Genomic DNA, 1153433 nt, shown 5'->3' on the forward strand with positions numbered 1-1153433 from the left:
CTGGGTGACCTTGGGCAAGTCACACTCTCTCAACCTGTGAGGCAAGCACAGCCACCCACCATCTGAAAAAAAATCTTGCTAAGAAACCCCATTGATAGGTTTACCTTAGTAAGGTCACCATAGATTGGAAATGCCTTGAAGACAACAACAACAACAACAACAACGTTAAAAATTATTTTTGGAGGACAACTTCCAGAATTCCCCAAGGGACTGGGGCAAGTAGAATGTCAAAGAAGTAACTTTTCCAACCTCTCCTGAATTGAAAGAGCATGTCTTTACCTTGAAAATAGAGACTGCACTTCCCATAGCAACATGAAGATGGGGATCATATTTTTAAATACACACACACACACACACACAATATTTTACTTTTCTCATTTAAAAGAAGTCAGCAGTTTTAGTAATTTGGCAGCAAAAGAAGAAGACAATGGCAAACTCCCTCTGAACAAATCTTGTAAAGAAAACCCCATGATAGGTTCACCTTAGAGGTCGCCATAAGTCAGAAATAACTTGAAGGTATACAACAACAGCAACAACATCTACGAATCCCCTCAGGGCTCAGGGCACAAAGGTTAATGAGTTCAGTTTGTTTGTTTTCCTTTAAGCTCCATAAAATACTAGCTGCACCACCTAGAGATTTTCAGAAAGCAGTATGAACATCCTGTTTGTACTCTTCGTTGTATACATCAAAGTCATTCCAAGGGGTGAGAGATACCCAGTCTTTGAATGCATCTAGACCAGAACATAGGTATTTAAAAAACTGAATATGTAGTTACATATGTTAATACGTCAATACCTAGAACAATCATCTACTGAAAAATAATTAATTATGCTTCTAATATCCAAGCACATCATTTATCCTTTCAATAACTCCTCTGTCTTCTGTTTCTGATTCTACTCATTATATGAATTTTTCATCTGGCACTAGCCATGCCCTTTCCCAATGATACTATATTCGTCCCAGCTGCCAATAATTCCCCCATTCATTCTTTCATTCAGGAAACATTTTGCTTGGTTGCTCTTTAAGAATAAAACAAAAAATTGTAAATCTGTTTTTTCAGTTGTTATCTTTGAGTAAGCATATTGCACTATTAACAATTCTGCTAACCAGTTATATCAGAGTGATTCTGCAGACAAGAATCTGAGTTCTCATCACTGCTGTTTTTGCAAGCAGCCTGTAGTTATCTATTGGACAGTATGATATTTTAGCATATTTTATGAGTATGTGATTTCAACTCTGCTGGAGACACAGCTTTTGGGGGAAAATTGGAATTTTTATAGAAGGTTTTTTTTTTAATGGAAATGGTATTTCTCATACATATATTGGGTATTAAGAAGGAATAAGCAAACACATCTACCAGCTCAGTATTAATTTCCTAACGGTGTAAAAAAAAGATAAACACAGTTTTATTATTAAACATTAATAATACAGAATCTCTGTATGCTTTTTGGACTTGTGGAAGGCGGGAATAACTGAAAACACACACTGCTTTATATGTTGGCAATTTAGAGATAAAGTATTATCTTTGGCCCCATACAGACTGCCAAAATAAAGCTGCTTCGGGTCACTTTGGAGGTATGCTGTTTAAATGATGCATGCGTGATAAGAGCCCAGAAGCTATGCCAAAACCATGCTCCAGTCCTTAGTACTGGATCGTGGTTTTGGCGCGGCTTCCGGACTCTTATCACGCATGCATAATTTAAACAGCATACCTTCAAAGTGACCCAAAGCAGCTTTATTTTGGCAGTCTGTATGGGGCCATAGGCTTCTAATTGCTGTTTATGACCTATTATTAATATTAATTTTAAATTTTACATTGCCAATAGTTAATGTAAACTGGCAGAAGCAATTATATGTCTTATAAATAAATTGCATTCATGTAGCATTACATTTTTGCAATAGTTTAAATGAAACACATGTCACATGAGATGATGAATGTAATTGGTTTCCTTGGTAGGATAGTAAAAATAGACCAATTCTGAGTACATTTATAATGTAGTCATCTCCCTATATCAATATAAATAAGGGTGTGATTTAACACAACTTTAGCAAGATATTTGTCCAGGATAACATATCAAAACCTATTTCTAAAGATATAAGATTATAACTATATATAACTGCATTGGAAACCTGGCAGGTTTTAGCCATCAGTGCACATTTTATTTTTAAATTTTATTTTTTGTTTATTTTATTACTTTATTTTTTCCTTTTCTCCATTGATTTTCTCTTGAGCTATTCAATGTTCTTTGCTTAAGAAACAGCCATGTAGTTTCACAAAGGACAGAGAAAGGTAATGCTTTTTTTGTGGACTTTGTTGTATTTTGCTGCATGGCCAACACTGCTATCTCTGAATATGTTTCCTTCTTTCCATGGCACTCAAGGCAGTGTGTGTGGTTTTTCTCCCTCCACTTTGTCCTCACAGTATGTCCCTATTTAGTATGTGAGGTATGTTAGAGTGGCCAGCTCAGGGCTGTCCTGGGATTAGTAAAAAAAAAAAAAGGTAAAGGTTTTCTCTTGACAAGATTGTCCAGTCATCTCAGACTGTAGGGAGTGGTGTTCATCTCCATTGCTAAGCTGAGGGAGCCAGCGTTGTCAAAGATGACTCCATGGTCATATGGCCAGCATGACTAAATGCTGAGGTCCATGGAATGCTATTACCTTTCCACCAAAGTGGTACCTATTTATCTATTTGCATTTTTACATGCTTTCGAACTGCTAGGTTGGCAGAAGCTAGGATTAGTGATGGGCGCTCGCTCCATCACACGGCGCTTGAGTCTCAAACTGCTGTCCTGCCTGTGATATCATACCCTAAAACATTTAACAGGTGAAAACAGGGATACATGTGGCCAAGAAACACAAGAGTATGGTCAAGATGGCAAATAGTAATGAGGAAGAATACACAGGACAGGAGAGTCTGCAGTGTTTTGTTTTTGCCTGAACCTACTAGGAAGGGAAAGATTCCATCCCCTTCCACTCCTCTCCCCCTACTGAGTTAACTAAGCACAAACTAGTTTTGTGCTTTTAACAGTTTGCAGCAATTGAAGTAAGCTGAGGAGAAAGCAGGAAGGTGGCAGAAGGATAGAAGAACTATAGTGGTTATTGCACACCAAAAAAATGCACCCCATCCCCAACAGGATACAGTCGCGTTTCAGATTGCAAGTGGGTTTTATCGCACTCAAAAATGCCACCACTACCACCAGGTGACTGCAACCCACATGTAACCCAGTCGATTTTCAAAAACAGGAAGCTCCCATCTTTGAAAATTAGCTGACTAAGTGTGGATGGGACCTGGGCTGCATGTGGGTTGCAGTTGCCTGGTGGCAGCATTTTTGAGTGCGATAAAACCGGCATGCAATTTGAAACATGACCGTATCCCGTCAGGGATAGGACACTTTTGTGTGTGAGAGAGATAATCTCCTTAGACATTTGAAAAGCAGCTCATAAAATGGGATGACAGAGAATCAGGATTGTCCCTGCCATACTGGGACAGTGGGAGGGTATGTACCCCCTAGCCTGGTTCAGCACTCTAACCACTGTAGTACACCAGTTTTCCTAGTCTGATGACGGACTTATTGAAACCATTTCCTCCTTTCTGTTACATAGAAGTGCATTGCTTTGGGTGCAAAAATAATTTAATCACCTAACAATACACATTGGGTAGTTTTAAGGGAAATAAAAAATCTTAATAGTGCATAGAAACATGTTCATATTTTATCATAACCATATTTTTCTACCAAGAAGGAAACGCAACAATTTAAAATTTCATGTTATATCTTTATCTTTATTGTAAAGTTTCAACTTTGATAGGAACCCCCCACTCACCCACACAGACACACACCCCAAGGCCTGAAAGCAATTCTGCTCTCCCTTGCAAATTTATCTTGGAGGCTATACTAATAACTAATAGTGAGAAGAACATGAAGAGATTACAAACAAACACTACAAGATTTGCTATATTTGCATGCTGTTGCTGTCAGGCATCATTACAGCTCTAGCAATTTAGTATTAAATAAATAAAACTTGTTATTGTGTAACCTAAGATACAGCACATTCATCATCTAACAAGCACATCTCTTGCCCTTCAACTTTCTTTTGTATAATACCAAGTTTCATGAATGTTATGAATTGCCATGCAGGAGACAGTACAAAATAATAGCTATATTCCCTTTCAAACTGTAGCTCACTTTTATTAGTCTTAGGAGAAAAACTAATGAGTTGCTAGCAAGATGAGACTGGTATGTCATGCAAACATTGTACATGTGTATAAATAATAAATTTAAAGACCTTAACTTGGAGCAGAGCAAGAATACTTGCAGGATTTGATATTCCATGCCATATTTTAGTGTCACTCAGGGATAGAAGAACCAATTTCACTGGTATTTTTGGTCTTCCATTACATGGAGCTAAAATCTCCACGTGCAAGAAAATCTGAACATTGCTCAGTTCATGTGCTGTAAACTGACCTACTGGGCTACACCCACAGCAGATCAATGCCACCAGTAAGGCTGTTTATATGGCTATTTTGAGGATCCCAGGAACTTGTATACTAATATACTATGACAGTCACATGTATCGCATATCATCTTTGAGATAATGTGATTGTTTGGTTCTGCTTTCAGTAATATAACAATATAACACCTCCATTGCTTTCATTTCCATTAAGGTACTTATTCTAACATAGACAAAGATATATAAAAAGTGTAGAAAGAATCATTCTCTTGAAAAATTATTTCCTTGACCACAGTGAGAAGCTATTCTTAAGTGTCTCAGGAATGGAGTGTAGGCTGCCAACAGAAATCAATGGAGAAAGACAAGATTACAGTTGTCCCTCTAGATTTGCTGACTTCCCATTCGTGGTTTTGAATTTCCATGGATGGGAAGCTTGGAGGGACAAAATGGCACATGCGCCTGTGGCGTGCAGGAGCACACAGCCGTTAAAAACAATGGGGCTCCAATATTTGCATTTTTTCTGATTTGCGGCGTGTGTGTGTGTCTGAAATGGATCCCCCGTTAATAGGAAGGAACAATTATACTACACAGTTGGTTCTCCACATTTGTAGCTTTGACATTTACGGTTTTGATTATTTGTGTTTTTTATTAATACGTTCTCTCTAGGAATTTCTAGGACCTCCAGCACAAATCTGCCAGAAGTTGACCATATAGCTGTGCTGGAGAACCTAGAAGTTCCTAGAGAAAACACTTCCCTAGGCATTTGTAGGTACTCCAATCTCTGACAAAATGTATATCCAGCCCTATTCTCAACTGAAAAAATTAAGCAAGCAAAACTCCTACTCTTTCCAACTCCAATATTCTATGGTGTTAAACATTTTAAAAAGCTCAAACCCTCCACACCCTTCATTAATGCAAATTCCAAAACAAATGTCATTCACTTCCCCCATTTTACACGTTGTCAATGCTGGTAGCTGAGAGAGAGTGTGCTATCATGGTCATGCAATGTATTGCACGCTGAATAATACAGGTGAGGCTCTAAATGGTTTACAACAAATCTGTGGTGTTGTCAAGAATTGAGACTCCTATTCTGAGTCAACAGATCCAAACCACTGGATGACTTGCCTATTGTCCAATGATAAGTTGCATTCAGGCCAGCTGCTGGAGAGAGACATGGGATGACAGAAAATAGTTCCCTTGCATGGTTCCTTTGTCAGTTTGGAATCTGGAGTGAGGTCTGATAATCATCTGCCTGAGGGTATCCCTGGAAGATTTCACTCCAAGATCCCTTAAAGATGTTGTTTCCTCTGCACTATTTGTTGTTTTTATGTGTATTTCTGTCCTGCCTTTTCCCCAGATCGGGATTCAAAGTGGCTTAGAACCATTTTTAAAAGACATTATTAAAAACTCACAAGATATAAAAGTTAAAACAAAATTAAACACTCAAAAAATAATGGAAAAGGCTTTTCTTGTTTGTGAAAAGAAAGTAGGCAGGGTGCTAGTCTAACCTCTAGGAAGGCAGTTCCAGAGCCTGGAGGCAGCCACTAAGAAGGTCCTCTCCTACATTCCCACCAGAGATACCTGTGAGGAAGTGGGAAGAGAAAAGGGTCTCCTGAGTAGATCTCAGAGCACACACTGTTTGTAAGGGAGAATAGGGTCTTTTAAATAACCTGGGCCTGAGCCATGTAGAACTTTAAATGTCATAATTAACACTTTGAATTGTACCTGGAAATGGACTGGCAGCCAGTGGGGCTGTTGCAACAAGGGAATTACTGTATATACTCAACTATAAGTCAACCTCATGTATAAATTGAGAGCAGGTTTGGGGGCAAAATTTATGGATTTTGATATAATGCTCTAAGGATGCAACTTAGAGGCATGTGACAACAGTTGTAAAGGATGAAGGAAAGGATAGTTATGCTAAGCGCACTGCTATTTTCCTACCCAGGCATTCAAAAAGGCCAGAATGGCTGCAGGGGAGATCAAAGTGGTTTGGTGCTTCTTTTATGTTCTCCTGAGATGGACTAAGCTCCTGCCTTTCGCCATTCTACTAAAAAAAAAAAGGGATCATTCCTTTTTAAATAAAAGTTAAAGTACATTAAAGTAAGAGGACCTAAGTTTTTGGATCTATTTTTTGACTAAAATTTCTAGACATACATGAGTATATACAGTATGTGATTAGCCCCAGTTAGCAATCTGGATGGAGATATTTCACCAGTTTTCCAAACACTCTTCAAAGGCAGCCTCACATAGAACACAGTATAGAAATCCAACCAGGATGTAACTAAGGGATATGTCATTGTGGCCAGATCTAATGTTTCAAGGAATGGGCACAGCTGGCCCACAAGCTTTAACTGTGCTAATGCATTCCTAACCCTTGCTGAAACCTGGGCTTCCAAACTCAGAGTTGAATCCAGGAGCACACCCAAGCTATGAAACTATGTCTTCAGGGTAATGTAACCCCATCCCGCACAGACAAAATCCTTGTTCCTTGATCTGCCTTTTAACTGACCAGGAGCACCTCCATCCTGTCTGGATTAAGTTTTAATTTGTTCACCCTCAACCAGTCCATTACTGATGAAAGGCACCTGCTGGGGAACAGAACAGAACCCTGAAGCACCCCACAAGCCAACAGCCAAATGTTTGAACAGGAGTACCCCAGCACCACCTTCTGGTTCACCTTTCCAGGAAGGAGCAAAAGCACTGTAAAACAGTGCCCCCAAGTCCCATCCTAGTAAGGCAGCTCAGAAAGATACCATGGTTTATGGTACTGAAAACTGTTGAGAGGTCCAGCAGAACTAACAGGGATACATTCCCCCTGTCTAGTTTCCAGCATAGGCTATCTATCAAGCTGATCTAAGCCATCTCTGTTTCATAACTAGGCCTGAAACCAGACTGAAATGGATCTAGATAATCTGTTTCATCCAGAAACCTCTGGAATAGCGAGGCTACCACATGCTTCAGAACCTTGCCTAAAAATGGAATGTTAGAGACTGATCAGTAATTATCCAAAATGGTGGGATCCAGTGATGGCTTTTAGCTTCCTTCAGTCAAGCTGGAACTCTGCCTTGTTTTGGCAAGGGATTATCCAGTCCCATTCAGCCAGTGCCCCTCTAGTTTTTTCAATAAGCCAGAAAGAGAAATTATCTAGAATATATGTGGTGATGCATAAATACTGAGCACATCCTAGGGCTGTTGTGGTGCTCTGCCTATTTACTAACTGATGTTATGTTGTGATCCTCACATCTACTGTCATATTTGAATTACTGATTTAAACTAGTAAAAGTCACTTCTATCCAGAGTACATTGAGATTTGTGTTCTTCTAGGTGGGTAGATTACTAACAAAGAATTTTGAACATACTCATTGAATGATAGATAATTCCTAGGATTATTTGGCAGAAGCCATGAGACTTAATCTGGTCTGAAACAAATATGGTCTACACACAAGTTGCATCTTCCTCTTGCTCAAAACAAGGAAGTGGGAATAATCCCATTATGATTAAATCTAAAACAAGCCACAGTTGCACACAGGAGCACTTAAAACCACTTAAATCAATGGCCTTCAGAATGCCTGACAGTGCTGGATAGCAGCCAGATCCTACAAATAGGGGGTTCTTCTGCATGTTTTGACAAGCATGCAATCAAGAATGACAAACAAAAGGATGCTGTACTTCTGCATATCCGCCTTGGTGAGACTTTGTGTCTTTTTCTGTCTTGATGAAAGCTTATAGGCTAATCATACAGAGGAAAAGCAGCTGCTTGGTTGGTCAAAAATCCTGGAAATGATATCAGGTCCGGTCCAGAATAACTGGGCTATATCTGATAAAGCAAAGAGTAAGTTCCTACCTTTACATGTCAGTCTTCCATTTCCAAGTGATTCTTAAGTCCTTTCTTACTCATTCCCATCTTGTAATGAGCTTTTTCTTTTAAAAAAATTTAAATAGCATTTTGGAGCATATCAAGTAACTTTATGGCAAAGCCTATTTAAAACTTAACTGCTCTGTGGAGTAGTATTTATCAGTACAAGGTAAAAAAAAAGTTATTTTATTGCTTGTTTTATCATTTCATCCCTGTGTTATACTAGGGCTTCCATCTCCAATCTGGTGCCTCCCCAGATGTGCTAGACTGCATTTTGGCAATGGAAAAATGGATCTGTAACTAACATCTGGGGGGGGGGGGGTTAGTTAGGCTTATGATTTCATTAAGGTGCACTATAAAAAAACAGAAAAAAGGCATCCACTGAAGTATCCATTGAGGCGTAAAATATACAAATCTGTTGATACCTGGCACGGTATATTGTAAAACATTTGGAAATTATAGCAAGTGTACTGAATATTCCCTTTATCTTTTAGGGTGCTTCTGCAGTATTCCTCAACTAAAGTATATTAGTATTTTGAAGTAAATTGCATATTGTCAATAGGATTTAAATTGCATATTGTCACTAGGATGTATTTGGATTCAAGATCCCTTTGTATGAGTCAGTCAACATGCTGTTACATTGCATCTTTATTCAAAACATCACATTTAGATATTCCTTCCCAAAAAGCAAAACAACCACTTCTCATTCTAGTGGAGAAGGAACTTTTAAACTACACCCTTTCTCTCAACATACACCTCTATGAACATTCAAAACAATTCCCATTAGGAACAGGGGTAATTATACAGCACAGAAACATAATGTGTGAGACCTCTGCTGGGCAAACCATAAAATATATTCTCTCTGCTAGATAGGGCTTATGTTAGTATGCAAAATTTTGTAGTATGGAAGTACCTTATTTCTCAGACTTTGGAGTTTATTGCATGGGCAAATAAGATGGCTTACCTCTTATGGCTTGAATTCAGGATGCCCTCAGATGTTATCATACCTAAATCGCCACCAATCTAGTCGGGATGCCACCACATGGATGCACCCTGCATTAAAGCCTCGCTCAGCCAGCACATTTTTGAAATTGGGGAGTTTCCGACTTCAAAAATTGGCCAGCTGAGTGAGGCTTCGAACCAGGATGCATCCGGATGGTGGCATCCCGGCTAGATCGCTGGCGATTTAGGTATGATAACATCTGGGGGCATCCCTGATCCAGAATTGAAGCCAGAAGAGGTAAACCAGTTTATTTGCCCAACCAATATTCCTAATAGTGCTGACAGCTCTGATGCTGAGACCAAGGAGGGTCAAGTTGTCTATACTAAGTGAGGCTGATATCAAACAAACCAAAGACCAGTAATCTGGAAGTACGGAGCAGGACTGGGCAACATCACTTGGCAACTGATATATCCAGGCAACTGATATATTCTGACTTATTTTCCTGGGAAAATAAATCCCACTGCAAAGCTATATCCACTAATGCAAGGTTTCTCTTACTCACATTACATTTGCACAGTGCTTATGTGACAACATTGTTGGAGAGTCTTTTGATGGGGTATGCTGTACTTTGTTTTGTTGTAAGCCACCTTGGATCTTAGTGGGATATAAACCGAGTAAATGAATAAATCAAGTTCAGTGTGCCCGCATCATACACGGATGCACTTTATGCAGCTTTCAGGAAGGGGCGGTGTGTCCCATAGGGAGTAATGGGACATGCGCCCGTGGCATGTGCACGCCTCCATGCCGCCACACAGTCGCGTGCACAAGCCCCATTCATTTAAATGGGGCTCGAGCATGCATGGAATTTGCTTTACGCAGGGGAGTCCGTAACGGCAAGGGCGCACTGTAAATAGGATAGAGCTGAATAACTGTGTTCCTTGTAGATATTTTTGGCTGGGAAGTCAATTTCCATCAGCTTGAGCCAGTGTAGTCAATGATGAGACATTATGGGAACTGCAGTTCAAAAACATCTTAAGTTCACAGCTGTCCACTTGTGTTGTCAAGAATCAGGTCAGAAGTGTAAAAACTGCAGATTATGCAGCTCCTCCTGCACTGCCAGGTTTGTTGGTTCAAGGATGTAACTTATTTCTAAAATAATAATAATAATAATAATAATAATAATAATAATAATAATGTCTGTGAACATACAGTGGGCCCTCCTCCCCACAAATGGGGAAAAATATGTATGCTCAACCCCCATTTGTTTTAATGGGGGAGCGTTCCTGCATTTGGCGTGGCGCATACACCGCCATTCTATTTCCAACAGCTTAACCATCCATGTAAGGTTAAAGCCATGTATAGCACGCCCGCATATGGTATGGGCACACTGTACACCTCCAGATTACTCCAACAAGGTTACCAAGCTATACATGAAACAAAATAGGCTAGAGCATCAACTTTACATGAACTTGCATTAAAGTGACTTTTAGAGCCAGAACAGACTGGCATAAAAAGCTGGCTTCTGGACAGCTTGGGGGCATGGCATGCAGATGACGCAAGCCCCCAAGATGCCCAGAAGCTGGCTTGGAGACACCTAGCACAGGGCCTTAAAGCCAGATTCCTCTCATGGCAGGGCAGAAAAGCCAGCTTTTGCCTGCACAAAAAAGAGCAGTTATTCACCGCTCCATTTTTGGCCAGCAAAAAGGCAGATTAGGGCCACAGCATGTGGTTGCCACAGCCTCAATCTGGTTTTGTCAGAGGTAACTTGCCCTTCAAGGCGGTCTATTTCACCCTTTAACCATTTAACTACAGACAACACTCAGTTTTCACAGGGTTTTGGGGCACAGCCCCCTCCCCCCAGCAAAACTGAAAAAAATGTGAATATAAGTCCACTATTTTTTTTTTTATCCTGAGAGAACATTTCTAGTCATCTATAACTCTACAGTCAGTCTCTGGTGGGAGTTAACCATGCAATCGTGTTGGAGGATCTACAGATGCCTATTTTTTCCCAGGGGAAGGGACAAATACAGTAACCTGCAAATAATCAACTCTCGAAATGTGGAGTGATGACTGTAAATGTAATCAATTAAATGTAAATTAATTTTAATCAATGAAATCAATAAATAAACAACTGTTTTAAAGAAACTTACACATGATCCAACTTTCAATCTGGACAATTTTAGATACCAAAGTGTGAAATTACTTGTAATTTAGAATTCAGCCCCATATGCTTGTTTAGTTCAGTGAGACTTCAGACACAGAGGGGTTATGATTACAGCCTGAATAAGAAAAACAATCTTCCATTCATTATTGAAGAAAAAGCACCTTTAACATTTCATTTTTTAATTCCCTGCCATTGTGACAAGCCATCTTATAAACAACACTGCTCTTACTTTTCAGTGCCTCTAATGAAAATGTGTCCAAAATGATGAATCAACTGAAGTGTTGGTTTATTGATCTGTTAATTAAGATTTCAGGCCTATGGAAACTCCTTTGCGTAGGCTTGCCATATGTACTGGGAAACTGGGACAATCATGGATTGGAGGGTCTAAAAATGTCCCGGCTGGCTGGGCCTGATTGAAGCCACAAATCCTGGATTCCTGCTTTGTTCCAGGCTACATTTTGTCAGAGACTAATAAACTCCCCTCCCCTATTATTCTCTGAAGAGAGCAACACAGTTAAAATCAAAGGCAGATAGGTGATGATGGCCCTATTAACATTAGAGAGGGAAAGGGAGCCAGGGAGTGGGTCAGGATAGCCTCCAGGCCAGCAGTCATGGTTTTAATAAAATAATAAAAATAAAATTTTTATTTATATACCGCCCTTCCACAGATCAGGGCGGTTTACAGCATTTTAAAAAACAATACATTAAAAACATCAATATCATTACAATAAAAACAGAAAAGCCCCGAGTTAGCCAGTCCCCTTGCCAGTGAAGAGGAAGGAGGTCCATAGGACATCTTAATCGGGGAATGCATTACCAAAAAGGAAGGTCTTCAGATCCTTTTTAAATTGGGCCAGGGAGGTGGCCGAGCGGAGCTCTATGGGCAGCGTGTTCCAAAGGGCCGGGGCGGCGATGGAAAATGTCTTCCTGGTAGTGGAGACAAGCCTAGCCCCGGGGACCCTAAGTAGTTGCTGCCCAGATGTTCTGAGGGTGCGGGACGGAATGTATGGGGAGAGGCGGTCCTTCAGGTATCCTGGGCCCAAGCCATTTAGGGCTTTATAGGTCATCACCAACACCTTATATTGCGCCCGGAAGTGAATCGGCAGCCAATGCAGATCTTTTAACACCGGTGTAATGTGGCTGGCCCTGGAAGTATCAGTGACCAGCCTGGCTGCCATGTTTTGTACCATTTGTAGCTTCCGGGTTTGGTATAAGGGTTGCCCCATGTAGAGTGCATTGCAGAAATCCAGTCTCGAGGTTACCAGAGCGTGTACCACAGTTTCAAGGTCCCTCTGGGCCAGGTATGGACGCAGCTGGCGAATAAGCCGAAGCTGATGACAGGTGCTCTTGACCGTCGCATTCACCTGAGCAGTCAGGTGAAGGGACGAGTCAAGAAGCACCCCCAGACTGCGCACGGAGTCCTTCACAGGGAGCGTGACCCCGTTCAGGACAGGTGGAATCACCGCCATTCCTGGACCAGGGGAACCTATCACAAGTACCTCCGTTTTCTCTGGATTCAGCTTGAGTCGGTTTTCCCTCATCCAGCCCATTACTGACTCCAGACAGGCCACGAGAGGAGAGACGCCATCCTCGGTCACTGCATCAGTCGAAGACATAGAGAAAATTATTTGGGTGTCATCAGCGTACTGATAACCCCGCGCCCCATGTCTCCGGATGATCTCTCCCAGCGGTTTCATGTAAATGTTAAATAGCATGGGAGACAGAATGGCTCCTTGAGGGACCCCAGTTTTAAGGGCCCTCTCGTCGGAGCACACGTCTCCCAGCTGCACCATCTGGGACCTCCCGGAGAGGTAGGACCGGAACCACTGGAGCGCAGTGCCCCCGATTCCCACCTCTGCCAGGCGCCCCAGAAGGATACCATGGTCTATGGTATCGAAAGCCGCTGAGATGTCCAAGAGCACCAACAGGGACACGCTACCCCTGTCGATGCCCAGACGGAGGTCATCGACCAAGGCGACCATGGCCGTCTCAACCCCGTAACCCGCCCAAAAGCCAGTTTGAAATGGGTCCAGATAATCCGTTTCATCCAAGACCGCCTGAAGCTGGATTGCAACCGCCCTGTCGATCACCTTTCCCAAAAAAGGCAGCAGCGAGACTGGCCGATAATTATTATGTACCAGGGGGTCGAGGGAGGGCTTTTTTAATAAAGGTTTTACGATGGCCAATTTGAGATCAGATGGAAATTGCCCTTCCCTCAAGGATGTATTAATGATCCGGCGTAACAGTGAAGTCACTGCCGGTCCCCCCTGGGCTGCTAGCCATGAGGGACAGGGATCGAGAGAGCAGGTCGTTTTCCGAACACTTCCGAGGATCTTGTCCACATCATCGGTACTTACCAACTCAAACCGATCCAGTTTAACAAAGTCCACGGAGGCTCTGGATGCCTCTACCCTAGGTTCTGCTTGAATGTAGGCGTCAAGACCTTTGCTTATCCGAGAAGTTTTATCCGCGAAGAAGTTGTTAAATTGGTCACAGCAGGCCTTAGAAGGTTCAAGGATCTGGTTCGGGGCAGGAGGGAGCTGAGTTAGCTCCCTGACTACCCTGAACAACTCTGCTGGACGCGACTCCGCGGACGCGACACGAGCACCATAGAACGAATTCTTAGCTGCTCGTATCGCCTCTCCGTAGTCCACTAACAGTTGGTCTAGGAGAGTCTTGTCGTCTAAGCGAAGGTGTTTCCGCCAACGGTACTCTAGCCGTCGCAGTTCCCGCTTCCTCGCCTGGAGATCTTCCGTATACCAGGGCTTACGTTTGGAAGCGGGTCTGAGAGGGCGCTTGGGAGCGATACTGTGTATAGCCCTCGAGAGACCGGTATTCCAGATACCAGTCAGGGCATCAACAGAGTCGCCGTCACTTCCAACCATGTATCCCTCTAGGGCTTCTTGGAACCTTGTGGGTTCCATCAGCCTTCGAGGGTGGACCATCCTAATAGGTCCACCACCCCCGGGAGGGATCTGGGTAGAGACCTTGATTTTTGCCTCAACCAGGAAATGATCCGTCCATGGCAGGGGGGAAATATTAGTTATTTCCGCCCACGGATTTTCCGCATCCGAACAGAAGACCAGATCAAGAGTATTACCCGCACAATGCGTGGGACCCAAAATCAGCTGGGACAGGCCCATGGCCGCCATGGTATCCATGAATTCGCGAGCTGCACCGGGTGGAACATAGCTGGCCGTGAGGGAGATGTTGAAGTCGCCCAGGACAAGTAGCCTGGGTGTCTCCAGCATCAGTTCAGCGACCAGATGTGTCAGCACCAACAGAATCCCTAGACTGTCCTTCGCTTTTAGGGTCAGGTAGATACACTCAATGTAGGACGTCTGACGAATGTGGTTCCTGGTGAGGGACACGGTGTTCCTATGTATCAAGGCCACACACCCCCCGCCCACCTAACCTGGGCTGGTCCTTCACCGAGAACCCGGCAGGCAGGGCCTGAGCCCACACAGCATCCCCTTCAGGCCCAAGCCAGGTCTCGGTAATGCAAGTCAGATCGCAACCTTGGTCCTCCAGCAGATCGTGGAGGATGTGGGACTTGTTGTTAATCGATCTGGCGTTGCACAGGAGCAGCGACAGGGTTTGTGGCACGGTTGGAGCGACCCTCAGGTCCCTTAGGTTGGGAAGGGGACCAGAAGGAGAGATAGATATGACGCATCGATCTCGCCTTCCCCTGGAACGCAAGTCCCTTTTCCCACTGCCATACCTCCCCCTGCCCCACACAACCTCAATGGGAGCTCCGCTCAAGGCGATGTTATCCCCTTCCTCCCCAGCCCATGCATCCCCCGCATCCATGACCTCCCCCCACCCTCCTCCAGCAACTCAGAGAGCAGAGGTTAGCCACCTCAGGCATTCTCTGCTCTAAGGCTAACCCACACCCTCCCTAGCCCAATAGAGCTGCGCAGTTGCGCAGCTGCGCGGTGGTAACGCTGCGGAGTCCCGCAGCGGTCCCCTTTTGCAGTCCGTGGGCAGCACTCCCGGGGCGATGCGCAGCTTCGCAGCTGCGCACCTCCGACACCACCGGGAGGAGGCTGCCCGGCAGAAGCGCGGCTCTGGCGGCGGTGTCCGGCGAGGAGGCAGAGGGGGCGTGGCAGGAAGGTCCGGACGCCCGGCTTTATGCTCACCGCTCTCACCTGGTGAGCCTCTCCTCCTTGCCTTCCCCCCAGATGTTCCTTAAAGGGCCCCTCCCCGGCTGCCGCAAAACGCCAAGGCAAGCCAAAAGGAGAAAAGAGTCCCGCAGCGGTCCCCTTTTGCAGTCCGTGGGCGGCACTCCCGGGGCGATGCGCAGCTTCGCAGCTGCGCACCTCCGACACCACCGGGAGGAGGCCGCCCGGCAGAAGCGCGGCTCTGGCGGCGGTGTCCAGCGAGGAGGCAGAGGGGGCGTGGCAGGAAGGTCCGGACGCCCGGCTTTATGCTCACCGCTCTCACCTGGTGAGCCTCTCCTCCTTGCCTTCCCCCCAGATGTTCCTTAAAGGGCCCCTCCCCGGCTGCCGTAAAACGCCAAGGCAAGCCAAAAGGAGAAAAGAGTCCCGCAGCGGTCCCCTTTTGCAGTCCGTGGGCGGCACTCCCGGGGCGATGCGCAGCTTCGCAGCTGCGCACCTCCGACACCACCGGGAGGAGGCCGCCCGGCAGAAGCGCGGCTCTGGCGGCGGTGTCCGGCAAGGAGGCAGAGGGGCAGTGAGGGTCTCTCCCCCTCTCCTGTTGGACTCTCTTTCTGCTTCAAAGAGAGAGGGGTATAAAAAATAAAGGCAAGTAAGACAGGAGGAAAGGATTGGAAAGAAGAGGGGAAAGGAGTTTATCGCATGAACTTTAAAACTGGCTCAAGCCTCCCGGGCTGCAGCTGGGACGCGGGATGGAGGTGGAGATTGTCACATGCTAAATTGCCGCCTAATTGCCGCCAACCATCAGCCTAGGTCCTAGCTGGGTCCCAGACGCACTCTGCCAGCACTTTTTCGAAGTCATGCAATAAGCTCCAAAGAAAAAGAAAAAAGAGGTGTCATCATAAAATATCCACTTCTCTGCACAGTATAAGCAAATACAGTATATTGTGTTGTCTCCGATTCAGATGGCTTAATTTATGGGAAGATGGTTGGGATTTTGGAGGAGGGATATGCAGCCATGGAGTGCAGTTAGTAGAAGGCACACAGATAATAAAGATTGGGGGGGGGGGGCGGTGGGAGACAATACTGAAAATACTTAAGCCTTAAGAGAGGGAGGTAGAGACAAGAAGTAGGGGAATGCTTCAGGATCTGGTCTGTCATCTGGCTTTTCACACTGTCTGCCTCCCTCTAGAATGACAAATGAATAAATGCACCACAATTTATTTATTTATATCCAGGATTTATATCTCGCCTTTCTCCCACAGTGGGATTCAAGGTGGGTCCTAATCCTAATTAGGTCTACTCAGAAGCAAAATTCAGTGGGTTTGCTAGCACTAGCCTCAGAGGATAGCAATAGCACCCGCCCCCCCAAAGAAACTTGTCAAGAAAACCCTATGATCACTTCGTCTGAGGGATTTGGATCTCTGTTCCAAGTCAAGCATTTTAAACATTGGTCTTCTGTACTGTTTCTGTCAGATCAGTTCTAACTTCTAAGAAGTGGAACATGGCAACTCTACTTTTGTGTCATTATCTAATCTGATATAGGGAACAGTCTTTCATTATTTTAAACAGTGATAGGAAAGTTTTTAGCCACCCCAGCATCCACTCACTGCATCCAGTAGACTTAGTAGCCTGCTGTTGAGCTTCAGGTCTAATGAGACGAGAGATAATATAAAGACGGTGTAACAATCCATGCCTTTATTCAAGCACTGTATATCTTCTGTATTGTACCTGACACTATACTATAACGTTTGTGCATAGACCATGATTTCCTATTATTATGAAGCTCTAGGCATTGCTTTGATACTATGAGAGATAGTCAGTGAACTGATAACCATGAGATTGGTTAAGGGTTGAGACATTCCCTTGCTGCATTCTACATTTACACACCACACGCTCCATGCACACATAAGCAATTTGAGATTTGCTTTGCTAGACAAGGAGTAGTGCCTGTTGCTAAAACTCAGAGTTGCTGCTCCTTGGATGTATAGTCTGTCAGATACATCTATTTTAACTTTTCCTCCTAGCCATTCTCTCCTTTAATGTTTCCTGAGATTGGAAGGATTTGTACTTTTCTAAATGAATGGTCAGATTGCCCTGTCCAATCTTATCTCATCCCCAGGGAATGTGTGGGAAGAAGGTGAAAAAAGAAAAGGCGTGGGCCATTCTCCAAGGGCTGTTTGTTTCCTTATCCACTGACAGATTAGCGCACCAGCTTTCTTTCCCATACTAAGCGCAAGTTGTAAACTCACAGGGATGGATTGTATCGATTGTTATGGACAGAGAGTTGGGATATAAATAAAAGTTTTATTATATTTATTATTGCAGTATTCATCTCGTGCCCAACCTGGGCTTCTCCCAGACCTTTTAAAGAATGGGATTTTCTGTGCGATGCAATCGATCCCTGTGAGTTTACATCCCTCGCCTAGTGCAGGAATGAAAGCTGGTGCGCTAATCTCCGAAGTCAGTCTTTTTTGCAAAGAGAAGATATCTCAACTCTCTATAACAGGGGTAGGCAACCTCCGGCCCGTGGGCCGGATGCGGCCCGCGGAGGCCTGGCGGCCGGCCCCTGCCTCCCGTTGCCGCCGCCACCGCCACCGCGGCCGCCCGTCGCAGCGTTTCGCCGCTCTGGGCGCCGCCATTCTGGGCGGCAAAATGGCGGCGAAGTGTTGCGTGACCTTCCTCGAGGTTGCGCGAGACTTCGCGGCCATTTTAGGTGAAAAAATGGCGGCGCCCAGAGCAGCCTCTGGGGCTATGGGCGCCGCCATTTTTTCACCCAAAATGGCGGCGAAATCTCGCGCGACCTTGGGGGAGGTCGCGCGAGACTTTGCCGCCATTTTGCCGCCCAAAATGGCGGCGCCCAGAGCGGCGAAAAGCCGCGATGGGCGGCCGTGGCGGCAGCGGCGGCGGGCCTTTGAGAGGCCCGCTACCGTCTCTGAGGCCCTCCAGCAGGGCTCCGAAGGCGGCAGTGGGCCTCTGGGGAGCCCGCTGCCGTCCCTGGGGCCCTCCAGGAGGGCTCCGAGGGCGGCAGGGGGCCTGCTGCCGTCCCTGGGGCCCTCCAGGAGGGCTCCGAGGGCGGCAGGGGGCCTGCTGCCCTCCCTGGGGCCCTCCAGGAGGGCTCCGAGGGCGGCAGGGGGCCTCTGGGAGACCCTTTGCCGTCCCTGGGGCCCTCCAGGAGGGCTCCGAGGGCGGCAGGAGCCTCTGGGGGACCCTTTGCCGTCCCTGGGGCCCTCCAGGAGGGCTCCGAGGGTGGCAGGGGGCCTCTGGGGGGCCTGCTGCCGTCCCTGGGGCCCTCCAGGAGGGCTCCGAGGGCGGCAGGGGGCCTCTGGGGGGCCCTTTGCCATCCCTGGGGCCCTCCAGTAGGGCTCCGAGGGCGGCAGGGGGCCTCTGGGGGGCCCTTTGCCATCCCTGGGGCCCTCCAGGAAGGCTCCGAGGGACGGCAGGGGGCCTCTGGGAGGCCCGGTGCTGTCGCTGCGTCCCTCCAGGGGGCCCTCCAGCGCTGGTGGCCCCCACCAGCTTTTTTGCCGGTCTCTGACGGGGCCTGGGGCCCCGTCAGGGGCCAGCAAAGGTGGGGAGGCCTGGCCCCCGGAGGGTGGAAGCTCCGCCCCCGGCACGCAGCCACGCCCCGGAGGGTGGAAGCTCCACCCCCGGCACACAGCCCCGCCCCGGAGGGTGGAAGCTCCACCCCCCGCACATGGCCCCGCCCCGGAGGGTTGAAGCTCCACCCCCGGCTTCGGCCCCCCAGTCGCCTGAGGGACACCAACCCGGCCCCCGGCTCAAAAAGGTTGCCTACACCTGCTCTATAATATCAATTATCAAAGCCTGGACAATTATAGTTACAGCTCTAAGTCTCAAATACCTTCATAGTTTGTTACAACTTTTTGAAAAAACAAACACCATCCCCAACTCTTTCCTGTTTTTTCCCCAAAACTAATTAAAATAGTTTTTAATTATTGAAATAACATATTTGAATGATGCAAGCTGGTGGCCTTTGATTTTTTTTAAAAAAAAAATCCACTCTCCTCCTATTTCCATCACTGTCACCTTTAGACTCACAACAGATCCAGCATTTGAACCCTATTTTATTCCTCTTTCACCACCACTAAGGCCACAATCCTGTCACCTGAAAGTAATGAAAAACTTTCATTGCAAAAACAGTGAAATTATCCCTCATTAAGGTTCACATGCAGGGTAACATGGGTATGCCTTAGTTATTGAAAAAAATAATCAATTACAATTAATTAGTTATTTCCAACCCCTGGCTATTACAATATATAATCAAAAAATCTTATCATATTTGGGGAAGAGATGTGACCAGTGCATCAGGGGGAAGGGGACAGAATTGCCCTGAGAACCTGCAGAAATTGTTTGTTCTTGCCATACATGGAGAGGAGGTAGGACTGTGAGTTCTAAATCTTTTTTAGACATTTTCTTTATGATTTAATGTATATACATTTGACCCCTTGAATATTTATCTCAAAAATGACAGTCTTCATAGAGTTTAAGGTTATCAATGGCTGTTTAATATGGCTGTTCAGTATCGGAGGCATTATGGTTCAGTATACCAGTTGCTGGAGAACATAACTGAAACAGTGTCATTGAATTTATGTCCTGCTTGTGGGTTTCCCATTGGGCCATCTAGTTGGCTACACTAGGAAGAGACTGTTTGACTAGATAGGCCTTTGGTCAGATTCAGCAGAGCACTTCTTCTGTTCTTATGTGTACTGGTTCTACTAACCTTTAGTGCACTTCAAGACGTTCCTTCCTCCATATAGCCATAATGCTGACTATTGTAAAAATCTGTTGTATATTCATGAGATAAAGATATATGAAATATTGAAAATGCTCAAAATGCTAGATGGATTCTCTGTATCATGATTACAATTCTTCTGTAACCTCTTCCCCAGTTTTTAGATGCCTACCATACATATGAAAAGGTGGCAAATATGTTTTACGTTAACACAGCATAGTTGACTATCAGTGAGTACAAAACTCTGCAAAGATGTGCATTATATATAAAAAATATCACTAGGGCGGGATACAGATGGGCAAAAAGGGGTGTGTCCATGACATCATGAAGGTAGAGCCTTCAGATGGCCCTTACCTGAATGCCGCCATGAACACACCGCCCGCACGCCCCAAGCGGGAAGAAGCAGCATTAAAAAGGTGCTGCTTTTCCCCGCTTCTTTTCTGTATGCTGCGCAGCTGCGCAGCTCCATCTGTAAGCTGCTGCACCGGTACGCCAGAATTGTTACGCTGCTAATTTAAGTTGCCCATTTAAAAGCTCCGAGTCAGCTGCGTCGCATAATGAGTTGGGGTCCTGGAACATGCGCAGTTTGCACCGAGGCTCTAATTAGAGTGTCAGATGCCATGCAGATGTGGAAGCTGCAGCACAGCTGCACTCTATTTTAATGCTCGTAAACCTAACCCTAACCCTAACCCTAGAGCAACATGTACGCATGCGCTGCTAGAATTGGGGAAAGTTTGGAATTTAAAGTGAACCCCTACACACATTCCTGTGCCATTTTCACCTAACAATAAAAAACCCCTAAAACTTTAAATATTTACATATGTACAAGGGAGGTGATGGGGGATGGCAGGGGGACAGCGGTGGCAGTGGCGACAGCTGTGGCTGTGCATTGCAGATTCAGCAAGAGCGTGGGGACCAAAGGAGAGGAGGCATCCATGATGCTGGTGACACTACCAACGTGCAAGCAGACAAGGATGCCAACACCAGCTGATCACCAGCTGGCAGGAGACCACTATTGTTCTTGGGCAGGGCGGGGGAAAAAGTTTTAAAGGGGCTTGGGCGCTTTAAATGTGCACATAAGCTTTCTGCCAGCCGGCAAAAGAAAAAAAAAAGCCCCGTTTTTGGCTGCCCGTGCAGAAGCTGCCTCTCTCTTTGCAACGTCCTCCGAGGCGGCGGTTAGGAAACTGCGGGTCAGAAACGGCCCCAGGTGAGGCGTCTTCACTGCCCCCCATGTGGAAGCCCCATCACCTGAGCCACGCCCCCGGGGCAGGCGGTCTGGAGGCTCCGTATTCAGCAGAATACACCTCCAAGACGTCTTCCCCTGCCCGTCTGTATCCTGCCTATGTTTCACTCACCCTATTGTGACTGTTTTAGGTTTTGCTTTATCCCATGGAAGGATAATTTCTTGGACTTCCAGATGCTTTGGATGTCAGCAAAGTTTTGCAGAACCCATAAGCACCCTTCAGCTAGAGTGGAGCAGAGTTTCACATCTCTGATAGTCATTCAGTTAAACTAGCCTGAAGTTGGCATAGCAAAAAGGGAAAAAATAATACCCTTCAACATACACCTATGTCTTTCATAGGTTCAAACTAGGAGGGTATGGGATGAAGTGATGGATTCATACCAGATTGCTCTGCCTGTTCATTTCTTGCAAGGAGAAAAAAACTTTAAGGATCACAATATTTGCTCAGTAAAGTTTTGTTTGCAGGCTGTTTCCACAGTAAGCTATGTGTTGCAGCCCTCATGGTTAATTCAAATGAAGATACCTCTATAAAATTTATTTTAAAGTTCTAATCATCCTTTACTAATTATAATTTTTGTCTATTATATTATTAGTAATGTAGCCATTTCTATTCATAAAATGTTGATGTATGCAAAAAATTCTGTCTCACCCGACCACGTTTGGAAAAGAGCAATACATGGAAGTTTTAGAGAAAAAAGAGTTTTCAATGGTATGTGCAGTGATGTTTGGTTTCATAAAATGCATAATTAGGTACACATAATGACATCAAGGGAACAATTTTCTCATGGTGATTTAATATTTATAAATTGATGATGAGAAATATAAAGACGTCAGATTGACCATGTATAAAAATAATTGGGTAGATTTTATATTTATAGTAATAATACATGGCAAAAATATGCATTCTCCATAATACAAATTTGCTTTCAAAATATGCTTTGTTACTGAAGCTGAAGAAGCTTTTTACTGCTGTTGCAAAGCATATTTTCTCCTAATGTAAAGTCTTGCTAATTACCAGGCACTAAAAATTAATCTATGTTTGTGGAGTGGTAAAGCTGTCCTAGAGAGCCAGTGTGGTACAGTGATTTGAGCACTGGACTACAACTCAGGAGACCAGGGTTTGATTCCCTGCTTGGCTGTGGAAACCCACTGGGTGACCTTGGACAAGTCACACAAAAATCAGTGATAGCTTCATCTTAGGGTTGCCGTAAGTTGGAAATGACTTGAAGGCATACAACAACAACAAAGCTGCCTGGATTTTAGTCCAAACGTTACAGGAGATTTCCAAGGTGATGAACCTGTTTTGAAGTCAAGGTTCAGTAGCTCAGATAATTCCTTTAAATTTTTGATAAAAAGCCAGAATGGATTCACCTCATTGGTACAGATTTCACCAGCCACTGCTGGTACGTAGAAACCATTCAGTTTTAGCGAGAAATATTTGTTTGTTATGACTGGTGAGACCTGACTTAGAAGAGGACTGTCTGGTAAAGTTTGAAATACTGTACAAGCCTTTCGCTTTTGAAGAATAAGTGCTCTTTCAGATTGGTTTAAAGAGGCATAACTTCTCACAGTATTGTTCCTTGTTTTATGCTATTTATGGTCACTTCAGCTTCTCTTGTTCCACTCTTTTGGAGGGCTTTGTAGGAATTTTGTGGATCTGCACAAGGGCTCCTCCTAAGGCTTTCTTTTTTGGAGAAAAAAAACCCTGGGTTATAAATTGCTCAGATGGTCCTATGGTTTGAAGGACAAATTTTGTCCTGCCTGAATTAAAAAAAAAAACCTTTGTTAGAGACATAGTGTTCTAGTAGAAAAGTGCTATTTCAATTATGCTGTATAGCACTATAACTCCGAAAACAAAAAAAAGGAGAACATATTGTTCCAATATGTTGTGGGACTTTACCACACCAGCCTGTTTTTCACAACAATTGCATTAGCAAAACAAGTGGGAACATACCAGTTTGAAAGCGTTCAATATCACACTTCTCTGTAATTACAGGAGTGCGCTGTGAGTGTGCATTTTAGGCAATCCATAGTCCTTTCCACATGTATCTGTAACCCCAACTTCCTACCTATGAATGCCCTGCTCAACGCATGCATACCCATCTTTTTTTTAGTTTTGCCACAATTCCTCAATTATGGAGAAACAATATAAAATTATTTTTATTTTATTGTTTAGCCATAATTATGTGATCACAGCACAAATAAAAATTTTAAAACAAAAGTCACAGAGTACTAACAACCTAGGCTTGCTTGGGAATAGTGAGAGGGAAGAGAAAGGAAGGGGAGAGGAGGAGAATTACACTCCCCCATGCCATGGGACTACTATCATATGGTTACTGGTGCAAAAAGGACCTGTCACACCAGGGGGACTAGTGGAATAGCAGCAATATTGGGAGGCACTGACAAGTTTTCCCCATCAATAAAAAGGTGAGCTCCACCAATGATTTAAATGCAAAGCAGCAACAGGAGAGACTTGATGTTAAGTGATAAGTACTGCCCATGGATTCTTTTATCCTATTGAAATTCTGCTTTGCTAGTCTTGTTTGATAAAGTCCTTAGAAAAATACATGAAAGAAAAAAATCATAATCTTGGCTTAATTGGCAATGTAAATTGTGCCTGATTCATATATAATGCCACATCTAATATATATAATACATATAATGCCTCTATAGAACAGTATCTAAAATTCTCAGTACCAACTTGGAACTAGTATTGGTGACTGTGAATTTTTTTTTATTAACATAGGAATCTTACCTTTAGTGATGTTGAGCCTTGATTTGAGAGGCTATGACTGTATCTATGCTGCACAATTAATGCAGTTTGATACTGCTTTAATTGTCATGGCTCAATGCTATGGAATGTTGGAATTTGTAGTTTTGTGAGATATTTAGCCTTCTTTGTCAGAGAGCTCTGGTGCCACAACAAACTACAAATCCCAAGATTCCATAGGAAGGAGCCAAGACAGTTAAAGTGTTGTAAAAATGCATTAATTCTGGAATGTGGAGGTGGTCTTTGCCAGTCTTTGGATAGAAAAAAATTCCACTTGTTTCCCTGGTAGGAACTAATATACATTAGTTCAGTTCCCAATGTAGATCCCCACCTGGCTTGTTTCTACATTAAAAGACTCAAAATTCTGCTAAATTATTTAAAATGCTTAGGTTATATCCATTAGTTACATGGGTAGAAGGTTAATCTTTCACTTCTTCTCCTTTCCCTTCAGCCTTCTCTACTCAAAAACCCTACTACACCCAACAGAGCCCATGCAATGCCATTCCTGCATTAACCTGTGAATTAAAATCTATTTAAAAGTACATTTTCTATCAAAATAAGTATTTTTCGATTGATTATTTATTTAAATTCTTATCCATGGATCGGGCCATTTTGCACAGGAACTGAGAAAAACTGAATTCTCAAATGGCTCTAAAATACTCCACTGGAGAAATGATTTCTAGATTGGGCATACACATGCTCATAACTCCATGGGTTGTTTCAACAGAAGTTGTGCATTAAATCATTTTATACTTTTTGAAATTCATGATGTTTTAATATGCTTAATTAATATGATTGTCCAATTGTGTTGTAACTCTCTTATCATCAGATATTTAGATCTATGTAGTTCTAACCTTGGTGTAAGTTGCCTTGGATTCCTCTGAGGCTGAGAGAGTGTGACTTGCCCAAGGTCATTCAGTGAGTTTTTATGCATGAGTGGGGGAATCAATCCCTGGTTTTCAGAGTTGTAGTCCAACACTCAAACCACTATGCCACGCTGGCTCATGTTAGCCTACAAAAAATGGTTGAATTCAGCAAAAAGTATAGTAAGCCTAAAATGCAAAGGACATACACATATCTGGGAAGGATAAATGCAATGATATTTTGACACTGCTTTAAAAAAAAAATCCCTCAACTCAATCCTCAAGGGCTGAGCTTTGGCCACAAGATGCCAGAGGAACAGTATCTTCTTCCCATACCTCAAATACTTTGCCTGAAAGGATATCACTAGTAAGAAGTGAAAGAGGAGAACATGGGTTCAGTTCCCAATTGAAAACTATCTTGTACATAGGTTTTTTTAAGACACAGGAGAGCATGCATAATCATTCTAAAATCTCCAAGCAAATATTCAAGTGTCACATGTTATAAGCACCAGAAGACACCTAACTAAATCTTTTGTGAACACTGTTAAAAGCCAAGTGGCTTTGGAAGAAACGTAAGGACATTGGAGCCCTAACACACTTCAGTTGGGAAAGAAAACCAAATAGTGCTGCAAATGCATTCACTCACTATACACATACACACACATATTGTTCTCTTTTTGCTTCTACACCAAATTGCCGTGGCATTTCCTTTTGAATTCTGGAATAGAAAAAGAAAATATTTTATGTACAGTGTTTTAAGAGAGGCAGCATGGTGTAGTGGTTTGAGTGTTGGACTATGACTCTGGAGACCAGGATTAGAATCCTGGCTCAGCCATGTAAACCCACTGGGTGACCTTGGGCAAGTCACATTCTCTCAGCCTGAGAGGATAGCAATGGCAACCCTCCTCTGAAGAAACATGCCAAGAACTCCCCATGCTAGGTTCACCTATAGGGTCACAATAAGTCAGAAATGTCTTGAAGACACACCACAACACAGTGTTTTAAACAGCAAATAGGGCCATACATTTAAAATGGTCTCTCATGACTGCAAAATTATACACACCACAATGATTCAGTGGGGCTTTCTTTCAAGTAACCACACATGGGATCAGGCTGACATTCCATTTTCTACACACTTTTCAATAATTTCATCATAGCCCCCAACTCCCGCTTCCCTGCAAAGAAGCATGTTTGCAAGTCTGTTGTAACTTGGCTTCTGTGTCTTTGAGTCTGAAAGAGGCTGGCGGAAAATCCCATATGGAAACTAAAAGGCAGAAAAGAGCAGATGTGTGGCTGTGTCCTCTTGAAGGCTGAATGTTGCCAGGCTGGTTGCAGAGGCTGTAAATTCTTTCTCATACAGCTGAAGTGGGGGAGAAGTTCCCAGTGGCCTCACTTTTCTTTTTCTTTACTATTTATTCTCATACTAAAAACCGTGAAGGTTTTGCCTCTCCAAAACCGTGATGTATAATAATGTGACAAGTAAGAAATTTCATGGTTGTATAATCAGAAAAGCAATTCTTCCTAAGTCTTATGCTGTTACCGGAAAACAGTGATAAAGAATAAAAATTAATCCAGATCAGAAGCATCTGAATATTAATTTGCTGTTGTGCCACTTTTCTTGCTCTTCCAGTGAACTTTTGCAGAACAGCTTCAACTATGCAGTTTCCTCGTGAGCCCCACACAGAACTTGGAAAAGTTCCTTTTGTGGATTACATACCTCAGAATTTTACTTCTAGCATGACAACTGGGATTCCAGGAGCATTAGTCCAAAGAATTAACATTTCCAGGCTCTGATTCTGTATGCATTTGTGTAACCCTTAATATTTAGAATAGGCAGTATTGGCATTGGCTAATAGGCATTATTCATTATTCATTAGCTACAGGAGTCTCCCCTATCTGGAATTCTGAATACCAAAATATTCCAAAATCCAAAATTGTCCACATGGGTGACTGAGATAGTGACACTTTCACTTTCTGATGGTTCAGTGTACCCAAACTTTGTTTCATGCACAAAATTATTAAAAGTACAGTAAAAAATTACCTTCAGGCTATGTGTACATGATGTATATGAAACATGCATGAATTTTGTACTTTGGCATGGGTCCCATGATCTCCATGATATCTCATTATTTACATATATGCAAGTCCAGGTATTCCAAAGCCCCCAAAAATGAAATCCCAAAAACTTCTGGTCCCAAGCATTTCAGAGACGGGAAATTCAACCTGTATCCACTCTTTTCTGTGTAAGATTAAATCATAACGTTATCCCTTAACTTTGAAACAGGCTAGGTTCCCTTCCCTCGACATATTATTGCTCTAGTATAACTTAAAACCTTTTCCACAAAGACTGGGCCCAGTCTGTTGCGCCAAGCAGTCTCTTTTAGCTGCTAAAGGGCTATTTTGGCAGAAAATTTAAGGATCATGCTGCAGTCTGTTGCTGCCGCATGATGTGGACTTTTTTATTCTCTCAGGATAAATAAACCTGCAATATCCCCTCGAAACAGGCTCCTAAACTGCTAGGCCGCTTATGGCATGATATTTTAATAAACTGTTTTGATCAAATTTATAGCTTAATGATTCTATTGTTTATTTTGCTGTATGGTTGAATTTTTTTTAACGTTTACAGGAATCCTGCCTCTCTAGTGGGAAGTAAAACCCAAGTTTATCATCTGATAATTTGGTTAAGCTTCTAATATAGTGCAATATGATTACCAAATGGATAGGGAGGACCACTAGAAAACCAGGAGAGTTGACACTCATAAATACAGCACAATTCTTTTATGCACTGAATTTACAACTAATTAGTAATCTCAAGGTCTTGTCAATAAAGGATTAATGGATCATAACAGCAGATTCTAATAACCACAATAAACCAAGAGTAATTGACCCACATTTTAAGTCAGTTGTTGACCAAATACACCCACCTTTGTGAGAAAAGTGATAAGAATTCCCTAAAAGATCTCCAGCCTCTTCACGTGTGCTTGTTTGGTTCATCCCAACATACATTTTGCTTACTTCTGCAATAATAACACCATAGACATTTTCTCACAACTGAATTCTTCTGCCAGCTTGTCTTTGTGACATTTTTTGTCACATTCAGTTCAAAAAATGAGGATGGTCCCTGCCTCCCTCCCCCTCCCTTTCTTGGTCTTGATCTGACAGCACAGGAATGAAATATTTTGCTGACTATTTCAGGAACCATATTTCTTCCTTTCTTCCTTTTGTATGTATTTTATTTACATTCCACCTCCCCCCCCCCCCGCATATGGGACTCAAGGAAGCTCATAATATACATAAATGCACTGCATTAATAAATATACATTTTGTAGCTCTTCGGGTATTTGCAGCTCTTTTATGTTGATAAAAATACTTATTCCCTGTCTTCTACAGCCAAAGTCTATAAGACCTTAAGAAAAGCAAGCTCCAGTATGTGGATTGTTCTCACACAGTTGGTTTTCAGGTCTATCAGTCCCAAGATAGTATGCAGCTACCGTATATACTCCACTATAAGTCAACCTCATGTATAAGTCGAGGACAGGTTTTTGGGCCAAAATTAGGGATTTTGATATGATATGTAGATAAGTCGAGGGTAAAACTTAGGGGCATGTAACAAAAGATCTAGTGATTCCCAAACTTTGGTCCTCCAGATGTTTTGGACATCAGCTCTAAGAATTCCTGACTGTTGGCCAAGCTGGTTGGGGGCTCTGGGAGCTGAACTCCAAAACACCTGGAGGACCAAAGTTTGGGAATCACTGATCTAAAGGATCTAAAGGATGAAACAAAGGAAAACAATGCCAAAGAAACTTACAAGATTCCAGCATGTATAACTGTTTGTGCTCATCCTAAAGGCTGGATGGATGAGAGAACAGGTGTGTGTGTGTGTGTGTGTGTGTGTGTGAGAGAGAGAGAGAGAGAGAGAGAGAGAGAGAAAACGAACGAACTTCCAGGACAAATTAAGCTGTTGCATTTCACCAGAGAATGATTTCTTTTATCTTTTTTTTCTTTTCTTTTATAAGAGTTAAATACAGTAATTATTTTGACCTATAGTTAAGTTGACTCAGTGTTTGGGGGTCACATTTTTGACTAAAAGTTCTAGACTTATACATAAGTATATACAGTAATCTCTATTCCATTCCTTATTGTGTCTTTGTGAAAACAGTAACAGGGAGGTTACAAATGGAGGACAGTGTCACTTGGACTCCACATAAAAATGGATGAGGCAAGATGATATGAGAGTCGGGGAGTTTCACCTGAAAGATCTTTGGTTTAACCTCAGTTCCCAGGGTATTTACCAAAGGACCCTTCACACTGCACAATTATGGCACTATGATTCCACTTTAACTTCCATGGCATCCTGGGGTTTGTAGTTTTCTGGCTTGAGGATTCTTAAATTCTCTCACTAAATAGCAAATCCTAGAATTCCATAGCATTCAGCCATGACAGGTAAAGTGGAATCATGGAGATTTAATTGCATAGTATAAAAGGGCCCCTAGACTCTGGTATCCCTGGTAGTCTGGATCTGAAAATGTTTTGCACTTACTTTTTTGGACAAAACTTTAATCATTTCACTATCCCTGGTGTGAAACCAGAAGGACATTTAAGTTTCTATCACTTACTTTGAAGGATTATGTGAACATTATCAAGATAGAAAAGGGCTCTCTGTATTCATGGCAGCAAATAAATGGCTTGAGAGTCAAGCTGGACATGTTACAGACAGAATTATAGATAGCCTTCAAGGCAGGGACTTAGTATTAGTACTTTGAAAAAGCTGGTGTCAACATAAAAACCATTTTGGTGAGTAAGGACAAGAGGTCCTTGTGTATATGTTCATTTTTATAGACTAACAGAAGGAATTGTCATTTTAAAAAACACATTCATAAATAAAATACATCCAAAAATACATTCTGTTCTCAACTAAAAACCTTAACTAGATTCTGTCTTTAGTCATGAACCCATCAAATTGGTAGCCTTGAAAGAGCTCACTCTGAAAACACCATTCATTATATCAGCTTTTATCCCCTCCGAGCTGAAAATTTTGTCTGCCTAGAAAAACATAGACATATTTCATAAGGTTGAGTTCTTAAATCAGATCTTTCATTAGCAGCAAAACTCAATCTTTTGTTTCATAAGATGAAGAAGTAAGTGCTCCTGGCCTCCCCACCATTGTATGCAGTAGAAAGGAGAATTGCCAATCAAGCAGTGCAGATTATTTCTCTGATGTTCTAGTTTGACAAGACTGGAAAAGAAAGAAGAAAAGAAGAGTCTTATTTGCATCACATAACAGTCCACCCTAGAGAAGGACATTTCCATGGCTACATTGTGATGGTGCACAAATCATGAGGCAAGATACTTTATAGTAGGTATCTCAGGGTGCATCTACTCTGTAGAAATAACTCAGTTTGACACCACTTTAAGTGTTGTAACTCCATCCTATTGAATCCCAGGATTTGTAGCTTTAAAAGGACTTTAGCCTTCTCTGCCAAAGGGTGCTGGTGCCTCACAGACTACAAATCCCAGGATTCTGTAGAATGCAGCCATGGCAATTAAAGTGGTGTCAAACACCATTATTTCTGCAGTGTAGATGTACCCTCAATTCACTTAGGTAAAATGCAACAGTTTCATGAACTTTTACAGGCCAACTTTCTTTAGAAGAGTCTTCACTGGGAAGCAATATGTGTTTCTGGATACACTTGCCAGATAGGACAGAGTCAAGGTTCCTGCATGCATGTAAAAATTATCCATTTGGAAATGGAAAATTTGGAAAAGGATAATTCAAATTCTCCTTGGAAAATAGCTATAAAGTTCCACAGAGGGAGTAAGAATGAATTTATGCATCCCTGAGATGAAGATAGACCTCTGTGGACCTTACTTTGGTCCAAAACACACTGGAAAAATAATCCAGTTTGAGACCAATTCAACTGCCCTGGCTCAGTGCTAGGGAATCCTGGGAATTGTAGTTTATTGTGGTACTAGAGGTCTCTGACAGAAAAGGCTAAATGTCTCACAATACTGCAGTTCCCAGAATCCTAGCATTAAACCAGGGCAGTTAAACTGATCTCAAACTGGAATATTTCTGCAATGTATTTTGGACCATAGAAAAGGAATATTTGATCTGCCACAGATACTCATCATAAAGAATAAAAAGATCAAAGCCCATCCAATCAATTTATTGTTTTATCTGTCATTATACACATAGCTACATGTGAGTGAGGGAGACTGAACTCAAAGATGGTTCTTCATCTTCTGCATTTCATGTTTGCACCGTTATCTTTGGAAATTATTGCACCAGGTGTTTTCTCTTGATCTGTGCATGGGCTGAGACCGTGTATAAACAGATGTTATCGTATAGCTCCGAGCCCAGATTGGAGCATCCCGTACCTGATCAGGACTTCTCCCGTACTTCGCAAAAAATGGTACTTTTCTGTTGGTTGAAAAGTATAGGAGAAGTCCCAATCGGGTACGGGATGCCTCTGATCTGGGCATGGAGCTGTGTGACAACGTCCGTTTATACACAGTCTCAGCACGTGCCCAGATCGGAGAAAAAATCTGTGTGATAATCACCTTTGTCTGGTTCATAGCACCAAAGGTTGTGAGGGTTCCTGTTCTGCAAATTGGTGCTCCTTTTCGAGCCAGCAAAAAGCCAGCTTTTCCCTCCCTGGCACGGCTTTATGGCACACCACTGGAGTGCCCTGAAGCAGGCCCCAGTTTGGGAGGCAGGCAGTGTGATGCTGGCTTCCAGGCAGCTTCAGAGAATGTGGTGTCAAAACAGTGTGCCCTGAAGACATCCGGAAGCCACCGCAAATGGGCAATCTGTTCTACCCCATAGAATACAATAATTCATAAACTGAAATTTTGGATCTAAAATTTAAAAAACAAACAAACCAGGAGATCACCTCACAATCTCCCTATATAGAAAACCCACTAATGCCAATGCTAACCTCTTAGATGTAATCTCCCCTATGGATAGTTCCTTAGATTAAAATGGAACTGTTCCAGTGAAAATGACTTCAGGAAAAAAGATTGTGTATTGATCAGCCAACTAATAGACAGAAAATATTCACATGATGTGTCAGTTCAGGGTTCACACAAGGCAACCATGTTCTAAACTACTAAAACCCGCAATATAAACCATAACCCAACCACCTCAATTGTAATCTCACTTTCAATCATATTACCAACACTTTACAGGGTTTCATCAAAAATCATTGGCACATAATTCAGTGTACACCAGATTGTCAAGAAAAGACCCAGGTTTCATTCAAGAACCAAAAATATTAGATATTTTGGTGAGTAGGAACAGAAGCAAACTTTAAGGAATACAACCAGACCCATGAGACACCACCCCTGCAGCCATTGTGCCTGCTGTATGTATACACTACTCCCAAAAGGTCTGAGTTCACAGGCCACACTAACCACTTGCAATAGCATTTTCTCATCTATGCCATATAATGGAAAGGTGTAAAGATTTATGTGGGAAAGACAATAAGACCTTTGAAAATTGTATAGAAGAATATCTTTCAAATATAAGGAACACTTTCCTGGAATACTATAATCCTGCCTCAGTCCTTAAAATTTCAGGTATAGAAAAAGTGAATAATATTGAAGATTATTTTAAAGATAGAAGTGGAGTATATTTTATATTTAAAATCTTGGTCTCATAAAGGACTAAATGAAGATCGTGATCCCTTCCCACTCCTATAAATTCTTTCAGGACTCTTTGATTGTACTCTTCTCCCTCCAGCCCAGTTGCATGGATATTATATAAATATAATAATGTATAATATTAATACGTCCTTCAGTGTTAACTACATGGGGTTTTTTTGTCCAGCAAATGGAGTGAGATTTTCTGCTTCTGAAATTTTTCCAGTAAGATTTCCAAAAATTAAGTGCAAGAAGTGTACAAACATTAAAATGATTTGTCTTATGTAATATTATGTGTTTTATCATATAGTCATGTATTGTTCTTTTATATTTATTGGTTTTGTTTTGTTTTTACATAGTCCCTGACGATGGCCATAAAAATCTATACTGGCTGTAACACACTGGGCTTTCTCCGTAATAAAGCAAACATCCAGGCACACCCATAGGTTGTGAGGTACTGGAAGGCAGCCTTGTGTCAGGTGTGTCCCAAGCTCTGTTCAGAGTTCCCAAGAAGACCACTGGTTTCAGATATTGGGAAGAAACTGTTCAAGCATTAGCATTAAAGTAAAATTTAATTGTCAGTCTGGTTTACCTTCCTTTGTGGAATAGGTTGCATGTGCTATATCTTCCTTTGCCCCAGGCAGCAAAATTTCCCAGGCTAGCCTGAGTCGTGCTGTTAGTTGGATAGATGTAATGACTTTAAAGACTAAGTAAGGGACAGAGGAAAGCAAGCAAACAAAAAATGTGATCTCGTCACTTTGTAGGAGTATTTATTGCACAAAATGTTAAAAATACTACAGCTCTTCAACTTTAAAAAAAGATAGCTTGCTAGAAATATGATAGAGGTATATGAAGCCATAAAAACTCTTGAAAATGCTAACAGGCAACAGCTGTTCACTGTTCTACGCAAATATAGAACAAGAGGGCACCTGATGGAATTAACAAGCAAACAAAATGAGGGTTTTAAAATCACATAACGGGCAGCTGATACGGAAGTTAAAGTGCATCTGGAAATGTAAATGTCCCATTGTACATTTTGTTAAATTAATGTAGGATGGGTGGGTATGGATAGATGGCCACAAATTGCCTCTTTATTATTTAAAAATACCATTTTAAATACACAGTTTATGTTGCCAGGAATCTTTCCCCTGAAAATGATAACATTAAGGAAGCGTGGCTTTTGTTGCTTCAATCAGCTGAGTCTAATAAGCATATGAGGGCCATCTTTTTAGTCTCTGAGCCTTTGAAGTTCAAGAATGCAGAATTCCTGATTTTGATTAGTTACAGCCTGTGCTTTCCCAAAGCCTGGAAAAGAGCAAATTTACAGAGGTGGATCTGTAATCATTTGCAGTGGCTACAGGCAGCACACAAGACAGAAGAAAGAAGGCTCTCCATTGCCTTCCTCTTTAGGGAGCAAATCATCCCCACAGAAACAAAGCGTCTATTTTCATTCAGTTTCCCTGAAGACTTTAACACAGGCATCGTGTGAAACAAAATGCCGGACAATTGAGCATTGGCATCACTAGCGTTGGTGTCACCCAATGGGGTCTCATAGTGACACCCTTCCTATTGACCTCCTCCCATACCACACCATACAGAATCCTTACTAATATTTTTTGTGCTGATGTTACTCATAGATCATGATTCCTGTATATCACAAAATGTAATGGTAATAGTTGCAATATAAACAACTAACAAAACTTAAATTATATCTTTACATTACACTATCATACAAACAGCCTAAATGTATTTACATGTTCGTAGTTTAATGAGGTTCTGGTAAGAGGTGATGTTTTTAAAGAGAATTCCTATTTTTTAAATAATGGGTGACACGAATGCAAGGATTGGTCCAAACAATTACGATCTGGAAGATAATCACCCTGTCCTAGGAGAAATGAGGGACAATAGACCTTTTTCTGATAGAAACTCTAAAGAGCTGGTTTCTAATTTTGCTGGCTTTTGTTTAGTACAACTACAGTTAAATCTAGATTTAGTGATTCTTAATGGGGTTGCATCCTTGGAGAGTGTAGGGGATTTCACCTTCTTGAAGTTAAAATTTAGTAAGATGTAATGTTTCTAATTTTTTTTAATAATAAACTTATTTTTTTAGTTTTTTAAAATATATTTTTTTAAAAGTTAAAATTTAAAATGAATTAAAACAAACTGGGCCTTTCCTTTCTCCTTCCACTGAAGGAGTCTTCCCCACTCACACCATCACTACAGAATTTTAAAAGGATGCAGGTGAATGCCATAGCCTGTTTCTGCCCAAAGACAGAGGTTTGGGGAGCAGTGGTGTCACTCTCCTTAGGGCAGTGATGGGTGAACCTTTTAGGGGCTGTGTGCCCAAAGGTCTTCCGACACCTGGTGTTACCCCATGCCAGGAACGGGACATCCGCCTTCTGGGGGCAGGACTGCTGGGGCAGGACTTCTTCCCCCCAACCTTCTGGCTGGGGTGACGAGGGAAGAACAGGCACACACCGCTTGGTTCAGTGACACACTGGTCAGACATTTGGGAGTCTGAAAAGTAGGAAGTCTGTGAAAACTCAAAGCATTCACTCAACATTTTATTAGACCTAACCGTTGTTCATGAGAGCCAACATGGCATAGTAGTTTGAACATCCAAATCCCAGCTGGGGGGGAGGTGACTGGGTGACTTTGGGCAAGTTACACTTTCTCAGCCTTAAACCCCTCTGAACAAATATTGACAAGAAAACCTTGTAACAGGTTAACTGTAAGGTCGCCATAAGTTGGAAACGACTTGAAGGCACCCAACAACAACAAATAAATGGCACCTTCTTCAATGTGCACATGCCAACTGGATAAGCAGTTGAATCTTTCCTCAACACTGGTCACAAAACAGTATCAACCATATTACTGTGTAAATAACTTGGCCAAAATAGGTGTCCAATAATTAAATTATTATAATAGTAACACAATAAAATGCCATATAGTGGCAATGGACTAGTTTAGGAGATGCACGTTTTCCTCTATCAGGTTGTTACTACCTTCCATCAAATGATAGATTTGTCCTGTCCATGCACATCAACTGCATCAGTGGAGGGGATACTTTTTGTTTGTTTGTTCGTTAACTTCTGTGCTATTATTTGATTTTAACTGCTATGGTTACCTCCTGTGGAATTTTGGGATTTCCAGTTATTTGCTGTCGTGTGCCTTCAAGTCATTTCTGACTTATGACAGCCATAAGGCAACCCTATTCTGGGGTTTTCTAGAGCTGAGAGTATGTGACTCACACATGGTCATCCATTGGGTTTCCATGGTCAAGCAAGGAATCGAAGCCTGGTGTTGGCGGGGCCTGCGCTCCGGCCTGCATCTGGCTCAAGAGTCGTCTCAACTATCACCACATGGGTTACAAACTTACAAACGCCGGATGTGTATGCAGTCAAACTTTACTCAAACTTAACACCAACAAAACAGATTCCCAAAGAACTTCCCCAAACACCAACAAAGTCCTCTCAAGCGCCTGCCTCTTCAGGGTTTGTCTCTTGCCTCTTCTGGCTGACAAGACACCTAGTTTTCCAGCGGCTCGTGTTTAGACTTGTCCCATTTCGTGGGGGCAGGTGCTTGCTCCCAGAGCTCCACTTTCGGGTCCCACCACTCTCTTTCTAAGGTACCTCCTTCCTTCTCTCGCCATTCGCCCTCCCATGGGTATCTAAAGTCCCCTTCTTCCTTGGGGTCTCGTAGCTTTACTTCCACATGCGGGCCCATCCTCAAAAGCCTGTGTCGTCCTTGTAAGGAGATGGGTCGGCCTTCTCTCTTTGGGCTTCTAGTTACCTTTCTTCTCCCTCTTCTGACCGCCTCTCCACAACCAATTCTTCCGCAACTTCCCTTTTTTCCATGTGCTCGCCTCTCTCTCTCCTTTTATACCTGACCCAGGGGCCCTTTCCTCCTCCCCCAGGTCCTCCCCTTTCCTTATTCCGCTCCGACCAATCCCTCCCTCATCCCCCCGACCTCACTACACCTGGTCTTCAGAGTCTAGTGTCCAATGCTCAAACCACTACACCACTAAATTTGCATTTGAGGTAGGGATGCTTAGAATTCTTAGCCAGATAACTTTCGGATCTCAATAAACCACAAATCCCAGTATTCCTGAAGAGCCAGCCATAGCAGTTAAGGTGGAATAATAGCACTATAAGTATAGTGTGGTGTAATATTGACCAGTGTAGAAATTTTAGTCAAAAAATTTACCCCCAAAACCTGGATTGACTTATCTATGCATCAATGTAAGCCCTGTACTTTAACTATTATACTTATATGTATTTTAACTATTATAAAAAAGGGAACAATCCCCTGGTGAAAGGCAATAGCATAATCTGTCCTGGAAGCACTGATTCCCTTCTAGTCTGTCATCCATCCAACCTTTAGTGTGTGCACAAACAGTTATGTCCACTGGAATTTTGTAAGTTCTTTGGCACTGCTTTCCTTTGCTTCATCATTTAGATCTTTTGTTACATGCCTCTAGGTTTTACCCTTGGCTTATCCATGGGTCATATCAAAATCTATAATTTTGGCCCCCAAACCTGACCTTGACTTATACATGAGGTCGACTTATAGTCAAGTATATACGGTATATTTATATGAGTGTTTTTAGCTTTTATTTTACAACATCATACATTTTTCTCAAATGACCTATATTTTACAGTGCCTTGTCCTCCTTTGCAGTTAGGATGTTTGGTCACCCTGTTACTAGTACAAAATCAAACCAATAGCTACTGGGCACATGCCCATTACTCACCATTCACTTTCTATTCCTGTTAACTTTATATCCTTTTTGCAACTCACAGCCAAACTCCCCTCCACCATTTTTTTTTGGTCCCTTTACCAAAGAAATTGAGAGAATGAAGATGTATCTACACTGTAGAAATAATATTTATGTATTATATATATAATTATATATATATCTATATCTATATATATATTATAATATATATAGTGCATAAATGTATAAAACATAATATATAAATAAATTAGATAAGATATTTATTATTATTATTAAGACTTATTTATTTAATATAAAATATAATTTTATATAATTACATTTATATAATTTAATTTATAACTATATATATATATATATATATATATATATACACACTTAATGCATAAATATATAATATAATATAATATGCACATTTATAAATAAATTAGATAGGTAGAGAGATAGATTATCAGATAGATAGTTATCAGCTCTCTTTTCTGTGAGGGGGTATCACTTTTCATTTTCTCACTGTCCCTAAGGCTGCATCCACATTGCAGAAACAATCCAGGTTGACACCACTTTAACTGCCATAGCTCAGTGCTCTGGAAATCTGGGAACTCTAGTTTGTTTGTGGCACCAGAAATCCCTGACAGAGCAGGCTAAATGTCTCCTAAAACTACACCTCCCAGCATCCCATAGCATTGAGCCATGGCAGTTAAAGTGGTGTCAACCTGGGTTATTTCTGCAGTGTGGATGCAACCTAAGATTAAAAGCAGCTGGAGGCCAAGATGGCAGTGTTTGGGTTCATGTCGGACATGACTGCAGGATGGTCCTTTTTTGGTGGTGTTTTGCTGGTAGGTGATTGTGAAAGGTCTCTGTTTCCAAATTCCAGGTGGTAATGGATGAAAAATGGTTCACCTTGCTTTCCCCTCTCACTTTTTTTCTCCTTTTATGAGGCTTCCTTTCTTACAGATTCTAACAAATAACTCATTAGGTCATCCACTGATATGGAGACCCCCTGGCAGAATATCTCAGCTACCCATCTTTTTGTTGTTTGATTGTTTTAATTTCAGATGTTATTTTATTGCTATAAGGGAATTTTAACTGTTGGGTTAGTGGGAAGGATATTGGGTTTTGTTTTCTATTGTTGTATTTCCACTTTTATTGTAAACCGCCTCAATCCTGCCGTAAGAGGAAGAATAAAAATAAAATTTTATTATTATTATTATTATTAATAATAAAACTTTTATTTCTATCCCGCTTTTCTGCTGCAAAGCAATCAAAGCGGCTTACATATTTAAAACAGCACCAATATGCAATACATGATACACGTACAATACAATGTCTAACCCCCCCTTAAAAAAGAGTTAAACATAATACAATTAAAATTGATCTGTTAACATAAAGTATTATTAACAATAATCCAGTGGGCAAATTGGTGGCATAATACATAAAACGGGGAGAATTCATTCATAGCTGAATCGTTCTGTTCAGAGGCCGGTAACTGTTCCCACACTTGAGATTTGTCGTTGTTCATGTTGTGTCGTTTCTGATTCATGGGCAACCCTCTCCTGGTTTTTTTGCTTGGAGGACAGGTGTGCCATTTTGCCTTCCCCATGAGGCTGAGAGAGTGTGACTTTGTTAAGAGATGTTGCTTCAGAGGAAACAACATTTTTGCCTTCAGTCCCTTTTGGAAGTTTCCTTAAATGGAGTTTTAAGACACAGATTCAGTAATGTATAATATAAGAGCCCTGGTGGTGCAGTGGTTAAACAGTCACTCGCTCACAAACAATAAGGTTGTGAGTTCAATAACAGACGGGCTCAGGCTTGACTCAGGCTTGCATCCTTCCGTAGATCGCTAAAATGAGTACCCAGATTGTTGGGGGCAATTAGCTTACACTTTGTAAACCGCTTAGGGAGTGCTTAAGTGCACTGATAAGCAGTATAGAAATGCATTTGCTGTTGCTAGAACCGAAGGGTGTGGTTTTGTTTAGCTGGACCTTACCTACTGGGTGACCTTGGGCAAGTCACACTCTCTCGGCCTCAGAGGATGGCAAGGCAAACCTCCTGTGAAGAAACCTTAAGAAAAACCCCTCTCCATAGTATCAAATAGACATAAAGCACCATAAAGCATCCTATAAAAAGGGTGTATAGAAGGAAAGTATAAAAGGGAAGAGGGTCTAGTAAGATTCAATTAATAGGCATGAAATCCAATCCGACTTACATCCCAAGCTCTGGGCCGAATCAGCACTGGAGAATAATAACCCAGTTTGAGACCGCTTTAACTACCATGGCTCAATGCTGTGAAAAAATCAGGGAAATGTAGTTTATTGTGGCACCAGAGCTCTGGCAGTTAAACTGGTATGAAACTGGATAATTTCCAGTGTGGAAAGCAGCCTAATAGGTCCAAAACACACTGCAGAATAATAATCCAGTTTGAGAGCACTTTAGCTGCTCTGGCTCAGTGCTATGGATTCCTGGGAACTGTAGTTTTATTGTGGCCCCAGAGCTCTGAGAAGGCTAAATGTGTCACAAAACTACAATTCCCAGGATTCCCTAGCATTGAGCCAGGCCAGTTAAAGCAGTATCAGACTGGAATTATTTCTGCAGTGTGTGTTTTGCACCTAAAATATCATTTATCATGGAACATCGGAGCTCTCTTTTAACAGAGAAGGCTTAAAAGTCTCACAAAACTACAGTTCCCAGGATTCCCTGGGGCAGTTAAAGCGGTAACAAACTGGGTTATTTCTGCAGTGTGGACACAGCCTCTTCTGAGGCACAGAACAGCCGTTTATGCTTTCCTTTGAAATGAAAGTTTTTGTGTGTTTATGTTGGGGGTGGTGTGTGTTATAGTACTGAAATCCCAGCCAAAGAGAACTATCCCTTCATGGCTGCATCCACACTGGAGAAATAACCCGTTTTGGCAGCGCTTTAACGCTTTTTCTGGCTCAAGGCTGTGGAATTCTGGGAGTTGGAGTTTGTTGTGGGCCCAGAGCGGAGCAGAGCTCCGCTCTGGGCCCCACAACAAACTCCAACTCCCAGAATTTCATAGCTAGAGACAGACAGAGTTAAAGCGCTGCCAAAACGGGTTATTTCTCCAGTGTGGATGCACTCTTAAGAGCGAACGCCACCATTACTCTGGCGATGCCTCAAACACTGCTCCATTCGAGAGCCTTCGCTGAGGAGAATTCTCCGCTTCCTCATTGGCTCTTCCTCTCCCTCCGCCGACCAATCGCGACGCTTCTTAGGAGAGAGACTTTTTTACGCTTCCCTATAGTAACCTCTTTCTGGTTGGTCCAGAGGCGTCGCCCCTCTGGCCCCGCCCCCTCATCGTCGCCTGCGTTGTTGCCGGAAATCAAGATGGCGGCCTTCACCGCCCAGACTGACCTGGTCACCGGATGGTGCCTCTTCGGCCTCGCGTTGCTGGTAAGGAGCGGTCGGAGGGGAGCAGGACCCGGGCCCCTGTGGCTTCCCTTCCCTGGCTCACGGAAACAGGAGCTTTGGGGGTCTCCCTTAGGGACCTTCCGGAGGGAAAGGCACAGTCTCAAAACAGTGGTTCTCAACCTTTGGGTGTTTTGGACTTCAACTCCCAGAATTCCCAGTCAGTATGCTCATGGTTCAGGAATTCTGGGAGTTGAAGTCTCAAAGAAAAACCTAGAGGACCAAAAGGTTGAGAACCCACTGGCCTGAAAGGATAGGAAATAATATCATGATGGTGATTGTGATCATGATGATGATGATGAGCCTAGTCAGCATTGTGGTGCTGCAGTGGTTTTGCATGCTTTGTGCCCAGACTTGGATTGACGTCGTTTTAAATTTCTGAGTTTTTAACTGTGATCTGTTAACCGGTTATTTTTAATTATTCCTTGTTTAAATGTTATTTTAAAAGAAGGGGGGAGGAAGAATATGTGGGTTATATTGAAGGTATTGAAGGCAGAAAACAACAACAACAGGATGTTGAGAAACTGGAGCGTGTCCCTAGCAATAGCAAGTACATTTCTATACCATTTATCAGTGCACTTAAGCACTCCCTAAGCGGTTTACAAAGTGTAAGCCAATTGCCCCCAACAAGATGGGTCCTCATTTTATCAGCCTCGGAAGGATGCAAGCCTGAGTCGAGCTTGAACCCTTTTGCTGGGATTGAACTCGTGAGTGAGTGGCTGCAGTACAAGCATTTAACCACTGTGCCACCAGGCCACCAAAGGAGCATGACTAAAATGGTGAAGGGCCTGGAATTGGAAACCATGCCCTACGAGGAACAACTTAGGGAGCTGGGGATGTTTAGCCTGGAGAAGAGAAGGTTAAGAGGTGATATGATAGCCCTGTTTAAATATTTGAAGGGATGTCATATTGAGGAGGGAGCAAGCTTGTTTTCTGCTGCTCCAGAGACTAGGACCCGGAGTAATGGATGCAAGCTGCAGGAAAAGAGATTCCACCTCAACGTTAGGAGGAACTTCGATAGTGTGAACGCACTCCCTCGGAGTGTGGTGGAATCTCCCTCCTTGGAGGTCTTTAAACAGAGGCTGGATGGCCATCTGTCAGGGATGCTTTGATTGAGAGTTCCTGCATGGCAGAATGGGGCTGGACTGGATGGCCCTTGCAGTCTCTTCCCACTCTACGATTCTATGACTTTAAGAATTTATACTATGTTCTTTCCAACATAGGAAGGTCAGGGTGACCAGATGTCCTCACTGCAGAGGAGGACTGTGGAGGACAGATTTGAATTGCAGTTTTACTTACGCTCAGGAGTTGAAAATTATAGTACTGAAATGTATTGAGAGCGAGCTTCGTCAGGATGAAGGATTCAGGCCATGTCAAATCCTCTGCTCTGGAATGCAAACAACCCTCAAATGGCTCCTGAGTCAAAATATGAACCAAATAAATAGAAGTACTGCAGAGACAATTTGGAGACAATAAAAAGAAAACATATAGATAATAGTTTTTTGTGGGTTTTTCGGGCCATGTGGCCATGTTTATTCCTGACGTTTCGCCAGCATCTGTGGCTGGCATCTTCAGAGAAATGTAGATAATAGTATAACTGATGGGTACCCACTCGGGATAGAGATGTACCTTAGATGTAATGTTTGGATATCCAGTGAAATGTAATGGGATGTATATGTTTAAATTCATATGTAAACAATGAAATGTAATTTGTAGTTTTCTTTGTTCAAAGTGCTATAAATAGCTTGGTTCACTTTGAAATCGGGGCCCCAGAATTTGGATATTTTCCTCTGGGGACGCTGCAGCTAATAAACTGTGTTTCCTTTCTAATCGGCTCCTGGTCTCCCTGGTTCTGGTTCTACATTAAATCTGCAAAAGGCAAGGCAATGCAAAATGCAGGACATTCAAGAAAAATTAGGACGTGACCAAATTAAAAGCCAAAAATATTCCTGTAAATATAAATTCCTGCTTCTTAGTCATGCTCAGAATGGAGGACATTTTGGAATTCCTCCTGGACAGACGGTTGAAATGGATGACATGCCCTAGAAAAGGAGGACCTCTGTGGTCACCCTCACAAAGGTTTGCCTCCCTGAGTGTATTTTTCATGTAGGATCAGTACATAGCTGATGCGTGCTTACTTTGGAATAAGCCTAAGTCCATGGGAAGAGGTGGGTAAGAAATTATAATAATAACAATTCTAATTACCGTGGGCCCTTGTTATCCACTGGCATTTGGTTCCAGGACCCTCTATGGATAACAAAATATGTGAATGCTCAAGCCCCATTAAATGTAATGACATAGCAAAATGGTGTCCCTTATATAAAAGAAAATCAAGGTTTGCTGTTCAGAATTTATACTTTTGGGGGGATATTTTCAAGCCATGGATGCTTGAATCTGTGGATAAAAAAATCCGTGGATGAGGAAGGCTGACCGTATAACCACTCTACACTAACTAGACTACAGTATCATGTAGTGGTTTGAGTGTTGGACTGTGTCTCTGGAGACCAGGGTACCAATCCTTGTTAAACCATGGAAACCTGCTGGGTGACCTTGGGCATATCATACTCTCTCAGCTTCAACCTCCTCTGAACAAATCTTGCCAAGAAAATCCCATGATAGGTTGCCTTAGGGTCACCATAAGTCGAAAAGACTTGAAGGCACACAACTCTCTCTCAGACATACACACAAAATCTTCCATATGAATCAATATGAATGAGTGAGATTGGTGTTCTGTTTCTTTGCCCCCCATCAGCAGTATTCCCCTTATGAATTAACCCCTTTGCTTGCTTTAAATTTTTGCTAATGTCAACTGTGTGTGTGCCTGTGCCTTCAAGTCGCCTGTTGACTTAGGGAACCCCCATGAATTTTTCATATGGTTTTTCTTAGGCAAGAAATCTTTCAGGGGTGGTTTTCTTTTCACTGAAATATGGCACACAGCACCTCGTATTCATTGGTGATCTCCCATCCAAGTACCAACCAGGACTGGCCCTGCTTAGCTTAGCCAGGATCAGGCAGAATCTGGAGACTTGTTACTGATTTCAGGTAGACTGAGGACATAACACAGGAATACAGGATCATCCATATGGATTAGTGAGATTGGTGTTCCCAACCTCCTCTCAGGCATGAACTCCTGTTTTTTCTTAAATGTTACTAATATTAACTGTCTCTGTATGTGCATAAGTCACCTGTTGACTTATGATGATCCACTGAATTTCATCAGGTTTTCTTAGGCAAGGCATACTCAGGGTTGATTTTGAAGATTCCTTCCACTGAAATACAGCCTGCAGCACCTGGTATTCCTTGGTGGTCTGCACTGAATTACTAATCAGGGCAGAACCTTCTTAGCTTCCAAGTTTGGAGGGGATCTGGTGGCTTTAGGGTATTTAGCCCTCCCCCTTGTATATTTTAAATATTAATATAGTCAGCCAACTGTATCCATCGATGCCTTATCCACAGATTCAACCATCCATAGCTTGAAAATATTTTTAAAAATTATATAAATTCCAAAAAAGCAAAGCTTGATTTTGCCATGTTATATAAGGGATACCATTTTACTATGCCATTGTATTTAATGGGACTTGAGCTTCCACAGATTGTGATATGCACAGGAGGTCCTGGAATGAAACCTCATCAGATATCAAGTGCTCGAATAAGACTTACTCTTTCTCAAGTGAGAACAGGACTGGAACCAAAATGTGGAGGAAGGAAAAGAATAGGAAAAGAGCCAAGCAGATGTTTCCTTACCATTACTTTATATGAAAAGACGATTGTCATTAAAATGCAGTGTGACAAAATTGCCCTTTGTCTTTTTTAAAAAACAACAACCCTAAACTATACAAAAAAGACTAAATATGAGTGGTGGGCTGAACACTTGTTACATACGACTTGATTGCTTTCTAGTCTAAGCTTAATAGTGGCGTGGGGGGGAGGGGTTGAATTAATCATCTTACGTCTATATGTAATAAGCTAGTCCAGTCCAAGGGAGTTTAGTGTAGCATTCTGTCTTGATGTTCTCATTTACAAATATGAAAGTTCTCTGTATTGCCGATTTTCATGCATGCGATTTTGAAGTGATAGTTCCAGAATTCAGTAGAAATCTGTTGGGAAGGAATTTGATGTCATGGATTAAGTGTCATTGATTTGCCGAGAACTTTGCTGTAAGACTTGCATGTCTTTTAATTTTGCAAGACAGGACAGCTGTATTCTTGATCTTCTCATTTTACCAATGGGTCCAAAAAAGTTGCCTAGAGCATTTTTTTTAATCCGCAGATAATTCATCTCAACTCCAGAATAGCAGTTTAATTACTGTATTCCACTGTTTCTGAAACATTAACCACATTACTTGCTTTGGTGGTATACATCTTGGGGCTATTGTTTTCTGGAAGAAGGTTTGGTTCTCTTCCTCCTGCTAGCCTGGCTGTTTGAATTATTATTATTATTATTATTATTATTATTATTATTATTATTATTATTAGCCTGCCTCTCCCTAAAGGATCGAGGCAGGTAACAATCATAAAATATCACAATGACATTAATACATTTTACTATGTAAACAGAGCAGAATCTCCATAGTAGTAAAATAGCTTGGCAGGGGAGATGTAATTCTGCATGATAATGAAGAGCAAATGTGAAAGTCAGTCTAATGTAGATGGAGTGTTGGACTTGGACAAGAGAGACCCGACTTCATTTACCCATAAAGTTTATTAGATAGCCTTGGACAAGTGGTTGTCCTCTTCCCATATCACACCCATACAATGGGGGGTGACACCATGAGTTACCCCACCGGGTGACTCCAACCCTAGGTATACCACTAGTTGTTGTTATATCACAGGATTGTTAATAATGAGATGATTTTGCACAAGCCATCTTGAACTTCTGGTAAATATGGCATTCGTGTAGTTTTGGGGAGTATACCGAGCTATTTTTAGAGTAACAGTTCAGGTTAGCCTGCAGGGGGCTATTAATTTTTGTTGTTGGCCCTGTGGCACAGCAACATCTTTTTGTAGCAATTGTTACTGCTATAAGGTAACCAGAGTCCAAAGATTTGTGTTACCAGTATTAACATTTACAAAATCGCATTAAAATTCAATTAAGAGATGAAGTTACTTAATTTAGAGGCTTACTGGTGTTTCAGGGGTTGAATCCACCCTTACAAATAGTGACTATTTTTCCAACTCGGAGCTGCAAAATGCAGTGATTTCTAGAGGAAATATATCTCAAAAAAGTGGCTCAGAATGAGCGCAGTTCAAAAGCTGCTCACCTTTCCATGAACTGTTTTGTACAGAGTGTTAAAATAATGCGAAGAATATACCTTTCATCAGGGTTGTGGTGACTTGTTTCTCTTTTCTTAAAGGTTATCTTAGCTTTCTGCTGGGTTTATGTTCGCAAGTACCAGAGCAGGCGGGAAAGTGAAGTAATTTCCACTATAACATCTATTTTTGCTTTGGCAATTGCACTTATTACATCGGCACTTTTACCTGTGGATATTTTTCTGGTTTCTTATGTGAAGAACCAAAATGGGACCTTTAAGGTATGTATTGATTACCACCTCTTGCTGCTGGTGTCATATTACATCTTACAAAAGTAATTTCTGTTCTTGGATATGTGCTATGAATTCTTGTTACAAGTACTATGTTTTAACTATCAAAATTTTAAATCACTAGGACTGCCGTCCTAAATTCTGTTATGAGAAAATAAGCCTAATTGAACAGTAACAGTGTGAAGAGGATTTAATTACATCTTAAATTTTTACAATGATACACATTTTCTGGCTGGATTAAGAAAAGCGAATAGAATAAAATATGAAAAAGCAGTGTAACAACGGAGAAACTGTCTGTTAAAACAATATAACTTTTCAATAGCACACCTTGAGCAAATAACCCTGTAAGGTTGCACCTTTAACTCACTGAATGAGTCAGAGAATTTAGTTAAAATTTTCTAGGAAGGATGTTTTTGATTACTGAAATGCATGCAAATCTTCTCTCTGGTCTTCTTCAGTCTTCACTCTGATCCAGCAGTTTCTCCCTCCTGAAGGTTACAGTACTTTACTGACTCTCCATTCACATCTCAGCCTTGAAGATTGCCTCACTATTTTTCCTCTCCTCACTTGTCCTGGTCTAAAGTGATTTCAGACTTCGCTTGTGTCTTTCTTGAACATCTGTTGTCCTTAAATATACTTCAGGCTTTACCCAGTCTCCTTTGAACTGCTACTTGAGTTCTTTATGATTTATTTTCCCCATTGGTTTTTGCCTTCTTGCCTGTGTATTCTGGTCTGCCTCTGTCAGAATGGAATTAGTCCTTAAATATACTCCAGCCAAGATCCTTGAGTCAATTGGTCTAATAAGCCAGTTGATCCTAAAGTATATGAGTTAAAACACACACACACACACACACACACACACGTGACTACTAGACAGTTTTAGGCTGTTTCCATCAGAAATCAAAGGTGTCACTATTTCAGCCACCCATGTGGACAATTTTCAATTTTGGAGTATTTCAGAGTTTGGAATTCTGGATGAGGGAGACTTAAACTTACATTGCAAAATATGCAGTGGAATGGAAGGGAAAAACAAGTAAATTAGGATTCCCTCCTCCTCCCCATCTTGAGTAGATAAGGAATATGCATGGAGCTAGGAGTAGACGGTATCAGTTGTAACAACAATTCAGTACTGAATTTTTGTTCCTTTTACTTGGTCTTGGTTAAAAACACAATTAATGGCATTATTGCTGTGATTTTGAAAAGACTTGCTTTTGCTTTTTCATCTGTCTTTAGTTTTATTGGTGTGTTATGTTATGTTTTAAGAACTGTAAATTAAGAACAGATGTAGTACTACATGTTGAAAATACAGAAATATATTGCCACTCATGTTAATTGCTTTTTTTAAAAAAAATCTTTACTACTCTTGAAAAAAACTTCCTAAGTGTTTTGTACTTAATGGCTTAACAATGACAAGCAAATAATGGAACAACTGGCAGACAAAGCAGAATTATCAACAATCTTTTAAAATATCTTAAAAGTCTTACATTTTTTTACATCCCCTGGCATGGTTTAGGCCCAATAAAGGCCCGTTTTTAAAAACATGAAGTTGACTCCAGGTTCTGGTTTTCCCAGTGTATTCTGAATACTTTCCAGTGATTTGAAGGTGTTTGTTTGCCTTCAGATGCATGGGTATATGTGTTAGAAATGTTCATCATAATCCCTGCTGTCAAAATTTACACCCATGTCATTGTTTAAGTTGTTTTTCTCTGGTAATTGAAAATAGAAACAAGTTGTTTTTCCTCTGATCGTCTTGTCTTAAGACTTAGTACAGCATGACATAGGCAATTTTCCACTGGCTTTTTAAAGTCTTAGGCTTAGGGATTTATTGGTAGATGTCACCAGTTCCTGGCTGACTTTCATATAACAAATTGGGGTTCCATGTCATAACAATTCTCCAAATTAATGGTGATTATAAAGCATGATATATATTCTTTGCTTGCAGTATTATTTAATGGATCATGTTAGCAATCCCCCCCCCCCAGCCTAAAGTACCATGTATTATTCTGTAAACTATGTTTGCAAATGGCTCTTCTTCACATAAGACATATCAAATGTTTTTCCTACCAATAAGACACATGTCTTAATAGGAGGAAGATGGAGTGTTCTTTAATTCTGTTCAGAATCATTATGCATGGTTAACAGCCTAGCTTCATGTATGCAGAGTTCTTAGCTTAAAAATAGGCCTTCTATAAAGAGTTCATAAGTGGCAACTTAATCTTAACAGTTCTGTTTTTCTTCATTTTGCAACATATTCAGGACTGGGCTGATGCAAACGTTACAAGACAGATTGAAGACACAGTACTTTATGCATATTACAGTGAGTATTGTAAAATAGTGTTCTGTTTTCTTATAGAGATGTGCCTTTTTCATGTGATTTCAATGACATTTTGTTTTAAATTCAAAGATATAGCTGTGTTAGTCTGTAGAATCAGTACGTAGAAAAATCTTATAGCACCTTTGAGACTAACTGAAAGAAAGAAATTGGCAGCATGAGCTTTCGTAGACTTCAGTCTATTCCCAAATACTTCTGAGGAAGTAGACTGAAGTCTACGAAAGTTCATGCTGCCTCTTTCTTTCTTTCTTTCTTTCTTTCTTTCTTTCTTTCTGTTGGTCTCAAAGGTGCTTCAAGATCTCTCTACGTTTTGTTTTAAAATTTGATTTATTTTTGCTGTTCTTTTTTGTGAGTTGGAAATGTGTGGATCCAACCCACACATTCCAGATAATAAAGGCTCTGTTAGAGCAGAATAGGTTTCATTCATCTTGATGTTGCAATGATGGTTTACCTTGCATTTGATAAGAACTCCACAATAATAGTGTAACTTAATGGTATGTTCACACCACAATGAAAGGATTTCTCAGAGAGTGCTTTTCGATTTACATGTCGTCCATCTTCTGATTTCAGTTAAGTATTGTTATAGCTTCCAGTGGTATAGGACAAGGTGGGTGACTTTGGTGACTCTGGGAGCCAGTTGTTTTGTCGGTGGAACCCTCCTAGGCAGCCACCATAAAAACAAATGAAAACAGAAGTGGCAAGTAGTGGACTTTGGGGGGTTTGCAGGGGGAAATGTTAAACAGTGTTGCAGGGAGGAGAGGAGGCTGTAACTTGTCCAAAAGATGAATTGGCTTCCAAGGTTGGCATCCCCTATCCTAGTTTTGGGGAGCCAGAAAGAAAGTGGCCTAGAGGGGTTAAAGGCTACAAAAACTACCCGAGGCCATGTGAATGCAGGGCATCCCATGGCTCATCCTAAGAAATGCAGGAAGCATGAGTGTTGTCTTGTTGAATTTATATTGTTTCACATCATAATTGCGTGACTGCTGAGGAATTTTGGACACTCTTAGATTGTCTGAGTTTGGTAATTGTAGATCAGGAAAGGGCAACTCCAGCAGGTCTGGAGATTAGGGTTGCCACACTGTATTTGCTGCATGCTAAATATATGTCCTCACTCCCCATATATTTTTTCTGTGGTAAAGCCAGTGGAGTTGGGTTTTTATTTCCAGATGTTAAAAACCTCAGAAAAGCCCCCACACCTGCATTAAGCATGGTCTTGCTCCTTGCTTTACAGGAGAATGGCCACTCCTGAATGCTTCCTGGGACAGTAATGCTCCTTTCTGAGGTTTCTCTTTTTTGCTTTGGGACAGTTTGTGGCCACAAAAGTAGGCACTTTGACCTACAAACAAGTACTTTACAGTGAGAAATTACTTTGTGCTATTTCTGCTGAGTTCAGAACCACTGACTATGCAACTTTATATTAGAGAATATGTAGTAGTTTTTTGAGAAATTGTTTGCTGCTTCAAACATATGCTCAGCATGATATTCCAAGATGTCTGGCAGTAGCATATGAGCAGAGTTGCATCTGGATTTCACTATCCATGGTTAAAGAGCCATTTCACTTTGCAGTGTCTACATTTTGCTCTCCTGCCAGGTAAATAATTTATTTATGTAAACAACTCTTTCAAGCTGAGAGGAGCTGATATTTGGTTCTAGCAAGGAAGGAAATAATCTGCTCTATTTTGAATGCGGTATATCACACTGCTGCATTCGAGAGGATGGGAGACAGTGAAGTGAGCACTGTGAAGGTTTATTACTGAACTGCTATGACAGATAACTCTTTACTTGCCAACAGTTGTGCAAAGAGGTTACTGTTTGTGCATTGGAACCACTTTTCAGATAAGCTTGGAATTTTAACTTATTACAGGTACACTCATTTGTGGAAATGTAGGTGAGGTAGTAAGATAACACCTCCTCAGTACTGGAGCAGTATTTCAGTATTTTTAATGAAACATCACTTTAATGAGCTTTTAACTTCTGTGAATGCAGGTACATAAACAAATTCCTGTCTTCCAGAAAACGGAGGTACTTTTGATACAATAACATCTTCAAATTCCTGCTTAAGTACTGTGCTATTTTAAGAGGGCAGTGACTTAGGTGAACGGTATATAGCAGCCACTGCCTCTCTTTGCAAATCTGGCATATCTGCATGAGATTTGAGGCTTATAAAAGTTCTGAGACATGTTTACTGTTTATTGTTTAGATTTTACAGCAAAAAGGAAAAGGCTCCTGGAAACCACTGAGTATATTCAATGAGGACTGTTGGGAAGAGAGTTGAAAATGTTTCTTTAACGTACTTGCACACATGGGGAATCCCCTGTTTAAATATTTGAAAGGATGTCATATTGAGGAGGGAGCAAGCTTGTTTTCTGCTGCTCCAGAGACTAGGACCCGGAGCAATGGATGCAAGCTGCAGGAAAAGAGATTCCACCTCAACATTAGGAGGAACATCCTGACAGTAAGGGCTATTCGACAGTGGATCACACTTCCTCAGAATGTAGTGGAGTCTCCCTCCTTGGAGGTCTTCAAACGGAGGCTGGATGGCCATCTGTCGGGGATGCTTTGATCTGGATTTCCTGCATGGCAGGGGGTTGGACTGGATGGCCCTTGCGGTCTCTTCCATACTGTCCGTCCCGCACTCTAAGGTCCTCGGGGAAGAATCTACTTCAGCCAATAAAATCTAGGCTAACTTCAGTCACCCAGAGGGCCTTTTCCATCGCAGCTCCGAAGCTATGGAATGACCTGCCGAAGGAGATCCGTGACATTTCTACTCTTACAGCCTTTAAGAAAGCTCTTAAAACGGATCTCTTCCGGCAAGCCTTCCCTACCTAGTTCTACTCCCCATTTACTGTGACTTATGTCACTCTGTCCACCAATTCTTCTCTTAAATTTAATGAGAAGAATTAAATTAAAATTAATTAAAATAAAATCCTTGCCTCAAGAAGAAGAGCCCTCCCTCCATGACATCATCATCAGACCTGGGAGGGAGTGAAAAAGAGAGGCCCAACTTCCATCAGGCCTAACTGTGAATGTACTCACTTCGCTCTCTGTAATTTTATTGTATTTTATTTATTTATTGTATTTTATTTTATTATCTTTATTTTTACTGTTGTAACCCGCCTGGATGCCTTGTGATTGGGCGGGCTATAAATAAATCATTATTATTATTATTATTATTATTATTATGATTCTATGATTCTATATAACCACATTTTTAAAAGGTTTTTTTTAAAGTGGGTTGATTTAGTTTCCACTCACTTGTTAGGTTTACATGTAACAGATGTCCTGAAGTATCAGACTAAGGATCCATCTACTTAAGGATCTCTTTTCCCACAATGGTCAGCTAAATGCTATCAGAAATGCTCTGCTGCCTAAGATTCCAGTTCCTAACTTAAAACCAAAATTATGATATAGGTTGAACATCCCTAATTTGGAAATCCAAAACCTGAAAACCTTCACAAAACTTAAACTGTTTGCCACCAGCCATCTGCTTCCACTTTTGAGGTAGTGGCTCCTTCACTCCTGCTCATTAGTCTCTCACATCCTTAGCCTGAGTGATGTGTCTCCAGCTTCACAAATACAGTACATACCATGCTACTTGTGTTGTGTGTTGAGTATTATGCACATGCTAATATAGGTATTCCAAAATACAGAAAAATCTGAAATTGCGGATAAGGGATACTCAACCTATCGTATATACTCGACTTTAAGTTGAGAAATCTATGCCCCAATATTGACCCTATAGAGTTATATAAGGGTCAGTACATCAGTAGTGCTTAGAAAGCTGCAAAAGCAAGCAAGCCTGATGCCCCAATCTCCATTGAACACCAATTCCTTCCCCTTCCAGTCCGTTTTCCAAGCCTTTGCTCCCTAGTGGAAAAACTCCCCATTTAAATCCATGTGCTTCTCTCTCTGCTCCATTTTGCAAGCCCTGGCTTCCTATGGAAAAACTTCTATATTTAAATCCACTTGCTTCTCTCTCTGGTCCCTTTTGCAAGACCTGGATTCGTATAAAAAAAACCCTCCCCATTTAAAACCATCTCTCCAGTCCCTTTTGCAAGACCTTGCTTCCTATGGAAAATTTTCTCCATTTAAAACCACTTGCTTCTGTCTCCAGTCCATTTTGCAAGACCTTGTGTCTTATGGAAACAACTGTCAATTTAAATGCACTTGCTTCCTTTCTCAATCCAATGTTAAAGCCTCTCCTCCAGCACCTGGGAATTGGTTGGGAGAGGTCCAGAGAAGGAGAAGGAGGGACAGAAGTGGTATTTCCCCTTTTCCATCCATCCTTATAGCCCCCTAAATTTTACCCTCAATTTATCCATGGGTCATATCAAAATGCAGGCTTTTGACCCTTAAACCTTCCCTCGTTTTATACCTGAGGGCAACTTGTACATGAGTATGTACAGTATATAAACTAATTTGGCATTATTTTTAAAAACTGCACTATTCTGGCTAGCATTTCAACAATTCAAAACATTGTGTTGTTAGTATTCTTATTCTTAAAATGCTGATAATATTAGTTCTGCATATTTTTAGCTGAAGAATATGTAAATTCATACAGTTCTGTGGTTCATAATGATGGACATGAATACTAAATTTCTCAGCTATATGCTTTTCTGAACCCAGGGCCAAGTGTCATTTAAATTAATCTAAAATTTTAGAGCTTCTGCTTTAAAATACTTGTTTCTACAATTTAAAAAAAACCCTTCAGATTTTTTAAAAATATAAATTACACAAATTACAGACGCAATTTTTAAAACAAAACCAATGGGGCAGTACATTTACATAAGCTAGAATATTAAAATAGTGAAAGAAGTCTCTGAGGTATTCCTGAGCAATTCTTTATCTTTAAATATTAAGGGGCATTGGGGGCGGGGGAGAGGAGAATTGTGTATAGATTATAGGCTGTGGTCAAAAGGTTGATATCTGCATCATGAATGCTTACACCACAAGTGTATTTTAAGAGGGCTGCTCAGATGGCATATAATTTAGCATACTTCCTTACCTGTCCATAACCAAGAAGAGGCTCCATCTTTGGAAGCATCCCTGTTGGAGTGCAGAAACCTCCACTATCCTTATCACTTCTCCATTCCTGCTCCAGTTGTATGGCACAAGGCATTCTGAAAGCAGATCTGTTTGAACCAAAGCACCTCCCATTCTCTTGATTCACTCCAGAAATATTGAAGGAAGGCCATATGATGGGCCTGGCCTCGGAGTACTGTTCTCCCCCCCCCCCCCCCAATTTTATCCTAATTAAGTTCCAGCATGCTCCATGAAAAAACATTCTAAAGTTGCATTAAGAAAGAAATAGTGAACACACTCCCATGCAAAACTGAAGTTTAATGCTCCACTAGACAAAGTCTGTTGAACCCAGATGGCCTAATTAATACAAGTCTTATCATTAGTTGGCAAAAGGCGATCCCCCTCATTCTAGCTATTTTCTCCTTGGTGCCTAAACAGTTTTCCTTAGAATATACTGCAGTTGCACAAAAGCATACAAATAGTGTATATATAGGTTGGTCATAAGCAAACTCCAGTTGTATCATGTTCAGTAAAACCAGTTTTCATTATATTTGGGGTTATAATAAGGTCTGTCCTATATTTGCATACCTGGAAACATTGCTTGGGTGAATAGTTTCTTTGTAAACCCATAGACTGCAGAATCTGTCAGAGACATGTTTGTTTAAATGCATTTGTCTTGTGTGTTTCTAGACATTAAAATTATCTGAAGATTAATGATAAAATTTATTCCTATTTCTGTGATGGAATGTTGTACACGTCCGGCCTAAAATTATTATTCTACAAAACTAATGTCTCCACCGTTACGTTGTCATATCTTCATTTGAGACTTTGAAGTGTTGAATTTGGAGACTTTTACCTAATGAAAGTACAGAATGCAAATATAGGAAACCTTATTTTCTGATCCATATGTGAAACTATTCATGAAAGCCACGTGTATATTTCCTCCTGTTAGAAGCATTATCATTTTTTTTCCAATATAAAGTTAGTTCTTTCAGTTGTAAAGAAAACATTTGGTAGGTTTGATGCTGTTGCACACATCAACCTCCAGATGGTGGTAATGATTTGAATATAAATAACAGGCATACTTTCTTACTGTTCTAAATGTCAGAATAATAAGGAAGGCCTAAATACCCTAAAGGCACCAGATCCTGTCTGATCTTAGAAGCTGAGCAGGTTCAGCCCTGGTTAGTATTTGGATAGGAGACCATCAGGAAATACTAGGCTATATTTCAGAGGAAGGAACTGGCAAAACCACCTCTTGAGTATTCTTTGCCTTAAAAACCCTATAAAATTCCTGGGGTTGCCATGAATTGACGGGTGACTTGAAGGCATGTGCACATACATGCATACACACACACACTGTTGGGCAGTCTGTATTGAGTTAAACTTTGAGTTAGCACAGTGACTACTGAAATATAGGCTGTTGTTGTTAACTATCCTCATGTTGATCCTGACTCATGGCAGCCCTGTGGGTGAGATATCACCAAGACCCCCTATCCTACTGCTCTGCTTAGGTCCTGTAAATTTAGGGTTGTGACCTCTCTGAGTCCATCCATCTGCATGTGACCGCCTTCTCTTTCTACCACTTCAACCTTTCTTAGCATTATTGTCTTTTCATGATGTGGCCAAAGTATGACATGTCTTCTCATGATGTGCCCAAAGTATGACAGCTCATCACCACATCTCATATGCATTTATTTTCTTCTTAGTTGCTTTCTTCATTGTCCAGCTATCACATCTGTACATGGTGATGGAAAATACAATGACTTTCACAATTCTAATTTCAGTGCTCAGTTGTATATCTTTATTTATTAGGATCTTATCTAGTTCTTTCACTACTGTCCTTCCCATTCCTAGTCTTCTCCTTATTTCTTGACTGCAGTCTCCATTCTGATCAGTGTTTGACCCAAGGTATGGGAAATCTTTAATTATTTCTTTCTTCATTATCTAGGTTGAATTTATATAGATTTGCATACCTGGAAACATTGCTTGGGTGAATGGTTTCTTTGTAAACTCATAGACTTCATAATCTGACAGAGCCATATCTCTTTAAATGCAATTGTTTTGTGTGTTTGTAGACTTTAAAATTATCTGAAAATTAATGATAAAATGTATTCCTATTTCTGTGATGGAATGCTATACATGTCCAGCTTAAAATTATTATACTACAAAATTAATGTCCCCACCCTTATGTTGTAATTTCTTTTGAGACTTTGAAGTGTTGAATTTGGAGGCTTTTGCCTAATGAAATAACAGAGTGCAATATTTGCCACTAGTAGTATGGTGCCATCTGCGTATCTTACATTGTTTATGTTCGCTTCTGCTATCTTCAGTCCTCCTTCTTGTAAGTCTAACCTGTGCTGTCTCCATTCCTCTTTCTTCTGAGTCTAAACGAAGTCTAAATACAGGTATACCCCATTTAACAAAGTGGATGTGCCCCTAGGCTTTACTTCTTCAACAGAAACTTTGGTACCATAGATAGAAATAACATGGAAAGAGAGGGGTAGTTTCCTACACCACAAAAAAGAAGATGGTTCAACAAACAACATTTTAAAACCTGTTGACTCTTCACAAGTCCTCAAGCACAACTCTGAATCCAAATGAGCTTTGACTGAAAATGCTAAGTTGTGAATTTGATGAAATCATACAGTACACTGCAAATGAGGTTGGATGATAATGTAATATTTACATAATATTATATGATAACATATTGTGAAGATAGAGATTGGAGTATATTTAACAAATATTTGATTTGATTTTTTTTAAAAGTTCATTATTTTCCACTGTGTACATTTCCATTCACACTTGTTCATGAAATTGAGGAACCTGTAGAGGCAAATGCTAAGGACACACTCCAGTCCACAGTTCTGCATCTGTTCCCACGTGCTTACAGGTTTTACATAGTCATTTCAGCCAAGGGATTGAATCCATCCATGTATTTCTCTTTATGGGTGGAACTGGTTCTTCCATTGAAATGAACTGGAGAATGCTTGAGGGTAGGAAATCTTAGTGTGTATTCAAGATACTGTAAGTAATCCTGGATTGCAACAGGGATCTATAAAAAATATTATCAGTGATGGGTTTGAACTTGCCCTTGAGAGAACTGGGTTGGGGGTGTGGCAACCACATTCCGCAGAGCCAATCCGGCTTTTTGCCAGTCCAAAAAGAGGCAGCAAAATGCCGCTCCTTTTTGAGATGGCAAAAAGCCGGATTGGAGCTGCTCTTCTGCAGCTTTATGGTGCTCTTGCAGCATGTGATATATAAACGCTCTGAAGCTGGCTGCCATGTGGACAGCTGGGCGGTGTGAAGCCAGCTTCCAGGCATCTTGGGGGAGTGCATCATGTGTACACCACACTGCTAAGCTGACTGGAAGCTGGCTTTTCATGCTGGTCTGTACTGGCCCTATAGTATCTATGTTTTTAACAAACAAGAGCTTAATCTTTCTAATTTTTCTTTTAAAAAACTCACTCTTTTATTCTTGTCAGCTTGACAGCAACATGTTCTATATAATGCAAGTATCATTTCTTTTAAAAAAAACCCTTTAGTAGAGATAAACCAAAATGACTGTAGAACAAGTCATTCTTTGTTCTGCGGATGAACTGCAGCATGATCATATCTGGATTTCTTGTTTGCTCACCAGTGTTTATCTTTATTAAGCACACTGCTCTGAAAGGTTTCACACTTGAATTAAATATCAGACTGAAGCCTTTTTTGGTATTGTCTGATTTTTCAATAAGAACATGTAAGTGAGCAAGATATTCCTATGACGGCCTGATTTTAACCTAATGTTGTTTGAGGGACATACTTTGTTGTTAATTGATAGCATAAAGGGAGGTTGTATGTACTACTGACTACAGCAGTGTAGGACTGATAGTTGTAGCTTGGAATTGTTTTGTCCTGTCCTTTAAGAGTACCTATTGCACTACAATATGGATTGCACCTGCATCCTTACTTAATTTGAAGTTCCTTTGCGTTGTGCACAAAAATGTGTCATGAGAAGAAAAATTGCAAAATACACATTCTTATCCCCTGTGTACTTCAAATGGCCTCGTTTTCATAGATGTCTTCACTAGATTGTTCAAAGACAGCATTTAGTTAACCTTTTAAATGGGCAACCTAAAATAAGGAAACCTAAAAACAACAGGAATTTTGCATTTTACTAGTCTATAGTAATAGTATTGGCTGGCATCATTTCCAAGTTAGTTATGCCCATCTCTGTGTCCCACTCCTTCACTCTTATATCAAACTCAGGACATGATGTCCTCATAAATGGGATTTTGCCTCTTGCTTGCGTTCATGTGTATACTGGGTATATTGATAGCCTGTATGAAAGCATTGCATGTTTTGTGCGTTATGCGTGAAAGTTAGAGAATCCTACTTCAACAGATCTCCAGATCTTTTTTGGCTGATACACCATTAGAACAATAGTGTAATGATAAATGATCATTTTATGTGCTAATACTAGCAGGGAAAGGGTTCAGGATATAACTTCATTTTTATTCCTTTACTTCAGCACTGTATTCCATCATACTGTTCTGTGTATTCTTATGGATACCCTTTGTCTACTTCTACTATGAAGAGAAAGAAGAAGATGATGGCAGCACATGTTCAGTAAGAAGCTTGTTAACTTACTTATTCTGTGGCTGTATATACAGTGAATAAAATCGTTTTCATTTCCTTGTTGTTATACTTGTTGAAATATATAATTAGATGCTTTCTGATGTTAAAAATATTTAGAAGATGCCAGGTTCAGTTGCTGATATCTACAGTTAAGAGCACAAGTTACAACTGATGGAAGCGACCAGAACTTGAGATGCCAAATAACCACTTCCAGTCAGAATACTGGCTGACATGATGTTACTATGATGATATGTTAAGGAAGGAACTGGTTAGGTGTGTACAAGTTCCATTAGCAGCCTGAAATCATGTAAGACAGTATTTAAGACTAAATCCAGTTATTAGTCCCAAGAGCCAATGTGGTATAGTGGTTTGAGTGTTATATTATGGCTCTGCAGACCAATGTTCGATTTCCCATTTGCCTATGGAAACACACTGGGTGACCTTGGGTGAGTCACACACTCTTCAGTCCCAGAACACCCCGTGATATAGTTACTGTAAGTCAGAAACCATTTCGAGGCACTCAACAACAATGAGTAAATTATGAAAACCAGTGGAATTTATGTAAGGTTTAATTCATTTAAAGGGTGTATTCTGATAGGGGCGTAAGCCAAAATACTGCCTTACATGGTTTCAAACTGGTGTTATATGCATTCCTTGTATGGATTCCATGCTTAGGACATCTTCAGTGTAGCACAATGTCTGTTGTGACTCATAGAGGTTTCTGAGGTTTTGAACTGTGGTCTTTCCCATCAGTTATAACTTGATGCTCTTAAATGTAAATGTCAGGGATTGAACCTGAGAAATCTCTGTATAGCCAGAATGTACTAAATGCCAGGAGTTTTATAGGTCTAGAATATTCATACTCTATTAAGCTAACTGTTGTTTTTTCTTTTGGCATGAGCCTGTTGAAACAGAAGCCTAGAAGGAAAATATTAATTCAGTACACCACTTTTCTTTTACATTATATTGCTGAAATGTTTTTAAAAAGGCTTCTAGGGAAAGCAGATGTGGCCACTGCCTTGTTACCTGATTCTGTGCTTCTCTGAAGTTGCGTTTGAAGGATTTTCATCAGTGTGATTGTAAAACAAGAGTGAGAATAATTTACTGATATTGTTGGCAGTTCACCTTTGTGAGTTGTAGTGTCTGTGGAACCAGAAAGGAAATGTAACAATAACATTTGATATTGAGATGGTGGAGATAAATTTCAGTCTAGTCTAGTGACTCCCAAAGTTCAGAAATTCCAGGCTTCAGTAGGAAACTCAGAAAATCTTTATTCAGTAACTATATGTTTACATCAGAGACAGAGATGTTCATTGTCAGAACTAAACAGCAAGCGTTGGCAAAGCTTGATTAAACCACCTATAATTTCAATTCATTGGGGGGGGGGCTATTTTCTCATTCTTACACAAGCAAAACATCTTTGTTCTTCTTGTTTTCCCATACCAACCCCTTCCTTATTTCTTCTGTCTGCTTTCCCTGTGAAATGACCTTGGTTTGTAGTGTTGAGCTAGGCATGACTCCCTTTTTCTGTTACTTCAACACTCTGTTATTTCAGCGCTTAGGCATGTGATCAACAACCCTTTGTAATAAATACTCCATCATATTATATTTACACACATTAACCCCTACTACACATCACAGGTCTGTATATGCACCAGATATATGGCAGGCAAGATGCAGCTTCTGACAGTCTACTTCCTTTAAAATAAAAGCAGATTACAGAAGCCAACGCAAGTAAATCAGCTATAAGAGAAATCCTTGCTCATACAGTACTGGAAATTTTAAATTGTACCATTTGTATTTCAAAATAATACCAAATTTCTATTTCAACTTCTACTGGAAGAAATCAGGATTCTCCAAATAGATTGTAATATAAACCAGTTAAGGTTGCTTAATGGGAAGGTTGGGCTTAATGCAGAAATCAACAGGAAGATATAAGCTTTTCTGAATGTACTTACTACTTTTTACAGCATGTTCAAACTGCATTGAAATACACACTAGGATTCCTTCTGGTTTGTACTGCTCTTCTGATAATTGGGTAAGTAGGTCTGTATATTTACATGTCCTTGTGTATGTACTTTAGAATATTGTTGTTAACACAAATGTTATACACCTGCCAGTATGACATATCCCCCAGCCCATTCTGCACCAAATAAAGGTTATAAATAAATAAAAAATCATACTTTATTTAACTAATTTAATTTTACCAGAAATTTGACTTACTATTTCTTACTACTCTTGATAATCTTGATTCTGTCCCACCTCTGAGGTGCCTCTCAGCACTCCTGTTTTCTTGTTTCATAAATTTCTTAATTTTTTGTGTTTTATTTATTAAAACATTTATCCTGCCCTATATCTAAAGCTTTCAGCAATAGAATCAAATTAAAACAATAAATGCAATAACAGTAATTTTAAAAGACCAACAAAAATTAAAGCATTTATCAGCAAACACCAAATAATTTAAAATCAGTTAAAACAATTTAAAACAATTGTTTGCCAGCAAAATAAAATTTTTTTGGCAGTAATGGTTTGAGTGTGCTTAATTTTGTCATAAATGGTAAATGAGAGACAGTGTGGTATAGTGATTCAAGGGTTGGACTATGAACCTGGAGACCAGAGTGTGAATCCCCACTCAACCATGCAAACCTACTGGATGACCTTGGACAAGTCACACACTCTCAGCCTCAGAAGAAGGCAAAGGCAAACCCTCTAAACAAATCTTGCCAAGAAATCCCTGTGACAGATTCGCTTGGGGATAACCAGAAGTCAAAAATGACTTGAAGTCGCACAACAACAACAACAGCCACAACAACATGGTAAATGTAATGTCTTTTACCTAAGGCATCTTACCCCAGTGTTTAATATGGCCTACCTTCTAGATCACATCTGTGTAATTATGCAGACAGGTTTACCACAGCGAAGATGCATATGCCTAAATATGTGCACTTCGTTTTCATTGATCCACAATATGTATTGAGCCCCTTTGAAAGGTTGCTCCTGATGATTGGTAGATTTTTTTGAAACTGAATAGGGTATGGAACAGGGCTGATGTAGACTGAGGAAACTGGCAAGAATTTGTGTTCATGTTAGTAAATGTTTGGTTCTAGTTTGATCTCTATATTGACCCCATCTTTGCCTTTTTTGGCAGTTGAATCTGAAGAGAGAAATCAGTTAGTATTTGGATATGTCTGATTTTTAGTTAGTGTGATTTAGCACATTGCGTAATGGGTTTGCTTGATAGCCATAAGGTTACTATGATAATGAAGATGTCAGATAAAAACTGTGCATTTTGATTAAATGCCAGAATTGTTTCATGAGGCAAATATGTTTGGAGATATGTGCTGGTTAAAAAGGATTTTGTAAATCTCTCACAGTTGAAAGCAACTGCTTTTTGTTGTCATTTTCTTTCTAACAGGATAGAACTTATAGATGAGCCTTGCAAGGATATTAATATAAATATTTTCATACAGGAGAAATAATCTTCATGGGATAATGTATTCTTAAAATCATACTGCTTTATATAGATTACCTCTAAAATAAACTGCCATTAGCTACCTCAAGGTATACCAGTTATTTTCTATAGACCTTGTCTTCCTTATAAGCTTTCTAATTTAAAATATATGACCCAAATAAAAGTGCATGAAGAAATCTGCTGATGCTCTTATCTTAATATAGCTGTTACTTCTTAAAATGACTGCAGTTCAAAGCACATTCTTCTTTGAAAAGGACTACTGATCCTGCTGTCTATCACTAGATGCATTCTTTCAACTTTTGCACGTGTATGTGTGTGTGTGTGTGTGTGTTCCTGGCCTTCCTCCCATTACTGGTCCCAAGGCAGCTTATAACACAGATCAGAATAGAATGTATCTAAAATCAATCATAATAGTAAAAAAAAAAAAAAAAAAACCCTAAAATTTAATAGTATATATTAAAAAAGATACTGAATTCTTATCATGACACTGTTTCCATGGTAGTAAGATTAAGTGTTCCTATGAAGCAAGAGACTATGTTGATGGTAGCAGTGCTATTGGTAGGTTCTCACATGTCAGACAATAAAATTAATAATAATAATTTTTTTTTATTTATATACCGCCCTTCTATGAACCAGGGCGGTGTACAACATAAAATCATATACAATAAAAACAGCAAATACATTAAAAGCATCTACATTAAAAACATTCTAGCCAGCATGTCACTGCTGACATAGAGGGGGGGAAGAGACTAATTAAAGCCTGTGTCAGGCATTGCTGAGGAGCCAGAATAAATTTGCCGGACAGGCACTGGGCAACAGTGCTGGGGAGTAGTGATACTAGTAGAAGATCTCTTGGAAACAACAGCAGTGATATCATAGTTAACACTTGTTAGGACTATGAAGGAGGAGGCATGGTAAACTCCTTTTGAATGTTTTTTTACCTTGAAAACCCTGTGAAGAAACAGTCCAAAAATAAAAGATAGTGTCAGAAGATGAGATAAGGCACTCAACAAGCTACTGGGGTACAGCAGAGGAGAACTGCGAGTAGCACTGTGCTTAATGATTCATTTGGACTCAGGTGGAAAAGACATTAAGCTGGTCTGTAACGGAGAGCACTCCCAGCTGTCCAATCAGAAGGCAGCTGAGGGCCAGCCAATAGCCTGTAGGCTGGAACTTTTGAAGATTCCGAACTGACAGTTGGGGAGTCAGTTAGAACCGGGACAGTTTAGAATGGCAGTTAGGGTTTAGAATCTTGGGGAGAGAGGACTGGGGTCCAGGAGTTCCTGTGGGACTGAGGGAGTTAGGGGCTGGAATCCTGAGAAGGAGGGTTCAAGGGCTCGAGAAGGACGGTTAGGGGCAGAGTCCGAGTGAGAAAAGGGCTCCCTACCGTTTCACTGCCAGACCTTTAGAAAAGGGAGAGGCTGGAGTGTGATATCCTGTGGGATATGATTAGCCTTGGTGGCTGAGTTAAGAGAAGGACTTGTCTAAATAGAGTCGGAAAAGTCCCTATGTAATTGAGAAATACTTGGGAAAAGTGAAGTGACTATAGCCGAGTCAATGAATATAAATGTAACTAAGTAACCGGTGCCTGAACTAGCTGTTACATAATATCATTCAGTTCAAGAAAGAGATGTTCAACAGTTTTGTTTAATAAAGTTTATATTTTGGTTTACATAAAAGTTTGTCAGTCATACATCTCAGCTCCACGCTACTATATAAAGAAAAGACCCTACCGCCAGCCATAAAAAAGAGGGTAACCGTTACATAATTGGTGGCAGCGGTGGGATAAGTAAAGCCCAAGCGCCTGCCATCTTTAAGAGGGGGTCCGTTACAGTGATGTGCTCAGTGGTGAAAAGAAAATCTGAAGCTGCGGAACATATTGTAGAAACATGGAATGTAAGGCAGCGCTGTGTAAATCTACAGCTCTATATAAATAAAGTATAATAATAACAACAATAATAACATATGTATGAGGGAAAACTAGACATAGCAAAAAAAGAAATGGAACATATATACATTGCAAAACATGGAGTGAGTGAGGTAAAGTGGACAGGAATGGGACATTTTGAGTCAGATAATTGCACAGAAAATGAAAATCTAAGAAGAAATGGGGTGTCATTTATAGTGAGGGGAGATATAGCAAAAGCAGTCAAGGGATATAATGCAAAGTCTGACTAAATAATATCAGTCAGAACCCCAAAGGCAACCATTCAGTGACTTAAGTGTAGAGAGAAATAGAACTACTATAATAATGTAGAGAAATAGAAGATGACAACAGAAAAGGTAGAACCAGAGACCTATTCCATAAGGCCTGAGAAATTCAAGAGAATTTAAACGTTAAAGAAATGCTCTATGGCCAGCAGAGAAACACTTCACATTTTTTATACATAGATTCAAGCATACACAGTTTGAAAATGTTCAAAAAAGTATAAATTTCAAATATCAAACTTTGATTTTCCATTGCTATGTCATTATATTTAATGGGACTTGAGCATACATAGATTTTGTTATCCATGGGGGATCTTGGAACCAAACCCATTGTATAACAAGCGTCCACTGTATAATGAAAATTAATGGGGCAGGTAAGACTGCATTCAATCATCCTATCTGTTTAACTTGCATTATACAGTGCGCCTTTGGCTTATGCGGAGGATCCATTCCGGACCCTCCCCCCACGTAAGCCCAATAGCAAGTATGCTTGAGCCCCATTCACTTCAATGGGCTCATGTATGTGGTGGCGGCGTGCATGCGCCATGGGCGTGCACCCCATTCGTTCCAATGGGATGTGCCGCCCCTTGCGCCCCACACGCTTCCCCGCGGCTCTCCACAGGTTTCAGCATATGCGCAAACCTGTGTATAGCGCACCCGTGTATGACACTGCCAGAAAATAACAAAGACTTGGAAAGATTACTGAAGAAAGTCAAGGAAGAAAGTGCAAGGGAAAAATTTCCCTAGAAGCCAAAATGACTAAATGAAGATGTCATACTTTGGAATAGTATGGTAAGATATCACTCACTAGAAAAGACAATAATGCTTGGCAAAGTAGAAAGCAGTAGGAAAAGAAAAAGACCATATTCTAGATAGAGAGATTCAATATAGGAAGCCATGGCCTTGAGTCTGCAGGGCTATTGGTGATAGGGTGACTTGGAGGTCTCTCATTCATTCAATTGCCATAAGTCAAAGTTGATTTGATAGCTGCTTACATGGATTTCAGCATCCACTGATGGCAAGCCCCCAGTTGTCTCCAGTGGTGGCATGTGCACGTGGCCACATGGCCATTAGGGACAGTCCCTGCTGTCCCCAGTGGTGGTGTGTGCTGCCATTAGGGACATTGGGACTTCACCTGAAGTCCCATTGTAGTTAATGGTGGCACGGCTGTGTGCACGTGCCACCACAGGACAGGGGCTGTCCCTAATGGTGCAGCTGTGTGCACATACCACTATTGGGGACAATGGGAATTGAGATCCTGCAGATTTTGGAATCTATCACCTGGGTGGGTGGGTCTGGAACGGGTCCCCCACAGATACCAAGGTCCCATTGCATAGTTGCCACTTTCTTTGCTTTGCCTTTTCATCCTTTTCTAGATGTGTGCATTTTCTTAGCCCTACTTATGCCTGGTTGCATCCTCCACACATCCCACAGCTGCCATTTCCTGGAGTTCTTTCCTCATCCATCCAGCCTTTAGTGTGAGCACAGTTATGAATGGTGGAATTTTGTAAGTTCTTTGGCATCATTTTCTGATGCTTTGTCCTTTACATCCTGTATTACATTCCCATAAGTTTTACCCTTGACTTATTCATGGATCATATCAGAATTCATAATTTTGGCCCCAAAACATGCTCTCGACTTATACACGAGGTCGACTTATAGATGAGTATTTACAGTATATTTGATAAACCAGGCTTCCCACAGTTGCTTGCCTTATTGTTGTCTCTCAATGCAGCTGGAATTTCATTTGTGCTGTTGGCTACCTTTAAAAATTTTTCAGTAAAAACAAACAGAAAATATGATTAACTATCCTCATTCTATAACTCATGTTCTGTTTTCAAGTGTGCTGTGCCAGAGTTGGTTTCCTTCTCTATCAAAAGCTGCTCAAGCTCATTACTCTAAACTGTGTGGGTGTTGTGACATAGCTGCTTGGACCAATTGTCATCTGAAATTCCTGCTTTCAGTCCACTACAGATGAATGCTTGCTCCTTTGACATAAATTCCCTTGTATATCCTGTGTATCTTTTTACGTTTGCCATTTAGAATGTTCTTTGCCTCCAGATTTGTTGAATGTGGAAAAATCTTCTGACTGAATTTATTCTAAAGCATTCCGAAGTATGATCTAGCAATATTTAAATGATGAAAAGGAATTATGGCATTATTGCCTAGGATTTTCTTTTAAGAATTCTTGTTATTAATAATCTAGATTTGCAGTAACAGTAATTACATGACTGTTGTCTAGTTTGAGTAACCTACTTCATAAGAATCCTTAAATATTATTTTGATTTTTGATTTTCCAGTATTAGACTTTTACAGCAAGAGCTGTAAATAGCTTGAGAAGTAGTTAGACAAGAACTGTGGCTAGATATAAAGTTACTTTAAGAAGAAGTCCAAATAACCAGAAGGTTGTGGCGTTCACAGGCTACCTTTTTCCTTCGTACTGGAGACAATGAGCCCTTTCATACTACACAATAATAGTACTATGATTCCACTTCAGCTGCCATAGCACTATCCCATGAAATCATGTGATTCATAGGCGGGATACAAACCGCCGCTTTGCGGCGCTCCCCCGCCGCCGTCGTTTGCTCTGCGCGGGAGCTGCAGCAGCCAAACCGCGCGGCTGCCGCGCGGAGCAAAAAAGAAGCTCCAAAATGGAGCTTCTTTTGGAGTCGCGTTTGCGACGTAGCGAGGCGCCAGGGGCGCACTCGCTACGTCACAAAGGACGCGACGCGTACGGACGCTCAGCGTCCGATACGTCAAGATGGCTGCGCCCGTATGAACAGGGCGCCGCCATCTTGTATGTATTCAATACGTATTAGGGTTAGGGGGGTGCGGAAGCACCGCCCCTTCCTAACCCTAGTACGTATTGATGACGTACTATTTGGCGGTTTGTATCCCGCCATAGTTTGGTTGGAGGCACTTGAGTTGTTGTTCTCAGAATTGTAAATTTCCCTGCCTAAGCTGATAATTCCAGGAGTCCATGGGACAGAAGCATGGAAATTAAAGTGGAATCATGGTGGTATAAATGTATAGTATGAAAGGACCCAAAGTTTTTTAGAAATTTTAGTAACTTCTTTTTAGGCTGCAGACTTGATTACAATCAATATGGCTTACCTCTGAGTAGACATGCACAGGATTGCACTGTTTGAAAACTTAATGTACAGCTTTCCAGTCCATTTTCTGTTACTGCTTTGAATCACATTTTTCTCAGGTAATTGTTTAATGCAGTTTAATACTCAGACTGTATTAAAGCAGACCACAGTTGAGCCGTCATTCAAAAGTTTTATTTTTACACTCTTCAGTTTGTCTAAAAATTTCTGTCTTATCTGAGGCTTTATTCACATCAATAAATTGTTAACATTTTCTATTCTTGGCTGGCTTTCTGTAAGTTTCTAATGAGACATGAAACAGGTTTTATGGTAACATAGAATCAGATTTTAAAAATGAGTTTGAACAGAGAAACTTCTTGAAAGAAAATGAATTGGTTTTCATCTTAGTGAAGGTCCTTGAATTATCCATGTAATTGGACTTCATTCCCAGTACCATCCCAGTATATCCTATCGAATGTTTGGAAGAGAACTTTCAGAGTATAATTTGTTATTATTTTTTCATGCTGCAGAGCCTTTGTTCCACTTAATATTCCTGACAAGAAGAATTCAACAGAATGGGAGAAAGTGAAGCTTCTGTTTGAAGAGCTTGGAAGCAGTCGTGAGATATTTTTTTCTCCTATTGATAATAAAAAGGACTCATTCAAGGGGTTCACTCTCTTTCTATGCTATCTGATAAGTCTCCATGCTAAAAAGCCCCCATGGTCAGAGGTCAATGTATTTTGAAATAATTTTGTTTGGGTTTATGCATTATAGGTGCCAATTTTTTATATTCTCAACTTAAAACTGAAATTGGATGATAAACTGAGAGCAGTGATGACTTTGTCTTCCTTCTGAATTTAATTCATTTCATGAATTGGGGATCTTAGATGTACTAATAGATTCATCATACACGTTTTCATTGGAACTTATAAACTCCCCCCCTCCCCCGTGATATACATACAGTGGTGCCTCGGGTTACGAAATTAATTCGTTCCGCTGTCAATTTCGTAACCCGAAAGGCTTTCGCAAGCCGAATCCCCATAGGCGCTAATGGGGAAAAGCCGCGATTCCGTGTGAAATCGCGCAGAAAAGCACCAAAAGTTTTTTCGTAACCCGAAAAAACTTTCTTAACCCGGAAAATTTTTTTTAAATTATTTTTTTTCGTATCCTGAAAATTTCGTAACCTGGGTATTTCGTATCCCGAGGTACCACTGTATATGTGTGTATGTGTGTGTAGTCTTATTAGGTTCTATGCCTGATTATTTAATTAGTTTCAAGGCATTGATCTCTTGAGACATCTCCTGTATAGTAATTGGAGCATTCAATAATTGTCTGTCCTGGTCATTTTATAATGGAAACTGTATCTGATTAATATGTTGTAAGATATCAGCATCATTAGAATTTCCAGACTTGCATTAATTTGTTCAGCAGTTAGTATAATCAATTATTATTCCAAGAATTTTTTGGGGAAAATGGGATAATGCCAGTGCCTTTAAGTATATTAAACAAATGAATAAAAAAAGTGCAGAAGGAGTAAATAAAAGTATTTGTGACCCTCTGTGTAATTGAGGCTTTATTTGGTTAGAGATGATTTCAGATCTTCCAAGATATAACTGAGAAAAGTGTTACTTGGAGATTTAGACATCAGAAATATGGCAGAACAGAGAAGATATGAGGACTCTCATTTTACCTTTAAATTCAGAAGTTGTGCCTAATTTCTTCCTATTTTATTTGTTTCTTTATTCCATTTCTATGCTGTCTTTCTCCCAGAAAGAGATCCAAGATAGTTCACAGACAAAATTATTTAAAAATTTTACAATAAAAATTTAAAAACAACAGTTTGGTAGATGAAGGGAATGCTGTAGACATAGCATATCTTGATTTATATCTTTATTTCAGTAAGGCCTTAGACAAGATCCCTCATGACATTCTTACAAACAAGCTAGTAAAAAGCAGGCTAGGCAATGCTACTGTTAGGTGGATTTGTAGTTTGTTAAATGGCTGAACCCAAAGGTGCTCACCAATTACTTGTCTTCATCCTGGAGAGAAGTGACCAGTGGGGTGTTACAGGGTTCTGTCTTGGGCCAAGTGCTACTCAGCATCTTTATCAGTGACTTGGACGAAAGAATTGAGGGCATTCTTAACAAATTACTAATTGGTACCAAATTAGGAAGAGTAGCTAATACCCCAAATGAGAGGATCAAAATTCAAAATGACCTGAATAGATTAGAAAGCTGGGCCAAAACTAACAAAATGAATCTCAACAGAAGGTACTGTAAGGGTACTGTAAGGTACTACACTTAGGACAAAAACATAAATAAAATAAAATGCATAATATAGGATTGGAAACACCTTAACAACAGTACATGTGAAAGGAATCTAGGAGTCCTAGTAGACTACAAGTTGAACATGAGACAACAGTAAGATGCATCAGCTAAAATCGCCAATGCACTTCTAGGCTGCATCAATAGAAGTACAGTGTCTAGATCAATGGCGGTAACAGGTCTACTCTATTCTTTGGTGAGGCATCACCTGGAATACTATGTCCAGTTGTGGGCACCACAATTCAAAAAGGACATTGAGAAACTGGAGCGTGTCCAAAGGAGGGTGACTAAAATGGTGAAGGATCTGGAAACCATACCCCATGAGGAGAGAGTTAGGGAGCTGGGTATGTTTAGCTTGGAGAAGAGAAGGTTAAGAGGTGATATGATAGCCCTGTTTAAATATTTGAAGGGCTATCATACTTAGGATTGAGCAAGCTTGTTTTCTGCTGCTCCAGAGAATAAGACCCGGAACAGTAGATGCAAACTACAAGAAAAGAATTTCTACCTAAACATAAGGAAGAACTTCCTGACAGTAAGAGCTGTTCAACTGTGGAACACACCCCCTCGGAGTGTGGTAGAGTCTCCTTCCTTGGAGGTTTTCAAACAGAGGCTGGATGGCCATCTGTTGGGAGTGCTTTGATTGGGAGTTCCTGCATGGCAGAGGGTTGGACTGGATGGCCCTTGTAGTCTCTTCTAACTCTGTGATTTCATCATTCTATGAAAATCATCTAGCTAAAACAGTATAAAATTACATTAAAATACAAAATTAAAGCGCACCCACAATTTAAAAGCCTCCCTGACATGATTATTCTTGGGCAGGGATCAGTGGTATGGATGCTCAAGTTGATTCTAACTCCTTCAAAAAATGTAGGCAGCAAACACATCTGAATAAAACAGTTTAGTGAATTCAAACTTTGTTTTGGAAATTTATGTAAACAGTCAGGATAGTTATATTATGTATGTGAGTTTTAATCTACTAACCTCTTAATGTATAGTCCTCACAAGACAGGAGGACCAGTTGAGATACCACTGAGTGGTCAAAATATAAGAATCTGGTATCATATGTAAGTAGTCAGTTTCAGGAAGGAGTAGCATTAAAAGTTGTTCATGAGAGGCAGATTAGGACATCATATTTTAGTAGTAGCCTTAAACAAAGCAACAATAAAAGAACTGCTAAACTGGGGTGGACAAAGTGGTTGCTGGATTGCAGTTGCCAGCATTCCTTGCCATTTAACTCTTATTTTGTGTGTGCGTGTGTGCATGCATGTATATACATGGATACATGCATCTATTTAAATCCCCCCCCTAAAATAGACAATAAAATATTAATCTTTGGTATACTGTTTCTAAATGTGTTTTTTATCCATATTTCTGTTGTTTCTCTTGCAGGTGGTTTGGCTGCCCTATCGTTCTCTATAAGTTCTTTGACCCTTATTGGAATGATGGCAGCTATTACTTATACAGTAAGCTTTCAACCTCTTATCTTCCTTTTTAGGTTTGCTTCAGTTACAACAATGTACAAACTTATCACGCCTTAATTTAAGGATAGACAGTCTGGTGCTCACCAGATGTTTTGGATTCTGGTTCCCATAATCCCTAACTAGCATTCCCAGTGGCTAGGAGTTAAGGAAACTGTAATCTGAAACATAATTAATTTAGGCCACTCAGATGAGTTATCTAAATGAATATATGTGCAGTTCATGAGACTGAAATGTGTTTTTTTTTTAAAGTGGTAATAAATGTCTATTGCAGTTTCTCAAAAGTTAGTATCCTGGCTGAGAAGTGTTTTTAAATGAGTTGTGCAGATGCGACCTGTCTTCCTGACTCAACACTCGAGTCAGCAGAAGTTTGATGCCATCAATGTGTCAGAGCTGAGGGAATGAAGTAGGATTACTGCTATAGATCTTTGTATCCTGAATATTGAACTTCTCAGCATCTTGGCCAAAGTCTGTTCTTGATTAAAAGTATTCATAAGAAGTTCCATCCTCATTAAAACCTTTTCATGCTTATATCTATAACAGTTTATACCTATAACTGTTTCCTCGTCAAAATCAAAGATCAGTTCACACAAGTTTATACTGGTCTCATTTACCACTTCAATAAGTGCTTCTTTTCCTAAAGAAAAGTAGTTGTTAAGTGGTGATTGTATTTCTCATCCCAACTCAGCTTTTTCTCTTCTGTCTTGCTGACATAAGAGCCAGTGTGACATAATGGTTTGAGTGTTGGACTGTGATTCTGGAGACCAGAGTTCGATTGCCCACTTGGCCATGAAACCCACTGGGTGACTTTGGGCAAGTCACATGCTCAGGGGAAGGCAATGGCAAACCTCTTCTAAACAAATCTTGCCAAGAAAATCCCATGGTAAGTTTGCTTGAGGTTCGCCATAAGTCAGAAACACAATACAACACAACAACAACTTGCTGAGATATTGTATGTGAAACACTTGAATGACTGAAGTGAACTTTTGCAACACTTGAATGGTTTACTTGAAGTATTCCCACTGAACGAGTGGGAAAGCACCATATGGCCAATCCATATAGTTGTTCACTGCATATATACTCCCCAAGTGGGATTGGATTCCACTATTGGGAATTGATTTCTGTGTATGAAAACAGTGCCTTGCTGCGAATTAATCAGTTTAATGTAAGAGTATGTTTTTCATTATTTGTGCTGCATTCCTTTTGTGCACATTCATAAGTTTTTTGACTGTCCATTATGAACCCAGGCATATGATCCTGTTTCCTTATTGCGTATTCCCTTCATACAATACAACAAGGTAATTTCCCTTTACTACTGGGATGAATGTTGCTTTAACACTAAGTAATGGGATGCTGTAATAGGTGGGTCTTTGAGTTGATTCATTTGTGCTCTTTACAGAGTATCCACAATACCTCATAGGTTGTGTGTTTGTCAGGGCCATTTCTCAAGTTTTAATCACCCTCCCCCAACAAACACCTGAAATTTAGAAAGCCATTCAGTTAAATTTGTGTTCTATAGTTGAGTTGAAGGAATTTTTAAATGTAGAAGTCCTTAAGAATACCCGCTTCTTGTGGAGTTGCTCCACACAGACTGTAGCATTGCTCAGTGCACCATTTAACAACATGGTTTTACTCTATAGCAGCTGCATGCATGTATGATCTTTTCATACACACAGATTATAAAATTGAATCTTTCTCATTGTGACTAAATAGACTGAACTGTAGAATAGGTTTTTTGTTAAATACAGTGGAGAGAAAGGGAGCAATACATTTAAAATTGCTTCTCAAAAGTGCCACCAATCTATGACCTTGACTTCCACTTACAATACTGACTTCTATTGGAGCTTGATTATAAAATGATTAATGCTGGAATGCCTTTTAAGTAGCTGTTTATATCTATTGCTTGCTTATATTATCACATTAATATATTTTGTATTGAAATAATTTCATACAGGTAAAAGTAGAGCTAATGTGTTGTTTGAAGTCAAGGTAACATTGTAAACCTTTTATGACAGAGATTAATTTGAGTAACTTTTTAAATTTCACATTTATTATTTCTTTTGTGGATGACTATACTTGGCAGTGTAATTTCCCCCAAATACTGAAGTGTTGCTACCCCACTTGGATCTCTGTGCAAATATTGCTGTTTACCTGCTCTGACTGTAAGAGACAAAAATATGAAATGATGCTTTCTCTGGGAGAGCTTTTGTAACGAAAATGGGTTGTATTGTGGTCTTTTGTGTGTTTTTTGGGCTATGTGGCCATGTTCTAGAAGAGTTTCTATTGTGGTCATTTCTGAGAAGTGAGCTATCTCATATCAGTAAAATGTAGCTTTGCTCCCAGTTCCTTTCTTGGTTCACCCAGGAGAACCTTTAGCTTTTGCAGGTACAGTCGGCCCTTCTTATACATGGATTTTTTATACACAAATTCAAGCATCCATGGTTTGAGAATGTTAAAAAAAGTATAAATTTCAATATCAAACCTTGATTTTCTAATTTTTATAGGGGACACTATTTTGCTATGTCAATATATTTAATGGGACTTGAGCATACATGGATTTTGTTATCCATGGGGGATCTTGGAACCAAACCCCAGCATATAACAGTGTCCACTGTATATTTCATGAACCTTTACAGATGTCCACATTACTACCTCCTGATTTTCAATATACTCCTTCTCTTTTTAGTATCCTGTGACCTTCCTATTCATTTTTAAAAGAACCTTTTAACTTTTCTCCATTTGTTTTCCTGTCTCTTTCATGGAGTCTTGTATGGGAAGGAGACATGAAGAAAATTATGTAAAAAGAAAAAGAAAAATACTCAACTGACATTGAAAGTAAAATGTGGTCTGTTTCTCTGGAGCACCAGTGGTTTTCCATCCTCCTCCTCTTGATTCCAGGCTTCAGTACACCAGAAACTACCACTGTCAAACAGCTGGTGAGCAAGATAGATTAAATTCTGCTTTACAAATGGGGATCCAACAGACCATGAAGGCTGACAATGACAGCCCCCGCAATCTAGCTATGTCATGTAGATGCAATGGCCAGAAGTGCCTGGTACCAGCTTTGGTTGATACGCCAACTGCGTCCCTACCTGGAACGAAAGGACCTTGAAGTAGTGGTACTAGTACTGGTAATCTCTCGTCTTGATTTCTGTAACACGCTCTACATGGGGCTACCTTTGTACCAAGTTTGGAAACTTCCACTGATGCAAAATGCGGCAGCCAGATTGGTTACCAGAGCACCTAGGTCAGACCACATAACACCAGTTCTAAAATCTCTTCACTGGCTGCCGATTAGTTTCTGGGTGCAGTACAAAGTGTTGGTCATTACTTTTAAAGCCCTACATGGCTTGGGCCCAAGTTACTTGAAGGAATTGTTGACCGGCCAAACCCAAAGGGTGCTCAGCTGGCTCCTTTTCATCTTGGAGAGAAGTGACCAGTGGGGTCCCACAGGGCTCTGTCCTGAGCCCAGTGCTATTCAACATCTTTATTAATGACTTGGATGACAGCATTGGGGGCATAGTTATCAAATTTGCAGATGACACCAAGTTAGGAGGAGTAGCTAATACCCTAGAGGACAGGACCAAAATTCAAAATGACCTGAATAGACTAGAAAGCTGGCCCAAAGCTAACAAAATGAAATTCAACACAGAGGAGAAATGTTAAGTACTGCACTTGGGGGGGGGGGGGGATGAAATGCACAGATATAGGATGGGGGACACCTGGCTGAATGAAACTAAATGTGAAAGGGATCTTGGAGTCCAAGTAGACCACAAGTTGAACATGAGTGAACAGTGCGATGTGGCAGCTAACAAGGCTAATGCGATTTTAGGCTGCATCAATAGAAGTATAGTGTCTAGATCAAGGGAAGTAATAGTGCCACTCTATTCTGCTTTGGTCAGGCCCCACCTGGAATACTGTGTCCATTTGTGGACACCACAATTCAAAAAGGAAGTTGAGAAACTGGAGCGTGTCCAAAGGAGGGCGACTAAAATGGTGAAGGATCTGGAAACCATGCCCTATGAGGAATTACTTAGGAAGCTGGGGATGTTTAGCCTGGAGAAGAGAAGGTTAAGAGGTGATATGATAGCCCTGTTTAAATATTTGAAGGGATGTCATATGGAGGAGGGAACAAGGTTGTTTTCTGCTGCTCCAGAGAACAAGACCTGGAACAACGGATGCAAGCTACAGGAAAAGAAATTCCACTTCAGCATTAGGTGGAACTTCCTGACAGTAAGGACTGTTTGAGAGTGGAATTCACTCCCTTGGAGTGTTATGGAGTCTCCTTCCTTGGAGGTGTTTAAACAGAGGCTGGACGGCGATCTGTCGGGGATGCTTTGATTGAGAGTTCCTGCATGGCAGGGGTTTGGACTGGATGGCCCTTGTGGTCTCTTCCAATTCTATGATTTCTAGCCACTTCCAATTTTGTTTTGTTTTATTTTGTCCCTCCCAATTTTTTGACAGTCTGTACAGCTGCTGTGTACAGTTCCTGGGCATAAAGTTGAAGTTGTCCACTGCTGGTTTACTTCAGTAATATCTTTGGGGCTCTGGATAATCCCCCTCCAAATAAGCTACTTCCTTTTTATGAGGATTTCCTCCCTGCTTGAGACATAAATATCTTGGGGACACACATTAGAAAAATTACGAATACTGTGTGGATGGCTAGCTACTGGGAGACTAAAACAGAGTGGGGCTGTGCATGACCTGTGGACTTCATTCTCCCTGGCTCTGGGCTACCCCCAGGAACTCTGGCCCCACAAGCTTCCTCTCAGCCCACTCCTTCTTCTTTAAGGAGGGGGTCATTGAGTTGCTGTAACAAAAGACCACAACCTTTTCTCTTGTTTATTAAAGAGGAAAGGGATGGTACCTAGCAGGTGATGCAAGATAAATATAGTACAGATGGTGTATTCCTTTTTCAGCTCATACTAAAAAGGACCCATACATTACCCTACTGGACACCCTGTAGCAGCCTGTCCAAAAGACTTACAGTGTTTTGTTTGTCTCAAAGTCTTCAACAAAATGAATGGTTTGAAAGCATCAATAAAGTGCAGACTTCTTAACAGTAGAAAGTTATTTTATTGTAACTACTCTTAAGGGGTTTAGACTTTAATAATGCTTTCAGCAAAACTCTCTTGATCAAGAGATATCAAATGACTTGGAGTAAATGTTTGTATAATTGTCCTTTAAGCAAAACCTGTCAGGGAGGGGTGTACATGCATCTTCTGTTTAGCTCTGGGAATGTTCTAATTGCTAACTAAGTTACTTTGAATTGATGCTTCTCCTCAGAGGTTTGCCGAAATATAATAGGCGGGCATGGACATGTAATTGTACTTTAATTTAATCTCATGTCTGCCAAGTGAAAGATATTACTGCTTGTAAGCCTGTATGATATCTGTATTGCACATCTGCTGCCTAAATGGAGTTCTTCATACTTTGGACTCTAACCTCTTTGATTATGTTTCTTCTGTACAGAGGCACACTTCTCTCCATCTGGTAGATTCTTTTTATCCATCCTTTCTCACGTCTGGCACTTTGTTTCAATCTCAGGTGGTTGTTTTTGGCACATGAAAAGATAAAAGTATTGTAAAGCAAGCAATAACAGGATATTTTTCTATTGTTGCATTTTTATAGTGTTCAAAAGCATGTAAAAGTACAAGTAGGTAAATAGGTACGACTTTGGCGCGAAGGTAACAGTGTTCCATGCACCTCGCCATTTAGTTATGCTGCCCACATGACTACGAGAGTTGTCTTTGACAGGCTCCCTCAGCTTAATAATGGCAATGAGCACTGCCCCCTACAGTCTGACACAACTAGACAGTCACATCAAAGGGGAAATCTTTACTTTTACCTTACCTGTCCAGTATATTGCATACTATTGGCACAGCATTTGTTCAAAACTACACTACTAGTGATACACACCTATTTCATTTAAAAGTAATTATTTAATATCTCTGACATCTGGTTAACAAACAGACATTTAAGTGAAGGCTTAAAATCTAAGCAAACATGGAAGAAGGTAGAGAGGGTTGAGGAAAGACAGTGGAAAACGAGACCAGTCCAAATCTGACTTAAAGTAAGAAAAATGTAAGTTAAGAGACAGTGATTAACCATGAGTGAGTATGAACACAATGACATGTCAGATGGCAATGTGTGCATCATTCTGGTTTATCATAGAACAAACAAGGTGGGAGAAAGTTTGGAGGGCTGTATAAGAGGCATAGTTGTCCAAAGAAGGCTGCATTCAAAAAGAGAATAAGGCCTAGAGCCATAGGTTGTTTCTGCTGTCTTTATTTTCCTTGGAAAGACTGTGTTGTTGAGTTGTTAAACATACAGGCCCATATATTTTCTCTGGTAGTGGTGGAACAACGGCCACTGGTGAGATGGGCATATTGCTACCCTCTCCATGAGACCTCAGATGTTGCAAATCCCTGCCCTTTTTATTCTTATTAAAAGTAAAGAGGTAAAGTTATTCCCCATTGACAAGGTTGTCAAGTCATGTCCGACCATAGGGGGCGGTGCTCATCTCTGAAGAGCAAGCATTATCAGAGACTACTATGTGATCATGTGACCAGCATGATTGCACAGAACACTGTTTACCTCCTCACCGGTGTGGTACCTATTTACTTGCATTTACATGCTTTCAAACTGCTAGGTTGGCAGAAGCTGGGACTAGTGATGGGAGTGCACCACATCATGTGGCACCTGGGCCTCAAGTGGACCTCGAATTGCCAACCTGCCAATCTTACAATCAACAGAGTCAATGTCTTAACCACTTGAGCCACCATAAACTCAGTTTTTTTGGAAAAAAAGTCAAAAAAAATAATTAAACATGCAGAAAGGAGCAGAATGAGGCAGCCGGGAAGGAGGACAAAGACCCTTTCCTCTTGGAAAAGAGTATCGTCCCAAGTTACACCAAAGAGCTTTCCTCCACCTACCCAAAAGACAAGGCTAAAGCAAAGTCAGAGGAGACAACAGAGATGCCTCTTTCTGTTCATTGTCATTCTTTCCTGCTAGTGTGACTCTCCTGCTAAATTTCTCCCCATCCCACCCAGGCAAAGGAACTGCTTAACTCCTGTCATGAGGCTTTCTCTTTTTTCTCCACTCAGCTCCAGCTCCAAGAATCAACTTCCTGTTTCAGAGAAAACTGAGGCAGGATATGTTAGCTGCTTGCTGATGAACCTGCTTCAGTTTCCCCTGAGTTATGCAGTTGATTCTTGAAGCTGCTTATAGAGAAAAGAGGTGGCAGCAACAATGACGTTTTTGCCTTTGCCGAGAGTGGGAGCTGTTGAGTAGGGAGAACCCCATCAATGTGAGGATGGTGGCCGTGACAGCAGTGGTGATATTTTCTTTGCCTGCGCCTTAACCTTCACATGAAGGAAAGCTCTTCTGTACATCTTTGTCTGTGGGAGGCTCTGTCTCTTTGCAGAATGGATGCATTTGCCAATGGCTGCAGTGCAGATGCGTTCTTCTTGTCATTTATCTCCCCTGCAGCTTGTTCCCCCCAAATCCACTCAAACAGCTTGCATAACTGTTTGCTGCCAGTTTTCATTGGCAAACCACACAAGATGAGATCACTCTGCCAATTGTTAGTTGCAGATTAATGTTTATTCCTGAGGGGTTTGGGAGACTTTTGAGGGGCTTCAAGGGATGAAGCCCACAGGGTACACTTTCCCCACTCCTATTTTCTAGTGAGCTATGGGATATCTTCATTTTTCTCTATTTTGCTTTAAAAATAGCACTGACAATGTTTCAAGACCTGGGAATTATGGACTATTAAACTTTAATATTTATGAGCTATAATTTTCGCTGCAGGCTAGCCATAACCATGCAGATATTTATTCATTTTTCTGTTAGAGAATTCCTAGAGTAACATGGCAGAGGGTATTGCTGCATAGAACTGGCAACACATTTAAACAACTGATATGACCTGGATTTTATTCACAGCTTTCCCAGTAGCAGTACTACTTGTGTATTGTGTACAGCTTCACTAGAGGGCAGGAGTAGGCAGCAAATATATTACATCTTAAAAGCATTTTGTTAACCTTAGTGGTTTTTAAAGTCTAAAATGGAATGTGATAAGTTCTCAAAATTAACAGATCATAGAATCATGGAATCATAGAACCATGTATTTTGAAACTAAAAGTTGTCACTAATTAATTAACTAATGTCACTTTCGGTAACCTCCCTTTATTTGGAAGATGACATGGCTTGTAGCTATTGCTACTTCATTGTTATTAGTATTTACAAGTACTGGAAGAATAAACATTGCACCATTAATCAAAACTGAAGAGTGGGCACCACCATAGCAAAGATAATTTTTATGTTCTGCATCAGAGATTCTCAAGCAACATTTGTAGTCCAGCTTCTGTGAGAGAGGGATCAGGTTGATGGAAGAACTGTCTTTACCTTTAGTAACAAAATAAAATTAAAAGTACGGCATAAACATTAGCTCAGAAAGTATAAATAAATCCTGCATTTAGAGTAAGTCTTAACTGTTAAGTTTTAAATTCAATTTAACACATTGTCAAAAAACCTATTGTTGCTAATTCTTTTGGTTTGTAACGATTCCAGTATTGGATGAAGTCCATTTGGCATCTTTAGTTTTGACCAAAGCCCATGTCTACCTTCTGCTCACTCTCTGTAGGAAAGAGCCTGTATTGCAGACTGTTATTTAATGCCATATACATGTATGTGCTTTCTGTCTTACTTTTTTTCTGCATGACTATGTGAAGTATTTTTAATTTTATGAGCTTCTCTGGGAACCAGCTTTGATTGAAAGATGGAGATAAATATAATGGATTCCAGGGAACGCTCTGAGAAAATAAGAAGTTCAAGCTTTCCTGAAAGGTGGTTTTCCCATCAGAACCTGTTTTTCATGGAATCGCATTCTTAAAACATCAGATGCATGGAGGATGATGAAGCTTAACGTGTGGGCAGATCTTTTTCACAAAATCCAGTTTAAATGGTGTCATGGGACCTAGAGAGCTGCTGATCAAACAAGGTAGAGCAGGGAGGCAGTGTTTGTCTTATTGTTGGATATTAAAGACCTTCTTTAGATTATTGCCTGCCTATTCTCTAGCCTTCAGAACTAGTTAGAGTCAATGATGAAAGCTGTCATGAGGTAATGATAAATGTCAGTGTATAGAATGAGTCTGAAGGGTCTATTGGACTTTCATTTTGAAACAGTGTCATTAAATATTGTAGTGTTTTAATCTGCTTTACCACCATGAACTCAAGGCAGAATATAATTTTAAAAAAAAACTTTTAAAAACTCAGTAACAATAAAATCATCATAGCTTTGGGCAAAGCAGTGAGAAAATAGCTAAAAGAAACAATTTAAAAATGTCTGTTAAAACCAGTTAAGAACTGAAACCAAAAAAAGCAGTTAAATCACACAACATTTAAAGTCACCGATAATATAAGAACAAGATGGCCTAGCTCTAGTGATGACCTATCTCTATTAGAATGTGAGGAAAACCAGTTCTGGATGCGTATGTGAAGAGAATTGAGTTGTGCATGGCAGGGGGTTGTACTGGATGGCTCTTGTGGTCTCTTCTAACTTCTGTGATTCTACAGTGGAACCTCACCTTACACGGGGGATCTGTTCCGGACCCCCCCCCCCCCCCGCGTAAGGCGAATTCTGCCTTTGCTTGAGCCCCATTCAAGTAAATGGGCTCGTGCGCACAGCGGCATGGCAATGCACGCATGCCGCCCCTTGCACCCCATGCGCTCCCGCACAGCTTTACTACATACGCTTAAATCCGCATATAGCACGCCCACGTATAACGCAGGTGCACTGTATATTGTATGAACACCACGGGCAAAAAGGCCAATACACCATTAGATGGGGCCATCAGACAAAGAGGGTCTAAACAAGATCTTAGCTTGGGAATACTTTATGTGGGAAAAGCATTTCTTTAGATTTGTTGTTGTTAACTGTCCTTGGGTTGACCTCCAACTCATGGTGACCCTGTGGATGAGACATTTCCAAGACCTCCTGTCCTCCACTGCTCTGCTTAGGTTATGTAAATTCAGGCCCATAGCCTTCCTTAATCGAGTATATCCATCTGGTGTGCAGTCTTCCTCTCTTTCTACTATCTTCTCTCTTTTCTAGCATTATTGTCTTTTCTAGTGATTTATGCTTCTCATAATGTGGCCAAAGTACACCAGCTTCAGTTTGATAATCCTGGCTTCTAGGGAAAGTTCAGGCTTGATCTGTTCAAGAACCCATTTGTTTGTCTTTTTGACTGTCCATGGTATCCTTAGCACTCTTTTCACCGCATCTTGACTGGATTGATGCTCTTCTTATCACTTTCTTCACTGTCCCACTCTCACATCTGAACATAGTGAAAGAGATTACAGTGGCTTGAATGATTCTAATTTTAGTGGTCCATTATTTAGAAAGGTTAAAACTAGCCCTCTGAATTGAGTCTGGAAGTGAACCCTCTGTAGACCTTAACACTGATATGATATGCTCTTTTTATTCAGTAAATGTTAACAATTGGACAACAACATTCCAAATCAGTCATAATTCCTGAATTTCTTCAGACAATCATTTCCATAAAGAAACTGCCAAGCAAGCCATAGGCTTGAGTATGTGAGACCCAGTGTTGCCAACAAGCCTCGAAGATATTCCCCGGAATGTTTTACCAAAATTCCTGGGATTCCCCAATATTTATTTATTATTATTCAGTCAAAATCCCTGAAAAGAAATTAATTCAATTCCATGTATTCCGGGGAATTCCACGGAAATTGGCAACACTGGTGAGACCTGAGCAGGGCAGTTCATGACAAAGGCTTTTGGTGACCAGGGTCTCCATAAGTCAAAGATAACTTGACAAGAAATAACAAAATTGCCAAGGAAAGAACCTACATTCATGAAGGCTACCTTTTTCCTATGTCTGTTAGTTTGGAAGAAGAAACCACATACCATATGTTCATAACAGAAAATACATCATCATTGCCTCTAAAAGTGAACTTAGGTAGTGATTTTTGACAGATTGTAATCATAAGAAGAGAGAACATCAGCATGCATAAGAGGACTTCCAAATTTGCAGAAGTACTCTCTCTTTTTGAGGTGGGATCAAAAACACCTCAGTGAGGACTGAAGATGGTTACTGTTCATAAAATGCTTAGTAGATGGACAGAAGAATAGAATGGTGCATTGCAGGCATAATGGCTGCCAGGTTGCAACACTAATTATCAGTACTATTGTCTTTTCTATTTATTTGTTTATATTTGTTGCTTGTGAGACAACTAGAAACAGTGTAGGTCTCTGGAGCCCTCCTCTGATACACAGGAAACATTATCTAGACCCCTATTTGACTTCTAAGATTGTACCCAGAAAGTTTGGAAGCTGCTTGTTATTTTGTTTTTGTTTTTTTAATGAAACTGGTCATTTTCAAGAAACTGACTTCTGGCTCAAAACTAATCTGTGCATTTCTGTAGAACCAAGAACTGACCCTGGTCTGTCTTTAAGTGATTGTTTATTCATGCTAACCTTTTGTTTGTTACACTGATTATATGCCATTTTGCATTACCGAAAAAACTGCTAATTTAATACATTGTTTCAGTGAGAGCCAGAAATACTGTCCCAGTCTTCATTATTCATATTGGTCACTGGGTCACCTTCTGTTCTTGTGCAATGCAGTTTATCTTCTGTATTGACAAAGTACCATCTATTTTGCCTATGGCAAACAGTGAGACATCCAGATAGGACACATGTTTTAGGATGACACCTTGTAGTTTACTGTTGTAGATGAGTTTTTTAGATGCCAATGAAAAACTTTCCTTCTAGCAAAATGTCAAACTGAAAGGTCATGGGTCAGTGCTAGCTAGAAGTCTTGTCCTTCTTTTACCCACTGCAAGCTATGTGTTGAAGCTACTGTGGTACTATCCCACATGAAGCAGTGTGCATTCACAAGCTCTCAGTAAGTTAATTTCCCCACACAAATTTTCACATTAAACTCTGAAATGGATAATAAATATCAAATGAGGAAATATTAGTCATTGGTCACATAGTCCCACTTCCTTAGTTTTGTAATTGTTTTGTCCTAAGGGTAACAGAATTTTTGAAGTTGCACCTACAGTGGCTCTTCGTGCTGCCAAGAGATACAGTTCACAGCTTGCCCTACATAAATTTATCCGTCTCCATTCTTAGTCTTTGTTTTAGGTATTACTTCCCATGGGCTCATTTGCCCAGAAAGCTACTTGTAGAAGCAGTATAGTACAACTTACATGGGTTGTCTCTTAGGAGCTTTTGATAGAAGACCTAATTTGGATTGCGTGGGACCAAGAACACTACGCAGACTGTCATACCTTTTTAATTATGTCTAAGAATTAATTCCTTGGACATATGTGCCTTTGTGGCCACTTAGCATAGTGCAACTCAGTTCTGCTGTGGCTGAGGCAATTGTTTTATATGCTAAAATAGGAAGATGCTTAGTTTTGTCTTCTAAATTAGTAAATAGCAAAATATTACTGCTCTATCAGACTTAGTCCTATCCTAGTTCAGCATGCTAGTGCATAAATAGCATATGAGACTAGTACGCACTTGCAGGTGACATAAATGTGGTGTAATCCTTTGTGACAGGTCCTTTCTCCCAGGTTGACTCTGCAGTTCCACCCCTAGGGTGGAACTCACTATGCTCTTGTTCCCTCAGTTCTCCTCATTCTTGGATTTGGGTTTCTGGGCAACCAGATGACCTCAGTTTGGACATGTTTGCATGTTAGCTTTGTATTATTTATGGTAAGTGAACATCCCTTGATTTAGGGTGTCAGGAGACAGTCTGAGTCAGAGTTAACAGAAATAACAAGAGAATCAATGAACTTTATTATATCCTGTTGAAAAGTAAATGGTTTCATGAGTTCCAGTCTTGGTTCCAAACATCTAACAGTGTTCAACCTGAGTTATATCAGACCTTTTCCTTTAAACAGTTCAGACACCCAGTACACATTCACTTTGAATTGACTCTTTTGACTCATCCAACTCTCAACTGTGAATCCTATTTCTCTTCTCCCTGGGACACATACACACTCCTGCTTTTATACTTTCTAATCTCCCACAGTCCCCTTCAGTTTCTATGAACCATGATTGGCTGCCTTGAAGCCAGTTCTGCCTAGTACCTCCTTCACATATCTGTTTAAAGCATCCAAATTGGTGACAACCACTATACTTTGTGGTAGTGAATTCCATAATTAGACTTAAGTGCTGTGTGAAGAAATACTTCCTTTAACCTGTCCTCAGTTGCTCACTGATCAATTCTGTATACGATCCTGAGTTTTAGTAGGAGAGAATGTATGATGTATCATTTTATACTTGGTTTCTTATCCCCCTTACTTTCTTTTGAGGCTAAATGTCATAATTTTTACTTTCAGAGGAGTTATGCACACCCTTTCTTCAAGCTGTTGATCTTTACCATACATAGGACGTATTATTATATTTACTGACTTGCCTTGTAAAATGGGTTAGATGTGCATAAGTGTGAACCACTTCACATTTGTTTTTGTACCTCCCATGCTGTTGTTTCTCATGTACCTACTTTTCCTTTTACCAAACATTAGCACAAACCTTTAAAAGTTTTAAGCAAATTCAAACATGGATTTGCTGATGCAACCTATTGTTCTGCAAACATTATTCTGCATTCTTTCCTGAATGTAAAAACATAGCAAGACTACTGCCTAGAAGCTGGCATACCTAATTCCAAATCACTACTGAATTGTGAAGTTTCTTGGATGACCTAGAGCCAGTCACCCTTTCTTAGACTAACCTGTCTTGTAGGATTGCTGTGAGAATGGGTTCTGGTGGTATTGAGAACTATTTATGCCTCACATGCTTCTTTGAAGAAAAGTGATATAATAATACAGTGATCCCTTGACTTAAGCGGGGGATCCGTTCTGGACCCCCCCCCCCACAAAAGCCGGAAAATGTGTAAGCTTGAGTCCCATTCAGTTGAATGGGGCTCGTGCTCACGGCACACGCGCCATTCACTCTCCTGTCGCACGGTTTCCGCATAAGCAGGAAGCCACGTATGGGGCACCAGCCTATAGCGCGGGCACACTGTACATACAACTGGAAGTCCATCTATGAACTCCAACAAGTTACAAAGGGTGCACTCTTACATTGAGGAATACAGTTTCCAAGGACATGTTGTGAACAATACTGCTGCTGCTGTGTGCCTTCAAGTCATTCCTGACTTTTGGCAACATTAAAGTGCACCTGTTGTGGGGTTTACTGGGGCTGAAAGTGTATGACGTGCACAAGGTAACTCAACGAGTTTCCATGGTTGAGCCGGGAATTAGACCCTGATCTCCCAATACTCAAACTATTATACCACTCTGGCTCTACTCCATAGTATATAAAATCTTGGAACAGCTTATAGGCACAGTGATTTCCCATTCTTAGCATTTTATACTTTTTTTTACTGAGGAAAAAGAAATCAGGAGGACCACACATAAACATGATAGCATGGGAAGGGTATGATACTCAAGTCATGCTACTAAATTCAGTGTTTGAACAAACTTTACATCACTCCTGAAATAACTTCTGGAAAAATGTCAGTGTAGAAGTTATAATAGTGTATATCTTCTAAATCGTAGTTTTTTGTGAGTTTTTTGGGCTGTGTGAAGATGCCAGCCAGAGATGCTGTTGAAACGTCAGAAATAAACTCTTTCAGAACATGGCCATGTAGCCCAAAAAACCCACAAAAAACTATGGATGCTGACTGTGAAATCCTTTGGCATCACATCTTTTAAATCCTTTCTGGGATTGTGTGTGTGTGTGTGTTGAGTTGAGGATTTTAGCTGGTACAAACACAAAACAAGACCAAATTTAAATCCATCCAATTCAACATTCCCATTAGTGACATAATATTTTCTTTTGGCTCAAAGGCCAATTGGTAGCAAGTATCTTCTGTACTGATTTCTCCTAGCTAAATTGCTTGGCTGAGCAATATTGACATCCATTATCGCTTTACCTGTTATCAGAAGGCTTGGTGGTGTATTCTGTACTCTGTTTTTTCTAGAAGTTTATTTCACTGCTTCATGTTATTCTGAGTTTGTGGGTCAAGTGCTACTCCCATTACTTGCCAGTTTTGCTTCAAAAACTCTTACAGTGCACCTGCATTTTACGCGGCATATGCTGAAAGTCGCACTGGAAAAGCCCCTCACACCCCGTAAGAAGTAATGCTGTGGAGCACCGCAGGCACGAGCCCCATTACTTCTAATGGGGCTCCAGTACACACGGATTTCCCCTTATGCAGAGGGATCCGGAACGGATCCCCACGTAAGGGGAGGGCCCACTGTACTCTTATTAAGCTAGAACTTTTCATTATGTTTGAAGAAGAGAATTCTGGCATAATGTACAATTACCGGCCCAGTGGGTTTTCATGGCCAAGCAGGGAATTGAACCCTGGTCTCCAGAGCTGTACTCCAACACTCAAACCACATGCCATTTCAGATTTTTTTAAAAAAAAAAATCATTTCACTTCACTTGAAGCCTTTATAATTTTGTTCATAAATTTAAATAACTGCAGTTCTCCAGGCTTGTACATTTTGGAAGCCAGACAACCATATTTTTCTTCTTTCTTGTTTCCTTGGATGCGCACAGATCTTTCCTTTTATAATTTCACATTTGTTTGCAACCCCCTTTTCCCAGTCTTAGAAATTAGATTGCACTTCAGCATTTAACCTTCATTGTGCAGTAGTTTTCCAAACGAACTATAAGCAATGATATTGCAAATGCCAATCTTTTGTTTCCCTTCTCTTGCCCCCAGTATTCATCAGTTTATTTCTGAGAGACTTGCTTATGCATAGCCTTGCATGGGGATTGTGCTTGTGTATCCCTTTTAAAACAACAACCACAAAGCAACCTTTTTTCATAGCACTCGATAAAATTTGTGTGGCTGACTGCAGATTTCTGAAAAGATACATTATCCTGTATAATCAGGTTAGCCTGAAGAAGAAGAGCCCTCCCTCCGGTCCATCTGCCTTGGTCCAGGCCTCAGAGGGAGAGAAGAATGCTGGACCTGATTCCCTTCCCCCCTCACCCTTCTCCTTTTGTGTCGTGTCTTTTAGATTGTAAGCCTGAGGGCAGGGAACTGTCTGATTAAAAATAATAATTGTAAGCCGCCCTGAGAGCCATTAGGGCTGAAGGGTGGGATATAAATACCAAAATAAGATAAAATAAAATAAAATAAAATAAAATAAAATAAAATAAATAAATAAATAATATTATATACATTGTGTTGCAGTGAGATAAATCTAGATAGAATGTGAGTTAGGATTTAATTAAATATTCTGAAGGTTTGATCCAGTGTACTGCTAATTCTTATCCATCTTAAGATGATTAATTAAAATCAATAGGTTCAATTAATGTGTTGTATTTCTCCACAGGCTTATGGCATGTCAGCTTTGCCTCTGAACCTAATAAAGGGGACAAGAAATGCTAGTTATGAACGTTTGGAAAACACTGAGGATATTGAGGAGGTGGAACAAAATATACAAAGAATTAAATCCAAGGTTTGATGCTGTTTTAAAACATTATTTAGAGAGACTTGGTTATGTGGTCTATCAAATAGTGTTTACCAGTCACTGTTAAAAAAAGGATTGGGGATGGAAGCCCCTAAAATTATGTATGATCTTCATAAATGAAATTACAAAATCTGAGTGAAACTAAAATAGCCCAGCTAAATCTTCCCATTTGCCATTAACCTTAACCATTAAACCTTTTACAGTTCTTGTTATGCAGGGTTTTGTTTTTGTTTTAGCTTTTTTGGATTGTTGATGGCAGTATTTTTAATTAGCACTGAAATGAAATTAGAACTGAATTCTAATTCTATGGCTTTGCACTAATTTAGTTAAAATTCAATATCTCATTCTTTTGGTTTACACATCCTTGCCTTTCCAAACCATTAGTGCAAAGATGGCCGTCCCTTGCCAATTCGGGATAGGCGCACATTGCAGCAACTAGAAGATAAGCTAAGAACCCTCCGAAGAAGAGGACGACGTCTGGAATATGTTGAGAAGAGCTGTTGGACGAAGTTCTGTGGAGCCATGCGGCCAATAAAGGTAAAGTTCTTCTGTATCTAGTACTTCAGAGAAACTTTCTATATGTAGCAGTGTCTTATTAAATTCATAATTGCTTAGAAATAGGGGACCAGGGCTTGCTTGGCTGTGCTGTTGCCACTGAACAAGAGGAGGAACAAAAAGGGCAGCACCTAGAGTGATTCATTCATTGAGCACCTAGAGTGATTGACAGTTCAGACATCTCCATCAGCTTAAGGGTACCTTGAGCCTGTGTTTGACTCTCTCCCATGCTATCTCCCATGCTGTACAGCAGATAAGATTTTGAAAATGAATGAAGTTGCTGTTTTGCCTTAAAGAGAATGAAATTTCTATGGATGATTGTAGCTTTAAAGTCATTGTTTGAATCTCAGCCCTTTTAATATTAGTGTTCTCACATGTATTTTTCAAGTTTACATGTCCAGAAGAAAGGGCATATCAGAAAATGCTACACTTCCATGTTCCTGCATTTCCAGGTTGTTTTGCAAGAAGAGTCTAGAGATTCTAGAAGATCCTGGGCACACTATGCTAATTAGTATGTGAGATGTAGCGAAGTGGTCCAATCTCTTGTTTCACCTAGAAAACATATATACATACAGAAACCCATCCAATGGGTTAATTCCTGTTGCTTGGAAGGCAAGAACCATGTGAGCTTTTTGGCACTATCATTTCCTTTCTTGACTTCTCTGATTCTTCCCTTTCCCAGCAAAGAATATAATATTATCTCCTCTCTTCTTATGCTTAGCTGAGTACCTCCTGTATTCTGTCTGGTGTTACCATTATATCTTCTATCATCTGCCCTCTTTATCTAAAAAACTAGTCCCCCCCCCCCCCAACAATGTTATTCTTTCTCTTTCTCCTTCACTGTTCTCAGTGTCTCCCATAGGGGACGTCAGCAAAAAGGCTGCTTGCAAGTTTACTCATGTTAGAATCGGAAGGAAAAAGCAGGTGAACAAAAATGGCAACATGCTTATCGAGAAGCAGAAATCTAACTCTAAATTATCTCCCGAAGAGCTTTCTTTATATCAAACAAACAAACACCCTTTAATCCTCCCCCTAGTAATTCCTGTTTTGGCTGTTGCTGAAAAAGGAAAATGCAACCCACTCTGCCACAATACCCACCCTAGTAGATACTGAGGTTCCGGTATCTTCTGGCAAAACTTAGGTGCTCTCTTTCAAAATGATTGTCAGCCTGTTAAAACTCTTAGTGCCACTTTTTAAATAATTGATCAGGGAATGATAGCAGCAGCAACCACCCAAGGGTACAAAAGGAGAACTTAGAATAGATGGAGGTGTCATCTAGTCCAAAAGAAACAAATGCAATTTTGCTTCACCAAACTTCCATGAGTCAGTTAAGGGCTTCCCCTGGAACCCTGCAGATCAATATCTACTTGCTTCTTAATGTCTTACATATTTTATCCTAGTGATTAGAAGCATGTGCATCCAGATGGTGTTAGACTGAAAATCACATCACCCCTAGCCAGTGTTGAGGAATGCTTGGAGTTGCAATTCCAAGAGCATCTGGAGGGCTATATAATCTCTACCCCTGCTTTACCCCAAATTATTTTGTGCAACAAATTAAGGATTTATTACATATATTTCAGGGGAAGTACTGAAAAAGAGAATAAAAATCGACCTATAAATTAAATAGGCATGTTTCTTCTTCTTCTGAGTCCTGATTTCCTTTCTAAGAGCAATGAGAGGAAGACAGGCCCTAAACCATCTCATAGAACCAGACACTTCATGTATTTCTGTATTTATTCATCTGAAAAATCGAATTAATTATTTGGTAATTACTTACTAAATAAAACTTTTCTGTATCTGCCGAAGACTTATGTTCCTGGAATGCAGTTAGTCTGTACATTACAAAGACTAAATTCTCTCTCAGTTGCAAATGACTACTTCCAAGTATCTGCTCAGGGAACCAAATAATGACCAAGGGACTTCAGTTTAGGGCCCATTCTCTGAGCCTCCTGATTAATTCAATGTGGAATAGTTTCACGCCTTCAGCTATTCAACAATTTTGGTTGTGTACTTTTATTCTTTAAGGCCATGTCATTTCTAGGTTTATATCTTGGAGCTCAGCATCCATTGCATGTTTTTTCATATCCATTATAATAGATATGTTTTCAATTATTTTAAATTTTATACATACATTTAATTTTTTTTGCATTTTTATCTCTATGTACTTTTACTTTTATCTTTTTTTAAAATTGTAAACAACTTTGAATCCTGGCTTTAGGGAATAAGAGGAATGTAAATAGATACAGTGCAATAAAGTAATGCATCTTTGGTAAATATTGGCTTTCTGATCAATTTATTGTGCATTTAGTTCCCTCTGGGTTTGCAGGTTCAATACATACAGAATATTTCAGATATGCTTCACTATATTTCTGCCTTTTTTATAGTTGAAAAATATGGTTCAGAAATGTAGCTAAAAGCAAGAAGTGGAAAATGGAGGCATTCTGATGCAATGCAATAGGTAACGGCGACACACTAGTTCTTGATTCTTACCTGGAAGTAAATTATCTTGATGGATTTGGATACCAGGCCCCCCAAAATAAGTTTTGGCGTGCAGTCACTGACAATTGTTCAGTGCCATAGGGTGAGATTCTATTTAGCACCTGTATAAACTGACTTGGAAAAAGGAGCAAGATTTATAGTTGAAGTTACTGATAAAATTGGACAAATAGTGGATCAAATTAAGATGAGTAGACAGCTGGAGAAATGTGTGAACAGACCTGTAGGATGAACAAATAAGCAACAAATTGAATTTAGTTCTGGAAAAGTATCAATACATGAATGCGGAGAAGTGAAGGTATGCAGCAGTACATAGAAATAAAAGATGTGTGACACTAAGGATGTAAACCTGCATAAACAGGATTACAGCGTTAAAAATACACTGCTGCTTTGTAATGTGGACTATGTGTAGCCAAGATCCTTCTAACATACCTGAGTTTAATTGCTGTCAGAAAAATGTTTCTTCACCCTAAAAATAACATGCCCAAAGGCATATAGACTTTATACAACTCATAGTTTGAAGATGATTTGTAGTATCCTGATTGCTTTGTTTTGAACACCCAGGTTAAATTTTGTTTGCATCCAAACAACGAAAATGAGATGTAAAGACTTCCGTTTGCCAAATTAGATTTGTTATGCTTTCCGTGGGCTCAGAACCAAATGTTGCTACCCTGTTATGGCCCTTTGCCGACAGACATCACCCTTGAAGGCCTTATGGATCCCCTTTCCACTCCTGCTGAGCTGGATGTGACCCTTGAGACCACCTTTTTCCAAGAGCTGCCACCACCTGGTGAATTAATGTCCTGATCCTCCCCCTTAGCGGCTAAGTAATCTATAGGTACTTCCCCTTGCCAACTTAGGCAAGAAGTAGCTGAGCCAAAGGCATGTGCAAAGGTTCTTTAAAGAAAAGCTTTATTCTAACTAAGGAATTCCTGAGCAAAGGATATCACTACATGTAGGACCCCTTGTCCTCTAGGCACAGAGAAATGTAAGTTACAGAATACAGTCATTTCAGCCAAGCCAGTAAAATAACCAGAAATCCTAATGTATATGTTCCTAATCTTACTTAAAGCTCAGATGGGATTTGTAGTCCTTAATGTTTCTGGATGCTGGGAGCCTTGACCCCTATGGCCATCTGTACCAGCTCTTTGTGATCTACCTCAGGGCATACTGCCCCCAAAGGCAGACAAGGGAGGACCTAAGCCTTGTGTTCAGAAAAGCTTTTTAAAATCTCCCTTCAGAAGCATCTTGATGATTCGTGCTTCTATCTCAGCTCACCCATCTCATTGGTCAGTCAACATCTCATCAGCAGTGATGTAAACCCAGATTAGAATGCACCGCCCCCCAACATTTAACCCTTTGTTGTCTGGGAAGAAGTCTTATAAATGGCAGACCCCATTTATCACAAGGTTTCTAAGCAACATCTTGTTCTTATTATTTACTATTAAGTCAGCTTCAGTTTATGGCAAACCTAAGAATGAAAGACCTCCATGAGTCCTAGTTATCAACAGGATTTGTACACTCAGGGATGTGGCTTACTTTATTGAATCACTCCATCTATCATAGAGTCTTCCGTTTTTCCTACTGCCTCCTGCTTTACTGTGTGTTATTTTCTTGTCCTTTCCTGGTCTGTCCAGAATACAATAGCCTTAGTTTAGGCATTTTTGGCTTCCACCAAGAGTTCAGACATTTTTTCAGAGAACCATTTATTTGTCTTTTTTATCAGTGAATGGTTATCTGTAGAACTCTCCTGCAGCACCACATTTCAGATTTGCTTCCTGTCAGTTCTCTGCTCTGTTCTGCTTTCCCAATTATACATACAATTTATTTTAATGTTTCATTGGTTCACTTGTTTAGTGGATATCACAGGCATTCTTGGGCACCATAAATATTTGAGCTGAATTTTTTTAAAAAAAAAATTAACATGGATATTCTGATTTCTGATTGATAAACAATTGAGAATAAAAGTGAGCACTTTAATCACTATGCTTGAAAAATCACTATGCTGAAAAATGAACTTGTAAATAGATCTTGCATTGTGGTCTAATCTCTTTTGTAAATAAATAAATCTTGTGTTTTCAATCACTGAGAGAAAATTGCTTTTAAAAAATCAGGATTGCCAAACAGATAAGCAACACTTTAGTCACTGTGACATAGTAAACCTTTTTAGAGCTTGAAAAGTTGTATTTAAAAGTGCCCTTTCAATTCTGTTTTCCCCCTAAAAGATATAAGTGTCTTCTTCCTATGAATTAAAAATAGTTTACAAAGCAAACCTGTTTTAAATGAGTGACTGTTTGTGCTAGGAGTCACATATGTGGATAGAAAGCCTTTGCGTGTGTCATATAGCAAAAGAGGTATTTTAGCCATAATATGTAACATTACTGCTTAATTTATTTGCCTAGTATCACGTTTACACCCTTTTCAGAAGTTGTCTTTCAAGTTTTGTCTTCTTGCTCACTTTTATTTTGAGTGGGATTAAGAACAGTTTCTGCTGTTTGTGGAGGGCACAGAAGTGGGTATCGTGTAGAATGGGGAAAAATTAAAACATATGGAGGAGCATTTCCCAATAGATTTCTTCAATTCATCTCCTTAACTCGTTGCAATATATCAGTAGCTTTGCTAAGCCGTTTCTTTTTTTAAAAAAATCATTTGTATTTTTTTAGATTGCATGGGGAGTATTCTTCATCCTTGTGGCTCTGCTTTTCACAATTTCTCTCTTCTTGTCAAAGTAGGTATATAATGTGCAGCATATTTTGAAAGATAGTTGCATGAAATGAAATTATTTGTAAGGTTAAAAAAATATACTAGCCTTCAATGTGACATAGGTTCTGGTTTAAACCAGAATTCAATTAAGTAAATGTTTATTTACACATCAGTAAATAAGAGATAAGTTTATTTTCCCACCAAATTTCCCCTTAAAGTAATATATAGTGTTCCTAAACCACTAATTGACAGCACTGCATGTTGAGTTCGTTATGATCTTTATATGTATTGAAGTATAATATTTGGTGTAAAACATGCAGAAATGGAGGCTGACAAACTAAAGAGAAATGTACAAGTGTTTCTTGACTGTAGACCAATTTCTAGCAAGCCATTCCTGGTTTGCTTGCATTATGGAGATGATGAATATATATAGTTGGACAGCTGTTAGCTATGAAAAGGTGACCTAGAATTTGCAGCCAGTTCAGTTTTTAAAACAGATGTCAGTGATATGATGAGCATAATTCTGCCTTGACAGAAAAATATGGGATGCTGTGGAGGTGCGTGGGTTGCAATAGATAATATGTTAGTACTAGAGTGCAGACTTTGAAAATCAGAGAATTCCTGTAATGAAAAAATACTGCTCAGCAACGTTTTGGGTTTCAGGGTCTTTCAAAGTCCATGATTGCTCACACTAATAAGGAACTGAGATTATTCAGAAAGAAAAAGGAAGGGATCTAGCAGCAAATTAATGATGAGGACGCATGATATGTACATGGAAAGGAAGCATTCAGTTATTTATGAAAGGGTATCTGGAATGTACCTAGAAGTTTGGATTTTTGCTCCTCCACAGCTGAAAAGATGAAATTGGTATTGTTTCAAGGCCAACTGAAATGAGTAAATAATACAGAAACTCATCCCAATGATGATACTAAACTTAAATTATATTTTAATAACTATCTGTTTTAATATTGTAATAATTTAATTCCTTTTTAATATACTTATTATTTATTTATTTATTTTAAATTTTATTTTATTTTTATGTTTTTAATTGTATTGTTTTTAATGCTGTGAAGCCACTCTCAGTCCCAGTCCTGGGAAAAGAGTGGGATACAAATAAAGTGTTGTATGGAATAGATGTGTGAATAAATGCAGAGGGAAGGAAAGAGAAAAAATAAATTGTTATTTCTCACATTACTACAGCCTGGATAAGGCACTACATTCAGCTGGGATAGATTCTGGATTTGTAATCTTGGGAACTAATTTAACCAACCCACTGAATATGCTGCTACCTGTTCTGCAAACTGTAAGTAAAAGATAATAGGCAATGATGAATGCTGCATATAGAAAATGATTACTGTTTTTTCATTTAAAGGAAATTGTGGAGTTTAATTCTGCAGTATAATTTTTGGATTTAATGTTTAAAACATATCAACATATGTTCTTTTAAAAATTCACATTGAGTAGCATATGGGACAATGATTTCTGCTGACATTATATTGAACTTGGAACATAGGAGGTTTCAGACTTTCACTAGTTTTTATTTCTGAGTTTCATACTTCTTATGGACCTACCAAAAGTATCCACACTCCTTTGACTTTTCTACATTGTATTGTGTCACAACCTGGAATTGAAATGGATTTAATTACCATTGATACCACTTGATGTAAACTGACCTGAATGAATTCCACTCATTTCATACATGAAATTTCTAGATACATTTCATTCCCCCTCCCCCTTCATCTAGATTTTAAAAAAGAGTTGGGGTTAGGGTTTTTCTTTATCTAGATAAGAAAGAAGTGATAAACTATCTTCAGAGCATAATTTTTGCAGCTAGATGTTTCTTTTGGGAAATACAGTGGCTTAAACAATTTTATTAGTCTCATCTACAGTAGACTAAATGAATTAATGGTAACTTGGTAAATCTGCACTTAGGTAAATTGCACTGATTCAGTGGGTCTGCTATAGTTGGAACTAACAATATGATTCAGGCTGATAAATAAAATTCTGCCTATATTTGAACATCTTGCTGAAATGGTTAAGTTAGAATTTTGAAATTAGATTGTATGTTGCCAATGTGCTTGATCCAGATGGCTTCCATTTTGTTTTTGAAGCAATCTTGATCATACAACTCAAATATAGCTTCAGTATTTGAAGGACCATTTGTGAACACATTAGCATCTCTGTTATTTTAGGTCTTCATTGGGGATCCTACTCCTGGTGCCTCACTCTCAGAATATAGATGAATGTTGACCAGAGAGCACCTTCTCTGTAGTGATGCCTCACATGTGACATTTGCTCCTTGGGGTCATACCCAGTAATTTTTAGAAAACTATGAAGTCTATATTATTCTTCTGAATTCTGTATGGTTATTCTTTCTTTTGCCATATATTTGCTTTTGCAGCGTGTTAAGGATATTACCTTTAATAATGTTTTGTCTTTGTTTCCTGTTTGTGAACTTCCTTGAATATTTTGTCATGAAATATCTAAAGTATGAATATCTAAAATAATATTTCCCAGCATTGAATTTCATGTAGAACTAGTGCATGAAATCTTGCTAACCCAATAAATCCAAGTTTGAATATGTGAAGATCTACAAGTTCTAGGTCTGTAGAACATGTGTAGCAGACTCCTGAAATTCATTCAGCCTGGGGGGAGTGAGGGGGCGGGTCCAACACCATCGGACCTGCCCTGAAGAGGCAGAGCCCTCCCTCCATGGCCAACTGTCATCATTCAGCCTGGGGGTAGTGAGGGGGCGGATCCAACACCATCGAACCTGCCCCGAAGAGGCAGAGCCCTCCCTCCACGGCCAACTGTCATCATTCAGCCTGGGGGGAGTGAGGGGGCGGGTCCATCACCATCGGACCTACCCCGAAGAGGCAGAGCCCTCCCTCCACGGCCAACTGTCATCATTCAGCCTGGGGGGAGTGAGGGGGTGGGTCCATCACCATCGAACCTGCCCCGAAGAGGCAGAGCCCTCCCTCCACGGCCAACTGTCATCATTCAGCCTGGGGGGAGTGAGGGGGCGGGTCCATCACCATCGAACCTGCCCCGAAGAGGTAGAGCCCTCCCTCCATGGCCAACTGTCATCATTCAGCCTGGGGGGAGTGAGGGGGTGGGTAGGGGCTAATTTTGTATTACAATTTTTACTGTACACCGCTATGATCATTGTGGAATAGCGGTCTATAAATAAAATTTATTATTATTATTATTATTATTATTATTATTATTATTATTTTGAGTCCAATTTGGGGGGAGGGATAAAGACAGCTAAGAGATAAATAATTAAAATGTTAGTTTTTTGTGGTTTTTTTGGACTATGCGGCCGTGTTCTAGAAGAATTTATTCCTAACATTTCGCCAGCAGCTGTGGCTGGCATCTTCAGGGAATGCTGGCAAGGAAGAGAGAGTGAGGTATATATACTGTTGGTTCATAGGAAGTGATCTACATGTTAATCTGTGTATTGTTCTGTTGTTGAATGGCAAGGCCTCAGGGTGTCTATTTAATTAATTATCCATTGTACGCTGGGAAACCCCCCTCAAACTGGGTTGTTTTCATTTGCATTTGCTGGATCTTGTTTTTGGTGTTTTGCAGGACTGGTAGCCAGACTTTGTTTATTTTAAGGACTTTTTCTTTCCTGTTGAAATTCTTCATTTGTCTATGGATTTCAATGGCTTCTGTGCATTCTGACCTGATATAAATCACTTACTCTCAACCAACAGTATATACTCTCTTCCATGCAGCATTCTCTGAAGATAACAGCCACAGCTGCTGGTGAAGCATCAGGAATAAGCTCTTCTAGATCACGGCCTCATAGCCCAAAAACCCCACAAAAAACTATGGATGCTGGCCATGAAAGCCTTCAGCTTCATAATAAAATGTTGTTACTGAAATAGCATGCCTTTGTGGAAATACTAATAAATAATGGAATGTTTCCTTCTTGAAATTTGCATTCTGTTTCTAGAAAACTCTGATGTTTATCACACTATACCGTTAAAGTGCCACAATTCCAGTTTGACTCCTCTAGCTGCCTCCTGTTGCATTCTGGGATTGGCAGTTTTAAGGAGGGGTATTTAGAATTCTCAGGCAGAGAACTTATCTGCCTGAGAATTCTAAATACCCCTCCTTAAAACTGCAAATCCCAGAATGCAACAGGAGGCAGCTAGAGGAGTCAAACTGGAATTGTGGCACTTTAAGGGTATAGTGTGATAAACATCAGAGTGATTATACAACATTCTATACATTGCTATTTTTGCCTTTAAATTCAGATGCAGTGAAAACAAGATGCTTATAATAGTTATTACTTTCTCATGGATGTGTTATTTCATATTTGGCCATAACAAATATTTTTGTCTTATTAGTCTTGCATTTTGTCAAATTTTAGGTGTTCCCTCTTGATTATATTCTCATAACTACAATCATCATGTACTTCATATTCACTTCAATGGCAGGAATTCGAAATATGGGAATATGGTTCTTCTGGATAAGGGTAAATATTGTTTTGTCATTATATTTATATCTTGCCTGATTTCAAGAAACACAATATGTTGCACTGCTTTAATAAACATGCTCTAAATTTATGTACATTAGTATATAAGAATATATGCATGCAACTAGGTAATGAGTTTAAAACCCAATAGATAAAATGCATATTCAGTCAATTCATGTGCTAACCCAGTTTACTACTGTATTGCATGTTAAACCCAAAATATGCAAAGGGTTATTATAGCACCTTTGAGACTAACTGAGAAAGGCGTTTGTAACATAAGTTTTCATAGACTGAATCTACTTCATCAGATGCCAAAGCTTATTCTACAGATTTCTTACTCTCAGTCTCAAAGGTGCTACATTATCTCTTTGCATACTTATCTAGATTTATACAGCTATGCCTTTGAATTGAAACAACACATTCAGGAATCTTCCTGAAACCTAATGTCATTGAAAATTTCCCTCCATTTTGGATCTCTAATATCTGTCCCATTATAAGTGTGTGAGCAGTCTTTCCATATTTACAATGTTTGCTTTCAAAAGACAGACATTGGTTGGTTGTTTATGTAGTAAAGCTTTTCACAGTGATGCATTGTATGCTGTGTTGTTCTAACGTAAATAATTCTATTCTGTGCATTTTTGTTTTGTTTTGCTTTGTTTTAGGAAATAGAGGCTTTTTATAACTGACACTTTTACATTTCTATTTTTTTATTCTAATCACTTTGGCCCCAAACTTGGTTATTTCTCTGTGTTTTTATTTAATAAAATCTGTTTTTCCTGTAATTTACTTTCACTTATTGCTAGAGCACTACATATTAGACTTCGCAGCTATGTTAACACTCACCAGCTTGTATTCCTTCAGGGCCTCTCTGATTTTGATAGCCTAATCTAATTTCCTCCCCAGAGAGCTGTTAGTACCGTGTTCTTAAATTTTAATTGAAGCTGTCAGCCAACCTTGAATCTGTAGAACTCTGTACCTTTCAACTACTGTTGGTCTTACAGTCTAGTGAAATAATTTTGTTATAATGCCAGTCTCTTAACTCATTTATATCTTAAGATTTCTTCCTATCACAGTAGTCAGTCTTCAGAAAAGCTCCATTGTTAACATATGTAAGTGGGCTAGGCTTTCTATTAAGACATGAAAAAAATTATGGCATTAGCTCTTCCATTTCTGTGAACCTTAGCTGCACAGGTCTCCCCATCCTGTCAGAGGACTGTCAGTTTTCCATTGCTGTATTCTGGAGCTCATTCCCAGAACACCCACGTGCAGTCGCCTTCCCTGCCTTCAGACTGAAATATGTCCTGAGTAGCCTAGAGACCTGATTTGTATCAAGAGAGATTAAAGGAAATGGCTGTGTTTAACCTGCAAAAGAGACATTTAAGATGCAATATGAAAACCATTTTCAAGTAATTGAAGGACTGCTCCTTTAACTGATGGAAGAAATTTGTTTTCAGTTGCTTCAGAACAACCTGAAGCAGCAAGTTCATATTTTAAGAAGGGATTTTGACTTTATAGGAGGAAGAGCTTTCTGATGGTATGACCTGTGTGACAGTGGAACAGATTACTTTAGAAAGTGATTGACTTTCCTTTGTTAGAGGTTTTTAAACAGAGGCAGAATGGTCATTTACTAGAAATGCTCTGGAAGCCGATTAGACCTTTGATAGACAAGTTCTTTGAAGTCTTAGCTATATGATTTTATCTCCTCCCCAGAAAATATGAGGAAAGCGTTTAATAAAATTCTTTAATGGAGTCCTCACTTGTAGCTATGGCAAATTAAACTACAAAGTACTTTACATTTCATTTTCTGTTTGCTGTTCCCCCCACCTCAAACATACACACACACACACACACTCTTCCGTTTCACCTTCACCTTCCATTATTGGACCCAGACCTTACTTGTGCTTAAATTGGTCTGTAAAACATACAAGAATGAGTTATGATTCATATGCTATATGCTTTTACTCATAAAAAACATGTACAGTCTGGCAAGCCCACCTATAAATATATCATATAGGTAACAATAGTTGGGAAATAGAGCCAGTGTAGTATAGTTGTTTGAGCATTGGACCATGTCTCTGGAGACTAGGGTTCAAATCCCCAGTCAGCCATGGAAACCTACTGGGAGTGACCTTGAGCAAGCCACACTCTTTCAGCCTCAGAGGAAGATGAGGGTAACCTATCCACAGAACAAATCTTGCCAAGAAACCCCCACAATAAGTTCCACTTAGGCTCTCACCCTAAGATGGAAATGACTTGAAGGTACACAACAACAACCTCTACCTGAGATGGGAGAGTCACTAAAAGTTACCATAGATGAGCTAAATAGACAAATACATTGGTCAGTTATAGGGTAGCTTCATATGGTACTATAGAAATACAAATATTAATGATAATTGTGTATTAAATTGTTAAAGGACTATGGAGAGGCAATACGAGCAACAAAGAATTCGTTCTATGGTGCTCGTATTGCGTCCGCTGAGTCGCGTCCGGCAGAGTTGTTCAGGGTGGTTAGGGAGCTAACTCAGCTCCCTCCCACCCTGAACCAGATCCTTGAACCTTCTAAGGCCTGCTGCGACATGTTTAACGACTTTTTTGCGGATAAAACTTCTCGTATAAGCGAAGGTCTGAACGCCGACATTACAGCAGAACCTAGAGTAGAAGTGTCCAGAGCCTCTGTGGACTATGTTAAACTGGATCAGTTTGAGTTGGTGAGTACCGAGGATGTGGACAAGATCATCGGAAGTGTTCGGAAAACAACCTGCTCTCTTGATCCCTGCCCCTCGTGGTTAGCAGCCCAGGGGGGTCCGGCGGTAACACTGTTGTTACGCCGGATAATTAATACATCTCTGAGGGATGGGCTATTTCCATCGGATCTTAAATTGGCCATTGTAAAACCGATCCTAAAAAAGCCCTCCCTTGACCCCCTGGTTCATAATAATTATCGGCCTGTTTCGCTGCTACCATTCTTGGGAAAGGTGATCGAGAGGGCGGTTGCGATCCAGCTTCAGGCGGTTTTGGATGAAACGGATTATCTGGACCCATTTCAAACTGGCTTCCGGGCGGGCTACAGGGTTGAGACGGCCATGGTCGCCTTGGTCGATGATCTCCGTCTGAGCATCGATGGGGGAAGCGTGTCCCTGTTGGTGCTCTTGGACATCTCAGCGGCTTTCGATACCATAGACCATGGTATCCTTCTGGGGCGCCTGGCAGAGGTGGGGATTGGGGGCACTGCGCTCCAGTGGTTCCGTTCCTACCTCTCCGGGAGGTCCCAGATGGTGCAGCTGGGAGACGTGTGCTCTGATGAGAGGCCCCTTAAAACTGGGGTCCCTCAAGGAGCCATTCTGTCTCCCATGCTATTTAATATTTACATGAAACCGCTGGGAGAGATCATCCGGAGTCATGGGGCGCGGGGTTATCAGTACGCTGATGACACCCAAATTATTTTCTCTATGTCTCCGACTGATGCAGTGACCGGGGATGGAGTCTCTCCTCTCGTGGCCTGTCTAGAGTCAGTAATGGGCTGGATGAGGGAAAACCGACTCAAATTGAATCCAGAGAAAACGGAGGTACTAGTGATAGGCTCCCCTGGTCCAGGAATGGAGGTGGTTCCACCTGTCCTGAACGGGGTCACGCTCCCTGTGAAGGACTCCGTGCGCAGTCTGGGGGTGCTTCTTGACTCGTCGCTTCACCTGACTGCTCAGGTGAATGCGACGGTCAAGAGCACCTGTTATCAGCTTCGGTTGATTCGCCAGCTGCGCCCATACCTGGCCCAGAGGGACCTAGAAACTGTTGTACATGCTCTGGTAACTTCGAGACTGGATTTCTGCAATGTACTCTACATGGGGCAACCCTTATACCAAACTCGGAAGCTGCAAATGGTGCAGAATATGGCAGCCCAGCTGGTCACTGGTGCTTCCAGGACCAGCCATATAACACCGGTTTTGAAAGACCTCCACTGGCTGCCCATTCGCTTCCGAGCCCAATATAAGGCGTTGGTAATTACCTATAAAGCCCTAAATGGCTTGGGCCCGGGATACCTGAAGAACCGCCTCTCCCCATACATTCCGCCTCGCACCCTCAGAACGTCTGGGCAGCAATTACTGAAGGTGCCTGGGGCTAGGTTGGCCTCCACTACACGGAGGTCATTTTCCACAGCTGCCCCAGCCCTTTGGAATATGCTGCCCACCGAGCTCCGCTCGTCTACCACCCTGGCCCAATTCAGGAAGGATTTAAAGACCTTCCTGTTCCAACAGGCATTCCCCGAATAAAATCCTGTGGGCCTCCCTCCTCTTCCGTGGCCAAGAGGTTGGGCTATGGGGCTTTTGTTGGTTACTTTTCTGTATAATTATTGTATTGCATTTTAACTCTTAATGTGTATATTGATTGTATTTTAATCCATGCTGTAAGCCGCCCTGATTTCTAGAAGGGCGGGATATAAATAAAAAATTTATTATTATTATTATTATTTAAGACAAATTCAACGTAAACATGTGGAGATTATAACATGAAGGTAATTTTTACATTAAGCATAATTTTGTTCTTAACAGTTTACAAGCTCCCTTGAGACCTTGAAAGATGGCATAAACAGGCAGCCTTTTTTAAAGGCATCTTTTGATAGAATCCAGTTGTTAATTTGAAGCCTTGCTCATCCTAGCAATTTTGCTTTTAGCTGTACAAGATCAGACGGGGGAGGACTCGACCTCAAGCACTTCTCTTTCTGTGTATGATACTTCTGTTGATTGTTCTTCACACCAACTACATGATCTACAGTTTGGCTCCTCAGTATGTTATGTATGGGAGCCAAAAGTATCTAATTCAGGTAAGATTTCTTGTGCAGGGCAAGTGGGAAGAAAGATGTAAATGCAGAATCTTTTGAGATGAATATACACATCACCTGGACGACTCCCTGAATGTTACCTTTAACTTGCTTGCTCAAAGCTTAGGTTGAAGGAGTTTGCACAGAGCTTGGATCAGGACTGACCCGTATTGTGATAACATTGTTCATCTTGCTTCTGGCAGTTCTGTAATACCATTAACTGATCCAAGCCCCACGTTTCGCCTATCCTGAAGATACTGAGCTCATGTTAACTACCAACTATATAAAGCGGTTTGTATATGGTACAGTACTAATAAAATATAAATCTTCAGTGGCTGCCCAAAGTCTGTTCTAAGAAAAGCTTGTGTAACTCTTAGGTTTTTAGAATTTAGAATCCTGTATGTTGTTTGAAGCTTAATTGTATTACTGCGGGCATGATTGGGCTTCATGGCATATGATCTTCATAAACATTGTTTTAATTTGAAAATGAAGGTTTTGGAGAATAGGATGGTGATAAACTTGGAGAAATGGCAGAATCCAAAATTGGCCGGGATGTGTGTGGTCCCTGGGCCATATGTTGCCTTGCTGTGCACTATAAGAATGAATTGGGATTTGTTGCAAGATAGCATATCTTGCTTCAGAAGTTTGCATTTATGTGAAGATTGTGGTATGTTTTGCTCATATAGAATCATGCATGCATGTTTGAGTTGCCAACAGCAGATATATACAATTGAATACACAAACATGCTTTAGTGACTAGGTAGTGGGGAAATCAAGTACAGGCATGTGTATGTTTGGGGTAAAGTGAGTAAATAAATGCACACAGAAAATGTGAATAAATTTCAGTGGATAAAGGGGGGGGGGGAAATCCCAATAAAATGAAAGTGACTGGGGGAAGCAAGACATTCTCCCAGGCCACAAATCCAGGTGTGTCAACAGCAACTGATTTTTCATGGTCTCTATGGCTCACACAAATGGGTTAACTGCCTGTATAGTACACCATTTGAAACTTTCTAGAACTGTTCTGTAAGGATTTTGGCAGTAGCCTTCCCACTCCCCACATATCCTAATAGGAAGCTTACCACCTAAACCCTCAATTTCTTTTCATCTGCCATGATAGCAGCATTAGTTAGGTGCCTTCTGAGGAGTCTTGTTGTTTTCTGACTAACTTCTCTTGATGGACTCAGATTTGGACTTGGTTTTCTAATTTCTCTGCATTTTGACTTAGCATCTTGGTTCATATTATCTTTCTGATCTGACATGACTTGTTTTACTGATTCTTCACTTGGTGTTCTCCTTGCCCCCAGCCTGGTTTGATTAGTTACCATTTTATGGTGTCTTCATCTTCATTTAAACATTGTATCACTTGCGAAGGAAAAATACCAGAGAAAGACAGGCACTCCAAATGCCTACTTTGTTTAGGAGAAGACCACAACATGGCCACTTGTTCCTGTTGTTAGGCCTCAATTCCACAGGCACATTGAAATCGTGAATTTCACTTGAAAGCTCTCCTTTGGAGAAAGGCTCTCAAAGTTCCTAATACAGCAGCACAGGGAGGAAAAACCTTCATACAGCTTCAGTATTGATCACGAAGTTTCAGTATCAAATCTTAACCTTGGATACAGTTGCTACCGGCAACATTGGGTTCCTCAATACAGATCACCTTGAAATGCTTTCTCATGGAGACAGTTCTTGGCTCATCAAGTCACCCTTCAGTGAAAGGACTGTCTTGGATTCTGTAACCGAGCCTAGGGTTGCATCAGTGACAGCAGCATTGCTCAAAACAATGACTGAAATTACATCTCCTCACCATTCTGATTGAACATGTGTTCCATCAACCCTGGGCAAATGCCTGCAAGCAGTATCTGAAACAGTTTCTGAACATTATTTGCACGCTTTTAAGAAACACAAGAAGAGGAAACAAACCATATCTGACCAATCCTCTTTCTCGGTGGTTGGTACTGAGTTGCCAATTCCTATCGTTACTGATTCTCCTCACTCTTTAAACCAATGGGACTCTTTTAACCAAGGGAACTACACCCTGATTGCTTCTTCATCTAATAGATCTCACGATCAGAAGACGATTCATACAGCTACAGATGGAGAGATTACGAATGCCTTGCATCATGCTTGAGATCCTGCTTCACCTCCCATATCCTACTAAACAATGTTATAGAAAAACTCCTCTTTCTTTCTTCAGCTTGCCTGAGTCTGGGCCTGTGTAGATACTCTGGCTGTCCTTTTCCCCTGAACACTACTTACCTAGAAACTATAGATATTCACAATGGCATGGATACTATGAGAATGAGTATTATCTGTCTTGTAGATCCTGATGTGCTTCTGATCCTTCAGTTAAGTCTGCTTCAGTACCAAGGCACTCTAGATCCCCTCAGTGTCAACCTAAGTCTCCACCTCCAGACAAGATGTACTGTTACTGTCTCTGAAGTTCCAGCCCATTGTTTTTTGTGGTTTTTTGGACTATGTGGCCATGTTTTAGAAGCCCAAAAAACTCACCAAAAACTATGGATGCCGACCATGAAAGCCTTCGACTTCACATTCCAGCCCATTCATGGTTATGAATACAGAAGCAGTCTTCTTCTATGGTCCAGGTTGATCCTTTGACTACTTCTATACTTCCTTATGGGTCGGTTTCACAGCAAGATTCTTCCGATTTAGACGATTCCTCTGACTTTTTAGAATAACCTGCACAATCCACTGAGGTGTCACCACCAACATTGTAGCAGAATGTGACCCTGTGGCATGGATTATGTATGATCATTTATGGATGAAATAGTGAAAATGCCTCGCCAGTTCAACAATCAGAACCTGAGATTGAAGATCCTGTTTACCAGTGGGTTCATAGTCAGGTTCCATCTCCTGGATCTCTTTCACTGTTACTATACCTGTTTCAGGTTGTCAAAAAAAATGTGGGCATCCCCTTCCTCCATCCTGTCTGTGTCTGAAAAGATAAAATCTTCATAAAAGATGGTAGAGACTGGTATGGAGTGACTTGCACAACATCCCAAGCTTAATTAATTATTTTGAATGCAGAACAATTCAGAACATCACAAAAGCTGCACTCCACCCCAGCTGTCAAGGAAAGGAAAATGCTAAATGTCATGGGGTGCATGTATTGATTGTCATTGGTCTTTTTTTATTGCTAATTAAAATGCATGCATGGGGGCTTACCAACAGTTTTTGTGAGAAAAGAGTTTACTCTTCCTTGAGTGATTCCCTGAAGAGGAGAAACAAGTTACGCCAATGCTTCAGGTTGAGACAAGCCAATTGGCTTCACAACAAATTACCACTGCTCATCATGTAGCATGTTACAGTGGCAAGGCCTTGGCTGGGGCGGGTGATATCTTGGCTAAGATCCTTGGGTCTATTTCAACAATCACAAACAACTATAGAAGGCGCCATTTGACAAGGCTGGTCCATTTAATTCAGCTATGGATGAGAGACAAACAAGCACAAAATGAGATCCACTGTGAACAAGGTTCCAAACTCAAACAGTCAGATCAAGGTTTCAGCAATTCTCTTTTGGAGCTAAACATGCTCACATCCCACTTGTTGGTCATAAGTAGAAACAAACTCTACTTCGGATGCCCAGATCATGTAAGGCCTTGTCTTCATCCAGGCAGATGTCTGGGCAGTTTGGAAAATGATTTCTAGACACCAGTAGTCAGTGTCTTTGACTTCCTCACAGACGACTGCCTTGGTGTCAACCTAAGCCCTACCATCACCACCTCCACCATTTCAACTACTGTTCCTTTCTTTCATGACAGGCTCAGTGAATTACATTATGCTTGGGCTTCTATTTCCTCAGATGCATAGGTCATTAATATAATCAAAAGAGTATATGCGATAAAATTCCAGGAAGTTCCACCTACCAGTGTTCTTTGTGTTACCCCTTCTTCACTCTCACCCAGGAAGGAGGTGTTCAGCTTGCTCCAAAAGGGAGCAATAGAGTCTGCCCCACTTTCTCAGCGGCCCAAAGGGTTCTTTTCCTGTTTCATCGTCTACAACAAGGATGGTAGACTGCATCCCATCCAAAATCTTCATGGATCTTTACAGATTGTCACGTTGAACATCATCCTGCCTACATTGCAGAAAGGTGGTTGTTTTGCTGCTCTAGATTTAAACAGTTCAGCATCCTCCATTTTGATTTAACCACTGTACCACAGGTATTTACAAAGTGCATGGCAATTGTTGCCGCTTGGCTTCAATAACCAGATGTCGTCTTGTTTCCCTATATCAAGGATTGGCTGTTACAAATGAACTCCATTTCCTGAGCAGCTAAATGGTCTTAGCCTTTTACATTTATATTCCATTACAGACTGGACAGAAGCTCATAGGCAGATACTGTGTTTGTAGGGCTGCACTATTCTCTTGTGTATAGGATTGCCATTTCCCGATTTTGGGCAGGACAATCCCAGTTTTACCCATTGTTAAAATGTCTCATCTGGTTCAAGCTGCCTGTCCCAGTTTCTAGTGAGGGGACATAGCTTTGCACCTAAGGGAAAAACAGAGTGAGTGCTAGAACCCAGGGGATGCCAGAATACCTAAAGCTGGGTCTGGACTGAGCTTTGCGGCTTCTGGGAGGTGGAGCCCAGCCGGGTGATTTGAGCATTGGCTGGATACAAATCCCCCTCAGCCAAAGAAGGCAGAGGGAGGAAGGAAGAGGAGAACTACATCTCCCCCGCCCATCCTGCCCTTCCTGCCACTGCCTGTCGACTGGGCTCCCCTCAGCACCTCCTTCCTATCTTTCCTCCTCCTCTTCTTCTCTTCCTCCTCTTTCCTCCATGGCAGCACTACTGGCTTGGCTGAGTCCCCTCCGACCACACTTGGCCTCCCCCTCCCACCTGTTCGATGTTTTGAAGCCCTTGGCAGATGGCAGAGACCCACCAGAGCCCAACACTTCTCACACGCCGCAGGTGAGTTGCCCCCAGGCCACCTCTCCTTGCCCTCAGCCACCCTCCTTTCTGGGCCTGAAACACACACCCCCCCAAGCCAAGGGAAGCTGAGGACTAGAGTGGCAGGTGCCCCAAGGAGGCTCTGCCTGCCCATCTGTCTGCCTTGGGCATTTGTTTGGGAAGGAGGCCATGCTCAACTTTTTTAGAGCATGACCTACTTTTCAACCTTTGTCTAGGAGAAATGTCAAAATCTCCTCCATTTTCAGCATGACCGAGAAGCATGGATTTATATTAATGTTTTTGGGTTTTAGTTGGTTGTATCCTCCATTTTTCTACATTTGTCCTATATTTTGTCTTACATTTTGTCTCAGTTTTGTGGTAGAGAATTATGACAACCCTACTTGTGTTGCATGACAGTCCCTCCTTCTATGGTTACTAGGTTGATAGTCTCCTATTTGTGAGAGTCACAGAGACTGCAAAGAAGATGATGTTGCTTACCTATAACAATAGTTTTTGGAGTGGTCATCTGTAAACACACACTATCCTGCACATCCTCCCATCTTTGTGTCCTGCCTCTCTGTAGCTTCATGGCTGCTGCTTCAGCAACCAAGGAACTGAAGTGCACAGGAAGAGGGCGGGGCTTCCACCAAAATATTTACCTAACAGTTCTGGAAGGTTCCAATCAGTATACTATGCAGGTGCAGTTAGCTCATTTCTTTACAAATAAGTTCACAGAAGACCACTCAAAGAACCACAGTTACAGATTAACCAACCTGTTCATAGTCTGCAAAAAGATTTGAGAGCTGTATGCTTTATACAAACAATATGAGAGTGATGCTCTTTTTTCAAAGCCTAAAGATGAAGTAATATCACTTTTATACCAACCAATTAACATGAGATTGCTCATTAATACTAATAGTGGTGTAGACACCTTTGACCAACATTGACTTTCAAACACATTATTTTTGTAACCAATTTGTATGCGGTCCCATACAAGAAACTATTCTGTTCAGCTTATAGTAAGTACAAAAATAGTGACCAATAGTGTTGTTTCCTGAAATGAAATGGACATTGTCTCTTAAATGTCTATATGGTTTGGCACCTGAACAGTAGTATAAACCTCCAGTGTGCCTCTAAGGATCCATTTGATCAAAATATAGAATAGGTCTTGGGTCTTATCGAGTTTTCATGGAATATCGAGAGAGGCAACCTCAGAATTATAAGACATATTGTCTTAAAGGGGAGGTGATGCAAAAAACAAACTGTTGCGCAGCCATTTTGTTTGCACTCATGTGTTTCTAAAATACAGTTGAGCAAAAGTCTGTGAGTTTATTGTTAAAAAAAGTAATATATATGGTGTTTATACACCTGTAATAAATACATACAATTATGTTTATGTTTATTACCATTTTTAAGAAACTTGTGTGCTCAGTTGAATCCATCGTGACTTTCATGGAACTTACTGTACTTTCTTTTGTGGGGAACTATTGTCCCTGGCAACTTATTTGCAACTATATTCTTCTACAGACTGTGGGAAAGTCTCAAAGGACTTAAAGAAAACTTGTTCAATAACTTCTGACAGGTATATTGTTGTGGCTTTATTGTTCCACATTTGGACCCAATATCATATTGCTATAATCATTTTCCACTAATGAAGGAATAATCAAAAATAACTTACATATAGTTTTAAAAATGCCCTTGTAACTTCAAATGCTGATTTGGAATGCAATAACAGTAGACACAATCCAACTATCTTTTTCAAAAGCAAATTAGAGGGGACCTCTTGTAGCCTAATGTGCCAAAATAAAGTAGATGATGTTGCTGTAGCATTTATATGAATGATCTCTGTGATCTTCAATGAATATGTTTTTTATGCAGAACAATGTGACAGTTGATGGACACCTGAAAAATAACACAATATGGGCACCCAAGGTCTGTGATGCAGATGCCCCTGAAGGTAAGACAGATCGTATTCAGTTCCAGATCAAGGAAAAAACCCAGATACACTTGTGTTTAATCACATAGAAAGTTTATTTAACAATTTCTAATACCTATCTTAGTGTATTTCATAGAGAAATACTTTCTTGTAATTCAGAGTAGCATTGCAGCTAAGAGTAGGTTCCAGATGTCAGAATTTAAGTCATTGTTAAATTGAATCTTTTTATCTTCTGCAGCGCCCATGCCATATGTGGGCACAGTATACACAGCTTCAAGCTTATACTGAAGCTGCATGACAATCAAACATATGGCGTGCACGCCACTACAAGCACGCGCCCCATTGTTTTCGATGAGGCACAAGCATACGTGGAATTCCCCTTATGCAGGGGGGATCTAGATGGATTCCCCACATAAGGGAAGGGCGCACTGTACTTGATTTATTTGCAAGAATGAGATCTGGTACAGATCAAAGGCAAATGAGACACTTGCCTTGTTTTTGTAAACAAAACAAAGGTACCATTATAATGGTTGGCAAGCCATCTTCCTATTTTGCAAGCTTGGCCAAGTGTAAATTGCTTTCAAATGGGTTGCCAGCATGCATTGTTGATGTTTTTTTAAACATTTGACATTCATGCCTTTAAATATTTTCTAAGAAGATAAAAGTAATCATTTGTTCTCGTTTGTACTTGTAGACTTGAGAACACAGTACAACCCACTGCAGAAGTCCTGCTGTTGTCAATTGATAACTTCTATAATGTTACACCATGTGTTTCTATGTAACAAACAGCTGATTCTTCTGATGTAGGTGTATAAAGATGTTAACTCTGAGACATCACAATTGTTTTGAAGGCTGTGTATCAAATGTGTGAAATAAGGAAGATTTGTGGACAAAATGCAACTTTGTTCTCTAAAAATTTTCTATTGCGTGGTGATGAGACTTCAGGCGTACAAGAGGAGAGAGATAGAATTGGGTTGTGTTTAATTAAAATCTTACCATAAACAGTAGAGGCCCTTTCTGTCCTTATATCTCCTTACAATCACATTAAAATTGCCTCTGCGCTCTTGTTTTGCTCCAGAATAACACAGAGAGAGTTTTTAAATAAGGTGCAGTTTTTAATCAGTTTGTATGGATTCACCTGTCTTGCAGTTGTGGCCCAGACACTTAGGCGGGATACAAACCGCCAAATGGTACGTCATCAATACGTACTAGGGTTAGGAAGGGGCGGTGCTTCCGCACCCCCCTAACCCTAATACGTATTAAATACGTACAAGATGGCGGCGCCCTGTTCATACGGGCACAGCCATCTTGACGTATTGGACGCTGAGCGTCCGTACGCGTCGTGTCCTTTGTGACATAGCGAGTGCGCCCCTGGCGCCTCGCTACGTCGCAAACGCGACTCCAAAAGAAGCTCCATTTTGGAGCTTCTTTTTTGCTCCGCGCGGGAGCCGCGCGGTTTGGCTACTGCAGCTCCTGCGTGGAGCAAATTGCGCCGGCGGGGGAGCGCCGCAAAGCGGCGGTTTGTATCCCGCCTTAGATGCTTGCCTCTCCATCCTATCAGAGCCTGGTTCTTTTGAAGTACAGCTGAAAAGTTTTATATAACATGTTTGACTTAATGAAACTGAAGCTACATTTCTATAGAGTTAATGGGATTTCTTTGGGCTATTTTTAACATCTATGCCTATTTTATGTTTGCAGTCTTGGAGCAGAAATGATAATTTGGCAATTAATTAGTTCAGTTATTACTTTTACAGCTTTTGAGAAGGAATAAAACATTGCTGAAATGAGGGAGCATTTAGTGAAAGAACTGACACTAATCCACTTATAAATTGTATTGGCTGTAACTGTTTTTTGCAGCCCCCCCCCCCTTTTAAACATTGTCATTACATTCTGCTAGTAATCCATTATGGTCTTATTTACATTCTGTTACCATTCCTGGTTGAGATAAAAAAGTGTCTTACCCCTCTTGGTTGTACTGTAAGAAAGGTATTTGAAATAAAAGCATTTCTGACATGATTGCACTTGACTTCCAGTTTCTATAGAAGACTTAGTAAAGGAAAGGCTGCATGAGAAATGTTGTTATGGTTACTAAATTTCTAAAAATAAGCTTTAGAACATAAGATCTGTGCTGGATTAGACCAAACCTATCTACTCCAACATCCCATTTTTTGCATTGGCAACTCAGTGCTAATGGAGTGCAAACCTCTAAATATTGTTTCCAAACAACTGGTATTTAAAATTATGCCTCTGTCCTGGAAATAGCATGATTAGCTAACAGCCTTATCTTGTGCTAACTTTAACATTCAAAGCAGGCTTAAGTTGGCCATCACACCATCTTTGGGTGGCAGATTCCATAGTTTAACTGTGTGAGTAGATACTTTGGTTGGTTCTTTTACCTCTCAGATACCAGCTTGGTTAGTTGATTATGGTTTGGTTTTAACACGTGAAGGAGAAAAACATATCCCTGTCTACTTTCTCCACATAATATATGATTTTATGTATCTGTGACATGCCCCCCCTTGCTACAAATCTGCAAAGCCAAACACATTTCTTGCTATGAGAGTGTCCAGTCCCCTGAATATTCTGGTTCTCTTTCCTCCTATTTTCAAACTCTGCTATAGTCTTTTTGAGAATCAAGTGAACAGAACTGTGCACACTACTGAAAATGTGACTGCAGCATAGATTTGCATGATGGTACAATGAGTGTTGTGGCTGCTGTGTGCTTTCAGGTAAATTCTGAAGGCAAACCTATCATTGCATTTTTGTAGCAAGATTTGTTCAGAGGGGTTTTTGCTTTCTTCTGAGACTGAGAGAAGGTGACTTGCCCAAGGTCACCCAGTAGGTTTCCAAGGCCGAGTGGTTATTCAGACCCTGGTCTCCAGAATCACAGTCCAGCATTCAAACCACTACACCAAATTATGATACTGTACTAGCGATTTTATATTATATTCTGTTAATAATAATAATAATAATAATATGTTTTTATTCCACCTTTTCCCAAAGTAATCAAGGTGGATTACAACAGAAGTAAACAATAAAACAACATAAAATTAAAAATTTGCAATTAAGAAGAACCATCCCCCTATCCCAACCCTCCCCCCACATGGAACTGGATTTTCCCAAATTGTTAACATTTTCATTGAATAATCTACCATTGCCTCTTGTATTGTGAGATATTGCCACTTCACATTCAATCAGTGGAATTTGGATTCTTTGTCACAGTGTTCAGTAAACTGACTTCAACCTACCTTTATCATTTTATTGTCCATTATTCAGTTTACGGTCTGTTGGAACTTCCATAATCCCTTTTAATTTTTACCACCATGAATAATTTGATACTATCTACAAACCTGGCCTCCTTACTGCTCACTCACAGCTCTTCAATCATTTATGAACAAGTAAAATTTCTTTTGTTCATTGCTTGGCAATTTATCTTCAATAATTGTTTCCATCGATCTACTGGGAAAAGTTAAGTAGCTTGTAATTTCCAGAATTTGTTTTTAAAAAATTAACATTAAATAGACTGCACATGAATCCCTTGGTGCAAAAACCAGTCTTATAGACTATATTGTTGTCTAGAATGTCATAAAATTCACATATGAGTTTTTTGTATCTTGGGTGACCATCCAAACCTGGTGATTTCTTTAATTTGTCAGTAAGGATTGAAATGTCACTGCTATATTTGGCTCAATTCTATACACTCCTTGACTAGAAAAGTCACTTAGGCTTTGATTTCTCCTCTACGTTTTCCAAGATCTTCTAGAGCACTGCTGCTCAACATGGTGTTCCCTAGACTGGTGCCAGCCCTGGAACCATTGGCAAGCCAGTCCTTGGCATGTTTCTAGAAAAGGAACAATGTTATCCAGTGGGCACAAACTTTGTGCTGTTCCCTGGCACATTGGCAAACAATAAATGCCTGTCCCCTACATCAGATAGCCAGGAAGCAGTGTTTTAGAACATGTTCTACAATAGCTTTAATACTGAATGCCTTCTATATAAAGCTTTTTTGGTAGAATTTTATTTGACATATGGTTTCATTTTATTCATAAGTTATTTGGATTGGTTCTGCAAATGTACAAAACCTTTTGAGTAATTTGGTCCCAAACATTATTAAATGTAATATGTGAATTAATAGTTCACTTTTAATTTTTCTTCAGAGAATATAGAGGATATATATTTCCTCATGCATAAATGTTGAGTTCAGAATCATTGCCTGAGGCCATGGTAATGTAAGTGACCCACAGCAATCAGTATAAAAGCCTAGCTGGGAGATGAGTTTTCCAACAGAGAGAAAAGAGAACAGATTTCCATCTGTATTAATAGTGTAGGTGGCAAACTCTAAAGCAATTTCTTAAGATGGTATGGTAAGTATTGAGCATTCTGTGTATTGAAAGCACAACTATATAAGAAGAGAACAAAGTATTATGGTAGCATTTCAAGTCTTTCACTGTGAGTACACACAGTGAGGGTTTTGATAAAAACTGGTAATGTTTAGTATAGTAATAATTCAGAATTTCTTCCAAGCATCAGTACTCTCCGTAGTCTGTTGAAATAAAATGGATGCTTTCCCTTACTACATTGAAACTTTGGTCAACTCGGTTTATAAAACCCAAGTTTCATTCAAATTAATGATGAAGTAATAAGGGTTTTTTTGGACACATACCATGTTTCTGACAATTAGTCCACCATTTCTACCTGTTAGGAAGCTGCAGTTCGCTTTTTATCTGCTTTAGCTCCCTATAACATTTCATTATGTGTTTTGAAGACCATTTGCCATATCTTTAAACAGAACTTTTTTTTTTTTTTGGAAAAAACATGAAACCATTACCCTTATACCTCTCCTATTAGCTATCAATGTATACATTTATTTGCTTAGGCTTGAAATCTGGCACTGTTTGCATATTTATAGCATATAGCTGGTGATTCTACCACAACAAAAACATGTTTCCAGCTTCTGCCTCCTTCAGTTACAAACTCAGTTTTAAAAGTAGAACCAAATCTTCAGCATGTGCAGACCACTCTTGGGTCCCAGTGGGATACATAGATGGGGATAGGGATTCTTTGCCAACTGGAATCAGGAACCTTGAGAATTATGAGCCAGCGATAAATATTAACATTCTGAAACCATTATTAGAAGATCCTTGGATAAGCGCTGTCCATAAGGTGGCAATTCAAGCTGCCCCAAGAGACTTGATTTGGCCTTGTGGACTTCATGGACTCTAGGTCAGCTCTCAACATGCTTTTACATAGTAAATTCCTGAGATGGCATGTCAGTATATTAGAAAAGCACATTTGTAGTCTTTCTATACTGGCAAAAGGAAAGCTTAGTCCCTTATGCAGGTCACATGTAGAGAGAACTGATTTCTTGAGTCTTATTGCTCAGGTGAAAAATGGCCAAGAATCACATGTAAACTAATAATAATAATTATTATTATTATTATTATTATTATTAACCTTTATTTATAAAGTGCTTTAAGTTTACACAGCGCTGTACATACAATCTTTTTAATTGGATGGTTCCCTGCCCTCAGGCTAACAATCTAAAAAGACATGACACAAAAGGAGAAGGGAGTGGTGGTGGAGAAGGGGATGAGGGCCAGCAGTTCTTCTCTACCTCCGAGGCATGGATCAGGGGAGATGGACTGGAGGGAGGGCTTGGCTTTACAAAAGTTTAATCTAAACTTTTGTAAAGAAGAACAGTATAACTATGGATAAAGTGGAAAAATTTTCATTGAAACCATTTACAAACCAAACCTCCCTATATAGTTCCACACTAGAACATGGTTGCATGGCACTGCTTAGACTATAAGGAAAAACAGTAAAGTGTTTCTCAACTTCCATGACCTTTATATTGTTACAAAGGCTACTAACATGCCTTGTTAGAAATATAGGTACTGAGGTCAGTCCCACAAAGCCCTTGTCACTGTTTTCAGCATAGGCTTAGCTTTAATTTTCATTCTAGGTCACATCTTATGCCCTCAGCAATATGGTGTGGCTTATATTTTAAGACAGAAATGAATTGCTAGTTACACACAAAGTAGTGCCAAGCAAAGATGTACCTATTCACTGTACTTTTCATAATGAGGCACAGACTGATTTTGAAAATGGACATCTGCCAAAGAAAAGATATCCTCATAACTAATGGGGCAGGGCAACATAGCTAGGTCTTAAAATTACCAGTATAGGCCCAAATCAAACATGTTGAAATTTTCAGACCAGTTTGACCAAAGGTTTTTAATAGTCAGTTCTCTCGGCCCTAGTTAGTACTAATACACTTGTCCCTCCACATTTGCTGGGGTTAAGGGCACAGGACCCATGTGAATGTTGAAAAATCACAAATAACAAAAACACATCTCTAGAAATCTCTAGATCCTCCAGTGCAACTCTGTGGTCATCATCTGCCAGACATTGACCACAGAATTGTGCTGGAGGAGCTACAGATGCTAGTGGAGCTAGTGGAGTAAGGAATCCCTAGGTCCTTCAGTGCGACTTTTGGTTAAAGTTGGCCACTGAGTTGTGCTGGAGGACCTAGATATTCCTAGAGAGAACATATTAATAAAATCCGTAAATAATCAAATGCGCAAAAGTCAAAGCTGCAAATGTGGAGGGATGAGTGTATACTGATTAGTTAGTGCTAATACACTTGTCCCTCCATATTTGCTAGGGTTAGGGGCACAAGACCCCCATGAATATGGAAAAACCGCAAATAACAAAAGCCCCATGTTTTTACCTGAGAGGACACCTCTCTAGGAATATCTAGGTCCTCCAGTGCAACTCTGTGGTCAATGTCCAACAGACACTGACCATAGAACTGCACTGGAGGAGCTACAAATGCCTGGTAGAGTATTCTCTCTAGGAATCTCTAGGTCTTTCTGTGCAACCTTTAGCTGACCATAGAGTTGTACTGGAGGACCTAGATATTCCTAGAGAGAGTGTATCAAATCTGTGAATAATCAAATCCGCAAATATGGAGCAATGAGTGTATACTAATTATCTTCTCACCACTGGACATATCTGCAGCAAGGAGACACTACAGTGGAACCTCGCCATAGGCGGGCGCGCCATACACGGCCTTGAGCATACGTGCTCAAGCCGCAGGGCGGAAGGGGCGGCACGTCCCATTCAGTTGAATGGGTGCGCGCGCCCGTTGCGCCCCGCGCACCTCCGCGTCGGCGTGCACGAGCCCCATTGTTTACAATGGGGCTCGAGCATAGGTGGAAATCGCCATACGCGGCGGGATCCGGAACGGATCCCCCGCGTATGGCGAGGTTCCACTGTATTTCTAGTACAGTGGTCCCTTGGCTTACGTGGGGGATCTGTTCCGGACCCCCCACGTAAGCCAAAAAACGCATAAGCTTGAGTCCCATTTGATTGAATGGGACTCGTGCTTGCAGCACGGAAGAGTGTGGGCGCGTGCGCCATTCACTCTTCGTCACGCAGCTTCCGCGTAAGCAGGAAGCTGTGTATGCAGCGCCCGCCTATGTGCTTGTGGATTTAGATAACACATTGATGGTAATTTAAGATATGGGAGAATTGTCAGTCTTATTGTAGCATACCCTGTGAAATTGCTTTGTAATCCATGAGTAACAGTCCTATGGGTACCCCATGAAACGTTGGGTGATGTGTAGTTATTTGATTATCTGTTCTTATTACCAGCACATTGGTTTATTTAGCCAGTATTTTCTGGTGGTTAATTTCAGATATGAGGCAAGGCCCTAATTAGACTGCCTAGTGCCAAAAGAGCAAACCAGTTGTATATCTAAATGTTGTTGTGTGCCTTCAATTCATTTCTGACTTACGGCAACCCTAAGGCAAACTTACTTTGGGGTTTTCTGGGGCTGCAAGTATGTAACTCACCCAAGGTCATCCAGTGAATTTCCATGCCTGAGCAAAGATCCGAACCCTGATATCCAGAGTTGTTGTCCAACACTCAAACCAGTACATCACAGTGGCCCTTGTATCTAAATTACCTTATAGTATTTGGAATGCTTATAGGTACATATTTTATAGGCAGACTCAGGGTCTAAATTATATTGTGGAACATGATGTTAAACAAATGGAAATGTCTCCCTGGGGAAGAAGCAAAGACATTGTAACTGAGGTACTGAACTAGTGTTGCATTTCATTATAACATTTCTTGAAGGTCAAACAGGTCCAAAATATCTACTATAATTTGTTTAGTCAGATTACCATAGAGAGCCATCTGTAGGTCTGTTCATTGCTCTTTAATTCAGGTGAGCAGCTGGAGGGGTTGCAGATGGTGCTGAAAAATGTGCTGTCCTGATCTACTAATTAAATGTTTTATTTCCTGTTCTCACATAGGGCATAGTAGTTGACTCAGGAGGTAATCTGTTTCACATCCAAGTAAGATAGCTATTTACAGTGCTTCTCCAGAAATTTTATTGATAACTCATTTGTCCCACCATTCAGTTTTGAAAAGAATCTCCAAGAAGTCTTACATCTTCAAAATCAGGCAATACCAAAAAAAAAAGAAAAGGGGGGGGGGAGAAAGAAGTGGGGAGAAAGAAAACAATTTTACAAGTAAAATTTTGAAGTAGTCAAAGGTTGGCAGAACAAAAAGTGTTCCAACCACTTGCCAAAGTCATCATTGAAAGAAAGGCGTTCTACAACCAGGGTGGTGCAACCAGGAAAGTTGAGTTAATAGTTTAGCTTGGTTAGTGTATCTGTAGCAAAGATAATTTATTTTTATGCCTGCAGCTGATCTGAAATGTTTTATCAAAGGACGAATGTGTGTTCAGACTATGCCATGGAACTTTTATATTTGCTTAAAAATTGTAATAAGTGTAGAGTTTGGAAATGGCCTCAGAAATTGGACTCATGAAGTCTGGAGATAGCTGGATTAGGAGCTCATTCACGACCTGTTCAATCAGAACAAAAAGTCTCATCTCACTTTTTCTGTATGGAAAACAACAAGAACAACTGGCAACATGAACATAGCTGATACAACAGGTGTGCTTTAAGTCAGGGTGGATGACTTTCCTAGGACTGGAGACCACTTGTGATTGGTCAAGCACTTGCGAGCTGCACATGTTACATTCCAGTTCAGCAAGATTTAGGCAAAGTCACCTTTTCGAAGTAAACTGATTCCAGTGGCTTGGTAGAGGCCTGACAGGGTTACCACAGAATCCAAGCACAACTGCCATTTCTTCTTTTCTCCAGAATTTCATTCAGCTTCTCTCAAAGGGGCAGTAACATATTAAAATAGATTAAAATTTGCTATCTTTCAACATGGTTTTACTAGTGACTCACAAAAGAAGTTTTGAATGTGGTTGCTCTTTAAATTAATATCTAGATTCCAGTTTTGAATGTGCTCCAGAAAGTAGACATTAGCAAGATTCAGACATGATTCATAGCAGCCTAAAGTATTCACTGTTCCTTATGAAAACTTGCTTAAAAGAGCTTTCTTTGGATTTAGACTTCAAAGGAGACTATGTGTCAGATCCTTGGACTAGTTCCTACAAAGTCATTGTGTCTTCTTAAAAATATTCTGGCTGGTGAGAACTTTCCTCTCTGATTCCTGCTGGGATTCCTTCTTCAGTAGGCATTGATGTTTGTTCTCTACTCCATCAGCCTCACTTGAGGAACATCTTCATTTTTGCCTACCTGTTTAAGATAACTTTCACTCTGTCACAGAATCTTTTTGTGTTAGCTATTTAGATTGCTGTCCTATATATGTTTCCAAGCCCACCAAATAATACTTTACTTAAAATCTGCACAGTTGAGTAGTTGCTAAGATTAAATATACCACGGTGTGGATGAGGGTCATCTGTGCAAAGTCAGAATACAAACTAGGCAGCCAAGGACTGTCTCAGATTAATTTTTCAGGTTTTTCCAGAGCACTGTTCCATTTACATGATTCATCACTCTTGAGGATGTTCCGGATTTCCATAGCAACAATTCCTTGCTCTTTGGCTTTCCTTTGTTTAAGTGAAAGAAAGACAGGTAATCAAGTTGACTGTCTTGGCTTATTGGTGAGGGAGGAGAAAATAGACAGAAATACCATTGTTTACCATGACAGATCTACTGCTGAAACACAGATGCCTTGAGCAGCATATGAAGCTTATATCTGAAGCTGCATACAGCCTGTCACTGGTTGATATTCAGTTGTGGGAGTGGGTGATTTTGAGGTCTGTTGCATGGAGACGGCTTTTAAGACTCTGTAAAACATCAAAGAGGAAAAAATAGCCAAGGAAGAAAGAAGAATGGTTGTCACTGGAGCTGCAGAAGATAGTTGGAGAAAGATGGACAAGACTACTTTCAGGCTAGGGAATGATTCCAGGCTTTTTGTCTAGCTCATTTATGTAGATTGTGGATTATTTAATGTATTTAAATATCCCCCTCACATACAATGGTATATGAAGCCAAGCTCTGCATCAGATGTACACGTGATGGAAAGGCAGTGTGGTACAGTGGTTGGAACTTGGGATTGGGACTGGAGGATTCAGATTCAAATCCTGAAATTCACTGGGTGACCTTGGATTAATTTTTAGGGTAGTTGTGAGAATTAAATGGGTGGAGGCAGGGAGAAAGTTGTTAGAAAATAAATTAGATTCATTTGTTACTTCCCTCACATAACATACCATGTTTAAGGCTCATATGACCATCCTTTTGTTTTGTTTTTTCCTCTGTGCCCATCTTGACATTGAACATTGCAGCAACAGCCAGGTGTATGCAGCTGAGCACCTGAATCCAGTGTCACTTGTTAGCAAGATGTAATAGTTTGTAAAGCCTAATCCACATGAGTCTGATCTGGGTTGAGTGGGTGGCTGTTTTGATTTCCCCCTAAATCCTGGAATGCTAATGAGGTGGGATTTCATACAGTCAAAATTAGTTCAATTATAGTACTACATCTTTGCTGTTGTTTTCCCTCCTGTAGAATTGTTCAAGTAGAAATAGATGTACATGTTTACCTGGTTTCTAAAGCCATCTTAGGAAAATGTGCACTTTGTGGAGGAAGTCTGTAAATAAAATCCTAAATTTTTTTGGAGGACTAAGAAAGTAGAACCAATGAAGTCATTTGGCTCTACTGATACTATCCTCCTAAATGAAATGGTAGAAGAACAAGGTCTTGTCTGTGAGATACAGCTAGGCCTTACTACTATCTGCCAACAATGCCTATTTGTAAAAATTCAAAATTCTTGCAGTGGAAAGGGTGGAGTGTTTTTCAGCAATTACATAATTTTCATGTTTGGAAACACATGCCGTGTTTTAGAAATATTAAGTATAATATATCTAGATTTTGATGAATCAGGTGTCATTATCTTACATGCATGGATACATTCTCATCCTTTCAAGCAGGACAAAATATTTTAATGGTAAGTTTAAAACCTGAACACCGCTGTTGATAACAGGGAGGCTTGGAGATTTCTCATTCATGGGGTCACCATAAATCATAGTCACCTTGATGGCAATTAGCAATTTTATGCAATGGCAGTAATTTCAGCTTTAACATATGTTTAATATTCTTAGTATACTTTATTCATCATAATTTATGAACCACAATGTTTTGCACAAAATTCCCTTCAGGGAACCTGGAGTGGGCACATTTTATGGTGGAGGGATGACCCATTTTAGGCTCAGGGCTTCTGGTCACTTCAAAAAGACCTCTCCTGGATCTAAAATGGCCTGGGGGGGGGGGGACAAAACATAGTAAGATGTGCTCTAGGGAGTGCTTGGGACAACTTGTGGTCTTCAAGATGTTGTTTATTCAACTTCCATCACATTGAAGCAGTATGGCCAATGGTCAGGTATGGTGGAAGCTGGAGTCCAACAACTTCTGGAGACCCACCAGTTTCCTATTCCTATTTCAACAAGATGCATCTATCTCATAAAACTTTGGACCAGTTCATAGATTGTCTCAAAGTAATGTTTTCTTTTCTTTCAGACCAGTGTACAGTAACTCGGACTTATCTATTCCTTCACAAATTTTGGTTCTTCAGCGTTGCATATTATTTTGGCAACTGGGCTTTTATTGCAGTAAGTAATATTATTTGGATATCATCATAAATCCAATTTAATGGTTTAACATATCATTATCATATTATTTGCATCACAGAAATGGTGCCCCATTACAAACCTGTTACTTCCATATTCGCTCAACTGATCAACAATAATGCATTGTAATAACTTAAATTCACAGGTCTTCTTAATTGGATTAATTGTGTCATGTTGCAAAGGAAAAAAATCTGTCATTGAAGGTGAAGTGGATGAAGATGATACGGACACAAGTGACGATGAACCATCTCTCTATTACGGTTGACAGCACATAGTCCTGAAGTAAAACACACAATGTAAAACTGTGAAAATGCTATTTTCAGTTGGATGTTGCTCCTGGGAAAAAAAAAAGCATTTGCCAATGTTAAGGGGGATAAGTAATGTAAGGCAGAATTGGGAATTTGAGCATCTTATTGTCTTATAGTTAATCTAATATGTACATATATAGTCACAAAAGAGCTAATTTTATGAAGGAAAGATTAAAGAGTACTATATTTTGAATGTATACTTTGATGCTGTGATGTTATTTAAGTTACCTTTCAGTTGGACTAGTTTTAAATTATATCATGCCAGATTCCCTTTTTACAGTGTTAAAAAGAATGGGTGTAATCATACTTGTGTCTTACAAAAATCAGAAGTTTAACATTGCCAGTGCTTATTGATATACAACCAGTGTCAAAAATACACCTGACAGTAACTGTAAGTAATACTTAAGCTGTAAGAAATGTTAGATGGAAAATGCTTTCCACTCCAATTTTATATGCAAGTGCAGCGCAATTGGGAAGCTGCACTTAGATTTGCATAATGCTTCCTCTGTCTTCCAGCCATAGATGAAATATAACCACACTGAAGAATCCCAAATAGCTTTGAACATGGGTTTTCCCATAGGTCAGCCATACAGAACATGCTTATTGTATGGTTAAGGGGATCCTGATTCAAATAAATACAGGGACCTTCTTATGTGCACTTTAGCTATGGCTTATTTTAGATTTGATGGGACATAAAAAAAAGACAAGAGAGGAAGTCCTTTGACTTGCCATACATCATGAGACATGTGGTGGGGAGTGGAGTATTGCCTGGAAAGAATCACAGTCCAGATCCCTGTCAAAAGAGTACAGTATAAAGGAAAACAGTTTCTCTTCTTCCTCCAATTTGAAACTAATTCCCCGCAGCCCAGGCCAGCATGTCTAGTGCTCAGGAACTCTCGGAGTTGTCGTCCAACATTTGGGGACCTATTCTTGAAAATCACTGGTCTAAATTAACAGTATGCAAATTGTTAAAAATATGTTGACTATTAATAACATAAGTTAGCTACTGTTTCATGTTAGTGTAACTCAGCTTAAAAATACCAAATATTTTTAGTTTATTATTTTTTTAAAAAAGCAGTTGCAATCTGTATCCATTTTCATTTTGTTCAAAGTTATAACTAAATGTAATATATAGATATTTAAAACCATGCAAGATTTTTCTGTCTCATTTTGTAAAATAAACTGATCAGGATCTTGACTACAGCGTTGGAATGTTCTTGCAGCTGCAAAACCTTTATTTAATATTAATTCTGATGAACTTTTTTTTTAGATTCAAGTGCCATTTGTTAAACAATTATAGTTAAACAAATGAAACAGTTCTGAATGTCTTTTCTTAGTTGCAACAATATTGTATATTTACTCCACCTTTTATCTAATGGCTGACACCCCATGTTGCAGTTACAAACTCATAACGTAGAGTTACAAATGTACAACTATTCTTTTTCAGCTATACTACATATTCACTACCATGGCTTTATTGCCACAATTGTAAAGCCCCCAGAACCAACCTTAAACTCTAGGGGGGAGTTCAGAAAGAAGCATGGATATCTGATGTGTGATTGAGTGGGGAGCTTCAGGACTTTGGAGCAGGAAAGGTTTGGTCACATCCTCCTGCAATGCCTCACTTGACTGCATTGCAGACCTCCATCACTCAGAGCATCTTCCCTGGAGTTTAAGGTGGATTTCAGGGTTCATGTTCTAAGGCCATTTGTAGCAACATTTGCCATACCTAGTTACAATTTCAATGCAGGATCTTGGTCTGTATTTAAAGCTTGTCATTTATATTGGCATTTAAATGATTTCTTTTAAACTGCTGTAGTTCCAGTCTGGTGAATCATTTTAAGTGTAAACCCTGTGCTCAATAAGAACACTTTCCATTGACATTTGCAATAAAAGTCCTATCTTCTTAGAGCAGGGATGGGGAAAATGCTGGTTGTGAGCTACATGCAGCACCTGAGCTGTCAAGATATCTCCAAGTCCTCAGACCCTCCCCCCAAAAAACTTTTTTAAAATTGTTAATTCCCTAATGTCCCCTTGGTTGAAAATTGGCATTCCCCCCAGGGGAAAAGAAATGGAAATTAATGGAAAATGAAATGAGAACTAGTAGAGCCCATCAGGGGTTTGGGTGGAAAAATGTAGCCAGAACTGAACTGTTATATCTTTTACACTAATTTGCAAGCAGTTCCCTGTAAATAGTAAATTCTGGCACACAGGAATGTATTATAATAACTAATGGTGTTTTAATTTGTAGAAAATGTCTATTATATTCCACTGATTATTTTTTTATGAGCCAATTTCTTATTCTGGAATAATTCACATCTCTGATACATCTCACATTAGTAAGATTTCAGATGGCTTCCTAAAGAAAACCTCTTAATTTCAATTGTTGTATAGGTCTATCTCTGTGGTGATTACACAAATCTAAGTGAGCCTACTTGTCTTTTAATCTTAAACTGCACAAACAGTAAATCGTTTTTTAAATAACAGTGATAACTATTTTAAGGTAACATGTTTGTATCCATGGGCTTAGTATACTGTTTTACATAAATCTGTCCACTCTGTTATCATATCAAAAAGTGATACTGTCATGGTGCTATATGATTTGCATACTTAACATAAAAATTAATCTGTATTCAGTCATAAAAATTCATCAGCTACAATCTTGATTAGCAGTAACATGACTATTGTTTTGGTATCTGACATAGCGTACTTTATATTAGATTTTTTTAAAACTAAGATAAAATGTACAAATATACTTGAGCAAGTTGGCTTATCTTAGTAGCTGCATTTAATTGCATGATTCTAAGATACTCCAAAATTATATTGTCTGAGATTATTCTGGGTTTTGTGTACAGACTGGAGCAAAAAACCAAAGATTTTGTGCCCATTGGGAACAGAAATAATTTTTTGGATGAACTTCAAACAGACCTTACGTTGAAAGTTATACAGTGGGACCCCAATATCCACAGACTTGCCATCTGCAGATTTGGGCATCCGTGGATGGCAAGCCCCCATTGTCCCCAATAGCAGTACGTGCACATGGCTACACCACCATTAGGGACAGCTCCCATTGTCTCCAGTGATGGTGCATGCACATGGCACTGCCATTGGGGACAACGGGACTTGAGCATCCGTGGATTTTGGTATCTGTGGGAGGTCCAGAATGGATCCACGCAGATACAGAGATCCCACTGTATATGTATTGATTATATATACAGGTATTACCATCCATTCCTGAAGGAGGCAAATAGCTATGTTGAATGTGCTTGCTGGATGAGCTACATGCAGGGTGCATTCTCAGTTGTGGGGGTCCTTCAAAACAAATTACAAAGTAACAAGAGGATGAACTGGTCTGTGTCACTTCTGTGTAATTATACCCTCCCCCCCCCCCAAAAAAAAGTATGCTTTGATCTGCCATTGAGCAATGAGGTACAGTATTTTAAACCTCTCTTTTGTGGCATTTACCGCAATCAATATTGAAATGTGTTTCATTTCATTTCTTTTTTGTCTGCTTTCACACGAGAGGGCTCATTGTGACCAGTCAGAAGATGACATGCAAGTCATACAGTTTTGCATCAACTGATACTTCCCCCTCATAAATGTGGGAAATCTCAGAAGAATTGTGTATGGAAAATGATGACAGTTGATCCCTTATAAAATGGATTTTGCACATAAAGTCAAATCTAGAAGCACCCTTAGTATTTTAATCCTGTACATTGAAAATAATACCACTGAAAACAATAAGAAGGGTATTAATGCAGTGGAGTTACCATACTAGGTATTTTTTTCTGTAGCCCTATTCATCATTCTTTTCTGTATAAAAGTGGGTAAAGAGATGTGTCCTCCCTCTTTGTGTTTCTGGGTGAGGTTTGAAAAGGAGCTATAATTACATTCAGTTGAAATAGTGACCGTTTCATATGATTGGATGCCCTACTTTGTGATGGTCTGAGTGTGTGCGTGTGTATGTAAGTTTGTAGTCACATTCACCCAAATACAACTACAGTTCCTTTTCACATCTTCATTTTGAGGTCAGGGGTGGAAGTGGTAGAGTTGGAGCGTAAGTCTTCAGCTCCCTCCAGTCATGTGTAGAAGAGAACTAGATATAACTATTAACTAATGAACTGGTGTGTGTCTTCACATTGTCTGTCGACTTATGGCGGCCCCATTAATTTCACAGGGTTTTCTCATGCAAGAAATAGAGGTGTTTTTGCCAGTCCGTTCCTCTGAAATATAGCCTACAAAACCTAGTATTTGTTGATGGTCTCCTATCCAAATACTAACCAAGGCTGGCCCTTACTGCCAAAATCAGATGTGATCTGGTGCCTTTAGAGTATATAAACCAATACCCAGTACCTATGGTGCTCTTTCCATCCCTGAAAACTGTTTTCCTTGGTTCTATTTCATTTATTGTCTTAGTATACAGTATTGTGTACTGGTTTGAGGGTTGGACTATGATTGGAAATCAGGGTTTGAATCTCCACTCAGCCATAGAAACCCATTGGGTGACCTTGAGCAAGTCACATTATCTCAACCTTAGAGGGAAGGCAAAGGCAACCCCCCTCTGAACAAATCTTACCAAGAAAATCCTGTGATAGGTTTGCCTTAGGGTCACCATAAGTAAAGCTAAATTGACGTTTGTTCAAGTTGTGCTCACAATTATAAAATGAACTTTGTTTTTCATGATCTCATTCTGCCACTGGCTTGTGTAAGATAGATTATGTCTTTTGACAAGGCCATTATTTTGAAGCATTGTTATGACTGCTCAGGGATTTGGGGTGAGTATGTCCTCCTAGTACCATATTTCTGAGAACCATGTGCCAATTGACCTTTCATCATTCTGTTAATTTTTGTTTGCTTGCTTGCTATCTTCCTTCCTTCCTCTTAAGAGTTCTTCAGTGTCTTTTGCCTTTCATATCAGAATGATGAGGACCTTCAGCTGTCTTCTTTATTTGCCTAGCATTCAAGAGGATATGTCCCATCAAAACTTTGGGAAGAAAAATTGGTATGACAGCCATGTTTCATCCAGAAGCCATGTTTCAAGCAGCAAAATACTGATCCAGTTTTTCGTTGTGTCAGTATTTTGTTGCTTGAAACAAAGGTTTTAAATGTTTCATACTAGATTTTATACCAGAAGTTTGATAGTGGCAAATGAAATGAAAACATACATCCATGCTCTAGTATTGTCATAAAATACATCATATAAGAACCTACTTAAAGATTTTAAGTTTTCTGCAAGTTATGAAATTCACAAAGCTTTCTAACCCCAATAAACACTGCTCATAATGGCAAATGACTAGAAGCCAGCTCTTTATTATTATTATTATTATTATTATTATTATTAAACTTTATTTCTAAAGCGCTGTAATTATACACAGTGCTGTACAAAGTCGGTAAAATTAAAGAGTATATAAAAGCCTGCCCAAGGCGTACATTCTAAGATAATAACAATTAAAAGAGGAATAGATAAAATTACCATATAGAAAAGAAAAACAAATTAAAAACATCAAATATAAAACAAATCACGTCACATCAAATTTATTTGTGATGTATCTTTTTAAAAGATGTTGATTGTATTTTTAAAAATTGATATATTTAGACTTTATACTTGGGGAACTTTTTTTATATAAACAGCAACAGCATGGGTTTGTTCACAGTTTTGTAAAGATAAAGAATAATGTATGTACACACACAGACGCAGACACACACACACACAATGCTCTGAGAGAATGAAGCTGATTCAAAGTTTATTTTAGAATTCGGAAGAGAACCACTTTTTTACAGCACAATTACTTATTTCAGCTTTCCAGGGAGGATTATTTCAACGATTTATTATTGTTTATTATTTATTATTATTTATTATATGCATATGGAGGAACCATCTTTTACTTGCTTTTCATATCAGGTTTTTGATATGCAGATCATTCCTTTGCAAAGTAGTAGTTCTTGCCTACAAATAGATTGATATGTTTGATTGCTTGTTGATATCTCAGTGCGAATTTAGAATAGCACTAATAGGGAATATCTGCAACGTTAACACTAATAGGTAATATTTGCAATGTGCAAGGTAGTTTTGAGTTTTCTGTATTTAGCAAGCTGTTATGCCATTTCTATGTACAGGCTGAGTCTCCGTTATCCAGAATTTGAGTCTCCCTTATCCAAAATTCCAAAATCCATAATATTCCAAAAGCCAAAACTTTTTTAATGGGTGGCTAAGATAGTGACACCTTTGCTTTCTGATGGTTTTGTTTGTTTCATGCACAAACTTTGGTTCACTTTGGTTCATGCACAATTTAATTTTTTATATATATAAAATGACCTTCTGGCTATGTGTATAAGGTGTATATAAAACATAAATGAATTTCATGTTTAGACTTGGGTCCCATCTCCAAGATATTTCATTGTGTATGTATGTGCAAATAGAGCTTTCCAAAATTCAAAATACCTCTGGTCCCCAGCATATCAGATACGGGAGATTCAACTTGTATATACATTTGTTTATTACAGTGATATCCTACTTTCTTTCTACCAAGTTCAGTGATTTACAAGACTCTTTATGCTCACAGCAGAGCTGCAATCCAGGTTGTAAGACAGTGAGTGGCTCAGTGCCTACCAGTGAGTTTCATGAGTCAATGGGAATTTGAACTTGGAGCTCCTAAGTCCTAATTCAACATTAACCTCCACATTGCCTAGGCTCTTAATATGTACCTAAAAGTACACATTGGTTGCAGTATTCTACCAAGCAACCTATGCTCTTACAAACTCAAATCTTTGGGCCTGAAAAGGCTTTTGAGGAATGTTATTTATGAAAGTTCTGCTTATAATGACACACCTACTATATCCATAGAGAAACATGACAGAAGGTGACAAGTTTATTTTTTTTATATATAATTGTTTTGCAATCAGATTTGCTTCCCTTTCCATAAGAGACTGTTGCAGGTAATTGACTGAAATTAAGAACCAGAAACAATGTAATATTCTCAGCTGAAATAACAAGCACACAATTATTCCTAGTCTTCTGACTAATACAGATCCCTGTGGAATGATTTTGTACCACTTAATCAGATATAAAAAAGACAGAAATTGGTCAAAGAAGTGGGGTGAAGAGTTACTGTGACTGTTTGTGTCATAGCAATCCTTTTGCCAGATGTAAGAATGGTCCTGGAGCCAAATGTGAAGGATAGGATGGCAAGAAAGCCTGTGGTGCTCAATACTCAGTCCCATGATGCGGAACAACTCTATTTGGCTAGCACAACAAAATTTTGGTGACTGCAGTTGAGGCCCATGTGCTTAAAACCCCTTTACGGTGCTGAAATCAAGAGCCTAGGAAAGCTATAGTTATTTGGGAATATTTTAAATATGGAATAATTTTTCAGTTACAACCAGTGCCTCTTCAGGGGAGCAGAAAATTGAGCTGCTGATCAACTGCAAATGTTGGTGCATTTTATGCATTAATCAGGCTTCCAGTAAGCCTCAAGGTGTATAGAGACAGACTATAACCTTTATTTCAGAATACTGCTTAATTTAAGGGTCCTTTAAAAGTTAGCTTTTTCTCAATGGGGTTCTTGTTTGGTTAGTATAATGTTTAAATGATGCACATATATGAATGTCAGTCACTCTAGGTAGGCCCTTTTAATGTTTACATACCATTTTCCTAGCAGTGCCAGTGCTATGCTCAACACTCCTTCAACTGACCTTGGCTAACATGGTTGTGATATAGCCAGATGGGTGCTACAAGGTGTTAAAGTAGCCTCCAGCTCATGATCCATCAGAGTTGGTCACTAACTCCCTTGTGTGGCAATCACTGTGTAATGGCTCTGAGAAACTAGATACCCCATTATTCTTAGATATTTGACTGTTTTGAGATTTTTGGGGGGAACAGAAGACAAGCCAATGCATTTAGTCGTAAACTGCTTTTAATAATTTCAGGTGTTAAGAGAGCTAAAATGTTCAAGGAGGGCACTGTTGATGAAACTTGAGTTCTAATTGAAGGTGTTTGCACCAGTGACATTGTAGGTAACTACTTGGGAATACACACACATTTGAGAGAAGGAAAGAATGAGCACATCACTGAGCACTTCTCAAAGAGGACCAGTTTCAACCTATAATAGATGAATTGCAAAGCTGAGAATGATGAACACCTGCTTCTCTTCTCTCTTATGAAGGTATTAAAAGTGTAAGAGCTCTGTCTTCCTCTGCATCATGTCACTCCCTGGATGAGAAGAAAAATGGGCATACCTGGTGTCTAGCTAAAAATGCATCCCGTGTTAAAAATGGATAAAAGCTTGCCTTTTTTTTTAGCAGTATTGGTAATTTACTTCTTTACCTTGCTCAAGCATTGGCAAAAGATTCCAAGCAGTTGTACTTCATGTTTTCCACAGGTGCATTTTTGCACAGAGATTTTTGCCTGTATTAGGCCTAGGAAACAGATGGGAATCAGGTAGCCTTCTCATGTTATCATAGAATCGTAGAGTTGGAAGAGACCACAAGGGCCATCCAGTCCAACCCCCTGCCATGCAGGAAATCCCAATCAAAGCATACCTGACAGATGGCCATCCAGCCTCTGCTTAAAGACCTCCAAAGGACTACAACTCTTAGCATTCCTCACCACTGGAGATTCTGGCTAGGAGCGTAGTCCAACAACATCTGGTGTAATTCTCAACCCCGGTCTAGTAAAATCATTTCAATCTAGGTGCTAAAAGACTTTGAACATACGGTAGTATCCCATATTTTACTATGCCCCTCCCCAATGCTTGTGGAAATGGTCTCATGCAAGAGCCAGCTTCAGCCTGTCAAGATCAACATTCATGAACAGGCTGATAATCTTGTCTTTCTTGTGTCCCATGTAACTATTATTCCTATCATCATGGGAAATATAACACCATTTAGTGGACAAAATTATTTTGTCAACAGAGAGCAATTCTGCCAAGAAAGTCACACTTTAGCTTGGAGTTGTTCAGCTGCATTAGAGTCAAACTACATTCCACAAATGCAGTAGTACATGGACCAGTTTGTCGGGGGGGGGGGGGGAGTAACTTGCATGTCTCATCAGGGTAACATTTACCTAATATATGCGTTAAATCCATAGATCTGCATCAGCATTCTGTGCTGATTGTGTAGTTGGTAACTATGGAAAGTACATATAAAGGAATCTTGGAACAACTTTGTGCTTTATGGGGGAGCCAGCTTTGGTAAGCATTGAGTGACTATTCCCTTTTTCAAGGCTACACTTACCTTCTGCTTAAGAATTTGCTTTATGGTGCATAGCCTTATTATGCTTAGTTAAATGGCTTTTGAGATCATAGTGGAGGAAATAATGGACCATAAACAAGCATGTATGTCTTTTAATACAAAGAATCAGACATTAGAAGAAGAATAAGTCAAGCTTCTCTGAAAGACATTGGAGAGAGGATTAAAACCAGTAGCTGTTCTATTATTTCGGGCTAGCATAGATATTGCCTATGGGGGAAAAGAAAGAAAGGAAAGAAAGACAGACAGACAAGGACATATTGGATATAAATGAGTGATGAATGACAGGCAAACAAAAATAAATTGGAGTAGGAAAAAAGCACTCTGGGGAAGAATCCCCCCATCAGTTACGATGACACAAAATCATTAATGGAAATCATCTAAAGTAGAACAAGCATTTTCTAAAAAGAGAGTGAGGAATTCAGCTAAATTAAGGTGGCATGTAAATAAAGTTAAGATTGATTCTATGTTCTTTTTCTGAAAAACAATTTAATTGGGAGGAAAAATATGAATGGATAGGATTGAATCTAGAGTTTTGCTCACAGAATAGTTTCCCGTCATGTAAGAGATGTTTGGGAGAAGACAAGGAAGGCATTAAAGTACTTGTCAAGCTTTGATCAGAAAAGGTTATAGTAGCTTTCCTCCAAAACGAGTCCAATGCACCTGCCTGGAGTGCTAACACCTAGAGCTGCAGTTTCTAAAAAAATGGCAGTGGTGTGAATGCTCTTTAAAATATGCCTGTCATCCGACCCCCATTCTGTCTTGGGGTACATCTATACTGTATAAATAATGCAGTTTGCCATGGCTCCATCCTACAGTATCCCAGGATTTGTAGTTTTGTGAAACACAAGCAATTTTTGGCAGAGAAGGTTAAAGACCTTGTCAAACTATAGATCCCAGGAATCCATAGGATGGAGCTGCAGCATCTAAAGTGGTGTTGAATTGCATTATTTCTACAATATAAATCCACTCTTGTTCAGTATCAGTTGCTCATAGTCCCAACATATGCAAATAATTGGTTGAGCACCAAGCCTTCTCTGCCCCAAAGTGCTGGTGCCTCATAAAACTATAGATTGCAGGATTCTGTAGGCTGGAGCCATGGCAGTTAAAGTGGTGTCAACCTGCATTATTAGATGGCACCAATACAGAAACACCCAATTTTGAGTCAGATCTAGCTTACTGACTTTCATACTCTGAACTGGAGCAGGGCAAAGTGGAACTGCAAGCAGAACTTCCGTAAGGAGGTTTCCAGGGAAATGATGAGCAATTGTTTGTCACTTTCTGTCTGTCTTGCCTGTATGCCAGAAATAAGTGGTGCTGTTCTAAAGCAGTCTCACAGATCTTATGGTGAATGTTATTGAAGATCTAATGAGATGAATGGTGTTTGATTGCCCCATCAATCTCTAGGCAACGCCTGTCAACTGAGGCTATCAGAGTTCCATAATGGTCTCCGAAGTCTGATGTGAATATCCAGAGATTAAATGGGAGCCACATTTATTTCAACCTGGAGAAAGGCCACTTGTTCCTCAACAGTCATCTCCTAAATATGATTATGATGTTTATATCTGAGATAATGTTTGTGCTACTTTTACAGAGAAACAAAAGAAGTTCATGTTTCTGTCTAGTGCCCCGGTTTCTTTGTATGTGGCATTTCTTACTTGCACAAAAGACACACAGGAGGGTCTTGAAAAGAAAAATGTACCTAGCAAACTTGGGGACTACCATACAAGGTACCAAATGTAATATTTTTTTTAAAAAAATGAACAGAAGGTAACAAAAGAACATACAGAGAGTAACTGCTAATTATATAATGAACTAAAATTACACAATCCAAAAAAATATCAAGAAATTAACTAACAATTGGCAAGATTTGTTCAGAGGAGGTTTGCCATCGCCTTCCCCTCAGGATAATAATAATATAATAATAATTTGTTTTATTTATATACCGCTCTTCCAAAGATCATAGCGGTGAACAGCAAGTAAGCTAATTTGCCCCCAACAGTCTGGGTACTCATTTTAGCGACCTTGGAAGGATGCAAGCCTGAGTCGAGCTTGGGCCCTTTTGCTGGTCTTGAACTCACAACCTTGTGGTTTTGAGTGAATGGCTGCAGTACAGGCATTTAACCACTACGCCACCAGGGCTCCAGGATGAGAGAGTGTGACTTGCCCAAGGTCCCCCAGTGGGTTTTATGGCTAAGCAGGGAAACATACCCTGGTCTTCAGAGTCTTACTCTAACACTCAAAACTATACCACACTACATCTGGCTATCAAAATAGAAATCAGAATTAAAATGGAGGTTGGTGAAAGAAAAAGGCATCCCTGAATGTAGTTTGGAAGAAACCTTCAGGTGGTCTAGAAGTTTCAAATATTTTTGTTCACATATGTGAGGCTTACCTGACCTGGTTGTTTCATTTTGACATGTGTAGGTTTAAATAGTTTGCCCGTATATGTTGAAGTGCTGTTCTTTTTTGTTATATAGGAACCTATCCCTATTCTTTCCATGTTATTTCTGCCTGTGGTACCAAAGCTTCTGTCATAGAAATCATGCCCAGGATGACATCTGTTTGGTTAACTGGGTATACCTTTGCAAGCAATGTTGCCTGCAAAGTAAAATCCAAAGCCAGCACAGTATCCTTACAGTTTTGACTGTTTTCATGCATTTGTGGAAATAATATTTTATTAATGCTGTATTTTCAGTTGAGGCAGCGACAGAAAGTCCATGAGAGGAGTTGAGGCCTAAAGTTCATAGTGCCAAAAACCAAGAAAGTAAAATTACTGAGCAGTGGAGATTATCACACACAGACGGGATCACTCCCCTGTCCTTATCCTGACTGTGATTGCAATCCTGCGAAAAGCTTTCAGATCACAGCGCTATTGCCCTGTCATTGAAGTAGCATTGCATTAAAGCGAACTCCTGTTAATGCAAAATGCTGGGCAGTGGCGCTTCAATGATGGGACAATGACAGGACAATGACGGGATCTGTGTGACGTCATTTGAAAGTCTTTTGCGGGATCTCAGTCGTGCTTTCTGAATGGAATAATGATGGGATAGGCACGATGTCGTATAAAAATATTCAAGCAATTGTGCTATAAGAACTGGAAAAGGATGGAACAAAGATGTTTTGTCCTCTGTCTGATAATCTCCAAAGATTCATTTGGAGATAATAGAAGGCAGGGGAAAAACACTTGTCTGCATTAGTAACTGATTAAACAGTGCCACTTGTTATTAAAACATGTTCACTTAAGATTGTTCATGGAAGGCAAAATCCTCACATCCCTCACAAAATGCTTCTCTGGGCAACTAAGAAAACAACAGTGCAGTGGGGTGTGGGGGAGAGGGGAAAACCTAAATTTGGCAGTCCTCAGCTTCTGTAGTTCCTAGGGCTGTAGTAAACCTTTAGAGGCCCTAAGCATTTAAAAGATTTAGGTTCCCCCATAGATATCTAATTCAAAATATAAACCACAACAAAATCTAAAATAAAATTTTATTTTTTTGAAACAAGCCAAAACAATAAGATGGAAAAATCATTTAATTCCCAAGATTAGTGGTTAATACCCAAGTTTAGTGTATATCCTTATCCTCTATTATTACTATTTTAGTTTATATATATATGTGTGTGTGTGTGTGTGTAATTATAAAATGTATGTAATTTTTTTTCTTATTCTGGGAACCTTTTTTTGGTGGAACCTGGTTCAGCTGCACCCTTTGCAGTTTTGCACCATATGGTCCATGACAAAACCGGCAATGGAAAATTTCTGTGGTGCCCCCTTCCCTTAATGCTCAGTCTAAGCACATGCATATTTTGCTTAATGTTTAATCTAGCCCTCATGGATTCCCCTTCCCCTGGCCATCTTCCTGTGCCCCATCCCACACTATTTAAATTGGGAATGAGAGCATGGGGCTTTCCAGAAGTTGTGTGACCTCTAGAGTTGTTCCCAGTGGTGAGGAATGATGAGAATTGGAATATATAATATTTGGAACGTCTCATATTCCCTCTTTTTGGTGCATACATTAGATATTTTCTAGACCTTGAAAAGAGGCATTCAGGATGGAGGAGAGCTTGTTGGCAAATGTACATATGTTAATTTATGATCATCCAAGCCCATGCAATCTGATAACTATCAGCATCACTGCTTTAAATTATGGTTTAAATTATGCATTTTCCTAAACTTTTGGCCCATTAAAAATACGACTTGCAATGAGGTAAGCATGCTTAAGAATATTTTTCTTTCATACAATATTGCCATGTTTTATACAACCCTGAATGCTTCTTGCTCCATCCTGAGGATCCATATTCCATTTGCATTAGTATGAGTGGTAACCAATCTTCTCATGTAAGTTACATTGTCCATTTAGGAAAAGAGAACTGGGCTATTGCCAAGCCAGATATCCAGATGGTGTTTTGTTCCTGCTTTCCATGAAGGGTGGAGTCATAAATAACGGCAGTGTAGGAAGATAAAATGAGCCAAATTAAATCCAGTCTTCCCTCATTATACACACACACACACACACACACACACACACACACACACACACTCATGTTCAGAAAACCAAAGAGAATGAGTAGTTTTCAGATTTCAGAACCGCCTCTGGGGGAGAGAGGCAGGAGTGAAATGACTCATACACCTCCATAAGAAGACTCAAAATGAATCTGTTACCATGGGTTTAGTGTCATAAACTAGAAAGATTGGGGTGAATAAGGCAGAGCATAAAAAAGAGTCAAGTGTCTATCACTGTAGTGATCTAGATATAGTTCTGTCTGAAGCAAAAATGAAACGTAATAAAAGATTGGCTCAGGAAATCAAGTATCATCTTTGCAAAGTTTAGGGTAAGAGAAGTGGCAGTGATCTCATGGTGACAAGAATGTGGGCAGCATGGCTGTGAATACCACCATATGTTTCTTGTGGTCACAGAGGCCAACAGGATTGAAGGAAGGTCATGTAAATGTTGCAGATCCACACGCAGGGATGCTTTTGAACACCCAGTTCCAGTTTATTATACCACATGTGCTTTTTCTATGTACTAGAATTCATTATAGCTGATCCTCTTTCAGTGTGCTTCTGTATACATTGAACATTGTCTTAATCTGGATTGGCCTGTCCACTAAGCAAATCTGGGACTTGGACATTTCTCAGTGTTTATACATTTCAGGATGACAAGACATTCTCCTTTTCCAGGACATGTCTTATATTTCAGTCCAGGAGGAATTCCAAAATGTCCTCCATTTTAAGCATGACTAAGAAGCATGAATTTATATTTATATTAGTTTTTTTAGCTTTTATTTTGTAATGTCGTACATTTTTCTTGAATGCCTTACATTTTGTAGTGCTTGTCCTTTGCGGTTAGGATATCTGGTCACCCTCATGTATTATGTTTCTCTGGATCCAGTGCTTTTGGTGTGAGATGTGGGATTTCAAATCCAGAGAGGCAGGAGACCATGTTTGAAAGAAACAGCTGATATATCACAAACTGTTTTGAATGTCTCTTCCCTTCCAAATGTTTCTTGCTGTGCAGCGTAAAGGGCGAAATACTATTTAAGGAATAAAAGCTGAAAGGTAATTTGAGCATGCAGAACTAAACTGTGTGTTACAAAATTGGGGTTGTAACATGTGTGCAGCTGTATTGCCTTGTGAAATGCAAATCTGTGCCTGTTTGCTCAGTTTCACCCTGTTTGATAGGATTTCCTCCCATATAAGTAGGTAAGTAGTAAGTAGATTGCAGCCTTCAGCTACAAAAGCATATTCCCTTAAAATACATTTCAGGGAAGTTTTAATCCCTCTATGTAAACATTTTTCAAATGTATTGTAAGATTTAAAGGCAATAATGTTTGTAATAGCTCCCATTAAAATCACAGTACAGAGTTTCCTAGCAACATTATCTCCTCCCTTTCCCCCCATCTCCTTTTCTTCATGTCTCGGTCATAGATTTTAAGTTCAGAAAGGATGCTTTATTCACACTTGTGAAGAGATATGTATGGATGTTTTTTAAAAATCCAGTTTTCAATAAGTTAACTAGTGACCTCCGAATATGCCTTACATTCTCATCAATTTAAAATTTAAAAAAAAGAACCACGAAGCAGAGTTGCCATGGTGATGAATTCATGTGAATTTTTGTAGATCTGCTTACATTTATAGAAATCAAACCAAATTGCTCTACTAAAATTGGCTTTCCATGACCATTCACACTGGATAAAACACAGATGTCCTTTTTCTGCCTGAAACAAGACGTTAGGTGACATCTTTTGGAGGACCCTTTACAGTTTCTTTCTTATAGTACATTCCCTTGACTGTCTTCAAATGATTTTCATCATTTTAGGGATGCTATGAAACCAAAATATAATAGTAATTGTTACCCAAACTGTAAGGGTCCTAGGCACCCACAATTAATATTCAATAGGAGAATTTTATTAGTTCAATTAAAAGCAGCTGAGAGGGCTTGGGCAAATCAAAGCAGGGATCAAGCCTGTGTACGATGGTTCTGAGAAACAGAACTCCAGAGTGCAAGTTCCAAAATACTATAGTTTTATTTATGAATCAAAGGGAATCACCATACACATAAAGACACTGACACACACATTCAAGAACTAACAAAATGAAAAGTAGTAGCAGACAGCGACTTAGATCCAAAACACACTGCAGAAATAATTCAGTTTGAGACTGTTTTAACTGTCCTGGCTTGATGCTGGAAATCTTGAGAACTGTAGTTTATTTTGGCACCAGAGCTCTCTGACAGAGATGGCTAAATGTCTCACAAAACTACAGTTCCCAGAATTCCCTAGCATTGAGTCAGGGTAGTTAAAGCGGTCTCAAACTGGGTTATTACTGCATTGTGTTTTTGAACCTTAAGTTGTTTCAGAGGGTGATATTGTACCGATTCAATTTGTGGCACTCTGATCGGGGGTGGGGGGGGGGACACTGTGAAATGGAAGTGGCTCAGCAAAAATCCAGAAGGTTATAGTGTGTCCAGCAAGATATAGATAGAGAGTCTGAACTTTTAAACAAGATCAGATTGGTAATGCTGAATCAGGCAGATTTATAGTGCAAAGGATATCCCAAGTTTGGGATTTGATCACGCTAAGCAGGATTGAACTTTGTAAATCACCAGGAGGGGAGAATGGGAAGGGGAGATGGCAATGGTTGGACAATTAATTCAAATGTCCTGGACAAAAGAGTATCACTCCCAGAGGGAGGTATGCTTGGATTTTGTCTCACTTGTGAATACAAAGTATAGCACCCACAATTGCAAGCATCAGTGAAGAGATTATGCAGATTCCTCTCTTGATTGCTTCCCAGCTATGTGCACTTGCACTTGCATACTGAGCCTCCCAGATCACCTTATCTACTCTCAGATTTCCTTATATTCGCAGTTACATTCCTCAGGCAGCCTTTTGATATTAGTTTTATATCAAAAAGGGGGGTGCATGAGGAGGGGGTCTTGAGGTAACAGTATTTAAAGCTAAAGAAAAGCTAAAGATGCATTTTGATGTCTGTTCCTAAAATTATTAGTTTATATTATTTTCGGGGTAGGGGGATGAACAATGGAGATAATAGAAGTGGTTCCTATGAACCAGGTTCAGCCAATAGCCAAGCAAGTGACTTGACAGGAAGAACAATTGATCAAACAGCTTTTCAGAGCTACTGTAAGAAGACAGAGAAGGGAGAATCCATGATGAGGAAACCTACCAAATCCTAAGCCTCTGCTGGGCTCGGGTTGGAAGGGAACAGGAAGGTTGGAGGAAAAATAAAGGCAACACCGCCAAGGTTTGGCATATTTCCCCCACCTCCTGGGGGAAGGAGGTCATAAGAAAGGGGACTTTTGGATTCAGATGATCCACAGCCTGTCCAGATCCCCCTCTCATTTAGCTAATAGCACCATTGGTGCTCCAAGAGCAGTTAAGCTTTCCATGCAAACCCAGAGGAGTTTTGCAGGGGGGACCTTCCTCTCTGTTGGTGGAGCAGAGAGGAAGCCCACACTGCTTAGGATGCCCACCCAGAGACACTAGAGTTCAACTGTCTGTCTGCACAGTGCCCTTCTATAGTATTGCAAGTATGTTCAGAGATTTCATATATTTCATACTGTAAGGTGCATAAAACAATGCAAGGCCAGGAAAACATGCACCATTTTTGCTTCTCCTGGGTCATCTATCTTCCCCATCTGGATGAAAGCCTAAGGCAAAATATCGCCATGCAGGATAAACTGTAGCCAAGCATGATGTTTTTCCTTATTAATTAAGATATTTATGTACAACCTCATATACACTCAGCTCTTCTGTGGGACATTTATTCAAGTCAGGCAGGATTAGGTTGGAGGACATTTTCTTCAGCTGCCCCTTGCCTGTGGAACATTGAGCCCCCACCACCATGAAATGAAGAGACCAGACATGTAAATTAGATGTAAATAATGGGCCTTTGTTAGACCTGAAACCTATTTAAACCCCAGCTGATAACTGTAAACATTTGAGACATCAACTGAGGGTGAAATCCTGATGCGGGTTCATCTGAAGCCAGGTGTCTTTACCTAGACTACCTCTTCAGCCTTCCCATAGGGCGAAAACACCAGACTCTGAGGGCAACCAAATCCTCGGATTGTATCCTCATCCAGTCATAGGAAGGTAGATAGGCACGCTCTCCCAAACTCCCTTGAGTTTGTAAGAGAGGGCAAAACCCCCATATCTTCCCCAAAGGCTGTTTCATAAACAGCTGCCATGGCCCTTGACATGAAAGGCTCCCCTGATCCAGACCTTTCACCTCAATGGGGTACCTAGGTTGGCAACTGTCAGCCAGAGGACATTTTCTTCAGTTGCCCCTTGCCTGAAGAGTTTCTACTGAATAGGTTGTCCAAATTTAACATAGCATTCAAAACCAGTCTCTTCCCGCAGGTTCATCCAGATGATTTTAAATTGTAAATTTTACATGATGAATTTTAAATGTAGATTGCTTTAATATGTATGTGTTGTGTCTGTTTTTTTAAAAATTGATATGTGATGTGTTTTTAACTGATATCAATTTGTCAGTCTGTTGTTTCCTGCCTCGATCCATGGGGAAAGTCAGATAAGAAAGTAATAATGTTGTTGACGTAAAAAAGATTTCAAGACAGAGTAGGGGCAACAAAAGAGTTTAAAATTAATTATTGTAAGGCAATGTGCAATGATTTTAAATGGTGTAAACCAATTTAAAAACTCATATTAAGTATGTTAATTTGTGCCATTGCGCCATATTGTTAGTAATCATGGAGCACATCTGTTAAGTATCAGCTTTAGCTCTCAAGTTCCTGGCATTGTGGAAATCGAGCCAACATGATATAGGCTTAATTCTGGTCTAAAACCAACCGGCTTTTGATCTTTGGATTAAAGTACTTCCATGACTAGAATGAGAAATTATTGTACTACTTTAGAAACAAAAACACTGCATGGAATTAGCATGGTGAAGGAGGAGTGAGAACTGGCTTTATTCCCCAGATCCCTGATTTTCACATTCATTCTCTGCAAAATGAGTGTTTCATTGGCCTGCCTCACAGTTTCATTTTGAAGATGGATGTTGTAAGGATTCTAAAGGACTCTTCAGGCTGAAAGAGCTAGACACATAACCAGTGAATGCTGTAGTTTAATTCTGTTGCTTGCTGTGATGGTGATAAATTTCAGGGTCAAAGCCAAAACATTATGACTAATACAATATACCTGCTCCATGATTATTGACAAACAGGCACTGCCTTAATGTGGCTCAATTGCCTTTTTGCTTGTCAATTTAGGCAGCAAAAAGAAACAGGTCAGGTAGACTAGAATTTTTTTCCTTGTGAGATTTTTTGTTTTCTCAAAGGCAGAACATTTTATAAAATATGAAAATAGCTTTCTCCTATTTGACTCCAGCATCAAGGATTTAGAAAAACACAACATCAGAGTCTCAACATTAGCACATGACACTCTCAAGAATTAGTGAGTTCCAGTGGGACCAACTAATAAAAACTGCCTCTGTCAGGATCTTAGGTCCTGCCATGTTAGTTCGCTATATATTTTGTATATATTTTAGAATACTGGGTGATGGGCTATGCTATACTAGTGGTGATGCTGGGTGAATTGTATATTTTCTCTTTTTTTGAAAATGGTTAAAGAGCAGATATGAGAGAAGGAAAAATATGCTTTGAACTATCAAGGCCAAGTCAATGGGAACACTTGCTATGGAGAGGAAAGAGGGTAGTCTTGGGGAAAGGACTGTTTTAGTTAAAAGACAAATGGAGTGTAACTGAATGCTTCAGTCCTGTCAATATGGTTATGCTGTGAACAACTTTAGTTTCCTGAATAAAGCTTTCTGAAACGACAGAAGACGATTTTCCAAACTGAAGTTAGCCAATACATGACAGTCCCATAGTCTTATAACCTAGGACTAGAGCAGATGGGCAGGAAAAAGTGGTTCGATCCTGCCTTTTTTCAAAATGGGTTGAAACTCTGCTGCCTGCATGGTCCATTGTCAAGACATGCCACTGGGTAATTTTTGTTGTTATTGTCTCCTCACCATACATGTGCACTGTCACACAAACACCTCCCACATCTGCCCAGATGCTATCCCATTGGATGGCCATCCTTTTGTTGTGCCCCACAGTCTCACGTGCTATCCTCCACCTATACAGGGCACCAATGTGCAAGAGATACATTGGCAAAGCACAATCACGGAGGCCCTCCGCTACATGCCTCCTCCACTCCATGCTCCCCTCTTGGACTGTCTGGTTTGTGTATACAGTGCTACCTCGGGTTACGAATTTAATTCGTTCCGCGGCGCCGTTCGTAACCCGATACATTTCGCAACCCGAAAAGGCGCTGGAAAGCCGCTGGAAAGCCGCTGGAAAGCCGCTAGCCGCGCTTCCGATTTGAATTTCGCGCCGAAACGCGCCGAAATGATTTTCGTAACCCGAAAAATCTTTCGTTACCCGGAACAGTTTTTTTAAATCTAACTTTTTCGTACCCCGGAAATTTCGTAACGCGGTCAATTCGTATCCCGGGGTACCACTGTATTGTAATTACAATCATTGGAGTTGTTGCACTTTCATTTCTTTGCTTTGCTGCTGGCCCGCACTCTCATTTCTTTATATGCAGATGTGAAGATGCACATCTTCCGTCTTGAGTTGGACTATACCAGGTTCTCTTTGCTCTGGGTTTTAGCTTTGGAGCATGGATTCAGTCCAGTTTCTGCCTGCTTTGGAAGCGTCCATCATCTAAACACCCCACCCTCAAAGCAGTTGGAAACCACCTTATTTGGTCCATCTCTTCCACCCTATGGTTCCCCATTATTCCCATCAGTGTCAGAGGGGTGGGCCTGGAAGTTACAATTTTGATTTTCTACAACATCTCTCAGAGTGACACTAGCTAGGTGTTTGTAGGCCTGGGGATGACATATTCCCCAACTGTTCCAGTTTGGCAGGGACAGTTCCAGTCGATCCTATGCCATTCCTCTTTCCCAGCTGCTTGTAAATTGTCACAGTGCATCTTTTCTCCTCCCAGGGGCAGAAGTGTGTAAATGAACAGGTGGGTTGTGCAATATGTCTAGCTCAGTTGTCAGTGGCTCTTGCTTAGGTCTATGTCCCAAAGCAAGTTGGCTGCCCCTCACCTCTGACTCTGGGTTCCTCCTCCTTATATAGTAAGTTAATAAAAGGTGAGACTTTTCCTACATGGGAATATTAAGATCTCTCTCCTCTGATCTTTTCCCCCCCACATGCTAAAGTCTACACATTTTGTAAAATGTGTAGAACAGTTGTCATTTGGCTTTTCCCAGTTATACGTGGGAGAGTAAATAAACACATAATAAATAAGAATTAATGAATAAGCAATCCACAATTATATGAGCTCTGAACAAGTTCATGAGTTATCTGAAACAGTCCTTTTGAATTTCACAGCATATACTGTTTTTTCCCTCACTCACAAGGGCAACCAATACTAATTTCCAGGCTGCTACTAATTAGCTATTATAATAAATTCCCATAATGATGGCCCAAGAGTACTCTTTCATTTTGGAACAAACCTTTTGACCTCAATATAAAGATACACATTTATCTCCGTATTCAGTTGTGAAGTGACATGCTGCATCAATAGTGCAATTCAATTTTAGGACAAGATGTCAAGATCCTTTGGGAACAAGTTTATCCATGGCCAAGTACAAAAGTGGTGTAAGTGTAACTTCCAAAGAGATGCTATCTATCCTATCTCCATTCTTTATGCCAGAAAGCACAATTTCTGTTCATTAAGATTATAACCCAGTCTCTGAGATAAATTATATTTTGAAGTCGACAGTTAACATATTTTCCTTTGCTTCAGGGAAAAATGTGGTTGTGAGAAGGGCATTTAGGAATGGAGGATTTGGGGGGGGGGGGGCTCACAGAAAAATGGTTCATAAAATACACCAGGATGCTAGTAGCTATCCCAAAATTTAGGAAGACCTTTGGCTAGGAGTGCTGTTGGGAAAACTGCATTAGCCAAGAGGCATCAGGGCATTTTTTTTTATCCCAGCACATGGCTAGGTAGTATGCTAGGGTATTCAAGAAGAGGAGGCAAGAAGCAGTGCCTTAATTTTTCCCAAAAAACACAGCAGAGTGCTGTTAGTGTCACAGGCATTCCCAGCCCAGCTAAGTAAACCGAGATTAAAAAGAATGGGGTTGCACATTGTAGGAGGGTATAACAGTGCAATCTTATATTTGCTTACTCCCAAGCAAATCTCATTGGTTTCAATGGGGTTAACACTCAGATAACCTGGGTTTAGGATGCAGCATATTTTTCTCCCCTCAGGTACAGGCTTTGGTTCTCAGAACATGAAAGCACTGTCAATGAGCATATTGAATTAATGCTCCTGCTGGTATTGGACTCCTCCATGTTTCCCCTGTGAATTATCCTTTTCCCCTTTACACTTTGAGCTGTACATTGAAGTCTGATGCCAAGTGGCAGGGAAGTTTTTCTCCCACTGGTGTTCCCTCGGCCTTACATCCCTTGATCTAATTTTACAACTGACATCACAGACAATAACTAGAACGTAGGTCCTTCAGGCAAATTGGCAATTTAAGCATTGAAATGCCTCAAATGGATGAATGTTTGAATCTTTCCTAATAATAGTTCTATTGCTTAGGTAGATTTTTTTTTTTATCTCTGACTCAAATGGCATTGCAGCAACCCCCCCTCCCCCAATAGGCTTTATAGGTTTTCCATGATTCAGAGGAAGAAATGCCGCTGCCGCCACCACCTTACACTCCCTCCCTTTTCAAGGGAAAATCCAGCTGTGTGCAAGTGCCAATTATATACTATAATGCTTGAAACTTTGTCCTGGATTAAAATTTGTGGTCACAGCATTCTAGTTTGCTTTCTGCTCAGTGAACTGAAATTGCTTTTCTTGTTTACCATTAACAAGAGTCTGAAACTACAGAGGAAGTTAGAAATCTTTTCTGGTGGTGGCAGTTGCTGACTTTCCCCCCTCTTTTCTTTCTTTTTTCTTCTATTCTGAAATGCACACACAGCGTACAATCTTGCTATTACAAATATTGATTTTTATAACGTTGCTTTGCTCCAGTCAAACATTTGTCACTTTTTTCTTCTTCTAGAGTTAGATATTTACTGGAAGATAACTATCACAGATAAGTTATGATGGTTGCTTTTTCAAGGACAATAAAAGAGAAGTATGTCTCTTCAGTAATGACACTCTCTGTTTTATTATTATTATTTTGTTCCCCTTAAAGAAAATGAAGGCATTCAGGGTAAGTGTGAAGAATATACTTTAGACAGAGGTTTTGTTTCTACTGACATCTGTCATCTTAGGGAAGGTGGCACTGCAAATATCCATTCCAGAGCTGGTCTCATTCATTTTCTCCTAAAATAATCTGTTTTATATTCAACTTTACATCACATTTTAGTAAGGCACTCACTTCTCTGTAGATGTTAGTTTGCCCATTGCAACAGCTTTGCAAGCAGAACAACAAAGAGCCTTGGGGCATCTTGAAGACTAACACATTTTATTGTTGTCAGGTGTTTTAACAGAAACATTCCAACTTCATATTACATTAAAAAAATGTGTTGTTGTTGTTTTGTGTGTATGCCTTCCAGTCATTTCTGACCTATAGTGACTCTAAGGCAAACCAGTCACATGGTTTCCCTGACAAAATTTGTTCAGAGGGGAATGCATTTGCCCTCCTAAGAGGCTAAGAGAGTGTGACTTGCCTAAGGTCACCCAGTGGGTTTCCATGGTAGAGTGGAGATTCAAAGTATACTGGACTTTAATTATTTTGTTGCAGTTGTTCACAAGAGCACATTTTCTTTTCAAGTGCCATTTTGAAAAATTAAAATTTTAAAAAACAAAAACAAAAAAACAGATGGCTACAAATTATCTCAAGAGATGAGAAAAGAGAGATTATACAAGATAAAATGAATGGTAAGGTAAATGCATTGTAAGGTAAATAAAAAGAGCTACAGCACAATGATATCAGGTATGTCAGATATGACATTTTTATAATCTCTCTACAGTAGGAGAGATTGTGACTAACAATACAGAAAGCAGGACATGGTATAACGTGGCTTGGGCAAAGTACAGCCTTGGACCACATGTGACCCATATGGCTGCTTCTATGGCCTTTGTTCCATCTAGAATCCCCAGACCACTTTTTTCTGGGGTGTGTGTTTGTGAATTGCCTGTCCTGGAACAGCATTTTTACAGCATTTTTGACAGTCTGCGTGGTTTTTGGAATTTCTCAAAAGCACAAAATTGACCTGTGGACCTGTCACGGGTTGGGTCAAAAGTAAAGATGCCTTTCCTGTCAGCTGTCTGTCCATGGATTCAAGCATCCACAGCTTGAAAATATTTTTTTAAAGTATACAATCCAAATAGCAAACCTTGATTTTGTCATTTTATATAAAGGATGCCATTTTATAGTGCCATTGTAATTAATGGGACTTGAGCATCTACAGATTTTGGTATCTGTGGGGAGTTCGGGAACCAAGCCCCAGCTGATAACAAAGGCTCACTGTACTTGGACCCTGTACAGTTCCAGCAGCTGCAGGTGGTATTGTCTGGAGGGAACAGGGAATCTAGTAGGTACATGCGAGTACAGTGAAGAAAGACAGATCTGAAAGGAGATTGTTGTAGGAGGAATGCATGGACTGTGTTCCTCTGGCCAAAGAATACATCCCTTTGCTGAAGCCGAGTGTGCAGACCAAGCACAAGGGTTTTCTTTTCTTTTCTTTCTTTCTTTCCTTCCTTCCTTCCTTCCTTTTTTTTTGGGGGGGGGAGGGGAAATCTGGAAAATCTGACCTTGGTAGTCCCTTCCATTGCCAAATGCTACCACCTACCTTCCCCTTTGGTAGTGGTACTGCTCCTGCCAAACGCCGGCTTCCTCAGTGGCAACACAGCAACAATGGGTTGGGAATTGAGTTAATTACTGGCATCTACCCAAAGCTATCATAGGGGGCACTGCTGAGTAATTTTACTGACTCGTTGCGTTGTTGTTAGGACCAGTTATGGATGCACCCTAACTGTTTGGAGAGGAACTGGTGGCTGAAGATGGTGGTGGCATCCCAGGCAATGTGTCAGTTCTGGTGGGCCCTGCCACAATACAGGGATACCAGCAGATGCCCAAGTATGCTGTGTGCAGATCCAGGCAAGGTGACCAGATGTCCTCCTTTTCCATGACATACCCTACATTTCAACCTCCTATCCAGGAGGAATTTCAAAATGTCCCCCATTCTGAGCAAGACTAAGAAACGTGGATTTACATTTCTATGAGTGTTTTTAGCTTTTAGGGGATGCAGAGGTTCAAGTGGTTAAGACGCTGACTCTGTTGATTGCAAGATTGGCAGGTTGGCAGATCGAGGCCCGGGTGCTGCATGATGGGGTGAGCTCCCATCACTAGTCCCAGCTTCTGCCAACCTAGCAGTTTGAAAGCATGCAAATGCAAGTAGATAAATAGGTACCACTCCAGTGGGGGGGGGGGGGGGGTTAAACAGTGTTCTGTGCAATCATGCTGGCCGCATGATCACAGAGTAGTCTCTGAGAACACTGACTCTTCGGCTTAGTAATGGAGATGAGCACAGCTCCCTATGGTCAGACACGACTTGACAACCTTGTCAATGAGGAATACTTTACCTTTTTTTTAGTTTTTATTATATAATATCCTACATTTTTCTTGAATGCCCTCCATTTTGCAGTGTCTTGTCATCTTTTGCGATCAGGACATTTGGTCACCCTGAGATCCAGGGCCTGTGAGCTTTGTCAATGCCTGTATAGGAGACCAGCTGGAGGGGCTCTATAGCTGCTTCACTGAATAACCTTGTAGAAGAGAGACAGGCTATAAATGTAATAAATAATACAATGGTATTTTATTAACGTATGTGAGAAACTAACTTATGCCAGAAATAACACCATATTCATTAATTAACTAGCTGACTGACTGACTAAAACATTTATATCATGCCTTTTTGCCTGACAACAGTCCTCCAAGGCAGCAGTTGGTTAGTGCATTTTAATACATAAACATAGAATCACAGCACTGGAAAGGATTGTAAGGAGCTTCTAATCCAATGCCCTGCAGTACAGGAATATTCAATGAAAGCACTCTTGAGAGATGGCCATCCAATCTTTGTTTTCAAACCTGCACAGAAGGAGAGTCCACCATCCTCCAAGGCAGTGCACATTCCAGTCTCAGGCCTCATAGTAGGAAAGTTCTTCCTAATGTTAATATGGGATTTGTTTTCTTGTCATTTGAGTCCATTGGTTTGTGTTCTAGGATCTGGAGCACCAGAAGACAACCTTACTCCATCTTCTACATGATATCTCTTCAGATATTTTAAGATAGCCATCATGTCACTTCTCAGTCTTCTCTTCTCCATCACACACTGGATACCAGGTTCCTGTGAGACACTATCACTGGTAGAAAGAGGGAAGGGAACATTACCAGTTCTTCCATGTGCCTAGGTTTCTGTGTTTCTTCAAAAAGTTACTACTCCAAAGGGTTGGAGTGGGGAAAAAGAGTTGTTCGGCGTGTGGGAGCTCCAGAGAGAAATTCTAAAATAGTTGCCTCCGTTCTTCTACAGCTGGATTTCAGTTCCTTCTGCAAACTGATCAAGACTTTCTGTTTCTAGAACAGTCTGGTCCCTGATTCAAAGCTTTTTAAAGCTATGGGTGATTGCTAAGGGTTCTCAAGATTTCTAGGACACAAAACATCCATTTTTTTGTTTTTGTTTTAACTTGCAGGGAAAAAATTGTACATTGGTAAGAATTCCAAAAATTGTGATTACTTAACTGGTGTCTGAAGTGCTACAGACTAATTTGCCACTTTCAAAATCTATCAACTCATTCGGTTGAATATGAATTCATTAGAGGTTCTTGTGGATGCACTTGACTGACATCATTACTGTTGTTTCAGGAATCGCACTTCATTTTTTCTTGACCTCTTGCAGAAAATTACACAAATATTTTCCAGTAATTCTGCTGTGCCTTTCAGCTATCTTTACACCACAGCTGTGTTTACAGAGGATTTGGGGACACTTTGCTGTATCCTCACCATACATTTTTGATGAGGAATGAGCCTTGAGACATTTGTGTTTCTCCACTGCCTTGGGCAAAGTTCTCCTTCTCCTCTGCTTGCCCATTCTGCATATACAGATGTTTCTGTTCTTTTTTTATGCCCCATTGAAAGGAGAGTCACCAGCTACCACTGGGTTCCACACATTACAAGACAAAAATGGAAACTTCTATAATGATGCTCCATTCAAGAGCCTTTGTGTTTATAAACCTATTGTTCTTACGGAAATAAATTGCAAATTACTTACATTTTTATGTATTCATTTATTTTAGCATCAATTGAATGAGATTCTTACCTATCCTTAACCTCCACTAGTAAGAACTGCTTAGATGAAAACTAGGCATTGTAGGGGTGGAAAGATTTCAGATGTGTGGAATATACAATTAGATTAGAATCTCAAGACCCACCACTGAGGGCCAGATGTAAAAGATCCACACATAGATCTACAGGATTCTGTGCTCAGGGGAATATATCCCTCATTCTCTCTCTCTCTCTCCTTGCCACCAATTTTAATACAAACTGTATAATTTGTGTGTATGGGCAGGGGTATCATTTAGTTGTTGCTTTTATTAAACGATTGGCCATACGGAATTGTAGCTGATCCTACTGCAGAATGGCCCGTAGAATCTGATCTACCTTCTGCCCATCCCTGTTCAAAAAACAGTTTAAAACATTGTCCTCTAAATTCAGTGTGCAGTGAAGTGTATGACGGAAGTTCAAACAAATATCCCACGCATACGGTCTCTCCTCTTTTTTTTTGTTTTTGTGGCAAGCACTAGTTATCATGTGGCTCTACATGCTCCATATGCCATGTGATGTATGTACACATAGGATTTTGACAGGATATGAACTGGCTCTATGATGAAAGGATTGAGAGTTGGCTTTAGAAGTTATCTGTCCATCAACCCATTTCTTGCTCATTTATAAATATGCTATTTGAAAAATCATTTTCTTACAGTTTTGATTATATAGTGATTTAACAGTGAAAAAGAGTCCTTTTGAAATCAGCTATAACAAAATAGAAATCAAATGCCTGATATCTCCTGGCTTATGTGATATATTGTCAGCAGTCGTGGGTGTATTTTAATCCATCTACCCAGCTATCTTTTGCAGAAAAGCAAGACAGTTGCACAGAAACTTGGAAAAATGTAAGACGTGGCAGCTAACCCATTCAAAAATACTCCCCTCCCCTCCCATACCTAATATTAATATTTTGCTCAGGGCTATAACCGTACCAAAAAGGCATCAAGGAAATTCAGGATGGTGTGTTATTTCTGCAACTCAGTCAATGGTTTTAGTCCTCCCGAGTTGACTGGTGTAGTGATCTGGAAGGAATGCTTTAAAAAACACGTTATATCTTCGGGGGTTTGTGTGTGCCTCAGTTAGCGACTGAAGCTTCAGATATACTGCTTCATAGCACTCACTTTCTCCTTCCATCTGTGTGTGAGTGTGTGCATGTGTGTATGAAAGAGAGAGAGAGAGAGAGAAGCAACTTCTTTCATATGTGGTACAATCCTGTATTTTAAGAACGCACATTGTGTTCAGTAGGACACATTTCCTAGCAAGTCTCTTTTTGAATTGCTGACTGGGATTTGGTGCACATTGTAGCTGTACTTACTGGGTTTTTTTAAAAACACCCTGGGGTGCTGGGAAATTTCATCTGGAGTGCTCCCCAGCTTATGGGGTGCATTGAAATAAGCAGTTGTAGTACAACCTCCAGGAGTCTCTACATCTGCCTGCTTTTGATCCACAGCCCATCACTGGGAGAGCACAACAGAAGACATTTCCCAGCACTCCAATCTGCACTGCCTTGGAAACCATTCAGCTGGGGTGCTGTCTGCCAAAATTTTGTGGGATGGCATCATCAGATGTAGCCAAGATGAGAGAGCTCCATCATCATTTTCCTGTCTTGTGATGCAGGATCTCAGCCAGTATTTAGGGTACAACTGGATGCAGAAGCAGAAACAACCATTACAAAGTATTATAATGACAAAATAGAATGCCCTGACACTTACTGGAAATATTGGTCAGTCTAGAGAAGCCCTAAGATAATGGTGGGTGTGTGAGGCCCTTTACAAAACTTTACAGTGTCTAGTCAGTATCCATTAGTCGTATAAATTCTGTATCATTTATATTCTCAATGCATACTTCAGGACCTCTGAAATCTGACCCTGAGCCAGGGACAAGACAATTCTCCCCACCCTTCCCTGAATGTCTCTTTTGTAAAGAACTTTGTTTATGCCTTATCTGAAACCTAGCACTGAATTACTATTGGGAAATATACAATATCATCCCAAATCCACAAAACAGTGATAACTTTATTGTACCAACCGAAACGCACATGATACATGCTGCAAGTTTCTGAAGCACATTGCATAATGTGCATTTTGATTGGCCCCATAAAGGTATCACTGTTTTGTGGATTTGGGATGATATTGTACTTTGCTATATAGCCAACATGGCTGCCACTTGTTATATTTATTGGGAAATGTGACAGACTGTAGTGAATCTCTCAAGTAGAGCAAATGATGTACTAGGAAGAAGCTGAACTGTTCACCAAGCCCACTCCACCCCACACAAAATCTAATGTAGACAAAAACCAAACTTTTAGCCTTCTTTGTAAGGTATATAAATACTTGTGTCTAATACTTGTGTACAATCAACACAGCTTCATCTTAGAATCATAGAATCATAGAGTTGGAAGAGACCGCACGGGCCATCCAGTCCAACCCCCTGCCATGCAGGAAATCTCATTCAAAGCATCCCTGACAAATGGCCATCCAGCCTCTGTTTAAAGACTTCCAAGGAAGGAGACTCCACAACACTCTGAGGGAGTGTGTTCCACTGTCGAACAGCCCTTACTGTCAGGAAGTTCCTCATAATGTTGAGGTGGAATCTCCTTTCCTGCAGTTTGCATCCACTCTTCCATATTCTAGTCTCTGGAGCAGCAGAAAACAAGCTTGCTCTCTCCTCCATGTGACATCCCTTCAAATATTTAAACAGGGCTATCATATCACCTCTTAACTTTCTCTTCTCCAGGCTAAACATCCCCAGATCCCTGAGTCGTTCCTCATAGGGCAAGGTTTCCAGACCTTTCACCATTTTAGTCGCCCTCCTCTGGACACGCTCCAGTTTTTCAATGTCCTTTTTGAATTGTGGTGCCCAGAACTGGACACAATATTCCAGGTGGGGCCTGACCAGAGCAGAATACAGTGGCACTATTACTTCTCTTGATCTAGACACTATACTTTTATTGATGCAGCCTAAAAATGCATTGGCCTTTTTAGCTGCCGCATCGCACTGTTGACTCATGTTCAACTTGTGGTCTACTTGGACTCCCAGATCCCTTTCACATGTAGTTTCATTCAGCCAGGTGTCCCCCATCTTATATCTGTGCATTTCATTTTTCTGCCCTAAGTGCAGTACCTTACATTTCTCTGTGTTGAATTTCATTTTGTTAGCTTTGGCCCAGCTTTCTAGTCTTTTCAGATCATTTTGAATATTGATCCTGTCCTCTGGAGTATTAGCTGTTCCTCCTAATTTGATAAGTATGCTCCCAATTCTGTCATCCAAGTCATTGATAAAGATGTTGAATAACACTGGGCCCAGGACAGAGCTCTGTGGGACCCCACTGGTCACTTCTCTCCGGGCTGAAAAAGAGCCATTGTTGAGCACTCTTTGGGTTTGGCCGGTCAACCAATTACAGATCCATTTAACAGTTACTTTGTCTAGCCCACATTTTACAAGCTTGTTTGCAAGAATGTCATGGGAAACCTTGTCAAAGGCCTTACTGAAATTAAGATATACTATATCTACAGCATTCCCTTCATCTACCAAGCTGGTAATTTTATCAAAGAAAGAGATCAGATTTATCTGGCATGACTTGTTTCTCTGCAACCCATGTTGACTTTTTGTGATTATGGCATTGCCTTCTAGATGTTCACAGACTCTCTGTTTAATGATCTGCTCTAGAATCTTTATATCTTCTCAAAGAAAGGTAAGAAAAGATGGGATAGGGTCTCCTTACGGTCGCCATAAGTCAGAAATGAATTGAAGACACACAACATACATATATCAGGAGAACTGGAGCATCTCACCCAGAGATGCTCTTATCACACATGCTTCATAGAGCACAGGCAGAAGGGAAGAGAGGGAGATGAGAGCAGAAACACACAAGCTAAAGGGAAATTACCATAAATATGTTGTGCCTAAACTCCCAGAGAGTGACATGCAATCTAAAAGTGAGTGTAGGCATGCAAAGGCTGCTAACGCTAACAATTACAAATTCTGGTCAGGGCCTGCCTAAATAAAGCTAGATTCAAATTAAGTCCTGATTGCATCAACGTTTCATCAAGATAAGTGGCGCTGTGGGATAAAGCCTACTATAGGATAAAGGCTCTCCATTATTTGGAAGAAGCATACTCTAGTTCCATTCTTTGAGTGTTCCCAATATGATGAAACAACAGACAGCTGGACTTTCCTTTGTCCTTCCTGCACTGTCTCCTCATCATATCTTCATCTATTTGGGCAAATCAATGTTTTAAGAGTGACAAAATAGCTTCAGGCTCAAATGTTCAAGAATGTAGTCCTAATCCTTATCAACAAACAACTCCAGGAGTTTTCACCACTCTCAGAAACAGGCGTTTTGCATAGTGAATAGATCTTAATTGCCCATTCAACATCAAGCCAGTCCCTATACTTCTCTGTATTTCAGGAATACCCTTAACAATTTATGGCTGATGGGAAAATCCAGTTCTCTTCTCTTCTTCCTGAATTATTGTGAGGGTTGCAGTTAGCCATTGAGGAATCAGGTAAACCTTTGAGCAGTGACAAATGACTTCTTTGTCCCTGTTAATAAAAGGTTCCAGAGATTTGTCCATTTGATCCAAGCATGACCCTTGCAACAACTCCTCATTGTACTGAATGCCACTGGTGGGAGAGGTTTGAAAACATCATCCTGTGGCACTCTGATCAGACCTCTATCTCTCAATGCAGTTGCTGGACGTTAAGTTAAATTTGGGACACAGGAGAGGAGTCAAGGTATAGGTACACATTCGTAACTGGTCTAATCTTCATTGCAGAAATAACAGTCATGGATCCATTCTATGGAATCCTGGGATTTGTAGTTTGTTGTGGCATTAGAGCTCTCTGACAGAAAAGGCTAAATATCTCACAAAGCTACAAATCACAGCATTCCATAGCATGGAGCCATGGCAGTTAAATCATCGCCAAACTGCATTATAAACCACAGTCTTGAATCTGCAGGATCTCATGCAGGAGGTGGTTGAGGAAAGGGTGACTTGGAGGTCTCTCAGTCAAAGTCGACTCAAAGGCAGTTAACAACAACAACAACTCTGATGTAGGATCTCAGTCAATATTTTTTAAAAACAAGGCATCTCCTTGCCTAAGATAGCCTGGGAGGGCTAAAAAATCAGAAATGCCCTCTTGCTCCCTAGAGGGCATTTGGGTGGCAATATTTGTTTTTAATTTCATTTATTTTTTATTTTTTGCAGGGGTGCAACCTCTAAGGTCTCCTGGAAGGCTAATGCAGATCTTCACTGTTGCCCACCTCTGTTGCAGAAGATGATAAAAATTCTTTGCAACCTTGATAGAGAGTTCAAAAGCCTCTGAGTCTGAGTCCAAGCCATTTCTGCTGGTCATGACACCAAGTAGGAAAGTTCCCTATCACACTATGATTATAAAGCAGGGTTGTGTTATTTGGGAGCAGTGATTGTGTGTTTGTGTGTGTATGTGCAGTTGTAGTAGTAGTAGTAGTAGCCATATTTTATGGGGATGTCAACAAAGCATTATACAATCCTAGGCCTTGTTTTCTTGAAGACAGAAGATCATAGGGACATCTCTACATAACATTAAATGTGCTTAGTGTTGAATTTTTCATATTTTCTTAGAAAACAATTTTTTAAAAATAAAACCTCACAAAGACAAAGGCAAATCCAATAATGAAGATGGGGAATGGGGAAAAATCAGTACATAATTGACAAGCATTTTTCTAAACAATGAAATGAATGTTTTTTGAATAATGTTATTTTTTTCCTATCTTAGATTGCCATTTTACACCCACATATTTGCAAGCAAAACACAGTGGAGTGCACTTCTGAGTAGGCATCTTTGTGCCATAACATGTTGATATTTGATAGCTGCTCGATGTGCTCTTCTGTCAAGGTCAATGTAGTCTGAAATGGGTTTTCTTCCTTCTGTTCAAAAGCACTTCATCTCCCCCCCTTTCCCAACTTAACAGTACTCAACCCAAAAGAAATCTGAAAATGGTAACTGGAACAGATGTATACATGTAATATCTATCATGACATTGACATAAAATGCCACTTCATTTCCCAAGGTATGCAAGATTACTTACATGTTAAGGGGACACAATTATTTAATTAAGTATAGTTCATATCAGGACAGTACCTCTACTTTTTTAAAAGAATGTACAATGGTTCCTTGTTATATGTTAGGATTTGGTTTCAGGACCTTCCATGGATACCAAAATCCATGGCTGCTCAAGTCCCATTATATACAATGGCATAGTAAAATGGTATCCCTTATATTAAATGGCAAAAACAGGGTTTGTTTTTTGGATTTAAAATATATATATATATTCAAGCCATGGATGGTGGAATCCATGAATGCAGAATATGTGGATATTAAGGGTGAGATTGTGCCACTTGCCCAAGGTCACCAAGTGGGTTTCCATAACTGAGTAGGGATTAAAATTCTGGTCTCTCAATGTCTTAGCCCAACACTCAAATCACTACCCATGGCATCTGTCTGATGTGTAGTCCAAAATAGGAAAATTATTTCCAAGATCAGTCTGCTCTTACCTATATTTTATATGGACATTCTATTTTATTCTCTTGCTGCCTTGTATTTTAATGGAGTTATATGTTGTGGGTTAGATCCAGACAAGCTTCCTTTGACACAAGAAACATCTCTCCATCTAACCCAAAAATTAGATTTTTTTTAAAGATGACACCTTGAATACTTTATGGCATTTTTTAAAAAACAAAATAAGTAAGCTAATATGGCAGATGGAGCAGAATAGTTTATCAATGGAGTTGACAGTGAACTGGAAAAAAATGGAAGCAGAAGAAGGAAAAGGTCATTTTGCTTTCTTCTCCGTGCATAAGCTGTATCCATAACAGTAACTGTGGTACAGAATGGAATATTGTGGGACAGAGCTCTTTTGCTGTTATTACTTGCCTTCAAATCAACTCCAAGTTATGGCAAACCTATCACAGGTTTTCTTGGCAATTTTTTTTCAGATGAGGCTTGCTCTTAACTTCCTCTGAGGTTGAGAGAATGTGACTTCCCCAGGGTCACCCAGGGGGTATCTGTTGCTGAGCAGAGATTCAAACTCTGTTCTCCTGGAGTCCTTGTGCAACACTAAAACCATAAAACAGTGGTTTCTCAAAGATTTTGCTGTCAACCTCCTGAAAAAAATGTGGCTTGAGGTTACCTACCATTGGTTGGAAATGGCTTGAAGGCACACAACAACACCTCTCAGAATCCCCCAGCCAGTATGGTAACATGATTCCCAACACTGAGCAATTGAACAGAATGGAAAACTTTCACAAAGTGGGCATTAACCTTTTCATCAAAACCCAGCATACTTTCCCCAGATCAATGTGTGGACAGAAGATTTACCAGAGTGAATTTCATGCTTTCTTCACTCCTTTTAAATCTGAAACTTAAATGATGGATTAAATCATTAACGCAGGGTTTGAGGATGTTAGGTTAACCTGCCTTTAAATAAAAATAAGACCAAGAGGAGATTAAAAAAAATCAGAGGAGCTTTGCTACTTTAGGTTCAGTCATGAATCTGAAATTGAGCTTCAGTCTCCTAAACTTGTTGTTACATATATCAAAGCAAGACTTGGAGGTAAAAGTTTATGACTGAAGTCAAGCTCAGTTAATTGCTACCCAATGAGCTGAATCCTAAATACCCTGCAGTCTGCTTTAATACATGGGTAATGCTGATTAATAAATAGAAAGGCTAGACTAGAAGCTGATGAAGGGGCTTTTTAACAAGCATGTGGAGGTGTGCTATGATTGGGGTTTTCTGCCATAATGATTACTCCTGCATCTGAGGTTAATTTGACAAAGGAGGGTCTACGTGAGATTTCCAATAGCAATTTTTCCTGAGGAAAAAGTAGTAATGTGGCCCAAGTGTAAAAACAAAATGGACACTTTTTATTTTCTTACTCCAACACCTAGATTTTGTACCATCTAGGCCGGAGAAGGGTTTACTCAAAAGCCTGCCGTGTCTGTAATATTTTAGTGACCCTAATGAAGGTACTGAAGAGCCAGCCTTGTGTAGTGGTTTGAGCATTGGTCTACAACTCTGGAGGATAGGGTTTGACACTCCACTCAGCCATGGAAACTCACGGGGTGACCTTGAAGTAGTCACACACTCTCAGCCCTAGAAAACCCCAGGGTAGGTTTGCCCTAGGTTTGCCATAAATTGGAAATGACTCACATGCAATAACAACAAGGAAGGTATTACAAAACCTTGGACTTTGTTTATGTGTAAAAAAAGACTGTTTCTCATATTTATGCCATTCAAAGTATTATTTTTATTACAAGTCGATCAGGTTACTTTAGCAGCTGAATCTGCAAGTCCTCTTGAAATTGGGTGGACTATAGATTGTTGCTGCTGTGTGCTTTCCAGTTGTTTCTGACCTATGATGACCCTATCATGGAGTTTTGTTCAGAGGGGTTTTGCCTTTGCTTTTCTCTTCCTCTGAAGCCGAGAGAGTGTGAATGGCTCAAGGCCACCCAGTGGGTTTCCATGACTGAGTAGGGATTTAAATCCTGGTCTTCAGATTCAATCCTCACACCATGCTGTCTCATGATTACAGAGAGAGGGAGACAAAAGGGTACATTTCATTTCCCAGTCTGCTTCCTTCTAAAGACATCTTCTCATAGCAACAGAAGATCTAGGTGCTGTTTGAAACATGTTCAGCAGTGGCTTACATATAACACACACACACACACACACTATATATATATATATATATGAGGCAATTGGTTCTATTCCTCATCTTGCATTTTCTCCGATATGAGTGACATAACACTTGCTTCACCCACAAAAAGCTATTGTGTGACTTCCTTTTATAGGACACCTGTCAATCCTTTGTCAAGTTGTTATTAAACCTTTGGCTTTTTAAATGCTTGCTTTGTTTATGCAACACCTTAAAAGCCTTTCTTTATTCTTCAGAACTTTTGGTAAGTGATGTGTGGTTGCTACCGTTATTGTCTGATTCTGTCTTTGTGTGACTTTTGACAGCTTTTGCTGCTAGAGAAATGCTTAATTTTTTCTCTTCCTTTTCATAGTGGATATTTATACCCTCCTGATTCTTTAACTGAAAGGAAATGTCTGTCTGTATGTCTGTCTGACTACCTATCTGTCTATGTACCTATTATCTAATCCTATCTTTTTCTCAGTACAGGACCCAGAGTGGTTTATGACACAAATTTGAATACAGTGTAGCTAAAGAAAATTTCTAACTGTAAAGAAAAGCAAAGTTAATTAAATTACATATGTCCTCTTTTGTCCAGACATGTCCTCTTTTTCAGAGCTAAAATTTCTGTCCTGGTGGATTTTTAAAATGATTGGTGGGTTATCCTACTAAGTCTGGACTGGAGGAAGTGGGCAATTGGATAGTAGATCTCTGAGTAGGAGGAAGAGAGACACACCAGTTTAAAGGAGGGCAAGGGAAGCTCCCAAAGCAGCCCCCCTCAGCCCAAAGAGAGCGACACAGTGCCTCACTGACTTCCAGCTGGGTCAGGGCTGGTGCCACTATTGTTGTTGCTGGGCCGTCAGGGAGAAGATGGGGGAGAGGAAAAGATGCACTACTACCATGGCTGGGATGATGTCCAGCCACAAGGAAGGTCTGTCTTGTCTGTTGAACAAATTCAACTGTGGAAGGATGACTTCCCTTACAATATCCCCAAACTTATCAGGTATTTAAAGGGAGTATCATCATAGCAATCAGTGGTTTGAAGTAGTAGTAAATGGGTTCCCCCCCTTTCCCCCCAAATTATAGTAACCCTAAGGAAATAAACTACCAGGCTAGCCATCCATGGATTGGATCATCCATGGATGGCCCTGCCCCATTATTGTTAATGACGGTGCATGCATGTGACTGCGCCAATGTGGTGTCATGCACGCATGTCCTGTGCCCATTGCTAATAACTGGACTTGAAGATTCATAATTTTTGGTATCCTTTGGCATGGTAGTCCAGAATGGAACCCTCACAGATATGGAGGGCTGACTGTATATTAAAAAATACATGGCATTAAAAATATTTTTAAAAGGATTTGGGCATAACAGATAAAGCAAAGGTAAACAGTACAGAAACCCCCCTTACCTCCTTTAAAACCTTTTCCAACAGTGAATGGCAAAAAAATCCCTGTCTGAATGAAAAGCAATATTTTCCTGCTGGTGGAAGGAAAGCAGAGAAGGGGCCAACCTAGCACCCCACTGGAGAGAGTTCCACAGCATGGGAGCAGCAACCCAAAATGTAAATAAAACTCCTTTGCAGCTAGAATCTGTTACATCCTTTTCACCTCTCACTTGCACAAAAGTTGCTTTCTCACTTACAAATCTTCTGTACCCACCCATTTTTATTTCTTACTTACAATATCTGACTGTTTGTTCAGTCTGTCTTCTAATGTTTTTCATTCCTTTGTTGAGGAGGGTATAGGTGTCAGTGAGTTATTGTTGCTATCTCTGTTTTCCCCCGTTTTTAGCAGGTCAGTTAAAATTGTCACTCAAAGATTATAAAAACGGATATAAAGTAAATACTACAAAAATACCAGGGACATGTTACCACTAAGAAAGATAGAAAATTAAGATCTACTGGTAAGTAGCTGATATCTCACTTCCAGTTCTTGAACAGCAGCAACAACCCTGCCCCTTGGCAGGGCATATTTTACAGTGCTCTATAAACAAATAAATAAATGATGATGATGATTATGATGATGATGATGACGATGACGATGATGGATATGGCCTTGACTGGCATCCTATTCAATATTTACAAGACTGTAAACCAGACTTCCAACCTCATAACTTTGGGGATTCTTGTTTGTGGTTGTTGACTGAGCATGACCCTCCAAATCAGGCTGAACCCCAAACCAAACGATTTTTGAGATATTGTAGATTGGATGCAATGAAATGATGATAAAATGATTTTATTTAAGCCGACGTTTGGTGGATGAATTTTACTTGTGTAGTATGGTGTGCTGTCTTAGTGTTTTAATATTTTAACTGGTTTTAACTATGCTGTTTTTAACTGATGCTTTAATATTAGTAATATTTAATTATTTTTAACTTTTGTAGACAGTGTTTTAGTTCTACCGTTTAAAATAATGTGAGCCACCTTGAACCCCATTTTGGGAGAAAGGCAGGATATAAATAAACAAACAAACAAATAAATTGACGACTGCAGCACTCTCCTTATTGCGGGGTGCATTAAGAGAAACAGTTGCAGTGGGACCTCACTGTAGGGGATCTCTCCATCCTCCTGTCTCAAAGGACTCCATGACCAGGAGAGTGCTGCAATAATTTCCTAGTACATCAATTTGAAATGTCTCAGAAATTCTTCAGAGACATAGCCATATTAGTTTGGTAGATCAGTATGCAAAGTCAGGGCACTGCCTGGTTTAAGAGGTCAGTATAGGGGGTGGACATCTTTGGCAGATGTAACTACCAGCATGGTGCTTTGTTATGGTACCTACATCTTATGATTCAGGGTTTCATCCCACACATATGCAAATCATCCCAATGAATGTTTCAAGAGATTCAATAAGTGAAAGATTCTACACCAGGCATAGGCAACTGTTGACCTAGAGATGATTTTGACTTTCATTTGACATATAGTCCTAACCTGCAGAGTCAATGGTGATAAGTCAGGGGAGGTGCAATCAAAAAGCATTGTCAAGAGGGCTCTCCTTCTCTGGACATCTTTAAAAAGAGACCCGACAGCTACCTACTGGGGATACTCTAACTGGAAATCCTGCATTCAGCAGGGTGTTAGATTTGATGGCCAATAGGACCCCTTCCAACTCTATGATTCTAACATCTGGAGGGCCATTGTCATTTATGCCTCCTCTACACCTGGAGCCACAATTTTTCCACAGGCTCTGGTTGGTGGACTTAAATGATTTTAGTTAATGGATGTAATTCTTCACTAAATTTCACTAAGCATATAGCAAAAACAAACAAGCAAAACCCGCAAAATGAGTAATTTCAGCAATTTTCCTTCCTTTTTCAAGGAAGTCTCTGAAAACCATGCAGTTTTTGATTTTGATTTTTTTTTCAATTTGGGATTTATTCTGTGCAAAATTATCACATTGTTGTTTTGCACAGAAAACAGGGTTCTCTGCACAGGATACAGTATATCCTGCATGGAAAATTATGTTTCAATTCAGAAATATCAATTATTGCACAGAAAATGCAATTTTCTATGCAAATTTGCAATCCATGTGCAAATTTTATGCAGAATAAATAGCAATATGCAGAATAAATCCCCTATTGTTGCAGTTTCTGCACAGAAAACAGAATTTTCTGTGCAGGTATCGATATTTTTGCTTTGAAATATTATTTTGCCATGCAGAAAATGCTGTTTCCTGTGCAGAACATGTGCACAACTGTGGCTGAATTTTGTGCAGAAAAAGTCCTGAACTGTAAAGATTCTTACCAGTCTAGGATACTTTTCATCAGGATTTCCCAACACTTGAAAACATATTGTTCCATTATTTTTCTGATATTCTAAATATGTATATTTCTATCCCTATTTTAAATACAAATGAGATCCTATAAACATAGCCTATTCACCCTGATCTACATAACTATTTCATTTCTTATACATGTTTGTAATAATATTTTTTTAAAAAAGCTATAAATGTAAGAATATTCCAATGACCTTAGAGTAATATACAAGAAATGTCTTAGCAGGCTCCCACATGAGTGCTTGTTGTTGTTTTTGTTGTTGTTATTGTTGTTGCTGTGTGCCTTCAAATAATTTATGACCCTGAGATAAACCTAACACAGGGTTTTCTTGACAAGTTTCTTCAGAGGGGGTTTATCTAGGTTTATATCTCTTTAGCTTCACAGCTGGATAAGTGGCAGAAAGCTTTGCACATGTCACTCCAAACGTTAAGATAATCAGAAAACTGGACAAAAAACAGGAGTGCTGTTCATGTAGGAGACCCAGGACCATAAGATTATAAAAGAAAACCCATAGGTTTATAAATTGAAAATTCAGAGACCTGAGATCTTGATGCTGGTGTTTTTTAAATAAGGATAATGGAGACTGGAAGAAACATGTTACAGCATTCTAAAGGAAGAATATTCTGCACCACATCTTTCCACCTCTCTAAGTGACAGGGGTAACTTTTTCAGGGTCATTGATGAGAATGTTGGCAGCAGTGTTTTGTAATGTTTATCTATACCATACAGATTGACTAGGGTGCGGGTGTGTGAAAACATGTAGGCTGGCCAGCAAGCGCTACTAATCTCTTGGGCTCCATCAGTTGCCTTAATGCAAAAAAACAGAAACAAAACCAAACAAAACCACAGTATATGAGCTTATGGCTGCTTCTTCCACACACATACAAACACACCCCAAGCCTGAAAAACAGAAATTCTTATTGTTTCACCACTTAAAGTCAGACCACAGAAACGATTCTTTTCAATTCCCATCTTGGCAGGAGGATGTGACCTTCATTCCTGCTTATTGGTGCTTGAAGTGGCTGTCCGAGCCTCTTAAGCAATTATCATCAGTTAAGAACTTCTACAAGACACCTCTTTAGTTTGCACAACAGAACAGCAGGGCTATGATAGTTTAATCAGAAATGGTGGGTGGGCGTCTGGACAAAAGAGAGACGAGAACCTTTGCTAAAGCAAACTATTTATCTTCTTTTCTTCCACTGACAGACTAAAGCACAGGATTCCACCCCTGAGACCGCTTCTTTCCCTGTCGATGATCAAATTGTTTTAGAAAAGTAATTAGGAGGTTTACATGTGGGCAACCATGCACAATCACACACACTTTCTCCCCTCTGTGTATACATGAATATACACATCTCTACACCACTTAGGTATGCAGGGATGAGGAGGATTAAGCCTCCCTTGGCAGTTTGTTTCAGATTGTACTTCTTCCTCTCCAGATTCTGCTGGAAAGCAAGGCATACAGGAATGCCACTGTGGCAGCAGGAGGGTAGGATGTGTGTGGGAATGCGAAGACAGGGCCCCTGCAGTGAGCTGCACAGGATGGTGGGAGGAAGCTTGAGTGCTGCATGTGGCCCATAAAGGGATGGTTGTCAGTCCCTTCTTTGTAGTTTTTGCTTGTCTGATATGATTTTTTTTTACTTGTCTCTGTAATCTAGACAAGCAGATGGAATAAGCATCTCTGAAACTCATCTAGACTTGCCAAAGGCCTGGGATTTGGTAGACATTGTTCCTATCTTAATCAGCTGTATTTTTTAAAAGTTCAAATGATAAATGAAATAAATAAACAATACCTTCTGTTCTGGTCCACAGAGGGTGAATTCCCAAGATCAGCTTTAAATCAAAAGCAGGAGGAAGGTCCCCGCCCCACTTCTGGAAAATTCCAAGGGTTAATTTCTGAGTGGCTACTTTGACAGTGCAGTGGAGGAAAGTGTGCCTTTTTCATTCTTTCATGCCATGCTAAAAAAGAAGGAAGAAAAGCAAGCACCACTATATTTAGGCATCTGGATAAAGGTGCAGGACATGTGTTATAAAGTGTGACACCCAGATAATTGTCTGCCAAATCCCATGGCTTTTGGCTAGTCTGGATGAGTCCTGTGTTAGACAAGCAGATGCAATATAAATTTAATTTTGCACTAAGCAGAGGATCTCTGCTTTGAGGACTTCAGCTGAAGTGCTGTGCAGAACAACTAATCTTATTAATTAAGCTGCTAGGCTAGGGAAGTTGAACTGGCTTAGCAAACATTTGATTCCTAGTGAGGGGATTCATAATAGACGTTAAGATGGGTATTTTCTTCAGACAGGAAATATAAACTAGCCTTCCCAAATTTGGATCCCCAAATGTTGTTGGTCTACAACTCCCATCATCCTTGACTCATTGTACAACTCCCCATGCCAACCCGGGGAGCTGTAATCCAACAGCCACATTTGAGGAATCAAAGTTGTTAATGGCTGTAACCTTTATGATAGCTTGCCAAAGGTCTTTAGGTGCAGCAGAGACATGCCTGACAACATCTCTTTGCAATTTAAACAGGTATTAAAAACAACCTTTTAATAGTAATTCAATGTAGATTTTGATAGAAGAGTCCTTCTGCAATAACTAGTTATTATTCTATTCCCTCTCCACTGCCACATACACTATCAGGTTGCATTGCTCCTGTGTTAGTTCCTTGTTCTGTTCCATTTTAGTTCCCTTTAAAAACATCTAGAAAAGTAAGAAAGTGGCATTAAATATTAAAAAACCCCAAGATCCCTACTAAATAAAAAGAATAAATAACAAATAGTTCTTAGTACATGAAAATAGTATAGCCACATATCTCAATTGTGACCTTTAATAAAAAGCACAAAGAGAATGTTGATGGTCCCCAAATAATGCATTGCAAGAAATATGAGTGGCTATTTGGAACACTCTGCCCATGAGATTTGGGCCACAGAAACATCATGCCATGTGAAAAAATTGTGGGTAGACAAAAAGATTCAGTCATTTCATTTAGGCATACAGATGCTATTGTACACCTTTTGCAAAATGTAGCAGCTCATATCCTCACATGTATAAGAAGGAAAGATAGTACAGTGGGCCTTTGGTATCCACTGGGGTTTTGTTCCAGGAGCCCCCATGGATATCAAAATCCATGGATGCACGAGTTTCATTAAATACAATGGCATATTAAAATGATGACTCTTATATAAAATGGCAAAATCAAGGTTTGCTTTTAGAATTTATTTATTTTAATAATATTTTCAAGCTGTGGATCCTTGAATCCATGGATAAAAATTTCATGGATGAGGAGGACTGACTGTATCTAGACAGTGTTTCGTTTTCAGTTCCCAAACAAGGTGCTAGTTTGGCTCCCTGAAACCATTTATGACAAACTCTCTCCTTTTGCACCCTGCCAATGTTTAAGTTTCTGAATCAATTTCTAGTCCTCTATTGTTGTTTCTCTCTTCAAAGAACCGAAATGTGTTGTTAATGTTGGTACTAGAGGGAGGGAGCAGAACTCCTTGACTCGTGGCCTCTTCATTGGACAAACAATTCCCCAAAGGAATTTGCCACAGCTTCCCATCTCTGAAGTAGCAAGAGTAATGTGAATTGAATTTCTCTTGATTTTTTAAAATAATTCAGTGACACATTTACTGTAATGAATTGAAGGAAATGTTTGAATGTTGTATGCCCATCCATATCTGTATATTTTAAGTTACATATTTTTTTTAAATAAAGCCTTTCCAAACAATATGAGGCAAAAACAAAACAAAAAACCCTGCAGCCAATTAATAGGGTTGCCATATTACATAGCTTGCTGGATTTTACCAAGAAGCTAGACATTCCACTTAGTACCCATTTACACAACGAGCTAGTCAGTAGTACAAACTTTCAGGGTTTGTTGTTGTTGTTGTTTGCTTTGTTTTGTTTTTAAAACCAAGTCTCCAGCCCTTGTAGCAGCTGAGATAGGGGGCAAATGTAGATCCACTGTTCTGCTCAAATGTTTTGGTGATTATGCAATGGCTTATTGAAAAGCCTGGACAGGCATTTTTCCTTTTCCCCCAACTAGAGCGAGGACAGCTGGATTGAAGCATGTTTTGGTCCAAGCCTGCTTGGGTATTAGTTGAAAAGCGTGTGTGAGGGAAGGTGGCTTTATGCCATCTTGGGAAATTATTAAGTTGGTAATCTTGCAGTAGAATATGACAACCTGATAGTCAATTAATGTTAAAGGATCTGGCCTGCCTAGCTTTAGCAGAGATCAAGCGCTTCAAAACATGCTCTGGGAATCAAATGTACAGCCATATTTACATGTGGCCACAAGATAGTTTTTGAAGCCTGGAGGCCCTTCTCTCCCAAAATTATTGGTGGTTAACTACAAAAAGCTTATACCCTCCAACATTTCACAGATGAAAACTGGAATGTGTGCAGCCAATCAACATCAGAGTGTGGTCAAATAAGCAACACTTATGAGTAAGAGTGAACACAACAGCTAGATGAAGCTTTAGCAGTTTGCTTTTACCTAAGTCTACGGAGAAGGGCTTCCTTTCCCCTCTGGCTGAGCGCAAACTACCTTTGCACGTTGATCTCAGTTTAAAGCAGTTGAAGCTAGCTGAGGACAAAAGGGGAAACTGGGAGGAGGTGGGAAAAACTGGGATATTTTAAAAGAAGCTGAAAAAGTCAGACAATGGCGAATCCTTCTGAATCGGGACAGTTGGAGGATAAGGAAATCCCTTCAAATGAGGATTTTCCTGTTCACTTTATTTTTTTTTTAATTGCTTGCCACTGAAATTTAGTCAAATTTGCTGCCAAATTCCAGTGGCGTGGCAGGAGGGTGTCTCTGTAAGTGAAATTCTGGCAGAACTTTGCACTTCTGCCATAGGCTTTACTCAGGTGTCATTCTAGGTTGAATAATAATTTAATAATTTGTTTTATTTATATACCACTATTCCAAAGATCATAGCAGTGAACAGCAAGTAATCTAATTAGCAAGTAAGCTAATTTGCCCCCAACAGTCTGGGTACTCATTTTAGCGACCTCAGAAGGATGCAAGCCTGAGTCGAGCTTGGGCCCTTTTGCTGGTCTTGAACTCGCAACCTTGTGGTTTTGAGTGAATGGCTGCAGTACAGGCATTTACCAACTGCGCCACCAGGGCTCCATTATTCTTAAAGTCTTCCATCTCCTAGCTCTTCCCTGTCAGACCTGATTCTTTCATTCAGAATAATAGCTTATAATAGAAAAGCTTCCATTTTTAGAAATGATTTCTGCTGTTTAAAAAAAAAAAACAGAAGAGAAGAGAAAGACAGAGACAAAGAAATCTCTCAGGTTACCGCAGCCACTTTTTATTCTATTCTCAAGGTCTGATCTGCTGCAGTTAGGCTTCACCAAGCATATTAAACTTTTCACTTGTAATTAGGACATTAATATCCCCACTCTTGGTCTGACTTCCAATGAACACTGGTTTTAATTCTTGCTCATCAGTACCTTAGCCAGAGAAGGAAGGAAGGAAGGAAGGAAGGAAGGAAGGAAGGAAGGAGGGAGGGAGGGAGGGAGGGAGGGAGATGAAAATTTGTATTTGACATGTATGTTTCTGATGTACATATTGGACTGAATCCAGCTGCTAGAGTAGTCTACTAGAGTAAACCAACTGAATCAATTGCTGAATGATACGTTGACACTTACCATACTTGACTGTAAGTCGACCTCATGTACAGTGGGCCCTTGGTATCCATTGGGGTTGGGTTCCAGGACCACCCATGGATACCAAAATCCATGGATGCTCAAGTCTGATTAAATACAATGGCATAGTAAATTGGTTTTTCTTATATAAAATGGCAAAATCAAGGTTTGATTTTTGGAATTTATATATTTAAAAAATATTTTCAGAATGGGGAAGCTTGAATCCATGGATATGGAGGGCTGACTGTATAAGTCGAGGGCAGGTTTAGGGGCCAAAATTATGGATCTTGATATGGCCCATGGATAGGCTGAGGGTAAAACATAGGGGCATGTAATAAACAGACAGCATGGTATAGTGACTTGAGAATTGGACTACAACTATGAAGACCATGGTTTGAATCCCATTTCAGCCATGTAAAACCCCACTGGGTGGCCTTGGCCAAGTCACACTCTCTCAGCTTCAGAGGATGGCAATGGCAAACCCTCTCTGAAGAAACTTGTTAAGAAAACTCCAGGATAGGTTTGCCTTAGGGTCACCATAAGTTGGAAATGACAACAGCAGCAACAACAAATGTAACAAAGGATGCAAAGGACAAAGGTAAGGAAAAATGATACCAAAACATTACAAAATTCTGGCAGACATACTGTAACTGTTTTGTGCTCACCCTGGTCTCTCACTGGATGGATTAGGAAGGAACTACAATAAATAGTGGCTGTGCAATGTGTGTGGGAGGCAACCTGGTGCAGGTGAGGCTAAAGATGTAAAAAGAATAGCAAAGAAAATGGCTACTTATATAAGCAGTGATTATAGTCTAACTGTAATGTGGTAGGTTTGCCTGATTTTAATACAGGAAAGCTGACAAACATACTCAAATGTCTTACTCAAAATATTTCAAAGCCTGATTCCTCTCAGCACTCCTTTAAGGCGATGCCACTGCTACCATATTCCTGTCCAGACATTCAAAAAGGTGAGAAGCAGTGCCATGGAGGAGAAAGGAGAGGGGGCAGTGCTTCTTTTACGTGCTCCTGGGATGGACTAAGCTCTCACCTTTGCCACTGTAATCAGAGGAGGGGACAGTTCCTTTTACTGAGAAGAATTAAGGTACAGTATTTACATTGACCCATGGATAAGCCTTTCCTCTGTCCTGTTTTGCCGTTGGGAAGCAACCCAGAAGGTTCAGCATCCCAGAGACTTTAAGGAGAGAGAAGGAGTGTCTGGGCTCATCGAAACATCAGTTAAGAAGCAGAAGTAGTCCAGTTCAGTCCATGTGGTTTATGAGTCAGTCTTTAATCCAGACATGCAGTCCAAAGAGTAGCTGGAAGAGTAGCCAGATGTCCAGGCAGAGTTCAAGGTAATCAGCCATGAGACACAGCACCAATGTATTTTTCTCCCAAGGAAATGGTTGGTTGTCAGCCATGCTTGTCTACGGGAGGTGTTGGGTTATTTATAGCCTGCCTAGATCTTGCAGGTGCTCCCTAATTCCAGCGTTCTTCCTATATGAGTTCTCTGAACATTTGCATCCTTCTCTGTTCCTGATGTTTTTCCACAGGGGTAGGTATTGGTAAGTCTGGCTTTTTCTCTCAGGGAGGTGGCTGCTTGAAATTGTGCTCCTGTGGTTGCTGAAGGCTCCGCTCCTGTGGCTGCTGGACCCTCTTCTCTAGTGACTGCAAACCTGACATGTCCTTTTGGTTCTTGGACTTTATATTTGAGCCTTCATTCTCAGATTGAGAGTCCATGTAAGGGATCTAGAGGCAGGGCACAACACCCTTGAACATCACCCTTTGAGTAAAATCCTACCCTTTCAAGATCTATATACCCCCATTGGTCCTGGAGGCAAATACCAAATTTGGGGATGATTTCAACTGGGAAATATGGTGAGGGTGTGTTACAGAGAAAAAGAATGGTTCTTAGTCCCCCAGCGCCATGTGCATAATTACATTTAGGCATTCTGTGCCTGCAGTTGCTTTATTCTGTCAGAACTATAAGTGATCCATCATTAGGATCTCCCACATCACAGAGACTAATGATGAATTCAGACACGATAGTTTTCATGTCTTGTTGTTGTTGCTGCTGCTGCTACTGCTGCTGAACACTAAGACTGCATTCGTATAGGAGAAATGCTATGCTTGAAATAGCACTCAATGAATCACCTGCCACAAACCCTTCAATATTAAAACCACAGATAGACAAATGACACATTAGTTGTATGACTCAGCTGGAATTACCTGCTCAGACTATTCAGACTCCTCAGTGGAAGACTCAATGGAATTCCAATCTTGCAAGGATTTCAAATACTATTCCTATGTGCCAATATTTTTTGGGGGGGAGGGAGGGAGGAAGAGTGTATTCTAAATAAAAATAAAAAGGCAATGAAGAGTGGATGAAGAGTGTTGCTTAGCAACAATGATACTTCAGGCTGGAATGGCTCAGGTGCTCTGAATTAAACAAGGGAGCCATGACTGAGGACTTCCTTAATGTCCTAATCTGGAGTGCATCTCATGCTATCTGATACTGGGGACTGCCACTTCTTTTCCCAATGTGCCCATTGGCTAAAACTGTTTCATTTTTCATGGAAACTCATCCAACGACTTGTGAACAAGCAGTGGCGAATGGACCACCATTTTGAGTAACACTGGTTTAGCAAACCTTGATTAGCTTGTCCTCTTTCTTTTTTCTTCTACCAGGAATACAGTGGTCCCTTGGTATCTGCTGGGGTTTGCTTTCAGGACCCCCCTTGGATACCAAAATCCATGGTTGCTCAAGTCCCATTAAATACAATGGCATAGTAAAATGGCATGCCTTATATAAAATGGCAAAATCAAGGTTTGCTTTTTTGAATTTATATTTTTAAAATATTTTCAAGCCGTGGATGGTAGAATCTGTGGATAAGGAATCTATGGACTTGGTGGGCCAACTGTACAATGCCCTCTAGCTTCTACCAGAAGTACAATACTCTCCAGCTTTTCTCTGGGAAGGAACAATGGGAGCAAGGAGAGGCAACATTTTTCATCCATAAAACCTGTCATTCTGGTGATATTTTCCATGCACCTTGCAGTACCTATCCACCGCTATCTACCGCTGCTTTTTCAAATGCAGGCACACATAATATTTATATTGTGTGCACGGGATAGACTCGGGAGCTTATCATATTCATTTTTCAGCCCAATCCGGGCATGGGACAGGATCAGGCTGGAACCGGGAGAGACAGGTTTTACTGCACACAAAATTGCTGCTGTGCTACTTCCTGACCATCACTCGTCCCTGAGCAGCACTCTGCTGGCTAATTTTGTTAGTATGGAAAGCTTCCATACTACCAAAATGGCTGGAGAAAGCACAGCTGGGGGACAGACGAGGGTCAGATGGCAGCACAGCAGAAATTTCATGTGCCATAAAACCTGGTTCTCCCCCGTTCTAGCCCAATCCAGTCCCATGCCCAGATCGGGCTGAAAATGCATTTGCGATAGGCTCCTCTATCAGATGGATAGACACAATCAAGGAGGCCACAGCCCTGTACCTGAAGGACCTGAGCAGAGCAGTTAAGGACAGGGGGCGGGGGGGGGGGGGCTTGGAGATGTTTCATTCATGGATTGTCCTGAGTTGAAGTTGGCTCAAAGGCAGTTAACAGCAACAACAACAACAACTTAGAGATGGGGTGAGGGAAAGTAAGATTTTTGTCTTGTGTCTTTTATTCTATTATCCTGTTGTTAGGTGTTTTTTTTTTTTAATAAAGTGTTTGCTTCATATACCACTGCTTTCAGTGCTTCACACAAACTTGTAAAAAGGCCCCATTTTTTAAACCACTGCAAGCTCCCAGATACTTTAATCTGGCTTTATATGAAGATGGTGGGCAGTCACCTCTGGAGGTGGGTCTTTTTTTGAGTTGCAGGAAAAGCAGCGAAAACCTATTTGCTATGCATATTAATGTATTTTTTATAACACACTAGTAGTTCTCTCAAATTCACTGCACAACAGTTTAGAAATCCATGTTACAGATGGTCACAAAAAGAGCCATAGTTTTGCTTGATGCCGGCACAATAAATAAATACCATGGTTTTGCTTGATGCTTAAAGGGGCATGGAAGATATAAAGGTGCTGTGATTGTGAAGCCTTCCTAGAGTTGGGGTTGAGATGTTTTTAGACTGTGGGAGGATGAGATTAGGAGTCCAAAAATATCTAGAGGGCCACGTGTTCTCCATTCTTGCTGTATAGCTCCTACCGCCCCCATGCTGTAACACCCAGAATTCCCAGCAGAGAAGGGATGACTGTTAAACCCTTACGAGTCTGTAAAGCAGAGGCGTTTTCTTTGATAGAAGACTTGGCAATGGGAAAATTGATGAATATTCAGTTTTCCTTTCCTGTCAAAATGTTTATAACATCAGAGATGGATTATTCACTGCCAGTACCACATAGAGAGATCTGATGTGGGTTTTCCTTCTCATACCTGCTGTTTATTCTGCCCAGTGACAGAGGCAGTAGGGAGCCAACAGGCTTTGAAAGGGAGGATGCTTCCTCTTTCAAACAGCCAGTTGCTTGGTTGCAGCACATCCAGTTGAGATGACAAAGAGGGAAGCGGAGCAGAGACAAAAAAGCCCCTCACCATCTATGTTGCATTCCAGCAGCATGTGGTTTTGAAGCTCAAATTGTTCAGACTGTTGCAACATTTCTGCCTGTTTGGAATAGTCCTAGATATTTTTAAAACTTACAGTGACATGGAAATACCAGGTGCTGTTTCCCCTCCAGAAAGAAAGAGAGAACACTGTAGCAATGGGAGATACTAAAAAATGGAAGACTGATTCCTTCAATACAACTCTGGGTGGGGTTGGCTGGTGGTCCCCATACAATGTGTGCACAATTAAGGAGCTACCTGGGGTACTTAACCCAGACCATATTACTTGTCCCTTTGATATCAGAGCCACTAGCCAACACTGACTTTGGGCCAGGAAGGAACCAGCAACCCCAGTCTCTCCCCTCTGGTAATGTGTTGCCTTGTCTCTCATTGAAGTTCATTTTTGATGAAGTCAAAGGTGTTTTCCATAGTCTACAATGCTTCATTCTAGCTATTCAACATCCCCAGACATTATGAAGGGGAGGTTGTTGCTTGCAGACATATATCTTGGTTGTGATCCCTCTTCCCTTTCAAGAAAGTTTCCAGTTCCCTTTCTATTGTCACATGTGTTCTAGTTTTAATATTTGCACACCATGGCATGAACTCAGACTTAGTCATACTTGGAGTAGATCCAATGAAATCAAAGTTAGTTGTGACTAATATGGCTCATTGGTTCCAGTGCATCTATGTGAAATATGACTAAGGCCACTTCCAGATGGAAAAACATGCCCTGGGACTCTCAAGTTTTGCTCCTGTTCTTTTTGATCTTATTTTGGAGATTCACATGACATTTTCTTTGTCCTAAAGTATTTCCTGGGATTGCCAAAGACTTTTCATTCCTGTTTCCCTAGCCAATTTCAATTAACCTAAATGAAGTGTTTTTGTGCTTGCCTTGTGTGTTTCTCCATTCTCAGAACTAGATAAGATGACCATTGCAAGTAAACACGGCTATTGTTTCCAGGACGTGGATTCAACAGAAGCCAGAGCAAGAGGAATGCTAACAATAAAAAAAAAATGATTAATGCTTCATTAATGCTTAGGTAGCATATTATTGCTAAAGCACTTTGACAATCATCATCATCATCATCATCATCATCATCATCATCATCATCATCATCATCATCATCTACCATTACTGTTACAATTACTACTCAGTAGAAATTGGTGAAAGTTATTTTTTGAAATGTTACATGAGACTGAACGTAACACCAGAGTGGGAGGGGATAAACCTGTCATATCTGAAGAATAGATTGGATGCTGTGATAATGGGCTCTCCCATTATCTGGACAACACAGCTGAAGTAGCTCCTCCAGCTAAACAAAGGATTAAGGATATGTTAGTTTTAAGTTACATTTATTTGGGGTAAGCATCACAGAGGAGCAACAGATATCATAAGAGACAATTGCCCTATGAAGATGACCAGTTTAGGGAGAAATGTGGTAGCTTCAAGATCCTTTCAAGCATGAGGTTGTAAAAACTCAGGCGCCATAAGACATGGAGAAAGGCAAAGAGATCGACCAACAGATACTTTGGGATGGATGGACAGGTGCTGCCTGCCTCAGTCAGAGGTCTAGAGTCTCAGTTTCCCATGTCCACTCAAGACCCAAAACGTCATCTGAATTGTGAGTAGAATAGGAATGTTTAACTAGTTGTGTTAGGGCTTATGTTTCTTTCAACCTAGGGTGTATATGACTTGGACTGCTTTCTAACCATGTAACTACTCCAAAGGCCTGAGGGAAAGTGTCTTAATATACAATACTGTATACCCTTTTGCTACTGTAAGATTGCTGCTTAGAATAAAAGCTTTTCTTTAAAGTATGACATCAAAGACTTTCATGGCATCCATTGCTTTTTTGTGGGCTTTTCAGCTATGTGGCCATGTTCTGGAGAGTTTATTCCTGACATTTTGCAAGCATGTGTGTTTGGCATTTTCAGAGAATGCTGGCATGGAAGTGAGTGGGGTATATATACTGTGTGACCTTTGGTTGAGAGGAAGTGATTTACATGTTAATCTCTGTGTTGGTCTGTTGTTGAATGGCAAGGCCTCAGGGTGTCTATTTAATTAGTGATCCATTGTCCGCTGGGAAACCCTCCCTGACCCCAGGTGGTGTTCATTTGCATTTGCGGGGTCTTAATTTGGGTGTTTTTCAGGACTGGTAGCCAAACTTTGTTTAATCTCAGGGTTTCTTCTTTCCTGTTGAAGTTGTCCAGGTGCTTGTGGATTTCAATGGCTTCCCTGTGCATTCTAATTTGATAGTTATTGGCATGGTCCAGAATTTCAGTGTTTTCAAATAGCATTTTATGCCCAGGATGGTTAATAATGTGTTCTGCTACGGCTGATTTTTCTGGCTGACCCAGTCTGCAGTGTCTCTCTTGTTCCTTGATTCATGTTTGAACACTGCATTTGGTGGTTCCTTTGTAGACTTGTCCATAGCTGCACAGTATGTGGTAAACTCCTGCGGCCACAGGAGGGTCTCTCCTGTCTTTCGCTGAGTGCAGCATTTGTTGGATTTTCTTGGTCAGTTTATAGACCATCTGGAGGTTGTGTTTCCTCACTAGTTTCCCTATTCTGTCTGTAATTCCTTTGATGTATGGTAAAAATACCTCCTCTTTGGGTGGTTGTTTGTTTCTTTAAAGATTTCCTCCTTTCCATGCTGCCTTCACATGCTTTTGCTTGATGTGTGTGCATGTATGTGTACAGGATTCTCATCTCCCACAGGAGTGGGAGGCAAAATCTCTGCAAAGTCATAGGAGGAAAATGTGCAAGATAAACCCCTCAGTAACTGCCCAACATGAGCCAAAACAGATAGGCAGCTTCAGATGGCTTCAAGCTGCCTTGGTGGCATGGTGTTTACACACGCCATGCCCCAAGTCACCCAGTAGTCGTGCTGGTGATTACATTCAGGGCGGCTTCTAGGCTACTTGGTGCTTTAGTTGTCATACACCCTGGAGCTAGTGAAAAGCCAGCTCAAGAGGCAAAGGGGTGGCTTTTCTCCACACCTAGTCTTGGGGAGTCCTGTCTTCTACTCAAGAGCAGGAGATGGAGCCATAGAGCCCATTACAGATGCATCTTATAAGTACAATGAATAGGTACAATAAAGACAAAAAACAATATTTCCAAAGTTATTTTCCACATCTGTTGCTTCTCTGTCAAATCCTGGCACTTCACTACATGACTTTATAGGAATAATGTAAGGGGGGGAGCTGCCCCCAGGAGCTTACTTTCTGAGTTGTGATGAGGATGAGAAAGCAAAGAAAGAGGTGAAGAAAGGAAGATGTATCTCTCTGTCACCCTCTCTGCACACATCAATGAAACCTGTTTGCAGAGATGTCACAAGTAAAGAAAAAGTGATCCTCGTGATTTGCTAAAATTCAGACTATTATATAATTCTCCCCTAGCAATATATTTTCTCTGATGAGCTTTTATGATGACTCTCTTTTGGCCCCATTCATGTGAGCAATTTTCTCCGTCTCGCATCAGACACGAATAATCCCAGAGCGGCAAAGTTACTTGGTTTTCATTCAGCTTAAAGAAAGTGCTTTTCCCTGCCTCCCATGAACTGCAGAAATTTATAACGAACTGTTATATGGTTCCAAGAGAAAGGGGGCTGTTCATGTATTAAAAGGGATTTTTAAAACGTTCACAAATGGGAGTTAGAATCCAGTTAAAAATGTCTAAGCCATACTGGAGGAAGAGATGATGATGCATAAAAGCTGGAAACAATTATTAGACACACCACATTGCAAAATTCAAGCCTGGATTTCTCCAAGAAATTGACATGCTTTAGAGAACAAAACACCTTGCTTTCTTTTTAATGCTATCCTATGCACATTGTTCCGTATCTAACCAGTGATTGTCTAGTTTGTTGTGAAAGATAGTTTTATGACTTGCAACAAAACTATTGTGCCTTTGTAGACTCTCACAAGAGCTTTCCTTATATATTGAAATTCTTGTTATATAAATATATTAAAAGCAAAGTTTCAATATATCACAAACTTTTGGAATTTTTGATGGAGAGTATAATGTTATGGGTACCATGTGTATAATAAACAAAAGTCTGGAGTCATTCTCTTTGACTGAGATACAAAATATATGAAATGTATAATTGCGCTTGTACACAGACACTTTTAATGCATTGGCTAATCATACTGATTTTAAAGATTCTTCATTACTTGGAGGATTAAAGGGGCAGGGGGGAATGCCATGGAAGAACCACTGCTCTGGCAGACAGGGAGAAAAACTGGACGGCTGGCACATGGCTTCCCACATGTCCTGTGGGACACTCTGGGAAAGTCTGCTAGTTACCAGTCTTCCCATTGATAATAAGACCCAAAATATCATTCTGTGGGTGCCTCAGGGACAGGTGCCCACTTGTTTCCCTGACACTTCCTTTGCAGTGCCCTCTGATGCTCTTTGACTCCCAACACCAAAATGTGTGGCCCAGCCCTGTGCAACGTCCTCTCCCACTGTAGAAAACCTTGATGAATATGAAGGAAGAAATGAGGAACCATCCCACCTCTCATCCTGGCTTTAGTGAGTCAACAAGGCTGTAGATGTGGTGTATGCTCCGCTGTGGATCTCCCTCCCATCAGATAAATAAGATTGCTCTTCACAAACTAACATTGTTTGGTAACTCTGGGATTCTATCAGTGCAAGCTTTGAAGAGCTTGGGAAAATGCCTTCTTTGGGCTATGACTACAAGAATCCACCAACAATGTGTAATTTTTCCTAGTTCTAAATCTCATACATGTTAACTCAGAAATAATTCCTGTTATGTGCCATGGGGTGTACTTGTCAGGTAAGTGTGTTTAGTGCTGCAACCTAAAATAATACTAAAATTTTGCCCAATGAAACCAATGGGGTAACATATTAATCAGGCATTGTAGAAAGAAATGCCTTCTGAAATCTCTGTTGCACTAATAATGAAAGGACCCCTCTCTCATGAGTAAACTCAAATCTTAGAATAAATAATATTAGCTTTATCTGACAACTGTGATCTTTATAGCATTATTTATATTTTTCTCACATAGACGAACAGTGGCCTAGTGTTCAGGAGTTCTTGGACACCATGGAGAAGACTATTTGGAGCTCCCAAAGCCTGAAAATGCAAAGGCTATGCAGACAAAGTAAATATTTGAGCCATAATAAACAATATATGCATGGAAGAAAGCACAACCATGTTTGCTTCCCTATTCAAATGAAACTGGGTGCTTTAAGCTGCTTATAGGGATAGGTAATTAAGAAGGTTTGGTCCTCAGGGTCAGTCCAGCTATTATGAGGCAGCTAGTAGTCACAGAGGCAGGCCTGCACCCTTGAAATCAGGGTTTCTCAACCAGGGCTGCCTGGTACCCTAGGATTCCAGGAGCATGTACTAGTCATTCCTCAAGAAGTTGTGATGGGAAGAACAAGCATTTTTGAGCTGTAGATATAACTATTTATATTCAAGGGTTCCCTGAGACCTGAAAATTATTTCAAGGGTCTCCAAGGTAAAAAGGTTGGAAAAGATCACTCTCAAAAATCCTGCTCCCCCAGGTATAACGTAGGATCTCAAGATTCAACCATCAGATCAACTGGTTTCTGTGCATCATGTAATGGAGGTGGATGCCATCTTGTTTTTTGCCTCAGGCAGTACAATGTCTTGGATCACCCCTGCTGATCTTCCTGTAGCCATTGTCTTTGCCCCCATTTGGGTTAATATTAAAAATACTTGTGAGTTCCAATTTTAACCTCCATGCAGTATCCATCCAAGTAAATAAGGGCTTATAAATGGTAACTCAGAGGCTTATTCAAATTGTCACTTGCTGAGACACTGATACATGCTCCTAGTTCTATTGAATTTCTGCCAGTCAGTTACCTGAGCAATAGTTTGCAATTTAATTAATTACTGTCCAATCTCTATCGCTATCTTTTACTTTATTAAGTTAGGTAACTGCTCTTCCTTAAAGGACAGCTATCTTCCTAGAGTAGTAGGGAACTGGGTAACTCAATCTGGACCCTTTTACAAAATCATGCTCTTTTTTCATGGACAAAGAACTACCAAGGAAGCTCCCCCCCCCCCCCCAATGGTGGTTATGTGTTTCATCTCATTGGAGACTGAATTTCTACAAAATTTAGACCTTTTTGAAGGAAGACTTTAAACTTCTTAAGTCCTATGCCAGAAAGGTATATGGCAAAAATTGTATTTGTTCATTTTTATTTCCCTGGAAAAAAAAAATAAACTGCTATTTTTTGTAGGAATTACACAATGTACTGCTTGCAATGTGATGCTATCTTGTGTATTTGCTAATGCTTAGTGGGATTTCACTGGATATCCTTTCAATCAAGTTAAGGAACAGAAAGGGTTGAATGGCAGACTGCATGCTTTGCATGCCAAAGGTCCCAGGTTTTATCTCTGGCATCTTTGCGTAGGACTGCCAAAGACTGCTGCCTGGATTCTTGGGCAACCACTTGAGGGAAATTATAGTCCAACAATATATATGAGCCACATAGTCATAGGCATTGTTGGACTCCTCCCCTGAGCTAGAGAGACCAATGATGCGATTCAATGATATGACTCAATATAAAGCAGTGTCCAAGGTTTCAAAGGTTGCTTGTCACCAAGGAAAAACGTAACTGCAGGGAATATAGCAATGTTGACAGATTATCAATTTTAAATGCATGCTAGAGAGTCCAGGGGCCCACTATGGAGTTATAGTTTTATGATTCCACTTTAACTGCCATATTTCCATCCTATGCAATCCTGGGGTTTGGAATTTATGAAGGACGTCTTACAGTTCACAGCTAGAAAGTCCTCTTCTGCCCCATTACTGAATCATAAAATCATAGAGCTGGAAGGGACCCTATGGCCCAACATGTCCAGCCCTTGCTCCCCAGCTAGAGCATCCCCAGCAGGTCGCTATCCAGATGCTTCCTGAAGATATCCAGAGAAGGGGACCTCACCACTTCTCTAGGCAGTTGGTTTTATTGCTGAACCATTCTTTCTAATGTTCAATAGAAATCTACCCTTCTGTAACTTAAAACCATTAGACCTGGCCTTAGCATCTGCAGCAGCAGAGAATAAACCTGCCACCTCCTCTCTGTGGCAGTCCTTGAGTTATTTAAAGAGTGTGATCATGTCACCCCCTCAGTCTTCACTTGACCAAGTTGAACAAGCCCAGCTCCTTCAACCTTTCCTCATATGTTTTGTTCTCCATATCTGCTATCATCCTTTTTCCCTTCTGTGAACTGCTCCAACTTGTCTATATCCTTTTAAAGAAGAGATGGCTAAATGCCTAATGACATTAATGCCTACATTTAGATGGCTAAATGTACAATTTTGCATTTTTATCAATTTGTTAAACAAAATATTATCAGACTACATACCTCAGTATTCCATGATATGGTACCACAACAATTAAATTGATATACTTAGGTACTGGATGGAAAACTTCTATAGAAGCTGGGAAGGGAAGTCTAAAACATAGGCTGTTTCCTCTCTATACAAAAGCTTCCAAGAAGTCATACCTAATGCTCTGAGGAACATTCTCCCATCCTTGTGATATGTGCAGGCTACTTTTTTTTCCTTCCTTCCTTCCTTCCTTCCTTCCTTCCTTCCTTCCTTCCAAAATATACATCAGGGTGCTAGGGAAGTTTGGCCACCTCATCAGTCCTAGCTAGTATACTCCATGATGGGAGTGACAGTCCCTGCATCATAATGGCCTGATTGATGATAGATACCTTGCTTTTCCTAATACAGATATATTCAATGTAGTTTTCAGAGAGGTTCATAGAATATATAACATACAATAAGAAGAGTATAAATTGCTAGAATCATATTCAAATCATAAAAGCAAGAGCAGGATAAAATATTTTAGCATACAAATAAGGATACCAAATTTTAAACCAAACATGTACTGAATTTTCTGAAATAATAATAAACATTTCTTAGCAATAAGTCTGAAGTTTGAAAGAGAGGAAGCCAACTAAACCTTTCAAGGATGGGTGCTATGAGAGAAAACTGGGTGCTATGAGAGAAAAGTCTCTGCCTTGCATCTTCACCAACCGCTTGGAGTTTGAACTGTCTATGCTAGCTGGGAGATCCTGGAAATTGTGGTCCAGAAAAGGAATTTTTCCAGGCACTGATTGCATTTCTGAAAGTGATGGGAAGGAGAAATAAAAGCTGAGCTAACAGTGCTGAATGCAGTGTGTGGTTCTCTGTTGTTATTGTTGTTGTTGTGTGCCTCCAAGTAATTTGTGACTTATGGCACCCTAAGGTAAAACTAAGAAAGGATTTTCTTAGCAGGTTTCTTCAGAGGGGGTTTGCCATTGCCATCTTCTGAGGCTGAGAGAGTGTTTTGCCCAAGTTACATAGGCAGCATTCGAACTACAGAAATAATGTAGTTAGACAGTACTTTAACTGCCATGCTCAATGCTATGGAATTCTGGGAATTGTAGTTTTGTGAGATATTTAGCCCTCTCTATCAGAAAGCTCTGGTGCCACACCAAACTAAAAATCCCAGGATCCCATAGGCTGGAGCCATGACAGTTAAAGTGGTTTCAAAGTGGATTATTTCTACAATGTAGATGCAGATACAGTGGATTTTTATGCTCAAGCAGGAAATTGAACCCTGATCTCCAGAATCATAGTCCAATGCTCAAACCACTATACCACAGTGGTATGTGGTTGCACTGTTTCTCAAGAGAAAATTAGTGAGGATCCTCAGAATAATGTAGATAATGTATGGCTCCTATTCCTTACCATGTTTATTTTTTTGGGTGGTGGTCGTGGGTGAAATCATTTTTTAAATTTTTTTAAAAAATGTGTTTTCTAAAAATATCACTCCATTTCTTGCCAGTACCTTTATTTGTAGAAAGAGAGGTTTAATTCTCACTTGGAACTGTCTTGAGCCCATGAAGGAGCTCCTGAAAAGTGCTTTGCTCTGCTGGAAACAGCACCAAAGTCATTTCTTCTAGCAAGCATTCAAAAATGGTAGCTGACTGAGCTTTCAAATGCAAAAATCCTCCCACTTGCAAAACTTGCATATTTGTTTTTGTAGATAAATGTCCCAACCACTTATTCCAAAATCCACAGTAGGCCAATACATTCATGTGTTTACGAAGGCAGAAATATCCACACACAAAACAAAGTTTCACTCATTACTTGACTCATATTCAGGTTTGAACTTAGCATCAGCTCAGCAGGTAGCCTTGGGCAAATCACAGTCTCTCTCTGCTTGGCCTACTAGGAACATTTGTGCAAAGGTAGTTAAGATCAGTACTGCAAAACACCCCAAACAGCAGCAATGATTTTTGGTCTTTGCTCTCATGTATAGTGCCTCTAGATACTGCAGCTTGTACCAATAATTTATTTTATTAACAATAAGCGAATCATAGAGACTGTCAGATGCAGTATGTGTGCTATTTCATGTTTCCTGACATATTTTTGGAATGAGTGGAGGATTATGTGTGTGGTATTTTTTTAAAAAAATTGTCTAATAATTAAACTATGTCAAAAACATCATTTAAACAATTTACAGACAAGAATCCTGAGCTGCTGCCACACTGCAGAATTAATGAATTTTGTCATGGCTTTAACTGTCATTGCTCCATCCTATGGAATCCTGGAATCTGTAGTTTGTTGTGGCACCAGAGCTTTCTGTGCCACAAAACTACAGATCCCAGAATTCTGTATCATTGAGTCATGGCAGTTAAAGCAGTGTCAAACTTCATTAATTTTGCCATGCAGATGCAGCCCTGATCATTTCACATTATCTCACACATAAGGATGATAGGGATGGTGATGGTACACTTACCAGGGTCCAGTAACTGATTGTGTTGCATATAGTTTTTGTATTTCTCACTAGTATTATTTGTCCATTGCTTGACATCCATTGCACAGTTCAAACAAAAGCAGTACTGATACACAAAATTCTGTATTACAAACTACTAAAGATTTTTAGCTGATCTGCCCTTGCTGCAAGAGAGAGCAGGACTGTGAAAAAGGAAGCCACAGGTGAGCAAAGGGACATAGCAAAGCCACCAAGTGGGAGAGGGGGACCAAGGGGACCTGTTTGTATGTACAGCGCTATGTATATCTATAGCACTATATAATTAAAGCATAATAATAATAATAATAATAATAATAATGGGAACGGTGGACAGCATCAGAGAAATGACACAAGTTAAACACAAGACCTCCAACAATGGTGGAAATGGTTGGAAACTGGGACCCAGAAGAAATTACCAGAGGAGGAGGAGTGCTTCCAACTCTACAGCCCTAGTAAGGACCTCTCCCAAGTCTTCTCCCACCCCTCTGCCTTGGAGAGCAGCTCTGGAACATCTCCTAGATGACCTTGATTGCACCTAGGGGCATGTGATATAGGATGTGAATCAATGAGTGAACTCAAAGTTGGCTGGGGAAAGGGTGTAGTTATGCATGGCAATGATTGTGTGCCCTTGTCACAAAATAATAAATAAATAATAAAAAACAAACAAACCAAGGGACCTTAAAGGAACCTCTCCCCACCCCCACAAACTTTCACAAGGCCTTGGACTTGTTTTCAATTACTCTGTTCACATGGCTAGATCCTCCCCCACCCCCACCTAGCACAATTTAGGCCATACTCTGTCGCTCCTGGAACACCAACATACCTTGGAAGAGTACCTGCTGAGCAAGTAGCTTCAGGTGAGTGATGAGAGAGAAGCATGCTGTGTTATTCAAAAAGGAAGGGGGTAAGGAACAGATAGGAGACTGGTTCAGCGAGGGGAGGAATTTGATCTCCAGGATATTGTTAAATTGCTGATCATTCAAATTACAAGAATAAAATGTCCTACCATGTTCTTGATAGAGTTTCAGAGGAGTAAATAAGTCAGACTCTTAAGTGACTTGGTGCTTGTTGAGTTCCATTTCAGGAATGCACCACAGGAAGGAGGAGTGATTATAAATAGTGCAACAGAGCAGGGCAGGGAGACATCACTTTTCAAACTGCACATTAGAGTATATTTACTTGCACTGCAGAGGACTTAACCTAAACTATGTAGATGGTCTAAAGATAATTCACTTCTTTATTAATGACCTGTTGGAGTGATAATTCTCCTTTCTGTCTGACTTGCAGAATGTACTGCCCTGATCTATTTTGGTTCTGGAGGAGGATTCTTTTGCATTTATCATGCACAGCCTTGAAATGAGATGGATGCTCTGCTGTTGAAATTAATGTAGAGTAAGGCTACAAATCCTTTCTTTATAAAGCAGCTGCTGTGTATTGCATTCAGTTATTTGCGATGGAGTCTGGGAAAGTTGCTTTTTGTACTACAATTCCCAGAATTCACTGGGTGAGGGGAATATAAAGAGTTGTTGTTGTTGTTATAAATGTCAGATTTCCAGATTCTAGTTCATGAGAGCCTGTCTAAATGTAGCAACATATGACACATCCGTCTGGTCTTGCAGTAATTTTTTATCATGTTGCTTCTTGCTGCAACCACGAGCCATTTCTGGACATTTCTCTGCTTTCAAAGCATGCCTCATTTATATCTATTTTATGTAAACATTGTGCTTTCCTCCTCCTGAATGTCAAAGGCAACATTGCACAGAACTCACTGTACAAAGCATTTTGCTGGTTAAAAGCAACATGCAGACTTCAGGCTATCTCCTCCTCAATGGTAATCACTTCTGGCATGCTGTTACCTCTCTAGAGTCCCCAAGGTATTATGTTATACTCTATGCTTTTGATGAAGTAGGCTATGGCTCATGAAAACTTATGCTAAATAATATGTGCTAGTCCTTAATGTACATCCTTTGTTGTAGCTGGTAGGGTATGTGTTAAGTACAGTCCACTTTCGGTATCTGCAGACTTGCCATCTGCAGATTTGAGTATCCACGGATGGCAAGCCTGCGTTGTTCCCAGTGGTGGGGCATGTGTGACGCTGTGCTGCCATTCTGGACAAAGGGATGGGTAAGTGGGCTATGAGGGGGTGGGGTCAATGCAGGACTCACACTGGGTTGACAGGAGGACAGTGGTAAGCATGGAGAGGGGAAGCCCCGACCTTTCTGCTCCCTACTGCATGACAATGTACCTTGGAAGCCACTTGCCTGCTCCTCATTGCTCTGTGATGGTGGTGGCAGTAGCAATGACTTCCTGGGTCCCTCTCCCAGCGGAGGGCTCCTTGGAAGGGAAGAGGATAGAAGGAAAGAGGAAGGATGGCAGCCCTGCCCTGCCTGCCATCCTCGCCACCACCACCGCCTCCCTTGGTGAACCCCTCCCCTGCCTCCTGCCAGTATCTTCTGCTAAGGCTGGCCTCCTTGCTTTCTGGCAGGAGGAAGAGGTGGCGGTTGTTGAGGGAGGTGGCGGCAGCAGTGGCGAGGGTGGCAGTGGGTAGGGCTGCCACCCATCCTTCTTCCTTCCTTCTTACCAAGGAGCTCTCTGCTGGGAGGGGTGCCCAGGAGGTCACCACTGCCACCAGAGAGCAAGGAGGAGGAGCCAAGTTGTTTCCAGGGCACACCATTGCTCAGAGGGGAGCAGAAAAGTTGGGCCTCCCACTTTCCACACTCACCATTGCCTTCCTGTTGGCCCAGTGGGAGTCCTGTGTTGACCTCCCCCACAGCCCATTGTCCCTAATGGCGGTGCTCTCTCAAGCATGTGCTGCCAGTGGGGACAACAGACTTAATGATCTGTGGATTTTGGTATCTGCCGGGGCGGGGGGGGTTGGAACGGATTCCGTGCAGATACTGAGGACTGACTGTACCTGCCCAATACTTCACCTATGTAAATACTCCCCCACACTCCTGCAGCCAAAGTCGCACATAGACTTGGGAAGCCATGTGTGCACACTGTCACAATTTGAAGTTCAGAACATGAGTCCGTTAGGTTGCTGAAATAGAGTTTTCGAGAATTTGTCGATATCTACATGATACAGAATATGTATAATGCAGAACTTCTATCTACCTCCTAATCTTTGAGGGAAGCCAGCAAGGTGATGGAAGATGATACTCATCTAGTGACTGCAGGACTGCTTTTCTTTTCTTTTCTGAATAACTATGTGACCTCTTGGGCAATTCTTTTATTATTCTAGGGCAAAGCAACTGGAGCTTGCAGACAGAAAAGAATGTTTTGAGATAAATAATAATGACTTTCACATTGTACATATTTTTGTATTTAATGACCTGGTCAATCAGAATAGTTTTAAGTTCTTAGGCTGCTCATTTGCATGGGTGAAAACCCCATTATTTATGCACCACAGTGGCTCACATGGAATATTAGCTGTTTCATGGATTTATAACCTTTGCATATTGATAGCTGAAAACCTTGGGTTTTAAAGATGTTAATCAAAAGCCGTTGTCAAATCCCATTGCTCTGGCAAGTATTATACCATTCCCTTATTATATTCTAATTTTCGTGAATAAATTACAGATCTATTTGTTATTAAACTCAGACAAATCAAGGGAAATGAGAGACTTTGGTTCCTATACCAGTTATGTTTATACTGCTATTTAAAGTGTATGTCTGTTTGTCTCTTATATTATATAAATTTACATACTTGATTGTGGCTTCACCTGAGTTGGTGTGTTATCTGATAAGACCAAAATATAAGGCTGCAGCAAAAATTTGGACCTGGTCCATCAACCACATTTCCCATATCTTGAACAAGCACTTCAGATTTCTGTATTTCTTTTTGCACTTGAATGCATATTTATTAACTGATTTAGACCATGCATTTACATCCAAAACATTTTCATGCAAGTTTGGGGTTGAATTTTGGGCCTTTTTTTTTCTCCAGGAGGGTTAGATTACTATTTGTGCTCCAGTTTGCACTGACCTTGGTGTGAAACAGATTTTAAGATCTGCAATTCAGAAAATAAGCAAAATCATTAACATCAACCCAGGCAATGATCAGTAAATTTCATAGCTGATTTGAAAGATGGAAATGTGGATGCTGAAACTTTTATTATGCATAATGTTTTAACCTGCTTTTCCTCCCAGGAGCTCTGGGCAGCAAGCAGTGTTCTTCTCTATCTCAGTGTTATCATTACAATAACCCTGTGGAGTGGGAACATCTGTGAGATTGAAAGTTTGGACCAAGGTCTCCTATTAAGCTTCATAGTGATGGAGGTTTGAACACAAGTCTTTCCAGTCCTAGAGAGGCAGAGTTTGAGTGGTGGACTGTGATTTTGGAGACCAGGGTTCAAATCTTTGCTTGGCCATGGAAACCCACTGAATGACCTTACTTTTTACTCACTGAATGACCTTGAGCAAGTCACATTCTCTAAGCCTCAGAAGAAGGCAAAGACAAAGAAAAACTCTAGATAGGTTTGCCATAGGGTCACCATAAGTCAGAAACAACTTGAAGACACACAACAACAACAATTTTCCAGTCCTAGTTTGCCATTCTGACCAATAGTGTCTCTGAAAGAAAAGCTACATTTTCTTTTAAATTTCAAAAATATTTGTTTGAAGTAGACCCAGAGGAGAAGAATCAAGATAAGAGATGGCAGAAAAAGGGTTGAGTCTGGTAAAACTCAGGTTTAGTGGCTTTTGAGACCCCAAGAGTAATTACCTGACAAAACACCATGTCAGGCTACTAAAATAATTGCTTGTTGGCAACCAGAGTTGAAAGAAACTCATTTTACCTAGTAAACAACCTTTCTATGTGGGAACATATGCTGAAAGAAGTGACAAGTGCTCATCTGCTCTCATTTATTTGGCTCTGAAGAAGAACACAAGAGTCTTCTGGCATGCAACCATAAGTACTGCATGAACTGTTCTAATCTGAATCTGTTTGAAAAGAGAAAATGGAGGTAGAAGCTCTGGGTAGATTTAAATCGCATTTTTTCACAGGCCTTGTTTTCATTATATTTCCCCCTGCAAATCTTCTTAAGCGTCCTGCAAAGGTCTATTATGCATGACTGAATGTGTCCTTATTGCACACCAAACAAGCTGAAGTTATTTCAATAGTTGGAAGATTAGATGAGACAATAACATTTCCAAAGGTCATTCTCAGTACTGCAATGGAATGCATCCCCCACCCTACTATGCCAATCTTGGGGCATGCTAATCAGCGTATGTACCTCTCTGTTCCTAAATAAAGTTCTGAAAGCTGTAAATCTTGCTATAAACGTGTTCACCTTGTTTTTATTGGATGCAAATTGAGCTCTGCTTGTCTGCTAAGATAATAAGAATGCAGATGGCCCTGTAATGCTCTGTTTTTGTAGATTGGGTCTGACAGCTTTTTGCAGGAGGGAGCAGGACAAAACCCATGGAATGTTAATAGATTTGAAAAGTACTTAAACATGCTTAACTTTCTTTGGGTTACGGAAATCAAATCAATAGTATGTCAATGAAACTGAGTATCTTCATCCCACACACTAGCCAGTTCAGAGTGAATTCTTAGACTGGTAGTGCCATTAAATACTGTATACTTGATTATAAGTTGACCTTGTATATACGTTGAGGGCAGATTTTGGGGCTAAATTTATGGATTTTGATATGATCCATGGCTAAGTTGAGGGTAAAACATGGGGACATGTAACAAAAGATTAAAAGGATGAAACAAAGGAAAACAATGTCAAAGAATGTGCAGAATTCCAGCAGACTGGATGGATGAAAAAGCAGAGGAGGGTCACTGCTTCCAGGACAGATTAAACTCTTGCCTTTCACCAGGGGATGGTTCCTTTTTTATATAAGTGTTAAAGTACAGTACTTACTTTGACCCATGGATAAGTTGGCTCAGGTTTTTGGGGGTCAAATTTTGACTAAAATTTCTAGACTTATATACAGTAGGTCGATTTCAGAAATACAGCAGACACAGTAAGATAGGAAGGAAGGTTTTGGGTCAAAAGAACAAAGAAAGCAAATCACCAGGAGTCATCAGTTAGCAGTGAGAGATGGTGCAAGAGAAGGGTCAGCAAGAACTGGAAAACCACATGCTACCAGCCCTGATCTACTTGACATCTCCTCTCCAGTAGTTTTAATGGGCCCAAACAGTCAACTGATGCTTTTAAACTAGCTGCAGTTGCTCGATGAAAAACGTGTGAGGATGAGAAGCTTTCTCTTTAATGGACAGTGACAGCTGGTGGTTTTGGGACACCATCCAAGTTCACATGGGTATCCAGAGATAATACAGTCAGCAAGAAGAAAGCAACGATGTGGGAGAAAAGGTATGAGTTTGTACAGCTGGATTGAAATAAATGGCCTTGAGGAATTCCAAGCAGATTTGCTGTTTTGAGAGAACTGATGCTGCCTTACAAACTAGCACTGTCTGTATGAGTGCTTGCTTGCTGCCCAAGGCACAACATGTGAATAGGTAGATATCACAAGAGTGCTGTAAGACTCCAGAGCCTTTTCATCCCAAGAAAACTGATCCTGTAATAGAATATGCCAGGATCTTTCCATCCCTGGTGGAAGAGGAGACCTGTTGTGTATGCATACTGCAAAAATGAAGCAGTTGGCATTACTTTAACTGTCTTGGTTCCGTCCAGTAGAATCCTGGGATTTGTAATTTGGTATGCAGCCTGTTCTATCAGAGCGCTCTGGTGCCTCATCAAACTACAAATCCCAAGATTTTCTAGGATACAGTCATAGCAGTTAAGGTAATGTCAAACTGCTTTATTTCTGCAATGTGGATACACTCATGAACTGAAAACACAGGGGATATCAACAGACTCCATTTCTAACTCTTATAGAGAAGCAACCCCAAACCTACAAGCCCTGCCAACAGACAAAACAATTTCTTATGCTGATGTAATTACAATTTTTCTGTAATCCAGCCACAGTGAGCTGGAAGGAGAAACAGGGTTCAGCTCATAATCTTGGCAAGAGTGGGCTCACGAGAGACCTTTGGGTTAGAGGATGGCATATGTAGAACCCCTTGCAGATCCCAGTGTCTATGGACAGGATATACACCAGGAGTAGAAATTGGGCAGTCCTTCTAATGTTGTTGAACCCCAGCTCCCAGCATTCCTCACAAGTGGCTAGGGCACCTGGAATGACAGTTCAACAACATTGAGAGGTCCACAAAATCCCCATCCTTAGAACAGAGAATACTTTGCACCTGATGCTCATGGGCTTCCCTAGATTTCATAACAGGGGCAAAGATAGAGCAAAATCCAACCATAATGTATATCTTCTGTGCTGTAGCCAGTACCCGCCTTAGCTCTGTGTGCAACTCCAACAGTTTCCCTATCCCTGAGTACATTTGTAAAAGGGGGAGACCAGTTCCTCGGTGGGGGAGGGGGGAGGAAAGACCTATATTGAACTGCAGAAACCACCAGGGGCAGCATTGCCATCCAGTCTGTTATGACCACTGCAGTGGCAGCCCAAATTCAGTGGCAATAGTGGTAGCTCTCCATGGTGCTGCAATGTTAAGCAGAGCCCTCCTGAACCATAGAGTAATGTAAGGCCCAGTCCATACTTTAGAGAATGCCCGGAGCGGCGGTGGCCTTTTTTCCCCCAGAGGGAAACTGCAGCTGCCAAAGTGTGCAGCTTCCCTTCGGCAGAAAAAGAATCAGTGAAAAACGGGTGCTTTTAAAGCTGCAGGGGCGGCGTAAGTGCTGCACGGCAATGTGCGGATGCTGTGCAGAACTTATGTAACCCTGGCAGTGCCTGTGTATACAGGGTGCCGCCATTATTACGCCGCCGCCACGTACTAGGATTGCAGGGTGTGTGGTTGCTCCGCCCCCATGCAACCTTAGTACATGGCCAGGCTGGCACAATGCATCATCTGGACCGGGCCAAAGACTACAAGATGAAATCTCTCTTTCCATTCTTGCAGTAATAGAAGGAACAAGAAGAGAAATTGACTATGGTTTTGCCAATGTGATTTATTGTGGCAGTGGGAGCTGCTACAATTTGGTAACTGCAGTTTGTATTGTGTGTGTGTGTGTGTGTGTGAGTGCAAAACAGGGTGGAAACGGCTTACCCTTGATTTATACTGTTACACCTCTGGCTGAGGCTTGAAGGAAACGATACTGATCATGTACATTGCATTTATTTCTTAATGCCATCTGAAATATGACAAAATGTGACAGTTTTAAAAGACCTTAGCTTTTAAAAAAAATTGAATTACTGCAAGCACTTGTAAAGGGTGGAAAAAGCCAGGCAGCATAAATCAGTAGGGTTGGTTCTTCCAGTGCCTCTTTGGAGTGGAAAGAATTGCTTTTACGGTTTCTCTTAGTCTAGTGAAATTTCAGGCTCTTCTTGCATTAAAGTCTTTAATGGGAAATAGACCATTTTCATTAGCTTTATAAAGACCGATCAAGGGATCCATTAGAGAATAAATTACTTTCCTCTCTTCTGAACCTCAAATCTAAAAATTTCACTTTCACCTTCAAATATCTCTGCTTCCATCATAAGCTTGTACCTACCATCCAAATCACATTTAACTTCATAGTTCTTTCTTTAAAGAAATCCTTCTCTCATAAGTAACATACTGTACACTCCCACCTTTTTCTTTTTTAGCCTAATGTGGTTGAAGATGTGATGCTATGTAAGTAGTGACAAGTTGCCAGTTTGGGAAAAGAAAAGACTTGGAAGCAAGAAAAGCTGTGACATGGGAGAGAAATGAAAGCAGCAAGCACATGTATCAGCTTAGAAGGAATCAGTCCCATGGCAATAAGAAAGAACTGGAGTGATGAGCAACAGGAAGACCTCTCCTGTTTTCCTTTATAAGAAACTCACAAGCAAAGTTCAGGAATGATGGAACATGGGAAGCCACTGGAGACACATCTCAAAAAGGAGTGGGTGAAATGTAGCACCATAATAGCACAAGTCTGCTCTTGAGAGAAGCTTATTTTGGGGTTCCCCCATGTCTTTCCCCCTCCCCAGTCAGCACCATGTACCATGCCCCTGACAGTCTGCTCTGGATAGTCCCCTCTACCCACTAAAGCAGGTTTTGAAGGCGTATAGGTGAGGAGGAGCCACTCCTGATCCATTGATACCTCAGGAGAACTTAATAGGATACCTCTACTGTCAACTGGACACAGAAAGCTGCCTTAGGCCTTGTCTTTGTTGTTGTTGTTGTTGTTGTTGTTGTTGTTGTTGTTGTTGTTGTGTGCCTTCAACTTGTTGCCAACTTATGGTGAGGCTAACATGAGTTTTTATTAGCAAGATTGTTCCAAGTAGGCTTGCCAATTCATCCCCCTGAGGCTGAGAGCATATGATTTGCCACCCACTTGAGGTTTCATGGCTGAGCTAGGAATCAAACCCTGGTCTCCCAAGTTGTAGTCTAGCACTCAAACAACACCATGCTGACTCAGGCCTTGTCTACATGGGTGATTTAGCCCAAATTCTCCTTGGGCTGTGTCCTGTTTATATGGCACAAGACCAAAACTTGAACTGGGTCCAGATTGTCTTCACAATGCTCATACCCAGTTTGGGACTTCCTTCCCCTAAACCAAATATAAATAACACATTTATTGCAGATTTTTGGCTCTCTTTGTAGAGACAGTGGTGGTTATCTTTTTACTCACGGCCTCTGTGAGCTGCTCAGTGCTACAGGTTCAAGTCACTCTAAGATCACAACAAGGTACCAAATATTGATAGTGTGGCTGGGTGTCTTGTTCTGACCCCAGCAGTAAAGGTGGCAATGAACAGGGCTGTGTGGGAAGGCAGCCTTCCATCATTTAGATTGTAAGCCTGAGGGCAGGGAACCGTCCAATTAAAAAGATTGTATGTACAGCGCTGTGTAAATTTACAGCGCTTTATAAATAAAGGTTAATAATCATAATAATAATTTGCTATGGGAACCAAAAACCCACAGTAAAAGAGCAGGTAAAGGGCAAACTCAAGGGGAATTCAGGTCCAGAATATTTTGGGGGTATACTGACAAGTGTAGACCCACCAAACTGGTCCATCTAGTTCAGTACTGCTTACACAGACCAATAGCATTCTAGAGTGGCTTTCAGGAAGAAACATTTCCAAGCCTTGTTTTGAGATGACAGAGACTGAACATAGGAACTTCCGCAGCTAAAGCACATGCTCTAGTGTTAATCTGTGGCCCTCTTCCTAAGGGAATGGGTGGAGAAGCAAATGGGTTTAGACCCCACACTGCACATTCTAGTAGAGTAACAGCCTGGAGCTACAACGGGAATATCAAAAGAAGGCAGGTGAACATTGTTTATCTTTTGATGCTATCCAAAACCATCTCCAGCATTCTTAATATAAAGAGTGCCTGTGTGTCCCCCACCTCTGTTGTCTAACAACAGAAAGGCTAGAATGTTTCACCCAGGATGGGGGCAAACTGTAATAACAATTGTATGCTCTATTTTCAGAAATGAAGATTATTTTTTTCTACCTCTTTGACTCCAGTAGTCAAACTTGAAAACAGTATTATTGGAACATCTGTGCAGATCTCTCCTTCCCACTCCCTTCCCAAAACTGCAATTGTGCAGATTTTAGCATCAAGGCAGCATTTTTTGAGCTATCCATCTCCCCTAGTTTACTAAATCATGCTGGCTAAGAAATTCTGGGACTTGTCATCCACTAAACTCACTTTTCTGAAGAACACCTTGCCTGGAGCCCTGAAGCTCTTGAAAGCTGGCACATTTCTGAGACATTTTGGTTGTTCTAATAAAGGTCTTTTTCTAAGGAATTTTGAAATTTCAGGGGTGAGCCCATGTTTTGGGTATCCTATATGGCTTGACATTTCAGTGTTAGCCCAAGATCTGCCCCCCGATCACCCTCATGTTTAATATCAAATTAATATTACAGTGGACACTGGGGTGAGTGATCTGGATTTGACCCCACTGTGGAAGCCAGACCTCTTAGTGGACTTGAAGAGCTGATCAAGGTGAGCAAGGAAGAGGAGGGCACCGGGAACTAGCTGTGCGAGGTCAAAGGGCTTGAGAGACAGTGTGCTAATCCCTTTTGTCTGAGTTATTAGCACCTATCATCCCCCGCATTCTAACCAGTTTTGGATTATTCTTTCCCCACTTGGGAAACATTCTAAAGTGATTTAATCCATTCAGTTCTTGGTTTCTGCTCCCCAACCGACTTTCAGAGTATAAATATTGGTAGAAATTAGACTTTGGCCTTGGTCTAGTAGAAGGCAGACACTCTATTGGCTTACTGAGCTAAGAGTACACCAGCTAGTCTCCTTTTTCACCACCATGGCAATTGAGCCTTCTCCATGCTGGACTCTTATTGATTGGACTCCTAGATCCATGTCAGGCAAGTATTGCCATTAGCAAAGCCTCAACTCTATTCACCTCTCACATCTTTGGTTTCATTAGCTCTTGTGTGTGTGCATGAACCATGTGTGTGTGTGTGTTGTTGTACCCCCTTAATAAACTACAAATCCCATTTGGATACCTGCCTCTGAAGTTCTTTTGATTCAGACTTGGTATAGTTGGGCTGATCCCAAGGCCTCTGTTGCCCCGGTCAAACTATATCTCTCATTTGAGCTAATACTGTAAGTCCACAAAAATAAATTCATTTGAGCCAATACTTTGTGGGTGTTTCCCCCACCACCACAGCAATTTGGGTAACACCAGGAGTGGGCCATTAATGTCTCTTGGCCAGGAACTATTCTCTGCACTTGTACAGAGTTTTGAAGTGATTTAATCATCTACCCTTTGACAGTGAAACATATTTGCATTTTACCAAAGCCTCAACACAGGTGTCTTTTGTGAGGCATTGAAGGAAGTCTTGCTGAGTCTTGCTGCCATTGTTCTGGCTTGAAATTTTAATGAGAAACAATTTCAATAATTTCAATCTGCCCCTTGTTTCATCAGAGGGTAGGACTATTCTCCACTGCCACCCTCCGCCCATGCCACCCTTTTTACATTCCCCCTTAGGAAACAGTGATTGCCTTTGGAGAACAAGTAATTAAAAAAAGTAGCATACGAAAGTACATATTAACTTACTTATTCATTTCTCTTGGCATTGTGTTTCTTCTTTTGCACTAAACAGTAGGGCAAAAATGTTTCCCAGAGAAAGAAGAACCCCTCTGATGTAGCCGTTGATGTTATCTGTTGTATTAAGCTGTAGTGCAAGGAACCCACAACCCATGCTTATTATTGCCACATTTCCTTCCTTTTAGTAATTGCTTTCTTTATTTAAAAAAGAATGAAGCTGATGATGAAGGTTTCAAGATGCCAAGTGATCAGGAACCATAAACCTTGTCTCAAGGAAAGACACTTTCCATTAGTCTTGGTCAGAGCTTGGAAAGATTGCCATTTTTGATGACAGTTCCAGTGATGTCAATAGTTACTCTTAAGCACTTAGTTCCTTGAAAATTTGGACTAAAACCTAGAATTAATTAATGTACTAGTTAAGCTGGCAGCCCTAATTATTTATAAAACGGATGGTTGAAATATTATGAGAATGCAACTGCAATAAATATGCATAATGCTCACTATCCTTCCAGATGCATGGAGGTTACCAGCCAGCATTGGATAGATCCCAGAATCCCATACCAGCTGGTGGATTCTGGAAGTTGTTATCCACCAACAGTAACTTATTCAAACTCTTGTCTTAGGTGTTTCCTTTTCTTGACACTTCAAGGCTAGATATATCTACTGAAGAATAAGTCACAGTGAGTTCAGTAAGGTTTAGTCACAGGCAAGCAGGTATATTGTTGTGTGCTTCCGAGTTGTTTCTGACTTATGACAACCCTAAGGCGAACCTATCATGTGATTTTCTTGGCAAGATTTGTTCAGAAGAGGTTTGCCATTGCCTTCCCCTGAGACTGAGCAGGGGGTTTCATGGCTGAGCTGGGAATTGAACCCTGGTCTCCAGAGTCATAGTCCCAACACTCAAACCACCCTGCCACGCTGGCTCTCATAAGCAGGCATAGACTGCAGCTTTACTGCTTTACAGATACAAGGGGAAAGGGTATGGCCCCTAATATAGATGCTACTTTAAAATAATTAGTAAGACTTTAGTTTGCATTTCTTTTTTAAAAAAAATCCTGGCACCAATTTGTTTAGAGCAAGTTTCACTGATGGATTAAAGATGCAGAGACCAGTCACAAGATGAAAAACTAACTATACATGGGTTAAAAGCCAGATATGCATCAGGAGGGCTATCCATGACTGGACCTCCTGTTGGCTTTTTAAAGAAGCTTTAAGGCTACTGTGAGGAAAATGGTATCGGCAGAGAAGGCCCTCAGGCAATGCCACTCAGGGAGAAGACAGCGTAACTCAGAGCCAGGAGGGGGAATTACATTTTTTAAAAACACAGGTCCCAGAATCTCCTAGCTGCATGGCTACAGGCCAAGTTGGCTAGGGTTCCTGGGACTGGTAATCCAAAAAGTAACTTTTGCCTGTTACAGTACTGTTACTAGCTTCAATGAAAGAAAAAATAATTGGCCTGATATAGGCATTACTTGTCATTCTCCCACCTTCCTCAACTCCTTGTGGCAGCAAAAATAGCCACAGTGTGTTCCATTTCAGAGACAGCCAGTGTGGTGTAGTGGTTTGAGCATTGGACAATGACTCTGGAGACCAGGGTTCGAATCCTGGCTTAGCCAAGTAAACTCTCTCAGCCTCAGAGGATGACAATGGCAACCCCCCTCTGAAGAAACATGCCAAGAAAACCCCATGATAGGATCACCTTAGGGTTGCTATAAGTAAAAAAATACTTGAAGGCACAGAACAACAAATAACAAATGACATTTTAATTGAAAATTGTGCATGTGTGCGTGCGTGCACATGTATGGGAGAGAACTCCCTCCTCCCACCTTTTCTCTACTGAAAGTATTTAACATCTCTTTTGCTTCTGATTTTGAGAAGATTTTGTCAATATGGAGCTCTAAAGAAACATGTTAGTTTGCCTCTGGATCCTTGCCCACTCCTGCTACATTTGGACACATGCATACAGATTAATCCTCACTATGCGTGGGGACAAGTGTGTTTGGTAGTGAACACAGCTCCAGATCAGTTTCTTCTGGCCCTCCCACATGCATCTGGAAGCATACGTAAGTGAGCATTATGTATATTTACTGCATTTGCATTCTTGTAATATTTCAACCCTCCATATTATACGCATTTTAATTAGGGCTGCCTGCTTAATTGGTAGATTAATTAACTAGAGCTTTCATTGATTAATCAGCAGGGAGTGATTTTAATTAGTGAGGGCAAATTTTAATTGGCGAGGCTGAAATTTAACAGCCCAATTGTTTGGAGTGTTTTTTCCCTGCTACTTTGGTTCTGCTGTATCACTGTCATACAGATTTTTAAAAATGAGGTGTTAAAGATGGCTCTTTCTTCTAGCAACGAGCAGTACAATATGTCAAACATCTCCTGACCTGACATACTGAAGCTGATGCAAAACACCTGGTTGAGTCAAAGGACAAGTACAGGATATCATCCTTCCCAGTCTATAGGCAGAAGCTTGGGAGATGGATAGCTGGATCTTACGACAACAGTGTCAATGGGATAGTATACTGCATTACTTCAGAGGCAGCAGACTTTCATTGCAGGTATAAATTGGAGAGATTCACTGCCTCAATGGCAAGGATGCTGCCATCCACTGTTGCCTTTCTCTTGCAACACTTTGTCATCTTTTCCCATCACACAGCATCTGCTGTCATAGACAGCAAATTTGCCTTGCCTAATGGTAGGGCTGATTCTGTACTTAGTGCATCATTCATTGGCCTAAATCCTATTGCTTAGTTTTAGGCAGAGTAGACTGCTGAGCATAAAAGTTAGAATCGTACAAGCCATTGTATTCGTGATTACCATGTATGGATCTGAGAGCTGGACAGTTAAGGAGGAGGAGGATAGAGGAAAATCAATTCATTTGAAATGGTGTGCTGGAGAAGAGTGCTAAGGATTCCATGGACAGCCAAAAAGATAAACAAATGGGTCCTGAAGCAGATCAAGTCAGAAATCTCCCTAGAAACCAAGGTGACAAAACTCAAATTATTGTACTTTGGACACATCATGAGAAGGCATGAATTATTGGAAAAAACAGTAATGCTAGGAAAGGTAGAGGGAAGTAGAAAGAGAGTAAGGCTGCGTGCCAGATGGATGGCTTCTATTAAAGAGATCACAAGTATGAGTTTGCAGGAGTTGAGCAGAGCAGTGGAAGGTAGAGGGTCTTGGACAGGGGTAGGCAACCTGCGGCCCGTGGGCCGGATGCGGCCTGGCGAGGCCTTGGGACCGGCCCCAGCCCAGTCCTGCCGCCGATTGCCGCCGGGGCCTTTGGGGGGCAATTGTCTATAGAAGCCTCAGAAACATGCATTTATATTAACATTTTTTAAAAAATCAGCAAATTTTTTCGCATGTCCTCCATTTTTTTTAAAAAGTGTCTTCCATTTGAAAATTTTGTCCTACATTTGTCCTGGTTTATTTATATATTTAATTTTTTAAAAATTATTTAATTATTTATTTTTTGGCTTCAGCCCCCCAGTTGTCTGAGGGACAGCAACCCGGCCCCTGGCTCAAAAAGGTTGCCTACCCCTGGTCTTGGAGATAGCTCATCAACAGGGTCGCCATGGGTCAAGGTAGACTTGAGGACAGTTAACAACAAACAACAAAGACACATTGTATCAATAGAAGTTACCTACATGTGAGGACCCAAGCCATTGTGTAGTATCAGTGATTTGAAAGCACTCAGCTTCTGTCTGCATCTGCACTGCAGAAATAATGGAGTTTGACACTGCTTTGATTGATGTGGCTCCACCCTATGGAATCCTGGGAATTGCAGGGTTTTTTTGTGGCACCAGAGCTCTCTGACAGAGAAGGCTAAATAGCTCACAATGCTAGAAATCCCAGGATTCCATAGCACTGGGTTGTGGCAGTTAAAGCGATGTCACACTGCATAATTTTTGCAGTGTAGATGCAGCCTATGTAAGCTCAGCCTAAGGGTAAAGGCCCCACCCCCCCAGATTTGTGGCAATGGACTTTCTGCTAAAAATGGCTTTTACCTAAGGTGCTGAAATTTTTTACTGTTTAATTTTTACTACTATTATTGAGATGGATTAAAACTATTTTTAAATTAATTGTCTAATTGCACTTTGATATTTATAACTTAGAGGATGTTCCCACTTAGGATTTGATACGAATTAAAATAAAACGTTTTTAATAAAATCGAATTAAAATAACACAGTTGTTATCCCGCTTTCAGAATCGCTTTATTCATCGTTCCCATCTGCTTGTTTAATTCGGATTTTTTACCTGCAAGCGTTCAGTAAGCGTTCTCACTTGGCATGAAATCGGTGTTAAAATAAAGCGACTCTTCTCCTCCATACCTTATTTGGAGTTGTCAATCAATAGTACGTCAGAATGACGTAACGTTAACCCGGATTATTTGGAAGCGATTTATCTATCGACATCGTTTCCATTTCATTGACCATTTGTGAAATGATGTATTTTTGGCGGTTTTTTTTTTTTAAATGAACCAATCAAGGCGCTTAAACGATCAAACGTCATAAGCGCTGTCAGCCTTATATACATTTTCCCTCCGAATTTAGTAGGAAACCCAAGCTCTTGCCAGAGGAACTATGGGATAGGTTTTCTTCATGTCTCCCAAGACAGCCAGGGAGAATCCCTTGACAGAGCCCATAGATGAATGGGGGAAGCTTCTGGCAAAGCGAATTTATTAGTAGGAAGCCCAAGCTCTTGCCAGAGGAACTGTGGGATAGGTTTTCTTCATGTCTCCCAAGACAGCCAGGGAGAAACCCTTCACAGAGCCCATAGATGAATGGGGGAAGCTTCTGGCAAAGCGAATTTATTAGTAGGAAACCCAAGCTCTTGCCAGAGGAACTATGGGATAGGTTTTCTTCATGTCTCCCAAGACAGCCAGGGAGAAACCCTTCACAGAGCCCATAGATGAATGGGGGAAGCTTCTGGCAAAGCGAATTTATTAGTAGGAAGCCGAAGCTCTTGCCAGAGGAACTGTGGGATAGGTTTTCTTCATGTCTCCCAAGACAGCCAGGGAGAAACCCTTCACAGAGCCCATAGATGAATGGGGGAAGCTTCTGACAAAGCGAATTTATTAGTAGGAAGCCCAAGCTCTTGCCAGAGGAACTATGGGATAGGTTTTCTTCATGTCTCCCAAGACAGCCATGGAGAATCCCTTCACAGAGCCCATAGATGAATGGGGGAAGCTTCTGACAAAGCGAATTTATTAGTAGGAAACCCAAGCTCTTGCCAGAGGAACTATGGGATAGGTTTTCTTCATGTCTCCCAAGACAGCCATGGAGAATCCCTTCACAGAGCCCATAGATGAATGGGGGAAGCTTCTGACAAAGCGAATTTATTAGTAGGAAACCCAAGCTCTTGCCAGGGGAACTATGGGATAGGTTTTCTTCATGTCTCCCAAGACAGCCAGGGAGAAACCCTTCACAGAGCCCATAGATGAATGGGGGAAGCTTCTGGCAAAGCGAATTTATTAGTAGGAAGCCCAAGCTCTTGCCAGAGGAACTATGGGATAGGTTTTCTTCATGTCTCCCAAGACAGCCAGGGAGAAACCCTTCACAGAGCCCATAGATGAATGGGGGAAGCTTCTGGCAAAGCGAATTTATTAGTAGGAAGCCCAAGCTCTTGCCAGAGGAACTGTGGGATAGGTTTTCTTCATGTCTCCCAAGACAGCCAGGGAGAAACCCTTCACAGAGCCCATAGATGAATGGGGGAAGCTTCTGACAAAGCGAATTTATTAGTAGGAAACCCAAGCTCTTGCCAGAGGAACTATGGGATAGGTTTTCTTCATGTCTCCCAAGACAGCCAGGGAGAAACCCTTCACAGAGCCCATAGATGAATGGGGGAAGCTTCTGACAAAGCGAATTTATTAGTAGGAAACCCAAGCTCTTGCCAGAGGAACTATGGGATAGGTTTTCTTCATGTCTCCCAAGACAGCCAGGGAGAAACCCTTCACAGAGCCCATAGATGAATGGGGGAAGCTTCTGACAAAGCGAATTTATTAGTAGGAAACCCAAGCTCTTGCCAGAGGAACTATGGGATAGGTTTTCTTCATGTCTCCCAAGACAGCCATGGAGAATCCCTTCACAGAGCCCATAGATGAATGGGGGAAGCTTCTGACAAAGCGAATTTATTAGTAGGAAACCCAAGCTCTTGCCAGAGGAACTATGGGATAGGTTTTCTTCATGTCTCCCAAGACAGCCAGGGAGAAACCCTTCACAGAGCCCATAGATGAATGGGGGAAGCTTCTGACAAAGCGAATTTATTAGTAGGAAACCCAAGCTCTTGCCAGAGGAACTATGGGATAGGTTTTCTTCATGTCTCCCAAGACAGCCAGGGAGAAACCCTTCACAGAGCCCATAGATGAATGGGGGAAGCTTCTGACAAAGCGAATTTATTAGTAGGAAACCCAAGCTCTTGCCAGAGGAACTATGGGATAGGTTTTCTTCATGTCTCCCAAGACAGCCAGGGAGAAACCCTTCACAGAGCCCATAGATGAATGGGGGAAGCTTCTGACAAAGCAAATTTATTAGTAGGAAACCCAAGCTCTTGCCAGAGGAACTGTGGGATAGGTTTTCTTCATGTCTCCCAAGACAGCCAGGGAGAAACCCTTGACAGAGCCCATAGATGAATGGGGGAAGCTTCTGACAAAGCGAATTTATTAGTAGGAAACCCAAGCTCTTGCCAGAGGAACTGTGGGATAGGTTTTCTTCATGTCTCCCAAGACAGCCAGGGAGAAACCCTTCACAGAGCCCATAGATGAATGGGGGAAGCTTCTGGCAAAGCGAATTTATTAGTAGGAAACCCAAGCTCTTGCCAGAGGAACTATGGGATAGGTTTTCTTCATGTCTCCCAAGACAGCCATGGAGAATCCCTTCACAGAGCCCATAGATGAATGGGGGAAGCTTCTGGCAAAGCGAATTTATTAGTAGGAAACCCAAGCTCTTGCCAGAGGAACTATGGGATAGGTTTTCTTCATGTCTCCCAAGACAGCCAGGGAGAAACCCTTCACAGAGCCCATAGATGAATGGGGGAAGCTTCTGGCAAAGCGAATTTATTAGTAGGAAGCCCAAGCTCTTGCCAGAGGAACTGTGGGATAGGTTTTCTTCATGTCTCCCAAGACAGCCAGGGAGAATCCCTTCAGAGAGCCCAGAGATCAATGAAGGAGGCTGCTGGAAAAGCAGGGAGGGAGCACTCTTCCCAAAGATTCTCTTTCTAGGGTTGGAGGAGAAGGCAGATTCCGTTTGAGAAAGAGAGGGAGAAAGGCTCTATCCCCCCCCCCCCCTTGATCAGAGCCCTTCCTTGCCTGGGCGAGATCAGATGCCTCCTCGCGAGGAGCTTTCCCTTCCCTGCCTGGGTGAGATCAGATGCCTCCTCGCGAGGAGCCTTCCCTTCCCTGTCTGGGCGAGATCAGTGCCCAAGCGGGCAGGGAATGCCTCTTTGAGAGGAGCCTTCCCTTCCTGCCTCTCCTCCGTTAGAAATGGGCTCTCCCCACACAGAGGGGAGGTTGCAATCCACCGGGGGAAGCCTTGTACTCCTTTGGCAGATGCAGGCGCTTGAGCAGCCGGGACTTCAGGCGCTTAAAGCGCTGAAGAGATTAAGCGCCTGTAAACCATTAAAATAAAAAATAAAAATAATCCTTATCTCTTATTGAAAGACCACAGCGAACAAAGGGGTGAGCGAAGCAAAAATGGCGACAGCCACGACGGATGGGGACAGAAAGGGCAACTCCCCCAAGGACAGCCCCCATCGCAGTCAGCTCCTCCCATCCTTCTAGCCCGATTCAAATGCTATCGTTCTCATCTAAATACTCCGGTTCCTAACTCGAATCAAGGGAAAAACACTAGGTAGGACCCTAGTGTTTTTTTAACACGCGTTAAATGAGGAAAACACGGATTTAATTTTTATCCCGCTTCAGGATTCGATTTCTAGTGGGAACGATTCCGGGGTGCTCTAGAACCATTCTAGATTTAAACCGGATCCTAATGGGAACGCTGCCTAAAGGATTCGATTCAGAACGCGGGGTTTCCCCTAGTGGGAACATCCTCCATCTGTGGTTTTTATTGTTACATGATTCCCCCCCCCTAATCTTAATAATAATAATAATAATAATAAAAGCTTTATTTCTAGCCCGCCTTTCCAGAGATCAAGGCGGGTTACAATGGTGGATTTTGCAATCCAACAACATACAATTTACAATAAAAACATTAGTTTCTTATTAGTTTATTGCAATAAAGATAGCTACACAGAATGAAAAATGCATAATCACATGGCACATGGTGCTTAGTGTGTGTTTTTTAACACCACCTTGGATTGTGGTTCTTGGAGAAAGGCCTGCTACAAATCAGATGAAACCAAATCAAATCAATAAATGAAATAAATCCTATCAACCTCACAATTTACTTAAAAACACAGGACAGTCATGGACATCATTCATTTCCAAACCATACTTGTGATATGAAGTGGGAATCCAAATTTACAATAAGGATGGGCAGAGGTCATGATGGAGGTGTATGCAATTATGCATGTACCTTAAAGGAACCAGATCCTATCTGATGTTGGAAGCTAAACAGGGTGAGTTCTGGTTAGTAGTTGAATGATAGATGTAAATGATTATCAGGTGCTGTAGGCTATATTTCAGAGGAAGAAACTATCACCAAGAAAACCCTGGGAAATTCTTGAAGTCACCAGAAGTCGACTTGAAGGCACATTACACATTCTCACAGAGAAAATGGATAGGGAACAAATGTTATCATTTCTTCATATTAGAACCGGAGGACATCCAACAAACTCAATGGCGAGAGATTCAGCACAAATACATGGGCATTCTTCCTTGCAATACACAGTTGAACTGTGGAATTTGCTGCTATGTGATGTACTGATAGCCACTGATTTGGGTGGTTTTTAAAAATGAAATTAGACAAATTATTTGGCTCCTAGTTTATCTGGCTATATACAATCTCCAGTATCACAGGTAATTATGTGTCTCAGTACCAGTTGCTAAGGGAGGTACTATTATGCTTATGTTCTGCTTGTGTGTACAGTCACTGTGGCAACAGAACTGTGGATGGGTCAGCACTTTGGTCTCATCCAGGATAGCACTTTTATGTTTCCTAGCATGAATCATGGGGTTAACAGTTTGCTGGAATTTTCAAAACAGAATACAAATGTGAGTGCTCCATCAATCAATCCGGAGTACTCAGTGGACAGATGCTTGTAAAATCAGGACCATTTCCATTGCCCCTATTTCTGACTTCCTTTTGTAGACCTAAAGGTCCAAGTAAAGCAAAGGTGACAATTGTGGGCCCTCTCTAGATGTTGTTGAACTTCAACTTCCAACATTCCTCTCTATGCCAATTAGGACTTCTGGGAGTTGTAGCTAGCAACATCTGGAAAGCCTCATGACCCCCATGTCTGAAACAGAGCCTCTGAAGGATGTATGTTAGGGATATAACTCCTCAACCACTTCATCTTCACACAGAAGGATGAATAATTATGGTTGTTTGAATTATTATGTGTAGCAAAACACATGGGCTGGAGAGATTGCACAAAACCTGTTTGTTGTACAGAAAAGAAGGTTCCCATATAGAAACAGCATTTTCTGTGCAGGAAAAAAAAAAAAAAAGGGGGGGGGGTTTGCACCGGAAAAACATTTTTTACACACAAAAAGCCTGTGTATTTTCTATGAAGAATTATTCCTCTGCAACACATTGAGATGTTTAAATCCTTGGAGAAAATTGTGCAAGCTTTTCTGTTGGTCTATTGTTCCCAATGGGGCTTCCCAGTTCTTGTGAACCCCATTTCTTTTCTTTCTTTTTTTTTTTTTGACCTGGGAAAGAATAATAACACATATTCTTTCCAGCCCTATTGCATACCTGTACTGTACAGTGTGTAAAGAGGTAATGAGAGGAAGAGCTATTGAAGAAAGGTATAACTTTTTAGATTTTTATTCCCTGCAATTTATTATCAATTCTAGGCTTGTTACACAAAGTTCTACTCTGCCAACATAAGGCTAATAGACTTTGTCCTTACATGGTTACTGCTGGGACAAGCTCTGAGGCCTTCTGCTTCCTGATATAAAGGTGGTCTATTATCTCTCTCAGAATAGTGTTCAAAAGGGCCTGAAAAGCAAGGCTGGCTCACATATGTATACAAAGCACGTACTCATCCTTCTACTAGGCTATGGGTTTTTCCTGATGAACATGCAGTCACCAGATGATGTGCATGCATATGCTAAACAGTTCTCATTCAACCCTCATTCAGCTGAGCTGTCATACATTTTAAAAGACCCCTGTTTTATAGATGAAGAACAATTTCATTCTCAGTCTGCAATGACTATGCTCATTATCAATTTACCTGTTTCTGGTATTCAACAGCCAGCAGAAGGCTGTGGGACAGATTTTCACACAGAGTTCAGTGATTCACTCTCATATTTGGCAGAATTTAGTCAGCTAGTTTTGGCTACTTCCCCAGTGCTTCCCTGCGAAGAGACAAAAGCAGCAGGGATATAGCTCTGCTTGGCCCTCCAGCCCTTCCACAAATCTACTCCGTTTAACACAATCAAATGCAAGCCTCACCCTGATTTGGATGTCAGTACATTTCAAAATGTGTTCCCCTTCTTTCAACTAATTCTAGTTAGAATGCCTTTCTTTGCATATATGCATAGATGTGGATATCCCTCTGTCATCTATATGTGTATATGGTCCTGAGGAACAACACGAAAATTATTGAGGTCCCTGTATTCATGCCAATCTACAATACTGGCATAAGGCCAGTTGAGAGATTGGACAGAGTCCCTGGTTGGCTCTCATAACTTGAGAGCAGGCCAAGTAGGCCTTAAAATGGCAGGTGGCCCCCATCAATATTTCCTGGGTTGTTTGTTTTATTTTATGACAATGCTATCATGTAGCAGAAGCATGCAGGAACACTTTGGGCTAGGGTTGGGATGATGATCAGGAGGTATGTCAAATGTTGTCAACCATGCCACCAAAGTTTTCTGTATCAGCTTATTTAAAAAAAACAGTTCTAAGTAGGGTTCTATTACATTAGTGCCTTAATTATTTGAACTTCATTTGAAAGGCTACTTAATATTTGATATGCTCTGTGTGTGTGTGTATGCACAGGCATGCACGCACACACACTCTCTCTCCAACTATAGTAAATGTTTGTTGCACTTCAGTTCAGTTTAAATCACTGGAGAAAAAAAAGTCATATCTAACTTAAATCTCACTAAATGCCCACCAGATTAAAATGGATCTGCGTGTGGATTGATGCATTAGTCTTTCATCTACAACCCTATGTTTTCTACTGATATAAGAATAAGTCACACTGAATTGAATGGGCTATGCTCAGTTTTAGTCATATATATGAAATGAATGGGACTTTTATGAATTTCAGTATATTTGCTCAACAAATGAAGATGTTGGATCCAGCCCAATCTAACTGTTGAGTAGACATGGACTGGAATCCTGTGAAATTACATCTGAGGATGTACTTTGATTCTTCTATAAGAAGGTCTTCAGCATTCTCTTCTGCAAGCTGTTACCCATTTTCCACAGCTCAATGAGATGGCTGAAAGGTGAATCTGCTGAGCAGGCACAGCTCAGTCCTGCCATCCCAGAATAGCCAATGGACCAGTGACCAGAATGGGCAGGAGAAGGTCACTGCTTGCTTAAGTATGCCAATGGGACATGATGCACCACTGATATTTAACAGAATTTGTACTTAGAATAGCACTCATAGAGTGCTGAATGTTTCAATAGTCCTTAGAGTAACCTATAAAGTGTATTATTCTCTTCATAGCTTGCCCAGTCCAACTAGGGTTGGCATCCACAGAAGCATTCTTCTTCAGACATGATTCTGGTCTAATCTGCACTGCAGAAATAATGCAGTTTGATACCACTTTAACTGCTATGCCTCCATCCTGTGAAATGGCACCAGAGCTCTCTGAAAATGAAGAATCTCACAAAACGACAAATCCCAGAAATCCATAGCATTGAGTCATGGCAGTTAAAGTGTTGTCAAACTGAATTATTTTTGCAGTGCAGGTTAGACCACTGTCTGCTCAAAGAATAAAAAGACGAAATGACTGCACTGCTTTTCAGGAACAGTACAAAGCTACCTCTAGTGAAGGTTGCACTGTTACATTATCCATGAAGGCAATGATAATGCACTTGAGAGTTTTCTCTAAATTGTTATGATTCATTTCTATGTGGGTTACTTTTTCTCATACCCATTCTCAGATCCCAAGCTAAGTAAGGCTATCACCATTTTGGGAGGGTGTGCTTAGATCTGTTACTGGCTATCTGTAGAAAGCCTTCTTAATATGATAAATTAATGATAGAGTGATCCCTTTATTGGTCAACCAAAATTCAGAAAATATATCATGCAATATTTCAAAGCTTCACTGGTTTCTTTGTCAGGCAAAGATGTTAAAAATACAAGAGAAGAAAGGTGACGATGTTAGAGTCACAGGCTTAATCTTTGTCTCTGTTGTCAGTTACAATGGCTTTAAGGGATCTCAATGCGGGCAGAGGCTACTCATCTCCTTTGCCATATGGGGACCAGTGGCAAAGGACAATAAAAGACCTGGTCCTCATAAGTCCAAGAAGGGGAGTGGCCTCTCTATGCCTTTTGTGGATTTTGTATTTTGTTGTATTTTGCTGCTTGGCTAACATGACAACCTTGGAATATATCTTCTTAGTCTGAGGTAATCTGCCACAAGCATTTGCTTATAAGATTTCTTTCTGAGTGTACTGTATATACTCACGAATAAGTCTAGAAATTTAGGTCAAAAAACTGACCCAAAAAACCAGCGCTGACTTATCCATGGGTCAATTATTATTATTATTATTATTATTATTATTATTATTATTTGTATCCCACTCTTTTCCTAGAACTGGGTCAATGTAGATACTGTACTTTAAGCCTCATTTTTTAAAAAGGGAACCATCCCCTGATGAAAGGAAAGAGTATCATTTGTCCTGGAAGCACTGACCTCCCTCTGTTCTCTCATCCATCCAGCCTTTATAATGAGTACAAAGTTATGTCTGCTGGAATTTTGTAAATTCTTTGGCATTATTTTCCTTTCCTTCCTCATTTAGCTCCTTTGTTATATGCCCCTAGGTTTTACCCTCGACTTATCCACGGGTCATATAAAAATCCATAATTTTTGGCCCCCAAACCTGTCCTTGACTTATACACGAGGTCGACTTATAGTTGAGTATATATGGTAACTAATTATAATCAGAATTTTGCATTGGTTTACTACTACTTGAGAGCTGATATTAGAAAACATATGATTATAAGAAGGATGGCCCTAGCAAAAACATATCTTCCCATATGTGATGAATACTGCAGTTGAGCCTTAGAGGACAATAGATCAATGAATGATTTTGGTAACAAATGATGGTGATGTGCCATTAAAGGTACAGTAAATAAGTCTAAGTTTGGATGGGAGACTGCTTAGGGGCTCCATGTACATTGCTCTGAGTTTCACAAAGGAAGATGGGATGCCACTATAATGAATAAGCAGCCCATTGTGTATAGAATATTTTCAGACAGGCTGGATTAATCAGATCCTTATCTGGCAGTGGCAAAAGTTCTTTACTCTGGGAAAAATGATGGTTGTCTTTGGCCATCATTGCCTATATACAAACCCCATAATAAACAAGAGAATTATTTGTTCTTGGCTAGAACAAGAGGAGATGATTGATATTATTTTCATCACATTTCACAAACTTCCTTGGGTAGGTGTACTGTGTTGCTAATGGACAATAGGCAATGTAGCATCACACAAAGGAAGTCTGATTACAGTTCCAGTGAACACAGCGTGCCACACTCATGCCAGAATTAGGAAGGAAGAGGTGCCATGCCTGTCCTACGCATGAGAGCATGCACCTTGCCAGATATAGATTCTGAAAGATAGAGGCCCAAGCAAACTATAATTGTTTTCTTGTACTACTATAGCACTGTGACTAATGAGCTCTACCTATAAAAAATGAGAAAGCTTTAAGGAGCCCTGGTGGCCCAGTGGTTAAATGCTGGTACTGCAGCCATTCACAGACGCAAAGTTGTGAGTTCAATCCCAGGAACTCCAAGGTCGACTCAGCCTTTCATCCTTCTGTAGGTTGCTACCCAGTGTGTTGGGGGCAATTAGCTTACACATTGTAAATCGCTTAGGGAGTGCCTATGTGCACTCATAAGTGGTATAGGAATGTACTTTCTATTCCTTGCTTGCTATTAAGATTACAATCCAATAGACCAGAGGTGGGCAACTTCCATGGCTAACTGTGATGGTCAGGAGCGCCTGTCATCAGCTTCGGCTGATACTCCAGCTGCGCCCTTTCCTGGAACGGGGTGACCTTAAAACCGTAGTACATACTCTGGTAACCTCAAGACTTGATTTTTGCAATGCACTTTACATGGGGCTACCCTTGTGGCTAGTCCGGAAAATCCAGTTGATACAGAATATGCCAGCCAGGTTGGTCACAGGAACAGCAAGGAATGACCATATAACACCAATATTGAAGTCACTCCGCTGGCTGCCTATCAGTTTCCGGACATAGTACAAGGTGTTGGTTATCACCTTTAAAGCCCTACATGGCTTGGGCCCAACCTATCTAAGGGATCGCCTCCTTCCATACAAACTGCCCCATATACTCACGTCCTCTGGGAGGAATTTACTACAGCCTTTAAAGACCAGATTGATGGCGACCTCCCAGAGGACATTTTCCGCAGCTGCTCCCAACTTATGGAATGGCCTGCTGGAAGAGATAAGCCATTAAGACGGATCTCTTTTGGCAGACCTTCCTGGAATAAAATACTCGGCCACAAATAAGACTTCCCTATTTAGCCAACTCTGCCCATTGTTTGGATTTTAAAATGATAGTTTTAGTTTTATACTGTTAAATCTTGTTTTAAGGGGGGTACTGTGTATATATGGATATATTTTAGTCTGTTGTACGCCGCTTTGATTGCTTGGCAAAAAGTAGGATAAAAATTTAAAAATATTTTATTTTATTATTATTTATGTAGATGGATTTGTTGGTTCCTCCAAAATTTATGGGGGTGGCGGGGGGGGGGGTCACTGCCATGACTGACATTCAGTGGCAATTGCAGTGCTTTCCATGTTACAATAATGGGCCCCTGCACCTTCCACTCTCGACAGTTTGCAGTTCAGAGCATTTTTGTCTGTTTTGGATAGAAAGAAAGGTGGGGAAAGTTCAATTTTTTGAACAGCAATGCCCAGAATCCTCCTTGCAAGGCTGCCTATCTCACCTGCTGCACACTTGGGCAAATTCAGTTGGACTGATTTCTGGCTAAACATGTTTTGGATTGCATTGAGTATTGTGGTGGTTCCCATGTTGGCACTTTCAGGGCAACCCTCTCCCTCTCCCAGTGATTCTTGGCATTTCTCTATCATGTTGTTTTTGTTGTGAGCCTTCAAGTGATTTCCAACCTATGCTGCCCCTAAGGTGAACCTTGTTTTCTTAGCAAATTTCATCAAAGGGGGCTTGCCACTGCCATTCTCTGAGACAGAGAGAATGTGATGTGGCCAAAGTCAACCAGTGAGTTTACACGCCCAAGCTAAGATTCAAACTCTCGACTCAGTCATAGTCCAGTGCCCAAACCACTGCATCACACTGGCTATCACACTCCTCTCCCCAAAGCATTAAACTTCATGCCAAGAAGCACTGTAGCCTTGACTAAACTCAGGAGCAGCATAACATCCTTATTGTTATTATGGTTTCAGTACAAGTATTGAGGGTGTGCAGAATGTAGATCAGGTAGGTCTCTGTGTGGTTTATAGTAGTGATCCAAACATTTGTGAGGGGGCAGGTAGAATCTTCCAGCGCGTTAAACACTAAGAAGTTTGCTCTGGCATAAGCTTTTATGGACTCCAGCCCAGTACATCTGATTTACTCCTCTTCCAGACCTACCATTAGGGAAAGTGAGGCAGCTAGATTTTGAGAGTCACTGAAGAGCAGCAAGCTGTTAATTGTTTAACTCATTACTACTGTATTATTAGATCCAAGCCAGCATGGTTTAGTTGTTTGAGCATTTGCTGATGACTCTAGAGATCAGAGTTCGGTTCCTCCTACTTGTAATTTACTACTGTATTTTGCTATTGCCTTTTTTAGGATTGTATTTTAGTATTGTGTTCTAGTATTGCATTTTAGTATTTCATATTATTGAAGTAGTTCTAAATGCATTATTCTGTGGTAAGGTGCCATGTACATGGATGGTGCTATAGAAAACAACAACAACAACAACAACAACGCTTGGATGGGAGTCCACCAATGAATACTAGGTGCTGCAGGCTGTATTTCAGAAGTAGGAACTGTCAAAACTACGTCTGAGTATTCCTTGCCTCAGGAAAACCTATGAAATTCATGGGGTTGTTATACGGCAGGCAACTTAAAGTGTGTGCGCACACATACACACATACACACACAGCTAGAAATGGGAGAGGCACTTGAGGCATTTTCTGTGTTGAATGCCAAAATAATGTGGCTTGCTTTGGGTATTTTGCACCTTGATGTGAGACACAGACTCCTTGCTTTTCCATTTTGGGTCTGAAAAGGTCTTGGGCCTTTCCTGGAACCTGCTTTCTCTGGATGGAGTAAGAGTTGCTAAATTAGCCTAAGTGAGTAAAAGGTTACTTGTATAGTCTTTGCTAAGTATAATGAAGGAACTGATAGGAAAGAAAGGTGATGTTCTATGGATTAATGCCCCTCCTGCACTAACAAGCTTACTGCTGGAACTCCAAATGTTAATGCCTCATTAGTACTTAATTAAAACAGTTCCTAGTCAGCAAGTTCAATTAATATCCTCTTCATAGGTAGCCTCTACAATCAACAGATTTCTGGACAGAACACATCCATGTACCCAAAATTTAGAGGCTAGAAGGTATGATCATCGAATTTATCATATGAAATGGGAGGTGTATATGTGTAATATACTCTTTCCTAGCAGTGGGATGGTGTCAAGAAAGCCAATGATTTCTGGAGCTTCCACTCATTTCTTCCAAACTGAACATTAGTAGTAATGAAATATGACTGAGAATCTTTATCCTTTTATTGAAGCTCTTTATATAAGTGATGCTTAAATAGGTTTTTGTATTTCCTGGGCCTGTGAATGGAATGATAAACCTTTTGTTAACTAGAGTGTAGATTTTAAAATGTCTCTCAAGGGAAGTGAAATTACATTCGAAGATGGATGTCTTTTCCCTGCATCCCCCCTCTCATCCCCTGAACATTGCTGTATACACCCTCCCAATATGGATCCAAATCTGTTGAAATCACAAAAGGCAAGAAACAGGGGCCTTTGTAATTTTGTGGGAGAGGAGATCTTCCTTGCAAATGCTTTAGGAGGGGATAATGGAATGCTGTCAGCACAGCATTGTCTATTTGGCCCTTGCACATAAAGCTAGATATTGATGAGGGATGACCTCAGCCACTTTTTTCAAGGAATGGAAAAGGTCTGAAAGACATTACTTCTAAGTTGTGCCAGGTAGGCAGGGTTCCTTCACTTTTTCTTTTCTTTTCTCATTTTCTTTAAGCTTTTCATTTGGGAAAAGGAGATATTTGTACAAGGTAATACTGTAATTCTCTCTCAAGATACAGCTCTTGACTGGAATTCAGTATGAACCTTCCGTTAAGTGGACTTACATCTGCAGTAAACAGAATTTAGCAGTTCCACCACTTCCGTATTCAGCAAGGAGTTGCCATGATGTTACTAAATTGGTGAGCCAGGAAAGTGAAATTGGTGCATCAGGCCCAATGTATATTGGTAGTCAATATGCATCTGACTCTCCCAATGTGCATTGGTGCCCTGATATGCATCTTGGCAATTCACTAGGACGGTTCCATAGCACGTATGCTATGTAGCTAAGAATACATAAAGTTACACAATGTAGGTTGCAATATAGAATAATGCTATCAACTATAACACTGTTGTTGTTACTCTTCACATATGCATATGCATCTAACCTGGTACAGGAAATACATATTTATTTTGAAAGTCAGTGTGGTGTTAACAGTTTCAGCATTGGACTAAGACTCTGCTCGGCCATGGCAAAGTCACACCCTCAATGGAAGACAGAGGCAAATCCCTTTTGAACAAATCTTCCCAAGAAAACCCCATGATATGTCCACCTTAGGGTTGCCATAAGTCAGGACTTGAAGGGACACAGCAGCAGCAGCAGCAGCAGCACAGCAACAGCAAACCATTTATTTTGCTTGAAGAGAGGCTTGATGTTGCTTGAAATGCTGCAGAAGTTCTACCATGCATGCATAAACTTTACTTTTTGAAGAATGAATGTTGGAATCTTATATGACTTGTTATGTTACATAACTTTGTGCACATCTAGCTACATAGTAGAGGCACTAAAAAAACTCTTCACTGAATTTCAAAGATATGTAACAAACTAGAGTGCCCAATGTGCATTGATGCCCCATGCACATCAGAACCAATGTGATGCACATCAGGATTGATGTGATGCACATTGGGACTGCTGCACATCAGTCCTATTGTGCATCAGTCCTGAAGAGCATTAGGCACCAATGCTCTTCAGGCACTTTGCTAGCTCTGCTACATAGTAATGTAAAAGCAGCTTGATATGGACATTACACAACTGCCTGATTCCAATTCCCACATATGTAATGAAGTTGTAAGTCCCCAACAAGATACCAGCTGAAGACTGAATGCACTGTTTACTGAACAGCTGATTTTAAAAGAGTAGATAATACACACCTCAGTAACTCAAAACAACATAGTTCCTTGAAAGTATGGTTTCCTAGCTGAACCTTCTTATAGCCTAATTGCATGAGAAAAAAGCAATGCCAAAATGGATTGGGAGAGGAGCAGAATTCTCTGTGCCTGTCTGCATGTCGTCAAAGCAGTCCCATTCGCTTCCCAAGGGAGAGGATCATAACAGTGTGTCTTTTGTCACTCTGGATAAATCTGTTAGGCAAAAGGCACACATTTATGACGTCTCCCTGGGGAAATAGAATGGAAATGCTATGACAGCATGTGGAGAAACAAGGAGAAAGCTGCTACTTTTCTGATCCATTTTGGGTTTTTTTTCCTCGTGTGATATGGCTCTTAGACAAATATTGTGAACATGTATCAGAAAGCAGACAATGTACAATGAGGCTGGAGGAACACTTGAGAGCTTGAGTAATTAGTAATAAACAACTTGTTGTAATTAATGCAGTTCTCCAATAATGAAGACATACCTAGATCACACCACTTGCTGCAATTTAATTGGGTTACTCTTTTTTTTAAACATGTTACAGGAGCTTTAAAAGATAATTTTACAGAGCTCCTGGAATATTTTTAAGTTTGAGGTGGTATCAACATTGGCAGGCCATTACAGTATTTATTTTGTCTACTTGCAGGTACATTTTTGGAAAACAATGAAAACATAGAATATGTTGCATTAAAACAATTTTTAAAAAACGACGCTGGAAACAATCTGAGTACCATGAACGAAATACCAAAATAGTGATCTGTTTGTGCACTTCTGAGAAGAGCCTGCATAGTATAATGGTTTGAGTGTTGAACTATAACTCTGGAGACCAGATTTGGCTCTCCATTCAGCCATGGAAATCCACTGGGTGACCTTGAGCTAGTCACATGCTCTCAGCCTCAAAGGGAAGCAAAGGCAAACCCCCTTAGAACAAATCTTGACAAAAAAAGCTTGTGCTATGTTCACCTTAGGGTCGCCATAAGTCAGAAGTGATTTGAAGGCACCCAACAACTACAAAATACAGTTTTGACAGATAATTCATAAGATTATCCAATTTTGCTTGATCATTTCTGGGGGGGGGGGGGAACAAGTTCATTCCCCCTTGCCATATTAAAATGCCCTATTTGAACTAGTTTGAGAAATGGAACAGTAAAGACATAGGATTAAAAAATGTAACCATCATAGCAAGAAACCATTTTAAGGGAGGAGTGTTTTTAATTCTAATGGCAACTAATTAGTTTTAAATGTAACTGTCCAAGCTCCAAATGTGTCCTAGCGAAGTGGCTCTGAATTTGACTAGATCATGATTGCTGGTGCAGGCTTACCTCTTAGTAAATGGACTTACATCTGTGAGAATTAGAATTGTGCAGCTGCATCAGGTGGTGTAGTGGTCTGAACATTGGACTATGCCCCTGGAAATTAGGTTTTGAATCCTGGCTTGGCTATCTAAACCTATTGGGTGACTTTGGGTAAGTCACACTCTCTTAGCTTCAGAGGATGGCAATGGCAAACTCCCTCTGAAGAAAACTGCCAAAAAAGCCTTGGTTTGCCTTAGGGTTGCCATAAGTTGGAAATGACTTGGAAGGAATACAACAACAAAAATAACATTTATATCCAGTAGAGGGCTGCTGCTATGTTACTATGTAGCAGAGCTGACAAAATGCCCAATGCACATTGATTCACAATGTATACCAGTGTACAATGCACATCAATGCCTGATATGTATTGGTGTGCAATGAAGACCGGTGCCAGATGCACATTAGTGCACAGTACAGTGTTGTGCATTGTGCACTAAAGTCTGGCACACACTAATGTGTTGCACAGCATTAGGTGCTCATCCTGGTGTCCCATTATGCATCTTTGCAATTGAATAATGGAGTTTCTTAGCTCTTTTGCTATGTGTGTGTGTGTGTGTGTGTGTGTGTGTGTGTGTGTGTATATATATATATATATATATCGAGAGAGAGAGAGTAATGTAATGTTAACAGATCATATATGATCACACTGGTTATTATTATGACTAAAATCTTGTCTTACATATTGTTGTTGCTGTCATTGTGTACCTTCAGGTCGTTTCCATCAGAGTCCCTAAGGAGACCTATTTGTTCAGAAGAGGTTTGCCATTACCTTCACCTGAGGCTGAGAGAGTGTAACTTGCCCAAAGTCACCCAGTGGGTTTCATGACCAAGCGGGGATTTGAAACTTGGTCTCCTGAGATGTAGGTCAACACTCAAACCACTATGCCATGCTGGCTCCATGCCTTGACGTAAGACTCCTATTTTTTTTATTATTTTTTACACAAAATAGTCAAACTATGTAAAAATCAGATCAGGTCAAAAGATCAGGAATTTTAAGGCACCAAGATGAGCACTAAATATTGAAATAGATGGCTCCTGGAGGCCCTTTCAAGCCTTTGATTCTGCAATTTAGCTGTATTCCCAGAGAAACACAGTACAAATTTGGTAGAAACAGCAAGCGCATCTGTCTGTTGAGATGGAGGTGGTATAGTGGGAGGAGAATTTAAAAATGAAAGCAAAATTGTTCTGCGGTGTCCCCAAAGGATGGAGTATAAAACAGAAATGCCTAACATATTTAAATATTGATATGCGTGTTAGCTAAGCAATCTGACTCCAGTATCCAAAGAGAATTAGATCATGGATACAGATTTATGTTCAAGTAGGGAGGTAATGCAGTGCAACATCAGGGGTAATGTAAGTTCTCAAACATCTTTGCACAATTTTATTTAACAAACCAGAAGCATACGTTTTGTTGCTTAGAAGTCCCTGTTCTAGCTGCAAAAATATCTTGTTCTCTTCATGACAGGTAATAATTTCAAGAACATAATGTTACATGGTACTACAGTGGATAGCTTTGGGTCTCATGCTGGGTTGGGGTGAAGGCATAATGAGAAATTTTATACCCCACTAACACTGAACAGAATCTCAGCCTTAAAATCCCCTTTATTTTAGTGCAAGGTCTAAGTCTGGACTCTATCCCACTCTATTGCATCTTCAAATGTTGGGATAGTTCTATCAGAAATAAGAACTAACTAGCTAAATCAAGGGCATTGTCATGTTAGCTTGGAATATCAGTATGCAAAGAGATTTTGTAGCACCTGTGAGATTAACTGTGAAAAAGAAGCTGTAGCATAAGCTTTCGTAGACTTGGTCTTCTTCCTCAGATGCATGGAGTGTTGAATCAAGTATGTTACTAATTAAGTTCTAATTTTATAACATAAAGGGGAAGCTTAAGTAAAGTACTTTTGTTAAATAATACAATTCAACACTAATTTAAGAATGAAGGCCAGGTTTCAGTTTCATGCTGGTGGAGTGTCAAATTTCCCATTAAGCATCCCTCCCAACCCCAGCAAGGGTAATTATTTGTTCCCCAGACCCAAGCTTGGAAATTTTACTGTTAGAAACGACAATTCCCAGAGTCTCCTAGTTATCATGACCAATGGCCATGTTCCTTGGGATATTCTGATCACTGAAATCCACCCTCACCCCTCAGTTATATCTCAAAGCAGTGCTCAAAACTGATAACCAACCCCTCTGCTGCTGTGTGATGGAAGGAAGGGATGAGGACCAGATAGCACTCTCAGAAATCTTTAGTACACACATGGATCCTCCAGATCCATGGCCACCTCTGTTATGCCTGCCAGAACTCCCAGTTCTAGGCCTACCAGCCGTGGAGCACCACAGCTGATGCAGCAATGGTGTCAGACATGTGTAATTAGTACTGCAAACCCACTTGGCTTCTAAAAGGTCCAAGAAAATGATTCATTTTGATTTGTCTTTAAAAAAAACACAGTTCTTCAAAATATAATTATTTAAATAGTTAAAGCATGCAGAGGAACCTGCCTCCTTGACCAAAGATATTTGCTGCTTCTTCCCTCACTGAACAACAGAAGGGAAAAGATCCCTGGATTATATCCCCTGTTCCTAATATGAGGGCAGAAGAAGAAGCAACTCCACCAATGCCACTCCATCTGTGGTACTCCATAGCATTAGACTGGTGGAGCTCAAGATACTGATTCCGGGAAAGAAGACAAAGTAGGAGTGAGGAAATCAATTGGTTCCCTGCTTTTTCTTCAAAACAACTGATTAGTGCTGCTGGCAATATGCTGATAGTGATGTGTGTACCCAGCCCCTCCTGCTGCTCATGGAATTCCTATCCAGCAAGAGATAAATGTGCAAAGGTCCTCTTCCGTGCATGTATTTTTCCAGGCTAAATTGGTCCACTCTAAGCAGAATAGCCTCTGCATAATGTAAATCCAATACACAATCCAACTATTAAAAATATATTCTTTACCATATCCCACTCCCCATCAACCTCTAACGTAAAGAAGGTATATTCCTAGCACAAAGATGCTCTGGTTCTGGTCGGCTTCGATAAGGACAGATGCCCTCTACCAACAGGAATGTTTTTCTCTTAGCGTAAATGGCTTGCTTCTAGCAGAACCCTCTTCTGGCCCAATTCAGAGCTCTATCAACAGAGCTTTCGGATGGCCCAAATGCTCTACTAGCTAAGGTCTGTTGACAGGAGGGCTTCAAAAGAGGGTAAAAGTGGCATGGAGCAACAAAGGAGTTGAGATATGCCAGTTCCATGCCCTTTTGAACACAGAGACACAGCTGAAATATTCCTTTAGAGAACAGAGGTAGATCTGGGCAAGAATAGTCTTAAGACGTTTCCAGCACTCTTGGGCTCTTAGGAGTTTGCACTGAGCCCAGCCTCAGCTGACCTAGTTCCAATACAGATAGCCTTTAGCTATCTTTATCACTTTGGATTGCACTATTATTTTACATTTTACCACTTTTTTTTTAAAAGACCCCCTCCCCTTATAGGAAAGCTAATTGTGTTGTCAAAGACTGTGCTTTTTCTAGATTAACATTAAGGCAGCAGAATAAATAATTGAAAGCTTGGTAATGCGACATGCTTTTAGAAAGCCCTCCTAATATTGAATATCTTATAAGTGCATTAATATATTATAATTAACTTTTGAGGGGGAAGACAACAAAGTAAATGATTAGTGAAGGAGTAAGTGTTGTGGCTTTTATTATTCCCTCTTAATGAACACTAGCAGTCTATGACTTGAGGGTTATACCAGTCCAGCCGTACCACTGGTGGCACTGAAAAATGATCCACAATATTATACAGTTGCAACATCATGGATCAGTGCCACTCTGTTTGCAGCTTCCAGATACAAAGTAGTAGCAGATACCCAAGTTATGACTGCCTAACCATGGTGGGAGCATGATGGATGATACCACCTCCATAACATTTTATAAATTGTAGTCACATCTAATTGCAATTGATACATCCAAATAATTCCAGTCACCACCATGTTGGTATCAATAGTTTTTAATGGGATTTCAGCTGAGGTCTGGTCTAAGCACCACTTACATTCTCTCTGCACTTCATTGCTGTGCCTTCAAGAGTGGCACCTCTGTGCCTTGCACAGCATCCAAAAACATTGGGTACAAAGTGGGATTCTGCCAGTGATATTATTATAATCTGCCTCATAGCAATCTCACATGTGCAGAACCCCACTGGGGGACTCGCACTTATTGAGAGAGAAATGCACGTGTGCAAACTAAGCCAGGCATGCATGTCAGGCTGGGCCATTTTGTGCCCTTGCAGTGTTTGTGGTCATGAGTCAATTATGGGAACTACTCTGCCCTGTTGTCAGCAATGGCTGGCATTTAGCTTTGCAGTTAGCCAGTTACAGAGTCTCATCTGAAGGCAAAGCCCATGGTGCAGAGGAAAGCATAAGGCTTAAATAGAAAGACTCTAAAGGAATCACTAGTGTGCAGGGGCAAATCTCCCTTCTGAAACCTTCACAATGGGAAAGCCAGTTCTAAGTTCGTTTGTGCTACTCCCGGATGCCTCTCCTACTTAACCCAGAATATTCCCCAAGTAAAGCAAGTGCTTATCTGCTAAAATACCAGGTGATTCAAAAAGAATGATGCAAAAGTAAAACTGGTCTTACTCACTTTTGCACCATTATTTTTGAATCATCCTGTACTAAATTGAGGTGATTAATGCAATGATGCATCTTGTCTATACCCCCCCAAATAACCCCCCCCCCATGACTACTCAGTTATGTCATAGTGTTCTGTGAATGAAACAGGAAACCATGGCTAATCCCACACACCTTAAAAGTCCCAGTGGAATCACTCTGTATTTATTTATTTATAAAAAAAGCAATCAAGCAAGGAAGAGCTACATGACAAATTTCACACGCAATTCAGGGAGGACAGAAAGTCGGTTCCTGGACCTAGAAAAAAATCTCTTCAGTGGAATTACTAGAGGGTGCAGGGATAGACTGTACTGGGTGACACTCTCAGTGAGGACTATACCAAAATGACTGTCTATAGAATTATCTCATAGACAGTTCTTTTGGTCTACATCAAATTTCTTCCTTCAACCCAGGAAGACCCGGTCTATTCCCTCCCAAATGATCCCATGCTACCACCTCATCCTTGATGTCATGGCTGGCTGCATCATTCTGGCTGAAGCCTTTGGGCACATAGAACCGTGGAACTCAGTGGGGAAGGTGGCAATGGCAGCTCTGAGGAGGAGGAGATATTTTTTCAGGGCCATCACTGCCTCCCCATCCAAACCCTACTCACAAAGTTGCTTCAAAGACAAGCAGTTCTACTTTGTCTTTCTCCTCTGCGTTGCTGCCATCTTCTCAGCCAAGTCCCATTCATGATGTTACCCCCGAATCAAGTGGCTCTACATGGCCAAAGGCTTCAGCAAGAATGAAGCATCCAGCCATGAGATCAACACTGAGGAGGTAGCTTGATCTACTCACTTGGTTCCATGGGTTGGATAGATCAGGTCCTCCAGGGTTGGAGGAAGTGGACTGGTGTTGACTGGGCACACCCGTTTGTTTCAGTGTGTAGACACCACAAGGATCTTCATTTTAGCCAGCTCGAATTGTTGAGGCACTCGAGATGTCTAAGGCACATGAGGGTTGGGGGAGAGGGTGGAAAAGAAGACCGCATATATTGCAAATTTATGATTTGGGGGTAGATTTCTTTCCACTGGAGGTTGTGTGCGAGACACTAACCCTCTTGGTGCCACTGAATCTCTTAAACATCTATGATTTCACTGATGTGTCACTCCACCAATACCTATCACAACTGAGATCCTACATTACATTTGTAACTACATTAAGTGTAGCTATGAATGACCTAAAGAACTGATACCTAAATTCCACCTTAAACTCCATGGACCAACTTTGTGTGACAGAAGTCTGTTGCTTGGTTAAATGGGGTATTTCAGAATGATGGAACCATCCCCCTTCCACCACCAAGCTACAGTGTAATGAGAAGAATAATAGAATCATAGAAAAGAAGCAACACTTTTGATTCTCCTTGGTACACCATGGCTCAAGGGCAGGAAGGGGCTGGCTACATCACTCAGACACATCCTGCTAGACTGTGCTGCAGACCTCTCTTGCAAAGACTGGCTCCCTGAAGTTTAATGCGGGATTCATGGGGGGATGTATGATTGTGGCAATAGTGTCACAATAGTGAACACATAGCATAAGTGAATATGGAGCAGTTATGATCCAGAACCCTAGGTTATAAATCCATAACTGCAGTGCTGCATGTCATCCCACACCTATTCAGTGTATAGCTGGCATGGGCAATTTGCCACCTTGTTTGCCATTCCTCTGTTGCCAAGGCTTTTTGTATTAAGTTAGGATGGTCTATGTCTACAGACACACTGTCCACCTTAAGGGCTATATGTGAAGCCTAACCAGCCTGGCAGAACTTGCCAGAGCTCACACGGAGCTGGCATAACCTTCAAGAGCCCAAGGTCACCTTCATGTCAAAATACAGTGGTGGAATAAAACTTTGTGAGAGGTACTTAAAAATATGGGGAGAGGGAGGAAAGGAAAGTAAGTAATAAGGGAACATGGAACAGCTCTCTGACAGTAGTTGCTTTTTCTATCCAAGGAAGCTTTAAATGTAGGCATGCCACCTTTCAGAATTACAAGTGTTGAAAATACTGTATATTTGCATCAATTTTTCCTCATCAGCATACTTTCATTGCACCACGCAGGCCAGTTGGATAATATATTTATTCAGTACTGCCTTCTGTACATACTATAAAATCTGATTCATAATACAAAATATTGGGTAAAAATCTTAAATTCTGTCTGAGGTTAAGAGGTGATTTGCCATCGTCTTAGGTAGTGGTCAGGTATCCACTCATTGCATCTTTTTATGGAATATATTCATTCTTTTTCTTGCAGAGAGTCATGCTGTGTGTACCTCAGTCTTGAAGGAGGTAATCTTTTAAAAAATAGATGAACAAGAAGAAATGATCTGAAAATCACTCTGTAGGATGGTGGAAGTAAAAGCAAAATTTCTCTCCAATTCTGTGCATTGAAATTTGCCCAGTGTTTGTCTAAAAATTGTCTTGCTGCAGCAAGATGGAAAAACATAAGATTTACATATAACAGAACTAACGTAGCAATGCCATGGCAAGTCCAATTTACATTATAGGTTTCCTTCATAGATTAGGGAAAAAAATAGAACAGCTATGCAAACCTATTATTACATTTGAGAAATCGTTAGTCTCAAAGGAGTAATAACAGTATGCTATTGAAATTCTGAATACATTTTCAGCTTCTGTGTTGTTAAAGAAAACTTTATAAATATGCAAATTTCAGATCAACAAATCCAAAATAAAATGCACTGAAAATACTGATATGTAGACAAAAGTTTATTTACACCATACAACATTTTAAATATTTTATACACAGCTGCAGCAGGAAAAGCTACTCTGAGCTTCCCAGAGAAAACTGCAATAATAAAGATGTGAAATATATTATTCATATAAAAGTGAGATTATTACTTTATTGCATTTAAAGCAATGAAGAATGTAGCTCAACAGACATTCATTTAATGACGACAAAACTTTGCTTTTTTATATTATAAAGTAAAAAGTGTAGTAATGGCCAAACAGACTGTTATAAACTTTAAAAACTGCATAAATATATACATTGTGCTTCATGGTGAAGTTTTTTGAAAACTAAACCAGATGAAGCTGTTACAACATGAACCGTTGCTTGAGGTTTATCTATAAAGATTTACCTTACAAATCCATTCCACGGGTACTTACAAGACACGATGGTAAGAATTGTACACCTGGGCTCTCCACTAGGTTTGCTAGTGGGAATATATCGTATGAAAAGAAACCACTGACATTTTGGCACATGAAGGGGCTGACACACCCTCGCCACAATGTTCAAAGAGGCATGTCAGGTTTCCCAAGTCTCTGGAGTGTCAGTGCAAACAAAATTGTTCTATATCCTGTTTTCACGTCAGTTTGTTTTGCCTTTCATTAAACCTCTGTTTGAAAATCACCTTCTTGTACATCTAGAGGCAAGTTCAGACACTTCTCCCATTCTGATGGTCTTAGTTCTAAAGCATCTTTTGCCTCTGAATCTAATACATTTATTGTGGTATAATGTTGGTATTCACTTGTGTTTTTGAAACTGTCCCAGGGAGCCTTGCTAGCCACTGTTGGATTTTCCTGTGAAGGTGAAGAAGAGAGGTAGGGAAAAACAATTAATTAATTAATTAATTAATTTATATTTGGATCATTCAAGACATCTCATGATATACAGATCAAAGAGATAAGAAAGTTACATTGGCTGATTGTAAGATAAGCTTTCTTATCCCTTTCTACAAGCTACAGCAGAAAACTTGATTTGGCCCCAGATTCCTGGCAGTAGACTTGGGACACAGCATGTCAGGGGTATATTGACATTCACTGGCAGCAGTACATTTCACTGAAATTTCTTGGAAGAGAAATTTGGTGTGGAGTGATTGAGCACTTCCTACTTGGGTAAATTACAAGTTTCATGTCCTAGTGGCTAACTAAGACTGAAAATGTACTTGGGTATGGTGGGCCATGAAATAAAGAGGACAAAAAGCACCCCACTGAAGGCACTATAGGGGAACACCCACACTGCAGAAATCACAGTTTGACACCATTTTAATTGCTATAGCCCATCCTGCAGTATCCTGGGATTTGTAGTTTTGTAAGGCAATGACACTGGTAGGGAAAGATGGAGCTACAGCCCCTAAAGTCAAACTGCATTATTTCTGCTGTGTAAATGCACCATATGAAGAATATAGGATCTGGCACTTTAGTTAATGTTGTTGTGTGCCTTCAAGTCAATTTTGGCTTACAGTGACCCTAAAGTGAACCTATCATGGGGTTTTCTTGGCAAGATTTGCTCATAGGAGGTTTGCTATTAAAGTGGATTACAAATGTCTCTCACCAATAAGAGTTTTATAAATGTATCCCTTGCCTAAGAAAACCCTATAAAATTTATGGGGTCATCGTAAGCTGACAGGAGACTTAAAGGCACATACACACACAAGGCTATCAGCACCTAGGGCCCTGCAGATCTGGCAGATCCTTTCCTTTCCCATCAGTCTCTAACATTAATCAAGGGTACTTGTCTTATTCATGCCAAGGTTGTAGAAAGAGAACGAATACAGAGATATGTTCTTGGTGGCTGCCCAAAAGTAACATGATTCTTTCCCTTGAGGGCTCATCAGAGCTCAGTTCCTGCTGGCTGTGTAGTTATGCCACTTTTCATTGTCTGAACTGATCTGATATTTCATCCTTCCTAGATTTTTTTTGAGGTGAAATGAGCTTGTCCTTGAAAAACCGGAAATATTTCAAAAGCAACACTTTAGTATCAAATCCAAAATACTCCATAGTATTTACTCAGGTGAAGAACAAGAAGGTGTCCCTTCCCATTGTGTGTACAAAAGCCCAATGGACTGGTAATAAATCTTTCTTCTTCACTACTGATAGGACAGCATTTTGTCTTGGGGAAAAGCTGCAGCTGGGGATGGGATGTGGTAGCAAAGTATTCTCCTAGCCTATCACAGAGTGCAGCAATCACTTCAGGTAGCAGATGAAGAGGAGTGGCAGGAAGGAGAGAGCCATGTCCTACATGGCCACCCCATGCCTTCTAAGCTACCTTACTATCTTCAGGAATTGTCCTATCACTGGATGGACACTGACAGGCATTATGTACCTGGACTTATGTGGCCAATGACACTGCAGGGTAGGGTACACTTTGATGGCCTCCATGCATAGAGGCCAGAAATAAGCTGGTTTGGAGCAAGGCTCCAAGCTGAAACATGTGATGGAGGCAGAATTCAGAATTATTTAAGGCTTAGCCACTTCCTTCACAAGTCCTTTTGCTTCTTTGTTCTGTGACCTACCCTTCTGCTTTAAGTGCAGTGTGAAATTTGCTGGTCACCTTGGGGCTGGCTAGGTATTTTCTCCCATTTACCTGTTTGTTTAGGGTTTTTTTGTTGGTTTTTTTGCCTATCCCATACTGTATCTCAGGGACTGGATCAAGTGGCATAGCGTCGTGTTGGTAAATAGATTTTCATTGGCAGGTAGAAGGGGAAGAATATAAGAGTTCAGTGTAAACCTTTTGGTGAAGGTTGGGCTCTGGAACAGTCTCAACAGGTCAAGGGACTTGGGCGTGGGGAAGGAGTCTGCCCTGGGGGCTGACCTGGGGGTTTGCTCTCTCTCTCATAAAGTCATTGAGCTATTCTGGGCTTGCCTTCCAGACCAGCCAATGAGCAACCCATGCTATTGGATTGTCTTCAGTGTCAGGTGTTTCACTGAAGGGAAGGTGGTCATGGAGTGACACCTAGCCTCAGATGGCCCTGCATCAGGTTCCTCCCCCTCTTGCTCTTTCCAAATAGATTTAAAGTCAAATGAAGTGGCCCTTGTTTAAACCCAAAGTTTTGTGTCTGGTGTCTTTATTTCATAGCTGGTCACCAATCTCCTGGAAATCCAAGGGGCCCCCTGATCGTCACTGAGGGGGATGTCATTGCTGTGCATACAGCTATAGGAAAAGAGCTGGACATTTATCTGCCAGTCCTCCTGCTTGCTAGAAGCCAGGAAATGGCCATGATGGGAGGAACTGCAACAGAGAAAAAGTGAGAATTTTCTTTGGTTGGCCCATGGTCAGTAGAAAATTCCAACCTCTGTAACAACCCCAAAAAGTGAGGTACAATGGTGTAAATTAGATGTATACCATCATAACTCATTAACAAGATGCCAATTTATAAGTTACAGAAATGAAGGATGCTCACCAGTAATAATGTCATTGCTTCTCCTGGCACCATAAACAGAGCTTGCTGATAAAGACATAAAATTCAGCTGATGAACTAATAGTTTGGGGACTTTTTATGGTAAAGCTCTGCCATAAAGAAAGTAACAGAAACAAGGGGACTTGCTAATCTTGAAGATTTATGGAATTCTTTTCTAGTTCCCACAGGGATGAATAAACATGGACATAATCAAGCTTGTGTTGAACATATGAATGAAGTACCACCAAATCTGATTCCACATTAGTCGCCAAGAGATAAGAGGAAAATGAGGCCTATTTCAAACTCACTTAAAATTGATAATTTGCTTATTGTGCTACTACCATAAACTATGAACTGCAATATGTGCTCTCCCCCCTTCCTAAAAATTATCTTCAAGAATAACTGTTAAGTTAATATTTGTACTTAGAGAGACCAGTTTACAACTAAGATTATCTGACTTGAATATTGGATAGCGAGAACCAATATTTACAGACATTTCTGGATATGATTTGTGCTCTTATTTAAGATGCAGTCTTCCAAAGCTGTCTGTGCAGGAAAGGACAAATCCTTGGAAAACCATGGAAAAGAGTACTGGGAGAGGGAGGCTCTCATATATATATATATATATATATATATATATATATATATATGCGTGCACGTGCAGAGAACCACATGCCTCAACCTAATTCTCTACTTCTATCAGCCTTTGTATGAGATATGATAAAGCTCAAGTATGAAAGAAATAATAAATATTTTTGCATATTAGATTTTTTCCCAAGAAGCTCAGTACCAATTTCGTTTCCTCATATTTCTTTAAAGTATTTTATATGCTGCCCTTCAGCAGAACTTTTTAGCGTGGTTTACAAAACCAATATGAGATGCACACAGAAACCACAACAAATTAGAAGGAAAAAATTATTACAATACATTAAGAAGTCCAGGAGAAAAGGGCTTTTCCTGTTTGTAAATGTTGGTGACAGGTGAGCTACTAATTCCATAAATAGGGTGAAGAGTGAGAAGACTTGCTTTCTGATCATCACCCACCTTTCTGCAAATTGCTGGTACACCTGGAGGAATGTCTCCAAACATTCTTTTTTTAATGCATGGGAAGGTTTTTCTCTAAAGAGGGGCAGATGTGCTTTTCTAAACCATAAAAGGCTTGAAGGCATCTGTACTTTGAGCCATGCTCTGAAACTGATCGGAACATGATGAGGTTATTTCACTGCTGATAAGATATGGTTCATTCAACTTCTCCCAGTCAATAGTTTGGTAAATCCAATTTATCTGGAACTTAAAAGTCTCTGAAAAGTCTTTGGAGGCAGCCCCACATACAGTACAGCAGTCAAGTTTAGATGCCACCAGAGTACAGATAACATGACAGTGTGGGAAGTTGTATTAAACTGTGACATATTGCATAGTACAGTATCATCATGTTTTCTATATCCAGTAACATTGCTGTATCAACTGGCCTCTATGGACAGAGATGTAATTCTTCTGAAATTTCATTCCTGAAGGCAGCAAAAGTATGTTGTCTACACAAAAAGGTATGTGTGAATTATAAAGATTCTTGTCAGACCAGGTTGCTGATTGCCAGGGTTTACTAAAGTGTAAGAAATGCATTTTCACTTAAAAAAAACAAAACACTTTCCACCCCTATTTATCAATTGTCTTCTACTACTTTGGTATTTCTCCTGCCAACAAACAAACAAACAAACAAACAAATACATAAATCATATTAGGTTATTTCATGATGGTATTCTCTTAAAATGATTTTTTTTCAAAGATTCTCAAAATACAAGAAATGAAAGTGATGACCAAGTAATAGAATTAATTCAAAAAATATCATCACATACTTACCATACTGCCTGATTTTGGTACATCTCGAAATCTGTCTAGTGTTTGAAATTTTTGATTTAATTCCTGAAACAATTCCATGTGCCTCTTCCTCGTATGCATGACTTTCTACAAAATGAAATATAATTGTTTAATACCTCATAATGAATCATGGCATAGTTTTCAAAGAACCATTATTCCCTCCAACTTAATAAAGCAAATTGAATTTGGCTGGGCTGTCTCTTTCCTATAGACAGAAGGAATGGAAATTAATTGTGCCATCCCCTATTTGGTCTTCGTAATACACTTCTTGGATATGGAGTGGTTCTTTTTCTCTTGCCCTTTCCTGAATTACTCAGACTACTATTTCTTTTATGCCACTGCAGATGTGTTATGAATAGAGCAGCCAACACTGTGAATGATCATTATTGTTTGTCAGTTAAAACCAATTTTGAAAGAAATGAAATAAATGGTTCCCCCCTGTCCTGGGGGAAACTCAGAATTTAATAGTTTGAATATGAAGTGTCCAATTATCCTATATGCTTCTCATCTGAATGTTCTCCTGCTGGAAAAGAGGGCTCAGAATTATTACTGTGATCAAAAATTACCATTGGTTTCATTTCACATTTATAGCCTACCTTTCCTCAGAGGAGGTTAAAGAAGTGTAAATCTCCACTCAAAGGTATCCTAACAACTACATTAATTCAACGGACAAAAAAGCCAATGCAATTGTGGGCTGCATCAACAGGAGCATAATGTCCAGATTGAGGGAAGCAGTAGCATCACTTTATTCTGCTTTGGTCAGATCACACCTGAAATACTGTGTCCAGTTCTGGACACCACAGTTCAAAAAGGATATTGACAAGCTGGAACATGTCCAGAAAACGGCAGTATGGGCTGAATCCACACCAGCAAAATAATCCAGATCCAGTATACACTATTTTGTCCAGACTTCACCCCATTTACACCAGACTGACTTGTAAAATTCTGGATTCAGATTATATTGAAAGCCACACATTCTCCAGGCCAAATTCAAATTGGAACGAACGGGTGTTTTATCCCATGGGCTTTTTTCTCAGCTTCCAGAATGCATAAACCTATCAACCAATAGTCTTTCTTGTTTTGCTGTCAATCTTATCACCTGCCTTGCAAGATCACCGTGTGGCTTCCTCATGCAAATCTCTCCCCCCCTTCACATCTCAGTGAGTAAATAAGAGAACTTTCAATATTTTGCCAAGAAAACCTCATAAATCCACATTACAGTCATAATAAATCAGAAATGATGCAAAGGGACACAACTATAACAACATGAGCATCTTTCCGGACTGCCTTAATTATGTATTCTTGAATGAAGGAGGTTGGAGTAGATGGCCCTTGCAGTCTGTTCTAACTCTTAGGTTTCTATGACTCTATTCTATAAGGATAGGTCATGGTGAGGAGAAGTGATTCTGTTGAAGTCAAACATCAGGTTTTGGGGCTTGATGGGTTTTTGAACCTGCGTCTCCTCAAACTCCCATGTTCTAGTTTAGTAGTCTGATCAATATACCACACTGGCTCTAAATTCATAGCTGTGAAATGGTAGCAGTTATGCATCCCAGTCAAATATTTCTTAATCATGCATCCTTCTTGTATGGTCAGTAGGTTCCTCAGAGTTCAACAGGATTTACTGACACAATAGTGTAGGTATACTGTTTCACTATGTCAAATGGGAATCGTTCCCTAAGAAGTGAGTTTAGGATTACAACTTTTAAATTCTCAAATTTATTTCTGTTTCTAGTTGTGAGAAGCATATGTAATTTATTACATTTCATATATTAGTTATTTTGTTGTAATACAAAAAAAAGTCTACAGATGAAATTTGATATACAGTACATATGAAATGTCAACAGCAATTTATTAGCTAAGATGATAGCTGGCCAGAAAATCATGAACAGAAGTGTGTGTGTGTGTGTGGTCAGTGCTCTATAAGTGCACAGAACAAATAATGTGATGTTATTCTAAAAATTGGTACCAGCACTCCATGAGTTAGGACATGACTGCGTCAGACAAAACTACAGAAGGATAGTTATCACCTTGGACAAATAATTTCTTCTAAAACAGGGATTTGCATCTATTTTTACTTTTTAGTGTAAATTTGCCAAAATGCTCTTGATATACTTTGGTGATCACAGATGCACCAAACTTCCAGATTTCTCACTTTTAAAAAACGGGACAGCAGTCATTTACCAATTAGGAACACCAAAAATGGAACAAAAGTTCTTTCTCTAGAGAGAGGGTTATCAGTCATTACTATGATTCACTCATTGGCTAAAACCTCTGAAATACCGAAGTGGCTGCTTAGAGAACAAATGGTTAGAAGAGAAACTGCACATGCTGCCTTGTATTTCAGTTTCAGTAAAGTGGTTTGAGCATTGGACTATGACTCTGACGCCCAGGGTTTGAATTCCAGCTCTGCCATGTAAACCCACTGGGTGACCTTGGGCAAGTCACATACTCTCAGCCTCAGAGGATGACAATGGCAAACCTTCCCAAGGAAACCCCATGATAGGGTTGCCATAAGTTGGAAATGACTTGAAATCCCACAACAACAACAGCAGCAGCAACAACAGCAAATGGGAATATACAGAAGTAAGGGAAGTTGGAAACTACTGCATGTGAGCCCATTATTATAAAAACTACATTGAAACTAAGATCATATTTATAAAAACCCTACTGCACAGATTTCAAAGTGTCAACATTTTGTAAATATTGTAGGGCCTAAATACCCTAAAGGCACCAGATCCCATCTGATTTTGGTAACTAAACAGGGTCAGCCCTGGTTAGTTCTTAGACTGGAGACCACCAATGGATACCAAGTGCTGTGGGCTATATTTCACAGGAGGGAGTAACAAAACCACCTCTGAGTATTCCTTGTTTGAGAAAACCCTATGAGATTTATTGCGGGACGTGGTACAAAGATACTGAATCTAGTATCCAGCCTTGTATGTTCATGTACATTAAAATAAATTTAATATTGAGGGTGTTTGCTTCTCTCCCTTGATAGTCACTTTGAGGAGGATAAGGGTTATCAGAAGAGCTCTGTATTTGAAGAAGTTTCTTGATAGATTAGATTTCTTAAGCCTAAAGACGTAGCTACATGATTCACAATATGGGCCCTAGAATGGAGAAAGCAATTATAAACCAATTAACCTCACAAGCATTGTGAGGAGTGAACAGGAAATAGTTCTTCAGGATTCAGTGAGTTCCTTCTTGCAACACATAATTTGCCTGAGAGATATTTGACCTAGATTTATGAAGGATGTCTTGCCTAAGCGACTTTTTGCAGATTTGCAAGATATTAATCTTACTGTTACTAATGCAAGGTAGTAAACCTAGTCCTCTTTTACTCGCCCTCTCATGCACACGTGTTTCAAAAAATCAATTCTGCTCCCAAAATGATTATTTGCCCCCTTATGTAGGAAATATTTTTTCAAGTATGCCAACAATTGGATTGTGGAAGAAATCTTAAATATTGCTACTAGGAAGTAATCTTCACTGAATTCTGAGTAAATACAATACAACTTGGCTGTAATGCTAGGACACTTACAGTGTATACTTAAAAAAAATCTCATTGATTTTGGTGAGAGTAAAGTATGCTTAGCTTACTAGGAGACATACTGGGCAAATGTTAAACTGAAGGCTTTTATTTATTTGACATATTTATTTATCACTTCTAAACCTGCTGCTGCTCCCAAAGTAATACACAACAGATAAAATCAGGTTTTAAAGCCTCGTTTTAAAAAAAGCACACAATTAAAACAGTCTGCAGATGCAACCCTTCTGGTTTTGAGGATCAAAGGCCATCTTGACATACCTTGAAGATTCTCCAGTCCCTTTGAGAGATCTAGAGAAAGACTGAGACAAAATGGTTTGTGTGTTTGTATGTATGTGTACATTCCATCCTGTTTCCTGCACTTTGGACAGCAAAGCTCTTCTTTCTGCACAAAAAGAATGACTTTTTCCCATTTGTGAAGCTAAGCACAAATACAACTTGCATGTGCTCTGACAGACGGATTGAATAACCAGGCAAGGAAGAAACAGAATGTTGTAGAGGAGACGTTGGAGCACAGAAGTAATAGATTGGAGGCACTTAGTCCAGTTTTCTTACAATGGTTTACAGTTAAAAAATAAGTCCAATCTTACATGGCTCTATGAGAAGACTTATGGACTTCAATGGGAATAGTTCCCAAGGACATCTGGATAGGAGCAGCCTTAAGATAGTTCATGGAACAGGCATTCCTTCTGCTTCCCTTCCCTTTAGCTACCTATGAACCCCTAAAAGCCTCTCTAATGGATCAGCTAGGGAAAAGGGGAGACCTTCCGAACATAACAGGGGAAATGAGGATATGGAAAGTGTCCTTACTTATGTTAACTTATCTTAAGATCCACATCTGATATGGGATTATTCCTTCTCCCCAGTAGCCCCTCATACCCTCACATCACATTGTTCAGGAGGGGAACGTATTTTCCAGAGAGGCTCTCTGGTGTCTAAACAGAAGGAAGAGACTCCAGAAACATTCTTTCTTTGAATTTTCTTGCCTTATCTCAGGATCCAAGTCAACATGTTCAACATGTGTACCTCATTGGTCAAATAAATCCTTTATGCAACCTGTGTCCCCCAACAAACAGTAGTTGGGAGATTTGGCAAAATATATATAGATTTTATTTATAAAAAAAATTAAAAACAAAACAAAAAAACTAACAGACAATTGATAATAAATAACATGATGACAGATATGGGAGAACAGAAGTTTTGGGATGTGCACAGTATCATCTATATTTCATCAGATCACTTGGTGATAGGATGTCTTTGAATCAGTTGCCATAGAGAGAAATTCTAAGAATGGGAAGCACATTGCATAGCTGACCTTCTAAATGGCACCATGTGACTCACAAGACTTGCTCAGTGCTGTGATTATATAATTTCTCCAACTATACTTAAACATTTTAATTGCCTTTTGGTAGCTTCATGTGGTTGTTAATGCATCATGATCTTCTTACTTAGCATATATTTTCATTAAGTCTGTTAAGTAGATGCCTTTTAAAGAAGTTTAATGTGAATAAGTGGGTTTAGGGAGGAGGAGGAGGAGGAAAAGTGAAAACATGTGCAACAATGCGGGCCAGGAACTCCAGAATCTGAAGTGCTCTGGGTCATACTTTCATCTTTTCTTTATTAGATGTGGGGATAAGAGCCTTGTGCAGAGGAGGGTTCAAACAAAATCAAACCACAAGCAGAAGGGAATGGGGTTGTGCCCCCAATATCTATGTGCAGGGAAGGTGTGGACGGTGGTGGCTAGTGGCTTCTATGTCAGTGGGTCAGTGAATCTAGTGCAACTTTTAGTGAGAACATTAAATGAGTTTTCCTTATATAGCCAAACCTGTCCCTAAAATAGATTCAGCACCTAAGATAGCTCCTTAAACATTTAGGAGCTCTCCAGATGTTGTTAGACTGCAAAGCCCATCGTCTTTAGCCACCACAGTCAATGATGGGGGATTGTGGAAGTTACAATCCAAGAACCACTTTACATCTATAACAAATATGGATATGTTTTGGATATATTGGTTACCACATAGTCTTTTAAAGGAAGGCTTATGTAATTAGAAAATTGTTGGAGATACAATATTGCTAATGTCTCCTTAACACGTATCTTTGGAAGCTTTCCCATAGTTGTCTCATTTTGGGTGGAAGTAATTAGGAAGATAGACTTGGTACTGGAATGCTCTTTAATATTTAGAGATGTGCATGTACTTTTGAATTATTTACCTGTATCTTAGCAACTAACAAAAGGGACAGTGAAAGTGAATTTTTCATGTCTTCTCGACTACTAAACAATTGATACTTTGGTTTTGGAAAGATAACTTCAATGGATAGAAGACCTAACAATGCTTGCAACATTTGAAAGAAAGATGTACAGACAAAACCTACAAATATTTGATCAGCTTTTATTGAAACCTATTATTAACATGGTTGCTTTTCCTTTTCTTTTTCATCTGTTTTTTTGTTTTTCTGTTTTGTTATATTGGAATATTATATAGCCAGCCCTCCCAATACACTTTTTTGTATCCATGGATTCAAGCACCCACTGTTTAAAAATATTGAAAAAAGTGTATAAATTTCAAACAGCAAACCTTGATTTTGCCATTTTATATATGGGCCACCATTTTACTATGCCACTGTATTTAATGAGTCTTGAGCATCCGTGGAGTATGGTATCCACAGGGGGTCCTGAAACCAAATCCCAGTGGATATTAAGGGCCCACTGTAGTATATAACTGGTAACCTTCCTTGTGTAGTCCTATCATGCATTTTAATATCTATCTATCTATTTGAAAAATCATATTGTGTGAGAATTAAGAAAGGCTAGCATAATGGTAGATTTACATGGTTGATATAAATGTTTATAGGTGGTGTGTGTGTGTGTGTGTGCGCGGCATCTTCAAGTTGCCTATTGATTTAAGACAGCCCCATGAATTTTAGGGTTTTCTTAGGCAAGGAATACTCAGAGGTAGTTTTGCCAGTTTTTTCTCTCTGAAATATTACCTACAGCACCTGGTATTCATTGGTGGTCTCCCATCCAAGTCCTATCCAGGGCTCACTCTGTTTAGCTTCCAAGCTCAGATGGGATCTGGTGCGTTTAGGCTATTTAGGCCACAGGTGTATATAGACAGACTGTTAAATTTAAACAGGAATTTCTTTTTTAAAAATGGCCAAGATCTTGTATCATCAGACACGATTATGATGATGGAATACCATTGCTGTATTTTTTTTTAAAAGAAACACAGCATTTTTCTCTGGCAAATTATAATGATAAACCAGATTCTTCTCTCAAAGGCAAGAAAGCTGGTACTTATGCTACATGCTGCTCTGTGCCCATGCACATTAATATGGATAGTTTTTCAAATTACCGTTAGTACATGCTTCTCAAATGATGATAAAGTGGTCCTAAGTGTATATTGCCTATGCAAACATGGTGAGGCTTCAGTTTCACAAGAGGAACACATAATTAATTATATCAGATAGTTAACTTGCATGAACAGGAAAGCTTATGCATAAACCAAGATTCCACAAATCATTAATATTCCACTGAATAGACAAAGAATTTCTGCTCGGGGTAAATTCTAAGCCTATTTCCTGAAAATAAGGGCACTGCAGCAAGTTAGTGAAATGCTAATACTATACATTTCATAAATCTTAATTTTTTTTCACAACGAGAAATGGTGTTTAGAATTGAAACACCACTATAAAGTCCAGCTGCATCAGCCACCTTTGGTTCTCCAGAGGCCCTTATATGCCACAGGATTATGGCACTAAGATTCCATTTAGAGTGCCATTGCAACATGCTATGAAATCCTGGGAATTTTCATTTACAGAAAACATTTAGAAATGTTAGCCAGATAGCTGTAGTGCCTGACTAAAATACAAAGCCCAGGATTCCATAGGATACATCCATATCAGTTAAAGTGGAATCAGCCTTCCTTCTAATACTCAGAAGTGCAGGCTGCAACTCCACAAATTTCTGAAAGCAGCTCTTGAAGAAGGCCAATTGGTGGTAAGGTCAAAACGTGCTGGGCTTTTAAAGAAATAAACATTTTTGGACCATCACATAGCACATGTGATTTTGTCTCCTTTCATTCTAGGGTGAAAAGACATAAGATGTTTTGGAGTATAGCTCCCACAGATTTTACCATTGGCTATGCTATGAGTTTTTAAAGCCAAAATATCTAAAGGAGCAAGATTCCTAACATATAATCTTAAAAGCATATGTTTTCTGAAAATAAATTACCCTGTAAAATTTAATATAAAATTTGATTAAAAATAAAATCTGATATTCCCCAAAACCAAATCTTTGGCACTCCAGAAGACTGCATTATGGAGGCAAGATCACAGTTGAGTGAAAGAATACACAATTTTCATATACTAGGTTTCAGATGCCCTTGACATCTACAGCCAAAAAGGCTTTTTATCAGGGCTGAGATCATGGAGAACTGCTGCCAGTCAGGGCCCTGGATCTGAGGGACCAATTGTCTGATTCAATTTAAGGCAACCTATTGTTGCTGTTGTTGTTGTTATTATTATTTTCATTTATATGCTGCCTTTCTCCCCAAAGGGGTATCACAGATTAAAAAAAAAATTACAATAGAATTTAAAACATCAAAATCATCTAAAAGCAATATGAAAGTACATTAAAAATATACAGAAGTTAAAAGGCATAACAAATACACATGCTCAATATAAAAACCACCATGGCATGCTTATGTTTTAAAAACTTGCTTAAATAAAAACATCTTAGCGTGCCATCAAAAGGCAAGCAGGGAGGGGGCCATTCTAGCCTCATGTGGAAGGGAGTTCCAGAGGGTGGGAGCAGCCACAGAGAAGGCTCTCTCCTGTGTCCTCACCAAGTGAGCCTGGGATGGTGGCGGGATTTAGAGAAAGCCTTCTCCCAATGATTGTAATGTTCTGGCTGGCTCATATAGGGAGATACGGTTCTTCAAATAACCTGGATATGTCATGTTCAGTGCTCAAGTTTTGGTCCCCTCCCCAGCTCCATATCTGTTCCATGTTACCCTCCCGAAGTTTAGAAGGGCTCTAACTCTGGCACGTTTCAATGTGTTGCCCACGGCCATGTTCGAAGGTAGATTTAAAAAAACACCTTTTGAAATCCGTTTTTGCCCATGTGGCTCAGGCACTGTTGAAACCAATGAGCATGTTTTCCTTTATTGTCAGTTCTATAGAGACATTCGTCACCAACTGATTAGCCCACTACTGAGTAAATTCCCAGGCAAAACTGACTCCTTTTATTTACGCCTTCTATTGGACAACAATGATTCTACAGTATCCCTTAAGGTGGCTAAATTCTGTTATATTGCTTGTAAACTGTGCCCTCAACTGTCAAATGGTCATTTTATTACCGTGTAGAAAGAACTGTTTGATACTGTACATGTACAGTCTACTATCAGTTTATATTTTAATTTGTTATTGTTATATTGATATGTTGCTCGTGTGATTTTGTTTTTATACTGGTCAATGACCGAATAAATTTTATTACATTATTACAAATAACCTGGACCTAAGTTGTATATATCATATCTTCATAGGAACATATATCCATACATTATTACCTAAACCAGCTGCAGTCCTGATCATCTCCTGTTACATTTACAATGGTGTTCCGGTGCCTAATATCATTGCATGCCCCTGTAGTTCCAGAACTCAGATAGCCCTAGGAATAGCATCACCACCCACCCACTGATCTCTCCAAAAGTATCTGTAGTATACTGCTGCTTTTCCAACCAGGGATCTCCAAATATGCTGAACTGCAACCCCTATCAGGCCCAGAACTCACATTAGGTGTCTATTGTGCTTTGGAGTGACCAAAGGGTTAATCTGACATATCTGGTTGGGAAAGGATGGCCAACAGTTTCAGACCATAACCTTAAATTTATGACAATAGATGATAATGCCTGATCATTGTCCTAAGCAGCAGAAGTAAAGCATGGTAGGCTTCAGATCAGTGATTCCCAAACTCTGGCCTCCCAGGTGTTTTGAACTTCAGCTCCCAGAATCCCAGACTATTGGCTAAGAATTGGCCTCTGAGAGTGAAGTCCAAAACACCTGGAGGACCACAGTTTGGGAATCACTGTTTTAGATTGACCTGGTTGGTTGACTTAACTGCTGATTGATGGGTTTCCTTTATCTCACTGTCCAAGTTTAAGTGGATTGTTGTTGTTATATACCTTCAATTCATTTCTAACCTTAAGGCAATCTATCATGGAGGTTTCTTGGCAAGATTTTTCAGAAGGTGTTTACCATTGCCTTCCTCTTAGACTTAGAGAGATTTTGACTTGGTCAAAGCCACACAGTGGGTTTCCAAGGCCAAGCAAGAATTTGAATCCTGGTCTCCCACAGTCATAGGACCTTATCACACTAGACAAATCCCATGCAGAAACAGGATTTTAAAAATAGAAAAAAACAAAGAAACATAAATGCAGAATGTTTTTCAGAAGGGTTTGTGCCAAAGAGCACGTGAAAGTAAAGCAAATGGAAAGTCGACCGAAACGTGTCATTTTTGTTGACTTTTTGTTCGCTTTATTTTTGTGTCATTGCTGTTTGGAAGAAATGTCATCTGGAAAATCCCGCATTTGTGGGTTTTTTCTACTTTTAAATCCCATTTCTGTGTCGGATTCGTCTAGTGTGATAAGGGCAGCACTCAAACCACTACACCATGCTGGCTTTAATTTAAATGGATTATCATATGTAAATGAGCATTAGTATTCTCCCTTCCCCACAAGGGAAGCTGTAAGAAAAGTAGGAGCCCAGAATAACCATATGATTCTGTCTGGAGGAATGGGAAGTTTGCAGCTGTGGAGAGAGAAGAAATGGACTTTGAGAGGAAGTAAAGCCCTGGATATGTATGCTGTTTGTGTGTGTGCTGCCTGTCTCTGTGTATCTCTCTCTCTCTCTCTGTGTGTCTCACTAAAAGTTTTCAAAAGTATCTACATTTGAAAAAAGGCGTATTTAAAGCAATGTTTAAATGGTACAAATTTGGCAATACATACACAGTATAAACTTTAACACATAGCTGCAGTGTCCTTTACATTATATAAAAGTTGTCTTAAAAGTATTTTACAGACTTCTTTACACTGACATTGCTTTAAGTTAAGTACAAGTAAAAGTAGGTAGAAATGATACAGGAGCACTTACTTCAAAGTCGAGGTCAGAGTAACGTGATTTTCTTCTCTATTAAGCATTGGGAGAAAAAACAAAAACACAATTGTGTATTAGCTTGATGATTGCACATGAAGAAACAGTACATATTTTTCATCTCTGTACCAATACAATAAAAGAGTTACAGCTTCCAAAATATTTTTAGTTTAAACTTTGGTGAAACAACGCCGGGGGGGGGGGGGGGGAGGAATCCAGACTTTTGTCATGTTATTTAGATCCTAATGATTTAAATTGATTTACCCTAATGGTAGATAGATCTAAATCCTATCCAGTGTTTAGTGGAACCATCTATTTGCCCACTGTACAGTGGTCTGAGAAAAACAACAACAGAATAACAAAAACAAAATAACAACTCTCACCTCTATAAAATGAGTGTTCAAAATTTGACAAAATGGACAAAATGGAAAATTTAGCATGGATTTACAAGGCTTTTGCCGTCACCTTGTGTTGATCCTTCTGAACCTCAGTTTCAGAAAGTTTCAGACATGCTTTTGGATCATAGGTGATTTTCAGAGGTAGTATAAAAAATACATAAGTATTTTCCACCTGTCTTACTATGAAGCGAGGCAGTTTCCAAATTAAGCCAGCCATGTAAAACTGCTCATTGTGGACACCAATAGTACTGGTTATCTTCTGACAAGAAACCATTCGCTTCCCAAAACATGACTCATGTGGAGATTTCAAAGCATATTTTGAGAGACACCAATCTAAGGCTGCATCTGCACTGCAGAAATAATCCAGTTTAACTGTCATGACTAGATGCTATGGAATTTGTAGTTTGTTTTGGCACCAGAGCTGTCAGACAGAGAAAGCTAAGTATGTAGAGAGATCTTGTAGCACCTTTGAGACTAACATGAACTTTTGTTGACTTCAGTCTACTTCCTCAGATGCATTTAGAGAAAGCTAATATCTCACAAAAGTACAAATCCCAGAATTCCATAGCATTGAGTCATGGCAATTAAAGCAGTGTCAAACTGCATTATTTCTGCAGTACAGAATATATCTTAGCCAGGCCTTTTTAAAAATAGACATTGGATTATTTCTGCAGTGCAGATGCATCCTAAGATTTATGTGCATGGGTGTGCAGGGCTATAAGACTGCCTGGAATCCAAATGATTTGGGAGACAATTGTGTGCTCAGAACAAATTCCCCATAATTATATTGAGGGACCTAAATGTTCATGTGAGCAAATGGTAACCAAAGCAGCAAGAAAAGTGCTCCTGTAGCAGCAAGTATTCTGTGCACATAATTTTGCATTTATACCATGTAGAGTACACTGATCCATTTTAAAACTGATAAACACCAAGGCACAGCTATTTCTTTGGTGAAAACAACACACCACAAAGCTGGAGTGGAGATATTAGAAAGAAATTTGTGCCAGGAGATAACCTTGAGGACAAAATAAGTAGGCCCATTGCTCAGATTGCACCCATGAAGGGTATCTTTCCAAAATATCTTGGACATTTTTAAACAAACACAGGCACTCTGGAAAAACATTCCTTCCCTGGCAAGGTTTCATTTATTTATTTAGACATTTTAATCCCATATAGAGGCCCCTGAGGCAGTTTGTGTAGCAAGTAGATCTGTAGCACAGCATTTATAAACAGAAACAATAGTTAAATAAGCAAAGAGTGGGCCACATAAAGTGCATTTGAGCATATGTGGAGAGCATTTTCTTCCCTGCTGAATAGTTGCAATCTTTCCAAAACATAATTTGGATCAAAAAAGCAGATTTCACAGAATAATAGCTTTAGCACCTCTCTGTTGAAATCACAGCACCTTGCAGATGTGTCCACCCCTTGCTTTGACTTTCTCCCATTTTGTTATGTTTCTACCTAGAATTGAGCCAGATTTAAATTGCATTGTTAGCACTTGGTGTGCAAAGATACACTACACTTAATTTTATGCCACCGTGTAAATATTTTGCCCCTTCACAGTGTCCAGCATCTTGTGCACCTTGGGTGGTAGCAATATCAGCTAAATTCATTTCACTTCTGGGCTGTAAAACAACAAAATGTGCCAAAGGCAAGTGCTTGTGTGTGTGTGAACACTTCTGCAAAGCACCATAAGCACTAATCCCTTTTCTCTTGGCAGCAAATGACAATGAAAGAAAACACAACATTCTTGAACTGCTTCCACATGGTGAAGCCCTCTCTTCATTTTTCTTGTTCAAGTAACTTTCCCCCAGACAGATGCTGTCCTCAGCCACAGTTATTATGGTGATCTGCTCAGTTTTTAAATCTGAAGTTTAAAGGAGTGTTCCAAGGTGTGGAGCCCATCTTCAAAACAGGGCTCGGAGTAGCTTCTTGAAAGATTAGACTGAAACTAGGGCTGCAGCTACAGTGCAAAATTAATGAACACCTTAACTGCCATGGCTCAATGCGATGCAATTATGGGATTTATAGTTTTGTGAGATATTTCACCTTCTCCATCAGAGAGCTCTGGTGCCACAACAAAACTACAAATCCCGGGATTCCATAGGATTGAATCATGACAGTTAAAATGGTGCCAACCAGCATTAATTCTGCAGTGTGGCAGCAGCCTAGAACAGATTCATCTTTCACTTACCAATGAATACTTTTAGTCTTCTTCTCCAAAAAACACCCTTCTTGCGAAAATCCCTACTTTCAAAAAGTGTTAGGAAAATTATTTTTACTAAATATTTTAACATAGTTTTAACAGGTTCAAACACACAGGTCCTCTTATAGTTCTCATTCTCCAAAGTTATTAAAATTGTCACTTGTTAGTTACTCCATACTACCTGAATGCACAGCCATTAGGAACATAATGAAACTACTCCATTTCTACTGTTTGGTAAGGCCACACAACCCCTTATTTTCAACTTTGTAATTTGTTTTTTATAAATAAGAGTGTGTGGCCTTGCTAAACAGCAGAAATGGAATGTCACATAGTTCAGGTACGGCTTCATTATGTTCCTCATGCTGCTGCAATCAAATAGTATGAAGTAATTAATATGTAATAATTTTAGTAACTTTGGAGAATGGGAGCATAATAGGAACTGTAACTGTAACAATAACTTTTGAAGTTAAGAATCTATTCCAGGAGTAACACTATCTGTCATTCTGTTACAATTGTAAAACAATGTAGCTGTATCTTCACGAGTCGAAAGAGGAATTAAGAATATAAGAAGAGACATGTTGGATCCGAGAAAAGAACTATTTAGTCAATCATTCTCTTTACATGTTGGTCAACCAAATGGAGACAGGAAACCCTTTATTTTTTGCTCCCAAACAATGGATATGCAGAGGTTTACTACCTCTGGTGTTGAAGAACTAACTATAAACAATGTGTTATTTGTAACTAGTTACTTCTAGGTTCTATCTCTACCTCTGCAAAGCTCAACTATATCCCCACCTAACTTTTTCTGAATGACAGAAATGAATCTATACACAGTTTAACACCATTTTCAACAAACCATTTGGTATGTGTTTAGCTGATTAATTTCTTTATGTCATATAAGCAACCTTGAGTCCTAGCTTTGGCCAGAGGTAGAAATAAAGGTCTACGAGTAGATTATAAACACCTAGCAAACAACAGTAAAGCTGGGCTGCTGGTGGTGTTCTATGCCTTCCAGTCATTTTTTATCTATACAGATCATAAGGTGAACCTATCATGGCATTTTCTTGGCAAGATTTGTTCAGTGGGGCATGCCTTTGCCCTCCCCTGAGGCTGAGAGTGTGTGACTTGACTTGACTGAGATCACCCAGCTGGTTTCCACAGCCAAGTGGGCATTTGAACACTAGTCTCCTGGAACACTCAACACTCAAACCACTGAACCACATTTCTCACCTATGGAGACCCTAAGATTAACCTATTATGAGGTTTTCTCTCTAGCTGCTTGGCAATTAGTTTTAGCTTTTGCACAAGTGGGTGGGAATTGGAAAAGACACAAAAATGCTGACAGTTTCTTGGCTTTTATTTCAATTTTTATGGGAGCCAAAGTTATATTTTTTGACTGACTCTCTGTCTCTGTCTGTCTCTCACACACATGGGGAGTTTGCAGGCACGTCTTGTGAACATCGACAAAGAGCATCCCGGCCCAGCATTTCAACAACCACAACAGCAACATGGTTCTTTTGAAAAATGGAGTGATTGCAAGGGGAAAGCTTTGAAAAATATGGCAGTCCTGACTGAATCGGGATTGTTGGAAATAACATCAGTTTTTTTTAAAAAAATTGTGTACTATCTCCTTGATTTCAGTGTTGTGCTTGGAAGCAATTCAAACAGGAATTAAGCTCCTGTTACACTACAGTCAGAAATTTACAGCCTGATGCCTATTTACTGGGCAGTGAATCCCACTGAATTCTGCTGTACTGACGCTCAAGCAGTGCTACAGAGGAGTATTTTTGAAGTTCACAGGTTCTCTCTGTGACAGTCCCTCTAGCTACACTCCCCAAAAGGCAGGCAGCTGTGTTGATCTACTTCCACAAATCAGTTGTAGCAGTTTTCATTATCGCCAGAAGCTGTCCTTTTCTAAAGTTAACAAGTCTTAATTGTCTTCTCAAGACCTGGCCATAAAGACAGGGATAGAATGCAATCATATACTTTTGACATGAAAATTCATTTCTCCCTTCCATTACTGTGAGGACGATTGCTAAGTTAAGAGGGAATTCTAAGCAGGGTGGCAGATGATTCAAGGATATTGTTGTTCCCTTGTAACATCACTCGTGATTGTGTGTGTGCATGTGTGTGTGTGAGGAGAATGATACTCCTGGTTGTTTGCCTCTGCAAACCCTTGCTTCACTACCCCACTGTTTTCAAGCAAGTATTCACAGGAATATAATTTAATATTGCAATCCCATTGATTAGGTTTAGTGAAGTTCAGCAGGGTGTCCTCCCAGATAAGTAGGTATGCATTGGATTTGAGTCACAGAGTTATTAAAGAGATCATCTGAAAAACAAAGCCTGAGTTTTAGCTTTTTTGATTGACTATAGAGGATATTTAAAGAGAGTCCAGAACAATTATGCCACCAAATTCAGGTGGTGGGGGGAAGAGTAAGCAAAGAAAGCCAAACAATGGATTGATCATGAGGAATAATATCATTTCACCAGACAGTGATTTTACAGGAGGCAACAATATCCTAAAATCAGAATGTCAAACCCATCAAATCTGGCTCTATGACCACAGAAAGAAATAGCTGATTCAACAGTTAAGTAGGTCATTAAAATTGCCATTTCAGAACCATTACACAACAATACATTTGTTTTAGTGACAGCTGTCCTTAAATTACAAGGGTAAAGAGGTGGTCAGCTGAAATCTGAGCTTCAGGACATGGAACACAAAGTGGTCATAATCTTCTCTGTAGTCAGCCAGCTTAGGTGCAACACACAAGTACTGTAGCACTGCATGATGTATGTGGAGAAATGTGCGATTAGGCTTAAGTGCCCCCAAAACTCCAGCGTCTGCTTAATCTTTACAGTAAAAATGAGTTAACTTTCATACTGCGCCAATTTCACTGCAGTGCAATATGTTTAGATAAAGGTCGTGGCTAGAATGCAGCAGCTGAACTGCACCAGTCTCTTGAAACTGTGACTTGGAAAGCTTATCCAGGGCAAAACTTTGCAAGTTGTAACCCAACATGAGCTAGCGTGAAGCTACTCATTTTTGCAACAAAGCAAAGTGTAATCCATGCACTTTGCCTCTCAGAGTTGCACTTGATGAGACAATGAGCTTGTCTATGAAAAGAAAACAATGGAAAAGTCAACACACTCATTTGAGGTATGATTCTGGACCTTCCAATATTTGCTCTTGTCCAGCTGGTGACTGGCTGCAAAGTCACATTTTGGCTATCTGGAAGGGATGTGATGTCATTTCTGGTTTTGGTTGTGGAGGCAGGGGTCTGGAAAGATATGGTGAGGGGACTTGCTCTAATGGAACAGTTGTTAGACATTTGCTGAAGGGAATACCCTTACATGGCCTCATGTCTTTTTCCCTTATAGGGGAAAAAGCTATTTTCTTAGGAAATGGACCACAGTAGTTTGATGTTGGAAATAATGTGACCAAGGTAGTATGATTATTGTAATTGCAAGAACTGTATCAAATGATTAGCCAAAACAAACTCTGGAGACTGAGTGCTCCTTCACTTTACCACCTGAAGGCAGAAGTATTAAGGAATCCACTTAAAAACAACTCACAATAAATTCTAAAGAGCTACAAGCAGGGCTGACCATAGAGGTGAGTGAGCTGGGTGTTCTTTGAATGTATTTGCATAAATTAAGATGTGAGACCCTATTGATTCAGTGAATCAATAGAATTTACTAAGTCTGGGGTTGGAATCATGCAGCCCTTCAGATGTTGTTGAACTGCCACTTGTAGCAGCCCTAGTCATAATACACAATGGTGAGGAGTACTGTAAACTGCAGTTCAATGTCTACATAGTGATATAGTTCTAACCCCTGAATAAGTCTTATCATTCACCCATTGATTCAATGGATCTCTTCTATTGGGCACTAAAGTGGATTTAGGCCAACAAATTTAGACTAACATAAATTATGTGAGCAAATCTGGGTGAGCTTTGGGTTCATTTATTAGCTCCAGGCTACAAGGAATTAGAAGCATACTGACTAACAGTGTTATCTGTGAATTGGGACCACTTGTCATTAGTTTTAAGTCTGTTTTTAAGTTTGCCTTAAGGAACTACAAGCCTTTGTTTATGGAGTTGGCTTGTTCTAATAAACCCAAGATGAGATTAAACACAGTTTAACATTTGGTAAAGTGCAGTTAGTTGACAACGGAAATGAAAGCTTTTGAATTCCTCCTCCTGGGAATGCTGGAGAAACGTGGGAAGGGCATACAAATCTGAGCATGATTCAGGTAATGATGAACCACACTTTATTATTATTATTATTATTATTAGTAGTAGTATATAGAGCAACTGCAAATAAAATGTTGTGTATTTTTGGCGATGTGATAGTTTAGGTATATTTTCAAAAGGAAAATAATTATTAAGGGGAGGCAGTATTGTGAGAACTGAAATAATTGTCATATGTCAGAGGAATGCTGGAGCAACTCTTTGATGCACTTTAAATTTGGGAACCCTTTAACATTTGTGTACGGTGGCAGTCTGGCACCTGAGTTTGGCAACTCTGTTATATTCAAATTGTACACAAAAGTGATTACAGTACTTTATGCCAGCTTCTGTTTCCAAAGAAGTGGAACTTGCTTAAAACAACATAACTCAGGAATCTATTGTTTGTGTCATTATTTTCACAGTATACTATGCACTTTGATGGTGGCACAGTGAAGCTGACATGTACTACTAACGTCCTTCACCATTAGCTGTTGTTCTCGGAAACAACTGGACACTGTTAAGAAACAGTAGTACATGTTGCTGGTTCAAATGATATGTGTCCATTAGCAAAGAGAGGAACTGCATATTCAATTATGTGTGGTTTAATATTGGGAGTCAGAACTGCTTCACATGTTACAGTGCAGGGAGATAATTCTTCACTAACAGCAGCAGCAGCAGCATTTTCTACACAGGAAATGCTGTTTTCCATGCAAAACAACCATGTATGAACTTTGCACAAAATAAGTCCTGAACTGCAAAGATTACCATCAGCCCAGGAGTCTTCTCATTAGTTTCTGAGCACTCAAAAAATATGTTTGTTTATTTTTACCATTTTCCAAATATTTCCAATTATTATTTTCATCTTTATTACAATGTCCTACATACAAAGCAAAAGAGTATATAGCTTGCAGTGTAAGCCCTGGAAAGCACTAGAGATTTCATGTTTTGAATGAAGCAAATGAATGAATGAGTGAGTCAGTGAAATATTAGCACCCGAAGCATGATGAATCAATAAATCAGTATACATGTTTGGGAGTAGCCACACTGGCCATGCAGCAAAACTCCAATCTAAAATCCACAAAAGAGTGATACCTTTATTAGCCAGCCAAAGTGCACAAAACACATAAAGCACTCTTTTGAAGCCACGGATGAAGGAACCAATGGAGCTTTGAAAGCTTGCATTATGTGTTTTGTGCATTTTGGCTGGGCAATAAAAGTATCTTTCTTTTGTGTGTTTTGGATTTTGTTTTATTTTAATAAATCAGTGGCAACCATACAGCTCAAGTCATCTCTAATAGTAAAGGGAAGAGCTGGAGTCTTTGGGGAAAGGTGACTCTCAAGACATACATACACACAAACAAATACCTAAGTGAATGGCTGAATTAATAAAATAGAACTGAAAAAGAAAAAGAGAGAGAAAGGTAAAAGAGCTATCCATGTCTGAATCTGGAGGAAGCATTAGACATGAGTAAACACCAATTAATGACAGTCATTAGCATCTATTAGGGTGGTTAGTGCCCAAGCTGTTCATTAAGAATAATGGCATGAAATTAAGAAAAGAGTAGCTAGGTTGAAAATCAGATTAAAATATTACAATTAGTTGATCTGTTACAGAGAAAGTGGCCACAGACTTATTATTTGGCTGGGCAGGTAGTGTGGGATTGAGGAAGAGAGAGAGCACATGCAATCTATTCACATTACTGCATTGACAGAAGATGACCTGATAACACTTCTCCATCTCTTCTATTTCCTTGGTCAAATGACAGTGATAAAACCCACATTAAAGCTGAAAACCACATACGCTAAAAGCTGGGGGGGGGGGCAGGGAGAAGTAAGAAGAAGAAAACAGTACAGGGGAAGGAGGACTGCAGCAATAATTCATTTTGAGTCAATTTGGCATTGAACTAATCATGTAGAGCTTTCTCTGTATAATTCCAGAACAACTTTGAACTCTGCTCACTGGAGGACGAAAATAGAACAGCGCTGAAGGATAATTTCCGTATACCAACCTGCACTAAGCTGTTAGCAGCACAAAGATGCAGCTCCTACCCAATGACTAATGCAATCCATCTCCTTCAGTAAAACAGGATGGATGCCTACTGTGTTCCTTAGTCTAATCGGCTACCTGATTAAACCCCTAAGACAGTGCTCATGACACATGAGGCATTGCAAACAATAATTGAAAAGTGATACGATATTATGGTAAAAACCTTTCCCCGTGTTTCCATTTATACAAATCCTTATTATCAGAGGTTTATATGTTGCTCTGAGATTAAATTTGATATCCAAGGTCCCAGACCCTAGAGCAGATTTTCCTTCCTCTCTACAAAATTAAAGGGGAATCCTCTTTTGCCATTTTAGAGATTTAAAAGTGCACTTGAACAGATGATTTGCTTCCTTTGCAATTTAAATATCCTTTAATATACACATCTCTTTTTCAGGAACCCAGCTTATGTGGACTGAATATAAGATTTGCAGTCTATTAGTCACTAATATAGGCTAGTCATAGTGGAGTGATGTTGGTGTCATAAATAAAAATATTGTACACCTCTTGATACCCAAAAGATATCTAGCTGTTTTGTTATATTGCCGTGCTTTACATCTCAAATATGTATGAGGTACACAAACTCAGAACTGTTCTGGGTACCACAAGGGATACTTCCATTTATCTGTTTGCTTAAAGTATAAGCTTATATTTTAGAATTACAATAAAAATCTAAAGCTGGTGAATGATGGTAGTCAGAAAATCTATTTTCTGTCAATCTTTGTGTTACAAATAAGTATCAACATCCATCAAATTGTGGATTTCTTGTTATCACATGTGTACACAATTACTTTGAAACTAGCCTTTTTATCTGAACTCAACACTTTTTGATCATTCACTTTTTATAGAGAATTTAAGTAACATCATTGACAAATTATTGAACTCCAGGATGTTTTGTGTTGTCCTACTGTAGATTCTCTGGCTTGTAGGTTTTTAAAAACTCTTTATAATAAAATGTAGTCAAGGTACCATTCTGCTTACTGTGATCAGGGAAATTGCTATTGAGGCTTTTGAGATCCACTATGCCTTTTATTAAATGCTTCTTGTTTGCAGTTTTATTTTATTACAGTTTGCCCTCCATATCCATCCATGGCTTGAAAATATTTTTAAATAAATATAAATTACAAAGAGCAAACCTTTATTTTATATAAGGAACACCGTTTCATAAGCCACTATATTTAATGGGATGTGAACATCATTGGATTTTGCTATCCACGAAGGTCCTGGTCCACTGTACCTCTTGCTATTTCAATTCACATACACACATATTATAGGAAGACATCAGTACTTACAGCCCTGTTTCCTCACCTTACAACAGCAACAGGAACAGACATTAAGGAACAACCAGGAAAAGAGCTTCATTGAATAATTACTAATCTATTCAAAACCAATCTCTTAGCCTAAGCAATCCAACAGGATGAAAGTGTTAATAAGGAGCTTTTAGTTAGCACCAGGAAAAAAACCCACTGCTAAACAGGATTGCTTTGTCAACACACATATAATGAGAGGTGTGTGGAACTATGCTCTCAATTCTACTCCCAGCTAATTGTGAAGAAGCTTTCCTTTATTACTGGTAAAGGGGTCTAATGTGGAAGCCAATGATGACTGAGAACAAGTAAATTGCTCAAAGGTATTCAAATCACAATGTGATTATTCTAAACATCAGATTCTGATTGCTACTGAATAAATTAAGAATAAATTTCGGAAGTTCTTCTCTTATCCAAATAGACACCTTAGACCCCATTTGCAAGAAAGGTGAGATATAAATGCAATGCAATGCAATCAATCCCTTTATGCATTTGGTACCAAATATATATACATCTAAAACATTCAAATTCCTCACTTCTACAAATATGCATACAGTTGCCCTTTCAGTATCTTTAAAACCTTGTCTATTTACAAATCCCTTAAAGAACAGGAACCTTATTGCATGGCCAAAAAAGCGCAACTTACTGCTTCTGGGATCCAGTCGCTTCTGGGATGCAGTCGGGAATTATCACATGGAAATGCCACCGATGTCGCCGGGCAGCTGCATCCTGGCTCCCAGCCATGCTCAGCCAGTCGATTTACAAACACAGTGGCATCGGTGACATTTTACAGGCGATAATTCCCGGCTGCATCCCATAAGTGACTGTATCTCAGAAAGGGCAAGCTTTTTTGACCTTGTGATAAGGTCCCAGGTCCAATTTTGACATATAATAGTTCTACATTCAGATACTAATCTGGTAACATCTGAAGGACTAAAAGCAAAGTGGGGAGTAGCAGCTGGCTGATTCCCTTAGATTACGTCCCTTAGACACTGCATTGACAGTAGTCAGAACTGTATGAAAAAGAAAGCTGTCAAGACAGATCTCTTCCAGCAGGCCTTCCTGGAATAGATCCCGGCCATGTAACGCTCCCCCCACAGTCATATACAAGTAAAGACTCTGCCCACCATTATTTTATTATTGTAGTATTGTTTTTAGATTTTTATCGTCTGTAATTTTAATGGATGGAATTGTTTAATCCTTTTTTAAGGGGGGGATTGTATATATTGTATTTTTTTAAAGGTGGTGAGCCGCTTTGATTGTGGAAACAAAAAGCGAGATATAAATTAAAGTTTTATTTTTATTATTTTTATGTGTTGCAGGCTATGAGTAAAGGTTTTTATTTTACATACATGCATTTTTACTCCAGGGACTGATTTCACTTCTTAGTGGTTCACCATGGCAGAACTGAATGTGTTATTTTGGGCTTACTTTTCAAGAAAAATTCTATTATGATTTTGTTTTCAATTGTCACATGACTAAACACATTTGGTAGGGCTTATTCATTTTAGGGGAGCACACTTCCAGGTAAGTACACTTGATTACAGCCTTAGCGTACTGTAGTATATTTTTGCTTTGGGGTTTTCTTTAGTCCACACTTTTCAGAGTGACCTGCTGTTTTTGCCTGTGGATGTCTGAGTACCTTTCTGAAAAGGCAATAAGGGGGAGAAAGCCTTTCAATTTCCTAAATCATTTAATGAAAGATATATGCTTAATTTGGAAGTTCACAGCAAAAATCTGTATTTCTCTCAGACTTTTTGCCCTCTCTTCATGTATGAATCAAAAAGACCTGGGAAGTCACTGCTTAAAGTAATTTGCTTTAAATGTCTGTTTGTGCTCTTTCAAAGCATAACCCAGTTCAAAAGGATGCAAAATGATTTTGTCAGGAAAACTGAACACTTTGAACTGAAGAAGTGCACTCCAAGAGATTTTCTTTGAAGCCAAGAAAGTTGAACTGACTTCAATCTGTTGAGATGGGAAATGGACAGATGAGAGTGAGCTTATATATATTTAAAAAAAAAAACCAAAACATCAGGATTGTGATTATATGCTAGATGAAAATCCTAAAGTCTTAGGTATATTATGGTTGGTGGATAATAAAGTGTGCTTGGCTGACACCTTAGCCTTGAGACAAGGATGCATTCATGTAAGGACAGGTGGAATGTAAAATAATGGTTTACTCTCATCATTACCTGTTTACGACTACTCCTGAGTCTTCATTTTGACCTCTGGACTATGTGAGGCAGAGATGAACATGTTCCAATGATCCAAACGGAGGACATTTTGTACAACTCCAGACTTTCTGATGGACCACACTGATGTGTGTGGGTACTGACCTGAACTCATGTTTTGGACAACTACAAGTCACTTGTATTATTATTATTAGTAGTATTAGTATTAGTATTAGTATTTTGGGGTAAGGTCTCCCTGAAAGAATGGTTATGCATCAACAATTACCTTTCCTCCTTTTAGCCTATGGGTTCATATGGTTTATAGAATTCAGTCCAACTAAGATTCTTTAAAACATGTAATATTATATTTAAAAAGCTATGGAGTCATGTATATAAAGTACTTGTGTTGTTCTTCCAGAGAGTGTGCAGGAAACCTGAGGAAAGGTTATTTATGTGTTGTGTAAACAGCTTTGGGGAGAGTTAGTGGAATTTCTCCAGGAAAGGAATTCTGAGGATTGAAATGCCCAGTTGTGGGTGTTTCATAGAATTATAGAGTTGGAAGAGATCAGCAGGGCCATCCAGTCCAACTCCTTGCCATTCAGGAATGCATGACCAAAACACTCCCCATCGATGGTCGTGCAGTTTCTGTTTAAAAACCTCCAAAGGAGGAGATTCCACCACAATTCAAGGCAATGTATTCCATTGTTGAACAGCTCTTACTGCCAAGAAGGTCCTCCTAAAGTTAATGTAGAATCTCTTTTCCTGTAGTTTGAATCCATTGATCCATGTCCTTGGTTCTTCAACTATAGCTAAAGTTTCACCTACCCCCTTCTCTGTCTCTCTTCCTGTCATACATTAATACACACACCCTTCCCACAGAAGGATGTAAAAGAATGCCATTGGATGCAAGAGCCTTGGCATCAGTAGCCTTTTTACATCTCTTGAGGCTGGCTGAGAGGAGAACTGGACTTCACCTTAAGAACATACATATCAGCAAGACTTCCAGGATATTTGAGATGAAAGAAATAGGCACAGAACAATTTGCACATTTTGAAATGTGAATGACTAAAACTTTAGTCAACACTAAAATCTGTGAATTAGGTTAAATGCATAAATAAATGCACCTATCAGGAAACATATGTGAAAAAAATGCACACGAATTTCCATGTGACTCCCCCTCCCAAGTCATACAATTTAGTATGTAACATGGACAGGAAATTTGTATTCCTATTCTCAGCCCTCCTCTACTCAGGTGAAACAAACAGATCAAGGCAATTTCCCTGCCCAGATCTCAGACAGGTTTCCTTTCTCAGCAGCAAGCAGGGAACATGTTTTTATCTCTCAGCTGCAGCAGATCTGAATAAACCTGTCCACTGTGCCAATGTTGAGAAAAGGAGCTATCTTGTTTATGTTTCTTGTTTAGCATCTGGACTAGTTTTTGGTCTAAACCTTTCGTAACACATGAATATAACACAGCACAACTGAGTATATTGTTGTTAACTGCTGTCAACTGACTTATGACAACCCTATGAATAAGAGACCTCCAAGTCATCCTATTATCAACAGGTCTTGCAGTCTCAGGGCTGTGGCTTTGTTGATTGAATCTATCCATCTGCAGAGGGGCCCTCCTCTCTTCCTACTCCCTTCTACTTTGTCAAACATTATTGTCTTTTCTATTGAGTCATGCCTTCTCATATGTCCAAAGTACCAAGGAAAAGAAGAGGGCTAACAATCTATGAAGCTAGACTCTATTAAAGTATCAGATTGAACAATACATCCAATATTAACTGTAAACTGTGAACACTGGTCACATTCCTAAATATGCACAAGAAAATTGATAGCTACAAAACACAGTCAATTAGCAAAATAGCAACAGCAGCTTCATTTATATACTGCTTCATACCACTCTGAGCAGTCTCTAAGCGGTTTACAACTGTAAGCTAACTGCCCCCAACAAGCTGGGTACTCATTTTAGCAACCTAAGAAGGATGCCAGGCTGAGTCAACCCTGAGCCCCAGGCTGGTATTGAATTCACAACCTTGTGGTTTGTGAGTGAGTGACTACAGTATTGGCATTTACTGGTGTTTCTGGCTTAATAAAGCTGCTCCTACAGGTCTTAATAACATGGGAGACCCTACCAACAGCAGTCCTATGGTCAACATAGCCCCTTGTGTCACAGGAGCACAATTTCACCACCATTAAAAAGTAGTGCCAAGGTGAGTACTGCATATATATTTATGTGTGTTATAGTGCCTGAAAGCCCTCCTTCCATCCCAGCTGCCACTGCCCTGGGCTCAGAGGGAAAGAAAAAGAGGCAGATACAGCTCCCTCATGTCTGGGCCTAGAAGTAAAGAAATGGCCCTTTCTCCATCCCAGCTGCCTCTGCCCTGGCCTTGGAGCAAGAGAACCTCTTCCCACATTTCCATTCCCTTTTCCTTCTGCGTAATTAGGTTCCCAGCCTGAGGGCAGGGAACTGTTTTGTTGTTCATTTACTTGCAAAACACCATGTACAGTAATGGCGCTATATAAAGAGATGATGGTGGTGGTGGTGGTTATGATGATGATAATTGTCATAACAGATCACAAACATTTAAAAAAAAACCCTGGGTTGGTTTAAAAAATGTATTCAACTCATATAAATACTATTTTGTGCTTTGCACTGGAGCAACATATGAGGTAAACCAAAGTTAACCCAAATATGTTCATTCATGAGCACAAGGTCTTCCAGGAGCAGCATGAGAATTGCTGTAGCATCTACTTCAAATAGCACTTGCACACGCCTTTGAAGAAAAATACTAATGTCAGTTTTCCTTCTGTTCATGGGTCTTGGGGTCCAATTCAACCATTTCTCAGAACAAGATGGAAATGAATTTCCAATGACTCATATTAGCATCCTTCCTCATATGTGAGTATAGTTATAAAAATTGGTCTACATTTTCTGCAGCTGGGTAATTTGGCAAGGTCCATTTGATGCTTGCAGCAAAAATACAGGATCAAAGAAGAGCCACTAAGAATTCATCCGATTCCTTTCTGAAGTAATATTTGAGTGCTCCAACATTATCCCTGTTCTGCATATTGAAGCAGAAAATATTTTGAGTATAAACCGTGCCCAGAAAAGTCAAAAACTGATCAGAGTCTCCATTGAAAATGGTAACTAGAAAGTCTATTTGTATTATGGTAGTTTAGTAAGTAATTTCCAAGTTAAACAATTCCCTTAATTGCCTTGGCAATCTTCCCTCTCTTTTATTATGCATTCAACAATCATTGGTATTGCATTTTCCAATTTTAAAATTGATGAGTGGAGGCCACAAATCACACAAGTGCCCTTTACTGACATGACTAATTAATTACATGGAAGTGATGATAAAATGGCAATGTAAATTATGCAGAAAGCAATCATGATAGCAGAGGTTATGATTAGAATGAACATTGGGGAACACATCTTTCTCTCATTTGTTCAACATCAGGTTCAATGGCAGATTCTGCCCAATGGAAACAACTCTCTTTTCTGACTTGTGAAAAGAATACCAGAGAAATGGACATTTCTGCAGATGTGGTGGATTGACCCAGAAGTCGTAGAATGGACCACCAGTAAACCTGTTTGATTTCAATGAAATAAAATTGGCCCAGGATCTAATGCCAGGATCCAATAGCAACATATTGCTTGCAAAATGGTCTGGTACGTGGTCTGATATATAAGCAGGGATACTTTTTTGCCCTTTGCACAAGGAGGTGCTAGTAAGGAGAGGAGAAGGCTGCCCACTTGAAGCCATTTTTGGAAGTAAGAAACAGGATGCTCATACTGTCTTGTCCTCTCCATTACCATCTTTTCCTTTTTCCTCACTTTCACAATTGACACTACCACCACCTTTGCCTCCATTACCACTGTAACTGCACCAATATACGGCCCTAGCCAAATATCTATAACTATAACTATATCTCATGTTTGTAGTGGGACTTCCACCCTTTGCAGGTAGAGCAAAATCCAGAGCTATTTGCTACAGATGTATTTAAAAGGCCACTAAAGTTAGTTAGTGTTATGGTTACATTTATTAAAAATTAACCCTTCACTTTTCCATTAGTTATTGTACCTCATTCCTAGATAGGTACCAGTGAAATTTAGTGTCATTTAAAAAAGCTTTGACATTGATATTAATGTTTTAAAAATTCCTGGTCAACCAGAAAACCAAAATGCCAGTTCATTTAGTAAACATTATATAAACCAAAGTGGATCAGGAAAGACTGCAGAAAACATCATATAAGGAGCAAGCTTAGATTAGAAAAGAGGTGGAGTGAAGATAGGAGGAAGGAACATCAACAGTGTAAGATATGCAGATGACACCATATTACTAGTAGAAAACATCATAGACTTTGAACAATTACTAAGGAAGGCCAAGGAAGAAAGTGCAAAGGCAGGCTTAATGCAGAACACAAAGAAAACAAAAATAATGACCACAGAGGACCTACATAAACCCAACCTAGATAATGTGGGAATTGAAATAATCAAAGATATCCTGTACCTTGGATCAGACACTGATCAGAATAGAAACTGTACTCAAGAGATAAGAAGACTTCAAATGTAAAGGCAACTCTGAAAGAACTAGCCAAAATCTGAAGGAGCAAAGATATACAAGTAAGCACTAAATAATCCAGGCCATGGTATTACCTATCACCATGTATGGATGTGAGAGCTAGACACTGAAAAAAGAAGATAAAAAGAAAATAACTCAATTGAGATGTGGTGCTGGAGAAAAGTCCTGAGGATACTGTGGACAGCCAAAAAGACAAACAAATGGATCCTTGAACAGATCAAGCTTGGAACAATGCTAGAAGCCAAGATGATGAAACTGAGGCTATCATACTTTGGCCGTATAATGAGAAGTAATGGCTCATTAGGGAGTCTTGGAGATGTTTCAACCACAGAGTCACCTTGAGTTGAGGTTGACTTGAGGGCAGTTAACAACAACAACAACAACAACAACAACAACAACAACAACAACATGTAAATCATTAGCTACTTTTAGAAGAGAAATGATTTGGAAACTGAGGGGCAGAATCACAGGGAGGCAAGAGGAATATGTAACACAGGAAGCCACCTTCAACTGAGACAGACTACTGGTCCATCCAGCTCACTGCTCTATGGCATAGACTGTTCACTGATTGGTAGCATCTCTCAAATATGGCTTTTAAAGCAGCCAGAAAACCTAGGCAGAGCACTAGGATGTGCTTTTGTATTGCCATTTCACCTCAATTAAGACTTTCAGACTTAAACATAGATAAGCATAGATAATGCTGATCAAACCCACAAACTAGCTGCCATTGTATCCTGGCAAAAAGAATGGAGTACACTAATCCAAGATGCTCTAAATTGTGAATTACTGGGTATAAAAAAACTGAAATTCTTGCCAGAGCAATTCTCAGTCATTCATTAGTTGGCATGACAGTACTAAGAAACCTGAATATTTCTACTTTCCATCAAGCACTGACACATCCTTTCCAGAAAATAGCGTTGACATTTTTACTGCTCTTGTTCCTAGAATACCATTTCAAGAGACACCTTGTTTTTTCACTTTCAAACACTATCTGTTTCTGGACTTTGGGACTGAGGACAAAACTACATACTATACTCAGTCACCTTTTGTGCCCCCTACCCCTACAGGATGCCTTTAAAGTGTGAAAAGATTTTTTGTGGGTTTTTTGGGCTATGTGGCCATGTTCTAGAAGATTTTCTTCCTGACATTTCACCAGGATCTGTGGCTGGCGAAACGTCAGGAAGAAAATCTTCTAGAACATGGCCACATAGCCTGAAAAACTGACAAAAAAACTATGGATGCCAGCCATGAAAGCCTTTGACTTCACATTGTGAAAAGATTGTCTGAAAATCACTGCCAGCTAGTTAATGACTGCCCTAACTGCTGCAAAAAATATGGGCGCTGTAGCTGATTTGCTCCCAGTACTCTGCAAACCCTGTTTGTTTGTTTATTGTTTTAAAGGCTGTTTCTGGTGAAAAAGCAAAACCAGAAGTGACAATATGAGACTTCCAGGCACCAGGAGATCTGAATTAGACTGGTCATCTTGACTACTGTAAACCCATTAAACAAATTATTGAATGGTGAGTCAACACTTATGTAATCCTAGGATTCAAAATGTCTACTATACAGCAGATTGAATTCAGAAATGTGCTTTGCCCCTGTGCAGTTGCCAATGCTTGCTTTAGAGTAAACACAGACACTTATCTGAACTGGGACCACCAAATGTAGATAAAGGAAATATACACCTTTCTCCTGCAGTGGTTTTTGTTCCTCAGCTCTATCTCCTATAATATTTATTTAATTTATTTCCTTTTCCCCAACATGGAACTAAAGTAGGCTCATATCATGAATTTTCAAAAGTGCATCTAAAATAATCTAATGGTCAATTAAAAAAACCAATAACAAACTACCATATTAAAAATCAGTAATCTAAAATAATGTAAAATCATTTAAACTATGTGGGATAGTAAAGAAAATACAAAACAAAATAATAGTTGGTTCTAATGGAGTTTTCTCCCCCCACACCCCCAATATGGGGCAGGGTGTTATCAGTACGCTGATGACACCCAAATATACTTCTTCGTGTCCCGATCAGCAGCTATGACGACAGATGGCATTTCTCCCCTCAATCAGTGTCTTGAAGCAGTAATGGGCTGGATGAGGAAAAACAAGCTCAAGCTGAATCCAGACAAAATGAAGGTATTTACAGTAGGAGCCCCCAAACCAGGTATAGGGTTGCAACCTCCAGTCCTAGATGGGGTCACGCTCTCCACAAAGGACTGTGTTTGCAGTCTGGGGGTGCTCCTAGATCAGTCGTTTCACATGACGAACCAAGTGAATGCGACGATCAGGAGCACCTGTTATCAGCTCCGGCTGATAAGCCAGCTGCGCCCTTTCCTGGAAGTAAAGGACCTAGAAACTGTTGTACATTCACAACTTAATTTCTGTAATGCGCTCTACATGGGGCTACCCTTGTGCCTAGTCCGGAAACTTCAACTAGTGCAAAATATGGCAGCAAGGCTGGTTGCCGGAAAAACCAGGAGTGACCGAATAACACCCATTCTAAAATCTCTTCATTGGCTGCCTATTAGTTTCCGGGCACAGTACAAGGTGTTAGTTATAACCTTTAAAGCCCTAAATGGCTTGGACCCAACCTATTTGAGGGATCGCCTGCTCCCATATAATCTGCCCCGCACCCTCAGATCCTCTGGGAGGAATCTATTGCAGCCTTTAAAAACCAGACTAACTGCTACCTCCCAGAGGGCCTTCTCTGCAATTGCTCCCAGACTATGAAATGGCCTGCAGGACGAGATCCATCAAATTGCCAGCTCAAGATGGATCTCTTCCGGCAGGCCTTTCCTGAATAAAAGTTTCTGGCCACAGATTGATCATCCCTCACATCATGTTTTAGCCCACCGCTGTCCTCATTATATTTTTGCTGTGTTATTAATAGATATTTTAATTGTATCATGTTTAATCCTGTTTTAAGGGGGAATTTGGAACATAATGTTGAATGTGGTTATTTTAATGTGTTGTGAGCTGCTTTGATTGTCTCGTCACAGAAAAGAGGGATAAAAATAAAAGTTTTATTATTTTTTAGTTATGGTGTGTGTCTGTGTACAAGTATGAGCATGTGTCTTGGGCTTCAACAATGTTAAGGTGGTAACAATGTAAAAATGACAGCTGAAACGTTATGAACTGCTTACTAGGTAACAAATCAAGTTCAGTATTATGAAAGAGGAACTGACTTGGAAATATAAAAGATGAAATTGCAAAGATGAAATCTGTATTAAAAATATTCCATTCAGTTAGTACAGAAAGGGCCTGCTTACGCACATACCTAGTAGTGTGGAACCTGTTTCCTCATAGTACAAACCTGTGCTACTGGTGTGAACATCTTAATAATTAAAACTTATTGTTTTAATTATTGTTTAATATTGTTTTAATAATTAAAATCAGAAGAGCCCTGCTGGAGAAAATCAAAGGCCCATTTGTCCCAGCATCCCACTCCCCACAGTGGCCAACCAAATGCCTCTAGGAAGTCCACAACGAGGACATAAAAGCCATGAGATTCTGACATAGGTGGCTACCTAAAATTGGAGGTTGAGCAGCCTACTGCCTCTGGACCTCAAATGGCAGATGCCCCATGATGATTTGCAGCCACTGATAGATATGCCCTCCATGAATGCGTAACATATCAGTGAACCACAGAGATATGGCTGATTCTGCAAGCCCTTTGTCATCAGATCAGCGTTCTGCTAGAAATATGTTGAGTATCATTCATGTAGCTGAGAGAGCCACACTTGTGGGCCTATGCCATAAGATTCTTTGCTAATATGAGTGACAGGCAGGTGGGTCAGATCTAAGAATCATGACTGTCTCTATATAATACTTCTAGAGCAGCATGCACTTAGTTTCTATGTTACTGACCTCCAAAGAACTCATCGATATGGTTGATCCAGTTTCACTCCTTGCTAATCCTGTGCTATCATCCATCTCTGAAGCCATGAAATTCTTTACTGCTGTGCGAGGTTCAAAAGGCAAGTTCTGCATGTGTTCCTGGGTAGGGAGATGTTGATCTAAACTCATACTGAACTGGTCCATTACACTGGGGTTCATACTAAATTCAGGATTAACTTTGTAGTGCAAAAGCCTTTCATGAGGCAAGGTTTCCATGCCTATATTCAACTTGCTGTCATCCTTCAGAGATGCCTGTGTGTTCACGGAGCCTCTGGGCATGACAATATAGTCACTCTCCATCATTCGGTCCTGAGGGTGGACTATGTCCATATCTGCACCTCTCAGGTTGTCATCAGTACATAAATACACAGTCCGCCGTAACTCTGTGTTGTCCTTTTTCAGACACTGATTGGCCAGTTCACTCATGCTCATGGGCATATGCATTCCTCCTGACTGCTGAATGATAACTTTAGAAATTATATTCCCAGGCAATGTTGAGTAGCTCATTCCTTCTGGATTTGCTGGTTTCTCCTCTTCATCATCATTCAGGGAGATTCTAGAAAGGGTCCCTGTTATCGTTGCTGCTCGGCATGGTCCAATGTCCTTATGGAGAACTGGAAATTAGAAAGCAGGAACATACATTTTTAATAGGCCAGCAGTGAGAGTTTTCACTCTGGATGCAAAGATTTTATAACCCCAACTGAGTTTGGTAGGACAAGCTTTAAGACATAGATGGGACAAAAAGAAGCTCTCTAGATATTGTTGGACTGTATCTCTCAGCACCTCTAGCCAGCATAGCAAATGGACATAAATGCTGGGAACTGCAGTCCAGCAACATCTGATGAGCTGTAGTTCCTCATCTGTACATTAATCTATTCAATAATGCCAGTTTGTATCGAAGAAAAGTATTAGCATTTGGGGTTATGGCATGAGAGAAAGGAAAAACTCTAAGGAGTTGGTCATTGTATTGATGGCTGAAGTTAATAGAACCCCAAAAATCAGAACTCACATCACTACACAGAGTTATGCATGGAGATCACTATTCTATTAAGATATATGTAGTTGCCACTCCATTTTCAATTAAACAAGAATATTTTTCCTTGAAGAAAAGATATGTATAAAGCAGGCTTGACCATTTCAACTCTCCTTACAGCATAGTACTTAACAAAATGGAAAAAACACAATTTTTAAAAGCTAGTTATTGCACTGCTTCTAAGCCCACATGTCAAAATCACCCACAGTCACATTGTATTAAATCTCTCATTTAAAAAGTAAAATTTAAATCCTTTAAATTCAGCACAGAAAGTCTGCCCTAAAACTATTGTTTTTCTTCAAATTGATTTATTTCCTTTTTAAAAAAGGGTTCTAATAATGAATTCTTCAAAAAAGAAAAGAAAAGAATAATACATTTACATGACCATTAAGGAGTTAGACTCAGTCTGTATGTTCTTATCCACACTGCACCATTATAACTGTGTGATCCTTTTTTAACTCCATAGTTCCATGCTACAGAATCCTGAGGTCAGTCAGCTGTTAAGAATTCTCCAGAGGACCCCCTACCCCTAAATTATGCCATTAGAGCTCTTTGGTAAGGAATTCTGAATAGCTCATGAAACTACAGATCTCATAATTCCACAGAAAGAGGCCATGTCAGTTGAAATGGTAACAAAGTGCTATAGTAATGCAAAGTAGATTCAGCCAAAATCCATCTAAAACCTACAAGACCAACAAATGAATAAAGGCTCAGAACGAAGTCATTCTTCCAAAAGATAAAATTAACAACTGTTTATAGTCAAATAACCCTGGGAATGCATTTTTAAATATGCAAGGTAATGAACTACTGGCTTCAAAGGATCATATGCAGTGATCTAGTGCACTGTATGGAACTATTCATGGCTGGCACAAGATTAGGCACAAGACTATCCATACACCTCCATATTTTCTCATCCAATTTGTCTGCAAAGCAAAGGGCTGAGGATAAACCTTTATGCATGCAGAAACAAAAAGGAACTTGGAACCACTTAAAATTTGGGAAAGATGGAATTCAATGACAACAATTTATATTTAATTCAGAAGAATTATAAACATATTCTAATTGGGCATCACATCACCTGAATTTTGATAAAGATATGTTTATTGAGATTGAAAAATCTTCTGTTTTTATCACCATTCCTACCACAAGCAACCTTTCAAAGGCTTTTTAGGAAACCATGGTGCTAATGTCACTGCATACTATGATCCAAACCCAGTACATGCTTGTAGATTCAGGAGCTGTGATGCATGAAGGTTGGATACTCTAGTAGCTTACAATAAGTTTTTCTCAAGCGCATTATCTATAAGGATCTAGAGGAAGCTGGAAATTTATCACACTGTTTCCTTTTTTATGCTTTGAGGTTGATTTCATCCCACTTCTCATACTGATTGGGTTGGCCAGTCATGCAGATTTCAAGCAACTGAGTTTTCAGATCCCTTTGGTAGTACCAATGCATACCTTTTCTCATATCTTCTATAGCAAAATGTATTTCTGGATGATGTCAAATATTTACCAGTACTTAAAAGAGTTATTTGGTCCATTGTTTTCTGGGATTCTGGAAGCACCAATACAAAATGATACTTTTCCAAGTTCTGATATTTACATCTGTTTTAAAAATGTTTCTGTTGGTAAAATAGCCTTCTATATTGCAGGCATACCTGAATGTATATTTGTCATTTTAGGCCCTCAATATCCACAGATTCTTTATCCATGGATTCAACCAGCCATGGTTTGAAAATATTTTAAAAATACATATATTCCAAAAAAGCAAACCTTGATTTTCTTGTTCAATATAAGGGATACCATTTTACTATGCCATTATATTTAATGGGGCTTGAACATCCACTGATTTTGGTATCCTGCAACCAAACCCCAGCAAATACCAAGGGCCCATAGCAATAGCAAAGGTACTTTTATTTTATTTTTCTGCATTTGCATTTAGATCTGATCACCTTACCTGACCGACAGGCAATGTCCACATCTTTTTCAAAATCTGTCTGTAACAATAACAAATAAAAGTTAGATAAGACAACCATTATCAGCCATCAGCTAAAAGTCAAACTAGATGTTGAATGACACACATAGCCACTGCCTTGCTCCTTCTTATCAGAGCTTGGAAATGTTACTCTTTTTGAGCACAATTGGGGGAAATATCACGGCTGGCTATGCTGGTGGAAAATGCTCCAAACTACAGGCCAAAAGAAAAAAAGGGAAAAAAGGAACTTTCCCAGGCTCTGCTCATAATATCAAATATAAACAATACATGTATGTAAGGTATCACTGCATCATTAGATGGTAGTGCAAAGGAACAGAAGGACAAGAGATACAGCATGTCAATAGCAAATGCTTAGCTGGCCCTTCCTCATGTATATTTGACCAACTGCTCAGTTTTCCATTCCTATACCCCAGAGTTGGGGAAATGGTGGCCCTTCAAATGCTGTTGGAGTATAATTCTCATCTCATCAATGGTCATGCTGGCTAAGAAGACGGGAGGCGGCTGTGGTCCAAAACATGATCTAAGACAGAAGCCTCCCAGCCTTGGTAAATCTCATTGTCAACCTAATTTCAACAAAATAGATGGCATTAAATTGCCTCAGTGCCTTATTTACAACTATTTAAAACAGAGTTCTAGGATTAAAAAGGGATTTATGGAGGGGAAAATGATTTATGCCCTAGCTGAATTCTATGGCCTGAACTTTGTTACATCTGAAATAGTTCGCCTAATTTGGTTTGCATATGACTGCTTCTATTGAAATCAAATTACAAATCAGACTTAATCCTAGTGTTGTTGCTATTCCTGTTTTGTGAAGTCGAAGGCTTTCATGGCTGGCATCCATGGTTTCTTGTGGGTTTTTTCAAGCTATGTGGCCATGTTCTAGAAGAATTTATTCCTGACGTTTTGCCAGCATCTGTGGCTGGCATCTTCAGAGAATGCTTGCCTGGAAAAAGTTGGGTATATATATATATATATACTGTTTTGTTTTAAATGTGGGCTTGCTAGTGGGACTTTAAAATTTTGAAGGTTAATGTCAGAGGGCATTTTTTACAACCAAATTATAAAATAGGAATTCAAAGTAGTTTTGGAAGAGGGGTAGTAGTAATTTTAGATGCCAAAAGAACAAAATAACAATGAGCAAATACAGTTGTTATTAATACAATTAACATTTGCTGAACACTAATCATGCATGCAAGTGCTGTACAGAAGAGAAAAGGAAGGTTTTCCTTGAATCTAGCTAGCTGATTTTTCTGGTATGCTTAAAAGTAGTGGCTGCTCCCTTGGGAAATGCTAAGTAAGCTTAGCAAGATGCAAGAAAACTTAAATGAATGAGTTTTTTACGCTTTTCTGAGAATGGCATGGCAGTAACCACAAAGGTGGTTTCTGAATGTGTGTCTACACATATACTGAGATAATTATTCTCTGTGTTGGTGCTTAAACTGAAGATTGAGCTGTTCATTAATAGCTTAATTAACCGATGTCTTTACTCCATTTAGTTCTCATTTTCCCCAACATAAACCATTCGAAAAGGATGACTGTGGTCCATAACTTATTATAATGCAAACTGCTTTGCAATTGCACATTTTCACAGGATTCATCTACATTGTAGATACTGTATAATGAATCATAGATAGAGGTACATAGCAGAAACAAGTGAAATTTTTGGAGAAGATAATCTGGTAGTTTTTTCATAATGAAGTTATGAAATTGAATGAAATGGTAGGAATATGAAATAATACATAAGAATAATGCAGATAGTGATGTTTGGAGGAACCCGTCTGAATTCTCTCTTTGTTGTTTATTTTGCAAACCTAGTTCTTAGTGTACACTGCAGAAATAATGCAGTTTGATATCACTGTAACTGCCATGGCTCCATCCTACAGAATCCTGGGATTTGTAGTTCTGTGAGACACCAGCATGCTTTGGCAGAGAAGGCTAAAGACCTTGTAAAACTACAAACCCCAGGATTCCACAAGGTGCAGTTACAGCACTTAAAGTGTTCTCAATCTGCATTATTCCCACAGTGTAGATACACCCACAGTTAGCCCAAGGGCAATGTCCAATACAGTACGTATGGTGTAAACAATTTTAGTGCAACTAGTTGTACAGCCTCTTGCATAACCTTTCACATAACCAGGTGCACAAACTCTTGTGGTCTTATGAAAGTGCTTTGCACAATGGCTTAAGCAAAGGTATCACCAAAAGCAGTCTCCTAGTGGGACTTTTGCTCTGCTCACATTACATTGGTTTTAAGCTTCTTTTTACTCAAAGTGCAGGGGCACATCGAGCAGACTTTCAGCAAGGAGAACTCAGCAGAACAATGGCATGCTGTTGTTGCTGTTGTGATTACATGATGCACTCCTGTAATTCTGAATTGGCACAGCCATGAGACAGCTATAGGAATATTCCAAGCTCATTGCCAGTGTTGTTGGGTTCAGAATGCTTTCTTATAACAAAACTCCTTCCACATATGACATTCAGCACACACGTAACAATGCAGATATAAATATACAGACAAGCATTTCTAAACTACTGTTTTGATCATATTTTCCATGGCATGTTGTCTTTTTCAGAAAACCTCATTCCATAGTATTTCAACTGTTCTATTGTGCATTCATAATGTGTTCAAGTAACTGGTTGTTATGCAAAGCCTTGTTAGAGCAATTTGCCCACTATTACTGTAGAATTCTAAGGGAGCTGCGGGGATTCACCAAGTTTCCTCACTACTTCTAAATATCTGTACAAAATACCATCTGCATACTCATTTCCAGTAGTCTCTGGTGATATGGACTACAACATTCTGAACTATTGGGACGAGTAAGTGAGGAGATGGTTAGACTTTAAATTTACTGGCACTTTAAAATGCCCCCCTTGTTTAGATTAAACAACTTAGCTGTTCTTTTTCAGAGTGGCTCTGTCTTGTCTCTAACACTACTGATATACACAAGTTGTAATTCCCTTTGATGGATGTTATTGCTGAGAAGCAAAGAGGAAATTGCTCCCATTTCATCCCATTCTCTGCCTTAAAAGCCTGCCTCTCCAGATGCTCTATGCTTAACCCACTGGTGATCTCAAGTGTCCTTGCCTCATCTGATTGTAAGGTTCTTCTCCCTCTTTCAACCTTCACCCTCAAGGCCAATGGGACAAAAATGGATTTAGGCTTTGTGCAACTTATCAGCAACACAATTATAGCACTACAGTTTCACTTTAACTGTCATGAAAACATTCTATGGAAGTCTCGGGTTTGTAGTTTGGTGAGGGCCATGCTAGATCTTTCTGGCTAAAATGTCTAAATGCCCCTCCTGGAACGGCAAATCCCAGGAGTGCACTGGATGGGACCAAGGCCCGTTAAAGTAGGATCATAATGCTATACTCAACTTGTGTGAAAGAGGTACTGGATCACCCTGCATCTGAAAACTAGAAAATTTCTTTAAGCCTATCTAGTCTGCTGCCAACAAAGGTAAAACTTTTTTAAAAACAAATTGGGATTGCATTTGGTGTGTTTTAACTAAACATACTTAAAAGTTTCCCACATGCAACAAGGTACAACTTTAGTGCAGAAATAATGGACTTTGACACAACTTTAAATGCTGTAGTTACATCTTATGGAATCCTGGGATTTGTAGTTTTACAAGATATTTAGCCTTCTCTGCCAAAGAGTGCTGGTACCTCACAAAACTACAAATCCCAGGATTTGGTAGAATGGAGCTCTGGAAGTTAAAAGTAGTGTCAAATGCCATTATTTCAACAGTGCATACACATACATTTCTTGGAAATTCAGTGTTATTTGCCTAAGAAGTGGGTGGACAGAGGCTACAGAAATTCTCAAAGGAGGTGTCTTTTTGGTTGCTAAAGAAGTTTACATTTTATTTCCTGGACTTTACAACTCTTTCTCTCCCAGTGCTCACATGGCCCAAAGGAAGGAATAGCCTCTGCCTGCATGGATATCCTTCCATACTATCTCAAGTTGAGAACAACAATAGCAACATCTTGACAAAATGAAGGGCTGTGATGCTAACATAATCAGTTTTTCTCTCTCTTCTTAATGATTATTAAAATCTTTTCCTGATGAAGAAGCTAGTACAGCTTCAAAAGCTTGCATCATCTCTTATGTGCATTTTGGTCGGCCCAATAAAAGCATCATTGTTTTGTGGATTTTGCATTTTGTTGTACTTTACTATCTAGTAGAGGTTATGGAGGAAGGAAAGTTTTTGTGTGTGTTTTACCTAGTTGTCTCATTTGTTCACCCTTATATCTAATTTGAATACCTAAAAAGCCCATGGATTTGTGATTTGACTGTATCATTTGGATATCCAAGAATCATTCTCTTATGTTCCAGATACCTCATTTATTCTGTGTGCTTAACTAAAGAAAGGTGGTGGTGGTGGTGGTGGTGGTGGTGGTGATGATGATGATGATGATGATGATGATGATGATGATAAATTATTCCAATGATGACTGTAGAGATCACAGACAGTTTCTTCCTTCCAGTAAATACTGTACCTACAGAAATTGGAGTTTTCCTTGGAGTTCTTGGACAGAATGGAGGGCTGCTGGTAACAAAGAGATTTGCCAGGCTGGTCCTCAGGGCAGTGAGGTGGCTCCCTCTGGTGACAGATTCTGGGCATGAGGACTGGTACGCTTGTAAATTACCTAGTGGGTTGGTTTCGCTACAGCCAATGGGGAGATGACCTCTAGTCTTTCTCATCAAGCAGTAAAACACCTCAGAATGACTCTGGGAAGTTGGATTCCTCTTCACAATATGTATAAGCTAATTTTGACAAATTAAATCCTATCTGTTTTTTTAAAGTTATAAAAGTAAATAGTGGTGTAGCATAACAGTTAATAGTCTGCGTGAGGAAATGCCCAGGAGGCAACTCTTCTCTAAAACTCATCCCTCACTTTGCAATGAAAAGATTAGAGCATTAGGCTAGTTTACAGCTCTAAGGTTTGGATTACTGGGATCATCTTCATAAAACACTTTGAACAGCTGAAATGCACTATATAAACCAGAGGCTGGAAACCTGTGGCTCTCCAGATGTTTTAGATTGCAGCTCCCATAATCCCTTACTGTGGGCAATGCTGGAAAAGGTTTGTGGTAGATTAATCTTTTCCCTAACACTCATGTTTTTGTTGTTTTTGTTGTTGATGATGATAATGATTCAATGACACTCCTCTCAAAATTTTCAGTCCCATGCAGGGAACCAAAAGCAATAAGCAGTCTATGTGAGAGAAAAGCATGTCTATAGAAAAATGGGAAAGTTATGAATGCCTTCCCACAATGACCCCCATGTCAGTATTGTGGTGAATCCACTTTGGGTCCTTTCTGTATGGACCATGATAATCCAGGGGCAGCCTCTCCACATTACTCAGCCCTCCATTTTTGTGCCAGGGCAGCTGTCTGCATGAGCAGGCAGAGCTGAGCCTCTGAGCCTCACCCAGGGGCCCCCTCTCAGAGCCCCAATGAGCCTTCCAGTAGGTAGGTTATTTTAATTTGATTTCATGGTGTTATACCCTGATTCTTGTGGTGAATGTGCCAGACGTTGTCCAGACTGTTTGCTCGAGAACTGGGTTTTGGGCTGTGTGAACAGGATACTGCCAGAACAAGGAAGAAACAGGCCTTTTGGCCCATGCAGGCAAGGCCTTAGTCAAACTTTAAGGGAGCTATTCAAGGCACTGAACCTATTTTAGGAATAGGACTGAGCACTCTGGATCCTTTAAAGTTCAAGCAAAAAGCTAGAGCATGTTAATCACTCCAATGATATCAGAACCACGAGCCACCACTACACAATCCCCCGCAAACCAGAATGATGATGGACTTGTGTTTTTCCCCTTTTTATTTAAAACTGTACATCCTTGCTATATTTGTTATGTGTGTGTGTGTGTGTGTGTGTGCAGGTGAGTATCCAAACCCGCTAGAAATATTGGAGAAGGATTAAATGAACACTAACCATGATCTGAGCATGTCCATTTGGAAATGAACTTGAAGAATCTGCATTAATTGGGTCTTGACAGTTTCTTAAACGACATCTAAATGCATCTTGAACCTGAAAAAAAGAAAGCAAACTTTTAGCATATCTGTATCTATATCTCTATCTATGTCTATATCTGTGAGGATTAAAATAATTAGAAATATAATACCACAATACTTGATTCATCTTTATTTTCTCCATTGGTATTAAGTGTCATATACAGTCAGCAAATATACCGATATTTGTGCTGCTATAATGCACTGAGATGAATTAATGCAAATAAAATGATATCACAATTATACAGTACAATTCTATATATGATTAGCCTGATTTAAGTCTAATTGAATTCAACAGGGTTTATTTTCAGGTAAATGGTTATAGGATTACAGTCACAATCTGATTTGTATAAGCCATCCAAATGCCTTTTTAAAACATCTCCTAGAGAAGAACAAATGCACTCAGCTTTAATAAATGTTATATTTAAGTCCACTTGGAACATTATCAAGAACAAATCCAGAAGGTTTATTTCCATATAAATGGCTTGTGGTCTATAGTTTAACAAAAATCTGAGTACCACTGCAATGGCACAACTGTAGGCAATAATGGATGACTACAACAGCCCAATGGTAGTCCTTTAAGAAATACTGCTGCCAAGATCAATCTGACCACTCTGTTCTCAAAAGGCCTTTGAATAAATTCTGAGCAATGCTTCCTTATACCAAGTGCTCTATTTTGCTATTTTCCCAATGTTAACATCACGAGGGCAGCCAGTTTTAAGCTGAAATCCTATACTTATTTACCTCAGCAGGGCTTATTTTTGACTAGACATTCATGGAATTTCATTGTACATTGACTACATGGGATTATTTATTCATATACCATTTTACTGTGAGCAAATGTACTCTCAATTAACTGGAAGGGTTCAGACTAAAGAGCACACCATTGTCCTTTATTGTCTTCTAAAAGGGTACCTATCTTGAGGCTTTTGACTGGCAAATATATTTAAATGTAACTGATTTAATTGATTACAAGACAGATGGGTGATCAATGAAAAAAATGTAATTAGCTGATAACCCTAATCAATTCATGATGAAGAGATGTATTTCACATGCATGCCAGGGATAAACTAAAAGGTTTTTGATGATCTCATGTTAGATATTTCTACAGAGAACTAATGCACAACTGGTAGATCAACAATGGTGTGGGGATTAGTTCTTGTTCCCTGGCTAGTGCACAAAAGGAGCACTTCCTTTTAAAGGCAAGCTGGTGTCAGGTACAGGAGGGGAAAGAAAGAGGGCTTTGCCCCTCCCAATAAAAATCATCCTACCAAATTAAATTTTCTTTCATTCCCCAAATTTCTAGTATTGCAGAGACGGAGACACTGAAAACTGTTCACAGCTAGAACTCATATTTACTGTGTTTGTGTTCCCTTGGTAACTTTGACTGCTCCATCTCTCTGGATTCCTAAATGGTGTTTCTCAATGCTCAGCTGAAGTTTTAAGGTACTGCAATGCTAGAAATTTGGGGACTGAAGGAACATTTCATTAGGGTCAGAATTCTTATTTCTGGTGACAATGCCCCTCATTTTGCCACTCTAAAAAGTCCACAGAGTCTCCTCTGGCACCTTTCATGTAGTATGCTATTGCACAAAGACACTCATCCCCTCTCATCTTAATGAAGGAGGAAGGTTTCTGACAGTCTGGATGAGTCCATCTATTAAGCAGTGTAAAGTGGCTATTTTCTGGGTGTCATGAAAAGGTGCCAGTTACTAGTTATTTCACTTACTGTTCTTCCCCTCCAGCTATCAGCAGTTAACATGCTATGGCCTGTTACAGACTGCCAAAATAAAGCTGCTTCGGGTCTCTTTGGAGGTATGCTATTTAAATGATGCATGGGTCCTAAGAGTCCGGAGGTCGCGCCAAAGCCACACTCCATTCCTAAGCACTGGAGTGCAGCTTTGGTGCAGCTTCCGGATTCTTGGGATGCATGCATCATTTAAACAGCATACCTCCAAAGAGACCCAAAGCAGTTTTATTTTGGTAACAGGCCTATGTCTTTAAAGCCAAATATCTAGGATGACTAAGTTCCTCTTTGTGATGAAGGAAGAGATTGGAAATAACTTGTTACATTCAACTAATTATATGATGGTTAGCTACCCCTTTCAGCAGAGCAGGCTTAACATGTTAATTTGTAGCTTAACAGCACCCATCTCCAGAGCTTGGAAATAGCTAGTTTAACTGAATTTAACTGGTTTTGCATTGTTATTCAGTGTTAGTTGGTGATCCCAGGAGGAGTAAGATAGTTGGAGAGTATGGTGGTTGCTCAAAATGGGAGGTGGAAGGGACTGAATGTGGGACTCCAGCTACTGGATGGAAAAGATGTGTTTCAGTATCATACATAGCAGCTCATGCTTATTGGCTCTAAGTGAAAGGGGAGGTAAAGGATGTATGTGTTCGTCACTGAAGAAAAAAGGTCCTACATATGTACAGAGATCCTCCAAATATTTCAGATTCAGAATTCTCCAACTTTGCAGGCCATTCCCCTTTTCACCCTTTTCAATGCAGACAAACAATCTACAGCCTTCATAAAACTGGTTATTACCAAATGTATTATATTACAAATCGCACCATTTTCAGCCATCAATCAGATTGTAATATTTATAGTTCAATACACCTGGAAAATTCCAGGTTGGGGAAAGCCACTCAAGACAACAAAAAGCAAGTTTCAAGGAGCCAGTAACAAAACTATCCACTTGGGGGCAACAGTGACAAACACACAATTCTCTGTAAATCCCATAGTTTCTGTTTGTAAAAAACTAACAATTTCATTAGCAATAACACACCAAATGAAATTCTACCCCTCCCAACTTGAACAACAAATTAATTTCCCCAAGTCAATTAATTCATTTTTCAAGCTAATATTTTAAGCTCTGGATGGAGGGTATGCCTCAAGCAAACATTCTCTTTTAATTTTGAGGAGGTGCCACTCCCAGTGCACACAAAACACTTTTTAAAGTATATTGTGGAGAAACTTTGGTGATGAGACAATTAATTTCCAGAATGTTTCCCCTCCTTTGGGAATTTTTTTCAGATTGGGTGCTATCACATGCCTCCATGCTCAGACCGGAGGCACCATGACCTGATGTTAGCTATTCCATCCTTCACAAAGGATGGTTAAGTCCTGTCCTTTGCGAAATACAGGATTAGAATGGATTGGGGATGGGATGGCTAAGATTGGGTCATGATGCTTCTGGTCTGAGGTATGCAATAACATCCAATCTGGAAAAAATTTCCCAAAGTTTCAGTCCGCTTTGGGACCAGGCGGAAAGCCTGTGTGATAATCTTCATAGTCCAATGTTCAAATCACTATACAACATAGGTGCCTGCAAGCTGCAAAACTGATGCTGAATTAATGAAACTCTATCTAGGGGGATGGATGGAGGCAAGGCCTCTGGATTAGCATATTTTGTTTGCTGGCCTTTACCCAAAGACCACGATGACCAACTAAACAATGGCCAGCCTGCTGAATGTTTCCCAAGGTGCACAAAAACATGGCTGAGCATCATGTGTAAATGCTGAATGAGAGAGTGAAGAGGAGGCAAGCGTGAGAGAAAGAGGGAGGGAAATCTCCATGATTTGAGGGCTCTACCCAGAACAATGGAATACTGGAACATCTTCAATTGTCCCTTGCCTTCCCTTTCCCTTTCCTCATATTGCCATACAGAAGCGCTGATGCTGTTACATTCCTTTAAAGCATCTACTTGCTCTCACCTCCCCCTCCCTGGCATGAAGCTGCAAGATTGTCTTGGAGGCAGACAGAGCAAGAGAGACAGATGTGCTGAACGTGCGGGTACCAAGGAAGTGGTTTCCTTAGCAACAGTAGCCAATTCAAAGCATTTGCAACTTGCCCTCTCTCCTCACATGTGTGTGTGTGTGTGTGTGTGGGGGGGGGGAGTTAGTGCATGCAATCCTGATATGAAGGAGATTGTTGATTTAGAAGATAGCAAAAGATTAAATGAAAAAAAATATGCACCCCAATCATTAATGGCAGAAAAACAAGAAAAAGTAAATGAATGCTCTTCCCTTCATCATCAATCTTTAGAGTTTGACATGGTTTGAATTAGGTTTATAGTAGGCTGTGTTCATATATGCCATTTCCCCCTCCTTCTCGCTCCCTCTCTCTCCTCCTCCTCCTGTTCTCAATCTCCCCCCACACAGCATTCACACATACTGCTAAAATCATGCTTTAAGATAGTGGTAAGGAATCTTTACTGCTCCAGATGTCTTAGACTAGAACTCTCACAGTCCCTTACAGTTGGTTATGCTAGGTTTGGTAATGAGAATATAGGTGAAACCGAGTCAGATAGAAATTTCAAAATGAAGATTGTCCTGAATTTGGCAGAAGGTGAGGAACCAAAATAGAGATCTGAGGCAACATATCATGTAAAAGCACATGAGTTACAGGAATGCTGAATAATTTCAGTGGACTCCTGGATGCTCTAGTGAGAGTACTAGGTGAGATCAGGGAAGAAAACAATCAAGAACTTTAGCTGAGGGATATGAGAAAATGAGATGATGTCTGCAATGTTGTGAATAGACTAGAAGCATTTTTAAGGATTGTAATATCAGATTATCAGACATTGTGAGCACAGCTATGGCCAGATTCCTAAATGCTATGGCCAGATTCCTGCTGGTACACAGTACTAATGTATCGGTCTGTTATACAACTGGTTGCCCTTTCTCCGGCTCACAGGGAAGACAAGGGATAGTGGAGTTGGGAAGGGTAGAAAAGGCTCCTGGCTCCAAGTCACTTATTTCTCCAATGTATGCTTTCCAGGGGAGGGTTGCTAAAGTGCTTTGAGAGATCTGGCCTGGAAAAGTGCACAGCCCAAAGATTTCTTTTCATCATCAGGACTAAGCTCAAAAGCCTTTCTCAAACAAAGAGTGACATGTTTTTCTTCAAGCTTTCTTTGTTGCATGTGTGTATGTGTCTTTCACATTGCCTGCTACTTATGGCAACCCCATGAATTTTATAGGGTTTTGTTAGGCAAGGAATATGTAGACATGGTTTTGCCAGTTCCCTCCTTTGAAATATAGCCGATAGAACCTGAAATCTGCAAAGCACCCTGAGGCCTAATAGAAGATCCCAGTTTGCCATTTGCCCACCGGCTATAGACATCTGCTTAGAAATAAGCATCACTGCATCCAATGAGATTTATTCCCAGGTTAATTAATATCAGCTGGCATCATGTTAGGTACTTACATCATTGTAAAATGACTTACAATTACCTAAGAGTGAATTGCAATGTGGTGCAATACTCACATTCTCAGGAGAGGAGTGGAGTGGATATGGAGTTATGTCTCGCAGACCATTGCACAAACAAAGCTAGCAGAATGGCGATTGTGCAGTGATCCCAATACACAATATGTTTCAATGCACAATACCTCCTCATTCACAATAGGGCATGTTGTGCATTGGGACATGTTGCACATGACATGAGGACATATTGTGCATCAAGACAATGTGCAGTGGAAATCACCACAGTGCAATGAGACATCTTGCATAGTGCCCCACTTTGCATTTATCTTCACAGTTCACTAGCATTGTTACTCATCATCATACAGTAGCCTCTGATGAAGGATGTCAGCCATAGGTTTTAGGGCTGGGAAGAAATCTTGCCATTACCAAGATCCTCACCAAGACCTATCTTGGTACAGCTTTCAAAGAAGCAGCTGTGTTCATTTCTTGCAGCATTAAAGGGAGGAAGAAGGCAGAGAAAAGGAAGAAATATGGTAACACCTTTAAAGCTAACTTTTTTTCCATGAACTTTCATGGACATGAATCCACTTTTTCAGATGCAATACCAAGTGATATTACGGCCTCATGCACAAAGCATATTTATATAGTTGTGGGAGTGGGACTGAATGTAACAGGATTGAGAAGGATGCAAATCATGTCCCTAGCCCTACATTTTCAAAGGGCATGGGGAGGTGATACAGGTTTTTCAGATCTTTACAGCAGCCATTTTAATGTCAAGGTGTGAAAGCAATTTTATTATTATACATTCACACTGACCACTGTAAAGAGCCGAAAAACTTGTATCACCTCCCCCAGCTCTTTGAAAATGTAGGGCAAGGGATGTAATTTGAACCTTTCTGGATCCTCTTACATTCAGTCCCAGTTCCACAACTGTATAAATATGCTTTATACCTGAGGCTTTAATGCCACTCAGTACTGCATCTGAAGAAATGAATTTGTATCCGTGAAAGCTCATGCAAAAATAAAATCCAGTTAGTCTTAAAGGTACTGTCACATTTCTTTCCCCCCTCCCCCTACCTTTGAGAGTCAGTGTGGTATAGTGATCTGATTGTTGGATTAGGACACTGGGAGACCAGTGTTTGAATCCCCGCTCAGCCATGGAAACCCACTGGGTGACTTTGGGCCATCCACACTCTCTCAGTCTCAGAGGAAGGCAAGAGAAAATACTCTCTGAACAAATTCTGCCAAGAAAACCCTGTGATAGGTTTGCCTTAGTGTTGCCATAAGTTAGAAAGACACACAACATACGTTAGAAGACACACAACAACAGCAAAGCTCCCACACATTTCTGATAACATTTATGAACTGGCAAAACCACCTCTGAGTATCCCTTGCCTAAGGAAACCCTATAAAATTCACTGGGTCACCATAAGTCAACAAACAACTTGAATACACATAAGGCACCTATTTGAGTGTTTTCAGCCTCCTCAGAATGACACCCCCATTTTGTACTAAAAAATATTTTGCTTAAAACTCCAGTTTCTATACAAATTTATTATTTCCCCCCTTTATAAAGCTAAGCACAACCAACATAACAAGCACAACAGAGAAGGATGAGTGATAATCAAGACACATGCAATCCATCCCAGACCTACTACTGTTACAAGTTCATGCATGCAACAAGACAATATTTATATCATATTTTCCAGCACTACACATTTTATAGAACCCACTTGTGAAAATGCATAAATTTTCTCTGAGAAGGACTAAAGGGGGGGAGGAAGCTTCTTATCTCATTGCAGCTTAAGGCAAGAAGAAAAAAAATTGAAACAATTCTGTTTGCTGCCATTTTTTTTATCAATACAAGATTTGCATCCCTGAAAAGATGCCCAGTTCTACTGAATATCCTGCACTGATCTAAAATTTCATAACAACGATGATGTAAGAATTCAAAAGCATAGCTGTGTCAGTCTGGAAAATCAGTATGCAAAGGGATCTTGTAGCACCTTTAAGACTAATTGAAAGAAAGAAGCTGGTAGCATGAGCTTTTGTAGACTTGAGCCTACTTGCCTCTGAGGAAGTAGGCTTAAGTCCATGAAAGCTCATGTTACCATCTTCTTTCTTTCAGTAAGTCTCAAAAGTGCTGCAGGATCCCTTTGCATACTGATGATGTAAGTTATAAAAGACACTAGTTAGATCCAACTGTCATTCTCTAGAACAGATCCATGGAATTTACATAAGTGTTGACTTACCAAGCTCCCATTGATTCTGAGAGTGTCCCTTAGCTGGGAACTAAAAACTGGATGTAGGCCAATGCCCAAAAGTAGTTTCTTACCTCCCTTCGGAGAATACAGTGGACCATGACAATGACGAAACCCTGCAATGAATCAAACACAGCAAAGAGTATCTGAAATAATATTGATCTCTTGTCGGTCATCGCCAGAACTGCAGACATCCAAGTCAGAGCCAGGAGAGGCAACACAACACAGGAACTCCAAAGGGATGCCCTAGACAGTGACAGAGAAGAAAGAAAACAGCAACAACCATGTTGTAGAACCATCAATTGACAAATAAAGTCCTGTCTTTACAGATATATCTACAGAAATCTTATTTAAAGATGGCAACTTGTTAGTTAATGTGAAAACCAATGACAATTATAAAGATATATAGATATATAGATACATATAAACTGATTATTTATTGTCTAAACATTAACATCAAATTGAATTAAAATGTGTGGTTGCCATTTCTTTTCTTTTTTCTTTTCTCTTTAAAAATTTAATTCTTTTCAGTATTAGTCGTCATTATTTTTCATCACTGTAGAGGATTTTTTTTTCACATGCACTGTATAAGATTTGTAACAAGAAGATGTAAATGATTAGGACTAACATGGCATTACTGGCGGTGGTGGCTGACAAAGCTGTTGTTGAAATTACTCCACACTTGGCACATTTGAGCGTCAAACCGCTATGAGGCTCACTCATCTGACTGCAAACAAACAGAACACCCACAAAAAAGAACAAAATATTGAATTTTTGTCACCAAAAAAAGGTCACTACTGAAATTTAGCTTTTTAAATATGACGTCATGCAAGAAAATAAAATAGCAAGTAGACTTATTCAGGATGAAATGCTCTAATTTATCATCAAGCTCTGTTTTTATCATACATTGTTTGTTTAACAAGTTTTTTAAAAAAAGAATTAATGCTATTTGGAGGACCAAGGCTTAATTTCATGCAGTTCTTCAATTTAACTTTTTTGAAAGTCCCCCGATGTCCAGAGATTAATGTCAATTGATAACACAGAAGTAAACAAGCACGTGCTAGTGTAAGACACATGAAGTGAATTCCCTCTATTCAGACCACTTAGAAAACTTGTGTGCCCATGGTAATCTCTTTGCTTAGGACAAAAGAATGAGGCAAATGGGTAGAATGGGTTACACACCTTTAATTAAATCAACAAATGAAGATGGAAAATTCTGACTGGTCAAGAATAGTTTAAACAGTGTGCCAGGAATAATATGGATGTGACTAGAGCAGGTTTGATGCAACACTAAGCTGCGTCCTAGTTTACTCTGAATTTATGTTGGGTCTGGATAGAGGGTTAGAAATGTATGGAATTCAATGAGAGTATTAATTCAGACTAGAAAAATGACAATTTAATCTCATTTTAATAAAACACAGTACACAAGCATTAAAATCAACACACACGCACAGATACACATTTTGGTGGAGAGCACTATATCACAGCACCTTATAGAACACTGCATCACAGAACTATATGACACCTAGACTGAGAATTCCTCCTTTTGTATATTATTATAGCAAAATCACTGCCTGGCTATTTCAAATATAAATCTGAATGGAAGGAGTTCTTCTAATCTAATGGATATAAATAACTATTTTTTACCTAATAATTGGTGGGGGAAAGTACTTGAGGGACAAAACTAATTTTCCTCAGTTCTAATCAGCACTGGAGATATAATGCAGCATGACATCTCTTTAACTACCATGGCTCATTGCTATGGAATTCCAGGATTGGTAGTTTTGTGAAACATTTAGCTTTCTCTGTTGGAGAGCGCTGTTGTCACTACAGTTCCCAGGATTCCATAGTTTTGGGCAATGGCTGTTAAAGCGGTGTCCAATCACATTATTTCTGCAGTACAGATGCAGCCTCAGTCTGCCCATAACACCCAATATTTCCCTAACTACCTAAACCTCAAGTGAAGGTTGGCCACGTTGCCTTGTGTGTGTGTCAATTCTGGGAAATGTAACTGACTTTTTCAGGCTCCACTTACAGGACTGGCAGTTTTGGAAGTGTTAATTCTATGCTTTAGGGAAAAAGCACAAGATCAAGAATTCAGAAACCAAATGTTTGAGCAGAAGCTCACAGATCTTTCTGCCTACTGCAATGGTTCAACTGTTTCTAGGGCTATGGGAGGGATGACCAACTTGCCAGATAGACAAACTTCCCCCCTTGCTATTAAAAGGAACAATTTCCTACACATAATATTTGAGTTACATAGTAAGGTGGATTTCATAGAAATAATTAAACCAATAGTGTTAAAAAGTAATGAATTAAATTAATTGCTGTGAAAACATCCTCTTATGCTAGTCAGTAACTCTCAGGTGGAATAAAAATTGCTGGAGGAAAGGAAAATTTCTCTCTCTCTCTCATCAATGGCCATCCCTGCCATAGCCCTAGAAATAACTACACCAACACTTCATTAAAAAACTGAGTAGTTAAATGCCAAAATCAACATAACAATGTTGATTCTTTCTGTTTTCTGTTTTGTTCGAAATGAAAGGTCTTGTGTTACATTCATTTTTACATTCATGCCACTTTTTAGACCACTGAGCAATATACAAGAAAATTTTAATAAAAAAATTAAACAAAAAATGAAAACAATACATATGCAGCCTCTGAGAATACAGGTTAGCTATCACTACCATGTGAAACATTCAGGATCATGATACACTACTGAATTGATCAAAACTATGTCCGTTTTTTCATCTTCTCTGCCTGCATACTCTATGCACGCACAACCTGGGAGTAAGCACATAGAACAAAACGTGGCTCAGTTCTGAGCAGATGTGTATGGAACTGATAGACTATGCTCTGCTCACAGTAAGTGGATAAAAAAAATGGTATCCTCCTCATTAAGGATTTTTTCATATTAAATGAGTTTCTTTCACTGTAGTGAATAGGGCTCCAAGTGGTTGTTTTGTTTCTCACGCTCTGATGAGGCAATGGAAGAAACTAAACATGCCAAGTCTTATGAGTGTTTAGCGCCCCAAACAATTTCACTGAATGAAAACACAGAGCCCTTTTAGAGCAACCCTACAATGTAGAACTCACAAAACTGCCTTACAGGTACTGACTAAAGTAGCCATATCTATTAGATAAAACCACAATTGCTACAATTGTACTCTCTATCATATTAACATTACCAAATTTATTGTGGAATAGGTTTGCACAGATTAGACAGAGCCTGCTTCATCAGATTTATGAGGGGGTTATATTTAGTTGGTGGGTGTGCATAGTCATAAGGACACAGAGGGGTGGAAATCACATGACACCAATGTGATGCCCTGGTTGAAAGAATCATAAATCAGTGATCAGTTGGCTTAACAGATTTGTCTCAGCACACTAATACAGTGTCCTTCAAACAATGCTGTCCTATCAAGAACAGTATTAACAATGGATAATGACATTTCATGGGGTATGATCCATCCAAAGGTCAGCACATATATATAAATCTCACCAGGACAATCCAGTGCTAGTTTAAATTCCACTGAAATAAAAAAGGCTCATTCTAGGAGACTGTATTCTTATTTGGGTAGAAAACTTTCTGACATCTGTTTTGTGGAGAAGGTAGAACAAGGCGATTGAATCCAGCACTCTCTGCCTCTTTTGTGCATCTTTACAACCTGTTTTCTCCCACTACCCATTTGTGTGTTTGATTGCCCATCTAGAGAGGAATACATCAATAGAAGGATAATTCTGGGAATATATAAACCCAGCCTGAATTGGACTGAATGTAAATAGTGGAGCTTATCCCATGGCGTTTTAATTCGGTTTCCCTCTATCTGGATTAAATCTTAATTCAGGGGGCATCCTGATTTTAATTTATTTATTTTTTTAGTTTTTTGCTACCTGAATAGATGCCAGGTCCATCCCTGCTGCCAGAGCTGCTCCTCCTGGCTCTTTTTGGATCTGGGAGTGTCTCAGCTTGAGAAAATGGCCGGCAGAGGACTCCTGGAAGCTGGGATGGACCCAGGCTGTATTCAGGCAGCAAATTAGGCTGCAAAAACCATCTCATAATAACAGGATGCTGCCTGAATTAAGGTTTAAACCCAGTATAGGTAAGCCAAAATAAACCACCATGAGCTAAACTCCAGTGTCTAACCTGAGCTGGATCTTCTCACTGTTTGCAATATGGCATTAATTGCTGCACTGTTACCCCAAAGCATTTCAAACCAGAGAAAAGCTAGAGCAAGTTATAGACATCAGAGGTTTAACAGGGAGCCCAATATATTTCATGTAGCTTTCAATGAGCCATTGCTTAAATTGACCATGATTGAGATTAACCCACTGAGGGCAACCCATTCCTTTAAAGAGCAAATTAGGTTTGCAGTCCTATACCCAGTCTTCCTGGCAGTAAACTCCATTCAGTGCAGCAAGATTTACCTTTCAGTAATAAAAGATACAATTGTATTTTAAGGGTCTATCTTCTTCCTTTGAGCATTAGAAAAATATACTTTGTTGTATTAAGTAAGCTATCTGCAGAGTTATGTGTGCTGAGATGCAGGGTTTTATTCATGGATAGGGATGAGTTGGACGGGCCAGCTCCCCCCCCCCCCCAGCATTTCCTTCCCTGTTCAGATCCTTGTGGTATCTTACATAAATCCAAAACTGCATTGAAGTGGTACTGGAAGAAGAAGGGAAAATTTGAATTTCCCTTCTCTTTTTCTTCTGTGATCGGATATCATATCGAATACACACCCATTTAATCACTGGCTTAGTAAGGAATGCTAGCCAGGTGAGGGCATGGAACTTCAAATGGACAATTGTTGCTGGCAGAATTGGGATAGAGCACTTGAATGTTCCTCCACAACCAGGAGAGTAACAAAATCCAGAACCTGGAAGCCTTAGCTTTAGCACTAGCTAGGCTAGCATTAAACAAAATTAATTTCTTGACATTAATCTATTATGCAATTAAGTCATAAAGCTAATAATTACTAAAATAGTTAAGCTTTTAGTCATTACATTTAAAAAATCTAAAATGACCAAAAATGGTTTTTATTGTCCTAAGTCAATCCTTCCCTCACCATACTTAACTGGAATAATGAGAAATTTTAATTATTCCTTTAAAACTCAACATTGGTGAGCTATGATAAAAATAGTGAATTTTAATACTCTGGTTACTTTTCGGATTGTATAAATATTTTGCTTTTTAAAATAGTGAATTTTAATTTTTTTGTTGAAATTGTTAATGAAGTGGGGGGCAAATTAAACGTTAACAAATTATTTTCAAGTTTTGAGCCAAAAAGACTATCAAAGGAAGGATCCTTCTTCCATGCCAAGTATAAACATGCAATATTATTTTCTATTTTTGCTGGACTAGTGGCATCACTGCAGAGATATGTGTGTGCGGGTGCAGACCGCACCAGGTGACACCTCAGACAAGGAGTGCCTGGTTGTTCTTCTTCTGCTGCTGCAGGGGTGTGTGTGGTACTGCTGCCGGAGCCTGCCACTACTCTGCTGCTGTGGCTCTCAGGGGAGCCAAGTTGACTGAGAAAGGGGAACAAGTGCATACTTCTTCTTCCTTTCCCACTACCCTGGATGTCTGGGCTGACTGAACCAAGGCAACAGAGGAGGGAAGGGTCCTGTGTGCTCACCCCTCCTTCCCCATTGTCTCGGCTCACTCGCCAAAGCTGGGCAAGGTGCCAGGGATGGAGGGGCAAGCACATATGCATGCACCCCTCCTACCTTCCCCAGTGCCTTGCTTGCCCAGCCACCCTCCTGACAGGCCTGGGAGGGCATTTGGGTGCTGGGTGGGCTCAAAGCACAGCTAGGCAGCCACACCAGGTGACACCAACACTAGGGGTGCCACTGTTCTGGACTATAAATCTGCTGTACATGCCACATCCCAATGATGTGATACATTTCTTCTCATAGATAAAAACAGAATTCTCCTGCTTGCCTTCTGATTGTACTCTTGGACTACAGAAAACAGTAGTCCAGGCTACATTAATTTCAATCTTCCAGGGATAGTCTGCTGGCTGGGTACTACAAAGCTGAAAAACGTGTTTACATACTTATTTGCACACACAATCGAACTATCATCCAGTTTTTCTTAGTGGGCTTGAGGTCATTCTAAAAGGGAGGATATCTTAAGCAATCAACATTAGGTGTAAATCTTAATAGCCATCCATACAAAGTCTTTTTGGATTATAGAAAAGCAAAGAATTTGATGTGCAGAATCATCACTTAGGCATCTGAATGATTCAACAGCACTATATTTAATACCACTGTACTTGTGTTTTATTATTTTACTGTTGCTCAGTCACATTTCCTTAGGGTAATGTGATGGCAGTTTTCAAGATGAGTAAAATCAATTAGATTGTTAAACTAAGACAAAAGTTTCACAATGCAATCAAATAAATCTGTGTTTGGTGAATATAATATACAGAGAGACAGAGAAAATTGAAAATAAGTAATATATCTTCAGTAGGCCTGGGGAAAAAATTCCCAACATCTGCTTACCCCGCTCTGTGTTTGAGTTTTTTATCTAGGATTCCATCTCTGGAAACAAGTTTATTAAATACCAGAATGCCAATCACCATGTTGACCTGTTAAATATAAAATAAATAGACAAAAAACACACAGAGTTGTCCTTTTAGTGAAAACAAATGGCATTAACTAATCCCAGCAGCTTTGATATAGACTTTTAAAACAACAACAAGAATAGGTTGAGTATTCTGACCCAGCAATTGGTTGGCCCCCTACAAACTGGAGAGATGGAAGGATCCATCTTGAGGGTGTAAATATGTATACTTTATGGTGCTATACATGAGTAATGCAACCAAGATATAAAACAAATAAGGATTCCCAAACCAGATATGTGGAGGCATTTGTGCTCAACTGTATGGCTAGAAAATATCCAGATTTGGTTTGTAACTACGTCTTGCAAGTACAGGAGATCCCTCAAAATCCTACACAGGACAAATGGATCCTAATCTCATCCAATGTCTTGATGCAGATGTGAACAAACATTCACGTTGTAAATGCAACAAACTCCAGCAGTTAAAGATGCCTAAGAGAGAGAAGCCGCGATAGAATTAAATATTTTTCAGTTACCCAAAGTCTCTTCATCTCTTATTTATCTGTACTCTAGGTTAGGAATATCAGTTGAAAACTGATATTCTTAGGGAGCTTTCCACTTTTATTCATTTCGTACCCTTATTCTCTTTTTTATTAAATTTAGCACCCTCAGATAGCTTTCATATTTTTACAAAAGATTTTACTATAAAATATTAAATTTGTTTGTTTGTTTAGCCACTGGGGCCTTTACTCCTTAATCAGAATTGCTAGCTGCTACACACGTATATTCTCCCCCAAGCACATATCTATGGATATGTCACTGCAAAATCCCCATTTCTGGAGCAAATATAGACAAAACCACTTGTGGTATACTACCACCTCTGTGCTAGGGCAATGAATTGTGATTTTAATTTTGAATTACAAATGAGAAGGGCTGTCTCAGTGGCTGCTCCCAAACTCCAGAGCTCTCTTTCCAACAAAGCTGGAAAGGTGTCTTCCTCATTGTCCTCCAACTGGCTTTTGAAAACAAAATATTTTTAAAGAAAGGACTTTAATAGGGTGCTGTACTGCTTTTAATTGTACAGTTTTGAAAAATTGCTTTTTGGTATTCTCATTGTATATTTTTATTTGTTTTTAATGTTATTGTCAGCTTAATTTCAATTTAATGTAAACCTTTTGCAGGTTTTGGAAGATTGCACAGCCAAAATAAGTGTCTTATTCCTGACAAGATAAGGTCACCTTATGGGTTGCTATTGGGTGTGATCACACCCCAAAATGCTGTCAATGTTACAGGGTGACTACAACCTGTCCCTCAGCCACGCTTAGCCAGCCGATTTTGAAGTACGGAAGCTTGTAGTAGCCCAGAGACAGCAGCAGCGTTTGGGTGTGTGATAACACGCGATAGCAACTCATAAGGTGACCTTAGCCCTTTGGGGATACGATGCTTATTTTGGCTGCGCAATAATCTCCTTAGCTGTATTATATTTGTTTAAGTTGGCAAGCTGCTTTGATTCCTGGTTTTGTAGGGGAAAGGCTTTGTAGGGAAAAGGTGAATGAAGTTAACATAAATGAAATTAACAATGGCCCTATACAGACAGGCCAAATTAAAGCTGTTTCGGGCCACTTTGGAGGTATGCTGTTTAAATGATGCATTTGTCCTAAGAGTCTGGAAGCTACACAAAAGCTGTGCTCCAGTCCTCAGGATTGGATTGTGGCTTTGGCATGGCTTCTGGACTCTTAGGATGCATGCATCATTTAAACAGCATACCTCCAAAGTGGCCCGAAGCAGCTTTATTTTGGCCTGTCTCTATGAGGCCAAAAGTAAGAATACCAAAAATAGTTTAGGGGCAGAGCATATGATTTTCATGCGGGATATCACAAGTCTAGTCTTAGATTCTCCATTCAAAAGGCTCAGGTTACAGATGATGGGAGAAGCATCTGCCTCAGACTTGAATGAACTGCTCCCTGTCAAATTAGGTAATACTGGGCAGTACAGATCAATGATCTTATGAGATACATCAATATGTGGTATATGATAGCATACTTGGGCTTTGTATTGGAGCTGTAACAGATCTTTACATGAAATGATTTTCCCTATTAATATCTCACTGATTGCAAAGTCATAATCAAAGCATTAACAACAATTACTGAGTACAAAGTAGAGATTAGAATACAATCCTATCCAAACTGTTTTTAGAGCTGATATTGGTGTTTCTAAAAATCCATAGATGAAGTGTCTCATTTTGATTTTGAAACCAATTCATATTGTCTGAGTGCTGTATGGGTTTATTTTTTAAAAAATATTCCATAACTGAAAAATAATTAACATTAATCCGCTTTTGAGCTGATCAGAATACTTGGCCATTCTTCTAAATAATTAATCGCTTGACAAAGCTTTCTTGAACACATTTTCTAGCTCACTCAGAGACTCACAGAGGTGCCACAGGATTCTCTGTAATTGTAAAAAAACCCTCACACGGCCATCGTACCAGAAATATATACACATTCTATTTCTCACAAGATATTTCCGACTGATGCTACCTTCAGAAAGTTTTAAATTTATTGGCTATACGGACCATACAATTCTCTTGTTGGAACAGCTTCCTTGGCTTCTGGACTATTTCCAGACACAATTCAAAGTGTTTTTAATGACCTACAAAGCCCTATATGGCACAGGTTCAGGTTATCTGAAGGACCGTATCTCTCTATACGAGCTTGTCTGGGTGCTGAGATCTTCAGGGAAAGTCTTCTCTTTCTTTAACATCCTCACAGGTTCTTCTGGTGGGGACACAGGAGCTGGCATTTGGTGGCTGCTTGCCATCTCTGAAACTCTCTCCCCAAAAGATTAGACTGGCACCCTCCTTACTATCCTTCCACAGGCAGGTAAACACTTTATTTTTGACAGATCTTCCTGGGCTGACTGCTCAGGGGAAATGGGCATTCCCATCCTGAGTTATTTGTATTTGTTGTGGTTCTTTTTAATTGTCTCTTAAACTCCTTTTATTGATAGATTAATTATATTTTTAACTTTTGAAGGATGTAAAATTTTAGCTGGAAAAAATGTAGGAAATACCAACAAGAACAACAACTTGTTATTCAATTTATATCCTGCCTTTGCTTTGGCAGGAGGCCTAAGGCAGAATAAAGTATAGATTAAAACAAATTACATCTAAAAGCCTGATAATAAACAAGTTTTTTCAAGACCATTAAAAACAGTAATTCAAAACAGTAAGAAACATAGCAGAGATAAGGAAGGAAGAAAGGAAGGAGGGAAGCTAAGTTTGGTCTATTTTTAATGTTTTTTTTAAATTGTAAGCTGCTTTGAGTCCCATTGGGCGGGGGGGGGGCAGGTTTTTGTTGTTGTTGTTGTGATTGTTATAGTGGTGATAGGTTTGCCTTAGGGCTGCCATAAGTTAGAAGATACATGAAGTCACACAACAACAAAGATAGGAAAGGTACAGAACACTTCTGATCAAAATAAAAAGGTCTTTATCTGTTAGTGAAATGAGAATAGAGTGAGGACCAAGCAGGCCTCCCATGAGAGTGAATTCCACAGCCTTGGAGCAGCCACAGAGAAGACTGTCTATTGTATCTTCAACAAACATGCCTGTGATGGTGGAAAGTCCTCACCCAAAGATCATAAAAATAGGGCCGGCTCTTATAGGAACATAGGGTCTTTTAAAAAGCCTGGACTTAAGCTGTATAGTGTTTTATAGGTGATAACCGGCAGTTTAAATTCTGCTGTGAAACAGATTAGTAGACAAAAATACTGTAACAAGTGCTACTCTTATTTTCAGCAACCTCATACAGTCAACCTTCCTTATCCACCGATTCAACCATCCACAGCTTGAAAATATTCAAAAACACACCAGGCCCAGAAATGTGTAAAAATCATTCAAACTCATAAATGGCTGGATAGTTACTTTCTCTTTGAATTCTCGGGGTTTGGGGTTGAAGATGGTCTCGGGTACCCCCACAACCTGTTATGTGCAAAATCCAACAAGCCCAGAGGTTCCCTGGATGGCATGAATTTTGTTTCATCAAGTAATTATGATGGCTGTGTGGGTTAGCTGAACTTATTCTTTCAGGTCTGAAGAAATAAGTATCATTGAGTACTCCAGGATGGGAAAGCGTATACAGCTTTTACAGAACGAAAGATAAAAAGTGGGGCGGTTGAAGCAGATAACAGCAGGACCTTCGCCGTACCCTAACACGCACTCTCTCTGGGTGAGATGTGTGGTCTCTACATCCAACATCACAGGATCTAGAATGACCCAACTCCCCACTCTCTTTCTCCCCTGGCGATCTCTATATCACCTGAACATTTGGGTAGTTTGGTAGGCAGAGAGGAGCACGGTCTCCTCCTTCTGGTTCTGCCAATCTAAAGAGTCCCAGCATCAGAACCAACCCACTGGATTGTAAAAAGCCACAATGTGCACACTGTACAGGACATGCCAGTGCTAATACATTTGTAGCTAGACAGAGGATGAGGGTGAATCAAGGCAGTGGGCAGAAGTAAAAAAGACCTTCACTGTCATAGGCTTTGCCAAGTGAGGAATGTGTGTACCTGGGAGAATTATCTGGAGAGAAGCTGGTGTTTTGACCAAGTCAGGATTGATTAATATAGGCAAGTAGCTTGATTGAGCAGGTTGCTCATGATGACATTCAAATGACCCAGATTAGTTGTGCCATCATTTTGAAAGTGTAGGCATATTTGGCACTCATCCAGGATATTGTGTTTTAAAGTATTCAGCCACAGATTTTATGAGGGGAAAGAAATGCTTGATTCTGACAAGAAGACAGTTTATGAAAAGTGGCGCTGTTCTCTTTCATTTGGATTGCTGAAGTGTATGAGATAGTTAAGGATTATTCCTCGTGCAGTGTGTTAGTTAAAAAGCAACCAGGCAAAAATATAGATTCTTTGGGGCCTGAAAGTGCCTCAGAGCCAATAAATATATGTTGGGTTCAGCACCAAGTCAATTCACTTCAAAAGGATTAGCAAAACTGGGAGGCAGATCTGCATTCAAAATTTTCAGAGGATCAATAGACATGCAGTCAGCATTCTGTGTGTGTACATGAGTTGAGGGAAGGAGTATTAAACAAGCAAAGGACTGAAGCCTTCTTAAAATGTTGGTGCTTTTACTTGGATTTATTATTCCAAAGGGAAGAAGGTGAGGAAAAAAGGTAAATGTGCATACTTTCTTCCTTTTTTTGATTTTCCAAATTTCATCTCAAGGTGACCTCCCCACCCATCCCTAATAATCAGACAAAGAGCTCCACAGGAGCTTGCTGTAAAGGAACAGAACATACACCAGGACTGCAAGGTAATGATGTTCACTATGGTTGCAGGCCTAAACTCATTTACCTGGGAGTAAACTCCAGAGAACATAATGCAAATTACCTTTTAATAAACATGTTTTTGTGGCTCATTAAATTAGTAGATAGGGGACTGTTTGGAAATGAAGATGACTGAATAATTGCTTCTGGTGGTGGCTATGGACTGCCACAAGAGGCAGCAATGACTCCTAATGAACCCTTTCTCAGACCCTGAATGATAACTATATGGAGCGATAAATGCCTCCTTTCTGAAAATGTCTTGGTACAGGTGGTTGCTGATAAGCTCCAGACTCTCCCTGGTGGAACTGGTGTTGCGTCTTTAAATTAGAGCCTAGTCCTGGTCTTGGCACAAAAATTGTCCTTGCCACCTTGTATGATGACCTGTATCATACAGGAAGTGTAAACCTGTTGGTTCACTTGAACATCTTTTGATACCATTGATCCTTTAATTAAGTATTTGATTTGGGAGTTAGCATCCTGCTTTGCCTTTGGTGTCCTACTTGGACGGTCAACAAACCCTTTCAAAGACTGTTGTCTAAGGCCAAACAATAGTTCTTTTTACCCTTCAATCATACACTTGGTTACTCAACCACAATGGAAAAAAAATCTATAGTGTGAACATCTTCTTTGCTTGGGCATAGATAGAGCTACGCCAGGGACTGCTGCTGTTATTCACATTGCTGTATTCTAAGAAATGGGCATCCATGTGGTTGCTTCATACTAACGTCCTATGCATAGTTGTGTAAGTTCTGGCCCAATCACATGGAGGAAAGGAGTGCTGCCAATTTAGACCAATTGCAAGGGTGTGTGTACAGAGAAGGGAAAATGAGAACATTGCCCCTGAATAAGAATTCTGCCTCCCTATTAATTTTTCTTCAGTCCCCCCATTTCTAACATTGCAGACAGTGAGACACTGAAATTTATTTACACTTTGAACTTTTTTATTTGGTAACTTTGATTGCTCCTTTTCTTTGGATGCCCAAACTGTATTTCTCAATGCTAAACTGAAGTTTTAAATTGCTGCAATACTACAAATTTGGGGGCTAAAGAAAAATTTCACCAGCGCAGGGCATGATTCTTGTTTGAGAAGGCAATTCTATTATCCCATCCCTCTGTCACTACATCTCTGGCTAATTCCTATCTAGTTAATTCCTCTTTGGCTTCCTACCTTTTTTCCAGGATGGTTGGGCAAATACCATGCATCTGATTGAATCTAGAGAAGTATTTTAATATGCAGGTTGATTATAGTGTTTAAGTCATAAAGCATAATTTCTGTCTGGCAGATCAGGGACCCTTTAGGAGATAAAATGGCAGTAACAAGATTTTGAACTAATCACTGGAGACTTGAATGCTAAAGTTGGCAACAAAGGAAAATCAAAAAGAGTAGGAAGATTTGGATTAGGAACAAGAAACAAAGCAAGAGAGCATCTGAAAGAATTCTGTGAGGCCAACCATCAATTCATTGCAAATACTTGCTTTATACAACCAGATAGCAGACTATACACCTGGATATCACCAGATGGTAAACACAAAAACCAGATAGACTACATAAGTGAAAGTAGAAGATGGAGAAGCTCTATCCTTGTGGTCAAAATCAGACCAGGAAATGACTGTGGCACAGACCACGAACTGCTCAGAACAAAAATCAGAGTTAAGCTGAAGAAGAAAGCAAAAACCATCATTACTAAAAAATATTATCTGGATAACATTTTAGATGAATTCAAGGACAATGTAAGAAACAGATTTGAACTATTGAGTATAATCGACCAGGAATCAGAAGAACTGTGGACAGAGGTCAAAGACATAATTAAAGATAAATGCAAAAAACCACTAACGGTGGCCAAAAAGAAAGATAAGAAACAATGGATGGCAGATGAAACACTTCATGCAATACAAGAAAGAAGAAAAGCAAAAGCAAAAGCCAAAGGAGATAGGAAAAAATCCAGAAGTATGAACACAATTCTCCAGCGTCTGACATGCAAAGATAAGGAGAAATACTACAATGATCAATACAGAAAACAACAAAAAGGGAATAACGAGAGACCTCTATAAAAAAATCCAAGAAATTAAAGCCAAGTTCAAACTGAGGGTAGGGATGCTCTATGGAGAAAAAAAGAACATTATACAGGAACAAGAAGAAATAAAAAGATGCTGGAGGCAATACACAGAAGAGTTATACAAAAGACATGATGGAATGAATGATATTTGGAATGAGGAGCCATATGAAGATGAACCCCAAATTCTAAGAAGTGAAGTGGAATCTGCAATAAAGGTAACGGGAAAAAATAAATTATTGGGAACAGATGATATCCCAATTGCAGACAGATGCTAACAGAAATATGCCAACAAATATGGAAAACAAAGTGGTGGCCAAAAGACTTGAAATGCTTGATATACATACCAATCCACAAGAAAGGAGATACAAAAGACTGCAGCAACTATAGGACTATAGAAGTAATCTCACATGCAAGCAAAATAATGCTCAAAATTCTGCAACATAGAACCCAACCATACATGGAGAGAGAAATTCCAGAAGTGGAAGCAGGATTCAGAAAAGGAAGGGGCACTAGGGACCACACTGCAAACATGCAATGGCTAATGGAGTGCACCAAAGAATTCCAAAAAAGAATCGGCATCTGTTTTATAGACTACAACTAAGCATTTGATTGTATAGGTCACAAAAAGCTATGGAATGCACTCAAAGACAAGGGCGTGCCACTACAGCTGATAGTCCTGATGAGGAATCTGTACCAAGGACAAGAGGCCACTGTCAGAACAGAATTGGGGGAAACAAAGTGATTTTAAAAAGGCAAAGGGGTTAGGCAAGGCTGCATCCTATCACCTTACTTGTTTAACTTACATGATGAAAACATCATAAGAAAAGCAGAATTAGAATCAGAAAAAGGAGGAATGTAGATTGGAAAAGATACTAAAGAGCAAAGACATACAACTCAGCACTAAAGTCAGAATTGTTCAGGCCACTGTATTCCCAATTACTATGTATGGATATGAGAGGTGGATAGTGAAGGAAGCAGACAGAAAGAAAATCAACTTATTTGAAATGTGGTGCTAGAGAAGAATGCTGAGGATACCGTGGACAGCCAAGAAGACAAACAAATGGGTTCTTGAACAGATCAGACCAAAGCTGTCCTTGGAAGCAAAGATTATCAAGTTGAGACTACCGTACTTTGACCACATAATGTGAAAGGATGGATCACTAGAAAAAAAATAATGCTAGGAAAGGTAGATGGTAGAAGAAAGAGAGGAAGATGGAGGGAGGATGACACATACCAGATGGATAGACTCAATCAAGGAGGTTGTGGGTAAGGGCTTGCAGGATCTGGGCAAGGCATTCTTGGAGATGTCTCATCTAAGGGGTCGCCATGAGTTGAAGCCAACTCAAGGGCAGCTATAGGAAGCAAAGTGATGGGGATTGGGAATATAAAGGAAGGAAGGGGAAAGGTTTATTACAACAGGATTACTCTGTACAACGAAGCATTTCTTGTTACTGGAAAAATGATTTCATGACAAAAGAAATAGATGAGTTATCAGCATAATCTGAAAATGTTTTCACTATATTTTTGTTTTACTAGGATATGTCACTGGTGACCTTGGGCAATTCACTCTCTCTCAGCCTCACAGAATGGCAGTGGCAACTCCTTTCTGAAGAAATATGTCAAGAAAACACTATGATAGGTTTGCCTTGGGGTTGCCATAAATTGGAAATGACTTGAAGGCAACAACAACAAGGAGAAAAGAATATTACACAGTCTCAAGATACAAATATAGATGCATGAACTGGGCATCTCTCTTTAAGGCTGCAATTCTATACATATCAGGGAGTGAGCCTAATTGAATTCAACACAATGAAACTTACTTCTGTGTAGATGTAAATTCATCTCATTTAGTAGAAGACTAAGCAACTGAAATCTGTTTTCAGAACGTCCAGAGTAAAATTGAGCACATCAACTCAGAAATTCAGGTACATATACATATATGCATTACTAGGGCTATGTAAAATACTGAAGGTGAGTTTAATGTTTACCAGGACAACAGCAGCTGCAGGTCCAACAAAAGCATAGAGAAGTCCTCCTTCAAGAGACAGCCAGCAACTGGAAAGGACATTAGAAAAGAACTAATACAAATTAATAAGGTGTAGCATTTTTCTTTGTTTCTCCCCCTGCTCATGCAATAGCGTTTCAGTCAAAGGTTTAAGGTATTTTCATTAAAAAACACTCCAGAAAATTTATATTTTCAACATCTACAAACTATTTATAATATTAGCATAAATGACAAACATATTTGCTTGTAATGTATGTAATGTAATGTAATGAAGTGAAGAACATTTCTGAGAAAAAGAAAATTCATTTACCATTTTAGCCTACAGTTTTATGCTTACTGAAATTCTTAAAATTGACATATTATTTTTAAAATGTTATCTTATTTTCTTTGTTTCTCCTCTCTCAACCCAGGATTTTCTCTGCCCCGTCCCGGTTCTGTCCATTCTCTCTTGCTGCCCCTCATTCCTGGAACCTTCTTCCTCTGCATGCACGGCTCATCACTTCCCTAACCAGCTTTAAGGCTGAGCTGAAAACCATATTGTTTAGGGAAGCGTTCTCAGGGAATTTGTGATTGTCATCTGGCTGTCTGACAATATTTGATGTGATGTGATTGTTTTATATTTGATGTTTTTAAGTTGTTTTTCTTCTCTATATGGTAATTTTATCTATTCCTCTTTTTAATTGTTATTATCTTAGAATGTACGCCTTGGGCAGGCTTTTATATACTCTTTAATTTTACCGATTTTGTACAGTGCTGTGTATAATTACAGCGCTTTAGAAATAAAGTTTAATAATAATAATAATAATTTGTGTGCTTTTCAAGTTATCAAACTATAGCAAAGATTAAATCTTCTTTTTTAAAAAAAATTCTGGGGTGAGGGCTTTTATAGTTCTAAAATAACTTTTAATAGTTTTGATCTTAAAATTATCTTGCTAGTTTCCAACATTCACACTGTACTGAAGGCATCTTCTAAGGACTGTAACTAAAGTTTGCAAGGAATGCATCTACATTGTAGAAATAATGCAGTTTGATACCACTTTAAGTGTTATAGTTCCATCCTTTGGAATCCTGGGATTTGTATTTTACAAGTACTTTTACAAGGTCTATAGCCTTCTCTGTCAAAGAGTGCTGGTGCCTCACAAAACTACAAATCCCAGGAGTCTATAGGAGGGAGTCATGCCAGTATATACAGTATACATACACCTGAGGAAGGTAACTCATGGAACCGCTCTTTTTCTTCTCTTTCTTTGACCCTGTCACCCATGAAAATCATTCCCTGTCATTCATGAAAACTGATTGTGCATTTAATTGCAGTGTGAGGACATTATTACTTGAAACTGGATAGAGGGAGCTTGAGACCATGAATCATCATGTGCCATAAACCTTCCCTTCTCAATTTTAGGTGACACTTGTGGTGTCATGGCAGACAGTCCACAATTCTTAGGAGACCACCACTCCAACCCTCTGAAAGATTTTCAAGGTAGATGTAGGGTCTAAAGATAGACTGGATGCCCAAACTACTCTCTATTTGTGCAGCCACTAGATATGACCCAAAGGCCTAAATACAATTGCTAGTCCTGTTACAATAGACCCATTACGTAAATTGCTGACTGGTAAATTAATTCAGGGGGGCTACTCTTGGTGGGACTATCCAACTGGAATTAATGCAGAGTAGTACTGAGAGATTAACAATGTAATCCTATGGCACGTCTCTTCATATATAAGACTCATTGAGTCTATGAGGTTTTCTCCCAGGCACTTGGGTATCAGCTTGCAATCAAGTGAAAGGCTTGATTTACTACACTTGAACTTAGCCAAAAGGCTGAGAAACGATTTGATTTAAATAATTTTCTCTTAATGCTTTATTGATAACTCACTTTCCAAGATACTTGTGAAACAGACAGCAAGTCATTCCACTAAAGTTCTGAATAATTTGCAGTAATATTAATGACTTTCATGGAATATGGGTAGTGCTTTCTTTCTCTCTCTCTTAAAGGTGTTCTTAATTCCTCTGCATTCCCTAGGGATCTAAATATTTCACTAAAGTAAGTAGTTTTCTCCCAGCTGCAGCAGAAAATGAATATTCCTTCATAGTACTCTTCCTGTATTCAAACCTCTTGATATGTGGCACAGGAATTATTCATCTGAGAAAAATACATAATTTTGCAAACACACACACACTTTATGCACTGTAGGATATCGTCTCCTGTGCAGGAAAGCCACTTTTGTTGGGGGGGGGGGCAGATTTTACATCAAAAATATGTTTTTTTCTCTGTAAAACAATTGCTGCACAAGATGTTGGGGCTTCAAATACCAGAAGAAAATTATGTAGAATTCTTGCTGGTCTACTCTTCTTCTTACTGAGGATCCTGACTGTTTGGCAAACCTTTTTTTTGTTTTTGTTGAAATCTGACAATGAATACTTATGAATATTCTTTCTGTTCCTGTTCTGGGTATCTTAAGGGAAATGTAAGGTGTTCTTCACTCTCTGAAAACTTTAGCTAATTTGCTCATTGTCTGGGAAAAGAATTGGCAGGATGCTTTACAGGCTTTAACTCACTTTTCATCCACTGCTAATGAACCTTCCTGGGCTTCTCTACATTGATTCTTGAGCCAAGGCCAAAAGGTGAGATGGATATCTGGATGACTGGCCTTTCCTCCACATGACAAAAAAACCGATATGTCTCTTCGTACCTCAATGCCTTATTTCTAATGGTGTCTAAATGGAGCTAATGGTGTGATGAGCTCTGGCTACCACTGAAAGGACCCTTGGATGGACCCTGTTTCTATTCTGTCATCTTTTATTAGACAAGTTATCTGTGGTTCTCCATATCTAGCACATGTCCTACATAATGGTCATTTTTCTCTCTACCAAATCCTGTTTGCCTTTCCATCTTAAGTCCTGCAGAACAGTAGTTCACGAAGAAGCAAAGGTTCATATCCCAATACAACTCTGCTGATAACAGCTTTCTATGCCTACTTAGAGAGAATGTTAATAATAGTGAACCAATGGAAAACAGGAATGTAAACCTGGGAGGCTCTATATTAAAAGTAACTGATTTTTTAAGATACCAGACCATCTGTACTAATGACATACAGGTCCTACCATTAGGCACTGAACCATTAGGATAGGAGATTTGGAGTGTCATGAAAGGACAATGAATTGTTGGCTGTATTTCTACACCCAGAGATAGGAAGAGTTGTGGACTTTTTCTGCTTCATGGGCCAGAATAACTTCACTGGACTCTGGTTTGACTTGAAGTGGAGGTTGCCACTTGCTATTCTACCTCTGGTAGCAAACTATCTAGGGCCAGCCCTGGAGATAGGCTAGCAAACCTCAACATTTGGTACCTGTATCATACCTTGTCATGAACAATATGCTATCATGCAGCACTTTACTGCCACTAAGAAACATTTCCCCTCATCTGGCCTATATAGGTCAAAATTATACCTCAGATTTATAACATGCACAGGTATTATCCCACCCTTAAACAATTTTCACATCATCAAAAACAGAAAAGCAGCATTTATTTATTATTTATTTGTTCTATTTATTCAATTTTTACCCTGCTTTTCTCCTGGCATGGGAACCTAAATAGGTTACAATAATTTAAAATAAAATAGCTGGAATCTTATTTTACAAAAGTTAAAAAAACCTAAACAACAAATACATTTAAAAGTACATGGTTAAAATCAGTTTAAAATACAATTAAACATAATTTACAAGATAAAAACACAGCACACCATTTTGAGCACCCTTCTGCCATGTGGCTATACATTTTCGTGGGAGATATGTTCCGGACCCCTCTCCCCGCAAAAACAGAGGCTTGTGCATATTTAATCCCCATAGGTTTGAATGGGGCGTGTGCTAGGCGTGCATGTCAGACATGCACACCATTGAAAATAGTGGAGGTCGCCCCCTCAGTATACATTCAAGGGCACGGATCTCAGATCCACGAGTGAGGAGGGGTGACTGTATACCCAACTGGTCTGGAAAACAAGAAGGAAAAAAATGACACTGGAAACAAGGCATGTCACTGGTGTATTATTACAGAATGACTTACTAGTTACTGGTTCCATATCCTTTTGTCTTGGTAAAACCTATTGATATTGCCACAACTAATGCTGGTAAACCTGTAAGAGAAAACCCAGTAATTACTTCCTCATGCAACAGGGGACATAGGCTTTTGATAGTTAATCTGTAAGGTGCCACACTAATCTTTGAACTTTTAAAAAGTTTTAAAAGGTTTTTTCTTTTTTGGGGGAGGGGCTAAAATTGAGAAATACAGCTATGCTCTGAGAATTTATCTAGTTATCATTATTTCTGGACGTCATGACACATACTGTTTCCTCTGCCTGGATAGCAAAAAACACAGCTTATCATATTAGCCCCATAAAGATCAATCTCATATGAAAATAACCTTTTCATCAGCATAACACAAATGCTTCCTTACCCTACCAGCAGACTATTGATGCCTGAGTAGACCTTCATTCACCCTGCTTCTACCCCACCGTGCATCATTTTGATGTTGCTAAGTGACCGGTGCACTTGACATTGTATAGAAATTGTATGAAGATGTGATGGATTTTGGTTAGAGCCTTTTTATTTTTTTGTTTTGTTTTTGAATTACCATGCCTCACAGAAAATCTGCTTAAGACTCTAAGTTACAGTGTGATAAAATATCATAATCAATGGACATTCATCACCAGCCATATCTTGAGGCAGATCAATAGAATTAAATTATATTCCTGTTTGTCATTCTATAGAAAACACCCCATACTAATATTCAGTTTAGAAACTGTGCAATCTACTACTGTCAACATTATTGAAACAAGCATTCTTTCCCAAAGGTTATCCATGCATGAAACATTAAGCCGAGCAACAACAAAGAAATCTTAGCTGAGTCATAGGAGCTCACCCCATCCAAGGCATAAAAAGCGTTTCCTTATGAGTCGTGTCCTAATTTTTCCAGTAACAGCCATGTATGACTGCCAAGCCTCCGTCAAAACCCAACAAAATGATGCTAAGAAGAAGAAATGTAAAAATGCAGTGGTCGTGGTACAGATGCCCTGCAGAAAACAGAGAGCGGTTGTACTGAATGTTCAGTATTAGTCAATTTATCAAAGAATGTTACATTTCAATAGTTTGTCTTTTACAATAAAAGAAATACTGCAGTTACCTCGAAAAAGCTTAAATATTATGCTGACTGCACAACGTTATGCATGTTTACCCAGAAGGAAGTCCTCCTCCCTCCAGCTCTTTTTTAAAAAACTTTTAAGATTGCAACTAAATATAATATGTAATGGCTCCATCCTGTCGAATCATAGGATTTGTAGTTTAGTGAAGTACTTAGAATTTTTTGACTGAGAGCTTTATTATTGCAGTTCAAGGGATGGCCTCTCTTTTCATTCTCTTTCATTATCATTCTCTTTTAAATAAAAGTACCACTCCAAACTACAAGTAGCTTGTAGGGTGGAGCCATGATATTCACATTGGTATGAAGCTAATGTCTTTGTGCAGATATGCCCAGCAAATAAGTGTGTGGGAGCATGCACGGCTGCATCTGCACTGCAAAATAATCTGGTTTGACAGCAGTTTAGCTGCCATGGCTCCATGCTATGGAATTCTGGGAACTACAGTTTGTTGTGGCACAAGAGCTCTCTGACAGAGAAGGCAAACAAAACTGCAGTTCCCAGAATGCCATAGCATGGAGCCAAGGCAGTTAAAGTAGTGTCAAATGAGATTATTTCTGCATTTCAGATGCAGCCTACCTCTCCAAACACTCTCCTTACTACATTTGTGGAATCAGTGGCCACATTCGTACTAAAGCAAGTAACGTTGAAAAAGCAGTGTCCTGCTAACCCAAGTCCATGTATGACTGCTAACCATCCTATTTTCATTCATACAGACAAGAGTTTGAACTCCAGTGTGTAGAAATCAGTATGTTTTAATATGCCTTCCATACATGTGGAAGGAGTGACTACTCCTCTGTCTGTCTGACATGATCTCTTTCAGCGTGCAAGGAGATTTTGATATGATGTGGGGTTCATGCGTATTTTCAAGGTAGGAAAGTTTCATTGTAACTGTGTTTGTGCTCTGCAGAATGCTTATTTCAGCTGTTTCAGCATGAGTCCAGCCAAAAGGGACACCGTGACATATCCTTCTCTTTCCCTCCCTCTGCTTTGATACAACAATACTTTGTCTCTTTTTAGCAGGAAACACATTTTGCTTGGTTGCCCTAAAAACATCAGGCTAACTCTGGCTCTTGCACCTCTCAAGTGTTTATCCTGAGTGGAAAATATAACAGCTTAATGTGCAAGTTTTCTTTTTGGTCTTCATTTTGGCTATTGATCCTTACAAAAACATACTGGGCACAATAGCTGCAGCATATTTCAGTTTCAGAACAGAATGCAAGCAAACAAACAATCCTAATTGTATGTTTTCTCCTCTTACTTTGGAAACATTGCAAGTATAAATTTGAACTCCAGGGGGAATACTAAACTTCTTGTGTTATAGAGATTGCAATGCAAATTATGATGCATTTCAACCCACAGGAAACTCTTTATATATTCAACTGCTTTATCTGTCTGTCAGTATACTGAAGTTCTGGTTTAAGCAACATAAAATCCTCTGGAGTTATTTGGTTTATTGTTCCTATATATGTCAACTGTCTAGCACCTGAGAAATCCTTTGAACCTATTGACAGAAAGCTCTCTGCTGACACTGTATGGCTTAATTAAACTTGACTTATATGGCTCATGTAAGTGAGCTTGACTTTTCTGTGGAAGTAAATTATGATCCATCATTTCCCTACTTTCCATTCAGTATGGAGCCCTAGATACAGTTGGATTCATAATATATGGGTTGACATAATAGCACTCTAGCATCAAAATAACACTGTAATTTTCAGGATTCGCTGCATAGATCATATTTTCCCAGCAGCAAACATCTGTCTGCAATGAGAGAATGTACATTTTAAATTATTGAATTATTATCAGATCCGCTCACATTTTTTCCTCACAACTCTGTTGGATTTGGGTATTGTGTTAATGTCAGAGTTGGGCAATTTATGGGTCTTCAGCTGTTGTTAGAGTGTAGCCTCTAGCACCGCTAGCTAGCATAGTCAATGATGAAGGACCATGGGAGTTACAGTTCAAAAAACATCTAGAACACCACATCTGCCCATCCCTTCAGCCAATCTTTGGCATTCATGCTCCTCATCCTCTTCCAACTCTGCTGTGAGGAGAAGATGAGATGTTTTCACTTCTGGTTTCAGTTAACTACAGCTTGTCATATCATGTGAACTGGACAAACAATTTGAACTCCAGTTTGATCCAAATAAGCCAGCTTCAGACCATGAATGTGTCTTGTTTAAACAAACTGGCTTATTTAAACAAAGTACAGGGTTCTGACACCTCTTAAACCATGTACTTAAGTGAAATGAGAATTAAAATGTCTCAGACTCCTCTTTGCAGCTGTGCTGGAAGAGAAGAAAACAATACAGGCATGTCACCAAGGCTTGCCTCTCATCTTCCTTAAGTGAGCTGATGTATGAACTGAGTGTGGTGCAAGTGTTTATGTATGCAGAGGCAAGAGCAGGTTTGGTGATTCATTGATATACATTTCTTATGAAAAGAAAACTAGTTCAATTCCCAAACAGTTCATATTCTATTATTCCAAATCAGCCTCCAATCCAATTGCATTGAACCATGCTATTTGACGTCCTATCCCTCAATACATAAAGTGATGTAGCTTCATGTACCACTTGTATAAGATTGTGACATATCACAAAAGAAAGGAGGAAAAATATTCTTAACCATAAGGAAAACACCAGAACAATATAAATGTCAAGGTAAAATGACTAAAACAGTTCAGTATCAAGACACACAGAAAAATGTTCAAATAAAATAGTAATTTCTGTATTTTTTAAATATAAAAAAGTATTATTCCTAGGCTCTCTATTCAAGAACTACAATTTCAAAGTAACAATTTTCCTGAAAAACTCACAGTCATGCAAGTCACAATGAAGCAACATGGTGGTTTTTAAGTAAAAACTGGATTGAAAATCTATGTAGGAAGACTCAGTGCCACTAAAATTCTCAAATAATAGGCTCTAGATTAGTTTTTTGTAGCTAAGATCCTAGCAGTCCACTGAATATGCAATTTCTGCTTGTTTTTTTCTCCCCATCAGCTGCAGCCCCCTGTACTCATTTGGAGGCACACCCAATCCTCAGAAGTAGTTTCTTATGGTGAGTAAGGGGGAAAGTATGCAAAGGACAAGAAAGGTCCCCTGAAAAAAGCAGAACATTGTTTTTTCTCCCAGTATAAGTCACTGGTTTCAGGCTATGATGTCAATCTGAGTAGACTGACTTGGACTCAAGTTGGACTCAAGACACTTCAGTGACTCAACTTGGACTTGACTTACCAATAAATGAAAGACAGATTCAACTCAATTTGTGACCTGTATATTTTTAGCAACTGACTTGTGGCATCATTCCCTTCAAACATCAGGCAAGACGGTCCCCAGAGCGTAGGGTGTTTTTCTTGGAAGAGAACAGCAAATATGTAAGGCAATGGGTTTGAGGTGGAAGGATCCTTCTAAAGCTTTTGAAAAACTTTAGAAGGCTCCTCCAATGTGCAGCAGGGACACGCTCTGAACAGACTTCAACTCCCACCTCAATTGCCTTTTCTTCTGCTAAAGTTGGCTCCCATACTTGAGACTTGACTTGAAAATATCTTACAAGGACATGTGACTTAAGACTTGAAGGCACAGATTTAAGACTTGACTTAAGACTTGGAGTAAAAGACTTGAATACATTACTGGTTTCAGGTGTGGCAGGCACATGTTTTAAGAGTCAAAATGCCAAAGCAAACTGACTATCAAAGTCTAAGATTTTTATGGATTTTTAAAATAGCAATTTCTACAAATGATTCCGTTTTAACCCCCCTTTCATTGGGAACAATTTTTTATTGTCGGTGGTGATTTATAATTTAGGGTCAACAGGTATATCTAGAAATACTGGCAGTGAAAGGCATGCGAAAAGGTCCTATACGCCTAACCTGCTAAATTGGATTATTTGCAGTTATAGGAATAAACAAGGAAAAGTAACTGGAAAGCAAGTGCTGTCTGTACAGATCTTCTGAAACAGCGATAGTAGGCTGGTGTGAAATCACATTTCCCTGTATTACAATTAATACTTATATTTAACAGTTCCAGCATATCGAATCATCGTTTTCTTTTTTTCTTGTTGCCTGACTGGTTGAAATATTGCAATACAAAACCTGCCAGCATGAAGAAATGGTTTTGAAAGTCAATCAAGGAAACAAAAATCTTGTCCATGTTATGTATATTTGAACTATTAAGATTATGAGTAACAAAAAGAAACCAGCCTTCAGAAACCAGAAAAAGAAACCAGCTTACCAGGGGGCAGATATTTCTGATAACATAAAAGACATGTGATGAGTTTTTTTTTTTAAAAAAGTAAATGTTCATGACTAAATGTGCTTTTTCAGATTTTATCTTTGAGAAGTACATTTGAAATACACTCCTATGTTTGGTTTTGTTATCAGTAACAAAAACATTCTTCTGAATAAGTATTTAAAGATAATTAGTATGCACCATGACTGCAAGTGCTACAATTTCAAATCAAAGCTAAGGCCAAATGTTGGTTATTAAATAAGAATTAGACACACACATCCATCATACACACTCTTTTTAAAAGTCATTTCATTTGGTGGGTACTATAGCTTGAGGAATGCTTGTTGTAATTCCATGAGTTCCATGAAAAAACAAACCAACAAGGCAAGACTTGTATTACAGACTAGTCTAAAGACAGGAAATGGCAGAACCCCACTAGTGGTCACATACAGCTCCCAACTGAGACCACTCAAATGTATCATCAATGAACTATAACCCATTTTGGGTAATAATGCTGCCCTCTCAAGGGTTCTTGATCTCAAACAGTTACTTGCCTACAGAAGGACAACACAACAAATGTGGGCACAGGTATAAAGCTGTGCAGAAACCAAGATGCTAACTCTGCCCATACATTCAGGAAATGTCATCACAGGATCTAATGACATCACCCACAATATTAGAGGGACTTTCACTTGCTCACTTTAAACAGAGGCTGGATGGCCATCTGTCAGGGATGCTTTGATTGTGAGTTCCTGCATGGTAGGGGGGGGTTGGACTGGATGGCCCTTGCAGGTTTTTCCAACTCTATGATTCTATCCTATAATGCCATCCCATGTCAACAATGTCCTTCAACATTCTACATTCATCAAAGAGGCCAGTCTCTGTGCCAGAGGATAAATGGACATGAATCAGAGATTAGGCATGGAAATATTAAAAAAAACAGTTGCAAAACACTTCAATCTTCCTACATATTCCATCTCAGACCTCAGAACCTCAGTTCTTGAACAAAACAAAACAAAACAAAAACTGCAAAGGGAAACTGGAAAGAGAAACAGTGTATTGAAATATACTCCAATCCATAAATAGCGGGTTGAACTGAGGCAATGGTTTCCTGGTAGACAACACAGATTATAACAGTAGTTAACACCACAGTCTCATGAAGCCTCTCTTGGCTAGTTTATCACATTACCTTTCTGGTTCCCAGCCAGTACCACACTATATTCCAGTAACTCCCCAATGCAATACATATATTGCACTGAACTGAACTATGCTGATGACTATCCCCAGACTAGCATCAGACAATGGCTGAGACCCTGTATCAAGCAACTGGAGGGTAACACTCCACCCACACAGTTCTCTGTGCTTCTCCCATCACTCCTGCATTTGCCAACATCCCAGAGATGCCCTATTGCTGCTCCTTACCAGTAGGGAGGAGAGGGTAGGGTGGGCAATTCAGATGATGAAAAAGCTGGTTACTTCGATCTGCAGTGACCATGATCTTGTCTTCACACAATGAGGTGAGTTTGGGAAAACTGTTCTTCCTTTCAAACCCACCTCAGTCCAAAAAATCTTAGTATGTGTGGCCACACTGCCACTGCTGCCACTAGGGTTGGTGTTACCTGGTGTGTGTGGGGTGGGTGGGAGGGTGGCTGAAATGCCTTGCCCCTCAGCTCGGCCAGACTGTCCCTCCAGCTTTCAGAGTCCTGCATGATGGCTGCTGTGCGGGATTCTGAAGGCTTCTCTGCCCCCAGCCTTCCAAGTCCTGCTGGATTCAGAAGGCAGCCACACACCCCAAGGCCTTCTGAGTCTGGTGTGGTAGCCTGCTCCATGGGGGTAGCATCCCACTGGGTGGCAACCCCCCCTCTGTGGTGTCACCCAGTGTGGTCCACATCCCCGCACTCCCTGTGGCTGCTCTTTTTTTCCTCTGACCACCATGCATGCTAATGTATATATTTCTGAACTTCCTTCCCTATCTCACATTAACATTGCTATGAAGTGTAGTCCACCTGTATGCAAATATCCAGGTTTCCACTCAAATCTGGGATAAATTCCCCCTTTTTTCTGGATTAAGCCCCTTAGGTGATAATTCAGCCCCAATGTCATTTGGACAGCTCACTGTGAACATTAGGTGAGACTGTTATATTTGGCCCATACAGATGTGTCCTCAGCATTCATGGTTGGAAAGGAGCATCCAGAGGCCGCTCTGGCAGCGATCAGGTCAGGACTGAGGAAATTGCATGGCCTGCTCTCAAAGTGGGCCACCACCTGCGGTCCCAAACTGCACTGTACAGGAGCCAGATTAAAATGGCTCCTTTTTGTGGTGGCTTCTGGTTCGCTTTGGTGGCCTCTGAGTGGCTTCTGGCTGCTTTCGGGGTATGCATCATGTAAATGCCACACCTGCAAAGCAGCTTGAAGCCGCTTCTTTTGAGCTGTGTGTTTCGGGTCCATTTTTTTTCTTGCACCTTTTACCATTATGGCTGTTTTTGTACTTGTGATAGGGCTTTGAACTCCCATTACTCCATGTAGACACTTCTCAGGTAATTTTATCCCACTCATGGTGACTGTATCCAAAGATAAACAGGGTGTAGTGAAATGTTCTTCCACTAGTAACACTGTCCTGGATCTCCAATACAAAGTCCCAAATACCAGATGTATTACAACTTTGTTACCACTTTATTACAGATCTTTGTTTCATTACAGATGCTGACCACAACCATTGGCAAGTCAGTGGGTGCTGTGGACTGTAGCAATCTGTTTGGTGGCTTGAGAACAGAGATTGTCCACTAATCCCAAGGCAGTTGTTTCAAATTCCATTGAGGAGGATATTTGTTTTAAGGTAGAAGAGCTGTAGCTTAGCAGTACAGGTACAGCACATGCTCAGAAAGATTTTCTCCCTGACATTTTCAGTTCCGAATGGGAAGAACCCATCTGAAACCCGGGAGAGCAGCTGTCTAACAGTGTAGACCATAATGGTTAGGGGGACCAATAGTCTGAGTTGGCATGATGCAGATTGCTCTGGTTCAGTTCTGGCCTCCCCTCATTGAACCATTAACTAGGGAACAATGCGCTTATCCAAGAATCCAGACACTGGCCTTCTGAAGTGAGTACTTTATTTGAGAAAAGTCTGGCGTAGTTGAATCATTCATTGTTCTATATCACCTGGTTTGACTACTTTTGGATTCAGAATACTAGATTACTATGTTGAGCATAGTTCTGGCACAGCATGACATTTTCCTCTACTGTCCCAAGTGGGATGAGGGAATGAGTGCAGTGTCTTTGGCTTAAGACAACCTGACAGCAAGTATATATATATATATATATATATATATTAGCATTCCTATCCTGCAGACACCACAAGGGGCACAGTATTGGCTTCAGTTTCCACAGCCATTGCCATTTGCATGACTTCTGTTCTCAGTGAATCTCTATTGCTGAAAAAGTTAATTGAGCTTTCAATGTTTAACTTGTATGAATATCTGAGTAACCTGATTCTTCCCTCTTTAATAAACAATTTGCTTTCGAAGACAGGCACCTGTGTCAGCTAGAAAATTATTCTGTTCTTTCATGCCTCTGGGAGAGCCATTCAGAGTGAAAGAGGGGGGGAAAGGAGAGAGAAAGATTGCTGCTTTACAGCTCAACTATATAAATTAAAAATAGTAGAAATCCAAAATAACTGATTCCAAAAGCTTTTAGAGAAAATATTTTAAATACTATCTGGAAGATTCATTTATTTTCATTAGTGTGTTAAGAAATTAAATGCAAACACCGAATATCTTCACACCTCTCCCCATGACACTCAAGACCTAGGATACCTTAACTTTTTAACTCGTCTCTGATTTTGAGAATAGAAGTGAAAACAACAAAGAGTGACACTTTATTTCTTGTACAGCAGATGAACATAGCAAGAAGCCTGGAATTTCTGCAATGTAAGTTCTACACGCTCCTGCAGTATTAAATAGAGAGATAACAGGTAAGACCAGGCTATAACCTTTCTTATACATTTGTTCTTTCAGGCCACAGCCCCAATTGGCAACTTGATTCTCACAAGCTCCCTCAAGACCCAAAGCTCATAGAAAGGTGATACAGTAGACCCTTGTTATACGCTGGGGTTTGGTTCCAAGATCCCCAGTGTATAACAAAATCCGTGGATGCTCAAGTCCCATTAAATACAATAACATAGCAAAATGGTGTCCCTTATAAAAAATGGAAAATCAAGGTTTGATATTTGAAATTTATATATTTTTGAACATTTTCAAACCGTGTATGCTTGAATCCATGTATAAAAAAATCTGTGTATAAGAAGGGTATTACAAATTGTATGACATGCCCATTCTGATCTCTTTAAAAACCTGACGTTGATTGATATATTATTTATATATATATATATATATATATATATATATATATATATATCTCCTATTAAAATATTTTGATATTCTACAATGCAAGACACTGAGCACTGCACTGCCTTTTCTGTCAATGTATACTAAGCACAAATCTTTCAGAACTGCAGCACTGCCTATAATCCTCCCCTTCTCTTTCCACCACATAGTATCTTCTGCCTCAAACTGGCATTGTATGATGGAAGCTACCTTGGGTGGCTGGAAATTAGCCAATGTACCAGTTTTACTTTCATTAGCCACACCAGTCACTTGGGAGGCACATGGGCATGTCCTTCTGCTGTGTGAACTTCTGGTTATTGTTCTAAATCCATGCGGAATTGCTGTAAGAGAGACAAGGACAGACTGTAATGCAGTAGAATAGGGCATACTTTTACATGCAAAAAGTCCCACATTCAATTCCTGTCAATTCCAGTTAAAAGCAGCAGATGGCAGGTGATGGAATGGGGTCTGAGACCCTGGGGAAACCCTGTCAGATGGAAAAATTAATCCTGGGTAGATAAATAATCAATTCCAGGTAGACCTATAGACCTTGTAAAAGGCATCCTCCTCTATTCCATTTAGCATATCCTCATTCCTGAATACAATACTAAGGCCCCATACAGACAGGTCAAAATAAAGCTGCTTCGGGTCACTTTGGAGGTATGCTGTTTAAATGACGCATGCATCCTTAGAGTCTGGGAGCCACGCCAAAGCCATGCTCCAGTCCTTAGTGGCTTTGGCGTGGCTTCCGGACTCTTAGGGCGCATGCATCATTTAAACAGCATACCTCCAAAGTGACCTGAAGCAGCTTTATTTTGACCTGTCTGTATGGGGCCTAACTTCCAAACTATACTTACTAGAAGCAGCATGGTTGGGAAGTGCCTTTTCATGGGCTTATGCAAAGTAAGCCAAAAATGGGAGAGCAATGGGGGCATTTACTGTGATTATTCCACCTATGTTAAAGATTCCTTATTGTTATCTAGGGTTGGCTTATATCATGTGCAAAGAAGATGTGAACAAGATGTCTTTATTACACCCTGGCTCCACAATTGAATAACAAAACTTTAAGTGGGATCTGGCACTAGTTTTGGAAGTTTGAAGGAACTTCAAGGAATGTCTGTACCTATCCAAAGGCCCCAATTCAGTTCTGACTCTGTGCTTCATCTAAATCCAAAGCACATTCCATGTAGGGATCAGGCATGTCATTATGGGGTGTGGGGGATGTAGGCCACATCAGATGACAACCTAAGAGGTGGGGTATACAGCACTGCTCCCCAAGCATCTGCCTTTTGGGTAGAAATGGGCTGTGATGTTTACCTGCACCCCTTTCAAATGCTGGAGCTCAGCAGAAGAGATCGTGTAAGCGGGGTGAGGCTCAGTGAGAAGACAGAGACACCTCAAATTAAATTTTAAATCTTAATTTTTAAAATTTGTTAAAAATTATTCTTTCAAAATTTTCTTTAGAAACATCACATCTTACCAAATTTTCACTTTAACCAGATGAAACTACAGTTGGCCCTTGGTATCCATAAGGAATCCATTCCAGACCCCCGCAGATACCAAAATCTGCAGATGCTAAAGTCCCAATGACCCCAATGGTGGCATGGCCACATGGCCAGGTTGCCACTAGGGAAAATGGGAATGCAGTCCTCCTTCCCCCGCTCCCTTGTGTCCACATGCGCACAAAATGCATATGGACCTTCATGAGGATGTTTAAAGAACTATATTAGCAAACTGACATAGAAATAGGATGGAACCAAGGTGTGCTTGAAAAAAAGTGTGGACATTACACAACAGATTTTAAATTAACTATCCTATCATGATTTTGAATTCACAATATTCAAAATAAAATATCATCCTGGGGTGTTGTATTATTTTAAAGTGTATGGTTTTTAAGAGCTTTTATATTTTTAAATGTTATTCTATTTTTAAACAAATTATCTGTTGTAATATTGTAATAGTTTAATCCCATTTTAATTGTCACTTTTGTAAGTTTTTAATTGTATGTGCTTTTAGACTGTAAGCCACTCTGAATCCCAATTTAGGGTAAAAGCAGGGTACAAATAATAATAATAATAATAATAATGATGATGATGATGATGTACACATATTCTGTATCTCTCAAAGATAAAGGAGGTCTCCATTTGGATTTTCCTCCTCCAAACAAAGGCACATCCCAGAATGCTTTATTGACTTTTGAAGTAACTTTGGAGTAGCCAGGCTACTCACTTCTATATATGAAAAAAGAAAAGAAAGCTATGTTCTAAGAGCTATTTGTAGAAAATGCAACTCAGTATTCATTGCTGATTGCTTGCTGTTTATAATGAAGGTGAAAAAAAAAAGGCTTTCAAGAGTTGGACAGTTTTCCCCCCATTTGATATAAATTCAGCTGGGTCTCTAAGCTTTCATGATTTTTAAAAAACTTGGCACTGAGTTCTAGATCACTCATGGATAAAACCATGAACTTGAAGAGGGGTTTTAATGTGCGCTGTATGTGCTTTCTTTGACACTGTCAACTGGGTAGCACTAGCAGGCCAGCCAGTTGAGAAAATCAGGCAGCCTTCCTTTGGGATCTTTGTTCCTTTGAGTTTCTGTTACTGAAAGTGATGTTTAATTGCTGACACTTCTCTCAAGCAGGCAAAGATCTGTTCATTCTGCTTGTTTAAATGAAATTGTTTCATGTTGAGATGACTGTAGTTCCAATTATTCTTGCATCAATGGAAGAATTGCTCTGTAGCCCTGCCAATTTTTTACAGTAGAGAGGTACTATATTTGATATGGCAGAGGGGTCAGCTTATGCTAAACAGAACAAAATAAAACAAAACAAAACACCAAACTCTGTGCTTAATTATGACTTAGGTGTATCCCTTCCTAGATCACCACAAAGGTTGTTTCATTCTCTCGGAAAATATTTCCCATTGATACAGAGAATATATCCAAGCAAGGATAAATGACCTAAATACCCCAAGGAACCAGATCCCATCTGGTCTTGGAAGCTAACCAAGGTCAGGCCTGGTTAGTACTTAGAAGGGAGACCACCAGGGAATAGCACCAGGTGCTATATTTCAGAGGAAGAACTGCCTCTGAAGATTTCTAAGAAAGTCCTGGTTGTGGGCAAAATAATATTTTCTTCCCTCCTTTTCCAATCAGAAGACCCTTCTTGGGGGGGGGGGGGTGAACTATGGGTTGGTTACCAGAAGACACCTAGAAGGCTTTCAGGTCACAGGTCTATTTAAAGAAGAACATTCTGCCTATGGGAGTGTTCCTCAAAAGGGTGGTATAGAGATTATCCTTCAGGTTTCCCATCCAGAATGAGAGAGACAGGCATAGAAAAAAGTTTTGTTTTTTAGAGCAGTTGAACATGTTAGAGGAGGAGGGTACAAGAAGGTCAAAAGAAAGACATTGCCTTTGACTGAAAATAGCTATGCACCTATCAGAAATGTTATGTGAGATTAAAGAAAGCAGCAGGATGATATTTCAGTTAATGATTTTCATACAGTTTTATATAAAAGAAGTTTGATACAACTGGTTGGGCCCTGTCACTTCATATACTCACTTATGTATAGATGTCTATCCTACCTTTCTTCTTGGAACTCAAAATGGTATACAAATAGCATTCACATCTGCTCTTCATAAGCACTGAGACAGCCTAACCTTCCTTAGATTGCCGATTCCTGTACCTTCAGTTCATGCTCCAGATCATATAAGAGGCAAACATTCATTAAAAAAGAAACAAGTCCTTATCAACGATTTTGCTCAACTGACAAGCCATTTTTGCTCAACTTTTAAATAAACACAAACAGTGGAGGACACAACCCCCCTTGCCTTTTTTGTTAAACGCTTCTGTCAACAAGGAAAATGTCAAGGGATAATGATGACCTTGTATTAATAGTCTGTGTTTAAAATGGATAGGAGTGTGAAGAGCTCATATGGAGAGAAAGCAAAAGGGAAAAAAACAACAGCTGGAATATAAAATAAAAGCTTCTTTGCCAAGTCAGACAACAAATATTCCCCTGTTGTAAGAGTGGCTTTATATGTTAACATGATGCCAGAAAGAAGAAAAGGTGGTGGCAGTTGTAATGGTGCATGGCTATGACACAAAGAATGTTAAGCAAAAAATTGAACAGAAAACTCAAGAAGGTCAAATCTCTCCAGAAGGTTTGACTGTTACTTAAAACTACAATAATAGAATCTCAGTTCAACTATATAACTCAGGTCAGGGATGGTACCACAGAGTACAATCAGTCACCAGCACAGTTTAACAAGCAATGTCAATGTAGCTGTTAAAGGAGGTTTTCTTCATAAAATGGAAGTCTTGCCCAAATGAAAAGACTAAACAGAATCAAACAAATGCAATACGGGATTGGGGAAAATACTTTTAAGGAGTATGCCGCTAATTACATTAAGACTATTCAAATAATTTTCTCTGAATAGATCAAAATCAGGGAAACATGAGGAAAGTAGCTGGACCTTGGAAAAATACAAAAGGAGGATAAGGATGTTGTTGAGAAACTCAATGCATTATTCTTGGCATTTATGTTCACTGCAGAAAACAAAAACCAGTGTGGTATAGTGGTCTAAGTGTTGGACTAGGGCTCTGGGAGGTCAGGGTCCAAATCCCCTCTTGGCCATGGAAACTCACTAAATGACCTTGGACAAATCACTCTCTCTCAACCTCAGAGGAACGCAATGGCAAACCTCTCGTAAAAAAAAAAATCCTGCCAAGGACATGATAGGTTTGCTTTAAAGGCGTGTGCGCGCGCACACACACACACAAGCAGGAGATGTAGGCTAGATACCTAAAAATGGATATTTTTAGGAAGGCTGTCTGAGGAATTGAAACAGTGGTGAGAAGTGATAAGACTTTTGAAAAATGAAATATGAACATAATCCTGGGTCCAGATGCTACCAATCTGAGAGTCATTAAAGAAATCAGATATGACCCTGCTATCAGGCTGTTTACCAGGACACTGGAAGATGGCCAAAATAATAGTACATAATGTCAATTCTTGGTAAACTGGTGGAATTGGGGCAAACAGTCCCAACATATACACTGCTCACCATGTGTACACTGATAGGATCTGTGGCAGTCATTTACCAGAAAAGGGATCTCGAAGTTGTGATGGATGGCTTAGTGAAAATGTCAATGTAGTGTGCAGCAGTTGTTGAAAAAGGCAAATTTCATGTTGGGGATAACTAGGAAAGGAGCTGAAAAGAAAACTGCCAATCTCATAATGTTGTCATAGAAATCTAATGTACACTTGTCCCTCCATATTCGCTAGGGTTAGGGGAACAAGACCACAGTGAATATGGAAAAACCGCAAATAACAAAACCACCATGTTTTTACCTGAAGGAACCTCTCTAGGAATCTCTAGGTCCTCCAGTGCAACTCTGTGGTCAATGTCCAACACACACTGACCATAGAATGGCACTGGAGTAGCTACAAATGGTCTTTCAGTGCAACTTTTAGTTAAAGTTGACCACAGAGTTGCACTGGAGGACCTAGACAGTCCTAGAGAGAACATATTAATGAAATCTGTGAATAATCAAAGCCGCAAATATCAAAGCCGCAAATATGGAGAGATGACTGTATAGACAAATGTGGACTACTGTATACTGTTCTGATCACTTTAACACAAGATGGATGTTGTACTGCTGGAAAAGGTGCAGAGAAGGGCAACCAAAGTTATCAAGAGGATGGAGCAACCTTTCTGTGAAGAAAGGTTAACACTTGGCAAACTCGCTTACCTTTAAAAAAAAGTGAGCGAATGGGAAAAGGACTGAGTTGCATAAAATTATATTTGGTATGGGAAAAGTGGGCAAAAAGAAGCTCCTCTCCATAATACTACAATGTGGGGTCATCTCATAAAGCTAAATAATGGAAGATTCAGTGCAGATAAGAGTAAGTAGTTCTCACGAAGGTTATGGAATTCGCTACCCCAAGGTATAGTAATGGCCACTAGCAAAGATTGCCTAAAAGGGGGACAATTTCATGGAAGGCTAGGATATCAGTGGCTCTTGGTCATGATGGTAATATGGCACTAAGCCCCTCAGTACCAGCAGCTGGGGAACACAGAAGAGAAGATGCTGCTACATTCCTGATCTATTTGTTGGCTCCCTATGGGCAACTAATTGGCCACTGTGGGAACAGAATGCTGGGCTAAATGGGCCTTTGGTTTGACCCAGCATGTTTTTCTTATGTTCTTATTTAAGTTGGACTCCTAGTGTGTTTCCTTATACTTAAATAAAATAAAAATATATAGGTCAGTTCCTTAAGAAAGGAACATCTCACCTATTAGAATGTCTGATTTATAAGCCCATTTGGGAAGTCTTGGAAAAACATTTTAAGACAGCAGGACCTACTGTATAAGCAAAAATTGTATATAAAATGAGTCTGTACAGCGAATGGTGCAAATTAGGCACCATGCATATTATTTTGTAGCATTTTTAAAATAAAATTGTGTATCATTGGTGGGTTTTTTTTAAAGATTAAGACATAACTTTGGCATCTTGAAATACTTTACAATTCTTTTTTCCTCTTAAATGAGATTGAAGGTCACTGCCATTGTACCAATATAAAATGCAGCCCGATCTCAGATCATAAAGTGATAATGCAGACATAAATGTGAACTGAAATAGTCAAGGTAAAGAAGGTCTACACAGAATAAAGTCTCATTAAGTGCAACGTGTTGAGAATTGCACCAATAATCTATTATTGGAGATGGTGCATATGAAGGACACCATGGGTTGAAGCAATCACAGAATCATTGCATTAATTTCCCAAGCAAGCAAAGTGATGCTCAAAATTCTAGAACAGACTGAGACTGTCATACTTTGGCCATATCATGAGAAGACATGATTTACTAAAAAAAACACAATAATGCTTGCTAAGGTAGATGACAGTAGGAAAAGATGAAGACCAAATTTCAGATGGATAGATTCAATGAATGCAACCACAGCCCTGAGTTTGCAGGACCTGAGCAGGGCTGTTGATGACAAGATGACTGGGAGATCTCTCTCTCATTCCTAGGGTTGCCATAAGTTGAAGCTGACTTGACAACAGTTAGTAACAACAAATCCAGAGTTCCCATCTTGGAGAAGGGAGTACATTCAGATGGAGCCTTCCTGCAGGATGAAGGCGTGAGGAAAAGTATGTGTCACCAATTCCTCCTTCAGCCTGTAATACTGCCCCTGTGCACCTTCCTCTTCTGGAGGGTTCCCCAACTTTCAGTGCAGATTTTACGTGGCACAGCAGGCTGTTGTAAGGAGAACTGATGAAATTTGCTACCTCTTCCAGCTGTGGGATCATCATCTTTTCCGAATGCCACTTTAAAACACCCAATCCAAGCAGGTATTTGGTAGGTAATGGGGCAACCAAATCCAGGTACTTGTATCCTTTCCTGAATAGCTGATCAGCAGGATATGGGCAATTTAAAAGGGGCTAACAATAATTGAACTGTGTTGAAGCACTGAATGTGTTATACAGAGCCTGTTTCCACATATCATTCTCCACTGAACAAGGTGCAGATGCATGGAAACCCCCTTTCACATATGTGGAAACTGAAAGCTGGCTGGACCAGGGCATGAATCATTTTTCAGAGATTGTTACTCTCCCCCCCTCCCCCTTCCTGGCAGTTTTTCAAAAGCTCTCTGGAAGCCTCCATCAGGAGACTCTTAAGGATAAAATCCAGAGAGAGGACAAATAGCCTTGACAAGGCTGCCATTACTTTTTTATTTTTAAATGAAACTTCATAATTAAATAAGCAGACAATAAATGGCTGACAATAGCATCTTGGAAATGTGCCACACCTTAGTTGAGCTGATTTAATAACAGTACCCTGGCCTGCAATATGCACTGGTAGAACAGACCATTATAATAATTTAAGATTTGTATAATGCAAATGAAACACAAGTTTGAAACCAATATAATTTCATAGGCCGCTTCTAGAAGGACTAGCCAAGAAGAAGAGAAATATCGGATCAGTCTGGAGCCAGGTGAATTTGTATGAAAGAGATGCATCTCAGACTCAGATAGCTGAGGAACTGAAGAACAATGCAAGGGCACAGATAACGCCTGCAAGAGCAAAAGAATATTCTAGTCACTTTAAATTACTTAGGGGGATTTTCTTTCTTTCTTTTTCTTTTTTGGTATATGTGTGCCTTGGATTACATTTGTAGATACTTAGACATGTTTCATCCATCTCACTGCTGATCTTCAAATCTTCAGTGCTCCAGGCAAATAACATTTAGGTGAGGATAGTGGTAGCAGGAGTGGACTGCAAAATCTTCAAAAATCACAAAGAGGAAAGTGTTTTATAAGAACATACATATATGGTAAATTTGGTGAAATTGAGAATAATCCAAAAATAATTTCAATGCAAATGAAATGCAGGTCATGGTTAAACCTCTTATGTTAAAATAAATGGGACTGAAATTTGCATATGTTTGACTAGAATGTACCCACTATTCTACACCGAGTATTTCTTGTTTGGTTTAGTTATGCATCCCAGTATGTGTCTGCACATTTGGCATACTCTCAAACAAGTTTGGGTGTGTAGTTCATCAACGTGTTGGAGTCCTCTCAACTATCCTTGCAGATATTTGGGGACATCAGCATTCCTTTAATTGGCAATTAAGAGCTCTTATATGGACTAAGGTTGTCATACTGGATTTCATGAACAGATATGGTTGCAGGTTGAGGGTGTTTCCTGGTAATCCAAATGATGGCTGGAAAGAGAAAATCAGCAGCAATTCCATTTCTTACTATTAACAATTAAAATAAGTTGAAGCAGCAGCAATCTGGTTTTATTGCATGGCATCCTGCCACAGTGTGAGATTAAAATAGTGTATTGATTTAAATGGTACACTTTACTGTATTGCCAGAATCCTCTAGCTAAAAAAAGAGTAGGTTTTTTTTTAAACCCAGCAACCCAGAGGACAACTTCCTCAGGAAAGGACCATTTCAGCATACTTTGCATATGTCATCACTGGAGGAACAGCTGGAACAAGAAATTATTAAATACTAGCAACTGTTTGGTTAGATGGAACATGCAGTCTTAGTGTATTCTAACTCTGTTCCCATCACAGGTGTTATGGTTTTTCCATGTCATCTCTATTCCCCTGGAAATCATAACCCATGCCAGAAATTGCCTTCTGTGGTTTATAACAGATTTCTCCTTTTTCTTTAAGAAAACAAATAGTGCCATATTTATATTGCTCATTAAAACACATAATGTTCCAACCCTAGGGAACATTTCACCAACCCCTTTCCTTGATGCTATTATCTCACATTTTCAGTTGTTATAACCACTATATATAGTTATGTATAGGTCTAGAAATTTTAGTCAATAAGCTGACCTCAAAAACCTGAGTCGATCTATCCACGGGCCAATGTAAGTACTAAACTTTAAATCTTATCAAAAAAGGAACCATCACCTGGTGAAAGGCAAGAGTGTAATCTGTCCTGGAAGCACTGACCTCCTCTCCTCTCTCATCCATCCAGCCTTTAGGATGGCCACAGTTATGCCTGCTGGAATTCTGCAAGGTCTTTGGCATCATTTTCCATTGCTTCATTCTTTAGATTCTTTGTAACATTACCCTTAGTTATAGCCTCGATGTATCCACAAGTCATCTCAAAATCCATAATTTTGGCCCCAAAACCTGCCCAAGCAATTCAAGACAATTGGTTCTTCTACTACATACTACAGATAGCGAGTGCATTAAGGCCTGAAACATTAAGAAACTGCTCCATGCATGTTGCACTGAGTCTAGAAATGTGTAAGATTGCTTCTGGTTGTAAAAGGGAGCTGTTGTTTACTTTGCCTTCTGAGCAGTAACTCCATGCTTGCAAGAGAGAGAGAGAGAGAGAGAGAGAAATAAATAAATAAATAAATAAATAAATAAATAAATCTTTTCTGAATGTTATGAGTCTTCTGGGGCACAACCCCATGAGATATTGTGGGGGATGGGGGAGGAGAATACAGAAAAATGCATTGCTAGTAGTTGGAAAGCAGACTGAGCAGATACAAATGTCTCCTGGGCGTGTGTCTAATTAAACTAAAGTAATTGTTTCTAAATTTACATCTTTAGATATAAATTAGCGCTTGCAAATAACTGGCCTAAATAGCCTACAAGTGAGCTTGAGCACTGGATTTTGTTGTTGTTAACTGCCCTGAGGCCCATCTCGACTCATGGCGACCCTATGTTTGAGACATCTCCAAGACCCTCTTCCTCCACTGCTCTGCTTAATTCCTGCAAGCCCATACCTGTGACCTCCTTAATAGAGTCCATCCATCTAGCATGTTGCCCTCTTCTCTTCCAACTTTCCCCCACCTTTCCCAGCATTATTGTCTTTTCCAATGAGTCCCTCCTTCTAATGAAGAGTATGACAGCCTCTGTTTGGTCATCTTGGCTACCAGAGAGGTTTCTGGCTTGATCTGCTCTAGGACCCATTTGTTTGTCCTTTTGGCTGTCCATGGGATCCTCAGCACTCTTCTGCAGCACCACATCTCAAATGAATTGATTTTCTTCCTATCTTCTTTCTTAACTGTCTAGCTCTCATATCCATACTTAGTAACAGGGAATACAATGGACTGTATAATTCTAACTTTTGTGCTCTGTTGTATAACTTTGCACTTTAGAATCATTTCTAGTTATTTCATAGCCACTCTCCCCATTCTTAATCTTCTTCTGACTTCCTGACTGCAGTCCCCATTTCTAACAATGCTTGATCCCAGGTATGGGAATTCTTTTACTATTTCTATTTCTACACTGTCTAGGTTGAACTTGTGAAGGTCCTCGGTGTTCATTATTTATGCGTTCTTTATGTTCAACGTTAAGCCTGCCTTTGCACTTTTTTTTGTGATTTTCCTTACTAGATGTTCCAGGTCTGTGAGGTTTTCTGCTAGTACTATGGTGTCATCTGCATATTTTAGATTGTTGACATTCCTCCCACTTATTTCCTCCTCCACTGGATTACAACTCTGGAAACCAGGATTCGATTCCCTACTAGGCCATGGAAACCCACTAAATGATCTTTGGTGAGTCACATACACTCAGCCCCAGAAAATCCCATGATAGGTTCACCTTAGGGTCACCACAAGTTGGAAACCTCTTGAAGGCAACAAACCAGATTGGGAGGTAAGCAGGGTCAGCCCTCATTGGTACTTGGATGGAAGACCACTAATGAATACCATCTCAAAGGAAGGAACTGACAAGACCCACCTCCTAGTATTACTTGCCTAAAAAAAAAACCCCTATGAAATTCATAGGAACACCAAAAGACAGGTGACTTGAAGGCATATACACAGCACCTGCAAATTCTGTACAAATCTATTTCCACTCCTTTTTCTTTTGGTGATGCAATTAATCTTTCTTTCTTTCTTTCTTTCTTTCTTTCTTTCTTTCCTTTGTTATTTTGTTCTTTTCTCTCTTGTCATGCAGGCCTATTTGAAAAAGTCCATGACTGACTGACTAGATTTGCATTTTCTCACATTACCACTTTATGCATTTCAAAGAGGAAAAAATAGTCCTTTTGTCCAGAATATTTTTCCCTGGGGGAGGGGAAAGCCCAGCTGCTTACTGTTAAAGAAAGAACTGCACCAGATTCTTCAGTAGAATTCATTTAACTGTAACACACTCTGAATGAAGCGAGGGAGACATTCCAGTGATGTGCTAATCAGGTGTTAATGGTTCTTAAGGAAGTGTGAATGCTTGCTAAAGGGGCCTTAAAGGCTGCTGCACCAGTATTATGCTACAGAGGAAATGAGCAAGAAAACCTAAAAAGACTCACAAAGAAATAGATTTTTAACATCTTGTTTCATTTTCTGATGCCATTCTAGAAATAACCTGTCTGCATTTCCTGTACACAGATGTCTCCCCTTCCAGGAATGGAAAGGTTGGAGATTTTCTCTTTATTTAACACTGCAGTTTCTCAGTTTTACCTCTGTTCCTGTATCTTTGCGCACGAACCAAACCCAACAAAATCTGATGTAATACAAACAATAAATACTCCCTCCTCCCCCAAGTCGAAAAAGGTGGAAGGGGAATTCTCATCAAGAAGTATTAGTCCAGGTTTTTACTGTAGCATCTGCTAGTAGATGATATTAGTGAGCTGTTGGAGGAAAAGGTCTCATGCTACATATTCACATACATTAAAAAATGGTGGGATGTTTAACAATGAAGAAGGGGGTAGGGAGATGACTAGGACAGGACAATACCAGACTTCAGCTCACTTTGATCACTGAAAAACTTGTATCACTCTTAAAGAAGAAGACTGTATTGTGAAAGGAATCCAGGAAGCACTGCATAGTGATAGAAAATGGAACAGAGCAAGTACTGTTCTCATTCCATATGTAAATGCTGTAGGAGCAGGTGGTTATCATGAAGGATAACATGATCAATAGCTACTACTTGTCTTGGCTGTGTGCTGCCTCCAGGATTTGGGTCTTGCTAGGGAGCAACACCAAAAAAGGCTATTGCTCTCATATCCTGCTTAGTGGCTTCTCAGACACCCAAGTACTGTCTCAGCCACTGTGGGAAACCAGGTGCTCAACCATATAGGCTTTTCAAGTACAATCTTCTTATGTCTTTTAAAAACTGCCATTTCAGATACAGCCTAAGCACTAAGTACTGCATTCTGCACTGTAAGTGGTTGTGCCTTCAAGTTGCCTATTTATTTATGGTGACCCCATGAATCTCATAGGGCTTCTTTACACAGGGTATACTCAGAGGTGGTTTTGGCAGTTCCTTCATCTGAAATATAGCCTACAACACCTTGTATTCATTGGTGGTCTGCCATCTAAGTATTAACCAGAGCTGACCCTGCCACTATGGTGCTTATTATACCTTTTCTTTTGCTATTTCCCCTCATTTACCAGCTTCCAGGAATCCCCTCCAACAATACTTGAAAAATTTGGGGTGGAGCAGATAAAAGCCAGCATGGTGTAGTGGTTTGAGCACTGAACTACGACTCTGGAGACTAGAGTTTGAATCCCCACTCGGCCATGAAAACCCACTGGGTGGCCTTGTGCAAGTCACACTCATCCTCAGAGAGTGTGACCTTGTGCAAATCACATACTCTCACCCTCAGAGGATGGCAATGGCAAACCCCCTCTGATGAAACTTGTCAAGAAAACCCTATTATAGAACTAAGGGTTCCCATACGTCAGAACTGACTTCAAGACACACAACACACACAGACACAGATGAAAGCAGCACATGGAGCTATTTAGAGGCCATGTGAAGAAATGTATTTCTCAGAAAACTCTCTACTTAGGGAAAATCTGGAACTTACTGCCTTATGAAGATACTGTAGGATGATACAGACTGATTTTCACTGAATTAAATTACTTAATGCATTACAAAAATAAATAACCCCAGGATGCATTCTTCTAAAGTCCCCTTAGTATTTCAGATGTCTAGATTTCAGAGTCTTGAAACTCTGATGCAAACAGATAGATGGGCAGACAGACAGACAAACAAACTCATGTATGTGCATACACACATATATTCTCTTTTGTTATGATAAGTGCTGCAACAAGATCCACCACGTCTGGGCCACCAGATAGCATTTGGAGCATATGGTGCATTCTGTAACACCTGACCTTCAGGACCTCTCAACTTTTCTCTCTTACTTCCATTCCCCATATCTCCCTGAGGCAGCTATATCATTCTCTTTAACTGTAGACCTGGGACTGTATACCTCTCTTCCACAAAGTGAAATATAATATGTGTTTTCTCTAAAGTCTTCCTGCTGTAGTATTCCATAGCAACTTTTATCCCCCTAATAACAAGCAAATGGCCATGTATGAAAAGCTGGCCTGGAATACAAGGATTCCTTTTAGGGTTGTTAGTGTGTACTTCATTGATGAGATATGGCAGCATACACACATTTCCATGTATAGTAAGAGATTCATGCTCAGTAGTGAAATGTGATTTGTGCTTCATGGGAAAATTCATACAGTCACTGCACCAAAAGGATCATAGTTGGCCTTGCACTGAAAATCTACCCCAAAAGGGAGAACACATTTAAATTTATATGGCTTCTAATTTAGAACATTAAATCATGCCTGATTTGGCTGGCTGTTTCTTATTTAGACTGCAGTCTCCTTGAGGAAGGATCAATTCCTCCTCTCAGCCCATACATAACAAAGCCCTGCAGCAGCATTCAATACATTTGTGTTATTAATCAGTTGCGCTATAAATTAGGGTGAAGCCATGACAATGGCTTAATTTCATCATTGTCTTTCTATGGAGGGTGGGGAGGGGGAAGACTTTCAAAACAATAATCTAGGGCCATGGGGCATCAGCACAACTCTTAGCATTTTTCTCAAAAGTACCTGTGGGCAAACTGTAGTTTACATGTGGTGCCAGTGGTCTCTGGAGCCATGTGCCTTAGCAAACCACCCCCCTACACCTTCCCCACCACCTCTTTCATTATCCATATAAGGGCTGAATATTCAGGAGGTATTCAGCTAAAATCTGTCACTGCCTAACCAATGACTCATTTGTTTTTTGGCGTGCCACTCCTCATTGATTTTTAATCCTGCTCTCTTTAAATATGCTGTTATTCACCCCGCAATTCCTTTCCTCATTAATATTCTCTTCCCAATTCATGACAAGCATACCATTTCAGGAGATAAATTGTTTTCAATCCCTCAAGGTGTTAACACCATGACAGGTTTATGGTAAGTCCTTGTCACTAATTATTTTAGAAGTAGGGCTGCGGCAACATCTGGATGAGGCTGAGATTTTGCCTACTTCTCTTCCTTCTTTCCATAATTAATCTTGCTATTCTTAGCAGCTAACCACAAATCTTCCCTATTTTAAGTTGCACCGAATTGGCTGGCTGCATCATTGTTTCCTACCCATAATGTAGTGCATTATCATTGGCTGATATCATTGTGCATGAATTGATTTTTCTCTCTTTCCTTGCCCTCTGATACTGATGACATGCCACTCAATTAATCAATTGATCTCAGTAACCTGCATTGGCAGAACCATTTCAACACTGCCTTACATGTCTCCTCAGCTCTGACTCACAAATCACTGGCACACTGAAGACAAACCTTTAATTAAGGAAATACACAGTTTTAGCAGATTTGTAGCAGATTTGTTAACCACTAAAAGCTGGAGTGAGTTCTGGAAAAGAAAAAAAAAATGTGCAAACCCCTAACACCCCCCTCCCCACCCCATATATATCAGTGCCTTGAGTCAATCACCCTGGTAAAATTCAAAAATGAGACACGCAGATCATAGTGAGATTTGCCCATGATGGATACAAATGAGAAAGCTGAAATTAAAAAAGAAAAAGGAACTTGCTTTCCATCCTGTAGTGTGTCCTCCCCCCCCCCCCTTCCAAGAAGGCTTCCTGTCATTAGTAATAGGCTGAGAGCACTCTACTGTAGAAGAGAAGATCAAACATTGTCAGTGATTAAGCAGATGGTGGTGATATGCTCAACATCTGAGCAGTTAATAGAGCCTGGGAGATAGCAAGGAAACCAGGGATGAATCCCAGGGCTTGGCTGCTCCAGAAACACATTCGATATTTGTTTCCTGTGCAAGACTCCCTAACCCCTTAGCAAGCATACTGTGTAATTCTTCCCTTATGTAAAGGCTTCAATATAGTCTGTTCCAGCACCAGCATAAGGAGTACTTTTTGTTCATCAGTGATTGGATACTTGGAACCAAGCAGCTCTGGGCTATATAGTACCTCTCTGGCTTGGCTCTTGTTACCCATTGTGCTTCTAAAATCCACAACAGTGGTACACAACAGCAAACCAGCTGAGTGCTGACTCATTTTATACAGCCTTTGATCTATGGGACTGATCATACAGTGGGCATTCATCCAATGGGAAAAAATGTCTTTTGGATTTATGCTACTCTGAGCCAGTCTTAAGGGAGTTAGCGTGATACCATGGTCATAGATAGATAGGCATTCCTGGCTCTTGACCAGCCATACACTAAAACATTTCCCTGGAGGTGTCTTACCAGGGACTGAAGTACATTTTGTTTGCCAAGGGTTGATTTTAGCTTGGTATCATCATCACTAAATAATGATCCCAAAGTAGCACAAGAAACAGGACATGTTAAGATCTCTTAAAACTAAAAACAGAGGCCAAGAACTTGAATCCAGGCACAAGAGGCATAATACTACACATGGGCAGCTCTGTACCTTCTCGCACTGCTAGGGTTATCCAATAGCTTGGTTCCCTTTCTCCCATCTCCACTTCCATATTTTTCCTCTTATCACCTCCTTTCATTTTGATGTGTGTTCTGAATTGGGAACTGTCAATTTGATTCTCTGTACACTATTACTGCTATATAAACTCATGTATAAGTCTAGACGTTTTAGTCAAAAATGGACCTCAAAATACTAGATTGACTTATCCATGGGTCGATGTAAATACTATATTTTAACTCTTATTTAAAAAGGAACCGTCCTCTGGTGAAAGGCAAGAGTGCAATCTGTCCTGGAAACACTGACCTCCCTCTATTCTCTCTTTAATCCAGCCTCTAGTGTGAGACAAAACAGTTATGCCTCTCATAATTTTGTAGGTTCTTAAGCATTGTTTTCCTTTGCTTCATCATTTAGATCCTTTGTTGCATGTCCCTAAATTTTACCCTCAATTTATCCAAGGTTCATATCAAAATCCATAATTTTGCCCACAAAACCTGCCCCCAATTTATACATGAGATTGATTTATAATTGAGTATATATGGTAATCATTATTAACATTTTTCTCCCTTTCTTAGAAGTAGCTCGAGACATGACATGTGGCTTCCCTGCATCTCTTTTTTTTCCTCACAACATTCCTGTGAGGTAGTATAGACAGAGAAAGTGTGTGACTGATCAAAGATAATCCAGTGTCTATCACTGATTTGAATCTAAGGTCCAAAACAAACTGCAGAAATAATCCAGTTGGAGACTGCTTTAACTGCCCTGACACAGTGCTAAAGAATCCTGGGTATTATAGTTTATTGTGGCACAAGAGCTCTTTGACAGAGAAGGCTAAATGTCTCACAAAACTGAAGTTCCCAGAATTCCCTTGCATTGATCCAGAGCCGTTAAAACGGTCTCAAAATTTATTATTTCTACAGCGTGTTTTGGATCTAAATCTATCTGATGCTAGTCCAACACTTCCACAGATACTCAACAACAGCTCTTAGGCTAAGAGACTGGACCACAAATCAGTGGTTCCCAATTCAATTCAGCCCTCACCATGAACTTACTAGGTGAACCACTCTGATTCAGCCCTTTTCCTTTTGCAATAAGGGAAGAGAATGTGGATAGTTACCACCATCTTTAAATATGCCATATAGAACATGGAGAAAGTGTTTCCTACTTCTCCACAGAATAAGACATGAACCAATGGATTCAAGTTACAGGGTAAAAAATATGCCACCTAAAGTTTAGGAAGGACTTCTTGATTGTATGAGCTGTTCAACAGTGGAATAGACTGCTTCAGAACGTGATTGGGCCTCCTTCTTTGGAGAGCTTTAGATTGAAGTTAGATGGTCATTTCTCAGAAATGCTTTATTTGTGTATTCTTGCCTGACAGGGGATTGGTCTGAATGACCCTGGCAGTCCTTTCTAGTTCTATGATTCTATTATATTTCTTGTAGGGTTGTAAGGATTGGAGCAGGGGTGGGCAATTTTGGCAGGCCCAGTGGCCAGCGTCCCACATCAAGGACCTACCACATACTGCACTACCCCCACCCTATGTATAAAACTAACAAGAGTAACAACTGCAATCAAAATTGGAAGTGGCTACAATAGAAGTGACTTTTTCTCCCTACATTGTTTTGTCCAGAAGGAATCCAAGGGTTGCTAAAATGGCCTTGGAAGTTTTTGTGGGCCACAAACCGCACTTTGCTCAGCCCTGGATTAGAACTAGATAATGCACGGGAAGCAGTTTGTACACTTAAAGCCTTCTACAAATGATGATAATAATATGATGATAACACTGATGATGATGATTTACAATTTTAGCAACAATGAAGGAAGCAGTAACAAGCCTCTCTTTGAGTTAGAGGACTAATGTAATGAGAGCCTGCTGTATTTTGGAAACAGATACTCAAGCATTCTGGGTGCATTTTATGGTTCTGATGAAGAGGTTGGTTGTGTTCTAGGGTAAATATAGGAAAGTTTCATCAGTTCTGAATGAGATTTAGAGTCTGCAGGGCTAAGGGGCCAAACTAGATATTACATGGGAAATCCATGGCTTGGATCCAACAGGCAAAATGTTAAAACATGAATTCATATGAAACCTGCCAATTTGGTGACCCTGCATTCAATACAATGGGATTATGCTCATATATCTCATGTGTGCAAACATCTAGGTTCTCATCTGGGCCCTCTGGATGGCAAGGTCTTGATGTATGAATATGGCCAACACCTGTATGATGATGACAGTAACAGTTGCAATAACCAAGCTGACTATAACCTACCAGCTACACAGGGAAACTAACTAGGGACTTAATGAATCTCCTGCGTTTACTGTCACTCTGAAAGCAAAGAGTGGTGGGAAAAGATCCAGTGGTGAATTATTTTCAGCTTGGTAGGCCACAAGATATGCAGGACTTGCTGAAGGCAAGTTTTACTTGCTATCATTTTTATAATGGCTACACTGGTTGCATGCCTTCATACAGCATCTTCAAGTTACGGCACATGATATTCATTTGGGACATTGGACAGATTGGACCTTAAGGAAGAGGCGAAGTGAATGGTGGTGGGGAGTCTGAGAAGGAAGCCCATGAAAAACATTTCATACAAGGGACCCCGATCATTTGGATCTGGCACTGCTTAAACACAACAGAATGGTGCCAATACAAACTACATTGGGCCCTTGGTATCTGCCAGAGTTTGGTTCCAGGACCCCCATGGATACCAAAAATCCATGGATGCTCAAGTCCCATTATATACAATGAAGTAGTAAAATGGTGGTCCTTACATAAAATGGCAAAATCAATGTTTGCTTTTTGGATTTTCTTTAAAAATTTCAAGCTGTGGATGGTTGAATCTGTGAATGTAGAATCTGTAGATATGGGGGGCTGACTGTGTAAACAATTCAGCCAAGAGCAATCATATACTCCTTTAGCACAATTATAAGTTACTTAGGCGGGTTACAGACTGCCAAAAAGCGGCGGTCTGCTGCTGCCGCCGGTTGCAGCATCCGGGAACCGCAGCAGCCAAACGGCGCAGTTCCCGGACGCTGCAAAGAAGGAGCGTGAAAATTGCGCTCCTTCCTGCACCCCAGAAGAGATGCCGCAAGTGCCGAAGTGAGCACTCGTGGCGTCATTTCCGGGGTGCGACGTGCGGATGCAGCGTGTCCGCTACGTCAAGATGGTGGCGGCCATGTGGAACGGCCACCGCCATTTCGTACGGACTCAGTCCGTACTAGGGTTAGGGGCGTCTGGAAGAGACGCCCCTTTCTAACCCTAGTATGGACTGAATCTGTGCTAGGTTGCCCGTATGTAACGGGCCATACATTCAGGAGAGGGCAGAATCTTTTGTTTCAACTATTTTCTACCATATTATTCATCGGATAAAAATATTAACCCTAGAAATGCAAACTGTACTTGGCAAACACCTAATTAACTTTCCCCCATCTAAAACTTTTGAATACTTTTGTGTCACTACCACAAAAGTTGTCAGAAGCTTTACAGAGCACTTAGCAAAGATACTGATGTGAATTTCAGTGGTATACTGCTTTTTACAGTTGCTGACACAGTACAAGTAGGATTAAGGTGCCAGTATCCAACCAATTAAATTTAGATAGTAAGCCAAAGAGTTCTGGTCTATCTTATTGAAACAACAGAGATCAATTCTTTTCATTAGTCATGGAGGACTGAACAAGAAGCTTAAGTTACAGGGGAGAAAATCAGTTTAAATGTTAGGGAGGGGGAGTAGAAGGCTTGACAATATTGCTCCTAGGACAAATTGCGAAACTTTCCTTCTTCTGGCCTTAAGATTAATTCTCTCAGTGCAGTTTAGGAAGGATAAAACCAGACATGGTCAAGGATGATTGAGATGGTAACATGTCCAAAGGGAAATTTACTGCACTAATTAATTAAAGAGCCTTCACGTACTTATGGATGGTGGCCACTAAAATCTCTTATATTAAGGTCTTCAAAAAGTACTCTGTTGGCACGCATTCAAATACATGAGTGAGCTTTATAATGAAATAATGTTGCTTTGACAATCCAAATGCTTCATTTCATAAATTCTCCCAATTAGAGAATTCTTGGTACTTTGTAATGTGGAAATATTCTTGCATTCCTTAATTTCTATAAAAAAACAGAATGGCGAAAAATGAGGGTAGTAAATGCCATAAAATTGATATGTACGGTTTAAAAACAAAACTTCTCCCCCTCCCTTTAAATATGTTCATGAAAGGACAATAAAGTGTAACTTGCAACATCCTTTGATGTCTCGCAATTCTTAACTTTAGTCTCGCTAATCAATTTTCTTTTGTCTATCAGTGTTATGTCTTAAATTAGATTTCACATGTTTGCTTATACTCTGCTTTATGTTAAATTAGCTTTAATTTTCTAGTTCTTATTTAGCCTTTATAATAAATCACTTCTTTTCTTAAATACACCAATGAAACTGCTTATAATGCATTCTCCTTTGTTATCACACCCCCCACCCCTTGTTATCCTTTTAGTTTCACTTGCATTAGGCATTTTATTCCATCAGCAGAGAACAACTTTGAGAGACTAAATGAACACATGCCAAGTTTTTGAACACAATGAGTAAAAAAAGGAACAAGACATCTTTAATAGTCTTTCTTTCTCTGCAGTTATACTGAGGGCACCCTCCTTTCACCTGTATGCACCAGGCAATCCTTTCAGAAGCAGAAGTTTCCATGTACTTTTAGCACAGGATAAATATTTGCTGGCATACTTAAGGTGGATGTCACAGTTGTGCAGCTGAATGCACAATAGATACCTCAGCCATTGTGCAACAGGCAATTAATTCCTCACTCCATTTAATCACTGAATCAAAACTGTGAGAGAAGTCTGTGTGTGCATTTGTGGACTGACTGATTAGGTTGCAGACTGTACCTACACACCTTGGGAAAGCACAATCACTTATGTGATGGTTTTTATGCTACCATATACCAGCAACATTCCAGCTTATGTGTGAAAGAAGGGATCCTATAAATAATGCCCAGAGTCCTCGTGATGAATTTCAGACCCATTAAATCAATTGTTTAAGAGTGATCATCACATACCCGCAGTTACTCGACTATAAGTCAAGAAATCTATGCCCCAAAATTGACCATAAAATCCTGGGTCGATTTATATACGGGTCAATAACTAATACTGCTTTAAAAGGTCCTAAAACAAACAAGCCTGATGCACCACTCCTCGTGCCACATGTTTCTCTCTCTCTCTCTCTCTCTCTCTCTCTCTCTCTGAGAAAGAGTTTCCCGGTCCAATTTGCAAGCCTTTTCTACCCATTTAACACCACTTGCTTCCCTCTCCAGTCCAATTTGCAAGCCTCTTCTTCCCATGGAAGAAATACCTCATTTAACTCCACTTGCTTCCCTTCTCAATCTGATGTTAAAACCATTCCTCTAGCACCTGGGTGTTAGGTGGTCAGGAGAGGTCCAGAGAAGGAGAAGGAGGGATGAAAGTCATTATTTCCATCCTTCACTATAGCCCCCTAATTTTTACCCTTGACCTATCCAGGGGTCATATCAAAGTCTATGATTTTGATCCTAAAACCTTCCCTCGACTTATACACAAAGTTGACTTGTATACGAGTATATACAGTACTTATATTTAGTTGACTCAATAATTCTACCCTAATCAGGATTAAAAATAGGATTCATGTCAATGTGTGCTATTTATGGTACGTTCCTAGGAATAATGTAAACTATAATATAACACAGTGGGCCCTTCTCTTACGTGGGGGAATCCGTTCCGGACCCCCTGCATAAAAGAAAAAACATGTAAGCTCAAGCCCCATAAGAAGTAATGGGGCTCGTGGCAATGGTGCGCTGTGGTTTGTGCACCACAGGCGTGCACCCCATTACTCCTTCCAGGGCACGGGAGGCTTTTTTCCGGCATGGCTTCCAGCGTATAACAATATAGTATAACAATATAGAGGATAGAGCAAGAATGTGTATGTTTTGAGTGCTGAACTATGACTCTGAGGACCAGGCTTCTATGGCTCAGCCACAGAAACTCAGTGGGTGACCTTGGGCAAGTCACATACACTCAACCTCACAGAAAGGCAAGGGGAAATACCCATTTGAACAAATCCTGCCAAGAAAACCCCACAAACCTTAGGGTCACCATAACTCAGAAATGTCTTGAAGGCATTCAACAATAATGGCAGTATGCTTATTGACCATTGTTGCTCACTATCAGATGTAGGGTGGCTACATAGCTTCTACAGCAGAACTTGGGGCACACAGGCCTGTGTTTCCACACCCAAAACAAAAAATCCCCCCATTCCATTTTATTTTTGGTTACTTCAAATTGCCTTCTGAATGCCTGCCAGGAGGGGTAGGTTTTTGATATATTTCCAACCCAGGATAAATGTTTTTCAGCTTAAAGGAATTGCAAGGCAAAATTTCTAGGTCACTTATTTTTACAAAAATGGCTCTCCCAGGCCTAGAATGGCCCAAGGCCTGCAATGCAACAGATTATCCCATGATGCCCCATCTCCTGTTGAATCAGGGTCTCCATTTTCCTTTCATATAGTTATTTGTCTTTAAACCAGACTGGAGCAGAGTGGTTGTTCAAACAAAGAACTATTCTAGGATAGTCTTCAAATGAACATCTGTTCTTTGTAGCACATGGCCATACAAGTAAGACTGTACATGACTGAAAGTTTAGTGCTATGCATTTATATGCTGTAATTGTATTCATATGGCATGAGTACAATTAATCTCTGCACGAGGCATAATACAAATACATGAATCTTTCTTTCCTCAGTGCATATGCACAGCTACACAGAATAAGAGCGTAAGAGGTCAGGAATCATATATTTGTATGCATCTCTCACATTCTTGTCCACTATGTTGGATCTTGACTAATTCTTAACTATACAGGGGATAGCTCCCATAGATACTTCTGGGGAGTATCTGACTCCCCAGAACTTAGTAGTTGTCTGCTTTTATCTCCATATCGACTGAGGCAGAGGAAGGTAAGAAATAGCAATCCATCTGCATCCAAGTGCCATGTGTTCTTTCAGGCTGGGAAATATGTTTTCTATGAGCTTTATCACACTAGCGAGATCCCGCAAGAAAAAGGGAGTTAAACAAGAATTAAGTTAAATTCAAATTTAAACAGAACTTGCAAAGGGTTATCTTTGCGTTATATCACATTTAACTCCCATTCTCCTGCGGACTCTCGCTAGTGTGATAAACTCCTATGTGCCTATGTTTGACCATTACATCCCAATTGGAGCAAGCGTGAATGACACTTCCATCAGATTTGTTGAGGGGGATTGGGCCAAAAGAGGTGATTTGTTTAAGTATACCACTTACTGAAGTAGCTCATACAGAATACAGGTCACAGCAGATATTACTATTATATCCAGAATAAAGGTTGATAAAATAGAGTCTGAAGCATATTTCCCTCAGACTAATTTTTGAGAGTTTTACTGTACATTCCCACCTTTTCTGTGACACAACTACTCTTTTATTGTATTGATTTGCTATTTATGCCATCCAGTGAAAGCCCAGTAAACTAGATTGTGGGAGAGAGATCATGGAAATAGTGTGACAATTGTGATTAAGTAGTGATCGTGAATATTTGACAGTTACCCAGATTAACTCATTTGTAACTGTTTTGTATTCACAATTGCTACTTAGTCACAATTGTGAGACTTTTGCCACAATCATAATTGTGGCGGTCCATTTTGCCAATGATCAGGGCATGGGTGAATGATGCTTCCATCAGATTTGGGGGTGGAGTGGGCCAGGAGAGGTTGCTTAGTTAATGAAGTAGCTGACACAGAATATTGGCCAAAATAAAGAAATAATAAAGAAATTTGCCTTTATTTTATTAATCCTTATTCTGGCTATGAAAGTAATATGTACTATATTGGTATACTGCTGCTTTACATTGGGATGCAGGGACTCTGTCTCAGCACTAGTCAATAAGATGTCAGAACAGACTTTGCTTCCTCATTAGCAGGCCTGAACAAGCAGTTGCAAATCTGAAATGATGCTCCATGTGGAGTGTTACATATGCTAGCCTGGGATCCCAAACATTTAAAATTACCATGGAATGTAAGCAGAAATCCATTTTTCTTGAGCTTGCAGAAGCTATCCATATGCTACCTATTATTTGTGATATATAATGGGATCCCCTCCACTAACAAGTATCTTTGGTTGTCAAACACAGAGAACAAGCGAGGGAGCTTAGACACTGATTTCCAACATCACTGGCTCATTATGCCAGTCTCAACTGCTTACATTCCCAAAAGGTTAAAGATGGCCTCTCTCATCCTTTAGCGTTTGAGACAGCAGCAGCCAACCTTGAGAAGTCTTGAAAAAAATTGCATATTTATTGTAATTTTTTAAAAAAAAATAATTAAACTTGACTACAGAATGAATAACCCATGCTAGGGAGATCATATATGGAAGGGTTTCAAATCAGCTTAGAAACCAATCTCATCTGTGTCCTAATCAACTAGATGTTTATTTTAAATGCCATTTAGCATCTAATGACTCTGCTTTTCTCTTTCTCATCTAATTACCCAACACAGACATCACTGTGAAGCTGCTTGGTGTTTTTTTTCCATTGCAGTGTCTAAGAATTTAATCCAGAGAAACCTATTAGCTTTAAGTAAGTCTGAGGAATACAAAAGGTATTCCTTGCCACTATGACATATTTATTCAAAATGGGACCAATTAATTTTGTTTGTTCACGGTGACAAAATTACCAACAAATCTGATCCAGATGCATTTCAACAGTGCTGGCATGGCTCTCTGATATCTGAGTGACTATTATTGTTTCCTCTCTCGACAACGAATAAGATTTGGTGGCAACAGCTGGTGAATTTGGAAAAATGACAGAACCTTTGTAAATTCCTTCATATTCAGCTCTGCCAGTGAAGCTGATGCTCAGTTTCTTGAGCTCAAAATCACCTTATCGTTTTTCTGAATTAGTCATTTCCTGAGGTGGAAAAGGCATCTGAAATTAATCTTTGTGCAAAGGGCACTGCTTTCTCTAAATAATGTTGTGGTTGTTTTGCATTTGCAAAAATGTTTTTTATTTCTAAAACAAAGATATCCTCAGATACTAAAATCTCATGGGGTCTCTTGGCATGTCATGACATCCTTTCTCATCAGTGATGAAAAAAATTGTGAGTGTTCTTAAAATTGCTATTGAAAAATGATAAAGAGGATAAGAAGAAAGTCAGAATCATACAAGCTATTGTATTCCCTATTACCATGAATGGATGTGAGAGCTGGACAGTTATGGGATGTGGTGCTGGAGAAGAGTGCTGAGGATTCCATGGACAGACAAAAGGACAAACAAATGGGTTCTAGTGCAGATCAAGCCGGAAATCTCCCTGGAAGCCAAGATGACAAAACTGAAGCTGTCATACTTCAGACATATCATGGGATTCCTCATGCTTCCAATAAGAAGCCCTTCTCCCTAGCAGTCACCCTGATCACTACACACAGGGCCTCTGATGGACAGGTTCTTATGACCAGAATAACCATATTGAAAAAAAGGCACTTTTTCTAACAAGTTGTTCCCAAGTGGTTAAGGACTTTATAAGTCAAAAGCAGCACTGTACATTGATCATAGAAAGGGATTGGGAGCCAGAGCATAAAAGCACTGGTATGAAACGACAGTCATTCCTAGTGTTCCTTGTTTGGATTAATGGCCATTTCTAGACCATTTTAAAATCTGAAACCCTATACAGAATGTTGAAATAGTCTAAAGGGCATGGTACTAGAGCACAGGTGACAGCTGTTATGCTGTCTCCATCTAGATATGATTCTGACTGGCATATCAGGCACAACTGACAAAAGATACTTCAAGTCACAGTGGCCCATTGAGCCTTTAATGCTAATGCTGCATGAGTAAATATCTCCAAAGTGCAAACCAGAACCTTCATGGCAGCAACAGGGAGCATATATCTCCCCAGATCTTGTTGGACTGCAATTCACTGTTTTCCTCCTTATTGGTTATTCTGATTAGAGTTTGCTGGGAGTTACATTCTAATGACATTTAGAGGACCACATGATTGTCCCCTCCCCCCAAGCTTATATGGAGTACAACCTCTTCCAGAATAATATAAAAAACATATACAAGGTAGAACACCACATATCAACACTACACCCAGCTTATCTGGAGTTTATTCAACATCATCTATTCAACTGCCACAACTAGGCACTGACCCAAGGCATCTATAAACTTATACCTCACTTGAATCAGACAGAAATGAGAGATACAATACAGCTGGCACCTCAGTCCAATTCTCTGGGTGATTCCATAAAGAGCACAGGAAAAAAGAACAGAACTCTATGGAATTCCAAGCAATTCCAAGGTAGACAAGCAATGCTTCCACCACCGCCGCCTCCTGAAATTGGCCCTATACATAGAATGTGCCTCCATCATTGAGATCTGAGAGTCTATCCAGATAGATGGCATAGTTGGTGGTATAAAAGCCATGCACAGGTGCAAGTGACTCAACAAGGTTACACTGTCCTTGCAAAAGTTGTTCCACAGGATAGCCAAGAAAGTTTGTTTCTTAAAGCTGGGTCTAAAAGCCAGTGGAAATAGATCTAGAAAATAAATTTCATCTAGGTGTGCCTGGAGTTGACTGTGCCACTTTGACCAAATGCCAAATAATAGGCTTTAATAATCCACTTATTGTGACCTTTCTTCCACTTCCCATTTGGTTTTATTGCTGTTATTTCATGTGTATAACAAACTGCTTGGGAGAGATTATGTTGTCCACCTGATTTGTTGTTGTTGTGTGCCTTCAAGTCGTTTCCAGTGTATGGGGATCATAAGGTAAACCTATCATGGGGTTTTCTTGGCAAAATTTGTTCAAAGGAGGTTTGCCATTGCCTTCTCCTGAGGCTAAGAAAGTGTGATTTTCCCAAGGTCACCCAGTGGGTTTCATGGCTGAGTGGGAATCAAACCCTGATCTCCAGAGTCATAGTCCAAAACCCAAACCACTACACCACACTTACTCCCCTTGTCCACCTGAACTGCCTCTGTATTCCAGACAGCAAGTAGATTTTTGGTAGAAGCAGCAATCATACCTCCTTTCAAATGCATCACAGCCCCCAATAATTCATCGGAATCCATTTTAACAGCTCCCACCCTTGCTGAGGGCTAAAGCAGCTGACAGCTCAAGCAGAAATTGAAAATGATCCAGCCATGACAAGGGAATAGATGTACAATTTTTAGATTCTCCTCCTCCTCCTGACCAGTTGAGAAAATAAAAATAAAATCCAGTGTGTATGTGTCCTGGTATATCTGTTGGAACATGATGAATTTTGAGACATCCCACTAGTTTTCATGGCAACCATAGAATGTCCTGAATTGCTTCAGACAAGACAATGGCAGTGTGAATTTTGAAATCCTCCAAGAGAATAACCTTGGGAGTATGCAGCATTGCATACTCACTATGGCTATCCACCTTTAATAAGAACAGAAATAGTGGCAGTGGGCATGTCTATATAGTTGGAAACAACATTATCTAGGAACATCATAGAAAATGCAGCCAAAGGAATAGGTTTGCATCAGTTATTACTAAAATTAAAAGTACATTAACATTCATCATAATACATAGGTAATTTCAGTGGATTATAATGTTGTTACAGTATAATGGTCTCACATAGCTGGATAAATCCAGAGGAGATTTTGCATTCAAAGCAAAAGACATTTAGCCTCTGACAAAATACTTAATCCATTAATTAATTTTTACTATACCAAGTGATTAGTCAAATGCATAAAAAGGCTGATGGATGCTGTTGCAGTGGAATTATATTTACTGCCAATGCCTTTTCACAACAGGTTGGACCGTAATTCCTACCAGTAAAATGACATCTAAGCCCTTTGAGCATCAGTGAAACAATTCAAGTAGGGGATAGCCATAGTGAAAGAAAACATTTTTTTTCCTATGAAAAGGCCCCAGCTTCACTTTCTGGCACCTCCAAGGTAAAATAATTGCATTCCAGATGACAGGAGAGAGCTTTGTTTGAAACCTTGGTGAGCAATTGCCAGTCAGATCAGAAAATACTGGTCTAGATGGACCTGCAATAAGTGAATTTGTTCAGGTGCTTATACACTGGTCTTAGATATCTAACCTGCCACCTCTGTTTTCGCTGCCACTGTAGCAACAACACAAGCATGTACAACCACAGAATTATCACTCTAATTCAGCCATGAGTGGAGAAACCACTGGAAATTAGGGTATTAAACACCTATCCCTAGATGGACAAAGGACCATAGGTGCAAATTTGATTTAATTTCCAATTTTGTTAATATAAAGACTGCCATCTTCCTCTATACTTTTCTGTATGTTAATATAGGGGCAAATTTGCTTCAGCCAAGGCAATGGTCTGATCTCCAGTTACAGCCTTGTTATACAGGGAGGAGAGTTTCATAAGCAAATACCACTCTTCTCTCTACTGAAACTCTACAATTTGTATCATGGCATGGGTAACTCTCTGCTTGCAGAGACAATGGCCAAAACATCAGGATGCTTTTTTCTTTCTTTCAGGGGGATACTTGTTTATTTCTCTCCTTTTGTATCATTTAGTCCAAAGGAGGGTTCCAGTAACCTAGAGTTATACATATATGATTGTTTGAGTATTGATGATTGCTATGTATCCCCCTCATTTAGGGGGTACATAGGGACTGCGAAAATCTCCCAATTACCACCTACTGGTCAGCATCTACTGTGATAGATGGGGATCAATTTCCCTGTCACTCATGAAGCTACTGGCTGAAGTTCTCAACCCCACTTGTGTGAGCAATCCCTGCTGTAAGGGGTGTGTGACAGGGACCCTGTTTTTGCTGGTTGCAATGGAAATTGCTTGTGTGTGAAGATGGTGGGGACATTAGACAACCATTAACCAAGCGACAGGGGAAAAGACTCCCATCAATTGAAGCAGCTGCTGTCTGGCAAGTGGGGATTTGAGGGATCAGGCTGGGATTCATTACATAGCTAAGTTATGACTCTGTAGAATGATGACTCCCAGCCTGATCCCTCATAGTAACATAGTGCACAAAAGATTCCAGACATCATGTTTGCTCAATGTTGTTTGACACAGGTACATTCAAGATAAAAAAATAATCACATAAATCCAAAATGTTTGTTCAGGATGTACCTAAAAGAGTTGACAGATTCAGTCAAAACTTTACTGTGCATTTTCATTTCATGTGTTACTGTATAACACACAATCTTTGGTGACTCTGTGATTAAGCGTGTCAATTTCCATAATATGATAAATAGATAACTCCATTCATCAGATATTGTTTGATTACAAAGCCCATCACACAAGACATTATGGCTAGAAAAGAAATTATGGGAATTGTTGTCCAACAACATCTAGTTCTTCAGCTTTGATGTACAGGTTCATTACATTTATCTGTACCCATGCAGGGTAGAAGCAAGCCATTTATATTCATTATGGCTTGTCATGTTCTTTTGAATGCACAATCTAGGGTTTAAATAGGTCTGTTTTTTTGTTTTACTAGGTTTGTTGTTGTGTGATAAATGATAAAAAGGAGGAACATTTTAAATTATGAATGCATGGTGTTTCTACACTTTGATATTTTTGACCTGGCATATGCAGATGTTATTTATTTTCGACTGTTTTGGCAACTGATTCATCATTATAAGCATGACTGTAAACACACAAACAAAGGGATAGTGGGCAGAGACAACAGTGTTGACAATATTTTGTCTACCAAAACAAAAAGCTGACAGCTCATCAGTGTGGATGTCAAATGTACACATAATGTATGAGCAGGTGCAGAAGGTGTGGGCATAAATAGCAGATTATACAATATAAAACTGGTGCTGAATGTTTGATCATACTGTTGGCTGAACTGAATTGCTTAAGCTAATATTGCCCATATCTGTACAGGATCCTTCCTCAGAGCACAAGTAACTATATAAGTAACTAAAGCCAATGACATTAGCCCAAGACCTTTTTTCTATCAGAAAAAAAGGAAAAGATAGCTTTTCCCTCCCATGTATTCATGTTCCATGCTCAGATGACAAAACAATGAGAGCTGAATCTTACTTCAACATTGTCAATAGATCAACATTGCCTTCTGCACCGGTAGATAGGAAACTGTGTTGGGGTGGGCATAGGGCAGGTCATGTGACACCTTGCACTGCCCCCCCCCCCCCGGGGACTTCTACAAGAAGAGTTGAGTTGGGTGGCATGAATGGATGGGTGTTCTGCACAGTTTTTAAAGGTTATGGCAAAAGTTGAATTGGAGTGTGTCTATTCAGGGCCTGTATTGATACCTGTATCTGGATGAGATGGTATTGATGTGGTAGAATGCTCAAGTCATTGAACAGAGAGTAACACCCCAGATTCTGATGGTGGTGTTGAATGCTGCTCTATATACAAAACATCCCACAAGTACAATGGACCCTTATTATCTGCTGCAGTTCCCTTCTAAAATCTCCTGGAGGTTTCCAAAATCCATGGATGCTGAAATGCCATTGCATACACTGGCAGAGTAAAATGGTGTTCCTTAAACAAAATAGAAAAATCAATTGCCCTCTGGAATTTGTACGATTTTTAAAAAAAATCAAGCTGTTGATGCTTGAATCCGTGGATAAGAAGGGCTGATGTACTACAAAACCAGCATAGCAGGCACAGACTAGGGCTAGAAAAGTTTCCCCTCATATTGTATCATACTGTTCAACTGTCCTAATTTGGTAGAGACGGTTCGGATTAATCCTCTACCGTCCTACTTTTTCAGATGCGTTTAAAATGTCTCAGTTTCTCCCTCCTTCTCCCACTAACCCACTTTGTCTCCAGCTTATTTCAGTTGCTACAAACTGAGTTCAAAGTGCAAAAGTAGTTTGCACTGGATTAACTCAGCAATGGGGAAGAGGAGAGGAAGGGATGGGGTGTTGTCCTTTGTAGGCAAAAGGAGACTGCTGCAGTCCCTCCCATCTTGTATGCTCTTCCTCACTGAGGATGGAAAAATATTCCAAAATAGTAGAAAAATGGTAAAAAAAAAAGCCACACCATGTTTTTGAGTACTGAGAAACCTTGATGAGAAGAATCCTGGATTGCTGAGAGTCTTTGCAGTTCAGGACCTATTCTGCACAAAATGTACACGGGGTTGTTTTACATAGAAAACTGCATTTGCTGCACAGGAAACAGCATTTTCTGGGTGGAAAAATAATGTATCAATGAAGAAATATTAATTTCTGCACATAAAATGCAGTTTTCAGCACAGAAAATGATAAAATTGGGGATTTATTTAGCACATGGGTAATTTTAATAGAAGATAGCATTTTTTGTGCTGACAGCTGCACAGAATTAATAGTTCTGTATTGAAATATAATTGTCCACGAGGAAAATGCTGTTTCCTGTGGAGAAAAATGCAATTTTCTGTGCAAAAGTACTTTCTGTACATTTTGTACAGATTAAGTTCAGAATTGCAAAGAGTTGTCAAAAACTTTGTGTTTTTCAAATGTTTTCTTGCAACAGGAAGAAAATTGCTGAAATGACTGATTGTTACCTTTCAGAAGTAAGTTAGTGAAGAATTATATCTGTATTCATCATTAATAACTTTTACTGTCTTGACCACTCAATGATGTTGCTTGGCCACACTTGCCCTGGTTTTAATTCTCAAAGTTTGGGAATCCCTATACTACTGTCTTCCCTAACATGTTCAGGTTCTCCTACCTCATTCTACTGTGTCATTTAGTGGTCATGCTGGCTGGGAAATTCTGGGAGATGTGCTTCAAAAAGAAACCTTGCCAAGTTGTGCAAGTGGTCCTACCAAAATTACACAAGATATGGATGCCTACAAATATGGAGGAAAGTGGCAGCACAGTAGATTGTATATTAACTATTAGAGAAGTATTAACTATTAGAAAAATAGTTATCCTGCCGTCTTTCAGAAAGAATATGCCTAACAGCCTTGTAATGTGAAAGAAAGAAAGAAAGAAAGAAAGAAAGAAAGAAAGAAAGGAGAGAGAGAGAGAGAGAGAGAGAGAGAAGGAAAGAGAGGAAGAAAGAAATAGAGGAAGACAGTGATAGAGGGCAGGCAGGGGAAAGTACAGTACCGCATGTGGCAAAATAAAGCACTAGCAGCCTGAAATGCTTAGAGGATCACACTGTAGATATATGTTGCTGCTGACATGATAGTACAACAGCTCAGCCTAGACAACATATTTACTGACAACTTTATTTGCTCTTTGAGATGCCAGAACCTCTAGTTTTAAAAAAGTCTCAGTAAAGTAATTCCTCAGAAGAATTCACTTCTTGGGAGCCTCAATTTAAAATATCAGCCAAAAGAAAGAAGCCCATCTATCATATGCTCATAACTAATTCATTACAATTTTTTAACATTTTGCTATAAATGTCATAATGTTGAGATGGTGTGAATATGAAACAGGTGAAGTTTCACATAATGGCACTCTTTGAAAATGAGACTTAATAATAGTAACTGCTTTCATCTCCTTAATGTATAGTCCATAACCAATCTTTGGCTGCTTGGAGAATCTTTACACCTGGGGTACAAAGGTGGTCTGCTAGATGGCATGCCGCTTCCGGATTCTCTTTCTCTTTCTTTTTCTGCCTAGAGTGCAAGCTATTGCATTTAGTGAAAATAATGGAGAATGGGGAAATCAATAAATTAGAGGAGGAGGAAAGTTGGAAAGGCAATGAAACATTGACAATGTTAATAATTACAACAGAGCTGCCTTCATCTTTTAAAATGACTTTTCCCATACCCTTCAATAAAGGTATAAACCTCTCTCAGAAATGTAATGATGTGGGCTTCTAATTTTATTTTTATAGGTCATCTTTGTATTGGGTTTGTAACTTGTAACTTTAATGGGAAAAAACGTAAATGCTCAGAGACATCTTCAGAAAAGGGGGATGCACAGTTCTGTGCACATACACATAACACAACACACACACACACACACAGATATGAAATATTGTTAATAATTAAATTGGCCTTGCTACATGGCCTTTCTTTTACTTCAGAGAGAAGAGACCAGCAGCCTGACAGTAACAGCTGCAGAGATCAGCACAATAGAAATTGTGATGAGGGATACCAATAGAGAAGAGCTCAAAAACTTACTTTTTTGTACTACAACTCCCAGAATTGCCCCAGCCAGCAAAACAACTGACCATACACCTCTCAATTGTGACAAGGGGAAGATATTTGCAGACACCATTTTTGAATCGTGTATGTCACTGTGATCAAGCTCCAGATGTTCTCCATCATATTGTATTGCTTTGTCCATTGTATATAATTCCAAGGGGAAAATTGTTAAGAAGGATATTGGAAATGAATATCTCTTTGAATGGGTTATCAGTGGAATACCTATTGGAAGATCGGAGCCCACATATTACCAGGTTAATGGCCAATTTTCTGCTGGGGGCAACAAGATTATGGCTTATATTTTAATAACAATCCATTATTGTAAATGCATGTTGTTTTTCTCTGGCTAATAAAGGTTGAATGACTGACTGACTGACTGACTGACTGACTGACTGGCCATACTCTTTAGAAGAGTCCTGAGACTTATAAATCCCCAAAGAGTAACTCTTCCAAACTCTCCTGGAAAGGATGTTGTGGGAGACAGGAAGATGGCAGCAAAATGATACAGTTGAGGGGATAAATGTTGGATTAGAACAGGAACAAGACTATTAAAATAGGCCCTTACACTTGTGGCATGTTTTATGGAAGCTGCCAGATCAACTTGTTCTCATGTATGAATAAGGATGATAACACACCATGGATGAGCACCGAGAATCATAGGACAGCTATTTATTTATTTATTACTTAGTTTTATTTCATTTCATTTCTATGCTGCTTTTCTCCCAGAAAGGGACCCAGCTACCTGATTTGAGAATGGATTTAAACAGTCCTATCCTTTCAATTGCACAAGGGCTGTTAATTCTATATGACATTACCTCTACAACAGGGGAATCCAGCAGCTGCAAGGGTACAGATGTTCATAAAATCTTCAGTTCTAGCTTTTTCATATTTTGATTCCTCATCCATTAATTGGAGGTCAAATGCAACTAAGATAACAAGACAAATTGCTATCTGCAAAGTATTTCTTGCTCAAAAAATCATCATGAAGTTTCTTACTCTTTTACTTCAGGCTTCTCAAACAAAGCTAAGTTTCACAATAGTATAACCCTGTTCAGCCAAATGTTAGGAGATTACCGCACTGCGTTCTGAGAACGTTCTGAGAACGTGATGAGAACGGAACACATTTAAGAATACCGCACGTCTGTGTTCCAATCGGGTTCTGAGAACGTTCTAAATGTGTTCTACATGTGTTCCAGGAGGGTACGGATTGAATGTGTTCCCAGCAAGCTGTAACGTGATGAGAACGTTCCAACAGAGGTCTGTGCGATATTCTTATCCGTTCTCAAATCCGTTCTCTCATTCCTCCATCTCCTGATTGGCTGAAAGAATGACAGGCAGGGAGGCAGGCAGGCGAGCGACTGCAGTGTGGGAAGGTGTGTGTGTGGGGGGGGGGAAGAAGGAGGGAGGGAAGGGAGGAAAGTTGGGACAAGGGAGAGAAGAGGAAAGGAGCGAAAGAGAAAGAGAAAGAGAGAGGGATACAGGGGGCCAGGGCAGAGAGCAAGAGGGAGAGGGTCTGGCTGCTTCTGCAGGGGGGGGCTCTGGTGTCATGTCCAGCGGGGCTCCTGTGCTGGCAGTCTGCAGGAGGCAGGGATGGCAGGGATGCCCAGGACCTTCTCCTCCTTCCCTCCAGGAAGGAACCCACAAAAGCTCCTCTGTTTGGAGCACCACACAAAAGCAAGCAAACAACTCCCAGAATTCCATTGCAAAGAGCCAGACAAGAATTAAAGCGGGGAGGGAAGCTCACAGGCCCCACCTGGAATATTGTGTCCAGTTCTGGGCACCACAATTCAAAAAGGACATTGAGAAACTGGAGTGTGTCCAAAGGAGGGCGACTAAAATGGTGAAAGGTCTGGAAACCATGCCCTACGAGGAACGACTCAGGGAGCTGGGGATGTTTAGCCTGGAGAAGAGAAGATTAAGAGGTGATATGATAGCCCTGTTTAAATATTTGAAGGGATGTCATATTGAGGAGGGAGCAAGCTTGTTTTCTGCTGCTCCAGAGACTAGGACCCAGAGCAATGGATGCAAGCTACAGGAAAAGAGATTCCACCTCAACATTAGGAGGAACTTCCTGACAGTAAAGGCTGTTCGACAGTGGAACAAACTCCCCCGGAGTGTAGTGGAGTCTCCTTCCTTGGAGGTCTTCAAACGGAGGCTGGATGGCCATCTGTCAGGGATGCTTTGATTGTGATTTCCTGCATGGCAGGGGGTTGGACTGGATGGCCCTTGTGGTCTCTTCCAACTCTATGATTCTATGATTCTATGAAGGCACACATTACATGCGCGCACACATAGGAGGCATAAGGGTGACAAGCTGCCCAAAAGGGGAATTGGGATGACAGCAGAGGACTCTTCTTTTCTAACCGGTTTAAAGAGCTGCTATGGCTGCCGGGGCTCTGCCCTTGGCCCAGTCCCTCCCTGGCAACTTGCTTTCCTTCAGCTTGAAGAGACCTGCATGGAGCTCCTTCTTCCCTCCCTTCCCTCCCTCCTTCTTTCCCCCCTCTCTCTCTCTCACACACACACACACCTTCCCTCACTGCAGTCGCTCGCCTCCCTGCCTCCCTGCCTGTCATTCTTTCAGCCAATCAGGAGATGGAGGAATGAGAGAATGGATTTCTCTCGGCTTGAATGGACCTCGGTGGAATATGTTCTGGGAACGGTTTCAAGAAAAAGGAATCGCTGTGCGGTAAAATGCGTTCTCATCACGTTCTGATCACGTTCTAGTTTGCTAATGCGGTAATATCCGTTCCAGGAACATTCTCATCACGTTACGACACGGAACGTTCTCAGAATGCAGTGCGATAATCTCCTTAGTGTTTATAAGGAACTAGTTACTTTACTCACTACTCCAATAATTCACCAGACTGTTGTTTGTTATTGTTCCTGCAGTCCAGAAAGGTATCTCATGGAGTTACCTGTTAGTAATGAGTTACAGTTTCTTGTTACTACCGTGATAAATACAGGAAACAGGAAAATACTCTCTAGTTCACAAAATGGAAGATTCAGATCCTTCTCTAGGCTTTCCATCCAGAAGCCTTGGATACAGCCCACTTACAGAAACACATTGGTCTTTGGATTTCCAACTTCTAAAATAGGCAGTTTATGCTGCATTTTCAGAGTTCCCATGGCTTTCTAGTTTTCTAAGGGACTAGAAATAATCTGTGTTACCCTGCAAGGATCACGTTGCCTCTGATCGTATTGCTAGCTAAGAAAAGCTTAACATTATTTCACATCACCTTGCATGTGCTATAGCCTTTACAGTTTACAATATGCAGAAATAAATCCCTTTGACTCAAGTCTATGAAAGCTCATGCTACCAGCTTCTTTCTTTGAGTTAGTTTCAAGGTGCTACAAGATCCCTTTGCACATTTCTTACACCAAATCAATATATCACTTCAATGAGCATACCCTGTGCCATGGTCTGAACAGGCAGCCCAGCAAGGTTGTTCTCCCTCCTTCCCATGCACTCATGGTGATGCTCTTTATTGTTATTTATCTGTTGTCAGCAGCAATCTCTCTCAATTGGGCAGAATGGAGGAAGGTGGGAAAGGCAGGCTAATTTCTTAAAAGATTTCTTTTAAAAACAACAACAATCCAGCTAATCTGAGTCCCCATTACATCTTCTGTTTTTAATGTCTCCTCTTTTTTGCTGCCTCTCTTCATCCTCTTACTAGCTGCACAATACCCCACAAAGAAGCAGCAAGAGATGGCCATCGTGTGCCCTTTCTTTCACTACCTTCCATTGTGCACAGTGAATCAGAACATCCCTACTAATGAATAAGCAGCTGAAACATCTTTATGTTCCATGGCGTGAATTACAATTTGGCCATGAATGTTCCTTCATGATACTGCAAAAAGTAACTAATTGCCAAAGTAACTAACTGAAACAGGTTCCTATTGCTGAACAATATTAGTGTGCTGTTTCATGGCATTTTTTAAAAAAATTCTGAATGTGATACTAAAAATCATTTTAAGGAGAAACAATATCAGTTCTTTATTGCCTTAAAAGTAAAGGTGGCATAGAAAATCAATTCATTTTCTATAATTGCTGAGCTTTTGTTAAAACAGAGTAACTAAGAGAATTAACCGAAGACCTACAATGTTATAATCTCTTCAATTTTTCCTAGCAAATCAATGGAAAGTTTCTATTCCAATAACATATTTCCTGTTGTTTTCGAGGGCTTTAGAGGCCCCAGGAACAAAGGACATAATTGCCCTGGGGAACAAACCTGTCATTGTGCCTTACAACATGACTGGAAAATGTACAAATGCCTTAGGTGCCCAAAGGCAAATCAACCCATCCTGCCTCAACTGCTTTCAAATGTTAACATGGGAGCCTTGTCAGTATTGTGACTATTCAGGAAAAAAGCTTAATAAAAAGAGGAATAAATTCAGCTGGATGTAATGTCACAACTACTTAATATGAAATATATTTTTGACTCTTGTGTACTGCCTCCACCACAAACAAGAAAATTCAGTGTGCAATATCAACTGGAATGGAGGCAGTTTGCTGCTGGAAATGTTCTTGCATCTTGGAACTGATTCAGTAACACTCTCTTTCTACTTTGCTGAAAATATCACAACTATATTTTAGGACCTGGGACATCAAACAGCAGAGAAATCTACATATAGAGTGAACAGGAAAGCACCCAATATGTTGTTATATTCTTTATGAAAAGCATGGCCAATACAATAAAGCACAAGCTTCAAAATGTTCTTTCAGTGCTGTGGGACTGGTAGGCAGGCTGTTTCTTAAATACCCATGTATGTGATGTGGGCAATGGAAACTGGAGTCTGATCTCACCTTTTGATCCAAGGTTGGAAGGCATTGGTCTGAAAAATGTTTTGAGGTCTGCAACCTAAATTCTTGCTAAGAGGTAAAGTATGTGCCTTCAACATTGATGCTCAGTCATGAAATAATGAGATCAGGCACAAGCAAATTGGTTAAAAAGGGCCACTTTATTGACCTATAACCTATTAAAGTGATTGGACCTTGGGATGAGCAAGGGTGGAAGCAACTTGATGCAGCTCCAGCTGACCACCTCCTCAACCTTCCCTTGGGCAAATCACCTGAACTCAAGGGCAATTCGAAAAGCATTTGTTGCTACCCAGACACCCATTTACTGGAAGGAAAACGCATGGGATTCCCTGCTCAAGTCCCAGGACTTTATAAAAGACAGTAAACCCTCAGGTTAGTCCAAAGGGCAGACTCCTTCTCCACCCCACAGTCCTGTGCACCATGGAGGGAGTTCCAGATCCCAACCCTTCACCAAAAGTGTGCCAGGATATACACTGGACCCCTATATTCTCCCTCCTCTGTGTGCAAAGTAAGTGCCCATTAAATTACCCATTCATTGTCAATTGTCCATGCCCCATCAGATACAGTGTGGGGTAGGTGAAAACCTCCAGGTAAAGGGGAAAAAATCCTACCCAGTCCCAAAGTGACTAGCAATGCTCATTCTGCACTAAAGAAGGGTGAGTGGGCTGCACTGAGATGAATTCAGAGAGGACACATGAAGGAGCACCCAGGTCTTATTATAAGCCTCCAGCCCTGTCGAGCGGGGTATAAATAAATTATTATTATACTTCTGACCTTGGTTCATGGAAGCCATCAAATTACCTTGTTCCCTGCAGCATCTTCAGGCACATTAGTCAGGGAGAGCATATACTGTATTTCAAAAAGTAAAACATGTGCCAGTTTACAGTTGCCCTGTAGATTTCATAGGATTTTCTTACATAAACAATAGGCAGAGGTGTTCTGTGCTATACTATGCAAAATAATGGTCAAGGAACCCCAAACCCATGATTGTTTGCATCAACTGAATCAATACACATGACAGTTGTTATTTTCAAATGTTAACAAATGAATAACATTAAGGGGGGGGGCACGAATTTATGATCATGTTTGTTTTCTAATTGGTAAGTCCCATGGATATTTTGTTACTGCATTATTGTTTTATTTATTTGTATCCCACTCCCCCACCCCTCTCAGCACTGGAATTCAAGTAACAAAGAAAGATTATAAGAAGTACAGATAAAAGCTCACATAACTAAAAACATATGCAAATTAAATGATTAAATTATCAATAGATTTAAAAGCAATTTAAAATGGAATCCATTAAAAAGAAAAAATGGACAGACAATACATTATTAAAAGTCACTTCCCCATAAATAGTTAGTTCCTAAGAGCGTGTCGTCACCTGCTTCCAGAAGAGAATCGTTTTATAAAGCTTAAAAACCAGGAAAATGTCTAAAGTACAAAAGCAGAAATATCAATCTATTTTTTAAAAATGGGTTTTGTAAGGTCTCTTGAGCCCTGAGGCTAGAAAAAGCACTTACAAATGGATACCAGGTACAGGCCTCAACTGGTGTTACTTTAAGGCTCATAGAACTAACAAGTGTGAAGGAAAATGATGATTAACATGTGAAGGGCCTTTATAAATAAGCGCTTTATAAACAAAGTTTAATAATAATAATAATAATAATAATAATAATAATAATAAGGGCCTTGTTTTCAAGCTTATACAACTAGAATAGTATTGGGAGTTTTATAGTATCACGGAATGGTGGCATGCCACAAACCCATTTGGAGATTTGCAGATGATAGATAGTATCATTTTTGTACCCCAAGACTTAAGATGTAAATTTGTGTTATAAAAAAGATCTTGGAGTGGTGAGAGAATCAATACTGAGGCCTTTTGGAGCACTAAAGTAAATAAATGATGGAGTCTATGAATACAGCAGTTGAACTGCTGCTCTGTACACCAATGTGGAATCCATTACCCAGCTTGTTTCTTAATCCTGTACAAACTAGTCTGAAGTGTGTTATCAATAATCTAGTTAAAGCAGTGTACTTGGCACTTCAACTCTCCCTCTGTGTGTGTGTGTGTATTAACACACACACACACACACACACACACACACACACACACACACACACACAACCAAGCTGGACAGGGACTGCTAAGTATAATACAGAAATTGAGCTCCAAGTTAACAGACCAACACCATGACAAGTACAAAATCTGCTTTTATGCTCCATCTGTTGCAATTAATCTTTTATGACATGTTCTCCAAGTATGTAAAAGTGTGGCTCTCTGATGTTCTGCTTGAAGCACTTCATGCGAAGGGGTACATCAGTAGGTTCAGTTGTCTATGTCCCATTAACATACAGATTTCTAGGCTTCCAACCAAAGTGAGTAAATAAATGAAATGTCTTCTACACCTTACATTTTAAGATCACAGAAATACTTGATTCTAAGCTATTCCCACTACAACCAGCAGCTATTTCAAAGCCCAAAGCAAAACTTAGGAAATGCAGCCATCTCAGTTCTTGAGAAAGGACTGAGACCAATGAGAAAGTGTCTGGCCCTTATCACACGAGGGGTTTTGCAGCTCAGATCCGGAGTCACTCCTGGTCCAGCCATGCGAATTCACATTATAACATGATGTATTATCACACCTGGTTGCTTTCTATGGCGGGTTGTTCCGAGGGGGATCCACAGTGAATCCGCAGTAACATCTCATTTTTGTGAATTCAGTAACAAGCGAATTCAGAAAAATTGTTTCCAAACTCACTTTGATTTCACTCTGAATTGGTCTGGTGTGGAATGCAACTTTGCTTCTGTTCTGGTACACCCCCCCCCCAAACCTCCAAGGTCCCACATTTCCCATGATGACATGCTGCAATTTTGCCCCATTTGCTTCGGGTACTCCCCCCTTTCCATTGCTGGCAAGGAGAAATGTCATTGTTTCTAATGCTGCTGGGGAAAGGGCAGAGAGCTACTGGGGAATGAATGTATTCACGTTTTAATGTGGACAGGAGACATGCTGGTGAGGAGGGGGAAAGCAGCTGTTTCCAGTGCTGCTGGGGAAGGCTGCTTGTGTGCATGGAAAAAACGGACCATACCTCCCATAGAAAAGGGTGCTTGTGTGCATGGAAAAACGGACCATATCTCCCATAGAAAAGGGTGCTTGTGTGCATGGAAAAATGGATCATATTTCCCATAGAAAAGGGTGCTTGTGTGCATAGAACAATGGATCATATCTCCCATAGAAAAGGGTGCTTGTGTGCATGGAACAACGGATCATATCGCCCATAGAAAAGGGTGCTTGTGTACATGGAAAAACAGACCATATCTCCTATAGAAAAGGGTGCTTGTGTGACTGGAAAAAAACGGACTAGAAAGCCCAGAAAAAGAGTGCTAGTTTGGGTGCCAAAACGGACTCTAAAGCCCATAAAACATGAAGCTGTCATCCATGTGAAGCTAGCATTCACGTGAAAGTGGTACCAGGAAGTGGCCCCTTCTTCATCCCAGAAGTGCAAAGGTTCTCAATGTGTTCAGACCCCCAGTGAGCATGCACAAGGGTCCCAATTTGAATAGTTGAATCTGCATGGTATGTACTGGTGTGGTAATTCAATGTGCACTCACTCCGCTTTAATTCAGGAATCACTACAATTGCGTTTTTCATGTGATATAATACATCACATGAATTGCCGTTTCACCCTCACTACAGAAGTGCCATGGAAGGGCTTCACATTGGAGCTCCAGTTTCATGTGTGATAAGGCTCTCTGTTTTGCAAGGATTTACACTGGTTCCTACTGAATATAAGCAGAGAAGGCCAAATCCACTAGTATGCTTGAGCTGTTCCTAGTTGCTCCAGTGATGCAAGACAGCTGCAAACCAGGTGCTTAATCACCTGGTTAAGAAAGGTATGGTTTTTGTGCATCAGCAGAGCAGTGAAAAGTGTCTGTTTGGGTGACTGCAGAGCATGTCTCCCTGCATAACGTCTTACGTATAACTGAATCACTGAAGCCCAAGAAAGCAAAACCCTATTCAGGCATTTTGTCAGTGAACATGAGTAGAACAGGGCTGCAGGGCTGCACTTTTCGTCTTGTCCTCACCACCATATAGCTCATGATAGCTCTCCTGTATTCCAGTGAAAGGTCTACTGAATTCTTTATCATGCAGGAAGCTATACGTTTAATATTTCAGCAGAACACAGGCAATTTGCCATGAACCACACAATGAAGAAAAGCAAGAGAGAAAGCATTGGTGTGCAGCCTTTTACCTATATTGCTCTTTCATTGAGACAATCCCTGTATGTAATAGTACATTTATTATTAGCAGTAGCAGCATTACTGCTATTAGTATTACGTTTATTATTAGTGGTATACTGCTGCAATATTATACAAGAAAGCAGGGACCTAGTTTCCAGTCCTGCAGGAAATTCTAGCTGGCTTGTCAACTAGCTCCCTCCAACAGACAAGAACACAAGTTAATAAGGCAAGAGGAAGACTTATGAAAGAATTGATTTCCATAACAATGTTTGCATCTCAGATGTGATGGAAAGAACTTGAGATCAAAGCAATCTGAAGATAGCAGAAAACAAATCTGATAAAGTTCTCTAACTCTAGTTTAAATGTGTTGCACTCTCCTCATAATTCAAAGCATATGTGTCCAGTCCAGTATATAAAAAGATTCCAAGAACACACATAAGTATTCTTGCTTTCAGCAAAAAGGCTATGCTGACATATTAAAAATCCATGTGTTTTTTTTAAAAAAGAAGGTCACTGCCATGAGAATTCCCCCCTTCCCTTATTTTGAGACTACTGCAGAAATGTTGTTTGTACATAAATACTTTTGGATGGAAGCAACATATTTTGTACAAATGAAGTTTTTGCAGAAAGTCCTGTAATGCTAATAATAATAATAATAATAATAATACCAATAACGAAAATTTTCATAAAATCAACTAGCAGGAAGAAAAATTTCAAAATCCTTTATTATTGTGTATGAGAATGAAATACATGAAGGTTTATGTCCCTAGCACATACTGGTAATAAAAATATCAAAGGACATTTAGGCCTTCTAGAAGGAGACATCTTTTGGGCTGTACAAATTTCAGGATGTTTCAGCTTCCAAGTAATATAGTTACTTAAAGAGACAGTGTCCATTTAGATAGTGGTGATACTAGTCACCATCTGTTGAGCCTCCTGACAAGCATCCTTCTATGGGTATGCAAAGGGATCTTGTAGTACCTTTGAGACTAAGAATTTTTAGCATAAGCTTTTTTAGACTTTGGGGATAAACAGACTGCCCCTTTGGAGTAGCCTGCTGCATGCCATGGCCCCAAACTGGCAATCTGGAAACTACATGTCATGGCCCCAATATGGCATTTCTATGGTGCAAAAAGGAGCTGCAAAAAGCAGCTCCTTTTTACGCTGTGGAAAGGGTGTCTTTACTGCTTCAGTGGCATCTTCAGGCACTCCTTTTGGGGCTGCGTCATCTAAATGCAGTGCCAAAGAAGCGCCATGACGCCACCCACTGTGTGGTCAGGCACACGGCATGTAGACGCCACACCCCACTTTGCCCTGTACAAACTCTTTGTCTATGAAAGCTTATGCTACAACTTCTTTTTCAGAATTAGTCTCTAAGGTGCTACACCTTTGCATATGGATAACCCAGACCCCTTTGCATACTAATAATCCAGACTAACATGGCTATGGTTCCGAATTCTTTCTGTGGGGTAGCATTTAAATGTTAGTTATATTAATTGAAAGAATATGTTTTAGAATGGCAACACAGCAAGAATGTTGACATACTTTGTAGGTCTTTATGGCATATGCTATCCTTTTGGGCACCTTCCATTGAATAGAACTTTTTATTTATTGGCTGTAGCATTCCTATATGGTATATAGCCTATTAGGATAATCTCACAGCTGGGGCCAAATTGATCTCAAAAGTCAGATTATAGGATTTGCACAAAATAAATAGTTATTATGAAATACCAGTTTTGCAGGACTCCAAAGAAAATTCTAAATGAAATGGAAAGTGGATACTGTATCTGGGAGATTACAGCAAAGTGTACATAGTAGGACAGAGGATAGGTACAATGGATTCCTAATGTTAGTAGAAAGGAAGATGAATAACCTGAAAAAGATCTATGTATGTATTATGTGCATGTGGGTTCCCCCCCACCCTCTATGTTTAAATAAATAAATAGTGTTCTTTTCTAACACAATGCTGATAAACAAAACAAGCTTCATTTCTATACCGCTTCATACCACCTAAGCAGTGTCTAAGCGGTTTATAACTGTAAGCTAATTACATAGAATAGGTACTGAGCTAAAAATTGGCAGGCATGAGTCAAGTAACCAATAACTTGAAATAGCTTTTGACTCCAGAATAGTATCTCTACATGGATTTCAACTGTTCCACTCACTCCAGTAGGAGTACGAAGGAACATCCTTCCATACTTTTGAGTATGAATGCCATTTTTTTTCACTCAGTAAATGAAGGTACCCCATAAGAAAAAACACATGAAAATTTACACTTGGAATGGGTGAGATGGCCTGGGAGAGACAAGGGGGAGGGTTGTCAGAAAACTATGACAAAGTTTTATGGTATATATATATATACACACACACACACACACACACACTGTATATATATATACACACACACACACTCACTGTATATATATATATATATATATATATAGAGAGAGAGAGAGAGAGAGAGAGAGCGCAAAAGATGAAAAATGAGCTTCATAAACAAATTTATAAATATGAGAGGGAGCACAGTACAAACCACCAGCTCCCCCATCACATTCCTGACTACTAAGTAGTAAATAAGTGCTTCAAGCCATAGCGATTTAACGATTTAAAGTAATTCCCTTGTACCACTGGTTTGTCAGCACACATGGAAATGGCAAGAATGGCAATGAAAGTCAGTCAGTGCTCTGAAGTAATGTGAGTCACTGTGGATTTATCACACCATCTGTGATATGGAAGTCAACTCAGTCAGGGCAACTCAGGTAGGGCAAATCTCTTTGGTGGCTGCACATTAGTCCAGATTTAAGCCATTTTCTTTTCAACTACCAGCCATTAGCAAATTCCTCCTTATCTAATTTCTATTTGGCTCATTCATAAAACAATTATTCATTAATATTAACAGAAGAAGAAACACACATATGTCTAACAGTCCAGTTCTATGGTTGAGGGAAGATCAGGCTATATGAGCTACTGTATCTTGGCACTAGCAGGTTAAGTGGTTCTAGCAAGTTCTTCCTTGCCTAAATGATTACCCTCTATGCCATGTAATGTATAGCCGATGCTAGTAGAAGATTTCTTAAGCCTCTTTAGTGATAGTTGCTTCCACACTGGCACTCATCCAGACCTTGTGTGAGACACACATGACAATGTGTAAGACACTCATAAATTATACTGCCAGTTCTGCTGAACTCTCCCATTTTTATCCAAAGTAAAATATGTGTCAGGTATGTAGAAGGTCCCTGGCTTCTCTAGTTACAAAAGCCTGAAAAAGATGGAAACAAAAGACCTCACCTTGAGTTACTGGAGATGGATGGATCACTGGGCTGAAGTGGCGTAAGGCTGTTCTTTATTTATTTTATTCTTTCAAAGTGGCAGTTACACTTTTGTGATTTCCTTCCTTCCATGTTATCCTTTTAAATTAGGCATCATTCACATTTCATTTCATTTCATTTCATTTCATTTCATTTCATTTCATTTCACACACACACACACACACACACACACACACTCCCCTAATGACTATAAAGCTATGGCTATCATGAGGGAGCTAGCAATGCCTAGTCTGGGCTGCAATGATCATTGTTTGCATCCAAGGAGATGGACCCAGAAACTTTGCTGAGATGGATGCTGGATTTAAAAGTCAAAAATGGGTGTTATTACACTTGCCCATTCCCAGGATGCATGCAGCCTGTACCCATCCATGGCAGCCTGTCTGCAACCTGGACTTCGCTGCAGCTGGGATTTTCTCATTCCTGAAAAAAGTCTGGGTTGCAGATAGGTTGCCTGGAATGGGTATGGACTGTATACAGTTTGGTAACAGGTAAGTGCAATAACATCCATTTTTTAACTTTTAAACGTGCATCTATCCTGGTGGGATTTCTGGGTGTGATAATCTCCCATGTTAGGTCTTCCTTGTTGCCCAACAGCACAATGCCCCCACACAATGCTGAGCTATTAGTAGGCCTCATGCCTCCTCTACTATTCTGAGACACCCTTCAATAAGGATTGCTTTGCCTCTTCATTAACACTCGGTAGCAGAAGCCCATTGCCTTCATGTCAACCATCTCAGAAGGTGCTGCTGTTATTAAACCAGGAACACCACACATTCAGAAGCAATCAATACAGGCATGCTGTGCTCACAAAAAGTCACATTGTGCAGCTAGACAGCTATGTGACCATCCTTCTGGTCACGGTTGTAAACATAATATTGGATTAGTTGGACACTTGATCCATTTTCATCCAACCAGCTCATTTCCAGTGTTAGAAACATAATACAAGACAAGAAGTACCCTTGGTCTGATCTTATACGACAAGGTAATTTGTACACTCTTATGTTCACTCCTCTGATTACAAATAAAAAAGCAGAAGTAAACCACTGTAGAAAAATGAAGCAATCTGGGCATGTAAGCTACCAAAGGTGACTCCCACAGTCTAACATTACAGAATCCCATTATAGATGCATTTTTTTGTGAATTATGGTGGCTGCACTCAATTGTGTTAGAACGTAAGTAGGAAAAACATATAGCAGCAATTGATACCATTGACTATGATATCCTTTTCAGTTGTCTGGCTGATATCGGATTTGGGAGCATTGTTTTGTAGTGTTTCCTGTCTTTCTTGGCTGAACATTGCCAGACAGTGGTGCTGGGAGACTGTTGTTCAGCCTTTTGCCCATTAGTTCCCATGCTTTTAAACATCTACATGAAGCCACCTGGAGCTACATGGGAGTGGTCATCCAGAGCTTTGGGGTTGGGTGTCATCCATATGCTGATGATACCCAGCACTATCTCTCTTTTACAACTGATGCCAAGGAGGCTGTGGTAATACTGAATCATTGTCTGGATGCAGTAAAGAACTGGATACAGGTGAATAGACTGAGGCTTAATCCAAACAAGACAGATGTGCTGCTGATCAGCAGAAAAAACAACCTGGGATTGGGATCACAGCCTGCTCTGGATCGGGTGTTCCCTATTTGAAAAATCAGTACCTAGATTGGGTGTGCTCTTGGCCAGGAAGGCCTTTGGCTGGCACACTGGCTTTGCCCTTTCTTGGGGAAGACAGACCTGGCCACAGTAGTTCCTGCTTTAGCAACCTCTTGGTTAGACTACTGCAATGCATTCTATGTAGGGCTGCCCCTCAAATGTTTTTGGATAGGGTTGCCATAGTGCCGGACCTCGAAACCGGGAAAAATGTAGGACAAAATTTTCAAATGTAGGACACACAAAAAGTGTGTCCTACATTTGAAAATTCTGTCCTACATTTTACTGCGATCGCAGCGGAGGCCAAGCGGCAAGGGAAAGCCTCCACTTAAGGAGGCTTTCCCTCCCCGCCTGGGCCCCGCCACGATCGGAGGCCAGGATCGGGGCCTCGCCTCGTTCCTGGGACCCTCAGGGACCAGGAAGGAGGCGAGGAGGCCGGCGGCGATCGCCCCGGCCTCGCCTCCTTCTTGGCCCCCGCAGGGACCAGGAAGGAGGCGAGGAAGCCGGCGGCGATCGCCCCGGCCTCGCCTCCTTCTTGGCCCCCGCGGAGGCCAGGAAGGAGGCGAGGAAGCCGGCGGCGATCGCCCCGGCCTCGCCTCCTTCTTGGCCCCCGCAGGGACCAGGAAGGAGGGGAGGAGGCCGGCGGCGATCGCCCCAGCCTCGCCTCCTTCTTGGCCCCCGCGGAGGCCATGAAGGAGGCGAGGAGGCCGGCGGCGATCGCCCCGATCCTCGCCTCCTTCTTGGCCCCTGCGGAGGCCAGGAAGGAGGCGAGGAGGCCGGCGGCGATCGCCCCGGCCTCGCCTCCTTCTTGGCCCCCGCAGGGACCAGGAAGGAGGCGAGGAGGCCGGCGGCGATCGCCCCGATCCTCGCCTCCTTCTTGGCCCCCGCAGGGACCAGGAAGGAGGCGAGGAGGCCGGCGGCGATCGCCCCGGCCTCGCCTCCTTCTTGGCCCCCGCAGGGACCAGGAAGGAGGGGAGGAGGCCGGCGGCGATCGCCCCGATCCTCGCCTCCTTCTTGGCCCCCGCAGGGACCAGGAAGGAGGGGAGGAGGCCGGCGGCGATCGCCCCGGCCTCGCCTCCTTCTTGGCCCCCGCGGAGGCCATGAAGGAGGCGAGGAGGCCGGCGGCGATCGCCCCGATCCTCGCCTCCTTCTTGGCCCCCGCAGGTACCAGGAAGGAGGCGAGGAGGCCGGCGGCGATCGCCCCGGCCTCGCCTCCTTCTTGGCCCCCGCAGGGACCAGGAAGGAGGGGAGGAGGCCGGCGGCGATCGCCCCGATCCTCGCCTCCTTCTTGGCCCCCGCAGGGACCAGGAAGGAGGGGAGGAGGCCGGCGGCGATCGCCCCGATCCTCGCCTCCTTCTTGGCCCCCGCAGGGACCAGGAAGGAGGGGAGGAGGCCGGCGGCGATCGCCCCGATCCTCGCCTCCTTCTTGGCCCCCGCAGGGACCAGGAAGGAGGGGAGGAGGCCGGCGGCGATCGCCCCGATCCTCGCCTCCTTCTTGGCCCCCGCAGGGACCAGGAAGGAGGGGAGGAGGCCGGCGGCGATCGCCCCGGCCTCGCCTCCTTCTTGGCCCCCGCAGGGACCAGGAAGGAGGCGAGGAGGCCGGCGGCGATCGCCCCGATCCTCGCCTCCTTCTTGGCCCCCGCAGGGACCAGGAAGGAGGCGAGGAGGCCGGCGGCGATCGCCCCGATCCTCGTCTCCTTCTTGGCCCCCGCAGGGACCAGGAAGGAGGGGAGGAGGCCGGCGGCGATCGCCCCGATCCTCGTCTCCTTCTTGGCCCCCGCAGGGACCAGGAAGGAGGCGAGGAGGCCGGCGGCGATCGCCCCGGCCTCGCCTCCTTCTTGGCCCCCGCAGGGACCAGGAAGGAGGCGAGGAGGCCGGCGGCGATCGCCCCGGCCTCGCCTCCTTCTTGGCCCCCGCAGGGACCAGGAAGGAGGCGAGGAGGCCGGCGGCGATCGCCCCGATCCTCGTCTCCTTCTTGGCCCCCGCAGGGACCAGGAAGGAGGGGAGGAGGCCGGCGGCGATCGCCCCGGCCTCGCCTCCTTCTTGGTCCCCGCGGAGGCCAGGAAGGAGGGAGGAGGCTGCAGGGAGGCGGGGAGGTTGGCGCGGCTGCGCCCAAGAGGCGCCGCCTCCCTGCAGCCTCCTCCGCCTCAGGCCTCGCTGCCCTCCTTTTCCGTCCCGACTCCCAGGCCTCAGAAAGGCCTTGGAGCCGCGGCGGCGGAGGTGGCCGCGGTGGGCGGGGCCGTCCCGGTTTGGGCGCCAAACCGGACCGGGACCGGGATGGCACCGCCCAAACCGGGATTGTCCCGCCGGGGGGCGGGATATGGCAACCCTATTTTTGGAAAGTGTGGCTAGTGCAACATGCAGCAGTCAGGTGTGCATTTTAGACACCATATAACACCAATCTTGTGAGAACTACATTGGCTTCCAGTATGCTGCCAAGCTCAATTCAAGGTGCTGGTGTTGATCTATAAACCTCTAAATAACTTGTGGCCAATATATCTGAAAGACTGTCACCTCCCGTATGCCAGAAATTTGAGATCTTCACACGAGGTCCTAAAGTGTCTCCCAACATCTTGGTGGGTACATGTAACAGGGCTTTCTCTGTAGCAGTGCCTGGACTATGGAACTTTCTGCCCAAGGAAATTAGGTGGTCCTATGTCTTTTAAGCTTCTGGAGGGCAGCCAAAAGAGTGCTGTTCCACATGACATTGACATTCAGTGTTTGAAACTGCTGTTTAACTCTTTCGAAAGTGGATTCTAGAATTATTTTTAGACTGCTTTTTTAAAAAGGTACTTTAATGTACACTCATCCCTCCATATTTGCGGCTTTGATATTTGCGGATTTGGTTATTCACGAATTTGATTAATAGGTCCTTCAGTGCAACTCTATGGTCAACTTTAACTAAAGGTTGCACTGAAAGATCTAGGGATTCCTAGAGAGAATATTCTACTAGGCCTTTGTAGCTCCTCCAGTGCAGTCCTATGATCAGTGTCTGCCGGACATTGGCCACAGAGTTGCACTGGAGGACCTAGAGATTCCTAGAGAGGTGTCATCTCAGGTAAAAACATGGTGTTTTTGTTATTTGTGTTTTTTCCATATTCATGAGGGTCTTGTGCCCCTAACCCTAGCGAATATGGAGGGACAAGTGTATTTTAATTTTTTTAAATTTTGTATTGTTTTAATTGACTTTTATTTGCTCATAGGCTCAGGAGCCCTTGTGGGTTAGGAGGTACTACAAGAATGCAATTAATAAATAAATTAATGCAGAATCTCAGCCATAGTTTATGACTAGAAAGATGCAGAAACAGTAAATACAAGAAAGGGGAAGTGTCATGAGTCTCTGGACATTATCACTTGGCTTTTAAATTTGGCTCATCTCTATCTGGCTTAAAGCTTGATTGATTTGGGCAGCATCTTGATGTTATGAGAAGGTTTTTGCTGCCTGAATACAGCCCAGGTCGATCCCTGCTTCCAAGAGCGCTCCGGCAGCCATTTTATTAAGTTGGAAAACTCCCGGATCCAAAAAGAGCCATGAGGAGTGCTCCTAGAAGCAGGGATGCACCTGGGATGTATTCAAGCTGCAAATTTGGCAGCAAAAACCTTCTGATAACATCAGGATGCCACCCAAATTAAGCTTTAAGACAGATAGAGGTAAGCTGAATTTAAAAGCCAAGCAATAAGCTCCCATGGCAACTGCCAATATATGAATATCTGAACATAGACTTTTCTAAAAACTGATGTGGAAAACTCAGAGGCAAAACACTAAAACAAAATCCAAGCACAATGAAACACTGACCCAACACAGCTGCTAATACATTTGTTCCAACAGTTTTGTTATTGAAAAATCCACCAAGAAAGCTCTGAAGAAAATATTAAAAGGTAACTTCAGGTACATCTATAATTGTGGGTTTTCTTTTCTCTACTGTATTTTCCTCCTTCCAGAAGTTGCTCAAAGTATTATCTAACCTAGAATAATAATCTAATAGGATTTTATGTTACTGTTTTGCTGTTGTTTGCTATTTTCTCACTTCTAAAAGAGAAGCATGTGAATTTGTTCATTCACAGAGCAAAATCAAACTTAAAACAATGATGAGGCAGAAAGAAGATAAAACACTAAGGAAATAAAAATGTAGCTTTTACCAAATGTGATTTCTTCTCTCTTTATGTTCCATCAAATAAACATACCGACTAATTCTTATATTTTACAGCACACTCTATGCAGATGAAATCAGATTGCGTAAAATGGGACTCACTCCTGATACACGTCAGATTGCAGCTTGAATCAAACAATGGCAAACGTCTTTCTTCATTGGCTTGCCCAAACTGCATTGCTAAGGTTTCAGGCTAATATAAATGAAGGTCCACAGCACACATAGTCCACCATGGCCTGCCAGTTGCTGAACAACCCTTCTTCCACATTTTTACAATCTAAGGCAACAGGCAAAAATGACAGGTTCGTGCTTGCAAATAAGAAACAAGACAAGCAGAGTTGTTACTTGGTGTCTTAGATGCAAAAAGCAAGAGCACCTAGGGAAATGTTGTCTCTAAAGAACAATGGATCTGTCTAACTTCCAAATGGTTATACTGATCAGAGCTTGAACTGATCCCAATCAAAGGTTTCCAATAGTGATGTAAACAGTAGTGGGAAACTGTGGCCCTCTAAGTGGTTTTGGACTGCAATTGAATTGTTCTCCCTTACCACTGACAATGTTCTCTAGGAATCAAACCTGTAGGCCAAAAACAGCTGATGGGCCACAGTGGCCCATCCGATTAAAAACAGGCTGAGAGGCCAAATGACACATTATGTAGAAGATCTATAGTTGGATCTTCCAACACTTTTTGAAACATAATAATATGAAGTGAAGCCTTCAGGTCTAACTGAATGTGACAGATGGGATGAAGGGCTGTACTTAAGCTTCCTTATGTGTCATGTTGGAGAGCCACTGTAGTGTAGCAGTGTGAGTACAACATAGGACTAGGATTCTAGAAAACCAGGCTTCAAATCCCTACACAAACACAAAAAACCACTGGAGGATACACACTTCTCAGTCTCAGAGGAAGGCCAAACCCTTATCAAGAAAACCCTGTGACAGATTTGCTTCAGGGTGCCATATGTCAGAAACAGCTGGAAGGCACAGAGCAATATAAACATTTTTTGCATGTTCCCAATCAAAATTCCACTTGAGGCTGATGTTAGTTTCATAGGGCACAGACACTTGTATTTCTCGTCCCCTGGACCAGAGGAAGGGTGCAGTTTGGATAACGAAAACAACTCCGCAGAAGTGGTTAAAGTTATTTGACCCCATTTGCATTGGTCAAATTAATACTGGTATTTTCATCAAAAATAAATTATTATATACAATGTGTAGTTTGTCCCAAGGTACCACATATACATCTGATCAATGCACTCAAACTTGCAGAGGTGTGTGATGTGAATGTATTGCCAGCATATGATGTGAATGTCACAAAAGTCAGTGTCAACTTTTCCTATCTAGTGCCATATGTTACTGGAGCCTATAAAACTGATTGCATCAGATCCCACCTGATCTGGAAGCTAAGTAGCATCAGACCTGTTTAGTATTTGGATGAGGTACCAAAAATACTGGGGGCTGTAAGTTATATCTTGGAGGAGGTCAATGACAAGACGCCTCTGATGATTCCTTGCCTAATAAAACCATGTAAAATTCATGGGTCACCATGAAAGGGGACAGTTTTTTAAGAACTGTTTGACAGTGGGATATACTAGCTTAGAGTGTGGTGGATTGTCTTTCTTTGAAGGTCTTTAAACAGAGGCTGGATGGGTTGTTTCTTTTTGGAAATGCTGTAGTAGTGTATTCCTGCATGTCAGGGGACTGCAGTCCCTTCCAGTTCTAAGATTCTGCCATCACTGCTCAGGAATAGAAGGACTAGCATGAGAATGAATTGCCCTGTTCACTCCTCCAACACAGCCACTGTTTTCCAGAAATTTAAAGTAATGAGGAAATGGCATGTATAACCGATACATTATAAAACCAATAGATATAGCAAATCTACAGAGAATGTCAATCCACCAAATGAGAGTTATAGATATGAAGGGGGAGTGGAGGAGGAACATCTATCACATATCTTTCCAGTACTCCCTATATTAAAACAACAAACTTGTTCCCTCCTGAACAGAGGTATTTACTGAAGTCACATAGCTGCTTTTAAAGCTTCTCATCTTCAAATTCCCTTGGCTTAAAAAAAAGTATGTTTTATTCATATACAAGCAATAGAAAAAGTGCTCTAATGACTGCTGGCTAATGAATACAGACATGGAATTCAGATATTTATGGAATTAGTTATTAATTCATTATGCAGCTTTTAAAATCTGGGTGGAATATGTTTAGATAGTCAAGGAATTATATTAGTTGCTGTATGAGCCTTTTAACTAATGGAAATATGTGTTCTTCAATGCTGCAAATATTTTTTTCTTGCAATAATCCATCAGGGAAAAAGAAGGAGGAGGAAGAGGGGGAGGGGAGAGGGAGGGGGAGGAAGAAGACATGATGATGTTCACAGATTTGCAAACAGGCAGGTATATGAGGGGAACTTGTTTTATTTTCTGCTTTGTGGGTGTTTGCTGTTAGCTTGTTCCTCTACTCTGTGGCTTCTTCAGTGTCATTTTCCTATCCCTCACCATGCAAGAGATGGGTGAATAGTCTGTGATAACACTAAAATCAATCAGACCCTCTGGACATCCTTCCCCAATCTAGAGAAGGAGGGAGGGAGGGAGGGAGGGAGGGAGATACCAGATGGAAAACTTTTCTGTTCATCCAAAGGGAAGAAAATCTATCCTGGGATAGAAGCAGGCAGAGGCTTCTCCTTTTGGCAACTGATGGTGGCAATGTCATTTCCCTCTAGGGAACATGAGGTTTATAACTCATCCCCTTTTAGCAAAAGTCACAGAGCCCACCAGGTGCCTGAAGGAAGAGCGATCCATTGCCCCTTTCCTATTTTCATCAGAATCTTCCATAATATGCTATTCCTCATTGCCAAAGGATGTCCTTTTCATCCTTGATGAAGGGAGGAAGACAACAACTAACAGAAAACTTGAAATATAAAGAAAATTGAGGGAAGGAGGTCTTCTTGATAATACCAGAATATCACTGCTCTTATTCTTGCCCAATGCTTATTTCTGAATATTGCTTCAAAAGGAAGTGAAGTTTGTTGAGGGTACTCCAGAAACACATTGTCTTTACTCTTTCCTGCATTTGGTACAGGTCTGCATGTAAGTGGAGGCAGACATTTGAGAAGGCAATTGAGGCTGATTTCCAGTGGAATTCACACATGAATCTGGGCTCCAAAGTATATCAAGCAAGCATTCTCTGATATGCTGCACAGCAATGGTTTCACAGCTGCACCAAAACACAGCATGTCAATCCCGTGGAAAAAAGTAGCAGAGATTCTGTCTCTCTCATCCCACAACAAACACTTAAGCACTCTTTCAAGTATCCCCTAAAATTGTCACATTTTTGTGTGATTTTTTGGGGGGTAGTGGTTGTGGCAAAACTTTCTTCAGTTTAGTTCTAATGTTTATACAGAACAGAAATGGCCTGGGCAGTGTTGACAATCCTCGGAGCTGACAACGGGTTCCTCTTTATACCTAGGATACTCTAGAGATTTGTTCTTGCTGTATTATGCTGGCAGTTACAAAATGTCACCTATGTAATCAGTGAGGCTAAGATGCATTTTTTAAAAAAAATGTAATTGATTCATTAGGTTTCCTAAAGATATCATATACAATGTGTCTGAACAGTAACTTAACAGGAAATAAAACTGTATACTTCCAGTTATATTCCAGTGAAACTAGGTCTCATATTGGTTCTGTTCAGAGACAAAGTACTACAATGTTTTTTCTACTTTCAGTCATTAGGATAAGAAAAATGCAGCTTTTTATAGCAGCAATTACACTGGTAACACTCAAACTTCAATTCTGATTGACATGACATAAGAGGCAGGCAGTCAAAGACAGAGACTCAAGAGCCTTCTGAAATACAAGATATATGAAATCCCAGTGCAAAGAACAACAGATTTAACTTAATCTCATCTTCTTAAAACTCAAGTTTCAATAGCAGCATGCTTTCTGGCTTCTTGGGTTTAGTCATCCCTGAGAGCTTAAGTCAAGATTGTTAAAAAGGCAACATTTTCATTCTGCACTTTCACCTAACTACACATTAAGCTCAGGAAATTTATACAGACCCACCCCCACCAGAGATTTGAACGATTGTTTTATAGACTATGTTTGGAGTCTTGCTTCAAATTGTATGCATTGTTTGTTTTTAGAGCCAGATTACATAACTACTTGTTGTTGGTTTGTGGTTTTGTGCCAGAGTCAATTGTTTTTCCATCCAGCTGCTGAACTCCTCATGCCAGACATACTTCAATCAGGGGAAGAGCCTAAAATGTGCTTTTTATTCTGGCTTTAAAACTCACTAGCCTGAACTTTCTGACATTTCCAGAATTCTATCAGACTAACAGCTTGAGGGCTCTTTATTATGATGATTCTTTCATTATTTAAAAATAAAGTAAAATTAATGTTGCCCTCCAGGGATATGAACAATTTGCTTGTTAAATTTGTTAAGAAGGGCATGATTACTGGAAAAGATAATGCTTCTTAATATTACAGTTTTCCTTGCACACCTTTTCATCGGACAGTCTCATACTGAGAACAGCACAACAGGATTTCATTATTTGCCTACAATATCTTTCTTTGTCATAATGCTGACAACTGCTAGGGTGGGAGAAGCAAAAACAAACTGCAGGTGTTCATGTATTATTTTGGTCTCAGTTAATGGCCAGTCTGCTGTATCCTTAGATCCCTGGCTTTCTTTCCAATCCCAGAGGATAATGTACAAAACAGCACACTCTTAGGAGACTTTGTAAACATCAACCATCATGATATCCACAGAATAATGGGCAGAAGAGGAGGGAAGGCATATCTGTCAGTCTGATATGGAAGGACCTTTATGGGAGTACACTGCATAAGCTAACAGTTCCATATGCATCCTGCATAGACAACCAGAGTGTTTCAGGGTAAACTTTCCTGTTCTGAGGTAGGTCTGTGGTAGTATGTACAAGAAATCCACATCTTGGAAAAGTCACTCTTTTTTGGATTGTTAAACCTTCCAGAAATCTTCAGACCAACATGTCACTAGCCATGATGGATTTGTGGAGGTGTGATCCAAAAAAGGAAAGTTGTTAAAGTTCAGGGTAGAGTAGTAATCTATGGATTACTCATGGTCTTCAATAGATTGACAGCAGAAACTAGACATGGACAGGATTCAGTACAATGCTTGATTACCAGTTCTGGTAATTTAGTATAGAAATCTTTCCTCCCTGACCAACACACGTTTCTCACCCTTCTCCAGCAAGCTCATAATGGGCTAGAGGACAGCTGTTTCATTTTGTAGCAGCTCTATCAGGTGATTTATTAGTCTGGAAATTTTTGATCAGCCCAGCTTTACGTAGAGTATAGCTTTGACTGCATTCCTTTAGCTCCAACAATCAATTTTTCTTTCCACTACAGCACATTGACTCACAACAGCACATAGCTATGATGGTTCATCACTGCTCATATGGGGGGGGGGGATTATTCAGCTCAGTGGTACAACACTTACTTTTTGGGTTCAGAAGGCACAAGTGGATTGGGTTTCAAGACTGACTATATCCATTCTGAGACTGTGGATGGATGCTGCCAGGCAGCACATCTATTCTTTCCTGAGCAGATCTTCTGGGCCCTTTGGATGTAACAAAGCTGCTCATTCCTGAGATGTCAGGGTGCCATGGTGATGAGAAAAAGATATATATCTATATATATTCCCTATTTACATGTATGGATGTCAGAGCTAGACAGTTAAGAAAGAAGACAGAAAGAAAATCCATTCATTTGAGGTGAATGTGGTACTGGAGAAGAATGCTGAGGATTCCAAAGACAGCCAGAAGGACAAACAAATGGGTCCTAGAGCAGATCAATGCAGAAGCCTCCATGGAAGCCAATATGACTCAAGGTTGTTGTACTTTGGACACATCATGAGAAGGAAGGATTCATTGGAAAATACAATAAGTGTGGTAAAGGTGGAGGGAAGTAGGAAAAAGAAAGGCCACATGCTAGATTTATGGACTCTATTATGGAGCTCACAGGTATGGGGTTGTAGGAATTAAGCAGAGCAGTGGACGACAAAGGGTCTTGGAGATGTCTTATCCATAGGGTCGCCATGAGTTGAGAGGGACTCATGGGCAGTTAACAACAACAAATAGAGAAAGCAGGGCTGGTAGTAGAAGGACTAAAGGGTGGTTCCACTGAGTTTTAATTCCAGCTCTGCTCATTGTCAGTTCTAGCTTTGGTGATAACTGGATGATAATTGGGTTAACTTTGTGACCTCACAGCCAGATCATACTGAATCAGATGGACCAATAGTGTAATCTGGCAGCTATTTGCTGTTGTTATTGTGTGTCTTTAAGTCATTTCTGACTTATGGAGATCCAAAGGTAAACATCATGGGGTTTTCATGGCAGGATTTGTTCAGAGGGGGCTTGCCACTGCCCTCGTCTGAGGCTAAGAGAGTGTGATTTGCCTAAGGTCACACAGTGGGATTCTTGCACTCAATAGAGCAGGCTCTTTGTTTCCCTCTGATTGCTTTTCAAAATGGTGACTCTGTATTGTAACTGCCTAATGACCACTACCTGAAAAAGGTGGCTTTGGAGAATGAAGAGTGTATACATCATATACACTACACTAAATTTAGCCCAATGAAAAACGTAATTTAAAAAAACTCATCCTGCCCCCTGTGGTGATGACTATCCCAGAAAGGTTTGCTGCCACTTTCCCTGAAAGCAAATGGCATTGGCCACTGTTAAGACTTGAATAATGCACCAGACTGACCACATATCTTCCTCAGTGTGACAGCTCCATTATCAAGTGTTTAGAAATATTTTTTCAGCCACTGCTCCTATACAAATGGAGGCTTCAAAAGAACTGCAAGGGATAGCAAAGTCTCTGTGTAGCCTCAGGTGCACAGCAGTGAAATCTAAAAGAATCCGCTGCCACACTGGCATAGATAGAACTCACAGAAAGCTGTCAAAATTTCAGTGCTTGATCCTTCCAGCCATTTTTTTTTTTGGGGGGGGGGATATTATTTACCAGCAAATCTTGGCCAGTATACCAGAAACAGAAGGAGGGAAAAGCCTGCTTAGGTATTTAAGACTTGCTGAGTGTAAACCATTCAGGCTGCAGGATTTACCAGTCTGAATCTTTAAAGCAAAAGAAGGCAAAGGTTTATGAGACAAATATTCTTCTCACATTTCTAATTGGCCTACTACTCCAACAGTTATCTCAGAGGTAGAAACTGTAATCAACTTGTGAGTGCCAAGATCAGGCCTCTAAGAAGCTATTACTAAGAATGAAGAGAATATGTTTTGAACCTTCCCCACACACATACTGCACTCCATACTTGCTGGACATTGTTCCACTGGTCCTCCAGACATTTACAAAGACATACAGGGGCATTTAATAATTCTGGGGCATTAAACTAGCATAAAAATAGTTGCACAGATGGTTGTACTTTCTCAGAGGTCATGTAAGTGTGGTCCCTAGTAAACACATTTTAGAGGCACACACATGACCCACTTACTTTTGACTTGGTTACTGAGGAGTTAAGGGACTCTTGTGCCACAGATGAGTTCAGGACTGTGGTGCCCATTGTGCAATGGGGTGCACAAATGGATGATCCAGCAGAAATATATGTATGCCGTGTTTGAAATGGAAAAGTCACAGAGGATAGGTAGCACTCAGTAATCATGCAATGCTAAGTTTGCATTTTTGTGCACTTGCACATTTCCTTTCAGAAAGGATGGTGTCAACCATGCATGGTGGCTTTAACAGATCTGTTTCTTTAAAAAGTAAAACCCATTTCTCTAACAAATGCCTTTACTCTTCTCTATGTGATATGGGAATTGCCATGTGTTGTGAAGAACAAAGAATAAAGAGCTACCACTTCTCTTCAAATCTGTCTGACATGCAACCAGTTTGCCCAACTAACGGTGGCCCACTGCTACCATACAGGTTGAGTCTCCCTTACTCAAAATTCTTGGGACCAGAAGTGTTTTGGATTTCAGTATACATCTATACATAATGAGATATTTTGGAGATGGGACTCAAATCTAAACACAAAATTCATTTATGTTTCATATACACATAGTTTGAAGGTGATTTTATACAATTTCTTTTGTGCATGAAAAAATGTTTGTGTACACTGAACCATCTGAAAGCAAAGGTGTCACTATCTTAGCCACCCATGAAAAAGTTGTGGATTTTGGGACATTTTGGATTTTGGAATTGTGGATAAGGAGAATCAACCTGAAATTATTTTGTCTATTATCAAATCTAAATGTATTGATTTACATAAGCATGGATGTGCTATAATTCTTCTTGTTTAGGATCAATTTAGGCACTATATTTCTTGTTGATAAATATAGATGCTAACTGAATAAATGCTTCTGTGTAACACAGTGTGGGAAAATTAATAATATGTGAACCAAGCTATCCCAGATATGGGCTGTTATCAGCTTTCATGACTGTAGTTCTCTTTCCCCAACTACCATAACTTCAGGAAGTGTAGCCAGCCAATAACAACAATTACCCAGTTCACACATTATATTTATGCATGCATCACCTTGAGGACAAACAATGGGTTTCATGGACAAGAAAGACAAGAGCAGACTTAGTATTCTAAAATCCAGAGTTTCTGCCCCCTGCAAATCCAAAAAGAAATAATCCTTTCATTTTGCTTTTCACTTCCTGTTTTTGTTATTTGAACTAGAACAAAAGCAAATGTAAAAGCAATCAGGGTGGGGTGGTGGGAAATCAGAAATAGCTTTCTTGAGTCATCAACAGATTGCTTGAAACTAGTGTAACAGGTGCTTGTGAAGGGATGTGTTATTGCTCTTCTGGGTTGTGGTGTGGGGGTGATTGTCAGGGTAGAGAGACAATTAAAAATAGGTGTCTGAGAACGACAGTGTGATATTAAGGCATGATCCTACTCACAACTAGTGCAAGTTACAGTGAAATATCTGAAATTACATACTTTTCTCAGTGGAACAATCTTCTCAAAGATCTACTGCAGCTCACTATAGGGGAGTCTAAACTATTTCAGCTAATGGTAGATAATGATTTCATCTACTTAGATGTTCAGATGTGATTGCTGGTGCTTATATAGTAAAATGGTATTAGTGATACAAAGGTGGATAGTAGAAGGCTTAGGAAGACCCCAAGGCTTGCAATAACAATTTTTTTTTAAAGTTGGAGTGAGACCATAAAACATCCTAATGAGAGCTAGGTGTGTTTGGTGGCCATATAATGTTGACTGGCCAGGTATGGAGAAAACTGGGTCAAACAGATAATGAAATGGAATGTCCTGGGAAAGGCTGACTGAAACAATGAATATAGGCTACAATATTTCCCCCTTGTTTTCCAAGTTCAGAAATATCAAGTACCAGTGTTGGACTTTGAATACAATACTGGCTTGGGGGCACTTTTATCTGATGGGTGATGCATCTGTGGTATTCCCCCTTTCCCCAAGTGCTTCCTTCGCTCACTTTTCTGTGCAGTAAAAAGTGTACCATCTGTAACCTAGCCACCTAGTGGCTTTTCATTAAGAATCCAACCACAGTATATACAAAATAAATAAATAAATAAATAAATAAATAAATAAATAAATAAATATAAAAAATGGGGGGGAGAGCTCATTATAAATAGTTCACATATAATATGTTATTAGATGGACTAGAACAAAAACTTAGTGAAATATATAATCCTCCACATATTGTTGTATTAGTCATCCCAGAAACCTTCACTGGCAGAGTCAGTCAAGGGACATAGCTTAGTAGAGGAGTACAGATATTACTGCCAGAAACCCCTGGAGAACGGCTCCCAAGTAGGGTAGAGACAATGCTTATCTAGCTAGACCAGTCATCTAACTTTATAAAGCATTTTCTTATGCTCCCAGGGAAAGGTCTAATATTGGTTTAATATTGGTGAAGATCTAATATTGGTGAAACAACCTATAGGGGACTTAAAAAAGAAGCCAAGAATTGATGACATCCAGATCCAATTTGGGCCCCTAATAAATGCTACCATACACCTCCCCTGCTAACTGAAATCTACTCCCCACATCTTGGGTATTTGTGCAAAAGAGTTATTTGGGGACATTGCTTTGTTGTTGTTGTTCTTGCTGTGTGCTTTTAAGTTGTTTCCAACTTATGGAGGCCCTAAGGCAAACCTATCATGGGGTTTACTCAGCAAGATACAATCTTATAATTCTAGCAGTGCTCATAATGTCCAACTAGGTAACCTCCAGGTACATGATCTATGAATCTTAACAAATAATAGTCCCCCTATAGTCTTAACTAGAGCATAACAAATGCAGTGCTATAATTAGATACAGATGATGCAGGATTCAACATGTGTTGTGACAAGCTACCTTGCATTCTGCCTTAAAAGATAATATGTCATTTAAACTCCCTTTAAGGCACAAGGACATGCCAGTAGTTCAAACGTATGCCCACCAAACAAGCAAGGGAGATGCAAGAAGATTAGCTAGTTCCATCTGCCTTGATGGATTTTTGCCTTTCACTTTAAATAATGTTGTCTTGTTTTTGTCTTCACAAGGAAAACAGGCAAATGGTGTTTTGTTTTCTTCAGATGGCTAATTTGTTTTTATTTATATTGTCATTGCTAATGAAGCTGTAGGAGACAGTTTCAGAATATGAAGAAAACTAAGGATTTACACACACACACACACACACACTCATCCCACATCTCTATTTTTACAGGCAGGCACTTGCACATATATACAAGAAACAGAAACCTATTATTTAGGTCCATATCAACAATTGTCCCAGTGGAGGAAAACCTATTATGTATTAAAGGTAGAGCATACGTCAAACAGTTTATACCACTAGGGTTCAGAGGGGGCATTCACATTTATATTTTTGTCCCAAGGAGATGCAGATCTTCGCAGTGATGCAGCATTGGATCATTGTTCCCACTATGTTTTCCATTTCCAGATCTGTCTGTGGCATTTTAAACCTGTTGCCATTCACACTTGCAACCGTTTTGGTTTAAAATGGAGGTGCCTCCATTTCTGAGAACTATGTAGTGCAATCCGAATCGCTCTGACAGCTTATTCATACTGCTGAAGATGGGGATCATTGCAACTTTTTAAAAAATGTGCTTAAGGACCCAGTGTCAAATAATAATAATAATAATAATACACCAGGTAAGCGGGTTTTTCCATGCCCCCCCACCCACAAACTGCACCGAGTGCAGTCAGGGCAAGTGTGAATGCCATGGAAATAACCCAGTTTATTTTTGTAGTCTGAATGCCCCCACAGAGTGTGAAGATGCCACCATTTTTTTCCTGGTGGCATGAAAAGCAACAGCAAACAGATAATCATATGGAAAGACTTAGAGGATTATAACCTGCAGTCTAAGGGGTTGTGCAGCAAACTCTGTTTCCTCTTCTGGAAACTATGAATTATGAATATAATTTTCAGGAAGACTTCAGAATGCAATGCTTTGAAGTACTGAAGAAGGGAGGGGAAGTAAGTCTATACACCTATGAGTGAGGCCATGTGAGATTAGTGAGTAACAAGTTTCTGTTGATGGGAACCAATAGAGATAAAGGGGCAGCAAAGCTAGCTCCAAGTCAAGCACTGAGGCACACTGGCATAGTTCAGGCACAGTGGCCTGTCACCAGATCACAAATCCAGTTTGTCTCATTAGATTTAAACTAATTTAGTCCCACCAAGGTCAGTAGTACAACATCAATTTAAATCCAAATACTGGACAATTTAACAAGAGACGATTGAAACAAATGAAAAAACACACCAAATAGCAACACTTCAGTGTAGCCTCTGTGGTTCCTTACCACATTGTCCATGACCATCTAAGCATGAATGTTTAGTACTAAAATATCCACACTGGTTGAATACATTGTATAAACTTTCAACTGGGTTTTTTCTTGTCTTTTTCCTTAAGAAAGCTGATCTAGGCAGGTATTTCCCCCCTTTGGCATTCAGCAACCTACTTGAGTAAAATACAGTAGGAGAGGGGGGTTCCTTCCGCTTTCTTCCAGTCATAGGGGTGTTGCCACACTGCAGAATTACAACAAATTGACACCACCTTAATTGCCACGACTCTATCCTACAGAATGCTGGGATCTGTAGTTTGGTGAGGTATTCTGTTCTGTCAGAGTGCTCTGGTGCCTCACCAAACCCAGGATTCTATAGGACAGCCATGGCAGTTAAAGTAGTGTCAAACTGCTTTAATTCTGCAGTGTGGCTGCACCCTAAATCTCTCTACAATCCATTACTTTTTACTTTTTGCACTGCCAATATTTTAAAGGCACTAAAAGTTATGCAACCAATACTTCTGAAGGCTCAAATTAAAATACTAGTTCATAGCCCAAGAAAGAAAGAATGAGTGAGCAAGAGAGAAGCGAGTGATGCCTCTTTGCTAACAGTGTGCATTTGAAATCATTAAAAAAGTGCTTCAGCTTCATACAATCCATGCTGATCCTCTAGGTCCCATCAACAGAGACAGGAATCTCTTCTTCCTGAGATCCATCTCAACCTTGTTTCCGATAAAGGAGACAAGAGGTAATTTAAGCAGGCAAAAGAACAGTCTCTTAAAGTCCTTCAGACTTTGTATCCTCTTAATTCACTCAGGGAAATTGTATAAAGCCAACAGAGAGATAGTTATAATGCCTTATACATGAGAACTGATATTTAATAACACTCTCAGCTGTTTCAGTGCTTGACATCATCATACTTCCCTGCAGACCTTCCAGCATAACTATATCCTTTGCAGCCACTCCCTGGTAGCTGGCAAGGACAGCAAATTGGCCTCACATATATTAATTACTGAATTCTACTCTTTATCAAAGTTACACAAGAATGTGCCCCACTGTTTCAGGAATCAAAGGTCTTTAGATTTTATCAGCTTGTTGCTTCAGTACATTAATGCTCATAATGACAAATATTTTTATGTTTTGAGCACAAAAGTGTGGATGGGCGATCTGCTTTTGTGGAAGGTATGGTTGGCCTGATATAACTTCTAAGGAAAATGAAAGATGTGTGGCATAAATAAAAAATGTTACTTAAATCCTTGGCCTTTGATGGTATACGATTAAAAAAAACAAGGGCAGATTTCTTGGTTTGCTTGTTTTTATTGCCTGCTCTTTACCCATGATGTTGTGGTTTGATGTTGGACTCTGGGACAACAATTCCTACTCAGACACAGAAATTTCTGGGCAATTTACATTCTCTCAGCCTTACAGGAAGACAATGGTAAACCTCCTCTGAAGAAATCTTGTCTAGAAAACCACAGATAGGATCATCATAAGCTGGAGTTGATCTGGACGGTACCTAACAATTCCTTTATTCAAGAACCTAGGGATAGCATAGGTTGGTTGATTCATGGCATTAGTCTATCTTCTTCCAACCTGCCAAGGTGATCAACTACAGGTAAATGTCTAAAAGCAGACTAAACCTCCTCTTCAAAAATAGATTTGAAACCACAGACACTTAAACAGTCAGAGGAGAAAACCCTGTTTTTAAGGTCCATGTGAAGTAACATTCTTAGAAGCCCACCAGAAACTCAGAAAGAATGGAGCCAGTCTTGGCTTCCCTTGGGAGGGCACAGTTTACACACAGAAAAGATTTATTTCACCTGCAGAATAGACATGGTATGTTACATAGGCTGATAGGAATCAAGGCCACTGCAGAATCACCATGTATAAGTAGGAATTTTAATTTGCTTTTCTTACATCTATAGCTAATTCTGCCTAGACAATACAAGTAGCTCTGTGCAGAGCATGAAAATGGTTTTGTGGGCATTTTTGAAATGGAGATATAACCCTATTCTTAGAGACATGCTTCAAGTGCTCTCCTCTTTTGAGATGGTCCAAGAAAAGTAAAGACCTAGTAGATCCAGAACTTAGGGAATTTACTTTTTTGAATACAACCCACACTTGATCTTAGCCAAAAGGCCGAGAAGTGATGGAATCATGTGTAAGAATATGGTTTCTATAGCAAATGCTCAGGCTAGAGCCAGGCTACTTTTAGACCTATATGTTCTGAAGCAGATAATTAAATAGGTCTTGACAGAGAAATATGAGCACAGGTCTAGTTTCAGCTCTACATTTTGAACTGTTATATATACACTCTATTTTTCATTAGATAGGAATGGCAGCAACAGACCTCCACCAAAGTTTAAACACACAGGTTTGCCAAACTGTTGTCATACAAGGCAATGTGGTACAAAATCTATAGACAGCACAAAATGCAAGTTTGAGGCTGGCCAGTAAACAAAACGATTAAAACCATTTTTTTCCTGGTAATTAATAAAAACGTGTTGCCAGTCTTCCCCTGTCCTTCATCCATATAAAGTACTTCCTCAGCAGTTTGAAAAAAGAACATATGAATTAAGAAGAAAAAAATGTAAGGGGCAAAAAATATATGTTTACATAAACATATTTTTACACTACAGCATTTTTGGTTGTAAATGTGCTTTTTTAAAAAATGTAATATTTTAGTGGGGTGATGGTGGAATGGAGAAGACATCTATCAATAGCAAATTATAGTACTGTAACAGCAATGAAGAGCTGCAGCAGTATGCTATAGTACAAGCCTGTACTTGTCTACTAAGTAGTAAGTCGCAATGAGTTCAATGAGGCTGACTCTCAGGTAAGTTGGTATAGGATTGCAGCCATTAACTACTCCATTCTTGAAGGCTGCACATTAAATCTCAAATATCTGAAAAAAGTGGAAGCATGAATTGGACATGTGGTAAATTTTCTAAAAGCTGCTGACCATCCAAATAGGTCAGGAACACCAGTCTTCTTTATAAGCCCACTCAGTTGTTTTATGCAGGGAAGGTACTCCTTGAGTAGGAAATATATAGGCTCCACCTATATATTTACAGAGCACAGAAATAATACTTTTTTCAAATTCAGCTCCTCGAGTGCTCTGGTTAACATGACCAGAGGTTCTGTTAACTTGGGGATTCTGGGAATTTTACTCTCAAAAGGTACTTTTTCCAAACTCTGTGTTTTTGTAATACTGAAGCATATTTCTTCCCCCACCTCCACATTTTTTCCCATGTGAAGAGGCCCATATAATCATTTGTTTCCAGCTGCTCTCTGACTGCTGACTTGTGGGTTAAATCCACCACCATTCCACTACCAAAAATATGCAACTTTCTCCTCCCTGACCCTGAAGCCCTTTATGCCACCTGAATACTTACTCTAGATCTTCTGAAGCAGATTCTGATGGTGCATAGAAAAGCTAACAGAAGCATTTCTGTCACCAGAATGGAGCACAATTATATCCAGTCCATTATGTTTAAGATTAATAATCTACACATGAATAACCTACTTGAGTGAACAGTAAAACATGGGAGGGGAAACCCAGGCAGCACAGAGTGGGATTTCAGCTTTCTGACTGCCTCTGATCAAAGAGATTTCTGCTGGGAGTGCAGCTTGAATTCCTTCTTCCAGCATGCACAGATATAATGCAACGATCAGTCTTAATGCACCTCTGTGATACATTAGAATTAAGAATCAGTTTAAGCAGTCACTCCCAGAAGCTAAGAGGCCTGTATAGCCAAACAGTGAAAATGTGAGGACTTTCAGAATAATTTGATCCCCCCTTCTGTCTCTCCCTCCTTTTTGAAATGAGGAGGAAAACATCATTAAAACCAGTGACAAATTTTCTTTCGATTTTAAAAGACTGGGAAAGCATCTTTCTTGAATATACTCTGTAGAGATATACTGTGATATATGAAAGCAAAGTTTAAAGACTTAAGTGACCCAAATTAATACTACTTGTAGGTTGTTGTTTTTTCAAATTAATTCATGTTATGTATTCATCATGCATGCGTGTGTATGTGTGTAATGATCATAAAAATCGATCTGACCTACAGCGCAGATAAGGGCAAAGTACTGATCTTAGCTATTCAGCTTTAATAGAACTAATACCACAATATTTACACTGGAATATCCATTGTAACACAAGACACCTTTCAACTTGCCTGATTCTAAGAGGGAACACATTTTTGGAGTGCTTTTCTAATTAGGGATTTGCATAATTTAATGGGGGCAATGAGTCTTGGGATCAGATTAAGACTTTCATCATGAATCTTTCCTTCTCTCTACAACCAGTCTGCCAACAACTGAAATACTGCTATGAACAGAATACCACAGAATTTAAAAGAGAAAGACCACAGATGACAAGAATTCACACAATAAACCCTCACACAGATTTAAGCATGATTTTCTTAAACACTTTTAAGGTGTTGTAATCACAAGGAAATTTCATTGCTTGCTTGCACAAATGGATCACCATTGACTCACAGCTTGGTTGTAACTCCTCAGACAGGCTTAACGCTAATAAAACTTTATCAAAATTGATGAAGTCAAGCAAATTTACACTGCAATGAATAAAAGCAACTTTATTGTCTGAAACTTAGCTGTTGCGCACAGGATATAGGACCAGAATGTTAGTCCTAATAACGGATCCTGACTTCAAGTCAACAAACTTGAGTAATGCTTTGCAGTCATGTTCATTTTAATCAAAATGAACCTATTTTTGTCAATAATCAGTACACACTAAATAGCCAGAAGATAATGCAGCTGAGCAATGTATGCACAAAAGACATATCTTAGCCTGACCAGTTTAAAATAGCATTCACTTGACAAGGTCTCTTCAAATGTTTTAATAGAATACTCTAGCTTCTAAGTATTTTATACATGCCTATTGAATATCAGTATGCTAATAAAAAAGACAAAAACATTGTAGCACAATCCTATTACAACAACCATAATGAGCCAGAATCTCTGCTTTTGAAGTATCTTGTCTTTGAACTTTTCTAGCTTTGAAATTTACACAAGTTTGCTACAGGAAAAACACACATGCACACTAATTATCCAGAGGGAATGATATCAAATGAGGGAAGAAGAACTTCCTAGGAAACATGTTGAATCATTTCTTTGGCTTTTTATTATTTCACCAGAAAAGCTGTCACATTTGTGCAAAAGGAATTTCCTTTCTTTGCCAAGAGGAGAAATATATTCAGCTATATAAAAACAGATTGCAATTAAATTTTAAAGACAATTTAGTCATACCTTATTATGAGTCTGTGTTTGTCCAACCAATATAAGGATATTTGATGAGATAATAGACAGGCAGAAATTAATTAGAATGATTGACCTCTCAGATCTGATGTACCTGTCCAAATAAACACACATAACAAAAGGCTTTCAAAATGCATTGCATACCAGTTTTAACATTCTGATTAAAAACAAGCCACTACTGACATTAATAATTCTTTACTGTTTAAATACCTTGAAAACATAATAATTTCAGAGGCCTAAACTGAACATTAAAATCAGCATTTGTATATATACATATATATTAATTTTCCCCAATCATGCCAATAATTACTAACTACAGCATTGAACAAAGAATTAAACATGTAGCACATATTTCAGAATGGGTTTCCAAATTCCATTGTATCTCATGTGGGAGACAAATACCACAATCCCTAACCATTGCCTATGTTGGTAAATGTGGCCTGTAATTGAAAACATCTGGAAGGCACCAAGTTGGAGGAAGTGACAGTAAAGAGGTATAATGCTAGGCTATATTTCCAAATAATTTGTAAACACAAGCTAGAATATATATAGTTTCACTTCCAAATGATGAATTCTGCACACATTTTACTTATAGTTCAGCGATGAGCAACAATTTGTGCCCTTCCAGGTGTTGCTACAGCAGTGATGGGAAAGTTCTGTCTGTCTCAGAACCAGTCTCAATGGTTCCAGTCAAAGTTGTTTCAGAAGGTCATCCAGATATCTAAAATTCGTAAGGGAAAATGGGGAAGCACCTTTCTGAGCTGCTCTTCTTCAGAGAAGATATAAACTCTGGTCCTTGCTAACATCTCATGTAGTTAAGTAAAGTATTAAAGAGTACTTTAAAGTGAATTTGGACACCCAGTGTTGATAGCTGTGTCTGTCTCTCTTTCTACCTAACTTGTGCTTGCTCCACTCTATGAAAACATTACCCATGTTCTAGGTTGGGAAATCCCTTTTGGAACACAGCATACAGAATTAATATCCATGAGACCAACTCAACCAGTAAGTCTGTATCTCTTCTAATGGGGAGGGGGATAGAGGAGGAAAACCAGAAAACTTGTTATAGACTCAGTAAATCTTTTGATTTTATTTAAATTAAATAAGTAATTTTATAAGGATAGGAAATTGAAACAATTTGTTACAGGCAAGGAGATCTCAAGTGGACTCAAAGCTCCACTTTGGCCCCACCAGTACTGCTTTTCTGATCTGCTGCTTTCTTCCCCCTTCTAGCTACTTGCCTTTGTGATTACAATCTCCTCCCAGTTTACCAGAAAGTGGTGGTAACAAGAAGGGGGTTTCTCATGCCTTTAAAAAGTTTTAGAGTGGTTGGGTGGCAAGTGAGTTGCCCAACAGGAATCTGTTTCCCAAAGCAATTTCATCTTTCCCTTGACAATCCTCTTGGATTGAAAAAAAAAATCCACTCTTTCATGTTACATCTCTGTTGGGTTTTCCATGGGTTGCCCTGAACATGCCTGACAGCAGCAGACCCATAATTGTGAATTGTTGCATTATTATTGCTAGGTGATAAAACATCATTATAGGACCTGACCATCTATGAAAGGGTTTGCCTGTGTGACAAAATACACTTCTATTTCATGAATCATTGTCTAGAAAAAAGGGTATCTTCTGAAAATACAAACACTGTCATTCCAATTTTGCCTTCATTGTGGATAGAAATTTCTTCCCTAATACTGAGACGATTCATGTTTTGCTCATTCTTCTTCACTGTTCATATTTGTGCTTTACTGCCATTAGTACACACTAAGATGCATCAAACATCTTCCTACTTTTAACACACACACAAGGCAATTGAGCATAATTTTTATGGCAATAAATACTTCCAGGATTATTATGTAACATGCTCTTGACACAAAGCATTCTTACTAATAATAATAAGGTATGAAGATAGTGTTGTTGTTGTTGTTGTTATTATTATTATTTTCACTTTAAGTTCTTATTGTTCTAGCATTTATTTAGATAAATATGTAATGCTGTGCTTTCACAGTGGGTGGGTGTGGTGGTGGTGGGGCAAATGGGAGGTGATTTATGTGGTCTATGGTTTATGTAGTCTGACCATATAAATGGACTTTTTTTGTGCAGGTAAATGTATTAATTTATTTCTTGTGAAACAATGAGATGGGTATTGCAGTGGTTATATGTCATCTGAATCTTTTAATAATTTTAAGAAGTATCGACATATGAATGTCACAGAAGAAGGTATGTCAAAGTCACTCTTCCTTTTTCCAGTCACTGTTTGGTGCACTTTTCATTTTTAAATTGGGATGGCTGGTCTTATTGCAGCTGGACTTTCTCCATGACCTTCCTTTGTGAAAGCCAGCTCACACAGTTAGTTTGTCTCTACACGTTGATCCTTGAGGACATGGTGAATACCTTGCATTAGCATTAGCTCATTTTGTATGAAACATTTTCTGGGCAAATGTATAACTGGGAGCATGGGGTTAAAGCAAAAGAATGAGTGATATGGAACCAGGATAGAAATTATTGAGAACCTTTTCAGTAGCAGGCAGGAGTATCATCTGATTTATTCACTGAATCAGTAAGAGCAAAGATCAAGTTAGAGAACAGTGGGAGGGCCTTGGAGTCTTGCCACACAGCTGCTTTTTTATGGGAAATCCCCAATCAAAAGTATGATTATTACCACAATACTGTAGTCACACAATACTGTAGTGTAGAATACCATAATGTGCTATGCTGGGTAGTCAGAGCACTTATAAGTGTATGCTTCTGAACAGAAAGGTCAGATCCACACATGCTTCTCTACAGAAATGGAAGAGGGAGCCTTTGGAAGCAGAACTCCAGTCTTCATGCCAATTGGTTGATAAGAGCAAATATCATGAATGCCAAAGAGGAGAAGAAAAACAACAGCAACAGGGCACTCATAGGCCAAACCAGAACAGAAATCCTGTCATCCTAATCAGAAATGTTTTCCATACTCCAAGGTCTGATTAACAACTCCTCTGTGGCAGAGATTGTCTCAATTCTTTATTTTTTTAAAAAAAGACAAGCTTCTTTCTTCCCCCCTTCTTCCTTGTTCAAAAATCATGGTACATTTCTTTTAAAAGAAACCACATTATCAGTTACATACCTCCATAGTGCTGCATAGACAACTGCTAGGGTGATCAAAGCCAAACATGAAAGGCCACTGCCTACTATAAGGGTGACTGAGGGAGCGCCAGATGATTCCATGATCTGTGGATCATAACAAATATCTATCAGGTAAAACTACATTTTAGTAACTAAGGCACAGAACCAAAACAGGTGAAATACACATCTAACTTGATTAAAACAGCAATCTTCACCTGAATATTGCCAATAAGCCATCACTTCTCCTTTCTTTAGCTTCAGTTTGATAATCTAATATCTTGGAAGCACTTACAAAATCCTAAGATATTGTCTCTCTTGGTTATTTTATCCATATCAGAAAATGAAACACATAAAATAAAATAAAAGGACTAGTGAGGACAAGTGAAGTCAACAGCTGAATGGGAGTCTATTATGTTTACTGACGTGAAAGAGCTCCTTAGCTTAAAAAATAACAATAATGAAATACAAACGGATTCCCCGTTTGACAACCAGATGTAATTGGAAAGCAGAACTAAACAAATAATTTTGTGTATTCTGACAAAGAAAATGCCATCCAAATTCCTTAGCCAAAATCAGAGACCAAACTTTCTGACTTTACAGCAACTTTGTCTTAACACCGGCATTAATTTTCCATGGGCTCTGTTTTTTAAAAATAAAATAAAATATTAAAATGCTTACACTGTTTGAAAGACTGGATCACTAAAACCAGGGCCCTTCTAGCATTTCATATTTATAGGAGTAAAAGAATAAATGACCTTGAGGCAGAAAAGCCTTCTCTCGTGCTATTCAATGTGCCCCAAGCAAGCCTCCTAAGCTATCCCTTCTGAGCCAGCACACATTTCACACGAGGTTTTTTTGTTCCAAAATGTAGATGCTACAAGCTAATGCTAACAAAACAATTAGACCTAGAGAAGTTTGCAGTGATGTGCTGCTTGGTTTAACAGTGTGCTGCTGAAAAGAAGCCTCTTGGCTCCCGTGTAAATTACATTTTATCAAGATATGATTTGTCATCCAGGGAGGGGAAAGAAAATGTATTTCTTATTTTGGGTTTTAAGTTTATTTCAGCCAAACTGTCCTAGTTTCTCTGAATATGCACTTAAAATCTATTTTGCTTAGGGTTTAAAACAACCCTATTTAATAAGCATTTATAAAAAGACCAATTTAACAAGCCATTATGCTTTTGAGTTCCCATATACACATATAGACACAAACATACATATTTTATGCATACTAGGTTTTCTCCCTTACAAGATGCCAACAGACAGCACAGATCCCATATATACTGAAGATGCCCAATGCAGAACTGCAATCTGTTTGAACCGGAGTCGCGAGCTTCTTCCTTCTGGTGGCAATGCCAACTCTAATACCCTCACACATACCTTTAAAATTAAAATTAAAGAATGCCCACCACCATCTGCAATATCCTTACATTAACGTCGGTTAAGTTTTCCTCGGTGAAAAAACAGGACTCCCTAGACATCTCAAAGTGCTCAGGCTTTAGTTTTGTGGGGGAAAAACTGAAACCCATTCCCAGAAGCTGAGGCAGAAGAATAGCAAAGCCAGCCTGCAGAGCTTATACAATTCCCCCAAATGCACACACAGATGAAATAATCCTAAGGTTGGACATCTTTTTTTTTTTAAAAAAAAGCTATCAGCCTTTGATTTTTTTTTAAAGTCAGGGTCTCTTTCTCTCTCCTTCTTCTTCCCCTTCCCTCCCCAAAACCTTTGTTACTTACTATTTCTCTAGGTTGCTGAGCCAAAATGGCGAAGGTAGAGAGACGATCACATAAGCATTTCGTATGGGATGCATCGGTAAGCACAGTTTTACATCCCTGGGTGGACCAGGTTCCCAAAGAGTCGTTCCTGCAAGAAGGAGAGAAGGAGAGAGGGAGGGAAAAGAGGAGGGATGGAGGAAAAGAAAGAAAGAAAGGCAGAGGGTGGAGGGAGGGAGAGAGAGAGATCAGGGGAGGAGAGAGAGAAAATGGGAATAATTACAGCTGACGGTCAATTCCATGAAGGGGAAAAAATAAATAAAATAAAATGCAGTTTAATGGAGAGAGCCTCAGAGAGCCTGGTTCCTGGACAGAAAGAGATCTCTCTCTCTCTCTCTCTCTCTCTCTACTTGGAGCTGAATAGGACTTAATTTAGATGCATCGCCAGCTCTATAGGGATCCAGGAGGGAAGGGCAAGGCAAGGCAAGGCAAGGCAGAGGAGCTGTCCAGCCCTTGGGGTGCTGAAATCCAGACCTGCTTCCCAAAGGGACCCCCCAGTCCCCCTCTTTTCATCTCCCTTTCTTGGTTCCAAAATCCCTGCAAGAAAACTCCCCACCAGTCTGTATGTGTGTGTGTGGTTGTCTGTGTATGTGTGTGTAGGAATCCAACAAAAGCCCTTTGTGGCTCTTTCTTTCTCTTTCGTCGTTCCTTCCTCTTCTCTCTCTCTCTCTCTTTACCTTCCTTCCTTCCTTCCTTCCTTCCTTCCTTCCTTCCTTCCTCTTTCTTTCTTTACCTCTTCCCTCCCAAGGGTGACCAGATGTCCTAACTGCAAAGGAGGACTAAAACCTTGCACAATGGAGGACCTTCCAGGAAAAGGGAGAGGACAAGACTCAAGGAAAGCCACCCCCCCCCAAAACACCCCCATAGCAACCATCACTCCTGGCTACCAGTGGAGGACCTATCCAGGGACATGGAGGACATGGCCACAGGAAAGGGAAAGGCAGGGATGTAGAAATCCTCAATTGCCGCTCCAGGGTCCTGGTCCCGATTGGAGGACCTTCAGGGAGAATGGAGGACAAGAGCAAAGGAAAGAGAACTGAAGGACGGGGTCCATGGGAAGGCGGGGAAGAGACATCTCAGAAACCCTTGCTGTCTGCCTGGTCGTGCTCAGAATGGAGGACTCTTCCAGGGGAATGGAGGACGGGGCCCAAGACAAGGGAGAGGTGGAACGAGGGGCATAATCACTCCCTGCTCCTAATGGAAGACCTTTGGGGCATTCCTCCCGGACGGGAGGCAGTGATGGAGGACATGTCCTGGAAAAGGAGGGCCCAGCCAGCCTACCAGCTCAGCCTCCTCCTCCTGCTGCTGCTCCATGCGAGGCGTTTGCCTTCCTCCCACCTTTGCTTTGCTTTCTTTGGAAGAAATGCAGATGGAGCTGCTCCGGATGGAAGAATGAATGAATGAAAAAAGGAAGGAGGGATGGAGGTTGTTTCTCGGAGGGGTTTCAAGGCTCAGCTTTGCCCCTTCCCCTGGGAAAGGAGCAGCAGAGGAGGGTGCTTTCTCCTCCTCCACCTCTTCGCCCACCCGTCCCTTCCTTTTTTTGGCTCAAGCTCCAAGAGGAGGAGGGGGGGCAGTTCAGCCCTCCAGGCTTCCTTTTCTCAGGCTCATCCTCCATCCCTCCATCCTGCCTTTGCCTCCTCCTTTCTTCTCTCTCTCTCTCTCTCTCTCTGCGTGGGAGAGAAGCGGAGAGGGCTCCAACCAGCCCCAAAGGACCCTAGGGGTTAAATCCCAAGCAATAAACCCCAATTCCACTCTTCCCCGCCCCCTTGGTTTGCTTTACCCTGCACCCAGGTCCTCCTCCTATGACCCGCTCCGGCAGAAACGGAAGCAAAGGCAGCAAGCCCCGCTCTCCTGCCGCGGAGGAAGCAGCGGAGAGAAGGCAAGGGAGGCAGGAAGGGAGGCACCTGGGGGCCCAAGGGAGACCCCTTGCCTCCAAGGAAAGACCCGTCCCCTAAGCGCCACACCAGAGCCCCTGGAGCTTGCTTGCTCCTCCTCCCCCATGCCTTCACACAATCTTCCTCCCTCCCTCCCTCCCTCCCTCCCTCATCATCATCATCCCCATCCCTATCATCATCATCATCATCATCATCATCATCATCACCACCACCCTCCTCATCATCCCCATCATCATCATCCCCATCCCCATCATCATCATCACCACCCTCCTCATCATCCCCATCATCATCATCCCCATCCCCATCATCACCATCTCCATCATCACCATCCCCATCCCCAGCATCCCCATCCCCATCATCATCCCCATCCCCATCATCCCCATCATCCCCAGCATCCCCATCCCCATCATCATCCCCATCCCCATCATCCCCATCATCCCTAAGCATCCCCATCCCCATCATCATCCCCATCCCCATCATCCCCATCACCCCTCAGCCCCACCTTCCACATCCCCAGCATCCCCATCCCCCTCATCATCATCTCCATCCCCAACACCATCACCACCATCATCATCCCATTACCACCACCATCACCCCATCTTCACCATCCCCATCAACATCACCACCACCATCACCACCACCATCTATTTTATCTAGAGTTCATCCCCACAGCAGAAATAATCCAGTTTGACTCCCAGGGATTTCAGGACAATAGTAGTTTGTTGTGGTGCCAGAGCAAAGCTCTCACAAACCTTACAATTTAAATCATCATCATGTTTGTTGTTCTCATCCTTATCCTTTCTTTTATTGACTTACTTATCTCCTGCTCTTTCCCACAATATAGGGACTCTCAAGGCAGAGAGCAGCCAATGTAAAGCAATCCCATTTAGAAATAGGACAAAAACGTTTCAAATATACAAATACGAAATTTAAACAACAACAATTAAACCATTTTAAACATTAAAGGAGTTAGGAATTAAAATGTTATGAGTTAAAAAAACTCAAGACAAACTTTAAAATTTAAATCATCATCATCATATTTATTTATATACCGCCATATTTAAATCATATATTTATATTTAGTCCAATGCTCAAACCACTTCACCAAACCATTACACCAGGGCAAATTAAAACAAGTACAATTAACAGTGACCGGGTCTCCTCCTCCTTTTCCAGGACATGTCCTCCATTTCATCCTTCTATCCAGGAGGAATTCCAAAACTTCCACTATTTTGGGCATGAGTAAGAAGTACACATTTACATTTCTATGAGTATTTTTATTTTGGAATGTCCTCCATTTTTCTCAAACACCCTACAATTTGTAGTCTCTTGTCCTCCTTTGCAGTGAGGACATCTGGTCACCTTGTCTGCATGCCTTCACACACACTCTGCCCACCATTACTACTATTAGTATTATTTACTACCTTTTCCCTAAAATTGGGACACAAAGCAGCTCACGACTTACAACTTAAAACTGTACCATTAAACACATACAAATGGGCATACCCTTTCCCCACCTTCTTGGGTTGCCAGATGCCTTTGGATGGCAGGGAGCAAAAGCCTCCCTTTCCTAGCACTTTCACTTTAAAATAAGAAGAGAAAGCAGCCAGGAGGAAGGAAGGAAGGAAGGAAGGAAGGAAGGAAGGAAGGAAGGACATTTTGGTCTGTTTTTAATTGGTTTTTTAAAAATAGTTAGCTGTTTTGAGTCCCAATTTTTTTTTTGGGGGGGGGGAAGTGGGATATTAATTTCCAGATTAACCATCCCGGCCCGGGCTCCCTGATCCCCTCTTTCCTCTCTTGGCCCCATCTTTAGTGATGGTTGAGGATCTCTAGAGGGACACCAGGGTTTTTAGTTTGTTTTAATTATGTTTTATGCTTTGATATTGTGTTTTTAATCTGTCATATTTTTAAATACTTTCTTAAGGAGGGGAGGGATTATAATGTTTTTAATTTTATATTTTACTCTTGTTATATTTACTGTTGTCAACTGCCCGGATTGGTTCGCCACAGGGCGGTATACAAATAAATATTATTATTATTATTATTATTATTATTATTATTACTATTTCCAGAGCTGTGTGGTGGTTTGAGTGTTGGACTACAACTGTGGAGACCAGGCTTTGATTCCCAGCTCAGCCATGAAACCCACTGGGTGACCTAGGGCAAGTCACACTCTCTCAGCCTCAGAGGATGGCAATGGCAAAAACTCTCTGTACAAAGCTTGCCAACAAAACCTCAATATAGGGTGACCAAAAGTAAGGCATGGGTTGAAGGCACAAAACAGTGCATCCACTCTGCAGAAATAATCTTGTTTGACACTACTTTGACTGCCGTGGCTCCAGGCTATGGGAGTTTGAGAACTGCAATTTATTGTGGCACCAAAACAGAGCTGGTGCCACAACAAACTACAATTCCTAGAATTCCACAGCCTTGAGCCACGGCTGTCAAAGTGGTGTCAAACCAGTATATTTCTGCAGTGTGGATACAGACAAAGATAATAAAAAAGGAAAACTCAGGGAAGCCTCCCTTTTAGGCAATCACTGCTTCCTGCTCCCATTGAGGAGACACCCAACTCCCCCAAAAAAACCTGGACAGGGATTTATTATTTCAGCCCGAAGAGAAAGGTGGGCAAGGGGAAAGCTGAGCACCATCTTTGATGACCCCCTCCCCCCCCCCGCCGCCCCTGTTCATTTTATGTCCTCTCCTGAATTTTGTCTTGTTGTGACACTCAGTTAAACCATAAATGAAATACTTTTATCAAGGTTGATTAAATATTAAAGAAGTATGAGGATTTAAGAGGAACTGACATGGCTTAACAGACAGAGGCAGTGGGATGATCTGTTCTGAAAGACCTCCAACAGGTTCCCACATGGAAAGCAAAGAAGAGCCCCTTGATGAATGGATGGGATATGGTCAGTAAAGCTGGAATGACCTACTGGTTTGACACCATCACTAAACACCAGATCCAGATCGTTCCTACATTACACCAGCTGGGCATATAGCATACTACAGAAGGTCAAGCAGAAGGCACTGGATGACCCAAGGAGGTGATTTTGGACTTTCTAGCTGAGAACATAAGGAATCTGAGATGCAACTTGGATGTCAAACCTATCAGACTTCAGTAATGTAATATGATGATATCACACACTATCACCTCCAAAACCCCTTTGGGTACACACAAAGTTTTCCTGACATGTCTTGGACTTTTATTTTCTCTCTGCTATGGTGGATGGAGAAGAGTGCTGACACTGTGGACAGCCAAAACAAACAAACAAGTGAGTTGCAGAACAGATCAAGCCTGAACTCTTCCTGGAAGCCAAGATGACCAAACTGAGGTTGTCATACTTCACATCATTGTGAGTCATTGGAAAAAACAATAATGTTAGGAAAGGTGTAGGGAAGTAGAAAGTGAGGAAGACCACATGCTAGATGGATGCACTCCATTAAGGAGATCACAGGTATTAATTTGCAGGACCTAAGCAGAGCAGTGGAGGATAGGTAATCTTGGAGGTGTCTCATTCATAGAGTCTCCATGAGTCAAAACCAACTTGAAGGCAGTTAACAACAACAAATGCTGGACTGGATACTTTTTTTTCTTGCTACTCTTCTACATTTTGAAGATGACTTGTTGAGCATAGGGTGGTGCACACCCTATGCTCATGTGCAGGAGTGTGCCCCATTCATTTCAATGGGGTTTCATTATCTGCGAGTCTCCTAACTCAAGAGGAGGTCCGGAACTGATCCCCCATGAGTTAGGAGGGTCTACTGTATTCAAACATTGCTATCATGCCACCTCTTAATCTTTTTCCCAGGCTAAACACAGCCAGTTCCCTAAGAAGTTGTTCCTAATAGGGCATGGTTTCCAGACCTTTCACCATTTTGGTTGTCCTCCTCTGGACACACTCCAGCTTATCAATATCCCTCTTGAATTGTGCAGCTCAGAACTGGACACTACATTCAAGGTGAGATCTGATCAAAGCAGAATAAAGTGGCACTATTACTTCACTTGATCTAGATGCTATATTCCTATTGATGCAGCCTAGAATTGCATTGGCTTTTCTAGCTGTTGCATCACACTGCTGACTCATGTTCAGCTTGTGGTTCACTAAGATTTCTAGATCCCTTTCACATGTATTGTTGTCAAGCAGATATCACCCATCCTATATCTATGCATTTCATTTGTCCTGCCCAAGTGTAGCACCCTAATTTCTCCCTGTAGAAATCCATTTTGTTAGTTTTGGCCCAGCTTTCTGATCTGTTACGGTCATTTTAAATTGTGATCATGTCTTCTGGGGTATTAGCTAGCCCTCCTAATTTGGCACTATCTGCAAATTAAGTGGAATCTTGTTGGTTAGTGAAGTACCCAAATAAAATGTACTCATTGAATCAATTGTTGGATGTTGAGTCAACTCATCAGCAACCCCTGTTGAGTCAATGAGTCTACTCTAGTCAGGAGTACTAGTAGGATTTAGGCTAGAGTTAGTGCTCACAAAACAAATTAACATATAAAGAATGTATTTCTGTGTCTGTATTCAGAAAAGTATGAAGAACATAGAAGTCTTTCTGGATTAAACCAAAGGTCTTTGTAGTTTAGGGAAGTTTTAAGGGAAGCCCACCAACAAACAGGATGAGTGCTGGCAATGATATATAGCCATCCTGACTAGTAATTATTGATGTTCCTAACCTCCACAAATTTGCCTGAAATATGCTTTTAAAGCCCTGTAAGTTGGCAACCATCACTACATCTTGTGGCAAAGAACTCCACAGTTTAATGATGTGCTGTGTGAACTTCTTGCTTCTATTAGTCCTGAATCTCTGACCATTCAGCTTCATTGGATGAATCTGGGTTTTGATATTGTGAGTTAAATAAAAGCTTCTCTCTATCCAGTTTTTCCCTACTGAATATATACTCTTATGGTCCTTTATCCACTACCCAGCCTTGCCTCTTTTTCTAGGTCAACAGCTCCAAATGAAATCTTTCTTGTAGAAGAGTAACTCCAACCCCTTGATCATTTTGACTGCCCCTTTTGGTACTTTTTCTGACCTTATAATGACAGTTTTGAGGCATGGTGACCACAACTGTACACAACATTCCATGTATGGTTGCACTGCAGATTTGCATGAGGACAGTTTGACATGGTCAGTTTTCAGTTTCTTTTCTAATTATGTTCAACAAGGAATTTGCTATCATTGTTGTTATTTTAACAGCAGCTGCACACTGGGTCAGCATTTTCATTGTGCTGTCCACCACAATATCCAAATCCCTCTGCTGGCTCAGAATCCATCATTTTGAGTGTCAGCTGGTGGAAATGCTGCGTGTATGCTAAATTCTATGTATTTTGCAATGAATTGTCTACATTTATAAAAAATGCAAATGTTATATTTTCTATTTTATATATAAACAAGAAAATAAATATGTGTATGTGTGTATGATTAATTCAGTTTAAGATCATATCTAGTCCATTCAGCTTGATACTGCACTTGTACTTTTTCCATCTTCTCTCCATGAAAGCTAATCAAATTATTATTATTTTTTCCTTTCTTTCTTTCTTTCTTTCTTTCTTTCTTTCTTTCTTTCTTTCTTTCTCATCCCGCCTCTCTCCCAATATGGTACCCAAGATGTGTCACAATTTAACCTAAAACAAAATATAGTGATAAGAATGGATAGTACAAAACCCTTTTTTAAATAACCAAACAAAAATATTTTACAGTGCCTGGTTATTTTTGAAAAAGAATAAACCAGACCTCTTCCTTCTCAAATGTTTAGAATCAAGATGCTTAAGGTCACCCCACTTACCCTGACCTCTGTTTCCCTGTAAGTCAAAATAATGCAAGAACATCATGACATTTACAGGATATATATTCAAACCTGGTTAAAATGCAGGTTAAATGTTATATTTGCCCAAAGAAACCCTGGTTAATACATTGCCTGAGGTGGATGCCATCCTCAGAAAGACCTTTCAAGCTGAGTTCCCACTATGATTTAAAGCGAATTGCTGGTCAGGTTATATGACCGTCACTCCCATTTGAAACCAGTTCTGATCCTACTGTGATCAGTTTCAATCACGATGAAATGAGGCAAATGGGGAAAAACTGCTCTTTCCTGGCATTAGTTCTTTAGAATCCCGAAGCGTGTTCAATGAGTAAGAATGATGGATCTGAATCACATCATTCTGGAGGGGAAGGACTAATGGCAGAGGAGTGTTTGCCATCCCTCCTCAGTGTTTGGTAGATCCACCACTACCACCCTTTTCAGTACCACTTTCGTGCTTGTGGTGTGACCTATGAGCGCATGATTTTTTTAAAAAATTGATAGAAGATTCAATTCATTGAATATGCAACTACAGTACTTGCAATTACTTGGGAGGTAAGCCAGGCTATCAGGCCAATGGCAGTTGCAAAACCAATGCATCAAATCTATCATTTTAAAAAATATATATATAGTTTTGCCGCTTACTTCATCGATGATGTGCAGATGATTGACATGCATTTTGAAGTGGCACAAACTAGTGGGGATGACAATTGTGCCAAAAAAGAAGTGATTACAAGGGGATAATCAAAAGATCCCCTTTCATAGTGGGAATGACGGGACCTTTTGGAATCGATTCACCAACATGGAGCAAAGACAAATGGCAAATCGGTTTAATTGCAAGTGGGAATGGGGCCTCAGTAACATTAAACCAGAGAAATTTAATTCTAACATTCCTTGGGAGAAAATATGAGTTATAAAGCAACTTGTGTGTGTGTGTGTGTGTGTGTGTGTGTGTATGTATGTGTGTGTCCTTAATCAACATAACTTTGGTTATCATTTAATTATTATAATACCACAATAAATGCTTTGCTGTAAATTGCTATAACCAGATGCTATTTAATTTGATTTGATTTGAAGGACAAACAATTTGTTAATGTGACTTAATTTTATGTTTCCATTTTGTGTTATTCTATTGAATATTTTGAGAGCCAGTGTGGTGTAGTGGTCTGAGCATTGGACTACAACTTTGGAGTGTTCAGTTTCCTACTCAGCCATGGAAACCCACTGGGTGAACTTTGGCATGTCACACACTTTCAGCCCCATAAAAGTCTGTGCCTTGTTGTTGTTGTTGTTGTTATTGTTGTGTGCCTTCTAGTTGTTTCTGAATTATGATGACCCTAAGGTGAACTTATCATGGGGTTTTTTGGGCTGAAAAAGTGTCACTTGCCCAAGGTCATCTAGTGTGTTTCCATGGCCAGGGGAAGTTGAACCCTGACCTCCGGAGTCATAATCCAACACTCAAACCACTACATCATGTCTGAAGTTTGCCAAAAGGCAGAAATGACTTGAAGGGAAACAACAACAACAACAACAAGTAATCATGGTTACTCCGGGTGGAAGGCATGGTCTCTGACTGGAGGGCACTGTCTATAAATGTGTTTAAACAAACAAATAAATACTGTGTATTTGTCCTCCTAGCTTTCTCTAACTTCAAGCCACTCTATTCTTCAACTGAATTTTTACCTCAAACTTGTCATTCTGACCTCCAAGTTCAGTAACTCCCACTCTTCTTCAGTGCTCCCAGTGGGAGCTTCCAGTTAATATATGTAAGGCATAGCTGATGCTCCAACGGCATGTTCATCATAGGCTTATGGGGGTCAATTTGCCACAGTAATTTGTTACTTTGGTCTCATTTTTCAGCATCGCATAGAAAGATGCACCATTTGTCATGTATTAATTTGCTTAATCAGGATATAACAAAATGGAATCTGTATTCTAGATATATACACATGCTTAGTCTTTACATGAGATGTGGCTTGCTTATTTTGGAGGTAGATCTTAGCCCCAGAACCCATTTTCAAATGCTACAATATATGAAAAGATCTATCAGTGCAACAAAATTTTGTGCTACCACATTGTTCACCTAATATTCTACTGATTACAAAGTGGCATCTGCTAATATTATATGCTGGGCTTCTGCCCAGTTAAAAAATTACAGATGCTTCAGCAAAATTGATTTGACCAGGTTGACCAATTTCTGAGAGGAGGATCACGATTCTCAGCCAGACTAGCCTCATGTATATCTTTGTACATCATCGTCTGCCCTAGGCTAAAGCTAAAGCAAAGTTATGCTCAGATGTGGAGGTTTTATTAAGTTGCCAATGTATACACCTCCTTCCTTTTTTCCCTTGAATCACACACACAGCCACACTCACACATATTCCAGATTTCTGTGGGTCATTGGAAACTGGCCTGGTTTTATTATTTGGAAGCAACAAAGAAGTGCACTTTAAAGGTGACAAAGCAGTGGATCAAATCTGTAAATATAACAAAGTTTTGCTGTACCTTACATTTTGACAGAATAATAGGTTGTACCACAATTCTACTTGTGTACTCATTTGTATTTTACACATCTCCTGTTGTGTTGCGTTCATGTTGTTTTCAACATATGGTGACCCTAAGGCAAATCTATCATGGAGTTTTCTTGACAAGATTTTTTTTCAGAAGCCTTTGCCTTTTCCTGAGGCTGAGAGAATGTGACTTGACCAAAGTCACCCAGTAGGTTTCCATGGCCAAGTAGGGATCTGAACCCTGGTTTCCAGAGTTGTAGTCCAATGTTCAAACCACTACAGCATACTGGCTCTCAACTCTCGATGATGTAACATACCATATTTGAAAATTCACCCTATGACTAAGATTTATGAGCCTTGGTGGTATCTTCTTAGAGGATTAATTTTTTTTGTGCAGTGAACACACAGTTGTTTCCCATTAGTCACATATAGTCCCAGGTAACCTTTTCTTTGCAAGATGCACATTGGGCTTGCCTAGAAATGGATGCAGACTATTTTCTATCTGGTCAAATGCTCTCTTCCTTCAAGTCACTCATGCTATTCATATTTCTAGTCATTTCATTATCATTTGACAAGCTGTCATTTCCCATTCCAACAAGAAGACAACAAGATTAAGTAATTAACAAAGGCAAACATCGAAATTCGAGAAGAGTAAATTTAGCATGCCCAAAGCCAAAAATTGCATCTCTACATTTAAGTAATTACTAGAATATAAATGAGATCTAAATGCGTATTTAGTTTTAAAAATAGATACTTTTTATAATCAGGCATTACCTTTTGTTTTGACAAAATAAAACTAGAATAATTAGCCATGTTAATTAGGAATACATTATTTTAATATGATATAACACAATGAAAGGACAATATATTAGAGAAGAAGATTCCCTAAAACTTGGCACACCATTGCTGCTGGGATTACTGAAAGGCGGGGACCTGTACAAAGAGCTGTGTACTAGACATTTTACCTATAGCATTACTGATGTAAAAACTCCTTTCGTCATTTTCTGAACTTTTTTTTTTTTTTTTGCTTGCATGCTTGTTTTCTTTTAATTAAATAAAAGCATTGACTATTATTTATGTCCCCAGTGTCTGGGCATTCCCCTGCTGCAAATGATCAGACCTAGTCTTCAGTTTCTTCCCCATTTTTTCATCTACATTAACTTTTTCTTTTTTTCATTCACCTGCTGGCTATGCAGTCCCCTGTTGTGTTAAATCTGCACTTGGAACAATCAACCAATACCATTCGGGGCACACATTTTAGATTGAAATGAGACCTAGTGCATTAAAATGTTACCCCTGGGCACTTTGAGTAGTACCGAGATAACAGCACTAACACTGATCACATTGAAATGGCCAGACCACCCATGACAATGTGTGCAGCCATATTTTCCTTATTGTACATCATATAGTATTTTCTAGGTAATATGACATAGTATGCCCACACATGATTATTAAGGCTTGCTGAAATATAGGGTACAAATGTCATATTAACTCCACCACTATTTTGTGTAATTAAAAATAATGATTACTATGAATGTGCCAGGGCACCACTGTAAAAACTATTCATGTAGCAATGCACTGATCACATAATGTACGCCAATTACCACATTATTCTCCTCTGACGAATCCTTGGTGGGGGGAGGTAGGTTTTGTTTATTACTGAGTGGGTTATTACTCCCTTACTCATACTGGTGACTCCTAATACCAGTTGCTAATTATCTGAATAACAGCTTACCACTGTGCTTACAGGATATAAAGCCTTCCTTTTTTATATGTGCTCTGGTCTTACTTTGGCAGTGCATGGCAGTGGGGACAACTTCCCCCGTTGTCAAACTATTGTCAAAATTTATACACAGGAAGATTAACCACATAACATTTACACCCATAATTCTTCACCATTGACTAGAACTCCCCAAACTCTTTATCACAGACTAGGGCTGCAAAGAGAGAGAGAGAGAGAGACTGCTCATGTTTGATTTACATAAACTCAACATGTAAAGAGGCAGCAAGGCCATCATATCTGATTTTCACCTATAATACCACTTAGATGGAGAAAAGACATGCTAACAAGCTTTTTCCAGAAAGATGGTTTCTTTGACTCAGTCTTTGGAATGTGCAAGCTGGGGGGAGCCACTTTCCAGAATGATAGTCTCATTTCTTCTGTCAGAAAAGCAAGAGTACCTTTGGTCTTTTTGAATTAAATTCATCTGTGTTGGCCACATTAATGGAAAAGATGTGTCTGCATTTTCTGGTCCCGCATTCTGACAGTATTTCACCTCCAAATATACATAATTTGTTTAAACTCCCAGAAGTGAATTACGTATGGAAAGCAATAAGCTCAGGGGTAACAGGGCAAGCCTAGACAAGTCAACTTGGAGGTAAGTCCCAGTGAGTTCAATATGTCTAAACCTAAGTAAGAGTAATCCTCAAGTTGTTACTGTCCACCAACTTCTATCAGCCCAAGCCAGCAAGGATGATGAGAAGAATAGTTCTACAACAGCAGGAAGGCCATATGTACCCTAGACCTGGGTTGAATTGTGGCCATTGGGAATGAATCCCAAGATAAGAATGTTTTGTAACATGGGCTAGAAAAGAAAATTGATGATACAATCTTAGTAATTAAGCAAAAGAGTAGACAGAAGAGTGAGATAAAGGAATTAAATCTACTTTTACTGAGGAATAGAGAGAAAATGTATAGCTAATATAAATAGTAACAATGGAAAACTGAGGAAAAGAAGGGGGAGGGGAAGGGGGTATATAAGATGAATGAAGTTTGAAATGTAAGTAAGAGCAATGATGTACCCTTTTTAATTTGTATAAAAGTCAATAAAGATTATTTTTTTAAAAAGGGAATGAATCCCAATCACAGCTGCAAGTAGCATTTAAGGAAGGGAAAATACCATATTCATCTTTTAGGCCAGGTCCATAGCAAAGCATGTATATTCCCATGTGACTCATTTGAGTCACATCTTTCACTTGCTTCAATCTTTTAAAAAAAATAATGAATTTCTGAAATGAACAAATAAGAAATAATGAATGTAAATATTCTGTCATTCAAATAACAGTGAGTTTGTAAACTCTGGATTAAGGTCTGTAGATCAAACAAATCATATTTAGAATTATATTTTTCTCCAATAATGTAGGAGGATTTGAGCATTTCAGTAAATGTGGCTAAACATTCCTCCTCGCAATGTTTAACACTTTCAACAAACAAAAACTAACCAAACCCCTGGTATTTCCTCTCCTGGATCTCTAAATCAATGGTCAATCCTATCTGCATCTCAACTAGAAACAAAATTTTAACCCAATGAAATTCAAAGCCACTCACAAACTAAACCCAGTGTTGGGTTGGGTAAAGGGAGCGCCATAGGAGTTATCACCATAATACTAACTTAATGAACATATGCTACATATTTCAGTTGTGCTGCCATAATGCCTGATCAGCCAAAGTCCTCATATCAGCTTTGCTACTTTATATTTTATACCAGATATTGCCCCTCCCCCCCCCCCCCCGAAGCATGCAAAATTCATAAGGAGGCTGATCTTAGACATCAATTCCCTTTGACAGCACATTGTGGCTCCCAGGAATCATGGTGGAAAAAAGACTTTGAGCTGATGTGACAGCAGCATTTCAGAGCCAGCAAATGGTTAGTGTTGGACTGGGATCTGAACCACTAAACTCACTGGGTGAACCAATCACTCTCTTTCAGCCTGATCTACCTTGTCTGGTTGATGGGAAGATAAAGTGAGGAAAGGTATAAAATCTTGAATTCATTGTGGGAAAGGTAGATTATAGATGTAATATAAACACATAAATAAATAAATCTAGATTAGGCACCAAGGCTGCACCAAAGATCACACTGTGATTTCATGAACATCTCACACTGACAGTCAGCATGGTGGAGTGCTTTGAACACTGGACTAAACCTCTTGGAGACCAAGGTTCAAACCCCCCAATCAGCCACTGAAACACACTGGGTGACCTTGAGCAAGTCACACTCTCTCGGCCTCAAAGGAAGGCAATGGCAAACCTGCTCTGAACAAATATATGAAACTAGAAGCAGATCAGAGTCAGATGTCAGGGAAACTGTGGTTTATGAAACTATTAAATAATTCCCAAAACAGGACATGAAAGCCAGGAGGATTTATTCAATTAAAGTTGTAAAGTCTGAAGCAAGCATGAGAGTAGAGAAGATTTGCAAAATTACAGAAGTGGGGATGCATATCACATTTTCTACATAGAATTTATATGCCTGGTCAGCTGGATGATCAACAGTGTTCAAAATGATATCTTGTTGCACTCAAACATTATAGTTGTCTTAAGGCTAAAACCCACATAATTTAATCTTTCTCCCATTTCCATGTTCTGAGTTACCAGTACAGATTAACACTCTCTTCCCACTTATAAGTATGTTTTGAAAGGGAGGAGAATATCCTCTCCCCCATAATTCAGTCTCTGAGTTTGGCTTGAAACTTAACTTTTTTGCTCCATGAGAGGAGCAGTTTCTTCTCACAGAAAGAGAACTGTGTTTGCGGAACAGGTTCTTCCATGAGAACGATCTTCCTTTTATGAATGCAAGCACTTTCCATCCACAGAGGAAAAGATTAGGAATCAAGCATCTAAGTCCAAGAAAGATGCTAAAGGAAGTCAAGGGGTACCTAATCCATGCTGGAGCTGCAGTTTTGAATGCATCACTGACACCTCACTGCAGACAATCAAACTGAAGCCAATGAAATACAGTACTGAATTCCAAAAGATATTTAGTATGAGTTTTTGGCTTCAATGCTATACACCACTGGGAATAAGTCTCCATTGAATTTACTAGCTATGGACTGGATAACACTGTGAAAGTATTGTGGCTGTCGTGCTGAAACAGTCATATTGCAGCCTTGCAGTCATACGGGAGGATTGTATTCTTTGTATGATAGAGGAATGATGTTAAATAAAAACAGGCAGGAAATGTTAAGAATCTGCATAATATTTCTTTTGTAAACTCAGCCTAAAATTTAGGATCATTTCAGAGCAGAAATATTTGTCTTAATTTTACCTTTGATCCATTGATCTGTCTGCCTGCCTGTGTATTATTTGTCACCCTTCATATATTATAATCTGTAGTCAAGTGCTGTCTTATTAAAGTGCTTATTTCAAGAGACATAAAATAGAAAAGTCAAAAAGTCTTCCTGGAAGTTAAAAATTGTGGGTCTGACAATGGTTGGTGAGAGACTGGTGCTGCTGCTGTTAATCTTTCACCAATGACAAGGATATTAAAAACCCTACCACAGATTACTATAAAATTTGGCAGAGTGTGTAAGCTACTAATCCTATACTTGCAGCATAGCATAGTTGGACATAAATTATAAATAGGCATGCACAATGCAATGGCTGTATGGCCTGTGGAACATATTCTCCATGAAGCCTGAGCAGCTATTGTATATAGACTTCCTGGGTTTTCTGAATGAAGGTTGCTTGGTAGTGGCAGGCAAGTGCAGAATGAGGCCTTTGTATGTGAACACTATGTACCTCACTTCACTGCAAGAAAGGTTTGCTCTGATGCTGGAGGTTTATGCCCTCTTAATGGCCAGTTGCTAGAAAAGGCTTGGCAAGTTCAGCCCTTGACAAAGTGAGACAGCCTTCTCCTGTAGAATATCCCACAAATATATTTTGTTATTGCTTTCCATCATTCAGATGCACATCCCTGTACCTTATTGGTTTGCTCTGCATGGCAGTATTCAAAGATGCACATCCCTGTACCTTATTGGCTTGCTCTGCATGGCAGTATTCAAAGATCATTAAAGCCCTCCGTGGCCCCATTGTTCAAAATGCTAACAATGTCCACTAAAAAGAGAATACGACAAATTTATTAGTCATGTGAAGTGACTAATTAAATGTGATGCAATTAGTGGACTATTAAATTTTTTACACAGAAAATTGTAGCATTGGTTAATAAATTGTTAATACTAAATGTTAATAAAATTATTTTTTACAAATTATTTTTAGTTAACAGGTGCTGGGGAGGAGGGCAGTTTACTAGTCACTTCTTCTGTCACTTCTTCTGAGCCTCCTAGCCATCCTACTGGAGGACAGAAGTGAGTACTGACTCAAAAATGAGGGGTATTTTTAGGAGAAGGAAATTCTACCTTTATGAACCTATGTGATTTAAATCACATAGTTATATATGATCTAGGATTATATGATCTAAATGGTGCTTCCCTGAAAATATTAATCCCAAATATAGGTGTTGTTCTTCTATAAGGAAAGTATACCTTTGTGAACCTCCAGTGCCTCTCAGTATGTCCCATCTTAAGCCCACACATAGAGGGGAATTCAGACACTCATAATATACACAACAATCATAAAGATGTCCTTGGTAGGCCTTAAAGATCAAGAAAGAATATAAAACAAGAGGGGATTTTTAATATAGTGAATTTCTGTGCCACCTTTCTTCCAGAAGGATTTTGATTTGATGCACGCAATTCTGTTAAAATGTTTCATGCTTGACAAAAATAAAAAACAAACAAACAAATCAAAACAACAAAAAAAAGATGCCAGGAGCTGGAATGACACCCACAACATGTTGATTTAAGTGGACAGACTGAGATGGATATGAATTGCAGTGTTTCAAAGCTCGCTCTCATCTCTGTGAAATCCCCTACCATGCCTAAATGTGCATACAATTCTTTTTTTATTATTATTGACTGCTACACTTAGTTCAAAACATCCATCAGAAGACTTTGCAGCGATGTATTCAGAATTGCAAGAAAGCCATCCATTATACTGTTAAATGACTCTGTCTTTCAAATTTGCAGGAGCATAACTGGCTGTTCCCTTGACAATCTCCCAACAACAACAATCTGATCAGAACCATGATTTATGGTCTAGGATTATATGGTTTAAATGGTGCTTCCCTGAAAATATTAACCCCAAATTAGTTAAAAAATTTTTACCTTTGTGACCCTTCAGCATGTAAGCCTAAACTCACATGTAGAGGGGAATTCAGACACATAGAATACACAACACAGTCTTAAATACTGTATGTACTTGGTAGGCCTTAAAGATCATGTGTATACTCTGTAAATCAAGAAGAAAATTTTAATATAATTAGCTTCTGTCCTTCACTTTCCTCCAGAAAGATTTTGAATTGAAACAATGTACATGTTCAATTTTGGTGTGTAAACTGAAGCCCATAAAGTTTTTGAAAAGTAACTCCTGCTTAGTTCAAAGGAACTAAGGGCCCAAACAGATGCAGTGTGGGAGACTTGTGACTGGATCTTCCAGCATTTTTTTGCTTAACATCAAAGCAATAATGAAAGGCTGCTAATAGAATCAAATATAGATGTTGTTCTCCTGCCCAAGACACATAGAAAATATAGCCCACATGTAAGTGCCCCAGAATATTGCTCTGGGGATGAAACCAAGCACAGCTCCATTGGGTCTGGGCCCCAGCATTTGGTGAGAGCCCTAAGCTTTCTATATTCCAGTTGGCATTGTTCTGCCAATTACAAGAGAAGGAGAGCAACCAGCATCTGATGAATCTAATACTCTACCCCACTGCCATCCCCCTTTCCTTGTGTGTTATTTTAGGGAACTGTCAAATTAACAATTTGTAAACTGCTCTAAGAGCCTTTTTGGCTGAAGGATGGGGTATAAATAGGCTGACCATATTTCCTTGAGACAAAAACGGGACACTGGGATGGCAAAAATGGGACATGGTTATGTTATATTCTGTGTTAATGTAAAAGTAAGACGATAACAAAAGTTAATAACAATTATTCTTCAGTGACTGAACTCATACCAACATTTAGGTAGATGTAGTGGGAGGGTATTGTATTTCACCATGACTATTTCTCCGATGAAGTAATCTTATGCAGCAAATTTTAATCTTTCAACACTTTATCATAAAACTTCTCACACTCCATGACAATTTTTTTTGACCACCACCATTTCAAACAGGGATCTTCAAACCATTTTCACAATATAACCGGGCATTTTTCTTGAAAACAGGACAAAACTGACATTTGTATTAAAACAATGGGACAGTCTGGAAATATGAAAAAAACTAGTACTGTCCTATTTAAAACAGTACATATGGTCAGCCTAGGTATAAATATTTGAAATTATAAAAAAAGGAAAGAATAAATGACTTGTACAGTACCAATGTGTTTTAATAGGATTTTTAGGGATGTAATAGTTTGAAGTTCTCCCAGAGCTAATAGAAATGTTACACTTGAAGTACTTTTCCAGTGATTCCTGAACTCTGATCCTCCAAGGTGTTTTGGGCTTCAACTCCCAGAAGTCCCAACCAGCTTGACCAACAGTCAGGAATTCTGGGAGCTGAAGTCCACAACATCTAGAATAATAAAGTTTTGGGACTTCTATACTATTCTATCACAACAATTTTTTTTAAAAAAATAGAAACATATAATTGACATTATAAAACATATTTATTTTGGGAAACTGAATGGGGATTGCCACCTCCTCTTCCGCCTTCTCCCACCTGCATTTTGATGTTTCTTTTCTCTTTTTCACTTTTGCCTAGTAAAGACAGCTACATCTGGGGATGATTTGAATCCAGGAAAGTGCATGACAGGGAAGAGTTAATTCACCTACGCCCAACATTGTTTCTCAGATCCTATTAGCAGCCTTTCACAACTGCTTTGAGTTAAGCAAAAAATGTTGGAAGATCTGGTCACAGATCTCCCACACTGCATCTGTTTGGGCCCTTAGTTCCTTTGAATTAAGTGGGAGTTAACTGTCAAGAACTTTATGGGCTTCAGTTTACACACCAAATCTGAACATGTAAAATATTTTAATTCAATGAAGAATCATCTCCATAAAAAAGTAACTGGATAGAATGTGGATTTTTGTTGTTGCTGCTGTTATTGCAGTTGTTGTGTACACTGCTGACATTCACCCGTGTTTTCTTGCTGCATTGTTGTTCATGAAAGTACCATAAAAAGAAAAATGTAATTAATTTATAATAGGCTACTTCTACCTGAATTATATTTGGGTTACTTAATAGTAACCCAAGGTGTATTATCCCAAATAAAACACCATAATGATACACATAAAATGTTACACATTATCCTTTGGGAAATTTTATTCTACTCAGCTCCTCCTAAAACTGGACACTTGATGAATGGCTTCTCCTTAAAAAGAACTACCTTCCTTCTTTAGGCCAAGCTAATACACACCAATTGGATCATGCATCAGTAAAATGAAATTAGAAATACTTCTTTGAAGGAGAAAAGGAATACATCTTCATGAGCCTTAATAAGCTTGCCACATATTTCTGTCATGGATAAGGATAAAAAACTTCCAGAGATCAATGGGAGACTGTCTTCTCGACATCTTGAGGAACAGGAACTAAGGGGATTCTCATTTCCCTCTAAAGGGGCAACAGGCAATGTCCAAGAAGTCCAGAGGCAGATGGATCTGCAACTGGATCATGAGCACTCACTGTTACAAACTTATTTGTAAGACAGACTTCATGCGTGCTACTGTGGATCATCCACTTGGCAATGCCTCGTGCACATGTCTTGATGTTGTGGGCCTGTAAGTCATTTCTGACTTATGGCCACCCTCAGGTGAACATACTATGGAGTTTTCAAAAGGGGGTTGCCATTGTCTTCCTCGCTCTAAGGCTGAGAGAGTTAAGAGTTACTCAAAGTCTCCTAGTGGGTTTCCATGGCTGAGCAGAGATTCAAACCCTGGTCTCCAGAGTCATAGTCCAATGCTCAAACCACTATACCACTACAGCATGAACATGTAACTGCTTGGTAAATTTCATCCAGGAGAGAAAAAATCCAAAATGAATAGGAACACTCCCCACATCACCCCAAGAATGTACAGTGATCATCTGTGGTTCACAATTTTGGGGGGTGGGGTGGTATCAATGAAAGATAATTATATACAGTAGCACCCTCTATTTGAAGTGCCCCTTCATAAAGCACCTGCTATGAAGCAGGCATATCAAGAAGAATACATTCTGTATAAAATAGCCTGCTCCCACCCACCACCCGGGGTGATTCTGTCAGCCTCAGTGCCCTTGAAGAAATCCAAGGGATGGGAAGAAGGCTTGCAAATTTTCTGAAGAAAATGTGTATCAGCACATTGACACACTTCATCAAGAAAATGGTCAACTGCTACAAGATTTTCATAATATCAGAGGTTTTTTTGTGGAAAAATGTGCAAACAATACAATTTTTGAAAAAAAATCTTGCAATTTGAAATATCATTGAAAAATTTAAAAACAGTCTCATAACCTCACCCAGCAAAGAGAAAACTTAAAACTATGCAAGGATGAAATAAGTAAAGATTTAGATCCCTACTTTCAAGTCCAGAATTGCTCAGGCATTCCATTATTATTTGTTTATTTATTTATTTTGGACTACACCTCCAAGTGTCCATGGGCCTGTCACTCTTAATCGGTTGGTAATGGGCCAGCAACCTATATCATTGAACAAAACTCTGTTGAAGTCATTTTAAAAATTTAATAAAAATCTTTGGCCCAAATTCTAATGGTAGATTCATTGAATCAGTAGTAGAAATGAGAATGAACATATAGGTCAATTCCATTTATTTAGTGGTTGGAACTATCAATAAGATTCTGGTCACTGTCTTTTGGTTTGAAAACAAGTATACTTTAGCAAAACTACAGAAAATATAGAAACAATATTATTTTGGGGTGGTTATATTTCACTTCCAAACTGTTAGGCATGGACCAACTCATATTTGAGAGCCAAGGAAATGATAGGAGTAAGCTACACCAGAGAAAAATTAGTAAGCATTGGGTATGAGTGTATAAAGGGAAATGAAAGGTTGCATATGTGTGTCTATATATCCCTTCAATTCACCTGTTGATTTATGGTGAACCTCATGCATTTCATAGGGTTTTCTTAGGCAAGGAATACTCAGAGGAAGCTTTGCCAGTTTCTTCCTCAGAAAAATAGCCTACAGCACCAGGTACCCATTGGCAGTCTCTTATCTAACCAGGGCTGATTCAGCTTAGCTCCAACAATTAGACAGGATCTGATGCATTTAGGGTATTTAAGCCCTGGGATGAATTCAGAAGGTGAAGGTATCCTATATTGACAACAAGAAAAAACAGTCTCCCAGGTTGAATCCCAGAGAATAAATCTAAACCAGGCATAGAAACTTTTCTGTTTTCTGGTAACAGTTTAATCACTGTAAGGAAAGGATTTCCAGGTTTACTTTATTAATTAGAAGAGGGAGTTTATCAGCAGTGTTAGCTCATTCTGTCCATGTACAAGTCAAACACTTATTGATTTCCATGAATCCTAAATTAGGCCACTGTAGCAGTTAGATCCATTAATACTGCCAACAAGATATTGTAAAATTGCTTGGTTTTGCACAGTGCTGGATTGTCAAAGGTTTGTTGTATTTATCCAAAAGTAAAAGCTATTGTGCTGTTAAACATTTGTTCCACTTCCAGTGCTAGATTTAAGTTGAACAGAAATGGCACAGAAAGGGAACTATAATAGTTATTTTCAGAAATCATGTTCAGCCTACTATCCGAAGGCTAAATACATATACAAATATACTATGGGCTAATGTCTGCTTTACATTGTGTGCATTTAACTTAGCAATCCAAAGGACAAAATATAATGGTATTCTGAATAGTGTAGAAAATGAGCTCAAGCATGCACATGGCTCTTTAAAAAAAACCTTGGAAAGGACAGGTTAAGCCTTTCCTGCTTGCTTCTTCTTTAGATATGTGACTGAAGGTCAAACAGCATTTTATGTTAAGCATGTACTTTAAACCAAAATCTTCTTCAGAGTCATGCCTACAGAAAGGTTTGAATGGACAAGGCTCCAATCTGCTGCCCCCATCTCAACCGATTCCTAAAACTGTCACAGCTTTAAAGTCCTGTAACTGGGAGTCCTGCAGGGACAGAAGAAGCAATTTTGTACAAGGAAGAGTCTCTGCTTTCTGATTAGACACTTGATGCGATTCAAGCTTTCAGCCTTGCAAGGCTATGAGCAGCCCCATTTTAACATCTTACTTTAATAAAGAAGTGTGTATACACACACACACACCGAGAGAAAGAGAGGGGGGATGTTTTGTAGAGATTCTGGTTTTTAAAGGATATTTACAAATTTGTCTGTATCATCATGAGATCTGTATCATGTGGCTCATGAAACTTAGATTATTTATAAGTATAAATCCAAAAGAATTGCAAAGGGACAATTCATGTGACGTATATGTCACTGTAGATCCACTATGGTTAGCGTGGCTAATAGACAGATGGAGGGTCTTTGGTCAAAAGACAAACTATAAATGTTTTCACAAATAAATAAACTGATACAACTTGGATCTAGACCAAGAGTGTATCTTCCAACATAAACCTGCCCAGGTTTTAAGATCTTTTGAAGAGGGCTTTTTCTTGTTTCCACAACCATCCCAGTTGTATTTACATGTCCTTTTAGCTCAATACTACAAATCTCAAGATACTGTAGGATGAAGCCATGGCAGTTAAAGTAGTGTCAAACTACATTACTTCCACAGTGCAGATGCACCCCAAGATTCTTTGAGCTTTTCATAGGGTACTTTTCAATAAAGATGATCTACGCATTTCAGTAAAGAAGTTCTACTAATTCCATAGTACTTTTCAATAAAGAAGATCTAGTAATTTGATTCATGTAAAGGCATCTTGTAGCTCTGTTGAAACTAAATGAGAGAAAGAAATTTGTAACATAAACCTTCATAGACTGATGTAGACCCAGTCTATGAAAGCTTATGCTGCAAATTCCTTGCTCTCACTATCAAAGATGCTACAAGATCTATTTGCATACTGATACAGATTAATATGCCTTTGTCTTTGAATGCTACTCGCTTGATGCAATTCATGTGAAATTGGTGTTGAAAATGTGCAAAACATTATGCTCTCAACATATAAAGGGTGACGAACATGGGGATGGAGGGATTTTGATTTTCTCTTTCTTCTAACACATGGATCCATGTCATTCTTACCTTTGCTTTCCCACTAAAAAATCTTGTTCTCTTAGGTCTGGTCACTGTTCATGTTGTTGTTGCTGCTGTTGTTGTGCACCTTAAAGTTATTTCTGACATATGCTGACCCTATCAAAGGGTTATATTGGAAATATTTGTTCAGAGCAGTTTTGGCATTGCCACAGCTTTCTTCTGTGATTGTGAGAGTGTGACTTGCCCAAGGTCAACCAGCGAGTTTCCATGGCCAAGTGGTACATATGCTAGACTTATTTCCTGGATGTGCCGCTCTTCTTTCTTTCAGAGGTAAACTGCGTTTAACAGGGTGTTAATGACTCATGAAGTTTTCTACTCTGAGGAAAATACCTATAAATATATTAGCCAAAATAAATAAATAAATGTTTTTCTCTTTCCCTTAAGCATAAACATTGACTTTCTACAGAATGCTCAGGCAGCTGTCTCACACCTCTGTTTGGGAGTCCCAGATGGATGGTGAGATTAAGAGTTTCAATGAATGGACAGGAGATTTATATAGTTTTCATTACTGAATTGGCACACTCAAGGTACTTTATCACCCCAAGCTCTGAAAAACAAAACACCCTCCCAAAAGCCTCACATTGCAGAATTTTGCATATCAACCACACAAGACAATCAGTTCAGAAGCATAATAATACAATATGATTTTAGTGAAAATGGTAAACCTCCTGCTTTTTAGCCAGTTTATTTTTTAGAAGCCCAATGACCTTATTTCTCCCAATTCTATGTTTTTCAGAGGTATACATATTAAAACTTTAGACCTCAGCACATCCAAAAAGCAGTAGTTCATGTCCTTGTGGCTCCTAATACATAACTTTGCATTTTCCTCTGACAGCAAAGCTTTTTAGTGCCGTTTAATGATAGCAAACTCTAAATCACACACTTGTGAGCTGACAAGCTCCAATTTTCTCCAGCACTTTTTTTCTTCCCCCCACCTTTTTTGTCATTTTAGTGGATGCAGCATGGCTTGAGTGGTGATAAATTGGTTCTTGGTGGTTTTTATCTCGCATATGGTCCAGATGGAGCACTGTCTCATCTCTGGAATCATTTTAATAGTCCATATTTGTACTCTTGTCAAGTTTTATTTTTATCATATGCTCTTTAGGATTTGGACTGTTGTATATATTTTCAGAGCCCTGGATAAAATTGGGCCTTGATGCATGAAGAAGACTTCTGGGCGTGACATTAACAAAGACATATGAAAACCAACATGATATGGTTTATTTTAAATGGTCCTTCATATGCATGATTGCACATGCAGTGCAGAGATCCTTATATGAAAGCAGATTTCAAACATGACATGATCCATGTATTCTATGAAGGAACCTTGAGCCAAATGAGATAACAGATGTCTCAAATATCTGACTTCAATATGAAAAGAATCTTTTCTTGTATATTTTTGTATACAGCTGGAAATCTTCTCAGGAACCATTGTAGATGACTAATACAGAGAGTGGTGGTTTGGGTGAGTGACTTAAGCAGATGCTCAACAAAATTTTAGTCAAAAGATTACAAGAAAACTAGGAAGTCAACAAGGAGTTTTGCTACATATTCATCGAAGCAAGTAAGGACAGCATGAGAACAATTACATTCTTTTCAAGAAGTCCTCTTCTGAACAAGAATAGATTCATTTGAAGGGAAACTAGAAATAAAATTCCTGTGTGACTGTGATAGAACTCAAAGTAGCAAAACAACAGAAATAAGACTGGAGGTAGGGAGATAATGATGGAAAAGGTGGCTATTATTGGATAACGATAACAACAACAACAACAACAACAACTCATTTCATTAATTATTCAAGAGATGGCTATGCATTCCAATAGCACTGGCCAAAATTGTACATTATAGTCTATGTTTTGTTACTTTATAAATCCATAACTGTGTTGCAGAAATGCAATGGAACCTTGTTAGTTAATTATAAAGATGCACATCTGGACACCGGTAAGAATGTTCTGATGCATATTGGGTGCTCCTGGTGAGCATCAGGAATTTCTGATGTGCATTAGACACTTCTAGTGTGCATTAAGCACTTGTGATGTGTATTGGACATTTGTGATGCACACTGGACACTTCTGCTGCATTTCTGATGTCTTTACACTATAATGTCATGACATCCCTCAGGTATGTGTATGTCTGTGTATGTAGTGGATGACAAAGATTGGCTTGTCTAAGGTAAGAATGGAATGAATATTTGCCAGGAACTGATGGATTTTTTTGCAGTTTAGGATGTATTGTGTGCAAATTTTGCATGTGGCTATTTTGTGAGGAACACAGCATTTTCTGCACAAAAAGCATAATTTTGGCCCAAAAATAATATATCTATGTTGAAATATTTTCAGTGCAAAATAGGTTACAATAAAGGATTTATTCTGCACAAATGTTGCATGTGGTTGATTTGCATAGAAAATAGCACTTTGTGCACAACAAACAGCAAGAAACATACACATGGTGCATACAGAATTCAAAGTAAAACTGAATTCTGTAACTCATGTAAACTAAACAAATTGGCTTGCTTTTAAATAACTAAACTTGATTTTGCCAGAATTGGGGATGGGCCAAAGGTATTACAATACACTAAAATCACATTTCATGACCACTGAAATCTTGCTTGGCTTTTATACTTTACCAGGCATCTCCCATATACTTTCAAGTCTATCTTCAAAAGCTTAAAGGCTAAACAAAACAAAACCACACCTTTCTTTCCCCCTGAGAGAAAAAAGGATGTCTAATCTGCATACACTGTTCATCTTCCTTAGTTTTCATACTGTAGATAAGTATCTGAAGAACATCAAGTGTATGTGAGACCTCTCTAAAGGCCGGAGCTGCCAAAAATCTCACTAAGTATCATAAAGATCTGGATCATAAAGAAGAAACTTAAGAATAGGATGGAAAGATCAAGATCATGCCCATTTCAGCCACTGTCAGGTACACACGAAATATTAAGAAAAAATGTATGTTCCATATAATTAAGCCACATTGCCTGTCACAGGAGGATTTCCTAAGAAATACATACCTCAGCTATCATATTTGCAAATTAAGCTTGTGTTTGCCATCAAATTACAGTCACAAAACAAAGCACACTAACTGAAAGATACTTGGGCGGTATAGAGACAGGCAAAAAGGGGTGTGTTCATGACGTCATGAAGGTATAGCCTTCAGACAGCCCTTACCTGAATGCTGCCATGAACACGCCGCCCGCACGCCCCAAGCGGGAAGAAGCAGCATTAAAAAGGTGCTGCTTTTCCCCGCTTCTTTTCTGTATGCTGCGCAGCTGCGCAGCTCCGTCTGTAAGCTGCTGCACTGGTACGCCAGAATTGTTACGCTGCTAATTTAAGTTGCCCATTTAAAAGCTCCGTGTCTGCTGCGTCGCATAATGAGTCGGGGTCCTGGAACATGCGCAGTTTGCACCGAGGCGCTAATTAGAGCGTCAGATGCCATGCAGATGTGGAAGCTGCAGCACAGCTGCACTCTATTTTAATGCTCGTAACCCTAACCCTAACCCTAGAGCAACATGTATGCATGCGCTGCTAGAATTGTGGAAAGTTTGGAATTTAAAGTGAACCCCTACACACATTCCTGTGCCATTTTCACATAACAATAAAAAACCCCTAAAACTTTAAATATTTACATATGTACAAGGGAGGTGATGGGGGATGGCAGGGGGACAGCGGTGGCAGCGGTGACAGCTGTGGCTGTGCATTGCAGATTCAGCAAGAGTGTGGGGACCAAAGGAGAGGAGGCATCCATGATGCTGGTGACACTACCAACGTGCAAGCAGACAAGGATGCCAACACCAGCTGATCACCAGCTGGCAGGAGACCACCATTGTTCTTGGGCAGGGCGAGGGAAAAAGTTTAAAGGGGCCTGGGCGCTTTAAATGTGCACATAGGCTTTCTGCCGCCGGTGCTGAGCGCCGCAGCTGCGCAGCTGTGCATCCGCCAGCCGGCAAAAGAAAAAAAAAAGCCGCATTTTTGGCCGCCCGTGCAGAAGCTGCCTCTCTCTTTGCAGCGTCCTCCGAGGCGGCGGTATGGAAACTGCGGGTCAGAAACGGCTCCAGGTGAGGCATCTTCACTGCCCCCCATGTGGAAGCCCCATACACCTGAGCCACGCCCCCGGGGCGGGCGGTCTGGAAGCTCCGTATTCAGCAGAATACACCTCCAAGACGTCTTCCCCTGCCCGTCTGTACCCCGCCATAGGTGTCTTGTGAGAAACTATTGTCTAGTTTGGCATTTAGTTCTTTTGCATGTAGCCTGAAATGTTTGTCCAGCAAACACTGTGAGATCCTGCATATCTAGATAAAGGTAACACACAAAAATGTATGAGCTGCTCTTTGCCATACAACTGTAAGCCTTACCTGTTCAAGGTGCTGAACCTATTTGGGGGATAGGGTATGGCAACTTGGACCATTCCTTTAAAGTTAGGATTACAGCCGTGGTCAGATTTATTCTCCTAGTGACATGAAAGCTAGCCGCCATATTTCCATTCACTGGGAGAGATGGTCTAAAAGGAAGAGCTTACCTTATGAGTGTAGGTTCTCAATGGTCCACATAATTTAGGACCCTGCACAGTCAAGAGTTAAAAGTAGAAGGTGAACTGAGGTCCATATGGCATCTTTCCCTTTTCAGAGATCTTCCTCCAGTATATGGAGAAACAAGGAGGAACTGTGGCTGTCAGGGGAGGTGACAATGGGTACATCAAGTACACAATCCTCTTTTTCCTCCACACAATTACAGTCATGTGGAGGAGAACTGGTGGAATTCTTTCAAAAGATACTGCTGAGTGTAGATGTGGTACATAAAATGAAACATTATCAAAACAACTTTCTGCAGTATAGACACATGAATGAATATGTAATACTGTACTTAGAAGCCTGATTGTTACAGACTACTAACTCCAGCTGTACTCAAAGCTATCAAGAACATCATAAGATTGAGCTCATTTTTGCCTGTTCCTATTTATATTTGTCTCAAATTGGTCAATGTCCAGTGGTAATAAATGTGAAGTGGCATCCATTAGATATGCACCTCTACTCTGCTCTTTCAGATTTGACTGACCTCCTCCCCTCCCCAGGTTGGTGCTATGGGACACAGGGATACAACATCTACAGATCAGCTCCAAACAGAATGTACGCCTTTTTAGAATGAGACAGATGGCATAATGAGAAAGTCCATTAAAAATGGTATAATTACTATTTATTAGATTTGATTATCATGTTGAGAGAACTGAAAGAGACAAAGACAGGAAAACAAGGCTGAGTAGATCTTTAAAAGATGAGGAATGTCTACCGTTTGATCTGATTAATTGCTGAAGTGATTTTCATGTTCTATTTGTTGCTGCTTATAAAGGAGATTGTTCTGTCTAGCAATACTTATTTTCTCCTGATAAGATGTAGAGAAACCCATTAAAAAAAACAACCTCTGGCCTATCATAAGCATTCTCACATCTGGTGCAAAAACACAAGGGAAACTAGAAGCCATGAAAATGAAAAAGTGAATAAATGAACAGAAAAACTATCAGTATCATGTTTCTGATCAATTATTCTTGATCTTTCTTCTCCCATTATTAGCTTCAAGGGCAAAGTCAACCATCGTATAGAAACAGATGTTAATGTTATTTACATAATTACTAAATGTGCAGAGGCACACAGATGCAATCTTAAATACCCCAAACAATGGCACCCATTAAGGAAAATTTTTATACATAATTCAGTTGCAAACCATTTCATGTTTATACACTTGATTCTTATAAAAACTCAATTTTTATATCAAAAATATCTACAACCTGTGGACAAAACATTACATACCTCTGAACTTAGAAGCAAAACCATCTTAAGTTTTCTGAATGCATAAAATTAGTTTTATTTTTGGCCTAGTTGATTTTGTTGTTATTGTTGTTGTTAACTGCCTTTGAGTCGACTCCGACACATGGCACAAATGTCCCATGGTTGAAACATCTCCAAGATCCTCACTGCCCTGCTTAGGTCCTGCAGACTCAGGACTGTGACTTGCCTCATTGAGTCTAGCCATCTGGCATATGGTCTTTTTCTATTATTTTCTACCTTTCCTAGCATTATGTCTTTTCTAACAAGTCCTGCCTTCTCATGACGTGGCCAAAATACTACAGCCAGTTCATCATCTTGCTTCCAGTGAGACTTCAGGCCTGATCTGTTCTAGGACCCATATGTTTGTCTTCTTGACCATCCATGGTATCCTCAGCACCCTTCTCCAGCACTAAAGTTCAAATGAGTAGATTTTGTTACTGTGATCCAATCCCCTGTTTTGTTTTGCTCTAAGGATATGCAGAATACATTTAGCACATAGGTGGTTATCGTATGCCATACTCTTCAGAGCTTTTTCAGCTTCATCATTAGGTGCCATGGAGCCTTTAGACTGTTGCTTTGAGAGTAAAATTTTATTTCCTAGCAACACAAGATAATATCTTCTCTGGTTATTCTTTCTGAATGTACATCAAGCATTTGGCATTTACACCACAACAACGTACATCCTGTTAGGGACACACAGCAGCATAACCCTGCCATGTATGTATTTTTGGTACTGTGGTGGGAGGAATTCACTGCCTCTCGGGCAATGCTCCCCATTCCATCAAACTCAACTGTTCCTTTCCCTCACTAACATAGCCATCAAGTGGCCAGTGGAGAGTGGAAGCAGCTAAGAAGCATCTGACCATATCCCTAAATCTAGATGCAGGATGATGAAAGCATCCATTTCTTGGTGCTTGTGTGGAGGAGGGGAGGACGTTGTATCATTGCCCCCGCTATATTTTTTCCTGATGCCACCACCATTTGTGTGGTTTGTTGGGCAATGTAGTGTTCAGTGTTCCTAAAAATGCCAGTGTTCCAAAAAATATTTTGATGCAGCAAATTGGCAACAGATTATGATGGCCCACAGGTAGTATTTTTCAATGTGTTTATATCTGGGTGTCCATCCACTTAACTACTTATGCATGTACCTGCCCTATGTCTCTCTGCCTGTCTTCCAAGCACTAATGCATTTCTAATTTATAGCACAGGGCCTGAATTCCTTGGCCTTAGCTGTCCAAATTCAGTAGGGTTTACAGCCTGTTTACTAACTATAATGTATCCCTGTGGTATAGCTTCACCATCTGCCTTAGCTTTTGCAATGAAGGTTGGCAAAGAAATATTCCCTTTAGATTTTTTTGTTTTCCTGCACATACTCTTTCAAACCCCTGTACAGTTGTCAAGCTCCAGTGTCCTCAGTAACAGGTCAATTTTTGTTGCCTTACCACTTTGGCCTCAAGTTTAGCCATTCTCTCCCATGAATCTTAGTTCTATTTTGTTCTTTTCCAGATGTCTCCACCAACTCTCATTTTGGATAATAGGATAACTAATAGCTGTTAATGTGGGCAGAAACAATCTCTGGGGCTGCATCCACACTGCAGAAATAATCCAGTTTAACACCACTTTAGCTGCCATGGCTCAGTGCTATATAATCCTGGGATTTGTAGTTTGTTGTGACACCAGAGCTCTCTGATAAGAGAATCCTAAATGTCTCACAAAACTACAATTCTCAGAATTCCATAGCATTGAGTCATGTCAGTTAAAGTTGTGTCAAACTAGATTACTTCTGCTGTGTGGATGCAGCTCTGGATAAACATGTACGAAATCTCTCTCTCTGTTTGTATGTGCAAAGTTTTTAAATTTCCTTAAAATCTACTCAATGCAGATGGAGACTGTGAGATTTCTCTGTAAAGTTCAAGTATATAAAGGTTCCAAAACATTAGTGGGGAGGGATGAAAACCTCAACCTTTTTCTTATTTATTTTCTTATTTCATATGTATGCTGCCTTTGTACCAGAAGAGACCAAAGGCGGCTCACAGATAAAACCGTAAAAAACAAACAAGCAAAAACATTACAATAAAAACTTCATACCACTACTGTTACTTAGGCAGAAGACTTCATAGAAGAGCTTTCAGGAATGATCTCACCCACTGTTGTTCTGTGCCTTCAAGTCATTTCTGACTTATGGAGACCCTATGGCAAACCTATCATGGGGTTTTCTGGGGCTGAGGCTATGTGGCCTCAAACAGATGGCCCAAAAGGACCACTGCTGGGCTGATCCAGAGGTGTGGCATGCACATGACACATGCCCCCAGATTGTGCTGTGCTGTGCTGGGGCCACCTAACACAGCCCAAACCTGGACACAAAAGAGGCATTTTCTTAACTTTCCTTTTTGTGGCTTGTTCGGGACTGTGGCAGTGGCTGCCCTCGAGACCGTGGTATCTGCTTGTTGCAGTCCCACAGGGATCAGGGATAGTGTGGCCTCTGGCTGCTCCTTTTGCCCCATCTGTTTCACCCCTGTGATTCACCCAAGGTCATCTATTGGGTTTTCATAGCAGAGTGGGGAATCAAATCCTGATCTCCACAGTCATAATCCAGTGGTCAAACCACTATACCACCTGCAACTCTTTCTTCAGACAATTATTGTTATTTAAGCAGAAGACTTCATAGAAGAGCTTTCAGGAAAGATCTTGCTCATTACTAAGGATCAATTCATATGTGAACTGGGCAAGTCACACTCTCTCTGTCTCAGAAGATGGTAATGGCAAACCCCTCTGAAGAAACTTGCCAAGAAAACCCCATGATAGTGTTGCTTTAGAGCCTCCATATGTCTTGGAGGTTGACAACAGCAACAAAATCATGATATAGCACAAACCATCCAAACTTGTGACTGGAAAACCTGGAACATGACTTCCAGTCCTGAAAAACAAAGAGGGTGCATTTGGCTTCCAAAATGAGATCTTGTGTGGATCCTCAAAATATGCCTACCCTGGTATATAATAGGAGGACACAATTAGAAGGCATGGTTCAGATCAAATGACTGCTTTTCTTTGTTCCTGTGTAGCTTGGGTGCTAAATCCAGTTGCTAGTCCCAAGTAATGGGGACCCAGGTGCTGCTGCACTGATAGGCATTGATCTACACCTTTTTAATATATCTAAATTATGATCCCTGGCTTGTATCTTGATATCAAAAGTGCATCTTGACCTGAGCAGCTATATGGCCCTAGCACGTGATCTCCCACTGAAACAAAGGGAAGCCATAGGTTTTGATATGTAAACAAATTTCCTTTCCCAGCCCTGGAAATGGATGAGATTATGCAAGGAGCTGCTAAGTGCTCTCAGGAAAGATGCCATCATGTGTCTCAAGGAAGTGTCTCTCTTTGTGATTGAGGGGAAACCAGGTGAATCAAAAGAATAACATTTGCAAAGCCATTTGGGTCCCTGGTCTGTCGGAAACTTGGGGAGATGAAACTTTTGGGGAAAGATGTGAAATACACATCAAACAGTCTCCTTTGATTACCCTTTGTCTGGAGATCCAGTTAAACCCTAAAAGGGTCTCCCAAATTGGGAGAGGGGCTGCTACCAGTCACTCTCAGCTGCGGTCAGCCATCCACTGCAGCCAGTCATTCATTGCTGGCAGCCAAGAGTTAAGTCAGTTTTAAAGTCAGTCTCTCTGACTTGTCAGCTTAACCAGACCTGCAAACCCACACACACAAATTGGAAGATAGAACTTCTACATAAGGTGAGTATTCCGTTAGAGAACCTAATATCTATTCCACATTTACCACGTTATTTCCTGAGTCTTGCATGAATGTGTGAGCGTATGTGCCTGTATGTTTGAATCCTTGCTTTCAATAAAAGAGACATTGATTGTACTTAGAGCCTCTGCCTCATTTCTGGATTTCTAGTTCCTGGTATACAGATCGAAGGGGCGATCCCATCTGAGGTGTAGTAACAGGCCTCCTCTCGTGACCTTGAGCTAATTAAATTCCCCATTGATAATTTGGTCACTGTTCACTGTTACATTTTGGTGGAGAACGCTTGGCATTGGACCCTTCCCGAGATCTAAGCAGGACAGCTTGATCACCTGGCTTGCTTGGATATCAGAACGTAGGGAAAACGGAGATCCAGATCCAGGAAGAAGCAGATGCAAAACTAAATAGGAAGTGGAGTGTGTGTGTTGTTTCTGTGTGCGTGGCCAAAAGGGCTTGGGACTATTGCGGGCTGGCTGAACCCCATTTCATCTCTTTGGTTAGTTGTTCTGCAGTTGGGCTCTGGCCGCGGAGATTGGGTCAACCCACTGTAGGCTGCTAGCTGTCCTTGGGCCTGGAGTCAGAGTAGGTCTGCCTGACGCCCTTTTTGTTATTTTGCCCAACTTGTGGGTGGGAAAGCAGGAACAGGTCTTCCTTTCCCCCAACTCAAGCCAAAAGAAAAAAGGTAGAAGTTAAAGTCTGAACCACAAACCCATTTGATAGCAGCAGAAACCCTTTGGGGAGACGAGGTAGGGGAGACGAGGAGACGTCCTCGATCTAAGCGCCATAAATCCAAGTGCCCAAAGGCAGAACGGAGGTTGCTCCGGATTGCATAGTGAACCTCACTGGAGGAAGAGAAACTGTGGAGCTTAGGCGGGAATCTAGGTAGAGGGAGGCGCTGGACCAAGGTACTACTGCAGTAGGCCCCAGCGAGGGATTCCTCTATTGAAGGGAAGATTGGCTTACCCGATTCTTGGCCGGGTCTAGCGGAGGGTCACCCGTAAGCCGCCTGCTGCAGAGGCGCTGGCCCCACCGTGACGAGGGAACTGTCCCCGACCCACTCAGCTCTTTGTGTGTTTGGAGACACAGCAGAGGAATTGCCCCGTAGAGTCTGAAGGATATAGGACTACAGGGAGAATGGAGTGCACAGTGGCACAAGCATAGGAATTGGCCGTAGAGTCTGAAGGATATAGGACTTTACAGGGAGAATGGAGTGCACAGTGGCACAAGCAGAAGTAGGAGGGGGAGGAATCCCAACAGTGACAGCTAGACTGGTGAAGGAAGAGGCACCACCAGATCGCCTCACAAAATGGGTTCTAGGAAAAGGGAGGAACCCTTGGAAAGCAGGATTTTTAGATGAGGAAGATCCCTTTGCAACATTGTTGATGGTGTACAATGAGAAGACGAAGCGCAAGGGACTGAAAAAGGTGTCAGCAGGAGAAAAAGATAGATGGGCAGTGTGGGGACTCTGGAATCTAGCAACAGAGGCAGTGGAGGAGAATAGGAAACTTAGATCAGAAAAGGAAGCATTGCAGAAAAGCATAGAGAAGCTAGCAGTCCAGGTGAGGGAGAAAGTAACTGAAAACTCCTGGCTGTCAAGAGAACTGGACCAAGTCACCCTTAGAGCCAAGACAGCAGAGAAAGAAAGCAGTCTCTTTCGAGAATGCATACCTGAGCTGGAGGAGAAATTGAGGCAAGCAAAGCAAGCAGCAGATCACACAGACTGTACCCGTAGGATTCAGGAGTTAGAGGCATCCCTGGATCTGAGACAGTCAGTGGTAGCCACAGTCAGTCCCCACTACTTGAGGGCAGTGGACTGGAAAGAACAAACGCAGGGCTCCCTGCCAGAGGAAGCCAGGAGTCAACCCCCATGGCAGAAGAGTCAAGAAGGGCATGGAGGAGGATGTGAGCTGGTAGCCAGTGGTGCTGCAGGATTACATGCTCCAGTCCAGCCTGTCATGAAGAACGCAGATAAAGAGAGAGACCCAATCCGCTCCCAACCTGTGCAGGAAAACAAACCCCCAAACCCCCAGAAAAAGCCAAAGCCTCTCAGAGAATTGCTTCGAGAGATGTGAAACTCCATCTGGAAGCAGCTTCTTGCACTAGGATTTAGCAGACAGGAGTTACATGGAAAGTCCAATTCGGAATTGATGGGTTTTTTAGATAAAGCCATAGACAGACACAAGAAAGGAAAACCCTTTTCAAGTTCCCAAGATGCTAAGGCCACCCCCACTAAAATGGAGAGAACAATTAGAGAATTGGTAACCAAAGTTCTCGAAGAGACACCTTTCCCCTGGGGAAAAGAACCCAAGCCTTGGAAACCTTTCCAGTCAGCCATGTATCCTTCCCAGCCCCGAAATGACAGAAGAGGTCCAAACTGGGATGGTACTGGACGATGCAGCCACTGGAGAGGACCAAGAGACAGGTCTCACTGTCTCAGCTCTTCTCAGTCCTCACCACCTGGCAAACGAAGCTCTCCCTGTAAAATCAGTTCAGGATTGGCCTGAACTGCCAGTTGTGAATTTGTCTGATTCTGTTCTGTTTTGTGGCGGGTAGTTTAAAAGAGCCCTCCTCCTTGGGAAGGAAATAGCTCAGAAGTCTTGCTCTGTTCCAAGTCTGTTCTGTTGACACGTTTTGTGACAGAGTTGAGGATTGGTTTTTGCTTGTGGTTTTATAGTTTTCTTCCTTTGTCCTGAATCCGAGAACAGTGGTGCTATTTTAGAAGGGAGGACACATAGTTTGGTTTCTTTAGGGTGCACAAACCCTATAGACAAAGGAACTTTAGCATTTCTTTAAGTTAGCGTTTGTACTTAGTGGTACTTAGAATGAAACTACGTCTTGTTTCTCTTTAACTGGCTGGTCAGCCCCTGAATTCCTTTGTGCCTGAATTCCTTTGCTCCCCCCTCTCTCTCAAGAAGCTCAATTTGCATAGCACAGCAAGGCCTGAGGCTGGGCAAGGCAGATCTTAACCCTTGGAATGCCAGCTGAGTGGAGCCAACATAGTAAAGGGATTGCAGGTCCCATCATCCATTTGTGATAGTTTGCTGGCCGCAGGCTTTCAACAGCCCAAGCTGTACATCTTTGTTTCATGTTTGGTCTCTTATATCGCATAGCCCATCTTCTTGGGAAATGACAGTGTAACCATGTTTTTCTCTGCATGTTTCTGGGTGAGATAAGAATTCCTTGAAGGATGACTATCCTCCCTCCTTTGTACTCTGACTTTCATGGTTCTTGTAGATGAGCCTCACTGACTAAGTGCATTCTAGCTGAGTAGGTTCCATTGCTCTGTTTAAAAGAGAGGTGGGAAAATTCCATCTCCTATCTCTTTGTCTCTTACTGTTCTAGTTGGTTTTTGGGGCTCTGCATATGCTCCAGAGTTTTCTTGCTTTCCCTTCCTAGATGTAAAATGTAAGGAAGTAGTTGATACCCTCATGTCTTGTAGTTATTTTGTTTTGTGTGGTCGTGAGTATGTGACTTGGCTACACTTTCTGGCCTCTTGAATTGGTTTTGTCTCTTGCCTCCCAGAGAATATAACCAGTCATTCTTTCTGGCAAAGTCCGACAATGTCTCCTTCTAAATGGCTGTGCTTTAGAATGAAAGCACCTTTCAAATGCTAATCACTCTCTTCCAGGCAGTTTCAAAAGGTTTTCTTTCCCCTTCTAAGCTTTTCCTAGTTCAGGTTGTTGGGGGAGAAAATAAAAATAACAATAATATGTTTTCTCTTGTTCCAACCACATGCATTTTAAAATCCATCTTCCATCAGTGTAAGATTTTGTTTCTTTGAATTCATGTCACAGAGTCTTTGTTCTATATCAAGTAGTTGTAGAGAGCCTCCCTCATCAAGCACAGTCTATCTGAATTGATTGCCTTCCATAATTGCTTTGTTCTTTGTTCTTTGTTCTTCTGAGGCTGTGAATATGTGACTCCATCACACTCTCTGGCCCAAGGACGGAAAAAGGGGGGAGTGGTGTAATTTGTCCATGTTTCCCTCCCTCTTGAAGAGGTTCTTGATGGTACTGATGTATATATATATATACACATCCACTAGACTAGAGTTCATATAGATGAATGAATAGGCTTGAATGTACTTTTCCTTTTCCATGGCTTCACAATCTACCAAATAATGAGCAAACACAAGTTTGCCCAGCTCTGCCAAACCTCATTCAGATGCTAACCCTAGTAAGGCACTTTCCTCTCTGTTTCCCTACAGGGACGAGAGATGGCTCCAAACACCAAATGGATCTTGTGGATGATAGCCTGTGCAATACCTGGGGCACTCCCTAGCATATACCAAGCCCAGTTTACCACAAATTGGCAATATAATATAGAAGCCACTTGCCATTGGGCTGCTCCATACCCTGAAATGATGGAAATTTTGGATGCCATGGGCCCCGCTCGAAGCTGGTTCGATAAAGGATTGCCTGTCCTGATCAAAACCAGAGTCTATGTGACAAAAGCATATACCATAGCTTCCAGAGTTTTCATGTTTGGCCCCAGAGAATCCACCTGGGTGGAAGCTGATGCTGGCAGTCTACCTCTCCAGGCAGGGATCTGGGAAAGACACCGCTTTGATCCACCCCTTTCATCAACCCCAGCATCTTTCCAAACAACTCTCACCTTAGACTACAAATGCCGTCCTACATGGGCTTGGAAAACAAGACTTTTTACTTGTCAGCATTTCATTCAGACCACCACCAATTGTAGTATAAGTTGCCAAAGAATGTTTTGCCCTAAGATTCCGGAGAACACCCCAGCAATGATACAGGAGCCATCCATGTTCATTGGAAATCTAGCAGTTCGGAGAGACATACCTCTCTTTGTTTACTCAGAAGCGCAACCCATAATCACCACCCTCATGTTGAATTTGACTGCTGTAAATCTGGCCAGGACACTCCCTGCTTGTCGCCCATACTTGAAGGCTTCATGGGCACAGTGGGAGCAATTGGAGAAAAAGTGGCAACCTCTGTCCCATCCACTGTTTAGAGGCAAAAGGGACACCCTGGACACGGTCCTAAGTGGTATAGGACTAGGATCAGGGATTTTGAACGCCATCGATACGGAGGTTGTAGCGGGAAAATTAGGTCTAGTCGGATCCCGCACTAAGGAGGCAGGAATCTCCATAGCCTCAGGTTTAACAAATGTTGCCCAAGGAATAGACATTATAGGACACGTCTTGCCCCAATGGGTGGACATAGAGAGAGAAATCATCATAGACATCAGTAATTCCCTGAAGTCAAGCATTCACAATCTGTCTATAGCCATTCAATGTACTCAGGTGCAAAGCAGCTTAATAGCATTTGCATCACAGTTGATACAGGCCTCACTCATGAAGCTCATTCATCCCGAAGTTATGGGTATGTTTAAAAAACGATACCCAGATGCTACTCAACATCCTACAGAGTTGGTCAAGATCACTGGAGCACAGTGGAGTGATATGATACTTAAGATTGGCATTTATCATGAGAAGATATGGGATCCTCAACTAATATATCCTGCCTCCCATATTGGTCTGCCCTTAGCAGAAAGCAATGCCACTGTGCTCCCAGAAAGGTTATTACATTGGACTAATGGCACACACCTGTACGATTTGTCTGGCTGTGTGCGGAACCAACATTGGACACATTGTTACAGTGGACTGTCTGGGACTCCCATGGATGAGGTACAAGACCACGTAATTATCCCAGTTCGTACCACAAGTCTAATACAGTTGAACCATGATTGTTTTTGTTTACGCACACCATGTAATCATGTATATTTACTGCCGTTCGAGTGCCTTTTAGATATTGATAGATCCTTAGGTAACCCCTGTTTTTGCCAAGTACACATCCGAGATTGCTTCGGCATGGAATTCTATTTACATGAGACAGTCAGAGAATACACTAGTGAAGACCCATATGTTGTAGATCCTAAGTTAATAGAGGGTTTTCACCTGGAAGATGAAATACAGACCTCGAGATGGCTACGCCTTCTCAATAACTTAAGTCAAACTGCCAGGCGCATCGAAAGGACAGAAGAGCAGATCAAGTTGAAGGTAAATCTACAGGCACAAAGAATAATAAAAATCACAGAACAAATTGAGGAAGTTTCCAAAAACACTTGGTTGGGAGACTGGAATTGGTCAGAGACCGGAAAGGCAATAATGAACTTGCTGACCAATCCATTGGCAATAATCCTTGGCGTCCAAATTCTCACCATTGCAGGATCCCTAGCAGTGATTTGCTGGATTAAAAGACAAATAACAGAACTACAAGCCCTTAGATATACTATAGATCTCCCAAAGCCCATAAGGCATCAGTCCGTCCCTTTAGTTGAAAAAGACATGTTATGATGTGTTCCTTCTGTCTTAACCTTGTCAGAAGGAAGAGAAAAGACATGATAGCGTAATTTCATGTTATTGTAGATAGATAGATAGATAGATAGATAGATAGATAGATAGATAGATGCAATAGAACGTTTTTCTTTTAAGGTATTGTTGTTGTGTTTTCTGTACAGCCCTGTATCCAAAATACACCTGCACTGCCAGGGTCCAAAGGATTAGCCTTTGAACTAGAGCCCTCAAATTGGGGGAGGAAGTCACAGCGACCCTTTCTGTTTAAAAAGGTCTGTTTGTGTGTGTGTGTCACTGCAACACACTCTTAAATTGACAAAATTGGCTATTTTGGATTATTTTTACTAAAACAGGTTTTTATGATTTGGATATTTTCCATTATCCTTGATTTGTGTTGTTGTTATTTCTCATTGGACAATTAATTTTAGTGCTCCAGTCTGTTTTCTTTTGTTGTTATTTCACACATTTGACCATCGGTTCACCAGTTTTGGTATTTTGTTTTTTTGAAGCTATTTTAATGTTATTGTTTCCTGCATCCATGTTTCAATGGAAAAGAGAAGAAAGGATGCAGTGTTGTTGTAAAGTTTTGTCTTTTGATCAGCAGGCCTAGTGGTAATTGAAAATTACCTAAGGTGATCTGATTTTTGATTTCTTTCTTTTTGTTTTGTCTTATGTTCCAATGACACTATTTTTGTTTTTTTAAGATTTTGAAAGTCATTTTGTTGTTGTTGTTGTTTTGCTGACTCAATGGTTAGAGACAACCTAGCCACATTTTTAAATGAAGTGTTGCTCCTTTGAGCTGCTCCAGTTTATTTTATTTTATTTTTATGCTTCATTTTTTTTTTATTCTTCGTTTGGTTCTCATTTCAAAACAAAGTTTTTTTTGGTCAGTATAAGATTATGGTCTGACTGTCCCCTTTTTCCAAATTTAAATGGTGAAGATAAGATTTTTATTTTTATTTTTTATCAAAAGAGGGGTGAGACACCCCCTCTTCCCAAAAATGCTAACTGCAATCTAGATGTCCTTCAAGAAGGTCCTCCATGTTTTGCTTACACAACTGTTCCAGACCTGAGCTGCCAGTGATTCCCCCCAAAGATGCTTCCAGTCGCTAAAGAGGGGTGAGCCAACGTGCTGAGATCCGGCCTTCTATACTACATTGAACACCTGGGATGACATGCCAGGGTCTTCCAACAAGGTCCTTTGCTCCAGTGATGCTCTAGGTCTGATTCTGCACACCAACAATGTTGTTCCTGTTATTCTCAATGTTCCTACAAAACTACTCGCCACTGGACCCCCTGAAGCAGCATCATTTGGCTCAGTGCTGCCACCTCATGGACACTGCTTATGCTACTAGACAAGCATGAGCACAGTTCAAATCACCTATTCCTGCAGCAACGTTTTGTTCCTAAAAGCCCAGACTACTTTCAGAGGCTATGGCCAAGCTGCTTTAGTTCCATGGACACTGCTCACACATCCTGGGTGTGTAAACACAAACTGATTCACTTGGCCTCCTCCATGTTCCAGAGGCCTCCCCACAGTACCTCACGTCAGCCACCGGCACACCAAGGTGCTAGTCCACCATTTTGCTTGTCCGCTCCAGATGGGAGTCCGAACTTTTCTAAAATTTTCTGTAATCCAGTTCAAATTTAATGGACATGTTGCTATACACATTCTACACCACTACACAACCTGCACAAAGATTCCTGGACATTGGCTATTGATGCCATCTTGATCCTATACTTTGCTATACACTACCTCAAACCCTTTTTGGACAGTGGTCTATGAAATCTCCTGGATGTACCTTTCACCTTCTAAAGCTCATACATGCTTGTGTTTTAATGTTGTTCTTATGATTGCTGTTGAAATATATGTTCATGCAAGTTTATGTTTTGATGCCTTTTTAGTTTAGTCATGATATCTATAGATAGTGATTGCCTTTGATTATTGATTGTTTTACATTTCCAGTCCAATTGTTTTTGCTTTTAATTCTTGTTAGTGCCTTATTTTGTCTACCATCTTATGGTTCTTTTAATTGATATTGTCTGCCTTACTTTAGACACACCTATTGAGTGTTGTGTCCATATTGCCTGCTATTGACTGATTATTGCCTAGATTAGCTCTATCTTAGCTATGGTTATAATTGCTTCATTTGTTTGTTTTGATATTTGATTCATGTTTACTCTAATGTATGGTGTTTTGTTTTGCTTCAGACACATACTACATGCTATGTCAACCTGCCTCTATGCAATTGTACTGTGTCTTGTATGACCCTCTATGTTTAACACTATGCATGTAGCAAAGGGGGGGTGGTTTCAAATAGAGACTTTCTCTTTTCCTCCTCTTCTCAGCAACATGTCAAATTCCTTTTCTATACACATCCTTCATGGACATCACTGCCACATACTACCATTTTTGTTGGACATTGTTAACTTCATTGCACTACCTCATTCATCGACAGCTTGGATTATCATTCTCATTTCTTGCCAGTCTAATGTACATTGGTGCATTAGTCCTTATCCTCCAAACTTGAATACAATAGTCATAAGATGGTTTGAATATTGACATCACCAATACTGCTGTTTCTGCCATTGTATATTTTTCATGTTCTGTTCGCTTTCATTTCCTGGGATGTATATTGCATACATTTTCATGACAACCATTGCTTAATGTACATGTATTGAGTGTGATCGTATGTGTGAATGAGTTCAAGAGAAGTTTAGTACTGGCCTTCTAAGGAAAATATTCACCTTATGTCATAACCCTTCCTCTAATATTGTCACCCCGAAATTTTAACAGACAAAGGTTTAATTGAAATAGCTTCGTTCTCACAGAAGACTGTTCGAACTGCGTATTTCAAAGGGGGGGGATTGATAGGCATTGATCTACACCTTTTTAATATATCTAAATTATGATCCCTGGCTTGTATCTTGATATCAAAAGTGCATCTTGACCTGAGCAGCTATATGGCCCTAGCACGTGATCTCCCACTGAAACAAAGGGAAGCCATAGGTTTTGATATGTAAACAAATTTCCTTTCCCAGCCCTGGAAATGGATGAGATTATGCAAGGAGCTGCTAAGTGCTCTCAGGAAAGATGCCATCATGTGTCTCAAGGAAGTGTCTCTCTTTGTGATTGAGGGGAAACCAGGTGAATCAAAAGAATAACATTTGCAAAGCCATTTGGGTCCCTGGTCTGTCGGAAACTTGGGGAGATGAAACTTTTGGGGAAAGATGTGAAATACACATCAAACAGTCTCCTTTGATTACCCTTTGTCTGGAGATCCAGTTAAACCCTAAAAGGGTCTCCCAAATTGGGAGAGGGGCTGCTACCAGTCACTCTCAGCTGCGGTCAGCCATCCACTGCAGCCAGTCATTCATTGCTGGCAGCCAAGAGTTAAGTCAGTTTTAAAGTCAGTCTCTCTGACTTGTCAGCTTAACCAGACCTGCAAACCCACACACACAAATTGGAAGATAGAACTTCTACATAAGGTGAGTATTCCGTTAGAGAACCTAATATCTATTCCACATTTACCACGTTATTTCCTGAGTCTTGCATGAATGTGTGAGCGTATGTGCCTGTATGTTTGAATCCTTGCTTTCAATAAAAGAGACATTGATTGTACTTAGAGCCTCTGCCTCATTTCTGGATTTCTAGTTCCTGGTATACAGATCGAAGGGGCGATCCCATCTGAGGTGTAGTAACAGGCCTCCTCTCGTGACCTTGAGCTAATTAAATTCCCCATTGATAATTTGGTCACTGTTCACTGTTACAGCACTGCAGAATAAACACTATTTAACTGCATGGCTCCATCCTATAGAATCCTGGAATTCGTAGCTGTTGAGGCACCAGAGCTCTTTCACAGAAAATGCTAAATATCTCACAAAACCCCAAATCCCAGAATTCCATAGCACTGAGTCATGGCATAAAGTGGTGTGAAACTGCATTAATACTGCAGTGCAGATGCTGCCCCATGGGTAAATCAACATTGATTCAATGCTTTGCTCTAATTTGGACTAGCAAAAAGATCCAGCCCTTTTTTTTTAACCATTCCATTTTGAGGTAGGAAAACAAAAACAAATCTTCTCCAAAAGTGAGTCAAAATTAATATTCTAGAATCATCGGTACCAGCAGCTAGAAAGAAATGAAAATCCTAAGAAGTGAAGTCAGCACTTCATTGTTCTCTTAGGAATCACAACTCATATGTGAATGGAACTTAAATGAACAAGAACTATAGCTATGCAGCCCATGCTTGGCCATGTTTCCATCATTGCCATAGTTTTTTTAAAAACTCTTTTAAAAGATTATCTACCACTGGGATTTTTAAAATTTATTAAAAATAAATTTATAACTTGTTCCTTTCTTCTTCTTTTTTTAAACACTAGAAGTGTTTTAAGGCTGCCCACTGTTTTGAGCTGATGAAGAGATGGGATAAACACTGTAAAATAAAATGATATAACAATTGTAAATTGCCACACGTGAAAAGAGGGAAGAGAAGGGAAGTGGACTGATCTTCAAATGCATTAAAAAGCCACATTATTTTTTTTATTATTTATTAATTTCAGAATTGGTCGAGCACTGTAGGGACTGATCTGAAAGAAATTTTGTAAAGGAAAATGAAGAGAAAAGTGATGAATAAAAACTAGTGCTGTATGTAATCTTATGCACACAGATTTAGGAACAGAATTCATTGAACTTAACAGAACTTCAGTCCAATGTATGGTATAGGAATCACAGACAAATATAGAATAACCCAGGGCACGAGCAGTTCCTGAGATGCCTGTTGTTTTTTTAGATCTCCTCTCTTCATTTCTTTTCTGGGACTTATTAATCTAAATATTCATGGTGTTCCATATTTTCAAACTGAGGTTTTCAATATGAGGTCAAGAAAGTTGCAGCATGTCCTACATTTCTGTTTGTAGTACTTAACTTTCACAAGTGTCTACATTTTTCAAGCAGTGTTTGGATTTAGGTGACAATCTTGCACATTGGCTCCTTAAATTCCAAAGCAATGAGAGTTAAGCAGCCTGTACAGCCTTAGTTTACATTGCCTTTTAAATGTTTAGTCTTGCTATTCACACTGCCTACTAATTTCCTCTTCCTACACCATCTTCGTCTTCCCTTACAGTCAATATATGCTTTTTGATCTGTTGTGATCCATGTCAGTGGCACCTCTTTGATTTTAAGATGCTCCTGACCTTTATTTCTTACTCTTAAAATCTTTAAAACCTAGTGTAGCTTCTTCATAAATTATTCTGTGAAATAATAAATTCTAAGTCAACATGAAAAATGTAATATACTATTACTATATTATACCTCTGCAATCAAACTTAAGTAGTTCAAAAGGTTTAGGAGCTGCTGCATTACTCAGTTCTAAACTTTCATGTCTGCCTACCATCAATCTATCAATTTAACATGACACCTGGGCTGCATCTGCACTACAGAATTAATGCAGTTTGACACTGCTTTAAGTACCATGTCTCAATACTATGGAATCCTGGGATCTGTACTTTTTTTTTTTTTTTTGTGGCACCAGAGCTCTCTGTCAGAGAAGGCTATCTCACAAAACTACAAAGCCCAGAATTCCACACCACTCAGTCATGACAGTTAAAGTGGTGTCAAACTGCTTTATTTCTGCAATGCAGACACAGCTTAAGACACTAGAATCAACAGCACTAGCAATATATCAGAAACAGGCTCAGGCTACAGTTCCTACTTAAGTGTGAATGTCAGTGATGGGGACTTATTCATGAGGAAGTATGAACAGAATTGGGCTATGCATATATTTATTGGATCTACAAATGGGATATTCAAATAATAAAGCTCTCAGGGATTTCTTGGTGATGGCTATTTGTGATTAGTGGACATAAAAGATAAAGACCTGAATTCTATTAATAATCCTAACTAGAGTATACCCATTCTGAATACCAGCAGGATACAGACCATTAGCTAATCCTCAGAGCTTCTGCAATAATCACATTTATGAATGCATAGATGTTGAAACCATATATCTAAAAATGTAGACTGGCATTCTATTCAAGATCTATGATACCCTTAGCTGGACTTATGATCTCCTAACTTTTGAAATTCACATTGAGAATCATTAATGATTGAACATAACCCTCAAAACCTACCTCTTAAGGCAGTCAGAGGCTGCGTCCTCACAGCAGAAATAATCCAGGTTGACACTATTTTATCTGCCATGGCTCAATGTTATGATATTCAGGGAACTGTAGCTTTGTGAGACATTTAGCCTTCTCTGTCAGAGAGCTCTGGTGTCACAATAAACTATACTTTCCAGAATTCCACAGTATTGAGCCATGGCAGTTAAAGTGGTGTCAAACTGGACCATTTCTGCAGTGTGGATGCAGCCAGAGTCCCAACCAAAGAGTTTACAAGATGTGGACTGGAACATTGGGAAATGACTGTCGTATTCTCCTGCTCATGGGGTGTGTTGAGAGAAGCACCTTCACCTGCTGGCTGAAGGTGTCCCTTGACAAACACTGCAATCATCATTTCCCAGCTCCCCAATCTGCAGCAACTCAGAAACCCTTCACCTGAGGTATTGCATAGCTTAAGGGGTAGATTTTTGGGGGGTGTAGCATCAGCAGAGGTACCTATGATGATGGAACTCTGAAGCTGGTTCTCAGCAGTAAACGTTAAGAGCAATAATGATGTTAGGAAAAAATGTATGTAAAAAACCCAAACTGACCAGGGATATTTATTTATTTAATATTTACATCTCACCCTATATCTATGGGAGGCATACAATAGAATCAATTTAGATAAATTCAAAACAATGACAGTATTTTTCAGTCACTAAAAAGCATATTAAATCATTTATCACTCAAAATAGGACAATTTAAAATCAGTTAAACCTATTTGAAATGATTACATGTGTGTAAATTGGGGAAAAAAATAAATTAGGCCCTGAAGGCTTCAGTAGAAAGCCATATTTTACTTAGGGCTGAATGACATCAGTGTTGGCACCAATAGGGACTCTGAGGGGAGGGTGTTCTATAACTAGGGTGCCACAGCAGACAAGGCCTTCTCCCATGTCCTATCATAGTTTATTGCCAGCACTGGTGGGACATGGAAGATGCCCTCAGGAAGGAATATACAGGGAGAGACCTAATGAGGTCTCAAGACATTTATATTTCAAATGTTATCAATAGCACTTTGAATTTAATCAATAAATCAATCAATCAGTCAATCAATCCAGATTAGAAATGTACTGGCAACCAATACAATTCTTTTAAAATTGGTGGTGAACAGTTTCTATAAGGTTTTCCACTCATTTGTATAGCTCCTGCATTTTGCACTACCTGTAGCTTTTGAGATGTGTTTTGATATGGTTCCATGTAGCATTGTGCCCCTGTTGACAAAACTAAGGCTGTTTCTTATTCTTGCCCCTTTCTTCCCCCACCCCTTATTAGAGTAAATGTTCACAGCCTTCACCCTGATTGGGACCAGTGCACTTGGAGGCGTGATGTTTAAAATACATTTTAAAACACTTCATAATTCCAAAATTCTATGACAAAATTGTGGTGATGCAGGAGAGGAAACAGTCTTGGGGATTAATATGCAATGCTGATCCATGCTTTCCCACCCTAAAGTAAGAAAAAACAAGATATGAAACTGCACACCATGTTTAATTTAACATGTAGTTTGACCCTAAATCTTCTTAGAAATAAATCTCATTTGGAATATTACAATGTCTGTCAGTATGCATTTGGCTGGATTTGGGCAAATCAAAGATGTGCCTGATGTAGGAGGTTAGGAATAAGCAGAAGCTTCTTATACCAGTGGAACCTGCTACCTTTAATTCCCTTCTGCTGGCAAAACTAGCCTGCCAACTGATATGAGCCAAATGAAGAGGCAAAAATGGGTGGAGAAGGGATGAGGCAAGTGGGAAGACAAATTATGCTAGATTTCTTCCATACCAGGTATACTGCCGCTGTGCTGGCACAAAGCTAGAAAAAGGCTGGGGGAGTCCACTCATTTCCAATACCTAATTTCCAGTGATCCTAGGTTGGAAGAGGGGTTAGATTCTACTCAACTTCAGCCATCCTAGTGCTGCCTCAGATGGCAGTCTGTCATCTAATTTTAGGATTAGATTCTTAATTTCATTTATTTCAATAAAAATGTGACCTTTTCTGTTTTGTCCTTTGCTGCGGTGTGTCTTTAAGTTGTTTCTGACTTATAGTGACCCCATCATGGGGTTTTATTGACCCAATTTGTTCATAGGAGTGAGAGCATGTGACTTGCCTAAGGTCACCCAATAGGCTTCCATGGCTGTCCCATACCAACCTAAATTCCTGAAAGACACCACATCCCATCTCATCTTGGAAGATAAGCAGGATCAGCTCTGGTTAGTATTTGGATGAGAGACCACCAACAAACAGGAAATGCTGTTGTATATACTTCAGAGGAAGAAACTGGCAAAACCACCTCTGAGTATTTTTTGTCTGAGAAAACACTATGAAATGCATAGGGACACCATAAATCACCAGGAGACTTGAAGACACATAACACACACACACACACACACATCTATAGTGCAGATATGATGTTAACTCTCTTCTTGGAAACTATTGCTCATGCTTAATATAAATATGTTATTGCATAAATTCTCTTAAATTTTTAATTGGTGAAAAATATTTAAATAGCTTACACAGATTGAAATAAATCTGTCACTAAATCTTTTTGGCAAAGATGGAAGCAAAATAATTAAACTTCCTAGTCACCAGCATCATATTTTTAGGTGCTGGCATCAAACTATTCAACTGCTGACTCCAAAGTAGGGATAGAAAAAAAAAATATCCCACATTCCTAGTCTCAGACATCAAGTCTTTAGAAGCTTGAAACAATTCCAGGGAATAGTTTTCTTATAGGAGTGGTTCTGGTCTGCAGTAAGCCCTTTGTAAACCCTACCTGTGGCCATTGTAAGATGAAGAACAAGTTAATGGAGAGGTTATTTCTTTCTTCCCATTCTTTCAAATGATTCAGAGAACTGCTAACAGGCTGAATCAAATGTCAGCCAAAATCAATAACCTGGAGGTGAGAGTGTCTATGGACTAAATCAACCTCAGTGGAAGGAACAAAGTGGCCACAGGAGACAAAGTCCACTTAGAAGAAACTTACATCCTCCTCTGGCACTTAAAAGAAATTGCATCCTGCAGTTATGAAGAAGGGGCATAGGTGACATGGGTTAGAAAATAGCCCATTACACCATATTGCCCAACTGCCTAAAAATGCAATGTGGATCTTTCATGGTATTAAAAGCTTCTATGGAGCATAATAAAAGTAGTCCAGATTTCTTTCTTTCTTTTTTTAAACAAACCCTTCTGTTGGAATGTAAGTCTGCAGTCTGTGTGACAGACAGCTTAAAACACATAGCTAAAGCAGAGATTGGGCAAGATGCAACCCCTCCAGGCTCCCTTAACAACCTTTTTCGGACCAATAAAAGAATGAATTGCCTCTCCCACATGCTACCAGAAGAGAAAAGCCACCTTTTCAATAGGTGGCAATCTTCCCTGCACTATTTAACATAAATAGCCATGATTTTAAAGAAGAATTGAATTTGTGGCCATTTCTGGCATTTATATTGGGGATTGGGTGAGATTTTGGTCAGTTTATGTGGCTCCTGGATGATCCAAGGGAGGGGAAATGACCCCCAGACCTTCCTCAGTTTGTGAGTAAAGAACTATGAGTAGCAACCTGCTTGTGTAGCAGGGCATTTTCACCTCCCTCTTTCTACATCAGAACCTGCACTTGCCTGAGGACTTTCCAGAATGCGTTGAAGCAAAGAGCATAAATTGAAGGTGCACATGTTAGGAATCAGTAGAGGGGAATCCCTCCTCCCATTTTTGTATGAGCTTCATTTCACTAGGGCTCTATTGGATGCAGGCAAACTGAAACTTGTGATAAACATAGTTGATTATTCTTAATTAACAAAATTAAGAAGCTGGACATCTGAGTAGTGCTGGTGGGGAAACTGCAACCACTTGCCAGATCACTGCACACATTCCTTTGGTCCTGTATGTATGTGTGTCTCAGCCATGCCAAATTCTTTACTTCCCTCTGCCGCACTAGCCCTCTCAGAGGGCAAGGTAGATCCCCAACATCATGCCTATCCCAGCCCACATAACCCTGTAGAAACAGCCAGGCTGCTGAGAGTGGGTTTGGGCTTCACTTTTTAACTGCTGTGGTCCTCCCACACTTAACACAGCTATTTTCCGTATATACTTGACTCTAAATTGACCTCATGTATATGTCAAGGGCAGGTTTTGGGGCCAAAATTAAAGATTTAGATATGACCTGTGGATAAGTTGAGGATAAAATTTAGGGGCATGTAACAAAGGATTTAAAGGAGGAAGCAAAAGAACGTACAAGATTCCAGCAAACCTAATGGTTTGTGCTCACAACAGAGGCTGGAGGCATGAGCAAGAAGGGTGGGTGTACCAATGCCTCATGACAGATTACACTCTTGCCTTTCACCAGGGAAGGTTCCTTTTTAAACAAGAGTTAAAGTACAGTACTTACATTGACCCATGCTTTTTTGGGTCAATTTTTAAACTAACATTTCTAGAGTTATACATTAGTATATACAGCACTTGCCAGTGGAGGGCAAAGGGGCACAGAGAAATGTCCAGTTAATTTCCTATAGCTGGACACAATGAAATATTATCATCTTTAGTGCTGTGTGCCTGTGGTGAGGGCTGGAGCAGCTGAAAGCCAGAGCTTTGAGGGACTCTACAGGACCTCTTCCTGAACCAGGTTCTGTTCACAAATAAAACTATAGGAGCTATCTCTTGTTTTCAGCCTGGAACTCTTTATTTTGTATGGTGTAGAAAAGAGACAAAGACTCGTGATATAGAAAGGAAAGATGATTTTATTCTTGAAAATAGCCCAATGAAAATATTTTTATGGCCACCTTCAGGGGATTACAATTTTAAAAGCAACCTGAAGGGATTCTAAAAAAAGAATGTCTCTACAGCTTATGCCTAGCAACTGATTTGTCTCTTTCTACAACACATCGGTTGGATGTTTCCAGTCATCTCTGCTCTTCACCCCTTAGATTTCATGACAGACATCCATCACTCTGCCAAAAAACAAGAGCATGATGGGATTGTTTCAAGGAGGTCTTTGGGGTTTGGCACAAAATTGGAGTAGTAATCACTTAAAAATATCTTTTAAAAATTTCATGCTTGCTTTGAAGACTTTTACTGGTGTGCTGCCAAAATTCAACAGTGCATTTCCCTACGTTTCAGTGGTGCAATGTGTAGATGAGGGTTAGAAATGGAGGGGGGAGGGATAAATGATCCATGGGTCCTGCCTTAAAAAATAAAAGGAAATCCTCTAGCGCCAGATTGTTTTCTGTTACATCAAACATGAGATTCGTTGTTTAGTATTCTCAAACCAAGTCGGAATCTGAGGTCAGGGTTTTACTTGGTTTCCAATTCTTTGCTTACATGGAAGTGACAAACAATGAGTCCTTGTTCATATGCAACATGAAATAATCCAGTACTGGTGTTTTCCTTTGTCACTCTGTTCCCTCTTTTATTCTATTCCAATAAACACACACACACCACTTTACAGAGAACACAGCAAAGTGGTCTACAGTGCAAACCACAATGGCCACTCCCACTAACAGGAGGCATCAACAACACACAACAGGGCAGAATGCAACAGCATGCTATTTGCAAATAGCATGTTCTGATTTACCATTCTGTGCAAACTGGTTTTGGGGTGGGGGAGAATTTTCCTGTTTGCTACATGCATCCCAGTAAGGTTTTTGTTGTAAAAGCTCATGTCCCCAAAATTCACCTTTTATGATATCACAATACTTTGTTCATTTTGTAGGCAATGAAGTCAGCATCTGATAATGGTGGCAAGCGCCCAAACTCATAATCATACTAATGCCAACAGTTTCTTTAATGTCAGCAGTTCAGACTCATAAGCACACAGAATGTGTGGAAAGATGTGAAAGTGCACTGTGTTTTCACCCTTTTACCTCACAACAGTTCCAATCCCAAATTAGAATTTGATGAAGAGAAGGGGAAAAAAACATGCACTGGGAAAAAAAAAGAAGAACCCATTAAAAAAAGAACAAAATGTTTCACCAGCCCTGTGGTATTTTAATGGAGTGATGTTCAGAGAACATATTGTTGTTTGCTACTAGCTCCAACAAGTGTACGGAAGAAGCTGCTGCTCTGCCTGATACAGATACGGCATGAACAAATGGTGTAGGTGGGTGCTGCTAGCATTTATCCATATACAAAAGACAGGTACAATGTGAGAGCTCTGTTGTCTTCCGAGGCAATCTGTGCTGGCAGGCTAAGAACTGTTGATTAAAATGGTGGAGAAAGATGTAATGCCACCTACACAGGGCCTCATCAATTGGATTTCCATGCAGCACATCTCATTTGTTCAGCTACATGTTACATTGCTATGCAGGCTGTTTCCAAGGGCTTCATATGGCTTACAATTGACAAAAAGAAACAATTTTGATAATTAGTCATTTGGAGAACATTCAAAAAATAAAAACAACATTTAAAACCTATATCCATTGAAAGGAATGAAGTGCAATACACTTCAGGATTTGCTTGTTTTTCCTTTGCTTCAAAGCAACTATTTTATTTTGGTATGGAGCTACAGCACTTAAAGTGATGTCAATCTGCATAATTTCTACAGTTAAGATGCACCCCCAATGAGCTTCTTGGTTGAGTGGGAGTTTGGACTCAGGTGTCCTTGGTTCTATTCCAACACTATAACCACTACAGGATACTGGTTCTCAAGTTTTAACACATCAGACTTATCACATTAAAACAGGCAGTTTTATTTCTGAAAGGGCTTGGAATCACCAGAAACACTCATCTCCATTCCTTTTCCAATCTGAGCTACAAAACACTGAAGAGCCTTACAGCAGCAACCTACTTAATTGTGGCATACACATTGTGGTCAGGCCCTGACAGTAAAAGGAAAATGTACACCCTTCCCCTCTAAATAGCCAAGTGCTTTCTTCTCAGCAGCTAAGAGCAAAATTCTTAGTGCTACATGACCTCCTATTATAAAATACTTTTTAATGTGGAGACAACCCTCCTTCACTCTCCTGTTTCATGTTATGGTAGAAAATAGCTAATGTGCCTCCTTAACTTTTATGCAAAGCATTTTTCTAATTGGAAAAGGAACTGATGACAGATGTTTTTGGAGAGCAGAAATTCCCAAGAGAATGAGGCACTGTAAAACTCACAAAATAAAAGAAGACTCAAGCAGTGTTACTAAACAGTAAATTTATCAAAGGATGACAGCAGCAGACTTGTACAGTATGCAATGTTGCCAACTTCTGAATAAACCTGGATACCCATGAAGCCACCATAGCCTTGTCTGATTCAGCCTGAAAAAAATACTTGGGGGAGATGACGATTCTCAGAACTGTCCAACCAGAATGGCTGGTTGCCATCAGGTTGGAGGACCATGAGTGTCTTTAAAAGTACTTTCTCCAAGTCCTGATTAACATCTATTCTTTGGATCCCATACTATAATTTTCAGAGAGACAATATGCAAAGAGATCTTGCATACTACAAATAGGTTGTAGTATGAGCTTCCTTAGATGCAAGAATGCTGTATCCTGAGATACAAGACTATGAGAACACTGATATTTCATACTAACATGGATATGTCACCTTTGAGAGAGAGAGAGAGAGAGAGAGAGAGAGAGAATGTTAAATTAGTCTGTTTCAATGAGCCTTGTGATACATAGGGCCTAATATTGTTGGGCCTAAAATAAAATCCTTATTGTGGTAATAGGAAATGCCTTTAATCTTGTATGTTTCAACCATGCTGCTTGGCCCTACTTAGCCTGGAGAGAGAGAAGGAAGAGCAGACACCAGCCACACTCACAGACTGACCCCTAGGTATTTGGTGTGCAACAAAATTTGATACCAAATGCTGCTGGAAGGGGATCCTCCCCTTCTTCCTATTTCTCTGGGCTGTGTGGTGGTGGTGGTGATGATGATGATGATGATGATTTATTTATAGCCCACCCAATCACAAGGAATCCGGGCTAAGCCTCTTGCTCACAGTGCACTTTCAGTAGGAAATTTCTAATTTTGCAATGGTAGCTACCAATGCATAATTTTCTTGGGTTTTCAGGGTTGCCCCTGAGTTTTCATGAAAGTTAAGAGATCTCACAAGAAACCCTCCTCTCATGAGAATTACCAGGAAGTCTTGAGCTGCTGGCAAGCAGGATTGGGTCTTAGCCTGTGACTGTCTGTCATTTCCAACTTATGGTGGACCCTAATGCAAACCTATCACAGGGGCTTCTGAGGCTAAGAGTGTGTGACTCGTCCAAGGATCTTTTAATGGGAGGACAAGTCAGAAATAAATTAAAGAATCAGTTTGTTCAGCAGGTTTAAATTGATATGATAGGGTGCATCAGGAAACTTCTATCAGTGCATCCAAAAGACTTCTTGTTAATTACCATCAAATCAACCTTGACTTATGGTGATTCAATGAATAAGTGACCTCCAAATCACCCTTTTATCAAAAGCTTTACACACATCTTGCAAACTCAGGGCTGTGCCTTCCTCAGTAGAGTCTTTCCACTTGTAATGTGATCGTCTTCTTTTCCCACTGTGTATCAAGAATAGTTATCAGTCATGTCTTATATTTCTCTCCAAAGTATGACCATCTCAGCTTAGTCATCTTGGCCTCTAGGGAGAGTACCGGTTTGATTTGCTCTTGCACCCATTCATTTGTCTTTTTGGTAGCCCATGATATTTGTAGAATTTTCCTCCAGCACCCTAACGATTAATCACTTTTGTTAGACAGATCTTTGAGGTCACCCACGCTGCAGAAATAATCCAGTTTGAGACTGCTGTAACTGCCATGGCTCAATGCTATGGAATTCAGAGAACTGCAGTTTTGTGAGACATTTAGCCTTATCTGCCAGAAAGCTCTTGTGCCACAACAAACTATTCTTAGCCATGACAGTTAAAGTGCTATCAAAGTGGATTATTTCTGAAGTGTGATGCAGCCTATGTTTTCTAGGCAGATTAGTATTTACTTAGGGTTGGATAATGGATGGCAGTTCACGAAGCACAGATAGGCGGCTTGATACTAAATGATAAGAATCCCTTCTTGAAGAAAACTATACTGGTATCTGCTTACAATCATGATGAACTATTCTGTCTGTTCCAAAATACGTAATTTTAATTATGTACAGAAATACAAAAGAAGAAACATTTGTGGCAATGTGCCTTAAAGAACAATTCCATTTTATTAGTCAGATATCTGGGTATGTTTATATTTACCACAGCCAAGGCTTGTAGATTCTTTTTATACAATATTGCCAAAATCCGACCATATCTCTCCGCCTCTACTGCCAAGATCCTGGTCCATGCCCTAGTGGTCTCACGACTTGATTACTGTAATGTCCTCCTGGCTGGGCTTCCTCTTTCTCACCTCCGTCCTTTAATCTCTGTCCAGCATTCAGCTGCACGCATTATCACTTCCACCCACCGCTCTGACCACATCTCTCCTGTGTTGGCATCCCTTCACTGGCTCCCCCTCCCTTTCCGCATTCAGTATAAGCTCCTGCTGTCCACGTTTAAAGCCCTCCACGGACTGGCCCCTCCCTACTTATCAGACCTTCTTTCTCCTCACCTTTCCACTAGGGCCCTCCGTTCTAGTAGTCAAGGTCTGCTGTCTCAGCCCAGGATTTCCTCTGCCCCTTCCCGGATTCGCCCCTTTTCACTTGCTGCCCCTCACTCCTGGAACCTTCTTCCCCCACAAGCAAGAGCCATCACTTCTTTAACCAGCTTCAAAACGGAGTTGAAAACCATCCTGTTCAGAGAAGCGTTCCCAGGCATTGCATAATTGTCGCTCACTATTTGATGTTCTTGTGGTGCCTGTTTATTAAACCCTTTCCTGTATTGCTATGTACTGTATATGTATATGTATTATCCTACTTGTGAGTATGTATTTTCCCTGGAAAATGATTAACCATCCATTATGAAGCCTCCCCCTCCCTCCAGTCCATCTGCCTTGGTCCAGGCCTTGGAGGTAGAGAGGAACTGCTGGACCTCTTACCCTTTCCCTCCACCACTCCCTCCTCCTTCTGTATCATGTCTTTTTAGATTGTAAGCCCGAGGGCAGGGAATCGTCTAACTAAAAGATTGTATGTACAGCGCTGTGTAAATTTACAGCGCTTCATAAATAAAGGTTAATAATAATAATAATAATAATAATAATAATAATAATGGTAAGAAAGGTAAGCTTCCATGAGAAGGAGAAAATAATTCTCTCTCTCTCTCTCTCTTTCTGTGTGTGTGTGTGTGAGAAAGAGAGAGATATCAGACACCAATTTTATTAGGCAGATATATATTTAGGCAGAGTGATTTCCAAGAGATGGTGCACCTTAATCACTAATGTGACTAATGCTGTGTCATTGTGCCACCTTGCTATGCTACTGTGTCACTGTATTGCTATTATCCTGTATTACAACTATGAATACCTGGCAACCTTACTGATATATAAAGGACTAGGAAGTTGTATCTTTCAAAATAATTCGTGGACTACAGCCCACTAAGTCAGATACTACACATTGCAGTCATCATTTAAGATTTCTCCAGTACTCTGGGGACCACAATCTTTTTCTCAAATTGTAAATGTTTTGATGCATCCTAAGAAAACTTTAACTATATGAGGTGTACAAGTGACTTGGTTATTGTAAGCTTGGTCTATACTGTACAAACAAACATCCATGTTTAAATTGTAATAGCCTGTTCTCTACCACCAGAGAAAATTGATCAAATGAAATGAAATATGGTATGAGTACAAATAAATTGCTTAGCTCCATTGACATAAGTAAAAATTACTTCTCAATAAATATATTTCCACTGTTTTGGTAAATTTATGCTATCCAAGTATGCATGTAAAAACATACCTGTACCACACAACCACTAGCCCTAATATTTTAAAAATAATTTAAAAAATAAGCCAGATGAAGAAAATGAAATGGAGAGAAAATACTAGAAAACATAGGGTATCCTTTAGCGAAAAGCTTTCACAAAATGTTTTGAAACTATGGCTGTTATCTTCAGCTCTAAATCCTGAATTTTCATGAGTGAGCTTCACTTTTCAGGCTAGGTATCTTAAATAATTTATCCTAGACACAGCATATTTCAGATTAACCATTTTGCTTCTCCAGAGCTCAAGACAGCACCTTGATCACAGTGAAGCTGGCCATGCATGTCTCTCAGAGTTATTTTTCAAAACAGCAGTTCAAGAGCAAAAGGAATATAGTAACATCTTAAAGCAATTTGGGGTGAAAAGGAATTATATTTATGTCACTCCATCCTACACCACATTCTGGGCAGCAGTTTATGACAAAGGAATAATATAATTTTCATGTCCCCACAATGGTGTCACAGATCTGAAAGCCTGTCTTTGGAAAATGAAAGATAAGAGGTTGCATTTTTTACTGAAAGCATTTTTTAAAAAGTGACAGGATAAGAACCAACTTTTCCCCCCAGTCTTCTATACCTTTTATACCATAATAGGACGCTGATACAAACAGCTAGCCAGGGTTCCTATATGTTATTTATGTTTTTCCTGATTTTCCTTTGATTTTAACTGGATCTATTGGTTGCGGCATTATGTATATGAAATGAAAAACTACTAATGCTACTTCATTTATAACAGAGGGCATAATCATTCCTTTGCAAATGGAATAATTCTCAAGGGAAGCGCAGATGGAGGAACTGAAATAAAACTAGCATGATTTATTGGGTATTTCATGATAGAGTCTTATAATTTTAGAGTGGCAGGAAGTAAGACAAGGAATAAGAAGTTAAAGGTCTTTGGTACTGGTTGGTCCCAACTCAAGTAAACCTATTGAATCAATTATTGAACAATGACACAGCCTGTAGATAAAGCCCATGGACTTGATTCGGTTGTTCCACTCTAGCTGGAACTAACAATAGGATTTAGGCCTTTATTATGTATTTATTTACCAACATGAATTAAAACTAGTGTTACTAGATCTCAAGTCCTGGTCCTCAGTCTCCAGTTTTCATGGGTCATCTCCAGGAGTCATTGTTGTTGTTGCTGCATGCCTTTAAGCTGTTGCCAATTTAGGGTGACCCTAAAGCGAACCTATCACAGGGTTTCTGGGGCTGAGAATGTGTGACTCGCCCATGGTCACCAAGTTGGCTTCCATGTCTGAGCAGAGAATTGGATCCTGATCTCCAGAGTTGAATTCTGACATTCAAACCACTACAGCACCTGTTATCCCAGGTGAGATGCAAGGGTGCAAATTCTTCAGTTTTGATGGGTTTAGCTCCAGGCAAGAGGAAAATGGCTGTGTGCAAATCTCCACCTCAGCTATTGAAGCACCAGCTTGCTGTGCTTTGCAAGGCTTAACTGATCTGTTGCTGCAACCTGCAAAGACTCTCCAGAGGGTCTATCTGTTTATTTGGTTAGCTTTCTTTTTCCGTCCCATTTATTGTAGTGTCAGGGTTCACCCTCTGTTGTGCTCTGCATCTGTCTTCTAGCTAGAAGCAAGAGGGCTAGATTAAATGTTCCATATTCCATCTCCCTATATAGGTGAGAAGGATTAATCCTCCTCATTTGGAAACATCACCTTTATCAAAGGTTTTTGTCTTAATTGCCAAACAGGAAAATATGTTTCCTCTCTGAAGATTTTCACACAATATCGCTATATCATTCCTTTAATGTCCCAAAGTGTAGTGGAATCGTCATAACAGACAGACGATTTCAAAATATTTTCACATGAGGCTGTTAGTGTTCTTAAAACGTTGATATATCAGAATTCAGCAATAAATGATTTCAAAACAGTTACATTCACACTCTGGACACAGTAATGTTTTAGCAACGATTTAAGAACACTAACAGCCTCATGTGAAAATCTTTTGGAACCGTCCATTAAAGAAACGATATAGTGATGTCGTGTGAAAATCTTGTCTATGTGTTTGAATGACAAGTTGTGAGCAACTGCGGTTGGTACTTAACATATAACGCTTAAGGGCATCACTGGGAGGCCATCCCTAGGCCTCAGATTTGCCCAGAAAGCTCAGGGCCTGGGATGATTCAGAACTGGCAACCTTAATAAAAACAGATCATGATTTAAATGCAATCACATATAAAACTGAATAACAATTTGAAACCAATTAAATATGTTATCATATTAACCAAACCACGAATTAAGAAAATTTAAAAGCATTTCATTTATTTGAACAATATTATCACTATGTGATGTGCATGGAGAGGGAGGAAGACCATCTGGAGTTGAGGTTCTGCTTGAATGGGAGTAGGGTTGCCATAAGTCAGGACCTCCGAACTGGGACAAATGTAGGACAAACGTAGGACAAAATTTTCAAATGGAGGACACATTTTTTAAAAAATGGAGGACACGCAAAAATGATGTTTTTTTAAAAAAAATTCATATAAATGCATGATTCTTAGGCATGATAAAAATGGAGGACATTTGGCATTATTCCTAGACAGATGGCAGAAATGTGCTTCCCTTTCTGGTCAAAACCAGAAGAGGAGGAAGAGTGGAAGAAGCAGAGGAGGAGGAAGAGGAGAAGAAGAAAAGGAGGAAGAAGAGGGGGAAAGGAGGAGGAGGAAGAAGAGGAAGTAGAGAGGAAGAAAAAGGGGAGGAAGAGGGGAAGGATGAGGTGGAAAAGAAGAGGAGGAGGAAGAAGAAGAAGGGGAAGAGGAGGAGGAGCAGAGGAGGAAGAAGAGGAGGAGGAGAGGAGACAGAAGAAGAGGAGGAGGAGAAAGAAGAGGAGCAAGCTGCAAGGCAGGGAAAAAAGGGTCTCCCTTCGAGGAGAGACCCTTCCTCCCTGCCTTGGAGCCTGCCTGGCCGGCGGGGGAAGCTCCAAGGCAGGGAGAGAAGGGTGTCCCTTGGAGGAGAGACCCTTCTCTCCCTGCCCTGAAGCCTGCCTGGCCGGCAGGGGAAGCTCCAAGGCAGGGAGAGAAGGGTCTCTCTTCGAGGAGAGACCCTTCCTCCCTGCCCTGAAGCCTGCCTGGCCGGCGGGGGAAGCTCCAAGGCAGGGAGAGAAGGGTCTCCCTTCGAGGAGAGACCCTTCCTCCCTGCCTTGGAGCCTGCCTGGCCGGCGGGGCAAGCCCCAAGGCAGGGAGAGAAGGGTGTCCCTTGGAGGAGAGACCCTTCCCTCCCTGCCCTGAAGCCTGCAGGCGCGCCTCCAGGGCGAGGGCTTGAATGCCGCCCAGGCCTCAGTAGGGGCCAGCGGCAGCGCGCGCGCCGAGGGAAGTGGGGCAGGTGCACGCGCTGCCGCTGGCCCCTACTGAGGCCTGGGCGGCATTCAAGCCCTCGCCCTGGAAGCGAGGAAGAGGAGGAAGGCGGAGCTAGAGGAGGAGGCGGGTTGGCGCCGCAGCAGTCGCATTAGCGGCAGCGGCAATGGCCGGAGCGGGCCCCCAAACAGGGGACCAGGCACGGGTGGGGGCCCAAACCGGACCGTGACCGGGAGGGGCCCCCCAAAAGCGTGCTGGTCATGGGGGGGGGGCGGGTTATGGCAACCCTACATGGGAGGGAAGATAGGGATGGGACCGAGGAAAAAGATGGGGAGCGAAAAACAGGAAAAAACCAATCTCCCTCCTCTCTCCACACAGCTAGCACTGAGCAGAGTATATGAACACCCAATTTAGAAACAGACTGCTTTGATGGAGTAAAATGAACAGACACCTGGCACTGCAAGCAGTTTGGATGGGAAACTTGTACAAGATTAATGAGTATTAAAATAAAACAAGTACAAATCCAAAGAACTAAGTATCTTTTAACTGAAAGCAGTGCTATTTAATCTAATTAGTTCATGCTTTTAGCAATGGCAGTTTCTCTTTTAGACATGAACATTAGACAACCTGAAGAAAAGTGGTAAGGTTGCACCCAAGAATACAATTGGAAGATGGATATGCTTGGCCTTGGAAGGTAGCCATCTTTCTTAGATAACCAATGCGGCTCTAGGTTTTTATAGTAGTGTAAATAATATTTCCTTAAAAACATACAGGTTCGGTCCACGGATCCCCTGTTGTCTGAGTAGGGTGGTTGATATTGCCCTGCATTTTGGGGATGGGGTGTCTTGGAAAAGTCAATGGTTCAATCCAGACTTTGCTTTTTCAGAAAGAACTGTTTAGGAGACACACCTGCTGCTAGAAAGAGGAAATATGATATTTGACAGTCCCACCATTCCCATGCAGTGCCGCTTACACCTTTCTAAACTCTTACTCAGCAGAATTTAGGGGCTACCTTGAATGGTAAGGAAGATAGGGCAGCACATTGGCCACCATCCTGCGATTTATGTGTAAATGTAGCTTATGCACACGTAAGTCCCAATATGGATGGGGTGCAGAGTGCTATTTTCTTGTCTTTGCAAATGGTTAAAAAAACCAACAGCTGTCAAGTCCCAGGAAGGGACTCTGCTGAAGCCACTTAGTGGTGGATAGGGAAGGAGAGATGAGAAGAGGCAATTCAGATCATGAAAGTTCAGCTGGGAAGGGAAATGTTGATCTGAGATTACCATCACCTCCTCCTTCTGCCTTTCTCACAGAATGGTGCATGTGGGAGCTGCACACACATGTGGGATTTTAGCCACTGAGTGGAAGATTAGGCGATTGTTCCCTGTGTTTTATATATTTATTTCTGAGCAAATCATTTCCTCCCCTTTCTATCATTGGCCATCCCTTCCCCTAATTAGATTGGATTTTTATAAACCTAATACTTTCAGGAGATACATCATTCAGTCTGGCTTTTCAAAACATGACTTGGACTGAAATGTAATACTAACCTTGTTCAAGCCTACTTCCTCAGATGCATTTGGACATGACCGAATGTATCTGAGAAAGCTGACTTAAGTCTACGAAAGCTCATGCTACCAACATCTTTCTTTAGTTATTCTCAAAGGTGCTACAAGATCTCTCTACATAGTATTTTACAAACTAACACGGCTATATCTTTGAATTTTACCTTGTTCAGTTAGGTTTCGAGGTTTAAGTCCATTTCCCCCCAAACTTTTCTCTCCTCCAACCACCATAACAGACATATATTAGTCAATTTAAAAATCCTTCCCTTTCCTTGGGGTAAACTTACTTTCTTAAAATAACTCTACAGAAAACCTCCCATGTCACTCTAATAATAGTACATCATAAAGAAGCCCTGGGCAACATTGTCTATTAGAGAATTTAAATGTCTTTTCTCTTTGACACATGCACCATGCTTTGTTTAAAAAATCTTTTTGGTCATACACATCTACCTGTGTCCTTCAATGCAAACAGAGCCCCCTGTGAGCTCATTTTGAGTCTGTATCTCCCTTTCTAACCTGCTTCTTCCAAGCAGGATTTTAGTTAAATCTGGCCAAAGGCATAGTTTCTGTAATCATTGCAGGCGCGTTCAAATATATTGTGCCTTTTCTATTTCTCAAATGGTGTTAACTCTGAATAAAAAGATAACACATGCTCAGGTTTAGATGAACAGTTTCTTCTATTCTAAAGTATAAGAAGTCTTAATCCATAGCAGTGAAGGTGCTGTTTCATGCATCAGTGGAAACAAGATTCTGAACAAACATTAATGGATATACTTGGTATTCAATTGTAAGAAAATCAACACATTTATGGGCACATTTATTCTAGACATGTTTACAATCTCTCATAATAATAAACCAGAAAAATATTAACAGTCCTAGTGCTTGCCAAATAATAACTGAAAGGATTCGTCTCTCTGAGAGCATGTCTAGTGTACAGACCTTTTAAATAGTGTGTATACATATAGGGTTGAAGAATGAGTGAGTTAGCCATACAGATATGTTGCATGGTCCTGATGTTGTGTCAAATATGGTCTAAAACATGTGAAGTATATGAGTGCATATGTATATGACTTAATGTATATGTATATTGATGACCAATAACAAAATGAGACCAGACACAATTAAATGGGTTGAATAAGGGTTATTTTATTCACCTATATCCTATTTTACTGAATTTGGACCTGGGGATAACAAAAACAGGGAGAGAACAACCTGATGCAGGTCCAGCTGAGGACATGCATCAACCTGTGACTAGACTCTTCAGTCTTCCATTGGGTGAAACAGAAGACCCTGGGGGCAAACAAAAATCCAGTTGGTTGATGTCCAGACAGTAATTTACAGGAAGGGAAACCCAGAGGGCTCCCCTCCCCAAGTCACAAGACTTTTTAAGAGAGAGTAACTCCCAGATTGGTCCCAAGTGCAGACTCCATTTCCATACCCATAGGTCCTATGACCCACAGAGGCAGCTCCAAAGCCCAGCTGTTCACCGAAAGGGTGCAAAGGTATACACCAATCTAATAAATTCTCTCCCTATAACCTGCTAATTAAAGACCTATTTTAAATATCACCCATAGCCAATTTTCCAAGTCCCATCAGATATAGAGTGGGGTATAAATTGTAAGCTGCTCTGATAGCCTTGGCCTAAAAGCAGGGTATAAATAAAATAAATAATAATAATAGGCAAAAACAAAAAACAAAGCATGTAAATAAAAAAATATCTTACCTGGCCCCAAAACCACCAGCTTAGTTGTATCAAAAGAGCAAAAAGGACACACAAGGTTGGGGGAGGTAAATAAACTGCCTCTATCTCCACCTTTTTCATGTGACCAGCGCTTGGCATTCAATGCCAAGTGCAGGAGATCCTTTGGAGGCCATCAAACTACCACCCCTCCCTGCAGTGCTGTGTGCTGTGTGGCCAGGGGAAAACATTGTCAGCCTAGTGGCTAGTGTGGGAATTCCTTTTAGCGGTAATAACCAAGACCTCCTTTCCTTGGAATGGATAAGGCAAAACTGTAATTTACAGCTGAACAAACTTGGGCCACAATGTGAATCCAGGTCCAGGCATCAGTTGACACACCTGCCAGCATCCCGTTCACCTAGTCTGCCTGCTGGAATCACAGATGCAGGAATCTATTCAGGCAGAAGCCACAGTGTGGTGTTCCTTATACCTGGGCATGAGCCAGAGCCATCTGACCCAAAGCTGGGTGTGACCTGGTTGCCTACACCTCCAAAGAGTATCTGGGGGTCGATTCTTGGAAAGAGTCCTTGACCTTGGAGCAGCTCCTGTAGTTTAAATCTCTCCCTTTCCTCACCTCTGCCAATCTCCAGTCCAGGGCATGTGACCTCTGTAAACTCCCAACACACATGCTGGCTGGGCCCCTCTTTGCCTCATTCAACAAGGATTGTGGGTCCTTCCTTGCCAGGGATAAGGTTCTCCCTTTGCACCTGGCCATCGTGGGAGCAATAAGTGAGCAGCTGGTTGAACAGTGACTAAGAGGCTTCTTGCCTGGAGGAATGGTATGGGTGAGAGGCCTCTTGGTTGCTGGTCAGCCAGCTGCTCAATCGTTGCTCCCAGGGTGACCAGATGCAAAAGGAGCAGTGACCAAGATTAGTTGTTTTGAATCTGCAGTATAATAGTAGACCTAATATCAGGAAATATACATGTTGGGGTGTGTGTGTTAAAGTAATCACCCAAGACAAAAGGGGGCGGTTGCCAAAGAAAGTTTGGGGACCACTGTTTTATTGTTTCTGATGGTTAGCTGTTATGAAGGTTTGTAAAATGGTGCAACATAAATGCATAAATGAACAGTGGAAAGCACAATCCTATCATGAAACTTTTAGGGATATTCAACCTCATAATGGCCTTTGTTGTAGCCAGAGGTCACTGCCACCACCTGTGTCACAAAGGTGATCTGTTACTTTCTCTAGATGTATTTGGTCATTTTCTCTGTGCAGAAACAAGACTGGTACAAAAAGACACTGGGACCACACCTTTGGCCCCAACCTGTATGTCAGGCATGGGAGTCTGAGCAGTAATATGATTAGACTCTTTACAAGTAGACATTCCCAGCACTAACAACCACACCAATGTGAGAGCATCAAGGGGGCAGGTTGGGTACCATGCATGGTATTGGAGGCAGTCAAGCAGCCTGGTCCTGCCCCCACTCCTCCTGTTTCAATGAGCAGCTTCCGAAAGCACAGCATGGCTGTATAAGACTTCTCTTTCTGACTCTTTACCTCTCAGGGCCAAATTATCCAGTGATGTGATCATCATACAGAAAATGAAAGAGCTTTGCAAAAAATGATCAATCAACTGAAATGTGGTTGCATATAAATATTTTGAGGGCTGATGTTGTTTTGGTTTCCTCTTGCTGAAAATGACAAAATACTTCCTTATCATTTAAATAGCTGAAACCTTGGCAGAAATCATGCAGATTCTTCTCATCAATGGCTAGGCTGATTACGAACACCTGGGTTGCTTTTGGATAAGTCCACCATTAGCTTTAGCCCCAGAGAACATGAAGATTTAGCTAGCTGTGCAAGCTGTATCAGATTATTGCTTCTCAAAATCATCAATCCTAGACACGAAAAGGCCTAAGAAGGAGAACCCTGTATATTTAGAAAAATAAGCAGGAATATAACAGGAACAAGAAGGTTGTTGGATTGCAACTCCCATTATTCCCAGCTAGTATACCCAATGGTGATGTGATGTTCCATCTGCCAACTTGGGGCTACAAACCACCTGACCCTGGCCCAAGGAGAACAGTTGCATAGCAGCTCTGTCTGAAACAAAAGGCTTACACGGAGTTTTCAGAATCAGACCACCAACAGCTCATGCCACTCGATGAACAGCTTTCCCCTTGGAGAGTAAAAGCCTCTTGTCAGAGAATGAACAATCCCACTCGGTCATGTCAATGAAGTCTGGCTCTAATCCTTTAGGCTGATGCTGAACAGTACACAAGTTTGCCATGGGACATGTAGCAGAATAATTTATGATTTCAACTAGATCTCCATGTCATTGATCTTATTATTCCCATTTCCCCCACACCTCCACAACCAACTAAGCAAACCTTTCAGATGTTGTAACCTGAGCATCATTTATTATTTCTATCCATATTTCCAATCTTTTTAGGCCAGTTTCTGTTATTGATCATGTGTCACAATCCCAAGCAAATACCGGCTATGATTTTTTTTGAAAAATAATTAATGAGCTGCTTATATTCTATTGCAGATTATTAATCAAGATATTAAATAATTTCTAGTCCTGTCATTCATCTCTCAAGCATTGCCTTTGAAGCATCCTTATTATTTATTTCTTAAGAGTTTTTTCAAAATAATTTTCCATGAATATAATCACAAACAACACCAATTAAAATGTGTAATTGAAGCGCTGAAAAGACAGTGAACCAATTTTGCTTCAAGTAAACCTAAATATATTATGTATGCATTATTCCACACACATCCATTAAACTTGCACTTGTACCCCAAAAGTAACAAAATTTGCATGATGAGATGTATTCTTATAAACCTTTTTGTCTATGATTCTTTGAGTCTTGATAAAGAATGTAAGGCTGCAATTTTATAAAGCTACTTGGAGGTAAACCCCACTGAGTCATAGGGAACTTATTTCAAAGTAAACTTGCATAGGATCAGGCTGCAAATGAGTTGGAAATATAATCATAAAATCTTTTTAAAAAATGGGACATGCTGATTTTTTTCTAGTGAGCCAAGACTTTTCAAAACTAATTACCAGTAGCTATAGCCAAGGAAATTTCAAGAGCCTAGGAAGTATTTTATCCAGAGATAACCATATACCATCAGTATTACATGCACTTTAACATCCTGGAAATATATATTAGAAGCTCTTCTTTTATTAGCCAGAACTGTGCTATGATTCTGATCTTCAGAGTTTGCCAACAATATATTTTGAATAGTGATGTCCAATTTTGAATCTGAACATACTTATAAAATGAAGATCTCAGTAATTTTGAGTTATTATTTATTTCCTCTGCCCCCACTACATAATGAACCAGCACTCATCCTAACAGTGTTTTCGTCTCTCTTGATATTTTTTAAAAGTCACCTTCAATTAAACATTGGAAGAAAAGGAAATTTATCTTAAAGAACTCTAATTGACTGTAGCTGATATCTCTTCAAACTATTTATTTATTTATGAAACTGCAGGCTACCTCATAACACACTGTTCTTTGGTGAGCTTACACCGAAGTATAGAACAAATGAAACAGAAAATAAGATACAAAGCCATGGAATAAACCAAAAGGCAAACAAAACAAAACAAAACAAAAACCCCATGAATATAAAAGAGCATAAAATTCACAGCAATCAAAATTAAGCATAGCCTAATAATAAGAGGCCAAGATTAGAGGAGTTATTTACTAGGTTTAGAGGAACAAGAAGTCTTCACCTGGTGCCAAAGGGACCACAGAGATTGTGGCAGAATATCTCGGGGATAGCAGGGGTGGGTCTATGTCATGGCTATTACACAATATCAATTATTTAGAACAGGTTTGTGATGGATCTCCTTTCCAGCTTCCTCACTCAAATACCAACTTTTAGGCTCCTGTCACTAAGGGGCTGTGCAGACCAGCCATTAAGGCCTGCCTGGGGTCGGAGTCAGGGCATGCCATCTATATGATGCATGGCTTGCCTCCGACCCATGGTGGCGTGATGCCACGTGCCACTCCACACGGCGTGCAGCATCATGGGGCTCATCTGGTGCTGCATCCACATGACACAGTGCCAAAGGAGTACCTTAAAGCCACAGCTATTGCACCCTTTCCAAGGCACAAAAAGGAGCCACTCAGCCATGGAAACTCACTGGATGATCTTGGACAAGTTACATTTTCACAGCCTCAAAGGAAAGCAATGGCAATCCTCCACTGTGTAAATCTTACCAAGAATACTCTACAATAAGGTTACCACAAGCTGGACTCAATTTAAAAGGTGCACAACACCAATATGAAGTTGGACATCAAGACATATTAGAGCCAGTGATCCACAAAAAACATTCCTATTAAATCGTGACTTCCCCTTCAACACACATAAACAATGCACAGAATGTAAATTTCATAAACCGATGGCTAATTTCAGTAAATAAGACACACTTCTGTGATACAGCCTGGAAGACAACTGACTTTAAAAAGCTCATATGAAAACCAGTTAGTCAGTATAGTATATTGTATTAGTATATAAGCTCTCTCTGTGCAGAAACATCATGTGGGTATTCACTAAGTGCAGATAAGAGACCAGTTGGTAAGGTGTAATAGCACCCACATTTCATGAACAGATAGATGTCTAGAAAGCGCTACATTGGCGGGATACAAACCGCCGCTTTGCGGTGCTTCCCCGCCGGCGCCATTTGCTTTGCGCAGGAGCTGCAGCAGCCAAACCGCGCGGCTCCCGCGCAGAGCAAAAAAGAAGCTCCATTTTGGAGCTTCTTCTTGCGGCGCACTGATGACGTCGTGAAGCGCCGCTGGCGCATTCGCGACGTCATAGGCGCCGCGACACGTCTGGACGCTATGCGTCCAGTACGTAAAGATGGCGGCACCCATGTGGAAGGGGCGCTGCCATCTTGTACGTATTGTATACATACTAGGGTTAGGGGGGTGCGGAAGCACCGCCCCTTCCTAACCCTAGTACGTATACAATACGTACTATATGGCGGTGTGTATCCCGCCTATGTTAATGAATGCAGCTTTCCAGGGTTCATGTAATACTCTTACGGTGTTGCTGGAGGATAAGAGGAAGTGTACTATTTAAACTTAAACTCACCAGTGACAAGACACTCCCTATTAATAACATAGTAAAGACTTACTTTGGTCTAAATACCCTACAGGTACCAGATCCTGTCAGACCTTGGAAGATAAACAGGATCAGCTGTGGTTGCTATTTGGATGGGATACCACCAATGACTACCACATGGTGTAAGCTGTATTTCAGAGGAAGGAACTGCTAAAACCACCTCTGAGTATTCCTTCCCTAAGAAAACCCTACGAAACTCATGGGGTCACCATAAGCCGAGAGGCAACTAGAAGGCACATGCATACATATGAACTGTCGAAGAAAGCCACAATTTGTTCCTTAAATCTATGCTGGATGTCTCAAAGTTCTTATGTTCTGTCGTCAAAGATTAAAGAGTTGTTTCGGCCATTTTCTTTGGAATGGATGCTGGGTCAATATTTTGCCTCATCTTTTCACCCATCTGTCTCATAGTTAACCACTTGTCTTTACAAACTCAGCATTTAATCAAGGACTTTCTCAAATATCGAGTACTGATAACACATCCTTATGGGGGGCAGCAGAGCTGAAGAAATCTATCCGTGCGTGCTGCTGGACAATCCAATCTTTCTCAGAGCCAATTCCATTGCTATCTGCATGCTATTAATGACCTGTATCTCTGAACCAGAAAATATAATCATGATGCTGAGTCTGCTGTGTTATTATCGGTACTTGTTTTCTGCTGAAAAGCATAAACTAAACTGCTTTTATAACAAATCTGTGGGCTATATTCTCATTCACTATAAATTTAAGTTTGTGTCTAGTCTGGCCAGCTGAATGCTTAGGGCAGTTTTACACAGTAAGTGGAGAAAAATACAGTAGGCACCATTCTGTTTGAGAACATGCCACAGGGAACTATTGGTAATCAGGAACTCCCTGTAACATATGTCCATGTTGCAAACATGCCTTAAAACATGGTTAAATGTTCAAAACAAGGATGGGAGGGCAATGATTTTCCACCATTCTACCTTCCTCCTTCAGATCCTTCCCTCTGGTGTCCTAGTGGGTTGGTAATCTTTCAGAAAAGCAAAAGAGGTGAGCCTGGGGGTTGCTGGGGGAAATGATGGGTTAGAGAAAAGTGCTACCTTGTTCCATTTTAAAGCAGAAAGTTTCCACAGGATCTCACTTCTCTTTGCAAATGGGAAGAGTTCTTCTGTTTGTGGAAGGGTAAGAGTGGACTTCCAGCATATGGCCAGAATTCTCTATCTTAGTCACATAAGTTTAGGTATACTTACCAGAGATACTAGGACACCCGGTTGCTGAATTGTGAAGATACATACCAGAACACTGACAAGAGCATCTTAATGTGCATTGGGCTCTATCAATGTGCAACCCTCCTCAGCCAGTGTCCTGATGTGCATTGGTCCCATTACACATTGGTCACTGTACTGGTTCCACTACATAGTAACATTACAGCAGCCCTCTGCTGAATATGGATACTTATTTCCCATAAAGATAAGTCCACTTATGAAGATAGAACTCTATTACGTACAGAATTTCAGCCTTTATTTTTTGCTTAAGTGACGTGGGGTCAAAGTTTGGGGGTTATGTTACAAGTAGCAACATTATCTGTAACATGCTACTTTGGGATGTAATAATACCCCCTTTTCAAAATAATATAGCAACTGATAAATTGGGCCCAAAACACATTGCAGAAATAATCCAGTTTGAGACTGTTTTAATTGCCCTGGCTCAGTTCTAGGGAATCTTGGGAATTGTGGCCCCAGAGCTCTGTGACAGAGAAGGCTCAATGTCTCAGAAAACTACAGTTCCCAGAATTCCCTAGTACTGAGCCAGGGCATTTAAAGTGGTCTCAAACTGAACTATTTCTGCAGTGTTTTTTGGATCTTGATTACCTTTTTCATATAACATGTGATATTTACTCATAACTCTTTTTGTTACTGGGAAGGAATGCTTTTGGAAGATACGCGGAGGGACTAATTTTCATGCCTGAAAATTAGCCCATTTTTCTACTTTTTGGTATTCCCTCACCCCAAAAAAGAATTTTTAAAAATGGATAACCAGTGAGAAATTCAAGTAACAGGAACAATCTTGAACAATGAATTATTTTAAATAAATTGTTGCTGTAACAATAATTATTCCTTGTCATAAGAAAAAGTGTTCCTTTTAAAAAGTTACTTTCTAAACTTGTTATGGCATCATGCTTAAATGTAAGAACAGCAGGCCCTTGGTATCCAAAGAGGTTTTGTTCCAGGAACTTCCGTGGATAGCAAAATTTGTGGATGCTCAAGTCCCATTAAATACAATGGCATAGTACAATGGTGTCCCTTATATAAAACATCAAAATCAAGCTTTGCTTTTTGGAATATGTATATATATAGCCATGGATGATTGAATCTGGGGATAAAGAATCATGGATACAGAGGGCTGACTGTATTTAATAGCTTTTTGGCTTCATTCTAAAGACACATAGGAATTATTTAAGAGAAAACATTATTACACTCAAGCTGTATTTCCTGTTTACTTTGGGTTTCTTCAGGGAAATTCCTCCCATTAAAGTCAGAGGATAAAATGTGTTCTCTATTGGTTAAAACATCCTCTGCAATTGATGATTAAATATTTCTTTTGTCCTTGCTAATTACCCTCTTAACCTCCTCTTGTTTGTTCCTGATGGTGTTGTATACTCCCACCTAGACAGACAGTCAACATCCTTGATAGAGCATGGGTTTTTCTGAGTCAGACTCAAAATGAGTGTTGCTTTCTGCACTGCTCAGAGGCAAAACTGGAGGTGCTTTTACCCCTTTAACAAAACAAACCATTTTGATTAAGTGTTAAGAAGTATTAAATTTATATATGTGTTCTATAAGTAGAACCTAAATACCTCAAAGGCACCAGATCCTGACTGATCATGAGAGTTAGGCGGATTAGCCCTGGTTAGTACTTGGGCAGGAGATTGCCAATGAATATCAGATGCTGCAAAAAGAAGAAAGGAAATGGCAAGACCATTTCTGAATACTACATGTCTAAGAAACCCCTATTAAATTCATTGTAGCTTAAGCTGACAAACAACTTGAAGGCACATAAACATACAAGAGACTATACCATAAAGCCACCAAGAGCAAAGAGGGGCGTAATACTGTTGTTGTTTATCCCACTGACATTATATACTTAGGTGTAATCAATAGGACTTCAAAGTGTTTCCTTTTGACTTTATGACCATATTGTTGTTTTATTACATTTTAATTGGGAACTAATCCTAAGAATATGTGGATCTTAACAGTATATGGCACCAAATTTTTGAGAAAAATAAGGTGCAACATATGGTAAATTGCTCAATAGATTCAATATAAGGTAAAATACACATTCAATAATCTGAGCTTGTGATGAAGAAACATGAGACATAATGAAAACACTTCTGTCTCACTACTAGAGTCTTTGGTCTCAATTCCTTGGCAGTTCAGTACAAGGTGATTTTTGAAGCATTACATGAAGCATTCACAAATTACAGTCCTTCATGTGATTTCAATTTCCTTTGTTTTTCAAAACTTTTTATAGCTTTATGAGTAAAACTTTAAAAATTTGTGGTGAAACCCAGGTATTTTACATCTCGAACCTTAGCTAGGTACAGTCACCACTCCATTTTCATGTTGGAGTCCATGTTTGTGGGCGGCAAATGGAGGGGGACAAAATGGAGTATACCCTCAGGTACGCACTGCCATTCAAGCCAATGGTGATTTTTCATTTTTGCAGGGTAGGGGTCCGGAATGGGTCCCCTACAAAAATGAAGAGGTGACTGTGCAACAAAGCCGCTGCTGCAGATTTGGGGAAGCAAACAAGTCTTAGAGCTCTTTAAGTATAACTTCACTAAGAAAAGTAAAGAGTTTCCACTGTAACCTGTTGCTTCCAAACAAGCCAATCTCCACATCAGTGAAGTCAGTGAGAATTACAGTTATGCAGAAATTGTAGGGTCACTCAATATAACCTGATTTTCTGTGAAGCCAAGATGGTGTAGCACAACCAGGGACAGGAATTGTGTAACCCACCAGATGTTGGTCTGTAATTCCCAGTAGCTCTATCCACTATGGTGAAGAATTCTGGGAGCTGCAAATTCAACAACATCTGGAAGGTCACTCAGTTTCTGCCTCATGGCAAATATGGCTTGCAAAATTTTCATGTGTTCCTAATCCTCTGAGCTGCTGTCTTGCTGCTCAGTAGCAACTTTTCTTCACAGCTGCAACAATAGCAATAGGGTTCAAGGATATGTCTTAGATGGAAGAGATTATGGAATAGATGTGTCATAAACTTCACTTGCTTAAGCTGACCACAAAACAGGCCTTAATAGATTTTGTTCTTTCCCAGTTCATTTCCACTCATCATTACCATTAGAAGGAGAACAACACTTAATATGATGTTCTGTTGTTGACTGTTTATCGATCCATTTCCTGTATTGCTATGTACTGTATATGTATTATCCTACTTGTGAGTATGTATTTTCCCTGGATAATGATTAACCTTCCATTTTGAAGCCAAGCCTTCCCTCCTGTCCATCTGCCTTGGTCCAGGCCTCGGAGGTTGAGAGGAACTGCTGGACCTCTTACCCTTTCCCTCCACCACTCCCTTCTCCTTCTGTGTCATGTCTTTTTAGATTGTAAGCCGGAGGGCAGGGAACCGTCTAACTAAAAAGATTGCATGTACAGCGCTGTGTAAATTTACAGCGCTTCATAAATAAAGGTTAATAATAATAATAATAATAATAATAATAATAATAATAATAATCTATTATGGGTTAAACTATCTGGTTGCTGCCCAATGGGGCAACTGTATGTTCTGTCCCCTGACACCTGATGTAACTTTTGGTCTTTTGGCTCTGACTTGATGTCCTGGCATGACACAACTTTCTAACTTTACCTACTGTTGGTTACTGCCAATACATGCAGTAAATGACAGAAATTTTCACATCAATAGACAGGTAGAATAAAATCTGACAGGCCATTTTTAGTGACAGACTTCCTTTGACATGTGTTATTCAAGCCACTGAGTTGGATCCAGATACATCTTCCGCTTTCCTTGCTGTTCTTGGATCAAAGGGGCTTTGATCAGGAGCAGACTCTTACTGGAAGAAGGGGAAAGGTTATTTTCTTTTTCCCCTGTGTATCCCCAAAAGCTTATTTTGGGGCCATCGGACCTTCCAGAGCAAAAAGATCATTCTGGGGTCAGCAGGGGGTGAGGAAGAATTGGCAAGAAGAATTTCTCTGATTCATCCAGTTAGCTTCCAATTAGCAGACCTCCATTCATAGGAAGTCAGGCTCAAAGCTTGGAAAATTACTTTTGGAACTACTCCTTTTCCTTTGTGCTTTCTTGTCATCCATTCCTGCTTTCAAAATGCTTCTTTTAATTTACACCAGGATTCCTTTCTTTTTTAAATGAAGCTTTTAAGCTTTATCTACTCGTGATGAGAGACTAATAAAACAGTCATTCATATACTGGAAATGGGGGGAGGGGAATGCCTATAAATTAAAAAAGCTTTTAACATCCTGTGAAACTATATATCTTTCTCTTTTTAACAGAACATTGCAGTAATAATAGCAAGTCTCCCAACAGATCAGAGGGGATAAAACATGTCTAAGTTGCAGCCTCTCCTAATCTACAGATACCTACGTAGAACTTTACTCAGAAACCTGGATTCTTTATGGGTCCTTTTGTTTCCTTGCTTGCTATGGGGGAGGGTGGTAACTACATTGCTATTTTATGAAGATTGTGTGTTTTTATCCCTCTCGCTCTCCAAAGTGCTCAGTGTGGCTTACAATATCTCCTACTCTATCATTATAATTTTACAACTCATTTAAAGTAGGTTGCACTGAGAACGGGTGTCCGGCTCAAGCTCATTTAGTGGGTTTCATAGTCTGTGTGTGAATCTGAGCTCAGATCTCCACAGCATAGCAGTGGGTACAGCTGCTTGTTTTGCATTTAAAAAGGAAAAGACAGCCAGGTTAGAACAGTGGATTGGTTACTGTCCTCAGACAGAGAGATTCCTGGATTCCTGTACCAACTCCTCCTTTGTCACCAACTAGTAAAAGAGTTCCTTGAAGGAATTCCTTTAGAGTCATTTTTGTATCTCTAGGTTTACAACACATTATCACTGTGGCTGTTGCATAATACATTTCCCTCTCGCATTAAAAGTGACAAGCTTTCATAAAATCCCATTTTATTTAAATGTATGTCATTCCATTCCAAATGGCTTCTAGAAGTACAATGACTGTGTGTTCTGGTGAGGTGCATTCTACTTTCTAAGAAAAATTAACGCAAGAAAAACCCATGTGATTTCATGGATGCGACGTGCATGTTCATCTGTGTTTTAAAAATACTCTTTCTGTGTCAATTTCCCTTCTCTCTCCATTGAGTCCCAGATGCACATGGACATCCACTCACTATACTTGTACACAATATAAAGGTGCACACCCTTCTCTAACTGAGGTTGGCCATCACGCTCTTTTTCTCCACAGAACCTATTTTGACTCAAAGTACATAGCCCTCCCTCAGACTTCATATTCCTATGGTAGAGCTGCTTCATCCCATTTAGGGCTTCCTTGGTAGTGGTTTTCAAGCAAAAAGGCAACAAATATGGGTCAGTTTTGGAATTTGGATATGAAGCATTTTAATTGTTTTGAGAAGACAGTATATAACATCTCCCCTGCTTTTAAACATATAGTAAATAAAATATTTGCTGTGGTGGGCAAAAAGTGTGTCCCCTCACCACCCAGTTCCCATTGTCTCTAAATTTGTAGTACCTTGCTATGGGTTATCTCTTTGACCTAGGAAGAAAGACAGGCTTTGAGAGAAAGGCAGAATAGTGGAAAGAAACCAAGAAATGACTACAGCAGCCTTCCCCAATCTGTTACTGTCATGCCATGTTAGAATACAGATCCACTCACCTCAGCCAGTAGGAGGTCTGTGTTTGTTGGCTGGGGATTGTAGGAGTTGTAGTCCAGCACCGTGGGAGAGCAACGGGATAGGGAAATCTGGACTCATTATCAGGTCTGTGGGGGCCTGTGAACAGGGACTCCAGAACTATTTTTAAGATGTGGATGCCAACTTTGGCAGGCAGATTGTTAGTTTTATCTACTTACAGGTACTAGGAGGAAGAGGACAATTAACTTTACCCATCCTTAAATATGAAGATGCTTACAAGCAGAATGTGTCTCTTCCATGTGTTCACTGTAATTCACTCTCACATAAGTGTGTCTAGGCTAGATCACATGCAGCCTTCATTATTTCTGTGAGACCTCAACAACAATCACTTTCTTAATATTTCCTAGAGTTCAATCATTTCATACGCTTCTCAAGGATAAAACTTGAGGAGGCTCAAGGAATTTTGGTGGTCCAATTTTACCAAATTATTTCATGGACAACTCAGTCTTTTCTGCGTCTTGACAAGACTGAGCCCCTTGCCCTTCCTGAGGTTTTATTCTAGTTTTTAAAGGAGTTATCCAAGGTGCTGAACTCTCCCTTAAATAAATTCAGCACCTTGGATAGTACCATTAAAGCTATCTAAGACCCGAGTACATTCCCTGTCCCAATTACACAGGAATGACCAGTAGCCACTGTCCAGCAGAATCTCTGAGATGTAGAACCAAAGATCCTTGTTTGTGATTTGGAAACAAAAGCAGTCATGGATCTGCTTGTACAGAAAGTGATATTGTCAGGGGAACCTGGAAATGTAAGGGCTAACATATGACTGAAAGGGTGCAGGTCTGCTGTTTATTTTATAGGTAGATGGATATATAGATGATAGATAGACACACACACACACACACACACACCACTTCGGGCAGAGAGGAAGACTTAGAACTAACTGTGGACACATTCACAGAAAGAGGGATAGTTCAGCAGCAACAATAGGAAGAAGAGAAGGAAGGGCCATAGTGAGGGCATCTCATCCAAAGAACTCTAAATTCTAGAGGTTGTGTGGCATTTGAAATAGACATTCATGTCCAGTAACAGCTTAATGGAAAATAGTCTTCTACCTACAGATGGTATTTCTGCATGTGGTCCTTAGCAGAGCTTTGAAAAATGGAAGTTTTGGGCTACAGTGCCCCAGATCCCCCAGGCATTGTTGAAGATGTGAGAATATGGAGTCATAAAGGGGACTGGTACAGCTTGGAAGAAGCCAAGTTTACTAATACTTTTAGTTTGAGCTAAGACTCTGAAATTGAGTTTTGTTAGTGGCTACAAACTTAAAGTCTTATAACATTTTGCCTAAACACAGACCTAAAGCTTGGGGGAATATGCTTGAGAACTGAGTGTGTGACTCTAAGAACATACAAAATGAATCTGCCTTTGTGGTTTTGATGCAGGAAGAAAGACCAACAGATGAGGCAGAGGGTTAGGCTTAAAGAACAAAAGAATCAGACTGATGTATCTATTTTTATGATTTTTGCAGAATGAGCACAAACAAGTGTTATAAGTGCCTTACAGGGAGGGGAATATAAAACTTACTACAAATTTTGGAAAACATGAATGTGATGATCTCATAATATCTTGTAAGCAAAAGGTATACAATTGTGATGTGCTTCCTCATTCCATTGCCCCTCTCCTGGCATAGACAGCTAGTCTGTGCAGAGGGAATTATGCTCACTTAATAAAGCTAAATAATAAAGTAAACAAAGTAATCTATTAGATTTTTTCTTTATAATCTTGCCAGAATTAAATCTTTTCTGTCTCAACAGCAAAGGCATTAGTCCATGTGCTCGTGGTCTCCTGCCTGGATTATTGGAATTCACACTTGGTGGGTCTTCCTCTTTCCTACTTTGGCCTTTTAATTTCTGTGCAATACTCAGCAGCCAGGATCATTTTCTCTGCCCATCATTTCAATCATATCACCCTCTTATTGTTATCCCTTCACTGACTCCCTATTCCTTTCAGAATCCATTACAAACTTCTTTTGTTGACTTTTAAGGCTCTTCATGGACTAGTTCCCTCTTACTTGTCAGTGCTTGTCTCTTCCTATCACCCTCCCCATGCATTACAATCTTCTGACACTGGTCTCCTAACCCAGCCGAGGTTCTTTTCCTCTCCTGCTCAAATTTGTCCCTTCTCCTATGCTGCTCCCCATGCTTGGAATCTTCTCCCCACCCAGTTAAGAACTATCACTTCCTTAGCCAATTTTAAGGCTGAGTTGAAGACATCTTTGTTCGGGGAAACATTCCATATCACTGACTGTTAATTTGTCATGATGCTTATGTTCTGACTGTGTGCTTACTGTATTATTTTAGAGATGTTTTAGTTTTGCAATAGCGATGTTTTAAACTGTATGCCGTTTGGCAGGTTTTTTTCTTCTTATTTCATTATGATTTCTACTATGTAAAGTGCTGTACAAATTCTACAGTGCTCTATAAATAAATGTTAATAATGAGCAAGCTTGTTTTCTGATGCTCCAGAGACTAGAATGCGGAACAATGGATGCAAGCTACAGGAAAAGAGATCCCACCTCAACATTAGGAGGAACTTCCTGACAGTAAGGGCTGTTCGACAGTGGAACACACTCCCTCAGAGTGTTGTGGAGTCTCCTTCCTTACAGGTCTTTAAACAGAGGCTGGATGGCCATCTGTCAGGGATGCTTTGAATGAGATTTCCTGCATGGCAGGGGGTTGGACTGAATGGCCCTTGCAGTCTCTTCCAACTCTACGATTCTATGATTCTAATAATAATAATAAAGACAAAGAGAAAAGCTGGTTCTGAGGTGAAGGTTGTTTGACTCTTGGTCACAATATTATTCTCAAGTTGTCATTGCTAGGGGAGGTTTCCTGGGTCCCCTCTTCTAGTAGCAAGGAGCTTCATAGTGTATATAACAGAAGAAACTCAGAATACTTCTCTGCCTTCAAGAAAGTGGCGTACACAGGAGTTGTTAGGGGGGAAATTAATTGATGATTGCTTTCTTTACAACAGTGAAGAGTAATGGGACATATCATGTAAACATATCAGTTCTTATATTTATATAGTGAGCTATCTTATATTTCATCAATCTACTCCTACTAATCGATAGCACTAAGAGAGAACAAGAATGCTAAAAATGCTGTAAAATTTTCTGTCAGAACAGAATTGAACTGTAAACTTTGCTGCCCTGCCAGCTACTCCACTCCAATAAGGGAATTTATTATTGCCTCTGGGTCTATTATGTACTTGTTTTCCAGATGGGATATTTGGTCTGGCTGACATTGCTGGCTGTGACATTAGCTGCAAGGACAATGTTGATTGTTTTGACTGTATAATAATGATCAATGTTCCATTTGCACCATACCCTTAAATAGCAAAGTCCACTGGCTGAGTTTGCAATTGGTTAAAGGAGAAAGGTGCAGATCTGTGATTTAGAGCTGCCCGAACCTGCATGGAGTGCTGGGTTCAGTTAGGAGTTCAAATCTGGCATTGGCTAAGTTAATCATATCAGAATTTAACCCATCTCCAAAGATTTTATGCAGCTTGAGTTCCTTGAAGAAAGGGCAGGACTCCAATCTTTGACAAATCCATTAACGTCAAACAAATTAATCAGTGATTTGCATGCAGTTCTGTGCTTGAGAGCTACAAACTTCTGATGGTTTTTTGAAGTAACTTTTGTCAACTGCAAAGAGGTAAGATGGGTCTACATCAGGGATGAGGAATGTATAACCCTCTGGTTTATATAAGACTACAATTCCCATCACCTAACATTCCCCTCCCTGGCTAGGGCTAATGGGAGTTGTAGTATGAAAACATTTGGAAGGTCACATGTTCCCCATCACTGGCCTGCACCAAATTAAACTTCCAACATCTGCAGAGTCAGAATGGTGCAACTGTTTGGGCAAAATGAAGGCTTTGCTCCCCCACTAAGAATTCTGGCCCTCATCATGAAATTTTCCTTCAGTCCTTAAATTTCCAGCATTGCAGAAAGAGAAACATTGAACAATGTTCACACCAAGAACAATTTTATTTGCTGTGCTTACATCCCCTTGGTAACTTTGTCTGCCTCCCTTTCTTTGAATGTTTAAGCTCTATGTCTATGTTCAACAAAAGTTTTAATATACTGCAATATTAGAAATTTGGGGACTGAAGGAACCTTTTTTTCAGGGAGCAGAATTCCTATTGGGGGGAAATGCCCTTATATTGCCTCTACCAATAATAATAATAATAATAATAATAATAATAATAATAATAATAAATTTCCTGCCTCTCCCTGTGTAGCTTACAGTCCACTATAGACTGAGAGAAAGAAGAGCATTTCTTCACACATTAGCACAAATACAAAATTTCATGCCATTCCAGGCCTGGAACTGTACAATAAATGGCCCAATCTCAATTGCTAGTTTCAAACAGAGTAGAACCATTGACTTAATGGGATGCAGTAATGGGATATTTATCTTATCACTCAGCTTTTGATTCAATGGATCTGTCCTAGCTGGGACTGGCAATTGGACTTAGGCCAATATGAGATCACAATATGCATAATCCTGGGAAACATAGTTGACTTTGGCCAAGCTGATATCTTAACAATGCGTGCCAAAAAGCCATTTGGGGATCCAACATTGGGAATGACTTGTTAGATTGTGAGGGTTAAACTTGATTGGTTTCATCAGTCACTTATTGATGAAATGTGCTGGATGACTTTGGGATAGTCACTATACCTTGTTCTACCCTACTTCATAGGCTTGTAGTGTTGAACAAATAAGTAAAAAGCAAAGTATATTATCCTAAACATTGGGGGGGGGGGGGAGTAGAATATTTCCACAGATTTCTCTTCTGATGTGTTTATATGGTAAATTGAACTGGCCTAGTAGATAATCTATAAAGGCTAAAAATAATAAGAATAGGAAGACTAAAAAAAGGGAGAAAATTCAAAAATATTCAGATAATGTTTGAAAAATGTGTTTCTCAAGTGTTGAGAATCTTGTAAGAAAAGTCTTGACTGGACAAGAGTCTTCACAGCTCAAGACTTCTTTGGCACAGAATTTGCATATGGCTGTTTCATGCAGGAAACAGTATTTTTCTGAACAGGAAACAGTTATTTGTCTACACTTAAATATCCATGCTATTTTTGCACTAAACATTCACGTGCAAATTCTGTGCAAAACTAGGCCTGAACATGAATAATTTTCAAAAACTCCATGGGTATCGAAAATCTTCATCCACCCAGAAGAAAAAAGCTAAAATTATTCATTGCCTTCTTCTCAAGAGAATATTAATAAAGAATTACATCCCTAGCAAAAACCTTGCTGAGTCTAGGGGACTGAGGTAGATTCTAGTGAAAGGCAATTTCTTTGATTTTGGCCATTGCCTGAAACTCTTTCCCCAGACATATTCACTTAGCTGTGGCATTAACTTTGTTATTTTTAAGATGCCAGGCAAAATCTGTACCCCTTTCTTCTACTTTTAATGGAATTCAAGCTTTGTTCAAAAACTGCAGCAAGCAGCTTTTCCTGTGTTTACTGTTCCACTGTTTGCTGTGCTGACTTCCACTACTTCAGTTTGGTTGTTTTTAAATGTTCCATTTAAAAGCAGTGTTTTAAATGTGTTCTAAGCTGTCTTTAAAGTAAAATGGTGGGATATAAACAATTTTACAGTGCAAATCTATATATGTCCACTCAGAGGTGAGCTCTACTGAATTTAATGGGACTTACTGCAAAGGAGTACTGTAAAGATTACTGCTCAAATAAATAAATGAATAAATTGTCAACACGGATATATGCTTCAGCCAACTGACTTTGCTGCTGCTGCTATCACCCAGTAAGTTATCAGCAATAGTCACTCATTGTAAGACTTCCTTTATTCTTCTCATTTGTTCCTTTCCAAAATGACAGGGCTTCAGGTGAATTCCCTCTGGTAATGGATGGTTGTTTCCATGTCAGTGGGGATGGTGAATCCACCTGTGGTGTTCAAGGGGCCAAATGTGTGTTGGCGATAGCATTCAGCACCTAAGATTCTTTGAAGTTCAGGATAAAACCAGCAGTGGATTCATTGGAGTTTATCACACTACTTACCTCCTGCTCTGCTCCCGTCACCCCAACATCATTGATTTGCGACGGGAGCCTCCTGGTGGGATTGCGGATGGTGCTTTTAAAGGGGAACACTTCCGTTTTCGTCATAGAAGCGTTCTCGTAATTGTTAGAAAAAGTGCCCTTTTAAAATAACAATGTAATCCTTTATTAAAAAGGGCACTTTTTCTAACAATTATGAGAATGCTTCCATGATGAAAACGGAAGCGTTCCCCTTTAAAAGTGCCATCTGCAATCCCACCAGGAGGCTCCTATCATAAATCGATGATGCTGGGGCAATGGGAGCAGAGCAGGTGGTAAGTAGTGTGATAAACTCCATTGTCTCATTGACAAAGAAACTACTATCCACCAACAGTTGCAGCATAACAATAGAATGGGCAATGCAGTCCACAAGCCTTTTCTTGCTTACTCATGTCCTAAACTAAAATTTTAAGCACAATGCTTTTTATGTTGCACCCACTGGGACTATTTCTTGTGCTTCAGTATCTTATTATAAGCAAACCTGACCAGTATGATAATGGTTTCCAATTATAATCACATTAAGGATCACAGAGTAAGTTCCTAGAAGACTTGAGACACATGAAATCCTTGAGCTATCAAATATTATTTTAAGTAATCTACAGGGTCACAGCAGCATAGAAAATAGGACATCATCCTGGACTTAACCTATACTGAAGGTGACCATTGAAGCCTATCTCTTTATTTTACAGAAAGATGTTCATCTCCTTTTCTGTATGGCAAAATTTCTAGTTTGAAAATTCAAGGGTAAGCAAAGGAGGACAACACAGCTTGGTCAATCCTGCTGCATATGACCCTGAAACGCTCCCACAGGCTACATCACAATTACCAGAACATCTATTAGTGGAGTCAGCCTCATAGCCAGATGCTCCTGCTGCTGCTAGACTGTAGCCCTGCCTTTGGGCCTTGAAGTGCCAATCAAAACTTATAATATGACCTTGTAATGGCTCTTTCCTTGGAGGCAGTAGGAAGCTAGAAGGATCAGCTCCAGGCAAAAATTGAAACTGCCTGCCTTTATTTACTTTACCCCTTCAACTATTGCATGCTATGAGATCCATGCATGCTGGCAAGCACAATGAAGCAAACACAGGATTCTTATGCTGTTTTCCCCTCTTTTAATAGGGGAATTTAATAAAGGCAATTCTTTCAAAAGCAGGAAGATGGGCACAAATAACATTTGTTTTAAGTTAGCTGCACACTTGAGCTTTCTTTTGTACACACCCCAAAAATGAAAAATTAAGAGTTAGATAACTACATGTCATTTCCCAGACATCCATCAGTGCATTGTAGATGTAATAATGCATCAAGCCAGGCAATAAAACATTGCAACCTAGAAACAAGAATAATTATTTTCTTTGTCTTGAATCTGAACTGCATGCCTGTTTCACTAGATTTAATTAGGAGATACCAGAGATATCTTTGCCTGTGTTAGAATTAAGCACTGCTCTCTTTAAGACAGCCCTCTCAGGAACTCTCACTGAGTTGGACTTATTTCCTAGGCTGGTCAGGTTCCACTGTAAAGATTTACTCTAAACAAGTAAGTTGCCTTGATCTTGGAAGTCATGATTTTGTGTATCCCTCAGTTAAATCCATAACATATCCATGACTAAGAAACAGTGATAAATGTTATAGTGGTATTGAGCATCACAATTAAAGAAAATGCATTTTCATATTAGTCAGATGTGTGTATATGGAATATTAATTGGTTACCTCTGGGTCTTATATACCATGATTTGATGGGGCAGGAGGCAGGAAGAGAATTTATAGTAATTCCTTCTTATCCACTGGGGTTTGGTTCCAGGACCCACTGTGGATACCAAAATCCATAGATGCTCAAGTCTCGTTATATTCAGTGGTGCAATAAAATGTTATACCTTATATAAAATGGCAAAATCAAAGTTTGCTTTTAGAATTTTAAAAATATATTTTTAAGCCATGGATGGTTGAAACCATGGATACAGAATCCATAGATAAGGAGGGCCAACTGTACTATACTCCCTCGAGCATCACAATGAACCAGAATGGGGGAAAGCTTCCTGTAGACCAGTTTCATCATAATTACCATGTTTCCCATTAACAACTAATTTCATTACTGTAAATCTTATATCTGAGAAATCCAACTCAGTGCAAATATTATGATGGCTGTCTTCCTGGACCAATGTTCCCCCACCTTACTTAGAAAGAGAGAGAGAGTATTTTGGTCATTCAAAATGTAGGCTTAATAACCCACATACACACATTGCTACTGAATGAGACTAGACCACAGTCTCATAATTTCACAGAATCATGAAAATCATCCTGGAATATAAAGACTATGTTAATGATTTTGAAGATGTTACTGAATACTTGAATATACATCAGTGTCCTTGTTGCTTCAGTCTGATATCAAGATGTAGTCAAAACTCATCAGGACAGTAGCTACATGTGAAGAAAATAGCATAATAATGGATCAATGGATCAAGAATCCCTGGTGGTGCACTGGTTAAATGCTGGTACTGTAGTCACAATGTTGTAAATTCAATCCAGAGGAGGGCACCTAAGTCCACTCAGCCTTCCATCCTTTCTTAGGTCAACTTGTTCGGGGCAATTGGCCTACACACTGTAAATGGCTTGGAGAGTGATAATTCACTGATAAGTGGTATAGAAATTTACTTGCTATTGCTATTGATATCAAGCTCTCTTTTCCAAATAAATTCTCCTAAAAGTCTATAGAAAGGTAGGCTGATATAATCTACTTTTCATACTATCAGAAATTCCTTGGCAATGAAAAATGTCACATATTTTGTTCTTATATGCAAGAATAGAATTTCATTTCCCCCTCTCTTTTATATTCTATAGATGCATGGAATAGAGTGGCAAAAAGTTACTGGGCAGCAGCAATGGTGGTGGGAGACACTGATGTAAGATCTCACAAAGAGAACAGCAGTGGCACCATAGTTAACACATGTTAGCATGGCTCCAACGGATGCAAAGCTGAACCTCCTTGCAAGACTCTTTCACCAAGAAAAGCCTGTGATGAGACAGCCCAAAGAAAAGGATGAGCTAGAACATAAATAGAGAGATAGAAAAGATCAACAGTGGGAACTCTCAAGAGAGAGTTGATCAAGGGCACAGAGGAACTCAAAGAACAATGGAAAGCTTATCTGAAGCAACACTACACATATTATAGGAACATGGAATGTGAGAAGCGTGAGCCAGGGAAGCTAGACATAGGAGATTATTACACAGAGGATAAGGACAGGAGCAAAGCAGATTGTTCCCATTCTATTCGCATGATCGGGGAAAAGATTATCACACATTAACAGAAACTCCAGTTAATACAAAATTACTGGTCCATTACACTTCACAGAAGGGATAAGAATGGGATAAGCACGTGGTGTGTGATAATCTTTCCCCAGATTGTGCAAATAGGATGGGATATGGACAGGAACAATCTGCTTCGCTTCCACAGTTATTCTCTATGTGATAGTCTCCCACTGTAAAAATAAATAAATAAATGGAACACATAAACAGCAATACTGGGGGTGAACAAGCTAATATGAAGGAATGAGTCACTTTGAATCAGATAACTACAGTGTTTTCCCCAAGAAGTCGTACTTTGGCTACATCATGAGAAGGCATGACTTATTAGAAAAAACAGTGGACCGTTGTTATACGCTGGGGTTTGGTTCCAAGATCCTCCGTGGATAACAAAATCTGTAGATGCTCAAATCCCATTAAATATAATGACATAGCAAAATGGTGTCCCTTATAAAAAATGGAAAATCAAGGTTTGATATTGGAAATTTATACTTTTTTTGAACATTTTCAAACTGTGTATGCTTGAATCCGTGTATAAAAAATCCATGTATAAGAAGGGCCGACTGTACAATAATGCCAGGAAATGTAGAAAGTAATAGAAAGAGAGGAAGACTGCATGCCAGATGGATGGACTCAGTCAAAGAGGTTACAGGCCTGCATCTACAAGACCTAAGCAGAGCATCTGAGGACCAGGGATTTTGGAGAGGTCTCATCCATAGAGTCACCATCACTCGACATTGGCTCGAAGGCAGTTAACAACAACAGATTCTATGAAGCACCCTCTCCTTCCATTGAAAAACAAATTCTTTTGCACAAGAAACAGAAAAGGTGTGTGTGTGTGTGTGTGTGTGTGTGTAGAATATACTGTTTTCTGTGCACAAAAATTATTTACACACGTATCCTTCTATCTCATCTAATGAGAAAGCTTGCATTGATGTTATCTTAAGTAGTCCATAATGTGAAGATATTTCCATTTCACTGGAAGAAGCAGTTTTGTGAGCATATCAGTGTTACCAAAGTAGTTTGGACTGGAGCTGGAAAGTTTAAGACAAACCATCAGAACTGAAACATCTGTAAAAGAATATTGCTTACATCAGCTTCTGCTGATAGGAAAAAAAGAAAATAAAATAATGTTTTGTATTTGCAACAGCCTGAAACAGATGAGGTTTTAAAAAAAAAGATGCAAAATGACTTCTTTTTCAACTTTCCTGAAAGAGTTCAAATTTGTTATCTGTAATCCTTACTATGTCATAGAAGGCCAAAACTGGAGGGAAACAAACACACACAAAGAATACAAAAGAGACCAATGAACTGAAATAGAATCACAAAGAGTGTCACCTTCAGTGTTCTTTCCTACAGTTGAGGGTAGTCATTAAAGACCTCTTCAGATGTTCGAATTCTGAATGTTTTTGAGGATTTCTAAAATGGAAAATCTAAAAAAAAGTGTGTGAATGTATGTGGAGACATGTTGATATAGTAACAATATAGTGGGCTAAAACCCTCCCAGCTGGATATACAGTGAAGGAGCAGGTCAGGGAAAGTGGGCGAGGGGGAGGAGTGGCCATTGTCCATAAAAGTCACACCACCTTGACCAGGAACCCAGTTCCGAAACTGAGACACATTGAGTGTATTTACCTGACCCTAAAGGCCAAGGACAGTCTGGGGATTCTGTTGGTCTACCGTCCACCCTGTAGCCTAACAGACTCCCTGGCCGAGCTGACACAGCTGGTCTCGGAGCTGGTGTTGGAGTCCCCCAGGCTTCTTGTGCTGGGGGACCTCAACATCCCCCTTGGGGCCAGCTCTCAAGAACTAACTGGTGCAGCTCGGGAGTTCATGGCTTCCATCATTGCCATGGGCCTGTCCCAGTTGGTCCAGGTCCAACACACTGTGCTGGTAATACACTTGATGTGGTCTTTAGTACAGACCGAGAATATCCGTGGGCGGAGGTAAATGATCTCTCCCCTTGTCACGGACGGATCACTTTCTGCTCAAGGTTGGACTAAATGCCACTATCCAAAATCCCCTTGGGGGTGGAGGACCCATTACAATGGTCCACCCTCGAAGGCTGATGGAACCCAAAAGGTTCCAAGAAGCCCTAGAGGGAATTATGTTTGGGAACAAGGGCGACTCTGTTGAAACCCTGGTTAATAATTGGAATAAGAACCTTACCGGGGTAATAGACAGTATCGCTCCCGAGCGTCCTTACCAGCCCGCTCCTAATAGAAGATCTTGGTATACATTAGAGCTACGCCAGATGAAGCGGGCTGTGCAACGACTAGAGAGTCACTGGCGGAAACACCAGCGCTTATCTGACAAGACACTCCATGAGAACATGTTACGTTCCTACGGCGTGGCAATCGATGCAGCAAAGAATTCGTTCTCTGCTGCACGGATTGCATCAGCGGAGTCTTGCCCAGCAGAGCTGTTCAGGGTGGTTAGGGAATTAACCCAACTTCCAGCTGCCCAGAACCCTTTACTAGAACCAACTAGAGCCTGCTGTGACACTTTCAATGACTTTTTTGCTGATAAAATCTCTCAGATAAGAGCTGATCTTGATGCCGGTTTTTTGACAGAATCATGTGAAGAGGCATCCAGTGTCTCTGGAAACAAGGTTATTCTGGATCACTTTGAGTTTGTGAATACCGAGGACGTGGACAAGCTCCTTGGTTGTGTGAAAAGGATGACTTGTCCTCTCGACCTTTGCCCTTCATGGTTGACCATTCAGGGAGGAAAAGTAATAAAATCTTCATTACTCGCCATAATCAATACTTCTCTCAGAGAAGGGACATTTCCATCCACCTTAAAACAGGCCATAGTAAAACCTATTTTGAAAAAACCTTCTCTGGACCCCTTGCAGATGAGTAATTATAGACTGGTCTCTTTGTTACCATTTTTGGGCAAGGTGTTTGAGAGGGCAGTCGCCTTTCAACTCCAAGCAGTCTTGGATGAAACCAATTATCTGGACCCATTTCAAACTGGCTTCAGAGAGGGACACGGAGTTGAGACTGCCATGGTCGCCTTAGTCGATGATCTCCGTCTGAGTATCGACAGGGGTAGCATGTCCCTGTTGGTGCTCTTGGACATCTCAGCGGCTTTCGATACCATCGACCATGGTATCCTTCTGGAACGCCTGAGAGAGTTGGGTATCGGGGGCACTGCGCTCCAGTGGCTCCACTCCTACCTCTCGGGAAGATTCCAGATGGTGAGGCTGGGGAACAGTGGCTCTCGTAAAAGAGAGCTAACATTGAGCGTCCCTCAAGGCGCCATTCTGTCCCCCATGCTATTTAACATTTACATGAAACCGCTGGGAGAGATCATCCGGAAGCATGGAGCTCGGTGTTATCAGTATGCTGATGACACCCAGATCTATCTCTCCATGTCTCTGACTGACATAGTGACTAAGGATGGCACCTCTCCTCTGGATGCCTGCCTGGGGTCAGTAATGGGCTGGATGAGGGAAAACAAGCTGAATCCAGAGAAAACAGAGGTACTCATGATAGGTTCCTCAAGTCCTGACAGGGAAATTTGTCATCCAGTCCTGGACGGGGTCACGCTTCCCCTAAAGGACAAAGTTCGCAGTTTGGGAGTACTCTTGGATTCATCTCTACAGTTATCATCTCAAGTAGATGCGATGGCCAAGAGTGCTTGGTACCAGCTTCGGCTGATACGCCAACTGCGACCTTACCTCGACCGAAAGGACCTTGAAACGGTAGTACACGCACTGGTAACCTCTCGATTAGATTTCTGTAATGTGCTCTACATGGGGCTACCTTTGTACCAGGTTCGGAAGCTTCAGTTAGTTCAAAATGCTGCAGCCAGATTGGTTGCCGGAACTTCTAGATCAGATCATATAACACCGGTATTGAGATCTCTCCACTGGCTGCCCATTAGCTTCCGAGCTCAATACAAAATGTTGGTTATCACCTATAAAGCCCTACATGGCTTGGGCCCGTGTTACTTGAGGGAACGCCTCTCCCCATACTATCCGCCCCGCACTCTCAGAACTACCGGGAAATGCTTACTTGAATATCCTAAGACGAGATTGGCATCAACTCGCCATAAAGCATTTTCATCTGTAGCTCCCATATACTGGAACAACCTTTCGGATGAGATAAGGCTTAGTTCCTCTCTAGATGCCTTCAAGAAAGCCTTAAAGACTCATCTTTTTCAGTCAGCATATCCTGACCCCCATTAGAAATTATTCCCTGTTGAAAGATGTTTTTTATGACTGACAGATGTTATTAATGTTCTTACATGTGATTTTAAGGCTGTTTCTTAATTATATGTATTTATGGTTTTCATGTACTTTGCATTTGATGTATTATATATTTGTAGTGTATAAATTGTATCTGATGGTGTTGTGAACCGCCCTGATCATTGCGGAAAGGCAGTATACAAATAAAGTTTTTATTATTATTATTATTTATATAAATGAATCATAGAATCACAGAGTTGGAAGAGACCACAAGGACCATCCAGTCCAATCCCCTGCCTTGCAGGAAATCTCATTCAAAGCAACCCCAACAGATGGCCATCCAGCCTCTGCTTAAAAACCTCCAAGGAAGCAGATTCCACTACACTCTGTTCCACTGGCGAACAGCCCTTACTGTCAGGAGGTTCCTCCTAATGTTGAGGTGGAATCTCTTTTCCTAGAGCTTGCATCCATTGCTCTGGGTCCTGTTCTCTGGAGCAGCAGAAAACAAGTTTGCTTCCTCATCAATATGGCATGCATTCAAATATTTAAACAGGGCTATCATATCACCTCTTAACCTTCCTGAAATTCCTGTAATTTCTTGATCAATATTATCAGCCTCTAACAAAAGGTTTCATAATGTGTGTGTGTGTGTGTGTGTGTGTGTGTGTGTGTGTGTGTAGGGGGGGCAGGTTTTGTTCTTCATGCTCTAAAACAGGCTTTCTCAACCTTTTTACCCTGGAGAAACCCATGAAATAATGTTCAGGTTTCTTGGAGCCCCTGCATTAAAAATATTATATATACAGCTCAAAGAATGTGGGGTTTTCCCTATTACCATCTCCTGCAGACCCTCTAGAGACCTCTCACAGAACCACAGGAGTTTATCACACAACTTACCTTCCGCCATGCTCCTGTCACCTAAACGTCACCAATCTGCGACAGGAGCCTCCTGGTGGGATCACGGATGGCGCTATTAAAGGGGAATGCTTCTGGTTTGGTCATGGAAGCATTATCGTAAGTGTTTTAAAAGGGCCCTTTTAAAATAATGGATTAAATTGTAAGATAAACTGTGTGATAAACTTTATAGGGTTCCAGAGAACCTGGGTTGAGAAATTCTGCTCTAAAGATTCTATCTTTATGGCATATGAGATTAAGGGAGCAACCCCTAAAATAGGTAAGCATGCAGGTTGGTAGAGTTTCCACCACCCCAACAATGTAGTTTCTTATCTGAGCAAAGGTCTCAGATGTATTCTGCACCTTCTTAACCTATAGTCCACAGAGAATATCCAGTTACAGTATGTTGCTAGCAGAACTGCCACGTGGGAAGCAATATCTTATTTACTTAATTAGATGTCTCTTTAGGAAACCAGGGATTATCAAAAGAAACTGTGTGCAAAGAACAATGCTCTATAACTAAAACTATTAATTAGTTTTGTCTATAGTGGGAGGAGAGGTAGCTCCAGATGTCCACTTGGTCTAAATGGAAGTGAGCAGAAGGCTTCTTCCAGATTGATTTTTCCCCAGTTTTTTTGGGAAGAAAAAAAAATTCTGCTAAAATATTGCAGGGGCATGCCTTGTTTTAGAAGAAAATCAATTTCTCTTGAGATACAGACAACCCCAAGAGGCACAGATTTGAGAAAAATCTGCTGAAAAATTTAACTCAGCAGAGGGAGAGGAAAAGGGAGGAGATAACAGAATATTGTCTTCCTAGTAATCTTTGGCAAAAGCAAACTGCTAAAGGCTGCTCTAGCTTGTTTATCTCATTAATAACTTTTGCCATCTTGACCACATTCTAATGCTGTTTGGCCAAATGTGTCCTGGGTTTCATCTGTGAAATGTCAGAGGGTATGACAGAGCTTTTGGGGTTTTTGTTCTGACTGTCTTTTAAATGTTATAATTAATATTACTGATTTCCTTTTTCATTACTAATATAAGAGTTTGGGAGTCTCAATGCATTGCATTTTTTACACCACATTTACGGGAAAATAATTTGCAAACAAATATTATAGCCATCTTGGATATAATTTAATTTACTAAAATTTAATAAAAGAAGAAAATGTGATTCTGTATTAAATTGAATATATCTTCCACTCTCCTGTACATTGTGGTGATATAGGTTTTAGAGGATGACTGAAATGATAATAACCAAAATCCCTTTCTTTCCTAGCATTTCCATTTGAAAGAAAAATCCTTTCCATTTGAAAGCAAACCTGGGAAAATATGTGGAATTATCCACATGTTGATACAGAAAAATAGAATTTTAATATTTGTCACAACACAGTAAACTCTTGTTATACAGCCTTGTGATAATGTTTTATTGTTAATTATTTCCTTGCTATAGTCCTGACTGCTGACACAAGTAATTCATACAGAGAGAATGTTTTCAATTTAATAGGTTCCACCCTTTATCTTTGAGTGTTATCAGCCCTGTTAAATTAATTTTAATATACAAGCATATAAAGGTGGTGGTTTCTTCTGGCATGTGAAGAAAAATAAGTGGCATAAGGAGCTTCACTTTCTTTGAATTTATATCTTTCACAATATTAAGAGAGACAGCTGAATGGCTACTCAGCAAGCGTTGTGGCTTTGGGAGATGATTTAGGGGTCTATCAGAAATATTGAAATGCAATTGTTATTAATAAATCTGAGTAAGCTGGTGTCCTTTGCTTTTGTCACTAAACAAAATGAGGTTGAATTTTATGCTTCACAAATTTTAGGCTGTGTCATTATTAAGAAAATATGACAAGGGAGCTGTAGAACTTGAATATTTAGCTTGATTTATTCTTTGCCGATATAAACTGATAAATAGCATGCACGTGTTATAACAGGTATTTGAGGCCCAGGAGAGCAACACTATTGAGAAGAACACATAAAAGGCGTAGTAGTTCCCAGATATCTCCCCTTCAAGCCAGAGACTGAAGAGTCTTACATCACCTTAAACATAATTTGACAGTTCCATTGAATCCTGTGAAGGAAATTTGTAGAGGGCTACAATATTGCCACAGACATGGATTAATATCTGACCACTTTCCATTCTCATTACAGCCGTTGTCATGAAAACAGATTGATAATGAACTGTTTTCTGATCTGCTATAATTTCTATTTTGTAACAGGGAATGCACGACTCAAGGTGGGAAATGTTAAAGGTTTAAACTCTGAAATTTTTCTGTCTCAGGGAAACAAAGGGATAGAACAAAAGGTTAAGCAAGAGATCATGTGATGTTTCACAGGCAACCAAAAGAAAGAAGGAAAAAGAAAGAAATTATGCCTTTCTTCCAAACAATATATAACAGGAGGTGAATATGGATTACTGGGGAAACATCATTATACCAGAGAGCTCCTTATCTCCCCCGACATCAGGGACTGGACTAAGAATGCTCTTGATCTTATGGTCAAAGAACTCATAGTTTTCAGCAGATGTAATGCAAGTGCTAAATTCCATAGGGTTAGAGAAAGAACTATGCATGGAAGGAATAGCTGCTAGTGCTGTTTAATACGTGTTTGCAAAAGAGTGTACATTTGAGTTCACACCCAGCTAATTATTTTTGCTATCATACCTATAAATCTTGCCAAATTTTTTTTAAAAACATACGCACAAAGGGGCCATTCACACTATGAAATAATCTGGTGTGGAACCCGGGTTATTTCATAGGCATTCACATACACCCTGCCTGCACTCAGTGCAGTCTGGGTGGGGGGGAGCTCAAAAACCCACTTGACCCAATGCATTTTGTACCGGGTCACTTACTGCCTCTTTTTCATGGTGCCACAATGATCCAGATCTTTGGTAGTGAGAAGTCACTACTGAAGAGACACGGATCACGCAGGATCATTTTGAAAATGGAGGTGCCCCATTTTCAAAATGATCTGGTGCCTCTTCCTCCTCCCACCTCTTCCTCCTCCCCACACCTGCTGCTGTTGCACATCCTCTTTGTCCTTCTTTCTCTTCCTCCCCTCCGCACCTGCCACTGCCACACATCCTTCTTTCTCCCCTTCTCCTTCCTGCCATGCCCCAAGCATTTGCCTACATATGCCTTATGAAGGTATGGATGCAAAACATCCCTTTCCATCAAATAAGATTGTGAGGGCTTCCACTTATCCCAACCTTTGCTATCAGTATGGAAACTTCCTTGTGTCCTACTGCTGTGGCCATCAACTGTGGAGACATCCTAGATGACCTTATGGTTCCTGTGCAAGACTGTATTCATCATATATCCCCATTGGATGGCACCATCCTTGATTAGATGCTCCCACCACAGGCAGCATGTGTCTGAATTTAAGTTTCAAATATCTCTTATCTAGCATTCTTTGTGGCAAAAAATGATAATACAGAAATGATTTATTAAGGAGAAATCGAACATAACATCACACACTACTTATTTAAAACATCAAAACCACATTTCTCTCACACACACTCATCTCCTTGCTAACTCTGACCCTGACCCTGACTCTAATTTCTATCTCTGAATAACCACTCAAACCCCTTAACTTCACTAATCTTGACTGACCCAGATCTTACTGTCAACCAACCTGCCTTTTCAAAATCCCTGCAGACATTCCATCAATCACCATTCACTTCCAACATTCCCTCTTGCCTCCTCCTGACAGAGTCTTAGCTTATAACATCTGCAATACATTGCATAGCTAAATATTATTGCTGTTGCTGACTGCCTTCAAATCATTTCTGACTTATGGCAACCCTAAGATGTACCTATCATGTGTTTTCTTAGCAGAAGTTGTTCAAAGGTGGATTGCCTTTGCTTTCCTCTGAGGCTGAGAGAGTATGAGTTGTCTAAGATCACTCACTGAGTTTTCACAGCTGAGCAGGGATTTGAACCTGGTCTTCCAGTGTCCTAGTCCAACATTCCATGCTGGCCCTGTACAAATAAATATATTTTACCTTGATATATCTAACAACTGCAACAGTGTTTTCTGCACGAGTATGGAACATCACAAAGAAGTCTTCTGTATCCAGGAGAAAACTACTGGATAAAACCCATTGGATGTATTCCCGGAGCTACGCGAAAGATAAATATAGAACAAAATGTAACATTCTCACTTTCCCTTTCCCTTTCCCTTTTTCTTTTTTGCATTGCCCTTTTGTTTTCTTTCTGATCAAGTCATTGCTGTTTTGGGATTTGAATCAGAGTAGGAAGGCAGGAGGTAGGAAAAGCTTACATGTTTCTACTTGTTTCCAGCTGTACTTTCTGATACTTCAAATAATATAAAGGCACTTACACAGAGAGGCATGCCAAGCAATATAACTGTGTCTAATGATTTGATATTCAATACAATGACAAACATCTGGGTAATATTTTGGCACATCAAAATATGTCCTTGTGTAAATGTTGATCCATACAAGTTCTTCCCTAGTGAGTATTTCACTGCATTATATTACATCAGTTGCGACAACTTGCTGGCCTTGTCATATGGACAATTTGTTCCATCTGACCATTAACTCTTAATATATCTTATGGATAATTCTGCCCCTGTTTGGGCAGTTGTCAACCATGACTTTGATACTAGTAACAAACAAAGTCGCTTATAGAGACTTTGGCTTGCAATAACTAAAATAGTATCCCTCAATTTGGGGGTGAGGGAGGATGCCTCTATCCTATACCTGAAAGCAGTTTTGATTATTTCAACATATCTTACTTATTTTTCATAGAAAATGAATCCTATACAACCAAGAGTTATGATGACATGCTTTTGTGTGACATGGACAGATGCTCACATAAAATGAATAAGAATTTTGTTTCATTCTCTCTGTGATAGGAATTTGCAAATCTCTATATATAGAATCGTAGAGTTGGAAGAGACCGCAAGAGCCATCCAGTCCAACCTCCTGCCATGCAGGAAAACACAATCAAAACATCCCCGACAGATGGCCATCCAGCCTCTGTTTGAAGACCTCTAAGGAAGGAGACTCCACTACACTCCGAGGGAGTTTGTTCCACTGTCGAACAGCCCTATATGGGATGTTAAAAAAACCTATAAGATTCAAATGAATATGGTAGAAACCCAAAGAGTTATCAGCTTAAATAAGGGGCAACAATTGCATGGCCCTCCAGATGTTATTGATCTGAAACTTCTTGTAGTCCTAGACAGCTTAGCCAACAGTAAGGAATGTTGGGATTTGTAGTTCAACAGCATCTGGAAGGCCACATAATCCTTACTTTTAATCAGAGTTTTCAGTGTTTCACTCACAGGATATATTCATTTCATGTAGTTGGAATAGTTTGGACAGCTGGCAAATGTGTTTTTGCCAGTACATGTCTTGATGCTAGTTAAGTGCAGACTGTACCCCTATAATTATTTCTGAAACTCCACATTCATAAATATATGCACCTTAAAAATACATCTTCCAAAGGATCTGACCTTGCAAAGCCTGGACTCAGTTTCCAAAGCTCAGAGATGAGCAAGTAGAAGTTGTTCTGACTCCCTCTGCTCTCCAAAAGGGGAAGGGTAACAGAAGTAAAGATCTAATTTTACCAAAAACATGTGCTGAAACAAGAGGGAGAAATTTTAGTTCTTTGCACTCATGTGTAAGGCTTTGTAAAACCTACAATGAATTCTAAAAGAAAGGATTCAGCTCTGAACAGCATAATTCAATTCTAGTGGCTAGATAAAAATGCTAAGACCCAGGAGATCTTTCTTTTTTGTTGTTCTAATCTCAGCTATATCACTGCTTCAGTCTGCTTTTTACATTTTCTATTGGTTTGAAGTGACCCAGATTGAAAATTTAGATATAGCAGTATAGTTGAGAAGAAATGAAAGGTTCCAAGTGTGAATCCCTTTGAGATAAACAGCTACCAAAAAAAGAAAAGAAAGATAATGTTTTTTAGAAGACATCACCAGAAGCTTACAATGGACTGGGGGAGAAGAATATTTCTTTGTATAATGTAGTGCTTTTTTATAATTGAATTTGTAGTAAACCTGATGCCATAGCACTTAAATGTACATTTTTAAAAGAACTCAATCTGTTCTTTACTTTGTGTTAAGAATCTTTGCTGTGTGATCTATTGCTGTAAATTGGACATTTCAGTCTATCACGGAACTCAGTAAACAGGTGGAGAAAAGCCTCGTATAATCTAATGGTGCTTGTCACTGCTGCAGGGCCTAAACAAATCTCCCCCATCTTTCTTTTTGATTAACTCTGCAATCTAACAGAATTCAGCACATGTGAAAATTTATCCAAAAACTCTCAGCTTTGTTCCTCCATCCAAGCAACAGAAATTTCTGAATAATCATATGAAACAACCTGCAAAGCAACTTTTTAGTCCCATTAATCTTTTTTTAAAAAAATAGCAATTTCACAGGTGCTTTCAAGTGAAAACATTACACAGAGCTTGGGAAAGTTACTTTTTCAGATGACAACTCCTAGAATCTCCTTGAAAGCACAGGCACAGGACCACCAAAAGGGTAATTTTCCAAAGCTGTGATATACGGTCATTCATAATCCAGTGCAACTTTGATGAGTTGATGAACTGGAACCAACAAAAACCAGATGGTTGTTTATGAGTTGACACAGGGTATACTAGAATCTTTATTTAATATTTCCTTGGTAATACTTGTTTCCATACAACATCTTTATAAATTAAGTCTTCAAGGCCAAAATAGTCATGTATGTATGTAATTGATTGCTCTCTCTGTTAACAGGGAAAAGAAGCAAGGTATTGCTCCCTACAGTGTGAAAATAATTGACAAAATCTTAACTTTAATCCTCACAATGCATAAATGATGCTGCCTAGTTTATCAAAACACTAATGAATCAAGGTTTTACCACTCCAAATATTAGCTCTTGGTTTCATATTTGACAATAGTATGTCAAGCTTACCTTAAGTCAGTGATTTTTATTTGCTTTATTAATTGCAAATATAGAAGAACTAAAATGTCTTTGAGGCAAACATCTGCCTGTCCTTCAGTAATACCTGTCATATTAATGGTTCATACTGGCACCATACAGACAGGCCAAAATAAGGCTGCTTCAGGACACTTTGGAGGTATACTGTTTTAATGATGCATGCGTACTAAGAGTCCTGAAGCTGTGCCAAAGCCACAATCCAGTCCTAAGGACTAGAGCGCAGCTTCTGAACTCTTAGGACGCATACATCATTGAAACAGCATACCTCCAAAGTGACTCAAAGCAGCTTTATTTTGGCCTGTCTGTATGGGGCCAAAGATACTTGAAATCAGAGGACCAATTTCAGAGTGAGAAAACCTAACACTGTTTTTTCATTACCCATTAAATGTCCTTGAAATTGACAGGGATATTTACACTTCATGGGCCAGATCATATGTAATATTAAGTAAGTACTTCCTTCTCACTGCAATTATTTGCTGTGATAGGGATGCACCCAGAGCATGGGAAGGGATAAAGAAATGCACAACACTGAGATTTGCTCATGTTTTACACATAAACTGAACCATCATGACTCTTCTCACAATATAACCATAACAGAGATAGATAGGTTAAGATAGGTTAAGAGATTCAAGTTCTCCTCTCTACAGCATGCTATTCATATGTACAAACTTACTACATGAGCTGATATCATTGAAGTCTCTGGCAAGTCACTTTGAAAAAGGTTTGATGGGGTGAAGAAAAATTAGAGTGTTGGGCTGAGCTGTATAGCAAGCTATGTATATTTGGACCCTAAGTAGCATCATTGTTTGAGCATTGGACTACGACTCTGGAGACCAGGGTTCAATTCCCAGCTCGACTATGAATCCCACTGGGTAATCTTGGGCAAGTCACACTCTCTCAGCCTAAGAGGATTGCAATGGCAAACTTCCGAACAAATTTTGCTAAAGAAAACCACATGTTAGGTTTTCCTTAGGGTGGTCATAAGTCAAAAATGACTTGAAGGTACGCAACAATAAATGACAAATTGGAAGAGTTCCTTCACAGAGTGGAGGATACAGATATTTGCTTATTTCACCTATGCATGTGAGAATGAAAAATTTCAAAATATTTATCCCTGATTAAGGATATTCTGAGAGGTCCCCCCCCCCCCCATTTTAAATGACCATATTTTGGGTCTCTCTTGTGAAATTTTCATGAAGGTTCTTTAACAGGAAAATATACTGAATTTGTCTTTACACAAAATGTTGTTTTTGTATGTAAAATGCAGAAAAATATACGTTGCATTAAAAGTTTTTTTTCTTATTCCTTCTGCAGTCACAAATAAACACTGCTATCTTCACTCTCTCTCACAGAAGCAAGCAAACAAAAAGGTCTTGTGACACTTGATAATTCTTTATTCAGTAGGGTGGCTCCATATGTTTAAACACTCTTTCTCAACAAGGATGAGAAGATTTGGAAATATTCTTTGCATATACATCTCAGAGATTGCTTCAACTGAGTCCCATATCAGCTATAGAGAAGCAGCCCTACCATTGGGAAGAGTGAGGCAATTACCTCAAGTGGCAGATGCTGCTGGAGCAGATGCAGTATATATCTGACTAATTCCTTTATGAGCCAATATCAGTTTGAGAGTATTGGGTAACAGAAGATATGCTATTTTTTATCATTCTAACTGAGATATTGAACAATTTAACTCAGAATATAATTCTCTAACTTCAAAGGTGAAAATTTCATGTATGATCATACATTGTGAAATAGGCTCTAGTTCAACCTGACACAGCATCTCAGTAACTCACTTGAGAGGGCTCCCACCCTCTTGAACCCCCTCATTTGTACATCTTGGAAAGAGGTCCTATGCCAGGTTGACCTAGGACTTGGCTTAGGATGTGCTACTTACCTTTTTCTCATAGCTTAATGGAAGGAGGAAAAAAGGCAATCATGACAACTAGTTGATGGGATATATCATCGGCAGAAGCCTTATTAAAATTCAGTGCACTGTGGATTGTGAACTGTAAGAAGAACAGCATCCAATCTTTCTAGCAATGGCAACAGCATAAGGGATTTAGATTCCCAATGCTTTTTTCTCCATTGCTGAAATATATATATCTGATACAGCAGATTGGTAGATATTATCTTTCAGAACAGACTCTTCACATCATATGAATGTTGCAATCTCCTAACTAGTTACACAGGAAATTCCACTTTAAAATCTGATTCAACATTATTAGGGAGATGATTACATCCCCACCCCCCAAAAAATCACAGTGGTGTGATACTTTCAGTGTGTGTGTCTCTGTGTTTAAATATTCACATTTAGAATCTAGCAGTTATTCAAGAGGATGCCTTTATAGTGAAACTGCTTGATGGTGCTCATCTGGCAGTAATACCTTCCATTTAAATATGCTTAAATCCCAAGACCCTTTTGCATTAGTCTTACAAAACAGGGCCATACTGCATAAGCTTAATAACAGATCTTTCAGTCATATTAAGTAGTAAGCAGTATGAACTGTTGCCTTGTCTACCTTTAAAAAACCTATTCTCACTATATGGAGATAATACACCAAAATTTTATTTGATTTTTTTTCTTCCCTGTTATTTTAAAGGCTTTGAGGAGGGGGGAGTTCAACTCATACTCGTAGGAATATATTCTTTTTATGTAATACTAGAGGACATAATCTTGGCCTTTAGTATTTATCTTTCAAAAGGAATTAAATCAGTCTAACCCAGACAGAGAATGTGAAATGACTTAAAAGGGTGGTGGGGAGAATTAAATGTAAATTGTATCTATTACTCCTGGGAGGCAATGTGATCCTGGGCGAGAATCAGTGCAGTTCCTCATAAAGCTGAGCTACAATATAACAATGTATAAAATAAAATAGACATATAAATATGATAAAAATAGATAAAAATGAGAAATCGAATCTAATTTTTCAATATATCAGCAGAAACAAAAAACAAAAAAACTTGTAGTGATATTGTTTTAGAAATCTGATTTTTGTTTTTTGTTTTTTAATTCGAAGTGTATGCATATTCTGCCAAGTAACTGAGCACAGATAGCATTTTATGGGCCAGGTCTAGTATGCAAATACCCCACAGAGAGACGTTAGTGAAGCTGTGGCCCTGCCTGCTTCTCACAAATTCACTGAGGTGGTGGTGGTTGAACTTCCTCTTGCAGTTTAACACACATTGTTGTCTGCTTTTTATTTCAAAACAGGACTCGTATAGCATCTTCTCCATGTTTCCAGGGTTAACAGTGCTTCATATTCACCCATACACCCTATTAGGGTTGGAAACAAAGCTAATAGAAATTTTGAGATGCATTTAGCCTTGGAAACAAGGCTCATACACCATGTATGTCCACCATGTACAGTTGTGAGAGCTGGAAAGTGAGGAAGGAAGACAGAAAGAGAATCAACTCATTTGGGATGTGGTGCTGAAGAAGAGTGCTAAGAATACTGTGGATAGCCACAAAGATAAACAAATGAGTCCTAGAATAGCTAAAGGTCAAACCTTCCACATTAGGAAGAACTTCCTGACAGTAAGGGCTGTTCAACAGTGGAACACACTCCCTTGGAGTGTAGTGGATTCTCCTTCCTTGGAGGTCTTTAAGCAAAGGCCGGATGGCCATCTGTTGGGGATGCTTTGATTTGGATTTCCTGCATGGCAGGGGGTTGGACTGGATGGCCCTTGCGGTCTCTTCCAACTCTATGATTCTATGATTCCCTAGAAGCCAGGGTTACTAAATTGAGTATGTTATACTTTCGACACGGCAAGAGAAGGAAAAACTCATCAGAAAAGGGAATGATGCTGAGAAAAGTGGAAAATAATAGAAAGAGAGGAAGACCACAAGCCTGATGGCTAGATTCATTCAGGGAGACCATGGGACTGAGCATAAAGGACCTGAACAGGGAGGCAGAGGACAGAGGATCTTGGAAAAGTCTCATCCACATGTTCGCCGTGAGTTGGGGACAACTCAAGGGCAGCTAACAACAACAACAACAAGAAAAACAAGGGAGGAGGGTTTGTGCTGCTGCTGACATGGCAAATTCAGCAACAGGGGTGTAGGAGACTAAGGGAGATGGTTGGAGGCTTCAAAATAAGCAAGGATAGAGGGATTTTTCTTTCCCTTGGTGGGAGGTGAGCCTAGCGGAGGGATGCATTGAGCTTAGTTCAAATCTGCCTAACATTCTCTGTGGCAGAGGTGGACACAGTAGAGCCTTAGCTCCTCATATGCTCTGATCCTAACTGCTTCTTAGCACTAGGGGCCTACAGTTTCTGTCTTTGGATTGGTTAGAAGGCAAAACATTTGTATGGAAGATCCACATTCTTCTTCCCTATGCAGGCATCAGATATGGCCAACACATATTCTTCCTTCAATTCCCACCTGTCAACTGTAATGTTTGGGAGGGCATGTGGAATAATACCTCTTCTGGCATTGTCAAGTAGTCCTCAGAATGCAGTTGAGGTTTTTTTTTGGGGGGGGAGGGTGGTTGAAGTCCCTATATGGCAAAATCTTCCCACATAGTGACAGTTAACACACTGGAGGAAAAGTTACCTCTCAGCTGGTACACAAATTGAGATATGCTTTTCTGACTGTACCCTGGCTCATGGAATGATTCAGAAAAATAACAATGACAACAACTAGAACAACAACAGTTTTTTTAAAAGCTGTAGCTCCCTAGTCTTCCAATTATGTAGTAAATCTCTGCTGGAAATGTATAGATTTGTTTTAAGGCTACCTACCCCAGGACACTTGCATTGAATTTAATAAAATCATGCTCGAGGAACTGGATTGTGGAATGAAATATTAAAAACCTTTCGACTACGTTATGTCTAGTATGGTGGGTACACAATCTCTCTTTCTCTCTCTCCTGATAACCTGATAGCTCTGCAAATGTGAATTCCAACAAAGCAACAAGAAACAAGAACAGCCATCTGTCACAGTGAGAATTAATCCATGTCTAGTCTCATGTAAAATTGGTTCATTGTTTCCCTTTTTTTGTGCATATTATTCATCTAAATAACTGAACACATTCCTGGAGAGGTAAGGGAAGACTGACCTCTCAAATTTAGGTCTAATCTGCACTGCAGAATTAATGCCACTTTAATTGCCATGGCTCAGTACTATGGAAGTTAATGAAGTGATTTAGGATATCAGTTTTCAGAGCAGAGATGGGCAACTGTATCGGAGATGGGTTCAATTTCTGCCCTAGTGATCCTTGGCATCCCACATTGACATGTTCAGGCACAGCAAAAGCCATGTCACCACATTACTACCAATCTCAATTTTTGCTTGAATTCTGGTTGAGGAAAAAAAAAAAGATGAGAGGGATGTCAGAGGGTGTAAAAGCAAACCATGACCTTTGTTTGCCTTTTGGGATAGATTTGCAAAGTTTGGAGTATGCAAAATTTATGATATTAATTTTTCAGGTGGCAGTGGTGGTGGTGGTGACACCTGGGTGGGCTCTTTCTCCGTTCAATGCAGAAGGGGTGAATGTTCACCCTTCCTGGCTTCTCCATCACCAGGACTTCTTCCTGGGGAGAAATCCTGATGACGATGGAAGACGAGGTGGTGGCAGCAGTGGTGGCAGCAGCATGAACAGGAGCCCTTACCAGCTGATCCATTACAAGGCTTTGCCACAGCCTCCCTTAGGAAGGATGGAAATTTGCCTTGCTGCAGTGAAGCATTCACCACTCCTTTTAGCCACTTGGCCAGTCCCCCTCTAGCTGATTTCAGAAGCCAGGAAAGGCAAGGATCCAGTATGCATGGGGAGGCAACCCAGTGATTGAGCAGCAAGAGGAGTGAACATTCATCCTTCCTGGCTGCTCTGTTACCAGGCTGCCTCCCTGGGGAGGAAGCCTCACAATGAAGGAGGAAGAGGAGGAGGAGGAAAGGTGAACACACACCCTTCCTGGGTGACACCCTCGGCACCAGGTGATACCCTCCACACCAGCTGACATCCTATCAAGTGATGTCATTTGTCAGCATGTCTAATTTGTCTATTTTGCAAAACAGATGGCCGGGCTTCTAAGTTTAATAGAAAGAGCTGAGTTTTAGTACTTAAAATGAAGTTTTACTGGTGGGTCAAGGGAGTCCAGTCAAATAGGGACAACCCTTGCATGAAGTAAAGTCAGTATCACATTGTTATGGTAGCACACATTATTGATTTGAGGTAGCTGTATCCCTCTATGAATATCTAGGATTGTAAAGAATCATACTCATTTTGCAAACCCAATTTCTATCCTAGTAGCCAAGAGGGAACAGTAGATCTTGACATAAGGATATGCTGACTTTGCAAAAACAGTACACTCTCTCTCTCTCTCTCTCTCTCTCTCTCTCTCTCTCTGAGGTACTATGCTGATCCATGTACTAATCTTTAACCTGAACTCTTGTATTAAGGTAAATACATTTTCCTGACTTCTCTGAGCTTCTTAAAATATGCATGTTAGTTGAAACCCTGTCTATGTTGTTATGGCATGCAATGAAGTGTAAAATTAACAAACACACTGCAGTGCAAAATTGTGCGCCATTCAGCTTACTCATAAATCATTTATATACATGTTTGATCACCCTCTCTCTTACATTTTCATTCAAGGTTTCACCCAGACTAACTTATCTGCATTTTTCTTCTTTTCACTTCTTTCTATACACTCAATTACTGTCAGCTTTACGCATGAGGCTGATGAAGAAATAAAACTGCAATGTGTTGGTAGGTAAGCAGCACACTGTTGAAAAGAGAATGTTCTTCTCTTCTCATACTCATAACTATCGTAATTATAATGTATTATAATCACCATGGCTACTATAATTATAATAATTTTTATTATTATATCGACTATAACTTGACCTCATATATAAATCAAGGGCAGGTTTTGGGGCCAAAACTATACATTTTGATATGATCTAGAGATAAGTTGAGGGTAAAACCTAGGGGCATGTAACAAAACATCTAAAGGGTGAAGCAAAGGAAAGCAATGCCAAAGAACTTACAAAATTCCAGAAGACATAATTTTGTGCTCACACTAAAGGTTGGATGGATGAGAGAATAGAAGGGGATCAGTGCTTTCAGGACAGATTATGCTCTTGCTTCTCACCAGTGGATTGTTCCCTTTTTTATAAGAGTACAGGACTTACATTGACCCCTGGATAAGGCGATCCAGGTTTTTGTGTTCAATTTTTAGACTAAAATTCAGAGAATCATGCCTTTTCCGCTTCCTTTCGGCATGCTTTTGGGCCCATCAGCATGGCAGTGGTGGAGGCTTGGGTTTGTGAGACAGTGGGCTGCAGCCAGAAGGCCAAGCTGCAGTGCCCCACCTGCCTCAAGGGCATCCAGGGCTCTTATTTCTGCTCCCAGGAATGTTTTAAGGAAAGTTAGGCTACCCACAAATTGCTACACAAGAAAGCAAAAGATGAGAAAGCTAAGCAAGACATTTCTGCCTGGACTGTAGATGGTGATATAAACACAGATCCCTGTTCTGGCTATCGATATATTGGTAAACTCAGGCCCCATTATCCACTGACTAAAATTTCTAGACTTACACATGAGTATATACAGTAATTAATATCCTTTAGGCTGCAACAGTATTTATATTTACATAGGAGTAAATGTAATTGAAATGATACTTACTTTTTAGTAAACAGGTACATTCATTCATTCATTCTTTCACCTGTACTCCACCTGTCTTCCACTGAGCTCAAAGGTGGCACACACTGCTTTTCCCTAACCAATACAACACACTGGTTATTTCTCCACACTGGCATAGGACCAAGTTGTAAATCTCACTGGCCAGAATCCTCTATGGCATTATACACTTGTGACTGTTACATATTCATATTTCCTGGACAGTCCCTAGTCTAGGGGCTATGCAGGGCCTGTGAAAGTCCCCCCATCACCACATTGCAGGAGGCTGCTGCAGAAATGAATAGGAATCTGTTCCCTTATTGAGTGGGAAGCAGTTGACTGATGTTCTCACCCAATTTCTCATGTGAGTGATCTCCAATGTGAGGGGAAATTGCAATAGGAACTCTAGTTCTGCCTGTCATACTGGAGTTCACACATGGAAGGGTGGCAAGAGCAGTCAGTTGTTTCCAATGTGGTAGCAGAACAGTTCCTTGTCAAATGCAGTGGCTGCTACCTGGTAAGCGGGGATGTGGGCCGTTGGAATGGAATTCACTATGTAGCACCATAATTATAGTGCTTATCCAAGAAGATTCTAGCCACTGCAGTGTGATAATGAAACACATGCTTAAATATTTTTCCTATTGGACTCAACACAATTCAAAGTTTTCATTGGCAAGCAAGATACATTAATTGCAATTAAAGGGGTTAAACTACATGGGCTCTTCAACTTCAACTTCTGTCTTTGATTCTCCCATTGGACCTTGACAAAAAAATGCTATTCCAGTCCTCCAACTGATCCCAAGGCACGTCTGTTATGCCATAACAATATATATTCTGCTAAAGCTACAGCACTGGATTTTGCGGGTAATACACTTGATTTGGTCTTTTGTTCGGATGCGGAAAATCCGTGGGCGGAAATAACCAATATTTCCCCCCTGTCATGGACGGATCATTTCCTGGTGGAGGCAAAAATCAAGGTCTCTACCCAGATCCCCCCCGGGGGTGGCGGACCTATTAGGATGGTCCACCCTCGAAGGCTGATAGAACCCAAAAGGTTCCAGGAAGCCCTAGAGGGACACATGGTTGGAAGTGACGGCGACTCTGTTGACGCCCTGACTGGTATCTGGAATACCGGTCTCTCTAGGGCTATACACAGTATCGCTCCCAAGCGCCCTCTCAGGCCCACTTCCAAATGTAAGCCCTGGTATACGGAAGATCTCCGGGCGAGGAAGCGCGACCTGCGACAGCTAGAGCACCGCTGGCGGAAACACCTACGCTTAGCCAACAAGGCTCTCCTAGACCGCCTTTTGGAGGACTACGGAGAGGCGATACGAGCAGCTAAGAATTCATTCTATGGTGCTCGTGTCGCGTCCGCGGAGTCGCGTCCAGCAGAGTTGTTCAGGGTGGTCAGGGAGCTAACTCAGCTCCCTCCCGCCCCGAACCAGATCCTTGAACCTTCTAAGGCCTGCTGTGACCAATTTAACAACTTATTCGCTGATAAAACCTCTCGGATAAGCGAAGGTCTTAACGCCGGCATTAGAGCAGAACCTGGGGTAGAGGCATCCAGAGCCTCCGTGGACTTTATTAAACTGGATCAGTTTGAGTTGGTAAGTACCGATGATGTGGACAAGATCCTTGGAAGTGTTCGGAAGACAACCTGTTCTCTCGATCCCTGTCCCTCATGGCTAACGGCTCAGGGGGGACCGGCAGTAACTTCATTGCTACGCCGGATTATTAATACATCTTTGAGGGAAGGGCAATTTCCAACTGATTTGAAATTGGCCATTGTAAAACCTCTGTTAAAAAAGCCCTCCCTCGACCCCCTGGTACATAATAATTATCGGCCAGTCTCGCTGCTGCCATTTTTGGGGAAGGTGATCAAGAGGGCGGTTGCAATCCAGCTTCAATCGGTCTTGGATGAAACGGATTATCTGGACCCATTTCAAACTGGCTTTCGGGCGGGTTACGGGGTTGAGACGGCCATGGTCGCCTTGGTCGATGATCTCCGTCTGGGCATCGACAGGGGAAGCGTGTCCCTGTTGGTGCTCTTGGACATCTCAGCGGCTTTCGATACCATAGACCATGGTATCCTTCTGGAGTGCCTGGCAGAGGTGGGAATCGGGGGCACTGCGCTCCAGTGGTTCCGGTCCTACCTCTCCGGGAGGTTCCAGATGGTGCAGCTGGGAGACGTGTGCTCCAACAAGAGGGCCCTTACAACTGGGGTCCCTCAAGGAGCCATTCTGTCTCCTATGCTATTTAACATTTACATGAAACCGCTGGGAGAGATCATCCGGAGACATGGGGCGCAGGGTTATCAGTATGTCTCCGACTGATGCAGTGACTGAGGATGGCGTCTTTCCTCTCGTGGCCTGTCTGGAGTCAGTAATGGGCTGGATGAGGGAAAACCGACTCAGTCTGAATCCAGAGAAAACGGAGGTACTTGTGATAGGTTCCCCTGGTCCAGGAATGGCGGTGGTTCCACCTGTCCTGAACGGGATCACGCTTCCTGTGAAAGACTCTGTGCGCAGTCTGGGGGTGCTTTTTGACTCGTCGCTTCACCTTACATCTCAGGTGAATGCGACGGTCAAGAGCACCTGTTATCAGCTTCGGCTTATTCGCCAGCTGCGCCCATACCTGGCCCAGAGGGACCTTGAAACGGTGGTACATGCTCTGGTAACCTCTAGATTGGACTTCTGCAATGCGCTCTACATGGGGCAACCCTTGTACCAGATCCGGAAGCTACAGCTGGTACAGAATATGGCAGCCAGGCTGGTCACTGGTACTTCCAGGGCCAGCCATATTACACCTGTGCTTAAAGATCTACATTGGCTGCCTATTCGCTTCCGGACACAGTACAAGGTGTTGGTGATTACCTATAAAGCCCTAAATGGCTTGGGCCCAGGATACCTGAAGGACCGCCTCTCCCCATACATTCCGCCCCGCACCCTCAGAACTTCTGGGCAGCAATTACTCAGGGTTCCAGGGGCTAGATTTACCTCCACGACGAGGAGGACATATTCCATCGCTGCCCCGGCCCTTTGGAACACGCTGCCCACAGAGCTCCGCTCAGCTTCCTCCCTGGCTCAGTTTAGAAGGGATTTAAAAACCTTCCTATTTCGAGCTGCATTCCCCGAATGAAGCTCCAGATAGCCTTCCTTCCTCTCCTGTCGGCAAGATGGTCGGCTGATTGTGTTTTTAATTTGTTTTTAATATGTGTATATTGTTACTTGGCTGTCGTTTATTATTGTATATGATTTTATTATGTTGTTCACCGCCCTGATCGATGGAAGGGCGGTATACAAATAAAAATTTTATTTATTTATTTATTATTTATTACCAGTTGTGCAAATGAGCAAAGGTTTAGCTAATTTGTCTGATTCATTCACTTGCAAAAATTGTGTTTCAGAGAATTCAGGTTTTTTTTCTCCAGCAAACAGACATGTGGTAAAAGAGTAAGGAACAAACAGGGATCACAGGTGTGGAGGATTATATTAGGCAAAAGAGGTGTTTTTTTTTTTTTAAAAAAAAAGATGCTGAGAAGGAAAAGGGAAAACAGAAAGTAGGCAGAGATGCAGAATTAGAAGCACCTGTTCCCTGACTGTCACGATGTCTTCATGTGGCTTTTTTAAAAAAAATCCACCACCATGAAAATTAAAAACTTGCCCTTTCAAAAAGAATGAAAATAGATTTCACCATGCAGTGCTACCATAAGTTGATTTTCTGAAGCTTCAACTGTGTTCTGGGTTGAAATTGTTCAGTAGCAACACAGATGCTGGAAGACTTCATTGAAAGACATTTGGTCTAAACCTTCCTGAAAGACTGTTTTAAAAAGTCATGTATATGTGTACAAAAACTGCTCAAATGCGCTCCTTTACACAAGCACTTACTTCTCTTCTGTCAATTGCCCCCTCCCGGAAAGGACCAACCTATTTAAAATGGTGCTGGTAAATGATGGATAAAATTCACAGCACACAGCTATAATGTTAAGTTGTGCAAAACAAAATCAGAAATCCTATCTGCTTATTATGAAGGAACCTTCTTGTCCTCTTCATGGTGTTGGTGGAGGGGAGTATATGAGGTTTCACATTTTTGCACCTCCTGTTTTCCTAATGGCTTGAGTATAACTCACATGCTCTGTAGGCTCACATGAGCTGTTTTGAGTGGTTTTGTCAACAGTGTGCTGCCAGGGACAAAACCGCCTTGGCCCAGAAGGTGTAATATATTAAATAAACCTTATACTGATCCATATATTTAAAAACAACAGTTCCAAACTAATAGCCATGGGGGGGGGGGGGGGGAAGCCCTCCTCTAAAACTGTGATCTTATTGAATTTACCCATCACTGGACAGTATGCAGCAAGTATGCAACCTTGGCTTCTCCGGGCTTGTCTGCATCTTTTCAAGAATGGGAAAAGCCCATTCTTGAAATGCTGGGAGAAAAGCCCGGGTTGCAAACGGGCTGCATATTGCCCAGTGATGGGTAAATGCAATAAGAAAGTTACATCCTGGGTCTATCTCAGCAGTGAAGCTAATGCAATAATCTCCTTAAATGCATGTAGGAGTGAATATCTGGATTTCCCTGAGCTATGTATGTATTGCAGTATGCCTGCAAATGTCAGTTTATCTATTCATTTTTCCATTACCAAAACATGAAAGGGCACCGGTATGTAAGAGGCATTAGGTGCTGGATAACAGCATCATAACTTCGCAAATACTGGATTCTGTTTTTTGTGGCCACAGCACAAATCACGATTTGTGCCACTGCAGCCAAGAAACAAGCCTTAGGATTAGACTGCCACTCCATCACAATGTTTAGTTCATCTTCTACAATTAAGCCAGCAGACAGTAGTGATAAGGCAGCAAGGGATGGCAAAGGTGTGGTATCAGATGGTCTGTTTCATCAGGATCAGGAGGAGGAGAAGAAATTGTGATCGTTTACATTATAAGAAAATCAAGTTAATGGATGCAAGTGAACTCTGTAAGTCAAATGGCTCAACTGACAAAAATGAACAGCTGGAGCAACTGTTTCACATACCTCAAACTGCTGTTGCTACTGTTCTTTTTTGTTTGTTTGTATGCTACTACATCAGACTGCAGGCAGGATGGGGAATACTGTCTGCTTAGCTCACACATCTAATTCACTAAGATTACCATTAATAAAGGCTGAAATCTGCATGGCAACAAAAGCTAACCTGTCTAAGGGTTTCTGCTGAATTTTTAAAAAGATGAATGCCTTCTAATTGGAAGGAAAAAAGGTTTAGGCTATGCAGGCCAGGCTGCTCCAGATTTTCATCATGATAAATTTCATACACTATAATAGGTCATGAACATATTTCATGTTTTGTTCAGAATATTGATGTTTTGTGAGATTAAAAATGTGTGAAATGCCATGGCCAATGAAAACATGTCAAATTTTTAATTTAAAAATAATAAAAAATAGATATACTGTCAGCCCTCCTTAGCTATGGGTTATTTATCAATGCAGCCAACCATCCATGGCTTGAAAATATTTTTTAAAAAATATATAAATTCCAAAAGACAAACCTTGATTTTGCCATTTTATATAAGGGGTACCATTTTACTACACCACTGTGTTTAATGGGGTTTCAGCATCCACAGAATTTGGTATTTATGGTGGGTCCCTGAACCAAATCCCAGTGAACACCAAGGGTCTGCTGTGCATACAAAAGAAACTGAAAGGATTTGCAGTACTCTGGAAATTACTGTCAAGTCTTTACATACTTTCAAGAGGTGGAGATTTTTGAAACATTAATGGAGAATTCTCAGAGCATCCCAGTAGCAATCAGTTAGTCACTGGCTTTATGTTTAAGGCTTTATGTTGGGGAAAAACATTAAAAAGCACTCCCTATTACATGGACTCATGCTGAACTCTCCTTGGAAGCCAAGATCATTAAACTAAGACTGATGTAGATACGAAAGGACCGGGTTACGAAATATTCGGGATACGAAATTAGAGGCTTGGAAAAACCTGTCCCGGGTTACGAAAGATTCTTCGGGTTACGCAATCCTTTTCGGCGCGAAATTCAAATGATGCAAAGTGCAGCGATAGGCTTTCCAGGGATTTAAAGGGCTAACGGCTAACCCAGGGGGCTGGGTTAGGATTAGCTTTGGCGCGATTTTTGAATTTCGTTAGCAGCAGTGATTGGCTTGCGAAATCAAGCCAATCAATTGCATTGGCTAACGAAATTGGGGGGGGGTGGCTTGCCTTGAGAAATAAAAGCCGGCTTCCATCGATCTGCCCCCTTTGTCTGGCCCTGCGGACTGGTGACAAAGAGTCTCTTTGGAGCTCTAGTCTTGGTTGCGGTTCAGACTTTTCCTAGCTTTCTGCCTTGGGACTTTTGGACTTTTTCTGGCTTTGCCATATCTTCGGATCAAGACCGGCCATCAGCAATTTCTCTACCGGTAGGTTGATGGATTTTTACCTTCTTCTTGTGGGGTGGGGTGGGCTGAGACAGTGTGACCATGCTTTTGCTCTGGGGTGCTGGGGTGCTGTTTATTTTTTTTAAATTTTTTTAATTTTTTTTTAATTTTTATTTTTTTTTATTTTTATTTTTTTGGTGTTTTCAAAGTGTGGATTGTGGGTTTTGCTACTGGCATGTTCAGATTTGTGGATGATGGGCTAGAGCTGCTGGGTTGCATTTTTGGGGTTTTTTTGCTGTTTGGGTAACATGCTCTGATGTGTGGATGATGGGTTAGAGCTGCTGGGTTGCTTTTTTGGGGGTTTTTTGCTGTTTGGGTAACATGCTCTGATGTGTGGATGATGGGTTAGAGCTGCTGGGTTGCTTTTTTGGGGGTTTTTTGCTGTTTGGGTAACATGCTCTGATGTGTGGATGATGGGTTAGAGCTGCTGGGTTGCTTTTTTGGGGGTTTTTTGCTGTTTGGGTAACATGCTCTGATGTGTGGATGATGGGTTAGAGCTGCTGGGTTGCTTTTTTGGGGTTTTTTGCTGTTTGGGTAACATGCTCTGATGTGTGGATGATGGGTTAGAGCTGCTGGGTTGCTTTTTTGGGGGTTTTTTGCTGTTTGGGTAACATGCTCTGATGTGTGGATGATGGGTTAGAGCTGCTGGGTTGCTTTTTTGGGGTTTTTTGCTGTTTGGGTAACATGCTCTGATGTGTGGATGATGGGTTAGAGCTGCTGGGTTGCTTTTTTTGGGGTTTTTTGCTGTTTGGGTAACATGCTCTGATGTGTGGATGATGGGTTAGAGCTGCTGGGTTGCTTTTTTGGGGTTTTTTTGCTGTTTGGGTAACATGCTCTGATGTGTGGATGATGGGTTAGAGCTGCTGGGTTGCTTTTTTGGGGTTTTTTTGCTGTTTGGGTAACATGCTCTGATGTGTGGATGATGGGTTAGAGCTGCTGGGTTGCTTTTTTGGGGTTTTTTGCTGTTTGGGTAACATGCTCTGATGTGTGGATGATGGGTTAGAGCTGCTGGGTTGCTTTTTTTGGGGTTTTTTGCTGTTTGGGTAACATGCTCTGATGTGTGGATGATGGGTTAGAGCTGCTGGGTTGCTTTTTTGGGGGTTTTTTGCTGTTTGGGTAACATGCTCTGATGTGTGGATGATGGGTTAGAGCTGCTGGGTTGCTTTTTTGGGGGGTTTTTGCTGTTTGGGTAACATGCTCTGATGTGTGGATGATGGGTTAGAGCTGCTGGGTTGCTTTTTTGGGGGTTTTTTGCTGTTTGGGTAACATGCTCTGATGTGTGGATGATGGGTTAGAGCTGCTGGGTTGCTTTTTTGGGGTTTTTTGCTGTTTGGGTAACATGCTCTGATGTGTGGATGATGGGTTAGAGCTGCTGGGTTGCTTTTTTGGGGTTTTTTGCTGTTTGGGTAACATGCTCTGATGTGTGGATGATGGGTTAGAGCTGCTGGGTTGCTTTTTTGGGGTTTTTTGCTGTTTGGGTAACATGCTCTGATGTGTGGATGATGGGTTAGAGCTGCTGGGTTGCTTTTTTGGGGGTTTTTTGCTGTTTGGGTAACATGCTCTGATGTGTGGATGATGGGTTAGAGCTGCTGGGTTGCTTTTTTGGGGGTTTTTTGCTGTTTGGGTAACATGCTCTGATGTGTGGATGATGGGTTAGAGCTGCTGGGTTGCTTTTTTGGGGTTTTTTGCTGTTTGGGTAACATGCTCTGATGTGTGGATGATGGGTTAGAGCAGCTGGGTTGCTTTTTTTGGGGTTTTTTGCTGTTTGGGTAACATGCTCTGATGTGTGGATGATGGGTTAGAGCTGCTGGGTTGCTTTTTTTGGGGTTTTTTGCTGTTTGGGTAACATGCTCTGATGTGTGGATGATGGGTTAGAGCTGCTGGGTTGCTTTTTTTGGGGTTTTTTGCTGTTTGGGTAACATGCTCTGATGTGTGGATGATGGGTTAGAGCTGCTGGGTTGCTTTTTTGGGGGTTTTTTGCTGTTTGGGTAACATGCTCTGATGTGTGGATGATGGGTTAGAGCTGCTGGGTTGCTTTTTTGGGGTTTTTTGCTGTTTGGGTAACATGCTCTGATGTGTGGATGATGGGTTAGAGCTGCTGGGTTGCTTTTTTTGGGGTTTTTTGCTGTTTGGGTAACATGCTCTGATGTGTGGATGATGGGTTAGAGCTGCTGGGTTGCATTTTTGGGGTTTTTTTGCTGTTTGGGTAACATGCTCTGATGTGTGGATGATGGGTTAGAGCTGCTGGGTTGCTTTTTTTGGGGTTTTTTGCTGTTTGGGTAACATGCTCTGATGTGTGGATGATGGGTTAGAGCTGCTGGGTTGCATTTTTGGGGTTTTTTTGCTGTTTGGGTAACATGCTCTGATGTGTGGATGATGGGTTAGAGCTGCTGGGTTGCATTTTTGGGGGTTTTTTGCTGTTTGGGTAACATGCTCTGATGTGTGGATGATGGGTTAGAGCAGCTGGGTTGCTTTTTTTGGGGTTTTTTGCTGTTTGGGTAACATGCTCTGATGTGTGGATGATGGGTTAGAGCTGCTGGGTTGCTTTTTTTGGGGTTTTTTGCTGTTTGGGTAACATGCTCTGATGTGTGGATGATGGGTTAGAGCTGCTGGGTTGCTTTTTTTGGGGTTTTTTGCTGTTTGGGTAACATGCTCTGATGTGTGGATGATGGGTTAGAGCTGCTGGGTTGCTTTTTTGGGGTTTTTTTGCTGTTTGGGTGGCATGCTCTGAATTGGGGATGATGGGCTTCATTTGCTGCTTTGATTTCTTCATGGCTGTGCTGTTTTCAAAGTGTGGTGTGAGACTTTTAACACTTTGGCTATGGTCACATGTGGCCAGAGACTCTCACCATAGGGTGGCATTTTCTTATTTGGGGTTTTTGGCCTTATGGGCTTGTGTTCTTGTGTGCTTTGGCCATGGCTGTGATGATTTGAGAGTGTGGGGTGGGACTTTTGCAAGTTTGGGCCAGAGAGTGTGACCATGGGGGTGGGGGTGGTTTCCAATTGTGGCTTTTGCTTAGTGCCTGTGCCTTTTGTCCTTTTTAGGCTTGAGCTACTGTACAGTATGGCTCCCAAGCCAAGCGGTGAGAAGAAGAAGAGGGCTCCCTTGTCCTTGGAGGACAAGAAGGACATCATTGCCAAGCACGAGAGGGGCGTGCGCTTGGTGGACATTGCCAAGGAGTATGGACGCAACCCATCGACGATTGGCACTGTCCTCAAGCAGAAGGAGGCCATCAGAGCTGTTGTGGCTCCAGCGAAAGGCGTGACGACCATCGCCAAGCAGAGGACACCGAAGCATGAGGAGATGGAGCGCCTGCTTCTCCTCTGGATCAAGGAAAAGGAGCGAGTCGGGGACACTGTGACCACCTCGGTCATCTGCGAGAAGGCCACCGCCATCTACGAAGACCTGGCCAGCAAGGAGGCAGGCGAAGGAACTTCTTCGCAGGAGGAGCCAGCCACCCCGGACTTCAAAGCATCACGTGGCTGGTTCGACAGGTTCAAGAGGAGGACCGGGATCCACTCTGTCGTCCGTCACGGCGAGGCGTCCAGCGCAGACCACCAGGCCGCTGAAGCATTCGTCGTCGCGTTCAAGGCCATGGTGGAGGAGGAAGGCTACGTCCCGCAGCAAGTCTTCAACTGCGACGAGACGGGCCTCTTCTGGAAGAAGATGCCTCGCCGCACCTACATCACCCAGGAGGAGAGGAGACAGCCAGGCCACAAGCCAATGAAGGACCGCTTCACACTTGCGTTGTGTGCCAATGCCAGCGGGGACTGTAAGGTCAAGCCCCTGTTGGTGTACCACTCCGAGAATCCCAGGGCGTTCAAGGCACACAACATCCAGAAGGACAGGTTGCCAGTGATGTGGCGCTCCAATGGCCGCGCATGGGTGACACGCCTCCTTTTCGTCGAGTGGATCAACAGTGTCTTCGCCCCGACAGTGAAGCGGTACCTGGAGGAAGAAGATTTGCCCCTGAAGTGCCTCCTCCTCTTGGACAATGCTCCTGCGCACCCGCATGGCCTGGAGAAGGACATCCTCGCGGAGTTCTCCTTCATCAAGGTCCAGTTTCTGCCACCCAACACGACCTCCCTCTTGCAACCCATGGACCAGCAGGTGATCGCCAACTTCAAGAAGCTGTACACCAAGCACCTCTTCAAGCGTTGCTTCGATGTGACCGAGAGCACACAGCTGACCCTTCGTGAGTTCTGGAAGCAGCATTTTGACATCGTGGTGTGCTTAAAGATGGTGGACTTGGCCTGGCAGGCGATCACCAGGCGCAACCTGATTGCTGCGTGGAGGAAGCTGTGGCCTGATGCTTCTTCCTTGGAAGGGTCACAGTCCGAGGGTGCTGAGCCAGGTGAAGAGGAAGAGGTGCACGAGATCGTCTCCATCGCAAGGTCCCTGGGACTCGACGTGGACAACGAGGACGTGGAGGAACTCATCGAGGAGCACAACGAGGACCTGACAACAGAGGACCTGAAGGCCTTGGCGGCGATGCAACACTCGGCCGTGGATGAAGACGTGCTCCATTTCGACAGGGGCCAGGAGGAGGAGGCTGCGGGGGCATCTCTGCCAACGGCAGAAATTAAAGACATTTTGCGGCAATTCCACAATGTGGCTTCCTTTGTGGAGAAGCACCACCCTGAGCAGGTGCTCACCAGCCATGCCATTGCCCATTTTGATAATGTCTGCCTTAGCCATTTTAAGAACCTGCTTAAGGGCCGGCAAAAGCAGACATCCTTGGACCAGTTCTTCCCTAGAGCGGGAGAACCGTCATCCAAGAAGGCAAAAGGTGACCCTTAAAAAAAAGGTGACCCTAAAAAAAAACACCAAATTCTTTTTAAAAAAATGGTTAACTTTGTTAAATTGGTGGCATTGGCTGAATTGGTTAAATTGCTTGAATTGGCTAAATTGGCTGAAGTGGTTAAATTGCTTGAATTGGCTGAAGTGGTTAAATTGCTTGAATTGGCTGAAGTGGTTAAATTGCTTGAATTGGATAAATTGGCTGAAGTGGTTAAATTGCTTGAATTGGCTGAAGTGGTTAAATTGCTTGAATTGGTTTAAATTTGGCTTTTTGGGCTGCCCCTCTCCTCCTCCTCCTCCTCCTGCCTCACTCCGAGATGCCAGGACCAGATGCCAAGACCAGCAAAGATAAGAAAAACACTTTTGTACTGTATGGTCATGGGTGTGATGATTTCAAAGTGTGAGATGTGTTTGGCCTTGATTTGATGTGGGCCAGAGAGTGTGACCATGGGGTTGCTTTTTTAGATTTGGGGTTGCTTTGGTCATGGCTATGATGATTTGAGAGCTCCTCCTCCTCCTTCTCCTGCCTCACTCTGATGCCAAGACCAGCAAAGATAAGAAAAACACTTTTTTTCTTTATCCTTTAGAATGGGCCTGACCATGGGGTGGCATGTTCAGATTTGGGGTTTCTGGCCTTTGAGTTTGGGTTCTGGGGTGGTTTGGTCATGGGTGTGATGATTTCAAAGTGTGAGATGTGAGGTTTGCATGTTTGGCCTTGATTTGATGTGGGCCAGAGAGTGTGACCATGGGGTGGCATGTTCAGATTTGGGGTTTCTGGCCTTTGAGTTTGGGTTCTGGGGTGGCTTGGTCATGGCTGTGATGTTTTCAAAGTGTGGGCATCGATTTTTGCAAGTTTGGCCTTGCTTTGATGTGGGCCAGACAGTGTGACTTTGGGGTGGCATTTTCAGATTTTGGGTTTCTGGCCTATGGGCTTGAGTTCTTGTGTGCTTTGGCCATGGCTGTGATGATTTGAGAGTGTGGGGTGGGACTTTTGCAAGTTTGGGCCAGAGAGTGTGACCATGGGGTGGCATGTTCAGATTTGGGGTTTCTGGCCTTTGAGTTTGGGTTCTGGGGTGGCATGGTCATGGGTGTGATGATTTCAAAGTGTGGGCATCGATTTTTGCAAGTTTGGCCTTGATTTGATGTGGGCCAGAGAGTGTGACCATGGGGTGGCATGTTCAGATTTGGGGTTTCTGGCCTTTGAGTTTGGGTTCTGGGGTGGTTTGGTCATGGGTGTGATGATTTCAAAGTGTGGGCATCGATTTTTGCAAGTTTGGCCTTGATTTGATGTGGGCCAGAGAGTGTGACCATGGGGTGGCATGTTCAGATTTGGGGTTTCTGGCCTTTGAGTTTGGGTTCTGGGGTGGTTTGGTCATGGGTGTGATGATTTCAAAGTGTGGGCATCGATTTTTGCAAGTTTGGCCTTGATTTGATGTGGGCCAGAGAGTGTGACCATGGGGTGGCATGTTCAGATTTGGGGTTTCTGGCCTTTGAGTTTGGGTTCTGGGGTGGCATGGTCATGGGTGTGATGATTTCAAAGTGTGAGATGTGAGGTTTGCATGTTTGGCCTTGATTTGATGTGGGCCAGAGAGTGTGACCATGGGGTGGCATGTTCAGATTTGGGGTTTCTGGCCTTTGAGTTTGGGTTCTGGGGTGGCATGGTCATGGGTGTGATGATTTCAAAGTGTGAGATGTGAGGTTTGCATGTTTGGCCTTGATTTGATGTGGGCCAGAGAGTGTGACCATGGGGTGGCATGTTCAGATTTGGGGTTTCTGGCCTTTGAGTTTGGGTTCTGGGGTGGCTTGGTCATGGCTGTGATGTTTTCAAAGTGTGGGCATCGATTTTTGCAAGTTTGGCCTTGCTTTGATGTGGGCCAGACAGTGTGACTTTGGGGTGGCATTTTCAGATTTTGGGTTTCTGGCCTATGGGCTTGAGTTCTTGTGTGCTTTGGCCATGGCTGTGATGATTTGAGAGTGTGGGGTGGGACTTTTGCAAGTTTGGGCCAGAGAGTGTGACCATGGGGTGGCATGTTCAGATTTGGGGTTTCTGGCCTTTGAGTTTGGGTTCTGGGGTGGTTTGGTCATGGGTGTGATGATTTCAAACTGTGGGCATCGATTTTTGCAAGTTTGGCCTTGATTTGATGTGGGCCAGAGAGTGTGACCATGGGGTGGCATGTTCAGATTTGGGGTTTCTGGCCTTTGAGTTTGGGTTCTGGGGTGGCATGGTCATGGGTGTGATGATTTCAAAGTGTGGGCATCGATTTTTGCAAGTTTGGCCTTGATTTGATGTGGGCCAGAGAGTGTGACCATGGGGTGGCATGTTCAGATTTGGGGTTTCTGGCCTTTGAGTTTGGGTTCTGGGGTGGTTTGGTCATGGGTGTGATGATTTCAAACTGTGGGCATCGATTTTTGCAAGTTTGGCCTTGATTTGATGTGGGCCAGAGAGTGTGACCATGGGGTGGCATGTTCAGATTTGGGGTTTCTGGCCTTTGAGTTTGGGTTCTGGGGTGGTTTGGTCATGGGTGTGATGATTTCAAAGTGTGGGCATCGATTTTTGCAAGTTTGGCCTTGATTTGATGTGGGCCAGAGAGTGTGACCATGGGGTGGCATGTTCAGATTTGGGGTTTCTGGCCTTTGAGTTTGGGTTCTGGGGTGGCATGGTCATGGGTGTGATGATTTCAAAGTGTGAGATGTGAGGTTTGCATGTTTGGCCTTGATTTGATGTGGGCCAGAGAGTGTGACCATGGGGTGGCATGTTCAGATTTGGGGTTTCTGGCCTTTGAGTTTGGGTTCTGGGGTGGCATGGTCATGGGTGTGATGATTTCAAAGTGTGAGATGTGAGGTTTGCATGTTTGGCCTTGATTTGATGTGGGCCAGAGAGTGTGACCATGGGGTGGCATGTTCAGATTTGGGGTTTCTGGCCTTTGAGTTTGGGTTCTGGGGTGGCTTGGTCATGGCTGTGATGTTTTCAAAGTGTGGGCATCGATTTTTGCAAGTTTGGCCTTGCTTTGATGTGGGCCAGACAGTGTGACTTTGGGGTGGCATTTTCAGATTTTGGGTTTCTGGCCTATGGGCTTGAGTTCTTGTGTGCTTTGGCCATGGCTGTGATGATTTGAGAGTGTGGGGTGGGACTTTTGCAAGTTTGGGCCAGAGAGTGTGACCATGGGGTGGCATGTTCAGATTTGGGGTTTCTGGCCTTTGAGTTTGGGTTCTGGGGTGGTTTGGTCATGGGTGTGATGATTTCAAACTGTGGGCATCGATTTTTGCAAGTTTGGCCTTGATTTGATGTGGGCCAGAGAGTGTGACCATGGGGTGGCATGTTCAGATTTGGGGTTTCTGGCCTTTGAGTTTGGGTTCTGGGGTGGCATGGTCATGGGTGTGATGATTTCAAAGTGTGGGCATCGATTTTTGCAAGTTTGGCCTTGATTTGATGTGGGCCAGAGAGTGTGACCATGGGGTGGCATGTTCAGATTTGGGGTTTCTGGCCTTTGAGTTTGGGTTCTGGGGTGGTTTGGTCATGGGTGTGATGATTTCAAACTGTGGGCATCGATTTTTGCAAGTTTGGCCTTGATTTGATGTGGGCCAGAGAGTGTGACCATGGGGTGGCATGTTCAGATTTGGGGTTTCTGGCCTTTGAGTTTGGGTTCTGGGGTGGTTTGGTCATGGGTGTGATGATTTCAAAGTGTGGGCATCGATTTTTGCAAGTTTGGCCTTGATTTGATGTGGGCCAGAGAGTGTGACCATGGGGTGGCATGTTCAGATTTGGGGTTTCTGGCCTTTGAGTTTGGGTTCTGGGGTGGCATGGTCATGGGTGTGATGATTTCAAAGTGTGAGATGTGAGGTTTGCATGTTTGGCCTTGATTTGATGTGGGCCAGAGAGTGTGACCATGGGGTGGCATGTTCAGATTTGGGGTTTCTGGCCTTTGAGTTTGGGTTCTGGGGTGGCATGGTCATGGGTGTGATGATTTCAAAGTGTGAGATGTGAGGTTTGCATGTTTGGCCTTGATTTGATGTGGGCCAGACAGTGTGACTTTGGGGTGGCATTTTCAGATTTGGGGTTTCTGGCCTATGGGCTTGAGTTCTTGTGTGCTTTGGCCATGGCTGTGATGATTTGAGAGTGTGGGGTGGGACTTTTGCAAGTTTGGGCCAGAGAGTGTGACCATGGGGTTGCTTTTTTAGATTTGGGGTGCTTTGGTCATGGGTGTGATGATTTGAGAGCTCATCCTCCTCCTCCTGCCTGACTCTGAGATGCCAGAACCATCAAAGAGAGAAAAAAACTTTTTTTCTTTATCCTTTAGAAAGTTTAGAATGGACCTGTCAGTCATTGTTAAGATCATTAGAAAGTTTAGAATGGACCTGTCAGTCATTGTTAAGATCCTTAGAAAGTTTAGAATGGACCTGCCAGTCATTGTTAAGATCATTAGAAAGTTTAGAATGGACCTGCCAGTCATTGTTAAGCTCTTTAGTGCCTCAGGCAACTTTGTATTACATTGTATTGTAGGGTACTTAGCTTAATAGGCCTCTATTGTGACTTTGTTTTGACTTGCAGGTTCAGTCTGAGGTCATGGAACGCATTAGTTATTTTCAATGGGAAAAGCGTTTCGGGTTACGAAATTTTCGGCTTACGAAAGGAATAGCGGAACGAATTAATTTCGTAACCCGGGGTAGCAGTGTATTTTGGCCATATCATGAGAAGACGTGACCTCTCAGTCATGAAAACACAATAATGCTTGGCTAGGTGGAAGGTGAGAGACTGTGTGGTGTAGTGGTTTGAGCATTGGACGAGGACTCTGGTGACCAGGGTTCGAATCCCGGCTCATCCATGGAAAACTACTTGGTGACCTTGGGCAAGTCACACTCTCTCAGCCTCAGAGGATGGCAATGGAAAAACCCCTCTGAAGAAACTTGCAAAGAAAACTTTTTGATAGGGTTGCCGTAAGTCAGAAATGACCTGAAGTCACAAACAACAACAACAAAATGTAGAAGCTGGTAGGTAAAGAGGAGGATCACATTCTAGATTGATATAATCAATCTAGAGGCCACAATCTTAAGAATGTAAGATCTGAGCGGGGCTGTTGATGACAGGTTGACTTGGAGGTCTCTCATTCTTGGGACTGCCATAAGTCAAAGTTGATGGAGTGTAGAGTTAATAACTCTACACTCCATCAGACCAATAGTCAATTTGGCCTTATGCCACCTACTTCAATGGTCAGCAAGCACCCTCTAAACTCTTGGGTACAGTTTTTTCTCAACATTACTGTTTTGGTTCATTTTATTTAAAGAAGCCAGAGGCTGAACACGGGACCTTAGAGGTCAAATAGATTAATAAGGTGCCTAAGTGAGTTTCATCTTTGTAATAGAAGAGTAACAATTGAATCTTATTGCCCTGGGGAAGGTTTCTAATCGAAACACATTTAGCACTCGGTTGTTTTTACTCAGCCAGGGGAAAAAGAAAAGCATCAACTTGAGGTTTCATCTCCTTTTCTAGATTTAGTATTTTATACTGTCCAGTCTCTGTGTGTGTTTGGGGGGTGGGGGTGGTGTGGTAGGAGGGGTCCATGATCTACAAGCCAGTTAACGTACCGTACAGAATGCAAAAAATGGCCATATTGTCACCACCTCAGTACCTACCTTGTTCTCCAATTGCATAGGAGATTAGTCTCTGCAGTCTAATGCAGAACCACTAGTGGAGTGAAGCTAACTCTACCCTGACAGTTGTAATATGTAGGAACTGATTTGGATGGATGATGTATCAAAGGAATCTTTATACCTGTGCAAGGTTCCTGGCCATAGTGTAAGTAATTGTCTTTTTCTGGCCTCAGAGACAATCATTTGAAAAAGTTCAGACCTCCTATGTGACCTTCCCTCATTGATGAGTGAGATAAGATTAAATGTTGAAATGTACTAAAAGAAACTGGGAGAAAAAACTGCAGATCCCAGAGGTAAAAGAATCAGTGTGACAAAAGGTTCAAATTCCTAAAATTGAAGCAGTAACTTCAGAGAATGATTTTTTTTCTTGAAATTGAGGTAAGGACCAAATGACCCCAATCCCACTTTTCACTTGTCTTTTGGCTCCTCCTTCTCTGCTACTATTTATGTAAGACAAACATACATGTTAACTCCATCAGTTAAATAATATTTATGAAATTTTCCAATCCACCATTCATCCAGAAGGATCTTAGGTCAGAGTATACAGTGCGCCTGCGTAGTATGCGTGCACACTATACACAATTTCCAGCTTATGCTGAAGCCGCATGACAGTAAAACATATGGCGGCGTGCCTGTGGCACACATGACACGAGCCATCGTGAGCACGTGCTCCATTTTTTCAATGAGGCACAAGCATATGCGGAATTCCTCTTACATGAAGAGATCAGGAACAGTTTCCCTGCATAAAGGAAGGGCTCACTGCAATATCAAAAAGACATTGTAATAAAAGCAGTGCACCACAACACATCAACTTTTTGACCATAAAACTAACCCTCCAACCCGAGCACAAAATGAAACTATAGCATAGCTGAAGCCATAAAATGCCTGGGCCTATATAAATATTTTGAGCTGACACTGAAAAGACTGCAGAATGGGTACCAAACAAATTTGCTAAGGGAGTGGGTGTCAAAGTGTGGGTGCCACCAGAGTAAAGCCCCTATACTTTCTACACAGATAGTATACCTTGCCAATTAACTGTATTTACAGAATGAACACATCGGAAAATCTTAATGCCTGGACAGAATGATATAGGGAAAGATGTTCCTTTAAATATTTGCTTTAAGGTATCTGCTTTAAAGTACTTTAAAGCTAAATGCCGGTATCCTCAGTAAGGATCAGAACTGAATAGGCTACCAATAAAAGTCTTTAAGAAGTGGTTTCAAATGGCTCCACCTAGCTGAATCATTCAGAATTCTAGCTACTGAATTCTTAAAGCAATTGAAGTTTCTGAGTTGCCTTTTAGGGCCAATTTAATATACAATGCATTACAACACTTTAGCTAGTGTTTACTAGAGCCTGGATCACTATGGCCAAGCTAGCCTTCATCCAGATCATTACCATTTTCATCAAATGTCCTAGAATTTATACAGCCACAAATGACATGGAGAAACAAATGTTGGTGCCTCTGCCACCTCACCCATACCCTGAATTACTTCTTCCATAAGATTCTTACAGATGCTGAAAATAGCATGGCACAGAAAATTATCTCTTGTGGGATCCAACAGTCATTGGGTAGTGCAAACAATCTGTTAATACTGTGTTGGGAACTCACCCTGAGGCATGAGCTGAACCATCATATCACCATGTCACTTAATCCCAACCTGGAGAATCAGTCTAATAGGTTTCTGCAGTTAATACCTTGGCTCCGCAAGGAAATATAGGTAACTGTGCAACAATTATTACTACAGTGGCCTTTTGGTTTGGTTCCTCTGGAGTTTGGTTCCAGGACCCCAACCCATGGATTACAAAAGTCTGTGGATGTTGAAGTCCCATTATATAAAATAGTAGCAATGGTGTAGTAAAATAGCTTCCCTTATATAAAATAGCAAAATCAAAGTCTGCTTTTTGGAATTAAAAAATTCCAAGAGGATGTTGCATCCATGGATACAGTGTTGACTGTACCTCCAAGGTACAATGATGATTTCTTGAAGTGTCATTTCATGGCCACTTCTTTCAATATGTCTGCAACTACTCTTTCTTTCAAACAGCTATTAATCACTCCATTAAGTCAATTCCCTTCAGCATAATGTTAGCATCCCACATGAATAAGAATCAAGAATCCAGGTGGTCTGACAAAAGCATGCCATTCGCATCTTCAAGCTGCATAAAGTTCAGACTTCCCATACAGGCAGACTAGATGGTGCTCTGGACAGCACCACAGGAAGCAGATCAGTGATAGCATCAAGGTGACAACAAATGTTGAGTGACTCTATCCACAAACAGGTTCACACTGAGGTTTCCAAAATATCCCTTCCACTGAGTAGACCTATTTATCTGTTGCTGGATCATGTTTGTAATCATCACTGCCACTATGTTGGCATTATCATGTGCTCTTCCTTGTGCCTGTCATTGTGAGACTTCTTGCACCATCTGTATTCTACTTGTTATCCATATGATAATGATGTGATGCATTACATGGTCCAGGACAGGGTTATGAAATCTTATGGTTATAGTTACCAAATTCAGAGGTTTGGTAACTTAAATCTTACTATACTTTTCTGGAGTTGGCAGTGCATAAACATGAACCCTTAAATACTAACAAACTATTTTCTTGCTAGATCAGCCCCAAAGAGACTGTGAAACATAAGCTGCAAAATGTCACTCATTTTTGAAGGATGTGAAGACATCCTAGCTTTGTATGATTTAGGAACAGTGAATCAGACTCTCAATCTGCCATGTATGGAAAATCTGATGTTATATAATGGAGTCATAGTATAAGCACAGGGTGATGGAGAGCTGGAGAAATATCCAAGCCTTACTATTATACATCTGTTCAATAGCACAATGCTGCACATTTTATTTAGATTTATAAATTCTAAGTATCTTTCCGTTCCAGCACACTGGGAGCTTTCACTGTAATTTAAAACCTACAGTATCAGAATACAAATTCCATAACATAATCAAATAGAGTAAAATACCCCATCATAAATCACAGCTGAGGGGGGAAGCGAAAGAGTAATGAATCATAAAAACACCCTCAGTTAGCACTATGTCCCTACCTCCATTCTCCCCCTCAAGATGCATAGAGAGAAAGTGACAGCAAAATGTAAGAAGGAAAAAAAGAAGAATCCTTTTCTGACCTCTTGTGGGTGATCAGCCTAAGCTCTGAAGCAGAAGGAAAAACTACCAGTCCCATAAAATGTATAGACAGCACACAGGGGTGAGGGCCATATAATAAATTACACAGCCACAACAAATGGTATTTAGCATCAATCTTTTATGGTCCCACCTACTCTCCGATGACTAATCCATCTCCCTCTGGATTGTTTCTGTTATTGAAAATCTTTAAGAAGCTTCAAGGAACAGCCATTTTAAAACTACCAGTGAAACATTTCATTCCCTGAAATTTGGAACACTTTACCAATGTAAATTATTGGTATGTCAGTAAATTATTGTATGTCAGTTTCAGGGATCCCTAAAACATTTTGACTGAAAGGCAAAAACACTTTGTGGAGGTGAAGAGGAGAAACTGACCCAGATGTTTGTACAAGAGACTCCTGAAGAGGCTAAAATAACAGGGGACTACACTGTGCAAAATCCCCTCTCGCTCCTTTAGCGACATAAATATACATACAAGAGTGACCTATTGGTAATTCCCTTCTGTTTCTCAATATGCTTTAAATGCAGATGTGTACAGCAGAGAATCGGACTGCATGAATGCACTGTGCTAAACTAAAAAGTATCAAGGGGTTCTGCAACATTTCATTAATTTAACAGGTGACCCGAGACTCTGTGGCTGTTTGATACAGTTTGTCCTTTCAAAGCCATCTAAGGAAGAAACTACATATTACTAGAAATACAGAGCTGTCCCTAAAGAGGTAGTCCTATGACAAGTTGTCCCCTTCTAAACCTGTACTCTGGTTTTTTGAAGCACTATGTTACATAGCAATAGCAAGTACATTACTATATTGCTTATCAGTGCACTTAAGCACTCCCTAAGCGGTTTACAATGTGTAAGCTACTTGCCCCAACAAGCTGGATACTCAATTTAGCGACCTTGGAAGGATGCCAGGCTGAGTTGACCCTGAGCCCTTGGTTGGTACTGAAGTCACAACCTTCTGGTTTATGAGTGAGTGGCTGCAGTACTGGCATTCAATCACTGCACCACCAGGGCGCTTACATCTTCCTACTTGCACTGTATCTACCACATTGGCTGCCTCTAGTAGAGAAATGTAAATGCTATAGAAGTAGAAAGAAAGATGTAACATGGGACTTAGTATTTTGAGTGGCAGCCAACTTTTCTTCCCCTCCAACAGCATTAATAACATAGTATTTCTTACTTTGGACAAGAATAAGGAAAATGGTTGTATATAGACTTTTTTTTGGATAATCTCATAAGATCAGTTTCAGTTGGCAGCAATGGGAGCATTTTCCAGATACCCATGGCAACATGGGACAAATTACATTAGGAACACAGTGAGGGAAGGACTTAACTATTCCTGCACCTTCTTATTATTATTATTATTATTATTATTATTATTATTATCCTTTATTTATAAAGTGCTGTCAATTTACACAACACTGTACATAGAAACTTTTAGTTAGACGGTTCCCTGCCCGCAGGCTTACAATCTAAAAAGACACGACACAAAAGGAGAAGGGAGAGGTGGTGGGGAAGGGGATCACCTCTTTCCTATAGTCCTGTCCTTGCTCATGAGCTGCTGCCACAACTTTCTGCATTTTTAAAGCATGTATACTAAATGCAGGAGGGTACCTAGGCTGACCTTAACATAATACCCTGATGGTAATTAACTATAATCTCTGTGTTCTTGCACTTCAGTTGCAGTGTCCACAGAACCCAGTACTGAATGCTGAGGATTCCAGCCACAGTGATCTCATACCCACATAGATACTTATGTTCTATTTGACATCTCACTTTAGCAGCTCTCCCATACAAAATTTCATGCTACATGCAGTTTCATTTGCGTCTCTCTGTGTGTGTTATTTCTAGCATATTAAGATAAGTAGATGTCTGCATTTAGCCCTTCTATACAGTATTTCATTGCCCCAGGTAAAAACTGCATCAGCTGAGCAACTCAAGGAACTGCACATCTTTCCCTAACTGAATCATTTTCAAGATTTAGCTGTCTACAGATGTGAACTTCTTCCAAGAAGAAGCTTACAGGACTGTCTCTTGAGTGTGCTCATACTGTCAAAACACCAGGCATCACCCTTTTACAAATGGGCCCTAGAAAGATTAAAAAATATATGCTGTAATGAAGTAGCACTAGTTTTTCTCTAGTATATTCATAGAAAGGTTTATAAGGAGAATGAATGTTCTTCATACTTTCCCAAAAAGAGTACAATTAAAGAAAACATATTCTCCAACACTGACCTTCACACAACAGGAGACTGCATATATTTCTTTGAAAGTCAGCCCCGCTATATTAAATGGAGCTTACTTCCAAGAGTGTGTGCACAGGCCCACACAGTCATGCAGCACAGTGCAATGCATATTTATTCAAAAGTGTTCAATGGGCCTTATTTACTAGGATGTGCGCTCAGAATCACAACCTCAGACAATCCATTAATTTTAATGACAACAATCCGTTGTGCTCACTGATGTTTGAAAAAGGACTACAGATGATTATATTATGAATCCATCACATCCACATGGAAAACACATACTAACATTTCCACAATAGTCTCAAAGATTGAGTCCTCTGTGTTTTGTTTACATGGATCCAGGGGATTTAGTCTATTAATGCTGGAAATTAATCATCTATTTGACAAACTGAGATTATCAGTTTTGCATCAAAATTATATTGATATAAACTGTGAATAAGAAAGCTTGTTAATAGATGCATTTCTGGATATCAGTTTTGAAGTCAATAACTAAAATCTATCTGATCAACCACATGAAGTATTACACTTTATTATTTAAAAGGGCAACAATGATGTGCTCAGTAACATGTCGCCCAGCAACAAGCTCTCTAGTAACAACAGAAGAGAGACAGATTTAATCCTGATGAGGCATTTTAAAATCACATGCTTTCCAAGCATTTCTATGGATTCCTGGGAACCACATGGGAATAATAAGTTTCTAAGAGATCATTCCCATAACAAATTATGATAGGCAACTTTTGTTAGATTTGTGTCTAAGGCAAAAACATGGTCTCAAAATCAGCACTGCAACTCATACACGTATGTATTTCATTTCATGCACAGCACATTTTCTGTGCCTCATAATCATCCCTTTGTATCTATTGGCTACTCAAACATTTTGATGTGGTGTGGAATTTTAAATCCCAAATAATGGCAGTAAACATCTGTTACTTACATTTTTGAATCATCCCACAGTGCACAATAGGGATTCAATGTGCCCTGGAAAGAAAGAAATATTCACAACCATCAAAATATGTTATTTACTTGCAGAGAGAATTAAAAATGCAGATTTTTTTAAATGTCAAAAAGTTCTTAATCTTGAATTTTCAAAAACAAAGAACTTACACAGCCACTCCTTATACAGCCCTTGCTAATAAGACAAAAGAACAACAGCAGCAACCCTGTGAGCTTTCCCCCCCTCTGGGTTGCAAGTATGGGGACAGGATCAACCATCTTAACCTCTCCAATTCATGAACTGCCAAGCACAGTATAAGACCTTTGAGGCAAGCAACCAAATGCAAGTGTTATCAAATATTGTCCATTATGTTGACTCAAGGAAATAAACCCTATTGCAGTGGTGGCAATAAGTTTTAGGAGCCTCAAGAAATGGCAATTCATATTTTAAAGAGGTTCCATGGACACTCTGCATATCAACAAATATCCCTGTTTGAAAACCAGACATGGATTTTTAGATACTTCTTTTTCTTTTTAGACATTGTTGGCTGTCTGTGGAGCCTCCAATGAGCCCCAAGGTTAGAATAGTCCCCCTGACACACACACACACACACACTTATACCTGTCACAGTTAAGGAGTAAGTTACATGTTTACCCTTTTGGGATCTTCTTTGTCTTCTTCTTTTATTAGAACATCAAGTTTTACTAACCAAAACATGTTGCAAGGAAAATACACTGAGTATTACAGAATTTAGGGCTAAGGCATTTGCTCTGAAATACCGTAGTTTGCATGATTTCATGCTGCGTCTATTTTTTTAATCATAAACTTGCTGTTACCTCATGCCTTTTTTACTATGAGGTTGCATCTATCATTATGGTCAACGTTCAATTTAATTCCAATTAAAGTAGATCCACTGAATAAACAGAATTTACATTAGTGTTGATTTAAAAAGCACCTGTGGATTCAATGGGTTTACTCTAGCTAGGCCCAGAAATTGGATCTGAGTCATTCTTAGTAAACAATTGGGAATTAGAAATCCTTGCTGATTTACTGCAAATCACTCAAGAGATCTATCAGTACATCTTAACTTGTTTTCTGCATGCTCCTGTTGTATGTTACAAATGTAGAATTAATTCTATATCTTATGCCTACTAACTATGATTAAATTGTGCTCTGATTGGGGACATGCTCATTTAAATTATTAGTTCCCAAAGGGGGAAACAAATCATTTACTCAATTTTCTCTCCACTCTGTGAACATCTCCGAAAACTTCATACCTTTCAAACACATTCTCACAAAGGTAAGAAAGTCCCCCCTTCCGTTTCCCCTGCTTCTCCCAACCTAGGCATATAGTGGCCAAGGGAGGCAGCCAAGGATCATCGCTGGCTTTGTTCTGATAGCCAGTGCACAATGGCTGCATCCACATTGCAGAAATAATCCATTTTGACACCACTTTATCTACCCTAACTCAAAGGAATGGAATAGAATTCTGGGAATTTAGTTTGTTGTGGAGCTCTGGTGCTCTGGCAGTTAAAGTGGTGTCAAAACGTGTGCCCATACCATATGTGGGTGTGCCATATGCAGCTTTTAGCTTACACTGAAGCGGCACGATGGATGCAGCAATGACGCATGCATGAGCCCCATTGTTTTCAATGGAGCTTGAGCATATATGGTATTTCCCTTACATTGGGGGAGGGGGTTTCAGAATGGATCCCCACATAAGGGAAGAGCTGACTTTATGTGCAGTATGGATGCAGTCAATACTCAGGCATCCCCCGGACTCTCTGTGGGTTCTGTTTTGTGGGTTTTTTTGGGGGGGGGCATGAAAAAAAGCTGAATCCAGCCTGGAGGTGTCAAGAATAGTCCTTGAGTATTTGAAGAGCTGAAGATCTTCATCTTTGGAGTTTCACAACACCCAGGAACCCCCCCCCCTTTTTTTTCCCCATCTCTCCCAAGTCCTCAAATACTCCTTCAACCCATAGCTTTGATGTATATTTATGACTGTTTTTTATTCTTGTCTGCAACATATTCAAGTTCACATATTGTACTAAAAGCATTTACATGTCACTGCTAAAGTGATACTTTTTTTTTTAAATGGCTGAAGGCAGCCTGGAAGGAACAAAGAATGTCCACACCGAGTAGACTGTTGCCCAAGCCACAAACCGGTGTACAGAGGGGTCACAGAGTGAGCTAGGTTTGCCTGTTGTCATTAAGAAATGCTGCAGAAAAAAGCATCTGGGGAGCTATGAATAAACAGCTCCTCATGCACCTCCCCCCAGCACTCCATTTTTGGCTGGCATCCAGGTCAGTCTGACCCACATAGCTGAGGATGTGCATCGAAAGCATTTCTCAGGACTCTGCCACTTAGCTTTCTTTATTGTTGACATTTTATACCCTCTGTATTCAACCTGGGGAAGTTCTCTTTATTATATGCTGTGCCTAAACCAGCTGTCTTATGTCATTTCAGCAAGCTGCCTCTAAACACAGCTTGCCAAGAAAAACCTGTGATAGGTGCACCTTAGGGTCTCCCTAAGTCAGAAATCACTTGAAGCCACACAACATGCTCTACTTATCAGATGCTGCTTTTTATGACAGTTTCAAAGATTGTGTGTGTGTGTGTGTGTGTGTGTGTCTAATTATATGTCCTACATGTCTACTTATTAACGGGAAGTAAGAGTTTTGAGCCAGACATGTGCATGGGGAGACCTGGGCTTAAAGCAGGATTTTCACTTTTCCTCTCATATTCTAGGCTCAGTTCGACTGGATGGCATGATCACAGTCTTTAAATACCTCAAGGGCTGCCACAAAGAGGAGGGTGAAGGCTTGTACTCTGCTGCCTTAGAGGGTAGGCCAAGGTTTAATGGTTGTAAGTTGCAGGATGGGTACATTTTGTTTGAATATTAGAAGAAAGTCCTTGATAGTGAGAATGGTTCAGTAATGGAACCAATTGCCTAGAGAGGTGGTGAGGTCTTTTTCTCTGGATGTCTTCAAAAACAGGCTGGAGAGTTACTTTCTGGGGATGCTCCTGCTGGAGATCCTACATTAAACAGGAGTCTGGTTCTGATGGCCTATAGGGCCCTTTTCAACTCTGAGATTCTATGATTATAGGAAGCTAAAACCACACCACTGCATCCAGCACTAGGACTGTGTAGTTTCAAATCAAAGCTTAAATGGGTCCTATATGTATATGCACTAAAAGATGATTGGCATGTTCAGCTCTTATTGGGCCTTGGGGAGAGGCAGGTAAGAAATGATGACGACGACGACGATGGTCATCGCCTCTTTGAGAAGAGGTTCTGGATCCAGTCACAACTTCTCCAGCATTCTAAAAAATTATACTACCACTTCAGCTTCTGCTATAAACCTTGCAGGTGGCATTAGATGAAGGTTTAATGCCTTTCAGGAGTAGGAGTAGGAAGACCATCATTACTTGATAAGAATGTGAGCTGACCAACTCTGAATAGATCTATGGTGTAAACTTTACACTAACATGAACGTGAACAACAAACAGATGGCTTGTCATCCACAGCTCTCTCTCAACCTGAGGTATTTTCGGAGTGTTTAGGCATGTCACTTTCAATATTAAGGATATGTCTGAAGGAATGCAGTCAAGGGTATTGGAGATTTGAATTCTTATCTTCACTGAAAACAATAATTCCTAGAAGATTTACATCCTCTAATGGTGGTTACTCATTGCTGCTTCATCACTGTAACATACGCTTTCCAGTACGCTGCAGTACACTTACTCTTGTGGTTTATTCTTTTGGAAACCCATGGTCATGGCTTGTGGACCAAGCAGTGGGAGAGAAGGATCCTTCATCCTGAAATAGTGGGGAAAGGTACTCCTCTCTCACTGCCTATGGGAACCAATGAGCTTCATTTTGGGCCCTTTGAGAATACACTGATCAGGGATATTTACCAAACAAATTTACTGTAAATTACTTACGCCAAAAAATGAGTCCAGTGACATACCTGAGTACTAAACTATCTGTAATTAAAGAGCAGTTCAGCATATTTAGAAAAGTATGGGAATCAGCTGTTACTTTGAGGAAAAGTATCTTATAGGACAGCGAGCTAGGAACATTAATTCATTTGGGAAGAACAACTTGCTTATTATATGCAGAAAGTAGTAATAGATTAGTGAGATGGAGTGAGGTATGATTATTATTACACAGCTCCCTCCTGGGGAGCCCTTGATGTGAGTGATGGTTAACAGAAGCAGACTTAGATATATAAAAAAACTTTTAGACAGCATCAATTAATAAAGAATGATATTTAACAAAAAACCTGGAGTCCAGGATGAATCTTCCTAAGAGGAAGAAATTCAATAGAAAAGAATATTATACAGTAATAATTCAAGACAATTAAGCTGTATTCGGGTGTATATTTTGGGCACTTGGGAAGAGGTAAGAATATCAGACAGATTCTGGCCTCTTCTCACTGTATCAAGTTCACAGATTTTCTAGATCTATATCTGGATCTAGCTTTGCTCAAACTGATCATGATGAGAGAAAGACAAGGAGAGTGTGTCCTTGACATTTTCCTCTGTGTTACTTTTCAGTATAAAACCACTTAATTAAGCCATGCAAATATGCAAAAGTAAAGTGCCACCAGGGTGAGTTGGGACCTATTTCTTGTTCCTCAGGTTAAAATGAGGCAGTAGAAATGCTGAAATTATGGCCAGGAGCAGTGAGAGTTTAAACAAGGGTTAAGAACTGAAAGTTAGTCCTGGTTTGAAATTCCCTGAAATATAGAAGTGGTATTCAGCCTTTCTAGACAGATCTGTGCCTTCCCTTAAAAAAGGAAGCCATTGTATATTATTGTGATTCTAGGCAGATGGCAACCATACAGAAAGCCTTTTAGGCTTCAGCACTTACATTTCACTAACCTGTCAGTTAATTTTGTATGTCTTTTGGCACCAGATAATTCATTTTTTATTTTTTGCTCTCTCTGAGGTTTATTAAAACATCCATTCAGTCATTTAGCTGGTTGCCCAATGCTCTTATTTTTATTCTGATGTTGGCTTTGCCTTACTAGATTATTTTTCTAATTTGTTATATTGGTTTTAATGCAAAAACCAAAAACACTATATATAAACCAATAGTGACTGAGGGACATTCAACAGGGGTACAATACTTCACAACTGCATTTCTTTCTGAAGGAATAGATATAGCAGAACAGTGCTTAGAAATCCTTTAGATGAAGAATAAAGATGATTTGTGAAAGAAAGGTTACTGTGGTTGATCAGTTCATGGAAGTAAGACCATTGGCATACCAGTACTATTATGACTGGTATCTTTCCTGGTACAATACTTATTTCTATTAAAACAAAGCTGCATTTTTTAAAACAAAAAAAATATATTCATTTGATCATGCCTAGCAAATTAAACAATAAAGGGATGATTTAGCAAATTATATATCATAGTGAACTGTTATCCATGTAACATGAGAAAAGAATAATTGAATAAAAGTTCAGGATATTATTTCTTTGTCAGTAATTTAATTAAATAATTAGCCTGTTTAATTGGCAGCATGAACATGAGTGCTTTGTGAGCCATTAATGTAGAACATTCAAAGTCTACAGCTGAAGCAAAATTATCTTCACCTTATTAAATAAATTACAAAGTTCAAAGACAAACTGTGCTGAATGAAGACATTTTAATTACAAAAAATACTATCTGGTCTTAAATTCGGGTAAATTATTGCAAACGAAAAAGAGAAAACCATTAAAGAAGCAAGTGGGAGAAAAGATACTGATTATTTAGCAATGGCACTTCCAACTAGTGCTTTTAATCTGTTTCTCCTTCATTTGAGGCAATAATAACAAAACTGCCACATAAAGATACAGCAAAATCTCAACCCCAAACATTTACACATTTCTAATGCAGCACAAAACCGGTGCAGTTTCATATAATGGTGCTACGTGTGAATATTTTGAGTCATTCAGAAATCTGGAGTTTCAGATTATCCAGTTTTGTTACTGATGCATTTTTGTGCCGAAGTTTATTTGCTTGTTTTTTTTAAAAAAGAAAGCACTGTGAATACATAAAATTTATATTTCCTATAGTTTGTTTTTCACCCTCCTCTACACCATAAATGCATGTATGCATACTTGGAAAAGCCTTCAAAAAAGGTAATAGTTGTGTGAATTTATGCATGTTGGTGTCATGGTCAATTAAAAACAAACAAACAGACAATATAATCAGTGGACACATACCTGTCTTTAAAGAAGAGGGGAAAGTAATGCACAAATAAGCTAGAGAAAAGTGTGCATGCCTCTTTTCTTATGTTAATTCTCCTAGTTTCCCTTGAATTAGGAGCAATGGAACATAAGACAGAGAAAAACCACAAGAACAAGAGAGGAATGAAAAGGAGATTGACAATTTTAAAGGAACTATCTAAGAGGTTTAACCTAATTTGAGGATATGGTTCAGAACCCTAGACAGCTCCTTTTGAAGTTGGGAATAAAAATAAGGAGAGTCCCCATGTCCCTGACACAGAGGCTGCCAGCTATCCTAAATGAGTGAAATATTTTCATACACTAATATATTGATGAAGTTGTTTTTCTTGTTACGTCCCATATTGTGGCACTGACATGTAAAGGTGGCTCCTAAGTGAAACTAATAATATATATTTCCTTGTGCACCATTTATAATACCAGCACAGATGCAGAGAGATGTGTTTGATCCATGTGCATATCGTGGTATCTATCAATATTTGAAGTTTAAAAGTGTGTGTGTGACAGAGAGAATGGGGGGGGGGGGGGAGAAAGAGAAATGGGGATTGAAGTATTTCCATTTTAGCATCCCAACTCATTCTAGTTCGGCAGTACTGGTTCATCACTATCTTGATAGTTATAGGATATGTATGATCCTCCAGATGCAGTAGAACTGCAACTTCTATCATTTTTAACCATTGGCTAAGCTGACTGGGACTGCTGGGAGTTACTGTGTAAGAACATATGCACTTTGCCAAATCCTCTTCTGCTTAATGCACTAATTGGTGAAGTGTGGGATGATGCAGAGCTTTTTTCTATATTGTTCTGACTACGAATTAGTGCTATATGTTGGTTGTATACCTCCAGAAGTTATAGTCCAAAACAATAGAATTTCCACATTCCCGAATGATGTCATTAGGGAACAGAAACTGATTGGTTACATATCAACCACCCTGATATGATAAATTCCAAATTTGAAAAATCCCAACATTATCCTGTTGTCAGTGGTCAAAGCCTGTTCAGATCACGTTCTAAAGAGCATCATCTTAAGTTCTAATGATGAGTTTGGTTGGCTTCAATGCAATTAACTCAGGACTTTCTGAAAGCCCGTACTCTAGAAAATGATTTCTGCACAGCTTGACTGTGTCCGTTTGTTGTCTCCTGTCATCTCTGTTAGCAAGATCTCATGAGAATGAAGGCAAAATCAGGCTTGTTGTCTGCAGAAAATGGAGATTTTTGGATCCAATTGGAGCCAAATGAATACAGCACCTCTTCCAAGATGTTATTGACAAGGCTGCTGCTTTTCTGGCTTGTCAGCACTTCCTGGCCTTGTGCTAATATGGTAGTCATTAATATCCTGTTACAGAAAGGTGGACAAAGCCAAATGACAATCAATGCCCTGCATTTTCTCCTGCCAGAACTAAGCTAATAAACATTTTAAAGAACTGGCAAAGAGGCAAACGCTATGTCAGTAGATTACTGAAAAGAACAGTAAAATAAACACCTGAAAAATGGCTTCTAAAAATGGCTCTCAAAGACTTTTTTCCTAACCTTCCTTTGGCCTTGATGTTTTGTGTTATATTTTTTTAAAAAAAATAGTTTTAATGAATTTATCTGTCATTAAAAGTTTGATATGAAGTTCTGTGACAGTTTATATCTTTCTTTTTATCTCAACATGAGGAGGGAAGTCATTTAAAACCCTTCCACCAGTCTTCTACCTATCCCATTTGCTTGCAATTGATCCCTAGGCATTTCCATATGTATGATCCAGTAGTGTGATTTAAGATACAGCCTTGAAGTTAAGCAGTTTTAAGTCTTAAGTTTATATTAGGAGGACATTTAAGTATGTGCTTAAGGTTATTCCATTGAAATAAATAAAATTAAGCTGTGATTGTACTGGATGAATCATTCAATTTCTATGCTATCTTATGTGGACTGAAGTCAGGGGGATACAAAGTGGTATATCATGCAGTAGTTTCAAAGTCCTGGCACAGAGCAATATATGTTTGAAGTGAAATTCCCTCTTTTTGGCACATGCTGCATTTTTTTCAATCCACCCTTGATTTCTAATGGGGAGGAGGGCCTCCTATTCTATTCCTGGTTGAATTTCCTGATGAAGTGGCAGACCCAAGGCCAACTCTTGCTCTTACCCTTCCCCAAACATCCCATTTGGGGACCTAAAACTGCCTACTGCAGACGAAACACTGGTATCAGTAGATTTACTTCTGCAGAATTTTTCCTAATGGTAAGTACAACCTCAAGCTTCTTTCACAACATCTCCACCAGTGGACAGGGACCCCACACCATTCTAACCTCTCTTAGATAGTTCTCAAGGAAGCTAGGTTTGCTCTGTTGTTTTTAAATTAAACATTGATGATTTAAAAAGGCTCTATTGATAGTTTTTTTGGCAAAACCCAAAGATGCCTTTTTGTGCACCCTCCGATATTTCACAGATCAAAACTAGGACATATGAAGCCCATTAATATCAAAATGTCACTAAGAGGGGGGAAATTGATGAGGAAGAACAGGCAAGCATGGAAGAGCTGCAGCAGTTTGCTTTTGACTGAGCCTTCTCTCTCCCCTGCTGAATTAAACTGAGTGTAAACTACTTCTGCACTTTGGTTGTCTGAAGCAATTGAAGCAAGTTGAGGACAAAGGGGGAAAATGAGCGGATGAGAGAGAAACTAGGACATTTGAAAAGGATTACTTCAGTGAGGTAACTATTTGTAGGTTTAGAGTATAGCTTCCCGACCTTTCCTATGTATATTAAATTTCTAGAAATGCAACATACATCTCCAGCAATAATAATAATAATAATAATAATAATAATAATTTATTTGTGTTTCCCTGCCTCTCCCAAGGATCGAAGCAGGGTTACAGACTATTAAAATCAATACATACAATACTCTATAAAAAGGCACAAAAATATTACATCAATATTACATTATGCAATACAATACAATAATCCATCAGCATCAGCAGCCAGGGGCAAGACAGAATATCGTTGTCAACAGGCATATTGGTCTTCACTCCTCGGGGGGAAAAGCTTGACAAAAGAGTATAGTTTTAAGTCTCTTTTTAAATGTTTCCAAGGGGGTCATGAGATGGAGCTCCTCAGGAAGACTATTCCAGATCCGCAGGGCCATTACTGTAAAGGCCCTTTGAGATGAGGAAACCTATTTGGAAGATGGTGTTTCCAATAAGTTCTTACCAGATGTTCTGGGTGTGCGGGGCGGCTCGTAGGGGAGATGCGGTCCCTCAAGTAACTTGGGCCCAAGCCATGTAGGGCTTTATAGGTGATAACCAACACCTTGTATTGTGCCCGGAAATGAATAGGCAACCAGTGAAGAGCTTTCAGCTTAGGTGTTATATGGTCAAACCTAGATACTGGCTCACATATAATATACATTTCCAACATGATACGCTCTTTTCTAACTCATAACATACATTCCTGGTCTACATGTTGTCTGCACTTTTAATTTCTAGATAGTACAGTCCATTTAGCACCATTCATGTTGGAAGCATATAGCAATAGCAAGTACATTTCTGTGCCACTGATCAGTGCAGTTAAGCACTCCCTAAGTGGTTTACAATCTGGGTACTCATTATAGCAACCTTGGAAGGATGCAAGCCTGGGTTGAGCTTGAGCCCTTTCACTGGGATTGAACTCGCAACTTTATGGTTTTGAGTGAGTGGCTGCAGTACAGGCATTTAACCACTGCGCCACTAGGACACCCTATACTTTAAGGAAACATATATTTTATATATATTGCAACAATTACTAAGAAAGTCAAAGAAGAAAGTACAAGGCAAGCTTAATGTTGAACAGAAAGAAAACAAAAATAATTATCAGGGAGGAACTACATAAATTCAACCTAGACAATGAGGAAACTGAAATAGTTAGAGTTCCCATACCTAGGATCAAACACTGATCAGAATGGAGGCTGCAATCAAGAAGTCAGAAGAAGACTAGGAATGGGAAGGGCAGCTATGAAAGAAATAAATAAGATCCTAAAGTGTAAAGATATAAACTGAATGCTAAAGTTAAAATCATCCAAGCCATTGTATTTCGAATCATCATGTATAGATGTGAAAGCTGGACAATGAAGAAAGCAGATAAGAAGAAAATCGACTTCTTTGAGATGTGGTGCTGGAGAAGAGTGCTGAGGACAGCCAAAAAGACAAATGGGTCCTTGGACAGATCAAGCCTAAAATCTCCCTGAAGTACTCCCTGTTGTACTTTAGTCACATCATGAGAAGGCATGATTTTTTAGAAAAACCAGTGATATTAGGAAAGGTAGAAGGCAGCAAAAAGAGAGAAAGACTGCACACCAGATGGAGAGATTCAATCAGAGAGGCCACAAGTCTAAATTTGCAGGACTTAAGCAGAGCAGTGGAGGATAGGGTGCTTGGGATTTCTCATCCACAGCATCATCCTGAGTTGGAGTCAACTCAAGGGCAGTTAATAAGAACAGCAGCAGCAGCAGCAGCAGCAGCAACAACAACAACAACATACTCTATGGAGTAACCACAAATACTTTACAGTGGACCTTATTTTCAGCACTGAGGTCCTTATTCTTTATAGAGGTCTTATACTGACAGAGGATTTGGAGAATCAGATACTTACTGTATCTGCAAAAGGCACAATCTAGTATATTGCTTTTTAGTATGAGAAAGAATGTGCCTGCACATAGGAAGGAACTTCACTTTTCTTTGTCCCCCTCATTAAACCTTAGCTCTGCATTGGAAACCATGCTGGCTATTTCCTTAAGTTTAAGAAGCTGGAAACAGGAAAGTTAGTAGAAAAGGGTAATGCATTCAATTAATTATTAATTCCCTGACAAATCTAATCCAAGTGCATTTACATTAGATGGGTAAAAATCCTTCACTACTAAGATTATGTTAAATTCCCATTTAAATCTAACTTACATTCTTGCTATAAAAGCCCTACCAGAAGCCTTTAACTTCTCCCACCCACAGCCTCTGTTTGTGTCGTGAGCTTGGGAGAAAAGGAACAGTTGTATTAATTTTAGATGACTCAATTTCTCATCTACTTGACTAAGCACCCCCCCCCCCAATACCTACCTACCTACCTTCCCTTCCCTTCCCTTCCCTTCCCTTCCCTTCCCTTCCCTTCCCCCCTTCTTTCCTAACAAAAGATTTAAATTCCAGCTAGCATAACTGTTTGTGCTCATAGATGGATGAAAGAGGATGGATGAAAGGGGGTCAGTGCTTCCAGGACAGAAAGCACTCTTGCCTTTCACTAGGGGATGTACAGTCGGCCCTTCTTATACAGTGATTTTTTATACATGGATTCAAGCGTACACGGTTTGAAAATGTTCAAAAAATGTATAAATTTCAAATATCAAACCTTGATTTTCCATTTTTATAAGCAACACCATTTTGCTATGTCATTATATTTAATGGGACTTGAGCATCCACGGATTTTGTTATACGTGGGGGATCTTGAAACCAAACCCCAGCATATAACAAGGGGCCACTGTACTTACATTGACCTGTTGATAAGTCCACTCAGGTTTTTTGGGTCAATTTTGGGTCAACTAAAATTTCTAGACATATACATGAGTATAGACATTTCACATGGAGGCTTTGAGGCAATGAAGATCAGTTCACATTATGAGATTGTTCTTTTATGGGGAACATAGGTTATGTCATGTGACATGAACCAATTTTTCTGTTTTGGGAACTTGCATGATTCTACACCCCAATGAAAAAGCAGAAAACAGGGAAACTTCACCATATTCCAAGACTATTAAGATAGTCTTCATATTTTCATATTATCTAAGCATTAGAACAGTTGGCCCTTGCCTTACGCGGGGAATCCGTTCCGGACCCCCCTGCGTAAGGCAAATTCTGCCTATGCTCAAGCCCCATTAGAAACAATGGGGCTCGTGCATGGCGGTGCACAGGGCGCCACGGGTGTGCACGCCCATTCATTTGAATGGGATGCGCTGCCCCACGTGCTCCTGCAGCTTGAGCGTGTACGCTCAAGACCATGTAAAGTGCGCCCGCCTATAACATGGACACACTGTATATCATTATTTATCATGTTACATGTCTGGCAAAAGTCTTAGCCAACTTCCTGGAAATACAGTAATAGTTAAGATTAAACAATTCAGGGAAATTAGCTGACTTCTGAAAATGTAAATAAAGCAATTTCTGTTCGCTTACGATTGAATGAAATTGTGCTGCTTGGTAGACACACAGCCTTGAGTTTTATATAATGCATGTGGTCATGCAACAAATAATCAGTATAACATACCACACTGCATCTATTACAAAAAGCTGATATATGTAGTGAAACAGAAAAAGTAAGGTAAAACATTGATTTCATTGTGGATACTAGTTGCAATATAAAAATAACAATCCCAAATTTTTACTTTACAGAAGAAAGTAAAGTAAAGCAAATTAGTTCACAGAGAATTTACATAAAGACCCCCCAAACCATCTTAATAACAGAATTCTTATTTTCTTTTAAAGAAACTACAGATTATGGAAATAATAATAATGAATATACACTACATGAATACTTACATTAGCCAAATGAGCTAACTCTATCTCTAGAAAGGAATCCGACGTTTTGGGCTCAGGTCTTATGGTGACCACAATGATTTTGGAATTAACGACTGTGTAATTTCTGTGGGGAGGTGAAGCACACATGGTTAGAACACAGCATTCCTGCAAATGATAATTTGATGCAATCAAGCCAAAGAGAAATAGTATGAACATTTTGAAAAAATACTAGGCTTGACAAGAATTTAAATTCATTTCCCCACTTGCAATTTATCATAAATAGAATTGCCCCTGTTATCAGACATAGTAAAGATTAAAGAGAGCCATTGTGCTGATCCAAGTGCCATTCCTTAAGTATGATTCATTGATTAAAAAGACAGATTGACAACACAAACCTTCAGGCAAACCTTTAAAGGGCTATAAATTCATTTATCTCAAGGTGAACCTCATAGGCTTGTTTTACACAAAATAAAACATATTTCTTGCAAAGTTCTGGCATGGCTGTTTTGCTGACTGCTAACTGAAAAAGTTAAGATGGATGACAGCACTGAGAGTTTCCTCAGAATCAATTTTTTTGATATATAACCCAGGAGATTTAAAAAAAAACATTTGGTTGCACATTTGAGTATGTAACTGGATTGGTCAAACAGAATCTAAGGGATCAATTCACAGATCATTTAAATAGGCTTGATCCCACTGGTTTCCTTAGGGGTTTATTTTGGTAAGATTGTAGCTTGACCTAAGGCCCACTGAAAATGTTAGGAGAGTTAATATCCCAGTTTTGACTTGATCCCTTAGAAAACCATCATCAAAGCATTTACACTAGAACTGTCCAATTCATTTTTTAAATACTATTGTGTAGGGAATATTTTCAGGGTTAACAAAGCACCCTACTTTACAGAGCAGTCCCCCAGATTTACCCCTCTTTATTGATTCCTGTAGTTTATGTTTCAGGGTGCTTTGAAACAACATCTACTCCAGAGTACCATTTGAGATTATCATGGGGAGGCCAGTTTTGCATTGTGTATGTGTGTATGTTTGGGGAGGGAGATTTAATGATCTGAAATTCAATATTTTAAAGGTTTGTTCTGTCTGCCAGCTCCCCCTTTACAAAACAGAAATGAAAACATATTTCAGAAAGAAATGTTGTTTCCAAAATTTCCCTCATCCAAATTTCTCCCTTGATGTTAGTGTTCTGGATCATCTGACTAACATTATAGGAATTCGCAGTTGTTTTCGATTTTTTAATTTCCAAATGCAAGGCACTGTGTTCATGCCATTTGTAGCAGATTTTCATTCTTTTTTTTCCTTTTGTATTTTCTCTCCCTCTACATCACCAGTATCCATGTGCACATTAATGAACTATGGAAAAATATTCTGATGTGATCACATACATAGTTGTATCACAATTCTTTGCATGCTATATTTTTTATCTGCAGCAATAGCAGCAGCAACATCAAGCAGACAATGTGGTTATATACACAGTTGTGTTACCATTCTTTTGGGATCACTTATGTGCATCAGTAAAATCACACATGAAACAAGTGATTACTTCATGGTTGATACTGCGTTTGCTTGTTTCCTTCATGCAGACTTGGCGTTGAAGACCTGCTTTGGGTTCAAGAAAGTAACTGTGGTCCAGCACAAGCTCAAAAAGGGGGAAGGATCCCTCTCTCCTGTAATCTTCAACACCAAGACTTCCAGTGGAATGTGTGTGTGTGGGGGGGGGGGGGGGGAGAATTGGCAAATATTATTTCTTCCTGTCCTGTAATCTAATAGTCAAGATTCAATATATAGGCTACATCCAATCTGCAGGAACAATCCAGTTTGACACCACTTTAACTGCCACCACTGAATGCTATGGAATTCTGGGAATTGTAGATTTATGAGACATTTAGGTTTCTCTGTCAGAGATATCTGGTGTGACAGCAAACTACAAATCCCAGAATTCCATAGAACTGAGCCATAGTAGTTTAGTGTTGTCAAACTGGATTATTTCTACAGTGTTGATGCAGGCCTTGTGTTTTATTAATGTAAATATGATCACCAGTAAAAGGATTGCACATGGGGGACAAGCTACAAGCAATCAGAATGTATCAGATATAGAAGTCACATTAGAAATTCTCCTAATTAAATCAATGTTAAGGAATCTTACTCCTGGCTGGCAACAAGAACAATAAAGTAAATTGAATGTGGTGGGTAAGGTGGAAGGAGAGCCTTCATGTTGTAGTGGTTTGAGCACTGGATTATGGGTTTGAATTCTGGTTCAGCCATGGAAACCAACTGGGTGACTTTGGGCAAGTCACACACTCTCAGCCTCAGAAAATGACAATGGCAAACCCCTTCTGAAGAAACTTGCCAAGAAAATACCGTGATAGTTTCCCGTTAGGGTTACCTAAGTTGAAAACAACTTCAAGGCACGCAACAACAGCAACAACAAAGGTGGAAAAGGACTGCTATTCTCAATTATAGATGTATCATATATAGTGACTTAACTATAAATATAGGTGTTCCTCATCAATAATTTCATACAGTCTGAAACAGACCATCCCAGATCCAGTTCTGGGGGAAGGTTGAATATAAATTAAAGAACCCAACATGGGGAGCGTATTTGCCTTCTTTACATACATACCCAGAATAGTGCCCCTGCAGTGTTCTTTAGGACAGCAGTACCAAATAGAAAGTTAAATAGGCAGTACATCACAAAATAGATGCTCACTAGCACAACCATTTGGCCACTGAACAACATTTTGTTTTGTTTGTGAAGGGACTGCTGTATAAATTAGCAGCAATGAGCACAATGACTGGATGGTAACTTTCAGAAGTATTCAAATACCTGTTGGGGATGGCAGACTGCTTGTGGGCTTCTGAGGAGCATCTATTTCTTTCACTGAGGAAAATAAAAAGCTGGGCATGTGGTCTGACCTACCAGTCTTTTCCTGAATGTCAAAGGTCCCTGTATGATTGGTTTTATAGGTCTCTCTCTCTCTCTCTCTCTCTCTCTATATATATATATATATATATATATATATATCTTAGTCTTTCATTAAAATATTTCAATGCACTACCACTTAAGCTCCCCCTCCAAAGAATCCAGAAAAGCAGACGACATTAATTTTATTTTTATTGGATGGAGGCCTACTGTGGCCTTTGATATATGCTTTGCCCTCCCTCTTTTAAGATGATTTGCCACACATTTCTACTACTGTACCAAACAAGGAGGAAAAAGAAATACTCTGATTGTACATATTATATCACAAAATGCTTTTATTGCTTGAAGGTAAATCCCAGGCAATATCTAGCAATCACTCGGTAAAGATTGCAATATATTTTTCTCCAACAGAATCACTGGAAATTAAGTTTGTAGCTGCCCTATTTTAAATTAGTTTTTCATTTTTCCAATAACACTATAAATTAGTGTTCTGCACTCGCCTGGTAGCCAAATAAATATCTGCAGTGAAAACTTTATTAATGATGAAAGGCAAATTTTCAATGCCACACATAAAGACATTCATGAAATGACCCTTGGAATTATTATGAAGCACTGCATCTAAATCTCTATGTGCTGGGCAGAAAAAGTGGGAAGTGACTCAAGTACATGCAATAAAGAGAGTGCAAAAACATACTGGATTACAATGCTTACTGACTTTTCTTATATATCATGCAGAGCATAAAATTGTCTGATTAGCCTTTAAAGTTTCCATCAGTTTTCTTCCATTTCCAGAAATGAATGGCGTAGCTGTTTATGGGCCTTGTCAACGCTTGTGACTGAGTAACGCTTTCTAGCTGAGATCACTTTGGATCTCACATCCTCACAAATCTAGCCCTTTCATCAAAGTACTTAATGTACAAAACTGAGTCCTGCTGTTTTTAAATAAAGATGGACGTTTTAGTTATTCTGGAAAGGTTTCTGGTTAATGAGGCTCCACTTATTGTTTATGAGTTTGTGAAATGCTTCAGGACACTCCTGGCATAAAACTTTGTTAAACTGGAAACAACTCTCCACTCATTGCAGAAACAGAACCTGTGTGATCACTGATGTATAGGTAGGAACAAATTATGCCATGCTTCAGTATTTTCAGAATTCATCTACATTTGTCTTGTTGAAGGGGAATCCACATAAGTATGTGATGAAAGACCCTTGGCTGTCCAGAGAGGGAAATGCATGATACTGTGTGGTTTATGCTAGGAAACCATCAATTAAATTCAGTAAAAGCTTTTTTCCAGAGTAAGGAAGATGAAGGGCAGAGGTTATGTACTAGTGAGGATAAAACAAAAACATCATGGGAGATTCATTTCAAGTCTGAAATATAGGAAAGTCTAATCCAATTTCAAAGAGTGTTGCTGTGAAGACAGCTATGCTATTAATTTCAGAGTATTATAAAGATTTCTATACTGCAGGGTTGCCCAACTTGGAAGGAGGTAGGGGCCGAAATTAAGGTCAGCTAGGTTGTTCGGGCCACCAATAGGTTTAGGACAGTGAAATGCAGGACATTTAGGTGAAATGCAGGTCATTCGAGCAAAATGGAGGACAAGACCAAATAAAAGCGGGAAGCATATAAATGTAAATCCATACTTCTTAACCATGCTCAAAATGGAGGACGTTGTAGAATCCCTCCTCCTGGACAGGAAGGCAGGAGGGCATGTCAGGGAAAAGGAGGGAAAGTCTGGTCACCCTACCTAGGGGCAAAGCCTCCCTCCCTCCCTCCCTCCTTCTTTCTTTCCTTTTTTATTTCCTTGCATCTTTTTTTCTTTCTTTCTTTCTCTCTCTCTTTCTTTCTTTCTTTCTCTCTCTCTCTCTTTCTTTCTTTCTTTCTTTCTTCCTTACCCTGCTCCCTCCCTCCCTCCCTCTCTCCCTCCCTCCTTCTTTATTTCCTTGCTTCTTTCTTTCCTCCCTCCTTTCTTCCTTTCCCTGCTTCCATCTTCCCTCCATCCCTCCCTTCTTGTCCTTTCTTTTCTTCCTCCTACCCTCCCTCCCTTCTTTCCTTTCTCCTTTTTTTCTTTCTATAGGAGGAGGAGGGGGAAAGAGACAAGGACATCCGCCCACTGCATTGTCTTCCTCCTCCTCCTCCTCCTCCTCCGAGTTGTTCACTTTCAAGAGGGAAGGCTACCTGCCTGGCAAAATCTCCAGGCCACTCAAAGGCGAACAACACAGCAGAGGAGTAGCAGGACAATGTGGTGGGTGGGCTTCCATATCTCTTTCTTCCATCCTCTCTTGTCTTTTTTCCCCATCGCTGGGTGGCCGCCTTGTGAGGAGGAGGAGGGGGAGGGGGAGGGGAGGGGGAGGAGGACTGGGGAAAGAGACAAGGCAACCCACCCACCCTCTTCCTCTTCTGCCAAGTCGTTCATCTTTGAGCGGCAAGGCTGTCCCCCCCGGCAAAAACCCCAGGCCACTCAAAGGTGAATGACATGGAACAGGACAAGGAGGACAATGCGGTGGGTGGGTTGCCTTGTCTCTTTCACCCTCCTTCTCCTCTGCCGAGTCGTTCACTTTTGAGCAGCCTGGGGGCTTTGCCAGGTGTGAAGCCTTGTGAGGACGAGAATCCCGAATCCCAGGCCACCCGCCAAAAGCACAGCAGTCTCCTCCTCCTCCTCCTGCCCCCCTACTCACCCAAACCAAGGGCCTAAGGCCCGATCCTAGGCTGCTTGCCAAAAGCACAGCGGCCTCCACTCCCATCCACAACCTGCCCTCTCTCGCTGTTTTGGTCTCTCACTCCCTGCTCTCTCTCTGCCCTCCTGGCTCTACTCTGCCACTTGCTCTGCAAAAAGCTGGTCCCTCTGGGCCTGCGTGGCCAAAGGGGTGAGAAGAGCTGTAAGCCTGTCTCCAGCAAAAGCTCTCCTGGGAAGGAGAGGCAAAGTCTGGGGGAAGAGTCCATTGCTCCTGTCCTCCAAAGCCCCATGCAATCAGGGAGGACTCTGGGAGATGGGACAGCCTCCTCCTCCTGACCATTTGGCCTCAGGCCCCCAGAAATCCTTTGGCGGGCCACATGAGCCCTTACCCTCTCCCAGGCCGCATGTTGAGCACCCCTGCTGTACTGCCTCATATCAAAGATATGTTGGTTTACAAAAATGGAAAAATAGAAATAATTTATCACCCTCACTTTTGTCTCTGTCCTGGGCATGGGCAGGGAAAATGCGTGGCTGGATGAAAATAGAGTTTATCACACACTAAACTTTCGGCAAGGTGTCCCCATGCCATCGCCGATCCTAACCCATCCCCGAGCTGGGCTGAAGTGCACGAATTTTTCTCAGCCAGAAAGCTTTCCAGCTGAGCAAAATTCACATGCCGTAACCCAGCTCAAGGATGGGTTAGGGTCGGCAATAGCATGGGGATACCTTGTCGACATTTTAGCATGCGATAAACTCTGTTTTCACTTGGCCACACGTGTTCTCTGCCCGTGCACAGAACGGAAACAAAAGTGCATGCAATAAACTCCATGTTGGTATGTAACCATGACAGTTATGTAGCTTACTGGTCAGCAGCTACTGCAATCAATGAGAGTTTGTTCCCTGTGGTTGGGAAGCAGTTGATTAACATTCCCACCCCTTTATGCAAACAATCTACATTTTGACCGGCAGAAGCAGCATCCCTGTCCTAATCCCTCTTTGTAGCAGAGATCGTTCACATGAGGGGGCAGTTAGAATTTCATTTAGCCACTTTCTGTGTGACAAAAGAACAGACCACCAATGATCACAGTGGCTGCTGCCCAGTAAGTAGGGATTGGGGGATATTTGCAGTCTCTACATAGCTACTAAACTAGCTGTGTAACTATGGACCTTGCCACATTGGCCCCGGGACGTGATGGGGGCATGATGAAAGGGAGCGGGATGAGAACAGAATGGGGGCTATCACCCATTTTACCACATGCCGGAATGCCACCAGAAGTTCCCATTGCATTCTTGATCTGTCCCACAGGAGGCAATTTTCAGGAACTGTTTAGAAGCGTTCCTGAAAATTGCTTTCTGGGGGATGGATCAGGAATGCAATGGGAACTTCCAGCGGCAGTGGCGGCATTCTGGCATGCGGTAGAATGGGTGATGGCACCCATCCTGTTCTCATCCCATTCCCTTTCACCACGCCCCCATCACGTCCCAGGGGCAATGCAGTAAGGTCCTATTTGTAACTGTCGTAGAGATTCCTTTATTTGCAAAATTGTTTTAAATTGTTATATAATTTTCTATTGTTTTAGCTTTCATTAAAGTTACTTAACTTCATTCCACCTTGAGATTTTGAATATGGAGAAGGAAAGATTTATTATGAAATAATAAATAAATATTTGTTCATAAACAAGGAGTTTCTAAATGAAAACGGCTCCTATGATGTGACTATGCTACATTCTGGTTCTCTGAGAGTCTTACTAGCAAGACAACACACAAGGTGATCTTATATCTTGTGTATATTTGAGCTGAGATGGAAATAATATTCAATGTTGTTTGTTGCTTGTGTGAAGAATAGGTTTCTTATCAGCTGGAAACCCAACTGGAAAGAATAACACAACATAAAACAAAAGTAAACGATCATTCTCTTTGCCCAAATACCACCAGTTCTGCATGTGTAAACAAATCTTTAACATTTGTTTGTGGAAACTAGGAAGTGTATTGGGAAAAAAACTATTTTATGCATAAAGATTAACAATATTTGCAAAAGCACTATTCAACAAAAACACATGAGGCTTTTTTAAAATGCAGAATGTGCATTGTTTTGCACAAACCCCAACCATTTTGCAAAAAAATCACATATGTTTCTTGAAAATAGTCTGGAAGCCAAACTTTTTGTACACAAAACCTCATGTATTTCTGCACAGAATAATTTTCTGAAATTTCCTGAAAACCCAGAACAAAAAACCTTGTAAGATTTTGCAATCATGGGTGGGAAAATGTATTATTACTCCTTACACTGTTAGTTAAGAGTTGTAAGCCAAAATATGGATGGACCCATATAACAGCTTCCATTATTGCAACTAGCGACTGCTTCTACCAGCCATTCACTGTTCTTAAGTATCATACCTGGTAATGCTAGTGATAGTTGGGTTATTAGATACTTTCCAGTTATAAAAAGGTGTAACTGATGCCTCTGTTTTGGGATAAACAAACAAGCTTCATTTATATACCGCTCCATAACGCCTAAGCAGTGTCTAAGCGGTCATTTTAGCGACCTCGGAAGGATGCAAGCCTGAGTCGAGCTTGAGCCCTTTTCCTGGTCTTGAACTCAGAACCTTATGGTTTTGAGTGAGTGGCTGCAGTACAGGCATTTAACCACTGCACCACCAGGGATACCTGTGGAAAAATATGGTACTCTTCCTAGACTCCTCTCAGAGGTATAACAGATATGATATGGAATTCCTCAACATATGATTATGAAGATTATCGCACCAGGTTCTTGGCCCGGCCCGGCAGGAAACGGAAACGAGTGGGGGACGGATTTTACCGCACACACCTGTCCCTCACTCGTTCCGTTCCCCCTCTCTTCCCTGCCCATTCCGTTCCAGAGGGAATGCTTTTTGAGAACTGTTCAGAACAGTTCTCAAAAATTTCCCCCTCTGGAATGGATTGAGTATGGAAGAGAGGGGGAACGGGACGAATGAGAGATGGGTGCGTGTGGTAAAATCCGTCCCCCACTCGTTCCGCACTCGTCCCAGCTCCTTCCGTTCCATGCTCAGAACAGAACGGAAGGAGCCAATGCGGTAAAGTTCTATGTCATACAAGTACAAGTGGTAGTGACAGGGCCTTCTCAGTGGCTACTTAGGTTCTGGAACTTCCTTGACAAGGGAGGCCAGAATGAGCTCTCTTTTTGCTTACCACCCTTTTCTAGGCAAAGACCTATTATTATTATTATTATTATTATTATTATTATTATCATCATCATCATCCCAACAGGCTTTGGTCTGCCCTGCTTAGAGTCTCCTTAGACTTCCCTACCTCTACTTAGTATTCGTGGCTCATATTTAAAGCACCAGGAGCCTTTTTGCACTGTACAATTACAGCACTATGATTCTAGTTTAGGGAGACTTTTTTTGAATTCTCAGCCACAGAGCTCATTTGGTGCCTCTAACCAAACTGCAAATCCTAGGATTCCATAGGATTCAGCTGTGGCAGTTGAAGTAGAATCATAGCCCTATACTTGTGTAGTGCGAAAATGCACCAGGAGATGGATTTTCTTCCTAAAATGTGAAGGATCACCATCCCAACAGTGCCTTTAGTCTGACAGGTTCAACCTTCTTTTGATTTCCAAGGACATTCCTTTGGGTGAACCCTGAACTTCCCATGGCAGCAGGCTTTCCACAACAGGATGAGAGGCCCAATGACTGTGTTGGGTTCCAAAGCCGTGATTAGATCTTGACCTGACTTGTTAAACCCGAAGGCACAGCAAAACTTTAAAGAAGATTGCTGCTGGCCACAGGGAGAACTTCCCTAAATGCTTAGGATATTAAGTAGCATTCCTTTCAAGTAGATCAATTGTGCTGAGATGCATGAAGTAGCCTTTCCATCAAATAGATCAATTGACATGAAATGCATGATTATATTTTATCCCATAAAAGCTCTTCACCATTTTCTCTTACTAGCTATGTTCATTCGTCATTGTTCAGATTTAAATACCTATTGTCCAATTATCATTTTAAAACTACTCATCAGTTTAGGTTACCTCAAGGTTAATGTTTTGCTTTCACTTAAGCTGTATATTGCACTGAAATAACAGAAAGACAGTTTGAAACAGAGGAATTTACATAGGTGCTATCATAGGCATAACAGAAGTTTGGATCTAAGCGGCAAGAGCTGTTCATTAAAATTAAGGGCAATAAAAGCCAGGGCCAGTTCAACTCATGAGCAGAGACGTGAAGAATATTCAGAATATTAGAGTCTCATCCTTGATAAGAATGAGTAATAGCAGGGCAAGATACCACACTGAAAACAACGTAATTGCTACAAACTTTTTCACCCCAAGAGTAAAGAGATCAAAGCTTACTTCCAGCATCATCAACAATAGCAAAGAACATTATAATACAAATACCCTTCATGGTATTTTGGTCTGAAGAAAAGGCCTGAAATGGTCTGAGGAAAAAGGCCTGAAATGTGAAAAAGTGTGGGGAAATGTACAAAAAACCTTTCATCATCCTAAGCAGGGAGAAAACTTTTGAAATGTTTACTACTTTTCTGGATTACAATTTTCTGAATCTCTAGCTACCATGGCCAAAAAGTAAGTTTGGATTCCCCAAAAGTAACTTTTCCAAGGTCTCCACACACATCTGAGAATTTCTGCTGATCAGTTTGTTTATACTGATCAAAGGCCCCTGTCTGCTAGAGTTGCAGTTGTAACTTACCTTAAAGTGGGTAAAATGAGGTCTAGATTTTTGTACAGTACTGCTCCAAGCACAAATACAGTGGATTCATCTAGTTCTAAAATGAAAGAGGGTAAGGTGAAAGGGAAGAGACAGAATACAAAACATACATTAATTCTCTTGCTTTCTGACTCTTTTCAACTTAGGCATCATCTGCACAGCAAAGATTTTACACCGCTTTAACTGCCATGGCTTAACGCTATGGAATCCAGGAAACTGTAATTTGTTGTAGCAGTAGAGCTGTCTGAAAGAGAAAGCTAAATATCTCACAAAACTACAAATCCCAGAATTCCATAACACTGAGTCATGGCAGTTAAAACAATGTCAAACTGCATTATTTTTGCAGTGCCAATGAGGCCTAAGTCAGCAGAGGGGTGCATGGAATAATATTTATTATTGTAAAAGAAGTTTCATCTTTAAGGAAAATATAATTGTAACATGAAAGAAATATGATTCATCATATTCTGTCATCAAATATTATATATATATATATATATATATATATATATATGGGGTAAGTGCACGCACACACACACAATTGGGACATCTCACATGATTTAAGGCACTCAGTAGAACGGCTCCTTTGTGAGAGTCATCATTTGTGGCTAAACCATTCCAGCATTTTATGATACATTCTTCCTTGATTATGAAAGATTCATGGGAGTTATTCTTAGAAGACATTCTCCTCCTCATAACACTGAAGAGGTTAGACTCTCCATTGCAGTTGTTTGAGACTATAGTCATCAAGTTTTGCAATCAGAAATCAATGCATTTGGTCCTGGGAAAGGTTCAACACTAAAACAATACGAAGAGTGTTCTACGCATCATGCACTAGGGAACTGCAGTTTGTCAGAAGTCAACATGGAAGCATAGCCAACCCTATTTAGGCCACCTGTGTGAAATCCATGTTTGCTGCATCCACAATTCCATGATTCATTCACATACGGAGGGCAGATAATCACAGGTTTATCTCTTCACATTACTCTACCAGCTGGCTCTCTAGCATGTGCACATAAAGGACCCTAAATTTAGCCATACTTTACAGTGGGAGGCTACAGCTTTACCTTGGCTGCATAGCTTCTTTCCTTCCCAATCAACTGCAAATTATACTGTACACCCAAACTCACCAACAGACCACTCAGAAGGATGGGAGAGGAGGAACTGGGTCTTCTGAGCTCTATGATAATCCAGAGCAGGGAAATAACTACTTAAAGTAACTACTTCCTTTTTGAAATCACCAAAGCATTAACTAAGCATTGGAAATATAATATAAAGACCCAAATTTACTACTTCTGCCATTTACTACTTCTTCATTTTCACCATTTTTATAGATGAAAGAGATGAAGATGGCTCACTAAGGTGTGTTTTAAATAACAGAACAATGGCTTACAACATTCTCAGTTTTCTAAAGTAATGAAAATGGAACAATTTAGTTATTTTCAAATAACAGGAAAGCAATTTTAAATTGCAGTTATATGTGTAACTATCTACTTGGAGCTGGATTTTTTCCTATAATTTTTAACTTTCTAAGTTATAAGTTCCAAATACAAGAACTTGCTAAACTCTGTGATTATTTCACATCACACACAGAGCTCCATTTTTGCAAGGATCAAAATATCTTGTAAAGAGGCCAAAAGATTATAGCAGTTACTCACACCCCAAACCATTAAGGCTGCTCATGAAGCATGCACACAGGTCGAGACTCATCTCTGAGGATTTATCCCATCAACCCCTGTTGTCATCACTACAGCTTTGGTTGCTAACTTCCTTTTGGTCCAAAGGGAAATAGAAATACCAGTGTGCACCTTAATATATGGCAGCAGAAGCATCCAGGGGCCAAAATGAGGTCTCCAAAGAAATCCAAAGATTTCAGGTCTACAGGTGTAAGAACTGTATCATGGAAATATGTGAGCCAGCCATGTCATAACAAGACTATCTTAACTTCAGAGGATTCTTTCTAACATTGTTGCCTCAACCTCAACCATGCTTGCTAGATACAAGGAGTTTGTGCACAAAGATTGGGCTATAATACTAATCATCAGATGGATGGTAAAATATACTGATCAAACAAATGTACAATCTCAGAAACCAGAGATTCCATGCTCTCCAATTTGGACACCTCACTGTGATCTTGTCCTACTATATTCATGGATTCTGCATCCATGGATTGAAAATATTCAACAATTTAAAAATTCCCAAAAGCAAATCTTGATTTTGCCATTTTATATAAGATTTTATTACATTACTGCATATAATGGGACTTGAATATCCACTAATTTTGGTATCCATGGGGGTCCTGGGGGATCCATGGGGGAGCCAAATCCTAGCAGATACCAAGGGCTCATTGTATGTGGATGGGGTGCTTTTTTGTGTATTTTACCTGTTGACATAGGAGTGAAGATATTTTTTGGAATGACAACTCTGTCTTCCGAGTTCCGTGCCCATTCAACCATCCCTTTCCTTCCTTTCATGGGGAAATTGATGTCCGTTAGAACAGATGCTGCAGGTAGCTTCTGAATGCTAGCCACTATTGAGAAAAAAGCATACAGAAACAAGTGTCAAACACAACTCTGGGTTTACACTTCACAGTAATGCTATTAAGCTGGATCACAGCTGGAAAAGTAAATACGACTCAAAGTACTGACAAGGAGAAAAAGTGCTTATCATAAAAACATCATAAAGAAATCCATGTACAATGTAATCTTATATACATTTGATCAGAAGGAAGCATCATTGAGTTCAGTGGAGTTACACCCAGGTAAGTATGTGTTAGAGATTGCAAGCTTACAACAACAGAAGTGAAGAAGATGACAAGCTTATGAACGGTTAATAGTTAATACTGTGGACGAATATTATGGCCTTGATTCTCTCACTTGTCAGTCAGGTTCAATATCTTAATCAGAATTATTCACTTTGTTGGCTCATGCCCTGAAATTCATATGGAAGAACATAGTGGAGCCATGTCTTTAGAGCATATTCTTGAACTGATTGAAAATGACAGAACTAGGAAGAGGATGTTACAAATTGCTAGGGGAAATATAACTTCTAGAAACAGGCTAATGAAGCAATAACAATGCTGCTATCCCTTGAACGACAAAATAAGATTTAAAAACAAGCCCCATTAAGTAGATTGACACATTAGCAGCCTGTAGTCTGTTTTAGGACAAAGCAAATGTAGAAACCAGTATCTCATAATGCATTTTCCATTACTCCTCACCATGAAATGTAATTAGCATCATATTATTACTCTCTTGCTCAGCACATTTAGCAAGCAAAATGCTACGGAAATCTTATTTCATTTACCTTCACTGTGACTGGACAACTTCGGCTTTTCTTTGGTAAGAATTTATTCAATTTTGAAAAAAAAAATCTGTTCATGTTCAGGATGTGACATTTAAAAAACATAACACAATAGGAGCAATCAAAGTGGACAAATATATCCATGCAGGCCAGGGACTTTGAATCTTTAGCTTTTAAAACCATGTCTTTAAATCCCTGTGGATTCAACCATGTTTTTAGTACTGAATTAGGTTGGACACCTCTTTCTTTTTATTCTTGGCAGGTTCTTCATTATTGACAGCTGTAAGGTAGGCAGGCAGAGTGCAATCCTTTCCATACTAGGAATAGCCCCGCCAATTGGGTTTGGTCACTGCAAATGGCTAACAATTTGCATTTGCATTTTGAATTCATAAATTATTACATAGAATAAAAAAAGCATGAGAATGTTCTTTAAAGGATTATGGGAGAAAGTCACAGTGCCAAATCTTTCCATCATTAACAAAGACCTTTGAAGCAGGACACTGATTCTCATGTTATAGATAGGAAAGTGAGAGATTGAGACAATGTGAATTGCCCAAGATTATTTTTACTTTGCCCTATTTGTGTGCATTCTGTTTTACAAAAAGACTTATACCCAGAATACACCAATTCGGTTATAATAATTAGACAAAATGTTTCGTTGTCAGTTTTTTTCAAAAAGTGTTTTAAATAGTTCAACCTCTACTTAGACAAATCTCTGTCCCAGTCCAAATGCAATAAATCTTAATCCATAGTTTATATCAACCATGGTTTGCTGAACAAATCAGGATTGGGTCAAATTGAATTGCTTAATGTTGGCTTGTTTTCCTCTCACCTCCTCTAAAAGCCCACCTAAAATTTGAATTATGTACATTTTAATTATGTAATTGTAATGTTAGACTGGATCTATAGTTTTCTTAATAAAGGTTTCTGGGTTTTACTAATGAACCTGAGTTTCTGAACTTCGGTATCCTGCTGGATTTGACGTTCAGATTCCACTTTGCCTAGAATTATTGCAACTGGTCATCTCAGAACTACAAATGAGTGAACTGTAGGGATTCCCAAAATGAAAATCAGCACAAAAAAAGTTATCTCCTCACAACAACGTTTCAAAATGAGCTGCTTTTAACCACAGCATCTCCAGCATACCACCAGCATCTGCCACCATACTGAATAATGAACACAAAATACCTTATTAGGTGACAGAAAGTTTCATGCCACTACATGTCTCCTCTTTTCTGTAACAACTCACTGGTGGAAAAGCGGATGAAACTCCATAGAATTTAATCTAATAATTGGTGGTTAATAATTCAAAGATCAAAGGTCTTCCTTTAATGTATAGGCATCATTAGATCAGGATGATTGTAAGGCTGCTCCCCTATACCATAAGATTACTGTGAAACTAATTGGCCTTGGTTAAACAGTGGGTATGGAGCAATGCAATGTTTTGTATTCAATAGATTCTGCATCCATGAATCCCACCATCCACATCTTGAAAATATGCCCCCACAATAAAATAAAACAATTCAACAAGCAAACCTCGATTTTGCCATTTAATGATAGGGACACCATTTTACTACACCACTGTACACAATGAGACTTGAATATCCATGTATTTTGGTGTACACGCTGGGTCCTGGAACCAAATCCCAGCAGATACCAAGAGCTCACTGTACTTGCCAAGGTATAAAGATGTGACATAACAGATCACACTTAATCAAAGCAAAGGTTCACAAATCAACCTCAAACTGTTGTCTATGTTTTTGGGTGTTTGTCCCCAAACTAGCCAAACGATGAGCTGAGTCATATTTGAACATAGAATCAAGCATGCATTAACCTACACCAACCATTGTTTAAACTGCACCTAAAGCAAAACACTGTACAGTGGGTCCTTGTTATCCACTGGGGTTTAGTGCCAGTGCCCCTTGTGGATAACAAAATCAGTGGTTGCTCAAGTCCCATTAAATACACTGGCATAGTAAAATGGTGTCCCTTATATAAAATGGAAAATCAAACTTTGCTATTTGGAATTTATACTTTTGGAATATTTTCAAACTGTGGATGCTTGAATCCATGGATAAGGAGGTAAGGAGGGCTGACTGTACTAAAATGGGTTTTATTTTCTTGCAACACTGCTTCCCCTCTGATATTTTTAGCAAATGTGTTTAGGATAAACCATAATACTAAAGGCACTCACTAATCAGTAAGTGCTATTGAACACATTGCATTGTGATGTTAATTTACAAAATCCAATAAGCCATTACAGTTGGTTTTAATTCTATGTAGAATGTAATATATACCCAGCATATCACAGCTGCAAATGCAAATATGAGATAGTATTTTTAATGCAAATGCATAAATGCTTCTCTATTACCATTGCTGCTGGGGTGGAAAATAGAAGAAGAATAATAATAGCAATCCCATGCTGATAGAGGTACCCTGAAATTTTGTTTACTCATTTCCCCCTATTTATAATGCAGTTATCCAGAAATCACTTTTATTGTGGCTTTAGTAATCTGAGTATGATTCCATGGCAACACTGCCAATTTCAAGTGAGATTCAGGCAACTTCTAAGTCTGTGTGCCATTATTCACATTCTCAGAGATGATAAACAATCTGTTCAGAGCTCTGTTTCTAATGTGAGCCAGGGTGGTAATTGTTCTTTGCACACTGCTTTTTCTAATCATTTTACAATAAGGGTAATAGGGTTCATGCCATATGCACATTGCCTCTATTGACAATAAATGAGCATAACCAATTTGCTGCAAGTGTCCCAGAGAGGGGCGAAAGAGAAAGGCAATGGGGACATCTCTAAAAGCAGTCAGAACAGAAAATAGCAGCACATAGCAGAAAATCATTTGGCCTCTCACAGGTGGATTTCATTTCAAAGGAAACTATCATTCAGATCAAGAGACAGGGAAAATTAAGACAATATTAGCTCTGCAAAATAGATTGCTTGACAATTGGCCCCTAGTTCTAAATTATGTATTATCACATCATTTCAGCAAGGTTCAATTTAAGTATTTTCCAGGCTTTGACTATGATTGGTAGAAAGGCAGGCAGGTAGGCAGGCAGATATAGGTAAGGATGTGGGTGAAATCGGCCAGCCAATCCATTGCTACCAGATTCTCTCTGTTCTGAAGCAATGTCAATCTCACAATCTTGCACTGCTTTGCCTCAACAGAAATTGTCCAGGCAGAAAAGATCCACTGCCCTTGAAATTTATGGAGGCATTTTATGAAGAAATTTATGGAGATATGCATCTGTGGAAATTATTGCCTTACTTTTGAAAGCAATTGGCAATGATAAAAGAGAGCAAATAAAACATAGGTAAAAACATAGTGTTTTTGTTATTTGCAATTTTTCCATATTCATGGGGGTCTTGTGCCCCTAACTCCAGTGAATGTGGAGGGACAAGTGTACACTTAAACAGAGAAAAATACATTAAAAGATAAAAAGCTACCAAAACAGTTCAGTCTAAAACAATACAGCACCCACAGCCCATTCTTTTCTTTCTTTCTTTCTTTCTTTCTTTTAAAAATCAATTTAAAAAGCCCATGAATTAGAAAGATCTTTGCTTGAACTCAGGGCTCAGTCTGGTTCATATAGGGAGACATGTTCTGTCAGATAGCCTGGTTCTGGGCCCCATAGGACATTATAGGACTTTGAATTTTGCCAGAAACAAACTGGAAGCCAGTGAGGCTCTTGTAACAAGGGAGTGGTATGGTTCCTGCAACCTGGTTTGGTTAACAATGAAGATTTTCACACCAGCACTTTCCATGGGCTAAGCGCTGGTAAAATGCTGGTAAAACGTCAGGGAAGCACATGTGTGTGAAAGCCTGACACACTTCTGAAATGTCAGGGAATCATCCCCTAGCCTCTAGTGTCCTTGAATCATTCACAGAGCAGCAATTTGCGTTCATAGGAAATTGCTGCTCCGTGAACGATTCAAGTAAGCTAGAGGCGAGGACGATTCCCTAATGTTTCAGAAGCATGTCAGCCTTTCATACATGAGCACTTCCTTGATGTTTTACCGCCGATTTACAAGCATTTATCCCACCGTAAGTGCTGCGTGAAAATCTTCACTCTGACTCCAACTCTTTGTACTAGTTGGTTTCCAAACATTCTTCAAAGGCAGCCCCATACACGGTAGCATTACAAGCTTATGGTAGCACAGATGGGTTGTAACTGAGGCATGCACAACCATGGGTATATTTGGCATCTCAGGAAATGGCATCTCAGTACATTACATATTTGGCATCAGTACATGTTTGGCATCTCAATACATTAGGCACACAAGCTTTAAATGTGCTTCCACATTCAGAGCTGAGTCTAGGTGTACAACCAAATAGAAAACCTGCATCTTCAGGGGGAGTGTAACTCTATCTAACACAGGCTGGATCCCAATTCCCTGGTCTGCCTTTCAACTGACCAGGAACACCTGTCTTGTCTGGACTGGGTTTTAATTTGTTTACTCTTATCCGTCTATTATTCATAACAGACACTGGTTTAGGAACAGCCTCCGGATTAGAGTGAAAAGGAGAGTAGAGTTGGGGGTCATCCAAATATTGATGGCACCACACAAGAAATCCCTAGATGACTTTTCCCTGTGGTTTCATGTATATATTAAATGGAATGGGGGACAAAATAGAACCCTGATAGAACCCACAAGCCAATTTCCAAGGAGTCTAACAGTAACCCCCCAGCACCAACTGGAATTCACCCTCCAGGAACAGATTCATTGTAAAGCAGTGCTTCAAAGCCCCATTTCAGACAGGTGGCCCAGAGGGATATCATGGTCAATGGTACTGAAAGCTGCTGAGACGTCCAGTAGAACCAACAGGGACTAACTCCCATATCTGGTTCCCTGTATAGGTCATACACCAAGGTAACCACAGTGGTCTCTGTCCGACAACAAGGCCTGAAACAGACTGAAGTGCATCTAGATAATCCACTTTATCTAGGAATCCCCAGAGTTGGCAAGCTACCACATACTCCAATACCTTGCCTATGAATGATATGTTAAACACTAGCCAATAGTTATCCATCAGAGGGTTTCAAGGGTGGCTTTTTCAACAAAAGTTTCACAACTGCCTCTTTTAGGCAAGTTGAAACTCTGCCTTGTAAGGAGACATTAACAACCCCTTTATTCAGTCAACCAGCCCCACTCTGGGCTGCTCAATAAGTTAGGAAGGGCAAGGGTCTAGTGCACATGTGGTAGCTCTCACCTCTCCAAGGGTCCTATCCACATCCTATGCTGCACAGACTGGAAAGTATCCAAGAACACTGGATAAGCAGGAGCCAAGATTACAGCCAATGGAACTGTATCAACTACAACATCCAAGTCAGAGTGGATTTGACAGATTATATCTGCTAAGTGCCATGCAAATTCTTCATAGTGAGCTGTCAAGTGGTTTCTATTTATTTATTTATTTTTACTTGTGGGCCAGTGTGTAATAAGCCTCAGACCAGCCAAACTGCTCTTCTGGATATCTCCTTGCAAATGCAATGGTGGCAGCAATAATAATAATAATAATAATAATAATAATAATAATAATAATAATAATAATAATAATTTCTTTATTGTCTGCTCTACCAAGGTACAGATAGGCTATATCTCATTTTTAGTCAGATTTTCTCTGAGTGTTCTGTCAATGTCACTCTAGTCTCCATCTCGCTTGTTTCATCCCTGCCAAATCCCTGGAAAATCAAGGGGCTGCTTTGACTCCACTCTGTAAGAGGGGGATGCTCAGATGTGATTGTGTCTGCTGCCCTGGCCATTTACCCATTCCAAAGGTCAATCAGAACTTCAACAGAGCTTCAACACCTTTCAAGGTGACAGAAAACTTCCCAAGAGCCATTAGAAATCCATTCAAATTCATTCTGAATTTGAATTTGAGGTGACCACTCTACCAGTCCCCACTCCTGCAGAGGTTCTAAATTACAGCGAGTTTTATGTGACCAACCTATGATCTGTCCATGACAATCAAACTATACAAAGTTCCTCCACACCAAGCTCACCATCATCCCATCCAGCACAGGAAACAAGGTTCCAAATGTATACAAGATATGAGGAGGGTCAAATACATTGTCCAGGAATGCTGCCAACACACACTCACACGACTGATAAGAGCCTGCTCAGCAAAAGGTAAACACGCCAAGTGATCAAGAAGCAGTTTCTCCAGCCAAACAAAGTCCAAAGAGAGTAAGCCACAAGCCAATCCAAAGTTCAGGATTATAGAGAACAATACTACCAGTCCAGTCCGAGTTCAAGAATGCCAGAGGATTGATCAGCGAGTCTGGTCCAAGGTCAAGGATTCAAAGGCAGTCAAAGGTCTAGGAGGCAATGAGTCAGATCCAGCAGCGTTTGCTTAATGAGAAGGCTGGATGGCCATCTGTCAGGGATGCTTTGATTTGGATTTCCTGCATGGCAGGGGGTTGGACTGGATGGCCCTTGTGGTCTCTTCCAACTCTATGATTCTATGAGAACCAATAGTCTCTGACAAGAGGGCTCAGCATCTGCCAGGTGTCTTATATCTAGCTCCCTTATCACAGCTGCTGATTGCCTAATGAGAGTTTCTCAGTAAGTCTCTGGGAACACCGAAGGCACACCCTTTCTGATCTCCTCTGGCTAAAGGTAGGAACCTCAATGCTCTGCTGCTCTATGTCTGTCAAGTCTGGCACTTCCACTGGGGCAAAGCTGGGCTGCTGAGCCCCAGGCGCCACTGGAGGAGATCCCACAGAGCTAGGGTCTGGCTGAGCCAAATCCACTGGGGCTGGGAGAGCAGAACTGGGACCTGGCACAGACTCAGGTTCCTCCTGCACCTGAGGAGCTGAGTCCTCCTCGTCGTGGCTGGTCATGATATACAACTTGAGAAAGATCCATGGTTGTCATGGAGGCCATGATGTCCTGAGCCACTCCCAACAGGGCAGTCTCAGCATGAATGTTGAAGTTGCCCTGTATTACAAACCAAGGAAACTCAAATACCAACCCTGAGACCCCACAGCTAGCTCAGGAAGGAAAGCTTTTGGCAGTGGGGTGAGTGACACACCTACAGAATCCCTATTCTGTCCTACCTATCCACCTTTAGGTATACATACTCAAAACCTGTGGGTGGTAGGATAGAGCACCTGATCAGGGCGATGAAATAACAATAAACCACTTCATTGCCACTTCCCCAACCCCCACATTTCATCTGCTATTGCATAAAAACTGGTAGGCAAAGCTGAGGGAGATCCACCCACCCACCCACTTTGCCTCATCCAACAAGTTCTCCATGATGTAAGCTAGGTCAGTGTGTTCATCTACTATCAAATCCTGAATGGCACTTGTTTTCCCATTCACCAGTCTGGTGAACAACAACATTTTCGACCTAGGAGGACTGTCACCAAGGCTAGTTTGGGGGCAACCAGTATATTGTTGTACTTCATTCTCCACTGATAACATAACTGTCTCCCACCTCAATATCTTGCTCTGCTTTCTTCCACTGAAATGACTTCTCTCTGGCCCCTTCACTTCCTCCCTTCTGCTGGAGAACATCATTCCTTTAACAGGCAAACAATTATACTAAAAGTCAGTATTAAAAGCAGGTAATAAATTTCTCCTTTGCCTGACAGAAGGACAGGCTCTATTTTATTAGGCTACAGCCCTTTAAAGCCCCAAATACCAGGTTCTTCTAAATAGTGCATATCTCAGGAAGTATCTGCATCTTTCCTTTGACAAGGACATTTAGAAAAGGCTAGTCTTCATGATTTAGATGATGCTCAAGAAGCCTGACATGGTCCATGGTAAGGACAGGCACAGCATTCACATTCATTTGAGACACAGCATTATGCAACCAGGATTAAAGTTTTTGTCTAATTTACTGGACAGGAAATGTGTGGCCCCTTGGATACAGTAGAAGATATGCGAACATGAAGTATTACAAAGGATTACCAGGGCATAAATATTCTGTAAGAATGGGGGACAGTAGTAGTGGCTAAGGACGGGAAAATTTCCATTTCAAATTCTCCCATAATTGTTTTTTTAAAATAAAATTTTAAAAATCATGTTCTTTTCATTCCAAAAATAAAGAAATGTGTAATTTTTTGTAAATTTGTATCAGAAATGAACTGAAATTAAATTCATTCTCATGTGTAGATGGAAGCAAGGCATGATATGTGTTAAAACAGGAACAGGTGAAGTGTGCCCCCCCCCCCCCCAGGGGCTGAGTGTAACACATCAAGTGTTATTTTGTGGCCCTCAACTGGCCCTTCAGATTCCCCAGACTGTTTCCTGGCCAAAAAAGTGGATCAAAAGAGGCTCCTGGAAGCCTCCAGATGCAACTGTTTACCTTTTAAATAAGCCACAGATTTCCTCTGTACTGTTTTTATGTTCACACACACACACACACACACCCAAATTTTGAGAACCAGAAATAGACGTCTGACCACTTCCCCCCCCCCCCCCTCTCTTTTTTGGTAATCTATTTGAGTCCTGGAGAATACCAGGATATAAAAGTGACATCCACTGGCTGCACTTGCTCACCACTGTATTAAAACATTACATTTGAAGTAGCTAGTCAAAAACTGGGGTCACTGTCCACATCGAAGCATCTCTACTCTGTTTAGCAGAGACAGGATTGCAGCTCCAAACTGACAACAATGTCTTAGACACTAACTCAGATGGAGAGGGGTCAGCTGTGTCAGTGATCCCAGCTGGAACCATCAGATTTTGAGGCATTTACAGCGAGAGTCTCAGACCAATACACTACACACAAGGTCTGTACCCTCTAAATTGAACATCTGTGAAGAACCAGAATCCTTACACCCAAATGATTTGTGCAAAATTTATTCACCAAAACAGACAGTGTGCTCAGAAAGAGGGAATGGAGAGCCAGGACACAGCCCTTTACAACAACAACAGATGGGCTTCAGCTTGAGAGTTGGATGCAGTCAAACACCAAGTATCTTCTGTAGCATAATCTAAGTCTCTGAACTGTGCAGGTCTAAGATATTTCCTCCCTCCATGTGATTTTTCCCTTGTAGCGTCTTCAGGAAATGGTATCCAACAGAGTACAACTTCCTTCCCTTTCCTTTGAGAGTGCCTTCCTGGAGGGGACAACTGGACCTCACTTTCCCAAAGGTCATGGAGCACCCAACAATGTAAAACACTCTCCAAGTGCGAAAGGCTGAGTGAGAAGTATTGGGCACCACCATTACACTTTCTGTCTGAGTACCTGTTGTTTGGTTGGAGCTCCAAATATCTGGTAGATACAGACACAAATCTGTGGCACTCTCATTTGTCCTCACTTCATCTCAACTTTGGATCTGCTAGAATTGGAGGTTCCTATAGTCCACAGTCTCCCCCATGCACACAAGCATTTTATCTAAACTTTCCCTGGGGATTTTGCTTGCAGACACAGGCTAGAGTGGGTTATGAGTTTTGTATGTTCTCCACCAGGAAAGGTTTCTACCATCTTGGTTCATTTAACTTTCAGCAAAGGAAAAATCAGCATGTAAGTAAACTTTGGGGAAGAGAAATGGAGTGCGTTAGAGCACCCAAAGCAATGGAAAAGTGCGAATTAGTGCACTTCTAAATTATTTAGGTAAGAGCAAGGTTTATGAAACTGAATCTAACATGGGAGGTAGATTGTCCCTGTGCAGAAAGCCAGAATCATACTCATTCATGTACTATACTGCCTATGTCTTACTTAGATATCCTTTACAATGAAAGAACTATCATTGTCTCTCACAATCCAGTCAAATCTCATACAGAAAGAATTAAGGAGGGATGAATATGAGCCCGAACAAAAACAACAAGGATCTGGTCCCACATCCATCCTTTCCAAAATCTGTGGCCACTACAAAATGGTTATTACCTATAAAGCCCTAAATGGCTTGGGCCCAGGGTACTTGGAGGACCGCCTCTCTCCATACAATCCGTCCCGCACACTCAGATCTGCCGGGAAGCAATTACTGAGAGTTCCAGATGCGAAATACGTTATAACAACACAGAGGGCCTTTTCCACCTCGGCCCCTCAGCTCTGGAACTCGCTTCACGGCGAGCTCCGCTCGGCCACCTCCCTTGACCATTTTAAAAAGGGGTTAAAAACCTTTTTATTCCAACAGGCTTTCCCCTAACTGTCCTCGATGCTGCCTCCCCCCCCCCCCCCACTGTTATTGTTTTGTTATCTCGAGCTAGCTGGACATTGTTATTTTAATCTGTGCTTGTTATTTTAATTGTAATTTCCTTGTTGGTTTTATTGTACTGTTGCATTTTATACTGTAAGCCGCCTTGATCTGCGGAAAGGCAGGATATAAATAAATATTTTATTTTATTATTATTATTATTTAAAATCACACTGAAATTAAAAACATGCAAATCGCTGTATGTTGAAGAATATAGGGTGGGGGACAATGTCACAATGGGATCAAATATCTGTATAGCTTTTTCAAAAGAGATACATAAACTGCATCTTAAATTTCTGCCAACTCACAATGGAATGGAATGGAATGGAATGGCATGGAATGAATATATATATATATATATATATATATATATATATATATATATAATTTGTGGATAAAGAAATAGCACATATAAACTACCCTAAGCATAAAGAATAAAATTAAATTCTTTTCAGGGAGAAATACTAGGCCTTCCATAGATTCATTTTCATACAAAGTAGAGATTCAATCATTTACTATAATCCCCATGCTGCAAAACAAAATAAACCAATATTCACATACAATGATGTTTTACTACTTTAACTGTATTAGCTAAAATGGCATTATTTCTGATTTTATAATGTATCTCTGCCCTGGCTAACACAATATAAAAGTGAAAACAGGGTAAGATTCATTCATTTTGACAAGATCAATAAAAATTGAGTACTAGATCCTGTAAAAAAGAGGGAGGGGAAATATGTAACATGCTTTCATTATTAATTCTGGAACAAGAGTAATGAGTTTGTTTTGTACATACAGAAGAAACCAATCACTTTCTATTAAGTGTTCACACACTTGGCATGCTTGCCCAAATGAAAGACATAAAATAGCTAAAGATGCTATCTTTAATTAAAATTTCCATTATTTCAGATCTGCTGAAAGCTTTTGGATCAAATTAAGGGTTTTATATTGTATGCTTTTAGACTAAAATAGAAGATCACAGATTGGTTGTGACCTCTCCCCACTCCTCTGCTCCCCCCAATCCAGTTTTGATTTCTGGAAAGAATGGGAGAGATTATCCTCATTGGAATAGAGATCAGTCCACCAGACCAGGAGAATAGGTGACCTTGGTATCCAGTCTTTCGGGTGATGGTAGTGGTGGTGATGATGGTTGTTATCTCACCTTTCCCCCACTGGCTTACAAAAGTTAAAACATGCAGCTAAAATAAATTACATTTTACAAAAATGTAACTTTTCAGTTCAATACAATTAAAAACAGTTGAAAATATAACCATGGAAAAAGAAATACAAACATAAACAACATAGCGCATGGTCTGCTGAAAGAAAAAAGGTCTTCACCTGCCTATGGAAGGATAGCAAGCAGAGCACCTGTCTACCCTCTCTAGGGAGGGAGCTTCAGAGAGTAGGATCAGCCATGGAAAGGAAAGGTTTCTTTATTGTTTTGCTGAAATAGACTTAGGCTGCCTCTGCACAGCAGAAATAATCCAGTTTGACCCCAGTTTAACTGCCATGGCTCAATGATATGGAATTCTGGGAGTTCTGGCACTAGAGCGTTCTGACAGAGAAGACTAAATGTCTCACAAAACTACAATTCCCAGAATTCCATAGTAGTGAGCCATGGCAGTTAAAGCGGTGCCAAACTGGATTGTTTTTATACCATAGATGCAGACCCAATGAGCTACCTGGAAACTATTAAGCATTTATTTTAGTTTAACAACATTGGCAGAAGACTAAAAGATCCAAATTGTGGACCAAGCTGGGGGTGGAGGATGTATCCCAAAATGCTGGGAGTGGTACCCATTTCTCCGTCCAAGAGTCAGTACTTATCCTTTTTCTGTCTCTATTGCATCTACTAGGAGCCAGCTAGCAGAGCTGTTTGAGTGGCCAGGGGTCTTGTACGCACAGGCACAAGTGAAGGAAAAAATGCCTAGCACTTTGAAGAAAAAATCAAGCAAACACAATCTGACATAAATGCTATAGCTGGTACAGACTGAGCGGATGTAATTTTGGCCCCTCCATGTCCAGTGGTACTGGATACTTCTTAGTCTGTGAAACCTGAGTATGTGGACAGGATTCTTGAAGAGATAAGCCACTACATGTGTTTAGATCCTTGTCCTTTCTGGCTGATTAAAAAAGCTAGAGGGGGATTGGCTTAGTGGGTACAGAGCTTGCTTTATCTCTCTCTAAAACAAGGCAGAGTTCCAGCTTGTCTGAATAAGGCATAAAACCATTACTGAAAAAGCCCTCCCTGGATTGCATCATTCTGGATAATTAGCCAGCCTTTAACAGTCCATGTTTAGGCAAGGTTAGGGAGCACATGGTTGCCTCCCAGCTCAAGGAATTTCTGGATGGGATGGATTATCTAGGTCCATTTCAATCTGATTTCAGGCTGGGTTGTGGGATAGAGATGGCTTTGATCATCTTGGTGGATGACCTATGCCAGGAACTAGATAGGAAAAGTGCATCCCTATTGGTTCTATTGGACCTCTTGGTGACTTTTGATATAATTTGACCACAATATTTCTTCTGGGTCTCTTTGCTGGGATGGGACTTGGAGGCAGTGTTTTACAGTGGCTTCATTCCTTCCAGGAAGGGCAAACACAGAAGGTGGTGCTGGGGGACTGCTGCTCAGCCTCTTGGCTGTTAGCCTATGGGGTCCCTCACGACTCAGTTCTTTCCCCAGTGCTATTTAACACATATATGAAACCAATGAGAAAGGCTGTCTGGAGTTTTAGGGTTTGTGCCATCAGTATGTGAATGACACCCAACTCCTAAAGTAAAGGTGATACATGCTTAAGTTACATTCCTGTTGGCTTACTTTACACTCCATGTAGGGCTGACTCTGAACAATGTTTGGAAACCAAAACTGGTCAAGAGAACTGCAGCCAGATTGCTAAATATGGCAGGCTACAGGAACACACAACTCCCTTGTTGTTTATTTATTTAATGGATTTAGCTCAGCGCTTAAGATGCTGACTCTGACAACTGCAAGACTAGCAGGTCGGAAGTTCAAGTCCTAGGCGCCATGTGACGGAGTGAGCTCCCATCACTAGTACCAGTTTCTGCCAACCTAGCAGTTTGAAAGCAAGTAAAAGTGCAAGTAAATAAATAGGTACCACTTTGGTGGGAAGGTAACAGCATTCTGTGAAGTCATGCTGTCTACATGATCACAGAGTTATCTTGGACAACGCTGGCTCTTTGGCTTAGTAACGGAGATGAACACTGGCCCCTACAGTCAGACACGACTTAACAACTTTGTCAAGGGAAACCTTTACATTTTCCTCCCAAAATGGAGTTCAAGGTGATTTACAATAATATTACAAAGAGAGAACTAAAACATTAATTTTTTAAAAAAATTGAATAATAGTAATATTAAAAGATAAAACAATTAAAAACACAGCATAAGTAAAACAATTTTTTTAAAGTAAGTTCTTGCAACAATTCTACTGGCTGTCTGTCTACATTCAGGCATAAAGAAAATACTGGCTTTGACCTATTAAACTCTGTGCTGCTCAGGTCCAGATTAACTGAAGAACTGTATTCTCTTTTATGAAAATGTCCACACTTTGAGATCTCCTTGGGAGTCCCTTACCTCTGCCCCACCACCCTCACAGATGCACCTTCTGGGAACGTGGGGCAAGACTTTTTCAGTGGTTGCCCATTCCCTTCAGTGGCTGCTCCTTCTGGGAAGTCCCTTCCCAGAGAAATTAGACTGGCATCATTCCTACAAGTACTTCCTTTTTACAGACAAGTAAAGACTTTTCTGTTTCAACAGGAATTTGATATATGGATTATATAAGGGCTATCTCACCAAAACAATGTGCTGGATCTTGCTAATTGCATAAACATTCTTTATGTTCAGTGCTTCTGAGCATTTTTAAGATGTAAAACTAAAACACAGCAACATAATGGACATTTTGTATCTTACAATATTGCATCACATTACCTATTAAATTAAGGAAAAGAGAATAAACCTTTGATAATGTCTCCTCAAATTCCTTGTGTGAAGGAGAGGGAACCAGGAAAGGATTTCAGATGTCCTTTTTGTGTGAACTCTGTCTTCTTCCCCCATCATTTACCTCCTGAGCAACTGATATTTGCAATCCCAGCAATTTCAAATGTTGGAGAAGGAGTACACAGAGGACAAAATTAAACCTGTCATACAGTTCCTAAGATATAGCTCCATTTGTAAAACACAAATTTAATTTTAATTACATCAGATTACTTACTGACAAGAGCATTATGGTACTGTGTCCTCTGAGCTCCAATTTACACAAACATTGGGCTCATGATGGCCTCTTTAATTTTTTTTAATTGCATGGACCCAACTTGTCTTCAGATTTCATATGCTAAAGAATGTAGCCTTAGTGCATTCCTCATCAGACTGTGAACCTCATTATGCGTGCTAATATGATTAAGATCATACTGTTTCCTATGTCCCACTAATGTGTCTTAAAACAAGTCCCTACACTTAAAAAAAGGTTATGTGGGGGTGTATCAAACTTGTGCCTTAGTAAATTTGTTACAGCACAATTTTATGTCTGCTAAGAAAGCATTTTCAATGTGTTTCATATGACTTACTGGTAGAGCTTACAGTATACCAGAGTCCACTTTTGGTAGTTAAGATGCTACACAATACTTTTCTAACTTTTTTTCTTTCCAATAAGAAACAAGAAGTCTTAATTCCTGAATCCATCCAGGAATTTATTTTTCTGCTCCTTCAGGTATAACAAAAGTCATTGCATGATTTGTTTTTTGGTTTTTTAAAACAGGATGAATGGGTCTAGTTTATTGCTAAAAGCCTGCACTGGAATACATGGAACTTCATAATGCTGTAACTATGATTTCATGCTGATGCACTGACCTGCCCACCCAATGGGCTACTATTTGTATTAACAGAAAGCTTAGTTTATGCAAAAGCAACAACAACAACAAAATCCCCTTACCATCCCTTCAATCTGGTAATAACATTCATTTTACTGTCTCAGGATTCTATCACCTAATTCTGCTGCATGTGAACTTGATCTGCATACAGAATGAGGTGATCCTAGACTGTACCATTCCTGATAATGAAGGAAGTGTTAATTTAGTCTACATTAATTCACTCCTTCCTGGGCCAGTTTGTACTAACAAAAAGGGTTGTGGTCCTGTGAAGATATCAGAGAGTCTATTCTAAAATAACAGCAGAATTCCTGCCTCATTGGTCTACTCTGCTACATGTTACTGCTACAGAGAGGAGGAGGAGAGAGGTAGCTGGGCAGCCAGTGGGCTTAACGTTGGTGTTTTCTGGAGGATTTTTTTTCAGGTGGAAGCCCACAGTCCTGTTCCAGTAATTTCCTAAGACTTTTCAGTATAGACACTGACAGAACCACGGCAGTCACCTGCAACACTTGTGGGATATTTGTCTTCTTGCCTACAGAAGTGGAGAACTTCACATGCCCCAAGTGCAAGTTGGTAGCCCTCTTAGAGGAGAAAGTGCAGCAGTTGGAGTCCAGAATAGCTACACTTCAGCATATTAGGGAGCAGGAGGATTTCCTGGACACAACAGAACTAACAATCCTGGATGAATACCACGCAGAGGAAGATGCTGGAGCCGAGGAGGTCACTTCACATACACAGGAGGCAGACAGCTGGAGGAATGTCACACTGAGAAGTAGGACAAGAAGGGATTGTTCGGGGAGCTTGCAGCTAGAGAATCGATTCGAAGCTCTTTCCCTTATCAAGGAGGATGAAGAAGAGCAGCATGGACAGACTTCAGGGACAGAGCAGGGGAGCCTGAGAGTCCCACCCAAGGGAACAGCCGCTGCTAAACCTCATAGGAGGTGTGTGGTCATAGTGGGGGACTCCTTGCTGAGAGGTACAGAAGCAGTGATTTGTAGGCCTGACAAGATGTCTTGAGAGGTGTGTTGTCTTCCAGGGGCAAAGATCTGTGATGTGACAGAAAGGCTGACAAGACTGGTCAAGCCTACTGACCAATACCCCTTCCTTTTGGTCCATGTGGGAACCAACGATACTGCAAGACACAGCCTGCAGAACATCAAAAGGGATTACGAGGCGCTTGGTAGGAAGCTGAAAGGAATGGATGTACCGGTTGTCATCTTGTCTCTTCTGCCAGTTGAAGGGCACGGTCCAGGAAGGGAGAAGAAAATAGCGGATGTGAACAACTGGCTTTGCAGATGGTGCCGCCAAGAACGATTTGGATTCTTTGATCATGGGCTGCGGTTCCATGAGGAGGGACTTCTTGCAACGGACAGGTTGCATCTCACGCCAGTTGGAAGAAATGTTTTTGCCAACAGTCTCAAGAACTTGATCAGGAGGGCTTTAAACTGAGTTCCGTGGGGAAGGGAGACAATATTAAGGAAGGTGAAAGGGCTGGAGAAAATAGTCAAACAGACATAGAGGAAACAAGAAAAAAAGTGCAAGGACACAACAGTGGGAGGCAAATAAACTTGCACAAGCAGCAAGTAAATGGGACCCGTGGTCTGCGATGCCTCTACACTAATGCACAGAGCATGGGAAATAAGCAAGATGAACTTGAACTCCTAGTACAGCAAAGCAAATATGACATAATAGGCATCACTGAAACCTGGTGGGATGAGTCTCATGATTGGACCTGTCTGATGAAAGAAAGCCAGCGACATCCTGGCAAAGCACCCAAAGCTTAAGCAGTATCTCAGATTTGAAAGCTCCTTTTTGCCACTACTTCTTCCGCACTGCCACATGATCTAATTCCTTGTTTTAGTCTGCTTGTCCCAAAATAGTGCAACTCCAAGCCAGAAATATGATGCCCTGCACCCAAGACTCACAAGAGTTTCCTGCCACTATTAGTGAAAGACATGGCTAAGAGAGCAAACATGCTGGGGCAGATGAAGAGTGGGAGACACCACCACACAAAGTGAGGCTTCATTGTGGATTTAAGGGATCCTGAAAAGAAGTTTCATGCAACCCTCATTCCCACCATGGTCTTAAAGGCCATTGGTTCCCCATGTCTTTCTTGTGCACCAATACTTTTAACTAATGGCCACCTGCTGCCCCCCCCCCTTTTCCCTTGCCACTCCCCTGCTGCTCCCTTTCCCCTAACTGCCCCCTGGATTTTTCCACTGCCCCCCCACTTTGGGTATCACTGATGTAAAGGATGAAGCAAAGTAAAATTCTTGTCTTTTCTGTATGATTCTAAAAAAATTATTCATATACATATCACCAAGAGGAAATGGTATCCCTACACCAGTCAGTATTTAACGAATTGCTGCTGCTGCTGCTGCTGCTGTGTGTGTATTTATAGTGAATGAGTGAGAGGGCAAGAAAGAGCATTTATCAGTCTGTTCTTCTGATTCACAAGTCAAAAGAATTGCCAGCTAAGTGCTGTTTAGTTGTCTAAGAGCCAAACTAGACATGGCTGATGTTTAAGCAGAAGAATAAGAGGAGAGGCTAAGTAATCATGCCCCCACTAGATATTCTCATCCTCAACAGAGTTGCTGTCCCACTGATCCCTATGGCATAGTCATAAAGGAGGGGAAGGCAGTCCAGTCTACAGCCACAGTACTGCCAGCAGACCCCTCCATCCCCATTCCCCAAAAAACAAGATGCAAAATGTAATAACACAACATTAAAAATGGATTTGAAAGAGGATGTACTCTACTTTTGTCTTCTTACCAGCTCTTCAACCTGTTAGTATGCCTGCAGTTAAGAGATTATATTATTATTTGTCATACACTATTTCTTCCTACACACATTCTATTGGTTTTTTTTAAAGAATAAAAATGTAAATGCTTAGTAATAACAGCGTGGATTTTGCCAGCATAAACATTCATTATTACATGTGTTTTGACCTTAGGTAGGCTTGCCAGTCAATTTATGATCCATCCTAGTGCTGAGATGAAATGGGGAAGAAAAGTATCTTTAGCAATACCATTCTCCGTTTTTGGAGGAGAAGGATGTAAAAGTCAATAAAATATTGAAAAGGAGGGAAAATTTCAAGATTTGTGTGTGTTTTAATGGCAGGCTCTTATGAGCCCAGGAAAGAGGCTTAAGAGTATGTTTCATTACTCATTAGCACACAGCAATGGGCTTTTTGAAATAATCTTTTAATTCCGTGGTTCTTTATAAAGCCAGCTATTTACATGCATCAGTACACAGCACGAGGATTTTTTAAAAAGTGTAATCGTACGTATGCTTACCCAGAAAGAAATATTACTGTGTTCAACAGGGTATGCTCAGATGTGTTAGTGCACCTAAGATTGTATATGATTATATAGGTGTAACATGCATTTTCATGCTTACCAGCTAGCAGCAACGGAACATGGGGAAATGGTAAAAGGCTGGAAAATGTTGCTACAATCCTTTTTTAAAAATTGTACTAATGCATCATCAACCTGGGAAACTGTATGTCCAGAAAGGCACAAGGAAAATGTTGCAAAAGTGCAAACCTGTAGTTCTTACACTTCAAAGGTGTCCATTTTCAAATAAAATCAACCACCACAAAACTGTGAGTGCTATACCAATTATTTGTTTACGTGTATAGCTAAAGGTTTTTCTATAGTTTTCCCGGCAGTCTTTCACAGCACTAAATCCATTTAATTTATCTTTACAATTTAGGAAATGAGCAGCATTTGTGATTTTGGGAGGCTGAGAAAGACTGGTAGATGTCACTTTATGCTTAAATATATAGGATGCTTTTCTGCTACAGGGCTCTCAACAGCCTAACAATAATAGGTTAATTATTACAATGTTTGACAGCTCTGTGTCTGGAACAATAAGTCACAGTCTCCTCAGCAGACTTCCTAAGCAATTTAGCCAATTATGTGTATTTTTCATGGATGAAAACATTCTAGCAGATTTTATTGCATAAAGATCCTACATTTGTCATGGTGTGTGTATTATGGGAGTGTGAGGAAGCTGTGCTACAAGCTTGGTTTTCATTTTTCTGTCTTTCTCCAGCCTAGCTCCAACAATAAAATAAAACAAAATAAAAAAATAAAAAAGTCTTGGGCCTATTCACTTCATGGAAATCAAAGCAGAAAATTAAAAATCTAAGTTAACCAAGCATGAATGTTGCAAGAGCCACAGTAAACATCATTACAAACAATAAAAGCTTTCTTATCTAAAATAACAGGAGATTATCTTAAAAGATCAAAGCCATTAAAATCGTTGTCTGGGGGGAAGATTTAGTGATTTAAAATGTTCAGAGAACCATAGCTACAGTTTTATGTTCCAGATGTTACCATTACACATTTACTCAATTCACTTAAGACTCTGAGAACCTCTCCACACCAAGCCCGCTGCCATTTATAGATATAGGTTTTTATGATAATTTTATCTATCATTAATATTCTCCATAAGGTGAACTCTTTACATATCAACAATGGCTATTCATAGATCAACAATGTGTTATGCCAAAAGCATAATCTCCCTAAAGCTCACAGAGGGCACAAAGAGGGCAAAAATCCCCGTCTCCCCATAGTATTAACAATGGTGTCATACAACAGCTTCAAGACAGGGACTTAATATGGCACATAATGTATATGTATATTGCATGTGCACAAACATACATGCATATGTTCATTTCTCATTATCAGTTACTCACTTACCTAACATCATGACCACATACCCTTCAACTATCCCAATTTGGCAGGGACTGTCCTCTGTCATCCAACTTTTAAGTTGCTTTTAAAATGGCCTAGTTTCTCTCTCCTCCTTCTATTTCCCCCTCAGCTTACTTTCAATTGTTTCAAATGAGTTTAAAGCACAAAAAGAGTTTACACTTAAATAAATTGAGGCAGGGGGGCAGGAGAGAAGGGACAGAATCTTGCCCTTCCCAATAGATTCAGGCTAAAGCAAACTGCTGCACCCTTTCTTAGCTAGTGCATTCTTCCTCATTAATAACTTTTGCCATCTTGACCGCACTGATGCTGCTTGGTCGCACTGGTTCCAGGTTTCCAGTTTTCTGTGAAAGGTTGGAGGGCATATGACTACCTACCCAGAGGTAAGTCCTGGTTTGCTAAATAGAATTTCTGTATAGGATTGTCACTTGAGTCTTTGAGACCTAACAGAGGCAACAAAACCTCACTAAAATGTCCACAATGCAGTGGCATGTGTGCATGTAAACACCTGTCCATCACTGCATCAGCCTGGGGACTGACTCTTGAAGGATCTGGGATGGGATAGCATGGGCCTGGCACCTGTTTGCTTAGGGCTGAAGACTGCCAAATGGAAACATGATAGTGAGATATCTATGCAATGGATGTTCCTGTTTACTAAACTCAGTTTCTTGGATCAAGTCCCAGAATATTACCAGGGTCTGTACTGTTACACATAACAAAGAACATGACAACAATATTTCATCCCCACTCCTTTCTAAAAGCAAACAATGATACAATCACGTATCCTTGAACAAATAAGCAGCCTTTCCTTTGCATTCTGATTGTCTCACTTTCTATCTAACTGACTGACTGGTTATCGACACTAGGGACAGGAATTGTGCAGCCCATGAGCCAAATGCAGCCACCCCATTGTGTGTGTGTGTGTGTGTGTGTGTGTGTGTGTGTGTTGGGGGGAAGATACCCAGTTATGCAGATTCATTTCTCCAGAAGCTCCAGGGCACATAATTCTTCTTTAATATAAGGTATGTTCTCCCATACTTTGTTTTAGCAGGTATTTCTAAAAATCGGAAATTACTTTCTGGTTACATCTGATTCCAGGAAAAAGGCAGATGTGGGGCACTGGGGCTGGTGGAAGCAGATCCTAGACTTCTGAAGTTGCTCTACCCTAAATTAGGTTGCACCCACACTGCAGAAATAATCCAGTTTGACACCACTTTAACTGGTAGAGCTCAATGATATGGAATTCTGGGAGTCATAGTTTGTTGTGGCACCAGGGTTCTCTTACAGAAAAGGCTAAATGTTTCCCAAAACTACAACTCCAAAAATTCCATAACATTGAGCCTTGGTAGTAAAAGTGGTGTCAAACTGGATTATTTCTTACTGTGGATGCAGCTTTAGATTCATAGTCAGCGTAACATCAATCAGTATGACAAGGTCAGTCTATGAGAAATACATCACTTCCTCAAGTTGATTAGAAACAAAAACAAAAATAAAAATGGGCAATAATTTTATTTGGTTCATTTTGGTAAGAACTTCCCAACCTTTTTCTGCTAAATTTAATAGAAAGAACATGATATTTAGACAGTTACAATAGCTGAAACACAACCCTCTCCATACTGGAAATGCTGGCAAACTGGACCAGAAAGTGAAGATGGATGGGAATTTTGTTAATTTTTAACAAGAACTTTCCAAGATTCACAATGTTCTTAGTAAATTCAGTAGAGATTATCCCAGTATGAATGTGGGAGAAAGCAAAACTGACATGTTTGTCCTTGATTTCAAAAAAGGGAAATCCTTTAAACATACCTAATGCTAAGCTTTAATGGAAATAACTTTGACATAGATGGGTTTTAAATCCTTAAAAAGAATCCACAAATGTATAGAGGAGCCATTATTGATTCCACACACATACACACCATTAGCTTTGCTTACTGAAGAGCCATTTTAAAAAGAAATACATTTTATATAGCTTGCTAAATGGGAAATTGGTAGGAAAACCTGGATGTGTTCTTTTGCTTTAACATAGGCGCCTTACAGACGGGCCTAAGCGGCGCCGTCATTACGCCAGGAATACGCGCGAGGGGCGGCACTTCCGGACGCGCCTTGCCCCTCGCGCATATTCCGTATGGCAAGATGGCGGCGCCCTATACAGACAGGCGCGGCCATCTTGACGTAACAGACGCGCAGCGTCCGGACGTCTAAACCCGGAAGAGCCGTCGCGAGTGCGCGCTTTGGCACTTGCGGCGGCTCTTCTGGGTTGCCGGAAGGAGTGCAATTTCTGCACTCCTTTTTTGCAGCGCGGAGGAGTCGCGCGGTTTGGCTGCTGCGGCTCCTCCGCGCTGCAACCGGCAGTGGCCCAAGACCGCCCCTTTTGGGCGGTCTGTAACGGGCCATACATACTATTTTTCATCTTTCACAAGCCAAATAAATTTTGTCAACACATACAAGATGTCACATTCTTTCCCAGATTCACTAAACTGTTACATAATTAGAAGCTGGTCAACTGTTAGCAATGTGAATCTACTAATGGGACATTCGATATGTTCCCAAATAGATAATTGCATTTCATAGAAAATACCTGAACAGAAATGAGTCTTCCTATATTATGGAGTATCAACCAAAAGAGGAACTTTAGAGGCCCAGCTTCTCAAATTAAACTTCCATTTCTGTGTCACAAATAATTTATTATTTAAGTGTTATTTTCCCATTCTCCCTGTATGGAACCCAATGAGGCTAAGAGAAAAGGAATGTTTATTTATCACCTTATTTGCCAATACCTTAGTCTGAAACCATTACATGACTGTAAATACTGCCAGATTGCAAGCTGGAAAGTTACACAGCTTCTTTAAAATGGGAGATAAAACTGCTGTTAAAGACTATTTGTGCCACTATATGAATGTATTCTTGCTCTTTTTCAGTTCTCTGTTTGGAACTGACAGTTACCAAACCACTTATTCAGAATATATTATCTACTTCAGTTTCAATATATCGTCTGAGAATTTTTGAAGCCCTTGTTTAAGTTGCCAAATCATCAGAGGTAATAAATGGGAGAGCCAACACGGTGAAGTAGTTTGAGCATTGGACTATGACTCTGGAGACCAAATCTCAAGTCAAATCTTGGCTCGGACATGTAAAATCACTATGTGACCTTGGGCAAACCAATTCTCTCAGCCTCAGAGGATGGCAATGACATACCCCCTCTGCCAAGGAAACCCTACGATAGGTTTGCCTTCATGTTGCCATAAGTCAGAAGTGACTTGAAAGCACAAAACATCAACAATAAACTGAGGCAAAATCTTCTCAGTTTTTTTTTAGAGTTCTCTCCTTGGCAGTTTGCCAGGTGCTGCCTTGGTTTCTTTTTGGTACCAGGTAAAAACTTGTCATTTCCCCAGGTATTTATGCTGGAATTTCAACATCATTTAAATTTTTGTTTGTTTCTTTTGCTTACTTTTCCAGTGGCCCTTTTCCATCTGTGGGGTTCAATTCTGCGCCTCCCCATGGATAGGAAAAATGCATATTGTCATACACCATACTGTTCAATGGGTATGCATGTGCCTGTGTTGGGCATCTGTGTGCACGTGCTGCAACTGAATAATTTGGAGTGTAGTGATCCGTGTATGGTCAAATTCAGATTGCCAGCCTGGTAATGCAATCGGCCCCACTGTATTGAAATCTACAAATGTCTGTTAAAAGTTTACCGTATATACTTGACTAAATGCCGAAACATTTATGCCCAAAAATTGACTCTAAAATCCTGGGTAGACTTATATACAGCTCAGTACAGTATTACTGCTTACAAAGAACCTGATAGATGCTCCACCCTGATGCCCCATTCACCCTGCCTCAGCAGTGATTCCTGAAAGAGCTGCCAAGTCAGGGAGTGTGTATCTGTGTGTGACAGAGGTGATTCCCTTCTCAATCGGATGTTAAAATCTTCCCCCTCATCTTCCTCCTCTTCTTATCACCAAACTTCATTTCCCCTCCAGTTTCCTTCCTTCTCAATTGGATGTTAAAACCTTCTTTTCCTATCTTCCTCCTCCTCCTTTGGTTCTCTCTCATCACCAAACCCCACTTCCACCTACTTCCTTCCCTTCTCATTCAGATGTTAAAACCTTCTCCTTCAGCACCAGGGAAGTGGTGTTGGGTTTTTTGGAGAAGTCCAGAGAGGGAGAAGGAGGGAGGGAAGTGGTGTTTTCCCATTTAGATCCTTTGTTAAATGCCCCTAGGTTTTACCCTAGACTTAGCCAGGGGTCATGCCAAATTCATTTTAGCCCTGCAACCTTTCCTTGACTTGTATATGAGGTCGACTTATAGTCAAGTATATATGGTAATTCTATTGAGTTCAACATGAATTACAGTTAGGAAGCTAAGGTGCTTTACAGAGCGCCCCAAAAGGGTGCTCTGCCGGTGCCTGTGTTTGCTGCACCAGGGAACCGCAGTGGACAAACTGCACGATTCCCTGGCGCTGCAAAAAGAACCCACAAAAAGTGGGTTCTTTTTGCGGAGCAGTTATGACGCTGCAAGGCGCCAATGGCACACTTGTGGCCTCATTACTGCACCACGCCGTGTGGATGCTAAGCATCTGCGACATCAAAATGGCGGCACCCATGTGGATAGGGCGCCGCCATTTTGACGTACCCAGTATGTCCTAGGGGTGAGGCCTGATTGGACGCTGCGTCCTCAGCCAACCCATAGGATGTACTGGGGGCGTGGCAAAGGCCCGTGTAGAATGGACCTAAGCATAACATTTCAGCCTAACAGTGAAATCCCATATATGCTTATCTGGAAATACACTGAATTAAATGGACATTACATCTACTATTTGGTGCATTTTGTTTTAATTTTGTATCTGTTTTTAGTTTTTCTTAGGCACCCTTGACAGCTTTGGTTAATCAATGGATCTCACAGATTAAATAAATCATGGTTGCACATTTGGAACTGGATATTAAATTATAAGGTCAGGGCAGAGCAGTTATTTTATATAGGATTATGATCTTTGAAATACAGACAATACCACTGACATTTCAAACATGCTTTCTGTACATTTTCTTTTGGTCCAGAAATAGTTTATATTTTCCAGGTCAGAACTATGCTAGGCTCTGAAATTTCAGGGCCAAAATCTGGGGCATAGGGATGACCATTAGTGAGGCTACAAGGAGCAAGCCCTGGTGATGTTATTAAAGATGATACATTAAGCATCAACCACAGTTGTACAGAGTATGTCATTAAATATAAAGCACCAAGTCTAATAAAGCATCCGCACACAGACACACACAGCTTTCAAAGCAGTGCTCTTACTCTCAGATTTCCTCCCTTGTCCTGAGGACTAAATAAGAAATTCCATACCTTGAGGATCAGGGCCATTAACCCTATTAACATTACTTCCACTTCTTCTTCTTCCTTTTTCAAGATCTGTTGTATTTACACATCGTATTTTAAATTATTCTTCAGTGTTATGTAGATAGAATACAAATATGAAGGGGCCATTCTAGACTTGATGAATGCATATAAATTTTAACTCATGATCTATACAGCTTTCCAGGAATGAAACCTTTCTAATACAACACGGTAATCAAAAAGGAATTTGTCACCTGTCCTCTGGCACATATTGATTGAAGTAATGATACTTAATGAAAAAGGTGTTGCAAACTAGAAGATGGCTTATTGAGTTTATGCTGTTAAGTCCTATTTTGTGTTTTATGGGCATATGAGACAGGACAAACTTGTTCTAAATTGAATTATGTTCCTAATTCCTCAAACATGCAAGCAACAGCAATACTGTTATTAGCACTCCAACAGCAATAACATGTAATACTAACTTCAAGTATGGTCCTCCAAATGTTGAACTACAACTCTCATAATCCCTTCACACCAGTTATTTTGACTAGGGCTGATAGGAATTGCAATCCAATAATGGTTGCTCACCTGTTTGATCCAATTCTAAAGCAATGAACTGGGGAAAGGATGAAATGATTATGATAATAATAGTATACAGTCTTGTCTTACCCTTGCCAAAACTACACCTGAAATAGAAATCTTAAAAAATAAACACATTTTTCCATTTCAAATGTTTCATTACCTCAAAAATATAAAACAGCATACTCAACAACTTCCACTTTTCCCTCCTACTCTTCCTCCAACTTCATCTTCAATAATGAACCAAAATTTATTTCACTGTCAATCATTACAAGTGTAAATTTGCTGTGAAGTACTGACTGAAAGGTTGTGTTCATAACATTCAAAACATACCCTTCCAAAAATGTGTTTGAGCAGATTAGGAATGGAAAGCTTATTTGAAAATCTTTTTAAAATAATAATAATAATAATAATAATAATAATAATAATAATAATAATAATAATGGTTTTAAAATGGCTTTCATGAGTTTCAGAAATCATGATAAAGAGAGTCATCAGCTGATGAGTATTTTCACAGGCTGGTACCACAGAAAAGATGGTTACTTGTATAAAAACTGTTGTTTTCTGTGCAAAACAAACAAACAAACAAACAAACAAACCCTCCACATGCAGCTTCCCAACTCCAGCATTTTCTGCACAGGAAATAACATAGCAATAGCAATAGCAAGTACATTTCTATTCCACTTATCAGTGCACTTAAGCACTCCTTAAGCAGTTTACAATGTGTAAGCTAATTGTCCCCAACAAGCTGGGTACTCATTTTAGCAACCTCGGAAGGATGCAGTTGAGCTTGAGCCCTTGGCTGGCATTGAACTCGCAACCTTGTGGTTTGTGAGTGAGTGGCTGCAATGCAGGTATTTAACCTCTGCGCCACCAGGGCTCCTAGCTGGACAAAAATATTATGTTCTGTGCAAAAATGCTGTTTCCCATGCAGAAAATTCTGTTTTCTGTGTGGAAATCCTATGTGTAAATTTTATGCAGAATAAGTTTCAAACTAAAAATAATATTTGAAAACTGCATGCTTTCCTAAGACTTTCTTGCAGCAGTAAAAATGCTAAAATTACTTGATTTCTTTGAGAACAAAATTAGTGCATTCCTAGATCAAACACAAGTAATGTATGTAATGAAAATTTACAGGTTTCTTCAAATATGCCTTCTTTGATTTCTCCTCTTGCGAACCTAACTTTGTACACTAGTTTTTCTGATAAGCTATAGAGCACACTGTATCTATCCATCTTTGTACAGAAAGGCCTTTTAATGATTTCCTTGATTTCACAGTTTCTAATTTTGCAGTAAACTGACAAAAATGATGTCTTTGGAAATCTTTGATTTTCATTTTGACATATGGATATTAATAATAAACTTCCTCTGTACTATACATACAATAAAAATCTGGATTACATCAGTCTTTCACTTCTGCTTAACAGCACATAACACAGACAAATTCCACTCACATGGTAATGTAGGTATCTACAAAAGCGGTCAATGGCCATCATAGGAGTGAAGCGAGTCATTTTTTATTTGGAGTATAACAAGCTGTCTCTACAGCTAAGTAGTTTTTCCTTTTTTAAGAAAAAGATAAATAAATAATGCTACTGTATGTCAACATCCACATAAATGTTAAGTGGAGAAGTAGATTTGCGCTGACCTCAAATCGGAGTGGAAAATTATGTACAAGTGTCAAACACATAAGTTAATTAAACCTACAGTCAATTATAAATCTGAATTTACTAACTAGAACAATAAAAAGGATAATGATTGAATACCCTTGTGATAATCCAGTAAGTCTATCTTTGTACCAATGTAACAATTATTAAAATAAAACCACTCTTGATACAAAGCACTATTTACTTTCAGAAAGCAGTTATTTCAGGCACGGTAAGGCTTGCCTGTCTCGCTAGCCTGTTACATCTGCTTTCCCACTACATTTAGCATCTACCTTCAACAGCATTGCAAATGGCACAGTTTAATACACTAGCAAACACACCAAACTCCATGCAGCACTTCATGAACAGGCTACTCTTGACATTGTAAAATCAAAACTGCATCTCCAGCAACTTATTTATTAAGGCCAGCCAGCATTTTCTGATTTGGTACTCCTGATAAGAGTCAGTGTGATATAGTGATTTGAGTACTGGACCAGGATTCCAGGATACCAGGATCTGAATTTCACTCAGCTTTGGAAGCCCACTGGGTGACTTTGGGCAAGTCACATTCTCTCAGCTTCAGAGGAGGCAATGACTAAAATAAAACCTTATGATAAGTTTATCATCAATCTGGTTTGATGTGAACACACATAACAGCTACAAAAACAACCTGTTTTGTTTTGATTTTGCTTTAGAGAAGCTCTTTGGCCTTACAGAAGTTAAGAATAAAAACTTATATACACACTTACATACCAGGAGGTAAGCCACATTGAACTCAGGTTCCTTCTGAGCAGGGAGACATTTCAGATAGCACCAAGTATGCAGAGGGGAACTGAACAACATGTTCTCTAGTTGCAGGTTATTGGCGCTGGCACTGAAGTTTATGATTAATTTCTCAAGAGAAATTTTGCTGAGTGACATTTTTCTTCCTGGTCACTTCTTTTTGGACCAGACATCTCACCAAATGCTGTATAGCAGGCCACACCATTTGGCTGTCAGACTCTATCCCTTAATTCTTACCAGCCACCCAGAGGAGTTAAATATGTTTCAAGCGGTAATCTATGCAGATTTACATCATCCATCATCACTTTTGCTGGAGCAAGAGATGATGATAATGACAATCAAGATGTAAGAGGACTGTAAAACTAAGAATATGAAAATCTCTGCCTTGATATCACTGAGTTTTCTGCATCCCACCTTTCCAACCTTGTCTGCTATCGAACTACGAGATTTTGTTTTCTATCAATACTGAACTTCACACAAACAACATTGTTCCTGTTATGTACATTAAACTGAATAATTTACATCATCTATACAACTGGTTCTTAAAGCATATGTCTGTAATTAAAATGATACACATTTGAGCCAATCACAATTTAAAACATTTGCACTTGCTTTGACATGAGAAATACCCTATAAACTTTACAAAAGTGCAAATACAGTAATTGAGGAGAGAAGTGTTTATCGCTTGGTTTATTAATTCAGCTTATCTCTCCTAATTTAAATTTCAATTTGTGCTGCATCCTGATCTTATAAGGTTTTTGCTGCCAAATTTGCTGTCCAAATACAGCCCTGGTCCATCCCCACTTCCAGGAGCACAGCTCACAGCTCTTTTTGGATCCAGGAGTTTTCTGGCTTAAGAAAAGGCCGCCTGAGCACTCCTGGAAGCAGGAATGCACTCGGGCTGTATTCAGGCAGCAAATTCAGCAGCAAAAACCTTCTGCTAAGATCAGGACGGAGCCCAAATAGAAATTTAAACCAGTAGAGGTAAGCCAAATTAACAAGCCAAGCAATAAGCTCTTCAGAAACTTGAGTCCAACAAATGTTTTCCTATTTATTTATTTATTTATTTATTTATTTATTTATTTTCCACATTTCTCTCAGTAGTGAAATCCAAGGCTACTAACAATACAGATTGAAACTATACAAAAACATCAATAAACATGTTAATGTAAAAGTTATTTTAAAATTAAGCAATTCATAAAACTAACACATTAAACACTAAATATTTTTAAAATTATTAAAAGACTACATACAAACCTTAAAAACATCACTGCCCAGCATTAAAAGCCCACACTTAGTCAGTTTGTAAAGGCCTGATGACACAAAAATGTTTTGAACTGCCAATGGAAAGAAAGCAAGAACATGGCCATCCTGGACTCTCTAGAGAGGAAGTTCCAAAGTCTAGGAGCAGCCACAAAGAAGGCCCTTTCCCTTGTTCCCACCAAATAATCCTGATAATGAGTTGAGACAGAGTGAAGGGCCTCTCCAGAAAATCTTAGAGCTCTAATGGACTCATAAAGGCAGATACCATCCTTCAAATAGCCTGGACTCAGGAGGTATAGGGATTTGTGTGCTCCTTGTAGCCAGTGCCAATTAACAATCTAGTTTCTGAACACTTTTCAAAGCCAATCCCACATACAGCACAATCCAGTAATCCACATAGGATATAACCAAGGCATGTATTACCCTGACCAGAAGTGCTTTCTCCAGGAACATGTGCAGTTGGTGCGCTAGCTTCAATTGTGCAAATGTACTCCTGGTCACTGCTGAAATCTGGATCTCCAGGCTCAGGGCTGAATCCAGGAATACCCCAAATTATAAACACAGGTGGGATCCTTATTTTCACATCTGACTTTCAGCTGACCAAAAGCATCTCTGTCTTGCCTCAACTAAGCTTCAATTTGTCTGTCTTTATCCAGTCCATTACAGCTGCCAGGCACTAGTTTAGCACAAAAACAGTTTCCTTGGAATTAGGAGGAAATCAGTAATTGAGCTAGGTATTCTCAGTATACTAGTGACTCCTTACCCCCAAACTCTGGACAACTTCTTCCAGTTGTTTCATGTAGAGCTTAAATAGCATGGGGACAAGACTGAACCCTGATGGACTCCACAGGCCAAGTAGTTGAGCTGGAATCTCCTAGTACCACCCTCTGAGAACATTCTTCCAAGAAAGAACAGAAGCACTGAAGAACAGTGTCTCCAAATATCATTCCAGTAAGGCAATCCAGAAGGATCTTGTCCACACCCTCAAGCTGCATAAACTGTAAAGTATCCATCAACTCTGGACAACCAAGGGCATCCATTGGACCTGTATTAACTCTGGTATTGGAGTGAATCTGAATGATTTTATCTGCAAAGTAGTGTGCAAATTCTTTGCAACAGGCTGTTCCTATATTTCCACCCCTATATGATGCTCAGGAAAGCAGTCCTAATTTGTATAATGTCTGCCTCTTTGTGAAAAGCAAACACCACAAAACTTCCATAGGTGTAAAACTCTGTTTACTATTAACTTTCTTGATATTCTGACAGTATATACTTTTTTTTCTGCAGGCATTTTTAAATATGCATTTCAAATGTGTCAGTACTTTAGCTATAGCTGCTCAAGCAAGGAGCATCACATCTCTCCCCACACTTTTTTTCAATGTCTTGAGAAGCAACTTGTAGTCTTGTTACTCTATCTTAATCAGTACTTTAAGAACTGTCTTTCCCTCAGAAATGATTTTGCTGACCTTCTGGAAATTATGAATAGTGTTTTTCAGTGCCAATTTTCCACTTGCAGGATGACCCCTGATTGGTAGGTATAAAAGCAGCAGACTCCAGCTCTTTCAGCATCAGTGAAGCATTTTATGTGATTAGACTTGTTGCTGGGTGCAGTATCTTTAAAAGCAATTTCCTTTCCTTTTGTTTAGTCTCTCAAATTATCTGCTAATACTTATTGATTCTATTAACCTTAAACATCTATTCAAGGGCATTTGAGTCCCAATCCAGCAGGTCCTTATGTGTACACAGCTGTCAAAGCACACAAGAAGAGGCTATGCCACCAAAACTTCCTTTATTCACACCACTATTGCAAACATCAGTCCTTCCCAACTTGACTGCATGCATCTTTGGGGTTAAAACAGATGAAAGAGGACCTAGTCAATACACTTAAACTGAAGCAGCAACAGCTTAAAACTATAAAGGCGAATTAAAAAATGGTGGCAGCTAATCAGTCATTTACACCAAGATTCAATTGTGTTCCTATAAATGGGGGAGAAAAGCTCATGTGATTTGACCATTAATTATAATCCATATTGTTTGGATAACCATCTCTGTTAGAAATACTGGCTTCTATAATTGGCACCCACACAAAGTCGTCCAGGGAAGGAATCTCTTCATAGGAAGTTTGAAGTTTGGAAAACAAAGGGACATTCTAGGAATGGAAAGAATATTCAAAAATATTTTTAAAGTGGTTGGAAAATGTTTGTTTTTCAACTGGTGGGAAACTCTAATGAGGCTAAGATCTTCAAACCTTTTTCCACACTTTTTTTTTGCAACAAAACAAAAACAGAATTTTCTATGTATCAAACGGTGTTTCCTACATGTTTTCTTTCCAGCATTTTCTGCACAAAAATAATATTTATTGATAAAAATATTATTTATTCATAGAAATATTAGAGTTAGAAAATGCTGTTTCTTGAATAGAAAATGCTTTCCCCTCCCATGCAAAAAATACCTGTGAATTTTGCACAGAATAAGTGCCAAACTACAAATGGTCCTTGAAAACTGTGCAGCTCTTGAAGGCTTTCTCATAGCATTAGGAAAATTGTTCGAATTACTCAGTGCTTACTTCAAGAATGAAATTAGTCAAATACATCCCTGTCCAGTTCTCATATTCACCAACGGGGTATAATGTATGCACGTAAGTTCTTGTAACTTGCCACACATATATGATGGAATATATAGCACTGTGAAGTAGTGTGTTATACAAGTGAGAATGTTGGGCTGGTACTTGCAAGATCTGGATGCTGGTCTCCTCTGAGTCATGAGAATCATTGTACCAGTCATTCTTTTTCAGCTTGACCTACCTTGCAGGAATGTTGTGAAAAGGAAGGGGAGGAGAAAAAAGTGCCCCACGTACTGTCATGACTTCACTGAAGGAATGTTCATAATAAATGTAATAAATAAGACTAGAATCCTGCTGGATCCATTCACACAAAACAACACTGGTGAAAGCATGAAGAAAGAGGTCAAAGATGCACCAGCAGTGGGAAAGGGAATAGAAAGCAGGGAAGGATGCTGATTCTGTGTTGATTGCTTGGCTCTCAGCCAAGGGGCTCTGAGGATGATGACTTACACAAGCACCTGCCCATGGCACAGCTGATTCTCTAAGTCATCCCCTCTCCTGTATCTTCCTCTGCAACCATCTCTGTGCACCAACATGATTTTAGCCCAAATAAAATAACAATAGAAATCTGATCCCATTGGTGGTATAAAAACCACTACTAATGTTGCTGGTTCTCATGGCTTCAAGTTCCTAGCTAGGATTTGTTGCAGCTATTCAACCCAGTTGTAACCATTTCTTCCATTTAAATCAAAACCACATGTTATTTTATACCAGGCTATGTCCAGGGCAGCTTACAAGAATCATTATAAAACAATAACAGTAAAATCAAATAAATAAAAAATGGCCACAAGAACGATTAACCAGGGAGCCCTGGTGGCACAGTTGTTAAATGCCTGTACTGCAGCCACAAGGTTGTGAGTTCGTTCCCAGGGGCTCCAACGTCGACTCAGCCTTGCATCCTTCTGTAGGTTGGTAAAATGAGTACTCCACTTCTTGGGGGCAATTAGCTTATACGCACTGTAAACCGCTTAGGGAGTACTTAGTTCACTGATAAGCAGTATACCAGATATATACTGGTATCAATATTGCTATTGCTATTAAACAACAGAATAAACACAGGAGTTAAAACAATTCGCTAGACCGATTATTAAAAATTAAATGTTTGGGCAAATAAGGAGGGTTTTGTCTGATTAGAAAAGAACATCAGAGTTCTCTGAGGAGAGAGTTCACCAGTCTATTCACTGTAAAAAGAAGGCACATTCATAATAGCCATACACCAGTTGTTGTTACATGTAAGGCCTACTCCTTTGCTTCTGCCCAGGGACACTGAAGATGATTTACTATACATTAAGGCTGCAGTCCTCTGCCCACCCAGCTGGGAATAAGGCATTGCATGTATGCTAAAACAGGGAGGATCAAATTGGGACAGCTACCTTCTCCTGTCATGGACTAGCCTATTGTTGCTGTCATATGCTTTCAAATCATTTCCAGCTTATAGCAACCCTGGTGAACCTATTATAGGTTTTTTTTGGCAAGTTTCTTCATAGGGCTTTTTTTACTGGTATCACAATACATATCGCTATTCCCCAGGAAAAGCTATATCTGTTACCAATATGAGGTACTAAAGAAGTAACTGACAAATTCTCTTGATGTACACTTGAGGGTGGGTTGGCAATTTAATTATTCAATATATTCAGAAACAGACCTTAAAACCTTGCTGTAATCACATACCTCCTTCAACTGGAATTTCTTAATTGTTCCCTAATGAAACCTGAAATTGCAGTCATGTTATGAACTGTGAGTGGGTTAGTGATGATGGTGGTGAATACAGAACTAGGCATCTAATAATTTAGCAACTTTGATGCACATTCTGAATGGCACTAGGAAGTCATAGCTTCTAAATTATTCCAGCCCAGCAGTAGGAACTTTGACTCAGCCACACCCACAATGGGAATGCAGTGATTAGACACTGATTGATATTGGTTGGGAAACAGGGATCTAGGATTGAAAGAAAGCAGCCAGAGCATCTCCAAAATAAAGACCATTATTATGTTACACTTTTAAAACCAAAGTGCTTGTTTCTAAGGCCACAAATGTAGCTCTCACAAATAAAATTGTCTATTTAAATACAAATATTTACATGGGGTTTGAATGTGGGAAGAGATAAATACAATACTCCAAAGTGTACTAAAAAAGTGTAAGTATAAAGTCACTATGGACTACAGTGCAAGCCTCCCTGGCCTGCTTAACTAGTAACTGTTAGATAATACCAAACCACAATAACAGGTAACTGCTTCTCAGAGAAGATAGTGTTGAACTAACATATTTTAGCCTTAGAATCACAGTATGCACAACATGATTCAAATGTGAGTAGAAATCATGTAAAAGTAACTTCTGGAGAGGTTTATTTCTTTCTTCTTGTTAAAGTCTACTTGTGTTGTATATAACCAGTCTGATTCCAATCCGATTCCAATCAATGAAGGTTGCAATGTATATTTTGCTTCCTATTAACCAACTGCTTTTCTAAGATATACCCATTAGGTATATCTTATATGATATATATTGTATGATGTATATTATTTCATGATTGCTATTTTTAAAAGTTTGAAAAACAGGGTAGATCTCAATTCCTCTTGCCTCCCAAACTGTTCATACAATGCATATTTGGTATTTTTCAACATAGCTTATATGAGAAAAAAATTCCTATTTCTTACCTACATTTCCAGTCATTAAGTATGAATTCTGAAAGTCCATCATCCCCATTCCAACAATGTGTATAAAATCTTCAATCACCTGCATTAGTTCTACTGAGCCTGGATAGATCTAAAAAAATGAAGGTCAGACACAGAATAACCACAAGACCTCAAGCATACAGTGAAACCAAAATAACAAGCATTCCCAGCATAACAAAATTAACAGAACCCAGAAATCTCACTCTAATTAGTATTTAAATTATAATGCTCTTGTTTGCTTGATGTTTATGATGGTATGCTAAACAAAGCATCAACTCAGCTCTCCTTCGTCTTCTCTTGTCCATCAAAAACATTAATGGTGGGGCAAGGATTTTTTAAGAGCAAGTTGGAAGGGGAAAGGGCTAATACCCCTTCCTCACATGCTGCAATCCCCACAAACCTTGACTCCTGTGTCTCATGTTAATTGTGAACACAAAGAAGATGAAGAAGCAAACAGTGCATTTAAGCAGTACAACTACTGTGGCGTGAGAAGCTAACTTTGTAGGTGCAGTATTTTTTAGCAAGAGGGTTGGAAAAGATTTCAAACAAATGGTTTATCCCATGTGGCAGAAATGGTTCTTGTTTGGTGTTTGGACCCCACCACAAACAAATATTCTAGCTTTTGACAAATATTTACCCCATCTAAAAACACATGGGAGTAAATCCAGACTGGCCAGTCCATGAACAAAAGAGATCCTTCTTTTCACAAAAGGAGGCTCCTCACCACAGCAAGTCAAGCTCTTGGATCTCTTCCATCTCCCTCTATTACCCCATGTTGTCCTGTTCTCATGATGTTCTCATTGGCCCATGCTCAGGAACACCTTTCAGTAGGCAATGAGGTTGCAGAAGGAAGGAGGAATTGTGGAGAATTTCCCCCTTGTGCTCTGTATGAGCAGAACTCTTGCTCAACCTTCATCTGGAGCCAAACCTGCAGCAGTGCCTTCTAAAATGATAAATCCATGCAGAAGGACTTTTGAAAGTCCTCGTGCTAAGTCCCTCTATTCACAGGTCATAAAATATGTATGTGTGGTTTATGAAAGACAATGAATATTTCACCTAATCTAAACAATGGCAACTTGTGGAAAGTGAGCTCTTTCCAGCTAAGCAATCTCATTTTGTTTTCTTTCAAGCACTCTGAATTAAACATGTGCAAACCTAGGAGAATCTCATCCTATTGTCTGTAGTGACTCTACAGATTGTCACTGGGTGCAGCTGTGAATCTCAGAAAAAATATGTTCCATGGTCCTTTTGGTAGTAACTTTCTCCTGACTTTCTGTCAGAAAGGTATACATTTTTTCCTGATTATTTATTCATTTAAAACATGTTCCCTTTCATCCTGCCCATTAATGCCAGGGACCTTGCAAACAAACAAAAAGATACAAAAAGGTAAAATATGCAGGTCTTACCATGAATTTCACAAACAATATAAAACACCGTATTAATAAAACAGCAGCTGGACTAAAATGCTCAATGGCACAATGGTTTGGCTAAATAAAAATACTTCAGCTTAAAATACACATATGACATTTCAGTTTTGAGGAATGTGTATGTGTGCACGAGTGCACCACAACAGCCTTTAAAGGCTGAGTGGCCAGACTGAATGCCTCAGTCTGATCTGATCTGACTCACAATTTCATTTCATGCAAGCCCTAATTTTCAAAGCCCTTTCCAAGCAATCAGCTCTGATCTCTGCAAGTGTAATATGCCCCTTCCCCTGGAGGCTGCTGGATGGGCAGGAAGAAAGGGAGACAGGAAAAGAAGCATGATACACACAGAGAGAGAAATTGAAGATGATTATAAGATAAATAAGGGTCTGCCTATGTTGGACTTGCCCAGCACCAGCATGGAAGTGCTGATGGCCTGCTTACAAGGGAATAGAGTCCTTAGTAGAGAAAAAGTTGTCAACCCTTCTTCAAAAAGTGCTGCTAATGCTACTTTAAACTATAGCTGAGTACATTTCTAGCTATGTATATATCTAGTTGAGGTATGTATATGTCTAGCAGTGCTACAAGATCTCTCTACATACTGATTCTACAGACTAACACAGCTATATCTTTAGTTTTGTCATACAGTTTTTGTTGAAGGTTTGTATTTTTATTCCTGGAGAAGGGAGTTTGTGGATTTTGTATGTCAGGTATCAAACACCATCGCCAGACTTGTGTGTTATGTACCCTCGTCTGGAGAGGGTGAGAATGTCATTTGCTATAAAAGCAAATGCTCTGAAATCTCAAGCCAATATCAAATGAACAACTTCAGTACTTTCAAAGCAAGAAACAATGACTTAAGGTCTTCTGTTCCGTTCACAACCAATGTATATTATTTATATATTTCTTTCTTCTGTGTACCTGTGCCTGAATATACAATGAAGCTAGACAACTGTCTCTAAAACATCAGTCTTTCAGGTTTTCAGAGCATAAGAGCTTAGACTCCCCCTGTATTATGTCTGTAAAATATTTCTGAATGACCCTTCATCAAAATGGATTCTGGGCAGTGCAGAAAGGTATGGATAAAATTAACCACTTTGACATAATTACTGTGCAAAGCACCAACAAAGGTTAGCAAAAAAGGGGGGTGTCTTTTTTACAAAAAAGAAAAGAAAGGTAGCATTGCCACTTAAAATGTGAGAGAAAACAAACAAAGCCATAAGATGACATTGCTGATGTCAGGATTAGATATGCTCCTTTTGGGTTATGGCATCATAGAAGTAGAGAAGGGCATAACTGTTAACTTTCCAAAATATATACATATATACTTGGTTTAAGGCTACATCATTTCTGTATTGTTACTATAAATAACCTGCAGATTCAAAGTATAACATACCTTAATGTTGTTCTGCCTACTAGACTAGCTTATTGTTCATGACCTTGACAGTTCAAGTAATCAAAAAGACAAATTCTGGAAAACTCTAACTAGATACAGATTGATAAATACAAGAAAAATACAGATTCTTCAATATTCTACAAAGATATAGGGGCTGAAACAGCACATTTCTGTCAGCTTTTCCTTTACAAATCTATGAGCAGTACCTCTTCTGAGGAAGTTTTCAAAATGGGACCACCTGATTCACCAGGTTGGTCCTCTGGCTGTGGCAGGAAGACGGAGATGTTCCCCTTAGTGGTCTGGCGGCACCGGTCCCATATGGCGGCACGAGCCTCCAGGTTACGGGGCCGGCTGGCTGATCCCTCGGTCTACATGCCCTGTGAACTACAACTCCCAGGTTCCCTTGGGATGGTGGAAGTGGCCCAGGATTAGTGGCTGCTGGGGCTGCAGCCCTGTGATTGGCCAGGAGGCCGGGGGAGTGATCTCACCTGGCTTCCTGGCTTCCTATTGGCCAGCTGGCCTATGTAGTCCCTGGCTGCACCAGTGTTCGGTGCCATTTTTGCTGGCTCCCCACCCTCCCTCCCTCCCTTGTTTCAGGGTGGTGATGCACTGTCACAGCTTTTCAAGGGTGGCAGTGATATAGGTCTCAGACCTGGTTTCCTATGCTGTGGAGCACTGGATTGGCAGTCCAACTGGAACCCAGAGGTGCTTACGGTTAGCGATGTCGCCAGTGCAAGGGCATCATCGATTCAGCGTCCCACAGTGACATGGGGCGAAGATGCACATATGTGCATAACTGGCTCCCAAAGTGTGGGCTCACTTTAAGCCAGTTACCCTTCTGCTATTCCAAAGCCCGGCTGTGACCAGGCAGTTCGGTTCATCGACCAACACGTGTTGGTGGATAACAGATCCAGACCTCATGCTCTCAGGTCAACCCTCTTTTCCTCTTGCTGTTCTATTCAATAAAGTTGTGGCCTTTTTTTTGTGCCAATTGGTTGTCTCTTGTGTTATTTGTGCCTTCTTTTCTTCCTCAGCAATGGAAATATTAAATCTGCAATGATTAAGCCTCTTCCTCCAATTACATCAGAGACTTCATCAATAAAAATTGAAAGTACAAATAAAGCAGTAGTCATTTATGTGGGAAAAGCTGCCATATTGGGTTTTTTCCCCCAGTCATTAGTGGTGAGTAAGCAGTTATCTTCAAAGATTTACCTGTTGTGCATCTTCCCATTTCTCTTTATTCTCTTCATCCAGAAGGTTGCTAACTATTTGAAAGAAGTTCTGAAAATGAAAGAAAACAATGAACTTCTGTGAAAAGAATCCATAGCATGTAACACAGCAAAGGCTCGGTATGTTTTGGGGTGTAGGATTTGTAGCTTATATCTGATCATAAGGAAATGAAATAAATGAATTCATAGAATCAGAGTTGGAAGAGACCGCAAGGGCCATCCAGTCCAACCCCCTGCCATGTAGGAAACCACAATCAAAGCATCCCCGACAGATGACCGTCCAGCCTCTGTTTGAAGACCTCTAAGGAAGGATCTCATGTAATAAACAGCAGTATTATTATCCCTACTGGCATACTTCTGGTGAAAATCAAATGTACTGGTCATGGATACTTCAGTTTTCTTGTCATTAAGTTTTGTGAGTTGATGTAATTACCTTAATGTTAGAATGTAAGCTTCTGTTATTATAGATGTGGTCTTATGAGCTAGATTTTCTGGGAAGCAGATTTATGATTTATGATTTTCATTATTTTTTTATAGATTTACAAGTTCACAATGCATGACCATTTCAAACTGGTATGGTTTTTTTTTTTAAAATAACCTCATCATTCAAGCAACTGGAATGTATATAACCAGATATGCATGTCATAAACATGACCAATGAATTGGCCATTGCCTTCAAAATACCACAAGGATGCTATTTTTGCTGCAGCAAATTAATATGGAAATGTATACAGTCGGCCCTTCTTATACACAATTTTTTTAAATTCCACAGTTTGAAAATGTTTTTTTAAAAAGTATACATTTCAAATATCAAACCTTGATTTTCCATTTTTTATAAGGGACACCATTTTGCTATGTCATTATATTTTATTATTATTATTATTATTATTATTATTATTCTGCTTAATCTCAGGTAATCCAAGTGGATTACAGCAGTAAAATAACATACAATTAAAAGAGAAATGCATTAAAAATCCAAAAATTCCCAACCCTCCCCCAGCATAAAAACACAATTGAGTCTTAAAAAGAGATTAAACAAAAACAAAAAAAAACCATTAATGTACAAATACACTAAAATGAGATAAAAAATTTTTCAGGTGGAGTCCGGGTAAAAGATAAAAGATGGAGGATGAAGGGGGGGGGGGGAGAGAGGCAGGTCAGCAAGTATGTTCTAGCCTGGAAAGGCCTGCCGGAAGAGATTATTGAAGGTTTCCAAGGTGGTAATCTGATGGCTCTTGTGCAGCAGGTCGTTCCAGAGTCTAGGAGCGGCTGATGAAAAAGATCTTTGGGTCACTGCTGAAAGTCTAGTCCTCCTAAGTTGTAGCAGATTCTTCCCAGCAGAACGAAGAGTGCGCGTGGATTATATGGGAGAAGGTGCTCCTGCAAGAAGTCAAGACCCAAGCCATATAGGGCTTTAAAGGTTAAAACCAACACCTTGTACCTTGCCCGGAAACTGATAAGCAGCCAGTGGAGAGATTTTAGAACCGGTGTAATATGGGAAGTTCTGGATGTGCACGTGACCAGCCTGGCTGCCATATTTTGTACCAATTGAAGTTTCCGAACTTGGCACAAGGGTAGCCCTATGTAGAGCGTGTTTCAGTCGAGTTGAGAGCTTACCAGCGCATGTACTACTGTTTCAAGGTCTCCCTGCCCCAGGAAGGGGTGCAGTTGGCATACCAGCCGAAGCTGATAGCAAGTGCTCCTGACCATCGCATCCACCTGAACCATCAGTTGAAGCGACGTGTCCAGGAGCACCCCAAGCTGCAAAGAGAGACCTTCAGGGGAAGTGTGATCTCATCCAGAACTGGCTGGCATAACTCCATTCCTGTCTTATCTGGATTCAATTTGAGTTTGTTTTCCCTCATCCAGTCCATTGCCGCATTAAGACAGGTATTATTTAATAGGACTTGAGCATCCACGGATTTTGTTATCCACGGGGGATCTTGGAAACAAACCCCAGCATATAACAAGGGCCCACTGTACAAGCAAATAGTGGTGACCATAACAGTGGGGTGGTAAAATCTGCTCTGACTTTCAGATTGAACTTTAAAGGAGCTACCTTGCAGAACCTATTTGAGACTAGAATCTGGTGTGGCTTTACCATCTTATTGATATGGGAACCAATAGCCATCTCTGGCTGTTGCCACACTGCAGAATTAATGCAGTTTGACACTGCTTTAATTTCTATGACTCAATCCTATGGAATATTAGGATTTGTAGTTTGTTGTGTCACCAGAGTTCTCTGACAGAGAAAACTTAGTATCTCACAAAATTCCAGATCCCAGAATTCCACAGAATTGATTCATAGTAATCAAAGCAGTGTCAAACTGTATTAATTCTGCAGTTAGATGCATACCCTGTAAGGGAATTATGTATCATTTATGTTTTGCTCTCAACTTTGAGTGCATATTTGCATTGTTGTAATAGGTCTGGTCAGAAAATATATTTTACAGCTGCAATCATGTAAAATTTCATAAACTTGTAAACTCCCAAAAGATATTTATAGTCTAAGATATCCTCTTAGTCAGAAGCCACTTTTTCTGTCTTTCTTGCGTTTGCAAAATCATGTTACACTGATCGTGTAAATATATATTCATGGGTTAATTTTTATTTTATTTCCTATCATTTCCTAATACAGGAGAACCTCGCCTTATGCAGGGGATCCGTTCCAGCCCCCCCCCCCCCCCACGTAACTAAAATTCTGCCTATGCTCAAGCCCCATTATACTGAATGGGACTTGTGTATGTGGCGGTGCAGCATGCACGTGCAGTGGCCACACATGCCATTTTACCTATTACAGTGCAGCTTCCGCGTAAATCAGAAGCCATGTATGGTGTGCCTGCATAAGGAATGGGCGCACTATAAGGCATGTGATGTCATGTTTTTGTATATATAATTGTTGCTGGAGTTATAGTGTCAGTATGAAGTAAAGAACTATTGGCAGTAGCTTTCCTAATGGAGTGCGGAGGGGGTGTGTGTGTGGACTGCACCAGGTGACACCTTAAGGGGGTGACATCACTGTCTTTCAAACATCCAAGGAATGTGGGGGAAGGGTAGCTCAGTGGGTGAAGAAGGCACTCTCTTTCTAGCAGTCACTTCAGTGAGTAAGGAGAGCGTCTCTGTTGCTGGAAGGCTAGGGGAAGGGGAGGGGGCCGGAGCTGAGTGGGGGAGAAAGGAGATGCAAGGAAGGAGGAATGGACTTGCAATAGGCGTGCTTGTAGGAAAACCTTAGTTGCCTCAAGAACAGGAGCCCTTGCAGGTCATGACAAGTAAGCATGTGGGGTTTATGTGAGTGACAGGCAGGGATGGCACACACCTCAAGGATCAATCCTCTGTTGGAGGGAAGGAATGAGGAATGGGGTGCAGCGGCCAAAGATGCAGAGCAAAACAAGAAAAAAAAATTGCAAAGGCACAACGGAGGCAAAATCCAGTCTTTCATCAGCAGCTGCTGAAGCCCTTCCCTGTCCCTTTTTGGCCATATTTTTTCTTCCACAAAATGCAAACTGAGAAGGGGGAGTGAGAAAGAGGGCTCCGACAATAAATAAACAGGTATGAATCACCCCATCCTTCTTAGGGGAGGCTAGAGAAGAGAGGCTTGTTTCATTGTGTTTTCTTCCCCTGCCCATCCTCATCCCTGTGCTTTGGGACTTTCAAGGGAACTTTGGGCCCGAACAGATATGCCCAAATAAATCTGCTTTGGGTCACTTTGGAGGAATGCTATTTAAATGACACACGCATCTTAAGAGGCCCAAAGCTGCACCAAAGCTGCACTTCAGTCCTTAGGACTGGAGCGAAGTTTTGGTGTGGCTTCCAGCCTCTTAGGGCGCATGCATCATTTAAACAGCATACCTCTAAAGTGACCTAAAGCAGCTTTATTTAGGCCTGTCCGTTCAGGCCCTTAATGAGAAGCAACACTTTGATTTAAGTCTAGCTTTTGCTCCCACCCACCACTTATCAGCCTTTCTGCCCAAAGGTTTGCAGGTGATTTATGAGGTGAGGTGAAGCAGGCAGTGCCAGCAGAGAACCAGCAAGCCTGGGAGTGGGAGAGATGGAGAGAAGGAGGGTTAATTTCATCACAGCTGCTTGCTTTTATCAGTTTTTTTTACAAGTTGCTGATATATTTTTTAAAAGGCTTGAAATGTTCCATTTTAACACAGTTTATTTTTGATACCCTAAAGTACTGAGAAAATACAGAATACAGAAACCTTAAGAGCACCACCATTTGGAGAAGAGTGAAGTTTAGTATTAAGGAGAGCCCCAGTGCCCGCCCGCCCCCTTGCACAGGCACTGGCTCCCCTTTTCCTTTGCTGCCTCTGGAGCAAATCTTCCTCTGGCCTTTCTTTTTGAAGGCTGCATGCACGCTCAAAGAGAAGGTCTAGGAAGCGGAGAGGTAGGCACTTCCACACTGAGTCAGTGTTTCAGGTTTGTCTTCCCTCCTTGCCACACTGAAGCAAAGACAGGGATAGTTTCATTTTCTTTAAAAGTGTCAGAGATCAAGCATCTGAAATTTCTACTACTTATCTTGAGCTCCTGATTTCAAGTGAATGGCTTCACAGATCCATTGACAGATTCCCCCCCCCCATCTTGAAAAGTGAGTAACAAAAATACATGCGTAGAAATCTTAACTTAAGCCTTGAATTCAAGTATTTTTTAAAATTTTACTCTTTTAAATTTTTATTTAAAAATATCACATCATACCAAATTTTCACATCAGCCACATGAAACATGAAACTAAATGTAAATACATTTAGGCTGTGTATATGATATTGTAATTTAAGGCGGGATACAGACCGCCCAAATAGGGTGGTCTATCCGCACCTTGTTTTGGTGCGCGAGGGAGCCGCAGCAGACAAATCATGCGGCTTCCTCGTGCAGCAAAAAGAACCCTTAAAAAGCGGGTTCTTCTTGCGGTGCGTTTGTGATGCTGTAGTGTGCCAATGGAACACTTGCAGCGTCACAATGATGCCAGGATGTGCGAACACTAAGCGTGCATCGTGTCAAAATGGCGGTGCCCATGTGTACAGGGCCCCGCCATTTTGATGCCCCCGTCAAGTGCTAGGCGTGAGGCCAGTATGGGCGGTGCGCCCTTGGCCAACCCCTAGCATGTGACAGGGGTGCCGCAAAGGCCTGTCTGAAGAGGGCCAAAATAAGTAATTTAAAGTTTGCTAGTTGCTTATGTCACAGCTACAGTTCAGTGATAGATGGGAATTATTAATACAAAAAATTACTAAGGATTCTGTATGATGTGGTATGGAAGGTCAATGGGGGGTGACACCATGAGTTACCGCACTGGGTGACACCAACCCTAGGGATGCCACTCTTGGGAGGGGTCAGAGTATGCAGTGATGAAGTGAATGCTGACTTGTGGAATGTTTGAGAAAATTTGCACAAGGCAATCGGTGAATTACTGTGAAAGTTTAAGTTTGAGGAGACATCAGTTTAGCCTGGGGCTTGAGAAAAGTGTTTGGGTAGGGTTTGACTTAGACTAGGGTTAGAGTGAGAAAAAAGTTTGGAGTGATTGGGTCTGATTTAATCTGAGAGGAGTATATGTGTATTTTGAATGTTATATCAATATAATCTGTTTTATGTTTAACTACAAATCCTAGTATTCCATAGGACTGAGTCATAAGAAATTTTATTTAAATAACGTTTTCTTTTTGTTTTTATACAATGTTGGCCTCTGGAATGACTATCATTCTGAGACTCGAGTTTCAGATAAGGTGTTTGTAGTGGTAAGTTTGACAAGTGAAGGGTGGTGTCCTGTTGGGGATAAAAGTGGTGTAAATCCTCACAGGACCTTTTGAGGGCATTTAGATTGACACTAAAGTTGACATCACACAGGGGCAACGGGAAAAAGTCCTTGTGTGTAACTAAGGTGGGGATCAGGGAAAGCTCTTAGACTGTATGTTTGCAATGAACACTGTGGAAGGCTTCATATTTGGTAGGCTAAGAATACAGACTCCCACATTTGGCCACAGTGGTGTGATTGCCTGAGAGGAATCCTCACAGTTGCTGGGACTGGTGGGGTTGCCTGAGTGGAAAACCCCACATTTGGTGGCAGTAATGGGATATAAGAAGAGATTCCCCACAGAGGGAGCGATGGTCAAAAACACATTCTGTGCACCTAAACAGGCCTTTAGGCTGTAGTGTTGTGAACACAGACCTCCCTATTGCATAGGCTGGAAAGAACCTTTTAAATTACAAAGCTTAGAATCCCTAGACAGCAAGACCACCATTACCAAGTTCTGCCTCTCACCCACCATGTCACCTCTTTTCGACCAGAGGAAAGAGTAAAAAGTAGTATGTGTATTTGTGAGATGACAAGAAGCTCTGCTATTCATGGTGCAGAGAGGATTGGGGGAGAGTACAAATTTTACAGGCTGCCCTCCATAACCATGGATTCTGTATCCATAGATTCGACCATCTATGGTCTCAAAATATTTTTAAAAATCCAACAGGCAAACCTTGATTTTACATAAGTGATGCCATTTTATTATGCTCAATTTTATTTTGGACATGAGCATCCATGGATTTGGTATCCACAAGGCATCCTGGAACCAATCTCCAGCAGATACCAAGGCCCCATTGTACTATGTATGCCTGTTTGATTATTGCTGTAAGTGGCTTTTTTTGATGTCACACACTGTTTCTTTGTAGCAAGCCTGAATGAGAAAATTGCTCCATACAGCAGATGCTGGGGTATGGGCTATGGTGTTGAGACCAGAGAGCTGTGAATTTCTTTGTTTAGATTACATTGCCAACCCCAGGTTGCTGTCCAATAGCCAGTGCTAAAGTAAGAACTCCAAGTCTAGTTAGGCTCTGTGCATGGGACTGGAAATGGGAATCATCATTTCTTTTGCCTTGGGCTGCAAAACTGGATCACCTGCTTGGAGGAATGTGTGCATTTTTAAACCCGACTCAGTGGAAACTAGAAGTTGGGACTCCCATGCCCCACGCTAACTGATATGTCAAATTGGCTTTTCATGTTCTTCCAAGTAAGTCTATAGCTCTGAAGTGCAAACCTAAGCATGCAGACTCAAAGATGCAAGCTTGCTTCCAGCTAAACACACACAGTATGGAAGACTAAAAGACTAGGCAATTTACTTGGAAAAAAAAAGCTCCAATAAACACTCATTTTTAATCATCATCAATAGGGTCTTTCTACCAGTTAAAGGACTGATAATCAGTTTTGCCTAGTCCTTTGCTGTTCAAGGAAATAGGAACTGAAATAGAAAAGATAATTTCCCAACATTTTGACCTCAAGCTTTTACTGTCTGCATTTTATTATCTCCCCTATTCGAATATCTTTAAGTGAATCACATATCAGACACTTAGAATCATATTGGACAGCTTTTAAATAACACACATTTTCTTTCAATCAATTTCTTTCAAGTGGTTCTCAGAACTTTATTTGAAAATTCCTTCTAGCACATTCCCACTTTTATTGTTATCTGTAAAAGATGGGTTTCAACTCAGATATTTATCCCCCCTTTCCCCTTTAAAGAGTAATTCAGGTTTATTTCTAGTCTGCTATCCTGCTGCTTTTTGCATTTCAAAATGCAACCCTTCAGCTTGAACCAATGTTGTTGTTTTTAAAGGAGTCAGACTAAACTGGATTTAGTCGAGTGCTTGGACTGAACTGAACACGATGGGTTGAATTTCAAACTTATTCAGAATAAATCCACTGAAATCAATGGGACCTACACTAGTCATAATTAACTGACATCTCACTGATTTTAAGGGTTTTTCTCTAAAGGTCTGGATCCAAATTCTATTTCCCCCCCAACTTTTATGCTATCAAATCAGCCCCCTCCAAATGTAAGTAGATGCGGCTAAATAGCATTAAGGACTGAACAAGATATATGGGAACCCACATTGTTGCCAAATGCTTGCAAAGCAATGTGTATGGAAAGATTTGAAGCAAAGAAGTGATGAGAAGCACTTAATCCTTTGTGAGGATGCAAATCTTTCCACCTTCACACACACACACCCAACCAAGAATTGTTTTTCACATCCAACAAACATCCTGAAAGGAGGAAGGGGGAATCCCTAAGCATGTCTACCTCTTGCTTAAGCATGTGTACCTCATAAATTAGGTTTAATTTTTTCAAATAGTAATACAGGCTGGAATTTAAAACGTAAGCTTTTAAAGGCAGTAGAATTCAAAGGCATGGCCATATTCATCTAGATCAGTATTCAAAGGGGTATTCTAGCAAAGTGATAGTTTAGTACCTTTGAGAGTAACTGAAGCTGGGTGTGCATGGGCCAGAATACTCTAGTAGTAGCCAGGAGTATTCTGGCTTTGAAAATGCCCTAATGTGCCCCCATTACCCGAGGCATTCCAGGGTGACACCAGGCAGCTGTGCATCCTTCTGTGTGGTCTACTGCTGGTGCAGGCCACTCCCTCTGAGGTCAGGAACAAGATGCTCAGCCATGTCATCAACATTGAGCACCTCGTTCCTAACCTCAGATAGAGTGACTCATGCTGTTGCCCGCAGTGGAGGAAAGGCATAGTGGAAAGCATTGTAAACAGTTGCCCTATGTCACTCTGAAGGGCTCGTGATTTTCCTAGAAATTCTGGAGCAAAAGGTGGCTTTTTAATCTATTCTAAGGGTGGCATGCCCCAGATTTGATGCTGAACTAGCTGTACATCATCTGGACAGTTCGCACCAGATTGTGCCTGTATCATCCGGACTGATAGCCATGGGAAGGGGAGATAGGATGTGTTATTTGGCTCATGAAGAGAAAGAAAGAAGATGGTAGAGTAAGCTTTCAAAGACTTCAGTCTAAGCTATGTGGATAGCTTGGCTTTAGGTAACACTCTTCTTCCTGCCTTTGTACCCCAACAATAATCTTTTGAATTGAACTTGTCACCCCATCACCATGCCCACTAGTTCTGCATTTGTGCTGTTATTCACACAGTCTGCTTGTAAAGGTCTGTTCACTCCTTGCATCTGAGCAAGTAAACTGAAGTCTATGAATATCTTCTTTCCTGAGTTAGTCTCAAAGGTGCTACAATACCCTTTGGTATAAGTTTTTGAAATAAAGCAAAATTAGTGAAATGGGAACATAACATTTCATATATTATTGTGCATATGACAAGAGGAGTGCCAAATTGCTAATGAATTTGTGTTCAGTAGTATCTGAATAGTACCTTGAAACTGGAACGCTCCCCTTATGCATCATATAAATAAATAAATAAATATTAAAAATACTTTCAAATCTCTGTATGGGATAAAAGCATTTCTAGCACTCAAATTGTTTGCCATACTAATTTAGGTACCAATTCCCATCATTCCAAAGAGATATGTTCTTCTTGGAGTTGATTGCATTTGAACCCTATCAGACAAAAATTGCAGGGAAATCTGTACATTTTCACAATGAAATCATGAAAACATTAAGTATACCTTTGTGGGAGCCATCACACAAGGAAATGCTCAACATGCAAATCACTGTTATGCTTTAAAAAGCATAAGCTCTATCTAAATACAGGAGATTTACTTACAGGTAAACATGGATAGTATTAAACTATAAAATTAATGCAGAGAAGTACTTCTTGACCAGCAAATACAATCTTCGTCTCAATGGAGATTTATTGCATGACTTTTTTGAATTACAACTCCGACAATGCCCCATTATGCATTAAAATAATATTTACTTTAAAAACATTATTATTATTTTATTGTCATTATTGGGGTGCAGTGCCATTAATATGCAGATGACACTCAACTCTACTACTCCTTTCCACTCCAATCCAAAGATGTTGTCCTGGTCCTAAACTAGTGTCTGTCATCAGTAATTGACTGGATGAGAGCAAACAAATTGAAACTTAATCCAGACAAGACAAAGATGCTCCTGGTCAATCAGAAGGCAGATCAGGGAATAGGAATCCAGGTTATATTAGATGGGGTTACACTCCCCATGAAGACATAGGTTCACAGTTTAGGGGTCCTCCTGGACTCAGTTTGAACCTGGAGGCCCAGGTCTCTGCAGTGACCAGGAGTGCTTTTGCACATTTAAAGCTTGTGCGCCAGCTGTGCCCTTTCCTTGAAATGCTAGATCTGACCTCAGTGGTACATGCCTTGGTTATATCCCGTTTGAACTAATGTAATGGGCTCTCTGGCAGGCTTCCTTTGAAGAGTGTTCAGAAACTTCAGCTGGTTCGAAGAGTTGCCCGCCAGGCTGTTAACTGGGGCAGGTTACAGAGACTACACAACATCCCTGTTGAAACAGCTCCATTGGCTGCCAGTTTGTTTTTGGGCACAATTCAAATTATTGGTTATGACCTATAAAGCCCTATATGACTCAGGTCCACACTATTTGGCAGAACGTATTTCCCTGTACGAATGGGCCCAGGCTCTGAGATCCTTTGGCAAGGCCTTTCTCTCTGTCCCACCACCATCACAAGCATGGTTGGTGAGTGAGGGCCTTCTTGGTAGCTGATCCTAGATCTGGAATTCCCTGCCCAGGGAGGCCAGAATGGCTGCTTGCTTGATGGCCTTCTGCCGGCAGGCTAAGATCTACCTGTTGAGATAGGCTTTTAAAACAGAATGTCTGTAAAGGACCGGATTGGGGTATTGTTTCATTTTAAAGTATTTTATACAGTTTTATCTTTTAAAATGTATTTTATTCTTTTAATAGCTATCTATTTGAACACTGTAATAATTTAATTCATTTTTAATGCACTTCTTTTCTATGTTTTTACAGTCAGTCCTTCTTTTACACTGATTTTTTATACACGGATTCAAGCATACATGGTTTGAAAATGTTCCAAAAAAGTATACATTTCGAATATCAAACCCTGATTTTCCATTTTTTATAATGGACACCATTTTGCTATGTCATTATATTTAATGGGACTTGAGCATACACGGATTTTGTTATACACGGGGGATCTTGTAACCAAACCCCAGTGTATAACAAGGGTCCATTGTATTTGTATTTTTCTTTTAATATTGTGAAGCCGCTCTGAGTCCCAGTTCTGTGAAAAGAGCAGGACACAAATTAATATAATATTTACTATAAAAACTACAACAATTGTTCATAATTTTCTCTAAAAGTAATGTATTATCAGGAACATTGGGCAGTTGCAAATGCATAATTGTGAGTTATGCAGTCATGACTGCTTCATATTAATGATCTTTATGTATACTCTCATTTAGGTGCTGTGATTGTGACAGGGACCCAATTTCTGCCTGTTGCAAGGGAGATCACTCATCTGAGGGAGTGGGAACATTAATCAGTTGCTTCTTGAGTGACGGGGGAACAGACCCAAGACTAAAACTGGGATCTTCTGCATGCAAAGAAGGTACTTTCTACCACTCAGTTACAGCTCTTTTCCAAGGCTGTTGGCAAGCATTTTGATGGCATCATGGAGAAAATCTTTAATTAGAAAATTTATGAATGTAAATAGAGAATGCTTAGTACACTGACTAATTAGAAAATAAAAAGAAATGGTGTGGGGGGGGGGCACCCTAATCTAATATTCAGTGAACACAGTGGAAAAGCTATCCAGTGACTTGTGAGAAGTGATGAATCAGATTCCTGATATCTATGCCAGAAAATACATAATACATTCTTCTAATACCCTACAATGCATCACTAGAAAGGCAATTATATGTAGTCTATTATAGAAGGGAGCATGGAAACATGATGCAAAGAAACTTAACCTTATTGAAAGCAGAAGAGAATCCCAAGGGTGGAAGAGTGGATAGAGAAAACTACCGGATTTTGTGGTATCAGGAAAGATGAGGAACTGGATGAAAGTAAACCCAATCCCAAATTTTCTTACTGATCTGGTAGTCTTTTATATAATTTATTTAGAAAAGGAAAGGAAAAGAAAAGAAATGATGCAATTTTAGGTTGTGATATTTAAGAATGAGTTCTTTTCTCTATATGGGAAAAGAATGTATATATAATTAAGTCAAGTTCATTGGGGAGAAACTTGAAATATAAATTAAATAACGATAGTTAATGAAGTGTTGGAAGTTGACTGGGGAGGATTGGTAGAGTTAGAGGAGTTTACTAATCATGCTTGTTTAATGTTTTCTTCTGTGTATTTTTCTCTCTTTTTTTTTTTTCCTTTCCATTTTCTTTGTATTAGGGAGCTGGATAAGTTTAGCCTGGGGAAGAGAAAGTTAAGAGGTGAGATTTCAATATTAATATTTAAATATTTGAAGGAATGTCATGTGGAGGATAGAGCAAACAGGTTAACAAAACAGGTTCAGCCCCTGGGAAAGCTCATTTCGAATTTGGACTAAAAACCTTGGGAGCATGTTCACTGCCCCACCGACACTGTGACTCCAGTGACTCAACTCTGCTAGTGGAAAGCGATCTGTTAGCAGAACCCTGTCTTAAAGTTCTGGACATATTCTTCTCTCTGCTTTTCCACGGATATGGACAGTCTCTTGTCTGTGTTCTTACCTTTACATGAACATTAACTGCAGATGAATTCCAGAAATGTTTAAAAATTATCTTGAAAGTACAGCATTGAAGGAGAAAATGGATATGTAAATTTATAACCTTGTTCCTTTTTAAGATCTGTGTCTCAAAATAGTTTCATCATTATCTGGCTAGCATTTATTCAGCTTTAATTGTTCACTTAGAAGGAAAATGCTGAGTGATACTGTGTAAAAATGAAGATATTAATATGGACTTTTCTTATTGAGGAGGCATTCGTTGAAACCCATTTGAAGCACTGCTCAATATATAGTGATACAATTTGGACATATGTAGGATTACTGAAACTATCTGAGGTAACCATAACTTTGACCTGGAACCTACATTTCTCATCCAGAAATAGAAAGGCTTTTGGTCTAATGGAAGTGCTCATTGATGGAAAGGCGGAAGTGATCAAAATCCTTACATGCCATCCTCTGGCCATTACGGAGCATCTCTTAAACCTCCAAAGCAAATTTTTGAGAAGGACAGAAAATATCATAGGCGAGGGGACATAAATTGCATTTCCCTTTCCTTGGACAGAAGTGTCCCATGGATGGAATTCGACTCATGTAACCTTATGATCCAAGCCAGAGGCAACTGTTATACCTGTCTATTTCCTTTCCAGATAATTACATATGGAGCTGTCTACTGTCTTCTTTGCACAGTGACCCCATATGTACACATAACATACATGTCTGCTGCCACAGCATGCCTCCACAACCATTCAGTGGCCAGAGAGAGGATCCCAGGCAGTGCTCAACTCCATTCCTGAAGTCTGAAGTACAAAGAAAATATCCTCTTCTTAGACCTCTGAAAAACCTCCTGGAGATCCAGAGGTGTAGGAAGAGGATGTCTTATTTATGCATCCCAGTGGAGAAACACAGTTGGGCATTTCTTGGCCTTACAATGAGTAACCATGAAGGCATGCTCCAAGAGCAGCTAGATAGATTGTACATGCATGGGGAGGGTGGGATCAAAATATGTATTGCAAAGCTTTATACTCCTTCAAGCTGATGTGAGATCTCTACCAATAACTTCATGAGGAAATTTGTTGTAAGACTTTTTTTAAAAAAAAATAACTGGATAAGAGTCAACACATAATTGAACAACATGGTTGATTCTTCTCTTTTCCATGTATCAGAAATGAAGTTTGTGCAGCAGATGATAGAACTGTCTTACATCCTAAGTAAATTTACAGTAACATCTGCTTCCTCTTTTTTAAAAAAAATGTTATGCCTTTGGTTTAGCAGTTATGAAAGCTGAAATGCATGGAGATATTTGTGATAGAACAGCAGCACCAATTTAGACAATTTAAATTGTAGGCTGGTATAAATTCTGGGGCAAAGATTTGACACTGAGAGACAATGGGCTTCTGCAAAGATAACAGTGCAAACTGATACAAACTGTAGATCCTGAGTTAATCAGGCTCATTAATGCTGAGAGACTGTGCTAAACTGCAGTTGGAGGTCAAGGAACTTCAGAGAAAAAATGTGCAGTCCTGAAGCTTCTATCACATCAATACTGGCCCACTATAACTGGAGGCAGAAATAGAATTTCACCATAACTGGAGGCAGAGAAGGTCATATGTTTACAAGGAGACAAAAAAAATGGATTTACTGTGCATGAAGAACAACAAATTACAGTAACTAAAGATAAAATCTGAAAATCAAAGAACATTCCTGAAATGTTCTGGATGGACATGCAAAATGCTGCACTGTTTAGTTCAGACCAATTATGGCCACTACATAAAAAACAAACACATAAAAACAAATCAGTCTGTATGTCGACATTGCATTATAGTTTCCTAATTTATTTGCAGTCATTTTCCTCATATACTCCATTAGAGTCAGATTAGGTTACTTTGTTTAAAATCATTTATTGTCCCAGGAGACAGAGCACATTCTTATCTGAATCAAGTGTGTGTTTGCTTGTTTGTTTGTTTTGGACAAGCTTATTAGTGATAAATCAACAACAGAATTGGATTTCTAACCACTTGACATAAAATTTCCTTTCCCGGGGCAACTCAGGGTAGATGATTCTAATGTTTTTTTAGCCCTGTATGGCATTCTTTAAAGGATGAAAAGAACTAGTCTGGGTATGATTACAGAGTTGACTTAAAGCAGTCTTTGTTCTGTGTGCTTTAGCAATAATTAGGATGTGGTTTTATCAGATAAAAGTGCCTAGAATATACGGTCTGGAATTAATGATGTTGTCATTGTTATGTTTGCTTTAGTTGTAGTCTATCTGCCTGATACAAAGACTTTCTGAATCAGCACATTTGTTTAGACAGTGGATTCAGGATATACAATCAACTATCTTTCTACTCAGACTTGTTAAGCGAATAATTATGTTGGTGTAACAAAGTGATGTTTCTTTTGCAGGCAAGTATGCTAGTTAAAGGGTGTCATTTTCTTCTTGTCAAATACTTGCGAGTGATATAGCTCTAGCCCCAATAGCCATTCGTAGAATAGCTTAGAAACAGAATGAGGTTACTGTGAAGACATTAATATCTAACTAATTGTTGCCCCCCCCCCCCACGTTTGAAATTCACCAGGCCAAAAGCTACTGCATGCTAGTAAAACAGGTGGCGACTTCATGGATAGGGATGTTTGTATTTTCTTCCTCAAGAAGCTACTTCCGAAATGCTAAGAAACAACTGCAGTATTCAAAATTTTCACTGAAGCTGACAACTATGCATAACTTGACAGAAGAACCACATGTGTCTTTTGCACAGAACATTCTACATTATTCATGCAAAATGATCAGCCTAAAGAACTGAATTCACATGAAGTAAAGGAACTAAAACTCAGTTCAAATACTTGTCTAATTGTAGCCTTTCTGTGGGGTAATTTACTGCCTTCTAGCATTATGCCTTTCTTCTTATTTCAATGGAACATTTCTCTTTTCCACCCATTGATCTTTGATGGCCATAGAAATTCTCTGTAGTGTTTCACTGGAGGAGATGCTGGCAGGAATTGGATGAGCATCAGTAAAATACATAACCCAACTCAGCTTCTGTCATTTCCTTTGAATGCACTCTGCATTCAGGGCCAGTAAGAATTTGGGCATGCATCCCTACTCTTAAAGCAACCCCCAGTTAAGTTGTGCAAAACTTTTCTTTATCCACTCAAGGATAACTTTTGGCCCAAACAGAAAGCAAACTTGGTAGAATTTGGTAGATGGTAGGTTGCAGATAACTACCTGGACAAGTGAACAGCAATATCTGTAACAAAAACTGAATTTGCTGGAAACCCTTGATTGACTTTTTTGAGAATTAATGAAGGTGATAAGGTGACCATTGGTTTTGAAAATTAATGTGTGTTACACTTATATGCCAAGTGTAACAATGTTTTACAGAATGTCAGGAAGGATTTGGGGAAAGATCATATAACTGCAAAAAAGATAGTTGGAAGTAATTCCTTGTTAAAATTTGTAGTAGTACAGTTTGGTAGTTTGTTGTTGATGTTGTTGTTGCTATTGTTGTGAGTTTTGACTTGTATTATGTTGAGTTGAATTTTAGTTTGTGTGTTTTGGTGTGTCCTATTACAATTTTAGTATATGTAGAATTTTAATAAAAATGATACTTTACAAAAAGTATTTAATTTGATGGATTATTGCAGCATTTCTGCTGTCCAGTACATAGACCAGGGAAACTATCTTAGTACCTTGTGTGAAGAGTGACTGGTTAGGAATGTAAAGAATAGTCGTCTTTTTTTTTTTTTTTCATCCTTGGAGAAAAAGAAATGGTGTCTTGATGTTTAGGACCCCCAGCTAAGAAAATCTGGGTGTAGCAAAATTCTTTAATGCAAACATCATTTTCTGTCTGGGAAACTCTTCTCCCTGTTTCTGTGGAATTTTTTTCTATAAAGGTAATGTGATTTTGACAGAAAATCATGCTGTTTTTGCCAGAAACCTGGGCACTGAAAATTGTATGCAAAAAGAAAATCTTGTACAAAATATTGCATCTTTCCCCTCCACAAAAACATAATTTCTATACACACCACAAGGTTTCTTCATAAGGAATATCATTTTCTGTGCAACACCCTCCCCCCCTTTTTGGCAAAATACTCATTCAGTATAGGCTGTAACCAGGAACAATCTTTGAAAACATAGTCGTTTTCCCTCATAGCAGAGAGGAATTGTTTAAATTATATGGTCTCATTGACAAGAATGGAAACAAGCAAATATTGACATCCCTATAACCCAATTACCTGCAATGGTATCTTTTTCACATTACAGCAACAAGTAGAGTTTCAAAGTCTGTCTTATTGACTCTTTGCTTGCCTTTATCCATCTGTAAATATAATGCCAGCTGTTTTCGCTACCCATTTATAAATGTGATCTGGATGTTTCATAGCCCAGTCAGTAGGAACAGAAAACTTTACTAAGGCACCACCCAATGTTTAGGAAGGGTGGTCTTGTTGTAGCGGGTGCTTTGGAGAGTCCACCACGCTGGCAGCCTTCCGTGTGGCTGGACAGAGCTCTTAACCCTGGGGGCTGTGAGCTGGAGGGAAGAAGTCTCACCCTCAGCTCTCAGACAACAACGTGGGGCTTGGAAGCCTCAAGAGGCTGCTGGGGAATAGCCTAGCTATAAATAGGCTGTCCCCATGTGGCTTTGGCCATTCGCAGGCTAACAGACAATTGAGGAGGTCGATCTGCTGAGCCCTCTGCATTCTCTGAAGATGCCAGCCACAGATGCTGGTGAAACATCAGGAATAAACTCTTCTACAACTTGGCCACATAGCCCAAAAACGCACAACTATGGATGCTGGCCATGAAAGTCTTTGACTTCACAGAAAACAGAAATGTTCAGCTAGACATTAATCGATTAACATCAGACTTAAAGGATCTTTATTGACTTATATATCCAGATAACTTTTTCACTAGTATGGCACTAGCCAGGACAACAGCCTGATTCCAGATGGCCAACAAGGGTGAGGGGTGGAGGGTAAAGGAGACAGCAAGAAATTCCTCCAACACTTCGTGCCCACAAATCTAGATGTGTGAAAGGTATTTGTGTTGTCTTCAAGGTAAGACAGGCTGTGTTCTGAAGAAATGACAGTGATTTTTCCTTTCTTCAGTGCATAAAGATATAGCTATCTTAGATAGTAAAAATAAATCCATAATAATTCATTAATGTAAGTATGGAAATAAAATGTTTAGATATTCAGAAATGTCTGAAAAACGTTTCTCAGATGTCAAAAAATGTTGACAAGGAGAATTCTGATCTGGCAGAACCTTCACAGTTTGGTATTTATTTTAGTCAAAATGGCGGGATACAGACGGGCAGGGGAAGACGTCTTGGAGGTGTATTCTGACCCGCAGTTTCCAAACCGCCGCCTTGGAGGACGCTGCAAAGAGAGAGGCAGCTTCCTCACGGGCGGCCAAAAACGGGGCTTTTTTTTTCCTTTGCCGGCTGGCGGATGCGCAGCTGCGCAGCTGCAGCACTAAGCAGCGGCGGCAGAAAGCCTATGTGCACATTTAAAGTGCCCAAGCCCCTTTAAAACTTTTCCCCCCGCTCTGCCCAAGAACAATGGTGGTCTCCTGCCAGCTGGTGATCAGCTGGTGTTGGCATCCTTGTCCTCTTGCACTTTGCCAGTGTCACCAGCATCATGGATGCCTCCTCACCTTTGGTCCCCGCGCTCCTGCTGAATCTGCAATGCACAGCCACAGCTGTCGCCGCTGCCACCGCTGTCCCCCTGCCATCCCCCATCACCTCCCTTGTACATATGTAAATATTTAAAGTTTTAGGGGTTTTTATTGTTAGGTGAAAATGGCACAGGAATGTGTGTAGGGGCTCACTTTAAAGTCCAAACTTTCCAAGCAGCGCATGCGTACATGTTGCTCTAGGGTTAGGGTTAGGGTTAGGGTTAGGGTTACGAGTCTTAAAATGCGCTGCAGCTGTGCTGCAGCTTCCACACCTGCATGGCAGCTGACACTGCAATTAAAGCCTGACTGCAAACTGCGCATGTTCCAGGACCCCGACTCATTATGCGACGCAGCTGACTCGGAGCTTTTAAATGGGCAACTTAAATTAGCGGCGTAGCAATTCTGGCGTACCGGTGCAGCAGCTTACAGACGGAGCTGCGCAGCTGCGCATCAAACGGAAAAGAAGCGGAGAAAAGCAGCACCTTTTTAATGCCGCCTCTTCCCGCTTGGGGCGTGCGGGGGGCGTGTTCATGACGGCATTCAGGTAAGGCCCGTCTGAAGGCTCTACCTTCATGACGTCATGAATACACCCCTTTTTGCCCGTCTGTATCCCGCCAATGTAAAATTCAGAAGTAATGGCAAACTATGGCTTATATGAAAATGGGAGTCAAGGAAGGAAGTTAGCTCAGAGTTCACAGCAAGATGGCCAAATCATCATGTTTTCAGTTACTTCTGAACTGACACTTTGCAGATGAAAATTACTGGAAGACAAACGTAGCAAAGTTCTTCCACTTATCTTGTCATCACACCCGACATAAATCTCTGTCATGGGAAACAACTTGAAACTCATAAGAAGTGTCATGTTGGAACAGACCAAAGTCTCTCTATACCAGCATTATGTTCTCATATTGTCAGCTAGAAACATCTGGGAAATCATGAGAAGGAATAAAAAGGGAAATTTTCTTAGTTCACAAATCACCCAGTGACTTAAAAGGATTTCATGTAATGTGTCTCCTTGGCTCTTCAATGTGTCATTTGTTGCCACAGTAGCAACAAATAACATTATCTACTGAGTAATACAACATAACAGGAATTAATTTATTATGAACATGTGAAGCTACCTTGTTTAGCCCTATCCCATCTTGTTCAATGTTTCACCTCTCAGAGACAGCAACTCTCTAGGGTCACAACCAACCTGTTTCCTGAAATCATTTTTACTGAGATCAGCAGAGAATTGAACCATGGGCATTCTACCTGCAAAGTAGGAGCTCTGTCGCAGCTAGGATGCTTCCCAGATTACCTTGTTGTGTGCCTTCAAATCATTTCCAACTTACTGCGACACTAAGGTGAACCTATCACTGAGTTTGCTTGGCAAGATTTGTTGAGAGAGGGTTTGCCTGTCTTTCTCTGAGGATGAAGGTTGTGACTTGCCCAAGGTCACTCAGTAAGTTTCCATGGATTAGTGTGCATTTGGATCCTGGTCTCCAGAGTTGTAGTCAAACACTCAAATCACTAATTTTTATTTTATTACTACAGTTTCACATACCTGGACCCCATCAGATGCAGGGATGTAACTTGCTCTTTTAAATGTATCTGTAACATTTCTGAGAATTTCCACTGAAACCAAGAGATCCCCTGCATAGAAGTTCTTCCTCTGAGTTAAATCCAGAAGGGTCTTTGTCACCTGGGACATTCCTTCACCAGCCAAAGTCCTCTGTCCTTTAGCAAGATGTTCTTTAATCTGTGAAAATTAAAACAGGAATGACTTTACCACATATTCTATAATGTCACAGCAAATGAACTGAATAGATATGGTCATGTTCTATAGAAAACAGAAATAATTTGTACTTTAGTTATACTGAAATGTTGAGTTTTACTCAAGATACTATAATATACATGGGGTGGGGGTGGGAGAATATGGAGGCTTCTAGACTTTTCTTACAGAAATATGCTATGCTTCATTCAGCTATTAAACTGGAGAATATGGTGACCTATTTTTTAAAAAACAAACAAAGCAAAACAGGTGCAGCCTTTATAGATTTACCCTTCATATACATTTTCTATTGAAACTTTAGACATGTTACACTGCTAAATTACATAAATAGAAACTTTATTATAGCAAACTATATTCCATTCAAGTCAGTGGCAAAACACTGATTTACAGTTGCTTCTGTGTTACTATGCATTCAAGATAAGAGCTTAAATGTGAAAAAGTATGACAACAGAATCCAGAATGCAAAGGTATCTTGTAGCACCTTTGAGACTAACTGAAATAAAGGAGCTGGTAACATAAACTTTGAAAGACTTAAGCCTATTTTGTCATATGCATAATAACATAATAATAATATAGTTTATTTGTATCCCACTTTTCCAAAACCTGACCAGTGAACAACAGCATATAAAAACATTCCAATAAAATCAGTTAAAAACAGTATTAAAAACAATACAACAACACTAACAGCAAAGGGCCAGAGAAAAGGGGGAAGTCAATATATACAATCCAGGGTCATCAATGGAAAGGGGTAAGGGAAAGAATGATTTTTCATGGTGGGAAGGCTTGGGAAAAGAAATATGTCTTCAAGTTCTTTTTAAAAAGACCTAAAGATGTGGTGGAGTGGAGCTCGTCTGGGAGACTATTCCAGAATTTTGGGGCCATGACAGAAAATGCCCTCTGTGAGTCCTCACATAGCGTGTCACTGGGACCTCCAACAATTTCATCCCTGTTGACCGGAATGTGCGGGGCGGATTATATGGGGAGAGGCGGTCCTCCAAGTACCCTGGGCCAAATCCATTTAAGGCTTTATAGGTCATTACCAACACCTTGTATTGAGTTTGGAAGCGAATAGGCAGCCAATGAAGATCTTTCAAGATGGGAGTTATATGGTCAGATCTGGAACGACGACAACAGCAACCAATCTCGCTGCCATATTCTGCACCAACTGTAGCTTCCGGGTTTGGTACAAGGGTTGCCCCATGTAGAGCGCATTACAGAAATCCAATCGAGAGGTTACCAGAGCATGTATTACAGTTTCAAGGTCCTCCCGGTCCAGGTAGGGACGCAGCTGGCGTATCAGCCGAAGCTGATAACAAGCGCTCCTGACAACCGGATCCACCTGAGATGATAACTGGAGCGAAGAGTCCAAGAGCACTCCCAAGCTGCGGACCGAGTCCTTCAAGGGGAGCGTGACCCCGTTCAGGACAGGATGGCAAATCTCACCACCCAGATCTGGGGAACCTATCACCAGTACTTCCGTTTTCCCTGGATTCACACTGAGTTTGTTTTCCCTCATCCAGCCCATTACTGACTCCAAGCAGGCATTTAGAGGAGAGATGCCATCCCTAGTCACTGCATCAGTCAGAGACACAGAGAAACGTATTTGGGTGTCATCAGCGTACTGATAACACCGCGCCCTGTGTCTCAGGATGATCTCTCCCAGCGGTTTCATGTAAATGTTAAATAGCATGGGGGACAAAATCGCTCCCTGAGGGACACCAGATGTAAGGGCCCTCTTATCGGAACGACAGTCCCCCAGCTGCACCATCTGGAATCTACCCGAGAGGTGGGAACGGAACCACTGGAGCGCAGTGCCCCCGATACCTAACTCCCTCAGGCGTTCCAGAAGGATACCATGATCAATGGTATCGAAAGCCGCTGAGAGGTCCAAAAGCACCAACAGGGACACACTTCCCCTGTCCATGCCCAGACGGAGATCATCGACTAGGTGAATACAATAGAATACAAGATTTTCAGGCTTATTCTGTTTTTTAGCAATTTACCCACTCCCATTACCCCAAAGATGTTCAACTTGTAGGTTAAAACATTATGGAACTTATTTTGGTACATCAAAGTGCACTATAATTTGTATAGATGATTTCACAAAATATAAATTCCTACTCAGATAACAGAATCATAGAGTTGGAAGGGACTTGTAAATCATTTCATACAGTGGATACTTAAACTCTCTTGTACAGCTAGTCCTCCTTATCCATGGGTTTCTTATCCATGGATTTGAGCATCCATGGCTTGAAAATACTTTAAATATATATAAATTCCAATAAGCAAACCTTTATTTTGCCATTTTATATAAGGATATCATTTTATTCTGCCATTGTATCTAATGGGATGTGATCATCCATAGATTTTGGTATCCATGGGGGTCCTGGAACCAAACCTCAACGGATACCAAGGACCCACTGTAATAAGTGAGAGAAACACTGCCATTTTTCTTAATCATTGTCAACCCCATGCTTGCCACCCTTTGGATTTTGTCTTGTTCTGTGAAGAAGGCAGAGACCCACCAGATTCTAGTGAGAACAGTACTGGCTACATGAAAAAGCCAACACATGTCCTCACATCACTGGTCAGGCCAAGATATTACCTTTGAAAGGTCCTTCCTCAGAACCAGAAACTGGGCAAGACCTCCTGGGAAACTGACTATGTCACATTGGCATAGGAAATTTCCAACTAAATCCTGTCCACAATATGAGGGAAGATATTAGATAGCAATAGAAAGAATATTTGAAAATATTCAAAAATGGTTGAAACATATATTTTTCAAGTGTTGAGAAACCATGATATGAAGTGGGAATTTATTCTACACAATATTCACATATGATTGATTTTCATAGAAAACAATATTTTCTGTGCAGAAAAAAACAGCCATGGACTCCTCCCCTTCCTGCTGCCATCATCTTCATTTGCCAGCCAGCCAGCAAATCCAGATTCAGAAGGGGCTGTTAGGTAGCAGTAGCATCTTTCCTAGATGCCTGGCATACCACTGCTCACTGTGCCCTTCCTCCCTTCCCTCCTGTTGGCCTGCCCTTCCTTTTGGGGAAGGGAATGGAGGCCAGGGCAGTGGGTAGGAATGGGGGGGTAAGGTGATTCACTGAGGCTTCTAGTGGGGATGAGGTGCTACTGCCACCCAGCAGTCCCTTCTTGGTCTAGCAGGGCTGCTGACTGGTTGGAAAATGGAGGCAATGGCGGTAGAGGAAGGGGAAGAGTAGACTACCACTTCACCCAACCTCACTAGCCCAGTCCCACCCTACCCCACCAACAGCCACATCTGATGGCTTGCCCTCCAGTCCTACCCATTGCCCTGGATCTGCTGTGGCTGTTGGTGGGGATGGGGCAGTGCCAGCCATTGACTCTTCCCCTTCCCCCTACTGCCATCACCTCCTTTTCCACCCAGGCATCAGCATCCCACAGACCAGGAAGGGACCAGGACCCCACACCCACCAGCGGTCACAGTGGGCAGAGGGCAGAGGCTGGCTGGGGAGATCTTGGGATGGACAATGACTGACTGCATCACTGAATGTTCACTCTCCTCTGAGATATCACCCCATGAGATTTCCACTCCCTCACACTACCCTAGTGATGCCCCTGTGGGTACCCTAAGTTCCCAAGAACCTGATTATTCTCTGTAAGACCCATTTCTACCTTACTTAAATGCTTCCTTCTTTCCTTCTTTTCTTTCTACTTCAAATACTGAAAGCAATGCATATATCAAGGGATCTTCATCTTAATCTGCACAATTCTTACCTTAATTGCAATTAACACTAGTAAGGCTAATCCACTACTACGGTGATCACTATTACTGTAACTGAAAAAAATATCCACAGAGAAATCAGTATTATTTAGAGCCCACATGGCATATCCCTCCTAATTTGGTGTCATCTACAAATTTGATAACCATGCCCCATTCCATCATCTAAGTCACTGATAAAGGTGTTGAATAGCAATGTCTCGTGCACATTCTATGAAGATGGACACTACTGCTCTCTCCATCGATGAGGGAGAGAGCTCGATTCTGCAGCTCCAAAATCTCATATGATCCCTGGACCTTCTACTTCTATGTGTCACCTGCCTTCAAATGGCTGCCTCTGGTGTATGGGAGGAGACCTCCTCCAGAAAGACATCCCCTGTGTATTCCTCACAAGGACAGTCTATCCTACCACTTAATCCCCCACCCAATTAAATTCCATGATAAAAATCTGTATTTTATTATTTTTCATTTTTAGAGCATGGGAGAGGCACTCATCCGGCTTATTAAAATATTATTTGTGAACCTTGAGCTGCTGGAAGAAAGCTACCATTAATGTAGTACTTCAATTGCCATCTTAGCAACATAATAGGTATGTAAATTAAAAAGGTTACTTTCAGTACATCATGGACACTGAGTTCGGATCCTCAGAGACCTATTTTGTCAAAATACTGTACACAATCTAAAGTTGAAAGCTAAAATGCAGTAAACAGATACTTCATTTGAAGTTACTATGGTTACTGAAAGCCCAAGCAGGTTGATACATTATGAAAAGGTTCTAAGAAATTATCACACAGATGAATTGTATAACCTTTCGTGCTTTGTTACTTTTGCAAATTGCTTTCCACAAAAGCTGAAGACCTTAGGGCAAAACTACATGTGTTTCTAAACGCATCAGTAGAAGTTGTGTGTCTCTTTTTATAATACTAATAGCTACTCGTGGGCGGGGATCAAGATCAGATTTGCACTGAATGAAGATTTTTTTAAAAATCCATTTGCCCTTTCTGCGCTCCAGATAAGAATCCCCCTCACAACACCTATCTCCTTTGGGAACTTATCCCCAGAGCCAAACAGATGCCAGGAGGGATTTTTATTATAACAGTGACATAGGAAGAATGATTTAATACTTTCCCCATAAATAGGTGTCCCAATCCTGGTCGGTTCCCATCGCAAGGGGAAATTGAAAAGTATTACAACTCTAGTGATGGGTTCAGCAATAAATATAGGTCACAATCCTGCATGGTCCAAAATAGTGTGCTAATTCTGCAGAACTACACTACAGCTAGTCATTCACCAATGCCCAGAGCCTTGCAGAGCACTAGTAATTTTATGCCTGATTGGGGGGGGGGGGGGAGATGGAATCAGAAAAGTCCCCATAGCTGCACACAAAACTATTACATCATCTGGAGATCTTAGCAGATGATGTAATCATTTTGCCTCTATCTGCAGTAACACAACTAGATGCTTCTCTGATCTCCCTCCTCCCCAAAATACTGTCCACCAGGCAAGAAATACCATGGAGAGGGATGCTCAGTGACTCTATAGTCAGCCTGGGGATGCTTTTCTCAGTATAACAGGAGAAAGGGAATACCTATCTCCACATTGACGAAAAAAAGAGACATAAGCAGGCATAAGGTTGAATTCTGCCTGCCTATGTTCCTAACAGGATGCCAGGCATAATTTGGTCTTTAAGTCATTGCCCTTCCAAAACAAAATGACAGAATGTCCTAGAAGCAGTATTTAATTTAGAAATGTTTGGTGTGGGTTTTTTTTTTTTTTTGAAGAAAATTAATTATTTTTCTTGACACTTCTAAAGAGATGCAAAGCATTTTGTTAAACATACTGGAGAGAGCTCAGCCACAATACAGAAGTGTAATATTTTATTTAATGGTCATGAGCATAATGGAAATGTCTTTCAGTACCTCTCCATGCCACTCAAAAACAAGCAGGTAGTTTCCCCACCTGCTAGCATAGCACGCAAATGTTCAATTTCTTTATCATCATGGTTGAGATCAAATAACAACAAATTATTCCTCCAACATTACTCCACCACCACCACACACACAAACAACAGAAATAATTTTGCACATTTGATCACTATTTACATTTTGGTAAGTACTTCTCTGTACCTAAATACATTTTTTATATGTATAAACCACATTTTCTGATTTTTTGCATGCCAAACACAATTTATTCACACATAAATCAATTTTGAACTAAAATACATGTCTTTTGTGTGCTGAAAATGCATTTTCTGAAATATATACCTTTTTGTTCTGTACTGAAATACAGTCAACCCTCTGTTTTCATGGGGGGATCCGACCCAGAATGACCACTACCCTGTGAAAATGGAGTTTCGCATATATTCAAGCCCCATTGAATATAGGTGTGGGGCTGTGGGGGGGTGTGTGCACGCGCCTCAGGCACCCACCCCATTACCTTCCCCTCCATTCATCCCTCACGCAGAAGCGAAGGTCGCAGATTTAAAACCCGCAAGAATGGAGGGAGGACTGTACACATGACTTTTTTTTGCATAGAAATCATCCATTTTTTTCTTCTGCAAAGAAATCACATTTACTTTTCAACAAAAACATTTTATTAGCAGAAACAAACATGGTGTTTCTATGCTAAAAGCCCAGATGCATTCTCCACAAACAACTACTTCCCAAAAGGGAAACAAATTCACTTTAGCCTCACAGTTGCCTTGGGTGTTTTTGACATAATTTCTTGAATTTCAGGAAATCATTTTCTCAATTGGGAGATGAATAAAACAAACAAATTTCCATGCTTTCTATCACTATTCCTGAGTAGGTTGTTATAGTGCATGTGGAAAAGCAGAGATACAGGGAAATCACCTCTATCCAGTTATCCTGACAGAAGGAAATCCCTCAGCATAGTAAAACTATATATTGTGATTTTTGGCTAGGTGTTTTGATTTACTCTACTGTTGCAAAATTTCCATCATGCATACCACATGACCTTCCTGAGACATCTTGCTGGCCGCCATTAGAGTCAGAAGTCTGGACCTGAACTAGATGCACCTTTGCTCTAAACCAACAAAGTTTATTATTATTTATTGTATTGTTTTACAACCCTTCCTCCAAGAAGCTGTAAATGTAGCTTTCTCATCTCCATATTTTACAATCACAAGATCACTATGAGGTATGGGAGGTGGAGAGAAAGTGAATATTCAAGGTGACAAGTGAGTTTCATTTGTTGTTATGTACCTTCAAGTCATTTTGCATTTATGGTGACCCTAAGGTGAACCTATCATGTGGCGAGATTTGTTCAGAGGAGATTTGTCATTGCCTTGTGTGATTTGCTCACAGTTTCATGGCTGAGCTGGGAATCGAATCATCATCAACAGAGTCCTAGTAACATTCAAACCACTATGCCACACTGGCTCTTGTGGATTTCATAGTGAAAACCAAACTCCAAGCTTGAGGTCTTATTCTCTCTTTGACTCTTTCCCACTTGGCTGGAGGGGAGCACCTCATTTAACTTCAGCTTACAAGGATTGCTCTGGCGGCTTAACATACCCAAATCTTATTAGAGCCTGGTCTTGATTAAGGGTTATTGCTGGGGGAAACTTTTTGGATGTACTTTTGCTGCTATTTATTATTCGTGTTTCTATTATTAGGCTCTAGAATGGATTAAGAGTGGGTTACTAAATCTACATTTATAGTTATTCATTAGATGTTTTGATTAGCCTGTTATTACTTGTGTGACTATTTAAATGTTGTGAACAATATTGACATTATCATCTGCTTTATTTCTGTACTGCCAGAAGCTGGGGGCACTCTCTTTTAAATAGGCATTTGACTGTTGCTGCTTAATTTATCACCTGCCAGGTGTCTGTGTCTGTGTCTGTGTCTGTGTGTGTGTGTGTGTGTGTGTGAGAGAGAGAGAGAGAGAGAGAGAGAGAGATGCCCCCTTTGCTCCTTCTCTTAGTTTGCTGTACATTTCTTTTATAACACATGGTTATATTTTTAAAGAAACATTTAAATAGAACTTTCTTTGACTGTGAGAGGTGAGGAAATACATTTCTTAAAATGACAAAACTGAGATGATGTTACTTTCTTGAATTTGTTTTGAGATAGCAGCAATTGCTACTTCCCAGACTTAATTCAGCATTCTAAGCAATACACCGCACTGACTCAAATTAAGAAAGTATTTGCGTTAATACCTCAATATAGACCACTGGCTTCCTTGTCTGTCAGCACACTTTCTGCCCTTTTAAGAAAGTAGCCCTCTACAGCTAGGAAGAGGAGGAGACGTCCAAGTGGATTCTCCAACTGACACTATAGCCGTCAGAAGGGCCACAGACACAGGTCTGTCTGCAGGTTTAAAGCTTGCTTAGCCACTCTAGAGCCATGTTGGAGTGGGTCTGATGGGTGGAGAGAGGTAAACAGGTGCAGCAAGATGTTTGGTGGAACTCAAGGTCTTTCAGTTGCTTGGGATTATGTGGGTCAGTATGCATGCCTCTAGGAAGGGGGATTGAGATGTGGAGTGTTCTTAAAAGTGAAACCTAAATCATAGCATCAGATCTGGCAATGAACATGCTACTGTGCCGAACTTCAACAAAACTTTCCTGGATTCATTATTATTATTATTCTTTATTTACATAGCGTTGTAGATTCATCCATGAAGTCTTTGAGTTTAGGGCATCACATTGGCTCTTGTACACAGGATGCGGCTGGATCCAGTTGGATTTTTCCCTCCCTTCCCAGTACAAGGGCTACTTTCTTTCTTTTTCTTTTTTAATTATTGTTAAAAAAAGAAAAAATATATACAATCATCAACAATCATTCAGTACTAATCACCATCTATAAAGAACTCCAACTATTATTTTAACCACATTACATTACTTCCTAAGGCTACTTATTTTTCCCATCATACAATATTATTTAATAATCACTCTTATCAAATTATAACTAAAACTCTAAGATTCAACAATTATTTCTTTAAATTTGTGTCTATCTCCAGCGATACCATTTCTGTTAATTACCTTGTTACCCCTTTATCATTTTTTATTTTTCAATACCAAATAACAAACCAAAAACTACCATGTGTATATTACCCTTTTTTCTGTTTGTATATACTTTTCCCATAAATCCCACTCCTTATGAAAGTCTTTTAATGATTTCTTCTTCAGCAGAGAGCCATCTCATATAAATCCATTACTTTCAATCTCCATTCTTCCACTTCGGGAATCTCATTATTCCAGTATTTAGCAAGCACCATTCTCGCTGCCACAATTGTGTGAGAGTAATTTTTCTTCCTTTTCTTCTAATTTAACATTATCAATTATGTTCAGGAGGTACGTTTTGGGTTTCGCTCATTCCCTAAAATTAAACTTTGCATTTCTAAGTGAATATTATTCCAAAATATTTTTACTTTTTCACACTTCCACCAACAATGTAGATATGTCCTTACCTCTTTTTGACATTTCCAGCAGGTGTTTTTCTTGTTTTTATCTATTTTTGATAGTTTATATGTAGTTAATCTATATTGGGATTTATAAATATTTTCTCTTAAATCCATATTTAAAGATTGTTTTATTCTCCTTTTCCAAATTCTCTCCCATTGCTCTAATTGTATGGGTTGGTTTAGATCTCTTGCCCATTTTATCATAAATTCCTTAATTGTTTCTTCTTCTAATTCAAATTTAATTATTAACTTGTAAAATTTAGATATTTGTTTTTTTCTGGTCTTTTATTATATTTTCTAATTCTGTTTCTACTAATCCAATTCCCTTAGTCTTTTCATCCATCAACCAATCTAGAGCACGTGCATAATAATACCATTTTAAATTAGGTAAGGCTAGGCCTCCTTTCTCTATTGAGTCTTGTAGAACTTTTATTTTTACCCTGGGTTTCTTATTATTCCAAATAAAATTAGATATATCTTTATTCCATTTTTCAAAAGGTTGCTCATTACTAATTATGGGGAGATTTTGGAAAAGGAAGATCATTTTTGGTAACACTGACATCTTTATTGTTGCTATTTTCCCCAACCATGAAATATTCAAATTTTGCAATCTTTTCAAATTTGTTTTTATATTCTTCCACACTTTTTCATAAATATTACCATAAAATTCTGTATTTTTACAGAACTTTATGGTAATGCCCAAGTTTTTTGTAGTTTTTTTTACTTGGAATCCTGTTTTTTCTTTCAATATTTTCAGTTCTTCTTTAGTTAAATACATAATTAACATCATTGTTTTTCTTTGTTAATCTGATATCCTGCCACTTTACCATAATTTTTAAGAGTTTGCATTACCTGTTCAATTTTCAGATGGATTTGAAACTGTCAAAACCAGATCATCTGCATAAGCCCTTAACTTGTATTCTTCTTTTTTCATTTTATATCCTTCAATTAGTTGCTTATCCCTTATATTATTCAAAAGTATTTCCTGTGTTACTATAAATAAAAGGGGAGACGGGGACAACCCTGTCTCACCGCTTTAAATATTAAACATGGTTTCATTTTCTCCCCATTTACTGTTATATAGCCTGAAAAACAAACAAAAAACTATTATATTTGCTTCTTGTCTTTTATATAATATTTCCATCCATTTCAATCATTTCTCACTTGTATTTTTTTCACTACCCCAAACATGAACTCCCAGTATTGAATGCATTCTCCGCATCTGTAAAAATCAATGCCAATTTTTTTATCTATTCTTTATTCTTGAATTTCTATCAAATTTAGTATGTTTCTAATATTTTATCATTCTTTTTGGGAGAAAGCCACTTTGATCTGGATGGATCCAATTTATCAAAAAGTTATTCAATCCTTCTGCTAATATAGCTGCAAATAATTTGTAATCTGAATTAAGTAATGAGATTAGTCTATAATTTTTTGGTTCTGTCAAATCTTTTTCTTCCTTCAGTAACAATATATTTGATTGAGTTCATGGTTGGGGTATTTGACCATTTATAATTTCATTCATCATTTGTAATAGAGGTCCAATTAATTGTTTTTCACAGATCTTATAATTTTCGTTAGCAAATCCATCCAGTCGAGGGGTTTTCCTGGATTTACTTTTCCCTATTGCTTCTGATAATTCTTGTTTAGTTATTGGATTATTTATTTGTTCTTTTGTTAATTTTATTATTGTTTGTTTATCCAAATATTGTGTTATTTTTAATTATCTTAGGTTTTTAAACAATTCTGTATAATATTTTAGAAACACTTTTTAATTTGGTTTTGATTTGTAATTAATTACTCTGCATCTTTTATTGATGTAATTGTTCATTTTACTTTTTATTTCTTTAGTTTATATCCGAAAATTTCCCAGTTTATTTGCTGACTTGAAATATTTCTGTTTAACAAATTTCAATTTCTTTTCCATTTCTTCCCCCAATAAGATTGATATTTGTTTTTCTAGGTACTTCATACCTGTACAGTCTCCTCGTTTTTCACTTCCTTCTTTAACAAGTTCTTTCTTTTCCAGTTCTTTCTTCAGTTTGTCCAGTTTGTCATTTCTTTTTTTTTAATTTCCAAGGCTTTTTTAATCAACCATCCTCTTATAACTGCTTTGGAGGCATCCCAAACCATCTGTATTGGTGTACCTTTGTTTAGATTTTCCTTGAAATAATTATCTATATTTATTTTTAGTTCTTCCACTATTTTTTCATCTTTCAATAAATTTACATTAAGTTTCCAATGAAATTCCCTTCTCCCTATATCTAAATCTAACTGTACCGGATTATGGTCAGACCAAACCTTTGGCAATATTTCAATTTTATAAATTTTTGCACTTAAATGAAATGAAATTAAAAACATATCAATTCTAGACCATGATTTATGTGGATTAGAAAAGTAAAAATCTTGTGGTAATTTTCCTTGTTCTTTTTTGATCTTACATTCTGAAAATCTGTCCAATTTTGGGTTAAACACTCCGTTCCAATCACCTAACATAATTATAGATTCAAATTCAATCGTCACTAGTTTTTCTTTTAATTTTTTATAAAATTTACCTTTATTCTCTAATGGGCCATACACCCTCACTATTAAAATTTTCTGATTTTTTTGTGTATTAGTTCTAATATAACGTAAAGGTCCATCTGGCCCATTGTAAATTTCTTTTACCTCATATTTTAAATTAACATAAATTAGCACTCCTTTTCTTAAGTTTGGAGGCTGATACAAAATCTTGTCCGAATTTTAAACACCTCAGGTGTCTTTTATCCCTTTCCTTTATTCTTGTCTTTTGCAAACATATGATGTCCAGTTTTAATTTCCGTAAGTAATGGAAAATTTTCTTCCTTTTCTGTGGGGTGTTCATACCCTGGACATTCCAGGTTAGAAATTTTAAAGGGTCAAGCACTGCCAAAGTGTACCTCCTGAAAAAATAAAAAGTAAAAAGTAAGAAATTGACTCTTTAAATTTGAAAATTTAACTTTATTTCTTTTTTTAAAAATTCTTTTTCAGTTCACGAAGCAACTAAGTTGAGTTGATTTGGGTTACTTTCCTAAAAGGATGGAAAGTGTGCTTACAGCCAGGGAAGCATATGGCAAATGTGCTTTTGTATGTGCCTTGTGTGAGTGGAGCTGCAGGATCCAGGCTCCTCCACCCCTTGTCCTCTTTTATTTTTCCTGCCAAATTTCTGACAGTGGTGGAGCAGTGGCTCCATGAGGAAAAGCTCTGTGGGTGCTGGACATGTGACTAACCCCCTTTCCCATTATCTTTCATTCATTCTGTATATATATATTCCAAAAGCCAAAAAATAAAAAAGTATTTTGGTAAGGGAGGCTCAACTTGTACAAACAACATGTAACTAAAAATGTATAATGCAAATATTAAGCAGAACTATTAAATAATTTAATATTAATAAAAAAGCATGTTTAAAACATGAACTTCAAAGCTCAACTCGCTCTCTTAAAAGACCAATTAAAAGCTGAAGGCCTGCTGGTGAAAGAGACTACTGAGAGTTCCAACCAAGGGCTAGCCACACTGCAGAATTAGAGCAGTTTGACACCACTAACTGCCATAATTCTATCCTACACAATCCTGGGATATATAATTTGGTGAGGTATTCAGACTGGTCTTTCAGAGAGCTCTGATGCCTCACCAAAATAGAAACCTTAGGATTCTGTAGGCTATAGTGTCATGGCACTCAAAGTTGTGTCAAACATCTTTAAGTCTGCAGTGTGGCTATATCTCAACCTTCCTATGGATGGTGGTTCCAGAGCCTAAGAGCAGCCACTGAGAAGGCTTTTCCCCATGTCCTCACCAAACATGCCTGTGATGTGATGGGGCCAATAGAACCCCCCCTCCCCCAAAGAACTTAACACCCAGGTAGCCTCATATAGGAAAATGTTATCTCTCAGATAATCTGGACCAACAGTGTGTACAGCTTTATAAGTCATAACCAGAACTTTAAATTTTTGTACAGAAATGCACTGGTGGTTCAGTGAAGCTGTTTCACCAAGGCAGGTGTATATTAATTTCCAAAGGCAACACTATATAGACTAGTGCCCAGTCCAAATGGGCGCTTTGTGGTGCCCTGGGGCTGATTTTAGGGCTTGGGAGTGTGGAGCATCTGCATGCTCCTGAGCCCTAGTACGTAATGGCACCACTATCATGGCAGCCTCCCATCCACACAGGGGCCGCTATCATGATGCAAGCGCGGCACAGTGCCTGCATGTCACGGCGCTGCACTTGCATCACTGATGCACAATAGTGTGCCAATGGCACACTCATGGCGTCCACCACGCACACCAAAAAGAACCTGCTTTTACTGGGTTCTTTTTGATGCGGAGGGAGGCTGTGAGGTTTGGCTGCTGCCGAGTCCCTCGAGAGCAAAAACGGGCGCCTCCAGCCCATCCTTTCGGGGCAGTCTGTCAAACCCCTACATTACAGTAATTCAAGGCATACATTACCATGACCACATTTGTTATCTCCAGGGATGGGCACACCTAGTGCACTAGTCTTGACTGCACATGCACTCCTGCCAAACGCTGAAACCTGTGTTTCAAGGCCAAGGCTGAATCCAGGAGTACACCTCATATATGACCCTTAGCCTTCAGAGAGGGTAATTCCAGCCAAGTTGTACCCCTAACTCCTGATCTGCTTTTCAGATGTCAAGAAGTACCTCTGATTTTTTTCTGGATTAATCTACAAATTGCTTGCCCATATCCATTCACCTGCCTGTTTGACTCCAACACTGTTACAATTTGGTGGCTGGTAAATATTTAACCTTGTTAAGCTATACACATCTCAGTATTAAAGGGGGAAAGCAACTGCACCTTGAACAACTGCATGAGAGAAGAATGTTGGCAGGATGACCTACAAAGCTGCATCTGTCAGTTTTCTCTCCTGTAGGCATAGGAGCTGCACCTTTGGTGGCATCTGTTTATTCTGAATGTTACATTTTAGTGCCCAGTATGCAAGAAGAAATTCAGTGCTGGATTTCAAACTCTCTAGTGATGTAGATGGATGGATGGATGAAGCCTTCCTCATGAAATAAAGTACGTTGATATAGAAAGCTGCCCTGTACTCACACAAATTCCCAAATGATTTTTGAAAATAGACTCGTGAATATTTTATGATTTAATACCATATAATGCTTTACCAACCCTGTCTGTGGTAGAAGCTGTTTTATAGCTGCAATTGCTAATGCACAGTATTTTACATCCTTGTTACCACTGCCATTTAGCAGTCCCAGCCTCTGTAGATGTGTCAGCTTCAAAAGCTCAGCATTGCTCATAGCTTCAGGATCTAAAACACGCAGGCTTAACTGTGCTGCATGTAACTTTGTGTGTGTGTCTTTAAAAAAAAAAAATACCAGCAAGTGGTGTGCGTGTGTCCAAATCTATATTCATTTTAACAGACAGAGTGTGACAGGAGGAGAAGGGTAATTTAACTCTTCCCTTTCCAACTTGAATGCTGATAAATAGAAAGAGCTTGGAAAAGTTACTATTTAGACTGAAGCCATCATGGCCATGGTTCTGGATGAAAGGTTTTGAGAACTCTAGTCCAAAACACAAATTCTTCAAGCTTTATAAATATTGTCACATGCACCACAATTCATTCTCTCTCTCTCTCTCTCTGTGTGTGTGTGTGGCACTAGTGGGAACATTTTTTGCCCCATTTTGCAGCCAGGGAGGGGGAGAAAGTAGTTTTTACCAATATCACATCAGAGAGGAAAAGGTTAACCCTCAAGGCATTTATATCAGGGGTTGGGGGGCTACCTTTTCTCTTCTAGGAGACCTCCAGGGCCTGCAACCCCATTACATACCCTATTAAAAATTAACATTTTGCCCCAAAGGTCCCCAAACACCTTCTGGGGAAATCTCTGCATGTCTGCATCACCCTGGCTATTTTAGGGCCAGAAGTAGTCTTTGTTACAGCTGGAAGTGATCTGGAAGTCAACTTCTGGTACACTTCCCATTACCAAATGGGGATGCCTCTCTAGTTCTAAAATGCCCAGGTAGAGGGCCAGAAACATGGCAAAATTGCCACCAACACCCCCAAGGACATTTTGGGAGCATTTAAAAATAAAAAACTTTGGATCTTAGCTGGCTTTTAAAGCCACAAAAATAGCCCCGGGGTCACATATGGGCCACTGACGGCACTTTCCCCACTCCTGATTTATACGATCATTGTAAGCCTTGCCTCTCAGTGCATACATTACCTATGACTAATTCTGCTGACACCAGAAAGCTGCGTGGAGAATTTGCTGCTCTTGTTTAACCATGGGATATGTCTTTAAGACATTGTGTTATTTCTATATATAATGCAAGTTGACAAGAGAGAATCAAGGGGAAGGAGACTGAGGATCTGAAAAGCCTCATATCTCTATTTTTTAAAAACATACATTTTGTGATAGTCATAATATAGCCTGGGGTTAAATCGGGTGGGTCCTCCTATTCATGGAAGTAAGGCTTGGAGTTATACAGTAAGTCTACTTGCAAATGAACTCTGCTTTTTAGATGTACCAAGTCACTCAATTTCCATTATACAGACTGATAGAAATCCTGTTAATGTGCAGACAATATTTGTTATGACTATCTATATGGAAAGAATCTCAGACTACAGATATGAGGAACAATTTCCATCTGCTCATAGTTAGGCCACAAGCACGAGGCGGAGAAGAAGTCATTTTCTGCTCCCTCTGCCTGTACACATACAAGTGTATATACACAGGGTGGAATGGATCACATGGGCAAAACCAGTGGTAGTTGGTAGCTTCCAAGCCAATGGAGTGCAGAATCTATTCTGGCTTTTCAAGTAAATTTTAAAGAAGTTATAGGCCCAGCATCTTAGTCAGTTTCTTTAAAATTTGGAATACCGTATACACTCGTGTACAAGTCAACCTCATGTATAAATTGAGGGAATGTTTCAGGGTCAAAATCATAAGTCAAGGGTAAACTTAGGGGGCTACAACAAAGGATGGAAAGGGGGAAACATCACTTCCATCTCTCCTTCTCCTTCTCTGGACCTGATATCACTTCCCTGCTGTTGGAAGAGAGGAGAGGTTTTAACATCAGGTTGGGGAGGAAAGGAAGTGAAGTTACATGAGGTGTTTCTTTGATGGGAAGAAAAGGCTTTCAAATCGGATAGGGAAATTCTTTTTATACACACACACACACACACACACATCTGCCTTGGGGCACAAAGAGTGGGGCATCATGGTGATGCTTGTCTCAGGACCTTGTTTCAGGTCAATTTTGGGGCATACATTTCTCAACTTATAGTCAGGTATATACAGTAAATTCCTGAATAAATTAACCACTCAATCCCACCACCTTCAAAAGCATGGCTGCTGGTGATACAAGAGAGGGCCATCTCGGTGGCTGGCCCTAGACCCTGGAACACTCTTCCTAGGGAGGCCAGAATGGCCCCCTCCTTGTTGTCCTTCAATCAGCAGGCTGATATTCAGACAGGATTTTAAAACACAAAGTCTTTAAAGGCTGGGGCTGTTGTATTGTTTTATAGTGTACTGTTTTGAAAATGTTTCTATCTTTTTATACTGTATTTTATTTTTTAATGAGTAATCTGTTCTAATACTATAATAATTTAATCCTATTTTAATGGTCTGATAACTTGCTTCCAAATAATGAAGGGAAATTGGGGGTCTCTTGTAGTTGGCCCTGTATATTTTAAAGGGAAAGAGTTCCTCACCCTTGCCTAGTGCCACTTCTGCAGTCCATTTCATGGTTTCCCTCATTGGCAGTTCCCAAAACATGAAACAGTCATATGCAGTTTGAGGCTTGTTAGAGAGTGCTTTATCAAGTTAGCAGTGATGACCCAGAGCTGGTCTAAATTCTTCTGCTGCTTGAAGTGGAAGGAAGTGTCTTGTTTTTCCCATTCTTGCCACCAATCCTTTCCCCTGCACCTTTCCCATTACTGAACCAGCCCCACCGTTAAATAATTAAAAAGTTGGCATCCTCCAATGCTAGCTCTGTTACTTACACAGCTTCACACAATTTTGTCACTTTCTGTCAATGACTGGTTTACTCTAGTAGGTTTCTAGATGTTTTGGACTCCATTCTCTGACCGTTTACTACCAGCATGACCAATGATGGGGTATTGTGGGAGATGGAAGTCTAAAACATCTACTTTCTGTTCACTCCTGCCCTACAGAATACATCTTATGCCACAGCATAAAAGGTTGTAGTTACATGCTTTCATGTTGACTCCAACTTATGGTAACCCTACTGTAAGATCTATGTTGTGTTATGGGAAGGGGGAACCCTCAGTTGAATACAGAATTAAACAATATGGTTAAGATATTCAGAGGAAGGAGAAGAGAAATGAAAAGTGTAAGCAGTCCCCCCACCACCACCTCTTTTAAATTAATCTATGTATGGCCTGCTGCATAAATCATGCTTTAACTGATTGCCATATGGGTGAAACAATGTCCAAACATTGTTATATAAAAAGCATATTGCCATGCAGTTACACAGAATTCTTTCCAATGCCCCCTCCAAAATTAACTGCACAATTTTTTTTGCTTAATTTAGTGCATACTAAAAAAATAAGTATCTATTGTCACTAATGTTTAAACCTATCATCCCACTGCCACATCAATCTTATTTCTCTACCCTAGTACTCATCCAACTGGTACAAGCTGCATCTCTATTTTTGTTTTTGGGTTTTTTCCCTTTAAAAATCAACAACAATCTTTAGTCTCTTCCATGTGCCTTTTCTTTCCCTGTGCTCATCCTCAGCCAAAGCATTTTCCTTCCTTGCTGATATTCCTGCTCTCTGCCCCCACTGTCATTCAGACTTCCTCTCCTAACCCTTCCCCCTCCTTACCAGGCACCAGAAGTGTGGTTTTTTCCTCTCTTTGAATTCAGTTTCCCAAAATACACACCCATTTTTGCAGATGACTTTGTCATTATGCAAATCATGTGATGTGTTATGAAAAACTTGACTGCATACACACACTTCTCCCCAATTTCCCACTCAGAAGCTTCATAGATAGGAAACAGAATGCTTGATTTCCTAAGCGTTTTCTCTATAATTCAGGGGTGTACATGAGGGTCTTATCAACATATGGAGGTGTTTTGTACCCCCATGATCATTCTTACCATTTTCCCTTGACATATAGCTTCCATGTCTGTCAGTAATACCAATATTCAACAACTGTTGCTTTCCCAAGAATGAGGATCCCACAAAATCTGGAATCTGTCTTGAGGCATCTGAAATTACTACAGGTTGATTCTCCTATATCCGAAATGCTTGAGACCAAAGGTGTTTTAGATTTTGGATATTTTTAGATTTTGGAACACCTGTATTTCTATAGACATACATAATGACACATCTTGGAGATGGGACCCAAATATCAACACAAAATTCATTTATATTTTTATAGACCTTATACACATAGCCTGAAGGTGATTTTATATAATATTGTTAATAATTTTGTGCATGGAACAAAGTTTGTGTACACCAAAGCATTAGAAAGCAAAGATGTTACTATCTCAGCCACCCAACAAAAATGTTTTGAATTTTGGAACATTTAGGATTTTGGACACAGAAACTCAACCTGTGGTAATTTCTATTCACAATCTTGTACTGATATTCTATTTATAAAGGGGAAAAATCACAAAGACCTGACTCAAGATTATTGTACGGTTCATAGAATTAAGGAAGTAAAAGTGAATTCCTCCCATCACCTCATGCCATCACAGTGCATTCTTCCCTTTCACATTCTTTTCCATAGGCTTTCCCTAGCATTCATTCCAAATGTCAGATGGCTAGGTTTCACAGTTTTGAAGCTACGGCTGGGACGGACGGATGACCAGCCAGCCACTTTTAATATTACAGACTACCCAAACATACTCATTGCCTTGATAAACCATTACATCTCCATTAGGGAGAAGTCTACTTCAAGCTTGTAAGAAGTTGTTGCCCAAGAATGGTGAACAGGCAGAGGCCTTATAACTCTGTTTCTCAATGTACTCCAAACATCATCACCTGCAAACCTATATAAACTGATCAGGGAGCTCTGTCACTTTCCAATAGAATGCGGTACTACAGATTTTAAACACATGTACATTTAAATTCATTAACATTAACTGGTGCTTTAAAATGCCAATTATCTCTAGTGTTCATCTAAAAGGCATTCCAAGAATTAAGTTGCTAGTTTTCATGTTCTTGGAGGTTTGACTCTGATATAGGTGGACAAATTTCCCTTTTTTATTATTTGCATTTTAGTGACTTCCTTGCATTTCACATTAGACAAAAAAGGATAGAATGTAAATACATCCCTCAAACTCCTCTCCTATCAGGATGGAACAATTGATATTCAGGATCTGCATTTCAAATTCTTATGTTTTTCTATATTTCCTGTCCAGCAAGTTGTATTGCTGTTGGAGCCAGGTCTGTTTCTTGATCAGATAAACGAATCCCAGCTGTCATTCTTTAGCACCCATCCCAACCTTTCCCTTCTCTTCAAGGACAGAGTGGCAAGCCAAAGCTAGCTCTCTACCAACTCTTCTTAAGGACAGAAGAAGGTTTTAAAGGCCCTGAGAAAATAGTTGGATCAGAATTCAGTGGAAATGCTTTCTCTCCTGAGCTATTTAGCAGCTTTTACCTCTAGGTAATGGCAGGCATTTAGGAATCTGCTAAGCTTTTGTGATCTTGAAATGCACCATAAATCAATCTTCCTGTTCACTGGCTACACTGAAAGCAGACAAAATCATATTTACTCTACCTTGGAAATGTACAGGTACCTTCTGTAGGAATAGTTTGAACACTCTGGAGAGCTACTACCATTCTATTTTGTTGAGTATGAAAAAAAATATGAACCTAAAATACAGAGAAAGAGAAGTGTAAACCAATTCCACCTCCTGTTCTCATCCTATTAATATTACGTTCAACGATTATTTCTGCTGGTGCTTCTTAAAAATATACATGATTTTTTTTGGGGGGGGGGGGCGGGGAGAGAACCTTAATGGCAGTAAAAAAAAACTTAATGACTTTTGGGCAGCATCTACTTAAATGTGAGAAACAAGGGATATCTGTTAACTTGGTCTGATCATTCCTGACCTGGATCATGAACATCTCCATAGCAGGACAAAGCTTGGAGAAAAATACTGCTGCAACGTTAAGACTAACAATGTCTCTGTATTGTTATAGCATTGGTATTATATTATTGTTGTTGTTGTTGTTGTTGTTATTATTATTATGCTTTATTTATTGATAATGATGCATTGGCAATTCAGATTCATAAGGTTGGAATAATAAAGGTACAACACTCTTCTTACAAGCATGATTAGACCACATACATTTGAAATATTTTCAGTATTTATCACATTGGCACACCTACTCCCAGAATGCCAGACCATTGGCCAAGATTGCTAAGGCTTCTGGGTACTGACGTCAAAAACACCTGAAAGACCAAAGTTTGGGAATCATTGTCTTAATTTTACTCAGAAGTCACCATTGCCACATCACAGGCCATATCTGACTCGTAATGGAGTGGGGGCAGGTCTTTACTCTGATGTAAAGCATTAACCTACTTTTAAAAAACCAAACACGATCAGTTTGTTCACATACCAAATATATGATGAGATGGCTGTAGTTTACAGTTGGCTCTCCATTTGTGTGAGGGATCTTTTCTGCCCCCCTGAAAACGGAGGAGTGCACATATTCAAGCATCATAGGCTTGAATAGGGTGCGTCCCTGGGCGCACATGCCATTAAAAATTACGAAGGTCACCCTTCCATGCATAATCAAGGTCGTAGATCTCAGATTCACAAGTTAGGAGGGGCGACTGTATTTCTTCTCCATCAAGGGCCAAAACTAGAAATACACATACACTATACAATCTTTTCAAGATATCTTTCTATATACTAAATGAGGGGACTCATAATATGACTTGGGAAGTGAGACAGGGTTAACCCTTTTCTGTCACACTGTTTTTCAACTTAATTTCTTCCCCAGAGGATACAATCTGTTTTGCTCTTTTCCTACCCAGAAAGGTAGACTGTTGCTGAAGCAAGAACTTTTTATTGATCAGATTAACAACCCCTTGTGTCCATGCTAAAGTAAAGAAAAAAGATGCTACCAACTAATTTGAAGCAAACAAACAAACAAACAACTTCAGGAACACAGAATAAATCACAGTAACTGTTTTACCAATCAGACTTACTCTATCAAATTAAATCATGGAATCTTGTCTATAGGATTTGTATGACCGCACGACTGATTTCTCCTAGGAGTGGATTTCCCCACTCCTAACATATCTTAGTGGGCATTTGCTGATATCCTGTTTACAGTTTGGTTATGTTTGGTTTGAGCAGCTCAGTTGTTTTGTCTACAAGAAACACTCACACTGGTTCTTCAGGAAGATAATGTATTTCAAGGCATTCTGGAAGACTTAAGACAGAATTTATCTAATTGTCTCTTTTACAGAAAAGTCTTAATATTATAATCCTATATACTCTCATGGTGTTCCACGGGGCTTACTCCCAGGGCAAGGCATGCACTGCAGTGGACAAACTTCAACATGTTGGCTTCTTGCAACCCGTATACCTTATTTTTTTTTTGGACATCTGAAGTTCCCTGTCCCTCCAAGCCTCCCATCCTCTAGTTAAAAACAAAACAAAACAAAACAAATGATTTTTGAAGTCCCCCCCACCCCCTGAAAACCATGTAGAAAACTCACCTTGCAAGAATAGGCTCATACAGAAAGCTTCCCTGTGAAACTCCTAGCATCCATTACATAGCTCTTTTGCTTTTTATCAGAGTTATTTCTGGTCCCCATTTTGGGAAGGATTCTGATGAAAACAGAGGTATTTGGGAACCATGTTGTATGTGTGTATGGTGGGGGGGGGGAGGTTTGGACAGGAAAGTGTCCCTGTTCCAGTACTGCTCTTGCCAATCTTTGGCATATACAGTAGCAACTGGTAGCGTCCATGTCAATGGACTAGTAAAGGTGAAGAAGAAGAGCCCTCCCTTCATTCCATGCAGCCTGGGAGGGAGTGAAAAGGCAGGCCCAACTCCATCAGGGCTAGCCAGAACAAGATGAAGGCCTGTCCCTCCAGTCCATCTGCAATGGTCAGAGGGAAAGAAGAACCAATGGACTAGATCCCCTTCCTCACCAGTATTCCCTTCTCCTGCTGTGTCATGTCTTTTTAGATTGTAAGCCTGAGGGCAGGGAACCGTCTGAATAACTATCGTAAGCTGTACTGAGAACCTTTAGGGCTGAAGAGCAGGGTATAAATATTGCAAAATAAATAAATAAATAAATAAAAATCTCCTCTGGATTGCATTCTACATTTAAAAGGATTTATTCAAGGTGCTGAACCTATTTTCAGGATATTGTTGACCATGTTGAGGCAACTTTTAATTTACAGACTAAACTCTAGAATAGATTCACCACAGCATTGACACAGAAAGTATTACTGGGCATAAATAACTGCACCCTGAATGCTTTTCACTTTCCTTTTCTAAAAAAAGTGGCATTTGTCATTTGACTGCAATTTAACGTAGCTAAGTTTATCACACTAAGAAGATACTGCTGAAAAATGGGATTCAAACTAGTTTTGAATTTTTAAAAATCTGCAAATGTGGGAAGTTTATCGCACATAATGACTGCCAAAGTGAAATAACGTGAAGTTAAACTGGAGGTAAAGCAGAGAAAAATGGCAGCTTTTTACTTTCAGGAAGTTTCGAAAGTAGAAAGCTGTTGTTTTTCTCTGCTTTACCTCCGTTTTAAGTTCATGTTATTTCACTTTAACAGTGATGTCATCTGCTAAACTTCCTGCATTTGTGGGTTTTTTAAAATGTAAATCTAGTTTTTCAATGGGACCTCCCTAGTGTGATAAACTTCTAAGAGTAATATTTCTCCTGGTAGGAACATCAGTGGCTCTTAGAGCAGATGCTTGTTGCCTCAGTAGTGAAGGCAAGTCTGAATTGTGGAAAACACAAAACAGAGACTATCTTCACTTTCACCATTTTCTAAGAGACTCAGGAATACAGAGAGGTCAGCATGTTAAGCCATTGGAGAGGAATGCATTAGCATTGAATCACAGATGCCTGTTACAGGGAAATCTATTGTTTACAAGTTTGTAGAATTTATTTGACTGAGATGAGAAGATAGCTTCAGGCCACAAGTCAGTGGCAAAACTAGAGAATGGAGAACTGTAATTCCAAATCCAAATCTATTTAAAAAAAAATTCTGACTGGTTCCTATAATAAACTATCAAGGGGAAGGAATAAATTGTGCAAGAGTAGGCCTTTCAATCCCAGTACTAGAGCATTCATTTCAGCAAGAGAGAGAGAGAAGATGATATACAGCCCTTGTAATATAATTTGGAAAAAATTGAAATCAGCTCTAATGAGCTGCAGCTGAAGCAAATCATTATTCACCTCAGAGTTCTTTTGATCAAATTACATTTCATCTCAGTATTTGCAATAATGCAAGAGAAGAGTAAAAGCAAATTTATGGCATGAACTTGTAAGGGAATATGGAAAGTCCTTGTTGTGAGAGGTGTTCTAATGTTTTTGATAAGTGAAGACGGCATAGCTTTGAACATAGGCTGAGATATATCTGTAGTTTTGGTGTGCTATTCTATTTTTAGACTATGTTAATGTTTTAAGTGGTTTCAGATCAAACAAAATGGTGAAAGGTCTGGAAACCATGCCCTTTGAAGAAAGACTTAGGGAGCTGGGTGTGTTTAGCCTTGGAGAAGAGAAGGTTAAGAGGTGCCATGATAGTTCTGTTTAAATATTTGAAGGAATGTTGGAGAATGGAGCAGGCTTCTTTTCTGCTGCTCCAGAAATTAGGACATGGAGCAATGGATTCAAACTACAGGGAAAGAGATTCCAACTCAACATTAGGAAGAATGTCTTGACAGTAAGAGCTGTTCAACAGTGGAACACACTCCCTCAGAGTGTGGTGGAGTCTTCTTCTTTGGAGATTTTTTAAACAGAGACTGGATGGCCATCTGTCGGGGATGCTTTGATTTAGATTTCCTGCATGGCAGGTGGTTGGACTGGATGGCCCTTGTGGTTTCCTCCACCTCTATGATTCTGTGATTCTATGTGATTCAAAGCATTCTGGATTGATATTTTAATTATAATTTTTCATATGAGTTTCTCCGTAAGCAGTTTTACTTCTATCTTTATCTTGTAAGCCAGCTTGAATCCCAGTCTTGGGGGGAAAAGGCAGAGTGTAAATGGCTATTTTGGGTCACCTGTGGGAGAAAAGTGTGATATAAATTAAATATATAAATGAATAAATTGATTGATTTAATGATTTTCATTTGACCGAGAAGAGCTTTCTATGCCATGGCAATATTACATGGAATCCTGCCCTCTGAGGCTTTCCGGAAGTCACAGATATTGTCATTTTGTTTCTACAGATGGCCCTCTGTTTTCGCGAGGCTCTGTTACAGACCCCCTGTGAAAATGGAAGTTCATGCTTATTCAAGTCCCATAGGCTTGAATGGGGCACACGGCCCAGGGGCATGCACCATTTCCCCTCCACACATGTTCAAGTACATGGATCTCAGAACCACAAGTTAGGAGGGGTGACTGTAATTTCAAATCGATGTGGATATGGCAAGAAATTTCAGATGTAATGTTACCAGCTTAAGAAACCACAGGTTTATTAAGCCTGGAATGAATCATTCATTTTTGTGCTTCTGGCTCAACTTTCCTCCTCCAGTTTTAGCACTGCGGGCTAAGCCTCTTTAAAAAATAGTTTCCCATTATCATTGAAATGAAGAAATTTGGTTTGAGGCTGGATTTAAAAACAGTTTTTTTTTTAAACAAGGACCAACGTGTGGTTTGAGATCCTAGATGATAAGCCAACATTAAAGTGCTGGTTCCTGTTCTGGATGGAGCCAGGTATTGCAGTTTACAGGGACCATGGCCTTTTTCACACTACACAGTCACAGAGCCATGATCCACTTTAACTGCCATGGCTACATCTGATGGAATCCTGAGGGTTTTACTTGGAGAGGAACAATAGTCTTCTGGCTGAGAATGCTAAATGTCCCTCTCCCTAAACTACAAATCCCAGGATTTCACAGGATGCCACCATGACAGTTAAATTCCGAGCACAATACAAGGTGTTGGTTACTACCTATAAAGCCCTACATGGCTTAGGCCTGAGTTACTTGAGGGACTGCATCTCCCCATATGATCTGCCCTGCACACTCAGAACATCTGGGAAGAACTTATTGATAATTCCACCTTCCAAATATGTTGCCACATCCCAGATGGCCTTTTCAGTGGTGGCCCCGCAGATCTGGAATGATCTACCTGAGGAGCTCCGTCTGACAACCCCCCTAGAAACATTCAAAAAGAGGCTTAAAACTTTTCTTTTTTCCCTACGCTTACCTCTGAATATGAACGATTGTGTTTAAAATGTTTGTGATTGTACGGTTTTATTATGGGATTTTATCTATTTTATGCAATGTTTTTATGGTTTTTTAATTGTTTGTACACTGCTTTGATCTGCGGAAAAGTGGTATATAAATAAAATTTATTATTATTATTATTATTATTATTAAATTGGAATCAGTGCTATAATTGTTCACTGTGAAAGGACCCTAGGAGCAGAGTGCAGAAGGTGGTCCATGACAGAGGAATGCTGGAGGAACAGCCACATAAGCCCAGTGTTTTCCCTTGGCTTTTTAAACCAAAAAGGGCCAGTATCTTTATCTTTCTTGCCTTAGAATAGAAATCTGCATTTCTTTTTAAGAGCAACCGTAGGAGGCAAGTGTAGCTTACCAACATATTTTTTTTAAAATGTGATTCTTCTGCAATGACAATGCACAAATGAAAAATACTAAATATTTCCAGTAGTAGTTTTGCATACCTAACATTAATGGAGAATTTAAATTGGAATGTTCTTCTCTATTAATGTCTTGGTTATTCAGAAACAGCAATAGCACATGGCTGATGAAAATATTCTGCTTTTGCAAAAACATCATATCTCTAAAGCCAGGGCAAAACTGATGGCTAGTTTTCTGCCCTGGGATCCTTACTTCACAGGCTTCACAGCCAAAATTGCCAAACAAAATAAAAAACTACCCCTGGATAAATATCCTTAACCACAATCTGAAGCACCCTGTCGAGTTCTGATTTTTTTTAAAAGAAAGAATTGTTTTGTTTCTATTTGTTTTTTTGATGTTAAGTAGTACACCTGGGCCTGCATTTAAGTGCCTCTTCCTAGAAGTTTCCAGGAGAGGTGATTCTTCTTTTTCACCATAAAAATGGAAGTTGGGAACTTGTAGAAGCTGAGTGCCCACAAAAACAGTCCTGGGTGATCCTATGCAGTCCCAAGACTTCACTTTGCCCACATCTGTTCCAAGAATACTACTGATACACAGAGGAAATGATGTGCATTGAACCATAATTCAATGTACAAAAAATAGCAAGGTTTTTTGAATAGGGCTATAGAGGTATAAATCTGAAGTGCACAATGTGGTGTAGATGGTGTGGAAGAACTTATAGCTTCGGGGGTTTTTTGTTTGTTTTTGTTTTTTGTAGCCATATATATTTTCTGTTGTAGTGCTCACATAAATGCCTAAATCCCACATTTTTAAACAGTTGCCCTTCCTTGCCATTATAGTTCTTTGCCATAGCGTTAGTGAGGGAAAGAAATGGGAAACAAATTGAATTAAATGGAAAGGATCAATGAAATGGACCAAAGGAATCTAACAGAAATGTAAACTGGAACACATTGTCACTTGATAATGATTGCAAGATGTCTATATTAAAAGGCAAACGACAAAGCATTTAAAAAACAACACTTATTTTGTCCTGAGCATTATCAGTTGCAAATAGCAATAGACCTCCCTCCTCCTCCTCTGTGTCAACAGTGTCACCTTGCTGATTGACTTATATTTTTCCTCTGAGGCTAATCTACATGGAATGACCTTCTGTCACTGCTTTCTCATCCAGAGAAAAAACAGAAACAATGAGGAGGAAGGAAAGCAGCAGCCTCTGCAGGTATAGAAGAGCCAGCATGGTGTGGAGGTTTGGGCGCTGGACTAGGATTCTGGGGACAAGGGTTTGAATCCCTGTTCATCCATGGAAACCCACTTTCGCCTCAAAGGAAGACAATAGGAAACCCAGGTAAAAGGTAGTCCTTTGACATGAATGTCTAGTTGTAATTGGTTGTAGGGGGCATTGCATATCCCCATTACTAAGCTGAAGAGCCAGTGTGTCAGAGGACTGCTCTGGTGGTCATATGGCCTACATGACTGAACCAAATACTGTTACCTTCCCTCTGAGAAGTGATACCTATTTATTTACTTGTATTTGCATGCTTTCAAACTGCTAGGTTGGTAGAAGCTGGGACTAGTGACAGGAGCTCACGCCATCATGCATTACTCGGGTCTCAAACTGCCAACCTTCCAATCTTCTGATCATCAGAACTGGCATCTTAACCACTAAGCCAGCACATCTTAAAGTTGCTGTTAAGTCTGAAACTGCAGGTGATAGACCCTGATGCAGGAATGGCTGTGTACGCATACACAGGGCAAGGAAGCAATTCAATCTGTTTTGGTATTAACACCTCTTCATGAAATGGTTAATGAACCTCCATTTGTGGTGGCCTTTTAAAGAAAAAAAAAAGTCCAGAACATATATTTTTGGAATTGAAAGAAAAAGGAAAGTGTATGAGAAAATTGCACTAATAGGCACTAATGCAATCCTTGCAAGAAAAGAATCCAAAAAGACAGTTATAATGGAAGGACATTAATGTGCATGTTATTAGATTTTAAAGAAAGAAAGGCTTTTTATTTACTTCTGAAAAGCATTCAATACTTCTGTCTGCATAGAAAGCCTGCCTCTACTTTTTCCTCTCATTTTCTAATTCCCTATGGTAATTTTACACTGACACATCCATTCCCAGCCAAAGTGGAACATTTGAACAGAGAAAGACATAACAGTGTCACTGATTTATGAGTACATCATTAAAGAGATGAAAGAGTTATCAAATGTTCTACTGTAGATGCAGTAAATCTAATTTATTCACTATCACGTTTCTCAATAAACCTAAATATGTTCTTTGCCTTCTACTCCCTATAAACATTTTATAAAGGGAATAATGAAAAATCAGAACTGTGCAATGCTTTTTAACAGTTATGGGAAATCTGATGGTGGTTTTTTTTAAGAGGGTAGGAAGAAATTAAATACCATCTTTTTGATTTTATGTCTTTTATATCTCTAGAGATTCTTCCCTCCCTCCTCATTTCCATCGGAAGGATTGACTGGAGAGGAAATAGTTAATCCCGTTAATGCTTATGTTTAGCAATGAATTAATAGAGCAAGTACTAGAGCTGGCTTTGCACCTACTGAATGCTGCAAGTGTCTGTACTCATTTGATATGCATCTAGCAAAGCTAGGTTGCTCCCAGAAGGCCACTCCATGAAGACTGAGAGAGCAGCGTCTGCTAGTGGTGCCTGTGAGTCACAAAGGAGAGAGAGAGAGAGAGAAAGAGAGAGAATTTATGGAATGGAAACAGTCAGCATCAAAGAAGCCTGTTCACTGTCATTCTGTTTTTCCCCTCATACATGCACATCCTCACACACAATTTCATGCAAAGTAGTACTGGCAGTTATACAAGAGCCATACAGGTTTCTCTGCAATGCCTGACCTTTAAAGCATTCTTTAGTTTGAAAGAGTGCTGCAATTTCCAGCAAACTGTCTTGACTATACACTGTATCAATTACTGTCATTAGTGCTTAATACATGGGGGCTAAGTGCATAATGCACAGATTTAACACATTTCATCTCAACAGTTAGGATGAGAACTTAGATGAAAAGGCAGTCATAAAATTATACAAGAGAAAGAGACCCTGTTATTTTAGAATATTCATAACAGCTCTGAACAAACAGTACCTGTAGCATTAAGAGGACACCGATTGAATGCCAGGTCTCCAGCTGGGGTCCTTTTCCAGACCATTGATATCAAATCATCTTCAGGACATATTTCATAAGGTGCTGTAATTTAAAAGTATAGGGCATCAATAATGTTTTTGGAAATTGTATTTGAAAATAAGTAAGATTCAATATAAAACCTTAAATCTTGCTTCACTGGAACATGGAAATAGTTTTAAATTTGTTAAGCCTTCTGAAAATAAGAAAATAACTGGACATTTTTTAATAACCAAGAATCTTTCAAGCCCTTAAAGACTAACAGATTTATTCTGATGTCATGAGATTTCATGGGTTTGAGTCCACTTTATCAGAGTTGTCAAGGCCATTAAAACCTGTCCAATGATAAATTAGTTAATATACTGTAAGATTCCTGGCTGTTGTTTGCTTCAACAAACTAAATGGCTGCTCTCACTTTGTGCACTGTGAGGCAGCTAGAGACTTCTAAAGAACATGTTGTACTCTCATAAAACTGTTCTTTCAAGCTTTCCTGAGGAAACATGGAAGCTACACTGATTTAAAACTGGTTCACAGTGTCAGCACCACTGATTATATCCTTCTCTTAATAAACTCCATTATTAACCTCTATCGCTAATATGCATACTTTTTGACATCTCACTGTATGTAAAACATACAGTATATATTGTATTTTTAGAAAGCAGCACACTATATGCACCATATGGGGAAAATAAGTTCATCCTTCAGTGCTGCTCTTATGCTATCAGCAAACACTGGTTATAGAAAACACTGAAGAGGCCTAAGATCTCAGGACTGGCAGATAAACTGAAGGGAATAAATAAAGAAGTGTCGTGTACTAACTAAATTCATGTCAAAAACACAAGCCTCAGAAAAATCAGCTTTATTCAGAAACCTAAGTTGATCATAGAAAAACTAGGTTGCCAGGACTGAAGCATTTTTGGTTTTCCAGTATATCAAAAGCCCATAGGAATTCAAACATTTTTTGGAATTGTTTTGCAAATATTTTTCATGGGCTTACATCCCATTTATCTACAAACTAAAACATTCCCTTTCCTAGGACTATCCATCCTTTTTCCCCTAGTACCAGACATTCTCATGGATGGGGGCATCAGTCCCCGGAGTGTACCCAGTATGGGGAGGCAGAGTTTCTGCGAGTGAGACCTTGGCCCTCTCAACAGCCCTTGACCTTCCAAGTCCCATGTGGCGATTGGGACCCGGAAGGCAACTACCTGCTCTCTCAGGGGTGTACTACTCCTTCTGGAGTGTCACCTGGTGAGGACTGCACCACCACACACACACCAGTAATACGACTGCTCATGGAAGTAATATTGATAGCTTACAGCTTGGTTTTCCTTCCAACACATCCTCTCATTATCCAGAATCATGAATGATAAACAATCCTTCCATCCAGCTTCAACAGTTGTGTAGCACCCTCAATTGTCTAAAATTATAAAGCATAATAAAACATATGGTTGGCAAGCATAGCAGGAACTCTGCTCCTGACAGGAAGGCTGCCGCCTGCTTCCCTTTGTCACAGGTGTCAGATGAGTGGAGAAGCAGAGGCAAGGAGAGGGGAAGTATTTGAAAACAGGCTTATTAAGGGTCAAGACACTATAATGAGAAAAATTCTTAACTGATGAGAATATTCTCAGTTTAAGACTTATTCTACATAAAATTTGCATATGGTTGTTTTGCACAGAGAACAACTTTGTACAGGGAAGAGCATTTTCTACACAGAAAATAAAATTTCTGCACAAAAATTCTGTTTTCTGTGCTGTTTTTATGCAAAAATGCACCTTTTAAAAAGGTGCATTTCTTGAAGTCTTTTTTGCTGTTTAGGACTTGCTGTATCCAAAATTCTGTCCATAGCAAAATAATAATAAAATTAAACTTAAAAAATGCACAGAAAACAGCATTTTTGTGCAGAAATTTTCTATGCAGAAAATGTTCTTCCCTGTACATAAAATATTGTACACTGCACAAAATAACCATATGCAAATTTGGTGTAGAGTAAGTCTACACAGCACAGCTAAAACTACTCATTGCTTCCTTTGTGGAAAAAATTAGCAAAGAACTGTATCCCTACTAGACACTGGAAATACAATGCATCTCTGGTGTGCGTGCATCTTCTGAGCCCAATTCCCACTTATATGATCCTTGAAGTTGAAGATTTCGACACCAGCTCAGAAGCGCTGGTAAAACATTGCTGGATTGTTCAGGATGCACATTTGTATGAAGGCCTGGCTTCCTGAATGTCAGTGAACACAAAGTTTCAATTCAGAGGAAATCCCCTCTCCTGGAAAGATTCACGGACACTAGAGGGAGCTGACAATTCACTGAGGTTCAGGAAGCATGCCAGGCTTTCATACATGCGTGCTTCCTGAATGATCCAGCAATATTTTACCAGCGCTTTTGAGCTGGTGTGGAAATCTTCATAGGCCCTATTACACGAGGCACTTACCGCACTGGAATTGTGGCCAAAATGCTTCAGAAGTGCAGAAGTGGGATCGCTGGTCACAGTTCTCCAACGTCATTGAGGCATTTTGTTGTTGTTCTGTTGTCAAAGCGTTCGTGGAACAGCCATTTTTGCATAACGGACGATCCCATTATTACAGAAATGGCTACTCTGCAAATGATTCATCAACAGGAGAAGAGCGGGACACCCTTCAGTGATGCTTCAGAAGCGCGACCAGCGATCCCACCTCTGTGCCTCAAGCGTTTGGGCCACAATTCCAACGCATTACGTGCCTTGTATGATAACGTCCATAGTGTCTGAAAGTACTTGGCCAATCCATAAAATAAACCACTGCCCAAACTTCAGTGCTTCACTAGAGCTAGGAAACTCTCTTGAAAGTACATGTCTAGAACTCTATCACAGATAAAACAGCTTTATGTGAAACTTTGAACATGAAGAAGCAGGTAGGGGAAAGTTTTTTGTTTTTGTTTTTTTGTCTTTCCAGAACTTCACCAAAAACTGCAGCTTTAATTAACACAGGAGCACAGAGAGTTGGGGTTTGTTAGAAGTTTAATGTCTAAATCACTTCATAACAATAATATTTCTTAATTCATTTAGCACAATGAAGCACATGTGCATGAGTATGTGTATGCATATAAAAATTAGTCAGGCATAGTTATGTCCTCATTTCTGTTATAACTTCTCTAAGAAACTGTTTTGCTATTTGCATATTTTTATGAGATACTACAACCCAACAATATGTTTCTCACTGTAAGGTGACTAAGAAAACTTGTTTAATGGAAATGGATGAGACCTGTGGCAGCAATGAAATATGCTTTCATGGATGACAAAAAGATCCCTGCAGATGTTTCAGTGATGCTAATATGAAGTGCATGAAATGGGATGCTAAATATGCTTCAGAATCAGCTCTCTCTCTAATCATAAGTCAAGAAAGCTGACAGTGCCAGAACGGCAAGAATATGTCTTAATGGCAAACATTTATGAAAAAGAGTTGTTTCCACTTGATCTTTAGTACTATAGAAAATAATATACTCAAGAGCTAGGGGAAAGAACTACCTGTTCAACAGATTCACATTTCATGTTTCCACTTACATTAAAGTTTAAGGTATGTGTAAGGCTGTATATAGTTACTAAATGATTTTTTAATTGAGTGTTATGGAAATAATTCATTATGATATTTGTCCAAATATTATGCATGGCTGGGTTAACTCCAAGGCACCAGTGTCTGTATTTTTATCCCTTCACCCCAAAGCCCTCTTCAGTATTGCAAACATGCTCTCTGAGCCTCCAGAGGATTTCTAAGTGCTGGGAGATGAAACAGTGAGAGGAAAATTGCACACATTCCCACATTCAGCTCTCCTCTTGATCCAACACTATGCTGGTTCTTTACACATATGTGAAGAAGGACATGCCAGACATATTCATGCATCACTTCACTTATTGGGTAATAACACTATTTTAAAATGCATTCATATTTTCTAACTTTTGCACAAATGCAAAACACATAAGGCTGAAATATGCATATCACTTACTTATGTCTGCAAAAAGTCAGTTGCTATTTTTGCTAAGTGTTGCTCCCCAATGCTCTATTATTTCAGTACACCAGACCAAGAGAAATATTTTGATGTGATGCCTGTTTCATGGATATTGGTCCAGGGACTGATCTTGAAAGGGGAAGGTGAGTAGGGATGAAAAAGAGTATCTGCACAATTTCTCATCTATTTAGAAGATGAGAAATTTTGCAGATATTCTTTTCATCCCTATTTGGCTTCCCCTTTCAGGACCAGACCTGGAAGTTAGCTGCCCTGTTTTGGGTTTTTTTGGGGGGTTTTGTATTTTGCACTATTTTGGTCAAAAATGAAAAACACCACTTTTTATCCCCATTTTCAGTGGTTCTACGTAAAGCTACATTTTTGTGGATATTGTGAGATAAAAAAATATGCAGTACTGCTTAATATAATGAAGCCTTGGACACATAATGAATAAATCAAAACACATTTCATATAGGTAGTTTTTGATTCAGTTTCATCAGAATCTCTCTTTCAGTGGTACTTGGCCTTATAATGTTAATCAGCACTATAAATGAACATAGCCAATTACTATTATTTTATTGGTGTGTGCAAAACAATGCAAAAGACAGTGCTAACTCTAAAACAGATGCATAAAGAATTTTGTTTTATACAACTGCACTCCTCTTGTGGTGAATTTGCTTAACTCAAAATGAAGTCAATGAAAGTAGCTGTGAGTCCTGCTTTTTAGGTTAATTTCAAAGCTTTGTGATCATGGCATACATGAATAGTACACCTATTCACAAGAAAGAGGTTAATCTAGGTCCATGTTTTATCAATTGTTTATAAGGTCTGCAGAGGAGCTAGAGTGTGGACACTGCTAGAGAAGTAACAACATCAATCACTTTCAATCATTTTCAATTCTTATTCACCTTTCCTAACCTCTCTGAAATGCAAAATAGTACTCTTAGAGATCTTTCCACTTCTATTCTTCCCAACATCTTCTAATACAAGTAAAGCTAGCATAGTTTGGTGCTATTTTGGCCTTTCTCTCTCTTTTAGTTTAGAGAGCTTCCCCCTCTCTTTAAGACTTAAAGCAAACACTTGTTTGTTTCTTTACTCACAGGTAAATCAGAATTGCTAGCTACTGCACACCTGCCATATCCATCAGACACAAAATGCAGCTCATCTATGTCATGGACATGCCATACATGACTACCTACTATGGCTTGCCATAAGCCACCAGGAAGTACTAGTTCACCAACATCTGGCAAGTCAAAGGAGTCAAAGGGGAATATGTCCTTGCTAAGTCTCCAAGGTTATTCTCTGTCTCAGGACTCAAATGGAGGCAAGAGAAGCCCCTTTCACTGTAAAGATGTAACCCATTGCTTTAACTTGCCAAATATTGCCTTCTGTTCCAAACACAGTCTGGGCAACCAGCCACAGGCTGATTACTACACAGCTGATAGCCAGCAGACAATGAGCTAGCCAAGCCACAGGTCAGCACTTACTTTAGTCAATACAGGCCTTAAGTCCCAAACAGAGTTCAGTAATATCTAAGTCAGGCAAACAGCATCCAGAGTCAACAACACAGCCCGAGCCAAGCACAGAGCTCAGGAACACAGCAAGAAGCCAGGTGTATCAGAAAAGCTCCAACAACCCTTGGAAAGCAGGACTGGGAATGTGTAGATCAGCAGCTCAATGCAGCAGTTGCTTAATTAATTGCTGCTTCCTATAAGAGACCTCTTCAAGCCCTTCCCCCTTGTTGTCTCTACTCAACAAAGGTAGGTAGGATTAAGTGGTCTTGTAGATCTGAATGGGGAGGACTCTCTGCCAGACCTGGGACTGCACTCTGATCTGTCTCCGAGACATGTGACTTTGGAACCTCCTGCTCTGGTTCAGCAGCAGGTTTCAGCAGGTCCACTGCTTCAGTCTCAGAGTCCATGTTCTGGGCATGACATCTACTCATTAAAAAACACAACCATGGTTTATACAATATCATTCCCATCTCAATTCTGTACAGGTGTTCTGTGCAGTAGTAATGGGGAGACAAAGAATGGAAATTCGCACCTGGTCATAAAGCAACTAACCAAAGCCTGTGTTGGCCATTAGGCCAAGACACAAATTAGGGCTGAGAAAAAGGCAAAGAGATAGAGTAGAAGGAGGCACCATCTTGATATAGCTGCTCCCTCCCTCCCTGCATGCTTTGGAGCCAGGACGTCCTGGACTATGATTTTGCCACTGATCTTTGGGTGATATAATCATGGAAACAAATTATTCAGTCACAAATATTTTTATGCTTTTCTCCCTGCACAGAAGTTCTCTTTGTGATGTGATGGCTCTCTTTTGGATCAAAATTACCAAAAAATTGAAACTTATCTCCAAAAACTATCAGCAAGCTTAAAGTTATATTGTACTGTACTGTTGCCTGATGTATAGTTGTTGTTATTGTATTGTTTTATTCTGTTGTTCACCGCCCTGATCATGGGAAGGGCAGTATACAAATAAAATTTTTATTATTATTATTTAAAAGATATCACTATACATTTTGTAAAAATATGGCAAGCATTACTCTAATCAAGCTTCCATTTTATGCTCCTGCCTCCTTTTCCTGCTATGAAAGCACTAGGGTTTAATCAACATTGTAGAAATAATGCAGTTTGATACCACTTTAACTGTCACGGCTCAATGCGATGGAATGTTGGGATTTGCAGTTTGTTGTGGCACCAGAGCACTCTGACAGAAGGCTAAATGACTCACCAAACTACAGTTCCCAGAATTCCCTAGCATTGAACCAGGGCAGATCTGAAGAGAAACCAGAACCAGGGTAGTTAAAGCCATTACAAACTGGATTATTTCTGCAGTGTGTTGTAGACTTTAGCTAGAAGTTAAGAAATGTGAATGTAGAAATGCATATTTAGATGCAACAAGTAAACTATTCAAGTATATAATTTAAATGTTTCCTCTTCTTGACTTTTTCTGACGTTTGTCTCATTGGGATGTAGAGATGTGAAAGCCCATGGAAATATTGGGAAAAAACATTTCTATGTTTTTTTTAACCATGCTAAATTAAATAATCCATAATTGATGTTCTTCCTTTTTTTCAACTTTTTCTCCCCCCCCCCTCCCCTTTTTTTCCTGGTGCCAGAGATTCATTTAATTTCTATGCAAAACTCTGCTAAGCAGTCTGTCTCTTACCAGATGTAACCTCCACACTTTCAAAACAGGGGTTGACACCCAGGAAGTCCAACTCATAATCCAATAAAAAGAATATATTCTATTCTGAAAGCAAACTATATTGTACCTTCATGGACTGAGATGAGAAATTAAAGAAAAGGTGAAAATGATGGTCTGTGATTTCATATGTTGTTTGTTATTCAACACTTCTACATTGCTTCGCCCTATATGTTTTCCCGATGTTTTATCCTTACAACACATCAACCCATCGTTATTATTGCACACAAAATAAATTATTAACTTCGTAATAACAATTCTGTCAAACTAATTCAAGTAGTTTCTTCAGCAGAAACCAGAGCTTGGCAGAAATCCCCCTCCCCCCCCCCAATTTCTTTATTCAATGCAAAGTGTTAGTATGGGCTAATATACTAACTGCTGTCCCACATTGTACATAGAGCAAACCTGTCCCACACTGTACATGAATCAGGGAAGCCTTTTTTGTATGCTAGAGATTAATGTTCCCATCCAAGTTCCTAGGAATGCTATGAAAAAAAGCTGCCCTCCTTCCTGTATTGTTTTCCACAGCACAGAGGGATGGGGTGGGCCAATGGGGGACAATGAAATGGACTAGGTGGGCATAGAGCATAGTAGAACATGCAGACTTGACCCTGCTATTGTTGACTATCCCCACACCCACATCTAGACACTGTTGTTTGAAAACATGCTTCTCACTGCTCATGACAAAACCTGGAGAATGGACCTATAGGCTAGGAAGAGAAGAGGCAACCCATGGCTTTCCTGATGTTCCCAGTCCCAATGGAAGGCCTGTCTTTCAGTTTTCTGCCAGCAGCATAGCTGGATTTATGGGCCTTCTGGGAAATTCTGCCCATCAGAGTAGATAGGTGTGGGCACTTTACTTCCTCAACTTGGCCCTAAGTTTAATGCCCATGGACACTCCCTATGCCATCTTGTTTTCTGCATGCTTACCTCTGGTCCAGGAGAAGTTGCTAGTGGGGCCTTGCAAGACCCTGACATCATGTGAATTCTGCCCCCATTGTGGTGTTACTACTTCAGAAGTTAACAATGGAAACTGAGAGCACCCCATTCTAGTATTCCCAGCCATTATCTGTTCACATGTATGTGTTTGTATAAATCTCCCTCCCACAAGTGTTAAAATGGAAGGCAGCTATGAAAGCATTCGACTTCAGTGTTTAAAATTATTGATTTATTTATTTCAAAGATTTATATCCCACCTCTCTCCCACAATGGGATTCAAGATGGGTCCCTGGAGTATGTGTGCCTTCCCTTTGTGTCTTTCCAGAACTGTATTGACCATCGCCCTATCAATTAATTGGCTAGTGTTGGGGGAGCCTTGAAAAAATTAAACCAGTGACTTCCTGAGGGTATCGCAAGTAACATCTGAAGGATGGCTACCTATCTTTACACAGTATGTGAACTTTATCACTGACAGTCTCTGAGTGGTGGACTATGGTGGTGTTTCCACAGACACTGCAGGCATGTGAGTTGTTTTGCATTTTATGAAGTTGCGTTTCATGCCTTCTCCTTGGCATAGTGTCTCTTCATCATAAAAGCAAATCATGATATGATATATAAATAGGATTACCCTGTTAATTAATATGAAAATCATCAGCAATAGTTCATGGAAAGCACACAACAACAATAATATATCATTCAGAATTACATGTCTTGCATATATCCCATATTGCAATTAGTAAGGTGCTCAAGGCATTAATGTTAATGATGTCTGACATTATAACACCTTGATTGCAATCTAGATTGAATCAAGGCCATGGACAAAACCAGGTAACATTGCTAACTATTTACCATACAAACACAATGTAAATTCATTGTAAAGTATTGTGTTAACAGCAGGTGGCAACATTTCAAAATTCTATTTGTTGACAATACTTATTAGTTGTTAGAGACATACATTTTTATATTGACATTGGTTCAGCTAAATGTTTTGAAAGGATTTAAATTAGCCTTATGCTTTATCAAAAAGTATCAATTGAAAACATTTTTGTTATTTCTTCTCTCATATAATGTTTCTTTATGGGCACTGTAGAAAAACTAGTTTTTAAGGTTCAAACAACATGCAACATTTAAACAGAGGAATGACAGGAGAAATGACTGACAGTATGGGGCACAGTAGACTGGTGTGTGGACTTGCCTACTCTCCAACATTTCACATCTGAAAACTGGGACAAATGGGACCAAGCAACATCAGTCTGGTCAAGATGGCAAAAGTTATAAATGAGGAAGAATACACAGGCTAAGAGAGGTTGTAGAAGTTTGCTTTTGGGCAAGTCTATCAGGAGGTGCAAGATCCTGCCACCACCTCTTCACAAGTTTGAGTGCAAACAAACTGAGGGCAAAGGGGAGGAATGGGAGGAAGAGAAAGAAACTGAAGCATTTTTAAAGCAGCTAAAAAAATGAGATGACAGAATCATAGAATCATAGAATTGGAAGAGACCACAAGGGCCATCCAGTCCAACCTCCTGCCATGCAGGAAATCACAATCAAAGCATTCCCGACAGATGGCCATCCAGCCTCTGTTTGAAGACCTCTAAGGAAGGAGACTCCACTACACTCCGAGGGAGTTTGTTCCACTGTCAAACAGCCCTCACTGTCAAGAAGTTCCTCCTAATGTTGAGGTGGAATGTCTTTTCCTGGAGCTTGCATCCATTGTTCCGTGTTCTAGTCTCTGGAGCAGCAGAAAACAAGCTTTCTCTTTCATCAAGAGGAAGATCTCAGCCAAATTGAGACAGTTAGAGGGTTGGGAGTTAGTGACAATAGGCATCATTTATTGATTAGAAGGACCAAGGGGTGGATTACAAGACAGAAAGTTGCTTAGGGTGTTACCTGGTGCACCTCATACTCCCTGTACCCCTTAGTGATGCCCCTGGTTTTCAGCCAAAAATGGAAATGCCAGGACTGAGGCCTACTGGACTTGCCTCTTAAAGAGAAATAAAGCAGCATTCCAACAGCATTGTTGTAGGTCCTGAATGAAATAGTCTGGACCTGGCTGTGACTGACAGTAATTAACACGTGAACACACACCAAGAGACTTCCTAATTTGCTATTTACTGAAAGTCAGAGATAAAAAGAACAATATTTTTCCAAATAAATTTACCTACTTACTATTTTATTAAGGTAAAATTTGTCCATCTTATAAATCCAAAGACAGCTCCCTCCATAGTTTGTTATCTTTGCGTACAAGTTAACCAAAGTTTAAAAAAAATGTTTTAAGTGTTTGAATGACTACAGTGAAAGACTCAAGTACATACTGAAATCAAAGAGACAGGCAGAATGTGGACTCTGCATGTAGAACATCGCCTTTTGAGTTACCAGCAGGAACAGCTAAAAAGGATCAAGTAGAAGGTGTTTAGATAAGATTTATTTTATTTCAGTTATTGCCCTGAAACTCTGGAGTACTGCTGGTCACAGCTGAAAATGGATTCGATAGATATGATATAAACAGTCTCCAACGTTTTCTCTCTGGATGACCAAAATTTTATTGATGGTTTTGATAGCTAGTTTTTATATCTAAATGCTCACAGTCACATATTAATTGTATAAACTCCCAAGCAGTTTTATACTTCCATGTATGTGAATGGCACCATGGTATAGTGGTTTGAGCATTGACTATGACTGTGTAGACTAGGGTTCAAATCCCTGCTCAGTCACGGAAACCAAACATTAGCAAGTCACACACTTTCAGCTTCAGGGCAAGGCAAAAGGGAAACCCCTCTCTGAACAAACTTTGCCAAGAGAACCCCATGATAGGTTTGCCTTAGGGTCACCATAAATCAGAAATGACTTCAAGGCACGCAACAGCAACCACAATGTGAATGCTAACAATCACATTCAGGTGACTGGCAAGATTCATCAGTTAATTGCTTGAGTATTGTTTTAATCCTCCAAAATTGCCAATATTCAAATATGACTTTCTATATTTACCACATTTGGGGCATTTGCTGTAACCCAGTACTTTAGTTCTGCCATGGTTTTGCCTCCAATAGCTGAACACACATTTACTTCTACCACTGTAAGGAGTTCATGTTCATGGTACAAACTACCTTCCGACCTAGAAAAGGCCTCTTGTATCAAAATGAAACTGAATTCATGAAAGTGGGATTTTTATTTTTAAAACACTATTACTGCTACTACCAGACTGACCACACTGAGCTTGATCGCTCCTCTGTCAATTTCTGCCGATTTCTTTTTGTTTTGAAAGCATACTAAGAAATTAGATACACCAACCGAGCATGTTACTCACGTAAACGGAGGGCCAGCTGTATATAACACATATCCTATACATGAGTCCTAATAGTAACTGTGTCCAGCCCACAAACTAAGGCATACAAATGAGCACCAAACTTATAGTATTTCCTACCACCATGTATGGATGTGAGAGCTGGACAGTAAAAAAAAAAAAAAAAGAAGAAGCTGATAAGGAAAAAATCAATTTGTAGAGATGTAATGCTGGAGAAAGTGCTGAAGATACTGTGGCCAAAAGGACAAACAAATGGGTCCTAGAGCAGATCAAACCAGCTGAGATGACAAAAACTGAGGCTGTCATACTTTGGGCACCTTATGGGAAGGCATGACTCACTCAAAAAGACAATAATGCTAGGAAAGGTAGAGGGTAGAAGAAAGAGAAGAACACCACACACCAGGTGGCTAGCCTCAAATAGGGAGGTCATAGGCATGAATCTACAAGACTTAAGCAGAGCAATGGATTACAGGGGGGGTTGGAGATGTATCCACAAGGTCGCCCTGAGCTAAAGGCAATTTACAACAACAAACTACAAAACCCACACTGAACTATATAGTCCAGACATAATATCCATTTCTTACCTGGGCATCGTTGTTCACTGCACCGTCTAACTTCCTCTCCTGTTCCTTCACACTGCTGTCCAGTGATAGCCGCTCCTTGACATATCCGGATTCTCTTCTCCCAGCCACCATCACAAGACTTGGAACACCCGCTCCAGTGGCCCCAGTGATTCCACTGGCCATTAGCTGCTTGGAAGAACTTATGATAATCAGGACACCAACAAAATGCATGCCATGAATTGCATGATGCCTATTTAAAAGTGGCAAATCAAGGTAAATAAAGAAACCATTGTAAGTACAACATGATCCTGCCAGTTAAGAAAACCAGCATAACCCCAGTTGGAGAGACTTAAAGCATGTGTTTCAGTCTACTATTATGACAAACAATAATTCAATAAACTTAGTTATCTTTATTCTTTGTTGGCTTTCTATTGTCCCTTGTGGTATTATCACTAGAGAAGTAAGACTATGGCTGCATCCGTAGCCATAAAGAAATAGCAACTACCATGGCTCAATGCTGTGGAATTCTGGGAATTGTAATTTTGTGAGATATTTAGCCTTCTCTGTCTGAGACCTCTGGTGTCACAACAAACTACAATTCCCAGGATTCCATAGCACTGGGCTATGGCAGTTAAAGTGGTGTCAAACAGATTATTTCTGCAGTACGGATGCAGCATAAGAGTCATCTGGGAGGCAATTCCATTGAGCAATATTTACTGTACTTCTAAGTAAGCAAATTTAGATTGCACTGTAAAAATGAGCTGCCAGCAAACACATTTTCTCAGCTTGGCTGGCAACCACTGTCACACAATATTTTAAAATAGCTGTCATATTGTTTTCATTTCAGCAGCTATCCTAGCATTTCAACATTATTTCTACTATTTTCTTTCCTTGTATTCACCACTGCATGCTTTGTTCACATCTGTTAGGCTTCTCTTTGTATGCTTTTCATGAATACCTCTGCAGTCAATACTAATATTTATTTTAAAAAGGAATCCCTATAAACCTATTCATAATACTAGAATTGTTGTCTGTAGCTTTTCCTTCATTTTGCAGATAAATCACCATTACCTTTCAAATATATTTCTTATGTTTTTTTAATGGTTCCAAACATCTAGCAATGAAAATCTCCTAAATCTATGGAGAAACCATGGTTTTCCTGTTCTATTTGGCCCTATGATCATATTCCCATGAATCTACATGGGAGCAATCCAGCCTCGGTTGTTGAAACAGGAAACACTCTCCTAACCTCATGCTATTTCTGCCCTTATATGACTTCTTCAGACTACCTTCAGGATACCTTTTTATGTCTTGCAGTTTTGGTGCATGTTAACCAGGTGGTATTCCTAACTCATCCTGATGGAAAGGGGCTTCAGTCTACCAAATCAATTTGTCAATATTTCTTTTCACCTTCAACTTTCATCTTCAGGAGAAAGGTGGCTCCATGGGAAGGAAGAAGAGGTCTGTATTCCATTATTTTCTCACTATCATCCATTAGGATACTAGTCTTTTAATTAATTTTTAAGGAAAATAACAAGTAACTTCCATTGCGTGGAATGTTTTCCATTGCATGGAACTAAATGGCTACAAATAAAGCATTCTTTTCTATTAGAGTGCTTCCGTATAACTCTCCACTGGAGGAAAATGTTCCCAGAAACAACAGCAGCTTTTAGATGGGTCAGTCCTCTTCAAAAGTTTTCCTGACTCCTTCTAAAGGTCTTTCCAATCCACCTTGCCCAGTTCTGCTTCCTCAAAAGCCCACATCTTTCAGGGAAAATAACATTTGTAGTATCTTTTCAAACCTACATAGTTACCCCATACCACCACACACTTTTCTTTCATTTCCTTCTCTCAAAAGGTGTTAGTTGATAGGGGTTTTGAGCCACATTAAGTGTTGTCAGTGTTCCTAGGAATGTCTCTGACCTTTTCTTTCACCTTTAAGGAGAACTCCAAGGAAGGCAACAACAAGTGTGCTGAGGTGTGACTATCAGGGGCACCTGGTGCATTCTGTATCAGTGAGGCCATTGCACCTGTCCCAGGTGTTGCAATTTAATCTAAATTTCACAGGAGCCCCATCTCCAAACTATATTATGCCCCTTTCACTCTCAAACATACCCAGCTTGAACCTTGTCTCCAAAATAGGTTCAGCATACTGGATATCCCCTTAAAAGTTCTTATTAAAACATGGAGCAGATGTGAGAGAGTGTGACTTGCCCAAGGTCACCCAGTGGGTTTCCATGGCTGAGTTGGGATTTGAACCCTGGTCTCCCAGTGTCCAGGTCCAATGCTTAAACCGCTACACCACACTGGCTCCGTATGTTAATGATACCCAGCTGTGTTTCTCTACTCCAGAATTCTCTTCTGACATGGAACATTGTATTACAGTGTATCTTTCAGATATCTCAGCATGGATGCTTCACTGTCATCTAAAGATTAACATGGCAAAGACAGAACTAGTTCTTTTTCCTCCAAACCCTTCTTTACAACATACATTCTCCATCACTGTTAACAATGCTCCCATTTATCCTGTGAAGGAAGCACGTAGTCTTGGATTTATTTTTGATTCTTGTCTTTTGTTCCTCACACTGAGGCTGTAGCAAAGTCATGTTGATCTTTTCATTATAACACCGCCAAAATTAGACCTTTTCTTTCTGCTTCCTCTGCTAAGACCTTAGCTTTCACTTTTGTCATTTCCCACCTTGATTATTGTCTTCTTCTTCTTCTAATCTTCTTGAGACTGCTCTTCCATTGTCTCACCTTAGTCCTCTGGTTTCCATTCAACATTCTGCTTCTAAGATTATCTTTTTGGCCTATCATTTTGATCATGTCACCCCACTTTTGCTCTCTCTTCACTGGTTACCAATTCCTTCTAAGATTCAGTACAAGTTTCTTGTTTTAATGTTCAAAGCTCTACCCAACCTCACTCTCCCTTTTCTTTCAGCCCTTATTTCTTTTTATCAGCCTGCTTGAAATCTGCACTCTGGGAAATGCAACCTTCTCACCCAACCAAGGATTCCCTCTTCCTTGGCTTGTCTTCATCCTTTTTCGCTTGCTGCTTCATACTCCTGGAATTGCCTGTCTGACCATTTTCAGACTGCTCCTTCCCATTAAAACATTCTTGATTTCCAAAATTTTTGAATTTTAGTTTAATATAGTTTTATAATCTTGTATATTTTGATTAAATGGATTTGACAGTTTGCATTATATTGTATTTTTTATTTTATCTGGATAATGGTTTTATAATGGTGTTTTATAAATAAATGATGAGAATAATGATTCATCATCATCTTACAACCCCTCCCCCCCACGTCTGATAATGAAGCACTAAACAACAAGAGAGGGCACAAATTGATGCATGTGCAATATAGTAATCATGCCAACCTAGCAGCAATTGCTTCTGAAACAGATAAGGGATACAGCAACTTTGGCCCAAAGCAGACAAGCCGTGTGATTGGCCCGGGACTGTGGCAATTGCATGGTCCACTCTCAAAGCAGGCTGTGGAAGCGGCCCCAAACACGCAGACGGCAGGAGTAGATTAATTCTGCTCCTTTCTTCAGCTGCTATGGGCTGCCGTTGACAGCCTTAGAGCAGCTTCTAGCCACTTTTCTGGGTGCCTCAACTGAACACCACACCCCCAAAGTGGCCAGAAGCCACTTCTTTTGGTCTGTCTGTTTCAAACTTTATCCACAGAAACTTAATCTTAGAAATGTAGCAACTCAATTTATATCCCATCAAGTCTTGATGGGTTCACTTCCCAAATTTGAATATAGATAAATAAATGTATGATTCAAGAAATGGCCTCCTTAACTTCCAAAATCAGATGAGATCTTGGGGTATTTAGGCAAAACAGAAGTGCACTGGAGGGAGCATAATGAGCTCCAAAGTAGAGGACTGTGGAAGTCAGTCAGTGTACAAGCTAGCAGCTTTGCACCCCCTTGTTCCTATAAGCAACAGGCCTAGTTTAGAGTCTGAGGGCTAAACTATATGCTTAGTTATGAGGAGGGCAGGAAGATCTGCACTTTGAATTGTGTCCACCAGCAGGCCATTAGCCATTGCAGCTGGATTATCACTGATGAGGTATGATCTGAATTACCTGTTCTCAGTCAACAGTTGAATAGAAATATTTTAGACCAATCACAGTTTTTCAAAAGTTTGGATAGGTTGCCCTGAGTACAACTGTGCACAAATGAGATTTCTCCATTATACAGCCAGGATATCTCTGTCCATTAGGGGTCACACCTGGTGCAGATTTAGTAGCAGAAGGTATGATTAATCCAAAACCAATTTACATTTTCACTTCATGTTTATGTCTCAGGCTGAGATCAATAAGGCTAAAACATTCTTTTATTTACACCATACTTTTTTCCTGCCAAAGCTTTAGGAGTGCTCTAGATTGCTCACATTAATTTTTGCTGGGTTTGCTGTAAAGATGAGTAAGGGATTCCTTTGCGAAGGGAAATATTTGCCATTCCCCATTCTCAGTCCATAACGGAATAGGTTTATCTCGTAAGGAACATTAGAAAAAGTATAATGGTTAGAGCAGAGCTTAGAGAAAACAATTTTATAAGCTACAACTAAGGTTGTCAGGTGAAATAAGGGACAGTGTTTCTGTACCTTCAATGGCTGGATTGAAGAGGGAACTGAGTAAACATTGACTGCTGTGTAAGCAACACCTGCTGAAATTCCTTCTTTTACACAACTATTAAAGGTACAAAAGTCCCATCTCTTATTTCACCTGACAACCCTAGGTACAACTTCCATAATCCCCTGGCAAGCATTGCAAAACTGAGAGATTCTGGGAGTTGTAGCGCACACACACACACACACACTCTCTTTGGGTTAAAATGTTGGGATGGAAAGCTTGGTTACAGATCTTTACTCAGCTGTCTTAAAGGAAGGTTAAGATCTTTTTAATAATCCTTATGAAATACACACATAAACTACAAATAATAATACATTTTCTTGCTTGAGAGGATCATATGTACCTGTACATTCGGGGTTGTAGCACTCCCTGCTTTCCGCCCATGGGCCTCTGCACTCTGAGCCTCCGTGAGCAGCTGCTGTGCACTGGCGACTTCTCTGCTGCGTGCCATTGGAACAGGTCACCGAGCACTGACTCCAAGCACTCCACTCTTGCCACTGGCCATCAACTATTGCAATACGCACAAAACAAAAATAAAAATGTGCATTACCTTACCAGGTAAATCCAAGAAAGGGTCTAAGCATACATTTTTAACTTTATGGTGACAAATAAAGTTTGTTTCTGCAAGACAGCTCTACAGTTTTTATATCACAACTGTTGATTATATTTTCAGAATTGTTTTTATGTAAACAGCCCAGACAATGTTCACAACAGAACAGCAGAGAAATGCAGCAGACAGAGATACAGATACATAGCAAGAAATACAGGCAGACAGTACTGTCATTCAAGACAGTAAACAAACTAGAATATATTATGGCAAACTGTGGCCAGATGTCACTATTGCGAGGGCTACTAAAAGGAACTGTCCTCTCTCCACCCCTTCCTACACAACACACATAACTTGCAAAATGCTGGGCATTTTATTGAAGGTCTAGGCAAAGTAATTGGATGAATCAAGTGCTAGAATGGAGAGAAATAGAGTGGAATGCTACAGGGAATATGGTAACTTTGCCTTCTATATAATGGGTGCACTTCAGGTGGTGGAGGAAGAAGCTTCACTGTATTCAGTTTTGATCCTCTTGAGTGCAATATATAGTCAAATTTACTTGTAGGGTTAAATGTATCATTCTAGGACACTCTTTTCTGGAAATGAGTTCCAGAGGAATGCAGATGAACTTCTTTTTATGCAAACATATATAGAATTATGACCTAATACTGTAAAGGTTCTTCTTTGATTGTCCCTTGTTATTGCATCTTACCAAGATGTATTCTGCGGCTAAACATCTGTTTCACTTTTGCATGAACACCACTGAAAGGCATTATGGGCAGGAAGAGAAACTGCTTAGTTTCTTATTCTGTTGCAAAATTATCCCAGCACATTAATTGGTGATGATGATATCCTGCTCCTAGATTATCTAAATCCCAAGGCTACAGCCAGTGCATGCAAACTGGTATAGTGACTAGCCCTATTCTGCCCTTAGGTGACCCCTTTAAATGCTTCTTTCATCGCTTATGGACAAGTAATATTTTCCACTCCACTTCACCAGCCACATATCCCACTTCAGCAGGGGCCTTAAGAGTAAATCTAATTCTCTAGGTCCAGCTCTTACAGCATCATCAGACAGAAAACAAAACAAAACACACTCCATTGTGGGAGTTGCAGAGGCCTGAATCTGAGGCAGAATAATGCTAGGTCTGTATACTGTCGGCCCTTCTTATACATGGATTTTTTATACACAGATTCAAGTATACATGGTTTGAAAATGTTCAAAAGTATAAATTTCAAATACCAAACTTGATTTTCCATTTTTTAATAAGGGTCATCATTTTGCTATGTCATTATATTTAATGGGACTTGAGAATGCATGGATTTTGTTTTCCATGGGGGATCTTGGAACCAAACCCCAGCATATAACAAGGATCCACTGTATTTGATTTCCAGATCTCTACACCAACAGAACCTTTCCAAGATAGATCTGCTCTCTACATAAAACACCAGCTGTGTTTGACTTCAGCCCTCATCAGTCAGTAGTCTTTCTAGCAGACTACAGCAGGAGTGAGAGGAAGAGGGAAAAATATGTCAGCAGATGTATTTCACAACTGCTGCTGAGAAGAGCAGCCATTCTAGCAATATACCCAATCCATTTCACTTCAACTGATCATTACAAGAATGAAACTTGGGCCTGGTAGAGACTGTCGCAAAGCGTCAGCCTGGGGACAATTTTAGGGCTCAAGAGCCCTACCACACTATCCGGGTGCTGTTTTGGCATGTGCACATTCACATGGTGTGCATGCTGATGATGTGCCTCATGCATCATGTCCAAATGGCATAGTGCACAAGGGACATCACTGCACCACTCCAGGGAGCTAATGGCTCCTTGGCAGCAGCGGAGAAAGGACCCACGTTTCGTGGCTCCTTTTTCATGGAGCATTGTTGCCATGATGTGCAGTCGCCACAGCAACGATCCACAGGAGAAAAGAGCAGCGTCTTGCTGCCCCTTTCTGCCCGTCTGTATCTCCCCTTTATCTTTCCTCTTTCTTCCCCATTCCTATTTAGACCATAAGGACCTGTCATGCTACTTGTATTTCTAAGACACTCTGGGGGCCCTTTTTAATATAAAGGGTGGGATATAATATTGTAAATTAATATAAAATAATATATTGTGGGCTAAAGCACAGATATCTTTGACTTATTATGTGGCAGATCTGCCAAAATAGAACACACAGAACTGACTTATAGCATCTTCCTTAGAGATCGCTCATGGACACGACTACTGGAGGTTAGTTCTCCCACATGCTGATGCAACATGACGCAGACAGGATATTCTGCAATTATACTGAAGACTCTGTGACTGGCCCCAAGTCTTATCCACTGAGATAGCTTAATGCCTTATTTCATTTTATAACAGAGTATTTTATTTTTAAAGAGAGATTGCAGTGACGTGCAGAGAGTTCGCTGCATTAGAAGACACCGTTTTAGGCCAGCAGTGAAGAGCACTCCTGATGTGGCATTAGACTGCATTCCTGCAGGGACGTAAACAGGATTTTGGGAAGAGGGGGGTCCAGAGTAAGTGCCACAATTATAATGGGGCTTGGGTGTGGCAGCAAAGCGGCGTGCACTATTCATTGTATCTAACAGAAGGGTGGTCCAGACCCCATGGAACCCCCCTCCCCCAGCTACTTCCCTGATTCTTGTTAAGTAAATCCCATGCATTTCATGAAGTGGACTGTTCTCCAGGAAGGCTTGTGCTGTAATAAATTTGTTAGCCCTTTAGATGTCATGGGACTTTTTACTGTTTTTACTTCAAGTAACAAGTCCTGAAATTGATGAAATATATTTTCACATTTAACACCACAATTACTGCAAGACTTCACACTAAATTACCCTGATTATAGTGGGACTTGCTTATAAGTAAGCATCTATAGAGCCATATTGCAGAACTCAAATTACCAGGTGGATATTTTGGGTTCATTTTTCCATTTATATGGGGAAGTGAGAGACTACAAACTAGACCTGTTGTTAAAAAAGAAAGCTAGACAAGCATTCCAAGACCAAGATACAATATAAGATATTGAAAATCATGGCAACAATATACAATTCTGGATTTACACAAAGATCAACAGCAATTATCTCCCCCCTATATAACATAGTACAGTCTTCATTTATTCTAATGGTTTAGGAGACATAAAAATGATTTGACAACTGAGGTTTGATTGCTGGCCAGGGTATTACATCGGGTTATGCTGACAAGAGGATTGTGGAGGACACGTAACAATTACACTATTACATGATATCCATCTATCTCCGTTTATAGTCCTTGAGACTGCACTCTTATTTTAAAACAACAGAAAATCAATACTGTTGATAGGCACCTGGCTATCTTAATGTGAGTATATAATTTTCATCAGAGAAAACTTGAAAAACCTGAGAATGTAGGTGTCTCCAGAAGATTTTGAAGGGCTATTTCATCTTTAATTAGCAGAAAACTGGAGAAGCCTCTCCAGATATGAATACCCACTAACTTGTTTCTTTTGAAGTTTCACACAAAGCTTTAGTAGCATTTCATTTCTTCCTAGATCAAGTATAGGATATCACAAGTAACAAGCCAGACCAAATAGTAGAATATGATGCATCTATGTAGCATGACTATGCATTGTGAATCTGGTTGAAGTTAATGTCACTCAACACTTCCTAGCCATTGTTCTCTGGAATTTGCTGTGTAGATTTTACATTTTATTTGACCCTTTTTTTTACTGTACTTGCTGATAGTACTCTTATCATTTATTGTTGTATGTGGATTTTTGCTGCTGATTTAACTATGTTTGAAACTGCAGTATACTTATCTTCTTTTTTGCTTCTTTACTTTTAGTAGTGCTTGGGAGGGGAAAATGTTGGAGAAATAAAAACTGTACAGTAGAAGAAAACATAATAAACACATGAATGCAAATGGGCTTCTTAGTGGGCTGTACTAAGATCCCACTTAAAGGAACATGTTGACATCATATTGGAAGTTCAAAGTCCTGATCTGGAGTTCTTCCATCTGAAACATATTTCATGTTTAATACATATAGACTAATATAGATAACGTTGGGCTGTATGTATGTATGTATGTATGTATGTATATATATCTTTGGATAATGTTGAACAATATTTGAAACAAATATTTTAAAATGCATCTGACATCACGATCTTCCATTTTCCAGTTTATTTCTCCCTAATGCAAATAGAATATTTTTTAAAAAAAATCAGGAGCTACCCAGCTGTTTTTCTTTTCTTCTCAACCTATATACAAACTCCAGGATCTATGGAGCTGATTCTTCTGAATGGTGTGGGATGTGACACTGAGCTGAATTGTCTCTGTCATGTTGCACACCACTCTAGAGAATCCCTGATCCTGAGGCTTGGCTTTAACTCTGTTCCAAATACTAAAGCAGGATTCCTAGGTCACCATTTGACAATCAGTTGTATTCCCATTGTGACAGTACAGGATCATTTGTGGCCAGATCAAGAAATGACTTTATATAAGTTTAAATGCATACCTGATTTTGATGTCCCCATCACAACTTTTGGACAGCAAAGCCCTTCTTGAACCATTACATTAACTGATTTGGAAAGCATGTTCTAAATGTACATTCACATTACCTGTTCTAAAGTGGTAGTTTTTTTAAAAAAAGTAGCTGTGTTAGTCTTTTGCAGCATAAAAAGGAGGAAGAAAGGGGGAGGGCGAAAGAGAAGGAAAAAATATGGCAGCACTTTTAAGACTAACGGGTTTTTATTTTCACATTTGCTTTTGTGGACATAAACCAATTTTTTCTGATGCAGAACAGAGCAGTAATGTAAATAAATAAACCATATTTACACAGTTGTGGGAGTGGGATGCAATATAATAGGATCCAGAAAGGTACATATCATGACCCTTGCCCTAAATTTATAAATGTGATTTTAATGAGCATTTACATAAAAGCATATGGATTTAGAGAGGCAGTTGTCTTTGAGAAAGACAGACTGAAAAACTGATTGGAAGGTTTTGTGGATCCCACCTTCTTGTTGTTGTTCTTGTTGTGTGCCTTCAAGTAGTTTCCAACTTATGGCAACCTTGACACAGGGTTTTCTGGGTCTGAGAGTATAAGACTCACTCAGAGTCACCCAATGGGTTTCTGTGGCCAAATCGGGACTCAAACCCTGATCTTCAGAGTCTTAGTCCAATGCTCAAACCACTATATCATGCTGGCTCTCTCTCTCACTTTATACTCTAGTAATGGCTAATACACCTTTTCCCCCAACAGAATGAAAGCCTTAGGGATGGAGTGTGGATTCCAAGTGGGAAACTGTAGCTATGTGAGCACTCCTGTTCATATTCCTGTGGATAGAACTGAGGCGGGCACAACCTATTTCAAGGTTAACTTTCATTATGCATCCGTTCCAGAGGGGGCGATTTTTGAGAACTGTTCAAAACAGTTCTCAAAAATCTCCTCCTTCGGGGATTGATTGGGAACCGAAGGGAAGGGAACGGAATGAGTGAGGGACTTCCTTGTGTGCAATAAAATGCGTCCCTCACTAGTTCCATTCCCTTCCAGGCCCATTTTAATTTGTTTTTATTTATATACCGCTATTCCAAAGATCATAGCGGTGAACAGCAAGTAAGCTAATTTGCCCCCAACAGTCTGGGTACTCATTTTAGTGACCTTGGAAGGATGTAAGCCTGAGTCGAGCTTGGGCCCTTTTGCTGGTCTTGAACTCGCAACCTTGTGGTTTTGAGTGAATGGCTGCAGTACAGGCATTTAACCACTGCGCCACCAGGGCTCCCATTCTCGTCCTGTGCCTGGAGCCTGTGTGATAAAGTTCAAAGTAAATGGTACTCTGGTGTTCTTCAGTCTTCCTTGGAGTTTCCCACCAGCCTACCCAAAGGCAGTGTAGTACTGGACGGGCATCTGGGACACCCTGTCTATGCTTTGTTGAACCACAAAACTCACTGAGTGAGCATGAAGCCAGCATTCTATCTCAGCCTGCCCTACTGGGGTGTCCCAGGGTTATTGTGAGGATAAAGGGCAGGGGAAGAGCATCATGTATGCTACCTTGAGCTCACTGAAAGAAAGGGAGGTTATAAGTTTAGCTCTCTCCTTTTATTTGCTGGGGGTACAGAAGAGGATTGGATAGCAGTTTTGAAAAGACTGGCATTTTTATCTTTTCAACATCAAAGTGAATGGGGAGAGAGCCTTCATGACAAATGCCAGACATTCAACTTTCCTGAATGAAAAACATGAATGATGTGCAGGGCAAGTGTAAGGCTGCCAGTTTATCTCTAATGAACCCTACTAGCACCCCTAAAGCCCTATAGTAATGCACCCTTTTATAGATTTTAGGCCAAAACTGGAAAACAAAAAGACAAAAAAAAAAAAAAAAAGAAAGAAAGAAAAAGAAAAACAAAGCTAACCACAAAGGAACTACACTGAAAAAATAAACAAACCAGCTTCTTAAGTAACAAACAGTTATTCTATATATGCTCACCAGGGCAAAGAGCAATATTGCAAGGCTTATGCTGTGTTTCAGGTCCATCACATGATCTTCCCCCATACTGGGGAGGGATACATGACCTTGTTCTAGTTCTTTGGCCTCGACCACATGTGAATGAGCACAAACTCCAAGGTGACCACTCCTCCCAAACTCCATGTACTGTAACAAAGCAAAAAGGCTTTAACAAGGAAAAAAAAACATGAGTAAGTGGGTTCAAAACAAGGGGGTTAAAAGCAAACACTAAGACAGTAACATGAATCACTTGGCCAGCATAGAGAGAAAACAGCACTTATGCCATCCACAGATACCAATTCACACATCTTTAGTGTCCTGTAAGATTTGGTAGGCTAGTTCTGTTTCAAGCACGCATCACTTAATCAGGATTATGGTTGCAGATTCACATAAAATTCATACAAATAAGATTAAACACCATTAACGGGACTTTAAAAGTTATAGACACAGACAGATTCATAGCCCTTGAATTCAGTCCAGAGGTTTCCATGTGTTTTGAAGCATATACACCTCTCTTCTATCTGCAGTCTGCTCCATTTATTCCAAGGAAGAACATAAATGTACATGTGCAAGAAAACATAGAAAAGAAACATGTTTCTTTTACTGGAACAAATGGGCTTTTGTTATTGTTAGGGAGCCTCAAGTGTTTATTTGAACATGCTGGGCCTGACAGATCATGGGAGTATGGTGTTTGTCTTCATCAAAAACACTTCACTACAAAAGCTACTTTAATGTGACCATACATATTTGATCCTAAAGCTGCTGATTATGTCAAATGTATCTAGCAATAATCTGACAAATATGGAACAAAGTGATTTTCACCAGCTGGATTAATAAGGTTGAGACAGTGATCTGTAACCTAAGTCTCACTGAAATCAATAGGTGCATATGCATGTGTATCTATACACGTAATGAAACACAGGTGGAAAAACACTTTCAGTGTGATATGGTGGCTTGCCCATGTGAGACCAAACCCTTAGAATCAAGGGCTATCAACCTTCTGAATGCACCCAATGTCTCCATTAATTACAGTAAAAAAGGGACAGAAAACAGCTGACACTCTTAAAGTCTTCTTCTTCCCCCTTTTATCTCATTTGATTTATTGTTATTCATATTACCTGTTTAAAAAGGTAATCCAAAATTATGCAAGTGGAGTTTCCTCCCCTGCCAAAACTGGTTCAGAGGGTTGATCAGCTCTCTGGAGAACATTTTGAGATGCATATATACTGTGTCCAATACACTGATGGAAGAAACTCTTGGATAAATGGAGCAGCAATGGAATATTGTGTATAAAGCATTGTCAGAGCCCAATAAAGAAATAATACATTTCTTTATGGGTTATCTTATCTTAAGTAAAACTATATAAATAGTGCTTTATTTTCAGTTTCTCAAAGCAAGCATGCCAGTGGGTCTGAAATTAGTCCTGTCAAACAAACAGGGAAGTGTATGGATCACAGTTTGGTGGAATCACAGGTTTGGGTTTGCCTTCTGTCAGACTACTGTTCCTGCACACATTTAATGTGTAATAGGTTGGCTTCCAGTTAGATAGGCCAGACAATTAGTCAGCTTTCCCTAACAAAATTTCTTCACTGGTTTGTGCGTGTTAATCTCAACATCAATGGTTCTCAACCTTTGATCATTCAGATGTTCTGGATGTCAGTTCCCAGAAGACGCAGCTGCAGGACCAATGATGTGGGAGTCTTGGAATTAAAGTCCAAAATATCCCAAAATCCAAAGATTAAGAATTACCGCTCTACACTGGCATATGTCCATGCCACATTACTTTCAAAACATGCAAGGAAGGTGATATAGGCAGAGTTAGGATCCTGTTCTTGCTTCCTTTGAATTGTGTCTATATTTAACAATACCCATATTACTTGCTGTAAAGAACTAGTATACTATGATTTCCTTCCACAGAGGTGTTTTATTCTGCCCAGCTCACTATGCTTTTCTATGTTAACCTGCTTAATAACTCCATTAGCCAATTTCTCCTTCTTTGACTGGTACCTTGGCTAATTTTACTGACTCTAAAGAAGACAAAGAATTGATTTTTAAAAATCCGTAAGCTCAGTAAAGTCAATGGGATTTAAAGCTCAATGGGACTTCTATGTACAACTGCTGTTAATGCAAAATTAAGATCTTTTTGCAAGCATCTGAAAGATTCTGAAGAACGATAGCACAGAAATCTTCTCACAAGAAACCAATGCACATTAACCATTTCTGTCTTTTTCTGAAGTAGCACAATCTGACTCTTTAGTTATCAAATATAGAATAAGATAACCAGTGGTTCAAATTATCTCCATAATTATGTAATGAACTGCCAATTCTAAGAAGTTTGGCACCATTTCTGTCACAGATTCCATCTCTCCAATGAGGAAAACAGTGGTGTAGCCACAACAATTATGACCAGAGTATCAAAGGTTTCTGGTGTAAATTTAAAAAATATATATATTTAAAAAATTCCTTAGTTTGGTAACATATTTCATTTTTATCAGTGCCCTTTGATTCAGAAATTGATATAGAAATTATACTCGTTCACACACATTTTCCCTGGAGATGAAAAAACTCAGGAGCTAACTTTAGACATGAATAAGCCTACCTCTTCCTCTCTTCTTGCACAAGTTTCTATTTATCCCTGATCATGGCTAAGTGTTCTACAACAATTTTAGATCTTGGTTAAATACCATTCTCCTCCTTCTATTAGCATTAACAGTTGCTGACAGTTTCCTTAACAATGGTTAAAAAGTAGGGGAAATTTGCCTTTTGGTGAGGAAAGGATAAGAGAAGAAATACATGTTTCCAAGGGAGATACTCAATTTTTTAGCCATGATTGGGAGAGTGGTGTTTTGTCAGCCCTCTTCCTAAGGAAAGCACTCTTTGGTGTGGCAGATATTGGATGATGTGAGAATGCACTTTTACTTGTTAACAGTTAACCATGTCTAATCATTGCCTTCATGACTATCATTTCCATCCCCGAAAGAAGAGGTAAGTGATAGCACTTCCCTGGCAAAAAATTCTTACCACATTGTGTGGTATAGTAAGTCGTACACTACTACAACAATCTGGAGCTGGCACGGGCGACCATTTTCTCCTGGTGACTCATATGTCTTGCTTGATGGTATAAACAGACCTTTTGCAAACCATTTTTGTTTCTTTCTTTGTTTACATTACCAAACTTATCCAGATTTGCTTCCAAGGCAGCATATATGGTTATCAGTATGTAACCACTGTCTTACTCAAAGAGTAGAAGGGAAAATCTGAAGGTGTATTAATTATACAAATGTTATAATGGTGATTATGAGAAAGTGGTGATAGCCATTCATCTCTAAATACCCAATGTAATGACCATTTTGATTCATCTCATCCCCAAACAGAGGAAATAAAAGATCCTTTCCATGCACTGCATATATGTTATATTTTAATCACCTCACCTCAGATTTGAAGTGATGTAAACCAAGAAGAGATGAGGAGATGAAAAGATCTTATGGAGCAACTATCCCCAAAAGAGTGTGACAAGGATGATATGAGACTCCTTTTCTTTAAACCATTGGAACTCAAAATATCCCCTCACATCTCAATGACTGTTCCAAAATACACAACAGTTTTAACAGATGACTAACAATCACACTCACTTAACCTAACTGAAGTGCCAGTACACTAGCCACATATTTAAATAGTAGTGTTTAGCATTAAACAGTTCAATAACATCCACAATTTCATTTATTGGCTGCTAACACTACCTGGACAGAGGGCAGTGTTATTGCAAACCCTTGATTCTCTTAAAGGGCCGCTGCAGTGTGTCCCGTAAGGTGATACACAAGTTCTGGTTCGCACCTGCGACCCTTGACCACAAGTAACAGAACATGTACTCCACTGGGCCCACTCTTCAACACCAGATTCACCTGTATCCAAGACAATAAACAAAGATGAATACCAATGAGTATTAATATAGATTTGTAATTTCAAAAAAAGTGGCATGCAAGTATCATTTAGAAATAATAATAATAATATTATTAATAATAATAATAATAATAATAATAATAGATCATTGAAATAAGGCATCTATGGAAAAAATATGCAGTGAAATAGAAAATAAACTCACTTCAAAAAGTAAAATCACAAACATATGGCACTAAAAAGGAAAAAAAAACTTGATCCAATGCCTAAGTTACAGATTTAGTTTATTGCCTTTCATTGTACTAGTAAGTACATCAAACCTTTGTGCAAGTGGCCACTCAAAATTTCTCACGCGGTTTGCACACAAAGAAATATGACCATGAATAGAAAATTCAGTGAATGGAGAATAGATCATGGGACCATTTCTGCAACAGTTTAATTTTGGTAAGGTTTACAATTAACAGTGGCAATATTTATTGGTTTATTTAATTTTATGGCTGAAAATTCCTTGGCAGCCCACCATCATTTTTTTCCTCCATAAGATCTTGATCTAACATAATTGTGTAATGTTGTTTCTGTGGAAGGGGAATATTGGATGCTATTAGAAGAAAAACATCATGGTAGCTTTCTTTTGGGAGGTGTATGAAAGAAGAAAGATTGCAGCTATTCTCTCAGGAGAGGAAATGTTTTCTGAGCAACTTTGGCACATTACGGAATTATACTGGCATCCTGGCTCTACACCAGGGAGCAGGGATTGTGTCATTCTCCAGATGTTGTTGATCTGTGACTCTCAGCATTCCTTACCATTAGCTATTCAGGCTGGTGCTGCTGGGATTTTCAGACCAGCTGCATCTGGAGACCCACACAACACCCACCCTCGCCTTATACCAACAGAAGAATCTGCTTTGGATAGCAAACAGTAAAAAAGGAAGTATCTAGACAGAAATTATCATATCAAAATGAAAGTGAAGTGATGGCAGAAGACGTCTAGTTTTGTTTTGTTAAGTTTTTGATCAGAAGAATGTATGGTGTCTTAGTTATTTTAATCTAGATTGTGTGTTTTTCCTTCTTCTGAGAAAAGTGCTAAACATTTGAGAATGTCTTCTTTTTAACAGTTATTGTAAAGATGTGGCAAAAAATGGGGGATTCCGTTGAGAAAGTTTATCTTTTCATATTAAACAGAAAGGCAAGCAAACAAGTAAGTAAGCAAGCAAGTTTTATTTCTTCCTTCTCTAATTCTGCAGTAATGTGAGGTGATGATGTTTATTTCACTAATACTACATCTGGGATACATAGATTATCTCCTCATTGAGACTTAGGAGGCTCATTTACCACATTCGTATGAAAACAGAGGAGGGGGCAGATGGATCATGTAAGTGTACGTTGTTGACTCTTCTGTTATTACAGTTCTTAAGTTTCCATCCCACTACTGCAACACCTGTTCATAAAAAACAACTACAAAAATGAAGAGGAGAGACATACTAACCCCATGAGCAGAACATCATCCACTCCTGGGCTAATGTGATCACGATGCAGAATTGAGGGAATGGGTCTGTCTGGAGAGGCATACACTAGGTTCACAGTCTAGAGCCATTCCAGCAGGGATCAATCCTGTCTCCACTTGTTTCTCCACTCCTTTTCCTCACACAAAAAGAATGCTTGTTATTCATATCAACAGGCTGTACCTGCATGAAAGCAGTTAGGCAGGAAACAAAACTGTGCACTAACTCCAACAGTGGGTGCTTTTGTAGAAGAAAGTCCATTAACACTACATAATTACAGTGTTATTATTCCACTTATTGTCATGGTCCCATCCTATGGAATTCTGGGGTTGGCAGTTTAGGGACAGGCCTTTATTTTTTTTTTTCCAATCAGAGAGCACCAATACTTCTGACCAAACTGCAAACCCCATGATTCAATAGGGTGCAGCCATGGCAGATAAAGTAAAGGAATAGTGCTATAATTGTGAAGTGTGAATGGACCCAGGGATCCCCTAAGTGCAAGTTTGTGTGCATCATGAAGGCACTGGTCTAGGGAAGTCCTCTGTAGAGAAGGGATACAAATCTAGAAACTTTTTTTCTTAATAGGTAAAATTGTGAGTGTTGTTGTTCAATTATTGCAGGGATGGGTTGTTGTTTCTGTTTTGGAGTGTGCGTGGTTTGTTTGTTATTGCATTTTTGTGTTGTTCTTTCTTTCTTTTCTTTCTTTCTTTCTTTTTTTGCAAAAATGAATTGCAAAGTTTTTTGAACTGAAAACAACTGATTTTTATTGTGAACAACAATGCTTACCTCTGTTTTTTTGGCAAAATGTTTTTCATTCAAAAATTATTTTTGCTGCTGCTGCTAAAAAACAACAACAGTCCCTTCACTTTCATGCACACACCTCAGAACAGTTTTCTTTAACTTCCAGCATTTCTGACATTGTCTTTTGCCACTGTTAAAGTAGTTAAAATGAAAGGTCATACGGCCAAAGATGTGTTTAGTTTGATCTTTATTATGTAAATTATTTCTACATGATAAACGCAAATTATTATTTATCCTGCAATGACCTAGTGACAGTGCACTAGCATCAATATTTAATTACATATCACAATTCCTGAACCCTTCACTATTTGGGCTTTTGCTATTTGATTATCAAAGTGCAGAAGGTATATAATATGATATATGCATTTCTCCATTGTTGGTTGTAACAAGCTGATGAACAAGTTGACTGGTACAACTAACTAGAGGATAGCAGTCATTAGCTATAAGTAAGACACCCATTATGTTTTAGAGTGGGGGGGATGGATGGTTTAGCAAAAGTATACTGAATTTCAGCCTGATCAGTTCCCAGCCTTTATGTGGTAAAGGAGTGGGCATGTGCCCCCTCTTCAAAAGGGAGATTATACATCTGTGGGAAGTGGACTTATCAGACATGATATTATTTGTGTCTTAAAGAAGTGATCTGCCTATCTGGTATGCAAATAATGCCATTGCTTAAGTAAGTATCTGAACCTGCCCACACATTTATTTTTTAGTTATGTAGTGGATGATGTTAGTGCCATCATTAAGCTTGCATTGCTTGCAGTGCAAACTATGTGCTCTTGAGGATGCTTATGACATTTTTCCTACCAGAATCCTTCCATGGATTTGAGCTAGACTCTCAATTATTCCATGTTGTCTTTGGATAGGCACTGATATTGAGTTAATCTGCCATATTTCATTTTTTTAAAAAGTATACCTCACAAATGTGCCACAGCTTTCAGATCCCCCCTGTGTTATATGTGTTATATCCATTTCCCTGTGTATGTATTGTACTAATTAAAACATAGGGTGCAGAAACAGAAAGAGGGAAAGTTAGGAAATCTCAATGTTTTAATTAATATGTACATGTATGTACTGGTAATCTGTAAGAAGAATGTGGATGGAAAACTACAACCAGCTGTGAGATTCTGAAACTCTCCAAACTAACCAGAAGGTGGGCAGAGGAATATGCAGGGCAGAGCCAACCCACAAACAACATTAAAACAGAACAGGTTGGGGGGCATCTGCTCACTCTTAAACATTAATCAGTAGCAAAGTACCAGCTAAAGCAACAAAGAGTTGTTATGGCATTGTGGCATGAGCTGTTATGAGTTTCATGAAGTTAGATGAAATTCAGGCTGCTGTCACACTGCAGAATTCATGTTGTTTGACACCACTTTAACTGCCATGGTTTTATCCTATGTAATCCCGAGATTTGTATTTTGTTGCGACACCAGAGCTGACAGAGAAGACTAGATATCTCACAAAACTTCAAATCCCAGAGATCCATAGCACTGAGCTATGACAGTTAAAGTGGTTTTAAACAACATTAATTCTGTAGCCTGACCATAGCCCATAGAATTCATGTCACAAGACACTTGTTAGTGGGCCAGCACCACAAATTTACACTAGTTTCATGCTTATTCCACTGTTGCTGCTTCCAAAGAAGGATTCCTGAGAATGGTAGTTTTCCAATGCAAAGCAAAAATGTATTTCAGGCATTGTTTTTTTTTTCTTCAAATAGAGACTAATTGTTAATAACCAACAACAACATAGAAAAAGCTGCATTTTTAATTTATCATTGCAAAATTACTATTCCCAATGGTTTTGGTTTTTTTGGTGGGTTTTTTTTTGGAGGAGGTAACAGCATGAAACAAGTTTAATTTTGGTTTACATTTTCAATACAAAAAGTTCACCCACCCTCCAGGTGTAATAGGACATCTTTTGTTGTTGTTTGTTTTGTTACACCATGGCTACACTTAGAAACTTGTGTGTGTGATGCAGCATTTTCTGAATATGGCAGCCTCCCTAGTATAAGTATTGAAGGAAGTAGATTAGATTACATTGTGGGCCAGACTGAGATGTGTACATCCAATTTCACACAAGCTAACTTCTCAGTGCCCCCTTCAACCTTTCTGTCCTCTACCCAAAAGCTAAGTTGTGGGATCCTGCTGAATGAGATATAGAATGCTGAGGGGAAAGAAAGGATACTTGATAGCAGTTGAGGGGTGCTTTCTCCCCCATTTTTGCTTCCATACTGTTTTTGCAGACCCACTCTTTCTTCCTCAAGTCATTGCACAATAGCTAACTCATTCAGCAGAGTCCTCTGACCCTTGTGAAACATTTGTGGTGGATGGTGGAGCTCTCTTGGGGAGAAGGAATGGTAAGTTCATTTCCAACAACCCCATTGCAATTGTCTAAATCTGGATCTATTTATTGGGTTTCTTATTGGACAATTACAAGGGTTTATTGGATTTATTTGATTCTAATCCTCAAGACATTTATTAGTGAATAAGGCCCATTAAACACAGTAGAACTAACTAAATATGACTTGCACTGTTTAACTGTTAGTAGGTTTGAGGTACATATCATGCAGACCAAAACCTATGCATGTTTACTCAGAAGTAAGTCTGAGTGATTTTATTGGAGCTTACTTTCAAGAAGGTGCGTTATGGCATTGATATTCTCTCCTTGATTATAATGATTTCTAATTTTAGAATCCAATTAAGTCTTTCAATTGATGGAACTGCTTCCATCAGTGAAACAGCAAAGAGGATTCCATCTCTGCAGTCCAGCAAAATTTGTTCAGGAGGGTTGTGGGACCTTCTAGAAGAACCGGGAGGAAGGTTATAGGTGAAGAGTGGAGAAGAATGACCACTCATGCAATAGACTTCTGTGTTTGCAGCATTTGATTCTATTTTATCAAAAGCACCATCTTCATATCACCAAGCTCAAATGGGAAGGATATGTTGTGATTGCTGCTACCCCAGTATGTTGTTTTACAATGTACAGTACAGTATTGTATATTTTTTAAAAATCAGAATTATATCTTGGCATCAGTTATGCCAATTATTTGAGTGGGACTTTCATACAAATAGGTGCAGGATGGCAGCCAAGATGTGCCGAGCATTTAAATAATTGTTTTCTTTCCCAATAAACTCACCAGAGCCTGGGCATTGTTGAAAGCATTGTCAGATAAGGTTGGCATTTAATGGCTTGTATTAAACCAGGGGAAGGATAATTTTTTGTTTTGTTTTATATAAATATTATGGTAGAATTCAAAGATATAGCCATATTAGTCTGTAGAATCAGTACGTAGAGAGATCTTGTAGTACCTTTGTGGTTAACTGAAAGAAAGAAATTGGCAGCATGAGCTTTTGTAGACTTCAGTCTACTGAAGTAGACTGAAGTCTAAGAAAGCACATGCTGCCAATTTTTTTCTTTCAGTTAGCCTCAAAGGTGCTACAAGATCTCTCTGCATAGTATTATGGGTTGGTTTTTTTTTTGTTTATTAAGGCTGTAGCTCTTAAAGACTTGCTGCCCACTTGAAGCACTGAGAATGGGTTGAGCCATAAATAAATATAAAATTACATTAAAATGGTAACCAAAAGCATACTTATTGACTGAAATAACTTGCAAATCCATGTAATACTTACCTGCATTATAATTCTAAAATCCATAATATCTAGAAAGAGGACAATTTGGAGGAAAGCATAATTCATGGTTGGAGAAAAATCCGCAATCATGCTGCAGTCATGTACTATAGAGTCAAAGCACATGACAATCAACATGCAATACGCTTTGGGCATACTTTGACACATGGTGAAGTGGCTATCTACTTTCTTCGCCCAACTTTCTAGTTTAGCTATGAACTGACAACATATTTCCACACCCAATCCCCTATCCAGTACATCATGCATTGAAAGGGAAATAAATTGCATGGAGACGCTAGAGGATCACTATTTCAAGATGTGCCAAAATCAATCCATGTTCCAGCATACATGGAAGTCATGTCACCTTGCCCTTACATGTGCTTCCATTTTTTTCATAGTGCAATCTATCGAGCTCCTCCTTCCAGAAGGGTTTCTGCATTCCTTTCAAAGTGTGGGAGCAAAGATTTAATGTACAAAACTAACTCTTTTTTTCAACAAAAGGATAGCCTATGAGTACAAAGATTCTGGATGTGTATCAAAGAAATGCATGAACTCCTTTGTGCTGAGGCACCTGACTTCTGTGCTTCACTGGTGGGAAGCATATAGGCACATGAATGCATCATAAGAATTGCCTCAACCCCAATATTTGCACAGCTTTCATTATCTACTATTTCTCATGCATGCCACATATGCATATCAATACATATGTACTCCTCCTCCAGATTCTGTTCCCCAGTTTCAATGACATCGGTGGATTATTCTTTTCTTTGCAGGTGGAGAAAGATGAGTTCATAACCATTAAAGGAAATCAGTTATTTGGAACAATATTGGCCATTTTTCATATATAATAGTATGACATGACACAGAACCAAGATTTCATTATCTAGACTTTTATTAATTTGCCATTACATAAAAGAAAATAAATTAAATATAACATCAAATTAAAAAACAGAAACAAATGCCATTTCCAAAAGTCTGCATATCAATCTTATTAATTTCTGAACATTTACAGGTAGATCAATGATGCATGTTAGAAGATCCTAATGATTCTACTGAAGGAGATACAACATTAATTTTACCACAAGAAAAGAAAAGCTGCACAGTAAACCACATACTTGATGATCAGTACAAAAAGAAAAGAAAACAAAGATGGAAAAAAGATGGAGTATTAGTAACTATGTCAAAATGCTGAGCACAATATTTCATAAAATAAACTATCCTAACAGTATGCAGGCTACATGGTGGTTGCTCAACAGCAGGCAAGCGAATTCTGTTTGCTAAAGCTGAGATAAGACACATGGCAGAAATCAGGATTTTGGAAAAAGTGTTGGGAGGGGTATTTAAATTCTCACTTCCTCTAACAGTTTTCCCCATATTCACATCAAGAGAGGTCGATTTAAAATGCAGTTATCTCAGGACCAAAGTAAGTGCATTGAAGTATATGCTCAAGCACTGTTTGATCATCAAATTGTGTATACAAAAAGAGCTACAATAGACTGTGGCATAGGTGTTTTGTAATGTTTTGGAACTAAGAAGCAGCCTAAGAGTACATAGGTGACAAGCAGTTGATGTCAATAAGCCTGTTTGAATTGTCAGAATCCAGTATTGCTGGACGAGAAACATGTGACTAAAGGTATGTTCAAAATTTTAAATGTGATTCACAGCTGCTGACAAGACATCGACTCAACCAAAGTGAAACACTCTTAAACCATCTCCGTTAATGTAGAATATTGTTAAGTCCACAGTGAACTTTCTACTTGAAATCAAATGGGTTTCCACAGTGCTAAACCTTGGCTGAATCATATGCATATCTTCTAAGACTGGTCACTGGGCTACACAGTGGTAGAATTCAAAGATATGGCTGTGTTAGTCTGTAGAATCAGTATATAAAGAGATCTTGTAGCACCTTTGAGACTCATTAAAGAAGTTTGCAGCATGAGCTTTCATAGAGTTCAGTCTACTTCTTCAGATGCATTTGAGAAAGTAGACTTAAGTCTATGAAAGCTCATGCTGCCAACTTCTTTCTTTAGTTAGTCTCAAAGATGCTGCAAGATCTCTGTACATACTGGGCTATACAGTACTAAGCCATGATTCAGAGATCCTCCTTAACGCTGCCTTTTTCAAATGTTAAATCATCATAAGTTATTTATACAAGATATTTATGTTGTGGCATCAACAGGGTACAAGTTCCAGATCATTTTTAGAGTGTGGCCCTTTTTACACACATACTCTACAACACTGGAGTCTTTTCAGTACAACGTAATACTTCACTACAGGGAGAGAGGTGTGAATGGTGCAAAACCAGGTATGTGGAGCTAAGCACACAAGCCTCCTGCACCAACATGTGGATTCCATGGGGATGATCCATATTACTGATTCTTCTTGTGTTGGTGACATTACTTAAATGCATACCTTGAGAGTGCAAGATCACACCACCCTGAAGAAGCTCGCATTCTTTAAACCTGCCATAGGAAATGTGTATGTGCCTAAATGTTGCTGCACTGCAAATCTCATCAGCCCATACCAGAATAGCCAGTGATTTCACTGAGAATGATGAGAAATGTAGTATTGCAACAGTTGAAGGGGCTACACGCACACCCTCTCTACTGCTAAGGAAGCCTTGCATGTGTAGTTTCCCAGGTTCTAGCTTTAATGACAAGAGTCTTATGGCAGATGATTCTGCATTGTTTTGAATGAGCTTACAATCTGTACATCTAATGAAAGTCAATCTAGCAGTATGTGTCTACCTAAGGAAAGTTAACCTGTGTTATGACTAGTTGAAATCATAGCTCATTTTCTAAGCTGGATGTATAAACACTTTGCTTGAGAAAGGCAGGGATGTTGTTTTCTATCTTTGGACGTGCAGAAAAAAAGACATTTCAGCACAGAAAGTGCCCCATTATAGATTAGTGGGGGAATCCAGGAATCCACTGAAAATATCAAGCAATATGGATATGGGTGGGGTGGCTAACATGTGATCTAAATTTTTTTGACTAATGTTGATGACACACTTGTTCCTTAAAATAGGATGAAAGGCTCAATATTAAAATGCTGTGTTTTGCTGAATATTATGAAAAGATTTTGTTAAGACATCAGTGCTATTCCTAGACTGTATTCTTTATACTGTTTTCCCCCCACCATGCCCTCATTTCATGGAAAATCAGGGAATAAGTGGCTGGAAGCATGTGGCCTTAGCTAGAAAGAAATGGGCACACTGCTAGCTGTAACTTACTCCTGAACAATCTCACTTGCACAGACATACTCTGGAAGAAGTAATTTGAGGACTGCAATCCTAGACCAAATAATAATTTTGGGGAGTAAGCTTCATCCAAATTAAAATAGGCATTGAGCTGCTTGAACAGCATTTGATTCTCCATGTGCATATTGGTTTTCAATATGTGGAACTTATTGTGCTATCATGCCCTGATCCATTGATTCACTAATTTTCAAGTATGCTTGCCGCTTTAATAAAATAATTGGCTGCTGATCAAAATATAGTCATGAGTGACAATGTGTGCACAGCCCAAACCAGCTGTTGCAGATGTACACTCCCATCTGCATTGCAATGGAATGGAAGAGTACAGCCATATACACACTGGGAGTAGGAAGGAAAGTTGCACTGAATGCATAGTACATCAGTGCACACCAGAGTGAAAATTCACATCCAATGAACATTGGAATCGAATCTTAGTTTGCTGTGAATATTTCTCTCAGCCTGGATTAGGAAGATAAATCCTATGCAATTTCCTGAAAGCAAGTCCCATTGGATGCAATGGCACTTATGTTAGGGTAAAAATGCATAGGATTGTGCATTAAGTGCAAATTTCTCTGGCTTAACCAAAATTGCACAACATTATTGAAGGAGCCAATATGAAACAGAAAAAAATATGCCTTAAAAGAGAAATAATTACTTTACCATTCCTTAGTAAGACATTTATGGTCAACTAAATTTAGCAGCATGATAGGAAATAGGAAATTACACACACAGTTATGTTTACTAAAGTTCAATGAGACTTACTCCCAAGTAATGTGTATAGGATTGCAACCTAATGGTATTAAACACCAGACACATGCATGTTAAGACCACATAGTTATTAATGTACCTGATCCATGAATAAGGCTGAGATTAGACTTCTGGTGTGCTAGTCCCATGTCCAATAACTAGTTTTGCTGGACAGCCACTTTGAGGAGAGGTTGGTTATGCTAGGCCAGCTCCCCCTGTCCACCCAAAGACAACTGCTAGGAAACCCCATTGCCTTAGCACCAGTCCCTCATTAACCTCTTGCCGGATGTGGCAAAAGAAGAGGGTACAGAGTCAAGGATACTCTGCAGGAATCCAGAGCTAACCTTGGGGGTTGCCATTTTGATACTATTATTTATCTGCAAAAATTCTCAACCACTTATTTCTTTTCTTAGTATCTATTTTTGAAAGGGGTTTACTAACCTAACAGATATTACATTTAATTTACTTCTATATATTTTTGTGTGATTTTGTTTCATGTCTTTCTTTAAAATTTTAATTTAATGATGAAAGGAAATATTAGCTTATACTTTAAAAGCCTCAGATTAGCAAAATTCACATTTGACTTTTCTTTTGGTTTCTTTTTAATATAAAAAAAATACAATCTGTCTAATTCTCAGCTACTTTATTTATGGACTATAACTGGTGGTGAAAAAAAATAATAAGAAGAAATGGCCTTTAAAAAGTATCAGCTTAGAAAACTGACAAATATGCAGCAAAAGATTATGGAGACATGCAGTGGCTTTGCTAAAATTAAACACAGTAAGTAGAAAAATGTAACTAATGTATTACCAGTTTGTGCCATAAATTTAGCAGCATCAGCTTGTTCCTGAGGGACCCTTTTCTCATGAACAGATCGAGGTCGCTGACTTTTAATTGTATGATCTCCCATCATTCCAAATTCTAAAGACAGAATAAAGGTTTATGAAAGCTTGTGTGTAGACATTTCTCAAAAGTTTACATACTATCTCATGCAATATGTTTGTCCAAAAAAAAAAAAAAATCCCTGAAGAGGGCACTGGTAAAACTTCAGAGCATGGCATTTTAACATCGACTTAATTTGCTAGGCTAGTTAAAAAATAAATAAATTGAAGCTTAAATCTGTATCTGAAAAGAGGCTCAAACCAGAAGCTTGTTTTAAAATATTTAAAAATATAAACATTTCAGTATTGTGACACATTAAAAATCAGCTGCGGGACAAAAATAAGTTATTTAAAATGGGAGACATTGTACTCAGAATATTTTAAATCAGTGCAAACCACACCAGAAAGCTTCTGCCACTGAGTTTAGTGTTGTTGTTCTATGACAAAACATGGTGTATCCTGTGGAGATCAATCGTTTGTTTTTTTTCTTGCTCATTTTTCAGGCTGATGGACTGGCAAGCAGGCTTTCATGAGAGCAGTGCCAATGCCACATAATGAAGTGCCCATAAAATGCTTAATGATAAGCTGGATACATCAGCAGCTGTGTCCGTAACTTTCATTGCTTCAGAAAACTCCTTACAAAGCATGTGGAAGGCCCCGGGCTTTTTCCTGCTGTTGATTCTAAGATAGAACTCGCCTTTGATTTTAATAGGGAAAATGTATGCTAAAAACTCCCATGTGGGAATGCATGAGATGCTATTTAAAATAAAACACAGCTCTGGTGATAATTTTCTCTACTGCCTTTGGCAAATCACTTAACCTCTAACAGCTTGAGCCTAAGATTTGCTAGCCTTATGACTGAGTGCCCCAACACCTACACTAAGGCAGCATCACAGTGCATGATATTGTTTCAGTCAAGGGGGAGGGAGACAGGCCATCAAAATTCACATCAGGGTGCCAGTCACATGCTCTGATGATGAATGCAGACCTTGTGCCTCAGGAATATGTAGGACTGCTCTTAGAGACAACTAAAGTAGACATCTTTTAGGTGAAAGCTCACATTCCTTTATTGAAAATCTTTGACCCATTCTCAAGCTCTTAGTTCAAATATCAGGGACATTTTCCAGTGCTATTTTTCAAAATGCTTTCCATGCAAATGCCTCAGAACTTGTTATGATGGGTGTAAAGAGAAGGCACCATGAGGCTTGCGGTTAGCTTCCATTCAGGTTCATATGACTGGGTGTCATCAGCAAAACCAAGAGCCCCCATACTGGCATTGTCACTCAAGAATTGGGGTGTGTGTGTGTGTGCTTATTTTGACTACCACACCATATGCCCCTGCCAGCATGGTGAATTACCACACTGGCTATGGCACTCAGGGCAGAATAGTTTTAAAAAGTACTGTACATATAATTTACATTTTCAGGTGGAAGTGCATATTAATGGCATCCTGCCACTGCCCTTATAAGTGGAGGCTGACTTTGAATCTACAGGATGCTCTTCAACCTCAGATTCTTGATAAATTTTAGTCTCTTTCTCTGTTAATATTTGACATGTTTTATTTTTCTTAAATAGTATAATTTTCAGTGAAGATTCCTTTAGTTACTAACATTTATTTGTTTTTAGCTTTTTTTAAAAAAGAAGTAACTCACTTTAAAGTAGCCATATATTGTGCACTCCCTGCCAAAAGAAACCTAATTAGTAAATGTGTTCGAGTTATAGGCTGCATTCTACATGAATTCAAACACTGCTTAGAATGCACAATTACATTATGGCACTGTTTAGTTTTCAGACCCTCTTCAAAACAGTAACATCACAGGGAAAAAGGAGGTTGAGAGATTCATTGAGGAAAAGAAATACCTCTGTTTGTTTTATGCTTTCACTTTCAGGGTATTAGTGGAAATATTTTGCCGGTTTTGGTGCTGCTGTTATATCACTTACTAGGAATTAAAGTAAAGACTTGAAATTAAACAAATCTTGCAAGTGCAGTGTCATGTGGAAAAACTCTTCTTTCATGTTAGAGCTTCCAGAATCCTAGCATGCCCAATGGTCACATTGCAGGTGAACAAATGGTGAACTCACAAAGTCACATACCACTCCTCAGTCAGCACTGGTTTCAAATTTGTAGTGGGGAGAACATTGGAAGAATGCTGTCAATGGTTGCATGTATGGCCACCTCCTCCCTACCACCATTGTCACTACCTGCTTATTTGCTTGTCCATCTCTCTAGGACATGAAGTAGAGATGCTACCATTCCTTCCTCTTCCTACTCTTGTTGCTTGCTTGCTTGAAGAGGGCAGGTAAAGAGGCAACAAAAGCAAGGAGAAAAGGAAGGATAAACAGGCATCTCCAAACCTTGGGAGAGCCTCTTCTCCCAATTCATGGCCTCAGATGGTGCTCACTGACATTGACCTATGGCATTAGTCCTGCCAGCAGGCACTCCATGGGGACTGTCAGGTGCTGGCCAGAATCTCCCTCCATTTGTAAGTTCTCCACAGGTAGCAAAACCAAGAGGATCATGGAATCTATGGTAGGGATGTGACTGCTGTCAGGATACAGTGCTGTTAAAACCTGGAACCTTCAGGAGCCTTGGAAAAGGAGGCGAAAGGGAAGCAGGAACTGAAACAAATCTTAGCACTACTACCTGTCCTGTGGAGTCCACCATTACTGTAGAGCAGTGGTTCCCAAACTCTGGTCCTCCAGATGTTTTGGACTTTAACTCTCAGAAGCCCCAGCCAGCTTGGCCAAGTATCAGGAATTTGGGGAGCTGATGTCCAAAACATCCGGGTCACCAAGATTTGTGAATCACTGCTGTAGAGCATTCATACCTCCCCATTCCAATCAATGGTCAGAGGTTACCTGAGCTGTCAGCCAGTTCTGGCATCCCATCCTTTGCCACCCTCAAGATGAGAGGATATAGTGAACCCTTGGCAATAGTCAAGAGACATAGGTTTCCACTCTGCCTGGGTTCTCGGGAAACTCCCACATCCATTTCCCTGCTACCTCTAGGCCAGTGGATCTCAACCTTCCTAATGCTGTGACCCTTTAATACAGTTACTCATGTTGTGGTGACCCCCAATGATAAAATTATTTCCGTTGCTACTTCATAACTGTAATTTTGCTACTGTTTGAATGGTCTTAGGCAACCCCTGTGAAAGGGTTGTTCAACTCCCAAAGTGGTCGCGACCCACAGGTTGAGAACCGCTGCCCTAGCGGCTGAGGAGATGGCGAGCCACCGACAATGGGCCTGGCTAGATGCATGAGGTAATCTTCATTTAGAAAGTTGTCAGAAGGGTATGTAGGCACATGTGTGGGTCAGGCCTGTCTGCTTCTCATGTTATCTTAGCTTAAACTATAGCAAGAGCTACCTTAGAACTCCGAGTGCCAATGAACTAATTCAAACCTAAAAGTCTTTTGAAAAATAGAAAAACAAAAACTCAAACTTTTTTAGAAGCCTCTTGCAAAATCGGATCAAATAGAATGTGGGGTTTTTTTGTTTTGTTTTCCTTTCTTAAATTCCACCTACTTAACCCCTTTGCAGTGTTACCATTTTCATAATAGAAGACAGTGAGATTGCTTTGCTAGAGAAGGGGCTTCCAGAGGCATTGAGGGCAAGTGTGGTTGTTTTAAAATTTTGTTGTGTGGAGAAACTCATTGAACAAAAGTGAGCCTTCTAACAGTACAAACCTATGCATGTTTGTTTGGAGGGATGTTTTGCTAATTTCAGTGCAACTTTCTCTCCAGCAAGTGATCATAGTATTGCAGGCTCAGAACTACTAGAAAAATCACTTTTTTAGATGTCAGGCTGAGGAAAACAGTGGAAATAATCTATCCTCACTTACAAGAATGAAATAGCTATATAACAACATCCCTACCTGGGAGTTGTGGTCCAAAAAGGGTGTTTTTGCAAGCTCAACTATGAACCTCAAGATACCAGCTGCCTCACTCTCTAACCTGATGGTACTGCTCAGAATGAGTAATGAAACAACAGTAGCCTTCACATGCCTTTTTCCACAAGGGCCAAAGAGAGCCAGGAAAAACTCAACTCATATTCAGATTGGGTTTTTTTTAAGTATGGACCAAATAAAATAAAATGCTCTCCCCCAACCCATGCTCTTGCCAGGGAGTCCGGATGCTGCATGGTCCATACCCTGTTTCTGGTGTGAACTGTCCTGATGATGTCCAGTCAGTTCAGAACCAAGCCTGCCGTATAATTCCCTTAAAACGTTTGTTTAAATCATGTTTTGCTCCAGATCCTCGCAAAAGTTCTAGAGCCATCTGTTGCATGTCAGGCAGTTGTTTACAACAAGTCCCACTGTGGTGCCCAGTGCCACTGCCGCAAAGCAACTCACTCGCTCTGAGGTCAGAATGAGGCTCACAGCCACTGGGACCCTTATTCTGACCTCAGATCCAGCAACCCACTATTGTAATGTCAAGCGCCGCAATGAGATGAGCATGCGCACAGAAATGTAGAGGCTGGCAAAAGAAAAATAAATTATCCCTGGATGTATTTTGGAAGAAGCCTTGAAGTGGTCATTAGAAGATTCCAATGTTTTTGTTTTCTCATGCAATCCACATCTGACCTGGATGTTTCATTTCACATGTGTATATCTTTAGTTCTGAATAAAACATCTGCTGAAACATGTTCTAGCTGCTCTTCCTTTTTTATGATGCAGGAATCTGTCCTTAGTCTTTCCATGTTATTTCTGCCTCTGGTATCAAAGTTTCTGTTAAAGCCCAGGAATACATCTACTTGGTTAATTGAAGTATGCCTGTACTATCGTAAATACATAACAACAGATCTTTCTAAATCTTGAGTTAGCAACCGGGATCGATGAGATTTTTCTACCAATGATATTATGTGGTGCTGTCAATGACATCAAGGAATACTTAATGCTTAAAACTGTTTATACAAACAGTGAGTAGAAAAAATACCCTCTATTGGCTGTGTCTGCACTGCAGAAATAATCCAGGTTGACATCACTTTAATTGCCATAGTCAAATACTATGAAATTCTGGGAACTGCAGTTTGTTGTGGCACTAGAACTCTTTGACAGCGAAGGCTAAATGTCTTACAAAACCACATTCCCAGAATTCCACAGTACTGAGTCATGGCAGTTAAATTGGTGACAAACTAGATTATTCCTGCAGTGCGGATGCAGCCTATTGATAGATTTTAGACCTTCAAAGTAAATCAATCACAGTGACTTAACTTCAGATTGATCCTTCCTGATCTTGTGGGTGTTTTTGTAGATGAAACAACATGGTTTGAAGATATAACATTTGTGATACAACATGGACTTGGTATTATAATGCATATGACTCTCTCAGAGAAATCGTATATTGACTAGGACTCCTGCAAATTGTTAATGAACCTGAAGCTGTTTAGTTTTGATTATCAGTTACAGTGAAAGCCAACCTGCTGAAATTTATTATCTATAGCAGGAATAGAAACCTCCAAATTTTATAGGTCTGAAATTGCCACCACCCCTCACCATTGACTATGATGGTTTAGGCTGATGGGAGTTATGTTTCTAGTTATGGAATTAATTTTTACTTATTTAATTCTTGTGTGTAAAAAATAGTTTCTGCTAATCTTTCAGTGTTCATTACAAGATGTGAGTATTTTGCAAAGAAATCTGTAAGATCTTTTTTATAAAAGACACATTTTTGTATAAAGTGATCTGTTGTTAACCTCCCCCCCCCAACAAAGCCCAGATATATTTTTAAGTGCTAGTCTTTTCCCTCTTGTTGAAGGATGAAAACTCTTGTGATGATTGTGTGTATGTGTGTGTGTGTGGGGGGGGGGGTTGTCAGTGGCATCACTAAGGTTAATGTCACCCCCACACATTGACCTCCTCCCATTTCCACAACATATAGAATTCTTAGTAATTTTTTGTATTATGTAGTAATGTATGATGGAGTAATGTTACTCATACATAAACAACTAACAAAAATAAAACTATATCTTTAAATTACAATATCATAAGCACAGGCTAAATGTATCTGCATGGACATAATTCCACGTGGTTTGGTAAGATGTGATGTTTTTAGATACAATTTAAAAATAATATTTTTTTAAAAAATATTTTTTTTAATATATCAAACTTAGTATTTTTTTTTTTAAAAAAAACAGGGCATCTCCTTTCTCCTCACACTGAGTTTCACACCATCTCTTCAGAGTTTTAAAGGGACACGGGTGAACACCACAACCAGTTTCTGCCAAAAGGCAGGTGTCTGGGGAGCAATGGGGCGGTCACACCCTCTTAGGATGTCTTCTGGTGCAGTCCACATTTCCCTAGTGACACCCCTGCTATACATGTCACAATATATTCTCTTGTTAAGGATGAAAAAAATTATGAATATTCTTTACATGCCAAATTATAGGGCAATTTTTGGACTATATGTTGTATGTGGTCACATGTTCCCTATCCCTGGTTTAAGGGAAACAGCCTTGATATCTCTGTCTTGGACACTCTGATAATACAAATCACAACTGTCCAGTCAAGTGAGAAAAAATACGCCAATCTACTAATGGCTGCATGATACATTCTTATCAAACCTTTTGATTGCATTATGTGCAACTGGTGAGTTAGCAGATAAGCAGTCAGAGTTGGATTTGGGTTGCAATACTTAAAAATTAGGTATTCCAAAATAAATAAATAAACATCAGTTTTCTCACAAGCACTTTGCAATGCAGTACAAGGGTAGTTACTGTTAATTACAAACGGCAGAGGTCGTGGTTGTGTACATGACTGTAGTTATAAAGATTTACAGACTGTGGACTTATTTGTTGCTTGCATAATTTCCAGTTACCTAAAGAATGTGTACATGTGTGTGCGCACATGTGTGTGCACACCCTTATACTTTTGAGTTTAGGGTAGGATTTAAATATTCTAATAAATACAATAAAATCAATAAATCTTGGTTTCATTTCTAAAACTTACCCAGAGCCAGTGTGCTGCAATATATCTCACCACAGGTGTACAAGGTGGAAAGGGACCTGAAAACTATGTAAACATGTTTCCTTTGATGGACTACATATCAACAGCAGGACATGTTTGGAAGCCATGTAGTTAAAATGCACTGTGGCATGCCTGGCAAATCTACAAATAATCAGATATTGTGCTATCGCTTCAGACATGATGGAAGTTCTTAAGCATCTATAGATAAGCTTCATTTCAAGATACATGATCTTGATACCATTTTAATGCCTTATTCCTTTCCCTGTATTTCTGAATAAACTTATGACACAGTGATTGAAAAAGTCTGGAGTGTTCAGCATCATCTATAATTGCTTCATATCACCCCTCCCCTTATTTTCCTCTTGAATTGTGTTTTCGTCACACCCACATCTGGCTGGTATAATTTAGTTTCATCACTAGATGGCAGGATGTACCTTATCTAAAACTGCAAACAGCTGCAGTAAAAAAGAAAATCTAGTCTTGCTCCCTCCCTCCCCTTTTATGCTTCCATATTCTGTTCCAGCAAATCAAATCCAAAAAATATCAGTAGAATATTCTCCTGAGTACAGCCTCAGTGAAAACAGAATCCTAAGATTAAATGACCTAATAAAGGCCAAAAGAAAGATGGCAATTCAGAGAGCCCCAGTGATTCAGGATCTTCTTTGCTAAATTAACCATACTGACAGAATAGAAGTGTCAGAGCACATCACTGCTCATTCCTACTTCTTTTGAGTAGCCTCCATTTGCAAGCATACAAGGTAACTCTTTGGCTGTACATTTCCATATGTAACCCTCGCCAGAAAATCCCTTAGCATGAAGGCAAAATGCTGGGAGTAGGGGCACAGAGATGAAATAATCATCTTGTTTCCAGCAGTGGTTTTTCCACCAAACATAGCTTTTGGTTTAGCAAAAAAGTCTATAGCGATCAGATGACCAGGTTTATTGGCTGAAACAATGAGCAGTGAGTCACATACCCTCTCACATTTCATAGATGAAAACTGGGGCACACATGACCAAACAACATCAGAGTGTAGTGCAGCAAAGGCTGTTAATGAGGAAGAACAGAGAAGATAGGTGATGATGTAGTGGTTTGCTTTTGCCTGGTTCTACAGGGAAGAGCAAGATACTGTCGCGCCCCCCTCCACGCTTTGAGTCAACTGGGAGAAAACTACTTTTTCATTTTGAACTTAGTTTGAACCAATGGAAATTAGCTGTGAGCAAAGGGGGAAATTGGGAGGAGGAAAGACAAACTGGGACATTTTAAAAGCAACTGGGGCAGCTGGAAGGTAAAAACTGTTCAAATGCTATAGTAGTTATGGAGTTACTACAACAAAAAATATATCCACTGTCTCCAATGGGTACTGTGAACAACCATTTCCCAATATTACACAGAGCAATCAGATTTGGATCCTAATCCTTATACTGACCTCCATGACAAGGACAGATATCTATGTTAGTACTGGTGTGCCACCATGTTAAGGAGGGCAGTTTTCATTTGGAGCATGGTTGGGGAAACATCAACTGTATTTCTAGTGGATCCTACAACCCACATGCCTATGAGCAACTGCTTTTCAAATAGGGATATTATAGTATGTCAGTGTTTTGGCCACATCTACAATTGTGGAAAGTTACTTTTGAAAGGAATTAGTTGAAGTTACAACTCACCCCTCCCCAACTAGTCAGTTGACATGTTTGCAGTTTTGTAAAGAAATAATTTCTTCATTATTCAAAAGCAATTAAAATAGATAACTTTGGTTACCTTTTTTTAAAAAAAAGGCTATTAGAATGCTACAAAACACAAGGCTGTGATTGAAAATATACCTACATAGTAAAATCCCTATGTCATGATGCAAGCCCTCCCTTCAGCCACCATCTTGGGGAGAGAGAGGCAGGCAAGCTCCAACTGCCTGCCTGAACAAAGAAAAAGCCCTCCTTCCGACCACCATTTTGAGGGGGAGAGAGGCCTGGCATGAAAGACTAAGAGCCCTCCTTCCGACCACCATCTTGAGGGGGAGAGAGACCTGTTATGTTTTATTTTGAATTTGTATTGTACTTGCTGTTGTACACCGCTTTGATCTAATTTGGAAAAGCGGTATATAAATAAACATTATTATTATTATTATTATTATTAAACATGTACAGTTAGACTGTAAGAGAATAAGTTGTCTCTTCTTGAGTTATTTGGGGATATGGACTGCACAGGAGAAGACATAAGGAATCTTCAATATTGTATTTCAGCTGCCATCAGGGCTGCTAGAGTATTAAAGGCAAATCATAAAAGATATGAGGTCCCAACAGACTGGGAAATGCAAGTACAACTCTGAACTAGTTGCACTAGATACAGCTTGAGTCTCCCTTATCTGGAATTCTGAAATACAAAATACTCCAAATTCCAAAATTGTCTACATGAATGGCTGAGATAGTAACACTTTTGCTTTACTATGGTTCACTATATACAAACTTTTTTTTCATGCACAAAATTATTAAAAACACTATATATAAAATTACCTTCAAGCTATGTGTATAAGTCATGTAGAAAAAATAAATTAATTTTATGATTACATTTGGGTCCCACCTCCAAGATATCTCATTATGAATATGCAAATATTCTGAAATCCCAAACACTTTTAGTCCTAAGCATTTTGGATATGGGAGACTCAACCTGTAATATGCTAAGAGGAGCCACACTGCTGTATAAATCTTTAATTGGTAGGTCTAGGATTCTACTGTAATTTGGAAATAGTAAACTATTGTTTTTTGTGGGTTTTTCGGGCTATGTGGCCATGTTGTAGAAGAGTTTATTTCTGATGTTTCGCCAGCATCTGTGGCTGGCATCTTTAGAACATGGCCACATAGCCCGAAAAACCCACAAAAAACTATGGATGCTGGCCATGAAAGCCTTCAACTTCACATAGCAAACTAGTGTTTGATAATATGGTGGTCTGCATCACTTGGGCGGGTTACAGACCACTGCTTTGCGGCGGTCTGCCGCCGCCGCCGCCGCTTGCTCTGTGCGGGAGCCGCAGCAGCTACACCGCGCGGCTCCCGCATGGACCGAAAAAGAAGCTCCAAAATGGAGCTTCTTTAAGCGGTGCCTCTATGACGTCGCGAGGCACCAGGGGTGCACTCACGACGTCATAGACGCCGCAACACGTGCGGACGCACAGCGTCCGATACGTAACTATGGCGGCGGCCGTGTGGAATGGCCGCTGCCATATTGTACATACAGAATACGTACTAGGGTTAGGGGGGTGCGGAAGCACCGCCCCTTCCTAACCCTAGTACGTATTCATTACGTACTAAACGGCGGTGTGTAACCCGCCATGGCCCCACATTATCTGCAATGCAATAGATTACTCAGTGCTGTCTATGTAGATTCCAATCAGAACTGTTGCGAAGCTTTAACTTAAGCAGGACACACAAACAGACTGAATATCAGCATAGGGCTATTATGTTCCTGTTATTCTAACATAGAGTTGTAATTCCTTACATTCATTTAGCAGATTCTTTGTTGGGAGGGTGCTAGTGGTCATCTTTCTAGCCTGGGAATTCTATTTTGTTTGTACAAACATGGTCCAGCCATGCTATACATAAGGTAAACTGAGTATGCAATCCTACATGCACTAACTAGGAATTAGCCTCATGGAACATCTGAGCATCCACAGATACAGTTGCATCATATACTTAGCTCTTTATTGATGGAATATATATTTCTAAGTGTTGGATTGCTTTCTTTTAACTCCATTTATTGGATTTATTCGGTAGCTGCTATTTATAAAGAGTATATAAACTCACTTTTATATTTTTTTCAGTTTCTGGATTATTACATATGCTGCATATAATATGCATTTGTAATCTTCTACCCACTTAATCAACATAAATACATAGAATAATTATAGTTTGCAAAGTGTACCTGAATCTTTATGAGTTTTTTTATCTTTATGAATTTTTGAGGAAATACTCCAATAAATTATATTAGTTTTCAATCCCAACTTTCCCAAACTAATACCCTTCATATGTATCAGACTCCTAATCTACATGACAATGCAAATTTTAGTGTGACACAACTGCAGGATGACTGATGGGCAAGGGCTGCTCTATATTGCATTTGCCCAAAGTTTAGCTTCATCAGGATGGCATCTACCACCTGTATACTACTTTTGTCATAAGTAAGAGAGGTACAAATTAAGCCCTGTTCATTATATTTTGTACACTGCACAATGAACAATTCATGTACACCCCAGAAGAAGGGGTGGCACCTGGTCGGTCCCCGCCCCTCGTGGGGCCTTCCCGGGGCCTTGAGTTACTTGACCGAGCTGTTGTGGGATGGTGCACGCATTCACTTGTGTGTGTGCGCGCTCCTGTATGGGGTGCATGCACCGGAAGTCCTCCCCCCAGAAGCCTCACCCCTGCACTGGGTGTCACCAAGTCAGGTGATGCCACTGATCTAGAATAGGAACTCTGGATGTTGTCAAACTGGAATTTAGTCTGCATCTGACCTCCATAAATAATGTAGTTTAACACCACTTTACCTGCCATGGCTCAGTGCTGTGCAATTCTGGGATTTATAATTTTTTGAGATATTTAGCCTTCTCTGTCAGAGAGCTCTGATGCCAAAACAAGCTACAAATTGCAGGATTCTATAGCATTGAGCCATGGCAGTTAAAGTGATGTCAAACTGGATTATTTATGCAGTGCAGATACAGCTCTAGATTATGAATAACCATTGACCAAGCTAGTAGGGGCTGATGGGTATCCCATGCAGTTTTTGGAGGCCCACAGGCTCCCTAACCCTACTTTAAAACAAATTCGCATTTATTGGAAGATGTCCTCCATTATTCTTACCATGGTTCAGTGCTTCTACAATCCTTTCACCTTCCTTTCTGGTGAATCATATCCAATTAATGCACCTTCTTATTTAAAAATTATCAGCCTGAATTATATTAGGATGCTTCTATCATTTAGTCATTTAGATAGCAGAGGTTAGGATTGGAATTTAACAGATTGCTCCTCCTAATGCTCCTTTTAAAATTATAAATATAGTCATGGCATTGTAAGAATTTAATCCTCCTTTATACTTTCCATATATTTCACTTTTCTACTAAGTCATCTACTTTTAGCTATTGTTACTTTTGCAATGTGGCCCTTGCAAAAAAAAACAACAGTATTTAAATGTAAACAGGAAAATAGTTTTGCTTATGCTGTTTTTATTAAAATACATCAATCCTAATTCTGCTACAAGTCAAAGTTTGATGGAGGATTGTTTATGCAAGGAGATGAAGCATGCACAATCCCATACCTAATACAGAAGTTACACACACACACACACACACACACACACACAATTTTATCAAATAATTGGTAGTATTGCTGATTCTGTTCAGAGGTAGGGACAGGGATTCCCTTGTTCCTCCCAAAGGCTGATCAATGTAATGACTATTTAGCTGGTGTCAACAGAACGTAATCCACATAAATGCAGTTATATTTCAAGTACATTAAAAGCAACATACAGTGGGCCGTTGTTATCTGCTGGGGTTTGGTTTCAGGAACCCCAATGAATAACAAAATCCATGGATGCCCAAGTCCCATTAAATACAATGGCATAGCAAAATGGTGTCCCTTATATAAAATGGAAAAATCAAGGTTTGATACTTGGAATTTATACTTTTTTGGGAATATTTTCAAGCTGTGGATGCTTGAATTCATGTATAAAAAATCCGTGGATAAGGAGGACCAACTGTAATTATATTTAGTTGGGACTTAAGTGTTTTTTTGGGGGAAGGGGGTTGGCTGCATTTTCTAATTAGATGTATAGTGATACAATAGACCAACCAAGTATAAAATTCCAAATTATCTCTAGCCTAACTTTGCCCACAAACTTGCTGTAGTGTGCTAATTCTTTTTTCTACTATATAATAAGCAAGTCATGGCAAACCATAAATATCATTCAAGTAAATGTTGGCTATTATATTTTAAAGCTGTTTATTACGTGGCTTAATTTAATCATATAATATCCCCTCCAATGTCTGGCTCTGACCATAACATCTTGAAAGCCTGGCACTTACATTTCCTTGCAAGTATCCAGGAAATGGGACCATCTACAGCTGAAGGTAAGGTATCCCCCATCTCCACCTACTTTATGTCACTACCACTTCTACCACTACTGATACCTTACTTTTGCAAGAATAAGTTGTATGTGATCATTTTTTTCAAATATGAAACCTGCTAAACACAGATTTTCGTTTTGCCTGCATGAAAATGAATTGATGTTTGTCCAGTAACTATCAGACCTTTTCTCTACCTGACAGACAACAGCTCTGTATTTGTGATGGTAAAGTTGTTCAAAGCAGAATGAAGCGGGGGGAGGGGAGAGAAAAATATGTCTAGTACAGAGTCTCCCATATTCCCATAATTATAAGTCAAATTTTCTCCTGAAAGTAGTTGCTTGTTTAAAATAGCCTGCAGTATCCATTAATGGATCCCAAGTTCTATTTCCCCCTTCATTTTAATGCAACATTTCTGACAGATATGCTGTGACACGAGCATGCTCAATAAATTTCAATTCACTTGTCTGATATGTGACAACACAGCGCTCTTCAACTGCTATTCTCACAGATGCAGCTGTTTGTTTCCCAAGAGCAATATGGTCACTGTATCTACCAAAAACATAAGCACAAATATATCAACATATGCAAAGCACTTTTTAAAGCTCATAGTGTATAAGACAGTTTGACCTAAGGTAAAACATATGGAGTCAAATGACAGCAGATGCCTGGATTTTAGTCACATAAGGTCTTTTCCCCATCCTGCTTTGATCTAATGTGCAAACCTAATTCATCTGTCCCAGCTAGAAAAAAATAATGTTATTTTTGCTTCTTTCCATGCCAGAATGACACAGTTATATCACAACACTTTTTTTAACTGTTCCCCACAATCCAGTCGGAAAGGGACACTGCACTGAAGCCTATCCATGTAAACCTGTATGTACATAGGTTTCCAGAGGGGATCAGATGTTTACATAGTGAGAGTTGCAGCTTAGAAATCTACCCACGCAGACATTCATACTCAGTGCATGAGTATGAGGAGCAGAGTGCCCTTGAGGTAACTCTTAAAACCTCAAGACTATGGCACAAGGAACAAAATGCATGGTAGGTATAAACAAAAAGAAGGAGTGGGGAAGTGTTATTTAGATGTCGGCTGGAGTCTGCTACCATCTCAGTGACTCCCACTGGATGTTATAGGTGAAAATAAACAACTGATGTTCTGAAAAATATATAGTACAATTCAGCCCTCTGTTCAAAAACAGAAGGAACATTTAGGGGCAATGGGATGGGGTATCTGCACACCATCTTTTCTTTACTGAGAGATAAATTTGTGACATTCACTCTATTGAGGGAAAAAATACCAGACTTGGGATAATACTACAGCATTGACAGAGAACATCTGGAAACTCCCTACAGTAAGAAATGATATAATTTAATATCTGGATCACAATACGTTTAGCAACAGTTACTCAATTTTTACAGAACAAGTAATTCTAGCCATATTGCAAGTATTAAAAGAGTACATATCATACTTTGGCATGACTACCAAAATACACACAGTGGTGATACTTTTATTAGGACAGTTAAAAGGTACAAAATACATCTAGCTTTCAAAGCCAATGAACTTCTTTATTAGACAGAAATATTAAGAAATTATGACCATATGATTTCACAGTTCTGCACCTTGCTTGATTTTTTTTAAAATGTGGTGCTTAAGATAGTCCTGAGGGAACCCAAGGAGGTATCCCCTGTTTTTTTAGATCCTTGCTATATGTGGCTAATGGAATTTACCTGGGTTAGGCTTACAACACTGATCTTGCAAGCGATCATTGTTTCTTTAAGTGATAAGGTAGTTCTGGGTTTAATGATTAGCAAATCTATTAGTTTTGCTTTCTTACATATATTTTTCAAATTTTTGTAAATTCTGATCAAAACTGAATTTAAATAAAATCTTCACCCATACTTAGGGGATGGTAAATTACAAAACAACAACTGAAATTGATTTTGTACAGAAACTATCTAGGGTGCACTTGTTAACTGCTTATACTAGAGAATGGATGGATGAATGTGGTTCTTTTCTCCCCCCCCCCCCCCCCAGACTTCTCAACAGATTTCAATACAACTTGCAGTGACATCCTTCTGAACCACTGTTGCAAACTGACTCCAGCATGTCCTGCGTGGAACTTCTGTTCTACCCTGTAGTCATTGATATTTAAGATGCATCATGGTTCCATTTTCTATCCCATATTTTTCATCTTCCAGGTGAAGCTTTTCCTTTGTGAGATGATGGTCTCTAGGGGACCATTAAAGAAGGTCTTGTGCCTGTAGGGCCAACTGTTCTTTCTGATCAAATTCTCAGTCCCTGGGCCTTCAATACTATGCAGATGCATGCTTCCTGCAGTACATTGTTGCAGCTGTTTGAGCATATGATCATTGGACAGGCCATAAATCATCTTGTCTTCTGTTTGTATTAGTTCAGAGAGTGCTTCTGGCTGTTCTACAGATTATGCCAGCTGTGAATATGCCCTTGCCCCAAATGCATCAGTTCTAAATATTCTATTTCCCTGTCCTATTTGTACTTGTAGTGGATCTGAGATATTGCCACAAGGAGAAATAATCATGAGTATATGAACTTTCACAGAACATTCACAGCACAGTCTGAAATGGATAGGAAACAGCTACCTTGTCTATAAAATAGTCAACACAGCAGCTAAGCCAAGCTGAAAGTGTTTAGCTTAGCACCCAAACTCTCCACAAATATGGCAGTCTAAGAACTATTTGTTGTCACATGCCCCGCTGTTGAACTATATTGCTAAAAATTTGAACCAGTTAAAATTATCACCAAAGCTTCATTTCTATTTCCATATAATTTTACTCCAGTTTGGACAGGGTGCAGGAAACACACAGAGTCTTACATTCTGCAACAATCACATCCTCAATGCACTTGTGGACTTCAGTTTGGAACTCTATCTATTTCATGCAAGCATGGTTCAGAATGCTGAGGACTGCTGTTCTCATGGGGACCTGTTCAAATCTGTCAAGAACTGCACGAGATAGGACTCCAGTTGAAAGGCCAAACTGACTCTCATGGGAGCAAACAAAGCACTCACTGAGTATGTATTGAACACAATATAGAATAGCACCCAGAATCTTCTTGTCTCTCTCTTTCAAGGGCTACTTGCCATTAGCTACCCTTCTCATCAAAGAAAGTACAGAATTCTCTGTTTTTAACGTTCTCACATTCTTCACCACTAAGGTGAGGCAATACAGCATAAATTATAGTAACAACTTTTGAAACATTACTAAATATCTATAAATGAAGCTTAAATTGGTAGTCCTCCTCCTTTCTGAAGGAGAAAATAAAAAAGAATGGTAAGGTTCCAGGATCCCCTGTGGATATCAAAATCCATATATACTCAAGTCCCATTATAAACAATAGGTTAGTGAAATGGTGTCCCCTTGTATAATTTTAAAATATATTTTCTAGCCATGGATGGTTAAATCCATGGATGCAGAATCTGTAGATACAGAAGGCCAACTATATTAATAAGTTGTAAAAATTTGGCTTATCTAAGCTTGGAGTTGCTAGACAGGTACAACACACAGGATTATGCAAACTCTTTGTTTTTCCTGGATTACATTTACAAATGGGCTCTTCTGTTATCACTGTAAACACAGAAATATTTCTGACATTTGATAGGAATAATATTGGAGTCCAGAGGCAAAGTCTAAAACTGACAAGTCAACAGCTAATTTTATATCAATTTAATTCAATTCAATTTAGTTAACAAAGCTTAATTTTAAAAACGGGACTGGTCTACCTATCTACTAGGCTGGAGTTTTAGAGCACATAGACATGCCTTTCCAGAAATCAGTTCTAGTGAGTTTAATGAGGATTGCTCTTTAGATATAGGCTTGCAGCCTTAAAGGTCACCTCAATTTATGGCCTTCTCCTGCTCTGCTTACATTAGTCAGAATATCCTTCTGTAGTGACTAGAATAAAACCCAGCCAGTCATGAAGGTCATACAAAGACACTGGGCCTGTGACTTTCTTTCAGACTAAACTAACTTACAGGTGTATCTATTACTGTTTTATTGTGAGGATTGGCATTGATGGATGAAATATCCATCATATTCCTCTTATATCACTAAAGGATTAATGAAATAAATTAATAGCCAACAAATCAGTCTTGGATTTGGTTTAGAGGAAGGAAGAATAATACTGTATGTCATGATTTGCATGTGATACTCAACAATGGTTGTTACCAAAAATGAATTATTTCTGCTTTTCTTAGCTGGTCTCTTTCAGTGGTCATGGAAGACTATTTGAAAGGCCACCAGAGGCCATTTATCTACTGTAAAGATCATAGGAAGATATAGGCATAGGAAGAAAGAACATGAGCTTTTAAAATGCTCTCCAGAAGTTAGCATCTGGACAGCAGTAGGAATAGACATGCACCATCTGATCAGAGTGAGTTCCTAATTACAGTTACTGCCATACTGCAGAATTAATGCAGTTTGACACAACTTTAAATGTATGATTCCATCCAGAACTCTCTTACAGAGAAAGTTAAATAGCTCACAAAACTACAAATCCCAGAATTCCACAGCACTGAATTATGGCAGTTAAGTCAGCTCAAGCTGCATTAAATCTGCAGTGAAGATGTAGCCAAGGTAAGGGGAATGGTGTTTCTCTAGTTTATCAGTCTGCCTCTATGAATATATATTTTAGCACACACAATATAATTTAACACAATACTTCATGTGTGTGTATGGAAATCCCCCCCTTCTCTCTCATTTAGCTATGAATTTTATCCTCTCTGTGAATGAATAAGCAGCTAACCTAATTTCTACAGTGACCAGGTAGTTTTGTCAGGCTGGTCTGTAGTAGTTTGAATGTTGGACTAGGATGCATAGCCCTACTCAGTTACAGAAATCTACTACATGACCTTGGGCCAGTAACACTTTCTCAGCCTCAGCCAACCTGCTGCAAAGGGAACTCTCCTCTGAACCAATCTTGCCAAGCAATCCCAGTGGTAGATTCACCTTAGGGTCGCATAAGCTGGAAACAACTTGAAGGCACAAAACAATGACAAAACTCTGCTAGGAGAGTGAGGAAAGTTTACAGCTGCAGGAGAGAATCCCATGAATATTTCTTCAGGGGTGATAATGTCTTATTATGGGAAGAAAGAGGTTTAAGCCCTGGTCTAGGTTGTTGGATTCCCATTAAGATCAGAAAGTGATGGAGAAAGCCTTGTGCATGCTTTTGTTGGGAGGAAATGAGTGAATTAAACAGAACTTGTTGGAGAAAAATAAATTAATTTCCACTGAGTCCACTGTTAGCATTTAATAGCAGTTAAGGAGTGCAAACAGAGTAATGGGACCTGCATTTGGTTTCTCCTTTAACATAACATTTGAAGCAGAATTAGACTCCTGTTTTAAAAAAAAGTCACAAAAGAACATCTAAGATTTATAGCTTCAGCTCCCCAAATTACTGGACTTTCCAGTTAATGAACCCATTAACTCCTGCTTCTTACTGTGGTTTAAAACTACCCTACCTTAATGTTGTACATTTGAAATGATTCTTCAGCTATATTTAAAAACAAATAGACAGACTGTGGCCCTTATGCTTAAAATAGATTTTACCTTTAATATATGAGTGGTTTAAATAAATAAGGTTAATTCATCTGAAATGTCTTGTCTCATACTTGGTATTTACTGTGGAAAGTCTGTCAATATTTGCTGTTTGTGTTAATGATTCATAAATTGGGGGACTGCAAAGCGTATACGCAGTATTGATTCACAAAGCAAAATCCTTTGGTTTCATATGAACATGATGTTCTTTTGCTTTGTGTGGAGGGAATGCTGATCAGTTTGGATCTATTGGCACTGCTGTTTCTCAGCAACAATTTTTAACAAGGACAGAGAATCAACAGCTGATATTGTTACCTGTGCAAAACGGAGAATGGTGTTTTAAAACTGCAAGACTAAATAAAAGATTGTCAAATACTATTCTACACTCCCATCTCTGAGGAATTAGTTGTGGGGGGAGTAAATTATCTTTGTAGCCAAATCGAAATAATAACCTAGGGGAAAAAAAATATGCATTAGCAGAATGGCAAACTCCCTAAATGTAGCACACTCATGTTTGTTTGATTGAATGTGGCCATATTAAAGCCAAAAATAGTGTTTGCTTCTTCTGCACATGTGTAGAAATCTGCTGATGGATTCAACTAGCCAGAAGAAAAGGTCACAGGCACAGCTATTCTTAGGGAGGCCCGATTCCTTTCTGTCTATATTTAGCTGTGTTCGAAAAAGTAAGAAATGTAATGGATGAATCTAAGGAATAACAAAGGGAAAGTTGAAAGTTTGGTATTTTTGTAGAAATTGTTCCCATTACACACCTACAATTCATGCTGCCTTTTCTTTTCTTGGGTAATCTTTGGAGGGTGTGTGTGGGCTTCCACAGACACGTCCTACCAACATTTCCTCACATTGCCAATTCCTAAAATATTCTTAATGTTTAGACATTTTAACACAGAATCCTTGGAATTAGGAACAAAATGGATGTCACATAGTCTTACAGATGTGAACAACAAACACATGGGCAACAACTTTCAAACTCACAGACCCATGCCAAGATCTTTCCTCCTACCATACATCTTTTTTCCTCTTTGTGCTTTAACACCAAATATTTGTGTCCTAGGTGACTTGAAGACACATATCAAAAAACAGATACATGTAGTGAAACGTGTGTTAAATTGCTTATATTTCCCAGACAGAGGGGCTGTGCAGACCGGCCATTAAGGCCAGCCTGGGGACAGAGTCAGGACATGGCATCCATACGATGCATGCCCCAACTCCGCCCCTATGGCAGGGTGACGCCATGCACTGCACCACACAGTGCACAGCATCATGGCGCTCCTCTGATGCTGTGTTTAGATGAAGCAGCAGCAAAGGAGCAGTGTAAAGCTGTGGTGCGGTGGCTAGGGCACCCTTTCCAGGGCTCCTTTTTGCACCATGGAAAGGCCATATCGGGGTCGTGGCCTCAATCTGATGAAGATGGAGGAGGTTTCTGAACAGCCCCTTAGAAATCAATGTAAGTCAGGAAAATATATAGTGAAATTATTCACTATAGAGAGGTACAGAACAGAAAAAAAGTGAAAATGATCAAATTGCATTGCAATATTAACATCTGTTGACTCAGTTTTGAGATAAAATTTTGGTACAGTGGGCCCTCGCCTTACATGGGGATCCGTTCCGGATCCCTCTGCATAAGGCAAATTCCACCTATGCTCAAGCCCCATTGTAAACAATGGGGCTCGTGTACGGCGGCGCGGCGGCGCAGCGGCACACGAGGCACAATGGGCGCGTGCGTCCATTCAATTGAATGGGATGCGCCGCCCCTTCCGCCCTGCGTGCGCCCCGCGGCTTGAGCGCGTATGCTCAAGCCGCGTAAGGCGCACCCGCATATGACGCAGACGCGCTGTACTAAGAAAAAAAACACTCACTGAAGTATCATCAAAAAGCCTGAATTTGGAATTTTAATGACTACAGATCACATTAACCTACTTTCTCAGTGAAAACTGAGATGTGTGAAAATGCAATATTTAGCACGTAGCAGAATTTAATAAACCTTTGCCAAGAAACTAATAGGTACATATATGCAAACACAAGTCTTATTTCAATCAAAAATAAAGTGCCCAAACAAGTATGTTAATCTTCCCTCCTACATACTGAAGCTATTGAAGGAAGTAAACAGTGCTTCTAATTATTTTGGAAATTACTTCTGAAAATAGTTCTGACCCAGTAATATTTGAAAGGGATAGTATCTGAAGTATAGATGAAATGAGTATTTCACACTATTTCACTGTTGGCATGATGCCCAATGTCTTTTTATTTAGAAAATAAAAGAAGCATCCTGTAACTTTGCCACACTTACCTTTTCCAAAGCCCCCCAATTTGTCACTACGGGGCTCTGTTCAGACCGGCAGTTTGGATCAACTTGGGGGTAAAGTCGGGGCATAGCATCTCCATGACACAGCCCCCAATAAGTTTTGGCAAGTAAGAGAAAAAGATATGTTGATAGCTTTGATGATGCTGGGTACAAAGGGTCATCATTATTTTAACCACCCTGTCCTGAGTCTGTAAGGTCTTTCATGTTGCATCCACAACCAAAGGCTAGGTATGAAAAATATTTTTGTCAGTGTTGAGGTTCTTGATTCAAGAAATTTTGTTTTGGGGGGACAAAGCACATTTGTGAGCCTTGCAGTACATTTTGGAAAATCTTTGTACAAAAGCATGTACACATTTTTTAAAAGTGGTTAAAATGTATACAATTTAAAAATATGCATTTGTGTTTGATTCAGTAGCGGGGAAAGCTACAATGCTTTGCTTTCATTCTACCAAAAGTGAACTGTATGTCCCCTTGGCACATGCTGGAACTTCTAAGTTACATGTAAAGCTGCCGTGGCAGACAATGGTACAGATATGCATCTGGATAGAAAATATATCTCCAGCCAAATATAATATTTCTGAGTGCCTTTCTTCAGTCCTCAAGATGTTTGGCCAAGAATGGGAGGTACACTCTCTTTTTTCTGCTTCATCATCTCTTCTCTATTCACACATACTGTATAGAATAAGTAAACTATGAAGACCTTGTGCAACAAGGATTTTGCTGGAATGAGTGACTCAAATCAATACCGAAACGATAAAACCAAATGAAAAATGGCTTGCAGTAAACCCAGAATGACCTTTCCTAAATTGTCCAGGTAATGTAGATAAATGCAGGTTACTGGCAATCACTAAGTGCTGACAGTTCCAGATAGCCCCTCAAGTGGCTAAAAAGGAGTAACACACACACAATCTTCTTTCCCTACCAAATACTGTAAAAAGAAAGAAAAAGAGAAACACTAGAAAGGAGCCCAGGTCGTCCAGGTACAAATAGGTGTTGTTTCAATGTTAAAATCTGCAGGCAGGTGTTTGGCTTTTGTTTCTTTTACACTAAGGAAAATCACTCAGGCTTTATATCTCCCCCCCCCCCCCCAACACACACACAGATAACTAATTAAATATACACAAAACACATTTATAAGTTTAGGTATCTAATTGTGTCCCATTAGTAAATGCGTGTGCATGTGCAGGCAGATAGACATATAAGTCTATGGCAGGGGTAGGCAACCTGCGGCCCGCGGGCCGGATGCGGCCTGGCGAGGCCTTGGGACTGGCCCCAGCCCGGTCCTGCTGCCGATTGCCTCCGGGGCCTTTGGCCTCTCGCGCGCGGGGGCAATTGTCTATAGATGCCTCAGAAACATGCATTTATATTAACATTTTTTTTAAAAAAAACAGCAAATTTTTTTGCGTGTCCTCCACTTTTTTAAAAAAAGTGTCCACCATTTGAAAATGTTGTCCTACATTTGTCCTGGTTTATTTATTTATTGAAATTTTTAAAATTTTTTAAAATTATTTATTTTTTGGCTTCGGACCCCCAGTTGTCTGAGGGACAGCAACCTGGCCCCCGGCTCAAAACGGTTGCCTACCCCGGTCTATGGTCTTGGGTCCGATACAGACCAGCACTTTGTGCTAGCCTGTGGACAGAGATAGGGTGCAGCATCCACACACTGGATGCCCTAACTCCACCCCTACGGTGTCATTTTGGTGTGCACCGGTCTACACGGTGTGCAGCATGATGACACCCCTCTGGGTCTGCATCCACATGATGCAGCACTGAAGGGGTGTCATAAAGCCACACCGCCGTGGCTATGGCACCCTTGAAGAATGAAAAAGGAGCCACTTTTTGCAACTCCTTTTTGCATTCTCCGGAGGCCAGATCCCACAGTGTAGGTTGAGCATAGCTCCCCATAGCCTCAGACTGGCATCTGTTGTTATCTGGAAGGGAGTTGGGGGGGTGTATCAGACATCCAATATGAAGATGGTGAGAGAGCCACCAGTGGAACGACTCTGTGACCTTGTGAGGTATCGGGATTCATTTGTGGCTCTGGGCCATGTGGCTCAGTCCTTGATGAGGTAGTAACAACTACTGAAGGCTCCTCATGTGAAATCAGGCCCACGGAACACATTGAAGCACTGCTAACGTGAGTCCTAAAAGTCTTGTTGAGACTAGCAAGTCTGCTGAGTGAGATCGATTGATGTTTTGGATTTTGTTGTGGATTGTCTTGATCCTTTCTGGTGGTAGATGGACTGTTCCTGAGTAAGAGTCTATGATGACTCCCAAATGATGGATGCTTTGAGTGTGTATAAGATGGCTCTTCCCAAGATTTACATACTATCTAGTTCTAGTCCACCCGAGAAAAGATAGTGGAGAAAGGAGAAGAGATTTTTCTTTGTAGTAGAAAGGAGAGAAAGGCAAGAACAAACTGATTGAAGCAAAGGCAGGAACTAGATTGGAGACTAAAGGGGATGGCTCCCTCTGTCGGAGCAGTTCCTGGAAGTCTATATCCTGCCTGATTGGCGTGGACAGAGGGAACCGACCCATGTTGAGGATGTCTCCACCCTCAATCACTGAAAAAGAATCCTGACCATGCAGGGCCCAATCCCAGGTTCTGCTGCGAACTGTACAAATGATTTCCAGCCATGTCAGCACTGAAACCACCACATACCCCTCCTCACATTTTTTAAATTCACCTTTTGCTCTGGATCCTCCTAGAAGATCCAGAGCCCTGCATCGTCACACCGGGTGGTTATTTACTATGTGTCCCACTGTGCCAACTGCCGCTACAATAAATCATTTGCTCTAAGGTCAGAATGAGGCATGGAGCCATGTGATCAATGCTGGGTGCCTCATTCTGACCTCAGAGCCATGGCAGCGGTGGTACTGGGTTGTACAGCAGAACACACATCAGAAGAGTTTCCCACCATTACAACGGTGGGCCCCAGGTAATGGGGGGACATTAGGGAGGCTCTGGGGTCAGAATACTCTGGACTGCCCCTAGAGTATTCTGGCCTCTGCAGATCAAGCCTTATACATTAATGACTCCAAGCAATCAGTCCAATTCTATCAATTTTTGTCCTGTTAGCATGTTGTTGTTGCTATCCATTCTCAGTCCATTGAATATCTGCCCTCCCCAACTCCACCCCTGTGTGTTTATTTCACTATATAACAGTGGGAAAGATTATTGGTGCATACTTACTCATTTAGGTAAAAGACATTAATTCTCCTCCACAGAAAATCAGGCCTCCTGCAAACCAGCAAGAAGCCCCAGCCCAAACAAGATATTTGCATAAATCTCCATCCTTCCCTTTGTCATGTCCTATTTTCCTCCTGCTCTAAAAGGTCTTGCTAAAATGTAAAAATGTGACAAGTAGAATGCCAAAAGTACACATGAATTGGGGGAGAGATGAGAAATGAAACAAAATGAAATGGCCCTCACAAGAATAAACACACAGAGACAAGTAGTGGAGAGGCAGGAAACAGACAGGAAACCCCTCAAGCCACATAGACTGGTTAAGGCAAAGGGAGGCAGAAAAAAATATCTTTCCAGTCAAAACAACAAAGACAATACCTCCAGGTTGCTCAATGCAAGATGATGGATAGTTTGCTGAGCTAAGGAAATAGCTATAGCCTAGAAAGGATACAAAATTGCACTGATAATTCCCTTTCTTCTGTTCGAAGTTCTGTGTCAAACTTTACTAGCGATGGAGCTCAGTGGAATGGATTCTATTTCTTTACATCATTAATTGTTCTGTTTTCTTTCTCCTTGTCCTTATTAAAATAATAGGCACAGCTTAAGAAACCCATCAATGCTATTACTGTTCTCATAGGAACACCAGAACTGTTTTTTTTTTTTTTAAAAATGGGAGGTTATTAATTTTGTCTACTTATAGCTACTTGCAGGGGAGGGGAAATTACTCTTCCCATACATTATCATTGAAGTATCCTTAAATATGAACACTATTAGAAGCAAAATATCTACTCAGAAGTGCCTTTTATGTGTTGAGTGCAGCTTATTCCCAAGTAAATATGCATAAGAAAAATTTGCAGGTGGCCTTTACTATTCTTGAGATGGCTTAATATTTCTTAATGCTTCATCTTTTAGTGCCATTCTGACTGATAATTACTAAAAAGGCTCAACTACACAGGAGTCTTGGTTGTTCAACTTTTCCCTAATCATGTTTTAGCAATAGCAATAGCAAGTACATTTCTATACCACTTAGTGCAGTTAAGCACTGCCTAGTGGTTTACAATGTGTACGCCAATTGCCCCAACAAGCTGAGTACTCATTTTACCAACCTACAGAAGGATGCAAGGCTGACTGAACTCACATTTTTGTGGCTGCAGTACAGGCATTTAACCACTGCGCCACCAGGGCTTCTATTTTGGGGAAATTACCCCCACAGTCTAGTATAGGGGGGGAGGGCTGGGAACCACCCTGAGAACCATGAATTCCCCAAACAAATGTAGAAAGCCTGGTATATATATCTCCATATACATTCTGTCATTTCTCCTACTAAAATTATTTTATTTATGAAAGTCCTTAGTAAAATTATTTATCTTTGGTTTGGTCAACAGATTTTAATACTCCTACTTAGCTACCCTAATTTCCATTCAGACATATTACATGTTCTTGCTCAACAGTGATTGTACTTCTGTAGGCTGAATTAATCGAGCCAGTGTGATGTAATGTTTTATATAATTTTTATTAATTTGACTCTGGAGATCACCGTTTGATTCCCCACTCAGCCATGGAAACCTTCTAGGTGAACCTGGGCAAAATTCTCAGCCTCAGAAAACCCCATGATAGGTTCACCTTAGGGTTGCCATAAATCAGAAATGACTTATGGGGAATACAGCAGCAACAGCAACAATAATGACTGTATTGAGAGCAAAATGACAGTATAAGTCCATGGGACAGTTGGAGCAGTAAGCACCTATACAGTGGGCCCTTGGTATCCACTGGGGTTTGGTTCTGGGATCCCAGTGGATTCCAAAATCCACGAATGCTCAACTTTCATTAAATAAATTGGCATAGTGAAATGGAGTCCCTTATATAAAATGTCAAAATCAGATTTGCTTTTGTGAATTTATATATTTTTTAATATTTTCAAGCTGTGGATGGCTGAATCTGTAAATAATGAATTTACAGATATGAAGGACCAACTGTATTTGTGCCCATCCACCATGCTGGGTGATCCCAGAAATGTTGTCTCCCAGTTGGGTAAACTGTGGACACCTGAGTATTGTTGGGCTACATCATATATCATCTCTGACCACTGGCCATTTGGCTGTGGTTTTGGAATAAGTCTTAAATCCAACTATTAGTTCCAGCTACAGTCAAACCATTGAACCAGTGGGAATTTGCTAAATCAACACTTAGAAAGTTGTTCTTTAGCTGGGAGTAACAATATGATTTAGGCCTGAAATTCTCATAATTCTTGAACATTTTTATATACCCCACTCTTCTCTCCAAACTGCAACTCAAGGCAACTCACAACAATGTTAACCTCAAAAAGGCAAAACAAAAGTTATAATATTAAAATATCAATAATCTAAAAGTACAGTGCTAAAACACTCTTAAGCAAATTGTAAAATTAAAACACAACTGGATTAAAAACAATTTAAAGGTAGAAAAAAATATAGGGGATATGCCTTAGTCTCTTTCTTGGCAGCCAGTTAACCGACAATTGGAATGAAAAGATCTGTAACTGCTGGCAGTACAACAACGAGGAGTTCTGCAGACTGAGACCGAGAGGCCATTGAGAATATTTTTTCTCATGCCCTCATCCAATGTACTTCTGAAGTATGACTTTATAAAAGAGCCTTCTACAATAATCACAAAGTCTTGGTAGGCTCACACGACACAATACAGACATGGCCATTCTGCCTGATACTTATGGGAGCTGCAATTAAAATCACATGGACTAAATCAGGCTGACTATCACAGTATATTCTACCTATGCAACTCTGTATTCCTTGGACAAAAGAAAGCAGGCAAATACTGAAGTAACACAACATTGATTATTGATTTAAAGCCCTACATAGCTTGGGTCCTGACTTCTTGGGGGAACGCCTTCTCCCATATCATCCACCCCGCACTCTTCGTTCTGCTGGGAAGAATCTGCTTCAACCAAAGAGGACTAGGCTTTCGGCAGTGACCCAGTGTTCCCTTTCAGCAGTTGCTCCTAGACTCTGGAATGACCTGCTGGACGAGATCTGTCAGATTACCACCTTGGAAACCTTTAAGAAGGCTATTAAGATGGATCTCTTCTGGCAGGCCTTTCCAGACTAGGTCCACCTCTATTCTCCTGCCTCCCCCCCCCCCTTCTCTTTTTTCTTCATCCCCTTTTCCATCCTATCTGGACCCCTGCTATACAGTTCTTTTACAAATCTTCTACTGATTTTAACTGTGATTGTATACTATTGTTTCAATATCTCTCTGGTTTAATCTCTTTTTTTAGTATTACTATGTTTTTATACTGAGGGGGAGGGATGGGGTTTTTTTAAATAGAATTTTAACTGTATCTTGTTTTGTTGTTGTAATCTGCTTGGATTCCCAAGTGATTAAGCAGAATATAGATTATTATTATTATTATTATTATTATTATTATTATTAATCTATAGGATAGGTGTGGGGGGTTTTGGTGGGTTTTTTGGGCTATGTGGCCATGTTCTAGAAGACATGGCCACATAGCCTGAAAAACCCACAAAAAAACTATGGATGCCAGCCATGAAAGCCTTTGACTTCACATCTATAGGATGCATATGTTACCAATATAGCTAATAGTGATGCTTGCTGAAAAACAAGGAATCATGCTAAAGGGCAAAATTTTCCATCTTCAATTATATTTATTCCAATTTCTTTTTAAAATCACAACCTGCTTTACATCTAAATAATAGGCAGTGTGACTGATGCTGGAAATTGAAACCTTGGTGTTAGTTTATTCACATAGCAAAATGTTATGTGCAATGGCTTGTTGTGCATAGCTATACCCATGGTTTTCCTGCAATTCTCCTGGGGGGGGGGGGGAATCTTCCATGTTATATTTCTGAACATTTGAAGAAGGATTTGAGGAGAAGGGAAATTAAATTGGCATTCCATCGGCAATCAAATGTTCAATACGTGGCACCAATGAATCACACAATTTTTAAAATTTATGTCATATCTTCCTTTAAAAACAAATAAAAAATACAGGCAACCACCCAGAAACTCTCCAGAACCAAACTTGGTTATCTTTAGCAATGTTACTGCATCAGTTACCTTCAGAGATCTCCTTGGTCTTTTGAGGAAATGATCACATACAGAATTACTTATCCACCAGTTAGCATAGAATGGTGAGCCTTTCCTTGCACATCCCCCAGATATATCAATACTATTCTGGTAAAGTGAAAAATATGCTCCAAACTGCAGTAAGAACAAAATGTTCTTATATTGATTCTAAATCCTTGTTTTCTTTCTATAGCCTTTTGCCCCCCCTTTTCCTTTGTAATGTAGGCAAAATATGTTTATTTTTGTTTCTTTCCCCTTGTCTAATTTCAAACGTGTTTCTCCTCATCTGAGCTATTTTTTAAAATCGTTGATTTATACACTAGTTCTCTTACTTTCTTCAGATTCTCATATTCAAAAAATTGATGCACAGATCAGTCTTTGTGATTTTGTAGTCTGACAGGCAGGAATGCAGTAAAATACCCAACCACACCACAGTAAGTGGAAGAAATCTATATATCTAATGCTCTCCTACTCCAAAAGCCAAATATAATGTATGAGCTTCTCTTTCCACCTATATTCACAATGGGGGCTGGTGCCCAGTGAGACTGGGAGGACAAGGGGCTAGTAGAAGTCAAGAATAGGTACAGCCAGCTAATTCTGGTTTTATCTCTTTCTCTTTCCTTGAAAAGTAGTAGAATTCCAAGACATCTAGCATAGAAATACTGGTTGGTACTTCTGGAAGAAACAGTTACTAAAGATAAACAGAAGCAGCATTAGGGCAGACTGATCAAGCAGCCATCAAACTTGGCTGCTGCTGGTCTAGTTTTTCTTCCAGAATGGCCTGGAAGCTGGATTTTTAGGCCCCCAAAACCTGCTACTATTAGCAAGGACAACTGAATTGACACTAGGCAAACTGAAGCTGTGCAGAATTCAAACCATTCTCAGCCTAGAAATGTTGAAAATTACCTAGGATTACCCTTACTGCATATTCTAAATACCATAAAGGTACTAGAGCCTGCCTGATCCTGAAAGCTAAGCAGACTCAGTCTTTGTTAAGTACTTGGATGGGATATTACCAAGGAATAGCAGGTGCGGTAGGATATATTTCAGAGCAAAGAATGAGCAAAACCACCACTGAGAATTCTTTGCCTAAGAAAATCCTATGAAATTCATGGGGGTTGCCAAAAGTTGACAAATGCCCATATAGTGGCCTGCCTTTTTGATGGCTTTCTGGCTATGTACCTGGGCTGTAAAATACCTGGATAGGGTGTGATTTGGCCTTTCTCATGCCATGCTATTTCTCTGCTCCCTTTCTGAGTTTTTCTGCCATAGATATTTGCCAGAAGATCAATTCTACTAACAGCAGAAATGGATTTCTGCCTGCAGAAACAGTCTGTGCCTAATCCTAACCCTAGACAGCAGACACATCCTTGAATTACAACTGCACTGTCATTTCCACAAAACAGTCTTACCATTCCACCCTCTCCCTGCACTCCCTCTCTCAAACACACAGCATTCAAGGCAATCAGTTACAATATTGATGACAAGGCTTCCTCTTATTTCTGCTCCACAAACCTTTTTAAAGAAATTTTTAAAAATACTGACTCCCAATTTCCTTGTATGTTCCCTATACATACACAGTTTAAGGCCAGAGTTTCTCTCACTGAAAATCAAAACACTTTCCCAAATATTTTAGTCTCTCTCTAAAAAAGAAAAAAAATAAGGTAAAATGAAGGATTGTTCCTCAAGTCAACTTTTCTTTTCAGCTGCAGCGCTGAATGCTGCAGCAAAATAATATAATCAGATTTTTATTCTTACCAGGGCCATTCACTTCACCCTTCTTCATCACTGTCACTTCTTCACTCACTGTTTCTTTATGGTCAGAGAGATCTCTGCTCATGGAGACACCCCCTCCCCCATAAATTTAAGGGAAAAGTCTTTGTGGGAAAAGTATTTTATTGAAAAAGCTGCCAAGTAAGTCTTTGCAGAAAGGACTTGCCCACTGAATTCCACATAGACAAAATTGAAGAAGCTAACCAACCAGTGCCACCCCCTGGTCCATTTATAAGTAAAGAGAGAGCGAGGAGAGCCAGTGTGATGTAGTGGTTTGAGCACTGGACTACGACTCTAGAGACCAGGGTTCTATTCCCCAGTCATCCATGGAAACCCACTGGATGACTTTGGGTGAACTATATGCTCTCAGACCCAGAACAACATATGACAGGGTTGCCTTATGGTCACCATAAGTCAGAATGACTTGAAGGTACTCAACAAGATAGGCAAGAATAGGTAGGCTAGGGTTAGGCTAGGACAGAGGGGAAGGTAGAGCCACAATTGCCATAACGGAGCAGTCTTCACTGGATATACCAATAAAAAGCTACAATAATCTTTCACTTCCAACATTCTACATCTGCTCATTTCATTCAAAACATGGCATGAACTTGCACAAGTGTTTCCAAGGTAACACTGAGCTGTTAAGTTTCTCTGTATGTTATGATTCCATAAAGTGGACACACTGTCCAGCATTTCTTTAAAAAAGCATGAGTTGAACATCTGTGCTACGCTATTCATATCCATACTCCAAATCCTAATGAAATCCAAGAAAAGAAGCTTATCAGATATTACTTATGAATACACAATTCAGAATCTGCAATCTCCACCCAGATTCAACTTCAGGCCCATTGACCTTAATAAGAAGAGGGGTTGTAGATTACTGGCAAAATAACATTTCCAGTGAAAGTTTTTTAGGGGAAGCATAGGAAAGTGGAAATTTAATCCAAATGAAGTATTTAGATTAAATTCCTACTTTCCTATGCTTCCCCTAAAAAAAAAGATACTCTAGACGTAACATCTAGGTATAATTGGGGGTGGGCTTATGGCAAGAGTTCCTTGGAGGTATAAGAAAATAAAAACTGTACATGGGTAGAATGTAACAGAACAAAATGTGTGCATAAATACACTGTATGTACTGAGACAGAATTTGATTCAGTTGTTTCATGAATAATTTTGTCAGCTTCATGCTTTGTGTTATACTACTACTTAGGAATATTAGGACATTCCTACACAGAAACTTCTCACTCTCTTGTTTTGACAATCATGACAGAAGCCAGAAAGGTATAGATCAGTAGAATTTTGTTTTACCTTTTTTGTAATGCAGAGCATACTACTGGTGTTTGCTGCAGAACCTGTAGAAAGATGGGGGACTAGAAAATTGTTGTTGCTGCTGTTGGGTACCTTCAAGTCATTTCTGACTTATGATGATGCTATCTATCATGGGGTTTTCTGGGGCTGAGAGTGTGTGATTCCCCCAAGGTGACCCAGGAAAGATAAAATAAATCTTCTTATGATAACTATGTGCTCAAAAAGCATATTTTCATGCTCCAACAAATGACCACACTCTAAATAATTACTAGGAAATAAGCAAAAAAAACCCAAAAAACAAAAAAAACCAATTACTGGAAACTTGCAATAACAAAATGACCAATGTGTTGCTCACAATGGACCTTTTGGAAAGAAAAAAAGGGATGGGATTGCTGTCAGACATGTTCACCCAACACACATGAACACTAGCCTTCATATAGTCTGTGTATGTTTGCTTATCTACATTTTTTACTTTCAAGTACAAAGTCTGGATGGCTTAAGGCAGTAAAATCAATTCATCATAAATAATAAATTAAGCCAACTTGTAATGCAATTTAGATATTTATGACCCAATACTGTCCTACACTGACTTCAGTGGATTTAGAGCTGAGGGCTAAATTGGGCCAAACCCTATTTTGTTACTTATGTTTATGCTCCAAGCTGGAATGTATAGATTTGCAGGATTCGCTCTCTCTCTCTCTCTCTCTCTCTCTGTATAAAATTATAGTGTCATCACAGTTACTTTCAATGTTGAAATTATGATAATATTAAAAAGTTATCAAAGTAGCTACACATTTTAAGACTATGATGGTCACAAAATGTTTGTTGTGACATCCACTATCACAACTTCATGTGATGAGGAAAAGGATTTTTCTGCACTGATAAAAGAAACATAAAATTAAAAAAGAGAATAAAAGAAAAAAGAGTATAACACTGGCAGATGCTTCCCCATATTTGGATGTTAAAACAATTCTAAAATAAAGTCTGTCAGTATTTTTAAAATATGTTTCATATATAACAAGTGGGTCTAATGAAGCCCTTGTTGTCTTGATTTTTTCTTTTTAATCAATTCAAGAAAGCAACTTTCTGCTGAATTGGGCTACAATACTTTTCTCCTATGCTATATCTCTTGCCCACAGTGTTTTTCCATCTGGTGGCAGCAACTACGTATCTCAGATATACAACTCTTCTCAAATGCTGCCACCAGATGGCTAAAATAGGGTACCACCCAGAGTAGTAAAATCCAGTCAAAACTAGCAGTTTGTATAAGACATTAGAAAGCAAAATATCTTGAAATTAATAACCAAGAAGACAATGCCTGCTATTCTTCATATCCCTGCTAATTTTATTATTAACATCTACATCTAATATATTTATATCAAATTAAATCTTTTTAAAAAATTTGTGTTTCAAGGAAAGATGCACCAGCAATATACCAATTGATCTACAACAACATGTCCCATGAATGTGAAAGAACTTCACTTCTATTCTCTAGCTACAGAGTTAAATCCTGGTTATGGTGCACATAATATGGTTGTATCTCCACAAGTCTCCCTTCTAGTTTAAGAACGGACCATAGTTATGTGGTAATGCAAACAGTTTAGACAAAGAAAGTCCAAGGTTTCATCCCTGGTGTCTTTAGTTAAAAGGATCTGATGATGTGAAAATCCTCTTTAACCTGGAGACCATGCCAGTCACAGTATGCAGTAAGGAACCAATGGTGTCTCCTGGTGCAAAGTGTTATGACCCTACAAGTCAATTCTATAGAACTTGACACTCTTCCATGTTTTACTAGAAGCACCCTGTTGCGAGTTGTTGCCTCTTTGCTATATTCTGCTTATCCAAATCTATGCAGGAACTGGCGCAGGGATGTAGCCAGGATTTTGGGAAGGGGGGGGGGGTCCAGACTAAGTGCCACCATTATAATGGGGCTTGGGTGCGGCGGAGCAGCAGCACACACCATTCATTTTATCTAACGGAAGGGGGGGTCCAGACCCCAAGAACCCCCCCCCCCCTTGGCTACGTCCCTAACTGGCAACAGGCAGGCATCAGTTCTGGGCAATAATTTTGCCTCAGTTGAAGGCCACAGCACATATCAAGGAGTACACACAGGTCTAGTGTGTTTGGGTTTGGGTGACTGTTTTCTATCAGCCATTCATGCACACTAAAAAAAAACAACAACACCCAAACCTCACTTTAACATGTTGGTTAAGAATTTTCCCCTCATTGTAAACATTCTGATCATATTTTGAGAAAGTCAGTAAGAAAACCGAACCGTGTGGTAAATCATTCATATTAGATATTTTCCAGTGATAACTAGTAATAGCATATGTGTAACCACACAAGTGCACTATCTTTCCTGATTCTCTTTTAACTAAATTATCTAGTCCATACATGAGGGGTGTGTGGATAATGTCTCATACATTATCTGTGTGTAGGTAAGCATTAGTGCAACCAGATTAACATTGTGCTTGGCTCCTGTTTAATTCTCCCAGTCCTTTGTCTTATGCTCCTTTACTACTTTTATGCTTCCAAAACCAATGTAAAATTACTGTAAAAGGAGGAAGATTTGTTTGTAAAGTTTATTTTAAAACAGTTGGCTTCCATTCAAAGCTGTTACCCACACTTAGTCCTGATGCCATTAAGGGGATTAAGAATGCATAACTCAGCAACTGCAACTTCAGTAGATAATGAAACATGAACTAACTGAAAAGCAAATATTTTATATGCGCCAAGCTTCTAGTAAATAATTCCACTGCACTGGATAGTAAATATTACTTTATCCCATATCTCTTTCCAGTATTTATTTATAATTTAGAAATATTTCTTTAAAAAATTAAAATAAGCTTTTGCTTTTAGAAAAATCAAGTTATGCTTTGTTTTACAAAGAAAAGGGGGCAAAACCTGTTTGGCACACTTAAAATTGATGCACATAGGCAGTGTCTGCTGTCCAACTGCATATTCATCTCATCAAAAAGAATGGTACCAGTTCACAAGCTCATCAGACCCTTGCCCTGGGGTATGAGGCATTAGCTGATTTCAGTTTCAGTATCTTTCTTTCCCCTTGGTATCTGCATTTGTGCTTTGAGCATATAAGAGTTGGTTTTATGTACTACCACATTCACAATCCCTCAAAACTGCTATGCTGATTGGGTGATTCTGGGAACAGCTGTCAACCAAAAAACAAAACCAAGCTCTGCTTCTTTGTCTAAGGCTGTCTACCCACTTGTTCATTTTTACCAGACCCTAATTCTGCTAGTGTTTTACCATTTCCCATTTTTTAAAATAAAATAATCTCTTTAAAAAATTCCAAAATGGGTATACACTCTCAATATTTCTACAACGTTTCATTAACAACAACAAAAACCATGAATCCAGAGTGCTTTTCAGAGAGAGGGCATTGTAGTGAACTGAAATTATTCATCGTCTCCTGAAACAGCATCTCTCCCCTATAAGGTTCCAGTTGGAGCATTAAAGAATATGTCTGTGGGTTATATCTTCTAGATAGCTTGGCTTTTAAAGAAAAGACTTCCATTCATGCACCTGAGGCACCAGATTTTCAGCTTTTCTCCTTATTCTCTCCCTGATTCCAAAAGCGGCTCTTGTTCCTTGTTCTTGTTCCTCTGGAACAGAATGTGATATGACACAAAGGATGCTGAAAGAAATGGATTAATGGAGGAAATGGGTGCCCTTATTTACAGAAGGCAAAGCCACCCCTGTATAAAATGCTGTGTAGCTTTTCAGTGCTGGTTATCATTTCTTCTTCTAAACAAGAGGAGTTTACAAGTAGCTGCGATTGCCAAAATGGTAGGTTGTTTTAGCAGCAGGTGTTTTGATGATTTACTGAGTGATCCTTCCGGCGTTGTTTAAAGAATGCTCTGTGTTTCTGGGGAACAGGCCTTACTACAAAGAAAGAAGCAAGGGCAATGAGGAAGAGTAGCAAACCAAATCATGAGGAAATTAAGATCAAAGGCAGTGGCTATATTGTACTACAAAAAAATCCCAATGCCTTTGGGAACAGCCTTGAAATCTGGAATAGTTTCCAAGTCCACAAGGACCTGGAAAATGTTTGTTTCATGTTTATCAGAAGGGCTTCTTTTCATTTTGTGCAACAGATGATTACAGTCTCTTTATGAAGTGCATTGGATTAAACCCTATGGATTAACCTCAGACAGAGATTGACAGTTTCGATGATTGCTGCTGTGGGTGCCAAGGCATTGTTCATACCTGTAAATCAAAGCTGAGCACAAAGGCAGCCTTTATAGTTTTATTTTTCCTTTTAAAAAATGATCATCTGTGAAGTTGTTGTCAAATCCATCTCCTAAAATATCTTCTTTCTAGATGAATGTCAGAGCTCTGTGGAGGCAAACTCACTTTAGTCAAAAGGGATTCAAACAATGCCAGCTAAACTAAAGACATGGTCAGTAGGTGTCATCTTAAAGTCCCAGTTTTTAAAATGACACACAATGAAATTCAACAACTGCAGTAACATTATAATGTGTGTGTGTGTGTGTGTGTGTCTTCAAGTTGCCTGTTGATTTATGACCACTCCATGAATTTCACAGGGTTTTCTAAGGCAAGTAATACTCAGAGGTGTTTTGCCAGTCCCTTCCTCTGAAATATAACCTGCAGCAACTGATATTCATTGTTGGCCTCCCATCCAAGTACTAGCCAGAGCTGTTTCTGTTTAGCTTCCTGGTTGATCAAGAACAATGAACAATAATATGTATGATTTTGTTGTTGTTATTGTTGTTGTTGTGTGCCTTCCATTTTACTGGGGTATAAAATGATCATGATATGTGTTTTTGTTCAGGTTTTGATTACTACTGGACCACGTTTAAGATTTTAATACAAGTATTGTTGCTGTGTGTATTCAAATCATTTCTGAATTATGACAACGCTAAGACGAACAATAACAATCCTGGCATAGAAATGGTCTATAGAAATAACAATAATATAATTGCAAGGTACATATTTATTCACAAGGAGCATATTCTATTACATTTTATTGGGAGAAGAGTATTGTATATTGGTTGACAATTGGATACTACCACATTTTGTATATTGCCTTTTATATAAGTTTGTAAAAAAAAAATTATACCTTTTCCACATGGTTGCATTGACCATTATATGAGTTGCATGATTACAGAGTTGTGCTGCATATTACTTGTTGTTATATGATTGTTATTTCTATAGGCCACTGCTATACCAGGATTGTTCTTCTTAGTGTATTGTTGGATTGCCTTCTTGTTGTTCTTGAACTAACCCTAACTGAATATATTTTAATTATTTTATAAATAAATTTAACCTTCTCTGTCAGAGAGCTCTGATGCGCAACAAACTGCAGTTCCCATAATTCCCTAGCAATGAGCCAGGGCAGTTAAAGCGGTATCAAACTGGATTATTTCTGCAGTGTATTTTGGCTTTAGGATTCAAATCACCATTTGGGCCATGGAAACCCCCTAGTCAAATCATAAGACCTTTTTTCAGAATCTTTATTAATAAGCTTTTTGATGGGGATAATACGGAATTGCCACATAAAGAATAGATTTCAACTTTATTGGAACTGGTGGGCTAAAAGAGGAAGCTACTGGAAGATTTCTGAAGGTCTCTCTCTTGTTCCCTAGCTGGGCAAGCTTTCATGGCCAATTCTTGATGAAATTGACAATAAACTCTAAAAAACAAAGGTCACGTTTACAGAAACATGGAACTTGTTCATATTTTACATTTCAGAACTAACAGCAGACCAAGGCCTACCACTAATCAATACATATGGCATTAGGGGATAATATTTTCTAAAATCAGTAGAGTACTGAATACAAGGATTCTCATGACGTAAACTTCACACCTTCCAAGATTTTACAGATTAAAAACTGGGAGACATGTTGCCAAGAAGTATTATTTTATGGTCAAGATGGCAAAAATTATTCATGCGGGGAAAAAACACAAGCTAGAATTCTCCCTTTCTAACTTTCACTTTCTACAATTTGTGAAAGTGCCAGCCTGAACAGTCAGACTGGAGACAGGAGATATGGGGATGTATACTGGGGCAGAAGGTAGAAGTAGGCTTCATTTTGGGCAGTTCAGAAATGAGACAAACTGTTTCCTGGTTTGAGGGGAAAAATAACTGCCACCTATTTCAGAGCCCTAGATATCCTAAAGGCACTAGATCTTGTCTCCCCTTAGAAGCTAAGCAGGGTCATCCCTGCTTTGTATTTGGATGGTAGACTGCCAACAAATACCAGGTGGTTTAGGTTACATTTCAGAGGTAGAATCTGGCAAAACCACATCTGAATATCCCTAAGAATACCCATAGAGCTTTTGCCTAAAAAAACCTATGAAATTCATGAGGACAGGCTATTTGAAAACGCACGCACGCACACACACACACACATTAAAGGTAACTCAGTTCATTTTGTGGGCAGGGAAGATACTCATCACCACACACTGGAAAGTTAAATAAGAAGAATCAAGGAACCAAACAAGAACACTGAATAACAACAAAAATAATATTGTGAAGTCGAAGGTTTTCGTGGTCGGCATCCATAGCTTTTTGTGGAGTTTTTTTGGGTATGTGGCCATGTTAGAACAGTTTATTCCTGATGTTTCACCGGAAACTGTGGCTGGCATCTTCAGAGAAAGATGCCGGCCACAGATGCCGGCGAAATGTCGGGAATAAACTTTCTAGAACATAGCCATATAGCCCAAAAAACCCACAAAAAACTAAAAAATAATATTGTTGCCCTTGCTTTAAAAACAGCAAGACAACAATTTCTGGTATATATTTTCTGTGTGTAAGAATACAGAACTGGAAGACAACAAGCTCTTTAGCCTCATTGCTACTGCAATGCTACCTAAGAAACCTGCCAGAAAATGCCAGATTCTAAAATCTGTAAATCAAAGGCACAGTATTTCTATTAGATCTCTGCTCACACTGCTTCTTTAAAAAGCCCCACAAGAAACCAGTGTTTGGCAGAATATTTTTAACAGCCTAGGGCAAAAAAGAAGTGATATATTATTTCATATTTGCTTGTTCTTCAACCACACACACATATCACATATATAAATTAAACTGTTGAATAAAATTGAAGAACACTGCTAAAATTGCATTTATTTATTTATTTGAGCTGTAAACCTAAAACAAGTTTCACCTCATTTGCAATATTTATGAATTGAGCTGTCAATTTGCTTTTGCTATGCAAATGTTGTTTACTTTTTGTCTTTCCTGCTCTACAGTTCCCTGTATCGCCACATGCTAAACTTTTGAAATTAGTCTTTGAAGCTTTTGAACAAATGCTAAACATGTTTTCCATGCTAGAAACCCAAACACCCTTGGCTGTTAATTTTTGTTGCTAATGTATTTTTTTTCCTGAAGTGCATTTGAAAGTGCTTTCTGTAAATCACACATCAAAACTGGAATGTATATTATTTTTGCATCTTTGATCAAGTACTTGATTATGCAAAGAAAACCCACAATCTATCAAATAAATTGAATTTAACAGCCATCTGCATGATTGCAGATTCTTATTATCAACATCCCCAGTGTGGCTTGGAGCACAGCATTTTCCGAAGATTTTACATAATGCTTCTTATAGTGCAATCCCATGTGTATCTACTCAGACTATATCCCATTGTGTTTAGGAAGCCTTACATCCAGGAGAAAGTGATCTGGATTGCAGATTCACTGTTGTGAAAACACAGCCAGTCTTCCACATCCACTGAGTCTGTACCCACTGATTCAACAATTCTCACCTTGAATTTCCCTCTTAAAAATGTAAATTCCAAAAAGCAAACCTTGATTTTGCCATTTTATATATATTTAGCGGGACTTGAGCATCCACAGATTTTGGTATCCATGGAGGGTCCTCGAAGCAAACCCCAACAAATGCAAAGGGCCCATTGTATGTCTGTTATGGATGAGTCTATAATTCAGACAAACAAATCAATCAGATTAATAAACTGTCACACTTTCTAATGTGCTCCAGCAAATGTTTATATTTATATCCCAGAGACATGAACTTCTGCAACTTCAAACTGTCCCTACCATGCAGAAAATCAAATAAGCAACTGCTATGCTTTGCAAAAGACTCGTTGAACAGGTTATCTTTGCCACACGCACTCCAGTGGGATCTTAAAATTACATGGCCATCTCAAGTGGTGTAACTGCTATGTGTGACACTATAAACAAATCTATCTGTGGCTTGTTGGAGCCACAAGAAAGCTACTGCAATGGTTGCTTTCAAGCTCTGCAACATCCTACTGAGGAAGTTTGGTCTGGGCCTCTCTCAGTTTATTTTTTTTTCTGCCAGCAGGCACAGATTTTTTTTTTAAAAAAATGCTGGTGTGTTTTTGGCAACTGACCTTGCTTTTTGCAGGAGGTGTTTTTCACTAGGTGGGTGCCATTCCCACAAGCATTACTGGTGTACTGTTGATTTTTAAAGAAATTACCATAAGCGTTATTTATTTGTGTTACAGAGTAATTGTACTGGTGTTACTGTATTTGATTTTATTGCTAGCTAATAAAAGTCTCACTCAGAAAAGGCTGGGTACAAATCTAGTGAATGAATGAATGAATGGTATGTACAGTCAACTACAAATCATGCATACAAAGCTGCACAATTCTGGCTCAACATTATGCATACCCTTGTGAATGAGAGATTTTATGCTGCTCTGCTGATGTGCAAAAATTCACTGCAAACACAATTCCATATACACAGCCAGCAATCACATCAACGGCTTTTCTCCAGATAATAGTAGATGACTACAATGGTTATGCTAGTGCAGGCGGACATATAATTTATTTATTGAGGCCTCCTTAGCTACTTCAACTTAAACATAAGCTCTCTTCATGTATCCATACTACACACAGAGATGTCCCTAACATTGACAAGCAGATAGGGACAAGGTTTGTGTGTCTTAAAGCCTTGGAGCTTTGGGCAGAGGCTTGATAATAGGTGAAATCTAAAGAGAATTCATCAGATTTTTTTAATTGTACACTCTTTTCTAAAATAATTTATCCATTTTGTAATCTTCCACATGGAGAAGCTTTATGACTAAAGATATATGTCAACAGTAATATTTGAGCAGCAATTGCCATTCTCACATATGTTGCTTCCTATCATTGGAGTGGCTTGAAAATGTGCTACTATGCTTATCCAGAAAGAAAAATCTTTCCAGGTGCTGCAGGTCACATTTATCTTTACTGCTTTCAGTAAAGGACTTCAATTTAGCATGAATAAACCAGTTCATAGAAATTATTTACTATACATAATAAAATTGTCCCTCTGTATCCATTGATTCTGTATCCATAGAGTCAACCATCCATGGCTTGAAAATTTTTAAAAATCCAAAAAGCAAAGCTTGATTTTGTCATTTTATATAAGGGATGACGTTTTTACTATGCTGTTGTATTTAATGGGACTTGCACAGCCATGGATTTTGGTATTCACAGAGGATCTTAGAACCAAACCCAGCAGATATCAAGGATCCACTGTACAATGTAGCTGTTGAACAGCTTGACAAGTAGCATATTATTATGTCATATATTCTAAAGTTTTATATTTTACAGGCCTCACTTTAAGAAATGATGGATTCCTCTTATTCACTATGATAATTTACATTTCATTTGGCTGCACTGGAACAGCCAAAGTTATTAGCTGCTTAGATAAAACTTTCAGCCGTAGGACTAAACCAAAGGTTATAACAAAAAACAAGGAAAGATGATGCAGTTTGGGCAAGAGAGCTTTGTTCAATAAATCACGGTTATTATAAAACAAGAGTGTTTCTCAGCAGGAAGCATTTTTGCCAATTGCTCTTTAACTTTGGCTGAACTAAGGAATTCAATTTGTGGAGAAGAACAGAAATACTCAGATCAAAATTTCTAGTTACAGAAGTGCAGGTGCTAAGGTTTGCCAGAAAAAAAAGAGGGGAAACAAGTCAAGATTGCAACATTTGACCAAGATTCTACATTCCTAAGGTGAAGTATAACTCTGCTTGGACATCCCATTCTTACCTTGGCCACTAAACGGCTGCTCCAACCTTCATGCAAACACTTAATGGAAGAGGAAGCATAGACTTGCTCACCGAAGAATGATTTCATGATGGAGAAAGGTGATGCACCAGAATATAGTGGATGCCATCTTGTGCAAAAGTATTCAAACAATATATTATGCACACATATGTCACCAACAGGATGATAGATTTTGGTCCACACCTCAGTCTGCCTTCTCTTGGTGCTGCTACAATTACTTCTAAAGAGACTGTTTCACACTTTCAAGTTTCATATAATATTGGATACATATTTTAGAATCTTGTCATCTGTGGCTTTATCTTATTTGTGCCATTTTTCAATGTTATGATGCAGGAATATGACAATTGCCCAGAGATTTTGCTATTGCTTAAGGATAAAATGATACATCCAAGATCACAGCCGCAGGCAGCCCAGTAAGTTCCCTGATAGTTCCATTCACTGAAGAAGGAAGAACTAAACAGTAACTGCACAGTGCCCCCACCCCCCATATTCTTCAGAAACATCTAAGTATTTTGTTGTCTTCTGCTACTTCATCCCAAAATGAAGTAACAAATATAAGATGCAAATATAATGCCAGATCATGCACATTCTAATTCTCATATGACTTTTTCATGTACCTTTAGACACAAGTGATAACACATTTAATATGATAAAAGCTAAACACTATACACTGGAAGAGTGATCTATATAATAAATACTAACAATTAAAATAATTGTATTAATTAAGCTAACAATTGACTCACTGATTTGAATGAAATTTACAGAGAACGACACAGTTGTCACTTTTGACATTAGGGAGAACATTCTGTTATTTGGTCATTCAAAAGGGCTCTTTAGAAAATCTTTAAAAAGTTGTCTGGTTGAAACCTAGATTTTCTCCTCACATAGACTGCAAAGTCTATCATGGCATTGTTGACTGAGAATGGTGGGAGACAAATATACCTGGAAACTGTCAGACTGGGAAAAGCTATTCCAAAGCATTGCATCACATTTGAGAACAGTTCAGTTCAGTTATCACTCTGCATCTGTCTTTTCATTAGAGAACACTGATGCACCAAAAGTACAGCAGTAACTGGATAGCTATAAGGACTGGTCACTGAATCCAGGACAGAGAATTTGCAATCAGAAATTTTTAAAGAAACTCTGAGCACATGCACAATATTTTCCTCAACAACTGAATCACTGCATTCTTTCTGTCTCCCCACAACCAGTAAAGAAGGACAGCCTTCAAAGATCAGTGGGAGAACATGCAGATTTGGCAAACAGAATGGAGCCAAGGATCGCAATTTCAGTCTGTGACATCTTCAGTTTTAATTATTATGTATCTAACAAGCCCACTCTTCTCAGCAACAATCTGACCTTAATTGTAAAATAAAAACATGGTTTCAAAGAAGGCGGGGGCAAGGGGAGAGAAACAGAATATGAAGTGTGTGGGAGAGGGGGAAGAAGCCAAAAGAGAGAGAAATGGGAGACGGGTAGAGAAAAACTTGTTTTCTTGATTATTCAAGCATATAGCATTGTTTGACAAGATTATAAACTGACTGAATGCAACCCACTCCCAAGTAAAATTACAGTAGATTGTATATCGTAAAATGCAATGAAAACCTGTCCAGAATATAATTAATAGATAAGAAGCAATTATCACAGGGAGTCACAAGACCCGCCAGCACCTCAAATATTTTCCTTTCACAAAAGCTCATGTGGGGGCATCAGCCTATCAGATATAAAAGGTCTGATGTTCTGAAAAGGTGCTGGCTACTCAAGGGGTCCTGACTGCCTGCTTAGAAAACAAATCCAATCCCACGCCTATTCCTTTCTGTGACTCCCTTTCCCCCCATTTCTATTCTCTGGTTGTCACTTCTTTCTTTGCTCTGACCTGGGGTCCAGAATGTTCTCTAACAACAGAGCCAAGTAATGCTCTGGTGGCGCAGTGGTTAAATGCCTGTATTGCAGCCATTCACTCGAAACCACAAGGTTGCGAGTTCAAGACCAGCAAAAGGGCCCAAGCGCGACTCAGGCTTGCATCCTTAGTACCCAGACTGTTGGGGTCAAATTAGCTTACTTGCTGTTCACCACTATGATCTTTGGAATAGCGGTATATAAATAAAATAAATTATTATTATTATTATTATTATTATTATTATTGTATTTCCTCCAATCCTAACATTATTTCTCCCGTGGTAACAGGTCTTCCTTTTTTACTCAATGTTACAACAGTAGTATCTGGTAAACCAAATAAATCCCAGAGAGTTCTAAGAACCTTATTCACTAAAGCATATCTTTAGCATCAATGTTATTTGGGGAAATCTAGTAAGTTAGGCAAAATTGCTAGAAAGATTGAGTGAACTGCATTAGTTTGCATTAGTAATAAGGCACATATAAGTAGTTAAGTTCTAATAAAACCCAATAAAATCCCAATAAAATCAGTTTATTCATATTAATCATCTTATTCAAGTTATTCATATTAATTCTTCACTACTTAGCACTATGAGTGATCATTTTCTCTTCTGGAAGGATTCAAAAGAGATCATTTGTATGAAACAAATGACTGTTTGTATGAAACAAAGAAATAGTGGCTATCAGAAAGCAAATCCATGAAAGATCAGTTCTAATAATACTAATCTAATAAAATTTCAAAAGAATGAGGTGGAAACATGAAAAGAACCCCTAATTCTTGACATGAAAAATTCTGGCATCTTGTGATGATTTGGCCCCAGATTGAAACCCAGTGACTGGGAGAGGTTTAGAAGGAGCCCACTAATTCTGTGGCAGACATGGGAAGACAGATAACAAACACAGGAACCATCTATTGCTGAAATAATGACACATGCCAACAGAGAAAGACTTGTTTTTCCAACAACCTTAAATTAAATTAAACTAAAATGAAATGAAAAATGCCACCTCGTTTTTTTTGAAAAAAATAATAAACTGGTTGGTTGGCACTCCTGAACACTAATTGCAAATGACGTGCAATGGATTCTAGTGTCTCTGACCCCTGTGACTTTGAATTTCTTTTGCATCCATGCCTTCTAGAAACATTTACAATCAAACGTGCCAGAAGAAACAAGCTGTCTTTTTTAGAATGCACAAACTGGATCTGCAGACTTTCCCCCAGTCACTGCCTATCCTTCATGCACCATCTATCCTTCTTTGTAGTTAAGTAAGGATATTTGGAGGGGGGATGTACCCTCTTCTCAGACAGTCATCTCCAGGCAAATACCAGCCATGAAAAGTTTCCTTGGAAGGCTGCAGAGGATGGTAAGCTTCAAAAGGATACGGCAGATGTGTTGCAATGAGACATTGCTTGTTGCAACAGAATTCAGTACTCAGATTAATTCCATTTTTTTTAAAAAAAATCCACAACATTTTACCCCCTAAAAGTGTTCTGTAATTAAAATCTTAATTGATCTATGAACTACACAGACACCAAAGATGAGTCATTTTGCTTTGCCTTATTAATATAAATGAGTGATTCAGTAGCTTCATGTACTATTGCAGTTATATTAAGGTCAACCACAATGCCTTAAAAGAAATAAATTAAGACAAGAGCAATCATGAGTGTATGTCATTTCTAGGCTGTCACAAAACTGTAAAACGGCTTACTGAATATGATTCCTTTCTACATTTTGAACCACCGCTTTCCTCAAATTAATATCCCCTGGAAATTAAATTTGGATTGCCTTCGGTGAGTGAGCAGATAGGTCATAGGACCATTCTGCTATGGATTCAAATCCCAGATAAGTGTGTCAGTATAAGCTTTCCAAAAGTGAATATAACAATTCTGTATCTACAGCATAACACAGGTTACTATGTCACATTAGTGAGCTGCTTTCCACTCACAGTATTGTTTAGAAAGCACCAAACAAATACAGTGCACCCTTTTTTTATGTGGAGGATCCATTCCCCCCCCCCCCCCGTGTAAAAAAACCTGTGTATGCTCGAGCCCCATTGAAAATAATGGGGCTCATGCATAGTGCAGTGCGCGGCGGCGCAGCGGCACAGCAGTACGCACGCGCCACAGGCATGTGTCCCATTACTCTTAATGATATGCACTGCCCCTTGTGCAACGCACGCTCCCAGGCAGCTGAAAGCCGCGTATGACGCGGGCACACTGTATTAGCAAAAGCTGTTCTTGCAAAATGTCTTGTCAGCTGTATGCTATTAGTTCGACACCAGCTAAACTCCATCCATCTCACATGCAGAAGGATGAACAGTAAGTGAGTAAGCACTTAATATGTACAGTGGACCCTTGTTATACACGGGGTTTGGTTCCAAGTTCTCCTGTGGATAACAAAATCCGTGGATGCTCAAGTCCCATTAAATATAATGAAATAGCAAAATGGTGTCCCTTATAAAAAATGGAAAATCAAGGTTTGATATTTGAAATTTATACATATTTTGAACATTTTCAAACCATAGATGCTTGAATCCGTGTATAAAAAAAAAGTGTATAAGAAGGGCCGACTGTATAGACACAATTCTATTTTCTGACATCTATTATAAGTTGGCATCACATCATTAACATTTTAAAAAATACTTGTGTTCACAGTGCATATTAACCATCTCCCAATCCTACCATACTAGAAATATTACAATTGACTTGTGTTTTATCTATGCTTCTGGGGGTGGAGTATCTTTCTACTGGCAAGAAGGCATTTTATTCAATCAGACATTTGCCTTCTAAGCTAACTTGTCTGCTAAGTGTCATTATTTATTTTTTACTGGTGTTTCTTATTGGATGTGTTTTTATATGATGAATTTTAAATGTCTGAGTTATGATTTGTTATTGTGTTTGTATTTTTAGTGGAAAGATAGGATGAAAATATAATTAATTAATTAATAACAGCATTGCACAATGTTTAGTGTAGAGTATCTAGTAAAAGAATGGCAAATTGTTATTAAAACATGGACAGATTCAGATGGAGAGGGCCAAAATGGAGCAGTTTCCACTAGCACCACAATACTTTGTCCTTTAACAGACAGGAACTTGATGTTGTAGGCTATATTTTCGAAAAAGGAACTGGCAAAACCACCTCTTGAGTATTCCTTGCCTAAGAAAACCTTACAAAATTCATGGCATCACTATAAGTCATGGCAAAGCCTCTGGACTCCCCTAAGCTGACTACAAATATCTGTCAGTTGCTCCCCATGAATGCTGTGTTAACCTCAAGACATTCTAGTGGCTGGGATGGTCTCCATGGTCCTGAAATAAGAGTACCTTAGGCCCTGTACACGCCCATGACATGCCAGGGTTGCCTCGGGGAGGCACGTGCACACGCCCCACAACCCTAGTACATGATAAGGGTGTCGCAGCTGCACAGCACCACCTACATGGCGCGCACAGCTATGATGTCGCAGCTGCACAGCGTCCAACCAGTGCTGCACAGCTGCAATGCCATCGAGACGTCTTTGTAGGTTTGCCACTTTTTAATGCTCCTTTGTTGCTGAGCAGCAGCGTCGCACAGTTTGGTTGCTGTGGCACTGCTGGCACCTCTTTCTGGTGGTCTGTACCCTGCCTTAGGTATTTAACTCCAAATAGTTTCCCACTGGGATTCTTATTTCAACACATCATAATTCCATTGACTAAAACTGATATGCTTTATGGCATGAAACTGGCTTAATTAACAATGTTAATTAAAACTTAATGTTGTCAACTAAAAATCACATTTAAGCAGTAAAACCTCATTGAATGTCACGTGTGCATGCTTATCCTTTGAAATGTGAAAACTTTTCATTTTCTCTGTAAAACACAGAAAGATTGAGGGACTCATTTCCCCTCTTTATGTTGTAGAGGAAAACAATATTCTCAAAACCGTGCAACAGAAAATAAATCTAAATGCTTTCATGACTATTTTTGAATATGCAAATGACAGTTATTGACTATCAACACGATCAATCTTGAGAATGCTCTCAGAGAAGAGCTGTCACAATATAGACCATAACTCTCCTGAAGTAGTGCAGGAGAATCTTCATTGGAGAGATAAAGCAAAATCCCCACTCGAATGGAAAGCAAGCTGCCAAACCCACAGAGGAAAGGAAGCCAATTGGAGCAGGCCATTATGCTTGTCTTCAGTAAAAAGGTACAACGTGGCGTCATCGCTAGCATTCAACAGTGTTGAACTGTTCTAAACTGGTTTTACTATGTGCTGCCTTGAGTTCCTCAGAAACAGAGCAGGATATAAATATTGTAATTAAAAAAAAAAACAGCACAGAAGAGTTTTGTACTTCAAGGTGCTAATAGCCTTTAACTGAATTTCAGCTTGCACAGAGAAATAGGAAAGAACAATTGAACTTGGAAACAAGGCCTAAATCTCATTGCTAGGTCTACCTAGAACAGACCTACTGAATGAGATTTATGTAAGTATTGACATATCAAGTTCCCATTGATTTAGTGGCTCCACTCATTATCCTCCCTCATCAGCATTATCTTTAACTTTCCCAAGCTGCAAGAAACAAAACTCCTTATCCCCCCCCCTTTCTTTTTCTTTGGATTGGAGGAGGAAGAAGTTAACATGAGGCTGCATATCACTGTGAAGCTGATCTTCTTCAAAAGGATTTATCAAGACATTTGTTTACTAGCTAATTAACCTTTAAGACAACTGCTCAAAAGCATACAAGCAGCCACAAAAAGTAAAGAAACTGAAAATGACGGGAGAGAAAGTGCAAGTAATAACAATATGATCTCATCCTCATACTTGTTTACATCCCATAATATTTTCCAAAAGACAGCAGCTGAAAGCATTCTACATCAGACTCATCATGGACACTCTCATGCTGCTGCCAGTGCTGCAGTGCCTTCTCATCTACCCAACATGTCTCTAGCTTTATTACACACTGGTGGTAGAGTAACTCCAAAAAACAAAATATTTTGCAGCACAGCTGGTATAAGGAAAGGGAGAGACATTCCATTGTAACTGCAACAACATAAAATAACATTCCTCCAGTCTTAACAGAATTGATTCACCTCAAACTAACAGCACATCAAGAACAACATCAGCATTAATTGCTAATTAATTATTAAGGATAGATTATTGGACATTTACTTACCCAGTTTCCCTCATTGCTTTTACTTCCCTTTAACAACACTCAAGAAACTATCCCAGTTAACTATTAGGCAAAGCAAATTTTAAGTAAAATACTGGAAGGATAGTGCAAAAGAAACAAAAACAAAACAAAACATTGTAATCTTGCATATGATATTTCAGATCTTAGGTGTTAAATTCAGTTTTGAATTCAACAGACATACACATAGCTTTTCTCTGTGACTAACAATTCTGACTTCTTTCTTAGGTGATATAATCTTGGTGCAGATAAGTCACAAAATGGTGTTGGAGCATACAGAGTTGCTTATATCAATGTGCAATTAGAATCATGGATCAAGGGTAATAAACTGAACTTTCCCTCCCTCAGTGTTGCAATCCTGATGAAAAATCCCTGCATCATCTATTTAGTAAGAGGAACAAAAATCTCTTGTGATTTCTAACAAGGTATATAGTGTCACATAAAATTTGTCCCCAAGTCCTAATTGGGATAGGTGAATCTAACAGATCTAAGCTTCTGTCTTAAAGCTCATTTCCACTTCGGTCTGTGCAGGACAGCCATGTTATTTCTTGCACAAACATTCATGTACAGTTCTGTAAGCATTTTTCTGCACATTTTTTCTATGTGAATTTTTAATTCTTTTAATCAGTCACACATTTTCTAAGAAATGCCTTGAAAACTCATAAAACTTAAATTTTTAAAAATATTGTTTTATTTTCATTCTATTTTAGTGAATTTTGCTTATATCAAACTTCACATTGAGTTCTGGGATGTGTGAAATGTTATCTTAGTATCAAAATGAAAACACAACATCTGTAACATCCTAGCCCTAACACCCTATGGGGTTTATTATTAATTAACATACACACACATATACATACAGAGATGCAAAATGAAACTGAATGTATTTTTATCTCAAAATTTAGGGTGCTTTCAGATGAATATTTTATTATGCAAACACCCAGTCATAATCAGATTATTTTATGGGAAGTTCCCTTCCTGTCAACTGCAAATTGTAACACTTGCATATTTTCCTTCTGCTTGTACATTTTTTCTAGTTGTAACACACACACACACACACACACACACACACACACACACACACACAAATCTTTAGTGGAGGAAAAGATAGAACAGCTTAACAATTTCTTTCCATTGGAACAACTGGGAGTCACCTGTTTGGAAGGTCTCCTGCTCAAAGCCTTTTACATGATATTATATAAAAGTTAGGAACTAAAAGTTCTGACCTGAACATTTCTAAATAACTCAACTATTAAATTATATATTTTTGAGAGCGCACTATCTCAGTAGTTGGTCTCATAACAATGGCTTCCCAGCAGGAGCAAGGAACTAAGGATGCTGAGCCACTTTTTCTTTGTTCTGTTTTTATAGAGCTGGGGCAATATCCAAGAAAAAGTATGCAGAGACATGGGCTGAGCCTGGGTTCCAAGTAGTTCCTTCATTAGAGAGCGTAGAAAGGAAACTACTGTTTAATCCACCTCATTTATTCAGTAACAATAGAAAGTTGACACATTCATGACCTACTGAGGGCAAAACAGACCGCCTCTTTGTGCTGCCTTCTTGGTGGCTTGGGAGCATGGTGTTTACACACTGCATGCTCCCAAGCTGCCCAGAAGCCGCCCGGCCATTTACACAGAGCAGTTTCATTATGCTCCAGGAGCACAGCGTTTACACGCTGCATGCCACCGGACTGTCATGAAGCCGCCTTTCAGCCATGGTGCAGGTGGAAAAGCTGGCTTTTTGCTGCCTGAAAAAGAAGCAGCTATTTGCCGCTCTTATTTCAGGCATTTTCAAGGTGGATTAGGATCGCGTCATGCAGTTGCCATGGCCCCAATCCGGCTTCAGAAGGGGCGGTTTCAAGCTTCCCCTTCCACCAGTCTATTTTGCCCCTGAGACTCTAACAAGACAGAGGTCCTGAATAGATTGTTTAAACAATAAATCATTTTATTTTCTTTATTTCATTGTTTACAACCCATTATCCAAAAGTATTAAAACATACACACACACACACACACACACACACACACACACACACACAGAGAGAGAGAGAGAGAGAGAGAAACAGAAGAAGGGAAAGACAGAAAAGAATTACAATTATGAGCAAGAAAGGAGCATTGCAGAGTATTATAATTGTGCAGCAAACAGTTCCCTCATTCAAAGTTAGTTAAAGGACAAACAATAAGTACATTAGCAGTTCTAATAAATTATAATTTCCTTGTTCTATGAAAAAATGAATATAGTGGAGTAAACAATCTATGTTCATTTGGATGCTTGCTACATCAGTGTTATCTTTCTGCTCAGTAATCTGGCAATTTAAGGCATTGTTCAGGAAATCACTCCCAAGGATGGGGGAACACTCGAGAACATAACTAGATTAAAAATAAGTAACTAAAAAGAGGATCAGTCATGACCTAAACAAGAAGAATCACTTTCTCCTAAAACTAGATACAACTCATTTCCTTTGCAAAGCTGGTTCACAGCTTCAGTGTACTTCTGGACTCTGAACCAAGCTGGCCAGTTTTTAGCACTGCCCCTGAGTACATTTACACAGTTAGGAGTAGTGTATTGTCTGTGACCATTTCTGGAAATATCAGAAATACCAGAAAAATAACACTTGTGTAGCAAGCATCTATAGTGACACGTCTTGATTACTTCCCATTTGGATTACTGTAACACACGCTATGTGGGGCTGCCTTTGTAAACACTGGAAAGTTCAGCAGGTCCAAGATGTTGTGGCTACACTACCAAGCAGCACTGGCTAGGTTATAGGGAGTATAACATTGGTAGAACAGCTTCACTGGCTACCAATCTCTTTCTAGCACTCTTTTTAATAGCATAGTTTAATGTTTTTTTTAAATGATGTTTATTGTGACAGCTCTTTTAATCTATTTTGTGAACCATTCTGAGTCCCATATTGGGAGAAAGGTGAGATATAAACAAATAAGCAAATAAAGAAACTGGTAACTTACTTTTTAAAAAATCATTTCTGCCTGTTGGGCTCAAAAACATAATTCTTATTATTCTATATGCTGAAAGCCAATGGGTTTCACTTGAAACAATTTTCCAACAAAATTATTGTCAGATGAGGAAGGCATTAGTACACTTCCTCTGTAAATTGGTTATCTTGTCTTTGACAGCTTGCATTGTTCTATCATACAGTGCTGCAGGCAATAAGGGTGGAAGGGAGAGACTATTTTCACAATTATAATATGCATAAGCAACAGCACAGTATAAAGGGTATTTCAAAAGGATGATAAAGCTAATTTTGGGGAACAAGTTCCAGAACAAGTTGATTTTTATTGAGGTTTCAAATTCCATCATCATCATCATCATTATTAATCTGCTATTGAGTTTCAATACATTAAATCAATATCAATTAAATCAGATTATTGGTAGAGGTTGAGGGCTATTTCTGGCAAATATTTGCTGATTCCTATTTCTCCAAAATAAATCAACCCTGTCTTTTAAAAAAAAGTACAGATGACGTTAGTGCTATTTTCTCAATTAGCACATTATTTATATTCTGCCTGTGTTACCTGAAATGTTGTCGACTTCACCTGCTGCTCATACTCCAAGGATTTGTAACTCTCTTTACTAAATGACTTTAGTCATCAGGATATATGTCCTCATTACATGTTCCAGTATTAAAAATATCACCGTGTGGGGAACTGAATGATCCAACTGCAGATTTCAATAAATGCGAGTATGGCACAGGTTAAAGAGCATACCAAATCTTTCCTGAAAATAGCAGGTTTATGGACTCATTGTATCTGGAATATTGTTATATATCAAGATCTACAGTGGAAAATAAAAGAAACTAACAGTAAACCAGATGAACAATGCAATATTCATGCCAAATTTTGAAAACAACATTCTTCATAAAAGATGACAGCACAATGTGAAAAGTCGGGGTGTAAATCTTCTCCTACACTGGAACTCTCTAGAGAGGCCAGAATGGCCCACTCGCTGCTATACTTCCAGCACCAAAGTGTGTGTGTATATTTTGTGTGTGCCTTCAAATCACCTGTCAACTTATGGTAACCTGGTGAATTTCACAGGGGTTCCTTGGACAGAAGTGGTTTTGCCAGTTCCTTCCTCCAAAATATAGCCTACAGAACATGACAATCATTGGCACTCTCCTATCCAAGGCAAAGACCTTTTTATTCTAGTAGGCTTTTATAATAACAGAAGCATTTTAAAGAATGGATTGAGGGTGCTGTATTATTTTAGACTGAACTGTTTTAATAGCTTTTATCTTTTAGTGATATTTTATCTTTTTAAATGTAGTTTTAAATCATTTAAATATTGTCAAAAGCTTGGTCCTATTTTAACGTTCACGTTTTTGTAGGCTCTTAGCTGTATTGCGTTTTTAAACAGTAGGCTACCTTGACTTCCAGTTTTGGGAGAAAGGCAGACTACAAATAAATATTACAACAACTACAGTAATAATAACTTTAAATCTAGAAATTTGAGATTTTGTGTATTTTTCAATGATTTTCCCCCATTAATTTCATTCTGTCTATGAAAATGTTTCAATAAGATTTTTTTTGTATGAAAATACTGGGGTAGGGGCAAACATAACATTTATGTATGTGTGCGCACATGTACACCAAAAACAGCATTTAAAAAAAAAAAGCAGAGGAAAGCTCTCTTTATCTCACAATACTTTACAGCTCTTCCAGAAGTTTTTGTTTATTTGTTTGTTTTTTGTGGGAGACAAGAGAATTAATACATATTCTTTACACTTGGTGATATTCCATGGGAAGGAGGATTAGGGCTAGTGTTACACTGAAACAGAATTCAAAGACATAGCCATGTTTGTCTGGTAGCATAAGCATTCATAGACTTAAGTCCATTCCATCAGATGCAGCTGGATGTATTTGATGAAGCAGACTTAAATCTACAAAAGCTTTTGCTGCCAACCTCTTTCTCTCAGTCTCAAAGGTGCTTCAAGATCCCTTTGCTTATTAAAGCAGTATGTTCGAAGAAAGAAAAATGCCCCATGTGTCATGTGCATTATAAAAAAGGCCCCATGGGATACAAGCTGTAGCAGAAATAGTAAGAACTGCTACCACTGGGAGCAATTTCCCCCCCCCCCACTTTGACTACCAAAAAATGTCCCTCCCCCTGCCCAAGGTATGGATTGTTATAATATCCAGTTAGCTGGGATTACTCAAACTTTGAGCTCATTTAGCAAAAATGCCCTTATTCCTAACAGCATAAAACATTGTTCCATCTTACCTCTTAATGCTTGCCTGCCCCAAGTCTGTCGCATCAAAAGGACACCCCCAACGATAATACAAGGATTCACCCCACAGCATCGCAAGAGCCTGGTCTCACATTTTAGTCCTGAAATCTCAGTAACTGGGAAACTGCTGACCTAACAGTTCTAGTCACAGCCATTATTCTACCAGTTCGATTTAGACTGCAATCCTCAACACAGTACTGAGAAGGAGTCTCAGCTCTGGGAAAATGGCAGGTTATAAATAAGTAATAGAAAGTCACTCAATCAAATATAATATTATTTAGTTGTGAGCCAACATAGATAATGTAGGATTCCATACTTAGTTTTGAGGGTTTGGTTGTATATGTCAGGAAAAGTAGCAACAGAAATCAGGTTAAGATCAAATCCCTTCCTTAATTATAAAAAAAGATATAAAAAGCATAACATACCATGTTGGGCTTGCTATATGGACAAAACTAATATACTCTAACCAGCACTAACTGGATAATGAAGAAAAATCACATCCATTTAAGGAGGAAGGAGAACAACTGGTATTTGTACGTCTCTTAAAGACACAAATCTCACATACTATATAGATCTGAGCAAACTTAACCTTGCACTGATTTATGGCCTCAAAAGTAAATGAACACTGTCTTAATCAAAAACAGAGAAGGGAGAGAAAAGGAACTAGGTTTTGATAAACTTAAGTTCATATAAACACAACAAAAAACCTGAGCAAAAATCTACAGAGACAGATAAGGCTAAAGGCATGTATGTATTCATTTATTTATCCTATAACCGTGGTGCCAAATCTATGGCACGTGTGCCAGAGATGGCACACTAAACCATTTTGGAGGACACACGGAGGGCAGGGAAGAGGAGGAACAGGTGTGCCTTTTCTTCTTCTTCCCCCAGCCCTCCTAGGCCTTCAACTGACTCTGGGTAAGACCTGCCCCTGGAAGTCCCGCCCCCAGAACTTCTGCCCCAGGCACTGGGTGACATCCAGGGTGGGAATACCTTTGAGTTTGGGCACTCTGTCCCTAAAAAGTTCACCATCACTGTCTTATAATATCAGTCTATTATCTGCTAGGTATCATACTGTATCAGACTATTTCTACTTAAGTATAGAATTCTACAGGAATAGGTTGCTTTGTAGCTTCTATTTCTATTCTACAAAACTGAATTTTGTATTGTTGTTGTTATTTTTGTGATTTTGCTACACCATATCTTCTTCTTTCCATTGCAATAATGCTGCCAACATTAGTTCAAGTATGAGCTGATAACAATGCTTCAACTTGTTCTACTTCATTCATGAAATGAAATGAAATGAATCAAATGACCTGGAACCTCTGCTTCAGTTGGAAAACAACAGGATTAAAGAACATTATCCTTAAGCAGACATCCTGAGGTGTATGTTAGCAAAACCCAGTGTCAGCCTTAATAATCCCAAAAAGATTTGGACTAAGGAGCCAGAATATATGGCAATTTTCTCTATCATTTCAAATGTCTTATACATTTGTTCTATGAACATGTCCTAAAGTTTCACAAGAATTGGTGGAGTTTTCTTTCATGGATAAAAATAGGCTGTTACACTTTTAACCCCTTAACTCTCATTAAGCAAATGGAAATAGGAGAAACTTAAGACACCAATAACATTACTCACAAAGAAAATCACAGTGGGAGTTTGTGGTGTGATATGCCTTTTATTTGCTGTTTTGCATTCTCATTAAATCTTTCTGAGTATAACCTGTGCCCTAAGACTGCAACTCCAAATGGTACACTCAAATTATCTTTTCTTTTTCAACATAAAAGTACACCAAAGTTACTTTTTAAAGAGACAGACCACACCATCTCAAAACCTCTTTTTTTGAAAATACAACTTAAATAAAAAGGACAATGCATTTGTTATTTTAAATGAATAATGTGCAGTATAACAAATGTGGTGGCTCAGTGGTTGAGATGTCAATTCTGACAATCAGAAGATTGGAAGATTGGCAGTTCGAGGACCAAGTGCTGCATGATGGGGTGAGCTCCTGTCACCAGTCCCAGCTTCTGTCAACCTAGCAAATGCAGGTAGAAGTAGGTATCACTTTGGTGGGAAAGTAATAACATTTGGTGCTGTCATGCTGGCCACACGACCACCAGAGTAGTTCTCACACAGTGCTGGCTCTTTGGCTTAATAATGGAGATGAGCATCACTCCTACAGTCAGTTAGGACTACCTTTATTTTTATAACAAATACAGTGCTCAGGGAAGTGATCATAACACTGAGAGATCTTTCTTTCTAACTTAGTTTTATAGATAACATAAGATTAAGAAATCTGTTTTCAAGTACCTGCAGACATAAAGTAAAAAAAATATGTTTATATGCTCTTATAAAAATTATATCATGTTACCTGTATTTCTGTAATCTCTAATAGTAAAACCGCAACAATCTATACCACATTTAAAGGATTACATGAACCACACATAGCCAGTATGATAAATGAATTTCAAAATTTGTTGTGATCTGAAAGCAAATCATCCAGCATCACCATCAATGTAACATGCTAGATTGAGAATTGGATGCTTTATGCCAGGTGTCGACAACCTACGGCCTGTGGGCCTGATCCAGCCCGCGGGCACCATAGGAGCGGCCCCAGGCTGGCCCTGTCGCCGATTGCTGCTGGCGGCGTGCTCCTTCCCCGCCCCTCTGGGACAGCCTCTGCCCTCTCAGACGGGCGGGGAAAGTGCTGGGGCCAGCAGCGCTCCCCTTCCCCCGGCCCTCTGGGACGGCCTCTGCCCTCCCAGAGGTGCGGGGAAAGCGCTGGGGCCAGCGGCGTCCTCCTTCCCCCCGCCCTGTGGGGAAGCCTTGGCCCTCCCACAGGGCGGGGAGAGGCAGTGGGGCCGCGGGCCTGGGGAGAAGGAGGTGGGGGTCCCCCTCGTCCTTTTCCCCAAGCCTGCGGTTGCTCCACAGTCGCGGGCCTAGGGAGAAGGAGGCGGGGGTCCACAGGGGAAGAGGAGGAGGAGGAGGAGGAGGGAGGAAGGAAGGAGCAGGAGGAGGAGGGAGGGAGGGAGGAGGAAGGAGGAAGAAGAAGAGGAAGAAGGAGGAAGGAAGGAGCAGGAGGAGGAGGAGCAAGAAGAAGACATGCACTCTTTCTGCAGGTGAGACCGTGTGACTTTCCAAAGTGCATTTCTGTGTATTTTCAGTGCTTTCAATGCTAAAAGGTCTGCTTTGACAATGAGAGTGGTGATGATGATGATGATGATGATGATGATGATGATGATGATATGTCAGTTTCTGAGACATGCACTCTTTCTGAAGGTGAGACAGTGTGACTTTCCAAAGTGCATTTCTGTGTATTTTCAGTGCTTTCAATGCTAAAAGGTCTGCTTTAACAATGAGAGTGGTGGTGGTGATGATGATGATGATGATTATGATATCAGTCAGTTTCTGGGACATGCACTCTTTCTGAAGGTGAGACAGTGTGACTTTCCAAAGTGCATTTCTGTGTATTTTCAGTGCTTTTAATGCTAAAAGGTCTGCTTTAACAAAGATAGTGGTTTCGGCCTTCCCCTTTGTCCGAAAGGGCTCCTTGTAGCCCGTTCAGCTGAAGGAAGGGGCTGAGGAGGAGAGGGCAGGCACATGCCTCCTCCTTCCCGAGGGGCTTTGGCAGCCCTGAGGTGTCCTTCGGAGGACACCTCAAGCCTGGCAAAGCCCCGAGGACAGGAGCAGGGGCCGTGCGCCTGTTGCTCCTGCCCCTCATGGGCCCTTACTGGTTCTCTGAGAGGCAGCTGGGGGCCAAGGAAGGGCAGGAGGAGCAGGCACGTGCTTGTCACCCCCTCTCCCAATTGCCCCCCCCCCACTCTCAGACAGCTGGAGGTCGGGAAAGGGAGCAGAGAAAGCCCCGCCCCAGAGGGTGGAAGCTCCGCCCCCGGCATGCGGCCCCGCCCCTGGAGGGTGGAAGCTCCCCCCCCTGCTTCGGCCCCCCAGTTGTCTGAGGGACAGCAACCCGGCCCCCGGCTCAAAAAGGTTGCCTACCCCTGCTTTATGCTATGACAAAATAAAGAATCCTTGCTTTTTCAACCTTAAACATTTCAAAATGGGAATAACCAGAGGTAATATATACATGGATCACTGAGCATTATGCTCAACATAACTAACATAAAACTGCTCAGGGTAGAGGGCGTTAATGAAAAGTATATGTAAAAAGCCACAAAGTTAGATTAGCTATATACCTACCTAATATTGTTGGTTAACACTCCCAGAGGTCCAAGCAGGGTTCAGGAAAGGAGGATGCACTAGGCATTACATTGCAAATATACTATGGCTAATGGAGCACACCCAGGAATTTCTAAAGAAAATCAGCATGTGCTTTATAGATTATAACAAAGCCTTTGACTGCATAGATCATGAAAGGCTATGGAACATCCTTAAAGACATGGGAGTGCCAACACATCTGATAGTCCTGATGAGGAATCTGTTTTCAAGACAAGAGGCTACTGTCAGAACAGAACACGGAGAAGCAGAATGGTTCCCAACTGACGCAAAGGCAGTTAACAACAAACTCACCAACCCTCTCAACATAGATGTGATACAGTCATTATTAATCTTGGTATGTACAAACATTCTAATTTATTATCCTGAGCCATACTACTGCCATTTTCCCTTTCCTTCTTATTGCAATTAAGAATCTTTTGGAAGAGATTATTGGAAAAAGTACTCTATATTCATAGTGAACACCTCTAACAGCCCTAATTGCCTCATAGGCAATAATTCTAATAACCTCAGTGTCTCAGGTCACAGAAGTCTTATGAAACTTTTTCCTGTGCCCTTTCTATTTAAATATGGATCCTTGTACAGCATTTAAGCAAAATATAGTGAGTCATGGCTTACGGTCTATTTTTGGTCTGTAAGAATTGACAAATACAGGGAGAGTTAAAAGACAATTGTCAAAGAAGACAGGCAAAAGGTAAACATAAACTTTACCTTCTCCTTCTAAATCTAAGGGCCAAAATGCAGATTATGCGCCTGGTGGCGCAGTGGTTAACTGCCTGTACTGCAGCCATTCACTCAAAACCACAAGGTTGCGAGTTCAAGACCAGCAAAAGGGCCCAAGCTCGACTCAGGCTTGCATCCTTCCGAGGTCGCTAAAATGAGTACCCAGACTGTTGGGGGCAAATTAGCTTACTTGCTAATTAGCTTACTTGCTGTTCCCCGCTATGATCTTTGGAATAGCGGTATATAAATAAAACAAATTATTATTATTATTAAACAAATTATTATTATTAAATTATTAAATACACAGCCAAACCTCTGTGTTGTTGTTTTTTTTAACAGAAAGTGCATAAATGCCCAATGCAAGTTGGAGCCTCTGGGCTGGACAAAGTTTAAACTCATCAGCTAATGACTTACAAAGATTCACCACTCAGGAGTAAAAAGAAAGGAGAGGAAAAAAGTATTAGCATCAATAAATCAAGAAAGAGTCCTTGCAATGAGAGGAGTAGATAACAGGTGTGAAACAAGAAATTGATTAAACATAGGGCTACAGCTTACTAATTAACATTAATCTGAATCTGCAAAGTGGTTCAAATCATCAGCTCTCAGGCCTGTTACAGACTGCCAAAATAAAGCTGCTTCGGGTCTCTTTGGAGGTATGCTGTTTAAATGATGCATGCATCCTAAGAATCCAGAAGCTGCACTCCAGTGCTTAGGAATGGAGTGTGGCTTTGGCGCAACCTCCAGACTCTTAGGACCCATGCATCATTTAAATAGTATACCTCCAAAGAGACCCGAAGCAGCTTTATTTTGGCAGTCTGTAACAGGCCTCAGTTACTTTCCTACCAAATGAAGAGACATAGTAAGTCAGTCCAATGGAACCAATGACTGAAGAAAAGGCTATTACAGTACATCACGTATTCAATAACTAGTGATTTGTAGAGTCATCATCTTACACGAACAGGTTTTAAACTTTTGAAGATTTTTGAAGCATCTAAAATAACTCTTTAGTTAAATTAATGTGTATTGAAAAGCAAAATATTTTACCAGCCACAAATATCATGGCCAATATCAAACTAATCATAGTCACCCAAAATCATAACTGCAACAAGCCTTGCTATTAAACACAAGAATCTTAACGATTCACCAGCCAAATTTTGACACTTTGCAGGGATAGAAAACCCAGATAAGATTGTTTTGTCTGTATGCTTAGAGACAGGCAATACTCACTCACTCTCTCTCTAGTATTGGATGAATGCTTCTCCCCCAATTGAGTAATTGGAGGAGGAGTTTTTGCTGGCCTCTCAGGTTGAGATACCAGCAGTTTTAAATGTCAGTTCAGTGCATTTGTGCCGCACTGAGAGAGTTCTGGGGGTGGATCTGAGCCAATTTAAGGCCTGCCCACCCCACACTCTCCCTCTTTCAATGCTCTGCCACTGTAGGGAAGTATGCTGAGCATTGGAAGGCCTTCCAAGTAAACCAGCACCTATCTAAAAGAAAGCCTTTTGAGTAGACCTGGTGGAGGTGGTGGAGGAGTGAGCAGGGTCTATTGGGAGGCTTGGCAGCAGCCAAACCTGCAGATTGGGGTGCCATCTGGCCAGGTTCTGCCTTGTGGGCTTGGGTGTCTGCCAAAGTAGCAGGCCCCTGAATCCTTTAGGCCTCTAGGGGAAGAGGGAGGCTTTCCATGGTTGGGGCTTGGTGAGGCCTCTTTGAACCTGGGAGTTCGAGCAGTGACCATTTTGTAAACAAACTTTATGGCCACCATCTTGCTTTAAGCACCTGGGGCAGCCATCTTGTAGAGAGGCCTGGTGGCTGCCATTTTACTATAACCTGTTGGGTGGCCATTTTATTGCAACCAACTGGAGGAGGCCATTTTGCCTCAGATGCTGCTGCCGAATAACCACAGGAGACCGTGTTGGAGGAAAGGCCACAACTTTATTAAGCAAACCATTGGTAGGGTTGGCACAAAGCATGAGGTCAGGATCTGCGAAATCAAACAACCCCACGTTTGTCTAATTAACCACAACCTGGCACCCACCAGGCATTGGGATGACCTAGGGGCTAATGAACACCGTATGACCGCATCTCTGCCATGCGTTCACATATTTGCTAAGCCCCTAGTCACCGGGAGGCGCTCTCGCGTTATGGCCCCCGCAATGGCCATACGCCTGCCCTATTCGCCCCCGGGTCCCGACTGATTCCCAAACCAGAGCTCCGTAGCCCTGGTACCACACCGTGCAGATCCTGGCCTATGCTGCCGCCCCAAAGTTGTGACAAAAAACCCAAACCCAAGCGGTGGGTGGGTGGGAGAAGGCTCAGCTCCTCCTCCCTTCCTGCTTGGCTCCTAACCATCCGGAGCCAAGCGCCGACTGAGGGCCGGGGCTGGCAGCATGGCCTATATAGGCCTAAGCCCCGCCCTCAGTACCACCTGACCAGGAGACTCCTCCTCCAAGGCAGCTGAACCAATCATCTGCCCTGGAGAACCGGAACTCCCGATCACCGAGCCCAGCTCCCAGAGCGTCGCGGGGTGGAAGAGCCTCCCTTTCGCCCCGCACACCAATAGGGAGCTGGGGAATGTAGTCATTCGCTGCGTCTAGCGGCAAAGCGGTCAGCCCGCCGAATCGGGCAACCGCTTTTTGTAACTTTTTTTTTTTAATTTAATGTTGTATAGCTGATACTGGAGCGTAGGCTGTGGCTAGCTGGAGATAAGTCATTGAGGTTGCTGTTTCCATTGCTCCTCCTCCCTTCTGCTAGTAGGGTTGGGGTTTTTTTGCATCAGATAAAAGTTTGCTGGGCCTAGAGGCAAGCAGAGGGGTTTAGTGAGGTACAGCATAACACTCACTTCTCCAAATCTCATTTGGTCATCATGGCTCCTAAGAAGGGAAGTGGTGGAAGGAAGGGAAGGGTCCTGCCCCCAAGCCACCCCTCCAAGTGTCCACAGGAGGTACTCCTTTCTGATGAGAGTGGTTACCCATGGGAAACAGTGTTACCCAGGTTACAAGCCTTGGAAGCTGAAAGGAGGTGGCCAGATGAATGGGTTAAATCACGTATTACATCAGACTTGACATTTCTAGAATTATTTCTGATTTTGGTCGCTGTACGCTTATGAGCTGATGACATAGCCAACTCAGCAGTTCACTACTCGCGTGACAATTTGGCAGTCATACAAATAGTGACCTCTACGTCACCAGGGTTATGAGGCTAAGTCTGGGCTTTCACTTGTTTGTCACACAATATTCTGTTCATAACTTTTCATGTTCTCTGTGTCAGGGAAATGATCTTGCTTAGGGCTGGGCAGCCATACAAATCTCTTTCCCATCTCAAGCAGGCAACCCACAACTGAACACCAAACCAGACAGAGTTCCAGCAGAGGCTTCTGAATGGCATCCATAGGGTTGTTACATCTTTCTAAGCCGAGCCTTGGCATGGTTGATCTTGGCAGCGATGGTGGCACTGTTGCACTTGGACAAGATGGGGGCCATATCAGCTTCACTTTTGCATTCAATGGCGGCCTCTGCAGCTTGGTTTAGATCCCCAACCAAGAGGAAGGCCTTCACCCTTTCCTCTGGAGCAACATGGGGAACAAATTTCCTGGCCTCATGGTAGTTTCTCGTATACAGCGCCAGAAGGGCAGATTCACCAGACCCGTATGCCAATGGATCTATGGAGCATTGGCAGAAAGAAGTAGTTCAGGCATGGGGTTACCTTTAGTGCCTTCCACCAAGAAGAGCTATGTCAGAGCAGTGAATGAGTTTGTGAAGTTTCAGAAAAGCCATGGGTTGGCCGATAGTTTGTCTGTGCCTGTTGCACATTTTTTGCAGTTTTGTGTTGTCCTACATGACAAGGTCATATTGGTTTCATCTATACAGGGCAAGCTATCTGCCCTGGACTTTTGGCTGCGTGCCCAAGGCATCGAGGATAATCTAGGGGTTTTTAGGGTACAGAAGTTATTAGAAGGATTGGCTAGGGAAGTTGTTTGGGTCCATGATCGACGTAAACCATTGTCTCCCAACATTTTGAAGGGTCTCGGTGCTATGTGGTAGATGATTTGTATATCTCCTTATGAGTCATCTCTTTCATGCAGCAGCATTAACAGCCTGTTTTTGTTTGTTTTTTGTTTGAGGTTTGTTTGGTTTTTTGTTTTGTTTTGTTTTTTGGTGCATTGAATCAGTGAGTTGGTAATAGCTTCTAGACAGGATTTTGCCATTAAGGCCCTTTTGTTACAGGATGTGATGTTGTCCCATAATTAGGCTTCACTATATATTTGCTCTTCTAAAACTGATCAGGTAGGGTCCATTTGTCTCATTAAGGCTTTGCATTACTTTTTGATGGTGAGGAATTCCACACCAGGCCCGTTGTTTTGTCATGAAAACAAGCCCCCATTACAAGTTTTCAATTCTGGTCCATCACTTCTAGGGCACTGGATAGCCTAGGCTTCCATGGTGTCAAATTCACAATGTATTCCTTTCATAACGGGGCTGCTTCTATGGCTGTTGCTTTAGGAATGGGGTGACAGGACCTTCAGAGAATTGGGTGTTGGAGATTTGAGGCCTATCACCCCCAACCTACGCCCTTTGTTATACTAACAAGTTAGGTTTTCTCTGTTTCAGATGTTGGAGGTCCGATAATGAGAAACCGTGTGTGTATCTGCGGCCACAGCATGGTGTTCTGGACTGCTCACCAAGCAAAGAGGAATCATTTTAGAAGCCAACTATGGCTGTCAGACCGGGCTATCATTGTGAGGAAAGGCAAGCATGGCCTCCATTGGCATGGGCTCCATTGTTTGGCAATTGCCATGTCCCCCCCTCATGTTTTGGTTATACATCTGGGGAGCAATGATTTGGGTTTGCTGAAAAGCAAGGCCTTAGTTCTATAGGCCATCCATGATATGCACTACATCCACGATAGATAGCCTTTTGTTACATTGGTGTGGTCTGCCATGCTACCTCGCCAAGTTTGGAGATGTGGTGGTGACCTACATTTGCTCAACACCTGGCTAACAACAACACCTGGAAGGCTATGGAGGGACAACTGGGTTTTTGTCACATGGTGATGTTGTCCTGCAAAGGCCTGAGCTCTACAGAGTGGATGGCATCCACTTCTCTGATGCAGAGAACCAGCTTTTTCTTCGAGACTTGCAGCTGGGTTTTTGGTCTTTTTTAGAAAGTCTCTTGGAGGATAGGGGCTAAGCAGACACTTGTCCCATATCTGTGGCATAGGTGGGAAGAGATAGAACAAACATGTTAAATAGGTTGAGTTAAATAAAGTTGCCCATTTTATAACCCAGTTCTCTGTGTCTGGTCTCGTTATTTCCTGAGTTGGTCTACAAACATACTATCCTTTAGTTTCATAAAGAGGAATAGACAAACCACCATGTCAAAAAGTAAACAATGAGAGCAAAGAGTCAAAGCTATACATGCTATATATATGTGTATGTATGTATGTATGTATGTATGTATGTAATGTTCTCTCTTTCTTTTTAATACAAATGGATACAGTTAAATATTCCATACTGTGAGGAGACAAATTGATAATAATTTTCTAAAACATCAGTAACCTGATACTACTAATATATTTCTTACTTTGGGGATCTCCCCCTCCCAAATATCCTATATGTTTTTATGTTAGCAAATTGTAATAAGAGCTAGACTGGCACATATCAATGAAAGACGGAGCTTTTGTGTGTGGTTTAAACTGCCTGGCATATTGCTGAGTCTATACAATAAACAACAATAAGGATGAGCTAAGGGGTAAGGTGTGTCTACTGTGTTTCCTCTAGACAACTGTGTTGAGATTGAGGGAGAATAAATTATTAATAGGGCAACACATGGTGCTGAATCAATACAAGCTCTGCACTTGCTTCTAAAAAAAGATTTTTGATACAATCTAGATCTGCCACACAGTTATAAAACAAAAGACAGACAGGAAGTAAAAGCTGGGTTCCTCCAGGCTCAAAGCTAGTCACTGTGTATCAAAAAGAAATAAAGAGAAATGTTCTCTGAATATTCTACAAGCAAATGAATCTTGAAAAGCAAAAAGATGATAAGTACTGGATTAATTCCAAGTACGTCAACAGCTATGCATCAAATACTAACTTAAAACCACCCTCTAATGCAGCAGTACATAATTACAGCTTAGAATATGCAAGTGTGTGTTTGTGTTTGTGAAGGCAGCTAAAAGTGGGAAGGAGATCAAGGGAAAGGCAAGTAGGTATTATACATAATTACGCAAATAATCATATTCTGTGTTTTCTTTTGTATTCAGATTTATTATTATTTGTGGTCAACTATATAACATTTGCTCACACAGTAGTACACAAGACATTTAAACTCCCCTGCTCTCAAGGCATGCAAAGTAAATCCATATTAAACCCCTGTTAAAAGTTAACGTTATCTAAGCAATTGTTGTTGCACCACATTCTTGTATTCTTGTGTTCAGTGGTTAAACTGAAATATAATAAGGTGATGTCAATGACCTTGATTTATAATGGAAGTAACTAAATTTTGGGATCTGTCCAAGATCACTGTGCTGGACAATAAGTTCCATGTCGGATGGATTGCACAGTGGGCCAAGAACTGAAATACATAGGAGTGTAAGTCTGGATTAGTATGCAAAAGGATCTTATAACACCTCTGCGATTAAGGAATTTGGTAGCATACGCTTTTGTAGACTACATCTACTTCATCAGACACATCAAATTCATCTGATGAGGTGGATGTAGTCTACAAAATCTTATGCTATTGACTTCTTTCTGTCCGTTAGTATCAAAGGTGTTACAAGATCCCTTTGCATCTGTGGGCCAAACTATGCATGTATTCCTCACTCTCAGGGAAAACGCCCTTTCTCCATAAAGCTCAGATATTTTAAACCATACATTTTACATGAGGAATAGGCTCCTTGTTTAAAGGGGGAAATGTGCTTTTTTGGTTTGTTGTTTATTGCAGTTAGCTGTCCTCAAGTCAACCTCGACTCATCCTGTGGTATCTTTGAATGAGTCTAACCATCTGATATGTGGTCTTCCTCTTTTCTACTGCCCTCTACCTTTCCTATCCTCATTGCCTTTTCCAATGATCCATGCAGCCAAAGTATGCCAACCTCAGTTTAGTTATCTTGACTTTCAGGGAGAGTTTGGGCTTGATCTGTACTAGAATCATTTGTTTATTTTCTGGACTATCCACAGTATCCTCAGCACTCTTCTCCAGCAGCACATCTCAGATGAGGTTCCCTCTCTCTTTCCATTGGCTTTCTATCAGATTTCTGGGTACTGCCGCAATAAATCTGGTACTTGCAGTGAGATATGTGTGCGCCCGCTTATCATTTGAAGGGGTGCCTATGTGATCCTCCAACTCCAGGAATATGGCAAGTTGAAACAGGCATTTTTGACCTTTCTATCTTGTGCTTTTCATCAGTATTAGTCCAGTTATAGCTTTCTCAGATCTACATGCAAGGCCAAGGGCAGGTGAAATACAAGCGGAGTTGGAAGCAAATATAGTGTTTGCTAACTGCCCACAGTGATAATATAACCTTCCAGTATATGGCACAAAAGAGCCCTGCCAGATGCCATGGAGACCCTCTACCAATACTAGATAGATGATTGTTCTATGGCAGTCTCCTATATCATTACAACAGATGATTCTGGAAAGTTAAAAAGCATTAGCAACATCAGTTGGCTGAGGTCTGCTACTATTTTCCATTCCATATATTCATGAGTAAAGAATCATAGTCCCCTCCACAAAGTCTACAGATCACAGTAACCAAACTAAGAATTGTGAACACCTGGCTTCCATTTAAACATTTTAAAACCCCGCTTTTTGTGGGTTCTTTTTCCGCTGGCAGGAAGCCTCGCTGTTTGGTGGCTGAGGCTTTCCTCCAGCAGATAAGCAGGTGCCAGCAGGCCGCCCTTTTTGGGCGGTTTGTACCACGCCCTAAATTCCTCACTAGTTAGAGTAACTTGGTATTCTTTAAGAAACTCTTCAGACTATAAATCCCAAGATTCCCTAAGAAGTATCCATGGCAATTAAAATCGCATGGAACTGATACTACTGTGGAGTACAGAAGTGACAACACTACCTTTTTAAATTAGGAAATTCAGGCCTGGTAATGATATTAACAGGTAACAGGTGCTATAGCTAGTATCTAAATCAAGCTTAGTCAGCTGGATAATATGCAAACAATACCTTCCACTCTTTTTCTCTCTTACTAAGGCCCGTTACAGACAGGCATTTGCTCCGCCCCCAGTATGTACTAGAGGTTGGCCGAGGACGCAGCATCCAATCAGGCCGCACCCCTAGTACATACTTGGGGTGTAAAAATGGTGGCACCCTATACACTTGGGCACCGCCATTACAATTGCATGGCTGCACCGCCTCCAAATGGAGCGGCACGGACGTGATGTCCTGGCGCCGCTGAAGGGCGCCTGTGGCGCCCTTTCCACGGTGCCAGAAGGAGCTCCATTTTGGAGCTCCTTCTGGGTTTTGTGTCGCTGGCACAGCATTTACATGGCTGTGCCAGCAACACAAAGGAGAAAGGGGCCGAGTGGCCCCTTTCTCCCTTTCCCCGCTGCTGTTGGGGTGTCCTTGGGGCTTGAAGCCCCAAGGACACCCTTTTTCAGGCCATGGGGAAGCGGCCTTTTGCCGCTTCCCCATGGCCTGGAAAAGCGGCATATCGGGACCTTAGGGCTGCCGCTGTGGCAGCTGAGGCCCCGATCTGTCGGGGAAAGGGGCGGGTACAGGCCGCCCCAAAGGGGCCGTCTGTAAACTGCCTATATTTTCCCATCTTGTTCTATCCACTTCACTCATTAAGACTCTTTTTTTTGGGGGGGGGTCCTCTTTCCATTTATTAAGAAGCAGGAATCATCATTCTCACCTTCTCACACAGAAGACTATATCCTATTGTTAGTACTGACTATAGCAGATCCACTAAATTAATGGGACTAATATGCTGACTAACCATTCAACAGTGTACTCAGTGGGTCTGATCTAACCAACACGTTTCTAGTCAGTCAGCTAGCCAAACACACAAAGTTCACCAACTGGATTACATAGAAATAGGACTAGTATGGTTCTACTAGTGAGAAATGGCAGGATTTAAAATAGTTTAATGTCCACACCCCAAACAAACATAAAAGCTGCATGCTCTTGCTCCTGAGGATGTGTTGTTTGTCACCTAGTAGCCTATGGACTCAATATCATCTACAGACCTCATACAATTGCTAAAGAGTATCTTAGACGTCATTGTCATTTCTCCAGGACTATATACATTTCTGTACAAATAATATATACAATATAAAAATATGAATTCTATATTTAACATATAATTTGCTTACAGTGTATACAGAAAATGGGGCTGACTTGAGGTACATCAGAGGAGCAGGGAATAGCAGCTTAATGTTTTCCCTGCCAGCCATTTGATCACATTTTGTATCCCTGCTCACAAATACTCTGTTCCCAATGTTACTTAGTGATCACATTGAGAAAAGACAGACATTATGGGGGGAGTTACTCTGAGTATGAAAATGACTGGTATTTCCTCTCCACAATTCTCCACTCAGTCTTGGAGTCACACAGAGATGATTTTCATTGAAGAAAAAAAGAAAGAAAAGAAAATGTCATCAGGGAAAGACAGACATGAAACTACTCATCCTTTGTTGTTTGTCCACAAGATGCTAACTCCTCATCTACTGCACAGATTGTCAGTTAGCAGCTACAGTTCATTGGAATTCCAGTAAATGGTAAGGTGAGGAAAAAAATTGTTTCATTGGCAACAGGTTACACATGGTTGTGACACTCTGTGAGGCTGTGTTGGCACAGTAGCCATTCTCAATACTACATGCTAATTATACACATAATCTATTTTGCAATTACATAATTAATAATGTGTAGCTTCTGAAGTGGCCTTCAGTGGGCAGCAGAGGATCACAATGTTTGTGGCAGGCTAATGAGAGACAATGAATGGCAGAATTGCCATAGGAATGTCATATATTGCCATAAGAATGTCAAAGAGTTATCTTTGTTTTCTTTGAATTGCACCCTGTATGGCAGGGGTGAGCAAACAATATATTTAGGATCTACTGATCGAGGTGTAGGTGATTTGCAGTAGATTGTGAAGGATTTTCTGACTCCCAATTATCTGACAAAATCAACAAAATGCCCCTTCCAAGCCATGAATTATACTACAGAAATGAAGAAAGCTTTGACTGAGCAAAGGTTTAAGCTTGGAAAGACTGGCAATGTTGCTCAGTCTGAGAACAAAAACCACATTCCTGCCCTAGGAATTCTTTAAGTCTTTGTGTGTATATGTTCTTATTAGACTCCAGTGGGTGGATTTTGGATTTCTAGCAAAAAACAAAGTATGAAACTTGTGTACCTCAACTGTACGGCAGATACAACCTTGAAGGTAATGTGTGCAACCATTTCCCACTTGTGTTCCAAAACCTTAATGTGGATCTTTACTATACCATGATATTAACTGAAAATACTCAAATCCTGTCACTCTCTGGTGCTTTCTTCAGTAGAGAAATGAATCTCTGGAGATTTCATGGGGAAAACTGTATACTTGGATGACAGAATTGAAGGCATACTTATCAAATTTGCACATAACACCAAATTAGGAGGAGTAGCTAATATCCCAGAGGACAGGATCAAAATTCAAAATGACCTTAATAGATTAAAAAGCTGGGCCAAAGCTAACAAAATGCATTTCAACACAGAGAAAGGTAAGGCACTGCACTTAGGGCAGAAAAATGAAATGAACAGATATAGGATGGATGACACCTGGCTGAACGAGACTATTTATTATTATTATTATTATTATTATTATTATTATTATTAACCTTTATTTATAAAGCGCTGTAAATTTACACAGCGCTGTACATACAATCTTTTTAATTGGACAGTTCCCTGCCCTCAGGCTTACAATCTAAAAAGACATGACACAAAAGGAGAAGGGAGTGGTGGTGGGGAAGGAGATGAGGGCCAGCAGTTCTTCTCTACCTCCAAGGCCTGGATCAGGGGAGATGGACTGGAGGGAGGGCTTGGCTTCTTGATGGATGGTTGATTTTCTTCCAGGGAGGCCTGTTGGAGCTAGCCTGCCTCTCTAGTAGGATAACACATATAAAATACATAGCAATACAGGAAATGATTCAGTAAAACAAGCAACAAAAGAACATCAAATAACAAGTGACAATTATGCAATGCCTGGGAACACTTCTCTGAACAGGATGATCTTCAACTCCATTTTGAAGCTGGTTAAAGAAGTAATGGCTCTTGCTCGTGGGGGAAGAAGGTTCCAGGAGTGAGGGGCAGCAAGTGAAAAGAGGCAAATCCGGGATGGGGCAGAGGAAATCCTGGGCTGGGACAGCCGACCTTGACTACCAGAACGGAGGGCCCTAGTGGGAAGGCGAGGAGAAAGAAGGTTTGATAAGTAAGGAGGGGCCAGTCCATGGAGGGCTTTAAACGTCGACAGCAGGAGCTTGTACTGAATGCGAAAAGGGAGGGGGAGCCATTGAAGGGATGCCAACACAGGAGAGATATGGTCACAGTGGTGGGCAGATGTGATAATGCATGCAGCTGAATGCTGGACAGAAATTAAAGGACGGAGGTGAGAAAGAGGAAGCCCAGCCAGGAGGATGTTACAGTAATCAAATTGTGAGATCACTAGGGCATGGACCAGGATCTTGGCAGTAGAGGTGGAGAGATATGGTCGGATTTTGGCAATATTGTATAAAAAGAATCTACAAGCCTTGGTTGTGGTCTGGATCTGAGGGATACATGACAGAGAAGAGTCGAAGACTAAATGTGAAAGGGATCTGGGAATCCAAGTAGACCACAAATTGAGCATGAGTCAACAGTGTGATGCGGCAGCTAACAAGGCCAATGCAATTTTAGGTTGCATCAATAGATGTATAGTGTCTAGATCAAGGGAAGTAATAGTGCCACTCTATTCTGCTTTGGTCAGGCCCCACCTGGAATATTGTGTCCAGTTCTGGGCACTACAGTTTAAAAAGGATGTTGAGAAACTGGAGCGTGTCCAAAGGAGGGCGACTAAGATGGTGAAGGGTCTGGAAACCATGCCCTATGAGAAATAACTTAGGGAGATGGTGATGTTTAGCCTGGAGAAGAGAAGGTTAAGAGGAGATATGATAGCCCTGTTTAAATATTTGAAGGGATGTCATATTGAGGAGGGAGCAAGCTTGTTTTCTGCTGCTCCAGAGAACTGGGCCCAGAACAATGGATGCAAGCCACAGCAAAAGAGATTCCACCTCAACTTTAGGAGGAACTTCCTGACTGTTTGGCAGTGGAACACACTCCCTTGGAGTGTGGTGGAGTCTCCTTCTTTGGAGGTCTTTAAACAGAGGCTGGATGGCCATCTGTCAGGGATGCTTTGATTTAGATTTCCTGCATGGCAGGCAGTTGGAATGGATGGCCCTTGTGGTCTCTTCCAACTCTATTATTCTATGGCGGGCTACAGACCGCCACTTTGCGGCGGTCTACCGCCGCCGCCGCTTGCTCCGTGCGGGAGCCATAGCAGTAACACCGCGCGACTCCCACGCGGAGCAAAAAAGGAGCTCCAAAATGGAGCTCCTTCTTGCGGCGCCTGTGACGTCGTGAGGCGCCGCTGGCGCATTCGCGACATCATAGGCGCTGCAACACGTCTGGACGCTATGCGTCCGATACGTAAAGATGGCAGCGCCCATATGAACAGGGCGCCGCCATCTTGTACGTATTCTATACGTACTAGGGTTAGGGGGGTGCGGAAGCACCGCCCCTTCCTAACCCTAGTACGTATAGAATACGTACTAAATGGCGGTGTGTAACCCGTCAATGATTCTATGCCCTTACCTTATGGAAAAGTTGTGAAACAAAAGACACCCTTGATCTCTGCAAGCTGAATAGGAAATATGTCAATTTTCAGAAAGAATGCAATATGGGATGGCTGAAATATCCTTCTGTGCCCTTTCCATGTTCATGTGCTCCTCCTTGATAATAATGCTCCTATTTAGCTTTCAATGTGGCTAAGAGAAATAAAAAATAAAGTCTAGGAAAAATTCAAAATGGTCAATAGACTCTGATCAGACTTCACCCATAATATCTTGCTACCTTTTCCTTCTTATTAGCAGCCTGCTCCCCTGGATCTTTAATAAATAAATAAGAAGGCTTATGTTTTAACCAGACAATGCTCCATTTCAGTGGCATCCCTGGGCTCAGCCACAGTACACATTGATCAGTTTCTTAAATATACAACAATAATTTATCAGTGATTCCCAACCTGTGCTCCAAGGAGCCCTTAGGGCTCCGCATGCACTTCCCAGGTGCTCCACAGCAGCTCCGGGAAAATGAAAGAAATATAGAATGGTTTTTAGAAGAGGATTTTTAGAAATAGAAGAATATATTCTTATATATATTCCTAAACACCATTAACTTGTAAGACATAAGATAGACCTCTTAGTGGTGCCGTCTTAGAAATAAGGGCTCCATGAGTCAAAAAAGGTTGGGAACTCCTGATTTATATATAGTCACACTATAGAAACTGTATGTACAAATGCATTATTTATGTTAATTATTAGGTGGCCTGGAGGATTATATGTATCATAATTTTAAAATGCAGCTCAATGTCAGTGACTGCAGTTCATTTCCAGAATTTGATAATTAATTACAGCCTTAAAACAGGCCCATGAATCCAGAGAAAGTTAGTTACATAAAGTACTCATTGAAATCAATAGGAGAAGGAAGTGGTGACTAACTGAAATCCTACTGAGTTCAATAGAACTTTAGAAGACAGCTACCTTTCTTTGGAGTGAGGTCAGGATTAATGATTGAATTCCAAAAAATGTGTACACAGTTAGTTCAAAATCTGCCCCCCAAAGGAGCAAACATGTAAAGCACATTCAAATCTTCATGTGGCTGTTTAGGAACTTCATTTGCATGGGGAAAAGAACCTATAATATAGTTAATTCCAGTGAATGTGGGAAATATAGGGGTAGTTGGTTAGTCTTGGATGAAGACTCTAGAGATCAAGATGATAGGGGTAGTTGGTTAGTCTTGGATGAAGACTCTAGAGATCAAGATTCAAATCCCTGGTCAGCCATGGAAATCTACTGGGTGACCTTGGGCAAGTCACATTCTCTCAGCCTCAGAGGAAGGCATAGGCAGCACCTTCTGAACAAATTCTGCCAAGAAAACCTAGTTATAGGGTTGCTTTAGGATTGCCGTAAATCAGAAACAACAACAATATGTTATTGGCCTTCTTAACCTTTCAATCTGACACCCAATCACAACTTGATTAAAGATTTTCCAGAGGATGCAGATCTGAATTGCTGGTTAACCTAACAACAAACAGGCATTCTTAATAAGAAAGACAGGGTTGGAACCTTTTTGGCACAATATATCTCAGATAGTTTTTTGCCCTTTCTATCCCTGGGTGGATATTCCCAAAACTGTCACTGCTAATGTTTTATGGTTGTTTTTGTTGTCCTGTGGGAGCAGACTTTTATATATAAAGCAGCAACAAATAAAACTTGCTCAGACTGTGGAAGTAACCCAAAGGCTTTGAAGCACATACAACTAACTCATCATAAATAAATACTATTCTCTTCCCATGTTTTTGTTTTTACATCTCCAGTCCTCTGGAGCAAATAGGAAAAATGTCACCCCCAACCTGCATGAAAGCATTAGGCATTCCAAACAACTAAGAGAAGAAATACACGAATGGATGAGTTGACAAAGGCTTTGTTCATGTGCAAAAATGGTCAGAGTATGGAGGATTGTTATTGTTGTTTTGCTCCTAGATTTATGTGCAAAGATGCCATTAAGTGGAGACAACATGGCAAACTATGTGCTGGATCATGCACAATTATTGCCCAGGGGCATTTACATTTTTGGACAGCTCATGGGTAGAGCCAGCATGGCATAACAGTCTGAGTGCTGGACTATGGTGACCAAGGTTTGAGTCCAAGTTAGGTCATGAAACCCACTGGTAACCTTGGACAAGTCACATGCTCTTAGCCTCAGGGGAAATCTCTGAGCAAATGTTGCCATGAAAACTCCACAATAGTGTCATCTTAGGGTCATCACAAGTCGGAAACAACTTGAAAGCACATAATGACAAGAACAACATGGGTTCTACACTCTTAGTGTTTACTGCCAGAAGCACTTAAATGGGCCCAGGTGTGTATGTTGAATGTAGAAACCTGTGTGCTAAAAACAAGGTCTTGTTTGACCTGTGGTGCTAATACTGCTATAGCTTTTCAAAACTATAAATGAATTAACCATAAAAATTATACTCAGCTATTGTTACTTTGGAGTGTAATAACAACTCTAAGATTAGGCTAGTGGCTTTAAATCTTGTGATTCTTGCTTCTCATTGAAATCTCAGAGTAGGAGATTCACTCAACCCAGTGAAATTGTAACTGATGCTTTGGGTCTTATTTAGAAAAATAAATATCCATCTTATTTCACATCTGTGATGTCTAACCAGAAAAGGAACACAAACAGAGTAAACAGAATCATAGTATGCTGCTTGATACTGTGGCAGATTGGTCCATGTAATCCAGCAGGGTCTAAACTGACAGACAGAGGCCCTCCAGGGTTTCAGGCAGAATTCTTTCCCAACCCCATGCAGAAAAGCCAAAAGTGACCCTTTGATATTTTGCAGGCAAGGTGTATGCACTTGTCACTGAAGAATCAGTAGGCTGTACAAAATAAGTATCTTGGTTCTTAGAGAAAAGAAAAAGAAAAGAAAATGAGAATAAAAAATGCATTATTCCCCAGAGATAGAGAGAAAGAGAAAAATACCCGCCAAGCTAGAATCTTGTGTGCCTTCTCTCTTTTCTCAGATGAACATAACTGAATTTCCAACGCTCTGCATCACAGGCATTGTGCTAAAAACAAAGAAACTGGGATGCTTAAAATTCAACTGTTTTCTATAAGTGGAAATTCAAAGACCAGAAAAACACCACTCTATAACGCACTGAGATCTGAACTGTTTTAAAACAATGTTTAAAAAGATCATTGGTTATCTACACTGTCTGAGTAGCAAAGCTGCCAAGACGCTTACTATTCTGTATACAATATAGAATTTTTGCAAATAGAAAGCAGCCTTTTTAAATGGTTCAGACTTAAGGCACATGTCTGCTTCAGTCATGGTGGTCATCTCCCATTTCACATCTGTCACTGGCTGGAAATAAGTAGAAGCTGTAGCTTTGCACAATCTGCTCATACAGTTGCAAGGCTGGCTGAAGTCTCAGCTGACTGCTATTTCCCAGATTTGCAGGAAGACAAGCAACACTGGAGCAGATGGATGTTGTTTTTCCCTGTGTCACACTAAAGCCATGACACCCAAAGGCACCCAGTCCAAGCTGGTGCAAGATTCACTGGATCAGTGGTATGTACAGTAAATGTTTACAATGTTGCCACACTGAAAAGCCAGACGTGAGGAGAGAAGACAAGCAAAAGTGAGTACATTTGGATCTATCATGCCTTCTGGAGCAAGATAGAAGTGAAGTTTTCTGGCATCAGAAGCACCATAATTTCTGGAGGGGAACCTCCCTAAGGAGTGGTAGTAAGCCTTCCCAAAACACAAGGGTCCTTTCCACACTACCCAGTTATGGTGCTATGATTTCACTTTAACTCCCATGGCAATGCCCTATGAAATCTTAGGGTTTGTAGTTTGGTGATTCCCTATAGGAACTGTTGTGCTGGGAGTGCTAATTGCTCCTCCATAAACTGCAAATCCAAGGATTCCACCAGATGGAACCACGTAAGTTAAAGTGAAATCACAGCACTGCAATTATATATTGTGAATGGACCAACCTCAGCAGGAGTGGATGGTTTGAAAATCCTTCCCTATGAGTTCTTTGTAAGGTCGCATGAGATGTTGTGTGGTTCCAGCTGGTGTAGCTGTTGGGCACATTTTGTCAACTGTCTGGATACCAAAAGTGCTTCCATTCTGCTTGTCGTATTGTCTAGTTAGCCAGGTTTTACCCATATCCTGGGTGCATTCCCCTTGTGCTTGTCTCCACAATAATCTTACCCAGAAATGGTTCTGCCTTCTCCCAAACCTCACTTGCCTCACCTGTGTCATCGCAAGGGCTTATGACCCTGGTCTCAGGTTTTGGCTCTGCAATGTCAGGGAATTTGATGTTCTTTGTTTGAAAATCCCACTGCTCATGTGGTTTGTAACCACTTTGTAGTATTTTTATGCTTGGTCAGTCTACAGCAGAGAACGAGCTTGTTATTATAGGTGCATATATGCTATGAATACACAATATCAGTGCAAAAGACTTAAAAATAAAGGGGAAAAGAAAATTCTGTCATCTACTTCCACTCTTGTAGATTAACCCTGTATCAGTAGTTGGGGCTAAAATGTACCATAAGTGCTGAGAAAAGTTAATGTACATTTTCCACATAACCATGACTATTCCTCAGTCATGCCTGAATTGACATTGTGGTTCCAGACTCCTCTCTCAATTTCTTCTGGGAAATTGGTACAGAATGTAAAATACAGCATTTTGTCTTTTTTCATAGACAAATAATTCACAGCCTTTCACAGGCTGGTGCTCTCAACATATTTTAGACTACAATTTGCATCACCCCATGCTGGCATGGTGGCAAGGGCAAATGGGAATTGTAGTGACTATGAACAACATTAATAATGAATGGCATCACGAAGGTTTGCAAAGTCCCTTTAGAATCCTGATTCTTTTAATATCCTCCCTTCCATCGTTCACTAGGGGCTTCCTTGTGATACAGCATAGCCCTTCATGGCTATTTGAAGAGTGAACGTTTAGCAATACTTATTTATTTTCCTGTACAGGTCATGTTGACTTCACCTGTGAGATGTACAACTGCATTTTACTGAGAGGTCTACCCAAAGTTAGACTAAGAAGAGAGGTATTTTAATACAACAGGAGTAACTGCAGTCAGGAAACACACTCCCCAGGTTGTCAAAAGACATATAATCTTCTCTCAACAGAAAACTAGCTTTTGTAATAGTTTTTGGCAGAAGCTGGCTGTACATGGCACTGATTGGTAGTGACTTGTGATATCACAAAGCCACCCACACCTTCTCTAGAGCAGCTTTTTAACTACAAAAAGTGGGTGGCTGTTTTTCTTTGTTTCTTTGCTTTCTTTGTTTATTTAAACAGTAAACAGCACAGTGCTGAATTATCATGTAAATGTTTAATTGCACAAGCAAAGTTAATTTAAAAAAAAAAAGATGAACTGGCTACCTGAAGCATATAGAGAAGGTAAAACAGAAGGAGAAGCAGCATTTGATGCAGAAGTAAAACCAGGGTTTGTCCACAGTCCATACGGCTCACAATGTTTTGAGGCAAGAAAGCAAAGCAAAACAAAACAGGTTTCTGGCATACTTTCTCTCACATATTTTGAAACATTTAAACACTGATGGCCCTTAAGTACAAAACACATGCATTTAAAAAGGAAGGGAACAGTTGAGTTCATTTATAGTTCCATCTGTCAGAGGAAGAATTATGGGCATGTCTACACCAATGCTGGCAGTCTTCATGACATGTGGCTGGCTACTTTTGGGGAGAGCCTGCATTTCTTTTGGCCTGGAGGGTCTTGGGTTGTTTTGGCACGTGGAGAGCTGGATCAGGTCTAATCTGGCCCAATCCATTATTCATACACAATCCTCCCTCCCTCTGCTGAGCAGCACAGGGAAAGGGGATGGCCTGTTTTTTGGAGGCACCACCACCACTTCCTTGTAGGCAGGAGTTCAATGTAAAGCCTTCTCAGTGTGCTGTCACTTCTTGTTGATCCCATGGCTGGGTGCCCCATTCTGTCTGAGGCATAACGCTCTGAACTGGCCCCATCTTAAGCGGCCATTATAGACACACACTAAATTACTCCTTATCTGGGAAAGTATGCAATGAAAAGATTATCATGGGAGTAAACTAGGTGTGGGAAGCTGCTGACATTGGGGTAAGGTGGGTAAAACACAGTCTCCAACTGTCTCAGTTTGGCAGTGACAGCCAGGAGTGTAGCTAGGATTTTAGGAAGGGGGGGGGGGGTCCAGACTAAGTGCCACCATTATAATGGGGCTTGGGTGAGGCGGCGCAGCAGCACACACCATTCATTTTTCTAATGGAAGGGGGGGTCCGGACCCCAAGAACGCCCCCCCCTTGGCTATGTCCCTGTGACAGCCCCAATTAATCCTTTGTGATCCACTTTTTCAGATGCTTATAAAATGTCCCGGTTTCTGACTTCTCCCCTTCTCTATGCCAAAGCAGCCTAATTCACCTTTTTAAAATTATTTCCCCCCCTTTCTTTTAAAACTTAACATGCATAACCACAACTGTGGGATTGTGTTAAAAATAAACAAAACAAAACAAAAGGCACGCTAGGTAGGGCATAGAGCAGGGAGTTTGGGTTAGGGGGAGTGCAGAAGAGAAGTCAATGGTGGCAGCACTCAATTGCATGGCTGTGAAGATGTGCAATAATGGATGCTTACAAAACCAGCATGTTTGCATTTTCCAAGATTTGCGTGATTGTGGTGAGAATGTGCTTATGTGATAAAGCTCTTAGAGGTCCTAGGAAATACCAAATGCTGGGTCATGGAATTGTCAAACATAATAAACCAGCATCAGACAGTAACAAAATTGCATCCATCCTCCCCTGTTTTCCAAGTTCATCTCTTTAAAAAATCTACAGTTTTTGTTATTTCTTTTTGCAAATGGAGACAGAAAACCAATGCTGATTCTTGATTCATACAAAAAATAAAAGTTTTGATTTTAGTAAAACTCTCATCTACTGGTATACAAAGTTTAAGTGCTCCAAACATAGCTGTTAAATGTAAAGAACTATATAGCTGCCTTTAAAAATGTTTTCCTTCTTCCTAAGCAGTTCAGTTCCTGCTAAAAAAAACTGTATTCATATTAGGTTATCCAGAGGTATATTATTATAACCCTCCCAAAAGAAGAGTACCAAAAGGTTTTATGATCATGTGTTCCTCTCCTCTTGCATAATCTCTCTCTCTCTCTCCTCTGCCCTCCATTGCTCACACTGCTGGAAAGCCACTGTGCTCAAACAGGGATCCTATTGAAGACAGCCCACAGAATATACAAGTCTTTCAAATACGACTTCACATCTTAAATTACATTTTCTAAACTGCAGATTCATATGACTGAGCATTTTCCTTCTCTGCACTTTTCTCTACTTTTAATATGCTACTTGATATTGTGAGTCATCATGCCAGTGCCTGCCAGGAGAAAAACATCCTTCTAAAAATATACATTACAGCTATTCCATTTTATTGCAATATGAGCATAATCCCAAACAAAAACAATGATCTCTGGAGCTGGTTATATTTTTTTCTGCCTTGTAAAAGATTGGTTGTTTTTGTTGGTTTTTTTTGCCTTTTCCCCAGCTGCCCCTCCATTTACTGACTTGCCCACACTCAGGTCATGTCTCCACTTGCTGTTTACCCTATGATATGTATTCCAACCAAAACTGCATTTCAGAGCAGCTTACAATTTAAAAGAACAGTACAAAGAAAAACATACAAAAGTGATGCATTAAAATAGAATTAAGTTATTATAATATTAAAACAGATCATTCATTAAAAGTATAAAATACATTTTCAAAAGATAAAAACATTTAAAACAGTACACTTTAAAACAATACAATACCCCATCTTGTTCTTTAGACTTTCTGTTTCTGTCTGAATAAAAAAAGTCTTAGCCTGCTGCCAGAAGGCCAACAAGGAGGGGACCATTCAGTATACAGAATGTTAATATTTTTATACATACATACATACATATATATATATATATATATATATCCATTTTAAAATACAATTAAAAATCCAATCCAATATCATATCATATCATATAAAAATCTAGAAGGGTTTTGGTGAATATTTATGTATAGAAAGAAACCCCCTCTAAGATACATAATATTTGGAAGACAGCTGTTTTATAACCTTATGATAAATTTTGGCACGTTCCCAAACATAACCTATTGGGTTGTAAACAGTGAAGTATGGTTGCTCATTCAAAGAGAATGTGACTCTAATTACTGTGAATTAGAATAAAATCTATTATAAACCTGAAATCGAATGTAAAATGTACAGAGAATAAATCAGTGGGACATGTGTCAATTGCTGTTGTTGTTGTGTGCCCTTAAGTTGTATCCAACTTATGATGACATTAAGGCAAACCTATCATAGGGTTTTCTTGGCAAGTTTATTCAGAAGGGGTTTGCCATGGCCATCCTCTGAAGCTGAGACAGTGTGACTTGCCCATGGTCATCCAGTGGATTTCCATGGCCGAGTGGGGATTTGAACCCTCATCTTCCTGTGTTTTAGTCAAATGTCCACACCATTACAATAGAACACAGTCTTTATTAGGATCTTACGAGCATATAATTTTATCTTCTTCCACTAAATGGCTGGCTAGTTAGTTGGTCCCAGATAGAAGAGACCTATTCAATCAATTGTCAACACACAGATAAATCTAATGGATTCAATGTGTTTATTTTAGTCAGGACTAAAACATAATTTAGGCCAATATGTGATAATGTACTCTAGCACAGAAAATAAATAATACAGTAGGCCCTCCTTATCCATGGACTTGCCATCCGCTGATTCCAGCATCCGCGGTGTAAGCTCGTGGGTGTGCTGCCATCAGCGACAGCCCTGGCAGTCCCACTGTCTGTGGGGGCGAGCAGGGATGCCCCATTTCCACATTGCCCTCCACCTGCTACCACCCCAAGTGGCAGGCAAGGGCAGAAAGGTGCGGCAGTGCTGGAACTGGCACAGGCAACATCAGACTCCAAGTTCAGCCTTGCCCAGGAGGGCACTGATGCCAGCACTGTCTCCATCCCCCTCCTCCTCCTCAGATGTCCACATGGGGTGACCAAACATGAGCCCCGGGGTCTGGGTACCTGCAGGAGGCTCCTTGTGGTGAACCATGCAGCCAGCCCCCCCCCTCTCAGAACCACGGAGGGAGGGTGTGGAGCCAGCCTAACAGGAGCTCATGGGAGAGAGGAGTTGCTTCTCTCTTTGAGAGTAGGGTACAGAACATGAGTTCCACATGTTTATTTAAGTCCCAAGTTGCTCTTCACCACATTCTTTCCCAAAACACTTGAGGCAGCAGTTTTGGAGTTGAGATGCTCAGAGATAAGCTTCTTGGCAAGAGTTCATTTGGCAGGCTACTTTGTATAACACTTTTTAAAAATTATTATTTTATAGGGATCCATTTCTCCTTCCTTCCTGGCAGATTGCCATCTTTCTATTTAAACTCCCAGGTCATACACCGTATCGTGTGTATGAAGCCTGACACAATCTCATAAAACCAAATCCCTATTTCAAAGATGTTTCACTGATCAGCTGATTCATCCTATTTACATTCTGATTTGCTCTGTAGCCATACAACATAGGATAATGTTCAATCCACTAGTTAACTGCATGTATACTTGGTTTTGATGTAAATGCAAAAATATCATGGGTTGTACATTACAAGGAATATCCATGGTATTAATCTGGTTACATAGATCACATAAACACTGGTGCTAATTATAAAAGTAAAAAGTTAAAATCAAAGGACATAAATATAGAAATAATATATTAGAATATTGCCCTCTCTCTATAACAGCCCCACTTGGTTCCTGGATAGCAATGTTGCTGGTACACTATGGGACCTAATCATCCCAAACGTACACTCTTACAACAGTAGTAACCTTTAAAAATATTTCTACTCTTCTTTACAGAAGCCTCTGACAGGCTGAGCTTTGATATATCAATATTCCATGGGAACTGCTCACGTAAGTATAGAACCTTGATCAAACATCAGACCCTTTTCACTGATTAATGACTTAAAACCAGATTCCCCTTTAACATGTGATGCATTATGGAAACAGCTCCTATCTGCTCATGTTTCATTTCCAGTATTAAACTCCCTAATTTGGTCATTTACACATCTGCCCTTCAAAAAATCAATAAAAAAGAATGATGAAAGAGAATGCAGATTTTGGACAAAATGTGCACACATGCTAATTTATAGGCAAATTTATACAGAGTTATGATATTTTAAAAAAGAAATACAAGAACCCTTGCCATGGGAGGAGAGGAACAGTGTCCAGCTACAGTAATATATTCCTAATGGTTGATGAGCTGCTTGAGCATCCCTCTTCCTCCTTCTCATGGTTCTTTATCTTTCAATCAGACTGTCAGGGCAGCAGTGGCATATTCAAGCAGAGAATTATTCATAAAACAGGACACATGGCCAGAGGGTCTACATCATACCACAAGGACCACTGAAGTTTCCATTGAATTATACTGCAGTTATATTGATGAAGGATTTTGATGTAAGTGATAACTCAAGATGGACTGGAGTCTACAATGTCTGAAATCATAAGTTATCTATGCATTATTCCCACAAACATTTTCACTGACAACATAGAGAATTTTAATATATAGCCAACAACAGTTTACCTTCTATAATAATTCCAGCTACAGATGCTGTAATCCTGTTATAGATCTGCCATTAGTAATCATATAAGCTTATCGCATGGCACTTGGAGGAACGGGAATGGAATGGAAAGGAATAGAATGGGTGGGAAATGTGTGATACTACACAGGAGATCGCTGCCGCTGCCGCTGAGAGTGCCCAACACATTTCCCAGCTGTTCCTGGCTGCCAAGGAATGGATGGGGAAAGGCTTGGGGACTCCCAGCAGCATTGGTGACGTTCTCCCGTGAAGTAACACGTTTTCCTCCCATTCTGCTCTGTTCCATTGCCTTCCCTCCAAGTGCCATGTGATGACCTTATTTGATTCCTTTACCCTACGCTCTAAACTTGTAGAGGAACTTTTGCTAATAAGATTTAGCTGCTGCTCCTTGAAAGAATACATTTCTTAAAGGGTTTTTGCTTTTGTCCTCATAAACTGCCACTTCACATTTATATTCACTTTTAAACTGATGGCTTCACTTGGATGATTTCACACATGGGATAACAAAAGCAAACCAGAAAATGCTCATGGCTACTAAGTAAAATGTTTCAGCGTCTACGATGAAAAAACAATGGGGCTTCATGATGAGCTTTCTTAATTAGATAATTAATTGTATTAATAAAATTTAGAAGTCTTCTGAGAAAAAGAGGTAGGTGAATAAAACAATTGTTCCCCTACCCATAAAAGCTTTTTTATGCATTTCTATCCAGAAAGCCCTACTGTAACATGGGGAGGAACCTATGGCAACAGTTACAGCCATCCCTCACCTACTGACATTCTAGCTGGAACTGATGGAAGCTGAGTCCATCAGCATCTGCTGGACCACAAATTCCCTATCTCAGCACTAGGTTCTGCTACCAGTGGTGGATTGTCAGATGCTTCCCAAGGAGGGTATGAAGCCAACAGCCTTCTGTCCCAATAATTCCATGGTGCAAACACATTTAATGCATATATGTTGGTTCATGTCCAGCTGTTAAAAGCTTAGAAACATATTTATTATTATTATGTTGAGCATCTTAAATGAATATGCTATAAGAGGGTGGTTGGAAATATTTAGAGTTTAAAAACTACATATTAGTCTGTTTCAAACGAGAAATAGATTTAAGGGAACTTCTTAGATAATTCCATTCAGAGGTAGCTCAGTAGTCTTCTGAAATCTTACATCAAAGGGAACAGCTTGACCCATTTTATTTGTTCTTTAGTAAACACTTTTCTTCACACACACACACACACACACACCACCTCCTTCCCAACACAGGCTTCAGGATAGCAAGTTTTTGGATTTGTCTGTTTCTAGCTAAGGGAATATAAGAAGAACAAAAACAAAATTCTCCTGCTGCATAGAGTGAGCAGCTGGTACAAGCCGTTATCCCTCCATCCCACTCCAGTTCCTACTTTATTCAAATGAAATAATGTCCGTTCTAGCTGGATATTATGTATTCCATTCCATTATAAATATAACAATTTGCCATCTCTTCTTTTGTTCTTTTCCTTAATATGGTACTTCAAGATTATCTTCCCTCTACACACACTCTGAGTGGTGCCCATGCACTGTGCATAGCTAACAGAGAAAGAGAAAAGTAATTCAAGCTGCCATAACATAGTGTGAGCCAGGAACTGGCAGGTCCCTCACTCCCCCGTCTGCAATTTGGGAATAATAATACTGACTACCCACAGGTAGCTGCAAGAATTTCTGAGATAATGTACACAAAGTATTTAGAATGCCTGGAATGTGCTTCGTAACTGCTTAGCATTGTAAGTGTGCAAATGCTATACTGGTTGTTAGATTATTGGTTAAGTAATGTTAGGAGTGATTTCATTTAGCTCCTAATGTTGTGACATGAAACCCATCTCTCCAAGCAGACATGACTTAGCTTCATTCCCATGGGATGTTCTATCCTAATAAGGCCAGTCTGTGCTGTGTGGCAGAAGGATATTTTAAAATGAAACAAAGAAAGAAACACTCTTAACCATGTGTTTTCAAAGGAAAGACATTCCCTCAGTATTTCACCCAAGAAATATTAGTACAGTTGTCCCTCCTTTTTCGTGGGGGAATCTGTTCCGGACCCCCTTGCAAAAATCGAGTTTCACTTATATTCAAGCCCCATTGGCTTGAATATAGGTGCACAGCCGTGGGAGCACACGGGCACGCGCCTTGGGCACATGCCCCTTTGTTTACCCCTCCATGTTTCTCCCTCCATTCATCCCTTGCGCATAAGTGAGGGACACAAGTTTCAAAACCGCGAGAACGGAGGGAGGACTGTAATTTACAAATGGAACTTTCACCTAAACACAGATAAGGGCATCCTAGATCTATGGGTATGCTCTAATATTTTCTAATGAAATATCCACCTGAATAGCATTTACAGTACAATCCTATGCATTTACAGTACAATCATATGCAGACCTACTCAGAATTAAATCCCACTGAGTCCAGTGGGATCTACTTCCAAGCAAATATTTATAGGACAGTATCCTTAATATGACTGGATATGGAAACCTGGAATGTTAGACTGTCAATGAAGATTCTTGCATCTGCATCTGAAAATGTGGAGGCCTTTTGCTACATGCAGTGATAACCTATGGTAATATATAGTATACTGTGTCTATTTATGAAAAAGAATTTTTCATTCTGTTTAACTTTTTGTCATTGTTGTTGTGTGCCTTCAAGTTTTTTCCAACTTATGGTGATCAGAAGGCAAACTGATCACAGGATTTTGGGGGACTGAGAGTGTGTGACTTGCCCAAGGTTAGCCAGTGGGTTTCCATGGCTGAGCGGGGAATAGAAACTATTTTACTGCACTATCTCTATTTTTAGTGCCTCTGAAACAGACTGTTTAAAGCTGCTGTAAAGCAGACTGTGGTAGGCTTGCAAAGCAGAGTGCCTCTTGCTTATGTTGCGACCTTTCTTTTCTAAGACAGGAAATAAATTGTAGGTTTGTGAAAAGTGACTTGTTTCTATACAAAAAGTGACTAGCACTGATGGTTAGGCTATAGTAGGGTGAGAAAATGTGGCCCTCCATGCCTTTCCCTCCATCATCCTTGATCAGTGAGCAGGCTGGCAATGAAGAATATTGCAGTCCAGCAACATTTGAGTGTTCTTCTGAATTAAGCTATATGGAAGTTGGGTTTCTATTACATGTTGTCTCCCTTACCTAGAATTCTAAAATCTAAAATTGCTCACATGGGTGAAATCTAAAATTGACCACATTAGCTGTGGATTCTTGCATGGCAGGAGCTGGATAAGATAGCTCTTTGGGTCCCATCTAACTCTATGGTGTGTTACAGACCGCCGAGAAGCGGCGGTCTGTTGCCACCGCCAGTTACAGAATCTGGGAACCGCAGCAGCCAAACAGCGCGGTTCCCGGACGCTGCCAAGAAGGAGCGCGAAAATCGCGTTCCTCCTTGCGGTCTGGAAGAGACGTCGCGAGGCGCTAGTCGCACACTCGCAGCGTCACTTCCGCCTCGTGACGTGCGGACGCATGTTACGTACTCTGTCCGTAATAGGAGTAGGGGCGTCTAGAAGAGACACCCCTTTTTCAAACTGGGACGTCCTGAGGACGTCCGAAATGGCGGTCTGTAACCCGCCTATGATTCTCTGATTCTAGGAACCTCAGGAGTCACCTAGGGGTCATTCCCACTTATATTTGAAAAGCACGTGATCCACGTTTGCTCCGTGACAGTGAATCGATTTCAAAAAGTCCGTCATTCTCACTATAAAAGCGGATCTTTTCATTACCCACCTGTAATTGCTTCTTTTTTGGCAGAATTGTCATCCCTACTAGTTTGCACCACTTCAAAATGCATGTCAATCATCTGTGCTTCATCAGTAACGTAAGCGGCAGCCTGGGCAACCCAGTTTGGGAATGATTTTTATATAGGCATAGCAGTGGTCTTTTTTTTTAAAAAAAAAAACCAATTAATTCAGAGAAAATTTCATTCATTGTTTTTGTAACTAGTTGCAACATCAATAAATCAAATTTCCTATTAACTTTAATTTAAAAAAGAAAAACACCCATCGGTTGCACTGCAAGCACAAAGGCAGTGCTGAGAGAGGGGAGGAATGGTGGCTCTACCAAAAACTGAGGAGGGATGGTAAACCGACCTATGCCATTAGTCTCTCCCCTCTAGAATGATGTGATTCAGATCTGTCGTTCCCACTTGTTGAGCACACTGCAGAATCAATTCTTTTCAAAAGAACCACTTTGAAACTAGCGTCAGGATAAATCAGTTTTTTTTAAATTTGCCTTGCTTCATTCCGATTGCAATCGATCGCACCAGGATCAGAACCGGTTTCAAATGGGAATGACGGTCATATAAATCAATCAGCAATTCACTCTATTTCGTAGTGGGAATGAGCCCCTAGTACCAGGTCTTCCTGAGCTGGCCCAAAGAAAGGAAGATAAGAGACCTGGTTATTACAGGGACAGAGTAATTAGATTAACTATATGCACATATCCCTGATATTTTATTATCATATTGTTCATATGTTTATGTACGTATGTCCATTCAAATTTTAAAACTTCTTTTCATGTTGACATTTTTTTCCAGCAAACATTAATTCTTGTCATTTGCAATTTTGTGCTCTGTTTTTTCTTATCTCCCTCTCTCTCTTTGTGAATGTTTCTTTGGTACCCTTTATACATCTAATAGCCATCTGTTTTTTTTAAAAAAAAACATGTCATTTAAATGTTTAAACCTGAGCCCTACTGAGAGTGGAAGCTAGTTTAGTGGAGGCAGCCAAAGAAACAGATTTCTCCTTCCTGTAGAAAAAGTTTGAGGGAGGAAAGTTCCTAGAGAGGTTTAGGGTAAGGAAACTGTTGTGCATGTTTTCTCTTCTACCCTTGTAACAGGGGACTGCCAGTCAATGAAAGTTCATTTTAAATGCAGAGACACATTAAACATCAGGTGTAGGCCTTCCAGTTCATACAAAGAGGCAGCTCTATCACTCTGATGGACTTTATTGCTTGGTAGAAAGTTCCACTAGTCATGGAACTTCAATGATAAATATGATTAAATTGTGATTTTAGCATATCACAACACACCTTACAAACACAAATATAGTTATATGTTCCATAAACTCATCATCTATATATTTATATTCCCACCAACAAATGCAATATAGGTTTATAAACTCTTATAAATCCTACAATAAAGTCTAATCCCTGTGAAAGAAAGTGAAGCCAAATAAATATTTGATGCAATGTCTAATTATTTATTGTTTAGCCAGAGCTAAAATAATTTAACAAACTCCAATCTGAATAGGTCTTACCAAAGTGGGTATCACATTATATCCTCCATGTACAAGCAAAATGATGAATGAGTAAAACTCAGCTTTATTTAAGATTATTTTTCTGCAACAGATGACACTTCTAAAAAGGTGAAGACTACATAAATACCAACTTAGTGGATTGCACCATTTAACTCAAATGATCCTTATATTGAAAAATCAATCTTCCAGGAGGCCTCTCCAGGCAGTCTTCTGAAAATTCTCTCTCTCCTTCAGACCAGAGAACAAGGATATCTATAATACTGAATGCATTACTGAATTACGAGAATGACTAGAAATGCTTAGAAATCTATTGTAATGGTCCCGTGACAATGAAATTGTATTATCATAAAAAGTATAGCTCAATTCTACCTGCACATACTTTTCCAACAATTGTAAAATTATGATGGTTGGTTAGTGAACAATATCCATGTTAAAAGGTCCTTGAAATGATGCCTGTCTACACAACCACTTATGGGTCTCTTGGATACAGATCACCCCAATTTACACTTATAAAAATATATTTGTAGGTGGAGATTTGATACAGCTTTTATTTATTTATTTGTTATATTTGTATTCCTAATCTCATGCGGCATCTCATTTTGTCCTCACAATAGTCCCATGGGATGGGCCAGATAGAAATCTTTCATGGCTCAGAAGCCTACATAATGAACTGGTTTTTCTGATTCAAGTTCCAGAACTCCATACACTTTATTATACTGGCTCTTTGGAACAAATTATAACTTTTCCATAATTAGTTCCTCTCCAGTGTGAAACAGATGAATGAGGATGTTATAAATTTGTTCAGTATAGCAATTACTGTTTCACACTATAATACATTAATGACTGTTCTAACATCTTATTGATTCAAGTTATCTGAAGTTCAAAGATACTAGGTTAGTCTTCTGACCTAATTCTCCCCAAATTATCTTCTATTTGAGAACTGTCCAGGTTGAAATTTGATTTTGACTGGTGCTCAGTAAAATATGCGGAGATGGGATGGAAATGAGTGTGTGAATATGCTTATTTTTGAACCTCCATTTGCAGCACACATGCCCAAATCTGTCACCTCACAGCCATACAAGCTGAGAGGGGAAAGGGGAAAACAGCACCAAATGATGTGAAGTTACTGGGGTAGAGGTAGCAAAAGACAGCAGGCAATTTTGAGAAATTAAATACTGTCAACAAAGTCTCAGATTTTTGGAGTGATGTTTATGTTCAGTTGCATTGCATGTTTGTTAAAACTGAAGTGTTTCTCAGTGTCCCTGTATACATTTAAATTTTAATATGCAAAATGGATGCAAAACTTCCCCCTTTTTACTGATATTTTTTCTTTTCTTTTTTTCTTTCTTTTTGTAGGCATTGTATGGAGAGATGTTAAGTAGTCAGTTTAGTTTAGTTTGAGGGGAGGGGAAACTAAAGCAAAATAAGTATTGAACAATTCTGCTTTTTCTTTCTGATCTGTTAGCTATTTATCATCCTTGCTGAGCAGCAGTCCTACCATTTCTTTCACCATCCTCTTACTTCAAGCATATTTGGAAAAAAATATGCTTTTGTTGTGCTTTGCTTGTCTAGCCAGTCTCTGCTTATTTTGAGCATTAGCTTTCCTTACACTATTCTGGCAAACTTGGGCTACACATCTCCCAGCTACATACAGTATCTCCCAGCTCCCTCCATTTATTGTTTCTTGACTATTCACCCTTCTTTCTGTTTTTATACATGCTCTTTTTACTTTTCACTTCTTTCTTGGGTTTACTGTGCAGCCGCAGTGGCTTTTTCAGATGGGCCCATCTTTCTTCATATACAGGATCACTTGTGATTTTGCTTCTAGCAATTCCTTCTTCATGAAATCCCACCCATGGTGTGTGTCTTCCCCTTTAGTGTCTCTAGCCATGGGATTCTACCTAGTATTTCTCTGCGTCTGATAAAATCAGTTTTCCTGAAACCCAAGGTTTGTGTTTGACTATACATGGCTTTGGCCTATCCCACAATCACAAATTCTAGCATCACATGGTTGCTTCCCCACAAAGTACCAACTGATTTGATCCCAGTGACCAGCTCCTCCCTATTTGTTTGGATCATGACCAGGATTGCCGGTCCCCTTGTTCCTTCCTCCACCTTTTGAAAGAGGGAATTATCTGCAAGGCACATCAGGAATTTGTTGGAGAGCCTATGCTTAGCAGAGCTAGTCTCCCAGCTGATAGCACAATAGTTGAAGTCACACATAACTACCAGTTCTTGCTTCTTGGAGATTTATGATGGTTGTTTCAAAAACACACCATCCATCCACCTTGTCTTGGTTTGGTGGCCAATAGCAAACCTACCACAGTGTTATTTTTCTTTCTTTCTCCACTTATTTTTACCTAAATGCTCTCCTCTGGACCAGTTTGACCAAAATAATAAAGAGTCTGGAACCAAACCCTAGAAAGAACAGTTGAGGGAGCTGGGAATTTTAACCTAAAGAAGAGTTAAGACAGCCACCTTCATATGTATGAAGGGGGAAAGGCTTGCCCCCTTCCCCAATTTATTGATTGAAGTTATTATTTAGTCCAGTGTGCATACTCCTGGGATGTGATATAGGCCTGTTACAGACAGCCAAAATAAAGCTGCTTTGAGTCACAGTGGAGGTATGGTGTTTCACTGATGTATGCGTCCTAAGAGTCCAGAAGCCGCACCAAAGCCATGCTCCAGTCCTTAGGGCTGGAGCGTGGCTTTGGTGAGACTTCTGGACTCTTAGGACGCATGCATCATTGAAACACCATACCTCCACTGTGACTCGAAGCAGCTTTATTTTGGCTGTCTGTAACAGGCCATAGTCTTTTTAGAATGGTAGCTACACATAAACCTCATGACTAACCTTGGCTCCTCCAAAAGGAAGTTGAAGGGTTACTGGTGGGCTACAGAACACTTGCCCAGCAGTGAAAACTGGCAAGAAATAGAAATTCAAAATGATGAGAGAAGAGGAAAACACAGCTTTATAATGGCTGAATTAATACCTACTTTATACTAATAGGACTATTTCCATTTACATCTACAGCAGAAGATTAAGTCACACATCTCATTAGGCCTGAAATGGTCCTGAGTAGTCTTTATCACATAAAGAGCAAAATCACTACAGGAAAGGTCTTTGCAAAGCGGTAATAAGAAGAAATGGTAAATCTGACCCTGCAGACATAACAACTGTTATATACTTATTTGAACTATTTAAACAAAAACACCATCGTATTGATCACATTGTTTACTGGTGTTGTATTAGAAGCCAGGATTTTTTTTTTATTAGAAACAAATAAAAATCAATAACCAGTGGGATAGGGAGGACTGTCCCTTTTTTACTTTTGTTATTAATCCTGTAAGCACTATTCTAGTACTCCTAAAGAGTTCATTACAAACTAGATTGATTAGATACTAACATTTGTTTCAGTATTTCCACTCCCTAATAATACTTAAGAGTTGTGTCGCTCAGAGACTTTTATACACTATGGATCAGACACTGGAAGCTTTTTGTTGTCCTGAAGTACCCAGAAGAACACACACTAATCCAATGTTAGAGAGAGATGATTAATTGGGTTTTATTATTAATATGTGAAAACCTCCCAAAGCACTTTAAGTTTTAATGAATGTTGTGGGTTCTAAACGTTATGGATAATTAAATTAATAAAAGCGATGATGACTTTTTCATTCTAAAATCTGCTGTTTTATCCTTTGGATATAAATCTCTATGCTAGAGGCTGTTTATTGTAGTTGCACCTTCTATATTACTAATATTTAATTACTTACATTACAGCACTAATAATAATAAAGACTGTAATAATTAAATGATGGTGTTAAATGTCTTTCGTACGGATTGTATGGGGAAATTATAAATGAAAAGATTATGTCTTGTGGCACCGTGTTGTTGTTGTTGCTGTTGTTGTTAACTGCTGTCAAGTCAACTTTGACTTATGGTGACGCCACTAATGAAAGGCCTCCAAATCACCCTATTCTCAACAGCCTGCTGAGGTCTTGCAGACTCAGGGCTGTGGATTCCTTGATTGAGTCTATGGAGTTTCCCTCTTTTCCTACTGCCTTCTACCTTAACAAGTATGAATGTCTTTTCTAGTAAGTCCTGTCTTCTCATGATATGGCCAAAAGTACAATCGCCTCAATTTAGTCACCTTGGCTTCTAGGGAGAGTTCAGGCTTCATTTTCTCTAGGATCCATTTATTTGTCTTTTTAGCAGTCCATAGTATCGGTAGAACTCTTCTCCAGCACCACATTTCAAATGAGTTGATTTTCTTCCTAAGCCTTTTTCACAACCAGCGTTCACAATACATCAAAATGGAAAATATGAAGGCATGGACAATCTATGGAGCTTATCACTCAGCATTTTAAACGAGCACCAGCTTCCCGAGATGGAGCCGGGATGCGGGATGGAGGTGGGAATTATTGCTCACTAAATTCCCACCGAACCCAGGGCCCAGCACTCCACCAGCACTTTTTAGAAGTCGGAAAGCTTGGACCCAGCTGGGACCTGGGCTGATGACAGCTGGTGGTTCAGCAGCAATTTAGTAAGCAATAATCCCCGCCTTGATCCGGAAGGCTGGAGCCAGTTTAAAATGCTAAGCAATAAGCTCCTATATTCATTGATATTTCAAGATCTTTTCTAGTTCCTTCATAACTACCCTTCTAAGTCCTATTCTCCTCCTGATTTCTTGAATGCAGTCTCCATTGTTATTAATGACTGAACCAAAGCGTGGGATATCTTAAATTACAGGTTGAGTCTCCCTTATCCAAAATGCTTGGAAACAGAAGTGTTTTGGATTTCAGATTGAGGGTGAGAGGATTTTGGAATATTTGCATATACTTAATGAAATATCCTGAAAATGAGACTAACAAGAAATTCATATATTATTCATATACACCTTATGCACATAGCCTGAAGATAACTTTATACATATTATTAAAAATCTTGCTCATGAAACAAAGTTTGTGTACATTATTTCGGATTTTGGAATTTTGGATAAAGGAGTTGCAACTTGTATTTCAATGTCTCCCTTGTCTACTTTAAAGCTATACAAATAATCTGTGGTCATTATTTTCATTTTCTTAATACTGAATTGTAAATCTGCCTTTGTACTTTCTTCCTTGGCTTTCTTCAATAATCGTTCCAAGTCTTTACTCTTTTCTGTTAGTAGCATGCTGTCATCTGCCTATCTTCAATTGTTGATGTCCCTTCCTGCAGTTTTAAATTGTTGATGCTCCTTCCTCTGAGTTTAATCTCACTTTATGTATGATATGACAGCATACCGGTTAAACAGATAAAGTGATAAAATGCAGCCTTGCCTGAGCTCCTTGGCAATTGGAAACTGTTCCTTTTTTCCATATTTTGTCTTGATGGCAGGAGCATCACTGGGGGTGCGGACTGCACCAGGTGACACCCTGAGGGGAAGGTGACACCACTGATCTCTAAACATCTGCCTTTTGGCAGAAACAGGCTCTGACATTCTCCTGTGTCCATGGGATGCTCAATGGGAGGAGAAAGGAGAGGCCTGAAGTTTTAATTAATTAATTAATTTAAAAAATGATTATTTTAACATTTCCTTTAAAACTCACAACTTACCAAATTTTCACTTTAACCACATGAAACTATGTACATGTAAATACATTTAGGCTGTGTGTTATGATATTGTAGTTTAAAGGTACAATTTTAATTTTGCTAGTTCTTTATGTCACAACTACTGCCATTACATTCAGTGATGTATGGAAATTACGATTTATTAGTAACAACTGTATATGTTGTGATATGGAAGGAGGCCAATGGAGTGACACCATGAGTTATGGCACCAAGTAACACCAACCCTGGTGACATCGCTGCCTCTTGTGGTGCCTTAAAGACTAATTATATTTGGCATAAGCTTTTTGTGGACTGCACCTCTGATGAAGTGGGCGCCAATCCACAAAAGTTTGTACATTTTTGTTTTAGTTTAAGGTACCACAAGACATTCAATTGTTTTTGCTGCAACAGACTCACATGCCTCTCACCACTTTGTAAACCCTATTAATTCTAGCAACAGGAAATAAAAATGGATAGAAGCTGTTCCAGACTGACTAGTTTAAAACACTTTGACTGGAATCCTGTAGGGTCATGATGCCAATATGATTTCAGGTTAACTGGGCAGTTGCACCTCTCTAAGGGGAGGTATTTAGTACCCTCTTACGTGAGCAGTTTCCCATCTGTCCCAGCACAATAGGGCCAACTGAATAGCCAGTCCAGCGTGTAGGAGCATAGTCACTCCGTACATACTCACAAGCAGAACAATAACCAGAATGGGCATTGGAACATATTTTGGACAGTAGCCAGGCCTGGGGAAAGTTTTTTGTTACACTGGCTTTGAAAAGGATCTCTGCCAATATATTTAATTAACCAAAAATGTAGGACTTTCCATGTCCATTTAAGATCCCAAAAGGTGAAAAACTATAGGTTATACCTTTTACAAACATCCATGTTATTAAGATGATACAGATTTCTGGGGGCTTTTTTCCCCTTCTTTTAATCCTTTGAGCCTTTACTACAAATTCCTCAACATAAGCAGTTGTGAACAGGCAAGTTAGTAAAATTGTTTCTTGGGTGTTTGCATGGATGGTCCCAAATGATTAATCATGTTGTATCCAAATAAAGTTCTGTCATGGCACTTATAATCAGAAATGGACCACAGTCCATTGTATAGTCCCCACATGATTATTTTGCCAGTATGCATAGCTGCTATCTCTTAACTTTCAACCGGAGTATTTCAGCTGAAAGTATCAAGAGTTATATTCTCTTCTTTCACCACTAATAGTGATTTCCTGCAGTTGTTAATCTGCCCAAATGCCTGGTGCTTTACATCTTGCCATGTTTTCTCAACAGAGTAGCAAGAAAAAGTACCAGCATATCTGCTTACATCTTTTCATATGCTTGTGCAGGCATATGTGCTATGAAATGGTGAGAATCACTCAGGACAGAGAGTTAATACAAAAGGCAGCAGGTACTGAGCAGCAACTTGTTGGAGAATGAGGTCTGTCTTTTGCCAATTTCAGATGCTGACACACAGTAAGAGCAAATATTTTATTTTTCATAGGACCACTCACAAACAAATGACATTTGCTCTCAGATTCTTTCACAGAAATGTGGAGAATTGGGAACTGTATATCATGGCAACAACTCTTAGTTACTGCATTCATTCATTTTATTTATCAATGTTCCATTCCTTATATTTATCTATGTTTCTTCTCCCTGTGAATGGCCAGTTCACTCTGTGTGACTCATATTAAAGCTATTTTGCAGGGGAAGGGGGGATCTGTGTATTAATAAAGGTACACAAAATTCAAAATGTTATCTGAATCATTTAGATTTGAAGGTTTTAACCTCTGATACTCCACAAGAACTAATTCATCTTAAAACCAGCAATTTGACTTTCACAGGTAAATTGGATTAGGTTTCACATTATTTTATCTGCAGTCATGAAATCTCCTTTCTTAGAACGATTACACTGCATCCAGCAGAACTAGAAAAGTGATTCCATTTCTATAGGGTTGCCTGGTATAAAATAGGATAAGACTCCTGTAGCTTTAGTGGCTATGTAGAAGAGGGAATTTCAGCAGGTGTTGCTTTTGTGTATCTTTTTAAACCAATGCAACACCTGTTGAAATTCACACTTTCACACAGCTACTAAAGGCATAGGAGACAGATCCTGTATATTTCATCTGACAATGCTATAGGAGGAAGAGAATCGCTTTGATCTAATAAGTGTTCACTTTTATGCCAATCAACCAATCTACATCTTTGTTTTATGCTTTACTGAGTAGCTGAACGTGAAAAGCTCATATTTATGAATATATTAAATGTATCTGCCTGCTTGTTTACAAATAATATTTAGAATATTAAGAGTTGTATAATCTATGCTTAGTCATACTTATAATAGACCACTTTAAACAAACAAATTATACTGAATTAGATAGGTCAGTTATGACTAATCCTCTCTTTTTTAAGTAATGCAAAAATATTTGACATATGTATTCTATCAACACAGTAAGTTGTAGGAAGAGTATATTTCAGTCAATCACATTTATACACAAAATTATAAGTGAAAGTAATTTAGTATTCATTGGTTGACATGCAGCCTTGCTTGATGGAAATAGTACTTCATGACATTATTAAAACAAGCAGCAGTTTGCCCAGGGCATTGTGTTGATTGTACACCCTGTATAAATATTAATAACAATACAGGCACGGGATTTGAAACTTTTTTCCCAGTTGGTTTTATCTCCTCTGTCTCTATAGTGGTCTGTAATGTAATACTAGAAGCTCTCCTGGGACAGAGAAACAGACAGACAGATATCATTTGCAGAAGGATTTTTGGAAACAAAGATCCATACTATTGTTCTGCTCACACCATTAGCATTTTGTCAATGGTATCCTCCTAGAAGTGTTTATTTTCCAAGACTGAATTATCCTTTTAATTTAAAATACCTGAAAAATGAGTATGTGAAAGGATGGAGGGAAAACTGCATTTTATCAGCCCTAGCTCCAGTCTCTACACATTCATCAGAACTTCTGTATATCTCTACATATATGTACAAGCTATATACAAAATTTGTATCTCTATCATTGGCCAATCACTAGATTTCAGCAAATTTGATAATGTTGAGATATTTTCTTCACCTATGCATATAACACAATGAAGGGCTTTCTTTTAAAAAGGAAAATAGAAATATTATATTTTTCACTGATGCTCTTAAAACTTTTCATATGCAGAAGTCATAAGGTCTGGTCCACAGATCATTAATGTCAACAGAGGTTTTTGTGATCATGCCCTATACAATTAATCATTATGCACCTGATTAAACCTAGTCAGCATTACGGTAAAAAATATACTATATGCTAATCTTGTCCTTTTGTGCAGCATATATTAAGCTTTAATATGCTCTGGAGGTTACTACTAAAGCTACAATAATTATTCCTAAAATTCTGCTTTGCATTTCTACTTATAATTGTTAGACACAGTAAATCTTCTCTTTAGTTTTTTTTAAAGAACAAAAAATTTACAATGTTAAATAAAACATTTCTCCTACAAAACTCAGCAATTATTAAATACATTATAGGGATCAGAATAGTAAATATCACTCCTATAGTTATAGCTGCCCCCAATGTCTGGCGGGCCATAGGTTATGGTCATAACTGACAAAGCCAAGCAGTTTTAACTTTCTGTTTCTAACCATCATTCAGTCTTGCCTTAACACGTGAGTCTCTCTTTCTAAAAATTAAATACCAAACTGCTGTGACAGTATTTCCTAATTTTCACTGAAGCTCTGCTAATATTCATTTCTGTCATTCAGAATCTTGAGTTCAAGAACTAAGAATACAATTAATATTTTTTAAAAATCATTTAAAAAATTAAAACACATTTTCCCACTTATACCACATTCTCAGTAAAAGTATAGAAATGTTCTAATGTTTGCCCATTTGGAAGGTACACTAACATACATGTTCAGGCTTCCTGGATCCAGACTAGTTAAGGACAAACTAAATAGACTTGCGTATGGCATTAAGGGTGACTCATCCATGCCATGCTGGAAAGGAGGTAAGATTACAGCTCAATAAGCAACCCTACTGTAGATTAAAATTAAACAGCTAATAATGTTTATTAGTTTATGCATACATTTTGTGTATCTACCTCTCTATTCTAACTGGGTGGGCAAAACATAATCTCGCATCTCCAAATTTGCCTGCATTGATTCTTGCTAACAGAATGATTGTTTAATAATTAATCCAAAGTCTACTTTGTTTGTTGATATTTAGTTCAGTTTGAGGGTGTACTCATCCTGCAGAATTAAAGAAGTTTGACTTTAACTGCCATGACTCTATCGTACAGACTCCTGGGATTTGTAGTTTGGTGAGGTAGTCTGCATGGTCTGTCAGTGAACTCTGGTGCCTCATCAAACTATCAATCCCTGGATTATGTAGGACAGAGTCACGGCAGTTAAAATGGCATAAAACCTATTTAATTCTGCATTTTGGATGTGCCATGAGAAGAAAGCCTAAACTCCTGATGCAAACCTGAAATCCTGAGACAACACTGAAAAATATATATCCACCATATAATAGGTTGGGGACAGGATGGTAGAAATCCTTTATTTGAGGATGTAGCTATTCAAAGAATGAATGAAGAACATGTAATGAAAAATTAGTCTGAAAGATGAACAGATTTCCCCCCACACTGAGCTGTTACTGAGTTTTAATCCTTCCAGTTGGTATTAAACGCTAGGTACATTCAGATGCGCCTAACATTCATTTTGGAGGGAGTTTCATCTCACCTTCATATCCTCTAAACAAACAGAGAGCAGCAGCCCTGCACTCTGCAGAGTTATTGAAAAGATCTTTTCTCAACAAGTCCAACCTACTGTTGTTAAAATACATGGCACATATATACATACAGACAATAGGAGCAGCACCAGTGCAAGTCCTGCATTTACTCAGAAGTGAATTGTACAGGCAGAACACTGACTTGGGTTAAAGTTTGTGAAAAGTCTTGTGAAATTGTGAAATGTAAGCCTCAGAAAACATAAATAATGAGTTCTCAAGGAATATAAAGGATAAAGCAGAAAACATTATACTGTATTATAGTGTATTATAGAATATGTGTGTTACTAAGAGCATAGACACAGGCTTGTTCCAGCTAGGAAGCCAACCCAATTATGTACAAAAATATGAGAATGTCAACAGTGACTTGGCCAATAATCAACTCAAAACAGATCTCACGGAAATGGCTGATACAATGTACTATGATGGAAAACAGTAAAAAATCAACAGCACTTATGTTATGCCTCCTCTAAGGAGGAGACTAATTGTTTACATAAATGAGGACCAGTAAGTGTCTTGTTTTGACTAGCTGATATAAGTCAGCTGACTAGGCTAGAAAAGCTATAAAAAAGCAAAGTAGAGATCCAATTCAAGTGATGGAAGTCTACCTCTGTCATTTGAGCAGCTAATAAACAACTGTGCCACTTCTAATGCAGAACCCAGACATAAGGACATAAGAACCCAGACAGTAAGGAAAAAAATCTTTGCTCTCAAAATAGGCTATGCTAAATCGATATATTTCCCATTTCCACTAGGTGTAGTAAAGAATGCTACTAGACACAGCAATGTCCAAGGGCATTAACCCCTTGAGTTCACAAATACTGGTTCAGAAATGTATAGTTCCTCAACAAAGGAAAGCCTAGTGAATAAATGCCTGACTTATATTGTTTAAGATGGTAATGTTCCTCTTTGTGTTAACTACAAGGAAGCCTGCTGAAATAATAATAATAATAATTATTTTCTTATATCCCACATTTCTCCCATTATAGGGAGATATCCCAATATCTAATCTGCCAGATTATTGTCATATAATGAAAGTGTGCAAGGCAATGTAATGAAATTAACATGCCTAGATACTCCCTAAAGGGAGTATGTATCAATCATTGCCTATAATAAATAGTATAAAAGACTAACAGAGAGCCTTCTCATTCCCCATCAAAATATTGTGAGATTCCAATGCTTAAGAATACTTATGTGAAGTGTTGCTGTTAACTCTACCTGTCTGGATTTTACCATGGTTACAAGTTTTATTACATGTGCCCAGAAGGTGAGAAAGGTAATCCCAGACTGGTGCAGATTTGTTGACAAACTGTTAAGGACCTCAGTCCCTAAGTCAAAAGATACAAGAATGGGGAATCATGCCTGTTTCAACATCTCTTCACTTTCTCTTAACTCTCTCTCCACTCTTGCATGTTTAAAACTCTCCCATCTTCTTCCTCTGTTTATAGCTCACCCAAAAATGAAGCCTATTCTTATGAAAATTTACTGAGAATTGAGATTGCCACCACATGAATCTAACTCTCTCTCCTGCTTAAAATATGCTGAAAACAGCAGCAACTCAGTCCAGTTCAGGCTGACCTAGAAATGAAATTGCCACCACCTAGAAAAGATGCAACATTTTTGCAAATTTTGAAATCATAGAGATTTTCTAGAAAAAAAATTAGAACATTTTGGAAATAGTGAAAAATACAGTATAGTCGGCCCTGTATACATTTCAAATATCAAACCTTGATTTTCCATTTTTTATAAGGGACAACCATTTTGCTATGTCATTATATTTAATAGGACTGGAGCATACATGGATTTTGTTATACATGGGAGGTCTTGGAACCAAACCCCAGCGTATAACAAGGGTCCAATGTATTAGAACCAGGGCTGGGGACTAGTGGTGATTTGGGGGTTACTCCTTGTCATACTCTGGAGTAAGATATTTCTTCTTAATGTTATTCCTTCTCCTACTCATGTAAAAACCTCTTACTCCTTTACTCCTTATGCCTACCCCTATTCCTCAACCCAGCAGAAAAGCCCTGGCTGATTTGCAAGGCTGGAGTGTGTGTGTGTGTAAAAATGTAAATGTCTCTCTTTGCCTCCCAGTCCCTTCCCCAGTGCAATATAATAATTGTTTTTGGTATTTGCATGTACAATATAATAACAGTAACTACTCCTACTCCTGTAAAAACCTCTTACTCCTTTACTCCTACTCCTCAGCCCTGATTAGAACCCTGTATCAAATGAAAGTCACTTTGTTACAGTAAGAACATTAGGTGTAGTGTGTATAACTTGGTTGCTATCAGATTAACATGCCTGATAAAATAAAAGAATAGTTTATTTTGAAAATATTAAACATTTAATTTACTTCTTTTAAATTTTATTTTTCTTACCAGTGGAGCTACAGGAGAACCCATCAACACTGATAAAACAAAGAAAATATTGTGTCTCCTCTAGTCTTCCATAATGGCAAGTAGACATAAAACACTCATTCTCATAAACAGAACTGAATAGAAATCATGGCCAAGAATTGTAATCCTCTGGCACTGTATGCAATATACATGACTGTGATCAGTGCATAGTATATATTTAGTACCCAGTCTTATATAAAAGTCCACCTGCTACATGGGTTTTAGAAATAAGTTGGGGAGGACAGGAAATATATGAACACTTTTTCTTATTCTAAAAGAAAATTTTCCTGCTCCACTTTTTTCCCTTATTGATCTGGAAAGTGGGGGACAAGTCTTCAGAAAAAAACAATGGGGGAAATGTTACCTTTCCAAGGTTTTGTGGGCCTTCACATTTCTACATATACCTCATGAGAGCACTTCTCAACTCTCCTAATCTTCTTCCACAGCCCCCTCGCTCCTGCAAGACCAGCACTACTGCTGACTTAACACAATACAAATGTTCACTTTGAGGCATGCTACCTGTCCCCCTATTTCCTTCTGGTCTTGCTCACTATGTCATCCAAGATAAACAAACCAAAATCAAGCACATGAGCACACCCCTGCTTATATGTTTCCATCAGGTGAAGCTCTGCCCAACCAGCAAGCACAGTAATGTTTATGGCTCAGGGAGACCAACTGCACAACTCCAAGACAGAAAGTGGGCAATAGATGCATGCTTCTCTAAGCATGTGAGGTCCCCAAATCAGATCAAATCAAATCAGATTTTTCTCCCTTCTCTCTCCAGCTCTGAACTTCAAAGTAAAATAATATGAATCAAAATTTTCATCATACCTTCTTACTAATATGGACCTACATTAAAAAGGCACATTCAAATATCAATGCAAAAGTGAAAGCATTGCCCGCTAAGTTCTGTGAAGTCAACACTGAGACACTGCCTAAGGAAGAAATTAACAATCAGTGAGAAACAGTGTGGCATAGTGGCTTAAGCAGTGGACTATGACTGTGGAGAGCAGGGTTTGAGTCGCATGCTCTCAGCTTCAGAGGATGGCAATGGCAAACCCCCTCTGATGAAACTTGCCAAGAAAACTCTGCAATAGGTTTGTCTTGAGGTTGCCATAAATAAAAAATGACTTGAAGGCACACAACAACAAGCCACCCCATGGACTGGTTTTAAGTAATGGGGCAATCAGGAGTGGGCTGATTTAAGATAGGAGGACAGTGCCCCATTTGCCCTAATGGACCAGAGTCCACAGTGTTGCTAATTACTCAGAGTGTAACCAGTTAGCCTGAGTATTTTACATGCATAGTGTCCTGTTGAGGCCTATACAAAAGGTCATATTCATTGCTAAAGCCTTACTTTCCCTCTCCCCGTTGCAGAGGGTCACAAGATCAAGAAGAGGAAAAAGTTCACCTGATACATATCCTGTCCCTAAACTTTAAATTACATAGTGTGATACCTTGCTTTGTTTATTCAAAGGAAATGACTTTTGTCTGTTGCTCTAGATATTCTTAGCATTTTTCTCAGTAAATCCAGTAAACTGCCTTAACTACAAATGTGAATTCTCAATTACTTTGTTCTCACATGCAAGGTTGAATAATTACAGTAGTTTTCTGCCCACAGTGGGAGAAAAACAGCATTCACACACAATCACACATCAGCCCCAAAACTTAAATGTGCTCTTTTCTAACAAGTAGAAAAAAATTAACCACTCTTAGAATATGCCTACTGCTATTGTGTGATTCATGTTATTTTTGAATTAAGGTAAGAAAAGCAATTTGAGTAACATCCAAGTAAATTTTATCAATTGTCCAATAGTGTGCAATGCAGGTTTACAAGCAAATTTTAATACATTTTAAAATAAAGTAGCAAGCACACCCTGCAAAACATGGAAGATGGTGACATTTTTAATCTACACTCCCATACCTTTCATTGTATTGTGATTAAGAAACTAAGCTTGTGTTCTGTTAATTTTCTAATCACCGTTGTATAATCTAAAATGTAAAACATGGGTCACCCTTATGGGTTCTCCAAATTCATCATATTTCTCTTTAAAAATCTGAATGGCACCCTATTATAACTTACCCCACTGCCCCTTTCATATTTAAGTCATAAATTATTAATATGTTATACAAAATCAGTAATATATTCACAATTCTTGCAGTGTCCCACATTTCATGGAAAATCCTTTGTGATTCAAGTGACATTTTAAAAGGTGAAAGTCTAAAGTTAGGTACTTTTATCTATATTTAAACACAGAGCTAGGCAAGAGGTTTCTTAAACAGTTCTACAAGTCTCACAGAACCCAAGTGAGATCAATGCACTTTGAGAATCTGAGCGTGATGTTTGAAATGTGATTCCCAGTGGCCCTTCCTATTGCAGATTTAGTTCTGAAATGAAAAGAACCTAGGCAATGTGGATCCTCTAAAATATGAAACACTCATTAAAGTAGCATTAATACATTCATTTAGGTATGGTAATCATTAGCAACAAAAGCGTAAACTGCAAGGGAGAAGTCATCACTGTTCTTTGACCGTGGTTTAAGAATAGTGACCTCCAGCAACTGTCGAAGGCCTATGGATATTTGAAGATGAAGAGCAAAAGAATCATTTGCAAGTACTGTTCCAGTCCTTCCAAGGTCATCTAAGAGATTAGCAGAGTAGAAAGCATGAGAAGATGAGTCAGGAAGTACTTTGCTTCATACTCTTGAAGAATTGGAGGTCAAGGTACTTCAGAGACATGGCTACCAGCTTCTTCGTCTTCCTTTTTTTTCTTCCTTACTGAAAAGTTAGCATAAGAAACCCATTCCAGATCTACTTTAACTTCTGCTCATCTTTATAGTTTGTGTTGTCATTTGTCCTTTCCAAATTTTCCTATGCAAGTTGCAGGCATGGAGTGGCAATCAAGATTAGGAACACAGTTGTACTCAGACATAGGAGGCAAAAGATTAATGCACCTTTACCTCAATGAGATATTGATTCATCTTATGGCATAGTGGTTTGAGGTTTGTTTGGACTATGACTCTGGAGACCAGGATTCGATTCCCATCTTGGTCCTAAAACCCACTGGGTGACCTTGCGCAAGTAATATGCTCTCAGCCTCATGTGAAGGCAATGACAAAACTCCCCTGAACAAATCTTGCCAAGAAAATCACATGATAGGATCACCTTAGGGTCACCACAAGTCAGAAACTATTTGAAGGCACATAACAACAGCAGCAGCAGCAACAACATGCCCATTTCTCAGTAAGGAAAAAGAACAGGCATATCTGTATGCCTATAAGACAATAAAACATGTTCACTTCTTTAACCCTTGAAAGATCTGCACCTTATTAATTCTGGGACTGATAGTGTAGAAACAACACACAAGCAACAAAGCTTATAAGCAATCATGACAATGGGGAAGAAAAAGGAAATAAAAACATGGACAGAAAACAAGACTTTCAGCAGGTAATTTGTAATATTTCACCCTAATATATCCACTGTATGCCTTTGCATCTGTCTCCTTGGTCCTGCTTTGTTATATCCTAACTGTGGTTATTTCTGGTTGGTTGGCAGTCACTGAGTGCTTGTGTGTTTCACAATTTTCCCCAGACTTCTCACATGGCACATGATGGAGACAGAATGATAAAACAAATTATCTGACATAGGAGATATTGCAAAAACAGATAAACCCTTGCCAGCTAGTTAAAAATATATGAACTGACTTTGAAGAATATGCATTCCAGCAAGCATATAAATATGAAAGCATGTAACATTATAAGACCTTTGTTCCTCACCAGTTTCTGAATATGCTGAACCCTCAGGGCTCCATATACTGTATCCTCCAGGATAATGCTGTCCAATGAGGCAGCCCATTTACCCAGCTGGAAGCCTTTAGTCCTCCAGTTGTTTTTGACTCCACAAGTCCCATAATATTATCTGCACTGGGCAGAGCTGATGGAAGTTTTAGGCCAGAACTTAAGAACAGCTGAATTTTCCCCATCTCAACTATAAACTGGGATTTTCCCTGAGTAAGCACAAAATTAGTTGTACTAGCTTGGTTGTCAGACACCTTTTTTCTGCCTCAACCTGTAGCTGCAAGACTCAGTAGTAAGAAGGAAATATAACTGGTAAGTGTCACAGGAAGGTATGCTACCTCGCACGAGAGCAAGAATTTATAAACACAGATCATGATGTATGAATCCAAATAAAAAAGAATGTTTATCTGTTTAGATTATTTTTAACAAAATAAGTGATACTATGATCTCAGGTGCAATATGAAGTATTACAAAGGTAGTTCAGCAAGGATGCCAATCAAAAGAAGTAAATTATCCTTGTACAATACATTTGATTCTACCAGGAACTAGAGCAGTGGTTCCCAAATGCTGTTTCTCCAGATGATTTGGAGTTCAGTTCCCAGAAGCCTTGGCCACTTTGGCCAATGGTCAGTGATTCTGGGAGTTGAAGTCCAAAATATCTGGAAGAACAGAATTTGGAAATCACTGAACTAGAGGAAATAGGTTTGGGGTGTCTTTGGTCTCCCAAATCCAGAAAAGGTTCACAGTGAGAACATGGAAAAAAAGGTTTCCTTCCAAACTTCACATAAGTGACTGCCCTGTCAGTGGCACTTTGGATATCATGGTAAACCAGGGAACTGATAACAAAGAAACTAAGGCTGGAATAGTGACAAATTGAGGTAAAGCCAAATTGGATTAATATATCATCACTTAGAAATAAGTCCAGTTGATGGAGACAGTGTAACAGAACAAGACAGACAGACACACTAGATGTGGGAAACAAGATACTTGTTTCCATATTCCAAAAAATTCTGTTGCACAGAATTCTGTCTTACAACTTGTATTACAAATAATTTTGAGCAGCTTTTTGCCTTAAGCTACAATATGAACCACACAACATAATCAAGTATAAATTGGGTAAATTAGTTTCTAATGTCAAATGAGAATCTTTCATCATACTAATCCAAGCAGTAGAGGTTTACATGTAAATATTGCCAGACTTAATTTATCTAAATACAGCAGTTAAGCATGTCTGGCAGACAAAACAAACTTAGCACCAGAGTCACATTTTCTACAAAGAAATTAGGTTGTACTGACTTTCAGGAAGATTTCCTTTAATAAAAGAAATTTAAACAGGTTACTATATCCTATTAGCTTGCTAGCCCGAGGGCCTTTTAAAATTGGACTTAATTTGATCTGTGTATATAGCTCTTCAATCTCACATATAATTTTTCTTTGATTAGAAACTTGGAATTTTACACCCACACATACCAACAGCCTTTAGTAAACCCTGCACCAAGTTGAGTTTTCAACACTGTGGCTGGGGTGGACTGGTGTTACTTTTTAGATGAGATTATTCATTGTCACTGGGGATATTGTTTTTGCAGATTTTGTCTTCTCTTGTTCTTTCCAATTACTGTTGTTAATTCAACCAAGGTGGTTTATTTAATACTGTCATTAGATAGGCAATCTAAAGGTCTCTAAAATCAATGAAGAGCATTCCCTCTAGTTAAATGGATTACTCTGGGTCACAACAATGTAAATAGTTCCAGAAATGTTAGAAAATAATGCGAGTGATTATAATAGGAGCTGTGGGGTAAACGTAATCCCTCCAAACTTGTTATTTTTTCCCCTTTGCATCTTGGTGAAAGGTGAAACCTTATCAGACCCCCTGAGCTCTAAGAGGCACTATAAGGTTTGTGATCCAGGTATTTAAACCACACACAATCTGTATGTTGACTTCATCCTCTGTCTTTATAATAGAGAAAAGAGGAAATGTTCAACACAGAGGCTTACAGGTAGTGAGATCAGAATTAACTAGGTAATACTTGTTGGTACACAAAATGATCTCCCTGTATCCTTACAACATCACTGCAGAGTTTTGGCCAATTTTCACAATATGTGAGGGCATCATCAGGTGATCTTTCCGAATAGCTTTCACTGACAGCACTTTAGATTTGATTTAAAGAGCAGTGACCATGGTCGGACTCCTTCAAGATGCTTTTGGAATACACTCTTTTATACACAGAAACATCAATAGATGCAGTAGATGGGAAGTCTGATAAAGACATTAAAGCAGTAGCTGCTCTGAAATGTATTTGGAGAATATCCAACTCAGTATTTAGTCTTGTTGGTTACGTGACCATGGAGTCATATTTGACAATGCTCGCTCTTCGGCTTAGTAACAGAGATGAACACTGCCTGCTACGGTTGGAGACGACTTGACAACCTTGTCAAAGGGGAAACCTTTAACTTTTTTACCTTTAGCAATCTATTAAGTAATTAAAAAAGAAAGATAGAAAAGAAAACCAGGGATATAAGAATAATAGACTACTTGGGAATAGTGAGGGGGAGGGGAGGAGGGAGAGGAGCATAATCACATCCACTCACACCACATGATTCTTCAATAGTGCACACTTGCTAGTTCAAACTACACTCATGCAACAGTGAAAAAGCAGCACAATTGGGAGGCATTGATGGGTTCTGCCCATCAATGAGAAGGAGCACTCCAATAACAGATAGTCTACAGACCAGCTAATGATCAGACATAGTGTCATATAAGGTATGGTCAGAGATGCTGCTTTGTTGTTGTTATGTGCCTTCAAGTTGTGAAACTACTATGGGTTTTTCTTTGCAAGTTTCTTCAGAGTGGGTTTGACATTGCCATCCTCTGAGGCTGAGAGGATGGCAATGTCAAACCCAAGGTCACCCAGTGGGTTTCTATGGACGAGAAGGGATTCAAACCAGTGTTCTCCAAGGTCACAGTCAAGTGCTGAAATCATTATGCCACACTGGCTCTCTCCTGCTCTAATTCCAATTTTCAAACCTCATGTGATAAAGTCCCAAGTCATAAAGGCAGCTTGGAAATAGGTCTTCTTTACATCTTGGTGGTCCTCCCATTTTGTGTATTGGGCACTCCAAAGAGGCACTTCATCTTTCAGAAATTTAATTTTAAAGCTCTTAACCATGGATCAGTGTGGGAATTAGTAAACTAAAGAAAGTGGTGTAGGAGAGAGATGAAGTGATTATAGGGAAGGAGAAAGGTTTTTTAAAAAAGAGGATCTGGTGGGATGGATGGGAAATAGTTTTTTCAAAAATAAATCCAGCTATTTCTTTCTTTCACCATCTTAAAACAGTGACAAAATGAGATGGAAAATAAAATTTTCAGTTCCATTCTGCAATGGCTTTATGTAGGTTTTTACCTTATATAGCTATATCTTAACATTAAAACACCAACATAAAAAGTAACATCAAATTTTAACAAAATCATAAATTTAACATAAAAGTCAGCATGGCGTAGTGGTTTGCATGTTGGACTATGACTTTGGAGACCAGAGTTCAAATCCCCTCTGGGCCATGAAAATGCACTGGGTGAAATTGGGCAAATCACACTGTCTCAGTCTCCAAAGGAGGCATAGCAAACCTCCTCTAAACAAATGTTGCCAAGAAAACACAATGACAGGTTTGCCTTAGAGTTGTCATAAGTGAGATATGACTTGATGGCACACAACAACAACAACAAAAACAACAACAATTATTTACCTTTTTGAATGCAAATGTAATGCAGTTAAATCAATTTTTTATATCTTCCCTGATGAACTATTGCCATTGCTCCAACAGCATGCAATTGTCAGGAATCCTTGGTCTGTATATCATTAGCTTTGCTCAAGGCACTATACAGCTCCTATTATGCCTTCGTTTTCCTCTGGAGTTAAGCTGGTGCAGATGGAGATCCTGCCATGACATGTTTGGAACTGGGCTAATAGCCTAACTGGGGTAGGAACAAGGTAAATGAGTCATGAGGAAGATGGAAGAATGAGCTTCACTGGTTACTGGTCCATTCTGGGCAGAATTCAATGTCATTACTAAAAAGCCCAATAAGTAGTGGATCAACATTATCTGAAAGACTTTATCTGATTATATGAGTGTGTCAGGATTTTAAAATCCTCAAGGGAGGGCTTTCTCTCAGTTTCAACACTGGTTTGCTTATCATATTTGACACCCAAGAGTGAATCATTTTTAACACCCACTTCCTCTATATGACAAAATTATATTCTATAATAATCATGAACCCAAAATCATCATCAAACATACTGAGGAATGCTGAGAGTTGCAATTCAGCCACATCTGGAAGTATGCATGATTATTACCCCTGATTTACATAATCCCAGCATTAATAAATCAATGTGTCTTTCAGTAAATATATTGTTGATGGGCTGGCCTGAGAGTTGCAGAGTTGGTGTCAGACATAGCAGCTGCAAAATACCAGGTGCAAACTTTGCAGGCACTAAAGGCAGTTATGAGGAGCCTCTGTGTTGTTTGAGGGGTTGGCTGGCCAGATTGGTGGGCAGATGATGGCCGAGGGATGCTGGAGTCGCTGCTGTGCTCTTACTTAGCTCCACCAACAACCTGCAGAAAGTTGTCACCTCAACAAGGAGCCACATCCTCTTGGAGCTGTTGGAGTGGGTGACAGCTGGGAACTGGGTGAGGAGGGAGTACAGCAGGTCTCAGGCATGACGAGAGCCAGGCAATGACACTAATGCTGGGAGAGTCACACATATCTGCCTCCTCCTCCTCCAAGTTGTAGTACTAGCACTGTTGTTTCTGTTTTTATAGCTGCAGCTGCTGTTGTGAAGTAGAGCTCTGAGGGCAGTAGACGATGCCTGTTTCCATGTTGCTGGCCAAGCCTAGCTTACTTCCCTCCCAGGACTGGCATGCTCTCAGGGACAAGGCACCCCATTATTGCCCAGACTGTTCCCACCACCCTTCCCTTGGTATGCCACTGGGGTCTCACCATAGTCACAGACACTATTGATGGGGACATGTTGTTACCCATGCTGCTCCATATAAATTTTGAAATCAATGATAACCCTTAATGACTCCTGGATGAACTCTAGCAGCCTGTCCTCCATTACTGGCAAAGCAAGAGGACATGTACACCTCCCCTGAGGGAGCACCCATATTAACATCTCAGAGGGTCCGAGGAAGTCGCATGAAGGGATTATCTCAAGGCTGGGAAGAGTGAAAGGATTGCCTTCCCTGAAGCTATCAACCTCCTCCTCGAACCTATTGTCCGAGTGGCATAAGCCCTTTATACTATCTAAAGCAGACATCCAGGTGAAAAGAAAATCTTTAGAACACCTTTGTTTCGGCCAAACCCACCTCTTTGCCTCAAGCCAGATTTGGCCTATAAAAAGTCCCCACTTTGGCTGCTCAGCGCGCCATTTTCAAGGTCTACTTGCTCCACGTCAGTCAGACCTCTGTTTTGGTAGCCGGCATTTCTGCTCACTTCCAGGTTGCGGAGCGGACTTGTCTCACTGTCCTATACCCCGTTCGCTCCCCGGAGGGAGTCTACATTCTGGTAAGCATCTCCATTAGTAACGCCTGAAATCTGTTCCCATTTTCCAACCCTAATTTTCCTGAGTCCTGAGTGTGTGTGTGAGTGTATGCGCAACGCATGTGTTTTCCCCCTATTTCAATAAATTAGACATCTAGTTATTAATATCCGTCTCAGCTTTATTTATTGGGATCCCCTGGTCTACTCCGTATACATATCGTGAGGGCGATTTCGGTGGGCTCACGTAGCCAGCCCCTCTTGCAATATTTGAGCTAATAACAACAATAATAAAATTCCCCTACGGACCCTTGGCTACAATGTGACAGGATCTTCTCAGTGCCTCCTCTTGGGCTGTAGAATACCTCCTATGGAAGGGTAGGCTTGCCATCCCTCCATTTTCTTTCCATTGCTTAAAAATATTATTATTGGAGTACAAGGGTCTTTTTTTTAAATGTTTGTGTTGTATTCTCGTTGTCATGTTTAAATGTTTTTTAATCTGTTTCAGTTTGAGGCTGTTTTTAATAGGAATGCACTTTTATTGCTTTTTAACTTTTTATTATTACAATGTTTTATTATCATTATATTATTATATTATATTATAATATATACATTATAATATAATTATTATGTAAAGCTGTATTTTGTTATAAACTGTATAAGATGCCTTGGGTCTCATAATGACATTAAGGCAAGTATTAAAAACAAATAAACAAACAAACAAAAAAGAAGATATGAATTTCTTATTAGAATTACCATTCACAGAGCTAGCGAGTCATCTTCCTCAGGTGTGTACAGTATAAATCCCTCATTGAAAAGTGGGTGTCAGACTAGGCTGATCTTTTGATGTTCTTGCATGGGAGTAAGTCCTTGCGGCATCTTTAAGGGAATCTTACATAAGTCCTCTCCATCTCCTCCATTTAAAACACACCAGAGAATGTAGTTCAAAATGGGGTGATATGCTTGTCTTGTCTAGACACGCCATATCTACTTGCATTGGATAATTAAAGACTTCACTTCATTCAGATAGATTTCTCTGCAAATGTGAGTGGGATTATGTACAAATGTTGTCTTAATTAAAATTTTCGGTTTCACTTTTTTTCCCCCCTTAAAAAAAGCATCTCATGTTCTTGCATATAGCTTGTCGTTCCAATTTTCTCAACAAGCTCACATCATTTGACATTATTTCACACGGGTAATTTTACAGTACAATGAATGAGAACACCTAAATCTGAATGACATTACACAGGCTCTCTTACTGAAGAAGTTATAAGTTTATATTTTCCCATACATTTGCACAAAAGTAAGTTTAAGTGGGACAACAGAAGGGGAAAAAATAACCCAGATTCATCCTGACATAGCATGTGCCTGAAAGCATACTGTACTTATATGGATTAGCATTGAAAGGACAGTTTCCTAATCCTAGGCAATATGCACACATGGATTTTAGTGCTTTAGGAATAAGGCAGCAATAGGAAATGAGCAAAGTCAGCAATATTCTGAATTTTAAAATGATTTGCATTGCAGAGAAGGAAGAAAAATAAACTTGATTTTAATGTATACTGGAATTATTCAGCAGCACTTCTAAAATCTTCTTTATCCATTATCAAATGTTTATTATTAATCATATTCCATTAAATTTTTAAAAAGGATTCAAAAATAAAACCAAATGAAGCCATATCTTTACAACACAGGAAAATCTGCTCTTCCTTTTTTAAGTCCACAAGAAACACATGTTTTATTTTGTTTTGTTTCTTTTCACTCACACACACACTTAAATATAGAAAGAACAATGGGAAAATGCAGAGATTTACATTATGTGAAATTATTCATTTCTGTAAGATGATGCTTTCTAAAACTCTTGTGCTTTCACAATGTTCCGTCCATCAAGAATATGTGATTTGGTTCAAAACACACTGCAGAAATAATCCAGTTTGGGGCTCCTTTAACTGCCCTGGCTGCATGGTAGGGAATCCTGGGAATTGTAGTTTATTGTGGCACTAGAACTCTCCGACAACGAAGGCTAAATGTCTCACTACTACAGTTCCCAAAATTCCCTAGCATTGAACCTAAAGCAGTCTCAAACTGGATTATTTCTGTGGTGTGTTTTGGACCATAGACTCCAGTATCTGAGTTTCTGAACCTTCCTAGGATGAAATGTATCAGATTCTGATACTTTACTGAAATAAAATAAAAGAAAGATGCATAAAACTAAGTTGTTAGTGGTAGGGACTGAGAAAATATGAAAATGCATGAGGGGAAAACGTATCTAGAGAACAATTCTATAACAAGATTATAGTGTATACATTGAATTCAATAAAGTATCTTGTAGGAGAAAATATAACATGAAGAGAATACAGCATCCATATTGGATTTTATCCAGACAGAATCATGCTTCAAGTAGACTCTACTGAAATCTATCTAACTTATGATAGCTGTAACTAGAAAGCCAAACTGGAGCAAGGTTCAAATCCCCGCTCAGCAATAGATGCTCACTGGGTGAACTTGGGCAAGTCACATTTTCTTAGCCTCAGAAGATGGCAATTGCAAACCCACTTTGAAGAAACCTGCCAAGAAAACCCTATGACAGGGTCGCCTTAGGGTTGTCATCAGTCAGAAACAACTTGAAAATTTGTCTCATTGATCTCACAAGCTTGATTTTGGATCCAACCCTCTGTGTTTTACATCAGCAAACATACAGATATATCGTGAAATAGTTCTTTATGAGCTAAACTTTCTAACTGATAATAGGGGTACACTAATTTTTTCTGGAACATTTTTGACCTCTGTCTCAGGTAATTTAATAATGGAATCTCACATTCAGACAAATATCCCTTCAAGTATTATTGAGTTTTTGTCCAAACATGTCACTATGTGTAACACAAATTGGAGAACTGATGCCTAGGCTGTTTGACACATCTAAAATGAAATGACAATGTACTAACTGAGAGCTGAGAATGACATTCTTATGGAAGAAAAAAAGGAAGACCTGATGAATTGTTGCCTTTCCACTTTTCACTATTACTCAAAACCTCAGTATCACCCTGGTTAAAAAACAAACAAACTAAATGAATCTAAATACTTTGTTATTTTTTAATCCAGCCTAACATGGGGAGAGGTCAAATATTTTTTCTTTCTTTCATAGCAGTCTTCTCAATGCAGTCCAACAGAGCTATTGTGAATCTCTATGCAGATCTGTAAATCCACATAAAACAATGAACAATTATCTAATTCCATCTCAGAGATATTAACAGTCTCATTCATAATATAAAGACACATATAGAAACCATACAGATTACCAAATCACCTTGATATTCTGACTAGTACTGTAAAGTGTTTCCCTTTTTTTTAAAATCACACATTGTGAAAAGATTTTTTTTGGCAAATTTTATGTTAAAATTGTTGCCTGTAACCACTGAATGATACCTTCATTTGGGTGGAGTACTGTTATTTAAAGAAGGTGGTGAAGTGCCACTTTTAGAAGAATGAAATCCATCTTAAATCATTACAATTCCTTTGATTTCTATGGAGCTACACCAGATTGCCCTTAGCTGATTAATTACATCAAGCTCATAAACTGTAATCTTATTAATGTAACAGAGTGTTTATTTACTGCACCACAAACTGTGACCTGTTGTCAGCAAAAGCAATCAATAAATGACAGCAGACTACAATTCACACTGGGCTGTGTGAATAACTTGCAAACTGTTGTCCCTGAAGATTCATTCACAGTCATATAACACAGGAAGACAAACAGCAACCACAGTGATGCAGCTGCAATGTATCACAGGACATGAATTTTTGGCAACAAGTCCTCCCACAAGGCTCTTAATCTATGTACAATCCATTCTATTTCTTAAAAAATCCAAAATCCAAAAAACAGTGATACCTTTACTGGGATTAACTAAAAAGCACAAAATACAACATGCAAGCTTTAGAAGCTTAATGGGTTCTTCATCAGGTAAAGATGTTAAGAATCATAAAAGAGAAAAAAGTGACAGTGTTAGACTCATAGGTCTAGTTTGGCTCAGAAGTTACTTCTGTTGTCACGTTTTTGAGAGATATCAGTGAAAGTAGAGGCCACGTCTCCTCTTGGCCATGTGGGGCCAAAGGGCATTAAAACACAGGCAATAAAATAAATTCATTAGTAGCAGCAAAATAACTTTCATTCAGATTCAGGCAGTCTTCTGTGCAAGGCTAAATGTCCTTTTCTTAGACAACGAACATTTACCACAATTTCAGTTTCACTGAACACTGAATCTTATTTCTGAATTTGTCCTATTGGCTGTATTGGCAAGCTATTAAGACAAGACTAAGATGGAGAAAAGTAGGAAGAGAGGAAAACCACATGCTAGATGGATGGACTCCATTATGTATGAATCTACAAGAACTAAGCAGAGTAGTGGAGGATAGGAAGTCCTGGAGATGTCTCATCCACAGGGTAGCCATGGGTTGAGATCAACTCAGGAGTGGTTAACAACAACAAAAATGGAACTACATGCTCTGTAGATATGAAAAAAATGAATGATGAGAAAAAGTTCATTTAATGACAGTAAGTATGCATAGACTTACATCATCATGAACTAAACCAATAGGTGCAATTTCTGCTTCTAGAAAACAGAAAATAGAAGTGATCAGTCCATCACATCCTTGAGGGTTCACCACATTCCCTCTGTTTCCCACACTACATTCCAGTTCTCATTCCTATGGTTATCTACTCTCATTGGCTTTAAGCAACAACCCTCTGCCTGTCTTTGTCCCCATTATTAAAACTGAACTTGCCATGTCATCTCCATACTGTCAAGGTTTTCAATTTCAACTGATATTCTCACACGTAACCAGCTTATATAGGTATGACTTTGGATTCTCCCCTTCAAACATGCATCTAAGGAAATAGGCTCAAATATAGGAACGCTCATGCTACCAGTTTCTTTCTTTGTTAGTCTCAAAGGTGTTACAGGATCCCTTCGCATATTGATTTTTGAGACCAAGATGGCTATATGTCTTTGAGAAAACAGAAAACAGTTTCTAGCCAAGATCCTATCGAAAAACATGAGGATGTGGGTAGCCAGCAATGTTTTTTCCCCCAACTGTGTCAGGAACTGATACCATATTTGTGGTCATTGATTACAAATGTTTGTCTTCTCTGAAGATGCCAGCCACAGATGCTGGGGAAACGTCTGGAAGAAACTCTTCTAGAACATGGCCACTTAGCCCGAAAAACCCACAAAAAACTTTGTGTTTTTTGTTTGTTTGTTTGTTTGTTTTCCCAGGAAAATCACCAGAAATTGGCAACTAATATTTCAGGAACCAGCACTGGTCCATGGATCACAACTTTGAATAGCATTGCAATAAGACTAGGGTAACATATTTTGATTATCTTGTTAAACTGGTGCCAGATTCAGTAAATCAGTCAGATCTGAGGAGGATTGGAACGGAAAGAAATGCATTACATGGGTCTGTGCTATTTGCCTTCAAGAAAATGATGAGGCCTCATCAGGAATAGTGTGTGTGCATATGCTGTTGTTTTTATTTGTTTAGTCAGCAGATGCCACTTATGCAACCATGGTCATTCCAGAATGTCAAGCCCTTTATGGCTTAAGGCTGGTGACAATCCCCATCTCCACTAACTGGTCTGTATGGAAATTGTTGGTGTCTTTCTGGGTAGCACATGAGGTTTTTCAATTCTTCTTTAACGTTTTTATTGATTTTATTTTCTGGTTTTGTATACTATTACTTGAAATGGGCTACAGGGAATCCAAGCCCTCCCACAGGTCTGCTCAGAAGCAAAAGTCTTTTTAATGCAATGACGCTTATTCCCAGCTAGAATTAAGTGACATAGCCATGTTAGTCAGTAATATCAGTATGCAAATAGATCTTGTAGCACCTTTGAGACTAACTCAAAAGCTAGGTAAACACAGGCTTGTTTGAATTCACTTCCAAAAAGCTTCCTCCTGCCCTGATGATGCAGCACAGAAATGCTAAGCTTTTTAAGACCTTCTTTTCTTTTCATACTTCAGCCAGTCAAGTTTTCCAAGGCTGACAAGGAGTTTTCAGCAAAAATAACCATGACACATTTTGTGCAACTGTTGTTGAAGTTTAACGTATCATGCCTACTGACACCACAAAGGGGTACATCTTGTGACATCAATAGCTATAGCAATAGCAATAGTAAGTATATTTCTATACTGCTTGTCAGTGAACTAGCACTCCCTAGGTGTTTACAATTGCTCTCAATAAGCTGGGTACTCATTTTACCGACCTGCAAAAGGATGAAAGGCTGAGTGTACTTTGAGCCCTCCTCTAGGATTGAATTTACAACATTATAGCCGCAGTACCAGCATTTATCCACTGCGCCACCAGGGCTCCCTGATGGCCCACCATCACTAGCACCCACCTCTATGACACCACAAGAGGTTGTCCTCAGTCTCAAATTTGGTCCTGAAATCTCAGATTCTGGAATAGTCCTGCCTTATTCCTCATTGCCCCATGCAAGTGGATCACTTCTTTTAGATGTGACTGGAAGAGTGCAGAAAACAACATCATTAAAGGGACTCTCTTGCATTCAAATAATGTAGGAACTGGGTCTTAATCTTGGGAAAGTTGTTGTGAAACAAACAAATGTGTAAAATTATTATAACTGGTACAATGTAATCAGTTGTTAACACAGCCTTCCCTTTTCTTACCTATTCCCTCCTCAGTACCATGTACAATTTAATGCCCTTGTAGAACAAAGCCTGATAATTTAATAGTGCTAAATAATGAATACCTATAGCAGTATAACTATACATATCAAGAATATGATTATTAAAATTACATATAGTTCTGCCTAGAGTGCAAAAGATCATAAGTAATGCATTATGGATATTATCATGCATTGTTGAAAACATTTATAAACTAAAGTGTTCTAATATGTTATTCAGCTCAATATCTAATAATATACTTCATTATTTTGTCTAAAATGCTCCATTATGCATGCTGTACACTGAAATTACTAAAATTATGTGTATTGTTAAACTCACATTACTCATTATCTTTTAAAAAACATTTCAATACATCATGTTCATTATTTGACTTATAGTTCACATCTTATAACAAATATTCTAAGCCTCAGAGTCAAAAGTCAGTCTTTTGTGCCACTGAAATATGTACAACAAATGCATAAATACATATTTAAGAGATACTTCAGTATGCTGCAGATATTTTACCAAAGAAGTTCAGAGCAGTGTGGAGAAGTCTAAACAAATGAGTATCTGGGTTAATAAACGTAGCGGGTTCTGCAGCCATTCTGCTACTTACTGCTCTGCTGATCACCGACCAAAACAAATAAATATGTCTACACTGAAAAACACATGATGGCTTTAGCTATAGTTCATAGACTACTAGGTTCTGCTTCAGTTGTCCTACTGTGTACTTAGTACAACTGCTTTTTAAAATGCACTTTAAAAAAAGTTTCAAAATTTTCTTCAGATTCTATCGTTTTTAATTATGACATTGTAGAAAATTGTAGAGTGAGCCAAGTGTTCAAAAGATCAAAAGTAAGGAGAAAAATCATGGAAGTTATAATACAGCATATGTCTTTATAAGCTTACAATAGCAGTTAACTAACTTGGTTCTGCGTAGTGGTTTGAGCACTGGACTACAATTCTGGAAACCAGTCTTCAAATCCATGCTTAAGTATAAAAGCCCACTAGGTGACCTTAGGCAAGTTGCACTCTCTCAGCCTCAGACGATGGAACCCTATGACTTGGAGGATAACTATAACAAATGTATTTCTGTAATATCAGATCTGTTGATGCTGAAACTATTTTTGTTGTTCTAATACAAAAAAAAAAAAACAACAACAACAACAGAAGAGTAAGGCTGATATATTGATCAACATGTTGATCTAATAATTTTAAAGCTATTTTAAATAAAAAATACAACACCATCTATCAGTTAATCAAATTGTTTTGCCCAGTCACACAGAATAGAATATATACTCAGTTCTGAAAAAAGCTAATTGGGAAAAGAAGCAAAGGCTGCAGAATTAATGCAGTTTGACACTGTCTTCGCTGTCAAGGCTCAATGCAATGGAATCCTTGGATTTGTAGTTTTGTGAGAGATTTGGTCTTATCTGTCAGAGAGCTCTTGTGCTGTTAAAAACTACAAATCTCTGGATTCCATAACATTGAGCCATGCCAGTTAAAGTGGTGTCAAACTGCATTATTTCTATAGTGTTGCAGCAGCCAAAATGATTAATTCAGGTGACAAGACTGAGAGAATAGTTTTCATCTGAGGACCTGAACATAACTAGTTCCTCTGCATTCCCAGAGTCAAACTGCTGGAGAGACATCCAGGTACCATTTAAAATTCTCCTTCAGTGTTATTGTGTCATGTTGCTGTGCTCTGTTAAACAGAGACTGTATTCTAACTGGAAAGGTAGTTGAATTTCAGTGGTGCATGAAATAATCCATCTCTGCAGTTTGTAAAGCACTTAGAGCTCCTTGGGGATGGAAAGCACTTTAAAATGTAAGACATTGTTATTTCTTATGTGTTTAACTTGTCAAGTCATTTCACTTCTCTTGAATCAAATAACTGCCTAAAAATAATTTCTTCAGTGAAGCCCATTGTTGTTCATTTCTCTGAATGGAAATCACCCCTGCTCTCACTTGTTACCCATCTAACTATTTTCCAGGGTGTATGGGATGGGTGTCTTCTGGTTGGGTTTTGGATTGCAGAATTTTTTCATCTACTTTGTGCTGCAACAGGATGTGCATGGAAGCTGTAGTTAAATCATTCAGTTTGGCTGCTTGGCAGCTAACAAATTCTGATTTAGTGTTTTAGTTTCAATTAGCTGTCTTGGGCTGCATCTGCAATGCAGAAATAATTGAGCTTGCCATCACTTTAACTGCTATGGCTCAGTGTTATAGAATTGTGGGAATTCTAGTTTTGTTGGACATTTTTGGTTGGACATTTAGCCTTCTTTATCAGAGTTTTGGTGTCACAACAAACTAGTTTACAGAATTCCACAGGATAGAGCTATGACAATTAAAGTGGTGTCAAATTGGATTATCTCTGCAGTGTGGATACAGCCTTGGTCTTCAGTAGGCTTTTCTGGTGGCACAGAGATATTGCTTTGTACCCTACAACATTTCACAAATGAAAACTGGGATATATGTCAGTGCTCAAATTCTGAGTGTGGCAAAGCAAAAAAAAAAAAAAAAAAAAGGGGGGGGACACAAATATTATAATGGGGGGGGGACCTACTATTTTAAGCAAAAAACAAAAACCTGCTTGCCTCCAGGTGTATGTTGCAACCATCAATGGGTTGGGAAAGAGGTTTAAAATCTGGCTTTGAACCAGCTTTGCTCCTGCAGAGTATGGGGTGCTTTAGCTTCTTCCAAGTCCCAGGAAGCCAGTTGGATGCATGCAATTTTAAAACTTGCTTGCTACCCCAATTTTGCTGCTGGAGATGGAGTAGAGGGGCTTTAGCTTCCTTTCCATTCCAGCAATATTAAGGATAATCAGAGGGGTAGAAAAGAGATTTAAAACCTGCCCGATAGCCCATCTTTGCTGTCCCTGCTGAGCTAATTGAGCACAAAATACTTTGCACTTTGAACTCACAGCTAAATCAATTGAATCAGCTGAGCAATCCGGAAGGGAAAAGTGGACCATTTTACAAACAGCTGAGACATCAGTAACATAAACATCTAAATGTGACTGTACCACCTAAATCAGGGCGGTTGGAGGGTGTGTGGCTTAGGGTTTTAGGAAACACTTACAGGCATCCATATGTGAAGCATTTATTCATCTAGATTCTAGAACCTCCTGAAGAAGGCAGATATCCTAGGCAGCCAAGCTCTGAACAGACATGTGGCAGCAGGGTGACCAAATGCCCTAACCACAAAGGTAGACAAGGCACTGCAGAATGTAGGATATTCAAGAAAAATACCAAATAAAAACTCAAAACACTAATATAAATGTAAATTCATGCTTCTTAGCCATGCTCAAAATGGAGGGCATTTTATAATTCCTCCGAGACTGAAGGTTGAAATTGAGGACATGTTAACAAGGAGGACATCTGGTCCCCCTATGTGGAAGCAACAAGATGCCTTGTGGGATTTTACAGTCATGCCTTTGGGATGGATGTGCCAGCACATATGCCTATGCTTACCTGAAGATCAGGATTCCCACTGATTGAGGTTTAGTCTTGCTAAGATCCTTGCTGCACATTGCATTTTCGATACATGTGTGTCCTTGTATAACAGTCTCAGCTGTCTTCATTCCAGATGAGAGAGCAATCATTTCATTCCCTTAGATCAGTATTTCCCAAATTTAGGTCCCCAAATGCTATCGACATCAACTCCCAAATCTCTAGCCAACATAGCCAGTGTCCAGGGATTCTGGTCACTGTAGTCCAGCCACAACTGGAGAGCCAAGTTTTACAAACTACTGATCTAAAGTAATGAACAGTCAAAGTGACTGTGAGTGCATCCAGGCATGTTTTATTCTGCTCTTAATTTAATTGTAACATAAATTTCCTTAAGAGTTTCTGCACTGCATACACAATCCCCCCCCCCCCATGCCATTCACAAAAAATAGTTGCAAGCACATTCTTGATGTAATTAAACCTTGGTACAGACACTGTACAAAACCATCCACACAATATATACTGCTAACTAGAGGAGGTTGTAAAAGAGTGTCAAGCACATAAAACATGAGATATATGAATGATCTGCTATGTGCTGATACACTGCAGAAAAATCCTGGCAGAACAGACCAAGAAGCCTGTCTATCTCACCATCCTGTTTCCCACAGTGGCCAACCAGCCAACAAGAAGGGCTCATGGACACCAGCCTTCTGTTGCCATTGCTCTGCCTCAACTGGTGTTTAGAGACATGTTGTCTCTTATGCTGAAGTTAGTGGACAGGCATCAGGATTAGTGAAAAACTTAAGTCCGAGTGGAGGCAGAGACATCTCAACATCACGAAGAAATGAATTACATAGCAGAAGGGATTATTTGTATTTCTTCTGAATCTTCTCACACCATTATTATTATTATTATTATTATTAACCTTTATTTATGAAGCGCTGTAAATTTACACAGCGCTGTACATACAATCTTTTTAATTAGATGGTTCCCTGCCCTCGGGCTTACAATCTAAAAAGACATGACACAGAAGGAGAAGGGAGTGGTGGAGGAAAAGGGTAAGAGGTCCAGCAGTTCCTCTCTACCTCCAAGGCCTGGACCAAGGCAGATGGACTGGAGGGAGAGCTTGGCTGCATAATGGATGGTTAATCTTCTTCCAGGGAAAATACATACTCTCAAGTAGGATAATACATATACAGTACATAGCAATACAGGAAATGGTTCAATAAACAGGCACCAAAAGAACATCAAATAGTAAGCGACAATTATGCAATGCCTGGGAAGGCTTCTCTGAACAGGATGGTCTTCAACTCCGTTTTGAAGTTGGTTAAAGAAGTGATGGCTCTTGCTTGTGGGGGAAGAAGGTACCAGGAGTGAGGGGCAGCAAATTAAAAGGGGCGAATCCAGGATGGGGCAGAGGAAATCCTGGGCTGAGACAGCAGACCTTGACTACCAGAACGGAGGGCCCTAGTGGGAAGGTGAGGAGAAAGAAGGTCTGATAAGTAAGGAGGGGCCAGTCCATGGAGGGCTTTAAATGTCGACAGCAGGAGCTTATACTGAATGCGGAAAGGGAGGGGGAGCCAGTGAAGGGATGCCAACACAGGAGAGATGTGGTCAGAGCGCTGGGTGGAAGTGATAATGCGTGCAGCTGAATGCTGGACAGAGATTAAAGGACGGAGGTGAGAAAGAGGAAGCCCAGCCAGGAGGACGTTACAGTAATCAAGTCGTGAGATCACTAGGGCATGGACCAGGATCTTGGCAGTAGAGGTGGAGAGATATGGTCGGATTTGGCAATGTTGTACAAAAAGAATCTACAAGCCTTGGCTGTGGTCTGGATCTGAGGGATACACAACAGAGAAGAATCAAAGATAAAACCAAGACTGTGGGCTTGCTGGACTGGGTGAATAGAAATGTTGTCCACAGAGACAGAAAAGGAGTGTTGAAGGGTGGGCTTAGGAGGAAAGACAAGAAGCTCCATCTTGGACATGTTGAGCTTCAAACGCCGATGGCGCATCCACTGTGAGACAGCTGTGAGACAAGACGAAACTTGCTGTTCAAGCCTTGGAGAAAGGTCGGGGTGGAAAAATATAACTGGGTGTCATCGGCATACAGATGGTAGGAAAAACCGAAAGAGCTAATGAGTTTTCCTAAGGACAGTGTGTGGAGAGAAAACAGAAGGGGACCCAGAACAGAGCCCTGGGGAACTCCAACAGATAAGGGAACAGGAGAAGAAGTCTGACCACCTGCAACTACTGCAAAAGATCTGCCAGACAAGTAAGATCTAAACCAGTCAAGAATGGAGCCTGAGAACCCAAGGTCAGAGAGTATGTCAATTAGGAGACAGTGATCAACGGTGTCAAAGGCTGCAGACAAATCGAGAAGAATGAGAACAGAGTAAAGGCCATTAGCCTTGGCCTGTAAAATTTATTTATTTATTATTAGTTTATATATATTGTGCCATAGGTTTTACATGGAGCTTTACACAATCATCAAAAACAAAACAGAGGTAAAAACTGCCTGCAGCTTACAATCTAAAATTTAAAAACAGAAAAAAGTTTTAAAATAAGCAATTTATTCATTAAAATAACTCTAAAAGAATATACAGTTAATATACACATCATCTAAACAATAAGTTATCCCTGGGTCCTACCATTATGATAGAAAGAAAACCCTTTTTTGTAACTGCATTGCATAATTATGCAATGCTTAATCTTACACACCTCTGCCATTTCTCCCCTTACTCACTTTTTTCTGTGTTATAAAATCCCAAGCATTGTAATTTCTGCTACCCTACAGAACTGTATACCATATACTAAGCATACTCTCTCTCTTTCTCTTACACACACACACATTTCAGTAAGTATTTTAAAGTATTTTAAAAGGTATTTTAAAACCCAAAAGACTCCTGTAGGCTTCCCACCCACACACATACATTAGCATCTCCCTCTCCTATCCCCCTGCAGGAATTCCTGTGCACCTGTTCAAGACCGACATTAGTGTAATAGGCCAAAAAAGCACAACATATTTCATCATAATAAAATAAATTATGTTGGAAATAGCATTGCTTTTACTGTGTACTAGCATAAATAGACACAGATTGAGAATACTCCTAGTCCCCACTTGCACCTTGGTGCTCTTCCCCTCCCAGCCACAGGGGTGTATCACATCCCACTCTCACCAACCAACCCAGGCATCCTTTCTACATCCCTCACTCTCCCACTTAGTCAAGTGAACCTTCTTTCCACATATCTGCTCTAGTGATCTTCTCTTTCCCTTTCTTTTGGCTCCCTTCCTTCTCACTGATCTTTCTCTCTCACCATTCTGCACTTGCTCAGCTTTTTCTCACTCTGCTTCCCCATTTTCGAGACAGAAGAACCTTGACCCTCTCATTCTCTCTCTCTCTGTTTTCGAATGGTATAGAAGCAGCAGTCACCCTCACCATGTTCTTCTCCTTGCTGAATCGCTAATCATTTTCAGCTGCCTAGAAGCTCTTAGGAGAAATGCCGGATCTGAGCGTAGCTTCCTCTCAGTTCATTAGAAAAGTCTGCTACCCAGTCACTGAAGATGGTGTAACAGAGAAATTAAAATGAACTAAACCATTTTAAGAAAAACTAACCAGGGGGGTAGAGAGTCAGTGTGACATAGTGGTTTGAGCATTGGACTACAACTCTGGAGACCTGGGTTCAATTCCTGGCTCTGCCATGAAACGTACTGGGTTAAAGAGATTTCACCTCAACATTAGGAAGAACTTCCTGATAGTAAGGGCTGTCCAACAGTGGAACACACTCCCTCACAATGTAGTGGAGTCTTCTTTCGTAGACATCTTTAAACAGAGGCTGGATGGCCATCTGTTGGGGATGCTTTGATATGGATTTCCTGCATGGCAGGGGGTTGGACTGGATGGCCCTTGTGGTCTCTTCCAACTCTATGATTCTATAATTCTATGATTCTGTTTTGGGCAAGTCACATGCTCTCAGAATCAGAGGAAGGCAATGGCAAACTTCCTCTGAACAAATCTTGCCTAGAAAACCCTATGATAAGGACTCCATAAGTAGAAAACAACATGAAGGCACACAGCCACAGCAAGAGGTGCTTATCCCTACGGTTTTCTTAATGTACATGCTGAGGTTCAGGTGCATAGTTTCATTGTCTTTAAATTACAGTGAAGATAGAAATAAAATGGTTACATATATATATATCAACACACACAATTCTTTATCAGTATGGTTCAAACAGTGAAATGATTCCAATGGAATATCTGATATTGTTTCCTTACAGCAAAATGTTGTCACTGAGGTCCCGTGGGTCTTGGCAACTAGAAAAGCTCTCAGAGTTCCTTTTACTTAGGATGTTCAAAAGATCAAAAATCTAGTAACAGCTTGCCTGCGTTAACCCAGATGGTAGGGGCGGGGATGCCATCCTGATTTTTTGGCACATTCTGGCATGTGTGGATCACTCTGACAGTGGAAATACCTGATTTAAGTAAAGGTGCATTTTTAGTAAAAGTTATGATATTCATGTTACTATTTTATACTCTGAAAAATTTTAAAAATGCAAAAATATATTAAGATGCATAAAATTCAAGAGATCAAAAATGAATGAATCTATGCCTTATGAAGTTGTTTTTCTCCTTTTTTTGGATACAAAATTTAATAAAAAATCAGCAGGACTAATTTAGCCACACTAGTCATTCATTCATTAGGAAGCTGTCTTGCAGAAACGAAGTAGAAATAAAATGCTATATTGAGTATGGCTAAAATCTGGTTTCCAGCTACCTGTGTTTTGTATGTTTGATATCAGTGTTGATGGGCCCCTTAATAAGTACTATTTTTGTTTATCATTAATGCTAAGTACCACTTTTATGCTATCCAGTCTGTTTCTTTGTGAGGATACCTTTTCCTGCAGCATCCAAAACCATCAGCCAAATAAGTAAAGGTCAAGTATTTTCCTTTTAACTCTGTGTGTACAGGTCACAAAAGATGCTTAATGTCAGTTAAAGGTAGTTTTGGGAAGTATAATTCTCTTTAATTCTGTCCATTTGCAGTCCTTTGATACTTTATGAATTACTTATCTCCCATTAATAAGGCTTAACATGGAGTATTAACCTCCTATACATTCCTAATTAGTTTTTAATGAATTTTGGTTTCCTTGTAAGAAAAAGAGCTAGCTGAATAACTACCACAAATTTAATCTCCATTACTGAGGCATAAGACAGTCACCCTTGGGGATACATGTCCTTGAACTTTTCAAGTTAAACTGGCAGCATTACAAAATGACTCAAGTAAATGAAAATGCACCTATGCTTATATCCCATCAAGTTTGATTATGTAATGAGTTCTGAAAGAGAAAGAGAGTTAATGAAAATGTGCTGCCTCAGCTTTCAGACAAGAAAGCAAAAAGGAATGTTCAGATGCAGTTATAAGGTCCAAATCCAACTAAACGTAGTCCTATTGCTTTCAGTAGAGCTGCTTCTCTGTAACTATTTTTCCCTGTTGGCTTTGTGGGATTTCTTCCATTCATTTCAAAGAGATTTAAATATAATCACATTTCTTGAGTGGGATTTTTATGTAGAAAAACAGGAAATAGAAGACAAAAATCCTTTTAACCTTCTGCTTTCCGTCCTTCATTCATTTGATGACAGAAGCCTTTAAAAGTTGTGGCAGGGGTGGGCTTTCAATACATGTGTGCAAAGATGGCTCCCAAATGATTATATAAAGGCATTACAGTACTGTACTCAAGACAGAGAGTTAGTAAAAAAAAATTAGAAGACTAGATACTGGAAGGGCAGAGATGAAAGAACTAGACAAGATCCTGAAGTATAAAAATATATCATTGAATACTAACATCAGGATGGTCCGTACCATATTTCTAATTTCTATGTATAGTTGTTAAAGTTAAACAGTAGTGAACGCTGACACAAACCAAATCACAACCCTTGGGCATGGACTGCCAAAAAGATAAATAAATGGACCATGGAGCAAATCAAACCTGAATCAAGGGAGACCTAGAAGCCAAAATGATGAAAGAGGAAGTATTATAGGTGGACAGACTCAGCTGAGAAAGCCATGATGCTAAGTTTGTAAGACCCTAGTAGTTTTTCTCTGCATAAAAACCACATGAATTGAATGCCAAACAGCATAGTCTTCAAAAACTCTAGAATTTTTTTTATAGCATTCTCACAGTGGAGAAGAAAAATAATAGAAGTATTAATCATGTGGAATTCCATCACACTCTCCTCTTGCATGTTGGCTTCACCATTTGACCCTAGTCTCTTTAAAATTACAATCACCCATTGCATCCAAACCAGACAATAATGGATGCTCTTTGTTCTTCACACAAAAGCCATGAATATATTTTCCACGATGGTTCCAATAGATCTGTGTAGAGCAAGAGCGGGAATAATCTGGCACTACCAATTTTGTTTCATTCATGTGGTGATGAAAGTACAGTCTAACAACATCTTGGATCCATCCCAGAGAAGGGGACATTGGAGTGGGGGGGGGGGGGAGTGGTCACTCCCATGTCAATGGGGCAGTGAATCTACTTCAGGCTTTATTGTGAACTTTCAAGAAGCTATCAAAATAACTAACCTCATCCCCCAAAACAGGTTCAGCAGTCACTGACATGGAAGTTACCAGCCATCACTGAAGAGGAGGATTCATCTGCAAGCCCTGCCATATGTCTGCTTCTGTCACTACAGAATTAATTTGCTAAAACTCTTCTATACCAGAAAAAACCCCACATACATTTGTTCTTATCACACTAAAGCAGTAAAAAAGGAAGAAAAGTGCCCTTGAGCCTTGTTCATTAGCTTCTCCTGGTTGCTGTCTATAAAGTAGACTCCCTATAGTACTCTAACCTGAAGGCTGATTTAGATTTGCTCTCTGGGAATTGACTGATTAGAAAAGATGCAGCTTTTGTTATCAATCTTATCATCTCTGCCTAAAAAAGCAAAACAAAAGAGTATCTGCTGAAATAAATTGCAAACAAAGAAAAGGAATCGGCAGAATAAGTTGTGCTTTAACAAGATGTGTAATTACTATACTAGTGCAATTAAGATGCTAGAAGCACAAACTGGATTCCCCACAGTGAGCATTTTCTCATGCTATTAGTGCCAGGAGGACATTTGCATGTGTCACTGCTCACTGGAAAGAGAAGGTGTTGTGCATAGTTGAGATCCTAGCCATTAGCAGATATCTGAAATAAGTCTGTTAATGCTGGAATTCTTTAGGCAAGCAGTTCTTTTAATGCAGCAAAACATGTTGAATTACTGTTTGGTTTGATATTATATCCAACATGATTATTTTTATTGCCCACAACCCACAGCTCGATATGTAAGCTTTAATACATTTTTAATACTCTTTCACAATCCTCAATAGACAACACTGCAGAATCTTAACTATGCTATTTTTTCAAGCTTGCAGCAGTAGTGAAATTATTATTTTGATAAAAGACTATTCTAATTTACTATAGTGACTAAAGAGCAATGATTTATTATACTTTTTACAATACTATTTTTCTCCCTGACTATTGCAGCTATATTAGCCAAATTCACATTATTACAAAATCATATCTTGATACAGTCATTTTAAACCACTTTCATTTGGTACTAAAGTATTTTACTAATATGGATATAACAGTGCCAATAAAATTTAAATACTGAGAACTATTGAGTTTTGCCAAGTGGTAGAATAATGCCTGAATACACTACCCTGCCAACACATACTCTTCACAGGCTACTCTACAAGCTTTTCAGACTTTAAAGGCCATTATAAAACATGTCTTAGACTTCATGAGGTTATTTACTTCTTAAAACTTGAATATATCCTGTTACTTACAATTCTACTTGAAATTAACATTAATGATTTTAAAAATCTATTATTTTTTTTCAGAAATAGGGGTAGGAATTATCTGGACCTTCAAGTGACGAAATGCAGGTCACACCATTGCTCACTATTGGCTTGGGCTGTTGGGTGTTGCAGTTAAACAATATCTCAAAGCTCACACAATTCCCACCCAGGTTTCAAAGAACAGCCACTTTGGGTTCCACATGGATGAAAAGCAGGATATGAATGAATGAAAGCTTTTATCTTAGATGCTGAAGTATATGTTAAATGCTGCAGCAAGAATGAATGATAGCAACAACTACAGCTTGAGTCTCACTTATCCAGAATTCTGAAATGCTCCAAAATCTAAAACTTTTTTTTCTTGAGTGGCTGAGAGAGTAGTGGTTCAATATACACAAACTTTGTTTCGTGCATAGAATTATTAAAAATATTGTATAAAATTATCTTCAGGCTATGTGTATAGGATGAATAAGAAACATGAATGACTTTTTGTGTTTAGACCTTAGTCTTGTCTCCAAGATACCATATTACCTTATATACTCAATTATAAGTCAAGAAATTTATGCTCCAAAATGGACTCCAAAATCATGGATCGACTTATATATGGGACATTAAGTTAATACTGCTTATAAAGTTCCTAAAAGAAGTGCCCACCCTTCCTTCGTAGCCGGGGATCTTTAAACAAGTCCCCGTTTGAGTCTTCATGCACGCTCTCCTCTCTGTGTGTCTTATCCTTTAGCCTTCCCTCGCAGCCAGAGCTAACAAAAAGCTGCTGAGACAAGGGAGAGAGAGAGAGAGAGAGAGAGTTAGAGAGAGTTTGCCTCCCTGTTTGAGTCCCTATGCACTCTCCTGTCTCTGTGTGCCTTATCTTTCAGCCTTCCTTTGTAGCAAGAGCTAACAAACAGCTGGTGATGCAAGGAAAAGAGAGAGAGAGAGATTGTGCTGAGACTTGTACCCTCTTTTTTCAAGCCATGGGCCTTGGAAATCCTGGAGGTGAAGGGGGGGGGGAGAGAGAGAGAGAGAGGTTTGTACCCCATTTTGCAAGCCATGAGCATTAGAAATCCTGGTGGTAAATCCTGGTGTGTGTATGCGTGTACGTGCTGAGGTTTGTTTCCCCATGCAGAGCCTGTGGCCCTTGGGAGAGGTCCAGAGAGGGAGAAGTAGGGAGGGAAGTGGTACTTTGTTTCCCTCTTTAGATCTTTTGTAACATGCCCTAGTGTTTGACCCTTGACTTATCCATGGGTCATATCAAAATCTATGATTTTGGGCCCCATAACTGCCCTTGACTTATACATGAGATTGACTTATACACTAGTATATATGGGTATGTATGTATATACAAATACAGGTATTCCAAATCCAAAACATTTTTGGCCCCAAACATTTTGGATAAATGAGATTCAACCTGCAGCAGTTAATCTGCAGTCCTTCCTCCCAACAGTGTTCTATACAATGTTGTTTATCCAAATAAACTGTATATTTAATTTATTATTTGGTTTGTTTGTCTCTAGGACTCATCTTATAGCACTCAAGATAACACTCATCTTGGCTTGCAAGGCAAATTAGTTAGCTACTAATTCTTGATGGAGAAGAAAGTCACCCCTTCAGTGCTAGGAGAAGATACAATGAAGAACATTCCAGTGACTGGAGGTTCATTGCCCCACAACCTGGAAATGTTATCTTTTGGACTACAGTTCCCAAAATCTTCCAGCTAGCATGGCCAGTAGCCAACCTGGCTGGAGAGTTCTGATATTTGTAACTTTTGCAAGAGCTGGCAATCCCATTGTGAGAAGCAAAGATGGTCAAATTGGCCTATGCCTTGGGTCACCCTCCCATATGCTCGCCCATAAATTCATTCCATTTTTTTTTCCTGTTTGAAATACGTAACTAAATAAGATTCTGTTTCAACAAACTATGTTTTAAAATAGATTTCTCAAAGTTTTTTTCTTTCTGAATGTATATTTCAAGAAAATGTCAAATGTCAAAGGTGTGTGTGTGTGTGTGTGTGTGTGTGTTGAAACAAGAATTATGTTAAAGGTTTTGAAGCTGACGGAGGACAAAGTTCCATGCTAAGCATTAGAAATTTAAAAATTCTGATTCTTCAAGCATCCCTAGAAGGTGCAAACCAACATTATCAGGAACAGTAATCAAATGAGCAAGACTGCACTGCACTGTAACACCTTCCACGTAGCAAAAAGTGTTGGAAGGTCCCTCCTCCTTAACCACTGTGGAAGGCCCTGGCACTTTCTTCACCATCAGCATCGAGCAAGAAGTCTCATGGGATTCGATGTTTGCTGTGCATCAAATCTTTAATTAAAGTGTCATATTATTACTGCCAATTAAATGATTGAACCATGGGAGAGTCAAGGATATATATCAAGAAATGCTTTCAGTCCAATATTGGAAGAAATGTGGGATAATAAATTCATTATATTTGTGGGTGTGCTCAGCCTCAATCTCTCTCTCTCTCTCTCTCTCTCTCTCTGTGTGTGTGTGTGTGTGTGTGTGTGTAAAGACATCCATATCCATGGGATAAAATAAAATAAAATAAAAATCTGTTCCAAAAAAAATATTAGAACATGTTTTCAGCCAAAAGTCAATTTTACTCATTATCCACATCACGTTGCAATATATAAACACACACATGTATGCATACATGTGCACACATATTTTCATAGATAATTTCCCCCAAACTTACATCTATTGTCCCTTATTACATGTATTTTTGCATGCAATTTTGAACCAGAAACCTTATCACAAAATTGGGAGGTGTGTGGAAATGCGCAGAATAGATGTGTTTTGTACATATTAGACCAATAAGTGCAAGTAAGATTAGAACACTTAAAATATAGACAAAACAAAAAGCATCCCAAGATAAGTGATTATAGATACATATTTTTTCTCATGCAAGGACACTTACTAGTTATGTCCTTGTCATGGTAGAAACTCAGCTGCCTTTCCTCCAGAAGCTTCTTCTACATATCTCAGTCCTTTCCTGAGCTCACTGACCCTCATAAAACGTTGTGGGTCTGTAGAGAGGTGCAGGTGGGAGGAAACTGCACAGAGTTTCCCTTTCATGAGCAGCCTTTTGGGAGAATACTGAGTGCAATCGTTCTTTAAAAGAAATTCCACTGTCAGTACATTAAATCTGCTAGGCTCATAACATCACGAGAGCCCCACCATAACTGCAAGGTTTTCAGAATAATTTTATAAAGTGAGTTGATATTCAGCACTAAACAGAAGTGTCAGCCAAGCAGAACAGAGCTTCTTTAAAATTCTTTCCTTGCTAACTGATATTCCTTCAGTTAAGGAGACACTCCTTCCTTTGTTAGCAATTTTAAATTTAGAGGAAATAGAATTATTTATGATCTACCTCCTAGTTTGTTGTTAATTTTATTCATATTCTGTTACGCGCGCACACACACACATACACTTCTTGAAAGGTCAGGTTTTAGGCTTCATACTGCACTCTGCTTGGATGTCAAAAGGAATATCCCTTGCATTCTGATACACAACCTAATTCAGCCCAAGTAATTGGACCAAAACTGATGTAATCATTTCGATCCCAGTGATATGTAACCCTAATTGCAATGGAACTATGTTGATTCAAGTCTAATTTATTTGGTGTAATTGGGCTGTGCCTTCTGATACCAATTCAAAAATAATAACAATTCAATTATTTTAAATGCTTCACACACATTTTTTCAGTATTTCTTACAGAAGTGCTAGGAAAAGAAGAATAATGTTATGCCCATATTTCAGAGTCAGAGCTGAGAAAATGGAGGTTGGTATGAGAAAAGTTCATGACTTATTCTATCGGTCATTATATAGTACCAGCTCTCACCTTCTCAGTGTGAGTTTGTCAGCAAAAGTTGATTGCACACAATTGATATCTAGATCATTATGAATGGATGTTTTAGAGTTAAAAACTCTTTGTCAGCCTTAACAGAATAAAAACAAGTTTCTTGTTTATTATAATAAATTAGTGCATGGTGAGCTTCTAGCTATGAATATACAAAATAAAACAAAATTGGCAGGCATGTTGCTGCTAACATAAACAGCATATGTGAGTAACATAGATTTCAGGGCTGAAAGTTGATATTATAAATTGCTATTTAGACATCAGGTTCTCAATGAGCAGATTAGGTCAAGATAAAAAGACTGAAAAATAGTGACCAAGACTGCTAGCTCTAATTAGGGTAGAAAAATCAAAACAATGAGATTTACATTGTATGTGCTTTACCATTCAGCAGTTGATCAAATGGTCTGTTCTAGTTGGGACTGATCATTGAATTAGGACAATATCAGAGGATTTATTGTCTGATATGCACCTTTGCCCCCAGGAGAAACAAAATGAAGTTTATAAATGTTCAGTAGGATCCATCCATTCTCCTTCTGAGATTTGGATAACTGCAGCAAAGGGCAGCAACATGTAGGCGAAAGTGACAGATTTGGGGAGTTCCATACTGTACAAGCAGAAGTGCCCTTCCAGTAATGCAGGGAACTATCAATTATAAAGTAGAAACTATACTGGCAATCCTTCAACAATAATAAAACTCAGCTGTTAAAAAGAAGAGCTCATCATCATGTATCTTAGATTAAACTCTACCAGACCTGGCAGATCTAAGATAAGGCACAAACCATCATGCTAGGAGAAAAAGTTAAGACTTTATAGCTATACTGTGTTCCATAAATAAATTGAACTCTGGTTTTATTAAAAGTACTTGTTGAAAATGTTTACTGGCATATACTAATATATCCATATGTATATATCAGTTTTTATGTACCAGTTATATGGTCTGCATTTTAGAAAATAGCAAATTTCTGAGTAACATATCCCTGAAAGGATATATTTGTACTTTCATGCTGGCCAATTGCTAAAGTCTGCCATCATCTTCTAAATCAGAAGTGAGAAACATACATACATACATATATATGTCACTATTGTTGTGTGCCTTTAAGGCATTTCCAACTTATGGCGACCCTAAAGCAAGTCTGTTAGGGGGGTTTCTTGGGAATATTTGTTCAGAGGAGCTTTGCCAAACCTTCCCTTGAGGTTGAGAGAGTGTGACTTGCTCAAGGTCACCCAGTGGGTTTTATGGCTGAGCTGGGAATCGAACCCTGGGCTCCAGAATGGTGGTCCAACTCTCAAACCACTATGCCACGCTGACTCATGTATATAGATATGTATATATAGGGAGCTGAATTGCCCATATGACCATCTATCACCTGCCTCCTGATGCCATCTATATCAAGCCCAGTAGAGACCAACATGCCTCCTCATTGTGAAGGCAGTATGAGAGGAATGATGCCCTTGAGCCATGGCCTCAAGGCCACACCCAGTCTGAGGTTTTGGGCAGTAGATGAGTCATGCCTCAGCCCCCCTGGGGCCAAGTAGACCAGCAAAATTTGACCTATGGAGCAGAGGCTCTTCAGCTTTACTCTGTGAGACTTATTGTTCCCAGAGGGGAGGTGGGTGGCAACCCAGAGATCATTTACATTTCTCTAAATGATTTAATCTCTGCATGTGAAATGTGCATTTTAGTATTTAGTGGTTTTCTGTTTTAGTTTTACCTACTAGTTTCATTTACTGTGAAGCACTAATATTAAGCCTTTCTTTCATATTATTCCTACTTACTATGACTACCACTGCATTTGAACTAAAAAGAATGGGGAGAAAAAAGAAGTTACTATATTAACTGTCCTGGTGATAGTTTCTTTGGCTACAATTCATCACAATTTCAAAATAATCATATTAATGTAACTACCTTAACCCCTTCATATCAGCAAGCTAGTCATCCACAGATTGGAGTCCCATCCCATATTAGCCAGTGTCAGTGTGCACCTGTGGGCACACTGACGCAGTCGCATGCATATGATCATTCACTGACTAATATGGGGTTGAGTTCTCATGTTTTTTTTACCATCCAGAGGGGTCCCTGCAACCAAGCCCCCATGGATGGGAAGGGCCCACTGTTCAAAGTCTTCATGATTTTGTAATCTGTCATCCAGTGCATTGATTTCTGACAGTTATAAAAGCTCCTGAATTTCCCCATGTTTTGCTCTGAATAAGAGTTGGCTATGCCTTTTGTTTCTTTTATAATTCTTCATTCACCTTTGTTCTACACACATTTAACATCAGTGGGTTAGATTAGGTGCTTCTGTCTGATTTTTCTTGCTTCTCCTTCCCTATACAACTCCTGAACCACTTCCATAATTTTTGCACTGACAGGATACACAGGTTAGTGCTTCACAGGGGAGAGGAAGGAAAGTCCTGTTATGAATGCAGACTTGCAGTCATATAAATACATAAATCCACAAAGAACGAATAAATGGAAGAAATCACTGAAATAAAATCTAAAACCAAATGAAATGTTTTCACATTTAAAAAAATGTTAAATGACTGTACAGTTGCCCCTCTATTTTCAAAGAGTATCCATTCTGGACCCCCCCCCCCGTGAAAACGGAAAATCACTGATATTGGAGCTCCTATTGGTGGCACACACGCACAGCCCTGCTTAGTACTTGAATGGGAAGCCATCCATGAATACCAGATGCTTTATGCTATATTTCAGAGGAAGGAACTGACAAAACTTTCATCAGAAGTCTACAGGTGGCTTTAAGGCATGCACGCACAAACACACACAAACACAAATGGCAATAACAAGTAGAACCGACCTGCAGCTGACTTGGCAATGGGCCAACATCCAATTCCCCATGCATGATCCAATTTAATACTTTAGCCTATTTGAAGAGGGACAATATTTTAAAGGATTATAATTACCTTATTTACAGTACTCAACTATAAGTCGACATCATATATAAGTGGAGGATAGGTTTCGGGGCCAAAATTATGGATTTTGATATGACTCGTCGATAAGTCACGGGTAAAACCTAGGGACATGTAATGAAGGATGTAAAGGATGAAGCAAAGGAAAGCAATGCCAAAGAACTTACAGAATTCCAGCAAGCATGACTATCTGTACTCATAGAGGCTGGATGGATGAGAGAGTAGAAGGAGGTCAGTGCTTCCAGGGCAGATTAAACTCTTGCCTTTCACCAGTATATGAGTTAAAGTACAGTGCTTACATTGACCCATGGATAAGTCGACTCAGGTTTTTGGGGTCAATTTTTTAACCTAAATTCCTACACTTATACATGAGTATATACAGTAATTTTGGCTCAAAGCTAAAACAACAGCTGCATGTGATAATGGATTATGATGCAAACCTGAAGTGACCTATCTTGAAAATCCAATAAATGTTAAAGAACTGAACTGGTTTATAAAGACTATTTCCTTTTTCTTACTTCTTCTGGGTTTTTTTAAAAAATGTTTACAAACAAAACATGACAACAAACAGAATACTAAAACAACAACAAATAAAAATAATGTCAGAGACAATAAACCCTCAGATGTGGTTATTTCACTGAAAAAGCAGAAATTAAACCATAGTCCATAGTAATGCTCTGGAAATTATAGATAAAAAGCGCATTCAGGGATCCTGGAAGACATCTTTCCATAGAAATTTAGATGAGATTGGGGGGTGTCTAGAAACCAAGTCCTGGTAGATGTATTCAATAAGTGGATGCTAAATCATATGGAAAGTCAATCCAGACTGTAAACCTCTTGCTCTGTTATTACTGTCTGCAATTTTCTCCATTAACCATTGAAAATTGGGAGAGGATATTCCTGAACCTGGAGAAGTTTCTTTAAAAATAACTGTATCTATATCATTTGATACCAGTTCTGATAACCAGGGCCCATAGCACAGAAAACTGCTCTGTTGTCATAGATGCCCCATTGTGGAACATGTCCCTAACTTTGTACAGGCCATAAACCTCCCAACTTGGAAACTGTACATATTTCTATGGGCTCTGGAAAAGAAGTTGAGTAAGAAAAGACTGTAAAAGGGAGAGGAAGTTACTTCTTCTGTTTTAAGTCCTAAAACCTCAAAGGCTTTTTGTGTTTATAATGCATACCTGGTAGGAAGTTCTATTGATGACTTACTACTTCTTGGTAAAGTTGGTGTATGGCCTTCTGAAAAGCAGATTAAATATACAGTTGTGTCTACAAAGACACACTGTGTGTATGTGTATGCATGTGCCTTCAAGACTTTTCATAACCCAATGAATTTCATAGGATTTTCCTAAGCAAGGAGTCATCAAAGATGGTTTTTCCAATTCCTCCTATAAAATATAGCCTAGGGGCAAAGCAGATGGCCCAGAAGGAGTGGCCAGAGGCTGCTCTGGCACCAACTGGGCAGGGACCACAGTGACCATATGGCCCTCTCCCAAAGCGAGCCACTGCCATGGTCCCAAACTGGCTGCCACCAGGAGCAAAATTTTAACAGCTTCTTTTTGCAGCTGCTTCAGGCAGTCTTTGATGGCCTTAGAGTGGATTCTAAATGCTTTGGGGGGGGGGGGGGTTGTCATGTAAACACCATGCCCCGAAGCAGATGGAAGCTGCTTCTTTTGGTCCATGTGTTTCAGGCCCTAAAGCACCTGGCATTCGTTGGCAGTCTCCCATCTAAGTACTAACCAGGGCTGACCCTGCTTAGGTTCTATGATGAGATAGGGTCTGGTGCCCTTTAGGGCAAAGATGCAAAAATGTAGCACTATCCATGGTGTACTAATTATATATTTGTTTACTTGATTTATATGTCTGTTTGATTCACTCTGTAGAACTGAATGATTCTGTTACCAAAGCAATTGAAAGGTATCTGCAGTCTCTTAATGTTTACTAAAAATGCTAGGTACACCCATGGCCCCTGGATTGAGACTTTTATCCTGAAGTAAAATGTAGCATTTCACGTCATGTGCCATCTACTCAACATATGTGCCATTTGAGAAACTGATTTTAAAAGTGAGAAGAAAAAAGAAAGTCACCTGTCAAGTCTTGCTGTTTGTTTGTTTGCACAGAACCACAAGGACAACTGATAAATAAAAGGGGTGGGGAGAGAAGGACAACTGAATTCTACCTCTAGACTGAATTCAGCCTAATGTCTCAGTCTGCCATTTGCATCATGCTACTAGGGGATGCTGACGAATTGTGAGACTCTGGCTTCCAGATTGCCTATTAGTCAAAACCATACAAATTGCTCTGCATGGGGCTAATACACCACCTGCACTTCTGCAATTGTAGCCCTCGCTGTGAAATGATTTATCATGTTTTATAAACATTGACTTTATTAGAGACTACCTTCGAGGCAAATCTGAGCTATTAAGGTAATAGCCTCTGAACAATTGGGGAGCAAGGGATGATCCAGTCCAAGTTAAGCACCTTTAAAGTCCCATTAATTTCAAATGTAACTCTCTTCCATTTGAAACCACGGGCTTAAATGATTATTGATTTTGACTAGATTGTTCTCCATATTAACAAACTAATACACATCCACACACACCTGTTCATTGTTCAAAAATTATTATTTCCTCTTACTTGTATGAGACATAAATGTACTTAAATGCACATTATCAATAAAAGTATGATGCATGTTGATGTCAGTAAAAACTCCAGAACAAATGCTTTCCCCTTGAAACTACTGGTCTAGCTGTGCAATTCAGCAGTTCAACATTTAATAGTACAAAATGTCATGGGAGTGATTAGCATCTAATAATATAAAATGTCACAAACGGTTGCTATGACACTATGGGAGAGAAAGAGAAAAAAACGATTCAAAATTATTCAAATGCACCTCTGAGAAGTGGGAAAAGGTTGTTCATCTTCTAAAATGGGTAATGTGGAAAGATATGATTGGAATAATTTTGAATCTCCTATTTTAATATTTTATTTATTTAGTATAATATTTTAATAATGCTTTCAGACAATTTATTTTCAGATTCAGATATGTTATTTATAACAACATTAGAATAGGCCTATGTAATGAGCACTGAGTACTTTCATTTGCTCTTCACACATCTGGCTACATAGGGGCTATCTTTGAAGGGGAAACACAATAATCCGTGCCCTGTTAACTGGGAACCTATAGTTTAAAGGCTTCCTACAAACCAGAAACAAAAACTGATTTCTCGCTATGGTTTATAGGGAGCCTTACCTCCCAGGAAACAACAGAACTGACAAGGTAAAAGACATAAACCAATGAAGCCCTGGTTCATCACAATGAATGAAACTACAAAAGGTGGGAGAAAAACAATGCAGCACATTTTACATTTCAATTTTATATAAGTTGCTCAAAAGTAAGTAAATTATGGATCTCCCATAGGGTTGCCATACCTGAGGACCTCCAAACCGGGAAAAATGTAGGACAAGGTTTAAAAATGTAGGACCTTTTTTTCCCCTGGCAAAAACAAAAAGGTCCTACATTTTTAAACCTTGTCCAAGGCCTCGCTGGGGCCTGGGAGACAGCATCTCCCAAGCCCCAGCCAGGCCTCGGAGGACTCTGTGATCGCGGAGCCGCCTCCAGAGCCTCGCTGGGGGGGGAATCCCAGGGGCGGGGCCAAACCAGGGCGGGACCATGCAGACCCGCCCCAAACTGGGAAAGTCCAGGCAACCCTAATCTCCCAGGTAAATGTGCATAGGATTGCAATATACAACAAATTATACAATAAACAAATTACAAATGTATAGTAAAATGTATGAAGTGAGCTGCCAAATCTACATTTGAGTTAAAGGTGAGCTCCAGGTCTCGAAAGACTGATGATTGCTGTACTTGTTTAGAAAGTCCAAGACACGCAGCACACAAAATTAAAATTTATACACTATATACCAGGGGTCGGCAACCTGCATCCGGCCCGCCAAGGCCTTCCTACCGGCCCCTGCGCAGTCCTGCCGCCGATTGCCGCTGATTTCCCCCGTTTTCGCGCCGCTCCGGCCGCCATTTTGTTTTTCAAAATGGCGGCCGAAGTCTCGCATGACCTCAGGATGTCAAAGGTCACGCGAGACTTCGGCCACCATTTTGAAAAACAAAATGGCGGCGCCCATCTAGGAGGCCCGGTGCAGCCCCTGGAGCACTCCAACAGGGCTCCAGGGGCTGCAGTGGGCCTGCAGCAGGCTCCACCTCGCCCTCCGCCCTCCTCCTCCTCCTCCCTAAGAGCAGGGAAAGGAGGAGGAGGCAGAAGGAAGGAGTACAGAGCGAGGGAGAAAGGGAGCCAGAGCAGCAGCTGCAGCCACAGCAAGGCCAGAGGTTGGTTCATTGGGGGAGGGGGTTAGCTGGGTGTTCTTTCTGCAAAATGCTCTCTCACCAACTTGTGGCTTTTCTGGGTTTAAACTGTGTGCATGCTTGCTAAAGCTTGTTTTCAATTGCATTTTAGTAATTTCCTTGCTTGTAACTTTATTATTATTATTATTATTATTATTACTACTACTTGCCCTGGGTGTTCTTTCTGCAAAATGCCCTCTCAATGAGAAAGAGGAGGAGGAGGAGGAGGAGGAGAAAGAGGGGGAGGAGGTGGAAAGGTGAGTCATTTCAGGTCTGTCATGGGTTTTTTTCATTAATTTTTAAAAATATATAACACTTATTTTTGTTTTTTTATTTCATTATTTTTATTATTGCTTTTTATTGTATTTCATTATTTTTATTATTGCTTTTTATTTCATTTCATTATTTTTATTATTTATGAAGGTGAGACAGTGTGACTTTCCAAAGTGCTGTAACAAAGGTCTGCTGTAACAATGATAGTGGTGGTGGTGATGATGATGATGCTTCGGTGGAAGCTCCACCCCCAGTGTGTGGCTCCGCCCCTGGAGGGTGGAAGCTCCACCCTGGCATGTGGCTCTGCCCCCAGAAGGTGGAAGCTCCACCCCCGGCATGTGGCTCTGCCCCCAGAAGGTGGAAGCTCCACCCCCGGCATGTGGCTCTGCCCCCAGAAGGTGGAAGCTCCACCCCCGGCATGTGGCTCCGCCCCTGGAGGGTGGAAGCTCCACCCCCGGCTTCAGCCCCCCAGTTGTCTGAGGGACAGCAACCTGGCCCCCGACTCAAAAAGGTTGCTTACCCCTGCTATATACAGATATAATATAGTAAATACTGTATAAAGGTAATGGGTTGGATCCAGCCCGACAGTGGATAACAAAATGAAGAATACATGGATCGAAGAGCTATATGAAGATGAACTCCAAATTCTTAAAAGAGAGGTGGAAGTTGCAATTAGAGAAATGGGAAAAAATAAATCATCAGGAACAGATGATATTCCAATCGAACTACTTCAATCCACACTGACAGAATAAACACCAGTGCTAACCAACATATGTCAACAGATATGGAAAACAAAGTGATCGCCAACAGATTGGAAACAATCAATTTGCATCCTCATCCCCCCCCCCAAAAAAAAAAAGGACACACAAAAGACTGCAGCAACTATAGGACTATAGCTCTAATCTCTCATGCAAGCAAAATTATGGTCAAAATTCTGCAACATAGACTCCAACCAGAACATATTATTTAAAAAACAGGCATGGACACAGAAGAAGGAGTGAAAATAGGAGGAAGGAATATCAACAATCTAAGGTATGCAGATCACATGACACAATACTACTAGCAGAAAGCATCACAGACCTAGAGCAATTAGTAAGGAAGATCAAGGAAGAAAGTGTAAAGGCCGGCCTATTGTTGAACATAAAGAAAACAAAGATAGTGACCATGGACAATTTACACGAATTCAACCTAGACAACGAGGAAACAGAAATAGCAAAAAAGTTCTCATACCTAGGATCAAACATTAATCCGAGTGGGAACTGCAGTTGAGAAATCATAAGAAGACTAAGCATAGGGAAGGCAGCTATGCAAAGAAAGTGGATAGGAAGGAAATCAATTCATTCGAAATGTAGTGCTGGAGAAGAGTGCTGAGGATACCATGAACAGGCAAGAGGTCAAACAAATGGATCGTAGAAGAGATCAAACCAGAAATCTCTCTGGAAGCCATGATGACTAAACTAAGGCTGTCGTACTCTGGCCACATCATGAGAAGCCATGACTCACTGGGAAAAAAAACAATAATGCTAGTAAAGGTGGATGGAAGCAGAAAGAGAGGAAGACTGCATGCTAGATGAATGGACTCTATAAAAGAGGTCACAGGTATGGTATGGATTTGAAGGAACTGAGCAGAGCACTGGAGGATAGAGAGTCTTAGAGATGTCTCATCTACAGGGTTGCCATGGGTCAAGATCGACTTGAGGGTGGATAACAACAACAACAGCAACAACAACAGCAGCAGCAGCAGCAACACTATAGAAATAATGCAGTTTGACACCACTTCAAGTTCTGTAGTGCCAATCTATGGAATCCTAGGATTTGTAATTTTACAAGGTCTTTAGCCTTCTCTGTCAAAGGATGATAATCCTCAAACAACTGGCCTGCCAGCAGCATAATATGTGCTACAAGGAGGGCAAGGGAGGGGAAACAGTCCAGGAAGCAGCCATTACAACAGTAATGGGCAGGGGGAGATAAGATATGGGTTCTCTGTACAGCAGCAGCCAAGGCCGGGGGAGGGGAGGTGGAATTGCAGTGGTCTATTGGGATTGCATCTCCCTTACCAGGTTCCCTGTCCCACAGTTTATTGGGTATAAGTGTGTCTAACTAAAGGTGGGCAGCTGGGACAAAATAGGAATTCTGTTGGTGTACCGCCCACCCTGCTGCACAACAGTCTCCCTTCCTGAGCTGACGGAGTTGGTCTCAGCAGTGGCGTTGATGTCCCATTGGCTTATTGTGCTGGGGGACTTCAGCATCTATGCAGAGACTACTCTGTCAGGGCAGCTCGAGACTTCAGGTCTACCATGACAACCATGGTGCTGTCTCAAGTAATATCTGGGACCACCCATTTAACAGGACATACTCTGAACTTGGTTTTCAGTTTGGGACAGGGTGATAGTGATCTGAGAGTGGAAGAACTCTCTGTAGTTCCATTGTCATGGAGTGATCACTACCTGGTAGGGTTTAGACTCACTGGGACTCAGAGCTTCTGTAGGGGTGGGGGCCCGCTTAAGATGGTCCACCCCAGGAGGCTTATGGATCCAGATGGATTCCTGATGGCTCTTGGGTAGCTTCCAGCTGCCTTGGCAGGTGATCCTGTCGAAGCCCTGGCTGAATAGGGAAATGGCCAGGGCGGTGGACATGATTGGCCCTAAGCGTCCCCTCCCATGAAGTGGAGCCAGATGTGACCCCTGGTTTACCAGGGAGATGATAGTGATGAAATGATTGGGACAGAGACTAGAGCGATACTGGTGGAAGACTCAAAATGAATCCGATTGAACATGGGCTAGAGCTCACTGGAAAGTCTATGCTGTGGCAGTAGTGGCAGCAAAGAAACTATATTTCTCTGCCACCATTGCATCTGAAGTGGAGCTGTTCTGAGTGGTCAGGGGCCTTTTACATTCTGACTCCCAAGAAGGAAACAAAGACCACTTGACAGCTCACTGTGAAGAATTTGCAAGACACTTTGCAGACAAAATCACTCAGATTCTGTCTTAATTGGATGCTGTAGTTGAGACAGGTCTGGTGGATGTAACCTTAACATCTGCTTGTCACATATTATTGGATAAGTTTGTTTGTGCAGCCTGAGGATGTAGACAGCATCCTCGGAGAAGTGATGGCCAGCACATGCATACTGGATCCTTGCCCTTCCTGGCTTCTGAAATCAGCTAGAGGGCGACTGGCCGAATGGGTTAAAGGGAGTGGTGAATGCTTCACTGCAGCAAGTCAAACTTCCATCCTGGCTAAAGGAGGCTGTTGTGAGGCCATTACTGAAAAAGACTTCCCTGGATCCCACAATACTGGATAATTATCGGCCAGTCTCAAACATTCCATTCTTGGGCAATGTTCTGGAGCAAGTGGTGGCCTCCCAGCTCCAGGGGTTTCTGAATGCAACGGATTATCAAGATCCATTTAAATCTGGCTTCAGACCTGGCTATGGCACAGAGACAGCTTTGATCACCTTGGTGGATGACCTACACAGGGAACTGGGCAGGGTGTGTCTGAACCTGTTGGTCCTGCTGGATCTCTCAGTGGCTTTTGATACCATCAACCATGGTATCCTTCTGAGCCACCTTTCTGGGATGGGGCTTGGGGGCACTGCCATGAAGTGGTTCTGGTCCTTCTTGGAGGGACGGACACAGAAGGTGATTTTGGGGGACTCCTGTTCAACTCCTTGGCCACTGGCCTGTGGTTCGGTGTTGTCCTCCATGTTATTTAACAACTACATGAAACTGCTGGGAGAAATCATCCGGCATTTTAGGGTGTGGTTTCATCAATATGAAGATGACACCTAACTCTATCTCTCCTTACCATCTGACTCCAAGGAAACTGTCTCTGAGCTGAACCAGTGCAAATTATCACACAGAGGCCTACCGTGGCTAAATCATTCCCAAAGTGCACGGGTATGATAGCCAATCACACATGCCTTCTGTGATTTAATTGTCATTGAGGAATCACATTTCTTTCCCGTCATCAAAGCGTTCATGGAGCAGCCATTTCTCCAATAACGGAAGTTTCCATTGTTGAAAAATGGCTGCTCCATGAACGCTTTGATGATGGGAAAGAAGTGTGACTCCTCAATGATGATCAAATCATGAGAGGCAAGCATGATTAGTTATCACACCTGTGTGCTTTGGGAATGATTTAAACATGTTTTAGCCATGGTAAGCCTCCGTTAGAATTGCCAGTGTCTGCTGTCAGTAATGTACTGGATGAGGGCAGACAAAGTGAAGCTTAATCCAGGCAAGACAGAGGTTCTCCTGGTCAGTCATAAGGCAAATCATAGAATTGGAGCTTTGCCTGAGCTGGATGGGGTTACACTCCCCCTGAAATCTTAGGCTTGTAGCTTGAGTGTGCTCCTGAACTATGAGCCTGGATGCCCAGGTTTCAGCAGTGGCCAGGAGTGCATCTTCAAAGTTAAAATTAGTGCACCAACTGCGTCCATTATTTGAGATGTCAGATTTGGCTATGGTGACACACGCCATGATTACATCCCATTTGGGGGATGCACTCTATGTGAGAGAGCCTTTGGAAACTGTTTAGAAACAGCGTATTCAAAACACTGCAGCCAGAATGCTGACCAGAGCCAACTATAGGGAGCATATAACTCCTGTACTGAAGCAGCTTCACTGGCTACTGGTTCCTTTCTGAGCACAATTCAAAGTGATGGTCATGACCTATAAAGCCCTATACAGCTTAGGCCCAGACTATTTGAGAAACCGTATCTCTCCATACAAACCAGCTAAAACCCTAAGATCCTCAGGTAAAAAGTTTTCTCTCGTTCCTGTCACTATCACAGGCTTACTTGGTGAGGACTCAAGAGACTGCCTTCTCACCCTGTGGAACTCCCTTCCACAGGAGCCTAGACTGGCCCCCTCCCTGGTGGCCTTTCACAAGCAAAAACATTTTTATGCAACAAAGCTTTTTAAAATCAACAAGCCTGGTTTTATTTGGAAGGGGCTGGTTTAGATTATGTTTTAACTTTTGTATGTTTTAAATTTTAATTTTCCAGTGTTTTAATTAGGTTGTTTTAATTGCTTTTTAAAATTTCCTTTTATGTGTTTTTATACCGTGAGCTGCCTTGGGTCCCTTTTTGGGAGAAAGGCGGGATAGAAATAAAATAAATAAATGCTAATGCTACACAATACTATGAATCCCAGGATTCTGCAGAATGGAGCAACAGCAGTTAAAGTGGTATCAAACTGCATTATTTCTACAGCATAGATGAACCTTAGTCATATAAGAGCAGACTCTATGAAATGATTAGACTGTTGGATTGGGGGAATCTAGGTTTTAGTCTCCTGCCATTATGAAAGTTACTAGGTGGGTCTGGATGACCTAGTGCAGGGGTAGGCAACCTTTTTGAACCGGGGGCCGGGTTGCTGTCCCTCAGACAACTGGGGGGCCGAAGCCAAAAAATAAATAATTAAATAATATTTTTAAAAATTAAATAAATAAATAAACTGAGACAAATATAGGACAAAAATTTCAAATGGAGGACACTTTTTAAAATGTGGAGGACACGCTAAAAAATTTGCTGATTTTTTAAAAAATGTTAATATAAATGCATGTTTCGGAGGCTTCTATAGACTATTGTCCCCCTTGCCCGCTGCTTGCTCCCCTTGCCTGCCTCTTGCCCCCGCCTTGCCCGCCTCCCTCCTGATAGGCCAAAGGCTCCGGCGGCAAGACTGGGCTGGGGCCGGTCCCAAGGCCTTGCCGGGCCGCATCTGGCCCGCGGGCCACAGGTTGCCTACCCCTGACCTAGTGACTACAGTTTGGATCCATCCTATTTTTAAAAAATGTAATAATAATAATAATAACTTTATTACGGCCATTTGGCCAGCACAATTACAAAATTCCAATTTAAAAAATGTAAATAGATATTAGAATCTCACCACAAGTGACAAATTAAAATTTGGAACATGTAAGGCATTAAAATATATATGAATGTGTCAAAACCATCTTAAGTGAGGTTATTGTCTTGTAAACTAGCTTTTCCCTCTTTTATAGTTTTAAAGTTTAAAATGCAGCTTTACATAACTCATCATCGTTCAGTTCCTTAATGAGTTAGACTTCCCCCTCACACTGTTAGTGACATTCCCTCCTGCTTATGGCTTTCTTTGGTTCATTAAATCTCATGGGCTGATGGGGTAAGAAGACAGAATACAACAGACTGAGCGTGGGAAGCAGCTTATTTGCTTCAGTTCTCTTCTGGATGGCTCCAAGACTCCCCCTCACTGCACTTCTTCCCTTTTGTGTTTCACTTCTCATAACCAGCCAAAAATCTCCTTTGTGAGTAGAAGGCTGGGGGTGGTTTCAAGCAGACTATATGCATGTTTATTTTATTTATTTATTTAAAAAATAAAACATACCTATGATTTTTGTAAAGGGGATATTATCAATTCAAATCCAATTTATAAAGCCCATGGATACTGGAAACATGCACCTGCAGTGGGCTTCCTTTTGCTCCAATAAGCTACAAATTTTGAGTTCAGTTCTGTTGTGTATTGATTCATTTATTAAATTTACATTGTGAAATTTGTCAAATTTACATTTTAGCCATTATAAAACAAGGATCTAAGTGGCTAACAACCACCTCTTAAAAAGATAAAATACAAGACAGTAAAAGTCAAGGTAAAAACTATTAAAAATATATAAATGAAAATCACATGACATTTTAAAATAGTTCAACACCACAACAGAAAATAAATTAACTTCTTAGTAAAAATAATAAGACATGCATTTGTCTGTCTGTAGAAGGAGAACAAACTCAAAAGTATACCTAACCTCCCTTGACAGACAGATTCAGAGCCTGGGAGCAACCACCAACTTCTTTCACATTCCCACCACATGTACCTCTGGTAATGGCAGATAAAACAAAGGGCTTTTCCTGAGCATCTCAGGACCTGGGCAGACTCAGAAGGAAGAACATGATCCTGAATCTTATGCAGCTTTTCAACCACTGTTTTGAATTGTCCATGACATCTGAGATCACAGTATCCACACTGTGCCATTGCTAACACTAGAACAAAGGGTGATATCATGGGAGGCAGAGTTTCCTTGCCTCTCTCCTCTAACTAAGCTCTTCAAGGCTGGGCTTAACTCATTATCCTTTCTCCTGTTCCAAGCCTGATAGCTATAAACATACGCTAAAGGATTTGATGATGCTACAATCATCTTCATTAAAACCATTGGAAGATAGTTCTTTCCTTGCTTTGTCCTTCCCTACTGGCGGGCTTCTGTGGCAAGTGTTGTTTTCTCTTCTAAAGACATCTTTCTGTCAATGCTCATGCACAGCCTGTTAAGGAGGAGTCTTCACTTACAAAAGATAGCATACGCTTGATTCCAGATATGATGTTAGGTGGCCCTCTGTGTACTTTATAAGGTCATACAAATGTTCACTTGCACTGAGTAGAATTAAGAGTAAATTTACTGCATTATGAAGCTGTTCAACCATGAATGTATGCATGCAAGCACTACTGCAGGCAGCAAAGGTCCTAATTCTCTCTCTTTGGTTCTCTTGATATAATTTCCCCTTAGGTAGTTCCACATCTCTCTCCCCCACCCACTCCTTATTTCTTGACCATGTCTTCACTTTCCCTGAAGGGAAAATTTCCAAGAATTTCCCCCCTCTTTCAGGCCAAATCTGATTTTTTCCTTAATTCATTAAATTTATTCAAGAGGTAGTAAGAAAATGGGAACAGTCAGGTTTGAGAAAAAGACTTAAGTCAGCTGTCAGAAGAATAAACATAATAATTGTTTCATATACAGTATACATATTTATAGGTACTTTGTCCTTGCTGGGCTGCAGCAAAGAAATAGATGTAGGTGAGCTGAATCCAGATAAGACTGAAGTAGATAACTACTGAGGCTGGAAAATATCTGCATTCCTGTAAAAACTGGACCTGGATTTGAGTAACCCGTAACTGCTGATTTCCAGTCTTCCTTGCTGTCTGATATCTGTAACCATGAGATGTTTCTTGATAACGTAATGTACCATTTTCTTCTAGGAAGCAGGAGCGTGTTTCACTCAACTTCACATGGCATGCAGTTTGCAATTTTATTTTTTCTTAGGTTGAACATGGCAACATTAATTCATATAACTGAACTTTCAGGACTAAGCTATTGTAATTTTAGCCTTGAGGCAACTGGGAAAATCCAGTTGTTACATAGCATGGTGGCCACTCCTTGGACTGACAGGGTAACTGAAATTACTTTAGAGTTTTGCTGGTTTTGAAGAAAGTATTTTAAAAAAAGATTTAGGACTAAAACACACAGTCCTAAAGGGGTGGCATCATGCCACCCCTTTGAGCATCAGATTGGGGCTGCAGCAAATGCATGCCGTGGCCCTGATCTGGTGTTTTTCTGGCCCAAATAGGAGCAGTAAAATGCCACTCCTTTTTGGGACGGACAAAGGGAGCCCTCGCTACCACCAGGGCTTTTCGGCAGTGTGGCACATGTAAATACTGCACCGCTGAAACACTGTGAAGCCGCCACATGTGTTCAGCCATGTGGCTTCCTGGTGGCGTGGGGGCAGCTTCAGAGCATGCGGCATCTAAACATTGCACTCAGACGCCACCCCCAACCCGGCACTTACAGCCGGTCTATTTGTTCCCTTAGCTACAAACATCACCTGGGCAAGCTGGACCATTCATGCATATGACTGCCTTTTATGTAACAATGAAACTAAATTAAGAACACACTCCTTGTTAACTATTACCTACTTACATCCTGAGGGCTTGTAAAGAGGCATTCTTTATCATTGTTCTCTATCTCTTTGTTTTGGTTTTATCATACATGCATGCTGCTGATGCTGCTATTGTTGTGTGCCTTCACGTTGTTTCCAACATATGGTCATAAGGCAAACCTGTCATGGGGCAGGAGCTGGAGGAAGAGTCTGATGAGGAGGCTGAAGAAGGAACCTAGGCAAGTCTTTCAGACAGAGAACAGCCTCAGCCATCTCTCTCTGCTGAAGAGCCTCAGTCAAGTTCATCCTGTGGAAGTGCAGCTTCAGCCAGTAGGACAAAGGCAAAACTCACCTGCTGATGAAGCACAGCTGAGGTCCTAAGTCCTCAGTCAAGGAGGAGGGACAAAAGAATACAACCAAGGATAGAACAAAGACGCTCAGCCAGGCTGTGGGGCAGGCAGCAACAGGGAAGCTCTGATTAGGACCAGCTAGTGTCAAGGCCATTTGAGAGCTGAGTCTGCCTAAGGCTAGTGCTGGGAACAATTCATCTATTTCCTGGCCAGTATTCCTGTCCCTGATACCTGTTTTGAGACTCCTGCACTTCAGACCTCCTGACTTCTTTGACCCTTGGACTGTGTTGACCTCCCTCAACTCGGACTGCTTTGATGAATGCTTTTCTCCTAACGGACTCCCATAGGCAAGGACACTTTCTAGCTGCTGGTAATTTACTGCCTCTGTCTGCCCTATCAGTTGATAGTTCCCTCCAAGCCAACCTGTGTAGGTGTTCAGTGAATCAGACCAGAATCTATGAGGGGGGGGGATGAGAGTGTGTGACTCGCCCAAGGTCACTCTGATCTCCTGAGTCACATTCTAGTGCTCGAATCACTACACCATATTTATTTTCCCTACAAGTATACAAGCGGCTCTTTATTTCAGAATTGGTTTAGATTGATCATTATGGTCACATTATGTCTGTGCTTCCTTGACTTTAATCTTTTCCAGATTAAATTCATAATGTTATCAAAGACCACTACTAATCTCCTTTGCTCGTGACTATGTGTGCCTACCCATGTTCTAATATCTTTGGGGCAGGGTGGTGTTCTTAGGTTCTGTACGGTGTGGTACAGGAAGAGTCAACAGGGAGGATGACACCATTTGTTACTGTATCATGTGGTGCCAACCCTAGTGACCCCACTGCTCCAAATTTGGGGGGGGGGGGGTCATTTATAAACTCTAAAAGATTCCAGATTCCCTCTGTTCAAATATAAGCATGTTTATACCAAATGTTTTAGAATGTATTTGAATGCATTAAAAAGGAAAGAAAAAAAGAAGAAGGGTATGCATATTATAAGATACAACAGGCCTGCAGGCAAATTTTGCTTGCATGACTGGTTCTTACACAGCAGATCATTCTGGGCCTTGTTGACCTTGGCAGCTTTATGGGGGTCATATTAGTACACAGATGACATGTTCTTGAGCAATTCTGGCTATAAATTAGGCTCAAAAATTATTTTATTTTTCCTGTCAATTTTCCTCCTCAATAAGCATGTTTTAGGTGTGTTAGGAAAACATCTAACTTTTTGCATCCACACTATTTTCTCAGCACATTGTTGAGACAAAGTATAATCAACTTCATCATGTTTGTTTGGGGGCATTTCATCTCCCAGTGTATTGGCATTACATGTCCTACCATTTTCTAACATAAGCTTTATATCCGAGGCAGTGTAGATTAATTACCCTCATCTTGGCATGTGATCATCTCTTGCATGCCCCTTTCCCTCTTACCTGAGGGTTACCAGCAGTAAAAAGCAAGAGGTATTAGACTTCAGGAAGCAAAGTGATTGGTAACGCCATGAGAGGAGACCTGTTTCCCAATTAATTCAAACAGTTTCTGTTCACTACCCACTGATTAAATCTGTTGCTTTTTGGCTGAAAACCATTTAAATGGAATATTTCTATCATCCATGCTGTTCTTCAAGAGGAGGACGGGGGGAGGGATGCAAAAACTAATTTCCAACAGGAAACAAATTGTGCTAGTAATGAAACATGAGTTTTAGAGTGCTGACAGTCAAGTGCAGAACAGACAGGATTTAAGCACACATGAGTTGCCATACAGGAGTTTATATCAAGAGAAACAGCTGTTTTGCAAATGAAATTAGGTTCCTGGCTGGCTCAGCAATGTATTTCCAACAAAAAAGGAGACCAAAAGTAGATGCTGCCATGTCACAATGCTGCCAGCGTGAGAAAATCTGCATTCTGCCAAAAAATAAAAAACCCACCCCACCTCCACTGCAATACAACTATCAAAAGTACGTCAGCATTGTTCTATATTGCATTTCATTACCCACAAGTGATTTTTTTTAAATTAAGGACTTTCATTAATATATGTTAAGGAAGCTAAAGTTGTAGACTTGATAGCATGAAGTCCATAAACAGATGTGGTATAATTGTTAGATTATCAGAGTAGGATTTTTTTTTTGGGGGGGGGCAGATGATATATAGTAGATGGTGGCCTTGGCCAGTAACTACTGTATGTATGTTTTGAAGGTAAAAGTAGGAACTTAGGGGATGTACAAACTGCAGCTGCCCCATTATGGCTGGATCAGGGCTGTGGCCACCACACACCGCGGCCCTAATCCAGTCTCCAGATGGCAGAAAAAGGAGCCACAAAATTCAGCTCCTTTTTGCACCCTCTAAAGGGCATCACAGCTAAGGTGGCATAGCATTGGGATGCCCTTTTGGCGCTGCATCATCTAGATGCAGTGCCAGGGTTGCACCATGATGCCTCGCGCTGTCTAGAACAGTGCGCAACATCATGGTGCAAGGGGGTGGAGTCATGGTGTCCTCTGTGCAGATGCTCCACCATGACTCCGCCCACAGGTCAACACTTTGTGCCAGTCTGTACCAGGCCGTTGTCAACAATCCTAGTGTATATCTGCTAGGAGGAAAGGCAGGTTATCAATAAAACATGCAATATAGGCACTCGCAAAGCAGTGGCATCACTTCAGTTGGTGTCACCTGGTACAGTAACTCATGGTGTCATCCCCATTGACCTTCTCCCATACTACACCATACAAAGTACTTAGTAATGTTTTTTGTACTAATGTTACTCATAAAATATCATTGAGTGCAATGGAAATAGTTGTGACATAAACAACTGGCATAATTACAAGTATACTTTTAAATTACAATACCATATGCACAGCCTAAATGTATTTACATATACAGATTTTCATGTGCTTAAAGTGAAAATTTGGTAAAATGTGATTTTTTAAAAAAGAATTTTGAATTTTTAAAAAAAATTAAAAATTATTTCTTTTAATTTTTTAAAAAATCTTAGGCCTCTCCTCTCTCCTCCCACTAAACCTCATCCAACTCACAACGTATCTTCACCATTTCAATAGGACACAGGTGAATGCCAAAGCTTGTTTCTGCCCAAAGGCAGATGTTTGAACAGCAGTGGTGTCACCCCACTTAGGGTGTTACCTGGTGTGGTCTACATCACCCACACCCCCTACTGATGTCACTATTGCTCCCAAGCCAGCTAGAAGCTGGCTTTTTATGCCAGTCTGTTTCCTAAATCTTGCTGGTACCATTAGCAAGAGTCAGGTCCTTCTTCTTGGAATCTAAGGGTTCTCAAAGAAACCTCTTAATTGGAGCACCATGGGGAGCCCCTGATGAGAATATAGAGCTGCCTCTTCTCAGCAAATGTTTGCATATCTTTCAGGTGAAGAAGGTTCTGTGATACTACCCTAGTGTGTGCTGATCAGTACTGGGGGTATGCAGTTGTGTTGGTGGATGACATAGTTACTGATCAGTGTTAAGTTCTTGAGGGACCACAGAGAATTTCAGCCCCCAGCAGCCAATGTGGTCAGTGGTCAGAGGACCAGCTTCCAAGCATTCCAGCAGCATGCCATTTATATGCCACATGCCACCGGAGCGGCTTGAAGCTACCCAATGGTCACATATAGTGGGAAAGGCTACCTGTTTTTCAGAAGGAAAGGACAGGAAAGGCCAGTGTAATAATCTCCTTATACAGAAACAGTTACAGAAAGCAAATGCCAGTGGAAGCTTGAGACTCTCAACAAGATACAACTCACAGATTTCCACATCCCTTATTTTTCACTAAATGTCCTCATCACTGAGTTAACGCTCATTGTTCTTTTGCTCCATGTTGAGAGCATTCATATGTGTCTCATTTGAACACTCATTGTTCTTTTACTCCACGTTGAGAGTGTTCATATGTGTCTCATTTGAACACTCATTGTTATTTTACTCCACGTTGAGTGTTCATATGTGTCTCATTTGAACGTTCATCGTTCCTTTGCTCCATGTTGAGAGCGTTCATATGTGTCTCATTTGAACACTCATTGTTCTTTTACTCCACGTTGAGAGTGTTCATATATGTCTCCCCTATAAAGTCTACAGACTTGGGAGCAGTGCCCTCAGTTTGCCTTCCAGTAAATGGCTGGCCAGGGAGCAACTAATGATATTAGATTGCCCTCAGGGTCATGTTTTGCCTAAGGAAAGGGAAGGCTGGGGAGGTGGCTGCAGGTTTACACCTGGGCCCACATCAGGTTGCTTCCCCTCTTTTGTTGCTTATCGCTAGGTTCAGTTTAAATAGGTTTTAGGTCAAACAAAATGGATCTTGTTTAATCTGATGTCTTGTATCTAGTCTCATTTATTTTGTGGCTTGTCATCAAACTATAGCTATATTTTTTTAATTAAGTTTAAGAAAGTGTGGAAGCAATGTGTGTGGGAATGATGTGACTCCAATTAAGATGGCTGCTTTCATTACTATTCTCCACCTTTCTTCTATCATTTTTATGTCAATGCCTAAAATGATGATGGGAAATGATGCAAACTGACACAATATTTCTTATGTCAACAGAAATAATTTAGTTTCAGTCATATCCCATGAAATCTGAGAAAAGGATTACACCATAAAGAAAATAATATTTCCATCTTTTTTTTAAAAAAAAATCATAATTATTATAGAATTTATAACATTCATCACTGTATAACCCTTCTATTCATAGTACATAATAGGCAGACAGATGGATAAATATAAGGCTTAGTTTACAAAGACTGCAAAATAGGATAATTCCAGTAAATTTTTCAGGTAATATTCTGAGAATCTAGTCCATGTTCTTAATGGAATTAAGATTAAATGAACTGCAGAAAAACACCATCGGAAAGTATGGAGATGGTAAACAAAGAAACCTAGAAAAGAAAACAAGAAAGGTACTTTTTTTGAAGGAGAAAGCTGAATTCAATAATGAAGGGTGTGATTTATTACTGTATCAGACTTTAATATTATGGAGATTAAAGGTGCAATCTCCGTAGATGCAGTTACAGTACTGATGTCCAGCTGAATGAATACATAAGTAAATAAATAAATAGCCTGGCCACTATTGCTGCTTAAAATATAATCTTATTTCTCTCACTTGCTTTTATATAGCACATTACAGACACAAAGACGTTAAAACTATGTTCTGAAGCTCTTCAGGCATAACATTTTTATTGCTGTTCTGTTCAGGAACATTCTTCAGTTAGAACAATTATTTTGTTTACTCTGACCTCTGGATTAGATCGTCTTTGCTTCAGTTCTCTGCAGCTCTTGATGTCATACAGACCTCATGAGTCTCTGAGTTAATCCCAAAATTGTTTACCCTTCCAGCTCTGCTGTCAGAGATATTTCTTCAGTCTTTTACTCTAGATTAGCATGTCTAATATGTGTATAATTAATTAGGGCCTCCTTCACTCATATTAGGCATTTCCTCGAAGCAGTAGTCCTGATCCTGGTTGAGATGGCAAGGGGATGACCCACAGGCTGCTGTTTCTTAGTTCTGAATTCAGATGTATTGCTGGTATTTATTTATAAAACAAAGTACATTTTAATAACACTCTAAAATCTCTGGATGAATCACAAGCCATGCTGTAATTCCTTCAGGGCTAAACATGACATGAATTCCTACATGGTTGTATTTGCACTGTATATATATTTTTTCTGTTTGAAAGATTATTTTGAAAAAGTATGTTGGTTGCGGTTCTGGGAGTTGTGGACCCAAAAGGTAGCTTTTTATAGCTCTGAGCATAATGCAATACATTCAAAACATAAGATAATTTAGAGCGAAATTGCATGTTCCATATAAGATCGGCTGAGAGGATGTTGGCAGCTGACAGAAAGGGACGTCTGCTACTAGAGGTTCTCCTGAACAGTGGTGGTCAATGAGGTTGAAAATCAGGTGGTGTAGGAGCATGGTGAGGGTAGCCCAAATTCCATGGTATCCTAGGGTCCCTTGTTGCATAACATACCCCAAAACAGAGCCAGAAATAACATGAGCCTGAGAGCTTGCTTTGGCCTGGTACAGACGGGCCTCGTGGCTTACAGACGCCCCGCAACCCTAGCACATATTCCGTATGTCAAAATGGCGACGCCCTGTACATAATGGCGCCTCAAGAAGAACGTGTGGTCTAGAGGCTATAGCTTTCCTGCGGAGCAAATCCAGGTGCCGGGATTTTTGGGCGGTCTGTACCGGGTCATAATTAATTCTATTATAATGTCTGAACAGACAGGCCAAAATAAAGCTGCTTCGGGTCACTTTGGAGGTATGCTGTTTAAATGACACATGCATCTTAAGAAGCCAGAAGTTGCGCCAAAGCTGTGCTCCAGTCCTTAGAACAGGAGCGTGACTTTGGGGCAGCTTCTGGCCTCTTAGGATGCATGCATCATTTAAACAGCATACCTCCAAAGTGACCCGAAGCAGCTTTATTTTAGGCCTGTCTGTTTGGGCCCATATATGTGCAACAGGAATGAGGGGTGCAAGAGAAATCCCACTGACTGATGCAGGCTGGTTGGGCTAACAAAACGCCAGTAATTCCACCATGTATCTCCCTACCACTACTACTAGCATTACTGCTCTGTAAAATATATTACAAGTAAAACTCATCATTATATGTACACTCACACGCACCACAATATATTCTATAATAATGGGTGAGGGGCAGAATCTGCAGGATATTTTCAACCCAATCAAAATAAAATTATCAAAATATTATCAGATTAAATCCAAATTTCTAAAGCAATAATCTAAAAGACAGTTGCATTCTTAATAAATGTAGTCCCAAACAAAAGGGCACACAAAGCCCTTTCAAAGGTCATGAATGATAGGGCTATCCAGGCAAGAGATCTACATGCTAGGAGGCACCACTGAAAAAGCCTGCCATTCAACAATTATGAAACTAGTTCATAATACAAATACACAATACTGCTACTGCAGTATTACAATTACACAGGAATTCTCACGAAATTTGGTCAGAGACCAATGTTGCAGGTGATATAACAACAACAACAACAACAACAATTTATTTATATTCTCCTTTTCACAAAGGAATCAAAGCAGATTACAACAATATAAAATAACACAGCATACAGTTAAAATTACAAGTAAAAGAAATAATTCCCAGAACCCAACCCGCCTTCCAGTCATAAAAAGGTAGATGCAAACATAAATGCAAAGCATAAAAAGAGATTAAACAACAAAAGATATAAAATATGCCGAAGCAAACATAATAAAATAATAAAATTGTGGGTGCATTATGCAAAAGGTTATCCTATAGGAGGGGGGAGGGACAGGGGTAGCGACAACATCCATGTCAATATCGGGAGTAGTAAGACTAACAAGAGTAACAACAGCTGTAGTCATAGTAATAGGGGGAGGCTGATCAAGGAGGCTGCTCAGGGAAGGCCTGCCTGAAAAGATCTGTCTTAATTGCCTTTTTGAAGGCTTCCAAGGTGGTAATATGACAGATCTCATCCGGCAGGTGTTCCAGAGCCTGGGAGCGGCAAAAGAAAAGGTCTATGAAATATACAGACAAGAAATATTAGTAATATTTCTAGTAATAGTAGTAATGAAAGTAGTAATAGAAATACCAATAAGGGTATTGGGCAGGTAAACTAATTCCTTTTCTCATATCCTACCTTGCCAGTGCATCCATATACATACAAATATTGTTGTTTTACTTCTAACAAACAAATAAGTTAAATTATTTAGGAAGATGCATCTGCTTCCAGCCATTTAGAGAAATTTTAATAATTCAATCTTAATATATTATCTTGTGAAGTTATAATACCGTATATACTCAACTATAAGTCAACCTCATGTATAAGGTGAGGGCAAGTTTTGGGGCCAAAATTATGGATTTTGATATGACTCGTGGATAAGTTGAGAATGAAATTTAGGTCCATGCAACAAAGGATGTCAAGGACAAAATTTACTGTCTTCATACAGAAATGTCTTAGCCCAACTCCTCTTGCACTCTTTTAAGGGGAAGCACCAAAGAGGTGCCACCACTACCATTTTCCCACCGAAGCATTCAAAAAGGCCAGAAGCAGCATCATGGTGGAAAGAGTAGAAGGGGTGAACTAAGCTCTTTCCTTTTGCTACTCTACTCAGAGAAGGAAAAGAATTAAAATACACTACTTACATGCATTTTGAGTTTTGATAAATTCTCAACTAATGAGAATCTTATTCTACACTAAATTTGCATGTGGATAGTTTGTGCAAAAATATTATTGTTTTTGTGTACAAATATTACTTTATAAACAGAAAATGCTGTTTTCTTCACCAAACAACCAGGTGCAAATTTTGTGCAGAATAATACTGAATTCTAAATCGGCTTCAAACACTCCATGTCATTTTCTCTGTACTGAATAGAAAATCTCCAGCAGTGAAACAATACAGAAAGTTCATGTTATATAAGATATATTAGTGAAAATGAAGACATGTAAACAAACGTACACAAATACATGTACACACATTACCCTCCGTCTGTGTTTACAATACAGAAAATGGTTGTAAAATAGGTGGACTTAAGGCTATCCTCTTTTCTCTCATGTAGCAGATGGTCAGTGATCCAAGAATAAGATCACCTGCAGGAGGGATAGCAAGCAGGTGCCAGTCTTATGATTCAGTCCAGGAAAGAAAAAATCTCCATGCATGAGTTACTCTTTCTGGATTGTTTCATTTGAAAATGACACCGGTTAAACTGACCTGAAGTGGCGAAACCTGTTCTACTACATGTAAATTAACTACAATTCATGAATTTGATCCCTCTGTAGAGGAGTGAAGAAGACAGGATAAACAGCTCTGGAATCACCTTAACATATTGCAATAATAAATCACTGACAGAACTCTACCAGGGAGCCATTTATTCTGTAAGTAAAATTCACCAGAAAAGTGTAGCTTCCTTCTCTGTATTGGACATTGCAAGAGGGAGAGAGAGAATGAATGAATGACTAGGGGGGAGGGAGAGACTTACTTCTGAATGGGTTTTGTTTGGTTTGCAATTTTGATTCAGTCACTGACATTTGATGTTCTAGACAACAAACAAACCTTTTTTTCAAATTCAGAGCATGTTGACTTCTGATAGTATGAATTATTTTGACAGATATGTCTAAAATTTCAAGTAGAAATACACAGTGCAAAGACATTCACTACAGTTCATTATAGCCAGTGTTACTAGCAGCCACCCTCCCACAATAACCAAGCACAGAGAACTGCCTTAAAGTGCATCAGAGAATTGGTCCATTTAGCCTATTCTTTCCTGATTTGACTGATACAACTCTTCAGACTGTTAGGTGAGAGATATTCCAATACCTTCTACCTCCCCCTTTTAAAAGCAGTTGTCAAGTATTAAATCCAGGACTTTTTGTATGCAAAACATGAGCTTTCCCAATAACCTATGGCCATTCCCCAAACACTACTTTCATAGTGTTACTTGATAAAACTGATTTCCAATCTAATTCATTACACTGATATTTCTTATCCTCAATATCGTCTGAGCACATGCATCTTTGTTGTTGCCTTTCTGAAAACAGCACATAGGATCTCTTTGTTTAGGCTCTATGTGAGAGAGTGTCTCTCCTACATACTGAGATCATTGACTCAAAATATCAAGCCTAGCTTCACTATTTTGAATCTACAGCCAAAAGTGAGGGGCATCTGAACAAAGCTTCATGAAGAAAGTGATTGCAAATATTTCATGACGTCACAAACAGTGCTTCAAGCAGAACAGGATATGACCGCATATCTTCTTGGTTGAACAGAACAAATGTTGCATAGTGTCACACAGAGCAGGGTCATAGCAGTACTGTGAAAAGTTACTTGATCCAGTAGAGATCTCTTTGTGGTAGAGACAGAATGTCACAGTGGTTTCCGTTACATTTTTGTGATAGCCTAACCCAGATATTCCACTAGGAAACACAAACTATGACAACACCAAAGACTTTATGGTAGTGTTTCTTCCTATCTTAGATAATGTTAATCCTTACATTTTTGTTGCCCAACATGTTTTATCTCTGAAATATGCAACAGATATTTCTATCCAATTTGAAAGGACATTATCATCTAATGACTGAGAGCATTACAGCAGAATGTAACCTTGCTACCACTTTACTAATTAAGTTTCCTGCCTGAAAGAGAACTTGAAGTAAAACAACTGTGGTGCTTTTTTGTAAGGACACAAGAGTACTTTGAAATATTGTCCTCAGATATGTCTATGCTTCTACCTCCACAGCTACTCCCAAGGGCAAAAAGGGGGAGAACACACATAAACTGATAAGATAAATGCTTTGACTAAGTAGTTATTCTGTGCATATAGTGGAATACTGAAACTATTGCACAAACATATTGAAAGTCATTAATGGCTATTTGTTATAGCAGAAAATTTAAAGTTATCAGAAGTTCATTCAATTCAAAATTAATTCCTGAATGACTAAATAAAGCACATTTTATTACTGTAAAACAGAACCAACATTGGCATTCTTACCTTCAGATTTAATGAACAGCTCATATGTAAAAGCTTAGAGCCAACAAATGTATCTGCTATGTATGATATATATGTGCTGATCTGTCACTTAACATACATATGATTTGTCTCAAGCATCTAACCTGTCATCTGTATTGATCTATCCTGTACCACTATCACTTCTACCAACAAAATGTGAAACACAAGTGTGCTGCTTGTTTTGTGCTCAAATTTGCACTGAAGAGGCACTGCAATATGCTAAATTCCTTCAAAACATCTCCCTGCTTCAGTCCATTTTCCATTTCCCCCCAAAGGGAAACTCCAGCGTAAATTATTAATACATACAGTGTTACAAACTGTGCCGTAGCACAAGCAAATAATAAATAATAAATCATGATTTATTCAGCTGAGAACTAGGGAGACATCTCTCTTTTAGAGATAACAACAATTTTAGTTCAAAAGTATGTTTATCGTTCAAATAAAAAAAAATACCATATATACTCAACTATAAGTCGACCATGGATAAATTGAGGGCAAGTTTTGGAGCCAAAATTATAGATTTTGACATGATCCATGGATAGGTCAAATGTAAAAATTGGAGGCTCCTTCAGTGTGTGTATGCAAGCAGCAAGACAGAAACAGCAATCAATACGAGGCTTCAGTCTTTCAGCCTTTACTACCGAGAGAGCGAAGGGCCTGGGTGGGAGAGGGATTGTTAACCAAACAGCAATCAATCAGTCACCAAGGAGTCTATTTGCTTGAAAGAGGAAGAAACTGCATGGGGAAATCTGAAAGAGCTGCTATCACTTTACAATACTGACCTGCAAATAAGTTGATCTGGGATTTTGGGGTCAATATTTGGGCATCCATTTTTAATAAATAATAATAATAAAAATTTTATTTGTATACCGCCCTTGCCATGATCAGGGTGGTGAACAACAGGATAAAACAATACAATATCAGCTGCATATCAAAACAAACAATACAAGTACAATACAACTATTAAAACCAATATTAAAACCCCTTAAGCCAGCTACCCTTGCTGTCAGTGAGGGGGACTAGCTGAACTTGTATTGGGGAATGCTGATTGGAACAGGAAGGTTTTCAGCTCCTTCCTGAACTGGGCCAGGGAGGTGGCCAAGCGGAGCTCAGTGGGCAGCGTATTCCAGAGGGTCGGGGCGACGGTGGAATATGATCTCCTTGTTGTGGAGACTAATCTGGCCCCTGGAACCCTCAGTAGTTGCTGCCCAGATGTTCTGAGGGTGCGGGGCGGAATGTATGGGGAGAGGCGGTCCTCAAGACTTATATATGAGTATATACGGCAACCCATGCCTCATTTAACTACATAAGTCCTAATAGATTACAATATCTTCATTAATTAATTAACACACCATTGATTAGCATATTCCATAAATGGACTTTATCAATGAGCTATATGCAAAGTGCATTAATGATCTTATTATATTTTAATTGGTTAAAAATATTTGTAGCAAAAGACACAGACTCCCAGCAACCACATTTTTAGTCTGGCAGAGTTTACGAGTCATTACCTGGCTTAAGAAGAAAAAATTAACTTCTTTTCTGGTGTCAATTACAGTGATATGGCACAATGGCAGAAATTTATCAGTTAAGCAAAACCATGTACTTTAAATAAAATCATGTCCTCTACATTAGCAACATTTTATGTAACACCAGAAAATTACTGAATAAATCAATCATATCGTGGGCCATCTGAAACTTTCTTTTTCTCTACATAAAGATGTTGGAGGAATGAAGAAAATTTTCTATACATTACATTTTGTTTCAGCCATTTTTTTACAACTTTTATTAATATCAAATAAAATATCCCGGGGGTAGCTCTCAAATTGTTTCGTAGCCAAGCAGTGAGGCTGCCTCTCAGTTGTAACAGAAATTAGCTTGCTCTAAAGTAGGTGAATGGAAGCAGCATTTGGTTTCCTATATAACAATTTATTCTTTAGTGACACCTTTATTATCGAACTTGTGCATAAGTTTCAGTGCTTAGAACTGGGCTTGATTCTTTCTAAACATATTTTATTTACTCCAAACATAAAATGAACAATCACACCAAGAAAACAATGTCCATAATGCCATCTTCTTATTTTTCAAAGTTGGAAAGAAAGGCAAAGTGTGATGGGTTGGGGGGGGGGGGTAGTTTCAAAGTGAAGTGGGGAAAGAAATGGCATGGCTAGCCCAGACTCAGTTATCTCTTCTGAAAAGAAAGTGGAATAGTTTTGGATCCTGATAAAATGAAACAAGTTAATATCTCACCCCACTTTGAGCAGTGTTTCAGTTCAAAGTCAGTTTATATTTCTGTGTATTTTTATTTCATACAACACTGACTACTGTACATACTCGACTATAAGTCGGCTTCATATATAATTCGAGGGCAGGGTTTGGTACCAAAATTATGGATTTTGATCTGACCCTTGGATAAATCGAGAGTAAAACCTAGTGGCACATAACAAAGGATATAAAGGATGGAACTAAGGAAAACAATGCCAAAGAACTTACAAAGTTCTGGCAGGCATAACTGTTTGTGCTTTTCCAACTCAGACATTCAAAAAGGTCAGAAGTGGAGCCATGGTGGACAGAGTAGAAAGGATTGGTGCTTCTTTTAAGTGCTCCTGAGATGCACTAAGCTCTCTCCTTTTGCCACTCTTCTCAGAGAAAGAGAGTGGTTCCTTTTCTGACCCGTGGATAAGTCAACCCAGTTTTTTGGAGTCAATTTTTTAACTAAAATTTCTAGACTTATACATGACTATATATAGTATTATAAACTTAGCTTTTGAATGTGTATACAAAAAAGTAGCAAGATGGTACCAGTTCTGAGTTTCATACAAGCAGTTAAATAGCTAGGATTCCTTGTAGTATATACAGATGCAGTTAACTGCAAAAGGATTCAAGTGTCCATTTTTCTTGCCAGGAAATCCAGGCATTAGAGTATACTCACATACTAACATAAGATATATTATCCTTGGCATTTTACATAGATAAAGAATAGATCCACAACAAGAATTGCAGTCTCCCTCTCCCTCTACCACCCCTCCACACACACACATAAAGGATTGGTCATAATTTCATATCCTCTCTGATTTATTTATTTTTTTGCCAGAAAAGGCAAGAAAACAGGTGATTTGAAATTCTGCAACTGGGTCATAAGAAATCCAGGCAAAGTTCAGTTCGTGAGCTATAAAGGCCAACTCTATGGAATGTTATATTAATTAAAAATGTTACATTCATTAAAATATTACAGTAATTTAAAACATTTAGAATGAGGAGGTGTGTGTGTGTTAAGGGAGTTCAAGACAGTATTTCATTTCATTTCATTTCATTTGTATGCCACTTTTCTCCCAGATGGGACAGTATACTAGCCAGAGTCATATCCCTCCCTAGACCTACTAATCTTCAGAAAGAGTATATGTTTCTTTTGGTGTTTTAGGAAGGAATTTCATATCTAGAAGGAAACCTATGATGACATTGTTTGATTAGTGATGTAAAAACATTTACATGTTAAGAAAGCAATAGGCTTTTAAAGCTTCATCTGGGAAATATCTGTCCTTGTGACCCATACACAAAAGGAAGAGAAGGAGAAAATGATAAGAGAGAGAAAAGTGGAGGGATGCATACCATTTAGGCTTGCCATATCCCGCCTGGGGGCGGGACTTTCCCAGTTTGGGGTGGGTCCGCATGGTCCCGCCCCGGTTTGCCCGTGCCCCCGGGATTGCCCCCGCCCCCGGGCGGGATATGGCAAGCTGAAGGAGGCTTTCCCTCGCCGCTTGGTCTCCGCTCCCCGCCGCGATCGTGGCGAGGCCCGGGGCCCAGGCGGCGAGCGAAAGCCTCCCTCAGAGGAGGATTCCCTCGCCGTTTGGGCTCTGCTCCCTGCTGCGATTGCGGCGAGGCCTGGGGCCCAGGCGGCGAGGGAAAGTCTCCCTCAGAGGAGGATTCCCTCGCCGTTTGGGCTCCGCTCCCTGCCGCAATTGCAGCGAGGCCCGGGGCCCAGGCGGCGAGGGAAAGCCTCCCTCAGAGGAGGATTCCCTCGCCGCTTGGGCTCCGCTCCCTGTCACGATTGCGGCAAGGCCCGGGGCCCAGGCAGCAAAGGAAAGCCTCCCCTCAGCAAGGCTCCTACGTATGGCAACCCTAATACCATTCAATGTCTAGTTCAGGGGTAGGCAGCCTTTTTGAGCCGGGGGCCGGGTTGCTGTCCCTCAGACAACTGGGGGGCCGAAGCCAAAAAATAAATAATTATATGATTTTTAAAAAATAAATAAATAAATAAACCAGGACAAATGTAGGACAAAATTTTCAAATAGAGGACACTTTTTTTTCCAAGCTGGAGGACACGCGAAAAAAATTGCTGAATTTTTTAAAAATGTTAATATAAATGCATGTTTCTGAGGCTTCTATAGACAATTGCCCCCCTTGCCTGCCGCTTGCCCCCCCCTTGCCCGCCTCCTCCTGATAGGCCAAAGGCCCCACGCCCTCACGCAAGAGGCCAAAGGCTCCAGTGGCAAGCGGCGGCAGGACCGGGCTGGGGCCGGTCCCAAGGCCTTGCCGGGCCACATCCGGCCCGCGGGCCGTAGGTTGCCTACCCCGGTCTAGTTGATTGTAGTGGCAACAGGTACTTCTTGCCATGTTAGTTTGGTAGCCAATTCAAAGTGCCTGTAATAAACTTGAAAACCCTATGCAGCCTTGGGCGTGGACTTTTAGTAGCTTCCTATTCCTGTATGCACCAGGAGATCACTAAGGGGGGCACTGTTTCATATCCCAGCCTTGGAGGGCATTGAGCTATGCTTTCCCTGTGACTACCTTCACTGTGACTATATAAGCATGTCTGGCTGTATGTCATTTTGCTTTCTGGTGTGTTTAGTAATCCCTCTCTATGCCCTACCGTTGCCATACTTTTGATACCTAAAGCCATTAGAGATAATTTCCTTCTGCTGAACTGTTTGCTGATATTATTTGGCTTTTTAAAAAAGGAGGCTGCTTCTGATTTTGAATTATGTTTTAGATCCCATTTTTAATTATTATTATTATTATTATTATTATTATTATTATTGGTATTTCTTTTACTGTTAATGCCATCCACTTGGCAAACAGCCATGGCACAAAAGCTTAGAATAAATAAATAAAATTGCATGACCTGAGTAACCAGCTTATATTTTAGCTTGCAACAAGTAAAAAAGGCATCCCAAAGCTTTTCAAACAAAAATGTATTTCCTCCAACCACATGTAGTAAGGATTTTATTTGTGTACCACATATACAATGATCTACCATTGGAAAGGTTACTGTATAAATAGAAGTAAGTTGCAATAACAACATAGTTTCAAATAAACAATCTTTATTACACACCTTATGAGGCCTCTCTATTCAATCACTAAGAGCTTATTCAGAGATGGAAGCAAGCCAGCCCTTTTGTCTTCCACAAATAGCTTTGCTAAATTCCAAACCAGTTCCTTTTAAAATATTAATTCCAGTTTAAATTTCATTTATGGACTACAGCCAACTTTTGTTTGTTTGCAGACCATAAAAAACAGGTCAATTTAGCTGTCAAGTCAAAGACAAAGCTTACAGAAATGCACAGGTACCTTTGTTTTTAATCAGCTCATTAGAAAAATCTGTCATTAAAGAACAGAGTAGATTTCCCAAAACTAATGTTCTCCACAAATGACTGCATGCTTCATATGCAGAAGGTCACTCATTGTGCCCTTCACATCTCCCATTAAAAGATCTCATACCAATGTTCTGGGAGGAACTGCAGTCTAAGACCCTGGAGGGAATTTGAGAAGACAGTGTTTGCTTGGATAAATATAAGAAAACTCCTCAAATATTGTTTGCCATACAACAACAGCAGTCATATATAGTTCTTGCTGTGTTAAAGTTCTACTCATGAGGAGGGCAGTGGCACAACAGCATTAATACCATCCCCTCTCTTGCTGTTCTCAATATTCTCTACATGTAGAGGACAACTACTGGCCAGAGGATAGCATGCTTCTCCAGCTGAGGCTCTCCCTGACATTATAGAAGCCTTGGAAAATCAGGATTCTAACATCATATGGAAAGCCTCCATGAAAAGGGGATGCTGTCCTCTGGGGACAGATGCCTTCTAATTTTAGAGGGTGTTAAGAATGATGAAGGAGGCAGATGACACTAACATGTTTGTCCCCACTCTCCTCACTGTGTGTAGACTTCATACATGAGAACACCTGAATAGGGTCAATGATATTCTGTAGTCTTTTTTCAAGCATCCATATGTTGTAGCATGATACTGTCCACATGTTAAATCTATCGACTTCATCACACGGGAAGCAACTGTCCTTCTCCCATCATTAAATGGACATTAAATCCCATCAATATCCCACAATAACGGGATGACTTTCACACGACGTCTTATGACATTGCAATTATCAGGCCATTATAAACTGGCAAAATCGCACTGCTTTTTATTTAGGCTCTCTCTCCTTTTTTTAACCAACACCCTCCGATTCTAAATAACTGCCACTTTTGAAGTACTGACTGAATGTTTTACCCTGGATACTGTAAGTTCTTCATGGCATGTCATTTTATACTGGTTTCAGGAAATTCATCTAGGTGACTTCACCACCTAACTTTCATTTAAGAAGATAAAATTGTCATTTTCTAAAGACAGATTCAATTTTCCAGACTTGATTTGGCATCACAGACTTTTGGCTTGTAAAAAGAACTGGCAACTGTAATTTGATTTAAATAACCCTTCATGGGCAATTCTGGAATGATTAATCTAATTGGCACCTGTTTTGGTTGAGTCTTCATAGTTTCCTTCCATTTAGAGGGAGAAAATGGGATAGACTGTAAGTAACTGTAACTAACACTCTCATACTCCAAGATGGGAAAGGGGGGGATCACCATCCATTGTTCAATAGTCAATCTTTCAACTTTAAGCATGTACAAAACTGTCTGCTACAGACACTAACCAATAAGTTTGGCTTTTGTGACAGTTCAGTTTATATTAATGTCTTTGCTGGTCTCTGATTAGAATCTCTGTATTTCTCTTTTCTTTTTTCCTTCTTTTTTGCACTTATATTTAGCCACTAGTTTATACATAGTATCATCTGTGTTCATTCATTCATTCACTCATTCATATTTGTTCTCTAATTTCCTTTATCAACTTAAATTCATTCATATTTTTCTCCTTATCTCTCTGTACTTCTTGAACCCAGACTATATCATTTTTCAATGAGAGAACTTCCCATGCTTTCTTGGTCAAAAGATCTAAAGAGCGAATTTACGCCAACAGGTTAAAACACAAATAAATTTCTGAAGTTGATCAAAATAAAGCTGCTTTGGGTCACTTTGTAAGTATTTGATTTAAATGGCACACATATCTTAAGAGTGCAGAAACTGCTGCAAAGTTCTTAGGATTGTAGCAGGGCAGTTTCCGGCCTCTTAGGAAGCATTCATCATTTAAACAGCATACCTCCTTGGTTATACTTTCTAGAATCTAAACTCTAGAAAATGGGAAAATACTTTTTTTTCCCCTGGAGAATCTCCAGGAAAAGCAAGAATTTTATCTGTGAAAAGGGAAGGGTGGAAGTATAGACCAGTTATGATCACCTTGTTCTGAAATAAATCCAGTGCAAGCATTGAGGGAGAATTTATATAACTGAGAATCCCAAGTCTCCTCTCCTGAAAGTAGAGATACAGCCTAGACATGAATGATACTTTGGTCACAAAATCTTAAAAAAGAAGAAAAAATAGGACACACTTGTTTTAAATGAAGCATACTGAAACTTGCATACATAGTGGATCTAATGATACAGGCTATTTCTATCTCCACAAGTGTTTTCTTGTTCACTTAAATGAGGTCATCTCTTTCAATGAAATGACACTCCACATGTAAGGGAATTATATATGAAACCACTCTCTGTAGTAAAATGCACAAGAAGTTCAAATAGTCATTTTAAAACAAAAACAACAGGGTTTAAAAACAAGTTCATAGCAGTAAACAAATGAGAAAAAACAGAGGTGTTGGCAATCTTTATTAACAGATACAGTGAAATTGTTTCTTAGGAAAATTGCCAACCATTTATTGAAATTTGTTAAGAAAATAGATGAAAAAACTGGTCCCCATGCATGTATGGTACCATTAGGATTCTCATTCACTTACTTGCAACTGAGAAAGGACATGGAATTGATAAGCTCATGAAGAGGTATTAGACAGGATATATATACTACATTTTATCTGGTTTTAACTATTTCTCCCAGCCAGAGAAACCCTCCTGATGTTAGTATGGGCATAAACATATATTAAAAGGTTTTTTTTTAATTATTTTTAGAAAATGATCTATAACTCATAATGGCCACCCACACGTTATCTTTCCTAATTCCTCCTAAGTCATCAGGAAGCAAAATTCAATTTCTCCCAAAATAACACATTTCATGGAAAAAAAACAGGGCGATTAGGCTCACATATCTTCCCACAGACATCCAAGGGTATGTCTCTGAAAATTAATCTCAGATTCTTATGCAGAAAGCGTATACAGCATAGTGCAACTGCCAGCCCCTCATTGCCTCCTTTGATTTGAAATAATTTGTTCCTCAGACAGCATTTCCTGCTTTTGGCATTGACCTTATAGTCTTCTTCAAAGAGGGGAAGCAGCAAGATAAGGCATGATCTCCCGCTTCTCATCATTCTATATTTTTTACTGTCACAGAACTGCACATTTTTCATCTTCTTTGTCATTCAAACTCACTATGTTCCCTGACAATCTTCCCCCTTACCCATCACTCCCTCCCTCTCTCTCTCTCACACACACACAAATACACACCATCTCTCTCCCTCTTATTTCCTTCTGTATTCTGTAGAAAAATCTACTTTAATATTCTGTTTTAGAAATTATACTAAGCCATGGGGTTGTTCCCACTACGGTTTAAACCAGATTGAGATCCGGTTTAAACCACCATGTCTCCCACTTAATTAAAATCCCTGAAGCGATTCGGAAAGGGCAGCCATGATTTTCACCCATTTTTACCCATTTAACCCACGTCAAAAAGACACTGGTAAAATGGGGTGTTTTTTGGGCTGAATCAATTTATTTGGAAATAAATCGATTCAGCCCAAGTGGGAAAACAAGCCAAATGAAATTGGATTCGACTCCACCTTGGTTCCCACTGGCAGCGGCTTTGCCAGCCATACCTCCATGCTCCATCCTCAGTCCTCCATCCTCCCTCTCTCCTTCTGCCCCGGCATGCCTCAGTCCTCCCAGACTTTCTCTCACTTCCTCCCCAGCCTCTCCTCCGCCCCCAGTATGGCCAGGAAGGATGGAGGGAGACATGACGGGGAAGCCGCTGTCGTCGCTTCCTGCACCGATTCTTGAAACCAACGCAAACATAATGGGAACCACACTGCTTGCTGAACCGGTTTCAGGAATTGGTGCAGGATGCGAATCAAGAGGTAAGTGGAAATGAGGCCCATGCCTGTATTTTTGGCTACCTTCAGTTAGTTTCAGATAGCCCAGTACCATGCTTAGAGTCTAACACTATGCAGTCACATACACACAGGGGACCGGCTGTCTAAAGTACAAGGCTACTGCCCATGTCAAAAGGCCAAATACAGCTGAAACTTCCAACTGGAGGAGTCAGCAGATGTATAGGCATTTAACTTATAGAACATGCATATAGTGCCTTCAACATAGCATACAGTGCACCCTTGCCTTACGCAGGGGATCCATTCTGGACCCCTCCACGTATGGCAAATAGTGTGTATGCTCAAGCCCCATTGAAAATAATGGAGCTCGTGCATGATGTGCGCTGCAGCGTGCGCCATGTCATATGGCTGAAAGCCATGTAAAATGCGCCTGCATATGACGCTGGCGGACTGTATTACTAAATATGACTAGGAAATCAAATATGTATGTTTTGGTTTGGTGCTAATTTATATTTTCCTTTTATTATCAGGCTGATCAAATTAGAAAAATAAATGTGGAATAGCAGAAGATATTTGAGTATATTCATTATTATTATTATTAACCTTTATTTATAAAGTGCTGTAAATATTCATGTGGTCTTTTTAATGGAATGGGTTATTTCTAACCATGAATTCAGCTGCCGCTGTAAAAGACTACAGCTTTATATAGTCATTATTTGTATTTAATGCTTGGTAGAAGGGAGTATCTCTGCCCCTATCCAACCTCTCCTGTGTTTACTAGTCATGCTCATCTTTCCTTGTTTCAAGGACCACAAACATCCCTCATGGACCAAGGAGGGCCACATCTCCCCCTTGCCCCATGTTCCAAAAAATTAGGGGCATTTTAGCCAGGTTTTGGAGCATCCCTTTCATGAGAGTAATTTTTTTTCCAAACAAGAAATCTAAGTAGTCCAGAAGTGCAAGCAGGCAGGAAAATCCCAAGAGAAGTCAGAGCACAGTTCAAGATCAGGCATAAGCAGTCACAGGGCATCAGTACCAGCCTGGAACTCAAAAACATTATTATTCTCAGGAACCTGACTGAGACACTTTGAAATTTTTATGGCAGGGTTGCATGAGTCACATCCAGACTTCAGCTGCAGATACTCCTATATTAAATCTGCCTGGCCCTATATTTGAGAAGAGCCAATACTCTTTTCCTACAGAGGTCTCCTCTGTAACTAGTCCCTCCTTTAACTGAGCTTCTGCATTCATATGAGTCATATGACATTACTCCATGGACCGAGAAAGGTTTTGGCCTGCAATCTCATTCTGGAATCATGCTGCCTTGGGCTAAGAGTCACAGGTCTGCAGGGAGCAGTGAGTTTCTTACTTTCCTCATACTCAATGGATTCTAACATGTGCTAATTGGAGGAATCCTACGATGAATAAATGCCAACCTCTAATCAAGTGTTACAGATTCCAAGAAAGGATATAAGTGTTACTGCAGCTACCTAGCCAATAAAATAACCATTGGCCTGGGACAGACCACCTAGAAACGTCAGCCTGCCAGTGGCCTAGTTTCCACTGCAGGGACGGCGCAGTCCCCAAATGGTGTGCCGTCACTGCGGAGGAAAAAGAACCCGGAAAAAACGGGTTCTTTTTCTGGCACTGCAATGACGTCGCGAGTGCGCCAATGGTGCACTTGCGACGTAAGTGCCATGCGGCGTTTACATAACAATGGCGGCATCCGCGTACACAGGGCACTGTCATTGTTACGCCACCATACCGTGCTAGGGTTAGGGACTTTGCGGTCCCTAACCCTAGAATTGGCACCGGTACAGTGCAAAAGGCCAGTGTGTACCACACCATTGTTAGAAAATATTCCCATATAGCCTGCAACATTACATGGCTTGGAGATCGTTATTATTTGTTTTGTTTGGTGCTTTGTAAATGCAGGACAATATTATATATTCTTGCCACTTTATCATTTACAGTCTCACATTATTATTATTAGTAATAGTGGTAGTAGTAGCAGTACTGTCTGCATTCATCTTATGGGATTGCTGGATTTTGATTTGGGATGATCCAAGTTACAGAAACCATTATTTTGTAATGTGCTTGTACTATAACTGAACTATCAGATATCCAAATTAAGCTCGGGGAAATTAAACTCAAGGAAATGGAATTTATTCTGGAGAAATATATTCAAAATGAATGGATTTCCCTTTTTGAGGGTCAGCGTTCTAGGTTTCCTCCTTGCATGTTCCTTCCTATATGTAAGGTCCCCTTGGACTCAGTGATTCTGTATAAAACGTAATGTATTCCCAACTCTCAAATACACTTCACAAACAATTGATAAACTTCATGAAATTTCCTTTGTTAAATTCCCCTAATTTAGTATATTAGCACATGCCAGGTCTCCATAATTATAAGAAACAGAAATGAATTAGGAGTGTTCCAATATTCAGTCTTTGTAGCCCATACAAAAATGAGCTTTCACAATAAACTTATGTCCAATTGTTCTATGGCTTGTGGACTGCCACTGGTGCCTGGTGGTTTCTAGTTTTTATTTAGCTATTTTATTTAGGTGTTCATGTCATATCACTTAAAAGTCTCATAGAACTGTCAGGCAGAAGAAAGAATTCGTAGTGGTTAAATGCCTGTACTGCAGCCATTCACTCAAGACCACAAGGTTGCGAGTTCAAGACCAGCAAAAGGGCCCAAGCTCGACTCAGGCTTGCATCCTTCCGAGGTCGCTAAAATGAGTACCCAGACTGTTGGGGGCAAATTAGCTTACTTGCTAATTAGCTTACTTGCTGTTCACCGCTATGATCTTTGGAATAGCGGTATATAAATAAAACAAATTATTATTATTATTATTATTATTATTATTATTATTAAACTACACTCAAGGTGCAACAGGAATAGGAAACATGTAGAACAATATATCCATGATAGGTTGGTGGACCTCAAGCATTTTCTGTTACCCTAAATGCAAGATAACACAACAAAGTAACCCTAGCTGAAGTTTATTTCAGTTTAACAATTTATTCCTCGCAATGAGGAACAAAGGTTTGCAAGGTGAAATGAAGTGAATTTCAAAGGCTCTCTATAGAATCTATAACTATAGAATCTTACACATGTCAGTTTGGATGGAGGTAGGGGAGCGTATTCAGTTTATCCCCTGTATTTGTATATAAGATTTTGGCCTGAATTCTAAAACCAGCCTGGAACCATACCTATGGGCAGAGAAGCAACAGCTTCCATTCCAGCACTACAAGTTAGAAGCAGAAAGAATTATTTCAGCTATGTATGTATGGGTCACTTATCAAATGAGCAACTGCAATGCGAAAAGGCTTGAAGCAGCTCTCATTTCATCTGCTCCCGCCCCAATGCCTCACACATTAGTGTGGAAATAAGCACCACTGCTTTCAATATAACCTACTTAAAAATAAAAATGTGTATGAAGATCCATTTCAAATGTGAGAGATTTTATGCTTGCAGGAGAAAAAAAAATAGCAATAGCATATGTTAATGATGTTGTCATCAGCTGCTGCATTAATGCAGTTTGACACCATTTTAACTGTCATGGCTCCATCCTATGAAATACTGGGATTTGTAGTTTGTTGTAGCACCAGAGCTCTTTGACAGTGAAAGCTAAGTATCTCAGAAACTACAAATCCTAAAATTCCATAGCATTGACCCATGGAAGTGAAACTGGTGTCAAACTGCATTAATTCTGCAGTGTGGATGCAGCCATCATCTGTTAATGATCACATACATGCATTTATTTGGTTTTTAATTATTATTTTTATGCTACTTGATATATTTCTTAAGTTACAGTATAACAATATAACAATAAAAATAACAATTATAAAAAGGAATACTTAAATATACTCCAGAAACATTTCAGGAGAACAGAGCAGTTAACATCATCTAAGGAAGGCCTGCATAAACAGGCAAGGTATGTTTTCAATGGGTGTTTGAAAATAAGTATACTCTCAACCTCCAAAATAGGAGAAATTTGAGCAGGTGGATACCACTGCTGACAAGGTCTCTTTTCATGCATAATGGCATTTCATTGATTACAGGACAGCCAATAAGGCCTCTATTGAGAATCTCAGGGGCTGACAACCAATATATGGGCACATATATAGAGAGAAGCTATGCTAAGTCAGTATCTCTTTGACTGCAAATGCATGTACTCTCAAGTCTGTGGTTTTTCAGAATCTGCATATTTACATGTAAGCTTAGAAAACGAGATGTGTGCAATGATTTCATCTGATGGTTTTCATTAGATGAACAGGTTTGAAGCAACTCTAACATTCCTTTTAATTTCTCAAGTTAAATAAAGAAACCTTAATATAGTACCATTTTTTGTACAACATTGCTGGTAATAACTTATTATCTTCTGCTAATCTACAATTCCCATTAGCAGTACAAAAGGTGTCCCAATTAAAAAGAGCTTCCCAATTAAGATTGTGGTATTAACAGCAACACTGATAATATGACAAAGAGGAGGCAGAGAGTTATAGTCTGAAGCTCTGGGGATTTCCTTGGAAAAGCCTTAGTGATTGTCTGATGGCAGAATGGATAAAGATAACAGAAGACAAATGTGGCTGAGAACCATAAACTGTATGCGTCACTAGTGGATCAACTAACCCATTGGATCTCCTCCCATGAATATAAGATTGCAAATAGCAAGCAAGTACATTTCCATACCGCTTATCAGTGCATTTAAGCACTCCCTAAGCAGTTTACAAAGTGTAAACTAAGTGTTTTTTGTGGGTTTCTCAGGCTATGTGGCCATGTTCTAGAAGAGTTTATTCCTGATGTTTAAGCTAATTGTCCCCAACAATCTGGGTACTCATTTTAGCGACCTTGGAAGGATGCAATCCAGAGTCAAGCTTGAGCCCCTGGCTGGTATTGAACTTGCAACCTTATGGTTTGTGAGTGAGTGGCTGCAGTACAGGCATTTAACCACTGCACCACCAAAGCATATCACTGAGTGATCTGGGAAAATGGATCTCTTCTGCTATCTGTTTTGTGTTTTTCACAAGTCACCAACAATCTAACATAAGTCTACAGAAGTTGTTTGGGATACCTAACTAAGCAGGGTGCTAATGCACTAGGATAGGATAGGATCAGGTTGAATCACATCATCAGAGAATTGGAAGAAACCACAAGGGATATTTAGTCCAACCCCCCCGTCATGCAGCAATATAGTCAAAGCACTCCTGGCAGATGGTCATCCAGCCTGTTTTAAAACTTCCAAAGAAGGATACTCTACCACAGCATATTCCACTATCAAACAATTCTCAGAATCAAGAAGTTCTTCCTAAATTTTAGGTGAAATCTCTTTTCCTGTATTTTGAATCCATTGCTCCATGTTAGTTTCTGGAGCATCATAAAACACACTTCTCGTTCTTGACATGATATCCTTTCAAACATTTAAACATAGCTATCATGTCACCACCTCATCTCCAGCCAGGCTAAATATACCCAGATCTCTAGGCCCTCCAACATAGGGCTTTGCTTCCAGACTTCTATGTAGGTATAAATGGAAAGGTACTTATTCAAAAAATATAATTGGACAATAAAATGTCCTTGCTTACAGTTCTCCCTAAAGTGGCATATTTGGAGTCTACATTTAACACTGTAAGTAGAGCCTCTGTCAAACAATTTTTTTAAAAAAGTGCACATAGAAAATTATCAGAGCTATATATATATATATATATATATATATATATATTATATATATATCCCGCTCTTTTCCCAGGACTGGGACTCAGAGCGGCTTCACAGCAATTAAAAAACAAACAAACAAACAAAAAGTACAATTAAAACATTTAAAAAATAAATAGATATTTAAGTCCTTTAGCACAGGACTTTAGCACACGAGGAAAAATGGAAGCATAAATGGGGATTATCCCATGGAAATCACATATTCGCAATTAAGATTTTCACACAAGGTTATGATTAAATGGCCATTATAACCAGGCAATAAACAGCCACAAATAACCAGTGAATAACCAGGCAATAAACAGCAACAAATTATTCCTGGGATTTCCCTGTGAATTATTTCTTGCTGTTTATTGCCTGGTTATTTCTTGGTTATTCCCGGGATTATGACCAATGTGTGTGAAAATATTAATTGCAATTTAATGGTAATTGCACAATTTTCATGGTGTAAACCCCATTTAAACTTTCAATTTTCCTCTGTATGATAAACTCCATAGCCTTGTTGCTAACATCAAGTTTTCTACAGTGAGAGGTTGGGAACTACTGGATACTCTTTAAGGTATGAGAGTGACATTTTGTCAATTCTCTTTCCCCTTCTACAGCCCTATGACTCCCCCCACCCCACAAAAAATCTGCTCCAAATATTTTGGGGAACTATACCATAGTGTGGAAAGTAGTGCTGGGATCTATAAGTGACTGGAAAATTCACCTCCCCCACTTTCCTCTGTTGGATGCAACACTGGTTCACATGGCCTTCCACATATGAAAGGTAGATTTCCATGCACAGAACAGCAATCCTGGATCAAACACAGAGTTCTTGCTTTTAACCCTAATAAAAGATACAAAACCAACAGGCTGAACCAAGTACTATTTTGGTGAAATGAACTAGGTTCATTGTGATATAAGCATAGTGAAATGTTGTGATAAAAATAAAAAGAGAACAAATTAAAGCACATTTTACTCTTGCCTTGTTTATGATCTGAGTACAGGTAAATCTGTACACGTCTGCAACTCATACATATAAACTTCTTCCAATATTTTTACCTGCACTTTGTTAATCCTTTTATCTCCTAAAAGGATATTTTTTTCTGCAAAAATTATTGACTCTGCAATTTTGTTATTGACTTGCATACTTTTAGAGAAAATTAAATTGCACTGAAGCCTTTTTGCCACACAGTTTTCATTCAAAGTACTTTATAATTTATAAAGATTATTGTTGTATTATTTTATCTTCCTATACTCATTTTAGGTCTCATAGATACAGAATATTAATAGATTTTTAACATGCTATATATAAACTGGGAGGGGCAGAATAGTTAAATATTTCTCTTGGTACGAACAGCTACCATGTTCCATAAAGAAGAAGTCTAAAATGCATAATGTATAATCATATCTCTGGGCCAACCTCTGCCTTCTGGTATGCACATTTGGCTTGCAGAGAAATAAGCAGGAGCTATTGGCAAAGGTGCATGAGTTCTCTGATGTTTGTTTAATACAAGCAACATTTGTTGGGCCATCAAGGGCAGTAGGAGATAATTTGTGGACATAAAAAATGAGATACAATTCTCTCTTCTCTGTTGTACAAAGTACCATCCCCAAGAAAGAAAGAGAATGTTTTCATTTAGGGCAGATAAACACATCATTATTTTGGAGGAAGACCTCCAGCAAAATCTTCACAGTGTGATGGTCATAACAGTTTTGAGTGATGAAAACGTAACAACACAATGTTATGAGCCACTGCGCAAGAAAATAAGAGTTTGGAATAAGACACAATGGTATCTCTGCTGCCAGAATGGCTATAGAAATCAATGGGTTCAAGTGTGCCTAGCTTGGTGCTGAAATGAAGCCAGTGTCATTACCTGCAATGCTATGAGAGGTCTCCAAATGCTGCATTGGCACAACAAGTGAAGATCTGTGCTGCTATGTTCTAAACAGCCCTCCACATTGCACAAATGTTGTAGTTGACTATCATGCAGAGTTGCTGAATGGTATGGAAATGAAAAGCATTGAAGATCTAATAGGAGAAAAACCAAAGCTCCAGCTATGTTGGAAATTTGACTCTTTGGCTCTTGGAATAACCTTCCTATAATTCAAGATACGTGAAGTAATACAGTAATAGTCCTGTCAAAATAGAAAAGGAATATGGTCTGGCACAATGTTAAACATTTGTAATTGCAAGCTCTATGGTTAAGACTTGTAGAGTGGTCCTTCCTTATCTGCAGACTTGCCATCCTCGGATTTGAGCATCTGTGGCTGGCAAGCTCATACTGTCCTCAATGGCAGCATGGACACTGCAGCGCTACCAATGGGGACAAAATCCCCTGCACAACTGGTTCCTTCCCTCCTCCTTCCTTCCCCTCTCCCCTCTCCCTCCTTCCTTACCTGCCCCCTTCCTTTTTCTCCACCCTGGCTTGGCTTTGGGGAAAAAGTCTAGCTCCCAGTCAGCTGGGGCTGGTGCCTGGGTGGGGGCAGGTGCTTGAGTGTTGGAGCCCCTGTCCCCAGGCCCAGCACCCACGACAGATCCTCTGGGCACTGAGACCCAAGCCCCAGCCCTGGCCCCGGCTCTCTCCAGCCAACAGGGCTCCAAGGGAGTCAGGACTAGGGACAGCCCTTATTTGTGGCATTGCTTGTCTGTCTGTCTACCACTACAATTCCACCTCGGAACTAAATACATAGCAACGTCTGCTCTGGTATACTGTAATAATATTGGAATTGGGACAGGGAAACCCCAGTTCAACTCAGTCACCACTTCTAAGCAAAACCTAGTCAGTTGTCATGGGGATTAATGCAAAAAGGAATAATATAATGTAGCTCTCTCTCTCTCTCTCTCTCTCCATCTCCATATATATATATATATATATAGAGAGAGAGAGAGAGAGAGAGAGAGAGCGCTGGTGCAGTTTTTTTTTTTTAAAAAAAAAAAGTTGAGATTGGAGGGGGAAAGGTGATTGAGAATACGGAATGACTGGGAAAGCAGAAGAGTCAAAGTCAAATAGATATATCCATATAGAAGGATTTCCATGCTTTCCACTAGGGGTGATCATCTTTAATATATTTCTCATTGAGGGAAGTAGGAGAAGAGTCTCAACTCTCTGCATCTGAATATACACAGACTTAACTAAGTCACACACATGCATAAGCATAAACATCAATCATGCAAATGTTCTCCAGGCTCCAGTACCAGCTTCAACAGTCACCAAAAGTGCCCCTCTGCTATACTAGCCACCTTTAAAGCTGTGGCAATCACTTTGCAAGAATGTGTCTCTGCATTATGGATTCTATTTTAGGAAAATAGAAGGGGAAGCTGAAATTCATTAATGGAAAAAAATCTCTATGTCTGAAAAACACAATGATTGAAAGCGATCCTGGGATACACTATTCTGGAGGTGCTATAATTCAAGAGAGATCCCTTTCAGGGAAACTGGTGATAAAAAGAAACAATTGGATTCACATAGGCTGTTGAAACTGGGCAAACCTCAGATAAGCTGTAGCACTTTTTCCTAAGGGAAGGGTAGGGAAGGGCAAGATAAAACAACGCAAATCTCTACTCCAGCCAGCTTTCTGCAAACAGACTAGGTTTTCCTTCTGCTGCAGAGTGTACCTGGGAGAGGGAAAATGTCAATGAATCTGTGATACTTCACTCATTAGCTGAAACAACAAAATGTAGTGCAAATGCAAATATCTTTTGAAAACTGTGTGGTTTTCAAAGACTTTCTTGCAACAAGAAGAAAATTGCTGAAATTACTCATTACTTTCTTCAAGAAAAAAATTAGGAGATTATCACATTGTATTTAAAGTGATTTATGCCTGATGCATTTAATTTTAAAACTGGACATTATTGTATGCAGCCACAGCCAGGCAAGTGCAGTCCATATGCAGTCCAGATCCTAGCTGAGTTTATCCAGCTGCTTTTCAATAACAGCAAGCTCCCATTTTGGAAAAGTCGCTGGATAAGCACAGCTGGGATCTAAGTTGCATATGGGCTGCGCTTGCCTGGCTACAGCTGCATGCTATAACATGAAGTTTTAAAATTAAATGCGACTGTATCCCATCTGGGATAAATTACTTTAAATACAATGTGATAAACTCTTTAGTGAGGAATGGCATCCTTAGTGGTATGGCAATCCTAGCTATAGTAGAATTGCACTGAATATCAATGCAGGAAGATGGGCATGCCAATTCAAGGCCAGTACCAAAATGTGCTGTCAGGGACCTAAGGATAATCTTATCCCTCAAAATGACTCTTTCTTGGAGATAAGAGAAATTCCTTTCTTCCATCCTCACCCAGCACTCCCCTAGAACACAAAAACTGCATCCCTTGTTTTGCACACCACAACATTTCAGAAAAGAAATTATATTTTCCTCTCCCCCATCCTGAAGCATGTTTACCTAATTTGCAATTTGGATTTATAATCCTTTTAATTTAGGAATTTAGTTAGTTTCGATCCAGGATGACACTAGTCCAAAACACAAATAATCCACTGCCCTGGCTCAGTGCTAGGTAATTAAACTGTAGTTTTGTGAGACATTTAGCCTTCTGTCAGAGAGCTCTGGTGTCACAATAAACTACAATAAATAAAATAAAGCTACAATAAACTACAATTCCCAGGATTCCCTAGCACTGAGCCAGGACAGTTAATGCAGCCTCAAACTGAGTTATTTTTGCAGTGTGTTTTGGACCACTGTTTGTTTGTTGTACAAGCACTTGTACATTTTCTGAGTGTGTATAAGGAATCTTGTGCAGCAGTTCTTGCTGCTCAACAGCAGGGTCAGGTCACTTTATGTGTCAAACCACCTGCCATGAGCCATTTGGACATTTCCTTCCTCTCTTTCTGATCCCAGGCCTCTCCAGTTTACACAACAACACTGGCAGGGCTTTTTGCTCTACCAGCAAGCCTTAATTTTTGACAGAAAGTAAAGAAGAAGAGAAATCTGACACAAAACTCAATTGCACTGGATCTTACCTGATCTCATCCATCAACATCTAAGTGAATCTGGATGAACCCATGACCCCGTACGGATTCCTCAGTTGTGCTGAAAGGATATCAATTCCTCAAAGCATAGAAGAAATTATAGAAATACATTTGTGAATCCTTGGGTCATTTTTGAAGTTTCTGAATTTTGGTTCCATGCTTTGCTATGGAGGGGAAGCAGCTGCTGGCTGCCAGAGTGATTAATTCTACTCCTTCGTAGTACTCTACCACCATCCATCATCATCATTGTCAGTTCCTGATCCTCTCACCCTCCCTCTCTACCAATACCAACTTTTCTGGCCTGGCATCCCACAGACACACACTTCACATGAGATATATTAAAGAGATGTTGACCTTTATAATCCTCTCTCTCTCTCCCTTTGTGTGTGTGTGTGTGTGTGTCTTTACAAAGAGAAAACCATGCTAGACAGTTTCAAAATAAAAACAAAGGTGGTGACAGTTATGGCACATTTCAAACCAGCAGATTTGTTTTAGCATGAGCTCCTGTGGATTACAATCTTCTTCCTGAGTTGAATTAATAAAGTGAAATAGTGAAGCCCTCACTTCTGTTCATTCTGAAATGTATTAACAGAACTATCTCTTTAAAATTGCTGAAATGAATATGCCTATGTGACTCTAGCTGTCTAATGTATCTGTGTTTGTGACATCTCTCAGCACAGGCAGAAAGACAGAGCGAAAAAAAGTAGGGAAGGAAGAGTGATGGGGAAGGAGGCAGGGAAGGTGAGAGTGATGGGATAATATTGAAATGGAAGGGAAGCATGCATTTTTATACAGACAATTATACAAAGAATGTTGTTTCTTGGTATCCATTTTTCTATGTACAAAGCTACATAATGATTCATGGGGAACAACAGCAAGATAGATGGCAATACCCAGTGAGATTCAATACCCATGAATCTGTTTGATTCATGTTAGGTCTGATAAAGTGAGGGATCAGTCATACTGAGAACAAGGATTGTGGCATGGCATAGCATGGCATGGACTAAATCTTTAGTTTGGATCTTGCTGAACCAAGTGTTTGGTTGCTGGTGAAGAGGAGAGCACAGATTTATCAACCTGGATCTTCTGAATTCTGGAAAGAGCAAAAAGACATACAAAAAGTAGTTGTGATGAGAAGGATTTGGCCTGCTACAGGACAATGGAACAGAAATATTTCAATAGCTATATGCTCAGAATGTACCTTTGACTAGTAGGCTGTAGATGTTTTAAACTGAGTTGACTAAAATATTTCCTCAGAGATTTCTGGTATACTATCCTTTCATCTCAGAGACTTGGCCCTTATTTATCTGCTGTGATTTAAATAAATCTTTGAACAAAATAAAACCAAGAATATCCCCAGGTCATCTCCAGTTACAACCTTGACCATTGGGGCAAATAGAAAATCTTCTTTTCAGTGCTTACAATCACTAGTTACAAAAAGGCTGATTTCTGTATAGAAGATTTTCAGAAGGAAATATAGAAATGCTACCTGCCTTATAAAACAGAGGCTATGTGTAACATTTTAAAGAATCCCTAAACACAGATTAGCAGTCAAATAGTTAAAAAAAATCGCTTGTCTCTAACTCTTAAGTATTCAATTATATATATCATTATTTTTACTGAGCTATGGTTTGCTTTTTATTTTTAATAAATAAACATGCCATTGTAAAAATAAAATAAAGTCAAGCAACTTGTCAGAAAATACACTAATTTGGCTTGGTGCAGCCCATAAATGAAAACAGACTAAAGAGAGGCCTGCTGAAGAAGCCTTATTTCATGGCTTGCATTCTAAGTACTACTTTGAAAGCTTCCCTCTCTTGTCATGAACCATTAAATGTAAAAGGGAACAAAATATTTAAAAATCTTTGAGACACTACCAAACAAGTAAATAGTGATTCAATTTGTATAATTTATGATGTATACAATTAATAATTTTTCTCACTGCAAAGTTTGTACATTGATTTTAGCAACTTAGATCGTGGACTTTGTTTTATGACTGAGTAAGACTTCTACTTGATATATTTTGCCTACTTTATGACCTACAGTGAAACAATGAATTATTGTGGAATTATGCATGCCATAATGTAGCACTATCAAAATTTTACACACTGCCATTAAATCAATCATGTTTCAAGTCTAATCAATCATTTCTTCATGTTCCCTTGCAAAGTTATGATCAATAATTTTTCTTCTTTGCAGGAAGTATTTCACCCAAAGACGGATATCATGCTTTTCTGTTCTGTGAATCTATGCATACCAGTTCTTCATGTATTCCAGTGTCATTATTTATTACATTCAAGATTCCTCTAAAATTATGGTGAATTGAGAAACTTTTGAAGAAAGTAAATGTGCATAAATTATTTGTGTGCATGACTGACACATTAATCTTTTTTCCTTTTCTCTTTTTAGGTAATACTCATTATCCTTTTATCATCTGAAAAACAAAAACTGTATTTCTGATCCCCTACAGAAGATTTTTATCAGCACTTCAAGCTTCATAAGTGGGAATCATCTCGGAGGAGTACTGAAGGTGGCAAAATCCACCTTCTGCAAGGCCTTGCCACAACAACATTGCAACAAATCGCAAGTTCCTGTAACTATTACAAAACTGATAGCATCTCATGCATATTTGTTGTTCTGTGGCTTCAAGTCATTTCAAATTTATGGCAACCCTAAGGTTGCACTTTATTGGCAAGTTTTGTTCAGAGGAAGTTTGCCTCTGCCTTCCTCTGAGACTGAGAGAATGTGGCTTGTCAAAGGTCACACAGTGGGTTTCCATGACCAAGTGGGGATCTGAACCCTGGTCTCCAGAGTCATAACCCAACACTCAAACCATTACACCCTGCTGGCGCTCTTCTCCTGCAAATATCACTATGTAATTTCAAACCTAATGTGTTTATGGAGATTATCGCACTGGGTTCTGAGAACGTTCTCATCCCGTGATGAGAACGGAACGCATTTGAGTATACCGCACGTATGTGTTCCAATCGGGTTCTCAGAACGCTTAAATGTGTTCCAAATGTGTTCCAGGAGGGTACAGATACTGGAGATTATCGCACTGCGTTCTGAGACCGTTCTCATCACGTGATGAGAACGGAACGCATTTGAGTATACCGCACGTATGTGTTCCAATCGGGTTCTCAGAACGCTTAAATGTGTTCCAAATGTGTTCCAGGAGGGTACAGATATGAATGTGTTCCCAGAGAGCTGAAACGTGATGAGAACGTTTCAACAGAGGTGTGTGCGATATTCTTATCTGTTCTCAAATCCGTTCTCTCATTCCTCCGTCTCCTGATTGGCTGAAAGAATGACAGGCAGGGAGGGAGGCAGGCAGGCGAGCGACTGCAGTGAGGGAAGGTGTGTGTGTGTGAGGGGGGAAAGAAGGAGGGAGGGAAGGGAGGAAAGTTGGGACAAGTGAGAGAAGAGGAAAGAAGGGAAAGAGAGAGAAAGAGAGAGGGAAACAGGGGGCCAGGGCAGAGAGCAAGAGGGAGAGGGTCTGGCTGCTTCTGCGGGGGCCTCTAGTGTCATGTCCAGTGGGGCTCCTGTGCTGTCACAATGCAGGAGGCAGGGATGCCCAGGACCTTCTCCTCCTTCCCTCCAGGAGGGAACCCACAAAAGCTCCTCTGTTTGGAGCACCACACAAAAGCAAGCAAACAACTCCCAGAATTCCATAGCAAAGAGCCAGACAAGAGTTAAAGCGGGGAGGGAAGCTCACAACCTGAAGGCACACATTACATGCACACATACAGGAGGAAATGGGATGACAGCAGAGGACTCTTCTTTTCTAACCGGTTTAAAGAGCTGCAATGGCTGCAGGGGCTCTCCCCTTGGTCCAGTCCCCTCCCTTTCCCTCCGCTTGAAGGGACCTCCGTGGAGCTCCCTTAAAGCCCAGGCTGCCAAGGAGGGGACTCTGCCCTTGGCCCATCAAGTTACATAAGTTTTATCCTATTTTCTTCAAACATATGCCAGCATATGAAGCCCCAGCGTTTTATAGGGGCTTGCCTTCCTTCCCTCCCAAGAGAATCCTCGGACTCCCTTCGGAGGGAAGACAAGATGGGAGGGGGGGATGCTTGCCTTCCTTTCCTCCCAAGAGAATCTTCGGAGGGAAGACTTCTCAGTGAGGCTGAGAAGCACTCTCCCAGCCAGAGTCCCTAGGCTTACTGAAATCCCCCACCTCCCTTCCCCATAGAAATCAATCCAAAAACTGAGTTTAAAAGGAGCAGAGGCAAGCCCTTTGGGTCTGCATCTGGGAGAGATTTTAAACTCCGTTTTTGGATTGATTTCTATGGGGAAAGAGGGGAGAGGGAAAGATGGCAGGACATCCCCATAGCCAAGCAACCTCTGCCTCCCCAGATGAAGACCCATAGGGCTCTCTGCTCTTTAAGCTCCGTTTTTGGATTGATTTCTATGGGGAAAGAGGGGAGAGGGAGAGATGGCAGGACATCCCCATAGCCAAGCAACCTCTGCCTCCCCAGATGAAGACCCATAGGGCTCTCTGCTCTTTAAGCTCCGTTTTTGGATTGATTTCTATGGGGAAAGAGGGGAGAGGGAGAGATGGCAGGACATCCCCATAGCCAAGCAAGCTCTGCCTCCTCAGATGAAGACCCATAGGGCTCTCTGCTCTTTAAGCTCCGTTTTTGGATTGATTTCTATGGGGAAAGAGGGGAGAGGGAGAGATGGCAGGACATCCCCATAGCCAAGCAAGCTCTGCCTCCTCAGATGAAGACCCATAGGGCTCACTGCTCTTTAAGCTCTGTTTTTGGATTGATTTCTATGGGGAAAGAGGGGAGAGGGAGAGATGGCAAGACATCCCCATAGCCAAGCAACCTCTGCCTCCTCAGATGAAGACCCATAGGGCTCACTGCTCTTTAAGCTCCGTTTTTGGATTGATTTCTATGGGGAAAGAGGGGAGAGGGAGAGATGGCAGGACATCCCCATAGCCAAGCAACCTCTGCCTCCTCAGATGAAGACCCATAAGGGCTCTCTGCTCTTTTTTAACCTCCGTTTTTGGATTGATTCCTATGGGGAAAGAGGGGAGAGGGAGAGATGGCAGGACATCCCCATAGCCAAGCAAGCTCTGCCTCCTCAGATGAAGACCCATAAGGGCTCTCTGCTCTTTTTTAACCTCCGTTTTTGGATTGATTCCTATGGGGAAAGAGGGGAGAGGGAGAGATGGCAGGACATCCCCATAGCCAAGCAACCTCTGCCTCCTCAGATGAAGACCCATAAGGGCTCTCTGCTCTTTTTTAACCTCCGTTTTTGGATTGATTCCTATGGGGAAGGGAGGTGAGGGATTTCAGTAAGCCAAGCCTCCCTTTTTCCTCTTTCCTGGGAGCAGCGCCTCTCCCGAGCCGTCCAACCTCTGAGTGGCGACGTCATCAGAACACAGCCCACAAAACGTAATACAGCAAACCGTTCTGAGAACGGTTTCGCTGTGCGGTAAAATGCAGTTCTGATCACGTTCTGATCACGTTCTAGTTTACTAATGCAGTAATATCTGTTCCAGGAACATTCTCATCACGTGATGATAGGAACGTTCTCAGAACGCAGTGCGATAATCTCCTATATCTGAATAATTTCAAGAACATAACACTTAAGAAGTTCTAGGATACTTACGTAGACCCAAGGCATTCAATTTATTAATTAGCTCTTTTCTGCATACAAGGCATCGATTCATGGTATAGGTGGGGAAGGTTATGATGATGTTACACACACATGCACACACACACACATATAAAAGAGAAATTATGATAGTTCTAATAAAACTGATGTCAACAATATTATGTAATTTAATACAGTCCACTATGCATAACCAAAATGTATTCTCCAAAATCTGTTTTACTGCAATACTTTATAAAAAAAAAAAAGAATGTCAGTGATCAGGATTACACCATTTTCATCTGTATCTGCTAGTTTAGAAGTTGAGTTCTATATTTTAAAAAAATGACTTTTCTTCTGAAGACCTTGAAATATATGTTATTATTTTGTGTGTTTTATAAAAGTAACTTGGACTTCCTGCTAACATGATTAATTTGGAAAATAAAAGGATACCATGGCCTGTAATATTTTTTAAGTGCTCCACTATTTGTGTACTTAGTAAGTTAGTTCCTTTTGTCAGCATTCTTCAGTTGTTTTCTAACAAGTATTGCATATCATTTGCTTAACACCTTAAAATATTTCTAGCATTTATAGATATTTATTCAGCAAATATTATATAAATTGTCTAGTACAAGTGGCACTTTGCCCCCCCCCCCACACCGAGTATTGTACCACAAGCCTTCTAAAAGCTGTCCAAGAAAAATGTGTTTGCTCATGGCAAATTATTGAGAAAACTTATTTGCTACAGAAGATGAAAAGTGTCTACTAGACACTTACTTGATTGGAACTAATTTTCACAGGGTTCAGTGGGACCTACTTTTAAATAAATATGCTGCTTATATCTCCTTTTTTATTGTCAATAAAGTTTTACAATGAACAAAGCGTAACATTTACAGGTTTATTTATATAATTGGGGCTTTTTGCCACAGCCATCTAGTATGCAGTACTGCCTGAATTGTTTGTGTGTGAGAGAGTGTGTAAACAACCTAACTGCTTTGAAGAGTTGAAACTTTTAGAGAATTCTTTAAATTTGTGTCTGAAGTCCTTCTAGGCAATATTTTTTCACATCATTAGAAATAAAACTGTGCAGGTTATTTCCCTGTAAGATCAACAGAACATTTTTATAATGACAGCATAATATCTGGACAATATCACACTACAGTATTATAGCATTATAATTCCACTTTAACTGTTATAGCTTCCTCTTGTGGCATTCTGGGGTTCATGCTGTAGTTTAGTAAGAGCTCTCTGGCTGAGAATTTTGAATGCCCCTCCCTACACTGCAAATCCCAGGATTCCACAGGAGGCAGCCATAGCAGTTCCTAGGGCTAGCCATTAAAAAAACCTATTTGGTCATATAAAGTATATAATTTCACATATTCTACAACCCTTGATCTGAAATTAATTATGGATTATGTCTTAATACAACATCTGTAGTAACACAAATGGATGCACATTACATGAAAAAAACAATTATATAAGATAAAGATTGATGAGTAAAGTGCTTCTTTCTCAATATCACAACTGTAAGCTCCATGCAGTTACTCTAATATATATGCTGATCTGCTTGCCACTTGTTTTCCTGCATGCTAACCTAAGCATCAAAACACTGTACTTTTCAAAATGTTTGCCAATAATTAAGAATATGAAAACATAGCAAGCTTTCATAACCTCATTAACAGCATGTCTTCTTAGAGGTAAGCTTCACTGATTTCAGTGAATCTAACTCTTTAGGACTGCAGCCTACTTATATTTTAAAACAAAATAAACAGAAAGGTACTGTATATAATTGTTGTTGCCATTAAAATTAGCTAAATATAAAATATACAACAACAGCTTAGTTTACTATACTAAGGATCTCTCTATGTGTACATGTCCTCCAAGTCACCTGTCAGCTTATGGTGATCTCATGAATTCTGTGTTTTATAGGGTTTTCTTAGGCAAGAAATACTCAGAGGTGTTTTTTCAGTTTCTTCCTCTGAAATACATCCTATAGCACCTGGGAATTGGTGGTCTCCTATCCAAGTACTAACCAGGACAGACCCTACTTAGTTTCCAGGACCAGACAAGACCTGATGCCTTTAGGTTATTTAGGCATTTTTGTATCATATACCAAATCATACCATTAATTCATCTAGGCAGAGTCCCTATAACAGTAGCAAAACCACATGATGAGTTAATTTGTAGTTCAGAAGTCTTTAAGATTCCAGGAAATGAACCCAGAATTAAAGATGTATGATCTACCTGACAGATTTCATGGGCTAATACAGCCTTCCTCAGCCTGTTCTCTTTCAAGTGCACTGGGTTTCAAATGCATTAGATATAATGGAGTCCCATTATAAGAGTTGCAGTTCAACACACCTGGAGGGTATCAGCATGAGGAAAATGTGACTAATGTATGGATAAGAACATAACTATGCTATGCTATCTGCTATGCTATTAGTTATGCTACCAGATTTCAGTCTTCCAACTCCTTCCACAGCCCCTTTCCTGGACACTATCTTCCCCCAGAGAGAGCTTTTATCAAGGCCTAAATCCAATAGGGAACATTTGATAATGCAATTTCTAATGCTAGCAGAATCAGGAGGAAGATATCTCTTCTCCTCACAATATGCTCTCATATATTTCAAAACCCACTCAAGAGTACTGGGAAATGTCCAGAGTCAGATTTTGTGATGGTGCCAAGAGCTGCAAGTGGAAGATGGGACGAAAATTCTGTTGTACTAGGATTGTAACTTCACCTGGTTGACTGGATTTTATCCAGATTCTACCATATATATGCAGCCCGGGTAGGAACACTGACTGGTCCAGATTCCAAACTTACATTAAAAACAAAACAATGCAAAACCACTGCTATTCAATGACATTAAGATTGATGAGGAATGGGGGAGGCAGGGAAAGAAGTGGTTTCTGGATGATCTCAGAACTTCCTGCTGGATTCTCTGGACCAGGGGTAGGCAACCTGCGGCCCGCGGGCCGGATGCGGCCCGGCAAGGCCTTGGGACCGGCCCCAGCCTGGTCCTGCCGCCGATTGCCGCCGGGGCTTTTGGGGGGCAATTGTCTATAGAAGCCTCAGAAACATGCATTTATATTAACATTTTTTAAAAAATCAGCAAATTTTTTCGCGTGTCCTCCATTTTTTTAAAAAAAGTGTCTTCCATTTGAAAATTTTGTCCTACATTTGTCCTGGTTTATTTATATATTTATTTTTTAAAATTTTTAAATTATTTATTTTTTGGCTTCGGCCCCCCAGTTGTCTGAGGGACAGCAACCCGGCCCCCGGCTCAAAAAGGTTGCCTACCCCTGCTCTGGACTATTATCTGTGTTATTCCACCCCAACACACACACACTCATTCAAGCATGCAAACTGGTCAGTCTTGGTCTCCCTAAAAGAATCCCCTCCATATGCAATTGCTTTCAATTTTTTAAAAAAAACCTTCCTTAAATCTGCTTTAGATAGTCTTTTATTCAGTCCTGTGCATCCCATTTGATTCATTAGGACTTATTCTCAGATAGATTTGGAAACAAACCTTCCTTGGGTTTATTTCAAACTCTACAGTTCTGTAGCTCTGAGTCTATGTGTGTGATATTCTACTTTACACTACCAAACATTTTTTTAAAATAAAAGATTTCTTTCAATTTTTTTAAAATGGCAATTTCTCATCAAGATTTCCCTACTGTCACTATTCCAATAAGACCCTTATTCTTTTAAATCAATTATTTTATCCCTTTCCTGCTCCTGGTCTTTTCTCTTTCCCTCAAAATTTAATATGAAAGCCCTTCTTGTTATCTTATCCCCTTGAGCTAACATAAACTTCCCTTTCTTTTCTTGCTGTTTTACTCTCTTATCTCTTCCCTGCAAGGTTTAACTGATTTTGAGTAATTTTTTTTATTTGGTTCCTCCCTTACTCTGAATTTCCAGGTAGGTTTTAACACTGGTTTCTTATCATGTCTTTCAGTACCAGAAGGTACTGGAGGCATAGTACACCCTGCATGTGAAATACAAGAAGCAGGCATGAAGCATGATAAGGCTAATTATTTTATATAAGAAGGATTATATTTCTTTCCTGTTATAGGTATCACTAGAATATATGTCTAGATTTATAGATATATATCTCCTAAAAGTTTCTGATATTCGTTTTATGCTGTTGGCAGCTCATGGTTAACACAAGGGGGGGGGGGGATCCCATTACTGTGGAGTGAGGCAGTACCACCATCCCTGCTTGGATTATAGACTGCTGGTGATTTACATACAGATACATTAAATTATAGTATTAGCAAACCTAGTTACCCATGCTAGTACTACTGAAAAAGTCCACAGTCCATACAGGAGCAGCCCAGAGTGTTCTGGCCCCAAAGCTGCTCAATGTTCCTCCATTACCTGAAGCAATGGCAGGTAGCTGATCACACACATGTACCACTTTACTGCCTGCTACTGCCACAATGGGCCACTAACTCTGAGGCCAAAAATGAGGCCACAAGCATCAATCACATGGCTGGGCACCTTGTTCTGATCTCAAAGGGAGTTACTTGGGATGGTGGCACATGAAAGCCATTGCTGCTGCCGCTCCAGAAGACTCCAGATCTTCTTGGAAGATCCAGAGCAAAAGGCAATTTAAAAAAAATCATCTGAAGAAAGGGTATACTGTATGTTTGGTGAACAGTCAGTTTGCACCACAACTGGGGATTGGGCCCTGCATCATCTGGACTAGTCATTGTGAGGAATTGGGAGGACATTATATTTGGCCTGTGTAAACATGGCCACAATGGGATGTCCTTCTTCCCTTCTCTTTACAGTCCTTGTAACCCCAATAATATGCTCTGAAGAGTTTACCAGTCATCCAAAGAATACTATACATGCATGGGGGGAGGGTTAACAGCACAGGGGGAGTCACATCCTTTCTAGTTCCACTCCCAGAAGCCATTCCATTAGTGCAATGGTGCAATTTTGCTAGCCTGGGAGCAAAATTGGGGAGCTTACCCATATGGAGTGGAATATCGTACATATATAACACAAGTACAAAAAGTGGATGTACTGACATGTCCCTCTGCTATGTAAGTAGCTTTTGTGTCCAGACAGTAACCCTAATGGAATTGCTCACAAAATCAACTATATGCATATCTTGAGGAAGGGAATAGAACTCTTTAGCTTATAAAGGCAATCATAGTACTGTAGTAAATATAATAAAAAAGAGAAATATACAATGCAAATATTATTTATGTTTCCCATCAAAATTAGTTAGAAAAAATATGTAACAAAAATTTTAATTGCAAGCATGTGTACAAATCATTTATACATAGTTCATAAATACACACTTTCTCTCTTGTACAATGTCTTTTCCTACCTTGTTTTACATTTCTTCCTAACTGTAAACACAAATAATCCCCTGTAGAAAACTAGTGTGACCTTTTATTTTATTGCAATTAATGTAGACTTACAGAGGAACAGCTAAACTTCAATTTGAGATTTAAAGAGCCACAACAACTTTGAATTTGGATGCTTTGATAGAGCCCGTGGAGTATGACTAAATAAGCTTAATAAAAATTAATTCCCTTGGAAGAAAGAATTCTTCTCTGAATAAATTACTTTCTGTATATTGAAATGTTAAACAGATCATTCTAGTACAAATTAAAACTGAAAACTGAGCACTGCAATGCTGATATTTCTAGATGATAATATTAAAAATAACTTGGGAGAATAAAAAGTAATTCAAAAGCTCAATACAAAAGAAATAGAAAAGAATACTTTTTTTATAGATCACTGTGCTGTCATTCAATATGTGCAATTGCCAAGGAATTCATTGGCAATTCTGTGAGCATGTCATAAAACAGTGTATCTGAACTGAGAAAGGAACAAAACAGTCATTTTCTTGTTTAGTCTTTGCAGCATTTTGAACCAGTTTCAGATTTCTCCAACCTAACCAAAATGATGCAAGTTCAAATACACTATGACTAATATGATTAGTACAGAAACTATTAGCATTCTAAGGCATGCCCAGAAGAAACCTAGATTCTGAGATATTCACCAGAGGCCTTTGTTTCAGTCCCACCTTCTTTTATCTGATGTGGATACAAGACAAGGCCTTCTCAGTGGCTTCCAGTTTCTGGAAGGAGGCCATAAAGGCCTCCTTCTTGCTGTCCTTCTGTTAGCAAGCAATTTTGTTTGTTTTTTTAATCCAATGCACTTTTAAAAACTGATAGTTTTTGGAGAATGAACTTTTGAAAGGATATTATTATTGTTGTTGTGTGCCTTCAAGTAATTTCTGACTTATGACAAACCTATCAAAAGGTTTTCTTGGTCATTTCTTTTACTGTAGTTCCTAAACTGCTGTTTATTATTTTTAATTGTTATGCTTTACATTGTCCTTAATGTAATTGACAATTTAATTACCTTTTAGACTGTCAACCTTTTGCAGGTTTTATATGTATTGTATTTGTTTTATATTAAGAAGCAAGTACATTTCTACACAGCTTATCAGTGCACTTAAGCACTCCCTAAGAGGTTTTCAATGTGTAAGCTAATTGCCCCCAACAAGCTTTAGCAACCTACAGAAGGATGCAAGGCTGAGTCGACCCTGGAGACCTGCCTGGGATTGAATTCACAACCTTGTGGCTGTGAGAGGCTGCAGTACCAGCATTTAACCACTGTGCTACAGTGGTTTTACTTAATAAGTTGTTGTGAGTCACATTTTGGAGGGAAAGGTAGGATATAACATTCAGAAGAAGAGGAAGAAGAAGACACATGAAGACTAAGTAATCTTGGTGGACATTGACGGTAACACTGCATATACTCATGTATAAGTCTAGAAATTTTAGTAAAAAAAAAAGATCCAAAAAAACTTGAGTCAACTTATCCACAGATCAATATAAGTAAAGCCCTACATGGCTTGGATCCAGAATACTTAAGGGGATGCCTTCTTCCGTACTGTCCGTCCTTCACATTGAGGTCCTCAAGTAAGAATTTACTTCAGCCAAAAAAAAGGTAGGCTAACATCTGTCACCCAAAGGACCTTCTCTACTGCTGCACCGAAGTTATGGAACGACCTGCCGGAAGAGATCCACCATATCTCCACTCTTACAGATTTCAAAAAGGCTCTTAAGACAGATCTCTTCCGGCAAGCCTTCCCAGCCTAGCTAACTCTAGCTTCCTCCCTTGTGTATGTTTATGAATTATGAATATCAATTTTCTGATGTATGTCTCTCCACCTACCAAATTGTTTTTAATTTTAACCTAATGCTGTATTGCATTTTATTGTTTTTAAACTCTGATTGTTTAATTCTAGTTTTAATATTAGGGAGTGGGTTGGGAAGAGACCATTCAGTATTTTATTGTAATGTATTTTTACTGTTGTAACCCGTCTGGATTCCTAGTTATTGGGCGACCTATAAATAAATTATTTATTATTTATTATTATTATAAGTACTGTACTGAAATTCTTATTTAAAAAGCAACTATCCCCTGGTGAAAGTCAAGACTGTAATCTTTTTGGAAGCAGTGAACCCCTCTGCTCTCTCATCTAGTCGGGTTTTTAGGGTGAACACAAACAGTTATGCCTGCTGGAATTTTGTAAGTTCTTTGACATAATCTTCCTTTGCTTTGTCCTTTACATCCTTTGTTATGTGCCCCTAAATTTCACCCTCGACTTATCAACAGGTTATATCAAAATCCATAATTTTGGCTGCAAAACCTGCTCTTGACTTATACATGAGTATATATGGTATTCTCCTGCCCTTAATAACAGTCAGACTAGACTAAAAACAAGTTATATTTTTGTTGCTGTTATTTGGCAGTCAAACCATACTTGTGGAATTTGCCCCCTGCTAATGTGTGTCACATCCTGCTTTTGCAAGTTTTCAAAGAACTACATAGAAACAGGATGAATTACTTTCTGCTAAAGGGTGATTGTTATTGTCTTATCTGTAATGAAAGCTTTTAGGTCCATGATTCAATGCAAATTTTCAATGTGTGGCAGAACAGAGTACACTGTTGTTACTAAATCTGATAACTCACAATTGATAATAATAAAATTTTAAATATTTATAACTTGCATTTCTGGCAGCATGTGCATAAATATCTGCAGTACTTCTCTACATACTGCTTCCTCCATTTCAACAATTCATCTGCAGTATTCACTGTTCATTCTCTATTTTTTGTTTTCAGTGCAATCAGATACAACAATCATGATTAAACTTACTATATATATACATCACCTGTACTTTGATGGAAGTAAGGCTCACTGATATTGTAAACATTCTATCAGTGGAACAAAATGGACATTAGTAGGCAACTACAGGAACTCTAAGTTTTCCCAATGCCTCTTTTAATATTAGACACAACTATGAAGGGAAACACAGGGTGGTACCCAATAGATCCCTCCTGCCAATGCAATGGCTTCTGCCAATGGACAAGGCAGAGAGTGATTTCCCATTCTACCTGCATCAACTTATGCATTCTCAAAATCTGCTCCAAAAAGCTGGTGGCCATCTGGAACAGATAGGGAAACACAGAGGAATCTCTGGCAGAGGGTAGTCCAGTTATATGAGCAAATCAATTTGTACATCATTTGTTTTCACCCAGGTATAGCCCATATGCCAATATCAAACACTGACTATCAGTTCTGAGCCTTGCTGGAAATGCTATTTTTAATTTGAAGAGAAATGATAGACTATTTGGCTCAACACGGTCAAAAAACTATCAAATTAAATTCTATCTGAGCAAAGCAGTAAGCCTCTATTCATTGCAATTATCCCATTAGAAAATAACAATTGATTCTTTTTTTAATGATTTACATAGGAGAGGCCATGTTAGGTGTGGAAAGATGTATACAATAACTTCAGTGGCCAACAGGGAACAATCGCCATGTTCTTGTCACACATACTATCTTCTCTTCTGGACTGAGCTCAAGAGAAAACAATTCTGCTAGGCTGAAGCAGTAGCTTGCTGTTCACAATCTGTTTGGTCTAGTGCTGTGATATCATGAATAATCTCTGTTCTATGATTTTAAAAAAGTTTTTTTGTAAAAGCAACAAATTAATGTTCAACTCAATTAAGCCTACAATATCAAATTAAAGGAAAAAAGAAGTAGCACTATCCACCTGAAGCATGGGAGAAGAAATACTGAACTCTAAAGAGACATTTGATTCAAAAGTCGACACCTTTGATGCTTGTGATGTGCTGGGAACAAGTAACCACGCTTACCACATGGAGAAAAAGGCAAATCCACTCATGTTTGGGTTATATCCAGTAATATCCCTCTACTGATGGCAGTTTCTTTGATCCAATATAAGCTTCTATCACAAAGATAAGGAGAGAAGTGATTTCCATTCTTTCTTCCCACATGTCACTTCCCACACAGTTTAGAAGGGCTACAGTATCCCAACAGAATAGAGCAGACTGGGGGGAGCATAATGAGTGGGGCTGTAGCAGCAGGGGGATTGGCAATGATGTCCTTCTTTCCCATCCACCATTTGAAACTTCTCTGAAACAGAACCTTTGAAGAGTAGAATAGCACTGGATACCTTTTTATTTACATTTTCTATAAAGCCTTCAAAAATAGTCCTGGGCCACTTAAAATGATCTAGACGTTCTCTTATTATTTCTGCAGTTACTGTTTCATATGTGAGTATCACCTACTGCCAAACCCCTTGCATCAGGGCAACCCGGCTTTAACTGGTCAAAAATTATGCTCGTACTAGGACTGTGAGCATACATTGTCATGCACAAGCCATTGTGCCCTGCCAGATTTATGGTGAAATAAACTTTTGTGAACTGAACCATACTTCACCTGATGTACTTGGTCTTCTCTGTAAAACTCAAATCCTAAAGAAGATTAGATTATTTTTCCTTCCTTCCTTCCTTCCTTCCTTCCTTCTTTCTTTCTTTTACTTGTATATTTTTCTAATTTATTTCTGTTGTACAATGAAGTGTCCTAATCCTTAGAAACACTTCTAGTGAGATTCCTTCCCAAATTCATATTTGGCTAAGATCAAGTGTAAAATATACTCAGTTCTTTCATCACTCTATGATCCTGCTCAGAGAAAATAGATTCAAGATCAGTTAATAGGGGACTAGTCACCCAGTGAGTTAATATGTGGCAGACTGTTATAATTCTACAGTTAATACATGGCACATGTAAGGATTTTTTTCCCTTTGAATAGTTGATTCTGCTTTGAATGGTAGAATCTCTGATCCACAGATCTTCTAGGGGTGTATTCCATTTGAAAACAGTTGAAATCCCACCAATCAAGGGTAGGTGACAAGGCAGTCAAGGCATAACAAAAGATCATTTCCCATGCTGCTTTTGGGCCAAGTGCAGGAGGGTTTATCCCCCAAAACGGTCGGCCAAGGTGCCTCCCCTTCTACGTTCATGAGCTACTCATGGTTCCCATCCTTTGCTTTCATCACTAGGAAACAGCAGTATGTATGTGTGTGTGAAGTGTGCTAAAGACAACAAAATAACTTTGCTGAGTGAACAACTGCCCCAGATAGGATGCAGGTTGCTACTGCCATCAGGGATGACCTCAATTCATCATTCGTATACTTGCAAAGTACTGACTGATCTACTTTATCACCATTTTTCGCCATCAGCAATTACATCTAGCAGCCAGGGATACTGCCAATTAGATGACTGATTGGGGAAAAGTCAGGAAAATAGAATGCAGCATCCCATGTTTCATTTTAAAATAGATAAACTGTGCCTTGACCCATAAGCTAACTCATTTCATTTGCATCATTTGAATTTTCAATGTAGAGTCAGCGTATGGACCCATATAAGTAGCATCTGCTTTTGCATATATTTCTACATTTGGGGTGGGATATACACACAAATTTCTATGTGTGTATCTACTGTTCATCTTGATACGGATATAATTTTATAAAGGCTGAATCTTAACCTTCCTCAGTTTCAACTGAAACATTTTCCAAGTGGTTATTGTTTCACTATGATTTCATTGTTACTTCTTATTAGGGTAAGTGCAGAAATGCTCAGTGAAAGAACAGTCCATAAATAAAATTAATCATCAGGAAATATATAACAGGAGCCCACAAACCTTGAATAAAAATAAAAATAGTTACTGGTTTGTTTCATAAGTATTTACGTAAATGCCACCTGGAAAATGTGTGGTACTTTAGTACTTTATTAAACTTCACAGTTCCACACAGACTTATAGGAGGTTTTGCCCAAGTGAAAAAAAAAATCCTTGGATTTAGCTTAACCTTCTTATGTAAAAATCTGTCAGGAACTATGAAACCGTTCTGGCCTCAGAATAATGTGTCTGGATCAAGCCCAGCTTTTGTAAACATATTACTTAAAGGAAAAACATCATACAGAGAAACACTTATATGCTATCTGCCTTGAAATATGATAATATAAATTAAAAATGACCAAAAAGAAATCTCATGTCAGTTTTGTCATGAGCATCCATAAATATGTAGTGGTTAGAGTGTTGAACTGGAGTTTGAGAAATCCAGGGTCCACTGAGACATGAAACCGGCTGGGTGACTAGTGACCCATCTCCTTTTCTCAGAGGCTTACCTCAGAGAGATGTTGGAAGATTCAGGTGGGAAGAAACATCATATACACTGCACTGACCTCATTAAAGGGAAGGCAGGGTATACTTGCAGCTAACACTTGAGTAAACAAATAAATCCATCTTTAGGAATGCAATGTTAATGCACCAGAGGTGTAAATTAGCTGAGTTAGAACTCAGTTTGGTGACTCAACATCCATAGCTTATTTGAGAGCCAAGCAAACCTAAGGCATCTACCTTTATAATTGTTTGTGGCTCTGCAGCAGGCTTTTTTTTTTAAAGAGAATCTTACATTAATAAATGAAATGAATGATTAAATTGCTTTCCATTATGCTAGTAGTAAATTAACCTTATTTTGTATGGAGCTACCCATTAAGTTCAAATAAGACTGCTCAGCTTTTTACACAGAATGAGATGTGCTCTACTTCTCACCTACTGCTGCCTTACCTGAGGCTTAAAAATAAATTATCCCACCATTTATCCCAGAGAACATTTACCTCACTATTTATACTCAATGGCTTCAAAGAATCAAACAATAAAAAAGCTATCAGGTTGAGGGCATTTGTATGAGGGAGGAACCAACAGTGAACCACGGAAAAGCAAAAGGGAAGAAGAACTTGTGAGCCAGTTTGCTTATTGTATAGTATAATGCAATATATATTTGACTTAATTCTAAAAATAAATAAATACATGATTGATACAATATTGAAAGTAAAATAGTATTTTCATGTGTTGTTGAACATACAACTTTTAAATGTCAGACAGTTCCATTCCGTTACTATCACTGGACAGTTCAACTTAGATATACTAACTGAAGATGCAAGTATTACTTTGCAAATAATACAGTTTGTGAATATTCAGTTTTCTTCATTTGGATTACTTTACCAGAGACGCAGATAGGTATCTTAATTTGAACAACAAAAACTGTTGTGCTTTATGTGAAAAAGGTACTCATTTTCTATATATATATATATATATATATATATGGAGAGTCAACTGAAATGTGTTGAAACCAGATAGCAATTAAAATACAAAACTTATTTTATTTTTGTCATAAGAAACAATTCATGAGAAACAGGATAGTAATTGTAACTTTGGATAATGGTGGTATAGCTATCAACATGTTTTAAACTGACAGCTAACATAAAAGGAGACATAAAGAGCCTCCTTTGATTCCCTGCTGTGTACTCATCATGCTGTGAATGTTTTTAGGCACACCGACTATCACAAAACCCCTGAAGAACATAATAGGTCTTAAAACATCAGATCAAATGTGTACTAAGGATATCTTAGCATTGTTTTCCACTGGCTGTGAAGGCTGAACTATCACAACCAGAATAACATGTTTGCCTGTGTGATTTCAAACTTGCAGCTTTCAAATTCATGTTTTATACATATACTAGACAGTCAGAAATTGAGTGTGATAGCCAATTAATTCTTCCTGCTGACAAAACAGCTTCTGTCAGTGAAATAAGGAGGAATGTTATTTCCTTCCTGAGCTCTCACTACCCACAAGCCTTCAAAATCTACTTTGGAAGTTTTGGAGAACTACTGGAGCAGATTTTGAGGATATCCAAGTAATTGCAGTGGAGAGGCGAAAAGGAGAAACTCCCATTTCACAGGTGGAAGTCTACTCATGAGACACTAGAGTTTGTTCCCTCTGAGGAGTATGTGGTGGTGGGGGGGGGGGGGAGAAGAACATACTGCCTCAAAACCATTATAGTATACCTGACATTATGTCAATGGTATTACATCTAAACAGAAATTTGGTTAATTTTTCTATTCTATACTTCTTAAACTTGGAAAACTTTAAGGAAAAATATGTAGAACTGGACACTGTTTTCAATAAAAGTAGGATTTCATAAAATACATTCAGTTTCAAGTTACAAACATACATGTTTCAAGGTTCTAACGCCATATAAAAGGATGCCTACCTCCTACAGTGAGACTGAAATAGTATTTCATGTTCTGGAAATTTATATGGAAGCTTTTGTTTTTATGTTAATATAATATTCAGCTTGCTAATGTCATAAAATAGTATTAATGACAAATAGCAGTCAGCACAAATAAAATATAATTGAAAGTCAAAGTAAAAAATATTTTTCTATATGCCAGGATGTTCACATTTTAAAACACAGCAGTCAATTCCAGATTTCCTTATTCATCTACATTCTTCTGGCACATTACCACAAACACTGAATCACAATTCCCTCCTACTTTTTTTTTTAAAAAAAGTAGAAGCATGTATTTAGGAAACAAAATGATCACTCATACATGTCTTTATTTTCTAGATATCCTGTGGCTTAACTACAGTGGATGTTGAGAGAAGCAAGGACCACAAGAGGAATGACTTCTCTTTTGCAATTAAAATTTAATTGCTCCCCAAACACAGCAACAGAGAGCTGACACTATAAATGCTCTTGCTGCATGCCTTCTGCATTTGATGAATGACTTCCCCATTTAAAGCTCTTTGGGGACAATAAACCTCAGTTTGCCAGTATGGGTTATGTACCTGTCAGCCTAACCCAGAAAAACTTTCCAAACATGCAGGTTTAACTTAAGGATTAGCCCACAAAAACCTGGATTTGTGGTAACTCTCTTTTAACCTCAAATTAGACACTAAAAAAATAAAATAAAAAAATCTGACCAGCCTCTTACCAATCCCAAGCCTATTTTAACGTGTCCATTGCAAACACAATCAGTCAGTTGTCTGTAAATCCACCCACCTACTTCCAGTTGTGTTAAAGAGAAAAGTAGCCTTCCAGCTGCTGCTTTTCTATTATTTTTAATGGAAGGCTAGGTGGATGGAGGGAAGACTCTAGTTTTCCTGTTGTCATCAGGAAAGGGTTAAGGCCTGAAACTGTTCCCAGAAACAATTACAGCCTTCAAATGCTAATAGGTTCCCATGTCTCTCAGACACTTTCTGCAGTTTAATTGTCCTACTACAGCTTCAAGCATCACCATTGAAGGTGGGAGTGGGGGTGGGGGGTGTTTCTTATTTTAAGGGACATTAATTAGCTTTAAATGATGCTGAATACAGTCCCTGTCATTACAAGGGCTTCCATGGATCTTTACAAGAAACAAGCATTTGAGTAGTTTAAAATCACTTTGCAGTCTTCATCTCAGCTATAGACTATGTATGGACAAATTACTGACCTGGTATAAATCAAGACAAGTCTTGCTCCCTTACTACCTCACTTTGTGCAACTTTTCCATCCAAACCTCCCTCTCCCACTCCCCTCAAAGAGACTACCAACTTTCATCTTCCTTTAGCCTGAATGTAGCTGAGCTACCCCCAACCCCCATTAAGAGTATCTTTGGCAGCTCAGCAGTTTGAGTAGCTTCAGCTTTTCTTCTCCCACACCACTCAGCCTTGGCTGCCCTTAAAGAAAATCCTCCCAGAACAACGTGTCAATTTTGCATTCCTTTACAAAGGCAACTTCTATTAGGGAGACCAGGAGCTTGGCTCTGCCTCCCCATAGACAGAGAGCTTTGTGACCATGTAGAAACAAGAGAGAGAGAAAACATTTCCTGCATTAAAATGCTACTTCTTCCGCACAGAGGACTATGCTTGAATAGGGAGAAAAATTCTGTCTCCCCAATCTCTAGCACATACGAAAACAAATAAATGCACACATCCACATACTACTTTCAAGCATCCAGCACATAAAAGAAGAGTCAATCTTCTCCTTTCGTGGATGTTGACCACAGTGGGGAGTATAAACCCATCTACATCATTTTAACTTCTGCATCAGTATTTTCTCTACTGACATCTCTGCACAGCAACATTTCTGCATTTAAGTATCCCTGTTCTATAGACCTAACAGTTCACTCTGTATAGCTTTCAGATCCTGATATTTCTTTTTCCATGATTTTACATTTGCATTCTCTTTCTCTTTCCATCTGTCCAAAGTAAAAAGGCAACCAAAGGGAGAGAAACAACTGAATAAATCTTTAACATGAGATTAGATGCATGGCACTGAGACGAGTCTTGAAAAAAGTTTCAGTTTAGCTACTTCTTTCTTTAAAAAAAAGAAAAAAAGTGGTGACTAGTGCTATTAAAACATAATCATCATATCATCGTATTTCATTTTGAGGCTATAATCTCTTTAGGAACTTTTCCTGCCTGGGGTTTCAAAAAAAAGAAAAAGAAGAAAAGGGCACAACTGGTTTCCTCGTGGGTCTCTCTACAGAAGAGAACATGCTAAAATTTGTCAATCTGTGTACATCCTAAAGTCTGACCTACAGTTACCATATGTCCCTACTTGCAAATCATCACCATACTGGATGCTCCCTTTTTTCAGCATACCTCAAAAAAGATCCCACATGATGCTGTATTTTTAAACTTTTTTCTTTCTTTCTGGCAATGGTAATTTAATGCCAAAGGTTGACACTAACATTTCAGTAACAACTAGAACGTAGTCAAGGTTGTCCACCTATCCAGCCTCTAGTGTCTTGGCCAAACTGGACCTTGGGAACTTTGTTTGCATTACCCACATGCCTTTGGAAACGTCTTCCTTGCAAAGCCAAAACAACAGGTTCTTGGGTGAATAAGGATAATGTAGCTGGGTGGTTGCAGTAAGAACAAGAGAGATAATAACTTGGCTCCCAACTTGGAAGCATTATTTTAAGTAGGTCTGAGAACAAAGGATAACTCCTCAGAAAATATGAGGAAACCCTTTAATGGGTTTTTAAAAAATAAATAATAAAAAAACACTTTGTTATCAGATTAAATAAGAAAAAATTAAATTTTCCCTCTTGGAAGGAATCCAGAGGATGAGTGTCCACAGACCTTCAGAAATCCTTTCATGCAGGCAACTGGTGTGGAGTGCAATTTAGACAGACTCATAGATCAGAGAAATCAAGAGCAAGAAATTACTGTAGGGCAGCTGAACCCTCCTGGCGTGCACCTACCTTCTTTTGGTGGCCGCTTGGCTTCCCTTGTTAGATTGCAGACCTGGGTGGTTTGCAGCTCCTGGGTGAGACAGCCTTCTGTCTGCTCGTTGAGTGGCAGTACCACATTATTGAGCAACACCAAGGAATGGTCATCTCCCCCCCATTCTCCCAAGTGCTGAGGGCAGGTGCATTTTGTATACATGATCCCACAGGACTCAGTTCTCCCATTTTCAGATTTCAAGCAGCTCTCCAACCAAGTGCATAATACACGGCAACCAAACTGGCTTGGGCTCACCTTGTTTAAGACCAAAAATTCAAAGAAAGATTTCTGATCATCTTCCTTTTTGTATAATCCTATGAAATCGAAGGGGTATACCCGACGTATCTGAACAAAATTCTTATCGTATTGCAGGAATACAAAAGCGTTCTTAGAATCACACAGCTGCATTATAGAATGGTTATTCTTTAAGAGATCCTTAATTTTTTCATGGGAAAAATGATCAAACTGATAAGCCAGCAGGGAAAAGTTAGAGCAGCTGAAGTCCTTTTTGGAAAATTTCAGGTAAATGCTATATTTGGTTGGATCTGGGTTTTCCAGCGTCCAAGTGCAGTTTGTAAAGTTTTTGGGAAACATTTCGCTTACAGAATATGATCCATAAATGACCCCCTTCACCAGCGTCGAACACCAGAAGTCTTGGGCAGCATTAAATCCAAACATAACCAGTAGATAGGTGGAAAATATATAAATCAGCAAATTACGAACAGCCTTCATCCTATGTCATTTGGCCTGCAGGAAAGGGAAGGAAATGTTTTTTTTAAAAAAAGGTTGAATGCTTTGTGCAATGTAAATCAAATTTCTCCCCAAACTACATGTGGATGTTTCCAAAATTCCAGTTAGAATGTGTGTAACCCTCCCCCCTCCATACACCAAAAGGTCAGTTTTCTTGCAAAACACAAAACCAAAAAAATCCACCTTGTAACAGAAGGAAGTATCAGATGCTGTGTGAAGAGTGCCACCATGTGGCCAGCGTAGCTATCAAATTCCCTAGATCCAATTTTTTAAAAATAACATTTGTTACATTATTAATTGGAATGCTTCCTCTCATATAAAACATACCAGCTTGGCAAGGCCTGACTCTTTTAGCCCTAACTTCAGTTCCAGTGTCCTTTCCCTAATAGATCACAAAAAGACTATCAATTTATTTTTAAGCTATGAAGTCTTTTGATATAGCTATTTCACACACAAAGAGAGAAAAGCTGGGAACAGCTGTTATGCAATAACATCCCTCTTGGGATTTTAGCAATAAATCTGATGAATTATACCATTTTCCCCCAAAAAAATATGTACAAAGTATTTGCTACAGATGGGGCACTGTCTCCCATATGGCTATGTGCCATTGCAGTAGCAACCTGTTTATATTAAGATGTCATTTACAAAGAAACTGGAAGGTGGCATATCAAGATTCAGCAATGGACATATGTGTTGAAAGTATTATTTTCAGGAGAAAAATAACTAGATGGGCAGATTTCCCCCCTCGCCCCTGTTTATGAGTAAATCGAGGCTTAGAATCCAGAGTATTAACATTTCTGCGTAAACTGCCCACTTGGGGTACATGAAATAGATATTTAAAGCACATGAAAATAAATTAGACTAGGGAACGTTTTATGCTATAACTTCCTTTTGAAAGAGACCATGATTTGGTCTCTTCGTTGTCATTTTCCCTCGGCTATATCCAATGATGGTGTTTGTGGCTGGGTTTCTGTGTCGGTTGATCACGTCTCCCTACCTCAGGATACAGCAGTTATACCTTTCTAACTACAACCTTTGCTTATTATTCTCTAATACAGATGCAACTAAAGAAAGTTAATCTTGGGAATATTTATCTAGTGAATACTTATATGTCTTTAATATCTGTGTGAGGATACGCAGAAAGAGATATCTTCAGCCATGGTGTGTGTGAAGTTCTTCAGTCCTTAGTAACCGTTTTAGCCTCGAGTAGTCTTTACTTCATTTATAAATGTTAGTTGATAACAATGGTGCTAAGGATACCAGGTCCATATTTTCAAACTATTTAGTTGGCACTGGCAGCCTTTTCCATCCCTCCCCTCCCAGAAACATAAAGAGCTACAGAGATTTTGACCCAAGGCTTTTTGCCTGACTCCCTAGCTTTCTCAGCTCCACTTTGAATGACATCTCCCACCCCCAATTGCGTAATGCTGAACAAATCAGAGGATTCACTTGTTTCAAAGATATTTTGTGCAGATTAGGAACCGTAGCTCCAAACGCTGACCTGAGTAAAGCAATACTGATCCTTGACTCTCTCTAAATCTGCAGTTTTAAAAAGGCTGGAGAGGGATGGAAGGTAGAGAGTTGTGGAAGCTTCCTGGGAATTACCCAAGCTATTTATTTGTTGGTTGGTCGGTCTGTTTCTCCCTGCTGCTAATCCTAAACCACAACAAATGGCTTCTGGGCTGAACTAGGCTGATAGGCCCTTTCATACCCTGAGAAGTGAGGAACTTGCTTGAGGGTAAACCTTGCAAATGCTCACCTACTCTTGACCAATGTTGCTGGAGTACTTTGCAGGCATTGCAGCCCAGTGCAGTATTATTTGGGAGGGTCTCCGGCATTCATGTAGCAGGAAAGCACTCAATTACAAAATCCATCAATGAGAAGGGAAGTGGTCTCAGAATCTGTATTCCCTTTCTTTTTAAAGATGGCAACCACAGCTGGAGGGACTGTGGGGAGAGGGATGGGGGGAGGACAGAGACAAGCCAAGAAGAAGAGTTGTTTTTAAAAGATACCAAACTGCAGCACCAAGGCTGCCTTCCATTGAGAGAGAGGCTCGGCCAAAAAGCACAGCATTTGGGTTTGTTTGGTTGGTGGGTTTTTTTTTTTTGGGGGGGGGGGGGAAATGTGGCAATCCTCAGCCAACCCCATTAGGGCAACATTTTAGACACAGTGGAAAAGGCAAAAGAAAGAGGAGAGTGTTTTGGGTAGCGATGCAGCAAATGCCAGTGGAGGAGGAGAAGTTCCCAGCCATGTCAGAAGCAAGGCAAGGGAGCCAGTTTTGAGGGAAGGACTTCGATGGGGGGGGGGGGGGTTGAAATGAAGCCCCAAAATCCAAGGGCACACACTGGTGGAGGAGGGGGAATAAATCTTTTCCCACCCCAAAAAGCATCCCCCTCCTCTTGAGCTTTATCTCTCTCTCTCTCTCTTATGTGACACTGTGGTTTCCTCGAACCTAGACGGCGCCATCACTCCACCGATGGGCTCCTCAACCGAGGAGGACTCCCATTAGACTTCCCCTTCAACTTAAAGAGTATTAACCTTAGGATCCCCAGCACCACCACCACTTCCCTCCTCTCCCTCCCCTCCTCACAAAATGACCCCAGAGCTCCCAAGGGAAAGGAAGGAAAGACAGACAGACAGACAGACAGAGAAGACAGGGGAATCTTGGAGGGCCCTGGCCAGCCCATTTCCTTGCCCAGATTTGGGCAACTTTGGAGTCACAGAGAGGGTGGTGAAGGGATGCTGCTGCTGCTGCTGTGGGGCTTGTCTCATGTCTCCTTCTTCTCCCTCCTTGCCCTTCTCTCTCTCCTCCCTCCAGCCTGGCTTCCCATGCCCAGCACTGGGGCTGAATCCCCTCCCGAGCCTTACCTTCCACTCCGAAAGCAGGCAGGCTATGTCTCTCTTAAGAAGATCCTAGTAGCATCACAGGCACACGTCCCAAAACCAAAACCAGGCGCCCAGAGATGCCCCTTCTGGCCACAGCGCCACTGATGCCCATTTTCCCCTTTCTTCTTCTTCTTCTTCTTCCCCAGCTCGCATTCAGAATTCAGGCAGAAGAGGACGGCTGCGGGGATGTTTCTTCTTGAAAAAGAAAGAAATTGGACCGCAGGGAAAGGGGGAAAAGAAAGGGGGGGGGGGTTGGAGAGGGAAGCTCAGCCCAAGGGAAAAAAGGGTTGCTTAGAGATCCATCAAAATCCAAGCTAGGGAAAAAAGAAGAGGGGGAGAGGAAAGAGGGATAATCCGAGAGGGGGGGGGGGAATAGGATAGGAAAAGAAAAGGGACCTGGGGGGGGGGGGGGAGAGCCGAGGGTTCCTGGTTTTGTTGGACTTGGAAAATAATGCTGGCAACGATGATAATCACAAAGTCTCTCCGCACAGGCGAGGCTCAAGCAAGGAGAGGAGGGCTGGCTCCTGCTGCTGCCCAGCTGCAAGGCTTCTTGGCGGGCTTGGGCTCTCGGCGGTGGCTCTGGCTTCTCCTCTACCTCTCTCTCTCTTCGCCTTCCTCCTCCTCTTCCTCTTCCTCACCCTTTGGGCTCCCAAGTCTACAGCGTCGGAGGAGGAGGAGGGGAAAGGGGGAGTCGAGGAGACTTCTGCCTCTATCCTTGCTCAAGGATGCCTGGGAAGAACGCACAGGGAAGAGGAGCAAGAAGAAGAAGAGGTGAGCGCGGGAACAGAGAGCCCCAGTCTCTCTCTCTCTCCTGCTGTGTGTGTGTGTGTGTGTGTGTGTGTGGTGGATGAGGAAAGGGAGGGTGTAGGATGTGTGTGTAGTATGTGTGTGCACAAGGGGAGAGAGAGGAAGGATGCAAGGATGGATGGATGGATGGATAGATGGCTGGGGCTTCTCCAGTGCGCCCTGCGCTCTCCGGAGCGCGCGACAGAAACACAGAAAAAGAGAGAGAGAGAGAGAGAGAGAGAGAGAGCTATGGAGCCTGTGCGCGCTCCCGGCTCCTTGCTGGCTCCCGCTCTCTCGCGCGCCCCCGCTCGCTCTCACTCTGGGTGACCACAGTCTTTTGGTCCTCCTTTTCCAGGACTATTAGCCCCTTCCTCTCTGGCCTTTCCTCCTCTCCGACTGGCTCCTCCATGCGCCCCCAGCATCACCCGGGCATCCCACCTCCTCCTCCCCCTCCTCCTTCTCCTTCTCTCCAGGAGGAATCCCAAAAGGCCCTCCCTCCATTTGGAGCTTCGGAAGCCTGGTGGATTTGGTCTCTTTTCTCTTTTCTAGCTTGCCTTTGATCATGTCCTCCCGTTCTCAGCAAAGTCCTCCATTTGGAGACTGAGACCGAGAGAAGCCTGGATTTGGTCTCTTTTCTCTTTTCTAGTTTTCCTTTGACCATGCCCTCCATTTTTTCTGCAAGGTCCTCCATTTGGAGCCTGACTGAGCAGCATAGATTTAGAACTGTATTTCTGAGGGCTTCTTCCCCCTTCCCCAGCTTTCTTTGGCCATGTCCACCCTTTCTCTTGAAGGCCCTCCATTTGGAGGACCTGACTAAAAGGCATGAATTTACATTCCTATGAGTATTCCTCTTTTTTAGCTTTCCTTTGCTCATGTCCTCCCTTTTTCTTGAAGGTCTTCCACTGAGAGGAGCACGGATTTATTATTTCTAGGAGTGGTTTTTTTTTTTTAAAAAAAAAAGCTTTTATTTGGGCGTGTGTCCTCCATTGTTTCCTTGAACGTCCTCCATTTGGAGCATGGGTTTCTTATATTTTACGAGTGTTTATTGCTTTCCTTTGGTTGTGTCCTCCATTTTTCTTGAAGGTCCTCCATTTTACAGTGCTTTGTCCTCGTCTGTGCTGAGGACATCTGGTCACCATAAACACAAACACACACTTCTCAGTTTCAGCTCAGCCTCCTTATCCCCCTTCTCTCTCTCCTTATCTATCTATCTATCTATCTATCTATCTATCTATCTATCTATCTCCCCCCTCCTTTTCCTTTCCTCCCACGCTGCGGGGGGGGGGCTGTGTGTGTGTGTGTGTGAAAGAAAAGAGAAACGTGCATGTGTGAGAAATACGTTTGTGTATATATGTGTGTTTGAGAAATGTTTGTGTGTGAGAGAGAAAGAAATATGTTGGTGTACATATGTGTGTGGTGTGTGAAAGTAATATGTTTGTGTGTGAGAGAAAGAAATCTGTGTGTGAGAGAAAGATGTTTGTGCGTATATATGTGTGTGAGAGAAATAAATATGTTGATGTGTGTGTGAGAGAGAGAAATAAATATGTATATGTGTGTGTATATGTGTGTGAGAAAGAAGTATGTTAGTGTGTGTATATATGTGTGTGAGAGAGAAAAATATGTTGATGTGTGTGTGTGAGAAATAAATATGTATATGTGTGTGAGAAAAGTATGTTAGTGTGTGTGTATATATGTGTGTGTGTGAGAGAAAAATATGTATGTGTGTAAGTGTGAGAGAGAGACAGAGAGAAATGTGTGTGTGTGTGTGAGAGAGAGAGAGAGAGAGATCCTTCCCTCCCTGGGGCCAGTGCTGCTGCTGCTGCTGCTGCTGCTGTGCGCCTTCTCCTTCCCGCGTCAGAGCCACTCAATCCCAGGCACGTCTCCTTCCCTTCCCCACCGCAGACCCTCCTGGGTTCTGTCTCTCTCTTGCTCCTGGGAGGTTTCTCCCTCCTCCGTTCCCACTCCCGGCGAGGGCGGGGGGCTTGGAGCACCCCTCTCCAGGGCTCAAGGGGGGAGCCTGGCAGCCTTTCATCTATCTCCCCTTTCCCCTTCCCCTCCCAGCCTCCCTTTCCTTTCCCGACTCCGGAGGGTCTCTCTGCTTTGCAAGCGCACAGCCACGGAGCTCTCAGCTCGCCGCCAGCGCCACGCTCCGCTTTCACAACCCTGCCTTCCTTCCCTTCCCTTTCATTCCTTCCTTCCCTCCCTCCCTCCCTCCATCTTTTCTCCTTTCCTCCCATTCATCCTTCCTCCTTCCCTTCTTTTCCTTCTTCCTTCCCTGCCTCCTTCTTTCCTCACATCCATCCATCCTTCCTTCCTTCCTTCCTCCTTCCCTTCCTCCATCTGTTTTCACTTCCTTCCTTCACTTCCTTCCTTCTCTCCTTCTTTCTTCCTTCCTTCCTCCCTTCACTCCCTCCTGCCCTCCTTCTTTCCTCCCGTCCATCCATCCTTCCTTCTCTCCTTCCTTGCTTCTTCCTTCCCTTCCTCCGTCTTCCTTCCTTCACTCCCTCCTAACTTCTTTCCTCCCTCCCTCCCTTCCTCCCTTCCATCCATCCTTCCCTCCTATCTTCTCTCCTTTCCTCCTTCCCTTTCTTCCTTCTTTCCATCCTTCCTTCCTTCTTTTTCCCCTTCCTCCCCCCTTCCTTCCTTCCTTCCTTCCTTCCTTCCTTCCTTCCTTTCTCCTTTACAGTACATCCATCCATCTTTCTTTCCCTCCTTCTGTCCTTCCTTCTTTCCTTCCATGGGAACCATAGCTATTTTCTCCACGAGGCGGCAATTAACACCTTCTTTTGGTGCTTTCCTGCCCAGATCTTAGGGTCTCTCTGGATTTGGCCGGTGGCTGTGGCTGCTTTTCCATGGCTGGGAAAGGTGCCATCGACCTGCAAATCACAGCAAGGGGCGATGACTTGGAAGGCTGGGATTTCCGCTTGCTCTAGGACCATCAAGAAAATATGGAGGACAGGACCAAAGGAAAGCTTTAAAACACTCATAGAAATAATAATAATAATAATAATAATAATTATTATTATTATTATTATTATTATTCTCTGCTTTCTTAGCCATGCTGAAAATGGAGGACCTTTTTAAATTCTTCCCGGACAGAAGGTTGAAATGTAGGACATGTTCTGGGAAAGGAGGGCTTCTGGTCACCTCTCGTCCTTAAGTTAGTGGGACAATTACAAGGAAGGAGGTGATTCTTGCACAATTTTCTACCTGTCTGTCCCTGGTGCTAGGAGGCTTGCCTGCTGTGAGGCTTTTGTCGCCAAAGGGGGATGCATGCCTGGTGGTGGCAGAGATATGCAGTCAGATGTTGGACAGGATATTTTTTAAACAACAAAAAATGCTGATCTTTCTTCCCCCAGTGGAACATTTTAAGACTAAAAACTAAAAAAACTGAAGGGCCATTTGAAATTAAGATTAGCCCATCTGGAATGACTTCTGAAAGCTCCAGGAAGGCAGCTGAATGACAATAGCCACCAAGGGGCTTTTAAAAAATACATCAGAATTGCACTGCAGAAGGGGAGGAAAAAAGATGGCAGGTCAGCTCTGTCTAACAGAGCCATGGGGTTTGTCAGCAGGACTCACAAAACCCAGAGGGATGGCACTAAGATTGTGTGTGTGTGTGTGTGTGTGTGTGTAACTGGGATATGGAAAGGCAAAGGCAAATAGGGCACTGAGTGAGAGGAACCAATACCTAGGACTGATCCAGAGGATGAGAAAGAAGGGATACCTAGAATGCAATGGAAGTGTACCAAACTCTGATAGCAGAGTGTCCAGACCTCTGAAATGGAACCAAAGTGAAGTCAGTAGAAAAGCAAAATGGCAATCTAGTTGCACTGTCCAGGAAGAAAAAGGTAACTGTGGAATGATATTGCCACCAGGAGAAGGATAGCGTGGAATGATAATGTTCGGATTAGAGAAGAAATGGAAGGGCAGAGTGGAAAGGCTGTGCAACAGCATGGGGAGTAAACTGGCAGCAAATCTGTTCTTTGTTTATTTTATTGATTCATATCCTGCCTTTTTCTCAATATTTGAACTCATGTTGCTTTGCAGAATACTTAAACCTGAATAGATGAAAAGCATACAAAAATGGGGGGGGGGGGGGGGAAACTAGTGTCCAGAGCATAGCTCTAGCAGTCTTACTTCATATATACATACGCATGCACACGTGTGAGAAAGAGAGAGAATGACAACACTCTTACTAGGGCAGAAGAAGGACCAGGACTTCACAGTCCTCAGAGTGGAAAAGTGATGGAACCAGGGGTGATGAGGAAAGGCTCTTTCAGTCATGGAGGCAGAGCATGAGGTGACTTGAGAGTACAATCTTGGGGAGAAAAGCAAGAAGACCAAATTATCCATGTGGAGAGAATGCAGTCATGCAGTATCAGCTGTGGAAGAAGGTGACAGTGAATTGCTTAAGAGAAGGAAAGGCACTGACAGTCCAGTTAAGTGGGCTGAATGACCAAGGAGGGATCATGGGGTGCAAGCTGGATATAGTGGGACATTCAGTGGAATTAAAAGCCGAGCTGCTTAGTAATCATCTGCAGAGAAACTTCTGGCTGAATTAGCAGGAGTTGGAAGGAGGAAGAGAAAGTCACAGAACAAGGGTCATGCCAGCTGACGTCAGAGTATTGAGGAGGAGGCTCTAGGATACGTCTCTGCTGGAGCAAGAATAGATTCAAGTGTATTTGGGGAATGAATGAAATGCAGCAGGCTGTTTCACCGTTTTCCAGATTAGGAGGGAAGGAGGAGAGAGAGAGAGAATGTCATCAACTGCTCAGTTTTGTTGGGAGAGGATAGAATGGCCAAAACTGATTGGGATGATAAAAACACTTTGAGGAATTGGAGCGATTACTGGAGAGCATCCTGGGGGAATGATGGAATAATAAAAAGCCTGTGTGGTGTGAATGGGTGGATTGGTAAAGAACATCTGAAGGAAGCAACAAAATATAAATGATTAGTTTAGGCACTAGCTGTGTGAAATGTGGTTATGTTGGAAGGAAGGACTCAGAAGCATATAGCAGCTGTGCGTGTGTGTATGTCTACTTCAAGAAGGAAGCAGAGGTGAGAGAGAGTATGTAGGATGAAATTGCAAGAATATTATTATTATTATTTGTTTAGCACCATAAGTTTACATGGCACTATACAATCAATTCAAAACATTAATTCCTGCCAGAGGTGTACAATCTAGGGAGTAAGGCACAGATCTCTTTGGAAGTTACAACAGGTAGCAATGGGAAAAATCTGACCACTGACTCCCCTATATGGAAAATATTAGAAATGCATAGATGTTCCACCTGCTACTGTGTGCTTTCAAGTCATTTCCGACTTACGGCAACCCTAAGGTGAAGCAATGGATCTTATCACACTAGCGAGAAACGGGATATAAAATAGATTTAAATTAGAAAAAAGCCCTGCAAATATGGGAAATTTATCACATGACGTTTTGCCAGACCAGAAATAATGCAAAAATAAAGTGAAATGTCATGTGATAAAACTCCCGCATTTGTGGGTTGTTTTTTTAAAAAATTAAATCTACTTTAAATCCTGTTTCACTGTGGGATTTCGCTAGTGTGGTAAGGTCCTATGACAGGGTTCCCTTGGCAAATTTGTTCAGACCGGATTTGCCATTGCTCTGAGGCTGAGAGTGTGACATGCTGAAGGTTACCCAGTGGGTTTCTATGGCTGAGCTGGGAATCAAACCCTGGTCTCCAGAGTCCAACTTTCAGATCAATACACTAGCTCTCCAGCTGCACATATGTAAATGGTCCAGCATTTGCTGTTGCTCACTGTAGAAAGAAAAACATCTGTTGGCATCAGTCAAAGCTGCTCCCCATTATATCCACTGGTTGAAGTCCAAGTTATTTGAAGGACTATATTCTTCCATAAGAACCTGTCCGTGTTTTGAGATCTTGTCATGAAGCTCTTCCTTCCTTCATCCTCACAGGTGTATCATGTGCAACACAAAAGAAGGCCTTCTTTGTGGCTGCTTCCATGGTCTGGAAATCTTTTCCCAGAGATGCTAGACTGGCACCTTCCGTACTATCTTTTTGCAAGCTGTTGAAGACCTTTTTATTATGGCAGTCCTTTGAGAATTTTATTATTATTATTATTATTATTATTATTATTTATTTATTATGACTGTATAACATAATGGACTTTTTTATTTTGTTCTTGTTGTTTTTAGTGATTTATGTTTTCAACTGGTTTTAAAGTTTTGATCGTTTAATTGCTTTTTAACTTTTGTGTGCTGTGATTTTTTTAATCATGTTTGTTATTACTCTTGTAAGCTGTTTTGAGTCCCAAACTGGGAACAAGCTGGGATATAAAACATATACACCAGCAACAATAACCATGCTGCAGAACACTACTGGACCAAAATGTAATCCTCTACAGTCATTGTCTGCAAAAGAATTAATTCTTTGTCCAAGGGATTGGAATTTATTCATATTATTATATATTTATCCCTTTCCAGATTGCTCAGGACACGTTACATGTGCAACATTTTATCCTCAGTATTCTCTATTTCTTATTCTCACAACAACCCTGTGAGGTAGACCAGGCTGAGACAGTAACTAGCCCAAGGTCACCAAGTGAGCATCATATCTACGCAAAGGAGTCATCAGATCTGCCTGCTCTAGCACTTTTTCCATTACAGTTTCTCATTCCATCTATTTGCCATGGCTGAGCTTCCACTTTGCATTGGCATTTTTCTCCCAACCTGCCAATGTCTATTTCAAACAATCCCATAGTTGCATTTACTCAGCTTTTCCCTTTTCCTCCAACACAGTTTAGATACATGTATTTAACAGTCTGTTCACATTTGTCACTTGGATTTTAATCCTTATTTCTTTCCAAGGATCATGTAGATGTATCCATGACTATAAATGGACATTTGTCAATTTCTGTAACATGTGTAAGATAAATAGATAGAAGATAAATAGATAGAGATATAGAAAATATCCCTGCCCAGTTTTGTTAAGGCTGCCTATTGCAAGTTGGGTAATGAAACTAAACTGTATGGACAGGAGTGAGAGGGAATAGTAAGGGTAAGAGTCGGCATGTAGAATCTGAAATTAGTTGCTCTCAAGTTGAACAAGCAGTTTTTCTCTCCTGCTTTCCCTTGCTAATTCTATCCACATTTCTCTCTCTGTCTCTTTCTTGGGGGGAGGACACTTTTTAACAATGCTATTCAGCTAGCATGGGAACTGTTTTGGAACTTGCTCACCTCTGCTAAATTCTGCACAAGGTACAGAGCCTTTAGAGAGGGCTTTGCTAAATCTGGCAATGTCACTCCTTTTACAGTTCATTTGTGTAGCTGCAGGATGCCTTTTTTTCCTGATTGAAAGAATGTCAGGGAAAAAGATGCATTAACATTCGACTTAGCATACAAGTCATTTATTTTCATAATCACAATGGTTTGAGTTTTTTTAAAAAAAGGAAGTTTATTGTTGCAATTATACACTGCATGAATTCTGAGTAGCAGTATTAGTGATCACAAACACTTTTGACCCATGAAACCAAAGAGAACATTTTTAATTCTTCTTCACTATGTATTTTTTTGGAGTATAGAAGCTCCTTGTACAAATGAAGCACTGGCAATAAATCTGCTCACTCAGAACTTCATGGCCTTTCTGTCATAAACCAATAAAGTGTGAGATATTAGATGTTATAGATGTTATTTATACAAAAGATTATCACACTAGGGCCAATTCAGCAACAGTCGTGGTAATGAAAGCTAACACAACAGTAGCGCTACAGCACTCAATATTTTTTCACAGTCACACAATTGCATGATTATTGTGACATTACCATAAAATATCATGATCATGTTTCTCACACATCCATGAATGAATTGTTAGTACAATGGGATTGATAGTTTTGCACAAGCTCCATTGCGGTACTACATCATATGTCTTGAAATCATGTTTCCATCCCACATAGAATAAAAGACAACAAAATAAAATTTATTACTTCACCAACTGGCAAAGAAAATGGATTGCCTCCACTGTAATACATTCTGGGTATCTCTTCTTGCTTCCTCAGTAGTGTGAATTAAGTGCAATTAACATTCACACTCTCACAATCACACTTTATTCGTACTATTGAGAAGCCATTCACCAGATTTCCCCATGAATGGTTTGTTGCTGGAGCATTCCTCGTTCTTCCCAGGATAAGTCTTGGATGAGCATAATGTCGTCTGAAAATCTTTCAGGCAATCATGATTTATCTGGGATTATGCCTTTTTCTCCTCTCTTTCCCCCGTTTGATAATCTCCCTAGATAATTAGTAGATGCCCCTTCACTAGAGGACTTTAGAGCTGCTTTCCTTGCCTTTATAATTCCTTGTTTCTTTAGGCTTCTGGAGGCAAACTCTTACAAATATCCCACAAGTCAAATACTTGAGGAAAAATTATCCAATTGTGTTGGTTTACATGTGTGTGTGTTGTGTGCCTTCAAGTTCTTTCCAATTTATGGTGACCATAAGGCAACCTTTTCATGGGGTTTTCTTGGCAAGATTTGTTCAGAGGAGGTTGGCCACTGCCTTCCCCTGAGGCTGAGACCATGTGGCTTGCACAAAGACACCTAGGGAGCTTCATGCCTGAACATGGACTTGAACCCTGGCCTCCAGAGTAAAAGTCCAGCACTCAAACCACGGTGCCATACTTACATACTGCATGATGTAGTGGATGATATCATAGTGCTACATAGGTAACTAATTTATGTAGATGGTTACATGATAAATCCTATTCAAAGTGAGGGAGTTATTTTCTGGGTCTGCATTGCTCTCACTTGAAATGGATAGTTTTAACCCAAGTTGGAGCAGTCTCTATTATTTGCTGCATCTTGATTATGCAGATTGGTTAGATTATGGCAAAAAAATTTTCAGTTCTAGATTAAAAGTAATGTAGTTTATTTGGAAGAGGAAATATAATGAACAACTGGATAATATGATGATAAGAGGCTGAAATGAAAAGCTTCTAAATGGTTGTATTTGTGTATGTTAGGCAATTCTTTTTAGATCAATGGAATGGTACCTGGGAAGCCAGCATGGTAGTGGGTTTGAGTGTTGGACTCTGACCCAAGACCAGGGTTCGAATCCCTGCTCGGCCATGGAAATCCAGTGGGTGACTTTGGGCATGCCACACTCTTTCGGCCCTAGAGGAAGGTAAAGGAAACCCTCTTCTGAACAGTTCTTGCCAAGAAAATCCCATGATAGTTTTGTATTAGGGTCGCCATAAATTGAAATTACTTGAAGGGAAACAACATCAACAACAATACTTTAGTGGAAATGGATGAATTAAATATGCTTCAAATAATATATTGGAAAGAGTATTTTTGCATTGCTGAATGGTTTTGCAAGAAACACCTTTTGGCTCAATTATAATTTCTTATAGGCCATGATACTAAAAGGCTATTTTGATTTCAGTGACAGCCCTTTACCAACATTAAAAAAAAAAATAGGAGAACAGCAGCAAAGCTTTCTTCCATAAGGGCTGAATCTGCCACCAGAACACCACAGAGGTTTCATAATTGCAAGTACTGACCATTTCATTATTTTGAATCTCTTTAGAACATTCGGTTCATAATATGTTGATTTTGCATAATTTAAAATTAATATTTGAGACTGCATCTTAACACTGCAGAAATAATGCAGTTTGACACCACTTTAATAGCTCAATGCTATGGAATCCTGGGATTTGTAGTTTGTTGTGAAAACACAACTCTCTGACAGAAGGCTAAATATCTCACAAAACTACAAAACTCACAATTCCATAGCACTGAGCCATGGAAGTTAAAGCAATGTCAAACTGTATTATATTTGATGTGTAGATACATCCATAGATGCAAAAATATTAATTGAAAACTCAGCAGCTTCCTCGAAACCACTCAAGGAACCACTAAAGCAAAATCAAGAGGTTCCTTGTACAATAAAAAGTTATGTATTAAAACTAGATAATTTATATATTGACAGAGCCAGATATAATATATGATGGTATGTTCATGTTTTTTTTTTTAAAGGATGGCCAAGAAGTAATCAGGAAAATACTGTTTTTTATTTCTTTTCCTCAAAAGTGTACAACAACCAAGCAGCAAATGTAAAGATAAAGCACAGTGGGCCCTAGGTATTCGCTGGGGTTTGGTTCCAGGACCCCCTGTGGATACCAAAATCTGTGGATGCTCAATCTCGTTAAATGCAATGGCATAGTAAAATGGTGTTCCTTATATAAAATGGCAGAATCAAAATGTGCTTCTTAGAATTTATATTTTTTTAGAAAGTATTTTTAAGCTGTAAATGCTTGAAGCCGTGGAGGGAAAAGTCCATGGATAAGGAGGGTTGAGTGTACTAACCAGTACACACTAGGGCTATGGGTGTGCTTGTCGTGCCCAGTAAACTCTGGAAGAGACACAAATTGAAGTCATACATAACCTGTTGTGAATGTCTGCACCCCTTCCAACTTTCCATTTTAAGAAGGTAATCAGATGGAGATCCATAGACTGGATCTCAGCCATTTTCTCCAGCAATTCCCCATTTTGCTTATCATCTAGCCTGTTTAGAAAAGCTCAATTGTTGCTGATTTAAAAAAAAATAAATCACAAAAGAGATGCAATAAATCCAAAGGTACACTCTTTAAATCCCATGGAATTAAATGTCAGAGTTTAAGCAAATATTCTTCTATTGAAATGTCTGGGACTAAAATATTTAATCTGGGCTGCATGGTTTCAAACTTTTCAAGGTTTTTGATCCACCCTTACATCATTTATATTCAAATTATCAAGTCTTGGGACAGTTTTAATTTTATTGTCTCTACATGGGGATGAACTAATTGACTCATATTGTATGCAATAGCTTTTATGGACTAAGCACAGCCTGGTTTTTGTGTAAAGAAAGGTTATATTTAAGCTTCAAAATTTACAGTTGGGATCTTTTTTTCTCTTCATAGCAACTTTGTGCTTCTGTACAGAGTCAGCTCATTAAGCAACTACACATTGTTCTGCTGTTACAGTATTTAGCTTTGCACCTCCTGATAAGTGTGAGTCTAAGCCATTGCTAAATACAGCACTAAGTAGATAGTACATACAAAACTAAGATGAGGAATCGTACCACCATGAATTTATATATCATCAGGAATAAAATGGTAAGCATGATCTTGTAGTCACATAATTCTGAGTCCCATAGGGAAAAGTCCAACTAGTGTTCCTCCATGGGCAAGTTTCTTCAGAAACAGGAGGAAGCAATTATTTCTCCATGCAGCCACCACAACCCTAACAATTACACTTCATGTCTTGCCTAACCCTCTGGTGTATATTTTGGGTGCATGGGAGCACTCATCTGGTAATGGTTCTGGGAAGCCTTTTATTAGTACATAGAGCAACACTGGCTGGAATCCACCCACAAATTTCAGCTGGGATGACCTCCCTGTGTGAAACACTACAATTAACATAAACAACAAAGCTACAACCTAGGAGCAAGCTTCAAAAATTCAGAGGGACTTCGGTGTGCATGGGATCAGGTTTAAGAGAAGATACCTGTTATGAGCTGTATGCTAGAAAGGTGGCATGGAGATTATCATCAAGAAACTGGACACGTTACAATAACCCTATTGTGTTAATGAATGACATAATTTAAGGATTAAAAAGGAACAAGGAGTGGGGAAAGGGGAAAGGATAAGAAATGTGAAAGCACCTACAAGACTTATTGGGCTGTTTTTGTTGTTGTTGTTGTTGTTTTTTGCATGAACTTTCATGGATATAAACCACTTCTTCAGCTGCAGTACAGACTAATAATATCTCAGGTATAAAGCATATTTACACAGTTGTGGAAGTGGGATAAAATGTAGGATTCAGACAGATGCAATACATGTATCTTGCTCCAAATAAGGACTGCATGAGATGATCGGGTCTCTCAGATCTTTATAATCGTCAATTAGTGTTGATGTGTGAAAGCAATGAATCTGCTTATCAAAAGTCAGTTTACCAGGATTCAAAACTCTCTCTGAGACTATTCCTTTTACTATATGTGCAGTAGCAAGGACTCTTGTATTAATACGTGTAGTCTGATATGAAGCCTTTGTCTTTTTTCATAACTCTGATAAAGGATTCAAATTTGTGAATATAATTCAGTTCAGCAGTTTCTTTTTGTAGTCTTTCTGTACAATGTCCTTCCCACTTTTCCCACCAAACAAATAAGCTTTACTTTGAAATAGGTGAAGGGAAAGACCTTAATGCACTCAAGGAAAACAGTCCCAATGTGATATAATTAGTAGAGTCCCAATGTAATACAACCCTACTCACTTGACTGGGGCTCGCATGTTACCAGTTACCCTTGCCCATCCTTATCGCCATCATCAAATAAAACCATACCTGCAGAAGTCAAAGCAAGTCTCATGATCTCCAATGAGAAAATATATAGAGTGTTCTTTCGATAGGAACTGTCCTCTGCTTTCTGCTATTCTTTCACCTACCTCAAAGTAAAGCTTCTTTGTTTGATGGGAAAAGTGGGAAGGAAAAGATAATGGTAGCAAAATAAGTATTCCTAAGTGCTTAGTTATCTCAGACTCCCTTGGGGCTTTTGGAACAACCAGATTTCTCCTTCAAAAATACTAACGAGGGATTACAAGGTATGGATCATTCCTCCTAATATATTCAAGCATAGTCCTACCCACACTAGTTGGTATCATTTCTATGCAGCTGCACGCTTCATTCGTGATAGTTGTTAGCCATGAGAAATCCTATATTAAGATTAAATATTCAAGTAATACAAGCAAACACAAACAAAAATTACACATATAATTCACTCAAAGGGAAAGATTTTTTACATCTCATTTTTGGAATGAATTTTTTTGAAATCAATGCAGAATTCCGAAAAGTAGTTTCACTTGGTGGGATCACTCGCTATTTTTCAAATATATTTTATTGCATATTATCAACTTTAATATTGTTATCTTTTTCTCTTAGCATGTCACAGAAAGCTCTTGTTTTATTTACTTCCTTTTTTCCCTTAAAGAACTAGTGAACATTCATAACAGCCCTTTAATTTAATGGTGCAGCAACAATCAGTGCTCATGTAAATGGAATCACTTAATACATCCTTGACTTTTAGTTACATGCTGCCACCACCATGAATGTGCAAAGTTCAAATAATAATAATAATAATAATAATAATAATAATTAAAAAAATAATTCCTGCTAGCCTTTGGGAAACTGGCTTCCAGTACACAGGTAGGATATCTTTAACACAGCATGTGTTCTTGCAAATGTTGCATGAATCCATTCCATATAGTTTATGAGAATTAATAAAGTCGATTCCTAGGAGACTGTTATTTCTATTACATACTCCATGTTTGTAAAAGGTCTAACGCAGCCTTTTCTCTCTCTCCCTGCAGAATATCCTGTTTTGTTCATGAGAGTGCAACCAATAGCCTGAAAAGGTGAACAAAATTACTTTGGAAATGGAAAAAGGCAAAAGGAAAATAAGATAGATTCTGTAATCTGAATTAATAACAAGCCTCAAGATATTCTTTTCTGCACAGAATAGTGTCTTGCTCTAACATGGTACTATCTTACATGTTCCAATAATGAGCAAAGAAGTGCATGGAGTCAGGCAATATGGAAATGGCTTTAAACTTTAGCTTTAGGAACTGCACTATAGATTAGAAAAACTCATGGCTTCTTGGACATTCTGGCATGTATACTCTGATATTTACTATGGTGAACACCATATAAACTTAACAATGTAAAAGTAGGCTCTGGAATATTTGGCCTTCCAGATACTGATGAACTCCAGAACCTACTATCATTTCCATAGCCAATTTGGTCCAAAGTTAAGTATGATAGGCATGGCCATTCATCACAGCCTGGAGGGCTGAAAGTTCCACAACTCCAAGGTAAAACCTGAAGACACAACATACAACTATAAATATTGTTGTGGACACTTTCCAGAATGTGTACCCAAGTGGGGAATCTGGGACATACTTAAGAATCTTTAAGGTCTAAAGATGCATATCTCCCCGCTCCCAGTTCGTCATAATTGTCACTGAATTCGATACAAATTGGCAGTGGGAGTGCTGGGCAAGAATGAGAAAAAGAAAGGGTGATAACATGAAACATTTCCAGTGGTGGAATATTTATTAAACATAAAGTATTTTCTGATCTGGTTATCTTTCCCTAGCTAGTTATTTCCTAGCTGATCAAAGAAAACTCTTCATATTTCACATGAACTCTTTGGAAAGTCTTTTTTGATCAGCTAGGAAACTTAGTTTTCATCTTTTTTAAAATGGGTTTTAAAATTCTGTTTCACAAGTAGTTTAACATATTCAAGTGAAATGTAGAAAATTAGTCATTTATTCATTCCTTTTAAGTGACTTTGGCTTTCTTTGGACACTGGGACTTTGCTGCTGAACATGCTGCTTTCTACTTCATCCAAAGGTTGTTGAGTTGGATGAACTAATCAATGAATGAAAGGCAATTATGTTCTGTGTTCTACAAGCAATTATTTCCAGCACTCAGAGCAGAATTTCAGAATAATCCCATGAGGTCTGTGATATCTATGCTTCAGTATTTCACCTTTTGCTATTGACTGCTTGATCTACTGTAGTAAGGTGCCATGAAATAAATTCACCAACCGTTCATTACAGCACATTCAACATCCTACAATCTGGAGGCCTCAACCAGCTTCTTTTGGCCATGCTGCAATTTGAAACCAGAGATGAATGGTTTGCAGTCAGTAGATGGATGCTACGGGTTTAATCTTTACCATATTGACTAAAGAACAGTTATACAGAGATGGATAATATAAAATGGAGCCACTGTTTTCCCGTTAATTATCTAAATGCATCCAAATCCGCTTTATACTATGAAGAGGACTAATTTTTAAAAATGCCTTTTCATCTTTGATATTATTAATCTTCTCTAAAATGTTGCCTGGTCATTAATCAAACTGAAGTATAATAAATACAGACTTTAAAAAAAGAGCCTCTCTGAGTTTGGCTCACTTCAACAGAACTTGAGAAAGTCCTCATTAATATGAATGCTTGTTCTTCTTTTTCTTTCGCCTTCATTTTGTTCATGAGCTGTTCAGATTAATCAAGGCTGCTGCCACACTGCAGAATTAATGCAGCTTGACACCGCTTTAACTATCATGGCTCCATCCTATAGAATCCTGGAATTTATAGTTTGTCGTGGCACCAGAACTCTCTGACAGAAAAGGTAAATATCTCACAAAACTTTGAATCCCAGAACTCCACAGCATTGTGCCATGATAGTTAAAGCAGTGTCAGATTACGTTAATTCTGCAGTGTTGATGCACCCTAAATTATATATCCAGAATGTTTTTGAATCTCAAATCTATGAGATCTGTATCTCTTGTCTCTCTACAAGTGCTAGAGACAGTTTGAGTTTTCTCTCTCCAAAACACCATCTTATTCCCCCTTTTAAATTGCTTTTGCTGTTTCCAATGAGTTTATAGCAATTGAAGAGAAGTCTACTAAGCTTTTTTTTCCCCGCACAGTCCACAGCCCTGCTTCCACACCATCTCAAAACAATACATATCAAGATTCTCCCCTTTCTTTTCCCTAACTTTGCCTGGTGAAAAAAATGTGGGATTTTCTAAAAGCTTGCACATATAATTTGTGCCTTTTAAAGTGGCCTTATAAAATTAGTATCATAAGTCTCAGTTGTTACAAGGACTAGATAGATAGCCAGCAATAACACATCACCAGGCAGTCACAGTTTCTCAATTCACATGTATACTTCCTGACTTACAAAGGCAAAATTAACACCTGGAAAGGACTACACACTCCACTTCATGCCCTCCTCCCTTTCTATTTACATACTAGCTTTTAGATGCCTCTCACAATTACCTCTCGACGCCAGTATTTCTTCAGAACCTAGAGTGGAGGTGTCCAGAGCTTCCGTGGACTCTGTTAAACTGGATCATTTTGAGTCTGTAAGTACCGAGGAAGTGGACAAGATTCTTCGAAGCGTTAGGAAGACAACATGCTCTCTCGATCCCTGTCCTTCATGGCTGGCAGCTCAGGGAGGAACGGCTGTAACCTCGATGTTACGCCGGATAATTAATTCATCCTTCAGAGAAGGGCGGTTTCCATCTAGCCTAAAGTCGGCCATTGTAAAACCATTGCTAAAAAGCCCTCCCTAGACTCCCTGATTCGGAATAATTATCGGCCTGTCTCGCTGCTGCCTTTTTTGGGGAAGGTGATAGAGAGCGGTTGCCTTCCAGCTTCATTCGATCTTGGATGATACGGATTTTCTAGACCCATTTCAAACTGGCTTCCGGGTGGGTTATGGAGTTGAGACTGCCATGGTCTCCTTAGTCGATGATCTCCGTCTGAGCATGGATGGGGGTAGTGTGTCCCTGTTAGTGCTTTTGGACATCTCAGCGGCTTTCGATACCATTGACCATGGTATCCTTCTGGAACGCCTGAGGGAGTTGGGTATCGGGGGCACTGCGCTCCAGTGGTTCCATTCCTACCTCTCGGGCAGATTCCAGATGGTGCAGCTGGGGGACGTCTGCTCCGATAAGAGGGCACTTACATCTGATGTCCCTCAAGGAGCCATTCTGTCCCCCATGCTATTTAACATTTACATGAAACTGCTGGGAGAGATCATCCGGAGACACGGGGCGCGGTGTTATCAGTACGCTGATGACACCCAAATATGTTTCTCTGTGTCTCCGACTGCTGCAGTGACTAGGGATGGCATCTCTCCTCTAAATGCCTGTTTGGAGTCAGTAATGGGCTGGATGAGGGAAAACAGACTCAGTTTGAATCCAGAGAAAACGGAAGTACTCGTGATAGGCTCTCCTGGCCCGGGAAAGGAAATTTGTCCACCTGTCCTGAATGGGGTCACGCTCCCCTTGAAGGACTCAGTGTGCAGTCTGGGGGTGCTTCTGGACTCATCGCTCCACCTTACACCTCAGGTGGATGCGACGGTCAGGAGCACTTGTTACCAGCTTCGGCTGATACGCCAGCTGCGACCCTACCTGGGCCGGGGGGATCTTGAAACGGTGGTACATGCTCTGGTAACCTCTCGGTTGGACTTCTGTAATGCGCTCTACATGGGGCAACCCTTGTACTAAACCCGGAAGCTTCAATTAGTTCAGAATATGGCAGCAAGGCTGGTCACTGGTTGTTCCAGGACCAGCCATATAACACCTATTTTGCAAGATCTACATTGGCTGCCCATTCACTTCCGGGCGCAATACAAGGTGTTGGTGATTACCTATAAAGTCCTAAATGGCTTGGGCCCAGGGTACTTGGAGGACCGCCTCTCCCCATATAATCCGCCCCGCACTCTCAGATCGGTCGGGAAGCAGCTGTTAAGGGTTCCCAAGACAAGATATATCTCGTCTTCTCAAAGGGCATTTTCGGTCTTGGCACCGCAAACCTGGAACTCCCTTCCTGACAACCTCCACTCTGTCACCTCCCTTGACCAGTTTAGGAAGGAACTCAAAACCTATCTCTTCCGACAAGCTTTCCCCCATGTGTCTTGACATCTGTCCTCTCCCCTATTACTCAGTTGCTATTCAGCTAGTTTGTTTTTGTTTTTATTTTTTGGAATTGTATGTGTTTTATCGGGATGTGTTTTATGATGTTTTAACTTGGTATGTTTTTATATTGTATATTGTATTTCTACATGTATGTTGTAACCCGCTTTGATCTCTGGAAAAGCGGGCTAGAAATAAACATTATTATTATTGTTGTTGTTGTTGTTGTTGTTGTAATTTAAGGTTAATCCCATAACATCAAAATTTGGGAACTATATTTCAGTTACTAACCAGGACATTCTGTGTGTGTGTGTGCGCGTGCGCGCGTGCGCGCATGTGCCTCAAGTTTCATGTGGACTTATGATGGCACTATGGATTTAATAAGTTTCTCTAAGGCAAGGAATACTTAAAAGTGGTTTGCCAATTCCTTCTTCTGAAATATAGCTCACAACATCTGGTATTCATTGGCTGTCTCCCATCCAAATAGTTTGGTGAGGCACTGGAGCGCTCTGGCTTAAAACTCAAAATGCCTTCCTGTATCTGCAAATCCATAAGAGGGTAGGCTTTCTATGCCTCTGCTTTTGAAATAAAATTCCCAGTACAATATACCAGGGCAAGCCCAAGTCTGTAATATATTTCTTGGGTGATCTTTACAATCCAGCAATCTATAGGGTGTGGAAAATCTAATAAATACCACATCCAAAAGAATAAAAGAGGGTGGCCCTTCAACCCATTTCCCACTCCACACCATGAAGGTTTCCACTTTTTGGTTGTAGGTATATTATACAAAGTAAAAAATACATTTTTTTGGGCAGGGAACAATAGTATGATATGTGTCTTCACCAGTAATATGTTTGAAAATGCATCTCTCCTTAGAATCAATTGTTTTCGTATTGCTCCTTCCAGAGCTGTTTAAACAGACTGGCCCCTTAAAAGTTGGCAACAATTGTTCAAGTTCCCATTCAAATGAAATCACACTGAATTTCAATGGGAATCGCTGTAATGATGCACTTTCTGTTCTTCCCATTTTTATCTTTCAGTATATGCCTTTTGAATTTTCCATTTCATTTTAGTAACACTGTATATCTCAGAGGCACTGCAGGATATATGCAATAGGCATTTCCAAATTTTATATTCACTTCAGACTTCTGGAGAAAAATTAAAGCTTCCAGTTATTTTTGTGGGATTCACTCACAGAGTCAGGGGCAATGCTGGGATATAAACTGAATAACCAAGATGAAGTAGACAGAATAAAACTGATCTACATAAACCAAATGGGAGTATTCCAAGAATTTTGATGAACAACTTCAGTAGTCATGGAACTGTTCTGTTATCCCTGTCTCCTGTACTGTATACTTTAGCTCACCTCTCTTCTATATCCGTTTTCCCTTACAGTTTATTGGTAAATCAGTTTATTGTAAATCACCTCAGGCAGTCCCTGAGAAAAGTAGTTATTAAGAAATATGTTAAGCAATACCAAGAATCATGAATGAATAATTCATACTCTGTCTCTTTCAAGGTCCAACATGGTGTAGTGGTTTGACTGTTGGACTATGACTCTGGAGACCAGGGCTCGGCCATGGAAACCCAGTTGGCAAGCCACACTCTCTCAGCCTCAGAGGATGGCAGGGGCAAACCCTGTGATAGATGGTTAAATGCCTGTACTGCAGCCATTCACTCGAAACCACAAGGTTGCGAGTTCAAGACCAGCAAAGGGCCCAAGCTCGACTCAGGCTTGCATCCTTCCGAGGTCGCTAAAATGAGTACCCAGACTGTTGGGGGCAAATTAGCTTACTTGCTAATTTGCTTACTTGCTGTTCACCGCTATGATCTTTGGAATAGCGGTATATAAATAAAACAAATTATTATTATTATTATTATTCACCTTAAGGTTGCCATAAGTCAGAAACAACTTGGAAGGCAGACAACAACAACAACAATTCTCTCACACATATACAAACTCACACACAATGTATCAGAGAAAGAGAGCGAGAAAGATGCATATTACTAGTCACCAAGTCTTGTATAAAATTAAAAATAAAGCAGGCCTTGCCTAATGGCTCATGTTTCAACATTCAAGGCAAGACCTATTCTGGAGGAGATATGTAAAGAAATCAATAGAAACAATCAAGTTATATGTCTTAAAGAGGTCCTCAAATTGTCTCACAACTTCCTTGGTTGGTTGATGAGCGTTGATCCCATCTAAATATGGCTTAACTAAAAGGCATAACCCCTTAAAATCTATGCTTACTCTGGAGCATTTAAACTGGGCGATCTAACTTCAAGCATCAAGACACACTGTTAAAGATGTGAAAACAGGCTGTTTGTGGTCCCAGCAGGAGTGGCAACCACATGGTCAAATGAGTCCCGAGTGCACAGCTCCTATTTTGATTTTAAAGCTGGGCCTATGTGTACAAAGTCAGTTGCAAAAATTGTGTGGGCTTATTTTAGAGTTGGACAGATCTCAGATCCAGAACCAAATCAAGCTGATGGGTAGATTCAGAAAATGTCTGACTTAAAATGAGACTCTTCAAATCTGTGTACTCCCGAAATTGGATTTGGATGGCTGCAGATAACAATTTGTCCCCCAAAATTGATTGATTTCTCTCTAAGCCCTTCATATAAGGAAAGTACTGGGGGAAGGCATTTAGAAGAAAGAGATGGGGTGCAGTTTTGTGGCTGATAACTCCATCTTCCAGTCACAGAAGATGGTTTCCTAGGGATCCATAACACCTGTATTATGGGGAGGGGATGTTGAAGAAATGAAAAGCAGCTCTGTTTTCATATTCAATATTCTTGATTGGTTTTTTCCTTCTAGGAACAGGAACAATAATAATAATAATAATAACAACAACAACAACAACAACAACAACAACAACAACTTTATTACGGCCATTTGGCCAGCACAGGAAAAAGGAACTTAGAATGGTGCAGCTTGGGATCTGGGAGGGTGGATTTTTGGGAAATGCTTCACATCCATTATCAGCATCTTCCTGCATTTTCTTTAACTTCTTTTGTCAGTTAAGTAAACTGGTTTTCATTCATTTCTTGCCCAGGAACAGGAATCATGCAAACTTAGAAAGTGTAGCCACAAGGTGAGGAATGTGTGGAGCCACAGCCCAACAAAGTCTTGACCCCACACAGTTTGCACTCCTGCTCTAGCTCACACACCCAATCCTTCTAAAATCCTTGTGCTGAAACAAAGGGGGGGGGGGAATGAAAAGGGAAGCTTGTGGCACTTTTAAGACAAACTGATTTATTTTAGACTGAGCTTTTGTGCACTGCAGTGCAATTAGCCTAATAGTTGTCTCAAGCCCCCTTTCCCTTCCCTCCACTTTCCACCTTCCTACCTTTCCTTTTTAACCAGTTTCTGTACACAGAGATCCTTATCGAGCTTAAAATTTGCCCAGGGAACTCTATGAGATAAGATAAGATAGGAAAGGTATAGATTCACTGTAGATCCCACTACCTAGGGTGGAGTGGGTGGCACTGGTATAATTACAAGGAATGTCATGCTGAGTCCTGGAAATGTACCTGCAATCAAAAATGTAAAATAGCCAATCTTGGGCACTCTAGCAAATTAGCAAGCTATTGTACTTTCTCTGATTTGCCTCCTGCAGTGTCACTAAGGTATGGCAATAGAAAATTATACATTGGCAGACTTTTTTTTCCCACTTGAGGACTCCCAACGGATAGATTCTGCAATGGTGCAGAATCAATAATGAAGTATATTTCTGCACCACTCTTTCCAGAAGACCACTTTTATAGCCCAAGAGAAAGGCCCTTAAGATCTGCTATATTACCCTGCCTGTGAAAGTCATTGCTCTTACGACGGATGAATCAGGTCAAGGTAGTTGTGATTACTGTAAGAAATGGATGGTATCTAGACAAAAGCCATAATTACCTTCATTTATGTCAAATTCACACTAGGATAAGTATAAGCATAGGCTTTTCACTGGGAATTGGTAAGTTATTAGTGGGAGGTTGTCAAGTGACATGCCCTAAGGGATAAATTGTAAGGGCCATATTCAGATCCATTTTAAGATAAACCAGGATGCTGTAAGTAAATTTTGCAGTCCAGAATATTTTATAATAACCCTTTTAACATCCTACAAGAATGTAGTTTGGCTAATGGGGGCTGAAAATGCTGTTGCTTGATGCCAAGGAAACAAATGATAAAACAGCTGCCATCCAGGACTTGATCCTGGATGCATTTTCTGGTCTGTTATAGAGACCTGGTGGGATGAGGCTAAGAGGTTAATTTTTTTCCAGTTTAGCCTACTAGGTTGTTCTCTGCACCAGCGAGTAAGAGCAGTGGGGAGTGGACTTCCTGTGGCCTAGTGGGATCATATCCCTCTGACCAGCAATCCTATCCCTCAAGATTGCAAGGATTGAGGGGTTTTGCAGACCACTCCTAAGGGGTGGCCTGTAGCCACCTTCAGGTGTGCTGGATCAGGGCTATGGTAACCGCACTCCATGGCCCTGATCTGGCCTTTCCAGGGGACAAAAAGGAACTGCAAAAAGCGGCTCCTTTTTATGCCCTGGAAAGGGCATGATAGCATGGCGCCAAGGCTTGAACGTGCTCTTTTGGCACTGTGTCATGCGGACGCAGTGCCAAAGGAGCCCTGCAACACCGTGCGCCATGTGGAGTGGTGCACAGCATCATGCCATCCTGGGGTCAGAGTCGGGGCATGCATCATGTGGACGTGATGCCCCGTCTCCACCCCCAGGCCAGCCTTAAAGGCCGGTCTGCATAGGGCCTGAGTATGTTTTTTTAAAAAAAGCTGGACAGTTGGGACAGTTTAGGGATTCTGTTGGTGTATCCTCTCTCTCACACACACTTAACAACAGTCTCACTTTCTCAGCTAGCCAGAGTGGTTTTGGGGGTGGTGTTGGGAGTCTCCAAGGTTTCTGGTGCTGCAGGACTTCAACATCCATGTTGAGGCTACCCTGGCAGGAGTGGTTAAGGACTTCTTGTCCACCATCACAACCATGGGCCTGTGCCAAGTAGTCTCTGCCCCCACTCTTTCTGTTGTTCACAGTCTAGACTTTGTTTTCCATATAGGATAGAATAATGGTGATCTGGGAATGTGGGAGCTTTCTATTGTTCTATTGTCATGGACAAATTATTTCTTGACTTGCTGGAACTCAGTGCCTCTGCAGGGGTGGGGAACCTGTTAAAATGGTCCACCCCAGGAGGCTTATGGATCTGGATGGACCCTGAAGGCTTTTGGTGAGCTTCCTATTGCCTTGACAAGTGATCCTGTTGAATCTCTGGTTGATCTCTCCAGTGTGGAAATGACCAAGGCAGAGGCCACAATCACTCATAAGTGACCCTACTCATGGAGTGGAGTTAAATCAGCCCCTTGGTTTTCTGAGGATCTGGCAGCATTGAAACAAGTAAAATGGAGCCTAGAGTGACACTATCATAAAACTTAAGTCTTAGAGTGTGTCTGATTAAAATAGACTAGTCTATCTGAAGGTCTACAGCACAGCAATGAGGGTGTCAAAAAGTATTTTTGGTTGGTACCATGGTATAATCCAGAATAATACTTTTGAGTAGTCAGGAATCAGTTATATGGAGAATTTTAGCCACTCAACAGCCTACTGTGAAGAATTTGCCCACCACTTAGCAGATAAAATTGCTCAAAATCACTCTGACTTGGATGCCAGAGCTTATACAGGTCTGGTGGATGTAAACTTGCCCCCTGCTTTTCCATTATTGATGTATACTTTTCCATTTGTGCAGCCACAAAGAACAGGATCCTTTAAGAAATGTGAGCAACCACATGTGTACTGGACCCTTGCCCCTCCTGGCCTATTAAACAGTCCAGAGGGAGACTACTTGAGTGGGTAAGGGAAGTGATTAACACCTCTTTACAACAAGGCAGGGTTCCAGCATGCCTGGAGGAGGCTATGCTAAGACCTCTTCTTAAAAAACCTTCCCTGGACCCTACTATAATAGACGACAATAGGCCAGTCTCCAATATTCCATTTTTGGATAAGGTATAGTACTACAATGTGTGGTGGCTTCTCAACTCCAGGATGAGGTGGGTTATCTTGATCCATTTCTGGTTTCAGGCCTGGTTATGGGGCAGAGATAACTTTGGTTGCATTGGATGATGATCTAAATTGGGCACTAAACATGGGTAGTGTGATCCTATTGGTTCTACTGGACCTCTTAGCAGCTTGTGATAGCATCAACCATGCTATCTTTTTAGGTGGTTTCACTGCGATGAGGCTTGGAGGTGCTATCCTACATTGGCTCCATTCTTTCGTGGAGGGGCACTCTCAGAGGATGGTGCTGGGGGATTCCTATTTTGACTCATTGGCTACTGACCTGTGAAGTCCCTCACAGTCCTGTTTTGTCTCCTGTGCTATTTACATATAAATGAAACTTCTGGAAAAGGTTTTCTGGGATTTGGAGATCAGGTGTCACCAATGATACTCAGTTCTGTTATTCTTTTCCACCTAATTCCAAAGTAGCTGTTTCTGATCTAAACAAGCAGCAGAGATGCCAGTGAGCTGCTGTCTCAAAACATCATGTACCTAATTATGCAGTGGCTCCTCTTTAACAGCTGCTGGGAGTAGCATAAGTTCTCCATGTCTATTTGTCAGTCTGCAAAATATAGTCTTCAGAATTTGCCACCTCCTACTAGGGGCCCCCTGTACTTCAGTTCTCAGCTCTTCAGACTTGGAGAGATCACTGTCATCAGGAGCTGTAAATTCCTGGACATTTGATTCTGTATCAGAATCATCTGATTCCAGATGGTGAGTTTTAATAATGGAGGTAACTCTGGTAGGAAAGATTGATTGATTAAATTCATTTATATCTCACCCTTCCCTCGGTAATAAGACTCCAAGTGGCTAACAGCAGATTTAACAATACAGATTGAAACTACAGAAAATGTTTAACAAAAGTATAAATATCAAAGTTATTGAAAAACAATTTATAAAGTTAAAAACATTAAATATTAAGAACATTAAAATTCATTAAAAGACTACGTGCAGACACTAAAAAGAGAACCACACAGCAATAAAATCCCAGATCAGTTAGTATCTAAAAACCCTGACAACATAAAAATATTTTAACTTGCTGATGGAATGAGAGCAAGGATGGGGTCATCCTGGTCTCTCTAGGGAGGGAGTTCCAAATGGAGCTCTGGTGGTGCAGGTATTAAATGCCAGTACTTCAGCCACTCACAGCCACAAGGTTGTGAGTTCAATCCCAGGCAGGGCTCCAGGGTCTACCCAGCCCTCCATCCTTTCATAGGTTGGTAAAATGGGGCAATTGGCTTACTCATTCTAAACTGCTTAGGGGCAATTGGATTACTCATTCTAAAACACTTTGGGAGTGTTAGTTCAGTGATAAGCAGTATAGAAATGTACTTGCTATTGCTGTTGCTAAAGTATGGGAGCAGCCCTCCCCCCCCTTTACTGCGCCTTCTCAATGGACCAAATGAGCCTGAGAAAGCAGTGATACAGAGAGACTGACCTCTCCAAAAGATCTTAAAGCTCTGATGAGATCATAAAGGGAGATATAACACCTCAAATACAGTGGCTGAACTACCATGGGCTGTATCTAGTGGAGCAGCAGGCAACCATAGGAAATACAAAGGGGAGCAAAACGCCCTTCAGATTTTCACTGTGTCGATTAATGTTCCTCCCAGATTGCCACTTTTCATTTTTGGCAGAGCTCCTGTACCTTTCAAAGCGCTCAGACAGGCTGAAATTCAGTTTGTCCAACATTGAGTTCACCACCACAAAGGAAGTTCCATCTGTTGAATTTTTGCCTATTGTACAACTGTTAAGGGCCCAGAGACTTCACCAGGGAAATGTGACAACCTGACTTGTTAATAATCTATATAGTCAAAACATGACTTTGATTCCCATTTTCTTCTAAGTATTTGGCTTCCATGATTTACTGTCAACACATCATCAGCTGGTGTTAATTTGGACTGTGTGAATCAAATGAGGAATCATTAGAAATCCTAAGAAAAGGCCTTCACATGTGACCAATATTTCAGTAAAACAATGCAATGTGTAGTTGTTTAATTAAGAAAATTGAAATGACAACTTTACAGGAAATGAGTCCCTTCTTTAAGCATAAAGAATATATTCAGTGATACTGTAGTACTGCTTCTGCCTCACTGACTAGGGAGCTTATCGCATGAACTTTAAAACCGTCTCAAGCCTCCTGGGCTGCAGCAGGGAGGCGGGATGGAGGTGGGAATTATCATATGCTAAATTGTTGCCTAATCACTGGCTGCCATAGCATAACTCATACTGGTTGACACGTTTTATATATGATCAAGCAGATACAGATATTACTTGAAGTCTCTAGATTTCCATTTATACATAATCCAACCCTTGTCTCATTTTTGGCTATGCTCGTTGCTAGGCCATGCAACTGAGCAACATGTGGAGGGTCACACATCTAATCTAGATTCTTTCCACAATACCTCTGCCAATGTCAGCAGTGTTTATTACCATCTGGAGTACGCATATGAAAGTAGTGGCACACCAACCTAATTGTGGATTATATTGCAGATGGCATAGGAGCTACCAGAAAATCACATCTTCACTACAGTTACAGCATACATGAAGCTATAGTTGAGGAGGAAAAGGAGAGAAGGGAGGGGATCCTTTGAATCAATGGAAAATGATTACTTTGAATTCTGGTGGGTCACAGCAACTCCACTTACCATACCTGAACAAGTCTTCTCAGCAAAGTCATCTACCTACATTCTAAGGACACTGGGGCCTAGTAATCTTCAATATCCCATATGTATTAACCCATACTTATCCAATTTGGTACTTTTTTGATATTTTGAACTTCTAGCAACCTTCACCAGTTTAGCCAATGGTTAGAGATTATGGAAGTTGTAGTTCACAACTTCAGGTTAGCACTAGATTTGGGGTGTTCTTTAGCCCTCTTTCATGTAAACCATAGCTTCTAGTTCTCCTGATTTGAGAGGGACAGCTTTGATTAACCCTCTGGGAATCCCACTTTTTCACCTTTTAAACTGTCCCAAATTGCCTCTCTTCCTCCCACTTTCCCCCTTTGTCCTTGGCTTACTTCAAACTGGGTTCAAAGTGCAAAGGTAATTTATACTCAATTAACTTGGGTGAAAGGAGAAAGGAAAAAGTGGAATCTTGCCCTTCCCAGTAGGCTCAAGTAAAAGCAAATTGCTGCAACTTTTCCTAGGACTTTATTGCATGAGGGGGAAAAAGCAAAACCAATCAAGAGCATATCAGCTTTTTTCTGTATGTTGTAACACCATTTTGTTACTGATTGGAGACAGTTGTCAAAGTGTGGGGATTATCACATTGACAAATAACCCAACTGTTCCCTAATGGGATGCAGCTGGGTTGTGGGTTGCAGACGGGTATTATCGCATGTAATTCACCGCTACTGCTGCTGGGTGGCTGCATCCCAGATGCATCCTGGGTCCTAGGCACCCTTCAGAGGCCGCTTTTTGAAGCCAGGAGCTTTCCAGATTTGAAAAGTGGCCTCTGAAGTATGGTTGGGACCCGGGATGCAGCCACCTGGTGGCAGCAGCGGCAAATTATGTGTGATAATACCCACCTGCATCCTGCAACCCAGCTGCATCCCATTAGGGAGCAGTTGGGTTATTTGTCAATGCGATAATCTCCCGTGTCTTTAGCTGAACAGGAAAAATCTATTCAGCAAAAGGCACACTTTGCCAAGCATCTTCCCTCTGGAAGAGAACAGAAGTGTTATGAGGGCATGTGGAGCTGCATGGAGAAAGCTACTATGCTCCCAATTGGTTTCACCTTTCTTTTCTTGTGTGGTAAAGTCCCTAGCTTGTCTGTTCTTCACCATTAATCACTTTTGCTATTTTGACCATATTGTGATGTTGCTTGGCCACATATGTCCTGTTTTTTTAAACTATGAAATGCTGGAGATATGTGCAAGAACTCATGTGAGAATATGTTCTGTGAGGCTGATAGTACTTTTTTTGGCCAGGTTCTCATGCATTTAATAATTGGATAACTCACAGATACAGTAAAATTAATTTCACCAACTGTTAGCAATATTTAAGCCTTACCAGGAAGATAAAACAAACAAACAAACAAACCCTTGGTAATTCTGTGTGGGATGCTTTGAATGGGATACTTTAAATGTAGAATATCATGTATGGGAATAAGCCACTGGATTGGATGATTCAATAAAGATTTTGCTCAACTACATAGTTAACTATTTTTAGTGTAATGAGAATGATGCAGATAAATATACCTTTGAAAAGATTATACATACATGGTTTTCAATGTCCAGTTTTCAGAGATCACCATATTATATAAAATTATAGAAATGGGATAGAATAAACCTAAATATCTAAGTGAATGAATCATTAAAAATGAATCACATTCAGTAGGTTGATATTAGTTATCTCTTACAATCTTATACCAGGAATACAGTGGTAAATGGAAGGCAACTGCAAAAGATAAAGAAGAGATCTTGCTCTCAGTGGTACTGATCATACTCGTGGTCCAAGCTGTCAGAACATACAGTACCTATGGAATAGTATGAAAGTCAGCGTGGTGTAACAGTCTGAGTATTCAACTGTGACTCTGGAGACCAGGGTTCAATTTCCAGCTCTGCCATGAAACGTTTGGCAAGTCACATGCTCTCAGTCTCAGGGAAAGGCAATGGCAAACCTCCTCTGAACAAATCTTGCCAAGAAAATCCCATGATAGTTTTTGCCTTAGGGTCATTATAAGTAGGAAACAACTTGAAGGTACATAACAACAACAAAACAACAACCTGTAAAGTATATTAGTATCACTTTTAAGTGCTGCTGGTGACTTTTAAACTCTGACTAGCTCGGAATCAAGGCTTTTAAGAATGTCTGCATGCAATGATATAAACATATCCAGTCCTCAAAATTAGCTTCATAGGCCCCTTCCAGGATCCACATCTAACTCAAGGGTGGGTAAAGTGTGACCCATGATCTGCATGCAGCCCGTTGAAACCATGTTTGTGTCCCTCAGAGGTCATATTTTTGGTCTAAAATGTCCTCAAATACCTGCTAGAGTGTATATGGGTGTTTTCACCATGTTTTTGGTTCTTCCAGGCTAGTTTAGCCTTTTTTTTTTTAAAATCAGAGTTATAAATAATAAAAAAGGCCTCTCCTGGGCCTCTTTTCTATTTCCTTTCTTTCTTTCTTTCTTTCTTTCTTTCTTTCTTTCTTTCTTTCTTTTTAAAATACAAACAGCAGTTTAGGAAGCAACCTTGCATTTCTATATCTGTCTGTATTATGCCAGGGAGAAAAACCATCTCCTGCTCACACAATGAACATCATTTTTAGTGTGATCATAAAATAGCCACATATACTACTTTACAAGGGCAATCCTCTATTTGAAAGCTTCTTTGGTATGAGGGACCTCTCCTGTCCAAGCTTAGTTTAAAAATCAAAAGAAAGAAGGTTGGGAGTTTTGGAGTTTCCTATTCATAGTTAGCACACAGGGGACTTTATTGCACACCTTTTTCTGCCCGTTATGGGCACTGGAAGAGGATGCTCGTGTGCACACGCGACTGCCTCAAAACAGATTTTACCGCACAGCAAAGCGTCCCGTTCTGTTCCATTCTGGCAATCCGTCCCTGTTCAGTGCTGAGGCGTGTGAAATCTTCTGGTCGGAAGTCTTCCGATCAAGCAAAATGGTGCTCATCAGCACTGAACGGGGACAGATTGCCCGAATGGAACGGAACGGGGCCTTTTAGGGGACGCTTTGCTGTGCAATAAAATCCATTTTGGGGCAGTCGCACACGCACATGAGCGTCTTCTTCCAGTGCCCATAACGGACAGAAAAAGGTGTGCGATAAAGTTCTAAGTGCCAGAACAACAGACTGAGTAGACACAGGGCACATGGGCAAAGCCAGCCAGATTCATTCTATTTATATGAAATCCCACATTTCTGTTATGAATGAGATTCAAGGTGGATAGCCAATAAAATAATGTAAATTTTATTAAAGTAACACTTAAAACAACAACAACAACAGCCAAGATCTTGTGTTAGCTACATCTCCCAATGCTCCACCCCTCCCCACCATCCTGCCTTTTAAGCGGTACCCTCTGCCTCCAACATTGCAGTTTCTGAATTGTTGGAGAGCAGGGCATGAACAAAGAAGGATCCAGCCTGCTTGCTATAGCTGAGCATGCTGCAACAAGCAGGATGCTTCATCAATCACTGCGTTTTGCAGTGCATCCAACTACAGGAAGAAGGTAAGGTGCATCATCACTCACCCATCCACTCTCTGCCAACTCAAAAATGGCTATGCTGGGGATGGATGAACAACTTAAAAGGTAGGTTGGGTCATTCAATGGAAGCAATGACATAATAACTGTGAGAATGGATTGTGATGTCATAAGTCAGGCTTCCAACATCATAAGTGCTGAACATGATGCCAGCCACCATTAAAAAAAAAAAAAACAGTTTAAGAAAAATTGGCCACACATAATGTTGTCACTCCAAAAAACACCTACATCACACTGGGCTGCCCACAGCAATCCTGCTGGAACTGCCCTGGCTGAACAGCAGTGAGAAAACCGTCTCTAAACAAAGACATTTTAAAAAGGGGGCACATAACAGCTGCATGTAGTAAGCATTTGATGTAAGTGATATGAACTCTGCAATATTGAATTATTAAGGTCTGAAAACAAGGCATGGAAGTTTATGCTAGCCAGCATGATTTTATGGAAAGTGCTCTTTGTCAAACAAACTTCATCACATTTTTATAACCTACTATGGAGTTTCCCCTGACTACGCATTCTAGTTATATTTTTCAGTGCTGTGCGATATCATTAAGGCAGCATACTTTAAATGAATTAACAAGTAGCTAGCAGACACATCTCCACAAGTAGCTGCTAATGATGAATTCTTGCTAGATTGGAGGATGATACATAGTCTGGTTTTAAAGCCATCCCCAGTCAATAGTGAATAAGTGATCTCAAGAATGATGCAGCAGATGTAATATTTACACATTATGTGACTAAGGAAGAGGAGGATGAAATTTAACAATGCAATTAGGAGGATTGTTTCCTAAGCTATTTATGTTATTCTACTGCTATGACTTTTAATATATCCAGAGAGATATGGAGTTGGAAATGGTGGGAGGCAGGGCTGCAAACATTATCTTATATCAGCCAATATTTGGAGAAGGAAGCAGTTTAAGTTCCTGTCTATGACACAGAAATCTTGGGCTGAAGATTACAGCAGGAAAGTAGTGTTTTATTTTGTTCAAAGCACATTTCTATAGCAGTGGTGAATATTAAAGCTGAATCAACTGTACTATTAAAATATATCCAAACAGTAGCATTAAGTACTTTTATCATTGTTTAGCTTATTCATTTATCATTTAGAACATTTTACCCTGTCTTTAAAAGTATGATAATTTTAAGAAAACTTAATGAATTTGATTCAAATAGTAACAAATTGGTTACAACCAATTAAAACAATAATGAAAATGCTAGTCTAGGTAGGGACTTTCAGTGATGGTTACACACCAGGAAAAATGCCCAGCAAAATTTGGAGAAAGTAAAGCTAATTTCTTACCTGGCATCTAGGAGTCATCTGCTTTGATATGAGGAGAATAGAAGAGTCTAGTGTGACGTCGAAGGCTTTCATGGCCGGCATCCATAGATTTTTTGTGGGTTTTTCGGGCTATGTGGCCATGTTCTAGAAAAGTTTATTCCTGATGTTTCGCCAGCATCTGTGGCTGGCATCTTCAGAGAAACTCTGAAGATTTCTATTGGATTTCTAATTCTGAAATCCAATATCCCTTCGGCAAATCATAAATATCAGCATGTGGAGATATACACAGAAGCACTATGCAACTCCCAATCAGAATAGTAATATTGCATAACAAACACAACCACTATGCACACTGCAACATGAAACTGCATTAAATGAGTTGTATAAGGATATTGACCTAGTTTGTCTTGGCTCCCCCATGCCCAATCCACATAGACTTGTGCTCCAGTTCCACTCATGTTGACTTACATTAAGTCACTGCTGGCTTTGACTGTGTCCATCATCAGAATGTGGGACCCACAAAGTTGGCCAGATAGGAATGAGGCCTTCAATAGATTACCTACCCTTGAACTAATAAAAACAAATAAAATATGCTTTGTGCTTCAAAACAATTGTTGTAACCATATGCAAATTTAATCAATAGATCACATGATGAATCCATTAATGTTCATATGATTACTCAATTAAAATAGCAATAGCAAGTATATTTCTATACCACTTACCGATGCATTAAGCAGTTTACAATGTGTAAACTAATTAGCCCCAACAAGCTCAGTACTCATTTTAGCAACCTATGGGATGATGCCAGGCTGAGTTGACCTAGAGCACCTGGCTGGTATTGAACTCACAACCTTTTGAGTGGCTGCAGTACAGGCATTTACCCACTGTGCCACCAGGGCTCCTTTAAATTGGACTGTATCCCTCTTTTAAAAAGCTCTGGAGTATTGTAATAAGTAAAGCAGAAAACAGCACAGTCATATGCTTAAAAAACAAAACCTCTTATAGTTCAGTTACTTACTAGGGGGGAAGAGAGTACAGCAACCTTTGGAGAATATGTTGGAATATATGAAAGATATGGCCAAAAAAAAAAAAAGATTTCTCTGGAGCGGACAATCAGCTTCAGACTTAGAAGAATACCGCACTGTGTTCTGAGAACGTTCTCAGAATGTGATGAGAACGGAACACATTTAAGAATACCGCACGTATGTGTTCCAATCGGGTTCTGAGAACGTTCTAAATGTGTTCTACATGTGTTCCAGGAGGGGACAGATTGAATGTGTTCCCAGCGAGCTGTAACGTGATGAGAACGTTCCAACAGAGGTCTGTGCGGTATTCTTATCTGTTCTCAAATCCGTTCTCTCATTCCTCCGTCTCCTGATTGGTTGAAAGAATGACAGGCAGGGAGGCAGGGAGGCAGGCAGGCGAGTGACTGCAGTGAGGGAAGGTGTGTGTGTGTGTGTGTGTGTGAAGGGGGAAAGAAGGAGGGAGGGAAGGAAGGAAAGTTGGGACAAAGGAGAGAAGAGGAAAGGAGGGAAAGAGAGAGGGAAACAGGGGGCCAGGGCAGAGAGCAAGAGGGAGAGGGTCTGGCTGCTTCTGCAGGGGGGGGGGGGCTCTGGTGTCATGTCCAGCGGGGCTCCTGTGCTGGCAGCCTGCAGGAGGCAGGGATGGCAGGGATGCCCAGGACCTTCTCCTCCTTCCCTCCAGGAAGGAACCCACAAAAGCTCCTCTGTTTGGAGCACCACACAAAAGCAAGCAAACAACTCCCAGAATTCCATAGCAAAGAGCCAGACAAGAATTAAAGCGGGGAGGGAAGCTCACAGGCCCCACCTGGAATATTGTGTCCAGTTCTGGGCACCACAATTCAAAAAGGACATTGAGAAACTGGAGCGTGTCCAAAGGAGGGCGACTAAAATGGTGAAAGGTCTGGAAACCTTGCCTTATGAGGAACGACTCAGGGAGCTGGGGATGTTTAGCCTGGAGAAGAGAAGATTAAGAGGTGATATGATAGCCCTGTTTAAATATTTGAAGGGATGTCATATTGAGGAGGGAGCAAGCTTGTTTTCTGCTGCTCCAGAGACTAGGACCCAGAGCAATGGATGCAAACTCCAGGAAAAGAGATTTCACCTCAACATTAGGAGGAACTTCCTGACAGTAAAGGCTGTTCGACAGTGGAACAAACTCCCCCGGAGTGTAGTGGAGTCTCCTTCCTTGGAGGTCTTCAAATGGAGGCTGGTTGGCCATCTGTCAGGGATGCTTTGATTGTGATTTCCTGCATGGCAGAATGGGGTTGGACTGGATAGCCCTTGTGGTCTCTTCCAACTCTATGATTCTATGAAGGCACACATTACATGCGCGCACACACAGGAGGCAAAAGGGTGACAAGCTGCCAAAAAGGGGAATTGGGATGACAGCAGAGGACTCTTCTTTTCTAACCGGTTTAAAGAGCTGCTATGGCTGCCAGGGCTCTGCCCTTGGCCCAGTCCCCTCCCTGGCAACTTGCTTTCCTTCGGCTTGAAGAGACCTGCATGGAGCTCCTCCTTCTTCCCTCCCTTCCCTCCCTCCTTCTTTCCCCCCTCTCTCTCTCTCACACACACACACACACCTTCCCTCACTGCAGTCGCTCGCCTCCCTGCCTCTCTGCCTCCCTGCCTGTCATTCTTTCAGCCAATCAGGAGATGGAGGAATGAGAGAATGGATTTCTCTCGGCTTGAATGGACCTCGGTGGAATATGTTCTGGGAACGGTTTCAAGAAAAAGGAATCGCTGTGCGGTAAAATGCGTTCTCATCACGTTCTGATCACGTTCTAGTTTGCTAATGCGGTAATATCCGTTCCAGGAACATTCTCATCACGTTACGACACGGAACGTTCTGAGAACGATATGCGATAATCTCCTTACTTACTGGTTGGCAAACTGTTCAACAAGCTTACTATTGACAATATGGACTGTCAAGATGATGTCATGGAGCATGGACGGAGAATGAAAGTAATAGGCAGAGATTGTGCCAGGAGGAGGGAAGACTATCAGTGTTGATGTTTCATTCAGAGTTAATAAAGAATGCGCTGCAAACTGCATGAACTAGATTTGCTCTTTCTCTTGTTCCCTAATGCCATCTTTCTATCCAAAGCCCAGAAATAAAAGCTTTTTGAAAAGGCTATGAATGATAGCTAAATGAACTCTCCTTCCCTTTCCCTTTCTTTGTATAGGTACTGTGTGTATATACGCATGTGTATGTGTGTCACACATGCACACACATCTACAGAATAATTTTTCTCTCCTTTTGTAACACAGCATGGGTGTGTGGATTCATTTAAGAATGAATGAAAAATATGACTCACTTAGTTTGGATTTCCATTTGCTCCAAAATGAATGTACAGATGCCTGAATGATTGAGGATTTGGGGGTGGGGGCGACTGATTTGTACTTTTCATACCATTTTCACACCCAGAAGGTTCCAGAAGCAACAGTGGAACAGCATCCTTCACCTCAAATATCATAAATATTGCATTGTTCTGGAAACAAAGAAATTACAACTGCTAGCCAACTCAAAGAATCATGGCCATTAGTAGATGCCATTGGATCCCCACATCCAAATATCTTACAACAGTGCAACATTGAGAATATTTTGGAGCGGAAGCCACTAGAACATATTTACCAAAACAATCTCTGCCATTGCTGGTGATAGTCTGTGGCACACCAGTAAATCAAAACAGTAAAATGGAAGCTAAAAGGTCAAGTAAAACACATGCAAATGGGAGTTTTGAAACACAAAACCAAATCATTTTACTTTTATTGAAAAATGATGAAATGAATTAGCTTTGTACAAATGAATAAAGAAAATATTACAGGACTGGTGCACAGCTTTGGCACAGCTTCTGGCCTCTTAGGACGCATGCATCATTTAAACATCATACCTCCAAAGTGACCTAAAGCAGCTTTATTTTGGCCTGTCTGTACAAGCCCTCAAATGGCTTTACATTTCCATCTCCATAAATCTATGATGTGCTCTCAACTGCACAGACTTTTCTTAATGATTTGAGTTGGCTCCCACATTGAGTTGGCTCCCACATTTACCTCTTAATGAGACATAAGTAGAACCTTCCAGTTACCTGTACAAGACACAAAGTGCTGGGACATCCAATCCTTACTTGCTCTTGTTCTTTTGCATGATTAAAGTTGTCTCTATCTACTCATGTGAGTTTAGTAACTAAATCACCCTGGTCTGGTGGCATATGGTTTTGCCAGAACATTTAGCATGCATAAAGTTTGCTTTTGCTTTTGTGTCCCTATTTCAAACTGTCATCATCATATAACTCAGGGGTATAATTTTACCTGAACACTCTGTGTCTCAATACCTTTTGAGTTTTTGTTAAAATCCCATTCTGTTCACCCTCATATTTTTTTATACTTTCAGAACATGAAGTCTCCCTTTTTAAAATTAGTGATGAAGAAGTCAAATTACACCAGCATTATTTATTAAATGAAGATGGTGAAATATGAATCAGAAGGCTATCCACAGTATATCTTTCACTGATGAGCAAATTATATTCCTGGTTCAGTGTAATTCATTCACTGGTTTATGGATCACAAAGTCCTTCAGGCAGTATGACAAATCCATATAAAGTCCCTGAGTGATAGATTTTGCATTTTGTAGATGTGTTTAAAAAATATTCCCCATGTAGCTCCCTGTGGCTAGACATCTGAGAAATCTCAGGAGCATAATGTGATTCCAGTTAAACTTGGCAGTAATTTATACTCAATGAATTGGTTCCATGTCTGCCTGTTTCAAATTATTTTAGAGAAAAACAAGGCTTTGAGCTGAATGCATTTACCTTTGGTCAAATGGTACATTTTAAAGAAGATTTGCCATCATGAATTAAGATTATATGTAGATAAACTAGTGACCTCGTTACTGTTTTTCTCCCTGACCGCCATATGTTTATTACTTGCAAATAGTGAAAATGTACATTCATTATTACTGTGTTGTTGTGTGCCTTCATGTTGCTTCTGACTTATGGAAATGTGACCCTATCACAAGGTTTCCTTGGCAGACTTTCTTCAACGGGTTTTTTACTTTGCTTTTCTCCGAGTCTGAGAGTGTGTGACTTGTCCAATGTCACTCATTGGGTTTTCATGGATGAGTGGAAATTCAAAACCTGGTCTCTCAGTGTCCTATTCCAACACTTAAATCACTACACAATGTTGGCTCTTCATATTGAATATGTTTGCTGGAAAAATTAGAAAATGGAATATTTGGCCACTTTGAATCTAAACATTTTTTATTTTTCTGTGCCTGAAAGGTTGGGTGGCTTGTTTAAACAAGTGTGGTTCTTTTACTCATTTCCTTATTGAAGGACTGGAGGTTCTTTGTTGCTTATCTGCTAATCCATATCTAAGTTGAGTTCTTTATTGTTTACCGTGCTGGTCACCTGTACTTCGCAGCTTGTAAATAGCAGGATTGTCTTGTAGCAGGTTTATGTCATCATTCCCCTTAAGGATTGGAATTTCATAATTTTTTATGATGGGAAATAAGCAGATCGCTTTGTAATCAGACTTTCTATTTTATTAGACAAATAGTATTACACATTTATATACTCCCTTTGGGAAGGTTTAAGTATAGCCTTGTTTCTCTACACATTCATAATGTCTTTATTGGCCCCATGCAGACTGGCATCAAAGATCTGGAAGGAACTGGGCTGATTCAGATGCCCCACCCCCGAATCTCTCCGTTAGCAAGTGCCCACTACAAAAAGAGGGGCATTTTAAATCGAATGCATTCTGTGCCTGCTGCCAAAGGTGCCTGCTGTCAATCAAGCGATCGTCATGGTGAGATTTTGCAGGGACATCGGAAGTGTCCTCCCCCCTTCTTTTTTTTTAAAGAGCCATGCACAGTGTCAATTTTTTTAAAACTTCTTTTTTTGTGTGTTGTGTGTATGTGTGGGCATTTGGGTCAGATCTGCCCCGTCCCCATTTTCAATCCCATGCAAGCTAATGCATCCCCCACTCCTTGCCCCCCAGAATGCCTCTTACACATGTAATAATAATAATGATAATAATAATAATAATAAATTCCTCACTTCGGAAATGCCAGAAAAGGATGCAATTGCCATGCATACTTTTTTTTTTTTTTTTTTTTTTTTTTTGCTTTTAAAAGCAATTGAGGGCTGCCTCTGAATTCAGTAGCAAAAGCATGTATCATTGACAGCAAAAAATGCAATTGTAAGTCTAGCCTTTTGCACATTTGTAACATTCCCCTTTGCTGGAAGTGAGCAGATGAAAGTGCACAAGCTGCTAGCCCTGCTCTGTCTGCCTCAAGAAAACAAATCATGCGCATATTTGGTCAAAAATATTTTTTAAAAAATATGAAAAGGGGGGGAGGTGCCTGATGTGAGCTCCGTTCGTGCCCTGCCTTTGACCTGACCTGACCTGAACTTTTTCCTCCTGCTAGAGGAGCTTTGCCATTGCCTTCCACTGAGGCTGAGAGAGTGTGACCTGTCAGTTCCAACTAAAGTAGACCCATGGAATGAATTGGGAATAAAATGGAAATGCAGCGCAGGCATTCCTGTAGCATCCTCATATAACACTACTACTACTACTACTACTACTAATAATAATAATAATAATAATCCAGGAGCAACAGGAAAGTAGAACAAGCAAGTACCCAAAAATGCGCATAAATTGTCAAAAGAGGCTGATATCCCTACATCCCCCAGCTTGGACCCACAGTCCTACTTCCCTGGGCAATCCTCCTTCCTTCCGACCCTCACCTCCCTTTGAGCTTTCTCCACCCACCACCCACCTCCCTCTGACAATGAAAGTAGAACAAGCAGCCTGATTTCCCTACATGCCCCAGCGTAGCCCCGCAACCCAATTCCCCCTGGAAATCCTCCTCCTCCTCCTCCTTCCTTCAGACCCTCTCCTTCCTCAGGGATGCCCATTGACCCTTTCCCCCAGCTCCTGCATCCTCCTCCTCCTCCTGCTCCGTTTTAGGATCCCCTCCATGGCTCCCTTCCTCCCATAGCCCCTTTCTCCTCCTCCTCCTCTTCCTCCTCCTCCTTCATCACTTTCTCCACCCCACACCTCTCTTTGACAGCCTTCTGCAGCCCAAAAGTCACCCCTGATTTCCCCCTTTCTCTTGTCACCCTTTGCATCCAGCGATTCCCCTTTTTTCGGCTCTTTCCTCCTCCTCCTCCTCTCCCCTCCCTTCTGATGATGGGAAGGAATGCTCTGACCTCTGCCTGCCCCCTGGCCCTAATTCCTCCCTAATTTGCCCCGATCATGATCGAGGGCAAGTTCAAATTTCAGGCAACCCGAGTCTTTTGGGAAAAGACGGATTTTAGCCCGAATCTGGATACCCCAGGGTAAGGGGCATTTCCTTGTGCAAGCCCTGACATGGATTGTGAAGGATTTGGATCCAATATCAACTTCATGTGCAAGAATCGGTTGAAACCCAGGTTTTTTTGTAGTCTGAATGGCCCCATTGTCTACATGCCCCCCCCCTGCATAAACCCAGTCTTGTCTAAGCACATGCTTCCCTAGCCATTAAATTGTTTAGCAATATAGCCGCATGTATTTATCTCTCTTTATCATACAAGAAACACATCTGTCCATAAAAGAGTGTTTTTGTCTCTGCCTTAACAGCATTATAAGGTATGATGTGCAGTATAGGTGACATCCTTAAGAGGCAGTCATGGACTGTTTGCCTTTATAAACTTGGGGTCAGTGTTATAGCTGTGTCTGGTACTTCCTGTATGATTAATTTAGTGGACTCTTATTATTTATTTTATGTTGTTCATTCAAAGTAGTGTGCTCAACAGGAGCCTAGAATTAGAGGCTGCTACTCTCCATTTGGCTCTCTGTCATTAAACATGATTTAGGTGATCTGCACCTGGACAATTTTGCTCCCCCCCCCCCATGGTAAAACACATACCTTCTTCTTTTGTTACTAACTAGGCACTATGTCCAGGTTTTTCCCCCCTAGTTAAACTCTTCTCATTTAGCCGAATACAGTAACCATCCATTAATCCATGCATATTACCTTTTACTTTAATTTAACACTTTTACTGTTAAAAACCTGTGTTACATGGCTTGAAGCAAAATGCACAATGTGTAGTTTAAAACATATTTAGCATTCTCTGTCAAAGTTCTGGAGCCACAACAAACTATAAATCCCAGAATTTCATAGCACTGAACCACAGGAGTTAAAGTAGTCTCAAACTGTGGTGTAACATCAACCACATTCATCTCAAAACCCTGCAGATGCTGCTTTATTCATGCAAACATTTTGGAATGGTTCCACTCGAATAGAAAAGTAACCATTAGAAAGTTGTGGTGGAAAAAAACACCTTGCTAAATGATTGACTATGCCCTAACAATCCATTAGTTCAATGCCATGAAAATATCACTCCTCCTCCTCCTCCTCCTCCTCTTCCTCCTCCTCCTCCTCCTTATTTACAGTTGTAGTGCATTTGAGTAGAAATGCAGTTTGCAAAAGCAGGTCTCAGGAATCAGTGTGCATTCTCCAATGTTTGAATTAACTCTGCTATGCCTTGATATAATTGGAGAGCCAGCGTGGTATAGTGATTTAAGTGTTGGACTACAACTCTGGAGACCAGAGTTCAATTCCCAGCTCAGCCATAAAACCCACTGGGGGACCTTGGGCAAGTTACATGCTCTCAGTCTCAAGGGAAGCAATGGCAAATCTCTTATGAAGAAATCTTGCCAAGAAAACCCTATATAGGTTTGCCTTAGGGTCAACATAAGTTGGAAATGACTTGAAGTCATGCAACACATGCACACACATACAGTACAATATAACGTCACTGTCAACCTCCGGTCAGCCCTCACTATTTAGATAGATTTTCACAGACACAGCTATTTGAAAAAGAGTGTTAATAGCACATAATCTTTTATTCACAACCTAAATTTCAAGCCAACAGACATCATAATAAAGCTTTTTAAGCTCATCTGGAACTAATATAAAAGTAGTGGTTCTGGACTGAATAAGTGAGGGTTGCCTCTCTTCAACAGCTCGAGGAACTAGGGCCATGAGCCACATGCTAATATGTGGCGTAAAAGGCTTTGTGTTGATTATAGAAATGCTACAGAAAACAAGATTACTTTTTCAATAGCATGCTCTGTAGTTTGTGAACTTATTATTAAAATTCCAGTAAACATCAAATTGCTTACTAGATTACTTTCGTATAGAAATCAAGATCGGTCTACAAGGTCACAAATTAATATGTGAAGGACTATCTAATTATTGAAACCCTTATGAAAGATGAAAGAGCACTAAAAAGTCTCCTTCTCCTACATCAGGAGAAGAAAAGTGAATAGTACAAAAATATTACACTGATTTGCTTTGCACTTCCTGAAAATATATTTTCCATGTTGTAGAAATGATGTAAGTTTTTTTATATATAAAAAAGCATTTTTTCTTTAAATGTTTTGATCATTACAAAGGCACAATTTACATAAATTTAGGCATCCTTGAGTTGCAGTATGTATGACCTATTTTGCTAGGGTATTATGTCTGTGTTGTTCTATTTTACCATTAATATGCATAATTATAATTGGAAGTTTGGGTAACATTAAAGGAAAAACTTAATGTTGAAACCAGCTCAAATAAGAAACAAACCTTTGAAGTTTAATATATTTATATTAAAAATAGTCACAATTATAGAAGCACATAGAATCATGGAAGTGAACATTTTGTTTCAGGGGTACTTGAGACAACTTGTTTATGGATCTTCTGTTGTGCCCCCCCCCTTCTTCTTTGCTCAGTTTACAATATGAAACCTTTCCTCTGCTCACTAGTAGTTCCATTGGTATTTTTTACACTGTATCCTTGGTAAGCAGATATGAGATTGGTCTTGGACTGTTAATTCATTACATCACATTTTTCCAGACAACTGTCTGTCAATTCCCCTAATTCCATTATCCATGGGTCACTTACCCAAGGTGTCCCTGTCATCATGAGATTCAGCTTCTTGGCCCCCATCCAGCCCATCACTACTTTCAAGCACCAATCTAGCCCAGAATGACTTGTTGCAAATGACAGAGAAAAAGAACTGGGTATCATCAGCATGCCAGTCACTTCTGATCTGTTTTAAAAAAAAAAAAATGTTTGGAGCCTGCAACAAACCCTTCAAAATAAACCTGGGTGTCATCAGCATACTGGTGGCAGCTCACCCATAGATTCCTAATGACTACACTGGCTTCATGTAAATATTAACTAGCATTGCAGAAAAAAAAAAGTTACCTTGAGGCACTGCTTGGAGGGGTGGTGGTGATGATCTAAAATATTGAATGCTGTTCTCTGAAACCTTCCTTATGGATAGAAATTGAACCATATTAACATGATGCCTCAACTCCAATACAGAGAAGCAGTCTTGACAGATAATATGGATACATGCTGAGAGATCAAGTTATGAGTTACATTAGGGACAGTAATGAGGAGAGTGATGGAGGCTAATTCTATCCCATAACCAGACCAGAACCCAATGAATCTGCAATGAATCTAGATGAATGTCTTCCACACAAATATCTAGTTGAGGCTCATAAACCCCAAACCCCAAAAGGGGATATTAGCCATTTGAGCAATAGTTATTAAACCTCTGGGTCTAAGAAAGTTTTTGTTTGTTTGTTTTAGGAATGGTCATACCACAGCCTTTTAAAGGGCAGACCCCCCCTCCTTTCCACCCACACAGAGAGATTCACAATGATGTTTTCAACTTTTCCTGAAACTAACTTTTCAGCCTGCCTTTGTTAACTTTGATTATCACTAACAGGCAAAGTTGAAAAGACCTGTGATGGACTGGACTGCTGCACTTGTCTTGTTCACACACTAAGGCCACAAAATTTTCAAGTGATCCCATAAAATGAGATATTTGTTGCAATTGGATACAGGAGCAGTAAGATCATTTTTTGTCCTCAAAATTGCTTACAAAATCACCAAAGCAGCCTCCAAATGTTATCTTAGGGTTTTGGGCAGCAGGGACAAGTAGTACAGCAATAGCAATCCCAGTTTGGCTCTCTGGCCCAGTCAAATGAGGTGTCCTTCATAGCCTGGTGGAGAATAAGAGATTTCCCAGTAAGGAAATAGCTAGAGCAGTGGTGGGACATTTTGGAGGGTCCAAGGGTGTGGATCTCAACAAACAACACAGCCCTTTCTATGCCCAGTCCTTACAGTGCAAATCAGCAAGGAAGTAAATATGAACAGAGGCAGGAAATGGGACAAAAGGGCCGCTCGGCCCCTTTATCTTTGTATCGCTGGTGCGGCCGCTGATGTAACAGCTGTGCCACACCATTTGGACACGATGCAGCCATTACATCAAAATGGCGGCGCCCGTGTGAACAGGGTGCCGCCGTTTTGTACGTACTCTGTATGTACTAGGGTTGCATACGGAGTATGTACAAAATGGCCTGTCTGTACAGGGCCAATGTCAGGCCAGAAAAATACTATTTTAGAAACTGGAAGTGACTAGATGTATACTCTGCATTTCACAGATGAAAACTGGGACATGTATGGCCAAGCAACATCAGTGTGTGGTTAATCTGGCAAAAGTTATTCATGAGGAAGAAGACACAAGCTAGGAAAGACCATTTACATTTGCCTGAGCCTGCTCCCTCCTCTCCTCCTCCTCCTGAATTTTGAGTGCAAAGTATTTTTGCACTTTAAACTCTGTTTGCACCAATGGAGGAAAGCAGAGGACAAAGGGGAAAATTGGAAAGACGAACAAGAAACTGGAACATTTTAAAAACAGGTGAAATAATGGAACAACAGAAGATTAAGTGGGATTTTTCTTCTTATTATTATTATTATTTTGCCAGATTGGGTCAGTTGAAGTGTATGTCAATGATCACGTCTTATCTGTTATGTTTTTAAAAAGATGCTTTGTGCCTCGAAGAGACCCTCAAACTAGCCTTTGTATTCAAGGCTTGCTATGTTGGGTTGCTTTATCCTATTTTTTTTTTTTTTGGGGGGGGGGGGGATATAATTTTTGCTTAGGCAGGGCCAAAAAGAGTTAAGGGACATCTGTGAGAACACATGCAGCCCATGGGAAAAACTTTGTACCCTTTGAGCTACAGTTGTTGTTATCTGTCATCAAAGTGACTTCAATTTATGGTGACCCTATGAATAAGGCCAAGAACCCTCAGCTGCCTTGTTTAGGTCTTCTAAACTAATAGCCATGGATTCTTTGATTGAGTCTATCCACCTGTAATGTGATGTGGTTCCCCCCCTTTTTCTACACCTTTCACTTTACCAAGCTTTTTCATCTTTACCAGTGAATCACATCATCTTTCTTTCCTTCTTTTGGCAAATGCCTGATGTATTATATATTGTAGGCACAATATTTACACCAAAACAAATGTTTCAGCCTACTGCTGGCTTACTCCTTCTGACAACGTTCCTTATGCTAAACAAATTAGCCTGATGAACAATCCAAAAATGAACCAGAACAAAATAAAATAAAAATCAATATTGAAATTTTCTCTCTTTAGAAGAGAAACCTGAATCAAATGATATTAAATATTTTAAAATGAAAAGGTAAATTACTGACTAACAACATATGATAGTCTATTATTTCTTGGGGCTATGACTTGAAAGTCGCAATGTCACCTCTCATCTATGACAAATGAAGCATATGGGGTTGCAAACGCTCAGAGATCCCATGCTGAAATGCAGCATCTATTTTTCAAGTAAGGTTTTGAACAGTTTCACTCCATTACTTTCAAGGGTTATGAGTCTATTACATGTCCATTAGGGCACTTACCAAAGACAAATCAAAGAATTATATCTGCAGTTCATGCTTGTAATGGGTGAGAATGTCACTAGAAGTTCCAGATGGTAAATGAATGAAACAACCTGTTGTCAAGAAAGAAAGAAAGAAAGAAAGAAAGAAAGAAGACAACAAACTTTAGATTTTGAACATATGGGAGAATTTAATAAATGGAGAACATATCAGTCTCTTACTGACAGTTCACAGACCATTTGCCATTATATAACCACATGCTCTTGCAATAGCACACGTAGGAGACTCAGAAGATGAACAATGAAGAAGTGGCATAATTCTGTCTTTAAATATAGGCAGCCTAGGGGTGCATCACTAAAATAATGTGGATTCCAAATCACACCCTATTACCATATTTATCTTTTTGAACATTGATGCAGTGTTTCCAAGTATCTTCGTATTAAGGATTCAGTGAATACTGTCCTTGATCATTTAGTGATATAGATAATCCCTTATGTGTTTCCACTTTCTGACTGATAGCAAAGGCTATTCGCATAGTATGTAAATCTGGGCTTCTCCTCACTCTTGGATTTCTTCTCTTTCCTTTAATTCATGCAAGAGACGATGCTGCAACAAGGCTTTGTTCTTGAGACAATGGTCACAGGCTTCCATACTTTTCCTGTCTATATCTGACCATTCTTTCTCCATCTTGGACACTCGAGTCACTCTCAGACACTTGCAGGACTATTGTGAGAATGTGCCTGTTTAAAACCAATATAGTACAACTGTTTCTGAGTTCATTTGAAGACAAAATAGCCTTACAGTATTATCATATCAAACAAATAAGGATTTTTTTTTAAAAAAATCTGGTTTTTTTTTCTGGGTCTGAATTTAAGAAAAAGATTTATTATATCTTGAAAATATACCTTCTCCCTTTTCAAGGCATTAATGCCATATATAGCTACACACACACACACAATTTAGTGCCTCTTGAGTTTCTAATGTATTCAGTATTAGCTTTAATATTTTGAACATAATTACTAACAGAGTAATTAAAACACTTAAACCTCTTAAGAGATGTATCAGGCTGAGGGTGTTTTTTTCTTTCTCTTTAAAGTAACAAATAGGTTGTAACCACACGGCAGAAAATATCCATCTTGACACCATTTTAACTTCCATGGTCCAATGCTATGGAATTCTGGGATTTGTTGGTGAGGAATTTCGCATTCTCTGTCAGAGTGCTCTTGTGCTACAACAAACTACAGTTCCCAGAGTTCCATAACATTGAGTCATGTCAATTAAAGTGTTGTTAATCTGAATTATTTCTGCAGAGCAGATGCAACTCTAGTCTTTAATTTTAAAATTGGGGCAATTTAATGGAGAAAACTGCCCTTTTTAATATAAAAAGCTGCTACAAAGTAAAAGGCAGGAAATATTGTCATTAGGAAAAAAAAAAGTCTTTTTGAACCTGAATTATAAATATTCTGAACTCATTCACAGGCCACCTTGATTTGAAGCCTGTTGAAACAGCGATTATGTGATGACTTTGTAATGACAGTCAAAATATTGAGTTTTTCTTCCTTATCACATGGAAACTGTGACTGGTTCTACAGTAAATGACAGGAGCTGGGTTAAATTTTAATGAAAAAGTAATTAGAGCCCTCTCCATGAGATCATCCCAGGATCACCTCCTGGGCAGCAGAGTGTGGAGGACACCTTTTATAACCTAGAAAGTACTGTTTGTATTCCCATTGACTTCACTATACTGTCCTTTCAGACTCAAGCACTAGTTAAAATGGCATAATATGCTGCTTCTATACCAGGACATCAAAGTTTAATTCAGGCATATGTAAATCATAGTTGGGCATGGCCTGCTGTGTATGACAAGTCACCAAGGGGTTTGTTCACCCTTCATGGTTTTGTTTCATTCATGGTCATGTTGCCTGCCTGGGAAAACAAAAGTGGGACTGCCAAGCTTCTGGCGAACCATAAGACCTTGGCAAGTGAAATGTATTTGACTTGCAAGCTGTGTACCAGCTTAATAGAATTTGATCTCTAAAATCTTAAATGCCTCTCAGTTTTGGGGGTTAAAGTAATAACAAGTACATTTTTATTTCCATATTTAGCCAGAAGGCATGATAAGAATGCAAAATACAATGCATTACAATGATTAATAACATCTCCTATAAATTATTATGGGAGACAGAAGTCAGGCCAGTCAAAATTAATGGTCATTACAAGGATCATGACAGCACAGCGTAATGTAAGAATTGTGGTGGCCTACCAGCCATTGGTGATGTTGGTTCTTGCATGGAATGCATACAGGATTTGAAAATTTAAAAAAAGGGAAACTAGAGCAGTTGTTTACTAAAGTTTGTGTAATAATTGCAGAACACAGAAGAGTGTTCTACCACTGGTGGAAAGGGAATAGCACTGGTGCTATAAACTGTTTACTTTTAAAGTGAAGTAAGGGAGAGCGCTGACAGCAAGTGCCTCTGGTTATCCCTCAGAACATACCCCAGTGTCCAGCAGAATTGTAAATACATTGAATTACTCCTCAGGAAATACATATGTTGCTAAAGAAAAGAAAGCAACTCTGGTGCTAGTCTCTTATCGCTGGAGGTATTTAAAATGTACATGGGGCTAAAGGTTCAAATCTCTAACATGGGAATAATAATAATAATAATAATAATAATAATAATAATAATAATACTTATTTATTTAAGAGTAGACACTGCTTAACACAATGGGGCTGCCTTCTGGTAAATGAGAAAAGAACTGCACAGCAGAGTGGCAGGTTCACATGTTCAATTTAACAGATTCAAAATGTGCATCCATCATTTCTCTTAGGGCTGGTCCAAGTCATTTTGTTGCATGAGGCAAAGCAGCAAATGGTACATGCCAGGCATATAAGCCAAGGTGAACAGGAACCCAAGCATTGGAGGCAGAAAACCCCACAAGCACCTCTTTCTCAGCCTTTCCTGACAGAGGAAAAGAATAATAGCAAAATAGCTACCAGTTTTCTCCCCTTTGAATGATATTCAAAACTTTCTGACTGAAGTTTACACTTCACTTTATCTAATGCCATGACCAGCTTCATGTAGTAACGTGTACTAAGTGAGGGTGGCATCTTTTGCACAAACTATCTAGAATCACTATTACTGGTAATCATAATGATTCATCCACTCTACAGTTATTTAGACTCCAGATCCTAAAATTTTCTGCTCAGAATGGCCACTGAGAATTCTGCAAGTCTGGGAATTCCCAGCTCCAAGGTTCACTTGCTTAGATGATGCATAGTTCTATTTCCCAATTTAACTTAAATCATTTTTGATCACTCTGTTCAATTTACTTTTTGAATGTATAGAAACAGGAAAGACAATAAAATAAGTAGGTTTTCAATTAAGCAAAATCCACTGCCTGTTTTTGTAGATGAATTGTTTCCAGTCAAGGAACTATTATTCCCTTACATTGTGAAATTATTAGCATTATGTAAATCACGCCAAGAAAACTCCATGATAAATTTGCCTTAGGGTCGCCATAAGTCAGAAATGACTGGAAGGTACATAAGAACAACAAACAACAAAAGTTATTAAATCTGCTTAAGATTTCTTTTCTCCTACTCTCTCTTCTTAAAAAAAAATAAACATATACTACATGAGACTTCAATGTAAATAAAACGTGTAATTATATTGCTAATGAATAAACAGGTAGTAGAAAGTTATAACCAACTGTTGTTGTTGTTGTTTGCCTTCAAGTCATTTCTGACTTATGGAGATCATAAAGTGTACCTTTCACAGGGTGTTCTGGTGCTGAGAGTGAGTGATTCACCTGAGGTCACCCAGTAAGTTTCCATGGCTAAGGGTGCAATTGAAACATGGTCTCCAGAGTCATAGTCCAACAATCAAACCACTACATCATGCTGGCTTTCTTATAATAGTCTCACTCAATGCCATTGCAATTAACAATTGTAGTTTATGTGAGAAGAAAAGAAATTATGAGTTCCATGAAGAACTATCAGGACAGCATCCAAACCACCAATTTCTTCAGACGTTTCAAGAGATGCTTTCTAAACAGAAACACATTTATATGACAGTATCTAAAATAACAAGAAGTTACAATCCTAAACCCCTGCCACTGAATCCTAGATAGGTCTTAGTCAGGACATGTTGGAGGTGCCCACCCTAGAACAGTGGCATCCATAGATAGCTCTATGGTCAGAAAGCTACTGATGGGTTTTCCTCTGCCACTGTAAACAAACATAAACAGGACACTGTGGGCATGAAACAGAACTAACTTTAAAACACCTAGATCTCAAATTGTTCAGTTTGGAAAATTCCAACCTGTGACAAGAAATTTAAAGAAATACATTCTGCTGGCAACAAGGGGGAGACCCTCTCTTCTTATCTGTCTAACACAAGCCCAGAGGACTGTGGGTGAGGGAATTGATACACTATCTTGCAACCTTTTTGTGTGTAGAAAGGGTGTTCCATTAGGGCGTCTGTTAAGCAGAACTGCTCTGCTCTGGCTTCACTCTTACCTGTACTTACTTACCTGTTCTTACCGAGCAACAAGCTTAATTTAGCTTAGAAGAACTTACTTGTGTTGATAAAGGTGGGATTGCACTGCTGCATCAAGATAAACATTTCTAAGATGCATAAAAATTACTGGGGTTTAAAAGTACTTAACTGCAACTAGATTCCAACTCATCAGATGAGCCAAAATTGTGTGGTTGCTTTCATTGGGACTCTGTAGCCTCTTACAGGGAGGAGAGATCATCCTTTAGTCAGGAATGAAACCAAATTTGTTTGTTTATGGGCCTTTGGATGATTAAGGTTTGTGGCTCCATTGATGTCTTTGACAGACATCTGCCTTGCAAATTAAGTACTTTATTACCTATTGTTCATTCTAGGAAGCTGGAAGGAAGATAAAAAGAGGAAGGTAGGTAGGTAATGAATAACAGACAATTTAAAGAATGAGATGACACAAACAGTCAGCCTTCCCTCTTCCCTAATTGTAGCCACCCACTTCAGGAATCTTGTAGAAACATCTGACACTTTCTATGGATGATAAAAGCAAGGATTGTGCAGTTCAGAGTGAAAGGGCAGGAGGGATGACTTGAAAGGGCACCCTAAACCTTAGGCCTACAGTTAGATCATATAATTGGGAGTAATCCCTTACCTATCCCTTGTCTGAATGGGGCTGCTAGCACTATGAACAAAACTGGAGAGAACACTGAACACCCTGTTTCAAGAACCGGGGCTCTTTTTGCAATTCTAAATAGCCACAGTGGGAAGGCTGCCAATTTCTGCCCACCATTGCAACATGGCTTCCCCTCCCTCCTGCAGCTGCGGTTGAAGGAAAGCTTCAATTGATGCCAGTCCTGTTTCCCCTGCCTTGACAACAGGCACCGAAGGAATGGGGCCAAGACTGAGAGGTTTGCTTTGGGCCCATGGAGAAGTGGAGTCGACGTGTCATGTCCCTGAAAAACAAAACAAAAGCAGGCTCTCTCATAGTAGTAATTTATTGTTGTAAGAAGGGGGCACAGACTTTGAAGTGACTGTGTAGCAATAGATCTATTTTTTATGAGTAAAGATGTGGCAGGCATCTTGAAACTGTGCTTTTCTTTCCGTTGTACCTAGTACATTCCATCACTTGGGTAAGTGTGATTCTGCTACAATGGTATGCCCATGGTGACATGACTCTGAGCACAGAAAATGGCATCGCCCTCCCTGCTTGCCCTCTTTCTCTCTGTCTATGTGTATAATATTTTCCTGTGGGTGGGATTTGATATGGGGAAATGGGATGTTCTGATACTGCCTCAAGGCTTCTTTTAATATTCTGCTGGCTAGCTACATCTAATTTACTGGATGTGTTAGCTCCTACGATGCTTGTAATCTCCAATCTTCCATGTGGAAGATGATAGTCAAACTGCAGGTGAGAAGAAAGGGAATGCATAGAATATACACAAATTCCAAATCACTAGCATCACCCCTGCCACTTAATATGTTTTTCCTACACTAGGACATCTTTCACTGTGGAGATGCATCGTTCTTTTCCCTTTGCTCGTTGGTTTCCACTGACCCATTCAAGATTGAAAACCCAAGTGACTCAGCTATCTTTTTGAGCTTAAAAAAAAAAACCACTGAGAAAAACATCCCATAACTTTTGCACATATTTAATAAACTCTGGCAGTCTCTGTTTTTTATGATCTCTGTTTCATAAGTTAAAATATTCTTAGGGGATACTCTTAAACAAGGGGAAGAAACATTGTAAAAACAAGGCCTATTTTGATTTGTACAAGCTGTGTTGTATCAACAGAAGACTGATGCTTTGAACAGACAAGAGGAATTAATGAAAACACATTTCTTATCAAGGAAAACACCAGCACTAGAATATTTACAAATTGTGACTATTGTCACTCTGCAACGATAAAGGATGAAACACTGCTGCAAAACAGGCTTAGCCAATTAAACAGATATATAAATGAGCAACTAAATCAATTAAGCAAATAACAAAAGAGAACATTTTCTATTGCGTGGAAGTGACAAATTGTAATTATTGTTTGCTTGTTTCCTGATACACTTTCCCCCCTTATGAGTGATTGTTTTCAGTTGCATTTAAATGGTCTGGAAAATACCAAAATTCCATTGTAAGAAAAGTATCTCCCCTGAAGACATGTACCATATACAGAAAGAAAACAACAAACAAGTAAAGGAAAACAAAGTCATTTTCTGTTAGTTTTAATGTAAGGAAGGAAGGGTGATTTCAGAAATCTACTCAGTCGCAGATATACTCTTGATATTTATTTTGCTCTTTTTGAGACCAAATAAAGTAGTATACTACGGAGGATGTCACTTCCCATTTGGGAACTACTGCATAATGTCTCTAAGTGCAACACTCACTATCTTTAGACTTTCCACTTCACTTGCCATTTATGATTACTTGGATGATTGGGGGGGGGGGGGGGAGAAAGAAAAGTGTGAGAAAACGGTTTGAAGAAAGCCAAGCAATATCAGAATGTTGTGTGTCTTCAAGTCCTTTCCAATCTATGACATCTCTAAGGAAAACCTTAGATTTGTTTAAAGGAGTGTTGCCTTTCCTCTGAGTCTGAGAAAGTGTGATGTACCCAAGATACCAAAACAGAGAATATTTAAAACCCTTCCAATCCCCAACTCTCCCACACAATTATAGTAGTAGACAATGCCTAGTTATTTCTACATCTGAATACTTGCTGCACGAAAAGTCTATCATTACTGCTGGAGTCATAGTTGTATGCTTGGATGAATGAAGGTTATATTCAGGAACATAACTGCTAGTACTGCTAGCCAGAGGGGGACTGGTTGAGTGGGTAGGGGGAGTAGTCAGTGTCTCACTAAAACATTTCTAATACTGCTGCTGAAAAAGACCTCCCTGAATTCCACTGTATTAGACAGCTATCAGTTTCCAACACTGCATTGCTAGGTAAAATACTGGAGCATGTGTTGGCCTTGCAGTTCCAGATTTCTTCATGAGACAGATAATCTAGATACAGTATATTTCAATCTGATTTCAGGCCTGATTATGGGACATGGACAGATTTTGTTACCTTGATGGATGGCTTATACTGGAAACTGGTCAAGGAGAGTGTGTCCCTACCAATTCTGTGAGACCTGTTGGACCTTTTGATACCCTTGATCATGGTATTCTTGGCTGCCTTCCTGGAATGGGACTGTCCACTCCTTCTTGGACAGATGAATTCAGGACATGACCACTTGGCTGCTGGCCTATGGGGTCTCTCAGTGTTCTATTTGAGGCCTTATACTGTTTAACATACATAACACTGCCAGGAGAGTTGCCTGGAGGTTGGGGTCTGGTGCCATTATCATGTGGATGACACCCAACTGTGCTACTCCTTTTTACTTCAAGCCACGAAGGTTTTCTTAGTTCTAAACCAGTGTCTGTAATCAGCAATGGACTGGATGAAAGCAAACAATTTGAGACTTACTATATATACTATAGGTAACCTTATGTATAAGTCAAGGGCAGGTTTTCCAGATATATAACTCCCCCTGTGAAGAAAGCCAAGCAATATCAGAATTAAGGATTTTGATATGACATGTAGATAAGTCAAGGGTAAAACTTAGGGACATGAAACAAAGGATGTAAAGATCAAAGGAAAGGAAAACAATGCCAAAGATGAGACAGAAAGACCAGAGAATGAGGCGCGTTACAGACTGCCCAAAACTGGTGGTCTCGCGCCGCTGCCGGTTGCAGCGCGGAGGAGCCCCAGCATCCAAACCACGTGACTCCTCTGCGCTGCAAATAAGAAGTGCCAAAATGGTGCTTCTCTTTGCGGCTTGGATATGATGCCGCGAGGCACCAACGGTGCACTTGCAGCATCATATGCGTCGTGCGACATGCGGACGCAGCACGTCTGCTACGTAAAGATGGCAGCCCCTGTGTGGAACGGGTGCCACCATTTTGTATGGACTCAGTCCGTATTAGGGTTAGGGGCGTCCGGAAGGGACTCCCTTTTCTAACCCTAATACGGACCCAGTCTGTACTTTATGCCTGTCTGTAACGGGCCTGATTCTGGGGACCCCGAAAGTGAGACAGGGGGACTTGCCAGTGTGACGGAAAACCAAGAAAGCATGGTAGTTTCAGAACAGCAAGACACAGAGCTCATAATACCTACCACAGCAGACTGATGGAGAGAGAGAGAAGCCCAGCGAAGGTGAGAACATTTCAATGCCAGGGACTTGTTAATTAGGGAATAACTGCCTGTTGACAACTGATAATAAATTCCAGCACCTTCTCCAGGCAACTTGTTGCTCACAACCAACTTTTCATGATGTTTGCAATCTTCTTGACTCGCGTTCCTGATTTGCTTTGCCTGCTAATCTCAGATATTGCTCCATTTGCAGACTACACTTTTGGATCCCCCCTTTAGACTGTCATTTGGATTTATTGCTTGACTGTGTTTGACCCAGACTAATCTGACAACTCTGGTACGTTATCCTTGCTGGTGAGGCACCAAAGCAGGACATATGGTGATTTAGTGGGGTGGAACAGTAGTATGCAATCTAGTATGGTTTTGCCTATATAAACCCCTGAATTATTGCTCAAAGATATCTCAGCACAGACCAAGATGGCTGGTGTAGGTGCTGCACATCAACAATCTGGGGGGTCTCTACTGTTCTTTTCTAGGGTTCCCAATGGCAGAACAGAGAAGGTAAGTCTCCTTGTTAGAATGTATAGCTTTCACACTTATAATATTTTTTTTATCCTGTTGTGTCAAGAAAGCTTTAAACCTGTCCCACAGTTTTGGTTCTTCATCCCAGTTCAGAAGTACTTCTTGCCTTTGACAAAACACTCTCTGGTTATCTGAAAGACTGTATTTTCCCATAGGAGCCTGCCCATATCATCTACAGCAATGATTCCCAACCTGGCTGCCCGCAGTCCCAGGGGTTGTGAGATGGAATTTCAGGGGGTGCAACAAAGAGTGACTTGTGTCCTTGAGCGATGAGTCATGAGTCATTACTTTTTCTCTGAAGAAATTAGAATCTAATTTGCATTTTATGCACTGAATTAAAAGCTGATTTTTTAAAAAACCAATTTGTTCACCTGCAGTATTGTATTTGGATTAATTTGTGGTTCATAAATTAGACTACTTCATCTTCAAATGTGACATTACATTTGTAGGGGGTGCACACGTTAATCAAACATTTCTTATGGCTGTGGGGCATAGAAAAAGGTTGGGAACCACTGCTGTCCTGCCTTCTCTCTGTCCCACCATACTCACAGGTACATTTGATGGGAAAATAGGAGAGTGATTTGTCAATCTCTGCTCCCAAGCTCTGGAACTCCATTTTGGGAAAAATTAGACAAGGACTCTCTTTGCTATTTTTCCTCAGGTGGGTTAAGACATTTTTTTTTTTTTTTTTGGCTAAACCTTTAAAGATTCACTGTTCAAGGCAACTGGGCCTTGTAAAATTGTACTATACCATCTATCTTTGTTTTGCTTCTTTGTTGCTTTTAACACCTATATTTCTAGCTGTTTTTAATCTTATAAATAGTTTAATTTTTTTAAAAAAGAAATGTTTTTGTTTGGTAAATTTTGTAAGCTAGCAAGCCAGCATGGTGTAATAGTTTGAGCACTAAACTACAGCTGGAAAACAGGATCTGAACTCAGTGGCAGAAACCCACTGGATGACTTTGGGCAAGCCTTAGGACCTATTGCACCAACAAAAACCCTGATTGCTCCCCAACAGGATATAGTCGCTTTTTGGGTTGCTACCAGGAATTATCACATGTAATTTGGTGCTGATGCCTGTGGGCGACTGAAATCCACATGCATCCCAGATCCCAGCTGCACTCAGCTGGCTGCTTTTCAAAAACAAATCTTCCTGTTTTTGAAAAGCAGCTGGCTGAGTGCACCTGGGATCTGGGCTGCATGCAAGTTTCAGTCCCCCAGCAGCATCGGCAGTGAATTACGTGTGATAATTCCTGATAGCAATCCCAAAAGTGACTGTATCCCATTGGCAGCTGAGCAGTTGGGTTTTTTTGTCGATGCAATAAGATCCCTAATCTCTCAGGTATGAAACAGTGTGGCTTCTGGCTGCTTCAGTGGCATGGTGTGCAGACGACACATGTCCTCAATGTGGCAGGAAGCTGCTCTGAGGCTGCATGAAGTGACCTGAGGCTGCCAGCATAATGAGCATCGAAAAGCTGCTCCTTGCTGGCAGTCAGTTTGGGACTGTGATGGCAGCCCACTTTTACAGTGGTCCATCTGGTCACCATGGTCCTGGGCCGATTGGCGCTTGATTGAGGGTGGAGTGAGCTCTGGCTGCTCCAAACCGTGCATCTGCTTTGCCCCTTAGATTCAAGCAAACCCTATATAAACACATCTTTCCATAAGTTGGAAATGACTTGAAGGCACACAACAATAAGCAACTATATATTTATAAAGCACTGTGGGGAAAAATGGTATAATTAACAGTAACAATAATAATATAACAAAAAGAACAACAAGAGCAGATTGATAAGTATCTTCTTCACTTGCCTCAAGGTCCCAGAAAAATAACCCTTACTCAGCACACACACACCAGAATTGATGCAGGGTTGATTCTTGTGGGGATTCAGCTCCCAGGCTACCACTGCTTTAGCTGTTTGACTTGGAAACTGCAGAAGTAGCTATATGTCTCATAGTGTTGGTGTGCCTTATCAAGGTATGGTTGATGACTGGCTGCTTTCTGAATCATTAAGGAATCTCTTCCTTCTCCTTCGTCTTCTCCCTGTTCAACCATCTCAAAAGAGTACAGAAAACTCCTGGCATCTTGTTTTCTTTCCAGCTCCTCCTTCCCAGGTTTTCTTTTTCCATCACTTTCATATTAGGCATCAGCTATGAAATGGCAGAGTTTCCATTGATGTGTTCAGTTCACTCTAAATATATTGGCTAGGTGCCAATAAAGAAGGTGGGGGGCATCTGAAGGGCATGCCCTCTCTTGGAGAAGGTAGATACTGCAGATGGGGCCAGAGATGGCTGCCTAGAATTGCCTACCAGAAAAGGCATTTGTGTATATACATGTACCTTTAAGTCACCTGTTGACGTAGGCCAACCCTATGAGTTTCATAGGGTTTTCTTTGTCTATGAATGCTCTGGGCACACCTCTGGCTATCAACACATCATATTTCTTGGAAGTGGAAAGTTAAATTGTAATTTGTATTGTTGTTTTAACTGCTGTAATCCCGTCTCAATCTGAAGGGAGAGGCGGGAAATATAAATAAATATTATTATTATTGTTATTATTATTATTACATAAACCAAGGACTGTCATGCTGGGTACTGTGCAGAAGAATTTCTCCATTCATTTCAATATAATATATATTATGCAAGTGGGGGACTGCCTTGTAACAGATAGGTCTTTATGCTCACAAGGTATTGTTAAATTGGAATAATCATGTCATATTACAGGATCCAGCTCTAGTCTTCAGGGTGCTGTTTCAGTGCCCTAACTTTAACCCATAATCCCTTCTCTGCCATTTCTCTCTGAATCTTCTTTGGAACTGATAGAAAACCTAATAGACATCCCCTCCCCTTAGTTTCAAATGTGCAGTTTTGGTTAGCTTGATGGCACTAAAAAGTTCAACTGATTTTATTTTGACTTGGTGGCTTTGCTGAGCATATTGGTTCGAAGAGAAAACAAACCACCCAATAAGATGAATGCTTCATTTTAAAATAAAAATGACACGCAAAATTATCACCGGCTTTTAGATTGGCACTGATAAATCAGCGACATGATTTTATTAGAGGCTAAATTTCTCATACTGGAAGCAGAAGGGGAAAAAATCCACCCAGGCCTGTTACTGTGACATGTTGCAGCCATCAACCCAAGAAATAAACAATTGTTTAAGGAAATGGGTGATGATAGTTGTACTCTGTGCTCTCTCCAACTCATTCATGCAGGACTAATTTCCTGGCTGTGTCTGAATGCTTATAAAACGGCACTGTAACTGCTGCTGACAATGAACTAGTGACTGGAAAAAGGAATCTTAAATACAGTCACATCTCTTGACTGTTAAAATCCTTTCACAAAGCATGTTGATCTAATGTACTGTAGTATCCTATATATATAATATGAAGTGCTAGTAGGGGAAAAAAGTTTTAATACTTGCCACTTCCTATAGCAGTTGCTAGGTAACCAAATGCTCTTTAAATAGATTTTTGTTACCATCCTTGCATTATCAACACTTTCCCGCCTTTAAAAGAATTACCATTTGTTTCAGATTTTAATAGTACACAATTTTGAAACACATAATTGAAGAAATATGCCCTGTCTAGTGATTAACCAAAGAAAGGCAGTTAAGTTTGTTCATGAGAAACATGAAAACAAGTTTTGGTTGGTGTATCATTTTGAGAACCCACAGCTTGTATAGTTTTGTGTTTTTTAGTTTGGCCCTAATAATTGAGGATTTTTTCTTCTTTCTTTCATTCTTGCTTGCTTGCCTTTTTGGTTATGGGAAAAGTGATGTGGATATTTTGACATGTAGAGGTCATCTATAACTTCACAGAAACCTGAAATAAAGTGATACTGGTGCAAAAAAGAACATACCACTCTCTCTTATTTTCCTCTTTATTCTTCAGGACCACAGTCACCAGCCTCTATGATCATAACCTTGGACAATATGTGTGTCTTACACATATCCATTGGCACTCCCCACTACCTACCTGACTTAGAAACAAATAAAATCAGTTAATTTGCATCATGCACAAAGTTTATAGAGAAGGGAAGGAGGAAAGAACAGAGAAGGATGTTTTGCTGCTCTGCTCCCAGATTAGTCTAAACATTTATGAATGCTGTCATCAACAAAAGGAAGCGAGAGTTCTGAATTCGCTGGGACTTCATTTTTCGTCACTGGGATAAAATGCTTTGCTTAAGGGAAGACAGATAATCTGCATCAAGGCCAGTGTCTGCAGTGGTGCACTTCACGCTGATATGCAAAAGAAGGCTCGGACAATGCGTGACTAGTTAAATGGATGGATTTACTGGCTCTTAGAAAAATGATGAAAAAATGTACAGACAGGCAGAACACATATTCTAAAATGAGTCTGCAAAACATAAGGCCAAGAGACTAATTGCTCCCACCAAGAGATGCCCATCCTAATGTATGTGTACTCCCCTCTGCCAACAGTACCAAATGATGCCTTGTAAGGGGACTTTTCCTACATTAGAAGGGAGCACAGAGGCGGGAGACTTTTTTCTCCCCATCCCTACCTTAGTGGAAGAGGCCATACTAGAAAAGTTAAGTGCTTCTCAACCTCAAAAGCTGGAATAAGCTGGAGGAATTATAAATACTAGTTTCACTTCTGTCTTTGGCAATCTTAGATCCCAAGTAGTGGTGATTGCCAGGCAAGGTACAGATGCTGTTAGGCATCATCTCCCAGAATGTCCAAAACTTTGTCCATGCTAAGTGGGGGGTTGCAGAGTTAACACTCTGATAACATTTGGATACCCCAGCCCAAGCATTGAATTGAGAACTCCAAACTAAAGAAAGAAGAATTAAATAGCAGCATCAAATTTGACCTTAATGGCTCCTAAATTATGAGAGTTAACACTAATGTCACTCCATTTCACACTGCAGTGATAGGGAATAGGCCAAGGGTTACCAGAGTGAAAACTGGAAAGACCTCCTATAGCTTCAGTGACTGTGTAAAAAAGAGAGTTTCAACAGGAGTTACTTGTTACCTGATTATGTAACAAGCAACACCTATTCAAAATTCTACCTTCTACACAATTATGAAAGGTATAGGAGCTCTTTCCAGTTTCCACTCTGGCAACCCTACCTGGGACCCTCTTTCAACATTATGAACATAAAAAACTTGTGCCACATTTACATTCAAGTTGTTAGCACCCTTGTGAACAATGCTGTATAACCCTTCACTAAATTTCTTCTTGAAAGAAGCAATAAATAATTTTATCAATTTTTCTCCTGGTAGAATGAAATCTATGAAACCATGCAGGTTTTGAAGTCTATTTGCCATTCAAGATTTATTTGCACAAAATTCACACATGGTTATTTTGTACAGGAAACTGCAGCTTCTCTGTTTTTTACACAGAAGAAGCTGTTTCCTGGGCAGAAAATGCATTTTTGTATGCAAATCAGCCACCCATGAATTTGGGGCAGAATAAGCCACCAATTACAGATTTTTCTGTGTCTGAAGAAAGATAGCTGCTTCTTGAACTGATAGTGAGAACAAATGGCAGCAAGGTAGCACTTTAAAGAAGATAAAGAGAGAGCTGCTTCTGCTAACAACATGAGAAAACTCAAAATGTGAGATAAAATCTGAGATAATTCAACCTTAGAGGGAGATAAACATCTGTCAGTCAGGAATATCTGAAACTTGGTCCATTTCAGATGCTACGACATATTTTGGAGGAGATTGGGAGGATGATAGTAAATGGCTTTTTTATGTGCAGAAAATAATATTTCTTAATTTTTAATTTCTTCATAGTTTTAAAGTAGGAGATGAATTGTTAGGATTTTCCATACTTGAGTTCAATCATCAATCAGAGCAGAGACTGTAATCAAGAAATCAGAAAAAGACTAGGACTTGGAAGGGCAGCTATGAAGGAACTAGACAAGATCCTGATGTGTAAAGATATATAATAAATATCAAAGTTAGGATTGTTCGTGCCACTGTATTTCTTACTTCTGTGTACGGTTGTGAAAGCTGAAAATTGACAGAAAAAAAATCTATTCATTTGAAATGTAGGGCTGGAGAAACATTCTGAGAATATTGTGGACTGCTAAAAAGATCAATGCATGAATTCTAGAGCAGACCAAGCCCAAACTCTCTCTGGAAGCAACGATGACTAAACTAAGATTGTCATATTTCATCCATATCACGAGAAGAAAGGGCTCACTAGAAAAGGTTATAATGTTTGGAAAAATAGAGGGGAATAGGAAAAAAGGAAGACTGCGTTATAGGTGCGGATCATACTGCCAACGAGAGGCATACCGGTGCTGATTCTAGGGTTAGGGACCGCACAGCAACCGCACGGTGCCTAACCCTAGTATGTGTGGGTGGCGTAACAATGGTGGAGCCCTGTGTACATGGGTGCCGCCATTGTTATGTAAGCACCGTGCGGCATCCGCATGTTGCCACACAGCTCTTACGTAATGAGTGCACCAGTGGCATAGTTGTTATGCTGCCCTTGCAGCTCAAAAAGAACCCAGCTTTTCCAGGTTCTTTTTCCTCCATGGGGAACCAATGTGGTTTGGCGATTCCGGCTTCCCTCAGGAGGAAATTAGGCCACTGGCAGGCCACTCTTTTTGGGTGGTCCGTCCCATGCCTCAGATGGGTAGTCTCAGAGAAACCACAGCCACGAGTCTGCAAGAGCTGACCAGAGTAGTTGAAGATACAGTGATTTGGTGATCTCTCATTCATAGGTTCACCATGGATTGAAGTCAACTCAAAGGCAGTTAATAACAACAACAGGGTGCCATATAGAATGGGTGGACATACACACATCTCATGCACCACTTGTTCTTTTCTGAAGATGCTAGTTATGTCAGTAGCAATTGTACACTGGGATATTTTAATTTATTAGCAGTCAGCGGGGAAAATTCTATGTAGATCCAAGGAGAACAACTTGTGTGTATTTGAAAAATTGAAGCATAAATATTATTCTTAAGCCCCAACAAGAGTAGACCCATTGAATCCATTTTTGACTGGTGTATCAACACATAGGAAATTCCTTTTTATTCAGTAGTTTTACTTTAGTTGGAACTAATAAGAGGTTTCAGGCCTAAATGTACAAAGAGCTTGAATCTTAAAGCTGGTCTCCAGGTCTGTCTCAGTTCAAAACCTAGAAAGTTACTTTTAGGAGGAACGTCATACCACTGTTCAGTTATGAATGACTTCTGTATGTCATTATGGGTATTCTTATGGGTATTCTTCATAAAAATAACTTTACAATGTGGTGCAGCTGATGGGTAATCTGAGGACTATCCAAATCCAAACTACAAGTATGGGAAAAACTAGCAGTGCCATAATAATTTTCTTGTATCCTCTTTTATTCATCTTCCAAAAAGTATGGAGCTATTTCTTTATTGCTTAGTTCTTCTACATATTTTTCATTACAAAAGTATATTTGTTTAACAGAGTTGAAAAATCAGCTGGCCTTACAAGAGCAGGCTTTTAAGACTGTCATCTATTTTGCAGTTCTATGTGATGCAGTCTAGATTGACTGAAAATAAATTTAAATCAATAAAAGTAAACATCTGAAGTCATTTACTGTCCTGGTAGAATCCCTGAGATTTCCGGAATGCCCAGTTGAAAAGAAATACTGGAGGTGGCAACAGTAAACAATGTCATCTTACTAGTTGATAATTTAAAAAGATTTATTGAAGTTTCAAAGTTTGGTGTTAATAGATTTGCATAGTGACTAGTCCTTTGGGAATTTGACATTTTCATTTCTTAATATCACCTACTGAAATTTACAGAAATTCTCTCACATCTCTACTGCTGCTGCTGGGAAACAGGTGTCAGGTCTTTGGAGGTGTTATAGATACCAAATTATTAACTACAGAGTAGGTCATTCAAATAAATTGAGACAGTTTTATGCAAACAAATCTTAAAGTAGTGGGGGATGCTCCCTCTTTTTCTCCAGATGTAGATTAAAGAAACTCTTTCTTTTTGTGGCCAGCCTATTGCAAAGAAGAGACATGGCAGATGCCAGCTTCATGTTTAAGGATGCTGTCTCAAGATACTTATTCATCCCCCATCCCCAGGATGTCTTCTATGACAGTGGAGCAGACCTCAAAGATTTTGAAGTAAAACAAGGGCATTTCCAAATTGCCTAAAAAATCAAACAGATCTATATAATTCCTTATATCATATCTTCCAAGATTTAACAGTAGCTGAGTGTCATGAGAGAAAAGCAAGAAGTTACTGATGTGGCAGTTATGTTAACAGTGACTATTTACAAAAAAAGGAACAACAAACCCCCCCCCCCCCATGGTTGAGTAATACAAAGATGGAGGAGCCAACATGGTGTAGTGATTTGAGCATTGGACTACAACTCTGGAGACCTGGGTTCAAACCCTTGCTCAGCCATGGAAATTTACTGGGTGACTGTGCAAATTGTATACTCTCAGCTCTCAGAAACCCCTCTGATAGGTTCACCTTAAGGTCACCATTACTTGAAGGAACACAACAAATGAGAAACACAAAGACATCTTTCAAATATTAAGATGATTAATCTGTAGAAGAGGAAAGGTTTTCCTTATGACTGGAATTCAGGTATGGTCATCCACACACATAAGTGCCCCATACATATGTCCTTTTTTGGGTGCTAAAGGGCTTGCCTTCCTCTCTTTACAGCACCCTAAAACCCTCTCCCAACTTACTTTACTCTATGACCAAGTAATCCTCAATGATGCTGACAACAAATAATTAGCTGAAAGTTGTTTGTTGTTGCTGTTGTTGCTGATGTTTAAGTCAACAAAGGCTGTATCTACACTGCAGAAATAATCCAGTTTGACAGAGCTTTAACTGTCTTGCTAAGGAATCATGAGAAAGGTAGCTTATTGTGGCACCAGAGCTTTCTGTCACAAAACAACAGTTCCCAGGATTCCCTAGCATTGTGCCATGGCAGTTAAAGCTGTCTCAAAGTGGATTATTTCTGCTGTGTATTTTGGACCACAGTTTTGAATAAGGTAAGAACAGTCGTCCAGTTCATCTCTGACTCTTTCTTTGGTGATCACACTGTCTCCTCCTGGGTTTTTGCTATGGTCATGCCATGCTTCCAAAAAGACAAAGATGGACAACAGCCATGAGAGAGATACCACTTTTCAGATTGGTCTTTTTTTTTTAAATGGTTTTAAAATTAAAATGTAGAGAATTTTGCTGCACATATGTAAAAATAAAATTAGTTGAAACTAATTTGAAAATAAGCCTTCATTCCCATATGCTTGTTATGAACAAATAAATGCAAACTCTCAGTCATACCCATATATATATGAACCTTAAATGTACTTAACTTGCAATTAATTAATGCTTAGTGCAAGACAAAGGCAATTTGAATTTGTGAATAAACCAGGTAAACTGCTGAATAGGAAGATAAGAAAGGAGAAGTCCAAGAAGACAATAAGGCAAATAAGAGAAGGGGGTAGTATATACTCAACACCAGATCAAATTACAAAAAAGTTTGTAAAATATTATAAAGAATTATTCAAGTGTAAACCAGTACATGAAGAGATGATCAGCAGTTTTTTTGGAGGAACAAAAAGTACAATCAATAACAAAAGAACAAAACTAAGAATTAAACAAAACAACCACCAAAACAGAAATATCAGAAGCAATCAAAAAAGCAAAATCAGGTAAAGCTCTGGGTCCAGATGGTTTCACGAATCTGTATTATAAGAAATTTATAGAACAATTAATAGACTCATTGCAATTAACAATGAATAATATGCTCCAAGGGAAAATACCAGAATCTTGGAAAAAATTGTTTATTACCTTAATTCTGAAGGAGGATAAAGACATTTTGGAAGTTAAGAACTTCAGGCTGATTGCCTTACTAAATACAAATTATAAGATTTGTGCTTCTATACCGGCAGAAAGACTAAAAAAATGTACTGATGGATTGGATAAATGAGGATCAATGTGGCTTTCTCCCAAATAGAAGGATGAAGGACAATTTGAGAAATATAATTGATATTATATAATACCATTGGAAAAGACAACTGGCTTTAATATTTTTAGATGCTGAAAAGGCTTTCAATAATGTGAATTGGACATTTCTATTACAAATGTTGAAAAAGATAGATTTGGGAGAAAGATTTATAAGGTGGGTAGAGGCATTCTCTTCCAAACAATATGTGATACTAATAAATGGGAGGAAATGGAGAATTGTCAGATACAAAAAGGAACCCATCAGGGTTGGCCTCTGCCACCTTTACTGTTTATAATCACATTAGAAACATTAAACAATAATATAAGAGAAGAAGAGAAAAATGCCTGGTGTAAAAATTAAGAATCTTGACTATAAGACAAGAGCATATGCAGATGACATTGTATTCTCTTTATTCAATCCAAATGATAGTATACAACTGTTATTGAAAATTATTAAAGAATATGGTCAATATGCTGGTTTCAGAATTAATAAAAACAAGACAAAAATGCTTGCAATGAATATGACAGGGGGAAAAAAGAAGAACTAATTAAGAGATTGGAGTTCAAATTGGAAAAGAAAGTAAAATATTTCGGAATAGAAATTATAACACAAACTCAGACTTTAAAAAAAACAATTATGAGAAAGTCTGGATACAAATTAAAAAAAGATTTAAGAAGTTGGCCAACTTTAAATTTATCACTCTTGGGTAAAATCTCTACTATAAAAATGAATGTCCTGCCCAAGTTATTATTTCTCTTCCAAATGATTCCATATATGTAATGATAAACCATTTAAAGACTGGGAAAAGGAATTAACAAAATTAATTTGGAATTCAAAGAAGCCCAGAGTGAAAATGAAGGGTCTGTAGAATACTAAAAGAGAGGAGGATTAGCAGTGCTTAATATGAAAATCTACTATTATGGCAGTTGCTTGGAGTGGATAAACGAGTGGGTCATAATTATAAACAAAAGACTTCTGCAATTAGAAAGTCCTGTAATACATTTTGGTTGGCATGCTTATCTAATATATGATAAAATAAAGCCAAATAAGGAATTTAATGATCATTTTTAAAGAATAGCTTTATTGTGAATTTGGCTTAAATATAAACCACAACTAATAAATAAAATATCAAAATGGCCACTGGTGAATGAAGCCTTCTACAAAAGAGAAAAAAATCAAGGAAAACAAATGGATAACATATGATGATATTCTAGTCTTAGAAAAAGGAATTCATAGAATGAATACCATGGAAGAACTAAGAGAAAAAGGTTACAATTGCAGTTACCCTGTTTCCCCAAAATAAGACATGCCCATAAAATAAGCCGTAGCAAGATTTCTAAACATTTGCGCAACATAAGCCCTACCCCGAAAATAAGACATAGTGATAGGCCCAGTGTGGAAAGGAAAGGGTCGGGAAGGGAGCAGAAAGATTGGGCCCAATGGTTCTAAAGGAAATTGAGTTGCAAGAAATTCAAGATGGAATTCTGGGTTTGGAGAGTTATGACAATGTTCCAGAAGAATATGACTTAACTATATTTGAATAAATGTAGAGTGTTGTACCATACTTAATAAAAATAAGACATTCCCCTGAAAATAAGCCATAGTGTGTCTTCTTAAGGAAAAATAAATATAAGACAGTGTCTTATTTTCAGGGAAACATGGTAGTTCTTATACAGACAAATTAAAGAAAAAATTAAAATGGATAACAAATTGTACGGAATTGAAAGAGAGGAGATAGAATTTGGAAAACTACTGTGATACAATAATCAACACCTTTTAATGAAATTTTATAAATTATTGTTGAATATAGAATTGGAAGATGAATCAGTTAAATGTTACATGGTTAAATGGGCTCAAGATGTTGGCCATCTGATAATGTTTGAGGATTGGGAGAAAAACTGGACAAAGAGGATAAAGCACACTCTCAGTTTTGATGTTAAAGAAAACTATGTTAAAATGCAGTACGGATGGTATCTAACACCACAGAAGATATCCAAAATGTGTAAATATACAAAGTACTAATATTGGAATTGTAAAAAAGCCATGTGATGGGAATGTAAAAAAGCCAAGAAATATTGGGAAACTATTCACACAGAGATTACTAAAATAGTAAACATTTATTTGGAATTTGAACCTATAATACATTTATTAGGTATGGGTAATGAAGAAACAGAGCAAAAATTAGGAGGACAATGTTTTATATGATAATTGCTGCTAGAGTAATTTTCACAAAAAAGTGGAAAACAGAAGAAGAGCTAACGGTGACAGAGTGGTTGAATAAATTATATGAATATATGGAAGCTAATAAATTAACATGTTTACTTAGTAATGGGTCCAGAAATAACTATGGAAAGGATTGGGAAAATGTATATAAATATATCAAAATAAAATGGGTCATGTATTAAGACATGTGGGAAAAGACATTTAAAATAACATTTTATATGTTTAGTGGTGAATCAATGATAAATATGGGAGAGAAAGGAAAGGAAATGTAATAACGTCCGCTAGAATAATTCAGATTTTGCATGGGGACGTGGAAATATTGGATACAAAAAATACACAATTTAATATTATGGCAAGAAGGAAATTATAAGAAAGTCAGAGTATGAACAAAAATACAGTGGAACCTCGGGATACGAAATACCCGGGTTACGAATTTTTCGGGACCCGAAAAAAACCCATAGGAAATTATTGATCCGGGTTACGAAAGTTTTTTCGGGTCCCGAAAAAACTTTTGGTGCTTTTCGGCGCGATTTTACACCAAATCGCGGCTTTTCCCCATTAGCGGCTATGGGGATTCGGCTTGCGAAAGCCGTTCGGGTTACGAAAGCGGCCGCGGAACGAATTAATTTCGTAACCCGAGGCTCCACTGTATTGAACTCTAGTGGAGAGGACGTTTATTTTAGTTTAGAATATGTGATGTATTGTTGAATGATAGATAGGTGTTATATGTTATGTGTGGGTTGAATGGGATTTGTATGAGCTCCTATTGTCATTATGGTTTTAAATGAAAATAATAAAAAGATTTTTAAAAACCTTGCAATTAATTAATGTTGAAGATTCTGGGATTTGTAGGTTTTGTGAGATATTTAATCTTCTTTTTCAGAGAGCTCTGAGGCCACAAAAAACTACAATTGCCAGGATTCCCTAGCACTGAGCCAGGGCAGTTAAAGCGGTCTCAGCCTGATTGTATCTGCAGTGTGTTTGGACCATTGACAATGATATCAAAATAAATGGAATTAAATTGACAGCTATGATATTAGATATCCCATTCACTTTTGTGGATTTAGGGGTGTACAGTCCACCCCCTTTAGCGCCCGATCAGGGCCATGGCATCCGCACGCTGCAGCCTTGATCTCTCCTTTCTGCAGCACAAAAAGAGGCTCCTTTCTGTGCCACGGAAAGGGCGCCATAGCCACTGGCGCTGCAGCTTTTTGGCACTCCTGCATCATCTGTGTGGTGCAGCAAGTGGCGTCACACTGGTCTGGGGTGGAGTTGGAACATATGTCATGTGGACATCACGCCCCGCCTCCACCCACAGGCCGGCCTTAATGGCAGGTCTGTACAGCCATTCCTTTTCTTACTGAAGCCATGTCCTATGGGGAACAGTTGAGGAAGCTGGGTGTGTTTAGTCTGAAGAAGAGAAAGTTAGGAAATGTTAGCTATGTTTAAATATTTGAAAAGATGTTATATGGAAGAAGGAGCAAGATTGTTTTCTACTACTCCCGAGACTAGGACACAGAGCAATGGATTTAGACAACAGGAAAAGACATTCCATCTAAACTTTAGGAAAAACTTCCTGATGGTAAGAACTGTTCAACAGTAAAATACATTGCCATGGAGTATGGCAGAGTCTCCATCTTTGCAGGTTTTCAAACAGAGGCTGGATGCCCATCTGTCAGAAGTGTTTTGTTTATGAATTCATGCATGGCAGAAAGTTAGATGGAATGGCTCTTATGGTCTCTTCCAACTCTGTGGAGTGTATCACACAGGAGGAATGTCTCTTAATTTTGAATGAAAAGAAAGTGGGGCCAGAATGCCTTCACTTGAATTCGCTAGTTTAGCGAATTTATGTGAATTTGAATTGCGTTCGAACTGACTTCCCATTGCCCAAAAATAGCTTGCCATTGCCCGAAACTGCATGTGATTACCTCTCACGCAATAACATGAAACCCCATGATTGCGTTCGGATTGCCATTGGATTATACTTCCAATTTCCCTTGTCTGATAACGTCCTATGATTCTATGATTTCACTATAGGGATGGGTAACTGAATTTACAGCATTAGGATTTAACTGTTTAATGGCATTAAATGTAGGGGTGGGTAACTGGATTTAATGCTAGAAACTCTGACTACAACAACAGAAAAAGAGAAACAGGAATTAGCTCATCAAAAAGGCTGAAATGTCTCAGCTGGACAAATTAAAAGCCTTTTTTTACAACAGCAAGGCTTAACATATTTTTTTGTTCCACAAAAACACTGGAGTACATCTCCCATTTCCCATGATTTCAGTGATACATAAGCAGTTCTTCGAATGGCCTGCTTTTTAACATTTGTCTCACTGACGTATAGTCATCTTAATGGTTGCCCTCTTAAAAAACAGAGCATGATTTCTACATTTATTCTGGAAAAACTTCTTTTCATACCTACTTTTTATAGCTGCTAGATCGCTCTCTCTTTTTTGTATCACTTAGGTATTAGCAAGTGTTTTCATGAGTTACTTGGCTACATTTAATATTCCAAACCATAGGTGGGCAATCCTGGAGAAACCACAGGACAATAGATGGTTGTTCTTTATAATGCATAAAACCAAAAGGGAGAGGGAATTTTTTTTTTCCCAATATAATAAAAGACTAGTAAATTTTAAAAAAACTCTCTGGTGCTTTATAATGTTGTTGCTATAAGCTAGTTTTAGTCTACTGTTTTGTCTTTCTCTGTAAACCTGAGAGAGAGAAGCTGACTCAAGGGGCCAACAAACAGTTGAAATCTGAAATCGAAAACTTGCCTCCTCAAAACAATTACTTTATACAAGCTGCTTGGACTTAGGTTTCTGCATCTGTGGGTTGTTTTTTGTTTTAGTTGTTGTTGTTGACACTACTATCCTGGAAATATGTGAAAGAAATTATATCTCATCAATTAAATATGTCAACATTCTACATTCCCTTTCATTGAAGATTTTCATACCAGCGCTTTACCGCTGCTTAAACACAGGTAAAACATTTAGGAAGCACATGTATGTGAAAATCCGATGCACTTCCTAAACATCAGGAAATCGTCCACTCGCCTCCAGCATCCCTGAATCATTTGGGAAGCAGCCATTTCCCATCAACACAGTGGCACGTTACACACCACCATTTAGTACGCGCTCTGGGCGTGCTAGGGTTAGGAAGTGGCGTGCTAGGGTTAGGAAGGGTCTCACCTTCCTAACCGGCCCTGTTTCTAGGACTCACGGAGCGCGTAGTAAATGGTGGCGCCCGTCCACACGGGCGCTGCCATATTTACATCTCGGACACACAGCGTCCGGTCGTGGCGTGGCAGAAGTGACGACGCGAGTGCGCGCCTCACAGCGCCACTTCCAGGGGCCAAAAAGGAGCGCCATTTCGGCGCTCCTTTTTAGCTGTGCCGGGAAGCCTCGTGGTCTGGATGCTGGGGCTTCTCGGCGTAGCTATTAATGGGAAATGGCTGCTCCCCAAACGATTCTGGGACTCTGGAGGCGAAGGGATGATTCCCTGACATTTAGGAAGCACGTCAGGCTTTCACACACATGCACTTCCACATGTTTTACCTGTGTTTTACCAGCTCTTACCCCACGGTAAGCACTGGTATGAAAATCTTCCCTATGAGATGTTTGTGTCATGATTAATAAGATGCTGAGTTTTGTTCAGCTTCATTATAGCAGAGACATTTGTGATAAACGAAGGACATTTATGATCCCTAAAACTCTTAAGCAAGTTTAACTTTTATACTGAACATATCGTACATAAAGGTGGATTAGACTCTGAGGAAGCAGGCATGAACACTGGAGGAAGGAACATCATCAACTTGAGATATGCAGATGACACTATACTACTAGTAGAAAATAGCAAAGATGTGAAATGTGGACAAGTGAAGCAAGACTGGGAAGAAAGTGTAAATGCAGTTTTACAGATGTACATTAAGAAAACAAAAATAATTACCACAGATGATTTACATAACTTTAAAGTAGATAATGAAGACATCAAGTTAGTGAAAACTTTCCTTTATCTTGGCTCAATCAAAATGGAGATCGCAATCAAAAAAACAGAAAAAGATTAAGACTTTGAAGGGCAGCTATGATGGAACTAGACAAGATCCAAACATGTATCATTGAATGCTGAAGTCAGAATTGCCATGCCATTGCATATCTAATTTTTATATCTAGCTGTGCAAGCTGGAAAGTGAAAAAGAGTAATAAGAAGAAAGTAATCTCATTCTAAATATGGCACTAAGAAGAGTTCTACAGATGCTATGGACTGCTAAATAATGCTTGGCAAGGTCGAAGGCAGTAGGAAAAGAGGAAGACCATATACCAGATGGATAGACTTAATCGAGGAAGCTATGGCCCTGAGTTTGCAGATCTGAGTAGGTTGGTTGATGATACGGTGACTTGGAGGTCCTTTATTCATACAGTCAACACAGGAAAAAAATCATACAGTCAACATAGGTTGAAGACAACTTGATGACAGTTAAAAACAACAACAAAAACAAGTCAAAACTCAGAAAAACAGAATACAGACATTGTTTCAGTAATTCATAAGTGAATTGTGAAGTAGCTGTATTGGTTACATTACTATTTCCCCCCAGCAAAAAGCCCCTTACACAATTTCCTCTCTTCCAGAGCTAGGAGATTCCACCAGGAAAATTCCAGCTCTTTATTTTGCCTCTCTCTGTCTCCTTCCTTCTACTTTCAGTATATGTGACCCTTATATTTTCTGTTTATGACATTCATTTTCACAATGGGATCTTTCATATTACACTATTATGGCACTATTAATCAGTTTAATTGTCATGGTTCCATTTTACAGAAGTTTAGGGAGGGGCAGGTAGAATTCTCAATCAGGGAGTTCCTCTGGTGCCTGTGAATAAACTATAAATCACAGCATTCCAAAGGATGTTGCCATGACAGTTAAAGTGGAATTGCGCCACAACAAGTGTACTCAAAAAGGGTTCCACATTGAACTGTGCAGACTCACTAACTTTTCCTTGGCAAAAAAGTTGCTTGTGTACACTGGAGTTTAGTTCTATCTTAAAAGAATTAAATGAAGATAAATTCCCAACCCTGAAGTATTGATTTGAGTAAACTATGTATTTGAAGATTTAAAAGTGCAAAAGACAATGTGCAGAATGCAACTGAATAGTTATGAAACCAAGTGTTACACACTCATGACTGTTTTGCTTTAATGATCTCTACATATTTTCTAGTTTATGGGGACCCAAAGAGACCATGAAAAGCCCACAAGCCCTCTTTACTGGTCAGCAGTTGCTACGATCAATCGCAATGTCTTCCCCTCTCACTCTCATCATGGGTCGGTGGGATCACTAGCATGAGTGGTGGAAACATTAGCCAGCCACTTTTCAATCAACAGACAGCTTTTTTGTGTATTTTTTCAGGCTATGTGGCCGTGTTCTAGAAATGTTTTTTCCTGACATTTTGCCAGCATCTGTGGCTGGCATCTTAAGAGAATGTTGGTATAGAAGCATACTCTGAAGATGCCAGCCACAGATGCTGGCAAAATGTCAGGAAAAAACTCTTCTAGAACACAGCCACATAGCCTGAAAAAATCCAGAAAAAAATATGGATGCCAGGTGTGAAAGCCTTTGACTTCCCAACAGACAGCTGTCAAATACAGAAGCTGCTGCCTGGTAAGTAGGGATGGGGGTGGGGGGTGGCAAAGGGTCCGGGAAAACTGCCAAGTATGCTGATAACTCCTCACAGAGACTGGCAGATATTTATAACAAAGCAAAGGTCTCTGCAAACAAGAGAAACAAAACTCAGTTCCAAAGTTCCAAGTCAGAGTCCATTTCGGAGCTCCTTCTGGCACTGCTAATAAGGCGCCCTATGTGCCCTGTAGCGGCGCAAGCATGTCATGGCTGGGCTGTGCCATTTGGACGCGGCGTGGCTGTCACATCAAAATGGTGGTGCCCATTTGTACAGGGCGCTACCATTTTGATGTACAGAGTATGTGCTAGGGTTAGGGAGCGTCTGTAAAGGACGCTCCGAGGCAACCCTAGCATGTACTCAGTACATGCTAAAAGGCCTGTCTGGAGAGGGCCTTAGATACCTGGTGCATACAGGATTCCTGCCATTATTTCTCCAAATCTATATAGTCTTCCAATTTTTCAAAAACCCTTTTTCCATTAATAATAATTCACATACACCCAATAGGGTATGGGAGGGAACTTCCACCCCTTTTGGAGGTGGACTGAGGTTCAGGATAAGTCTTTATTTCTGATTACTTCCTAGTTAAATAAAATCCTCCCTTAAGCCTCAAAAGGTCCATGAGATTCCAAATATGACAAAACTGGTATCTCAGCCCATAGGAAGTACTGGGGTAGCATTTTTAGCTATAAAAATCAGGAAAAAAATTAAAATGTGAGTGGGGGAGAGCTCAGGAGGACAGAGGCCTCAAATTAGCCTTCAGGGGGTTATGCATTCTCCTGAACCTTGTTCCCCATTTCTAATATATAGACAACTACCAGTGCCACACTAATCTTTTTGACCATATCCTGTATCCAACATGAACCCACAATGTATATTCAGGTACAGAGAGTGAAGGTGGCACTAGTTTTGGTTGGAGAACAAGAGATGGCACAGAAGCACACGTTTGGCTGTCACCAGAGGACTCCATAGGAAGAAGAGTTTACTTAGGAGGAGAGAAAAATTGGACAAAACCCAGCTGTGAACAATAAGCCAGCAGGTGACTAAGTAGGAGAATGATTGGCAGCAAGAAAATAATCCTCACCATGGCTGGAAAAGCAATGACACTGTTTTTAGAGGTTTTTCAACTATTGTCTTATGCTTTTAGCAAGAATGCATCTCTTTTAAGTAGTCTTATTTTAATTCATTTAATCCTGTGAAGAGAAATGGGATCCAAGTTTCTTTATTTAAAAAAAGTTTTATGCTTGAGAGGAAGCTAACATTTAAATTCCTATTCTGCTTAGATGTGTCACTTCTGATTGCTATTTAGTGACAGATTTCCTAATGTTCACCAAGCGTTCATGTATCTTATGGTTGTCGCTGTCCGCATCATGAAATGTTCACAGCTCCACTGATTTGGTCATTTTCATTTCTGCTGCTGATTCAGAAAGACTTTGCAGTGGGCGGAAAATAACTGAGGGAAAAATGCATGGTGACTTTTGATGAGTAGTTATTCAATTCTATGCAAAATAAAAAAAACCAAAATCTATCCATAGCTAAGAAAGATCTGGATGGCTCTTGAAGGCTAATTAGGGATTACTGGGTTAAAAACAAAGAAAGCTTTGCATTCCCATTATGTTATAAAGAAATAAAACTATTGCTTGAAAGAATGAAACTGAAAGAAGAAAATAAACTTGGTTTATTACAGGGGTGGAAAATGTGGTCCATGAGACAGAAACAACTTCTTTTTTTGTGCTTGCTGCCTGTTTCAGGTTTTCCCAGAAACATGTCAGTTGGACAAATTAAAAATCTTTTTTGCAACAGCACAGCTTAACATATGTTTTGTTCCACCACAACATTGGAGTACATCTTCCATTTTCCAGCATCTCACTGTGTTTTTCTCTTCAGCTTTCCCATCATTGAAATCATGCCAGTATTTGACTTGTCAAGAATTCCATCTCCCTTGTTACCCAAAGTCTCTTGGACTCTTGCAAAAGAAGGCAGAATTAAATAAAACTTAATAGAATGGAACTTACAAAACCCTGGGGTAAGAATAGGGGTGGGCACACACTGGAGCCAAAGGACAGCACTATCTGATTTCCAGCTCCCGTGGAAGTCTAGCGGGGAGAAGTCAATGGGAGTCTCAAGGAGCCACTTGTTAGGCCTTTGGGATGCACAATTCACACCCTTCTTCTAGGATTCATTTACTACTTATATATTTCTCTCTGCCTAACAATGATGTAGATATTCCACAGGATCATTTCACTGTAACAGATGGGCCCAATACAAGGATAGGCAGCTAGGAGTTGATATTGCTCAGGCTGAGGCCCTATGAATGGGTGTCTATACATTTTGGCTGCAATGATTTTTATGATAACCTGCCCTGCAGTGGCTTCAGATAAGTCTCTGTTTAAAAGAATGGAATGTGTTCACAAGACCACAATTGTCTGACCATTATTCCACCTTAACTACCATGTTAACATCATAGAGAATTCTGGGATTTGCAGATTATGGAGAGCTATTTAAAATTCTTAATCAGAAAGCTCTACTTCCACATCAAATCCCAGATTCCCATAAGATGTAGCCATAGAATCAGAGTCGAATCAGAGTACCATCATTGTGTAGCATGAAAGAGGCCATAATTCACAAAAATGATGTCAACATAGAAGCATTACCTAGGTTTTTTTTCAACTGGTAGCAGTAGCCTCCAGAGTTTTAAGTGTGCATAAACCCTACCAGTGATTGTCAACTGTTCCTAATAGTAGCTGTGCCATGGCCTTTACCTCCCACCCTATTTCCATCCAATAGTCTAGTTTAATTCAAATTCTGTTATGGTTATGTAGAGCCCAAATTAGCAAATCAGTAAAAAAGAAACGAAAAGTATTTTTGTTAACAATTAAAAATTAGTAAAACAAATATCACAATGGAATGCTCAACCCACATTGAAGTGAAATAAATTTATCTTTTGAATATAAATCATTGAAGAGAAGGGAAATCTAATGCTGTATGTAACAGATTACTTGCATTAACATGTCAATTTTAATAAGTCTTTTCAGTACTTCACTTCACTCTGTAGCTTGCAAGAGCACTTTATAATCCCCTTAAGAAAGAGGCAGGGGAGTACTTAACACCTAAATATTACAGAAAATAAGTTCCTTTACTTGAGGCAGGTAAAATAGGCTTTCTCCTTTTTCAAAAGAGCTTTGGCTTTTTAATTAAGCCACTTTCCTTTTTAAAAAACACTGTCATTTCTCCCTGATCACTATAAAAAGGTCAACAGAGATATTGCTAGAGACAGATGTTGCTGACAGATATAGCTATTTCACATCCAAATTTTGATTTTAATACTGATTTTGCACTCATTCTTTGGCAATTAGATGGCTTTAAAGAGGATGTCTATCAAAATGTTAACAAGAATGGTGGTTAATCTGTCAGATTTATTGAAACCAAATACTTTTACAAGTTCCATCATAAATCTAGGTCAAGTAGTAAGAGGCCTACATTATTTCCCATAAACCAGTCATTTTATCACAGGCAAAATGGCACACAGAACAAGAACTTCATCTCAGCAGCTTTCTTCATGTAAATGGAATTGCAAAATTGTATTGTTCAGCATTTTGTGGAAGTGTGTGTATCTATATGGATGAATTAGATATCTCACTAAAACCTGTAAATCAAAATTGGAAAATGTGTGTGTGTGGGGGGGGAGGGGGGGAGTAAATGAGTGAGTTTAATAATAGGAAAAACCTGATTCCAACATGCTGAAATTTTTGAAAGGATAATAGTCATATGGAGGGATGGGGTGAGGGTCAGTAATGTGATAAATTTGCTTAAATACCCTAAGGGCACCAATTCCCGTCAGATCTTGGAAGCTAAGCAGGGTGAACCCTGCTTAGTTCTTGGAAGGCCAACAAATACCAGATGCTGCTCTAAGCTATAATTCAGAGAACCGAACTAGTAAAACCACCTCTGTGTATTCCTTGTCTTAAAAATCCCTTTGAAATTCATGGGGTCACCATAAGTCATTTGAAGGCATGTGTGCATGCACACACACATTGATGTGATTATTTCCTATATTGTTTTAATTTTATGTTAACACAAGTGGTACTGGTGTAGAAAGTTACCATGGCGGGATACAGACCACCCATTTGGGGCAGCCTGCAGCCACCCCTTTGCGCCAAGTATTGGGGCAGGGCAGCCACAGTGGCAGCCCAGAGGCCCCAATCCGGTGCTTTTCGGGATCAGGGAGAAGGGCAAAATGCCGCTTCTCCCTGGTCCTGAAAAGCGGTGTCCTTGGGACTTCATGCCCCAGGACCTCCCGGGAGCCGCAACCAGAGGAGAAAGGGGTCGCTTGGTCCCTTTCTCCCTGGCGCCGTTCCTGCAGCAATCTAGTTGCTGCGGTAATGAGGCACCCTCTGTGTAGGAGCTCTGTTTCGGAGCTCCTTCCAATGCCACTGTTAGGCCGTCACAAGTGGCCTGACGCGGTGTGAACATGTCACACCCGTGACATCACAATGGCGGGGCGCTATCATTATGCCACCACAGCTACATGTTAGGGTTGCGGGGCATCTGTAAAGGATGCCCCAAGGCAACCCTAGCATGCATTCAGGCCGGCGCAAAGCACTGGTCTGGATAGGGTCCATATTACTTATATTGTTCATGTGATTAGGGATGATTAAATCTTCGAAGAACCCATGAGGGCAAAAAAATAAATTAAAAAAATTGCTGGCGTTCCCACAAGTACCCAATACTACCTTCTTCCTGCCTCAAGACCAAGAGACTTACTTTGGCCCCAGCAAAATCTCTTTTCCCAGCATTCCTGCCAGGAAACGGATACAACATCATCATCATCATCATCATCATCATCATCATCATCATCATCATCATCATATCCCACTTTCCCTGAAGAAGTGGGAATCAAAGTGGCTTACAATGTAAAACAACAATATAATTAAAAACAGAAAAGATGAGCATTGAAATAGAATTAAGCTATTACAATATTTAAACAAACCACACAATAATTGAGCAAAATGCAATAAAAAGATAATAGAGCTTAAAAACAGTTATTACAGCACTTCTAGATTGTTCTTTTAAAACTTTCTGTTTTAAAAACCTGTTTGACTAAAAAGTTTTTAGCCTGCCACCAGAAAGCCAGCTAGGAGAAGGGCATTCTGGTCTCCCTGGGAAGTGAGTTCCAGAGTCTAGGGACAGTCACTGAGAAGGTCCTCTATCATATCCCCACCAACTGTCCTTGCGATGGTGATGGGACTGGGAGAAGGGCCTCTCCTGATGATTTCAGAACCCAAATTGGCACATACCAGGAGATACATTCTGTGAAATAACCTGCACCTGAGACATAGGCCCCATTCCCACTTACAGATAAATCGGTGTGTGATCCGAATCTATGGATCAATTCGACAGTGGAGCAAGGTTCCCACTACATTTGCCCCGATTGCATTTTCCCTCCAAAATAATCCACTTGTGATTCACATTCAGGCATGAATTGATTCAAAATGGACCTGCTCCAGCTGGACAAAGGGCAAATTTAAATTGATTCCGATCCGCATGTGATTCACACTTGCACAGAATCGATTTATTGAAAAAGAAATGGAAAAAATCAGTGTCAAAAAGATGTGGGTTAAATGGGTCTAGCACATGGCCCCCTCTTGGAATCACTTAAGCAATTCGGATTAAGTGGGAACCAGGGTTGTTTGAACTGGTTCAAACCAATTCACTGTCCAGTTTAAAAGGCAGTGGGAATGAGGCCATATAGGACTTTATAGGTCATAACCAACATTTTGAGTTGTTCCCAGAAACAAATTGGCAGCCAGTAGAGCTATTTCAACAGAGGTGTATATATGGTGTAAATATACAGTTGCCCCTCCAAGTCTGTGGACTTGAGATCTGCAGACTTGGAAATCTGTGGAGGGGCGACCACCATTAACGACAATGGGGTGTGCACCTATAGTGCGTGCCTTGCGTGCACGTGCCCCATTCAAGCTTGAATATGCGCAATATTTGGAACTCACGCAGGGGGGAGGGTCCAGAACAGATCCCCCACGCATTCCAAGGGCCAACTGTACACTATATATCCAAAGGCCCATTCCTCAGAAATGGTATGTACAGCATCTCAAATTTTCCTGTTGGGATGTTAGGAATTGCAGCCCCAATTCCAAGTAGGAAAGGATAGCCTGCTAAGTCTTTTTAGACCAATACCAACCCAATCACAGCATGAATTTCCTAACCACAGAATGGAAGCAAATACTCGTCCTAGACTGTGTGTAGGGCTGCCGCTGATGCTGCTTGCAACAGAGTGACTGTGTATCTGACACTATAGAGGTAGCTCTCTTTTCAAATGTTCCCAGACCATAGTCCTTTATTTGGAAGCTCTGTAAATTTGGAGAACTGTGTTCTAACGTTATAACATTTGCATTGTTATTTGAACCAGTCTTTTAATCTTGTTGTGAGCCACAAGTGTTCTAGGTTAGAAAGATGGGATAGAAATAAAACCCTGGAGGATTGTTCAAATCAAGTCCCTTTTAAAAATAAAGATCCATAACAGAATGAGAAGATGAGAGGTTTGAATGGGAGCGTGAACAGTAGCTGGACAGCCTGCTAAATACACTCAGCCAGAGACATCCCCAGTATGGTGAAATACATCATGTTTCTTTAGAACATGAAACTATAACCTCTTTTTTCAGGTGGTGTTAATAAGGTGTTTCCTCATTTTTCAGCAATGCCTAACTGGTCACCATAACTTGCAAGCATTTGTAGGAGGGGCCCTTAGCTATTGGAGATCTTTTCAAATGCTTGTGATACCTATTGGACAGGAACCTCTCTCTTAAACTCATAAGGAGAAGTTTCTTTCATCAAAACTCTTCAGTCTTTGAGCAAAATTAGGGTTTCCTCACAACATTCCTGTCGTCCAATGCTAGCTTTTAATTTCAACTTTCAAGTTTCCCAAACACTTTATATTTCACCCTCTTTCAAGGCAGCAAATGAGAAATGGAAAAGTAATTAGCTATTTTTAGGGTGTCAGTATATAAAGATTCAGCTTTCTCTTTAATTTAAATTATATAAATTTAGTTATTGTTAGCTATTAAGCAATGCATGGTGATGTTCTAAATCTAACGGCTCAACTGAATGCAAATTTAAATAATGAAATGGAATCATTTTCAGCTAAACCCTGGAGCTAATTAATAAAATTAACAAAAAATGGGAAAGGTGCTGTGATCTGCCAGAACTACAGATGAGGTCCTTCATTCTAAACAATTCTGTCTATGCCTAAGATATTCCAACCTGAACTTCAACAGAATTAAATTAACAATTGGGCAAAATTCCACTTACTATAAATATTTTAAAAATGGCAATTATTTCCTATATTACTGCTCAGACTACACTAACATAATGTCTCATCTTAAATATCCTTCCTGCTGATCTTGATTTTGTGATTTCAGTCCTTTTTTTTAAAAAAAGATTTTTTCATTGACATGCAGAAAATATAATAATAATAAATAATAAAAGTTTATTTTTATCCCGCTTTTCCAACTTTGATCAAAGCGGCGTACAGATTTAGATAAAAAATAGATCAAGATAAAACAATTAAAAACAGCATTTAAAAAATATATAAAGATACTGTAATTGTTAGAGGAAGAACTACTGTAATGATAATGTTATCTTGTGAGCCATCCACACATTCTCACTATAAGGGCTAACACACATTTCTTTTCTGACCCCTGCAGGTTTCTGTGGACTTACCGTAGTTCTTTCTCTAACAATTACAGTATCATTATATTTTCTGCATGTCAATGAATATATTTTATTAGTTCTTCAGATATGCCATGAATGTTTGTTTTTTAGGAACAGTTTTGTGTCCTTTTCTGGATGATAAAAAGACATACTTCTAGGCATATCTACTACATAGCTAATTTACTGAATTCTTCATGGTAGATCTGCTCAAACTATTGTTTAGTGGTCATGTATTGAATACAAACCTCACCAATATATGAACTGTGGAGGGGAAATGTATGAATAAAGTGGTCATGATTCACATTTAGAATTATTTGTGGGGTTGGGTGGATTATACTAATGGTACACTCATCCCTCCACATTCACTGGGGTTAGGGGCACAGGACCCCTATGAATGTGGAAAAAACATAAATAACAAAACACTATGTTTTTACCTGAAAGAACACCTCTCTAGGAATCTCTAGATCCTCCAGTGCAACTCTGAGGTCAACATTTGCGGACATTGATCATAGAATTGTGCTGGAGGAGTTACAAATGCCTAGTGGAGTATTCTCTCTAGGAATCCCTAGGTCCTTCAGTGAGACTTCTGGTTAAAGTTGACCATAGAGTTGCACTGCAGGACCTAGATATTCCTAGAGAGATCATATTAATAAAATCCATGAATAATCAAATCTGCAAAGGTCAAAGCCGCAAATGTGGAGGGACAAGTGTACGATGAACAACAATCTAAGTACTTAACTTACTAAGAGGGATAGATTATATTGATATTCCCTCAATCAGTTAATTGTACATTGTAAAACAAGGTGCATAAATATATCTCAAGTGAAATACATAGGTCTGTTAATTCATACTTCCACTTTGCATAGTACATGCTGAAAGGAATTCAGAAAGAAAAAAAGTATGATTTATCAAGTATTACGCCAAGTTTTTATTGTTAGTGCATTTTATTCACATCCTAGTTTCTGGTTGTCATCTGAGCTAGCCATACTATTGCTACTACTGCAATTGCCACCTCCACTGCTGCTGCTACTAGGAACTAGCCTGTTCATCTTGTGGGTGGACAAGAGAAAATAAACTCCAGCAAATCCCTCCTCCATATGCAGCCACACTGCAACACATTTCACTATGTTTCCTAAGTTTCCCCATTTTCAGGGCTGTAGGGAAGGGTAGAGTTGGGAGCTCTGCTCTGTTTTGTTGTTGTTAAGTGTCATCAAGTCAACTTCAACTTATGGTGACCCTATGAATGAGAGACCTCCAAGTCACCCTGCCATCCACAGTATTGTTCAAGCCTTGGAAACTCAGAGCCATGGCTTCCTTGATTGAGTCTATTCATCTGGAATATGGTCTTTCTATTTTCCTGCTGCTTTATACCTTGTCAAGCTTTATTGTCTTTTCTAGTGTTCTAGTGAGTCATGACTTCTCATGATATGGCCAAAGTACAATAGTCTCAGTTTAGTCACCTTGGCTTATAGGGAGAGTTGAGGTGTGATTTGCTCTAGGATCCATTTATTTGTCTTTTTAGCAATCCACAATATCCATCGAACTCTTCTCCAGCATCACATTTCAAATGATTTGATTTTCTTCTTATCACTTTTTTCACTGTCCAGTTGTCACAAGCACATATAGAAACTGGAAATGCAATGGTATGTTCGATCCTAATAGTATCTGTAAATACCATCCACAGAACCTTATCCAGCAACATTGTTGATTTTCTTACTATCAGCTTTCTTCATAGTCCAGCTTTCAGAACCATACATAGAAATTAGAAATACGATGGCATGGGCAATCATAAATTTAGTATTCAATGATATACCTTTACATTTGATGATCTTGTCAAATTCTTTCATTGCTGCCCTTCTAAGTCCTAGTCTTCTGATTTCTTGATTGCAGTCTCCATTCTGATTAATGCCTGCGCCATGGTATGGAGTATCATGTCATGTTTTCAGTGCTGGACTATGACTCTGGAGACCAGGGTTTGAATCCTCACTCTACTATGAAACTCATTGGTTGAACCTGGATGTCATGCTCTCTCAGGCTCAGAGGAAGACAAAGACAAACTTCCTCAGAACAAATCTTGCAAACAAACAAACAAACAATGATAAGTTAGCTTTTGGGTTGTCATAAATCAGAAATGACTTGAAGCCATGCAGCAATCACATGATATAGAGAATCTTGAACCATTTCAATATCCTCATCGTTTACTTTAAAGTTATGTAAATCATCTTTGGTCATTATTTTTGTTTTCTTAAGGTTCAACTGTAAACTGGCCTTTGCACTTTCTTCCTTCACTTACTTTTGTAATTGTTAATGGTCTTTGCTATTTTCTGCTAGTAGTATGGCATCATCTACATATTTTAAATGGTTGATGTTGCTTCCTCCAGTGTTCACACCTCTTCATCAGAGTTTAATCAGTTTACATATCAGGTTAAACAGATTTAACAGAGAATCACTCCTTTGTCAGTTGGAAACCATTCAGTTTCTCCATGTTCTTCTAAGAGTAGCCTTTTGTCCTGAGTGCAGATTAAGCATCAGGATAATCAAAAGTTGTGACATTCATTTTTTAAAGAGTGATCCATAATTTTTCATAATCTTCACAATCAAAGCTTTTGCTATAATCCATAAAGTACAGGCTGATATTCTTATGAAATGCTTTTATGTGCTCCATTAACCAACATATATTCAGTTTTATTCCTTGTACCTCTTCCTTCCCTGAACAGCTTGGGAGCAGCCTGGATACTTGACATTTCTTGCTCCATATATAATAAAAGTCTTTGGCTGAATCAGGACTGCAGAAATAATCCAAGTTGAGCCATGGCTCAGTGCTATGGAATCCTGAGATTTGTATATTGTCGTGGCACCAGAGCTCCTAACAGAGAAGGCAAAATGTTTCACAAAACTACAAAACCCAGAATTCCATAGCACAGAGCCATGGCCATTAAAGCAGTATCAAACTGGATTAGTTCTGCAGTGTAGATGCAACCTTTGTTGTGGAATTCCTATCATGCATCACTTTGCTTGCATGGGAGATTAATACAATGGTCCTGTGGTTATTGCAGTCCCTGGTGTCTCCTTTCTTGGGGATTAGAATGTATATTGAATGTTTCTACTCTGCGGACCATTGTTCTGTTTTCCTTACTAGTTGACAGATTTTAGTTGGAACTAGAGCAGATTCTATTTCTATAGCTTGAAGCAGCTTCATGTTCTGTTCATAGAACAGCAAATAGGATACAACTCAATACCACTATTTGCTTGCATGGTTAGCATTTTAAGGACTTTTTATTTTTATTTTATTGCTGTAGTACAATGGATTGTGCAACACTGGCTGGGATGCAGAGTTATATATAAAGAAATGTTTTCATTTTTATTTATATCCTATCTTTTCTCTAATGGGCTCAGGGAGACATATATGGTCTCCCCTCATTATCCTCTCAACAACAGCTAAGTGACTAACATAAGATCACTTACTGAGTGTCATGGCTTAGTAGCGACCAGAAGCTGTACTCCCCAGAAAAGTAAAGTAAAATGCTTTTATTTCACTATTGGAGTCACATTCACATATTTTGAGAAGAACCAGATTTGGAATGACCACTGGGACCACCTTATTTCTAATGTAGAAAACCTGTCCAACCACTAGGTAGAGCAAGGCAGCCACTTCAGGCAGCAAATTTTGGATGTGGAGAATGGGCAGCAGATTGTTTTTTTTCTTTGATATTATGTATTTTTACAACCAGGAATGGAAAATGCTGCTTGTTGGGCTCTTTGCCTTGAATGCAAAATGGCTTAAGCTGAGACATACTTTGATTCAGGTGGGTTATGGAGGGTACTACTTGCTGCTTTGCCTCAGGCAGCAAAGCATCTTGGCTGGCCTTGGCATAGAATATAAGAATTCACATGCCCAAAGGATGGACGTAAGGGCATTTTGGCAAGGCACTAAGACATAGTACACAATAGCAGTTCTGGCCCTTATCAACAGATAACAGCCAGCAGTTAGAAACTGAACAGAAGGAACTCTTTTGAACTATCGCTGAAACAGGCATGATTTGCTTAGATATGAGTTCCTGAAATTTAAGCTGCTGTGGGACTGAGTTAGTGTGCTAGAGGATACTCAGCTCATTAAGTTTATTTTAGAACATGTCTGTAACATCACTCTGACCTCCAAAATGATAACTGACCGGGGGGGGGGGATCCACATGGGAGACTGCTGAACTTATTAACTCAGTGAGAGTTTCAGCTTACCCTCCACTGACCAAAAGATCAGAGGCAATTCCTAGTTGGAATTGATGTATATAGAGGGTGGATAGAGAGAAATCTTCATTGAAGTATGATATGTTTTTGATAGTCTTCCCATCTGATATGCCTCATGTTTGAATTCTTCCCTAGACTTGCGGTCCCAGACCTGCGTGGTGAACAGCGGTTGATGGCCTCCATCATCAAGAGGCCAATGCTAACTTGTGTCTGATGCAAGACACTAAGATGTTGTGCATAGGGGATGGAGCCAAAAGCTATTTAGGTTCTAACTGCCCTCTCTCACAGCTTCTTTGGATCTTCATCTCTCAGCTCACCCTATGGTGTCTAGTGCAGTGTGAACATTACTGGTCACTTTGGGACCAAGTAGGAATGTTCTCCCCTTTGCCCCCACACTGTATCTGGGGGACTTTGATGATTGGCTATGGGTCATACCTTTAAATAGGTGATAAAGTAAGAAATTTGGTATACATCTTGGCACTTTTTGGTGAAGGTCAAGGCTCTGGAACTGCCTCCTAAGAACCTGTGAGAAATCTACCCTTGAGGTGGATCCGAGTTTTAAAAATTCCTGTGACTTGGCAGAGGGTGGGGCATTGTCTTGAGGCTGTCTTCAGTCTGGAGAGCAACCCAGCCATTGAGTTGCCCTTGGGGCTCAGGTGGTTTGCCCAGGGGAGTACTGAAGAGGTAGTCAAGGGTGACAACTGGCCTCAGCTGATCCTGCATCAGGTTGCTTCTTTCAGGTTCATCCCAGCTTAAATAGGTTTCAGGACAAATCAAGTGGTCCTTTTCACACCAGTACTCTATGTCTGGTCTCATTATTCCACAGTTGGTCATCATTGGAGGTTCTAAGTTTAGCTGATCTAGTTTGTGGAACAGCACCATGATATAGCAACCCAGTGTTCATTTTTTTAAATGTCATTTTCAGATTTTTATAATCTGCTGAGCTTTTCAGTTTGGATCTTAAAAAACAAACAAACAGCTCTCTTTGCCCAGGAACATACTGACCATGTTGACTGAACCACATTGGCAAAAGGAATGCTGATGTAAGTGTACAATTATATCACCTTTATGTATCTAACACTGTGATTTAGCCAAAGCACACCTGCACACTAGTAAGTCTATTTTCTTCTGTGGATTTCAACTTTAACTTATACTTCAACTTCTATGAACCCTGGTAGAAAAAAGAAACCTGCATTGTTCTACAGTGCACCCTCCCCTTACACGGGGATTCGTTCTGGATCCCTCTACGTAAGAGAAAATCAGCGTATGCTGAAGCCCCATAGCAAGCAATGGGGCTCACGCCTATTTCCTCATTGTCTGGGTTAAACTTGTTGCTAGCAGATGCAAATCCAGTGACCTTTGGTCATGCCCAAATGTCTCTGATCAATCCAAAATTGCAGTGATCATGGTTGCATGCAAACATGTCAAAAGCTTTGTTTTCCATGGATCCAACAGAAACAAATAACTTTAAGGCCATCACCACCACCGCCACCACCATCATCAATTGATATCCTTTTCCTAGCCCTGGAGATCAAGATGGCTTACAAAATTTTAAATAGATACATATACACATCACTAACACACGAAATATGTTAGCATCAATAATAAATACAAATGAAAAACTATAATTAAATTAATAATTAATTTAACAATGGAATTAAAAGCCATTTTATTAAAAATATATATTTAAAAGTACCAAATATGGACAGTACAGCACAATATTAAAATCCTTTTGCCCACAATCAGTCACTTTCCAAAGACCTGTTGAAAACAAGCAAAACAAAAAGTCTTCCCTTGACAGCCAAAAGATAATACATTGCAGTCCAGTGTAGACTCTCTAGGAATGGAGTTTTAGAACCTGGGAGCAGCTATCAAGCTTTCCTACCTTCTCTACCAAGAGGAGGGTTTCTGTGAAGATCTCAGAACCTGGGCTGGCTGATGTAGGGGAGTACAGACCATCATAAAACCTAGATGTGATCCATATATAGGGCATTATAGGCCATGCATAAAAAATTGAGAGCTCTTTGAAAAAAGAACCATCCATGTCTTGTGAATAAACAGCACAAGAACCTCAATGAATATAGTTTTGTTAGCTCAAGTTTGACATACCTCTAAAGACAGATCTGTGGCATACCTAGAATCTCAGTAAAAATTAAAGTGATAACGTGTAATTTAACCATTAAGAGCAAACCATATATACTTCAAATTTAAACTTGGTAGTGAGGTCCTGTGGCCTGTTAGTAGTACTGATAGTAATGTAAAGATCTAATTAAATTTTGAAAGCCCAAATGCTGTTTTATACTTAACAGTCAAGAGAGGGGGGGAAAATCCACCTGAGGATAAATACAGAGGTGAGAATGTGAAAGAAAATGGCTGACCTCAGACTAATGAGGTGAGAAATTGTTAAAGATATTTGAGGTTTCTTAAGAAATTAAATTACTAATAATTGTTAAGGGCTTCATTTTAAAAAAAAACTTGCAATAATTTTCACACCTTAATTGAAAGAAACATGTGAAAATGCTTTGTTTTTATAACTATTTAAACAGTCTCTATAGTTCATATTTAAAATAAAATGATAAGATATTTCTAGAAGTCTCTCTGGCTTTGCTTCGCGAACGAAGATTCAGGAAGGACTCATCCCGCGCTTTGTACAAGCGCGTTGGTGACTGTGATGTGTTTAAATGTTGAGAAATTCCATATTTAATTAGATAGCTTGCTTTGACATATAAAGAAGACCCTCTGATCACAGGATTATGGCTTTCATTTGGTGTTCTTGGTAAGTTTTATTAGGAGAGCACTTTTAACATGCATTTTATTATATATATGAGTGCTTGAAAGATTTTAGTAAAGAAGATTTATTTCATGTTCTCATCCTCCCAGGCATTGCATAATTGTCGCTTACTATTTGATGTTCTTTTAGTGCCTGTTTATCAAACCATTTCCTGTATTGCTATGTATTGTATATGTATTATCCTACTTGAGAGTATGTATTTTCCCTGGAAGAAGATTAACCATCCATTATGAAGCCAAGCTCTCCCTCCAGTCCATCTGCCTTGGTCCAGGCCTTGGAGGTAGAGAGGAACTGCTGGACCTCTTACCCTTTCCCTCCACCACTCCCTTCTCCTTCTGTGTCATGTCTTTTTAGATTGTAAGCCTGAGGGCAGGGAACCATCTAACTAAAAAGATTGCATGTACAGCGCTGTGTAAATTTACAGCGCTTCATAAATAAAGGTTAATAATAATAATAATAATAATAATAATAATAATAAATACAGAAACTGCCATGCTTTGACACACATTAGGCTAAGCAGAATTTCAGTGTATCGTTTGACATATGATATGACATTTTTTGACATAGTCAGCCATTGGTGATGTGGCAATATATGCCGATTAACAGAAAAGGTTCAAAACATGCTATTTCTGTAGCTGTTTGATGAAACATAAGCCTTGACCCTCATGCACTACAATGGGATAATTTAATTCCTTGGATGTGCTTTCATCTTGAAGAACATATACAAATGTAAACCTACAATGTAAGTCATTGTATGACATTGTCACCTTCATTTTTATAAGAAGTGAAATAAATTTCAGCCTCTTTCCTCATTTAGCTTCCATCCCACAAATTAAAGCCTAAATCCAATTGCTAGTTTCAACTGGAGTAGATCCATTGAGCCAATGGAATTTACAAGTATGTTCACATTCCCTCTGTGTGTGTGTGTGTGTGTGTGTGTGTGTGTGTGAGAGAGAGAGAGAGAGAGAGAGAGAGAGAGAGAGAGAGAGATTGATTTGACCTTTTAAATATTTTGGCTCATGGATCCATAATCTCTTATTGTTGGTCATATTAGGTGTGGAAACAAGTACAAAATGTCTCTAGGACCAATGTTCCCCCACCTCAGTTCTATTTTCTGCTTTTCTATCTTTTGTTCTCTATGTCTCGTGTACAAGCATAAGCATAATTTCTGATCAGCAGTGGTAAACTAACATGTTTGTTGTCATCACTGAATGGTGATGACTTATTAGCATAATGCATGCTCAGTATGTATGTAGTCACAAACCATTATCCTCCCCACAGACATTTTTTGGCAGAACTAGACTGTTACACCTACTTACATCTTTTGAATAATTTTAGGCTGCCTGTTCTCACACTTTGTCACTGACAAACCAAAGGAGAAACTGAGTTTTGCTCATACTTCCCTTTAATTTTGCAATTTATAATGTCCAAAACAATTGTTAATTAACTCTCCATCAGAAGATGTATTTTGGATTAGATTTTGGATTACAGTTGTCAGAATCTTATTCCCATCATAGCCACTAGGGAATTCTCAGAGTTATAATATCTCAGAAATGATTTTTTTCTCAAGTTTTGCACCAGGAATGTAAAATAAATATATGCATTCTTGTTGAAGCTTTTCTCCTGGAAATTTCCTTCCCTGATCATAAGAGGTAAGATGGTCATGTTTAGAGATACAGTATTGCCTTTTAATTGGTAGAATCCATTTGTAGAATTCAGAGAGGTTAACCTGGTACCAACAATCTTAACTTTTCAGCCTCAAGCAATTTTTTTTTTTTAAAATTCGGTGCTTTTAAATGCATTTCAAAACATTAATAAGTACAGTGGGTCCTCCTTATCTGCGGATGTAACGTCCATGGATGGCTAGCTTGTGGAGAGGAGGGTGGTAGAGGAGGAGGAGGAGAAAGGAGGGAAAGTGAGGAAATGAAGGAGGAGGAGGAGGAGGGAAGGGGAAGAGTGGCAGTGGCAGTGGGGGGAGAAGAGGAGGAAGGAAGAGGAAGAGTGAAGGTAGAGGCAGGGGGAGGAGGGGGAGGAAGAAGAGGAGGATGGAAGAAGAGGAAAAGTGGCAGCAGGAGCAGGAGGTAAGAGGAGGAGGAGGAGGAAGAGAAGCAGGAGGAGGAGCTGGTGAGGAAGAGGAGGAGGAAGAGGCAGCCCCCTGCCACAGTGAGAGCAGCAAGGCAGACTTCAGAGGGGATGGGATGGCAAAGTACCATAGTCTTCAATGGTGGCGCGGCCACATGGCCGCACTACTATTGAAGAGAATGGGACTTGAGCATCTGTGGATTTTGATATCTGTGGGGGGATCTGGAATTGATTCTTCCATGGATACCGAGTACCCACTGTATTAATGGCTACATTAAAATAAAATAAAAGCCTTCTGGGTAGTAGCCATCCATGTGTGGAATGCTCTTCAAGAGAGATCTTTTAAGCATTTTTCTTAGTGCTATTTTGATGCCAGTGGTGGTAATGAGGGGGCAGTGATGTGAGGGTCAACATGTGCACTGTGGCCTTTGTGTTACTCATCCCTCCTCGACCTTCATGGTCTTTAGGAACCTTTAGAGAAACAGCAGCTTTTTAAGTAGGAACGTGCCTTGTCTACCATATCACATGGCAATGGAGCATAGGTCTTACATGACTCACATCTACACAATCTGGTGGTTTGAGTTCAAAGCTGGGACTGGGACTGGGACTGAACTAGTCTTGTTTTTCTTGGTGGCGAATCTTTTCAAGAAAAGTAGAGGGGGAGTGGGATCCACTGTAGTGTAGTGGTTTAAGCACTAAACTACATCTCTGGAGATTAAGTCTTAATTCCCTGCTTGGCCATTGAAACTCTCTGTGTGACATTCTCAACCCCAGAAAACTCCATGATAGGTTCACCTGTGAAGGCACACCGCAGCAACAAGAGGGGAAGTGCAATTTCCCTGCCCAGAGAAGGAGAAGACAGAGCAGAAGTCCCCTCACAGAGCCTAATCCATCCAAATGAATAAGATAAAACTGACAACATCAACTAGTACAGCCCTCCTGATAGTAATTGGCTTGGTTTTATTGCTGGCTCCACAGATTCCTGAACACCTGGCTTGGTAGATCCTTAAAGGCAAGCTATATGGGGGTGGGGGGCAACATGGGGCATTGCAACACAGGGAATTTCCCTAGAGTCAAGCATTCAGGAAGCACCTGGCTTTATATAACACAAACAGCTTTTGGTGCTGAGGGTCTGATTGTGAGGACTGAGGCTCTTCTCTCTTCCTGATTCATGGGAATTTATCAAATGGGAGGAATTTCTCTTATATTCGAATGAAATGAAAGTGGGGCCAAAACGCATTCATTTAAAGTCACTAGTTTAGCACAATTACGTGAATATGCATTGCGTTCGAACTGGCTTCCCATTGCCCGAAAATAGCATGTCATTGCCCAAATTTGCATGTGGCAGTCTATCATGCAATAACGTGAAACCACATGATTGCATTCAGACTGACTTCCCATTGCCCAAATTTGTAGTGGGTTATCACGCAATAACGTTAAACCCCATGATTGCGTTCAGATTGCCATTGGATTATACTTCCAATTTCCCTTGTCTGATAAACTCCTTAGTAGGGGAAGGTGCAACAAACTAGCTAGTCTGCATCTTTGGAGAGCTACCTATATCAATGGCACTCTTTAGAGTGGCAAGGGCCCTGCCAGGCTGGCATGAAGAGCAGCAAGTTTGCCATCCTATTGTTCTGCAGCCTGAGGCAGCCACTTCATCAGGGCTCATGGCAAGGCCAGTTCTGTTGAAATCCAGGACAGAAAGAGATCTACAGTTGTTTTATATTAATGGATGGATGAATAATGAAGCAAACAGCTCTTTGGGTCCAGGCAGGCTTTCCAAGCAAAGAGGCAGACATAAAAACAGGCAGGAGATAATATGCCTTTACACACAGGAAGAGGTCTGCCACTTTTGTAGAAAGCAACTTATTATCACAATTTTATGATTATTACATCTTGTTGTGTTCTGTGAGATGAAAATGACATGCAGCTAAATAATTTTGTAACCTTATTTTAAGAAAGAAAGCTCATTACTTCAAGGTAATACAGGATTCAAGCACTAGTACAAAGTAGGGAGTAACATTTCAATTGTTTTTAACATTACTGGTATGTTTACAGTTATGCAGTTTAACATCTTTGAAAATGAGAAAGCTGCATTCATCCTTCATTTTAGCATGTAAAGACTTGAAAGCTTAGGTTCAATATTAGAAAGAAACTATTCCTCTTTTATAGCCCAATGTGTTTCTAAGATTGGCTCTGAAACCCTTAAGAAACTTGGGCCCATAAAAGTTGTTTTCATGGTGACTGTCACAATATTTCTCCTGGAGACTAATGAAAAACAATAGCAACAATCCAAGAATGCTGTAGAAACTTTCAATTTGTCCTGACTTTAAATCTGTGCTGATTTTAAAAAGTGGAAGCAAGACTTATAAAATAACCATTATGTTCCCAACTGTTTAATTGAATTTTACAGGAATTTTCCTTTTAATCTGGTGTTATGCAGAATGAGTGTGATCCAGACTTAAATCACAGCTGGAGTGGATTTTGAAATCCAATCCCTTGGAATGAGTGGGACTTTGGAATCAGTTGGCTTTCTCTATGCATGACTAATGCTGAAATGGATCAAACCAAATAAGTTTTTTTTTAAAATAATGGGTCACGATTTCAAATGAATAAATATTTGTTGTCTTGATCTTCAAGTTGTAGTTAATGAAAAGTGATAGGGTAAATATGGGGGAAATCAGAGGTTTGCTGTCTAGCAACAAAAACAAGCATATCATCCTGAAGACTGCAGGCGAAGATGCAAAGTGGCAGGGAGCTGCTATTCCCTCCTCCCAGCAAGGTGCCCTTTTCCCATGAGCCTCTGTGGCATTTTTGTGGGCCTAGGAAGAGGTAGCCAAGCAACAGATGGGGGAGATACTGCTTCATGGGCAGCTATCCTTGAAGCCATAGGTTTCAGTCTGATCTGCCTATGAGGTATTGGAAGGCTCCCTGTTCATTCAGGCATTTGGTCTTCAGCTGCTTTCCCAATCATTAATATTGTTAATATTGTTCTTTCTTGTCACAGTTTTGGGATGATGTGATGTATGGCAACATCCAGTTGTTGGGGTAAAACAGGACTGCAAGTCCCTCAGTCCCCTTGAAGGTCCCCCTTAAGGAACTTTGAGTGTGTATGCAAGCAAGGTTATACCGAGCTTGGGAACAGAGATCTATCACATGTCCAGGTGGCAGGGAACCACACAAACCCAACTACCATGCCCATGTGGTGAACTCCTGGCTCTTGGGCATGGTAGTTGGGTTTGATCAAATGGCAGTCAGTTCTTTCAAACAATTGATCTGTTCTCTGGATCTTTGCCTCATGCCAGGCCAATCTGTAAAGCTGTAACATTAAAAAAAAGCTGTATTTATTTTTTTCTTCCAAGCTTTTGTTGTGTTCTGGTGTACTCCCAACATCTAGCATTAATTTCTTGCTGCTAGTCCTGAAATATTATTATTATTATTATTATTATTATTGAAGGTATCAGGAGGTATCAACAATACCTTTCAAGAGGATTTTTTAAAAAAACAAACAGGTAATAACTGTTGGAAATTAGTCCCCTCCCTGTGCAAAAAAAAGTATTTAAATTTAGTGCAATTTTCCTTAAGATTTAATTAACATTTTCAACAATAAACATAAAACATTCCAACAATCTTACTGACAATGGTGACTGGAGATCCTAAATAAAAAAGGAACATGGTTAAAAACAAATTATTCTGGTAAATACACAGCTGTATTTGTTTAATCTCTATTATTTTTGAGTCAAATAAACAGGGGAAAATACACATTTAATATCATGGTAGATGACTATTTGCCCATTTGCTGCCTCCCTCCATGGGAATGAAACAAATGAGAGTAAGTAAAAACACGTTGTAGTGGGAAGTACACACATATGGTATATTAGAACAATTTGCATATTTTAAGAATGCCCCCACAACTAGAAATGTTTTAAGTAAGTGAGGGAGTCTGGATTTTTTCAACAGTAGATATTCCAACTGTACAAATTCTCTTACAGTGAAAAGAGAAGATAGGCAAGGCAAGGCAAGGCAAGGCCAAGCAAGTAAAAAGCCTGTTTTCATCCTTGCTTACAACCTGTATCGGTGGCAGTTTTGCTATAGGAATCAGCAGCTCTTATCTACTCATCTTATTTGTACTGCCACTATTCATTTATGAGCCTGCCTTAGTTAATTAATAGGACAATTCAGTGGCTCATTTTGTTGTTACTGCCCTCAAGTTGGCCATGACTCATGCTCCCCTGTGGATGAGACATCTCCAAGCCCTGCTATCTTCCACTTTTCTGCTTAGGTCTTGTAGATTCAAGTTCAAGACCTCCCTAATTGAGTCTAAGCATCTGGCCTGCAGTCTTCCTTTCTTGCTATTTCCTTCCACATTTCTTAGCATTACTGTATTTTCTAGTGAGTCATGCCTTCTCATGATGTAGCCCAAGTATTATAGCCTCAGCTTTATCATTTTGGCTTCCAGGGACAGATCTGGTTTAAACTGTTCTATGAAACATTTGTTTATCTTTTTGGTCACCCATGGTATCCTCAGCATTATTCTCCACCACCACATCACAAATGAACTGATTTTTTTTAAATCACATTTCTTCACTGTCCAGCTCTCACATCTGTACATAGCGATGGGGAATACCATGGCTTGGACGATTCTAACTTTTAGTGCCAGTGGCTCATACACCAATGCAAACCCTGATTCAGTGATCCATCAGTGCTAGAGCCATTCCTGCTGCCCCATTAAATGCACACTCCCAAAATTTATCTCTCTCACCAGAGCAGAGCTCAGGTGCCACTGACAATTCCCAGAATTTCATAGCATTGAGCCATGGCAGTTATAGTGGTTTCAAACCAGACTATTTCTGCAGTGTGGATGCAGCCAAGGATTGCCTGATAAACACTGTCATTGAAATGCTTAATAAACATGTGCTACCCAGCATCCTGTCAGTACCTTATGTATGGATATATTCTCTTGTGGAAGTAGCTGGATATTTATGTCCAATGGGGAATGTCCATATGCAGTTTGAAGTTGCTGAAATGGAATGTTGTGCATGCTGTATAATGACACGTGGATGTGCCTTCCACATTTTGCATGGATGCATCCACACTTTTGGTTGTGCTTCAGCCATTCCTTTGCTATCTTTGTTTGTGCAACATTGCTATTCAACCAAGGAATGCGTAACATAATTAATGCCTAACTCTACATGTGAAGATGTGTGCTGTGCAATTCCAATGTAAAATCTCTGCCAATGTGTCTGGTTTCTTTTCCACTTTTCCTTTTTTTACTATATGTTATCAATTTTCAAAGTGCACCATTGTTTTTTCCAATTACACATTCTGTGTCCATTTGAACACTAAAAACAAACTAACTAACAAAAAACTGGTTAACATATATGCTATGGCTAAATTTTAAACAAAATTCAGTAGTGATCTACAAATCTCCTTCAGGAAGAAACAGAGAGAAAGAGGTAGTGAGAAACTGATAAGAAGAAAAAAGGAGGTCATACAGTATAGTTTAGACAGAGCAGCTTCCCTAGAAGAATTAAAGTACATTGACATCACTTTAACTGCCATGACATTATCCTGTGGAATCGTGGGATTTATAGGTTGGTGAACCCCAGAGCTCTCTGTCAGATCAGACTGAATACCTTACTGAATACCCACATATCCCATAATTCTGTAGGATAATGTCATAAAATGGTGTCAAACTCCTTTAATTATGTAGTGTGGCTACGCATTTTGTTTCATAAATTTTGAACAGTTTATATTACAGGAACTGAAGTGAAATCTACTAATATATTCTTGGAGATGGATATATGACAAGACAAGGCCCAGGACAAAGTGAACCAAGATCTCTTGTGATCTCCCAAATGGTCTTATTCAGCTATTCGTGAGATACTTTAAGGTTCCCATTTAACTTGGATATTTGTCAAATATTTCAAAAAAGTTCTGAAATGAAGGAATTATTTGTTATTGAAAAATGTTGGCTACAGTAACAACAACAAAACAACAATAGCTGAGAAACTAAAGTCTACTGTATTCCAAATAAGACTGGGGGATAATGTAAATAGGTGTCCAATGCAGAGAAAATATTACAATTTTAAATATTAAATATACCTTTAATGTGCTAGCTCTCTGCACATCGATACTGATGCACTGTTACCACTGGGAATACTGAAGAATATTTTTGAGGACAGCACGCAGCCAAAGCTAGGAGAAAATGGCTTCTGTGATAGAAAGTATCTCATTGCAAAAGTGAATTTTGGTTGCTTGCTTGTTAAAGGGAACCGTACTCCTGTTGATTCTCAGATGGTTACTGCATTCATCTATTTATATAATGCATATATTTGTGCTTCAAAATCAACATATTTCAGAACATAGCAAGTTATGTTCAGTAAAGAACATTTGTGCCATGCTTCATTATTCATACAGCATAAAAAAGTTGCACACAGAAATACAAAAATAAATATATTTTCCTTATTTATTCAGATTAACAACACTAGAAATTTATGTCATTCTGGGGATATGATTCTGTTTGCTGTTAAACTTCTCTCTAAAGCATTTGAATCCAGTTTTCATAGCTTGTGAACCTATAAGCTCAACCCAACCCAACCAGAACTTTATAAACAGCATGATTTGCTGCTGAACTGGGGCCACAAGATCAAATGTGTGTCATAAGCCACAGTACACTAACCACTATATAGGGCTTCTGAGCTGTATTTTTCATAGTGGATTGAAAGTTGTGCATGCCTGCCCATATACCAAGTTTCCACATAATAGAGCTGTGGTTACATTGCACTTTTTACAACGGGCAAGTGCAAGAGAAGCAAAATAAATGTCAGCTACTATCAGGATCAAAATTTCATTTGAGTGACATAGCATTTTTTGTGGAAAGATTATCATCCACATTTTAGTAAGTTACTTTTAAATGGTGTGTATGAAATAGTATGCTTGCATAGTAAGAATTAAGGGTCAGGTTTGAGGGGGCCCTCAGGTAGGTATCTTCCACTGGGAAAGGGTGTTCAACCTCTCTCTGCCACCCTTTGTGATGTAACTATGGAAGCTCTTCTAATTGCCACGGACAAAGAAAAGCACTATGGCACTAGTGATCTCTTAGGTAAGGCTTCAGCCCCATAACACATTTTAAATCAAAGCATTTTCCTTGGCCAAGTTTGAGTACCAGCAAACTGAAGTGATCAGCTATTGCTTTTGTGAATATATGACCAATGAGAGATCAAGACCAGTGGAGATCTTTTCACTGATCTCAGGCCCTGGTCTTTTATTTTAGCACATTACTGTATACATTTTTTTTTTTGCCTGACAGATGATTATGTGCCCCTTCCTCACATTCTAACATGGGACCCCAGACTTGGCCCAACTTTTGCAATACTGTTGTTTTTGAGTGTTCATTATTCTTCAGGATTTATATGTCTAAGTAATCTTTCCAACAATCAAGACAATTCTCTCCACATTATGCTGATGTTGAGAGATAATAGCTTGCCCAAGGCTACCTAGTGAGTTGCATGCAGTTCATGGATGGAGAGCAACCAGGACTGGGATATTCCTGGCTCACAAATCACACTCTAGATGATTATACTGAGCAGGTTATCAGTCTGGTACACTATGCTTAACACTTCTTTAATAACTGGATTGTTTGCATGTGTTCATGAATGTTCACAATGGAGGCTTGTTTAGTAAGGCTGCAGTCACCTACACAAGAGTGAGTTCCATTGAAGTAAATGGAATTTACTGATGGACCAAGCATAGGAGATTTTTGTTAAATGAGATCACTTAATCTCTATGGTAGAAGATCAGAGTCAAATGCATGATCTAAGCAATTCTGTAAAAAATCACTGTTAGCAGCACTTGCTTAGGATTGTACAGTTTTCTCATTTATTCAACTATATTTTTACATCAGTGCTGGTTATAAGTCACTAATAATGATGAATGGAAGGTGAGTGTCCTAGAGTTTGCTCACCAACAGAGAAAAGAAGAAGATAAGCAGAAACTGAAAAGCACATTGAAGAAAGTGGAGGAGAGTATTTGGAGCTTCCGAAAAGTGAGGAAATAGGCTGTGTTTATGTTGGGACAGGCTGTATAGGAAAGCAAAAACACAAGCAAAGAGGGTTAAAGGGCAAAAATACAGTTTTGAAATTGCATTAAGAACCACATCATTCTATTTTGCACCAAACATTTTTGTGGACCTGTAAAAATAGTAACAGAATGGATTTATTAATTGAAGGTATGATATATATTCAAGGTTTACTCATTAGAGACATCCATCTTTTAAAGAAAGTTCTACCTAGTTGTGCCAAAACTATAGGAAGGTGACAAATTCTCTCTCATTAGAATTAGAACCTTAAGTGTATGTTGCTCAGGAAGTCATATGAAACAGAAGAATACTTATGACCCAAGAGATTATTTAATTTTAAAATATTGATGTTCTCTGCTTAAACAAGTGACATTTTTCTAGGAAAGAACATTAAGAGCCGTATTCATCAATATTTGACTCAACTGCCTGCATTTCTATTTCTATGAGCACTCAATATGGATGGATAGGTGAGTTAGCAGGAATGCAAAATTATACTTGGAATGCCAGCCAGTTTACTGGAATCTGAAATGGGGGAGGGGGGCTGGAACTCACTGTTTGGGTTCATAATGAACAAATATTGAGAAGCTCTTCTTATAGGGAAAATGAATATTGAAATATACAGATGGCCTGTAGCTGTGGCTTACATTCAGTCTCTAAGAGAGACGTAACAATGTATAAACTTGAATGTACATATACCCCACAACTTTGTGGAAACTGCCCTGGCAGTAGAGGCTCACCAGCGCATGTTAAAAATAAGAACCAGGATCTGTATTGGTTAGAGCACTGGAATGGGACTTGGAAGATCCAGATTCTGATTCCATTTGAGCCATGAAAATCACTGGCCAGTCATTGTCTGATACACATCACAGAAGTGCTGCAAGGATACAGTGGGGAGAAAGAATATATCTGAACTCATTGGTGGAAATAAGGAATATAAATCAACTAATAGACAAGGAAATAAATAATCATAGTTTGGAGAAGGGGAAATACTTTCACCTAAGCAGGGTATGAAGACTCTGCTTAGGTAAGGTTGTGAGTAAAAATGGTGTCAAAACTCAAGGGATTAAAATATCACTTTTCACCAAAGGATGGTTCCTTTTTGGATTATAGTACTTACATTGACCCATGGATAAGTCAACCCAGGTTTTGAGGGTTTTTTTTTACTAAAATTTTTAGACTTATGCATACACAGTAGCTTCCTGCTCAATTTGCCTTTCTTTCAGTTTTCTTGCCCCTGCTTCTCCAATAACTTTCCTTAAAAACAATTTGTTTTTCAGACATAAGCTTTTTGGGTTTTTAACCCGATTTTCACAATGCTTTCAACTGCGCTAGAGCCAATGTTCCTAGGCAGTTGCATAGTTAAACTGTATGGAGGCTACTTACCCCACCTTGAAGTGTGTTGGCCATTCAGGGCACAGAAGGATTCCTTGAGACCATCATGGAGTGACCCCCATAAGCTAGATACAGGACCAAGAGCCAGTCAGGGTTAGTAAACTGCCCTATGGGTAGGGAGGGTGATGGTGTTGTTGAATTGCATATCCCACTGCAGAGCTTTCAAATTACTTAATAAAGCTATGACCCTTAGTTCAAGTTTCATGCTTGCGTCTGCTGTCTTCATAATGGAGTTTGGAAATAAATATATGGCTATTAATCTATTTAAAATCTATACACATAGAAATTACTAGGTTAGTCGTGAACAATGGCTTGATCAAAAAGTTATCTTCTTCACACGAAGATAACTTCCTTTGACAGTAAGGAGTCTGCTAATCAAAACACTCCTGAAATTAAGCAGGAACAGGAAATATATGATCCTCCAGATGTTAGACTGCAACTCCCATAATCTTTCTCTAATAACTATTCCGTCTAGGGTTGTTGCATGCCAACAATGTCCCAGAGGGCTATATATTTCCCACCTTTAGCATAACAAAAACATTAGATCTAACCCATTCTCTTTCCATGTTTCAGCAAGATAGGTATGAGTTTGAACAGTGGTTGTCAGCCTTGGGTCCTCAGCAGATGACTATAACTCAAGTTGTCCCAGGCCATTGGGAATGTTGGCTAGTGGTTAAGTATTCTGTAATCCAGCAACTTCTGGGGACCTATGGTTGGCAAACCCAGGGTAAAACTTGACATTTTATTTTAAACTCATGCTTTTTTTCTAAGTGTATTTCATGTAATGCTCATACATCTTCTTTTGAGCTATGCCACACCCTGGATTTAGTTTCAGATCTAGTATACACAATCAGCATATTTTAATATAAATCAACTGCATGTTTGGAGATTTTGTCTCTCTTGTAGTCTTGTGTTATAACTGGAAATAAAACCAAAAACATGCAGTCTCTTGTTGCATAAGACGGTCCAGCTCTTGGCATGATATTACCTCTCTACCTTTCAAACTATTCATTGTTACTCACAATGTCTTGGACCTATACTCCAGTCCTCAGCATGTTACCATGGAGTAAATTGCACTGAAATCAGCAGGAAATACATCCAAATAATATACCAGGACTGGGGTGTTAAATTCTCTGTGGCAACTTATATATTTCATCCAAAGCTTGTAATAGAGCTATGATAATAGGCTCTTTGACCAACACAGCATGGTGTTTTTAAATCTTGTACATGTGGTGAAAATTCTCTGATGGTAAATAAGTTTAACATGAATACTCTTCATATGACATTTTTCATCAAAATCACACACTTAGTAAATCCATACACTGTGTAAGCTTTTTACAATGGGAGCTCCAACAGTAAAATAATTATTTGAGGATTTTGAGAACAGTTCTTTTCAGCTGTGTTTAGTTTCCTTACTTTGTTTAAAAAAATAGCAGAAGATGCGATCAGTTACTGACACAAGAGCATTAAACAGATCATATTTTAAAATGTCAAGTAAAAGATCCACATATGATAATAGTCTCTAAATAATATATCTGAATGCATATTTGGCCTAGATTCCTCCTATTAAAGTTTAATGGCTTTTCATAACAAGACACAGTAATGAAAATAATACCTTTTGTGGTGGGGGGGGGGGTGAGAAGAACCTTAATTTGGAAACTTCTATTGTTTTATTAGTTTATCTAGGTAGATAATATAATGTCTTCTAATATATAAAGGTATTCTCCTTTCAAATGACCATAAATATAGAAAAGTGTGTGTGTGTGTGTGTGTGTGTGTGTGTAGCAAATGAATAAAATTCCCTGTTTTCCTTTCCAGCTATAAGTCAACAAAATGCCACTGATTTAGGTTAGAATTATGCAAATACTTCCATAAATGAGTTGTATTATTGCAAATCCCTTGCTCAGTATGGGACTAGATGTTTAAAGTTAAAGCCACAATACACTGATTCCATAAGCCCCAAACACAGTTGTAAGGGAATTCTAGTGCGAAAGTATTCCAGTGATCATGCTGTGGGAACTGCACTCATTATCATCTCAAACTATTTAAGAGTAATACTTCGATATCCAATATGGTTTAGTTCCCAGACTTTGACAGTTAAAGACACCAGATTTAAGAATATACAGTGCTACCTCGGGTTACGAATTTAATTCGTTCTGCGGCGCCGTTCGTAACCCGATACATTTCGCAACCCGAAAAGCCGCTGGAAAGCCGCTAGCCGCTAGCCGCGCTTTGAATTTCGCGCCGAAACGCGCCGAAAAGATTTTCGTAACCCGAAAAATCTTTCGTAACCCGGAACAGTTTTTTTAAATCTAACTTTTTCGTACCCCGGAAATTTCGTAACGCGGTGAATTCGTATCCTGGGGTACCACTGTATTTGCAAAATTAAAATTGACTTCTGTTCTGCTACACATGCACAGGTAAGAAAAGGAGACCACCCCAGAGCATTACACTGCCACTCCTCTTCCCATCAATCCCTCAAAGAGGAGCTTTTTCTAATATCTATGGCAGGGAAGGGCAACCTGTGACTACTTGATTGTTGCTGTTCTGAAATTCACATCATCCCTCTATGTGGAGTAGCTTGATGATATAATTGAAGTCTAATTATATCGAGAGGGCCAGTGGTTGTTAGTCCAGTAAAGTTCCCATATTCAGGCCAGTTTGAGATTAATACAACTATACATTGAGATGGTAAAAACAGAGTAAAAGAACAAAGTGCTCTTTGCTTTAATTGTATGCATTGTTGTCCTCTCCAGTGCAAGATGGGCAGGCACAAAGTCATAGGAGAGAACACTTCTTCCTCCCTCCTGATGTTTCCTATTTTCGTTGTCTCTATAAATGCAGAGTGTTAGCTCTCTCCAGTGACTTGTTTGTTATAAACTTCATAGGCACATGCATGCCCCCCACCCTTCAGCCCACATCTCTGGGAGAAAAGGAATGGCAGGGAAATAAGGTAGCTTCCTGTAAGAAATACCCTTCCTCTCATTTTCAACCAGCAAAAAAAGAAGCTCAACAGACAGTAGATAATTGTTCTGTAGATGATGAGCCTTGCAGATGTTCTCTGCATCTAGCATGGGTCTCTGCAGGACTTTTTCTAATTTTGTCAAAGCAATGTGGTAGTATATGGCTGTGATTCATGTGTGTGTGTGTGTAGCAAGTGGTACAACACACCTGTACATTTTCCTTGTGTGTGTTCATTGTTGCTTACAGTCACATTCCATTCCATTTAGATGCCCACACTGAATAACAAAAAATCCTAAGAAAGGAGACTGAAGTAATGGGGAACATTATATTCAAGGTTAACATAAGGGATCGTGTACTCCAGCAAAACTGTATTCATTGCAATAATATGGGAAGTACCTATAAGACAAATTCTAAAATCTATGTCCAAAACCCTGTACCAGCTTCTACTTTACTAAGAACTTTACTAAATATGCTCTCTTGGCCTACCTCCTCCTAAAACTAATGGAAATATCATTCAACTGATCATCTCTCCAAGCAGCTGATGCCCAGAAATGTAGGTTGGGGAGGCAGTTACAATTGTAGTGATCATGAATTCAAAACTGTCACAGTTAGGTTATTCTGATTTTTGTTGAGATCAGATAAATTTTTCACCTATGTAGTACCTTAAAGCATTTCAACTTTGCAGCTAGATAATTTTTGGTTATTAAGTACAAGAAGAGCTTTGCATAAAGGAAAATACTGGGTGTATTTCTGAACTGAATGTCTCTTTCCCCCTCCTTTTATTGGATAAGGCAGTGGCAAAAGGAGTGGAAAACTATTAAGATATCTGCTTTGCAAGAACAACTCACAAAAAACTGGAATGCTATGATCTCTGAAAAATTGCACCTGCTGTGCATATCAGAGCTATATAAAGCAATTAATAAATTTGTCTCTCATTGGAATCCTTTTATGTACTACTGAAATAAGAAATTCACACATAATAATGACAAACCATGCATTCAGGCTCTACTGTAGTTAGATTTAAACTGGGAACTATGAAAGAATACAGCACAATCTTTAACTTTGAGTCACCTTTGCTTTCTTTTGTTTTCTTAGACATAATTTATGTATTGCATTTTACATGCTTTCAAATATCTGATGTATCTTTCATTCTCCTTTGCTTGTTTTCTTTATCTATTTTAGCATTTAAAAATTTCATTAAAAATAGAGATAAATAGAGTTTTTAAAATCACCTAAGCTGAACACCCATTCATCAATGGGTAAGGAATGGAAGATTTGTATAGGAAGAAATAGTACCAATGTGTTTTCCTTGTCAAGCAACATAGATACTTCTGGTTCCTTGTGGTTTAAAGCCTGTTGCCTTTCAGACCACATCTTTCAAAATACTCCCACCCATTCTGACAGCTGTCTAGGCTGTTTAAGGGATTCTGGGAGTTATAGTCAAAAAGAATAATTTTTACAAAGCTTTGACTTCACCATTTGATATAGCTGCAGACAAATTAATCAGGCCTTAAATAGGTCTAGCAGTTAGCAGTTGTTCACAAATTCAACCTAATGAAGCCATACAATATGTTAGGATAATTGGCAATCTTTCAGTTGACATGTCCACTATTACTTTGGCATTTTCATTAATTAAAAGCTAATATTTAATGAGGAACTGTGTGTCACTATTTGGTTTACATATTGTTTATTCAGTTGCCATACTGAATATACATATATAAAGATGGATATGGGCCAATAGCATATAGGCTTTCCCCAAAGAGGCTATTACCATTAGGACATCAGTGACTTAGATGTTGAGTTTGTTTATTTGTTTGTTTATTATTTCATTTCTATGCCACCTTTCTCCCAGAAAGGGAACCAAGGCAGCTCGCAAATAAAAATTAGCTATGACTTTAGAGATCCTAGCTTCATGGACTATTCCTGAACCAGTGTCCCCTGAGCTCAAAACCAGAGATTGCAGTCCAGGCCCAGCTCCCTCAAGTGCCAACCATCCTTGCCTCCAAAAGACTTGCATTCCACGAAGTCTGTATGCCATTATGGACAGTATATCCACCACCATGAGCTCATACAGTGGAGTCCCAGGGTTCAGGCTAGATGGTGCCCCTTTAGTGTGTGCACTCCTCAGCAAAGGGCAGAACCTGAAAGATGTATTTTCCTAACCCACCCACAGGACTCACTGTATCCCAGGAGGATGTTTGTTCATGGCTTTTGTATAATTTTAGACTAAGACTTGAAAAACCGTGAAAAGTAATGTCCAGAAATAACAGCATTCACTGTTATAGCTAAGCTCTATATGTGATATGTAGGGCCTTGAAAAGGATTAGGTTTGCATCACTGGTTCTAAGAGGAACAATTTTTGTGAAACTGAAAATCTATGGAGCTACTTGGAATAGGACAGTGGGGGAGGGGGGAGAGCTATTTGCCTTGCAGTTAGGAACAGTACTATATATAGAAGAATAAAAATGGGTACTCAGTTTGAAGTGGAAATAGGATATACCAAATTATGAGATCAAATATGGAGAAGTCTGAATAATCTCATTAAGAATGAATAGAATGCATAAAAGGATACCCATAACAAACAGCATGAATATTGTTTGCTACCAATTTGTGTAATCTTTTCCATAAGACAGGGATGGAATTGTTCAGCCCTCCAAACACTGTTGGATTATAACTCTCAGGATGTCTAGCCAGTGTAGGAAATGGTAAGGAAAGCTGGGGGCTGCTTTTTAACAATATCTGGAAGGCTACACATTTTGTATCCTTGCTAAGCCCTCTTTCTTCATGAAAATATTTCCCCCAAAAGGAGATGTTTACCTTTTTATTTAAATAAAATGCTGAGGTTGAAAATCTAATTTCTAGTCCCACCTAAAGTAGATCCATCAACTTAGTTACTGAATGATAATTCAACATTTATGTAAATACCACTACTTGGAACAAATTTTTGCTTATCAAAGAATATTGGTGCTCCAACCCCATGACCTCTGGCTTCTCTACACTGCTGCATTCAAGCACCCATTCTTTACAAAAGCCTGTAGGTTGCACCTCATTGTTCACCATCATGATGGGAACTCATGTTTCTTGACTGCACTCAGCTAGATTGGGCAGCATGTTGCCAGCATCAGGAAGGAGTCGGGGTATCCAGGGTGCAGTCACCATGCCTCCACCACAGCCCGATGCCGGCGTTTAATGCCAATCTGTTTAGCCCCTAAATCTGGATCTAACCCAGATTGCAGAGGCAAGAAAATTAAAACAAATTGATTTCAGTGTAAAAGCATGCTGAACTGTACAAGAGTAGTGCAAACAGTGAGTTTAAAAGGGCAGGATGTTAAAACCCTTATAAATAAATTTTGCTTTACACTAATCTCTCCCTATCATTCCAAAGTGTTAGCACAATCCTATAAGTGCTGTTACGTTAAGCCTTCCTATGTGTTGGAACATTCAGATGCAAGCTGAGGGACTACTTTGGCCCACCCTGTTCAAGACTAGAGGTGTCCTCCTGCTGAGTTCAGTAGGTGTTAGATTGGCCACATCAGGCAGAAATTACATATAATTCAACTGCAAATGACAGAGTGCAAAAAGGAAATGGAGAAGCCATTGAGAATAAGTAATAGAAGGGAAGAATATGGATATAATGACAGTACCACATGACTGAAGATTTCAAGATTGAACCCACAGGGCTATTTTTAAAATGTATAAAACACAGTTTCAGATATATTATTTTTATGGATCTCTGAGGTAGGCTAACTGGTAAAAATCACTTATATTACTTACTGCCTTTTACAAGAAAGAATATGCATGGACATAAAACAATCACGTTTTATTGCGCATACCCAGCAACTGTATGAGTGTGCAATGTAATCAGGGACTACATGAAAAACCAGCAATAAAAATGGATAGTAATGCTGCAATAAATCTCAGTGGGTAGAGATTCAATTCAATGTGATTGATATTTAATTTTTATCCTGTGGAACCAGTCACAGTCATGATAGCATTTGATCAACATAACCTCTTCACGAGTAATTTTTATTTCTAGCATTGCCCTCTGAGTGTATCAATTAAGTTAATAAATAAGGATCAATAATTACATTGGTGGAATAGATCAGACATAATTTTTAGAGATGTAGTTAATTTTGCTTTGGTGAAGCAGGTTTTATTTCTGTCTGAAGAACCAAACTGCATGCCATTATTGAAAACAGAAGCTGCATCCACATTTTGGCAGTGTGGTTGCAGCCAGCGATGCTAGTTTTCCAGATTAGTTACCCACTCTCCCACAACCTCTTGTGCTCTCGCTCTCACTTTCAGCCCTCCTCTCTTGCTCTCTTTCTTTTTCTCTCACAGTCTTAGAAAAGAACAGTAATTGTCTACATCAATCCCACAACAAACTCAATGACTTTGGGTGGTCTTGATAGTTAAATCTGTTTGTGGGGTTAGTGTCAATAGATGGGTTAAAATGGAGGAAGCACTCAGACACCAAGATTTGGGCTAAAATATTCCACAAATATATTCTTTGCAGCTGTTATCATGTTGGCTAGGCATGAAGAAACCATCTGGAAATCAGACAACCCACAAGTTATCTGATGACCCCAGCCTCCAGTCTGCCTGCTGGAAGCAACCGAGGGGTGACAGAAGATGACTGAGTATGGATGGTAAATTCAAATTCAGTTTTTTACCTTTTCCCCCCTGACAACCTGTCTTACATTCCAGTAAGTCTGTTGTGCAGGCAGTTTCAGGAATACATTGGGGAAAGGATTCTTCTACCAGGGAAAATCCAACCCAAACAGGGATACAATCCCATCTCTCTGTTTTCATTTCCCTGATTGAATAAGAAATGCTGCACATTGTAAGATAATTTTGTCCCTATATCTTCCTGACACTTAGAGGTACACACTTTCTTTTCTAACGGGTTTGCTTTGCATTTTTATTGCTATTTTGTGATACTGTTGTGAATCACCTTGGAAAAATTTGTTTATTCTTAAAGGTGGGTTATAAATAAAATCAAGTTGAGATGTCCATGAGGGGGACTGAGGAAGCATATTGATGTGTCATATTTCTAAGGTCAGAGCATCACCCCTATCATTCAAATCGGTCTTTATTTACTCTTCCTTCTTCACAGTTTTTTAATGGGTAGCCATGAATCAGCATGTGTCATTTATCTGTAATATTATACCTAGTTAATAATTGTATTATATTCCATGAGAAGGATATTATTGGCAACATTTTTTGTCCAGTTTAACAAGGGTTGGGAGCATCTCTCCACAATAACCCCTCCCAATTTTCAAGTGCTCTTCAGATATTATTCAATTATAACTTATTTTTCTGTGTGATTAAAATGTTGAGTATTCAAACTGGCATCAGTTCAAACATCACAGTTCATTAAATTACTCTGGAGACTCTTGGGCTGCAGTCAGAAAAGCCCATGTGGTAAAATGAAATGTTCTATTCATCAAATTGTACCCTGCTGTGCTATTCATTTGGTAATAAAAACTTTATTTTCTCCACTTGTGTCCTCTCCTATTAATGAGATAAAACGCATAGTCAGGTAACTGATTTGTATGAGTATATGAATAATCTATCACTGACGTGCAGTGTATAGGTACCACAGCTAAGTAAGCAGGAGGCAAAAGAAAGAATGTGATAGGTATTTATTTTCTCAGGACTGAGAAGGGTTGTCAGCATATGTTTTATATGGTTATACCTTCTGTAAATAACATTTTTCTTCTTCCTATGCACAAAATACTTTATTAGAATTAAATATGTGGGAGGCAGATATTGGGAGTATTTAGATGTTACGAATACACCAATGATCCAGTGCAATCCTAATGCAAAGGCTCCATCTGCACTGCAGAAATAATGGAGTTTGACACCACTTTAACTGTCATGGCTCTGTGCTATGGAACCCTGGGATTTGTAGTTTGTGACAAAATAGGCTAAATATCTTACAAAATCACAAACACCAGAATTCCATGGCACTGAGCTTTGGCAGTCAAAGAGGTGTCAGACTGGATTATTTTTGCAGTGCAGACACAGCTAAAGATGTTCTGAGGGTAAGTGCTTAGGATTGGGCACAAGCCTCTTCTGCTGGCAGAAATTCACTTTTGTCCATGGTATCCCTTTTTGCTAACTGATTTCAGAAATATGGCCTTAGAACTATGCTGCTGGATAAACTCATCTCACTCTGGCTGAGCCCATTTGATGGTTCTTAGGAGAGTTTACCCAGCAGCATAGTTCTGATAAATAAAAAGTTGACAACTAGTATCTTCCTTTTGTGTAGCAAAACCACATGCACACAGCAAGCACAGAAGGACTCTCTGCTTGACAAAAGAAATGCAAATAACCCATCCACTGCATTGAGGTTGTTAATGCCCATGCAATAAGGTATCACCTGTCACAGTTTTGCACGATTTCTTTCTTACAAGAACTCTCACAGATGCCTCCCCCCCCCTCTCTCTCTACACACACACACACACACACATCTTGCCACCTCCACTGTTTCATGGCTGGATTTTTGCACAACTTGTTTCTTGAACTCTTTGGGCTTTGCACTGCCCTTCTTTCTTGACCTGCGATTGCTGTGTTTGTTGTTAACTGCTTTCACATCGATCTTCACCCATGGTGAACCTGCTGATGAGACATCAGCAAGAACCCCTGTCCTCTACTGCTCTGCCCAACTCCTGTAAACTCATACTCATGATCTCTTTAATAGAGTCCATCCATCTGGCATGCAGCCTTCCTCTCTTTTAACTTCCCTCCACCTTTCCTAGCATTATTATTTTTTCCAATGAGTCTCATGACTCTCCTTCTCATGATGTGTCCAAAGTACGGCAGCCTCAGTTTGTCATCCTGGCTTCCAGGGACATTTCTGGCTTGATCAGCTCTAGGACCCATTTGTTTTGTCTTTTTGGCTTTCCATGGGATCCTCAACACTCTTTTCCAGCACCACATCTCAAATGAATTGATTTTCTTTCCATCTTCTTTTTTTAACTGTCCAGCTCTCACATCCATACATTATAATGGGGAATATGATGGCTTTTATGATTCTAACTTTTGTGCTGCATTTTAGGATCTTTTCTAGTTCTTCTACCACTGTCCTCCCATTCTTAATCTTCTGATTTCCTGTCTGCAGTCCCCATTTCTATCAATATTTGAACCCAGATATGATGACTCTTTTACTATTTCTATTTTCTCATTGTCTAGGTTGAATTGATGTAAGTTCATTATTTTTGTTGTCTTTATATTCAATAGTAAATCTGCCTTTGCACTTTCTTCTTTGATCTTCCTAGGTCTCTGAGGTTTTCTGCTAGTGTTATGGTGTTGTCAGCATATCTCACATTGCTGATATTCCTTCCTCCTATTTTCACTCCAGTGTATCTGTGGGGGTGAGGGGAGATCTATGATGGTTCCACCTTCCCATTTGGCTGTGCAGGGCTTGACATCCCTCCTTGACCTGCCTGCCTACTCCAATTCTGAGTAGGAAGCTAAGAAAGAGCCACAAAGGAGGGAGTGGCAGGAGAGGAGCAGCCTTAGTGGTGATGAAGCAAATAAGCAGAGATGAGAAGGGATTGGGGAATCTGGGGGTTTCTTAGGGGCCATTCAGACTACCTTTTACCCTGGATCAGAACCCGGATTAACCATGGGAAGTTCATATTCACCCCGAATCTCTCACAATCCAAGGCTTTCACACCAGTTAAGGGGCAAATGCCCCTGAGTGCGGGTCATTTGGAAGCGGAGTAAAAGCTATATCTTTTGGGAAAAACTGGGTCTGGCGAATATGAACTTGTCGTGATCGGGTCAATTTCAGGAGAGGGATTTAGGTCAGAGGGAGGGCAGAGGGCCTTCATTGGGGTGACAGAGGAGGAGGAGGAGGAGGAGGAGGAAGATGAAGCTGGGGGAAATAAGGGTGCCAAGGAGGACAGCATCGGAGGAAGGAGGAGGAGGAGAAGAAGAAAGGACCTGGAAAAAGGGTCAATTCAGGGCAGGTCAGAGGGAGGGCAGGGATCGGAGCAAGCCTCCGCTCTTGCAGGCATCTCTCTCTCTCTCTCTCTCTTTATTTTTTATTTTTTGACAGACTCTGTACATAGTTTTTGCTACAGGTAGATACATGTATAGATAGAATGTGTGTCTGCTTGTGGTACTTTCCCTTTCATTTCCTTGCTCCCAGCATGGCACTTTGCAAAAGGCTTTTTTCCTAAATTATTTTTTATATGCGAATGCTACAATGCAAATGTTACAAATGTTTCTCAGTTTGGCAAATTGATACAGAATGCTTTTGCTACTGTATGTGTCTGTAAGGAATTCTGGGGTGGCTGAGGGAAAGCAAAGGATGCAGAGATGCCATTTCGGTGAGGAATTAATTATGATTATTAATATTATTATTGTATGTGTATGAGGCATTCTGGGGTGGCAAGGAGGCAGAATGCAGAAATGGCATTAGATTGCATTTTGGGGTTGAAAAGTGGAGGTAGGGGTAGATCCATAATCTGTAGTGACCCAAATACACACAACACACACACACACAGTGGTTTTTAAATTTGACAAAATATGCACACACTCGCACCTGTGTTTTTTTTTAAAGGATGGGGGAAGCACACATCCAATTGCCCAATGGCTGCAGGAAATGTCACCTTGACGAAAGCGGAACTGAATTTGATTGACAGCAAAGGTGCCTTCATTTTAAACCGGTTCCACAAATGTGAACTCTCCAGAAGAGCTGCAAGGGCATTCAGGGTTTAATCAGCCTGGTTGAGGTAAATTTTTAGTGGGCACTTGCTTCCGGAGGGATTTGGGGGGGGGGGGGGGGGGACACACCTGATTCTGCCCAGTTCCATCCAGCGCAAATAGGTGAGTCTGAATGAGGCCTTAGACTATAGGGTGAAAAGGGTTTGATTATGTTTTTTTGCTGTATGTCTTGGCTAGACTAGAAAACCAGTCTCATTCTCAAAAGGTGCTGCAAACTGAAGCACCAACAGCTGGAGGCAGACCTAAAACTGTGTAGTTGTTCTTCATAAAATTGTACAGCTGTTAATTATTTATTTATATGTATTCTGCCCACCCCCCCACAAGTTTGTACTCAAGAGCAGCTCACAATTTAAAAGAACAATACAATTAAAAACATACACAAATAAAATATATATATATTTTTTAGCCTAGAACCAGAAGGGGTCCATTCTGGCCTCCCTGAAAAGGGATCTCTAGAGTCTAGGGGCAGCCATGGAAAAGGCCCTCTCTTAAGTAAAACTTGAGTTCCAAATAAAACTGCATGTGTTTCTTGAAAATACAGAGTTTTCAAACATTGTGGTGAGTTTTCTGTCATTTACAAGAAAAAAAAATCCTGAATGTTTTGACACAATAAAAGAAATACCAATGCCTTTTCCTTGACATCTGTTGGGAAGTGGGAAAACCAAGAATTTCCACCCCTACAAGCCACATGTTTTTGACCATACTGTGATGTTCCATGGTCACACACGTCCTGATTTTCATCTGTCACATGCTGGAGGCTTTGGCAGAGTAGTTTTACTAGCAGATTGTTCTATTGATAGGCCTCTGAGGTCAGAACATTTCTATCAGTGCAAGAGGTTTGCGTCTAATCCTAATGCCCCATACCCAGCTCATTTTAGGATTGCTTAGGCCCCCATAAGCTGAATAGACAATACTGTTTGCTTCCAAGCAGGCATGCCTAGGATATTCAGCGACCTAGATATCTCTTGACTTAAATTAATATATGGAACTGAAAGTGAAATCAAAAGTCACAATTCCTAAGCAAGTATTTGAATACAGTTACTTTTGTTGTGAACAACAAAACAAAACAGATTGAATCTTCCTTATCCAAAATACTTGGGATCAGAAGTGTTTTGGATTTGTTTATTTTTTGGGGGGGAAGTTTTGGGAATGTTTGCACATATATATATAATGCTCTGAGATATCAGATCAGAGTTATCACATGTGACTCAACTCTCAACATGAAATTCATTTATGTTTTGTATATATCTTTATGCATAGCTTGAAGGTAATTTTATATATAATATTTTAAATAATTTTGTGTATGAAACAAAGTTTGTGTATATTGAACCATCAGAAATCAAGTGACAGTCTGAGTCATTCATGAAATTTCTTTTGGCATATTTTAGATTTCAGAATTGTGGATAAGGGAGGCTCAATCTGTACAGAGACAATAATCTATCAAAATTAGAAAACATATTCACACACCCATGTTTAGCAACGTGAGGATTTGAATTATTATTCGGTTTAAATTTAAATTTTATTTGATTTTCATGGTTCTAATATTACATATTTGCCATGTTTTGGATATTTTATATACTCACAAACTTGCTGCAGTATGGATCTTCTTTTTCTGTTTTAGGCCCAGAAGAGACTTTTAATGAAAAGCTACTTTATTTATTTATATTATTATTTATGGGTAAATTAGAAGCTGAGTTTCGATTACTTGCTGCTTAAAAAAAGGTCTCTTCTGGATCTAAAAAAAGCCCTGGGGGAAATGTGAAACTGCTCTGGTAGGGCACATGTATGGATGTGTTAGAAGAGACAGTGAACATGCGGAAACTGTGAGCAATAACTGCTATGGCACATTGGCAAGATGGGGCTGTAACATGTACATATTCTCTATTGGTTATTTAGGGATGCTTATCAGGACAAGCTCTTTTTTTAAAAGCTTTTTCTTTTAAGTGAATAAAGATGGATTATGCAAAAGCTCAGCAGGCCTGCATGATTGATACTAACAGAGGCTAGGTACAGTACACTTTGATTAAAGAAATATTAAAATATGAATAAAATGGCAAATTATATTGAAATTAGTCAGTACACTGGCAATGGTCCCTGTTATGAAATCTCACAGAAGCACAGAAATGCAGGATGAAAAATGAACGTTCACAGAATCCCATCACAGATAGAAGCTTTTTCCTATTACAGGTGGGCAAAGAGCTGAAACAAAATGAAATGGAAGAAAACATCTAATGCAATATTTTAACATTGCAGTAAGCACACAAAATTCCCAAATCAGACAAGAATAACTTGTTAAAATAAATATCAGCAGAGTTGAGTTTATTCCATCAAAAATCCCAAAACATAATTTCCCCCCTGCCCCCAACAATGTTGTATTTTTCAAAGGGGAATTTAATTATTTTTGCCATAGTACTACATTCCTAAATATCCTCCTCTCAGTTGCATTATTCCCCTCAGAGACATGTTTTGGTGGAGATGTGACAGTTGACCTTATCTGATGCTACTCCCAGGTTATGGGATTCTCTTTCATGGGCAGACAGCAGCCCTCCCTCCATTGTCCTTCCACTGGGAGGCAGTCTTGGGCTTTGTGCAACTGACCATTTGCTGAGGAAGGGATGAGGGGTATGAGAGTTGTGTGCCTTCAATATGCTCATGGGGCTTTCTTGGCAAGATTTGATCAGAGAAGGTTTGCCATTGCTGTCACCTGAGGCTGAGAGCATGTGACTTATCCAAGGTCACCAGTGGGTTTCATGGCCAAGCAGGAATTGAATCCTGGTCCCCAGCATCATACTTCTACACTCAAACCACTATGCCACACTGACTCTCAAGGGATGAGGTGTGCATTTTTTTTCTGGTTTTTTAATTGTTTTAAATATTTTACTTTAATTGTGTTTTCATATTATAGGTTTGTTTATTTTTTGCCTTTTCATCTGCTTCTTTTCATTTCAGATATGCTCCACTGATTCCTAGCTTTGGGAGGCAGTGGGGTGCAAATCAAATAAATCTGTATCCAGCCAGATCAGGTGTGCTCTGATGTTTGCACAGAGCTCCAGCATGGACATGCTGACCTATGTGTGTCAATCAAGGAAGCTGCATTTACAGACAGAACAGACGCATGTTTAGTGATGGTCCTTTATTTAAGTGAATGTTCTGCTGTTTTGTGTAGGGAGCTTTGCATTAATGGAGTAGCCTCTGTTTGTTGGAGTCTTGCATTGATCTACATCTATACATCTGCTGAATTTGGCTCATGAGTAGAAATGTAGACATTTATAGCACATGCGCCCTTGGATTTCCATCTATTTCCTGTATCTGCACTGCCCTATTACTATTTTTTTTAAATTTTATTCTTATTTTTACAAAATGAAATCCTGCCCTGCTTTTGTGTATTTCCCCCCAGATATGGGAATTCTGTGAACATTTTAATTTTTTTAAAAAAAATATTCAGTAAACACCCCCTCTCCCTACTAAAGAGAGTTTTAGCAGTAGTCTGTGCAATTTTGAAATGTTTCATTTTTCTAAGCACACATCTCAAATACGCATTTTAAAATAATAATAGATACATCCATGCCCATCAGTCTGATGGTTCTGCCATATTCATTCTGGGAAGTTTAGACCAAGGGAATCCAGTAGTACCTTGGGCTTAAATTGGATGAATCAGACATCTCATCATGACATCCAAAAACTAGACAGCAGAAAAAGCCTTCTACCAATATTTAAAACAGCAGAAGAAAATGTATTGCAATAAACCTTCTCTGGTGGGTCTCTTCTAGCAAAGAACTCCAAAAGGAGAGTACTTGGCAGAGAACATGCCCTTCACTGTGAACTAGAAAGATTCCAGAGAAAATGCTGGGCACATTTAGTGTGATCTTCTGAAAAGCTGTCACTTTTTCTATTTAAGGCTGGCACACACCCAGGTGAGCATACCTACAGTCCACAGGAAATAGCAGGGGAAAAGCAGGCCAGTCCCGGGAAATTTGTGTGAGTTTCAATCAGAAGTATGGTCCAGACTGTTGAAAATTTATGGGAAAAAAGCAGCCCTGAGCAGAGAAGAGGGCTGCCAGAAAGATTAGACTAAAGGTATGCACAAAATGACAAAGACCCACAACGCAAAAAAACAACAACAAAAAACAAACAAAACCCAGTCAGGGTCACATAGAGGATTTGGAGCAGTGGTCTGCAGCAATGCAATTGCCTCATAGGATCTGTATTCAAAGCAAAGCAGGGTATTGCCTGACCCAGGGCTCAAAAGGGCAATATACCTCTGCTGTTCCTACCAATCAGCAACTACTGTCTGAAATGGACCACACTCTGCTTTTGCCAGTGCCAGGTCAGGATGGCAGCGACTTCTGATACCAATTGAGAATTGTCATCTTGCCACCCATCACCTCCTTCTTTATCCAAGACGGCTTCCTCCAGAATGCAAATGGATAGTGTAGCACAGTTGAGACTAACTGAAAGAAATAAATTGGTAGCGTGAGCTTTCGTAGACTACTTCCTCAGATGCATCTGCAAAAGTTCAAGTCCACGAAAGCTCATGCTACCAACTTCTTTCTTTCAGTCAGTCTCAAAGGTGTGACAAGATTCCTGTGCATACTGATTTTCCAGCCTGACATGGCAGAGTGACATCACTCTAGCAAAAACTATCACTGATATTCCCTTCAGTTTTGAAATCAGCAGGCAGTTGGGCTGTGGACATTGGGGAAAGGCTTTTTTAAAGGCAAGGGATGCTCCACTTCAAAAGTATCCACTACCTCTGTTTAATCAGAAACCACCTTAATGGAACATAAATCCCATGCATGTTTCTAACGCTTTTTTAAAAAATGGATTTAAGCTAATTCCAGGGATAGAAAATTTGACAGGCTGATATCTTCAAAGATTTAATTTCATGTCACGGAGAGCCTTCTGGTTCTGGTTTTGTACAACAGTGCAACAAATTGAGCCAGATTTGTGTCCTGTATTTCATTCTTGCATTCATTTACTGGGAATGGAAGGTTTTTACCTTTGCAGGTTGATCCTACATAAGAAGACAGTCCTTCTGCTTTCTGCTAACATAAGGTCTCTGAAAATCTCAAAGGCTTAAATTCTGTTTTTCCCTCAAGGAAAGATTTGTCTAATAAATTTTCCTGCTTTAGATCTCAATTGTGCATTCTTGACCAGAAAGCTCTAAATGTAACTGCAGTGTGTTGTTTAGCAATGCTTGGGGGAAGTTATTCTATTTTCTCACTGTTTTAAAGGGAGTTAAAAAAACCAACACCACCCAACTAGATTACTGCTTGGGATGCTTTAGTTTCTCCTCTTCTACTGTCCAATGCACTAGATCCTGACCATCACTTTACTGCATCACTCTTAACAATCTAAAATGATATCTCCCATTGGTGAGTGTTTGGCCCAAAGAATAGGGAACAGCTGGTCACAGATACTCTTATGCTGAGTGCCTGAGCCAAGTGAGTTGACCAGAGTTGCTGAGAGGGACATTAGACAGTAAAATGCAGCAGGCTGTTGCAGTGATATGAGCAATCTTCAAAAGGGAGGGGGGAGAGGCAGTTGACTGGTAAAAGGGAGAATAAAATTGGCAGACATGATCATTCAAGGACAAATATCAAAGTATTAACACATTTCCACTGAATTAACAACTTCACTCAAAGGTATTTTCTGTTTAAGCGGACTATCTGTGAGGGATGAAAAAAGCACAATATATGTGCAGCTGGTGGGAACAATAGATACATGGCTGGGTTTTTTTCAACATACAAAGGAGGGCTGCTTTTCAGCTCATTAATTTGGGAATTAGTTGGGAAGTTTCTATAGAAAACAATAGCTGTTATTCAATTAATTTGCTACATAGTGCAATCTTTTTTTTAAAATCAACATTTAGATTTTCAAATTCACACAGAGGGATTTAGTTAAGGATTCTTATTAGTCCACTAAAGATAAAACTGTAAATGTGTTCAGCATTTGCACCTGTTTGTGATTAATTCCATTCATGGAATTAATACAGTTTGTTCCAATAAAATGGAATATTCCAATTTAACCCTTTCCTGAGAAACCTACACTTGCTCAACTGTTGGTATTGAGTTTACTTCCAGTGTAAACATTTCTTTCAGTGTTTCTGTTTCCCTCGAAATAACAAAAATCCCATCAAACCATATCCTTCTCCTCTCTTAGAAATGTTTGGGTAAACATGGTGGTCTGACTTGACAAATTCCAAATGTCTTTAAAATATATGTGTTATGCCGGGGGTTCCATTGTCTGTTCTTCTTTGAGCAGCCTAGCTGGGATTTTTATCAGTGGTTTTAATTTCTAGGAAATCAAATTTCTCTACAACTTTGAAAAGGTCCTTTTGGGGGCTACAACTCACAGAATCCCTCAGCCAGTATTGAATATGCCGGCTGGAGGATTTTGAGACTTGTAAAGTTATAATTATCCAATCCATTGTATTCCCTTACCATGTATGGATGTGAGAGCTGAACAGTGAAGAAAGGAGATAGGGGGAAAAATTCATTTGAGATGTGGTCCTGGAGAAGAGTGGTAAGGGCACTATGGACAACCAGGAAGACAAACAAATGGTTTCTAGAACAGATCAAGCCTGAACACTCCCTGGAAGCCAAGATGATTAAATTGAGGCTGTCATTCTTTGGTCACATCATGCAAAGGCATTACTCACTAGAAAAGTCTATAATGCTAGAGAAGGCAAAAGGCAGCAGAAAGAGAGGAAGACTGCATGCCAGATAGATAGACTCAATCAGGAAGATCATGGGTCTGAAGTTACAGGACCTGAATAGAGCAATTGAGGACAGGGTGTCTTGGAGATGCTCATCCGCAGGGTCTCAATGAGTAATGGCTGACTCAAGGGAGTTAACATCAACAGACTTCAAAAAGTGAGCTTTCTAAGCTTTTGTCATCCTCATTGATCTCTTCCCACACCAGAAGGGCAAGTGACGTTAACAGAACCACCAACATATTTAAGTCTCACAAAAAAGGAGGCATTTATGGAATCATCTATATTGCCATTTCTATGAACATTGTGCCATTTAACAAAATGAAATGTTCATAAGAAATACAACTAGCTATAGCATGATGTTTTCTATGTAAGCCACAACGAAGCCACATTAAATTGGATTTGTTCTAATGAGTCATGTCTATGTTGTGTGATTGTCCACATAACAGTTGTATTAAATCTCAGGACTGAATCATAAATGCTTTTTCAAAGGAACCTCACTCCTGCTGTTATAGTTTTATAGCAGGATGTGCCGAGCTGGTAGGAATACAGTTGTATATGACCTGCTTTCCACAATCTTTTATTTGAAAGCTGATCAGCAAAAGATTCAGTCTGAGGAACAAAAGAGCATGGCTGACCATTTTGCTGCTGGAATGCTTTGAAGTGGAAGCAGTCTGCTAATTGGACAAAAAACAAGTTGACAAAATTTTACACTTGAGTAACTGAAAAATAGGCCCTTGTTGCCTGTCACTAGGCTGCCTACAAGTTTCTGACACTGATAATTGCTGACAGTCTGATGACATATAAATTAGTGTTATAAAGGGAAAGAGGCAATGAAATCAAACTGACTAGCAATAGTTTATATTAAGGCTTCTCTGATACCCTGTTATTCCTCTTTGACCTTCTCATTGTGGTCATTATTCCAGGTGCTCTTGTGGTACTGATTTCATGATTTAGCCACTTATTTTCCATACAGGGCTATTGTGAGATCTAACATATATATTTAGCTTGCACTAGATAAAGGCTGGAAATATTAGCTTTGACTACAAGTCCCAGAAACTCTCAGATAGCATGCCCAATGGCTGGAGATTCTGTGTTATGTGGCACTAAAAAGAATGTTTCCAAACTTTGTTACTAGGGCCCTGTCTTCACTTGCCAGAATACTCTGGGGTTCCCAGATTTTCAGTTCTTGCAGCAAATGATGGGTGGCTGCCTTGCCACATGGTTCCCATACATTGTCCAGTGCAGCTGCTGAAGTCAGAATGAGAGGCCCAACTATGTGATCAATGCTAGGCATCTCATTCTGACTTCAGAAAAACTCACACCCTCAGTGGTGGCACCAGGTGACTGGCAGAGATCATCATATGCCATCACTGCTGCAAAGAGAGCCAAAAACTGCAGCAAAAGTGTGTTATTTATATGTAGGTTATGGGGAGGAAGCCCCAAATAATGGGTGCAGGTTTTGTGAAGACAGTCCACACCCGATTTGGGGTTTTGACCCTGCACCATATAAACGGGACACAGCATGTCTGAGGGAAATTTGGAGTTATTTGTCCATGAAGGCAAGCCTTAGGTATTCTCCACCAGGTCCAGACCATCTGAAAAACCACTTCTGAAAAAATATATATGGGCCTAGCCAGGTTTTAGGATTTTGGATGGAAGGCTTTCTCAGTCTCAGCATTGTCACAGGCCCTTTTGATGAAGACATGCGAGATGACTTTTTTGGTAGCTGACCCAAGCCTGTGGAATTCCTTTTCAGGAGAAGCTAGGTTGACCCACTCTCTGCTTTCCTTCCGGTGGCAGGGAAAGACCTGTTTATTTGAACAGGCATTTGGTTGGCTAATTGGCTATGTAGTAAAGTCTTTTAATAGGATGTCTAAACTGTACTTTTACTTCTCTAGGCGGGATACAGACCGCCCAAAAAGGGCGGTCTATCTGCGTCTTGTTTTGCTGCATGAAGGAGCCATAGCTGAAAAACCGCGCGGCTCCCTTGCACAGCAAAAAGAACCCACAAAAAGTGGGTTTTTTCTGCGGCACTATTGTGACACTGCACTGCGCCAATGGCACACTCGCGTCACAATGATGCTGGGACGTGCGGATGCTAGGCATCCGTCATGTCAAAATGGCGGCGCCCGTGTGTACAGGGCGCCACCATTTTGACACCCTTGTCACATGCTAGGGGTGAGGCACGTATGGGCAGTGTGCCCTCAGCCAACCCTTAGCACGTGACGAGGGTGCACTTTAGGCCCATCTAGATCGGGCCCTAGTCATGTTTTTAAGGGCTTTAATTGTTTTAAAGTCCTGTTGTTTTCATATAGCAGTTTATTTAATTGTCCTTTCATTTGTTTATTATTAGGTTGTTGGGTTTTTTTTAGATGTAACGGGTTTTAAATCATGATAGGAGTTGCCTTAGGTCCTATGTCAAGGGAAAGGCAGGTTATAAGATAAATAAATAGAAAATGCAATGAATAAAACCATAGGAATCCCTTGGACAAGATACTAGGCAAGTGAACCCGAGAGAGATGAGGGAGAAAAATAGCATTTTGACTGACAGAGGGAGACAGAGAGAGAGAGAGAGTTCACCACCACGACCCTTCAATAGTGAGTTCCTTCTCCCTATTCTGTATCATGAAGGGTCCAGCAAATGCATGCTTTGGCCAGACCCTTCTATAAACTGATTATTAGAAACTCATTGACTTCATGTCTTGCAGCTTTCTAACATCTAGGCTTGCTTTTCTTAGGCAATATGCAGTGCAGTGCCTTAGAACATCTTTTGAGACCACAGCACGTTTCTCCCTTGTTGCAGGAATTAGAACTACCTTCCAAATCTGACCACTGTGGTCCAAAGGTCACACTCACTCTAAGCTCCAATTTAAAGTCCCTGACACTGCTGCAGTGAAAAATGGCTAAATCCTTTTATTCCCTACCACCACCACCACCCTATTTTTATTTTTAGTCTTCTTTGATGGGATGTCTCTGCTGTTGCCAGGAAATATCTCCACTGAAATATGTAATGGAATTTCCTACAGGAAGAGAAAGAAAGAGAGAAAGAAAAAATGCTTATCAGAAATGGTCCATAGATTGGGCATGACAGATTTTATCTGTCAAAGGCAGTGGCTTGTATGAAGATGGCATGATAATTCAATCTCCAGATCTTGGTGCATCTTAATTCAGTGTCTCCTCACGGCTGTCTCTGTCACTTTCTACAATGCACTGCCACACAGCCATATGAAATAGCACATGGTGCTAAAGTGATCAGGAAGAAGTGCTTCCCTGGTGCTAGATTACTGGCTTCCTGTGCAGTAAATGGGGACGGGGTAGATGTTTAGAATAAAGCTTGATAGATTTAGAGGGCATGGGTTCTCCTCTATGACTTCTTTGCATCACAAACAGAATTCATAGGATTGTTCTGGTAGTGGAGGAGAGAGAAGGTGTTATGCTTCCTCAGAAATTAAATGTGAAATTAAATATGGCCTGGAAAAGTGTGAGTGGACAACTGCTTCTTTGGGGACAAGCAGATGGCCAGGAAGGAGCTGCCATCAGGCTGCAATGGTGCCAGGACTACGGCAAGTGCAGCCCACTCCCAAGCCATGCCAGCCAGAGTCAGTTTAAGCTGACCCCTTTTTGCGGCATCTTGGGGGCCCATTTCATAGCCTTGGAGTGGCTTCCAGCCACTTTTGGGGTGTGCATCATGTAAATGCCATGCCCTCAAAGCAACCAGAAACCACTTCATTTAGCATGTATGTGTTGGGCCCCAGACTCCAAGTCAGTTCCAGACTTCCCAATAGATGGCGGGGAAATGAGGGCTTGCTAGGCATAGAATCATAGAATCATAGAATCGTAGAGTTGGAAGAGACCACTAGGGCCATCCAGTCCAACCCCCTGCCATGCAGGAAATCCAAATCAAAGCATCCCTGACAGATGGCCATCCAGCCTCTGTTTAAAGACCTCCAAGGAAGGGGACTCTATCACCCTCCGAGGGAGTGCATTCCACTGCCGAACAGCCCTTACTGTCAGGAAGTTCCTCCTAATGTTCAGGTGGAATCTCTTTTCCTGTAGCTTGCATCCATTGTTCCGGGTCCTGTTCTCTGGAGCAGCAGAAAACAAGCTTGCTCCCTCCTCAATATGACATCCTTTCAAATATTTAAACAGGGCTATCATATCACCTCTTAACCTTCTTTTCTCCAGGCTAAACATCCCCAGCTCCCTAAGTCGTTCCTCATAGGGCATGGTCTCCAGACCCTTCACCATTTTTGTCGCCCTCCTTTGGACACGCTCCAGTTTCTCAATGTCCTTTTTGAATTGTGGCGCCCAGAACTGGACACAATATTCTAGGTGGGGCCTGACCAAAGCAGAATACAGTGGCACTATTACTTCTCTTGATCTAGACACTATACTTCTATTGATGCAGCCTAAAATAGCATTGGCCTTTTTAGCTGCCGCATCACACTGTTCACTCATGTTCAACTTGTGGTCTACTTGGACTCCTAGATCCCTTTCACACGTAGTTTCATTCAGCCAGGTGTCACCCATCCTATATCTGTGCATTTTATTTTTCCGCCCTAAGTGCAATACCTTACATTTCTCTGTGTTGAATTTCATTTTGTTAGCTTTGGCCCAGCTTTCTAGTCTATTCAGGTCATTTTGAATCTTGATCCTGTCCTCTGGGGTATTAGCTATTCCCCCTAATTTGGTGTCATCTGCAAATTTGATAAGTATGCTCCCAATTCTGTCATCCAGGTCATTGATAAAGATGTTGAATAGCACTGGGCCCAGGACAGAGCCCTGTGGGACCCCACTGGTCACTTCTCTCCAGGATGAAAAGAAGCCATTGTTGAGCACCCTTTGGGTTCGGCCGGTCAACCAATTACAGATCCATTTAACAGTTCCTTTGTCTAGCCCACATTTTACAAGTTTGTTTGCAAGAATGTCATGGGAAACCTTGTCAAAGGCCTTACTGAAATCAAGATATACTATATCCACAGCATTCCCTTCATCTACCAAGCTGGTAATTTTGTCAAAGAAAGAGATTAGATTTGTCTGGCATGACTTGTTTCTCTGAAACCCATGTTGACTTTTTGTGATTATGGCATTGCCTTCTAGATGTTCACAAACTCTCTGTTTAATGATCTGCTCCAAAATCTTTCCTAGAACTGATGTCAGACTAACTGGACGATAATTGTTGGGATCCTCTTTTTTCCCCTTTTTGAAGATGGGGACAACGTTTGCCCTCCTCCAGTCTGCTGGGATCTCTCCTGTTCTCCAGGAGTTTTCAAATATGATTGCCAATGGCTCCGATATTACTTTTGCCAGTTCTTTTAATACCCTTGGATGGAGTTCATCTGGTCCCGGAGACTTAAATTCATTTAGATTAACAAGGTGTTCCTCTACTATCTCTTTACTTATTCTGTGCTGAAATTCCCCTATTCTGTCCTCTGCTCCATTATCCTCAGGTTGAGCACCCTTTGCCTTTTCTGAGAAGACTGAGGCAAAGAAGGCAAATCCTGACTCCATTAAAAAAAGACAGCTGCACAATTCACCAGAGTTTTCCACTGTCCAGATTCTATCTGAGAGCATGCCTGTTGCCTATTTTTCTGGGTATCAGTGCAAATTTTTAGACTCTTACCTGGAAGATCTACTGGTGTTCTCTCAGAATTAAAGAAATTTGGTATATGAATAGCACTAGGGGGCTGAGACAGTCCCAACATTTTGTTTCATAATTCTTCTATGGGTAGCCTTAATTCTGGTCCACCTGTGTGCCAGTTCTCATGGGGAACTACATTATGAATGCCAGAATGCAGATATAGATATTTCCAGTGAAATATTCTGTGAGTCCAAACACTACAATTTTTTCTTCCTCATGTTTTTCTGCATGTGACGATGTGGAGAATGGCATCGACAATTTAAAAAATCTACCAAGGATTTCCATTGTATTAGTTCACATGCTAGTACTGATTACTGTGTCAATTGTTCCAGAACCAGTTAAGGGTTTACAGAGCCTTTAAAATATGTATATAGCAAAATAGTACCTATTCTGGAGTGGTGGAGGATGAGAAGCAGTTTAATTGTGCCTGCTGTCCCATGCAAACCTAATTTGCTTGCTAGTGCTGATCTGGTTCTCCAGTCTAAGCTCTCAGTCTTGTCAGTGCTTATCTAAGGAGACAGACATCATATTTCTTTCCTTGACTGTTTTAAAAAACAAAACCAAAAAACTTTGACATGGGGAGAAAAAGCCTACAGGAATCAAGTTAAGAATCAACTAACTGGATGGAAATGTTTCTTCTACCGAACTATAGCAGCATCTGGTTTAACCAGAATATTGTATATTTGTGGCTGCCACAGTGAATCAAATGATTGTTTCTATCTGCAAAATGATCTCTCCCCCCTGATTAAAGTTTCCTGAATTGGTAAAGTAACGCAGAAGGAAAGGGAAGTGTGGCATCTTAATGTACTAAAACTGATTAAAAATCACTGTACATTTCACTCAAGTTTATTCCATTAAAAAATAGAATTAATCCTTCCTCTTAGGTTTAGGAGACCTAAGTAAGGTGTAGTGGTTTGAATACTGGAATATGTCTCTGGAGCCCAGGATTTGAATCTCCAAAGCACCTCCGAAAAACTCTAGCAAAATTGCTCCCCATACCCCCAGGACATTTCTTTTAGAAAATAAAAACAACACACCAAATGCAAATTTTGGAATGGAGTTAGGGGGGTGTTGTTCAGAGCTTCAGAAACAGATCACGGGCTGGATGTTTCCCCTCTCTCCCTTACACCATCATACTATGACTGTATATAGTGAAATGCTTGAAATTTGGACATTTGTTTTATTTTTTCAGGGTTTCATTTCCTGTTGGTAACAGAGGAGTGGGTACTGGGCAGCCCTTCAGATTTTGTTGAACTGCAGCTCCAAGTACTCCTTTCCATTAGTGAATGGAATGTAGCTACAATCCAACAGTCAAGAGGGCCATTCAGTTCCCACCAGAGGTCTAGAAAGCAGGAAATAAGGATATACATACATACATATATACATATGTGCATACATTGTTGTAGGATGGATTCTGCTTATGGAATGGACATTTGCCATTGTCTCCTCCTCCAAGCACTCCTCACATCTGCACTCTAAATCTACTCTAATTTTTTCTTTGAGCTCTTAAAACAATTGAAGTATCTTCAAGGGAAAAGGACCTCTCTTGGTAGATGATGATTCATCAATAAATGGAAACAGTTGGGTTTCTCTTTGACAGTTGATCAACAGAAGACAGGAAATGATAAAATAGGAATTACATAAGAAATAATAACTCAGACCAGAATGTCATGGAGCACCATGCACAGTAAGTTACCTCTCTACCTTCTTTGTTCCTGAGCATTCACACATACATAAATATATGACTATTGGGGTAGGTTTTTCCATTAAACTGATGTAAGTGTTCTTTGGTTACTGAGGGACAATGAACACGGTGATCTTTACACATTCTAGAAATCATGTCTGGAAGAATACTGGAAAGCAACTGCATTTGATTGCTCTGCATCTGAGATGATATAAGTGGGAAAAGTTCAGTCTAGAAGGAAATTCAGAAGCTTCCTTTAAAGCATATAAGGACTAGGAGGTTTTGTATACATGGGGTCTCATTAAAGGTGTAATTCTATAAATACGTACCTGGGAGTAAGTCCCATGCATGTGAAACCTACTTCTGGATATGCATATGTTGGATTACTTTGAAAGGGGGCTTATGTGGCTAGCAAAGCAACAGATATTCGTATGTGGCAGAAAAGGACAGAACTACCTCATTACAGCTTATGCTTCATGCACAGAGGAAATGAGAGAAAAAGAAAGGAACTGTTATTTGCTGCCTGATTGGACAGATGTGACACTTTCAGCTCAAAGGATAGCACAGTTTGCAGCTGTCATAGCAGCAAATGAGTGAAGTCACAGCATCTTGCTATAGTGATCATCTGATTTCAGACTAGGATAACTGAACTATAGAAAAGTGGTGATATTTGCTTTTCATCCACTACAGAATTTAAAAAAGGAGATTTATCTTAGAACTTTATCACGTGAAGAAAGAAAGCTGAGACAGAGCAGCACATTGCCTTTCCACATGTCGTTGTAACACTTTCATTCTGTTCCTGAGGGAGATAGTGTCTTTTGTTACGCTGGAATAAAAAATCAGTTTGGCAAAAGGCAGATTTTTATTACCGTCTCCCTCATGAAGAAGAATAGAAGTGCCAAGTCAGCATGTGGAGAGGCATGGAGAAAGCCATTTCTCTGCCTCTCCATCTTGGCTTTCTTTTCTCATGTGATAAGGCTCTTACTGTAGTAACTGAAATTAAGCAGAATCATTTGTGCATCTACAGAGTGTGTGGAAACCCTATCAGTTTTATTATGATAATTTTAATTGTGAAGATGGCCCCTGCTGTTAATCAACTAAATATTACTAATGACTGAATCAGCCTTCAGTATACTGGCCTTGATCCTAAGATGAGTTCAAGGAGTTAATATAAGAAGGGTTCCAATCCCGTTTTCCTTCTTGCAGATTCTAATGCATGTGAAAAGTTACTTTGAAGGGCCAGAGAGCTTTTCTGAATGGAATGAGAAACTATTGGTGCAGAAGAAGACAGGAAATGGTTCTTCTCTGAACTTCCTTGTGTTAATTTTTCTTAGGACCCCAGAATGTTTCTCCCAAACAAACAAACAAACAAACAAACACATTCTCCATGCAGTATCAGTCACTGACTGCTTTATTTTTTGGCCACCAATTCTCTGCTACCAAATTTCATTTTTCCAAGACTGATCTCTACTTACAGCGTGAGGCCTTAAAAAGAGGAGCATTTCATATTCGGAAAACAGATCTTCCATTACCTTTAATTTTTGAATCTTCAGGATTGCTAACTGTACAAAGTATTGATGAAGAGAAGGGTTTCCCCTCCAAAAATTCCCTTTGATTAGTCACAACTGGAAATCTTCATATTTTACTACATTCCCATTCCCTTCTTCCAGTTTCTGTCACAGTATGGTAACAAATGATGAATTAATCTATTCATTTCAGATTGATTCATTTTTAAAAACACTTAAGTACATTTCATCCCATTCCTTCATCAGTTTGCAAATTTGAATTTTTAAAGAAAACGAATCCCCCCCCCCCAATAAAAAACTGTGCATTTTGTATACTTTTTTTAATATATACATTTTTGCCATCAACTTCACAGGATGCATTTTTGGGTGTGTTATTTTTCACTAATTTACCCAGTTAGTCTAGGGCCCAAGGCTTCCCTCTTTTCCTTCTCTAACATGTATATTTTTGATGTGTATTTCTTTTTCTGTGTGTTTATTGCAGCACTACATCAAAAAATGGGGAAAACCTTAGCTCTCAAAGTACAACCTCATTTTCATTCTGTGCATTTGGTTTTGAAAGTATTTAAGAAAAGTGACACTAATAAATAAATTAAATGACTTTTCTTCTCCCCTAATTATAGCTATCTGTAACACTTTCGTTATAAACATTCATTTTGTATGATACCCCAAAATGGTACAAAACTAACCTGTCAGAACCACATACTTCCCACAATTCCATCTTATAACTGTACACTGAAGAGTGCATGTTAACATCATAGCAAGGAGAGCACTAAAACTTTTCTGTGCATTTTATACCTGCAGATTCTTAAGTGGAGACCAGCAATCATTGCAATTTGTCCAGAATTTGGGATTGATTTGGCCATGTCTTAACAAATTTGTGTATTTCGTAAAGGATTGCTTTGAAAGCTACCACTCCCTGGTCCTTTTCCTTTCTGAGCTATCCAGTTGTCAGTACTAATGTTGCTCAATAGGAGAGAAAGCTTCATCTTGAAAAAAACAGGTCAGAGTAAATGGAGCCTTGGCTAAGGAATTGGATGTCTCTCTTTCAGTTTATAAATTTGCCCACTCCTAATGAAAAATTGTGACTACTCACTTCACCATAAGTCGCAATGAGCTGTGATGTTTTTGCTGTAATACTTAGGGACATACTTTCTGGCCTCACCACTGTACTTAGGCAGATACTGTAATGTGCCGGCAACCTGGTGTCCTCAAGGTATTTAAAACTGAAATTCCTACAATCCCTGCCCACTGGTTATACACACACCAGGTTGCCTAACGCTTTTCTAGATGCATTTAATTTGCTTTCTCTGTATATCATATTGACCTAAACCCAACGGTTAGTCCCAGCTATGTTAGACCTCACTTAATCAATGAAAATTTATCTCAGTTTAAGTAATCTCCTCCACTGATTCAGTGGAAACTACCCCAGTTGGGACTAACAATTGGATTCAGGTCCAAAACGTACTGCAGAAATAATCCAGTTTGGGACTGCTTTAACTGCCCTGGATCAATGCTAAGAATTCTGGGAAGTGTAGTTTTGTGAGACATTTAGCCTTCTCTGTCAGAGAGCTCTGGTGCCATGATAAACTACAGCTCCCAGGATTCCCTAGCAATGAGCCAGGTTAGTTAAAGCGGTCTCAAACTGGATTATTTCTGCAGTGTGTTTTGGACCCCAGACTGTTGCACTTTATGGCCAGGGTTCAAAGAGCTCTCTGTCATCTAGCAACCATTCCAACACAACTATGCAAAGGGCCAGGCTTTGTTTTACCAAATTGTCACCCATAAGCCAGGCCAAAAAACCTTATAGCACTATGAACATGTACCTCAATGTTCATGTGTTCCTTTTCCACTCTCCATCTCCTCTTCCATTTTGTTGTCTCTTTGAGATCAGGTTAGGGTCTTCTTTTGTAGATGTTTAAGTCAGAATCACTTCAGCTGTACAGGGATGACTAATTGGTACCCATATCAGTGGCCTGGTTAATCTATTCTGAAAGCTATCCCAACTGCTGAGCCTTTTTTGGGAAGTAGGGCCAGCACTCCAAATAGTTCCTCTCAAGTCTGAAATAATAACAAACAATAAAAATCAATCAGTCAAGCAAGCAGTGTTCCTTCACTTTGCTTTGCACTTTTGTTTCCTTTTAATTTTTTAAAATTATTTTTAAAAGTTACAAAACAGGAATATGAATACCCCCCCACCCAAAAAAAAGGGCAAGAAACAGAAACAAATGCAGACAAAAACAAGCTAAAGTGCAGGCATTTGAAAACTAACAACATAGAATCAAGGTCACATGGGATGTAAAAGGACAACATTACATAAAAAGAGGGATGGACTCAGAGCAGAGAGACACCACCTTCGTGCCAACATGTTCATCCAAAGGGAGCCATGTTACAAAGGAAGACTTTTTGTTTCTTGATCACCACCCTCATGTTCTGCACAGCAAAACTTTTGAAGGATAGGACTTCTATTAAAAGAAAATAACAACAGGTATTCCTCTTGACATGAGAAAAATTCAAACGTTAGTGGAAAAGTTATTGCAACTACATTATCTTTACACTGAAAGTCTAAAAATATGTTGATTATATTTACATTGAAAAAGGGATATTTGATTTAATAACACTGGTTCTGCTTAGTGTTTCAATTTAACATCACACCACTACATTAGATCCTTATTGAAATGCAGCTGAAAAATCCCATCCATGAATTCAGTCCCCTGCCCAACCCATTCTGCTGTTCATGTTTGGGGAGAGAATGAAAGAGCTGCATGGGTTTTGGAAAGTCCAGTTCTCAAGCATCCATTCACTGAAAGGGGATAAGTGAGGTTAAAAATAAACACTTGCAAACAGCAAATATACAGGAATTAAATATTTTTTATCTATAAATATAAACTATAACCCAGACATACCCCACATCTCACAGCTATCAATAATATCCAGATCACCCCACTCCCATCAACAATACTCTAAAATAATAAGTCTCAGAAACTTTTTGCAAACAGAGAAAGAGCAATGATGTCCTCTTCAAATCATTTTGGCCCATATGTCTCCTTGTGACTGTTCTTCTTTGGTGTCTTGCATCCTGTTCCTTTCCTCCCTCCCTCCCTCCTCCTCTCCTCTCCTCTCCTCTCCTCTCCTCTCCTCTCCTCTCCTCTCCTCTCCTCTCCTCTCCTCTGATGTTGTCATTCTCTCACTTCTCCATGTGTTCTGTCCAGCCCTTTGTTTTTTCTTTTCCTTCCTCCTTATGCCTTCTCCAACTCTCTGGGTGCCTCATCTGTTGCACTCTTCTCTCCTCTTCTTTCCTACACAGGCTAGTCTTCCTTTCCAGTGTACATCTTGGGATTGTGCAGTGTACCATGGGCTTCCTCTTGCAGCTACTCCCTCGTTCCTTCTCGTTCCTTACTACCTTTCATGCTTCCTAATTACTACAATGAATAAAGGATGTAGTGGGAGGATGAACAACATAGAAAACAGAAACATTATCCCTTATATTTCAGCCATGTCCTCTTCCAGCATTCTTGTTTTTGTTTGAATCAACAGAATATTCAAAATCATTTGGAATAAAAATGTTCAAAATGGTTTTTCAGTGTCAAGAAACCCTGACTAGAAGAATCATGGACTGATGAGAATCTTTTCCATTTGGGACGTATGTTGCACAAAATTTGCATGTGATTGACTTGTGTATTAGTAGTAGTAGTAGTAGTAGTAAAATTTATTTGGCCATTTACCAATACTAAAATAGATAAAATAATAACTGCACAGTACAGTTATTAAAAATTGTTAAAACAATTTCAAATACAATTTCAGGTCAGCTATAGACATTTCAGTTTCCGTCAACCAGTTGGGGGCGTAATTTGCATACAATATAGTGAAATTTTGCTACCTTGTGAACAACATTTGGTTTCCGATTATCCAGAAGAAAGACTTGTGTAGAAAACAGCATTTTCTAGACAAGAAACAGATTTTTTTTTTGGGCAGAAACAAATACATCTGTGTAAAAAATATTACTTAATTGTTTTCGCTATTTCCTGTACCAAAAAAAATTGCCATTTTCAACCAGAAAAAGCTTTTGAAAATGTATTTTTTTTAAAAAAAAAAAACAACTTTCTTGCAGTAGGAAGAAAATAGCTAAAATTACTTACTGCTTTCTTTGAGAAGAAATTTTTTGTTGCTGCCCTTCTGTGTTATTTGGGTAATGGCACCAATGTAGAAAAAACCCACACTTCTCTATCACTGACTGGAAGAGAAAGGGCTGAAGAAACTGGGTTGAAAGAAAGGCTGGGGTACACTGGGAGCAGCACTCATGGCAAAAGAACCTCAAATCCCAAGCAAAACTAAAATATTAATAGCCACTTCACTTGAATGGCAAACCAAACTGTTTCATTGCAAGAACATATGGCATCATGCAAATGACTGAAACTGAATGATTAAACAGGCAGGATGATTATTTGAATGCAAAGCACAAAGGCTATAGCCTTTCAAAAATCAAAGACAAACACTCATTCTAAAAGCTAATGAAATCAGAAGTTCCACTCTTTTTCTCCACCTGAATGCAATGGATAGAAGTTAAGGATGCTGAATGTGCTCTGATTACCTCAATTAATTCTAATATGTGTGCATCTACTTGTACTTCTTAACTGGGATACATCAGGGATCTTTGAGGAAAAGCAAGGTCATACAAAGGGAGGGACAGAGGGATTAAAGAACGGAGGATTTTCATTTAGGATAGGGTTCTGTTATGATGGATGGATGAGAATTATCATGTTATTCCTATCCAGCGGACCTCCCCCCCTTCCTTACTTTCTCTATGATTTTATTTGCTGGGATGTCATTGTGTATAGTGCAATTTCATTGTTTGGACAAGCACAACTAGGCTAAGGGAAGACCTAAACATGCATAGGCAATCTTCCTGTTCATTAAGATCATTTGAGAAGAGGGTTTTCCTGTCCCATCTGTGAGAAAGGTTCATTATCCATCTACAAAGGAGGTGGTTTTGATTTTTTGTGGTTTTTATTATTTATTTATTTATTTTCTAAATTAAAAATATATTGTATCTTTAATGGGAGATATGGGGCTATACAGATCGGCACTTTGTGCTGGCCTGTGGGCAGGGTGAGGGCTGATAGTCCGCATGCTCCAAGCTCTAATGATGACTCCCAGAGGCCATTTTAGCATGCACCCTTCTAGACAGTACACACCATGATGATGCACTTCCATCACAGTGCCCAAATAGTGCAGCGCCAAAGGGGCATCATCATGGCGTGCCGGCGTGCCTATGACACCCCATCTAGGGAGCTAAAAGGAAAATGCTTTTCACAGCTTCTTTTTGCTCCCTTCAGGGACTGGATCAGTGCCACTGTGTGTGGTTGTCATGGCACTGATCCGGGGTGAAAAGGGGAGGCTGCATGTCGCTCATCTGTATAGCCCCATATGTCTGGTGGCAATACTACATTAAATTGCTTTACTAATTCCAACTTTTTAAATAAAACCATTTTTTGTCTTGAATTCATTTTTTTTGTACCTTGACTTTATTGTCTTGATGCTTATGTTTTGCACTGCTTCTGTTGGTCTGAATATTTGCTTTTGGGGTCTATGGCCCTGAAATCATTTTTCTGAATTAAAGCATTGTTAAGAGATTGTTGCTGTTTTAAAGAATGAATAAGAAAAATGAAAGATGTATAGGGAAATCATATATATCAGCTGGACAAATGATCACCCTGGAATTCTGCTTAGGTTCTCACCTTCTCATCTCATACTAGTAATTGGAGCACAGTCTAGATCAGTAGTTCTTCATCTGGAGTCTGCAGACATCTGGGGGGGGGGGCACAATGTCCTTACAGGGGATCTGCAAAGGCCATCTTATTTCACCCTCTCAAGGCCTGTCAGGCTCAACCCCATGCTTAAAAGTGGAGAGTGAAAGATAGAGGGAGAGGGAGGAGGAGAGCGCTTCATCTCTCCCACCAGGTCAAGCAGCAACAGAATGGCTCTGTCTTCCTGCTCTCCCTCTCTCTTTCTCTTGCTTCTGCCTTCCCAGTCCTCCTCACTTTGGCCATATTCTTCCAGGAACTCTGAAAGAAAGGACAAGAAGATTCCTTGACCAAAGATGCTTTGACCCAAAGATCCAAAGATGTCTTGACCAAATAAATCTCCAAATAAAGCGTTCCTCCTCACTTATTGGCTTTCTGGCTCCCTCTCTTTCCTCTTCATGCCTCCTTTCTCCAGAGGGGGGAAAATCTGTATTGTGCAAAATGACAGGCTTTGGAGATGCTGGAGTGCATAGAATTGGAGGTGAAGGAAATGGTGAAAGGTAGGCAGGCAGCCAAATGGGCAAGATGGATGACAGCAGTTCTAGAGCAGAGGGAGGTGCACTCTGGATGTCTGTGAGTGGGGGAGTGTATTGTTTGTATTTGTGTGGCTCTGCCTTCAAGAAAGCACTTGCATCAAAGCAGTTCACAGGATGGAGGAATGAGAAGCAAGTTTGATCCCTCTGCATTTCATGAGCATGCACGCACACACCCAGCAAGCAAAGTCCCAACTCCTTGCACCACTTGACACTATTACTGACACACACACAGTGTTGAAGATATATCAGATAAGTCTTTGGTGCCCAAAAAGCATGGGGACAGGGAGTATGAGGAGATGAGATCTAATCAGCTCAGCTTGGGGGAGTTTTAAAGAAGTCCTTCACTGAACTTCCCAGAAACCTAGCCTGTCCAATGGTATTTCACTTGCCTGTTTTGGTAGGGAGAAAGAGGAAGAGAAGCAATCTATTACAGGAACCTGCAAATTTGATAAGCATGTCCCCTATTCCAAGTCATTTATAAAAATGTTGAATAGCACTTATTAGCCCAGGACAAAACTCTGTGGCATCCCATTAGTCACTTCTGTTCAGGATGAAGAGGAGCCATTGGTGAACCCTTTGGGCTCTGATGGTCAACCAATTACAAATCCACTTAACAGTAGCCAAGCCCAGCTTACATTTTACAGTACTAGCTTTTTTGCAAGAATATCCTGGAGGACCTTGTCAAAAGCCTTACTGAAACAGAGATATGCTACATCCACACATTCCCTTCCTCTACCTATTACTCTTGTCTATTTAGTAGAAAGTGATGATTTGTCTGGCATGACTTGCATTTGAGAAATCTATGTTGATTTTTAGTGATTACAGCATTCCTTTCTAAGTGCATACAGACGGTTGAATTATCTGCTCTACAGTCTTTCCTGGTATTAATATCAGGCTGACTAGGAAGTAATTGGGTCCTCTTTTTTCCTTTTTGAAGATGGGAACAACATTTGCCTTCCTCCAGGTTGTTGGGACTTTTCCTGTTGTTTAGCAGTTCTCAAAGATTATTGCTAGTGGTTTGAGATTATCTCTGACATCTCTTTCAATACTTGTGGATTTAGTTCATCTGGTCCTGGATATCTGAATTCATTTAAAGTAGCAAGGTTTTCCTATACTACTTTTTTTTTTTTTTTACTTATTCTGTCTGCATTCCCCCTACTGAATCATTTCCTCCATTTTCCCCAGCTTCAGCACTGTTCTCCTTTTGGGAGAAGACCAAGGCAAGCAAGGTATTGAATAGTTCTGCCTTTTCTCTGTCCCCTGTTATCATTTTACCATCTTCTCTATGTAGTGACCACACCATTTCCTACAAAAACAACAACAACCCTTTTAATATATTCTTAAAACCTCTCTGGCAAGCCTGAGTTCACTCTGTGCTTTAGCTTCACTGACTTTTTCCTTACAGGTACTGGCTATTTGTTTGAGTTTCTCTTTGGTGATTCCCCCTCCCCTTTTCCATTTTTTGGTATATGTTCCTTTTAAATCTTAGCCCAGTTGAAAGATGTTTAGATGAAGTGGACAAGCTCCTTGGAAGTGTAAGGAAGACGACACGCACTCTCGATCCTTGCCCATTGTGGCTGACCGCCCAGGGAAGGGATGCTATGACTACACTATTACGATCAATAATTAATGCATCCTTTAGGGAGGGCAAATTTCCATCATAGTTAAAATTAGCAGTGGTTAAACCGCTTTTAAAAAAGCCCTCCCTAGATCCCCTGGAGAGAAACAACTACAGACTGGTCTCCCTATTACCTTTTTGGGGCAAGGTGATTGAGAGAGCAGTCGCCTTCCAACTCCAGGCTGTCTTGGACGAAACCGATTATCTGGACCCATTTCAAACTGGCTTTAGGGTGGGATATGGAGTGGAGATGGCCATGGTCGCCTTAAACGATGACCTCCATCTGGGCACAGACAGGGGAAGTGTGACCCTGTTAGTGCTCTTGGACATCTCAGCGGCTTTCGATACCATCGACCATGGTATCCTTCTGGAACGCTTGAGGGAGTTGGGTAATGAGGGCACTGCGCTCCAGTGGCTCTGATCCTACCTCCCGGGCAGGTTCCAGATGGTGAGGCTGGGGGACAGTTGCTCTTCTAGAAAAGAGCTGACATCTGGCATCCTTCAAGGCGCCATTCTGTCCCCCATGCTATTTAACATTTACATGAAACTGCTGGGAGAGATCATCCAGAGACATGGGGTGTGGGGTTATCAGTACACTGACACCCAAATATGCTTCTCTATGCCTCCGACTGTTACATTGACTAAGGATGACTTATCCCCGCTGAATCCCTGCCTTGAGTCAGTAATGGGCTGGATGAGGAAAAACAAACTCAAACTGAATCCAGAGAAAACGGAGGTACTTGCCATAGGTTCCTTAGGTCCAGGGAGGGAAATTTGTCCACCACTCCTTGATTCGATCACTCTTCCCTTGAAGGATGAAGTTCGCAGTTTGGGAGTACTTCTGGATCTGTCTCTACGTTTGTCATCTCAAGTGGATGCGACGGCCAGAAGTGCTTGGTACCAACTTCAGTTGATACGCCAACTGTGACCCTACCTCGACCAAAAGGACCTTGAAGCTGTAGTACATGCTCTGGTAATCTCTTGTCTCGACTTCTGCAATGTGCTCTACATGGGGCTACCCTTGTATCAAATTTAGAAGCTCCAATTAGTGTAAAACGCAGCAGCCAGGCTGGTCAGTAACTCTTTGAGATTTGACCATATAACACCTATCTTGAAAGATCTACACTGGCTCCCAATTAGCTTCCGGGCACAGTACAAGGTGTTGGTTATTATCTTTAAAGCCCTACATGGCTTGGGTTGGGGTTACTTACGGGAACACATCTCCCTATACAATCCTCCCCACACTCTTAGAACAAGTGGGAAGAATTTGTTGGAAATACCATCATCCAAACATGTTTTGACTTCCCTGACGGCATTTAGTATAGCTGCCCCCAGACTTTGGAATGGACTCTCAGAAGAGACCCGCCTTATTACATCTCTAGAAATCTTTAAGAAGGCGGTAAAGACAGAACTCTTTTGCCGTGCTTATCCTCCTGACCTCCTATGAAGATCATTAGCATGGAACAAGATCAGCTAACCCCTTGATTGATGGATGCTACTGTTTTTAGATTCTGATGTTTTTTATGTTTTTATTTTATTGTGGTTTTAATGCTGTTGTAATTTTAACTTTGTGATTTTAAACTTGTTGTGATCCCGCTTCGATCCATGGGGAGAGGCGGGAAGATAGAAATAAAAATTATTATTATTATTATTATTATTATTATTATTATTATTATTATTATCCATCCTGGTTTCTTTAGAAACCTCCCATGTTCCCTCCTCACTTGAAATTTTTGAAATTGTTCCTTCATTTTTAAGAAACTCCCACCCATTATAAACTCTTTCTCTTTTAGTATTTGATCACGGGATCACACCCAGTATCACCCTACATTTACTGAAAGCCATCTTCTAAAAAGGCTTCCCTTTTCCTCTGTGTAACAAACTCCAGGAGACAAAGCCAGCATGATCCTAGGCTGTATCAATAGTATAGTGTATAGAGCTAGGGAATTAATCAGACCTCACCTGGAATATTCTGTCCAGTTCCAGATGCCACAGTTCAGGAATGATATTGACAAGCTGGAGCGTCTCTAGGGGAGGGTGACCAAAATGGTAAAAAGTTTGGAAATCATGCCTTATGAGGGGTAGCTTAGGGAGCTGGGTATGTTTAGCCTGGGAAGAGGTAACATGATAGCCATGTTTAGATATTTGAAGGGATGTCATAGTGAGGATGGAACAAACTTGTTTTCTGCTGCTCCAGACACTAGAACATAGAGCAATGGATTCAAATTACAGGAAAAGAGATCGCACCTAAACATTAGGAAGAACCTTTTGATAGTAAGAGCTGTTCAACAGTGGAACACATTGATCCCGGAATGTGGTGGAGTCGCTTTCTCTGGTAGGGTTGCCATAATTCTCTGTTAAAAACTGGACAAAATGTAGGACAAAATTTAGACCAAAATATAGGACAAATGTAGGATAACATTTAGCCCAAAATGTAGGACATTTAAGGTCCTCCATTTTTCTTAAATGTCCTACATTTGGGCTAAATTTTATCCTACAATTGGTCTAAATTTTGTCCTACATTTTGTCCAGGTTTTTAGTAGAGAATTATGGCAACCCTATTCTTTGGAGATTTTTAAACAGAGGCTGGATTGCCATCTGGCAGGAGTGTTTTAATTGTGTAGTCCTGAAAGGCAGGGGGTTGGACTGGATGGCTCCTATGGTCTTTTCCAACTCTATAATTCTATGAAATAGGAATATCAGTGTGAAGCTGGGCTGTAAAAACATCTTGTGATTGCTGATATTCTAGTTAAGATTGTTCATATTCACAATTTAAGGTAGTACTCTGAAGATCTTACAACACCCTAGAGAGAACTTGATTCTGGTCTGAGACCAAAATGGCCATTTTCCCCAATGCCACAATTTTCCTAATTTTACTTTTACAAAACTCCTCTCTGTATGCAGATCTATCAGTCTTTTTCCCTGTTTGAAGCTTAGTGCCCAACACAGCAAGGTCAACAGGGCAGACTGATAGATCACAATGGCACGAAACAACCCATCCAAACTACTTTTACTAGTTCATGCAACCATGTAAAAATTATTTCACATTCCAAAAACTAAAAGGCCCCAAAGACACACATGAAAACACACAGATTATCTCCAAAACTAACAAGAACAAGAACTACTTCACATCTTGTGGCAGCTCCCATTGAATAGACTTTTAAAAAAAAAAGTTGTCCTGTTTCCTGCTCTCAGACAAATCAATCAAGAATTTATGTTTAATCACTCAAGTGTGTAATTACTGTACAACTGCTACAGAGAAATGTGCCAGTGTAAGTACTATCCTATACTATATATCCAGTATTCACACGCAACCCTTTTGATATAATGATTGAGATTTTGTTTGGAATAATAATAGAACATATATGTGGTGAGTCCATAGTTTTACCAATGACCATAAATCTTTGTTAAACTTTCAGTCTTTGTTAAAAAGATTACTCCTCATGCTCTTGGAGTACCTTATTATTATAACAGGTGCTATAGAAGAAAATGTACCAGTCTTTCCCAGTATACAATTCTTCACTCTCATGTATCATAGCATTTTGACTTAAAAAAAACAGAGCACAATTTTCTTCATATTAACTATATTGACATTTATGAAAAGATCTGTTAGTACAATAGTATTTTTCATCAAAGTACTTAAGATGTTACAAATGCTTTTAGTTTCACTTTAGCCAGCTTCTCCAAAAGAGAAGGGACATTCCTCTGTGTACCAGTTATATTAGAAGAAATGTTTGTGCTGATTTGTGGATGAAATGTTTGAAATGTAGAAGAGGAAGCCAAGAATTATTATTTTTTTTTTTTTTTAATTATTATCTTTATTGGTTAAAAGAAATTACATACATACATATATACACATGTTACATCATTACACATTGTAACAAACTTCTACACATCATTACGTATACAAAGAGAGAGAGAGAGAGAAGAAAAAGAAAAGTCTCCTGATGGAAAGGCTCATCGGGCTGTGATATTTTGTCTCTTTTTATTCATTAATACCTTTGTGAAGTCATCTAATTTTCTATATACCGCTTATATTCTCTTTATGCTAGTCTTATATATTCTCTTTTTCAATATGAAAGATTTCTACTCTGCAATATTAACCCATTGCAGTCCTTATTAATTTTCCATTCTTCTACAAATTTATGAAATAAATTTAACCATTTTTCTTTCCTTCTTGATGAATTCCATTAGTGGCATCCAGCTTTTTTTCCGTTTGTTCCAATCTCTGTCCCTAATCAAGCAGGTAAGTTTGTCCAATTCAAAATATGTCATCAATTTTTGAAACCAGTCGTCCCATGTCGGGTAGTTTTTCCTTTTCCAGTACATAGCATAGACTGCACGTGCGGCCGATATCATGTAAAATAAAAGTACACCAAAATTATTTTCTAATTGTATATTCTCAATCATATTCAATAAATAAAATTTTGGATCTAACTTAAATTGACAGTTTAATATAACTTGAATTTTCCCATGAATTTGATTCCAATATTTTTTTGCTAATTCACAGCTCCACCACAGATGTAAAAAAGAGCCCGGTGCACTCCCACATTTCCAGCAAATTGGGTTACTATTTTTATAAATTTTAGATAATCTAGTGGGTGTAAGGTACCACCGGTTTTGCATTTTGAAGTAACTTTCCTTAATATCTGTGCATACAGTGTGTTTTAATCTGCATTTCCAATTTTTTTCCCATTGCTCCAAGGGTATTACTTCGTTCAAATCCTGAGCCCATTTGACCATCATAGGTTTCACTGTTTCCTCAAGCATTTCCATTCTTAAGAGGAACTTATAGAATGAGGATACTTTTTTAATACTATTTTCAAAGATGATTTTATCAAACTCTAATGTTGTCAATTCTATTCCCATTAGCTTATTATCCAACATAAATCTCTCTTTGATTTGCCTATAAAGAAACCAGTGTAGAGAAAAACCATTATCACAGAGCTCCTCTTGGGATCTTAATTCTAACATATTAGTTTTATGGTCAACTTTAACCAAGTCTTTATAATTCAACCATCTCATGGGTAATATATTATCCTTTCTATGAAAAGCCTCATTCACTGATACCCAATAAGGTAATTTTCTATAAATTAAAGATTTAAATTTAACCCATACTCTAATTAAAGATTTTCGCACGCAGTGATTGAGAAATACCTTATTAATTTTCACTTTGTCATAAAAAAGATATGCATGCAACCCATAAATCAAATCTACAGTTTCTAAGTTCAGCAATTCTCTATTCTCCAGTTTAAACCATTCAGTCAGCCAGTCAAAACAACAAGAGTAAAAGTAAATTTTAAAACTTGGCAGCCCCATTCCACCTCTTCTCCAGTCGTCCTGCATCGTCTTAAATCTCACTCGGGGTCTTTTCCCCTCCCATATAAATTTACTAATATCACTTTCCCATTGCACAATAGGTTTTTCATTTGAAATAATCGGAATAGATTGGAACAAAAAAATAATTTTTGGCAATATATTCATTTTTACCGTGGCTATCTTTCCCAACCAGGATAGCCCGAGCTTCTTCCAGTTTACCATATCACGTTTGATATTTTGCCACATTTTAACATAATTATTTTTATAGAGATCTAGATTTTTAGTACTCAACCAAATTCCCAGGTATTTTACTTTATTTTTTATTGAATAACTAGATCTTTCTTCTAACAGATTTTTATCTGCTTTACTTAAATTCATTGTAAGCATAGATGTTTTTTCTTTATTAACTACCAGTCCTGAGACTTCCCCGAATTGCACTAATACTCTATTCACATTTGAAATTTGTTCTATAGGATTTGATAGCGTTAAAATCAAATCATCAGCATAGGCTTTAAGTTTAGTTTCTTTACCTTTAATTTTAATTCCTTCTATATTCTTATCATTTCTAATGGATATTGTTAATATTTCCAAAACTAGGATAAATAAAAGTGGAGATAGCGGACAGCCTTGCCTAGTACCCTTAAAGATTTTTATATTTTTAGATCTATCTCCATTTATTATCAAAGATGTTTGTTGATTTTTATATATTTGTCCAATCCAATTACAAAATTCATAACCAAAGTTCATCCTTTCAATAGTTTCCTTTAAAAATAACCAATTAACTCGATCAAAAGCCTTTTCAAAGTCTAAAAAGACTACCGCCAACTTCTTGTCACTTCTTTTTTCATGATATTCTATGGTATCTATTACATATCTAATATTATCTCTCATTTTCCTACCAGGCAAAAATCCTCTTTGGTCCTTATTGACCCAATCTTTTAGAATCTTCTTCAATCTAGTAGCCAGGATAGACGCGAAAATTTTATAATCGGTATTCAATAAAGCAATAGGGCGATAGTTTGTTGGGTCAGAATTATCTTTCCCATCTTTGGGTATTAAAGTAGTATTAGATTCAGACCAAGATTTAGGAAACTCGCCCCTACAAATATTATTCAATGTGATTTGTAATGGATTTATCAATTCTTCTGTGAAAATTTTGTAAAACTCTGCTGGGAGCCCATCCGGGCCTGTAGCCTTGCCTCTTTTGGATTGGTGTATTGCATCTCTAATTTCTTGGAGAGTTATTTCTCTATTTAATGCCTGTTTTTGTTCTTCTGAAATTTTAGGAATACTTTTTTTTCCCAAATAATTTTGGACTTTTATTTCATCAATATGGGATTGTCTAAACAGATGACTATAATAATTAACAAAAATTTGATTAATTTCCGTTTGCTTACTATATGTATTTCCATTATAATTTATCTTCAATATTTGTCTTTTTTGAGTTTGTTTTCTTAGTCTATAGGCTAAAAATTTGCCTGGTTTATTGGCCGATTCAAAATATCTTTGCTTTGCATATTTCATTTTTTTATTTAATTGCTCTACCAACAGTAAGGCAATCTGACTCCTTATTAATTTAATATCTTTCACAAGATCTTTATTTTCCCCTGTAGTTTGTAACTGTTTCTCTTTATTTTTTAGTTGTTCTTGTAATTCTGCCAGTTCTTTGTTCTTTTCCTTTTTCCTTTCTGCTCCTTTTTTGATGTAAAAACCTCTTATAACTGGTTTCATTGCATCCCAAACTACATGGGTTTTAACTTCATTATTCAGATTATCCTTGAAATAATTCTTCAATTCAGTTTTTGCTTCTAAAATGACCTTTTCGTCATTTAACAATATGTCATTCAATCTCCAATTGTATTTTTTACTGCCCAGGCATATTTCCATAATAATTGGCTTATGATCTGACATAATGTTAGGCAATATATCAACTTGTTTGACTCTAGAACTAAATATAGGTGAGATTAGAAAAAAATCTATCCTGGCCCACGAGTTGTGTGGGCTGGAGAAAAAGGTATAATCTCTGGCTGACGGATTTTTAATTCTCCATATATCACATACGTTACAAAAATCAATTAGATCAAAATATGATTTTGGCAGTTTTCCTTGTTTAAGTTTGATTGTTTTTTTAGAGAGTCTATCCAATTGAGGTTCAGTGACCCCGTTCCAATCGCCCATTAAAATGGCATTATCAAAAGCAATTTCCTTAATTTTGTTCAATAACTTCTGGTAAAATTTATCTTTTTTCTCGTTGGGTGCGTATATACCCAAAACTAAAGTTTTTTGTTCTTGCATATTTATTATAACCCCTATATAATGACCGTTTTTATCATTTAATACCTCTATTGCTTCTAAATTAGCTTTTAAATATAATACCACCCCTTTTTTTCTTTTTTCAAAGGCTGATACAAAATGTTGTCCTAATTTAGGGTTATTCAAAAAATGCGTTTCACCTTTTTTAATATGTGTCTCCTGGAGACATGATATATCTGTTTTTAAAGTTTCTAAATAATGGAATACTTTTTTCCTTTTTTCCAATCTATTTATACCTTTGATATTCCATGAGATGATTTTCAGGTTGTTATTCATTTTCTAATTGTACGTTTTCTTCTGAGTCTGACTTTTTAGTATCGTTTTTATCTAGAATAGTCTCCTCTTCGCTACTGTCGTCATTTTCTTTATCACTTTCTTTGTTCTCCTCATTATCATTTAACTCTTGATTCTCTTTCTGACTGAGATTAGTTGTTAATTCTTGATTTATGTCTTTACTTTGTTGACTCTGGAGTATCTCTATTTCTCCTTGGTTTATTTTGTCCTGGCAGCCTTCCTCTGTTGGTATCTTTTTCTGTTTTGGGTTACGTAAGTAGTATTCTCTAACCTTTTGTTCTTCTTCTTTATTTTGTTTATTTTGTCGAGCTTGTTCTTTCTTGTACTCTTTTGTCATAAAATTTAATATTTTCTTTGCTTCAGCTACAGTTTTTATTTCATATCTCTTTTTTCTATACCAAAATAAAAGTCCTTCCGGTATAAGCCATCGATATGGAATGTTTATTTTCCTTATTATTATAACAGGTGCTATAGAAGAAAATGTACCAGTCTTTCCCAGTATACAATTCTTCACTCTCATGTATCATAGCATTTTGACTTAAAAAAAACAGAGCACAATTTTCTTCATATTAACTATATTGACATTTATGAAAAGATCTGTTAGTACAATAGTATTTTTCATCAAAGTACTTAAGATGTTACAAATGCTTTTAGTTTCACTTTAGCCAGCTTCTCCAAAAGAGAAGGGACATTCCTCTGTGTACCAGTTATATTAGAAGAAATGTTTGTGCTGATTTGTGGATGAAATGTTTGAAATGTAGAAGAGGAAGCCAAGAATTATTTTGATACTCTACACCAGCCTTGCTATGCCAATGGAGGTGGCAACTATGGTGTGGCAGCAGGAGGAAAAAAGGATACAGGTGAGTGGCCAGGAAGACTGTAAGACAAAGTTGTCATCATTTGGAGGGGAAGGCTGCTAACTCCAAACAGACTTTTTCTCCATTGTTTGGCTTTTATTTGCTTTCTCAGAGCCAGGTGAACAACACTGAAGAATATTGAACAGCTGGCTTGGAAAATCACCTCTGCCATGAGACAGCCAATTTTCCAAGCTGACCTACACAGAGCACACTGGCTCAAAGGACCCTTCCAAAATGCCAAGCATTGAAGAATAAGCTGTGGCCAAGATGACCAGATGTCATAACTGCAAAGCACGACAAGGCACCATAAAATGTAGGGCATTCAAGAAAAATGTAGGACATTACCAAATAAAAGCTACAAACACTAATATAAATATAAATTCATGCTTCTTAGTCATGCTCAAAAAGGACATTTTTGAATTCCTCCTGGGCAGAAAGTTGAAATGTAGGACATGGCTTTGAAAAAGAGGATGTCTGGTCACCTTAGCTGTGGACCCCTTTCCTCTATTACAATGCTGCTGCCTTTGTCTCCTTCTCCTCTAAGGGTGTAGTTATGCTAACAAATAGAGTCTTGAGTATTGTATTTAAACATTTCTTTCCCAACTGGACTAGACAGAGGGAGTAGAGAGAACACTTGGCTGCTCCTGCCATCACTTTCTTTCCCTTTTGCCTCCAGATATTCCCCTTCAGTGCCATGAGAGCACTGAGTTGGAGGAAACTACTCAAATGTGTAAACCTATTTAAATGGTTGAGCAAAGATCACTTTTAATCACACATTTCTGTGCTCTGTTCTCTTAGTCTTTCCATCCAGAGAACATGTGCTGTTGCAGTTCAACAACCTTTAAGCTCATGGATCACTATGAGAATTTCTCTGCACAAATAACCAGAGGATGGGAGGCGGATGACAGTGTTGTATTAAAACAACTCCAGCTACTTGAAGTTCCCAAGTGAGTTGGGATGTTTCTGCCATAATTAGTGAGAAAACAAGAAAGCAGTCCAGCAGCTACATATTCTGTATCAGGAAATGGATAAAGATAGATGCTGTTGGGTTTATGTATTTATTTATTTCTGGATTTATGTATTCCTGCTATACATCCTGAAGCTTATATCTGCCTTATGGATGCATCTTGCATTTCCCCAACTTTCTATGGCAAATGAAGAGTTTCACACATATGACATTTCTCCTACAGCTCTCATCATTCTGCCCAGTTGTCTAACCTTTCTCGCTTGACCATTACTATTTCTTTGTTTCTCATTGCAGCAAACCCATCGTCTCTAGTTTGGGCCTTACAGACAAAGCTTCTGCTATCACATTCTTCTCTTTTTAGGCTCTTTTTTACTAGGAAATGACCAGCTTCCCCATGAGTCAAAAAACTAAGCCAGCCAGGAACTCCTTCTCCTTGAAATGAGATCTATAGTATATTCAGTATGTAAATCACAGTTGTGATATGGGCTTTATTACAGACCTTAAGTGAACTGTACAAACCACTGAACACTATTCTCTAAATAGCTCATTTGAAGTCTGAGATAGACGAGGGAGGATTTCCCATATCCTTGGCATGCAAGTAACTGTCAGTGATAGGTGGATAGATAGACAGACAGACAGACAGACAGACAGACAGACAGACAGACAGACAGACAGAGCTATGTAGAATGAAATAGTCTATTAAAAGACTAGATTAGTTAAAGACATAGATTATCTCTGCCATGGAAGCTACAAACACTGATCTACCATATAGGCCCATAGCAAGTACAAAGATCATGACGAGTGAAGGTACTGTATACAAGTGAAGGTACCCACTCTGTAATCTCCCTCTGGGGAGAGAAATGAATTTTCAAAGAACATTGAGCCAATGAATGCCTCCTATTTCAAAGAGAAGTTGGCTATGCAATGTACTAATTGGCTTTCCCCTCCTTATCATTTCATTATTGCACTATGAAGATGATGTGTTGATTGACTGACTTCTGTAGAACTCAGAGAACCATCCTTCTTCATCCAGATATTATTTTTTAAAAAACTAACACTCTCCAAATTGGTTAATTATGGGAGTATGGACTCCTCAGACTTTGAAATGAATACCTATACTGAGTGTGAGGAGACCTAGCCTCATGTAGTGGTTTGAGTGTTAGACGATGACTCTGCAGACCAGGGTTCAATGACCTACTTGGCTATGGAAACCCCCTGGGTGACTCTGGGCAAGTCACACACTCTCAGCCCCAGAAAACCCCATGATCGGTTCCCCTCAGGATCACTATAAGATGAGAATGACTTGAAGGCAAACAGCAGCAACAACTGAGCATGAGAAAAGTGTAAAACAGTGAAACCCCCAAGCTATTCTTGGCACATGGTGATGGGACAAAAGTCTGCCCTGGAACTGTAGCAGGTACATGTGTCATGGAAGGAGAGAGTCCAGAGTAAGAGTGGGGTGGGGATGGAAACACCTGCAGAGTCTCCCCCTTCCACCAAAATCCTCTGTAAAAATTCCTCACAAGGGGAAAAAAGATACAATTCCAAGACTATTACCTAATTCTATGAAAAGCTGCATTTCCCAGTCACTCATGTGGCTTACATCAAGCTAATACCTTGAAAACAGACTTTTTCCCAGGGAAAGATGACTCTTTTCCTCCTGATGGTGCCCCCAGCAGCAAGGCACCCTCTGTTGTTACATGTGTTGCTTTCATTTGAACCTAACCATTGTGGAGATGTCATATTTTTTTTTCAGACTTAATAAAAAAAAGTGCCACCAGCAGCATGTTAACACATAATGCTAATTAAATTGCACCAAATTACTCAGCAGTAGTTCAGATGGATTTTAAAAAAAAACAGGTAGAAAGCACTAATTACCCATCCATGACATATTTCCAAGTCTAATGAGAAATGTATGCGTTGTTGAACTTGCATTGCTTCACCTTACAGTAGTTGCTTTTCAGAAGGTTAGATAAATCTCATCAGCAGGGTAAGGAGAGAGGGAGACTGTGAATTGCAATTACTCTAAAGCTTTCTGTTTTTGCAGAACAGCAAAATATGTAGATCAGGTTGTCATGCCCATTCATCTTGGCTTGCTGGCTATTTTGATTCTGTTAGGCTGAAGAGTCTGAAGGCCAGCATGGTGTGATGGGTTGAGCATTGGACTAGGACACTGAGAGACTATGATTCAAATCCTAGCTCTGCCATGTAAACCCACTGGGTGACCTTGGGCAAGTCACACTCTCTCAGCATCATAGGATGGTGAGGGCAATCCCTCTCTGAAGTATGGGGCTATATAGTCTGCAACTGCCCCTTTACTGGCCGGACCAATGCTGCGCCACTGATCCAGCCTCTGTGGAGCACAAAAAGGAGCTATCGGCTCCTTTTTGTACCATCAAAGGGGTACCATAGCTGCCATTTGGGCACTGCAACACATCATGGCACACACCGTGTACACCAGCATGCACCACAGTGGTGCCCTGCCAATGGCGGTAGGCCTTGGAGCATGCTCAGCCCTCACCCAACCCACAGGCTGGCACTTTCACCAGTCTGTTCAGGACCAAACTTGCCAAGGAAACCCTATGGCAGGTTCACCTTAGAGTTGTCATGAGTCAGAAACAACTTGAAGGCACACAACAACAACAACAACTACAACAGGTTGAAGAGATCCCACAGATTGGAAGACAGCTAGAAGAAGGGATTGCTTCTGGTAGTATGTAGATATTTTCTTTCCAAGTGGCTGTGTTCTTTGAAAAGGTACAAAGCCTGTTTTTCTTAGGCTCCCTAATTCTGTAGCCCTGTTCGTAATATTATGGAATGGGCATGTGTGATTGGGAAACAGGGATTAATTTGTGGGTGGAATGCCAATCTCACCAGCTCATTTCCTAGTTTTTTCACTCCTATTCACCACCTTTTTTATTACCACAGAACAACCCAATATATTATATGTTGTTCTAAGTAGCATTCTGGAGTGGAGAGGAATGCCCACTGCCGTAGAGTTAGCACTACACTCTGCTCTAGCAAGGCATGCTGGAGTATGTAAAAATGACAGCAATCAGGAGGCAAGACTAGGGGTAAGTGACCCTCAGCCTTGAAATTCACCCTTCTCGCCATGCAAAGGAGGGTGAATTGGTTTGGCTGTTTCTCCATCTTTCTTTTGGCATACTGTTTACATTCTCATTTGCGATCTTTCAACTGCATTGGCAGAAGAGAGCTCTTTTACCCTATCCCATGCCCAATTCAGTTGAAAGTTCTCAAATGAGAAGTTTTGGCTCAGTATTTGCTTGATCGTAAGTGTCTAAAAATATGTCAAAGGAAAAATGGTGCTATACTATGGGAAGGAAGGAAGACCATTCTCAAAGTATTTTCTGTTCACTAAAAACTATTTCTGTCTTCAGCCTTATTCTATCAACTTAAAGTTTCTTCTTTCTGAGTATTTTTGTGACACTGTCCTCTACCCATTTACTGCCCATCTCACCAATTGCTCCTTTTCCATTTATTTTGAGGGCTCTTTCCTTTAACCTCTTCTACTCTCCAAAGGGGCCCTGCAAGGTTCATTTCTCTATTGTCTATTTTTTCCTGTTCTGTGTTCACTCTCACAGGCTGCTCTCTCATTAGCTCTTCTGGCTTTACGTGCTGCTGCAACTGTGATGATTTCCAAATCTATTTTATATCCTGATTTCTCAGCAAGGCTCAGTTATTCTTTCCCCGGTGTGTGGAAAGAGAGTTTCACATGCCCTTGGCATAATGTTGGAAGCTCATCATGACAGAGCATAAGGAAGGAATCTGAGTTAAATGAGATCTTCAGTTAATCCCCTGCCCCCTACAAACACTTACAGTTTAACATGTTGTGTTAAGAGGTTTCCATGTTCACCAAACTCCAATATGTCAGGAAATTACATCTGCTGGGGCTGCTTCCTAATGCGGAATGTTAGTTTTGTTTGCATCGTTTTTGATGTTTTTGTCATTTTTGATGTTCTAGTCATTTTGGATGTGTGGTGACCCAAAGGCAAACCTATCATGTGGTTACCTTGAAAAAATTGTGAACTAGGTGGGCTGGAAATCTCTTGCAAGATAACTGGGGAAATGGAAAGTAGAAGCATAGTGTTGAGTAAGGAAATGGGAACACAGTGGCAATGTTAATGATAAAAAGAGAGCAATAGGAGAACTTCACCTTCAAGATCAGGTAGAGCAGGGGTGGGCACAAGTGGGGTGGTTCCCTCCCACTTTGCACCTGTCTGATGGCTTCACTGGTACATTTGGTTGAACCTGAACTGATGAGATTTCCAGATGCTATTTTGGCCAATTTTGCTGCTGATTTTTCCCATTTTTGTGTGTGTGAGAGAGAGAGATTTGAGGGGCTTTGGAAGATCAGCAAACCATTATGGTTTGGGCATATTTTAGGCTGTTTGAGGGCAAAAGAATTATCACCCATTAAAGCATTTGCTTGAGGATGCTGTGGCACTTCTGAAAGGTTTCAGGGGCCACACTTGGCATCCCAAAGGCTGCATGCAGCCCATGGGACGCACTTTACCCTCCTTGAGGTAGAGGGAACTCTACCGATGCTGCTGGAAACAGCAAACAGGACTTTAGGCAGGATTTGTGTTTCTTGATTCCATTATAATAATCCTAATTATGTCATTGTGTGTGTGTGTGTGTGTGTGTGTGTGTGTGTGTGGTGTCAATAAGGTTCTTATGCCTCCTTCTCCTTGCTTTTTGTTCTGGTCATGAAGTACTGTGTTTAGCCATCAAGTGTGTTCTCTGTGTTGTGTGCCTTCAAATTGTTTCCAACTTATGGCAACCCTAAGGCCATATCATGGAGTTTTCTTGACAAGATTAGTTCAGAAGAGGTTTGCCATTGACATCCTCTGAGGCTGAAAGAATGTGACTTGCCCAAGGTCACCCAGTGGGTTTCATGGCTGAGGTAGGAATCAAACCCTGACCTTTCAGTCCCACCACCTTCATAGACACATCTCATGGGGACATGAGACAGAACCTTCTTGTGATTGTTCTGGAGCTGCCTTTCTTCCTTGACAGGTAAAGACTTAAAAAAATCTGACAGCTCTTCTAGAATGAAATGATTTAAAGAAAGGGCTGTTAAACGGTTGTTTTACCACTTTTAATTGTACAAATCATTAACTGCTTTTTATTTTTTTAAATTGCATGTTTCAAATTGTTTTTAATGTAATGGACAGTCTAATTATATTTTAATGTTAACCTTTTGAATGTTTTAACTATATTGCATTTGTTTGAATTTGGAAGAAGCCTTGAGTCCAGGTTTGGGGGAAAAGACAGGATACAAGTAAAGATGGTGATAATTACATTTGCTATTTCTGAGATGTTGTAAAGGTGACTGGCTGCTCTTTACCTGAGCTGTTGGCAGAGGGCCAGAGAAGGAGAAGAGTCCAGGGAAGAGGAAGGGGTGGATAGCTATTGATATTTTCCTTGGAAAAGAATAGAAAAGTTTGGGAGAAGACACACCAGGTGAAGAGAACAAATACACTTTGGCGAGAGCCCATAATAGTGAAAGTAAGTGGGAGATGAGAAGTGGGAGAAAGAGTGAGTGGAGAGGTGGGGGACATAGGTGAAGAGGGTAGGACACAATCAAAATAAGCAACCAACCCGTTTACAGAAAGCCTCCACTTTACCTTTATTTCCAAACATATTTCCCTTGTGTAACTAACAGAAGACATTGCCTGTAATCAGAGATAGCATGAACATTTTTTTCCCCTCCAGAACTATAAATTGACTGTACACCTACCTCCACATGTCAGCTTTGCTTACCCACTTCCAGTTGTCACCAGCCTACACAGCATATTATGAATACTGCTTTCTGGCATGCATGTCGGCATGGATGAATAACTGCTTTGATTAATGGGGAAAAATACTCCAAGTAAACACACATTTCTTAATATGGTTTCGAGTAAATAAATAAATAAAAAATCAGATGCTTGGAAATTCTTCACCTGTTAAAAATTCACGAGCTATTAAATCTGCATGCTTTTTGTCTTTAATTTTACTCTACATCTGGTAATATAGTTCTTGTACCAAACCTTGATAGACTTCAAACACTTCACTTAGTACTGATTTAGCCAAACACATACTTCACTGCATTTAAAGCTTGTGAGGCCCCAGTTGTTATAAACCTGTCTCTGAAATGTAACAGTAATGTTGTTGAGGAATACTCCCCCCCCCCCCCAATTAATTAAGACATTTTCTGGTCAAGTGACTGGTTGTCTTTTAAATGGATTGTTTCATTTAGAACATTAAATGGCTGGACTGTATTACTTTCATATATCTACTGTTTATGTCATGGTTATATTTCAGGAAGGCTGTTAAACTGGAGAAGAAGAAAAAGAAACTATCACAGAGAGGAAATTACTGGCCTAGATTGAGAGAGAGAGAATGAGAGGAAGTTTTGAAGTTTGGACAAAGTTCATAAAGTTCTACTTTATTTCAGTTAACTTAATGTGATCTTGCCCCCAGACACAGTATCTGAAGGAAAGACAATAATTTGTGAAGAAAATTATTACTGTCAGGTTTGTGATAGGTGTTAAGATGCTCCAGTGATAGGTGTATCAATTATACATTTAGATTTATAATTCAAGACTGCAAAGTTGCATCAGTTACAAGTGCTTCACTTGCATGGAAATTACATGAGCTGAGTAAAATATATGGGAGTTGCATAAAAACATGAAGAGAGCTGGTAGATCAGACCAAAGGCTAATCTAACTCAGCGTTCTGTCCCACAGTTGTTCACCGGTTGCCTCTAGGAAACTCCAAGCTAGGCATCAATACAACAAGACCTTCCTATTCATGCTGGTGCTGAGATAACAGAGGCAACATATTACTACCATGGCTCATAGCCATTTATAGTTCCATATGCCATTAATTTTTGTCTTCACCCTTTTTGAGCCCCCAAAGATTTTGGTTACAGTTTCCACAGTTTATTCACTGTGTGAAGAGTTTCAATCTCTCACTATTCATGCACTATTTTGTACTCTGTTATCAAACACAGATTGGTGCTTTACAATTCCTTCTACATTCCTATGTTAGAAGGGGGGAATTAAAAAACACCCCATAAACCCACCACATAAACAGAAATAAACCCTGTTTGTCAACCCTGGTATACAAGAAATGCTCTACAGTGTTGTATTTTTCTTTCTTTCTGTGGTTATTTGCTGTGGTTATTTGCCTTCAAGCTGACTTCAGGTTATGACGACCCTATGAATGAGAGACCATCATGGGCCCTGAGAGTCAATCCAATAAAAGTATAGTCATGACTAGAGAAATTGATAAACAATGGGTTTTGCTGCCCTGGTGCTAAATGCATTTACAGAGGGGAGTAAAGCTTCATGTTTGTTTGTAAGTAGTTACTTTGAAATAGTTACCTGTTTCATGCCACAAACCATTTGTGAGGATCCCTCTTCCCTTAGCAAAAAACAAAAAAATTCTCACATTACTCCTTGATTCTGTGGTGGTTTGGCAATCCCTGAGATTTCTCACTACCAAGATGATAACATACCAGGGCATACCTAAACTATAGCTATGTAGAGACTTTGCTATTTATCTGGTGTCCATTTCACACCAGATATGCCAGAGATCTTTGAAGAGCAATAACAAAGTCTGAAAAAGAAACTCCAAACCTTGAATACACACACATTCCATACAAACATCCACACAATGTATAGATAGATAGATAGATAGATAGATAGATAGATGATAGAGAGAGAGAGAGAGATTATGCACCTTGCAATTTCAGTCCTTTCAGACTGGTATTCAAAAGAGCTCACCATTCAAGTATGCCTTATTTATTGCTAGTTCACAACTTGCTTTATGGACATATATTAGTGATTTTATTGTGGGCACTGAGGATTTTATTTTTTCTTTTATCTTCATGCTCTAATTATTTTATCTTTGTTAATATCTACATTTATTCCCTATGATGATTACAAATAAAAATGTAATTCTCCCGTTTAAAAAATGCAGAAAATATCTCCACCTCCTCCCACTCCCCAAGGAAAATGGGGGTGGGTGGGTAGAATCAGAGCTTCCAAAGTTATTTGAACAGTAATTAGTTACTATTATAGTTCCAGTGATCTCCAGATAGTTCTAAGTATGTTTGAGTAACTCTTTGCTTTCCCATTTTCAAAAGTAACTAAATACTCCCCTAACATTTTTAAAAAAAATCTGAATGTTGTACAAAACACTCTGTCTTCATGCCCACCAGGCTGTCACTTTAACACACAATGGCACGAGGCATAGCACAAATTAGTACTTGAACCATGTGATCTTCCATCATTTACTGAAGCCCCATTCCTGAAACTATAAGAGTAACTAAGAGTTTTAGTTACACAGTAAAAGAAGAGGATTTGTTAACTTACTATTGTAATGTGATATGCTGATACCTACATTATTGCAAAAAGGAATTAATTAGAAACAACTAGTTATTTGTAACTACTCTTTTTTAATCTGCGGAAGGGAGGGAACTCCACGAATAGATGAATATAAAATGTTGGAAAGTGTTGTGTTTTCTCCTTTACCCAAGGATGGCTAATCTTATTGCTCTGGTTTATGCATCATATGCTGGACAATATGTTGTTATTGTTGTTGTTGTTGTTATTTCATTTATATCTCACCTTGCTCCCAAAGTGGGGCCCAAGCCAGCTTCCAGAAATATGTGGTGAAGGCTTGTTTGCTTCTTGTAGTCTTCCTATGCAGGATAAAACTATGGCAAGGCAAGGAGTGCATAGGCATTTCTGTAACATGTCATGATGGCACAAATGTGGCTTGGTGGGAGGGCCAAACTGAGCCTCTTGTACTTAAACAGTTATCCAAGTATCAAATGCTTCATGGACCTAACATCATCTCTAAAGGGGTGGGGGGAGACCTGAAGTGGATCAGATCACTATCGTTCAGCTAATGAAGAGCCTTTGCATCTACAAAGCTGGTGTTTGATGGACAGTATTAGCATTTTTTCCCTAAAAACAATATGTAAATATTTCCCTGGCAGTGAAGCTACAGAATATCTTGGCTGCCAATGGTATAGACAAAACCACATGTTTCTTGCTGTCTAGATTTTAAGTAGATGCTTGTCAGTTATGAAATAATCTGAGTCTCTTTATAGTAGCCGAGTTTGGTTGGCATAAGAAGGATGTAAAACTTTTTATAGTGCTATATTTATAAATATGATGCGCCTTCCATGTTAACTGCCCACCCCAGCTCAGTTTACATTCAGTAACCTGTTTCTGTTGCATTCTTTATCTTTGAAAGACATTTTGACCCTGTGTGACAGCACTGATTCCATCTGCCAAGAATGAAATGTAAAAAGGGATCAGCCTATCTATAAACAGGGCACATGTTGGTTAAACATGATTAGACCTCCTTGCTGTTATGTTACATGCTAGAAATTGCAACTCTAACAACAAAGAAACAAGAGTCTAAAAGAATGTTTTTAAAAGTGTACGGTTGGATCCCATATTGTCCTTTCTCAGGTGGAAGGTCCCCTTCCATGGAAGAGCTCTCTCTGCCTGCAGAAGGCTTGGGATCCAGAAGAGAGATCTGGGGAGCAAAACAGAGGAGGTGAAGGTCTCAGCCAGTTTCTTCATTTACCTGTGGTTTGGTATTCCCCAAACCAACCTGTGCCAGAGGGCTGGAGAATTCTCCAAAAGTGAGGACAAAGTGATGCTGGGGAAAGTGATGCTGTAAAAGGTGGGGAGAATTGGCAAAAAAAATCACCCTTCCCTGCTTTTTGCTATCTGCTAGAAGAAGACTGGGACTGGAGAAGGCAGCTATGAAAGAACTACACAAGATTCTTAAGTGTGAAGATATAAAACTGAACAATAAAGTTACAATTGTTTTAAGCCAGGTACTTCCAATCTCCATGTATGGAGACAGATGGAAAATCAACCTATTTGACATGTAGTGCTGATGAAGAGATCTACAAATACCCTGGACATCCTAAAAATAAACAAATGGGTCCTAGAACAGATCCTGATCCCTCCCTGGAAGGCAAGATGACTAAATTGAGGTTATCATACTTTGATCATATCATGAGAAGGCACGACTCACTTGAAGAGACAATAATGGTAGGAGAGGAGGAGGGCAGTAGAAAGAGAGAAAGGCCACATGCTAGATAGATGGATAGATATAAACAGGGAGGTCATGGCCCTGAGCCTGCAGGACCTGAGCAGAGCAGTTGAGGATAAGTGGTCTTGAAGATGTCTTGTTCACTGGGTCACCATGAGTTGAACCAACTTGAAGGCAGTTAACAACAACCATCCTTCTGCTGGGGGGAGTATTGTGAACATATAAATTCAATAATTAATAACTCACTTCAGCAATGCTCCTTTGAAAGGAAAGGACACTGTCTCTAACCTGTTGTTCCTACGGATGTTTTTTCTTTAATTCTCTCAGTTTAGTAGTGAAGTTGTGCCTACTTGGGACTACTTCCAGGAACATCTCCAAAATGAACATACTTGGGTCCTAAGATGATTCCCGTTTACTGAAGCACCATGTCTTCTTAAGTTAGGCAGATGAAAACCAGGAAGAGACCTGCCCTGATGTGGCTCCCTATTGATAGAATGATCTGTCTAGGAAGGCTTGCCTGGAATAAATTCCAATATCAATTGAAGATTAAAAAACAAAAACAAAACTCAAATACCAAAGATTATGGGGGTGCCCTACATTCATCTATTCCCCTCACCACAGGCTTGTTCTATTGCAAAACTGGATCTGCCACTTCATCTCCATTCACAAAGACCAATTTCCTGTCTTTATGCACTAACCACCATTGTTAAATGGGACCTGCAACTTCATTTCCATATACAAAGGATTTGTAATTTGTATTGATATCCTCACATACCAATAACATATATATGTCTGTGCCTGGCTTCCACTCCATCAAATGCATCTGATGAAGTAGACTGAAGTCTATGAAAGCTCATCTTGCCAATTTCTTTCTTTCAATTAGTCTGAAAGGTGCTACAAGATCTCCATACATACTGATTCTACAGACTAACATTGTTATATCTTTGAATTCTACCAAAGATGTTAATGATAGTTTTAAAAGATGCATACATGTTTAAAATATAATCAAGATCAAATCAATAAAATAGCCAATAAAAATCAAAAAGTGATTTTGCTAGTGCTGCTATTTACATTTTTATGCTTTTAAACTGGATTTTTTTGGAATGGCCCTGCTTCCCCTTTCTTCTTTTCTACAGTGTGATGGAATGGTTCCTGGGTGGCAATTGAGCTAGTTTCTTAGAAGGGCTGATGTGAGGCCCTGCTTTCCACTTCTGTCCCTGCTGTGGCTTCCTTGAGTTTCCATGAGCAAATGGGGATAAATAATAAAGCCATTTCATATATGCATCCTGTAGTGTAATCATATTTTAATGTAATTTTGAGGGGAGTGGGAGGAGGTGGAGAGGAAGCCCCCCCCCCCCTCACTAGAGCAAATCATCACTCTTAGTTCCTGAACTTTCTGAGAACAGCATGAGGTGGCACTTACAGCCAGAAATTGAATCACAGAATAGAAGATCGAAGTATGGGAGGAGGAGAATGATTTATAGAAAATTATGAATGTTTTATCATCCGTCATATTGCAGTGGTGCATTAACCCTGTTACATTTCACATCTCAAGAGTGATCTAACAATTAGGTGGAAGTTTCTCATTTATACATTCGATATATGACCAGGCTGCATCTGGAAGCTGAATTTCTCAAATAACCATCTTTAATTTAAGAAACTCCCATTTTTATATATATAAAAATTGAGTCATCAAGAATGCATATTCCAAAAGTAATTTCAGAGCAATAAAGATTTAACTTTTATATAAAGTCACATAATTGATACCTTGAAACTACATTATAACAACTGAGCTTAATTATCATGCTGGTGTAGAATTCTTCATGACCTTTTATTTTCAAACTGGAGGACAACGAAAGGGCAATCACGAGACAACTTAATGTTATTGTTTAGCTTTACTTATCTATTTTGGTTTTATCACAATCGCAACTGCGGTGACAATTTGAATCAGAGTGACAAACTGGATTCACATGTCAGATCTTTTAATATTGGGTACATTTTTTATACAGAATACGGGCAGTGTTATGATTTTTAAAAAAAATGCAAGAAAAACATCAACCTTTTACTAGCCTCATTTTTGAAGCAAAATGATTATTCCAGCATACAAAGAGATAGACAGCACATCTTGCTCTTCACAATGGTCTTTGCTATTGGAATTTATGATTTCAACCCATCTTTATATCAAGAAGAGTGCATTTGTTCTGGATTGTATGAATGAGAAATATGGTTGGAAACCTTTTGAAGACTTACCTCTTCATAAGCAGACTTAATCCATGAGGGAACTTAGGCGGTTCCATAACATCCTTATCCAGTAAGGGTCTGCTGTTACGTTACTATGTAGAGGAGCAGAGGCATCACTAGGGGGTGCAGAAGGTGTGAACTGTACCAGGTGACCCCTTAAAAGGGACTGACATAACTGGTCCCTTAACATTTGCCATTTGGTGGAAAGAGGCTGTAGTCCCTTTAAAATGCTGCAGCTCAGCAGAAGAAATGATGTGATTGCTGACCAATGAGTAAATAAACAGGCTAGACACAGAAACAGATTTCAAAAAAGGCCACTTTATTAAGTTACCATATATACTCGGCTATAAGTCGACCTCATGTATACGTCAAGGGCAGGTTTTGGGGCCAAAATTATGGGTTTTGATATGACCCATGGACAGGGCCAGCTCTACCATATAGGCGAGCTAGGCAGCGGTCTAGGGTGCCAAAATTTGGGGGGGGGGCAGCATGGCAAGGAGAACAGAGAGAGCCAGGGAGAAGTCCCAGAAGTCCCATCCCCTTCCCCAAGAGGTGTGAATCGTGGTGGCGGCATGGCGCGAGATTTAACTTTTTTTCAGGAGGATGAGGATGAGGAGAGAGGCTGGGAGGACTTGGAGGCGCACCCAAAAACAACAACAAGAAAGAAGAGCCTCCTCCTCCTGCTGCTTTTGGCCATGGAAGGCAGGGGAGGTGCTGGGGAGGATGGGAACCCATGCAAAATGGTGTCTGCCGCCCTCCATGCAGCCAAGGGAGCCTTGATAGCAGAGGTGAAGCACCACCTGAGGGCCCTCAGCCCAGCTGAGAAGGGCAGGCAGTTAAGGCTGCTGGCAGGCCAGGTGGGTCCTCCTTTTCCAGGATGCCTCCTCCTCCTCCTCCTCTTCCATCCCAGCCTTCCCTCCAGGAGCAATTTCCAAATGGAGAAGGTCCAGGACACATTGCAGAAATAAATCCACTTTGAGACTCCCTTTAACTGCCCTTGCTCAATGCTGGGGAATCCTGGGAACTGTTGTTTTGGGAGACATTGAGCCTTCTCTGTCAGAGGTAGCTCTGGGGCTTCATGAAACTACAGTTCCCAGGAACTGCAATTCTGGGGATGGTAGTTTGTTGTTCTCAACATTATTTTTGTTGCTGCTGCTGCTGCTGTTTATTTCTTTATATGAACCAGGGCAGTTAAAGTGGTTTCTGAGTGGATTATTTCTGCAGTGTGTTTTGGACCTAAGAAGCCTAAGAAATGTGTGTGTGTGCCTTTGTGTGTGTGCGTGTGTATACACACACACACACATTGGAGTTTATCACACTGAGGTTTATGCAGCTCAGATCCGGGGTGACTCCTGGTTCAGCTATGCGAATTCACATCGTAACATGAGTGTTTTTATCACACCTGGTTGCCCTTCCATTGCCCTTCCGAATCGAAACTAGAACATTTTTGGGAAATAGGGTTTGTCTTGGCACCCAAACTAGAACTCTTTTTTGGGAGATCAGGTCCGTCTTGGCACCCAAACTAGCACTCTTTTTTGGGAGATAGGGTCCATCTTGGCACCCAAACTAGAACTCTTTCTCTGGGATATATGGTTCGTTTTTTCCAGTCACACAAGCAGCCTTCCCCAGGGCATCAGAAACAGGATGCCGTTGCCATCCTCTGAGGCTGAGAGAGTGTGACGTGACCAAGGTCACCCAATGGGTTTGCATGGCTCAGCCAGGATTCGAACCCTGGTCTCAGAGAATGCTCAGAATGCTCCAAGGCTTCCTTGCATGTGCTGTTGTTTTTCTCTCTCTTTTTCTGTCCCCAATGAATTAGTAGTTGTGAATTTGGTTCTTGGAGTTGTGCTGATAGGCATGTCAAAATGTCCTCCATTTTGAGCATGACTGAGAAACATGAATTTATATTGGTTTTGGCTTTTAGTTGGTCGTGTCCTCCATTTTTCTTGAACATCCTACAATTTATCCTACATTTTTCCTACACTTTGAGGGGCTTCGGGGGGGGGGGTGCCAAAATATTTCTCACCTAGGGTGGCCAAATACCTAGAGCTGGCGCTGCCCATGGATAAGTTGTAGGTAATACTTAGGGGCGTGTAACAAAGGATGTAATAAAGGATGTAAAGGATGATACAAAGGAAAATGATGCCAAAGAACTTAGAAAATTCTGGTACGCATAACTGTTTGTGCTCATTCTAAAGGCTCAATGGATGTGAGAGTAGAGGGGATCCATGCTTCTTCTTGGTGCTCTCAGGATGGACTAAGTTCTTGCCCTTTACCACTCTATTTAGGGAAAGGGGATGGCTCCTTTTATATATGAGTTAAAATATGTACAGTGCGCCTGCGCCATGCATGGACACATTTTACGTGGCTTCCAGCTTATGCGGAAGCCATGCAGGGAGGAGAACAATGGTGTGTGTGCCCGTGGTGCGCATGCGCTGCACCACCACATACACACACCCCATTATCTCCTATGGGGTTTGAGCATAGGCGGATTTTCCCTTATGCTGAGAGATCCAGAACGGATCCCCCCGCATAAGGAGAGGGTGCACTGTAATTTCACTGACCTGTGGATAAGTCGACCCAGGGTTTTGGGGTCAATTTTTTGACTAAAATTTCTAGACTTATACATATATAGTACCTATTTAATATTTTAAATAAAAATAAAATGATAATTTTTTAATTTATAAACTGATGCACAACAGAACTGAGGTACAATATAATCAATGCACATTAATCTCATTGTGCATCAGGATTCCAGCTGGGGTATGCAGATAAAGTACTCTTACCAATGCCCTGCCAGAATCCCAAGATCCTCCGGGGAAGACTTTCTCTCGGTCCTGCCACCATCACAGGCTAATTTGGTGAAGACACAAGAGAGAGTCTTAGTGGCTGTGTGTTAAAACTGTATTATTTTATTGTTGTTTGGGGGGGGGTGTGGCTTTTGTGAGCCACCTTCGGTCCAATTTGGGAGAAAGACATCATAATAATAAAATACATAAAATAAACAAATAATGCTCTGCTGATGCATCTTTGCAATTTACTAACAGTGTTTCCTAGTGCTTCTTCTGCTTAGCTAATTATGTGTAAATTTACATAACACAGACCATGATAGATGATTCTGGCCAATGTTTTGAATGATTTTTATTTGTTCGTCATCTCAGGAGCTCCTGTGGGCTGGGATGGATGGATGGATGGATGGATGGATGAACGAGTAAAAAAGCTTAAATTCTGAGAAGATAGCAGTTTCAACATCTACTTTTTTCTTCTCTTCAGATTTGCTTATTATTCCTTTATCTGCTGGTAAATGAAGATGCTGGTTGTATACTGGGTGCAAATACATACAAACACAAGAACATTTCAGTTCCATGGATCTCAAAAGGAATGATTTAGTAATATTGTCCCATGGAAATAAATTTGGCTGAAATTGTTTTAGATTTGGCTGTGTGTGCCCAGGGCATGTGGCCTTCTTTTTGTCAACAGATCATCTGTGCTTTCTGGAAAATGACAGGAAATGTAAAACACTCTTCTTGTATTAGAAATGTCTCTGTGCATGTGAAAACAAAAAGAAAATCTGGTATCTTTACTGTTGCTGGTAATAAGTGAAGCTGGAACATCAAATATAAAATCCTAATATTCCCCAAATCTCCTTCTGTCTAGAAAGACAGATAGCTTTTTAAAAAGTAAATGAAATGAAACAATCTATTCAAGACATGTCCCCCAGCATATTGCGTGCTTACATGTAAAGGAGTGAGGAACAGATGTTATCATTTAGAAGGCCTATTTATCAGATGGTCATTCAAAAAATGCTTCATGCACACTAACATTGTAAACTCAAGATTTATAGAGAATAAATGAGTGGTAAATATGTTAATTACAGGCTTTCTTGTTTTGTTTGTCTTGACATTGTGTTTTCTGCTATAATTCATAAGTAAGTATGGAACATATGGTTTGGGGAAATATCAGCCATTTGGAAAAATGGCTTTCTTCCATTGCTGGTTTTTGTAAAGTTTACTCACTGATAGGCCTATCTTATTCCAAGGACTCCTAGCTGGTTACATATCTCTGTACTGTTTATAAAGTATACGAGGGTGTGGGTGCTTTGGTGATGTGTTCTGCTTTCTTTCCGTACTTATTTTTAGATGTTCTATAGCGCTCCATACTGCAGTGTTGCTTCACCATAGCATCTGACTTCATTGCAGCTTGGAATAAATCTCTTGTTAACCTTTATAAACACCTAGAGTGACTAATTCTCTCTTATCACAGTAGACATCAGTGGGAGTGAGCATAATTTCAAAGGACAACCAGATTTTACCACACCAAGTTTTCACACACTAACTTAAAATGCTAGAATTTCATGGAAGACATTAGATTCGTATGCTTAGTCACAAATAACATTAAAAATGGAAGTGCTCAATAAAATGAACAGTGGGGTAAAATCTCTGGTAATAGTAGCTATCAAACAAATAGAATCACTACCCTTTCATTCATTCAAGTTTTTGTCCTAATAAGACACTTGGAGATTATCAGACGGGGGCAGGATGGAATTGCTCTCCTGTCTTTATCCCGTCCTTATTGCAGTTGCATGAAAGCATTTCATAGACATTGCACTTCTCCTGTCATTATCCAATCATTGAAGTGGAATTACATTGACCCAAATTCCCGTTAATACAAAATGACAGGATAATTCCACTTCAATGATGAGACAATGATAAGATAAACACAACATCATTTGAAAATATTTCGCACAATTGTGGTCAATTGCAGTTCAATGACAGGCCACTGACAGGATAAGTGCAATGTCATAAGAAAATCTTTTTTGCAATTGCATTATAAGGATGGGAAAAGGATGGGACAAGAACATCCTTTTCTCCATTTAATAATCTCCAGAGCTCAATATCTCTTGCTAAATTAAAATGAGATTGTGGTTGACCTTTTATATACTGGCCTAGCCATTTAAAATAACTACAATGTAAAGAACCCTTCGAGAACAACTATAGCTCAATGGTTAGCCACATGTTTTTCTGGAAAGAAGGTTAGAGGCTCCATCATTAGCATCACCCTCTTAAAAAAGGATCCTACAAGGCAAAGATGAGAGAGGCTACTGCCTTGGTGAATGAATACCACTCCAAGGAACTGCTACAACATTAACTGATGTCTTAGCTCAAGATAAGACATTTTTTCTTGGAATGTATAGTTTTATTTATTGTTCCAAATGTACAAATATTTTAAACATTACACATCACAACATGCTAAATACATCATTCAAACCTGCGGCTATTTAAGTCTTATTTTATCTCTCCCCAATATACAGTGCTACCTCGGGTTACGAAATTAATTCGTTCCGCGGCGCCATTCATAACCCGATACATTTCGCAACCCGAAAAGGCTTTCCGTTAGCGCTGGAAAGCCGCTAGCCGCGCTTCGCATTTAAATTTCGCGCCGAAATGAATTTCGTAACCCGAAAAATCTTTCGTTACCCGGAACAGTTTTTTCCAATCTAACTTTTTCGTACCCCGGAAATTTCGTAACGCGATCAATTCGTATCCCGGGGTACCACTGTACACCAAAAAAGGAACCTTTGCTAGAAGAGAGATACATAATTGACTCCATCTTTATTAAAGATAAAGCTGGCTAGTGTTGCAAATACAGCAAGTTTATAAAGTATGTTTTCCCATTCCCCTCCCTCCGCTTAACTTCCATTATTAGCTTTATATATTATTTATTACCTAAGTCATGTATATTAATTCTCTGTTTTGCTGGGACTCCTACTTTGGGCTAAAGGTGTGATATATAAATAAAGATCTTAAACAACAAGAGGCCTAAAACCAACTGAATACTTTTCAGGTTGCAAACAGTGATCATGATGACTCTTGTGCATTTGTGAGTTTCAGAGATTTTTTTTTGTAATTTAATGGTCAGCCTTCTGATCAAATTATGCATCTGCACAGTAGTTTGAAGGTTTCTAACATTTAGTCTTATCAGAAAATTGTCCAAGTCAACTGCTTCAGCAAGGACAGAGTTGAAATTCAACTGTATCTCATGTCAAGAGAGCTTGGCTAGTGACATTGCTTATATTCTGATAGGGCAGTGATGGCGAACCTATGGCACGTGTGCCAGAGGTGGCACTCAGAGCCCTCTGTGGGCACACATGCTGTCTCCCTAGCACAGAGTTTGCCAGAGTTTCTTACTAAAAAGCCAGAGGGACGTGGCACTTTGCAATAAATAAGTGGGGTCTGGGTTGCAGTTTGGGCACTTGGTCTGAAAAAGGTTCACCATCACTGTGATAGGGCAACGTGTGCACAACTACAGCAGCTGGGTTATGAGAGGAATTTAGACAGAGTCCTATATGCTCCTCATCTGCTAAGAACACACATGTGGAAGATTATTCTATACAGGTATGGATCATGGCCACTTTGAATTGCATTTTCATTTTATATTATTTATTTTGTATTATTTTATTTATATTCAGTTTTTCTCTTAACATGGGACCCTACATGACTTGCAATTAGATTAAAATAAAGTACATCTGGAATCCTTATTTTGGGGGGGGGGGGTTAACAAACAAACAAACAAGAAAATACAGCAGGCCCTCCATATCTAAGGATTGTGTGTGCATCCATGGATTGAAAATACTGGTTCAATTTTTTAAAAAAAGAATTAATAATCATAAAAGCAAACCTTCATTTTGCGATTTTATAGAAGGGAACCATTTTTACTATGCCATTGTATATAATGGAACTTGAAAACATCCATGGATTTTGATATCCAACAAGGCTCCTGGAATCAAACCCATCTGAAACCAAGGGCCCACGGTGTCATATCATATCCTACTAAAGCACCACTAATTTAAAACAGTATAAAAGCATTTTAAAATCATCATAATAAATGTATAACATGCACATATCTTTAAAAGATCCTTGTGCACAGCTAGTTCATCACTAAATGCCTGCCTAAAATTTTAAAAAAAGGTCTTTTTACCTGCAGAAGAAAGGGAGACAGTCAGACTAGTCTTCTGTGGGAAAGCATTCAGTTTATGTATGAGCAGCTACTGAGAAGGCCATCTCACATGCCCTTGTTAAATGGCCTCTGTCAATAGTTGGGCTGAGAGAAGGTTCTCCTCCAAAGATTTTAAAAACCTGGGCAGATCCATAGGAAGTCACTTCTGATTAGTTGTTTAATCATTGAGAGAAGCAAGGCAAGACACTGATAAAATAGGTGAGCATGCACAGTTGCATTGCAAATGTGCAGCACTATAAAATAGGTTACATAATCTGAACACTGTTTAGATTGGAAAGAATTTAGCAAGAATTAACTGAGAGGCTTAGTAGATTTGCATTAGCCTGGGTTTAGTTTTTTATAAGATAATCACTTATTAATGAATTTTTTAAAAAACTAATGTATTCCAAATTAACTAACTAATGCACGAAATTGTTAATTTACCTCAAGGATTCATCAATGTTTATTTAATTTGAGCTAGACAAAAGATCAATATGCTGGAAGGTCTCTGAAGAGAGCTCTGATATTTTCATTGTAATGTAAAAAAAATCGTCAAGAAGAATATGACTGCTGCTAATAACCCTGAGAGATGAAGGTCATATGATATGAGCTGAAGGGATAAAGGAGAATACGAAACCTCTAGGTAGTCCTAAAGGCTCATTCCCACCATGGTTTAAACTGGATTGTGTTGAAGGTCATATGATATGAGCTAAAGGGATAAAGGAGAATATGAAACCTCTAGGTTCCTAAGGGCTCATTCCCACTATGGTTTAAAATGGATCATGTCGAATCACGATCCAGTTTAAACCACCATGGTTCCCACATAATCGACAAGGGGGGGCATGGTTTCCCCCCATTTAATCTGCATCAAAAAGATGCTGGGTTTTTCTGCTCCTTTTGGGCTAAACCGATATATTTGAGAATAAATCAATTCAGCCCAGTGGGAACCAGCCCGTCCCCACCCCTGGCAGCCCATCTTTGCCCTGGCCATGGCTACTCCCATCCTCCTCCCCCACAAAGACACCAGCGGCTAGGCAGGCAGGCCAGCCGGCGGAGGGGAAGAGGAGAGAAAGAAGGAAGGAAGGAGGGAGGGAGGGAGGGAGGAGGTATGGCCGGAGAGGCTGGTGAAACCAGGCTGTCAGGGAGGCATGCCGATTCCTGAACCGGATCCTGAAACCGGCACAAACATAGTGGGAACTACTGTGTTTGCTGAATCGGTTTCAGGAATCAGTTCACGAATCGGATCTAAGGGTACATGGGAGTGCCCCCCTAAGAGTACTTTATTTGGGCCAAGCACATTTTGAATTAGTATCTTCTCCTCTAGATGCAACTAATTATGTTCTAGTGATTCTGTTGCAAAGTAGTGTATGCTGCCTCTAATACTGTTTATTTGCCTCTCCCCATTTTGTGTGTTTCGTCTTATATCCCATGCCTATCTTGAGGGTCCAATATTGCCTTGGGGGAATAAATGTTTATCCTGGAGAAGAGACTATTGAGACATGATAGCCATTTTAAAATATTGTACCTGAAGGGCTGTCAGGTGGAAGATGGAGTGTAATTGTTTCCTGCTGTTCCATAGGATAGGACTTAAATCTATGGATTCAAACTGGGGAAAAGGAGATTTTAAGTAAAGATTAGGAAGAACTACCTGACAGTAAGAGTTGTTTGACAATGAAATAGACAGCTTCAGAAGATAATGGACTTTCCTTCCAGGGAGGTTCTGAAGCAAAGGTCTGATGGCTTCCTACTAGGGATGGTTTAGGTAAGGACTTCTACACTGGTAGGGAGTTGGATTAGATAACCCTTGGATACCTTTCAACTCTATAATTCTCTGGTTCTATGGCAGGAACTGTCATAGGGAGGATAGATGAAGATTTCCCTTTGCTAAACATGCTCTTCTTTGAATGCTGCACTCAATGCAACTTATTCTTTACTTTTGGTCATGAGCTAATCGGAGTAAAGGATATAAACATAGAGAATGAATAAACAAAGAAAGGAAGGAACTCTTAGACAGGTCAACACTATATATCAGGAATGAAGAATGTGTATTCTGCAGATTGTGTTTGACTCCAACTTGCTTCATTACCAGCCAACATGGTCAAGCAAGATGGAAACTGGAAACTGAGCATTTGGAAACCCCAAGGTTTACTCCTACTTCTTATACATATTCCCAGAAGTGTGATCCAGATATTTCAGTAGGGTTTGCTTCCAAGTAAATATGCATACTTCCATATTGTGCACACTACTGAACCTAGAAGTGACAATATGATGAGACAGACAGCCAGAAAGTCAAAAATAGCCGGAAAAATGGCAGCAATAGGCAGGCACAGGAAGTCAGTAAACCTCTGCTATTACATGCAACTTACATGTTACCTCTTGCCAAGCCAATTAGCAACTGGTTCTCAGGGATGGTTGAGATATCACGATACTGTACACCTGCATTTTACTAATCTGATCCTGTTCTTTTCAGTGGAGGAGATAATGGAAAAAGGAGCAACATTTTGAGTTGGTAACTAAAAAAAGATCTCCAACTTTTCCTATTACATTTCTTCAGAGAAGCTACAAGCATCAACTTGTTATTCTTTGTTAGTTTTCATTTACTGCTCTCCTCAACCAAGCTAATACAAAATGCACCATGCCCAAGTCAGTGATTTAGAATTCAGTTCTCTGAAATCTTTTGGAGGAACCAATTATATCCCCCCTTGCAAAAAAAACAAACAAAAACAAAAACAAAAGAAAAAAGGAAAAAAAAGCAAGAAACTCAATCAAGAAATTAAACAGACACTCTAGATCTTACTAAAGACATATTAGGTTCTTTGAATCAATGAGGAGGAAGGTCTAGTTTGTATAATTCAGTAGTGTATGAATAGTTTTTGACTTCTGCAAAATGATAGTCATTGTTTAGAGAGACCCTATCGCATGGGGTTAAAACCCCGGTTTACCTTCCCCCAATTTTGCTGCCTCCCGAATTAGGATTGAATTCAGGAAAGGTAAGCCGTGCGATAGGGTCCATGATTTAAGACTAACAGATTTAAAAATGTTTCCTCTCCCTTGAAAGTTATTTTTCTCACACTAGACTTTTTCATGGCAGGGATGGATGCATCAATCAGTGCTGTTTTCTCTCAGTTTAACATTTTCCATATTATGCTCAGTTCATCTCAAACTTTATGAATTTCTAATATAATGATATCTGAAAAAAAATGTGAATGTGAAAATGAATATTTTCACTATAGCAAGCATTTTGTATGTATAGTCACATAATATAGACATACTGAAATGTATGTTTTGATTGCATTCAGAGACATACAAATTCAGAGATGTACAAATTATAACAGTTCTTCTATTCATGTCTTGATTGAAAAGTGCAAATTTAGATAAACTTATATCAAAAGTAAACCAAATTTCTCTCCCAGCCATGTTTTATGGCATATTACAGTGGATTAAGGCCCTGAAGTAAAGTGGAAATATATCTGGATTTTGATTATTACAGTTATTATGAGCCTGAATTCCCCAAGACACTTTTCTGTATGCACCTATTAAACAAATAATATTAGAAGAGTAGCTGGTTTAGCATTTAAGGCACAGACTCTGATGACTGCAAGGTTGGCAGATCAGCAGTTCAAGACTTAAGTGCAGCATGACGGAGTCAGCTCCTGTCACTAGTCCCAACTTCTCCCAACCTCAAAAGCATGTAAAAGTCCAAGTAGATAAATAGGTACCACTTTGGTGGAAAGGTAACAGTGTTCCACATGCACCTTGGCATTTAATCATGCTGGCCAGGTAACCATGGGGTCATTTTTTGCAATGTTGGCTCCCTTGGCTTAGTAACCAGGATGAGCATCACCCCCTACAGTCAGACATGACTAGACAAACTTGTTAAAGGGTAAACCTTTATCTTTTACTAGAAAAATGAGCTGTAGAGTTTGCTGGTACAAGGTGGAATTACTCCATTTGTTTGAAATTATTAGCAAACAAAAAAATGATTAGTATGACAAAAGGTTGAAGGTAAACCATCCTGTTGCCCTACACAGGACCTTGAGAAGTTGAAATAATTACAACTTGGGTGAAGCTGTATATCAAGAAAAGTTGGAAAAGTTTGTAACGTTTGACAAAATTTAAATACTTTTTACTTTGTATTTGATGTTCATAAAAATATTTGTTAATTTTAAAAACTTTAAAGCATTCTGGAATGACTTCCTATTTTTAAAGGTTGTAAAGAAAGTAATTCCATTTCTAAAGTAGAAATTGGTAACTTTGAAGGAGCTTCACTGATTATGATGATCACTTGTACAACAATTCCAGAGCAATCCTTTATAGGCATAATGTCTGCTTCCAGCTCCATTCACAGGAAGAACGTGAATCACTATTTGCAGAAGACCTAAATTATATTGGTCAATCCTGGCCATTTCATACATTTCATCACATTTTCAGGGAGTCATGAGTTGTTTTAGGCTGTGAGGGTTAAAAATAGAAATGATTACATGGCACTGTTTTAAGTGGGGAGCTGAAAAATGTTTCCCCTGAAAACATGTTAAAATTACCTCTGTGCCCCTTAGATGGTATAAGGTACCTTTTTAAGTTAAAAAGGTAGTGTTAGTCCATCCATGGGCAAGGCAGCATGGGAGAGGGGCTGAGAGCTGTGTGCTCCTAACTGTGCAGCTCACAGGCTGTACTTTGCTGACTGCCATTGAAAGATTCCCCATGGCTATTATGGGGGTTTCCTGGCCCACTACAACAACTAGGTTCCTCAAAAGCTTCTTTTAAGGGAGACCTGGGAATGGGCATTAGGGTTAATAAAGGAATAAGCAAATCACAGGAATTCACAGGAGGAGGAGCAGTCTTGCTCGAGTAGAAGTTCCTTTCTATTTTTGCAAGTCACTTTCAAACAGAATCCAATGCTATTAAGGAGCTTACAGGATTTAAAATACACCTTTGTTTAGTAGAGACCTCAAATTCAAAACATTCCATGGACTCAGTGTGTACCACAACATACCAAAGAATATCACTCGTGTGTAAAACACTGTTTCTCAAACCTCTAGGTGTTTTACTCTTCAACTCCCAGAAGCCCTAACTTGTTTCGGCAACAGTCAGGAATTTTGGGGGCTAAAGTCCAAAAGGTTGGAAGGCCAAAGTTTGGTAACCACTGGTGTAAACCATTTGTATCATATACACAGTTTTGTGTTTCATCTTTTTACACATCCAGTTTATGTGTGCCACTAATGCTTGCAGGTTCTGGCAGGATACAGACTGGCCAAAAGGGCGGTCTCCTGTCACCCTGGTTTCCTGCGCGACAGAGCCGCAGCGGACAAACCGCGTGGCTCCCTCGTGCAGCAAAAAGAACCCACAAAAAGTGGGTTCTTTCTGCGGCATGGTTGTGATGCCGCAAGGCGCTAATGGTGCACTTGCGGAGTCACAAGGGCGCCGAGACATGCGGACACTAGGCGTCCATCATGTCAAAATGGCAGCGCCCATATGTACAGGGCACCACCATATTGACACCCTCGTCACGTGCGAGGGGCGTCTGAAAGCGCTGCCCCTCACACGTCACAACGGTGCCCCATAGGACCCATCTAGCGAGCACCTCTGTTTAAGTAGTTTTGTGTGCATATGCAAAACATACAGAATAATTGCTAATGCTGATGCTTGGTCTGATAGAGTATTTGAAGGAAGAGCCACAGACAGATAACAGAAATAGTTACCCTAGACTAAAGTCTTGCTTATGCCTTTGAAACATCCTTACTCTCCCTAGCTGTGGGTTTTTTTGAGCAGAAGTTCTTATCAGAAGTCATTGGTTTGTGATATTGTGTTGTCTTGGTAGTGAAAACTAATTTTCAGAGGCCTAATGGCTGTTGCACAGTAAGCTTCAAGATACAATTACAGTGAGCAGGCAGAGTAAATCCAGGTTCCGTTTACAACCATTAGTGAAGTCTCTGTGACTCCTTGCTGTGCCAATCTAATTGAACCCTATGTCAGAAGTTTGTGTTGTGTTTTATAACTTTGCTGTAAAAACAGAAAGCTTTCCCGAAAAGGTGCACTCCATTTACCATCCATCATCCCATTTTCAAAAGGGAGAGCCTAATAATACAGAACATCCATTAAATGCTAAGGTTATACAAATACATGTAAGTTGGAAATAAAATGATGAGTGCATGTGGTATAATGTAGACAGTAAATGAACATTTCTCTTTAAAAGTCCTTCTTCAAGCATTTATTGTGAATATTTATGTCTGAAGGGTCTTTTTTTTGCGTAATTACTTTACAGATGTCTTTTGCAGCTCATTAGAGTGCCTGCTGTTTGGCATTATCTGTAGTATACTGAATGAAGAGAGGTGTGAAGTCCTATTTGTGCACTGTAAGGGTAGGGTGAGAATTCATCAGTTTTCCAAATAGGGTCAAAATTGCAGTCCCTCATCCATTTGGTAATAGGCAAGGGAAGAGGGGAAAAACCACCAAGTTTCCACAGCTTTACTGGGATCTCCCCACTTCCTGGCCCAAAGTGGCACAGCTTTCATTGAAAAGGCCTGCTGTGACTTATTTAATGACTTCTTCGTGGATAAAACTTCTCGTATAAGCGAAGGTCTTAACGCCGACATTCAGGCAGAACCTAACGTAGAGGCGTCCAGGGCCTCCGTGGACTTAGTTAAGCTGGATCGGTTTGAGTTGGTTAGTACCGAGGATGTGGACAAGATCCTCGGAAGTGTTCGGAAGACAACCTGCTCTCTCGATCCCTGTCCCACGTGGCTAGCAGCTCAGGGGGGACCGGCTGTAACTTCATTGTTACGCCGGATAATTAACACATCTCTGAGGGAAGGGCAATTCCCATCTGTCCTTAAATTGGCCGTGGTAAAACCTTTGTTAAAAAAGCCCTCCCTTGACCCCCTGGTGTATAATAATTATCGGCCTGTTTCACTGCTGCCATTTCTAGGGAAGGTGATCGAGAGGGCGGTTGCAATCCAGCTTCAGGGGGTCTTGGATGAAACGGATTATCTGGACCCATTTCAAACTGGCTTTCGGGCGGGTTATGGGGTTGAGACGGCCATGGTCGCCTTGGTCGATGATCTCCGTCTGGGCATCGACAGGGGAAGAGTGTCCCTGCTGGTGCTCTTGGACATCTCAGCGGCTTTCGATACCATAGACCATGGTATCCTTCTGGGATGCCTGGCAGAGGTGGGAATCGGGGGCACTGCGCTCCAGTGGTTCCGGTCCTACCTCTCCGGGAGGTCCCAGATGGTGCAGCTGGGAGACGTGTGCTCCGACGAGAGGGCCCTTAAAACTGGGGTCCCTCAAGGAGCCATTCTGTCTCCCATGCTATTTAACATTTACATGAAACCGCTGGGAGAGATCATCCGGAGACATGGGGCACGGGGTTATCAGTATGCTGATGACACCCAAATAATTTTCTCTATGTCTCTGACTGATGCAGTGACTGAGGATGGCGTCTCTCCTCTCGTGGCCTGTCTGGAGTCAGTAATGGGCTGGATGAGGGAAAACCGACTCAAGCTGAATCCAGAGAAAACGGAGGTACTTGTGATAGGTTCCCCTGGTCCAGGAATGGTGGTGGTTCCACCTGTCCTGAACGGGGTCACGCTCCCTGTGAAGGACTCCGTGCGCAGTCTGGGGGTGTTTCTTGACTCGTCGCTTCACCTGACTGCTCAGGTGAATGCGACGGTCAAGAACACCTGCTATCAGCTTCGGCTTATTCGCCAGCTGCGCTCATACCTGGCCCAGAGGGACCTTGAAACTGTGGTACATGCCCTGGTAACCTCGAGACTGGATTTCTGCAATGGACTCTACATGGGACAGCCCTTGTACCAAACCCGGAAGCTTCAAATGGTGCAGAACATGGCTGCAAGGCTGGTCACTGGCACGTCCAGGGCCAGCCATATAACACCGGTTTTAAAAAACCTCCATTGGCTGACCATTCGCTTCCGGGCGCAATACAAGGTGCTGGTAATGACCTATAAAGTCCTAAATGGCTTGGGCCCAGGATACCTGAAGGACCGCCTCTCCCCATACATTCCGCCTTGCACCCTCAGAACATCTGGGCAGCAACTCCTTAGGGTTCCTGGGGCGAGGTTATCCTCCACTTCTAGGAGGTCTTTCTCCATCGCCGCCCCGGCCCTTTGGAACACGCTGCCCATAGAGCTCCGCTCAGTTACCTCCCTGGCCCAATTTAAACGGGAGTTAAAGACTTACCTGTTCAAAATTGCATTCCCCGATTAAGTCCTTATAGGCCCCCCCGCCGCAAAGGCCGCACAGGCAATGGTTGGCTAACCCGGGGGCATTTGTTGTTGTTTTATCTTTGTTTTGTTTCGTGATGAAGTGTATTAATGTAATTTTTAATATGGTTTTATTGAAATTTTTGTGTATTTTTACTTGCTGTAAACCGCCCTGATCGTATGGAAGGGCGGTATACAAATAAAACGTTTATTATTATTATTAAAAATGTCCAGCTTTTCCAGTGCACATGTACTGGGTCTTGTTTTGCAGCTTTCCCTCCTCTCCCCTCCCCCCACCAGCCCCAAAGCTGGGCAGAAATCACCAGTCGTGAAAAGATGTTACACCTATCAAATTGGTTAGAGGGATTGAGGGAAGGAAGGAAGATGCTGGAAAGTTGACAGCTCTTGTTTGAGAGGGGGAGAGTTGTGGAGGAAAGTGGCAGAGGGGATGGAGTTGAAAGTGAACATCTCTGTTTTACATCTTATTCTGCACTTGAAGGGTGTTTGTATAGTGGAGAATGGTGGTGTTCCAGGATTCTGAACTGTGTGTGGAGCCTACATAACTATAATAAGCTCCTTGCTACATGCATTCACCCTCCAGTTTCTGTAAGGCTGGGAGGATGGTGATGGAGATGCTAGAATTAGCAAATGCATTCCTGTTCTCTTTTGGATGACCCAAGTCTAAATATGAAATTCATTTATGTTTCATATAAACTTATATACTTACCCTGAGGGCAATTTTATACAGTATTTTTAATAGTTTTGCACATTTAACAAAGTGTGTCAATCAATCAATTTTATTTACCGTCTTTGACCACAGTATCTCAAAAATATATTAATATTAACCAGTAAAAGCAAACTTACAAATATGCCAGTACATCTACATAAAATCAGTTAAAACACAAATGTGCATATAGACAGGTAGCACCTCACACCAGAATGGAGGGACCTATCTTCTAGCATCCCATTTCCAACTCTGAACAGTAATTCTAGTCCTTTGATTTGTCTGTGGGTAGCAATGACAGCTGCTCAGAATTGAGCCATGTTTCCAGTTATTTGTGAGTCTACATCCTCATGTAGTAATGTCAAGTAGTAAGCAGCTGTTCATCTTGGGAATTTTTGTAAAATTGGGTAAATTAAAGAGGAGCACACACCTTGATAAAATCGGCAGTGCAATATGATGGGCAGAAGTGATTTGAAAAAATTAGAATCTTGGTTTTATTATAATGTAGAGTTAGGGCTTCATTATGGCAGTATATAGCTAATTGTCTAACTCAGCAATGGTGAACCTTTTTTGGTTCATGTGCTGGGGGTGGTGCTTTTGCTCCCAGGGCGGAGGCCACATGCCAGGTGGTGAGACTTCCACCTCTGGAGTCGAGGCTTTCATGCTCCGAAGGCGGAACTCCTGGGGCGGAACCTCTCCCCCCACCCTTTACTTGGTGTCCAGTTGTCTTTGACAGACATCTAGGAGTCAAGAAGGGCTTTTCCCCACCTCCCGGGCCATTACAGACCCATAGCTGTATAGCTATGAGTCTGGGAGGGCCAGCGGAGAAGCTGGCACAAGGGCTGTTCCCCACCCCTGGGCCCTTTCAGACCCATAGCTGGGGTGTGGAAGGGCCGGTCAGGGCACGGAGAAGCCGGCATGGGGCTCCTCCTTCCCCGCCCTTTACTAGCCTCCAACTCTCTCAGATAGGCAGCTAAAGGCTGGGAGAGGGCTAGGAGGAGGAGCCAGAGGCACGTACCTCTGGCTCCTTCGCCCCAGTGCCATTTTCTGGCTTCCAGCTGTCTTGGCCAGGAAAAGACAGGGAGTAGGAGGAATGTGCACTGCCTTGCCCATGCCTGGCAAAATGGCAGAAGCCCCGAACCAGCACACGATCCAAAAAAGGTTCTTAGTGCCATAAGCTCTCCATCATGGGTCTAAGTAGTCTTCTCAGGCCAATTTCAGTATAAGATAGTAGGACAGCATCATCTGCGTATAGCAGGATAGGTATGGTGATTGGCCAATTGAGGCGAATAAAATGACTTCCCTTTTAAGAACCCAATCAAAGAGTTAATATGTAAGTTAAATAATAGAGGGGCTAAAATGCAACCCTGCTTAACACCTCTATGAATAGGAATAGTATTAGTGAGGTGACCCTTGCTGTTGTATTTAATTCCAAGGCTTATATAAGTATACAAGTCCTCAATTAGTGTTAGCAGCCATTTATCTATAGAAGTTTCTCCATGAAATTCATTTATATTTCATATAAACTTATACATTTAGCCTGAAGGCAATTTTATACAGTATTTTAAATAGTTTTGCACATTAAACAAAGTGTGTGTGCCTGGAACCATCAGACATATCACTATCTCAGCCACCCATGTGGGGAATTTTGGATTTTGGACTATTTCTTATATTTGGATTTCATATCAGGAACACTCAACTTATACTACTGCTGTGTTTCTAGGTGTGTTCTGATATCATCTTGCCCATTTCTAACATTATCACAGACTTATTCAAAAAGATGTACAATAGCCATTGCATAGCATTAGCTTCTTCAAAATGTCCACAGGAATTCAGTAGGTGCTTTTAAGTACAAATGTTCATGCAGTGGTCTTTGCGGAAGAGCTCCAAATTCTTGCTTATACATCCATTTTTAGAGATCATCTCCAAATGCTAAAACCCATCATTGTGGGTTTTAGACATTATCTCCAAATGGGCTTGATTCATGGGGGCTGCCCAAATTTCCAGAGAACATTTACATACTTACATCTCAACTTTCCCATAGGGATCTACTGTTTTTTCAAATTGCAATAAAAATTTACTCTCCTTCTCAGTGGTCACAGGGAGATAATCAAGGTAGCAGAAAAGGGTTAATGCATTTAGTTAATTGTTAATAAGCTTTTGAAAAACCTTATTCAATCACATTTACGTTTATGTTTAACTATTAAGCTTTCGTTAAATTGCCATTTAAATTCAAGTTAAATGCCTATATTTAAAGCCATATTACATTGAAGCTGAAAAATGTCATCCGTGATTTTTACTCCCTTGCCCTCGTGCCTTGTTTCAGCTTGGGAAGAGAAAATAGCAGAATTAAAATTTGAACAGAACTTTATTCTCTTCCTCACAGAACATACTGTTTTGCAGTTATCCAAAGAAAACGGCAGGGTCACCAGTATTTTTCATATACTAGGCATATCACACCTGCAGTCATTTGGTTCTGTTCACACAGCTCCCCTATAAGACCTTTTAGCCCTTTGAGTGGCCACAGGAATCTAATCTCTTGCCAAAAGGTAACAGACCCCATAGAATTGAGACTGATAGTCTTTCACTTTCCCTTAAGAAGAGTAGGAAACTGTTCTCAAAGAGATACCACTGCTATTCTGTTTCAGCTTACAAAGTAGGGAAAGGAAAAATATGAAGGGGAATCATACCTTCGAGACTAACTGATTTTCTTTTAGCTTGGCAGTCAAGTGCACACTCACAGCCCAAATCTAGCTGCCAAGTTAAAAGGGTATGAGAAGGTGAAATAATCACTCAGTTCTATTCTCAAGACAGTTATTTATATAAGAAAATGAGGTAGAAAAGAGTAAAAAACATTGATCCATCGCCTCAAGCAGGTTAACATAAGCAAAGACAAAGGCATTCAGCAAGCAACCAAATGCAAATAAAAGGACAACCAAACCAAACAGGCACACTCTAGCTTCAAACACGTTAACCTGTCAAAAGGAAAGAAACCAGACACACAGCAGCTCTGCCTGGCTGCACACCATGGCAGAGCACATACGCATTGTCCACACAGGGCTACAAGCTTATCTGAGGCAAATATCTTTTGTTCTCTTCTATCTTATATACTCTTTCCCACAAAGCTTCTAAAAGCATCACATCATCTACCCTATAGAGGTTGGGCCCAAGGAAAGGGAGAAAAGGCTCCCATGCCAAGTACCAAGTTGTTTATCCCATCTCCAGGTGCCACAACAAACTGGGAGTCTCTTATCTTTTAGCTTCAGAATACCATCCCTCATCCCTTCCATATCATCATGGCTAGAGAGAACTTTCCTTGACCCATTCTCTAATAGAATACACAAGACCTACACATTTTTAAGGCTACCTGCAGCCTGAACCAAGGTTTTACTAAAACTATAAACCCCAAGCTGAACAGCATCAACAAACAATCTGTTTCTTCAAATGCACTGAATGATTCAGTTGAAGAGAAAGACTAATATGGCTTCATTTGGGCTAACATACAACACATTTGCATCTGTAGTGTGTCTAATAATAATAATAATAATAATAATAATAATAATAATAATAATAATAATACCCAATACCCCACTCTTCAGCCAAAAGGCTATCACATTAGACATTTCTAATGTGTGTTAGTTTCAGGGACTTTTTTTTTCCAGATCCCTGACTCAATTTTCACTGCAGGAAGGAGATTTTCCCCCCAGAGTACAATATTAAAACCATAGATATTTAAGCAGAGTTGCACATTTGTGGAAGTGGTACAAAATATAGTACAGAAAAGTGAAAATTGTAACCCTGGTGAAAAATCTTTGAAGAATTATGCGAGATGATACAGAGCTTTCAAGTAGTTGGTCTGTTAGCACTGACCTGTGAAAGCAATAAATCTGCTTACCAAAAGTCAGTTTCCATCAAATCTTCCTCTGAGGAGATTTCTTTTTGTCATGTGTGAAGTTGTGAACACTTGTGTACTAATAATATTATGTTGTGTGCCAAGAAACCTTTATGGGATTTTTTTTTGGGGGGGGGGTATGCCTCTGTTACAGAGTTGGCATTTTTGACTATATCTCAATTCAGCTGTTCCTTTTTTCCCCAGTCTTCAATTCAGCTGTTTATCTTCTGAATCCAAAGTTTATCCTAAAGGGATCTATTTAAATATATGGCACTGGAAAGAATGGGAGATATCTGATAGAATCATGGATTATCACACAGAGGCTTACCACCCTTTAAATGTGGCTAGATTGTCCCTAAAGCACAAGTGTGTGATCACTGGTTGCACTTGTCTGCTGTGATGAAATAGTCATGGAGGTGTTCCATCATTAAAGCATTCACAGAGCCACCGTTTCTCTGCATAACGGTAAGCCTCCGTGTTAGAGTTGGAAGAGATCTCAAGGGCCACCCAGTCCAACCCCTTGACATGCAGGAACTCACAATCAGAGCAACCCTGACAGATGGCCATCCAGCCTCTGTTTAAAAACCTCCAAAGAAGGAGACTCCTGCACTCTCCAAGGGAGTGTATTCTACTGTTGAACAGCTCTTACTGTCAAGACATTCTTCCTAATATTTAGGTAGAATCTTTTTTTCCTGTAGCTTGACTCCATTGCTCCATATCTTAGTCTCTGGTCCAGCATCAAAGAAGTTTGCTCCATCCTTAGTATGACATCCCTTCAAATATTTAAACCAGTCTATCAGGTCACCTCTTAATCTTCTGTTCCACAGGCTAAACATACCCAGCTCTTTAAGCTGCTTCTCAGAGGGCACAGTTTCCAGCAAAGAGTATGAAGAGGAGCAAAGAGAAAATGATGTGACTGAAGATTTTATCATATGTGGCTTTTAAACCACCATAAATGTTTGATAATAATAGCTTTGGCCCTACGTGTACCACTCCTATTACCATATAAATTTGCTTTATTACCGAGGTTTTAATGTCACTCTTTACTGCATCTGGAGAAGTGGGTTTATATCTATAAAAGCTTATACAAAAATAGAAACAATTTAGTCTTAAAGGTGCTACCACATTCCTTTTTCCCCTTCCCCTCCAGTCCTCCTTTTGATGCTGCAGGATACTAACACAGCTACTTCTTTGAAAACTACTACAATGGAGTGCACATGTATTAAATATGAAGGTGAGAAATGCCCTCCCAACAGTATTTTTTTCACATTAAATATGTGGGGCAGTAGTCATAAATCAAAGGTAAATTCTATATGAACCACATCATGTTTACATTTTAAAAAACAATAAGGCTACTTCATGGCAATAGCTTAGCTATGGCAAAGAACAGAGAGAGAGAGAGAGAGAGAGGAAAGAAGGAAGGAAGCAAGCAAGAAGAAGACAAAAAAGAAGAAGGCAAAAAAAAACAACATTGTAAAGGCACTAGGGGTGTCATAATGAATGCGATTCAAAAACAGGGCTTGCCCAGAATATTACATCTTACTACATAAATTGACCTTGAATTGCCACACTGGTGATCACTGCAGTCTTGTTAACTGTATAGAAGGATCAGTATATGTACAGTAAGACCTAGTCTAAAAATGGGGACAGGGCTGGCTACAAATTCAGAAATAGGCACAAACACTAAAAATAGTGTTTGTGCCTATTTCTTACTTTGTAGTCAGCCCTGTCCCTAGGATTCACACTGGGTTTTGAATAATAATGCACTGTGATAAAACAGATAAGTGACCCTTGGAGATGAGGTGGATTAGGCTTGGATAAAAACCAGAAAAAAATGGAAACAATGTTTTTTCCCATTTTTTTCCACTGAAGCCTTTCTTGTTTTTTTCTGAAAAAATTGGAAAAAGGAAGAAAAATGATTATGGGATGTTTTATTTTAGTATGATGAATAAAATCTTTAAGACAAGGTGTTCCTATATTCTCTAAATCATTTCTAAAAACTACGCATAGTATCACATTATTCTAATCTCTGTGCACTGAATGAGGACAAACAAGTCCTAGGCTAGAAACTGAACTCTTCCAATGCAATAACAAGATGCATTTCTTCCTTTAGGGAGCACTGAAAAAATCTGGTCTATGTTTGCACTCACACTAAATCAAGAAATAAACTGACATGTGAAATGGTCTTCTTTTAATCCAGGTACACCTTTGGTTTTTAAAATCCATGATAACTGTGAAAATGACAAACACAACAAAGCAGAAGCAGAAACTGAAACTGACACTGATAACCAGGACTGCATCCACATTGCAGAAATAATGCAGTTAGACACCACTTGAACTGCCATGGCTCAGTGCTATGGAATTGTGGGATCTGTACTCTTATGAGCCATTTAGCCTTCTGTGTCAGAAAGTTCTGATGTCACAACAAACTACAATTCCCAGGATTCCGTAGCATTGAGTCATGACAGTTAAAGTGATGTCAAACTGGAATATTTCTGCAGTGTGGATGCAGACCAGAGCTCAGAAATGAATCTGATTAAATTTCATGCCTATTAATTGAATCTTAGTCCATCCTCCCTTCCATACACATCCCTCCCCACAAAAAATTCTTTTTAAAGGAATGGATGTTTTATGTCTATTTTTTGTTACTAAAGTTGATTATTTCTTCTGTGATTTTGTTAGGGGCTTTTTTTTGCCTGCTCCACATAAACTGGCTAAACCAAAGTTCAGGAGATTATCACTCCATTTGTTAAAAATAAATTATTTTTAAAAATAAAGGTAAATTCTGTTTCTAATAATTGTTTGAATACACTGTATTTTAATATACCAACTGTGATAATTTTATGCCAAATCAAATTGTACATAGTCGTATTTTATGTTCCTAAAGTAACAGAGTGACATTCAATCTGTAAAAACTGCTAATGTTGCATTTTATGGTATTTTTTTTCTGAAAATTTCCATTTTTTCCTGAAAAAAATGGGGGGGGGGGAATCCCCCTGGAAATTTTACATCTCTAGCATGGGATTCACAAACTGTCTCCAAATCTGATCTAGCTATGGGACAGGAATGAAAGCAAGCTTGACCCTCCTACTATGTGGTCATGGCAGCTGGCAAGTGGTGGGTATTGGAAAGCAACAGAAAGATGGTAGTGAACAGACCTGGATGTGCCATGTGTCTGTCTTCTGCTACCTGCTGCCCACACATGCAGTGAAATTGGTCCATTTATCACGGTGATGTAAGAAAGAATCATCAGCTACTTCACTTGAGAAAGGTGTGCTAACTTGCCCCTTGTTTCAGACAGGAAAATATTTTAGGCTGGTCTTATTTTGTGCCACTCGCCCCCAAATAATACTATAAATAAAGTTCAGGCTAGAGTTGTGGCTGGCATCCAAGTCTGAAGGAGGAAAAACATGACATATTTGGGAGGTAATTTTTGACATAAAGCAATATTGCAGTTGAAAAGCACTGCTGAATTTCCCTAGAAGGCAGCCAGCAGGAAATCAACAGCAAAGGTGGAGATATCAGAATAGAAGAAACTGTCTTATATGGAGTCAACCCATTCTTTCATCTATGCTTGGTATTAACCACACTGACCTAAAGCAACTGTGCAGGAAAAAGGATTCATCAGACCTACCTGGAGACGATGGAGACTGACCCTGGGGGTCTTCTGCATGTAAAACACAGCCTCTAGTACAGAAGGCATCGTCTTTCTCCAAAATACTTCAGACCAGTAGAATTTAGGATTTTGGAGTTTTTCAGATTCTGGAATATTTACATATACATAATGAGATATCTTTAAGGTGGGACCCAAGTCTAAACATGACATTCATTTGTGTTTCATATATACCCTATACACATAGCCTGAAATAATTCTATACACAATATTTTTATCATTTTGTGCATAAAACAAAGTATCTATAGATTGAACTATCCAAAACAAAAGGTGTTGTTACCTCAGCCTCCCATGTGGACAATTTTGGATTTTGGAGTATTGTGGATTTCAGAATTCTGGATAAGGAATTGAGCCCTCCTCTAAAAAGAATTGTAGATATTTGTAACAGATTATTATTTCTTTGATGTAAGAAGTACTTGTTGTCTCCCGGCTATTTATACATGGATATATATATATATATATATATATATAGAGAGAGAGAGAGAGAGGAGGGGGTAAAAAGAAAATGATTAGATACTGCAAATAGTGAGCTAATTGGGGAGGGGAGCAATTAGTGAAATGACATGCCATGGTTCTTTGGGCAATAGCTCTTACATTTGTGATGCATTCATTCTCTAATACTTAATACATTTGATATTTTTCATTTTGCTTTAAGCAACAGGCTATACCAGCATCATGAATACAGATCCAAATCCATCCCTCAATGACTTTACAATAATGAATTATATTACTAATGACAAAAGCAATATATGCACTTCAAAATATAAGTTTTCTTTAAGCATTCTCATTCTAATTTAATTTATTTCATTTGTACCTACCTTTCCCTCCATGTAGCTCAGAACAAGTGTTATCTACCCTTGCAAAAACTTTATGAAGCAAGACTGAAAGAGAGTTAGTTATTCCAAGTGACCCAATTAGATTCCTTACTGAGTTAAGCTTTTAAAACTCAGGCCTCCCTGGGTTTAGCTCAGCTACACTCATATTCAGCTGGTTGGGGAGAGAGTGAGATGCAAGTAGCTGGAGCAAATCTGCGAGGAAGAATTATTGTATAGCCTACGGTTAAAGCAGTCTCTCCTGTCCATTGATTTTTAATAATAATAATAATAATAATAATAATAATAATAATAATAGCTGAAATGTGTCTTCCAACCATCTCATCACTCATCAGCATTTTGAAGCAATGACAGGGCTTCAGAGGCTATAACTTTGCCCCATATTTATCTTGAAAAATGTATTTACCTTGCCACTACCCCCATGGCACAGAAACTACAGTGGGTCTGCCTAAAGCCTGAGGCAAAGAAACAAATGGTGATTTCCCCACATCATGGTACATAGACCCCAAGGTTGGTCAAAATACTTAAGCACTTGAGGCAAAAAGTCCCACAAGTAGCTCTTTCCATTCCCAGCCATAATAGTATGTCATCAACATCATCATTATCATCATGAACAACAACAACATCAACAAAAGCAAAAAGGTTGTTTGCTGCTCTTTCATTAAAATAAAATAAAATAAACTATTCTGCTGCCTGGGATAGCTGCTTCAGTTCCAGCCTAGTGAAGCGAGAAGCTATGGATGTTGATGGTCTGCCAATTTAAGCCAGAACAGGCAATGCTGAGGAATGATAGGAGCTGCAATCTGATTTCCTGAATTTGTCTCCTCTGTGCTGCTAGACCTAGGGAGAATACCCAGTTATTACAGGAGCATATCCTCCAACTGTCCTGAGTTGGCAGAAACAATCCCAATTAATCCTAATTAATCTTCCATTGCCTCACTTTTTCAAATGCTTTTAAAATGTCCCAGTTTCTCTCTTTCCCTCCCATGTTCCCTCTGTCCTCAGTTTGCTTCACTTGCTACAAACTGAGTTCAAAGTGCAAAAGTGGTTTGCAGTCAACTCAGAAGAGGGGAGAGGAAAGGGGAATCTTACTCTTCCCAGTAGGCTCAGGCCAAAGCAAATTCATGCAGCTTCCCTTGTCATATATCTTCTTCTGCATTAACATCTTTTGCCGTCTTGACTAAGCTCTAATGCTCTTTGGCCACATACATCCTGGTTTTCCTCTGTGAATGTTGGCGGGTATACAAGAGTAGATCATTCGGCACCTCCTTCCCAAACCACTATTTTATTTTCTTTCAATCATTCCTTTGAGTCCATGAAGCAAAATTTGCCTTACAAATAATAACATGACTTCTAAAGTCTGCAAATTTTGCTTCATGGACCTAGTGGCATAAATGAAAGAAAATAAAGCTCTTTAAATTTAAAAGAACATTAAAGACCAGTCTCTCTCGGCAGACTTATCCAGATGATTTTTAATGATTAATTTTAAATGTGAATTGTTATAATATGTGTACATCTTATTCATCCTTTTAAACTGGTGTGTGTTTTAATTGATATTGTTTCTCTGTTCATTGTTGGTGTTCTCTTGATCCATGAAAAGAGTCAGGTAAGAAATATCATCATCATCTGTAACAATGTAATGGAGGGTACTAATGAAATATTACATTCTCATTTCTGAAATGATATGATTTGTAGCACTTTTTTTTTAAAAAAAGCACTTAATAACATTTACTCTTTAAATGTTGTTTTCTGAGAGGGGGTTATGGGAGAATGTTTGTATTTTTAAGTGCATTTTTAAAGAATAATTAAAACTGAAATAGTAATGGATAAGGAACATGTTGGAGACATGTTAGTAATATGGCCCACTTTAAATAACCACTAATGTCTGTAAGATACTTTTTAAATAATAATAATAATAATGAATCTAGATTAATGAATTGCTTTTTTCAAAAATGAATTCTGAGTTCTGGAAATCTGGAAATTATTCAGTATATTGAATGTTAAATTTCTAACTGTCCCAGGGGATGGAGGGAGTAGAAAAATAAGCCACACATTTAATTCCAAGTCACTGAGCAAAAGAGAAACTTAAAATAGAAAGTTTCTCTTCAGAAAACAATCACAGTTTTCCCTCTGGAGGAGACCTGTTCTCCCTTGTGCAAACACATGGCCTCCACATTTACTTCTCCTGTGCATCTTAATAAATACGATGGGGCAAGGCGAGTGCAGCAATTTACATCTTTCTACACTTCTGCAGTATCCTTGCTCCCCAGGAGGATTTGGAAACATAGGCTAATATTAATGAAATAATTTAGGGCCTAGGCAGTTCCACTATGACCAAGCTTTCTGCTGCCTGTGCAGAAATATTAGTCCTCATTAGAAAAAAACAAAAACTGACGAAAGTTCATTTCAGATTCAATTACATATGCCTAACAACTGTTTTCCAGGCAATGTACACATCTTAAACAAGGCAAAGAGACACATTTAAAAAACAACACAGAGAAACCAGAACTCAGTTTTCCCTCTGGTATTCACTTTTGCCCTCTCTGCATATAATAGTGCCAACTAGCTGAGAGACTATTTTAAGTGACTTGTTGGTCAGCGGGATGTCATATTGCTGCTTTGAGGAAATGATGAATGATTTGGAGCTCTTGATATAGCAGAAATAAAGGACACAAGTCCCTGAGGCATATTGGAGGAAGTATCTGGGAAAGCTTTGAAGCAGCAGCAGAGATTTCTGTAATAAACTCAGTATCAATAAAGATCTCTGGATCTTTGGAGGGCATAGCATTAATCTTCCACATATCCACTCAGGAATACAAAGTTCAAGTTGAGTCTCGCTCATTTTTCTCTCTCTTTTTTCCCCTCCCCATCCTTGCTAGATAGGAGTGAGATGAATTTGGATGAAAGGTGGTGATACTCTCGTGGTTTATAGCTTATTAGTCATGGTGTTGGTTCATATATTCTCATGTATACTGTGTTTTCATCAGCAGGTTCTCTCTAAGGGGTATCTACACTGTAGAAATAATGCAATTTGACACCAATTTAAATGCTGTAGTTCCATCCTATGGGATCCTGGGATTTGAAGTTTTACAAGGTCTTTAGCCTTCTCTGCCAAAGAGTTGGTGCCTCACAAAACTACAGATCCTAGGATTCTGTAGGATGGAGCCATGACAGTTGTAGTTGTCTCACACTGTGCTTTTTCTACAGTGTAGTTGCACCCACAGCCAGCAAAATGTATTACTGGTGCATGCCTTTAGGTTTCAATAACAGTCTAAAAACAGATAGTATGCATGAGTTGGCAAACAAGATAACAGGACTTCATTTGAAACTGTATATTTTGTTGAACTCAGGACAGACCATTGAATTCAGAAGAGCCTGGGAATGTTGTGGTGATGGTGGTGAGATTCTGTAATAAAGGCATGCCTTCAAACAGTCTCACATGTTTATTTGGCTCATATTTGTCACCTATACATAAAAACATGACAGGTTGTCATTTTAAAGTCACTGGATAATGTCAGTTTGCAAGATAAAATCTTTGAGATGTTTTACAGTACTCAGTACTTCACAGTATCACAGCTCCATGACACATGTCCCCCTCCCCTCCCACAAGAATTCAAGGTAATGTAATTATAATTGTCTTTTGTCATCCATGATGCATGGACTCGCCTTAAAAAAACAGAACACAGAAATGATGCCAAATGGTGGCTGCCACCATCAAGAAGGTGTGTGGTCGAGGGGGCATCTATAAACTGTATGCTGCTGAACATGGCGTATACGAGTCAGTTTACTTTTTTGTTTAGCTCAGTGTTCACACCAGGACGATAGGCAGACCCATAGAGGGAGATTGTGGCTTTTATACCCTCCATGATCTGAGACCAGAAGTTTCAAAAATAAGCAAGGCCCAGTGGGCCAAGCATGGGCATGTGATGGGGGGGGGGGCAGAGTCAGTATTTGAGGGCAAACCGCCCCCACCATGCCTGTTTTCTCCAAAGCAGCCCACACTTCTGCCCTAAATGCAGCGTGAACTTGGTTGGTCGCTTCAGCGCTGGCTAGGAGTTTTCCCTCCTTTTCCCAGGTTTTTTTTTTTTTTTTTTTTTTTTTTTTTTTTTTTGCCTACACCATACTATGTGCAGGGACTGGTAAATAGATTTTACTAGCCCATATGGGGCTAAAGAACTATTTAGTGCACACCATTAGCACATCTTTGCGGTGAAAGGTTAGGCTCTGGAACAGCTTAGACAGGTCAAGAGACCTGGAGTTGTGAAAGAGCCTGCCTTTGGGGTAGACATGGGGGATTTGCTCAACTCGAGGGAGTTTGGGGGAGAGTGCCTTATGTTTATCTTCCTAGGACTGGCTGAGGATGCAATTTGAATCATTGGATTCACCTCAGGGTCTGATGTTTGTGCCCAAAGGGAAAACTGAAAAGGTGGTCTAGGATGGACACCTGGCTTCAGCTGGACCTGCACCAGGCTTTTCACTTGAATCAGTTTTCTTAAAAATTTTGAAGTTTAAGGTTGATGTTCAACAGCTTAGCATTAAATAGGATACAGTTCAAATAAATGGCCCTTTATTCATCCAATTTACGTGTTTTGTCTCTCTATTTCATGGTTGGGTATCAATTACCTATACTGACTGACAATGGCTCTTCAGGGGTTCAGGAGGGTCTTTTCTAGCACCATTTGCAGATATGACACAATGGACTGTTGACCTTTAGCAGGCAAACTATTTGGCTTTTTCAATGGTTAGACAGTATAGAACAAAGTATCGCTCCCATCAGACTCTAAGGCCTGAAACAGATGGTCTGGTAAAGTTTGCTTGGGGTGTAGCGTTTAGATGCCATTCGCCCCTGAGCAGGTGAAAAGCCAGCCCCAGCAGCAAAGGGACAGCTTTATTCTGCCCCAAATAGGAGTGAATTCTTTCTGTTCCTATTTGAGGCAGAAGCCGACCAGATTAGGATTGTGGCATGCAGTTGCCATGGCCCCCACCTGGCTTTCTTCAGGGGGACATCAAGCCACCCTTTTAGGGCTGTCTGTTTCAGCCCTAAGTGCCCATTGATGGAGGAGGAGGAGATGCTTCTTGTAGAGAAGGCAGAATATTTGCAGCCACTGCTCATTTGCCCACTCACCCACCCACTAGCTTCCCTTCACCTGGAAAGAAAAGTGAGTAGAGATGGATAAAGATTTAGTTACCATGGCAGTGCAGAACAGACTCCTGTCCCTTCCCCAATAAGGCGAAGGCACAGACAACTAAAGCCACCATTGCCATCATCAGCCACTACTGCTGTATCAAAACAGCTTCATGGGTCTTCAGAGCCAGGCTCTGTGGGAATAATAACAACAAATAAGAAAATTTTTATTTATACCCCGCCTTTTGTAATAAAACATTCAAAGTGGCTTACAACATTAAAAACATTCTAAATACAATACATTTGTATTACAACCCCCCTAAAAAGAATTAAACTAATTACAATTAAAATTAGTTTAAAATAACAACTAATATCAAATGAACGATGGGCAGAATGGTAGGACAATACATGGTAGGTGGGACTAATCCTTATATGGCCGAGGACCTTACTTGGGAAAGGAATGGCAGGAATGACTAGGAAATGTGCCTATGCCACAGCACTTTCTCATCCCAGCCCCTCCCACAGTGCCTGGTTCTGAGAACCCGTAGAGCCAGGCATTCGGGAAGCAGCCATCTTACAGATCTGGCCACTGGAGAGAGCATTGGGTCTTCTACTGCTCCCTCAATCACCCTTGGATGGGGTAGGGAACAACTCTGGTGAGCTCTTAGCCAGGTAATTCCCAGCTCTATGGAGTTGCACAGCTCAATGGCACCTCTCCAGAGCAGCAATGACAGATCAGGAATTGCAGATTTGCCTCCTCTAATGTACCACTGCCTGAGATTATTGCCTCACACAAGCTAATGGCAGGTACAGCTCTGCTATGCAGTAGTAGCTGAATGGCCAGCAGAATTGCTCATTACATGAAGCAGCATGAGGCTGATTCCTCAGGGTATCATGTAAAGGTTGCACGTTTTGTTGTTGTTCCTGTTTTGTTTTTTGTTTTTAATTATATGTGGCACAGTAGTTTGAATGTTGGACTACGACTCTGGAGACCAGAATTCAATTCCCAGCTCAACCATGAAACCCAATGGGTGGCCTTGGGCAAGTCACACACACTCTGCCTCACACTCAGGAGAAGGCAATGGCAAACCTCCTCTAAACAAATCATGCCAAGAAAACCCCATGTAGGTTCACTTTAGGGTTGCATAAGTCGGAAATGACTTGAAGGCATGCAACAACAGCAAAAGCACCACATTTCATACTAAGTATATTAAGTAATTTGATCTTGAGCCAGAGAAGGGAGGAGATTGTTTATCTCCAAACGTGGTGAGGGACAACATTTAGGATATCAATTTCAAAAATGACTGATATTGATTAACACAAGCAGCTTCATTTTTTGGATTCTTTCTGGTGGCATGTCTATGGTGATTGCCATGAGGACTGACTACACTTTCAAAATCTGTGTGTAGGCAGTAGAGGCATCCACCAGTGGTGCAGTGGTGCATTTTGAAAGTAGGCAGTCCCCATAGCCATGCAACCAAAGAGAATCCAAAAATAAATGAAGCTGGTTGTGTTAATCCATATCAGTCAACTATTCTACCAGTATTCATCTCCAATAAGAGCAGGTCCCCAAGTAATTTGCATTACAAAGGGGCAAGTCACAATATTTTATACTTGGGAAAATTAATATCTTCCTGTCTTTACTTCAGATACTGTGAAGTTAGCAGCTAAATTAGAAGAAACAGGGAAGCCTAAAGCAGGTTGATGGGATCATCCCTGCTAAAGAAAAAGTCCTGTTCTTCCAATCCTGTGAGACCAAGCTTCACTACATTACTGCTCACTACATGAGCCAAGGTGATAGATTAGGAAATGAAGGGTTGCTGGATTGTTGTTTTTAAAAAAACATTTCCAAAACAACTTGCTGTAAACTGTGTAAAGCCTTCTTAGTTTATGGATCATTGACTAGGTAGATTGTAATAGTTCCTCTGGAGCTATTATGGTTTGTCATTTCAGTCCAGCCACTGAAATTGTACTAAGACGGTGTGCTTATAGTTCTCATTCAGAGTTTGTGGGGAAATCACTGCTGCATGCATTTGGCATATTGTTTTCAAAGTTAAATCTTATGTTTGTTTTTTCCATTCTTAATATGAAGAAGTAAAAAGAATGGTGAGAACCTGGTTTCAACCAAAGAGCAGAATAACATCTTTAAAAAGGAGGAAGCAGAATCTTTTGATAACTGTAGTTAGAGATGAAAGTTTCCAGAATAGATGAGCAGAATACTCCAGTGGAGAGGAACTGCAGCAAATACACCCCCCCTTGCAAGGAAAGGTACTGCTATGAAATAACACCCCCTAGAGATCCATGTCTAGCTGGTGCCAGATCTGTGACTGTCAAAATCAAAAGAGAATTGAAAAAAGCTATCCTTAGGGCAGTTGTTCCCAAAAAGGAAAATTTTCTCTTTGAGTTGTTGCCCTTCCTATATTAAATGAGTAAAGAAAGTAATAAATTGAATTAATGATCATGGGAAGACCCTCCCCCCCACCCCCACCCCCACCCCCAGCTTGGTAATTTGACCCGTGAGTGTTTAAAAGAGTTCCCTGGATTTCCAAGTGTTCTCTTTTTAGCCTGTACCATTTTTTGTTTTGTTTTGTTGACACACAAATTATGATAGTGGTGTGTGGATCAATGAAAACACTAGCAACACTACCAAAAAGAAACGCACACCCACAATGCTCATATTACATGAGAACTTCCATTGAAATTTGAACTTCCATTGAAATGCTAGCTACCCTTGAGAACTTCCAAGAGTCCTCTAGAGGTTTCAGAGTATGAACAAATAGTTCACAGGGAAATCCTGTGAATGATTTGTTGCTGGAGCATTCCTGGTTCTTCTGGGATACGTCCTCTCTAAGTACAGTGTGTATGAAAAATCTTTGTCACAATCATGTTCCTTTTTAAACCCCCGATTTCCCCCCCCCCATGTGATAAAGTCCATAGCTGGTCAACAGTCACATGGCCACCATCCACCCATGACCATGTTGAAGGGGCTTCAGGAAGACACTGAGTTTCTGCAGCGTCGGAGAGAGGAGATGGGGCATAGTTGCATCTGGGAAGAATGTTGTTGGCTTTCATAATATTTAATTTAAAGTAATTATTAATTAATTTCAGTTAATTAGTTGATTAATTATTTATTCAGTTACTTCCTGGTCCGCAGGAAGGAAAATCTAAGTAGAGCAAAGGGATGAACACTACAAGGATGTATATGGAAAGCCTATTTCTAATTATGCTCAACTTGGATTTTGCCTTTCCCCCCCCTCAGCAGTTACATATTGATTTGCATTTCCATAGAGATATTGACTATGACTCCCAGATCCCTCAAGCAGTTACTCAAAGGCCAGATCCACTTACTGTACACATGTATTTGGGATTAGCATGTTTCACTTTACAATTACCATGAATCACTGAATTTTCATTTACCACATTAAAGGTCACTCTCCCATTTTAAAAATACCATACTGGAACTCTTTACAATCTCTTTTTTTGTGCTCTTCACTACCTTGAATAATTGATTGTCATCACAAACAAGATCACCTCACTATACACCCCTAATTCCAAGTTTTGCATTATAAAAGTCTCTAAACCTCAAGCTCCACTGCAACCTAACCTAACCAGTTCTTGATTTTAAAGTAGTGTAGGAAGGGAATGTATGTTAGGAGACCTTATTGATGCTTTTGCATTCATCTAATAGCATCTTACATGTTTTCTCTTGCCAGATATTAATTTTATCTATATATTCAAAAGGCACGTGGTGGTTCAGTGGTTAAGATGCTGACTCTGACAATCCCAAGGTTAACAGATTGGCAGTTCGAGAACCAAGTGCCACATGATGCAGTGAGCGCCTATCACTAGTTCCAGCTTTTGCCAACCCAGCAGTTCAAAAGCATGTAAAAAGTGCAAGTAGGTAAATAAGTACCAACTTATTGGGAAAGTAACAGAGTTCCATGCACTCCAGCATTTAGTCATGCTGACCACATGACCCCAGAGTCATCTTTGACATTGCTGCTTCCTCGGCTTAATAACGGAGATGAGCATTGCCCCTACAGTCAGACATGACTTGACAAATTATGTCAAAGGGGAAACCTTTACCTTTACCTTTATAGATTCAAATGTTTAATTATTTATTATTTACACTGTTTTGTAACAGTCTATGTATTTTAACCATGGCTTTCATGACTGCCAGATTTTACACACACACACACACACACACACACACACACACTACTTCTTCTTCTTAATAATAATAATAATAATAATAAATTTATTTCTACCCCGCCCTTCCATAGATATGATCAGGGCGGCTTACAAGATTTAAAAACAATACAATAGAAGAGAAAAATTCAAATATAAAAGTTAAAACATTACTACGAAAACAGGAACAGGAGATCGATAAAATACGCGTGTCAAGGGCAGAAAAAAAGAAGAGCTAATTTACAACGAACCGGGGTCAAAAGGGGAAAAAAGGGCAGGAAAAAAACAGTCTAACTAAGGCGGGAAGGCCAACCGAAATAAATACGTCTTCAGATTTTTCTTGAAGATAGCTAGTGAGGCGGCGGAGCGAAGCTCTGCGGGGAGCTTATTCCAAGATGAAGGGGCAGCGATGGCAAAAGCCCTCTGAGAGGTCCGTACAAGGTTGGACCTAGGGACCTCCAACAGGTTTGTCCCGGATGTTCTGAGTGTGCGGGGCGGATTATATGGGGAGAGGCGGTCCTCCAAGTACCCTGGGCCCAAGCCATTTAGGGCTTTATAGGTCAAAACCAACACCTTGTATTGAGCTCGGAAGCGAATAGGCAGCCAGTGAAGATCTTTTAGAATAGGTGTTATATGGTCTGACCTGGAACTACCAGCGACCAATCTGGCTGCCATATTCTGCACCAATTGCAGCTTCCGGGTTTGGTACAAGGGTTGCCCCATGTAGAGCGCGTTGCAGAAATCCAATCGAGAGGTTACCAAAGCATGTACGACAGATTCAAGGTCCTTACGGTCCAGGTAGGGACGCAGCTGGCGTATCAGCCGAAGCTGATAACAAGCACTCCTGACCGTCGCATCCACCTGAGAAGTCAGCTGGAGCGACGAGTCAAGGAGTACACCCAAGCTGCGCACCGAGTCCTTCAGGGGGAGCGTGACCCCGTTCAGGACCGGGTGACAGATCTCACTACCCGAAGCCGGGGAACCTATCACCAGTACTTCCGTTTTCCCTGGATTCACACTGAGTTTGTTCTCCCTCATCCAGCCCATTACCGACGCCAAGCAGGCATCAAGAGGAGAGATGCCATCCTTAGTTACTGCATCAGTCGGAGACATAGAGAAAACTATCTGGGTGTCATCAGCATACTGATAACACCTCGCCCCATGTCTCCGGATGATCTCTCCCAGCGGCTTCATGTAAATGTTAAATAGCATAGGGGACAAAATCGCTCCCTGAGGGACACCAGATGTCAGGTCCCTCCTGTCGGAGCGACAGTCCCCGAGCTCCACCATCTGGGATCTGCCCGAGAGGTAGGAACGGAACCACCGCAAAGCAGTGCCCCCAATTCCCAACTCCCTCAGGCGTCCCAGAAGGATACCATGGTCGATGGTATCGAAGGCCGCCGAGATGTCCAAGAGCACTAACAGGGACACGCTCCCCCTGTCCATGCCCAGACGGAGGTCATCAACTAAGGCGACCATGGCAGTCTCAACTCCATAGCCCACCCGGAAGCCGGTTTGAAATGGGTCCAGAAAATCGGTGTCATCCAAGATCGACTGAAGCTGGAAAGCGACTGCTCTCTCGATCACCTTCCCCAAAAAAGGCAACAGCGAGATGGGCCGATAGTTGTTATGAATCAGGGGGTCTAAGGAGGGCTTCTTTAGCAGGGGTTTAACCACTGCTAATTTTAATTTAGATGGAAATTGACCCTCACTTAGAGATATATTAATTATGCGATGCAACATGAGTCGCACCGCATCTCCCCCCTGAGCTGTCAGCCATGAGGGACAGGGATCAAGGGAGCAAGTCGTTTTCCTAACACTTCGGAGGATCTTGTCCACTTCCTCGGTACTAACAAACTCAAAGTGATCCAGTATAACAGGGGCCACGGACGCTTCGGACACCTCTCCTACAGGATCTGCACAAATACTGGCGTCGAGATCAGCCCTTATCCGAGAGATTTTATCCGCAAAGAAGTTGTTAAAATCATCACAGCAGGCTTTAGATGACTCCAAAATAGAGCTCAGGGAGGGAGGGAGCCGAGTTAGCTCCCTCACGACCCTGAACAGCTCTGCTGGACGCGACTCTGCGGACGCAATACGTGCAGCATAGAAAGAGTTCTTCGCTGCACGTATTGCCACTCCATAAGCTCTCAAATGAGAGTGAAGGAGTGTCCTGTCAGACAAGCGCTGATGTCTTCGCCATTTATGCTCTAGTCGTTGCGCGACCCGCTTCCTTTCCCTGAGATCTTCCGTATACCAGGGTTGTTTATTGGAAGCAGGCCGGAAAGGACGCTTGGGAGCGATACTGTGTATAGCCCTAGAGAGATTAGTATCCCAGATGTCAGTTAGGGCATCAACAGAATCGCCGTCAGAGCCAGTCGTATACCCCTCTAGGGCTTCTTGGAACCTTATGGGTTCCATCAGCCTTCGAGGGTGGACCATCCTAATAGGTCCACCACCCCCAGGGGGGATAAAGGTAGAAGCCTTGATTCTAGCCTCAACCAAGAAATGATCCGTCCATGACAAGGGAGAGACATTAGAGATCTCTACCCACGGAGCCTCCATGTCCGTACTGAAGATCACATCAAGAGTATTACCAGCACAATGTGTTGGCCCTGAGACAAGTTGAGACAGGCCCATGGCTGTCATGGTAGTCATGAACTCCCGAGCCGCACCTGTTGGAATGTCACTGGCCTCGAAAGGGATGTTGAGGTCCCCCAGGACAAGAAGCCTAGGGGACTCCAACACCAGTTCCGAGACCAGCTGTGTCAGCTCGGCCAGGGAGTCTGTTAGAGCACGGGGTGGTCGGTAGACCAACAGAATCCCCAGACTGTCTCTAGCCCTCAGGGACAGGTAAATACATTCGATGTGATCTGTTTTCCGGACTGGGATCCTGGTTAAGGAGAGAGTGTTTTTATGAACCAAGGCGACACCACCCCCCCGCCCACCTAACCTGATCTGGTCCTTAACTGAGTACCCGGCTGGAAGGGCCTGGGCCCACACTGCCTCGCTCTCAGGCCCCAGCCAGGTCTCAGTGATGCACGCCAGGTCACAGTTTTTATCCTGTAAGAGATCGTACATAATGTGGGTCTTATTTTTTATGGACCTGGCGTTGCATAGGAGCAGTAACAGGGTTTGTGGTACGACTGGGCTGACCCTCAGGCCTCTTTGGTTAGGAAAGTGGAAGGAAGGAGAGATAGGTATGACGCATCGATCTCTCCTTCCATTTTGACACCAATCCACTTTCCTACCGCCATATCTCCCCTTGCCCCACACAACCTCAATCGGGGCTCCCATTCCATATGCATCTGCCACCACAGCTGGTCTCCCACATCCCATTTCCACCCCCACACCCAATAACAACAAAAGACCCCCGCAACAGCAAAGGAAGACAGAAAAAAGTGTCATTCCTTAGGGAGCAAACAATCCAAATTACCCCAATTACAAAGCCATGCTCAAGCCGAATAACATTTTGGCGAGCAGATAAATTCCTGTTCCTCCTAAGGAGGAGACGCCAGTACTTCGCCCAAAAAAAAAAAAAAAAAAACAAAACTCTCTCTAGGCGCGCGCAACTGGTGTCAGGCAGGCAGGCGTCCTCAGACGGGGGCCGGCGGGCCGGCTTATGAGGAGGAAGCCGCTCCCACCGGCTTGCTCCTCCCCTCCTCAGACGCCGCCGAAGCGGCAAGAGTCCTCCCGGCGCGGGGGCGCGCGCAACTGGTGTCAGGCAGGCAGGCGTCCTCAGACGGGGGCCGGCGGGCCGGCTTATGAGGAGGAAGCCGCTCCCACCGGCTAGCTCCTCCCCTCCTCAGACGCCGCCGAAGCGGCAAGAGTCCTCCCGGCGCGGGGGCGCGCGCAGCTGGTGTCAGGCAGGCAGGCGTCCTCAGACGGGGGCCGGCGGGCCGGCTTATGAGGAGGAAGCCGCTCCCACCGGCTTGCTCCTCCCCTCCTCAGACGCCGCTGGTGTCCCTCAGGGAGACGCTGCTTCTTCTTCTTCTTCTTCTTCTTCTTCTTCTTCTTCTTCTTCTGTTGTTGTTGTATTCTGTGTTTTCATTGTTTGGTGAAAAGTTCTTGCATGTAGGCAAAATTAATAATAATCTGTCTTGCAGTGTCTACCTTAAAAATGATTTTAGAACCTTGGTTCTGGTCTTTTAGGTAAAGAGGGAGAGACAGGCAAACAGGATAGCAAAGATTCTAGAAGGAAAGGCTTAGGCATTTAAAAAAAAGCCCATACTCATAGGGGGCTTTAAAACAAGGGATCACTGGGAAGGAAGCAACAAAAGAATGAATGAATGCCTCACTGCAAGCACGAGCACCATTGTATTGAACGGGGCTTGACCATACATGTTTTTTGGCTTACGCAGGGTGGGTGAGTTCCAGAATGGATCCCCCAGTCCAACCCCTGCCACGCAGGAAATCTAAATCAAAGCATACCCGACATATGGCCATCCAGCCTCTGTTTAAAGACCTCCAAAGAAGGAGACTCCACGATACTCCAAAGGAGTGTGTTCCATTGTCGAACAGCCCTTACTGTTAGGAAGTTCCTCCTAATGTTGAGGTGGAATCTCTTATCCTGTAGCTTGCATCCATTGCTCCAGGTCCTAGTCTCTGGAGCAGCAGAAAACAAGCTTGCTTCCTCCTCAATGTCACATCCCTTCAAATATTTAAACAGGGCTATCATATCACCTCTTAACCTCCTGTTCTCCAGGCTAAATATCCCCAGCTCCCTAAGTTGTTCCTCATAGGGCATGGTTTCCAGACCCTTCATCATTTTAGTCACCCTCCTTTGGACATGCTCAGGTTTCTCAACGTCCTTTTTAAATTGTGGTGCCCAGAACTGGACACAGTATTCCAGGTGGGGCCTGAGCAGAGCAGAAGAGAGTGGCACTATTACTTCTCTTGATCTAGACACTATAGTTCTATTGATACAGCGTAAAATTGCATTGGACTTGTTAGCTGCTACATCACACAACTGACTCATGTTCAATTTGTGGTCTACTTGGACTCCTAGATCCCTTTCACACGTAGTCTCGTTCAGCCATGTGTCCCATCCTACATCTGTACATTTATTTTTTACGCCCTAAGTGCAGTACCTTACATTTCTCCGCATTGAAATTCATTTTGTTAACTTTCTAATCTATTCAGGTCATTTTGAATTTTGATCCTGTCCTCTGGGGTATTAGCTACTCCTCCTAATTTGGTGTCATCTGCAAATTTGTCGTCCAAGTCATAGATAAAGATGTTGAACAGCACTAGGCCCAGGACAGAACCCTGTGGGACCCAACTGGTCACTTCTCTCCATGATGAAAAAGAGTCATTGTTGAGCACCCTTTGGGTTTGGTCAGTCAACCAGTTACAAATCCATGTAACAGTTACCATGCCAAGCCCACATTTTACTAGTTTGTTTGCAAGAATGCTATGGGGAACCCTGTCAAAAGCCTTACTGAAATCAAGATATACTATATCCACAGCATTCCCTTCATCTACCAAACTGGTAATTTTATCAAAAAAGAGATTAGGTTTGTCTGGCATGACTTCTTTCTCTGAAACCCATGTTGACTTTTTGTGATTATGGAATTGCCATCTAGATGTTCACAGACTCTCTGTTTAATGATCTGCTCTAGAATCTTTCCTGGTATTGATGTCAGACTAACTGGACAATAATTGTTGGGATCCTCCCCCCCCCCCCTCTTTTTGAAGATGGGGACAACATTTAGGTTAAACAGGTATTCCTGTACTATCTCTTTACTTATTTTGTGCTGAAATTCCCCTGTTCTGTCCTCTGCTCCATTTTCCTCAGGTTGAGCACCCTTTGCCTTTTCTGAGAAGACCGAAGTAAAGAAGGTGGTGAGTAATTCTGCCTTTTCTCTGTCCCCTGTTAGCATTTTGCCATCTTCTGCACGCAGTGGCCCTACCATTTCCTTCCTCTTCCTTTTGCTGCGAACATATCCCAAACAGCCCTTTTTATTGTTTTTAACCTCTCTAGCAAGCCTGAGTTCATTCTGTGCTTTAGCTTTTCTGACCTTATCTCTACACTTGCTAGTTATTTCTTTGAATTCCTCTTTGGTGATTTCCCCATTTTTCCATTTCTTATACATGTTCCGTTTAAAACTTAGCTCAGTTGAAAGTTCCTTAGTCATCCATCCTGGTTTCTTTAGACACCTCCCATTTTTCTTCCTCACTGTATATTAATATAATTAATATATTGAATTAATATATTAATATAATTAGTATATTGAATGTATATTAATATTACTAGAGCAATTTCTGTAGGTTTAAATTTGGATTCTCTCCTTCTATTAACCGAAAACGAGTGTCTTGAATCTGTTAGGGTCTGCCTTGCAGAGAGAGAACACCAACTGACATATCCAACTCTGCCCAGAGTGTGTTCCCCAGTGATGCTCGGTATCCCCCACTTGCAGGGCAGGATACCAGATTATCTTCAAACACTTTCACTGCAGGTGTCAAGAAAGGCCTTTTTGTTTGCAAGACTAAATGTACATCCATCAAATGTGACAAGGGGTAGATATCAGCAGACCCCATTTTTGAATCGTGTATGTCACTGTGATCAAGCTCTAGACGAGCTCCATCACATTGTATTGCTTTGTCCACTGTATATAACTCCGAGGGAAAAATTGTGAAGAAGGTTAGTGGAAATGAATATCTCTTTAATTGGGTTAACAGTGGAATTTCTATTAGAAGATCGAAACCCATATATAACCAGGCTAATGGCCAATTTTCTAGTGGAGGCAACAAGACTATGACTCAAATTCGAACAACAACCCTGAAGTTCTGTAAATTTTATTGTAAATTTTATTGTAAATTTTATTGTAAATTTTATTGTAAATTTTATTGTAATTTATTGTGAACGAATGTTGTTTTCTATGCCTAATAAAGGTTGACTGACTGACTACTGGAGCATATAAAGAGGCCTTCCTTCCACTGCACATTTGTCCTGCTAGGGTTTTATAATGTAAGTGTTGGTAGTAAGGACAATACCTTTGACAATTACACCCATTATAGCACAAATTGCTATAAGTACAGAAAATCCAGTAAGCCCGCTGAGTAAAGATAGAATTAACATTTGAAGAAAATAATCACTGTCTGTGATAGTGAATACAGCTCAGCTAAAGAATATTAGTTTCAAACACTTGGGTAGCCAATTCAGAATAGAATTGTTCTAGTGTCATATGTGAATATGCAAAAGTCTCATGTAAAATGAAGATATTGTTAACATTGGTTTATTGGTATAAAATTAACACATTTGGTTGAAACTGGGCTCTGTCTTTTATTGACAGAAGGACTTCATTGACAGAATGTATCTCCATTTGTTTTTTAGGGGAGGGGTATCTTTCCTCCCATCTATACCACAAACTCTTATTCTTTAGGATTTCCTGATCCTCCTTGTGGTATCTAAGGAAAAGGCCCTATAGAGGAAGAGGGAACAAGGAAGTACTCCTTTGCTAGCCTATTTGCATATGGATAAAATCTGGAACCAATCCATTATATGAAAAAGATCATATTTTGCAATCAGATGGAAATCTTCCTGTTTGATGGCCTAATCTCTTGCTTTTTACCTTCACTGTCAGTTTTGCTTTCTCCATTGGATCCCCATGCCCCTCAATTGTTTCCACCTAGTCTATGAAGAAGTTTGTGCAAATTTTTGTAAATTGTTATCAACAATCCAATTCGGATGAAATTCACACACACCTATCCTTAGTGGACCCAGAGACAATGTACCAAAATGAAGGATGTGGGAAACAAAATCAGTGATACTTCACTTGCAAGGCTAAACAGAGCTTTGAAAATCTTCTTAAGCACTCAACAGATGCTACTAAGTGTTAAGAAAGAGCCTGTAAACATTATAACAGCATGAAGTGCAGTCTGTTCTTCAGTATCATAAAGCAAATTCAGCCCTTGGAATTTAAATGACTTTGTCTTCCTGACTTCTTTCTTGTTTTAGGTAAAATTTATGTATTATGAAACCATAAAGACCACCGTTTAGACTGGAGATTGTTCTGTGGTTTTTACAGGGCAGGAAAAAGAGGTTTTGTTGTTGTGTTCCTAGAAGTCATTTCTGACTCATGGTGACTCTAAGGGGTTTTTTTGACAACATTTGTCCAGAGAGGGTTTGCCTTTGCCTACCTCTGAGGCTGAGGGTGTATGACTTGTCCAAGGTCACACAGTGGGTCTCCATGGCTGAGCAGGGATTCTCTAGAATCATAACCCAATGTTTAAACCACTACATCATACTGAATCTCTAGGAAGAAGCCAGCATGGTACAAAAACACACAGTTTTAAGAATGTTTGTTATTATAAAGAGAAATTCACTGCAAAGAATATGTGTGGGCAAACAATGCTGCAGCAACTGTAACAGCAATAGGATTGAAGGAGGACAGATGGAACAATCCATCAAAGATTTTACTCATGCAAGCCAAGCAGAAGAAAGAATTTGAGGATAGATCTCCAACAGAGAAGTAATGCAAAGCTTAGTCACATCTCCATACTGAGAATGATACATGATGTCCACTCTGTTCTGAAGTGGAACTTAATTTTTTCACCTAGTATTGATTGTTTTTTCCTCCTTTAGCGTACATTAAAATCAGCACTTTTTTACATTGGAATCTTAAAAACAAGTCCGGTTTTGTCTTGCTTTTCATGCCTGTAGTTGCAATCAGTTCCCAATCTGTCAGATTTTAGGAATGGTAAGGAACTAGGATGTGTTGTTGCTCACAACTCTTTGTTTTTTCCTGGCTTTTGTGCAATTTCTTCTTATGGATTTATTTAGATTATTGATCTTTTGAATGGCAATCGGTATCTCAGTAAATCATCTTGTCTTGCCTTTGTACCTTTGGTTATTGTGACTGCTGGCCTCTTGTGATAAATTCTGGAACAACTGAAACCTTGCTATGGCACGTCCTTTCAGATTTGCAAACAAACATGATTACCTGTATGTGACACAGATAGACTTCATTCACCCATAAATTCTTCTCCTTGCTTCTTCTGGAACTTGCTGGTCACAGAATAATGTAATCGATAGTGGACTGTCAGTATTTAGCAACCACTGAAGGTAAGGAAGGAATTCGATTTGTTTTCACCATTGGACAGATGCATTGGTGGCATTTGACTCCATGATAACCATGCTTTTTGAGGTTGTTCTCTTCTCTTTACCCTTAATGTAATAACTTGTTGTGAGAAGTGTTGGAGGCACTGGGTCATACCAAAGCATTGAATGAGAGCCCTTCATAAGGGCTCTTCAAGTAGGACTTCAAGCCACCAGTCCATGTATTGTTGCACAAATCAAGATTTATCACTGAATTACCATTATCTCAATCACAGGGTCATCTGTTACTCTCTGACTTGTAACAGGAGAATGAAACAGGCAGGTAAGGAAAGCCTCAAAGAGTGCTTTAGCTACCTGCAGGGAAAGGTGACATCAAAGGCCTGTGGGCAGGATCCTGGAGACTTAATATGCTTTGATATTGCTTTATTGTGATTTTATAAATGTGTTTCAATTTTACATCTCAGATGCTTTTAAAAGGATTTTTATCATTGATGTTGACGTTCAAATGAATTTAAATCAGTTTAATAAATAATAATATGCAACCCTCAAAACTTTGGATAAAGGAAACAGTACACAAAATATGTCTCTTGGCAGCCACAAAACTTAATGTTGTTGCTGTTTATTTATATAGCACCATCAATGTGTATGGGAGCTTTGTAACTAAAGCAACAACAAAATCCAGCCAGCCCTGCCAAAGGTGAACAGTCTAAAATATATTCATGGGGAGAGAGGGGAAAGAAGGATTAACCCAAATATAAAACTATGCAACAGAGTTTCAGGTGTATGGAGGAGTGAGTGAACAAGGATGTGTAAGACGAATGAGTGAGTTCTGACTTAAACCCAGAGCTGAAGAACCGAAGAACCAAGGAATTGTGCTTTATACATAGCTAAAGGAACAAACAAGATGGTTCCGCGCAAAGCATTGATGTGACGAAGGTATTTGGCAACCGAGGCGAGGAAAGTCTGAAAACTTGGAAGCTGAAGCGGGGTGCCGTCCAGGTGTGACGAACCATGACCGGGAAGAACCTTATTTCCTGAGTCGCCATGATGAGGAACTGACAGGACAATGGAGAACTTTGAACAGAACGAGTTGCTTTGAACACGGACTGATCTGAACAACCTGTCTGTCCTCCCAAAAGAGGAAGGTGAGTAATGGGCTGCAATATTGCAAGACTTCAGCAGCCAAGAGCCAGAGAGAAGAAAAAGTATAAAGACCCTGGACTTTCATCTCCATTTTGTTGGCACCATCCGTGGCAACGGTGTCATCCCCAGCCTTCGAGAACAACTGATCAATGTTTGGCGGAAGGAAAGTGTGTGTGAGTATTGTATGAATGTGTGAGTGAAAGAGCTCTTGATAATCAATGTTTGTGTTACTTGTGTGATTCAATAAATGTTACATGCATGGTGTTTAAAACCAAATTTGGTGTCTCAATGTCTGTGTCAGCCCTACTGTGAATAAGTCCCTGGAGAGGGAGATTTTCATTACACGCTCTCAGGATAAACAGGTAGCCTTTACAATCTTGGGCATAACAGATGAAGCAGAGCCAAGGAGGTGGACTCTTGGTTAAGTGAGCATCCTAGAATTGCTAGACAGCAGATCCCAAGCAGGATGATAAAAGAAGTGAGGGCTGAAAAATAGAAAGAGTTAGGTAATGTAGAGCTTTGTAAATTTCAATACCAATAAGAATGGAACACTATATTTGTTTTCATAGAATCATAGAATTATAGAGCTGGAAGAGGCCTCATGGGCCATTGAGTCCAACACCCTGCTCACTGCAGGATTTCCAACTAAAGCATCCCCAGCAGGTAGCTTTGAATGTGTTAATGCTTCTGAAAGGTCTGTTTTGGAACTAGTGTCAAGCAGTCACCCAGTCACCCTAGTTTATTTCTTATGTGACCATGCAACTATAGCACTACTGGATGAGGTGTCATCATCTATAGAGCTTGCATACAGACATTTTATCCATAAGAATACAGTGACAAGTGACAGTTTTGTAATGCTTCTCTTTCTTACTGGTGTTAAATGGGCTGTCTAAAAGCACATCTTTTCCCCTTCCACTAATAGGCATTAGAAAGGCAAGCAGAGTCAATTAGACCTGAAACCATACATCTTTCTTTTACCCCCTTTGCTTTGCTGTTCTCTTGTGCTCCTTCCTCATTGTCTGGATTTTCTTTGTGGTATTTGGTAGAAAAGCAGAACATTTCAAATGAAGAAAGACCAGTCTTTACCTTTTCATGGAAAATCAATATCTTTTGTGGTTTCTTTAGCTTACTTAGACTCTGTCAAATGTTGAATATGCCCCCAAAAGCCCTTCCGGTGGCCATCAATTATTGTTTTACTCAAAGCACAAGAAGAAATAAAATATGCTTTTTTGTTGAAAAATGAAGAAAGAATACTTAGACACTTTATTATGATACACTTAAGATGTGAATGGTTTGAGAATGAGGAGGGAGAGGGAGGTTTGTCAGCATTTTTGTAAAGCATCACATGGTTGCACAGATTCAATGTCCATTTGGAAGCAGACGAGAGGAGAAAACAGTATTGATTTCTTAACTATGCAATCCTGTGTTGCTAGTGTAAAAGCTTCTACGGTGAGGTGACATTTCATTTAGAACACCACTTAGTTGGTAAATAATTTCTCATCATCTGAAGACTGCAATTCCTCCACAACCATGCTTTGAGAATAGGTCGCACTGAACTCACTGAAACTCAGGGCGTAGTGCCATACTAAGAACAGTTACACAAAATAAGCACTTAGGTTGTTTAAACAAACAAATAAAAAGTAATAAATTAGGTCCACACTAGACAGCAAAGGTCTCCTAACAGCCTGCTTTTCCAGCCCTTTTTGTAACAAAAAGCAGCTGTAAAACATTGGAATAAGGAATGAAGAATACTAGACTATTGGACCCTGGGTGCTTTATAGATACAGTATCACTTCTCATATATAAGAACTGAATTTCTTTCACACAAAGGTGGAGGGCAGCTATAAGGAGAGTGGTAAATTGTACTATTTAATTTTACTGCTTTAATTATACTGTTTTAAGACCTTTTATCTTTTTTTAATGAAATTTTAATATTTTAATTTGTGATGTGATTTTATACTGCAGTAACTTCTTTTTTAGTACTCCATTTTTGTATACTTTTAATTGTATTGTCCATTTAAATTGTGGGCTGCTTTGAGTCCCAATTTTGGGGGACAAATGGGATATAAATAAATATAATAACAGCAGCAACCAAGTGAGAAGAGTTTAAGCAGTCGAATAAATTCTCCCTTCATTGAAATTGTCAGTGTTTCATTCAAAGAAAAAGAGAGAAAAGGCTTCTTCTGTGTAATATTTCATTTGGCTTACGCGCTTTCTTTTTATTTTTATTTCAGACAATGTCAGGTTAGATCCAGACTTGTACTTCCAGAAATGAATGGACTCTCTTTATCTTTGGAGGGGACTGCAGATTATCTCACTGGAGAAAGGGGTGAGGGAGAAGCCAAAAGGATTTTATATAGAAAGATTTTATTTACTTACTTACTTACTTACTTACTTAATTTATATGCCACCTTTCCCCAAAATGGGACCCAAGGCGGCAAAGATGGATATTTCCTTAGACTTTGGAGAACCACTGCTCATCACACTGCAAAATTCTGGGCTACATAAACAAATGGCCAGACTTAATATAATGCCATCTCTGCCATCCTTGAGTCATGAGCAGAATTTCATGAAATCAGTGAGTTCATGCTGAATCAACTGCCCCCCAAAATTAATGTGGAGATGTACAATTCTATTTCTTTAGTGGTTTCATATGAATACACTTGAGAGGGGATGTTTTATAAAAGTTTAGCCATCTCCTTCTCAGTTTCGATTTTGGACTTAGTGATTTGTGAGAGGAGGTATGTGGCTGATGACTCATAGCTGTGATATTTTCTCCTGTGACTGAAAATAAATCGGAGCTCAAACTCCAGGTTTTTGTCACTCAGTCTACTTTTAATGAGCATGTTTCAACTCTATTGAATTTTAGCCTGCTGTAGCTCTGTGTAAACACTTGAGAGCTAATGAATACCGAAAGCAGAAGTAGTTACTTTAGCTTGAAAGGGTAGCCAGAATGTAACATCTGACATGCCATTTGTCATTCTTTTTTTCAATAGGGAGGCCTGTTCAATAAGTATTAATGTAATTTTATCATAATGGATAAAATAAAATTTAACTTTTTAAAACTCAGCGATACAGGTGGACATGAAATAATGATCATATAGCAGCCTATAGTTTATGAGGATAACATAGGCGGGTTACAGACCGCCTGTTTGGGGCAGGCTGCAACCGCCCCTTTCCCCGGTGTATCGGGGCCTCAGCTGCCAGACCGGCAGCCTCCGAGGCCCCGATCCGCCACTTTGCAGACTGCGGGGAAGCGGCAAAAGGCCCCTTCCCCGCAGCCTGAAAAGGGGTGTCCTTGGGGCTTCAAGCCCCAAGGACACCCCGTGGCGGCGGGGAGGAGGAGAAAGGGGCCGCTTGGCCCCTTTCTCCCTTGCTTCGCTGGGCGCAGCTGTCTGAAGGCTGTGCCCAGCGACGCAAAGCAGCACCGCAAACCTGCTCCGCGCAAAGGGTGCACTAAGCGCCCTGGCGCGGAGCGACGACATCACATCTGCGCCACCCCCATATAGAGGTGGCGCGGTCATGACGTCGTCATGGCAGCTCCCATGTGGAAGGGGAGCCGCCATTTTGTACGGACTCAGTCCGTACTAGGGTTAGGGGTGTGTGGAAGCACCGCACCTTCCTAACCCTGGACAGACGGACTCCGTACTTTCATGGTGGTCTGTAACCTGCCTTAGTTAGCATACTATATCAGTGTCAGAATTTTTTCTGTGTTATATTATCTCTCCTGAGGGCGAAAGAAAAAAAATTCAATGTGACCCTTATGGGCTAATCCTAGATGGGTCCCAGTGACTTCAGAGAACCTTGCTCACAAGCATCATATAGAGCCTAAGGTTGCCCTTCTCTTTAGCCACAATGCCAACTGAACACAATGAGACTTCTCAGTTAAGAGGCAACTATCAGAAATACCACACCATCTCAGTGCTGTTCTTTAACCATATGGAAACACTTTTCATTCTATGAAAAAGAAACAAACAGAGATGGGGAAAAGGAGGTGTTGTAACTCCCAGACTGCCTCAGTCAATGCCTCTGCTGTCAGGGGAAGCCTGGGAATAGTCTTCCAAAACAAACTTTTCCAGGGTTTTTTGTGGGTTTTTCGGGCTATGTGGCCATGTTCTAAGAAGAGTTTCTTCCTAATGTTTTGCGAGCATCTGTGGCTGGCATCTTCAAAGAAAACCTCAAAAAACTATGGATGCCGGCCATGAAAGCCTTCGACTTCACAAACTTTTCCAGGCTTTGGAAGCAGTTCTCATTTAGAGCTTTCAGGACATGAAAGGAATAACATCTGGGGGGAAAAATAAGGGGAGAAGTGTAATAATGGAAAGTGTGAATTCACTCTTGAGTTGACCATAAATTCATACTTTGATGCCCTGTCTGCATGAGCCAAAAGACTCCTCCCCTCCCCCATTCTGGCATTGCTCAGAACCAGGGTTTAACATCCTTAAAATGTTTTTAAAAAACACCCTCTTTCTCTGGGTTGGAGTCCTCCTACACCTCAGTGTCTCCTACTGAGCTGGCATGTGCATCTGCCACTGTCTCCAGTCACCAGCTCTAAGGTCAGATCAAAGTGCCCAACCATGTGTTCATCACTGGGCACCTCATTCTGACTTCTGAAGTGAGTGATCCATAGCAGTGGCAGATGCGCTGGGAGATTCAGCAGGACACCAAGGCAGACAGCCTCCCCAATGAGGGAACAGGGGACATCCGGACACCTTTGAGGTCACGGTACTCTGGGCTGCCCCTGGAAAATCCTAGCCCATGAGGAAAAGGCCTTAGAAACCATAACAATTATTTCCCCCCTCCTCCTTCTTTATTTGTATGCACATGTGTATGCATCTTTTTATCCACCCCCATCCACCCCACTCCTGTTTCTTAACACAAATCTTCACTGGAAAACTAGCTATTCTAAATGTGCATATATTTCAACATGCAAATGCTAACGAGGAGTAATTTTTCCATACCTTGGGAAAGAAGCAGCTCTGCAAGTAGGCCAAGGACTAGATCAAAATCAAAGACATTATTCATTGCAGCACTGGATTGCACCTACATTTCTTGCCTACTTTGGTCATAATCCAAGTGGTCCCATGCATATTACTTGTGCATTTTGCCTGGCTTTTTTCAACATCTTTCCTTCTTTGCTTTTTGAAAAGATGCTAAAGATCCAAGTGTTTTTAAATTCCATGAGAAGAGCTACTACAGCTCAGTGCTGAAACTCCCACTTTCAGTCCCTTCCATATCTAGAAAGAGGAGAAAGTGCAGAGTCAAGGCTAGTTTGAGGTCAAAAAGGGTGTAGCCTTCCCTATCAGAACCACAGAGCAACAAGAATGAAACAAGTAGACCTCCGGCCATGTATACCTTAAAAAAAAAAAAAAATCATTTTGTGGCCTTGCCCAGCCTTTGATAGGTTTAAAAGGTATGGACAACTAGACTTGGGGGGGTCATTCAGACTTTTTTTTTAGCATGAATCATCTCACTCATGCATTCCTGGTTTGTTATTCACTCTATGGAACTGCATCAATGTGCATCTCTGCAAGTTCCATTGCTCACATGTTCAAGAATTCAAATAAAGATGGAGTCAACAGTGTGACTGCATTTGGAACATATTGAAGGTCTATTCAGGTCTATTCGCATCAGTTATTCACACTACCAATGATGTGGATCTTTTTTTAAAATGGGGGAAACCCTGATATTGATTATCCTAGATTAAGTGGGTTTTTTTGGCAGCCACCCACAATCTTAATCGGGTACATTTGGACTGTGTGTGAACAATGGAGATTCAATTTGGATTCATCTTGGATTTTCACAATATGAATAACCCCTTAGTCAGCCCCAGTGTGGACAGCATTGTGCTAGGAAAATCAATAGTTTGCCTCAGCATGGCTCACTCATGTATCACATTGCATTATATTATATTTGTTTATTAACTTATATACCACTTTTTCTCAGATCTGGGACACAAAATGACTTTTAAAAGCAAAAGCTAAAATCACATATATTTTAAAATATACAAAAAGCTGTGTTTAAAGAGCAGTTGAAAAGTGTTGTTGTGGAGGCTCTCTTCTGTTCCACCATCCTAGCAGAACATAACTTCTGAAATTAGGAGAGTAGTTGATGTAGGGCAGGGGATGGCTGATATAAAAAAGATCTGGTGGTAATCAAATGGCTTGACTGAGCTTTGTGAGCCAATGGTTTGGCTTTTTGTGTTTCCACTTTAGGTTCTATAAAGGCAATGTCTAAATAAAAACTACAGAGAAAAAGTTCTTTGTGGTATACCTGCTTAATGAAGGAGCAAAGTCAGAAAGGTGGAGCCATGTTGAATTAAACAGTTTGCTTAAATATGGAAAGACCCTAGTGAGTTCAACTTAAGGCAAACATATACAAAACATTCTGAGCCATGTTCCAAAACATATTGGCATATTATTCTAATATGAGAATAGCTACAACACCCTTCCCACATCTTTGTATGGTTCCTCTGAAAGGGCCAAAGTGCACCAATAAAAGGCCGTGCTGATGGAATAATCTTTTTGAAAAAATTATGCAGCACATCAGTGACACTCTATTATCATGGAAAAATTATGGAAGAAATACAGTAATTGCATGATTATGCCCTCCTCCAAAAGGCGAATGCTGGTGGTGGTGCTGGAGAGATTACTTCTTGGGGTAAGGAATACTAATGTATTTATGGCACACACACAAACTTTTTGCAATATAGGCTCCTTTTCAAAAGTTACAAGCTATGTTACTGAAAATTAATTGCAGTGATTTTATTGTAACTGCTTATTTCTAATTATCAGTAGGATTTATCCATGGAATGATTTTTTCAGTTTTGTTCAAATCAGTTGAAAAATGTTTTACACTAAGTGCTGCCAGGCATTCAACTTACATTTAATGTCCTGTTAAATGGATGCCACAACAAAACCTCTTTTCCTTTTTTACCGCCCTTTCATTTCTCTGAAATTATGCCCTGCATATTGGTTCAGTCTCATTTGTAAGAAAGTGTGCGTTGTAAATAATAGCCCTTGCTGGAGCTATCTATCAGACATGATTGGAAGGCACAGTCATTATAAGGCATCCCTGGCTGCAAGCACACAATCCCCCCTTGCAGCCACATCAAAGGTCAACCTTAATATCATGCCAAGCGATGCAACAGTCCCAGGTAACAGATAGTGGGGAATGAAGTAGCAAGCCCAGAACAATTCTTTCTGAGCCTCCTGGCCATTCCCCATACTAATTCTACTGCCTCCAAGAATTATGGAAGATACTGTCCTCTTCCTATTGTTGCAGTAAGAGTCAAACCACAGTCCACTTAGATTCTGTATGGCTGCATCAGCAATGCAGAAATAATCCAGGTTGGCATCACTTTAACTGCCATGGCCCAGTGCTATGGAATTCTGGGAACTGTAGTTTGTTGAGGCACCAGAGAGGTCTGACAGAGAAAGCTAAATGATTCATAAAACTACAGTTCCCAGGATTCCATACCATTGTTAAAGTGGTATCAAACTGGATTATTTCTGCATTGTGGATGCAGTTTTAGTGGATTTTTTTGTTTGGGGGGGGGGGAGGATGTTGCCATTTCCTACAGGCAATAAATTATCTTGGACCTTCAAGAAAGGGTGACATTGAATCACCTTTTGTATTTGGAGAAACAGTTAACTCAATTGATTGAAATCACTCTCCTTTGTTTTTTAGATTTGCTTTAAAAAAAACTAACAGTAAAACAAGAACATCTAAAACAGTTATAAATTCATCATCAAATACAATTATCAATTCACATTTAGAAGGGATTCCTCCAAAAATTAATCTGTATCTCAGGGGTTCATAAATTGTTTCAAATAGCTAAGTTAAGAGGGTGATATCAAATTGTAAAGTCAGGGGTGGCATTAATTCCTTTTATTTCCTGTAAATTGCTGGTAAGTTTTTCTGCCAATATAATTCCCCTTCTGTTCTTTTTAAAAAATATATATTTATAGAACTTGGATCCTTCCCCTCTCTGCTTCATTGGCAAAAGCCATCTCTCCTTTTGATTCCTGAAATCTCCTTTCTGGTTCTTTGGTTTCCTTGTATTTATAAAGAACTCTGTTCCCCAAGTCTTTTTGTTACTTAGACTTCATTATTATAATCCACTGTGACATACCCTAAATCCACATATTTGTGGATTTTTTTTAAAGCCTAAGGTATAGTACCATAAGAATGGCTTGGTGTGGTTTTCCAAATGTCATTGGACGGGAACTTTCAGCATTCATTGCCATTAGCTATACTGTGATTTCAGAGGGAGTGGTGTGCTAGTCCTTAGAATGAGTTCAATATTAGGATATACAATAAATACATACATTTGTCCAAAGGTACTTATTTTTCAGTGAGAAGCTAAGAAGATGCAGCCCCCCCCCCCATTTTTTAATGCTCAGATCTCCTATGGGAGCATACAATGGCATAAAAGCAGCTTCCAATCTTAAGGTTCCATTGCTGGATTAGAAATCACTTGTGCAGCCAAGCTGCAGAAGTACCCTAAAATGCAAGCATCCAATCTTCCCCATTATGGTGTGAATACACATTATGTGTGTATTTATATATTTGAATTGCAGTGAAGATGGAATGGCAGATCCCCAGCTGCTATTTTGGGCTGCACATCCCGTGTTACATGCAACCATATCTGGACTGCGGCCATTAGCAATTTACTCTTTACTCAGAGCTTCCTCTTAAACCAGAAGGATGAAACACATCTTGCTTATCTTAATTTCATTTAAGTGTTTCTGGAACATTCAAAGATAACAGGCTGTTGGAAAAGAAGGTCATGAAAAGTAAGGTCCCTTTCTTTCTGATTAATATGCCAAAAGTTTGGTTTTTATAACAATAATTGTCTTACATATCTTAAGAAAGACTCTGCCATTTGCCATTTTGCTTTTACTGTATTTTGACTTCCCACCTCTACTAACATCTTCCTCTTTTGCTATAAAGCCAATCAAGCAATAAATAGATAGATGATAGATAGATAGATAGATAGATAGATAGATAGATAGATAGGCAGTGCCTGGATTTTGTGTTAAAATTCACTACATAGAAGTGAACAGAACCGTTTCTCTGTTGCTATTTATTTTGGGGTGAACCCCTCCTCCAAAAAAGCCAAGTTCAAACCAAGCACAAATAATTCTTGTCAAAACATGGAGAATGGAGTGGGAGCTTAATTTTCGTTAAACTATACATTTAAGATGTGGAAAGTCATATTTAAATTCTGAGAATTAATTATCTTATTAAAACCAAGAATTTCATAGAACTGTAGAATCTTTGAATAGAAGGCGGCCACAAGGGCTATCTTGTCCACCCCCTGCTATGCAGGCATTCACAGCTAAAGCACTCCTGAAAGATCCTGATCCAATCTCTGTTTAAAGATCTCCAAAGATGAATCCACCACCGTCTGAGGCAGTTTATTCCACTGTCATACAGTTCTTATATACAATTAACACATTCTACCTAATGCTTAGGAGGAATCTCTTTTCTTGCAATTTGAATTCATTGGTTCTTGTTCTAGTCCCTGGAGCACCTGAAAACAAGCATGCCCCATCTTCCACATGACATCCCTTCATATATTTAAGGTTGGCTATCATGTCAGCTCTGTCTTAGCAAAGCTAAAAACACCTAAAGCCCTGTATTATTCCTCACAAGGCTTGGTTTCCAGACCTTTGTCTATTTTGGTCACCTTTCTCTGGATGTGTTCCAGATTGTCAATACCTTCTTGAATTCTGATGCCCAGAACGGGAAACAGTATTTCAGTGCTTTTACAAAAGCAGAAAAAGCCCAGAAGGGAGAAGCCAGAAAGGGTGCACATGCCAATCCCACCCCTTTCCAAGATGGAGAGCTGCCTCCTGCCCCAAGCAGCTCTCTGCCTTGGGAAGGGGTATGGGGAAAATAATCCCCCATCCTTTTCCAGGGCAGGGAGCTGTCTGGGGAAAGCCAACTCTCTTGCCTTGGGAAAGGATTTGGGGAAAGTGAATGTGGCCTCCCTGGAGCTCCCTGAAGCCTTGGAAGAGAAGGAGGGAGCCATGAATGCATGCTTCATTGCCCTTCCAGCACCTTAAGAGAGCTTGCTAGAGCTGTTTGAAGCTTCAGAAGGGAGATGGGGGTGCGCACGCACACACTACTATCAGCCACCCACTTTATTCACAAATTTTAACTTTCTCTGGGGGGGGGGGGAATCTTGATTGATTGATTGATTGATTGATTGAAATTTTATTTCTATACCGCCGTTCCTACGATCACGGCGGTTTACAGGCAATACAAATATAATACAATACAGATTATAAGAAACAAACATCCCAGTAAAACACCCCGATTAAAACCAGCATAACTATTAAAATCCATATAAAATCAATCAAAATTACTAGAGAGTTAAAAAATCCAATGCAATACAATACAACAATACTACACACAGTACATAGGGGAAACAGTCAAGACATGTGGGAGAAAGCTTGGCGGAATAAATGAGTCTTCAGGTTCTTCTTGAACGACTCCAGGGAGGGGGCTGAGCGGAGCTCTTCAGGGAGGGCGTTCCAAGATTGCCACAGAAAATGCCCTTTGCGCCGTTAGTACATATTTTGTCTTGGGAACGCTCAAAAGATTTTTCCCCCCTGACCTGAGTGTGCGGGGCGGATTGTATGGGGAGACGCGGTCCTCCAGGTACTCTGGGCCCAAGCCATTTAGGGCTTTATAGGTGACGACCAACACCTTGTATTGGGCCCGGAAGCGGATTGGCAGCCAATGCAGGTCTTTCAATATCGGTGTTATGTGGCTGGCCCTGGAGCTACCAGTGACCAGCCTAGCAGCCATATTTTGTACCAACTGCAGCTTCCGAGCTTGGTACAAGGGTTGCCCCATGTAGAGCGCGTTACAGAAATCAAGTCGAGAGGTTACCAGTGCATGGACCACTGTTTCAAGGTCCCCCCGGTCGAGGTAGGGACACAGCTGGCGTATCAGCCGAAGCTGATAACAGGTGCTCCTAACTGTCGCATCCACCTGAGAAGTCAGGTGAAGCGACGAGTCAAGGAGCACCCCCAAACTGCGAACTGAGTCCTTTACGGGGAGCGTGACCCCGTTCAGGACAGGTGGACAAACCTCCTTCCCAGGACCAGGAGAACCTATCACAAGTACTTCCGTTTTATCTGGATTCAGGCTGAGTCTGTTTTCCCTCATCCAGTCGATTACCGACTCCAGACAGGCATTGAGCGGAGAGATGCCATCCCTAGTCACTGCATCTTGTGCCTCTAATCCCCATGAATGTCAATGGTCGACTGTCTATTCCAAAAATCAAACTTTGAATTGTCCATTTTATGTAATGGACACGATTTTACTACACCTTTGTATATTAAGAGATTTGAGCATCCACAGATGTTGATATGCATGGTGGATTTTTCTGTTCTTTAAAGGTCCGGGAGAAACCCGGGTCACGTATCTGTCCCTGTGCATTTACATCCTGCACCTAGCATGGTATTAAAGGCCCGTGCGATAAAATCCTAGGTTAGGCGTCCCTTTTCCTCTATGTAACAATTTACGAGGGGATAGCCAATAATTTAAACTCTGCTTTGATTGCTGGAGCTCATATTTCATATTTCATTGGTGCTCTTGCAATTAAATGGCAAATAATTTCTACATTTTTTTTAAAAAATTGAAAATTCTAAAACTGGAATTTTTAAGTTACCGAATCCAGTTTAAACATTACACTTGCAAATCAAATATATAAAATGTTTCAAAATCTCAGAATGTACCAAGACTTTCCAATTCTTCTTGCTTTGAATGTACCTTCATATTAATGGATTTACATCCAATCACTTTCTTGAAATATTCTGGGTTTCTTTCTTTCCTTCTCTCTCTCCTCCCTCCATCTGATAAGTGAACCTGAATCACATCAATTTTCATGCAGCATTACAGAAATTGATTTCACCTATTTCCATTGAACTTTTTTTTTAAACTCAGAAGTTATAGTTAAAGTGTTAGGCAATTTATTTACCAATAAAACACTAGTTAAGGATTGGGATCCTTTTGTTTTAGTGCTAACATTCCTATTTCCCTTACTTGCTCCAGTTTTAATCTACAACCTGGAAATGTTTATTTTACTGGCTCCCAAGAGAGTTAAAACACACAGGTGCTTATCTATATTTATATGATATCTTTCTTCTGGAGTGGGACTCAAGGAGACTCACAGATAAAACCGGTTATAAATTTACCAGTACAAATTTTAAAATAATTAAAATAATTTCATTAAACAGTATAAAATTAAAAAATTAAAAACAAACACAGCACACCCACCAATAAGAAGCCTTCTTGAGAGCAATTACATATTGAAAGCCTGCATGAACAAAAACGTCTTTGTTGCCAAAAGGAGAACAGGGAGGGGAGCATCCTAACCTTTGGCAAAGAGGATGGAAGCAGCCACTGAGAAGACTCTCTCTCATGTCCTCACAAAGTGAGCCTGGGATTGTGGTGGAACTAAAAGAAAGCCTTTCCCTAATTATCTTAAAGTTCTAGCAAGTTCATATGGAGAGATACAGTGTTTCAGGAAAGTACACACACATTTCATTTTGGGATGTACTCAGTTAATTTAAACTGACTTAATTGGGAATAAGAAGTCCTTGGTAATTCCAGGACCTCCCAGGAAATACTGCAGAAGGATGAAGAAAATGTCATGAAGATCTCCAAAAGACTAGGAACTTCCATATTTGTCATCTGGAGGCACAGAGTAGCAGCACTAAAATATTCAAAAGCAGAAGAGTTTGTTACAGAAAGGAAACAATGATGAGTGTCAAACTGCTTTCTTGCATTTCCTCTTCCTCTTGCAGAGAGAACCCAGGGATAATCTAGCAGTGATTCTGTCATGGAGTTTACTGGAAGAACATCTTGGAGAGAATATTGTTATCACTTGATATCATTTAATATTTGACCCTTTGATAATGATCCTGGGATCTGTTAAGTACACTGTAGAAGGAAATGACTTCATTCATTTACTAGTTGCATCTAAAAATACGATTTTCCTCTAAACGGAAATTGATACATGCTGCTTTAGATCATGAGTGGATTATCACATTGTAAATGTGTGGGAAATGGTTATATTAACATATGGTTTCATCATGTTTCACTGAAAGCATGCTAAACAGAAGTTTGTTATTGTTATTATGTGCTGCCAGGTCAACTTTGATTTACAGTGATCCTTTGAACTAGAGACCAAGATACCCTGGCCACAATCCTATTACGCAGTTCATATGCATGATTGCCACACAGACCCTCATTTAGGGAATACATACAGACATTCTTTATTGTGCTGTCTCAGTTACAAGGTTGCCACAGCAGAATTAAATGCTTAACTTCTCATGTTACAACCGCCAGTCAAAACAAGGCTCATTTTCTCAAAACAAACTAGTCCCCTTTTGGATTTTAAGCCAACTTCTGTTGCAAATTGTATGCAAAAACAACCAAATTTCCAACCCACCCCCCCCCCATTTCTGTATCTGTATCCATTCAAAAGGCTTTATTCTCCCCCCCCCCCCACCTTTTCAAGTAAAGTTATAAGCTTTTCTGTTCCAAACCATAATTTTAATGTTACATAGGGGCTGTACAAACAGCCCTGAAAGGGCGACCTCCAGCTGCCACTTCTTCAGTCTGATTGGGTCCATGGCAACTGCATGCTACAACCCCTTTTTGCACCCTGGAAAGAGTGCAATAGCCACAGTGCCATAGCTATACAGCATTCCTTTGGTGCCTTATCATGCGAATGCAGCACTGGAGGAGCATTGTAACGTCACAGGCTATGTGGAGTGGTGCACTGTGTCACAGAGCCCTGGGGGCAAAGTCAGGGCATGAATCACGTGGACGAAATGCCCCGACTTCACCCCCAGGCTGGCCTTAATAGCTGATCTGAAGATTCCCTTAAAAAGTGATTCTCAACAGCTCTCAGATTAATCTGAAAGGCAGAAGACCTAAGGGAGCATTGAATGACCACTGGCTCAAAGATTTTTTTTAACTCTTAAATCCAGATGTTAATATTGATAAAATGATAATTGACAATGGGAGTGTTCTTGTGACTTAGTGACCATTAGGTCTGGCAGACAGCAGGAAGAATTTATGACTCACCTTATTCTCAGTCAGCAGCAACAGCCCCTTAGCAGGATGTACAGGTGCTCATGGGCACATTTTCTGCTTCCCCTTCTTATCGGGGGGGGGGGGGGGGAGCTCTGGTCAGACTTGCCTCCTGACTGGTGCCTATTGCTGCTGCTGCCCTGTCTGCAGCAGAGCCTTGTTGAGAAGGTGTCAGTCATCCATTTTCTGCATCCAAAGACCACTCCTAAATTGTAGGATAGTCTGCTCCTTACTGTCTTTCCACCAGGATGGAGGCATATATCTAGATCCCTATAAATTCAAGCAGTTAAGTGGGCCAGATGGAGGTGCTGGATTTTAAGTCTTATAAGATTAGTTGTAGTAGTAGTAGTAGTAGTAGTAGTAGGACATATTTATATTAAAGTTGTATTTTAAAGTGCTTTCATGGATGTTTTAAAATAATATGTAATTTCATATTTACATTTTATTTTGTTTTATCAAGATATTGTAATATGTCCCATGCCATCTTGCATCTGAACCTTGATAGAAAGGCAATATATATGGATGTATAGTATGTATGTATGTCTAAGAGCCAGCATGGTATAGTAGTTTGAGTACTGGACTATGCCTCCGGAGACCAGGGTTCAAATCCTAGACTGGCCATGTAAACATACTAGGTGACCTTAAGCAAGTCACACTCTCTCAGCCTCAATGGCAACCCCCCCCCCTGAAAAACTTTGTCAAGAAAAGCACATGATAGGTTCATAAGTCAGAAACAATTTGAGGGCACACAACAACAACAACAACAACAACAACAACAACAACAACATGCATATAGTAATAAATAAATTGGAAAAGTCATGATTCAAGGAAGAGTTCAGCAAACCAGTATGCTTACTCTTTCCCCAGACACTAGTTTCAAATACGCCCTCTCCCTAGGTATACTTTTCAATGGCATAAAATATGCTATTGCCTTCCAGGCTCTCACATAGAAATCTCTGTCATCCTTCATTTCTTTAAGAGCAAAAAAATGTCTGAAGTCAGGCCACTTGAAGTGCTTCAATAAGTCACCCTTCTGAAAGGCAACTGTGATTTCTGAGGTAGTTATGAACAGGTTAAAAGTGCCAAATCTTTAGCCAAATGTCTGACCCAAAACCTCTGGATGTACAGTATATGTCAAATATCCATAACCCATAAGAAGAAAACTCTGGCAAAGAATCTGTTCTCAACCATGTAACTTAGTTTTCTTAGTTCAGGGTGACGTTACTTTTTTCTCCCCTGCATGTCACTTTCAACTCATTTAAAATATATAAAAAAGAATAAATCTTTCTGCAAATAAGCATTCTGCCGGCATGAAGACAGGAGCTCAACTTTTCACAGTCAACTCTATTCCTTCATTCCATGTGTGGGGATGTTTGACTATCAAAATAAGAGAAACACTCTCTCTAGAGATCTGATCCTGGTTTAGATAATGAACACTTCTGTAGGCCCATCACTAAGCTTAGAAGAGCCAGAGGCTTCAAGACACTGTGGTGGAGGCTTTTGAAATCACTGTAAGCTCAACTGGTACAGCAGCTGAGCAGTACACGACTCAGTGCCAGCATTCAAAATCTGGGGACTAAAGGCATTAAAAAATGAAATTCCCACTACAAATCATACTTGTCAAGACATAATACAATATAACACATATATACATACATATCTCTGAGACACTGGAGGAAAGAAAGAAAGAAAGAAAGAAAGAAAGAAAGAAAGAAAGAAAATCCCCTGCTAATATCTTGCCTCCCTTCTAAGCTACTGAAGAACACAACACAGGGATGGAAATCTTCTTTTTAAAAATCCTTACAGGCAAGACCAATAATTTCAGGTTTTCTCTCTGCTGGGTGAGATTAAAAGAATTTCTGCATGCTTTTAATTGTTTGTTTGCACTTCAGTCCTTCCGCTTCTTTTCTTTAAAAACAAACAAACAAACAAACCAAAACCAGTTGAAAATGCATGGTTTTTGTGCAACATTTTTTCAATAGATGATATTGGCTGTCATCTTATGACAGTAGTTATGAGAACATAAACTAGATGAACCATCTTGTAATCACATTTATGGATTTTAATGATTTAGCATGACCCCCAACAACCTACCTTTTTTTTTTTTTTTTTTGCCTCTCAGCACCCCTACTAACAGGTTTCTGAAGTGCTTCATTGGGAAGTGATGTCTACAGTGGTCACAGGGTGCATTGAGGCAAGCAGTTGGAGCAAGACCCTCAAGATGCTTGTTCTCAATGTGCCCTATAACTCGGACTGTCACTGCCCTGCAGATGTCACTTCCCAGCACCCTAATATGTGTCTTGGAAACCCTTTGGTTGAGGCACTGCCAGGCTGAAAAGGTAGGTTTTGAAGGATGGCACTGTTGGGCATAGGTATGGTGACAGAGTTCCATTGTCAAAGTTATGCCTGATTATCCCAGCCAGTGTCTTTTGCATAAAATACAGTGTTTTCTGCATCAAAGTCCCCCCCTTTTTTTTTACAAAAAGAAAGGAGCATTTTTTGCTCAAAATTTCATCAAAACGTCCCAAAATGCAAAAGAAGAAGAAGTCAACCATTTTCCAAACAGGATGTCTTAGTGTGTCTACATGCTTTTTCTCACTGAGGACAAGCAAAACTGTAACTATTCTTTAAACTGCTTGCAGAACAGCACTGTTTCCATGCATGGAGATGCCTCTGAAACTTTACCCTCAACCAAATTACTCCAAGAAACATATTCAGAGGTAGCTGTGTTGGCCATGCAGCAAAATTCAGCAAAATCCACAAAACAGAGATTGTGCTTTGGGGTTGGCCCATTATAGATATCACTGCTTTGTGGATTTTGTTTTGAATTTTCTTCTCATCTTTAGTCTGGTACACAACTTTTTGAAAAGGAATTAGTTATAATTGCAGTTCAAGAGCCCCAAAAGGAGCTAGTTGCCTGTATACTTTGTTTTCCCATTTCTTACATGTTACTGACAATTACTTCTAGGGCTGGGTTTCCTTATTTCTTTTTTTTTTAAAAAAAATGATACAAGCATTAAGTGGAGGCTAAAGGGTTTTGGTGCTCACCCCAACAAGTAAAATGTCTTGGTAAACTTCTCTGCCCAAATACCAGCTTGGATTTCTAAATCTAGATTTAAAATAACTTCAAGAAACCAATGAAGAATGATTAACCTGAAAGCTTCATTCAAGTTTACCATCAACACAGCTGAACAGAAAGAAAGAACAAGTTGCTAGTGTACTAGACCGTTTGAATAGCTGCATAAATGAGATGGACAAGTTGTAATTTCATTCTTTTTCTGTACCTAAATGTTAATGGTCCATTTGGGACTTCAACTAAGGCACAGAGTGACTTGTTTAAGGAGTGTTTATGGCTTTTAGAAGTGGTAAGTGCTGCTTTTCTAGCTTGGTTAAAAAAAAAAGTCTGAGGCATCCTTCTCTGCTGCTTTTCTAGCTTGGTTAACAAAGAGTCTGAGTGAGGCATACTTCTCTGATACAAGTCTAACGTTAATCTGTTTGCAGGTATTTCAACATTTTTCTGCTAAGTTATTGGCTGAAAGCAATACTTTCCCTGAGAGAGGAACCAAATCACCAGTGTCTCTTCTATCAGATTTTTAGAAAAGAAAATTTTATTTCCCCAGACATTTTTTGATAATTACCGTTTTCCTGTGACTATGAGCAAATGACAGACTTTGGCTAACTTCTGCTAATTAACCCCTGCACCTTCTGTTTCAAGAGTTCCAAGCCAAGATTGCATTCAAAACTCAGTTGCAATAATGAAGCAACTAAATGCTGGCATTAGAACCGGGCTCCTTCTAATAACTGACATGCACACCTCAAATTATATGGAGATTTACTACTGTAGGCTATATTTAGAGGAAGGAACTGGAAAAACCAGCTCTGAGTATTCATACTAGGAAAACCCAATGAAATTCATGGAGTCACCATAAGTTAACAAATTATTTGAAGGTGCACACATCTTCAAGTTGTAAATAAATAACACAGGGAGGTAAAGATTACCAACAGAGCAATTAAAGAACAATTAGAAACCACAAACACATTCAGGAATAGACAAAAGAGGGAAAAGTAAGATAGCTCAATATTCTAGCTCTCATATCTTCTACATGCATGCATAAACATGAAGCTTCTACCAAAATAAAATTGAAGACCAAGGATGGAAATTATGTGGCCTTCCAGATATCATTAAATTGCAAGCACCATCATTCCTCTATATTGGCTCTGCTGGCAAAGCTGGGGGCCGTACTTCAGCAACATTTGGAAAAACAAATACCCTGTACTCACTTTTATGGTGGGGAGGGGTGACCATAACAGGTGAGCTCAGTCAACCAATCACAGGCCCTCATAGCTCAAACATTCTTCCATCTTGGCATCCAAACATCTTTGCAAAAACAGATGAAATTATTTTCTCACATATGGGCAATATTTTTGAATGTGTTTCAGCCACTTGCAAACAAGAGAGAACACAGGTGTTTTAGGCATTAGGCAATCTTGAAGAATCTTCTCAATGGCTACATGCAGACAGGCTGGTACAAATTGGAAACTACAGAAAGAGACAAACATAAGATGGGATTTCTTTACTGTCTCCACTCTATCTACAGTTTCCAAAGGGGTTGCCATGTTAATTTCTTGCAGCTAAAACAACAAAGAGTTCCATGGCACATTCAATATGAATTTGTTGTAATGTTCATTGGTCATAGTCAGTACTTTCAGCATTTGTTTTCTGTCTGCCCTCAGTCTCTAGAGATCCACTCCTCTCCCCTCATGTAATTCTCGACAATACCTCCTAAAGTTGCAGGCTGAGTGGCATATTGTTTCATCCATGTTCTGTCAGTTTCAGGACCTGACATGGGTAATGGAGGAAGGCTAATATGAATGTGATTGTATTGCCCTTGAAATAATGCACTTTAAGTTTAATAAGGTATATGTCTGAGTAAAAGGCCTGTAAAATATTAAAATGTGTGTGCTAAAGTACTGCTAGCCAGCCAAAGGGTAAACAAAAGATAATATGATAATTGAGACAGACTCAGCTCAGCTGGAAAGGTACAGCTGCTCCATAACAAAAGCAAGGGTTACCAAATAAACCTAGGAAAAGAACCAGAATTTGTAAGTCAGTGGTCTCTGATATTTTGCCTTACTTATGTACACTATAATAATAAAGTCAGCCCTCAGTATCCACAGATTCCTTATCCATGGATTCAATCATCCATTGTTTGAAAATATTATATATGTGTATGTGTGTATTCCAAAAAGCAAACCTTTATTTTATCATTTTACATAAGAGGCCTCTGTTGTAATTGTAATTAATGGCACTTGAACATCCATGAATTTTGGTATCCATAGGGGGAACCAAAGCCCAGTGGCTACAAAGACCCCACTGTAGGTTAAAAAATATAAACGAAGCCTGGCATCCTGCATTACAGTTATGGATTCATAACCTAGAGTTACAGTATGTATCTATAACTGCCCTGTATTCACCTCTGACATGCATTCACAATTATGCAGGTATTACTCCCAGAACCCTCTTTAAACTCAGTGGAGAAACTTTATGAACGTGTCATAGTCATAGTCTAAGATCAAACCACTACACCACAGTTGGCTCACAGTGGGATAGATTCCACTGAGAGACGGACAGATAGATGCATATTCCTTATGGAATATTTATTTGCTTACATTTATCTAGTGGGAAAAATATATGTAAGTAAAAAAAATATACAGTAGGAATCAGAAAACTATTTTGGAATGACCAAAGTTAAAGAGCAATATACATGACATTCTTTGATTTTTAAATTTGACAATCTCTGGTTGGAAACTGACTTTGATGCTGAGCACTCTGAGGCAACGCTATTAAAACCGCCTGCTCGTATCCTACTTACTCCTGGTTTCATTATCCATTTCTCTTCTTTTTCAACCTAGAAATGTCTTTACTACTTACTTATTTCCTCTGAACTTCTCTCAGTTTTTAAAGAAATCACTGATATGCATTTCTACAGAGCATTCATATGCAAAATTGTGCTTCTGAATCTATTTTGGGCTGTGCACCAACATCCATCTGCATAATGTTTAAGTGCCTATTATTTAGATTGAGAGATGTGACAAATAGGAGCATGCATACAGCCTGATGGTAGGAATATGCTCTGTTCAAATTAGTGGAGCATGTGAGCATGTTATTATCTGGGTATTGCAATTCACAGGGAGAGATCTGGTGTCCTTAACAAGGACAAAAATCTCTTTAACTCTGAATAGGGGCTGACCTTTAAAGCCCTAAACATCATTGAATATGTGTACCTTATATTACCCTTAGGTTGTCTCCACACAATCTCTTTCAGGTATCTTCACCCAACAGAAACTAGATGGGGAGAACCCCAAGAGATGGTGCCCTACTTCTAGACTATCTACTCATTATTCATTCATAGACTCAAAGTCTATAGAAAGGAACACAAGGGACACCTAGTCCTACCATCTGACCTTTGTTAAATTCATTTGTTCATCCATTTGTTAAATTCCATAAATAATGCATTGACCTTTATTGTTACTTATTATTTACCTTTATTATTGTTGTTGTTGCTGTTGTGTGCCTTCAAGTTGTTTCTAACTTATGGCAACCCTAAGGAGAATGTATCATGGGGTTTTCTTGGCAAGATTTGTTCAGAGGATGTTTGCCATTGCTTTCCCCTAAGGCTGAAAGCATGTGACTTGCCCAAGTTCACCCAGTGAGTTTCATGGCAGAGCTGGGAATCAAACCTTGGTCACCAGAGTTACAGTCCAACACTCAAATCACTACGCTATGCTGGCTCTGCTTTTGTGATATAATTAGATATTCTGAATGAGAAAATAACGACTATGTGCTACCAGTTTACAGGGTAGAAATCTGAATCTCCTTCTCTCTTTTTAAAAAACTATAAATTAGAAAGTGTGGGATTTCATTCAAGTTAGTTTACTCTTTGGGACTATTTGATTTAATGGTGTGTAAGGCTGCATGTACACTCTAGAATTAATGCAGCTTGATACTGCTTTAACTGACATGGCTTGATGCTATGGAATCCTGGGAACTGTAGTTTCTTATGGCAGCAAAGCTCTCTGAAAGAGAAGGCTAAATATCTCACAAAACTACAAATCCCAGTATTCCATAGTATTGAGCCAGGGTTGTTAAAGTTAAAACAGTGTCAAATTACATTATTTCTGCAGTGCAGATAGCGCCAAAGTGTCTGTGATAGATACTGTAGATCTTCTTGCATCACTTCTATGTTTAATGTATTCACTCTATACTGAATGTTTGATAATGATCATCATGACTTTTTAGAAGATGGAAAGGGGGAAGCCATCACGAAAATTTCAGATTAGCACTTGTCCTATCTCCAAGTGGAAGTTTTAAAGGGGAACAGAAATGCATTGGATGCAGTTGAAGTATGGGATGGGCAAAAGCTACCAGACAGCTTCCATCACTAATTCAATTTTTTTATCCCCTATCTCTCCCTAGCAATGGATTTTTGCAGAAAATCTGTCGTTAAAATTAGAGAGAATGCCTAGGAGAAAAAGAACAGCCCCTAAAAACACAACCCTATGCATACTTATAGAGAAGACCCAATGAATTCCATGGGGCTTAACTGGGGGTTTGTGTGCATAGGATTAATGCCTGAAATAGTTACTGCAGGAAGAAGCTCTGAAAAAGCAAGGGAATCGCATTAAGAAGCCCTATTATTTTATTTTAATGTGTTCAAGAGCAACATGATGTGGCTGAAATTGGAACAGAAGCCACATTTTCTCTTGAAGGAACTATATTTGAATTACAAGTATTTTAAAGAGGGGGATTGACATTAGCATCATCTCTGGGTTTAGTCCTATTGGAAATGTGCTGACAGTATGGGGGTGAAAGGAGTGGGGTTTGTTAGCATTCCAGGTTAATGTGAGGTTTTGATTGACCAGAGAACTGTCACACATTTACACACACACACAAAAAGCAGTTTTCAAATCAAAGCATTCCATATGAGCTGCAAGGAATTGTTCAAAGACTAATACATCCTCCTCATTTGGTAGGTGCTACAATTTATGCAACAGCTTCCTAAGCTGTCATTATTGCCTTATATAAAACCTGGCAGGAGCATATAGAGCATCTGGTTGTTGATTCTGTAAAGCCAAAGGCACACTGCACCTCTAGGAGGGGGGGGGGAGGGAATTAACTTAGGACAGCAAGATGCTTAGCATCCAAGCTGCGTGGAAGGTTGTGGTGAAAATTAAGGCAATCTGCAACTGACCACCCACACAGGAAAAGTAACAGATGAGGCCTTCCTTATGATTCACAAGACATTACGGAAAATGTGTTCGTTCCACTTTTACACCCACATCGGCTCTCTTCTGACAGACACATTAAAGCAAAAATAAACCAAATAAAAGCACTGTAGAATGAACTGTGACAAGCTACCCCCCTCCCTCTGCGGCTGCCTCTTTTCAGACATGAGGAAAAATTATGTTCAGCAATGGTACTTAGGAGGAATAGAGTTTAATTTGCCATTCTCTCGTAGACGATTCCTACAATACACACTAGTGTACTGTGAAGTACACTGGATGAAATACATGAGTATCTAGCTGAATTTAGAGTACTTAGAGGTGCTACAAAGCTGCTAGAAACAACAAAAATGCCTGCTGCAGTAGTTTCACCATAAACGGAGCCTTAGAAATGTCATCTTGGAAAGGGCGATTTACTGTGATAAATTATCATAGTTAATTTGGGAATATACCATGAAAGCCAGACACTTGAATTTGATAGGATTTTATTAATTCTAAATATGGTTGTTTAAAAATGTGAAAACAAATCTGTCGAAGGATATCAGTGCTTTCACCCTTCCTTCCCAATGCTTTGTCTTGATTAGCCTAAGCTGTATAAAAGTAACTGACTTTTGTGTGTTTGTGCGTGTGAGAGAGAAAGAGGATAGAGCTATATAAAGATTTCTATTTCATTTTAAAAATATTCTTTAGAGGGTTGTGTAGACTTTGCTGCCGTCTAGTTTAAGAGACCTCTGAGGAAGCTTGTTTGCTAGCTGGAAATAAACAAAACATGTTCATACAGTCTTCCACTTAAATTTTATTCTGTTTTAAGATGTATGTTATTTGTCTTTTATGGCAAGTGCTGTTATCTCGAAGTGTTCAGTAGCTGGGGGGCGGGGAAGCAGGAGGAGGAGAAGGAGAAAAAGAAAAGAAGTTGGTTGGAGAAGACAGGAAAGAAAACAAGTTTGATCACCAAGTCTTCCAGCAGATGTCATACAGATCCAAGAAGCATTTACTGAAGGGCTCTAAAAGAAGCTTTAGAGTTCAAAGATCTTTGTTTCTCTTTTTAAAAGGAAAAAGAAAGCAAGTAGTAAGAGGCCAAGATTTTACAACTCTTTTAGTGTTGCATAAATATATGTAGCCCTTGGGCCATACACAGGGCTGGGTCTAGCATCTTTATTTCATTCAGACTCCAAATCAAGCTTCTTCTCCTACCCCCAAAAGCCAAAGATTCCAATGTAGAATCTATTCTAGTTGACAGTTAACAGAAGATACAGAACAACAAGAAGTGCCTGTTATACCTGGTTTCCCTCACCCTATTCTCAAGTCGTCTTTCAAGTGTTTGTCATCTTTCCTTACAGTTATTCCAGGGTTGCTGCCAACACATACATCCCCCTATGTCTGCTTTCCTAAATCAGGGTATAGTTTCATAATATAGCAACAGGTTCATCTTCATCTCTATTTACTTCCGAGCCTCCTCCTTTTCTTCTGGGGTTTGCAGACAATGCAATGGCCACATCTACAATTCCTGTTCTCCTAGGGTCACATTCACATACCAAACGATCTGTCCAAACTGACCAAACTTAACCCATTGTATTCCCAGTTTCTCAGTGGGTGTTCAAATGCCCCACTTCCCCCCTCTCAAGCTTTGTTGACATTCTTTCATATCAGTCACTGAGAGTGGCCACTAAGGATTGCTGCTACCGTCCTTTCCCCAGGTGGTAGCCACACCTCCATACTCTCCCAATCATGGAAGGAAGAGAGGAGGAGAAGAGCAGTGGGAGCAGCTTCTCTATACTCATTCATGGAATCAATGAATCGGAAGAGGCCACGAGGGTCATCTAGTCCAACCCCCTGCCATGCAGGAACTCACAATCAAAGCATCCCCAACAGATGGCCATCCAGCCTCTACTTAAAGACCTCCAAAGACGGAGACTCCACCACACTCCAAGGGAGTGTGTTCCACTATTGAACAGCTTTTACTGTCAGGAAGTTCCTCCTAATGTTAAAGGTGAATCTCTTTCTATGTAGCTTGCATCCATTGTTCCATGTTCTACTCTCTGGAGCAGCAGAAAACAAACTTGCTCCATCGTCAGTGTGACACCCCTTCAAATACTTAAACAGGACTATTATATCACCTCTTAACCATCTCTTTTCCAGGTTAAACATATCCAGCTTCCTAAGTCTTTCCCCATAAGGCCGTTCACCATTTTTGTGGCCCTCCTTTGGACACACTCCAATTTGTCAACATCCTTTTTGAATTGTGGGGCCCAGAACGGGACACAGGATTCCAGGTGAGGCCTGACCAAGGCAGAATTGAGTGGCACTATTACTTCCTTTGATCTAGACACTATACTTCTATTGATGCAACCTAAAATAGCATTGGCCTTTTCAGCTGCTGCATCACACTGTTTATTCATACTCAACTTGTGGTCTACAAGGACTCCTAGATCCCTTACACACGTATTCTCCTTAAGCCAGGTGTCCCCCATCCTATATCTATGCATTTCATTTTTTCTACCTAACTGCAGTATCTTACATTTTTCCCTGTTGAAGTTCATTTTGTTAGTTTTGGGCCAGTTTTCTAATCTATTCAGGTCATTTTGAATTTTGATCCTGTCCTCTTGGGTACTGTATTAGCTATTCCTTCTAATTTGGTGTCAGCTGTAAATTTGATAACCATGCCCTCTATTTTTTCATCCAAATCATTGATAAAGATGTTGAATAGCACTGGGCCCAGGACAGACCCCTGTGGCACCCCACTGGTCACTTCTCTCCAGGATGAAAAGGAGCCATTGTTGAGCACCCTTTGGGTTCGGCCAGTCAACCAATTTACAAATCCACCCAACAGTCACATTGTCTAGCCCACATTTTACCAGCTTGTCTGCAAGAATATCACGAGGGACCTTGTCAAAGGCCTTACTGATATTGAGATATGCTATATCTACAGCATTGACCTTTGTCTAACAAGCTGGTAATTTTATCAAAAAGGAGATCAGATTAGTCTGGCATGACTTGTTTCTCAGAAACCCATGTTGACTTTTTGTGCTGATGGAGCTAACAGAAGATGCAACTGCTGGAGCAACTGCTGTTTCCTCGTGCAACTTCTGTTTCTCTTCCCTGAAGGTTCAAGAAGACAGACACTCAAACACTGACCAGTGAAAGCATGAATAACAAGTTTGGGGGGAGGAGACAAGGCATGCAAATCAAGGCAGCAGTGAGGATGAGGAGGTGCGAGTGTTCATTCCCAGTGCTTGCAGATGGACAACATCTTTAATAAAACTTTAATAATAAATAATAATATACTTTTATTTATATCCCACCTGCTCTGATTAGGACCAAGTATAACAGTCCATTATTATTATTATTATTATTATTATTATTATTAACCTTTATTTATAAAGCGCTGTAAATTTACACAGCGCTGTACATACAATCTTTTAGTCAGACGGTTCCCTGCCCTCAGGCTTACAGTCTAAAAAGACACGACACAAAAGGAGAAGGGAGTGGTGGTGGGGAATAGGATCAGGTCCAGCAGATCTTCTCCACCTCCGAGGCCTGGACCAAGGCAGATGGACTGGAGGAAGGGCTTGGCTTCTTCATGGATGGTTAAAAAGGGGCTTCCTGGGTCAGAGAGGGGCTCGCCTCTGGGAATGCTTCTCTAAACAATATAGTTTTTAACTCAGTTTTGTAACTGGGTAGAGAAGTGATGAGGTGTGCATGTGGGGGAAGAAGGTTCCAGGAGTAAGGGGCAGCAAGCGAGAAGGGACGAATTCGGGAGGGGCAGTGGTAGTCCTACACTGTGACAGGAGACCTTGACTACAAGAGCAGAGGGTGCGAGTAGGAATGTAAGGAGAAAGAAGGTCAGATAAGTAAGGAGGGGCCAATCCATGGAGGGCTTTGAAAGTCAATAACAAAAGCTTGTACCGGATGCGGAAGGGGAAGGGGAGCCAATGAAGGGAGGATAAAAGAGAAGAAACATGGTCAAAGCAGCGAGCGGATGTGACAATACATAATAAAATAACAATACACCATAGTCCCTAGTTCTACTCTCCCCCCCCACCCTCAAAATAACAATTGAATCACAATTACATTAAAAATTCATACTTAAAAGATCAATTGATCAACTAATTTATATAATTTTTTCTTCCATAACCATACAGATGCATGGTAGTTGGTATAATGCTCGCATGACAATGGAGATTATCGTACAAGAGGAGGACAGGAGCAAAGTGGATTGTCCCATCCCATTCACGTGATTGGGGCAAAGATTATCACACACAGTGTGCTTCTCCAGTAAATACCAAATGATGGGGCCATTATACTTCACTAATGGCAGAAGGATGGGAGAAGCGAGTTGCGTGTGATAATCTTTGCTCCAATTGCACAAATGAGATGGGAGCAGACCCCTTTGCTCCTATCTTTCTCCCTCCGTGTGACAATCTCCAATGTGACTATGGATGCTTGCATATTATACAATTATAATTCACATCCCCCACGCTGCACCCTGGCCAGGGATGTGCATTTGTTGATCTCTTGAATGGAGGCCAGCAAATAATTGGACCAGTGCTTGGCACCACGTCCAGGGAAGGAGTGGAGCAAGCTGGGGCTATTTAAACCAGCAATGCCCCACCTCATCATTGTCCCACCCTCCCACCTCTTCTTCAGTATGGCTTTAGTGGTGGCTTCTGGACCAGGTCACAATTTTCTCTCCTTTCCAAGGCTTTTTTGCCTACCTCACACTGTTTTTTGGGACTTGACAATTGGCCCGGGTGAAGACTTAAATAGGCGGTCACTTGCAGTTGATGGGGGATAATTAGCTTTCTGGTGAACACCTTGGCACCCTCTTTGGGTGGTTAATCCTCTTAAACTTTTTCTCTAGAACATGTGAAGAGGGAGATGGCAAAAGAGACCTTCCTTAGGGCTCAGGTGGGATATAATCCTCACTCAAGTCATGTGAGTTGAGGGAGGAAGTCTCAACTTAGTGTTCCAGATGCGAGCTGGCCGAGGAATAACCCAATTATGTTTTTTTTTTTTTTTTTGTCTCGGTGTTCAGGTGTTTCGCCCAGGGGACACTGAGGAAGAGGTCTGAGGAAGAGACTGCCTGCCTCAGCTGCTCGGGCACCAGGTTAATCCCTTCAAATTTTGCAGATTTTGAAAAACAGTTAGATAGTTTAATTCAAATAAAAGTGGCCCATTTTTACAACCCATGTTATGTGTCTGGTCTCATGATTTAAAGTTGATCAGCAACACTGTGATTCCACATTAATTTCCATGGCTCCATCTTTTGAAATCCTGGACTTTCCATTTTAGTCGGGGTGTTCAGAATTCTCGCTCAGGCAGCTCTTGTAACTCACCAAACTACAACCCCCAGGATTTCATAGGATGCTGCATTAAAGAGTAATCATAGTGCTGTAATTCCATAGTGTGAAAAGGCTCCAGGACATATTGAAAAATATCTAACTAGATATTGGAAAATCTGGAAGTTTTGACATATACCCCCACTTCAAATGGCATTGGATGTGGCATTAAAAGGATTCTGTGCAACTTTTAAATTTATCAGTCTGTGGTCAATTTTCTGCTTGTTCTCTATGTGTGCATACACCCAGCTATAGAAAGGGAAAAATATTGACTTCATACGGAGATTTTGGTGTAGTTGGCAAACACAAAAGGCAGAAAAAGGCTTGGGGCTTAGCCCATAGGCTTGAGGGAATTGAAAAATGCTTGATAGGCTGTCTCACTGTGCCAGAATGGCTTGTTTTGACCAAATTCCTGCCCATTACCATTTTTTATTTATCTTGGGCAGTTGGACACTGACAATATCTTGTGTTATATTTCTAGCTGGAAAAGAAACCTGGTGGGGGAGGGTTCACCAACCAAGAGGGATTTGTGCCTTTTCATCTTCAGCTGGTCAAATTGCTTTCAGGACCAAGCATTTATGGTAAGATGATTTTTTAAAGTAACTTTTAAAAGTAGAAGGCATGAGTCTCTGAATTATTGGGTAGAATTACACATGTAATTCTATGTAGCCTTTTATTGAATTTAATGCATGGAGACTGACAGAGAGTTTAATGAACAGTTTATCCTATGGTGTAGAACGATTCCAGTTATTTTATAAGTGACAAGTCTGCATGGCATCTGAATGAAAAGGACCCCAGGTAACCAAACATTAGCTGTGCTGCAAGTATATAATGAGCCAAATAATAAAACGTAAGCCACAATCCACATTCAGCATACTTGACACAAGGGATTTTTTTTCCTCATGGGAAGAAATTTCCCAGATTCATGGTACACAGGAAAAGATATTGCTTCTGACACCAAGGAATAGAAATAAATGTCAAGCTTCATCCATACATATGTTAGTGTATAAATTAAAATGATTTGTTCAAGGACATTGTTTACAAGTGACATGATTGTATGCTATCATAGATCATAGCATATTTGAAGACATCTGGTATTCCTCTGATTTTTATTTTTTTATTTAATTTATTTTTTTGCCCTCTGATAATTTCCACCTAAAATAAATGAACTCACTTCAGATCTTTTAAAAGTGTACAATTTATAGAGTGCTGAAGTGGGAAGTCTGGATAGCCATGTGTGAGAGCTCCATCTACTCTTTCAGTTGCCATCAGTGGGTTGGTGTCACCCAGTGTAGTAAAGCATGGTGAATCTGCTGGGATGGGAATACTAATACTAATACTAATACTATCATTATCTTATTTATTTTGTATGGATAAGGAGGATGGTCTTATCCTGGGCAACCCAGCATTCTCTCAGTTGATACAGCAAAGATGGGACACCCAATCTTTTAATTACAAAAAGACCTCCACCCTCAAGAAAAGAGGAAGCACAGCAAGCAGCCGCCCCCATCAGAGAACAATGGCAGAAAGTAGGGAGGAAGCATCCTTGACAAGAAAGGACTGTATATTCCCTGGATTACTACATATTCTATAGTTTTATTCACTGCTTTCCTACTAAAACAGATTTTCCATGGCTTACCGTTTTTTAATCTAGTTGGTGAATCTTCATAACCTCAGTGAAGAGTCTCTTATAATATTAAACAACAACAATCATTTGAGAAACATTATACTGAACAAAACAGGAATCAATCTATTGATTGTGGTCTAGCAGTTGATTTTTAAAGTACTTATTTTAATACCTTAGATTTTAAAAAAAGCAGTTTAAGGTTTCACTTGAGAAGAGAAGAAACTTAAAATTAGATTCCCATAGACACTACAAGCAGTCTTGAACTTAAATCAAAGCAAAGAAATATATTTGGTTATACATATTTCTAACAAACTTTGTGTACTTAGCAAGCCAACTGTCAAGGCAATTACAGAGAGCCTGAATTTTAAAAATAGTTTGCTCCCAGTGAAATGATATTCCTCTTTTCCTTATCCTGTCAATCCATTTGTATGCTCATGGTTGTAGCAAGACAATTTTCATTGGAGGGGTAGAACTGGGAAGAAGGCAGAAAAGTTTCTATAAAAGAGAAATTTGAGAAACTATCAATGATGCATAAAGGGACAACGAACATAGGCAATGACAAAAACATTTTTTGCATTTAATTAGTAACTGTTAAGAAGAGGGCAATGTAGCTATCTGTGTATGATCATTCAGAAAGAAACCCCATTAAATTTAATGGGATCTACAACTGTTAAAATGGAAATAATCTACCAAACATTACTTTATTTCCATGTGTTCTAGGAGAAATTAGGAGCTGTGGCTTGCTATCAAAGTGTAAAGTGCTTAGCAGCAGCAGCAGCAGCAACATAGTGGGCGTAGGAGTGAAGGTCCTTTAAAACCTCATCCCCAAACATCATCTCTCCAGCAGCAGTGTGGGCACAGAAGCAGAGGTCCTTAAAAACCTCATCCTCTAACACCATCTCTCCAGCAGAAACAGCAGCAGCATGGGCATAGGAGTGGAGGTCCTTTAAAACCTTGCCCCCAAACACTATCTCTCCAGCAACATCAGCAGCAGCATGTGCGTAGAAGCAAAGGTCCTTTAAAACCTCGCCCCCAAACACTATCTCTCCAGCAACATCAGCAGCAGCATGTGTGTAGAAGCAGAGGTCCTTTAAAACCTCGCCCCCAAACACTATCTCTCCAGCAACATCAGCAGCAGCATGGGCGTAAAAGCAGAGGTCCTTTAAAACCTCGCCCCCAAACACTATCTCTCCAGCAACATCAGCAGCAGCATGGGCGTAGAAGCAGAGGTCCTTTAAAACCTCGCCCCCAAACACTATCTCTCCAGCAACATCAGCAGCAGCATGTGTGTAGAAGCAGAGGTCCTTTAAAACCTCGCCCCCAAACACTATCTCTCCAGCAACATCAGCAGCAGCATGTGTGTAGAAGCAGAGGTCCTTTAAAACCTCACCCTGAGTGCCAGCAGAGAAAGCTTGGGAGACAGCAAATTTAAAAACCGTCTCTCCACCTCAACACCAGTGCCAGCAGCAGCAGAGCAAGTACAAGTGAACTCCCAGTGGTGCATGGAGATGTGACCGGCAATGCTTTGTGTGATATATAAAACCAAACCACAGAAACTGGGATAGAACCTGTGTGGTCCTTTTCTGAGGGGGTAAACCATCATCACAACAGGGCAAGTACCTCCTTGAAGGAAAGGAGGTCCAGAGAACCCGAACGAAAGTCCATCTTCAGACCCTAATTCCGAAGAGGGGAGAAGAAAATAGGAACAGACAGGACTGAAGAACAGAAAGAGAGTCCAGCCCAGTTTCTTTGTGCCTTAGGGCTTCAACGTCACCCATCACTTTTTAAAGGGGGAAAAGAAGTAAATACATAAGTCATCTAGTTAAGTAAAAACTACTCAGTTTAATTTATGGTTAAGACTTGATTTAAATTATACTACTTTAAGAAATGGTACATAAAATACTCTAAACAAATGCTCTTACATATGAAAGAATATATTAATTGATAAACTTTAGAATATTGCTTTGGAAAAGCAATAGGGAAAGCACTGAATATAAGAGGATCAGAAGAACTATCAAATAACAATTTAATACAAGAATTATTCCACCAATGGCACAATATATTGGCTGCTAAGTTGTTGTTGCCACCTCATCCAAATGTTGCAGTAGCTGCTGTGGCCACAGAATCCTACTATGATCCTTGGGTTGTTGCTGCAACTGCAGCCTAGCACTGTCTATTAAAGATGTCTAGCCCATTTGCAAACCTAGGGCAGCCGTTTATTAGCACTACCACCAGACCCACCATAGAAATGAGAATCTAATGCTCCAGGCACCACCTGTCTCTTTCCACCATTCACCTGAACATTGGTGAGAAAGAGGAGGTGGATGGGATTAATAAAATCTCCAATCACTGATTTTAAAGTCTCTTTCAGATCAATCTGCACCCTGATGCAAGCTGATCTCTCCCCAGTCAGACTTTCCAATCATTTCCCTCTTTTTGCCTTTCTGCCCCAAGGCTGGGTACATACCAGTAGATTAATTTTATTTTTCTGCACATACTAATTCCTACTTATTTTATTTATTTACATGTACCTTTCATTGTACTGTGTTGTAACTAAAGATGATCTGATACAGGCACTAAATGTTTCTTATGTTGTCACCTGTCTTGTTATCACACTGACACAGGTGCTAATGGTACATAATAAGCATTCATAATAGATAGTGTGATGGCAAATCTGCAGTATTTTTACTTGGCAATTTATAGATTCTAAAATTCTTCTTGATTTGCTCAGGACAGCAGACATGGAATGGGATTCCTCTGCTTTGCAAAGTGAGACACTAAACACTATTCATACTTTTATTTTTTTATATTTGCAGTCTTTGCATTCCCTTGGTAACTTTGCCCCACCTTCTCTCTTGGGATGGAAGGGAAATTTTATTGCCCTCATTCCCCCTCCTTGTCACTGCACAACTGACTGTACTACTAGATGCATGCCTTAGTGTTATCTTATGAAATCTAGGTTGGGACAGCTTGGGTAGAACATGATTGGGTAGAAATGTGATGACAGATCAACATGGTAGGTCTCTAATGCTATTGTAACTTATAAGTTGATTTTTCTTTTTTTATGTTTTAAGGTTTGCTAAAGAGACATTGCTTTTGTAGACTCTTTAAGGCAGGTGATGTCTGTTGGGAAATGTGTGAGATAATAGTTGATCTCTCAAGAAAAGTAATCAAATGTCAAGGCAAAAGCAAAACTGGCTCCAGTCCCACACCCATCCATACAGCCACAAGATCTAGCAGATAAAAGGAATATGCTGAGTCTTCTCTTAAAGGTACATAAAAGTAGTTTTATCTGTAAAAATGTGTGCTTAATCAAACATATGGCCTTATGGAGGAGAGAAAAGGAAGAGAAAAAATGGCTGTTTACTGTTAAATATCAATAAAGTGAAAAATAAAATAAAATAAAAAATAATGGTTGCAGGTTAAAGCAATCCAGGAAGAGAGTCAAAGAATGTGTATGCTTGTGTGTGTGCATGGGGGGCGGGACCCTAGTACACAAGAAATCACTCTAAATATATTATGTGCCAAAATTTCTATAAAGTAACATGTAAAGAAGGAGTTAGTCGATGTAGGCAACTAGGCATGCAAAGGTTGCTAACTCTTAACAATGCCAGAAGGAGAAACTGCAATCCATTTACACTGTATGGTCACAAAACGTCAGTACTAAATACAGTCAGATATTTCCTATCTTAGCTTTTGGACTGCAGGGAGCCACATCTGTTAGCACAATGTGTACTAAACAAGAGGAAAAGGAGGCCGCAGGTGAGTCAGACTATCATGGTACAATGATATTTACATAGTAAATTTTAAGCTACTAGAAAAAAAATCTGAATGCCACAAGCCACTGGCTTTTGGTACAAAACAGTGTCCTCTCATCCATCTTGTCATCATCTTAACACCCACAACAATTCATTAACAGATCATTAAGGAACAGCATAAGCCAAATCGTGAACCAGCACTTTCACCTTTCCATACTCTTCCTTCAATATCCTTGTAACTTTGTAAGTTACTAAAAGGTTATAGTTATACAACAAGTTGAGTGATGTTATCCTTTGCTAGGTTACAGCAGTTATATAATGGTTTTATGCAATCAATACTGAGGATGGCAGAAATGAGAGACAAGTTCTAATTCCTCTTCACTGATACCTCGGTAATCTTCATTTTGTGATGACTAGCATTTAGGCATCCCATCCTAATTTTATAGGAAACCACTCACTCTATGGCTCCCCTTCCCATAAATAAAGCAGTGGAAAGTTTTCTACAAGCTACCTCTATCCATTATTGACTCTTTCTTCTCTCAGTGCAGCCTGCAGTTCTGTATCAGTTGACCTTTTGTGAAAATGTACCATGGTGTGTAGTGGATTAAATGAGAAATATAAGGGGAAATAGTCTTTTCTTTTTCAGTACTCAATACACGATGATGAGTACCATCTTGTTTGTGACTTGTGATGGTGTAACTTGAACTTATGCCATCATTAGTAACTTTGTTGTTGTTGTTGTTGTTGTTGTTGCAGAAGTTGAAATTCTGAACTGAGCTCATGCAATGATCAAATCCCCCCTCCAACCCCCCCCCCACCTTTTACCTGCAGGATCCCCTACTCCATGGCCACCTAGTAGTGAGCAGTGGGTATATCAGAAGTGTTTGGCTATGTTACTATAGCCAGATGCAGAACAGCGACATCATTTGCAAGGCCATGGCAGGAGGGGAAGATATTCCAGACATCTTGGCAGATAGTGCCATTTTTCTGGGTCTCCAATATCCCCTGCTCTCAAATGGCTGTGGAATGAGGAATGATAAGCATCTGAACACCTCCTAATATTTTTATTAATCCAACTATAGTTTGATACAACATGAGGCACCAGCATGAGTGGATGCAATTGCGATGGCATAAATAGGTAGTATGAATGACATGTAGACCCAACCATGTAGAAAGGTGTGGGGATGGAGGAACTGCTGGAAGAGCATCATCACTCCCTTGCCTACTCTGCATTTTTGACAGAAACTGAAAGCAAAAAGATGAGTCCTGCCATATCAGACAAGAGTGGAATCCCTCCTTTCATCTCTTGTGTATTCCTAAACACCCCGCCCTGCCCTCTCATTTCTGAGGAATCCAGATCTTGTCTAGGTGTTGTAAAGCCCATGAAGCATTATCAATCAAAATCAAACCCCTTTCATCTACCTAATATCAAAACAGACGCTTTACTTTCGAACCAGCTCAGGTTCTGTTGAGAAGCAATCAAGCTTTGGGTTTCCCATGGAACCTCTATGGATTGGGGATATATATAGGATATAAATAGTATCCCAAAATGTAACTTTTTTGCTTTAGTGTTCCCCCTGCATATACAGTGACTGTTGCTCTCAGATCTCAGTCTTTGTCTGATCTCGGTTCATATTATTGTATGTTTTTAATATGCTGTATGCCACTTTGATTGTTTTTACAAAAAGAGGGATAAAAATAAAAGTTTTATTATATTATTTATTATTGGAAAACCTGCATTCTCAAGCCCCATGGCTTGAGTCTTCATACTTCCTGGCTTTCCTTCAAGTCTTTTGACCTTTTCTTCAAGACAGGTGGTTATAACTTCATATAACCCTAAAACTCTGTTATTCCTTTCCACATTTCTATTTTAGCTAGCTTTGTATGTTGATTATTTAGATGGATTATCTTTGTGTGTGTGTCCTTTTATATTTCCTCTAATAGAAGTTCATATAGTTCCCCATGCCTGTAATCTCTCAGTTATTACCAGTATAGCTGGTGTTTAGTTCCAGCATACATTACCTGCTCTTGCAAATCTAAGCTAAATATTCTCCAGATTAGTTAAATATAGAATTTTAATGCATCTATTTTTAATTGTATGATTTTTACTGTTGTAATCCACTTGGATTCCCTGAGATTGAGCGGAATAAATAATAATAATAATAATAATAATAATAATAATAATAATAATTAGATTGCAACTGTCTGTGGAGGCTATACAAGGACCACACATTTAGGGTAACAATGCTCCTGTAGCTAAAAGATGGGTTTGAGGTGAGAGGAGAAACATAGCATAGTTCTGCATGTAGAAATTTTACACTGTGTCACTCTGATGTTGGAACATGGCCTATGCATTTAAAATTTAAAATTCTTGTGTTTCTTATTTGGCAGGGTGTTCAAGCCTGTGAGGGTGGAGACTGAGATGCCTTATTCTAGATAGGTGAAGGTGACTATTGTCTGTGTTGTGTGATGTGAATTATTCTAACATGTAATAATGGGGGGAAATCAAGTGTTTTCTTCTCACTGGGTGACACACAGTAGTTTTATGATTTTATGATTTCCCTGTATATCCTGACATGGTAGTGGTTGGCATGGTCCCAAATTTCTACCATGTGAGGATGCACAGGGAAGCCCTTGAAATCTACAAATATCTGGATAATTTCAACCGGAAAGAAGAAACCCTTAAAGTGAACAAAATTTGGCTACCAGTCCTGAGGAATAGCAAAATTAGGACTCAGCAAATGTAAGTGGGAAACCATTCAGAGTCAGGGGCTTTCCCAGCAGATAATGATCACCAATTAGCAGACACTAATCCTTTTTTGCATTAGCCTACCAGCCTGAGGCCTGCCATGCATTCCCAGGCTCACACAGTATATATATATACACACACACACACACACACACACACGCACATATACACACACACTTTTTCCAGGCAAGCATTCTCTGAAGATGCCAGCCACAGATGCTGGCGAAACATCAGGAAGAAACTTCTGGAGCATGGCCATATGGCCCAAAGAACCCACAAAAGACTATGTTGCTCATTTTTAACCTTTCACATTGTCAGGATGCCATGTTCCTGATCTCAGAACTCTTGCTAATGCTAGTCTGCATACTGCCTCTAAAACTGCATTGGAGCAGTCATATTTCATCACCACACTATTTTCGTGAAGCAGCATGCATCCTTGTCCCATGATTATCTATGTTCTGAAAGTATTGCTTGTGAGGAGGGGACTCAGATATTTTAGAGTTTGTGTTACATGCAAAATTCACTGCTCTTTAGTATGGTTTCACACTTCAGCAAGTGTAGACATTGACAGGCAAGCCAGGGAAGGAATTGATATCTTCATCTGTTTATCTAGCCTACTCCACACTCATGTTTGCTTTCGCATCTGCAGTCTTCAATTATTGATGAGGAAGTTCAGCCCCATAAAATGGCGATTGTGGCAGATTGGCCCAAGCCTGGGGTTACCTCAAAAGTACCACACAGGACTGGCTTGGTTTTATTAATTTATTTTGTCAAGAAAACTTAACGATTCTAACATTGTTTACTGTGCCAGGTGTCATGTCCAATCAGTGTCAAAGAGAATCCTGGAGCTGGTGCTGGAGAAAGAAAGATTGCTTACACAGTCCATCCCTTTGTAGCTGCTAGCAACAAGCTTAGTTTAGTCCCTCATAAATAACTAGTCAAACTGTACTTGGAATTTCTTCATGAAGCAACACCACCATGCCCCCCCCCCCCCCAAAATGGGGAAAGGAAATGCAACCTACTTTTAATTCTTAAGGCAATGAATAACCCCGACAAATAGTTATTCTTAAACTTTAGCCTACCTTGCATTGTTTGTTGTACTTCAAATGCCTTTTAAAGTGTATTGCCATAAAAGTTCAAATGAGCTCAAACATATGGGTCCCTTCCTGCTTCTGGTAACATGGTCCTCCTTGAGGGCATGTACATGAGCTGCCACTACCCACTGATTTTAACACACACAGCCCTTTTATAGCAACTCAGTGGGATGTTATTGAGGAAACTTGACTAGTGCTTTCCACCCAACTCTGTAGGGCATACACACTGAGCAAAAGGTACATGAATAGAGTGTGTGAAGAGAGGCGTCTTTAAGGAAAGCTTTATTCCAAACAGTAATCTACATAGCAAAATCATATCTCACATGAAGGGTGCCTGCCTTCAGGGACACTAAGAATAAATTGCAAAGTTACACAATAGTCTAGGTCATACTCCACCAAGATCACAAAAATAAACATAAGCTCTAATGCATCCAGTGAGTCAGTTTTGTCTTACGCCACTCATACGTCCACTCACAATCAGATGTCACTGAATCTTGGATGTTCCTTGGACAAGCTGGGAGTCTGAACAGTATGGCCCAGGTTTAACCAGTGTATGGCAGGCACCCAATCACTTTGTTTGGTAGAAAGGGCAATTCAAGTTCCCTCAGTAACATCCCACTGAGTTACTGCAAAGGGGGTTAAAATCAGTGGATGGTGGCAACTTGTCACTTGGATAACCTCAAAAGTTCCCATCCTACTCACCAGAAGCAGGAGAGGATCCATTAGTACAAGGCATAGAAGACAGAGAGTTTCCTTTATTTTCGTTTCCTTGAGAAAATGTGTAGGTAACATTTTATGCTTCTGCTTTGATTACACAACTTCAGTTATGGCTACAAGCAATAAAAATGATGGTTAATTACAATCAAAATAACATTTATTGGCTAATTATAAAAACATTTCTGTCTGGGAGCAACCAACTATCTCAATCAGAACAATTAGCTTTCATGTTGGTAATCCTGGAAATCAATACAGCTGAGTTTCCCATATCTTTGTATTTTTGTTTGGATTTTATGCTGTTAAAATGTTTTGCTAAGATCCATTTTCAATGCAGGTTGTATATTTTCCTCAAATAATTGTAAAAAAAATGGGCCCAAACAGTCAGGCCGAAATAAAGCTGCTTCGGGTGACTTTGATGGTATGCTGTTTAAATGATGCATGCATCTTAAGATGCCAGAAGCCATGCCTAAGCCACGCTCCAGTACTAAGGACTGGAGTGAAGTTTTGGTGCAGCTTCTGGCCTCTTAAGATGCATGTGTCATTTAAACAGCATACCTCCAAAGTGACCTAAAGCAGCTTTATTTTGACCTGTCTGTTCAGGCCCAATAATTCTGTCAAAACAGAAAAATTCACATTTAGAAAGACAGTTTTGAGAAGAGTAGCTGTCCATGTTAAGCAAGCTTTGCATTAAACAGATAGACTGGCATCTTATTAGTGGTATGTGTGTGTTTGTGTGTTTTCAAGTCACCCTTCAATTTATAGTGAACTCATGATTGTCATAGGGTTTTCTTAGGAAAGAGTTACTCAGAGGTGGTTTGTAGAGGAGTTAGGGCAGGTAGCCAGATTAAAAGTGAGTGGCCTCTCGTTTTTGGCTTTTATAAAGCACACTTTGCTCATCTCCTTAGACAAGCCAGTTTCAGTCAAAGTAATAAAAACTGTATCCAGTTGGAGCGGCAGAGGAGAAGTGCTATGGACTGTTTCACAGTCAGAGAGCTCCTAGGCTGTTCACCATACTCTGAAATGCTGGTTAACACAGAGATACATTCCTTTCTGAACAGATGACCATGACAATGCTGAAGTAATATAATCTATGTGAACGTACAGTAATGCTGATGTAATTCGGAAATATTGAGATTCTGTAAGTATGAATGTCTATGGTTGCTTCTGCACTGCAGAAATAACTTAGGCCCTGTACAGATGGGCCCTTTGCGGCATCATGGTGATGGGCTAGGGTTGCCTTGGGGTGGCGCATGCACACACCCTGCAACCCTAGCACATCGCCATCATGCCATAGCTGTGCAGCACTGTCCAGATGGCGTGCACAGCTATGATGTCACTGCTATGCAGTGTCCAGATGGAGTCATGAAGCAGTGACGTGCTCACGCCGCCGCCAGCTCTTTACAACAGCGCAAAAATGAGCCGCTTTTCAGTGCTCCTTTTTTTTCATGCAACCGCACCGCGTAATTTGGTTCCTGCAGAGCGGCTACATGAAAAAGAGAGGTGGCTCCTAGCTGCCTCTTTCTCGCTGTCTGTACCCCATCTTAGACACATTTTAACTGCCAGGGCTCAATGCTATGAAATCCTGGGTTTTGTGGTTTGTGGACAGAGAAGGCTAAATATCACACATAACTAAAAATCCCAGAACTCCATAGCATGGATCCATGGCAGTTAAAGCAGTGTCAAACTGCATGATTTCTGCAGTGCAGATGCAGATGCAGATCCAGCCAATGAAGATGTATGTGGATACACTGTAAATATCTATGTGATATGATGACCTTCCTCTATGAATTCTCCAGACATGCATCTGAAGAAGTAGGCTCAAGTCAACAAAAACTCATGCTACCAGCTTCTTTCTTTCAGTTAGTCTTAAAGGTCCTGCAAAATTCTTTTGCATACTGATTTTCCAGACTAACATGGCTATGTCTTTGAATTCCTCTAAGATGGTGTAACTACATAAACTATTTGCTTTCTGATAATAAATAGCTAGAAATTTTATAAAGCTGGTTAGGTTTTCCTGGCAAAAGTTCATGCCACAGTAAATGTATCCATCTTTAATGTGCCATGGGAGTTTATTGTTTTTGTTTTTCAAAAATATCACTGTGGGTCAGCCCCAGAAAATAGTTAATGTTGTTGTTTTCACAAATATTACTGTTGATCAGTCCCAGAAAATACTTACAACGTGCTTATTTTCCCATAGGTATTTTGCTGTGGTTTCAATTTAGTTCCTAAACTCTGCACCATTGGAACATTCTGCAAGTGTCACATACAGTCATAAAGTCCCTGATACCAATGGTTCCCAGCAGCTGTACTCTCTCTAATAGCATTCATTACCTCAGCACAGCATGCCTGTTGCTTACAAATCTGACACTTTCTTTCATTTCTTCTTTCCTGAAAATCCTACAGATTACACTGAAAGGGCATCTGCTCACTCGCTCACATACCTGGAGAAAAGATTGCAGTTAGCATCTGCACATACAAACATAATTTTCCTGACTTGAAACTCCCTATAAGAGTATTTTAAACCTTTGTCCTCTTACCCTGATACTCATTTTTCTGCACTATATTGACCCTGTGAAACCTTTGGCCTCAAGCAACTCAAATGAGTTATCATAGCCACAGAAGTCAGATAAATCATTTGCAAAACTTTTGAACTCAGGGTTCTTTCCATAGTTAGAAATTCTCTATACTCATACATCCTCACACTACCCACACAGGGATTTCAAGATAAATTGTGCCATCTCCTAAATTGCTAATTAATAAACATTATATTAGAGAGTCATTCCATAGCAAAACAAACAGAAAAAAATAAACCAAAACAAAAGCAAACCATTACCATCTACGAACCATTTCCAAAACTGTTGCTACATCTTCTAATTAACATCAACGGCCATAATAGTAATAATTTAAGTTTTGCTGTCTTCTGCCACATGGCTGACACTTGGAAATCCATCAGACCTGAAAAACCTGGAGTAGCTTAATTTATACTTCACATCAGATTTTATCCCCTTCTTTACAGCTTGCAAGAAGGGTGTCCTCTCTCACTTTTACTATTTATTTTGGCACAGGAGACCCTATTGAGAGGTATTGAACAAGATGGCACACCCTATGGGATGACGGTAAGAAGAGAACAGCATAAACTGAGAGCTTACATGGATGAACATGTTATAATGTCACAAATAACTGTACTCAATGAAGCTCTTTTGGGGGAAAAGTTAAGGTGTTTGGGAGATGCTCCACATTTAAAATGAATTGTGACAAAACGAAATTGCTGACTAAAAATGACTTGAGAAGAAGACAATGAACTAGCTGCTCTATCAAATTTTGAAGTGGCAAAGGATTATATATTTGGGAGATATAATAATGAAAAACAACAGTTTATTAATTCAAAACCACTATGAAAAAGTCTGGAAAGAAATGAAAAAGAGATGTAGAAAAACGGGAGAAGTTAAATTTATCCCTTTGGGTTGTAGAACTGAAGCAATAAAAGCAAATGTTTTGCCAAGACTTTTTTTTGTCTTTCAAATGATCCATATTATATGAAATACCTTTTGTGCCACAGCAGATAGAGATTTCTAGATTTGTCTGGCAAGCAAAGAAATCCAGAATAAATTTTAAAACACTGCAGGATTCTCAGAAAAGGGGTGACTTAGGACTCCCTAATTTCAAAATATTTCAAGGCCTATTGTTTTGAATAGTTGAAGGAATGGATAATACTTAGAGATTCTTGGAACCTGGAGACCATAATTTAAGATCTGGTTGGTATAATTTCCTTTGGTGATGAAAGATAAGGCACATGCTAAATTTAAAAAAACTTTGTATTAGAAGGGCTCTCTTATAAGTTTGTAAAACAATAAAGAGAGACTTTTTCTCCTATGATAATATTAGCTACCACACCACAGGAAGCCTTTTGTAAGGGAAAGAATGGGCTACAGATTGAACATGGTTGTGCTATGATGATCATTTATATTTTGATTAAGATAGCTGTAAACTTAAATCAACAGAAATGAATCTCAAGGAAGGCAAAAATCATAATTGGTTTTGTTATATGCAACTTAATCAAGACAAGAGAAATGCAGCCATAGAGGTTAGAGAGAAAGTGTTCTATGCAGAAATATTCAGAAACAATGCCCATATAATTTAACAAGTATATAAATGGCTTCTGAAAGTAGAGACTTCAGATGAGCTTGCAAAAGACTACATGATAAAGTGGTACCAATATAATGGGCATAATGTTCATATGGATGTATGGGGGAAATGTGTGCAAAGATTAAAATTTACTTTGCACAGTAAATTAAAAAAAAGTTATAAAATGACATACAGATGGCATCTAACCCCAAATAAGCTGTCAAAACGGCACAGAATGTTTCAAATCAATGTTGCGGATATAAAGATAAAGAGGAGCACTTTTTTCTGTGTAAACTTGTAAGGAGACAAAAATTTGCTGGTCTAAGATTTATATGTTAATCCAAAACAATTTAAAGCTAGATTTAGTAATGTTACCAGAAATATTTTTGTTGGGCATGATGGATAAAGAGCTGGATAGTAAATATGAATCACTTCTTCAATATATGACAACAGAAGCAAGAATATTATTTGGTCAAACTTGGAAACAGACTGAAGGACTTACAGTGGAAGAATAGGTTGTTAAGGTTGCTAACTTAGTCCAAATGGTCAAACTAACATGGTTCTAAAGGATAAGCCAATTTTTTTTTTGAAAGATTGGAAACCATTTATAGACTTTTTGAGCAATAAGGAGTCTAATGATGAATTCATCTGAGGCTATGATTATTACTAAATTTAGCAGGATTGTTTAGTTGGATCTGTAATGGTGCAAAATATTTTTATCTCTTTTTATTTTCATTACAGCCAGGATTACAATCAGAGCCCTAGTGAGTATTAGATGCGGGCCATTTTGTCTTCTCTCTTTCTCTTTCCTCTCCCTCCCCCCCTGTTTTATTTATCTTATTTAAATTGTATTGTTTGTGATAAAAATTAATCTCAACTGCTGAGGAAAAACTAGAAGAGGAGGAAGGGGACTTTCCCCTCTGGGTTAAGTACCAGTCACTCTTCCCTCATAGTGATCTGAATTTTCTTAAAGAAAGTGGCATACCTGGTCTCTGTCATCTGCAGCTCTTCATTCAAGCCCTTCTTTCATCTCTCTTTTCTGCCTCTTAACAGCCAGACGTCTCTTTTCATCTATATCCTTTCCCACAGGACCATCTGATTCCGTGTCCCTCTCCTCTCTTCCTTCTAACCCCATAGCTATCTCTGGCTCTCTGCCATTGGCTTCCTCAGCTCCACACCATCTTAGCCTTGCTTCTTTTAGGTCTTCTATTCCCCTGTGTCTGAGGCTTCCTCCTTCAGTGTCCTCTATTCCTCGCCATCCTATCCTTCCTCTTGCAGCACTTCTGTTCTCCACTGCCTCAACTCTTCTCCTTCAGCTTCCTCTGACCCCCAATTCCCCATCTTTCCTGTTCTATGTCCTCTGTCTCCCCTTGCCCTATCCCTTCCTGCATCCACCTCCCATGTTCCTTTCCCTCACATCTTGTCCTTGTCCTTGTCTGCCACATCCTTGTCTTCCCCTCCATACATTCTTACCATTCCTTCCACTTCCCTCCCTCCCTCCCTCTCCTCCCTCTCTGTTTCTCTCTGTGTGTCCCTCTTGCTGCCTCTTCTTCCTCCCTTTTGAACCTCCATTACTTTTAACCTCCATTGCAGAGGGCTCCGATCCTCTACTGGATGTTTACTCCAGTTAGCAAGGACTAGGTTGGCAACTATCAGCCAGATACCTTTTTCTTCAGCTGCCCCTAGGCTGTGAAATGACCTGCCAAAACAACTTCAACATACACTGTCTGAATTTGTTCATATGCATTTCAAATGTACCCGAGTAATTTTTATGGGTTTTTTTTCTTGGGGGGGGGGGGTCTGCCAAATCCATAATTTAACCTGGGATAATCAATCTCAGGTCTTTTCCCAAATGTTCCTAAAAGATTCTCATTGTTGGATATGTGAATAACCAATGCAAATACACCCAGGATAAACCAGGATAAAACTGTGCATGCCTTGAATGTGTTTTAAATACATCTGCACCATCAACTCCATCTTTATTTGCAGTGCTGGCATGTGTGAGCAACAGAACACGCAGAGATGCAATTTTTTTTTAAAAAATAGCATTAACGACAAAACTGGAATGCATGAGTGAAGTTATCTGCATATTGCATAAACAACATCTTACCATCCTTGTTGCCCATCTCTGAACTCGCCCCAAATCATCTATAACTTTTTTAAAATTAGGGTGCCCAGAAATGAACACAGTAATCCAGATGAGGCCTAAACAGCACAGAATATAGTAGTCTATTGCTTCTCTTGACTTGGAAACTTTGCTTGTATGAGTGTTTTCTCATTTTGGAACAAGTGATACTTCTTCATGCTTGTGAGCTCCAGTATAATAAGTTTCTATATTTATAAATGAAATTGTTACAAAAATGCCATATTGTTTCCACACACACACACAAAAATAGGCCCACAAAAGCTTCACTCTGGAATGCAAAACATTCTTAGCTTGGTTCAGAAATGTTGCCCAGGCAGCCTGTCGTCTAGCATTGAGCTCACCCTGACTTCCCCACACATCCCAGGCCCCCTCTTTTGCTGTAGAAGCAGGGGAAGCCCAGCAGATTCAGGGGACTTGGGGAACCAAAATTAAACCCAAGTCTGTATACTCCTTTCTGTGTAGATGGTAATCTTGTCAGCAGATGGGCCATTAACTGGAATTGTGCGTATAGATTCAGTCCCCATAAAGCTCTTCCTGCCAGACCACAAGCCCAGCTGCCAAAAAAATCACCTGCATGTCACAAAAGTTAAGTGTTTATAAATCCCAGGTATCTTCTTTCTGAAAGTCTTGCCTGTGGATGAGGTATCAAGTGGAATTAGATGGTAATGTCTGCTGATTAGACATCAGTAATTATTTTTGACTGGATGGGTAATCATTCTGAGTGGCATTAATGTGTTGTCACATTACACATTGTCTAGGGGATGGGTTTGCCTTTAGAGTAGCCAAACAGTTCTCACTCACTGATTAGTTGCTGGTGCTTTGTGGGACGGGGGCAGATATGTTATTGCTGTATACCCACATGTCAAAATAACATTTCTAATCAAATGGTGGCCTTATTTATTATGCCATTAACCTACTTAAAACAGACGTAGGTTTACTTAACACATTTACTTGTGATGCTTTGCAGAAAAGCTGTATAACCTTTCTGATTTGCATAAATGTTTTCAAAACATGGGAATAAGGTGAGGATCAGGAGGATATGCCATAAAATAATAAGGCCAAAATTATGAATAAAGATGGATGATCAGTAACTTGTTTTTTGGGGGGAGAGGCAAAACTATGCTCAGGTGCCACCTAGCAGCTGTTGTACTCCAAGCATAATTCCTATGTAAGGAAGTAATGGATACCTCATTACATGATGACATAGTTCCTGTATCATAACCCTGCTAAAGTAAACCCCCCCAACTGGAAACTACCATAGTCATCAAATCTAACCCTTTAAATCGGGTTTGGCAACCCCCGGCCCAGGGGCCACATCCAGCCCGGCGAGGCCTTGGGACCGGCCCGAGCCCGGTCCTGCCGTTGATTGCCAAAGGCCCCGCACCAGCGGACAGGCAGGGTCAAGGAGCCCCACTGAAGTGAGGCTCCTTCGCCCTGCCTGTTCCCCTCCGGCAGGGAGGGAAAGGGGCGGGGGTCCTCCACCTCCTTCCCTCCCTTCCCGCGGCTGCCAGATAGCCACGGGCGGGGAAAGGAGGAGGAAGAGGAGCAGGAGGAGGAGGGAGGAAGGAAGGAAGGAGGAGGAAGAGGAGGGAGGGAGGGAGGGAGGAAGGAGGAGGAATGAAGCAAGGAGCAGCAGGAGGAGGAGGATGAAGAAGAAGAGTAGCAGGAGAAGGAGGATTTCCATTCCATTTCTACAAGTCTGCTTTGTTTTAACAATGATACTGGTGGTGGTGGTGGTGGTGGTGGTGATGATGATGATGATGATGATGATGATGATATCAGTCAGTTTCTGAGACATGCACTCACTCTTTCTGAAGGTGAGACAGTGTGACTTTCGAAAGTGCATTTCTGTGTATTTTCAGTGCTTTTAATGCTAAAAGGTCTGCTTTAACAATGATAGTGATGATGATGATGGTGATGGTGATGGTGATATTGATATCAGCCAGCTTCTGAGGCCCAAATATCCTCCATTTTGATCATGCCTAACAAACATTCATTTATATTAACTTTTTAAAAAAATCATCAAATTTTTTCGCATGTCCTCCATTTTTTAAAAATGTGTCCTACATTTGAATCCTATATAAGCTTGTGTTGGAAATGCCCTAGTTTATCAGCAACTTTTTACCATGTATGGTGGACTTGTCCAGTAGCAAACAAATATTGGAAAACAATCCATGAGGTTACACAAAAAAAATTACAGATCAAAGTTAATTTTAAACCTGAGGTTTTTCTGTTAAACATATTGGATAAAATTGAACGCATTTATATGAAGTTTTTGTTATATGCTTTTACAGCTGCAAGGTTGTGTTATGCCAAACGATGGAAAGATAAAAATGTCCCAACAATCTGGGACTGGTTGGAGAAATGGATGAGTATGGTACAACTGGACAAGATGACATTGTTGAGACAGGACAGATGGTCTGAGGATTGGGAAGAAAATTGGAAAAAAAATATGATTACGTAAAAAGGGACATGTAATTAGATTGCAAATGAGAATCTCAGTTTTTGTTATATCTTTCAGAGACAGAGTTAAGATATGCTTGATTGTAACTCACTGACCAATTTATTGTATTATGTTGCAGAGAGAGGGGATTGGAAGGTAGGGAGGGGTGAAAAATAGGAAAACTTGATCAAAAGTGTATTATAGTATAATTATTATATTACAGTATAATTGTGTAACCTCTACTAGGATGGTAGTTGTAACATCTTGATCTAATAATAAAAATAAAATTAAAAAAAAAAAAAAGAAAATGTCCTATATTATTTAATTATTTAATTTTTGGCTTCAGCCCTCCAGTTGTCTGAGGGACAGCAACCCGGCCCCCGGCTCAAATAGGTTGCCTATCCCTGCTCTAAATAAACAGGATTTACAATGCAACATATTACAGCATCTCTGCCAGATCCAGCTTCTGTTTAAATATTCCCAGTGAAAAATCCCACCAGCCTTCCACATAATAACTCTGGAAAAAACTGACAATGAGAGCTTTTCATGCAAAAGTGGGAAGTAATTGTACCCTGCTGTTTTTAGATTCTACCACACTATAAAAAAATACATGAAAAGAACATGTTTGGTTATCTGACCAGAAAACATTTTGTTTTTTCAAGACTGTCTTATAAATGTCAATTTTGAAACTTGATGTAGAGTTCATTTAATGCACAAGAACCAGTGTGGTGCAGTGGTTTGAGCATTGAGAGGTTGTTTAGTTAAGGAGATTATCACACTGGAAAAAAAGACGTCTCAAAGCATTGCGGTATTCTCCCATCAATATTATGTGATAACACGATGATTATCACACAATGTTCTGTGACATCGCAATTATCTTGTGATTATCCTGTGAATAAAGAGGAATTCTAGCTCTGCTTTTTATTCACAGAAAATCCCCATGAATAAAAACTGGTGGTAGAATTCCTCTTTATTCACAGGATAATTGTAGGAGAATTGTGACATCATGTGATAATCATTGCATTATTGCATGATATTGATGGGAGCATATTGCTATGATCCCCTCTTTTTTACCGGTGTGATAATCTCTTAAATATACTAAGGCCAGAAACAGATCAGCCTAAAAAGCTGGCTTCCAGCCGGCTTGGAATCAGTATGTACAGATGGTGCATATACACCCCAAGCTGCCTGGCTACACGCATGTGGACCGATTTCCAGACACTCCAATGGCATGGCGTTTAGAAGCCGCATGCCGCCATAGTACTGGAAAGCTGCCCCAGTGCTGTGGCGGGGCCAGAAATGCCGGCTTTTTGCCAGCCAAAAAGGAACAGCTCTTTGCTGCTCCTTTTTTGGCTGGCTTCAAGGCAAATTAGGGCCACAATGTATGGTTGCTGTAATCCCAATCCACCTTTGGTAGGGGTGCCTTTTTACCCCTAGGGGTGTCTGTTTTACCCCTAAGTTCAGTTGCTGAAGTATAATACTGGCCAATAGTGATAATGATGTATGATGAAGTCATAGATTCAATAAAACACACCTAAAGAATACCATGGCTTCGCTTCATGCTATTGATATGGAGACTTTACAAACAAAAAATGGGGGGAACAACAAAAACAAAAACAACAACAAAAAAGCAACCACCCAAAGACATTTTTTTCTATTACCTAGAACTTCTTGGTATTTCCTGGTATTTCTAAATGCCACGGAATTTTTACATTTCATACTTCTTCATGAAGTTTCATTATTCCTTTCCATCAAGATGAGGCTCAGCATCAGCTCCTACAACACTGATGAAGTGAGTGAGGAGATGGGACTGAGAAGAGTCTATACATACATAAACAGAGGAATTAAAGCTTAAAGAAGTTGGCAAAACTAATCACTATGCTTCTGCATAGTGAGAGCGAAATAGGTAATAACAGATAATTTGCCTGACTTTCCTGGGAGGGAAAGCCACTCAGCTGCTTTGTCTGTCTCTTTAGGATGTGCTTATTTTCCATTTAGAAACATGAGTTTATAAAAATCAAAAATCTCAGACAAGCACAACAAGCTAAAATGGGGAGGAGAGCAGAAACACTAACCATCAGAAATAAAAACACAACTCTTTCTCTGTCACTTAAAAAGCTCAAGAAAAAAAGAAGAAATGTTGCCTCTTGAATCTTATGGGCCAAATCAACATTGTGTAAAATAATTTCTACATTTTTAAAAAAAAATAAATTAAATGTATTTAAAGTCAAAAGGGATCTCAGTTGCATACACTAATGTTTCAGTATAAAAGTTGACCAAGACTGCATTCCCACTGCAGAAATAATCCTGTTTAACACCACTTTAACTGCCATTGCTCAATGCTGTGGAATTCCGGGAATTGCAGTTTTGTGAGACATTTAGCCTTCTTTGTCAGAGCACTCTGGTGTCACAACAAACTATGTATAGACACCCAGAAACAATTGGCTTAACATACAGTACATAAGCATCACTTTCTATTATTATTATAGTTATTGTTTGTTATTACTATTGTTATTGCTATTTTTATATTTGAAAATGTCTCACTCTTTTCCCAGTTAAATTTTAACACCATGGACACAACCAAAGCTAACATACAATTACACTATAAGCAGAATTACAAGCAATTCAAAGTGTGCCTACAGAAAACAGCAACAGCAACGTAGGCCCAAAACAGATGGGTCAAACAGAGCAGCTTCCAGCTGCTTCAGGAGCATGGCATTTAGACAATGCATGCCTCTGATACAGCTAGAAGATGCTATGAGACCTAGCCCATGATCGAATCCTGTGCATTCTCCCTCCCTATCCCTTCCCATTGTTTTGTTTATCATTTTGTACATCAGATAGAATTTATATGGATTGTAAATTTTAAATTCCAGAATCTCCACATTTCCAGGAGTACGTCTTTATTAAATTAATCTCAGAGGAATTTACAGAACTCTGTTAAATGTATGAAGTGTGTATGTGTGTGAGTGTGTTTGATAAAGTACTGGATGTTGGAAGAATCATATACTATCAAACCTTGATGATAGGAGACTATTTTGAAACTAGAACCTCTATGCTTGCAAGATGGAGTAGAAATTGCTTCTCATATGTATCATTTCTTTTGGGAGCTTTAGACAGATGTGATATATACTGGTGAGGAAAAGTTACAAATTGCAATGCATTAATATGGAGATAGAGAGTGGCTCAGTACCAGTGTCAATTTAAATCTAATTTTACTTGCACTGTGGTTTGGACTCACTTCCTGTCATTCACTAAAAATTATCTGGTAAAAGAAGTAAGGGTTTGTTCACTTTCCTTATATCGCAGGGCCTGCTAGGATGCCAGTGAAATGGTATGCATGTTGGTTTTAAGGTATAATGGACACTTACTTGTGAGTAAAACAGGTGGAAATTAATGGGATTTTCATCAATGTAAATATGATCAGGTTCAGGTTGTGTTACTTCATTCTCTGATGGCTGTTGAATTTAAAAAAGAGGAAGGGAGAGGGAGAAAGGCAGAACCTTTAAGACTGACTGGTTTTTATTATTGCATGAACTTTCATGGCTATAAACCTAGTTCTCTAGGTACTGTACAGTATTATTATTATTATAATTATAATTATGTTTATTTATATCCCGCCCTTCTCTCAAGATTGGGACTCATGACAGCTTACAACATTAAAAAAATACAATTAAAACATGTTGGAACAATGGATTTGAAAAGAGACTAGTTGAGACAAGGTACTACAAAAAGGCTTTATCTATAAATGCTTAAAAGGGTAACAAACAATATATACAACAGAATAATACAAAACCCATATATACAAAGGATACAAAATGAAGCATAATAGTAATGGCAAACATAATAATAACAAATAGCAAATAATAATACAAACTATATAATACAATCAAATAACACAAGTATAATGTAACAGAAAAGAAGGCTGAGAACAGAGTGAGTAAAAGAGGGAGAGAGAAAGGCTCACTACAAAGCTAGCCTTATTAAGGCTCAAAAGTTTATTAGAGCTATGCATATACAGCTGTAGGTCATCTGTGTTCTCAGTAGCTCCCCAAGTGTAGAGCTTGTTACTATTCCAACAAAACATACAAAAATAGTACATTAAAATAGAATTTAAACTACAATAATTAAAATAAATTACATATTAAAATATCAAATACCTTAAAAAGATAAAAATGTTTAAAATACATTAAAACAATATAGCACCCCAGGCCATTCTTCAAAAGCTTTCTGTTTTGAAAGTCTGTCTTTATTGTGGGATTCAAGGATGGCTTTTAAAACAAACTGCCTCCTTTAGGCAAGATGGAACTCTTCCTTGTTGTAGGGAGGCATTGACTACCTCCATTACTCAGTATCACTCTGAACTGCCTCTGAATAACACAGCTACATCTTTGAAAATTATAGCCTTGGGTTATAAAGCATATTTATACAGTTTTGGGATAGAATGTAATATAGAATCTAGAAAGGTGCAAACCATGTTCTTTGCCCTAAATTTTCAAAGGACAGGGCAAAGTGATACAGGTCTTTCCAATCTTTACAGTGCTCAGTTACTGTTGTTGTGTGAAAACTATACATTTCGTTACCAAAAGTCAGTCCGCCTGGATTAAAAACTATCTCTCTGAGAATATTACTTTTTTTTAATCTGTGCAGTAGCAAGGGCATGCAGTGTGCCATGAACACATGTAGTATATCATGCAACCATTGTATTTGTTCATACTTCTGTTAGTGGATTTTTTATTTATGAATACAGGGTGAGTCTCCCTTATCGAGAAGTCCAAAATCTGGAATACTCCATTATCTAAAACACTTTTCATGGGTGGTTTAGAGAGTGACACTTTTGCTTTCTGACGGATCGATGTACAGAAATTTTGTTTCATGCATAAAATTATTTTAAAATATTGTATAAAAATATCCTTCAGACTATCTGTATTGGGTGTATATGTAACATAAATGAATTTTAAGACATAGCAGTGACAGTCTGCAAAATCAGTATGCAAAAGGATTTTGTAGCAACTTTGAGACTAATTGAAAGAAAGAATCTGGTAACAAATGACTTAGATCCCATCTCCAAGATTATGTACATAGATGCAAATGCAGATATTCCAAAATACAAACAAATCTGAAATTGCAAACATTTCTGTTCCCAAGCATTTCAGACAATGGAGACACATACCTGACTGTATAAGTCAATTCAGTAGTTTCTTTTTCGAGTTTTCCTTTGTAGTTTCCTTCAACTTATTTTTGTTACAGAGGCATCTCTCTTTTATTGGTTAGCTGTTGTTTTATGTAATACCTGTCTTACTATGAATTGGATCTTCATTCTCTTTACTGATAATTTTAATTCTGTCTTCAGTTTGAAGCATTTATCTAAATACCTTATTAATCAATATTAATATTATCCCAGGACTGTGATACTGGAACTTCCCTGTGTGAGAATGGGGAAAATAACAGATCTGAGAAGAACAGCCAAGCTTGGGATTACCTAACAGAAAACTATGCCAGTTCTGGAACTAGCATAAATTTTTTCCCCATTTGCCACCATTGAAATGTTTTACTTTGAATCTTTGTGTATTTAACCATCTTGATGCTGCTGCATTTGGGCTGCCAGGTTTGTTTGTTTGTTTCATTGTTATGCTCCTCATCTTTATCAAATGCCTGGCATACAGGCACAACATGGTCTTTTCTCTGCTGTGAGCAGCTGTACATACCAAACATGACTGATACACATAGGTATGTATGCTTTATCTTTCGGTTCAGCTTTGATCACAATTTACTGAAATCAGCATATTTCCTCATCAGAGACTGCATCTTAAGTGCAGAATTAATGTAGTTTGACCTTGCTTTATCTGTCATGGTGCAATGCTATGGAATCCTGGGATTTGTAGTATTGTGAGATATTTAGACTTCTCTATCAAAGCACTCTGGTGCCACAACAAAATACAAACCCCAAGATTCTATAGGATGGAGCCATTCCAGTTAAAGTGGTGTCAAACTGTATTAATTCAACAGTGGGGTGGCAGCCTTAGAAGTAGAAAGAATTTGAGATGGAAAATATTTTAATGCTGGAGAAAGTAAAACTTGACAGATTCATCCATCTCTATCCCCTTGCTTATGTTGTCATTTCAATCCAATTTATGTCCTCCCTTAGTTAAAATAAAATAAAAAGAGAAGACAGGTCATATCTGTCCCACAGGCTGGTATATATTCAGCCTACCTACTATAATAAATGTATGTATGGGCTTCAGAATCAAAGTTAGAGCTCACGTGATTGAATATTTCTTTGTGCTGAACAAAACAAAACAAAACAATGCTACCTAGAGAAAATGAAAAATCAGAGGGAAGAGTTTCTACCATTGCTTCTTCCTGGCTGCATAGGCACTGCAGAAATAATCCAGGTTGACGCCACTTTAACTGCCATGGCTCAATGCTATGGAATTCTAGGAATTGTAATTTTGTGAGCTATTTAGCTTTCTCAGTCAGAGAGCTCTTATGCCACAACAAACTACAATTCCATAGCATTGAGCCATGGCAGGTAAAGTTGTGACCACCTGCATTATTTCTGCAGTGCAGATGCAGCCTCTGACAACTAGTTTTCCTTGTTCATATTTTTTTAAAAAAATCATATCGAAGGATATTCAACCACGTTCCTTCTCATGTGAAATACAAAGTGGCACAAGCCACATGCAAGTTACCTTCTCAGGAAGAAACAGGCTCTACTCATTCTGTCTGGTGGAATGTGCTTTGGAAACAAAGCCTCTAATTTTTAATAAGTTCTTTCAGAAAGAAGGGACTTTAGCAGTTCAGCCAACACACCCTGTTGTATGACCAGGTTTTGGACTAAGCGTGGGACTCATGTGGCAATCCAGATGTTGGACTACAACTTCCAGAAGCCTTAGTCAGCATAGCCAATGGTAAGAAACACTGGGAGTTAGTCCAACAACATCTGGAGGGTCATATGATTCCTACCTTCAGTTTAGACAATTTAGATACAGAATTTGTTTTGCTTTGCCTTTTGTAGGCATTGTTAATTATAAGTAACTATTAGCCAACAGGCAGAAAAAACATTTCTTATTGTGACATAAAGAAGCCACTGTTTTGGAACATCATTAGTGCTACTAAAACCAGCTGAATGTACAAAGTTATTTTTTTTTAAATCTTCTGAGAAATTAGCCTTACTTTTTAACTTGAGTGTTTTAGTGCAGATTGTTAGCTAATCAAGCTTGGAAATTGAAAAAGAGTATGTAAAAATTGTTTATGACTAATGTTATAAACAAATGGTGTGGTTACTACTGTACCTGCTTTAGTGCTATAATAAAATAAGCAGTGAAATCAGCATTGCATCCATTTAGGTATAATTGTACAAATTGTTAGCTAATCAGACTGGGAAAATTGAACAGAGCTTGAAGAACAATGCTATGGGTGTGCTATTAACTTAGTGCACTTAGCTAAGCATTTAATGCATTTTTGTTAGATAACACCATTGAATGTATTTTTTTAAAAAAGAAGTTATATGTGTGCCTTATATTTAAAGAAGGGACTCAGCATTCTGTTTTAGTTAACCAGTGTAAACCTGGAACTACACAGTCAAATGTCAGGAAATTACAAGCAATGGACAATTGCTCAAGATATGGATGAATAAAGTCCATTGTGTTTACTGCTGTCTGCTGGTTTGAGCCATGGGCATTCCATTAAAAATGTAAAACTGGACAAATACATAAAGCTCCCAGAAATAAATAGCTCAGTTTATCAAGCTGGCTGTAGTCAGCAGCTCGATGTATTTTGACATCCTCAACACAGCAGGGACTTAACTAGAGCTGTGCTAGCTTGGCTCAAAGGCTTGTGAACTTATCAAGAAGTTCAAAACAAAATAGCTAGAAAATTCATAAGACGAGGAGATTGACTCATTGCTTCTCTTCTACAAATTCTGTTTTGGTAAGGATTTTATGTGCTGCGATGCAGTGCACTCATGTATAAACTATCCTTTGAATATCTATCTATCTATCTATCTATCTATCTATCTATCTATCTATCTATCTGCTTGATGGATTTGGAGGTAGGTCCTACCCACCCACCCAACAAAGGTATGGAACAAAACATTTTCCAGGATAAAACTAGTACAGTGGCTAGATGCAATAGTAACCAAAAAGAATGTTATAGAAGTAAAGGGACTACTGAAAATGTGAGATGAATAACCATTCTGTAGGGAGAGGAAGCCCCAAGAACATCTTCAAAGGAGAAACAATGAGAGGCACCATTTTGCTACTGCTGCTGTCACTGCTGGTTGCCTTATCTGTTGCCTTATCTGTTGCTGCACCTATGCGATGGCTGGATACATGCAGATTAGTCCCATGAAGCTGACTTGCAGTCAGTTGTCACCCGCCCCATTTTTAGTGATTGAAGGAGCTGGCAGATAAAAGTTGAACTCCAACTGGAACAAACATACTGCTGGTGGATGGTGGTGGGGACACCAAAGGGAGATGGAGTATTTATATCCATTTCAGTCTGGTTTCAGCTTTGAGACAGAGACAGCTTTGGTCACCTTGGCAGAAGACCTTTGCTGAGAACTGGACAAATGGAGTATGTGCCTTTTGATTGTGCTGGGCCTCTCAGCAACTTTTGATACCACTGATTATGGTATCCTCCTGGGCTTCCTTGCCAGAATGATATTTGGAGGTATTGTGGTTTTATTCTGCTGGGGAATTCCTATTCAGTCTCTTGACTGTTGGCCTGTGAAGTTGTGGAAAAATTATGTCTTAAAAGAAAAATATTTTGAGTGACAGGTGGCATGGAGTGATATGTATTCTCAGCCTCAGACAGCTGAGTCATGGACACATGGTATGAGGCAAAGTTGTATCATGCTATGTAATACAGACTTATGACCCAGAACCACCCTCTTATGTAAGTGGACCAAGAAGCTGGTCATGAGTTGGGTTAGTGAGGAGTTATAATTGGAGTTGTGGCTGGAGTAACAGTGTATAGTACAATGGGCCCTCTCCTTACACGGGGATCTGTTCCGGATCCTCCTGCATAAGGGATAATACACCTATGCTCGAGCCCCACAGGAAATAATGGGGTGCATGTATGTGGCGGAGTGGCGCACATGGTGCGCATGGCGCAAGCACACTGTAGTTCATTGGAAGTTGATGGAGAGAAGTCAGAGTGTGTATATATGCTGTATTGTACATATCATAACTGAACATAAAGCCTCGTGAACTTTAGATGAAATGTTATGCCTGGTGAGACTTACTTTGTGTGTGAAAAGTGTTTCAGAGCATTGCCAATATCAACAGATTGTATTCTGCTTTTGTGGTTTTTCTTTTTCCACTGCTACAATATTTTTTGGCTGCATCTGGGTTGGCTTGTCCCCAGGCTGTGCCGGTAGTTAGCTTTCCCTCTCACTAAGAGAGGTCCCTCAGGGTTTGGTTGTTTCCACTGCAATTTAACATATACAGTACATGAAACCACTGAGGAAAATCATCCATGGTTTAGGGACTCAGTACGTACCATCAGTATGCAAGTAATGCCCAGCTCTATTACTCCTTTCCATCATAGTCCAAGAAAGTTATTTCAGTCCCAAAGTGTTGCTTGTTATCAATAATGACTGAATGAGGCTGAACAAACTGAAACTGAATCCAGATAAGATAGAGGTGCTCCTTGTCAGCTGAAAGGCAGATGAGGGTATAGGGATTTAACCTATGCTGGATGGAGTTACAATCCCCTTGAAGATGCTGGGTTACAGGTTGGATGTACTTCTGGTTTAAATCCTGAGCCTGAAAGCTCATGTTTTAGCTGTGACCAAGAGTGTATTTGCACAGTTAAGTTTGCGCACAAGCTGTTTCATGAGAGATCAGATCTAGCCATGGTGACACATGTGTTAGGTGTGGTATAGACAGCCCCAAAGGGGCAGCCTGCCAGTGGCCTATTTCTGTCCGGAGGGAAGCCACTGCCGCCAAACCGTGCAGCTTCCCTCTGGAGTAAAAAGAACCCGCTATTTCCATGTTCTTTTTACGGCACCAGAGTGATGTTGTGAGTGTGACACTAGTGCACGCGTGACGTAAGTGATGCGTGGTGCCATGTGGATGCTGCATGGCATTTACGTCGCAATGGTAGCGCCCATGTACACAAAGTGCCCATTTGTATCTGGCCTAAGTTACATGCTATTTGGATCATTGTAATGCATTCTACATTACAGTCTTTTAAGATTGTTCAGAAGCTTCTGCGAGTCCAAAGATCTGCAGCCAGATTGGTAACTGGGGCTGGCTACAGGGAACATACATGTTCTTTGTGGCAACATTTCCAATAGCTGCTGTTTCATTTCCGAGCACAATTCAGTGTGCTGGTTATAATCTTTAAATCTATTGCTCAAGTCTAAGTTATCTGAAGAACCATATTCTCTCATATGACTGTGCCTGTGTTTGATATCTTTTGGGAAGGCCCTTCTCTTTATCCTCTCACCCTCAGAGAGGAAGCCCTTCTTGGTGACTGCTCCCAGAATATAGAACTCCCTTCCTAAAAAGGTTAGATTGGTAATCTTCCTGCTGTCTTTCTGCATGCCATGAAGACTTTTTTTTTATATTCTGGCAAGGGGAAATGTTCTGGATTTTCTATTGTCCTATTAATGGTTTATTGTAGACTTTTGTATGTTGCCAATTTAGCTAGGTTTCTTTTAACTGTTGTAAGCTGCCATGAGTCCTGAACTGGGGGGGAATGGAATATAAATAAAGTAGTAGTAGTATTAAATTGGTATTACAGTCTGTCAGTCTGAAAGCTCTCAAAATAGCATGTAAGATGATGTGATTAATGGGTCCTAATGGGTAGGTAATTTAAATACAAATGAATGAAACTTAGCCAGGAATCTGAAAAGGCGAAAGCATTTTTGAGAGGAAACAGCATTCAGGTAGGGAAGGGGATTCAGATGAAAGGATGTCTAGAGATGAGGTTAAAAACAAACCTGATAATAATAAATAATAAAAAATTTATTTTTATACCGCCCTTCTTACAATCAGGGCGGTGCACAACATATCAACAATTACAAATTCAATAAAAATACAATTAAAACCCACATTAAAAACCCATTCTGGCCAGCTTGCCACTGCTGTCAGGGGGGGGGGGACTAACTGGAACTTGTGTCCGGGAATGCTAACTTGAATAGGAAGGTCTTTAATTCCTTCCTGAACTGGGCCAGGGAGGTGGCCGAGCGGAGCTCTATGGGCAGCGTGTTCCAGAGGGTCGGGGCGTGCTGATGAACTGGGCATGCTAGGAAATTAAACCTTTATTGAGCATGAAGGCAGAAGAAAGAGAACAGAGGTCACTAGGCTGGAGCTAAGTACAGGCAATGTTGTAGCGCAGCCACTACAGTCTCACAAGAGGCCCTTTCAAACTACGTAATTATAGCACTCTGGTCCCATGTTAAATGGTGATGATTGTATCCTATGGTATTCTGGGCTCTGTAGTTTGGCTGAGAAGTCTAAATGTCCCTCCCTAAACTGCAAATTCCAGGATTCCAAAGGATGTTGTCATGGCAGTTAAGGTGGCATCATAGCACTAAAACTGTGTAGTGTGAAAGGTCCTTGGAGTCAGTGCTCAAGGACATTTTAATTAGCAGGGATAATTATGCCATCTGCCAGCCCCCTCTGCTACCTCTGAGCTTATATATACTTGACTATAAGTTGACCTCATGTATAAGTTGAGGGCAAGTTTTGGGACCAGAATTATGGATTTTGATATGACCTGTGGATATGTCAAGGGTAACACGTAGCAGCATGTAACAAAGGATGTAAAGGATGATGTAAAGCAAAATGATGCTAAAGATCTTTAAAATTTTTGACAGGCATAACTGTTTGTGCTCACCCTAAACGCTGGATGAACGAGATAGTAGCTGTTGCTGCTTCTTTTAGGTTCTCAGAGAAGAGATTAAGCTCTCACTTTTCACTAGGGCATGGTTTCTTTTAAGATAAGAGTTAAAGTATAGTACTTACCTTAACCTGTGGATAAGTTGACCCAGGTTTTTTGAGTTAATTTTTGGACTTATACACGAGTATATACAGTAATTGTAATCTTCAAAGTAGCAGGGAGGAAAGTGAATGTTCTTAGCAACAATATCATAAAGTTGTGTTCTGTCTCAGTTGTAATGCAAATTATTTTATTATGGGTTCATCTTGGATGGACAATTGGAACCTATTGGATTTATAAAGACCTGTTCCTACCTGGCTTGGGGAAGCAGATCAACACAGCTACCTGCATGTTTGGATGCCTGGGGAAGGGGAGTAATAGGGATGGTCATGATTAGCTCCTTCCCATTAAAATATACCATTGTCCTAGTGAGTACAGGAAAGGGACTAACCTCCAGTGTTACTTCTCATCTTTCTTAATGGTGAAAAGATCCAAGGGGAAAAGCAGTTGCTTTCCCTTCTCCAGGGATGGGTGCATGGGTGGGTGTTGCTCACTCTTTATCATACCTTTTGCTGTTTCATGCTTCAACCTCCCATTACTCACTACTTATACTACATGTTGGCTGATTCCACTGAGCAGATTTCAACATAATTGCTCTGCTGTTTTCTCCCCAATGAGTCTACTGATATCCTTTGCAGTGCCAATAATTAGTACTCAAATGGATATGTTGCCTATTCATCCAGAAAATGAAACTTTAGGCTGTAATCCTAATGACATTAGGCAGGCAGTAAATTCTGGTGAACACAGAAGCACTAACTTCCAAGTACATATGCACACTTAGGATAGGGGTTGTATTCATTCAGAACTTGATGTCAGAGTTATTGGAGAGTCTCTGGAGGTGTCCAGTGCACCATCTGGTCAATTTTCTTAGGATCAATTTCAGTTATTGCAGTGTGGTGATGTAGATAAGACACTTGAATTGGCCCATCCCACCACATGTAGCCTTGACCCATCTTGGCTCTAAAGATCTAGCAGATATGGATTTATTGGGTGGGTCCAAGGGTGGTTAATGTCAGAAAGAGATGCCTGCTGCCTTAAAAGAGGCTGTTGCACATACTCTTCTGAAGAGGACCTCCCTAGACCCCCCCAGAGCTATATATGATAGTTACTTTGGATATTGCAATTAAGCTTAGAGTGAGCAGGGCAACATGAAGGGAACTGGCAGAGGTCATCATTATCTCTGCTTATTCAAATGACCTGGCATTTTGACTCTGAGGTCCTATCACTAATATCCCATATTTGAGCAATGTGCTTGAGCATGTGTGGTGGATGAACAACTACAGATGCTCTTGGAGAAAATGGATTATTTAGACCCATTTCAGTTCGGTTTCAGGTGGGGGCACCATATGACACGGTCTTGGTTATTGGCTACCTACTCTGGGGGAAATTCTGAATCTCTCTCAGCAGCTTTTGATACCACTGATGATGGTATTTCACTGGATTGGCTTTAGCAGATGGGAGCATGAGGCACTGTTCTGCTCCTATCTGCAAAGATCTGTTCCAGACAGTGGCACTGGGGAACTCCCATTCAGTCCCATGGCCATTGTGCTTTGGGGTGCCACAGGGTCCAATCTTGTTTCCCATGCTGTTCTATATGAGGCCACTGGGAGAGGACATCTATGGGATTCCTTTCAGATAGCATGTAACACCTGTTCTGAAGGAACCGCATTGGCTGCCAATATGTTTCTGTTCTGAATTCAAGGTGGTGGTAATAACACTTAAAGCCCTAAATAGCTTGGGGCCTTGATTCTTGAGGGAACACTTCTCTCTATTTATGCTTGCTCAAGAACTGAGATCTGTTGGAGGAGCCCTCCTTCACATCCTATCAGTAGAAGAAATGTTGTGGTCTTCCAACTGAGGCATTGGAAAACAGAGTAGGGAAACCTAAATGTGAGCATCATTCTAATCTTCCTAACTGAAAATGTTAATGTGATTCTAGTTGCTCAGGTGTAAACTTCATTTGACTTCAGAGGGATTTACGATCATTGGAAAAGCGTCCCATTCAATTACCATACTCTTCAACTATCTTTCCCTTGCGGTCCCCTGTATACATTCAGATCTTCTCCAAATGGTTGGGAGTCCCTTCATGAGTGATTCAGGGACATGACTGCTATAAGGGGAGAGAGAAGAAAGCAAGGCCCAGTTGGAGAAGTGGAAGACCTTTTACACTGGAATTCACCTATTGGAATGAAACTTTTGTTCTACTCACTGGGTGTGAATTGTGACTATAGTTTACATTTCCCACTCAGCACAACAGGATAGATGCAAAATCCTAAGGCTAAAGGAGGAGTAAGAGTATATTTAGTTTATGTTTAGTGTGTTCTGATTTCATACTTTGGCTTGAAGGTAATGGGCAATCCTTTTTTTCCCCCTTGACTGTAAGCATTTCATTGAGATTATTTCTAAATTATAATTCAGGAAATGCTGCAAAGAGAAGGGGCTGGAAAGTCAATTTTAAATATTAAAATGGGGCAGAGTAGCCCCTACAAGACTGCAAGACCATCTGACTAGAGAGCGTGAACTCAAGGAAAGTCACCTTCTCATTTAGCGCTTATTAGCATTTGGTCTTGCCCCAGCTATTGTACTGGGTAATTGAATGGTTTAATTTGCAAGCAAGCTTGTTTTAGCTGTTGTTTCCATCTCTCAATATTGAATGATACTTAACTCCCATACGAGTAATTTGAAGTGAAAGTTTATCTTTCCCTTGCATAGAGCATGAGCCCAGCCACCTTCTAATGAGTAAATAAACCACTCAACACTTTAATCATTGTTGCGGTGCACCTTGAAGCTGCTATGTAAACTACATAAACACTTCTATGCTCTGCTACATATGTCACTTTCATTTTCTGCAGTAGCTACTTATTTAGATTGGCACCGGGAAATGAAACAAAACTGTTTTGAAACTGTTAAAATTACATTTCTCTGATTACTACAAAGCATGCATAATTATGAGTTCTCATGACCACCAAAAAACCCCAAACCAAACCCAAACAAACAAACAAACAAACAAAAACATGGAGAAAGTATGATTCCAATGTAATCTGATTACTACAGGGGAGGTTGAGAGCAGTAATCCTGGTGGAATACAGCCCAGCATGCTGCATTAGTAGTATTGACAACTATGGGATTATATTGGGTTGTTTCTTCTTTTTCTTTTTACATTCAGGTCATTTAATGAGTTCTATTTAGCTGCCATATGTGATTTTATTTCTGCAACCTCGAGCCAAAGCTGATTAATGGCTTTCTAAAGGTGTATTATTAAGTGAAGAGCAGAGATAAAACACCCAGTAAAAAAGCACTAATTAGTACTCATTAGGAGACAACAATGATGGACTGGACACATAATAGCTAAAGAAAAAAATTACAACATGTCACTCTTTGATTAACAAAGACACTGTCAAAGGTTAAGCTATTATATGTTTGTTTTACACTTTTCTTTATTTTTACCTAGATTGTATTTTCCCTGGAGATGCGGCATCTTGCAAATTAAGTAGCCACACTTCTTCTGCACCCTTGCAATGCAATTCATAGTACTTCAACTATAGCAGCTTGTCAGATTCCTTGCGTACTGCTGAGAAGAGGTTGAAATGATAATAAAATGTCTAAGGTGCAATTAAATGAAGCACAGTACATCATGACAGATAAGGAAATCATCCATTTTATTTGGAAAACTATAGGTACAAGATTACAAACAAGATTAACTTCCAAAAATCTGGTGTCTTCTTTTTCTTCTGCTCAAGGAAGGATATCCTTCTTCATGTTTTTTCATGGTCATGTAACACAAGCTGTCTGAACACAATGATTGTATGCAAGGATGACAGGTCATTCATATCTGTGGTTGAAATCCTGTTAGTTAATCCCAGCTAGAAGAGATTCAGTGAATGATGAGTCCACATGTAAGTAAATCCAACCAATTCAATAGACAGCCAGCATGAACAGCAGACTTTAGGCCAACCTTTATATTAACATTGCCAATGTCATCATAATGCCATCACCATCATGCCTCCTTGAACATCTGCAAACTATCTCTTCTCTATCCAAATTTAAGACTTTCTCGTTCTCTAAAGCATTTGAACTAATAATAATATAATAATATTTATTTTTAGCCCACCTCTCCCATTAGGATTTTAATATTGTTTGATAATTTTATATTTGATTATATGCATTAGTTGTTTTTAAAGTTTATATTTGAACTACATAACCTGCTTAATTTTGTACAGTTATATTTTATGACTTTTAGATTGTATGTCATAGGCAGGTTATATGCTGTTTTGATGACGCCTGTAAAGCGCCATGCAAATTTATGGCACTATATAAATAAACAATTGTCACCATCACCACCACGACTAAGATTAGCATGATCTTCATCATGATCACCATTATTATGTTGTCTTTGGTAGTTTTATGCGGGCGCGCCATACGCAGCTTTCAGCATATGCTGAAAGCCATGCCGTCCATCACATGCCCCGGAAGAACTAATGGGGTGTGCGCCCATGGCCATGGCCACATAGGAAGTAATAGGAAGCCCCATTACTTCCTATGGGACTTCAGCATACGCTGATTTCCCCTTACACGGAAGGATCCCCTTGTAAGGGGAGGGCACACCGTATTTCAAAACCTTGCCTAGAATATAACACAATTTAAAAATCCCATCCTGCAAATTCAGATCTAATCATGCATTTTTCTTTTTTTTAATATGATTATTGTGCAAATTTTACTGCAACATCAGGACAATTTTATCTTTATGACACCACAACACTCATTTTTTGGTACTCAATTGCTATGGAAGCCCAACCACAGAAAGAACTAAAGGATTTCTGTCACAAATGTAACAGGCCAAGCTTTCCAGCTGCATATGGCAGCATAAGCTTCAGTAATTACACTTGGTTGAAAAGCTCTCCTCCATAAAGGCTGCTTGGACATCAGCAAGAAGTTGTGAGATTTTGCAGACGGAGCCTGCAATGAGCAACAAAGTGGTGTCATATCTGAATTCTTTATAGTCACAGTGTAGTCACAACAACCTTTGTTGTGGGATTAAATAACTGAGTTGTAACTGAATACATTTAACATGCAAAGGAGAAGCCACTGATTCTGAGAATTTAGTTCCACTGATATTATGGTCCCTTGAGTTGGTCCGTTAACCAGTACATCTGTCTTTCTTAAAACATCTAAAATAAAAAAGATGAGTGGGAGAGAACAAACACATCTCTTGTCTGTGAGTGGGACCCAGATTGTGCAATTAGGCCAGTGCAAGTGAATTAGTCTGCCCACTTGCCACCTCAACACCTCCAGTCCACTGGAAATGCTACACAGAGGGATGTGGACTGCCTGAATGGGCTGAGCATATGTGAGGGAAAGAAGACATAATCCCCTAAAATTGAGCAGAGGCTAGTAGCATTGTTATTGCTATGTATTTTTCTTACTGTTGTAACCCCCCTGGATTCTTCGTGATTGGGCAGGATATAAATAAATAAATAATTTATTATTATTATTATTATTATTATTATTATTATTATTATTATTATTATGTGCAAAGCCTCCTGAAGACTGATAGAGTTTTTCTATCCACAGCAGGAATTTTCTGGATCCATCCTGTGTCATTTCCACTTAAGTGTATAAAATCAAAACTGAGGCTGCCATCAAATTATCTTTCAAGCTTTCTATGAAAAAGACCTGTAGATTTTCATTGTAACCAAGCTTAGAAATGCACAGAGTACACACGGGCAGTTCAGTGTCAAAGAACTTTAATATATTGCCTAATTTTTCTTTGGGTTTTTAATGATGTTTGTTAGCTGCCTTGAGCATTATTTTTTCCAAGGTGGGATAAAATGTAATAAAAATGGACCGTGAAATTTCAGCAACTTGATAGTGAAAAATGCAAGACATACACAGAGGTCCTGTAACCTCTCACCGGCAATTAAAATGGACTTAAATCAGAGCACAAATTTGTCCCACTGCTTTTTTTTAAAGTAATATTTGCAATGAAAAGAGCATGAGAGAATAAAGGACAACCTTATTGTGTGTTTCCATTATTTGTTACTGTTAATATCCCTTTGTTGCTGTTGATGATGATGACAATTGTAATATTTATTATATCTTCCTCTTCCTCCTGCTCCTTGGACCAATTTTTCCAAGATTTGATGACATTTTTTAGTTGGTTAGTTATTTACAAAAATACAAAAGGATGTGTCTTTTCCCATTTTGTCCAATAATTTCTTTCTTTCTTTCTGCTTTGAATTACAGAGAATACATCCCAAGGAAATAGAACAATATATAAATGTAATTGGGAGAAGTACAGAGAAGAGGAAGTGAATATCAGCAGAGTGATGACATCCCACCAAAGCAAGAGATACTAAGATCACTGTTTCTATCTGAAAGACTGTAACCTGTAAGGGCCCTAGCATCTACAGGGGAAGGCTTTCTATCAGTCTCACAACCATCACAGGCTTGCTTGGTGAGGACACAAGAGAGGGCCTTCTCAGTGGCTGCTCCTACCCTCTAGAACACCCTTCCATGGGAGCCTAGGCTGGCCTCCTCCCTCCTTTCCATTTGCCAGCAGGCAAATACATTTTTGTGCACGCAGGCTTTTAATATGTAATAATTCCCAGGGTGAATTTTATATGGGGTGTGTGCTCTATATATGTTTTTAATTTTTCTATGTCTTTATTTGATTTGATCCATTTTAGCAGGATCATTTTAATTGTTTTTAAGTTTTTTATTGTAAAGTCATTAATACTATTTTATCTGTGAGATGCCTTGCGTCCCTTTCTGGGAGAAAGGCAGAATATAAAATAAATGAAAATAAATTTCATCTATTTTTTCTGACTAAGAATAAGATTAATTATCTGTGGTGGTTGTTTCTTTAAAATAATAGCTATAAATCATGGTTGTAAGATGGCGATATTGTTGATGACAGGTGGAGTGAATCTGACTTATTGTTTATATTTATAGGTAAAGGCTTTTGATTCTTACATCCTTCTTAGTGTGTGTCTTTCTTTTTAACTTCACTCATTTATTTTCAGTTGGTGGGTGGGTGAGAAATACTTTTCCAAGACTCATGCAATTGTTCTCTTCATTCAAAAGCTCAAAAAAGGGTCAGTGGGAAGAGTGAAATCATGAATAGAAGCTTTCATCTTCCTTCTGGTGAGCTTTTTAGTACATCAATATAACTTGGTTATAACAATATAACCAAGTTAGAATTAAAGTCTATCTCCTATTTAAACATAAACATAATCGTCCCTTTCCTTTTGTGTAAATATACAAAATAGTCAAGCCTTATAACCTAACTTTGAACTGCACAGTTAGGGGATTTGAATTCAAACCCTTTCACAAACAAATCTTAGCACACAGAAAATGGCAAAACAATGGGGGAAATAGGCTGGAACTTACCCACACATCTCTGTAACATCTATTATGAGCACAATGAAACTAGACCATAGTTGACAGCAAAGTTGCTACAATCACAAAGTACAATTATAGTTGGCCCTCTGTATCCAAGGAACACTATTTTACTAGCCCAATCTATATAATGGGACTTGAACATTCACAGATTTTTATATCCACAGTGGGTCCTGGGACCAAATCTCAGTGGATACCAAAAACTCACTGTATATATAAGTTCATTCACCAGTAGGTCTAGCCAGTAAGGCTGACTTGTTAGCTTGTCTATGTTTAGGGTTGCAGCCACAGGCATTTATTTATTTTAATACCAATACAGAAAAAAGTGTGTTGCATGAACATAGTAGGGAAAAAATGAGCAAGGTTCCAGGATCTATCTTAAATCCAATGAACATTTAAGACACATAACTTTGCTCCTACCCCCTGAAGCCTTTCTTAGCCCTCCAGAACAGACATTTAGGTTGCATGTAGGGTAACAGTGGAGACTGCCATTGATTTGCCCTCTCCTGATTCCATTGATAGAAGCAGTTTCATAGTGAATGTCCTTAGCTGGATTCTGGTCTAATTCTGTATATATTGCCTGCTGCATAGTTCTGAGAAGATGTGAATAGCAATGGCTTGATATGCTTATTCAATAGTGATGTCATGGAGAAAAGGTCAAAAGCGGCATTTGAATTCTACTCAAGCTGGTAAGCTATCAAAATATTACATCCATTGCCAAACAATTGGTTAATATTGGATAAATGTTAGCTAAATAAACATACAGCAGCAAGCAGACATAGAGGCAAACTCACAGACAATATTAATGGTATTCAGTTTTACCTCTGGATACTGTGATACTGCATTGAACTTCACAAATTAAGCAAGGTCAGATTAGGTCTGTCTGTGGATTGGCTACCTTTAGAAACCAAAAAATGGCTACAGACTGTGGTGACAGTAACTTCTAGGTGACCTCTCAAACTGCCCTTTTCTTCCCAAATAAAATTTGGGAACGGAAAACCACTTTGACAAGGCTTCTCACAACTGGACTTTTTACAAAAGCACAAAATCTCCCGCCGCTCCGATTGTACTTTCTCTAAGAAGAGCTACAAACCAAACCAGGGCACTGGGTGAAAAGGGGCTGACTCTGTTTGATAATGCTGACTTCTGAACCCAATTTAACATCTTGAATAAGATACTGTTAAATTGTAAAACAGCAGCAGCAACTCAGAGCAGAGCAGATTAAAATACTACCGATTTTTTAAAATGCTTTTGGATATATTCCTACTGGGGCTTGTGATCTTCAGAGTCAAACTATGCCACCATATTGTTCAAAATAACAAAAGATTCACCATTGCAGTTGCTAATACTGTATAGTACAACCTTCCTACCTGCCTCAGAATATGTGTGTGTGGGAGTGTTGCATACTTGAGACTGCTCCTGTGTAAGGTTGCCAGAGTCAAAATTGTTGAGGGCTTCTGTAGCTTTAGTGATTGCATAAAAGATGGAATTTCAGCACCTGTTGCATGTTACCAGTTTGTGTGACAAGCAACATCTGTTAACCTGCTCTCTGCTACACAATCTTTAAAGATACAGGAAATCTCAGCAGTTTGGCCATCACTTCTATAGTCTGCATTAATGTCTAATTCCTCCCATGCCAAATTCTGCTAAGTTATCTGGATGTCCCTACAATCAACCTGGGGAGACATACCTCCTCAAATAGGAAACACCATATTATATTGGGAATTGACTTAGATGGTTGGCTGGGATAAATAAATATAGAGCTCTTTAAACATTTTAGTATCTGCCCTGAGGATCCCTTTCTTCCGGACAGGCATTCTCAAGGCAAAAAGTTTAATACGAATAGCCAGAAATTAATGTTGCTACCTTCCAAGTATTTTATGATTATTTTGAATGGCAGCCCACTAGATGTGTCTAATGGCCATTACACCTATCATTCATTGAGAAGGTGACCAATGTAGTGGATTACTTCCTGAGCTCTCCTAGTTTGTTACCTGTTGTAAAAATCTTCTTGGTAGGAAATTGACCAGAAAGTGACCATTAGCCCATTAAAAGATATAGCTATGTTAGTCTGGAAAATCAGTATGCAAAGGAATCTTATAGCACCAAAAAAACATGCATCTGAGGAAGTCTAAAAAAGCCCATGCTACTAACTTCTTTCTTTCAGTTAGTCTCAAACATGGTACAAGATCCCTTTGCATACTTATTACCCAATTAAATTAGGAGATTATCGCATTACCTTTGCTCCCAGCATATATGCAGGATGTAACTTTAAGAAGGTGGTTCTTGTCACATTCACCCGTTGTCATTCATGAAAAGATGTGAGAGAAGCCCAGGTTCCAAATGACTTGCCTGCTGCTTGGCGATGGGTGAATGCGATAAGATCTGCCTTCTTAAATTTACATCCCACATCTATGCCGGGAGCAAAGGTAATGCGATAATCTCTTTAGTCATACAGTTGGCACTGGAACAACCTGGAAACAAAAATGCATATTCACTGGAGATGGTTACAAATGGAAACAGATGACTTAAATGAACAAAATCTTTAATTCCTGAGATCATTGATCTGTTGTATGGTCCCATTTTGTTTGACTTTAGGAATAAAATCTTGGAGGGCAATCTAGAGGCTATGAAGAGTTACCAGTCAATTGGAGAGCTCCTAAAATCACATTTAATCCAGTCACATTTTACCAAAATCTCTAAATTGCAAAATGCAATTTGGTTTGATGCTGAATGTAGGAATACAAAAATGGAATTAACCAAACTCATTAGGAGGGTTAAAAATAATTGGTTAGAAAATTCATATATGAGCCTGATTTTTTTTAAAAAAAAATCTCAGAGTTATGCCCTTCTAAAGAAACAGAAAACTGCATTTATATGATAAAGATGGGTGGATTTTTACTTGGCCTTTGGGCAAAGGGACAAAGTAAAATTCTGGAATATGGTTCATTCATGTTTAAGGGTCGCTATATTCCATCTGAGAGTCAGTGTGGTGTAGTGGTTTGAGTGTTGGACAATGACTCTGGAGACCAGGATTCAAATCCCAGTTCGACCATAAAATCCCACTGGGCTAGAGCAAGCCACACTCTCTCAGCCTCAGGCAGGCAATGTCAAAACTCCTCTGATTTGCACAAGGTCAGCCAGCCAGTTTCCATGGCCAAGTAGGGATTCAAACCCTGGTCTCCCTGTGAATGGGTCCAACACTCAAAACTATTGCACCATGCTGGTTCTCATCAGCCAAAGTCAAATCAGTGACTATCAAATGTATAGAAATCAGAGTATTTTTTTTCAAAATACTCTTTATTCATTGGTGTATACACGTGGGTCAAAAATTAAAATGCCATGTGTTGGCTGGATAAGACCTAAATATTGTGTAAAAGACACATGTATGCACACATGTGCTCACAGATATGCCATTGTACATTTATTTTGCCCATAAACCATTTCATTTGTTAAGAATGTACAACATACACTATATTTCATTAAAATGCTAGATGTACATAAATGTTCCTCTTCAAATTACCCCATCTCCAAAATGAAACAACAGGAAACTAAAAATGGTGACTATTTCCAGTGAAAAATATATTTTTCCCAGTTGTTCTTTCTCTCCCCATAACCATATGTGTATGTAACAATGAGTAGCCTTAATGGATTACAAGTAAACATGCATAGTATTGAACTACACATGCAGAAAAGCATTGAGGTGAATTATCTAAATCCTGCCAGATATTGAAAATCAGGGCTCTGCTGGAGCTTTAGAAGAGTAGATCAGCTCAAATTGACAGGTTTGATGTTTTCCCCTTTGTTTGCACCAATTTGTGAAACCTAGCAACAGCCAGTATTAAATGAAGGAGAGAAATGTACATAAATATTCCATAATAGACCTTGACATTTTTGAGTATTTATAGCTTATGAATGGGTAGCGGATTTTTAAAATGCCTGATCATGTGATGAATTCAGTTCATAAAATAAATTAGCCTGGAATCTGACATTCTTTTTAATCCTACAAAAGTAGTGGGCATTGATCAATGGAAGCAATAATGTTTTCATAGAGAGTAAAGAACATCGGTTAGAATAGCATGCCGTTTCTCCCTTAGTTGAAAGGCATAAAAAACCAGAGTAAGACTGGGATTTTGTGTTACCTCTAGTTAAAACTTTTTTCCCCTTAAGGGATGGGTTAGAAAGCTGCTTTTTTTTAATCAGCCCAGCACAAGAAATTGAGAGCCAGTAAGATGCGGGGGGATATCAGATTGGGTTCAGATCTCTCCACTCAGTCATGAAGATGACAGGCCAAATATGACATGGGCCAAGTACCACCTCTTTCCAGCTTAAACACTCATTTAGTTTTCTTGTGGTGAGAGCATTGGGGAGTGAGGCCTTTATTAGTGACTTGAGTATGTTAGAGTAAATTAGGATGGAAATATAAAAAACAAATCAAAACATTATAATATATAGTATAATAAACTATTGTTATTATTATTAACAATTATTATAATAAAAACTATAATAATGTTTAACTGAATCATGAAATGAGGTGAGCATAATTAAAACTGATTAAAATGTAGTGCTTCTCCCCCCCATCTTAAAAAAATCAATCTGAAACCATTTTCAATAAAATGTAATGGGCTATAGAAGAAAATGTGGACTGCCTCCTGTGGAATCCCAGGATCTGCAGTGTGGCAAGCCCTGGTTTGTACTTTCATGGGAGAACACTAATGAATACCAGTTGTGTCAGCCATGGGTAAAAGTGATTATGAATCTTTGAGAATCAGATAATTAAGACTAAAGTGATGCCTCAGAGGTATACTCTGGATATGGTTGGATTCCAAATCCAGAACTGAATCTGGATGAATTTGACACGAATTGGACTTGCCTGAAATGAACTGTATCTGAATCTAAACACTCTTGAAGATTTACTAGCAGTTTGGATTGAGAAGGAGACACAGACAGTATCCAAAACGGTGGGATCAGGATTAAGATTACGGTTTCTCCCAAACTGTCCATATAAGAAACTGGGGTATAGGCCCTGCCATCTTGTGACTGACTGCTTTGATTTCTAATCACAGGGACTGGTTTTATTGGGTCTCTCCAATTCCAGTGCTTTGAGAAAGGATAATGAACTAATATATTGCAGGACGAAGGCATAAATTTATACCAGTTCTCTCCCATCAAAAAGGAAAACACCAGCATTATTTTGGTGGGACCTAGGTGGCTGTAGCATTGGGTTCTTGCCTGGAAAATGCTGTTCAAATCTTTCCTTTCTTTTACCAATAAATACTTCTATTCTTGCAACTGAAGGCTCCATATTCATCATTCACTACATGGTCTGCTGAACTTCCTTTTCCAATCTTGTTTTCACTTTCCTTTTTCCTCACCATAAAAAAATAAACTATAACAAGCAGCATTTGCCAAGTAAAAACAAAACCTAGTGTTCAGAGGCACTGGGATGAGAGAGGGCTGAGAGGGAGAAAATAGGGACTCGACTTTTTAAAAAGCCCCACAACAACTCAACAATCAAATAGAGTGTTGACAACAGAAAAAGCTTTAAACTGTCCTTCCTCATAACTCTCCATCCTTCTGATGGTTTGCAGCTTTCTATTCCAATGGGATGTTCATGATATATGCCATTTTCAAAACAACTGTTTCCAAAAACAAGTGGGAGGGGAGGGAATCAGGATACATAAATCAACCCTCCTTCAAATGTGAAGATTCAGCTTTCACACAAAAAACTAGTGCACCTGAACTCCCCCCCCCCCCCCCCCGATTTCTTACCAAAGTTTCCCTTTATGGTCTAAGTCAGTGATGGGGAACCTTTTAGAGACTGAGTGCCCAAAGTCAGTAGCATTCTTGCACAGGGTGTCTCTAGGTGCTGGGGGCAGGACTTCCAGGGGTGGGATTCCTGGGGGTGGGACTTCCACCTTCTGGGGGAAGGATTTCCAGGGGGAAAACCCAAGGCACACTCTCTCAGCCTCAGGCTAACAACAGCAAACCGCCCTCTGACGAAACTTGCCAAGGAAACTCTATGATAGTTTCACGTTAAGGTTGTCATAAGTTGGAAATCACGTGAAGGCACCACACACACAATTCACACCCTCTCAGCCTCAGAGGATGGCAATGGAAATCCCCCTCTGAGGAAGCTTGCCAAGAAAACCCCATGATAGGGTCGTCTTAGAGTCACCAGAAACAAAGGCACACATCACACACACACACATACATGTCTAGGAGGAGGAGGAGGAGCCTTGGGGGAAAGGACTTCCGGCCGGAAGGGTTGAGCTTCTGGCTGGAAGGAGTGGGGCTTCCACCCAGAAGGTCTACACACAGCCCCTTCTTGTCATGGCTTGGTTTTCTATGGCAGAACCTGGCTGGTGACACGTGCCTCCATGCCCTTCCTTGCTGTGGCTGTCACGTGCCCTCCAAGAAGGCTTTGCATGGAAAGAGGGCACACATGCCATGGATTCGCCAATACAGCTGTAAGTTGTTCATCAAAAAATTGAAGGATATGCACATCCTTTCTCTGAATCTCTCACTGTAAAGGCCATTCTTGCACAAAATGTCCTGCTCATATTTATCTTTTTCTCCCTATTTTTATTTTAAAAATGCCCAACAAAATCAAATATGAATTAAGATTTCATATCAGTTAGCATCCTGACTACATACTAAAGAGCTTAACCAGGGTCTTGTGTGAGATGTTGAAAGTTTTGATGATATTATGATGCATTGTTGATGTAATCAATAAAGGGACTCCATTTATCTTCAAAAGAGTCGTATGTGAGGTATACTATTCATCTAACACATGACAGTCATCATAAGGGACCCCTGTAAATTTCATCCAATTCTGCAAATATATAGTTGTTGTTTTTTGAAAAAAGTGATTGACAGTTCAAAAAAATTAAAAAATTGAAGGTGCCCTGCATAGCTTCCCTACAGGTTTTATATTCCATAAGAGGATACTATGCTTGCCCATTTCATCAGTTCTGACAAAGAGAAGAATGTTAAATCCATGTATTGATTTCTAATGATAGTAAGTGAGAGGCACAAAGGTTAAGAATTCTGAATTGACATTCACATTTGGATCTGAATCAAATCAGGCAGCCTCTGTGCTGTTCCAGGCTGAATAGGTCTGTTTTACAAATTGCTGAAATCAGAGTCTGAACCAAATTTTCTGGTCAGGGCAAATCTCTAATAAACCCATACATTTAAAAGTATTGGGGAAAGCACTGTGCTTTACCCCAAATCTAATATGTCCATGAAGAGGGATTCACAGATGCTATCATACATGAAATTAGTGGGCTTCTGGTGCCAGTAAGAAAGCAAACATTTCAATGGATAAAGTCTATGAATCTCAGTTTAGGTATCACAAAGGAACAGGAAACAAAGAAATGCAACACACTTGCTCATTTACATCCCTTGCTTCTTCATAAAAAAAAAATGTAGAAGCTTTAAGATATTTCTGGTTATTGACTTTCACAGAAGAATCAATAAGAATCATGCTTGAAGTAGATGTATTGTAACGATTTACCATGCCAGTCTACAACTGATTCAGCTAAATCCAGAATAATGAAATGAATCTGGCTGATTCGGAGCAAATTGTACTTGTTCCAGATTGAAATGGAACAGGGTAGTTCAGGTCCATTGTTGAATATCACAGTCTCAGAGCACGTTGGATGAAGACCTAGACATTATGGAATGTCCTGGACACCTGGAATGTCAAAAGACCTGGAATCATTAAAAATGAGTATGCGTGTGTGTGGGGAGGTTGGGGGGGGGGAGAGACAGGAATTGTGCTTCCAAGATAACCATGTAAGGAAGATCCTAAGGCATTGTGATGCAAAGGGTGAGGATGTGAGTTGAACTGTGCTCATTATGAGAGTTTTTATGACTTTGGGGACAAGGATAAGGCTATCACCAGCACTCACCAATCCCATTGTTCATGGGGAAGGATTATCTGAAGTGACTGAAGTTGTACCCTGTAGTATTATCCCCTCCAGTATTTGCAACTGATAGTGAAAGAGCTATAATAAGGTGTGGGTGTTTGTTGACTTTTTTGTTTTGTTTGTACACTCATCCTTCCATATTTGCAGATTTGATATTTGCAAATTTGATTATTCATGGATTTGATTAATATGTTCTCTCTAGGAATATCTAGGTCCTCCAGTGCAACTCTATGGTCAACTTTAAAAGTTGCACTGGAGGGCCTAGAGATTTCTAGAGAGGTGTCCTCTCAGGTAAAAACACATTATTTTTGTTATTTACAATTTTTCCATATTCTTGTGGGTCTTGTGCCACTAACCCTAGCGAATATGGAGGGACAAGTGTATTTTGATAGTCACAGGTTTGGATCCAGTCATCTCTCTTGAAATGTGCCAAGGTCCTTGCTAACATTTTGGTCTTGGATCCTTCCCCTTCCCACTGCTACTGATCATATGCCACATCCATTCTCATGCAACATGTCAGAATCTGATTTTCACCAATTTCCACTGAGCCTTTATAAAATAGATATAAAATCAGAAATTACAGTCAAAGTGCTAAAGTGCTTTAGCAATATTATACTAGTTAAGCATATTTTGTTGCTCACAATTGTTTCCCTTGCTTGATCTCTGCTGACTCTATGTTCTGGAATCAATAGGCATGTTTAATTGGTTGCCATCTTTATTTGGTTTGAGACAGTAGACAGTATTGGGAGCTGTTTAGCATAGGAAAGAAGTAGGTGATATGACACAAGTGTATAAAACTATGCATAGTGTGGAGGAACTGAATAGGAAGATGTTTTCTTCCCTTTCTCATAATCCAAGAACCCCAGGTTGCCAATTAAGCTAAATGGTGGGATATTTAGAACAGATAAAAGGAAGTCTTTGTCTGAAGAGTATAATTTGAACTAAGAAGTTTTCTATGCACTTCAGTTTCTTTCAGTCACAATAGCTGTCTAATGTATCTCTGAATACCATCTACCTCTGAATGCAAGCAGAGAGTGCTGAGATGCTTGTATCCTTGTTGATATATGCATGGCTTTGTTGTGGCCTTCTCATAGGCATCTAGGTAACCACTGTATGAACAGAATCTTGAACTAAATATATCTTTGGTCTGATCTGTCACAACTCTTCTCATGTTCTTAGGAGCTTGAAAATCAAAGTCTGACCATACATTTACTAAACTGGATCAATTCCATGTAGTGGGGGAAGCAGTGCCATACCTGTCCCTCATGCTCATTGCCCTGACGTAACATCTACAGGGAATATACCTATGGAGAGTTACACACACACACACACACACACAAGTTCAATATGGATGGTTTATACCATATCTTGGGGAAACAATGCAAATTAGGCTACAGGGATAAATCTATGCATATTGAGCCCAAATCTACAATGCCAGGAGGGTGGTATTTCATAATCAAACTACAGACTGACTATAACAAACATGCAAATGTGCATATGGGCAATAACCAATGCTTTGCTAGAGCTCAGGAACCAACATCATGATCCTCTGCATGTTTATTGAAAACAAAACCTCACATAATTGAATGAGCCTGAGTTCTAGTTAAGCCCCTCAGGATTTCAATCCAACACGGTCAAAAGAGGAAAGCCGGCTTTAAGACAGGATTGATGGGTGCTACATACTTCTTCTCTTCATGAGCAATGTTGTTCCTTGGCTTCTTCATCTTCTTCCCAAACTGTAACAACCTTTACTTCCCAAGATAATGATCTGTATTACAATCTGGATATAAAATACGCCTCAATAAATGGTGACCTTATCTTAATGAAAAGGCCTTTAAAAATAAATCCTTCTCAGGTGCTTTCTGTAGGACATAATTAGCAATGTAAAAGGGTTTTACTTTGAAGTATCCTGGAGCCCAAATGTGCAGTATCCACTGAACGGAGGTGCCTTTGTCCACAGATATAATTGCTGCAATGAATTCTGTAAATGCATTTATGCTATTCCCCCAAGGGCTGTTCAAAAATTACAGATTTCTCATCTTGCTAACATGTTATGTATGTTTCTAATTCAGGAGCAGAATAAGCACTGTATTCTATTCATATGTATCCCCAAGAAGCTTGAGTTTGGCTAGGAGGGGAGGATGAGAAGGAAGGTCAAAGTGCTGACCGATCCCTTACCCACTCACTGGTGGCATAAGAGAGGTGATATAAGGGCTACTCTGGAAAAAAGGAAGGGGAAGACAATGACTTCCTCTGTCTTTTTTCCACCTTGTAGAGAAAGTGTATTAAGTTACATAAAAGCTTATAAATTTGATGTGAACACAAGGAATTAAAGGACTGGCATATTTTTTGAAGCCAAGATGACTAAACTGACGCTGTGGTACTTTGGCCATATCATGAAAACACACGACTCTAGAGAAAATACAATAATGCTTGGTAAGGCAGAAGGCAGTAGGACAAGAGGAAGACCATATTCCAGATGGACAGACTCAACCAAGGAAGCCACAGCCTTGAGTCTGTAAGACTTGAGCAGGGAAGCTGATGACAGATTGACCTGGACACCTCTCATTTCATGGGGTTGCCATAAGTCAAAGTTGACTTGACAGTAGTTAACAACATATGTTTTGTTTATGAACTATCAATGATCTTAATGATACAGTGGACAAAGAGGTGCCAAAAGGTGTAAGAACAAATGCTGCAAATAATTATGCTGCAGTTATTAAATTAGAACTAATGTGGAACTTATTTTCATCAGAAAAAATGAGCTTTAATCTCGTATCACAACACCACCAATGAAAGATTTAGACACAAAGGTGTAGCAGCATCCTGGAAAAAGGTCACTGGACACCCTCTGAAATGGAGAACAATCACCAGGTTAAACCCATTAACTGGACACATACATCAGCCAGCAACATCTGTTGTATGGATAAGCAAAAAACACAGGCTGGAATTAAATTGGGCAGTTATGAATGTGTAACTCAGAGTTATGCATTCATAACAGTTTTACATTCACAAACCCTACATCGTCACTAGTTTAGGGAATGCATAAGGACCATGAAAGTCCTTCAGTCCTCATTTTCTGGGCAGCAGCTACTGCAGTCAATGGGTGTCTGTTCCCCTCTTGATTAGGAAGCAGAAGACCTACCTTCCCCTGCCAACATGAGCGATCTTCAGATCATGGGGAATTATATCATGGACCTGTTTCTGCCTGTGGTGATGCAAATGGATCACAGGAGGGGTGGGAACATCAGTTAGCTGTTTCCTGAGTGACAGGGGAATGGGTTGCCATTGATCACAGCAGCTGCTTTCAAGTAAGTAAGGATGGGGAGGGATCAGACTGGGAGTTACTGTGTAGCTACATAACTGCAACAGTTACATATTTGTAAATGCACAAGTGAATTCTGACCAGAGTCAGGCACTCATTTCGCTTCAAGGAGTGAGGTGGATGAAGCAAGGATGAAAACTATCACTTTGATTCAGCAGATATGAAGGTATATATATGAAGATGAGCACTTTGTACTTCTTGTACACAAACATCTGCCTATCTATCCATATTACATGCACACTGAGCAAGTAGTAGGGTGTATATGAAATTAAATGCATGAAAGAGGATGAGATTAGCTAAAAATGAATACGTGGAGTGAGATTTTTCTTGCAATTGGTTGGCTGCAGAAAGGAACAAACAGGGACAGATTCATATATCCCTTATGGCTTTTCAAAATATTAACACCCCCCCCCCTGCATTTTAATTGATTTTACTTGGAGCCCTGTTAGTGGGTATGACTGAAAAAATATGTCCACTCAATAACTTTTTAGATGTCTTTTGTAATTACTAAATTACTATTTGGACCAGGCATATCTTATTTTTTTTAAATGAATCATTCCTCTTCCCTGACCTCCCCATTTCCTTCTTGACTTTTTCCTGGCCATTTCTCTATCAACTATCCAAAGTCAAATAGAAGATGTCGCTTTGAGAATACTCTTTGATTAATTTTTTATGTAAAGTAGAATTTTTGGGCCTCAGGCATGAAGCAATGTCAAAAGGTATGATGTAGCAAAGAAAATCTCTAGAAAAACAGGGAATGGTATGCAGGAAGTCACAGTATTAACAGATCCCTATCATCTGTCTGTTATCTACCTGTCTGTCTCAAACTCTAGCTATAATCTTTCGCTGTGCCTACTATGCAGCAATGAATGTGACAAAAAGAATTTATTATGGTTCCTCTATTCTATCCTCAGATCATTGTCCAACAGACCTTTTATGAGTGGTGAAGAGATGTTGTGGTTAGGTTCAGAAAGGCCAGATTAGAACCCTCAGTTACTTACTGTGATAAATTTGCCAGGCACTTTGAGCAAATAGTTGTTTGTATTCATTCAGAACTTCATGTCACAGTTGTTGGAGAGTCTAGGGAGGTGTTCAGTGCACCATCTGGTCAGTTTTCTCAGGATCCGTTTCAGTTGCTGCAGTCTGGTGATGTGGACAAGAGGCTTGAATTAGTCCATCCTACCACATTTTGTCATGACTCTTGTCTCTTAAGATCCAGCAGTTATAGGTTGATTGGACTGATCCAAAGAGTGGTAAATGCATCACTGAATTAGGGGGAGGTGCCTGCTGTGTTGAAGGAGGTTGTAGTGTGCCCTCTCCTGAAGAGGACCTCTCTGAACCCAGAGATAATGGAGAACTACCTCCCTAATATTCTGGATTTGGGCAAAGTGCGTGAATGCATAGTGACTGGGCAAGTTCAAGTGTTCTTGGAAGAACCATATTATCTGGGCCCACTTCAGTTTTGTTTCAGGCCAGGTAACAATGCCAAAACATGCTTGCTTTCTCTCACTGATGAAATAATCCAGAGGAGTAATTCCCCTGTTGATCTTCCTGGATTTCTCAGTGGTTTTTGATACCATTGAGCATAGTATCTTACTGGACTGCCTTTGATAGATGAAAGTAAGAGGCACAATGATTCCACTACTATCTTGAAAGTCAGTTCTGACAAGTGACACTGGGGACTCCTGCTCAGCCTCATGGTCATTGTGCTGTGGAGTAGCTTACTGTGAGTATTCCTTGACCAGTCTTTGTTACTGTAGACCCAGATAGACTCAGTGACTCAGAGTACTTGGGGTCAGCTTTGACTGGTCCACCAGCTACAACCTTTCCTGGACAGCCAAAGATAACCTTGCCACAGTAGTCCATGTACCGGTAGTTTCCTGATTAGACAACTGCAATACACTTTATATGGGTCTGCCCTTGAAGATGACTCGAAAAATGCAGCTAGCACAAAATGCAGCAGCTAGACTGCTTACTGGAATTCCATACACATAGCATATAAAACCAGTTCTGCAGGGCTTGCACAGACTGATAATAATAATAATAATAATAATAATAATAATAATATAATTTTTATTTCTATTTCCTGCCTCTCCCAATGGATCAAAGCGGGATTACAAACATATATGTATTTCCATTCTGAATGCTAAGTATTGGCAATAACCAATAAAGGCCTAAATGGCTAGGGACCTTGATACTTGAGGGAATACTTCCCTCTCTCTATGTCTGGCCATGAATTGTGATTTATTGGAGAGGCCCTACTCAGTGTCCCATCAGTAGGGGAAATACACTGTGGGAGGACATCAGAGGGGGCCTTTTCTGGCACCCAGTTGTGGAACTTCCTCCCCCTAGAGGCATGATTGATGGTAACATTGGAATCATTACTGTGCCAAGTTAACACTTGGCTTTTTATTAAAGGCTTATGGCCTAACTGATTTTATCAATGTTTTAAGGTTATTTAAAATGGTTTATTAGAATTTCATATATTTTAAGATAAAGGTGACCCTCAGTATCTGTGGACTTGCCATCCATGGACTCAAGCATCTGTGGATGGCCTGCATTGTCCACAATGGGGGCATGTGCCTGTGGCCCTGCCTCCATTAGGGACAGTCTCCATGGTCGCGCAGCAGTGTGTGCACATGGCCATGTCACCATTAAGTTCCGTTGTCCCCAATGGTGGTGCAGAGGTAGCCTCTATGCAAAAAAAGGAGAGGAACAGGAAAAAAATACTGGAATACATGAGTATCATTTTTTAACTCCTGGGTATTGCTCAACATCTGCCAATATGCTCTATTTCCTCTGTAATCTCTATAGGCCACAGCCCCTGTAAAAAGGAACATATATGCCTAGCATTAAGAATATTTATATTAGTATGCAAAGGGATCTCATAGCACCTTTGAGACTAACTGAAAGAAAGAAGTTGGTAGCAATGAGCTTTCGTAGACCTAAACCTACTTCCTCAGATGCATTTGCCAGACCGACATGGCTATGTCTTTCAATTCTACCTTATTTACATCAGTTTGATGCCAATGCCTGGCAATCATGGAAGGGGTTTCCCCGAAAGAACTGCAGGCAATTTAAAGGAGGATTTACTCTTTGTACTGTGTATGCTCATCCGCCTTTTGTTTCTGGTAAAGAGCTTTTGAAAGTTTTTGTTTTAGGACCATGCAAAATGTCTTTGAGTAGAGGTATAAGTGAGGATAAAAAGGAATATGGACATATATCATGGGAAGTGAGGCCTTTATCAGCACATTTCATTATAGTTATTGTCTGTCCATAATTAGTAAATACATGTGAGGAAGTAGACTTTTAGTCTATGAAAGCTCATGCTGCCAATTTCTTTTTTTAAGTTCATCCCAAAGGTGCTATAAGATCTCTCTACATACTGATGCTACAGACTAACATGGCTATATCTTTGCATAGTTAGTTAAGTTATTGTGATTAAATGTAGGGATATGTTGAAAGGTATTAAAAGAATTTGACAAATATAATATCGGAACCACTGGCAATAATCTTTGAGAACTCCTGGAGAACAGGAGAAGTCCTAGCAGACTGGAGGAGGGCAAACGTTGTCCCCATCTTCAAAAAGGGGAAAAAAAGAGGATCCTAACAATTATCTTCCAGTTAGTCTGACATCTATACCTGGAATGATTCTAGAGCAGATTATTAAACAGAGAGTCTGTGAACATCTAGAAGGCAAATCTAGAAGCTGCTCTGAGGCAACTGTTACATGGATTTGTAATTGGTTGACTGGCCGAACCCAAAGGGTGCTCAACAGTGGCTCCTTTTCATCCCAGAGAGAAGTGACCAGTGGGGGCCCACAGGGCTCTGTCCTGGGCCCAGTGCTATTCAACATCTTTATCCATGACTTGGATAACAGAAATGGGGGCATACTTATCAAATTTGCAGATGATGCCAAATTAGGGGGAGTAGCTAATACCCCAGAGGACAGGATCAAAATTCAAAATGACCTGAATAGACTAGAAAGCTGGGCCAAAACTAACAAAATGAAATTCAACACGGAGAAATTTAAGGTACTGCACTTAGGGCGGAAAAATGAAATGCACAGAAATAGGATGTGGGACACCTGGCTGAATGAAACTACATGTGAAAGGGATCTAGGAGTGCAACCAGACCAAAAGTTGAACATGAGTCAACAGTGCGATGCAGCAGCTAAAAAGGCCAATGCAATTTTAGTCTGCATTAATAGAAGTATAGTGTCTAGATCAAGGAAAGTAATAGTGCCACTCTATTCTGGTTTGGTCAGGCCTCACCTGGAATACTGTTTCCAGTTCTGGGCACCAGAATTTAAAAAGGACATTGAGAAACTGGAGCGTGTCCAAAGGAGGGCAACTAAAATGGTGAAGGGTCTGGAAACCGGACCCTATGAGGAACGCTTTAGGGAGCTGGGTGTGTTTAGCCTGGAGAAGAGAAAGTTAAGAGGTGATATGATAGCCCTGTTTAAATATTTGAAGGGATGTCACATGGAGGAGAGAGCAAGCTTGTTTTCTGCTGCTCCAGAGACTAGAATATGGAAGAGTGGATGCAAACTGCAGGAAAGGAGATTCCACCTCAACATTATGAGGAACTTCCTGACAGTAAGGGCTGTTCGACAGTGGAACACACTCCCTCAGAGTGTTGTGGAGTCTCCTTCCTTGGAAGTCTTTAAACAGAGGCTGGATGGCCATTTGTCAGGGATGCTTTGAATGAGATTTTCTGCATGGCAGGGGATTGGACTGGATGGCCTTGTGGTCTCTTCCAGCTCTTTGATTCTATGAAATGCTTCTAACTGTATGTTTCTCTGTATGCCCTAGGACGGTGATGGCGAACCTTTATGAGGTCGTGTGCCGGGGGCGGGGCTTCTACCTCCAGGATGGGGGGTGAGTGCTGGGGCGGGGCTTCCGCCCTCCAGGGGGCAGGGCTTCCACCCCCTTTTCAAAGGGAGGGAGCCTCTGGGTCCTCTCCCGGCGTTTGCCGGCCCCTGAGGGTCCCTCCTGGGGCCGTCAGAGGCCGGCAAAAGGGCCCTCGCCCTTCCGTCACTCGCCGGGAAAGGGCTCCGCAGAGCCCTTTCCCGGCGAGCAAAGGCAAGTCGGGAGGAGGAGGAGGAGGCTGGGACGCGTCCCAGCCGCCTCCTCCTCGGCCTTAGCTCGCCGGGAAAGGGCCCTGCAGAGCCCTTTCCCGTTGAGCCAAGGCAAGCCAGGAGGAGGAGGAGGCCGCTTAGCACCACGGCGATCGCCGCGATGCCAGGCGGCCCCCGTGCTCTTTCCCGGCCTGAGAGGAGGCCAAGACTTCCGCCCAAGCTGGGAGGAGGAGGAGGCCCTTTGGCACTGTGGCGATCGCCGCAATGCCAGGGCCCCCCCGTGCTCTTTCCCGGCCTGAGAGGAGGCCGAGGCTTCCTCCCAAGCCAGGAGGAGGGGGAGGCCCCTTGGCACCGCGGCAATCGCCGCAATGCCAGGGGGCCTCCGTGCTCTTTCCCGGCCTGAGAGGAGGCCGACGCTTCCTCCCAAGCTGGGAGGAGGGGGAGGCCCCTTGGCACCGCGGCGATCGCTGCGATGCCAGGGGGCCCCCGCGCTCTTTCCTGGCCTGGGAGCAGGCCGAGGCTTCCTCACAAGTCGGGAGGAGGAGGAGGCCCCTTGGCACCGCGGCGATCGCCGCAATGCCAGGCAGCCCCCACTCTCTTTCCCGGCCTGAGAAGAGGCCGAGGCTTCCTCCCAAGCTGGGAGGAGGAGGAGGCCCTTTGGCACTGTGGCGATCGCCGCAATGCCAGGGGCCCCCTGCACTCTTTCCCGGCCTGAGAGGAGGCCGAGGCTTCCTCCCAAGCCGGGAGGAGGGGGAGGCCCCTTGGCACCGAGGCAATCACCACAATGCCAGGGGCCCCCCGCGCTCTTTCCCGGCCTGAGAGGAGGCCGACGCTTCCTCCCAAGCTGGGAGGAGGGGGAGGCCCCTTGGCACCGCGGCGATCGCTGCGATGCCAGGGGGCCCCGCGCTCGTTCCCGGCCTGGGAGCAGGCCGAGGCTTCCTCCCAAGCCGGGAGGAGGAGGAGGCCCCTTGGCACCGCGGCAATCGCCGCGATGCCAGGCAGCCCCCACTCTCTTTCCCGGCCTGAGAGGAGGCCGAGGCTTCCTCCCAAGTCGGGAGGAGGAGGAGGCGGCTGGGCCCGCGTCCCAGCTGCCTCCTCCTTGGCCTTCGCTAGCCGGGAGCCCTTTCCTGGCGAGTCAAGGCAAGCCGGGAGGGAAGAGGGCTGGGAGGAGGAGATAGACGCACATGCGCCTCTGTCTCCTCCTCCCAGGTGCCAGTTTCTGGCTTCCCGCTGTCTCTGAGAGACAGCAGGAGGCCGGAAAATGGCAGGGAGGAGGCGGAACAGGCACGCGCCTCTTGCGCCTTCTCCCTCGCCCCCCGTGCCTGGCGAAACTGCGCCGTGTGCCACCCGTGGCACACGTGCCACGGGTTCGCCATCACGGCCCTAGAATCTTCAGTGTTAAAAATATATATAGGAAATGTAGTCAATTTACCATTCAGGAATAGTTCCTATCACTACTTCCTCTTTTGTGACACCCCTGTAGCTGGCTTGGGCATACCGTTAACATTTTATAAATCTGAACATAATAATGGAGGTCAAGGTTAAGGTGTGATGTGGGAGGGCGACATGGAAGGAATCTCAAAGAAAGAGGCACACCATGGAGTTCCATAAAGTTCTCAAATGAGAAGTACAGTATGGGTTCATTATCAGAAAATTAGAACTAATGTATGGAATACACAGACAAGCCTCAAACATTCACACTTGTTACAAATTCAGCTACACAATCACTATTGCTAGATTTACATATAGGGCAAAGCAACTATATGTGAGAACAAAAGGGCTAGATCAAAACACCTAATTTTACATGTCCTTTTTAGGCCTATAATTAATTTACTATAATATGTGGTCAGGGCTATGCTAAGCAGCCCTTCTAGAACCACAAGAGAGTATTGAGATTATCACATGAAGCTTTAAAACTGCAATTATAGGGGCGGTACAGACTGCGTATAAATGCCACCCCAAACGCATCAACCAAAGGGAGCAATAACACTGCGCAGCAAAAAAAAAGAGCTGCCTAGAGTGGCTTCTTTTTTACGGCATCATCAATGCCGCTTCCTTGCTAAGACATGTAGGTGTTCAGATGTCCACACGTCATCCTTACACTCCACGTGTGGGTGGTGCTGCTGAATAGTGGAGCCGCCGGCACGTAGTAGGGCTTGAGACCATGTGTTTGGTGCGCAATCCCGAGCCCTACTATCACCACCAGGACATCATGTCACGATAATAATGCTATCTGACTCCTTTGAGACAGAAAGAATAGGCAAAGTGGTGAGGAAGCACAACCTTCAAATGGTTTACAAACCAGCAAAGAAAATCCAGCAAAATGCTTCGCTCAGCCAAGGACCAGAGAGACCCTCTCACAGCCGCAGGAGTTTACTACATACCATGCAGCTGTGGACAAGTCTACATAGGGACCACCAAATGCAGTGTGCAAACAAGAATCAAGGAACACAAGAGACACTGCAGACTGGGCCAGCCAGAAAAATCAGCAGTAGCAGAACATGCCACAAACCATCCTGGGCATAAAATTCTGTTTGAAAACACTGAAATTCTGGACCATGCCAACCACTACCATGTCAGGATGCACAGGGAAGCCACTGAAATCCACAAACAACTGGATAATTTCAACTGGAAAGAAGAAACCCTTAAAGTGTACAAAATTTGGGTACCAGTCCTGAAGAATAGCAAAATGAGGATTCAGCAAATGCAAATGGAAAACCACTTAGGGTCAGGGTCTTTCCCAGCAGATAATGATCACCAGTTAGCAGACATTAATCCTCTTTTGCATTAGCCTCCCAGCCTGAGGCCTACCATCAGCAACAGAACAATACACATGCAAATCACTCCTGCATTCCCAGGCTCACACAGTATATATATACCCACTTTTTCCAGGCAAGCATTCTCTGAAGATGCCAGCCAAAGATGCTGGTGAAACGTCAGGAAGAAACTCTTCTAGAACATGGTCACATAGCCTGAAAAACCCACAAAAAAACCATAGATGCCAGCCATGAAAGCCTTCGACTTCTCATTAGCATAACTCTGGAATTGCATTAAAAAGTTTTTAAAAAAGTAAAGTACAGTTTAAAAAGTCCCAAAGACTCTCTGGCTAGGGCATAGGGCAGGGGGGCGGGGTTAAAGGAGAGAGCAAAAGTAAAGGCAATGGTTGAAGCAGCCCCAGTTGCACAATTGACAAGACGTGTGATAATAATGTGGTCTGTAAGCAATTCTGAGAGCCTTTAGGGCTGAAGAGAGTGGGTATAAATACCATAAAACAAACAAACAAATAAATAATGGCTGCTCAAAAACCAGTATTTTTCCATTTTCTTTAACTTGTGCAATTGCAGCAATAACAGGGCTCATGTGATAATGTCCTAAAAAGTGGATACAATAAAATCAGAATATATCAAGTACAATTATCAAAGTGCTTCTCCCCGACCATTTGGGCTGGGGAGGAGATTTTGCTGGCCTCTCATTAGAGACCAGCATGTTAAAGGAAAAGAGCATGCTCTGCTGGCTGTTGGGAGAGGAGGGGCCGGGGTTTAGCTTGCTTGGGGCTTCCCTGCCCAAACTCCTCTCACTTGGCTTCAAACGCTGGAGCAGGAAGGAGGCCTCAGATGCCTGTTCCTGCCCAGCACTCCTTTGGCCGGCCTTGGAGAAGAGGGGCCTGAAAGCCAGCAGGGAGCCAGCTGGGCTGACTGTGGGAAGCCCTTGGCAGGACAAGAGATCTCTGGAGGCTAAGTGATGGGGCTGGGAAGGGGGCTTGGGTCCTTCTTCACAGCAGCCCTCAGTTGGGCCTCTGGGGGAATAAGAGAATATCCCCTTCCAGTTCGGTGCCTGCTGCCTTCCTCCCCCTGTTAATAGTTTCAGTAGCAGCCATTTGGTTGGAGGCTTGGCAGCCATTTTGTATTGGCAGCCATTTCATATAGCTGCCTTGCAGCCTTGTTGTGGGAAGAAGGCCTGGGGCTCAGTGAGGAGGGTCCTTCCACTGCAGAGGGCCCCAACTTTACATAACAATCCTCAATCAGACCTATTCCACTAATACCTTAAAGGACTCAGATCCTGTCTGATGTTGGGAGCTAAGCAGTGTCTGCCCTGGTTAGTATTTGGGTGGGAGGCTGCCAGTGCTGCAGGCTATATTTCAGAGGAAAGAAGTGGCAATGCCACCTCTGAGTCTTATTTTAGGCTAAAAATGTTCATGCTAAGCTGGGTTTGCCCAGATGGTTTTTGTAGGGGAGTGTGCCCATAAACACAAGAGCAGCTGGTGTTTCATTCACTGCTGGCTGCCTCCCTTGCTGCTGATAAGTGTGGCAGCCATTTTCTATTGGCAGCCATTTTCTATAGCTGCATTTGCAGCCTTCTTCTGGGGAGGCCTGTGGCTCAGTGAGGGTGCTATGCATCTCCAGGGGCCCTAGCTTGGCATAACAATCTCTAATCAGTCATTTGGGAATAAAATTTTCATGCTAAGCCAGGTTGGCCTGGACATTTTTTGGGAGGGAGTCTGCAAATAAACGCAAGGGCAGCTGGTGCTTAATTCCCTTTATAACAGCATTCTGTGCTGGCTATCCTCCATTACTATCAGTGTGGCAGCCATCTTTTATTATTATTATTATTTTTTCCCCAACCATTTATTATTCTCACATTGTCTGCCTTGTTGAGAGGATGTCTGTGCTTCTACAAGGGGTGTCATACAATTTCAGGGGACCCCAGTTCCACATGTCAAGTGTTAATCAGCCATTTTCAAATTAATTTTTATGCTAAGCTGGGTCCAGTATGGATGATATTTGGAGGGGAGTCCACCGTTAAATACAAGGATGGCTGGTGACACAAACATATACATTCATTAATGTTGGGATGGGTGATATATTATGCAATTCAAGTTTGTTCTGTTCAGTATGGCCTTTGTTTTTTGGAGCACATCCTTATAAAAGGAACTATCATTTACTCAGTTGAAGTAATTGCTAATAGCTCCAAAGAAAGGAATAGAGGGAGAAGGGCCCTGCCCCCAAAGAGGAAGATAGTGATAAAGATATTCATTGGGATTCAGTGCTATCCAGGTTGCAGGCTTTGGAATCTGAGAGGGTGGAATATGTTCCAAATGCATCTTCTGGGCATATGTCAGCTGTGATGTTGGAACAAAAGAGATTATTTAACAAAGTTTGCTCTCATCTTACTCCCCTTGAAGTTACAAGCCCAAGATGAGGGTTCTTCACAGTCAATGTGTCAGGAGGCTTCCAGAGGGTCAGAGAACTACAGTGGATGGTAATGTTTCAGACATTTCACCAGGTGAGGAACTTGAGCAACAGTTTCTTTCATCACTGGTCACTTGACCATGGGGTCCAGGCCAGTTGCAGGCTGTATCACAGCCTAACCCCATACCTGGGACTTCCATGGCTACAGGGGTGCCATCTTCCCCTTCTGCTAGGCCTACACAAGGTGAGCGCTTGCATAGTGGACATCTGGTCCAGAAAACGCCTATTTTGTCTTCCTTTCATGGTTCAGGACCAACAAGCCAACAACAGAAACTGTTATGCTGGGAGTTTGGCTCACAGGGTGTCTGTAACCGAAAGCCCTGTAGGTTTAAGCATGAATGCTCATTGTGTGGAGGGAATTAATCCTTTAATAACTGCACCCTGATAAGGGGACAAATGGGACATAAGGACCAAGATACGAGAAAGGTAGGTGGCCCTGCCACCCCTGCTACAAAAGGGACCTAGCTCATTAGATGCTGATACCTTCTCTATCTGGCTGAAAGGTTATCCCATCAGCGAGGCTGCATTGTTCTTGTTAAAAGGTTTTACTTATGGTTTGAAGATCCCCTTTTTGTGATATTTCGTCCCCCTTTCTGGCTCCTAACTTAAAATTAGTTAGGCAAATGGGAGACCTGGTATATAAATGATAATCAAGGAAGTTTCCGAAGATAGGTTGATTGGACTCTTACAGGAACCTCCTGTTCCAGACCTGTGGGTCTCTCCATTGGGATAGTCCCTAAGAAGACACTGGGGAAATTCCAGCTTTGACATCATCTTTCTTTTCCCAAGAGAGACTGTGTGAAGGATGCCATTCCACACCAATTGGCTACTGTTAAATATATCTCTTTGGCACTTCCATGAGGGAAGTCAGCAAATATGGATTGAAAGCAGAGTTGGCAAAATGTGATATTCAGCTTTTCTCCTGTTGCCAGTTCACCCAGGCAAATTTGATTGGTTAGGTTTTAGTTTTGGTGGTACATTTTATATGGATCTGACACTTCCTATGGGGTGCTGAATGTCTTGTTCAATTTTTCAAATTTTTAGCACATTTTTGAAATGGGTATTTAAGACCAAATTGGGCTTAAAAGGGGTTATACATTATTTAGATGTCTTCCTGTTCATGGGGGCATCTAGCTCTGGACAGTGTCTCCAATTACTACATTGTTTTGAAACGTTAGCTGGAGAGTTGGGGGTTCCTTTCTCACCAAAGTAAGACAGAGGGCCATGCCAATAGCTTACCTTCCTAGGTAAAATTATAGATACGGTTAACCAATGCTGGTAGAGGGTCAACTGCTTTGCTTCCCTTAGAAAGGCAACACTAAGGGAATTTCAAGAGCTCATTGGCCACTTTAATTTCGACTTTAGGGTTGTGGCCCCAGGTAGGGCCTTCTTAAGATGTCTCTGTGATGCCTTTGGTGGGATTTCACACCCTTACCATAGGACAAGGTTGATGCAAACTATCCACCATTTGATCTATTCTTAGATAAGTTCAGTGGTATAACCATTTGGAGAGAGGTTAAGAAGCTAGATGCCCAGCTACATATTTTCTGATAATACAGGTTCAATAGGCTTTCTAGTCCACTTTTTGAAAAGATGGTATGCCCACAGGTGGCCTGTGCAATAATTAGAATCAGATATTACTTTACACTTAACATTCTTGCAATTGTTCCCCATTTTAGTTGTCGTACATTTATGGACAAGCGAGTTGGCCAACTCTGGTGTGACAACATGGTGTTTGTACAAGTAGTGAGTTCACTGACCTCTAGATCACATAAAGTCATGAGATTAAAATGTGCATTCACATTGCATTGCATGTCGCATAACATTCTCTTCGCAGCCTCCCTGGAATTGATAATGAGATTCCTGATTCTATTTCTTGTATGCAGATGGAGCGATTCAGGCAACTAGCTCCAGAGGTGGCAGATTCTCTACACCTGATGCTAACGGACATATGGAATCTTGGCAGGGAAAATTAGTTTTGGCTTTGGGATTGTCATTGACGCCTGCGTCAAAGAAAACCTGTGTTGGGGCGGCCAATGAATTTATGACAGTCCAAAGATGCTCAGGGTTGGCTGACCGGTACCCTGTGTCTGTTATACATTTCTTACAGTTTTGTGTGTCCTTACATGATAAAGGATTAACAGTTTTGTCTAGACAGAACAGGCTTTCGGCTATAATCTTTTGGCTACAGCCATGGTACTTCAAGTGATTTTAGGATACATAAGCTACTGGAATGATGGTACAGGGAAGCTATAATAACTAAGGACCCACACAAGCCTCTGTCACCCAATATTTTAAAGGGTCTCGGTGTTATTTGGCCATCTCTATCCACTTCCTCTTATAAGGCAATGCTTTTCCATGCAGCCGCACTAAATGCCTTTTTTGGCATGCTGAGGATAAGCGAGCTAGTGGTAGGTTCAAGACAAGATTTCTCCAATAAGGCCCTGTTATTTCAAGATGTTACTCTATCCGAGCAGTCTATTTTCCTTTTTATCCATTCCTCCAAATCAGACCAGGCCCCCCCCCCCAAAAAAAAATAACAAGGTGCTGCAACTACTATCATTCAGTGATAAATTGCTGTGTCCTGTTAGAGCTTTAGACAAATTCCTACAAGTTAAAGGTCATACCCCTGGCCCTTTGTTATGCTATTTGGATGGGCTACCAATCACCAGGTTCCAGTTTTGTTCAGTTCCAGCAAGAATATTAAATTGTTTATGCCTTAACGGAGTTGTATTTGCCACATACTCCTTTTGTATAGGGGCTGCCTTGGGCATACATCAACGAGATATGCAGAGGATCGGTCTATGAAATCTCAGGTCTATGGGTCATGTTTGCGACCTCTGACTTATTGATGGTGTTTTTGTATGATCTGTTTCAGATGCAGTACACCCTGTGATGAGACACCGTGTGTGGATCTGCGGACACATCATGGTGTTCTGTGTGGTCCGCCAAGCCAGGAGGTGCCATTTTGGAAGCCAGCCGGGGCTATCAGATAAGGCCATTGTTGCATGGAAAGAAAAACGTGTCCTGTGGTGGCACGGGCTACTGTCTTTGGCGAAGGCCAGTTTCTGCTCCCTCTTGTTTTGGAGATACATTTGGGAGGCAATGATTTGGTTTTGTTCAAGGGCAGGGCCCTTGTTTGTCAAGCCATTCATGACATGCGGTGCATTCATGAGAGATGGCATTTTGTTATGCTGTTAGAGTCGGCGATGCTGCCACACTGAGTTTGAGGCGGTGGAGGTGATCCACGCCTTTACAATAGGGCCTGTAAAAGGGCCAACAATAAGATCTGCAAGGCTATGAATGGAGAACTGGGTTTCTACCTGGTTCACGATGATATCATGTTGCTTAAGCCTGAGCTCTACTGAGCGGATGGCATCCATGTTTTTGAAGTGGGGAACCAGCTCTTTCTTCGAGATCTGCAAGCAGGGGTTTTGGCTGTTTGGCCAGCCTTGTGGGGGATAGGGGCTAAGCCGATGCTTGCCCCTTATCTGTGGCATAGGCGGGGGGAGATAGATGTTTCGGTGAACACCTTGGCACCCTCCTAAAGGGTGAAGCTAGGTCTCTGGAAATCACGTTTAGGTCTTGCGAGTAAACGTGAAGGGAAAGAGACTTGTCTTGGGGCTGGCTTGAGATTTAAACCCTCACTTAAGTCTGGCGAGTTAAGTGGGGGAGTCTTGGGTTGGCCTTCCGGATGCCGGCCGGGGAGCAACCCAAAGTATGGATTGCCCTTGGGGCACAGGTGTTTTCGCCCTTTGGAAGCTGGGGAATTGGTCTTGGAGCAGACCATCTGCCAGCTGTTCCTACACAAGGTTCTCCCCCCTGGTTTTTTGCAGTTCTCGAAGAAATAAGTTTAAATAAGTTGAGTTAAATAAAGTTGCCCATTTTATAACCCAGTTCTCTGTGTCTGGTCTCATTATTAATGAGTTGGTCAGCAATACAGTTATCAGAGCACTGCTCCAAAATAGTATGGAACATGTTGGGTTCTTTTATAATTCTGAATGGACTTTTTGGGGTTCTCTCTCTCTCTTTTGATGGAAGAAAATCAGGAATATGAGAACTGAATAATAATTAAACAGCAAGCCACTGTCATCACCTTGCCTGGCTCAGATTTTGTTTCACAATTTTTATTGTAATGCTTCCTTAGGCAATTTATTAAATAATTGAAAATAACCCAAGCAACTCTTGCTTCCAGAAAATAGCTGTTCTTTCAGATTCTTCCTCAGGGTAAAAACATCAACATGGCAGCATACATAACAACACCTTATCAGTCAGCAAATAGTATATAGTGTTATCCATTTGAAGAGGAAGTATTTCTTGTCTTAGATCTGTTGATAGGTTAGAAAGATTCTAATACATAAAATACACATCAAAGCATTTTGAAGACAAGGAGAATTTGGTTGAAAAACCAGTATATACTTATTAGATTTTACACTATCTTGGCCCTCATGTTTTTAGAGGAGTACACATACCCTTCTACAGTGCTTTGTGTTATTATATCAAGATTTGCAGTCTCAACTGAATATCTCTAGGTTTTATAATTTATTAACCTCTTGCTTCTGAAGGCATATTCCTTCAGGCAGCTAGTTGTATTTCTGTGAGCCTTTTAGCCAAATGCATAGTGGCTTTCCCCACTGGAAAAGGTTCTGACTGGCATTTTTCTTTTCAGAAAATGGTACCTTCTCAGTGCAGAACAGTTTCAGTGCAGAACAGTTTCAGTATCATTTCTAAGTCAAGCTTTCACTGAAGAATTTGTATACATGGAATCTGATTGTGGACAGTGATGGCATGCATTTTGCTTCACCATAGTTCACCACAGAAATTATGGCCTCTACCTGTTTTTTATTTGCTGTATTTTGCTTTTCTTGTTGTTGTTGTTTTACCATGATGCTTCCAGAGGAAATGTAAAATCAATAACAGTGTAGAGGTCATATTTGGTAGGTGTCATATATTTTAAGAAATTACTTCTTTACTCTGACCACACCTCAACTATGAATGAGAATGCATGGTCAATACATCACCAACAAGGAAACTCATAGGTATCCAAAACACTGTGGTCAAACGTAGAGTGTATCCACACTATAGCATTAAAACAGTTCGAAACCATTTTAGCTAGCATGTCCCTATGCTACAAAAATCCTAGGATTTGTAGACTGATGAGGGACTAGAGCTCTCTTACAGACCTGGGTGGATACCTCACCAAACTACAAATCCCATGACTCTGTGGGATAGGATCATGGCAGTTAAAGTAGTGTCAAACTGCTTTAATAATGCACTATAGATACTCCCTTGGATGCAGATAAAACTTTGCTTAACCATGCCCAGTCATTATATAGAGAAAAAGCTTTTCACAGTCTGCATTTGAGTCCTGTATCCCCTCCTTCACCTGCCAAAAGAATTATCTTCATTCAAAATAAATGTAAATATAAGAACAAGTTGTAACATTAGTTGGTAATTTAATTCTCCTTCACTGTGTCCTTGAAACTTCTCACAAAGCACTACAGCCCTTTAGAGTGACTTAATGCATAAAGTATCAAAGCAGAGAGAGATTTCAATAGTGTTTTTTTTTTCAAAATTAGATGGGCATTGATTTTAACTGTTTTCTTCCTTTCCTTTATTAACATCATCCTCTGTATAAAAAAGGAATTTAGATGTAAGAGAGATGTCTGATTGAGGGGTTTGTTGTTAAATACTTGGCATTGTTCTTTGCTGTATACTTAAAGAGGGCAGAACTATTATACTCCATTACCACAGAAAATAAAGAATATAACAGGCTAATATAGTTTCCATTAGGATGGGTGTGGGAAAACGAGTTTAACGTCCTGCACCACTGAAAATGAATGCAGC

The 1153433-nt window shown here is 40.1% G+C and overlaps 2 protein-coding genes and 1 non-coding gene across 7 annotated transcripts; 2 read left to right on the forward strand and 1 right to left on the reverse strand.

The window, feature by feature from the left end:
* Positions 1 to 40845: 40845 nt before the first annotated feature.
* LMBRD1 (LMBR1 domain containing 1) lies at positions 40846 to 122996 on the forward strand. Of its 2 annotated transcripts, none has more exons than XM_089530986.1 (16): positions 40846 to 40941; positions 46310 to 46486; positions 48752 to 48812; positions 58363 to 58460; positions 60440 to 60507; positions 67769 to 67857; positions 70952 to 71025; positions 87433 to 87558; positions 87955 to 88107; positions 93285 to 93349; positions 94525 to 94627; positions 97706 to 97810; positions 102480 to 102629; positions 109418 to 109496; positions 121381 to 121472; positions 121636 to 122996. In XM_089530986.1, the coding sequence occupies exons 1-16, from the start codon at positions 40876 to 40878 to the stop codon at positions 121753 to 121755; spliced, it is 1626 nt and encodes a 541-aa protein (XP_089387112.1). In that variant the 5' UTR covers positions 40846 to 40875; the 3' UTR covers positions 121756 to 122996. The 2 variants fall into 2 exon arrangements, with proteins under 2 accessions (XP_089387112.1, XP_089387113.1); XM_089530987.1 differs by having other exon boundaries at positions 58429 to 58460.
* Positions 120479 to 120610, forward strand: LOC149311394 (small Cajal body-specific RNA 15). Its single transcript, XR_016281822.1, has one exon.
* A 97303-nt stretch (positions 122997 to 220299) lies between the features above and the next one.
* LOC149311395 (adhesion G protein-coupled receptor B3) lies at positions 220300 to 861254 on the reverse strand. Of its 4 annotated transcripts, none has more exons than XM_089530988.1 (31): positions 861108 to 861254; positions 857468 to 858236; positions 656889 to 656999; positions 645984 to 646145; positions 642226 to 642390; positions 635560 to 635724; positions 630595 to 630759; positions 618538 to 618639; positions 617992 to 618098; positions 589218 to 589412; positions 569565 to 569633; positions 565515 to 565623; positions 529944 to 530090; positions 527546 to 527621; positions 517248 to 517350; positions 504476 to 504519; positions 377467 to 377593; positions 375732 to 375835; positions 372617 to 372719; positions 295178 to 295328; positions 294323 to 294392; positions 290242 to 290308; positions 280803 to 280888; positions 274924 to 275022; positions 274370 to 274541; positions 266755 to 266850; positions 260765 to 260804; positions 257745 to 258388; positions 236925 to 236960; positions 226208 to 226312; positions 220300 to 221750 (listed from the first exon to the last, which is right to left on the reverse strand). In XM_089530988.1, exons 2-31 carry the CDS (start codon positions 858219 to 858221, stop codon positions 221559 to 221561), a joined length of 4566 nt encoding a protein of 1521 aa, XP_089387114.1. In that variant the 5' UTR covers positions 858222 to 858236; positions 861108 to 861254; the 3' UTR covers positions 220300 to 221558. The 4 variants fall into 4 exon arrangements, with proteins under 4 accessions (XP_089387114.1, XP_089387115.1, XP_089387118.1 ...); XM_089530989.1 differs by lacking the exon at positions 861108 to 861254 and adding an exon at positions 859999 to 860485; XM_089530992.1 differs by lacking the exon at positions 656889 to 656999.
* Positions 861255 to 1153433: the final 292179 nt, after the last annotated feature.

This window comes from Sceloporus occidentalis, unplaced genomic scaffold, assembly GCF_023333645.1.
Source record: "Sceloporus occidentalis isolate IW3139 unplaced genomic scaffold, rSceOcc1.0.p SCAF_6, whole genome shotgun sequence".
NCBI lineage: Eukaryota > Metazoa > Chordata > Lepidosauria > Squamata > Phrynosomatidae > Sceloporus > Sceloporus occidentalis.

Coding starts and splice junctions, on each gene's coding strand:
- LMBRD1 (XM_089530986.1), top strand. CDS start 40,876: ATGGCGGCCTTCACCGCCCAGACTGACCTGGTCACCGGATGGTGCCTC. Junction 88,108..93,284: donor GAGCCATGCGGCCAATAAAG/GTAAAGTTCTTC, acceptor GTATTTTTTTAG/ATTGCATGGGGAGTATTCTT. Junction 109,497..121,380: donor TGATGCAGATGCCCCTGAAG/GTAAGACAGATC, acceptor CTTTTCTTTCAG/ACCAGTGTACAGTAACTCGG.
- LOC149311395 (XM_089530988.1), bottom strand. CDS start 858,221: ATGAAGGCTGTTCGTAATTTGCTGATTTATATATTTTCCACCTATCTA. Junction 646,146..656,888: donor TAAATTTATGGCACAAACTG/GTAATACATTAG, acceptor TCTTGGATACAG/GTGAATCTGGTGTTGAAGAG. Junction 290,309..294,322: donor GGATATGGAACCAGTAACTA/GTAAGTCATTCT, acceptor TGTCCTTTCCAG/TTGCTGGCTGTCTCTTGAAG.